The following is a 1,048,037-nucleotide window of genomic DNA, read 5'->3' on the forward strand; positions in this document are numbered from 1 at the left end:
TTGAATATATGTAACCCTGCAACCTTATTGTTTTAAGTGGGGGATACCAGGGTAAATGTAGAGAGGACCCACTTCTTTTCAAGCAATCACCAGGTCATAGTACCTAGTGCCAGGGAGCGTTTTGCCTCATGGTCTGTTCAGGGTCGGTGCCTCCTATAGTCACACTTTCATCAAGGTAATGTGCCCACAACAATCCTACTGTGCCCAATGGAACAGACGTCTGGTAACATCATGTGATTGCTTGAAGAGAGGTAGGTCCTCTCTACATTTACCCTGGTATCCCTCACTTAAAATAATAAGGTTAGTCAGGGCAGTACCAATCTTGATATTCACAGGCTACGTCTGGTTCATATATAATGAGGCTGATAGACACTTCTAAAGGCCATTGTGCATGTCTTGCAGAGCAGTATTACGTCACTGTACTGGTCAACTGACCCGACCCCATAAACTTCCTCCGGCTTTAACCGGGCTGTCTCTCCATGTCTGCCACCCTTCGGGCAGCATGTTGAGAATACAGGTTCATTGTTGGTGGATGCTTAGGATGCGGTAAGTTGTACCCTGCATCACACCACTATCCAGTGGTATTTCCAAAACCATGAGTGCTTTCAGACCTGAAATTTGTATGGGCTTTAGCTAACCCTTACACAGTTTGACCGAAAAGTCACTGCAATATGTAGGGGCTCCCTGAAAATTTATCATGGATTAAGATATTGAACCCTAAATATGTGGATAGAATGGGCAGACATTATAGGGCTATGACCACTTTTTGCATGGTGTGTTGAGTATGAGGGTGACTGCAATGAATTTCCTCATTGGCGGGCACAAGTCGTTGTGCATGAAATAAATCGAACTGTAGGGCAAGATACCTGATTCTTTGAATTTGTCTCTACTGATCCAATGTGGTCATTATCAAGCAAATGTAGTGTGCTTTCCTTACATGAGATTACATTCCTAATCGATTGACACGTATATAGCAATATGGATAGTATGAGAAATGGGATTGTTTCTTGCCTGGGGTGTTGGCCCTGGTCAAGCAACAGCCACAATCTCTGACAGGGTGAACCACAAAAAGTCACTAAATTAACCTGTGCTTAACCCTGGGTAGCTTGGCACAAGAAGCAGTCAGGCTTAACTTAGAGGCAATGTGTAAAGTATTTATGCTGCACACCAACAGTAATAAAGTGAAAACACAACACAAGAAAAATCCCACACCATTTTAGAAAAATAGAGTAGCCTGAAAGATCAAAGCGCCAACTGCAGACATCTAGTCGCGCGAGACAAGGTCAAAGTCGAAAAATATGGCCTACCTTGATGGAGTGCGGGTCATATACAAGAAGTGGATTGGGCCCGGTCGGCGCTTACCTTTTGACTTAGAAGAATGTTCAAGGAAAATGCTCTGAGAACATAAAGTACAGCAAGGGCAAGGCTGCAGGCGGTGTCTGAGGAATGTGCATCGTCGTTGGGGAGCCCCTGGATGAAGTTGCTGTGAAGATTTCTACGCTCGGACTGAGTCACTTTTATGGTAGTAAAAAATTTCCAGTGGAACAAGGCAGGAGGCTGTAGCCGAAGACAGTTCCAGGAGGCAGGAAACCCCTTTGGCAAAGAACAGCTGAACAGGATTTGTTGCTGTGGAGAAGAACGTAGTGGGAGCAGCCTCAAAGTCAGGCAGACCAGTGATGCACTTTGGGCGGATCGACAACCAGGTTGGTCCCGGTCTTCCCTTAGCTCTCACAGCAGTTTTTAACTAAATTTGGGATTTTGGCGGTATGGGTACCTTTAGCACCACACCCAAGGGTCCAGAACTGGCAGAACACAGCTTGCATGTGCAGGACTCACTCAGGCTGGGTCCAGGTGCTTGTTCAACATGGTGGGAGCCTTTTATGTCCCTGTGATTCTGACAGGAGGCCAGCAAACTATCCATTGAGTCATTCTGGTAGTCCTGTGTTCAGGTGAAGATGCAGGGCTCAAACAGCAGGGCTGGCCTCTGACGTTTCATGGTAGGCTCCAGGCAGCAAAGCAGTCCTTTCAGGTGCAGCAAAGCTGTCTTGTGGAGTACACAGCAGGCCACAACAGCATGCAGTCCTCTGAGTGTCCTTTCGCAGGTCCAGAAAGTGAACTGTAGAGTGGGTCTGAGGGCCCTACTGTTATACCTGGTGCCATCTATGATGTTGGAAGCAGTTTCTAGAGGTTTCTCTTTGAAGTGCTTGGGAGTTCTTGACTCCCTTGCCCTGGCTTCAAGCTGGCTGCAACAACAATGTGGAGGTGACAAGCCTTTTGTGTTAAGGCAGAGCACAGCATAATTAATTGCAAGTGGGGCTGTGCCCTGCTACACACTCCATCCTGCTAGCAGATGGCCCACACAGGCACACCTAATCCCTCTATTGTGTGAATGTCTGGGAGGAATTCACAAAGTCTAAATGTCAGTTGCACCCATTCATGTGACCCAGGGAAGGCTGCAGGCACCAAATGGGTATGGGCAGGAAAATGCCAACTTTCTAAAAGTGGCATTTTCAAAGCTGTAAATTAAAATCTGACTTTACCATTAAAGAGGATTATCTTTTCCCCATCAAATGTTAACACTTATTAAATGTAAGAAGGCAATCCAATATTATCCTATGGGACAGGTGGGCCTAAAAGTGGCGAAAAACAAATTTAAGAGTTTCCACTACAGGGACATGTAAAACTTAAAAGTACATGTCCAACCTTTTACAATGCACCCTGCCCTACGGGCTACCTAGAGCCTGCCCTAGGAGTGACATATGCAATAAAAGGGAAGTTTAATGTTTGGGAAGGGGGTTACATTGCCAAGTGGAATTGGAAGTTTAAAACTGGATTCAGGCTGCAAAGGCAGACCTGGGACATGTTTTAAGGGGCTACTTAAGTGAATGGCAGAATATGTGCTGCAGGCCCACTTGTAGTGTTTAATTTAAAGGCCCTGGGTATATATGGTATACCACCCTACAAGGGACTTATAAGTAAATCAAATATGCCAATGAGGTGTAAACTAATTTAACCAAGTTAAGGGGAGTGAGCACAAGCACTTTAGCACTGGTCAGCAGCGATAAAGTGCACAGAGACCTAAGGACAACAAAAACAAATTTCAGCAGAAAAATGGAGTTAAGAAGGGAAAGGTTTGGGGAAAGGCCACCATAAGTCTGACAGGTCTAAGAGATAGCTTAGCCACCCACATGGGAGTTGTTTGGTCCTGAAGAAAGCATCCTGACTCATGGTGGGCTCACCGGATTGAGAATGAATCATGTTGACCCTGTATGGCCCAGAGGGCTATTGTCATCCATCCAGTCAGTCTTGTTTTTTCATTTTTTAGCCTTACCCCTGACAACACCAATAAACTTACTCAGTTGACCTGTAGGTAATTTTATTTCAATCAATAGTCTCTCCCACCCTTATCAAAGATTTCCATTAATGAGCTCCAAAGTAAACTTGAAGCCCCTTCAACTCTTGAACATATGAAGGGTGAAGGAGGAGTAGTCCAATGATGAAGCATGCCATCTTGGTTGGTGGGTGGGCGCTTACGCCCTTTTTTTGGGATACTCCCAGAGCACATCTCGTCATCTAAGTCTCTCTCTATTATTTTGTAACTTCACGGGCGGAGTAGTGACAATCAAGGCTTGTTATTCAGTGTTTTTGGAGTTTTTGTATGACTGGCAAGCTAGGTATTGAAGCTGCAACCTATGGCTACTCTCAATTGATGTCCATGTCTACTATTCTGACTGTACCCACTTTCTGGGGCTTTGCCCACCACCTTAATGCTCTACCTAATACTAATCTTCTCCAATATGGACCCTCCTTTGCCCACTCTCTGACCTCTCTACACACCCCTTGCATCTCTCCTTAGACTTGGTGACTTCCCCCAGTCTTGCAAGGCGTCCACCTCTTGCCCAACTTCTTTGCACTCCCCAACCACTTCGACTCAGCCCTGACTTAACACCAAGCGCACAGAACTCTAGCTTTACCATTGCATTTTCCTCACTCGTGCTTCTCTGTATTTTTCCTTGGCTTTCCAGTAGAATAAAATTTGGTTAGTCCAGCTCCACAACCTCTCCTGGGTGATTTCCAATTCTTTTATCAATTTTTCAATAAAAATACATTTTCTGTTTTACTCCCAAGCATTCCATTTCAGTCTTACCTCTGGTTCTGAAAATACTGTATCATTACGCTTTCTCCATGACCCCTATTTTCTCGATGTGTGAGCCATCTGAATTGTATTCTTTTTTGCTAATAGTATGTATATAATTTTTAGTGAATTGCTATCGGATTCTAATATTACGACAAAGAAATGCGTATGTGTGCAGTAGGAAGACTGTGCTGGGAGTCTTATTGGAGTATACTCTGGCCTTCTATGAAATTAATAAAAGAGTAGGATATGGGAGCAACCACTAGGGAACTTCTAGGTAATCAGGCACGCTTTGTAAGTGAAGGGGGGCATTTGCAGATCTTACCTGGCGTGATACACATCTCCTGGCATTTCTCCTGGGACGGCAACGCTGTTGGTCTCCCCGCCGCCATCACTTCCGCTGGCCGCAGTGGGGGGAGACTACAGCTCCCAGAGTCCTCAGCGGCACTTCCTGGTCCCGCCTACCAGCGCGCCCGGAGGCGCTTAATTCAGAGAGGCTCCCTCCGCGTCGCGGGACGCGCCCGGCGGCGCCGGGCTAAGCCCGGGCAAAGGGCGGGTCGTTGTGTGCCCGTTAGGGGGCCGGAGGAGGTCGGGTTGGGCCACCCCCCTAAGCAGCAAGGATTGTGGTGAGACTACACTAATACTGTACGGATATTGTCAATCAGACTGGATATACATTTGAACTGTGTTATCATTAGTACTCAGGTAATCGCTTGGTTCATATCGACAGACATTGTGCCTTATGCTATTGGGAATCCACGTGAGCTGGACATTAGCGATATATTTCCGGTGCTCCACTGGCCCTGCGCTGGTTTTGTATAATTAGATATACTATCGTTAACCGTTTTTCCTTTATCCACAGTAGTTCTGATTGTCGAAATACGTGATTTGTGATTTGTGCATTGACATGGCTAAAAATAAATCCACTATGGATAACTATTTGGTTAAAAGGGTTAGCATAATTAATAGTGAAAGAAGGAAATCTTTGGGAAAGGAGATCTCTACAGAAAATGTGTTGCTACCCCTAGATGTTAGTACTATTACTTCTACTGTAGTGGACCCTATAATTGAAGTTCCTTTAATGGAGCATTCAGTATATTCTCCTTTGGATCATGTTGTCCAAAGTCAAGCTTCATTGGAGTCCCCCAATGAGCCGGTATCCCTTCCTTCCCCTTCGAAAAGAGCCGTTAGGAAATGTAGGAAGCTCCAAAACAAGCGGGGGAGTGTCCACCATAAGACATTATCGGACCAATCTCAGAGAAGTATTGTGGTCCATAACGAGACCCCAATCAACAATGGAGACGAGAACTCTGCTCTTATGGGGCTCATTACTAAGATGCTCGAGGAAAAATTAGTGCTTACGATCAAGCCCCTTGTGGAGAAAATTGAATTGTTATCAAATGAAGTACTAAGATTGGGTGGCATTTTAGAGAAGATAAAACAGCCCACAAAACTACCTGAGGCACTGATACAACCTGCTCACCCTGTATCGCTGCCTGTAACTGAGGTAGTGAGTTCCCCTAGTTCTACGAGATTATCGCATGTAGCTGGTAGTAATATTCGAACTAATATAGCTCCACCCAGTAGTGAGAGGTTTAGGGCCTTAGTGCAAAAATCACATTCTGTTAATCTTCCACCAGCCTGTGAACCTTATGTCATCGTTCTTTCAAATGTTCCACCCTTAGACCCAGCAACATCTAATCTCCGAGAGGAACCTCACGATTCACTTAAACGGAAATCAGTCGCTTGGCTAAATAAAAATAGTGGTTTTCCGACAAATCTTTCTGACCAAATATTGTCCACTAGACGAGTTCCTTGGATAGGTAACGCAAGGAAAACTTATAAGGGGGATTGTGTCATTATGAACTTTAGACACCCCCAACATGTTGTAACTGTCCTATTAAGAGCAGCATCACTCGTATTGGGGGAGAATGATGTGAGTGTACACCCCTTGGGTTATTTTTATAGTCACTTAGACAGGCCAGCACAAACCTTGAACAGGATAAGACCTATGTGTGCCAATAGCTTATCAATTTTTGCAATTCCGACGGAAAATAGATTTGCAGCACTGAGCTCATTAGATTCAAACGATTGACTCCCAAAGGCTGATAAAAAATTTCTAGTACCTGCATTAGATACCCAGTTGAGGGGGACTCATATGAGTAGTGAAGTTTTTGATCTTAAAATCTTAGTAGCACCGAGTCTAAAAAATGTGCCAGTAGATGAGCTGCCACACACTGTTGGGACTATTTGTGCCCGACAGCGTGAACCAGCTGGAGCGGATATGGTTGTCAAGTCCCAACTAGTACGGTTGGAGGCAATAGGCAATAATACAGATGATCACAAAGTGGAAGTAGTAAATTCCCTATTCATACCTGAGGATGATACTGTCAGAGAAGCCATTCCATTAGGAACATCCCCATTATTTGTAAAAGATATTCCTAATATTAGGTTGATATCCTGGAACATTGCTGGTCTTTCTAGGAATTTAAAGGACGTAGTATGGTGTTCATACACTGAGAATTATGACATTATCCTTCTACAAGAAACTTGGATGATAGAAACCCCCCATAGATTAGGATATAAAACCTTCAGCTCTAAAGCAATACCATCAAATAGAGGAAGGGCATCTGGGGGGTTGGTCATCTGGATTAAAGTTTCCTTGGAAATAGTCGTTACTCAGCTTTCTATTCCCTCTCCTGATTTGTTAGGCCTTAAAATTGTGACAAGAGGGAAAGGAGCTATCTATCTAATAAATATTTACAACAGACCGTACCCATCTAATAAGGAATCAAAGGTGGTAGAAACTTTGGACTCCATTTTAGACGATCTAGGACAAAACGCTCAGGTATTAGTTTGTGGGGATTTCAATTGTAAATATGAACCTATTCAGGGCCTGGAAAGATTGTTCGATGAACAAGATGCTGCTAATGATATTATGCCCTTGGAGCCCGTAAGATCTGTTAAAAGTTCAATAGCCGCCACGCAGATTTTACAGATGACTGTGTCGCATGATTTAAAAGCATGTAATGGCCGGTTTTGTTCGGATAGACCACCAGCTCCTACTTACTTTAAGGGAAATCTTAGGTCACATATAGATTTTGTAATGGCCTCCCGGAACCTATGGGCCTTATTATTCGATTTTAAGATAGACTCCAGAACGGAGAGTGATCATTTTCCTCTTCAATTATGGCTAGACCCTTTACCTTTCATTTGTAGACCAGATGACGAGGGCTTATTAAACTCTCCGGTCGGGAAATTAGAGATCTCTAATAACAGGCGTGCTCTAAAATGGTCATATATTTTGGGTAAAAAAGAAGCGTTGACCAACATTTATAATAAATTCAATGAAACTATTGGAGCATCCCAGTTGCCCTTATTAGGCACACAGGGTGTTCTTGAATTACACTATAAGTTGGTCGACGCTTTAACCCCTCTTTTGAGTAAAATATATAAAAAAGATGGTAACAGGAAAAAGGACCCTCTAGAGTCAGAAAACCCATGGTACAATCTAGAATGTAGAACAGCAAAATCAAGGCTGATTCTGGCAGTAAAATCCGGGATTCAAATTTAAATAAAAAGTGCTAGACTGGCCTATAATAAAACTATGGCTCAAGCCAAAAAAGCATGGGATGCTGATCTATGGGAGGATCTATTGAGTGCAGCTAAGCTACACGATCAGAGTACGTTCTGGAATCTAATCGCCAAGGGAAACAAGAAGGGTAATTCGCCAAAGGATATTTTCCTGGATGAAAGCACTTGGTGTGACCATTTTTCCAAGCTTTATTCTAATAGCAGGGATGAGTTGCCACTTGACGATAATGAAACGAGTTTAGATAAGAGTACTGTCCCGTTATATTTTAGCCTAGAAGAAACTAATCAGGCACTACAAGCTGTTAAAATGGGCAAAGCCCCTGGTCCTGATAAAATCCCCGGTGATTTATTAAAACATGACGTGGAAGTGTGGGGTCCATATATACATTTCTTAAGTAATTCAATTGTGGCCGGAACACCGATCCCTGAATCGTGGAAAGGGGCAGAAATCATAACAATTTTCAAGAAAGGCGATCGCTATGATCCATGCAATTACCGCCCTATTAGTTTAATAGATATTTTACAAAAAATTTTCGCCAGACACATTTTAAATAGGCTTTTAGACTGGATGGAGGAGACAAAGTTACTAACTAAATACCAAGCAGGTTTTAGATCCAAAATCAGCACAGTTGATCAGGTGTTTAGGTTTATGTGCATCTGTTGGAAATATATAAATATTAGGAAGGGCAGCCTTTATGTGGCATTTATGGACTTACGGGCCGCCTTCGACCTTGTTCCTCGTAACTTGTTGTGGTCCACACTAAAGAAGATGGCGGTCCCAGGTGAGCTACTTAATGAACTTATTAAGTTACATACAGGGAATTATGCCCAAATTAGATGGGGGAAGGCTGGCGAAATATCAAGAGCCATTCCCGTAGATCGAGGCGTGCGCCAAGGTTGCGTGCTAGCCCCTACACTTTTCTCGCTGTATGTTAATGATATCCCAAGCTTCCTAAAGAACTGTGCTCATGACTCCCCGAAACTAGACGGAGAAGCAGTCACTTCCTTATTATTTGCTGATGATACTATTCTCATTTCTCAGACTCCGAGAGGTTTACAAAATTTGGTTAACTCCTTCCAAAATTACTGTGTGGAGAAGGGGTTAGAAATAAATCCAACTAAAACCAAATATATGGCCATAAATCCCAAAAAAAACACAAGGAATAATCTGTTCTTAGAGAATCGCAAATTGGAACAGGTAGGAAGTTTTAACTAATAGGGTCTGACGCTGGATAATAATTTGACTTGGAAAGGACAGTTGGATAAAAGTACATTATCCCTTAAACAAAACTCACTGCCTATTTTAAAAGTGCATGGCACCAGCCATTCTAAAGCTATTTCTCCAGCACTTGAGGTATTTAAAGTGAAGGCCCAATCAGCTGCTCTTTATGGTGCTGAGGTATGGGGTTGCTGCAGTACTAATAAATTTGGGAAGGTAGAAAACAATTTTGTACGCAGATTGCTTAAAATACCGTCCAGAACCCCCCTTGTCCCCGTATTTCTTGATATTAATCTCAAAAGAACAGAGTACCTAGCATTATTGAGACCACTGTTGTATTGGGTTAGAGTCTGGTCTACCCCTGAGTTGAGCGATTATAAGTGTGGCTTGACTGAACTAATCCAGATTGATGAGCAGTTGAAAACCCCATGGCTAAAGTATATATGCAAGTGGTTTAAGAGACTAGGGCTTTCTCACTTTTGGGAGGCACCTCAGAACATGACTATGTCCTCCAAAAAAATTCTAAAGGATACTTTCTGGTCCTATGTCAACGGTGAGCTAATGCTTGGATCTACGACTGGCATATTGACTCAGAATTTCCTAAATATAAAAGATACACTCAATTTTGAAGAATTTATGGATGAGATTGGCCCCCCTCTAGCAAAATCATTATACTTGCAATTTAGGTATGGGGTCTTAGCGATCAGTGCTTATACATGCAGTTGGGGCGGGGTAAAAGGTTCGGATCTGTGCACCTTCTGTTCCTTAGGGACAAGGGAAGACGATGTCCATCTACTCTTCTTTTGCCCGGCATATAAGAAACTGAGGCTTCGTTGGATCAAACCCCTTTGCAAACAAGTGGGGGTCAGATCCTATAAAGTAGCAGAGCGTATACTGAAATCTAACACCTCACAATTAGTGGTCTTTGGAATAAGTAGATTCCTATTTAATGTGTATCTTATTAGGAAATGGTCTGGTTATAAATTGTAATGCAAGAAGGGGAACCTATTCATTTCCCTTGCCATATAGCTTAAGACACTTAGTCTTCCTCAGTTTTATTCAGTGTTATTTATTTTTAAAATCTGGCTTTTATTTAATATAATATTCTTATTTATTTTTTTAATATCCGGTATTGCTTAATCATGGAGATAAAACCACTTTTGTCAATTGTATGTAAATGTATATTATGGTCATGCATGCAAAATGTGTTATTTATTGTTGTGTAGGCTTTTATGGCTAATCTGCCGAAATAAAGTATTACTGAACTGAACTGAACTGAAAGTGAACACTGTTGGGAGACAGAGGCATTTGGTTGATCATCTGAAGAAAGATGGTGTAAAGAAGCTAGGAACTGCAATCTTAACACCAGTGAACTTGAATATGTCTTCGTACAGGTAACCCTTTTCAGAGCACTATGCTGGGTCTCTCTTGAGCTTTTCTGAGGGAGTTCCCAGGTTTTCTGAAACAGTAACCTGTATTTCTGTGTGCCACCCTCTCTTACTCAGTATGGACCCTACAGGTTGGGAGGTGGACTCTGAGAAACTAGTGCCCTGCTTAATCAATAGGATTCCATATTATTTAGCTTTGAGGTAAAAGAGTTATTCCCCTTTTTGGATTGTGACATATGACAGTGATGCAGGTGTGGAAGAATGCAAATCATCAATGTACTGTGTGAAAGGAGGTTGAGAGTAGCCACAGAAATGTGTGAAACTTATCATAGAACACAGATAGAGAGACACTGAACATAAAAACAAAGTGAGCTTTTATAAATACTTAGTGGAGACACAAAAAATTATTCACTAAAGTTAAGCTACTCTCTTTAAATGTATTTATCAAATGTAGGTATGCTGGCCACTACCTAAGGCACTATCAATGCACTACAAATTAACTTTATTTTTTAGGAGGACTCTGTAGTTAGTAACCAATTGAGTCTGAATTGTTCTCATGAACTACCAGAATGTGATTCATCATAAGACATAAGCCCACACCAGCCTTAGGGTGAGTTTACACATAAATGATTAAAATAAATATTCAAGTCAAGCAGAGGCTTTGACCTCTGTGTTCCAAAACTTGCCTGTTTAAATGTTTAAATAAATAATACAATGCTTCAGACTCACTCAAAGCGTGGATAGTGCTGTAGTAATAAAGAACATGTCAATATTACATAATGCAAGGATGTCTATTCTGAAGTACTGAGGTCTGTTTCCAAATAAGCTATATGGGGGCACTATAAACTAAAGTACGATATGGATATACTCAAGAATTTGAGTTACAACTGACCTTATTAGTATGGAACGAATATGGCCTACATTGTGGCTGGGCATGGCGGAAAGAAGCATTGCACTTCTCTGGGGGACAGAACAGGTGCAACAACTATTGGATTGGAAGAGGGATATGGACTGGTGCATGCTAGCGGAGAAAGTGGTGTATGAGGGCCAGGGATGCCCCCAAATATTGACTAAAATGTGGGGACGCTGGAATGAATACCAAGGTTCTAACTGGGACTCTTTTGGTCCAGGCACTGGGGAAATATCTATGGGCATGATTACGATCTTGGCAGATGGGATACTTTGTCACAAACGTGATGAATATCCAGTCTGCCATATTACAAGTTCCCTTGTATCCTAAGGAACTTGTAATACTGCACATGGGATATCTGTCACATTTGTGATGTAGTATCCCATTCTCCAAGATTGTAGATTTGAGATTTTATTTTGGGTGGTCGGTCTTTTAAAAACAAAAACCATTACACTAAATGACATTTTAAAATAGTACTACTACATATAAACACATTAAATCATTGGCAGAATTTTACAAAGTTAATCTATAAGGTACTTTTGTGCATCAAATGTAAAATTTCATTTAAAACGAAGGTTGAAGAAGTTCATGTCTTTCTAACATCCTTGTTATTAAATGGCATATAATTCTTTGAGATTTTCTGGTTGTCCGATAGTTTTTTAAAAATCGTTTTCGCTCTCCACGGAGTTTCAACCGATTTCCTTTAAATACACATTTAAAAGTTTCACCCCCCTGCATACTAGGGGGATTGAGGTCCCGCCGAGCCAGGTGATTACGGCTTCTCTACATGATCGTATATTCAAACTATTCAGTAGTGTTTGTAATAGTGACTTCCGTTCCTTTATTAACTTTGGGCATACACAAAAAATGTGTTGAATAGATGCATCTTTGTATCCGCATAGTCTGCAATCACGATTTTCCATTTTATCCTTCCATGCTGGGATTAAGTCTTTTGCTTCCCACATGCCCAGACGCAGCCTCATAAATTGATGTTTTAGGGTAAGTGAGAAATAGGCTGATAAATATGCCTGAGGATTCCTATCCCATATGAACTGATAACCGTCCAGGCATGCCGTCTTTGCAGTAAGGTATTCTCATCCATTGAGCGAGACAAGGATTTTATTGTGATGTTGATTAGTTTGTTGAACGCCTTTTTTCCTATGCAAGATTGTAATCAGGCCCTATGTCTGAAAATTTGAGATTGAATTCAATCATTGTCCATGCAGCGGGTAAGGGAAGAGAGAAGGTTATTATTGATGTATGCTGAGATGGTAATATCGTTTTCGAACATGTCAATGCACAACCAGATATGTCACTCTCCTGTGCTAGTAATGGGAGTGAAACCAGCAATGCTATTTACCAGTGATTCTTAACCTGGGGTCCACAACACAGTTCTCAGGGTCCACATAAATATTAGCAGATTAATAAAGTATATGTACATAAAAAAGCAAAATTGAAAATGTTAATGTGTTCTGTAAACAAAAAGGAATTTGAAATTGAAGGCAAAATATTTAGTTGGCATTCTTAGCTTGTTTCATATGAAGCTCAGCAAGTACAGCAAATGGAATCTTCTACGGATGATTGGTGGTCTTATTTAAAGCATTGTATCCATGCATTAGAAGCAAAAAAGATCAAGTGAAATAATAGAGTGTAGCATATCGCTTCAGGTTTTAAAAATAAAACTACTTTTGATAAGGTCCACCCTTCCAATTAAAATTAATATTTAGATTTTTTTGTTTGTCATTTAATAAACTATTTTAAAATGTTGGCATTTATTTTATGTATGCTTACATCTGTAGTTTTGGCTATTGTTTGAGGTTTAAATCGTAGAAATTGCTTAGGCCGTGGTCCTCAGCTTCCAGTAGTGATTTGTTGAGGTCCCACAGAAGTCAGAAGATTAATAACTGCTGTAAAATTGCATTTCCTGTTTATTTTTTTTTGTTCAATTATATTATCACATTCCCTATGGTGCAAGGACCAAGACTGCTTACCCTTTACAGCAGGGCAAGAATGGGCCACCATTCTCAGTTACCAAGGAGGCTATTAACATGGAAATCTTTGTTTTACTTAACTCGGAAGAAAGGTGAGATACATGCTATTCACATTTGGCACCTAGGTTGGTTGGTGGAGCAGGAATGGGAGGATACTGTGGGGACAATACTGTAAAAGACTGAAAAACAGAAGGAAACCAATACATTATTGAGTAAATGGTGGAATTAGTGAGTAAACAATTCAACAACATAGGCGATATTCAACAACAATCATAATGGTCCATTGTGCTAGTGGGCAACACGTTTCAAAAACAAAAGATAGCAACATTAGAGAGTTTGCCAAGTCCCTACGTTCCACCCTGACCATAATTCTAACCTTAACCAAAACCAAAAGTGACACTAGTGTAAGCTTACTACAGAGCAATGCTCTCCGTTCGACCCCATTACCAAGCATTAATGTTCGCTAAAGTATTTCGCCGAGCAACTAACCAAAACTTCACAGCTTTACAATATAGTCTGGTGGTTTGTCAAGTACAGAAAGGAAAGGAGGAAGAAAGAGTGGCAAACACAAGGAGATGATGGACGGAGCACTGAAACTTTTCAGACACTCACCCGCAGTCACAGATCTGGGTTGAATCCATCATCATTCTTTAGCTCACTTAGCCACCTCAGTTCAGAGTGGGTCAGGGGTGAGATTCAGAAAAAGAAGGTGGAAGAACTACCTAAAAGAAGCTAAGCACCATCAAGGAGAAAAATGATGTTGCTCTTTAATTATTTGTGAATCTGCAGTACCACGTGACTTCATAGTATCATTTTACGCATTTTTTGAAAAGTTATTTTCACTTAATGCTTTTTTAAAGATGGATGGTAATGTTAGGCCTTCAGTTAAAGTGTATGGAATGGGTTACTAGAAGGTGCTTCTGAAAGCAAAAGAACATGTGGCATGGAACAACAGATGAATACATATATTACCTTCCTTATACATATATACCTTCCATGTACTTGTGTATCTTTATATTTATTACTTTGCTTCCAATGCAGCATATCCAATGCACTCCTCTATATCTCTCGCACTATACTCTCTACCTTCCCTCTGACTAATTTCAAACCTCATTCCACAACACTCTCCAATGCACTACCCTATTTCTCCCCCTATACCGCTCTCAATATATCCTCTACCTCAACTCTCTGACTCATTTCAAACCTCATTTGACTACTCTTTCCAATGCACTACCCTATTTCTCACCCTATACCTCTCTCAATATATTCTGTACCTTCACTCTCCCATTCATCCCAAACTTCATACCACTATGATCTCCAAAATAACCTTTCCTAGACTCTTCCCTCCTCTACCCATCCTTGCATCATCCTTGCATCATCTCCCAATCAAGCCTTTCTGAAACCGTCCCTCTGACTTTTTCCCTCTCTACCTTCCCTTTACTCATCCCAAACCACCTACTACCGCTATCAACTCAAACAATATATATATTCTAGACCCTTCCTTCTTCTATCCCTCCACTATTACTTTTACATATAACAGACTAACATGTCTACAGCTCAAATCAACTTCATATTTTCCTACACCAATTCACCACTAATCCGTTTTTGGAGTCCACAGTAGCCTCCTACTCACAGAAAGATGCTACAACACCTCATCAGGGGAGCAAGTGCTATATAAATGCAAACCTTTTCCTCTTTTATCCCTCCACCATCCTTACCAATCCAAAGGACAGACTAACATATAAACCTCTCAAATTAATTTCATAACTCAGTATACTAATTCACCACTAATCCTTTTTGGGTTCCGGAGTAGCGTGCTACTCACCGAAAAAGCGCTTTGATGCCTCATCATGTGTAGTATGCGCTATTTAAATGCAATTACAACAATTGTATTGGGGGTTTTAGGCACATGATCTAATGCCTTTTAGGAGCTGGAGATTGAAGCAGATTTGTGAAAAGCAAGATTCAAACCTAAAACAAGCATTGGCATGGCCAATAGGTATCGCTTTTGGGACCTTATAAGGATTTAGTTATGCAGCACTATATTTTGGTGCAACAACATCAACTGTTGCATGGCTAAACACTTATAAGGTTCCAAAGGCGAGACCTATTGGCTATGCCAATACTTGTTTAAACTCTTCTAAGTGTTTAAAGAAGTAATTGTTCAACGTTTTTATTTCATTTCAGTTGTATACACACCTGTCTTAGTAAAGAAGGAAGTGTGTACAGCTGGGTGTTATAAATGGCACTGTGTGTCGTCTTCCGGTTACTTCATAATGCTGACTTGGGCCCCAGGTGAGGCTGCACCTCTGAAGAGGGAGGTGAGGTGTTACCTGAGAAGAGAGCGCAGATTATACCTGAGGATAATGATGGGGGTATGCCTGCGAGAGGCAAAGAGATGCCCAGGTGGGCAGGACAGTGAGTGCAATAAGAAAGATGAAGGAGACAATGACAGGAGCGAGAGGAAAGTTACCACCTACCGGACCAATACCGTCATTTGACAGTAGGTGCAACATAGATGAGGAACACCCTGCCACCGCCAGGACTATGGACTTAAATAATGATGGAGCAGGTAAAACAAAATGTTGTATACCTCCTCTAAATTGCATGAAATTAATTACGTAATCATTCTAAATTTAATTTGCAATAACCTGTTTGCAGTGAAAATTTACTAATCAACTTTTGCACCTTGATAAACACGAGATACACGTGGGACTAAAATGCTAATTGCATGGCAGAATAATTAATTAATTATGGTACGCAAACTAACCTTAGATTGTGGTGAAATAGAAAATTGCATGATTTATGTTGCTTTGTGATTGTTTGTGTTTTCAAAATTATCAAATGATGAGTATTATCACTTTAATTGTTGCTACAGCTAGGGAAATACTAATTTACATTGGGATTAGTGTGGGTTTAAACATTATAATCTTTATTTCTATATTTTAATTACTGTTATGTCTGTTTTTACTGAAGTTGGCATTCGGGCCTACTAGGCCGCAGTACTCAAGATGGAGTTCTCTGAAGCAGACGCCACCATGTGAGCACAATGATTTCTGCGCATGATCGCATGGCTCTGGAGATCTCCAAATGACCCGAATCTATGACACCGTGTTCCCTGTCAAGGATAGGGACTTGTTTGCCTGCCAATAGACGGCGGTGTGGGAACAGCGAAAAGAACAATACAGAACCTGTGGAGAGATGACTTCTTTTCCTCGAACTGTTACATTCGCTGCTCTCTCCTGGGAGCAAAATGAACCTTATTAAATGTGCGCCTTCCCATGCCAAGTCTTCATGAAGAACCAGTTTTGCCCTGGGAAACTTTTAGAAACTTACAGATAACCCCGAACTGTCCAATCAGAACATTTCTCTAGCCCTAAAATGTTGCATGTTAATATGAAGTAAGAGGGAAAAAGGGTATATAAAGCCCTCATCCGCCATTGGGGGGTGGTCATCGGGTTGATCTTTCGTGGCGTTGGGTCTGCATTGAGCTGGTGGCGATTTTAAATGGTTTGCCTTGGGGTTCTTTGGCTTTTGGGAGAGAAGTTTGCAGTGCATCCTATATTTCGTCTGACGGTTTGATCTTTTGCTGTGGGTCAGACAGCCTATCCTGGGAATTGTACCAGAGAATGCGGATAACTCTCTATTTAATCAGAAAGTCGTTGACACTTGCTAATTGGTAATTAATTAACTGCGTTTTCTAAATTCATGCTTATTTACTAAATGTTTGTTTTCTCTTTAAATAAAACTGAATTTATATTATGAGCTGTAGTGAATAAATGCTAACGCAGAGAAATTGTCATTAGATAAACAAAGTTGAAATAATAAGAAATTAGTTTGTGGTTCTTTAATTAATTACTGAAAATACCAAATGTTTCCTAGGCATTAATTGTGTTTTAGCCGGGTCTAATTTACCATCAACCAGTCCAACTAATTGGTCCATCGACCAAGTGGTGGAGTGCCTTGATGTTAAGGTCAGGATGCTGAAGATGTATATGTATAATATGTATATAATATAAAGCAAATGAAACCTGTATAGGTAATAAGGTACCCACATGTCCAGCGCTTTTCTCCTGTGTACAGATTCGAGTGAGATTTATTGAATGGCGAGCGTGTGTTGGTGTTATGTTATGGGCCCCACCAATGAATGATTGTATGAATGAATGTTGTGATTAAGAATCTGTGACATAGGGAGAATATGTAAAAACTTGTCCTTTTCGCTGGACCAGCCTTTGCTGCTTGCAATGCAACAAATCTACCATGAAGTGCCAGGTTAATTCGGCCACTGCCGAAAACCAACAGAAATTAAAAACGTGTTTAAGATTATTATAAAATAAAAATGACGGAAATGTTTAAAGCGCACAAATACCAAAAGAGGCCTCATGGTGCTAAAGCAGGGCGAGTTTAAGCGAGAAAGAGCAGAATGGCCAGATCCCTGTGAAGAGTACTGTTCAGGAATTAAAGAGTAAAGAGCCGAGTCTTCAATGCCTTCCAAACACTGTTCTGTTCCTGCAGATCACTGATGTTGCGTGGCAGCGATTTTGCAGAGTTTTACTGCGGCCATTGGAAGACCCCCATACCACCCCACCTGGTCTTCCTAAGCGAAGGCACAACTACGTAGGACCGTAGGAGGGTATCTCTGGAACATCTTAGCCAGTCCTCTGTGACCCTTATTTAGCACCGACCTGCTCCCTTAGGGGGTAGGATTGATGCATGTGAAGGCGGTAGAGTGGGGCTGAAACACGACAAAACGTTATAATTTAGGCAAGTGTTACAAAGTAAAAAGTAAGTACATGGGACACAAGTAACCATACATGTGTGGCAGTTTTACTCCATAATGGACAAGTGTTGGCAGTTTTGATTGATAAAACAAAACGAAAACTATTTTCTATTAAAGCTCAGTGCGCCCCTCTGAAGCAAGGCGCCTTGTGCCGCGGCCCAACTTGCACATGGCCAGACACGGCTCTTATGTCACACTTGGCATGGGACCCTTGCCAGCTGTTGCGGGGTGCGTTCCTGCTCAGGCCTGAACCCAAGTGATGCCGAGTGGGACAGAGGGGCACAGACAGGCTCTGAAGATGAAACCCTGCCTCTGTCTCCAAGGGACATCTCTGTCACTGCCCCAGGGCAGCAGCTCTGAAAGGGGAAGTGGGTCACAGCAGAGCTCAGATGTTGACAAGGGCCGAGAACATGACGCTGTTGGGAAACAGGCGAGAAAGAAAAGAGCGGAAGTGAAAGCACAGTGAGGCCAACAAAGGGAGGGGCAGGGCGGGGAGGAGATGGGAGGGGGGCTCTTCTTTCACTCAGCACAACTGTGCCTTGGCTGAGGCTTACGTTGAATGACGCGGCTCCTCTTATTCTCTTTTGTGTCAGATTATTTTATGCCTTATTGATTATTAATAAAGGTTTATTAACTAATCAGAAAAGTTTAAAACTCCAATCACATCAGTTAAACAGAAATCGACATTGGGGGCAAGGCCAAGCAAGATGGTGGATCAGATGTAATTTCTGATCTTTCCAGCGCCCACAAGCCAGAATCCTGCAGAATGCTAAACTACAGCCTACCTAAGACGGCTTCCTGTTGGCGCTTAAGAACCCTACATAACAGAGACAGCAGCGGTCGTGACTCTAGCTGTTGGAACACATGCTGAAAGTGGTTGTGGCCAGCAAGGCCTGTCTCACGGCTGCCTCTGCTCTGGGGGTGCGGGAATTGCCTGGTTGAGGCTGGCGTGAAGGCACCTCGGGCACACAAAGTCTGGTGTTGCTGCTCAGCCCTCACTGAGAGACTGTGTAGGACATATGAAGGCCACGGCGGTTTGTGGTGCCACAAGTGGGACCAGTGAGGGATGGTGCAGAGGTGGAGGGAGTGGCCTGGGACAGACTTCGTGGGCAGAGAGGAGAGCTCCATGCAGCCAAGGACACACCATAATATAGATGGGAGCAGGGTGTCGCACTGAGGAGGTGCACATCTCCCAGAGACAAGTACTGACGGTGTGGAGCAAGGGGGCAGGCCTTGAGGGACAAAAAAACAGCTGTGTGCGGCAGAAGGCCTGTGGACTGGGGTAAGTGCATTGCAGCATGTGAAACAGGTGGAGAGGCACCCGGGCGCGAGACGGGCCCTGAGATTGGAGGGACCACCTCAACTCCCCCCCCTTGTAAAGAGAGTGGACCGGCTTGGAGTGCTTACAGCAAAGGGCAGACAAAAGGCTTAAGGGGGCCCCACTAAGCTGGTGCTGAGAGGGGAAGGGGGACTCTCACATAAGCACTTTGGAGGCCAGGTGTTACCAAACACCCTTAAGCAGGTGCAATGTGGTTGAGGCATACACAGCCGGGGGTGGTTGCCTCGTGGCCATATTGGTTGACCCTGGTCAGGACCCGAGTTGGTGTGCTGAGCGGAGTGTGGACGGCCCCGCAGGGCAAAGCTGTGACTGGAAAACACTGGGAGGGGCTACTGAGACTATCATGGGCAAAGAGAAAGCACTCACGCCTACTTAGTTCTTCGAAAACATTCGACCTGAGGAGACGTGGCAGTTGAGGAATCTGGAGGGGAGTGAAAGAAAAGACGCACTGTGGCTTTTTCAGCGCGCCCCTCGCGCTAAAAAGTAACAAGCCTGACAGGGAGTGGTGCACGTGCGCGTGCTCGTGTTGCTGGTCTGAGTGGTGCACGTGCACTCGTGTTGCTGGTATGAGTGGTGTGCGCTGAAAAGTTTAAAAAAATAAGTCCGGGAGTTGTGTGCGCGTGCGCAAAAAGAAAAAAAAAACACGCGAGTGGTGCACGCGAAAGTGAAAGTGATCATGTGCTGTAAGGGTGCCGCGAGCGCTTAATGAATATAGTGACAATGGGGTAACCCAGTATCCCTCAGAACCTGGGCAATAATATATAATATAAACAATTGGTTCTGTCGGGTGTAGATTATCTCTTTAAACCATTAAACCAGTCATAGGTTTACTCACATGGAAAACAAATTATCAAAAACATCAAAAACAACACACATAGAGAGACCATAGAGGGTATTCAAAAGTTTTATAAATTACGTCATTTATAAATACCCACATTGATTTGCATGGCTGTCAAAACGTAACATAAAATGCGTTGCAATTTGTGACAAGGTGAATATGGTGCTCAGTGCTGTGGTGAAGGTGCGCAATATATACAAAGTGAATTTCGCAGAACTGTCGTTTTTTTAAGAGGCCAGGAAAAACAACGATGTTTGAATAGCTCTGTAAGTTGAATGAATAAGTCTTGACACAGAGTCTTTCAACTGGTCCAGGGGATATGTCGACGTTTCAACCCAGGGAGCATTACTATGCTCGCTCTAGGGCTTCTCTAGCATTTGCGAGGGCTCTGTCTTCAAGGATCTCCTTCTTGAGGTCAGTAATTTCCTGCATGAGTTTTTTAACGTACTCGATCGCAGTTTCGACCCCAAGGACCATCCAGTGTCGGGAACAGTTGTTTGCCACGAAACTAAACCCCTCTCTGAACTTCGGGACGTCTATGAAAATGGCTGGTTCATTACGCACTTGTAACGCACTTGTAACAGCCATGCAAATCAATGTGGGTATTTATAAATGACGTAATTTATAAAACTTTTGAATACCCTCTATGGTCTCTCTATGTGTGTTGTTTTTGATGTTTTTGATAGTTTGTTTTCCATGTGAGTAAACCTATGACTGGTTTAATGGTTTAAAGAGATAATCTACACGCGAGCGCTTAATGAGCCATGACGGAAAGCCAGATGGCGCCTGTGCGTGTCACCACGCGCGTAACCGCAAGCTTTAGGCCATGGTCAGATTTCTAAAGCCCACTTAGTAAGTGTCTCGCCAGACCAGCGCATGCGCTGGCTCAGACGAGAGCTAAAAAGGAACACCTTTGTTTATAAAGTAATCACTGTGGAAGAGAACGTAAAGCTGAGGTAGGTGTATGGAGCAAAGGAACGAGCTTGGATTGTTCAAGAGAGAAAATAAAAAACAGCGGACAGGGATTTGCATGAGGAACAAGATGTAAAGTAGGGTGTATATGTGGACAGTGTAAGGTAGACTCCACTGGTCTCATCTACATACAGTGAATCCTACGTTTACAAGTGCATCCCCCACTCATAGGCCAGACTCAGAGGCCTTGTTGACTAGATTGATGTAATCATTTCCTGTCATATGATCAGCAACCATGAAACCACATTCTTAGACCAGGCTGTCTTCAGATTGGTTGAAAGGAGAGGGCAGGTTAATGAGGACAAAATAATGATTGTGAAAAACTGCTGAATAGGTAGGCAATTAAATGAGGCGGGTAAGAGATAAAAAGGAAGCGAGATTGGAAATAGAGGGTATAGGTAAAGGATGCCCCATCACGTTCTTTGGGGGGACCCATCATTTTGCGTTACGCCACCTATAGAACCCATGTGCTAGAGTGTGATGGTTTTTCACCAGTTATTCTCTGTGTATGGTGGAGGGCTGAAAAGGGGTGGGTGGGGTTTAATCTTATTTCAGGGTGTAAAGAGGTTGTGCTTTTCGTACACGTTGTCTGAGACTGTCGTTTATGTTTGAGAGACTGACACTTTGCTTTAATTAGTGCGTGGGTGCTTGTTAACCATGAGCTTGCATTATAAGGTAACGCATCAGCATTGAGCCGATGTATGCGTGCATCATTTTCAGAAGCAAAGCGACATTGTGAACACGGCTGTGGTCGGCTACCCGTGCTTGATGAATGCCTCCGTTCGACCCTAAATGTCAAAGCTAGACTGCTGAGGCGCCCACCACTTCCTTCTGCTGTTCTGGCAGCTCACAAGAGCCACCTCAATTCCCACCATGGCAGGGGGCTGTGGTTTGCAGAGAACCTCGGGGAAGGTGCTCTTGAAGGTGAATGGAGCTGAGGTGGGACCAAACATATGAACTTCTTGGTCTTAGCTGCAAGAAACTGTCTGCATTGGCTTGTCATTCGCCATAAAGGTCGAGTTCACACAAGGTGACAGTAGGTGTGCAGAAGTGGGTCCAGCAGTGCATGAGGATCTCTTGGGTTGCCAGCTAGTGTATTTCTCAGTAAAAGTAATAATACAGTTGATCAGTGAGTAAGTCCACACTACAAACTCAGTTGTTTCTTAGAACTGAAAATCTACATTCAAATATTTATCAACTCTCAAATACTTGTGTTGTCATCTAAGGAAGCCAAAAGTCTAAGTCATGAGTATCAGTTGCCCACTTTAAAATCTGTGGGGAATAGTGGTATTTAATCTAAAATCAGGTGGCATGACCTGAATCCCAAAACATTTACCGAAAGGTCTGCCCTGCTATATTCCTTGAACCATAACTGCCCAATATGTATCACCAATTGAATGATTGATGTTGATGATATGCATAGATAATAATCAACAAAGTATGGCTGGCGGTTGGCACAGTTTTGTGACCTAACAAGTAACAGAAGGCCCTGTCTGCTTTGGGATGGTGGTACTGAAGAGAAGTGAGTGCCCTGAGTTTGGGAGGTGTTAGAAATTAGGTTACTGGTTGCATGAAGTGTGCGCCTTGGTCAAGCAGTAACCACAATCCTAGTCAGGGTAAGGCAAAAGCAACCCACAAATTAACCTGTGCTAAACCCCCTGGTAGATTGGCACATGGAAGTCAGTTACACAGAAGAAAGATGCTGTTCCTCCAGGAGAGACAGAAAAAGGAAGAAAAGATAAGAAGCAGTCGTCGGGACCGAGAAGCTGATCAACTGGGTCCGGGGAGTCGAATGATCAGAAGTGATTGCCCTCACACACCCGGATGGGTGTCATGCTTCATCATTGGGCTGTTACTTGTTGGCCCGCGAGGGGGCTCTTTATTGGAGATCTTCTGAGTTTAAGCTGCAATGATGAGCAAAGTGAGGATGTAAGTGTAGGGTGGTGTGCAGAGTGATGTAAAATAGTCTAAGGGGGACTGAAGGCTGCTTTAATAATGTGGTCCCCTTGACAGGAGTCAAAACATAAAAGCTTTGACAGGAGCCAATGAACCTAGACAGCTTCAAGATAAGTGACGTAGGGTCAACATGTTTCATCCCTTATGGTCCAAATGGATCTTAGTGCTGTGGCAACAAATGATGGACGGAATGCTGAACAAATCAAACATTCACCCCCAGTCAAGAGATTTGGGTTAAATCCAGACTTCTTTCGCTCACTACACCACCCCAGTTTGGACCCAGCCATATGCAAATCAGTCTTGACCCTGCACCCAGTGGGAACAGTCCAGTCCGAACTGCCAAACCAGGTCCTCCCTGGACTGGAAACTAGCATCCTGCGGCTAGGTTCAAACAGGGTTTTAGTATGTAACGTGTACTGAGCTTGTTTAAATATTTAAAACCCTTGCAAGAGGTTAAGCTAGAGTCATTGGTTACAGAAGGAATGTGTTTAGGTGTTTCTGATATAGTATTATTAGTGTTTATGGAAATAATGGTCTAACATTTGATTTATTTATGGAATTTTTTAAAAATCATGACATTCGTTTTATTAATTCAATAAGCTTCTTTCTGTTAATTGCATTGGTCTGTAATAAGGTTGATGTATGTATGTGCCAGTTCATGCTATGTGTGTGTTTAGTGTTAATAATTTCGTTGCATTTTGTGCTGCGTGAGGTAATCTGAGACATTGAATTACAAGGAATTGTTTTTATCTATGCACTTTCACAAGTTAGCTGGTAGTTTCTAACTAGAGCATCAGGTTTGCCCATAACAACAATTGGCCTGTGATTGACGTTTATAATGAGAAGATGACATTGATTTCGTACTCAGAGCATCGAAAGGAGCTTGCCCCAGACAACGAACGAGGACAAACAGCAAAGCCAAGTTGACTGAAGTCTCCGTAGAGATCATCTTGTGGAAACAAGTTCCAAAGGATTTTCAAGCTCTGTGCATCCACCTGGCCAGAGCCTACTGTAGAACATCTCACCAGCTTGGTTGATCGGGGGTTTGAGGACTCACAGAGAACATTCTAGGACTGAGTGTGGTGGTCAGGTATCCTCCCCTTGCTTTATGGGAAGCCTCCATCTGCCACTTCCAACCCAAGAGGAACACAAAGAAGTTTTGATATTAGGCTAGGCTGTCAGTTTGTGATTCCTTAGCTGTGGCTGATCGCCTGATCCTATTACCATTTGAATTATGTCTCTGGTCATTATGGTTTTCTCAAATATCATTGTTTTAAATTACAGCTAAGCCACAATCCAAATTCCCGTTCCCCAGCCCCAACTGGTGTTATGGTGTATTTAGTGGGTGACAAGAATCTAAGCAAGATGAATTGAGTAAGGGCATATTATACATCGTCCCAATATACATGACATCAAAGCAAAAGTATAATGTGCCCAAAGTCAATAGAGAATACTAAGGAAACAAATGAATTGTGAACCCAATGTAGTGTCATTTAGATTTCATATCAAGGCCGGAGGCTAGAATTGTGCTTAAACCATGTATTACTACTCCGTATACTTCAAAGTAAACACAGCACTAGAAATTGGTCCCTAATGTTAAAAAAGTTGCCTCACAATGGGACCCTAATGTGTTTTGAATAAAATTACCTGCAGGTGAAGTAAGATTTTTATTCATGTTCCCTACGGTAAGGTTAAATGTTGTGCAAATGAGACCCACAACAAGTTGAGTTTGTTCTAAAACATATCTGTACATTTAAACTTAAACCTGTTTGATCCAGGTGTAAGTGGTGCAGGAAGAGGGAGAAAGTGTGCCAATATTTTCCATTTTTACAGAAGAGGTGTAAAAGAAATAAATGCTATATGAAAATAATTCCCATGTAGAAAAAGAGAATTTGGGGCCATATGTAGATAAATTATATTTACCGATTCATAAATACCGAATTTTACCAATTCGGTATTTATGAATCGGTAAATAGTATGTAGGTAAACATTCGGTAATTATTACCGATTCGGCAATTTTCGGTATTTATGAATAGGTATTTACCGAATCGGTAATAATGCATCCCTTCCCATTCATTCCTATGGGCCTGGAGGCCCATAGGAATGAATGGGAAGCCATTTACTATTACCGATTCGGTAAATACCGAATCGGTAATAGGGGAAGCATATTCATGGGTGGCAGGGTGTCACATTGACACCCTGTTGCACCCCTGATTCGTGCATGTGTGCACATGTGGCGCACATACATGCCCTAAGGGCATGTATGTCTGCCACATGGCACTTTTAAATCAAGTAAATATAGCTTTTTGAAAGGTATTCGTTATTTATCATCAACCTGTAGTTGGTGGTAAATACCGAATCCTTAATACTGAAAATTCACTCACTTGAGTGCTCCCTACATATGATTTAAGGATTCGGTAATTTACCGAATCTGTATTTTACCGATTCGGTATTTTACCCATCCCTTACCGATTCGGTAAATTACCGAATCCTTAAATCATGCCTCCTACATCTCAAATGCCTAAATACCGGTCGGTAACGGGATATTTACCGAATTTCGGCCGTTACCGACCGGTATTTAGCTACCTACATATGGCCCTTGAAGAGGTATTTTTCAGAATTACACTGATTTATTAATGCTACTAACATGTGTCCTATGTAATGTGGAGGATTGGAGAAAATTGGAATGTGAGATGTCATCTCTCATGCCCCTTCCAAATAGGACATCGGCTGGTTCTCTTTGGGTACAGCTGTGTAGGATGCGCCTATATTCCCAAGGGCTTTGTGGATGGCAAATTCTATGTCAGTCTGTTGTTTTAAATCCAATGCCGATTGCCTTTTTGAACGTACGCATTAGTCCCTCAACTTCACCGTTGACTTGGGGCCAACAGGGGGATTTTCTTCCGAGTGACAAGTCACCCCAGGTATTCTTTGAAGTCTAGGCTTTTGAACAGAGGGCCATTGTCACTTTTGAGGGTGGAGGGGAACCCAAAACTCGCAAAGATTTGTCGAGGCACTTCAATGTTTGTTAAAAATTCATACATGCTAATATTTCTACAATGGGAAACTTGGAAAACGTTTCTGACACCACCAGCATGTCACGTCCATACCTAAGGGATCCAAAATCAATGCTGATGTCACACCAGAGACCAACGCTGTGGTTGTCAATGTGAACCAGAGGGGAATGGTCAGACCTTGCATGCTTGACACCAGTGGTATTGGGCAACCGTGTCATCTACCTCACCGTCTATAGTGGGAAACCAGACTTTCCGTCGCAGGTGTGCTTTTGTTTTGGTCGAACCTTAGGGTCCTGTGTGGGCGTGTGTAGGAAAGCGCCTCTTTTTGACATGATCACCCTTACTTTTGGCCCACTGGTACTGATGCTTTTGACTAGAAGTGCACTGAGTCCCTGCTAACCAGGCACCAGTGCTCTGTCCCCAAAATGATACTAATGTTGACCTTGGTTAATGGTATTCCTGGTACGCTTGGCATGGATACTATAGAGGGCCCCTTAGGGCTGTAGCATGTATTATGCTGCCCAAAGGGACCCAGGCACAAACTGCATGCAGACTGTCATTGCACTATATGTGAAATGGTGCAAGCAATTCTGAAAACACGACATTTGGCACGCCCTGTGTGAAATGCCCACCTACACTGCATGTACTATATGTAAGTTACCACTACATCAAGCCTTGAGAACCCTAAGGCAGGGTTAATTATATTACAAGTGAGGGCACATCTGCATGAGCAGATGTACCCCTGTGATGCCTAGTTCCGTTACTAGTCATTGCATGTGTTCAGAAAGGCATTTTAAAAACATGTACTGGGCATTGGTCACTACGAGTTACCCAGCTACATGATGGCTTCACTGAACGTAAAGGTGTTCAAACACCTTGTCTTAATAAATCTGTACTGATGCCAGTATCAGATCTATGAACACATGCACCCAGAAGGCACCTTAAAGGTGCCCCCTGTAACCTTACTAGTCACCTAGTGTATTGACTGACTGTTATCTTCCAGCCTGCCTCCACAGATTAGTTTTTGACCCCCTGCTAGGGAGAGCCCATGCTCTCAGAGGTCAGTAACAATGCCTGCTCGGTAGAAGGTGTTCCCACCTCAGCCAACAGGATGGCCAGTGTTTTAGCATATCACAGCCAGAGGCTTTGAAGCCTCTGCCGCCTTTGATATGCGACCCCAGCTTCCACCCAGACCTGGGGAATGCCACCCCCACCTTGGCACCCATTTGGCCCGAGAGCAGGTGGGAAATAAGTTATTCAGGAGGGATGTTTCACTCACAGACTAGTCACACCCTAAGGTGGGCTACCTGAAGTGAGTAGCAAAAGAAGGGTTCCACCATCTTGTTTTTGGTGAAATTAGAGACTTCTGGGTCAGGGTTATGCCCACTCTCCACAGGAAGTGGTCATATAGGGGGTGTAGTCAACCGTGCTAGTGGGCCATTGCATACTACGATATACTCCCCAAAATGCCCTTAAATTGAGTATTTAGGAGTCCCCCGACACCAGACATATTCGACTACCTGGGAACAGAAGAAGGACAAAAAAGAGACAACACCACTAGAACCAAGGACCTGCACAGACACTGGCGCCAAACCCTGTCTTGCTGCCTGCTCCTTCGGCTGTGCATCCTCCTCAACACTTGGAGGACTGTCCAGCACTTTGAGAACCATCTAGAATCTCCCTTGGGTTGGAGAAACCATCCCCCTGCACCTGCAGGCACAACTGCATCTGCTTGGTTCACTGTCCTCTAGGCCATCAAGCCCACCAAGGGAGCAACACTTCAGGAGGAGAGTTTTGTGGCTCTACGAGGTCATCTCATCCCTCTGCCGAGTTTCGAGATGCTAGACCCTCCATGTGCCCCCCTGCACCAATACTTTGAGTAGTTGCACCAGCCACAGATTGTCCTTCATCCAGCCCGGACACCACCACCTCAGTGGCATTCCTGCACGTCAGGGGACTTCAGGACTGACACGATCAATGACCAGAGTAGCCCTGCTGTCTTGTTTTTTCCACCTCTGCAGGTTTACCGACAACCATGGGAACCTCAAACACAAGTGGACAGGCAGCCAAGTACCTCTGCACCCGAGCCCCCCGGCCCAAGTTCACAACTCCTGACTGCATCCCCTTGGCCTAGGGGTCTCCAAGACCTGAGCTCCCCTTTGGTTTTGGCCGGACTTGCCCCCAAGTCTACCACTGCAGGCTTTGTTCTAAGTCCCATTGACTTTACCGGTTTAGCTCTCGAGGCTACCATCCCAACCCGCATTTCTGCACCCGGAAGCACCAGGACAGGTAAAGTGAAACTGCTGGTAGTACTTTGGACATTGCCCCTCTAGCACCTTAATCCTCAAAGGGCACCCATGAACCTCGACTGCAAGTACCATTTTGCTACATGTGTTTTACCTCCCATAGGTTAACATTGTAGAGTTCGAGGTGCATGCCTCAAAACCGTTATTTGAATTATTGTCCTATTGTTTTGCTAAAATCAACATCTCTGAATGAACAAAAGATATTCTAAAGATCTTGGTGTCTAAATTGCTATAAAAATCTACTTTATTTTGCTAAATTGGTCTTGGATTTCTACTTGAGTGTGAAAACAATTGATTGACTCTGTGTGTACAACAAAGGCTTAACACTCCCCTCTGATAAACTTAAGCTGCTCGACCACACTACCACAAATAGAGCTCTTGGAATTATTAAAGTAAGCCCTGTAAATCAAATAAGGGTTGTCTGGACTTTTTGCATGGTATGCCCCAACATTGGCATACTAAATAAAAAGCCAGCTTCCTACAGCGAGGAGCAGTATCACATGTTACAGTGTGCGTGGGATGGCAATTCTATGGCCCCTAAGTTAAGATCCCTTGCTCAATGTTTGTTTTCACTATTACCTCCAGTAAATTATCAGGACCAGTTGATTTTGTGAGATTTAATGATGATATAGTTTTCGTAATCATTTCTCAGGAGAACTGCTCCATTTATTTCATCATTTATCTTAAATGAAGTTTGTCGGAGATTGTTCATAGATTCCTGATTATATATTTCTTCTAAAAATAGGGCCCGTGCATCTTCTCCCACCAAGCATCTTATATGTCCCTCTTCCTTGCATAAACCATGTCGCACCATCTCACAAAAACATTATGTTATTTGTCTCTATGACTCTATGATGACAGGCCTGGGAGGAGCCTCTTCAAGCTCCCCGGGTATTTCATGCTTTCCACGGTGCGAAGGCACACACTGTGTGCCAAAGGCAAGCCCGTCTGCACCCGTCCATGCCTGGACTGGGCCAGGGGCCAGGCACCCTACTTCCCACAACTCTCACAGGTTAGTCTAATCCTTGAGTGACCTATATGCACTTCGGACCTCTTCACGCACCTGTAGTAAACATGGGTGGGTCCTAGATGAGCTACCTTTCCACTATAAAACCTGCTGTTTTAATGCTAGCTCTACTGTGCCCACAAACAAACTGCCCCACCCCCAGCAGACAGAATATAAGCTTTTTAGTTCAAATTGCTGTTCATTTGTCACACCATGCCAAAGTCTTGACTTATCCAAGACCACGCCCCAGGCATTCTATTCCCGAAAGAGACTTGGTTACTTCTCTCCGTAGCTGAACCTGCTTTAACCCCCCCCAGGTTATCATCTAAAGAATTTCAACAGAACTAGTGTAGAGGTGGTGGCATTGTGGTGATTTATAGAGCAAGCTATATATGTAATTTGATCCTTTTCACCATTCCAGACATCGAAAGCGCCCTTTTTAAAATTGCTTTGAACGACAATTTTACCCAGTCAGGGATCTTAATCTATCATCTGCCTGGACCAGCTAAAGTCTTTAGGGTGGTACTCTCAAATCTCACTGCTTCACTTACCATTAGCTCTGCTAATTTTAGTTTTTTGGGAGATCTTACCTCCATCTAGAAGCCAGTCACAATGGTGACATTGTCAATGTTATTGATTATCTCGCTGCATGTCAGTTAATTCAATTAGTTCCTGGAGCCACTCACTCAGCCAGTCACCTTCTAGATCCTGTCTTCTCCAATCTTCGTTCCGCAAGGGTAGTAAACCCTCTCCCCATTTCCTAGATGCTCCCTATATTCATTCCCTTGTCATGCCAAAGGCAGACATCTAGTCTAGACCATGCAGCCCTCAAGAACGGGGAACAACCTTTACAACGCAACTTTTACAACGCACTACACTTACAACGCATTTTTTACAACGCACAATCCATTACAACGCATGACATTACAACGCATGACACTACAACGCATTTTTAAAAACTACCTTTACAACGCATTCCATTACAACGCATACTACCATTACAACGCATACCATTACAACGCATAATATAGTAATTTTTACCCCTATACTATCCAACACTTACCCTACTATTGCACCCCCTGGAGTTAGAATAGTAATTTTTACCCCTATACTATCCAACACTTACCCTACTGTTGCACCCCCTGGAGTTAGAATAGTAATTTTTACCCCTATACTATCCAACACTTTCCCTACTGTTGCACCCCCTGGAGTTAGAATAGTAATTTTTACCCCTATACTATCCAACACTTACCCTACTGTTGCACCCCCTGGAGTTAGAATAGTAATTTTTACCCCTATACTATCCAACACTTACCCTACTGTTGCACCCCCTGGAGTTAGAATAGTAATTTTTACCCCTATACTATCCAACACTTACCCTACTGTTGCACCCCCTGGAGTTAGAATAGTAATTTTTACCCCTATACTATCCAACACTTACCCTACTGTTGCACCCCCTGGAGTTAGAATAGTAATTTTTACCCCTATACTGTCCAACACTTACCCTACTGTTGCACTCCCTGGAGTTAGAATAGTAATTTTTACCCCTATACTGTCCAACACTTACCCTACTGTTGCACCCCCTGGAGTTAGAATAGTAATTTTTACCCCTATACTATCCAACACTTACCCTACTGTTGCACCCCTTGGAGTTAGAATAGTAATTTTTACCCCTATACTATCCAACATTTACCCTACTGTTGCACCCCCTGGAGTTAGAATAGTAATTTTTAACCCTATACTATCCAACACTTACCCTACTGTTGCACCCCCTGGAGTTAGAATAGTAATTTTTACCCCTATACTATCTAATACTTACCTTAAATGCAATTTAATATTATGCGTTGTAATGGTATGCGTTGTAAAGGTAGTATGCGTTGTAATGGAAATGCGTTGTAAAGGTAGTTTTTAAAAATGCGTTGTAGTGTCCTGCGTTGTAATGTCAGGCGTTGTAATGGATTGTGCGTTGTAAAAAATGCGTTGTAAGTGCATGCGTTGTAAAAGTGTGTGTTGTAACGACATACATCCCTCAAGAACGCCAGCCGCAGACACCACCAACTCATTCGAACGGCCAAAAGGACCTCCTTCAAGGAACGCATCGACAACAACGCACACAATAGCAAAGAGCTCTTCAACATCGTGAAGGAACTCGCCAACCCCAGCTCTAGCTCCAACGACAACCCGCCCTCACAAGACCTCTGCAACTCTCTAGCTACCTTCTTCCACCGCAAGATCGCAGACATCCATGACCGCTTCAACACCCAGACCCCCCCACAGCCGCCGACACTGCAGACTCACCGCCCCCCAGTCACACCGGCCACCTGACTTCCTGGAACCACGTCAACGACGAAGACACTATCAAGACCATCAACACCTTCCACTCCAGCTCACCATCAGACCCCTGCCCCCACCACATCTTCAACAAACAGAGCTCCATCATTGCACCCCAACTCCGTAAGATCTACAACAGCTCATTTGAGACTGCCACCTTCCTGAAAAGCTGGAAACATGCAAGAAATCAACGCACTGTAGTCAAGAAACTGTGTCAAGAAACCCAAAGCCGACCCAAAAGACCTCAAGAACTTCGATTCCATCTTCCTGCTTCCGTTCCCAGCGAAAGTCGTCGAGAAGAACGTAAACAGACAACTGACCCAATTCCTCGAAGAGAACAACACACTGGACTCGTCCCAATCTGGATTCCACGGCAACCACAGCACCGAAACCGCCCTCATCACCGCCACGACGACATCAGGGCCCTGCTGGACAATGGCAAAAGCGGTGCCCTCATCCTCCTGGACCTCTCGGCCACCTTCGACACCGTCTGCCACCACACCCTGCCCTCGTCACCAGCAGGCTGGACTACGGCAACGCCCTCTACGCGGGAAGCACGGCCAAACTCCAGAAGAGACTCCAACGCATACAAAAAGCCTCCGCATGCCTCATCCTTGACATCCCCCGCCACATCACAGCCCACCTGAGAGACCTGTACTGGCTTCCCGTCAACAAGAGGATCACCTAGAAGCTCCTCACCCACGCTCACAAAGCACTCCACGACGCCGGACCAGCATACCTCAACAAGCGACTCACCTTCTACACCCCCAACCGCCAGCTCCGCTCCGCTGACCTCGCCCTCGCCACCGCCCCACGCATCCACCGAACAGCCACCGGCGGCAGATCCTTCTCCCACCTCGCTGCCAAGACATGGAACACCCTTCCCATCCATCTACGACAGAACCAGGACCTACTGACTTTCAGACGGCTCCTCAAGACCTGGCTGTTCGATCAGTAGCTGCTCCCTCCCCCCCATCACCTTGAGACCCTCACGGGTGAGTTGCGTGCTCTACAAATGTCTGATTGATTGATTAGACCCAAACCTTAAACGTGCATGGCACAAGATGGACTTTAAAAAGATTTGTGACTACATTCAGATTCGCTGCCCTCAGTTGGACTCCCACTATTGAGCCAGTAAATAAAACTCTAGAATCTAGGCTGACATGAGACTTAGACACTTTCATCCCTGCTCAACCGGTTCAGGGCAGAAAAGTGCATGCTGCTGCTTGGTTTAACTAATCCCTAAGCTCTGCTAGAAAACATTGTAAGGCCTTAGAACGCTCTTGGAGGAAATGTTATGACCCTTCTCAAAAAAGACAATACAGAGCAGCTACCAAGTCCTAACACAAACTGATTCGGAAATCCAAAGCAGACTATTTTGCAAAGGAGTAGCAACAACCCTACAAAAGATATTTTAAGCCTTTTAAATAGTCTTACAAAAGATGTTCTTTGAGCAGATCCCACTGACGCCTCGAATGCTCACTGTGAAAAGTTAGCAGAGTATTTTATTGACAAGACAGATTATATTTATTTGAACTTTACCCTTAAGACTACCACCTTGAGGCCAGATGGCCCTAATAGCAATGCCCCATCCTTGCTAAATATCCTCTCTCTCTTGAGTCGGTCTCAGTTACCTACTCTATGCAGCCAAGTTAAATCAGGCTAATCTGCTGACCCATTTAAGCCAAATGTGTTCCTTACATTTCAGGACTCTCTTCTTCCACCATGTCTAGAATTGATTATTTTTTCTGTTTCATCTGCATCTGTACCTAGCCCATAATGGAAGCATGCCAAGGTGATACCCCTCCCGTAGAAATCCTCTCTGGATACTTCCAAACCTGCCTTTCCTTTCCAAGGTAGCAGAGAGACATGTTAATGCAATCCTAACTAAGTTGCTAAAAGAGAACTAGATTTTGGACACCTCCTAGAATGGCTTTAGGCCAGCACATAGTACGGAATCTCCTTGCGGATACGAGCATTGATTCAACGTGATTTAAGCACTGTGTACGATACAGTATCCCACAAAATCTTGCTGCAGCACCCCTGAGTATATTGACATAAGTGAATCCGCACTGTCCTGATTTGCCTCCTTTCTCTTGTAGCATTCTTTCCAGGTTATTTCCCCTCCCTACTGTTCCCAATTGCATGCTCTGTGCCACAGCGTCCCCTAGGGTTTGTCCTTGAGCCTGATGTTGTTTAATATTTACACTCAACCTTTGGCTCAGGTCGTGAAATCCTTGGAGCTTGAGTTGGTGTCTTATGCAGATGACACTCAGCTCATGCTCTCCTTATCTGACAACCCAATGTCCGACCTGACCTATTTCCAAAGAGGAATGCTGGCTGTTGCAGAGTGGATGGATGCTAGCTGTCTACGATTGAATTTGAGCAAAACCGAAACCCTCCTATTAGGAAAATATGCCAACTTGTGGGGTGACCATTGGTGGCCTGCCTCCCTTGGGCCTCAACCTCGCCCCAAGACCGATGTCAAAAATCTAGGCATTTGGGTGGATCACACCTTAACTTTTGGAACGCAGGCTAAATTGGCGGCAGGCACGTGCTTCGGGCTCTTGCGATGTCCTAAACCCATTTTTGGACTTTCTGACCCTGGCATCTGTAGAAATTATCATTCAAGCAGCATTTCTTTCCCAGATGGATTACAGCAACAGCCTATACCTGGGAGTCAACAAGCCAGTGACTAGAAGACTCCAGTGGGCTCAAAATGCCATGGCTAGGCTGTTCTCTATTCCAAAATTCTGGCCGCCCTTAATCTGACTTCTGTCCCCTGTGTTAAGAGAGCAAAAGCCCCAGTTCTCAAGAATGCGCTCCCTCTATCAGACATACCTAGAACCACTTGTCCTCAGGAAAACTCTAAAAACTTGGCTTTTCTCTTCTTAGGTTTTTCCCTCGGGCATCTTTTCTTTAAGTCACTGCTGCAGTTGTATATGTTATGTACGGACTAGCACTGGGTAACCCCATTGTTGTGCAGCTATGTGCTCTATAAATTTTACAACATAACATAGCATTTCTTTTGATGGATCTGCTTCTTTCTACACATTAGCCCTTTAAACTCTCCTTTTAATTCAGCAAGTAGGCTTTTCTCCTCCTTATTTTGAGAGAACCTTGTATATTTACCGACTTTTCTTACCTGCTTTTTTAGATGCCTACATTCGCTATTAAACTATTGGTTTCTATTTTGCTCCTCAAGCATTTTTCCCTTTTTGTTACCTTAACGAAAGCCTTTAGACATGTTACCACTTGTTCCCTTGCTCGGTGATGCGGAGTTCATGACAAATATTCCATAGGGCAGACAGATCTCGTTGAGCTATGTAATTGTACTTCCCTAGGTCATGGGGAAAGACTTTCCATTTGCCAGACTTCGGCACTTCCAGAGTCTGTTGGAGCATGGGACAGAGACAGTGGATTCTGCAATGTCTTGCAGGGCGACTGCCCCAGGCAGCCAACTTCAGCAATCCAGTGGGCGTACCCATGAGCATCCTAGAGGAGCTATGGAAACGCTTGTTGTTTGCCTCAGATGTCTGGAAGGTTGTCACATCCCGGTCTGTACCCCACTGTCAACTGATATTTCTGAGGCTGAGGGGGCCATTTTTCAATGCATGGGAAAGGGTGTGGTGCAGTGCCTGCAAAGAGTGGTATGAGCAACTTGTGGCCAGTGATGACATGCGAAGGGGGCCATAGAGGTATAGATGAAAGTGGTGGCAACCCCATTTGATGGTGAGTGCTGGCTCCTCGATGTGGGCACAGCGTTTCTCTGTGTCAGTGAGGACACTGCTGGGGAGTGCAACAAGTGGCAAACAATCACTACCAGCACGCTGCATCAGAATGGCTCTGTGGCTAATGGGGCTGGCATCCACCACTAGCTTCAATTACTTGGTGGGGTCGAAATATTCCATTGCAGTGTCCAGGAAGAGGGTGTCCTTGATGGCTTGAAACACCTCCTCTGCAGCCATAACCCGTACCCAGGGGGTCAAGGCTTTTTTTTGGTGTTTCAGCATCACTAGGTTAGAAATTAATCTACAGCAGTAGGTCACAAGCCCTAGAAAACTTCGGACCTCGGCAGGGGATGTTGGTGTGGTCGCCTCCTTGATGTACACACACTTGGCTGGATCGAATTTAATGCCGGTGTTTGAAAAGATGTAGCTAATAAAATGTATTTCCTGACTGAAGAACTGGCACTTGTTTCAGTTGAGGGTGAGTACTGATGTTTCTATCCACTTGAATGCCACTTGCATGCGGCGACAATGGCTGTCAAGGGTGGGAGCATGGATGAGGATGTCATCGCTGATACTGATGACGCCGCCCAGGCAAGTGAGAACCTCTTGAATAACATTTTGGAAGACCTCTGACGAGATCACAAAGTTTAGTCTGTGGTAACAGCGGAGGCCCACGTGTTTGGAAAAGTTGGTGATGTACCAGCCATTCATGTGAGCGATGAGATCGTCAATTGTGGAGATGTGCTGTTCCCTCTTGATAACCCTGTTGTGAAGGTGTATGTCAATAAAGATGCAGATACATTCTGGTTGTTTAGGCTTGTCCACAACTACCATGGGCGACAACCATGTGGTGGTCCAGACATTCTCTATGACTCTGGCATCTTCGAATTTTTTCAGTTCCGCCTCCACAGTGGGGCAAAGGTGGAACAGAATCCTGTGGTGTCTCAGCATGATGGGTCGTCCTGTGGGGTCAATGTGCAAGGATACCTGAGAACCATTTAGAAGTTCTATGCCGTGGAATAAATGTGGTAATTCGGTGACCAGGTGGTCAATATCGCTATGCATATCACCAATGGTGGTGGCAAAGTGGATGAGCTGTAGCCACTCGGCAGTGTCGCAGCTGAGGAGTATTTCAAAGCCAGATGATGCAATAAAGAACCTTGGTGAGCAGGTGTGATCCCCATGGGTGATGGAACAGGCGTATACCCCCTGCCAGGGGGATAGGTGTTGAACTTCCATAGGCGAAGATCTTGGAAAAAGTGGGCTGTAGGCTAGCACATGGTTGGAGTGTTTGAAACTGCACCAGGCTGGTTACATTGATGGAGGCGCATGTTAATGAAGGACGTTACCGGCGTGCAATTGATGACCAATTGGGAGGTGGTCCTCAAGTCCAGTTGAGAAATACTTTACTATGGCCCATATCTCATGGCGTCTGGGTGCACCACACCCTCATAATGTGGACACTCTGCACCCACCATGACAGACTTTTGTAAAGTGGTTAAGTCTCTGGCATGTTAAGCAGGTCTTGCCTCTGTCTCGGCATTCCTGGAGAGGATGTGGCGGGAACCTGGAATATCTACAGGTGTCTTTGGTGTGGCCATCAGGGTGAACAGACTTAGAGGAACCTCGCCACGGGGGTCCTTTCAAAATGGCGGTTGCTGTCTCCATTTTGATTGACCTGGATGCTGGTGCTTGTGTCGTGGGGAGTTAGTGGAACGCCATCTTGATTTGCTCAGCGCGATAATTAAATAGTTTGTGGGAGCAGGCCAGTGTGAGGATTTCGTCCAGCGGCTTGCCTGGGTGGCACAGGATGCGACGCCTCAAAGCAGTTGGCTTGCAACCTCCAATAACTTGTGAATGTACCTGTTTCTGGGGTTCATCTTCAGTGCAGATGCTGGTGAGGACTCTCAGATGGGCCTAGAAGAGGTCGATGGACTCCCCTTCATAGTGGCGAGCTGGTTGGTGGAGCTTGAACTTTTCAAAGTCTGGATTCATTTGGTGCTCAAAATATGCATTGAGGGTTATTCAGTCCTGTCATTGTCAGCGTCCCCTCCAGTGCTAGGAAGATTGCGAGAGTCTAAAGATTTCATCATCAGTATAGTGAAGTAGAAGAGTGTTTTGTTTCTTGTCAGTTTCAATGATGGCTTTGAAGTAGTTTTCCAATCGTGCAACCCAAATGCGCCACTTCAGAGCCACAGTCGCTGTGGCACCAAGTTCACTCAATGGGGGCAGTGGATTGGATTCACCCCCAATAGCCTGGGCGTGCATGAGGCATTGTGGAGGAGCGACAGCAGCCTAGAGCGGGGGTGGGGCAGCCTGTTGATGTGGTGCTGCCGGTACACCATTCAGCGGAGCAGCTTCCATGGTGATGTGCAGTAATGGGTTACTGTGCCTGGCACGTGGCTAACAGAAGGGTGTGGGCTGTAGGCTTCGCAAATAGTATCTGACATGGTAGGATGAGACAGGCACTCAGCAGAGGAGGAAAATTCACAGGCATGCTGTTTCCCAATGCTGGAACTGTGAGCATGAGTGTGATGCTGGAGCAAGGTGTGCTGGGGGTCATGGAGCACAGTTGAGAATGTAGGTGAAAACTGGCAAGAGCCACTTCCAATGCCGGTGCAAGGTGGTTGCCCAGAGATGGAGGCAATCTGCTGCGCAACAAGTGGTGTTGCAGATGGAGCACCGTGGAGGTAGTGAGGCTTCTTGCACAACACGAGGAAGGAGGACGACTTCACCTCATGGCCACTGTAATGTGGGCTGACCAACGTCCCCGCACGGGACCCTCATAAGAGGGCGGCCCCTTTAGTGCCACAGGATGGCCCATTGGACAGCCTAGTGTCTGGAGACCCCTTTGGGGTCCCGGTCATCACTTTCGGCCGAGGTGGGGGAAGGGGAGAGGTATAAGTTCCTTCCCCGCCCACCTGGCGGCCTCTTTGTATCTCACCACTGACGCCGTTTGGTCGTGTCCCAGGAGCTGCGGATCTTTGTTTGCACTATGAGTGCATATACCCCTTCCCCCGATCTCGCCGGGTTCCTCCCTTGAAGGGGGTTGTATCAGGGCTGGGTAGGCCACCCATGGGTGCGGGCCGCATTGGCGGGGGGTGGGGGTTTGGCAGCTCCCGCTTTGCCACGGGCGTCTCCGCTGGGCTGCATCGGCCCTGAGTGGGCTCTGTGAGCGCTGGGAATGGATGAACGTGGGGAACAGCTGTGACTGCGCACCCCGCTTTCATTCACCCGTCCCGGTTGTAGGACTTAGAGAGGCTCCCGCCTGCGAGCCAGTTATGGCCTGTGGAGTCTCAACCCATGTGGTCAGTGGCCTGGGCCCGATTGGGTTGGCCACAGGGGGAGGGAGGTAGCAGGCATTTTTGAGCCACCCTCCCCCGACATGTTTAAGTAGCTGCGGCAGGGAAAGTGGCACATAGCCGTGTCCGCTTAGGGCATCGAGCTTTCCGGCGACACGGGGGGCGGATTTCGGAGGGCTAGTGGCAGGCGCTACACCGAAGGGACCGGGTCATCTCCCATGTCTCTTTGTGTGTGGTGGTGGGGTCCCCTGTCTCGTGGGCGTTGGGGGCCCAGGACCGATTAGGCCAGTCCTCCTAAAGGGGGGAGCAGACAGGCCTGCACGGGCCGCCGAGGTCATGATGTATTTCGTAGATGCCCAGCCTTGCGGAAAGGGACATGGCTAAGTTGCCTGCTCCCTTCCTTCAGGTCAGCTTATGGAGCGGCCAGCCAGGGGAGATCGGGAGGGGCCACTGAGGCCTTGGGTGCAGCCCCTGGTCCATTCGGCGCATCGTACTCGGCTCTGGTTCCCCATTTATGATGCGGGTTGGCAGCTTTGCGGGCGGCATGGGCGAAAGTTGTCCCGGTGAGGCCCGTCACCGACCTGGGTCCGCGGTGCGATCGGGTAGGGATGCCGTTAGGGGTTTCTTGGCTCCGCAGGTCTCAGGATAACTTGCCCCATCTCCGTTCACAGGGCTGGCCTGCTTCCGTATGGCCCTCAGTGTTCGGCATGAACGTCTTCGAGTGTCCACGGTACGGCCATGGTCACTGGTCCTTCTAGGGGACCGGACCGCAGGCCCAGCTCAGCCCTCGGTGGTGCAGGGAGTCTGCAGCTGGGCAAATAAGTTTGGGCTTGAGGCCACGGGGACTTTCGACTGAGTAGCACCGGGGATATCGACCCAAGGGCGGAGAAGGGGCATAGGAGCCCATACGCGGCAGAAGGATGCTGTTCGAGCCTAACATCATGTAAAAAAACAAAAACTTCATTCCTCTACAAAGTAGCTGGTGCCCATGTAAAACGCTCAAAGTTTCACTATGGATAAACCAGAGACTGAGTCTCTAAAGCTATAGCAAAAGCAGTGATGTTTTGTCGTGTTCCTTACAGGTTGGGTCTCTGCACACTCGCGTTCAGTTGGAGTGCAGGGGGCACGGATGCCTCTAATGAGAGGGACTCGGAACTTGCATTGTTAATTACTTCAAATACCACTTTTCTTTGTAGCAGTGCAGCGGGCTGATTCGCGGACAGCACTTTTCACCAGACCGGACACATAAAAGCATCTACAAGACAAATGCAGGTCCACGTCCTTTCACCCCTTAGAGAGTGGACATTCTTTGCATCTCCTGCTCTCACTCATGTGTGAACTCCAGGCTGGCTAAGCGCAGGCCCAGGAGCGCCATTGGGCTTTACTTCCGCCACACACAATAGTAAATGATGTCAATAAACCTGATCCACAGCATTTGAAATTAATTATGCCACACAAGCTTGCCCAATTTAAGTGTTAAGGAGGCAATGATTGCGAGGAAGACACACGTACAGGGCATTGAAGGGTTCAGCATGGACGCAAGTCATCAGCAAGCATCGGTTGGGGTACGTGCTAGGGCTTTAACTCTAATTTAGCTCACCCAGAGAAGGGCAAATAAGCCTATAACCGAGAGGCCAGAGCCTGTTTTCTATGGCAGAGGCTTACGGTGAAAGTGTGGCCATCAGCGAGTTGAGCAGTCGAATATGGCACTCTGGAACAAAGTTTGAGTCTATCCAGCGACTCAAAATTCTGGGTTTCTGTGTGACATATGGCGACGTCATTTGCAGGATTACACTTATAAGGGATGTCTGTGTCCTTGTAAAGGTTATGGGAAAGAAAGCAACACGGAGTCCTGATCCGCAGAAGTTATAGGGGGCCCAAGGGCAGAACTGTTTGGGAACAAGAGAACTGGTCGAGTCCCGGCGACAGCTCGCAACAGTTTTATTCTCGACACAATAAGGAATATTCCGTCGCCCAAAATCTAGATAGCCTTGTGGATAAGGTCCTTGGGGCCAGAGTCTAGCTTATATACTGTAGACTTCACTGTCCCTTCCGCTAGGCTTGCGTCCTGTAGCTGCACACTTTGGAGTGTCGTAGAAGTTCAATGCAACACGTGTTTTATGTTGCGGCGGTTAAGTGTGGAAAACGGTGTAATTAACTTCACCAGGGGTGAGGGAGAGTTGCCAGCCACAGGATTACAATAGAGGAGTATGGAAAAGAGGTTAGGCCAAATTATGAATGTATTTGGCCAGGGCAAGGATGGGGTGCTGCCCAATTTTCGCACGTTCGTCCGATTTGCCCCATGCTGTGAAATAATGGGAATGCTATGAGTTTTAATTTTATCAGAAGCCTGTCTTGATTACGCCCGTCAGGCTGATTAGGGAGTCGGAGGTACGTTAAACTCGTGAGGAACTTTTAGCATCTTCCCCTTCAGTCACAGGGGAACGCCTGTCCATGTGAGGCTCTCTACGCTTTGGGTTACAGTTTACAGCACAAGAATTTTATGCTGTGGCAGCCAAGTGTGGTAATGGTGTTGGGTAACCCCAACATAGAAGGTTACGAGCCACAGCTCCAAAGATGCGGAGTACCAGCCCCGGATTAGTAACTCGAAGGTAGTATGTTTTAATTTAAAAGTAATTCTGTTGTTTTGGAACATGGTATTATGGGGCGAATGCAAGTTAAACTGCTGCGCTTCTGATTTCAAGGCACAGAGGTAGCATTTCAGCGTCCCTCCATGCTGTTAGGCAAGGCTACGGCTCTTTTAAAGTTAGGTGTGCATAAGAAGAGAAAAGGGTCTTGGCTGGACTGTCTTTGCCTTCGGCCACAAGCCCAAGGTTGGGAAGGTACAATTTGACACTTATTGCTGGGCTTAGAGGCTTTGTGGGTGGCACAACATTTAGTGGAATGAAACAATATTTGGGAACGCTCGCAATCTGCATTAGTCAACAATTTATATCAATTGGAGTGTGCGGGAGAGGTGTGCCCCCCTTCAGCCGTTCATCCTCCTGGGGTCGCTAAAATGAGTACCTTCGAGCTGGGTAGCAACAAGGGCCTGTTAATCAGGCCAGGAGATCCTGGCACATATTGTCAGAGGCTGCAAGTGACCACTTATATCAATGTTATTCACATTAAAGGGGGCCGAACTAACACAATTTGAGCACAAAGTATTCATGACTCTTGGACAGGGGCAGAATCGGTGTGGTATATGAACTGTTTGGACTGTGCTGTTTGTTCTCTCAAAAATTTCGATTGCATTTATGAATGAATGAGGCCCCATCCACTGAGGGAAGGCTAGATGCACAGATACGTGTAGAGTAATTTTAAAGGTCATGAAGGTACTACTCCCTTGGCACAGTCTGATCTGTTCAGAATGGTGGAATTTTGATATTCGTACACGATAGCCACAGTTGTTGCTTAATTACCTTATGCAACTACCAAACAGCAACAAAGACAATAGTCCCAGCTGGCCACAGCTCCTAGGTGACAGGATGAGTCACCACATGGGTAGAATAGTAGAAGACTTGTCGGGCCCTTATGGTGGGGTACATGGAGGACCTTTTCATGAAGTTACCTTCAGATCAGTATATATGATGTATATTTGGTTTTGTACAAGGGAGGGGCCCTAACGTTTTCTCCCCATTTAGTTAGTCACGGGGTCCGCACTTGTCAAATTTTTCCTTGTTTAAACCCACAAGGTGAGCAAAGGCAAGTCTGGACGTCCGAAAGTGCGGCTATGGCCCACCAGTGCTAATTTTAGCAGCATGTTCACCTGTGCTAAATATGACTGGTTGGTTTTGTGGTGCGCGGCACTGTCACTTCATTGTCACCACCGGCGCCTCGGACAGTCTGCCACTAGGGGCACGGTCTGGCTTTCAGAGAGGACCACTACAACAGGCACTGGGTAAGTCAAGAGGGGTTGACCATTGCCTTCTGCCCAAGCCAATCTTTAGCCTTGGGGGCTGGATTGCCCCATTTGTCACAATTGAGTTCAAGTTAAATAGAGGCTTGCCAGCTCTGTGATTTCAATCGCCACGTTTGCTGCGCTTCAAGGACAGAGGGAATGTCTCCTGACAAGTTCTGCTTGCATTTTAGGTTTACATTGGGTTTGGTGATTACAGTTTCCTTTCACTTGCGGTCAGAGAAGGAAGATAATCTGGTTGATTATAGCAGTGCATATCTGGGACACGTAGCAGTTAAGCCAGCAAACATGAAGAATGTAGATCGTCATCCGGAAAGGGGATGCAGATGTGTCAGTTCAGGATCAGGTGGAAGCCGGTTGGGGATTTGCTTCGTTTACATCCAAAGGGCTGTTCTAGGACATGTTGATCCTTTTGACATTGAGGGCTGCTTGTGGCAGCCAAAGTCTCTGGCCTTTTGCCTGTGTGAAGTCTTTCAAGGGCGTTACTTCAGACATTTAGGTATGTCCTTGGTTCAGTGTGCAGCTTATTATGTCTTCATGGCTAAGCGTCGAAGCCAGTAGTACTAGCTTACAGGTATAGGTATTTTGTGGATCATCTGGACAATTTTCACTATGCAGTCACTAGCTATGGCTTCTCCCTTAAGCAACTTACAACCATTACGAGGTCAACAGCCCTGGCGTGCTGTGGAAGTAATGTTTTAGGGTGGATTACAATATAGGGACACATATTCAGAAGGGACAGAACCAGGCGGGCTATAATCGTCAGGCCACACGGTGGCATGACAAACTACTTTTATAGGCCACTGCTGAATTACCATGGCACCTTGTAGCAGTCAATTGGGGGATGACTTGTACAACAGACAAGGTGGCCGGCTCGAATCATCTTGTTTCACTTAGAAGGGATGTATTGCTGAAGTCATAGTTGCCCCTGACAATTGTGCTTCGGCTTATAATTGGTTATTTAAACAGAGCTGGGGGTAGGTTAGCTATCTCGCCTTGTCTCTGCAGGGTGGAGGTGTCTTTCGTGATCATTATGACCAGGTAGAGCATTATCGCTTTTTATAGCTGGGCATAAAAGAATGACAGGCAAGAATACAGGGGACTAGAGGGCAAGGTTTGCCTGTCCCAAGCATAGTAAATGCAGGCGTGAGCAACGTTAATGGCCACCAGTTCAACTGTGCATCATTCTCCCTCAAGAGAGCAGGCATTCCTCGAAGCCCTCATCCATCTAAGGCGTATATTTAATTTTATGACTCTTGATCTGATAAAGTATCACTGATAGGGGGCAGAGTAGTCTGACAGCGGTTGTGGCTTCACACACAGATCATAGCAAGGCGCACAGTGGAAGATGCACGATAGACATACAGTCACACAAACCAGAGGGACACCATTCATTTGTTCGACACAATTCAACAACAGAATTGCCTGCGCAAATGCCTGGTCGATGCAGCAGAGCAGGTGCACTCTGTATACAATGGCATGCTACCAGTTGCTCATGTGAGACAAAAACACCCGCCCTATAGCCAGGGAGCCAGGCATTTGCGGAAGTTGCCATCTAACTAGTGGGTTGCGGTGCAATAAGCTGAGGGGAACATGGGGTCAGAGCATAATTTGGCTACAATGATTGAAGAATGATTGTTTTGGCATTCCCACTGCTCAAGAAGGGGCAAGTATTTGTTAATGTTGTTCCCCCTCTTACACGTCAGGTACACGAGGATACCCGTGCTTAATGTCACATTTCCCATGGCAGGATTGTCACCAAGGTGGGGAATGGCCATTGGCATGCCTTGCCAGGACAAGGATAGCCACTCACACTAACTGGAGCCTCTAGGGAGGATAAATGTTGGAAACACAGACTGGGGTGTGCTGGGCTCAAAAACCCTCACCAAAGCTACGGGGGGCATCAGGCTGACAGGTGTCTTTGAGGGACGGGCAAGGGCATTAAAGGGCTGTAGTGCGTGACACAGCATTTGCAGGGATGCAAAAGGATCCCAGCGGATCTACCAAAGAGACTGCAGCGAAACATGTGACACAGAATCTTGTAGTCCTACACCATTACTAGTGTAAGTATCAAGGGTCACAGGTGGATAGCAGGGACCGGGCATCTGGTTCAGCAAGCAGGGAAGACTGCGTAAGTTGTCACTCCACGAAAGGGTGCAGTGTCTAATAACAGGCACCATACACATATTCCCTCAAACCTGTTTTGACACCATTACTATGTTCGCCAGGGACCAATCGAAAAGAACTGTGAAATTGTCTGGTCAATGTGGCTAAGTAATGCACCCTAAAAGAAGAACACGAAGACCACAAGGTGCAAATTAGCAACCAGCTGGGGACAGGGAACTTTAGTGGTCTGAAATCACCCCCCGGCTCCCGTGGCATGGAGGTCGTTTGGGGGAGGTAATGGCGCCTGCGCGCAGGAGGATCATCTGCGCTATGCATAAATTCACTGAGGAGAGGGGATTTGGCTTCATTAGACATGGGTGCTACACACCAAATTCACAGGGTGTTTACGAGGACGATGGGGTACATCTGTCCAGTATAAGCATGGAGCTGTTCTTGCTGGATCGGGGAGAGGCCCTAGAAATAGCAGTATGTAAGTAGGAATGCCGGCCTTGGTGGGGGGCCCTGGCTGCAACGGTCGCCACACCCAGGGCTGTGGCGGAGTTACAGGGCGATCCAGAGGCGAAAAGGTACTCAGGGGTACCATCTTCAGGAGCACAAAGGGTGCTGAGGCCTAGCATCCCCAGGAAGTCTTCGCGGTGAACCCTGAGGTGCGACGGCGCCCCGTCTATCCTACGGGCGGTTAGAAACCTGTACAACCGGGGTCCCTTGAATGCTCCGCCCCTCCTAGGGGGGCGCGTGAGTAAGGGGGTGGACCGACGGTTTACCGGAAGTAAGAGGGGCTATCCCCTCACCACAACCGCTAAGCACCGATTGGCTAAGGCCACGATGCAAGTTGGCCCATCAGGTGGTAGGGGCGAGGGGCGGCTTGCCTTTGGATCGCCTGTAAGATAGCCCACCATGTTGTCATAGCTGGTATGCTAATAAACCTGCAGCAAGTTTTTCCACCAAAAAGTTGTCTTGTCTGCTTATTTATGTTACCTGTATGTTGCTGCATGAGGGCTGGTGAGTGTTGCCGATATTGGCAGTATGGCGCAGCACATAGGCCACAAAGGCAGCAAAAGAAAATACACTGGAGCCAGAAGACTGCTTCGTAACTCTCCGCACACACGCACTGGTCCATGCGGGTATGGCCTCCCCCTTTTATTATCTCCTCTCTGACCTCGTGCCCGAGGGCAGAGAGTGTGTGACGCCACAGGGCCCAGTGGCACACTACAGGGTTAAGTTGGACTGGGTTCCAATAAATCAGTACAGCAGGAGCACATCACTGAGCAGTTCTGAGGGGTGGCAAAAACAAGGTTGATATAATTGAAGAGGCTTAGGCAGTGGTAGATTTCACAGGAGATTGTCATGACTTTCTCTTAGAATCTCAGGTCAAACTTAAAACCTTTTTTTCAAAATGTCTTTACTACCAGTGATGTTGAATGGTCTTTAGGTACTCTTCCCTGTGCCTTGAGGGAATCCCCAGGATTAGTCGTCATGTGACTAAGGGTTAGATTTAGAGTTTAGCTGGCAGGGAACTCCATCATAAACAAATGTAGAATGGCTGCATTCTTTGCAAAGTCACAGCAGAAACGACTGATCATACAATATTAAGATGTACATACTTCTATCTGTTAGAATCGTATGTGTGCATGCCAGTAACTTAACTGAAGTCACCAAAACAGATGATGTTCGTGTCAGTTTTTGTAATGACTTTAACAGAGAGAGGCCACATCAGATACAATTTTATATCGCTAATGCATTGGAAGCCGTTACTGCATTTTAATGAGTTTATGAGGAACCCAGATAAAACTATATTTAATTCAATTGACTCACAGGAAAATTGCATTGAGGTTAAACAGTGAGGACTGCTACTTTGGGAATTCATCAGAACTGCTCATTGTAAAGCAGTCTACTTCCAGGGCACTTTTAAGGACGTGTATTTTGTGCCAGACACCTTATGAAGCTTGGAAATACAAACACACACTCCATGCTCTAGTATCTAGAGACTGTTGTCTTTTTGATTTCAAGATTTTATAATGATTTCAAGATTTTACAATGATTTCAAGATTTTACACTGTTTTTGGCAGACCCCTTTCCGGGAAACCCCAGAGTAGACAGGAGTTACAGGGCCCCCAACTATGGTGGCTGATGTTGTTTGCCACGGGAGTCCTGGGATTTGTCCTACAGTGACTCTGCAAACTGGGCCACGTTCACCCGTTCTGCACCTGAGTGTTAGGGGAGGGAGGGCGAGCAGTCAAAGGCTTCTCAGGGAGTTAGTGAGGAGGACAAAAGCTCAGAACTCAGTAATCAACCAATAAGCACAATATCATGTTGCCAGCACTTATATTTTGAATAAAAGAAAGTACTTTAATCACACAACATAACACAATACTACACAACTAACTGAGTCTTGCAGTGTGTGTAATCCTAAGCATCTAACCTAGGATACAGCTCTGATCAGACTCAGGGGCAGTTACCTCACTCACCCCCAGAGTATATGTGCCCACAAATACTGATCACTTTCGACTTCTTGCGGTCAATCTTAAAACATCTTAGGTCATGTTGCAGACTTCAGTCTAATACTCAGTCTCTTGTCCTCTCATAGTTCTCAAGCCCAACAGTTATCTTCATCTTGGAGTTGCAGCTGGAGCAGTTGTGGAACAGATGTGTGCAGTGGTCCTGTTCCTGCGGCGGCAGCAGCTTCTGAGCTGTCAGTGTCACTGAGGCAGCCTCCCTGGTAATTTCAATACTTTGCAGTCTTCGGCACAGCAGGCCACAGCAGCAGGTCTCGTCTTTGGCGGTTGCAGCATCGCCAGGCGGGGTGCACAGGGTATGCTGGTGCTCCAGGTGTGACCTCCTGGCTCATCTCTTTCATATTGAAAAATGGCAGTTGTGGTCTCTGAGTCAAAAAGGATGCTCATTTCGCACTGACGGAGCATTCAGACTTCAAAATTGTAGCAGCAGCCTTGTCTTTCAGTCATGGCAGATTGTCATTCTAGCTCTATACATGTTTTTTGCAGAAGGCCTGATGCAGTTTACAACCAGCCCATTTAGGGAGACAGGGCAATCTCTTCCACACATGGGTCACTCTTGGTTTTACTCCCTTGCAGTCTCTCATTTCGCTGGCTCTACCCCATGCCATGAACACAGTGGGCTTCTCCATCTGGACAGTCTTTCCTTATTCAGGGAGAGGCAGACGCCTTCACTGTTTCAGAAGGCAGACAAGCTTCTAGGCTCTGGGCAGACCCTCAGCTTCGCCTGCGTAAATTGCTGGCTTAAGGTGATATCTCCACATTTCTGGTAAACTGGCTGTCACACACATACAAACCCTTGTGACACAGAAATCCTTTGTTTACTCTGCTAAGCACTCCCTTCCTTGGTCGTGAAGAATCTGGAACTAGAGCAAAGTGACATGGTCTGTATCCCACTCATGTACACATTTTTCAGACTGGGATGTGGATCCATTCTCTAAGCTTTCACAACCTGTTTGGGATGGTTCTCATTTGAATATTAAGTTATGGCTGTTCCTCAGAAACATCCTTTGTGGTGGGTATTGGTTCTCACAGTAGGTAACAATGATGATGGGCCCAAGAAGGAGTATCGACAACGCAACAAGGGCACTATGACGTGTGAGGCGGTCTGATTACGGTCATCAGCTTTATTGAAAAGTAATCAGCAACAGACAAAAAGGCAGGCCCAGCCTAGAAACATCCACACCATGAACAACAGAATTTGCAGCACCACCCCTCATCTCCCACCCCTTCTATCAACCAAGGGCAGTGCTCAGGAAGAACTCATAAGTAACATTTGTTAAGAAGTTCCTCATTAAATTTCCAAGGGAACCCTGTCTCCAACCCCCTTCACCCCAGTGTCTAGGTCTACAGCCTCCAGCCCAGAATCCAGTCAATACACAATGGCTGTGGCAGCAGCATCAACCCGCCATCTTGGTCAGGCTCAAGAAGAGGCCAGATCGCAGTGCTCAGACTCTCACCACACATTGAGTTCTACTACCACACATGGGCTGCACACCCCCTGCACATACGTACACTAGACACACACACAGATTTTCAGCACAAGGATCTAGGGTTCACATAAAAGCATAAGTTCATATGATAGGGGACAGAAGACTAACCTCTCCCAGACAAAGAGAAAAATATCTGGGCGCAAAACTTGTTCCGCTGTCGCACCGCTTTAAGTGTCTCCCCTGGGCATGGAAAGCAGTCTCCTGCCCACTGTTAGGGTATGCTTTGTGCACTGTTCCAGGTCACTGAACGGGTTCTGGACCTCGCATTACCCAGATATGGCCCAGGCCTCTGAGCACATGCTAGATCATCATGATGCCAGGGGCAAATAAAGTCTGGATACCGATTTCACAAGCAGTTGGAAACTCAGGACATGGGTAGACATCCGTCCCCCATGCAGGGTGTATTCCGATCCCCACTGCTTTGGGTTTTTAACGCTCCTACCCAATTTCACGGTTGACTCAGGGAACACAAGCAGCCCTTGGCACGAGATGAGATAGCAGCGGCCGGCACAGAGCCAGAGGAGGAGCAACTTGAAGTCTGAGGGCAGTGTCAAATCAAGGAGGGGGGAGGCGAGCATGACATATTCGAGAAATTAATGGTGCTAAAGCCCCTGTCTTCTCAAGTAAAGTAAGAGCAAAAGATATACGGCAGAGGAAGGACAACATTCTCTGCCACTCACCTATGGAAAACGTCAAATCAGAAAATTAAATATCCGTGAAAGAAAATGGGCTAGCCCTATCTCACTCCCATTCTTATGAGCTCTGCTTCCGCGCGCACAACAGGTCCCCACGACATTAAAGAAGGACAGGGTATAATTTATCCTGACACCTTATCCTAAAATTGTACGAAATTAGAGGAACCGTTTGTTAAGCTTCGATGCGATACCAGTGTTTTAAATATTCTCTTCTCTAAATTGCAGCAGGGAAGGAGCTGACCTCCAAAGACTCAAAGTTTCCAAACATTGAAGGCAGCTGCTTACACGTTGTTGCCCACACAGGATGTGATTTTACCATGCAGCCTCCAGCCCTCTCAGTGAAGCGGAACATATCCTCTTCACACTACTCCCATCAGTTTGAAAGGGCGCATTTTAAAGATGCATGTGCCAAAAAGCACACATCTCTGAAGATGTCCCTTAATCCCCTATGGCGCACTGTAATGAAGAGCAGAGGGGAGGACCAGGCGCCCAGTCCACGGAAAGAGAAAGCAGCAGGGGAGCTGCTGCCAGCTGTGGGAATCGCAGCTCAGTGGAGCATCCCATGGGGTGAGGGAATAGAAGGGGAGCTGCTGGAACATGGAAATAGGTGAGGAGCCCAAGAGGAGCTTCATTTTGTCCTATTCTTCAATGGAATACTTACATGAAAAAATGAAAACATCCATGCAACATAGTGAGCTGCGATGAATAATCCTTAGAACCAATTCCAGAAGGGGGCTTGCCAAAACATACCAATGGCTAATGGGGCGTTACCCGAAGCCCAGTCTCTTTCTGTACTGTTTATTGCACATTCTATGTGAATTGATGACAATAGTTTTTCCAACCATTTAAATTTGGCTGTAGCTAGACCCAAAAAGATACAGATTATTGTTGATTGATTTGGGAATACAAAGCTATGATCAAAGCAAATTTCAGGTAATTTCTTGACTGCACAATACTTCGCACTAGGCGTAACTGCTGAGACGTACTCTGTTTCACTTGTGCTCTTGCTGAAGAGACCACTACCAGGAATCTTGTTTTTCTAAGATTCGGAATTTAAAATCCTGAGTAGGCACTGGTACATGGGAAATTGACAAAAATCCAGCTAAGAGAACATTTACTTGCAAAGTTGGTGCTGATAGTCTTCAAAAATGTTCTCAACAGCTTTTTTTTTTAAACATCTGTAGTTATCGATTGAGCAAAAAAGAGGACCTTGACCTGGCTTCCTTCTTTATCGAGAGACTGTAGCAGAATGCATTCTGATTGATGCATGCGCAATCCCGATGTTGCAGATGGAGGTGATGACGACATATTTCATAGATGATCTCTAATGCTCTGAGACTAGCAAATTCTTGTACGTTTCCAACAGCAAGCAATATTAGGGAGCCTTGGGTTGAATGTCCATGCAAACCTGTAAACATTTTATATGTACAAAGTCTAGGGTCCAAGGAGCCAAGCTGCCTGATTAGAAGAACTTAACGTGTCTTGGTAAATTCTACCTGAGTTCCTGAGAAGCACCTTAAGTTGTATATTCATTGGTAGCAGCATTTGTAGACGGTCCCAGTACTTACCTCGTCTCCCAGCTGGGGACAATCAGAATAATTCAGTAAGAGCACATTACCATTTTGTTCAGCAGACCAAACAGGAAGTGGAGAAAATGCAGTGTTTCTCTAAGCATAGCGATTTACCTCATACTTTTTGCTTTTGTAAGTGACGCCCTAATGAACACTAATTTGGCAGTCTCTGGTGGTAAAAATATTTCAGGGTTTAACTGAGTGTCCTCAAACCCAGAGTGCTAATGTGGAATGTCTGATCTTTTATAGTCCGAAGACCTTCAACCAGTCTAGGCCCTTTTGGGCCCGGCCTTGCACCTTGAGGCCCCCGCCTCGCCCTCTCTGCAGCCACCTCTCTCCGCCATTCGCACTCTCTTCACCTTTCAGCCCTTCTCGCTTTAGGGGCTCTCTCTCGTTTGCACCTCTTTTGTGTTTTCTGCTCTCTTTTAACATTTTTCTCAACTTTTATGCCTTTCTCTCTTTAGTGTTTCTCCTTTGCGCCTCTCTCCATTTCTGTGCAGTTTCTATTTGTGCCTTTTTCTCTCTCATGAACCTTTCTTTTTTGTTCAATTTCCTCTTTTCACCTTCATTTCTACTTTTGTGGTTGTTTTGCTTTTCCCGCTCTTTTTCACGCTTCAGGGACCCTCAGGCCCCCCCCCACCCCATCTTGTGCTTTCCCCTCCTCCTGCCTCTCCCGCTCCTTAACTGCTTTCAAATGCCACCTTCCGCCTCTGCTACCCGATCCTAGAAGCCCTGCCCACTACTCCATGCTCCACCTCCCCTTCCAGGACCTACTTAATGGCAGCCATGCCCATCTGTCTCTGTCCATGCCTGGCCCGTGCCCAGCAGCATGAACCCTGGATTGATCAGCCCCCACCGCTAAACCACAGCTATCCTCCATTCCCCTGACCCAGGCTGTTGTTCCACCCACTGCGGCCGCATCGCACTCCACACCATGTGGGACTTTTCAAATGCATGAATCCCAAGATAGGGTTGGATCCTCCTTAGCCAAAGGGGGGGGGGGTCCCTAAAGGTGGACCATTGTGGCTAATAGTCCTGTTGTAGGAAGACCTGTAAGTCAGATCTTGAAGCCCTCATACACCTGTTAGGGTGTCATGCTTCATCATTGGGCGCTCCTCGCCACGCTGGTGCTGCAATGCCTGACGGGCCTGTGGGGCTCTTTGTCAGAGATCTTTTTGATCTGAGGATGCTGTAAAGATAAATGCAAGTGAGGGGGCTACCTAACAGTCTAACTACTGAAGGGTGTGAGTGTTGATTAAAATTGGCTCTAGTATCCAAAGAACAAAATTTTATAGGGAGTAGACAACAGGTCTAGCTAAAAACAGTGGTGCTATCATATGGTTATCAAGTACCAGGATAGCTTCTAATGAGGTGTGGTCAACATGTTTCGTGCCCTGTTGGCCCCGAAGTTGGGCGGAACTTCATCAGGACCAGAAGTGAGTGTGGTATGCCCCTGACTGAGGGCTCGGGTCTCCCTCTCATAGCGGATGACCGAATGAAGTTGACCGGCTTGTCTCTTCGGGAATACCGGCCTATTGTTCCAACTAAAAGAAAAGGGAGACATAAGGTGGAAAAATACATATGACAGGTAATTAGAGACCTAAATTCTTGGTCACTCCAATAATGCTTTAGTGACTTAATCCAAGTGTCTAGAGAAGGCAACAATGTGTCTGATCAACCATACAGTGATGTGATCAACGCTCGCCGATCGCGTGCTAGTAGGCTCAGCAAGCATACATTTAAATTCTATTTCTGGGTAATACCACGTAGGGACACCACATGTTGGATGGAGTGTGGATATCGTAATCCACGCATGAGACCAGGTGGAAGAAGACATACACCTATGTGGTAATGATGTCCACATATTTACAGGAGACTGACTTACCACAATGGAGGTTGGGTAATGTTCCTTAGGAAAGGCGGAGGGTCTCGATCATTGTAAGTGGCCCATTCATAGCAAGAGGGGAAATACTTTTAGGATCAATATTTAAACAAAATGTGTCACATATTCAGATCCACTAGTGTTTTGAACGTGTGAGAGACTAGAAAGATTACATGTGGTGGTAACGGTCTGACTACAGAAGAAAAAGCCTGTATGAACAGTCACTCTTGTTCCGAGGTTATCAGGTGGTGTTGAAAGCAGTCTTATGCACTGTGTTACAGTCCACAGCCATGCCGCGATGTAGGCATATCAGAATAATGCTGCAGTTGCGGGGGCAAGTGGAAAGGTAAGTGATGAAACTGCTTGGCAGAAAAACGATAATTTTAATTTTTAATTTTAAAAAACTGCTCATATTATTAGCGTTCGCCGAATGGTATTTAAAGGTGGGGAGAACCACGAGGAGGAACAGTTCCGGTACCAGAGTAAAAAATGGTCTGTTCGTATTAGATCGAGGGCTTGCTTGCTCTATGAGGATTGTCCCAACGGAGGCAAGAGACTTAGTTAATTCTTTGAGGTGACGATCTAAAACTTAGGTAGCACTCGTAGTGTGGAACGCGCCCTAGTTCCTCCCTCCAAAGTGGTCTAATCGTGCTATTTAGAGCGCTTACTTCCTCTATGTAATAGACCCATGAGAGGAACGAGGTTGCTTTATCAGCTCGATGTGTACGGTCTAAAAATGTAGAAGTTTTGTGGCATTAACAGTGTATACAAGGCCCCAAATCCCCAGTCCCCGTGCACTTACTATCAGGCGGTCGGTACACACTAGTCTCACCTAACCTCCTCCGTCTTCCCGGAACATTCCAGCTGTGGACTTTTCAAATGCACCCACTGCCACTTCACCGTCAGCAGCACACCCACACACATCCCCACCCCCTTCATGGAACACATGTACTTTTGTCTACACATGAGCAACTGCTTCACTCTAAAAAGCCACCCACCCTCTCATATCAACCACCCCGACCATGAACCAACTTCAGCAACCTCATTACAGACTTGATCGCTCTCTTCACTATCAACTCCAAGGACTTCATACTACTCGGTAACCTCAAATTCCATCTCAAGGACCCTATGGGCCCCTGCTTTACAACCCTCTTTGAAAGCCTGAACATCATCTGACACACCCAGCTCATCACAGACCTCACTCAGATAGTAGGACATACTCTGGACCCAATCATCACTACCAGCAACAGCGTCTCCTACAACTCCGCCTCACTGCTCATATGGCCTGACCACTCCATTATAAACTCCCAAATCACCAGACCACAAGTCAACCCACCACCATCAACCTACCTAGTCGGAACTGGAACAAAGTAACAGAGGCTGACTGGCTCAACACCCTCAAATCCGACCAACCAAACATCCCCAACAACCTCAACAATGACATCTCCAACTTCAACGAATGGATCAAGAACTATGCAAACTCCATCGTGCCCATCAATGGGAACAAACCAGCTGGTATGCATATGACCTCTGGAAATCTAAAAAAATGCCCGCACTCTGGCGTTAATGCAAACTCCTGAGAGACCCCAAAAGAAGGGCACTAATAAAACGTATAAAGATGAGCTCAAACAGCTGCTAGGAGATCTTCTCGATAGTCAAATAATTCACCAACTGAGGCTGCAATCAAAACCTTCACACAAATGCTGCAACAACTTATCTAACTTCTTCCACAGCAAAATAGGAAAGATTTACAGCAACTTTGAACAATCAGACCCCAATTATCTCATCAGCAACCTGTCCACCATCAACCAAGACAAACACCTGACTGGAATGGAAAACATTCTCCAAAGAAGATACCACAGCAATCCTGAAAATGTTACAATCAGGGGCCCCTACTAACCCATGCCCCCAGCACATCTACAACTTGGGAGGACCAACAATCAGCAACATACTCACCCACATCATCAACACCTCCATCGTATCAGCCACCTTCCCCACAGATTGGAAACATGCAGCAGTAAACGCCCTCATCAAAAAATATCAGCTGACTCCAGCAAACTGAGCAACTTTCGACCCATCTTTCTGCTCCCATACCCAGCCAAAGTGATGGAGAAGGCCATCAATAAACAACTCACCAACCACCTTGAACACCACAGCCTACTGGACCTCACAAAATTAGGTTTCAGGAGCAACCACAGCACAGAGACTACACTCATCGTGGCCAGAGACGACATTTACACAATAATGGACCACGGAGAAACCACAGCCCTAATCCTACTTTATCTTTCCCCTGCCTTCAATACTGTCTCCCACCACATACTGATCAGTAGACTGCATGACATAGGCATCCAAGGGCCACTCTTAGTTGCATAAGCTCCTTCCTCACAGGAAGAACACAGCTAGTCAGGCTACCACCCTACATATCTAAACCTAAGAACCTGATCTGTGGAAAGTTCAGTTCTCAGCCCAACCCTGTTCAACATCTGCATGACACCTCTCGCTAACATCATCAGGCCACAAGCCATCTCCATCATATCCTATGCTGACGACACCCAGCCCATCTTTTCTCTGACCGACAATTTCACCACCACCAGAACCAACTTTTCCGAATGCATGATCAACGTAAAAGATTGGATGAGATCTAACTGCCTGAAATTCTATGTCAGGACCGGAGGCTCCGATTATGCTTCTCAATCTTTACTAGAAGCTCACAGCAGCCAATGAAAACACAGAAATAAACCATGTGACAACCATAGAGTCTCTGCTATATAAGGTCCCTGTCAGCCCATAGAGTCCTCTTTCTTTGCTGCTCCGCAGCCAGTTAAGTGCATTTCAAATTTTCTCTTGATGACTGTATGATCGCAAGTTGCCTTTATTGCTAAGCGTTATTGTTAGCATTGCGCTGTCTTTTACGCGCTACTGCGATCTAGACGTTGTCCTCTGGTGAGAGTGTCACTCTGTTCTGCGCGTCGCGCTGCACGCGCCTACCGGCTTCTCCTCTTGTCACTGTTTTAAATATTTACCTTCGCGCGCGCGTGTGTGTCAGCGGGGTTTCCCTCGCATCGCCGATAATAGTGGAGCGGGAGGTTGAGGAGCGGGGATGCGCATCGGATTGACGCGCAGTCCCCTTTCAGCTTCTACGAGCCTCGGCCAGCGCGCATGCGCGGCGGCCATATTTGTCCACATTTGGACTTCAATGAACGCCGGAGCAGCGTTTTACATGCTTCTGACCCGGGATTATAGCGTTTTGACTCCTAACAGGCTCGTTTTTGCTCCTCTGACGCCCCCGATGTGTATTCATTCTCAGGGGCTGTAAAATTGAGCATAGGCTTTGCCTAGAGTGGGGTTTTGTTGCAAGCCCTCCCTCCCTCCACATTCTAAAACTTTTACAGAGGTCACCTGTGGGTGTCTGATTAGGGCTTGCTTGGGGTTACCACTCCCCCTGACCTCATATTGGAATATCTTATTATTGGTGGTGAATAAAGTCACTCTCTTTCCTCCAGGGTCATTTACTGCACTCGTGCTGAAATCATGTCTGAGTACTATGAGGAGGAATACTATTACTATGATGAGGAACCCTCTGGGTCGATGGAATATGACCTCGTTGAGGCATTGGACGCGGGTGTCCAGCAGTCAGTGAATTCGGCTTTGTTGAGGGCGATTGCGCCCCTAAAACGCCACCTTTGCTCTTATGCACAGCAACAAGGTTGGCTGCCGGCGTCTGGCTCCCGCATTAAATCTGGGGGTAAAGGAAGGGCGAACCCACACGCCGCGGATTTCGCTAAATTGGCCAAGTCAATGGCGGAGCAAGAACGCTCAGCTTCTAGGAAAGCTACGATTACTGAAATTTCCCAGGAGGATGATGGCCACGATACTTCCCCGGATCCTACTTCTGGCGAAGAAGAATCCCCTCGACCAGCCAAGAAGGCACGGAAGGAAAAGCATGCCGGTCCGTCCACGTCACCCAAGGTTCTCACCTTTGAACCGGCGGATATTATCCACCCTAACTCTACATCCTGGTTGCAGTCACAGGAAGTGGCGGACTATGTCCAGTCTCATTTGCGCCAGGCATTTGATACAGATGTGCGAACTCGGCTGAGGTCGGAATGCCCTAGGCCAGACCTGGCAGACAAAGTGGCGGCTACCCCGGAGGTGGACCCGTCAATGTTGACATATTTGAAAAAATATTCTAAAGATCCAGAGAAAGGCCTAGATAGGTCCTGGCGGTCCTGCCAGGATAAACTGCTGGACGTTATTGGTCCCCTGACGAAGATTTTAGAGATGGGTTTTCGGGCCAAAGAGTCGGCCCTCTTGATTAATCCGGACGAGCTGATTGGCTGGGCATAGCGGGCAGTGTGCCAACTAGGCAATGCTAATTGTGCGCTATCGACAGAGCGGCGCCGGTCCATCCTCCTGAAATTAGATCCCAGGTTAGCTGAATTGGCCACATCCGAATCAGGTCCGCTGGCCCAAGGTCTTTTGTTTGGCCAACCTTTTTTAAAGGAACTAACAAAGTTCGTGGCCACCTTCAGTGGGCTGGACAAGGCCCAAGGCTCTTTGAAGCGGGCTTTCCGCCCGGTTTTCGGCAGGGCCGGACGCTTTCGTGGGCGCTCGTTCGGCCAGGGCTACAATCAAGGCGCCCAGCGTGGTCAGCAAAGAGGAGGTTACCAGGACAATTCTGCCAATACCTCCAATTTCTACCCTTCCCGCCGTTCAAGGAACAGATTCCGCAAAGGTGGCAGATTTGGAGGGAACTCCAACAACAAGCATGATGCCGCAAACTCAGGTGAGCCTGGTTCCTTTTTCGGAGGTGCTTTTGGGGGGCAGAGTGGCATCTCGCTAACATCATCAGGCCACAAGCCATCTCCATCATATCCTATGCTGACGACACCCAGCCCAGCTTTTCGCTGACCGACAATTCCACCACCACCAGAACCAACTTTTCCGAATGCATGATCAACGTAAAAGATTGGATGAGATCTAACTGCCTGAAACTCAACTCCAACAAGACGGAAGTACCGATCTTTAGGAACAAGAATTCTCCTTGGGACTCCACCTAGTAGGCATCAGAGCTCGGACCCACACCCACACCGACCAACCATGTCAGAAACCTGCGAATCATTCTGGATAAAAAGCTCAACATGACAGCACAGGTCAACTCAATTAGCTCCTCCTGCTTCCACATTCTCTGCATACTATGCAATGTCTTCAAATGGCTACCCTGTAACACCAGACACACTGCCATGCAAGTCCTTATCACATGCAGATTAGACTACAGCAATACACTATACACCGGGATCGGCAACCATCTCCTCCACCAACTCCAGACCATCTAGAACACCACAGCGAGACAGATCTTAGACCTCCCAAAATCCACCCACATTGCACCACACCTCAGAGAGCTCCACTGGCTTCCAATACGCAAATGATACCAATTTAAACTCCTCATACATGCATACACGGCACTGCACAACATTGGTCCAACATACGTAAACAACCGCCTTCACTTCCATCAACCCACCAGACACCTACACTCAACCTCTCACTCACTTGTACACCCCCGCAAAAGCAGAACAGGAGGTCTAGCATTCTCCTACATCACACTCCAGACCTGGAACGACCTCCCTCAACACATCAGGGTCTCCTCCTCACTTCTAAAATTCTGCAAGGAACTGAAGACCTGGCTCTTCGGCTAACACATCAGGTCTGACACCCAGCACCCTCAGTCATATGCCTACACACCTGCTCCAGCGCCTGGATACTGTCACAGGTGATTAGTTGCGCTGGACAAATCACATAACATAACATAAGGAACGAAAAGTAGTATATTGATAGATAAAGGAATATAGATAGAGCGGAATCAAGGAAACACAAAAACAATATACAATAAATTACAATTGCATTATGACAGAAAAAGTAATCAACCAAGTTAAGTAGGAGAGGGAGAAATATGGGAATGAGGAGGCAAAGAAAAGTGAAGAATTTAAACTTTTTGAGTAAGTTGAAATTAGGTATTTTGGAAGACCAACATATAGTGAGGGACAAGACATGAATCATGAAAGAATCACCTTTTTCTAAAATCAGTTTCAGAAAGAAGAAGAAAAGAAATGGTTGATTATACAAATATTACATGAGTGCAAACGACAGAATTTAGCCTTGGGACATATCTAGGGAGTAAAATCAAGAGTAGAATTAAACAAATGGTTACAAGAACTAGAAAAAAAAAGGAAGCAGTCGGTGAAAAGAAAATAAGTATTACTTTAGGATTAAGATAAAGAAAATGAGAGGCCATCCGGGACACTAGTGCAGGCAGGTAGAGACATTTAGATGGAAAGAGAGGAGAAAAAAGGAAATCTGAGTCATAAGAGTAGAAGTCGGAAACAAGACCAACGGTGGAAATAAAAGAAAATAAAGGACTAGAGAATGACCAAAAAAGCAGAGGACGCAGAACAGAAACTCAAGGAACACTAAACTGAGCATGAAAGTGAAATACTGAGAACGAGAGACCAGTAAGATAAGAAGAAAACCAATTTGGAATAGAACAAGAAATCCCCTAGACCGCAAGAGAACAAAGAAGAATAGAATGATGCACTGCGTAAAAGCCACGATTGTAATAGGGAATATTGAATCCTGAATATCGGAAGGTAAGTGCACAGAGGGAGGCAAGGAATTTCTATTGTTATCGCCAAATCTATGTACCTTGAAGAAATATATCCCTCCATATTTACATACTTGTGGAGTTCAGGTCAGATATGTATGGAAACTTACCTTTCAATATTTTGCCCATCAATATTGTTGTAACGATATTCTGTCCTGTTGAAATTCAGCGCTGGATAGTCCCAGCCTACACCAAAAGCCACAGGTAAGTCTAAAAAGATGAGGCTAATAGGACACATAAAGCAAAGCAGTTTTTGCAGATTATATAAAAAAGAGAGAGGAACCCTTGGTCACCCAAAGGACTGGGGTTCAAACAAGAAATGTATATATAGAGCGATGTCCTCTGGGAAAAACTAGTTGAATATCTACACCTCCATTCACATTCAAAGTCCACGTCACATTCGATCAGGTCCAAAATAATAGACCACACCCAATCTTAAGTCTGTTACGTATTGGCACAAAAACCTGTAGTCAATAACCAGATGGCTGTAATTATTAAAAATATATATGTTTAATCACACATTTATAAAGACATTTTACTTAAAAAGATCACAATAATGCAATTACAATACATTTAAAACCAGTTCATCAAAAAAATACAAAAGTTATTTGCACTAGAGTTAAAAACAGACAATAACATTTGTCATCAGTTGCCACAATCAAAAAGAGAATTAAACCACTCAAATCCTAGTTTTTATAGATCGTAGGTATCTAGGGTCCTCTTATATGCAAACGAATTTGTGGCGACAAAGAGAGCGTCGACGCGTTTCGAAGGAATAGTCATATGACACCTTCTTTTTCAAGACAGTAGTTTTGTTACTCCCGTTCTTTTAAAATTTAAGGGGATAGGTCTGCCCCCAAGTCATCAGGAGCACCTCAAAATGATAAGCCCATGTGGCTTCATTTAATGTCTCTTTGTATGGTATATAGCTCGGGCACCTGGTGTAGAGCGGCAAATAGTCCTTTGCTCAAGAGTCACGGCCTCCGCCTCAGCCCTTCTAATTAGCCTTCCTCTACTTGTTATGGGAAGTGTCCCCCCAGCGTCTTTTCTTTCCACTGTGCCTCCGAGGGACCTGCAATGGTTTTCAATTCCAATCGAGCTTGTCTTAGATAGTATCGAGCTCTATTTATTTATTTTCAAGCCGAGAACCGGCGGCGTTTCAATACGTCCGTCCTGGTGCCTTCTTTTAATGTTTACATTAATAATTACAGCCATCTGCTTATTGACTACAGGTTTTTGTGCCAATACGTAACAGATTTAAGATTGGGTGTGGTCTGTTTTTGCAGATTAGCCACATCAGAAGCCTGATTTGGCTGTAGAAAAGAAGATACTTTGGGAAAACAATGTGCTCCAGAAGCAAGGGGAAGCCTTAATTAAAGAAATATGACAAAAAATAGGAAGATCATTATTCCAAAATGGTTTCTTAATTAAAGGACGAGCAGTGGAGGACTTTAAAGAAAACGGTTTAACAAATGATGAAGAACAGTGTCTCTAACAATACTCTAAAAAATTTCACCATGAGATTAACTTCATCCAAAAAACATTTGGAAAAAATGGCAACAGAGTACCCTCTGCACCAAACTGTAGGTCCGCCCCCTTGATTTACTGGGTGGACCTTAAGTACGTCAGTGACGAAACTACTCCATCTCTGTCGCTGACCTAAAACTCAGCTGGCCCATTGGAGCAAGCGATCAGTAGATTAGTAGGCAAGGGGTCCGGCTGAAAGGGTGTGAGCACACAGCAAGAAGAAAGGGAGGTGGGAATAGCAATAGAGTTGGGACAAGACTCATGAAAGAGTCAACCATAGCAAAAGGAAAAGAAACACAGATAGCCGAGAAGTAGAGATTTAAAAAGTAAACTAAAAAGCAAAATCGTCTTCTGCACTGGAAGGAAAAGAAAGCTAATGATTAAAGGTCTGAAACAACTAACAAGAGTGCTAGGTCAGGTCACGCATATGTGGAGGAAAACAAGACTTTTTGGCAGATTTCAGTTTTGAGGTGTAGATGTTATGAGCTTCTCATATTAGACTGGAAGGTTCTCAGTACTCTGCTTGTGCCAAAGACACTTAGTGGCACAACGAAACATCACAATAGGATAAAATAAGATAGGTGAGAAGTCAGCTATGCCTACGGTTGAGGTAGTTTATGAGTACATTTGAAAGCCTTCACGGGGCAACAGAATCAAGAGAAGAGGATAATACACCAGAAAGGAGATTAGCAGACTGCTCAGGATTGAGGGGAGTAAACTAAGTCATGAATAGAAGATAAATGAAGATGAGGGATATTATACAAGTCTCCTCGGAGTAAAGTAACAGAAGAGTGAAACATAACAGGAAATGCAACAATGATAAAAGATCTGCAGCTAAGAAAGAGGATAGCAGAATAAATATGGAGTAGAGGCAGAAGTGAATAAGAAAGTTAAGAAACTAAGGTTAATAGTTTTTATTTAATTTGATTCAAACCTCTACTGAGGCTGACAAATACAAAATACATAGATGTAAAACTGTTATAATTGTACACTTCAAAACAGCTTTAAACAACACTTTAAAAACTTGAACAAGCTGTGACAGACGAATTTATTAGGGGCTGACTTGCATAACATGAATAAATCTTGAGTAGAAGTAGCATTGTATATAAAACAAATGGGCTTTATAAACCATCGCCGAGCCTCTACCCGGATCGGAATTGGGCAGATTGACAATACATGAGGAAGATCTTGTACTCCTCCCTTACACAAGTAACAGATACCTGAACTACTTTCTAAGATATTCCATCTAGAGGTATAAACTTTTAATGGGAGGATTCCTAGTTGCAGAAGAAGGATATAGCGCCGTACTCTATGCTCTAACTGAAAATGAAGAAAATGCTCGGGGGACTTATAGTCTATGCTCTTCACGTATTGTTTGTGGTATTTTAATTGAGTGCAATGTTCAATGTCTAATTCTAAGCTTATTCTTGGTGTCTGATTTTAGAAAAAGGGCTTCAGTTGCGCAGGTGTCCAAGCCTGCAAAAGTGCTGCAGTGTATTGAGACGCGTCAAGGGCTATATTAAGATTCCTATTAAAATTCTACAGCAACGACTCAACTCTGAATGTCTCCAGTTTGCCTTATAGATCAAGGGTAAGTGTGTAAAAGGTTGCAGGCCCATCTTATTATGTTAGAGATAGCTCTAGCCTATGCACTCACTAAAGAAAACTCAAGGCCGGGACTGACTGGTTAACTTTGAACAGTTTCGGCAAAATGTTCCTTTCTTTCACTTTTACTGGTTGCCAGGTTTTAATCTGTGTGTATTGAAGGGCAAAAGATACAATTGGTGGAATTTTCATACGACAGACCTCAAGCAGGGGTTGGAACAGGGCCGTTTCTACCATTAGGCAAGACTAGGCAGCCGCCTAGGGCGGCAAAAGGGCTAGGGCGGCAGAAGGAACTTGGGACATTTGCCCTTGTGTGCGCAAAATTAGTGGTTTCAGTCGCGCCCAAAGATGTCTGTAACAATCAGGGCCGTCAATCATTCATTGCGCGAATGCACTACTTATGACAGCCCTGTTTCTTGTTTCTGGCTTGCCCCCAGAGAGAATGGACCAGCTCCTCACTTGCTGAAAACCATGCTTCAACCCATGCCCGCCGTACTTGCTTTTCAAAAGGGGCCGCTTCAGGGACTACATCCTCTAGCTGTCAGCACGAGCCCAGGAGGAAGGCGCCAATGACTGGCAAGCATAGTTTAGTGCGCCAGGCTCCGCAGGCACGCAACGCGCTCATGCACTGACACCACATATGCCGCCACATCCACTTTGCCTACATACCAGCAGCCGCTGGTATAAAGTACAGGACTGCATCCAAGGTGACCATGATCAGTTATTGCAGGTGACAGAAAGGGATGCCTTTACTGTAATTTGTTTGATTTGTCCTGCCCACCTAGGTGCGTCTTGGGCTTATTGTGGATTTTTTTCCTTTGGATGATTCATTGTCTTGACTCAACAGAATGTGATTATTATGATACAGTCAAGCCTAAGAGTCTTATTTGACAGAGCAGAAACCTAACCATAAATCAACCGGGCTTCTGCCCCACAGTTTCCCACACCTCATTTAGAGATAGGAAGCAGATGGATGGCAGAGCCTCAGCTGTCTCCGCCATCAGAAGCCTGTGCCCCAGTGGTCTATCTGAAACAAATGTGATGGCCAATGCATTATAAGGCTGACCTCTCTTTAGGGCAGATCTTCCAATGGACATTGTCCTCTCCAAGACACCAATTGAGGCATGGTGGTCTCGTGCACCGAAAATAACCAATGGTCACCACACACAAGGACAATTCCCTGTGTGTCAATCAGGGCCATTGGTTTTTTTGTACTTCAGCAACAAACCCCCAAAAACAACATACAGACTGGCCACCGTGTTATGGTATGGCCAGAATTGCAGTTTTGATTTAAGTGCTTATCATGCATCTGTTGAAGCACTATAACTAAAATGGTTGCCACCAAGGCAGCCAGGATTTTAAAGATGTTGTGGAAGGACACCCACAGGGAAGGACATGGTTAACAACACTATAATAATGGGGGGGGGGGGGCTGGTCGGTCACCCACTGAAACTAAAATTACTATCTGATAACTTGCTGCAAATTACTGTATTTAGTTTCACTCCTTGGGAATGAATGATTTGAGTTAGGATCAAAACTGTTTTCTAAAACTTCACATCTGTGCCTATTCTATAACTAAAAACCCAATTGAGCAGATTATTTCACTTCATATCATGTACTTATGGAAGATTTCTTAGCCAATAGTCCTGGTAGAGGTATAGCTATCTCCTCTGTTTCCTTGAGTAAGTTGCTGCTACACCCAATAGAAAGGATCTGAAATATTGGAAATGTTTTTAGGAGGTGGGAGTAAGCACGCTAAATCTAAGTCTAGCAAGCTCATAAGGACTGCCATTGAGACAATTGTCAGGTCAGTAGTCTTGGCAGACACTTTTCGGTTGTCTATGTGTTTCCATGTGTGGGTTGGTAGTATAGGTCTTACAAGAAAAGAGACAGAGATAATCTATAGCCTTCAAAGTATGTACCCCATGAGCCACGGAAAGTAATGCATCCATCAACTGTACTGGATGTGATGACATGAAGGGCATTATCCACATTCATTTTATTTAAAAATTACTTTACCAGTAGAGGTTATGCCTCACACTTGAGGCTATATGTGAGACCTGAACATCAAACTTATCAGCAATTCTGATTTTGCCTTATTACCCATGACGCATATGGCAGATGACCGAATTCATAAGGAGATTCAGTGATGCCTTCATGGCATGCTTTAAGTTTAAACTGCCTTCTAACACATGGGTTTTAGCACATCAGAAGACACATGCGTGGCAGTCGTTAGCCTCAATGTCAAGGGGAGACTAGCCAAAGGCTTAACATGGGAGCTGTTTGGGAGCAATGGTTCGCAGAAGTGTCTACAAAAGCCTGAACTGAAGCTGGTAAATTACTACAATACTGAATGTGATTGGGGTTTGGGGCTGGTCTTCCAGCAGAGTGAGCTTTAGATTGAGGAACAGTGTGATTCATCCTTGTATCTTTCAGACTCAGACTAAACCACGCAATACTAACTCTCTTCTTCTGGAAGAGAATATATAGCGTATTTCACAATTAGGATCTTCATGGTCCAGTATCATTATCCTGCTCCAAGTTCAGCAAAGTACTCAGTTGCTTCCAAGTAACATCTCACGCTGCAAGGACAATTTTAAATTGTTTTTCTTCAGGGAAGTTTGACTAAGAGCATAGGTTCAAGGAGGATGCCCTAACAAGTCATGCACAGTGAAAAATCTAAGATGCTGTAATGAGGTGGACATTCATTTCTTGAACGGGGACATGCTGGTACATCCACCTTTCGTCACCACTCATGAGATAATTGAAAAGCACAAACTTTACAAGGGGGCGGGGCAGGTAATCATATCAACAGTTACAACTCAGCCAACCAGATTTTTTTAACTCCTGCTTACTGTTCATCCATTCACAAGCAGATGCTTTCAAGTGAATTTTAGATCAGTTATGGGAAAGGAAGTGTCCACAGTGTCTTAAAACAGTCTCCTGATTTCAAGCTCTGCAGTCACCACTGTCTCTAACATTCAAGATACAAAATTTGATCACTCAGAAGCCAGACAAATGTATAGCTGAAAATATAATACGCAGGAGCCTGTAAACATAAACATACATTTACAACTAATCTTTAACTTTCTCGAAATAACACCAAATGATGAAAGACAAAAATATATTAGAGGGTATCATTATTGCCAGTCCTTCTTATGAGTTCTCTCCAAGATGTCTGGGATGTTGCAGCCCTTGCCTTACCCTTGATTCCAGCACCACTGCCCACCCGCTCCAGAAACCAGTGAACTGTTAACTTATCTTCAGTACAGTGATTTCTGATGAGTATTGTATCTTGCTGCAAATTACCCGTCTACAAATATTACCAAGTGATTAACTCTATCCAGAAAACATCTGGAACCAATGGCAACAGAGTACCCTCAGCACCAAACTGAAGGTCCGCCCCCCCCCCCCCCAATTTTCTCAGAGGGGCTTAAGTATGTCAGTGATGTCATCTCTGTCGCTGACCTACTGCTCCCATGGCCCAATAGAGTAAAGGACATCAGAGGTTTGCCCATTTGACCGCCTGTCTGATTTAGAGTGATCAGAAAGGTGGCCCCATCGGCTCCTTTGTGACTCCGCCCCACCTCCAAAGATGACGACACACAGCCTCATATTGGTGCCATCCTTGCACAGAGATGTAAATGTATTCATTGGTCTGTTCCACACACTGACAGATTGGAAATATTGACAGTGAGCAAAATCTAACTTGGGACCTAATTAACTGCATCAAATAGGGAATGAGGGCGGGCAGTGAGGAATCTTCAAATAGATACAATATCCACCAACAAAGAGAGTTACCGAAATTAAATAACTGATTCTTCTGATAGATACTTCTACTGCAGATTCCTCACTTTGGTATTTGATTCCAAAGCAATGCTCTCTCCAAGGAGGTAGGTCTAAGGAGAGAACTTAACACTAAAAACTTTTGATGGACCATGGGGGCAAAAAGACCTTTCTGCAGACTTAAAATTCAATATAGTACTGCGTACTGAAAGTATGCCCAGATGGCTAATGGGCAGATGTTCAAAGCATTATGATGCCTTTGCCCTGGTGTAACAAACCTTAAGGCCCTCAGGAGGAGGTGGGTGTTCATTTTGGCCAAATCTTAACACGGTTGATGCAAAGGACATACCCTTGCAGAAAGGTCTGCATTTTGATCCCACATTTTTTTGCATGGATGAGTTCAATAGCTGATCACCCAAACTGGTACCCCTTATTCCCATCAATGTAGAAGCTAAGGGTCTACCATGGATCCAACAGGTATAGCCTTCTTTCTCCTTTCAGGCATTTGGTAGGGAAAATAAAGCGGTGGAGGGATGGACTGCCCCACAAGAAAGGGTTTAACTAAAAACCACAGGGGCCACCCATAGGCCAATTTGAACAGAAAACAATATCTAAAGAGGGTTTAGTTCAATATAATGTTCACAACACTTACAACATTCGTTAGATACCCTGAGTGTATGCATGAAAAAAGGAAGCCAAACATATACATGAAAAAATATGACCATGTATTGTAATTAAACAGAAACTGAATAATACATTTATCAGATGTAGGAAATATTATGAGAAATTGCTGTGCATTTAAGGAAGATAAATTATTCAAACATGTATTCAGTTAACTAGGTGGACACATGGTGCTGGTGATAAAGGTGGCCTGAAAAAATGATCATATATATGAAAGAGATAGCAGTAGACTATATATATATATATATATATATATATATATTTTCACTGAAGAAACCATAGGTTTCAGGGGCATTATAGTTAGCTGGACTTTTCACTCGTACAAAACCATTGAAATTCCCCCGTTATAGTTAGTTCAGCTAACTATAACTCGCGCCCCCGCAATGCACTGCTGATGACGTCACATATTACATCACTCATGACATGGTCAGTGACATCACTGATGACATCACTGATGACGTCTCAAATGACATCACTGATGATGTCACTGATGACATCATCCAGTGAATGTGTGTTTTTCTGAAAATTACATATGTTTTATATATGTATATCTCAAGGTCAATAGAAGAATAAATGAGCATATAAATGTCTAAATGAATGATTTGTTTTTGAAAAATTGATTGTATAACTGACTGATTAAGTGTATCTTAGTGAATACATGGCTTAGTGAGTAATGTTTAAATATGTAAATATCTGTATCAGTCTCTCACTTTGTGTATAAGTGGCTTCATGGGTTGGTGAGTAGCTACCGGAGTGTCTATATAGGTTATTAGTTGGTTTTTTGAGTATGAGTGTCTGAGTGTCTGTATGGCTTGGTGGGGGGTATTACGTAGTGCATAGGTGCATGAATGAGTGACTCACTGTTTGTATGTGTTGAAGACAGCATGTGTGCAGGACTGTATGGGTGGATGAGTGTGTGCATAGGTATGTTAGTGAGTGAATGACTGTCTCAATAGTGTCTTTATGAGTAACTACATATGTTTTACTCTAGTATATGTGACTATTGGTGTATATAAGTGAGTATATGTGAGAGTGAGAGATTGGAAGAGTTCCTGTATGAATAAGTATGTGTTTCTATAAGTGATTGTTTAAAAGACTAAGTATGTGTAAGTTTCTGTAGAAGTAAGTGTGGTGGTGTGTGTATAACTGTATATGCAAGTAAATGGATGTTTGATTCTTTATGAGCATGAGTGACTATGTGTGTGAGTAACTCTATGGATGAGTGACGATGTGTAACAGGATGTATAGGTGTATGAGTACATATGATGAGTGAGTACATGTATGAGTGACTGTATAGGACTGTTGGTGAATGAATGGATGTATATGTGGATCTTAGAATTACTGAATAGGTTGTTGTAACTGGTATTGGTATGTCCATTGTTTTGAAAATTTTAGTTTCTATTTTTGAATGTGTGTATCAAAGGTTATATTAGGGAGAGAGGAGGTCTGCCACTTTGTCACAAGGATGATGTCATCAGTGATGTCATCAGTGATGTCATTTGAGATGTCATCAGTGATGTCATGAGTGATGTCACTGACCATGTCATGAGTGATGTAATATGTGACGTCATCAGCAGTGCATTGCGGGTGCGCGAGTTATAGTTAGCTGAACTAACTGTAACGGGGGAATTTCAATGGCTTTGTACGAGTGAAAAGTCCAGCTAACTATAACGCCCCTGAAACCTATGGTTTCTTCAGTGAAATTCAAAGGTTTTTTAAATGCTAATTTCAAACTATGCCTACAGAGATAGGACATGTGAAGAAAGAAGAAAAAACGCACAGAAAGAAAAAAATAGAAATGCAGAAAGAAGCAACAGAAGTCCTCAAAGACGAAGAAAAGTGCAGGAAGAAGGATATCATGCAGAAAGAACAAACAGAAGAGCAGAAAAAAGCCTTGTTGCAAAATCATCCTGTACCCTCAACTTTTTCAGACGGATACTGGTGGTAACTGAGTCTGACTAACCAGTCCTAGAGCCAGTGCTATGTGAAAAGACACTCAGAATACAGTGAAAACACCTACATACACTAGGGAACACTATGCGTTGGGGTCCCCCTGTGATTAGCATGACCTCCTCTGTAAGCCCCTAGTATATAATAGGGCAGGGGATTAAAACTGCCTCTTAAAACGAGCCACAGGGCGTGTTTGCACACGTCACCTCAGGCCCCGTCCCCTCCCTTCCCCACTGTGTAAACACGCCCTGTGGCTGTTTTAAGTTGGGAGATTAAGTCCCCTTGAATCCTGAGGGTCCCCAGGGTCCAACTAGACCACTAGGTACCTCCAGTAAGTAACACAGAGCTGCGTTGCAGAGAGATGTAAAAAGGGGCATGGCCTAGACCACCTAACTGCAACGCAGCGGCGCTTACTGGAAGCACCTGGTGGGCTAGTTGGCCCCCAGGGTCCCTCAGGATTGAAGGGGAATTATTTCCCCAACTTAAAACGCGCCGCAGGGCATGTTTGCACACGTTAACTCAGGCCCCGTTCCCTCCCTTAACCACTGTGTAAACACGCCCTGTGGCCGTTTTTAGTTGGGAGATTAAGTTCATTTGAATCCTGAGGGTCCCTAGGGTCCAACTAGCCCACTAGGTACCTCCAGTAAGCACCACAGAGCTGCGTTGCAGAGAGGTGTAAAAAGTGGCACGGCCTGGACCACCGTTCTGCAACGCAGCTCAGTGGCGCTTACTGGAAGCACCTGGTGGGCTAGTTAGACCCCAGGGGCCCTTAGGATTGAACAGGAATTATTTCCCCAACTTAAAACGCGCCATAGGGCGTGTTTGCACACGTCACCTCAGGCCCCGTTTCCTCCCTTCCCCACTGTGTAAACACGCCCTGTGGCCGTTTTAAGTTGAGAGATTAAGTCCCCTTGAATCCTGAGGGTCCCAAGGGGCAAAATAGCCCACTAGGTATGTCCAGTAAGCGCCATTGCAGAGAGGTGTTAAAAGGGGCACGGCCTGCACCACCTCTCTGCAACGCAGAGCAGTGGTGCTTACTGGAAGCACCTGGTGGGCTAGTTGGCCCCCAGGGTCCCTCAGGATTGAAAGGGAATTATTTCCCCAACTTAAAACGCGCCAGAGGGCGTGTTTTCACACCACCTCAGGCCCCGTCTCCTCCCTTCACCACTGTGTAAACGCGCCCTGTGGCCGTTCTAAGTTGAGAGATTAAGTCCCCTTGAATCCTAAGGGTCCCTAGGGTCAAACTAGCCCACTAGGTACGTCCAGTAAGCGTCACAGAGCTGCGTTGCATAGAGGTGTAAAAAGGGGCATGGCCTCAGAACACCTGTCTGCAATGCAGCTCCCTGGCGCATACTGGAGATACCTGTTGGGCTAGTTGGCCCTCAGGGACCCTCAGTATTGAAGGGGAATTAATTCCCCAACTTACAACTGGCCAGGGGGCGCGTTTGCAGAGTGCTGCAAGGAGGGGGCGTGGCCAATGGCGCGATGCCAGTCTTTTCTTTTTTTAATTTTTTTAAGATGGAGGGCTGTGTGGCCCCCCTTCTTTTTCTAATTTATTGGCCCTGGGGACCCCATCCCCGAGGGCCTGCACACTAATTGTTTTTGTTGAAAAAAATCAAATTGTAAGGGGGCCGCATGGCCCCCCTCCCAAGGCCTTAATCGGCCCCGGGGACCCCAACCCCCCGGTTCAAGACCTTTTTTTTTTTTATTCTTTAGGAGGGGCTGTGTTGGCCCCTCCTCAGGCCACTTATGGCCCTGGGGACCCCATCCCCCGGGGCCGGCTTTTGTTTTTTATTATTTTTAAAAAAATATATATTTATAGAAACACCTAGGACATGCTGGACAAACCGTATGTACCTATCACCATGACGATTTGCGTGATATTAATTAAAAGGCGACTATGCATACAATGAATCCACGTGGAATGAATTTACACCGCTAGTGAAGCTCTGACGTGTCTGACGCTCTACCGTGCCTAATCCCGCTGGTGGGTACTCTCCAAGTAGACACCCTTGTCGTTTATTTATACAAACATGGGTAGCTATTGACGGGCATATTTAATACATACGCACACCAAGCCATTCAAAGGGGATTCAACAAAAATTCGACCAAACTATGCAAGAAACCCCCTCGCGGTTAATAAAACACACATCCACCGCCGGATGTGTAATACGTTTTATTTTACTCTCTGGAAAGGAGACTGTTAGACTTGGGGGTCTCTAGTTGGCCCAGGTATGCACTTGTGACAAATAGTGACCCTCTCCTCTAGTCAGGGTAAGGGGTACACTCCTAAAATAACCCCTGCTCACCCCCTTGGTAGCTTGGAACGAGCAGACAGGCTTATCTCAGAGGTAGTGTGTAAAGCATTTGTGAACACATACAGCAACCAAGTGACAACACTACAGATGGACACCACACAGGTTTTATATTAAAAATAAGGATTCTTTATATAGATTTACCACAAGACCATTAAACGACAAAAACACACAATACTGTTACTTTAGATGGTAGGATTTTGCTTAGTTCTCTTAAGTTCTTAATTGCGACACTTTAAGTCAATATACCTTTTAGATGAGACACGCAGGGCAACAAAAGTGTTGCAACGATGTTCATGCGTTGAAGATTTTGGTGCAAAGAAATAAAGACGTGAAGATCTTCCAGATGCGTTACGCTTCTCTGATTCAGCTGCAGCCGCGACACACTGTGCGCGATGCGACGACAGCGGCCTTGGCAGCGACACTCTTCTCAGACGTTGCGAGATGCTTCCGCTCGATGCGATGCTGCAGCGGCGACACCCCTTTACGCGATGTTACGACAACAGCTCCGACGGCGCTTTTCTTGATGCGGTGCAATGCGACAACTACGATGGCTGCGATGGCGACACGCTTCTTCCTCGATGCGAGACTCTTCGCTTGATGCAGTGCAATGCGTCAGCTACGATGGCTGCGATGGCAACACCCTTCTTCGGCGTTGCGAGACACTTCCTGGATGATGCGAGACGCTTCCGCTCGATGCGATGCTGCAGCGGCGACACACTTTACGAGATGCGACGACAACAGCTCCGACGGCGGCACGCTTCTCCTACTTGAGTCGCGCTTCCAGCTCCTTGCGACACGCAGTCTCTCAGAAGGCCCAACAACAGCAGCAGCCACTTCCAAAGAACTCTGGGGAGCTGGGGGGTGAAGTCTGTTGTTCCTGAGACTTCAGCAGGAGGCAAGCTCTTTTCCAAGCCCTTGGAGATCCTTCACAAGTTGAGCAAAAGTACACACAAAGTTCCTTTCTCCTCTCATTGGCAGTAAGGCAACTACTGCAGGCCAATCCCCCAGTTTCAGGGATAGGTTCCTCCTCAGCTTCTTCTGGTCCCTCCCTCAGCAGAGGTTCTTCTTGTTTTCCCAAAGTGATCTAATTTCTTGGGATCAGGGTCCCAATATTTATACCCAGAAATCCTTTGTCCTCTGAAGGCAGAGGGGCCTTTGCCCAGTCCAAACCAGTTCCTGAACACTTTGTTTACCAGACTTCTCCTTTCCTTTCAGAGTGCAGGGCAGAAACATTAGACGCCCCACAGGAGGTGGAGCCAGCATTGTGGAAGGCAAGTACAGCACTGGAGCACTTTGTTGACAGGATTCCTTCTCTTCATTCACTGTGCAGGGCAGAGACATCAGCCGCTCCCCAGGAGGTGGAGCCAGCATTGTGGAAGGCAGTCACAGCCCTATTCAGGTCCCAGGTGCAGCACCTCCCACCCATCTGGATGTAGATCTCTCTATTCACCACTGGGACACCTCACCCGGTCTCCTGGAATTCCCCAGCCCTGTCACTCAAACACCAGACACACAGCCTAGCAGAGGCAGGTTTGAATGGTTAGACAAGAAAATGCCTACTTTCTAAAAGTGGCATTTTGAAATACAGAATGTTAAAACCAACTTTACTAAAAGATGTATTTTATGATCCTGAGTTCAGGCATACTAAATTCGAACTTCTACCATGTTCTCTGAGTCAGTTAGGATTATAAGATGTAATAACCAAACTGCCCATTCTGGCCTATGGAGAACAGTTAGCCTTGCAATAGTGAAAAAGGAAAATGGCTGTAATTCCCTATTAGAACAAGCCACACACACCAGGGCATGTCCTACCTTATCCTTACAATGCACCCTGCCCTTGGGCCTACCATAGGGGTGTCTGATATGAAGAAAAGGGAAGGTTTAGGGACTGGCAAGTGGGTGCACTTGCCCAGTCAGCATGACAGTACCAGACTGCATGCAGGCTCTGCAATGGCAGACCTTAGACACATGTTTACAGGCTGCTTCTGTGGGTGGCACAACCAGTGCTACAAGCCCACCAGCAGCATTTGGATTACAAGCCCTGGGCACTCCTGGTGCACTGTACTAGGGTCTGACAGGTAAACCAAACCAACCAATCATGGAATCACAAATCATACATCAATTTACAATAGGGAGCACTTGCACTGTGGCACTGGACAGCAGTGGCACAGTGCCCTGAGCAGCTAACATCAACAAAAATACATGAGGCACAACGCAAAAATGGAAGGGAGACTCACGCCAATGTGCCAGGTCTAACAGAGACGAACCTCACTTGAGAGTCACAGCGTGCTCCTGGCTAAGCCCAATGCTGTGTTACACCCACCAGTGCCCGCCGAGTGCCACACACCTCTGTGTTGTATTCCACCAGCTAGTGCATATGCTATGATACTCTCTAGCCCATGTGCACTGTAACACCACCCCGTGAATATGTCATGCCTCACTTGCCTTTGCACGGGTTATATTGCCCCATCTAACGTGCCTTCCTCGATGCCGATGTTATAACGCACAGCGCGGTGCTATACATATTACAATCTGGGATTCATATCTTTGTCACAGTGCATATGCAACGTTATACTCCCCAGCACATATTTTATATTACAATTTAAGAGACTAGTTAGGTTACACAACACTGCCCTGTGCATATTACACTCCATGGCGCATATCGCATAGCACGCGCTAGTGCCTGTGCTATCTCGCGCTCTCCAATGAATCTGTCATTGCGCACAATGTATTGCATATTATATTTCACGCCCCGGTATATCTTATATCACACTTTTTGGTGCATAGTTTATACCATATACTATATCTAGTTTTCATTTTCAATCATGCTCTCAGGACTATGTTCTATATAACACTGCGTCCACCTACCCTTTTCACGGGCATTACATTTTGCGATGGGGGGTGGAGGGTCAGGGGGTGTTTCTGCCAAGTGAGCCCGGAGTCACAGTCACAAACATCCTTTTCTTCCTGAATAAACGTGAGAATATTCTGCATACTTGTCCATATTTTAAGTAGTTCGCACAGACACACATTTTAAAAACAATAAAGTTCCCAATACCCACCTCCTCTGAACAGTTAGCTTGCTGCCCCATCCACCTCCTCCCTATCCTCTGTTGTCTGAATCCATGGACTAGCCTCCTCCCTCCTGCCATGCATGGTCTGATGTGCTGCCACTGCCCTCCATTTAGCATGATGTACCAGTCCACTCCTCCTGCCCTCCATTGCCCAATTATATCGCCCATCATTGTCCTCCTGCTTAGCCTCTGTGCTTAGCTTGCTGCCCCTATTCCCCTTCCCCCTGCCCTCCTATACCTTTGTGCATGCCCCTGCTCCATCCTTTTTGCCCACCATGTTCCATGGACCTGCCACTCCTATCTACTATGAGTGTTCTGTTGAGCTGCCACTCCCCTCCCACCTACCTAGCATTGTCAAACGACTGTAACCTGTCCCTGCCACCTCCACCCTGCCTGTCCACATGCCATGCCCCTATCCCCTTCCTCCTGTCCTCCATGGTCCAGTTTACTGCCACACCCTTCTGCCCTCCCTGGTCTGTTGTGCTGCAACTGCTCCTCCTGCCTGCCCCGCGCGGTCTGTTGTGAGGCCCCTTCCCCTGAACTCTTGTCTGTGCCCAGGTCCTGACCCTCCCTTCTATCCTCCATGGTCCTTTGTGCATGCCCCTGCACCCTCCTTCTTGCCCATCATAGCCATTGTGCTGCCACTAACACCCTCCCGCTGGCCATGCATGGTCTTCTGTGCTGCCATGGCCCCTCCCACCTCCCCTGTGTGGTCAGCTAGCTGCCCCTGACCCCCTCCCACCTTCCCTCCATGGTCTGTGTGTATGCCATCATAGTCTCACTGTTGCTCTCCATGGTGTGTCTTGTTTCTAGTGCCCATCCTGCCTGACCTCCATGGTCATCTTGCTGCTTCTGCCCTGCCCCCTTGCCCCCAGCCCTCTGTTTCCATGTGCAGACCACTATTCCCTCCCTCCTGGCTTGTCTGTTCCATTGTAATGCCCCTGATCCATCCCTCCTGCCCTTTATGGTCCGTTATGCTGCAGCTTTCTCTCCTGTCTGTCCATTATGGTCAGCTAGCTACCATTGCCTCTTTCCCCTCTGTTCTCAGTTGTCCATGTGCATGGTCCTGTCCCCTCCCTATTGCTTTCTATGGATTGTTGTGCTGCACTCCCGTCCCGCATGCCCTGTGTGGTGTATTGTGCTGCTGCAAACCCTGATGCCTGCCCTGTAGGGTCAGTTTGGTGCACCTCTCCATGTCCCTCCTGTCCTTTGTTACCCGAGTCCATGTCCCTACCCCAATTCCTCCCGCCTACCATGATCCAATGTACCATACTTGCGAACATTTTGAACTTGGTAAGAGGGAGATTTTGGAAAAAAAACTGGGGTACTGATTTTCCCCTTTGAGTTACATTGAAAAAGAGGAGATTGTAGACAGGAGACAGATCAAATAAAGCCCATTTGAGCTGAAAAACATTGGACGTTTCCTGGCTGAAACGTGTCTGTTGGTATGTATGGTTGTACTACCACTGCCTCTTCCTTCTGCCCACAATGGTCTATTATATTGCCACAGCCTCTCTTGCCAGTCCTGTATTGTTGGTTTGTTGCCCCTGCCCCCCTTTCCACTGCCCTCCATAGTCTGTTGTGCTGCCACTGCCCTTCCTGCCTGCCCAGTGTGGTCAAATTGTTGCCTCTGCACTCTCCTACCTGCCTTCAATTTTCAGGGTCCGTGCCTCTGGCCTCTGCCTCTCAACAGTATCCCAATGAACAACTAGATTGATAACATTCTATATTTATTACAAAAGAGTGGAATGCCTGACGTCATCTTGATGTAATCAAAACTGTAATACCTAGAGCATTTCCTTTAGAAATTACATATATGAGAGGGTGTTATTTTCATCAAAATTATGGTTAGTGCTCTAAAAAACTAAAATGAGGACATATTTTCTGAATTTTCAAATAGCGACAAAAAACTTTTAAAATATTTGTAATCTTTATGTTTTTTTATCCAGTTGACCACTTAATTAAATGTTGCACTTAGGGGAGAGGATGTGGTGTTACTTCCAGAGCTGCAGACTTTGCAACTGAGGAACCAGGTTGGAGTTTCTGCTTCAGCTCAACATTCTGTGATTCTGGTCAAATCACTTAATCTCCCCATGTCTACAACCAAAATGAATTTGATCTTGTGTGATGTAACCAATGCTCATGTAAATCACTCCAATACCTGACAAGTCTGCTCTATATAAAACTGCAAATACACAAATAACAAGTGTTTTGCACACTTCTGTCATTGGGCTACATCTGGGTGATATTTGTGCTGCATTTGGGTTCTTGTGTCTCTGGTGGCCATCTTGGGAGATTTATTTGTTATGAAGTTTCCTAATTTCCTCATTTACTGCAGTCTCCTCAGTAGGAAATACTTTCAGTTTTTTACTTTGGTTCCATCAAGAAGGCATTCAGATGTGTCACACATTTGCCATAAATTCTGAATGTTAGCACTCTAGTTGCTCATTAGATCACTGTAGTAAAGCTACTGCTCACCAGGGAAGTCTGCTGCTGGTATTCAAAGTGCATGTTTCAGTCTGCATGTCAGAATGTTTTTATGAAATAGAAGAGGATTTGAGAAGTCAAAATGTGCCCTAATTTTTCTTTCTTCAGCACTAATCATAATTTCTATGGCAAAATGAACCCCCTCATTTTGTTCCTTTGTAAATTAAATGTTTTAAGTGTTACCACTTTATTCCAATCAAGATGGCTTCAGGTGTGCCATACTTTTGTCATAAGTAAGACTGTTAGCGCTCTAGTTGTTCGTTAGAACACTCTGGGACATTCTGTCATTGGGCTATACTTGGGCTACATCTGGGTGATATTTGTGCTACATTTGGGCTCTTTTGTCTCTGATGGCCATTTTGGGAAACTTATTTGTTATGAAGTCTCCCAATTTCCTCATTTACTGCAGTCTCCTCAGTAGGAAATACTTTCAATATTTTACTTTGATTCCATCAAGAAGGCATTCAGATGTGTCACACATTTGCCATAAATTCAGAATGTTAGCTCTCTAGTTGCTCATTAGATCACTGTAGTAAAGCTACTGCTCACCAGGGAAGTCTGCTGTTGGTATTGAAAGTGCATTTTTCAGTCTGCATGTCAGAATTTTTTAATGAAATAGAAGAGGATTTGAGAAGTCACTCAAAATGTGCCCTAATTTTTCTTTCTGCAGCACTAATCATATTTTCTATGGCAAAATGAACCCCCTCATTTTGTTCCTTTTTAAATTAAATGTTTTAAGAGTTACCACTTTATTCCAATCAAGATGGCTTCAGGTGTGCAATACGTTTGTCATAAGTAAGACTGTTAGCGCTCTAGTTGTTCTTTAGAACACTCTGGGAAGCTGCAGTAGAGCACAAAGGAATCAACTGATAGTCTCTGCCCTTGTTGGATGTACATGTTTTACTGAGAATGTCAGACTTCATTCTCACATGACTGAAAAAGATAATGTAAATTTACAGAAAATATGCTCTCAGTTTAGCTCATAGATCACCTTCCAAACCTCTGTGGGAAAAGCATGAGAAAATAGTTTCTCAAACATGATTCATGATATCACAGCAGAAGACTTTTTCACATGGTAAAATCACCTTAGAACACACCACAATTCCTAAAATGAGTATGGTACAATCAACAAATGAGTTATAACGTAACTAAAGTCTTAAATCCTTCTATTAACTGCAATGCTTTTTAATGAGGTGCTATCATGTATATTGGTCGCAAGATGGCTGCCAACACTTCTTGGATGAAGTACTGACAGCCAATCAGATCTCACGATGAGATGTGTGGTTAGGCTCCGCCCAGATATATCTATCTTTTTAACTCTAATTTTCTCAGGAACTACTGAACGGATTTACACCATTTAAGCAAAAGGCACGAGTCTGAACTAAGGACTACCTCTTTGCCAAATTTGGTGTAATTCCGTTCAGCAGTTCGGGCTGTAGCTGCGCCAACAGGTCCCATGGGAAAATGCATGGGGAAAACGTGTTTTGGGACCCCCCTTTTTTCTTGGCCCCCGCTTGACGAATCACTGTGAAATTTTCAGAATAGGAGCGGACCGGAGCTGGCCAAAAGTTTGGAAAATTTTGCGGATATTCGTCAATCGGCGCCAACGTTATTCCAAATAGAATGTTGCGGATTTCTTATGGAAAATAGGTCCTAACTATAACTACCTACTGGCGACTGCCAGTAGGTAATATATATATATATATATATATTATCTACTGGCGGTCGCCAGTAGATAGTTATAGTTAGGACTGTGTTTCCATAGGAAATCCGCAACATTCTATTTGGAATAACTTTGGCGCCGATTGACGAACCCTCGCGAAATTTTCAAAATAGGTGGGGCGCTCCGCTCCGCTCCTACCCTGAAAGTCTCGGGGGGATTCGTCAAGCGGGGGCTGAGAAAAAAGGGGGGTCCCAAAACGCGTTTTCCCCATGCAATTTTCCATAGGGACCTTTAGTCCAAGGTACAGCCCGAACGGCTGAACAGAATTACTTGAAATTTGGCAGAGAGGTAGTCCTCAGCTCAGGGATGTGCCTTTTGCATATATGGAGTCAATCTGTTCAGTAGTTGCTGAGAAAATTGCAGTTAAATGCACATACATATCTATAGACGCGCACCGTGCGAGCACCCTAACGTGCGCGAGCGTAATTCTGATTGGTGGTTACATGTCAGTCAACGTTCGAATCGGTCGAAATCAGGAAGTGTCGGCCGCCATTTTGTTTGTTTTGAGTGCGAGAGTGAAAAAGGAAGGTGGCGAACGTGAAAAGGGGGCAGGGTAGAGAGTTCCTGACCCCCTAGCCTTTGTCAGCAGGTCCCTGAAGGACCCCGAAGGCAGAAAAAAACATTTTTTATTTTTTTTTTAAATCGCGGGGGTGCGCGCACCGTGCGCGCACGGTGAAAAACCAAAAAAAAAAAAAACGTAGTTTATTGTAATATAAATATATAAAAAATATAATAATACATACATAACTTAGCATTTAAAAAACCTTACAAATTCACTTAAAAAGCCATAGGTTTCACACACGTTATAGTTAGGAATTAGCATTTAAAAAACCTTGCAAATTCACTTAAAAAACCATAGGTTTCACACATGTTATAGTTAGCTGGACATTTCACTCGTAAAAAACCAATGAAATTCCCCCGTTATAGTTAGTTCAGCTAACTATAACTTACGCGACCGCCACTCTATCACAAGGATGATGTCATCAGTGATCTCATGAGTGATGCCACTGACCATGTCATGAGTGATGTAATATGTGACGTCACGAGCAGTGGATTGCGGGCACGCGAGTTATAGTTATCTGAACTAACTATAACGGGGAATTTCATTGGTTTTTTACGAGTGAAATGTCCAGCTAACTATAACATGTGTGAAACCTATGGTTTTTTAAGTGAATTTGCAAGGTTTTTTAAATGCTAATTCCTAACTATAACGTGTGTGAAAACTATGGTTTTTTAAGTGAAGATATATATATATATATATATATATATATATATATATATATATATATATATGCCACAAGGAATCGCCTCAACAATAGCACAACGTGTATGCGCAAGAGACGAACACGGACCCATGGTAAGTGCTAGTGGTTTTTATTCAATCCAAAACCCAATAGCCGCCATGACGCGTTTCGGCCTACCAGAGGCCTTGATCACATGACGCTGTCTCGGGAAGCCTGAGCTTTTAAAGTGCAAGTGCAAAGGTTGATCATGACATCATCACAATGAACATAGAAAACAGAGTAAAACATCATGTAAAATACATCTGTGCAAATTACGCAAACAATTGTAAACATTGTTTCATTCTTCCTCTAATTAACTTTCTATGCCATCTAATGAGTGTAAAATACAGAATCATGTAAAACAGCAAAAAAGTTAAGGGAGGGAAAGAGAACGGGCCATTGAGGTGTTAAGATATAGAAAATATATAAAAAATATATATAAAAAATTCATTAGGTCAAGAATATTAGGACAATATGTGTAGTGTAAGCAGTCCATGAAGAAAACCAACAATTTTTGTGAAAGCCCATGCCAAAGATCCATATAAATAAATAAATAAAACATGGACCCCAAGATTTGTGTACACACGACAAAGGCATGAATAAAGAGGCCTACAGTGGATCACTCCATCAATAATATAAAAGTCGAAATGTGTGGTTTGCCAAGGCATCCTTGATTATCTACTGCCTGCACAAGTAGACATATATAGCTGGATAAATCCGGTTATGACTCTACTCGATCATACCTAATGCCAATTTAGCCAAAAAGAATTTGCAAGGCCATGTACGCGTAATTATGTTCAAAGTGTCAGTGCGATCATAATAATAAAAAAAGAATTATATTCTATGTGACATAGTGGTGGCTTGTGTAAAGGAGGAAGCATAAAAGTAAAACGAAAAAGATATGTAACATATGAAAGACAGATGGATGTTGCTATCATTGTAACCGAAAACTCAGGAGGGATACTTCTTATTCATATTAACAATTGAAGATTACAGAACATGTAAGTAACAAAATGAAATCAGAGCCAGGTATAAAAGTCCTCACTCGAGTTTAACCCATTCGGTACCTTGGAGTCAAGCTCAAGAATGTACCTTGTCTCCAATCTTCTGAGCATAGCTTCCCTATCACCTCCACGTCTAAGTGGAGGTATTGTGTCGATGACAAAGTAGCTAAGGTCCTCTAGGTTACTGTTGTGTTTGTCACCAAAGTGCCTGGCTACTTGGTATGCTGCGTCGTGATTTATAATAGCTCTCATGTGCCGAAGTATACGTTTGTGCGCCTGCAATTTGGTACTCCCAACGTATTGCAGGCCACACGTACACTCCAGCACATAGACTGCAAAATCGGTCCTGCATGTGAGTTTCTTAAGGATTTTGCAGGGAGTGCTGGAGAATGGAGAAATGTAGGTAGTCATACTTTTACCTAGGGAACAAGCCTTGCAAGCGGAGCATTTAATGAATCCCTTGCTGGCTTGCAGCCAATTACCTGTGTTGCTCTTTAGTTCAGGACTGCTCTTGACCAGCATTTTGCTCATAGAGCGAGCCTTCCGGAAAGTTATGGCGGGGTTGTTTGCTACACTATTGCCAATCATGGGGTCAAGGCGAATCAACGACCAATTTTTCTTGATGATTTTGCGCAAGTTGTTGTGCTGGCGACTATTAGTTACAATTAGTCTGGGTGTATCATCTTGAATGGGTACCGAACTGGGAGTGATCTCAGAGATGGAACTAATAGTGTTGAGACCCAAAATCTGATCCCTGACTAGAGCCCTAGTCCGGGACATAGCTTTCTCAATAATCGTTAGAGAATAACCCCTGGCAAGGAACCTGAGCTTGCTATGTTCCTGAGCTACCCTGCAGTGTTCATCGGTACTACAAATCCGTCTTATGCGCAGCATCTCCCCGTAGGGGATGCTGCGTATGAGGTGGTCAGGGTGATGACTGTGTGCGTGCAACACGGTGTTAACCGCAGTGGCTTTGCGGAACAGTTTGGTGTGTAGCTTACCCTCGGAAATGAAGACCTCCACATCTAGAAAGTTAACTCGAGTTTGACTCAACTCGGCTGTGAATTGTAGGTTCAGCTGATTAACATTAATGGCTTGAATGAAGTCGGAGGCTGATGTTTTTGACCCATTCCAGACCACGAAAAGGTCATCTATATAGCGATGCCAGGCAATGATGTTATTAGTCATGACATCGCTATATTCTTTATGGAGGACTTGCTCTTCCCACATGCCCATGTGTAAGCACGCGTAGCTTGGGGAAAAGCAAGCCCCAATTGCCACGCCTCTTAGTTGCTGGAATACAACATTCTGGAATAAAAAAAAGTTGTTGCTGAGGCAGATGTTAATCATGGCCGATATCATTTTACAGTGGTCCATCATGTAAATGGGTTCAGTCTTGAGAAAGTGTTCCACCGCCTTGATGCCATCATGGTGATGGATACTGGTATACAGTGCGGTTACATCCAAAGTGATTAACCAGTATTCATCCTGCCACTCAATATCACTGATCTTCCTCAAAAAATCGTTAGTGTCTTGTATATAAGAAGGTAGTCTCTTCATGTGCTTTTGTAGGAAAAAATCAATGTAAAGTGAGGTCTTTTCCAAAATACTACCCCTGGCCGAAATGATTGGTCTCCCAAGCGGTTTAACTGCGTTCTTGTGTATTTTGGGGATCAGGTAGAAAACCGGCATGATAGGATGATTCACTTTCAAAAATTTCAATTCCTCAATACTGAGGAGACCTGCACTCTTCCAAGCCAATAACATGTTGTAAAAGTCACTCCAAGCTGCTTTCACCACTTTCCACTCGCTTCTCTTGTAGCACATTCTGTCATTCAAGTGTAACAAGGCCTCTTCCACATACAACTGTCTCGGCCATAACACAACGTTTCCTCCTTTGTCCGATTGTCGGACGATGATGTTATCATCATTTTGAATCTTCTTCATCAGTTGCAATGCTGTTGGGTCTGCCGGGCACCTTTGACTGATTTGTGCAAGGATTTCAATTGGCACGTTACCCTCTCATTGAAAATCTCTATATTATCATGGACCATGATGGGGTTGAATGTGGACTTAGGTTTAAATGGTGTTATACCTGGTTTGTTGGTGATAGGCACAAAGTCACTTTGAGATGAATCGTGTGTTCGCCCATCTTCATGTAGCGGATGAAGGTCACAAAGAAGATTAAAATCCCCCACAGTTCCTACTCGAGGACTAGAGGAAATGGTTTCACTTTGCGTGGTACTTATTTTGTTTTTGTTGAGTTCGAAAAACTTACGAAGTTTTAATTTGCGTGTAAACTTGTAAACATCTATGCGAGTTTGCGCATAGTTGAAATTATCAGCTGGACAGAATGAGAGGCCGAGGGCGAGAATCTTCTCTTCATTGGCACTTAGTTGCATGTCTGTGAGGTTGATGACAGCGAGGGGTGGGACAGCCGTAATCATTGCTTGCGAGTCCATCGCTTCTGCCCTCTTTTGTTGTTCTGTGATTTTTGACCGCTGCTGGATCTTGCGGTGTTGCCTGCGTTCCCTTCGTTTGATGTTGTTGCGTCTCCTGCCGCTCTTGTATTCTGTGCGCGTGGTCTTAGTGTGTGGCGTCTGTCCTGCCGCAAGCAATCCACCTCTTGTGCCAGGGTAAGCCTTGTAAACCCCAACTCCTTACTTGTAGAGGTTTGCTCATTTTCTGACTCACTACCCGGAATAGAGCTTAATTCTGAAAGGGAGGATGACGAATGTCCCACGGGATTGCTTGTTGCGGGCATCGTGACAGACTGACGCATTTTCTGTTTAAAGGTGACAAATTTCCTTGCGAATGTAAATATTTGGCCGTTTTGATAGTCAATTTTGTCCCTTTGAAACTTGAAAGCCTTGCGTTTCTTAATAGACTCTTCTTCCTTGGCTAAACGAGTATGCATCTATATATATATATATATTCAAATACCAGTTCGTGATCTCTCTACCTCTTAGTGGCGGCGGGCAGAGGTGAGGTAGCGAGCCTCTCGATATGCACCAAATTTCTCGGATATTATATCCCAAAGAAGCCGAGCCCAGATCCATCAGCGTGATTGCAAATATTTATTTAATTAAATGGCAAACACTTGCCCGACGCGTTTCAGAGCCAAGCTCCTTCGTCACGGGTCATTTTCTGTTCGTTCTTTCAAAATATATATAGAAAGTGTCCACATCACATAACATAAACACAAACATAGGACTACTGCACCACATCAAGGACTTAAGCAATTCTGGCAGCCATATTGGAGTGATGCTTTTCATATTGATTTTTTAAACTAGTGTGCATTAATTTTGTCTACTGCCCACACCTCAATGCTATTATTTAGCTCATAAATACATAAATAATGAGCCAATTGAAAAACATAATTAAAATTGATTTTTTACAAATGATACAATTTTGCCCCAGTGGGCTTGCATTATGCACTGAGTACATGAGTTCATGCTTATTATGAATACCAGTGTTCAATGTTATTACTCCAGACACATGACGCATCATTCACAATTCTGTCCCAGTGGGCTGTTTACAATTCATCTTTAGTGTCTTAAGCTTCTAGATTTCCTCCTCCTATTAAGATGATGGTGTCTCCATCTCCTATAATATAAAATCACATAAGTGTGATCAGTGATCACCTAACATCTATTTAAAATTAATTACAAACTGTTTCAGGGCTACATCGTTCATTATGACAGTACATTTCATATTATACTATGTGAACCGACAGTTCCTCATCTTGGTTGAACCCAAGGGGACACATTGTTTCATACTTAATGATCATCTTTGATTCTAAACGCCTTAGTTCTTTTAATCTGTTTCCACCTCTTTCCGAGATGGGAATCCTATCCAAAGCGCAGTATATTAATAAACTCACATTTTTCTTATGGACATCCTTAAAATGTTGAGCGATTGGATACTGCTTGTCTTCATTAACAATAGCCCTCCTATGTTCCAGAATGCGCTTTATTACTTGGTGGATTGTACTACCAATATAAATCAGAGGACAGGGACAGATCAGGGCGTACACACAGAAGTCCGATTTACTGTCAAGTGTTTATTTATGACAAAGGGTTTTACATTTTTTGATAGTTCAATTTGTTTTATATTCACACTATTCTTGCAAGCTTTGCAAGATTTACAGGTAAAGAATCCCTTTATGGACTAACTCCCTTCAGCAACTTGTATATCACTGCTGTACAACATGTCACCTAGGGCAGTACATTTCCTGTATGTAATGCTAGGGTTGTTACCCACATATTTTTTAAGGGTCTTATCGGTACTTAGGACATTCCAAAACTTTTTGAGACAACGTTTGACTTCCCAAGATTGGTTACTATATGTAGTTATAAATCGTATGGGTGATTCAATGTTGTCATCCTTACTTTTGTCTTTTAATAAATCCTTTCTGCTGACTAACTGGATTTTGTCACATGCTTGATTTATTATCTTCACATGGTACCCTCTCTCCTTAAAGCGAGTTGTCATGATTTTCATTTCTTCCTTGAAATCAACTTCTGTACTGCAATTTCTCCTTACTCTTAATAGTTCTCCGTACGGGATACTATTAACCAAATTTCTTGGATGGCAGATATCTGCGTGTAGCAGACTGTTGCCTGATGTTTTCTTCCGAAACAGTCTGCTCTCCAGTTTGTTACCACTCACTTTAAGCTCTACATCTAGAAATTAAATTTGTTCTTCATGGATGGTACTAGTAAATTTTAAATTCAAATTATCGTCATTAAGAATTTCTATGAATTTCATTGCTTCCATTTCAGAGCCTCGCCAAATACAGAGTACATCATAAATGTATCTTGCCCAGAGGACGACATGTTGGGTAAAGGCACTGATCTTACTTGCCACCTGCTCCTCCCACCAGCCAAGGTAAAGACCCGCATAGCTGAGGGCGAACCAGGTTCCCATCGCCGTTCCCTGAGTTTGAGGAATGCCCGTGTATAAGCTATTGACATCGAATGTTATCAACAACATGCTGTACTCCCATACAACATTCTCAACCAGTCTCAGAAAATGCCCCGTGTCACGTACATATGCTGGTAAAGATTGGACATAAGGTCTTAAGAAAAAGTCAATATACTTTGAGGTTTTCTCATACAGACTTCCTATAGAGGAAACTATGGGTCTTCCAGGTGGCTTTAAGTTAGCCTTATGTAACTTAGGCTATAGATACAATACTGGCAATTTGGGGTATTCACAATATAAAACTTTAAATTCATCCTCGGTTACAGGTAACTCATTTTTCCATTTAACCAAACATATTTTATTCTGTTCATTGCTCTCCTCATAACATTTCCTGGTTGTTGTGGTGTAGTTATTTACATCCCTCAACTGTCTGAGCGCTTCATCAAGATACATTTTCAGCGGCCACACCACAATATTTCCACTCTTATCAGATTTTTTAATTACTATTGATTTATTCTCTTTCAATTCTTTGATGCCTCTTTTTGTTGAGGGGTGAGGCTAAAGCTCTTATTCATCTTACTGTTACTGAGCTTTTTCAATTCCTCTTTTACCCCTGTCTCAAATATGTCTAAGGCATCACAGTGTATCTGAGGTATGAAAATAAATTGAGGTCTAAAACCACTACCACTACTGCGATCTAAAATCAACTGTTCTTCAGCTGCAATGTCTAGGGGATTTATACTCCCATCCTCATCATCCCCCAATTCTCGCATTATTTGTAGAGTTTCCAAATCAGCAATTGTCAGATTAGTATGACCATTAGATGAAGAATGGTGCATATTCCTTTTATACTCATACCATTTCTTCAGCTTTAAATTTCAAGTCAATTCTACCATCTCTGCAATCAAATTTCTTCGTAGGACAAAATGTTAAACCAAGGGCTAATACATTAATCTGATTAGTAGAAAGTATAATGTAAGATAGATTTACCACAGTAAGTTCATCCATTACTTGTTGGCAGATTTTCCTTGTGTTGTCATTCCCACAAACGAGTCCAGCTTCCCTTGTTTTTTTGCGCCTTGACCTCTTCCTCCTCTGGCGCCTCGGCCACGACCTCTGTTCCCCTGGGGTCCTGGACTTCCTTGTCCTTGACGTGCTATGGCCATCAGGTCGAACTCCTTTAAAATTCTGGAATTTACTCCAGTTTGTTGCTCTGGTCCCACCTCTACTTCCGCTGTGGCTGTATCAGTAGTTTCTTCATTGGGAGTTTCCATTACTACATTTGCTTGCTCAGTTAAATTTGCAGTTACTACTGGTTGTGGTTTCGCTAAATTTGTCATACTCTTCTGGCTGTTGTCTCTCAAATGGTCAAATCTTCTACCATACGTAAAGATTTGTCCCAATTCGTAATCTCGTTGGTCTCTGTGGAATTTACGCTGTTTTTTAAGCTTTATTTCTTCTTCTGCTTTTTCCAATCTTAGATTTAACTTTTTCATTTCCACATCAAATTCACTCTCTGTGTACTGATCCTTCAATAGAGACGACAACTTTTCAATTTCAATTGCCAAACGCTGTGTTTCTTTGGTGGCATATTTGATTAGCAGCTTTAGAATCACTGTGGAACATTCTTGGTTATTCACAGCCCACTCCTCTATTAACTCGGGGTCAGGATCGTTAAAGGTCGGTCTTATAAATATTCTTAAGCCCCTTGGAACCATTTCAGCATCCACATACTTCTGGAGGGCTGTTGCCTCCCACCATTTCACCTGCTCCAGTTTTGCTGCTTTCCACAATTTATCCCAAAGAACTTTCTTGTTCTGGGATACATTTTCGATATTCTCCCCTCATCCTTCTCCAACTCCCGCATTGTTAGCTTTCGGGATAAACAGCAGCTCCACGGAAGAAAGGCGCGCTGAGCGCTGGAGATTACTGGCACTGGAAAGTCTGTGAATGCAGGAAAATCTTTAACAGCGATAAATAATGTTATCAGCAAACAGGGAGGCTACACAGGGACAGGCAGCGGAGCTGCTGTTTATTCCAATGAACTTAAAGCCACCTGGAAGACCCATAGTTTCCTCTATAGGGAGTCTGTATGAGAAAACCTCAAAGAATATTGACTTCTTCTTAAGACCTTATGTCCAATCTTTACCAGCATATGTACGTGACACAGGGCATTTTCTGAGACTGGTTGAGAATGTTGTATGGGAGAGCGGCATGTTGTGGATAACATTCAATGTCAATAGGTTATACACGGGCATTCCTCACGGACTGGGCATTGAGGCCAGCCGGTACTTCTTGAAAACACGGGAGTTGTCTTATTTTAAACATACTGAAATGCTTCTGAACATCATGCAGGCGGTTTTAAGCAATAATTTCTTTTTGTTTAATCACGTAATTTACCGCCAAACTCAGGGAACGGCGATGGGAACCGGCTTCGCCCACAGCTATGCGGGTCTTTACCCTGACTGGTGGGAGGAGCAGGTGGCAAGTAAGATCAGTGCCTTTACCCAACATTTCGTCCTCTGGGCAAGATACATTTATGATGTATTCTGTATTTGGCGAGGCTCTGAAATGGAAGCAATGAAATTCATAGAAATTCTTAATGACAATAATTTGAATTTAAAATTTACGAGTACCATCCATGAAGAAAAAATTTAATTTCTAGATGTAGAGCTTAAAGTGAGTGGTAACAAACTGGAGAGCAGACTGTTTCGGAAGAAAACATCAGGCAACAGACTGCTACACTTAGATAGCTGCCACCCAAGAAATTTGGTTAATAGTATCCCGTACGGAGAGCTATTAAGAGTAAGGAGAAATTGCAGTACAGAAGTTGATTTCAAGGAAGGAATGAAAATCATGACAACTCGCTGTAAGGAGAGAGGGTACCCTGTGAAGATAATAAATCAAGCATGTGACAAAATCCAGTTAGTCAGCAGAAAGGATTTATTAAAAGACAAAAGTAAGGATGACAACATTGAATCACCCATACGATTTATAACTACATATAGTAACCAATCTTGGGAAGTCGAACGTTGTCTCAAAAAGTTTTGGAATGTCCTAAGTACCGATAAGACCCTTTAAAAATATGTGGGTGATAACCCTAGCATTACATATAGGAAATGTACTGCCCTAGGTGACATGTTGTGCAGCAGTGATATACAAGTTGCTGAAGGGAGTCAGTCGATAAAGGGATTCTTTACCTGTAAATCTTGCAAAGCTTGTAAGAATAGTGTGAACATAAAACAAATTGAACTATCAAAAAATCAAAAACCCTTTGTCATAAAGAAACACTTGACATGTAAATCAGACTTCTGTGTGTACGCCCTGATCTGTCCCTGTCCGCTGATTTATATTGGTAGTACAATCCACCAAGTAAAAAAGCGCATTCAGGAACATTGGCGGGCTATTGTTAATGAAGACAAGCAGTATTCAATAGCTCGACATTTTAAGGATGTCCATTAGGAAAATGTGAGTTTATTAAAATACTGCGCTTTGGATATGATTCCCATCTTGGAAAGAGGTGGAAACAGATTAAAAGAACTAAGGCGTTTAGAATCAAAGATGATCATTAAGTATGAAACAATGTGTCCCCTTGGGTTGAACAAAGATGAGGAACTGTTGGTTCACCTAGGATAATATGAAATGTACTGTCATAATGAACGATGTAGCCCTGAAACAGTTTGTAATGAATTTTAAACAGATGTTAGGTGATCACTGATCACATTTATGTGTATTTATATTATAGGAGACGGAGACACCATTATCTTAATAGGAGGAGAATAGCTAGAAGCTTAAGACACTAAAGATGAATTGTAAACAGCCCACTGGGGCAGAATTGTTAATGATGCGTCATATGTCTGGAGTAATAACATTGAACACTGGTATTCATAATAAGCATGAACTCATGTACTCAGTGTATAATGCAAACCCACTGGGGCAGGATTGTATCATTTGTAAAAAATCAATTTGAATTATGTTTTTCAAATGGCTCATTATTTAAGGATTTATGAGCTAAATAATTGCATTGAGGTGTGAGCAGTAGTCAAAATTAATGCACACTAGTTTCAAAAATCAATATGAAAAGTATCACTCCAATATGGCTGCCAGAACTGCTTAAGTCCTTGATGTGGTGCAGTAGTCCTATGTTTATGTTATGTGATGTGGACACTTTTTATATATATTTTGAAAGGACAAACAGAAAATGACCCGTGACAAAGGAGCTTGGCTCCGAAATGCGTCAGGCAAGTGTTTGCCATTTAATTAAAGAAATATTTGCAATCACGCTGACGGATCTGGGCTCAGCTACTTTGGGATATAATATCCGAGAAATTTGGTGCATATTATCTACGGGCGGTCACCAGTAGATAGTTATAGTTAGGACCGTGTTTCCATAGGAAATCTGAAAATTCTATTTTGAATAACTTTGGCGCCGGTTGACGAATCTTCGCAAATATTTCAAAACTAATGGGGTGCTCCGCTCAGCTCCTACCCTGAAAGTCTCGGGGGGATTCGTCAAGCGGGGGCCGAGAAAAAAGGGGGGTCCCAAAACGCGTTTTCCCCATGCATTTTCCCATAGGACCTTTAGTCGAAGGTACAGCCCGAACGGCTGAACAGAATTACTTGAAATGTGTCAAAGAGGTAGTCCTCAGGTCAGGGAAGTGCCTTTTGCATATATGGAGTCAATCTGTTCAGTAGTTCCTGAGAAAATTGCAGTTAAAAGCACATAAATATCTATAGCCGCGCACCGTGCGCGCACCCTAACGTGCGCAAGCGTAATTCTGATTGGTGGTTACATGTCAGTCAACGTTTGAATCGGTCGAAATCAGGAAGTGTCGGCAGCCATTTTGTTTGTTTTGAGTGCGAGAGTGAAAAAGGAAGGTGGCGATAACCCTAGCATTACATATAGGAAATGTACTGCCCTAGGTGACATGTTGTGCAGCAGTGATATACAAGTTGCTGAAGGGAGTCAGTCGATAAAGGGATTCTTTACCTGTAAATCTTGCAGAGCTTGTAAGAATAGTGTGAACATAAAACAAATTGAACTATCAAAAAATCAAAAACCCTTTGTCATAAAGAAACACTTGACATGTAAATCAGACTTCTGTGTGTACGCCCTGATCTGTCCCTGTCCGCTGATTTATATTGGTAGTACAATCCACCAAGTAAAAAAGCGCATTCAGGAACATTGGCGGGCTATTGGTAATGAAGACAAGCAGTATTCAATAGCTCGACATTTTAAGGATGTCCATTAGGAAAATGTGAGTTTATTAAAATACTGCGCTTTGGATATGATTCTCATCTTGGAAAGAGGTGGAAACAGATTAAAAGAACTAAGGCGTTTAGAATCAAAGATGATCATTAAGTATGAAACAAAGTGTCCCCTTGGGTTGAACAAAGATGAGGAACTGTTGGTTCACCTAGGATAATATGAAATGTGCTGTCATAATGAACGATGTAGCCCTGAAACAGTTTGTAATGAATTTTAAACAGATGTTAGGTGATCACTGATCACATTTATGTGTTTTTATTTTATAGGAGACGGAGACACCATTATCTTAATAGGAGGAGAATAGCTAGAAGCTTAAGACACTAAAGATGAATTGTAAACAGCCCACTGGGGCAGAATTGTTAATGATGCGTCATATGTCTGGAGTAATAACATTGAACACTGGTATTCATAATAAGCATGAACTCATGTACTCAGTGTATAATGCAAACCCACTGGGGCAGGATTGTATCATTTGTAAAAAATCAATTTGAATTATGTTTTTCAATTTGCTCATTATTTAAGGATTTATGAGCTAAATAATTGCATTGAGGTGTGAGCAGTAGTCAAAATTAATGCACACTAGTTTCAAAAATCAATATGAAAAGTATCACTCCAATATGGCTGCCAGAACTGCTTAAGTCCTTGATGTGGTGCAGTAGTCCTATGTTTATGTTATGTGATGTGGACACTTTTTATATATATTTTGAAAGGACAAACAGAAAATGACCCGTGACAAAGGAGCTTGGCTCCGAAATGCGTCAGGCAAGTGTTTGCCATTTAATTAAAGAAATATTTGCAATCACGCTGACGGATCTGGGCTCAGCTACTTTGGGATATAATATCCGAGAAATTTGGTGCATATTATCTACTGGCGGTCGCCAGAAGATAGTTATAGTTAGGACCATGTTTCCATAGGAAATCTGAAAATTCTATTTTGAATAACTTTGGCGCCGGTTGACGAATCTTCGCAAATTTTTCAAAACTAATGGGGTGCTCCGCTCAGCTCCTACCCTGAAAGTCTCGGGGGGATTCGTCAAGCGGGGGCCGAGAAAAAAGGGGGGTCCCAAAACACGTTTTCCCCATGCATTTTCCCATAGGACCTTTAGTCGAAGGTACAGCCCGAACGGCTGAACAGAATTACTTGAAATTTGGCAAAGAGGTAGTCCTCAGGTCAGGGAAGTGCCTTTTGCATATATGGAGTCAATCTGTTCAGTAGTTCCTGAGAAAATTGCAGTTAAAAGCACATAAATATCTATAGCCGCGCACCGTGCGCGCACCCTAACGTGCGCAAGCGTAATTCTGATTGGTGGTTACATGTCAGTCAACGTTCGAATCGGTCGAAATCAGGAAGTGTCGGCCGCCATTTTGTTTGTTTTGAGTGCGAGAGTGAAAAAGGAAGGTGGCGAACGTGAAAAGGGGGCAGGGTAGAGAGTTCCTGACTCCCTAGCCTTTGTCAGGAGGTCCCTGAAGGACCCCGAAGGCAGAAAAAAACATTTAAATTTTTTTACAAAAAAATTGCGGGGTGCTCGCACGGTGCGCGCACCATGCGCGCACGGTGAAAAACCATTAAAAAAAATAATAATAATTTTTAAGACGTAGTTTATTGTCAAATAAATAAATAAAAAATATCTTAATAAATACATAACTTAGCATTTAAAAAAACGTACAAATTCACTGAAAAAACCATAGGTTTCACACACGTTATAGTTAGGAATTAGCATTTAAAAAACCTAGTTAGGTGGACATTTCACTCGTAAAAAACCAATGAAATTCCCCCGTTATTAGTTAGTTGAGATAACTATAACTCGCGCGACCGCCACTCTATCACAAGGATGATGTCATGAGTGATGCCACTGACCATGTCATGAGTGATGTAGTCATGAGTGATGTAATATGTGACGTCATGAGCAGAGGATTGCGGGCGCGCGAGTTATAGTTATCTCAACTAACTATAACGGGGGAATTTCATTGTTTTTTTACGAGTGAAATGTCCACCTAACTATAACATGTGTGAAACCTATGGTTTTTTAAGTGAATTTGCAAGGTTTTTTAAATGCTAATTCCTAACTATAACGTGTGTGAAACCTATGGTTTTTTCAGTGAATATATATATATATATATATATATATATACACACAAATATACAGTTCAACATGTAGGGCGGTCATAGAGAATCAAGTTCATAGAAATGCTGCTCTACAAAGAAGTTTCAAAAGTGTCTTCTCGCTACTCTAAGGCCATCAACTACGTTTCGATACTAAATGAATAAACAAGCCAGCATTAGGATCGAAAGCAATTTTGCCAAGCACAGATAGTCAAATTTAGTAAAAAATAAAAAAAGTCAAAGCTGGAATCCTACTGCCCTATCACTTATATCAGACAACAACACGGTAATGTTGGTAAAGAATACCTAAAGTTTAAACAGGTGATGAATATCTGAAAATGAATACATGAGAAGAATAAATCACAAACACAAGAGAAATAGTTAGGTTGAACACATGTGAGAAGGTGCTCTCAGAGTGTAAATAGAGAGATAGGTCACACAGAGCATACAGGAAGTACTGAATTGCCAGTGGTAGAAGGAAAAAGGATTAGGGCTCAAGTCGGTGAAGGTCAGCATGTTAGAAGGGAAAGGAGTCAAGATGCTCACAGTAAGGTATAGGGAGCTGAAGATGGTGGATGTTTTTTTGTTTTTACAAGTGTGAGGTGATAGGCCTCAGTGTAGTCACAGAAAGCAGTTTATGGAGCAATAGGCAAGAAATCCTGTCCTAATATGGATTCCGGTCAGTGTGCACCAGGTGCCATACCAAAGTAATAACAAAAAATGAGCAAGAGATCAATAAGGAGCTTCCCCAAGTCAAGGAGGTGTCCAGTGCAGGTTTGAATTAAAAAATGCAATGTGCCAAACGTGCCACCAAAAAACAGTGTCCAGCAGGGTCGGACTGGAAAAGCAGGCAATCAGGCTTGGGCCGATGCCTGAGTGACATGTGAGGGCCAGTTTTTTTAGGGCCTCTGCCAACTGCCCACAGCGCCCTCCTGTCCACCCCCCGGCCCCACCGTCATGCTTTCCTGCCTAGGCCATTGTCGTATGGGGCCAGCAGGAAGGGGTGGGCTAGAGACGCATAGTGCTAAGTTTAGGGGATGGGCTGGCAGGGATGCTTAAGCATGTCGCGGCATTATTGGGCGGCCACTATTGTGCCTTGACACGATAGTGTGGCCGGCCCCTGCCCTCGAAGCAGTGTACTTCCTCTACCCCTCCACCTCCACCAGCTGCTACATTGAGGCCATGGTGAGGGGGGAGTGTGAAGATGCTAAGAGGCCAGGTGATGTTGTGGCCTTTGCACCTTTTCTCCTTGCCCTACTTCTTCTCCTCTCCCCTATGTGCTTGCACAGAAGCGGTGTCCTTTACCTGATCCTGACCCCACTGGGGTTTCACGTTTAGCCCATGGTGAGTTGGGGAAGGGGGTTGTTTGCAGAGGTCTCGCTGAGAGGCCAGGAGTTGTTTTGATCCCGATGGGCCATTATTATTATTATTATTATTATTAAATAAGCGCATGGCTACCCTGAGGCATCCCAGCGGTGACGGCTAAAACAGGTGTGGGAAGTGGCTACCAGTTCATGTTCTGGAAGAGCCAGGTTTTAGGACACTTCCGAAAGATGTAGTGAAAGAGCCACTCTTGTAGTCTGGCAACCTATGATGACCTCCGACCGTCACCATTTTAACTGACTTTAGTGTGTTATTTTACCCTAGCCTTAATGTAGGATGGTCCTCCATATACTTGCTAATCTTCCATCCTGTAATCTTGCTGTCTTTCTTTGACATGGCCTCAGGTCATCCTGCCTTCTGACTTTACCTTGCTTCAAACTTTTCTGTGTGCACAGTGGTGCTTGTAAGTTGTGTGGATGAGAATTATAGGTGCTGACTATTGCCTTTGGCAGGGCCTCATGTCGGACTTTGCCTTGCTGATGGGTGCACAGCAGTGCTTGCAAGTTGTTTGGGTTATACACATTCACGGTCTTGCTGTTTTCCTGAGCGATTGTTTTTGTTTAGTGTACTGTGGAAGGCCTTGTGAGAGCTTCGTCAAGACAGAGGCTGGAAGAAGTGCGAATGGAGGAAGAGACTTGAGCGCTCCTCACTGCCATGAGGATGCTTGCTTGGAACTTGGCCAGTTCTGGTAAAATTCCTCTGGCGGTGGGAGGAGGTCTTTCATGAATCTTCCAGTGTGTTTAAAGCTGAGGGTTGCAGGCTGAGAAACTGGGAGTTTGGATTCCGAGCGAGGGCAGAAGTGTCTATCTCGGACTATGAACCCTGGTGCTGAGCTCTGAACCCCGGCTGTGATTCCCCCGGTCAGAAGTGGGCAGTGTATGCACCAGGTGATGTATTGAGTTTTGTGGTTATTGCCATTGTGATGTGAGCCAGTGGCTGTGATCGTTTGAGGTGTTTTCTTTGTGGTGTGGGAGGTGCACATCCAGAGTGATCCTCTACTGTGTATATATGTACATATATATGTATATGTATATATATATATATATATATATATATCTTTCTGATCTCTTGCAGGACGTCCAGTGTATCTTATCTTATATCAGTTATTGCTTGTTTATGAATCAGTATTATAGTTTGCTCAGTTATTGATTCGTGCCTTTAGATTATAAGTTTGCTACATATATTTGAATCTTATGCATTTGGTATCTGAGATAGCCTTTGTTTAGAGAGTATTATGTAATAAACCCCAAGCCTTATTCTAAAAGTGATAGAGTCTTTGCATTTTGTTAAATAAAACCCCTTTTCAAAAGGTGCTGTTTGTTTTGTGTTGAAGAGTTGCTGTGCCAGGATGGTAAGACATGCTCAAAAGTGTATATTATGCAAAGGTGCAGTGGTATATTTGCCTCCCAGGTGGGAGTGCAGGGATTGGGTGTGGCTTATTGGTGAGAAGCCACATTCAAAACAAAAGGTGAGGTAAGATGTCTTTGAGGGCAGAATGAGGGGGAGGGAGTTCCATACTTTAGCTGTGTTGTAAGAGAAGGAGTTGCCTCCACTACGCATCCTTTGAATTTTTGGGATGATGGCTAGATTTAAGTTTGACCGAAAAGAAAGGAAAATACCTGCCACAAATTGATTAAAGAACAAGGCCCTATACAGGATCCAAGCAATTAATACCCACGGCCAGTAGGCAAACCAGGACAATGAACAACTAAGAAATGATATGAATAGATTTATTGATCTTTTAATTATTTTTTATTATATCATTTTTTATATGTATATACAGTGATTTTTTGCGTGTATTAGTCAACATCAAAAACCAAAGGTGGATATCAAAACATTACAAGATTCATATACATAAAGTTGCTAACAATCCCACACAGCTCCTTCAAAACAACAAGATCATACTAGCACTCACTCAACAGCGACATCATGCATCACATCACATCAGTACACAGAAATAAAAACATATACATGATTAAATAGCAATTCTGCTGTTCAGGCTCAATGAATAAAGGTTCAACAGCCCGTGGGCTAAAAAGCACCAATGAGCACAATTTCAACAGCCAGGTAGGCTTAAAAACGCCAACGCGCGTTTCGGTGTCAAGCCCCCACAGGGGCTACACCTTCATCAGGGCTAAGGAGGGCAGGTGGGGTGGGACAGACACACCTGTAGACAGAGAAAAAATAGAGAAAATACAAATGTATATATGTACATATTCAATTGCCCAGATACTGTTAAGGGTCAAACAGCAAATAAATGATACAAGGTAAAAGTTTCTTCTACAGTATATGGCTATAGTTCATAGTCTGTCAGTGAGGCATGCCAAAAAGATCAATAGAGCCTATATATTATAGATTAATTGTCACAGTAGGTTTGCCATCGGTCAAAAGGGTTAAATATGAGAGTTTGAGGATAACATCTAAAAATTGGAATAAAGTGCAGAAACAAAGGAAGAACCAAAAACATATATATGTGTGTTTTAAATATATACACATATATATGGGTAGACGTGCAACTAATCAGTAAGGGTTGAGAAAGCTTCTCCCAGAATCAAAGCAATTGCGAAGGTACGGAGTGCAAGAAACTAGGTGGACACAGATCGAAGACTAATCAAGGCCTGGACGGCAGGCACAAAAATTTAAGTTTGCCCAGCGGAGGAGTTTCCTAGGATGGTACGCAGTACTAAGGGACTGGTTGATGCGAGGGCCTGTACCCATGAGTGTCTTGTGGGCCGTGCATAGAGCCTTGAAGGTAATCCTCTCCTCTATAGGCAGCCAATGTAGGGTTTTTAGACTGGGCATGGCTGACTGCGTTCTGGACGAACCAGTCAAAAGTCGGGCGGCACAGTTCTGTGCCACCTGATGCTTCCTTAAGGTAGATTTTGGTGCTCCTAGGTACAGTGAGTTGCAATAGTCCAGGCGCGAGAGGATTAGAGCCTGGACCACGACTGTCCTTACCCCCATGGGAAGTAGGGGAAGGACTTTCCGCAGCATTCTGAGGATGCTGTGAAAAGCCCCTGACACTGCCACTGCTTGCTGGTCAAATTTTAATGATTTATCAGGCCACACGTCCAAGCTCTTTATCTTGGACTTCGGGACCGGGGGGAGCTCCAGCCAAGTTGGCAATGACAGTTTGAGCGCTTTATTGGATGTATTACCTAGGTACATGATTTCAGTTTTGTCTCCGTTGAGTCTGAGACACGAATGTTGCATCCAGGTGGCAGCCTTCTCCAGGCAGGATTCCAGGTCCGATGGATCACTAAGCCATCACCATTCTCACCTCGGTCCCCATGGAGCCAGCCTGGCCAGAACTAAAGCCACGCCTTTCATCTGACCCACTCCTCCGCCAGGCCTTCGCACTTAGGTCATAGATGGAGGGGGGCGGAGGGTGTGCAGAAAGGTTGAGAGCCCCCGCTGGAAGGTCAGGTGTTATAGCCATTTTCACTTCGGACTGGCCAGCCTAAATTGTATTATTTAATTCAGTAGCACATTCCCAGTTTTTCACACAGTGACATGCCCCTTGCTGGAGAGATCTGTGTTCTTTCTAGTAATAGTTTTGACTCATCATAAATTAACACATAGGGTAAGTGTGCCTGCTGCAAAGAACAACGTGTAGCTTGCAGATCCCAGATATATTTTATGTAGATAGCTCAGTGAGTTACTTCTTTTGTCATGAACATACTTTTGTTACATGCAGTACATACATTATAATCAGGGCTACTGGAGTTATGTGTCAGGGAAAGACCAAATTATGAGGCATGAAATGCAAATTATGGTGCATAACGTGGTACATTTTGGTATAGTATTGCTTCATTTTTTCCTATTTTTAAACATTGTAAACCTGTCTGGGCAAATGTTGCACCTTATTAGTATCAGCTTAACAACACAATACAGCAATAAAACAACTGAAAGTTAAGCACTCAGCCTTTTTGAAGTGCCTTTCAATGCGCAGGAACACGCTGCCACGTTTTTAGTAACTTTTGAACCAATTGAGTTAGAAATTATTTTGGGGGGAAAATCTGCAGATAATGAAGTGAATGGTGGATTAAATGGCAAATGCGGCAAATCCATAATTATGAGGAAAATGCAGCAGCCACCAGACCGCATAAATCCAGTGACTCTAGATATAACCCTTCCACCGTAGCACAGTGAGCTATGGAACAGCATCAAGAAGTTGCATGCAAAGTACAAAGCATGGATTTAGAAACGTATATATTTTTTTTTATCAGTGTTTATTTTGAGATTACCAAAAAAGTGTTCTTTGCAGGGGCAGCTGTTATTTAACGCCATGGGGGGGGGGGGGTATGGAAAAAAAAGCTCTTACCTGTGTGATGCCACCGCCTCTCTGTCTTCTTTGCCTGCTTCCAGGGCAGGAACAGGAAGCTTCCAGGTTCCCCTAAGCCAATCACAATGCTGCAATGCAGCATTGTGATTGGTCTGAATACTGTGGTTCGATGCTCAGACAGGGACGCACCTCGGTGGAGAACATGCAAAGTACGCATGCCGGTTTGGCTGGCCGTCTCATGACAACTTAAGAGAGTGTGAACCACTCCTCCTCTAGCTCCTCTGTCAGAGCCCGGCTCCACCCCTACCCAGCTAAGCAACAAGGAAAAATAAAATGATTTTAACAATGAGTTATCCTCATTTTATTTTTTCCTTTTTGGCCTGCTCAGTGAGGCGCTGCTGCTCCGCCTTAGCGGAGGAGCCGCCCCTGGTCCTTTGGGTAGTAATAAAGTCTCATTAGTACAGGCAACCCCAACCACTGTGTGATGTTTAAAGTTGGTTGTGTTTCTCAAGACCAAGCACTCTTAACATATGGTGCTAACCTATATAGAAGATATCTGACTTTTGCACCTTGTTACTCTCATTGTTTTATGTAAATTCCAATATATTTATTCACACACTTGAATGATTCATTCTCTGTGTACAATATATGAATGTGATGTAAATCTCTCTGACTCCCTACACGGGTCAAATAGGTCTACAAAATAAATTCAATTTTAAAAATGTATATATATATATATATGCATGTCCCTTACATACAGGGGTTGAACAAATTCAATAACCTGACTCCAAATTATAGTTTCTCTTAAGCATTTGTGAAGTGCTAAACTGTGCACCTTTAGATCCCTCCATTTCACTGGCATCTAGGTGCTCTTCTGAACAGAAAGCAAACAACCTGCGAGCACTGCTGAATGTGTTGCAGCATTGGAAAATCTTACCAGAACAAATTCAGAATATTTCAGTCGGGCCAGCCCGGGTCCCAGGTCCAGCTCAATAACAACTGCCGGATCAACGAACCAGCTGGATCTCCCCTCTTTTCCTGCACTGTACTCAACTCATTTGTACTCATTTTTATCAACCTCAGTACTATGAAAGTCTGAGTGTACTGGTCGGAGAATAAAAATAGGTGACCATAAGGTCAAACAAACATCCCACCAGTGGATGCATTAGCCCACTGCATAACCAGACCATGCTACTCATTTATTTATTTGAAGAGTTTTATATAGCGCTGGCTAGACCCGGAGGTATCACAGCGCTTTACATGAGGACAAGTGAGTTACAAGTTACATGAGGACAAGTGAGATACAAGTTACATCAGTTACAGGGTTACACAGTACAACGACATGTAAAATACATTGTTAAGCTGTCGGAGGGAGGGAGCAGAAGGGAGACACAGCGGAGAGACGTGGAGAACAGTGCAGAATGTCCGGCTGGGTAGGTGACAGCTGAAGGGTGAACCAAGGCCGAACTCCTCTATAGCTGTCTAGGCAGCTCCACCGGGCATCAGCCATATTGCTCGGTCTTGGGTGAAGGTAGGGGTAGAAAAGGGGTGCATCACCAAGTCCAATAAGAAGAGAGAGGTTTTGTTGGCTCCAATGGAATTGGTGAAGGGCGCTGGTCACTCCGGCGGCAACAGGCATCATGGGGATAGTCGCAACCGCATCATGAGACTCTGCTCATGCTGTGATGATGTTATGAGTGGAAAGACTTCTCTGAGCATTAAAGTGTAGTTGGTAGCCGACGCAGGTCAAACCAGTAAAGAGCATAAGCCTGTCTGCACTCACTGCCTGTCACCTGGAGACGGATGTACCTGGCCCACCCTTTGCCTCAGTGACCTGCTGAAGGCTGGCGTCCACACCTGCCTACTTCCCATTGCCTTTACACCTCACCAGCAGGCTGCTTTTCACACACTGCCAGCTCATACTTTGTTGCTGAGCTGACACCTCCACAAGCTTTTCCTCCTTGGAACCCTTACATAGCACTACCTGCCCAGCCCCTGAGTTGCCATCTTCACCAGCTAAGCAGGACTGGAAACAGGGAAGAAAGCTCTCAACCGTTTTGCAAATATGGCCATGTACTGTCTGCTAGGTGCACCTGTCTCTAAACCAGCCATGTCAGCTTCTTCAGTTGTTGTTTTTCCTGGATGGTGACAAGACAATTTTCACTAGCAAGGCCCCCCTTTCTGCTCGAGGACTAGAAAAAAGTAAGGCTGTTTTAAAGAGTTTGGAAGCTATATATTTTAATTGCAGATTTTTAAACTCTTATTTACAAACATTGAGCATGTATTATGGAAAGAACTCCAGATAATCTCTCCTACTTCCAATTTTAAATCACCTTTGCCTCTGAGCGCCTATGCCAGCCATAAAACAGATTTACTGACTCAGACTACAGCAGGGTAGAGATATTTTTTATTGTACCACTATTAAATAATAGATTGTAATTTATTGCTGGTATTGTAAAAAATAAAAGGGCGGAAACAAGAGCAAGCCACCACTGAAAATTAAAGATGTATGATTTATGTGATAATCAGGACCTAGGACACAGTTAATTTGGAGAGGAAAAGCTCATAATCTACAAGGAGTTGACACTGAAAGTATGTTTTCAGTTTTTACAACTACAGTGTTTCCAGTCTTCACCAATGCTACTCACCCTTCAAGATTTAAACGCTTAATGTACCACAAATTTCCCACAAAATAAGCCCACTGATACTAGCCAAGAAATGGTTTGTGAAAGATTGCGGTCCATTAATGTGGGCCACTTCTTTTGGGTTGCCCGGGCCTATTTTGGGCCCCAATCCGACCCTGGAAGTAATTTAAGTTGGATGGAGCCAGAGGGGCGAGCAGTGCTTCCCCAAGTTGAAACAGGAAAAATTCCAATTAAAAAAAGGAAGACAATGCCAATCGAAGAGACACACAGTCGGCACGATCTGGCATCTGTGAGACGATGTGGAGCAAAATATCACCCTCCTGTGTATCACGCGTCCGTGTGTATTACGTCATATACACAAGGACACTGAGGCATAACGATGTAGATAGTAGTCAACAATTGAATGTTACTGTCATTAGGTGGATAAAGGAGCAGTGGGAAGGGGTGAAGAATTCAATTCAAGAAGGAACTACAAGTAGATGCAAAATGGCTTAGTATTCTGCAGGTCAAAAAGGTTCAGAAAACCGGAAGTTCAAGGGGGAGTTTAAATCTGATGTCAAAAGAAATTGGATGTTTATTGAAAAAGGACAGAAAACCAGAAGAGGAGTTGTCTAGTTTGGGGCAAGGTGAATTTTGAAAAGGTGCCAAACAATGTATGTACAGTGTAAAAGTCTGATATGGGGCAGATGTACAATTTAATTAGAAAATGGAGAAAAATACCCATGAAGAGCAGGTAAAGCTTAAAGCCAGAGTTAATAATGAAATCGAGACAAAGATGGGAGAGACAGTGTGATTGGAAACAAAACTGAACATTCATACAGACATTAAGTTATGCCAAGGAGGGGGGCAAAGAGCAATTGCTGTCATATAAAGGCTCACAATACATGGGAGAAAGTTACAAAGAGACTATAGTACTTTTTTCGTCAATGGTGTCTAGCCCAGTGCTTCCTAAACTGTGGGTTCCGACCCATTGGTGAGTCGCCAGCCGATATTTGGTGGATCGTAAAGGCCCGAGCAATAAATAAAAACATGCCTTTACATTTTATATTTATTTTTCACATTTGGTGCTTCAAACACAGAGGTCAACTGACAGGCTATACATCTTCTGACAAATTGCTTCTTATGAGATTGGTGTTTAATTTTCTTTCTCTGATTTCAAAGTGAGATGGGTGTTTGAAGTGAATTATGTGACAATCTTTCTGGAGTAACAGCAAAGTGTGATGTCATTTTTTGAAACACAGAACTAAATGTACATACCTGCAAATGAACTGTATTCATTTAGCAGTGAGGCAAAGCAAAAATGAAGACCATTTTTAGTAATTCTGAAGTGTGCTGGAAAAAGAGATTTTAATAGGAACAAAACAAATCAAGATTCTTGACTTGGTGATGCACAAATGATAAATATTCACAGAAACTCGATTTCTATACATTATCTTTTGTGCGCTATATAGTTTTATCAGTGAAATGTTAGTGGCCTCTTTAATAGAAAATGTGCTTTCTGTAAATAACAGTGTGCTAAAGTACAAAGCTTTGGTTACATCTAAAAATTGCCCCACCTCATATCTATTAAAGTTAGGTGGGTCGCAAAAGATTGCCGTTCTAAAAAGGTGGGGTGAGGTTTTAAAAAGTTTGGGAACCTCTGGTCTAGCCCATTGAGGTCTGAATCCCATCTTGTGATCCAGTGACATTCGCTTTTTTTTAAATAAACTTTAAAGGTTGTCACCTCTTAGGAGAAGATTGATTTGTTCTGTGACTTGCATCTCAGCTGAGATTCGGTGTGGTTATGAGAATATCATGTGGGACGAGGCGCATTTTCAATCTTGCAGCAAATCCAGCTCTTGCATTGGGTACAGCGTCCTCTGATTTATTTTGCGTTTTTTGTCCAATGTAGAGGTGTTTGCAGGGATATCAAATAGAATAGAACACATTGCAGAAGTTGCAGTTTATGTACTGTGCCATAGCATGCGTTATATCTTTATGTCTGAATTCTTTAATGTGTGCAGTTTGGAGACAGACCAAACAATGTTGACACTTGAAGTGTCCTAATATAGACAGTTAGCCCCAACTATTAATGAGAGTGTTCATGGTGGAGTTAATAGTTAGGTCCCAACACAAAGCTTTGACCAGATCATCTTGAAGATTGTTTCCCTCTTTTTTAAGAAAAAAAGGGGGAGGTACAGTGTTCAATCAACTGGTACTTAAAATACACCAAAGTTTCTTAATGATTTAAGTCACCTTATTAGTGCATGGGCTAAGCGTAGCAACACAGGGTACACAGCGGTTTCTAGGTCTGCCATATGGAGTCAATAATTTTTCGGGGGGGGGTTACCATGCCCTTTAAAATGCTTTTGAGACAAGGAATTTGGAATATCCTCTTTGGATCAGTTTGTTAGACAAGTAATCTTATCTTAAGTGTGACTTATAAAGCGCGCTGACACCAAAGGCTTCCTGGCGCTATTAAGACAGAGAGAGTGAGGAAGGAAAAAGGCGAGAGTCGCATAAGTTAGCCGCAAAGAGGGAAGAGGTGAGTTTTTAATAACTTCCTAAAGTTCAAGAGAGAGGGAGTGGATTTGATGAGGAGAGGAAGAGGGTTCCAGAGACTGGGGGCCAAGTAAGAGAAGCGGCGACCACCGAATTTCTTTGTTTTAGTTTTGGGGGTGACAAGTAGGTGGCGATAAGCAGATCGAAGGTTGCGTATTGGGTGATGAGGGATGATTAAGGATTTGAGGAACGCGGGACCGGGGCAATGGAGAGCTTTAAATGTGAGGCAGGCCACCTTAAAGGCTGCTCTTTGGCCTATTGGTAGCCAGTGTAATTTATGAAGTAAAGGTTTGGCCGATTGCCATCTGGGGGTTTTGTGAATGAGTCGGGCCGCTTGATTCTGAACTATCTGAAGGCGATATAACAGAGATTGTGGGAGGCCATAGTAGAGGGAGTTCGAGAAGTCCAACCAGGAAAGCACAAGTGAAATGACGACTTGGGTGAGCGCGGCAGGTGGGAGTAGATGACGGACTTTACGAATCTTCCGAAGCTGATACATGCATGATGAAGTGACCGCACCCACTTGATTTTTAAGGGATAATTCGGAGTCAATAATCACTCGCAGGCTCTTCACTGATTTGACCGGGGTTGGAGGGAGACCAAGCTCCGAGGGCCAGAACTGTGGGCCCCAGTGGATGTGACTGAGTCCAGGGAGGAGAAGCTCAGTTTTTCCGGGATTTAGCTTCAATTGATTCTGGTTCATCCAGGATTGGATATGAATCATCACGGAGTGAAATGTTTTGATGTCGTGAGGGGAGTTAAGGGAGAAGATGATCTGAAGATCATCGGCGTAGTTGTAAACAACTGCGTCCCATTTCTGGAGGGATTGAATCAGGGGCCTGAGGTATAAATTAAACAGGAGCGGTGAGAGGGAGGAGCCCTGAGGGACTCCGCAGACCACGGGCGTTTTAGTTGCAGTGTAAGGGCCTAAGCGGACGGCCTGAGTTCTGCCAGTCAGAAAGGACTCAACCCACTTAAGTGCGGAGCCCTGGATGCCCGCTTGCCTGACACGGTGGAGAAGGATGTCATGGTCCACCGTGTCAAATGCGGCGGACAAATCCAGAAGTACAAGGGCTTGAGAAACTCCTGCGTCTGCGTTCCTCCTAAGTGTCTCCAAGACTGCCAAGATGACAGCCTCAGTAGAGTGGGCAGGCCTGAAGCCGGCTTGGTTAGGCTCAAGATGACCAGAAGATTCAATAAAGTTGGAAAGGCAGCAAGTAACATGAGCCTCCAAAAGTTTTGAGAAATAGGGGAGAAGGGAAATGGGACGATAGTTCGACGGTTGTGCAGGATCAGCACCGGGTTTCTTAAGGAGGGGCACAAGGGTGGCCTCCTTAAAAGAGCTGGGGACAATGCCTCTGTTGAGCGAGCCATTTAGCAGGGGTAAGACACAGTCAGGTAAGCTGAGGCAGATACTCCGCAGTACAGAGGGTGGACAGCTGTCGTTAGGAGAGCCAGATTTCACACGGATGGCGAGTTCCGCCAATGAAAGTGCGTTCAAGGTGGGGAAGGTAGAAAACGTGAGGGAATTGTCAGAGGGAGAGTTCGGTGTGAATGACTGGGGTAGGGGAGGTATAGAGTTTTTAATTTTTTCAATCTTTTCCAAAAAATAGAGATTAAGGGTGTCACAAGCTTCTTGCGTGGGGGTTTGGGCTGGGAGAATTCTGTCGTCAGTAGTGAGTTCGTTCATTACTTTGAACACCTCTTTTGATTTATTTGCTGCGGACGAAATCCTGATAGAAAAGTGTTCTATTTTTGCTGCAATGATGGCCGATTTGTATTCCCTGCGTGCAGTCAAGTAGGACTGCCTGGCTACGTTGGAATAATCGCGTCTCCAGATACGTTCCAGCTGGCGGGTTTTTGTTTTCTGTTGCTTGAGGTCAACGGAGAACCACCTGTGGGAATTGTGATGTCTAGTGGGGGGGAATTTAGTCAGGGGGGCATAGAGGTCACTGGCTGACTTCAGCCAGGAACCAATGTCATGTTCTATTCCTTCGATGTTATCAGGGGAGTTGAAAACTGGCCGAGTGTCAGCCAGGGTTGTGAGAAAGCCCTGAGAGTCGAAAGTACTCCATTTGCGTGAGGAGCCGCCAGCCATCAGGGGAGCAAGAGTCCGGCCAGCAATAGTGATGATGGTGTTTACTAAGTGGTGGTCTGACCAGACACAAGAAGAGATGACTGGCTGGGACAGGGCCAGGTTACAGGTCCAGATCTGATCCAAAATATGGCCCTTAATGTGGGTGGATTGGGTGACCTGTTGGGTGAGGTTCAGGCTAGTAAGAGTCTCGAAAAGCTCTATCAGCTTTCCACTTGCAGTTTCTATGTATGCTTAGAAACTGACTATATGGGAACTTGTCTCTGAGGCCTCTCGGATGATTGCTGGTATATAACAATAGTGAATTACATTTTGTAGGTCTTCATAAAGACTGGTCTCAAATTTATCATCATAAAATTTGATGCTCAAGTTCAAAAAGGGTAAGTTGTCTTTTCTGGATTCAAAAGTGATCTTCAGCAGGGACATCTTACTATGGGACTCCAACTGGTGGCCGGCCCAACTCAGACCCACACCCAGAACCCACGCCAGGAACCTCAGAATAATCAAGAGCAAACTGGAAAGTCCACATAAGTCAACGCGGCCACTGCATCCTGCTTCCAGACCCTGAAGATGCTGAGGAAGATCTGAAAATGGCTCCCAAACAACATTAGAGAAACTGTCACTCACATCCTAATCACCAAAAAGTTGGACTATGGGATCACCCTCTGTCCCAGGATCACCAAGCAACTCACTAGAAGACTCAATAGCTAGACTCATCCTGAACCTCCCATAGTGAACTCATATAACACCACACCTCAGGAACTACACTGGCCCCAATAGACAAACACACTCAATTCAAACTCATCACAAACACATTCAATGCATTACACAGCTCAAACCCCACCTACCAGAACAGTTGCTTCTCCTTCCTCCAAACACCCAGACACCTGCGCTCCACATTTGCACACAACTTGTACACATCCCACACATACACAGAACCAGATCAGCTGGATGGGAGTTCTCTTACATTGCTTCTAAAGCATGGAACGATCTCCTTCTATACATTAGAGCAGCATCCTCTCTTCTTGAATTCCACAAGTAGCTGAAGGCCTGGCTTTTCAATTAACCCACCTAACTTAAGCAGGGTTGAGCACACACTCTTGCTCAGTGCTAGGATAGGCTCATGGGCGATAGTGCACTTTCTAATATACATAACATAACAATAGTCAGGGTAAGATGCTGAATTGATGAAGTAATTAAGAGACCTGTTACTACTCCTACAGATCATAAAGACATCTAAATAGTGTTTCCACATAAAAATGTGTTTATAAAATGGAATGTGGGGTGTATGTATCAAGTTAGTTTCAAAGTCATCTATGTAAAGGATAGCAGAATTTGGGGCAAAACAGGCACCATGGCATCTTTTTTTTCTGTAGGTAAAGATGGAAAAAATAAATTGTCAGGGCCACTTCAAGGAGTTCAATTATAATTGTGGTAGAAACCTTGGTTGGATTAAGTCTGATGCTGATTAATTTCTGAATTATGAGAAGTCCTTCTCTCTGGGGACTGTTTGAGTGTAAGGACGGTATGTACAGTTAGTAAATAGTTGGTGGAGCTATCAAAGTCAAGGTGTTGGATTAGGCAAAGGAAGATCATGCTATGCCTAGCATAGCCTCAGTCTGTGGGACATATTCTTTAATAAATGTGTTTATGTATTTGGCTAATGGTTCTAGAACAAACCCACATCCAGATACAATAGGATGGCCGGCGGCGGGGCAGGGAGGGGGGCGGTATTGATGTTTTTATCAATTTTGGGCAATGAGTAAATACTTGAAGCCTGTATTGTATGATTATTATTACGAAACAAAGAAACCTTATGACTTAACATACTATGGTTGTAATCATGTCTATTGATTCTAAGTATATTTGCTTGGATCTCTTTCAAAGGGTTATGTGTTCGAGGGTAGAGTTCCATATTGGACAGTTGGGTAAAAGTTTAATTGCAGTAATCGCTCTGATTCATTGAGGCAATGCTTCCCCCTTTCTCTTCCAGTTTATTATCTCAGAGTTTTGTTTTCATAGTATTGAACGATATGTGTTCTGATTTTCTCAGATTAAATGGAACTTATTCAAAGGTTTGTTTGAGTTCCAAAGGCTCAGAACATTTCTCAAATGTTAAGACTTCAGTGACATACTGGAGGAAGGATGGTTAAAGGTGAATGGAAGATGAAGGTTAGAGGCATTGGATCTGTAGTCGTCCTGATGGTTTGATGGTTTGCAAAAAAGATCCTAAGTCTTAAAGATTTCTGGGGATGGTGCTTCTTTCCAGATTAGGTGCATCAAAGTTGTTTGTGTCTGATACATAGGAAGGGTTGGTGGGGTGCTGTCAACCTTATTCATTGTGTGCAACCCCATCAGTAATATCTGCAATGGGCCTGTCTTTCGCCCGGGTGGTCGTAGGGGGCAATAGCTCTTACAACTACCCGTAAGTAAACCTATGCTTACCTATATAAGCCTACTTTCATGATATTTCTGTTCTCAATATTTTTGCTATGATATTTTGGCCCCGCAACATTCTGTCGTCATTATTCTGATGGAATACCACTGGGCCTACTGTTGGCAAAGATTGCACTGAAGAGCCCACATGTGCCATTGAGCGTGGTACACTAGGCAGATGCATGAAGCTAGAAGACCAATATGTCTCAGAACCATAAAGGCTGAGACAGTAACTCACACCAGAAGCATCTGGATTATAGTCTGAATGTCCTAGACTCTATACAGTGGTGGGAACATCTTCATGCCAACTGAATCAGAATAACCTCAACAAAGGGAAGCCTTTGAGAAGGTTGAAGATGGGACTAAAGCTTGATAAAAGATCCCAGAGTATATAGTGGCAACAACTTGCCTGACGGTGGTCCAAGCCTTCAAAAGCCAGTCATCGAGGTTCAGGAATACATGGATCTCTGACCTGCAAATATGGTCTGCTACCACTAACATGACCTTCGTAAAGGCCTGAGACACTAATATTAGGCCAAAGAATAGGACAGTGATTTGGAATTAGCCTAACCCATGAAGCAGAGATACTTTCTGTGGGCCTGCAGGATTGGCACATGGCAATACCTTTCGCACAGGGCTAGAGACACCATCTAGTCCTCAGGATCCAGGGTCAACAGAAACGGAGTGAGTGTCATAATTTTGAACTTCTTCATGAAGATCACATTCAAGACTCTCAGATCCAAAATAAGGTTCAGGCCCTTGTCCTTCTTGGGGACCAGTAAGTAGGTGGAACTGCAACCCAGGACCTCTCTGCATTGGTTACAATGTGGATTGCTTCCTTGGCAAGCAGCATCACCCCTTCCTGGGACAAAATAGTACATCATCTGAGGAAAAACTCGAGGAACAAACAGAAGATATAGCCTTGACAAACAATTTGAAGGTTTAATTGCTCTGATGTAATATCCTGCAGTGGGGTAGGTAACACTGGATTCAGCCCCAGTCAGCCCCAAATGGCTGATGGATGGCAGACCAAGGGGCCTGGCAGTAGTGGTGCTAGGCAAGAAGGAGGACTGCTTTGCTGTTAGTGAACTCTTCCCCTCCCACCGCCCTTGTCCTAGGAGCTGAAAAAAGGCTGAAGAGGCTACACAGCTTGTGAGGGTTGACAGTTGGTGCAACAGAATTTCAGATGTCTTCAGTCCAATTACCACCACGGATCTTGGCTTAGAGCTCTCAACAACCCCTGCCCACACACAGGCTGCTCTATTAGAAATATCACTGGGGCCCCACGCAATCCCCCAGATTGAGGGGGCCCTGCAAATGGAAGATAAAGCTGGAATCTGACAATAATATGCCTCATGTGTTATTAAAATGGTTATCGAGGACAATATCTTATTTTCTTTTTAGATGATCCAATGTTTTCTACTGTTGCACTATATTGGCCAAGGTGGGCAACCTTATCTCCTGCACTGCAAAGCATGAGACTGTTAATTGGATAAAAATTTAAAAAGACTTTCCTAGGGTGAGAGGCAAGATGGCGGTCGTCTAAGACCGTAGCAGCGCGCGGCCCAGCAGAGAGACAGAAACGTCTATGCTGCAATAGAGATGAGATGCAGCAATGACCCCAGAGATATGTCATGAGGAAGCACCAACCACCCCTAGGAACTGTGGACATTATCTACACTTAATAGGGACTCTTATTGGGCTGGCGGTACTGAGGCACTTTACTACGGCGGTTGTTAAAGCTTGCGTTTGCGCAGGGAATCGACGCTCGCAGAGGCTGGGATCAAGGCGGAGGAAATGGGTCCAAAGCCAGCAGGAGGTGCCTCCAAGTCAAGGGCGGCGTGACTTGTCCTGAGAGGCCAGTCAGAGGCAGGGGATGCCAGCGAGGAAACAGCAGTACCAGCGGGGATTTCGCCGGCATAGACTCCCAGGCAGGGGCGCCGAGAACAACTTGTTGATCAATGCCCGGAGAAAAGAGGAAGAGGCGGAGCAGCAGTGAAGGCTCGATCGGCCGGCCCCTCAGTGGTTGAGCTGATGAGAGGACCCGTGGGGAAAGCAGCTCCGGTTCACGGCGAGGTGTGTCAGAAAAGTCTGAGCGGGCAGAGCCAGGAGCGCGGCGTGGAGGAAAGGAGGGATGAAGATGAAGGATCCCCCATATCGAATGTAGATTTACAGAAAGCTAAGGCGGTTGAATTAAAAGGTAGGCCAAGAGGCAACCCCCTCTCCAAGTAACTATGACTGTGAATGGGGGGGGGGAACAATGTGTACGCTCCAGACGCCAGTTTTAATGCAATCATCAATGAGGAAAGTCCAGGCAATGTTAATGCGGGTAGTGGAGGGCAGGCTCCCTCTCAGGTCAATGCAATAGCAACCCAGGATTTTCAGATATTAGTCAGCTGCAGCCCATTAAATACAATGTGTATTACTCAGACAGAAGAGCTTCAAGGAGCAGGCTATGCTAACAGTGGTAATATGGAAAAGGACTTTGAGAATGGAAAAGAGACAGATAAGGAGCCTAGTGACTTTTTCTCGGTATCAGATAGGGGTGAGTGGTCGGAGGATTCCTCAGCTACCTCCACAGATCTGACTAATAGCGACCTGGATGAGGCTGATGGTGGTAAAATAAAAACTGTCCTGAAAAACAAAAGAAAACCAGGAGCAAAAGATATTATTTGGGATTACACCCCTATAAACCAACTCACGGACCAATCGTCCAGCGGATAACATGGATCGGACCAGGGTGGACCCACCATCCCGATGCTTGAAGCAATCTTTCAGGCCATATCGCTGCATCGTGATAAGACTGCAGGATGGACGTAAAGCCCAGGCAGCGATGCGAAAGGTGCAGGGAGTGGTTCTTAAATTGACTAAAACTTGTAGTGTATTTGGGGAGAGTCTGACTGACCTTGAATCAAGGGTTGTTTCAACAGAACCAAGCACTAACAATATCTCATGAGGCTCAGTTAGTAGATATACAGTGGAAGTTAGAAGAGCATGAAAACCGCCAGAGGAGGAACAATTTGCGCATGCTCGGGGCAGATATTCGTACGTTTGTTGTGGACTTATTTAGAGATAAGCTACCAGAACTTACGGACTGGAACTGTGCTCAAGAGGTGCAACGCGCCCACCGTGTCCCTTTTGTGCAGAAACAGCCTGTGAGGGCAAGAGCATTACCACAAGCAATTTTTGAAAAAGCCGGGTCAGAAGCAAAGAGAACAAGGAATGGGATTTCCTATTTTGTCCGACCAGATTTCTGCCACTCTACCATCGAAAGGCGGTGGAGGCTGCGGCAACTGATTCTTTCTCTCAGAAATTAAAGCGAAGGAATACCTGGATAGCTTGACGGGCTAGGATACAGATTAATGGTTAATTTAGATTAGATTAGAGAATATTGCTCATGGGTAATCGTAGTTACGGCTTAAGAAATATATTTGGGGTGCATCAGAGGGGGGTGATCTGGAGGGGGTTTTGGGGTTTGGGGTTTTTGGATGGGAAAGTAGCACTTGTTTAAAACTAAAGGGTCACTCAGGGCTTTCGGGGCTGTGCGATGCACCCATTATGCACAGACTAAGGTCTGAGCGCCTCTCTCCTCTCGTGGGGGGTGCTGGGTGAGGGGATGGGAGGGGGAGGATGGAGGGGTGGGTGGAGAGTGGGTGGGGGTGGTTGGGGGTTGGAAAAACTTGGGGGGGGAAACATATCTAGAATTGATGATGTAAATTGTGTATTATTAAAAGTAGGAGAGAGCAAACAGGTCATTTTACTGAAGATGAATGGGAAAAGAAAAAGGGACAGAGGATTACTTAGAGGATCGAAATCTGAACTTAGATGGGGAGGATAAGTATCTGTTCTTTGAATGTAGCAGGGCTGAACGATAGAGCGAAAAGGGCAAGTTTATCAGAATTAGTGAGGACAAATGCTTTTGATGTAGTGTGTCTACAAGAAACCCATATTCCATGGGGGGAAAAAAGAGCTGTTGGGAATTGGAGGATATAACCTACTATCATGTACTTCTCAAACTTCCAACATGCGAGGAGTAGCCATATTAGCAAAGATCTCTTTAGGGATGGCTAATCGAAAGGCAGTGGACACATTGGGGAGGTGGGCTATAGTTGAATTAGGGGCAGGATTTACCCTATGCTTGATCTATGGGTCAAACCAGGATGATCCTCAGATATTTGAAGATCTGGAGTTGGAGCTCGCGACATGGCCCAGCCCATTAATTCTATGTGGCGACTTTAATATCTCACTTGATTCGAGACAAGGACAGTAAATCAAGGGGGATATCATGGTCGGAAACCCAGAGTTTATGGTGCATTATCCTCCCTTAATAAGAGCCTTGGTTTAGTGGATGTCTGGGCACTGAACAATCCAATTAACGCTGGCTATACATATTATTCCTGTCCGCACAGGAAATATGTTCGGATTGATTATTTCTTTGGTACGAGGGATGTACTAAATGTAGCAAGCATTAAGAAACTCCCAAAGGGGATTTCCGATCATAGCTCTCTAATTTTGGAGATTGAAATTGCAAGCTTTATGAGAACCCAGAGGAAATGGACGTTCAACAGGAACTCTAATGATTATATTGAACACATTAGGAATTGGTCACAAGAATCTTTCGATATGAATAGATATAGCACTGTTACCACTGTTAATGGAAAAAGACACAGAACTACCTGGCTGACTATGATGTTCTCTCCAAAGGAGGCGGCCATATTGGACTGACTCCATCACAGTGGAACAGCCCCTAGTTTATGACCATCGATCTCCCTCCCTTCTTACCCAGGTCAGAATTTTGTTGTAAACCTCAACTAATCTAATTTAGCTTTATTCCTCTCTGTCACACTCTACCTCGCTTGCCCCACATCCAACCCCTCATTCGCCTCCCACGGTGCACTCAATACTGTACTAGAACCAACCCCCTAGCTACCACCAAAATTGCTCCTTCTACCTTCCCTCACCCACCTCCGCCCCAAGCCCATCACACCCACATAGCACTGACCCCCCTACGAGCCACATACACACACACCGCCCCATAACATCATATCACCCATCAACAGTGCCTGACCTACTATGGAACTCACAGGCACAAACACCTACACCATCATCTACCCCCCCAACCTCAGAAAATCATCCAAACATTTTAAACACAATTTGATAAAACTTCACTCTGAAACACCCATCTCAGATCCCTACTTTTCAACAAACAACGGGCATATAACCACGGATATCATCTGTCACACTAAACAAAGAGCACAATAGAGGAAAGAACTAGGAAAACCGCTCATGGTCTCATTATCTATATCTCCCCCTCCCAAATCTTCCAAGCGACAGCAACCATTACCATCTATAATAATGGAATAATCCTCATGCAATCCACAGACAGCAGTTTAAACCTCTTGGATAACCCCATTATCAAAGAACAAGTGTCAAAACCCCAAACCTCCACCCAGGCTACTCCCACCACCAGCACACAACATATCACATCGCCAAACCCTTCCGATAACCACGCCCCACTACTATTCCGACCAATATTTACATCCGAGTCCTATGCTACCCCCACCCAGGCTGCCTCCACTACCAGCACACATCACAACACATCGCCAAACCCTTCCACCAACCACACTCCTCTACTACCCCGACCAATATTTGCCTCTGAGACAAATACTACTTCCCCCTCCGCGCCTGAGTCACCTACAAGTCACTCCCCCATTCCTACTACACCAGCATGTATATCCCTCACAGATTCACACACTACTACAGCGATATCACGACCAGTGATTACTACCATGTTCCCTGCCCCACCAGACTCCCCCATAAGACACTTCCCCCTCACTACTGCGGCAGCATACACACCCTCAACAGATACAGCATCCCCCCCATTAACGAACACAACTCCCCTCCTGGTCAACACTACCCTTTTGCAAAACCAACACTCCCACCACCTCATCCCTACTGCACACCGCTACGCCTCACGCGTACACTCCCCATTTTGGAGATGGAACAAAATAGGACGTCCCACTACTACATAGAAGATGTGCCGCCCTCTGATCACCCACTTGACCCTAGCACACCTCCCACATCCATAACACAGCCACCCAAACCCATGACACAGCCTCCACTCCTGCTCTCACCGTACTCTCTCTATTACAATCCTATGAACCCTCTCACCAGAATCACAACATTATATCCCCAGATAACACTCCCAGTATAACGACAATCCTAACTATCCCCCCAACAGGCACAGGCACAATAAGCACAACCCTAGAGGCGTCATTGACAACAACCTCAGACGAGCGCCCCTCATTCAGGATCCTACTTCATCCCTCATCACGCCCCTGTCTTAAAGGCATACTCCTAAATTGTAGATCGGCCTCAAGACACGCAGCCGACATAGCCGACCTCATTCTCACACCAGAACCGGACCTGATAATATTAACCGAACTTGGCTAAAGGAATCCTCTACACCAATCATTGACATACTAGTACCCCCAAACTATGACATCATCAGACTGGACAGAATTGATAAGACGGGGGCGGTATCGCCTGCATACACCGAAACAATATCTCAGTAAACAGATCCATATCCCCTGTACTCCCTTCTTGCGAATACATATGCTTCAACATCACTAGTAATGGCAAACCAGTATGCTCTTTACACAACCTCTATCACCCACCAGGTGACAACCTCACCTTTACCGAACACTTCATGGATATTGTCTCTTCTAATACCGGACATCAAAACACCCAAATATTCCTCGGAGACCTCAATCTCCACTGGAACGACCACAATGACACAGTGGTCAATAGTCTCAAAAACATCCTTGCTGAACTCGACCTCACCCAAATTTGTAACAGCCCTACACACGATAAAGGCTCAATCCTGGATATTGTAATTTCTAAAATCAACTCCATTCAGTTAGATACAATCCATCCCTGTGACTGGTCAGACCATCATATTATCACCTTCTTTATCAATGAAACAGTGAAACTTAACTTGGTTCAACACGCAAGACCTAAAGTATGGAATAGGGATTTGAAAAACATTAACCCTAACATAATCCCATCTTCCAGCTACAACCTACTTCTGCCCCCTGAAGGGATTTCCGAAGTCCATGACCTCACCAATCACTACCTCAATTCCATGAACTCGATACTGAATGAGGTAGCCCCCCTTCAACTAAAGAGAGTCTCCACAAAAGATTCTAAGCCCTGGTACAATGGAATACTCAACGAGGATAGACGATCTCTCAGAACAACTGAACGCATATCATATTACAGAAAGATTAAGCGCACTAAAGCAGACTTCTTCAGCTACCAACTAGACCCGGCAAAAAATCGTCCCCAAAAACTTTTTGCATTAATCAAAACTCAATCTAAGGATGCACCTCATCGTATGCTAGATAAATCATGCCCCCAACCCAATTGTGAAGAATTTACTTCCTTCTTCACCCAAAAGGCTGACAGCATCAAGAGGGACCTTCTCAACGATCTAATCTCACACTCTGTCTCACATATGAACACTTCCCCATCCCTTCCAATTGCACCACACCAAATCTCATCAAAGTTCGACCTAAAAAATGACGCATCCTGGTCATCCTTTGCTACTTACAGCGAAGAATCTATCCGCAAAATGCTTAGTGCCCTGAATCCTGCTAATCACTTCACCGATCCTCTCCCTGCAAACGCTGTTAAAGACCTAACCCCACAACTTCTACCTCTCTGGACCAAGATCATAAATAGCTCAATACGACAAGGCTGCATCCCGGACACCCTCAAAGCTGGGCAGGTATCCCCCATTCTAAAGAAACCTACGGCCGACCCTATGGACTTAAACAACTACCGCCCGATATCCAACATTCCTACCTTGGCCAAATTATTAGAAAAGTGTGTACACCTCCAGCTGATAAGACATATTGATCACTTTGACCTACTTAACAAATACCAATCAGGTTTCCGAGCAGGTCACAGTACTGAATCAGCAATGACACATATAATTGACGATGCTCTACAAATTCTAGATCAGAATGGAGCCTGCCTACTCATCTTGCTAGACCTCTCCTCAGCTTTCGATACGGTCAAACACGAGAACCTGATAGATCTTCTGAAACACAGAATGGGACTATCGGATCAGTGCTAAATTGGTTTACCTCGTTCCTCCAAAACAGATCACAGCAATTCAAGGTCAACCACTCCCTGTCCAAACCCATCCCAGTAACATTAGGAGTCCCGCAAGGGTCCTCACTTTCCCCGACACTGTTCAACCTCTTCATGGAACCACTCACCGAAATTCTCTACGCGTCTAACGTGCAATATAACATGTACGCTGATGACACTCAACTATACCTTAAGATCCATACCCTAGAAGACATCAAATTGCTTAATAGAACTCTCGGAAAAACCCAGACGTGGTTGGCAGAAAACCATCTCAAATTGAATGCCCTAAAAACAGAATTCCTCCTAATCGCTCCACCTGCCCAAGTTCCCATATTGCAAGACTGGATCAAACACCTTACTGCACTCAACAGCCAACCAATCATCATTGACTCAGCGAAATCGCTGGGAATAACACTTGACAGAAACCTCAATATGCAAAAACACATCAGCAGCACAACAAATGGAGCGAATTTTCAGATAAATACATTGAGGAAGCTGAAACCTTTCCTGCCGGAAAAGGACTTCAAGCTGACAGTACAAGCTCTAGTTATCCCAAGAGTGGATTACGGGAGTGTCTCTCTCTATGGCCTGCCGAAAGCTACAACCGCCCGACTAAGAGCTTCTATCAATGCTGCAGCGAGACTCATCACTGGTTCTAAAAGAAGCTCCCACATTTCCCCTGACCTAAAATCCCTGAATTCACTACCTTTTGAAGCCAGAATTCATTTGAAAATAGCATGTATGACTCATAAAGCCATGCATCACAAGGCACCCAGTTATTTGGCACAGACACTGACGCTCTCTGGTGGGGTCAGATCCTCAAGAAGTGCAAAAAACTTGTTACTGAAACCGCAAAGTTTCTACAAGAAGAAAACATATAACCGAACCTTTTCAGGGATGGCGCCCAGAATCTGGAATGCTCTACCCCCAGAAACCAGACTTAATGCCTCTACTGCATCTTTCAGAAGTGAAATCGCTTCTCATGGCTAAATTCACCTGAGCACGGATTAAAGAAATTCTGAGACCAAACGTACCCTCGCTACTGAACTTTTTTAGGCCCATGGACCATCAAGGTATCCTAGATAGCAGATCTGCACCTTGCCTGATATACCGGGAAAGTTTTGCTATGGACCTTATTACTTTGCCTTTACGATTGATATGTATACGTGTTTTGACTTGCATTTAACCCAATGTGTAATTAACTGTACTTTGTAACCTAGACTCTTACCCTGTAAAGCGCTCTGATATCCGCAAGGGTCTTGTTCGCGCTGTATAAAACTTTCAAAATAAATAAATAAAATAAATATCGTGCTGGCAGGGTACTGTGTAGGATTCCTTTAAGGCTGGTCTCTGAGGGGAAACCATCAGCTTCGCAGCAAAGGCTAGGACCTCGCGGAAGATTAAGAATCAACAACTAATGGGAACTAGCGGAGGCTGAAGAGGAACATGTCACCTTAATAGGACAGGGGCAGGAGGGGGTTCAAACCCAGTATCAAATAATAGCTCTGAAAGCGGAAATTAATAGTTGGTTAATGCAAAAATCTGCAGAGGAATACCAATCCCAGCAGAATAGTTCCTATGAAAACGGTGAGCTAGTTGGGAGGAGGTTAGCTCTCCGTACTAGGTAGAAGAAGTCTCTGAATACAATACCCTCTATTAAAATGAATGGATATCCATATACAGATCCAGATGATATTATCAGGGGATTTAAGGATTACTATCAGATATTATATCAAGAGGACAATGATAACAATAAGAATATAGCCGAAGTATGACAGGATATATCTCGCTTAGTGAGTGACTTCGAATTTGGAGAAAGGTTGGATATTTTAACTAAAGAAGATCTAGATAAAGAAATTTCATTAGAGGAAGTCCAGTTAGCACTGCAAGGAATGGCATCAGGGAAAGCTGCTGGTCCTGAAAAGATTCCGGTACAGATTTATAAGATATTAGGAGTAGCTATAACCTCTCTTTTATTGGACCTGTTCAGGGGTGTTCAATATAGTGGGAAACCCCCCCCCCCCAAATCATGGAGAGAGACTGATATTATAATCTTCCCAAAGAAAGGGAAACCAACAGATAAATCCGTCATCTTATCGACCGATCTCTCTGATCAATTCAGATACAAAAATGTATTCCAAGATACTGACCAATCGGTTGGGGAGGGTTATAGGTCGTCTGGTCTCCGCCTGGCAACACGGTTTCATCCCTGGAAAAGAAACAACGGATCATATTCGAAGGGTTATTTCATTATTCAATATCATGACCGGAACCGGGGGCCAGAAGCCATTATCCTCCTCGGCGCCGAGAAGACATTTGGTCGGGTGTCGAGGAAGTTTTTATGGGGGATATTGGAGCTAAATGGGTTTGGACCACCATTTATAAGGGCAGTTAAAGCTATGTATAGTGAAACAAAAGCCTGGCTACAAATGATGGGGAAGGAGTCTAGCAATATTGTAATAACCAGGGGGACTAGACAAGGTTGTCCCTGTTCACCCATTTTATTTGCCATGTATATTAACCCTCTTTTGGTTAAATTTTCACATTCCGAGAAGATTAAGCCAGTAGTAACTATGGGATATGAGACAAAAGTCCTGGCTTATGCCGATGACGTTGCCATATTAACTACGGACCCAACAGAGGCAATTGAGGAAATTATCCAGGCAGCTGAGGGTTTTTGGGATTAATTCAGGTTATGCTTTGAACAAAGGGAAGACCATTGTTATTTGTACAGATATTATTGATTTTAACGATCCTAGACGAGCAGATTCGGCTGTCTACCCAGGGGTCCGAGTTAGCGCAAAAGTGGATAATATTATTAAACTTAATTTTGATCCTTTGGTTAAATCAATAGCCACGGAGTTAAAGAGAGTTAAGGGGCTCTATCTCTCTATAATAGGGAGAGGGAACTATTTGAAAATGACAATGATGCCTAAAATACTTTATTTTCTTCGTTCAATTCCCCTTGTGGTGGACGATCATGTATTTGGATTCTATTTTTTCTAATTTTATTTGGCAGTATGGAAAAGTGAGGAGGGCTTTAAAATATTTAACCCTACCACAAAAAGAGGAGGGCTTACAATTCCCAATATTACATTGTATTAAAGGGTGGCCCTTCTTCATCAGATGATCTCCCTGTTCATTGTAAACAGATATAGAAATACTGAACTGGAGGAGGATCTGAGAGTACCTACAGTATATGAACTCGCTATAGGGAGGGAGGCACAGGGGCTGTTATTGAGACAAACGGAGCAAAGTTATTATAAAAAGTTTGTTTCAAAGTAATATATAGCTCATGGAAGATCTAGAAACAAGTTTCAAAATTTATGACTGTGAGAAGTTGGCCGTGTCTGTGGCTGCAGCATCCATTTTGTGATGCCAGGGATCTGTCAAGTTGGTACCGGGTATACCGGTGCTGCCATGTCTCTCTCTCTAGAAGGGTGGGATCATATTCTCACATCAGGAACTGGTGTGGGGGTATGATTCCAAGGTGGTTGACACCAAACACGACATGTTTCCGTGCAGTCAGTCCAAAGTTAGCATTAACCGTTTTAGATATAATGCACTTAAGAGTATATGGTCAGACTGCACTACTGACAGCCCCACAGAAGAGATTCCGAAGGCTGCAGAGGGGCTCAGCTCATGCCTGGGCACCATCTCACATATAACCAAGCACCCTGCCTTCAGGATTGATAAGGCCTGCCATAGGGGTGACTGATAGGTTTCTATGTGCAGTGATAGGTGAGATATAGTGAACCTATATCTCAGTAAGGGGTGCATGCACCACCTTACCTAGGCTGCAGTAGCAGACCTGTGGTGTCATTTTGGAGGGCTTTCCAGGGGTGGCATAATACATGCTTCAGCCCCTGGTAGGCCTCTGGGGTACCTATGCCCTGGGTACATAGTATACCATATACTGGGGACTTATAAGGTCACCTCAGAATACAGATCTGTGATGTACCTAAGGTACATGAAATTAATTTAGAGAGGAAGCAGCTAGGCTGGGGTCCTGATTAGCAGGGCCCCAGCCAGACTAAAGTCTAAAAGCAGTGTTACAGCAGCAAAAAGTGGGGGTAACCATGTGAAGCAGATCCTACTCTCCTACACAACCCCCCCCCCCCCACAAACGCAGGGACATTAAACTAACCTTGACCAGTTGAGTCTTCATGTTCTAAGTGGAAATATCTGGAGAGTCCATCTGCTTTGGCATGGTTACACCCAGGTCTATGTTCCACTGTATAGTCCATCCCCTGTAGGGAAATGGACCACCTGAGAGGTTTAGGGTTTTCACCCTTCATCTGTTTTAGCCATAAGAGGGGCTTATGGTCTGTCTGAACAATGAAGTGAGTACCAAACAAGTATGGCCTCAACTACTTTAGAGCCCAAACCACAGCAAAAGCCTCCCTCTCAATGGCTGCCCAACGTTTCTCTCTGGGGGTCAACCTTCTGCTTATGAAAGCTACTGGCTGATCCTGACCTTCATCATTCAACTGTGACAGTACAGCCCCTACCCCCAACTCAGATGCATCTGTTTGCACAATGAACTCTTTGGAGTAATCAGGACTTTGCAGAATGGGAGCAGTGCACATGGCCTGCTTCAGGTCATCAAATGCCTTTTGACAGCTAACTGTCCACTGAACCTTTTTGGGCATTTTCTTAGAGGTTAAGTCATTCAGGGGTGTCACTATTGCATACGCGCTTGCAATTATTTCCGCGTGATAACGCTGCCGTGAGGGGAACGGCGTCTTGGGTCTGAAGGCATTTGGATACCACCGTGAGGGGAACGGCTCCTGGGGGTGAAGAAACTACATCCCCCACAACACCTGGCGCAGCGCCGAAAATCGGCATCATTAGAGGGCGCCTGAGGCCCTCTTAAACAGCACAAGGCCCACGCAGCACGGGACGCGCTTGCAATTATTTCTGCCTGATAACGCTGCCGTGAGGGGAACGGCGTCTTGGGTCTGAAGGCATTTGGATACCGTCGTGAGGGGAACGGCTCCTGGGGGTGAAGAAACTACATCCCCCACAACACCCTGCGCAGTGCCGAAAATCGGCATCATCGGAGGGCGCCTGAGGCCCTTTTAAACAGCACAAGGCCCACGCAGCGCGGGACGCACTTGCAATTATTTCCCCTTGATAACGCTGCCGTGAGGGGAACGGCGTCTTGGGTCTGAAGGCATTTGGATACCGCCGTGAGGGGAACGGCTCCCGGGGGTGAAGAAACTACATCCCCCACAACACCCTGCGCAGCGCTGAAAATCGGCATCATCAGAGGGCGCCTGAGGCCCTCTTAAACAGCACAAGGCCCACGCAGCGCGGGACGCGCTTGCAATTATTTCTGCCTAATAACGCTGCCGTGAGGGGAACGGCATCTTGGGTCTGAAGGCATTTGGATACCGCCGTGAGGGGAACGGCTCCTGGGGGTGAAGAAACTACATCCCCCACAATACCCTGCGCAGCGCCGAAAATCGGCATCATCAGAGGGCACCTGAGGCCCTCTTAAACAGCACAAGGCCCACGCAGCGCGGGACGCGCTTGCAATTATTTCCGCCTGATAACGCTGCCGTGAGGGGAACGGAGTCTTGGGTCTGAAGGCATTTGGATACCGCTGTGAGGGGAACGGCTCCCGGGGGTGAAGAAACTACATCCCCCACAACACCCTGCGCACCGCCGAATATCGGCATCATCAGAGGGCGCCTGAGGCCCTCTTAAACAGCACAAGGCCCACGCAGCGCGGGACGCGCTTGCAATTATTTCTGCCTGATAACGCTGCCGTGAGGGGAACAGCGTCTTGGGTCTGAAGGCATTTGGATACCGCCGCGAGGGGAACGGCTCCTGGGGGTGAAGAAACTACATCCCCCCCAACACCCTGCACAGCGCCAAAAATCGGCATCATCAGAGGGCACCTGAGGCCCTCTTAAACAGCACAAGGCCCACGCAGGACGGGACGCGCTTGCAATTATTTCCGCCTGATAACGCTGCCGTGAGGGGAACGGAGTCTTGGGTCTGAAGGCATTTGGATACCACCGTGAGGGGAACGGCTCCCGGGGGTGAAGAAACTACATCCCCCACAACACCCTGCGCACCGCCGAAAATCGGCATCATCAGAGGGCACCTGAGGCCCTCTTAAACAGCACAAGGCCCACGCAGCGCGGGACGCGCTTGCAATTATTTCTACCTGATAACGCTGCCGTGAGGGGAACGGCGTCTTGGGTCTGAAGGCATTTGGATACCGCCGTGAGGGGAACGGCTCCTGGGGGTGAAGAAAATACATCCCCCACAACACCTTGCGCAGCGCCGAAAATCGGCATCATCAGAGGGCGCCTGAGGCCCTCTTAAACAGCACAAGGCCCACGCAGCGCGGGACGCGCGCGGGCATGCCCTGGCCAATGGCGGGCCCGTTCGCGCCCATCGAAGCCCGAAGAAGCCTGGGCTGGGCCAGCCCTCCAACAATCACAGATGGGTAAGCGCAAACATTTGGGTAACTCTGACAAGGGGGGTCTAAAAGCTAAAATACCCAGAAAATCTCCGTCAATAATTTCCTACCTAACTTCTGCTGTGGGTGCCTTGAATAAAGAAATAGCATATGCGGAAAAGGAGCTAGGCTTGGATATAAGCGAAGCCCCTAGGGAAGGGACTGCGACGACAGCACTCTTGGCATCTGTCCCTGTACCCCTGGACCCTGTGGTATTGATTAAAACCCCCAAACCACTGATTGATGCGTTATCTCCTGCTTTGGGTGACTCGGGCGGCACCCCTAGCCCTCAGAGTACTCACAATTTTCCATGTGAAAGGGGTCCCATGGAAGGGCCTACTGGTGTAAAACGCCCTAAAAAAAAAAAAAACTATAAAGCGCTCCAAAGGCCCCAAGATAAGTACATCTAAGGCCTACCCGGGAATTGATGAATCCATCCAACAGTCCTTGCGGTCCCTCATCGAGGATATTTTTAGTACAAGATTTGAATCAATGTTGACCACTATTGCCAAGAACATTATTGACACTATGAATTCCTGTGTGGCTGATCTAAAAAAGAAGTGTGACCATTTAAACATTATTTTGGACTCCCGTCTGAGAGAAAAATTGTGTCCCATGACTAATAACATTGATGTGTTGCCAGTAGTAACTGGGTTAGCTAATAGAGGGAACAACCAATCAAGTGCCCTGTTGCCATCCTTGGGGAGGGGCGGTTCCTTGAACCCAGGGGATAGGATGGATGCCCCTCTTACTGTAAGTAATTTCTAATTTCTAATTTAAAACATTTATAAAGCGCAGCGTGCACCGAACGGTTTCTTGGCGCTAGTGGAGGGTATTGGCAACAGAGGCAAAGTAGGAGCCTGTGGTAGAGCAGGGGGGGGGAGGTTACACAGGGAAGGCCTGTTTAAAAAGAAACGTTTTTAGTTCCTTGCGGAAGGACACATAATGGGTAGCCGCCCGGAGATGGTCAGGGAGGGAGTTCCAGAGAGTGGGGGCCAAGGTAGAGAAGTTGGTCCCTCCCCACTTTTTACGTCTGAAACGTGGGATTTGAAGGAGGGACTTGGAAGAAGAGCGAAGCTCTCTGGTGGGAACGTATTATTTTAATAATGAAGAAATAAAGGCGGGGGCAGTGCCTTGACGGGCCTGGAAAACCGTGCAGGCGGTTTTAAAAAGGGAGCGTTCCTTGACAGGAAGCCAGTGGAGCTCCCTGAGAAGGGGTGTGGAGTGGTGGTAGCGTGGGAGACCAAAGACCAACCGAGCATCCTGGTTTTGGACCATCTGGAGCCTCCTCAGGCTGTATGCTGGTATGCCGTTGTAGAGGGCGTTGGCGTAGTCCAGCCGTGATATTACCAATGCGGCCATGATCATTTTGAGTGCCTGGGGGGAAAAGAAGCGAGAGACAGTGCGGATAATTCGGAGGGTGAGGAAGCAGGAGGAGACTACAGAGCTGATTTGAGAGTGGAGGGTGAGCTCATTGTTCATTTTGACCCCCAATGTTTTGACCGTGATAGAAGGAATAGGGGCGGGACCAAGGGAGGAGGGCCAGAAGAGAGAGTTCCAGGGACTGGAAGAACCCCCGGTGAGAACCAACTCGGTTTTATCCGGGTTCAACTTGAGATGGTTGTGGTTCATCCAGTCCCTGATGAATGTCATGGTGGACTGGAAGCTAGAGACAGAGCAGGGAGAGGAGGATAAGTCAAAGATGAGCTGGAGGTCATCCGCGTAATTGTACACGGTAACCTCCAGCTGCTGAAGAGCGAAAATGAGGGGAGAGATATAGAGATTGAATAGTAAGGGAGACAGAGAGGAGCCCTGGGGAACACCACAAGTGACGGGGAGTGGGGTGGTTGTGAAGTCTCCCAGCCGGACCGCCTGGTTACGGTCCCTCAGGAAGGAGGAAAGCCACACCAGGGCTGATCCCTCAATTCCAGCCGCCTTGACACGGGACAGTAAGATGGTGTGGTCCACCGTGTCAAATGCGGCGGAGAGAACGAGGAGTACCAGCGCCTGGTGTTTGTTATGATCCATACCCTTCCTGAGGTTGTCAAGGACTGATACCACGACTGATTCAGTCGAGTGCCTGGGTCGGAAGCCAGCCTGGCGGGAAGCCAGTCCCCCATTGGCCTCTACGTGGGCGCTGAATACCACGGTGACTTGGCGCTCCAGCACCTTGCCCAGATAGGGCAGCAGGGAAATGGGGCGGTAATTGGCTGAGATGGACGGATCAGCGCCAGGCTTCTTTAAGATGGGCACTATAGTAGCTGATTTGAGCGCAGGGGTCACTACTCCCTGCGCTAGAGAGCTATTAAGGAAAGTGATGGGGGGTTCAGGGCAAGAGGAGTAAATTTGTTGCAGGATTCGCGCCGGACAGATGTCTGCCGGGGAACCAGACTTAACTTTGGGGAGTATCTCCAGAAATACCTCCTCAGTGAGGGGAGGGATGGAGGTAAGATGATTTTGGACAGTAGGAGGAGAGGGATCAACAAAGGCAGACGAGGGGGGGGGGATGTTGGCCTTGATGGTAGCGATCTTGTCGATTAAGTAAGTGTTAATTTGGTTGCATAGAGGCTGGGATGGGGGGATTTGGGGTGAAGCTCTGTCGGAATAGGCCAGGTCATTCACTATACCGAAGATTTCCCTGGGTTTATTCTCAGCTGACATTATTTTTGATGAAAAATAGGAGGTTTTGGCGGCAAGGATTGCAGTCTTGTATTCGGCAAGTGATGTAAGATAGAAGATTTTGAATGAGGGGCAGTAATTTTTTCTCCAGTGCCTCTCTGCCTGTCGAACAGACAGTTTTAGCTCTTTTAGGTGGTCATTGAACCACCTGTTCGACTCCTTGGGTCGCCGGACAGAAATGCGACGCAGGGGAGCCACTGAGTCACAACCTCTAGCCAACCAAGCATTAATAGTGTTGGCTTGAGAGTCGGACGGAAGACCAGAGAGGGTTGGAGTAGAGTTCCGAAGGTGAGAGGTCAGTGTGGGAAAATCAACTCTGTTCCAATTCCGCGCCCAGGTATTTTTGGCATGTAGGACTTTGGATACCGGGTTGAGAGAGATGGAGAAAGAAATAAGGGCATGATCGGACCAAAGACAAGGAGAGACCGTCACCGGGGAAACTGGAAGGTTGAGGGACCAAACCTGGTCAAGTATGTGACCGTGAGAGTGAGTGGGGACAGAGATGTGTGACACAAAATTCAGAGATAGAAGAGACTCCGTGAATTCTTTCGAGGCAGTGCACTCAGAAGGGTCCGAGGGCCAGTAATTGAAATCCCCTAACACCAAGACCGAAGCGTAGTTAACCACCATATTGGCCAGCATGTCTTGAAATGCCGGCAAAAACAGAGGGGAAGACTGGGGAGGGCGGTACATTAGAAGACAAGTAATGGGGGGGGAGAAGACGAGGGAGCGGACTGTAAGGAATTCGGTGGAGGGAATGGGGGGAGAGGGAAGGGTTTGAAAATTCAATTCCGACCGGGCGATTAACGCCACACCACCGCCAACCCTACCCGCCGGGCGGTCGGCGCGTAAGGCAACGTAGGGAGGGGGGAGGGTAGCCAAGAGAATGGGGAGGGAGGAATCACAGAACCAGGTTTCGGTCAAGAGCAGTAAGTCAGGCTTCTCAGAATCGAGCAGGACAAAGAGCTCATGATGGTGCTTGACCGCTGACCTGGTGTTGGGTAAGAGAACAGATAATGATGGAGTAGAAGGAAGGGGGTCAGTCGGGGAAGGGCATTGTGGCGGAGAGGCGGGCAGGGAGGACGGCGATGTAGGAATGGGAGAAGGGACAAGCCCTAGTGAGACAATGTGCCTGCGCACGGATTCTGAGAGTGGCCAGTGACCTTGGAGGGTGGTAAGCTCTTCAGAAGAGTATGAGATAAAATTGGCATGGAGTCGTGCCCCTAGCCCCGTCCGGCCGCGGACGGGCGCAGACGGGCTTGCCTTCGGCGCGCAAACGGCGCGCCCGCTGCGCACGTCCGCTGCGCGTTCTGTAGATGCACATTTGAAATAGGGGGCCTCAAGGGCGGGAAGAGGGTGTGGCCAGGAGGTGGGCGTGGCCAACGGCGAGGGACGCCGGTGCAAGGGGTCACGTGAGCGCTAGATCCGCTCCGTGATGCCCAAAGTGCAAAGTGCTTGATAAGGTGTCTAAATAAGGTTTAAAATCACATAAAATCAAATAAGCTCACAAACAGCGTCTACTCCCGGCTTTTCGCCTCAAGTCAAAAAGAACCTAATGTTGCCCCATGCACTGATTTTACGCAACTTAGAAGGCCGCCTATAGTCACAAGGGGGAATTCTGAGCAGTATAACAATCCCATTCTTAATAACTATAACAGGATTGATCTCCCCCCAGAAGCTACTTCTCTGGTTGCTGTTCTTCTGGGGGTTACCCCTCTTGAGCACCCAGAAAAAGAATCAACAAATGGCTTGTTGCGTAAAACAAAAAGTTGGTGTAACCACTATTGTTCTGGTTCCTCTGAAATCTCAGACCATATTATTATGGCTAGGCGGCTGTCTTGGGTGGGCAATCATCCCCAAAAAATTGCAGGTGACTGTATAATAGTCAATTTTAATAAACGAGATATAGCGGATAGGTTGTTTTGGGATGCTACTGAACTAAAAGTGGACGGTATAAGGGCCGTCCCGTTGGGCTATTTTTATCCGCCAACAAGTACAGGGCATTCCTACAGTAGGTCACAGGCCAACATTAATCCCCATTTGCCGCTGTGTCGGCCTAGACCTGTAAGCAGTGTCTCTAGTCCTGCAAGTTCGGGCGGAGCTGGGGTCCTGTCTCCCGATACTACTGGTGTGCGGTCAGGACCCGAGGAGGTGGGTTTACCATTGTCTAACAGATTTCACCCCTTAAGCCTGCTGGACTCAAATGATTAACTCCCCGTGACAGAGGCTAGCTCTCCTCTACCTAGCCTTAACGACCTGGAGGGTACTGGTATTGGGAGTGAAAATAGTCTATCTGTCATGCCCCGTATTAATCACCTCGAAGTAGTTATTGGCGATGTAAACTTATCTAAATGTAGATTCATTAGCTGGAATATTGCGGGCATAAGAAGTAAAAGAGATAACCCCCAGTGGCTAGAATTTATCAAATCTTTTGATATAATCGCCCTTCAGGAAACCTGGGACAAGGGGGATAATTTTTGGTTGGACGGTTTTAGCTCCTATTTTTTACCAGCCCAAGCAACTCCAGCAGGAAGAGCAAAGGGTGGTCTTATGCTACTCCTATCTCTGAACCTACAGGGATCCATGAACAGGCTAGACATAGACTTGATTAATTGCATGGCAGTAGAAATATGTTTTACTAGCTATCCCACGATACTTCTTGTGAATTTTTATTATTCTGGGGAAATTGATTATAGGAACCAACATTTGAACAATTTGAAATCTTTTTTAGAAAATTATAGGGCTATGCAAACTACTTTGTTTTACGTCGTGCTTATGGGTGATTTTAACATACATCCTTGTCGCTTAAATTGCTGTATTGATGATGGTTTTGGTTATCATTTTGCTTCAACCCCCCATTTTGAACATTCAGAGGAGGGGGAGGGCTTAGAGTCTCTCTTGTCTGAAGTTGACCTCTTTGAACCTGGATTTGTTAACATTCTTGATCGGGGCCCACATTTTAAATCTAAAATTAAAGACACCATTATTGATTATATGATTTTGTCTCCCATGCTATTAGGCAAAGTAGTCTTTTATAATGCCAGGGAATCGCCCTTTAGTGACCATAACCCTGTCATTTTGTAACTAGATAAAAGCTGCGGACTATTAACTTGTGGTAGTAGGCAAACCGCCCCTTGTAATGTAACCACCTGTGATCAAGGGAGAAGGCTTAGATGGCCCAAAGTGATGCCGGACATCTTTTTTAAAGAACTTTGCGAGAAATGCGAGGGGAAGATTTTAATATGTGTGAACCCCTTGAGTACAAAAGACGCTATCTTTAGAGCCTTCGAGGGTATTTGCAATCAAATAGCTAGTGATCTATCAGTCAAGTTCAAACCGAGAGTGGCACATGGTTTAAAGTGGTTTGATATTAAATGCTCACGTGCCCATCGACTTTTAAATCAAGCCCTGAAAATGTTACCACGTGACAGGGTCTTGACTGCCTCTTAGCTTACTACCTACTCAAACCCGAGTCCCACTTGTGTTCCTTGAAGAGGAAGTGGAGAAAGCTATAAAGGAGACTATCAGTGACAAGGCCCCCGGCCCTGACTCTGTTCCGGCGGATCTCTTTAAAAGTGGACCTAAATTCTGGGCAAAGATCTTGGCTAATGTTTTTAATGTCTCTGGCACCTCAGGGTTCTCTGCATCGTGGTCTCGATCAACTATTATCCCGATTTTTCAGAAGGGCCAGAGAGGGGACCCGCGGTGCTACAGACCAATATCCTTGATTGACTCTTCTGTGAAGATTTTAGGAAAAATAATTTTAATGAAAATTTCAGATTGGGCTACCGAGAAGAATATTATTTCTGTTCTACAGTATGGGTTCAGAAAACGTAGAAGTACTACTGACCAGTCCCTTAATTTGTCCTTACTAATTAGTAAATACACTGTGGCAAAGGAAGGCTGTTTAAGGATGGCATTTATGGATCTATCCTCAGCGTTTGACCTGGTTAACAGGTCAAAGCTGTGGAACATCCTGCTGGACAAAGATCTTTATCCGTCCTTAGTGTATTTCCTGGCTGATCTTCATCAAGATCTTACTGCCTCGGTCAGGATTTCACAGGATGGCAAATGCTCAAGCTCATTCAGATCAGCCCGCGGGGTCCGACAAGGGTGTATTCTGGCGCCTGTACTTTTTACCTTGTACATTAATGACCTAGATAGATCCCTTTTGACAGCGTGTAGGAGATTTCTCAATCCTGGTTCTCCTATACGCGAATGACGCTGTCCTTATAGCACGCACGGCGGTGGGTCTCCAGCGGCTTTTAGATGCCTTTGGGGCCCACATGCAGTCACTGGATCTAGCTGTAAATAATAGCAAGTCCCACATTCTGTCAATTGGTCGTAAAACAAGAAAACCCTATTATTTTTATTGTAATGGCCAAGAAGTGACCCCGGTCTCCTCCTTCACCTACCTAGGGGTTGTTTTTGATGAGAAGTTCTCCTGGATACCGCAACAGAAAATTAAAAAGAATTCTATCACTCGATCCGCCCTAGGATTAATGGGGTTTGCTAAGCGTTTGGGGGCTAGACCAATCAAGAGTATATTGAAAATATATAGCGCAAAGTCCGTAGCGATTGCGACCTATGGTTCCTCTATATGGGGCTTTAAAGAACAGCCAGGCATTCAAATAGCCGAAAATAAATTTTTACGTAGTCTCTTATCAGTCCCACAATCTACGCCAGTATTTTCTATACACCAGGAACTTGGGATTGGTTATATCTCAGACATTTTGAGCTTAGCTCCGTTGCTCTGCTGGCTCAAAACGTGGATAAATCCAGAACTGATTTTGAACCATAAGATCTTACGAGACTGTGTTCAGCTAGACAACTCTAATAAGATCAAGTGGCTGTCTTATGTTAAAAGTAGGTTAACCAAATTGGGGCGGCCTGAGCTATTTGAAGCTCCTGAAAAGATACGGAAGGAGGATGTCCTGTGGGTGAAATCTAATTTTAAGAATCTGTTGTCTGCAGAACAGGAGGAACTAGAGCTGCAACCCTCCGTTAGGGCTCATTTTTTAACTAAAACGAATATCTGTATTGAACCCTATTTGGTAACGGTAAATAAACCCTTCCACCGTTGGCTTTTAACCAGGTTTCGCTTTAACTTGGCTCCTTTTTTATTAGGTGATTTCCAGGAGTGGTGTAATCCTGAGTATGCGATTCCCTGTAAGTGTGACAATTTTTCTCCCCAGAATACCCTTCATTTTATGATGTTTTGTCCTTTTTATACTAATATTCGTAATAAGTATATAATTCCATTCCTGAGAGGAAAGGGCTTTTTGCAGGTTAGACCAGCATTACTCTATCTCCAGTCATTGAGTACACCATGGGATATTTTTAATATTGCATGTTTTCTGTTTGCTGCTATGAGGTTCAAGAAAAACAGACATTTGTTATCTGATTATTGTCTAGATTCTTAAATGACATAATGTAAGCTATAGATTTGTGTTGTTAATATCAATGTAAACTTACTTGAAGGACCGCTTCGAGGAGGACAATAATGTGTCAAGATACTAGCAGATCACCCTAAATCTATGAGTCTTCCTTATATGCATATAGCACTTTTAATAACGTTCTTATTGTATGTAGTAACCCATGGTACTCCTCACGATTGTCTTGAATGAAATGCCTGCACTTTATCTTGTACGCACTTTGCACTTTACAAACAATGTTTTACTCTGGGATGTATCATGGGGAGAGAAATTCGAAATTTTGTATCCCAATATGTTTGCCCTTTTGGTTTTGAAATTTTTTCCGGAGGACCAACGTGTCATTTTAATTCATGAGCTTTTTAATCACATTTTGCACTTTATATAAAACTCGTAATTGATGACCAGGAAAATTTTAGCCCCATAAGATGAAATTCAGGAAAAGACATTTGTAGTTTTGCACCCTAATACAGTTTGTATGTTTTTTATCTTTTGAATCTTGTATTTTAAGCCTTTCTAGTGACTTGCTATGAGTTGTCAGTTGATATCTTGTACATTCTATTTTTAATTGTAATGTATGATTGATTGAATTGTTTACTTTTATGACATTAAGTTGTCGAATAAAGCATGTGATTGATTGATTGATCCATACCCCTTGACAAATATTCTGTAGTACCCAGTCAGGCCTAAGAAGGCTCTCACCTGAGTCCGGGTAGTGGGAGCAACCCAGTCCATTATGGTCTGGATTTTGCTCTGCAGTGGTTGAACCTGGCCTCCACCTACAAGGTGGCCCAGGAACACAACCTGACTCTGCCCTATCTGGCACTTAGTAGCCTTGATAGTTAGGCCTGCTTTTTGCTGGGCCTCCAAAACATTCCTTAGGTGGACCAGGTGACCCTCCCAGGTGGAGCTAAAGACATCAATATCATCTAGATATGCTGCACTATGGTCTTCCAGGCCTGTAAGGACTTGATTCACCAACCTTTGGAAAGTGGCAGGTGCATTCTTCAAACCAAAGGGCATTACCACAGCTTGATAGTGCCCACTAGGGGTAGAAAATGCTGTCTTTGGCTTTGCATCATCAACTAGTCTGATCTGCCAGTAGCCAGCTGTCAAGTCAAATGTGTGTAGAAACTTGGCTGAGGCCAAAGTATCTATTAGCTCATCTGCCCTTGGGATGGGATGGGCATCAGTCCTAGTGACTGCACTGAGACCCCTGTAGTCCACACAAAACCTCATCTCTCTCTTGCCATCTTTGGTGTGAGGTTTAGGCACAAGGACTACTGGACTAGCCCAGGGGCTATCTGAGGGTGCAATGACTCCCAAATCCAACATCTTTTGGACTTCTGTCCTTATACTGTCCCTGGGGAGGTGGCCTAGTGGAGAGGTTACTAGGACTGCAATGTGCACTGCTGTAAAGTTGTTTCAAACATTTAATTCAGTTTCCATACAATTCACAAAAATCATATACAGTTTTTTCAATGTGCATTTCTATTATTATACAATATACATAATCAGTCAATATGTATATACTTGTACATAAATGTTGAACAGAAGTTGAGAGTAAAATAACATTTTAAAGCACCCAATGCATTTCGGGACATTCATGGTCCCTTCGTCAGGGGTAAGCTGTTGAAAAAAAAGGAGAGAATTTTCAAAATCTGCATGTGGCGGGATAATTGAGTTATAGTTGAACTTAAGATGAGGTATACGATACCTTTAGAAATTGATTCGAGATTCGCAAGTTTGCGTGTTCATTCTTTAAAGAAACAATATGAAATGAAAATGAAGAGAACTAATCCCTCATATTATTCGTCAGTTAATTCAAAAAGCATTAGAAACCCAACTGCATACCTGGTCTGTGTGTGTGGTTCTATATGTTTCGTTTTGCGGTAGAGATGAGGGTCTGTAGAGCAAATGAGAGCTAAGTGTTAACTGATCTGTGTAGAAAGTAGCGGTAGTCAACGCTAGACTTAGAACATGGCTCACCTTGATTAAAGGAGTTCAGATAGAAACGGAAACATATGACATGAAGGGAACTGGGACCAGAGTTGATTGCGACCGGAGACCATGAGGAATCTAAAAATGAAAGGGTAAAACCTTTTACCTCAGAAATGCTAGGGCCAATAATTCCGAAGAATGCGAATGAATAAGTGGATATGTGCTTACCGAGCCGGAGAATACGAGTAACGGCGTGTGCATCCACGAACGCTCTCGATCGAAGGTTTACTTCCTGGTTGATTTCGACGGAGTTTAAACGTCACGCCGTATTGGGTAAACACTATAAAAGGACTAGGTGCTGCCGGCTGTGAGACTGGACGTGAATAGTCCTGATCTATGTTTATAAAAAATAATAAACACCTTGGATAATTTGCGATCTCGAACCTGAGTGAAATGTTTAAACGTCGGGATGTAAAAGTAGTGCCCTAAGTAAAAAATGGAACAGTTAAACTGGCGTTCTGAGAAATTCTTGTGTCAGTGTGTCCCTCCGAATAAAGATTTACGAGAATTGAAAGATAAAAAAATAATCCTGAAAGTAACGTTACATCCTCGTCAAAGGAGAGTGAAGGTGTGATGCCTAGAATTGTTCTAGGCGATTTTGTTCTAAACATTGGTCCTGGAGTTATACAAATAAATCTGAGATATCTGAAAAAAACATAATGAATATTCATATGAGCTCATGTATACAAAATATCATTTTACAATACAGATCATATTCTGTGATATACTATCCTATTGACATTCTATCTAGGGATAAATGTCGTGTAGTTTATTGGTGAGTTTGGAATGGCAGGTTTGAGATAAGTGTGGGTCAAATGCATTTGAATGGTAGTAGTTTCAAAATGAGTTGGGATCCCGTTGCGGAGTACGTGTATTAACTATTAGTGTTTATTTAAAGAAAACAAGCCATCTCAAATTTGTCATTCAGTCCGTGAGGATTCAGGGTTTTGAGTTTTTTAATCCAAAATGCTTCTCTTTGTAATAGGTATTTTGAGTTGTCACGATCTGTGAGCTTTGGTACTTCTTCGATGATTTGAAATTTAAGTTGGGCAATTTGATGTCGTGATTCCTCCCAGTGTGTCGCTATGCTAGAAGTCTTGCTTTTCGTGCGTATTTTGCTCTTGTGTTCTGTCAGTCGGGTTTTCATTTTTCTCTCGGTTTTACCGACGTATAACAATCCGCATGGACATTTAATGGTATAGATTACATTTTCAGAGTTGCATGTAGTGCTGCTGTGTATCTTGATTTTTTGACCCGTAGATGGATGCAATAAGATATCTCCTGTAATTGCGTTATTACAATGGGTACAGTTCCAGCATTTTTGTGTGCCTTTGCTTAATTCAAGAGTCCTTGGTGGTTTCTTTCTTTTAGATAGCATTTCTTTTAGGTTTTGTGCTCTTGTGTAAGCAAACAGTGGTTTGTCTTTGAATAAGCCTTTGAAGTCGATTTCTAGTTGGAGTAAGTCCCAGTGTTTTTGTATGATCTTTTTGATCCTCCTGGATGGCGTGGAATATTTAGATACAAAAACTGTGCCTGTGCTGGTTTGTTTGGGAGACTTCTTAAGTAGCTCATCACGTGATCGAGTTTTGACTTTGTTGAGTTGCTCTATAATAGATTCTCAGGATACCCTCTGTCTGTGAAATTCTTTATCTGTTGTTGCCATGTCAATTCACACGCCGTATTGGTTGAGGAAATACGTTTTGTTCTCAAAAATTGGGAAACTGGTAAGTTTCGAATCAAGGAAGGAGGATGAAAGCTGCTGTAAAGTAGAGCATTATTTTTGTCAGTCGGTTTTTTGTAGACACTGGTGTGTATTTCACCCTGTTCTATGTCTATCCAGACATCTAAAAATGAGATTGACTTGCGACTGGTGGTATGGGTGAATTGTATTCTAGGATCTATCAAGTTGAGCGTCCGTATGTTGTTGATTAGTGCTGGTTCTGACTGGTTCCAAATGAGGAAGATGTCATCGATGAAGCGTTTAAAGAATATGAGACCTTCTTTCCATGTGGGGTCTTTGAGGATGTAGTCATTTTCGAACTTTGCCATGTACGTATTAGCGTATACTGGTGCTCCTGGAAAGCCCATGGATGTACCGTTCAGCTGTATGTAAAACTGTTCATCCCAACAGAAATAGCTGTTTTGCAGACAGAACTCTAGTAATTGTAGGATAAAGTATTTGGGTATTTGTGTGTTTTCCTGTTGCAATAAAGCCCATTCGACTGCTTCAATTCCATTCGCGTGTGGTATCGACGTGTATAATGCAACCACGTCTATGGTACATAATATCCAATTTTCTGTGTTTAGGTTTTTGATCATTTGGATGTTTCTGAGGAAATCCGTGGTATCTTCTATGTAAGTTTCCCAATTTTGAACAAATGACTGCAGAAAAGTGTCAATATACCGTCCGGGTTTTTCAAATATAGAGTCGCAGCCAGAGACGATAGGTCTAAAAGGAGGATCCATTAGATTTTTATGGATCTTCGGTAGTAGGTAAATTTTTGGTCTGCGTGGGAAGTCAGTCTTGAGATATTTTTTGGTGGATGAATCAATACAGTTAAATTCTTCCGCTTTTTCTAACAAGGAATTAAGATTTTTAGAAATTTCCATTGTAGGATCTTTATCTAGTTTTCCATAAGTTGCCTCATTCGTGATATGTTCGAGGACTTTCCTTTGGTAGTGTTCCGAGTTCATAATTACTAATCCTCCTCCTTTGTCCGCTTTCGATATCGTGATTGTAGGATTTTTGGCTAGTCTAGCTAAGACGCTTTTTTCAGCCCTGCTCAGGTTTTTTGTTTTGTTTGAATATTGAATTTTCTTCATGTCTTGTTGTACAAGTAATTCAAATGTGTCCAGAGTTTTATGTGATACTGGAGCAACAAAAGTGCTTTTAGGTTTAAAGATTAAAGGTGTTGAATCTGTGGTTGAATCGTCAGTTAAATTTTGGGGACAAATGTTGGTGAAAAAGTTCCGTAGTCTTAATATTCTCATGAATTTGAAAAGCGCTACTTCTGTCTCCAGTTCTGTGCTGTTGTAGGTGCTTACAAAAGACATTCCTTTGTTAAGTACGTTTTCTTCAAACGTTGTCAATCGGAGGGATGAGATATTTATTATGAGGTTTTCGTTTGACTTTTCAGTCCCTTTTTGCTTTTTTCTTTGTCCTTTTCCTCTCCTTGTTTGTCGGTACCGCTGATTGTTTTGGTTTGGCTCTTGTCTGGTGGTCTCCCTTGTTCTCTGCCTATGTCCAAAAAAGAAGGGGAGGCAGAAGTGCTAGGTGTTGGGGTTGATAAACTTTCTTCTGGTGGTTTTGTGGTGACTTTCGAGCTGGTACTAGTTTTAAAGGATACTCTCTGAGTGTCAATGTCTGAGTCAGACACTACACTTTCCTCGGAGGATGCTTGGGTAGTTTTTTTGGTAGTGAATCTACGTTGTGCGTATACTTAGGTCCAAGTGTAAGCTTCATTAAGCTTATAATCAATTGTGTCTCTTTTAAATTTTCTCAATTTGGTCTCTTGCAGCTCTTTTCCATATTTATCCAATTTCAAATTTAGACTATCTAAAAATTGTCCCCATGGTTCGGCTTCCATCCTAGTGGAAAATTCAGTTTTAAGTGTGTTTATTTCTTCTTCAAGATCATGAATAGTTTTTGACAGTTCCTCAATTATCAGAAGAATCAGATCCAGTGAACATTTATTTAAAATCGAATACCATTTCTCCATGAATTGCGAGTTGTTTTGAAGCCTAAACAGCATAGGGCGTATTGGTAGTCTTAGTCCGCGTGGGATCCGTTTAACTCGGTGATATTGTATCAATGTAGAGGCATGTAAACGTTGATTAAGTTCTCTTCTGGTGAGATATTCCAATTGACGTAATTGTTGTGTGACTGAACCGCTCTGTGCGTCAAATGATTTTGTCTCCTTTATTAAGTTGTAGATTTCATTTGCATCTTCTGTTGTATAGACTTTGGTCGTGGCTCTGTTTTCAGTAATAATAGCAATGGATTCAAAAGACATTTTTCCAATGGTGCTGTTCACCAAAAAGCGCAAAATTGTGAAACTGTGGGAATGGGTGGTGAGCGCACTCGTGTTGAAGTGTGAAATAAAAAATTTTAACGGTATGCGTGCAACATTGCCATATGCTTGCGTGGCACGTGGAGTAACTGGGGAGGTGGCCTAGTGGAGAGGTTACTAGGACTGCAATGTGCACTGCTGTAAAGTTGTTTCAAACATTTAATTCAGTTTCCATACAATTCACAAAAATCATATACAGTTTTTTGAATGTGCATTTCTATTATTATACAATATACATAATCAGTCAATATGTATATACTTGTACATAAATGTTGAACAGAAGTTGAGAGTAAAATAACATTTTAAAGCACCCAATGCATTTCGGGACATTCATGGTCCCTTCGTCAGGGGTAAGCTGTTGAAAAAAAAGGAGAGAATTTTCAAAATCTGCATGTGGCGGGATAATTGAGTTATAGTTGAACTTAAGATGAGGTATACGATACCTTTAGAAATTGATTCGAGATTCGCAAGTTCGCGTGTTCATTCTCTAAAGAAACAATATGAAATGAAAATGAAGAGAACTAATCCCTCATATTATTCGTCAGTTAATTAAAAAAGCATTAGAAACCCAACTGCGTACCTGGTCTGTGTGTGTGGTTCTATATGTTTCGTTTTGCGGTAGAGATGAGGGTCTGTAGAGCAAATGAGAGCTAAGTGTTAACTGATCTGTGTAGAAAGTAGCGGTAGTCAACGCTAGACTTAGAACATGGCTCACCTTGATTAAAGGAGTTCAGATAGAAACGGAAACATATGACATGAAGGGAACTGGGACTAGAGTTGATTGCGACCGGAGACCGTGAGGAATCTAAAAATGAAAGGGTAAAACCTTTTACCTCAGAAATGCTAGGGCCAATAATTCCGAAGAATGCGAATGAATAAGTGGATATGTGCTTACCGAGCCGGAGAATACGAGTAACGGCGTGTGCATCCACGAACGCTCTCGATCGAAGGTTTACTTCCTGGTTGATTTCGACGGAGTTTAAACGTCACGCCGTATTGGGTAAACACTATAAAAGGACTAGGTTCTGCCAGCTGTGAGACTGGACGTGAATAGTCCTGATCTATGTTTATAAAAAATAATAAACACCTTGGATAATTTGCGATCTCGAACCTGAGTGAAATGTTTAAACGTCGGGATGTAAAAGTAGTGCCCTAAGTAAAAAATGGAACAGTTAAACTGGCGTTCTGAGAAATTCTTGTGTCAGTGTGTCCCTCCGAATAAAGATTTACGAGAATTGAAAGATAAAAAAATAATCCTGAAAGTAACGTTACATCCTCGTCAAAGGAGAGTGAAGGTGTGATGCCTAGAATTGTTCTAGGCGATTTTGTTCTAAACATTGGTCCTGGAGTTATACAAATAAATCTGAGATATCTGAAAAAAACATAATGAATATTCATATGAGCTCATGTATACAAAATATCATTTTACAATACAGATCATATTCTGTGATATACTATCCTATTGACATTCTATCTAGGGATAAATGTCGTGTAGTTTATTGGTGAGTTTGGAATGGCGGGTTTGAGATAAGTGTGGGTCAAATGCATTTGAATGGTAGTAGTTTCAAAATGAGTTGGGATCCCGTTGCGGAGTACGTGTATTAACTATTAGTGTTTATTTAAAGAAAACAAGCCATCTCAAATTTGTCATTCAGTCCGTGAGGATTCAGGGTTTTGAGTTTTTTAATCCAAAATGCTTCTCTTTGTAATAGGTATTTTGAGTTGTCACGATCTGTGAGCTTTGGTACTTCTTCGATGATTTGAAATTTAAGTTGGGCAATTTGATGTCGTGATTCCTCCCAGTGTGTCGCTATGCTAGAAGTCTTGCTTTTCGTGCGTATTTTGCTCTTGTGTTCTGTCAGTCGGGTTTTCATTTTTCTCTCGGTTTTACCGACGTATAACAATCTGCATGGACATTTAATGGTATAGATTACATTTTCAGAGTTGCATGTAGTGCTGCTGTGTATCTTGATTTTTTGACCCGTAGATGGATGCAATAAGATATCTCCTGTAATTGCGTTATTACAATGGGTACAGTTCCAGCATTTTTGTGTGCCTTTGCCTAATTCAAGAGTCCTTGGTGGTTTCTTTCTTTTAGATACCATTTCTTTTAGGTTTTGTGCTCTTGTGTAAGCAAACAGTGGTTTGTCTTTGAATAAGCCTTTGAAGTCGATTTCTAGTTGGAGTAAGTCACAGTGTTTTTGTATGATCTTTTTGATCCTCCTGGATGCCGTGGAATATTTAGATACAAAAACTGTGCGTGTGCTGGTTTGTTTGGGAGACTTCTTAAGTAGCTCATCACGTGATCGAGTTTTGACTTTGTTGAGTTGCTCTATAAGTAGATTCTCAGGATACCCTCTGTCTGTGTAATTCTTTATCTGTTGTTGCCATGTCAATTCGCACGCCGTATTGGTTGAGGAAATGCGTTTTGTTCTCAAAAATTGGGAAACTGGTAAGTTTCGACTCAAGGAAGGAGGATGAAAGCTGCTGTAAAGTAGAGTATTATTTTTGTCAGTCGGTTTTTTGTAGACACTGGTGTGTATTTCACCCTGTTCTATGTCTATCCAGACATCTAAAAATGAGATTGACTTGCGACTGGTGGTATGGGTGAATTGTATTCTAGGATCTATCAAGTTGAGCGTCCGTATGTTGTTGATTAGTGCTGGTTCTGACTGGTTCCAAATGAGGAAGATGTCATCGATGAAGCATTTAAAGAATATGAGACCTTCTTTCCATGTGGGGTCCTTGAGGATGTAGTCATTTTCGAACTTTGCCATGTACGTATTAGCGTATACTGGTGCTCCTGGAAAGCCCATGAATGTACCGTTCAGCTGTATGTAAAACTGTTCATCCCAACAGAAATAGCTGTTTGGCAGACAGAACTCTAGTAATTGTAGGATAAAGTATTTGGGTATTTGTGTGTTTTCCTGTTGCAATAAAGCCCATTCGACTGCTTCAATTCCATTCGCGTGTGGTATCGACGTGTATAATGCAACCACGTCTATGGTACATAATATCCAATTTTCTGTGTTTAGGTTTTTGATCATTTGGATGTTTCTGAGGAAATCCGTGGTATCTTCTATGTAAGTTTCCCAATTTTGAACAAATGACTGCAGAAAAGTGTCAATATACCGTCCGGGTTTTTCAAATATAGAGTCGCAGCCAGAGACGATAGGTCTAAAAGGAGGATCCATTAGATTTTTATGGATCTTCGGTAGTAGGTAAATTTTTGGTCTGCGTGGGAAGTCAGTCTTAAGATATGTTTTGGTGGATGAATCAATCCAGTTAAGTTCTTCCGCTTTTTCTAACAAGGAATTAAGATTTTTAGAAATTTCCATTGTAGGATCTTTATCTAGTTTTCCATAAGTTGCCTCATTCGTGATATGTTCGAGGACTTTCCTTTGGTAGTGTTCCGAGTTCATAATTACTAATCCTCCTCCTTTGTCCGCTTTCGATATCGTGATTGTAGGATTTTTGGCTAGTCTAGCTAAGACGCTTTTTTCAGCCCTGCTCAGGTTTTTTGTTTTGTTTGAATATTGAATTTTCTTCATGTCTTGTTGTACAAGTAATTCAAATGTGTCCAGAGTTTTATGTGATACTGGAGCAACAAAAGTGCTCTTAGGTTTAAAGATTAAAGGTGTTGAATCTGTGGTTGAATCGTCAGTTAAATTTTGGGGACAAATGTTTGTGAAAAAGTTCCGTAGTCTTAATATTCTCATGAATTTGTAAAGCGCTACTTCTGTCTCCAGTTCTGTGCATTCTTCGGAATTATTGGCCCTAGCATTTCTGAGGTAAAAGGTTTTACCCTTTCATTTTTAGATTCCTCACGGTCTCCGGTCGCAATCAACTCTGGTCCCAGTTCCCTTCATGTCATATGTTTCCGTTTCTATCTGAACTCCTTTAATCAAGGTGAGCCATGTTCTAAGTCTAGCGTTGACTACCGCTACTTTCTACACAGATCAGTTAACACTTAGCTCTCATTTGCTCTACAGACCCTCATCTCTACCGCAAAACGAAACATATAGAACCACACACACAGACCAGGTACGCAGTTGGGTTTCTAATGCTTTTTGAATTAACTGACGAATAATATGAGGGATTAGTTCTCTTCATTTTCATTTCATATTGTTTCTTTAGAGAATGAACACGCGAACTTGCGAATCTCGAATCAATTTCTAAAGGTATCGTATACCTCATCTTAAGTTCAACTATAACTCAATTATCCCGCCACATGCAGATTTTGAAAATTCTCTCCTTTTTTTCCAACAGCTTACCCCTGACGAAGGGACCATGAATGTCCCGAAATGCATTGGGTGCTTTAAAATGTTATTTTACTCTCAACCTCTGTTCAACATTTATGTACAAGTATATACATATTGACTGATTATGTATATTGTATAATAATAGAAATGCACATTGAAAAAACTGTATATGATTTTTGTGAATTGTATGGAAACTGAATTAAATGTTTGAAACAACTTTACAGCAGTGCACATTGCAGTCCTAGTAACCTCTCCACTAGGCCACCTCCCCAGTTACTCCATGTGCCACGCAAGCAAATGGCAATGTTGCACGCATACCGTTAAAACTTTTGTTTTACACTTCAACACGAGTGTGCTCACCACCCATTCCCACACTTATACAGTCCCTGACATTATCAGGTTGCCTGTAGATCTTATTCTTCACAGGCAGGCTGTCCCCAGTGTCCACTTCATGAGTGCACCAGTTGGTCTACCTTGGAGTCAGAGAAAAAATATGTCTAAACTGGCTGAGAAGTTTTCTGCAGTCAGTTTGTTGCTGGACAGTGAGGCTGCCTGCCAAGGCTACACCATCTACTGATCCATCATCAGGGTTCTGAGACAGCAGGTCAGGGAGTGGGTCACTCTCTTCCTCCTGCGCTTCATCTGTAGCCATGAGCAAGCCCATGTCTGCCCTGTCAACATATGGTTTTATTCTGTTGACATGAAGTACCCTATGGGTACTCCTAGGGGTTCCAAGGTCTACCAAGTAGGTGACCTCCCCTTTCTGTTCAACAATTGTATGGGGGGCACTCCATTTGTCCTGGAGGGCTGCTGGGGCCACAGGCTCCAACACCCACACTTTCTGCCCTGGCTGGTAAACAGTCAGCACAGCCTTTTGGCCATTCCAGGCCTTTTGTAATTCCTGGCTAGCCTCAAGGTTTTTAGTTGCCTTTTTCATATACTCAGCCATCTTGGATCGGAGACCAAGTACATAGTCCACTATGTCCTGTTTAGGGAGTTTGAGAGGTAACTCCCATCCCTCCTTCACCAGACACAAAGGACCCCTAACAGGATGGCCAAACAAAAGTTCAAAAGGGCTGAAACCAGCCCCCTTTAGTGGAACCTCTCTGTAGGCAAACAAAAGGCTGGGCAAAAGGATGTCTCATCTGCGCCTAAGCTTTTCTGGGAGACCTTTGATCATGCCCTTTAAGGTTTTGTTGAATCTTTCAACTAAACCATTGCATTGTGGGTGATAGGGTGTGGTGAATTTGTAATTCACTCCACGCTCCTTCCACATTGCAGTTTAGTAACTTGACATGAAGTTTGCCCCCCTGTCAGATACTACCTCCTTTGGAAAACCCATTCTTGAGAATACACCCAAGAAGGCTCTTGCCACCACAGGTGCTGTAGTGGTCCTGAGGGGAATGGCTTCTGGGTACCTAGTGGCATGGTCCACCACCACCAGGATAAATCTGTGCCCAGATGCTGTTTGAGGATCCATGGGACCAACAATGTAAATCCCAACCCTCTCAAAGGGGACCCCCACCACAGGTAGTGGTATCAGGGGGGCCTTTGTGGTTCCACCTGGCTTGCCACTGGTCTGGCAGGTCACACAGGAGCGACAAGACTCCTTAGTGTCTTCAGACATATGGGGCCAATGAAAGTGAGGAACAATTCTGTCCCAAGTCTTGTTTTGGCCCAAGTGTCCTGCTAAGGGAATATCATGGGCTAGTGTCAATAGGAAGCCTCTAAACTTCAGAGGTATAAGCAACCTCCTGGAAGCACCATGCTTGGGGTCTCTACACTCTGACTAAAGGAGTCCATCATCCCAATAGAATTTATGGGTGCCACTAGCATTCCCAGCAGCCTCTTTAGCAGCTTGCTTTCAGAGGGGTTCAAGAGAGGGCCAGGTAATGGGATTTATGACTGTCAAGCGGCGGCTGAGGGCCATGGGCTTGAAATACTCTATGCTTTTCCCGGCCAAGCTACGTACTGAACTGGAGGAACGGACTTATTTTTTCGACCGGCCCGAGGCGGTTGAGGCCTGGCTTGATGCCTTGCACCGACGGCGCGGCGGGGAGGAGCGAGCCGAGGATGAGGGTGGTGGATCAGCGGATCAAGTGTGAACAAATGACTGGTGATTTCTAGACAATTTTGTGTTCACCTCCGATTTGGGTTTGATGTATTGTTTTTTTCTTCGTTAGGATTGTATCACCCTTCCTTCATCATTGGGAGGCTGCGGGGTATCTGGTGAGATTCTTCCTCCTCGGGGGGTTTTCTTTCTTTCCGTAGAGTAGGTTTATGTTGGGGCGACAGGCACACTGCGAGTTGGGGTGGCTGAATGGTCTTGTGCAGGGGTGCAGGGTGGGGGGGTATGTAAGGGGAGTTGAGGGGGTGGCGGTAGGGGAGTTGTTTTTGTGTGGCGTTTGTTTTATACCAGGCAACCAATGTGCTGTTTTTTGCTCTCAACGTGGGTGGGGTGACCGTTGTGGTGGACATGGGGGGTAGGGGATTGCGCATTTTAACATGGAATGTCAATGGTTTGGGGGACCGATTGAAGCGAGGAGTGGTGCTACAATATCTGAAACGTCTCTCTCCTGATGTAGTTCTGTTGCAGGAGACGCATTTGGTGGGACACTCATGCCATGCTATGAATAGAAGGGGCTACCGTTTGGTGGCCCACTCTGGTTTTACTACCGGCTCCAGAGGGGTGGGCATTTTGGTTCGATCCTCTCTCCCGCTGGAAATTGATGAGGTGATGCACGACGACCGGGGGCGTTACGTGGTGTTGGTTGGCCGGTGGGAAGGACAGACTTTGTGTTTGGTTTCAGTTTATGTCCCCCCTGGGTTGCAAACCACCACCTTTGCGGACTTGGGAGGGTTGCTGCTTGGGCTCCCGGAGGGCCTCCTGCTGGTAGGTGGCGACTTCAATTCTGTGGTATCGGGTAGAGAGGATCGGCACCCTCCCAGAGACCTCCCCGGGGCGCACTCTTGGCTGGGTGGCTTTATCGACACTATGGGGCTTGTGGACTGTTGGAGATCGATGCATCCGGGGCTCGCCCAATTTACATTTCACTCTGGCGCCCACGGCTCCTTATCTAGATTGGACTATGTGCTGATGCCGGCCGCCCAAGCTCAAATGATCGGGGAGGTCAGACATCTGGCTCGTGGCATCTCTGATCATTCCCCGGTCCTGCTACATTTAGATGTGGTCTTGGGGGCAGGGGGGAGGGTGACACCGATTAATCCCTGGTATTTGCATGACCCCACAACTCGTGCCCTTTTGGTTAAGTCTCTTGACCGTTATTTTGTAGAAAATCAGGGTTCAGTCTCATCGGCCGTAACATTGTGGGAGGCTTTCAAGGTGGTCATCTGTGGGCAGGCCCTATCCTTGATCTCCCTTGCTAAGAGACGTAAAACGGAGGAGGTGGTACGCCTGGAGTCCGACATAACTGACTTGGAAGAGGATCTCGGGCGGGGGAATCACACAAGATAAACTCCATGCCCTTTGCCTTAAACAATCGGATTATAGGGCGTTGGTTACGGATGCGGCCAAGCTCGCTAGTCGGGAACAACAGGGGCGCTTGTATGATGTTGGTGACAAGGCTGGAAAGTTGATTGCATGGCTGGAGAGGAGAGAGCGAGCGAGTCGTGTGGTCCCGGTGATTGTGCGTGCTGATGGTGTGAGTGTTACGGATCCGGGGGAGATTGTGAGCTGTTTTGCGGACCATTTGCGTGACGTCTACTCTCCGGTCTCGGAGAGGCCAGAAGACGACTCTCGTCAACTGCTACGAGATATTGCATTGCCGTGCCTCTCTGTCGATGATAAAGAATTGTTGGATGCGGTGTTGACGAACGATGAGATAGCATCGGCGATTCGCTCGGTCCGTTCAGGAAAGGCCCTCGGCCCTAACGGCCTTCCGATCGAGCTTTACAAGCTTCGTCCAGATAGGCTGGCACCTTATCTCCGCGAGATGTTTATTGCATCCCGAGAGGCCGGCTCCCTTCTGCGTGATCAACGTCTAGCGACTATTGTGGTGATCCATAAGGAGGGCAAGCCGCGTGATTGCTGTGCGTCTTATAGGCCTATCTCACTCCTAAACGCTGAACCTAAGATTCTCGCTAAAGTGCTCGCTAATCGTTTGATTAAAGTCATTGGTGACCTGGTACATCCGGACCAGTCTGGTTTTATTCCGCACCGCAACACCGCGCTGAACCTGCGGCGCCTCCACGGAGTCCTCGCGAGAGTTGATTCGATTCAGGAGCCCGCCATTTTGGCATCCTTGGACGCCACGATGGCGTTCGACACGTTGGAGTGGTCGTATCTCTGGGCGGCGCTGGCTAAGTTTGGTTTTGGACCTGGATTCATCGGATGGGTGAAGTTGTTATACGTGGAACCACTGGCGCAGGTGGTGGTGAATGGTAGAGTTTCTACCCCCTTTTTGCTTGGGAGGGGCACGCGGCAGGGTTGCCCCCTGTCCCCGCTTCTTTTTGCTCTCGCGTTGGAGCCCCTGGCGGCTTGGCTCCGGTGGGAACCCTCCATGACGGGTATTCGGTGGACACCGACGTTTGAAGATCGCGTGTCACTCTACGCAGATGATATTTTGCTCTATCTCACCTCCCCGCGGAACTCGTTGATAGTGTTATTTGATGTATTAAACTCCTTCGGTCGCAATTCAGGGCTTGTCATTAATTGGGTGAAATCCTGTATCTACGTGCTGGTTGGCGACCCCCCATTTCTCCCTCGTGACTGTCCGATTCAGATTTCACATTCTGGATTTAAATACCTAGGTATCCACGTGTCCCTGGATCCGGCGGTCCGTTATGCTCTGAATCTGCTGCCCCCGCTCCAACGGCTGCGGGCCAATGTTGCTCGTTGGCGGAAGCTCCCGCTATCGCCGCTTGGCCGGGCAGCCTTATTCAAAATGATGTCTCTTCCACGCTTTTTGTATGCTTTGCAAAATACGCTGGACGTGGTGCCCGCCCGATATTTCAGTGAGGTAGAGAGCCTACAGAGGCAACTGGTTTGGGATGGGAGACCGCGAATTGCTTTCGCTAAATTGACCCTTCCGTGGTATGACGGTGGCATAGCTCTTCCTGATATTAGAAGGTATTATTGGGCGTCCCAGTTGGTGGCGGTGAACCATGGGACGTATGGCCCGGCGGTGAACCCCGCGTACGAGATGGATAAGCTACTGTTGCCGGGCAGAGATTTCAATAGGGCGCTTTATTCTACGAAGGGAGGCACTAAATTGACAGGTCCTACGAAAAATGCAGTACGTGCCTGGCACTGCGCCACCGCTGCTACGGGATGGACGGGTCGTCTGTCTCGTGCGACTCCACTGTATGCGTCTGATGCGTTGGGTGGTTTATGGTGCACTAAGGGCTTTGAGAAGTGGGATTTGATTGGAATTAGTCGTGTGGGAGATCTCTGGACGAAGGGCGCTTTTAAAACGTTTGAAGCTCTTCAGACGGAATACAAGCTGAGCGATGGGGAGTTCTTTCGCTATGCGCAGATGCGCCATGCGCTGCTTTCCGCTTTCCCTAATCCGGTAGCTATCCCTGAAGCCTCCCCGTTGGAAGATCGTTTACTTGATGATTACCTACCGGATAGTACTATTTCCCTGATCTACAAAAAACTGATCAATACTCGAGCGGAACTCCTCACACATTTGCGAGAGGTCTGGGTCGCCGATGGCCTAGAATTGGATGATGAGGACTGGGTCGCGGCCATAGCCTCACCGAGGGAGGTTGCCATACCGGCCCGCCTTCGATTTGTGCAGTTAAAGATATTACATAGGGTCTATGTCACCGGTCCCCGCTTGCTTCACATGGGTTATACAAGTGATGGTTTATGTCGGCGTGGTTGTGGCCTGCTTGGTACTTTTCTTCACATTCTATGGGAGTGTCCGAAGGTGCAACGTTTCTGGACTGGTGTGCATGCAGTGATGGAGGAGGTTTCGGGTGTGGCTCTGCTCCCTGAGGCTCGGCGATGTGTGTTGAATGTGTGGGAACCGACTGACTGCAATGTGACACAAGAACGCTGGGTGACTTTAGGCAACATGATCGCTAAAAGAGACATTGCACAGCTCTGGGGTTCCGGTAGGCCTCCCACAGTTACGAAGTGGAAAGAGAATATGGATTGGTGCATGTTCCGAGAGAAGACGGTTTACGTGGCCAGAGGCAAACCTAAGAAATGGAGTAAGATGTGGGGTCCCTGGAATTCCTACCGTGGGGATATATGCACCCCCCCCTTGGTGGTCGCACCAGACGTAACGATGTCCCCTTGACTTTGATGTTCCTGATCTTCTTCCCCTTTCGTTTTGCAAGATTGATGACCGATCTTTTCCCTGCCCCCCCCCTGCCCTTCTTAACGCGAGTAACTGTGTAATGGGCTGCATTGTCGCTGTTATCCCCCACTCATGAGAGAGCAAGTCCCTGCTAATGGAGTTCTTCTGCCTGGTCTAAGTTTCCTTTTTTTGTTTTTATTTATAAAACAGTTAATAAGAAACCTTTCTGTAGTGCTGGGTTCAGTTGTGGGCGGCTGCAGCCGTGACGCGTGCGGTTCGCCCCTGCTCTCATGATTGCTCTACTATTGTTTTCCTCCTTTTTTTCTACGTTAGCGGCCGGCCCAGGCGGTTGTAGGTCCATGACTGTGAATATTTGGTGTGTAAATAAAGGTTTTAAAAAAAAAAAAAAAAAAAAAGAGAGGGCCAGGTTCTGCTCCTGGCTCAGATCTGACCTGGAAGGGCCCCCTGTCCCTAAGAACTCAACCTGGTCAGGTTCAAGCTCCTCTGGGACAGTTCCTTCTTCAGGCTCAAGATCATCTCCATATCCAAAACGGGGTACAGAGTTCCTCAAGTACAGGAGAGAAGAGATGAAGTAATCAGTGGAAGGCCAGGGAAATTTCCCTTGGTGGAACTAATGCGCTCACACACCCAGCAAGCTAGGTGTCATGCTTCATCATATGAGCATTGCCCCTCGTCAAGTCGGCGCTGCAATCCTTGACGGGCTCCCGAAACCGGGGCTCTTTGTCGGGGATCTTTTGTTCCTGCCGATATATGCTTGGGTGTGAGGGGCCTAGTGGAATGAATGTAGCAGAATATGGAAGTAAAAAGGGTTGGTCAGTCCAAAAAGTGTTTTATTCAAAAGGTAGACTACCCTATTAAAAATGGTGTAGAGTGGCTAAGTCCTAGAAATTAAGTGTCTAGACGTAAAGCTCTACTCTAGAATGATCGACATGTTTCTTGCCATGTGTGTCAGGAGGATCAGGGCAATTCATCAGGATCAGGGACTGTCTACATAAAAAGTGGTAATGTGTATTCTACATACCACGTCCTAGGCTGCTGGCCTGTGAAGATAAAATAATCATATCAAGGATAAAATCAATAACATCTCTTCAACGAGTACATAATCTTTCAACAATGGTGTTTCCAGAATCACCGTGCACAATGTGAGTGTGACACACTAGTTCAAGGTGCACAATTTTCAAAGGATCAGTGAACGTGAACACAGGTGGGAGGGGGGTGGGTGGTATTAGATCTACTAATACACTAGTGATGTTCTCAAGGACAGCAAGGATTCACTCACCTAGGGCCATATGTAGGTGGCATACACTTTACCGATTCTAAAATACCGAATCATACCGATTCGGTATTTAAGAATCGGTAAAGTGTATGTAGGTAATTATTCGGTAAATGTTACCGAATCGTAGTAAGTCGGTAATTACCGAATCGGTATTTACCGATTCGGTAATGAGGCATACCTTCCCATTGATTGAATCAATGGGAAGGTATGCCTCATTACCGAATCGGTAAATACCGAATCGGTAATGGGGGAGCACATTCAAGGGTGGCAGGGTGTCACATTGACACCCTGTTGCACCCCTGATACGTTCATGTGTGCACATGTGACGCACATACATGCCCTAGGGGCATGTATGTCTGCCACATTGCACACCTCACAGTGCACAAAAATGCATTTTCACACATATTCGTCATATACCACCAACTATTAGTTGGTGGTAAATAACGAATCCCCACACCCACCACACAGTCCCCCTACATCTCATTACTGTATTCGGTATTTACCGAATCGGTAAAATTACCGATTCGGTAATTTTACCAATTCGGTAAATTACCGAATACAGATATGAGCCCCCTACATGTCAACAGCCTAAATACCGGTCGGTAACGGTATAATTACAGAAAATCGGCCGGTATTGGGCTACGTACATGAGGCCCCTAATGCGTTAACTAGATGAGCTAGCAACGGAGCTGGCGGCTATAAAGGACACCGATTGGGTCCTGGAGTAAAGGGGGTATAGAAACAGACAAACAAACAAACACTGACAATCAAGACCAATCGGAAGAGACAGTGATGTCGACAGTGCTTATTACTAATGTTTTTATCTCTAGTAACAATTATGCAATGATTCTGTCTGGCCTTGGAATTATACTGATACAATTCAGGGTGAGTCCGGTAGGAGTTCAGGACCCCTGGTACACCGTTAATCGCGGTAAACGGCTTAGTCTAAGACTGGGGGACATTTATTATTGCCAGGTTGAAGTAGCCCACCAGACTAAAGACAGGACCCAAAGTATGCCGTTAATCGCGGTAAAACGGCTTAATCAATTACGAGGGAGAATAGTCCGCCAAAGTAAGGTCAATGGTGAGTAACAGAATATCAGGTGTGTAGAAGTTGGGCGTACTCACCAGCGTCAACGAACGCTTCTCCTTTAGACCTACCCAAGCCGTCAGAGTCCGGGGTGGTAAGGACCGTCTGCCGCCAAGGCTAGATATACCCAAAGTGAAAGTAAGCCTACTGTCACGTGTCGTCGCGTTGCGTACTGACGTGTCTGGTTACTATGGAGACGGGTCAGGACGCCGGGGCGTAAGGGAGTATGTTTCTTCACGGTGTCGGCAAGTTCGATATCACTGGTTGTTCAGGAACGTGAATGATTGTGTCACCATACAGTATTATGGAGGGAGAGAAGGAACAGGGACTCTCACAGGGTCCGTTAACCCATTCAGTTTAAGATGGCGCACGATGTCCGGCGTTCTTGTGAAGCGAGCTACAATTGTCATAATAAAGTAGGTGTCTCACGAGGAGATCGTATGTAAAACAATCTTAAACAAACCAAGAGGGCGGTTGTAGAGACCTGGTTGTGTGTAGATAGATTAACTATAGTAGTGCCCTGGTATAGGCAATAATATTGTGATAATCAATAAACTACATCTACCACGCAGTGCTGTAGTCATGACTGATGTGTGGTCGTGTAGTGGGTCACAATTGCCTAAATCGCTTGTAGGTAATGCGTAACAATTATTGTAAAATAGGTGTAATAGATTCACTAAAAGTCAGGACCTAAGAGTTAAAAGCCAGGTATCATGTGGACTACTTGCTCGGTAGAGGCTACACCTGGGTGCTAGTGCAATGTCGATGATATTAGGATTACTGGCCTTCGTTCAACATGGATGTGTATTTAGATGTCTCAAGCCATAAAAGGGAGCATCCAATTTATGGAAGGGCACTCCACGGAATATCATCATTCAGTCCAATAGTGTCACATGAGAGTTTATGTACCCATCTCTGTTCTACTCTAAACAGAGAAGTTTTGGAAATCTGAGTGTGAGATTCTAGTATAACCCAATGTAACGAATCAGGGGAATGATGTGCCTCCAGAAAGTGCCTGTAGAGTCTGGTTGTGGTGCGTTGGCAACGTATGTTGCTCCTGTGTTCTATTATGCGGATTTTGACTGGCCGCATAGTCATACCTATGTATTGTAGCCCACAGGGGCACGTGATCAAATAGATACATTGTTTGGTGTTGCAGTTAGTGTGTTACTTAATACTCCATTTGAAATTGGCAAGTAGCGTGACTTCCTTGGTGGTAGTGGTAAATTGACAGACGGTACATGTACCGCAGGGAAAATGACCTTGGACTGGTGGTAAGCCCCAAAGTGTGGTCTGTGAAGGGATAGTCTTTTTCTTAGGTCTAGTGTGAATCAACATGTCTCGCAGGCTACTTGTTCTTGTATATGCAAATCTGGGTCTTGGTATTGTGAGGTCTCCTGTATTGTTTCTATACCCCCTTTACTCCAGGACCCAATCGGTGTCCTTTATAGCCGCCAGCTCCGTTGCTAGCTCATCTGGTTAACGCATTAGGTGAGTGAATCCTTGCTGTCCTTGAGAACATCACTAGTGTATTAGTAGATCTAATACCACCCACCCCCCTCCCACCTGTGTTCACGTTCACTGATCCTTTGAAAATTGTGCACCTTGAACTAGTGTGTCACACTCACATTGTGCACGGTGATTCTGGAAACACCATTGTTGAAAGATTATGTACTCGTTGAAGAGATGTTATTGATTTTATCCTTGATATGATTATTTTATCTTTACACGCCAGCAGCCTAGGACGTGGTATGTAGAATACACATTACCACATTTTATGTAGACAGTCCCTGATCCTGATGAATTGCCCTGATCCTCCTGACACACATGGCAAGAAACATGTCGATCATTCTAGAGTAGAGCTTTACGTCTAGAGACTTAATTTCTAGGACTTAGCCACTCTACACCATTTTTAATAGGGTAGTCTACCTTTTGAATAAAACACTTTTAGGACTGACCAACCCTTTTTACTTCCATATTCTGCTACATTCATTCCACTAGGCCCCTCACACCCAAGCATATATCGGCAGGAACAAAAGATCCCCGACAAAGAGCCCCGGTTTCGGGAGCCCGTCAAGGATTGCAGCGCCGACTTGACGAGGGGCAATGCTCATATGATGAAGCATGACACCTAGCTTGCTGGGTGTGTGAGAGCATTAGTTCCACCAAGGGAAATTTCCCTGGCCTTCCACTGATTACTTCATCTCTTCTCTCCTGTACTTGAGGAACTCTGTACCCCGTTTTGGATATAGACTTCTGGGGCATGTACATTGGACCTCCTTAAATAAAGCCCCTTGTCCCCCTTTTTGGATTATTATTATTCAAAATCATCTCCCTCAGGAGGCTGATCTGTATTCTGAGTCAGGGGGAAAGGCACTGCCTTAACCCTACTGCTCCTCCTCTTGGGAGGCACCTGGTCCATTCTTCCAAAATCCAGGGTCTGTCCAGTGCTAGATATTTTGGCCTGTGATCTAGTCACAGCAAAGACATGTGCAGGGATCCCTAGCATTTCTGCATGTGTCCTGAGCTCCACTTCAGCCCAAGCTGAAGTTTCCAGATAATTGCCAAGCAAGCACTCGACTGGTAGGTCTGCACTTACCACAGCCTTATTAAGGCCAGTTACCCCTCCCCAGGAGAAGTTAACAACTGCCAGAGAATGGTCTGTTCTGACATTGCTAGCATTGGTCACTTGGTACACTTCACCAAGTATAATCTGCCCAGGATCCACAAGATCTTTTGTCACCATTGTGACACTTGCTCCTGTGTCCCTGAATGTCAAAGTCTCTTTTCCATTAATCAAAGGCTGCTGTCTGTATTTGCCCAAGTTACTGGGACTCACAAAGGAGGACATGTCCATGGCTCCATCACAGATCAGGACAGCCTGAATTGGAACCCTGACTAGGCCAGAGTCCATCTCAGAACCCATGGTCAACCCTACTACACCCTTATTCTGAACATTAGCACCATCAATTGTAGCTGTACTAGGGGGAACAGTTGCCTTAGGGGCAATGGTGGCTGGAGTTGAGTCTTTGGACTTGGTGCAATCACTTGTCCAGTGAGTCTTCTGTTTACAGATTTTACACCAGTCTTTCCTTTGGCCTTTTCCCTTGTTAGACTGTGAATCCCCACCCGAAGAAGATTTTTGGGGACCTTGTGAAGACTTCTGGTCTTTACCCTTCTTCCCACCCTTGTCAGAGTTTTTAGGATCTTGCTTCTTCCGGTCACCACCTTGGTTCTGAACCTTCTGCCTCACCCTGGTTCTGACCCATTTGTCCGCCTTCTTTCCCAATTCTTAGGGAGAGGTCAGATCTGAGTCCACCAGGTGCTGGTGCAACAGCTGATTTTGACAATTATTAAGGATCTACTCCCTCATAATCAAATGGTACAATCCTTGAAAGTCATGCACTTTGCTGCCAAGTAACCAACCCTCCAGAGCCTTAGTAGCACAATCTACAAAGTCTACTCAGTCTTGATTCTGTGCCTTTTGGGTATCTCTGAACTTTAACCTATATTGTTCAGTGGTTAGGCCAAACCCTTCAATCAATGCACTTTTCAGACTGGTATAATCATCAGCATCCTCTTCTCTAACAGTGAGGAGCTTATTTCTACCTTTGTCTGCAAAGGAGAGCCATAAGATTGCTGCCCACTGCTCCTGGGGTACCCTTTGAACTTTACAGGCCCTTTCCAGTTCAGTAATCCATTTGTGGATATCATCCCCACTCTGGTAGGGAGGGACAATCTTATTTAGGTTTCTATGGTCATGAGACCTCTCCCCATCTCTAGGGATGTTGCTGCCACCATGGGACTCTAGTCCCATCTTTTTTCTAGCTCTGTAGAGTTCTAGGGATTCCTTGTCTAAGGCCACTTGCTGCTTTCTGGTGTAAAGCTGAGCTTCTTCATACTTCAGCTGTCTCTCTCTCCTCTCCTGGGAGGTTCCCCTCCTATGAGCAGAGATAGAGATCCCTATAGATGAACCAGGATGGTTAGACTCCACTGAGGGAGATCTAGACCTTCTAGGCTCACCACCAACTCTTCCAAAAGGGACAAAGAGGGGACCATTGTGGCCCTCCCTCTCATCTTCCAGGGGAGCTGGATTCCCCAGGTCAAGATCATTGTCATCTTCCTGGTCAGCATTAGAGGTCAAGTCATCGGAAATTTCACCCCAGGCCCTTCCTCATTTGCTGCTCCACCCAGGCTGCCTACCCCTTCAGACCCTATAGGTCTTCTGAGATCATCCAGCCTGAGTACCTCTATGAGATGCTGGGTGGTTGGACTTTTGCCTGTCTTCAGTCTCCTAGTACTGCATAATGCTCTCAATTCCAAGAATGGGAGGTTATCATACTTGGAGATAAGAAGCCCATTGGCTTCTGGCAGGGACCCACTGGTTCCTGGCCTTGAATACATTACTAGTGAGGTGTGGTGAATGCACTACCTACTCTAGAGTGGCCTACTAAACTCTCTTGGGTTGTAGAAAGAGTGTGCTAAGCCCTTAACACACAACTCTAAGTCCAGTAGAACTTACTGTATTCTAAAGCTTGTATTATATGTACCTTGGGTACCTTTAGTGGTTTTCAGTTAGTCAATTCAATTGAGACTATCTGGTGAAACAATAGCAAGCTGGAATCCCACACGCTGCACACCAATGTGAGAAGTTGGCCTGGTATATGCTGTCCACTAGGTATAGTGGGCACCCTGTACCAGTCCAAACAACCCCTTATTGATGATAGGTTAAAGACAACCTTTATTGAAAGCTATCCTAGTGGTAGCTATGGACAGCAGCCTTCAGGCTAAGTCTTGAAGGAATGTAAAGCAGCTTGTTTTACCAGTCTATAATCTCCTGTTTGACCAAATGAAAGGGATACACACCAGGTATATATATAAAATATATGTGTTAGAAATGGGGTCTCTAGTTGGCAATGGCTGGCCACTGTCCAAGTAGGGACCCTTCTTCCTAAGTCAGAGTAAGCGGGCTACACCCTTTGATAACCCCTGCTCAACCCTGTGGTAACGTAGCACGAGCAGCTAGGCTTATCTCAGAGTCAGTGTGTGAAGCATTTATGACCATACACAGTAACACAGTGAGGAACACTACAAAGGGACACCACACAGGTAGTTATAAAAAAAAAAAGTATCTTTATATATAGACTTAACACAAGACCAATAACAGTAAAAAGCCACAATACTAGGAGAATAGGGTTGCTCTTAAAATGCTGCAAAAATAGTTCAAAGTGTGCAAAGAGGAGTTCAGTTCAAGGCAGTGGTCTCTGCGACCCTTTTACTCACAAACTACCTGGATTCTGTAGCAAAGCAACCAAAATGTCGCTAAGGAGTTGTAACGATGATTTTCCTCACGTGTGACCAGCGATGCGTTGAATCCTTGCCGCAAGGGAGGATGATGCGCTGATCTGTGTGCAGGGCAAAGCGACAAACTTCTCCATGCTAAGCCGGCGATACGTTGAATCCTTGCCGTGAAGGGAGGATGATGCGCCGAGCCTGTTGAGTGTGCGATCATGTTGCGATGAAAAGAAATGGCGCCCCGCGAGGGAGCGACGATCCTGATGCGATGCGATGAAAATGGCGAACGCTCGGCGTCCGCGCTGCGATGTCGTGAAGTGATGAACTTGAAGCGATGATCTTTGTATAGCGAGCATTTGGAGGCCCGCAAACATGCGATGCGATAATCTTCGGATCAGCGAGCATTTGGCAGCCCGCAAACATGTGATGCGATGATCTCCGGTAGCGAGCACTCAGCGGCAGCAGCGCGATGATTTTCCTTATGCTCTTCAGCTGCAGCAGCTCGCTAATGGGCGATAGCGATGATTTTCAGCACTCTCTTCTCCACAGTAGAACTGGAGGCCCTGGAACTCACAGGAGCCTCACCTGCAGATAGAAATCCTCGCTGGGAGGTAACAGGAGGCTGGTGGTGGAGTCTGATGTGCCTGAGACTCGAGCAGGAGGCTAGCTCTCTTCTAGCCCTTGGGTGATTGCTGTAGCAAAAATAAAAGTTCCTTCAAAGTCCTTTTCCTCTTCTTCCAAGTCCAGTAGTAACCACTACAGGCCAGTCCAAGAAACAGCACACAAGCACAAGGACAGTTCTCTCCTGCAGATTCCTTCAGTTACACGGAGAGAGGTTCTTCTTGTTGTCCAGGAGCAATACAAATTGTAGGGGTTTCAGCACAGAAATTTATACCCCAAAAGTCTTTGCTCTCAGAAGCTACAAGTCACTGAACCCAGCCACAACCAGTTCTGCCCAGCCCTGGAGCACTTTGTTTACCAGGCTGCATCCTTCCTTTCAGAAAGAGGGGGTCTGCATCAGACGCACAGTGGGACGTGGAGCCAGCATTCACCTTGCCAGGCACAGCCCTATTCAGGTCCAGGAGCTACCCCTCCCCATACTCCAATGCAGATCTCTCTTTTCAACCCAGGTCTGACTCAGCCTGCCCTGTCCCTCCAAAACCAGACAGCCAATACACATAACAGCAGAGCACACTGGAAGGCTTAAGCAAGAAAATACCTACTTTCTAAAAGTGGTATTTTCAAACACAGAATATAAAAATAAACTTCACTAAAAGATGTATTTTAATATTCTGAGCTCAGGCATACTAAATTCGTTTTCCTACCATGTTCTGTGGGTCAGTTAGGACTATAGAATGTAATAGCCAAACCTCCCATTCTGGCCTATGGAGAACGGGTAGCCTTACAGTAGTGAAAAACGAAATTGGGTGCAATTCACTACCAGGACATGATACACACATCACAGCATGTCCTACCTTACACATACAATGCACCCTACCATAGGGGTGGTTTACATGATGCCAAGGGAAGGTTCAGGGGCTGGGAAGTGGGTGCACTTCACAGCCAAGATGGCAGATCTGGACTGCACACAGGCTCTGCAGTGGCAGGTCTGAGACACACTTTACAAGCTGTTTCTGTGGGTGGCGCAAACCAGCGCTGCAGGCCCTCCAGCAGCATTTGGTTTACCAGCCCTGGGCACACACAGGCCACGCTACTAGGGACTAACAGGTAAACCAAATAAGCCAATCATGGATATACCAATTCACATGTCATATTTACACAGGGAGCATTCACGCTGTGGCACTGAATGGCAGTGGCACAGCGCCCAGGGCATCTAATGCCAGCAAAAACAGAGGAGACAAGAGCGAAAAATGGAAGGGAGACCCACGCCAATGGTGCCAGGTCTAACAATATGTATTTATTTCAAAACACACCCTGCTAGTCTCTTTATGAGGCTAGAGGTCAAAACACATAAGTTACACTTCAAATATTACAGTAAAATAGCACAAATACACGTCAGGCCCTAGGGGCGAGCCAAACCATATACTAAAATAGTGGTATAAGAACCACAACTTAACTAGACACAAGGCCTAGAGCCTGTAGAATCGCTGGGACCCGAAAGAACCACCCAAGCTAATGACACAGGTCCGTGTGCAGTGTGAGAACACAGCCGCGAGCTCCCGTTAGCTTATATGGGGAAAGTCGCGGTTAGATTTTTAAAGATTAGGGACACTTAGAGATGAGCTAGGACCAAACCCTTTTGGACTTAGGAAGTTCTAGGGTCAACACCCACGGGAGCACCGGAGTACTCGAGTTACCTCACCCAGGGAAACCGGGTGCATACGTGTCAAATGGTGTCGGGTCGCGTCATCGTTTTCAATGGGAGCTGGAAAAGAAGTGCTGCTGCCGGGAATATGCAAAGTGTCCGAAGAGATCCAAGCCTGGATCGAAGTCGAGAAGAACCTGAAAGCAGAGGGGACAGAGTCTGGGTCACTTGCCAGTGACCAGGGGCACGGTAGACGAATGCCCACCGATGTCGGGTGTTTCAGGTGAAGAAGGTGAAGATTGACTCTTCAGCCACGAGGACCCTGAGGCGTTGAGGACAACCAGGAGCTGGATTCGAGCTGTCCCACAAAGGATGTCGAGTGCTGCAATGTCAGTGCCCAGATTGGACACAACAAGCCTTGGCAACAGCAACCCATGCAGAAAGGAGAAAGATGCTTCGGTGCAGACCAGCAAGGTCTGAGGGACTCACCACTTGGTAGGGAGTCAGGGCACATCTGGAGCAACCAGGGAAGCCCAAGGAAAATCAAAGTTACCTTCACAGGGACCCACCAGTCAATGTACCAGGGATCGCGAAGGGACCTCGAGAGGAATCACAAAATGGTGGCCCACGGGTCACTCGGGGTGACTAAGTCAATAATCATCAGTGAATTCTCTGCTCGAGGTGGGGGCTACAAGTAACCCCAAGCACGACTTCAAGACACGTCGAGAAGTCAATGCACTTGCAAATATGCACAGTGACCAGGAGTTCCGGTTCCACGTTACTCACGAGGGCTGCGGGTCTCAGCTTTGCAGGGGTCTCGGGTCAGCCTCTGAGAAGTCTGGAAATCCTCTTCCTGTGTTGCAAAGTCTTCGGCGTCCGGCGGGAGCTTCAGAGATGCAGACCGGCAATTGCTTCATTGGTGCCTGCCAAACAGGGAAGTCACTCCTTGACCCCAAGGGAGATTTCTTCCATCCTGTAGTCTTGAGTAGAGAGTCGAAGTTCCAGGATTCAGTTACAGAGTTTCATCCAGGGATATCTCAAATTCTGGTTACAGAGGTTCCTTACTTATACCAGAGGAAGGGGTTGGACTAACTCAGGGGACCCACCTATGGGAGGGTTTGAAAAGAGGGGTGGCTACACCCATTTCCTTTGTCCAGTTTCGCACCAGAGCAGGGGCTGGATGCCCCTGAACCGGTTTGAGCTGGACTATGCACAGGGACACCAAATGTGCCCCCAGTGCAGGACTTCAAAGCACTCTCAGAGTGCTCCCACCCAGCCCCAATACACATCACCCTGTCTGGCAGGTGGTTACACCTCCCTGTGACAGGAAACCTATTGTCCAGGCCTACCCTGCCAGAGTATCGGTCAGCAGCAGGAGGCCAGACCCGTGTCTGTGGCTGCAGCATCCATTTTGTGATGCCAGGGCTCTCTTAAGTTGGTACCGGGTATACCGGTGATGCCATGTCTCTCTCTCTAGAAGGGTGGGACCATATTCTCACATCAGGAACTGGTGTGAGGGTATGATTCCAAGGTGTTTGACGCCAAACACAACATGTTTCCGTGCAGTCAGTCCAAAGTTAGCATTAACCGTTTTAGATATAATGCACTTAAGAGTATATGGTCAGGCTGCACTAATAACAACTTTGGAGAAGAGATTCCGAAGGCTGCAGAGGGCTCAGCTCATGCCTGGGCACCCTCTCACATATAATCAAGCACCCTGCCTGCTGGATTGATAAGGCTCGGTTCAAAAATCTTTATTCGATTCATACAATGAATCATAAAAGCACAAAGTTAAAAAACATAATACACAAATAAGGTGATCCATCCATAAAATAAAAATTATAATTCAAAAAAAAAAAAAAAAAAAAAAAATCCATCATACAGCATAAATACAAATCCAATGGCAAAGCACAGTTCTACAGCTAATTTATCCATAGCGTTTCCTAATCTGAAGTGAAACTCTTATAAAATTTAACATGGCACAGCAAGTATCAACAGAAGATAATGACAGCAAATAATCATAGCCTTCTTTATAAGTGCATGGTTGCCGCCCCTTCAGGACAGGTTTAATAAATCTAATCCTAGGATCTTGATATAAGGAGCAAAACAGGACAACATGTATAGTACTTTGGCTAACTCTGTCATTACAGGGACAAGGGGGTAGCTGCTCACACCAACCCCCTTGTTTAGGAAAGGCGAAAAGAAAATGGAGGGTATTTAGCCTAAACCTCGTGAGATAAAACCGCCATTGGACATTAGTTGTAAAAGTTAAATAAAATTGATGCTGTAACTTAGGTACATAGCCAATAGGGCCTCCCAGACACCGTGAGCCTAAAAACTTCCAGTAATTTGACTTAATTTGGGTTTTTATGTTTCCCTGGATGTTTGCAGGATTTTCATAAACATGACCCAAACCTATCTTATTCAACATGTCCCTGACGTATGACAACCAGGGGATCTTGTTTGCATTATCCAGGCTCAAGCAGTCTGAGAGAATTTCTCTCGAGAGCTGCAAATCGTCAGATAACCATATTTTGCCCCATAATAATAGGGGTGACAGACGAATGATGTCAGTCACTTTGGTCATTCCCATTTCATTATGACAGAAGCTATTCGATGAACCCGATGGAATCAGTAATACCCGTTTTAGGAATTTATTTTCCATCACTTGTACCACTGAGGGGTTTTCGGTCCCCCATACTCCTGCCCCGTAGGTAGCCACAGATAAACATTTAGATATATAAAGAGTTTTAAGGTGCGCAACAGGTTTTTGACCCAACTTACCACAGAAGCGAAAAAGACCTTCTATGGAGCGGGTAGCACTCTGGGCTCGAGCCTTCATTAAAGGAGCCCAACTTAGTTTGCTATTGAAAAGATTTCCAAGGTAATTAAAATTCTCCACCCTTTCAATAGTAGAGTGATTCACCACAAATTTTCTAGGTTTTGTTCCTTTAGGACCACAGACCATTGCAAAAGATTTTCCAAAATTTACCTTCAGGTCAAGATCCAGCATGAAGGTGTTAAAGGCATCTAGGCACAACTGCAAACTGTTTCCAGTGAGGGTCATTAAAACAGTATCGTCTGCATATGAGAGTATAGGAATACTCCTACCGTTTACCTTAGGAAAATCACAACAGTGGTCCAACAAGTACTTTTCTAGTCCATTTGTGTATACTAGGAACAAGAAAGGCGCCAAAATGCAACCTTGACGCACCCCCTCAGTTGAGGGAATAGGTTTAGTTGTTTCCCCCCCAGGTCCAAATCTTATAGCCACGGACGTTGCTGCGTGTAGTCTGCGGAGAAGTGTCACCAGGGGTTCTTCGAAGCCCATATCGTCCATCATCTGCCACAGCCTGCTTCTACAAACAGTGTCAAAGGCGCTTGACAAGTCCATGAAGGCAAGGTAAATTGCAGAACTCCTTGCCTTCATGTACTTGCCAATAATTAGCGCCAAATTCAGGCACTGCTCAACTGTCCCCTTCCCACTTCTGAATCCATACTGGGAGTTCACAATTAGACCAACAGAGTCAGCCCATGTTTCTAATCTGGCCAAAATAACCCTCCCCAATAGTTTACATGATGCATCGATCAAGGATATAGGGCGATAGCATCGGGGATCACACCTATCGCCCTTCTTGAAAATCGGCACCACCACTGCCACCTTCCACGATACAGGGATGCGACCAAGAACAACAGCCCTAAAAACATTCAGTAATAAAGGTGCCCAAGCTTCAATATTATGTTTAAAAAAGTCTAAAGGGACGGCATCAGGGCCCGGGGCTTTTAATGATATGCCCTTCCTCAAAGCTACTTCAACCTCTTCCAGTGTAAGTGAAGAGCTAAGAAGCAAAGCTGAAGATGGTACCACCAAATCCCCTACATCATCCAACAAATCCGAAAGTAATAATGCTTTGGGATTAAAGATTTTACCAAAGTGAACTTCCCAAGATTCACCAGTAATCTGCGTCAGTATACTTTCTTTGGTGTCATTTTTAAACAAGGGACGATTTACTACTTCCCAGAAGAGCCTACTATCTTTTAGCTCAGAGGCCTTCTCTAGATCGTCCCAGGCTCGATTTTTCAATTCCTGCTTCCTCTTTGTGATGGCCTCTTTATAAGCCCTTCTGGTCGATCTTATCAGTTCCTTATTTCTTGGTTTTTGTGTAAGGGCAGCTTTTAAGGATTTATGTGAGGCAGAGCATGCGGAGTCAAACCATTTAAAACACCTTAAATTCTTTTTCCCCACTGGTTTTCTAAGGTGCTCAGCCACGTGCCCACATAATTTTTCAAAACTCCCAATGACCTTGTCTGGATCAGACGTCAGAGACAGGCATGATTCGATCTCAGTTTTACAAACATTCAGAATCTCTACCTCAAGGCCTTCAGCATTTATTTTCCCCCACTTCATGGTAACTCCCTGATTTTTATTATATGTTATGGGTTGCTCCCAAACCAAATGTTTTCTACTAGCAGGGGCACTCAAGGATAGCATTAAAGGATTATGATCGCTTACGGCACTTGCGATTACCTCAAGCCTATTAACATAATGAAGAAAGTTACTAGACACAAATACAAAATCAATAGTACTCATTGCACCTCTTGTTCCCTGAAAGGTTGGTATTGGCGATATATTTGGGGCAGCCCAGGGCTCTACCATACATAAGTCATTTAGAATAATGATATTATTTAAAGCGTCCCCCTGGGGCGTGTGTTTAAAATGCATCAAGGGCTGTTCATTTAGATCATTGATACCACAGACATTGCAGCCACCAAATTTGCACAGTATACAATTAAAATCACCAACCCAAATAACTACTAATAAAGCTCGATCACTACGAGCCTTACATATTGCTTCCTCCAAACTCTGGATTGTAGATACATCATTTCTATCAAAGACATTATGGTACCAATTAATTAACAACACGGGCTCTGGGAACAAATTTTCCAACAAGAGCAACTGGTACCAAGGAGTATCCACTATTTTTGAGGTTATCAGGTTCTTTAGTTTGATGGATAGAGCTGTCATTAACCCACCCCTTGCCCTCCCAGCTAGTGATGGGACCGCCAAAACATTAAAAGATTGAAAACCATCAATTTCCCCACCCACTCTGCTCCATGTCTCCTGAAAGCACAGGATATCCTGACCACCCACATGCTCCAGCCAAGCTTCATCCTCCATTCTACCCGCAAGACCTGCAATATTCCATGAGATTAGACACAGCCCAGGTTCCCCTAGGCTATTGTCCACAAACTTTATTGGAGTTTCCAGGTCAGGCCCAGTAATTGGTGGGTTTAGCTCACAGGCTAAGTTGCTAACAGTTTGACTATCCGAACGCATATTAGGTTGAGCATTGTGGTCGAAAGCGTCCACCACCTGGTTATCCTCCTGCCTTATCCCCCCGTTTTCCCCCATGACCAAATCTGTGGTAGATAAAATGCTTTCCTTTTTCTTGTCTAATGGTCAATCTAAACCCTCCATTCCCACCAGTGGGTCAAATCGGTTTCTTAATGGAATATTGTTATTTGGCATCCACCCTAGGTATTCCTCCCCCTGGAATCTCCTTCTTGATTGGTCATAGGGGGTTTGCCCAAAATTTTTGAAACTTGTTGGCCCCATGAAAGATCCATCACCCTGGAACCACAAACCAGGATGATTTTGAGGGGGTCGAGATATAGTATTAATCTGAGTCCATCCAGAGTAATTATTACCCTGCACTCTCGACCCAGGAAAGCGAGGGTTAGGGGGAAGATGATGCAAGTTTGGATAAAAATATTCAAGACCTATACATTGAATATCCCCCATTCTAGCAAACCTTGCTTTGTTACAGATTAAGTCCTTGACCCACCTGTCCCTAAAATTAATTAGGATACAATCCCCCTCTAAATCCTTCTTGCTTGGGCCAACCCAAGGGACCCTTCGTACGTTTAATATTTTTGTACTAGAGGCTGGGGGGAGTGGTCTATTGTTGTTGAGCCAGAATATGACTTTATTTGATAGGTCCTGATTTGATTCATGTTTATTTGGTGCGACCACCGGGACACCTGTCAGGATGGCCATAAAAGGTGCAGATTCGGGGGGTATATTCACACATATTGGTTTACTTGGAGGTGCCATTTCATCCAGAACTAATGGGCCGCTCAGTGGAGTTTGTTTAACTTGAGATGAGGCTACTGGCTTAGATGTAATTGAGCTCGGTGCTGCTGCTATAGCCATAATCGGTATTGACTGAGAGTCCCCATCAGCCACCAGTGCAGGTCTAGTTGGGACTGATCGTACAGGGGTTCGCTGGGAATCAACAGATGCAATAGGCTGGGGCGGATTACTTGGTTTTTGAATAGAGGTTTTATGAGCCCCCTTCTTTATTTCAATACAATTCCCCTGGGCCTGTGGAAATTTGCTGTTAGCCAAAATTTCCAGCGAATGTGTGTTAACTGATATTAAGTGCTCTAATTGGTCCAATTTTAGGTTAACTATTTGTGTTCTCTCAATAAGGGGTAACAAGAGATTTTTTACCAGCTTCTCAATATGTGTTAACAAAGCTTTGTTGTTGTTGTTTTGGCAGCAATGAGTCAGATCACCAGGGTCTCCCATACGTATGACCCTTCCCTTCAAGTGACCTCCCCCTCTTTTACGTTTACTAGTTTTTGTGACTTCTGGAACAGAGGCCGAAGCTTTGGATTGTAGGGAAATGGGGCCTGACAGGGTCAAATTAGGGTGTTGGATCCCATCCTCAATATTGCTCAATACAGAACAATCTTCTATTGGACCGTTCACTACATCGCCCATAGATATTTCTTGATTATCTGAAGTAACGGCTAAGTCTGGGCTGGCTTCCAAGTCGTTTATTATGCTCTTTTCAGGAGTGACCACAGATGCAAACCGACCCAAAGATGAACGCTTCCCCGTAACTAAGTCCAGAGACAAACGCTTTTCAGTAAGAGCAATTTCCTTATCTAATATCCCCGTGGCACGGGTGATAAAATCATCTAAGGTTCCAGTGGCTTTAACACTACTTGACTTTACTGTAACCCGCCTACCCTTTCTTAGTGATGAGGACATCATAAGACTAAAAATAAGGAATAATGTGTACAATTTAAAATATAAATTAGATAAAAGTTTAAAACTTCAATTACACATTATAACTACATTCAACATCTTATCACATTGATAACTAAAACATACTTTGAGTCCTCGAATCCCGAGAGTAAGAGAAAGGGCCCGGCCCGTCCCTGTACGTCCTTGGACGGCCTTAGACGGCCCGCCCTTTGCCCGGGCTTAGCCCCGGGCGCTCCCGCGCGCTCCCGCGCTGCGGATGAGTGGCTGCTTAAGTTTGGAAATTAGGTAGGTGAGGGGGGCGTGTCGTGCAGGGAGAGCAGCCCAGGTGTAGGCAATGGGGCTCGCAGGGACTCCTGGGCAATGGAGTCCCCTGCTGCTCGCAGCCCTGTACAGATGCGCTCACCCCGGTGAAGGCAACCCCGTCCAGGCGCTCTTACGGTGTTCACTGGACGCTGCGGGACCCGCGCAGCGGGTCCGGCGAGTTGTTGGGCCGGGAAAGGCAAGAAAGTCAACTGGTTAGTCCCACGTCGTTCCTGAAAGCAAAGATGAATCCCAGGGATGGGAGCTTGGTGTTCTGCTTTTAATCACAGCTATGCAGGGGGGCGTGTCGTGCAGGGAGAGCAGCCCAGGTGTAGGCAATGGGGCTCGCAGGGACTCCTGGGCAATGGAGTCCCCTGCTGCTCGCAGCCCTGTACAGATGCGCTCACCCCGGTGAAGGCAACCCCGTCCAGGCGCTCTTACGGTGTTCACTGGACGCTGCGGGACCCATGCCATAGGGGTGACTGATAGGTTTCTATGTGCAGTGACAGGTGAGATATAGTGAACCTATATCTCAATAAGGGGTGCATGCACCACCTTACCCAGGCTGCAGTAGCAGACCTGTGGTGTCATTTTGGAGGGCTTTCCAGGGGTGGCATAATACATACTTCAGCCCCTGGTAGGCCTCTGGGGTACCTATGCCCTGGGTACATAGTATACCATATACTAGGGACTTATAAGGGCACCTCAGAATCCAATCTGTGATGTACCTAAGGTACATGGAATCAATTTAGAGAAGAAGCAGCTAGGCTGGGGTCCTGAATAGCAGGGCCCCAGCCAGACTACAGTCGAAAAACAGTGTTACAGCAGCAAAAAGTGGGGGTAACCATGTGAAGCAGATCCTACTCTCCTACAATGACGATTCCTAAAATCTGCAGATATACTCCCTTGTGGCGCTCCTCGCTATTCCCTTGTCAGGTATATGATGTTATGGGGAAAACATGGGAAGAGCTGGGTGTAGGTACGGGGGCACAAGTTTTACAATTCTCACGGCTCCAGTGTGATTTTGGAATTCCAGCAAATCAATATTTTAAATTTGTACATATTAGGAGTATTCTTACTATATGTAGGCCAACGGTTAAATTAGAAAGGATACCATTGCTAGAAGCTATTACTAGGAGATCAAATAGAATTATGGATATCTACAGCTCATTGCTTGAAAAATCACCAGATGATTTGAAAAAAAATGAGACATCCTGGGCATTGAAATTGGACAATCCAGAGGTGGATATTTACATGAGCTTATCCTTGTCTGCCACAATACTTCTATCCATAAACTTAAAAGCACAACTTTATTAAACTATATTTAATTTATATTTTACACCCTCTAAATTATTTTTGTGGGGGAAAAGGCAGGATGATAAATGTTCCAGCAACCCTGATTCATATGTTTTACGACTGTGATAAATTATTTCTATTAAAAAAGGGGTTGCTTGGCTTCTGGGAGAAATTGTTTGGCATCAGATTCGAACTGACCCCTACATTGCTGATTTTAGGATGCGATAGCTCCTTGACCCTCTACACCGCACAGGAATATTGTTTATTTCTGGGGACAGCGATATTTAGAATAATGTTAGCCACCAGGTGGAAAGATGTAGAACCTCCAACTTTTCAGATGTGGCTTGCCAGACTTCTCGGAATATATAAACAAGAGATGGCTCTGTATGCTTGCAGGGGCAGACAGGCTAGAACCCAGGGGAGGAAAATGTGGGCACTCATTTCTGAATGGAACAGAGAAATTAGGGGGTTGAAGTAAGAAGATGTGTCCCAAAGGGGTGTAGCTTAATAACTTGAGGCTGATAAAGTATGAATGAATTGTATAATATATGATTTTACACCCTGGTTTTAATCGTTAGAATTTTATAACATGATCACATAATACCCTAGAATTTGTTCTTAGGTTTGAAAAGCTGCTAAAAGACGATCTTGTATCTTTTATCTGTTATGTACTGTATGAACAGTTTACATCTTGGTTTTATTCGATAGAATTTTATAACTTCATCAATGAACATCTTAGCTGTTGGTCTCAATATCGATAAGGTGCTAAAGGATGACCTGTTTATTCTATCTGTTATGAACCACTCTTATGAACTGTTTAGCTGAAATTTATTCACGTTTAATGTATAACCCGCTAAACGACCTGTATGACTCGATTAATTAATAATTCTTTTTGTGTAAAATGATATTTTCTGGAAATTAAATTAAAAGAAAATTAAAAGACAATTCTAATTTTGTCAATCTACCAGCAATGGCAGTAACATTTTTTGGGGGAAGGTACTTCTTTTAAAGAAACAGACTGTTTAGAGGCAGTTTGATCAAAGAACTGCCAAAAGCAACTGCACGGGTCATCAAATAGATTATGTTTTAAAACAACCTCTAAATTAGGAACTGAAACCCAGCTCTGGGGCCACATGAAAAGCTGACTTCCTGAGAAGGGACAGCAGTCACGTCACATGAAAGAGGCCTCGTGAGAACAGAGTGCAAAGGAAGTTATAATCAAAAGGAAGCTGTGGTTTCTGAATGCGAATAATGTGAATTCATTCCCTGAAGACACTAATCTAGAAAGACAATCTTCGAAAGCAGCCGATGCTTACCTGCACGAAAGTAAACTATTAGAATTTCTTTACAGGGGAGAGTTAGAGGCAGGGCCGGTTCGAGGATTTTTGGGGCCCCGGGCGCAGGGGAATGTGCGAGGCCCCTCTAATTTACATAAGTGACACCTTCAGGGCTTTAGAAACTGCTTTGTGCAGACTCCTCCTGGGCCGCAGCTTCCCTCTCTGGCACCTACATGCACCCCTTTCACAGCTCATATCGGGCTGAAAGTGTGAGAAAAGCTTGGGGGCTGGGAGTTAAAACTGAGCAGACGGTAAAGAGCTGACGATGGATGTCCCCCTGTGTTCCTCAATGGGCAGCCAGACAGGAGGCCTAATTTCAGGATAAAATCTCCTTGTAACTGTCACAAGATGAAGTGTCCCTCTCCCCTAGGCCTCCCCACACCATCCCTGAGAGGCCCAGGGAAGGGGCACCCTCCTGTAAGCCCAATTGCAAACAGACACCTTTCTTCAACGGGATTGGCAGGGGGCACACGAGGTTTGGTGGTGTGTTGCACTGGTGCTGGCCCCATGCTGGTGAGCTGAGTGCAAGGCCCTGGGCAGCTGCCCATACTGCCCATGCCAAGCGCTGGCCCTGGTTAGAGGTTCGAGCGATGGTGGGGTGAACATACTTAGGGCATGTGTAATTCTGAACATCTCTGGTACAGGACACAGCCTGGAGAAATGTTCTATTATTTAAAAGAGCATGTCGCCATCAAGTGGTCAGTACTAGCATCGTTCTGTTTTCACAGAAAGTTGAAGGACTGAGTCACAAACGCATGTGGTGAAACAAGCAGAAACAACGAAGTCATGGAGTGTGTGCTAGACTTTGGCATAGACTGTGTAGTGACCTGCTGGTCACTATTCAAGTTGTTATGTTACTAGCCACTCCCCGAGGGCTGGCTTACACCCCACCCCACACCCATCCAACACAGGCATCACAGGTATGTGTCCCTGATAATAAAAGGGGCCAGGCGCACATGCCCTGGGCCACTACTACCAACTAACTACCTGTGTCTGTGTTGTCACTCCTAATGCATGAGGGCCTAGGGCCCCACACAATTACATTGGCGACGATCGGGTGAGCCCGCAGGTGCAGCCGCCTTGTTGGTGGTTGAGGGGGAGAGTGCAGCTCGTGTCAAGTGCACCCCCTGCTAGCAGGTGTAGGAGGTGCCTGACCGCCCGCAGGGCATGGAAGATGCCCATTGAGAGAAGGAGGGGATCAGGAGCCCACCCCGCACCTGAAGTGCCCACAAGTGCAGGGTGGCACCCAATAGAGAGACCAAGTGGTGAAGTGAGGTACCCTGTGGCATGACCCCTGCCAACGCCCTGCTGAGGCCTTAATTGGGTGCAAGTGGAGCCGGACTGCCAAAAAGCCGGTCCACCCCCGTATACAGTACAGCAAGGTGTAAGGCTCGATCAGCCATTGGGCACAAGGTGAGCTCTAAGTGACGGGAGCAGCGAGTGGAGCAGCAAAGAGAGTCAGACAAGCGGAAGAAAAAGGGGAGCAACTGCCCAACTCCTCTCACCCCTGTGTAGTGGAATACTGCCCATAGTCATGCTCCTGGTCTGGGTGAAGGGACTATCGGCAAGTGGAGGTGGTGTCTGTCTGGGCCTCGGACCGCTGTGTGACCCGAGGCGAGCCACCTGAGTCTCGTTGATGGGTGCCTCAGCTCCCGCTGAGCCCGTGCAGTGAGAATGGCTGCTGCAGAGGGGCCGGAGAAATTAAGAAATAGTGAGAGGTTGGCCGCCGCACAGAAAACTTGAGACGCATAGAGGTAGATGTAGTACCCCTCAAGAAACTGGGGAAACTTGGGTGTGAGACCCCCAGCGAGACCCGAATGAATAAAAGTTACTACATGGAGGAACAGGGTGCCGCCCACAGGAAAAGTAAGGCCCGCGGGTGAAAAGAGCGGTGTCTCTGTCGCACATGGTAGAGTCGTCCCGGCACCTGCACAGGGCTCGGTGAGGCCTTGCTTGAGTGGGTGCGGCTCTGCTGTCAATGAATGCTGCTGGCTGTTGGGGCGTCACTCAGCGAGTAGTGCAACTAGGCCCGCACAGGCCAGAGGCATCCCAAAGGCTGCACCAAATGCCAACAGCAATCAGCACGACTGCCATAATTGCCTGGGAGGTCCGGAGCATTTTGGAAGCGGTTTTCAGTCTGCGTGACAGAAGAGCGGCAGCAACGTGGGCGGTGTAGAGGTGTAGGCCCAGGGTCGCTGTTACCGCAGCACGAGTAAAGGACACCACACAGTTAATACTTTGCTGGGCTACACCATAGAAACCACGTGCGGTCTCGCCCACCTTTATTTATCCCCTCGGGGCGAGCCCGCCCCAGGGGTGTGTGGATGCGTGTGCGATATTGATACATAGTAGTGGAGAGCCCGAGTGGCTCTCTACATCCCTCCTTTGTTTTAGCTGTACAGCCCACACACGATCCATACTTTGGGAAAAAGTCTATACATAGTCTCTTAGTCTCTGGCTAGGCGCCGGATTGGGGCGCAGCCCGTACCTCGGGCATCTGGAGTAAGAATCGAGTGACCTGTCCTGCAAAAGAGTCCCAGACTCACCCGCCCCACTGTCCTGACTCCCAGACCTCTGGCCAGTCTCCTCACCTGACTCGGACGATCATCCACCGGCCACAGGGGAAGCTGTTTGGGTGAGAGACGTTGGATCTCCGGCCAGGGCCCTGCCCTCAGCCAGATCAGGATCTTCAACCTCGCGGCCTGTCTCCGGCACCACCTTGAAGCTGGACACATTTCTCGTGATGGCCTGCTGGCCACGACGTGCCGTGATCATGGTCCCTTGCACCCCCGTCACTGTCCATTTCTCGGGTTCATAGGGTGTTCGGAACTTCCAGCCCGGGTGCCGGTCCTTGATGACCACGCTGTCTCCGACCTTGAGCCCAGTGTCCTGGGCTCGGCGTGCTTCACTCGCCTTTTGGTTGGTCAACTCTCTCCTGGCCTGAATGGCGACATCATCTCGCTCTGCGGGGGTCCAGGCGGGATCCGTCGGGATACTGTCTCTCGGGGCTCTTCTGAACAGGAGATGCGCAGGTGCACATTTGGTGGTGCTATGGGGGGTCTGACGGTATACTCCCAGGAACTGGCTTAGGGCTGCCTCCGGATCATCCCCGGCTTCCACGGCAATCCGCAGTGCCCGGTTGAATGTCCTCATCAGCCGTTCCACCTCCCCGTTAGCTTGTGGCCACAGGGGTGTGATTTTCCGGTGCCGGATGGCTTGACTCGCCAGGTATTCGTGAAACTCCCGCCCCTGAAACGGGGGCCCGTTGTCCGACTTGATCTCCTCGGGCAGTCCCAAGGTTGCGAACACGCGATCCAGGGCCCTCCTGACGTGGGGAAACGCGGTGGACGCAATGACTTCCACTATTGGGAACTTGGAGAAAGAGTCGACCAGAACCATCATATGCCGTCCATCCGGAAAACTTCCAAAGTCTATGCTGAGGTGCGTCCATGGCGACGCGCTCGCTTCCTCAGTGATCACCTGGGCGGGTGCTGGATCCCCTCCAGTGATGGTGCAGGCATGGCACTGTCTGACCATTTCATCGACTTTGGTGTCCATCGCTGGGAACCATACCTTGTCTCGGAGTCCTGCTTTGGTCTTGGCCGTGCCTTGGTGGCCCACGTGCGCAAGGGCTAGAACCTTCTGCTGGAGGCTCTCTGGGACCACTATCAGCTGCCCCCTCAGGATGACGTCTTTGTCCCCCACGCTGAGCTCACTCCGGATATGCCACAGCTGCTGACGAGCATGACTGACCTCCGGCCGCAGGGCCCGAATCCCGTCGAGGAAATGAGTCCATCCTTCACGATCTAGCGCCTTGCGGACTCTGGTCAGAGTGGGGTCCTCCCGTGTGGCTATGCCGATTTCATCCAGGGTCATTGCTTTCGGACAGGCTCCTTGGGACACCATCTTCACGAACGCCTCCGTGTTGCCTGTGTCCTCCTGCACTCCAGCCTCGAGACTTGGCTTCGGATGTCTGGACAGGTAGTCCGCGGGGTTGTGGGCCCCTGGCCGGTACACTACCTTGAACTGGTACCCTTGCAGCTGGACGGCCCACCTTCCGATTCGGGGCGGGGCGAGCCTCGTCGATCCCGTGAACAGGGAGAGTAGAGGCTTGTGATCGGTGACCACGGTGAAGTCCTGTCCGCAGAGATACAGATGGAAGTGCCGGCACGCCCATTTGATTGCCAGTGCCTCTCGCTCGATCTGGGCGTACCTCGTCTCCGTGTCAGTCAGCGCCTTGCTGGCATATGCCACCGGCTTCCATACTTCTGAGCTGTGCTCCTGCAGGAGGACGGCCCCCAGGCCCACCGGGCTGGCGTCCACCACCAGTTCCGTTTTCTGTCGCGGGTGGAAGTATGCCATGATGGTCTTATCGAGGAGCCCTTCCTTGATTTCCTGGAACGCTTTGTGAGCTTCCGGGGTCCACTCCCACGGGCGATCTTGGCGCGTGAGGGCGCGCAGCGGTTCCAACAGCGTGGCCAGTCGGGGAATGAACCGCCCGCAGTACGTCGCCATTCCAAGGAAGCTTCGAACCTCTGTCGGGCTCCGCGGTGTGGGTGCCGCTCGGATGGCTTCCGCTTTCTTCGGATCTACCAGCAGTCCGTCACGCGTGAAGGTGTACCCGAAGAAGTCCACCCGGTCTTGGTAGAACGAGCATTTTGCTTTGTGCAGGGTCAACCCGCACTCCTCCAGCCGTCGAAGCGTGGCCCTCAGGTGAGCATGGTGCTCCTCCAGAGTGGTGGAGTAGACCAGGATGTCGTCACTGAGGTTGATCACCCCTTGCAGTCCCGACAATGACTCTCGAATGGCGTTCTGGAACACTTCCGCCGCAGAGGAGACGCCAAAACTTAGCCTTTTGTATCTGCGGAGACCAACGTGGGTTGAAAAGGTTGTTATGTAACGGCTGCTAGGGTCCAGTTCCAGCTGGTGGTATCCTGCATTGAGATCCAGCTTCGAGAACCACTTGGCCTCGTTGAGCTCAGCCACTATATCGTCCATCGTGGGGGTGATGTGCCTTTCCCTCTTCACCGCGGTGTTGGGCAACCGCATGTCGACACACAGCCAAATGGCTCCGGGCTGTTTGGGCTTGGGCGCCACAACCAGCGGGGACACCCAGGGCGTGGGCCTGACACCTTCTCGATTACGTCCAGTTCCTCGAGTTTCCTCAGCTCCTCTACCACCTGCGGGCGCAGGTTGAACGGTACCCTCCGGTGTCTCAATGCTACTGGCCTCACATTGGAGTCTATGTGCAGTTTGAACCTTTTGCCCTTCAGTTTGCCCAGGCCGGTGAAGAGAGCAGGGAACTCTTGAAGTATGTCCTCTGCGTGGGAGTCATGAACTTGATTTGCAAAGAAGACCAGGCCCAGGTCCTCGGCAGTGTGGCAGCTGAGCAGCGTCCCCTTCTTGCCCTCCGTGACATAGAATTGCGTCTGCGTGGAGTATCCTCCGCTGGCAACAGTGGTGGTAATGACGCCACAGAGCGGAAGTGGATCCGTCCCGCCGTATGTGTATATTCGTGCTTTCGACGACGCCAGCCGGGGCTTTGGAGATTGTCGGTCATACTGGTCCGAGTCCATGACGTTTACGGACGCACCGGTGTCGATGAGGGCCTGGATCTCTGCACGGCCCACGGAGACTGAGCACATGGGCGGCGGCCGCCGCCGGGAGCTTATCCTGCCGACGAACGACACCACGAATACCTCGTCATCTTCGTCCTCATACACCGGGTCGTGCGCCTGGCGGTAGGATCCGTCGGTGAGCGGAGGATCCTCGTGTTCGATCTGGCGCACCTGTTGTTGTCCAGACCTCGGCCTCGCGGACTGCTGCCGGAAGCGTCCACCTCGGCACACCCGGGCGTAGTGGTTCATCCTCCCACAGCGAGAGCACGTCTTGCCTTTTGCTCCGCAGATCGCCGTCGCCGGGTGGTCCTCCCCACAGTATCCACACAGGCCCGACGTTGCGGGTTTGGGCGTCGAGCGAGGCGCGGGAGGCCGCTGTTGTATCGCTTCAACCCTCTCCTCCTTGATGGGCACGCTCTTGAGCCCTGGTCCTGCCGCCACGGGAGTGTGGAGGGCGGCTTCCATTTCTTCTGCCCGGGCATCGGAGAGTTCGTGAGACCGGGCCAGAATGAGGATGTCATCTAGCGAGATTCCTGATTGCCAAAGGATCAGCTTCCGGAGGAGCTTGGAGCGACAACCTAGAATGATTTGATCCCTTATCTCAGCCCTCTGATCGGCGAACGGGCACGTGCTGGCCAGCCGGCGCAGCCGCGCGTAGAACATGTCCACCGACTCTGCGTCCGTTTGACACGCCCTCCTGAACTTGAATTTTTCGAAGTCCGGGTTCAGTTGGGGATCGAAGTGGTTGTTCAGCGCCGCAACTGCGGTGTCGTAGTCGCCATCCTCACCGGTGTTGGGAAGCGTGTCAAATAGCTCGTAGATCTCCGCCCCTCCGTAGTAAATGAGTAACGATCTCTTCACTGCTCCGTCCGTCTCTCGGGTCCCTCGGAAGTAGTGATTCAAACGACCCACCCATGCTTTCCAGCGCGGGGCGGCGGTAGCTGAGTCAGATGCTTCGCTGAAGGGGGTAACGGCGCTACAGCCGTGTGGGTGACCACCGAAGGCGGCGGCGGATTGTTGACCGCCACCGCGGCGGGTCCGCTCCTCTGCGATGTGCCAGCGCCGGTAACCGGCGGTGTGGACATGGTGGAGCGTGGGGCAGCCTGAGGAACGCTTGTGCTGGAGCGCAAGTCCTGATGGGGTGTGAGTATTCCCCTTTCTTGGCCCTCAGGAGCGGTGAAACACAATGAGGTCTTCCCAGGCCTGGATTTGCAACTGCGAATGCTTGTTGGATGGCTGTCCTCCAAGTCCTGGAAATGCAGCAGCCAATGGTTGTTTGCTGGAGCCTGGGCGTCTTCCCCTCGCGCTCACGATCGTCTTCCTCCCCCCGGGAGACTCCACTCAGCAGCGAGCAGCAAGACGAGCAAATTGCAGGCAGGCAGCACGAAGGGCAGCCTGCCAAAGCCCCCTCGCCGAAGGCAGTCCGCCGGGAAGCTCCGGGAAGCGCGTGATGCCTGCCATTTACCCGGCCTCACAGACGATGACACCAGCGGCTCCAGGCGAGCGCGAACCAGCAAGCGGGTGGGCTCCGCCGACGGCAGGCTTCAGACGGACGCGGGCACCGCAGGCAGCGAGAGAGAAGAGGAGGGAGCACGATCAGCACTGGTGGGCTCCGCTCGCTCCCCATGCACCAGCAGCAGCGTCGCACGCACAGGTACGACCGGCCTCGTCGCCAGTGTAGAGGTGTAGGCCCAGGGTCGCAGTTACCGCAGCACGAGTAAAGGACACCACACAGTTAATACTTTGCTGGGCTACACCATAGAGACCACGTGCGGTCTCGCCCACCTTTATTTATCCCCTCGGGGCGAGCCCGCCCCAGGGGTGTGTGGATGCGTGTGCGATATTGATACATAGTAGTGGAGAGCCCGAGTGGCTCTCTACAGGTGGTGCTGCAGTGGCAAGGAGAGAAAGAGTTGGCCACGGTGCTGCGCTTTCATCTCCAGTACTAATGAAAGAGGTGAGGCCCGCAGAGTGGAGAAAGCTGTCGAGACCCACAATCAGTGCCGCACCGCCACCTAGGGTCCAAATGGATTCACCGCGCTTGAAGTCAAGGCACTGAATGAGGGCCTGCTACATGACGGAGGCTGCTGCTTTCGAATGCTCAAATTGAAAGACAGTGACCGTATGCTAGTATGACTTGAAGATGTCAGAGAGAGAAATAAAATGCAACAGTGCAAGTTGATGTGAACTGTGCATAGTTAATGGGGGAGAGAGATCTGGAGTCGACCTTTTTTTTTTTTTATTTTTTTTTTTATTCCTCATATACCAGCAGATGGGAAAGGCAATCCAGATGGGGAAGCCCCCTCCCCTCAACCCCCACTAGATAAAATACGGTTCCGATGTTAAGACCCTGGGGGAGTGAGAGAGGGGTCTAACCCCTCTAGCATTTTACTGTTTGCTCTGTCCACTCCAACGTTTACTCACTGAGAGGCCCATTGACGATGTTAGAGATTGAGCCCCAGCAGTGCCCAGGTAAAATCATCGGAATACTTTCATCATCTGTTCCGCCAGGCCATTAAGGGTGCCCATACCTTTGCTTCACTAGAGGGATCACAGGCAATATCTGACTCACAAGTGAACATAATGTGTTTCAAGCAATCTGAAAATATAGGTGCCTTCTCGTTTTTCCACGCCCTACATATTTCTCGCCTTGCTAACAACATAGTATAGAAAATAAATTTAGAATCAATGGCACATAATTGATAATTGTTAACTAACCCAAACAAGATTGTCTTTGTATTTATGGTAAATTGTATATTTAATACTGCTGCAATGAATTCGCCTAATCTAGCTCAATATTGTGCCAGAAAGGGACACTCCACAAACATATGTATGTCATCAGCGGCGAGAAATCTACAACGAGGGCACCGATGTTCTAGGTTGGTGAATCTTGCAAGTTTCTTGGGCGAGATATATACTCTATACAGGGTAAGCAGATGGTTCCTTTTAAGTGCAGCTGGCTTAACCACAATGTGTAGCATTGTGAAGGAATCCTCCCACAACTCCTTAAGATTATTATGATCTTAATCAACCTGTTCACCCCATATTTTTAGGAGTTCGATCTCCGGAACTTCTTCTTCTGCCATCATAGCCCAATACCAAAATGCCAACTCTCTTTTCCAGGTCCCTTTCCTGTTTACCTGGTCAAAACTTGAAATAGATGTACAGGACACCGGCGTGAGAGTAGCCCACCAACCTGATAGTTGATAATACTTGAACCTGGTGAGAGAGCCCTCCGTCAAAGTATAGAGAGAATCCCAGTCAATAAGCTGTGTATCCTTTAGAAGATCTCCCCAGTGTGTAATACCGGCCAACCTCAAAGGGCGGGCTAGCTGATCCTTTAAACACTCTGGGGTCCCTGGTGAGTCCCAGATCGGGGCCTGGGGAGCATAGTAGGGGATTCCCAGCTTTTTCCTGAAAAAAAAACAATTTTTTAGGGCAGCTATCAGAATCTTTAATCTAACTTTTTTTTAAAACCTGGGATCTCCAAATTTGAACAGAAAATATTCCTGGCCCTGGGGTAGACTGTGTAACAAAGCCTGAAATAGGAAGCCTAAAACAGTAGTATCTGCCTTATCTGCCATTCGTGTGAAGTTTTTTAATTGGAACGAATGACAGTAGATAAGTAAATCTGGAAGGGCAAGGCCTCCAAATTTTAATTTTCTCGTCAATTTTTTCCATGATATTCTCGGCGATTTAGTGTTCCAAATAAATGAACCTATTTTTCCCTGCAATTTAGCTATATCTTTTAGGTCGAAAGTTAACGGGATAGAGTTAAATAAAAAGGTAATTTTCGGTAAAATAGTCATTTTTATGAGGTTCACTCTGCCAAATATGTTAAGCGGGAGACCAGACCAACGTTGAAGAAGATGACAAATTTCCTTATAAATTCTATCAAAGTTTATTTTAGTTGTCTGATTTATATCTTGAACTAGATGGATTCCCAGATATCTCATCTTAAGTTTAACAGCCGGATATTCTTTAGCCGGGTTCCACTGCATAGACTCGGTTTTGTCTCTATTTATTTTATAACCAGAAATTGCTCCAAAGTCTTCTGCCCATGCAAAGAGTCTAGGGATGGCCTCTTCTGGGTTCGATGTAAACATTAAGAGATCGTCCGCATAAAGAGCAAACTTCAGCTCCAAACTCGCGATCTTAAAAGGTTTGAAGGTCGAGTCTGATCTCAACTTAATAACAAAAGGCTCGATATACAAATTAAACAAAAGAGGGGAAAGGGTACATCCCTGTCTGGTACCACGAAATATGTGTACCCAATCGGTAAGAAAACCATTCACTAAAATTTTGGCTTTGGGACTAAAATATAAGGATCGAATCGAGGCTATAAAGTTCGATGGCATACCAAATGCAGCTAATGTTTCCCAGAGATAGGACCAACTGACTTGGTCGAAAGCCTTTGCGGCATCAATGGCCACAATAGTTAAGGGAGACTTTTCATTAGTCGCTACATCTATGGCAGCAATGGCCTGAAATGTAAGTTCGTTTAGCTGCCTACCCGGCATGAAGCCTCTTTGATCACTGTGGACCACTGATTTAATGACCTTGGCCAATCTCGCTGCCAATACGCCCGCAAAAATGTTATAGTCAGTATTCCGTCGTAGAGGCTAGAATACGCTGACATCCATTGGCTAGGGTCGTTTAGTTAACTCACTTTCTTGTTTGATTTCAGCCAACCATTGGTCCTGATGAGGATCTCTCCAAGAAAAGAGATCTGAAACGCGTCAACCTTACTTTTTGAGGCCAATCATTTTTACTCAAAATCAAATAGTGTCTCTCTTTTTTCAACTGTGTATAACATTTTCTGATGGCCCTCTTGATGTATTATGAATCAATATTGTTTGTGTAGATATGATTTGTACGAATGGGTATGAGTGATGTTGTGTTAATGTTTGTTGTAAATAGAAAGTGTCTTTTTTCTGTGTCTTTCTAAAAAAAAGCTAAAATTTGCACACTAAAACAATTGATGTATAGCACTTTAAGATGAGTTTTAGGTTCGTGGTTTATTGTAGTACTATGTGATTTTCATGATCTCAATTTATTTTTGATTAAATCTGACAATAAAAGTCATCAGTGTTAATGTTTCAATCATTACACTATGAATTCAACACGTGTTAAATAATGGACAGCATTGGCAGCTCTTTAGGTTTGTTGTTATTATTAGGCTAGGCCTTGCTGCCGTTACAGCCAAGACCCGAGATTGTTTTTTCATAGTCCGTATTCAGCAGCGAGATTGGCCGATAGGATTCCACGATCAGAGGGTCCTTATTAGGTTTTAGTATTAGAGTCACTGTTGCCTCGGACCATGTTTGTGGCACAGCCTCGCCGGAGAGATGTATTTTATTGAATAAAATTGTAAGGATTGGCACAATTGATTCTAGATTAATTTGATATGCCTCAACTGGGAGGCCGTCCGGACCCGCTGCTTTACCTTTTGCCATGCTCTTTAGTTGGTTGTAAACTTCACCCTCTTTGATTGATGAACTCAAAAAGACCCTATCTGCTTCTGTGAGATGTGGTAAGACTAGTTGGTTAAGCCACCCTTCAGCCTTCTCCGAAGAGAAATCTCCTTGTTCTGCATACATCTTCGACATATATTTATGGACTTCTTTTGATATCTCATGGTTGTTATAGGTCAAGGTCCCTGAGTCTTGTAAAATCAAACTCCCAATTTGGTTCTTAGCTTGATCTGTTCTGGCCTTCCATGCCAAGAAACGACCACACTTCTCACCATAAGAGAAATTACTTAATCTGCTAGCATTCCATCTTTCCTTAATGGCTTTATCGAGGAGAGCCTGATATTCTGCCTTTAAGGAATTTAACTCGTTCAATAATATATCCGCATTAGAATATTGCATTAGGGAGGCAAGTTGAAATTGTTGTTCTTTCAACTTAATTTTTATAAGGGAGTCCGCTTCAGCTTTCCTTTTATCCCTGTTTCTCTTAATCGTGAGTGTGGTTATTAATGCCCTCATAAAGGACTTAAAAGCCTCCCATACAATCTGGGCACCCGCTGAACCACAGTTGAATCTGAAATATTCTTCGAACTGTGTGGATAGTTGCAATTTTACTTCGTCTATTTGTGATAGTGACCTATCAAGAGTCCACCTTCTCAGTTGTACTTCTTTTACGAGATTAACTGTTAATTCTACTGAAGAGTGATCCGAGAGTAGAGCGGGAATGTAAGAGGAGGAGACTACTTGGGGAAGAAGCATTTGATCTATCAGAAAAAAATCAATCCGAGAGTGATGCCTGTATCTATGACTATAAAAAGAATAGTCTCTACCAATAATATTTCTAGTCCTCCAAATATCCAGTAAATTGAAGTCTTTCATTACGTTCTTAAGTTCTAATTTTGTTTTGGGTAAAGAAGCGACAGTGGCTCTAGAGGTCCTATCCAAGTTTTTATCGAAAACCAAGTTGAAGTCACCCCCCAAAATAATAGGGGCATTTAGATTGAAAAGAGATGACTTCAAATTGGCCAGATGTTCCGGACAATCCTGATTAGGGCCATAATAGACGGCACATGACAGGGGAAAACTATCTACTTTTAACAGAGCGGACAGCCATCTGCCTGACGTATCCGTATCATAATTCTCTATTCTAATTTTACTGTTTTCCCGAATTAATATCGCGACCCCGCTTGTGCTTCCACTTTGGCGAGAGCACAGAAGATCCTGAACCCAGTTTTGTTTCTCAAAGGCAATCTTGCATTCTTGAGACTCCAGGTGGGTCTCTTGTAGAAGGCATATATGGGCGCCTGATTTTTTCAAAAATTCACAGACTCTATTAAGTTTCCTCCCATCTCTCAACCCATTCACCTTCCAGCTGATTATTTTAGTTTTATTTAGGGAAATCATCATTCCAGAGAATAGGTTTTTCTATACACCAGACAATATCCATTAAGAAACTTATCCACTTACATACTAAGGAAGTATTGAATGATTTGCTACAACTCATACTGCTGGCTCTATGAGAGAATGTTTTATTTTTTTCCACCCACCCACCCCCCCCCTCCACCCCCTCCACCGCCCACCACCCACCCAGAGGAACCCCCCCCCAGATACCATGGCGATAAAAACCGCCTATTTGAAAGGCCCCGTTCTCCATACGGAGCCCACCACTCACAATTACATATATTTTACTTAGCCAGTGACCCAATAACCTTAATGCCATTATGTAATCCCTTATATCTACACACACATTTTTTTGTAGTTTATATTTTCTTTTTTTTTTTTTCATTTAATTTATGCTTGTTTTTTTTTTCCCACATATTCTGCATGTGTTATAAGTTGGTGTTTTTGTGGCATGTCGCTATTGTCACTGTTAGTGTGATAGCCTCTATTAAACCTCCTTCATGTGAGATATAAAAGTATCAACCTCCTGAACGGAGGAGAGGTTGTGCGTCTTATTTATCCAAACCACTCTCAGGGAAGCGGGGAACTTCATCATCACCTGTGCTCCCAGACTTCTTAAATCGGACATCCGAGAGCCCAAATCCCACTGTCTTTGGGCTGTAGCACTGCCCACATCAGAACGTATTAAATATTTAACGGAGTTGATATGCAATGATGTGTCTTTCAAAGCTCGCCCTAGAATCAACTCCTTAATTGAGAAAGAGAGAAAATTAACCAGGATCTTCCTTGGAGCCTTCCTGTCTGGATGTTGTCTAAATGGATCTCTGTGGGCTCGCTGGATCTCTTTTTCCAGATCGATATCTGGTCTATCTTTTAAAACCCCCTCTCTCAATAGTTTACATATCAGGGACTTTACATCACCATTCTCTATTCCTTCAGGGATCTTCAAAAATTTCAGATTGTTTCTTCTGGCATGAATCTCTAATCTTTCGATGTCACCTTGTAAAGCCCGATTCTGCGTCTGTAGAACAGAAATGGTATCCGAGTGATTTCGAGAGCTTTTTGCTAAATGTCAACTTTATTTTCGAGTACCTCTGTTCTAGTGCAAATGTCGTCCAATTTTGACTCTAGGGCTGTACATTTCTCTGAGATTGCCTTCTGATTCCCTTAGGAGATTTCAAACCTGGGAAGCAATTTCACGAATAGGTCTTCACGGAGGGAGAAAAGAAGATTCTTCAACTGGTTCCCCCCGCGGGATGTTCTCCACTTGGGGATTCCTCTGCGATCTCACTACCGCTATGGCATGTATTGTCCTCGCGAACGTCAGATTCCAATACCCCGTCTGGGTGTCCTCCTGTGTCTGAACTCACTGGTGTATTACACAGACCCATGTCAACTTCTATATCAGGTTCAGATAATAGTGGGGTGAATTTGTTTGCTATGAGAACGGTCTCTGCGTGAAGCATCGAAGGATTCTGTGGCGATTGTAAAGAAATATGATCCTGACTAGATGGTTTAAGGGGCACTGAGCATTTTATGGTGCTGCTGGAGGGTATAGAACTGCGGAAGTCCTCCTTCTCCATTATCTTAAAATAAGATTTCAGTGATGGAGTAGTTTTTACAATACTACGCCCACCTTTTCTATCGTCCCCCGTCTTGTTCTTCTCCCTCCTGTCTTTTTTTCTATGTCTGGGTGTCCTGGGCGCCACAGCGGGTTCTTGTAGAGACAGTTCTTTCTCAGGTAGTGAACGCAATAGGTATCTGTTTCTAGGAGCTAACCTGGGTCCCTTCCTTTGATCTCCACTGTCTTTCTCCGTCACTTTTTCTGCCGAGGAGTTGCTGGCCGGGGCTATTAGAACCCCCTCCCCCCGTTGTTCAATTTCTCAAAATCTGCAACCACAGTACCGGGGATAGGCTCTATAACAGCAGAGTCCATTCCTATACTTTGAAAAATAGATCGCGGATAAATATACTCATCAGATTGGACATTAAACAGGTTCTGATGACAACGTGAAAGAGTCATAGAGAGAGTATTTGTAACAACCTGAGAGTTCTCACCTGTGGCTGTAACGGCTGTGCTGAGGGTCTGAGGCCAAAATCCCCCTCCCTTCCACCGCTTTACCAACCATGTGCGCTGACCAACATTGGAGCGGTCGTAGTATACCGTACCACGGGTGGGAGTAGGATAGATCCTCGCAGACGCTGCTGTTACTCTCTTCCACTCCCCAGCGAAACTTCTGCACACACCTTTTGGCATTGGAAAACCAGGCTATGGCATTGGAAAACCAGGCTATAGGGGTGTGGCTTGAGGAACATGGCGGCAGGCTAACGCCGGCCGTGAGAGGCTCCGTTTTCGTAGGATGTCTACCCGGTTTTTTTTCGGATAGTCGTGCCCCTTGCATGGAGCTCCTCGTCCAGGACGGAATGGTGAGGATTTGATATGCTGTGTACCACTTACCTGTGTACTATGCTCACAGGGGTTTGCTTTCTTTCCTTTTCTCCCCGGCTATTCGCGCTGCTGCGGAGAGCGGAAGAGCGGAACAGAATTCGGTGAGCACTTGGACCCAGGGGGAGAAAAATAGCGGATGACAGTCCACGACTTACTACACCCTCCGTCACTGGTGCGAAGTGAAAGGAGGTGCGGAGAGATCTCGGGAGGATTCCGATGTAGAGGTGGATTCGACCTTCACTGCATTTATGGGGAGTCTACCTTTACACTTTGTACATTGCAGGTCAAGAGAGGCAGCATGGCCTGACATGTGAAGGAAGTGGACGGCAGCACAGGAACAGCTGCTGCGACCCCCTATATCAAGTGAGGGCGCTGGAATGAACGGAACCTTAAGGACAAAGGCTGTCAGGGCCGAGGAGAAGGAATGCAGTGACACCTAGTGGCCATAGGTGGTCATTGCAGCAGTAAGGACACCAGTGAGTACTGCACGTGCAGGAGGTCAGCAAGGACGGCCTAAAAGAGGTCAGCAAGAATGGCCTAAAAGAGGTCAGCGAGGATGGCCTAAAAGAAGTCAGAGAAGATGACCTGCAAGAGGTCAGCAAGGATGACCTGCAAGAGGTCAGAGAGAAGATGACCTGCTAGTGGGCAGAGAGAAGATGACCTGCTAGAGGGCAGCGAGACGACCTGAGAGAGGTCAGAGAAGTGAGGTCCGGCAAAAGGTCAGAGAAGGTGACCTGTGAGGGGTCAGAGAAGAAATACCTGAAATCAAAGAATGAAGACCGAGGATGAGTCGTGAGAGGAAGAAGGTCGCGACCACAGGTTTGGTCACCGAAATAAGAGAATGCATCATCCTAGGGGTAGGACAGGACCAGGGAGACTTGTGTGAAGTACACGTCACATGGAGAGGCCTGGTCAGAGAAGAAGTGCAAGACCTGATGGGACTAGGCCGCATCGTGAGGTGAAAGAACCAGAAAGAGGAAATTGCGTGCATGAGGCCACCGCAGAAGAAATTTCAGAAGAAAAGACGAGAGGAGTGTGTGATTAGATAACTCGCACAATGCAAGATAGAGGACGGCTGAGTGAAAGATCATCAGGAAGGGAGCACAGTACCTTGGTAACATCGGTGGCACCAGGAGAAGCTAGCATTCCAGGAGTCTTCGTAACGCCAAACAAACCTGGTGAGTGCAGACGTGAGCAAGCTGGACTATTTGTGACATCCACCTTTGAAGTCGCATGGGAGACTGCACCGTGAGACTGCTCTGACATCCTGAAGAACAGGATCTGACCACTCCACACCAAACCGTGGCGACCCAGGGGCAAAGGCCTCAGAGACGCCGGTGAGAGCAGGTCTCGCCACGAGAGATGAGTCTACAGCCACTCCTCCGCAGGTCCCAGGAAGATGAAGATCTTGTGCTAGGTGGCAGAAGTAATCCGATCATGAAATAACTACCCTCCAGGTGGAGCGAGGGACTTGGAGGTGGGACTCGTAGCGATTCCCCTAAGAACCTAGAAGGTGGCGTTGGAGTGACATGGCGAGGTACACCCAGTCCAGTGGAAGCCTGGTGAAGAGGGCTTCCGGGACATCCTGTGAGAGAGGAATACCTGCATGAGGGCCACCCTGGTGATAGAGGGATGTTTGTAACTACTCTGCCACTCTGTAGCTAGAAGCACTGCTGCCTTTGTGAAGGTGCAACAACAACCAGGACTGGTTGGTGACATGTGACATCTATCAGATTCACTATCACTCCACCTGCATCATCACAGAGAACTGTACTTAGAGAGACTTTGGTGTCAACTTCCATGCCTTGAGTTCAAGGAGGACGGACCCGCAGGGCAACACTGAACTGTGCTAAGCAGAACTGGTGATCCTAGCTGCAGTCGCACCATTGTTTTGTTTCAGCAAGCAGCTGAACAGACTCAGTGGAAGTTTCTATTATTGTTTTATTCTCTCCCACAGGTTGTAGTTTGTTGTTCCAGTTTGAATAAAGTTTCAGAGGGATGTAGTGACCTGCTGGTCACTATTCTAGTTGTTATGTTACTAGCCACTCCCCGAGGGCTGGCTTACACCCTACCCCACACCCATCCACACAGGCGTCACAGGACATGTGACCCAGATAATAAAAGGGGCCGGCGCACATTCCCTGGGCCAGTTCTACAAACCAACTACCTGTGTCTGTGTGGTCACTGCTAATGCATGGGGGCCTACGGACCCACACAATTAAAGACTGGAACCGGCTGTAGACATGGTCCTCACTTCATAATGGCCTGAGGGCATGACCCCAGTCCCCTGGTTACAACAGTATGCTACATAGTTACATAGACAGGCCTCTTTTTGGCCACCTGCAGGCCTTTGGAAAGCCATAGTGAACTAATCTGATCAGACCACCTGAATTTTCATGGCAACCTGTGCTTGCTGAGCTCGAGGGACTTGAACTTTGGGATATGAAACCAGTGGTAGCGGAACCATGTTGGAAAGTTTTATTAACAGCCCTGCAAAGTGTCCCTCATTTTGCGTCCAACTATGGCCATTGAAGCAAGTACACTGTCACGAAAAAAGCTTAGTAAATAAGTTGGATGTGTCTTGATTACTCTTGGCTTATTTCTGAAAACAGTCAAAGGAGGTGGCACGATGCAGCCAATTGAGGATGATGGTTGTGCTCCCAGGCCTTATTGGTGTAATTATCTTGCCCTGGAAGCCAGCCTGGCCCTAAGTTGTTTAAATTATATGATGGTGAGCTGCAAAGCGCAGCACAACCACTCACAGGATCAATAGCTTCCTAAGGTGCGTGTCCGACTATTTTGAAGGTCACTCTTGAAGAAACTGTGCCAGGGTCATCGAAGATGGGCGAGGCTAGGCTAAGTGCTTAACTCTGCGGACTTTCTGGCTATTGTGGCATTGTTCACTGGTACGGTTATCTGCTGCCAAGTATGGACTGTAGCCCAGACAAATTGCACTTGCTTGTGCCATCATTTACAGGAACATGGCTCAGTGACAATGCTACCCCACATGTCAAGAAGCCACCCTCAGCCTCGAATACAGAATAAACAGAAGCTACTCTAGCAAGGACTGGAGGAGGCTTAGCTGTCACCTTTAAGAAATTCTTGAGTACCATAAACACGGAAGACTTTGTCACAACCGCGTGTAAATCCATGTTAGCAAGGTCCTACCTGGACCCACTCCTTGTTCCTAATCTACAGACCACCTCCAAGCAAAAGGAATTTGATGGTCGCCTTCCTGGGTGCAGCAATAAAAACTCCGCAAAATCACCCTAACTGGTACACCCATATGTATTTTAACATTTGGTTTCATCAAGACCAACCTCTAACCAGTACTGCTTCCAGCACGCTAAGTCTCAAACCTCCCAATGTTGGTCAAATTATATTGAGACATACTCAATCCACCAACACATGCTACATGTCATCTTCTCTCCTCCAGAAAAAACCTTAGTAACTAGTTATTCCCTAGTAATCTAGAATGACCATCATATAGTCATGTTCAAGACCAACCTTCCAGCTAGTAGAACAAACTCAAAACAAGCATTTGCAATGCAATCAGTCTCGCATTTGCATGAGTTAGTTATTGGCGCTGGAAATGACAATGTCTTGTGCGCATGTGTTTTGGTTTGAAGTGGAATTATGTGGGTTACATTGGAATAGTTTGTGGAATTGTGCAACATGGTGAATAGATAAGGGGGAGAGCCGCACAGAATAGATAGAATTGAAAATAGAGAGGGGTAGGTAGTTTGCGCACAAAGTGGTGAAAGAACTCCAGACAAAGGAGGAGAAAGAGTGTGTGAGAAATAGGGGAGAGCAGGCCACAGACGCATAAAGAGGGTGAGCCTGTGTACGCAGAAGACATCCCAAGAAGATGAGGAGACCGTGGGGTTGAGGGCCAAATTTTGAAAAGGCACAGGAAAGAAACTGTGCTTGACAACCTGAAGTGAACCAATATGAGAGAGGCGGGAAGAGTGTGTGAGAGTTGTACGATAGAGAAAGAGAAAGGGATGAGTGGGAGGGGTAATCGGGGGAGGTGAGAGGTGGTACAGGAAAGTAGCATGTGTTAGCAGGCAGTATAGAGAGGAAGTATTGAGAGGAAATGGAGTGTGAGGGAGAGATGAGAGAGGGCAGTGGAATAGTGAGTGGAACGCCATTTGCAAAGGTTGTCTGGTCACCTTTCTGTTGCTTATTGCTATATGTGGGTGTTAAACTGGTACTAATGAGGTGCAACCAATTCCCAGACAGTCTTAAGTGTAAAAATGTCAAAATAATGAATATAACCCAAAAATGTGCCTCATTATGCTGCATAATTTGGCACAATTTACTTAACCCGGGTGTATAATTTCGCCTAACCCTGCTGCATAATTCTAGTGGCCCTGCTATTATTATTATTATAATTAGATGTTGCTAACAGCAACCCCGCCTCATCACATTCTGGTTTTCTTCATGTACTTTTAACCAATACTTTTGCACAATACTTTTCTGTATAATGTACCACTATTTTGAGATGGTCCTGCTCACAAGTTGTACGTTATTATTCCAAAAGAAAGATTTCACCAGATGTGGGCAACTGTGTTTTGTGTAGGGATAATATATAGAAGCATTTGTAAACTATCGTCTGCTTTTCACTTATAAATTTCTGTGTGGGTAGTGTATGAAAAAAATCATTGTCTTTGTTCTTGCCGGCTGTGGGGTGACTTGGCTACCTTAGCTTACTCCCTCATTCCCCTCCTACCTATGTAACCTGTGGGCTCCCGAAGTGATTATGCTCCCATTCCTAGCTCGGGATTTGAGGGAGTGGCGGAGTCACTGTACTGCTTCAGACTGGCATGCTGTCTCCTAGGAGAAGAGTAAGGGAGTCTGGGGCCGGCAATGCTGATGAAAGTGGTGCGATACATCAGCTGTGCTGTCATCTGTCAGATGTGAGGGTCAAACCATTGGAAGCTAAGCGCCTATGAGTAAAAGATGGATCTCTGGCAGATCCAGAGGCCTCAAGCTTGGAAACAGGACCTGGGAAATGCATAGAGGTGCCCCTAATAGCCAGGGACACTAACCAGCTTTTCGGAAAGCAGCGAGGAGCTGCGAGCATGGGAACCAGGCAGAACGAGTACAGTGGGAGACAGAGGGAGGAGGGAAACAGGGACACAAAGAGGAGTGGTGGGGGTGGGCACACGGAGACAAGGAGGCACTGCAGCTGTCGGCCTGTCCGCCGCTGCTCGCTCCCGCGGCAAAACGCCATGGGAGTGAACCTTTTCAGAAGAGGTGGGACACGCACCCACCTTTAGCCATTTGCAGGCTTCCATTAGAAAAAGACACACGCAAAAGCCAACCCAATGCGTGGGGGGGGAGTCAGACCCACACAGAGTAGTTACAAGAAGCCTCGCAGAGCAGCGCATGCGCTAGGCTCGACCTAAACAACCCACAACGCAAAACCATATATAGACACTGGAAGAAACTGAATCCCTATACAATGAATGCCCACATCAAAAAACCTCAACCAACAAGTGACTACTGGATGTAACTACCTTCCACAACACAGTTAAAAACATCCTTGTTATTCAGCTAAATTAATGCATTGTAAGCTTCTCTATAATCATTAATGTGTAACCTCTTAATTAATGGCAATAGAATGCTTTTTGTATACATTGAATAAAAATCGCAAACATCCACGAATGTAATGTAGATTGGCCGGACCTCCCATTACATGGACAGGGACAAGAGTCTAATTTTACTTGAAAGCCTAATGGGAAGTTTAGCAGGTACTTTATTGTGCCTTCCCTAAGGCGAAACAACCGACTGCGTTGCCAGTGACCCATAGGACTGGTGGAATAGCTTTGGAGTGGTAAATGCCCTCCCTGGTTTCCTTCCAGATAGGCTGTCAGTCTAGATTTGCTGGACTCCCTCTTCAGTCTCTCCTCATGCACAAACTTTAACCAGCAGGCCTGCAACTGTTTTTTACTAACAGCATAAGAGCCCCCTGGGGTTCTCAAACAATTGATTATAGCCTATCTTGTGCTGCATGATTCAATATAATTCAACCATGGAATTTTACTACTTTTGTCACAGGAAAGGCAGTCTTTTATGATGTCTTTAGTAAGGGCTCCCTCCGTATTATGCCAGATTGTAAACCAAAAAAGCAGTGTGCGGGCACTAATATAATCCACGACATAAGGGATGCCTAGCTCACTGTGACATACAAAACTAGAGCTAGAAATTAGCCCCCCAAGATCTTCCTACAGAATCTATGCTCCTCAAGTTGTATTTGATGACAATTCTCAATTCCCCAGACTCCAGCCCTGTAGGTAGTAATGGGGAGGCACTGTGATTTGGAGATCTGGAGTAAGGGGACTAAGGCTGTCCTTTTTCTGAGGCGTGATAAGCTGAGTAACAGCCTATTGCTCTGGAAAGTTTGCTCCCACTGTTAGCTATATGTGCTTTCCAAGAACCACTATCGCTGAAGGTCATGCCAAGATAAGAAAAAGTGCTTGTGCAATGTAAACTAGAGTCACTAAATTTTAGAGATGATATATTATATATTTTTGGGCCGCAAGACATAAAGGATTTGGTAAAATTAATTTGGAGGTCTAATGATACCATAAACTTTAAAAGCCACTTACTAAAAGAGAAAGTGCCTTTGTGCGTACGAGCCATTAACGGCGTATAATAGTGCAGGTAAAATGGAACCCTGGAATTTTGGGACATCAGGGGTAATGGTAGTTAAAAAAGATTCAAGGTCGTCAATGTATAAGATTAATAAAAGTGAAGCTAAAACACAACCTTGTCTCACACCTCTCAGAATGACGATTGTTATGTTTGGGAGTAGTTCTTATTCCGCTTTCAAATGTATATGCTGACTGTGGCAAGAGCTCACCCACATTAAGAGCCTATGGATCTGAGGAAAGCAGAGGTATGCCAAGAGATAGAGATACACCAGGATGGAGTGGATTACAGTCATCCTTTGTGGGGGTGTCACTATAGGTTCTCAGCTATAAAATGACAATCCTCACACTTTATAGATCATTTGAACCTGCAGGCGGGGACTGTGCTGGAGTCCTCCAGTGGCAAGAAGTCTGTTGTAGATCTTTGTAAATATAGCATACTTGTCCAGTTAGTGCTGAGTGGATAGTTACAATGGACTCACTGATTTCCATCAAGTCGTTTGTCCTTAGCCCCATCAAAGATGTCGTTAGCACCCGTTTAGCAGAGGCCGCCCCCGAAGGGGGCTCAAGGGCCGGCGCCATAATGGCCGCCAGAGCCTGACAAGGAACGAACTGGTTCTCGCCGGCGGGAAGCGCCGCAGGGCAAAACGCCCTCAGGCCCCCGCCCCCCCCCCCTTCCAAGAACAATGGGAGGAAGGGGGGATATAAGGCGTCGCTCCCCCCTGTAGCAGCCCACTTGCATATCATGGGAGCTGGGGGAGCGGCGCCAACGATTTTCGAATCACCGTCTTGTCTCCGTGAACAGCGAAGATGGGCCCCGGCCAGCAAGAGGGACCAAGGAGCCCAGTCACCGGGAGACGGAGGGCGGCACGGCCGCCAGCCGCCGCTGGGGCCTGTATGATCGGGGCAGAGTGGACCGAGGCTCGAGGCCGGAAGATGCAGGCATGACCCCCAGCTCCCCGGGCAGCAGTCGAAGACGCTTTTACTGCCGAAAGCAGTGGCAGGGTAAGGACTCAAGGAGGGAGGAGTGGCGGCGTTTCAGGCCGATCACCCTGCGAGTTAGCATAATCGTACAGCCCTGACTGTCACAGCGGGTGAATTGTTCAAACCCAGCTGGATTACATAGATGATGTGCGAGATACGTAAAAGTATATATTAGTAGCGACAATGGGACATCGGCGGGTGCCCTACCTCAATTTACCCCGTAGCAACCCCTCCTTAGCGTCTAGGTTTGAGACCCTGCAACACGGTAAATAGTCATTGTCCGGGCCATAGTCATAAGCATGGCGGCCCGGCAGCATACCTGGCCTCTGTTCGGCTGCTTTGCTAGTGACCGGAGGCGTGGGTTGGCATAATTATATGGCCGGGGCGGGAAGCCCAATGGTCCAGGGCCTAGACTGTTACGCTCGGGGATCCAGTGTGTAGCACCGGGGGTTTCGATGTATCGGTTTCATTAATTAAAACTATAAACAATGGTATTGTATTAGAGAGTCACTGCGGGGGCGAGGTTCAGGCAGAAGGCGGCCAGAGCAGTAGACCTTCCAGCGGAGGATACCGTTTCGGGCCTCACATCATGTGAATTAAAAAAAACAGGGGAAAGGGCAATGTTGCACCGTAACTGCTGCTTATGTACAGTGCATCAAAAGGCTGGGGCAAGTTTTCATGAACTATTGATGGTGCATTTAGTCATCTCTTGCCGTAATTGTCGCTCGTAATTTATGCAGCGCCTTTCGTCTTGTTAAGCGAGGAATGCAGTGAGGTAACTGCTGCTTATGTACAGTGCATCAAAAGGCTGGGGCAGGTTTCATGAACTATTGATGGTGCATTTAGTCATCTATTGCCGTAATTGTCGCTCCTAATTAATGCAGCGCCTTTTGTCTTGTTAAGCGGGGAATGCAGTGAGGTAGGATTCTGAGCCCCTCCTATGCAGTGGCGGGGTAAGGGGCTTAAGCAGCGGGGGAGCGGATGCTGTCCGTCGGCTGGACTGCCGACCTTGGTGCGGGAAACCAGAGTTCGACACTCGGGGTCGGGCCCGCATCTTGTGGTCCGGCGCGCATTTAAAGCACGCCAATATCATCGGGCGAGTGAGATCCTTGGTAAATCACTTAACCCCCCCCTCGTGCCTGAATGCGCAACGTAACCGGTGCGCATGTAAAGCGCGCCAAATACCATCGGGCGAGTGAGATCCTTGGTAAATCACTTAACCCCCCCCCTCGTGCCCGAATGCGCTACCTAACCGGCGCGAATGTAAAGCGTGCCAATACCATCGGGTCACGCGATATTAAAGGAAATAAACAAATAAATAGAAAAAGGGAAAAAGTTAGGACAAGTACCTTACTAAAGCTGGCCCCTATTACTCCTTAAAGTGCACCGGCATCATTCCGAGTGCACTGATCGGAAAGGAGTTTTCCCCGAGCGGAAGGCTAAGGGGGCGCCATTAGTGCGGTGCGGAGGGCGCATGAATCGGAGGTACAGATGGAAGCTGTGGCTTTAACTTGTAGGCCCCTGTAAAAAAAAAAAAAAAAAAAAAAGGTATTTGCCATGACTGGGGGCGTGCGTTTTTGGGCACATTGACGCAAGGTTTGGGACTGCTGGCAGCCGGATCCACAGGTTCGAGTCCCGCCCTCTGAACTCCGCGTTCTAGTCTTTCAAGGACAGTAAACTGAGTATTGTTGAAGAGAGTAATAGTAAAAACTGTGGAAAATGGGGTACAGAGCTTCGAAAAGGCAGAAGCACTTGGTACATACACGTTATTGTGACAAAGAATGGACGATAGGACTAAGGCTTTGATACTTTAGGGGTTGTCATGGGCTAATGGGTTAAGGCGTCTGACTCCGGACTAGAAGTTTGAAGGTTCGAACCCCTACAGATCGGTGCTTCTTAGCTGTGGACATTGCAACTTTTTAACCCCCCCGTGCCTGATTGTGTAATGTAAATGCGGGCTATGTAAAGCGCTCCAATACCTTCGGGTCGAGTTCGCGCTATATAAATATGCAAAAAAAAAAAAAATGTGAGAGGCGAGCCGCTTACGGCATTTAACCGTGCTCCAGAATCCGACGAGAGGCAGATTAGGGAGAAATACACTGAAAATGTCTGCGTAAAAGGTACAAAAAAAAAAAAAAAGAGGCGATACGATATAATTTAAGGACGACCAGCTCTGTTAACGACAGACTGGTTCTGTTAACTAACGGTGGACGGGACCGGGAGTGAGCCGGGACCGGAAGTGAGCCACGTTGCTCACCAGGTACATACACCAAAGAGCAACCCGTGTATCATATGGGCGTCTATCAATGTAGGTAACAAACACCATCAATTGATATATATAAAAAAAAAAAAGAAACACCATTCTGGGGGTCGAGTTTGAAAGCTGTCTTGAAAACAAGAATATTATGTGGAAGAAGCTATATATTTAAAGCTGTACAAAAGGGGGTGGTGATGGACGGAGCATCAGAATCAATCAAACACTCACACCCAGTCAACAGATCTGGGTTTGATCCATCACCGTTCTTTAGCCCACTCTGCCACCCCAGTTCAGACATGGCCATATGCAAATCAGTCTGACCCTGTGCCTCATGGGAACAGTCCAGCCCGAACTGCCAAGCCATGCCTTCCCTGGACCGGAAACAAGCTTCCTTGGACCGGTTTCTGGCATTTCAGCCGTCTTCAGCCAGGCTTGCTTGAATCCAGTGGCAAAGTGAGCAAGGGACTCACGTCTGAGCATACCCTGCCAACTCATGGCAAACAAAGCGGTACAAAAGGGGGTGGTGATGGACGGAGCATCAGAACCAATCAACAGATCTGGGTTTGATCCATCACCGTTCTTGCCGTGCAAGCCTGGCTGAAGACGGCTGAAATGCCAGAAACCGGTCCTAGGAAGCTTGTTTCCGGTCCAGGGAAGGCATGGCTTGGCAGTTCGGGCTGGACTGTTCCCATGAGGCACAGGGTCAGACTGATTTGCATATGGCCATGTCTGAACTGGGGTGGCAGAGTGGGCTAAAGAACGGTGATGGATCAAACCCAGATCTGTTGACTGGGTGTGAGTGTTTGATTGGTTCTGACGCTCCGTCCATCACCACCCCCTTTTGTGCTGCTTTGTTCGCCATAAGTTGGCAGGGTATGCTCAGACGTGAGTCCCTTGCTCACTTTGCCACTGGATTCAAGCAAGCCTGGCTGAAGACGGCTGAAATGCCAGAAACCGGTCCTAGGAAGCTTGTTTCCGGTCCAGGGAAGGCATAGCTTGGCAGTTCGGGCTGGACTGTTCCCATGAGGCACAGGGTCAGACTGATTTGCATATGGCCATGTCTGAACTGGGGTGGCAGATTGGGCTAAAGAACGGTGATGGATCAAACCCATATCTGTTGACTGGGTGTGAGTGTTTGATTGGTTCTGACGCTCCGTCCATCACCACCCCCTTTTGTACTGATATATTTAAAGCTGACATGCGCAAAAATGGTGTGTTCCCAGGAACCTCACCCAGGGATATTCAGTCCATGAAAACTCAGAGACCCATTTCCAGACAGAGCCTTTGCATGACCAGTATGTGTAAGGATCCCTTCCCATGGCAGAGGACTATGGGGATTGCTAAGGCCCCCCCCCCTAAGCGAGCTATCGCGACCAGTATAGGCTTAATCAGAGAGGCTGATGTAATAAACATCATCATTTTGTATTTAAAAAAAAAAAAAAGAAAGGGGACCATTCTGGCTGTCGACGCAGAGTTTAGTAGCCTGTGGGGCGAGGGAGGACTCCAAGCGCTTGCCCTCGTGAAAGAATGAACAACTGGTCTATGGAGGCCCTCTAATCGAGCTATCGCGAGCAGGATAGTCTAAAGCAGAGAGGCTGACGCCAATACTAAAATATATATATATATATATATATATATATATATATATATATATATATATATATATATATATATATATATATATTCAAAGCAACACGCGCTCCTGCAGCAGCGTAATCCGGGCCACACCAACAAATGCTTGTTAAAAAACATTTCCTTTATTTAAAAAAATGATAGGCATGACGCGTTTCGAGTCAGCAGACTCTTAATCATATGCCGTGATGTTGTATCGGTGGGTTCGTTGGAGTTTTAAATAACGTGACTTTTAGACATTGAAAAAGGACACCAGTCCATGCTACCACACTGAATTTAAAGAGACAGTTAATTCATGATTTTCAGTTCGTAATATGTACCAAATTTAACAGTGCAATGAGGGTAAGTACAATTTTTCTGTTTAAGGTTATCTAATGAACCCCCAAAATGGTTTCACAGTCACCGTTTCCTTCGTTGCACAATTTCATCCGTTTTTGATATCTTTCTCACAGTACCAAAGACTGCAGTTCCCATAATACTCCATAACTGCCCTTTAATTTCGTTTTCATTGGTTTCAATGTCGATGTTGGCAAGACTTTCCTTGCTTCTCTGTTAACCGAGTGCAAACATTGCTTCAAAGGATAATTCCATAACTCGGTCACAGTATTTCACAGGTTTCAGTCCCGCTACCACCGCCTACCTTCACAGATCATTTTTCACACGATGATCGTTTCAAGCATGGCGTGCGTTCCAGGAAGAATCCTTTCGCATATCCTGGCTGGTAACAAGTTCATTTCCCAAGTTCAGGTGGGCCTTTTCAAATGGCCCTTCCAGCGAAGCTTCGTTCATGTTCTCTATGCCAGCCGGTGGGCACTCCTTCAAAAGAGCTTAAAGCTTCCACATGTTTCCTGACACAATAGAAGCGCCTCCACCTCACGGATCGGGGCCCGGTTAAAGGTGTGTCAGACACCTGTAAATATTCAAAGCAACACGCGCTCCTGCAGCAGCGTAATCCGGGCCACACCAACAAATGCTTGTTAAAAAACATTTCCTTTATTTAAAAAAATGATAGGCATGGCGCGTTTCGAGTCAGCAGACTCTTAATCATATGCCGTGATGTTGTATCGGTGGGTTCGTTGGAGTTTTAAATAACGTGACTTTTAGACATTGAAAAAGGACACCAGTCCATGCTACCACACTGAATTTAAAGAGACAGTTAATTCATGATTTTCAGTTCGTAATATGTACCAAATTTAACAGTGCAATGAGGGTAAGTACAATTTTTCTGTTTAAGGTTATCTAATGAACCCCCAAAATGGTTTCACAGTCACCGTTTCCTTCGTTGCACAATTTCATCCGTTTTTGATATCTTTCTCACAGTACCAAAGACTGCAGTTCCCATAATACTCCATAACTGCCCTTTAATTTCGTTTTCATTGGTTTCAATGTCGATGTTGGCAAGACTTTCCTTGCTTCTCTGTTAACCGAGTGCAAACATTGCTTCAAAGGATAATTCCATAACTCGGTCACAGTATTTCACAGGTTTCAGTCCCGCTACCACCGCCTACCTTCACAGATCATTTTTCACACGATGATCGTTTCAAGCATGGCGTGCGTTCCAGGAAGAATCCTTTCGCATATCCTGGCTGGTAACAAGTTCATTTCCCAAGTTCAGGTGGGCCTTTTCAAATGGCCCTTCCAGCGAAGCTTCGTTCATGTTCTCTATGCCAGCCGGTGGGCACTCCTTCAAAAGAGCTTAAAGCTTCCACATGTTTCCTGACACAATAGAAGCGCCTCCACCTCACGGATCGGGGCCCGGTTAAAGGTGTGTCAGACACCTGTAAATATTCAAAGCAACACGCGCTACTGCAGCAGCGTAATCCGGGCCACACCAACAAATGCTTGTTAAAAAACATTTCCTTTATTTAAAAAAATGATAGGCATGACGCGTTTCGAGTCAGCAGACTCTTAATCATATGCCGTGATGTTGTATCGGTGGGTTCGTAGGAGTTTTAAATAACGTGACTTTTAGACATTGAAAAAGGACACCAGTCCATGCTACCACACTGAATTTAAAGAGACAGTTAATTCATGATTTTCAGTTCGTAATATGTACCAAATTTAACAGTGCAATGAGGGTAAGTACAATTTTTCTGTTTAAGGTTATCTAATGAACCCCCAAAATGGTTTCACAGTCACCGTTTCCTTCGTTGCACAATTTCATCCGTTTTTGATATCTTTCTCACAGTACCAAAGACTGCAGTTCCCATAATACTCCATAACTCCATATCTTAAACACACTGAATTCTGGTTCTGGAACCAGGGTGCATAGTACGCTAAAGGCTGGCAAGGTTTTATTTTTAAAAAAAAGTAAGGAAAATAAATATATGTGTCCTTTTGTAAGAGTTAATGCGCGCAGCGAAAGCGCCTCAATACCTTTGGGTCGGGCCTGCGCTATATAGAAGTGCCAAAAAAAAAACAAAGTAAAAACGTTTCGCAGACTAGAGTAGCATCGCCCACTAGTTATGGGCTTCCCAGCCTCTGGGGCCCGTGACAGACTGAGGTTCCAGGAGTAGAAGTAAGCATGTGTGGGTGCCTGCCAGCGCCGTGCGTCCCAGCCGCCAGGCGCCTGTAAAAAGACCCCTTTTCCGGTAGGCATGGATCAAGCGCCAGACAGGGAGGGCTGGGCTACAGTTTCACAGTGCTTGTGTTCGCATACCTGCTGCAAAGACCGTATAATATGCAGATCACGAGGCAGATTTCAAAGCATAAGATCGGAGCATATGTAGTACCGCCAGCTGTCATTCTGTGAATGTCGCAAATGGAGTCGATTGGCGTTGAATTAGTTCTGGTGCAAAGAGCACCTCAAGCCATTGCGTGACACTGTAGATTCGGAGTTTGGGCTGGTCCAGAACAGGCAATCGGTGAAACCGTACTGCCTACCTGTAAGGTGCAGCAGAGTGTGGTTTTGTCAGAGCTTTTAAAAAAAAAAAAATGATGGATAAAAAAAAGCAGAGCAATAGTCTGGCAGGAGCGCAATAGAGGATGTTGTGTGATGAAGGTATGCTGTATCACGCCTCCACAAGAGGCATTTGACCGTCTCTCAATTTTGATTTCATGTATACCCATGGCGGGAGGAGACAGTACTGTAAGACACCGAAGAAGGACTCAGGTGTGCCAAAGCAGTAAGGGCAAAGATGGAGCAGGGCGCATCATTGCGTTTGTGGGAAGATTACCGTCGGAGCTGACCAGATGTGGGGGGAGCCGCAGGAAGACGTAAGCCTCCCTGGCGGCGTGGCGGAAACAACAAGTGTATTGGTCTGCATGGGAGCACACCGACAGGGCGGTGTGTAGAAGGAGGGCCACTCACTTTGGGATGCCGCACGGCAGGGTGAGTGCGCCTGACAAAATTGGGGTAGCAAACGGAGACGGCGCTCGCAGCCCAGCCCCCGCCAGAAGGTGGGGCACAAAAGAGACTAACAAGGTAGCGAGTTGGGGCCTAACTCCAGGGAAAAGGCTACCCCCCACACGCAAAGGGGCGTGGTAAACAACAAAGAACAATCTATGAGCTGTCAGGGTGATTTACAACCCTAGGAGTTGCAAATGAGCAAAAAGACAAACCAGTGATTTATGGCCAGCCGATGATTTATGGCTGATGATTTATGAGGCTCATGCAGAATGATTTATGACAGCGGAATGAGGACAGATTGTGACAGAATGATTTATGACATACCAATGATGTATGACCCATGATTTATGGCTGATGATTTATGATGCTCATGCAGAATGATTTATGCCCACGAAATTCTGATGGCTTGTGACAGAATGATTTATGACATACCAATGATTTATGACCCATGATTTATGGCTGCTGATTTATGGTGAACAGGCAGAGTGATTTATGGCAACAAAGGAAGGGCCAACAGAATGATTTATGATGGATAATGATTTTTGGCCCATGATCCTATGTAATAAGTAATAAAAACTGCGGCCAACAATTACCACCACATACGACGATTGTTGGCTGTGTTTTTTAGTAATACAGATGCACAAGTATGGTACGGTTCCTGGAATGGGCGCAGTGCGGCCGTTATGGGTTGGTTCGACAAGGGCTGTAGGGCCACCAAGCAAATGTTGCACGATGCCTTAATTACAAGTCCTAGAAACCAGTACCTTTTAGTTAAAGTCAGTCAAAACAACAGACAGGCCCTTAAAAAGCATAAGCTAAGCCTTAAGGACGAAGCCTGGGCCTGCCTTACTAGGCCATGCAAACAAAAGACGCCCATAGTTTTGGAGGAGGCACCCATCTTTCCCCCTAGCCATAAGGTTCAGCCTCGAAGAGGTAATTGTGGTCATCTTTTCTAGCCCAATCAAGAAAGCACCGAGCCAGATGGGGTCCCCATGGACCTATACAAGGACAACATCGAACCACACGATCCCTGCCTCTTGGCAACAGGCCATCGTTGTCCCAATTTTCAAACAAGGCAACGAGCAAGATCCGCGCTGCTACAGGCAGATTTCACTTCTGGATTCTGTGGTCAAAGTAGTCGGCTGGGGCATCTTGCAAGGAACTGAGGTAAGGGTTAAACAGACTGGGGCCCTAAGTACAGTCCAGTACAGCTTTTGGGAGGGCAAGGGAACCCAGTAACAGTGTCTAAATCTTAGCTTAGTGGGGAGGGAAATATACCATAGCTAAGAAAGGGTCCCTTTACCTTGCCTTCAGGCACCTGATCAGAACATTGGATTGCGTGAACCGATCCAAATTATGACTCATCCTTAAAAAAGATGGGTTATGCCACAAGATCTGGTTGACTTTCTCAGAGCACTGCATGATGGGGTCTCTCCTATGGTTAGGTATGGCATGGACGGGGAATGTACCACACTCTTTTCCCTTTCCCTGAGGCATCTGCCGAGAGTGTGTCCTGCCCCCGATTCTGTTTTTGCAATGCATAAATAACTTATACCCATTTCTCATTGCTAACTGTAAAGATTTACTAAAGGTAAACTCCAAGCCTTTGCCCACACGTTACTCTATGCAGATGATGCAGTTCTTCTCTCGCACACACCAAATGGCTTACAGGCCCTGGTTGCAAACTTTGTATCATTTATGGACAACCTGGATCTAGATAGTAACATCACCAAGACCCATTACATGTCACGTGGCTCGCAGGGCGGTAAGGTTAGACCCAAGGCCATCAAGGGCAATCGTATTACTCAGGGTAAACATTTCTCTTACCTAGGAGTAATACTCGATGCCCATAAACAGACTTTTGCTCTGCCCTTTCAATAATTTCCTTCGATTCAGCCACGCCAACGGGTCTCTGTTTGACATATCTGCAAAAGTTGGCGGCACCCATACTCCCGTTGCTGGAAATTTACAGACTGAAGTGCCTACCAGTACTCACATATGGGGCTGGAATATGGGGTTTTCGAGATGGCATTAGTCTGCAGAGAGTAGAGAATCGTTTTTGCAGACGCCTGTTTGGGCCAAGGCAATTCCCAGCTGTTTTTACATGAAGAGCTGGACCTTGCCTATGTGACCGACATGATGGACTTGCCCTACCTCTTCTCTGGTCCTCCATATTGTGCAATCCTGATGCAACTTGTAACTAAGAGGTAATTGGAGATTGTCTGGCATGTGATTTTGGGCTCAGGATTCCAAGGCTCAATTATACCAAGAAAACCGAGGAAGCTTTGGGCAGGCCTGAATTGTTTACTACACCTCGAGCCATTTGAAAGGGGGATTTGGGAACGATCAAAGAACTCTATCTAAGCAGAGCCCTGGCCAATAGAGAGAGCAGCAAGCTGATGAAGCCTAATAGGAAAGAGCTTGTTTGCCTTAAACTGTCGTAGGTGCCGAGCCATGTCTCCAATATGTAAACAACATTTGGTAAGTGTCACTTTTGACAACATTCCACTTGGTAACCATCAGATGCTATTTATTCTTTCCTACTGGCCAATTTGACCCCAAGTCTATTTTATTTTATCCCTGCGTTGAATCTTCACCTTAAAATTTAGAGCGTTTTTTTTGTCTGCAAATCTTATACAAACCCCAGATTAAATTTTCTAGTCCCAATTCTTAAACAACAGAGCTTCTACCTTTGGCCTTCTATTTTCTCTGCATGTTACTTACTGGCATATGGTGTATGACATTCAGTGGGTGCTTTCCTAAACAAGCATTTGCAATGCATTCGGTCCCGCCTTTGGGACTTTATATGTATTTAGCTATGCAGCACATTAGCCTGGGTGCTGAAACATCTACTGTTCTTTACATGGAGGGAAAGTAAGCACCAAACTGCATGACACGCCCGGTATGGGAACACATGGAGAGAAATATTGCCTTTAAGAGGAAAATGGTATAGTCCAAAACTCTGTTTTTAATATAAAAGCAGGGCCTTTGGTGGTCATATCACTGAAAATACAAGATTTGAAAAAAATATTATTGTATACGGGTGCTCGTGAAAGACAATTTTTATGGACTGGAATCTAGAGAATGCTAAAGTGATTCTGGTATTTTACTAACCTCTGCTGGTCGTTTTCTATCAAGAAAGTTAAATAAAGGCAGTTGCCAGAAAAAAAAAAGTCCCTCAGCAGAAAGCAATTCTGGTATTTTACTGACCTATGCTGATCATTTTCTAAAAAAAGTCCCTAAGCGGAAGCATACAAGTCCTAGTACTGATATCCCGAGCCTACAAAGTACATACACATATAAGTATATACTCAAGTACATACAAGAGGTCTTGAAAGCTCGACCTAAAAATGGCAAAAAGATTTATGCTGGTGAAAGTCGATCGATTTTGAGATCTTTCCCAATGCTGATGGTGCACTTTTCCACCGGGCACATTTACTGCTTCAAAGTTTTCCTTTTATTATTGGCTGCCATTCAACAGAGCGGCTACAGCATGGCAACTGATGTTAGATCTTTATGAGGGAAGCAATATGGCGGGACTAGGTTTTTATCTATTATCTTATTTTATCTGAAGTATTTAATAAATTATTGCAAATTTGTATTATGATTTAATAATACAAATCTCTCTCTACAGCATGTACATTAATCACAAGAGTTATCTTGACATTTTTATTGTTGCCTGAAAATTGATAGATAGGCAAGGAACTCTGCAGCAGGTGCTTTTAAACCCATAAGTTATATCAAAACACACACCCCCACCCCCTTTCCCCCGAGCTCAGTGCCTGGTGCGGTGGCACAGGCCACAGTTCCCTAAAGTTGGCCTTGTACTTGAACAAAGGTCAATGGACCATTATTATTGCATCGAATACCAGAGCCCATGCTGCAAGCCAATAAGCTTGGGTACAAGTTGAGCACATGTGTGCCATGATCTGCTCAGTAACTAATGGCAGATTGCACCAACATCTGCAAACAAAGAAACCATAACATCTTCAACCAAAACCAGTACCTTCTTTGTGAATGTTCTACCCTTCGGTAAATTGGGATTATAATTCCTGTACTTGATGAACAAGTTACTTACCTTCAGTAAGCTCTTTTTGGGAGAGACTCAATCTAGCAGCAGATTCCTAAAGTTTTGAATATTCCCCAGCCGTCAGACTAGATCCAAAAACTTTTCCATAGTATACCTCTGTGTGCTGTTCCGCTCTGGAAGTGACGTGCAGGTCTATATAGGCACCACTCCTGTGCTTTTAGTTGCTTTCAAGGCTGTGCACGCCCCTAAATGCGGAGCCCCAAAAGCAAACTGAAAGACCAGTGTGCAGATTCCAAGACTTGGTATGTTATTAATGGGTAGAGTACAATCACAGAAAGGGGAGGATGGGAAGGGCGGTGAGTAATCTGCAGCTAAATAGAACCTCTACCAGAAAAGAGCATAACCGAAGTTAAACAACTTGTTCTTCTGATAGAGACTTTTAGCCGCAGATTCCTCACATTCTGAATAGATACCAAAGCAGTACCCTAAGAGGAGGTGGGGTGTTATTGGACTCAAACCAGAAAGTCATATATGACCAAGTGGGTAAAATGCCCTTCTCAGCAGACTTGGCTGTCCAGAAAATAGTGTTTATTGAACATACAAATTCAGGACCTTGTATCTGGATGGCAGATGTCTAGGATAGGGACTCCACCTGCCAACGCAATGACAGCAGCTTTGGTGCAGGTGGAATGGGCGAGCAGTCCTTCTGAAGGCTGCTTTTTTACCAATGCATAATACTTCTTAATGCATAGCATGATCTGGCGTGAGATGGTATGCTTCTGCACAGCCTTGCTTTTTGTCGCTCGGGCGAGCCACACAAAGAGCTGATTGTCTACCGATGGTCTTTGGTACAATCAATGTGGAAGATGAGCCTTCTTTTGGGGTCCAAGTGATGGAGTCTCTTCTCCTCCCTAGAGGGGTGAGGTGGAGCATAGAACTCCAGCAAGGTGATGGATTGAATGACGTGGAACGGCATCACAACTTTTGGTACATATGATGCCCTGGTACACAGAAACAGCTTATCATGGAAGAAGGTCGTCTATGGTGGAAGAACACACAGAGCCTGAAGCTCACTCACACTGAGTCAGTGGTACCCAAGCTACAACAAATTGTAGACTTGCCCGCATCACGACCATCCTGAATTGTCTTTTTAAGAACAAGGTGAAGGTCTTCCACACTTCCACAACACTGGGGAGGACTTATGCCACAGAGTCTGAAAGGACATGAGTATAGTGGCCCAGCAAATAGGAAATGTTGTTTGACCGCAGGGCCAAACTGACTGAGGAGAATAAACATTTCCTGATAGTCTTTACTCTCTTTGATTCTTTGGGGAAGTTGTAGGGAATTGTTGGGGTTGGTCCGGCTAGTGGAAGCTTGCACCACAAGACTCTCTGGAGAGGGTTCTGTGACAAAAAAGGCAGAGTCAACTGGAACAGGAAGGTGGTGCCTGGCAACTTGCTGGGTAACTGGAGGCTTAGCCTATACCGCTAGAAGGCTATCCATCAAGACCTCACTGAAAGAGAGAAAAGGCTCAGAGGCAGTCTGGCCAGCCTGCAGGCCATCTGTCACGATGCTAATTTTAATCTGTGTAGCAGGTAGGTGGACGGCAAAGACTTTGGCTGCCCCATGCATAACCAATGCAGATACTTCTGTGGCTGGGCCAGGAGGATAGGAAAGGGCTGTCTCTGGGGAAGTATCTACACCATCAGCTTCTTGCAAGTCCTCATACCAATTGTCATCGGCATAAGGCTGAGCGAACTCATCACAGTGGTCATAATCATTCTCAGAGTTAATTCCAAAAAGAGTGTAAAGAATGTTTCCTCCTGTCATGTCCTTGTAAAATAAACAACAGGCACTGTGTACTGATGTAATAACTTTCTTTATTCCTATTTCTTGTATCCCACGAGCCGGGGCTCTATGCATCACTCACCTCTTCCTTTTCCCCTAACTAAAAATGCTCCTCACTTTCCGGTTACTGTCTACCACCTTCTTATTCCTAACCGTGCTCAGGGCTGCAGAGTCCTAGTGCTCTGCCAATTGCAGTACACATACACACATTATATCTCCTCCCCATTTGCAATGTGTTCAGCGAACAATCACTCTTACAATTCTTCAATGAGCCAAGTGGGTCACCGAGTGGTTCACTGTGACCGGGATAATGGGTCTGGTTCCATCAGCTTCCTCAGATCTGAAGAGACATCAAATCTTTCACTGCTACTCAATTTTTGACTTGATTCGTCAGCAACATGTTCTGACTCTTCCACCAAGGCCTTGGCTGCTGGATCCCAGTTCTTGAAATGAGACACATTTCCTGTGATTCTTTTATCTTCGGAAGCAGCTGTGACCATGGTCCTTTTGTGGCTGATTTCTTGCAGGGGGTGGCCATAGTACCGACTATCTGTCTTTGTCTTTTATTCTGCTCGGACTAGCACCTAGTCCCTTTTCTGAATATTAGATGGCCTTGTTTTCTCATGAGCATCCGCATATTCTTTCATCTTGGCTTTCTTGGTCCCGTTTACTTCCACCAATGCTGCGTGATCACACTGCTGGACCTGTGTGTATTGCAGTGTCCATGGTGGGAATTGTTGCATGCAGTGTCCTACCCAAAATCAGAGTGGCTGGACATTTTTCAGTGGTGCTATGAGGCATGATCCGATATGCTCATAGCACTTCATTCAGAGTCACATGAACATCTCGCCTAATTAGTTCTGCCTGTTGTATGGTTTTCTTTAATGTGGCCATAAACCTCTCTACCATCCCATTGGCTTAAGGCCACATGGAAGTGATTTTCCGATGTTTGAAGCTGAGGTGACTGTCAAATTCAGCAAAATCATGTCCATTAACTGGATGGCCATTGTCAGTTTTAACTACTTTGGGAATTTCCCAAGCTGCAAAGGCCTCATCCAGGACTGGTATGATGATTGTTGCTCTTGTTGACGACACTTGTTGTGCAATGGGGAATCCCGATTATTCGTCCATTATGACTTAGATGTATTTGACTTTAAAGGGCCAAAGAAATCAATAGCGACATGTTACCACACATTGTCTGGCAAGTTAGACATCTGCAGTGGGGGAATGGTTCTTTTAGCCCAACCAGTTGACACTTGGGACAATCCTAAAGTGTTGGCTTCAACCATTTGATCAAGAGAGGGAAACCAGATGTGATCCTGCAGCGTCCTTTTGGTGGCCACTATACCCCTGTGTCCTTCATGCGCCAGATTAATGATGCCCTTGCACAACAGTTGCGGTATGACAATCCGTTTATCTCATAGTAGTAATCAATTGTCAGTGGTTGTTAGTTCTTCTTTGACAAGTCGAAGGGAGGCCAGAATGTGTGAGTCTATTCCTTTATCATCATGCGGTTCATTGAGGTGTCTCCATGAGTTTGTTCAATGGTGATGTACTACGTTTTGAAAAGTAGCATCTTTTGCAGTGGCTTCTGTGATTGCTTCCAGTTGAACACCAGGAGGTCTTGCTTGATCAATGACAAAATGAATGTATTCATCAGCCACTGAGTGTCTCAGCCTTTCCTGGCTTGTAGACAATGGTGTATGTGTATTCTTGAAGGTGATCCCCCTAGCGCTCGATCCTAGGTGGCATTTTTGCTCAAGGTTGTCAAATATAGCTGGGAGGGCCTGGTGATCCGTTGTAAGGGTCAAATGCTTCCCATAGATGAAGTGGAAATGCTCACAGGCCCAGACGACTGCCAGGCTTTCTTTTCTGGCTGTGAGTAAGCTCTCTCAGTGTCTGTCACACTGCGGCTTGCATATGTTACAATGTGTCTTTGGTCACCTTCATTATCATATTGGGCTAAAATAGCTCTGAGTCCCACCGGACTGGCATCTACAGTAATTTCCGTCTTCCTGTGAGAATTGAAGTATGCTAGGTTGATAGCGGACCCTACAGCTATTTTAATTCTGTTTAGTGCTTGCTCACAGCATGCAGACCACCAAAATGGTTGACCTTGCTTTGTGAGTTCTTGTAAAGGATAACTAATGGGGGCGTAATCCTTTGTGTATAAGGCATAATAGCCGCCCATTCCCAAAAAATACCTTACATTACTGGCATCTCATGGACAGGGAGTGTCAGTGTGGTGACTTTTTCAGAGTCAGGCCTCATCCTTTCCTTGGAGAAGATGTGACCATAGAATTTTAATGTGGATTTGTGAAACTCACAATTATCTCAATTGAGAGTCAGAGTAGCTTCCAAGAGGGCATGACACACCTGATCCAGAGCTTTGTCGTGTTTCTTGATCATGTCACCGAACACCATGCACACATATTAGTCGCCATCTTGGGAAATCAGGGTGAGAGATGAAGACTCACGAGATGATGAGCATTGAGATATGTATGGGGCATGTGATCATAAGCTGGATCGTGACGAGCTGGTTGAGCGTTCTTGCCTGTCTGGTACAGCCTTTGCATGATGGCGAGACCTGGATTCTTTTGATTATTGCGGCAAGTCCTTTCGAGAAGCTATATGCACTTTTTCAAAGCGATTCTCCTTTCCACAATCTCGACATCTCTGACCCATGGCTGGGCAAGATCCTGCATGTGGATATTTTTGGCCGCAGCGACAACATTCTAGCTGTTGTCCTGGTTTGTTTCCACTCTGTTTTGTGCTGCGAGTATGGACTGTGGATTTGGCAGTTCATCCTTGTTTTGACTGGCGTTGTTCTTTTTGTTGAGACTTGAGTCAGAACGCCTGTTCGTTTTTCTATTTTCCCTGTTTCCATTTTCTTGGCATGTTCTTCTGCCTGACCCTAGTCAGTTCTTCAATGAGTGTTTCTTCAGCACATGATGTTGTAGCGGTTCTGATTGGCACCCTTCTATGATTCGCAGGTGGAGGGCATCCTCAGTATTGAAGTTGTCAAATTCACATTATCGGGCTAGGCGTTTGAGACGCGTAATGAAGTCTCCCATGGATTCTTCCTATTCCTGGAGGCTAGATGGATGGTGTAGCATTCATAACCCAAATTGTGTTTGTGGAGAAACTTCCTGTTTATTGCGTCCTTCACGTCTTGATAGGATATGGAAACAGCTGCATACAGTTCTTTGACGATATGACCAGCGTCTTTACCTATCAAGTTATGCAGGGCAGTGAGCTGCTGATTTGGGTCGGTGACTTGTGACCCCTTCATGAAGCCTTCAAAATCGTCCAGCTATTCATGTCAATGAGGACCCATGATGCTGCTAGACATGAGAGTCAAAGGCTCTGGAGAGCGTAGGTAGGAGACAACAAATATTGCTGGTCTACGTTGTGCGTTTTGTGGTGTATCTGGTGAGGACGACATGTGACACTGTGTATGCCCAATTACGTGCAGCAGGGGTGCTTTCATAGAGTAATTTCCTTTTTAAGGGAGATGAGGAGCGATGATGGTGCTGTAGCGGCGCACAGCAGGCTCTCACTGCAGACGGATGCACGGCAAACACAATGAGGTCATAAAAGTAGTCCGCCATCGTCACCAGGTGTCATTTCCTTGTAAAATAAGCAACGGACGCTGTGCACTGATGTAATAGCTTTCTTCATTCCCATTTCTGGTATCTCTCGAGCCGGAGCTGTCTGCAGCACTCGCCTCTTCCTCTAACTAAGTAATAATGCTCCTTCCCTTCCGGTTCCTGTCTACCGCCTTCCTATTCCTAACCTTGTTCCGGGCTGCAACCAATTGCAGTACACATGCAAACATTGCACCTCCCTTGTGGTAAATCAAGTGCAGAAACCTTGGTTGAATTAGGTTGTGATGTCGGACCAATGTTGGAGAGGGCAATCGGGGCCACCTCTGGATGACGTTTGCGTCAACGTACCCAGGCCTGCAGTGTTTATAGTCGCTGTTGGTACTGGAGTACAAGTTACTTACCTTTGATAATGCCTTATTTGGTAGAGACTATCTAGCCGCAGTTTCCTTACTTCAGAATTATACCCAGGCATCAGATTGGATCGTAAAAATGTTGATGAGCTGTATCCCTGCGCGCCGATAGCTGGCATTGATCGGTTCCTCGTGGCGTCGTCAGTGTTATCCGCTCCAGAAGTGACGCACACTGTGTGTATATAGGTGCCACCCTAGCGCACTGACATCAGTTACTTTTTTGAAACTTTCCATGCCAGGACAGTTGAACCACGAAGAATACTGACCACTGGTGTGGAAAACTAGGGCCCTGAATGGGGAAAGCTTTATCCCAAGAAATCTGTTCACAGAGCGGGGAGGATGGATGGGTAGTTAAGGAATCTCGGGCTAGATAGAGTCACTACCAAATAAGGCGCTACTGGGTAAGGTACTTGTCCATCTGATAGAGACTTCCAGCCGCAGATTCCTTACCTTAGAATAGATACCCAAGCACAGTAGCTGTCCGTGGAGGGAGTTCGGTGGGGCAGAGAGGCGGGGCGGGGGAGGGGCAGGGTGGGGAAATGTAAGCACCGGAATATGGATGAACAGAGGTAAGTACACATTTAAATAAATAAAACGAATTCCTTTGCGCGCGCTGCATCGCAAAATGTGATGCAGCACGAGCAACGAAATTCGTTTTATTTATTTAAATGTGTACTTACCTCTGTTCATCCATATTCCGGTGTTTACATTTCCCCACCCTGCCCCTCCCCCACCCCGGCTCTCTGCCACACCGAACTCCCTCCACGGACCGCTACTGCCCAAGCAATACCTCCCCAGAGGTAGGTCTGCAAAGCAATTTTATACCAAAAAGTCCGGCACAATTAACCGGAAAAGTGCCCATCCAGACGAACCTGACTGTCCATTCATTCAAATTTTGTGAACGTGTGCAAGGAAGCCCACGTTGCTGCCTGACAGATGTCCAGGACCGGGACTCCTCAACCAATGCAGTGGTCGCACCCTTGTCTCTGCTGGAAGGAGCACGCAAACCCTCAGGGGGTTTCTTCTTGGCCAATGCGCAGCAGATTTTATTGAAGACTATGATCCATCAATAGATGGTCTGCTACTGCACAGCCTTTCAATTCTTCACTCCGGCATACCCCACATAGAGTTGATCGTCCACCTGGAATTCATTTGTGCAGTCAAGGTAGAACCACCACGCTCTTTTTGGGTCTAGCCGGTGAAGTCACTTCTCTTCCTTCGAGGGATGTGGCAGAGTGTAAAAAGTAGGCAGAGTGATGGACTGGCCTACAAGAAAGGGAGTGACTACTTTTGGCAGAAAGGAAGCTCTAGTTCTAGTAAGGCTGAGTGGTAGACGGTATTGAAGGCCACTGAGAGGTGCAGTAGGATGAGAAGGCAGGCATCTCCATTCTCTAAGAAACCATGTATGTCATCTGCAATGTTGAGCATGGCAGTTTCTGTGCTGCAGCCTTTCCTGAACCCAGATTGGAAGGGGTCCAGTAGGTTGTATTTGTCTATGTGTCTGTTGAGTTGTTGTAAAACACATTTCTCCATGGTTTCCGCTAGGAATGGGAGGTTAGAGATAGGTGGGAGGTTGTTAGGGATTTTTACGTATAGGTGTGATTTTCCCTAATGAATGGGCTCAGGTACACACCCTGAGGCAAGGGAAGAATTAATGATTTTTGTCCAACACGGGGTGATGATGTGATTTTAGGTTATGAACTAGTTTTTCCGGGAGAGGATCTTTGGTGTGTGAGGTCGGCTTTAATTTCTCAATGATATTGAAGACTTTAAGCTCTGTCAAGGGTTTGAAATTTGTTCAGTTGGCTTCGTTTTTCAGTTGGCAGTTACCAAGGTTGTCCTCTGTTCCAATAGGAGTTGATAGTTTGTTGAAAGACTCTGTGGTTGGGTAGTCATGGGGAGAGGAGTGTCATTAAATGAAATTGGCCCAGGATGAAGGACAGTAACTCGAGAGAAGGATTGATCAATTTTAGCAATTTTGTCTGTGAGAAGCTGGCAATTTCATCACATCGCTCCTTAGAGGCAGTTATTTCGTGTGGGGCAGATGAGATTTGTCTTTTGACAATGTTAAAGAATTCTCAGGGCCTATTCTTTGCCTGATCAAGTTGGATACGGAAGAAGGAGGGTTTTTCTCTGAAAATGTGCTTCTTGTAAGGTAACCTAGCTGTTCTCAGGAGAGTTAGAGGTGAAGAAGTGGGGTTTTGTCTCCAAGTTCTTTCGGCTAGTCTAAGTTGCCTTCTTTTGTTGTTGAGATCTATATCAAACCATGATTTAGATTGGATTGTTCCTTGTTGTTTTGGTTTGAGTGGTGCAACTTGGTCGAGAACTTCAGTTATCGCCGTGTTGAAGTGGGTAGTGAGTTCATTTGCATTTTGAGAGTGCAGGAGCCGTTAAAGTTGTACATTAATTTTTGACTCAAGTTCATTCGCAGGGACTTGTTTGAGGTTTCTAGTTCATAGCTTAGGTTTGTTAATTAAGACCCAGGGGAGTTTGACAATGGTCTTGATGTTGAACAGAATGAGATGGGGGTCAGACCAGTCAATGGGAACAATGTGCTTAAGGGAGACAAGTTAATTGCTTGAGTTGATAACGTTAAGAGTAGCGCCTTTGATGTGTATTGGTTTGTTGCAGAGTTGCTTTAGGTCATTCACCTATAGAGGTGCTTCACTGTGGAGTCTTCTGTATTGTTCCAATGAATGTTGTAATCGCCCAGAAACACATCCTTCGAGTAGGAAAGGGAGAACTGGATGAGTAGGTCCATTAGCACTTCAGCAAAAAGTGGATATCACCAGGCGGGTGGTAGATAGTATGCAGATTGATAGGTGGGGAGCCTTTGTCATTAAGTTCAACGCCAAGGTATTGAAAGGTCGAGTATTCTGCATTCTTTAGAATGGAGAGTTGGATTACTGTTTTGTGGATTATGGCTAGACCTCCCCCTTTTCTTTTAGACCAGTCCTGTCTAATGATGGAGCACCCGGGCGGAGTAAGTAGGTCAAGAATGGCCGTCAAGTGGTCATTGAGCCAAGTTTCTGTAAGGCAAACAATGTCAATTCCCTCACTGAGGATGGCTTCGGCTATCTCAGTAGCGTGTTGAGCTGCCGATCTGCAGTTGATGAACATGCAAGAAAGGGGGCTATGATTATCCTTAGCAAATTTCAGAGTTTGGATGGTGGATTTTTGCGCTGTAGGTCTGGGTGTGTAAGGAATTGTATGGGTTCTATTTAAGCCCACTATTACTAGTATGGAGGAGATGGGGAAGTGGTCGGTCACCTGGATCATCAGGAGGTAGGAATTGTTGAGAGCATTTAGTTCCAGAGCTGAGAGGGGTCAGTATACATGGAAAGGTCAGTGGGTCCGCCTGCAAAGGGGAACTGTAAGTCAAGGGGGGCACTGAGAGTCATTCGGAGAACTTTTAGGTGGAGTATCATAAGTGTAAGACCAGGCCAGGGTGTTTTGGTTTAAGAGATCCTGTCTAAGATGCACTAATACTGTTGTAAGAGAGTTGAGTTTCTGCTCCATTCAGTTTAGAATCTGTGCGAGAGAATGTAGATTCTCCAAGTTTGTGATAAGAGAATCTGGATTTCATTAAAGACACGGAGGCTAGCATTATGCATAAACCTTTTATTACACCATCCCTTGCAACACTTAGAAGTATTACATCACCAAACCAAAACTTCTAGAACATAGAATGTCCAAACAATATATATTCCTCCGCACTGCAGCCATCTTCCTCTTTTACGCTGCTCCTGAAGAGAACATAAAAACACCAAACCGCAGCTGACCTTCTTCAAAATTTCTCTTACTGGGCATCTGAAAAAACAAATAACATTTTAAATCAACTGTACACCCACTGAAACATAACATCCTGATTACTCCCAAAAATCTTCACAACTCCACAACCCACCCAAAACAAAGGGAAGGTGGGAGGGATAATGCTAGCCTCCGCGTCTTTAATGAAATCCAGATTCTCTTATCACAAACTTGGAGAACCTACATTTCATGGCAAGACCGGAGGCTATCATTATGCATGTTTAAAGCTGTGACAAAACCACAGACAACACATGCCCCAAAGGTTTTAGATAAAACTTTGCAAAAACATCCGCACTGGACCAATCAGCTGCACGCAAGATCTCCTCCTAACACCCACCAGACAAGAAAGCCTTACTTGCCATAGCACCTCATACAGAATGTGCGCCAAACTCATCCAGAACCACACCAGCTTCAGACATGCAAAATCTCACCCACCTTACAATTGTAGCAGTAGTTACTGGTCGAAAAGGCTTCACAAAAGAAATTAACAACTGATAATCTCCATCTCTCCTAAACTCATTCATCCTAGCTTCGTAGTCCTTTAAACTCATCCCCACACATAATTTAGGATGGTTTACAAATCTTGGATAGAAAATTGTGCTCAACATGCATTTAGTTATTTTTGTTATACTAAAGAGAACCCCATCTCGAGTAAAACTTCTGTTACGAATATCTAAAGCCCTTACGTCTGAAACTCTTCGAAAAGAAATAAGACACAGAGGACTTGCTAATTTCCCTGACAACTGCTTTAGACTCAAGAACCTATTGGCTGGCCAATTTTCAAACAAAATTAAGATTTTATTAACGTCCACATATCACTATACCTAGGCCTAGGTGGTCTTTTTAACTTAACACCTTTCAATACTCTGCAAACCAAAGGTTCTCTACCAACTGAACAACCTCCAACCAAACTATGACCTGCTGCAACTGCAGACCTATAACAATTAATAGTCCTAAAACTTAAACCTTTAACAAATAATGTTGACAAGAAATTTGCCAATTCTATGGCAGAAGCCTCCACGGGATCCAGACCCCTTTCCAAGCACCAACAACACCACTTCCTCCGTACTCCCAAATACCTTTTCCTGGTGCCTGGAGCCCATGATTCATTGAGCAATTCCTGAGCCTGTTCCGAAAGTTCTCTGAACTCCTCTTCTCTCCTGATATCCTCCAAACAAGAAGGCTCAAGGCCTCTTCCAGAACTAAAGGATGAAATACCTCTCCTTCTCCTAATAGAACGTCCTCTGAGTCTGGAACCAACAAAGGCTCCTCTACTGCCAATTCCAAACGACCTGGAAACCAAGCCTGTCCAGCCCAAAACGGCGTCACCAACACTACCTGACACTTCTGCCTCCTCACCATCAAGAATACTCTCTGTATCATTGCAAACGGGGAAAAAGCATAACGCCGATCCTTCTTCCAGTCCTGCTGAAACGCATCCATTTCCTCTGCCAAATGATCCGGCCTCCAACTGTAATACCGATCCAACTGATAAGTCAGCCTTGACGCAAAATGATCCACTTCCAATGGGCCCCACTCCTTTACTATTTTCCTGAAAATCTGAACATTCAGTTTCCAGTCCCTGTAATCCCTTAAATATCTTGAATTCCAATCCGCCACAACATTGCTCTGGCCTGGAAAATATTCTGCCTGCAAACCAATTTTCTCGTCCAAACAAAAACTCAAAATTTTCTTTGCCAACTGAGACAGATTCCTTGATCTGCTTCCCCCCCAAACGATTTATATATGATACTGCTGAAACATTGTAGTTCTTCAACTTCCTTCCAAAACTCTTTAAAGCATAAAGCCCTGCCATCATCTTTAAACCATTTATGTGCACCGTACTCTCCTCCAAAGACCATCTCCCTCCAGTCTCCTGTTCCTCCAGACAAGCACCCCAGCCAAAGAGGCTTGCATGCATCTCCAAAACAAAGTCTGGGAAAATTCCAAAAATTGCCCGACCATTCCACTCCTCCAGATTCTCCAACCACCAAACCAACTCCTCCAGAGCCTCTTCCGTGATAATGACCTGATCTCCATACCACAAGCCCTTCCTGAGAGCATCCGTCTTTAACCGCTGTAAGGCCCTGTAATGAAGAGGCCCCGGGAATACTGCCTGAATTGAGGAAGAAAATAACCCTTTCACTCTTGCCAAAGCTCTCAAATTCACCATTTCCCTCCTCAAAACACTCTTCACCTCTGATTTTATCTTCTTTGCCTTTTTTTCTGGCAAACTTAAAGTTTTTGACACCGTGTTTACACTGAAACCCAAAAACTCCAAACACTGACTTGGAACCAGGACAGACTTTTCCTTGTTCACCATAAAACCCAAACTTTCCAAAAGCTCCACACACAACAACACCTGATTTCTCAATTCTTCTTGCCTCTGAGACATAATCAAAAAGTCGTCCAGATACATAATCATTCGAACTCCTCTCTCCCTGAGAAACTTCGCCACAGGTCTTAACACCTTCGTGAAACACCAAGGTGCTGAAGCCAGGCCAAACGGAAGAGAAGTAAACTGGAACAACCGACCCAACCATCGGAATTGCAGAAATCTCCGACTTTCCTTGCAATAGGAATCGTGAAATAAGCATCCTTCAGGTCCAACTTCACTAACCAATCTTCTGGCTGTAATATATCCCTTAAAAGATGGATACCCTCCATCTTGAAATGCCTGTAAACCACAAACTGATTCAAACATCTAAAATTTATCACCGGCCTCCATCCTTTCCCTTTCTTTTCCGCTAAAAATATTGTGCTTACAAACCCTTTGCACTCCTCTGAAACCTCCTCTATTGCTCCTTTCCTCAACATTTCCAAAACTTCTACGCCTACGATTTCTTTTAATTCTCCATTGAATACCAGTTGACTTGGTTCCTTCATTTGAAAAGGCAGCTCCACCAGCTCTACCACATAACCCTTTATGGTTCCTAAGACCCAACTGTCTCCTTGTTATCTTTTTCGAATTTTCCTCAAAAAATCTCAACCTTCCCCCTACCTTGTCTGGGGAAAAACCAAAATTCGTCCTCATACTTACCATGTGATCGTTGAGCAAACTGTGCTCGACCCCTTGGCTGCCGCCCTCTTCCCGATGCTCTTCCTCTCAGTGGGTAAAATCCAGTTGCAGACTGGAAGCCCCTGAAGGCGGCTCTACCACTAGATTGATATTGTGCCCTTGAGAATCCACGGCCAGGGAAACGGGACCTTCCCCCGGCCCTGTCAAAAACACCTCTATTAAAGACCCTTTTTTGGCTAGATTGGGCTTTATCTAAGCTTGTGAAGGTAGCAACATATTTCCCTACCCCCTTCACTAAGCCTTCTGCAAAGAGGTGCCCTTTAGGGTCATCTGAAGGTTCCTTCTTTGAAAATTCCGCCAATTTTGGGCTAATTCTCATTAGAATTCCTTTCCTTCTCTCTGATATTAAAGCCGCGTTTGCGTTCTCTAACAAGCAAACAGCCCTTTGTGACCAACCTCTTAGAAGATCTACATCAACTTCGACCTTCTTCATTTTGGCCCCCTTCGCCATATCAAGAATTCTTGCTATTGGACCTAACACGTCTAACAACCTGTCCTCACATTGCTTTAAAGCCTTCTCTATACCTTTCCGTGGGTAACAACCCATCTTAAATAGAAAACTAATCAGGTCAGGGTCCAATTTGGGAGTAAAACAAGACTTCCTGTCAACTACAGGTCGTTAATACTCTGCCTTCATGACTGCCCTGGCTTCCTTCTCCAAGGGCTTCCGTATCCATAGTTTGATAAATCCAGCAACATGTGGCAATGGCCACCAATCAGTGCTCCTTGGATGTCTAATCAGGTCGGGACTAAACATATCCTCGCCCTGAGGATCTTTAACCAAACCCTTCTCCTTTCTTTCCTTATCCACTTTATCTCTGTCCATGTCCCAACCATCATCAAAATAGTCGTCCAGAACGAACTCATCATCATCATCTTCACTTTCCTCATCCAAAATCTCATCTTGAGAATCTTCTAAGTCTTTTGTGCCGCAAGGGACACCTTCTTTTGTGCCGCGTTGGACACCTTCATCTCTTGTGGCGCTTGACACACCATTTCCTTTCTTAAATTTGATACCAACTTCTATATTCTTTACTTTCCTAGCTCTTTTCCCCTTAATTCTATTCTCATTACTCTCCTCTTCGTTTAATGACCAAAATTCTTCTTCTGAATCATCAACTAATCTCCTTTTCCTTTTAAGAACACTTTTAAAAACATCTTTCATTGAACTTTTAATTTCCTCCTGCACCATTTTCCTCAAGTCATACTCACCTGACACAGCACCTTGGCCATTCACAATATTCTCCATTTTCAATAAACTATTTAGCAACAAAACTCTCACCAAAATTCTCAAAGCTCACCGAAGCGGCACCTAAACAACCTCTTTTCATAACTTTTTTCCAACAGACCCGACTTCTCTCAGCCCGAGACAGTTGCAACTGTCAAATTCCTTTGCGTTACAGCCAACAAAGGCTACCCACACTAGTCCTCATTCAAGATGGCCGCCATGCGTCACCACGTACGCAAGCGTGATGACGCACCTCATACCATTACAACTCTGATCTTCCGAAGATCTCAAAGCCTCGAGCACACTCTCTGATGCCTTGAGAGCCGCCGCAAGACGAGTAAGTACACTCGCGACTTTCGAAACATAAACGGATCACCCTACTTTTTTCTACTTCCTTTTTTTTTTTTTTTAAATAAACCTAAAATAAACTTTCTTTTCACTTACCTTAGCACTAATGAAATTGGAGGAGCTTCCCGCTATGATGGTGGGGGGAGACGCAGTGAGGTCTATGTACGAGGGAGAGGGGAACACCGCATTATGGGGATGGTCTTTGCCATTAGGACTAGGATTGTAGATAGTCTGCGTGTGACTCTTCAGGTCTACCTTGTGAAGGGGGGAGTGTCGGAAGAGTAATTACTCAATGATGTTATCGAGATAGGAGCCTCATCGCATGGATTGCAGTGCTCTTCATTTGTATCAGGGTGATTGAACGTCGTGGTGAGAACAGGCAGTGACTGTCTAGAAGGTACTTGCATAAGGAGAGTGTTGGAGGGGGACTCTATGCTGTTGGTTGTGCCTGCTGGGGACTGAGCATTGGTGAGAGTAGGAGAATATGCAGTCAATTCTGAGGGGGGGGGGGGTCCGGGCTCTCTAAGCCAAGGGGGAGGTCAAAGTGTGAGGCCCTGTGTTAGTCCCTCGTCAGCGTGAGCAGTGAAGGGGTCCAGCTAGGATGGAGGGCATCAGTTCTAGGATTCGTGGGCGCAGGATTATGAGAGGGGCCCGAGATCCTATGCACGGTATGCGTATAAGAAGGATTGCCCACTAGGGGGGCACGTGAGAAGTCATTTTGGAGTTCAGGGAGGGCTCTGATAAAGATGGTGGATTAATAAGAGGGAGAAGGTGGGACTGTTCAGGGAGGATGAGTTGTGTAACAGGGGATAGAGGTGATTGGGGTGTGAGGCCCAGTTGTGTAAGTGAGGCCAAGGTCTTAAAATGTCTATCGAAGATGTTGAGGTGAAGGTCAGAGGCTTGTATGAGTATATTACCAGTTCTTTAGATGGATATATCAATTTCCCCATTGAAAGAAGAGGAGGGGGGACATCTTCAGTTTTATTCCATACAGAATTTTGATTGTTTTAGTGACTGGAAGGCAGAGAAGGAAGATGTTTTTCCATTTATTTGGACGTTTGGAATAGAATATAAGGTCAGTTTTCTTCGTGGCATTAGATAAGCTGTGGTAGGTGTCTACTATTAGAGTTACTGGGTGGAGTTTCAGTAATTTATGTCTGAGATTTCATTACAAGACCGGAGGATACCATTATGCATATACTTTTATTTGCTGCCTAAACATGCAGCATTAAAGAACATTAATACATCATAAACAAGTAGAATGTTCATGAACAAGTATAACTATCCAATTCACAGGGCTGTCTTCCTTTTATGTTAGCTGTCCACAACAAGATAAGTATACCTCTCTGTTACTCTCATACTGTGTTTGATTACAATGGCTATTTATATTATTTATATAGTTAGTATAACTATGTAATATGTGTCTGTATTTTGTTCTAACTATAATATTGATTTACATATTAATTGCATTTTAAAGATTTTGAGTTTTTTTTTTAATTTCAATAGAATTTTTAATATTATTTTTGTCACATACAAAAGACATTTAACATAAAAACATAAAACATAGTATCTACACATAACATAAAAACGTGCACACGCATCTCTTGTTGTTACAGGACAGCCCACGCTGGCTGTGTTGGTTATGGTACAGTTGACTGTTTTGCTGCCCCCACCCACTGTCCATGTATGGGTCACAGAAAACACAGAGATGGACAAGGAAAAGGAGAGAAAACCGAAGCAGAGAGAGAGAGGGGGTATCTCATGTAGGGAGAGTTGGGCTGCTACTTCTGACCAAAGAGGGTTGCTATCAGGGTCGTTATGCTAGGCCTTTTCAGGGCGGGTCATAGGGGTCTAGGTATTTGTCCAGAGATGGCCACATTTTTCTGCCGGGCTGTCTCCACGGTGAGTCTCGTAGGGCCACTGTATCCGCTCCTCTGAGGTGCGTCACCCAATTGAGCCATCCCTTGAACGTTGCCTTGGAGGTGTCTTTCCATTTATTAAGTACCATTTTTACGCCTGCTGTTAGTAGGAGATCGAGCAGGTCTCTGTCCTGTTGTGAGACTATATCTGCCCTAACAAAAGCAGTTACCAGGGTGGCTAACTCTTTTTTCAGAGAACAGCCTAGCATGTTGTTAAGAAAGGCGAAGATCTTATCCCAGTAAGATTTGACTTTGGGGCAGTAATATATGAGATGGGCCAGATCCCCCCTTCCCTTATTACAATTCCAGCACTGGTCATTGGTGTTCAATCCCAGGGTCGTCGGGCGCTCTGGTGTCCAGAATATTTTGTGTAGTGCCCAGAAATTTGTTCGGGCTAGTACTGGGGATATCTTACATTGCCTAGGGGAGGACCATAGCCACTGTGTCTCGTTTTCACTAAGTGAGTCTCCAAGTTGGGCTTCCCAGAATTTGCGTGTCTTTTCATTAAGTTTGGTTGAGCTGGGCCGTAGAAGTCTATAGAAGTGTGATACCTGGTGGCCTAATTTATTGAGGTTGGTCATATATTGGATGATTGATGGCTTGATATCGGAAAGTTTCGCTTTGGTCAGTGCTGTTTTGATTTTTAGGAATTTATATAATTCTATGTCTGGTAGTTTATGATTGGTTTTTAGCATACTGAAAGTGGTGGGTTTCCCATCCACTACAAGTTGTATCAGGTGTGAAATTCCTGTCCTTCCCCATGTGTCCATAGAGAGCGGTTTTCCCTTGTATTTTATCTTAATATTTGCCCACAGAGATTCCCATCTTGAGTTTTTTATGCTGTGTTCCATCTTCTGGTCCACCTTCAGTAGGGCGTTTCTGGTGTTTTTGAGTATTGGGTTTGCTACTAGCATGAGTTTATTGGCTGTCAGTAGGGCTAAGGGTTCAATGTTGTTAAGTATGGCTCTCTCCAGTTCCAGCCAAGCAGGTGTGTACTCCTGGTCAGGCAGGATCCAATAACTCCCCTGTTTTGCCAGAAAGGCCGTTTGGAACGTTTTAAAATCCGCCAGGTTTAATCCCCCCATTTTTTTCCCCAATCTTAATTTTTTAAGGCTAATCCTTGCTTTCTTGTCTCGCCAGATGAAGTTATTCAGCATCTTATCTAGTTTGCGATGGAAGTCGTCAGAGAGTATTAGAGGCAGCATGTTTGCCAGGTAGTTGATCATTGGGGTGACCATCATTTTAACTGTCTCAATTCTTCCCCACCAAGTGATGAATTTAGGTGACCAACCCTCCAACAGTGTCTTTATCTTGACCAGCATTAGTTTTTCATTGTGTTCCAGTGTGTTTTTAAGGTCATTTCCAAAATATATACCCAGGTATTTTACGAAACCAGTTTGCCAGGCAAGGCCCGACTCCCCCAGTGTGTCTTTTGTGGTGTGTATATTGAGTGGTTTGCATTCTGATTTGTCTTTGTTCAGTTTATAGCCAGAATGGATCTAGTACTTATCTATAGATTCCATGAGGGCCGTGATAGAGGATTTAGTGCTTTCTGTGACAACGAGAATGCCGTCCGCGTATGCGGCTAGTTTGATTGTGACCTCATTGATGGTGACCCCTTTCATCTCTTCATTTGCCTCGATGTCCTTAATCAGAGGTTCTAGAGCTAATAGGAACAGCGAGGGAGACAGGGGGCACCCTCGCTGTAGGGTGAAGGGCTCCAAGACCGCCCCATTGACTACGATACGGGCCGTGGGCTTTTCGTATAGTGCCATTACTTTACGCGTGAAAGAGTTACCCAGGTTGAAGGTCCGCATGCACTGTTCTAGGAAGTGCCATGATACCCTATCGAAAGCCTTTTCCGCGTCTAGTGTGATGGTCACCGCTGGTTTGTCAGACTTGGCAGCTCTATCGAGGATATGGCACAGGAGTCTGCTGTTATCATGTGACATGCGTGTCTTGAGGAAGCCAACTTGTGTGTTACTTATGAGTCGTGGTAGCACCTTATTAAGCCTTGTTGCCAGCATCTTTGCGTATATCTTGCAGTCAACATTAATCAGCGAAATGGGCCTGTAATTTTGGGGTAGCTGGATGTTTTTACCTTCCTTGGGGATAACTATAATATTGGCTTCGGACATAGTGTGAGAAATCGTCCCCGCCCCCTCACAGTGGTTAAAAACCTTTTTCAAAGTGGGTTGTAAATGAGTTAAGAAAGTCTTATAGAAGGTGGCTGTATATCCGTCTGGCCCGGGTGCCTTGTTAACCTTAAGGGACTTTATTGCCATCTCAATTTCAGCTGAGCTTATCTCCTTTCCTAGTGTGTGAGCTTCATCAGGTGATATCTTTGGGAGGGTTAGTCTGTTTAGGTACTCGGAGCAGCCATTCTCGTCCAGTGTTTGGTCTTTTTTATAGAGTTCTTGATAGAATTCACTAAATGTTCGTAGAATTTCTTTATGTCTTGTGTGTGTGATATTTTGCGAGTCCGTGATTGGTGAGATAGTATGCTGTCTTTGCTTATATTTTAGGTAAGAGGCTAGGAGTTTCCCCACTTTGTTAGCCTCGCATAGGTTTATTGCTTTGAATTTGTTTATCCACATACCCGCTCTTTCGCTCAGGATCCTATTGAATTCGTATTTCTTCTTTGTGAGTTCTGTAAGAGCGTCTGTGTTCTTTGAGTCTGAGATATGGGTTGCCTCTAATCTTTGGATATCCAGCTCTACTTGTCTCAAACATGCCTTTGCGTTCCTGTTCATCTTGCCTTTAATATCCATAATTGTCCCCCTAATTGTGCCTTTTATTGCGTCCCACATGGATTTAGGGTCTGTGTCTGCAGTGTCATTAAAGGTAATGTATTCCTTAATGGCCTCCTCTATTTTGATTTTGTTGTTCTGGTACGATAAGATATCACTATTGAATCTCCATCTTCGTGGATGATCCTCATTGTAACGTCCGCATAGCAGTAGGCTAATGCAGGAGTGGTCTGAGACAGTTCTCATGGCTATGTCTGTGTGTTCTATAAAATGGGTGTGTGTTCCTGTGATCAGTATGTAGTCTATTCTGCTGTATGAATTGTGTGGGTTTGAATAAAAATCTCTTGTGTCCCGGTGTTGTAGTCGCCAAGTGTCTTTAAGGTTAAATCTGGTGCATACTTTTTTTAGTACGTTGTGCGCACCTGGGGGTAGTGAGTGGCACTGTGATTGTCTGTCTATGGTGTAATCTAACGCCATATTGAAGTCACCTGCCATCACTATTAGGTCATTTTGTGGGAGTGCCTTTAGCCTTTTAGAGATGCCCTCCCAGAAACCTGAGTCATCAGCGTTTGGCCCGTATATGTTGAGTACATGGATGCTTTCTTCCCCTCTTTTCAAGTGCGTCAGCAGTATTCTCCCCTCCTCATCATTTTGTTGATCTTCTATATCTATTTTGGAATTCTTTTTTATCAGAGTGATCACACCTCGTTTCTTTCCTACAGCCGGAGAGCAGGCCATCTGTCCAACCCATCTCGCCCTAATCCGCTCTGCATCGTCAAGGGATAGTCTGGTCTCTTGTAGGAGGACGATATCTGCTTTAGTTTTAGCTAGGTAATCAAGTATTTTTTTTCTTTTAACTGGGTGGTTTAGACCTTTTACGTTTAAGGAGACTATCTTTAGATTGGACGTTAGTGTTTTCGTATTGTCTGCGGCCATCATGATATGCTGGGTATTGGTTATTTAGCCAAGTTTATTTCCCCTTTCTGTTCAGTATTGCCCCACCTCTCTTTAGATCGGGTGTGTGCTAGCTGTGTCACCCCCTCAAAGGTCCTTCATCTCTGCTCTCTCCCAAGGCCTGCTGTCGTTCACTCCCATGATTGCAAAAGTGTGGATGAAAAGTTTTAAGAAAGAAAGGATATAGTGGGTAGAAACAGAACATGTGGGCCTGACAAACATTACTAACATGATGCAACAAACCCTAAAAACCCCCCCAAACACCCCCCCGCATCCTTCATATAGAATTCTGGACATGCGACAGCAAAGATCCAGCTCCGCTTCCCCCTGGTACATACTGGTTCTGTATGTTCGGACATCTATATGTTACACTTCCCAGCCTAACATTTTCTGCATATCATGTCTAGGATGCTACATTCCCCTTATGACTATACGGGTGTACACTCATGTTTAAAGCGATCACACGTATATATTTCTTTTGAAAATGTTCTTTAAAAAAGGATATTAGTGATTGTAGTGTTCTAGTATCTATCTTCTTAGTCTCTTCAGCTGCTTTGTTTTGTTAGTGTGCTTTTTTAAAGTCGCAAACCCGAAGACTTCAGATCCTCCGGATGGGGTAATATAAGCACAAAGTTTCAGTTTCATTCTTGAGGTAGTTTGGCCATTCGAGGTAGATAATGTGAGGGTAGGGTCCTGTATGAGGTAGGTCGTGTGTGTTAAAGTAGTCGCCGGGTCAGGTTAAAGAGGTTGACCGCTTAAGTAATTTTGAGAATTCGTATGGACACTCATTCCACTCTAAGGTCTGGTGAGGCTCTCCTCTTGCTTGTGCTTGCTTGAGAGAATTCCATTTCCTGCTGAGTGGGACCTTGTAGGTAACTTGTCAGTTCTTTGGGGTCTTCGAAAACCAGCGTTCTGCCTTTGTCGGTGATTCTGAATTTTGTAGGGCCTATAAATGAGAAGATGATGTTGTCCTGTCCTTAAGTTGTCTCGCTGTGCCAGAAAGCCTTTCCTTATGTTCACTGTGGGTTTGGAGTAGTCTTGAGTAAGGATTATTTTTTGGCCATTCCACTGTATATTCTGGTTTTTCCTGGCCACTGCGAAGATGGCTTCCGTGTGTTGTAGACGGAGAGGCTTGCAAATAATGGGACGAGGGAACCACTTATTTGAGTTTTTGAAGGCTGGTACTCTGTAGGCCTTGTCTGGCTCGAAAGGAAGGTCAAACTTAATGTTGGTAATTTTTGGGATTATGTCTTGTAAAAAAGCGAAGCATGACCCGCATTTCTCCTCCTCTCCTTCGGCGATCCCTAGTATTCTGATGTTCCCCCTTCTGTTGCGGTCGTCTAGTTCCGCTGTTTGTCTTCGGAGTATTGCAGTGGTTTTGGATAGTTCTAACAGAGTCTTGTTTGCCTTTTGTTTACCATCCTCTATATCACTCACCCTCTGCTCTACTTCCGTTAGCCTATTGTTCGCCGCATGGATGCCAGCTCTATCTGTGGCTAGTTCCAGCTGCATAGCATCAGTCGTTTGTTTGGTCGATTTTGCTAGGTCGTGGACGTCCGCCAGTTGTTTCAGTATCATGTCCAGCGTGGTGTTGATGTCATTCCTTTGTTTGATAGGGGAGTCAAGAGGGTCGCTCTTGTTCTTTTTTGGCTGTTGCGTAATTCTCCCTACGGTGCCAGCCATGTCTGATATCCCATTTCTCTCCTGATGGAGGCTGAGCCTTCCTCTTGCTTTCCGTTCAATGGTTACTATCTAGAGCCCACACCTTGATGGGAAATTTGGCATCCCTTGTTGGTCTCCTCGCTTATTATGGGGTTGTTGTGCCTTTTGGCGTTGTGCTTAATGTTTCTGCCCTTTAAGATGTGTATGTATTTACATCCGCCTCAAGACCTCCCTTGTTACTTGATTAGAGCTGCTGAATAGCATGTACTGGTCATTACATTTGTTGATCAATTAACCTGACAAACATTACTAACATGATGCAACAAACCCTAAAAACCCCCCCAAACACCCCCCCGCATCCTTCATATAGAATTCTGGACATGCGACAGCAAAGATCCAGCTCCGCTTCCCCCTGGTACATACTGGTTCTGTATGTTCGGACATCTATATGTTACACTTCCCAGCCTAACATTTTCTGCATATCATGTCTAGGATGCTACATTCCCCTTATGACTATACGGGTGTACACTCATGTTTAAAGCGATCACACGTATATATTTCTTTTGAAAATGTTCTTTAAAAAAGGATATTAGTGATTGTAGTGTTCTAGTATCTATCTTCTTAGTCTCTTCAGCTGCTTTGTTTTGTTAGTGTGCTTTTTTAAAGTCGCAAACCCGAAGACTTCAGATCCTCCGGATGGGGTAATATAAGCACAAAGTTTCAGTTTCATTCTTGAGGTAGTTTGGCCATTCGAGGTAGATAATGTGAGGGTAGGGTCCTGTATGAGGTAGGTCGTGTGTGTTAAAGTAGTCGCCGGGTCAGGTTAAAGAGGTTGACCGCTTAAGTAATTTTGAGAATTCGTATGGACACTCATTCCACTCTAAGGTCTGGTGAGGCTCTCCTCTTGCTTGTGCTTGCTTGAGAGAATTCCATTTCCTGCTGAGTGGGACCTTGTAGGTAACTTGTCAGTTCTTTGGGGTCTTCGAAAACCAGCGTTCTGCCTTTGTCGGTGATTCTGAATTTTGTAGGGCCTATAAATGAGAAGATGATGTTGTCCTGTCCTTAAGTTGTCTCGCTGTGCCAGAAAGCCTTTCCTTATGTTCACTGTGGGTTTGGAGTAGTCTTGAGTAAGGATTATTTTTTGGCCATTCCACTGTATATTCTGGTTTTTCCTGGCCACTGCGAAGATGGCTTCCGTGTGTTGTAGACGGAGAGGCTTGCAAATAATGGGACGAGGGAACCACTTATTTGAGTTTTTGAAGGCTGGTACTCTGTAGGCCTTGTCTGGCTCGAAAGGAAGGTCAAACTTAATGTTGGTAATTTTTGGGATTATGTCTTGTAAAAAAGCGAAGCATGACCCGCATTTCTCCTCCTCTCCTTCGGCGATCCCTAGTATTCTGATGTTCCCCCTTCTGTTGCGGTCGTCTAGTTCCGCTGTTTGTCTTCGGAGTATTGCAGTGGTTTTGGATAGTTCTAACAGAGTCTTGTTTGCCTTTTGTTTACCATCCTCTATATCACTCACCCTCTGCTCTACTTCCGTTAGCCTATTGTTCGCCGCATGGATGCCAGCTCTATCTGTGGCTAGTTCCAGCTGCATAGCATCAGTCGTTTGTTTGGTCGATTTTGCTAGGTCGTGGACGTCCGCCAGTTGTTTCAGTATCATGTCCAGCGTGGTGTTGATGTCATTCCTTTGTTTGATAGGGGAGTCAAGAGGGTCGCTCTTGTTCTTTTTTGGCTGTTGCGTAATTCTCCCTACGGTGCCAGCCATGTCTGATATCCCATTTCTCTCCTGATGGAGGCTGAGCCTTCCTCTTGCTTTCCGTTCAATGGTTACTATCTAGAGCCCACACCTTGATGGGAAATTTGGCATCCCTTGTTGGTCTCCTCGCTTATTATGGGGTTGTTGTGCCTTTTGGCGTTGTGCTTAATGTTTCTGCCCTTTAAGATGTGTATGTATTTACATCCGCCTCAAGACCTCCCTTGTTACTTGATTAGAGCTGCTGAATAGCATGTACTGGTCATTACATTTGTTGATCAATTAACCAGTAGTTGGATGTTAATCTACCTTACTCTATGGTGGGCGCAGAGGTGTCCGCTGCAGCTTGTAAATAATTTGGTTGTATACTCCCTCATTGTGCACCCCCCTGAGTTATGTACATCCTATCGTGTTGTGGACCTTCTTCCCTTCTGGTTTCTCTTGTTTACTGGACTCTTGGGACCACATGGCTTAGTCCCCCCTGCTTTGTTGGTTCCACTCCTGTCCAAATCTTTGTTGTACTTTGCACCTTTGTGCCAGGTATGAGTAACAGCGAGTGAGGTTTTTGGGGTTTGAGACTCTGTCTTCTGCGCAGTCAAAAAAAAAAGTGGTGTATTTCGAGTGTTGTAGCGCTTTGCTAGGGTCTGGCTGTGTCGGCGCTTCTTTTTTTTCAAGTATTCTCCCTCTCTATCGCTGAAAAAAGAGAGTAGTATTCGCTTAGAGTTGCCTACTTTTTTCCCCCGTGTGGGCCTCGAGGTTGGTTCTAATACACTGTACTCGCCGTAACTACATCCGCTGTGTTCCTTCCCGAGCTGTAGTTGCGGCTCGCACTGAAAGCTTTCCTTTGTTTTTGTTTTGCGGTTGTTTTCGAAGCTTTCGCTTCCTCTAGTCTATCGTAGATCTTTCCCCGCGCTTATGAAAGAGATCGCTTTTCAACCGAAACAGCACCCTCCCTCCGTTGATTCTTCCTCTCGGGTTCCTTTTATCCCCACAATATTGGCTATTTCACGACCAAGTTGTTTATCAGGTATTCCGATCTAAGATGGCGGCCCCCCCTCCTGCGGGTTCAGTTTCGTTTTTACAAGTGGCAGAATGCTCTTTCGCAATCGCAATCCAAGATGGCGGCCCCCTTTTGCGGTTTCAGTTTCGCTCCGTAAATGTAATCTCCCCGCCTGAGTCTGCCGCTGACCGATGTTGTGGCGTTCTCCGTAGGAGGCCCCCAGCACTGACCTTACGCTAGCTAGCTGCTGGTCTTCCAGGTGTATGTTTTGGGTACGATCAGCCTCAGTCCCAGCCGCAGTGGCCGAATGATCTTTCGCAATCCAAGGTGAATGGACGGCAATGGGACTAGACACCTGAATCCTACGCTCCGCCAAAGCCTGGTCGCAAGCAACCAAAAGAACACGCTAAAGCCGAACATTGAGGGAAGGAAGCACACCGAAAGCCGTCCGAGATAGCAAGGAAGAAAGTGGCCCGGCACTCGACCCCACTCTCAACAGCCAAAGTGTGAAAAATACGAAGAAGAAGACCGCCCGGAGCAAAAGAGGAAGAATCCAAGATGGTGCCCGCAAGTGCCTGCAGATGAGACCCTCCACTGCTGACGGAACTGAGGCTGATCGTACCCAAAACATACACCGGAGGGCTGGCAGCTAGCTAGCGTAATGTCAGTGCTGGAGGGCCTCCCGCGGAGAACGCCACAACATCGGTCAGCGGCAGTCTCAGGCAGGGAGATTACATTTACGGAGCGAAACTGAAACTGCAAAAGATTTTGAGTTGTTTTAACATTTACTTGTTGTAACACGTGATAGTGTTTTAACTTGACCGCCTGAATTAATAGGTTTGTTGCTTATTTTATATTTTTCTAAGCCTTCCAATATATGGTAGGCTTATTTAGCCTCCTTTTATACTTGTGAAACTAAAGTGAAGGTTTCATTGTCTTCACAAGGTTATTTAATTATGTCCGGTTAACCTACTGGTTGGTTATATTCATTTAGTAATAATTATTATCTATAATTATTGCCCCCGCGGCGAGACGCGATATTCAAAAGCATCACCTTGCTCTCCTTTTTAATTAAAACAACTCACTGTGCGATCGGAATGACTACGCCATGGAGACCGGACTCTCACGCAGAGCCCTTGACTGTGACTTCATTCTACGAAGTCCTTCATTTCTGGCCATGCCCTTCTCCTGCAGCGTATCTATGGTTGCAGATCCAAACAATCTGTAACGGCTTCGCAGGAGAAGAGACTTTCACGGAGACTATCGGTCCCGTTTCTGAGCATTTTAAAGCTGCTTCTGGCTCTTTGGCACAACCTTGTGCCTGCTCACGGTACCGTTTATTTATTTATTTATTTTTTCACCATTTAATAAGGAAAATTAAACAGCTTTTGGGAAAGCTCGTTTTGAAGGTTTGCCCACCCTTGAAGGCATATTTTAAGGGGCTAACAACCCCATTAACCCCATATTTAATTGTATTAAACCATTCTCTAGCCTGATGGAGGTGAATAACTCCCAGAACCAGGGAGAATCAGACAATATCAGAAAATATTTACAGGAGGAACTTAAAGCCTCCCTTAAAGAGGCAGTAGATGCCGCTTTGTCCAAAAGGAAAAGAGGATCCCCCTCTGAGGATAATTATTTTTCTCTATCTGACGAGGATTTACCCTCTACCTCATTGCCTAAAAAAGGGGAAAAGTTGCTCATAAAAGCAACCACCTATCTAAAGTTCTTAAACCAGCTTAAATTACTGGTAGCCGTTGCGCTACAATAGATTCAGGTGCTCGCTGCAGCACAGGAGAGAATGCCCACCTTAACGGGGCACAAAGAAAGGTAGCCCCTGGCGGCACAATAAGAATCAGTGGCCTTAATGGCACAATAGCTGTTGAAAAAACTACGTCATCAGCTGAAATTGATGCAGACGAGCTTATCTATGACCCACAAGATAAATTTGATCTCCTAGATGACCTGGATGACGATATTGATCAGCCCTGTACTTCCCAGGGAATTAAGGACCCCTTTGGGGAAGAGATGTTTAATCCCACAAATATTAAGCACCCACGCAGTGCAGATTGGTGGCCACTAGAACATGTCTTCCACTTTTCAAGTCTATGGGTAAAAAAAAAACCTTGAATAAGGACAGACGTAACCTCCTTAGGGGTGAGTGCCCTAGACCCTCTACAGAGGACAAGGTGTGTGTTACACTTAATTTGGATCCGGAGATTAAAATGTTCCTTTTTAAATATGGTAAAGATCCGAGAAAAGGCATAGAGAAGTGCCTGAAACAGTCTCAGGATAAGCTCCTAGAAATATTAGGGCCCCTAACACGCATCCTGGACATGACTGAAGATGCAAGGGTTAAAAATATCCCTGTGAACACTGATTTACTAAGAGGTTCGGCGCAAAGGGCCTTAAGCATGTTAGGCAACGTCAATGCAAACCTCATAATGGAGAGACGTAAGGCCGTCTTGATAAGAATGAATCCAAAGTTAGCAGATCTCGATTCCAAGGAAGACATCAATCATACCAATGGTCTCCTTTTTGGTGATGCTTTATTAAATCCTTGGGCAGATACGTTTCAACCTTTACTGCCTTCAGCAAAGCGCAATATAACATGCGTAGAGTCTTTGCCTCACGTCCACTTTTTGGAAGGGCTGACAGAGGGAGGCCACCTGCCAGCCGTGGATCCTTCAGGTCCCAATTCTACCAGCAAGAAAATAGAAACCCCCAGTCGTATGGGAGAGGCTTCAGACAAAATTCCAATTTCTACCCTCAAAGGGGCAGGACCCCTAGAAACCGCTGAGGAAGAGCAAGACCCTCCATTCAACCCAATCAAGGTGAGCACCTCTCCTTCTTCTTCACCAGCACTAAAAGTGGGGGGCAGACTAAAACTCTTTACCCAGAACTGGAATATGATAACTCACGACCCCTCGGTTTTAGAAACAGTTACAGGCTTCAAAATAGACTTTTGGAAAACACCCCATCAAGTCAGGGAACCGATAGAATTACATTTAGAGGAAGAGAAGATGTCTCTTATAGACATAGACGTAACCCAAATGTTAAGCAAGGGTGCTCTAGTAATAGTAGACAAACAGGACATCTCGGAAGGTTTCGTAAGAACAATATTTCTGGTAAAGAAAAAAGACAAAGGTTGGCGTCCAGTCAAAAACCTCAGATACCTGAACAGATGTTTAACCTACAGGCATTTCAAGATGGAAGGTATTCACTTGTTGAGGGACATCCAACAAGAAGGAGACTGGCTAGTAAAACTAGACCTCAAAGATGCCTACTTTACGATTCCCATTGACAAGGAAAGCCAAAGATAGCTCCGCTTCAGATGGAGGGGCATACTCTACCAATTCCTTTGCCTCCCTTTTGGGCTGTCCTCAGCCCCTTGGTGTTTCACAAAAGTACTTTGTCCAGTGGTCACTCATCTCAGAGAGAGGGGAGTGAGGTTGATTATTTACCTAGACGACATTCTTATTATGTTGCAAGACAAGCTAGAGATACAGAATCATTTAATCATGACTATAAGCCTCCTAGAAAGCCTGGGTTTCCTTATAAACACAGAGAAGTCAGTTCTGACTCCCACTCAGAAGATAGCATTTTTAGATTTTCAGGTAGACTCAATCCTATCCCACTTGATTTCACCCCACAAGAAAGTGGTAAAGATAAAGAAAGACATGACGTCAGTCATATCAAAGGACATGGTACTAATCAGAGACCTTGCAAGAGTTTTGGGACTCCTTTCATCCTCCATGCAGGCCATATCTCCTGGTCCCCTACACTACAGAGGTTTACAGAGACTAAATACCTTAGGTCTAAGGAAAGGTCTATGGTACAAAGACTCGATTCCCCTTTCTCCAGATGCACAAGCGGATCTATCATGGTGGATAAACAACCTCGGTGCATGGAACGTACCAGACTTTATAATAGAGTCAGATGCAAGCAACACAGGCTGGGGAGCTCGTCTAGGAGAATCAGAGACATGGGAAAGATGGTCTCAAGAGGAAGAGTCTCTTCATATAAATTGTTTAGAAATGATGGCAGCCCTAAACTCCCTTATGAGCTTCAGGGAGCTCATAAGGAACTCAAATACTATTATCCACTTAGACAACTTCACAGCAGTATCATATATAAACAGACTAGGAGGTGTGAGATTCAAGACAGTCTCAAACTTAGCTCAACAAATTTGGTATTTTTGTTGGGAACACAAAATTATCCTAAGAGTGGAGTTTATTCCAGGGACTCAAAATGTAAGAGCAGACTGAAACTCGAGATTTCTGAGGGATTACAATGACTGGAAGGTACACCCAGAAGTCTTCACTCTGATTCAAGACAAATGGGGCCCAATTCGGATAGATCTCTTTGTGAGCAAATTTAACTTTCAGGTTCCAACCTATTTCAGCTGGAAGCTGGACCCCCGGGCTACAGCAATAGATGCTTTTCCTCAAACCTGGGGCAAGAACTTAGGCTATGTAGTTCCCCCTTTCTCCTTAATCCATAGAGTTCTCTGGAAGGTGAGAGTAGAGTTGAGTACTATCATTCTAGTAACTACCTTCTGGAAATCACAGGTGTGGTTCCCCAGAGTGATGGAACTGGCTGTAGATATCCCTCGTCTAGTTCCAGCATCCGTGGGCCTGCTTCAAGACCCAGAGGGAGAAGAACATCCTTTGGTTTTAGAGGGGAAGATGAACCTTCTTCTCTGGAGGATTTCAGGGGACCTAATAGATATTCGGACCTTTTATCAGAAGCTAAGAACTTATTGGGTGAATCCTGGGCTCCAGCACCCCTGAAAAGATATAGAGCTGTATGGAAAAAGTGGTGCAGTTGGTATTTGGAGAGAAGTTTGGATTCCATGGAGGTCCCGGTTCAACAGGTAGCAAACTACTTAGCATCCCTTTTCAACTCTTGTCTCTCTTATAGGACCATTAATTGTTACAGATCGGCTCTTTCATCTGGGCATGCTTTAGTAAACAATTTAGCAATAGGTAGTATTTCTCTTATTAAACGAGTAATGAAAGGGGTTTGACTCAAGAGACCCCCTAAAGCACGTTATGATTCCTTGTGGGATGTTAATCTAATTTTTAAACTTTTTGTTTCTTGGCAAGATAACTCATTCTTATCTCTGTAACAGATTTCATTTAAATTGGCAACTTTACTTTGCCTAGTTTCTTTCAAACAAGTTTCAGATATTACGGTTCTTGAGCTATCTAACAGATTTTATTCTAATGAAGGCATACATTTCGACATTTAGAAGAAAACCAAGACTATGTCTGACTCTGTTTTCTACCCCTTTTTCATTAAGTGTGAAAACTTTTGTGGGGTAAGATGCATGAAAGTGTATGATGACAAAATTGCACAATTTAGGGATAATGGAGTTGATCAACTGCTTTTATCTTATGTTAAACCCCATAAATCAGTCTCTTCAGCAACTTTAGCTAGATGGATAAGTACCATAATGAATGAAGCTGATATAGACCTATCTAGATTTGGGGCCCACTCTTCTAGAGGGGCGATGTCTAGTAAAGTTTTCTGGTCAGGTGGATCTCTGTCAGAGATTCTTAGAACAGCTCATTGGTCTAATGCAAACACCTTTGCCACATTTTACTTAGGACCAATTGAGCATGTTGGCAATATAGCTCTTAGCAGCTTTGAACATGAATAATGGTAGGCTTCATACTTGTAATTAAATGACGATTCTCCAATTATTATGCAGAGAGAATCTTGATTTCATTAAAGACATACAGAGGCTAACAATATCCCACCCTCCTCACCCAAATACGAGGATAGAAGGGATAAAATGTTTTCTTTGAGTTTTGTTAAGCTTGCTTAGTGTGTAAGTTTATAACATGCTTATCACACACTGTTTTTTCGTCCTATTATTTAATCTTTCTCTTATTTCAGATAATTCCACCTAGGATTGGGATATACAACAACTTGGTTTTTCAAAACTTCTTCATTTCCTTGGCACCAGAGATGGATTCATTTCATCCTTGTTTGTTCGCAGTTAAAAATGGAAATCAGCCCTGTGCATTGGATAGTTATACTTGTTCATGAACATTCTACTTGTTTGTGATGTATTAATGTTCTTTAAAGGGCTGCATGTTTGGGCAGCAAATAAAAGTATATGCATAATGTTAGCCTCTGTATGTCTGTAATGAAATCAAGATTCTCTCTGCATAATAATTCTTCTTAGCGTTCTTGGGGATATTCAAGGGATATATTATGCTGCATGAATTAGGGCCATAACTCACAAGAGCAGTGTCGGGGGGGTGTTTTGCTCACGTCAGGCTTTGTAACAAGAATAGAAATGATGTGAGATTATGCCTGGAAGGATTCAGTTAGAGCACCATGCTGGTAAGGGTTGAAGCTGAGTGTAAGATAGTGCTACAAATTGATTTACCAACATTAGGAGAAGACAATAATAGGCAACACAATGAATTTGTCAGTAAGCAGTGGTTCTTCCAAGATGCACATCCTTGTCAGCTAAAGACTGAGGGTTAGTTAGAACCACAGAGATTAAAACCGGGTAGGGGTAGAGGAAATCTACCTTCATTGTATTTATAAAGCCTGCAGTTGATGATCATTTGCCCAAACCACGATGTCTGCCACTTCTGCCACTTATGTTATTTTAGTCCTCTTTCTATGAAGAGTGGTTACCTCATTTGCAGTAGATCTCGCGGGTCCCTCTTCTATTTCAGTTGCTTCTTCTTTCTTTCTTTGGGTCTCAATTTGGCTGACAAACGCCGAGTTGGGGGGGGGGGGGTGAGACAGAAACCAGCACTAATGGTCTGCCGCGCTCCTCCGCTGTTGACCCAGGGCTGGAGTAGAGCAGGAATCTGATTAGAGATAGTCAAGCCCTTTAAACTGGCATTACGCCCATGCCATGTTTGATCTATTGATCTGGGGCCGCGGTGAGGCTTAGGCCGTGCTCACCAGCAGCCTCCATTCATCCTCTCTGCCAGACAGAATCATGCCGTGAGCCCAGCTGTCAGCGGCGCTGTAATCCTCTCAATCCCCGGCATTGGAACCTCCTGTCCTGGGTCAAGGTTCACATCGCACCTCGTTCACTGCTCTGTCAGGATCCCTCCGATCCTCAACCACAAGGGTAATGGGGCTGCTAGCGAGGGACCAGCCGATGTCGAAAGTGACCACCGACTCGCCACTCTTGGTCGCCCAGGTCATCAGTGCAAGGCATCAGGCATCGGAGGGCGTAGAGCCAAACGGCTCCAGAAGTGATCAGGATGGATTGCCCATATCCTCGGTGAGAAAGCAGGTCACAGCCCGCGAGTGAGGCAGTATGGCGATGAGCAAACGTGAGTACCTTCAGTCACACATATGTTGGTTTCGGGGAGTTCATTGATGAGAGGGACCATCCTAGAAAAGCCGATGGCAGGGTATACATGGAATAATCAGCAAATTTTGATCCCGTACCCAGGAGCTTCCCACTGAAGCTCCGTTCCAGTCGCCATCTTGGCTTTGAACAAGTGCCACCAGCCTCATCAGCTTTGGAATCCTAGACCAGTGGGCTGGACCAAGGACTGCTGCAGGGCTCAATCACCATTAGAGCTAACGTCTCGGAACGTTCTCCTTGATGCTAGCCTTCACTCTGTGTCAACCTGTAAATCTTGTGCTTCACAGGTGGACTGTCCCCAGTGTCAATATAGTGCACGCACCAATGGGTGGGTGAGTGAGAACAGGGTGGCAAACTGTCCCGGCAACTGACGACAGTCAACCTGCTCCTCCAGGGTCAGTGTAGGGGAGAGGATCACACCTTCCACTGACCCATCCTGCTCCTTGGCAGACAAGAGGTTGGGGAGAGGCTCACTCTCCTCCTCCATCCCATCATCAGTAGCCAAGAGTATGGTTAACTCAGATCTCTCAAAATGGAGTTTTAGGCAGATCACATGCAGGACCCTCAGGGGGTTCCTAGAAGTCTGCAAGTCCACCAGGTAGGTGACATTACTCTTGTGCTCCTTCCTTTTGTAGTGGACAGACAACTTGTCTTGTAGAGCATGGGGCTCTTTTGGCTCCATCACCCACACTTTTTGACCAGGCTGAAACTCAACCAGAGTTGAGTCATACCAGTGTTTCATGTCCTGCTGGCATGCTGCTAGGTTCACCAAAGTGAGTTTCCTGAAGCTGGTCATCTGGTTTCGGAAGGCCATCATGTAGCTATTTACATCCTGGGGGGGCTCCCTGGGAGCTTCCTCCCAGCCCTCCTTGGCCAAACTGAGAGGTTCTCGGACAGGGTACCCGTACAACAGTTCAAAGGGGCTAAAGCTACCCTCTTTCTACAGTACCTCGCTGTAGGCAAAGAGAAGGCATAAGAGGATGTCCCTCTTCTGCCTCATGGGTGCTGATGACCCCCGATCATGCCTTTCAGGGTACGGTTAGATCTCTCAACCAACTCATTACTTTGAGGGTGGTGAATATGTAGTTCATCCCACACCCCTTCCACATAGCCTTCATATACAGCAACATGAAATTGGTACCCCGGTCAGATACCACCTGCTAGGGGGAAACCCACACGGGTAAAGATCCCCATAAGTGCCTGGGGTACGACGAGCACAGTACTGGATACTGGAAACTGGATGGCATGGTCCACCAAGACCAGACTAAACCTGTTGCCCATGGCTGTCTTGGGGGCCCGACAGGGAATGGTTAGAGGGGAACCGTCACTTCTTCCCACTTTTGCCACTTGCCTGGCAAGTTTGACATGGCCTGAAAAATGCATCAGACTGCCTGTCAAAGGTCTTGCCCTGCCCCAAATGTCCTGCTATAAGCATGTCATCAGCCAGAACCAGTAGGAAGGTTCTGACGCGCAGGGGTACAACCAGCACACAGGCTGCCCCAGGCTCAGAAACTTTAGGCTCACTATACAGGAGATCATATTCCCAGTAAATCAGACGTGACCTGGCCTCTCTGCCAGCTACGTGGTCCTTGGCCTGCTGCCTGAGACCCACGAGAGTAGGGCATGCCTTCTGCTTCACGCAGAACTCTTCCCTGGGTAGGACCTCCTTCTTCATGCCAATGGGTCAGCTCATGCAAGTCTCCCATTTCAGCTACCTCTTCCCCTGTACTTGCCGGGGCGTCCCCCTTAGGCTCAGCTTCCTCCTGGGCCATGGAAATTTCAGCAGTGGGTTTCCCATGCCCCCTGTCCTTCCTCCTCCCGGCAGACACCTGGGCGTCTGTTTCAGGCTCCAGGTCCTCTTGATTATCCTGGGCTGCCAAGGACCGTGTGGTCACACAACCCCACTAAGGCAACCCCAACATCTCCAAGTGTGACCTAAGCTCTACCTCTTTCAAAGCAGAATGCTCCAGGTCGTTACCCAGCAGACAATTCACAGGCATGGATGGGCTCACAGCTACTCGCAAGGGAACCTGAGCTACTTTACAGAAGCGCTCACTGTTGTCTACTGCCACAACCTGATGAAGTACATCATGGACTTCTTGCTTTTCAGACACCAGGTGAGGCCTGACAGTAGTCACACTGGCTCCTGTCTCTCTCATAACATAACATGTGTATTTGTAAAGCGCACATTCAGCCGGAGGTATCTTGGTGCTGTATAACTGATGTTTGTTGTTACCCAACTCAATGGTACTCATTTTATCAACCTCAGATAGATGAAAGGCTAAGTTAACCTGCCGGGATTTGAACCTGTGACCATGAGACCGAACACAGGCCCCTGCAGTGGAGGCATTAATCCACTGAGCCACCAGAGGCTCCACCCTCTGTCCATTTATGGTCACCCATTGCCTTTACTTCTTAGTGTTATCATGCAATAGGTTTCTCTGGACGATTTCACTGTCCCCTAGAGAGACAAGAGTCATCTCAGCTGGGTTTAATAATAATAATAATAATCCACATTTGTAAAGCGCGAACAATCACCCGTAAGGGTCTCTAGGCGCTGAGAGCCGTCGGGAAAATTAAGCAAGCTACTGCCCAGAGTCACATGGTGCTGGGCTAATCTGCCGCCGGCGCCGGGGATTGAACCGTGATCCCCAGAGTCAGTCACCCTGGCCGCGGCACCACACCTTTTCCTGTTCCTTTCACACCCTCCTGGGACCAACTCCTCACCAAGTGGTACACTAGCCATCACTCATGTCTGCCCATCAATGGGGGGGATGTGTCCACTTGGGACACTTGGAGGTTCCTCTCAAGTGACCATCTTGATCACAAGCATAACACTTCCTTCTCTGAAGAGTTCCATTGTTTCTTATAACCTGGGGGACGGGAATCTTTGCCCTGGGAAATAATTTGGGGCCATTTATAGAACTCCTGCTGTTTACCCTTGACTCCCCTCTCTTCTGATGGGGACCCTGACCACCCTTGGCAGAGTCTTCCCCCATACAACCTCTTTTGGACCATGGTGCTGAGGCAGCGGTCAGCCTCCATAGCAAGCTTACTGGGGTCAAACAACTTACTGTCACTCAGGTGCTGGCAAGGCTCTGGAAAACACAGACTAGACAAGTGCTCCCATGCAATCAAATTGTAAAGCCCTTCAAAATCTGTGACCCCGCTGCCCTTCACCCAACCATCCAGTGCTCTGCAAAACGTATCAGTACATTCCAACAATGTCGGAGACTTTAGCTTCTTATTCTCCCTAAGACTGACCCTGTAACTCTCAGGAGTAAGGCCATACATCTTGATCAGGACTTCTTTCATCTCTGGGTTAAGTACTTGCCTCCGGTGACCCTAGTGCCAAAAAGTACTTGGACCCACTGCTGAAAAAATGCTTCCACAGATCTGCCCTCTAGTCTCTCTCTGGGACCTTGTGCATGTGTAAGGCTGCCTCATAACCCCTAAACCACATATGTATGTCTATCTCCTTGCTGTAACCCTGTTCCAAGCTTTTAGGGATGTCCACTACTTGCTCCAACTGGACTGACTTTTTTTTTTTTACATTATTTTTATTAACCATGAAACATATGGGTAACTTCACTGACCTGGGGTAACTTCACTGACCTTGCTGGGAGTGCTGCTCCTGTTTGCCTGTCCGTTTTCTGGCCACTTCGCCACGCCTCGCGGCCCCCGCTTCGCGGGAGCCGCTCGCAGGCAAGAGACCTTGTTGGGGATCCAGCCCTTGGTTTTCACTCGTGCATTGGAGCACCAACGCGCCTTCAGGGACATTACAGCTGACACCAAGGACAGAGGCGGGACTGCGAGGACCAGCGTGCTCAGCGGCGCTGATCGGCCGCAGCTGGTCCTCTTCCCGCCCCCTCCACCTGTTAAAATCACTGCGGAGTGGGAGCTGCTTGGGTAGCTTCACTGACCTTGCTGGGAGTGCTGCTCCTGTTTGCCTGTCCGTTTTCTGGCCACTTCGCCACGCCTCGCGGCCCCCGCTTCGCGGGAGCCGCTCGCAGGCAAGAGACCTTGTTGGGGATCCAGCCCTTGGTTTTCACTCGTGCATTGGAGCACCAACGCGCCTTCAGGGACATTACAGCTGACACCAAGGACAGAGGCGGGACTGCGAGGACCAGCGTGCTCAGCGGCGCTGATCGGCCGCAGCTGGTCCTCTTCCCGCCCCCTCCACCTGTTAAAATCACTGCGGAGTGGGAGCTGCTTGGGTAACTTCACTGACCTTGCTGGGAGTGCTGCTCCTGTTTGCCTGTCCGTTTTCTGGCCACTTCGCCACGCCTCGCGGCCCCCGCTTCGCGGGAGCCGCTCGCAGGCAAGAGACCTTGTTGGGGATCCAGCCCTTGGTTTTCACTCGTGCATTGGAGCACCAACGCGCCTTCAGGGACATTACAGCTGACACCAAGGACAGAGGCGGGACTGCGAGGACCAGCGTGCTCAGCGGCGCTGATCGGCCGCAGCTGGTCCTCTTCCCGCCCCCTCCACCTGTTAAAATCACTGCGGAGTGGGAGCTGCTTGGGTAACTTCACTGACCTTGCTGGGAGTGCTGCTCCTGTTTGCCTGTCCGTTTTCTGGCCACTTCGCCACGCCTCGCGGCCCCCGCTTCGCGGGAGCCGCTCGCAGGCAAGAGACCTTGTTGGGGATCCAGCCCTTGGTTTTCACTCGTGCATTGGAGCACCAACGCGCCTTCAGGGACATTACAGCTGACACCAAGGACAGAGGCGGGACTGCGAGGACCAGCGTGCTCAGCGGCGCTGATCGGCCGCAGCTGGTCCTCTTCCCGCCCCCTCCACCTGTTCTTCTCCCTGATGATCAGTGATAGCAACGCGCACGCGGGACGCGCGCGGGGCTAAGACCGGGGCTAAGACCGGGGCTAAGACCGGGGCTAAGACCGGGGCTAAGACAGGGCCGTTTTAGGCCGTTATAGACCGATTAAGACCGGACCGGGCCATCCCTCTTGGTTATATTTTCTTTTATTTGCGTTGTTTAGTTGCGCTTGTGTTTTAATTTTAAACAACCTATAGTTTAAATAATGTCTGTCCGTGAAACTAGGAGTAAGTCTACCAAATCCGTGAAAAAGGCTACAGGGACCCTGGATGATTTTATCACAAGGACTAGCCTTTCAATTGATAATGAGATTACTAAACTCCAGCATAGAGTATCCTTGGAGCTGGAGTCTGCAAGGAGGCTCTCTACCGAACTAGTATTAGGGAAAAAATCCTCTCTAGGTAGTATTGCCTCCTCAAAAACCCCTGAGCGCACTACTGGCCCCACACCAATTATCACCTTGGTCGAGGTTCACTCTACTGCTGAGGAAACAACTCCCTCTATTAATCAAGACTTTGTTCCCTCGGGCCCCTCTGTCAGTGTTGTATCTGAAAGCTTTCCATCTTCGGACCCACTGATAGGGAATATCGTGGGTAGTAAAAATGGTGAGAAGCAAAAGGTATTGGTGGAAACAGACCCGATTAAAAGCCAGGTGCCTGTTAAGACATCATTAAAACATAAGAGAAAACGGAAACATATATCTGCGTATGCTAGAAAAAAGGCGAAGGTAGCCTTTAGCCAAAATACTATAGGGGGGGCCCCGCAAACACTCAATGTAAGTATTGCTAACAATATGTCTGACCAAGCGCCTCTAATTGTTCAAAGCGTCAATGCTAGTACAGATGAGCAAAACTCGGTCATAATGACTGACCACTCTGTCAATGAGGGCCAGAGAAATTCTTTGAACATGGTAGGACAGGAAGAGGGAAGGGAAGAGTTTTTAAAACTGGTATGGGATACGCTTAAGAAACTACTCAGGCCATTAGAAGTGAGGTTAACTGGCATTGAGAATCAGTTGCTTGAGGTAGAAAAAAGTGTTTTTACACTATCTAGCTTAAGTCTCAATTGCACTGATGTACCCATAGTGTCTATGCAAGCACCAGTTACTGCTCCTGTGATACCTCTGAATAAAAATCCAACTAGCATACAGCAGCAAAAAGAGGAAATAGTTAAAAGAACAAATAAAACATCGATAACAAATACATTAGTTACATCAAATATAATTCCCTCGACCTCGTCATCTGCAAATACCTCTAACAAATCTCTGCTGAAGGGTCATGTTCAAAGCAAAACGCCTCAATTACCAAATGTTGCTACTACCCATTCTGCTATCCCCAACACCCCTGTTCCACAGAAATCCACATTTAATCTACCTGTCAGCAATAAATCCTTGACTGATAGATCTTTTGCCAATGTTCCTAATAAGCCAAACAATCAATCTGGCCATGCTTATAACAACTTTAAAGGAGGGTATATAGATTTACCACCTGAGGCAAGCCCATTTGTAATTGTTCTTACAGGGGTACCTGAATTAGAAAACCAATATGAGGAGAACTTTCAATCTCTAAAAAATAAAGTGATCTATTGGTTAAATTCGAATAAACCCATTCCGAATCATATGAAAAGTAAAATCCTCATCGTTCGTAGGGTGCCGTGGGTAGGACCCATGGCTAAATCAATTATGGGTGACTGCATAGTCATTTCTTTTGAGGAACCCCATAGTGTTGAACAGATTTGCAAATGGAAATCATATGGAGATACACCACCCATTGAAGCCAGGCCTCTATCGTTTTTTTACCCCCCACCTAGGCCCATACAATATGGGTCCAATTGGAACACTGTCAAACAGTGTCACGGCTATGTACCCAACTTGGCTAGACAGGCAGATCGAAATATGTGGTCTGGTATTCCCACCTTTAACAGGTTCAGTTGTCTAGATGCTGTCGATTGACTTGGGACTATGCCAGATTGTATTCCCAAGTTATATGACACCTACTGTACACTAGTTAATAAGTCTTATTACCACCAGAGCAAGGAAAGGTCTCTAGCAGCTGATAAAGTATGTCACGATCTGGATGTGGGTTGCCTAGATGGGGGAACCAATACTATAGTAAGAGATGTGGTCATTGAGACAGAGAATCAAACTGCCGATATACAGTTAGGTAATGTTCATCATCAGCCGGTACTTATGCCGGCTTTTGATGATCAAACCTGTTCCAGTAATAGACTGACCCCACGTTTTCTCATTTTGACTTGGAACATTGCTGGTGTTGGTAAAAATCTTAAGGATCCTGAATGGGCTGATTATGTTGATACTAGTGACCTTTTTTTATTGCAAGAAACATGGGCAATAGATGTTCCTCATAGAGTCGGATACAAAACCTATGGCACTGAGGCAGTTCAGTCTGATAGGGGGAGACCGTCAGGGGGGTTGATCATATGGCTTAAAATCACCTTGGTTATGAGGGTTGAAATTATAGAGACAGGAACACCCGATATTCTGGCCCTAAAAATTGTACCCCCAAATGGAAATGAATGTTACATTGTCAACGTCTATAATAGACCACTTGCCCATTCCAAGGTCTCACCTACTTTGGAAACACTGGATCTCTTTTTGAAAAAGGTAGTTGGAGATACCCCGGTAATTTTGGGAGGCGACCTAAACTGTAATTTCGAACCGGTTTCTGGTATTAATGACGTCTTTGAGGATGAGGACCAGGTGTACAAAATTCCCCAGCTTGAAACCTCAAACTTTGTTAAGTGTTCCACTTTGGCCGTTCAATTGCTTAGGCTAACGGCAGATCATGGTCTAAGAGCATGTAACGGCCGCCTTCCTTCGGACCTGACAAAACAACCAACTTTTGCGAAATCCAATAGTAATCTAGATTTCATACTTGTTTCACTTAACCTTTGGCATTATTTGATTGACTTAAAAGTGGCAAGTAGGGAGGAAAGTGATCACTACCCTTTAGAACTTTACATTGATGTGCAAATGTTTAGTGATATTACTACCAACCTAGCTACTCTATCATCTGAGACCACCAATGGCAAAATGTGTGAGGATGTACACATAAATAATAATAGTCGTGTAGTAAAATGGCCATATATTTTGTCTGATGGCAAGGCCCTAGCATCGGTGTACTCTCTCCTTGGGGAAATGTTTGGACCTATAGCTGGACAATCTTTTCTACCTGTCCACTTTGATCACTTTATCGAACTACACAATGTTTTCTTCAGTGAACTAAAAACTTGCTTGTCAAAAATGCCAAGGAAAAAGCAACAAAATATAAGAGTGGGAAGTCACGGAAAACTATGGTACGATCACTCATGCAGGTTGGCCAAGAGAAACCTCTTGCTTGCTATTAAAAGCAAATCAAAAGAAGGAGTCAAACTTGCAAGGGAGGCATATAAGTGTGCCCAAAAAACATCAAAAAAACTATGGGAAGAGTCGATTTGGTCAGAAATGCTAGTTGCTGCAAAAACTAATGATAATGTTGGGTTTTGGAGGTTGGTGGCAAATGAGGGGCATGCAGGCAGAGCTGTAAAAGACAAGTTTTTGGATGAAATGACATGGGTGACCCATTTCACATCCCTTTACAAACAATATGATGGTGATGACAACAAGATATTATGGTGCCCCCCTCCTATTGAACCCCTTGACTTCACACTGGAGGAAACAATAAGGGCGATTAATGAACTAAAAAATAGCAAAGCACCAGGCCCTGACAAAATACCGGGGGATCTTTATAAACACGACATCGAAGTATGGGCTCCTTATGTAAATCGTTTATTTAATGTTCTGTCTACAAGCTGTTGCTTTCCAGATAGTTGGCGTGCAGCGGAAGTTGTGTTAATCTTTAAAAAGGGGAACAGATCGGTACCTTCAAACTATAGACCAATTAGTCTAATGGACACCCTGCAAAAACTCTATGCCAAACACTTACTGTTTCGGATTAATGATTGGCTGGAGGACTCAAAAATAATCTCTAAATTTCAAGCCGGCTTTAGGAGCAAGACTAGTACCATAGATCAAATATTCAGATTCTGTTGTTTGATCTGGAAGTACGTGCATATTAGGAAAGGTCATTTGTATGTAGCTTTCGTAGATCTGAGAGCCGCATTCGACCTTGTCCCTCGCAACTTGCTCTGGAGGACCTTAAGTGAAGTAGGCTTGCCAGGGTGTCTTTTGGCTCAAATAGTTGAGCTGCATGCTGGAAATTATGCAAACATCAGGTGGGGTCCAAATGGTGAACTGACACGTAACATCCCCATTGAACGTGGGGTTCGCCAAGGGTGTGTCTTGGCCCCTACCTTGTTTTCCTTGTTTGTGAATGATGCTCCCAACTATTTGAATGGTTGTACTAATGATTCCCCGCAGCTTAATGGAGAGAGGGTGCCTGCGTTGCTCTTTGCGGACGACACCATTCTTATATCCCAGACCAAAAAAGGACTCCAGGCACTCTTAAACTCCTTTAGCTGTTATTGCATGACCAAGGGTCTGGAAATAAACGCTGATAAAACGAAATGTATGGCATTAAACCCCAGCAAACCGGACAAAGGGTTTTTGACTTTGAATGGCCAGAAACTAGGAACTGTGGAAAACTTTTCCTATTTGGGCGTTGCACTTGATTCAAAACTAAGTTGGAAGGCCCAAGTTGAGAAAAGTAAGGTATCATATGCCCACAACGTTAAACCTATTATACGTAGACTGAACGCTAGCACAAGCAAGAGTGTAACCCCTGTCTTAGAGCTTTTTAAATTTAAAATTCAATCTGCTGTGTTGTATGGAGCAGAGATATGGGGACCTTGGGCCAGAGACAGCTTCCAGGGCTTGGATAATAAATTCATGAGAGCTATTGTTAGGGTCCCGAATAGTACACCTTTAATACCCCTCCAGCTCGATTTGAATTTTAAAAGAACAGATTACTTTGCCATTATAAGACCATTAATGTTTTGGGTTAGGTTATGGTCTACCCCAGAACTGCTCGAATACAGAAATGGCCTTCAAGAATTGTTGATTCTTGATTCTTTTAACTCTATTCAGTGGCTTGTGCATATTAAAAAATGGTTCATGCTTCTGGGATTGTACTCAATGTGGGAGAATCCTGACAATTTACCGGCCTTTTCTAAATCTATAGTAAAACGAGCCTTTTGGTCCTACATGAGTGACGGGCTCGTACATGAAAGTAGAGTTGGGTCTCTAATTCAAGGTTTTTTATCCTTTAAGGACGAACCCCGTTTCGAATCCTTTTTGGATGAAATTGAGCCACCTATTGCAAAGTCCCTTTACTTGAAGTTTAGATATGGGATCCTTATGCTGAACTATAATACAGAACGCTGGTCACAGAAAAGACTGGGAGGCCTGAATGACAAAAGCGGGTGTTGTCCTATGTGCTTAAACTCCTGTACGGAGAATGAGGTTCACATGTTGTTTGGTTGTAGTGCCTACCTGAAGGCTCGAAAGAAATGGCTAAAACCCATGTGTACTCTCCTAGGAACCAGATCCTGTTCTACAGCATACAGGATTATAAAAAGCAATACAACCCAGTTTATTGTATTTAGCATAAGCAGGTTCCTTTACTCTGTGTATATTATTCGCAGGAAACTTGGTCAGATACTCTGAGTAGGACCTCCGTATATGCTTATAAAAATCTGTTCCTAAAATGAAATGTGTTTTAAATTGAGGAGATGAAAATTTATTCTTGTATTACATTTTTAAACTTATTATTTTAAAGTGTTGCTGCATGTATGCTATTATGATTCTCTGTTTTTTTTTTATATATACATGTCTTTTATGGCCAAATTGGCCGAAATAAAGAAATAAATAAATAAATATGCTTCAATAGAAAACAGAATGATATACATGATAGGTGGTTTAGCGTATACAGATACAGAGCAACGTTCATTTTGCACAGCCCCACTAGCCCAGCGTTTCCCCCCAAGTGGTCGGAGATGCCTCAAATCGTACGATCCCTGGCCAGGGGCCCCCCACATATAGTTAGTCATTGGTCCATATAATTTGCGCAGGCCCCACATATCTTTTCCCATTTACGTGGGCATCCCCTGCTCTGGTATATAGTCTGCTTAGCCCGTTGACACCAGTTCAAGTCATTTTTCCAGGACGCCACAGTTGGCACCTCCCCGGCACCATAATCGGACAATGTTCCTTTTTGCCACCACACCTGCCAGTGCGAGCCAGATTTTGGCCCATTTGGGCCTGACTATATCACCCGTTACCCCCGGATGTGCCATCTCGCATCTACCGGGATCGGGGACCCAGCCACCGTTGACATCACCTGGGCCAGGCTTCCCCAATACCTTTGAATCCACAGTATATGGAAGACTGTTCCAGTCGGACCACATCCCCTGGCACACTCCTCTACTGCTCTGTCCTAGGGGCATATGACCTATGTAGAATTCAGAGTTGAATTAATTGGAATCGTGCCCTCACAGCAATTTCCCTGGGGCTCTGTCAACTGAACTGACTTAACCCTGCCACCATCTATGCTGGACTTGCCTTCAAGTCCACGCATTTGAGCTCACTTCCTGAGCTAAGGTCATCTTTTTCTCCTCAATCCTAATTCTAGCAAGTTCCAACTGAAAATGCCTCTTTTCCTGCCTGTCCTCAAGCTTCTCTAGGGACAGAGTTAGAGGAAACACTGCTGCTTGCCCTGGAAGGTGCCCTCTCCCAGACGGAATCAGATTCATAGCATCTCCTTGCAAGCTGTGCTTCTCCACAACCATACCCACATCATCATTCTCATCCTCCCTCTGGGTGCCCCCAGATGTTCTGGCTGTCAACCAGGCCCTCAGCGCCTTTTGCAGTTCTTCTTTTCTCATAAAACCTCTAATGGAACACTTGAAACCCTTGCAAATACTTTTAAGTTGAGGCACTGTATAGAACTCCAGTTTCTCTTCTTCAAACTCAAAATCTGCAGGCAAAACTGATGGCTCCCCAGACAGACATGATTTGTAGATAAATCTTGTTAGACTTGGGGGTCTCTAGTTGACACAGGTATGCACTTGTGACAAATAGGGACCCTCGCCTCTAGTCAGGGTAAGGGGGTACACTCCTAAAATAACCCCTGCTCACCCCCTTGGTAGCTTGGCACGAGCAGACAGGCTTATCTCAGAGGCAGTGTGTAAAGCATTTGTGCACACATACAGTAACCAAGTGACAACACTACAGATGGACACCACACAGGTTTTATATAAAAAATAAGTATTCTTTATATAGATTTACCACAAGACCATAAACGACAAAAATACACAATACTGTTACTTAGATGATAGAATTTAACTTAGTTCTCTTAAGTTCTTAGATGCGACACTTTAAGTCAATGTACCTTTTAGATGCGACACGCAGGGCAACAAAAGAGTTGCAACGATGTTGATGCAATGAAGTTTTTGGTGCAAAGAAATAAAGACGTGAAGATCTTCCAGATGCGGCACGCTTCTCGGATATTGTGAGAAGGCTCGACTCGATGCTTCAGCTGCAGCGGCGACACACTTTACGCAATGCGACGACAGTGGCCTTGGCAGCGACACTCTTCTCCGACGTTTGCGAGACGCTTCCGCTCAATGCGATGTTGCAGCGGTGACACCCCTTTACGCGTTGCAACGACAGCAGCTCCGACGGCGGCACGCTTCTCTGTGGATGCGAGGTGCTTTTCTTGATGCGGTGCAATGTGACAACTACGATGGCTGCGATGGCGACACGCTTCTTCCTCGATGCGAGACTCTTCTATTGATGCAGTGCAATGCGTCAGCTACGATGGCGACACGCTTCTTCGGCGTTGCAAGACCCTTCTTGGATGATGCGAGACGCTTTCCGCTCGATGCGATGCTGCAGCGGCGAGACAATTTACGAGAAGCAACGACAACAGCTCCGACTGCAGCACGCATTTCCTTCTTGAGTCGCGCTTCCAGCTCCTTGCGACATGCAGTGCCTCAGAAGGCCCAACAACAGCAGCAGGCACTTCCAAAGAACTCTAGGGAGCTGAGGGGTGAAGTCTGTTGTTCCCGAGACTTCAGCAGGAGGCAAGCTCTTTTCCAAGCCCTTGGAGATCCTTCACAAGTTGAACAAAAGTACACACAAAGTTCCTTTCTCCTCTCTTTGGCAGTAGGCAACAACTGCAGGCCAATCCCCCAGTTTCAGGGATAGTTACTCCTCAGCTTCTTCTTGGTTCCTCTCCTCAGCAGGGTGTTCTTCTTGTTTTCCCAAAGTGACCTAAATTCTTGGGATCAGGGTCGCAAAATCCTTTGTCCTCTGAAGGCAGAGGGGCCTTTGCCTTGTTCAAACCAGTTCTGGTCAGTCCTGGAGCACTTTGTTTACCTGACTCCTTCTTTCCTTTAAGAGTGCAGGGCAGAGACATCAGACGCACCACAGGAGGTGGAGCCAGCATTGTGGAGGGAAGGCACAGCCCTATTCAGGTCCCAGGTGCAACTCCTCCAACCCATCTAGATGCAGATCTCTCTATTCACCACTGGGACACCTCACCCTGTCTCCTGGAATTCCCCAGCCCTGTCACTCAAAACTCCAGACAGGGAATACACAGCCTAGCAGAGGCAGGTTTGAATGGTTAGACAAGAAAATGCCTACTTTCTAAAGGTGGCATTTTCAAACACAGAATGTTAAAACCAACTTCACTAAAAGATGTATTTTATCATTCAGGCATACCAAATTTGAATTTCTACCATGTTCCCTGAGTCAGTTAGGATTATAAAATGTAATAATCAAACTGACCATTCTGGCCTATGGAGAAAAGGTAGCCTTGCAATAGTGAAAAACAAAAATGGCTGTAATTCACTATTAGAACATGCTACACACACCAGGGCATGTCCTACCTTATCCTTACAATGCACGCTGCCCTTGGGCCTACCATAGGGGTGTCTGATATGAAGAAAAGGGAAGGTTTAGGTACTGGCAAGTGGATGCACTTGTCCAGTCAGCATGACAGTACCAGACTGCACGCAGGCTCTGCAATGGCAGACCTTAGACACATTTTACAGGCTGCTTCTGTGGGTGGCACAACCAGTGCTGCAAGCCCACCAGCAGTATTTGGATTTACAAGCCCTGGGCACTCCTGGTGCACTGTACTAGGGTCTGACAGGTAAACCAAACCAACCAACCATGGAATCACAAATTATACATCAATTTCCAATAGGGAGCACTTGCACTGTGGCACTGGACAGCAGTGGCATAGTGCCCTGAGCAACTAACACCAGCAAAAACACATGAGGCAACAGCGAAAAATGGAAGGGACTTGCCCTGCTAGGTCGCTCCCCAGCCACTGCGCTGCCCCCCCGAGTGCTGCTCTGGTTCGCCCGCTGCCTGATTCTGATTCCCATTCCCTGATCGTCGGATCGCCGATTCCCGCCGTTTTTTTTTCCCGCTCCCCTTCCCCTCACTGCCTTGGTTCCCGCCCCCCTCCCCCCGTTGCCTGGTTTCCCGACGCTGCTCCCCTGCGGCTCCGCCCCCCGAGCATCCCATTCGCCACCCTGCTCCCGCCTCCCAGCTGCCCCTCCCTCCCTCAGCCCCTCTTATGGAGGCCACGCAGCAGTGAGGAGAGCGTACCTTGCCCTGCTAGGTCGCTCCCCAGCCACTGCGCTGCCCCCCTGAGTGCCGCTCTGGTTCGCCCGCTGCCTGATTCTGATTCCCAGTCCCTGATCGCCGATTCCCGCCGTTTTTTTTTCCCCGCTCCCCTTCCACTCACTGCCTTGGTTCCCGCCCCCTCCCCCCGTTGCCTGGTTTCCTGCCGCTGCTCCCCTGCGGCCCCGCCCCCAAGCATCCCATTCGCCACCCCACTCCCGCCTCCCAGCTGCCTCTCCCTCCCTCAGCCCCTCTTATGGAGGCCGCGCAGCGGTGAGGAGAGCGTACCTTGCCCTGCTAGGTCGCTCCCCAGCCACTGCGCTGCCCCCTTGAGTGCCGCTCTGGTTCGCCCGCTGCCTGATTCTGATTCCCATTCCCTGATCGCCGGATCGCCGATTCCCGCCGTTTTTTCCCCCCCGCTCCCCTTCCCCTCACTGCCTTGGTTCCTGCCCCCCTCCCCCCGTTGCCTGGTTTCCCACCACTGCTCCCATGTGGCCCGCCCCCTGAGCATCCCATTCGCCACCCCGTTCCCGCCTCCCAGCTCACCCTCCCTCCCTCAGCCCCTCTTATGGAGGCCGCGCAGCGTATGCGCGCAGCGGGCGCGCCGCCGGCGCGCCAAAGGTGCGCCAAAGGCAAGCCCGTCTGCGCCCGTCCGCGCATGGACCACGCCCAACGCCAGAACCCCTGGACCCCACGCTCACCACGACGCCAGACTCAGATACGACGCCGACTCCCTCCACACACTCAACACCGGCCGACACAACACCTGCTTCCAGGCTGCCCCGAAACTGACCCACGGACCCTTCTCCTGCCACACCTGCAGCTTCACCTGCGACAGACCCAACAAACCTCCTCGAACTGGACCCAACCACCTCCGCTGCATTCTACTAAACACCCGCTCCGCACGCAAACACGCCGTCGAGCTCTGGGACCTGCTCGACACCTTCGCCCCAGACGTGGCCTTCCTCACCGAGACCTGGTGGAACGACTCCTCGGCACCCGACATCGCCATAGCCATCCCGGACGGCTACAAGATCACCCGCAGGGAACGCGCCAATGGCATCGGAGGAGGAATAGCCATCGTCTACAAGTCCACCCTCAAGGTCACCACCCATGCAGACGACACCCTCAACACCGCCGAACACCTGCACTTCCGGATCCACACCGACCCCAACACCACCCTCAGAGGAACCCTCATCTACAGACCCCCCGGACCACGAGCACAGTTCAGTGACTCCATCGCCGACCTCGCAAGCACCCACGCACTCGCCTTCACGGATTACATCCTCCTCGGGGACCTGAATTTCCACCTCGAAAACAACAATGACGCCAGCTCCGCCACTCTGAACGAAAACCTCGCCAACCTCGGCCTCAGACAACTCGTCACCGCACCCACCCACGCCGCAGGCCACACGCTGGACACCGTCTTCTCCACAAGCACCCACGTCGCCTTCGACCACACTTCCGAACCACACTGGACTGACCACCGCTGCATCCACTTCACCTTCAAAAAACCAACCACGCACCATCGCACCCAACAGCTGCCGCGCCGCTGCTGGAACAAAGTCACCGAAGACCAGCTGACCACCACCCTCGCCCAGAACCCACCTACCAACCCCACCTGCCCTGACGCCGCAGCCTGCAACCTCATACAGTGGATCGACGACTGCGCCAACACCCTCGCCCCACTCAAGAGACCATCCTACAGCCACGCCAGCAGGAGAGCCACCTGGTTCACCGACGAGCTCCTGACCTCCAAACGCGCCTGCCGGAAGCTGGAGAAGAAATGGCTCCACAAACGAACGCCAGAAAACCACGCAGCCCACAAGGACGCCACCCGCAGACATCACCACCTCATCAGACTTGCCAAGAGATCCTCCTTCAAAGACCGCCTGGATAACAACGCACATGACAGCAAAGAGCTCTTCCGCATCGTGAAAGAACTCTCCAACCCCGACGCCAGCGCCAACGACATCCCGCCCTCACAAGAACTGTGCGACTCACTGGCCATCTTCTTCCACCGCAAGATATCCACGACAGCTTCAACTCCACGACCACACCAACGATGCACGACTCCTCCCGCCCCGCAATCACCAACAGAGCCAACCGCCTGACCTCCTGGGCCAACACCAACGACGACGAGACACGCAAGATCATGAACTCCATCCACTCAGGATCTCCGTCAGACCCATGCCCACACCACGAATTCAACAAAGCAGACGCGGCCATCGCACCCCAACTACGGAAGGTCATCAACATCTCCTTCGAAAAAGCGACATTTCCGGAAAGCTGAAGCACGCTGAAATCAACGCCCTCCTCAAAAAGCCCAAGGCGGACCCCACGGACCTCAAGAACTTCCGACCCATCTCCCTGCTCCAGTTCCCGGCAAAGGTCATAGAGAAAATCGTCAACATCCAACTGACTCGCCACCTCGAAGACAACAACATCCTGGACCCGTCCCAATCCGGATTCAGACGTAACCACAGCACCGAGACAGCCCTCATCGCCGCCACAGACGACATCAGACGCCAACTGGACAACGGCGAAACATCAGCCCTCATCCTCCTGGACCTGTCAGCCGCATTCGACACGGTCTGCCACCGCACCCTAAAGACACGCCTCCAAGAAGCCGGAATCCAAGAGAAGGCCCTTGACTGGACCACGTCCTTCCTCTCCGGCAGAACCCAGAGCGTCCGTCTCCCACCTTTCCGGTCAGAAGCCACCAACATCATCTGCGGCGTCCCCCAAGGCTCATCCCTCAATCCCAACGCTGTTCAACATCTAAATGCCCCCCCCTCGCACAAGTGGCCCGCCACCACAACTTCAACATCATCTCCTACGCCGACAACACCCAACTCATCCTCTCCCTCACCAAGGACCCTCACACCGCCAAAACCAACATTCACGAGGGCATGAAGGCCATCGCCGACTGGATGAGGAGCAGCCGTCTGAAACTGAACTAGGACAAGACGGAGGTCCTCATCCTCGGACCCACCCCCTCAGCCTGGGACAACTCCTGGTGGCGGACCGCTCTGGGGACAGCACCGACACCAACCGACCATGCACGCAACCTAGGATTCATCCTCGACTCCTCCCTCTCCATGTCCAAGCAAGTCAACGCCGTCTCCTCCTCCTGCTACAACACCCTACGCATGCTCCGCCTTCTCTTACCTCGCCGCCAAGACCTGGAACACCCTCCCAACCCACCTACGACAGACCCAAGACAAACTCGCCTTCAGAAGACTCCTTAAGACCTGGCTCTTCGAGAAGTAGTGGACATCCCCCCCCACCCCACCCCTCAGCGCCTTGAGACCCTCACAGGTAAGTAGCGCGATTTACAAGTACCCTGATTGATTGATTGGTTGAAGGGAGACCCACGCCAAAGTGCCAGGTCTAACAAATCTCAAGAGTTGCAATGAAGAGAAAAACAATATGTGGTTTCGTAATGGTCAGCGCTCTGGTAGTAGTGTACACTAATCACTGTATGTCAAGCACAAACAAATCCTATTCTCACCGCTGACCACTAATGTTTGAACTGGGGATCTCTAGTTGGAAGTGGCTTGCACCCTGTCCAAGTAGGGAACATTCGTTCTGCTCAGGGTAGGGGAGTTACACACCCCCTTGGTAGCTTGGTACGAGCAGTCAGGCTTATCTCAGAGGCAATGTGTAAAGTATTTGCACACAAACACACAGTAACACAGTGAAAACAGTACAAATGGATTCAAGCAAGCCTGGCTGAAGAACGGTGATGGATTAAACCCAGAACAGTTGACTGGGGGGGGGAGTGCTTGCAATGTTCAACACTCCGTCCATCATTTCCTTTGGTTTTTGCTTTGTTCACCATAAGTTGGCAGGGTATGCTCAGACGTGAGTCCCTTGCTCACTTTGCCACTGGATTCAAGCAAGCCTGGCTGAAGACGGCTGAAATGCCAGAAACTGGTCCTAGGAAGCTTTTTTCCGAACCAGGGAAGACATGGCTTGGCAGTTCGGGTTGGACTGTTCCCATGAGGCACAGGGTCAGACTGATTTGAATATGGCCATGTCTGAACTGGGGTGGCAGAGTGGGCTAAAGAACGGTGATGGATCAAGCCAGATCAGTTGACTGGGGGTGAGTGCTTGCAATGTTCAACACTCCGTCCATCATTTCCTTTGGTTTTTGCTTTGTTCACCATAAGTTGACAGGGTATGCTCAGACGTGAGTTCCTTGCTCACTTTGCCACAGAATTCAAGCAAGCCTGGCTGAAGACGGCTGGAATGCCAGAAACCGGTCCTAGGAAGCTTTTTTCCGGTCCAGGGAAGACATGGCTTGGCAGTTCAGGTTATACTGTTCCCATGAGGCACAGGGTCAGACTGATTTGCATATGGCCATGTCTGAACTGGGGTGGCAGAGTGGGCTAAACAACAGTGATGGATTAAACCCAGATCAGTTGACTGGGGGTGAGTGCTTGCAATGTTCAACACTCCGTCCATCATTTCCTTTGGTTTTTGCTTTGTTCACCATAAGTTGGCAGGGTATGCTCAGACGTGAGTCCCTTGCTCACTTTGCCACTGGATTCAAGCAAGCCAGGCTGAAGACGGCTGAAATGCCAGAAACCGGTCCTAGGGAGCTTTTTTCCAGTCCAGGGAAGACATGGCTTGGCAGTTCGGGTTGGACTGTTCCCATGAGGCACAGGGTCAGACTGATTTGCATATGGCCATGTTTGAACTGGGGTGGCAGAGTGGGCTAAAGAACGGTGATGGATTCAACCCAGATCAGTTGACTGGGGGTGAGTGCTTGCAATGTTCAACACTCCGTCCATCATTTCCTTTGGTTTTTGCTTTGTTCACCATAAGTTGGCAGGGTATGCTCAGACGTGAGTCCCTTGCTCACTTTGCCACTGGATTCAAGCAAGCCTGGCTGAAGACGGCTGAAATGCCAGAACCCGGTCCTAGGAAGCTTTTTTCCGGTCCAGGGAAGACATGGCTTGGCAGTTCGGGTTGGACTGTTCCCATGAGGCACAGGGTCAGACTGATTTGCATATGGCCATGTCTGAACTGGGGTGGCAGAGTGGGCTAAAGAACGGTGATGGATTAAACCCAGATCAGTTGACTGGGGGTGAGTGCTTGCAATGTTCAACACTCCGTCCATCATTTCCTTTGGTTTTTGCTTTGTTCACCATAAGTTGGCAGGGTATGCTCAGACGTGAGTCCCTTGCTCACTTTGCCACTGGATTCAAGCAAGCCTGGCTGAAGACGGCTGAAATGCCAGAAACCGGTCCTAGGAAGCTTTTTTCCGGTCCAGGGAAGACATGGCTTGGCAGTTCGGGTTGGACTGTTCCCATGAGGCACAGGGTCAGACTGATTTGCATATGGCCATGTTTGAACTGGGGTGGCAGAGTGGGCTAAAGAACGGTGATGGATTCAACCCAGATCAGTTGACTGGGGGTGAGTGCTTGCAATGTTCAACACTCCGTCCATCATTTCCTTTGGTTTTTGCTTTGTTCACCATAAGTTGGCAGGGTATGCTCAGACGTGAGTCCCTTGCTCACTTTGCCACTGGATTCAAGCAAGCCTGGCTGAAGATGGCCGATATGCCAGAAACCGGTCCTAGGAAGCTTTTTTCCGGTCCAGGGAAGACATGGCTTGGCAGTTCGGGTTGGACTGTTCCCATGAGGCACAGGGTGAGACTGATTTGCATATGGCCATGTCTGAAATGGGGTGGCAGAGTGGGCTAAAGAACGGTGATGGATTAAACCCAGATCAGTTGACTGGGGGTGAGTGCTTGCAATGTTCAACACTCCGTCCATCATTTCCTTTGGTTTTTGCTTTGTTCACCATAAGTTGGCAGGGTATGCTCAGACGTGAGTCCCTTGCTCACTTTGCCACTGGATTCAAGCAAGCCTGGCTGAAGATGGCCGATATGCCAGAAACCGGTCCTAGGAAGCTTTTTTCCGGTCCAGGGAAGCCTCGGCTTGGCAGTTCGGGTTGGACTGTTCCCATGAGGCACAGGGTCAGACTGATTTGCATATGGCCATGTCTGAACTGGGGTGGCAGAGTGGGCTAAAGAACAGTGATGGATTAAACCCAGATCAGTTGACTGGGGGTGAGTGCTTGCAATGTTCAACACTCCGTCCATCATTTCCTTTGGTTTTTGCAAATGGACACCACACCAGTTTAGAAAAATAAGCAATCTTTAGCTAAGTAAAACAAGAACAAAGCGAAAAAATTCAACATACATAAGCAAAGATATAACTTCTAAAAGGTTTAAGATGGTTCAGTCATAGAAAACTATGAATGTGTAACTTTTATCTCAAAGTACCTGGGAAGCATCAAAAGTAAAGACGAAAACAGACGCAAGGGAGGTGAGGCACCAGAAAACGCAAAGCGATGCAGCTGTTACTTATTCCCGGGGGAGGTGATGCGTCGGTTCCTTAATGCCAGGGGAGGTGATGTGTCCCTTCCTTACTGCCTCGCATGAGAGGTGATACGTCGGTTCCTTACTGTCAGGGGAGGTGATGCATCGGTTTCTTGCTGTCAGGGGAGCTGCTGCGATGATTTCCGGACTAGCAGCCTTGGTTCCTTACTGTTGGGCAATGTCAATGAAGACCTTGGTGCACATGTGCGAAGCAGCGAAAATGTGGATGCGATGTGTTGATGCGGCAGTGGTGAAACAAGGGCTGTGCCGATTTTCTAACCGCACAGCAGGTGATGCGTTGATTTCTTCAGCCGCACAGCAGTGACGGCATTAAAGTCGGATCGGGTGTCTCGAATGTTGGAGACACTGTGCTCAGGACTGCGGCGATCTTCGGACCTCATGGCAGGAGCTGCGTTGATTCTTCCACCGCGCGATGCATTGGTTTTTCAACCACATGGCACAACTGCGGCGGGAAAAACAGGCACTGAAGGTCGATTTGTGGATTTTCTCTTCTTGTAGCAGAAGCCACCTCCAAGGGCCCAGAACTGTAATTGGCACCATTTTGCAGGTCAGCACTCCCAGCAGAGGATTTCAGGGCATGCAGATGAAGTCTTTGATGGCCTTGAGACTTAACAGGAGGCAAGCACACACAAGCCCTTGGAGACCTTAGGCAAGCAGGATGATGAAAACAAAGTCCAGTCCTTCCACAAGCAGTAGACAAGCACAATACAGCAACAAGAAGAGTGGCAGTTCTCCGCCTACAGCATCTCAAGCTCTTCTTCTTGGCAGAATCTCCTCTTAATACAGAAGTGTTCTGACCTTATGGCGTCACAGCTCCAGTACTTATACCACTTTCTGCCTGTGAAGTGGACAACATTGAAAGGAAAGTCTTTGTAGTGCACAAGACCCTGCTTTTCCCTGCCCTGGATCCAGACACTACAGGGGGTGGAGACAGCTTTGTGTGAGGACAAACCCTGCCCAAATCAGGTGTAAGCGACAACTCCTCCCACTACTCTAGCTCAGGAAGATCCATCAGCCTGAGATGGGTCATCAAGATATGCAGGGCAAACCTCAGCTCCCTCTGTGTGACTGTCTAGAGTGAATGCACAAAGCCCAATTGCCAGTCTAAACCAGACGTTGATTCCACAGGCAGGCATAGGCACAGAATGGTAAAGCAAGAAAAAGCCCACTTTCTAGAAGTGGCATTTTCAAACATGCAATTTAAAAGCCAACTTCACTAAAAGATATATTTTTAAATTGTTAGTTCAGGTACTCCAAATCTCTACCTCTTCCCAACTGAAAGTTACACTTGTAAGAGGTTACAATGCAGCTCCAATAAACCTATGGGAGATATAGTCCTTACAATAGTGAAAAACAAAATTGGCAGTATTTCACTATCAGGTCATGTAAAACACACCAGCACATGTCCTACCTTTCACATACACTGCACCCTGCCCTTGGTGCTACCTTGGGCCAACCTTAGAGGATGCCTTACATGTAGAAAAAGGGAAGGTTTAAATACTGCACTTACAGACACTGCAGTGGCCTGAGACATGTGTGCAGGGCTACTCATGTGGGTGGCACAATCAGTGCTGTGGGCCCACTAGTAGAATTTGATTTACAGACTCTGGACTATACTTGGGATGTACCAGTAAATCAAATATGCCAATCATGGATCACTAATCATAATCACAATTTACACAGGAAGCCCTTGCACGTTAGCACTGAAAAGCAGTGATAAAGTGCCAAGAGTTCTAAAACCAGCAAAAACGAAATACAGCACAATCAAAAACAGGTCAGAAGCAAAAAGACAGGGGAAAACACGCCAAAGTTGCCAGGTCTAACATTTGCATACTCAGTTAGTAGTCAAATGGCATGGTGGAGACTTCCTAATGCTTTTCAGTCTCCTTCGATCTTTTCCCAAGCTTTAAAGAACGACTGGGACAATGTAGTCTTTCCTGGGAACTCTTCTTCAATAGGTTGATGACATTCTGCTGGTTTCTCTTACTTTAGACCATTGAAAAACAGACTCAATCTATCTCGCCACTGAATTGGCCAAGTAAGAACACACAGTGTCAAAGAAGAAACTGCCATTTTGCTTTCCCTGTGTGCATTGTCTTGGTCATGAGATCTCCCCAAGAAAGCCATGCTTATCTACTGAACTGATTGAAGCCATCCGTAAGTTACCATATGTGGTAATAGTCTACCATATGCAAGCTTTCTTGCGTATCGCTGAGTTTTGTAGGCAGTGCATTCTTTAGTATGCCGCTGTGGCAAAGCCTCTGCAAAATTACGTAAAAATAAAGGACACCTATGAACCTTTGCAATTGTCTAAAGAAGCTGAACATGCATTTGTACAATAAAACAAGCTCTCAACTCTGCACCCACTTCAGGGTTCACTAATTAGGCAAAACCATTTACACTGCATTATCATCAATAAGATGGATTTGCACTTTGGGTTGCTGGTGCAGATCAGAGGGGGGGTGGGTCAGAAAAAGTGTATAGCATTCCGTTCCCTCACCTTAGAGCCTCTAGCGCGTCTCGGTGTCTCCTCTCAGTAGCTGCAGCTGCCCACCTTGTTAATTACCAACAACAGGGGCAGCCCAACACACCTGAACCAGGGGCAATAATATCTATTCCTAACAAAGGTTCAAGAAGCAATTTGCTTGAAAATACAGGACATAAATATACAAATCAAACATTAAACAAATAATACATTAGTGAAAGGAAAAGAAAAAGAAAAAAGTAAGAATACCCATATGTACAAGAACAATCGCTGTAAATTTATTACAAAATCTAAAACAATTAAGACAATAACGCTCAAAGCAATATGCTGGTGTACAAACAATATAGATCACAAACCAGAAAAGTGGCAAACGAAAAAATACACGTTACACGGAGGGTACAACATATACAAAAATGAATGTGTCCATCATAGATTTAGGCCACAAAGGCGTCGACGGCGTTTCGACCAATGTAGAATTGCACGGTCATCCTCAGGACTAAAAGTTCCATTGAGCGTCACAAACAATTCAATATATGAAATGGGCGGATATAGCTCCAACCAGCCTCAAAGAGTCAAGAATTCGGAAATTCAGCCCGTCTCAAAGAATCCAAATTTATTTAAGTTTAATGGCATCAATCCTTGTAATTAAGGGGATGGTGTCATAGGTTGGTGAACAAAACACCAATGTGCTTGCGCAGATCAATCAACGGGCCGTACCTTGAAGCGGCAGTAAGTTCAAGCGGACTTTTTGAACTTACTGCCGAGTGAATGCCGCTTTTACCAAGGGGGCCGTATTAACATAACGATAAGGTAGGCAAATATGAGTCCACTTTATTGAAAACACAGCGATAGTTATTACTGAGGTGAGTTGGCAACATCATGTCGCTCTCGTTTACAGATTGAACGGACGTACGGAAATTTTAAATACTGTCCAAATCGTAAGCATTGAGGAGATTTGAGACGACCTTAATAAAAACTGAGCGAGGTTGGGATAGTAGATATCAAGGTAAGAATAATATAAATAGTAATGAAACTCGGACAGATTATGATAATGACAACAGAGAAGATTACACAAATCGCTGTTTACAGCAATGCTTATATGAAGGGGAGTAATATTAATCATGTGCATATATAAAAAATATAATAAAATTTATGAATGTATTGACACAATCGCCAAAGTGGATATGATGGGAGAGAGATCTATAATGATATGGATGAACCCCGATATAAGACAAAGTGGGCGACACCATAAAGTAAAAACAATTATTGGCTTAAAATGACAAGGAATAGGGGTATAACCATGACATCTATAGGAATAATGTGTATAGTTATATACGTAGTAGGATGTCATAGCAGATGAAAATATTGAATGGTTAGAGATAATGCAATAGTATACTATAACAAATGTACTAGACTATAGAACCATAAATTTGATGACAATGCTTTTTAAATTTTAAATACAAGTGGTGTTGAATATATACATTTATTTTTAATAGGATTAAACGAAACTGACATTTTAATTGAGAAAACGTCCATTATTTGTCTTGAAAAAGATGGTAATATAAAGCCCATCGAAAGGCGTCGACGCATTTGAGAGCAGAATCAAAGGGACCAGCACAGATTTGGAGATAGAAGTGTGCTAGATATATCACAATCTGTGTTTTCTGATGTGGGGTCTAATTTGATGTGCAATTTATGACAAAGTGTATTGTCTTGTATGTCGTTTTCTCTGTTATGCTGGCCATAACGGCGTATTATTATCATTTGTGTAACAATTTACTTTTCTTCTGATTTTGTGGATTCATTTTTTAAGAGCCCAATTGAGGGATTTCAATGTGATATGTTTTTAATGTAACATCATGTTTGCTTTTTAAGTAATAAATGCAGAAAGATTGTAATGTGCAAACGTATAATTAAATATTGTGGTATATGATCGTTTATGTGTTGGTTCAGTCAAGGGACTGTTATTTTATACTTGTGAAGAGTTCTCCATTCCCTTGAGCTTTTCAAGGGGTCGCTCTCAGTTTTATATAATTAGAAATGATTAAGGCAAGTTTGTTGCAAGATATGCTGTAACCACTGTGTATCAGGTTGAGAGTTGCCTATTATCCATAGTAAGATCTGCTGAGGTCACTGAGCTTATTCTTATCCAACCATGCAGCGATACTGAGAAAAATATTGTAACCGTATTCAGAGTCAAACTGCGCGTTTGGAGTCTCACATGACTTTGGGCTTCTCTGGGGCAGAGAGGTTTTCTAACTTCTGCTGGGAATCTGATTAAAAATGGTTTGTAAATATAGAATTTGCTAAACGCTTTGCTTTTACATCTACGAATTGCAGTTGTTAATTATGCTGCCCACCAGAGTACTCAAAATGAAGTTTCTCATCGGAATGTCGTTGCTGAATCTGCAGCTAAAAAGGCTGCTACATCCCGAACTATTAAACCTCCTATGTATGTTGTACACTAGGCCTGGGCGGTGAACTTAACTCCGTTCGCGGAGTTTGCAGAGTTTTCTGCACTCCGCAGAGCTCTCGGAGTGCAAAAACTCTGCTTCGCGATGTGCGGTGGAGTTTTTTCCCCGCTCGCGGTAAGTTCTGAGCGCGAGCTACCGCTCGGGTAGAATTTCTACCCGAGCAGCAGGAATACCAGCACAAACTGCAGTTCGCACTGCACTCCGCCACTCGTGAAACTTCGCAGAGTTTTTTGTAACTTCGTGGAGTTCTGCGTAGCAAAACTCCGCAAACTACGCCCAGGCCTATAATGTACACACCAATCTGTTCCGATTTCTTTCTGTAAAGGATTTCTCTTTGTAACCGTAGCAAGCCTCCGATATCAAAATCAATACTGGACAACGCAGACTTGTGCAAGGGGCCCAGATTCCCAACCTCGCACGGTTGCATCAGCGAGCTGCCCATGTTGGAAGGCATGGTATGATTTGTGGTGCAGCAACCCACTGATGTGCACTGTTCTCTTGCTCACAATGATCACGCCTGCACTATCTGCCAGTCACATAATATTAGTATGGGAATCAAGACCACACAGGTGGGTGGCAGCATATCCGTGTTCAAGAGCAGATGCCATAACAGCAGCTAAGCACTTACACACTGACTTTATCCCACGTCTCTCCATCCCCATTTGTCTCTCAAGCAGCCAGGAGACACAGTTCTTTTCAGCAGTAGTAAAGGAGATTTGCAAAGCTTCAGGGATTAAACAACACTTTTATTGTGTCTATCATCCCGAGTCAGCAGGGAAGGAAATAACAGCATGCTTAAGAACAAGACCGTACAAATATGTTCCCAAACTGAACTGAATTGGCCAGACACCTTGCCTTTAGCTTTGTGGTCAATCTGGACCATTCAAACCCAAATAATTAGTTTGAGCCCCTATGAAATAGTCATGGGACCTCTACTATGTTGCATTCTATCCAGGTTGGCTCGCCTGCTAAGTTAGACTTGCAGCTAAATGATAATGCGGTCCTCCAGGACTGCATAAAACATATTTGCTGCCTTTATAGCTTCCGGTCTCAGGTTCAAGTGTCCTTATTTTACAGTCCAAAGTCTCTTCAGCCTGGTGATTGAGTGTACGTGAAGGGCACCATAGGAAATCTGCCCTCCAGTCCCGGTGAGGGGGACTGCACCTTGTGCAGCCATGAAGTGTTGCGGATTGCCAACATGGGTACCCTCCTCTCAGTGCAAGTGTGCTGCATTTGCCCCCCAGTGCTCACTTCCGTACCTGCACAGAACCCTATACCAGGGCCACATGCTTTAACTGCTCCTTCTTTTCCCTCTTCTTCGGCAACTGGAGCGAATGCCCGAGTCCATCCGTCCTGAGGCGAGTCGGCCCACCTGTACTGAACGCCTGAAGCTGTGCTGTGATGTGCCCATTGCCGCCTACTGTTTCCACTGCCATCCAAGGTCATCGGCTGTCATCCAGATGCTGGATCTCCCTATAGGTTCTTGCAGGATATCCCATAGCTGTGCATTGGGGCTTTGTTAGAAAGTCAAACCACATTGCACCTGTCCTTGAGAGAGAGACCCACTGTTCTCTTTACCAGAACAACTCCTACTTGCCGCAGCTAGAGAAATGCTGCCAGATGATACATCTTTTGTATTGCTGGATTTGCACTCAATTGTCTGCTGAAGTCTTGGGGAGTGTCTTTGATTAGGGTGCCTCTCAGCAAAATGAAACCTGTCTTGATATGTTCCACCCTGTCTGCAAGAGTGTACAGAAACCTCCCCTGAATCTACTTACAATATAGATGGTTTCTTTTTATTCAGTTCCATAAGTCTTTACTTGCCTGACACCATACTTATTGCTTACTCAGAACATGGACATTGTTGTGAATAGAGTGAGCGCAATACAATGGTGGAGACAATATCTGACTACGCTATCCTTTACAAACACCGCTTCCCTACCGGCATGTTGTTTCATAAATGTCATTATTGAAAGGAATATGTCCATTTTGTTTGTGGCAAGAAAGTTATGCTGGATATGTGATTTCTGTCATCAAAGATGCTACAGAACACCTTTTCCAGCAACAACAGAGACGCCTCAATGTGTCTGAAATTAACCGGTTTTTCTCCATTTTGTTTCCTAACTATGTGCAGGACACACCATCCGAGAAAATATACACAATGCCAAAATACTACAAGAAATAGTCAATGCCACTGCCACCTCTTTTGTGCCGATAACTAATCAGGTAGACGCTCATAATAGAATGGTCCAAGACTATTTCAATAACCAAAGGAGATGTACCATACTAGAGTCAAACTGTTGTACCCAAATCCCTAACACTTCTCTCAGCATCCACAAACTGATAGATCACATCAAGAGTAGTGTTAAGGAATTACACAAAATGAATGTAGCTTAGAAATCAACGGGAGTGCAATCAGCTCTAGGATATATGGATTATTTGTGAAAAAGGGAAAGAAGATTTTTGAAACACTAAGAACAGTAAATCTTGTGTTTACTGTCTACATTTTGATTAAACTGAGCCTACACATCATCCAAACTGTGCTGCTAAAATACAGGTGTTGCCTCGGCTTTTCTGCTTGATATCTCTGATGATGCTGTCAATTATGAATAAAAAGAGAAATGTAAAAATGTAGAATTTCATACTGAAATTACGAGACTGAGCGCTATCGAGCTGTTGCGAGTTTTCACCTCCCTGAGGAAAAGGGGAGATTAATAACGTATCACTATATGGAAAATGTTACTTACCTTCTAAACCTCTGTTCTTGGCATGTATTGCTGTAGATTCACATGCTCTGCATACTCCTGGCATCTAGTGTTTGGGCATATACAACCTGTTTTTCTTCGAAGTAGTCTTTCGAGCGACAAGGTATAGTGACTCCTCCTATGACTGGTAATACGCATTGGCATCAGCTCAATTGTTAGATTGTTTTCCCGCATGGAGCACAAGAAGGGAATGAACATGACCATGCAACAAAAAAAGTAGGAAAGTTGGAAAGTAAAAGAAAAAAGGCATCTGCAACAAAAGGAGTGTGAGCGCATGTGAATCTACAACATTACATGCCATGAACAGATGCTTACTGGGTAAGTAACATTTTCCGTTTGTGGCATGTGTAGCTGTAGATACACATGCTCTGCATAGAATGTAAAGCAGTTCTCCACTAAGCAGTGGATAGCCAGAGGACATTGCATAAGATTGAAAAACTGTGCCTGGCCCACCTGAACTTGTTGGTGTGCTAGGACATCCACACAATAGTGTTTGGTGAATATGTGTGGTTGAAATGAGTAACCTCACTTGAAATTCTAGAATAATCCAACGTAGACAAGAATAAAATGATCTTGAAGGTTTATTGTAGTCAAATGATTCACACCACTGGAGTGCGTCCTTCCTCTCCGAAGTATGAACGGTAACTGTCCCACAGAATCGTTCATAGTTCAGGGAGGAGGTGAACGCACGAGAATGCATGTTCAAGAAATGCTAGTTTGAACGATAACCACATAGCATGCGTGTGTAACATTACACACGCGCATGTAATTAACAGAATGTAGAGAAAACACGAGCTCACTAAGAGAACGTGAGGTAGAGAATTCGTTATGCCGCACATGACGGTAAACATAGTAAACAAGCTGTCACAAAACAGTATACAGTATATTACATCACCCTCCTCCTTTCACAAACAAAAGATAAAAGATATTAAGAGAAATAAAAATCCTTGTATCTTGAGGGAAATGTACAATTGCGAGTAGGTCTAATGTAAATAGGGTCAGGAGTCATGGGAGCAACAATATTTTGAGGTTCATTATATGACAAAGAGCTTGATACAGACTCAGTAAGATCTTGCACAGTGAAGTCATTTCTGAATGACACAAAGGAATCATCTGTGGTGAAATCATTTGAAAAGTATGAAAAATGTAAATCATCTTGAAAAACATTCTTTTTCTTAGACAAAATTTCGCTGGCTTGATCTGGAGTTAATTTGACCAACATTCTATTACTCCACCAACCCTTATGACCAAGAAACAATGAACCTTTAGACACTTTAAGAATTTGTGCAGAAATTGAAAGTTTTGAAAAACCTTTCTTGACTTTCTTTGGAGATTTAATCAACACCCAGTCCCCAATATTAAAATCATGAGTATAATTACAAGCTCTAGTATCAAAATTCTTCTTTTGTATAGTTTGTTGGAGTGTCACATTTTTAAGCATTTTTTGTTTATCTTTACAAACCAAACATAAAACACCATTCTTTCTCAGCATTTTAATCCGCGATGGACAAAGTGTTCCATTTAGATCTCTCTTCTTGAGAAGTCTAAAGGGTGAAACCCCAGTTGAGGAATGAGGAGTAGTGAGATAAGACCAGATTTTCTTTTTCTCTTTAAATGTCAACAGGTACATTAATAGCTAAGGCTGATTGAATACCTTCTTTTATAAATCTATTCATCCTCTCTACTAAGCCATTGGCCGAAGGAGAGTATAAAGCAACTTTTAAATGTTTAATGGCATGAGCAGACAAAAAATTCTCCATTAAATTTGACGTAAAATGGGAACCATTATCCGTAACCAACTACCTTGCGAATCCTTCTGAGAGAAAGACTCTAGAAAGAAAGTCAATCCCAGATGACGTGCTGGGAGAACAACAAAATTCAAATTCAACCTACTTTGAATATTAATCTACTAACACTATTATATACTTTTTGTCTGTCGAAAGTACTTCAAATGGTCCTGCAAAATCCAGAGCTAATTTTGTCCAAGCCTCTTCTGGAATTGGAACATTATGCAAAGGCGTTTTTATGGTTTTCCAGTGTTTATCAGATACAAGACATGTATCACACAAATTTACCCACTTTGTGACATCTGAATCTAAACCAGGCCACCAAAAATTTTCTTTCAACCTCCTAGAAGTAGCATTTAAAATTTTTTAAAGCGCAACAATGTTGGAGGGACTGCAAGATCACCACGCATGACCTAACCTTCAACTAGGGAAAGCTCTTGATTAACCTGTGCAAAAGATTTCAGAGGAGAAGGTAAAGAACGTTCCTTGGGCCAACCTGACACAATCATATTTTTAACCACCAAAAGAATGGGATCTTCTTCAGAGGCTTTAATCCAATCATCTTGAGTAATATGAGGTAAATCAGTAATAGAATCCTCAACCGAGGCTACCATGCATTCCACATCATCAAACCTGGAAGATGAAGAGTTATCCTTCAATGATAACCTGGAAAGACAATCAGCTCTTGCATTACGACCACCAGGTATGTACTTAATCGTAAAGTTGTATTCATGTAACCGTGACAGTAAACAAACAAGTCTTGAAGAAGCTTTACCTGTCCCATTTCCATTTAGTAGGTGTATTGAAGGCTTATGATCAGAAAACAATTCAAATTCTGACCCCCAATTAAAAGTTTTTAACTTTTCTACAGCCCATGTGCAAGCAAGTGCTTCTCGCTCAATTGTGCTGTAGTTGGTTTCTGGAATAGAGAGAGACCAAGACGAAAAAGCCACCGTAATCTCCCTACCGTTGACCCATTGGCAGAGAACAGCTCCTAAACCATTTTGACTCGCATCAACAGATAAAATACATTTGTGTCCAGGTGAAAATGGAGAGAGAGCAGGAGCTTGAAGAATGAGTTTTTTAATTAACTCAAACGCTTGTTGAGCTTCACTTCCCCATGAAAAAGTAGTGTTCTTTTTCTAGAGGATGCGTAAAGGTTGTACCACCTGGGCATAATTAGAAATGAATTTGGAGTAGTATTCTGTCATGCCCAAAAAAGATCTTAAAAGGTCTTTGTTTTTTGGTACAACAACTTCATCAATGGCTTGAGTGAGAGAAAATTTGGGCCTGATTCCTGAAGCAGATATGGAATGCCCTAAGTAATCAAGGGACTCAACCATTAACCTTCATTTATCAGTGCCTAAAGTAACCCCAAATTCTTTCAACTTGTTGGGAACTTTCCTGAGAGTAGATATGTGCTCATGCTTATTTATAGAAAAAATTAAAACGTCATCCTGATAAGCTTGAACTGACTCAATACCCTCTAACATATGGTCCATACACTCGCCGCTGAAGCTAAGCCAAAAGACAATCTGAGAAACTTATAAGCCCCAAAAGGTGTAACAAAAGTGGTTAGATCAGTGGACAAACTGGATAGTGGTATCTGATGATATGCTGACCTTAAATCCAGAATAGTAAAGCAGGTCGCACCAGCAATGTTAGACAACAAATCCTGAATCTTTGGTAATGGGTGACAATCTACTATAATGTTTTTATTAAGTGTGCGCAAATCAGCACATAGACAAATTGAATTGTCCTTTTTTCTTACTATTACAATTGGACTGACCCATTCCGAAGATTCTGTAGAATTTATAATGCCTTCATTGACTAGTTTATCTAGTAAGACCTTGAGGTCATTTCTAACACTTAACGGAACAGGTCTAGCCTTATGTGAAATTGGTATAGCATTGTCTTTTAACTTGATAACATGTTCAACCTATTTGATTTTGCCTATATTCGGGGTAAAAACTACAGGGAATTCTTTGAACATGGTTTCAGCAATGTTTGTAACATCTGGTAAATAGTTACCATGAACAGAAGAAATAGAGATTTCAGTGTTAATTTGAATAGGATTTTCCGAGCCAGGAACTAACTTCAAGCCCATCTTTGCTGCCATCCAACAATATTCTTTCCTTTAGGAGCTACATAAACCTTTGTAAAAATTTTGCGATCTAAACATGTTATAAATTCAGTGAAATATCCAAGCATTTCCATTATATGACCACCATATGCTTTTGGAATAATGTCTAAAGTTTATAATGATTTTTTAAAACCCCAATACACATCCAAGAGAGTGTCTGAAATAATGGTGACCGGTGCTCAAGAGTCAGCCATCATGTCAACTTTGACATCTCCAATAATGACTTCACACAATGGTTCCTTAACCTTCTGTCCAGAAAGAGACAAATCTTGAGAATCAATAGAAAGCATAAGTCTCTCAAGGTTATCATCAAGTGACTGATTAGATTCAACAGTGACATTTTTAGAACCCTCATCAGTATCAAGACTACTGACTCTAACCAGCTTTCTGCTTCTGCAAACAGTATAAAAATGACCAATTTTTCCACATTTTGTTCATTTCTTACCCATTGCCAGACAAATCGGGCTATCACCTAAATGTGATTTCGAGCCGCACCTAAAGCAAAATGAATTATTTCCGTTTTGTTTCTGTGGAAAAGATTTCACAAATTTAGACCTGTAAGAAATGTTGTTAATATGCGGATCATGTTGAATCATATTAACGGATGAAACATTATCATTACTTAAACATTTTGATGTAATAATAGATCTTTCAATTCCTTTGGCAATATCAATGACCTCAGATAGGGAAGGATCTCTGCAACTAAGCAACCGTTCCTGAATCTTCTTGTGAAAGCAGCTGTAGATAAATTGATCTCTTATATAAGTATCTAGTTCAGCCCCAAAGTTACAGTTTGCAGCTAAATTCCTTAGAACTGTGAAATAATCCTCGATGGACTCATCTGAATTTTGTTTTCTTTTCATAAAGTTAAATCTCTCGAGCATTACACTTGGTTGTTCTAAAAAAATTTGTTCAACCTGTTAACTGCATCAGTGTAAACATTCCATCCATCCCCTTCACCTGGTGGTGGAATTGTCACTGGTAAATTATCAAAGGTTTGACGGCCAGCGCTGCCCAAAAAACTGTAAGGAATCGCAAGTTTACGTTTGGGTGAGTAATCTTCAGCATCTATAGCCACCAGATAATTCTCAAAGGATTTAAACCAAAGTTTCCATGCCTCTTTTGGTTTGCCTTGTCTTGGAAGGAACTGGTCCAACTGACATATTTGTTGAGAAGCCATTATAAATGTATATAAAATTATAAAGATAAAAGTGCTGGTTCAACTTAATGATATAATTATCTGATCATCTAAATTTAGTGCTGAAGAGATGCAAAGAAAAGGTTGCACGCGTGTGAAGCGTGTAAAAACTTACTTGCGATCTTTTAAAAGTCAGTCCCAAGTGAGCTTCATCAATTTCCTTCCGTTAAATGAGTAACAACACACGCGCTAAAAGCCAATCACAATGCGCGTATGAGAGGAACAAAGTTGAATTTTGTTTTAAGGAAATTAACACACACGTGTGAAACCAATCATGGTGCGTGTTTTAAAATAGATGGAGGTTGTTTGCTGCTAGAACCAATTAATCGCCTCTTCCGGAACAACATGCAATCACAACAAGACTTCGCTCAGCGTGATTGAGACGCGTCACTGGAAAGAGGGCTAATCCAGAAACTCGTCTCTTGAGTGCGGAAGCAAATTTACGAGAGGGTTTCCTTAGCGTGAGAAATTAAGCGAAATACCTGTCGAGAGGAAACTTGATGGAAGCTAGGATAAATCCAGTGACAAAGTGACGATAGGAGGCACAATTCTTTGTGGTGTTGAATAATTAGAGGTAAGTAACTCATCGCCAAATGAAATGAGTAACCTCACTTGAAATTGTAAAATACTCCAACGTAGACAAGAATAAAATGATCTTGAAGGTTTATTGTAGTCAAATGAATCACACCACTGGAGTGCGTCCTTCCTCTCCGAAGTATGAACGGTAACTGTCCCACAGAATCGTTCATAGTTCAGGAAGGAGGTGAACGCACGAGAATGCATGTTCGAGAAATGCTTATTTGAACGATAACCACATTGCATGCGCGTGTAACATTACACACGCGCATATAATTAACAGAATGTCGTTAAAACACGAGCTCACTATGCCGCACATGACGGTAAACATAGTAAACAAGCTGTCACAAAACAGTATATAGTATATTACAGTGGCGTGGACGAGGTAGCTGCCTTACAGATTTCAGCAATTGGAATATTACCTAGAAAGGCAATAGAGACTGCTTTTGTAATGGTAGAATGTGGAATGGGTGAAGCAGGGAGCTTCTGGCTTTGGTATAGAAGGTTTGAATGCACCGGACTAGCCAGCGAGCTATCCCTGCTTTAGAAATTGCAGTGCCTTTGTGTGGTTTAGTGTAGACCACAAAAACTTGTTGAGTTTTATGAAAACATTTGGTCCTATCAATATAGTTCATAAGAGCCCTCTTTATGTCTAGTGTGTTGAGGGCTCCATTCGGTGCTGAATCTTGATGTGTAAAGAACACAGGGAGTCCAAAAGACGGGTTAAGGTGGAAAGGGGAGGCCACCTTAGGCAGAAACTTTAAGTTAATTCTAAGGACTACCCTGTCCGCGTGTACCTTCAAGCATGACAGCTTGAATCTCGCTCACCCGTCTGAGGGAAGTCATTGTGACTAAAAACGCAACATTCCAAGACAAAAACTGGAGAGGGCAAGTGTAGTGGGGCTAAAAAGAGGGGCCCATGAGCCTAATGAGGACTTAGCTAAAGTTCCAGGAGGGGGCTGTGGGTAATCGAGGTTGATAACCCTCTTGAATCCTTCCATATTGACCAAAACTCTGAATAATAAAGAGTGTTCTTGGTTCTGTAGGTATGCTGATATCGCAGCCAATTGGAAGCGTAAGCTACTCATGATGGCTGTAATGAAGTAGGTAGCAGACAATGTCATGCACTGCTGGCTTGAGGGGGTCTATTTGTTTGGAGAGGCAATAGTGGACAAACCTCTTCCACTTTGGTGAGTAGTGGGACATTAGTCCTCTTTGAGGAAGGACATGCACTTAACTGGTAAATTAGGATGCCCAAACCCTAGGGCCTCAGCAGCCAGATCGCCAGGTTGAGCTGCCTGGGATTGGGATACCTGACTGTGCCCTAGTGTTGAGTGTGAAGGTCCAGCCTGTTGGGGATCTTCTTGTGAGGGACTGCAGGTAACTCGAGGAGGGTTGTGAACCATTGGTGCCTGGCCCATGAGGGTGTCACTAGGACAAGGGTGAGGGAGGCCTGTTGAAGCTTTGAACCACGTATGGAAAGAGTGGGAGTGGTGGAAAAGCATAGGCAAATATCCCTGACCAGTTCATCCTTAATGTATTGCCCATGGACTGTGGGTGTGGAACGCCAAATGCCGAGAGCTTGGGAGTGTGTGACCCCCTGTTTTTGCAGGTAATACAAAGCAGTCAATATATCTGCTTGGACCAGGACTGTTTTGTGGTATATATGGCAGAAGAAAGCCTTGACAGCCAATTGGACTGCAAGTATCTGTAGCTAGTTGATGTGGAAGATCTGTTAAGGGGGTGTCCACAGACCCTCAACAGTCATGTCCTGCAGATGCCTCCCCAGCCGGTGAGGGAGGCGTCCGTGGTGATGGTCACCTGGTGGACTGGGTCTAGGAAAAGCTTGCCCTGCAACAGATTGTTACAGTCCCACCACTGCAGACCGCAATGGGTGCTGGCCCAAATCAATACTAGATCCTCCCACAGACCCTCCGCTAGAGAACACTGTGCTGCCAGGCAATCCTTGAGTGGACGCATGTGTAATCAGGCGTGGGGAATGATGGCGATGCAGGAGGCCACAATGCCAAGGAGGTGCATTACGGTTCTTACTGATAGCTGACAATTTGGTTGGAAAAGTGGCAGAGGGAGCAAAAAGGCTTTAACCCATTCAGGGCTGGAATAAGCTTTCCCGGCGATGGAGTTCAAAATTACTCCTAGGAAGTGATGCATTTTTGGGGCTGAAGGTGGGACTTGCCCATGTTGATGGTGAAACCTAGATCAAACATCCTAGCATTGACTGGCTCTTTTTGTATTTGCTTAAAGGTCTACTAAAGCCTTTACATTATTGCACATTGTTAGACCTGACACCATTGGCGTGGGTCTCCCCTGCATTTTTTTGCCTTTGCCTCCTGTGTTTTTTTCTGTGTTGGACTTCGTTTTGATGGTCTAGATGCTCTGGGCACTTTGCCACTACTGTTCAGTGCCAAAGTGCAAGTGCTCCCTTTGTATATTGTTATTATGTATTAGTGATTCCATGATTGGCATATTTGATTTACTTGTCAGACCCTAGTATAGTGCACTGTGTGTGCCCAGGGCCTGTCCATCAAATGCTGCTAGTGGGCTGCAGCACTGAGTATGCCACCCACAGAAGCAACCTGTAGCAACCTGGGACAGCCATGTCGACTTGGTTAGTGCACACACTTGCCAGTTTCCAAACCGTCCCTTTTATACATATTAGTCACCCCTAAGTTAGGCCCAAGGTGCCCCAGTGGACAGGGTGCATTTTATGTGAAAGGTAGGACATGCCCTGATGTATGTGACATGTCCTGATAATGAAATACTGCCAATTTCGTTTTTCACTATTGCAAGGCTACCTGTTCCCATAGGACAGAATGGGGAGTTTGTTTATAACATCTTATAAACATAACTGGCCCTCAGAACAAGATAGGTAAATAAAGTTTAGTATGCCTGAACTCAGAACGTTAAAGTGCATATTTTAGTGAGGGTGATTTTTAGGTTGAGCCTAGCGTTGCAGCAAATGCGGGGCTCGCTTTGCGAGGCATGCAGTTTTTAGTATTGAGTGGAAGCTTCGTGGAAGCTCCGCCCACTTTTTCTTTGGGTTAGGTCCTAAATGCTGCCTTCCGATTGGTTTTATGCTTGGTAGTCCCTGCTTATGACCAGCATGTCGTCATTTGTGTCCTTCCATGGCTACTGGCCCCTTTACTTTGAGCACTATTTCCCCCCCCCCCCTTCCCCCCCGCAGTCCGTTCATTCGCCCCTCGATGGTGAAGGTGTAACCCATGCACTTCTAACTCGAGCTATACTATCAAGCCCCGTTCTACTGCGATCACTGCGCGCCCGTCCCTCTGTCTCTCTTACCAGCCTTCAGCTCGCTTACGGTCGCCATAGCAGCACAGTTACAGTTACAACATCACATGATCTTTTGTTCAAAATGATGCCGCTGTGGGCAGGTCTTGTGCAGATAAAACTTTCCTCGTGTGTACACTAATCTTTCAGGCGCATGCGCATTCGGTATCCTTACTTTCCGCTTTCTGCTGTTTACAACTGGTCATCGGTCAGGACGAATGTGATGTTAGGGGATAGCAAATTTTGCCTCGGCGATATAGCTGTCACTTACTTTTGCGGCCGGCAGCGGGTGTTTGTGAGTGAAGCAGGAGGAGGCAGCGAAGTCAGGAGCTGTGGAAACCATACCAGCGGTAACCGAACCAGAGCCATTAGTCGGCACTATGTCCTTCTTGTTGAAAGTGGACCAGGAGCAAAAGATGATGGTAGGAGCTAGAACCAGGTGGGTGATACCCATAAGTCTGCTTTAGTAGACATCTGAAGCAGTGGTCGAAGTGGGCGGGATCGGCAGGGCACGGCGTGCCCCTACTTCTTTAATTCTATAGATTCCGTTCCCCTACTTTTTTATTTTGAACATGCGTCCCTGGACGTAAGAAATATCCTAGGCCTGCAGAGAGGGCTAGGCATTAGTGGCTGTTTGGGGACAGGCGGGGAGCAGAGAAGGAAAAGGTCTCAGTCTCTTGCTTCCTGCCCAGACAAGACAGGCAGCTTTCCCCCCCCCCCCCCCCCATCTTTCTTACTCTTATTCTCTCTCTGTCTGTCTAACTCCTCCTCACTTACCGAAAACCTTGACTCAAGAAATGGTTCTCACCCTCTCTTTCTTCCTGTCGTTCATTTGTTCCCCTGTGAAATGGATGCAAAAAAGAAAACCCCTTTTGCTGGAAATGCCGTTTTTACATTTTTCTATTCCAAAGTGCAGCCATGGAAATAAAAGGTTCAAAATATGAAAAATCAATAACTAAATAAAGCAAGACGGAGTGTTCTTAAAGTGGCCAGATCGGTTTTATTCAAACCCCCAAAACATTAGAGTCACTTTACTGAGTTTGCCAGTGAAGCGCTGTTTTCCTCCGGTGTGGATGTGCACCAAACCTGGAGGTACTGCAATACCTGGTTGATGGGTGGATTGGAAAACAAAATGTGTACGGCGGCTTTGTGTTCACGAGTGTGGTCTTTTTAAACCATACTGCTTACGTTTTGTAAGCATATAAGCAGTGGACATTGAAATGGGTCCTTTCTGGGCCCTGTAGTTTTCAGGCAGAAGCACTCACTGATTTCTGAATAGTGAGTGTAAAAGCGTTAAGTTCACCATGCTGTTCCTGCTTTCATTTCACATGCTTTATTTAATCTTTCATTCCCTAGGAGTGTTTGCTTTTTCCAGGATGTTGTTACTTTTTAGGTCTCGCCTACCCAGCGCGCATTCGCTGCATAGGAAAAATACCTTTAGCAATCGATTCCGTTTTTCAGGCAAAAACGTGCACGCATTGCTTTGAATGCAACGCGTGTACGTTTGGCGATTCCCTTGCGGGAGCGAGCTTTGAAACCATGTGTTTGTAATTAACATATGGTTCCTGCTCGATCCCGCATGGGAAACGGGCACAGGCCCCCTCCTCTCTGCCCTCCCCCTGCTGCCTCCTCCTCTCCTCGTAGATTAAGGTAACCAGTGTTCGGCACGCGCTCTGTTTTCCCTCATTGTACCTTTGTGATCCCAATTTAGCCCATCTGTCCATGTTTCTCAATAATTTGCAGCCTCGATTCCTTTTAGTGTCAATCTCTGTTTCTACTGGGGGTTAGCGTGTGATAGCATTACTTGGTTAGGTGTCTTGTTTGTTCATTTCGATTTTGAGCTTTGTTTTATCACATGGATTGTCACTTGTCTTCACTAGAAACTGCTTCGTCTGCCATACATAGCTCAGTTTGGAGCATTATTTGAGCCTGTCTAAGAATATAACGAGTTTACTTAATGAGCTCGCTTGTAAGCCAGACAAGGATGTTGGTCTCCTCACGGTCTCCTGTAGGGTCACGGAGATGTTTGCATGAAGTAAGCACCATGGTAATATACTCAAGTACTTTCCACAAACAACGTGAACCCGCCCGGGGGGGGCTGTCGGCAGTGTATCGAGACACAGAAACTGCCGATTGGAGCAGTCGATTCAATGTAAGGTCCCTTCGGGTCGAGTCTACTCACCAGCCCCGAAGCTGTCACTTCCGGCTGCCAGCAGCCCGGGCTCCCGGCAACGGGTTAGTTTTCCCCCGGGAACATAGACTTTGACACCAAAAATTCCTTAAACACCAACAAACGTGGCGCAAACACCCGGCATCTCTGCACGCATGTGTCTGGGGCAAACAGCCAATGAGGATCTGACAAGCACTCCCCTCAGCCAATCCCAGGCTGTCCTAACCAATGTAGGGTAATGGGGCATGGCCGAGATTTTAAAGTACCAATGGACAACTGACAAGGAGCCAATCACGGGCCAAGACTTTCTCCAACTAAGCTGCGGCTTTTAGACTATAATGCAAACGGATATGTTGTTCCACCTCGCGGATTGGCTGTAAGCCCTTGACCCCCTCCCCCGGAACTACACAAGTTTATATTATCCACAGTTAGGGGAAAGAGGGTTTGTGGAAGCATGGGTGCGAAACACAAGGTTTAATATCAGAAGGGGTCATAGAGCAGCGTTCAGAGCAGTATAAGGGGCTCACATAGGGTGTTTATAGTAGTGTCTGCTAAGGAGCACGTGTGCACAGAGCACCAAGTAGAATTACTGAGGTCGTGTGCGTGCACGGGCCTGTGTCAGCAGCAGACTGACGATCTGGGGTGCATTCTCTCTGCCCTACCAGTCACTCTTGGGCCGTTTAACAGACACTCGCTCCCCATGGTCTGTGGCTGAATACATCCTAGGGTCATGTAACTCTGAGGGTGACAGTCACTAGTCTTCCACTCACTCCCCAGGGTCAGAGACTGTCTACAGTCTAGGGGGTACTGTCAGTCTGAGGGGGACAGTCATTGTGGTTATCCACTTACTCACTTTTCGGGTCAGTCACAGTATACAGCCTAGGGTCCTGTCAGTCTGAGAGTGACAATAACTATGGTTTGCCTGTCACTCACTCCCCAGAGTCAGAGACTGTCTACAGCATAGGGTCCTGTCAGGCTGAGGGTGACAGTCACTGTGGTCTCCCACTCACTTTCTCACTCTCCGTGGTCAGTCACTGTATACAGTCTAGGGTCCTGCTAGTCTGAGGGTGACAGCCACTGTGGTCTTCCACTCACTCTCCAGAGTCAGTCACTGTATACAGTCTAGGGTCCTGTCAGTCTGAGGGTGACAGTCACTGTGGTCTCCCACTCACTTTCCGTTGTCAGTCACTGTATACAGTCTAGGGTCCTGTCAGACTGAGGGTGACAGTGACTGGGATCTGCCAGTTACTCCCTCCTCAGGATCATTGTCTGTTTACAGGCTAGAATTAGACAGGCTAAGGGCGACAACCACTCTGGTCCGTCAGTCATTCACTTTCCAGGGATATTAACACTGTGTGCATGCACAGGAATTGGTCAGGAGGCTGTTGACAGATTCAACTCAACCACTCTGAGACAGAAGCTTCTGACATACTGAGCTGAGCATTCACTCTAGTCAGACTATCAGCGACAGTGCATTCAGACATAGGGATCTGGGAGTCTGAGGTCATTCGCTCACGTCTGCCAGCCTTTCACCTGAGATCTGTCAGTCTTAGGGTGACAGTCCCTCTGGCCTCTCACTTACTTACAGATTCAGTAATTGTCAAAAGCTATAAAGACCTCATAGTCTTAAGGTGGACATTTACTCTTATTTTACTGCTGCCTACTCTCTCTACGATCACTAACACTTGGTATATTTAATTTAGCGTTTAAAGGGATCTTCAGCCACGGTTGTACAATTTTCCAACAATGCAATTCTAGGTGCAAACCGCTGTGAGTTGTGCACAGCTTTCTGACAGTGTAGGGACTTCTAGAGGATCAGTCTTGTGCCTTCCATGATTTGGGGTGTAGTTGGGTGAGGGATGGCAGCAAGACATTTGTCCCAGTTTCTTCAGATTGGGCTGGCTCACTTCCAGACACATATTCCATTATCCGGGGGGCTGCTGTCCTTCAACAAATGTGCTCTTCAGATCCAGACTCTGAGGCAGGTTCGGCCCAAGGTAAGTAAGAGTTGCACGTGCTATGTTAGTGATGTTCCACAGCTGTCACCATGGCATGTCTCTGCGCAGCGTGGCTTAAAGCCCTGTTCTCGGCGCTCTTCCCAGGTGTGTGGCGCTATATTATTAAAGGTTCGCAGTGTGTGGGCATGCCAGTGGGGGATAATATACTGCATTGCTAAACACTTATAAGGTCCCAAAGGCAAGACATATTGGCTATGCCAATGCTTGTTCCTTTAGGGAGCATATTGCTCTTGCCAGTGCTTAATTTGAATTGAGTCGCATCCAGTTGTTTATAGCAGGTCAAATTGGACTGTAGTTGAAGGCAATGTGAATTTCTCTCAGTGAGGCGGTATGGTGTTCAGTGAGGGAGTGGATGCGGCACTGGGGGCAGAGCTGCCGAATTTTGAACTGGGGAACCAGGTTCAGCGTTCATGAGCAGTCCCCCAGGCCACTCTCCTGAGGGAGCACATTCCCCTGCTAGACCTTAGAAGGCCCTGCAAATCCAGAAAAGCCCTGGTGTCTTAACACCAGCAGGTGGACCCTAGCAGTGGCAAGTGTGGGTTCACCTTGAAGGCTTGCCCACCACAATCCATACTTAAGTTCACCTCCAGTCTTGCAGGCAGGCCTACGAAGTAGCAGACCCTGGTCACAGGACCCCTGTGAAGAGCTGGCTCTAGGGGGGTGCGACCGGTGTGACCGCAACGGGTGCTGACTTTGAGTGGGGGCATTGTATATTATGGTTTTAAAAGCACTTGCTGCCTCCTTCCTGGCCTACAGCAATTTTCGGCAATAATAAAAATGTCATGATAAGTACGGTGAATAAACGTCTTCCTAGAGCGAAATCGGAGTTTTGTCTAGTGGAAGTTTTGACTCATGGAAAGAAAGTGCAGAGGGTTAATGTGCCTGCTGCTAAGAACATGTACCATGCCCATCACAAAGCGCACATATTGTAAATAGGTCAGTGGGTTACTGCTTTTGTCAGTAAGATCCTTTTGCTACTTGCAGTTTATCAGTTAACATCCTAACAAAGAACAGTGAGCTATTAACTTTGATCTTAGAGCTGCATACAAACTGCAAGGTATAAACTAGAGCTTTATGTTGTTTTCCCTAAGCCTTTGATTATCCTAATGTTGCAAAAAGTGTTCATTTGGATAGAAATCAATAATTAATATTAAAGTGAACCCCCAATCATGGTATTAAGTTTAAAATGGTGAGTTTGTGTTTCTCCAGATCAATCACTATTAAACTATACTGCCTACTAATATGGTTGTCATGTGACTCCTACACCTTGTTGTCCTTTGTCTTATGTAACATTTCCCATACAGTGATTTACACACGTAAAATGGTTTGTCTCTGTGTATATTGCTGAGGACAGAAAATCCATGGCTCGGAAACAAATGGCTTGTGCTTCCACCTTTAAGCATATTTGGGACATTCTGTGATTAGAAACGTATCTCACTTTGTGAATTTATTTTAATGCCAATAACTCATATTAATCGTTAAATAATCATGTGTATCTATTGGTTGAATTCCATAACATAATAAGCTGTAACTGGTCAGTGAAATGCCAAACAAATACTAAAGATTGGGATGTTTTGCCAATCCTGGCCACACCTCTAACTCCGCCCACTGATCCAATCCTCAGGTTATTCCCGCCCTCGGATTCCCCGCCCTCAGTTCCCCTACTGTTTTTTCCCCCACTTCGACCACTGACGGAGGCCGAATGAAGCATTGAGGGGCATAGAACCCGACGGGTGATGTAACCCGCGGGGCACTAAGTTAATGAGGTTTGAATGGGTTGCACCTGTTCTTTATAGCTATTCTTAACAAGGGACTTGTTAGGTCTCGTGGTGGTAGCCGGTAGCCGAATACAGTGATTAGGTATAGAGGTGTAATGGTAACTCGTTGCGAGACCGGGAACCCTAAAGAATGGGTGGAATGAGAAATCCTGTTGCAAATAGCAGTCTAGGGGGACGAACCAAACACCAGACATCTTGGTGGAATGTGATTTATACACGTATGTAGTGAAGCGAGGAATTGATGTGTTTTTAAAAAAATTTTTTGCTTCGAATGCAAAATTTCCTCGAGGGGCATTTGGCTGGAACTGACCTGTAAGTTTCGGATTCGTGTTGACTTTATCCAAGTTGAACTCTGTCCTGATGGGATGTCCACAAATACGGGGTTTCCTGTACCACACTCCGCATCCCAGACTCTAATTGAAATAGTTTTTGTTGGGAATAATCGGTTTCTCCTCAGCGCCTGCGATTTTAGGGAACGTTATGTATTAGTATGACACCTCTAAATCAGGCGCGCAACACCCATTGGACTCACAGGGCTTCAGCCCCCCCCGTCGTGTGTGGCAGCCCGGGATGAGACACCTTCCCGGGCAAAAAAGCAGCCGCACCCGAGCACTTCACAGGTCTTTAAACGACCATTTGCATGTTAATGAGGCCTCGCTGTTGTTTCACCCCTTCTAAGAGCCCCTGCAGCTCCACTCTGCCAATTGCTTAAAGTTCAGCCCCCCCCCCCCCGAAATTTTTGCTCAGCCCCCCCCGAAATTTGGCTCTAGTTGCGCCTCTGCTCTAAATAATCCTGCAACGTGTTCCGGCGGGCATTGTAACGCCAAACTTGCACTTCAGCACACACATCAAGTTGCAGGCGAAAATGCCAACGCCGGCCTAGTGTGAAACACTGTTTTTAACAGACTATTTATTTCTGACCTATGCCATATTTCCAACGTTTAGATGCTTGATCTACTTTACATTTACCACTTTTCTGCTGTGGTTCCTGTTAAACTCCTTAAAGTGGTGCTGGAAAACATTTACAGGCATGCATTGTGAATGCGATGACATCAGACATGGCAACATAATGACGAGACGATTGCGCCAGGGTCGCTCAGCCGGCGCTTCTTCGGCAGCTGCTCGTCGTGTTTCATGCAGACCGGTGGCCTTGTGTGTTTGAGTGAGTTTTCAGCTGGCGCCTTAAAATTGCACCTACACGAATCTTTGCCAACTTGAGAAGGACGCAGAAATAGCTTTGAGCGCTACAAGCTCGTGTATTATCGTATTTGGACTATGAGAAGACGACCAGGGACATCAACAAGCATGCAGTGGCACACAAGTTCAGATCTAGCTTATTTTATGGTCTCAAATAACAGTTAAGAATTGGTGGCGTACCGTTAAACTGCGATTCCTTAGCAGTGGTGTTTTTGTTTAAACGAGTAGGTTGAATACCTACGTAACCTGTCAAAATAGATTTGTTTAGCGAAAAATAGTTTATTACTCCGCGTCTTGTGCTATCACTTGGTTGTTAACAGTATTTTTTGTTGAAGAACCATCCCATGTTTTGATTACAGCAATACCCGTGGCAAACATAACAAGCATTGGCATAGCCAATAGGTCTCGCTTTTGGGACCTTATAACTGTTTAGCCATACAACAGTTGATAATGTTCCACCAAGGATATTGTGCTGCATAACCAGTGCTTTAAATGGGCCGGTACTCACCGGTACTGAGTACCGGCACTTCTGAATTTTCTGGCCCTCAGTACCGGCACTTCTCATTCGCCAGGGAGAGTACCGGTACCCTAGTAGATGGCACTGCAGGCTCCGGTTATTTATCTCCTCTAGCACAGGGCAGATGCCGCTCTGCTTCTCAGGAGCTTGTAAGAGCGCCAAGCCTCATGCTGAGTCCCTGCTGGAGATTCCAGCAGCGCCCATGTGAATGGCCTGAGCCTGCAGGGGGCAGAGGGCTTACCGTGCGTCACGCTGTGACTAACAGTGCAGGGTCTAGACAGACCCTTCACTGTCGATCATCTGCCGGAGGGCTATTCTGCTGAAAGTGCTTTAGCCTCACCCCGCCCCTCTCCATCAGGTGTGTAAATGGGTTGGGACAGGCAGTCAGTCAGGATATTGATTGCACTGGCCATTCTAAAGCAGTGACAGCCCAATAAAATCCTCTGCCTTCGCCAAAGCCGGTTTTCTTTTCATCTTTTTGTTCAGGACAGGAGCTGCTTCTCTTTGTGGACGGAAGGAGTAGGGATGAATGTAAAGACGTGAGGTGGTTGAGTTTTGAAATCATTAATCGTCTCAGAAATTGTATTTGAACACACATTTCTGTAAAGTGAAATCTGGTGCATTTCTTAACTTTAATTTTCCAGACGGCAAATTTAGGGGATGAGTGCAGCATGGAGGGGTGAACAGGAGACAAGTACGGAAAAACCAGGGAGAAAATGTAAGACTTGTGGAGAGTAAGCAAAAGAGGAGCAGAACTAGTGAGAAGTTTATAGGCTAGGTGAAGATTAGAGGCAAGTGGAGATAAAAGGGAGCGAATCAGGACACTCAGTAGATTTTAGAGGGAATGTGGAGAGATAGAGCGTGTGCGGGTACGCTTGAGAGCATATAGTATTGTGCCACATAATAGCATGGCATTAAGAAGCAGCAAATATTACAGAACGATAAACTGTTAACATATCATCCTTTTTGGGTTTCATTTTGTGTAATGAGTTAACCTGTTTTGGTTACGTAAATACATTTCTCATGTGTTTTTCATAGTTGCTGCAACTGATATAGAAGTCATTATGTATCGTCATATTTTGCCCTAAGCCCCGCCCCTAGCCCCGCCCACTCACCACGCCTCTAGCTCATATTAATGAGTACCTGCACTTATTTTTTCCCATTTAAAGCACTGTGCATAACTAAATACTTATAAGGTCCCAAATGCGAGACCTATTGGCTATGCCAATGCTTGTGATTTTAATTGCAGAGCGCCGTCCTCGATTTGAAGCATAGCCAGCCTATGCTCCCGATGTAGAAGGCATGACTGAGATGCCGTTGTGCAAGACGCAGCGCAGGAGAGAGCATCCTGTCGTTATGGCGTGTGTGTGTGTGAACTGGAAGGACTGATCAGGCAGGCTGTTGAAGTGCCTCCTTCATGGCACTAGTCACTACTTTGCCTGCTTCCAGACTCCTGGATGCCAGAGCTTTGCTTGCCCCAGCACTTTCGGTCGATGGTCTGTGCTCCCTGTTCTGTTTCGGACTAGTGCTGCAGGGGAGTCCTCTTAGTTTCGCTGTGCAGAGGGTAGCACAGGACACAGTCGAGCAAGGCCGAGGCGCTCTCACTTTAATAATGGCGGTTGATTGTATTCAACTTGTTTCAGTTGATCACTCAGCCCGACGGCTGTGCATGCTTCAGTTCTCCATGCCCCCTGGTCCCTCTCCAAACCTTCCCGGCGCGCTCACTTCCTCACAGTCTGTCTGCTGTGCTGAAGTTCCTTGTTCCCCTCCCCTCTACCGAGCGCGTTATTTACTTTTCCAACTTTATGGAAGGGATGACCGGGCTGCAGGTGGTTTCCTAGTCCTTCAAGGAGCGCTCTTCCATCTCACTACAGCTTCACAGCGAGCATACATCTTCCAGACATACCTGCCTACAGTGCGACCCGCTGCACACTCATGACTTCCAGCACCCGCCAATATCAATCAGCATTAACACAAAACGGCGCTAAAGAGGTTTACAACGCAAACCGTTCGCTTGTTTATTGAATAAAGGGCAGTGGGGTGCCTCACTTGGTGATTAATCTGCAGCCTTCCCCTCTTGTATTTCCTCTGCTATGGGTTTATGTAACTTGAAATTGCGTCACCCAATATGTTCTCCTTAATCACCATTTGTAATGGTTGTCACCTTATGTGAACTGCATAGCGCTCCTACGCGCATAATAAAAACTTCAAAGAAATCAAAACTAAGGGAGTATACAACATTTCAAAGGGACTCTCATGCTATGGGTACGTGGACAGTCGCGGTCCTTGATTTATACAGGGATTAGGCCGAATAGGCCATGAAACAGATGTCACTGAGCGCTGACGGATATATACAAGAGGGGATTCTCTCTCGGTGAGCAGAGGAAAAAGCTTTACTTGACTGCGCTGGGCCTAGTGTGCCTAAGTGCACACATGGGGGCATGGGCATTAGAGCTCTTTGTGGAACAGCCCCAGTAGCTAGTTTGGCAACGTTTGACGTGCTACTAACCTCTCCGCAGCCTTGCCTACCTAACGAGAAACTTTTATTGGTTTATGCAACTAGGCGACACCGGAGCTGTCAAGTAGCGGATACATGCAGTTTTCTCCAGCGGGAGGTACCGAAAACAAGAATGGTTACTCAGTGACATTTAAAAAAAAAAGCGCGTGTGCCTCTTGCAAGTAGGGGGGGGGGGGGGGGTGGGTGGGGGATTAAGTACAGCCGAGAGCAGGCAGCGTTTCCCTTGCAGGAGCGAGCTGCGCCAGGAGAGATAATTGATAACACATGGCAGAAAAAGCTCGCTCCCGCAAGGGAATCGCCAGACGTGCACGCGTTGCCATTGCGTTTTTGCCCGCAAAGCTGTGCCGATGACTAAAGAACAAGTTACTTACCTTCGGTAACGATGTATCTGTAAGAAACATTAGTTAGTTAGATTCCTCACCTTAAGAATATCCCCAGGCGTCAGGCTGGATCCGGAAAGATTTTTGTAGCAATACCCCTTGCGCGTCGCTGGGCGTCGTCTGCGGCTCCGCGTCCGTCGTCGGCATCGTGCGCCGGAATGACGTCGGAGTACTTAGACGCCGCCCTCGCGCGCGGACGTCCGTTCTTATACATAGCTTTCCGCGCCAGGGACGCTGAGCCATGCAAGAGACTGACACTGGTGCCAAAAAATCTAGGGCCCTGAAAGGGAGAACCTTAACCCTAGATGTCGGTTCGCAGAACGGGGAGGCTGGGTGGGTCGGTGAGGAATCTAACTAACTAATGTTTCTTACAGATACATCGTTACTGAAGGTAAGTAACTTGTTCATCTGAAAGAAACACGTTAGTTAGATTCCTCACCTTAGAATAGATACCCCAAGCAATACCAACCCCGGAGGTGGGCCTGCGAACCAAGATCACACCAGAAAGTCCTGGAGAACAGAACTGCCAAAGTGGCCATCTCTCCGGACTTGGCTGTCCAGGCAATAGTGCTTGGCGAACGTGTGCAGTGAAGCCCACGTCGCCGCCTGACAGATGGCCTGCAAGGGGACTCCCCGTCACAGGGCAGTTGTCGCCGCTGTGGCCCGGGTGGAATGGGCTCGCAGCCCAACAGGAGGGACCTTTTTCGCTAAAGAATACCAGAGTTTAATACACAACACGACCCATCGCGAGATGGTCCGCTTGTGCACAGCTTTACCCTTCTTCGCACCTACATATCCAACAAAAAGTTGGTCGTCCACCCGGAACTGGTTTGTGCGGGCCAAATAAAATGACAGGGCACGTTTTGGGTCCAGACGGTGGAGCCTCTCCATCTTTTGAAGGATGCGGAGGCGGAAAGAAGGTGGGCAGCGTGACAGATTGCCCGATGTGAAAGGGAGTCACGACTTTAGGAAGGAAATAAGGACGGGTCCGGAGGACAACCTTATCCGGATGAACCGAAAGGAAGGGAGGCTTAGCTGACAGAGCCTGGAGCTCACTCACCCGCCTAGCGGAGGTGATAGCCACCAGGAAGGCAGTTTTCAGAGTCAGAAGACGAAGTGGACAGTTGTGAAGGGGCTCAAAGGGAGCGCACATCAGAAAAGTAAGAACAAGGTTCAAGTCCCACTGAGGCATTACGAATGGAACAGGAGGGAACATATGAGTAATGCACTTGAGAAAACGGGAGACAACAGGGCACTTGAAAAGAGAAGGCTGATCAAGAAGCCTTAAGAAAGCAGAGATTGCAGCAAGATAACCTTTCAAGGTGCCCAGAGCAGAGCCCTGCTGGGCCAAAGAAAGAAGGAAGAGGAGAACCTCAGAACATGGTGCGAGAGAGCATGAAAGAAGGAAGGAAAGAACAACTAGTGAGAAAGGAAGGAAAGAAACAAAAGGAAACTAAATGGTAAGAACTAGAACAATGAAAAGGGGGAAAGAGAAAGAATGACAGAGAATGGAAAGGAGAAAGAATCAAGGAAAGAAGAAAGGAAATGAAGAGAAAACAAAAGAATGGTGATGAAAAGAATGAAGGAACAAAAAGAGAAATAAGAAAATTGGATTGAGGGGAGGACAGAAGGAAAGCAGAAAAATACACGAAATGATGTAAAGCAGAAAATGAATATGGCAAAAAGGATTGAAAGACCTAAGAAAGGAGGGGAAAAAAAGAATGAATGAATGAAAGAGGTAAGGGTGAAAAAAATAAAAGAAGTGTAAGAATAAGAAAAGTGTTGCATAGATGACAAACTTTGCATCTTCTCAAACATTGTCACTTTTGTAAAACACTGGTGGAAGACAAAAATCCTCCCCCAAAAAAGTGTACAGAAGAATTCATCTTTAGAAACACTTTTGTGAGATCCTGTTCTCCTTAAAAGTAATTTTTTACTGGAGGGGCAATATTCCCCTCATACCCACCGTTTGCAGGGTATTCCCCAGTATTTTTTTCTAAGCTGCTTTTCACGAAATATACCGTTTTGAGAACACCTTCCCACAAAGTTTGCAGATAAAAACCTTTACAACTTCGCATAGCAAATGCAGATGGTGAAAATGTCATTAATTTTAACATAAAACCCTTACTACTTCACTAGAATTCAATGTTAAGGATTTTACACACAAATGGAATCACACCATAAGTCTCTTAATATACATGTCAGAGACAGTGGTGGGTAATGGTTGTTTGGCCCACGCTTATAGGGAGGGTTTCAGTGTACCCTTGCCCAATAATGTTTTTTTCGATCTCCCCCCTGATTGCACACCTTATGTAGCAGTTTTAGTAAATGTGCCCCCGCTGAAGAACAATACTAATGAGAACTTTGACGAGTTGAGAAACAAAGTGACACACTGGTTGACTCTTCCCTTATGAAACAGATGTGAGGTGTTGCTGCATTGGAAGAAGTAGAGTGACTGCCTTCCTTTGCATTGGCGTAACAAAACGTGATGCCCCACCCCCCCCCCTGCAAAGTACATACAAGGGGCTCCCATGCTCCAGACCCCGTCCTGAGCTCTCAGGCCATAGACCGGCCAGTGCCAGAGGGGGTCCCCGGAGCTCGGGCCGCCCTGCACCGTGGGGGCTGCGAGGGCGTTTGTTACGCCACTGCTCCTCTGGCCGTCACGAAAGTGACAACTTAAGGTATTCGGGGTGTCTTTCCCCCCTGTAGGGGATGTCAATCTTGAACAGCTAAACTTTTTGCCCTGGAACACAGTGGGCATGAGGAGAAAATTAAGGACCCGAATGAGATAGTTTATATTAAACCATATGTTATCCTGGCCCTTCAAAAAACCTGGACAGACAAGACAATACATTTTTTGGATGAGTTTGCACATTTTTTCTGCCCAGCTACTCCCTCAACCTCGGGCAGGTAAGGGGGGGGTGGGGGGGGGGGTACTTTAATATCTTTATCTTTAAACTGCTCAATAGCAGAGTTGAAATCTAACTCCCCTAATTTAGGTGTAGTTTTGGTCACCTTTCTTGATAAAACGACCTTCCTTATATTTGATGTTTGTAATTCTAAGGGTCAGTCATTGAGCTTGGATATTGTTACTTCTATGGGACTGGTTATTGAGAACTGGACGTCATGCTCTTTGGATCCACGTTTTAGTTCTATACTGCCTACTTTGATAGTTGTAATGGGTGACTTTAACCTTCACCCATGCAAGAAGGCTTGTCAGTTCTCATGAGAAGATTTTCTAGAGGAGGTTTTTTAGGGTACCTATATTGAGCATTCGCCACAAGGTGAAAGGATACATCTTGTAACGCATTCTTTGAATATGATGGTATCCAGCACCGTGGATGCCCCACATATGTGGGACGGTGGCATGAGACTTTTACATCTCAATTTCTTTCCCTTTGCTATTTTATTTAGTTGAGTAAAGGGTTTTGGAGTCAGGTTGGAGTGATCATAACCCTGTTGGCCTGTCCCTAAGATGTTTTATTTAAAAAAAAAATAAGGCCACCTTTGGCATCTGCTTCTCTCCATCTCGCCCCGGAGGATCAAGGGAGACGGATGAAATGGACCAAAGTAAACTCCGATTAATTCCGTGAATATTTGTGTCATCACAGCAGCAATCAGTTGGAATGCTGCTTACGTCCGGCCTCTGAGCGTAAGGATGTTTTAGGGCTTTTAATGCACTTTGTATAGATTTTAAGGCTGCCTTTCACTGTTTTAAGTAGAGGCCAGAGTGAAAATAGGGCGGATGTTGGTTTGATCAGGCATGTTGCAAAGTCCACCGGGACTTAAAGAAGGCCTTTAACCATACCCCAAGGGATGTCGTTGAGGTAAGCTCCATACACAGCCTGTATAAGCTGGCCATAAATAAAGGAAAGAGTCCCTAAAGGATGAGGCATATTTTTGGTGGTCCCACAATCTTCCTCCATCTTTGCTGTACATGAGGAACTTGGCCTTAATAAATTTCAGATAATATTGCACTTCGGCCCCTATTAAGGTGGAATTCTGTGTGGTATATAACTGGGCCATCCCTGAACTGAATGATTATGAGGGACTGTCTTTACCTTGACAATGCGAAGGCAATACCATAACTTGGTTATATTAAACTGATATTGACCTGGTATGGGTGGTCCTGATTTATTTTCAACCCCTGATAAGATTATTAAAGCAGATTAAGCGTTAGCTAAACGTAGCTTCTTTATTCATACCAAGGCCTCCAGGGGAAACTATACATTATTGAAACCTGCTGCTCGTTCCCCCTGTATAGTAAAAACAGTACCGTCTATGGAAGGTTATTTACTTTGGGTGACTAATGTTTACCATCAGCAGCTGCTAACTAGATTTAGGTTAAATCTTTTTGGACACTCTATTAGTTTCCCTAAAGGCTGGTCTGCTCCTGGTACCCTTGGTCCTTGTACTGATGATAACCAGTCAGTACAAACACTGGAGCATTTTCTCTTTCTTCCCCCTCATTTTTTACAACCGAGGAAGCAGTTTTTTAGTACCACTTAAAAAAGTCATACCCGACATGTTAGATCTCATGATGCTCGGGGATAAAGACACCTGTGTGTGTATTGCCAATTTTTTAAGCTGCGTGATCAAGTTGCGGGAGGCGTGGGGTTAACATGGGTCACCCAGGTGATTACGGTGGATTGGGTGTTAATCTGACATATGGGGGAGTCGTATGAAGGATTGTGAATATTTTAGAATTATCTGAGTTTTTGTATTTGTAATATTCAGGGTTTAGTCTATGTGCAATAATTTAGAATGATGGTTTGGGGTGCAGGTTGATACATGCCGTATTTTAACTGTTGTTTAAAATGATATATGTTTTTACGTGGTTTATCTATTTTATGTATCATGTGTACCTTTTAAGGTTGGATTTCTAACCGAATTAAGATTAATACTATTACATATTTAATACGATGGGAGTCATACTGATGGAGTATAATGTAAACCACTGGTGAAAACTGCAATCATACCTTTCAACTCACCCTCATTCGTATGGTATCACTCTTGGACTCATCTTCACCCTACACACAAGCACAATGCCTCCCATAGATTCTAATAGAATAAAAGCTCTGAAAAAAATACTCTCCCTCTCAAAAATCGCCAGTTGGATCACCCTCGGATATCAATGAGCCACACCCTCCGTGAAGTCTCAAAAGATCAAGCGATGCAGCTATTTTTGATAATTTATAATGATTTCACAGTGGTATACATATGGGTTGTAAGAGTTTTTAAAAAGTAAATATGTTTCCTCCATACCTATTAACATTTCAAGTATGGCCGTTAGCTTCCCATTTAGGCAGGCAAAATCCACATACATGCTGCTGTTCAAATTTAAAGGATAGTCGTCTAAACATGGTTCTGCCAATTTTCTCCATTTCACAAAAGTCACAACCTTCTTCTTTGAATATTTGGTTAAAAATATGGATAAAGTTCATGTGTGCCAGCTAACTCGGATACCTCATCTTTTCACACGTCTGCCCCGGATGTTTCAACCCTACAACAAATCTTGGCAAATGCAAAAATCACAGTGCTCCAATGGTGTGTAAAAGCTATGGGGTATATTCACAAGCCCCTGTCGCCACCACAACGTCACTTTCAGTGACGTTGTGATGGCGATACAGGCCTCGCCTTATTCACAAGGCAGTTTTAAGCCACGTAACGTGGCTTAACACTGCCTTGTGAATAAGGCACCCTTTCACGCTGTATTTAGTGTGAAAGAGGCGTACAGTGGGTGTTGCGGTGGGCGTTCCACCGCAACATCCATTGATTTTGATGCTGCCCCCTATTCACAAGGGCAGCGTAAATAGGAGGCAGCGCCAAAATTAAAACCAGGAAAATCCTGGTCTTAACCAGGCAAAATGAGGAGAAATGCTTTATTTCTCCTCGTTTTTGCTTTTTCCATGTGTGGGGCCTTGTGCAGCACACATGGAGAAAGAAAATTGCCTTGGTTTGTGTATCTACAGGAAAGTGTCCCTTCCTGTACATAAACAAACCTTTTTTTTAAATGCCATTCTGTCTCTTTCATGTGTGCTGCATAAAGCAGCACGCATGAAAGTGAGAGAATTCCATTTAGGATTGTTTATGTGCAGGAAGGGACACCTTCCTACACATAAACAATCCTCCTCTGCACACAGACACCCTTGTGCCTGCGTTGGCGCTAAGTTGTTAAACTTAGCGCCATCGCAGGGGAAAACGCAAGGCTGCACCATATCCTCTCTCCAACACTTCCTTGTGAATATCCCCCTATGATTCTTTAACGTTGCGCTGCACATTCCTCCACATAGATTAAGCAACCCTGTCTTTTTCATTGTGCACTCTGCCGATGTGCAGTTTGCAGCTCAGTTAATGGTCTCAGATCTTTTCTCTTTCAACCCTCTTGGTGGAAGATCTGAGTGGGATGTGTCAGTGACACATATCTTGCCCTCATTCAAAGGAAAATAGTTTGTTGCAGGCGCTGATTAGAGAGGAGGTAGTCGCCACAGAAAAGGACCCGAGGACGCTATCTAATTCTAAACTTCAAACTGTTGCTCGAGGAGAGATTCCCCTTCCCAGACTGCAGTGTTGTTTTAAATTATGTAAATTCAGTTTATCATCTTACTGTTCCCATTGCGCACTTCAAGGGTCTCCTCATCTCAATGTTGTTTGATTGATATGTTATTGTGACTTATAAAGAGCACGTTCACCGAAAGGTCTCTTGGCGCTGTAAGCACTGTTGAGTGGATGTACTTCTGGATGTTATAAATCGTAAGCCTGTCTGAATGGCCAGGTCTTGAGGCATTTTAAAAGGAACTGTAGTGGTTAATCTGACGGACTTTCAAAAGAAGAGCATTCCACATGGTGGGTGCCAACCATGGCCGGACTGGCCAGCCCAGCAAGTGTTCACTCCCCGGGGAGGATGCAGCCCCAGGTGACTGGTGTTGACACTCAGAGGCTGGTTTCGGCATCCAGAAGTGGTGGTGCAAGAGTTGCTCTGGTTCTAGCGCATATTAGCATGTCTCAAATTGGTGGTGAATGCATAATTTTGCCAGGGCTGTTTTAAGTTCCGAGTACGGCCCTGGTGCCAACACCGAAAACCTGCCTAAGTACTGACTTACACTTCCGAAATGTTGGTACAGCCAGTTGGTTTGCATGGTTGGGTCTTAAGTTGTGTGAAGGCACATGTTTGTTGATCATGTCACCTACTGACCTAGGAGCCAAACCATTAGTGCTTTCAAACGCCATGCAGAAAATCTTGAATTATACTCTGTGTTTCACAGGAATCAGTGTAGCTTCATTTGCAGGGGAGCAGCATGGGTGTATCTTGACAGGCAGAAAACCATTCTGGCTGCCTGATTCTGGATGACTTGTAGTTGATGTAAAATGGTGTTAGGTAGGTAGCATAGACCGAGTTAGCATATTCCAGGCAAGAGGAAATCACTGCTATTACTATCAGTTTACGTGCATCAAAGGTTAAAAGATGGCATATCTTCTTCGTCATTTTTAGTAAAAACATACATTTTGACATAGAGGTCCCTACTTGAGTCTGCATAGAGAGATTTCCATCAATCACAACACCCAGGATCTTAGATGTGGATGAGAGGGAGGGAAGAGGGCCCAGTTCCATAGGCCAATACTGTTGATTCCAAAAACTTTATTGTTCAAAGAATGACCTCTATCTTGTCTGTGTTTAATTTAAGGTGATTTGAATCCATCCATCTAGCAATATACTTTATGGTATCCTGGAAATGTGCATATGCAGTGCTGGTACCATCCAGTTGGAACAATAATTGGGAGTCATCCGCATAATTGTAAATACTGCAGCCCCTATCTGCTAAATCCGCAATGAGTGGTCCAATAGATAGATTGAACAAATGGGGGAGAGCGGTGATCCCTGGGCGATGCCACATTCTAATGTGTTTACCTGAGAGGTGAAAGGCAGTAACTGACAGACTGAATATGATCCGTAAGGAAGGAATAAATCCAACATAAGGCACTTTCATGAAACCATGCTTCCTTCACATGGTCAGTCAGAATCTTATGATCCACCTTGTTGAAGGCCGCAGACAGGCCTAACAATACCAGGGCAGCATCCTTCCCCAGATTGTCACTGGGCTTACTGCCAGCTCCTAAGAATAAAAAATTAAGCAGACGATTTGTAAACCTGGGTCTGGTGTTGGCCAAGAGTCGGGTGGTTATTGACTGGATGCAACCCAGTTCCCCGAAGCATTCAGACTGGGTAAGAGATATGAATGAGTGGGCAACGGCACAGCTGCTCCGGATGCGCTTTGTCAGGAACGATGAAAAAGCAGAGGACAATAGATTAGCTTGGGCATCTATGATTTCCGATTTCTGCTCTCAAGATGGCGATGATACTCAGGGGGGTGACGCCACTGGGAACACAGAAAAAAAAATCCTTCCCCCAGATTGTCTTTTATTTCTCAATTCATCCAGCAGAGATCTTATTACAGATTCTGGGGCATATTTACCAAAATAACGCAGGCATGCGGCATATTCACAAGAATATGGTGTACCCCAGTGTTTCCCCTGGCACAAGTGCAAAAAAAGCTGCCTAGCACCAGCTCAGGCACCCTTCCTCCATTTTCCGAGGGTTCCTGTGCTGCAAGGAAGATTGTTTATGTGCAGGAAGGGACACCTTCCAGCACATAAATAATTATTAATAGCAATTTGCTCTTTCTATGTGTGCTGCAGAATGCAGCACATATGGAAAGAGCAAAAAAAGAGAAGACATTAATAATTTCTCCTCGTATCAACATTCTAACGCCTGGTATTCCATGGTGTTAGTTTTTGGTGCTGCCTCATCGTTGTAAACCTGGGTCAGTGTCAAAAAGCAATGGGTTTTGCAGTAGAACGCCCACAGCAACACCCATTGTACGCCCCTTTTCCGCAGAGGACAGCTGCGGAAAGGGGCATATTTACTAAATATGCTAAATGGCTTTGCGCCACCTTGTAAATATGGAAAATGGCCCTACGCCACTGGAGCGTCAAAAAACGTGACGCTCCAGTGGCGATAGGGGCTTGTAAATATGCCCCTCTGTATTTACAGGTTACAGTTGCAACCCATTTTGTAATAGTATTATTTCCTTATGCTTGTAATAGTAGTATTTCCTTATGTTTACATAGGCTAACACTATGGGGGCAAATGTTTCATGCCATTAGCAGCAGTTTAACACCCAAATACAGCGATTAGCAACAGAAAGGAGACCAGTGAGTCATCCTTTGCAAAGTGTCTTCCGCTGCGCAGCAAGACAGGTCACCACAATTTCATTGATCCTGCCTGTCTGTTTCCTAGCCACTCTACCTACTCTTCTGCTTAATCTACACTCTCCAACAGCCTCAAGAATGAAAGTATTAGCTACTCCATTTTGTTGCCTACATGTGCAATGTAAACAGGCTGGGAAAACCTCTAATGCTACTGGAGCGCTAGAAGAGGACAGGTGCATGAGGTGGCTGAGGTATGATTGAGATGGTGCGTGAAGAGGCAAGTATTTATTTGACAAAAAGAGTGGTGGTATTAGGCATGGCACGCCAGTACTGGGAGCCAAAAAGACAGTGAGAATGGAATCTAGAGTCTGCGCATGTCGGTTTTGGGTTGAGGATTGCAGATTCCTGGAGGGTGTGTATCAGATCAAGATGTCAGTGCAGTGGCTTGTCGAGCTACCATGAATCACTTTTAACACAATTGCCAACTGCTTCGGCCACCCCTGTTTTCAGCTCGAAGCCACCCAGCTTTATGACAAAAGGATCTGGTGGGTGTGCATCCCACTAAGACAAATATGGACCTGCTGTGAAATTGATCACCTTGTCTAGTATGAAAAAGAACATCAAGAGATGCCACAAGCAAGCTATAGCAACTATTTAACTATGTACCGGAGAACCAAGTGGTATCTAGGAGTATTGAATGCATGGGTATACTGTTTGAATGTTCATAATATGGTATCATGCTTCTGCAGTGTAGTAGTGACAAATTCTTCCATGTGCATCAAAGCGATGAAAAGTGCCTCTCCAGTTCTAGCCAATGAGGCAAGGTTCAGGATGGGAGTGGACAGAGGTTAGAGAGGTGATGCGAGCAGAGGAGGAGAAAACGCAGAGTTCTTCCATCTTGGAAGAATTCAGCATTGCTGACCAAAGAGCCCCTCAGCGTTGAATTACAGGGAGTACGTTGGAGATGCATGATTGCAGGTGGAGTGTGAAGTTGGTGACCAAGAAGATCTGCATGTCATTGGCAAAGAAATTATAGGAGAATCAAATGAGGATATATCACCAAGTGTGTTGTTATATACAAGGAAACTTGGAGAGGGACTAGAATTGATCCTTGGATAAACCAACAAGAAGAGGTGTTGACAGGATCTATTAGAGTCCCACTGTATTGGGAATGGTGGTCAGGTAGGTCAGAAGTTGTTTTTGAAGAGTCAATGTGTTGATACCAATGGTTTGGAGAAGGAGGGCAATATGCTATGAGCTGGAGAATTGAAATCTGAAGATAGGTTAAGAAGAATGAGGTTAAAACACAGGTAAAATTGATGGGCTGAGGAAATTAGGTTGGTCATGTGCCCTTTCTGTTGAATAAAGGGAATGGAAGCCAGATTAGCAAAGATTGAGAAGGTTGCTTGATGAGAAATACATAGTGAGTCTGTTGAAGGGTAGGCACTCTAACATCTCAGCAGAGCTCTCCTAGGTCCATGTGTTAGTAGGTTATCCAATCCAGGTTTTTACTTTGCATTGTTGGATTGGTGGCTGATTTTATAATTGGCTTAACATGGCTACAAGTCCCGGAATTCAAAGAAAAACATATGTATTGCATGGACATGGTAAACTTGAGATCGCTGTCTTATAGAGGAAAGGAAGGAGTGTTACTGAATGATGGTTGGAAAGGGAGGAAGGCTCACCATTGGGTTTCTTTAGTAGAGTCAATCTGCAGGAATGGTTAGAAATGAACTCAGGCATATAAGCACCTTAGAGGAAACAGCTAAGGTTTTAATAATTTTAGTGATGAAATTGTAGGATGTTGCATAAAATAGATTAGTTATTCTGAGAATGGGGATGAGTTACCCGGGTTAACTAAGAGGAAAGTGGCCACACAAAAGTGTGGCAGAGTTTTAAAGTAAGGTTGGTGGGGTGAAGTATTGAAGTGGAGTCACAGCCAGCAGAGCGGAAAGGATGACCCAAATTATGGTGATCTTACAAGAAAAGTATACAGCATTGTCAATGGCTGAGAGTATGTACAGCAAAGTCAATGGCTGAGAGTGTGTTGTGGGTTATTGAAGGCCATTGTGTGGAGATTAAGGCACTAATCATATGTGAGAAATGTTAAAGGGGTAGGTAATATGTTGAGATAATATTTTGAAAGGGTGTAACTTTGACTTTGTCAAAGGTTAGCAAGAGTATGTCCAAGGCAACCCTGTAGCCACTGAGGTTTGCTGGGGTCTAATGCTAATGCCACTTCATAGAAGTGACCCCTTATTGGTTACCTGCCTTTTTGTGTGCAAATGTCAGTTGTGATCTGGGGTTGTTGACCAGGGGTAGTTAGCAATAATGTAGTATTTTAAGTGATAGTAGAGAGAGTGATGGACCAAGGTTAGAATGGATAGTTACCACATGGTGTATAATTTCATGGTCAGAGTTGGAGGAGTTGATGGTTGGCAGAAAGAAAGGCGGTTTGTCAGATATAAGGATTAGGACCCATAGTTTGCCCTTTTTGTGTAGATGTGGATTTTGTGTTCAGTAGTGAGTGGTCTAACAGTAACTGGTAAAAGTGGATTTTTTCCTATTGGATAGTAAGATTAAGGTTAGAATGTCCAATTAAAATCAGGAGTGGAGGGTTCAGATAGGTCAATGACTATGTCAAGTTCCTGAAAGGTGATAGCACATGGTGGGCCTTAGAGAGCTCAGACATATATTTGAAGGGTCTAATGATGGAGGTGCAGTACCATTCAAAGATTTCTACGCTCGGACTGAGTCGCTTTTATGGTAGTCAAAAATTTCCAGTGGGAGGGGAGGAGCCTAGCGCGCAACCAAGATGGCCGCGTAGGTGCGAGGCTCCCGAGGACCTCCGCAACCTCCTACGTTTATCCTGTCTTCATCTTGAATCGGTTGAGGGGACTGTGTCGGTGAACCTGAGCCGAGGTGGTACCCGTTTTCCGTTTTTGAATCGGACCCCGGGGGCCGGGGTGAGCATCGACTGAAGTTTGCGGCCTTCTTCTCTCCTGACCCCGGACTCGAGTTTGGGGGTGACCCAGTGGCAAAGTGAATAACAACGGCGGGCCGGGCCTGGCGAGTCGCGTACCCCACACTTTCACTTTCGCTTTTGAGTCCCCTTGCCGTCATCGCTAGTGGGATTACGGCGCTTCTTTGTGTGGTGGTGGCCTCGCTGGGGGACCCTGCCTGCCTGCCTGCGGTGACCCGCTCCGCCTTCCTGAGGTGACCCCCGGGGCTCACGGCCTTGATTGCTTGCTCTACACTGCGTGACTGGCGGGGGTGCGAGATACGCGACGATGGCCACGAAGCAGGATGGAGATCGGCTGAAGGCCAAATCGACCCGGCGTGGCACCGCGCCTCAAGTCAACATTATGGATCGCTACACCCTCCCGAAGGGGTCTCCCGGCGGATCGCACAAGTCTTCCGAGTGTCCCCCGGATGCCCCGGATTTGCCTACGGATCTGACTTTGCAGGACGTCATGGGCGCCATTGCTGAGATGAAGACCTCAGTAGGCCAACAATTCGACACCTTGGCGCACAAACTCGATGCGGTCCTCATTGATGTCAACCTTGTTAGAGCAGATCTATCTAAGACAAATGACCGGGTTGACTCCTTGGCCCATACCGCGTCGGGCCTCACGACTGAGGTAGCGGCCCTTCAGACGGAGGTGCGCCGGCTCCGGCAGGCAAGTGCGCTCACGGATCGGCGCCGGGAGGACTCCGAGAGCAGGGCCCGGAGGAATAACATTCGCATTATCGGAGTGCCCGAGGGACGGGAGGACTCGGCGGCGGATCTCTTTGTGGAGGACCTGATTTCTACCCATCTCCAGCCTCGAGGACTGAGTAAATTCTTCGCGGTGGAGAGGGCCCATAGAGTTCCTGGCGGCAGACCGAAGGTCGGATCTCCTCCGCGGCCTCTTATTGCCCGTATCTTCAACTTTCGGGATAGGGATGCGATTTTGCAAGCTTCCAGACTGCAAGGGCCGCTTAAGCTGGAGAACATGGAGGTGAACTTTTATCCTGATTTCACGCAGGCGGTCCAGAAGCAGAGACTGAGTTTCATGGGCGTCAAGCGGCGGCTTCGAGGCATGAACTTAAAATACGCCATGCTTTTCCCGGCCAGGCTGCGTGTGGAGGCTGATGGTCGCACTCACTTTTTTGACCGTCCCGAGGTGGCCGGGGACTGGTTGGACACTTTGTCTGGGGGACATGATCGGGATGGGATGGGGGCGGCGGGAGGAGAGTGCCCACCGGACCGGGTATGAGGTATTGACACTGGGGCTCATTCCTGATGATGTCACCTTTCGGCCAGGCTTAGGGTCTCTTGACTGTTGTGTCTTGTTTCCCCTCCGTTGGAGGTGGTGCTGTGTCTCGAGGGGGTTCTCTTTCCTCCTCTAGGGGGTCTTTGTAGTTTAGTTTACACAGGGGCGACAGGCACACTGCAAGTTGGGGGGGCTATTTGGGCTCATGCAGGGGTGCAGGGAGAGGGGAGTTTTGTTTGGGATGTTGGGTTGGGGTTGGGTATTGTTTATTTGTACCACAAGGCAGAAGTATTGTTGTGCTATCGCTAAAGTGCTCTCTGGGGGGAGATTGATCGGTTTTGGCTATGATGGGGGGTAGGGGACTGAGCCTTTTGTCCTGGAATGTCAATGGACTGGGGGACAGGATAAAACGGGGAGTGGTCCTGCAGTTCTTAAAACGAATTTCACCCGATATAGTATTTCTGCAGGAAACACACCTCATTGGAAACTCCTTTCGTGCCATGAACAGACGGGGCTATCGCCTTGCAGCCCACTCGGGCTTCACATCTGGTTCGAGGGGTGTGGGCATTATGGTTAAAACCTCGCTCCCGTTGGAGGTTGATGAGGTGCTCCATGATGATAGGGGACGATATACGGCGCTGGTGGGTAGATTGGAGGGTAAAGTGATTGTTTTGGTTTCTGTTTATGTCCCGCCAGGGTTGCAGACAACTACTTTTGCTGATTTGGGGCGCCTTCTTCTTGGCCTGCCGGAGGGGATTCTAGTGGTTGGGGGGGATTTTAACCCTGTAATTTCCGGAACTGAGGATCGTCACCCTCCCAGGGATCTCCCCCGTGCCCAAGCTTGGTTATCTGGCTTCTTGGATACCCTGGGGCTGGTGGATTGTTGGCGGCTGAAACACCCTACGCTGATACAATACACCTTTCATTCCGGGGCTCATGGTAGTCTTTCGAGGCTTGATTATGTTCTGATGCCAGCAGCACAGGCAGGGAGGGTCGGGGAGGTATGACATCTGGCTCGGGGTATTTCAGATCACTCCCCGCTCCTGTTGTACTTCGACATTGTCCCGAGGGGGGAGGGGAGGGTGGTCCCGATTAATTCCTGGTACCTGCGTGACCCCACAATTCGCGCTGATTTGGTTAAATCTCTTGAGCGATATTTTGAAGACAATGTGGGGTCTGTGTCGTCTGCGGTTTCTTTGTGGGAGGCGTTTAAGACGGTACTCCGGGGGGAGGCCCTGTCCCTCATTTCCCATTCCCGGAGGCGCGAGCGGGAGGAGGTGACCCGTATCGAATCTGAGATAACTGAGTTGGAGGGTGGTCTGGAGTGTGGGGTAACGGATGATAAACTGCATGCTCTCCGACTCAAACAGGCGGACTACAGGGCCCTAGTCATGGAGGCAGCCAGGGGCCTGAGTAGAGAGCAACAGGGGCGACTGTATGATGTGGGTGATAAGGCTGGTAAATTGATTGCGTGGCTGGATAAAAAGGAGAGAGCGAGTCGAGTGGTCCCGTCGATTGAGAGACTGGATGGTGTGTGTGTCACTGAGCCGGAGGAAATTGTTGAATGTTTCGCTGAGTATTTCCGTGGGGTGTATTCCCCGGTATCTTCCCGCTCGGAAGAGGATTCCCATGACCTGCTTAAAGACACTGCGCTGCCTTCCCTTTCGGAGGAGGATAAATTGTCGTTGGACGCGGCCCCGACATCTGAGGAGATTGCCCTCGCCATACGTTCGGTCGCCTCTGGCAAGGCCATGGGTCCTAATGGCCTTCCCATTGAATTGTACAAATTACGACCGGATACACTGGCTCCGCATCTCCGCGCTATGTCCCTCGCGGCCCGGTCGGCGGGTTCCCTCCCGCTGGACCAGCGTCTTGCCACTATTGTGGTTATTCATAAGGAGGGGAGGCCGCGGGATCGGGTCACGTCTTACAGGCCCATTTCGCTGTTGAATGCGGAGCCGAAAATTCTCGCCAAGGTGCTGGCTAATCGGCTGGTTGGTGTGGTGTGCGATCTGATCCACCAGGACCAGTCCGGCTTTATCCCTCATCGCAACACCGCGCTTAACTTGCGGCGTCTACACGGGGTGCTCGCGAGGGTCCCGTTCATACGAGAACCAGCCATTTTGGCGTCCTTGGTCGCCACTATGGCGTTCGACACGCTTGAGTGGCCATATATTTGGGCGACGCTGGCTAAGTTTGGGTTTGGCCCGGGATTCATTGGCTGGGTGAAACTGTTGTATTCCGGACCGCTGGCGCAGGTGGCGGTGAATGGTAGAGTATCGGCGCCGTTTGAGCTGGGTAGGGGCACGCGGCAGGGCTGCCCGCTGTCGCCGCTCCTTTTTGCGCTTGCCTTGGAGCCCCTGGCGGAGTGGCTGCGGTGGCACCCTTCGATTCGTGGTCTCCGATGGACCCCCGAGTATGAGGATCGCGTATCCCTTTACGCGGACGATATTCTTTTGTACCTTGCTTCCCCGCGCAAATCACTGATTGTGTTAGTGGATGTGTTGCATTCATTCGGCCGCAACTCCGGCTTAGTTATCAACTGGGCTAAATCCTGTGTGTATGTCCTCTCGGGGGAGGCTCCTATCCTTCCGCGGGGTTGTCCTATCCAGGTTGCTCCGCAGGGATTTAAGTATCTGGGTATCTTTATTACCCTGGATGCTGCGGCCCGATATAAACAGAACTTACTCCCCCCCCCCTCCAGCGCCTGAAGGAGGATGTGGCGCGTTGGAGGCGCTTGCCGCTCTCGCCGCTCGGCCGTGCGGCACTGTTTAAGATGATGTTGTTGCCACGTTTCTTATACGCTTTACAAAACACGATGGACGTTGTCCCGGCGCGCTACTTTCGGGAGGTTGAGGGTCTGCAGCGCCACCTGTTGTGGGATGGGAGGCCGCGTATCGCCCTCGCGAAGCTGACGCTCCCGTGGTATGACGGGGGGGGTCGCCCTCCCAGACATCAAACGGTATTACTGGGCCTCCCAGCTGGCTGCGATAAACCACGGCCTTTATGGGCCCGCCCTTAACCCGGCTTTTGAAATGGACAAACTGTTACTGCCGGGTGGTGACTATAATCGTGCGCTTTACTCTACATCGCTCGACGCACGTTTGACGGGCCCTACGCGGGTCGCGGTACGGGTGTGGCACGCGGCAAACTTGGCTATGGGGTGGAAGGATCGGTTGACCCGGGCGACGCCACTGTATGCATCTGAGCGACTGGGCTGCTTGTGGACCTCGAAAGGCTTTGAGAAGTGGGACATGATAGGCATCAGCAGGGTGGGCGATCTCTGGACGAGGGGGGGATTCAAAACGTTCGATGTGCTGCAGAAGGAATTCCAGTTGCAGGACAGGGAGTACTTCCGATATGTACAGGTTCGTCACGCGCTGTGTTCTGTATTCCCGGATGTTGCCTCCATACCGGAGTGCTCCCCTCTGGAAGATAGAGTGCTAGATGGGCATGTACCGGATGGCATTATCTCATTGATTTATAAGAAGCTCATCAACGATCGCTCCGGACTGCTGACTGGCCTTCGTGAGGCATGGGTCGCCGATGGATTGGAGCTGGATGACGAGGACTGGGTGTCTGCGGTGGCCTCCCCGAAAGAGGTGGCCATACCGGCCCGCCTTCGCTTCGTCCAGCTCAAAATACTCCACAGGGTCTATGTTTCGGGGCCGGGTCTGATGCGTATGGGATATGCCGTGGATGGACTGTGTAAGCGTGGGTGTGGTTTGTTAGGGACCTTTATCCATATTTTGTGGGAATGTCCGGAGGTGGCGCGATTCTGGCGTGGTGTACATGCGGTGTTGCAAGCGGTCACGCATGTGGCGCTGTTTCCCGAGGCTAGGAGATGTCTGCTAAATGTGTGGGAGCAGACTGATTCTACGGTGCCGCAGACGTGGTGGGTGACTCTGGGATATATGGTGGCCAAGCGTGACATAGCACAATTGTGGGGCTCCCAGAGGTCACCAACGGTTTCGGTGTGGAAGGACAACATGGATTGGTGTATGTTTCGGGAGAAGGTAGTGTATGTGGCGAGAGGTAAGCCTGGGAAATGGGTGAAGGTGTGGGGCCCCTGGAACTCCTATCGTGGCGGGATTTGTACCCCGCCGCTGACGCCTGACTTGGCAGTGGCCTAGTCTCCCTAGTCTGCTTGTCACCTTGGTTCTGGGCATTGTGTCTACTTTGTTTCTGTCCCGGCCTGTCCCCCCCCCCCCTATTCCTGTGGATCGGTAGGGTCCTCCCCAGGGGAGCTCATAATGCTGCTTTGACTTTTGCTGCCTTGTGGATTTGTTTGTGGTTTCTTATAAAAAATGGAACCGCCATTTGGGGGATCCGGCCGGTGTGGCCGCCAACGCTTCCCTCGACTTCTGGGACCTTTATCACTTGCCGCTTGTGTTTAATGACTGTATTTTATGCTCTCACTGTTTGCTAGCAGCCGGCCTGAAGGTTGTAGGCCCATCTTTGTATATCTTTGCATTCTGTAATAAAGGTTTCAAAAAAAAAAAAAAAAAAAAAAAATTCCAGTGGAACGAGGCAGGAGGCTGTAGCTGAAGACAGTTCCAGGAGGCCGGAAACCCCTTTGGCAAAGAACAGCTGAACAGGATTTGTTGCTGTGGAGAAGAACGTAGCGGGAGCAGCCTCAAAGTCAGGCACACCAGTGATGCACTTTGGGCGGATCAACAACCAGGTTGGTCCCAGTCTTCCCTTAGCTCTCACGGCAGTTTTTAACTAAATTTGGGATTTTGGCAGTATGGGTACCTTTAACACCACAGCCAAGGGTCCAGAACTGGAAGAACATAGCTTGTGTGTTCAGGACTCACTCAGGCTATGCCCAAGTGCTGGTTCATCATGGTGGGAGCCTTTTATGTCCCTGTGGTTCTGACAGGAGGCCAGCAAACTAGCCATTGAGTCACTCTGGTAGTCCTGTGTCCAGGTGAAGATGCAGGGCTGGCCTCTGACGTTTCATGGTAGGCTCCAGGCAGCAAAGCAGTCCTTTCAGGTGCAGCAAAGCTGTCTTGTGGAGTACACAGCAGGCCACAACAGCAGGTAGTCCTCTGAGTGTCCTTCCGCAGGTCCAGAAAGTGAACTGTAGAGTGGGTCTGAGGGCCCTATTTTTATACCTGGTGCCATCTATGATGTTGGAAGAAGTTTCTAGAGGTTTCTCTCTGAAGTGCTTGGGATTTCTTGACTCCCTTGTCCTAGCTCCAAGCTGGCTGCAACGACAATGTGGAGGTGACAAGCCTTTTGTGTTAAGGCAGAGCACAGCATAATTAATTGCAAGTGGGGCTGTGCCCTGCTCCACACTCCATCCTGCTAGCAGATGGCTCATACAGGCACACCTAATCCCTCTATTGTGTGAATGTCTGGGAGGAATTCACAAAGTCTAAATGTCAGTTGCACCCATTCATGTGACCCAGGGAAGGCTGCAGGCACCAAATGGGTATGGGCAGGAAAATTCACACTTTCTAAAAGTTGCATTTTCAAAGCTGTAAATTAAAATCTGACTTTACCATTAAAGAGGATTATCTTTTCCCCGTCAAATGTTAACACTTATTAAATGTAAGAAGGCAATCCAATATTATCCTATGGGACAGATGGGCCTAAAAGTGGTGAAAAACATATGTAAGAGTTTCCACTACTTGGACATGTCAAACTTAAAAGTACATGTCCAACCTTTTACAATGAACCCTGCCCTATGGGCTACCTAGAGCCTGCCCTAAGAGTGACATATACAATAAATGGGGAGTTTAATGTTTGGGAAGGGGGTTACATCAGTGTTTGGGAAGGGGGTTACATTGCCATGTGGAATTGGAAGTTTAAAACTGGATTCAGGCTGCAAAGGGATACCTGGGACATGTTTTAAGGGGCTACTTAAGTGAGTGGCAGAATATGTGCTGCAGGCCCACTTGTAGTGTTTAATTTAAAGGCCCTGGGTATATATGGTATACCACTCTACAAGGGACTTATAAGTAAATCAAATATGCCAATGAGGTGTAAACTAATTTAACCAAGTTTAGGGGAGTGAGCACCAGCACTTTAGCACTGGTCAGCAGCGATAAAGTGCACAGAGACCTAAGGCCAACAAAAACAAATATCAGCAGAAAAATGTAGTTAAGAAGGGAAAGGTTTGGGGAAAGACCACCATAAGGCTGACAGGTCTAAGAGATAGCTTAGCCACCCACATGGGAGTTGTTCGGTCCTGAAGAAAGCATCCTGACTCATGGTGAGCTCACAGGATTGAGGATGACTCATGTTGACCCTGTATGGCCCAGAGGGCTATTGTCATCCATCCAGTTAGTCTTATTTTTTCATTTCTTAGCCTTACCCCTGACAACACCAATAAACTTACTCAGTTGACCTGTAGGTAATTTTATTTCAATCAATAGTCTCTCCCACCCTTATCAAAGATTTCCATTAAAGAGCTCCAAAATACACTTGAAGCCCCTTCATCTCTCGAACATTTGAAGGGTGATGGAGGAGTAGTCTAATGATGAAGCATGCCATCTTGGTTGGTGGGTGGGTGCTTACGCCCTTTTTGTGGGATACTCCCAGAGCACATCTCGTCATCTAAGTCTCTCTCTATTACTTTGTAACTTCACGGGTGGAGTAGTGACAATCAAGGCAGTTACAGCTTGTTATTCAGTGTTCTTGGAGTTTCTGTATGACTGGCAAGCTAGGTATTGAAGCTGCAACCTGTGGCTACTCTCAATTGATGTCCATGTCTACTATTCTGACTGTACCCACTTTCTGGTGCTTTGCCCACCACCTTAATGCTCTACCTAATACTAATCTTATCCAATATGGACCCTCTTTTTCCCACTCTCTGACCTCTCTACACACCCCTTGCATCCCTCCTTAGACTGGTGACCTCCCCCAGTCTTGCAAGGCGTCCACCTCTTGCCCAACTTCTTTGCACTCCCCAACCACTTCGACTCAGCCCTGACTTCATACCAAGCACACAGAACTCTAGCTTTACCATTGCATTTTCCTCACTCGTGCTTCTCTGTATTTTTCCTTGGCTTTCCAGTAGAATAAAATTTGGTTAGTCCAGCTCCACAACCTCTCCTGGGAGATGTCCAATACTTTTATCAATTTTTCAATTAAAATACATTTTCTTTTTTACTCCCAAGCATTCAAATTCAGTCTTACCTCTGGTTCTGAAAATACTGTATCATTACGCTTTCTCCGTGACCCCTGTTTTCTCAATGTGTGAGCCATCTGGATTGTATTCTTTTTTGCTAATAGTATGTATATAATTTTTAGTGAATTGCTATCGGATTCTAATATTAAGACAAAGAAATGCGTATGTGTGCAGTAGGAAGACTGTGCTGGGAGTCTTATTGGAGTATACTCTGGCCTTCTATGGAATTAATAAAAGAGTAGGATATGGGAGTAACGACTAGGGAACTTCTAGGTAATCAGGAAAGCTTTGTAAGTGAACACTTGGTGGACATGATGGTGGTGGTGGATGTGGTGGTGGTGGTGGACATGGTGGTGGATGTGGTGAATGTGGTGGTGGACGTTGTGGTGGTGGACATGGTGGTGGACGATGTGGTGGTGGGCGTGGTGGTAGACAGTGTGGTGGTGGATGTGGTGTTGGACATGGTGGTGGACATGGTGGTGGTGGAAATGGTGGTGGACGTGGTGGTGGACATGGTGGTGGATGTGGTGGAGGATGTGGTGGTGATGGACATGGTGGTGGTGAATGTGGTGGTGGTGGACGTGTTGGTGGACTTGGTAGTGGTGGACATGGTGGTGGTGGACGTGATAGTGGTGGATGTGGTGGTGGACGTGGTGGTGGTGGACATGGTGGTGGACGTGGTGGTGGTGGTGGACGTGGATGTGGTGGTGGACGTGGATATGGTGGTGGACGTGGTGATGGACATGGTGGTGGTGGACATGGTGGTGGTGGATGTGGTGGTGGTGGATGTGGACATGGTGGTGGATATGGTGGATGTGGTGCTGGTGGACCTGGTGATGGTGGATGTTGTGGTGGTGGACGTGGTGGTGTTGGTGGACATGGTGGTGATGGTGGACATGGTGGTGGTGGGCGTGGTGGTGGTGGACATGGTGGTGGTGGACGTGGTGGACATGGTGGTGGTGGTGGATGTGGTGGTGGACGTGTTGGTGGTGGATGTGTGGTGGTGGATGTGGTGGACATGGTGGTGGTGGTGGACATGGTGGAGGACATGGTGGTGGTGGTGGACGTGGTGGTGGTGGACGTGGTGGTGGTGGATGTGGTGGTGGTGGACGTGGTGGTGGACATGGTGGTGGACATGGTGGTGGATGTGGTGGTGGTGGATGTGGTGGTGGATGTGGTGGTGGTGGATGTGGTGGTGGTGGTTGACGTGGTGGTGGTGGAGATGGTGGTGGACGTGGTGGTGGGGGACATGGTGGTGGTGGACATGGTGGTGGACATGGTGGTGGTGGTGGACATGATGGTGGTGGTAGACGTGGTGGTGGTGGTTGTGGACGTGGTTGTGATGGGCGTGGCGGTGGTGGACATGGTGGTGGTGGGGGTGGTGGACGTAGTGGTGGTGGTGGCATGGTGGTGGTGGATGTGGTGGTGGTGGATGTGGTGGTGGTGGACGTGGTGGTGGTGGTGGACGTGGGGGTGGATGTGGTGGTGGACGTGGTGGTAGTGGAAGTGGTGGTGGTGGTGGACGTGGTGGTAGACGTGGTAGTGGTGGTGGACGTGGTGGTGGTGGACGTTGTGACATAGTGAGAAAAGGTAAAAGCAAAACAGAGTGAATGATAGATAAAAAGAAAGCAAGATTTAGCACGAGGGAAGAAGTGATGAGAAAACTGTTACAGTAAAAGCAAAACACAAAGTAAATGATAGCCGTGCCGGGTGAATAACTAATGCTGCTATTTTGAAGCACATGCGTGCTTGTCACAGTAAAAGCAAAACACAGAGTAAATGATAGCCGTGTAGGAGTGAATAACTAATGCTGCTATTTTAAAGCACACGCGTGCTTGTCACAGTGAAAGTAAAACACACTGCTTGGAAGCACATACTCGTGCTTGTGTGCATGAGTATGTGCTTCCAAAAAGAGCAGAGCGACGGCTAAAGGTCCTCCTAAGCAGGCCATGCGCCCTGCGTAGGCACTGCAACATTTAAAGTGATAATACTCATCATTTGATAATTTTGAAAACACAAACAATCACAAAGCAACATAAATCATGCAATTTTCTATTTCACCACAATCTAAGGTTAGTTTGCGTACCATAATTAATTAATTATTCTGCCATGCAATTAGCATTTTAGTCCCACGTGTATCTCGTGTTTATCAAGGTGCAAAAGTTGATTAGTAAATTTTCACTGCAAACAGGTTATTGCAAATTAAATTTAGAATGATTACGTAATTAATTTCATGCAATTTGGAGGAGGTATACAAAATTTTGTTTTACCTGCTCCATCATTATTTAAGTCCATAGTCCTGACGGTGGCAGGGTGTTCCTCATCTATGTTGCACCTACTGTCAAATGACGGTATTGGTCCGGTAGGTGGTAACTTTCCTCTTGCTCCTGTCATTGTCGCCTTCATCTCTCTTATTGCACTCACTGTCCTGCCCACCTGGGCATCTCTGCCTCTCGCAGGCATATCCCCATCATTATCCTCAGGTATAATCTGCGCTCTCTTCTCAGGTAACACCTCACCTCCCTCTTCAGAGGTGCAGCCTCACCTGGGGCCCAAGTCAGCATTATGAAGTAACCGAAAGACGACACACAGTGCCATTTACAACACCCAGCTGTACACACTTCCTTCTTTACTAAGACAGGTGTGTATACAACTGAAATGAAATAAAAACGTTGAACAATTACTTCTTTAAACACTTAGAAGAGTTTAAACAAGTATTGGCATAGCCAATAGGTCTCGCCTTTGGCACCTTATAAGTGTTTAGCCATGCAACAGTTGATATTGTTGCACCAAAATATAGTGCTGCATAACTAAATCCTTATAAGGTCCCAAAAGCGATACCTATTGGCCATGCCAATGCTTGTTTTAGGTTTGAATCTTGCTTTTCACAAATCTGCTTCAATCTCCAGCTCCTAAAAGGCATTAGATCATGTGCCTAAAACCCCCAATACAATTGTATTGTATTGTAATTGCATTTAAATAGCGCATACTACACATGATGAGGCATCAAAGCGCTTTTTCGGTGAGTAGCACGCTACTCCGGAACCCAAAAAGGATTAGTGGTGAATTAGTATACTGAGTTATGAAATTAATTTGAGAGGTTATATATGTTAGTCTGTCCTTTGGATTGGGAAGGATGGCGGAGGGATAAAAGAGGAAAAGGTTTGCATTTATATAGCACTTGCTCCCCTGATGAGGTGTTGTAGCATCTTTCTGTGAGTGGCAGGCTACTGTGGACTCCAAAAACGGATTAGTGGTGAATTGGTGTAGGAAAATATGAAATTGATTTGAGCTGTAGACATGTTAGTCTGTTATATGAATTGTAAAAGTAATAGTGGAGGGATAGAAGAAGGAAGGGTCTAGAATATATATATTGTTTGAGTTGATAGCGGTAGTAGGTGGTTTGGGATGAGTAAAGGGAAGGTAGAGAGGGAAAAAGTCTGAGGGACGGTTTCAGAAAGGCTTGATTGGGAGATGATGCAAGGATGATGCAAGGATGGGTAGAGGAGGGAAGAGTCTAGGAAAGGTTATTTTGGAGATCATAGTGGTATGGGGTTTGGGATGAATGGGAGAGTGAAGGTACAGAATATATTGAGAGCGGTATAGGGGGAGAAATAGGGTAGTGCATTGGAGAGTGTAGTGGAATGAGGTTTGAAATTAGTCAGAGGGAAGGTAGAGCATATAGTGCGAGAGATATAGGGGAGTGCATTGGATATGCTGAATTGGAAGCAAAGTAATAAATATAAAGATACACAAGTACATGGAAGGTATATATGTATAAGGAAGGTAATATATGTATTCATCTGTTGGCCATGCCACATGTTCTTTTGCTTTCAGAAGCACCTTCTAGTAACCCATTCCATACACTTTAACTGAAGGCCTAACATTACCATCCATCTTTATCAAAAAGCATTAAGTGAAAATAACTTTTCAACAAATGCGTAAAATGATACTATGGAGTTACGTGGTACTGCAGATTCACAAATAATTAAAGAGCAACATAATTTTTCTCCTTGATGGTGCTTAGCTTCTTTTAGGTAGTTCTTCCACCTTCTTTTTCTGAATCTCACCCCTGACCCACTCTGAACTGAGGTGGCTAAGTGAGCTAAGTGAGCTAAAGAATGATGATGGATTCAACCCAGATCTGTGACTGGGGGTGAGTGTCTGAAAAGTTTCAGTGCTCCGTCCATCATCTCCTTGTGTTTGCCACTCTTTCTTCCTCCTTTCCTTTCTGTACTTGACAAACCACCAGACTATATTGTAAAGCTGTGAAGTTTTGGTTAGTTGCTCGGCGAAATACTTTAGCGAACATTAATGCTTGGTAATGGGGTCGAACGGAGAGCATTGCTCTGTAGTAAGCTTACACTAGTGTCACTTTTGGTTTTGGTTAACGTTAGAATTATGGTCAGGGTGGAACGTAGGGACTTGGCAAACTCTCTAATGTTGCTATCTTTTGGTTTTGAAACGTGTTGCCCACTAGCACAATGGACCATTATGATTGTTGTTGAATATCGCCTATGTTGTTGAATTGTTTACTCACTAATTCCACCATTTACTCAATAATGTATTGGTTTCCTTCTGTTTTTCAGTCTTTTACAGTATTGTCCCCACAATATCCTCCCATTCCTGCTCTAGCAACCAACCTAGGTGCCAAATGTGAATAGCATGTATCTCACCTTTCTTCTGAGTTAAGTAAAACAAAGATTTCCATGTTAATAGCCTCCTTGGTAACTGGGAATGGTGGCCCACTCTTGCCCTGCTGTAAAGGGTAAGCAGTCTAGGTCCTTGCACCATAGGGAATGTGATAATATAATTGAACAAAAATAAATAAACAGGAAATGCCATATTACAGCAGTTATTTTTTTTTGAAATATTTTTATTGGGTTTATCAACAAAACAGAAAAACAAACACCACTCGTATAGTGCAAGGCATGGCATACAGGGGTTACAAGGTACCGGAGCAATGACAGTACCGGTGTCACAGAGAGAAATAAACAGCCCAATGACAACACACCATCGCTCCCTTCCCCGCCCATCTCCAGCAGTGGAGCCATTAATCCTGGTCACTGAGATCCGAGTCCGCTGCATCCGGTGGGGGCTCACAGATATTTCCCCGGTATACATTCCATCCACCCCAGACCTGGGACCACTTCTTGGGGCACCCTCTATGGACATACACAGTTTTTTCGGTCACCATTACAAGGTCCATATCTCGGATCCACTGCGTCAGGGTAGGCCCCAGCCCCGATCCCCATTTCTGGGCTATGTTACGCTTTGCGAGCATGAGTCCCAAAGTCACCCAAAGCTGGGTCACCTTCTTGTGGTCCGTCTGTTCCCAGACATTAAGGAGGCACAGCCGAGGTTCCGGCAGCGTGGGAATTTTTGTTACCTGGGAGAGAATACGCAACACCCCTTTCCAATACGTCGCCACGACAGGGCACTCCCAGAGGGTATGCAAGAAGGTCCCCTCGTGGCCACAGTTCCTGAGACACAGCGGGGACTCCACCCGGTGGAGTCTGAATAGGAGGGTGCGGGTGTAGTATGTGCGGTGCAAAATTTTGAGTTGGACCAGTCTGAGCTTGGAAGATATGCCCACCTCCCTGGGGGATGAGAGCGCGGAATTCCAGTCCGTCTCATCAAATTCTCCAAGTTCTGCCTCCCACTTCCCCTTGAGGGCGGAAAAAGGGTCGGGGCGGTTATTTAGTATCTTCCGGTACGTTAGGGACGTCGCCCTCTGGAGCAGATGCTCCATGAGGAGCCGGTCCTCTAAGGGCGATGACTCAGGGAGCCGAGTCCCACGTGGTATCGCCGCCTGAAGAGCGTGTTGAACTTGTAAATATCGGAAGTGCTCGGTGTCCGCCAGGTCGTAGTCCGCTTGCAGTTGGGCAAAAGTGATCACCTCTCCCTTGCGCCAGAGGTCTCCCACCCTGGAGATACCAATAAGATCCCACTGGTGGAACCCCTTGGTAGTGCGAAGTACCCCGAGCTGCCTGGTGTCCCAAAGCGGCGTTGCCTGGGTAATCTTTCCAGCCCATCCCATCGCCCGTTGCGCCGCGTGCCATATCCGGAGGGTATGGGCTGCGGGCCCCGCCGGAACGCGACCCCTTTTTGGGTTGTAAAGGGCTCCCATAACCCCTCCGGGGCCAAGTAGTTGACGGTCCATACGGTATGCGGGGTCATCCCCCGGCACATGGAGCCACTGGTTAATAACCATGAGGTGCGACGCCCAGTAATAGGTCTTCATGTCGGGGAGGGCTATACCTCCATCATACCAGCCACTGGTAAGCTTATGGAGGGCAATGCGAGGCGACTTGTCCTCCCAGAGGAGACGAGTGATCTCAGCGTTGATCGCCGTGAAGTAGGAGGGTGCAATCGGGAAGGGGGTATTTTGCAGCGCATAGAGGAATCTCGGGAGGGCGAGCATCTTAAAGAGCGAAGCCCGCCCAAGCAATGTCAGCGGCAATGTGCGCCAGTGTTTAACGTCGGTGCGAAGCCGTTGGAGGGGCCTCATTAGATTTTCCGCGACAAATTTGTCCCGGTCGGCCGTGACGTATATGCCAAGATATTTGAACCCGTCGTTAGCTAGTAGAATGTTACAGCCTGACGGAAGCCGCGGTGGGGAGCCTCGGAGCATATATAAGATGGATTTCTCCCAGTTTATATCGTATCCAGACCTACTACCATATGATTCACATATGTTGAGGAGACAGGCGATAGAGCGCGCCGGCGAGGCGAGATAGAGGAGCACATCGTCCGCATAGAGGGATATGCGATCCTCCCATTCCAACGTCCACCTAAGGCCACGGATCATCGGATCCTGTCGCACCCACGCCGCCAATGGCTCGAGAGCCATAGCAAATAGGAGCGGGGAGAGGGGGCAACCCTGCCTAGTCCCTCGACCCAGCGGAAAGGCGTCAGAGACGCGGCCATTGACCACCACCTGTGCAAGTGGCTTAGTGTAAAGCAGCTGGATCCACGCGCAAATCCTGGGGCCGAGCCCCATATGGCGGAGGACGGCAAAGAGGAAAGGCCACTCCACTCTGTCAAACGCCATCCGCGCATCCAACGACAGTATGGCCGCATCTTCCTCGATCGAGGAGCGGCCGGCAATGATGCCATGGAGACGCCGCAGATTCAAAGCGGTGTTCCGGTGGGGCATAAATCCGGACTGGTCCGGGTGTATTAGGGTCGAAAGGTAGGGCTGCAGCCGCGTTGCTATCACCTTGGCCAGGATCTTCGCCTCGGCATTGAGCAGCGAGATCGGGCGATAAGAGGAGCACTCGTGGGACGGCTTGTTGGGTTTAGGGATCACCACTATTGTAGCCATCCTCTGATCACGGGGGAGCATCCCCGTCGATAGACCGTCCTCATACATGGCTAATAGGTGAGGGACCACAAGAGCGGAATTTTGCTTGTAGTATTCGATTGGGATTCCGTTGGGCCCCATTGCCTTACCACTGCGGAGGGCCAAAATCGCCAGCGTGATCTCCTCCGCCGTCAGATCAGCCTCCAGGGCCTCAGCCCCCGAAGCGGCCAGCCGAGGCATTGCGATGTCCCTGAGGAAGAGCTCATTGTCCGCCACGGTGGCCGAGGCCTCCGGGGTATAGATGTGTTATTACAGCAGTTATTAATCTTCTGACTTCTGTGGGACCTCAACGAATCACTACTGGAAGCTAAGGACCACGGCCTAAACAATTTCTACGATTTAAACCTCAAACAATAGCCAAAACTACAGATGTAAGCATACATAAAATAAATGCCAACATTTTAAAATAGTTTATTAAATGACAAACAAAAAAAATCTAAATATTAATTTTAATTGGAAGGGTGGACCTTATCAAAAGTAGTTTTATTTTTAAAACCTGAAGCGATATGCTACACTCTATTATTTCACTTGATCTTTTTTGCTTCTAATGCATGGATACAGTGCTTTAAATAAGACCACCAATCATCCGTAGAAGATTCCATTTGCTGTGCTTGCTGATCTTCATATGAAACAAGCTAAGAATGCCAACTAAATATTTTGCCTTCAATTTCAAATTCCTTTTTGTTTACAGAACACATTAACATTTTCAATTTTGCTTTTTTATGTACATATGCTTTATTAATCTGCTAATATTTATGTGGACCCTGAGAACTGTGTTGTGGACCCCAGGTTAAGAATCACTGGTAAATAGCATTGCTGGTTTCACTCCCATTACTAGCCACAGGAGAGTGACATATCTGGTTTTGCATTGACATGTTTGAAAACGATATTACCATCTCAGCATACATCAATAATAACCTTCTCTCTTCCCTTACCCGCTGCATGGACAGTGATTGAATTCAATCTCAAGTTTTCAGACATAGGGCCTGATTACAATCTTGCATAGGAAAAAAGGCGTTCAACAAACTAATCAACATCACAATAAAATCCTTGTCTCACTCAACGGATGAGAATACCTTACTGCAAAGACGGCATGCCTGGACGGTTATCAGTTCATATGGGAAAAGGAAGCCTCAGGAATATTTATCAGCCTATTTCTCACTTACCCTAAAACATCAATTTATGAGGCTGCGTCTGGGCATGTGGGAAACAAAAGACTTAATCCCAGCATGGAAGGATAAAAGGGAAAATCGTGATTGCAGACTATGCGGATACAAAGATGAATCTATTCAACACATTTTTTGTGCATGCCCAAAGTTATTAAAGGAACGGAAGTCACTATTACAAACACTACTGAATAGTTTGAATATACGATCATGTAGAGAAGCCGTAATCACCTGGCTCGGTGGGACCTCAATCCCCCTAGTATGCAGCGGGGTGAAACTTGTAAATGTGTATTTAAAGGAAATCGGTTGAAACTCCGTGGAGAGCGAAAACGATTTTTAAAAAACTATCGGACAACCAGAAAATCTCGAAGAAATATATGCCGTTTAATAACAAGGATGTTAGAAAGACATGAACTTCTTCAACCTTCGTTTTAAATGAAATTTTAAATTTGACGCTCAAAAGTACCTTATAGATTAACTTTGTAAAATTCCGCCAATGATTTTATGTGCTTATATGTAGTAGTACTATTTTAAAATGTTATTTGGTGTAATGGTTTTTGTTTTTAAAAGACCGACCACCCAAAATAAAATCTCAAATCTACAATCTTGGAGGATGGGATTCTACATCACAAATGTGACAGATATCCCATGTGCAGTATTACAAGTTCCTTAGGATATAAGGGAACTTGTAATATGGCAGACTGGATATTCATCACGTTTGTGACAAAGTATCCCATCTGCCAAGATCGTAATCAGGCCCATAGATCTTTCCCCAGGGCCTGTACCAAAAGAGTCCCAGATAGAATTTGGGGGCATCCCTGGCTCTCATACACCACTTTCTCCGCTAGCATGCACCAGTCCATATCCCTCTTCCAATCCAATAGTTGTTGCACCTGTTATGTCCCCCAGAGAAGTGCAATGCTTCTTTCGGCCGTGCCCAGCCCCAATGTAGCCCATATTCGTTCCATACTAATAAGGTCAGTTGTAACTCAAATTCTTGAGTATATCCATATCATACTTTAGTTTATAGTGCTCCCATATAGCTTATTTTGAAAACAGACCTCAGTACTTCAGAAAAGACATCCTTGCATTATGTAACATTGACATGTTCTTTATTACTACAACACTATCCATGCTTTGAGTGAGTGTGAAGCATTCTATTATTTATTTAAACATTTAAACAGGCAAGGTTTGGAACACAAAGGTCAAAGCCTCTGCTTGACTTGAATATTTATTTTAATAATTTATGTGTAAGCTCACCCTAAGGCTAGTGTGGGCTTATGTCTTATGATGAATCACATTCTGGTAGTTCATGAGAACAATTCAGCCTCAATTGGTTACTAACTACAGAGTCCTCCTAAAAAATAAAGTTAATTTGTAGTGCATTGATAGTGCCTTAGGTAGTGTCCAGCATACCTATATTTGATAAATAAATTCAATGAAAGTAGCTTAACTTTAGTGAATAATGTTTTGTGTCTCCACTAAGTATTTATAAAAGCTCATTTTGTTTTAATGTTCAGTGCCTCTCTATATGTGTTCTATGATAAGTTTTTTTTATTTATTTTTATTTTTTATTTTTATTGATCCTTTGTAAAATTAAACAAACGTACAGTTGCATGAGTTGAACCAATACATTCGCATCAAAACATTCTTTGTGCATGACATCAGCAAGGCATTAATTCCAGACCTTTACATACCGGGGTGTGGACAAATTAAAGCAATGTCATATCATCTGGCAAGCACTCTGCTTCCCCCAGAGCAAAAAAAAAAAAAAGACACTCATATACTGCGGACAATAGGAAATCAGGCAGGTACGGTACATCTGCTACATAACATGTAGGCTAGGGCCCACAAATTACCCTAACCCAAACAATAATTAGCCCAAGATACCATCATCACCCACAAAAGCTCCGCCTGCGGCGCTAGGTGTTACATCTCCATTTCGTGCTCGTAACCAATCAAGGAAGGGTGACCATATGTCCCTGGGTCTGGACGCTGAGGGCATCAATTCCCAAAAGGTCGCCAACTGTGTCTGACCATAGGTTACATCCCGGATCCAGGATTGCAGCCTGGGAGCACTCCCACGACCCCACATGATCGCAACCTGCCTTTTAGCAAACAGAAGTAAGAGTGCATGTAATTTGCGCTTCGGTACTGGCGTGGGAGCCACGTATCCCAGGATTCCCACCAATGGGGAGGGACTAATCCTTATGTCCAAAATCTGGTCAATAGCCGTGAAGACCTGTGACCAGAAACCCTCTATAACCGGGCATTCCCACGTCATGTGTAAAAAGGAAGCTGCCTGTGCCCCACACCGCCAGCAGTGATCATCAGATCTGAGGCCCATTCTGTGTAAGCTTAGAGGCGTCCTGTAATATCGATGTAGAAATTTAAAGTGTATCAAGCGCAGCCTGTAGTTTGGCGACAGTTCCGCCATTTGGGCACAACAATATTTCCACTGTTCGTCAGTCAAAGGGGGGATCAGTTCTGCATCCCATCTGAACCGGGCACCCACAGCCGTGATCGGGGCATCAGTCTGCATACAGGAGTATAGTCGAGTTATAAGCCTCCGGGGTGACGGAGTGGCCAATATATTCTCCAGAGCCCGCAAGACTGGAGGTTGGGCCGGAAAATCAGCATGGAGAGCCCGACAGGCCAACCGGAGTTTATGGTATAGAAATGTGACCCCAAATGGTACCTCAGTGCCATCTCCCCCATCAGGGGGCGCTCTGAACTGCCCATCTGGATATAGATCAGCAAAGGTGCGGATCTCCAGGGTCCGTGCCGCCTTGCCCCTGATTTCATCTTTTATGCTGGGTATAAGAGGATTGTGCGCAAGCGCAGCAGAAGTTGCATATAGCAGAGGCAGTCCTGCCCTCTTCCGTAATCCTTCCCAAGCCCAGCGCAATGTCTCAACGGTATTGACCTCCTCAAGGGATCGCCTGTAAGGTTGGAAAACTGCCACTGTCAATGGTAAGGGCTTGGCAATCGCCTGCTCAATGGCAACATGCGGTTGAAAGGGTTTCGGGTGAACCCAGTAATGGAAATATTGCGCCTGCGCGCAAAGAGCATATAGCTGTACATCAGGTGCACCCAAACCACCCTGTTTGGTGGGCAATGTCAGCTGCTCCCAGGACAACCTAGCCGGTCCCCCCGCCCAGGCCAATGAAATCAACAAGGACCGCATGGCTTTAAAAAAGGCCTGCGTAAGCACCAGCGGTAGGTTAACAAACAAATATAGAAATTTGGGTAAGACAATCATTTTGGCCAGTGCAATTCTACCCGCCAGGGACAACGGAAGTCTGCGCCACAACGCCATTTTGTCCTCTAGCCAGTCCACAGCCGTACCATAATTCAAAGTCCATAAAGCCTGTATGTCTCTGCTGATCCTAACCCCTAAATATTTAACGTCCGCCCCATCCCACTTAATTGGGAACTCAGAAGCAACCTGCGTTGTGTTGTTGTCCGTAAGTGGGAATAACATCGATTTGCCCCAGTTGATAGAGATGCTCGAAAGGCCACCGAATCTGATAAACTCTCGGATCACCAGATCTAGGTTTTGCGATGGGTTAGTGATATATAAAGTCACATCGTCTGCATATAGCGATATTAGCAAGCTACGGGCCGCAAACCCTATCCCTTTATCTGTGTGGTGCTGACGTATACTAGCAGCGAGGGGCTCCATAGCTATTGCGAATAGCAGTGGAGAAAGCGGACAACCTTGTCTAGTGCCGCGCTTACTATTAAATGGGGTCGAGATGAGATTATTGACGCACACTCTAGCCGAAGGGCCATTATAAAGCAATTTTATCCAACGTATCAACATGGGCCCGATGCCCATCCGTTCAAGGATCTTGAAAAGGAATGGCCATTCCAAGGAATCGAAGGCCTTGGTAGCATCAAGGAACACGGCTATCGCCCGAGTGTCAGGGTGAAGGTGGTGTATTACAGAGAACAGCGTACGGAGGTTGTGGGAAGTGGATCTACCCGGTATAAAACCAGATTGATCTGGTAGCGCAATCATGGGAAGTAGGGGCTGCAATTTATTAGCTATTAATTTGGCCAGGATTTTGGCATCTACATTAATAAGGGAGAGGGGTCTGTACGAATCCAACTCGTACTCAGATTTGCCTGGCTTCAACAGTGTGATAATAATTACCTCGAGCATCGATGCCGGCAGTACCCCAGACTCAAACGCCTCAGCATAAACTGCCAGCAACCGAGGCGCCAGCTCTTCAGCGTATGCCTTATAGAAGGCCGTAGTTAAACCATCAGGCCCAGGTGCCTTATTTGATGGCATGGACGAGATTACCTGCCGGACATCTTCTATCGCGATGGGCAAATGCATATATTCTCTGTGCCTATCGTTGAACCAGACTAGCGCTATAGAGTCTAAGAAGTCACCCAGATCTACCGGACATTCCCTTTGTGTGGATGAATATAGGTCAGCATAAAAGGACGAGAAGACATCGAGGATAGCGGGGGAACCCCGGACTATGGTGCCATTGGGAGTATGTAGCTCGGATATGAATGTCTTGTTACGCGGCGCTTTCAGCAATCCCGCTAAAGTGCACCCAGGTCTGTCCCCTTCCCCATACCTCCGCGCCACTGCATATTTCCCTAGGAATTTAATCTCTCTGTGTGCTTCCTCCTCATATTCCAACAGTTTCGCCTTCAGATCAGCGCACAACTCGGGCCCTTCCTCCCGGTAATACGATCTTCCAAATCCTTGATTGTTATTTCAATGTTCTCCAAGGTAGTTCTAATTGCCTTAAGGACGCCAATCTGTCTGGACATGCACTTGCCTCTGATCACCACCTTAAAGGCGTCCCAGAGGGAAGCCTCCGAAGCAACTGAGCCTTCATTTAGTTCGAAATATTCCACAATATCAGCGCAAATTTCTTCTTTGAAAGCGTCGTCGAGCAACGCGTGTGGCGGCAGATGCAATGTAAAAGCCCCGCGCTTTGTATGTGGTAGAGACAGAGTCAAATGACATGGAGCATGATCCGAAAGGGTACGGGCCAAATACCTCACCTCTACAACCCAGTCAACCATGTCTTTAGATAACAACCAATAATCCAATCTGGACTAAGCACCACGGGATTCAGAGAAACATGTGCCCTCCCTGACCAGCGGATTGTGCAAGCGCCAGATGTCGACTATCCCCTCCTCCTCAAGCATAGTGTTCAGCATTGTGCTTGCCCCTGGGTGATGAGCCCTAGTACTCCCCTGCCTATCCAGTGTGTCCTGTAAAACAGCATTGAAATCTCCCCCCCCAGAGTGTAGTAGCGCAGCCAGTAGATTTCACCTTGGCCCATATCTCTTGGAAGAACCCCGGGGAGACCACATTCGGGCCATAGAGCGCTACGAGCGACAGCGGTGTGCCCCCTAGGTAGCCCAGCAGCAAGACATATCTACCATCAGGGTCATTATACACTTCACATTCTCTCCAGTCAACTCCCCTCCAAATTAATACCGCCACTCCTCTAGAGTAGTTGGAGTATACAGAGGAGTAAGTGGGACCCCACCGCTGAGACCGGAGCCTCGCCGAGGATTGAGTGCAAAGGTGTGTCTCCTGTAGCATACAAAGATCAACCTTATGCCTGGTTAAATACGCATGCACCATACGTGTTTTTCTGCCATCATTGAGGCCTCGTATGTTCCAGGTTAAACAATTTATCACAGTAGCATGCATCGTGCAGAAAGTCCACCCCCGGAAATGCACTTCCCCATAACAACTCGCCTTTCAATATCAGTAAAGTTAGCTCTCCTCATGCAACATAACTCTTCAACTTGCAACCAAACATAACCGCACCCGCTCCCACCCATCCCTCCCACCTCAACCCCCCAACCAGGTTGAAGCGACCCCCATATTCCAATCATACAGGAAATCTCCCATGGGTATGTGCTAAGCCGGCAAACTTCCCCGAATCAAATAGGGGTGGCCAGGAAACTGCCCAAGGCAATTATAAAAAGGAAAAGACAATAATTTGCAACCTAATAGAGCAGCAAACCCGTGCAAGGAACTCCCTGCGATCTAGCGGAATACAGAACCAGGTGGCGGAGAACCGGAACCCACAAAACCAACGCAGGCACAGAGTATTTTCAGAACATGGAACATTCCCAGTGTGGCACCGAAGCAATAAAGGAAGAAAGAGAAAAAAAAAGAAAAATATAGAAATAATAAAACAAAAGGAACAGCAAGCGTTATATAGTCATTGTAGCAAGCAGTAAGTCCATGACACACCCACTCCTTGCATCATTCAATTTAAGAGCCAGTAAAACAGTGATATCAAAGCTCAGATTGTGTCGTATATTAGTCATTGTCAGTTAGCTGATCACCAGACACCTCAGCAACCCTGGGGCTCCCCTTCCCCGCCTTGCCACCTATGTGTTTCGCAAACTTTAATGCTGATTTCGCATCTGTGAAAAAATGTGATGTTCCGTCATAGGAGACCTTTAATTTCGCAGGATACAACAAGGAGTATTGAACATGGGACTGTAGGAGTATACGCTTCACCGACATAAACTCTCTCCTTGCCGCCTGAACTGCAGGGGTGTAGTCCGGATAGAAGGCTAGCTGATTGCCCTGGTGCGTAATCTTACCCATCAGGCGGGCCTGCCGCAACACCACCTCTCTGTCTTGATAATTCAATAGCCTAGCCATATAGGGCGTGGCGTAGCCCCCACAGGAGGCCGAGGCCCCAGGGCACGATGGGCCCTCTCTACCGCGAAAAGCGGGGAGAGGTGCGCAGCGAATAGATCACGCAATAAGTCAGCCACATAGACCTCCATCTTGCTGATAGACGTCATCTCCGGCACTCCCGTGATTCGTACGTTGTTGTGGCGCGATCTGGCCTCCAAATCCTCGTTCTTGACCCTGATCCCCTGTAGGTTCTTATCCATCTGCGACACCTGGTCCTTAGATTCAACTTGGAAGTCGTGCAAATCAGAATGCCTATTCTCTAAGACATCCAGGCGTTTATCATGAGCACCGACCTGAGATTTAACAGCGTCCATCTGGGCAGTCAGGTTGTCCAGCTTAGTGTCGATATTGCGGAGACTTGAACGCACCTCCAACATAATCACGCGCAGATCTTCTTCAGGGGCCTCTGGGGGCCTCTCTGTCTGCCCACCAACAGCCCCGTCTCCATCAGGTTCAGCATGCCTGCCCGTGTGTCGCTGCTTGAAGGATATTTTCCGCTGCTTATTGTCGGTTTTGCCCATGGTGAGGTCCTGAGGCCGGGCAACAATCCTCTGTACACCCAAGCAGTCCGCAGCTAGGCCAAGCCGCTGGCGCAGCAGGATTGGTGTCAGAATATCGCAGCAGACGTCGTGGGCAGCACCAGTGCAGGGGCCCCGCCACACCCCCCCAGTTCACGAGGGTCCACAAACTGCAAAAGCGTCGCAGTAATCAGTGGGGGAGGGGTAGAATGTTCAACCTTCCCAAGGCGCCCCACCTAGTGTAATGTCTCTAGCCCGCCTTCCGCCGCACAAATCGCCACTTCTGTACCTGCAGGGCACCTCCGGCGCGCAGTGAAGCCTCAGCACTCGGCCAACCGTGGCAACAGCGCCCTCAGCACCCCCACAGTTGATGTAAGGCGGCCCCCACTTTACTATGCCAGTCCAGGCGCTGCCTCGGGTGTGGGCACGCGTTACTCACTGTGACTGGATCGTCCCACTCGTTAACTCCAGCAGGGTGCAATGAAATATTGCAGGGGCGCCGTCCTCGGACCACGTGTGCAGATCGGCACTTAGGCCCAACGTGAAGCCTTGGACTCCAGCACCTCGTCTATCCGCCCCAGGGCTCCAGAGCATCCGTCCGCTACCGCGCTGCCGAGCGCACGCCTCCGTTGCCTAACGCGCCGCCAGGCATCCACCAGGAGATCAAAGCTTCGCAAGCACCGGGTGTTCCGCTCTCGGCCGCTTCAACGTTTTATGTATTGCCCCGGTAAAAGAGCGGATAAATGCAGAATCACATCCCGGCCGGCGGAGCGAGCTCAGAAAGCCGCCATTCCGCAGCTCGGCAAACCACACCCCCGTGTTCTATGATAAGTTTCACACATTTCTGTGGCTACTCTCAACCTCCTTTCACACAGTACATTGATGCTTTGCTTTCTTCCACACCTGCATCACTGGCATCTGTCACAATCCAAAAAGGGGAATAACTCTTTTACCTCAAAGCTAACTAATATGGAATCCTATTGATTCAGCAGGGCACTAGTTTCTCAGGGTCCACCTCCCAACCTGTAGGGTCCAAATTGAGTAAGAGAGGGTGGCACACAGATATATAGGTTACTGTTTCAGAAAACCTGGGAACTCCCTCAGAAAAGCTCAAGAGAGACCCAGCATAGTGCTCTGAAAAGGGTTACCTGTACGAAGACAAATTCAAGTTCACTGGTGTTAAGATTGTTTGTAATTGTAGAGAATTAGGTTAGACTATGTCTGAGACCTTGTCTTACAGTGAAGATTATATTGATAAACTCCTACAACAACAAGGAGTTAGTACACTCTTGGGGAACACAACAACTAGCGTAGACTTAACCCTGAATGAGAAGGTATCGAAGTTGGAACGTCTAGAGAAGAAACTCATTAGAGCACGCTTACACGGACACACTTTAGCCAAGTATCTTCACTCCAACGTAATACCTGTAGGGTTACAAGTACGAAACGAACCTGCCATTTTCCTTGACAACCCTAAATTCAAGGAGAATTTCAGCTTTGTTTCAAACAATTGTTCCAGACATTGGATGGTCCTAGGGGTTGAGACCGCTGTAGAGGAAGTGGGCCGGTTGACTAAGGAGATCCTTGATTTGAAAAAGGAAATAATCGAGGATAGATCACTACTTAATGCCAAGGAAGCCCTAGATAGGTTAGAAAAGACCATACAGGAATTTGACGTCTACACACAGGCAACAAAGCTTGACAAGGTAGCGAAGGACATCAAGTTTTATGATAAGAAAGTAACCTACCCCTACCTCCAGGAAGGCTACTACGTAAGGGAACAACAGGGTACCTTTGCTAGCAGAGGGAGAAGCGGTTTCAGAAGGTATACCACATTCTCGGGTTCATCACTAGGGAGTAGCTCAGATAGTGATTTAGAACATCCGGGCCCTAGTGCAGCACCCTCTACTTCGGGATCCAACTACCCCAATCAGCAACCTTTTTTAGCAGAGGAACCATGGTGGGGTCAACGAGGACGTGGCCGCCCCTGGGGGAGACCCAGGGGGTCCAGAGGACAAATGTGGAATCAAGGGAGAGGCCAATCCAAGAAACAGACACACTTTCAGGAGTCACACGGGGAAATCCAAACACGCCGCCAGCACTACAGATGGCGATTCATCAGTCAGACAACCCCATAGTTAATCTATCAGACCATGCACTTACTCCTAAAGAACATGAAATTCTCTCTAAAGGTCTCTCCTTTGTCCCTACATGTATGCCCAATGACTTCAACTTAAAACTAGAACTACATCACTTCTTCAGGAAAATCCGCCTCAAACAGTTCTTCCTCAAGACTCCATACAAACCTGTCTTCTCAGGCAGTGGACTGCGACCACCATCCAGGTTTAATCCCCCAACACACACTGTACCACATAAAATATTGGCTTATGAGCAAGTGGTGATGAGGGATGTGATTACTGCCCTTTCCAAAAGACAATATGTTAAGTATAACATAACCAAAGAGGAACGTGATGCCCTAGAATCTTTGAGGACAAATGGCAACATTGTAATCAAGATAAATACACAATGGATGGAGGGTCTAAGGGAGTTTAAAGACCAACACGGGCCAATCCCCAAAAATCAGAACTAGAACAACAAAAGAGCCCGTGGGTCTAAGGAGATCTACCTAGCGATAAAACCTAGAAAACAGTTTGCATACCCCAGTAGAGGATCCTATCTACAAGAACCAAGTCCCATCACCCACCGAGGTGGCATGCTTCATCATCTGGGACCTCCCGTTAGCCACACCTGGTGTGGTTAAAGAGCTGCTACTCCTTTAATTACTTAAAAAAGGAGGAGCTCAGGGATGTTTTTGACTATCCAACAGGGGGGGAAAACACTACCCAAATGAAAGAAAGCTGCCTATGGTGTGGTGAAATAAAGTGCAGTGTGTGAAAATTGTGAGTTAAAATTGATTATCACGGGACAACTGTTTTATTAAATATCCAGTGATATCAACAGTAAAAAGACGCAGAAATAATAGAGTAAGACGTGTACACCAAACAATAAGGAACACGTACTCTGAGTGTAGGTCTACATGTTTCAGCCAACTGGCGTCTCTGAGAGATGACCGTGGCTTTCTTCAGGACCAAAGTAATACACTACTGCAAAGTGATAAAATGTGCAAAGGGATGAAGAGGGGGAACGATACAACCAACAGTGGTACCTGCTTGTCATTGATCTACGGCACCATCTGGGGGTATTCGGGTCACCTGTTAGAAAACAGAATGATCACTGTTCAAAATTCACCTAAGGTAAACACACAAATTATTGCAAACTGGATCAACAAGACATAATGGTAGATCTACAACACACGTTAAATAAATGAACGTTTGTCAAGAAAGGATCAAGAGATGCCTCCTTACCCGTCAAGAGATCGGGGAACGTCCCACACTCCTGGTCACAACTCAGGGCGTGAGGCAACGCTCTAAAAACAACAAGAAGAACAGATACAACACAATGTAATCTGCTCACTGATGTAAACACTAGCTGCGGTTAGCTTTAAGACTCAAACATTGTAATACAGGGTGTCTTGACTATATTTCAGAACAACTGAGAACCCCTCACAGGGAATTTTACACTGAGGCCATTTTAAGAAACTAAATTGGTACAGCTGGTCACGCAAAAGGGGTTCATATGTGCATTCACGCCCGTCTGGAGTTGACTACGGGGCTGTTAATAAAATGCCACAGAAGCAAAACGTATCTAGAGTCTGCCTTTATCGACTCTCACTGCTAAGATCCAAAGAAAATGGTTGGAAGGACCTCAGCTCTTCTCGAGTAAAGCTCAAGGGTAAAGCAGAGCTGCTGACATCATAGAGCCGAGCTAGTACAGTCAAGCGGCTGCAGGCTTAACGTTCACTTAAAAAACGCAGTAGATATCATAAACTAAACAGCCCGTGTAATAAAGAGGCTACGCTAATGCAAAATGCAGGGAACTTCGCCTACCTGTCCGTCGCTACCCCGGGCCTCCTTCCTGGATGTGCCGAGTGGTAGCCGGAACTCTGTAGATGCCGCCCTTAAGGTTACGCAGAAACGCATTCGCCAATGACAGCCTTGCCCCCAGCACGTGATCTGGGAGTGGACATGTTAGGAGGGGCATGAAGACGGAAATCGATAAATGAACCAATCGCTAGGTCCGGCCGTCTACCCATGTGATGAGGGTTGATCCACATGGGGGGAGCGGGGGTATGCGTCTATTGACGGATGTCAGGGCATGTTGGGTAATGTAGTCGCCTTGGCGCCCCGGCCCGCTACAAGTGTATCGTTGAAACTACTGAATACACGCACAGTGTAAAGGTACGCGTCACTGCTAAGATAGTCTTGCAAAAACGTTCAAATTGTTACCACGACGCACCAAATAATTAAAAAATAATAATTTCCGACTCAAAGTGCCCACAAAAAATAGCTTAGTTAAAAATTGAGTGGAACCCGACTCATCTATGCAGCGACCAACCGAGTGTGTGTAATTCATAAGGGAGGGTTGTTATGGCCGCAGCAATTATACTGAATACTATTCATAACTATTACTCGCCCATCCAGCGTGGCAGCAGTATACACAAGGATGGACATGCCGAAGTACATTCTGTCAAGATGTTAAAATCACTAATCTATGACAAAAGCGCCAGCAACACCATTATAGTATGAAGCCACGCCGCACAACAGATAAAGCCAAGAAAATTGAATTTTAAGAATAGGTTCATGTCGCCATGACGATCCTTATGATGGTGACAACAGACCATAGGAACCTAGCGGACCTGGGAACAGTATATATGAGGGTGGACATGCAAACCAAAGAACTCAGGGTCTGTCATGGTGACGAGAGTACTCATGCAAAGGGCAAATCACCCTTCATTATCGTCACAGTGAGGACCACGGGATCGCTTCGTTGAGCCCTGATTGATCACTCTGCAATTTAAAGACCCAGCGCTGTTCAATTCTGAACAGGAATTTAGAAACATCTGAGACATGGGAGGGGATCAAGGGTTGTTCCAAAACCGTTCCAAAACCGTCCACCTAATGTCATCAGAACTGTGTTTCAGGTCCAGAAAATGTTTTGTTAGACGTGTCGCCTGTCTATGGCATCTTATGGTGCTTCTATGCTCCATGATCCGTCAATTTTAACTCACAATTTTCACACACTGCACTTTATTTCACCACACCATAGGCAGCTTTCTTTCATTTGGGTAGTGTTTTCCCCCCCTGTTGGATAGTCAAAAACATCCCTGAGCTCCTCCTTTTTTAAGTAATTAAAGGAGTAGCAGCTCTTTAACCACACCAGGTGTGGCTAACGGGAGGTCCCAGATGATGAAGCATGCCACCTCGGTGGGTGATGGGACTTGGTTCTTGTAGATAGGATCCTCTACTGGGGTATGCAAACTGTTTTCTAGGTTTTATCGCTAGGTAGATCTCCTTAGACCCACGGGCTCTTTTGTTGTTCTAACATTGTAATCAAACCCGCTGATAAGGGGGGTGCCATTGTCCTGCAGAACACAGAGGATTATAAGAGGGAGATCCAGTCGCAATTAATTGTGGAAGGCAACTACTCTAGACTCAAAAAAGACCCTACGCAGGACATAGGTAAATTGATAAGTAAAGTTACCAAAGAAGCATTGGAGGGGGTTTTTTTGAGTAAACTGGAATATGATTATTTAAACAATAAACATCCCAGAATACCCACTATCTACACCCTCCCCAAAATACATAAGCGCATGAAAGACCCTCCGGGTAGACCAATCGTCTCCGGTTGTGGCTCTATTCTAGAGCCTCTATGTAAATATATCGATGTTTTCTTGAAACCCCTAGCTGAGAACACTACCACATATTTAAGGGATTCGATGCAAACCATTAAATTAGTGGATGATTACACCTTCGACCCCAATGCCCAAATACTTGCGACCATGGACATATCTGCCCTATACACCAACATTCCCCAACTCCAGGCTTTGAGTTGTATGGAACAGGCCCTTGACACAAGACCGGCACCACACCTAGTTCCCACAGAATTCATTATCAAACTCCTTGAGATCGCAATGACCAGGAACTATTTTAATTTTCAGGGACAGTTCTTCAACCAAACCAAGGGCGTAGCAATGGGGGCAAGCTTTGCACCGAATCTGGCCATTATCTATATGAGTTTTTATGAACAGTTGTATGTCCTTAGCGAACTTAACCCATATAGGGCACAGATAGAACTCTGGCGACGTTATATTGATGACGTGCTCATCATTTGGCGTGGTGATGTGGAAGACCTTGAAAAATTCCATCATTGGCTCAATTCTTGCTCGACCGACATACAATTCACTATGGAATATAGTAGAGAAAAGATCAATTTCCTGGACATCCTAATAATATCTGAGCAGGGCAAACTCTACACGAATCTTTACAGGAAAAGCAGTGAAAGGAACACTCTACTTCGCTACACGAGCCACCATCCTCGTAACCTTAGAGACAACTTACCCTTTGGGCAGTTTCTGAGGCTACGTAGGAATTGTTCAAAAAAGGAAGACTATTTTGATGAGTCTGCCGGACTTCTAGCACGTCTAGTAGAGCGCGGCTACCCCATCAGGCTCCTCAAAAAAGCCCGCAAAAGGGCATGGCATAACCATAGGGAATTTCTGTTGACCCCTAAGTCTAAGGAGACCCCCAAGGAAGATCGCTTAGTGTGTGTCACAACATTCTGTACAAAGAGCAATGAGATCAAAAAGATAGTTAACAAACACTGGCACCTAGTGTCCGACGAATTGGGTAACATACCTATCCCCTTACATGCATTCAAGAAAGGGAAAAACATACGAGATCACTTGGTTAAATCTCTACTACCTATGCCACCCAATATTGGTCAGACCACCTTATGGGGTGTTCCGTCAGTCACGGGACACCATAAGTGTGGATCCTGCAAAGCCTGCCCTTTGACCAAAGAAATTAACACATTCACACACCACGAAAAGGTACACACGCTGAAGGGTTTCAGTAACTGCAACTCGTCAGACGTCATATACGCAATTGTTTGGCCATGTGACTTTATGTATGTGGGTCAGACGACCCAAAAAGTTAAGTGTCGCATCCTCCAGCACTGCAGCCGTATACGCTGCAAAACAGTGGGAGCACCCTTGGTTGACCATTTTACGAAATTTGATCATGCGGCTGACAGCTTAAAATGGTGGGTTCTAGAAAAGATCCAGCCAAACCCCAGGGGAGGTGACCTCAGTATTACACTTAACAGAAGGGAATGCAGATGGATAGATTCCTTGGACACTATCCACAGAGGATGGAACGAGTTGGAGGAGATAAATAGACAGATTTCCATCATGAGTACCGGTTAGCATATTGGTGGTAACCATCTCTCATAATTGGCATATTGCTCATGGTTATAACTGATCAATACTGTAAATGTGGCCCGTTCCCTCGGTAGAGTGCCACGGATTACAGCTGGTCAATACTGTAATATTTTGGCCTCTACATTGACAGCCTATGGATGTCCAATTGTATGCAATTGTATGTATGGTTAATTGTATATACGTTGGAACTGTTGTTCTATTACTTGTTGTCTTTAGTCTTTGGTGTTAATCATTCATTGTTTTTTAAGAAATGATGTTCCCTCATGAACTGTACATTCATTTTAATGGACTCTTGATTGTCATAATTTAACATGTTTGTCATAATTCAGCACTGTATGACAGAACTAAGAATTGTTGCTTTTATCGAACCATGAGTTCTGCCCTTAATTTTAAGTCACTATTTACTCTTGGTACTGTAGACCATAGTCTAAACATACGGCGCTTTCTGGACCTCGGATAGACACCACAGGCCTTGTTGGAACTACAAGCTTAACGCTTCGGTGAGTCTTTCCACTCTGACTCTTACCGACGCACCGTCACTACGTGTACGGTTACCCGGTGCTTTTTATCCAGAGCGCATGCGCCCGCATTTCCTCCGGTTGAGACGCCGGTTGAGACGCCACGAGAAGCACACTCTGTACTAGAGACAGGTAAGAACGCTGGCAGGCCTTCTTGGTATTTTAGCACACAACGCTGGCCAATTGGTACTTATATCACTCACTTTGTCCCCTAGAATGGCCAGCTCCCTGGAAATGAGAAACTTAAGTTGAAGTCCTTTTCCCGGTGATAACACTGCAGAACGGATTGAATCCGCGTCGCAGGTACTGTTTTTAAACCCCTCTTTCAAGTCCTCACATTCACATCAGAGCGAGCAGGTTGCCGCTTGGCCCTTACACTGTTCAATTATCTAATTTCAGTTCCGGTGTTTGTGAAACATAATCCGACCAGACCACACACATGGTCAGTGTACTATTGCCACTAGCGATCCATGGTTGAACGACCCCTGGATTCCAGCTAGGTAAGCATTCACCCGCCTTGGCAGTTGTTAATCGCATCTGCGATACAACATCCTGATCACCTGTTTTGCCCCCTGTTCTAGATCCTTAAGCCAGCTGAGGAACTCGTCAGGTTGCCCACCTCCCTTGTTGTCCTGAAGAAGACCCGCATGGTCAAGGCATCAAATTATCTTTGAACCCTAAGACGGGTCGAAACGTCGACACCCCCTCATAATTGAGCCTGGTACACATCCCCCCGCCCAACGTGCAAAAATATGAATTTAATTCTGTACATAAAATTGTGATTGTATTCATTGATACGTGACCAGGACACTTTGTACGGTGAATTGTAAACCGTGTATTTTGTTACTTACCTTATTCTTCATTGCTCTCTGGAATTTCTTTTCCCACACATTCACTTCTTAGCACCCTTATCTTATGCACGTTCCCTCTGGAGCAACCATGCGCCGAACTTTATATAATAAATTTTTTTTATAAATAAATAAATATTGTTTAATCAAATAGTGGATGTTGTATCGCTTCATGGTGAAGTGTCAAAATTGAGTTTTTTGAGCTTTGCGAAATGTTATTTAGCTCTAAACTAAACAAAGAATTAACTGGATGACATATTGCTGATTCGCTAAGTATTGAGTCAGGACCATTGTTTGTTGTATCAATTCGATTCCCAGGTCTCTGATTTTCTTGGGAAAACCCCATTTTTTGTAATGGCTACCCACAGCTCTAAGCTCACACCCCTCAATCGCACCAAAAGCAAGACCCTGCATCCATTTACCACCTGCTCCAAAGACTGGAGATAAGTGCTGATATATCAACCGGAACCCAAGGTTCAGAATCCCTGGGATTGTTGCATTTAAATCAGGGGAACTTTCAATGAGAGCTACATAACACGAATCAGTATCACATCTGGAGTGTTAACGCCAAAGAAAGTGGTCACATGGATACCACCGTGGGCCATTACAAGGAGCTTGGGCTTTATGGAATTGATAATTCTATATCTCTAGACACCAGGCCTGGTTCACTGAGTGTAATTGCACACCGGGTGAATCTGCTGCAGGTACAGAGAAGGGTCTGTGGGCAGGTGCACAGGCCTACTGTCCAATTTTTGCAGCACCATGGGGGAGCAGGTAATGCACCCCACCACACAACTTACACCTACACTGCTCAGAACCACCCTGAGCTCCTGTATCCACCAGCCCTAAAGCAGACATCTTTTGTCTTCTCTAACCAGGCAGAAAATGCCAATGGATTTCTCCCAGAATTGGGAATAAAGCACACAGAACTGGAACCGGTATTCCTAGGTTGGTGTGGCTAATCCCCATTCTATGTCAGGACCGGAGGCTCAGATTATGCCTTCTTCCTTCACTTTATTTTCAGAGCAGCATATTTTCAAACACTTATAACAACTACATTTCCCATGAACAATAGGGAAAGTAAAAGTCTCAAACAGGAGTCTTTCCTCTCTGTCCGCACTCCAGTTAGCCAGCAAATTCCCTCCATGCTGTTGCCTCTTCCTCTTCGCTGCTCAGCAGCAGATAAGTCGATTTTCTTTTGCATCTCCTGATCTGGGGGTGTTATTTGGCTAATTTGGTGGCGTTTGGCTAGCGCTTGTGTAATATTCTGTTTTCTACAGATTCCCTTTAGTCACGGGACATTTTAAATGTGCCTTACAGGACTGTTTCCCTACGAGGTGCGGTCCTACCGCTGCCAGGGGGCACAGTGCAATAGTCAGTCATTGGCAGAGTCCTGACGAGTGCTGCCCGGTGAGAGCTCAGCTTTGCCTCCTGCCACCCGGTTTACGCCCTGTGGGGTCTGTGTCTTCCCTATTTACCTGTGAACGCCCTATTGAGGGTCTGTATTGGTTTTTCAGAACACCCTATGGGGTCGCAATTGCACCGTGACTTGTGGTGCCTGTGGGACGCTGTCCCACGTGGCTGCCCTGTGACCAGAGGGCTGGTGTGTCCCTAGGGCTCTGCCCATTAATTGTGTGCCATTGGCCACCCCTGATTTGTCTGGGCTCCCTTCCAGTTTGAAAATAGAGTGCTTATAGTGCCTTTAAATTAGTGCTTTCAGCACCAAGCTGCCTGTGCTACTAATACTTAACTATAATGTACCTGTGCTTACCCAAGTCATGCAGTCGGAGCAAGCTCAGTACCAGGAGGAGGATCCCTTAGCGTAACGCCCCTGGGATGATGACAGGCTGTGGAAGACTATCTATAGGGCGGTCAACCAGGCCACGGAGCCTTTGGAGCAACGCCCATCAGCGCAGATAGCGAAGGAATGCGCCAAGTGGGCTACAACCGCGCCAACTACCCCCTAAGCCCCATCCTACGCCTCAACCTACTGGTTCCTCCCCCTAAGAAACCATGTCCTCAAGGGGTGGATGTAGATGCCTTTGCCCGCCTGAAGCAGGCGTTTTTGGCACAGGTGCCCCCGCAGCCTGACCCGACACCCCCCACGGACTGCACCCAAACGCCTCTGCGTACCGCTTCTCCGGAACCCTTTGATAATAGTGACTCCCCCGAGGACACGGATGAGGAAGCGGGCTCCTCTAGTTCTTGGCTCCCGACACCCACTCCTGCCCCAGTGGGGGCTTCCGATATGTGGGATCTGGATGACATTGTCCACCCCAGATCTTCGGATTGGGTTCCCGGTATGTGGCGAGCCGTCTGCGCAAGCCTATGGACAAGGACGCTCGCAGCCGCCTACGGGCAGAGTGCCCCCGCCCTAGTTTGGAGGGAAAGATTGCATTAACACCTGAGATTGACCCCAACATGGCAACCTTCCTAGCAAAATTCGTACGGGACCGTAAGAAGGGTATTGATCGCTCCTGGCGTATGTGCCAGGATAAACTGCTAGATGCAGTGGGGCCTGTCACCAAAATTCTAGACATGGCCGAAGTGGCCAAGGTGTCAGGTGCCCTTATCTACCCGGAGGTTTTCTCCAGCTGGGCGCAGCACGCAATTGTGTTTATTGGTAATGTGAATTGCGCGCTCTTCACGGAGAGGAGGCGGTGCCTTTGAATTAAGGTGGACCCTAAGTTAGGTGACCTGGCTTCCTTGGAGGCAGGTGCTGTGGCCCAGGGGGGCTTATTTGGCGACCCGTTTGTTAAGGAGTTGGGAACGTTTGTGGTGACTTTCACCTCTCTGGACAGGGCCCAGTCAAACATCAGGAAGGTCTTTACCCCCGGGTTTTCCAAGGGGCCGGTCGTGGTAGGGGCCGCACGACCGGCCGCTTCTCCGACAGGGGCAAGGCTCCGGACAAGGGCAATATCAAGACAATGCCAGCGTCAACAGTTTCTACCCCACCAGAGGTCAGAAGTTCCGTGGCCGTGGAGGCCAAAGAGGCCAGCAACAGGGTGCTGGAAGAGGCGAGTGTAATACCCTCGGCGAGCTTGCAAGAGGGGGGGCGCTTGGCGCAGTTTCTACCGGCTTGGGTTTCCCTCACGAGCAACGCTTGGGTGCTGCAGACGGTCCAGGGCTTCCGGTTGAAGTTTCATCGCCGTCCTCGTCAGCTAACCCATCTCCTTCTCGCAGCTCGATACCGAGCTTGCGCGCAAAGAGGTCTCCGTGCTCCTCCAAAAAGAGGCAATTTGCCGCACATCAGAGCATAACGGTGGGTTCTTCAGCAATCTTTTCTTAGTCAACAAGGTCGACGGCGGCCGGCGCCCGGTTATCAACTTGAAAAGTTTCAACGAGTGGGTAGTTTACCGCCACTTCAAAATGGAGGGGATCCATCTCCTACGCGATGTGCCGAGACCACTCGACTGGATGGTCCGATCGACCTGAAGGATGCGTACCTGACGGTCCCCATCTTTCCCCCTCATCGGCGTTTTCTGCAATTCAGGTGGGGAGGTCAGGTTTTCGAATTCACCACACTCCCTTTCGGGCTATCCTCCGCTCCGTGGTACTTCACAAAGGTTCTCAGACCGGCAGTGGAGTTCCTGCAAGCGCAGGGGGTTTGAATGATCGTCTACCTGGACGACATGCTCTTCCTGGATCAGTGCCCCAGTTGAGGACTGCGATCGACCTCCTCCAGGGACTGGGATTTGTCATAAACGAGAAGAGGCCCCTGTTGGTTCTGGTCCAGTGTGCAACCTTTTTAGACTTCAATGTGGACTCCGTGTCTTCTACTCTGAGTCTGCCTGCCAGGAAGATGGCGAAGATCAGACAAGAATTGCGCCAGACCTTGACGAAGACACTAATTTCCTTGCGCCAACTTGCGCGTATCGTAGGTCTTTAGTCCTCGATACAGGCCATTTTTCCCAGGCATTTGCACTACCGGGCCATGCAGTGCCTAAAGGCGCATCACCTCAGGAAGGGTTTGACGTACTCCCAGTTGATACCTCTGACGGACGATGTGAGGTACGAGATGGAATGGTGGCTCACCCACATAGAGGCTTGGAATGGTCGGACCATATTCAGTCGAGCACCCGATATTGTCATCGAATTCAACGCCAGACGCTCCAGTTGGGGAGCAAGGTGCGGAGAGTTCTCCACGGGTGGAGCCTGGTCCACTCACGATCAGTCATTGCACATCAACTGCCTGAAACTGCTGGCAGGGTCGTTTGCGGTGCAATGCTGGACAGGGTACAATCATGCGTCCTTCTCAGGATCGACAACATCTCTGTGGTCCGGTACATCAACCACCTAGGTGGCACCAGATCCAGGATGTTGGTGAACCTAGCCAAGGATTTTTGGCACTTCTGCCTATACAACCAGATCTCCGGGGCGGGAGAACGAGGTGGCCGACTGGCACTCTCGCCATCTCCTGGATGCCAGCGTGTGGAAGCTGGACCCTCAGGTCTTCTCTGAGTTGTCAGAGAAATGGGGCCCGTCTCGGTAGATCTTTTTGAGTCATGGCTAGATAATCAGTTACTGAGGTACTTCGGTTGGTGGACAGATCCTCAGGTGGAGGCGACGGATGCGTTCCTCAAGGACTGGCAGCGGGAGCCCTTCTATGCCTTTCCCCCGTTTTCCATGATCACGCGAGTGTCCGCGTTGCTTTGCTGCCAGCAGGCAGGGGTGGTGTTGATCACACCCTGGTGGAGGTCTCAAATCTGGTTTCCAGTTCTTCTGGAACTTTCTTGGGATTTTCCAATCAGACTCCCCCACTTTCCTCACATTCTCCTCAATCCCGATCTGGTTCCCCATTGGCTGGTAGCAGACGGAACGTTTTGGATGATGGCTTGGCGGATCTCCGGCATCGCTGGTCGCTCCCAGGCCCTTCGGGAAAGGCTGAGGACTTGCTCACTAAGGCATGGGCGGACAGCACGACTAAGATACCGGTCAGCCTGGCACAGATGGTGTCGTCGGTGTGTGCGACGGAGTGTCGATCCCGTGGGGGCAGATGTAGTCCACATCCTTAACTTTCTGGCGAGTCTGGTGGAGGAGGGTCTGGCCTATAGGTCAATCAATTCCTTCCGATCCGTGATTTCGGCTGGTCATATTACGGTACAGGGCTTTCCAGGGGCGAACATCTGTTGGTTTGCCGACTTCTCAGAGGGATTCGCCTCTCCCTCCCGCCGGGGCCTCGGTATACCGTCCTGTGTGATGTGAACTGGGTGCTGAATCTTTTTCTTTCTTGGCAACCGAAAAGATTTCTGTCCTGTAAAGAGATAACGGCCTAATTGGCCATGCTGTTATGCCTGGTCTCGTGCAGACGCGTCTCTGACGCGAGGGCCTTGGACATCTCAGCCAGAGTGTTTTCCACAGATGGGGTATCGTTCACGGTAAGTAGAAGGACCAAGACTAATACTAGGGTCATTTCGTACCCAGCGTTTCCAGATTCCCCTAAACTGTGTGTAGTGCAGTGCCTCCGTGCTTACGAAGAACTAACTGAGGAAACTCGCCCTCTGGCTGAGAAGCAGCTGGTCATTGCGCTACGTAAACCGTACAGAGCAGTCTCGTCCACGACCATCGCAAGATGGGTGCGTTGGGTTATGCAGGAGACGGGGATTGATACTAAGAGGTTTGGCGCTCATTCTGCAAGAGGAGCAATGGCATCTGAGGCTTTTTCCTAGGTGCGCGTTTGGAAGATCTGATGTGCGCAGCCGATTGGTCAACTGCTTCCACGTTTAAAAGGTTTTATTTCATACCAGTTCTGGAGGTGGCAAGGCTAGGAGTCTACAAGCTTTGAACTGGCATAATCTGAGCCTCAGGTCCTGACTTTGAATGAGAATTTGCCTAGCTGTAGTGCTGGTAAGTTCCAATTCTATTAAGGACACAGAGGCGAGGATTATCCCGCCCAATGACCTCTGCAGATGTGGACCCTCCCCGTTCTAATGTAAGTAAGGCATTCATGGGTCTTTTGTACTGTGGTAATGAGTTGTGAACGTTACTCATGTGTTATTGTTGCTTGTGCTATACTGCAATTGGTTCCAGCTTAGTCCCCGACACTACCTGTTTTGCAGGAAATGATGGTTCCAAACAAGAAGCGTGAAATCTGACAGGAATGGTTTGCGCGAAGGAAAAAGAAACAGTAGGGAGGGACTATGCTGACTGACTGGAGTGCAGACAGAGAGGAAGGACTTCTATTTGAGACTTTTACTCTCCCTATTGTTCACGGGAAAGTAATTGTTATAAGTGTTTGAAAATATGCTGCTGTGAAAATAAAGCGAAGGAGGAAGGCATAATCCTCGCCTCCGTATCCTTAATAGAATTGGAACTTACCAGCACTACAGCTAGGCAAATTCTCATTCTGGTGACAAAACTCATACTTGCCAGACAGTGGTGTGGGATATCAGCTGGGATAGAGGATTCGAAATCCAGAAAACATTTAATGAAGGGCTTAGTGTGTCTAGCTCTCAATTAGCTTTACAATATATAGGAATCTGTAAAGATCAGAACTTCCTTCTGTTTGCACTATTCAATAGAAAAAAATGTGCATTCATATTGGGGCAATTGAAGGACTTACTCCCTCTCATGCCAATCAATCTTAGGTTATCGGCCTCCTTCACAATGATAAAACTGTAAAATGCACTAGTGTGATTTTGGCATACGAGTCATCTTTCAAGTAAAACTCAGAGGATGAAAAGAAGGTCCACTGACAGGCAGCTAATCCTGTACTTAAATTCACTTTAACAGGCCGAGGCGACAGTGCATCACACACTTGACCACAGCATTTGGTTTGTAGGGAGGGAGACTGGCATGGTGAAGGATGAGATAGTAGGAGGTGATGTAACCGTAAAATTAAATTAAGAGGACGCTTGAAACTAAGGCCCGTAGTTATAGGAAGACTCCATGAAATGGATCCACATTACTAGGTGCATTTGCAAGGAGGTGTCCGCAGCAGAAGATTAATTACAGAATAACCAAAGCATGACATCATACCGTTTTAATCTCATTCCCAATTGAAAGGGGTTTAATTTCCAGTATACAACAGGCTAAAGATTAAGTCTGTTACACAGATAGACCGTAACAATGATATCCTTCATACATGTTTTAGCAACATCAATTGGCAAAATAGTGGCGGGTGGCTGTGAGAGAACAAGGGGGCTGGAAGGGACAAGTGAGCACTAGAGATGGATAATAATTAAAAGATGAGGGGGGTTAAAGGAGTAAGGGAGTTGGAGCTGGTAGATTCAAATAGTAGGGGAGAAAATAGTACACTGCAGTGCATGGAATTGACATCAGCAGAGTAAAGGATACAGCTCAGCCTATCAAAACAAGGAGAGACTGAAATGCTCCTTGGGCAGGACAAATACAAGAATAGGGAGGAACACCACTGAATCTGGAGCAGTCAACTCTGATATTCAAGAAAGCTATTGAATTGTGAAAAGAGGACATCACAAATTCCACTTCAAGTCTATACTGAATACAACAAGTCTATCTGCCAAAAGACAACTGGAGCGGTCTATGGGACATACCCAAGATTGGTTAGCAGATTACAGAGGGAGATATTAGGAATACCATTCACTTGGACTTCATTCACACCTATCATTTATGTTCCAAGAGAAAATTATTTTTGTGGCGTGCGCTATAAATGATAAGTAGAACATAATGCAGTGAATATAAACACAAAGCAAGTAACAGAAACAACTGTTACAGCATTACACCGAACATGTTTGCATGTTCTCCCTAAAGAAGGACAGACTACGTTTAATAAAGATGCTTTCAGATTTATTGAGAAATTCACAGTTTCTAATGGCACTACAATTCTGTAGTTACAAAGGACATATTGGTGCTCCACAACGCTTGTATGCCGCACACTGAAGGTAGAAAAAGGTTTCTTTTTCCTCACCCTAGTTTAGTTTAGAACCCCACTTAAAAAACGTGCGGCTCCAATGAAAATTCTAATTGTGCAAACTGAGTTTGAAAAAACAAACAAAAAAAATACTAAGTACAACAAAAATAGTTTAGTAAACTAACAGAAAAGCAGCATTAAATAAGTCACATTCCATTCAAAACAGAGGAAAAGTAATTATGATAAAAATAGTACCACTAAAAAGTGCTTTATATAATTACACAAAAAACTTGAAACATTGTCTCAATTACACATCGCACAACAAAATAACTTTAGTTAACACATCAAAAAGTGTGCCTCTGCAAAGGTTGTCTCTGCAGCTTTCTTACAGAAATCATTCACACATTTTTGTCCATTACAAACACACAGTTGCGACCAGATAAATGTAAAGGGGAGCATCTGAAAGTACACTCTGAAGCATAATAAAAGAACTGGACCTTTGTACCTTGGGAAGTCTATGGAGTGTAATGAATGACAGACGTGTGGGAAGTTTGTGGGAGGCCCGGGAGTGGGAGGCCGGGGAGTGGAAGGCTGGGGAGCAGGGGGGGGGGGGGGGTGTCCGAGAGCACAGGACCAAAACAATGCCAAAAGGTCAAATGTGGTAGGGATTCTTCTTTTAAATTAGGTCTGTGATATTTCATGCTAAATTGTATTAAAATACAAAACATAATCGCATTCTCATCCCCATTTTAAAATGCTTTACATTTTGTAGTTAATTGATTTACTGTTAATAAACAATATTATGGAAGGTGGCATGGAACTTCAGTCTGCAAATCAACTCTCAAAGTTGACACAGATTGGGTGAAAACAGCAAATATATGTGCTTTTTTTCTATTCTTATGTTCACGCCATCTTGCACCTATTAAAATAATAGCAAAGCCTAATGCTTTGGAGGTCATAATGATAACAAAAATGACGGAGGTGTGCGAAGATTATATAAGAGTTTGACTGTACGCCCTCAGACTTTACTGAAATCCTGCATCTAGTAAGAGACTGCTTTAAAAACCAATTGCATTTTTTCGCTTAAGTCTTTCATGCACTGGTCCGAAGATGATGCAAAGAACTTGTCTCATCCCTCCAGATATTAAGTCCTCTCCCATCACATATCTAAAATATTGGTGTTTCAAAAGTGGCTTTGACAGTACGGTTTTATATCATCAGTCACAAGCCCTCCTTGGAACCACGAAGCAATAGAAGACAAAAAACAGGTTAAAAGGGTCACAAATACACTCGGACGACGAGAGCCAGGAAAAACTGAGGAATATTACAATTTATAAAAACAGAAGGAACCAATATTAAAATGTATAAAAGTTATAATGGTGTACATAGCAAGTCCAATACAGGCAACGTTGAGATGTCTGATAAAAGGGATGGTTGAGGCGAATTAATCAACGCCAAAGTGTTCATGGGAGTTAGGATGTTTGGGGGCAAATGGCAACACATCACAGAAACTGTAATACAATTAGCCCTTTGAACACCTCTAAAGGCAAAGCCATAATGCACAGCCACGTGGCTGCACAGAGCATGTGCTCAGGTCCTGGAACTGTAAGCAGCACATGCAGAAAGCACAAGGGTAGCCCAGGGACTGAACAGGATAAACAAACAAAATGCACATTACTTTGTAAAGGCACTAACATGATCGAAGCGCTGGAGGAATGTGAACCCTGAATCTAGTAGGAATGAGATACTTGAATCTAAGAATAAGACCCACGAATCTGGTAGGAATGAGGTATGATACTGCTTATCCAAAGCAGCACGCTACAGTGTTAGTAGTTACACCTGAATGAGATCCACTACAGGCGAAAAGCTGACTGGAAATTAAGTATATTCATCTGAATGTAAGAGAAGTGTGTTATCCTAAATGAGGACTATACGTAATGAGCAGAATAGACAGAAGCTTGTTACCATAAGTTAGAGTCACAAATATTTGATTAGCATACTTTATTTTCAAGACAAAAAACTACGCCTCAGTCTGCGAATAACGCCACACTTGTCACACTGCATTGGAAACAGAGACATTCTTGAGCCTTTGAAAAGCACACCAAATATCAGGCTATGTAGAAGACTCTACCTACAGTTAAATACAACATGCCGTGAAACTGAAAGTAACTATTTTTCTAAACAACTGCGTTTTAAACTGCATTTCTGCACTGAAGTGGGAAGAATAAAAGCTTTGCAGGGACCTTTGGCTACAGCTAGCAGAAAGATGAGCTGCAAAATCAAATAAATGAGGCTACTGAGACAAAAGAAACGAAAAAAAGGTGGAGGCAGCTCATAGCTTGTGCTCTCTATAACCTCCACTACAATACATGAGAAAACAGGACATTCTGAGCAGAGCTCCAGTTACACCAATGTGGTGGCAAGAACTTTAGAAGTTGGTCAAAGGTTTTAAAGGCACGAGAGAGAATATTTGAGATTCTTAAGAATTTGCTGGCACACTGATAATGAAGTAGAGTTTGGAAAAGAAATAGGTGTGTGGGTTCCCGCAAAAGGATAGCTTGGGCGAAAGGGCCTGCACGTTTTAAATGAGATACAAAGTCTTCCAGGATACATCTGCTTGTCAAGGATAGGATTGATCAATCTCATGGTATTGCAAAGTCTAGGAGAAAAGCACTGTCCTTGTCAAAAGTGGTAGAAAAAGGTTTCAACTGTACAAAAGGTAAAAGTCCTATTCCAATAAAAACATGACTGTTTAAAAAGAATTTTTTTTTTTAAAGAAATCAAATTTTGAAATTTTTAATGGTAGTAACTGAATCAAAGGTGGTACCCTACATTTCACTTGACATTGAATTTTTGTTAAGTCACAACGACTAGGCAACCGATGTTCGACACATCAAATTTATCACTACAACAGACAGTTGAAGCGTGAGGTCAGTAAATATGATCCTCAAGGTACATTTTCAATTGGTACTGGAATTCAGGATGTGCAGTTTGACAAAATAGCTCAAATACAATTCATTCTGGTATGTCTGGGTAAACTGTCCTTTACTTTCACATTACCAGATCCCCAAAATGAATGCAAAATTATATATTAAAAAAATCTCAAATGGCTGTTAAGTTCTGTGAACAGATGGAGATTAGTTAACAAAATCAGTTGGCCACAAATGAACACTCCAACAAGTTATGATGTTAGTAAAACAATATGAACAGACATAGGCACACACGACTGCTGACTAAGAACCTGTAGTGGTCCACGATAATTCACTGGTTCTAACATTAAGAAAAAACAATGAGAAAGCAAAGGTAATTATTGGTAATCCTGGCTCTTCATCAGAAGTATAGTTATTAAATTCATAAACCTATAATAACTATGATGGAACATAATAATAAACCGGAGAGGAGTAATGCACTCCTGGCAACCATGACCTACACGAGAAATATGCTACACAATGGACATGACATCCTGGGCATGTTTAAATGACAAACTATCTGGAAAATTCTCCAATGGTAATCTGCAGTAGAAATGGATCCGACTCGGTGTCTAACGTATAGCAAGAAAAAGGAACTAAGTGATACAACACAGAAAGCACAGATGAAATTGTTGTTTAAAAAAAAAATTTTGGTCCCTGGCTCCAAAGATTAACCATGTGAATGTGGCTAAAAATGATCAACTGCACCTTCAAGTGCCAAACATTTTGCCTGTACAAAGGTCTGGGATACAAAGAAAGGCCACATATTCCTCCCATTAAGATCGACCCATAACATGCCTGTTTGGTGAACAAACATTCTGAAAGAAAAGCATCTGGTTCCACAACTACAAATTGGTAGCAACCACGTTACTATAGGATGTAACGCAATCATTATGAACTCCTTGTGTTCAATATGTGCACAGCATTACATTTATCACTGTTGATTGCCAGCGACAGTGATGTAGCGGTAACATTTACCTTCATCAAGAAGAAAATGAAAAAGGTCTTTCAGGTCATAAAATAAAGACTGATGAATCAGGTGGAATACGCAATGTCTTTAGTATTAACAACAGAAATAGTACATGTGCCTTTAGTACACTACACAGTACTGTTACAGATATCAAAGGAATTGAAAGGACACCATGAAGAGAAACAGATGATATCGAATTTTAAAGCACGATTTATTTTCCTAGTTTTTCTGTATTTTTAAGGGCTTGAGTCCATGTCTTATTCCATTATTCCAAGTGTCTAATAGTTGGATGGGTACCTTTGTCAGCAAAATCTCTTCTCTCTCAAGCAGCTTCCTCTGTTACTTTTGTTTGCTTTTTGCACCAGTGGCCTTGAGGCAAACTAACATCTTTTTTAATATTTGCCATTACTTTTCATCTTTTGGGCTATTTTCAGCCATTAGCATGTCTCCAGTTATAGTCTACAGAGCACTTCAATTTTTTTTATTCGGATTCTGGACTAAGATCTTTTTGAAATATCAAAAATGTGTTGTACATTATTTTTTAATTGAAATGACCAGGTGCAGTGCACTGTAGGCGAAACCAAATTGTTCAATTCATCATTTGGCCTGAGATCATTGAAACACTGATGGCAGGCAATGAACCAATAAGAAAAAGATCTCCTTTTTCATTTATGATGGACCTACTGTCCAATGTCAAATACAAACACCTAGCTAGCATTTTGGTGCGGAAAGACATATCTCCTGCCACCTTCCTTCTGTCGACACTGCAATAGCAAATGCTGGCTTTTGGCATTGTTCACGGGTCCGAGTAGTGAGGGGTGGATGAAATGGTGATGCTTTTAATTTCACAACTATAATTATTTCACAGCCTTATTACCAGAAAACAAACCTGTTGTAGAGATATTAAACCCCATCTAGTGACACATTATGTGAAAATTACTACCTAAAGGATGGAACCAGACGGTCCCAGAGCTTAATCCAAGAAGCCAAATCAGAAATGTCAGCCCTTCAACATGCTTGCACGATTCTATGGCAGGACCAGAGGCTTCAGATTAAGCTTTTCTTTCTCCATTTTATTAGCTCCAGCTGCCTTACAAAGCACTACAATCCATGTGAAAAACTACATTTCCCATGAACATAGGGAAAATGAAAACAGAAAAAGTTCCACAGAGACAGCCAATCCTGCGCGAGGACGTCCCATAACTTCCCCCGCGGACGCTCTATCTTCCTCTTTCTTCGCTGCTCCAGCAGCATCAAGATGAGTGGCTTTATATTTACCTGTCATAGTTGAGCTAATTGTGTGTGATTTTTCCCCGTTTTTGCCTACTCGGCGCATTGTGGGGTTTATTTTAATGACGTTTCCTGTGCTTGGGCGTTAACGCTGTTTTCTCTTCACAAGATCGGCCGCAGGAATGTAGTTTGCTCCTTCGCGGCCGTTGAGATTGTTCGCAGGCTCTCGGCGCGGCCTCCCGCCGCTAGGGGACCGCGCGCCCTCTCGCACTGCGCACTATTCAGTGCGTTTTACCCCCCCCGCGCGACAGCGAGTCGTCTAGTTCCGCTTTGAAGTCTAGCGCAGTTCAGACGATCTCGGATCAGCCGCGGGGGAAGATCTGTTGGTCTGTTTTGCACCCGTTTGGGCTAATTACTTAACTGGAGAGCCCTGCCTGGAGCCTGAAAACTCGCATCGCGAGTAAGACGGTGGATTGTAGAAAGGGAACGGCCCAGGCAGATCTATACATTTGTTCAATACCCTCAGTATTACGAGGGAGAAATTGGTCCCAAGCTTGCACATTTATTAAGTGCACGTTCTGTGTTTGCTATTCAGGGTTTTTTCCATATTAATATCCCCTTTGTACTGTCTTTGAGCCTGACTGCTCACATTATGGCGAATGAAAATGATTACTAGGAGGAGGAGGAGGTCATGTACCTGCCTGTGGATAACCACTTTTGTCAGGTCATGGACTCCTCCATCCTCAAGGCGATGTCCCAAGTGGTTGTGCCTTTGGAGAAGAAAATTGACCTTTTACAGGCACAGTGTGCAAAACCCCTTGACCAGAGGGAAGATCCGTCGGGGAAAGCTCCCCTACCTCCAGGCCAACCCTCCAATAGCATGGTGGAACCCAAACGTAAGCATCCAGACGATGCAGGGGTGGACACAGACGCTTTTGCTCGCCTCAAGAGAGCGTTTATAGAAGCCAAGAACCTCGACCCACCCAGCACCCCAGAAGGGGTTCTGGGGGAACCCTCTGGTGTTCCTGATGATGTGGCTACAGTGGACCCAGATGAGTCCCCCCCAGACCTCTGATGGGGATGGAGAATCGGAGAGGCCATGGTTCCCATCCAAACCGGCACAGTCAGCATCTCACGACCTAAGTACAGACATGCTTAACCCAGATGATCTATTACACCTGCGCTCCTCGCAGTGGGTTCCCGCCCCTAAGGTGGCAGCCTACATGGCAGCCAGACTGCGCAAACCCCTAGACCAGGAGGTAAGGAGTTGTCTGCGCACAGAGTACCCGAGACCTATCCTGGAGGGTAAAGTGGCAGTTACACCCAAAGTGGATCCTAAGATGTCCACATTTTTGGCAAAATTCTTACGCGATCCCAAGAAGGGCATCGATCGCTCCTGGAGAGCGTGCCAAGATAAGCTCTTGGACAAGGCAGGGCCCTTGGCAAAATTTTTTAGATATGGCCAAAGACGCCAAGGCTTCGGGCACTCTGATTTCCCCAGACACCCTCTCCAGTTGGGCGCAAAGGGCAATCATTTTCTTGGGGAACGCCAATGTGGCTATCTCGACAGAGCGTCGCAGATCCCTACTTATAAAAATAGATCCAAAGTTAGGGGAGTTGGCCACATCTGATGCGGGTCCAATTGCAGAAGGCAATCTCTTTGGAGACCCCCTCATGAAGGAATTAGGTAAATTTGTTAATACCTTTAATTCTCTGGACAAAGCCCAAACGTTGATTAAATGGATCTTCACCCCGCGTGCTTTTGGCGCAGCTGGTCGTGGCAGGGGGCGCTCGCCGGCCACCCTTACAACAGAGCCTCCTTCAAGCAGGGCGAGTCCCATAGAGGGCAGTACCAGGACCCGGAGAAATTCAGGAACTTCTACCCGACCAGGAATTTTCCCCGTCGCAGGGGTGGCAGAGGACGCGGAGATGGTTCCTACAACAACCAATGCGGTAATACTCCCGAGTCTGGGGGAGGTGAAGTTGGGAGGCAGACTACAGTATTTTCTTCACAACGGGTTTTGCAAACTATCCGAGGGTTTCACATAGAGTATGCCTACCTACTCAGTCCCCTCGCCCCAATCCCATAACTTTCACTCGGGAGCAGGGGGAACTTAATCGACAGAGAGGTCTCAGAGTTGTTGCGGAAAAGGGCAATTACCACCTCCACTCTACACCCCGAGGTTTCCTCAGCAACATCTTCTTGGTGGAGAAACAGGACGGGGGCTACCGCCCTGTAATAAATCTCCGAGAGTTCAACGGGTGGCTCATTTACCGCCATTTCAAAATGGAGGGTATTCACCTCCAGAGGGATCTGCTGCAAGCACAAGACTGGATGGTCCCCCTGGACCTCAAGGACGCTTACCATACGATCCCAGTTTTTCCCCCTCACATACGCCTCCTGCAGTTCCAATGGGGTTCTCAGATTTTCGAGTTCGCCTCCCTTCCTTTCGGGCTGTCTTCCGCTCCATGGTGTTTCACCAAGGTGATGAAACCTGTCGTGAAGCGCCTGAGGCCGGAGGGCGTCCGGTTGATAATTTATCTGGACGACATTCTCATCATGAGTCAATGCCCCCAGCGTCTGCTGACACAGCTGCAGAAGACAGTGTCCCTACTGGAGTCTCTCGGATTTGCCATCAACGAGACCAAGTCAGACCTGAACCCTTCCCAAAAGGTGCAGTTTCTGGGCTTCAAGATAGACTCGGTAGCGGCTACCTTGTCTCTGCCCTCTCGGAAGTTATCCAAGATCAGACACGAGCTGAAGCGTACGTTGGCCCAAGTCCACGATTTCCCTCCACCACTTACCCGAGTGGTGGGCCTTCTATCGTCTTCGATTCAAGCTATATTCCCAGGACCCCTGCACTACAGGGACCTTCAGCGCCTCAAAACCTATCACTTACGCAAAGGCCTCACCTACTCTCAGGTCGTACCCTTCACAGAGGAGGCCACGACAGAACTCTAATGGTGGGTCAAACAAATGGAGGCCTGGAACGGCCGAGCAATTTTTGGTGCACAACCAGATCTGGTAATAGAGTCGGACGCCAGTCGTTCTGATTGGGGTGCATGTTGCGGCGAAGTGTCTACCGGAGGAAGATCGTCCTCTTCCGAGCAGGCCCTTCACATCAATTGTCTGGAGTTGATGGCGTGCTCGTTTGCAGTAAAGTGCTGGACAAAGGGCAGGATCCAGAGTTGTGTTCTGCTCAAGATGGATAATGTGGCAGCGGTGCGCTACATCAACCATCTGGGAGGTACTCGGTCCAAGGCATTGTCAAATCTGGCCCGCGAACTTTGGGAGTATTGCCTATCCAACCAGATATCCCTGTCAGCGAAGCATCTACCGGGCTCGTCCAACCAAGTGGCTGACTGGTGCTCTCGTCACTGGAAGGACACCAGCCTATGGCAACTGCATCCCAGTGTTTTCAGGGAAATCCAATCTCGGTGGGGTCCCTTCTTGGTGGACCTCTTTGCCTCCCGCCTGGATGCCCAGCTGAAACGTTACTTCAGTTGTCGCCCGGATCCCGAGGCGACGGCGATGGATGCTTTCCTACAGAATTGGAGCAAGGAGCAGGGTTATGCTTTTCCCCCCTTCGCAATGATCATGAGGTTATCAACGCAGGTGAGGCGACAGCAGGCGGACCTAGTGGTGGTCACTCCAATATGGAGGTCGCAAGCCTGGTTTCCGGTTCTGATGGAACTTTCCTGGGATTTTCCAATCCCTCTACCCTCGGTCAAGATCTTCGCCGGGATCCTCAGGGAAATCCCCACCATCTTCTAGTCACAGGCGGCCTGCACTTGATGGCCTGGCGGGTTACAGGCAACGCTGGAAAGTCCCAGGCCTTTCGGAGGACACTGCCATGTTGCTGTCTATGTCATGAACCGAGAGCACCAGTAAGAGGTACCGGTCCGCATGGTCAAGGTGGGGGAGTTGGTGTCTGCGACAACAGGTGGATCCGATGGGGGCGGACATTGTCTACATCCTTAATTTTTTTGCCTCACTGGCAACGGAGGGACTGGCCTATAGGTCAATCAACACTTATCGCTCAACAATTTCGGCGGGCCATGTTCCATTGGATAATCGCCCGGTTGGCGAACATCCTTTGGTGTGTAAGTTTCTGAGAGGTATCAGGTTATCAGTGCCTCCAGAACCACGTTACTCGGTGTTATGGGATGTGAACAAGGTTCTTAACCTGTTTTGATCCTGGCCATCCAACAAGTATTTGTCAAGGAAACAAATAGCGGCTAAACTCGCGATGTTGCTATGTTTGATTTCATGTCGCAGGGTTTTGGATGTGAGGGCCCTAGATCTCACGGGCCAGGTCTTCACCCCGGAAGGCGTTACTTTTCACATTTCTAGACAAACTAAGTGTAATTCACAATCTGTGTCCTATCCTGCTTTTCCGGACATTCCAAAATTGTGTGTGGTCAGAGCGCTCAAAGCCTACGAAGTGGCAACAGTAGATGTACGTCCACAGGGCGTTCAACAATTGTGTATTGCTCTTACTAAATCACACAGGGCGGTTTCGGCCCCCACGATTGCCAGATGGGTCTGCTGGGTGATGCAGGAAGCAGGTATAGATACTTCCCGATTTGGAGCTCATTCGGTGAGGGGTGCAATGGCATCCAAGGCGTTTTCCCTGGGAGCGCGGATTCCACCTTCAAAAGATTTTACTTTAAACCAGTAGTGTCCCTGGGATCTTTGGTGGTGGATAAGCTTTAAACTAGCCTAATCTGAAGCCTCCGGTCCTGCCATAGAATGCAAAATTTCCTAGCTAACGTGCAGGAAAGTTTCAATTCTATTAAGGACGTGGAGGCGAGGATTAACCCACCCGGGGTTTTTCAGCCGCACCCGCCCAGAACTTCGGCATACGTATGATGAGTAACTGTTTACGGTACTACTTCTTGCCAATAGAATGTTGGTCATGCCATTGTTGTTTACTTGCCTTTTGGACATGTCATGTTGATCAGGATTGTTGCATAGGGTTCTAGTCTCTCGGACTTACCTACATATTTTTTCTTGCCCTAGGATCGGATACTGGCAAGCAAGAGTAACCACAGACTGCCTGGATGGGGTCGCACGAAGAAAGAGGAAGATAGAGCGTCTGCAGGGGAAGTTGTGGGACGTCCTCGCGCAGGTTGGCTGCCTCTGTGGAACTTTTTCTGTTTTCATTTTCCCTATGTTCATGGGAAATGTAGTTTTTCACGTGGATGGTAGTGCTTTGTAAGGCTGCTGGAGCTAATAAAATGGAGAGAGAAAAGCCTAATCTTCGCCTCCGCGTCCTTAATAGAATTGAAATTTTCCTGCACGTTGGCTATGAAATTTTGCATTCTCCCCTAGTGCACTACTCACAGTCTGTCTCATATCCAACTTCCTGAGCAATTACTAATCTCCAAAACAGCACGGCCCCAAACTGTACATGTTAAATGTGGGTCATTCGCAAGAAGACTTTTGCCTGTGGGTACAAATGTCAACAAAGATGTGTAGCCTGCCTTCATTCTAGATTTCAAAGAAGCAGACAAACGGGATCAAAGTATCTCGAATAGGATAAGTGTAGAAAACAGTCACATGGAGAGGGAGAGGGAGAATATATATGTATCGTAAACTGATGTACTGATGCACAATGGTCTTGGAGGGCCACACACATGAATGGGATTGAAAACTAAGGGTTGGGCAGTGCACAGAGAAGTTAGAGAGAGAACCCACAGATTTGATTTTCAACAAAACTGTCTGTACTAAAGAGCTTCATTTCATAGGTTGTTGTCTTATATGGCAACTTTAATTTGGCAACTAATGTGATGCAAAGATGATGAATAAGCACCATCTCAAATTGAAACTTTTCAGCAAACAGCTTGTTTTGCTCCCGAGGACGAATCTGGAGGTCCTAGACTTTCAGATTAAGGAAAATTATTTTTATGAGAGCAGTACTTTTTCCCATTATTTTCTGCACAAGGCCTTCAGATGTAAATGAAAGTTAAGAACTTAATGGAAAACTGAAAATTTCACAATCAAACTCTTAATGGATTGGACCTCTACCAAGAACTGAAATGGCAAGTGTTAACAGGCTTAAGCCTTTGTAGGGTGGGGCACAGGAACACTGAATATATCAAGGAAAAGGAGGAAGAAAAAGGCAAAGTTCATTCTTTTGGTTTCATTTTTAATTTCTGACTTCGCAAATGAGGAGTCTGGTCACTGCTATGGGGCATGGAAACTGGTCTAACTTCAACACTAGGTTATATATAGGAGTGTAACTGGATATTTTGCCATTTTTGCAAGTGATCTGTTTTGGTAGTATGGGTATGTTCTAGCAATCCAGAGGTCTCTCAGTTTTACCGGAGTGAAGGTGTGGCAAGGCAACTACCATGGTACAGACACACATGTGGTGTCACTGCCACTCCGTAGTACCAAGAATTTAAAATAGAAGTTTAGGGCTAAAAAACGTCCTGGAGTATTTTCTGTATAACAATCGCCCAAATATAAAGGAGGGTTGTCTGCTGTCACAAAATGTTCCAAACCAGGAGAACGTGCTTGAACCAGTCATCTGAGAAGAAAAGGGGCAAACAGCGAAGGACTAAGCTTCGAGGAAATAGAGGTAGGCTCAGCAGCTGTAAGACATAGAAAACAAAGCCACACAAGACTTCTTTATCCATGCCACGAGTAGATGTAAATGTTGGAAAATGAGAGACAACAGTCCTCGTTTGAAGAAAAAAAACATGCACTTAGAACTCTTACACAACCACAAATCTAATCAAATAGTAGGAAGGCTATGGCAATCGAGAAGGTGATACAAACAGAAGCTGCAGGTGGGAGATGCACGTGTACCTCTGACCACTTTTTTCTTTGGCACATGCTACAGAGTCTGATCTTGGAATGAAAGGGGCTGGAACAAGAGTAATAACTCTTAATGAAAAACAGGTCCTAATGGTCCTTAAATATTTAACATGGTGTCAGCAAAACTATCAATATGATTTATTCCTGGTGAACTGGAGGTGGTATCTGGTGTGTAGTAAAATAAATGACCACTGTTTTCTCACAAAACAGCCAGTAAAATGAGACTAAATGTTTTATGAACTCCATCATACTTTTCTCAAATATAAAAACAAAATTCTGCTACAAAGATTGGATGAATACACAAGGACGCTTCCATATCCACCCTTATAAATAAAAGAGACTGAAAAAACAGCATTTAGTGAAAAAGTCTATGTTAAATATTGTCAGGAAGTGGACCCACAGAGGTCCACCTTCCCCACTGTCCATGGTGTCCTGCTGCTCACAGCACTGTAGTGTTTCATTAAATTAACGCTCTGAAAGTTACAAAACTCAAATGGCAACAATGTCCTCACACTTACTGCCACCTTCCAGTAGCATTATAAATATAGACAAAAAAGGCACAAATATGGGAAGGTGCAAGAAATAGGAACAACGCTAAGGGGAGAGGGTTAGTCTTGAGTCCCTGTTCCACCCAATAAACTGGGTTTCAAATTACTTTCCCCCAGTAATTAAACTGCGAAAAACATCTTTTTCTTGAAATAAATCAAGTCTCCTTCCCATTCCCTTGTGTCCATATAGGAAATGAGCCACTTTCATAACTTCAAGATTGACACCATCCCATGGATTTAAAATAAGCAGGAAGCCTTTGTCATCTTCACGTGGTACCGCTCCTTGTCTTCTTGTTCCTGCATCATAACGAGAACCATACGGACTCCTCTCCGCAAGAAACCGTGCCATTGCATTATTATTAAATGCGACCAGATACCGTCGTGACCCCAAATGTTCCCACGGTAATGTCTTTGTTGCTTTTGATGATGTCGTGCAGGCTGGGCATGGAGCCCGATTTAGTCTGAATGAGGGACTTTAGGAGCTTCCCCTGGTCTTGGAGCTTCGACCGCCTTCGCTTTAGTGCCCGCTTCTCAGACTTGGTCTTCTGTGGCTGCCCGTTGCACAGGTTCGTGCAGGCTGCAATGCCACAGAAGTACGACTCGTCCGACTGCGAAGAGGTCTCGGAGCTGCCCTCGGAAGGAGGCCCTTTGTGCGAGGAGTGAAAAACTTCCCCCATGTTGGAGAAGTCTCTCTGATTTGTAAACGGCTTTTTTGTTTTCAAGTCCCCATTAGCCACTGGTTGCGGAGCGTCAGTTGGTTTTATGGTCTCGATATTGTTTTCCCCTTTATACTTGCAGCGTTTTTTCTGTAGGGGAGACAAGAAAGCATTTAAAGTTGCATGACAGTTTTCTACATTTGACAGGCATTTATTTTTTTAAAGCAGCGATCTTTGTGGTCTTTTACTTATTGCACAATACACAATGCTTTACTATATTTATGTCATGGCAATAAATAACATCACCACGCAAAGAAAAATGCAACCACACACAATAAATGATCTTACTAAGATACTTTAAAAAAGTACAATTAGAATAATGTGACATCTCATGATCTGTCCAACTGCACCGAAAATGTATTTAAGTTGAAAACGATGGGTAAATAGCGCTTTTCGATTATAAAAACAGACTTGTTCCTGCCTAAGAATCGACATAAAAGTCCCGTTAAGTAAAAACAGAAAAAGTACTTGTCTCCAAGCCGAGTAATACTCTATAATCAAATTTATTAAGATGAATCCAATTGCAGGGAAGAAGTACTGAGATGCCTAAATATTCACCATATTCAATGTTACATTTTTTCTTACTGGGCTGCTATTTGGTGTTATTTAAATGTCAAATTATTTTGATGTCAGAATCCATATAGGAGATACATCTATTCTAGAATGCCCCTAGGAGTTGTGCGGTGCAAGTTGGGTGCCTTATTTGTGTACATAAATGGAGTGGCCTCCATATTTTGCATAATTTGGACATATGATACCAAACCGTTGATAAAAACAGATTTGGGACTAGGAGGCAGCCCTGCCAAACTCAGTTCTCAATGTATCATTTATTAGATATTATATCAGTGCTGAATGGACTTCAATTAAAATATCAAACTTAGCGCCACCTAGTTTCTAGGACTACAAGTAAGATTTTCTTTGCTAGCTGGAAAATGAAAAGAAGCATAATTTCCCAATTTGGAAACGAACCACGTGAAGTGACTAATCAATGCCGTGTAATTACAATAGCTTTGTCTCTGGGCTCAAATATCCTGCTCAACAACTTGAAACTCTACAAAAACACAATTAGTGGCACATTATGTATGGGCTGAGGAGGGGCTGATGTTTAGGTGCCTCTGCTCGAAAGATGCACATATGTGCTCAAATTGAAAATATTTAAATTGATGTGTTTTGCAGTGATGCAGATCATCGATGTCCAGCCCACCTTCAAAAGGATTGATAGGATAGAAGTTCACCAAAGACAGATTATTTCAAATATTGTCACAGCAACTTCTACACGGAAAAGAAAGTCACAATGTCCAGTTCTTCCCCTTTAAGACCAAGCAAAAAGCTGGGAGCAGAATGTGTCCCTGAGCTCCTTAAAAGAAATGGCATGAGTCATAAAGCTCCCTTTCAGGACCCGTTTGCTCTCTAATTAGAAACCACCAAACACCAGTAGTGCCATCGAATCCGGCTTTCAACTACCCTAATTTGTCAGTGTCTTCCTGCCCACCTAAAATAATTCCCATTGACTATGTTGAGGCTGCTCTGCAGTCCTTGGTCAAAATAAGCCAAATTGTACACCCTACCTTCAAACATGACTTGTGCCAGCTTCACCAGTCTAGAAAACGCGAATGCTATTGACCACAAACACTACCTCACAACAAAACACCAAGATATTGTAAGAATCCTCCAAACAGTGTTGAAAGTATAATAAAAGATTCTTTATTCAGGTTATGGAAGACACCTCAGCCTGCTAGTATCAGCTTCAGGGAATCTCCTTCAATCACAGTTACACAAATTAAAGATATACATTCCATCTTGAAGCTTGGTAATGACAATTCCAGAACTCTGAATCATGAGAGATCCAAATGAAGCTACAATGGCTGACATAGTACATTAAAGCGATACACATACACAAAGTACAGAATATCACACATCTCCCTCTCAATGACTAAACACAAACAGTGAAAAATGTCATTATCAGAGACAACCTAAAATTGTACAAAGTCATCCAGAAAGTTTAGCTTGAACCGTGTTCTCTCACTTCTCCTAAGTAGCACATCTTTTCCACCACTCATTTTGTTACCTTCTGAACCCATATCAGAGAACATATCAACAGGAACATTAGACAGTTTAGCAACCCTATTGAGGTTCCAAACCCTATGATCCTCTGTTCTTATGGCATTCTTGAACACCTTGATGACACGCATGGGGCGTAAAAACTTAGAACCTCCAGAAACAGATGTCTTACGAGGGTTGCGAATCTTAACAAAATCTCCAACCCTCACTATTGTTTTCTTAACTGCATTTCTCTTGTCAAAGATTCCTTTATTCATATACATATTCTTTACCTCTTTCTCAATACGTTCTTTATCCTCATCCATGCACAAAGAATGAGTAGAACTCTAGGGTACCCAAGAAGGACATAACAAGGTGTAGGGTTTCCGCTTACGGAACAATTCGAAGGGTGTCCTACCTGTCGAAGAATGAGGAGTTAATCTGTAATTTTTTACCTTATTATGGATTTCTACTTCCCAAGGAATATGACTGGATAAGGCTCTCTGAATAGTCTCTTTGAACACTCTGTTGAATCTTTCAACGATACCATTAGTTTCTGGATGGTAGAGTGCCGACCTTTTGTTTACAATTCCTCTACTATTCAAGAAACCAACCATATCCTTGGATGTGAACAGGACTCCATTATCCGAAAGTAAAGTTGAAGGCAAACCTTCCCTTTCGAATATCTTTTCAAGAAACTGTATGACATCCTTAGTTTCTATAGAATTAGTTATCTTTATCTCAGGCCACCTAGAATAGACATCAAGAAGGACTATAACAAACTTATCCACACTTGTGTGTTTGACAGGGCCCAAAATATCAATAACTACCTCCTCCCATACATCTTTAGGAAGAGTTCTCACAGCCATGGGTTGTACACGTGGTTTCAAAATCTTATCACTTTTGTTGCAGTCAAAACAATCTCTAACCACTCTCTCCACAAAAGTGTCCATGCCAGGCCACCAATAGGTTTGCCTGAGAATCTCTTTTGTTTTAGAAATACCAGGGTGACTCATGAGCAAAATCTACAAGTTGAGATCTCAAAGACGTTGGTGGAATGAGTCTCGTGCCTCTCATCAAAATTCCATTTTGACATGCTAATTCATCTTTGACGCAAAAAAAAAACACTAAGAGTTTCGTGAACCTTAGCATTTTTGTCCCAATTTCCGGCAATACCCTTACATACAGATTGAAGTGTCCCATCATTTGCCAGCTCATTTTCCCACACTTCTTTCTTGATGATACTCTCATTAACCAGACAAACAGCAAAGTTCTCTAGATCATCACTGTCCTCCTCCAACCCCTCATCTTTGGTATTTTCAGTGTTTACCAAGCGTGAACAACAATCCGCTAAATTGTTCTTTGCACCTGGGACATACTCAACAGTAAAGTTAAACTCTTGTAGTGATACAACCCATTTTCTAATTCTAGAGGAGATGTTGTCTAGACCCTTTTTTGAGAAGATTTCTTTCAAAGGTTTGTGGTCCGTCTTTACAGTGAAATGGGTACCCCAAAGGAATTTACGCAATTTCCTTATAGACCAGAATATACCCAGAGCCTCTTTCTCAACCACAGAATAATTGTGCTCAGCTCCCCTTAGACCTCTGGACAAAAACAATATGGTTTTCTCTATGCCTCCATGATTCTGTAACATAACTGCACCCAAACCAGCAGAGCTGGCATCAGTCATGATTACAGTCTCGTGACAAGGCTCAAAGCTTCTCAAACAAGACGCTTTGGACAAAAATTGTTTAATCAACACAAATTCATTCTCACACTCATTGTTCCACGTGAAGATTGCTCCTTTCTTTAAAAGTAGTCTCATATTTTGTGTCTTGAGTGCAAAGTTAGGGATGAATTTTGCGTAGTATTCAGTCATACCTAAGAACTTCACCACTTGCTCTTTATCACTGGGACTGGCTAAGTGACGTATAGTGTCTACTAGTTCTTTCTTGGGCTCTATTCCTGAACCAGAAATTTTGTGACCAAGATAGTCTATTTCAGTGAGATTGAATTTACACTTTTTTGCTTTAAGAGTGAGTCCATTAGACTCAAGTATCTTTAAAACTTGTCTCACTCTGTCATGTTCTTTCTTGTTGCACCCATACACAAGCATGTCATCTTGGTATATTTTTATGCCTTTGACCTTACCAAAAATGTGTTCCATCATCCTCTGGAAAACAGCAGCAGCAGATATTAGCCCAAAAGGCATCCTAAGGAATTTGAACGTCCCAAAGGGTGTAATAAATGCCATTAAATCTTGTGAGCCTGAGTGTAATTTCACCTGATGGTACGCTGAAGCCAGATCCAATGATGAAAAGAATTTGGCTCCCACTAATAAGGACAACATTTCCGAGATATTAGGTAAAGGATAATGGTCAACCACAACACACCTATTAAGTTCCCTCAAGTCTATGCAAAGCCTTGCTTCTCCATTGCTTTTAAGTGCTATGACAACCAGAGATAACCATTCTGTAGCTTCGACTTCTGTGATAATACCTGCATTGAGTAGCTTTTCTAACTCTAGCTTCATGTTGTCTTTTACTTTGATAGGAACACCTCTGACTTTACTGATGACAGGTACAGCATTTATTTTAAAAATGATTTTGTGAGAATACCCTTTTAAACAACCTAAGCTTTCGTTAATAACTAGAGGAAATTCTTTTTCAAAGGAAATATTAGAACTACACAACTTGACCTGATCCGTAGGAAGTTGTGAATCATTATTGTTAAAGGGTTTTAATAAGACTGAAGGGGTCTCATTAGGATCCAAGATAATTTTAAGATCTTTCTGATGAATCCAACTAACTAATGAATCCCCCCTTTCAGAAATATAAACTTTCCCACAGGTACTGCGATCCTTGAACGCAATGACACCATTAAAATACCCAGAAAGTTTAATAGGTTCTCCCCCATAACCTTTAGCTTTGATATCTGGTTCTTTTAAAGCTACACATCCTTTTAAATGTTTATCAAAAATTTCCGTAGGAATGAGGGTAATCTTTGCCCCAGAGTCAAATAACATCCGTACAGGAGTATTATTAATGTATACAGTTTCAAACGGGCCGCTCTTTTCACCATCGGAAGTTCTGAGTATAATCTCTTCCACATCACACTCTTCAGAGTAACCAATTTCTTGTACCCGTTTTTTGTTTATGCTAGAGCGACAACACTTAGTTAGATGGCCCTTTTTTTTTTACATTTCATGGACGTTGCTTTCCATCCAATGCACCCTTTAAAATTAGCAACATGACCATGTTCCCCACATCTATAACAAGTAACTTGAAACCTTTCTGTGTGAAGAGCATTTCTGTTGGAAGTAGTCTTGTTTGACAATGATTTGTTGGAGTCATTTTTGTTTTGGTGAGTGTTGGTAACAGTTAGGTTTGTTCTTTGAATCATAGACTATCAACTTTATCTTCCTTATGTCCCTCTCCGTTTTCTTTCTTAAGTTCTGCAACACACGCCTTGGTGTGTTCGCACGATTTGGCTATGGTAATTACTTCAGACAAAGAAGGGTTATCTTTATCCCAACAAGACTCCTTTGCTTGGTCTAAAGAACAACCTAGCATAAACTGGTCTCTGAGCCTTTCCTCATAATTGGCTCCAAAATTACACGTGGAAGCTAGTTTTCTTAGCGTAGTAATATATTCTTCTACACTCTCACCAGGCCTTTGTTTACGATTGCCAAAGTGATGTCTTTCTAAAACAGTTGAGACTTTAGGTAGAAAATGTAAATCTAATTGTTTTAGACAAACTTCATAGTCATTTAAATTATTAGCTTCTGATGTTGATAATTCTGGTAAATGTTGAAAGATTTCTTGTCCCTCAGGTCCTAAACAATGAAGAAGGAGTGACATTTTCCTTTCTGCACTAAGTGACACCCCACACACACGGGAATAGTGTATAAAAACATTCTTCCATTGTTTCCAAGGAATGTTGGGTTCACCTGGACTCATTAGAAAGAATGGAGGAGGAGGTACGTTTTGCATTTTGTTAAAATTCTATCCTACAGAAATTACTTATAAAAGTTTAACGCCGTGAAGATTCGTAGAATTACAGTCAAAAGTCACACACCTGTAAAGAAAATGGGATTACAAGATGCAGAAAACGGCAATATAATATAATGAGCGATAAATAAAAAAAATGCCACCAGGAACAAACAGAAAGGACAAAGTGTGCCTGTCAGTAATTAGCAATGGAATTATTCCCACGCTGAACAGAATTAGTATTGTTTCTGCAGAATAGATGCAATGCCTTCTTTAAAAACTTAAAATTTCAACCCTATTGTTATAACAATAAGTCCCTCCAATGACTAAGTTCTTTGAAGAACGTTAGGATAATAGAGAGAATGTAGACATGAAAATTCCCAGATTCCTTGAAGCAAAGAAGATTGACAGTCTAGTGTTCCAAACTCTGTGAGAGACAGGAAACGAATCCACTTCCTGTTTGTAAGAAGTTGGCAGTCTAGTGTTTATAACAGACGAAGACTTCCTGCTTGACCGAATGACGTTGGAAAGCTCGAGGTGGAATGAGAAGCCTTCAAAAGAAAACACCGTCGCGTTACGAAGACCTCCTGCTTGGCTGAATGACGTAGGAAGACTCGAGAGACCTTCAAAGGTAAACAACGTCGCGCTAATGTGTTGTTGGATTTGATCGTGGCAGCATTTCAAACAATGCAAATGCTAGCAAAGTATGAAACATAGGCAGTTCCAAACCACTCTCCTAGACTCGTAAAAAAAAAAAAAAAACATACACTGGTGCCGCTTTGCTCCACGGAAAACTCCTTTCAAATAAAATGCGAACAGCACACAAATGCTTTTTTTTTTTAAACTTGGTGAGACAGATCTCCCAGACTCGTAAGAAGCCAGACACTCGTGCCGCTTTGCTCCACACAAGTTCCCTTTAAAAACTAAATGCGAGTAGCCCACAAATGTTTTCTTTACTCGTAAGAAGCCAGACACTCGTGCCACTTTGCTCCAGACAAGTTTCTGTTAAAACGAAATGCGAGCAGCACACAAATGTTTTCATTACTTGGAAAGATCGTGTTCTCGTTTCTCAGCGAGTTTAAACGAAGTACAAACAGACAACACAGCTTGTGTTAGCCTGAAAACACGGGTGCCACAGAAATAAGTTACTCTACAGTAGCAATCCAGTAGGGAGTAGATTAATCTTAAAGAGCTGAAAACACAGACACGTCGCTTTTAAATCCAACACTGCTAAAGTTAACCAAGTATGTGTTCAGTGGTGCTGTAATCAACCTATTAGACGTTGAAGCTTTCCAATCGTGAAACTTCCACACAATAAAACGGCATACTTGAAGAAATGTCAGAGAATAAATACGATACCCAAAACTTTTACGAAGTTATCGACATCTTCTCTGGATGAGGCAAAAAAAAAATGACTCCTGGTGAAAATCTTCTAGAGTTGAGGTGTATGAAAGTAAAATCCAAGTCCAAGGTGGGTTCTTTCATATCGTCGCCATTGTAAGAATCCTCCAAACAGTGTTGAAAGTATAATAAAAGATTCTTTATTCAGATTATGGAAGACACCTCAGCCTGCTAGTATCAGCTTCAGGGAATCTCCTTCAATCACAGTTACACAAATTAAAGATATACATTCCATCTTGAAGCTTGGTAATGACAATTCCAGAACTCTGAATCATGAGAGATCCAAATGAAGCTACAATGGCTGACATAGTACATTAAAGCGATACACATACACAAAGTACAGAATATCACAGATATCATGTTGAGTTTCACTGCCCATTCAACCTAACCGGACAGTCTAAGTAAGAGCTTTCCTAAAATCCAAAAGCTGCTCTGTAGGAGAGGAGCTGGACTCTCTGATGGACAATCTATCTCAGACACAAAGTAGAGAGATGTGAGCAGAAGAATTGCCTTTAAGGTGTAGGCGTTCACAACAGTTAAAAGGAAAAAAAAAAAAAGAATTAAAAGCCAAAAACTAAGTTTATAACAAAGGGAAATTAAACACTGCCTTACTAGCTCTGGCACTGAAGGCAAGTCAAGAGAGCCAATGGCTTATAAAGTGGTGGGCGGATGCAAATGTGAATCAATATTCAAGAGACCAATGGATGAACACCACTGACAAAAGCCCCTCTATTAATGAATATTACTATGATTTTTTGGGGGGCGGGAGGAAAATATTTTGCGAAATAACTAATGTAGTCTCAAATGCCAGACCAAAAAATGGCCCCATTAAACCACTCTTCAAAACTGCCTTATAAAAAATGTACGTCACACAAAATAAATTATATGTTTGTGATAACATTTACACCCCATTCAAATGCACATTGACTTCTGCCACCCCAAAACAAAATCGAGACAAAAAAATGTTTTCAGTCTACTAGTATTTGACCATTACTGTTCACTTGGTCAACGTAAGCCTCATGTCGTTGACATTCTTGTGGTAGCGAAAGCAGCCATTAGTGAAGAACTTTTACTTCGACCCATCAGATATACATTGATCCAACCCCCAAACAGAAGGAAAATGCTACTTACCAGTATGCATCTGTTCTTGGCATGTAGAGCTGCAGATCCACACAGTTAGCATAGATCGCCATCTGGTGTTGGGCCCGGATGTTTGCACTTGTTTTTGTCCTGGAAAAGTCTTTGGAAGTCACGGGACAGGTGACTCCTTCTTTGGACTATAGTGCTCATGGGCATCGGCTCCATCCTCAGATTGTTTTTCGCCAGCAGGGAAATTATGGAGTTTTGTAAGAGACAGAAAGATGCCCGTGTATGCTGTATCTAAATAAGATAGTACTGTAACAGATAAAGGTAGCTGGGGAGGCGGGTGGGCGTGTGTGGATCTTCAGCTCTACATGCCAAGAACAGAAGCATACTGGTAAGTAGCATTTTCCGTTCGAGGCATATGAGCTGCAGATCACACACTTAGCATAGATTGTATAGCAGTACCCATCCTTAGCGACGACTACCAGTACCTGTTGCAGTAGTTTGAAATAGTGTTTTGAGTACAGCCTGGCCCACACTAGCTTGCTGTTTTGTTTGCACATCCACAGAATAGTGTTTTGTAAATGTGTGAGGTGTAGACCATGTAGCTGCTTTGCAGATGTCATCTAAGGGAATGTTCCCAAAAAATGCCATTGAAGCCCCTATCTTTCGTGTTGACTGGGCTTTAGGAGGAACAGATAAAGTACGTTTTACTTTGTGATAGCAAATTTGTATGCATTCAACAATCCATCTAACTATCCCAGACTTCAATATGGGGTTGCCTTTGTGTGGTGGTGAAAATGACACAAAAAGTTGTTTGGTCTTACAAAAAGGTTGTGTTCTTTCAATGTAATAGAGCTCTTTCCGCAACTGTCTGTGGCTGCGAGAAGAACACTGGCAACTCTACAGACTGATTGAGGTGGAAAGGAGAAATTACTTTAGGGAGGAATTTTGGATTGGTTCTGAGAACAACCTTATTGTGATGGATTTGTAGGAAAGGTTCCTGAATAGTTAGCGCTTGCAGTTCACTAACTCTTTTAAGAGAAGTGATAGCTACTAGGAAAGCAACTTTCCATGTTAGAAATTGGAGCTCACATTTATGCAGAGATTCAAAGGGAGGACCCATTAGTCTTGTGAGAACGATGTTTAAATTCCACACAAGCGAGGGTGGTACCCTAGGGGGAATTATCCTTTTGAGGTCTTCCATAAAGGCTTTGATGGCAGGCACTCTGAAAAGTGATAGGTCTTGTCTATTTTGTAAATAGGCTGATATGGCAGCGAGGTGTAGCCTAAATTGCACCTTTGGGGATGTATTAGGTAACCTATGATGTGTTGGATAGATACGTCTAGGGGATTGATGTTGGTATGACAGTATATTACAAATCTCTTCCACTTGGCTGCATAGCAGGCTCTAGTGGTGGGGTGTCTAGCTTCCTTAATGACGTTCAGGGGTTAGATTAAGGTAACCAAATTCTAAGACCTCAGGAGCCAGATCGCAAGGTTGAGCTGAGCTGGGTCCGGGTGTCTGATCTCTCCACGGTTCTGGGTTAGGAGGCGTGGGGAGAGGTGTAGTCTTTGGTGCGGAACTATAGACCGTTCTAGTAATGTGGTGTACCACGGTTGTCTGGCCCAAGTTGGAGCAACTAGGATGAGAGTCAGTGCATGTTGCTGTAGTTTGCGCACCACCATTGGAATGAGTGGGAGAGTTGGAAAGGCGTACGCAAATCTGCCTGACCAATTCATCCATATCGCATTGCCTTTGGACAATGGGTGTGGATACCTGGCGGCGAAGCTTGGGCATTTGGCGTTTTTGTGCGTGGCGAAGAGGTCTATCTCTGGTTGCCCCCACATTGGAAAGAATGGCTGAAGAACTTGTGGATGAAGTTCCCACTCGTGAATCTGTTGCGTTTGATGGCTTAACAGATCGGCTATGGTGTTTTGGACTCCTGGGACATGTTCAGCTAGGAGAAAGATGTTCTGGGGTATAGCCCATCTCCATATGCTCTGTGCCAGTTGAGAGAGCTGCAGAGAGTGTGTCCCGCCTTGTTTCTGTATGTAGTACATTGCTGTCACGTTGTCTGCGCGGACTAAGACAGCTTTGCCTGATATTTGTTTTTGGAAAGCCTTTAAGGCTAGGAAAATGGCTAGTAGCTCCAGGTGGTTCATGCGGAGTAACTTTTGTTGAGGAGTCCACCTGCCTTGCATGGTGTGATGTAATAGGTGCGCTCCCCAGCCCGAGAGTGATGCGTCCGCTCTCATGACTATCTGTGGAACTGGCTCTAGGAACGGTCGCCCTTTGGAAAGGTTCTTGGTGTTCCACCATTGCAGAGATCGATGAGTGCGACCGTCTACCAACACCATATCTGTTAGCTGACCTTGAGCCTGGTTCCATTGGCGTGCTAAGCACTCCTGGAGAGGACACATGTGGAGTCTTGCATGAGGTACTATGAGTATGCAAGAGGCCATCATCCCTATTAGCTGCATGAACACTCGTGCTGGGAGAGAGTGTTGAGGCTGAAATTTGTTTATCAGAGCTTGCATGCTTGCTATCCTGGTGGGGTTGGATAGGCTAATGCATTTGAGGTGTCTATTGTGGCACCGAGGTATTGTTATATGTGGGATGGTTGTAGATGAGACTTTGGGTAGTTTACTGTGAACCCCAAGTTGTGGAGTAGTTGGATAGTGGTGTGAGTGTGATGTACACACTGATTGTATGAGTTGGCTTTTATGAGGCAGTCGTCCAAATATGGGAAGACTTGAATGTGCTGTCTTCTTAAGTGGGCTGCCACTACCGCTACGCTCTTGGTGAATACCCGTGGTACTGTTGTGACTCCGAAAGGGAGAACTTTGAATTGATAGTGTTGGCCGTCCACTACAAACCTTAGATATTTCCTGAGAGCTGTGTGAATAGGAATATGGAAATAGGCGTCCTTGAGATCTAGAGTAGCAAGGAAATCACCTTATGAAAGAAGAGGAAGGACCTGTTGGATTGTAACCATGTGAAAGTGGTGCGATTGTATGTACAGGTTTAGAGGTCTGAGGTCTAGAATAGGCCTGAGAGATCTGTCCTTCTTTGGTATGAGAAAATACAGGGAGTAAACTCCTGTTTTTTGTTGTTGCAGGGGAACTGGTTCTATTGCACCCTTTTGTAGGAGGGAGATCACCTCTTGCTTTAGCAGAGCTAAGTGTTGTGAGGACATTGGGAGTTGTTTGGGTGGTATGTGTGGGGGTAGAAGTAAGTTCCAGACAGTAACCTGATTGAACTATTTGTCGCACCCACCTGTCTGTAGTGATGTTGGTCCAGACAGGCAGGAACTGTTGTACTCTTTCCCCGACTGGAGTGGAATGGTCTGGGGGAAGTGGAGGGAAGTCATTGGGTAGGTGTGGAGGCAGAGCGGGTGTTGTTGGTCTTGCCTCTGCCTTTGTTATTTTTGCCTCTGTAGCCTCCTCTCTGGTAAATGTAGACTGGGCGGAAGCCTTGTAAGAGGTGCAGGGGTTGTCTGAGGAGTAGCCTCTGGGGGTGCCCTTGTAAGGTGAGCGACGAAAGGAATGTCTGGGGGCTTGCAACTGCAAGGCTCCCATTGATTTAGCTGTGTCCGTATCATTTTTCAAGGGTTGAATCTACATTTGGGCCAAATAGGTGCTCCTGATCAAATGGCTGGTTGAGGATGGAGCTTTGAACTTCAGGTTTAAAACCCGAGATGCGTAGCCTGGCATGCCTACGCAAAAGCACACTTGTGTTTACTGCTCTGGAGGCAGTGTTTGCCACGTCGAGAGCGCAACGGATGGAGGTGTTGGTGATAAGCTTACCCTCCTGTATGAGTTTATTGGCCCTGTTTTTGTATTTATCTGGGAGGTGCTGCATTATGGACTCTAGTTCATCATAATGTGCCCTATCATACCTGGCTAACAGCGCCTGAGTGTTGGCGATGTGCCATATGTTAGCCGCTTGTGAGGCTGTTCTTTTGCCAGAGGCGATCAAGAGTTTAGACTCCTTGTCGGGTGGTGGAGCGTCACCTGATGTCTGAGAATTGGCCCTTTTCCTAGCATTGGAAACTACCAGGGAGTCTAAGGGTACTGGGCCTTTAATGTAAGCTGGGTCATCAGGGGCAGCTTTATATTTTTTCTCGATCCTGGGGTTAATAACTCGAGCCCTAACAGGTTCTTTAAAGACTTCAGGTGCATGCTTAATAACTTCTTTAAGCATAGGTAGTATTGAGGTGGATCTTTGAGTGGTGTCAAATGTATCCATTAGGAAATCCTGCTCTATGGGGTCTGTATGCAGGGCAACCCCGTGGTATTGGACAGCTCTGTGGACGAGCTGATTAAAGCCCAAGGTGTCCTCTGGAGGGGAAGGCCTGGAGGGGTAGATGTCATCCTGTGGAACATTAGGGACATCTGGCGTGTTAGAATCATCCCAGGGGTCTGGGGAAGAAGGTGGACTAGGATCCCCTGTGGCACATCGTCAGGACCCTCCCCCATGTCATCCAAGGTGTCATCATCATCTACTGGTGTAGGAGATGGTGTAGGGGAACGGTGTGGTGGGGGGAGGTGGAGGAGGAGGTGGAGAAGGGAGTCTTAGAGGAGATGTAGCAATGTCCCTCTTTTTAGGTGGTGGAGCCAGTGCAGGCGCCTCTAGTAGTCTTTTCCTAGAACTAAGGGTCAATTGACCAGTTTTAGGATCCCTTATGAGAGTCTTTTGAGCAGGGTCTGGTGTGAACAGCTCTTCTGCTGGAGGTTGGTCTTTCGGTGCCGAATGGTTTGGTTTCGTAGGCTTCTTCGGCACCGACTCTGTAGCGGTTCTGTGTTGTTTTGGTTTGGAACCGTGCATCTTTACAGTCTCTGTGGCCTGTGCAACTTCTTGTTTTTTCAGTTCCGAGGCTTTCCTTGGCTCCGAATAAGAGCCCTTCAGGAGTGTTTTTTTGTTCGGCTCCAAATGTTTTATTTGGTGTTGACGAGTCGATGCTTGTGGGTTTTGGTGCCATTTGCGTGGATGTGGAAGCAGCTGTCAGCACGGAGGAGCAGGAGGAGGAGGGCGGTTTCTTTTTCGGTGCCGGTGATTGTGTTTTGGTACCGACGGCAGGCTGACTTAAGCCCGAGCTGCCTGAAGGCTTAGTAGGCCTCTTTGCCGGGCCCAAGGGCAGGGCATGGGAAGCAGTCTCTCGGTGTGCCCCTGGGCCCGAAGGTGAAGGTGTGACCGAAGCCTTTTCCGAGGGTGCAGGGAGGGGGTCGGGTCAACGTTCTTACTTACGACCCGCTGCGCCGGAGTGATCTCTTCGACGTCAAAGTCATCTGCTTCTGAGGCGCTGACAAGGCCTTCGACCCGCTCTCTCTCCGGCACGTCGACGCCCTCTTGGAAGATGTCGATGGGGATTGATGTCGACGAGCGAGCCATGGTTCTTCGTGCGCGTTGGTCCTGAATTGTCTTCTTCGAGCGGAAAGAGGCACAAGCTGGACAGTCTCTGGCCTCATGCTCTGGTGAAAGGCAGAGGTTGCACACCTCATGCAGATCGGTGTGGGGAAACTTCGACCCACATTGAGGACACTTCTTGAATGACATCCTTTCCATGAGCCAGAAGCCAAGGCCTAGGTAGGCCCAAAGGCCTTCGTCGACGATCGGAATCGAGGACTTCGATTTGGAGAGATGTGCGACGATTAGGATTCACGATCGAGACAATACCGTCGAAAGGGTGAAGGATTGTGCGTCGAAAGTGGTATCGGTAACAGTTCCGAACTGGAGCGCGACAAACACATCCGAGCCCGATGGCGGAAATAAACAAGCTGAGGATGGAGCTGATGCCCATGCGCACTATAGTCCAAAGGAGGAGTCACCTGTCCCGTGACTTCCAAAGACTTTTCCAGGACAAAAACAAGTGCAAACATTCAGGCCCAACACCAGATGGCGATCTATGCGAAGTGTGTGATCTGCAGCTCATATGCCTCGAACAATAAGTTCCTTTTTCCGGACAAGTTACAGTCTACAAGCTCAGCAGTAACTTCTGTCCTCTATGTAAAAATGAGATCATTAGATATTAAGAAGCCTTTGTTACCATCCATCAATGGCACACAGATGAGCTTCACGCAACGTGGTTATGAATAACAGAAATGTGACTGAAGCAAAACATACCTTTTTTTCTGGAGAAAATTTTAGGGGTTCCACAATATAGAAGTCGTTTGGTTCCACTACAAAAAGAAAAGGGTAAAGACAATCAGAGAAGTTAAAAATGCAGAAAATCCACCACCAGCCACACAATCCAATGCTTGAGGCTTTATAAGATTACCATTTCCATTACAAACAAAAAATACAGAGTGTGTCTTAACTGTAAAGAAAGTATTTTCCGAAAGGGCATCAACAAGTATTTTCCGAAAGAGCATCAACACATAGTTATGTGCTGCATGAAGCAGCCCTGGATTTGAACCTACTTTGCTTAAAACTTAAGATTCTGAATGTTTTTGGTACTTTATAACTGTGGCACTGCTGGCTTACTAAATAGAAACTTAGCAGCACATTTTAATCTATTTGTATTGTAATAATGGAAGTTGAAGGGCAGTGGCTGAAGGAAATCGTTTGCTTTCAGACAAGGGTAAGGTGTTCAAAATATTAACCCAACAACAGAAGCATCTTTAATTGGAGGACAAAGGCCCTTACTACCTAAACGTTGCCCAAATGGGAGATCTGCAGTACGTTGCAAGGAGTACTAACTGAAATTAATCTGAAATGCATATGGCTGCCACAATTTTACAAAACCCTCCATATATGAGACGACCCAGCATGGATCTCTCCCAGAAAAAGTTAAAACATAAAATACAAAATAATAATAAAAAAATAGGCTGAAAGTAATTTTGGGACCTTAAGAGTTGTTAAAATATTCGTTTGGGATACCACTTTAAAAATGAATCTATATTGTTTTTTCACTTGTAAACCAATCCGTCCACAATAAATAAAGGCACAAAGCACATTAATGAGATTATATCTTAACCATGCGAAAGAAGTTGAAACCCGATTGCATTATACACATGCAGATGCAATCTCTCCACAGCACTTCAACGTTAATGCAAGCAGGCCATTTTGCTTCAGCGCATGCTTTTTAAAAAGTGATCAAGCCAACAACAAACAGCGGATGACTGTGGGACAAGAAGTCAAAGTTTTGGCCAGGAAAATTAAATTTGGCTACCTGGCCTTACTGCTCCGAATATTTCAGCCTCTGCGCACATGAGGCATCCAAGCTAGACATTTCTTTGCATTACTTTTCAGCACCTTGCATTCTAATGGACAAATTACTTACCTTCTATAACGCCTTATCTGGTAGAGACATGATCCTGCCACAGACTGGATCTGGAAGAATTTTCTTTGATACCTCTGAGCGTCATCAACATTGTCTGCGCCGTTGTGATGTAGGCACCACCTTGCCATGCTGACATCGGTTACTTTTCACGACTTTCCACACCAGAAGTGAGGAGCCATGAAGTGCACTGACACTGGTGTGTTTCTGAACAACTAGGGCCCTGAAAGAAGTCAGCCCTGACCCTAGCAACCTGTCCGCAGTGCGGGGAGGATGGCTAGGTCTGTAAGAAATCTGCCGCTAGATAATGTCTCTGCCAGCTAAGGCATTACCGAAGGGAAGTTAACTTGTCCATCTGATAGAGACATCTAGCTGTAGACGCCTTACCTTTGAATTGATACCCAAGCAATTCTATCCCCAGAGGAGGGACTGCAGGCCACGTTTAGACCTGAAGTTCTGCAGGACAAAGCGGCCATAAAAGCAGTCCCTTGGTAAACGTGTGCAGGGATGCGCACGTTGCTGCCTGACAAACGTCAAGGACCGGAACTCTACATTGCAAAGCCATGGTAGCAATCTTAGCTCTGGTGAAATGAGTCCTTAAACCTTCAGGAGGCTGCTTTTTGGTCAGAGCGTAGAAACTTTTGATGCAGAGGATGATCCATCGTGAGATAGTCCTCTTCTGCACCGCACAACCTTTCTTTGATCCAACGTACTCCACTAAGAGTTGGTCGTCCACCCGGAACTCTTTAGTGCAGTAAAGGTAGAACAGCAACGCTCTTTTTTGGTCCAGAAGTTTCAGTTGCTCTTCTTCAGAGGGGTGAGGAGAAGCAAAGAAAGTGGGTAAGGTGACAGACTGCCCCACACAGAATGGTGTTACTACTTTCCGTAAAAAAGAGGACCTAGTGTGAAGCACTAACTTTTCAGGGAAAATGGTCAGGTAAGGAGGCTTGGATGACAGAGCCTGCAATTTGCTTACCCACCTGGAAGATGTGATCACCACTAAAAAGGCTGTTTTGATAGTAAGCAGCCATAGGGGGGCAATTGTGCAGAGTATTGAATGCAGGGCACATTAGAACGGTGAGAACCAAATTTAGGTCCCACTGAGGCATAATGAAAGCGAAGGTTGGAACATATGTACAAGGCCTTTGAGGAATCCATTTACAATGGGCGGAGCAGAGCCCACCTGGGCAAGGGTCAAACAAAAAAGCAAAACTTGAGAAAGGGAAGCAGAAAGAGGAACAATTTACCTTTCAGTAAAATATTTTACAAATTAGTTACCCGGCAGGTATACACTGTCTTGGTGGAAGGTTGAATGCTATCAACTGCCGCTGCTCAATCGCCACGCAAGAAGGCGTAGAGTTGAAAGGTTCGGGTGGAGGACTCCCCCATGCTGCTACGACAGAAGATCCTTCCGAAAGGGCAGGATGATCGGAGGATCGATGCTTATTTGGAGAAGGTCGTGTTACCAGCCTCTCAGTGTTCAGTCCAGAGCCACAAGAATGACTTGGGCAGAGATCCTGAACTTCTTGAACACTCTGGACAGGAGTGGTATGGGTGAAAAGGCATATAGGAGGCCTGAGCTCCACTCAAAATGAAGAGTCTGAGTGAGAGCCGCCTTGGAAACTCCAGCATGCAAAACTGCTAATATTGCGCGTTATTGACGGAGGCAAACTAATCAATCCAAAGCTCTCTTCTCTGTTTAAAGAGACCATGCGTCACCTCCGGATGGAGAAGCCAGTCGTGATCCGGATGGCATCGATGGCTGAGTTCATCCGCCATGGCATTCAGAAAACCTGCTAGGTGTTGAACCACCAAGGGTGTGCCCTGCTGTTCCAGTCATGACCAGACACGCAGAGTCTCTTGACAAAGTCCGCAACCCCAATTCACCCTGTTTGTTGCAGTATGACATGTCTGTGGTACTGTCCGTGAACACTTGAACCAGCTTTTCCTTGATTGAAGGAAGAAAGGCTTTCAATGACAAGCGACTCGCTTGGAACTTCATTAAGCTGATGTGGAGTCCGGATTCTGCTGGAGACCAGAGTCCTCTGATTTCCACCTCTACCAGGCGATCACCCCGTCCCAGGAGTGATGCATCTATTGCTACTGTGTGGTCTGGTTATGGAAGGGAGAGGGGTCTGCCTCTGACCCAATTGAGGTTTGTCACTGGAACTTCAGGTCCCCCTGCAGAGCCAGATTTGCCATCTGGCATGTGTCACTAGCAGGATGAAGGAAGCCATGAGGCGCAGCAGCCTCAGAGACATTCTCACCGAAATCCAAGATAGAGGCTGAAACATCGGTATCATAGCCTGAATATCCTGGACCCGTCGCTCAAGAGGATAGGCCCGAAACAGCACTGTGTCCAGAACAGCTCAGAAGAAAGGAAGCATCTGAGAGGAAGTCAGGTGTGACTTTGGCACGTTGATAGTGAACCCCAGTGAGGCGTAGGAGGTTCGCCTTAGTCTGGAGGTGGGAGACTATAGCCTGGAGCGAGCACACCTTCAACAGCTTGTTGTCGAGATGAAAACTGGCAACACTGATCTGCGCAGATGAGCTGCGACCACCGCCATCACCTTGGTGAACACCCAAGGGGCGCTGGTAAGGCCAAAGAGGAGCATGGTGAACTGAAAGTGCTTGCGGCCTAACGTAAACCTCAGGTATAGCCAATGAGCAGGCAGGATGGGAATGTAAAAATAGGCATCCTGCAAGTCCAATGCTACCATCCAGTCTCCTGCATCCAGGGCAGACGAGGCCAGAGTGAGCATCTTGATCTTTTCCTTTTCCAGGAAGTAGTTGAGGGCTCACAGATCTAGAATAGGATGAAGGCCCTTGCCCTTTTTCATGATCAGAGAGTAGAAGGAATTACAACCATAGCCTTCTATAGCTCCCTTGGCCGACTTCTTCCTTAAGAAAGGTCAGGTGATCTTCCGTGAGCGGGTCTTAAGTTGGAGGCATGGAGGGAGGGGTAGACTCAAAGGGCAGGGACTAGCCCCTTTGGAATAATTGGAAAACCCACCTGTCCGAAGTGATGTTCTGCCAGTGGTGACAGTGATGGCTGATCCTACCACCAACTGGTCACCCACGATCTGGAAAGGCCAGACTAGGAAGGTTTGAAGGCTTGAAGGCTGAGACTGCAGGGAAGGGGGTCTGATCTGACTTCTGGCCGCCCAACTCACAGGGTCGGAACGAGACGTGACAACACCCACACAGAGGTTGCTGAACGTGTGCTATCTTGTGGCTGGGGAACGGCTTGCACGGCTAAAAGACCCTTCCGCAATAAGAAAGGGGCGAAAGGAAGACTGGGGACCTGTGGCCAATGAGAGACCCAATGACTTGGCTGTAGCCTGCGAGTCCTTAAAGCACTCCAGGGTCATGTCTGTCCTGTCTCCAAAGAGACGGATGCCATCAAAGCGCATGTCCATGAGACAGGCCTGGACATCCCCTGAAAAGCCTTAAGTCCGCAACCAGGCATGGCGAACAGCCACCGTCGATTAGATCGTTCTGCCCAGTGAGTTGGCTGTTTCAAGATCACAGCGAATGGCAAACTTTGCTGCATCTCTGCTGTCTGATCCGGTTTGGGAGAAGATGGCCTGAGCTTTCTCCAGGACCTGTGGGCAGTACTTCCACAATCGTTTCCTAAAGAGAGTGGGAGTAACGGCCCAGAAGGCATGCAGGGTTCACCGACTGTAATGCAAGGCTGGTGAAAAAAAAATTATGTTCTTACCCCAACTGTCCAGTCTCTTGGATTCCCTGTCCGGGGGTGCGGAACGGAAATCGCTGTGGGAGTTAGAGGCATGGACAACCAAGCTCCTGGGGGTAGGGTGGTTTTTGAAGAAACTGAGTTGCCCCGTACAGGGAGATGGCAGTAGGCGATTTACCAATTCATAGGAGTCCCTGTGCTGGGACCAGGTTCCCAGTAGGACATCAGTTAAGTCCTCGTCGAAGGGCAGCAAGGGTTCTGAGGAGGAGGTACCTGGCTGCAGGCCTTCTGTTGAGATATTAGTCTTGACTGCCACGGAAGGGAGCTGAAGGTCCAGGACCTCCGCTGCCCTTTGCACCACCATATCATATCCTCCGTAGCAATGGTAGGGAGAGAAAGCAGGCCAAAATCGGGAGAGGCAACCAGTCAACTGGCCTCACCCATTTCCTCGACCTAGTCCAGGTCTTGATAAGGCTAGTCCTGTAAAGGTTCCAGGGACTCTCCCAATCTTCATCCATTCCTAGCCCTTCAGAATAAGGCTGAGGATCTGACGTAAAGGTTCTGCAAGCAGCTTTACAAATTGCCCCCTCAAAGCTTTCGCAGCCATGACCCGGCAGTTGGAGAACTACTTCGAGTTTTGGTCGCTCTCCAGGCACCAGAGACAAACCAGGTGTGGGTCCATCACAGACATTGTGCAGTGATAGGCGCAACCCGACTTCAAACCATAAGTCTTCTTGGACTTGTTAGGAAACACCAACACACCCAAAAGAGGGGTCTACAAAAGTTTTAAAAAGCCTGTCAAAACGTGACAGAGGGTAGCTCTCTTTACATATCTGCACGGAAAGAAAAAAACTGACATCAGCGCGCCGAGGTGCTGCCTACATGGATGATGCGGATGTCATAAAGGCCCAGACTACGTCACACGGAGCTTTTAGTGTTGCCATAGATTTCAGATGAGAAAGGCAGACATGAAAGTTGTGCACCTTAGATGGGGGACCAGCAAGAACCTCTCAGGATGCTAACCGCTGACCTAGCATCAAGATCACAAGTTCAGAAGCAGGAAGGCAAAACTTATGAATCAGCCCTTGACATGTCTCATCGATTCAACAGCTTTAACTTGAGGTTCAGAACCATTTTTTTGTGTGGCATCTGCCAACACGTGAAACCGCCACCATAGTTGGCTAAGATGGCCATTCATTAAGTCACCTGAGGAGATACTCTATGTAATTCACTAGATTTGGTCTTCATTAATATATTCTTGTTCACAGTGAACAAGCATATATTAAAGAGGACAATACAAGTGGATTTCATAGAGAATCTCCTCAGGTGACATATGGAATGAAGACTGCAGTTTTACGGACACTAGGAGAGTTCAGCTCAAACGGTATTGAAGTGAGCTTAGCATTTAAAATAGGCGACATTGAAAAAGAATATTTTAAGACTTCAAAAGAAGACAAAAATGAAAGTAGAAAAAGATGTCAAAATATACTCCTACAGACAGCCAGATACTGAAGAAAAAAGGTGAAGTTGCTCACAATCAGTAGTACAGAGCGATTCACCCACCATGTCAGTTTGGTTTATATATACTGAGCCAGAGCATGTGGACAGGGGTTGGCTGTAAGGAAACAGCTGCAGGACTAAAAATGACATACTTGCTTTTACATTTCAGCATCTTCGATATTATTCAAACCCAAAAAACTGTCTTGCAGTTGCTCTTATAATTTTGTATCAAGAATGGCGGTAATGGTATGCATGCAGGAGTGGCCCAAAAGGCTGCACTACATTTCTCAAAATGATGTTTTGGGAATTCCACAGAAGAAAAGAAAACAAGTTACTTACCTGTAACTTTGGCTCTCAAGTATTGGAAACTTTGATAGATTCCCATGCTTGTATCATTCCCCGTCGTCGGAATGGGAATTGAAACCATTACCAAAACAGAAACTAGGCCTAGGCCCATTTTTGTTTTGCAACCTATCCACCTCTTTTTGTAAAAGAGACCAAATTACAGGTAAGTAACTTGTTTTTTTACTCCAGTATTGGAACTTTCATAGATTCCTATGATTGTATCAGAGTAGCTAGCAGTTATCAGCACATTTTTTGAATCCTGACCATTATAAAATCCAGAACAAAGCAATAGCACATGCATCATAATGACAATTTCAATGGTCAATCAACATTCTTAGAAACCACAGAAAATATAGAGGCATGAGGTACAAAAATGCGCAAGAGCTGAAAAAACAGTAACATGGAAGGAGGGATGAAAGGGAAAGCTTACCGCTACTGAAAGAGGCTCCTCAGGACTGCCTGGCCCACTGCTGAGTCTCTCTTCGTTGCAGAATCCAGGCATTAATGCTTTGTAAATGTACGAGTACTGCTCCAGGTCGCTGCCAAGCAGATCTCCCGGATAGGCACTGCGGCAAAGAGGGCTGCCGAAGAAGAAATCGCCCTAGTGGAGTGAGCATGGACCCGCCCTTTCAGGGGCTTACCCGCTGCTCTGTGACAATACTGGATAGCACTGGTAATCCAATGAGCAATCCCCAGGCTTGGAAAGAGGAAACCCCTTGCAGGGACCACTAAAAGACACAAATAGCTGAGGAGACTTCCTGAAGTCTTTAGTACGCTGGAGATAGAATTTCAAGCACCTCTGAGTGTCCAGTGAGTGGAATGCCTTTTCTGCCCGAGTAGTAGGATGAGGGAAAAATGTTTGGAGCATGACCGGCTCATTCAAATGAAAGTCTGAAGGCACTTTCGGTATGAACTTTGGGTTGGTGTGCAGAATCACTGTACCCTTTTTAAACTGGAGAAAAGGTTCCTGAATGGTGAGAGCCTGAAATTCACCCACTCGTCTAGCCGAAGTCAAGGCCAGTAGAAGAGCTACCTTCCAGGAGAGAAAAATTTCAAATCCACCCGGTAAATAGGTTCGAAGGGATCCTTCATAAGCTGGGTAAGAACCAAGTTAAGGTGCCAAAGAAGAGGCAGAGGCTTGACAGGCGGGAAGACTCTGAAAAGTCCCTTGAGAAACTGTTTAATTATCCTATTTTAAAAAAATCTTTTTATTGAGTTTCAAAATAAATCAATGAAAACAGCACACATTTTCGCCTCGCAGGGCGCATAAATCAAGAGAAAATAAAACAATCCCAGGTGATAGATGCAGGCACAATGCGTGTGCTTTACAGTACACATCTAATCCTCCATCTACAGTCAAATCATTGTCTTGCGACCAGGTTTTACAAGCACAGTAAAAAGAGCAACTTACAATGGGTATTTTAGGATAAGGCAGCATCAGCAGTGGTATAAGCCAGCAAATATTGCCTAAGCGGCTCCCAAATATCCTTAGGCCTAGATGTAGCAGATAGCTCCTCTGTGTAGATTGCAAGAGTTTCCCTACAGTATATTAAATCTTTAATCCTGTCTGCTATCCGAGGGCTTGGGTGACCATCCCAAGTCACAGCAACTCGCCTTTTGGCTAACAAGAGAGCAACACGTACAAATCTGCCCAACACCCCTTTTAACTGTGGTACGTAGCAAAGCAAGTATGCCGTCGGCGTGCACTGTATCTCAGCGCCTGTCATCTTATGTATATGACAGAGTATCTCTTTCCAATATGTGTACACCGCTACGCAGTCCCACGCAAGATGACAAAAGTCTGCATCGCTGTTTAATTATCCTTGCCGACCAGAGAGAAGGACCTGAGGATGTGCGTCTGAAGCGAGAGATGGAGGCAAGATGCACCTTGATGGAAGAGTGAGCTAGCCCCGATTTTGCTAATGAAAGAATATAAGGAAGAACTTCATGGGGCTCAGAAGAAAAAGGACGGACACTCTTTCTGGCACCAAATGCAGAAACGCTTCCACTTCAGCTTGCAAGTCTTGTTAGTACTTGGGGCTCGTGCCTGAGAGAGCACCTTCCTACATTCTGTGGAAAGGGTCAAGCCAAGAAATTCTCGCTGCTCAGGAGCCATGCCGACAACTGCAGAGATTGCGGATCCGGATGCCAGATGTGGCCCTGGGACATGGTCAGTAGCGAAAGAATCGGCTGCTGCGGAAGTGGAAGGTCCAGGGAGAGGAGATGCAGCCCTGTGATCCAAAACTGTCGGACCACGCAGGAGCTATCAAAATCACCTTGCACGGTTCCGCTTTGAGCTTCCTGAGAAGCCTGGGGATCAGAGGAATGGGGGAAATGCGTAAACAAATGCGCCTGACCAGGCCATCGAAAGCGCATTCCCCAATGATCCCCGATGGTGAAGCCTGCTTGTGTAATATCAGCATTTCTTGTACTCTGGCATTGCAAAGAGGTCTATGGAAGGTCTGCCCAATAGACGAAAAACCTCTTCCGGCATGGACTGGTCCAGTTCCCATTTGTGGCTGAGCGATTTCAATCTGCTCAGCGTGTCTGCTGTCTTTTTGAGAACGCCTGGAAGGTGCTCTGCTTTGAGCGATATCCCCCGCTGGATCGCCCATTTCCAAATTGTCTGAGACTCTTGTGACAACAGACAAGATCTAGTGCCGCCTTTCTTGTTTATATGATGCATAGCTGTTGTTTTGTCTGTTCGTATTAGAACTGCAGACTGCTGTATTTGCGGAAGAAAAGCCTGTAAGGCTAAGTGAATCGATCTGAGCTCCAGCAGATTGATATGTAGAAGACTATGTTGGGGCAGCCAACGGCCGCTTACATGAAGGTCTTGCAAGGCAGCTCCCAAGCCCTCTAGAGAGGAGTCTGTAGTAATTATCTGAGGAGCAGGAGTGATCCTGAAGGAGAGACCCTGAGAAATATTTTCCTCGTTCGTCCACCATGATATGACGTTTCTCATGGGCACGGTAACGAAGACTTGTCTTTGAAAGATACGTCGACTTGGCACCAATGCAAGTCCAACTCCTCCTGGAGAGGACGCATCAGCAACCTGCAGTGAGGAATCAGAGGAATGCAGGAGGAAATGGCCCCTAGGAGAGACTTGTAGAGGCAAACTGAAAGTGACAGTCTTTTTCACAGCAGACGGGCCATAGCCATCCGTTATTCCTGCCTCTCCCGGGTGGGAAAAGCTTTGTCGATGGACGTGTACAGAATGGCTCCCAGAAATCTGGCTGTTCTGGACGGACAGAGGGTCAACTTTTTCAAGTTGAGTCAGCCCGAGATTTTCGAAAAGGCGTGTGCATGCCACGACTGATTGTTCTGCTGCCTGTTTTGTAGAAGCTTTCTGCAACCAGTTGTCCAGGTAAGGGAAGACCTGATGGTGGTGTTTTCGTAGAAAAGCTGCCACCGTAGCGAACACCTTTGTAAAGATCCGTGGAGCAGACCGGAGACCAAAAGGTAGGACCTTGAACTGAAAGTGGCTCTTGGCTACTGTGAAGCGAAGGAACCTCCTGTGGGCAGGATGAATGGGTACATAAAAGTAAGCGTCCTCTAGATCCAATGTGGCCATGTAATCTCCTGAATTGAGAAGACGAAGAATGTCCTGTAGAGAAACCATGCGAAATGATTGTTTAATGAGATAGGTGTTGAGATCCCTCAGATCTAGAATAGGCCGCCACTTTTCTATAGTCTTCCAGACGAGGAAGATCCGGGAATAGAAACCTTCTCCCCGCTGAGAGAGGGGGACCGGTTCTATCACTCCTTCGAGGAGCATTTGATGGACTTGACGTAGATGTTTTGATGCAGTGGCGCGAGGGGGCTTGGAAGGTGGTGTTTGGACAAATTTCAAAGTATGGCCGCATAGAATGATCTTCAGCACCCAACGGTCCAATGTTATTTGCTGCCAGTTGTGGAGGTAATTTGAAATTCTGCCTCCCAATGATGTCAAAGGAGGAACAGGGACAGTAGTCAGAGCCAGCAAGCCGCTATTGACGCTTAGAGGCGTCCCTCCCCTGGCGTCCTTGTCTTCCTCTGTTGTTCGATCGAGAGAAAGAGGATTGATTTTGCCGCTGGTTGTAGTTCGGCTGGTAGGATTGTGACTGCGAACCATACGAGGAATACCGCTGCTGTTGGTATCCTCCTCTGTATGTGGTGTTACCTCTCCCTCTGGCTCCTCGGAAGGGAACCTTGCGGTACTGCAGAGTACCTAAGGATTTTGTGGTTTCAGTGTCCTTTTTAATACCCTGGAGCGCATCATCCACATGCTTCTCAAAGAGTGCTTCCCCATCAAAGGGAAGATCCAAGATCTTGTTTTGGACCTCAGGACTGACCCACGTAGCCCGCAACCAGCCTTGCCGACGAAGGACAGCAGCACCAGCCAGGGAGCAGAAAGCAGTCGTTGCAATGTCCATTGCACAGTCAATGACTTCCGCAGATGTTATCTCGCACTCTTGAAGAATCTTTTTAGCTTCCTTCTTCCCATCTTCCGGCAACTGGACCAGATAGGGGAAAGGTCGCACCACATTTGGCGTTCGTAGCAACCAAGTATAGCTAAGGCGTTCGCAGCCCTGATCAACCGCTGAACATGGAGGAAAATCTCTTGCCCGCATTATCAAGGCGTCTGCCCTCTTTATCCGGAGGAGTCGTGATGGGAGCAGAAGGATTCCTGGACTTCCTTTGGACAGCTTGAGAGATGACCGAGTCCAGTTTAGGCTGGCTGACCAAACAGGCCAGGCTATCATCTGGAGCCTTATATTTCTTCGCCAGGCGAGGTAGTACCGGAATAACCGTGGCTGCATTTTGCATCACTTTTAATCCTTCATCCCAGACGTGACCAACAATAGGTATTGATCGGACCGACTTCTTGTAAGGCTCCTTAAAGTCATAAAGGAAACACTCCGACTGCACCGTTGACATGGGCAGTTGGAATCTCTCAGACGCTCGCTCCATCAAATTATGGAAACCCTCTATGTACGCAGGAGGGGAATCAACAGGTGCTGGCGAAGGAGAAGCCGGATCAGGAATGACATAGTCATCCCATTCCGTGTCTGGATCTGGTGTGTCAACCTTGCCCTGGTCCTAATCATGAACAAGAGGCATGATCGATGGTGCATCCTGGGCCACCGGTATTGGCTGAGGCTGTGGCAATGGAGGGGTAGCAAGCCAAGGAGGAACAGAAGGAAGTGGCTCCGCACCTGAAGCCGGAGGCAGTGTTGCAAATCTCTTCCTATAGTCCAGAGCATAGACTGCACGTCCGCTAGTAGGGAGGAAGGCATAGAAACCATCTCCTGTTGGTAGTCCTCCTGATAGTCTGAGGAAGGATCATAGTGCTGTTCCTCCACGTATTCCATGTCAGAATATGTGTCCGGACACGTGACATGTAACTGAGAAGGGCTGTCCGCATAGCCAAACGGAAACAAAACCAAAGGGGATGATGGACGGAGTGTTGAACATTGCAAGCACTCACCCCCAGTCAACTGATCTGGGTTTAATCCATCATCATCATCCATCATTCTCCTCAGAACCCTCTTCTTCAAGGAGGAGAGCTGGAGGTAGAGGAGTCACCCTCCTGGGGGAAGTAATCGCAGGTGTAATCTGTGAAGAAAGTCCCATAGTCAACGACGACTACATCGACGAAATCTTCAAAGATGCAGTCTTCTCCTCCTACTTTGGCTCAGTCGACGGGCTCGTCGACTGTGATTTCATAGTCTCCGACACTGGCGCATCAGGGTTCCTCGTCAACGACTTCGACGCTGGTGGTGACTATGTCGTCTTCAATGGTGTCGACGAGGATTTTCGATGAGGATGACGACTATGACGACGACTGCTTGCTCGTCTTCGACGGCTGTGGTGACGACTGTCTCGACAACGACTGCGTCAACGTCCATTTCTTCTTCGATTCTCATGTCGACTGCCCCGTCGACGACCTAGTCGATAATGGAATTTTTTTTTATTTCGGTCAAGAAGTGCCAGATTTTACCTCAGAAGAGAGTAAGGAGGGCTTTTTGAAAGTCTTTGGAGCCGCAGGAGGAGAAGATGGAGGAACAGAGCTGGATTTACTCTCAGACATCACTCCGTTCGATAGTCCTTCCCTCTCCTTTACACCTCGGTGAGGAGATTCACCAGGACTACCCCTTTCAGACCTATGAGAGGTCTTTTTTAAGGCCTTACCAGGACGTTCTTCAGAAGGCGAAGGAGACACTCTACCCCTTTTTAAAGACCTTCTGGAAGATGAAGCAGAAGATCCCTCCTCACTGTCACTGGATACAGGCTCCTTACTTGACTTGAGTTTCTGGAGCCAGGTTAGCAGATGCCCTTCACGGTCTTGCAGAGTCTTCGGGGAAAAAGTGCTGCATTTTTTACAGTCTGCTGCCTTATGGTCTGGGTACAGACAGTAAATACAATCTGTGTTTGTTCTCTACATATAACCTCTTCTTAGCACAGGTTTTAAAGAGGGCTTTCTTCTCCTTATCAGACATCTTGACACGGAGTCCAAGCATGTTTTGAAGAAAAACAGATGAAAAAACTCTAGGATTCAGGTAAACAGGAAAAAACTGAGCAGATCTCAGTGGAGACTCCCTTGCACAACGTGCAGTAGAAAATCTGAGGTCCTGAGCTTCTCTTAGGAGGGCTCTAAGGGGTGAGGCTAATCTGATTGGTTGTTCACTTTATTTGGTCTCTTTTACAAAAAGAGGTGGATAGGTTGCATAACAAGAAAGGGCCTAGGCCTAGTTTCTGTTTTGGTAATAGTTTCTATTGCTATTTTATGTATACCGGGGACTCCTATTCCGACGACGGGGAATGATACAAGCATGGGAATCTATGAAAGTTCCAATACTGGAGTAAAAGTCACTTATGATGGACTGATCCAACGACTTCTACTAATCAATATACCTCTCTCTATTCAGTAGCCACGCTATGAGGCTCATGAGCATTGTTGTGGAGTACTAACTGTCCTTTCGGCCTTGTCAGCAGGTGTGAATGCGATTCAAGCATAATCTGTTCCCAAACTGACAGATGCCAAACCAGAACTGCTTGGTCCACACTTTTTTTGTACATCAAGTCTTACACTACTTTTATAGTATCTCTGTGAGTGGCTGAAACGAGAATCTGGCGTTCGCTACCAAAGGCCTTGCTGCTATGGGATCAGAGAGTGCTAAAGTCGGCCTCTTAAAAGCTGGACGTTTGTCTTGGCCTTGGTCCTTGGAATCCCTAACCTCCTACAACTCAAAACTCTGTAGAAAAATAAGCGACTCGCATGCCCTAGCTCTCACTCCTATCAACTGTTTCTGCAACACAGGGCTATGGAGATACAAGTACAAGTGAAAGGCAGCAAGACGGCTTGCCTGTGTGTTATGGGGAATGTTTAAATGTATCAATTAGTGATAGGCAACATCAAGACCCATCTACCCCTCCTTGGCAGAGTTCTGTCAACACATTAAAACTAGGACAGAGCATACATTTTAATTTGTCAAGAGAGACCGAAGCAATAGGCAAAATACTCATTTGCCACTGACTGCAGAGCCATCGCTTCATCAGCTCCTTACTTGTCACTGCCAGCACTTGCAATACTCACTTGACAAAGACCTTTACCTCACATTGTAACAGCAATCCTTCGCTTGGCTGATGGACAACAGGGCAAATCTTGTCTGGTAAAGACAGCAGAGCTATCCCTCACCGGACACAAACACTGGAGCAAGCCTTAATATTTACAGACAGCAGAGCTATGCGCCGGGCTCCGTTGATCTATTCCTATATAGGTGGGTGCCTGACTGAATAATTGTGGACTGGCCTACGTGCCTAACTACGTCTGTCCATCCATCTACTCATCTCAGTATTCCATAGGCCATAGGTGAGCCCTGCATGACAGCAGTGTTTAGTTCACCATGGATAGATCAGACAACATAATACGTTTTTGATAAACTATGCAATCACACTGTAGACCTGCATGTAGTGTTTCAATGTCGATTTAATGTTGAAACTTAGGGGCACAACTGAATAAAGTGAGCGTGACGAACAGATTAAGAATGTTTTTAAGCTCTAACGGACGAATCATGGTGAATTGTTCTATGAAACGTTTTTTTGTGGAAACCTTTGCTCTTGACATTGACTTTTTACTCGGAAATTGCAAATCGTGTTTGATGTATGACAATTTTTTGCTTTCTTTTCCTTTTTGATTATGATTTTGATAATGGAAATTAATGTTACTTACCTTCGGTAACGATGTATCTGTAAGAAACATTAGTTAGTTAGATTCCTCACCTTAGAATATCCCCAGGCGTCAGGCTGGATCCGGAAAGATTTTTGTAGCAATACCCCTTGCGCGTCGCTAGGCGTCGTCTGCGGCTCAGCGTCCGTCGTTGGCGTCATGCACCGGAATGACGTCGGAGTACTTAGACACCGCCCTCGCGCGCTGACGTCAGTTCTTGTACATAGCTTTCTGCGCCAGGGACGCAGAGCCATGCAAGAGTCCGACACTGGTGCCAAAATATCTAGGGCCCTGAAAAGGATAGCCTTAACCCTAGATGTCTGTTCGCAGAACAGGGAGGATGGGTGGGTGGGTCGGTGAGGAATCTAACGAACTAATGTTTCTTACAGATACATCGTTACCGAAGGTAAGTAACTTGTTCATCTGAAAGAAACACGTTAGTTAGATTCCTCACCTTAGAATAGATACCCCAGCAATACCAACCCCGGTGGTGGGTCTGCGAACGAAGATCACACCAAAAAGTCCTGGAGGACAGAACGGCCAAAGTAGCCATCTCTCCGGACTTGGCTGTCCAGGCAATAGTGCTTGGCAAACGTGTGCAGTGAAGCCCACGTCGCCGCCTGACAGATGTCCTGCAAGGGGACTCCTCGTCCCAGGGCAGTAGTAGCTGCTGTGGCCCGGGTGGAATGGGCCCTCTGCCCAACAGGAGGGTCCTTTTTTGCCAAGGAGTAACAAAGTTTAATACACAACACGACCCACCGTGAGATGGTCCGTTTGTGTACCGCTTTCCCCTTCTTAGCTCCCACATATCCAACAAAAAGTTGTTCGTCCACCCGGAACGGTCTGGTGCAGTCCAAATAAAAGGACAGCGCCCGTTTTGGGTCCAGATGGTGGAGCCTCTCTTCCTCTTTTGAAGGATGCGGAAAGAAGGTGGGCAACGTGACAGATTGCCCGATGTGAAAGGGGGTCACCACTTTTGGTAGAAAAGAAGGACGAGTCCGGAGGACAACCTTGTCCGGATGAACAGAAAGAAAGGGAGGCTTAGATGACAGAGCCTGGAGCTCACTCACCCGTCTAGCCGAGGTGATAGCTACCAGGAAAGCATTTTTCAGGGTCAGACGACGAATGGGACAATTGTGAAGAGGCTCAAAAGAAGCGCACATCAGAAAGGTTCAGAACAAGATTCAAGTCCCACTGAGGCATTACGAAGGGGACAGGAGGGAACATGTGAGTAATGCCTTTGAGAAAACGTGAAACAACAGGGGACCTGAAAAGAGAAGGCTGATCAGGAAGCCGTAAGAAGGCAGAGATTGCAGCAAGATAACCTTTCAAGGTGCCCAAAGCAGAGCCCTGCTGGGCCAAAGAAAGAAGAAAGAGGAGAACCTCAGAAAGAGGGGCGGAAAGGGGATCCACAGCCTTTGCTGTGCACCATGCCACAAATTTGTTCCACCGGCAGGCGTATACCGTCTTTGTGGAGGGACGCCTGGCTGCCAGAATGACATCACAGACTCCAGGAGGCAAGTCAAATGGCATCAACTGCCGCCGCTCAATCTCCACGCATGGAGGTGGAGGCTGGACAGGTTCGGGTGGAGGACCGTCCCCTGCTGCTGTGACAGAAGGTCCTCCTGAAGAGGCAGTCGTATCGGGGGATCGATTGACATACTGAGTAGCTCGGGATACCAGAACCTTCGTGCCCAATCCGGCGCCACTAAGATGACTTGGGCCCGGTCGTGCCTGATCTTCTTCAGCACTCTGGGCAGAAGTGGTATAGGCGAAAAGGCGTACAACAGACCGCAACTCCACTCCTGACGAAAAGCGTCTCTGAGCGAGTGCTGCCTTGGAAATTCCAACGCGCAGAACTGCTGACATTGCGCGTTCTCTTCGGTGGCGAATAGATCTAAACAAGGCTCTCCCCACTGCAGAAAGAGACCTTGCGCCACGTCCGAGTTCAGACGCCATTCGTGATCCATCATGCACCGGCGGCTGAGTTCGTCTGCTCTGGCGTTCAGAGAGCCCGCCAGATGTTGAACCACCAGGGTGATACCCTGCTGTGCCAGCCATGTCCAGAGGCGCAGAGCCTCCTGACAAAGGGTCCACGACCCCACCCCGCTCTGTTTGTTGCAATACCACATGGCGGTGGTGTTGTCCGTGAACACCTGCACAACACTTCCCCGGACAGAGGGAAGGAAGGCTTTCAGTGCAAGCCGGATCGCTCTCGGGTCCAAAAGGTTGATATGGAGTTGAGCCTCCGCCGGAGACCAGAGTTCTCTGATCTCCGCCTCTCCCACATGGCCCCCCCATCCCAGGAGGGACGCGTCCGTCACTACTACGTGCTCCGATTGGGGTAGGGAGAGGCATCTGCCGCTGACCCAATCGCGGTCCATGAGCCACCACTGCAACTGTTTCGCAGTGCCCTCTGAGATCAAGACATGGTCGGACAGGTTGCCGCAATGCTGGGCTCACTGAAACTTCAGGTCCCACTGCAGAGCCCGCATTCACCACCTGGCGTAATGCACCAACAGGATGCAGGAGGTCATCAGCCCCAGAAGCCGCAGCACCAACCTGACCGAAACCCAGGACAGAGGCCAAAAGATGGGAATCAGAGCCTGAATATCCCGGACCTGCTGTTCCGGAGGATAAGCCCGGAACTGCGCCGAATCTAGAACCGCTGCGATGAAGAGGAACTTCTGGGAGGGTCTCAGGTGTGACTTCGGCACATTGATGGAGAACCCCAGCAAATGCAGGAGGTCGGCCGTAGTCTGGAGGTGGGAGACTACCTGCTGGGGCGAGCCCGCCTTCAACAGCCAGTCGTCGAGATAGGGGAAGACTGGAACCCCCGATCTGCGCAGATGAGCTGCGACCACCGCCATCACTCTCATGAACACCCGAGGGGCACTGGTGAGGCTGAAGGGGAGCACGGTAAACTGAAAGTGCTCCTGACCCACCGTGAACCGCAGGTAACGCCGGTGGTCCGGCAGTACGGGGATGTGAAAATAGGCGTCCTGCAAGTCCAATGCTACCATCCAGTCTCCAGGGTCGAGGGCAGCCAGAACCTGAGCTAAAGTTAGCATCTTCAACCGTTCCTTCCGGAGGAAGGTGTTGACACTCCTGAGGTCCAAGATTGGGAGTAGGTCCCCTTTGCCCTTCTTGGGAACCAGAAAGTAGTGGGAATAGCAACCACGGCCTACTTCTGGACCAGGAACGCGCTCGACGGCCTCTTTGGCCAAGAGGGCTGTAACTTCCTCCCGCAGAAGATTCAAGTGATCCTCCGATAAACGGTGGCACTGTGGTGGCATGGCTGGAGGGGTCGTCTCGAAGGGGAGGGAGTAGCCCCTTCGGACGATTTGCAGCACCCACCTGTCCGAAGTGATGGAGCGCCAGTGGAGCAGGTGATGGCGAACTCTGCCGCCTACTGGCGTGGAATGGGCCTGAAAGCTCGGACTAGGAGGGCTTTGAGGCGGATGCTGCCGGGGTGAATGTGGACTGACCGGCACGTTGTCCTCTAGTACCGCCACGGCGGAACCCACGTCCGCGACCGCGTGCAGGTTGGTTCTGCGGCCGGTGGCTAGGCGGACGTGAGGAGGCGCCCCTTCCTTGGCCACGAAAGGCGGAAGTTTGCGCCCGTGGGGCCGAGAGACCCAAGGACGTGGCCGTAGCTCGGGAGTCCTTAAAACGAGCCAGCGCACTATCCGCCTTCTCACCAAAAAGGGGAGTGCCATCAAAGGGCATATCCATGAGGGTACTCTGGACATCCCCCGAAAAAGACGTGGACCGCAGCCAGGCGTGGCGCCGGAGCGCCACCGTGGTGGAAATCGCCCTACCCAGCGAGTCCGTGGTGTCTAGTCCACACCGTATGGCATGTCGCGCTGCATCTCGCCCGTCAGCAAGTGCCTGGGAGAGATGTGTCCGGGCCTCCTCCGGACACAGGGGCAGCACGTCCTCCACCGCATCCCACAGAGAGTGGGAGAAACGGTCCAAGAGGCAAGCGGTGTTCAAAGACCGCAGGCCCAAACTCAGGGAAGAGAACTGTTTCTTTCCGAACTGTTCCAGCCTCTTGGATTCCCGATCCGGAGGGGCGGACGGGAAGGAGGATTGGGAAGTGGAGGCCTGGATAACCAGGTTCTCGGGGGTAGGGTGTTGGGACAGGAAACTGGGGTCGCCCGGAGCAGAGCGGTGGCGCCGGGCCACGTTCCGATCCACAGGAGGAACTGTGGAGGGCTTGGACCAAGTGCCCTGCAGAATGTCGATGAGGGCCTCATTGAACTGCAGCAGAGGCTCTGTGGAGCTTGCTGATGGTTGAAGCACCTCTGTGAGGATATTAGTCCTCACGGCCACAGCAGGCAACTCGAGCCCCAGGGCTTCGGCCGCCTTGCTCAGCACCACTGAGAAAGCTGCACCTTCCTCCGAGGCCACAGTCGGAGGAGAGATGAAACCAGCGTCCGGTGAGGTGTCCAGACCACTGGCATCCCCCAGTTAGTCTGCCCAGTCCTGTGAAAGTTGGCCCTGGATGGCCATATTGTCCTCAGACCCCTCCCAGTCACCCCCGTCATCCGATTCCTGATAAACAGGATCGGAGCCGGGCGGTAGATGAAATGCTCATCCATCGGCGTCGGGTGCGGCACCGCGCCGGCGCCGGACAGGGGCTAAACTGGGGAACGGTGTCGTCCGGAGACGGCGCCGGAGGTGGAACCGGCGTCAGCGCCAGCAGAGGAGGCGTCGTGAAGTCGACCGGCGCCGACAGAGATCCAGGCCTGGATCCCTCGGGGACCTGCGGCGTCGGGACCGAAGTCGTCGACGGCGCCGGGGCCGGAGCCACCGGCACGCGAGGTCGCCCAGTCGAGCCCGCGGGTCCCGAAGGCGCGCCGGTAGGCGTCGACGGCGGAGCCAGGCCCCTCATGGCCGAGAGGAAGGCACTGACCTCCGCCGGAGTTGCGTCAGTCCCAGGGACCGGCGTGTATGGGGACGGACGCGGCTCCTGCGGCTCCGACGGAGCCGCGGGGCTGGGACCACCCTGACCCTCGGCCGAGTCGCGCGACCGGTGAGGGGAGTCCGAAGAGCGATGTCGCCTCTTGGACTTCTTAGATCGCTTCGACTTACCCGAAGACTTTGAGCCCGACGAGCGATGATGGTGACTGCGGCTCCGCGACCGGTCCTTGGACCTCCTCCTGGACCGGGACCGTGAGCGGCGCGGAGCCGAGTGCCGAAGCTCGAGAAGCTTACGGGACCGCTCCCGCCTAGCCTTCGAGGTCAAGGCCTGACAATCGGAGCACGACTCCGCGTCGTGGTCGGCCCCCAGGCAGTAAAGGCACCGGCGATGGTGGTCCGTCACCGACATCAGTCGATGACAGGAGTCACAGGCTTTAAACCCAGGCATCCTACCAGCACCAGAGTCGAGTCGGCAGAAGACCAAAAAGAGTCAAAAAAGTTAAGTCAAAAATTGACTAAGGGATAAGCTCTTCCCGGATCGGCGCTGTCTGGCGCGGAAAAAAGAAGAACCGACGTCAGCGCGCGAGGGTGGCATCTAAGTACTCCGACGACGTCATTCCGGCGCACGACGCCAACGACGGACGCGGAGCCGCAGACGCCTAGCGACGCGCAAGGGGTATTGCTACAAAAATCTTTCCGGATCCAGCCTGACGCCTGGGGATATTCTAAGGTGAGGAATCTAACTAACGTGTTTCTTTCAGATCGTACGTTTACTTGAACTTTTTATTCCGATTTTGTCAACTAAATGATCTGATAACCAATGTATGTACATGCATGTAAAAGCTTATTTAAGCTTTGTCCACAGTGTGCATTGATTTCTAGACATCTGAAGTGCATTCTTGCTCGAAATACACTGGGGCATATGCAATGTTTTCATTGAGTCAACAATAATGGAGGATTTGTGTAATGATGTGAAATGACGCCAGAAAAAAAAAATATTAATAAATTTGGATAAGGTATTGCAAAGTAAGAGTATTGCATAAAACAGTGTTTTATCAATGTGGTGCCAGTGTAACAATGATCTATTGCCGCATTTATTTTGCCAATTTATAGCGTACCTTGAACACTGGTGTAAAGTTGGTAGGACGCTACAACTCGTCAAAATATTTTTCATAACAAATTTGAAAAAAGATAACTAAACTATAGCTGTGCTTTAGAAAGTGGATGACAATATTCCTATGTTACCTAGAAAGAATATTGTGGTTCCTTTTTCTAAAAGTGGAATGTGCACTAGTCATAGAGCATAACTTTGTGTATGACTTTGCTATAACAAATCTAGATGTGTTGAACAATTCACTTTGCAAGGCTAGTCTTTTAAATGGGAAACAAATAATTTTAGTTTGTTTTTTACTTTTTTATTAATGGAGCTAATTTAGTCAGGGTACCAAATGCCACAGCAAGTCAACGAACTACGGACAACGGACATACAAAGGTGAGGTGAGATGAGATGACCTTTAGAAAATAAAATGCACAAGTATTTGTTCTAAGGTCTACATAAAGGGTTCCTCCGCTGTCAAAGTTTGCTGTTCGCTTACCCTTCAGAGAAGTGATAGTCACATAGAATCACCTGGAGCAGAACTGTAGAGGACAGAAATGAAGGGGCTCAAATGAAGGTCTCATTAGCACAGTAAGGGACGTATTAAGGTCCCATTAAGGGAGCAGTGGTGAACTAGGAGGGATTATTCTTTTAAGATCTACTAAAGAGGCTTAGACCACAGGAATATTAAAACAGACTGGTGGCCTCTAGGTTTTAGACTATAGCCGCTAAGTTCAACCTTTCTGATGAGCAGGCAGACCCTGTAAATACGAATGAAATAATTTGTACTATGACTGCTAATAGTTTAATGTTAAAATTGCTACAGTATTTTACAAATCTCCCCGAATTAGCAGCACATAAACGTGTCTTCACCCCAATGAGGAGTCTAGAAGAAGTTTGCGTTCTAATTGGGAAGCAAAAGCATACATCGGGCCTGGGGTTTTCCTGCACATGTGAAAACCAACAAACTACTGAAATATCGGACACCATGAGGAGTCTTGAGTGGTATGCCTTGTAAGGATGCCAAAACGTTATCTTATTCAGAATTCTGCCACAACAACAAAGACTCACACACAATTAGTGCAATACAGAGTTTGAAGTTGGTCTGCGAGGAAGGATCTTATGGGCATTACTCATAGTGGCTTTGATATAACCAACCCAAAAGGATGAGGCTAGGTTACTGTCATACATACAATTTGTATTATGTAAAATCCACTGAGCTTCCACAGCCTGAAAACGAGACTATTAAAACCATAGGCATCACATGAACAATGATAAGTATGATGCATTTGTTCTGAAAGGCACAATCCAATAGGGATACAAATGCTTATTTTTTAACCCATTTCAACTAAGTTAGCATAAGGAATACAATACTAGGGAAATTCAATGCAAAACCCTAAAGTGGCTACATATTACAGCCATTTCCCTGTCCAATTCACCTATGGAAGAAGGGATAAATGTATCATGACTGATCTGGAAGTATGAAGTTATCTTGAGTTGAGTAGATACTACATGTGTGTCAAAAGAAGAATGAGTGTTACTCCAGTAGCTCCCAGGAGTAATTTGGTCTTACAAGTCTTGCTTACTTTGCTTTCCTGTTTTCAGTAAACCAGGCATTTCCCTATTAGAGATAAGTAGTTCCTTATGTGGCCTGGCGGCTGCATATTTCCAACAGATCTTCATAACTTATGGCAATAATTTAAGTGAATGCAGGATACCACAAGTAGTGGTATATGATGTACCTTATTTGAACATCACCCACAAAACCAAGACAGAAAGGAAAACGTTATTTCACTTTAAAACTCAGGTTGCCGCTGCAGCTTGCAGTGCTGTATATGTACATGCCATGCACACTCCTGCCATACACAGTTGGGCATTTTGTGCATCACATAAGGAGTGAGTGGGAACAGGGAAGAGGTTTGAGCAAATATCTATGACAATCTGATCCATAGTGCATTCTGTAGACACTGCAGGAGTGAATACCGCAAGATGAGGTTTCGGCCTTCTGGAGTGTGGCAAACAGGTCTACTGCTGAGATCCCACAATTTTGGAAGTACTTGTTGTGCATGTGGAAGGTGTTCTTCCACTCATGGGTTTTTTGATTCATTCTGCTTAAAGGACCTACATCGTCACGGTCTAATCTTAGTAAGTGCTCTGCCCACAAATCTGTCCAATGGCAACTTTCTAGAGCCAGGTTTGACAGCTCGTGAGAGGGCCTCCTCCCTCGTACTGTACACTGTGGTCCTGTTGGCTGTGAAAATTAAGATGCATATGCTAAAAATAAAAAAAAGCTTGAAGGAATTGTTGAACTGACATTAGTTCTAACAAACCAATGGGTAGCTGGTGCTCCTGAGCAGACAACTGTCCTTGAAACGTCACATCCATTGAGTGTGCTCCTCAAAAGATGAGAGGCATCCACATTTATCGCCACTGGATCTAGCAACAATTTCCCTAGCAATACATTTTTCTTGTTCCACGACACCCTTGACTCTAACTGGGAAATCACTACATCTTCAAAATTGCCAGTAGCTTGGACTATTGTCGAGCTAGACTTTGTCAAGGCTGCATGTTTAGCCTTGCATGGGGTACTAATAGTGTGCAATTTTTTACTGTTTCCTATTCGTTCTCACACTCAAAGGACAAGGCATTTGGTAAAGGGAAAGCAGCCCTTGAAATGCCATCACTGTGTCACTGCTGAGATTAGTTTTCACTGACCGAATTGAGTGTTGCTCCCAGAAACCACTGGTATTAACGTGGGCACAGATGTGACTTTTTGGCACTTATTTTGAAACCCAGTTTGTGAAGGAGCTGAATAACTTGTGGGTGGGTTTGAACTGGTACCCTTCAGATTGAACAAGATGATACTAGAGTGTATGGGAGGTACCTGGATACTCCGCTCCCTCTGGTCCTCTGTTCCTGCTGTACATCAGATGGTTATACGCTACTGATGTTAGACTTGAACCCTTGACACCCTTGGTTACCACTCCAGAAGGGTCCTCGGTAGAGTCTTAAAGATGCATTCCTCAACAGTGTGCCTACATTTGGGTTCATCAGCACCGTACTGTCTTTTTTTTTTTTAGCACTTTCTGAGCAGGCCTTATTGTGGTCCCCTCAGTAAAAAGAGGTTACCGAACCTGTGCTGTACTGACAACGATAACTTGCTATTGCAAAAGTGCAAAAACCTAAACTGCGTATTCTTTACATCACCCAAACAATTCATTCCAATATGACGTGTTTCTGGGTCCTTGACTCGAGGGAGATTGGAGTGGTCAGTGTCTGTTGTGCGAAATCTGATGTGTAATGTTCTCTAGCTATGGGCTGTCAAAATTTTACATTTTCAATTACAACAATGGTGGAGCACTCAAAGCACATCCACGTCTGATAGCAGAAAACACTGCACTAGATTATTTGTCCTGGAGCATTGTGGGCTCCAAAGGAGGTTCTACAAGTACCCTTAAAAACGAAATGAGTTCGTCAAAGAAAAGCCCAACAATAGATGGCAGGAGTGTGCACAGCATGTGATCTACAGCTACACACACTGCAAATCTAATAATTTCTGTGTTTTTTTCTGGTGATATACCAGGGTGGTTCAACCATGCCTAGGTGACCCGGTGAGACGCAGTCGAAAAGTCTGCAGATGAATTGCCTCAATGAAAACATTGTGTGTATCTGCCACCACATGAGAGAAATTGTTTCTACCTCGGATGGAAGCAGGGTATAATCATGAAGTTGAGGTTTAGATAAGAGAAAGCAGGAATGTATAGAAGGAATCACATTTTGAACTAGCGGCTGGTGGTTGCAGCAGCCGCTTTATAGGCTTCTTTCTCTTAAAGATCAGGGTTCAAATGCACACAACTTTGGTGTGGAAGTGCGTTAGACACACAAAGTATGTAGACTGCCACACACTCTCATCGAGAATTATTAGTATAATAAATAAGTGTTGGCTCTATACTTGTCTTTATTTCACCTCTGAGACATCAGTGAGCTAATGACAGTTTTACATTAAGGGGCTTATTTTTATGTTGCGGAAACGGTAACGACCAGCCTCCAGTCGGCGGTCTTGACCGCCTAATCACGATGCGACCACACATGGTGCGGTCACATACTCGCCTTCCTCTATGGGAGCTCGTGTTATGGCCGTAAAGCGGCCAAAACACAAGCTCCCATAGAGGAAGGGGAGTCTGTGTTCAACCCTGCACCCCATGGCAGGCACCTCAAGGTGCCTGCTGCAAGGTGCAGAAATCAACATGGGGGCACCTATGGCACCCTCTCGGCCACCAACCAGAGACCGAATACAGAAGGGGGCCCTGCTAGGGGCCTCGAAACACACTTTCCAACAGGGTTTCCGTGTTGGAAAGGCCAGCATGGAAACCCTGCCAGAAACCATGCATCGTAATCCAGAAGACTGAAACGCCTTGCATTTGGATTACAGGGTGGTCACCAACTGGCAGACGGGCTCCTGGAACCAGTCAGAAGCCAGCCGGAATGACCCACCGGTTTCAATTCCGACCGGCTGGTCGGAATTTTAACAGACTAGGAGTGTCGGAAAGCCACCACCCTGAGGTCGGAGGCTTTCTGGCACTCATCCTAATCGGCCCTTAAGTGTACATTAATGGTTTCCTGGCAATTAATCATACCCAGATCTTCATTTTCTTGTCTTCACATGCACAATTACTATTATGTGTGATAAGTGACCAAATGCAGCACTAGCAGGCTCCACATGCCAAATGTTTAAGAAGGTTTGTAAAAGGCACTAAAAAATGGAAAACACAGCTGCATACCCACAGAGGTAGAAAGTGTGAGGTTTGCTGTCGGACAGTAGCTGGGAGGCTCTCCTAAAGTACTTTTAAGAAACAAATTGCTCCAAAAATCTACAGTCGGATAGCAGACAAAAAAGAAAGCATATGCCTCGATTCATGGTTCTGTGTTGTTGAAGCTCAGATGATGTGCATTACCCAATCCTATGCCCTCAAATCACCTTAAAAGGATTAACTGGTTCAGTTACTTTCACAAAATTTAAAATTACACATACTCTTGATTTTCACCATTTATACTATCAGCACTAAAAAACTAAATCATTCTGGAGAACCAATGTGGAGCAGGGAACAAGTCAGGTAAAAATAAGAAAAAATAAAGTAAACAGCAGCACATAACTGATTTAAGATAAAGAGCACCAATCGAGACTTAAGTAAATCCTGAAACTGTGAGAAAAGATGATTCCATGAGTATGGACTGATGGTGGTAAAAGAGCAGATCATGCAACTCAGTACCTGGTGTTCGTAATAAAGTAGATCCAACTAGTCAGCTGGAATGATGAGGGAGACAGGACTCAAATAAGAAATTATACAATGGAAGAAAAAAAAACTAAACAGCATACAGGCAGCAACCTTGAACAACATAAATGCACATCCAAAACAAAGGCGTCTTTAGGTAAAGTGCCATTGTGAAGGTGAAAAAACTGGACATATCAGAGTGGCCTTCCTGGTCAACAACCTGAACTGATCTGAGTTGAACAGGATAAAAGTTACTTACCTGTAACTCTAGCTCTCCATTGTTGATATAGTTAATAACCTTGTAAAGACTGAATATCTCTGCTTGTGTGTGGCACCCCGGAACAGGCTCTATCCAAGTAATGTACCTATGTAATGCAACATGGAAAAGTCACTTTATGTACAGCCACTTCTAAACCATGATCATTTTCAGTGAAGTTTCACTGAATTACTCTGCCTATGGCCATTATATAAAAAGAACCTTCATGTTTATGAAATGCCCCTAAATGGGGAAGAAAAAGTCCGAAAACGGTGCTGCGTGCGTCCTTTGAACTTTTCACATCGTACATTACAAGAGTCTACAATGGACTTAGACTTTAGACTGATATTAGTTCAATTTGCATGCTGGTCTTTGAGGTTTTGGCCATGGTGAGGTAATCCGATTATTAAAGTATGTGGCTTTTAGGGTGCTTAAGGCTATAGTAATAACATCAAATTTGATTCCTGTAGTAATAACTGTGAGACAAAGAGCTTACTTGTACTAAACATGTTTGCACCACATTTATTTTCCCTAGCAAGATTTAAGGTAAAAGTGAAACTAAAAATGTTGCCTTTAGATGGGCACAGTTTTTTAAATAAATGGCGCGAGTTCTTTCTCTCCGTTACAAGGGTGTTCCAAGGTCTTGTACAAAGGCAGAGATATTCAGAGATTATGAATATTATTGAAAATCCCATCGTCTCATGAACAGCACTCCTATATCGCACAGTAATTACCAGAGAAGCATGTGCACACAGACGTACCACTATTTTAATTTGGAAAATGGCTTGCCAAGTACCTTACATACGTCAGGCAGTTTCACACTACAGTACTTAAACCACTGGTCAGAAGCACATTTGGCTGGCGAGGACATCTGGGGCTCTTCATAAAGAAGATAATACTCTCCAGATCTTTCATGAACACTGAATGACTGCTCCCTTCCAGTTTAGCAATGCTACAGGGATGGTGCAGACTACACAGATGCAAAAAGCAGCGTTCAAAGCAAACATGCACGTTTTTACCCTTCAAAAAAAAATACAACTGCACCATCTTAATGACAATATTGAAATGTGTGGCGACTCAGTTCTCAAAAATTGAAGTAATTAAACAAATCAACCAAGACGGAAACTTCAACTCAGGTCAGTAGTTTCGCTTTCCAAAATCATGACGTTCAAGGAGACTCAACAAAATGTCATTCATCTGTGAAAAAAATAATTTATAAACGGGTACCAGGGACTGATTACACAGTTCCAGATTCTGTGATGCAATACAACAAGAGTAATGTTTAACAATTTTTAACAAACATTTAAATAAAAAGGTGAGGGTGAATGGCCTCACTGTAAACCTGTAGGTTTAATGTTTTAGATCTCCTCTATACCATACCATGGATTTTATCAGTAAAAGAAAAATGTTGGCTTGTTGTGGTATTGATCTCCAGAATTTACTTTTCTAACAAAATATTCTCCAAGAGAACCTCCGCATTCTCGGAAATGGTATAGATTTTGTGTGTCCCGACAACAAAATCAGAATGTTTGGAAACCACTCACAGTATGCAGCATCTGCTCAATTTAAAGAAAAAAAGTCTGCTCTACGCTGGCTGCCTTGCGGGCCCTGTGATCTGTCCTGAGAGATTTCTGCATTCGTGCTGCTTTCCGCAGATGCTTCCGCCTGCACCCTGGCTTCCTCCGTGTTACTGCTCTCCTTCCTGACTGTCTGCTCTGCTGGCATCAACCCCTGTTTTTGGGCTGCGGCACAAACTACAGATAAAGGAAAAAGAGAGAGCAGCCAGCCTCTTAGCTCACAAATATACCTCAACATTAAAATTATGAACATTGCAGTAGCACGTTCAGAGACCTGTTCTCATTACCCTAGTATGATACTTTCCCTCCCCCCCCCCAAAAAAAAGACTTATTGTGCACGTTCGGACATCTCGAAAGACTGGGCTCAGAAGATACTGTGTGCATCTCTTTATGGCATGCAAAAACTAACTGCACAATAACTCTGCTTGATATAAGCATGGGGTGGGGCGAGGTTAGCTTGTGTGCCATACAAAGAACTGACGTCCAATAAGGCTGCATGGCAGGTTTGATTATTGTGAGTAACAACAAAGGCCTATGTAAAGTCATGAAAGAAACAAATAATTCAGCATTAAAAACTTGTACAAAATTCACTGGACTTTTGGTTGCAGCAGCTTGAGAGGACATTTTGCATCAGGTAGCTACAGCAAATACATCTGATCCTGTATGATTGATAACAGAAATAATACGTAAGCCTTGGTCAAGAGTGCAATTTGCCTCTCAATAGATTTAATCTTTCAGTGTCCAAAGCTGGTTGAAATAATTTCCCTTGGAAGAGATGAGAAAGTATTGGTTAAATAGGAGACAATTAAGTTTAATTTAGTTGTTTAAACGTTTTTACATGTTTCCTAGCATTTTAAAGTGATATGTGATGTCCGGGTTTTATTTTGTTTAGTTTGAAAAGAAACAATACATTCCTCAGTAAATAGCTTGTGCTGTACAAAGAACACCGAAACTCATTAAAGTTGTAACTTAATTGCATATTCTTCAAACCACCAAAGATGGCACACCATGAAAAGAGAAAATCCATTTCAGAGACCCAGAATTACAAAGTGAAAATTAACACTGCTTTTTTAGCTTCTGACCAACTTTGCGTTTTTCATCGTTAATATAACATACACAGCTTAGGTTTAACCCCTTCAGTGCCCGCCCCTTTCCGGCCGTTGTATTAGCGGGCAGGGTTTATGACGAGCTGGTCTCGTCATGGGCACAGCGCAACCGCGGCCCATGACGAGACCAGCTCGTCACGGGCATTGAAGAGGTTAAGGCAACGGCGAGAGACATTGAGTAGAATGCCAGTTCCCCCAGGGTTCACTAGAAAACAAAACATACCTTCTTTACTTGGTAACTGGAAGGATTTGGACCGAACGAGAGGCAATGAAGTTCTCCTTTGCAGGTTCATATCATCATAAGAAGAAAAACACCTTAGATTTTGAAAGAGAAAAATACCAGTTGTTACACATTACTTAAAACAATCTTACATTTAGATTAATGCAGTTCAGATTTTCATTTGCGTTCTATTTTTTCACCTAGGAACAGCGAAACATCATCTACTCCGCCAGTAGGTGCACACAAGTGATGCACTCCTGGACTGGCAGATCCACCCAGAGGGCCTGAAGAAAGACATCTCAGACCACTAGAGCTACTTCTAATATGCTAATGATGGCTTTCCTGTCTGAGCTCCCAGCTCAACAAGCATTTGCAATGCAATAGGTCTCGCATTTACGCTAGTTTGAGCTATTGGCATTGTAAATGACAATGCCTTTTGTAAAGTTTTGGTTTTTAAAACATACATAAAATACATTGTCATTTATAATGGCAATAGCTTAACGACACCTATTGCATTGCAAATGCTTGTTGATTCTTGCCGCCAGCAACACTGTTGTCTGTTCAACGGTTTGCAACTGCATTCACAAACCATTCATTCATTTGATTGTTACTCTTAATTAGGAGAGCCCCTTTCATGCTCCCTCCTATCTGTAATTCGAAATGAGTCACAAAACCAGTTTTGTAAATCTGACTCGCAATAGGATGTTTATAAATCGCAAAATGCTCTTTTGCAGTCTCAGTTGTGTTTATAGGTCAGTTCCTTAATTTCTCATAATCAGTCCTATGCCAAGATTAATATTGTAAACACATGTTTTACACACCCGGAAGTAGCAGGTCTTTGCTCGTAGGTGATCAGAGTGGCACCACTGTGGGCTTCATATAAAACAACAAACCGAACATGGATAATAAAAGGTGCTGCTCACCAGCTAAGACTCATCAAAACAATCGAACGTCTCCCACTCCAAGATGGCAACTGTTCGTACAGGAAAATGTTATCACCAACCTGTCTAGAACCCGTCACAGGGCATCTCCACTGAAACGGTCCTTCGTGCAACTGCAAGACTCACTAGAGGCACAAGGAACTTCCCAGGTCGACCTCAATGCTGGGGAACCGGGTTCGAGTCTCAGCCGGGACGCTTAACATCCTGTGGGGTGCGGCCGCTAAAGTTAAGTTAAAGAATGCCGTGTTTGAAAGTGAAAGCAGGCAGAAACCCATTAAAGAAAAGTTAAAGCATGCTATGTTTGAAAGTGAAAGCGGACAGAAACCCATTAAAGAAAAGTTAAAGCATGCCGTGTTTGAAAGTGAAAGCGGGCAGAAACCCTTTAAAGAAAAGAGGGCTTACAAACTAAAACAAGCGGTCGCCATCACGCTTTCACTTTAATGAAAAAAAAGGACCTACACCGAGTAATGAAGGAGACAGTGTCATCGCCGCAAGCAAACGATCCAGTCCGGACAGGCCGTCGCAGAAGGAGACAGGGCAGTAACAAAAAAGCCTCACTTTCAATCGGAGGCCAGCGTTTAACATAAACTATGACGCTAGCCAATAAGAAAGATGGGCGGGGCTTAAACTGAACTTCCAGAAAATCCCAACTACAAGAAGCCTTGCAGAGGGAGTGCGCATGTGCGCTGCAACGCTAGGGAGACCTGAAAAGGAGACCAACATCTGAGAAATAGCTATTATGACATTTCAGTAACCGCCCCCACGTTGGGAGTGTATTCAGCACCCGGTTAAGACTAAGACTGCAACATGGAGGGGCAAGCATGGGGGGTGAGGACACACAAAACAAAGTGTGCCGTCCAATCAGAAGAATATTTGGTTAAAGCCCAGCCATCACACTCCTGGAGGCAAAAACTGCACCTTTAAACTTCATTTCTGGATTGTACACTAGGTCACACGGCAGCATTTATGAAGCAACTAAAAAGGTAGGTAGGTCTTTGCTGAGGTTTGGTTTAAGGAGTACGTCGTAGAATGGCTTAATTGTTTACACATGCCTTGTTCCCTAGCCTGGGCACCTGGAAGTCATGTTGGAAAGAGACTCATCGCAGACTGACCAGAACCACTAACTACGCAATGCCCAGCCTCTGGCATCAAGTATCCACAAGAACAAGTTTCTTGCTTACAATTTTAGTTCTCCATCATGGGGATCTTCATTGAAAACCTAAACATCTAATTGTCCGATTTTTCTGCAGGACCCCGGAACACTTTAAAAAGAGATTAAAACGTCACGTAAATGCCCTCAACTGCGTCAATCTTTTATGAGCCCAACCAAAGGCTGTAATAATTGAAGTTCGTTTGTGTTTTATTTTAACAAGAAACCAAACATAAATAAAACGTTATTTATAATATGTTCACTAATTTTGCGCTAAGAATAGTTTACTCGTTTTAATGAGTGATAAAAAGCAATTTTTAAAGAGTTAAGTTTCTCTGCTTCACAAAAGAATAAAAAACACTTTACATTTAATATTAACTAAATTACACAAACAAGTACTATCAGAGCTACGAGTGATGGCTTCATTAAAGGTGAAGCCTCTTGATTGAAGTAGATCTTACAAGTTGCCATAAGAGGGCAGTGCGTGACTTGTTTTGACTTCCCAGGTTCTCTCACTTTTACTTCCACAGCAAATGAATACAGGCCGCGGAGTACGAGTGGTATTTACCCCTCCCGGGCTGCTTAAATATGGGTCGGTGTTAGGGAAAACCGGGCCGATTTTATGAGGTGAAAAACCTGCCCGATAAAGCGTGTAAACCATCGGGTCCGCACCCGAGCCCCTATTACGGGGGCGGAGGGGGGGGGGGGGGGGGGGGGGGTGTGCACGGATTGACCCATCCGCAGTGCATAGGCGGACAGGTTAGCGGACACCCACAGCACCCCATTGTGCCCCACTGTCCTCACTCTTGCCACTGCCCGGAGCAGGTGGTAAATGGAAGTGTTAAACCTCATGGAAGCGGGAATTCCGTGCAGCCAGTGCTTTAAGTGGGGAAAAAAACTGGGGGTGCTCTAAAAGGGGCGTGGTTAATGTCTTGAAGGGGCGTGGCCTATCCGAGTAGGGGCGTGGTCTAAATCAAAATAACTAGCACTGTGTGCTTAAGAAAATCATGAAGTCGCATCCAGCAAAGGATAATAAAATAGGCAAAAAGGTATATTTATTAAGTATAACCCATAAAAATACCAAACACTTTAAAAAACATGTAAAGAATATTTATATTACTTAGAAATCTATTGCAGGATTCCCCAAAACCCTCGAAGATATTCAGTGTGTTTGTTTTGCTGGGGTTTCTCACAACAATTTTCTTCAGCAGACCTTCTACCTTTTGCAAGCCAACTCTTTACATACAGCTTTGGGTCAAATGTTTCAAATGGAGGACCATTGAGTTTTATCCATGGGCATGAAGATTTTTCCATTTTCTTTCACACACGGCCAGATGACATAAATTGAGGATTTCTTAACTGTGACCTTTATCTGTCACATGGCTGTAGTCCATAATTATATACTTTAACTCCTGTCAATATTTTAGTAGGAGGACACACACAATTTTCTTTTGTTAAATTCAATTCATGCTAGATGTGACATTAATTTTTGTAAAATTACAGTTTATGAATCTTATACTTTTTCAGCTCAGTCCAAATGGACTTCAGTACCACCGCCATCGAATCGGGGAATGGGACCGCTGGCCTTCAAGGTGGAGGCCCCACGATAGGCATTACAATGCGACTGCCACTACGGTGTTCGCGGTGCCTATCTTTTACATTGCAGCAGGTGCTGCTGGCTGCATCATCCGCCGCAAAGTAAAAAAAAAGGAACATGTTAAATATATCGGTGCCTGCCACATGGTTCAGTGATATGTTGTGGGGCATCATAGATGCCCCCCAGGACCCATGTCTGAGGGCCAGGGGTAAAGGGGCCTGCTACGGGCCCCCAATGTCCCTTTCGCCAGCATTTCCATGGCAGGTGAACCACCATTGATAAGCTGGCGGCTAAGGGACATCGTAATTCCTGCTGCAGTGCATGGTAGGCACCACCAGCATTGTAGGAACCACGAGCCCCTCCACCACACCGGCGGGCTCAAGAAGCCCGTCGGGTGCGTGGTGGTTGGTCTGTCCGACCGCCAGGTAACCACCCGCCATTGTAATATGGCGGGCTGTGACGCAGTCACCAATGGCGGTGGGACCGCCACCGACGGGGTGACGTGGTGGTCCCACAGCCATTATAATCACCCCCTAAGTTTGGTGTGCATGCAAATCCTACATTGCCAACCCCTGGCAAGTTGCACTGCTAGTGCTGGAAAAGGCCAATGGAGGTACCAATGGGTGAGGTGGACTGGCCTCAAGGGTCTTGTGACCTCAGTGACAGATTCACTGTCGATCTAGGATGTGCTTCTTCATATGCCTGCCCGTAAGACTGGAATTGAACTGCAGTATGGATTGTGGTGGACAGGTCCACCTGCAGGTGCTAAGACACCTGGGCTTCTAAGGTCTATCGGGCCTTCTAAGGTGTAGCATCGGAATAAGCTCTGTCAGGAGTGTGGTATGGTGAACTGGTCATGAAGGTCTGAACATGGTTCTCCAGTTCCAGATTCAGCAGCTCTGGCCAGAGTGCCACATTCTCTCCCACACTGAACACCCTACTGCCCCACTGAGAGAAACTCGCACTGCCTTCAGCACAACTCAATTGTGCTGCGACTAAATTCAAATTATGCACTAAGCAACAGTAAAATGCTGCCTGAAAAAAAAGGAATAACACCCTGGAAAAAGCAAACACTCACAGGGAATGCATGAATAAGCAAAGCATGCGAACTGTAATCAGAAAAAAACATGGTTACATTAACGGTTTTAAACTCATTATTCAGAAATCAGTAAGTGATTTTGCCTGAAAAGTTCAAGACATGGCTACTGGACCAGGAAGGGACCCCTTTCAATGTCCATTGCTTATATCCTTTCAAAATGTATGCAGTTTGGTTTAAAAAAGACCACATCCCCAAACACAGAGCCGCATTTTATAAGCTAAAATAATTAAAAAGTTGGAAACGATCATATTAAACGTTTCCACTCTTTCCATCAACCAGGTATTGCAGTCCCTTTAGGAATGGCGCACTTACCCACCCTGGGAAAACAATGTTGTTCAAAGAAAGAAGATAAAAAGAAACTAGCGCTTTCACTGGCAAACTCTGTAAAGTGACGCTAATGTGTGTGGGTGTAAATAACAGTCTGGCCTGTCTGCTGTCCACTCTGTATTGCTTTATTTAGGTATTTAACTATTTTTTCTCTCCATTCCGAGGTTTTTCTTTTCAATCGAAAACGGTCAGAAAATGAGGACATTTACAGCCAAAGTGTTCAGCCTTTTTTGGATCAATTTCACAGGGGAACAAATAAAGAAAAGGAGAAGCAAGAGAGAGTACCTTAAGAGCTGCCCCTTGAAATCCGCACGTAAGCAGGAGCGAGACAGAGACAGAAAGAGGTGGAGGAATAAAGAGAGGAGGGCAGCCGCCAGAGGCAGATCAGCAGTAGTGGACACGGTCCTTGCCATGAAGGAAAAGAGACAGCGTTTATTTTTTCTCCGTTCTCTGCCCTTCCCAGAACGGCTGAGCCTTCCTGCAGCATAACAAAAGGCAGAGGGCGGGTGGCCTCTGACTCCAGGCAGGTCAAGTGCAGGGCCATTAGGTAGCGCTTTCACGTGCTAATGGCCCTGTGATAACAGAAGGGAGAGGGGAAATTCCTGTGTCCCCTCGTCCCCCTCACCCTTGTCCCCCGTGTCCCCCCCACTCCAAAATTTGGGGGGATATATCCCCGCGTCCCCCACACTTCCTACGCCCATGAGTGCAGCAACAGTGGGCAGAGTCTGAGCACCGGCAGTTTTTTTTTGGGCCCTCAAAACGGGTCCGAAAAAAAAAAAAATAAAGAACGGACTACCTTTAGTAGCCACGAAAATAGAGCCCGATAGAGACCCGTTTCGAGGGCCCCCAAAAAAAACTGCCGGTGCTCAGACCCGGACAGACCCGGCCCACTTAAAGCCCTGCGTGCAGCCATCCACCCAATAAAACCGATATGCGGTAATCAATTCCGTGAGGTTTAGCCCAGAATCGTAGTGCACTGGTGGGTTCATACCGCCCAATACCAGTAATTATAGGCGCGGTGTTTGACGCCGGCCAGCACTTTGCAACACGTAATCGAGATCTATAGTACTACTGATTTGCAATGAAAAGAAGCAAGAACTGGTAAAGACAAGAGGTGTGGCATAGAATGGGCTTATGCAGGGCAATAGGTATGCAAGAGGGTGCATTTGTCTAGGTCTGTGTTTGCAGGTAATACAGAAACGGAGCGTCTTCATTGCATCCAGTGTACCGACTCTGGATAGGTTGGATTTTGAAAGAAAGTTAGATGAGAAAATAATCGATCAACATGAAAATAAGACTTCTTTTGGCAAGAAGAACGGTCGGCAAGTCCCCCTAACCACCCTTGTTTAAGGAAAAATTGTGCTGGGTTTCACACAAATATACTGCTTAAACCAAACATTCTTTAACTGTTAACAAAATGGGCAGTGGAATGCAGCTTTCCAAGATAGGGGTCACAGAGATGCTAACTACAAGAGCTCAAAAGAAGCGACCATAAATCTGGAGAGAACAACTTTTAGCAATTGGGGAGATTGTTTTCCAAATGGGCGTGCAATGGAACAATCTTAATATCTTTGAGCAAACCCTACACCGCTGGTATGGTTAAAAAGACACCTTTGAAATACTCTTTTTGTAACTTGTAGCATCTTTTAGGAGTAGTACTGGATGCCAGATTGTGCTAGCTGCAGCAGATATGCCTGAACTGCTTCCTTCGGACACCTAGTGGATTCAATAAATTTCATATGCCGCAGAGGCAGCATCGTTCCACTTTAAACCCTCGAACGCCACTGTCAAAGAGGCTTTGTGAGAAAGTGACCTCTTTCTTGCATGGTAGGCCCCCACTTTTTGCTGAATTGCTGATGTTCTTTGACTGAGTGTGCCCTGGGCTCCTGCTAATCAGGTACCCAGGGCCTATGTTCCTTCCCTATACTGCATTGAAGCCTAACCCCAATTGGCATCTCTGGCCACATGTCAGCCCCTGGTAAATGGTACCACAGGTAACCAGGGCACTGAGACCAGAGAAGGCCTCTAAGGGCCGCAGCACTTATTGTGCCACTCTCAGAGGCCCTGTACCCTGACACTCTCACACTGCCTTTGCAGACTGAGTGCCTTGTTGCGGAACAAAGTGAAGAGTTGACATGGCACACATCCCTGTGTGACATGCTCACAAACCACTGCCCTGGCATACATCAGTCACCCTTCTAGCTGGGTGCCCTATGCCAGTGGTGAGGGTACAGGAGCATGAGCCCTGTACCCCTACAGTGCCCAAGTCCATTCCTGGGCACTGTAAGTGCAGTGCTGCCATTAAGAGTATATGGTGCTGGGAGTTTGTCATTACGAACCCCACAGCACCATAATGGCTACACTGAAGACTGGGAAGTTTGGTATCAAACTTCTCAGCACATTAAACCCACACTGATGCCAGTGTGGGATTTAATGTAAAATGCACCACAGAGGGCATCTTAGAGATGCCCCCTGAAACTCGACCAACTCCTAGTGACCTGACTGAGTGGCTGCATAGGCTGCCACCACCAGACATGTTTCTGGACCACTGCGTAGAGCGAGCTTGCTGCTCTCGGGGGCCTGAAACAATGCACATCCTGGGATGAGGTACCAAGCCTCCTCCCCCAGGATGGGCAGGGTTCACGAAGGAGAAGCTTAAAAGGCATGCCGCCTTTGTGAGCCTCTCCAGAGCAATTGCTGCTTTCAGCAACTGGTCTCCACTGGTTCCCCCCCCCTCCACTTGGGCGGGAGAACCGGCGGGAAAAACAAGTGAGGAAAGGAGGTGTGCCCACCTCTGCCAACTCCACCCCTCAGGTGGGGGAGGCAAAGTGAAGCACAATCTCGAGCCCCCGCCATCTTGAGGATGGGGGGGACCCAGCCAACCATACTCCTGCCCCCCCTCCCACAGGAGAGTGGCAGAATAGGGGGTGTACCCACCCCAGGGAAGGGACCCATTGGTCCTTACCCTTTACCTACCTGTAACGCCCCTAAATTTAGTATTTAGGGGGGATCCTGAACCGTGCTTCCTCAGATTAAGAAACCACAAGATAAGAAGGACCGAAGAGCCGTGCACAGCTAGCAAGAGGACGACGCCCACTGACTTGGCCCCAGCCCTACAGGCTCGTCTCCCCTCGAACCTGCTCCTGCGAAATCCCAGCGTGTCCTGCAGCCAGCAACCTCACAAACCCCGGAGGACCTACTTACTTTCACTTCAAGGACTCTATCTCCCGAGAACACCGGACGTGTTTAAACTGCAGCTTCTGGTGCCAGCCAGATACCGCAAATCTAGCACACTCTGCTCCCACCGACCCTGGCCCGAACAAACCAACACCACGAGGCGGTCCACCCAGCGATCCTGACCAGAGATCCGGAGACCTCAAGCCTCCAGTCGACGCCTGCAGCCTCAAACCAGAAGAACCCCCTACCGCGACCACAGCAGGTAAGAAAATCCGACACAAAAAGGCACCCCTGCACCAGACGCCCCACGGCCTTGTGTGCCCAAACCAGAGGTGCCTAATCAACTCACGACATCCCAACTTACCCCTCGAAGTGGTGGTTGCACCCAAAACGTCTTCGTCCCCGAGCCTGCAGCATTTCTTCAAACCGGATGATCTCCATAGAAAACCACAGGGCACCCGATATCGAAACAGCACTCTGCACCCGGCTGCCCCAGTGCTGCTGAGGGTGCACTTTTGGTGCCTACTTGTTTCCCCCTTTGCCTTGACCTAAACCCTAGGAGCTTTGCTCCCACAGCCGTGTGGCCTGCTAGCCAGCAGCCACCAACCGGAGACCGCCTATCCTCCATAGGATAACATTGGGCCTCAACACTCTGCACCCGGCCGCCCTAGTGCCGCTGAGGGTGCAACAACAGTGCATCACTGACCCTGGGGGACCCCCGAATCTAACCCCAGACCCTTAACTCCCAGTCGTTTACTTACCTGCAAACCGATAACCTGTTTTTCTTCCATCGAATAACATTGACAATTTTCTTTCGAAAAAACAACTGTAGCTTTGAAAACTTGATATATTCTTTAAAAATCGTAACAATAACCTAAATGCATTTTTTCAACTGTTTTCAGGAAATGTCCCAGTGCTGAATCTAGGCATCCAGCACTGAGTTAGAAAAAGTATCGTAAAAGTTACTTACTTGCAATTATTGAAAAAGCCCATTCATTCGAATGTACTATACCTTCTAAGTGTTGCAATCTGCTTCCTTAATTGTAAACCAAAACCAGTATAATTTCCACTGCAATTTTGAACTGTGTTTACACAAGTAATTTATTACTGCAAAGTATTTTTATGCTTACCTGTACCAGGCTTGCTTGGTTCTAGAAATAAAACAACAGTATATTTTGTTATACAAAAACAATTGGCCTAGAGTTCAGTTCTTGAGTATTTGAATTCATGTGCTGACTGAGTGTGTACATCAAATGCTTAACACTGTCCTCTGATACTACCTTACAGCTGGACCAAGCTACCACTTTAGAGCGTAAGGTTCTATCTAACTTTAACCTAGATAGAACCTTACGCTCTAAAGTACTTGTGTAAACACAGTTCAAAATTGCAGTGGAAATTATAACCCTTGGACTCTATACACACTGTACCTCACTTTGGTGCATATATATATATATATATATATATATATATATATATATATATATATATATATATATATATATAGTCAGTTTCTTACAGCCATCGCTTTTGTTAGAATCTCCATGCACCTCAGATTCAACCTCAGATGGCTGAATGACAACACTTCAGAGGCAAGGCTGCCATGTTCAAAGACCATAGTCTGGGGTGTTAGCTGCACAACTACCTCCTGTGAGGTCTTTCTGACACGTGCTAAAAGCTTTAGATACAACCAATGGCAGAGTCCCTCCGAAGAGAATAGGACAACCTTTGCTCTGCACCTCCTGAGCATGCTGGCTGTTTGGAATCCGCTGGATCAATGGAAAGTAACAGACACAAGACAGAGTACTGAACAACGGCATCATTGACCCTGAATATTGGTTCATGGGAAAACTCGATGGATAATTATTTTTTAGTTACTTGCAAGCAATTTGATTTGCGGAAAGATCAAGCTTGAAAAATGTTAAGCAGAACATCACTGTTTAGGGCCAATCTATGATTTTGCTGAAACTTCTGCTCTGGATCTTATGTATCTTGTTTGTTCAAATAATATACAATGATTGTGTTGTCTGTATGAATCCAAACTGAATTATCTGAACCGCGATTGAAAGGTTTTTAGCACCAGATCTGACCTAAGCTCCAGCACATTGATGTGGTATGATTTCTCCTTCGACAACCATGTGCCAAGGATCCGATCAGAGTGAATGGGGATCACTCAACCCACCACACAAGAATCTATTACTATTCTTTGAGATGGAGGGCGTGATTGAAGAGAACAGCTACAAGCAAATGCTTCCGGGAGCACAAAGGACTGAATCACTCCTACCAAGCCATCTGCAGTTTGTCTTCCTGGTCCTCTTCAAACGAGAATACTTATCCTCCACGCATTTTTGAATAGGACTCATAAGTAGCCCCATGTTTGGGCCTTTGAGGATGAGGACGCCATGAAGCATAGCAGAGAAAATTCTGGCATGTACTGCAATGAGGATTAGACTGAAGAATCCCTATTACTATGCACATTGATAAGGTTTGTGCAGTTACTTGAGACCGAAAGGCAGTACTTCGTATTGAACTAAGCAAGGCCTAGAATGAAGCATAAAAACTTGCAAAGTTTTTACACAACAGGGGGCACTGTCTAATCCCATCTGGAAATGGGGAAAGATCCGATTGAGGGCCAGCATTCGGATCTTTTCTGAATCATTAGTCCACTTCCTCGAGATCACAAATGTGTCTGGACTCCTGCTTCTAAGCTTTTCGCACCAAAAAGAAACAAGTGTAAATCACTTTTCCTTTTGAGACAAAGTAATAGCCCCATAGCAATTTGCAGAATATTTAGCACACATCTGTCATTTAACGTTTTTCACGCTGAAAATAAACCATGCTACCTCTCCACCAGAGTAGTTGGCATAAGAGGTAGAAGGGTGGAGTCCATGCTTGTTGATGTGGTTTCCCTGCAGCTGCAGAAAAATCCTCACCTGCTCGGCATGCTGGGTTGTCTCATACCACTATATATTTTTAAATGGCAAAACCGATGCTCTTGCTTCCCAAAGGGAGAATGTACCTTTGCTCCCTTGATTTCAATCAGTATTTCTGAAAATCTCTTTTCCTTTTGGGACCATCAGTGTTTTTGTACTTCTACTTCAGTTTTAATTTTGTAAAGTTCATCATACATTTGTATTCGTACCAAAAAGCAGTGATCAACTGAAGAGCAATTTCTTTGATTGATGTTGTTCATTCGGTTTGATACCAGTTAAACAAGTTACTTACCTTCAGTAATGCTCTTTCTGGTAGAGACCATCCAGAAGCAAATTCCTCGACTTCCGAATATTCCCATGGCTTCATACTAGATTCAGAATCTTTTCAGTAGTACCTCTGCATGCAGGAAGATGGCGCTTTGCGGGGCCACACTGACGCTGTTCCGCTCTGGAAATGATGTTCCAGGCTTATATAGGATCCACTCCAGTACCTTTAGGTTAGTTGCTTTCGAGACTGTCTGCGCCTCCAGACACAGAGCTTCAAAGCAAATTGGTAGACAGTGTACAGACTTACTATTTTATTAATGGATGGTACCCAACACTGAATGGGGAGAATGCAAGGGGCGGTGACGAATCTGCAGCTAGATGATGTCTACCAGAAAGAGCGTTACCAAAGGTTAGTAACTTATTCTTCTGATAGAGACTTGTAGTCACAGATTCCTAAACTTTTGAATAGATACTAAAGCAAAACCAATTCATCAGTGGGTCTGTGAATGGACTCGAATCAGAAAGTCCTGCAGGACCAAGCAGGCACAATGCCCGTCCCAACGTACCAGACTCTCCAAGCAATAATGTTTCATGAACATGTGAAAGACCGCCCACGTAACCACCTGACTAATGTATAGGACAGGGACTCCCATGCCAATACAATGGTAGCAGCTTTGGCCTTTGTAGAAGGAGCACACTGTCCTTCCGGAGGCTGCTTTTTGGCCAATGCGTTGCAGATCTTGATGCAGAGCACAGTCCAACAGGGGATGGTTCTCTTTTATACTGCCTTGATCTTTTGCTCTAGAGAACCCCGCAAAGTGCTGGGTGGTCTTTGGTGTGATCTATGTAAAGGCTCAGCACTCCCTTGGGGTCAAAGCAACAAATTCTCTCCTCCTCCTTAGAGGGGTGAGGTGGAGCACAGAATGCCGGCAGAGCGAAAGTTTGACTGATGTGGAATGACATCTCAACTTTTGGCAGGAAGGATGTCTGTCTGCAGAACCAGTTTGTCTGGTAAGAAAGGAGAGGATGGTGGACAGAGCCTGAAGCTCACTCACACACCATGCTGAGGTGATGGCAATGAGAAACATAATCTTTACAGTAAGGAGCCATAGGGGATAGCTGGGAAGCGGCTTGAATGAAGTGGACACCAGGTAAGTCCAGACCAGACTAAGGTCCCATTGAGGCATGACAAAAGGAGAAGGGGGAAACAGGTGTTGCAGTCCTTTAAAAAACTGCATCCCAACCGGTGTTTTAAACAAAGAGGGCTGATCAGGCAATCGTAATAAGGCCGAAAGATAACCATTAACTGTACCCAAAGCCTTGCCAGGCGAGAGAGAGAACAAAATTCCACACAGTTTGGCCTGGAGGGGCTCAATCTGGTGAGCACCGCACAAAGCCACAAACTTGTCCCAACGACAGGCATGTGCAGTTTTTGTCAAGGGACGCCTGGCTGCAAGACGTCACCTCACCTCTGGAGATGATCAAAGGTGTTCAGCTGTCGGCGCTCAATCTCCAAGCATGAAGCTGGAGATTGTGACAGCTCGGGTGTAGAACCCTGCCTTGTTGCAGCAACAGGTCCTATTGGAGGGGCAGCCTGATCATAGGACACCTGCTCAAGCCCAGGAATTCTGATTACGAAACTCTCTGTGCCCAATTTGGAGCCACAAGGATTACGGGCCAGGACCGTCCTGATATACTTGAGGAACTCAGGGCAGATATTGGCAGAAAGGCATACAGGAGTCCTAGTGGGAGACTCCTTGGAAACCTCAATGCTCACAAGAGCGGACACTGCATATTGTCAGCGGTGGCGAACAGATCGAGCTAAGGTTCTCTTAATGCGTGGAAGCAACCTTGCCCCTCCTCTGGATGGAGCTGCCATTCGTAATCCACTAGGCGCCGATGGCTGAGCTAGCCCGTCCTGCCATTCAATGATCCTGCCGGGTGGTTTACCACCAGGAAGATACTTTGGTGGTTCAGCCATTTCAAGAGGCACAACAGAAGGAAGGAAGACTTTCAGCGCCAAGTGGATGGCCCTCAGATCCAGAAGCTTCAAGTGGAGCTGGGACTCCGCCGGAGACCAGAAGGGTCTAATCTTTACCTCTCCCAGATGGAAGCCCAACCCAGACGTGATGCATTGGTCACCACTGTCAGCTCGAAGTGGGGACGGGAGAGGGGCCTGCCACTGACCCAATCGAGGTCCAGTTCGCTTCACTGCAGGTCTTTCAGTCTCCTCCTAAATCCGAACATGGTCGGTGAGGTCACCTTGATGCTGGGCCGACCGAGACTTCAGATCCCACTACAGAGCCCATGTATGCCACCTGGCATGCTCAACCAGCAGGATGCAGGAGGCCATCAGTCCCAGCAGCCTCAGCATCAACCTCACTAAAATTCAGGACAGGATGAAAAGTTTGGAATAATAGCCTGAATATCCTAGACACTCTTTCCTGGGGGAAAGGCACGAAACCAAACTGTGTCCAGAATAAAGGGGAGTGTCAGAGGGAGCCAGGTGTGACTTCGGCACATTGATAGTGAACCCCAGTGAGTGCAACAGGTCTGCCATAGACTGGAGCAGAGAGACAACTGCCTGGGGAAAGCTGGCCTTCAACAGCCAATCGCCGAGGTAAGGGAAGACTGGAACCCCTGACATTTAGAGATGGGTTGCAACAAAGGCCATCACCTTGATGAATACACAAGTGCCACTGGTAAGGCCAAAATGAAGCACAGCAAAGTGACAATGCTCGTGGTTCACAATGAAGCACAGGTTACACCTGTGGCCAGGTAGGACTGGTATGTGGAAAAAAGGCATACTGCAAGTCCAGTGCTATCATCCAGCAGCCGTGGTTCGTGCTGGTAAGAGCAGTGGTGCCGGGGAATCGACAGACGACTACGATGGAAAATTAAATAATTAATTTTCCCTCGTCCTCTGTCGAAATCTCCATGACCATGGGTCACAACCAAATCCCAAACTGGGGGGATATATTTGCCCAAAAGTCATTGTGTTCACTGACCGCAGTGCAAGGCTAGCAGCTGAGAACATTCTCTTGCAAAGGTATCCATCCTGTTGGATTCCCTATCCGATGGAGTGGTAAGGAACAAGCCAGTGTTATGTTTAGAGGTGGAGGCATGGACAAGTAGGCTCTCAAGAGTGGTATGCTGGGTGAGGAAAGTTTTATCTCCAGGAGTGGGGAAATGGCAGTGGCAATTGTACTCTGCATAGGCGCCCCTGTGGAGGGCTTGGCCCATGCCTTGAGCCGGACATATGTGAGGGCTTCATTAAAAGGCATGAAAGGTTCTGTGGGGACAGCTCCTGGCTGAAGCTCCTCTGTCAAAACGCTTGTCTGGACTACCACAGGGGACAGCGTAAGGCCCAGCACTTCAGCCGCCCTCCTCAGCACCATGTAAAAGGAAGCCCCTTCCTGCGTAACCACCTAGGAGGAGAGAGGAGAGACTAAGTCAGTGTCTGTGGAGGTATCCAAACCACTGGCATCCGCAAGTCCCTCATACCAGTTGTCTTGGGTTCTTCAAAGAGGTTGTGGTAGCCATAATGATCTTCTGATCCCCCCCAATTGTACTCCCCAGAGGGCCAATCAAAAAAAGAGCGCTCTGCCTGACTTGGAAGGTCAAGTTCCAGCCGGCGACACCTTCGGGCGATGCAGATCCGACTCAATATTGGGAGTCAGGTATGACGGTGAGGTCGGCATCATTGTGGGGCGTCAGCAGTGCAGGGAACGACGTCACAGGAACGGGCACTGGGGAAGGTCACGGTATTGCAAATGAATCCAGAACTGGATCCAAGGTGCCCGAGTGGCACAGAAGGAGGAACTGCCAGCTGGAATTCAGTGGGGGGCACCTGCCGAATCTGTGGGGCCCAGAGCTAGAAGTCTCTATCAGATATTTTGGTTTAGTTCTAGGGGACAAGCTCTAAGTAGAATCTGAGAAGAAAGCAAGTCAGTATTTAGACTTCGATATTGAGGATATTAATAATGTTGATAGAGAGGCTGAACTCAATGGAGGCTTTCTTAACGATTGGGTCTATGACATCAAGATCTTCAGCATCACTGCTACAGACGCTGAAGAATGCCTTGACACAGGTCGCTTTTAGGAGAATTGCAAAGCTAGGAGTCTTCACAGCATATTTAAGAGCTCCTCTTTTGGAGTCCCTTATGGGTTCACACTACACTAACATAGCTGCAAAGGTTTCAGATTGCTTGAGTGGGACAGGTTCATAATTTCAGTGTAATAATGAATGACACTTTCTTGCAAGCAAAATCAAGCAATGAAGACATAAATACCAGAAATTACATCCATTTGAGCAACGAGAAACTCTAAGAAGATTTTAAAACTTCCGCAAAACACCAGAAATAGAAGGCCACTGTAGAGTCTGACAGTACCAAACAGGATGTGAGAGGCCATACTGCCTGCAAATGAGCCTCATGTTCCATAACACCCCTTCACCCCACTCCCCCACAAAAACTGGATAGATTTCCCATGTGTGGACTTAAGCAGAACCAGCTGCCTCAACCTCCCTCTGCATGAACTGATAAAACTTTGCTGAGTCGCCCCTGCACGAACCAACACAAACAGTATGTCCCCCCCACCCTCCCACCACACTGTACCGGAACTCTACATGCGCCACCTCACTGCTGTAGTTGTTGACCTCTTTGATTTCAAACATGCAACACCTGCAAAAGTGAGATATTTCCAGGCCTGTGTGGCCAAAGGCATGCTGGGAGCTGTGGTCTAGTTTTCCCTAAGCAGGACGGGTGTTGAAGTTTAGACGTTGCTGGCTTCATGCCGTGTTCTGTTATCATGGCAATCCTGAGCCGCTACCTTGCAGGGAGGTGCATTCAAGCTCACATTCCTATATGGAACTAAGACGGAGAAATGATAATGCCCCATGTGAGTTACCCCGGGAGCCAGACACCCCAAGTGGACAACAGCAGCCATGTTCCTAGACGCTCAGCCTTAATCTCCAACACAACTACCGATTTACACCAGTCAGTCAGTGCTGGTGCCATGCCAGGGTCGGGTGAATAGGTTACATTCTAGCCTACGCCAGAGTGAGCTCAGCTGAGCCAGCCCCAAGCAGCGCAGACTACACGTTGCCACTAGCGTGCTCAGTCACACAGTGGTAAGAACCTCAAATCATTAGATACTGGCATGTAGCTTTGATGATTTAGTCACTCAGGACCGGTAGGTCAGGTGCCGTATCCCAGGAACATTGCGTCTATAAAGTTGTTTGCTTTGTAGGAACCAGAAGGGTTCCCTAAAGAATTGGTTATACTAGCTTGCTCTACAGATTGAGGTATTAAATGATTTGCCAATTTGTGACTCTTACCTTTACTTTTTCCCTAATCAGGTAGTTTTACAGCCTGGCACTGTGTTTACAGTCAAGGTTCCTTTCCAATTTAGTGTTTGAAAAAAAATAATGTGAATGTGGGCCTGTGTAATGTAACTGGTGCACATGTATAATGCTTCAATACCTTTGGGTTGAGTTTGCGCTACATAAAATTGTAAAAAATTCTGCCCTGATACCTCTGCACTAGGCGGAGTGCTGATAAGAGTGAAGGCTAGCCTGGGTCTCTAAACTCACAGGTCTGTTAGGCTGTTACACCACAGGACGATTAAAGTGCTGGCTATGATGGCACGTAAGACACGTGCTGGCTGGACCCAGAGACGAAGGCTCTGTGTTATTGTAACCAGAAACATAGCAAACCACTTAGCCGGGCCCAGGCTGGCTTCATAGAAACCGGTCACCTTTCCATGACCTGGGCACAGATCATTCTTCAAAATGCAAGTGGTCTCTTAGGAGCCTAATAGGAAATGAATTACTAACAATACAATTTAATAATAGTAAACCAGTTGAATATTTGCGGACTTGCAAACCATGCTTTTACAATATTAGCCAGCTGAGCAGCCCAGCCTGCCGCAACACCAGCCCAAGGCACTGAGCAAAGCTAGTACTTGCTGGCTCAAGCTGCTAAAACTATAATGTTCTTAATATACAACTCAAAAGGAACATGTCAGTGTCATGAAAATCATACACTCACACTTATGTGAGAGGAGCGTCCAACTAGTCTTGCAGCACCATAATTAACTTAGGCAGTCAGATCATCTTGTTTCATCAACATCAGATCCTGCTTCTGCATCGGTGACTCTCCTTTTCCAAAGCAGCCATTAGCGCATGAGGAGGAGGGAAGGCACCAAACTGGCAGCAGTGCAGTCACACGGCAGAGGTGCGGTAAACTAAACTTAACTGCCGCTCGCCGCCTCACTCAGACATTGACTTAGTGTGACTTTCTGCCAATAAATAAAATGGGCACACCCTGTGCTGTGCAGTCACATGACTGTAATTGATCCAATGATTGATAAATGCAGCCACACTAGCGTAGCTTGCTGAACCGGCACCAGGCCAGCTCAAGTGACCCACTGCCATTCACATTTCTTGAGCAAACTTAACTGTACACAGGCAGCACTGCTGCACAGTATGTGCAGTCAGTGCAGTCTACTGCCAGAGCAGCACAGGTCCAGCCGGTAACCTACAGTTAAACAATCTACAATTCAATTGTTAATTCTTTCCTAAAAGATATGTAAAAGATACTAATGAAACTGGTGTGAATTCATCCAAAAACAAATTTATGTGATCTAAATAGAAAGGGTACAAAGAATTAGAGCAGCACAAAAATGACCGAGGTTTACAAAATAATTCTGCACTGTTAACACCTCAGTCATTAATGCAACCATCTATTCCAAACATAAATAGAACAATGAATCTGAACAAAACAGAAAACGCTTTCTAAAGAAAACAAACCAAAAAGGAAACAGATGCAGTTGTCGACGTTTCGTTCTTGTAGGTGTTCGCATCCGTTAGGCCATCTACAGGACGATCAAATGAACTATTGTATGACCCTTATGAACATTTCATGGGGAATGTCTAATCATGACTGAATCTGTTATGCAAGTAAAATCTTCCTGGTTAATTGCACCAAGAAAAAAAGCTATTGAAGAGCTCTTTCAAACAAAGAGCAGGGCTCTACTCCTATGACTGGCCGCTGTCCCTGCAGTCAGTGTCCAATTATAAGGCTCTGATGTAAAGTCCCCTTTAAAAGTTTCCTTGGTATTTGTGCTTGCAAAAGTCAAATTCAAAATAGAGCGCGACTCCTCTGACAGTCCGCTGTAAATACAGCTGGCGTCTATAGGCAAAAATTAGCGCGACTGCTAATACTTTTGCCTGTGAACGGCAGACACAAGAGAGTGCGCTACTCCTCTGACACGCCGCTGTCAATACAGTCAGCGTCTGTATTTAAGGCACCAAGCAAAGCGGACATCAACCAGGGACCTGGGGCGCCCAGGGAAAATCATGTAGGCGGTCCCGATCCGACTGAGGTGTGCTGGGACGGAGCAGGCCTGGGCGTGACTCGTGCTCAGGCCAGAGCCCCGCCGCTCGAGTTACCGTTTTGCCCGGTGGGTGGAGCGGTGCATAGCCGGCAACGCAGCAGAGCCTTGGGAGTACGCAGAGTTCCCCGGCGAGACTCGCAGCCACCAACAAGTAAAGAGAAGGGGGTGAGAGACTACCAACGGTGGGCCCCCTTGATCGGCCGTGAGTCTGCCCCGGGCGTGCCGTAGGGCCTGCGACGTGCCGGAGGCCACTGGGCGTTTGTTGGGCAGCGGATTGCGGGCTGGGCCCCCTCGCCTCCCTGATGCACGCTGCGACTGCAGAACACCGAGATGCGCAAACACTGGCCTGCAGCGGCAGATTTCGCAGTCCCTGTGGCCCGGGGTTGGAGTGTGGCCCACATGGAGAGCGGGGGGGGGGGGGGGGGGGGGTTTGCGCGAGGACCGGCCGCTGGGGCTGCAATGGAGCCTGGCACCTAGAAACTGCTATCAGCACTATCCTGGAGGGCAGTGCGCCACACCGAGATCAGGTACGGACACCCCAGGTTAAGAGGGGGGGGGGGGAGGGGGAGAGATCTGATGGAGGCGGCTAACAGTGTGCGCATCCCCGCAATCCTACATTCCGCACTCATATACTCTACAAACACAAACAAGCAGGACACGCTGCATGGGCAACGGCTGGGGGGCACATACGGAACCAGAGCACTGGCCCCAATACTCCAGAGTAACCTAACCGCGACGAAGAAATTGTGCACAGTGCACGCGGTGGGTGCTGAAGGTGGTGGCTGGGGCCTCATCGGCCTACTGGATGCTTTTGCGTTGGCCCTTCCCTCCTCGTGGACAGCGGTGCCTCCTGGACACTAACCATCCTGTGTGCACGGTACTGCACCAAGCGGACGGCTGCCCCATGGTGGCCACTACACACGAACCAGACACAGAAACAGTGTGTGCCCCGTAGCAGCCTGGAGAGTCATGTAGTGCTACCTCGAGGCACGTGTGACCAGTGGAGTCTGCACCCTTCCCACCCACCCCCGATGGGAAAACCATACTGGGTACGTACAATGGGGAAAAACACAAAGCACTCTACATTGACACTTGAGAACAAACTGCAAACCCGTCAGCTGGAAACTGACCGTGACACAGAAAACCCAACAGGCGACGCCAGAAGAAGCAGGTGGTGACAATGATGACCTGCGCAGCCTACTACTAGAAATGAAATCCAGCCTCAAAAATATAGATTCCAAACTAGACGTCCTTACTACCGAACTGGACCAGGTCAAAAAACAGGTGGATACGCACGAACTGCGGTTAGATCAACGTGAAAACTGACATGTGGAGGCACATGAATTCCAAGCTGAAACGAAGGAAGAGGAGTTGGTCTAATGGCTAGGGCGGTCGACCTCAAATCTGGGGAACTGGGTTCGAGTCTCAGCAATGACACTGAACATCCTGTGATTCTGGGCAAATCACTTTATCTCCCCGTGCCTAACACAAAATATGAATGTGTCCTTGTGTAACGAAACTGGTGCTATGTAAAGCGCTCTGATACCAGATACCTTCGGGTCAAGTTCGCGCTAAATAAAACTCATTGTAAAAAAAAAATAAAAAAATAAAAACGTTATTCTTTAAAACGTTTGGGGGAGAGGATGTAGCCTTACGGCTAGAGCGGTCGATGTCGAAGCTTGGGAACCAGGTTCGAGTCTCGGCAACGACGCTCAACATCCTGTGATTCTGGGAAAATCACTTAATCTCCCCATGCCTAACAAAAATGTGAATGTGTTCTCGTGTAACGAAACTGGTGCTATGTAAAGCGCTCTGATATCAGATATCTTCGGGTCTAGTCTGCGTTACATAAAACTAAATCTCCCCCCCCCCCACCCCAAAAAAGGAACACCTCCTCAATATGGAGAAGGTGCCAACGGTCATCAGGGAAAAGAACGACGATGTGGAGGCCTGCTCCCGTAGGAACGACGTATGTATTATAGGTATCCCTGAGACCACAGCCACAGGTAAGATGGAACTGTATGTGGAAGAATTGCTAAAAGACATTTTTGGCTCAGAGTTGTCTCAAATGTTCATAGTAGAGCGTGCTCATCACTTGCTGGGACCTAGACCAATTCTGGCAAAAATGTTGAACTACAGAGATAGAGACGCTATACTCAGATGTGGCAGGGAACGCAGCTAGATCTCCTATAAAGGAAACAATATATGCTTCTATCCAGATTTCACTCCTGGGGTCCAGGCGGCACACCACAAATTTATCCAGGCTAAGCGGGTGCTACATCAGGCTGGTATAACGTATGCTCGACTGTATCCCACCAAGTCAAAGGTCACACATGACAATAAAACACACTTTTCACAGATCCAAAATCAGCCTTGACATATGCCAAACACATTGGGGGAACGAGGAAGCTAACATCGGGATCCAACAGAAAGCAAACTACAGACCATGGCTTAAGTGACCATGACTAACTCTCGGCACTGAAAGTAACCTCGCACTAGATGTGTAACCAGGTGCACCAGGTTAATTTCCATAACACTGCAATGGCCATGTCCTATCTCCGTAGGATTGGGGCACTTTCACACTTTGCACTGTATATGTATGTATAGCATCGGTTCATCACAGCACTCGGCCATCCAGTTTCCCAACTGGGCTGTATGCCGGTGCCTCCACGCCCCCGTGGAGAACTCCAACATGTTCAACTACTCTGACTTGATGTTTAAGTCTACTTACAATTGTTCTGTTAAGTTAGTTTTTGGGTGGGTCTCTCTGTCTCAACCTATTTGGGGGGGTTGGAGTGAGTGGGGTGGGTTTATGGGGAAGGGAGTTTGTAGTTTCAAAGGTAAAAGGCAGCCACAGACAGATAATTTGCATCACACCAATGGCGACCAACAAGAAAGCGGTACACAACAAGGTAGGCCTCTGCAGGCTCTGGGGGACAAAGGAATTGGGAGAATGAGACACAGCACTGCCATCACAATACGTATAAGCACACACCTACAGCATGACCACATATAATTGTCTCACATGGAATATACGTGGGCTCAAAGATAACCGGAAGGTCAGACTAGTACAAGCATACCTGGCTAGACACAAAATAGATATAGGTTTTCTTCAGGAAACGCATCTTCCGAACACGGTGTGCACTAGGCTCCAACACAGATACTGGGGTAACGTGTACTCAGCAGCATACTCCAACTATGCTAGGGGCACTGCGATCCTCATCTGTAGGGGCATACACTGGACTCTGATTAAAACACTGTCTGACCCAGATGGCAGATACACAGCGACGGAGGGCGTGCTCAGTGCGGAGCGGGTGGTGCTGGTTGCAGTGTATGGCCCCAATTTGGACGCACCTGAATTTAACGAGCTTTGAGGTAAGGTGGTACAGACAGGTTGTGCAAGCATACAATGGGTGGGAGACTAATGTAATCCTAGACGACTCTCTCGATCGAAGGAGCGCGTCTCGCAGACTACACCCCAATGCTAGCACTGCACTGAGCACAATTATACGCAAGGGTGGATTAGTAGACATATGGCGACAATGGCATTCAGACACAACAGACTGTACCTGTGTTACAGCACAACACTCAGCCTGGTCACGCATTGACTTCTGGCTTCTATCTAGAGATGCATCTTCATGGACCAGAGACATTAAACACCTCCCTAGAACCCTTTCAGATCACGCACCCAGCCTGTTTCGCTTACTAAACACAACCACACCTGGCCGGGCTTTTCAATAGAAACTCCCGCCCAGAGCACTTATGAATGCTGCGTTTAAAGAGTAAATAAGAAGCGATATCCTTGAGTACTTCTCACAGAATGAGGGCTCAGTATCGTCCCAGTCCTCTCTCTGGGAAGCCTTCAAGGTGGTCATTCGCGGTAGATGCGTAGCTAGGCAAGCTGGAGTACTTAAAGCACTCTGGCAAATGCTGCAAAGCCTAGAAACACAAATCAGTGCTCTTGAAATCGAATACTTTCAATCTAGCAACCCTGAGCTCTTTCCCCAAATCAGAAGTAAATTAGACGAGTATGCAGAGGAGACGCAGAGAGAGGTCCACTATTTGGGTAAACATACACAGGCTAGGAGATACGGTGAGGGCGACAGGCCTGGGAAAACACTAGCATCACTACTCAAACCCCCCGCACCATAGTCTATATTACAGAACTGAAGGATGAGATGCAGCAGGCCATCAGAAGCCCACAGGAGATAATTAACCATCTCACAAAGTTTTACTGCGATCTTTTTACATCACAACACACTAGCCTGACCGAACACGTCAAATCATTCTTCGAGTCAATCGAGCTGCTGTGGTTGGGCAGAGCGCACAGAACGTATTTGGATGAACCCTACACTGAGAAAGACATAAGACAGGTTATTAATAGTCTACCGACATGACAGGTTCCCTGGGGTGGACAGGCTTCCAGCCTCATTTTATAAATGCTACGCATCGATCCTTGCACCCCACGTCATGGCTGTGAATCAGTAATCTGTTGAAAATGGCAGACTACCCACTACACTTCGGGAAGCAAGCATACTGCTATCACTTAAGCCAGACAAAGACCCAAAATCTTGCGACTTATAACGTCCGCTTTCTCTAATAAACACGGATAATAAAATATACGCGAAGCTACAGGCCAACAGAGTCCAGCCGTTATTGCCGTTCATAGCCAGACCGGACCAGTTTGGCTTCATTCCAGAGAGGTCGACTGCACATAACCTGCGTACATTCTTCAAGATCCTAGACTAAATAGACCCTCAATATCCTGCGGTGGCGGCACTACTAGACGCCACTAAGGCATTCGACTCCTTGGAGTGGCCATTTCTGCTTGTGGTGTTGGCTAGACAGATTCAGCCCGCTATTCATACAAAAAAATAAATTGCTATATACTGACCCCACCGCTGTGTGTAAACAGTCAAATATCTAATGCATTCGACATTACCCATGGAACCTAACAGGGTTTCCCCCTAGCCCTCTTACTCTTTGCAATTGCGATGGAACCACTTGCGGCGCGGCTGAGGCAGCATCACGCAGCAAGGGATTTGGTGTTCTTTACCCAAGGGATAATAATATCACAGTACACAGGCGATATCACCTTGTACATTAGCGACCCCCAGGTAAACTTGCTCCTGACACTGGAAGAAATCTACACTGTTTCGGCTGACAGATAGCGCCACCCCCTTTGAACTTGACCATCCGCTCCACTGGGCAGAAGGCCCTGTCAAATACTTGGGAATCTGGTTGAGTAAGGATACCCAAGAATTCTGGAACATGAACTTGGGTCGCGCCATAACTTGGCTCGAGGGCAAGATTCGACTTTGGTCCACACTGCCTATGTCTTTAGCGGGATGAATAGCAATCTGTAAAATGGTGGTCCTCCACAAGTTCCTATATATTTTTGTAAACGTCCCTCTCATACTTCAGTACTATGCGCTCGTTGATGATTTCTCTAGTGTGGACCGGAGGACAGGCCAGAATTGCCAGGGAAACGCTCACGCTTCCACAAGATCAGGGAGGACTGGGCGCACCGGATTTCCCTCTCTACGATTACTGCGCACAAGCGCAATTCCTATATTATTGGATACATCCAATCCCTTTCCAGCCCCATGTGGCGGTTGAACTAGACATCGCTGGACCTACACCTCTAGACAGAGCACTGTACCGGCCTCACAAATGCCCTCGTCATACCATCGACATCACAAACGCTGAGATAGGCCTGGAACGGTCTGCATGAGAGAGCCCACATGGAAATACTATATGCCCCCTCCATACCCTTGGCTAAAAAACCACAAATGCCTCCACTAAACGATAACGGCACAATCGACCGAGCACGCTAGCTAGGTATCACCAGCTACAGTTTATAAGACCGCCGGCGCCCACTGACAGACCCTCCCCCAATTGCACATGCATGCAAATGCATAGCTGAGCACACACGCCACAATACAGAGAACAGTGCAACACCAAAATAAATCCACTAATCACAGAAGAGCAATGACGCTTCTGCTGTGCACAGCTCGAGCAACTATCCCCAAATTATAAACTCAGATCAATTCACTTCAAATTTTTAAACCAATACTACAGAACACCTGCACAGCTGTTTTTTATGGGCGCTAGACCAACTGCAGAATATTGGAGATGCCACAAAGACAAAGCAACCTTCTTACACTTAGCTTGGGACTGCCCACAGATAGCTGAATTCTGGAGAGGGGTCTTCCAAACAACCGGTGAAACACTCATGACACACATAGAGCTCAGGGCTATAGTGAGGCTTCTGAGGTAAGTCAAGGATGCCCCAGTGGAGATCCGTAGGCTACTGGCTACGCTGCTGCTAGCTAAGCGCAGAATCGCTATGAGATAGGGTAGGTCGAAACCTCCCCTGCTTAAAGATTGGATGCTTGATGTTACATTCTGTCAGCAACATCTCACAGCCTTCTGGGAAATGATGCCTGTTGCATCCAGACCGAAAGACATATGGGGTCCTTTCCTCATGTGATTGCGGGCGAATGAGCATAACACTCTAAACCCTCACACATCACCCACTACTGCATAATAGATCCCACAGGTTGCACAAATGCCATTCATGCAATAGTACATAAAATGCCTAATACGAATGCAACTTAACATTGTTGATGTATATGTTACATTGAATACAGAATGCTATAAACCTGGTGTTTAATTCTCCCACAATACATGGGTACCACAAGTTATAACAATGACAACAATCAATATTATCAATATGTACTTATGTCAATTGTGTGATTAACGAAATGCCAATAAAAGAAAAAAAAGTCCCTGTGTTTCGGCATATGATGGAAAATATCTCAAGTATTAAAGAGGAATATAATTTAACACAAAGCACAGCTCCTTTGATGCAACACTCTCTTTCAAACAACCACACAGAATGATATCAGGTAGGGAGTTTTAAAATATGTCCTAATAAACAGTGTCTTCGAATCAGCACTTTTAAGAGACGAGGCATGACTAATTGTGAAAAACTGGACAGTTGAAAGGGGCCTGAATGAAATCTATGAGGTCAACAACATATGAATCATTTAGTCAGCATCTCCTACTTCAAAATGCGATCTTTACAACTTGTGTGGCATTTTAAGTCTATGATGATGACAGTTTATGACCCTGTTTTTAACACATCACACATTCAAAACTGACTGACACTGATGAGTTCCAAATGTTATTTCATGCAAAAATACATCAAAATGAGGAACTGTAAAATAAAATTGTAAAACAATAAGTTTGTGATGATGTTGACAGTATAATCTTTGGCAGACATCTCTTAATAGTCTGCGGTTAAAAAACTACAAATCCCATGAATCCCAATACAGAGGGCCGCTTCGTGGTGAAATCAACCAGTGCTGATTTAACCCAATGATTGTGGATCACGTATTGAGGAAGCGGGTACTCCGTTAGTGAGGCCGCAGCGAGGAGACGCCTCCGGTGAACACATTACGAGTGAGCAATGATACTGATGCTGAGGATCATGAGAGGATAGCGAATGACACATCCACATGCCGACTGAAGTGAACACAGTTGTCGGATCCCCAGACAGGGTACATTAAGCACGACTGAAGCCCCTTGAATGTGCGGGCATATAAATGCTGAGGGCACAGTAAGGAAAGAAAAGAATACATCTACATGCCGACCGGAGTAAATACGGTGAGTTGTTCCCTACGAAGGGCACAATAAAAGCGACATGGAGCATGCGGTACTATTTCTTGTTGGCAACCTCAAATGGAAGTTGTACAAGTAAATACTTGTGATTGAGAAACTGATCTCTCCTTTTCTGTTTTTTAGCTTCCAACAAAGTTATTTTATAAGCAATCTTCATGTTAATGAGTGTTTTCCTGTATTAAGGTACATTCTAAACATGTGCAGTGAAAGGGTGAAATGTAAAGGGTTAGTTTCCACACTCTTAATGTTTCTTTCAACAAAGACTGTGTAAAAATCATTTTATGCCGATATGTCCAACATTGAACATTGTAATTACTATACCTACCTTATTCGAAATTGGATGGTCCAGAGGAAGAGGATATTGAATTATGCCTTCAAAAGAGATCAGAATGCGTAGGCATGGCGGTGGAGTGCTTGGGTGCGATTCAGAAAAAGGAATTAACCCTTAAATAATGACTTACATGACACCTAATAGCACCCGCGTAAGGGGAAATTTACATGCTTTATGTTGTGGTAGTGTATGGAATAAAGTTGGGTTTGATTGTTGAAACCACTCTATTCTTTCTTTTCATATTATTGTTCAGACATTTCCTTTTTATAGTGGTTGATTAAGCATGGGTTAGGCTTAGGATTGATAACACAATTTCTTGTGATTTCACCAAATGGTATAACTAATTTGTGTTGTGGAAGCATTTCATGATACCTGTGATCTTGAGAAGCTATAAATGAATGTGTATTAAAACAGAAATGATAAAATAGGTCTGCATATCTACGACTGAATAACCGTGTGATAATTGATGGTGAATGAGGATCTTGCTTTTTTCAGTATAGTTAAGTACCTCTACCCTCATACTCCTGAACTGGGTAAAGCTCTATTTTTTGTAGGTAAGTTTTGGAAAGCTGTCATTTTCTTGTGCTAACTATTTGGTGCCTACAGCCATTATCTTAGGTCTGCAGAACTGCAGCGGATCCCTACAAGACTGCATGGATGTTTGAGGCCTGTCTTATACCTCAGAGGACTGCACTGCTGATACTAGAGGACTGTCTTGCTGCTTGTGGACTACCAGAGTAACTCCAAGGGCTAGTTCGCTGGCCTCCTAAGTGAGCTACAAGGACATAAGCTTGGGAGACCTTGAACACTACCGGAGTCCTAATGCCCATGTGGTGCACTCCAGTCCAGGACCCTTGGAAGTGGTGTTAGTCATGCTGCTCCTTCCACCTCTAAAACCTGGGACTTAGAAAAATGGTCACAAAAAAGTGCCAGAACGACAGACCGAAGACTGAGACCTACCTGCCAGTCGATCCACCCAAGGAGCATTGCCGGGTGGAGTGACTTTGCCGTTGCTCCGCTCTTCTTAACATCAGCAAATCCTGTTCAGCAGGACATCTCGATGGTATCCAGCCTCGTGGAGCCCTCTTCAGCTACAGTTTGCAAATTCATTTCGCTGCAGGATTTAGATATCCCAAAAGTAAAACTTTTCACCAGCTCAAAGGCAATAGGCTCCCCCATCATCGACGACAACCTCCTCAGCCTGAGAATCCAGCTTTTCCCACTCTGAGCTTTCTCCCACGATGGTTGACGGCTTCACTGAAACTTCGTCCAGCGCCGCACTGCAACCACAACACTCCCTGCTCGGCTCCAGTCTGCTGCCTTGCCCCTCTGAGCTTCTCTTCAGAATTTCATCTAAGGCCGAAGGTAAGAGGAAACCGGGCCCAATCAGCCTAATGTAGCTGAAACTCGCTCCAACGCAGTCAACCTTTATTTTGACTTTGCCTCAATTTCGTGGGTCCAGATACACGCAGTTGGCACTTTGATCTTTTAGATTTCATTTAAAATGTGTGAAATTCATAATTCCAGTTCTACTGATCGGATTCAATTAATTTTAGTGTCATTATATTTATTAAAATGTATACTATATTTCTAACATAGTTTAGGAATTTCTTGTGTTTTCACTTTATTACTGTTTGTGCGCAGCATAAATACCTAACATAGTACCTCTAAGTTAAGCCTAACTAAGTTTGTGCCAAACCACCAGACAATTAAGCACAGCTTAATTTACTGACTTTAGGGGTTCTCCCTGGATCGGGTTTTGGTTGTTGCTTAAGAAGGGTTTCACCTCCATCAGCCAATAAAATAACCCAAATTACTTACACACAGACATCATTTTTTATATTTATACACACACATAATTTATTACCTACTGGCTATCACCAGTAGGTAGTTCAATCAATCAATCATAGCATTTGTAAAGCGCAATACTTACCCGTAAGGGTCTCAAGGCACTAAGGGGTGGGGAAGCTGCTACTGTTCGAAAAGACAGGTCTTGAGGAGTTTTCTGAAGGTCAGTAGGTCTTGGGTCTGCCGTAGGTGGATGGGGAGGGTGTTCCATGTCTTGGCGGCGAGGTGGAAGAATGATCTGCCGCCGGCAGTCACTCTTCGGATGCGAGGGACAGTGGCGAGGGCGAGGTCGGGGCAGCAGAGCTGGCGGGGGGGGTGTAGAAGCTGAGTCGGCTGTTGAGGTACGCTGGTCCGGTGTTATGGAGTGCCTTGTTTGCCTGGGTGAGGAGCTTGAAGGTTATCCTCTTGTTGACGGGTAGACAGTGCAGGTCTCTCAGGTGGGGTGTGATGTGGCTGCGGCGAGGGATGTAGAGGATCAGGCGTGCGGAGGCTTTCTGGATGCTTTGGAGCCGTTTCAGGAGTTTGGCCGAGGCTCCTGCGTAGAGGGCGTTTCTGTAGTCTAGTCTGCTGCTGACGAGGGCCTGGGTGACCGTTCTTCTTGTTTCGGTGGGGACCCACTTGTAGATCCTGCGGAGCGGGTTGAAGCAGGAGGAAGAGACTGCATTGACCTGCTTCGTCATGGAGAGGGTGGAGTCGAGGATGACCCCTAGGTTGCGTGCGTGGTCGGTGGGTGTTGGAGCTGTTCCTAGTGCGGTCGGCCACCAGGAGTTATCCCAGGCCGAGGGGGTGGATCCGAGGATGATAGTTAGAGTTAGGACCTAGTTTCCATAGGAAAAGCAGTTTATGTTTTGCTAATAACTTTGGCGCCATTTGACCACTCTTCATGAAACTTTTAAAACGAGCTTGCCACTCACTTCAGCTGCTGTCTGGAAAGTGTCAGGGTGATTCGTCAAGCAGGCGATGAGAAAAAGGTCCCAAAACGTGCTTCCCCATGCAATTTCTCATAGGGATTTACGACACGATTACAGTCCAAACCGCTGAACGAAATTATGCTAAATTTGTCAGAAAGCTAGACCTTTGTACAGAATGAGTGTTTTTTGCGTGATTTGGTGTAAATCTGTTAGGTACTTTTGGAGTTATAAAAGAAAAAAGATTTAGGTATATCTAGAGACGCAAATCCACAGTGCACAGGGGGCCTAGTAGGAGCACAATTTCACACTACTTAACACACGACAATTTTAACAACCATTCTGTAATATAAACAAAATCAGACCCAAAATTCTAATTAAATACCTTTTTGGGCTTGGGTAGTTATGACTCTTTGGAATTGAAGCGGTGAAATCTTCACTGAGTTGAGAGGCATTTCTGCAACGCTGCATACAGACCATCAATCCCAAAATAACACACAGCACCAAAGCCACAACAAGATAGCTCTGTCGATCTGAAACCTGAAAAAGATTTACTGTCAATTTTTTATGTGGCAAATATCTTTGTAATACAAAGTAACAATGAAGCATGACCAAATCTGAAATTTGCAACAAACTAGTTTTCCTCGGCTTCAGTAAAACCATTTACATTCACTAGTGTACAGAATGCAAACTTGGGGACACATGTGTTTATGATTTCAATAAGGATTCTAGTTATGGGTAGTATGCTGTGGATCAAGTTAAAACACATGATGGCACCAGTGGTTCTCATCTCAGTCTCTTTCCAATCCTCAATACATCTGAAACTAATAATACAGAAAGCCACTTCTTAAACTATTTAAAAATCAATGTGGTGCACTGTTGATGCCATGCAAGCATACCATTACCTGCTCTGGCCTACTCACAAACTCTGCCTTAACCTCAATTGTCTCCTACATTTGGCTAGTTGGACAAAGTAATTGAGCGTGAATAACAGCCTTAAGAGTACCAAAGCCATCATAAAGGGAATGTCTTCATTCTTACATGGCTGGCTTTCTACTACTCCTTCAGTAAACCCTATTGATGAGGCTCATTAAGGCTGAAATCCACCTAGAATGCTTGTCTTGTGAAGGGAGGATGATACCCATCTATTTCGACCAGATTGATAACCATTCTGCCTAGAGACTGTCTCCATCAAAAACAGAGCAAAACACAAGGTGTAGGTCTGGCATGTTGTCTCACTAGAAAACGTCTACTATAGCGAGAGAACATTAATTCAAAGCTGATACACGGTTGTCACACAACCATCCAACATTGAAGAATCGGCAGTGTTGCATTTTTAAGGATGATGAGCTGACTGAAAAGAGCTCCCAGTCAAAATTGGAGATCCGTGCCTATTAACTAATAAACTTAGTACAACTGTTAAATGCTGTGAAGCTGAAAAAGTCTCAACTGAAGACTGGTATTTATCAATGTGCATGCAATGGGCCATGTGTCTCAGGCTCCACTAGAACTGAAATGCTTTCATCTGAAAACTGAACAGAAGTAAGGAGTTTTTCCAGTGAGTTAAACAATCCTTTCCAGAAGCAGGATGGCCATTCTCTTTTCAGTACTAAAGATCAGTCCAATAAAAGTAATTTATGTACAGGATATATAGCTTAAACTAAGCTGCAAAGCAAATGAAGGCGGATGGTATTAACAGAGGAGCCCAAAAATGGAGAGATGTGCATCCATGGTTGTGAAGCAAACATGTAACCTGCACCTTTGTGAACTAACTCACCTGAAGGGCATGATTCTTTACAAACTTAAAGAATAGTGATCAGCTCCATGGACATTATGTGGATATATCCATCCCACACATCCTCAGAGTGCTGTCAACTTTAATGTTAGTCAGCTGACATGGACCCAAGAAAGAGTTCGCATCTGACCAACTCGAAAGGCTAAAATCATGTTGAAATTAAACTGAATATAGGACAGATTCAGCCTATGGGCTTTTATTGTAACGATCGCAAAAACAACTTGCTGTGTTTCATCTCTGGATCAGTCACTGTGCCTTCTAAAACAAGCTCTGGGGATGCTCCCTATTGAGCTTAGTTAAATGAAGGGTTTGAAAGAGTAACATGCTTTACTCCTTTAAATAAAATAACAGTTCCTCACACATCAGAGATATGGCAGTGATGTTGCGAGTTGAGCTGGGTGCGTTTCCCAAAAAGAAATCAAATAGACTACATCTACAGCAGACAGGTGTGGGTGTTAACTTGCTGTGGAACAGCTTTTGAAGGCTTTTTAAAACAAACTGAAAATGCAGAAGTAGTTTCACTGACAGCTTGTTTTAGAACACATACGGGTGCCATGACAGATTCAACCACTCCTGCAGTTAACAAATCTTGCAGTGTGCACCATAGTAGGATGCTAGAGGATATCAGTGGTCTGTGAGGGGTGAATAGGTCCACTTCCTAGCCCGAGCCTCTGAGCATCCACTATCATTATTCATTTTTATTAAACCTTCTTTGTTGGAGATAAGCTAATGTTCCAAGCAGCAGAGTGGTTTTATGAAGATTAGGCAAGGAGGTCTACATTTTCCAAAATAAACTAGAGTTGAGACTAGCAACTTTCGCTGAAAACACATCTGTTCAGAAATTCAGCAAGAGTTTCTTAGTAACCTACAGAGCTCCAAGGTGAAAGATTGAATATTTCTAAACATCTGCATAAACAAGCTATGCTTTTTTAACCAAAGGGTCCTGGAAAGAATCGGTTCAATGCAAACTTTGTTAAAGAACTGTAAAGCTGCATTTATCTGAGCAAGCAGCAATTGTTTGCCAGCAGTTTATTTGCGATTAAGACATTTGAAGGACTTATGCACAAAATTACAGTAATGAGAAATACTGCAAAGAGACGCACCATTAGTTATAATAAACATCAAATATATTCTGTCTCTCATCATGAAGAAGTTACTTTAAATTTTACTTCTTTGTCATGCAAATCATCATTAAGTTCATGAACAATGAAATCTCCCACCTCTGTGCAGGATGCCAGCATATTTTGCACAGAGAAGATTCAAGGAAGGTATATAAAATTTGTAATTGTCATACATTTTACATTACGCTACCGTCCTGAGAGGCCAAAACAATTGAAAAACCTTCCCTGTTATGTTTTAAAAAGGGAAATAGTGGATATACAGCACAAGTAAAAGGTAAAGAACATCAGTGGTCACTTCAAGTCCGCCACCGTGACTTTGCACCAGGATTCAGTTGTAGTTAGAAGGCAGTATATTCTGAGACATTGACTTTTACCATCTTCGTTTGCTTCCAGAAAAGCACACTTGTTTATGAATTCAATTCAGGGATCCAAAATGTGAAATATTCATTCAGATGAAAAAAGGTATTTACTTGCAACTGTAGTTTCCGGTATTGGTAACTTTCATAGCTTCAACATTTTGAATATTTCCTCTATTGTCAAGCTAGGAGTCTCACGTTAAATCCAAAAAGCAGTACTGTACCAAAAAAACCTTGCCAGGGCTTAAAGATATTCATTTTTATTAGCATATTCACATAATTTGAAAAGAACCAAACTTCAAAATCAAATTTCAGTATCTTGATCACCACTCCCCTCAAGGCTACCATGTTTCAGGTTTTCTAGCGCAAGTGTGAAGAACTATTAACTTTGTTCGATAGGTGAGCCTCATTAGCGGAGGAGGTTGGGACACAAGTGAATTTGTGAAAGATACCAATACTGGAGAACTACAGTCACACAAGTAATTTCTCCGGTACTGGATTTTTCATAGATTCACATGCTTGACACGGAATAGCAAGCGGTACCATTCAGTACCAACAATTCATTTGTTTTTTCTAAGCTCTTTATTCCTGTCAATATAAAATTTTAGGTCTCTTCTAACGTTGGGACGGTGAAGTGCTCTTTCCGCTATAGGACTTGGATTTTGAAAGAATGTCTTTAGAATCACAGGCTCATTTAAGTGACATTCAGCTGGTACCTTTGGAATGAGTTGTGGCTCCGTTCCTAATATGAGAATCATTTTGAAACTGCATATATGGTTCCTTAGTGGTAAGTGTTTGTATTTTCACTCACTCTTCTTGAAAATGTTAATACCAAAAACAATGCCATTTTCCAGGAGAAGCATTTCTTCAACAGTGATATCACTGTATTTAACTGCCAAGATGTTGGTGGAAGCATCAAAGGAGGATAAGCCGTCTTAAGAATTTTCACAATTCTGCTTGACCAAAGGGATCCTTTATTGGAAGAACTCCTAAAATGTGAAACAGCTGATAAAGGTGCAACAGCTAATCTGGTCGAGAAGATATTTGTTTCCTGTGTTCACAAGGGCAGATCAGCTTTCATTCTTGGAGAGATGTCTATAAGTTTATCAAATGAACCCTGGGTTTCAAACAATTGTTTGTTCCGATCCTCTTGCACATGCCCCATTCAGACGGGAAAATAGGATGAGAGTAATGCAGCATAATATCCGGCAAACTGAAACTGACAGTCGTTTTAACACCCTGATGGCGAGGTTGATCATTTATATACGGAGTTTGTTTTTCATAGCATCTAAGATGGCTCCCACAAATGTGATTGGATGGAAAGAAGATTTGGCCCTGTTGAGGGTAAGGCTCACATTTTCAAAAAGCTGCATAAAAACTTTGATCAACTTTCTGATTGCTTGGTAATGAGAGGCTTTCCCTAGCCAGTCGATGAGTTTGGAAAACATTTGGGGACCTTTCCTTCTAACATATCCGGCCACTGGAATCAGACATTTTGTAAAAATAAAAGGGCAGAATTGAAGTTCACAGTAAGGACTTTAAACTGTTATGGCAGAGGTTGTATATATGGAAATATGCATTTTGGAGATGCAATGAGGTCACATAGTCTCTGTGATTAAGAAGCTGGAGAATGTCTTGAAGTGTGGGCATGTGGAATTACTGTTTTTTCAGGTATTTTGTTTAATTTCCGATGATCTTAAATTTGTCTAGGTCTCCATTCCCTAGATTTTCACTGGGCTTAGAATACTTTCTCTATAGCTCCCTTCTTTAACAAGGGCAGAATCATCATTTACATCAGACACATGTGGAGATCAGATCACTTTGGATGTAGAGTTTGAGGCCAAACCTTTACGACCGGCTCTCCTAGATGGCCAAGTCTTCTCGAGGAGTCCTTAGTTTGGGCTTCTGGCTTTCTTCATGGAATTTGCTTCATATATGCAGCTGTATTGCTGCAGAATATCCTGCTGCCGAGTATACCGCTGCTAGTAGAACTGTTGAGGATGATTTACAGATGACCTGTGCACACGTTAAAGTATCAACAGTATGAGTTACTGCATGTAATGAACAAACAATTAAAACAGCGGTCAAATGACGTTTTCTTTCTTTGTGGATTTAATCGGTGAACAGATGCCTAGCCAACACGTGTTTCGTCAGGGTGTGAACCCACGACTTCTTCAGGGCTAATGGACAAATACTCTAAGTGCTTTGCGTCTGGTACTTACCTTACCCTACTTGTTGCCCTTCCTGGGATTGACTCACCCTTGTGCAGCCGGGACGGAATTTCAACCGGCAGGGAGATTTTCAATTTCTGACCTTTTGTCCATTAGCCCTGAAGAAGTCGTGGGTTCACACCCTGATGAAACACGTGTTGGCTGGGCATCTGTTCACCGATTAAATCCACAAAGAAAGAAAACGTCATTTGACCGCTGTTTTAATTGTTTGTTCATTACATGCAGTAACTCATACTGTTGATACTTTAACGTGTGCACAGGTCATCTGTATAACTTTCTACTAGACTCCGGTCTTCTTAGGGGGTTTAGGGTTATCCCCCCACCTGTGGCACCGTGCTAAGTTGCTTTGCTGGATACGGACGTCCACACGTGGAGGCGCCATCGCATACCGCATCACTTTAAACCCCTTGCGAGATTTTGCTGTTGAGGATGCTGATAGGGTTGATATCTTTAAGGCCGATATCCCTTTCTAAATGAAAACTGACCTTGACCTCTGACTCCACGAAAGGATGGCTTCAGCCTTTGCTAGAGAACACCAAATGATCTCACTGTATCAATCTTAACTGACTACTTTGTTTATCTAATAGAGCTACTCCATCAAAGGGCATGTCCAAGACCTTACTTTAGACCACTGGCCTGGATGATGACAACATCAACCAGACCTGCCTTCAGAGAACAGTAGCGACTGCAACCCGCCTGAACCTGTTGACGAAATGTCCATTGTGCAGTCTAATAGTTTAGAGGAAGCCCTTTTCTCCTCAAGGATATTTTTGGCTTATTTTCTTCTGTCTTCTGGCAAAAGGTTGAGATTGTCCGACCACATTTACCTGTTGTAACGACAAAGGATTGCTAAGAAATTGGCTGCCCACACTCTACTTGCTGCCATGGCGGACATCCTTTGCCCAAGATTGTCAAACCGCCTTGTTCCCTGCCAGGTGAAATAGAACCGGGAGTAGCAGGGTTTGAAGATAGTCCAAGACAGCCTATGTCACTACAGAGTTTGTCTGGGGATGTCCAATTAGATAGGCAGGTGACTCGCAAAGCACTTTTTATTAACAATCAGGATGGCTTTCACTGATTTACAAGCGGGCTCTGTATAAAAAACAATCCACTTGCCTGACTGGAATTGGTATATCACCTCTTTTAGATGTTTGTTCCACTAGACCATGGAAAACTCCAACATTATTTAGTGAAAAGTTTACTAGCCATAGAGCAACTGGTGGAGAAATGGGTGCTAGGTAATCATCCCATTCAGAGCGCAGGTCTTCCGATACATCATTTTGTACATGTTCATACTCACGGTCCTTGTCAGAATAGACATCACTCTCTTTATGCAACACAAGTCTTGTTTGAGGAGTATGAGGTGGATGGTATGCTGTGTAAGAGGGGTAGATGGATGTGTCTGCAATACTGGTGGCAGTAGCGGGAAAAATGGCTGCTTTAGTGACCTTGTTTTGGGAGGCTCCTGAAACCTTTGTAATAGTCAAGCTCTAGTGACTTGGATCGTTTCCTCTTGACATTGCATCTTATGCTCATATGGGTGCTTTTCATCCAAGTATACGATTAGTCTTACTTTGCAACTTAACAGCCATCTGGTGGACATAGAAATGTATCTTCACCTTCCACATACTCTTCCTCATCATCATCTCGATATATACCAGTAAGATGGATTAGGCTATAAGGAGGACTAAATGGCCACATGTCATTCTCAGCGTTCAACATCTTCCAGCTGACATGGGGTGGAAGCAACACCTTACTTGGCGACGGGTGATCAGGCAGCAATGGTACTGAATTTTTTTTTCTGTGATTAAGGTAAGCCTTTGTCAAAGACACTGGTGCAGTCAACGAAAGCCAAGTCAATGGTAGAGCAGATGGGTTTATCAATGGTGTCTCGGTCTACGCTGATGTAATTGTTGCAGTGGTCAACAATAATGACAGTTAGTGTGGATGTTGTCAATGCAGTTCTTACTGTTGATGACAGAGGTAACTTGAATTACATCAATGGTAGCGTTAACGGTTTTCTGTCATCTAGGATAGAATCTTTTATGACAATGCTCTAGTGTATACTAAAGATACCTTTTTTAGCAGCATCTGCGGTTTATATCTTTAACAGTGAGCTGTGGAAGTCTCAGTTTTCTACCTCATTGGTGCAAGATCTCTGAAAATGGACTTTCATTTCTTGATGTAGTTTCAGATCTACGTTTTAATGAATGGCCTTCAGAGAGCCCGCTTTTCTGGGCTTTTTTGGCCTTATCTGAGGTACCTTCGTTCTCTTTCTCGGAGGCAGGATTTTCCTTGGCTTTGATCTTTTGAAGCCAGTTAAGCAATCTATTCGTTTTGTCCTTCAAAGTCTTTGTGGAAAAGGTTTGGCAGATCTTACAGTTCTTTGCCTTAAGAGAAGGGTGAAGGTAGTAAATACATTCCTTGTGGGGATCTTCAGAATGCAGCCTCAGCGTCTCACAAGTACCAAAAGGCCTGAAGAGACCTTTGTTTTATGTATCCAAAGAACAAGTTACTTACCTTCAGTAACTCCTTATTTGGTAGACAAATGATCTAGCCGATTTTTGTTCAAGCAATACCCCTGCACGCTGGTAGATGGTGTTGGTCAGCTCTGCGTGGCCTACATAGATGCCACCTCAGCACGATAATGTCAGTTACTTTTTCACAACTTTACAGCCCAGAAGCGCGGAGACATGGAGAGTACTGACATTGGTGTGTTTGAAAACCAGGGCCCTGAAAAGGATCATTACCAACCCTAGAAGCCTGTCTGCAGTGCAGGGATAATGGGTGGGTCAGTAAGGAATCTTCGGCCAGATCATGTCTCTACCAGATAAGGAGTTACCAAAGGTAAGTGACTTGTTCATCTGATAGAGACATCTAACCTACGAAATCACAAATAACAGAAAAATAAATACAGAAGAGAAAAGCAAAAATCCATAATCAAAGGACCTAACAAAAGAAATAAAACAAATACGATTTAAAAGATTTTGTAAAGACATTTGTCCCACTTACTGTTCTGAATGCAGGATCTAAACCTTAATGCCTTTTATTTGTATTATATTTGACCTATATTCCTCTGATATAACTAGATCTTGGATATTATAATCTGCTATCATGATTGAATGTAGTTTAATGTCTGTGCCTTGAAGATGGAGCCCTGACATTAATGTGCATTATAAACAAACAAATTAAAAATCTACCTTCAAGAGAGGAATTGAAGGTCTGACTGTAGCATGGGTTCAAAAAGGTGAGCTCATCAGCCCTATAAACTTCCCAAAATCGTTCAAACTTCTCACACATGCATTCAAGTCACTACACAACACGGGACAGGCATACCACAATCACCGGCTTCACTTTCACCAACCCACCAGACAACTTCACTCAGCATCACTCTCACACACACAACCCTCATCCACAAAAGCAGAACAGGAAGTCGATCATTCCCCTACCAAGCCACCAAATCCTGGAACGACCTCCCCCCAACAATTCAGGGCATCCTCCTCACTTCTTGAATTCCGCAAGAAGCTGAAGACATGGCTATTCAATTAGCCTTCTTGAGGTACCATCAAAACTGCCTGTATTCCGGCCCAGCCTCGCTAAATTAGGAACAGTGGAGATGAGGAGACCACCGCCTTAGGAGAGCTAAAACCGGTGTGCCGCTGAACGGCTTTTAACAAAGATTTGTTTTTTTCTGGATTGAAAATGTCCTCGATTGCAAAGCTATTTTATTTATCACAGTTCCTTGATACTGGAACTTCTTCAATGGGGTTGATGTCGATTTGTTAAGAAATAGCTGTAGCCATAAACTAATTTATTTTTCTTTAGTGCCGAACCTCCAGGTGAGGGTATGTTTGAGCTATTAGTATGGGGAACTACAGATAGTGTAGCTCTTTAGTGTTCAATTAGTCTTCTGGACGCAAGTGCGTAAAATCTGGTGCTGGGCTAGCATTCAGATTGTTTGTAACTCCAAAACGAGGCAGTACTCTTTCACACAATTTGCTCTTGCTTCTCTGGGCCTTCAGCATTGCCTTGATTTGTTTCTAAGGTTGAGCTGTTTTGAGCTGTTTAACAGTCTTTTTAATGTTGTTGATGGAACTAACAACTTGTTTGCTAGAAGAAACTCCAATAGCTCCTTCATGTCTTGAAGAAAAATGTCTAAATTACTTTCATCATGATACTCTTCTGGCACCACTCTTTGACTTCTGGTAGCAATTACCATTGAGATATACCAGTAAGGACTGCATGTGCAGTGGTGCATAAAGTACTATGACGAAAGAGGAACGATTGAACCCACAAGTGACTGGCTATCCAGATCACTCTGAAGGTGAAAACACTTCAGACAAATGAAGTGTGTCTCGTTTTAAGCATGCACATGTTTGATCCTCTTTACTGTGTGGCTGGGCAGCTGCCTAAGTTAATCTGGAGCTCTAAAGTTTGGAGGACATCAGAGGTCAACCGAACGTTCTAACCAAACATGTTGAAGAGAGCTTAATTTATGTAGTCATCATGAAATAGATCTGGATAAATATCTGCATTTTCTAAGACACTATGCTCACCACAATACATGCAGATGCGGAGAATAGGAGGATTTCAGGCAAAACGGAATTTCTATACATAGGTAGGGATGATGGTCTACTATATTGCTGAGATCTCTGCTTTTTTGGTGGACAACGTGAAACTATGTAACTTGGGGTTCTAGAGGCAAATTGCAATCTCCTTATGGTTAATGGGGCTAGATATAAAGCAGTGCTAACATCCTTAATTTTCCTTTTTGTCATTTTTGTTTGAAATAATGAGGAAATGAATGGGTCTGAACTGTTCTTTCAAATGTCTTTTTCACCAAGTCACATCAGAAGTAGATCCACTTTCTTTTTTTTTCTTTAATTTGTGAACTCTTTCCATAGTATTGTTTTAAAAAAAATCTTGTGGCAAATTTCTAGTTCCTGTGAGAAAAAGCTGGAGTAGTAGTTTGCAGACTCTTTGCAGGAACAACCATGTGCTGACAGATCAGTCACATCATTCACAGCAATAATCTTTCAGTTCATAAAATCTTGTTGCTTATTTCTGTGTTGATATTACATCAATGGATCCAACGTTTTCCACACGCATCTATAGTACCTCAATTGCTCCTCAAGGACGAAGCATCAGTGGAAGAGAAGGGAGGGATTTTTCATGTGACCAACGCTACTAATAAACAGTTGTTTTTGGGACGTGGACAGCTGTGTTGAGGTTTAGATAAACAGTATGTCTGCAGGTATCTAAGAGAGGTATTCTACCAATGGAATCAAACACCAATCATGTGTTTGAAGCTGAAGGATCCCAAAGACTAACTCTGAGCTCATGAAAAAGTTTCAAAGATACTGACCTTAGCAACAGCTCCATGCAGTACCTCTTTAAAATGTTGCCATATTATTCACTGGAGATACAGCTGATGGGAATAGTCCAAATATGAAAGGGAGAACATGCCCTATTTAGAATCAACTGGCACTTTAGGTCTCCTCAGAGATGTGCAACTCTTCTAAGGACCAGATGAGTCTCCCGAGCAGCTGAGAGTACATCTCATAAGCAAAATGCTGATTCTTCCCCGACACGAGATCTAACAATTCATCTTGGCTTGGATAATGGGCTGCTGGCTCAGTGGCGAATCAACCTTTTGTAAAGAGGCGAGACAACAGAAATAAAAATAGTAGTTAGAATTGAGCCTTGTTATTGTTCTGGCTCTGTAATCGTTTGGTGACAGTCGCCTAAACACATTGACAAAGAAGTCTTAAACGTGGGGGCTATCCACAGCCAGGGATTCTTTGAAAGGTCCATGTTGCTGTTGAAATACTTGCTTTCAAATAAGAATGGGGTTAAAAAGAAAAAAGGCCAGGATGTGTCAGACGGGGATGAGCAAGTTACGAGATACACAGGGATGGCTCTACTGGCCCTTCTGTATACCATGTGCGCATAAGAAATCACATTTTTTACTCAGGGAAATTATCTCTGTCTTACATACTTTAATGAAATAGAGGGCCTACCATGATGCGGTCTGAAAGACAAATAATATCACAGGTCTGTTTATATATTTGTTTTCTTCCCTTTCCCGGGAAGGCACATTTGTCAAAAGGGGCTTTCATCCCATCAAAAAGCAACAGAGGAAAGATAGATGAGGGAATTAACATGTAAATGTAACCCTACTACTCAGAAATCTTTTCAAAGGGTAGCACATATCAAAAGATACCCAAATAAAGCGAAAAAGGCTCCTTGGAAATTGCATTAAAGGAAAAAAGGGCTTAGCCAAATGTTCTGGGGTCCTTGTTCCACTTAGAAGAAAAATAACTGAGGCCAATTGATACTTCAGCGTCTAGTAGGTTAAATTAAAAGAATTAGGCAAACTGGTAATCCAAACACAAAACTTTGTGAATTCTGAACAGGATTGTCTTAAAGAAATGTACCATGGGAATGGCTGGACTGGCAAATCCTATTGGCAAAACACCCAGTTTCAAATACAGGAGAAGGAAAAGTGAAATGATGTGTTTCCTCTTATTGTGAAGGTGTTGGCTTATAAAAAAGTTACATTACCAGTTAGGAGAAACATGCAAATTAAGGGATTAATGTCATTGTCATTTTACAACAATAATATGATAAACCAAGTATGGTATAATCAGTTAATGTTCTTATATGACAAAAAGAAACTAAGTACAATTTACCTCTCGCTTCAACTCTGTAACAGTTTCTGACAAATTGAAAACCAAGTGTGTCATGTTGGTGAGCTGGGATTGCAACAGCTGGATAGATTCAGTTTGTCGCTGGTCCTTAATGGAAAAAAAATACAATTTCAGCTCCTCCTTCATAGGACTTAACCGAGGACAATAGGTTTCAAAAAGAAATTCATATTTAGCATGATTCACATTTCTGAACAAGTAAGTAAATTAGCATTTCACTTAATGTTCGGCAATAATGACATTTACTTTTGCATGTTACCAAGGATCTGCATGCTTCTATTAATGATCGGTATACGGAACAACAAACACATTGTGCCAAATGGCCAAAAGATGGGACAGGATAGCTGTGAATCTCAGCCATGTCAGGTCTTACTATCCTTTCTCATAAAATACCATAGTTGTTCATAATATTTAGAAGACAGAAAATGACAGATGGTCAGAAGGCAATACATTTAATGCACAGTCTTTGGTTCTATTATCATGATGCTAAAATACAGTTCTGTCCTTCACTCTAAGTTTGGGAAGATACATGCACCTCCCTCCCTGCTATATGTCCCCACATTACATTATGTATTTCTTTGTTTCTGTAGCAGTTGGGTGGATTCCGCTGTCCTTATTAAGTTATATTGCAATAGGAACCAAAAACCAGTTTAGGAGGTACTTACATGTATGTAAAAGTCGTATTTTATTTCAAAAGGATATCACAATATATCTTTTATTTCAACTGTACTGACTCTTTGCCATTAAATAATACAGAATGTTGCCAATATACGTATCACAACCTCAGTCTATCGCTTCATCAGGGCAAAATAACAGTACAACTCATGAGTTATTATAACTTACAATTTTTTAACCATTTTACAACTTTTCTATTTGATTTAAGCCAACACCTTTGCATCAATAACGCACTTGGATGGTTCTTGTCCAGCATAATTGAACACTTAGAGGAGGGTTCAAGTTATACTTTGTTATTAACAAAATGTTATAATTGTTGCATGTTTCAAAAAATAGTTTAGAACTGTATTCTATTAAGTGGTGTCCCTTATTAAAAAAATCATTATATTAGTGTTCTTTGGAGCAAATACTCTACAGTGAACTAGGGTAAGTAAGATAGTAAAAGAATGTGTTCTATTCTTGTCATAGCATAAGAACCACAGAGGAAAATATGAGAAGAATGCGATAAACACACGTCGCACTTTATCACGTCACCTGCAGGTTGAGGTGGGGTGATGCGAGTGGCTCTCACCAGAATTTCTTCCCCACAATCCATTGCAAACCTCAAACCTTGACAAAAAAAAACAAATTTCCTCACATTTCTGTGATGGCAAGTTCAGGAATCTGTGGAGAGACACAAACTTCCTTCCAACCACTATTCCACCTAGTCTTCCAATCTGTGTGGGTTGGCCAAGTGCCCATGGCTGCAAATGGCCCAAAACGAAACCTGGATACATCAAATTTTTCCACTCAACCTTTTTCCCCCCCAAAGTGGGTAGCTGTGGATTGTGTGCCCTGGCTCTGCCTACACATATGGATATCTATCAACCTTGCACATTTTTGAAAACTAGACAACTGGGGGAATCCAAGGCAGAAGGACTTGTGTGGCAAGTGTTTCTTTAACCAGAAGCCCTTGCAAATGCCAAACATTGCTAAAACACTTTCCTCACTTTTATGTGACTGAAAGTTCTGGAATCTGCGGGGAGCCACACATTTCTTTCCATCCTGAGTTGCTACATGTCCTCGGTTAAGAATGGTACCCCCACTTGTGTGGGTGTCCCAAAAGACCACAACACAAAAGGCCCTACAGTGCTACATTGATAGATAAGCAATTGGAGTAGCTGGGGTATTTGGGGCCGGCTGTAGCACCATCCATGAAAACCTAAGAACCACAGACCTGTTTGAAAACTTGACAACCAGGAGATTCCAGGGTGGTGTCTTACATGGTAGGAAGTTTGTGGATTCCTGAAGTTTCAGAAATAAGGAAAATGCATGATTTCTGGCAAGGTTTGAGGTTTGCACGGTATTGTCAATCAATCAATCATACCATTTGTAAAGCGCACTACATACCTGTGAGGGTCTCAAGGTGCTGGGGGTGGGGGGGGGGGGGGTAAGGAGGGGGTAGTGCTGCTACTGCTCGAAGAGCCAGGTCTTGAGGAGTCTTCTGAAGGTCAGCAGGTCTCGGGTCTGCCGTAGGTGGATGGGGAGGGTGTTCCAGGTCTTGGCGGCGAGGTGGGAGAAGGATCTGCCGCCGGAGGTCGCTCTTCGGATGCGAGGGACTGTGGCGAGGGAGAGGTCGGCGGAGTGAAGCTGGCGGGTGGGGGAGTAGAAGCTGAGTCGTCTGTTGAGGTACGCAGGTCCGGTGTTGTGGAGTGCCTTGTGTGCGTGGGAGAGGAGCTTGAAGCTTATCTCTTGTTGACGGGGAGCCAGTGCAGGTCTCTCAGGTGGGGTGTGATGTGGCTGCGGCGAGGGATGTCGAGGATCAGGCGTGCGGAGGCGTTCTGGATGCGTTGAAGCCGTTTCAGGAGTTTGGCCGAGGCTCCAGCGTAGAGGGCGTTTCCGTAGTCCAGCCTGCTGCTGACGAGGGCCTGGGTGACCGTTCTTCTCGTTTCGGTGGGGATCAACTTGTAGATCTTGCGGAGCATGCGGAGGGTGTTGAAGCAGGAGGAGGAGACGGCGTTGACCTGCTTGGTCATGGAGAGGGTGGAGTCGAGGATGACCCCTAGGTTGCGTGCGTGGTCGGTGGGTGTTGGGAGCTGTTCCTAGTGCGGTCGGCCACCAGGAGTCGTCCCAGGCTGAGGGGGTGGATACAAGGAGGAGTACCTCCGTCTTGTCCGAGTTCCGCTTCAGTTGGCTGTTCCTCATCCATTCGGTGACGGCCTTCATTCCTTTGTGGAGGTTGGTTTTGGCAGTGTGGGGTTTTGGCTGGGTGTCATCAGTGTAAGAGATGATGTTGAAGTCGGGCGACGTGGGCGAGCAGTGCCATGTAGATGTTAAACAGCGTTGGGGTACGCCGCAGATCTTCGTGGCTTCGGAGTGGAAGGGGGGGGGGGGGAAGGTAGGTGGACGCCCTGTGTTCTGCCGGAGAGGAAGGAGGTGGTCCAGTCCACGGTTTTCTCTTGGATCCCGGTGTTGTGGAGGCGTGTGTGTGTGTGTGGTGTGTGGAGCATACTGTGTCGAAGGCGGCTGACAGGTCCAGGAGGATGAGGGCTGCGGTCTCTCCGTTGTCTAGCAGGGTCCTGATGTAATCGGTGGCGGCAATGAGGGCAGTTTCGGTGCTGTGGTTGCTGCGAAACTCAGACTGGGACGGGTCCAAGATGCTGTTCTCCTCGAGGTAGCAGTCAGTTGTCTGTTGACGGACTTCGATGACCTTCGCCGGGAGCAGGGAGATGGGCCGGAAGTTCTTGAGGTCCGCTGTGGGTTTCTTGAGTAAGGCGTTGATCTCGGCGTGCTTCCAGCTTTCCAGTAAGGTTGCTGTCTCGAAGGAAATGTTGATGGCTTTCCGGAGATGGGAGGTCGTTGGTGTTGCAGCTGGGGTTCGCGAGTTCCTTCACGATGTTGAAGAGCTCTTTGCTGTTGTGTGCGTTGTTGTCTAGGCGGTCTTTGAAGGAGGCCCTTTTGGTGGATCTGATGAGGTGATGGTGTCTGCGGGTGGCGTTCTTTTGGGCTGCGTAGCAGTCTGGTGTTCGTTCACGGTGCCAGTTCTTCTCTAGCTTTCGGCAGGTTTGCTTGGAGGCCTGGAGGTCTTCAGTGAACCAGCTGGTTTTCTTGCTGCTGTGGCTGTTGGAGGGTTTCTTGAGCAGGACGAGGGTGTTGGTGCAGTCGTCGATCCACTGTCTGAGGTGGCGGGCGGCGGTGTCTGGGTCGGTGGGGTCGGCGGGTGGGCTCCAGGCGAGGGTGGTGGTTAGCTGGTCTTCGGTGACTTTGCTCCAGCAGCGGCGAGGTATCTGTTGGGTGCGGTGGTGGCTTTCCGGAAGGTGAAGTGGATGCAGCGATGGTCGGTCCAGTGGAGTTCGGTGGTGTGGCTGAAGGTGAAGTGGGAGCTTGCGGAGAAGATGGGGTCAAGCGTGTGGTCGTTCAGGTTCCCGAGGAGGATGTAATCCGTGGAGGCGAGGGCGTGTGTGCTGACGAAGTCGGCAATGGAGTCGCTGAACTGTGGTCGGGGTCCGGGGGTGGTCTGTAGACGAGGGTTCCTCTGAGGGTGGTGTTGGGATCGGTGTGGATTTGGCAGTGCAGGTGTTCGGCAGTGCTGAGGGTGTCGTCAATGTTGGTCGAGACTCTGAGCGTGTTCCTGTGGACGATGGCGATCCCTCCTCCTACTCCGTTGGTGCGGTCCCTGCTGGTGATCTTGTAGCCGTCCGGGATGGGTATGGCGATATCGGGTGCAAAGGAGGGGTTCAGCCAGGTCTCCGTCAGGTCGAGAAGATCCCAGAGTTCAACGGCGTGTTTGCAGGTGGAGCGGGTGTTGAGGAGAATGCATCTGAGGGGTTGCGTTCTTTCCTGGTGGGTGGATTTGCGGATCGGATGCTGTTGAAGCTGCAGTTCCGGCAGAAGGGGGGGTCCTTATGTGCGCTTCGGGGCAGCCAGGCAGCAGGTGCGTGATCGTCCGGCGTTGAGTGCGTGGAGGGTGCTGGAGTCGTAGCGGAGACAGGCGATGTGGCGTTTGAGGGGACCAGGGGTTCTGGTGCTGGGCGCGGTCCAGGCACGGACGGGCGCAGACGGGCTTGCCTTAGGCACCGCTGCGCGCGGCCAGCATATATGGGGAGGTGGGAGGGCGGAGCAGCTGGGAGGCGGGAGCAGGGCAGCGTATGGGTGAGCGGGCGGGCCGCAGGGACGCAGCGGCGGGGAAAATGGGTGAGGAGCGGTGGGGGAAACAGAGGGCAACGGTGCACAAAATCATAGGGGGGGGAAAGAAAGTAAAGGGAGGCTAACATCAGGGCACACAAATGAAATACAGGGCGCAGAAACAGAAGGAAGGACACAGGTGGCAATACACATGACAGTACAGACCAAGTGCAGCGAGCGAGCCTCGAACTCGTGACCGGCAGTAGTAGTGAGCTGGGGGGGGGGGGCGCTCACACCAGGAGGAGCTGTTGCGGAGGTGAGGGGATTGTGGGTAAGAAAACCTCATGGGATCCATGCAAGAAACACCACCCTGGATTCCCCTAGTTGTCTATTTTTCAAAAAATATCTGTTTGTAGGTTTCCATGGGTGGTGGTCGAGCATGGACCCAATTCTTGCAGCTACAAGCTATTGCTGATCTCTACACAAGGCTAAAAGGCCTTTTGTGTCAAGGTCTTTTGGCCCACCCACACAAGTGAGGTACCATTTTTTTCAAAAGACTTGGGGAGAATGCTGTAGGAATTTTGTGGCTCCCCGCAGATTACAGAAGTTATTTCTCTCAGAAATGTAAGGTAAATGTGGGTTTTTAGTCAAAGTTTGAGGTCTGCAGGACACCGTGGGTAAGAAAATGGTGTGGGAACCATGCAAAGCACACCACCCTGGACTCTCCGGATGTCTAGTTTTCAGAACTGTCTGGGTCTGGTAGGTTTTTCCAGGTGGCAACCTACCAAGTCCAAAAAGGGCAGCCATTCACCATTTTGGCAGTCAGTCACACTCTTCTGGCCCATATGTAAAAACAACACCCAAAAGAATAAAATGTCCTCTCGCTTGCCATTGGGATGGGATGTGTTACACTACCAGGGAGCAGAAAGACTGTTGAGGCTTTAGAAGTGACGACGGACCACCACATTATTTTATTTAAAATTATATATTCCTGTCATGTAGTGTGCTTTCTTTTTAGACAAATCTCCTATCAGCCCCCCCAGGGGGAATAAAGACACTACTGACTTCACTAGGCAGAGGTATGGCTCGATGCTGGGGAAGGCCACTGCATCCTTTGGTTTGTTTTGGCGCCATTTTGAAATCCCTGGTGTCTAGTGGGCTTTCTGTCCTCCCCTGGAAAGATATGCCCAGAGCACTGAACAAGTCTATCAGCTCCTTTCACTTTAACTTTCCTGTAATTACGTCAGCTCGAAAAGCTCTTCGGGAGCAGCCTGATAAAAAACAAGCATTTGCAATGCAGTAGGTCTCGCATTATTAAAGTTTGAGCTATTGCCATTACTAAATAATGCAACACTAATAGCTCAAACTTTAATAATGCGAGACCTATTGCATTGCAAATGCTTGTTAGAACTTGTGCCCTAGGAAAATTGATATGGGCTCCCATGAGGAGATGACCTTCAACATAGTGCAGAGATACACAATCGTGCAGTACTGGACTTTAACTTGATTGCAGAAAAAAACATAAACTTAAGAGACTGGCACTAGGTCATGGCATGATATTGTGAGCTGAAATTGAAGGCTAAAATGGGTGATCTATTCTACTGTATTTTTCACATGGAATGTTGCTAGTGTGGCTGCATAAATCACAGTACCTTACCCCTGGATGAACATTCCCGATTTTCATTGCCGTAATTTCGCCCAACAACCACATCAAGAGTCTTGCATTGGCAGAAAAATCAGACGAAATGGCAAAAAGGCTGAGCGATAGACACCTGAAGCTCTAGATTGGAGTCGGCGTCTGTGTGCATGCTAATGTGCATTTTGACACTGGCGGAGAGCGGCTCTATTTTTAGCGCTCCCAGCTGCAGCAACATCAGTGCCTTTGCCTATTTAATTATGGAGGAGATGTGCTCGGCCGACACCGATTCTTTCAGAGAACTTTTCGTGCAGACCAGGCCAAACAGGCTTCACATGTCTGCTGCGCTTTTGATAGGCCGTCACAATAATGGCGGCCTTTACCAAGCGTACAAACCATGTAAGGAAATTCTAGGGTGCATTCCCCACCCCCACTCCAGCAGTGGTCTCAAAAAACATTTGGCTATGGGGATAATCTAAATTAACAAATCCAACTCAGGACTTGCGTCTTTTCGTTTCAGTTCATGTCGCACGACGCTTGGAATGAGAACTAATGAAGCTACGAAAACAAAAGATTTAAGTCACTGCACTGGAATAACTTCACTGCTGCTCCTCTGCTCTTCTGTTTATTCTCGGGCAAATGCAACTATGAAGATAATCGCAGCATCTTCGGAAGCAGCATTAAGTCAGCGCCATTGAAGGTTCAAGAGGGAAACCAGTAATAAACAAGCGGCACTGAAAGCGATCGCGAAAGCAGTTGCTATTTTTTTTTTTAAAAGACACGCCCGCTAGTGTTGCGCGCGCGCGCCACAGTGAGCCATATGTTTTCGATTATCGCGCCCGTGTCTGGGCACGTTAATTCAAACCACATGGGCTTTGGTGCGCGTAACAGACACCAATAGGCGATGGGCGGAGCAATGCGCACGCCTTTGGCCTATTGCATGCTTTGTTTAAAAAAAAAACAAGCACTCAAAGCCCAATAGCGGAATCCAAAAGGAAAAGCACATGCACGAGCGTGTGCGATTCCAGGGTCAGTTTTCAAACCCCGGACAAAAGGGCTCTCGCCTGCGCGAGCAGTGCTGCTCTCTGCAACGCAGGGCGAGAGCCCTAAAAAGGAATCCCTCTAACTAGCCAGTGTTGGCCAATGGCCAAAATATCTAATTATAGGGTTAAAAAAAGCTATTTACATTAATTGTTCCAGTACTACCAGTAAGAAACCCCTACTAATTAAATGTGTGAAAAATGAACATCCAATACTATATATTCCTTAGCATTTGACTGAAATCAATTGGCAAATATCTATGACTAAGTCAAACAGAATTCATCATCTGTAGTGGATTCAAATCCATAGTGATACATATTTGTGCTCATAAATATTTGAATATTTGTGATTTTTGAAACCTAGACTGAACACCAATGCTATATGGTATTGTTTTCTTTTTTTTTTTTTTTTAAATCAGAAAGTTTGGGGACTTTTTTTTTTTTTTAATGGAAGGAATAGTTCATTACCTGTAACTCCAGTTCCCTTGTAGTGGTATTTCCGTGATAGTCACAATCATGAGAATAGTCCCGCCCATGTGCGTGGACACCCCAGCACTTCATTAGATACATCTTCTTAAGTTGTCATCTTCTGCCTTTCTTCAGGAAGGCCTGCATAGACACTTGAGCGATAAAGAGACAATAATGCAGCCTAACTAACTAGGCTACACTGGCCATTACTTCGTCTTGAAGTGAAAAAAGATAGGCAGTTGACTTTTAAATTTAGTAATTTTACTGAATTTCAACACACAGAAAACTCCTTCACAAAACTCCTTTTTTCATGATAGAGATGAAAGGGTTGGACAGAGAAGCCCCCATAGGCTGCCATTATGTGTCTGCAAAAGGATACTGTGCCTTTAAGAGTCTCCAGAGACCCCCGGTATCCCATGATGCACAGCCAGAGGCAGTTACCTTCAGTTCTTTTTGAAGGCGTAGAGTAGCAATGCCTGCTGAGTCCTGGGTACGTCTGTTTCCGCCACGGGGTGGCGGGCGGGTGGCTTATGACTAGGCCTGGGCGGTAAATTCCGTTCCGCTCGCGGAATTTGGGTAATTTCGCGTTCCGCGGAGAACGCGGAATTTCCCAAAATTCCGGGGCTTCGTGGAATTTTTTGCTATTCACGCTTTAAAAATGCGTGTTCGTGAGATATTTCTCCCCGAGCACGCAAACAGCGTTCGCGAACAGGAATAAGGAATCACGAACGGTCGGAACAAGCAATTTCGCGTGTTTGTGGAACTCTGTGTGCTCGCAGAAATTTTTTATCGTTTTGCGGAGCTTTGCGTAGCGCGACTACGCAAATTCCGCCCACCCCTACTTATGACTATCACAGAAATACCCCTACAAGAGAACTGGAGTTACAGGTAAGAAACTATTCCTACTCCTATAGGGGATTTCCGTGTATAGTCAATCATGTGAATAGACTAGCAAGCCCAATCCCAAAAAACAACTCCCCAGCGGTGGAAGAAAGAGAATAACCACACTATTTTGCAAATAGATTCCGAAGTGAAGCCTGCCCAACCTGAGCATCTGCCCTAGCATCAGTGTCTAGGCAGTAGTGCTTAGTAAATGTATGGACTGACTTTCAAGTGGCAGCCTTACAGATCTCCGAAATAGGTACGTTACGAATTAAAGCCGCTGTAGCTGCTTTACCTCTGGTAGAGTGAGCCCTAGGCCTACTAACAAGAGTCTTGTTGGCTTTCTGGTAACACAGCTGAATACAGGAACCAATCCACCTAGAAATGGATTGTTTGGAGGTAGCTAGACCAGTCTGGACCAAGCCATAGTTTACAAATAACTGGTCTGATCTACAAATATCCTTAGTCTTGTCCAAATAGAACTTCAAGACCCCCCTGACATCAAGGGAATGAAGCGACCTCTCAGCAGGAGAAGAGGGATTCTGAAAAAATGTAGCCATTGTAATAGTTTGGTTCACATGAAACTCTGAAACTACTTTAGGGAGGAACTTAGACTGAGTCCTCATAACTACCTTAGAGGAATGAAAAACTGTATATGGCTCTTTACAACAGAGTGCCTGAAGTTCCCTAACCCTGCGGACAGAAGTTATGACCACAAGGTAAGCAGTCTTCAAAGACAGATGCTGAAGTGAAGCCTTATGAATGGGCTCAAACAGTTCCCTCATCAGTCGAGAAAGAACCACATTGAGCTCCCAAGGAGGCGAAGGAAGCCTAATGGGAGGAAACACATTTTACAATCCTTCAAGAAAATCTCTGATGACTGGGATTTAAAAAAAAAAAAAAGTTTGTGAAGGACATTTCCTATAAGCAGTTAAAGCTGCCAGGTGAACTTTATTCGAATGAAACTGAAGGCCAGATTGAGCTAAGTGTAGCAAGTAAGGAAGGATGACATCTTCCTTGCAGGAGGTAGGATCCACATTCTTAGATGCACACCAGATGCAAAATCTCTTGCATTTATATGCATAGGAAGTGTGTGTAGATGTCCGTTTGGCCTCTTTCAATATCTCCATGCAGTCCCGAGGGAGATTCAAATGTCAGGAGCCATGCCGCCAAATTAAAACGACAAGAAGTTGGGGTGCACCATCTGTCCACCGAACTTTGTTAGAAGGTCCGGCCAGCAGGGAAGACGGAGATGTGGCAGGAGAGACCGGTGGAGTAGGTCTGTAAACCACCACAGACGGGCCACTCTGGAGCAATGAGAATCATCTTGGCCCGTGATTGTGAGAGCTTGATCAGTACTGTCGGGATCAGGAGAATTGGAGGAAAAGCTTAGAGAAAGCCGCCTGACCAGTTGATCCACAGGGCATTCCCCAGAGTCCCTGGTTGGTAAAACGTGGAGGCAAAGGCGCGGCATTTGCGGTTTTCCACGGTAGCGAACAGATTGACCTCTGGAGTACCCCATCTTCCGAAGATGTCTCGCACCACTTTGTCGTTTAAGATCCATTCGTGATTTTCTTGAATGAGTCTGCTGAGAGCGTCTGCCTGAGCATTTTGCACACCTGGAAGGAGAGTTGCTGTGATGGTCAGGTTCCTGGCCAATAGCCATTTCCAGATGCTCAAGATCTCGAGCCCCCCTGCTTGTTGAGGTAGAACATTGTTGCCGTATTGTCCATCTGGACAAGCTGGGAACTGGTGTGAAATGAGGGCTGGAAGGCATTCAGCGCCAACTGAACTGCTCGTAGTCCCAAGAAGTTGATGTGGTACGTGGCCTCTTTCCAGGACCTCGTGCCCGTGTCTGAAGGTGGCCGGAATGTGCATCCCAGCCGTGGAGGGACGCATCTGTCACTATGTGTTGCGTCGGTATCTCCTTGTGGAAGGGAATCCCCCGGAGGAGATTGCGTGGAGAACACCACCATCGGATGGACTGGAGAGCCTGCTATCCAATCCCCCCATTTCTGGTCCCACTGATCCTCCAGGCATTCTTGCAGGGGTCTCATATGGAGGCGTGCATTTGGAGTGAGGAAGATACAGGAGGCCATGGAGCCCAGGAGAAGAAGTAACCGTCCTCACCGTCGGGGAGGGCATGGTCATGAGAGCCTGAGCCTTCTGAAGCATCGATAAGCGTCTCTCCTCCGAAGGATATACGGTTGCTGTGCGTGTATCTATGGTGGCTCCCAGGTACTGTAGACATTGGACAGGAGTCGAGACAGACTTCTTGAGGTTGATGTGAAGGCCCAAACAAAGAAGGAGATTGGAAGTCCGATTGAAATGCAGTTGCGCTTCCTGAGACGTAGGCTACCTTGATCAGCCAGTCGTCTAGATATGTGTAGACTAGCACCTTGTTCTTCCTTAGATGTGCAGCAACTACGGCCATGCATTTGGAAAATGTCCGGGGCGCTGACTTCAGGCCGAAGGGCAGCAAGGACTATTGACAATGGTTATTACCCACTGTGAAACGCAGGAACTTGCGATGTTTCCTCGCTATGGGCATGTAAAAATATGAGTCTTGCAGATCTATTTCGCATAGCCAGCCTCCCTGATGAAGTTGAGGGTAGATTTGATGCAAGGACAACACCTGAAACTTTTCTCTGCGAACCCATTTGTTCGCCTGTCGCAAGTCGAGGATGAGTCCGAACTCGTTCTTATCTTTCTTGCGGACTAGAAAGAACCGAGAATACAGTCCTGTTCCTCTCTGTGCAAGAGGACCGGTTCTATCGCCCTTTTCTGTAAGAGGAGGTTGGCCTCTCTCTGTAACTCGCATAGCATGTAGCATGAGCGAGTTGGAGGAATCGACGGAGGAGGGCTTGTGAAACGTAGCGAGTATCCACTGCAAACAATATGCAGCACCCAATTGTCCCGAGTTATTTTCTGCCACTCTGCCAGGTAATTTCGAATGCTTCCTCCCCACTGGAGTGGGTAACGGAAGAGGGAGAAGTAACCCTTCAGGGCTAGGAACCAGCAGGGGCCTTGTTCCCTTGTGCAGACTGCTGGTTGGACCGTCCTCGCGACTGGCGTTTCTGAAACGGCTGAAAAGACTGCTGAAACTGCTGTTGTTGATTGGACTGACAGCCTTGAGATCGTTGGAACCTCTGGGAGGAATAACAGTTGGAAGGAGCGGAAGGTTTTTCGCTGTTCTTTAGGTTTCTCTAGACCTACAGCCTTCAAAGTCTCCAATTCTGTCTTCACGCGGGCCATCTCGTATTCTGCATGGGAGTCAAAGAGAGTTGTGCCAGAGAATGGCAGATTAGAGATGCGCTGTTGCGCCTCCGGCTTCAGTGAGGTAAGACGAAGCCAGGAATGCCTCCGGAGAGTAACTCCGCGGCAATACCCGTGGGCTGACAGGTGTGAAGTATCCGCTGCTGCACTGATGATTTGAGTCAAAACAATCAGTCCCTCGTTCAATATCTCCTGAAAATCTTCCCGCTTGTCCCTGGGCAGGAGGTCCACAAATTGTTGAAGAGACTCCCACAGGGATCGGTCATACTGGCCCAGCAAGGCAGTAGAGCTGGCCACCTTCATGGATGTAGCGGCGGTGTTTCAAACTTTTCTCCCCACCGAATCAAGTTTACGGCTTTCTTTATCAGGTGGTACTGTTGAAGTCAGAGCCGTAGCATGCAGTTTCCTTGCCGCCACCACTATGACAGAGTCTGGGGTGTGGTCCAGTTGGAGGAAGGCAGGATCCGAATCAGGTGGGCGGTATTTCTTCTGTAGCCTAGAAGGCGCAGATTTTATAGAAGATGGTGTCAAGAACAGTTCCATAGCAGGTTCCACTAAACCAGGTACCAACGGAAGCAAGGGACAAGATGTTTTTCTCTGCTGGAGGGTTTCAAATATAACTTCAGTTGACGGCATAGGAGTAGACAAGGGAACGTTAAGCTTTGGCGCCCCTCTGACCAGGACCTCCTGAAAGGTGGTGATATCAACGGGAGGCACTCTTTGAGGCAGAGAGTCCGTTAGAGTAGGCGAGTACCTCTCCATACTTGTGGAAGACGTGTCCCTGGTATGCCAGGAGCAAGATCTCTTGTAGCGATGACGATGAGATCACGTGGAAGACTGGCAGTGTCTACGGGAAAGATGTTTCGGCCGAGACCGTGACCTTCGTCTTCGAGGCTCTGCAGGACGCGTGGGCTGAGGAGCTGTGGGTCCAGGCAGAGGAGGAGGCGGAGAATGAACCGGCGGAGGAGGAGGCGGCGTTGTTGGCAGGGCCACCGGTGAACTAGTAGCAGGAGGCGTCCTTGATGGTGAATAGGTACGGGAGTACTCCGAATCTGCAGAAGAGACCATCCTCCTCAGTTTTTGAACTGGCTGCGAAGAAGGCGCCCTGGACTCAACATCAGACTTCCCCCTCGACGTCGATCTACTGCTAGATGGTGAATGTAGACGTTGTTTGGATCGTGAACTCCCTGTCGATGTCGACAGGCTCACTACGGAGCAAGTTCCGGAACGGTACCTCGACGAACATCGGTGGGGACTCCTCGACGTCGACCTTCTCATAGACGTCGACCTTCTCGTAGGCGTCGGCCTTCTCGTAGGCGTCGGCCTTCTCGTAGGCGTCGGCAGCGGTGACGCATCGACAGCGACGCCTTTGTGACTCCGAACGACGAAGATGATGATGATGATGATGCGTCAATGGCGATCTGCGTTGATGAGTCAACGTTGAACAAGGGTACATCCGCGACGGCGATCCCGTCCGAGATCTCGCCATCCTTCTCCACTTGGAGCGTCGACATCGTTTCGACCCATAGCCCTGAATCGACAGAGAGCATATCGTCGTCATACCTGCTCTCGACGTAGTCGTCTTCGACCGGGACCGGTGTCATTTTTCCACTGCGGAGCTCCCCAGAGGTCGAAGCATGGGTTTTGGTAGAGGACTTACTCTCTCCTTGCCCGGAGGCTGTAGATGCTGCTTTCGGTCTTCGCTGCTCCAACCCTTGGAGTCGAATCTTCTCCCGGTCACGCAGGGTGCACCTAGAAAAGGTCTTGCAAATAGAGCAGGTGTCAGGCCGTGAGAGACAGGTAGACACAGAATACAGACTCTGTGTGCATCAGACTTGGCCTTCTTCCTACCAAAGTCAGGACACTTGTCAAACAGAAAAGGCATTTTGACAAGAAAACTGTAGAAATTCTGCCAATAAAGGACAGCAGAAAGTAGATAATAAATGAAGTTGCAAAAATTCAAATACTGAAGCAAATTTTGAATGAAATACCAAAAAAGGTAGAGCTCAATGCTCCAGGATCCTGCTAGAAGGAGCCGGAAAAAAGAACTGAAAGTAACTGCTACTGGCTGTGCATCATGTGATACCGGGGGTCTCTGGAGACTCTTAAAGGCACGGTATCCATTTGGAGACACATAATGGCAGCCTATGGGGGCTTCTCTGTCCAACCCTTTTATCTCTATCATGAATAAAGGAGTTTTGTGAAGGGGATTTTTCTATGTGTTGAAACTCAGTAAAATTACTAAATTTAAAAGTTAACTGCCTATCTTTTTTCACTTCAAGATTAAGTAAAGGCCAGTGTAGCCGAGTTAGTTAGGCTGCATTATTGTCTCTTTATCTCTTAAGTGTCTATGCAAGCCTTCCTGAAGAAAGGCAGAAGATGACAACTTAAGTAGATATATCTAATGAAGTGCTCCGGGGTCCAAGCACATGGGCAGGACTATTCTCACGATTATGACAATAAACGGAAATTCCCTACAAGAGAAAGTAAAATCTTTAACTATGACCAAACAGTGATTATTAAAGAGTAGACTTTAGTTATTTAGTCACAGAGTGACGACTACAAAGTAAATTGTGAGAAGGTGAACATACATCTGATTGTAAAAGTGACCGGTTTCACCATTTTCAGGAAAACTGGAAGGAAATAAAACTAGATTTCTATAATCGCTCTTTGTATTTAATTTGTAAATCCAAAATTCACCATTTATATTCTCTTACTCAATCTCAGACGTAAACGAACGCAGTTAATAATCTAGACTTTAAATAAGAATACTTTCTCGATGGACAAGCCTATCAGACTCTTGTTCATTTTATCTCAAATTTTTAACAGGATAGACTGGTTTAGTGATTGGTTCAAATGTTGGCACATGGTTATAATCTTTATGGCGAACTATAAATTGGAAAGGATTCCTTACATTTTAATATGTTAAGTGTTAATATTGAGCATCATTATGCGAGTCAGAAGGGTTTGGATAATATGTTTAGATTGCTTGTATGCGGATACCTCTTAAAGTGCAACATATTATATTTAAGAATTACACTGAAATAGTGAATACTGATGAATAAGAAAAATGTACTTTATTTGGGCTATCACCTGAAAAGGAAATTAAAAGTGATCATTCAGATTGAAGATGTTTTTTTTTAAAGGGATAACAAAACTATGAATTTGTCTTGAGCTCTAATGTTATTATGGCCTGATTGTTGTAAGTCATGAAACAAGCACGTGCAAAAGTCAGTAACGGAATGGCATAGAGGTAGTACATTTAAATTCAAAGTACAACAAGAATACAAGAATATACGGTGACGCACGTTTGAAAAAAAAACCAATACCACTGTACCTTCTAAAACTGTTTTTAGGTTGTAGTTTTGGCACCATGGGAGGCATTACCAGTGCCTACTGCAGAACAAAGTAGTGCAGGAATTAATCACATTTAATAAAAAAATTAGAGGAAGGACCATAATTGTAATTTTCTTCTCCATTCTCCTTGTTACATTGGAGAGGAGAACAGGGTGTTTAGGAATTTAATTAAGATGTCAATGAGAAAGAGGTAGGTGCATACTTGACAAGGTCTGTTAGCCCCCTAGAGACTCTCCTATTATAACTGACTGGATTGTTGATCTCTTATCTCATGATTTGCTATTACTGTCTTGACCCGCCGCATACCTGTGCACTCTACAATGGTTGCACCCGCCAGGGCCCGCGAACAGCATAGGCGTACATCAACACGCAGGCTGGGATACGGATGACAACCCCGCGTCATGGAGGGATAAACAACGCTCCCATACAGATGCACACCCTACCCCCACATCAGTCTCCACACTGATATAGTTCTAGCCACTGTTGGGCTAGATATGGCTTGGACCAGCCCCACCTAGGCGTTCGCCCTCAATGTTAGCAAAGTTTGAGTTTCTGACTTAAGATTTAGTTTCTTGCACTTGGCCCGTACCCCCTACACGCGCTACATATCCGTAGTTCAGTGGCTCACCCCAACTTACTTCGACCGAAACACTAATCTGACATGACACAGGTGGTCACGTGGAACATATGCGGCATGCATACGCCTACACGTCGCTACTCTATCTTTTCATACCTGCAGCGCCGTAGAGCAAGAAAAGCGATGCTCCAAGAAACAAACAGGACCAAGGTTGAACTGGAACACCTACATAAGAGATGGAGAGGCCAAGTGTTTGGCACTACATATTCAGCGCATGCGCAAGGTACACTGATTTGGGTCAGGGCGGGAATCCCGTTTGTTAGCGAGGATAATGTCAATGATGCAGCAGGAAGGTACACATTTGTGAAGGGGTGCCTGAACGGCCAAGAGCTACTCAGGCTCCCTTTACGCACCCAACTCAGATCAGGCCTCCTATCTCGCCCACATATCTGAAGTAATAGCCCAATGGAGTGGGATACCCTGGCTCCTAAAGGGGGGGGGGGGGGGGGGGAGTTTAACTCGGTACTGGATATAGACTTAGATATGTCGTTCCCAGTCCTTAATAGAGCCCTCTCGGCATCCAGCGCCCATGCCCTTTCTGGTTGGCTGACACACTGGGCTCTACACGATGTGTGGTGACTTCTAAACCCCACCGCCCGCTAATACTCATTACTCAGCAGTGCAGGGTCTACATGTGTGCTTAGATCGGCTGGTAGCCTCGCCAGCACTACTTCCATTGGTCCAGAGCGCGGAGTACCTAGGGCGGACCCATTCCGATCACAATCCCTTATTGCTACAGCTGCGCTGGGAACCACATCATCCCCCCGTCCCCACGTGGCGCCTGCCACCTCAGGCTCTGGAAGACCCTGCATTTCGGTCGTCACTGGGGTCATCGATTTTTGCATACTTCGAGCTAAATGAGGGCACAGCCAGCGACGCGCTTGTCGAATGGGAAGCGTTTAAGGTGTCAATTAGAGGCCATTGCTTAGGGGCAACATGGAATATATGCAAACACTTATCTGACTCCCTTACACGAATTGAGACCCAACTGTTGCGCTATGAACGCGATGGGGCGGGTTGTGACTTGCGACGTCTAGAGGTACTGCGGTCTGAACACGCAGACTACATGGATCAGCTCCAGTGCCACAATTACACAGCGCACACAGTCCACACCCACACTGCAAAGGACAGGGCAGGCAGACTACTCGCCTGGTTGATCTGACAGGAGCACGCGCATGCCCCTATAGGGTCGCTCCACTCACATACAGGTCAGTTGTTAGTCATGCAGCGCGACATACATGCGGTCCTGATGCACCATTATGCACACCTCTACCAATCTCGATATAGAGATACCAAGGGGATCTGGCAAGGTTCCTAGTTCGCCTACAGCTTCCCACAGTGACACAGGAGCTCTGTGAAATGTTCAACAAGCAGATATCGCTGGAGGAGATTGGTCCGGCTATTCAGTCCCTAGCGTCAGGGAAAACCCCGGGAACGAACTGGCTGCCATCCGAATATTATAAGGCATACCGGGTTTCACTGGTGCAACGCCTCGGTACAGTGTTTACCACGGCCCTAGATACGGAACAACTCCCTCCCTCTATGCGCGAGGCGCATCTGGTTTCATTGTTGAAGCCAGGCAGAGATCCGGAGGAGCTGGGCTCCCATCAGCCCCTGGCTCTGCTTAATACTGAATATAAAATCCTCGCAAAAGTACTGGCGGACAGGCTGGCACAGGTAGTCCCAGGACTAGTCCATGCAGACCAAAACAGCTTTGTGCCGGTGCGTAGCACTTCACTCAACCTGTGCCGGTTCTTTTGGGTGGCCACTTATGCAGCGGAGGAGTGGCCCAAAACAGGCTGCCTTGTGTTGGACCTGGAGTAGGCCTTCGACTCCCTGGAGTGGCCTTATCTGTTTGCAGTATTTGCGAAATTCGACCTTGGCCCAGAGTTCATTCAACTAGTGCGCCTTCTGGCCCCACTGTGAGAGTCGAGATATGCCCCTACATCTTGGATTCCCTTCTTGTACAGAGGGGCATGCGCCAGGGGTGCCCCCTATCCCCGCTCTTATTCGGGCTTGCAATGGAACCGCTGGTAGAAGCGCTGCGCACCCAGCTAGAGGATGGGGCGCCCCTGGGGGATGCTACTCATCAGGTGTCGCTATATGAGGACGACCTTCTCATTTACATCAGGGATATAGATCGCGTTCCTGCCCAGCTGCTTGGAGACTTTGCTGCACTTTACGGATTGAAAGTAAATAAGGGTAAATCTTGCCCCTACCCATTCAAAGATGGGCTTTGCGATCCGGGCCTCACCATGGGTGGCACCCTGGTGCGATGGACACCAGATACGTTTCGTTATCTGAGAATCCAAGTTTACCCCGTCGCAAGATCTTTATGATGGGAACCTCGGTAGACTGGTGACATCCATCAAGTCGCAGATGCGATTCTGGGGCACGTTGCCATTGGCTGTGACGGACAGGATAGCGCTCACCAAAATGGTGATCCTGCCTCGGCTCCTCTACAAATTTACGAACCTGCCTATGTTGTCCCAGCTTCCTTTTTCGCTACTTTTGAGAGACAACTCCGAGATTTCATCTGAGGCAATGCTAGACACAGGAAGACAATGAAAAAGCTGTATCTGCCTACGAACCAAGGTGGCTGGCAGCACCCTGTTTCGAGCATTACTACCTAGCCTCTCCGCTACAGTGGATAGCACGGTGGCTTTCAGATCGTCACTGTGCAGACACTGCAACTACACAGCCGCCTTACCCCCCTGGAACACATAGTGCGGTTGTTTCACCCGGGGGCATGTCCACGGCCGCCAGAACCTCTGAGACTTGCGGTAGCCAATAGCTGCTTTCGTAGGAGCGTGCTTCTGATGCGCAGCGTAATTCCTTACGCGCCGGCGATACCCCTAGAAGTCACTCCCAATGAGTAGTCAGTACTAACGGCACTTCCGCTCAGAGAGTGGCATAACCGGCATCCACACCCTCGGGGACTTGTACCACGAAGGGGCACTCACACCCTATACAACCCTCGTGGATGAGGAGGGGCTACCCCCTGGGCAATTCCTCACCCACCGAGCGCTATTGGCCTCGCTCAAGGCAAAATGAGGGGATGTCATGACGGAGCCCCGAACGCATCTCACCATGCAATACTTACACGTCATGGGGCGGGGCTATACGTTTGGTTATATACGTTGGGCAGCTCCCTTTTTTTCCCCCTTTATTTTAATCAGTGAATCGATTATTGGCCCTTAACTGCAAATGAACAACAGTGTTTCTGCCGGCTCTGTGGGACAGTGCACGCACGTGTGTGCGTCAATGGACATTTGAGAAAAAGAACCCTAGGCAATTAACTAGTCATATGTAGACCTATACTAAACACATTGATATAAAAAGACTCCGTATACTCTACATTTACGTTAAAAACGTCATTTTATTAATACAAACTCATGATAAAAAATTATTGATATCAGACATAGTGTCTGAAAATTATAAGACAAATAGGACATACTATACTCATCAACATAACAGACAAATATATTATACAAACTAGTATAAAACAATTCAGTAGAGGCGTTTCAAACGTTAGTACAAAAACCCAACATGAATGTAAAAGTTGGTTTCATGTTGAAACGTTGTGGCTGAATGGTGGAAAAATTCTTACTTTCTACACACGTTTCGGCGTGCTAAGCACCTTCTTCAGGACAGCCACAGACATTCCTAAATTATTTTATGAATGGGACCAAAACAGATGTTTGGAGCCAATTAAGATATAAGAATTACCTATTGTTTGAGAGCAGATGAGAAACTCGGCAATGGTTGAATGAGGACTTCTTTGCAATACAATATTCTAAAAAAAAAAAAAAAAAGTGTGTGTGTATGTGTATGTGTATGTGTATGTGTATATATATATATATATATAGTTTGAATACTTACCGGCTGGTGGAGTGTGTCTCTGATGCAAGGGCGACTGGGAAAGGATCGTCTGACCTGCACTACTCGGGCCAATGATGGCGCAGCTGGTGCCTTAAACATGGAACAAGCTTTTAGCTCTGGGGCCCACTGGAGGGCCAGTATCGGTCCAAGAATGGTTTAAAAATGCACACATCCATTTGAGGATTATAATGATGCAAGGACTAAAACTACAAGTTCCGGCGTGCAAGGGCATCTTGTGGGTGAATATATATATATATATATATATATATATATATATATATATATATATATAAATAACAGAAATGGTATATCGGTCGTGTTCGTAGATTACGAAGCTTACTGTATTTGAATTTTCAAATGGTCATATATATAACTGTAATTTTCAAAACCGGACGATCACCTCAAGGTGTAGCAAAGAATAATCATTGAAGTTACGGCTTCAGACCAAGCAGCCGTAATGAAGATGGTCCCGTAAATGGACATTTGCCTGCATCTATGCCTCAGAGTACGCTCAATCTGGGGACAATGATGTAGCTATCATGCCCCCTTACCCTCTTTTCCTATCTGCCTTTTCACCCTTAGCTAGTTCATTAGAGCGAGCCGCACATGTACCTGTCAGCCACGTTATTGTTTACTTTGTGCACTACCCTGGGCGTGATCCGTAAATATGCCGCATAACTATGCTATGCACTGTACGCCAATTGTAATGCCCAACATTGTCTGAATTTATAAGATTAATAAAAACCCAATAAAACAGATTCACAAAAAAAAAGAGGTCTGTTAGCCCCCTGACACTTTGTACGAAAATAAATTGCTTACCTGAAACTGTAGTTCTCCAGTATTGGAATCTTTCATAGATTCACATGTGACTCACCTTCCTCTGAGGCAGCTCACCTTTTCTCTTTTTTTCTGGGTAAATCTCTACACTAGTGCTTTGAAAACCTGAGGGAATGGAGCTTCTCACAGGGGTGTTCTAGAGGGCAGGGCAGGGCAACATGATTGGTTGAAACCTATTTTGGTCTCTTGTTAAAAAAAGACTATGATCAGTTACAAGATGAAATGGCCCAGGGCCTTTCTGGTCTATGTTTAACACTGCATAGCTATTTTAATGTACTGGGGGACTCCCATCACGACAACGGGAATTGATTCAAGCATGGGAATCTATGAAAGATTCCAATACTGGAGAACCACAGTTACGGGTAAGTAACTTATTTTCTTACTCCAGTATTGGAACTCTCATAGATTCACATGCTTGAATCAGATTATAAAGCGGTTATGAAGCACATTTTAAAATAGAAATGCAAAGCATATAGCTGCAGATATATATATATATATATATATATATATATATATATATATATACAGACCTATATACTGTGATGAACACACAGTATATAGGTCTGTATGTATATATCTTTCTGCAGCTATATGCTTTGAAGTTCGATTTCAAAAAAGGTGCTTCATAACTGCTATTTAATCTCATTCAAGCATGGGAATCTATGAGAGTTCCAATACTGGAGTAAGAAAATAAGTTACCTACCTGCAACTGTGGTTCTCCAGTGTATGTGTGCGTGTGTATATAATATATATATACACACACACAAACATTTATTTCTATAAACAAGAATACGATGTAAAGAGCAAAAACAAAATGCAGAATCAGTAAAGGATGGTGGGGAGAAGGAGAAAAGCTAATCATTACTGGAAAAGATGTTGCAGCACTGCCTGACCAACTTCAGTAATGTTTGGTATAGGTCTGTGTATTGTTCCAGGTAGCTGACAGGCAGATGTCCTGAAGCGACACACCAGCAAACAGTGCCGTAGAAGCAGATATAGCTCTTGTAGAGTGGGCATGCACTGACATCTGCAACGGGTTGTCTGCAGCTTGATGACAGTAGTGAATCACACTGGATATCCACCCAGCAATGCTTTTCTTAGACAGAGACTAACCTTTCCATGGTGTGCCGTAAGCCACAAACAGTTGATTAGACTCGCGCGACCTTTGGTTTTACCTAAATAGAATTTTAAGCACCTCTTAATGTCTACAGAATGAAGTGCTCTTTCAGCTAGTGCTGTTGGAGCTGTAAGGAAAATGAGACTTACCCAGTATGCATCTGTTCTTGGCATATAGATCTGTAGATTAATATGCTTTAGCATAGATCGCCATCTGGTGTTGGGTCCGGATGTTTGCACTTTGTTTTTGTTCGAAGAGGTCTTTTAGTCACTAGGCAAGTGACTCCTCCTTTCGGTGATAGTGCGCATGGGCATCGGCTTCATCCCCAGATTGTTTTGTTGCAAGGGTGATGATGGAGTTAGTAAGAGTAGAAAGAGATGTCCATGTATATTGTATCGAAGTAAGATAATACAGCAACAGACAAAGGTACCCAGGGAGGGGGGTGAGCGCATATGAATCTACAGCTCTAGATGCCAAGAACAGATGCATACTGGGTAAGTAGCATTTTCCGTTCAAGGCATACGAGCTGTAGATCATATGCTTTAGCATAGACTATACAGCAGTTCCCTCCCAAGCGGTCGCTGACCTGTGTCTGTGGCAGTGGTTTGAAATAGTGTTCTTAAAACGGCCTGACCCAAACTAGTTTGTTGTTTTGCTAACACATCTACACAATAGTGCTTTGTGAATGTGTGTGGTGTAGACCATGTTGCTGCTTTGCAGATGTCATCTAAGGTTATATTCCCCAAGAATGCCATGGAAGCCCCTAGTTTGGGTGTAGAGTGCGCTTCGCTTTAATATAACCTGTTTGGATGCATTTAACGATCCACCGTGCAATACCTGCTTTTGATATGGGATTGCCTTTATGCGGTGGTGAAAAAGCAACAAAGAGTGGTTTTGTCTTTCAAAAAGATTTAGTTTTCTTAATGTAATATAGTATTGCTCTTTTTACATCTAATGTGTGGAGAGCTCGTTCTGCCACGGAGTCTGGTTGAGGATAAAATATGGGTAGCTCAACAGACTGGTTGAGATGAAATGCAGAAACTACTTTGGGTAGAAATTTAGGATTAGTCCAAAGAACCACTTTATTTTGATGAATTTGTAAAAACGGTTCTTGTATAGTTAGTGCCTGGAGCTCACCACCTCTTCTGAGATGTGATGGCTGTAAGAAAGGCTACTTTCCAAGTGAGAAATTGTAGCTCACATTTGTGCAGAGGTTCAAATGGTGGGCCCATGAGTCTTGTAAGGACTATATTAAGATTCCACATTGGAGAAGGTGGAAGTCTAGGAGGGATGATTCTTTTAAGTCCTTCCATGAATGCCTTGATAGCGGGCACGTGAAACAAAGACAAGTGTTGTCTGTTTTGTAGGTAAGCGGCTATTGCAGCAAGATGTAACCATATAGATGTATAGGCTAAATTACAACACTGTAGGTGTAGTAGGTAGCAAATGATGTTTTGGATTGAAACATCTAGTGGATTGATTTGATTGTTTGTGCAGTAAATTACAAATCGCTTCCACCTTGCAGCGTAGCATGCTCTAGTGGTAGGTCGTCTGGCCTCTTTAATGATGTTCAAGCAGTCTGGCAGGAGATTAAGGTAGCCAAACTATGATTTCAGGTGCCAGATCGCAAGGTTGAGTTGACAGGGATCTGGATGTCTTATCTCTCCATGGTTCTGAGTGAGAAGCTGGGGGGGGAAGAGATGCAGTTTTTGGTGAGGAACTACTGATAGTTCCAATAGGGTTGTGAGTGAACCAGGGTTGTCGAGCCCATGTGGAAGCAACTAGTATAATTGAAAGGGACTGTTGCTTCAGCTTCCGAACCACTAATGGAATTAGCGGGAGAGGTGGAAAAGCATAAGCAAATCTGCCTGACCAATTCATTCATAGCGCATTGCCTTTGAATGATGGGTGAGAATACCTGGATGCGAAGTTTGGGCATTTTGCGTTGAGGTGTGTTGCGGACAGATCTATTTCTGGATAGCCCCACATTTGAAAAAATGGGATTAGAACTTGAGGATGTAGTTCCCATTCGTGGTCTGTTTTTGACGACGGAGCATATCTGCGATTTGGTTGTTTACTCCTGGGAGGTGCTCCGCAAGGAGATATATCTTTTGAGGTATGGCCCATTTCCATATGCTTTGAGTTAGGTGTGAAAGTTGTAGAGTGTGTGTCCCTCCCTGTTTAGGTCTCGCCTGACCCAGCGCATGTGCTGGTTTGGCGAGACATTTTATGAGGGCTCCAAAAAGTGCTACCAGGCCAGCCTAGAGCTACAGTGCATGTGCGCGAGCGTCGCGCTTTACCGCTATTACTTTCACTTTTGCGGCCCCACGGACGCTTTGATGTTCTCCGTGAGGCAGAAGTCAGTACGAATAATACCCTTTTTATTAATTTATTTTCAATTTAAAACGAAATACATTAGTTTAAAGACGAGTCTTCTATTAAAAAAAATCTCACATTTTGAGTGTATAATAGCTCCATATCATACAATTATTTGTCCAGTCATTTGAATACTAGCAATACCTTGTTTTATATATAGTGCTGCATACTGCACTTTTCCTATTTGAATGCACTGCGAAGAATAGGTGTTAATTTACTCAATTCCATGGCAGTCGGTTTACCGACTTAGTAAGGATTAAAGACTGAATTGACTTTGTTGGGATTCAAACTTTAGAACAAGTGAACATATTTTCCATTGCTCCACCTCAGCTTGTAATTCACTGCCTCTTTGCGTTCAGGTTATTAATTTAGTCTCTTCTTTTTTAGAAAATTATTGAAACCTTGGCCTTTTCTGTCAAATTTCAATTCCTAGCACACCCATTTTAACATCGCAATTTTTGTCTACATCATTTGGTTAAAATACTTTTCAGAATCACATCTGCATAAAGTCCTTTAACAAATGTCATAGAGTGTAGTTTTCCATATCTTCATATATTTCTGTTTATATGAGCCCTCTTGCGTCGCCAACATGTTTCATCAAATAGGCCTTTAGTCCTATGACTTCCACAGGGCTAAAGGAGGCTTTAGCGTGCATGCGCATCTCCATATCAACTCGCATCTGTATTATTCCGGTCTGTACTTCAATGCATTTGTAATCGATGCAAGCTCACATGGGGACTGGCGGAGGTACCTTTTGAGAAATATCGTTCTCCGTTGCTTTTAGTGCCTAACTAGAGGTCAGGGACACACCGGTTGTGATATTACCACATCATTCCGAGAGTCCTACCTCAGAATGAGGGATACTATGTATGTTTCTAGTTCTGAGCTGCAAAACTCAGAATGTGGGTCATTTACCAAGCATTCCAAGTTTTACATGGCAAAAAATATGTGGGGGGAAAGGTGGTAATGTCCTTCAGCTTGAAATCTGAATCCAGGGCAAACTCCGGTGTGTGCCAACATCTGGATCACTGCCTCCACTTGAAAGAGCGCAGAAGAGGTGTTTTGGTACTCATAGTTTCCGGCTAACAAAACAATACGGGAGCCAAAAATTCAGAGCATTGTGACGCATTTTATCATATGCTTAGGAACTCAGGAAGGGTTTTGAAGGTGGGTTGGTTGGTGGAAGAACAGGTTTGTGCCCTGGGGGAAATGCTTCCTACTGCCTGGAACAGAATTCATAACATTACGCTTTCTTGTGCAGCATACCCTGAGGAAGATTGAATAATATGCAGACCATTGGTGTGCAGTGGGGATAATCAGATTGATAAATATATCCTGAGCCCGTCCCCTGGAAGTGCAGTGTGTGCTGAAACATTCAAAGGATGTTCTACCAATCGGCTGATGGAACGAGGCCACTCAAGGCACGTTGCACTAGTTCAGGATACCTCAGAAGCTTTCAATATGACACTTCTGTGAAATTTATGTTTTCCTTGGAGTTAGTTGTACGTTACCCTCTGCACCCCTAATATTTTCCAACATTGTGTATTAGCCTATCACACTCTATTTCTGCCCAAGCTTCGCACAGTTCTCCCAGTTGAGGATTCTGTCTGCGTGTATGTGCTATATGTGTTCAGGAAGGGCAGCAAGTTAACATAATGAAAACATCTGAACCCAGAAATGGCGGGAAGTCTTCTCTGTGCACCCCCCTGTCGAGCAGATGAGGAATGATCTGCCAGCCCATGGATCTGGAAACCTAGTTAGAAAACTGACGTCAGCATCCCAGCTCACATCAGTTCTCGCTATACACATCCCTCTACATACATGTGTACACACACATGCAGTAGTCACTGTCCTAACTCTGACAATAATAACAAGCATTGGCATAGCCAATAGGTCTCGCCTTTGGGACCTTATAAGTGTTTAGCCATGCAACAGTTGCATAACTAAACACTTATAAGGTCCCAAAAGCGAGACCTATTGGCTATGCCAATGCTTGTTTTGTATGTAGTACATTGCTGTCATATTTTCTGTACAGACTAACACAGCTTTGCCTACTAGATGCAGTTGAAAAGCTTTCAATGCCAGAAAAATCGCTAGCAGCCCTAGGTAGTTTATGTGAAGTTGTTTCTGTTGTAGGGTCCATGTGCCCAGAACAGTGTGTTTTTGAAGATGTGCTCCCCAACCATTGCGTGATACGTCCGCTGTTAACACTATCTGTGGAACCAGGTAGAGGAATGGCCGCCCTTTGGAAAGGTTTTGTGTATTCCACCACTGCAGAGAGCGATGTGTGTGGCAGTCTACCAACACCACATCTGTTAGCTGACCTTGAGACTGGTTCCACTCACGTGCCAAGCATTCCTGTAGGGGACGCATTTAAAGTCTGGCTTAAGAGACGATTAGAATGTAAGAAGCCATCATGCCGATTAATTACATGAACACTCGGGCTGGTAGGGAGTGTCGGGACGAAATTGTGATATTAGATTTTGCATGTTGTGTATTCTGACTGGGTTGGGGTATGCTAGAGCTTTGCAAGTGTCTATTGTAGCTCCTAGATACGCTTGCGTGTTGGACGACTGAAGGTGAAACTTGGTGATGTTTACTGTGAATCCCAAGTCGTGAAGCAGCTGTACTGTTTTGTAAGTGTGGAGTATGCAGCTGTGTTGTGATTTGGTTTTAATTAGCCAGTCGTCCAGGTAAAGGAAGACGTGAATGTGCGGTCTTCTTAAATGAGTTGAGACCACTGCAAGGCACTTGGTGAATACTCTGGGTGCCGTAGTTACCCCGAAGGGAAGAACTTTGAATTGATAATGGTGTCCGTCCACCACAAACCTGCGATATTTTCTGTGAACTGGGTTGATGGGAATATATAAGTAGGCGTCCTTTAGATCCAGAGTGGATAGAAAGTCGCCTTGTTGAAGCAATGGGAGCAGTTGTTGGAGTGTGACCATGTGGAAGCGGTCTGATTAAATGTAAAGATTAAACTGTCTGAGGTCCAGTATATGCCTTACAGAGCCGTCCTGTTTTGGAATAAAAAAGTACAGGGAGTACACTCCTGTTCATGCTGATGGAACGGGACTGGTTCCATGGCATGTGTTAGACCTGGCATCATTGGCGCTGGTCTCCCTTCCTATTTTCGCTTCCTTTCTTTTATGTTGGCTGGATTTAGATGCCCTGGGCGCTGTGCCACTGCTAATCGGTGCCACAGCGCTAATGCTCCCTGTGTAAAGATGACTGTATGAATTGGGATAACCATAATTGGCTCGTTTGGTATACCGGTCAGTCCTTAGTATAAGTGCACTGTGTGTGCCCAGGGCTGGTAGACCAAATACTGCTGATGGTCCTGCATGGCTGATTAGCGCTACCCACCGAAGCAGCTTTTAAAGTATGTCAGTGTAGCATGTTATAATAGCGAGTTACCCTCCATTTCGCTGTTTACTATTGTGAGGCTATTCATTCTCATAGGCCAGAATGGGCAGGCTGAGTATTACATTCCATAATCCTACCTGCCCCCAGGAACCGGATAGGAAATTTGAATTTGATATGTTTAAGCTCAGGACATTGAGATACATCTTTTAGTAAGGATCATTTGTATATCCCATGTTCGAAAATGCCTCTTCTAGAAACGAGGTATTTTATTGCCTAAGCTTTCCTGTAGGCTTTTCTAGTATGTGTATTGGCCATCTAGTTTTGGAGCAGCAGGGCCAGCCGGGTTAGACCTGGCTGGAGAGAGAGATCGGCATTCAGAGCATGGGGAGGGGTGACTCTGATCTAAGCAGGGCCGTGCCTGGCAAGGTGAATGATGGCTCCACCTCCCACTGGGCGTCTGACAGCAGACCCCCTGATTCTCAAAGGGCAGGATGTCACCTCGCAAACCAAGTGCTCCCCGACCCCACCGAACTGGTTCTGGCTGGATTCAGTGATTTGTGACTTTAGAGAACAAACACTTCTTAGGTATATAACGCTGTGCTGAAACCTTTTTCAAGTGTGTTCCTTCTGGATGTGAAGACGTAACTCTGTCCGAGTGAACAGAGGAAAGGACTTTGAAACTTTCACCAAGCTTGCTGAAGAAACTACCCGAGGGCCTGAATTGAGAGCGCCTCCTGCTGAAGTCTCAGGGACATTAGACTTCACCCCGTCAGCCGTCTGAATTCCTGGGCGAGGGATTCTACTTGCAGGTGAGGCCTCCGTCGAGTAATCCGGAGCCTCTAGTTCTACTGTGAGGAACGCGGACGGGTAACCATTGTTAACTCTGTGTGGGCTGCCGCAGCTAAGAGAGAGCTGCCACCGCTGAGAGCCCGGCTTAATCTGAACCTTCTGAACCTTCGCTGAATCTGTGTGGGCCCCCGCAGTTAAGAGAGCTGTAGCCGCTGAGTGCCAGCCGTTGTGCCAGCCTGGTCGAGATCATCCATTGTCCAGTGGGCCGCCACAGTTAAGAGAGAGCTGTAGCCGCTGAGTGCCCGCACTTGTGTCAGCTGTGCATCATCGTGATTTGTCCTGTGGGCCGCCGCAGCTAAGAGAGCTGCTGCCGCTGAGTGCCTGCACCTTTGCCAACTTTGCATCATTGTGATTTGTCCTGTGGGCCGCCACAACTAAGAGAGCTGCTGCTGCTGAGTGCCCGCACCTTTGCATCATCGTGAGTCGTCCTGTGGGCTGCCACAGCTAGGAGAGAGCTGCTGCCGCCGCTGTGAGCCCACCACGGAGCTGCACGACGAGAGTCATCGCCACCACCAGCCCGGGCAGCCGTAGCCGCGTGCTGCTGCCACTGAGAGCCCCCCTGTCCCAGAGTGCCCGAATCATTGTGAGTGCCCGTTGCAGACCACTGCAGTCAAGAGTTGTGGTCGCTGGCAGTCCGCCTGTCACCATCTCCGTTTCTTCGAGGAGCTGCATGCTGTGTCCCCGTCCAGCGGCAGGTATCTGGTGCGCAACGGGTCGCATAGACCCAGGCCTTGAACTCAGTCAGTGCCACGTTCTGGTGAATACGTTATTGCATTTTCAAGTCCTTACATGCATTGTGGCTTGTTAAAACGCTTTGAGAGTCTTGTGTTAAACCTTAGATAAAGATACTATTTTTCTATACCTACTTGAGTTGTGTCCTTTTGTGGTGTCCTTACTGCCTTATTGTGCGTGATCATAAATGCTTTACACACTGCCTCTGAGATAGTCCTAACTCGTGCTACGTTACCACAGGGTTGAGCAGGGGTTATCAAAGGGGGTAGCCCACTTGCCCTGACTTTGGAAGAAGGGTCCCTATTTGGACATTGGCGCCAGCCATTGCCAACTAGAAACCCCATTTCTAATACTGGCGGTCAGCGGTGAGGATCAGGACTTGCATTTATGATCCACGTACAATAACTGGTAGACGCCACTAGCGAGTGCAGACCAAAGCGCAGCCAAGCACGTTTTTTTTCCCCTCTTCAAATTTTTTTGGGGGTTGGTTGTTCTAGTATTGAATTGTTGATCGCAGCCATGAGTACTGCTAATATGGGAAGGCCAACATCCAATGCTTCGGAGGATCTCACCTTTGAGGAGGAAAGATTAGATACCTATACTGCCAGACAGCTGCAGTCATTTTGTAAGCAATTCGCAGTGTCCGTGATAGGTCTCTCTAGGAAGGAGAAGTACCAGAAGGCGCTGAAGGCCTTGTGGGAAGCGAGAGAGTCCGCTGGGGATGAGAAAGAGAATGCTAGAGGGCAGCAGGATGATGCAGTGGGGGGGGGATAGAACACCCTCCAATCTAGGTGCTAGTGTATCCCAAACGAGTCTGACCCCAGAAGAGCTGGAGGACAGGGAGAAAGATAGGAGGCATAGTTTGGAGATGGCTCCTGTGGTTTGAGAATTAGCTCTTTGACGGGCATTAGTTACAACAAGAGAGTCTAGAGGCAACTGGCCTTTTATATATACCGGATCTGTAGAAGCGAGTTTGTATTTTTTGTCCACTCGAGGTGTTAGTATTCTGGCTCTAACTGGGTGTTTGAACACTTCAAAAGAGTGTGCCTTCTTGTGAGAAGAGCAGGTTGAAAGAATCTTACTTAGATTCTTTATAAAGCCCTCACTCACCAACCTAGTTGGTAACATGCTTCATCAATCGGCCCCACCAGGAGAGGCCGATTGCCTCCCTGGTGTGCTGCGACGCCAGGTTTACTGCAGAGCTGTTTTTTTGTGAAAAAGTGAGAGTGGTAGATTAAAAGGGTCAGGATTGTGTCCAAAAATGATTTATTGGTTGGCCACTTCGACACACTAAAAACAATGTGTGGGATAAACAACTGGCTAGATTGTTCAGTTAAATCCCGTGGTGTAGGGTCGACATGTTTCTGCCTGAATGGTGTAATTTACCAGGCATTCATCAGGACCAAAGGGAGAAGAAACCTCTGCTGTATGGGCGCGCTAAGGCCCACCCTAACCAAAGGACGTGAATGTGTGAAAGAGGTAAAAAAGGCAATCCTATATTTCAGGGGTTTCTTTCTTGGGAGAAACCAGATTGCAACTGTATCAAGAAAGAAAACAGACAAACACAAACACACATAAAGGAACACAATGTTAGTCGTCATATTGTGCATCTGAAAACAGATGCTCATGCTCTCTTGCTCTTCTGATTGCACTTACGACGTGGCTCAGTAGGCCAAGGTCTACTATGGTGAGTAGTATCGAGCACTTAAAATTATGATTATTTGTATTGCCAGCTTTAGGAATAGCGCTATTGTACCTGCACGCCAGCTAGGGCGTTATGTGGTATTGTTAAAAGCAACGCTTTCGGACTAGAACAGGATTAAACAGAGTAACCCTGTTGGTATCCATCTTACTGTGCAATGAAGACACACTTCTACAACACACAGACATTTTTTGCATAAGCATGGGGATATCTCACATGTGGTGTGAAGGCTTCTTACACCATGGGTCTCAGAAGGGGGGTGGTGGCAAGTTGGCGCACCCTGGAAAAACAACAAGCATTGGCATAGCCAATAGGTCTCGCTTTTGGGACCTTATAAGTGTTTAGCCATGCAAAAGTTGCATAACTAAATACTTATAAGGTCCCAAACATGAGACCTATAGGCTATGCCAATGCTTGTTTCCGTTTATTACTGCTCTGTAGTAATGGCGGCACCCGTGCTTTAGCGTAAACATCTTAAGCTAAAGTTGGGTGCCGAGATTGCTTCAAAAGTAAAGAATTGTCTATTTATTTACTTTTGAAGCAATCTCAGCACCCGACTTTAGCCTAAGATGTTTAGGCTAAAGCACGGGTGCCACCATTACTACATAGAAGTAATGAACAGGAAAACAAAACCTGGCTCACGGAGATCATCAAAGCTGCCGTGAAAGTGATCGCGATCAAACATCAAATCGCCCGTGAAAGTGAGGCGCGCGCGCCCGCACACATGCACTTTTTTGAGCCCTCACAATAAGTCTCGCTGGGTCAGGCGAGACCTAAAAAGAGGGGGGGGGGGAGTGATACAGGAGAGTTAGTATGGAACCCCTGTGACACCCAAGTTACTTCTCTGCGATCGATGCCGATAGGTCACTCACGCCTTTGTAGCCAGGTACCCGCTTGGGATCTGCATGCAGCCTCAATGAACCGGACCCCGTCGATAATTTGCTCAGGGTACGGGTCGGTTTTATAAAGGAGATTCTAGGTTCGGAGGACGCCAAACCGGCGAGGTCGTGGGCATGTCTGCTTGCGTCCCTACAATTGCAAGTTCAGCGGCCAATCAGAACGACGGGCGGTATTTCCGTTCAGGCGTGGGGCAGAAACAACTAGACCGTAACGATGTTGGTCGAAGTTTGCGGCTGCACAACTTTATTGATCCTCAGTGGCGGCTGGTGACATTTGAAAGTGGTGGGCGTAACATTGTCGTACTGCACTGCGGCGAGCGAGCGTAGCGAGCGAGCTCTAACAACCTATGGGGGGTTTGGGGGGCTTACACCCCCCAAGAAAATTTTGAAAAAAGCGTGGACAAACGGTGCATTTTTAAGCAAATTTGAGGAAGCATGAAGGTTAATAAAGCAATTAGTGCTGGGGCTAATAAACAGATCGGTCACTGCACCTCCCCTCCCCTCACTTCACACAGCTTTGCTCTTGTACCTTCACCCAGCTCCACAGAGACCCATGCGCACTATATGTGTACACACACCTTTCTACTGGGGATTGCGAAGTAGACAGACAAATGCACAACTAACAAGCAGACACATCTCAGTCTTGAAACTGTAAAGCAGAGACACCCAAACGGATCTTATAATAGGAATTATAATGCAGACAAATAGTCAGACACTAAGCCCCCTCCCCCTTCCATCTCAAATGTTCAAGCTTGTACCTCTGAAACACCACACTGCTTTCTAAAAGCCGGGAAGTAGTTAGGGGTATGAGGCATTAAAATGTTTAAATAAATACAACCATTACTTTTCCATTAACATATTGCACGTTTTATAAAATGGTGCACTGTTAAACAGTCAATAAAGGTATAACCCCTTAAGTCTGCCTATTTCCTGCCCATTCTCTGCTACAGGGTTATACCAAATCACTCCACAAACACTGGCAAATATTAAACATTATGCGATGCGATTGTATCAGGATCACACCTTGCATCAATGGGGACTGAGATGGTGTTGATGTACAAAGAGGAGAAAAGGGAAAGCAAAGCACTGTGTCCCTTACTCCCATATGCTACGTGAGCCTCCGTGCTTCTGCTGTGACACAAGCACTGCAATTTTGGAGCAGCTGCAATGCCCACAGATGACTGCTTCTATCTTTTCTCTGTATACTCCCCCGTCCCTTCGATCAGAGGCATGGGCTCAGGGGTTTATATCCTTTTACCTCATGCACTTTTGGAGGACAGATTATGCTGTCGTGTTTTTGGGACATCGCTCAAGGAGCCTTATTAGCATGGTTCGTGCGCACAGGTCTCTGTGGTGGGGAAGAGACGTCCACGTGACACAAAGCACAACACTCCTACCAGGAGGAGAGGTCTCTGCGCCGCTGCCCCATGAACACATTCAGGGCTGGATGGAGACGCCAGGTGCTCCTGCCAGAGGAAGGCGAGAGTGCTAACCGGTGCTGCATGTCTCACACATTAATAACTGATAGAAGCAAGGCGTGTCATGTAACTCTAGTCTGCACCGGAATTCATGCTTTACATGCATGCAGACCTTTCACCTAGTGGCACAGATACAAGCATGCTATGGTGGTGTTTTCACATATGGATTTTCGTAAATATCCCATAAAACACTGGATTTTAAAATAAAAACTAATGTGAGGCCTACTTACAAATGAGGGGCATTTCAACATGACACTGAAATCGTTTACACTCAGGGGGAAAGTCTGACACAACGGGTAGGTTTACAACAAAGGACTAACACTGGGTTCTTAAACAGTTGTGGTACAGTGCTGCTAATGCCGTTGAAATAGCACAACTGATGATACCAATTCGCTCAATGACGGAAGAACAGCGTGTGTGAGTACAGGGAACAAAACTGGGAGCAGAAACAGCAACGACGCCTTCAACTTGGTTAAAGGGATTTTTGTCTGAACCTGGTCCAACAGTCACGCTCCAGGGAGCATGCAAGAAGAAATAAAGTGCTATATGGCTATGCTACCAGGTTCAGCAACCTGCTGCCAGTAAAGCAACCCAATAAAAGTCCTGCTAACTAACCCTGCACCTCACCACAGCAAGAGCCCGGCCACCAGAAGCAGTGACCACTGTGCGAGATGCTCTCCGAGCCAGCACCCCAGAGAGAGGCATGAAAGCCCTGATACAGAGACTAACAGTCCGTTGTGTGGCCCACGACCAAAGCTATCAATCAACAAGTGACAAGATACCGGGTAAAGCACCCCAACAATTCGCCTGCTCCTATGTCAACAGCAAAAGGCCTTAAAGCCATTGTGACCACTGCTACTGGGATTAGCCACAGAGGAGCAAACCCTGCTATCAAACCATCAGCAAGGGATAGCTGTAAAAAGGAACCAAGCGCTCAGAGCCAGGATTAGAAGCACAGGAGTCTGGATTAAATTACGAGCAAACTATAGGGAATCCTGTTACCGTGACCAGCAGCTCCCAGGACGCAGGAAGCTCTGCTACCGGAACCGACTGCCTATATAAACAAACACCAGGTTACAGTGGCAAACTGTGCTCTATTTACACTAAACGTGTTAAATCAATCTCACATATGTTGCTGGCAGCTGTCTTTAGAACCGACATGCACAGCACCCCATGCAGCCTGCGCACGAACCCACGCAGCTACTGTTTCACGATCCCAACCCGTAAAGTGCAGTAAAAGACACAGAAGCGCGAACACAGTCACACTCACACATGTCTCTCCTGTTAAGATTGTGCCCTGGGTGACCCCCGCAAGATGCAGACAGCCCTCAGCAGCTAGTGCACGAATCCACCGAGCTATTTTTCAAAGCTGTACCTTGTCCTGTACACAGAGAGACGATGGTATCGGGCACACCGACCCCCGGCTCTCTTCCACAGGTTCAAACTCCTGCCCTGCAGGATGCGGACACAGTTCTCCACAGTTGGCACATGAGCCCACTCTGCTGTCTGTCATACAAGCACAGCACTCAGACCTATAATAACTGCAGGTTACACATGGGTCCCTCCAGCAGGCACACTAACCGGCCCTGCTACTTACCAGGCTCGCCCACCCCCAACTAAAGACACGGATCTCTGCACTCTCTGCAGACCTATCTTAAACCGGGTCGAACACGTACCCTGCACTGCACGTGCGTGCACGCACACACACCTCTTCAGCTGGAGCAAGAACCCCCTGAGCTGCTTGTCGTCCACATTGCCCAGCACTGCAGTTTGCCCCTCCGGTAGAGTTTTCCGCTGCCCGGGTCCCGTTCCGGACATAGTCCATGGGGGGCACGGGAGGGCTCCTCTCTGCAGACCCACAGGGGGCCCCCAGCCCCAGGCAGACCCCGTGTACAGACTCAGCATGGCAGGCCCTGTCAGCACCTCGCACTGCTGATTAGCAAGAGAGCTGTACTATCGGAGGAGGGTGAGGGGGGGTTGGGGGCCAGGAACGTTTAAAAATAAATTATAAGAAAAGAAACTTACCGGTCTGCTGGACTGCTCCTCCTGGGCCGGGGTCCCGCGCGCGCTCTTCAAAAAACAGGAACAGCCGCGACATCACTGCCAACGAGGAGGTCGCCGGGGGTGGGGGAGGTGGTGGGGGGGGGGTCCCGTTGGCGCCTCTTCTAATGATTGAACAGCACTGGTTGGCAACCCCTCTAAGCCAATACTGACGCTGCTCCAGCAGCGCCAGCATTGGCTTAGAGCAGGGTGACTCACCGCCCGCCTGCCCATTAGGAGACCGAGGTTTGAGCCTTTGCTCAACCCTCGCTCTCCTAAGGGGCATGCGCCAGCCACAGAAGACAGTAGTGCGCATGACTGGGCACGGAGCGAAAATTCGCCTCCTTCACCCAGCATGCGCACTGCTGCCTGCTGTGCACTCTGCGCCACCCCTGGTCTGCTGCATGTCAGTCACTCAGCAGCATGACGTCGGACCGCCCTCCCACTTCAGAATCTGAAGGGGGTGGGCAGTCAGAGTTCATGCTGACTGTGACTGACATTGATTGCGACGCCGAGGGAGCTGCCGGTGCGTGCGGCTTGTGGGGCAACGCCCCAGCGCCCTTAATTGACGCACCGCCACTGTTGATCCTGCGTGTTGGATGACAAAGGGCAGTTCTCAACATTACGGTGGCCGTCAAGGAGAAGGGACGGTCTATAATGTGAAATACATGCCGTCTGCCTCGACACGGAATCAGTAATTGCCGCCCAAGTACATAATGGAGGGGAAAACGGGCATAATAAGGACTCCGTAGACCAATGGTCTCAAATGGTGGGGGATTCAGTAGTCATTGTCATGGTGCCTGCAAATATGTAAAAATTCTTATCTCTGGTTAAAGAGAGTACGAGGTAAGTAGTATTCTACGGGCCCCTCTCTGTTTGCAGACCCTGCAATCTCACAGGCAATTACACACACTAGTGAGTGGGAGAAGCTGTAAGAGCAGAAACGGAACAGGATTCGTACAATCCTATATGGGACCATACTAATGGAATATCTCTGCACAAATAGAGCACCAAGAGGCCTCTTGGTGAAGAAAGCACCACAGATTTTTCTGGACTATCCCATTTTCCGGAACGAATGGGCCATGATCGCGTGGCACTGTACCCGCGACTGGCTAGTGCTGATCATAAAAACAGAACTTAGGCTGTCTGAAGCCCTTGTGACTAAAATACAGCAGACAGAAACACACTTCAAGACAACGCTAACAGGTTTCAAGAAGAAACTAGATGAGATTAATAAAGATCTAGCAGAATACAAGGACGGTCTGACACAATCGAAAGTGAGCAAATTCCAAAAAGACTTGAAAAAGTTATCCTTCAATAAGGTATACCCCTATGCTGATCCTACCTATGTACCCCGGGTAAAAAACAACAAACTCAGATACTTCAGATGATAACTCCTCCATGAGTAGTGGGTCGAGCGGTGGGAGCTATAGACAGAAACAAAGGGGAGGATTTAGGGGCACACAAAGACAGAACTACTCACAACCAATGCGGCCACCATGTCCATCCCTACCGGGGGGGTGGGATGCATCCCATGCACTTCCAACAACACCAATTTCCCATGATGGGCTGGAATCCGGCATATATGCATGCGCCACGATTCCCTCAAAATACATATCAGCCTCCTTTTTGAGAGAGGGGCGGGAGAGGAAGGGGCAAGAGAAGAGGTCACAACCAAGTACGGTGGGAGCAGGAGGACACTGTGGGGAACAACACACGCAGCAAGGCCCAACAAGCGAGCACAAGCACCCAGGCACTTTAATTACAAATCTTTCCGACATAACTTTGTCCCCTGTTGAAACACGTCCTGGAAAAAGGTCTGGGTTTTGTGCCTACTGCCTGTTTAGACAAATTCAGACTGCATTGTGAACTGGCTGAGTTCTTTAAAAAACTCAAACTGAAGGCCTATTTTGAGGGTAAGGAACTCAACGAACCATACGAAAACACAGGAGATACGGGATTAAGGTTAAAATCATTCTTCACCCCTCCCCCATACTCTGTACCTGCTGAAATTACAGCTTTTGAGCAGGCAGTCACACTTGAAATTGAATCCTTTCAAGAGCCAAACCCCCCTTCAAAAACCTCAGTGCCCAGGAATTCCAGGCTCTCCAAAGGCTTCAAGCCAGTACTACAATCACTATCAAACCAGCGGACAGAGGTGGGAGCATAGTCATTCAGAACACAGAGGACTATGATAATGTATGTCAGGACCTCCTGGATGACAGAAGAACTACACCCCCCTACCCTCTGACCCTACACCTGAACTGAAAGACCAGATTGTTAATCTGGTGAGAGAGGCGGAAAAAAATAACCATATAACCAAACATGAAGCAGAGTTCCTGACGGCGGGTGACAACGTGATACCCGATTGCTACACGCTGCCAAAAACGCACAAAAACCAAACACCTCCCCCCTGGACGGCCGATCGTGTCAGGCATAGGGTCTCTCCTGGAGCCTTTGTCACGTTTTTGTGACTATTTCCTGAAACCCATAATCCAACAGACCTCAACCTACCTGAAGGACACTAAGAGCCTACTCCAACTTTTACAAGAAATGACCATCACTGATGATTCCACCGTACTCGTTACTCTGGACATAGAGAGCCTGTATACTAGCATCACCCAGGACGATACCATCATGGTCCTGGGCGAGGCCCTAGACGGGATAAACTGGGAATACCAGACACCAAAAGGGTTCATCCTGGAGTGTGCCACCTTGGCGCTCAAGCACAACTTCTTTGAATATAAAGGCACCCCTAGTGTGGCAGGGCTGTATGTCCATGATTTTGAATGGAAATTCATTTTGTCCAGCGACAACCCGTTCACCTCCTCCATAGGGTTTTGGAAAAGATACAGAGACGTCATTCTTCTCATCTGGAAAGGACCGGAAAACACTCTCCACGACTTTTTCGATTGGATCAACACTTTGGCTAGGAATATGAAGTTCATCTACACCTGTGATAAACAGGAAGTAGTCTTCCTGGATGTGGTGATCACCATATCCAATGGCAACTTCACCACCAAAGACCCACTATAAACCCACGGCAAAAAACAACTTGCTTGAGTTTTCAAGTTTCCACCCCAGACCGCTGAGGGAACACTTACCGTATGGGCAGTACCTAAGGGTCAGAAGGAACTGTAGCAACCTGGAAGACTTTTGTAAACAGTCAACGGACGTAAGCACTAAACTAAAAGATCGGAGTTACCCTGACAAAGTCTTGAACAAAAGCTACAAACGAGCAAGGAATCAACCTAGGGAGGCCTTACTAGAAGACCTACCTAGGGAGCCCAAAGTGACTCCTCTGACATGTGTCACCACCTACAGCAGTCCATCTAACATGGTGAAGAAAGTCATCCAGAAACACTGGAGGATTATCAACAGCAGTTACAGGTCATGGGAGAAACCACTGTTCTCTTTTAAAAGGGGACGGAGCTTAAGGGACACCCTGGTACATACACACCCCAGAGTAAAACCCATCACAGAGACTCCTTCAATAACAGCAGCATAGGGGCTACCGAAAATAGTGGGTCACTTTTCATGCACAACTTGTAGCGTATGCCACTTGACCTCAAACACCAAGGTCCTCAACCTTGAACCAGGAAAAACCTGACCGCAGCGTTCCCTAACCAACTGCAATTCTAGCAATGTTGTATACCCGATTACTTGTCCCTGTGGGTTGAGGTATGTGGGAATTACCACACGAAAGGTGAAACAAAGGTTGTGTGAACACAGAAGTAACATCAGCTGTGGGAAGGCCACAACAAAAATGAGAGAACACTTCCTACGTCATAACCATACACCTAATGACCTGCACTGGACTATTATAGAACAGGTTAGTTCAGGTAGAAATACACAACAGACACTGTTCGAAAAAGAACAAAGGTGGGTGTATCGTTTGGGTACACATATACAGGGACTCAATGATAACATCCCCTGGGGTGCCCCAAGAAATACCGCAGAATTTGGGGGAAGTGGTTGGGGGAAGAGGTCTAATCACGAGGGGTTTGATTGTTTCCACTGTACCTTTGCTTTATTAATGTCTGTACACTGAGTAGTGGGATTCTGTGACTGTACTTCTCGATTATTGAAATATGGTGCGAGTTGGCTGGTGTATTCCTTCTGTAAACTGAATAAAAATTTGTTTATCAAAAAACATCCCCTGGGGCACAGTGCTGATACGATAGTCCTCCCACTATATGTTAATGTATCCCACAGCAAAACACTCCTGGGTGGCTCTGACCAGATCAGCCACTTGTCCCCCTTTATTTAGATTACTACTTGCCTCGTACTCTCTTTAACCAGAGATAAGAATTTTTACATATTTGCAGGCACCATGACAATGACTAATGAATCACCCACCATTTGAGACCACTGGTCTACGGAGTCATTATGCCCGTTTTCTGTATTGACAGCCTCTCTCTCACTCTTACTTCCCCTCCATTATGTACTTACACAACAATTACTGATTCCGTGTCGAGGCAGACGGCATGTCTTCCACATTATAGACCGTCCCTTCTCCTTGATGGCCACCATAATGTTGAGAACTGCCCTTTGTCATCCAACATGCAGAATCAATAAAGTTGTGCAGCCGCAAACTTAGACCAACATGGTTACGGTCTAGAGGTTTTTGTCCCACGCCGGACCGAAAATACCGCCCGACGTTCTGATTGGCTGCTGAACTTGCAATCGTAGGGACGCAAGCAGACACGCCCACGGCGTCCTCCGATCCTGGAATCTCCTTAATAAAACCGACCTGTACCCTGAACAAATTATCGACGGAGTCCGGTTCATTAAGGCTACATGCAGGTACCAAGCAGGTGCCTGGCTACAAATGCGTGAGTGAACAATCGGCATCGATCGCAGATAAGTAACTTGGGTGTCACAGGGGTCCCATACTAACTCCCTTGTATTCCCCCCCCCCCCCTTTTTGTTTTTTCAGGGTGCGCCAACTTGCCACCCACCCCCCTCCCGAGACCCATGGTGTAAGAAACCTTGCCACCACATGTGAGATATCCCCATGTTTATGCAAACATTTCTGTGTGTGTTGTCGAAGTGTGTCTTCATTGCACAGTAAGATGGATACCAACAGGGTTACTCTGTTTAATCCTGTTCTAGTCCAAAAGCGTTGCTTTCAACAATACCACATAAAGCCCTAGCTGGCGTGCAGGTACAATAGTGATATTCCTAAAGCTGGCAATACAAATAATCATAATTTTAAGTGCACGATACTACTCACCATAGTACACCTTGGCCTACTGAGCCACGTCGTAAGTGCACTCAGAAGAGCACGAGAGCATGAGCATCTGTTTTCAGACACACAATATGACGACTAACGTTGTGTTCCTTTATGTGTGTTTGTCTCTTTTCTTTCTTGATACAGGTGCAATTTGGTTTCTCCCAAGAAAGAAACACCTGAAATATAGGATTGCATTATTTTTTTTACCTTTTCCGCACATTCACGTCCTCTGGCTACGGTGGGCCTTAGCACGCCCATACCACCGAGGTTTCTTCTCTCTTTGGTCCTGATGAATGCCTGGTAAATTACACCATTCAGGCAGAAACAGGTCGACCCTACACCACGGGATTTAACCGAACAATCTATCCAGTTGTTTATCCCACACATTGTTTTTAGTGTGCCGAATTGGCCAACTAATAAGTCATTTTTGGACACAATCCTGACACTTTTAATCCACCACTCTCACTTTTTCACAAAAAACCCAGCTCCGCAGTAATCCTGGCGTTGCAGCACACTGGGGAGGCACTTGGCCTCTCCTGGTGGGGCCCGATGATGAAGCATGTCACCAACTAGGTTGGTGAGTGAGGGCTTTATAAAGAATATAAGTAAGATTCTTTCAACCTGCTCTTCTCACAAGAAGGCACACTCTTTTGTTTTTTAAACTACCTTAGCTGGGGGACCAAGAGTGCTCCTTTATAATCTTTTTCCCTCTCTCTCCTGTTGATAACTAGTCTTTGAACACTTCGTCAGTATGTTTTAGTAAGCCTTTGAGCATTGGTAAGGTGTTAGTAGCCCTTTGTGAATGTGTGAATGTTTCCACAAGGAAATCGTCTTCTAGAGGTTCTGAGTGTAGTTCCAGCCCGTGATATTGAGCAGCCCTGTTAATAAGCTGCGCAAAACCGATGTTATCAGGTTGGGAGGGTCTGGAGGGATACAGGTCGGAATCGTTATCCTAGTTGTCCCAGGGATGAGTGTCCTGTGGTAAATAATGTGGCACGCAATGGTCCTCATCCCCGTCCCCATTGTCCTCGTCCTGTGTGTCAGGTGATGATGGAGGTGGTGGTGATGAATTTGATGGTGTAATTATCAAATTTGGGTTAGGAGGAGGAGAGGGAGGTATGTAAGGGGGAGAAGAGTTAGTACCCATGTCCTTTTTCAGAGGTATAGGATGATACTCTGAGATTTAGCTTCCGTTTTTTTAGGAAGAATGACCTGCAGGTGTCCAGTTTTAGGGTTGATGCGGAGTCTTTTGTTTGGGAGCCAAAGATGGCTGTTTGGGTAGAGGATCTTTGGATGGAGTTGATTTAGGTTGAGGATCTTTGGGCGCAGAGAGCTTTTTCACAAGTTTCGGCTCCAGCCCTTTAGGCGTGGAGTGTTTGGGATCAGTGTCTTTTGGTGTGGATTTCAGCTCAGAGGCTCCTGGTGTGGATTTTGGCTCCGAGGCTTTAGGTGTTTGTTTCAGCTCCAAAGCTTTAGGCTTGGAGGCTCTCGGTTCCGGGTCTTTGTGTTTGGTGGGTTTCGGCTCAGAGGACTTTGGCGTCAAAGGTGTTTTCGGTGTCGGTGTTGTGGAGACTGGCAAAGCCTTGTGTTTGTGTTTTGGTGCAGAAGGTGTTGGTTCGGCACTGAATGAGGCTGGCTCGAGCCCGAAGGCTTGTGCTTTGTGCTTGTCTCTGCACAGGCTCTAGACAGAATTTCTCTGCAGTCCGAGGAGATGTTTAGGAGGGCAAACTCACTGTGCTCAGGAGCCAAGTCAAAAAGTGAAGGAACTTAGGATCAGGATGCAACACCTGCACCTGAGACATTGTAAGAAGAAATGTTTTCGGCTTCAATTGGATGTGAGATTTCTCCGAGAGAAGAAGGAGCTCCGTAAACTAATGCTGGCGTGGACAGGTCAGGGCTCTGAGGATCATCCTGCATGGTTCGGCCTTCATCTTCATGTGGACCTTTAGGAGGAGAGGAATGGGAAGAAAGGCGTAAGCAAAGATGCCAGACCATGCCATCAAAAATGCATTTCCCCATGATCCCTGATGATGATACCCCGCGAAGAACTGGCATTTCGTGTTCTAGGGGGTTGCAAGGAGGTGGAAGTTCAACTTGCCCCACTGAAGAAAGATGTTGAGTTTTTGATCCAATTACCATTTGTGGCAGGATGATTTCAGCTCGCTGAGAGTGTCTGCTATTGTGTTCAGCTTTCTGAGGACATGGTTCTGCCTGCAGGTGCACACTGTGGTGGATCGACCACTCCCAGATACTTTGTGCTTCTTAAGAAAGGAAACAGGACCTTGGGCTGCCCTGTTTGTTGATGTAGTGAGTTGTGGTCATATTGTCCGTTCAGATGAAAACCGCAGAATTCCTTATCCTCTGAACAAAAGCCTGCAAGGCTAGATGCACTGCCTTGAGCTCTAGCAGACTGATGAGAGTGCAGCTGGGGCTTCTGCCAGCGGCCGCTGACCTGCAGGTCTTGAAGGAACATTCCCCATCCTTCTAGAGACTTGTTGTGATGACCGGTGGGGAATCTACACTAAGGTAAGACAGACCGACTGACAAATGTGTCGGTTTCCTCCACCATGCTAGGACATAGATCATGGCTGCAGTGATGTTGACAAGCGCCGAAGGACCCTGCGTCTGTAGCCACTGATTGTCTAACTCCTCCTGGAGCGGACGCATGCTTAGATGGCAGAACAGAACTAGGGAATTGCATGATGACGAACTGAAAGACTTTTGTTCGTATGAATTCGGCTAAGGACTACAGTTTCAATTGCCTCTCTGCTATTGGATATGCTTTACTGAGTGTGGTATTGAGGGTCGCTTCCAGGAATGTGATTTTCTTGATGAGTCTAACACTGATTTCCTTAGGTTCAGTGTGAGGCCGAGCTCACTGAACCAGCTAGTGCAAGCAGCAGTTGATGTCTGCGCTGCACGACTGGATGGTGCCACAGGAATACCTGGTGTTTTTGTTTCCTCAAAAAAGCGGTTACCGGTGCTAAGCACTTTTTGATCATTTGGGGGGCAGACTTCTGGCCAAAATGAAGGACCTTGAACTGGTAATGGCTTCGTACGAACTTGCTGTGAGATGGAGGAATGGGAAAATATTCATCCTGAAGGTCGATGGTTGTCATATAGTGCCTGTGATTCAGGAGCATTAGGACGTCTTGCAACGTCTGGAAGGATTGTTTTTGAGATAGGTGTCGAGATTTCTGAGGTCTAGAATTGGTAGCCATTCTTTGAGTTTTTTTGCAAACAAAAAAGATCAGAAATAGAAACTTTTCACCCATTGTGATGCAGGAATTTTCTTTTATCGCCCCTTTCTTGAGCATTGAGATGACCTCAAACTTGAGATGATGTGGATGCTTCGGAATGGAGGGTTGAGGTGGGGTTAATGTTGGGGTTTTGATACATTTTTGTGTATGGCCAAATTGAACAAGATTTAGGACCCATTGGTCTGTACTTATGTCTTGCCAGTGATGAAAATAGCTGGACATTTTTCCTCCTAGGTTGGGTGATGAAAAGAAGAATAGCTGGAGCCTGTATACGGTTATTGGCAAAGGCCAGTGTCCTTTGCTTGGCATCCTGCTCTACACCTCTTTGTGCAGATCTATTGTAGGTTGCTTGTGGTGGTTGGTACTGAGTATTGGGTACGAAACTGCTGGTAATCTGCTACTTAAAAAAAAATAACAAAACTCAGGAAAGGAAATTAGATATGAAGATGCCTCACAGAATACAACATTTAAAACCACCACTTTAAGGTAGTAGACTGCTCCTGAGTTCCAAAGTGCTCTTATGTCTGATTTTAGACAAGTATGGTATTCATAGAGTTGAACCTTCAGATGGCAATGAGCAGATTGCAATAATGGAGACATGTCTTAATAAAGCTGCAGTGACAGCCTCTTCCATCACTGAATTAAGTCTTTGATGCCAGGGATGGTGTGTTTTACCTTTGCTATGATAAAGTATGTAAGCGGCTTACCATCTAGCAGCAGATTGATTGGAACTGGCCAAAGCAGTATGAATGGGTCCATATTGGCAACTGCTGTTTGATGTTCTTATCTTCTGTTTAACCTCTTCAGTGCCCCGCCCTTTCCACGCCCTGTGCCGGGCGTTTCATTAGCGGACGGGGTTCATGACGAGATAGTCTCGTCATGGGCACAGCGCAACCGCGCTCCATGACGAGACTATCTCGTCATGGGCACTGAAGGGGTTAATCTAGATGGATGCACAAAATTCTTTTCGTTGCAAGTGTCCCCAGGACAATCACTTTACTTGGGGCAGCAGGTTTTATTTTTTCATTTGTAAAGGTCTGGTGACAAGAATCATTAGCGGTACTGAGTGACATTGCTTTTATCAGTAAAGGTCTCTCCTGTACTTGCAGCATAACTAATTTACACAACTTCCAGTGTACCAGCAGGCTCCTTCTGCGTAGCTGTGAGTTTCATCACGCCTTTGATGCCTTTCTTCGTGGCAGTATAATAATCCTGAGGTGTATGTATAATGAAACATGTCCAGTCAAACTGGTCTACAAATGAAAATATCTTCCTAAAATACTGTAAACATTGCCTCCCATTCTGAGTATTATTCAATGCTGTTGCCAGCATTTGAGGTGTTATTGGAGTATCAGGGTAGTTCCAGCGCTGGTGCCATCTGACAAGCTTGCCAGTCCTCCAAGGTATCTCCTCACACCTGGTCTGTGACCTACAGCAAGTGAGGCCTTTCATCTAGCAGTTATGAGGTAGATTCCAATTCATAATTACCTCCAACTCCACACTGTGTAGTACCCTTTGTCTCAGCCAGGTCCCACTCTACCTGCCTTGGATCATGGGATAATGCCAGCCCCTGTTACTCCGTCACCACTGCTGTGACTTATTTGAGCCTTCTATTATCTCTGTCTGGCGGTTCCTTCAGAATAATTTGAGACGAGCTGCAAGCAGGTCTCAGGATTTTGGCAAATACCCCTGACCAGAGACTTCAGAGATTGAGATTAGGTATGAATACTTACAAACTTCTCTTCAAAGACGTATAACTCTATCAAGGACCAATAGCTAATTGTGAATCAATGTTTTTCAAGTATGCTAGCCTACCAAGAATAGTATGCAAGGAAGGTGTTGTTCCTTGGGATCCTGGAATCGTTTTTAGATACTTGTGAAATCCTAAAGAACTTTAACTTGCAAATGATGGATAGAGTGCACCTGGTAACCATTTAAGTAGAGAAAAGATTTCTGGCTCTCACTTGTGTGGGGGTATTTAAAAAAGAACCTATGCATTTTAATAGGAATTTACAATAAAGGAAGGCATGTAAAATAATGTAAGGACTGGTGTTTATGTATACAAACTGAGGTTACAGTTTGACCTTGCTTCTGAGTGGATATTGTTACAGGTGGTTTCCAATAAAAGAAATGGTTTGAATGAGCATGAAAGTTACAAGGCACTCCCAATGATTCGGTGACATATGCATATCTACTCTGATCTGGAATCTACTGCAAAATAAACAGCAAGTAAAGTTACCTGATCCTCTGCTAGTCTGGCTGTGTTCTGAAGTTTGATTATGGTCTTGTTAAAGGCCTTCTGCATTTCATCCATCTGCCTCCGATACCTTAAAGAAAAGAGGGCACATAAAGATTTAGCTAGCTTGAATGGAAGAAAGGAAAATGCTACTTACCAGTATACATCTGTTCTTGGCATGTAGAGCTGCAGATCCACACACTGAACATAGATCGCCATCTGGTGTTGGGCCCTGACGTTTGCACTTGTTTTTGTCTTGGAAAAGTCTTTGGAAGTCACGAGATCGGTGACTCCTCCTTTGGATCACAGTGCGCATGGGCATCGGCTCCATCCCCAGATTGTTTTTCGCCTGCAGGGAATTGATGGAGTTTTGTAAGAAACAGAAAAGATGCCCATGTATGCTGTATCTAAATAAGATAGCACTGGAACAGATAGAGGTAGCCGGGGAGGCAGGTGGGCGTGTGTGGATCTGCAGCTCTACATGCCAAGAACAGTTGCATACTGGTAAGTAGCATTTTCCGTTCGAGGCATATGAGCTGCAGATCACACACTGAGCATAGATTGTATAGCAGTACCTGCCCCTAGCGGCGAACACCAGAATCTGTTGCAGTAGTTTGAAATAGTGTTTTGAGTACAGCTTGGCCCACACTAGCTTCATGTTTTGTTTGCACATCTGCACAATAGTGCTTTGTGAATATGTGCGGTGTAGACCATGTAGCTGCTTTGCAGATGTCATCTAAGGGAATGTTCCCTAAATATGCCACTGAAGCCCCTATCTTTCAGGTTGAGTGGGCTTTAGGAGGAACAGATAATGTACGTTTTGCTTTGTGATTGCAATTCAGTATGTATTTGACAATCCACCTTGCTCTACCCAGATTTTTGATATGGGGTTGCCTTTATGTGGTGGTGAGAAGCACACGAAAAGATTTTTTGTCTTGCGAAAAGGTTTTGTCCTTTCAATGTAATAAAGCAGTGCTTTTTTAACATCTAGAGTGCGAAGAGCTCTTTCTGTTTGTGGTTGCGAGAAGAATACTGGCAACTCTACAGACTGAATGAGGTGGAAGGGAGAAATAACCTTAGGGAGACATTTTGGATTGGTTCTGAGAACCACTGTTATGATGGAATTGTAAAAAAGGTTCTTGAATAGTTAGTGCCTGTAGCTCACCGGGAAGGGAAGTAATAGCCACTAGGAAAGCAACTTTCCATGTTAAAAATTGTATCTCACATTTGTGTAGAGGCTCAAAGGGAGGGCCCGTTAGTCTTGTGAGAACTATGTTTAAATTCCACAAAGGTGAGGGTGGCACCCTGGGAGGAATTATTTTTTTGAGGCCTTCCATAAACGCTTTGATGGCAGGTACCCAGAAGAGCTACAAGTGTTGTCTATTTTGTAGGTAGGCTGCTATGGCAGCAAGATGTAACCTAATAGATGTGTACGCTAAGTTACACCTTTGGAGATGCAGTAGATAACCTATGATGTGTTGAATAGACACATCTAAAGGATTGATGGTGTTGTTGTGACAATATATCACGAATCGTTTCCACTTGGCTGCATAGCAGGATCTAGTGGTGGGGCGTCTAGCTTCTCTGATAACATTCATACAGTCAGGGGGAAGGTTTAGGTAGCCAAACTCTAAGACCTCAGGAGCCAGATCACTAGGTTGAGCTGTGCTGGGTCCGGGTGTTTGATCTCTCCACGGTTCTAGGGTAAGAGGCGTGGGGAGAGGTGTCGTTTTTGGTGCGGAACTACGGATAGTTCCAGTAATGTGGTGTACCACGGTTGTCTGGCCCATGTTGTAGCAACTAGGATGAGAGTCAATGAGGGTTGCTGCAGTTTGCGCACCACCCATGGAATGAGTGGGAGAGGCGGAAAAGCGTACGCAAATCTGCCTGACCAATTCATCCATATCGCATTACCTTTGGACAATGGGTGTGGATATCTGGCGGCGAAGCTTGGGCATTTGGCGTTTTCGTGTGTGGCAAAGAGATCTATCTCTGGTTGGCCCCACATCTGGAAAAATGGTTGAAGAACTCGAGAATGAAGTTCCCACTCGTGAATCTGTTGCGCCTGACGACTTAATAGATCAGCTATTTTGTTCTGGAATCCCAGAACATGTTGGGCTATGAGAAAAATGTTCTGAGGAATAGCCCATATCCATATGCTTTGCGCCAGTTGAGAGAGCTGTAGGGAGTGTGTCCCGCCTTGTTTCTGTATGTAGTATATGGCTGTCATGTTGTCGGTGCGGACTAGGACAGCCTTGCCTGATATTTGTTTCTGGAATGTCTTTAGGGCTAGGAATATGGCTAGTAACTCCAGGTGATTGATGTGGATTAACTTTTTGTTGAGGTGTCCACCTGCCCTGCATGGTGTGATGCAATAGATGAGCTCCTCAGCCGGAGAGCGATGCGTCCGCTGTTAGCACAATCTGTGGAACGGGCTCGATGAACGGTTGCCCTTTGGAAAGGTTTTTGGTGTTCCACCACTGCAGAGCGCGATGTGTGCGACCATCCACCAACACCAGATCGGTCAGCTGACCTTGAGCCTGGTTCCACTGACGTGCCAAACATTCCTGCAGGGGACGCATCTGGAGTATTGCATGAGGTACTATAAATATGCAAGAGGCCATCATCCCTATCAACTGCATGAACACTCGAGCTGTAAGAGTGTTGCGGCTAACATTTTGTTATGAGGCTTTGTATGCTTGCTATCCTGGCTGGGCTGGGCTATGCAAATGCTTTTGAGGTGTTGATTGTGGCATGAGGTACTGTGGTATGTGGGACGATTGTAGGTGAGACTTTGCGTGGTTTACTGTAAACCCTAAGTCGTGGAGTAGTTGGATTGTGGCGTGAGTGTGATGTACATACTGATTGTATGACTTGGCTTTTATGAGCTAGTCGTCCAAGTATGGGAAGACGTGGACGTGCTGTCTTCTTAGGTGAGCCGCAACAACCGCCAGACACTTGGTGAATACTCTGGGTGCTGAGGTGACTCCAAATGGGAGTTCATTAAATTGGTTGTGCTGACCGTCCACTACAAACCTGAGATATTTCCTGTGAGAGGTGTGAATGGGAATATGAAAATAGGCGTCCTTGAGATCTAGAGTGACAAGGAAATCACCTTGTGAGAGAAGAGGAAGGACCTGTTGAAGCGTGACCATGTGAAAATGGTCTGATTGTATGTACAGGTTTAGGGGTCTGAGGTCGAAGATAGGTCTCAGAGAGCCGTCCTTCTTTGGGATGAGGAAGTATAGGGAGTAAACTCCTGTGTTTTGTTGAAGCAGGGGGACTGGTTCTATTGCATGTTTTTGTAGGAGGGAGATTTCCTACTGCTTTAGCAGCCATAAATGTTCTGGTGACATTGGGCGCTGTCTGGGTGGTATGTTTGGGGGATAGAGTTGAGTTCTAGACAATATACTGATTGAACGATTTGTCTCACCCACCTGTCTGTGGTGATGTTGTTCCAGACAGGTAGGAAATGTAGCAATCTTCCCCCGAGTGGAGTGGAATGGTCCGGGGGAACGGAGGGAAGTCATTGGGTAGGGGTGGAGGCAGAGAGAGTATTGTTGGTCTTGCCTCTACCTTTGTTAATATTGCCTCTGTAGCCTCCTCTTTGATAACCTCTGGGGAATGTTGTCTGGGTGGGAGCCTTATATAACGTGGAGGGGTTGTCAGAGGAGCAGCCTCTGGAGGTGCCCTCTTAAGAGGAGCGATGAAAGGAACGTCTGGGAGCTTACGATTGCAAGGCTCCAATTGATTTAGCCGTGTCGGTGTCTTTTTTCATCTTTTCTAGAGATGAATCCACGGCAGGCCCAAATAGATGTTCCTGATCAAATGGCTGGTTAAGGATGGAAGTTTGTACTTCAGGTTTAAAACCTGAAATGCGTAGCCATGCAGGTCTACGCAGAAGGACACTTGTGTTGATGGCTCGGGAGGAGGTGTCTGCCACATCTAGAGCGCAACGAATGGTGGTGTTTGTAATGCGCTTACCCTCTTGTATGAGGTCGTTGGCTCTGGTTTTGTATTTGTTAGGAAGGTGCTGCAATAGGGTCTCTAGCACGTCGTAGTATGCTCATCGTATCAGGCTAACAAAGCTTGAGTGCTGGCAATGCGCCATATATTAGCTGTTTGTGACGCTGTGCGTTTACCAGAGGCGTCCAAGAGTTTTGACTCCTTGTCCGGAGGTGGAGCGTCCCTGACGTTTGGGAGTTAGCCCTCTTCCTGGCATTGGAGACCACTAAGGAATCCAACAGTATTTGGCCCTTAATGTATACGGGGTCTGCTGGGGCAGATTTGTATTTTTTCTCTATGCTTGGGTTAATAACCCTAGCCCGAACAGGATCTTTGAACACCTCAGGTGCATGTTTCATTACCTCTTTTAACATAGGGAGAACGGAGGTGGTATTTTGTGAAATATCAAGTGTCCTTTAAGAAATCCTCTTCCACAGGGTCTGTATGTAAAGCAACTCTGTGGTATTGTGCAGCTCTGTGAACGAGCTGGGTGAAACCTATGGTATCATCTGGAGGGGAAGGTCTAGAGGGGTAGATGTCTTGTGGTACATTAGGGACATCTGGTGTATTGTAATCATCCCAGGGGTCTGGGGTATAAGGGAGACTAGAATCAACTAGTGGTTCATCATCTGCACCCCCCCCCCTTGTCATCAGAGGTGTCATAATCGTCCACTGGTGGAGGAGATGATGTAGGAGAGTGGTGTGGAGGAGGAGGTGGAGAAGAGAGTCTGAGAGGAGATGCTGCAATATCTCTCTTTTTAGGTGGAGATGGAGCTGGTAGAGGCGTGTCCATTGGTCTCTTCTTGGAACTGAGAGTCAGTTGACCTGTTTTTGGGACTTTTAGAAGAGTTTTTTGGGTGGGATCCGGTTTAAAAAGCTCTTCTTGTGGAGGCTGGTATTTTGGCGCCGACTTTTTCGGTTCAGAGGGCTTGCGTGGCACCGAATCTGGGGTGGATTTGTGCTCTCTTGGCTTTGAAGCGTGAGATTTTTTTGTCTCTGTAGGAGCCTGTGGAACCGGTTGTTTTTTCGGTTCCGGTTGTTTTTTCGGTTCCAATGGTTTTTTTCGGTTCCGAAGGTTGAGAATGTGAACTTTTCGGTAGTGTCGGCTAGGTGGCGCAAGTGAGGAATGGCTGCCTTTCGGTGAAGCTCCCGCAGTCCGATGTTCTAATCCGATAAATAATCCTTCTTGAAAGCCGATCGCTGAACGCAAACCGCAGAGAAACGACAGCTGAAGCGTCGATGCTTCACCCAGGCGACTTCTAGGAGTGGCGGAGCCGTGGAGAGCCTGCAAGCGGTGGAGATTGCTATAGCCGGCAGAGAGATCTATCCGGTCGGAGGCCGGACCCGGGGGAAGCCAGGCTACGAGAGACCGCGGCGCTCACGTGGCGCACGGGCCTTGGCCACTTGGGGAATACAGCAGGGCTGGAGTCATACGCCCTTGGCCTGAGCGGCTCAGTCGGATGGCGAGTAGGCCATCGAGGAGTGTGGCGCGGAGCGGACCAACTGCAAGGTACGTGAGGCACTTGAAGTGAGGTCGGAGTCCCACACTGCCCGACGGGTAGGACGCTACGAGGCATGAGCAGGATTTGACTTGTGGTGAGATAAGAGACGAGGCGCTAGCTGGCAAGGAACATTTTTTGAAGCCCAGACTAGAGTCACTGGCGGTGCAGGCGACAGCAGGGGGTCACGTCAGCAGCGAGGCCAGGAACGGACATCGAGTGAGCCCGGGGCGGGGAGCTGCAAACGAAGTGCGAGGAGAACGGCGCTTCGAAGCTAGAGCAGCCGTGCAGAAATACTGTTGGGCTCTGCAGTAGCGGAGCGAGAGAGCGGCGGTCACCTTGTGCAGTTGTGAGGCGACAGACATTGAAGTTAGTACTGGCGGTGGCCCCCTGAGGTGTGGCGAGTGGACATTCTGGAGCTGGCACGGCCTGGGAGGGCACGACTCGCTCCGGGCGCTCCTGAAGCCTAGGCCTTGGTGCCTGACATGATGATGCAGCCCGGAATTGACCTGGCGTGATAAGATAGAGACAGGGCCACATTTCAGTCAATTGATTTGTAAGGCGGTAGCGACTGTTTCTGCACATAGGGCCCACCTGCCACTGAGTCTCCACTGACTGCTGCTCCCGTCTGGCGCCCGTTCCCCTGCTAACAGCCGTAAAAGTTTATTGACAGGACTGCGGAGGGTGCCCTTGGCTGTGGATACGGTGCGGGGCCTGCGGTGTGTGTGTCTCTTCCGAGAGGGCCCTACAATACTGAGCAGAGGGGCCATTCTTGAGAGGTCTGCACGCGACAGGCGGTGGGCTGCAGCGCTTTGCAGAGAGATAACCCTGATGGAGAGGACAGACTAATATGTGCGCAATCAGTGAGGTGGGGACACTAGAGAGCAGATAGGGCCCTATCCCGGCAGACAGTGTAACGGTTCCTACTGCTACCAATACAGAACAGTGGGATTGCCACGGAGGACAACGAAGGGGGCCAAGGCGCATTCTCCTGCCATTGCTTCACTGCACTGTCTGAGGAGCATCCAGCACAACCGGGTATGTAACAGGGCTGTGGCGTGGCCGGCGCTGTGCTGCAAATTCAGAGAGGCTCACTGGAAGCGGAAAGAATTGGAAAGCCGGATGCTAGACAGCCTCGGCTTCAATTTGAAGTGAAAAAACCTTCCAAAACGCTCCCGGAGGGCGACATTGGAACCACGGCAATTGGTGCCCGGGAGTCGCCGGTAGAGTCTGATGCCGATATGAAAACCATCCTCTTGGAAGTACGCCAGGGCATAGCAACAATTGCGGGCAAAATGGACGATATGAATACGCAAATGGAGAGCATTGCGCGTAAACTAGACGGTCATGAGGACCGGCTCAAGGAGGCAGAGAAGCACATCTCAGACTCGGAGGACGCCGCCGCGCATGTGCTGGACACTATGGCTCAGATGGATAAGCTGCTGAAGGTCATCGCTGCCAAGGCTGAGGACATGGAGGCGAGGAGTCGCTGTAACAACCTTAGACTCCTAGGAATACCTGAAAGCACCAACACAGGTACGTTGGAGCTGTATGTAGAAAAACTTGTATTGGCGGCGATTGGGGCGGAATCCTTTTCTTCTCAATTTGTGGTGGAGAGAGTGCACCGATAGCTAGGTCCTAGACCTCCGGTGGGAGGTACGCCGCATCCTATCATAGCACGCCTCCTTAATTATAAGATCGTGATGTGGCTCTTCGAATAGCGCGGGAGAAGAAACAACTCCACTATGAAGGGGTAAACCTCACTATCTACCCGGACTTTACTGCTGCAGTACAGGTGGATAGACGAAAATTCCTCCCTGTGAAACAGAAGCTGAGACAGGCGAAAATTGATTATGCCTTACTCTACCCGGCCCGCCTCCGCATTACTTACCAAGGAAAACAAACATTTTGCACAAGGCCGCAACAAGCTGAAGAATTTCTGAAACAACTGAGACGGCGCAACAAAACATCACACTCTGCTGAGAACTCCCGTTCGCCCATCACATCGGATATTGACTGACCAAGACGACTCGAGGCAAACAGATGGTAACATTACACCAGATTAAGGGATTTGCCTTTTATCCTCAAATTGGATGTGACACTCTTGCCCTTCTAATTCATAGGTTCAAGAAACATTATGGGTTCGGCATTAAAGAACACACAGATTACATCGGACACCCTTGCTCCCTCTACGGGGTGCGGCACGATACCTCGCGCCCCTGGGGAATTAGGGGCCACTAGTGAGCCACCTGGCGATAGACCCCACCTGGGAGAACCCTCTGGGTTTTGTTTTTCTTTGTTTGCCCATATTAAGGGGGGCTTACCAGCTCCGCAGGTGCGGGGCAACTGGAGTTGGGAGGGAACTTCTTTACTGGCATGATTGGAATGCTTCAGTGGGAGGCGGGGGAAGGGTAGTTGGAATTTACCAGATTCTATTGTGATGTTTCTAGACGAACAGCCAAGTAAATGTACAATTGTGAATAGTGGGACATACGTTGATTTACAAATAGTTCCTTTTAATGCTGATGGAAAATGTGGGCAACATGACAGCTACTAATTATGTGGGGGTTTTGTCCTGGAATGTGAGGGGGATGGGAGACCCTCGAAAAAGAAGACAAATACTCTCTTATTTAGATCGCCATAACATCAGTGTAGCGTTTCTGCAGGAAACTCACTTTACACCACAGCGATATATCCCATTTGAAGGGAAGTGGGCAGCTTACCGGCTGTTCTCCTCATACTCCTCCTATGCCAGAGGCGTAGCCATTCTTATTAAGAAGCATGTGCCCTTTTTGCCACAAGGAGAGTTGGTAGATTCACAGGGAAGGTATGCAATTGTCTGGGGCAGGATGGGGACTGACACTGCAACGTTGATAAGCTGTTACGGCCCGAATGTAGATACATCTGATTTCTTCACAGTTATGTGGGGGAAAATAATGGCATTGGGCATCACGCATATCATCTGGGGCGGGGATTTTAACGTAGCCTTAAACCCTAGCATGGACAGTTCTATGGCACTGTCCCATCATTATAACCGCTCGCAGGCAACGATGCGAGCTATCATAGAAGAGGGAGGGCTAATAGATACCTGGCGGCACATGCACCCGCGATCCACAGAAGGTACGCACTTTGCGTCGAGCGCGGCATCATGGGCCCGGATTAATTACTGTCTAACATCGAAAGGTCTGGGACCGTCTATTGGAGCAGTGAATCACTTGCCCCGCACGTATTTTGACCACTCGCCGGTGCACGTTCTGCTTGACTTGCTGGGCGATTGAATGCCGAGATGTATATGGCGACTTCAGCCCACAGCCTTATTGGACGCGGTGTTTCATGCTGAACTAGAGGAGGAGATTCGATGCTTCTTCCAGAGGAATAAGGGCTCAGTCAGGTCGACGGAAATTATATGGGAAGCATTTAAAGTTACGGTCAGGGGAATATGTATTTCTAAAAGTTTTGGAGTGCTACGCGATATTCGTGGCCGACTTCAGAGGCTGGAAAAAGAATTAAAGGCATTAGAGGCACGAATGGCTGGGGGAGACAGGGAACAGGCAGCAATTGAATTTAGGGACAAACTATCTGACTATATGGATACTGGCAGGCCCGGAGATATGGGGAGAGAGAGCACCCTGGAAGGGCGCTGGCGCAAGTCATACAGAAACCCACATTTTCTACCTATATTCTTGAAATTATGGATACGACTGGGGACATACGTCAGAGTGCGACGGATATACAGGCTGCCTTTGTGGACCATTACACCACATTGTACACCACACAACGGGGGGACCCTTTAGAGTGCGAGACATTTTTGGGCGAGGTTGTACTGGGATGGCTGGAGGATCATTATCGTGAGTTTTTGTGTGTCCCGTTCGGGCTGGATGAGGTGCGCGAAGCCATAATGCAGCAGAAGTCTGGCAAAGCGCCGGGCCTTGATGGCCTTCCTGCTGAATTTTATAAAACTTACATAGATATCATGGCCCCAATACTGAAAGAGCTTTACAAGGAGTCCTTGGAGTGTGGCTCGCTCCCCCCTTCTATGAGAGAAGCCTTGATTACGTCTATTCTAAAGTCAGGCAAGGAGCCCCAACACTGTACCTCCTACAGACCATTATCGCTCCTAAACTGCGACACCAAAATCTTGGCGAAGCTCGTAGCGAATCGGGTTCTCCTCCTGATTGACAAACTGGTACTGCCAGACCAGGCAGGTTTTATCCCTGGGAGGGCGACTTCACATAATCTTCGTACGCTATTTTTGATAGTTCAGAATGTGTCGCCTGATCTCCCCTTGGCTGCGATATTCTTAGATGCTACAAAAGCGTTTGACTCAGTTGAATGGGACTATCTTTTTGCTATACTGTTCCGAATGAGCTTTCCTTCGGGTTTCGTGTCCTGGGTGCAGCTGCTATATCACCAGCCTAATGCTAGGGTACTTATCAATGGTCGGGCTTCGCCTGCTGTCCCCATTACAAGAGGGACTAGACAGGGATGCCCGTTGTCCCCCCTATTATTTGCCCTTGCGATTGAACCCCTGGCGAGCAGGCTGCGACAGCATCATAATGACAGGGCGCTCCGCTGTCCACTGCGGCAAATACTGATTTTGCTCTATGCTGATGATCTGACGTCGTATGTACGAGATCCCCAGCATAATCTGAACCCTATATTACGAGAATTCATAGTTTTTGGGAAGCTCTCTGGAGTTCATATTAACTGGGAAAAATCGCAACACTTTCCCCTGACATCGGCAGTGGTTAAATTTCCCCTGGACTACCTGCTTGCATGGTGCGATACAGATTTGAAATACGGGGATTCGGGTTTCCAGGGATTGAGAAGAAATGATCCGCCTTAATTATGGCACCGTCATAAACCGCCTCACCTCTAATATTACGCGGTGGATCGCCCTGCCTCTGTCAATGGCGGGTAGAGCCTCACTGATTAAAATGGTGATACTGCCACAGTTTCTATACCTTTTTCTGAACCTTCCATATCACCCGGGACGGTTCTTCTTTAAAATATTGCGCTCAGACCTTATGCGCCTATTTTGGGGCGGTAAACGGGCACGAGTCCGATGGACGGTGCTTGTGAGACCTGCAGCGCAGAGGGGTTTTGATATCCTGGACTTTGAACTATACCACGCATGTGGCCAAGCTCATTACGCATACTATTGGGTACACCCACCGGCATGCATGCCGCAGGTAGCGGCGGAGCATTGGCTAGTGGACCCGATCCCTTTGGATGGAATGATATATGCACAGTCTCGCCCTCGAAGCACTGAGCCCTCCACAATCACAGGCACAGTGGACGCATGGCAGCATATCAGGAGGGTTCTGGGTGTCTCAACTCTTTACTCCTCGGCTCTACCCCTGACGTACCATCCACAACTTTCATTGCTGCAGGAAGAAGGTTTTAGAAAATTGTGCACTCGAGTGCGCAGACAAACTTGGGGTGATTTGTTTTGCAATGGGAGCTTTTGCACGTCAGCTAAATTTTTTGGCGATATACAACCTACACCCTTGGAATTGTTTTTATACGTGAGATTGCGGCAGGGGGTGCGAGCCATATTCCCGAGCTTTCCGCGAGAACCGGCGGCTCTCAAGCCGCTGCACCAGATGCTACAGGGCGCGAGCCCTGGACACCTGGTATCCAATATGTACCGAACGATCAGGGCAGAGTGTGAGAGCCCTCATGGTGATGCACGGACGCACTGGGCGGCTGACCTGGGCAGCGATATTACGAATGAGCAATGGCAATACTGCTGTCTACAAACTGCGGAAATCTCAGCTAGTGCCAGGCTGCGTATAATCCATTACAAATATCTGCAGCGTATGTACTATACCCCGGCTGGGCTGTATCGCTTTGGCCTGCGAGACGCAGACCGCTGTGATAGGTGCGGTGGAGTGGGAGCTGGGTTCCTGCATTTGGCCTGGGAATGCCCGAGGGTGATGGAATATTGGGGACAGGTTTTTGAGGCTCTCTCTGAAATGATAGACCTACTGATGGAGTGCGACCCCTTAGTTGCGCTTCTTGGTTACACGAAGCAAATTCCCAAAGCGCGCCATCGATTTGGCACACACTCATTATTACTAGCAAAGCGTAGAGTTGCATGCAGATGGGGTAGAGGGCGGGCCCCTAAATTTAAGGAGTGGCTGGAGGACATGGTGTACTGTCAGGACCAACTCGCAGTATATGCGGATACGCTGCCCCGTACCTCGAGGCCAAAGATATCTGGGGTCCTCTTAAGCATTACCTACTGGCTCACACTGTACGCTCCTCTCCGGGGAGTCCGGCAGCAGCAGGGAGCGATGGTAGAATTCCCCCCATGTAACGTTGCCCCGAGGGTTAGAGGAGGGATAGTGATTTATACTTTTGCTGCAGTGGGAAGGATCTAACTGTGGTAGTGGGATGGCCTACATTATATGACTTACACTATGCACTTGCTGGTAACAGACCTACACATCTGGAACCTCAAAACGATCATGGACTACAATGTGACCTGTACTGTACCTGGTACGTGAATAGCTGAAATGGATACATTGACCCCCCAGGACGTGATCATCCATACCATTGGACACTTAAGAAACAAAGCCCACATTCTTCATGACTTACAGTATATTTGTCCATATCATTTTGTACGCGCTGTTCTGCTTACTTATTGAATGGGATGTTCTTAATTGAAAAACATAAATAAAGTTTACAAAAAAAAAAGAACTTTTCGGTAGTGTCTTTTTATTCGGTTCCGGCGACTTTCTCGGAGTCAAGGGGTCGGTGCCTGTTGGATTCGGTGCAGAGTGCGTTGATGTGGAGGCAGTGGTCGGGACGGAGGCAGGTTTCTTTTTGGGTGCCGGGGTTTGGGTTACGGCACCGATGCCAGGCTGACTCGATCCCGAGTGGCCTGAAGGCTTAGTTGTCGACTTCTTTGTTGGGCCCGAAGGCGGGGCGTGAGAAGAATTGTCTCAGTGTGCATCTGGGCCCGAAGGTGAAGGTGTTACCGAAGCCCTTTTGGGTGCGGGGAGGGGGTCGGAGTCGACGTCACTACTTACGACTCGCTGCCCAGGAGTGATGTCTTCGACATCAGAGTCATCGGCTTCGGAGGCACTGACGGGGCCTTCTTCGACCCGCTCCTGTTCTGGTACATAGACGCCCTCCTGGAAGATGTCGTCGGGAATGGATGTCGTTGAGCGAGCCATTGTTCTTTGAGCTCGACGATCCCGAATGGTTTTCTTGGAGCGGAAAGAGGCGCAAGTTGGACAGTCTCTGGCCTCGTGCACCGGTGAAAGGTAGAGGTTACACACCTCATAAAGATCTGTGTGTGGGAATTTCGATCCACATTGAGGACACTTCTTAAAAGGAGTCCTTGCCATGAGCCAGATGTAATGGCCTAGGTAGGCCCGAAGGCTTTCATCGACAACCGGAATAGAGGACTTCGAACTTGAAGAGATGCGTGACAACTAGGGATCCGCGATCGAAACAATACCGGAGAAAGGGTGAAGGATTGCGCGTCGAAAGTTGGATCGGTAACGGCACCGAACTGGAGCGCGATAAACACATCCTAGCCCGATGGCGGAAAAAAACAATCTGGGGATGGAGCCGATGCCCATGCGCACTGTGATCCAAAGGAGTCACCTGTCTCGTGACTTCCAAAGACTTTTCCAAGAAAAAAACAAGTGCAAACATCCGGGCCCAACACCAGATGGCGATCTATGCTCAGTGTGTGATCTGCAGCTCATATGCCTCGAACATAATGCTTCTCAGATCGAGGAAGCTATAGTAAGCATAACATATTTTGCAACTTGATTTAATACTGTTAAAGAAAGCTTAGGAGTGACGGAGCTTAAAAGGCATAACATTTTATTCCTGGCGATTGTCATACTCACCCCAATGTTACTATAGTCAAAACTGGCCCATGAGATTACAACTGAACATCACATCAAACAGTCCAAGTGGGCTCATCATTTTGCACAACTATGCTCTGAGAATGAATTACCGCTAGCTACTGTCCCCTATTGCATTGCCTATCCAGTAGAGGGCAGGTACCTTTCACATCCCTTGCACATTGATTTTTTCCTCCGTGACCGAAACCCAGGCTGCCATAAAAAGCTTGAAAATCAGGGCGGGCCTCTGGGCCTGATAAATTACCGGAGACTCAATCCGACCGGAACCAACAATTTGGGAACCTAACAACCAAATGTTGTCCAACTTTATTGTTGCAAGTGCCCAAGTTCCATCTACCTGGTATGGGGCCGAAATAAGGAAAATGCTACTTACCAGTATGCATTTGTTCTTGGCATGTAGAGCTGCAGAGTTGTACACTTTTGCATAGATCGCCATCTAGTGTTGGGCTCGGATGCTTGCACCTTGTTGCTGTCTTTGAAGAAGCCTTTTGTAGTCACAAGAGAGGGGACTCCTCCCTTGGACGACAGTGTGTATGGGCATCGACTCCCATCTTCAGATTGTTTTCCTCCATAAAGGGAAATGATGGAGTTAGTAAGAAATAGAAGAGATGTCCATGTAAGTGTATCTAATTAAGATAATACTGGAACAGATACAGGTCCCGGGGAGGCGGGTGGGCGTGTTCAACTCTGCAGCTGTACATGCCAAGAACAGATGCATACCGGTAAGTAGCATTTTCCGTTCGAGGCATATGAGCTGCAAATTGTACACTTTTGCACAGACTGTATAGCAGTGTCTCCCCTAGCGGTGGTCACCTGTATCTGCTGCAGTGGTTTGAAAAAGTGTCTTAAGAACAGCCTGGCCTACAGAAGCCTGTTGCTTTGCCTGCACATGAAAACAATAGTGCTTGGTGAAGGTGTGTGGTGTAGACCATATTGCTGCTTTATAGATGTCATCTAAGGGAATGTTCCCTAAGAATGCCATGGAGACCCCTAGTTTGCGTGTTGAATGACCTCTAGGGGGAATTGTTAATGTGCGTTTAGCCTTTTGGTAGCATATTTGAATGCATTTGACTATCCACCTAGCAGTCTCAGCTTTGGAGATGGGGTTTCCTTTATGAGGTGGTGAGAAAGCTACAAACAGCTGTTTTGTCTTTCTAAAGGTTTTAGTCCTGTCAATATAATAAAGAAGGGCTCTTTTGACGTCAACTGTGTAGAGCTCTTTCTGCTACTGAATCTGGGTTTTGAAAAAACACTGGTAACTCTACTGTTTGGTTAAGATGAAAAGCAGAGATTACTTTGGGAATGAATTCTGGGTTTGTTCTAAGAACCACCTTGTTACGATGTATTTGTAAGAATGGTTCTTGTGTGGTTAAAGCCTAGATCTCACTTACTCTCCTCAGAGAGGTGATTGCCACTAGGAAAGCTACTTCCCATGTAAGGAACTGCAATTCACATTTGTGCAAAGGTTCAAATGGTGGACCCATGAGCCTAGTAAGGACAATGTTTAAGTTCCATGCCGGAGACGGTGGTACTCTGGAAGGAATTACTCTTTTAAGGCCTTCCATAAAAGCTTTAATTGCAGGTACTCTAAACAGGGACAAGTGTTGTCTGTTCTGTAAGTAAGCGGTAAGAGCTGCTAGATGTAATCTTATGGATGAATATGGTAGATTACATGTTTGTAAATGAAGCAAGTAGCAAATGATGTCCTGGATTGAAACATCCAGTGGGTCAATTTTATTGTTATTGCAGTAAATACCGAATCTTTTCCATTTAGCTGCGTAACAGGCTCTAGTAGTAGGGCATCTAGCTTATTTAATAATAATATACTCTGGTGGAAGGTTAAGGTATCCGAACTCTAGGACTTCAGGAGCCAGATTGCGAGATTCAGTTGACCTGGATCTGCGTTAGTAGTTTCGGGGCGAGACGCAGTTTTTGGTGTGGAACTACAGAGTTCTAGAAGAGTGGTGAACCACGGTTGCCGTGCCCATGTGGGAGCAACGAGGATCATTTTGAGAGAATGTTGCCTGAGCTTGCGTATTACTAGCGGAATGAGTGGGAGTGGCGAAAAAGCGTACCCAAATCTGCCTGACCAGTTCATCCATATGGCATTGCCCTTGGATGACGGGTGTGGAAACCTGGCGGCGAAGGTTGGGCATTTTGCGTTTTCGGGTGTGGCGAACAGATCTATGTCTGGGTGGCCCCACATTTGGAAAAATGGTTGAAGAAACTGTGGATGAAGTTCCCATTAGTGAATTTGTTGTGTCTGACGACTGAGCAGATCTTCAATCTGATTGTGTACTCCTGGAAGATGTTCTGCTAGGAGATATACGTTTTGCGGGATGGCCCATCGCCATATGTGTTGCGCTAGTTGAGAAAGCTGCAACAAGTGTATTCCTCCTTGTTTTTGCATGTAATACATTGCTGTCATGTTGTCCGTCCGGTCCAGGACAGTTTTGTTGAGGAGATGTGGTTGGAATGATTTTAGCGCCAGGAATATTGCTACTAATTCTAGGTGATTGATGTGGAGCACTTTTTGTTGAGTGGTCCATCTACCTTGGACTGTGCGGTTTAGGAGGTGGGCTCCCCAGCCGGTGAGGGATGCGTCTGATGTTAGTACTATCTGTGGAACAGGCTCTAGGAACGGCAGCCCTTTGGATAAGTTTTGTGTGTTCCACCACTGCAGAGAACGATGTGTGCGGCTGTCCACCAACACTAGATCTGTAAGTTGACCTTGAGCCAGGTTCCACTGACGTGCTAAGCACTCTTGTAAAGGGCGCATCTGGAGTCTTGCGTGAGGGACAATGAAAATGCAAGAGGCCATCATTCCTGCTAGCTGCATAAACACTCGAGCTGGAAGTGAGTGTTGAGGTTGAAACCTTTGGATGAGGGTTTGTATACTGGCTATTCTGGCTGGATCGGGTTATGCCAGAGCTTTGAAAGGGTTTATTGTGGCCACTAGATACTGATGAAGGTAGGAGGGCTGCAGGTGGGATTTGGTGTAGTTTATTGTGAACCCCAAATTGTGTAGTAGCTGAATTGTTTGGTAGGTGTGCTGTACACACTGCTTCTGTGACTTGGCTTTTATTAGCCAGTCGTCCAGGAACACATGAATGTGTTGTCTTCGCAAGTGCGCGGCTACTACCGCTAGACACTTTGTGAAGACCCTGGGTGCTGTTACCCCAAATGGCAGGACCTTGAACTGATAGTGTTGGCCGTCCACTGTGAATCTTAGATATTTTCTGTGAGAAGGGTGTATGGGAATATGGAAGTAGGCGTCCTTGAGATCTAATGTGGCAAGGAAGTCGCCTTGTTGATGCAGTGGAAGGACTTGCTGAAGAGTGATCATGTGGAAATGATCTGACTGAATGTAGAAATTTAGGGGTCTGAAGTCCAATATTGGTCCGAGGGAGGCGTCCTTTTTGGGGATTAGAAAGTACAGTGAATACACCCCTGTTCCTGGATTCTCTAGGGGAACTGGTTCTATTGCGTGTTTTTGAAGCATGGAGAGAACCTCTTGTTTAGGAAGCGTTAGATATTCCGTGGACATGGAACGCTGTTTGGGTGGTATGTTGGGGGGAGTAGCAGTAAATTCCAGGCAGTAACCATACTGGATAATTTGTTTTACCCACCTGTCTGTGGTGATGGAGTTCCACACAGGTAGGAACTGTGATAGTCTTCCCCCAACTGGAGTGGAATGGTCTGGGGGAAGTGGAGGGAAGTCACTGTTTTGTGGTGGGGGAGTGCGAGGGTTAGACCCACGTCCTCCCTCTGTTATTTCCTCTGTAATTTCTTCTAGAATAACCTATGTTAGGGGAGGTGTGTGTGGGATTCTTGTAATTGGAAGAGGCGGTGTCAGTGCCAATGGATTTTGAGGCGCCCCTATAAAAGGAGCGACGAAAGGAACCTCTAGTAGCTGTTGTCTGAAGAACCCCCATGGATTTGGCTGTTTTTGGGTCCTTTTTCATCTTCTCTAAATATGTGTCCACAGTAGGTCCAAACAAGTGTTCCTGATCTATGGGTTGATTGAGGATGTTAGACTGCACTTCCTGCTTAAAACCAGAGATGTGTAACCATGCATGTCTACACAGTAACACACTCGTGTTTATTGTGCGGGACGCTGTATCTGCTGCATCAAGTGCACATTTTATTGAGGTACTAGTAATTAACTTTCCCTCTTGTATAAGGTTGTTTGCCTTGGTTTTATACGCGTCTGGCAGGTGTTGAATGAGTTTTTCGAACTCATCATAGTGGGCCCTGTCGTACCTTGCTAGTAAAGCTTGTGAATTGGCAATATGCCAAAAATGTGCTGCTTGAGATGCAACCTTTTTACCTGATGCATCGAGTAACTTAGACTCTTTGTCTGGTGGAGGGGCCTCCCCAGTGGTTTGGGAATTTGCCAGTTTGCGGGCCTTTGCTACAACCAAAGAATCCAGAGGGAGCTGGCCTTTAATGTAAGCTGGGTCACTTGGACCTGGATTACACTTTTTCTCTATTCTAGGGTTAATAACCTTAGCCCTAACTGGGTCTTTGAAAATGTCAGGGGCATGTTTGATCATGCCTTTCAACATAGGGGGAGTGTCTGTTGACTTTTGAGGCTGAGCAAATGTCTCCAGTAAAAAGTCCTCCTCTTGGGGGTCTGAATGTAGCTGGACCCCATGGTATTCTGCAGCTCTATTTATTATTTGCGCATATCCTATACTATCATCTGGGGGGGATGGTCTGGAGGGGTATGAATCTGGCTGGGGCACATCTGGGACATTGTAATCGTCCCAAGGGTCCTTAGGTGTGATACTGTGGATATCATCATCAGTATCTGTATTATGTGGTGAGTGTGTGTCGTCGTCATCACCTCCCATGTCATCATCGACCCCTTGTGGTGAAAAAGCAGGCACTGGAGAGCGTGCTGGAGAAGGTACAGTGTTTAAAGGATGTGGAAGTGGAAATAAAGGCCTCATAGGTGAGGTAGAAGAGTCTTTCTTCTTGGAGGGTACATCAGGTGTCCCTGAGGTGTCCAACTTCCTTTTCTAGGGTGGAATAGAAATGACCTGTCCAGTAATGGGGTCAATTTGAAGTGTTTTTTGTTTAGGATCTGGTGGATCTGGATGAAAAAGTTCTGTGGATCCACTGTCTTATTTCGGTGCCGAAGACTTCGGCTCAGAGTTGAGTTTTGGCTTGTCCTCTTTAGCTTTAGGAGGTGTTTTTGTCTCCTTTTGCCGTGGTGGAGTTTTCGACCCAAACGGCTTAGCCTGTATTTTGGGTTCTGAAGGTTTGTGCTTCGGCGTCGACGAGTCGACCTTGGGTTTCGGTGCCGAAGATTCTCTTGTGGGCGGGACTTTAGGCTTATGCTTCGGTGCCGACGATGGTTTGTGGGTATCATGTTGGGGCTGGCTCGATCCCGAGCTGCCTGAAGGCTATGGATGCTTCGGAGCCGGGCCTGGAAGCGGGGCTTCTGAAGACTTATCTCGGTGTCGACCCAAACCCGAAGGTGAGGGTGTGACCCCAGCCTTTTGTTTTTTTGGGGCAGGGGCGTCGACGTCCAAACTCACACTACTTTGACCTGGAGTAATCATCCAGTCGTCTGATTCCGATTCGTCTGCTTTGGAGATGTTGGCAGATGTTGGCATGTTCGTCTCCTGTGTCTGGATCATCGGAGCCTGCCTCGAAGATGTTCTACGGTGCCGGAACGGTTGACGTGGACATTAAGTGTCGTCGGCCCCAGCGATCACGTATAGTCTTTTTCGACCTGAAAGAGTCACAGGCCTGACAGTGTTGACTTTCGTGTTTTGGCGCGAGACAAAAGTTGCAGACCTCGTGGAGATGTGTGTGTGGGAATTTAGCCCCACACTTGCATTTTTTTAATGGAGTCCTTTCCATATGCTAGTTGATGGCGCCGATCGGCCCAACGGCCCACGTCAACAACCGGATTCGAGAATGTCTTCGAAACCGGATGCACGTGGAGAGGGATTCGCGATTGAGACAATACCGTCGATCATGGGAGTTTTTTGCACGTCGAAGGGGAATCGAACGACGATGACGTCGGAGTGCAGCAAATTACATCCGAACCCGATGGCGGCCAAAAAACAATCTGAAGATGGAATCAATGCCCATGCGCATTATCGTCCAATGGAGGAGTCACCTATTTCGTGACTACAAAAGACTTCTTCCAAGACAACAACAAGGTGCAAGCAACCGAGCCCAACACTAGGTGGCGATCTATGCAAAAGTGTACAATCTGCAGCTCATATGCCTCGAACACTCCTTTACTGTTTAAATTTATCATCAGGAGTTTGTGTATGTTGTCAATGCGATGTACATTTTAAATGTCACCTTCACTCGTCACATCACGCTTTTTTCACTTCCTTGTCAGCATGTGAACTATATATTCCAAGAAAGCTTTGATATAATATTTATAAATAAATACTTACTATGTCATTGCCCATCTGTGTCCCTCCGTACATTTAGAATCGGTCTATGAGGGTGGGAGGGCATACAAAAAGAGTTTGGAGACTGTGGCTGGCGGGGAGGTGGTGAACTGGCTTGACCTCTGGGTGCCTGTCCTACATGGTCGGTGGTAACCGCGTCCTTGACCATGAAGATTGTGAGGATTGCTGGCCGGAGTGGCTGGACGTGGTTGGAAGCCACTCTTGTGGCCACGGAAGGCTGACATAGTTTGGAGTTGGGCCATGGAAAGGCTCAAGGACCTGGCTATCCTTAAAGCGCTCAAAGGCAGAGTCTGTCTTCTCTCTGAACAACCGAGAGCCATCAAATGTCATGTCCATGAGCGAGGCTTGGACATTCTCCGAAACAACAGTGGCTCTCAGCCAGGCGTGGCACCTGAGGGCTAGTGACGATGAAATCGTTCTGCCAAGCGATTCAGTTGTATCCAGTCCACATTTGAAGGTGAACTTGGCTGTGTCCCTCCTGTCAGCAACTGCTTGAGAGAGTATGGCTCAGGCCTCCTCCGAGACCACAGGCAGCACTCATGCAGCTGAATCCCAGATGGTATGGGAGTCTTGGCCCAAGAGAAATGCTGTGTTCACAGACCACAGTGCCAGGCTGGCAGAAGAGAACATCATCTTCCCAAAAGTATCCAGCCTTTTGGATTTCCTGTCCGGTGGAGTAGTTGGGAATGCGCCAGGGTTACATTCGGAGGTGGAGGCCTGAGCAACCAAGCTCTCGATGGTGTGCTGGGTGAGGAAACTGGGGTCCCCTGGTGCAGAGAAATGGCATTGGGAAATTGTCCTATGCACAGGAGAAGGACACCAGTAAGGGCTTAACTAAATGGGAGTAAGTGCTCGAAAGGGGCAATTTTCGGCTGAAGCACCTGTCAAGACGTTAGTCTTGACTGCCACAGAGAGGAGAGTAAGGTGTAGGACCTCAGCCACCCTTTACACCACCACTGTGAAAGAGGCATCCCCCTCTGTAGCCACAGTAGGGGGAGAGACCAGGCCAGTGTCTGGGGAGGTGTCCTGACCAATGGCATCTGCCATATCCTCATACTAGTTGTCCTCAGGCTCCTCCCATTTGTATCCCAATTCAGTCCTATGGTAGGAGTGAGCAGTCAGTGTCCAGTCAGCACCGGCCAACGCCCATCCAGTTCAGTGTCTGAGTTGGGGATGGCGCCACCGTGGAGAGTTGACGGCGCCGAGGGTGTCGGCACTGATGCTGGTGCCAGGGATCCAAGTGGCCTGACTGGCACCAGGGACGAACCTGCAGGGATAAGACCAGTAGGGGCCCTCCCTAGCCTGCGGGGCCTGACGGCACTCCAGAGGGATGGGCCACTCAGATATGAGGTGCATTGCATCATAAAATTCACGTAACTGAGCGGGGGTCACTCCGGCTCCCAGAAAATCTGGGAGGCACTGAGATGGCCCAGGCACAGACTCCACCACAGAGCTAGGCCTCGAGTGCTGACGCTCCCTCATCTCGTCTGATGAACTCGGCGGACATGGCACAGTCTAAGATCTCTTTGACTACATGATCTTCTCGCGTCTGTGGAACTTACCTGTCTTCCCCAAATGATGACACCTACTGGTGCACAGGGGTACTGCTCACTTAACATTTCCGGATCCAGTCGGACACCAGGGGATTATTTTAAAAATAAGGAATTTGTGGCTAGAGGTCTAGATAAGGTATCAGGTAGTGTCCAAATTCTGTGTCCATCACAATAGTGTAATATACAGATACTCTATCAACTATCCGAAAATGGCTCTTTTAAATCTTTTCAGCATAATCAGGAATGAGTTTAATATTTCACAAAAGGAGTTCTTCCAGTACTTACAAATTCAAGACTGGTTAAATATAAAAACACAAAGAGCCTCACTCTAGAGTGCTCTTCTCAGATATGCGCAAGTCTTACAAAAAGGACTATTGAGGACTGCTGGATATCATAAAATTTTGATTAACGAAATATAAAACCACATACTCCGATTAGAAGAAAAATGTTCTGGATGTGTGGGGGAAATATCACTCAGGAAACGTTGACTCCATCATTAAGAAATAGTATTTTAGTATTTTAGTAAGGTGAGTTGCTAAAGTACACGATCCAACACTGCAAGAATTTGTTTGATTTCTATATAATCCATCATGCGTCAAGTCTGTGTCCATGTGTTTGCTGGATGCCTGATGGCAAGACTTTTTTTGTGCAGACGTGGTTCACTGGATCATAGCAACTAGGAGTCAATGGATTACTCCCAGTAAGATGATTATTATGATCGAACTCAATAAAACTACTAGACACCTGTTGACATTCTTCCCCATTTTGACTGAATGCTTACAAATATTCAGATTGTGAAAAAGCCAGAGTGAACAGAGCATAGAGTTGGGCAGTTGGAATTATTGGACATTTGTAATTATGAGCAAAAATTGGGCTTTGACAAATATAGAAGCATGTGTTAATGCCTAGTCTGCCTGTTTGGCAACAGGCATCTCTTTGATAAGACCCAGGGATGGTACTTAGATAAAGATCGGATTCTTGCTCTGGATAATAGGAGAGAACCTCCGATTTTCCTCCATTGCTTCCCAAGTACAACTGTATTTAATATTCTGCCAAATTGGAAAAAAAGTGACAACAGCATAATGCATTGCTTCTGAACTCAAATGGGTCACTTCTCAATCACTCTGATTTCTCTAACATTCCAACTTCAGAATGCCTTGGCGCATGTACAGCACTGACAGCAAAGACATTCTACTTTTTCGGATTGTAATGAAAATATCCATGATTGAGTAATAAGAATATAAGTACTATAAGCTTCTATTTCCCTGTGACTTTGATATTCAAGAGCAGCAGAATATGTCCATGCAGGTGTGGGGTCCGGGATCTGCACGTGTCCAAATATTTTACTGTTTAATATCAAAGGAAATTTAAACAATGGACAACTAGGATCAGCTGTAAGGAATATGCTACTTACCAGTATGCATCTGTTCTTGGCATGTAGAGCTGCAGAGCCACACACTTAGGATAAGATCGCCATCTGGTGTTGGGCTCGGATGCTTGCAGGTTGTTGTTGTCTTCGGAAGAAGTCTTTGGTCACGAGATAGGTGACTCCTCCCTTGGACGATAGTGCGCATGGGCATCCACTCCATCCTCAGATTTTTTTTCGCCATGATGGGAAACGATGGAGTTTGTAAGAATAAAGAAAGGATGTCCATGTGTAATGTCTAAGTAAGACAATGCTGGAACAGATACAGGTCCCGGGGAGGTGGGTGGGCGTGTGTGGCTCTGCAGCTCTACATGCCAAGAACAGATGCATACTGGTAAGAAGCCTATTACGTTCGAGTCATAAGAGCTGCAGATCACACACTTAGGATAGATTATACAGCAGTATCTCCCCTAGCGGTGGTCACCTGTATCAGTTACAGCAGTTTGGAATAAAGTTTTAAGGACAGTCTGACCAATAGAAGCTTGTTGTTTTGCTTGCACATCAACACAGCAATGTTTAGAGAAGGTGTGTGTTGTAGACCATGTGGCTGCCTTACAAATATCTTCTAAGGGAATGTTTCCTAAGAATGCCATGGAAGCCCCTATTTTGCGTGTGGAGTGCGCTCTAGGGGGAACTGTCAGAGTGCGTTTAGCTTTTTGGTAACATATTTGGATGCATTTAACTATCCACCTGGCTATCCCGGATTTGGAAATGGGGTTGCCTTTATGTGGTGGAGAGAAAGCAACAAACAATTGTTTGGTTTTGCGGAAAGATTTGGTTCTGTCAATGTAATAAAGCAGGGCTCTTTTAAAGTCTAAGGTATGAAGAGCTCGTTCAGCTACCCAGTCCAGATTTGGGAAGAACACTGGTAGCTCGACTGATTGGTTAAGATGGACGGAGAAATGACTTTTGGCAGGAATTTAGGATTTGTTCTAAGAACCACTTTGTTACGGTGTAGTTGTAGGAATGGTTCTTGTATGGTTAAAGCCTGGATTTCACTTACCCTTCGAAGGGATGTGATAGCAATAAGGAAAGCTACTTTCCATGTAAGGAATTGTAGTTCGCATTTATGAAGCGGTTCAAATGGGGGACCCATGAGCCTAGTGAGAACAATATTTAGATTCCACACTGGAGAGGGTGGTAATCTGGGAGGAATAATCCTTTTAAGACCTTCCATGAAGGCTTTGATTACAGGCACTCTAAATAGTGACAAGTGTTGTCAATTTTGTAAGTAAGCAGCTAATGCTGCCAAGTGGAGACGTATGGATGAGTACGCTAAATTACATCTTTGCAAGTGTAGTAAGTAGCAAATGATGTTTTGGATGGATGCATCTAGTGGGCGTATATCGTTGTTAGAACAGTAAATGGCAAATCTTTTCTATTTTGCAGCGTAACAGGCTCTAGTGGTAGGTCGCCTGGCCTCTTTTATAATATTCATGCAGTCTGGAGGTAGGTTGAGATAACCGAACTCTAGGACTTCAGGAGCCAGATCGCTAGGTTCAGTTGCTGTGGATCTGGGGGTCTGATTTCTCCATGGTTCTGGGTTAATAAGGACGGGGAGAGGTGCCGTTTTTGGTGTGGAACTAGAGAGTTCCAGCAGTGTTGTGAACCAGGGTTGGCGTGCCCATGTGGGAGCTACTAGTATCAATTTGAGAGACTGTTGCCTGAGCTTGCGTACCACGAATGGAATGAGTGGGAGAGGCGGAAAAGCGTACGCAAATCTGCCTGACCAGTTAATCCATATCGCATTGCCCTTCGATTGTGGGTGGTGAAACCTGGCGGCGAAGGTTGGGCATTTTGCGTTTTCATGTGTGGCGAACAGGTCTATGTCCGGTTGGCCCCATTTTTTGAAGAATGGGAGTAGGACTTGTGGGTGAAATTCCCATTCGTGGATCTGTTGGGTCTGTCAACTCAACAAGTCGGCAATCTGATTGTGAACTCCTGGAAGGTGTTCTGCTAGCTAATATATGTTCTGGGGAATGGCCCATCTCCAAATGTTCTGTGCGAGCTGGGACAGCTGGAGAGAATGTGTGCCTCCTTGTTTCTGTATGTAATACATGGCTGTCATGTTGTCCGTCCTGATAAGGACAGTCTTGTTTTGTAGATGTAATTGGAATGATTTTACAGGGATACTGCCAGTAGTTCCAGGTAATTGATATGGAGCATCTTTTGTTGAGTGATCCATTTGCCCGAGTGGTGTGTCCTAGGAGATGGGCTCCCCATCCTGTGAGAGATGCGTCGGTTGTCAGCACTATCTGTGGAAGAGGCTCTAAGAACTGCCGCACTTTGGACAGGTTTATGGTGTTCCACCATTTTAGGGAGCGATGTGAGCGGCTGTCCACCAACACCAGATCCGTAAGTTGTTCGTGAGCCTGGTTCCGCTGACGTGCTAGACATTCTTGCAAGGGACGCATTTGAAGTCTTGCATAAGGCACAATGAAGATGCATGACGCCATCATGCCTATGAGTTGCATGAATACTCTCGCTGGAAGAGAGTGTTGGGGTTGAAATTTGGAAATGAGAGCTTGCATATTGGTGATCCTGGCTGGGCTGGGATAAGCAAGGGCCTTGGAGGTATTTATGATGGCTCCCAGATATTGGTGTATGTGGGAGGGTTGTAGTTGAGATTTGGGATAGTTGATCGTGAATCCCAAGTTGTGTAAGATTTGAATAGTTTTGTGAGTGTGTAGGACGCATTTGTTGAATGAATTGGCTTTTATGAGCCAATCGTCCAGATATGGGAAGACATGAATTTGTTGTCTCCTGAGATGCGCTGCTACTACTGCTAGGCATTTGGTGAATACTCTGGGCGCAGTTGTCACTCCGAATGGAAGGACTGTAAACTGATAGTGCCGTCCGTCTACCAGGAATCTTAGATACTTCCTGTGCGCAGGATGCATGGGAATGTGAAAATAGGCGTCCTTGAGATCTAGTGTGGCAAGGAAATTGTCTTGTTGTAATAGTGGGAGCACTTGTTGAAGAGTGATCATATGAAAATGATCTGAGTTTATGTACCGATTTAGGAGTCTGAGGTCGAGTATTGGTCGTAACGTCTCGTCCTTCTTGGGGATTAGGAAGTACAGCGAGTAAACCCCTGTACCTTGATGTTGTAAAGGAACTGGTTCTATTGTGTGTTTTTGAAGCAATGAGAGAACCTCTTGTTTGAGGAGCGTAAGATGGTCTGGTGACATGGAACGCTGTTTGGGTGGTATGTGTGGGGGGGTAGTGGTGAGTTCCAGGCAGTAACCATACTGGATAATTTGTCTTACCCACTTGTCTGTTGTGATGGAATTCCAGAAAGGTAGGAACTGTTTGAGTCTTCCCCCGACTGGAGTGGAATGGTCTGGGGAGAGTGGAGGAAAGTCACTGTTTTGTGGCGGGGAGGTACGAGTGTTGGTATTGCCTCGACCTCGTCCCTTGGTGTTGTTTCCTCTAAAATATCCTCTATTGGGGGATGTTTGTGTAGAAGTTTTGAATGTGGAGGAGGTGTCTGCTCCCATAGTTTTGGAGGCTCCTCTGTAGAAGGAGCGTCGAAAGGAGCCACGTGGTTGTGGGGACTGTAACGCTCCCATGAACTTAGCAGTATCAGTGTCTTTTTTCATCTTTTCAAGTGCCGTGTCCACTGCTGGTCCAAACAGTTGCTCTTGGTTAAATGGTTGGCCAAGTATGGTACTTTGTACTTCTGGCTTAAAGCCTGAAATATGTAGCCAAGCATGGCGTCTAAGGAGTATACTTGTATTTATTGCCCGAGAGGCAGTATCTGCTGCGTCAAGTGCACATTTAATTGAGGCATTTGATATAAGTTTTCCCTCTTTTACAAGGTCATTTTCCTGGGACTTGTATTGGTCTGGTAGGTGTTGTATCAGCTCTTCCAACTGATCATAGTGAGCCTTATCATAGTGTGCTAATAGGGCTTGTGTGTTGGCAATACGCCAATGGTTAGCTGCTTGTGATGCTACTCTTTTGCCCGAGGCTTCTAATAGTTTGGATTCCTTGTCGGGGGTGGTGTATCTCCTGAGGTTTGGGAGTTAGCACGTTTCCTTGCGTTGGAAACGACCAAAGAATCCAGAGGGAGCTGTCCTTTGATGTAAGAAGGATCTTCTGGGGCGGGTCTATATTTTTTCTCAATTCTAGGGTTAAGTACCTTTGCCCGTACGGGGTCTTTAAATACTTCTGTGGTGTATTTTATGACCCCTTTAATCATTGGTAAAATTTGAACGGATTTCTGAGACTGTTCAAAAGTGTCTAAGAGGAAGTCTTCCTCGGGTGCATCTGAGTGCATGGTGACACCATGGTAAAGTGCTGCTCTGTGTACTAGTTGTCCAAACCCCAGGTGGTCATCAGGAGGTGAGGGTTTGGAGGGATATGTAGTAGGGTCAGGCATATCTGGTAGAGGGTATGCCCAGTCATCCAATGGTACGATGTTTGGGTCTGTGAAGGGATCATTAGGATCATTAAGATCATCCAGATTCCCGCCTCCCCCTAGGTCATCATCATCATCATCCTGAGGTGGTGGTGTATGTGAAGGTGATGGTAGAGGTAATGGTATTGTAGGCAGGGGGGGTGGGGTAGGAGGTCGTACAGGTGTGGAAGGAGGAATAGGTGACGTTGCTGAGTCCTTCTTCTTTATAGGAACTGGGGAAGGTGTTGTGTCGAGTTTCCTTTTCTTACATACACAGCAGTGACATGTCCAGTTTTTGGATTAATATAGATCCTTTTCTGTGTGGGATCTGGGTGGAAAAGTTCTTGGTCTTCAGGAGCAGACTTTGGTGCCGATTTTTTCGGTTCCGATTGAGGTTTTGGGTGATCGGTAGAGTCTTTGGCTTTAGGAGGTGTAGTATAGTCCTTAGCCGGTTGTTTCGGTGCCGATGAGGGTTTCGGTGCCGGTGAGGGTTTCAGTGCCGATGAAGGTTTCAGTGCCGAAATGGAGTCTTTAAGCTTGGGAGCTTTCGGTGCCGGTTTGTCTATGGGCCTCGATGTTTTCGGTGCCAAAGGCGCCGGAGCCGGTTTTGGTGCCGAGAGGGCTTGTGTCTTCGGTGCCGAAGGTGGCGGGGGTACAATGATATGTGGTTTGCTCGGGCTCGAGCCACCGGAAGGCTTGTGTTTCTTCGGAGCCGAGCCCGGAGGCGGGGCTTCTGAAGGTTGTTTTCGGTCTCGACTGGGGCCAGCTGGCGAAGTCTTGACCAATGCCTTTTTTGGAGGGGTTGGGGTAGGGGCATTGGTACTCACGCGTTGCCGCAGAGTAATGGGGTCGTCTGAGTCGTCTGCTTCTGATATAATTTTAAGTTCCTCGGAATCTTCTTCCGGGATATCGGGACCCTCATCAAAGATGTCTTCTGGTTCCGGGGCCGGTCTGTGTGCCATGATATGGCGTCGAGCTCTTCGATCCCGAATGGTCTTTTTGGATCGAAATGCGGCGCAGGCTGGACAGCTGGACTCGTCGTGTTCCGGTGACAGGCACAGGTTACAGACCTTGTGATGGTCACTGTGTGGGAATTTTGCTCCACATTGGGGGCATTTTTTAAACGGCGTCCTTTCCATGAGCCGTAGGCCGCACGGCGCAGATAGGTCCAATCGCCCGCGTCGACGTCCGGAACCGGCCCGATGAATTCGATGTCGAGTGAAGGTGTCTCGATGTAGTTGGCAAAACATTTTTTGCTTCGAAAGCTTGTGTTCGAATTTTTCTACCGGAGTGGAAAAGTTACATCCGAACCCAGTGGCGGAAAAAAACTATCTGAGGATGGAGTGGATGCCCATGCGCACTATCGTCCAAGGGAGGAGTCACCTATCTCGTGACCAAAGACTTCTTCCGAAGACAAGAACAACCTGCAAGCATCCGAGCCCAACACCAGATGCCGAACGTATCGTAAGTGTGTGATCTGCATCTCATATGCCTCGAACATAAACTTCCCTAGGTACATGCAATGCGCTTTTATGAGGAAGTCACATCAGCTCATATGTCTTTGCCAGGTCCAGCAAGCTAAAGCGCAATGCTGACCATCAGGATTTTAGTTGATCTTAGTTGATCCACTGAAAATAAATAAACCAAAGGTGGAGGGTGTCTCCCAAACAAAGCAGTCACTATGCCCTGCTCCTTAGTGCTAACCAGGCACACTACATGTTGAAACCTCACCAACATGCTAGTCCTGTGGCATGCTTAATCATCGAGTCCTTACCTGGGAGGGAGCACTTTTATATTCTCTATGTTCTAAGGAGGATCTTAGGAAACAGAACGTTAAAAATATCTCCAGGGAGCCCTAACCCAATTCTTTAATAAGAGGGGCCTGTGATAAACTTAAAAACATAACCTGACACAAAGAGGCTGAGCCTGTGTCTCTGTTCTAGGTCGATATGTTTTCATCAGGACTTCTAAGACCCTTGTACTCCTAACGTTTACTGAACAGTGGTTATGCATCTGCACACATTCCATGCAAGATCAAGAGATAATTAAGCCAACCCTTCTATACAGGGCGAGTTGCGATTATCCACTTTAAGAATTGTGGCAACAGAGATTATCCAGACCTCATGAGAGCAAAAGCAGGGGCTTGCTGAGATCAAAGGTCACCCATGCACCTAAGGTCAACAGGGACTTCCCAACCTAGCTCCGTGGACCACATCTCCCGAATGTGGTAAATAAACAACTTAGCTAGTGACTGCTGTTCTGAACTCTGCTACTTCCTTTGGGCTATATGTTTTAATTGACTGACTTGAATAATTAGCAATTGTATTAAAAATGTATTGCCTTTTTCATCTGATGCAGTATAAGAATAGTGGTCCCAGTATACAAGATAATTCAATATAAAACAATTAAACAAACAAAGTACCAAGAAAACTTTTTAGGAAGGTTCAAATGCCTATTTAATCACATTGAACACAAATTAATAGTTATGACTGAGCTCCATAGTACAGACAATATTGAAATATCATAGCAGTGCCCAGGAAGGAGGAATGGGGGTAGGGAGGTGGGTGATGAAGTGTAGGGTTTGGAGGGAAGTGAATACAAAAAAATTTGGATGCATTGAGAACAAAATCAAATTTGAAGGCAAAATTAATTCACTGCCTTATTTACATTCCGATCAAATCATAAATCCAATATCGACAATTTTTAGAAAAAGCCATATATATGAAGAAAATCACAGTACATCCTGAACTGGTGATAATATTGGCAAAGATGTTGTGTCGACGTTTCGACCCCTTAAGGCATGTAGGTACTCATTGCGACCTTACGGGATGGGGTCTTCATCAGGACTGGAGTGCGTGTGGAAGGGGGGTGAGTGTGGGCACCCAAACTGTCAGAAGACAGGACTCTGAGATGTCAAAGGATCATCAAAGGTAGAGGGTAGTAGACTCCTCGAGGGTAACGACAGAAGCGGGAAAAGGGTGAGGTTCCACTGATTCGCAGAAGAGCTTTGCTGTCGAATTACATCAGGAGGCTCCTATTGATCAGCACTCCCGGAGAGAAATCCATTGTGAGTAAGGCAAATGGGGATAAGTCACCACTGATTCACCATCAGGGAGTAATCTGGACAGGCTCCTCCAGAACCCCGCTGCAGATGGGACAGATAAGATCTTCATCCACATCGCCCTGAAACCGGGTCACATCATACCCCATTGCTCATTACCAGTGCCGAAGCCCTGTGTTGTCGCTTGCTAACCCATTAGAAGACATCCAGTGGGCTCTTTCAGCAAGGATCAATGAATCTGCATTATCCACGGAGATCCTTCTGCAGGGAACACACCACCAGCACCAGACACAAAGTAACCAGTGTGCGTGTCTCCAAAGTTAGAGAGCTCCTCGGTCACACCAAGCAGGAATTGTCCTTCGCCGCGGTCTCTTCTCCACTGAATCCTGCGTTCCCCCCGTATGAATCCTGACAGCCTTTCAAGCTAAAAGGCGAAGATGCACTTTCCCCGGTGTCCTGTTAAGTGGTGTGTTCACTCTCCACATATGCCTTCCTCGGCCTGTGTGTAAGAATCTACTCCTTCATCTTGAAAAGCCGAGGCCCGTGTCTTCCCGCTAAGGTCGCCCCGTATCGAGCATTCCCCGCCCCCCGCTCGATACGGGGCGACCTTAGCGGGAAGACACGGGCCTCGGCTTTTCAAGATGAAGGAGTAGATTCTTACACACAGGCCGAGGAAGGCATATGTGGAGAGTGAACACACCACTTAACAGGACACCGGGGAAAGTGCATCTTCGCCTTTTAGCTTGAAAGGCTGTCAGGATTCATACGGGGGGAACGCAGGATTCAGTGGAGAAGAGACCGCGGCGAAGGACAATTCCTGCTTGGTGTGACCGAGGAGCTCTCTAACTTTGGAGACACGCACACTGGTTACTTTGTGTCTGGTGCTGGTGGTGTGTTCCCTGCAGAAGGATCTCCGTGGATAATGCAGATTCATTGATCCTTGCTGAAAGAGCCCACTGGATGTCTTCTAATGGGTTAGCAAGCGACAACACAGGGCTTCGGCACTGGTAATGAGCAATGGGGTATGATGTGACCCGGTTTCAGGGCGATGTGGATGAAGATCTTATCTGTCCCATCTGCAGCGGGGTTCTGGAGGAGCCTGTCCAGATTACTCCCTGATGGTGAATCAGTGGTGACTTATCCCCATTTGCCTTACTCACAATGGATTTCTCTCCGGGAGTGCTGATCAATAGGAGCCTCCTGATGTAATTCGACAGCAAAGCTCTTCTGCGAATCAGTGGAACCTCACCCTTTTCCCGCTTCTGTCGTTACCCTCGAGGAGTCTACTACCCTCTACCTTTGATGATCCTTTGACATCTCAGAGTCCTGTCTTCTGACAGTTTGGGTGCCCACACTCACCCCCCTTCCACACGCACTCCAGTCCTGATGAAGACCCCATCCCGTAAGGTCGCAATGAGTACCTACATGCCTTAAGGGGTCGAAACGTCGACACAACATCTTTGCCAATATTATCACCAGTTCAGGATGTACTGTGATTTTCTTCATATATATGGCTTTTTCTAAAAATTGTCGATATTGGATTTATGATTTGATCGGAATGTAAATAAGGCAGTGAATTAATTTTGCCTTCAAATTTGATTTTGTTCTCAATGCATCCAAATTTTTTTGTATTCACTTCCCTCCAAACCCTACACTTCATCACCCACCTCCCTACCCCCATTCCTCCTTCCTGGGCACTGCTATGATATTTCAATATTGTCTGTACTATGGAGCTCAGTCATAACTATTAATTTGTGTTCAATGTGATTAAATAGGCATTTGAACCTTCCTAAAAAGTTTTCTTGGTACTTTGTTTGTTTAATTGTTTTATATTGAATTATCTTGTATACTGGGACCACTATTCTTATACTGCTCTATACCCAGGTCCCAGTGACTATATGGGTTTACCCTTTATTTTGACTTTTTCATCTGATGAGCTTATTTATATGAATCAATAGTTGTTTTTTTTGTAAACAAACTTTATTCAGTTACAGCTCTTCAATCAGGTACCATACCAAGGATGAAACAGTGCCCACTTGTGGTTGAATTAATTAGCGTCATTTACGTTAACAATTCTACATTCCTATAAACATCGTCTCGTCTAACTTCTCCGCTTCGTAAAGTGTTCCTGTATTCATCTATCTTAACAACAGTCCCAGGAGAATTGTGATCTATAGCTCTATCTTGGGAATCAGTTTATGAATCAATAGTTATGAATACTGCTCTGGACATGTTGTACAGGTTTGCCTTACCTTTGACTCAGTTCTTCCAGGTATCGACTGCTGAGAGACATATTTACTTCCAAGGCTTTGATGCGGTTATTAAGTCGCATGAAAACTGATTCTTTCTGGTTGGAACCATACACCAGATTGCCATTGGCATACCCTAACTCAGTGGAGTTCTGTAGCTCAGCATAAAAATCTGTAGCAGTTCTCTGCAAACCACCCAAAGCAGAGGCACTAAGAAGGGCATCATCAGTGGGTTGCTCATCCTCTTTAAAGCCCAGGGTTGGACTGGGTTCTGACCCTTCAGTTACTGTTGGCTTAAGTATCTCAGATACACTTTCTTTTATTTCCACTATGTCCTTGTCTACTACAGTGGTGGGGAGCTCAGATGAATGGACTGTTTGCGTAGATTTTATAGGCAATGTAGTGTCTGTAAGCTTATTAGTTTCTGTAACTATTACCTTGCCCACAGTAAATGTCTCTGAACTCAAAGTTGGTGTCTCTACAGAAAGAGGAGTCTCAGTCTTTCCCTTTTTATGTGGTACCTCCAATGTTGATTCTGGAGTTTGCTCCTCTGTCTGCTCAGCTTTGGACTTGGTGACATCAGTTGAGGTTGTGGCAGATGCAGATTTTTTTTCTTCAGAAGTGAGCTCAAGCAAGTCTGACTGAGAAACCATTTGAGGGTAACTAGGTTCCAATTCAATTGCCTCTAGGGATTTCATAACGGAAGATTCAATGGGCAAGGTATCAGGAGGACTAACAGTATTTAAATTGGGTGATTTTTCAATCACTTTGCTGACCAAATCCTCAAGTGTTGGTGAGTCGACAACATTAGCAGGGATCTCCTCCGTTGGAACTGCTAATGGTTGATGAGTGGCTAGGTAGACATTTTCCTGGTTCCTCTCAACCATTTTGCTATTTTGGCGGTGAAGGACCATAGCAACAGAACACCATTTGAAGAGAAACTCTGAAAAGCTGGAGAGGCAGCAGATGGTCATCAATTCACTGCAGTAAACTTGTGTTTCAGACTCGAACCATGCCAGCTTGTCCTCCTCCTGATCATCATTGCCCAACAAAGTCACAGTAGATTGACGTGGCTCCTCCTCTTCTTCTTGGACCAGTTGAACAATGAGGTTTTCTTCAGCTTTCTCTGGCTCAGGTTGTTCTTTATCTGGGAGGACAACCTCGCTGGATGGCAACCTGCAATTAAAGGAAAGTGTTAAAAAGGAAACACAGTACAGTTGCAAAAATTGAGGTTAGTGATCAAAGAACTTATTCACAAAAGTTGTGTTCCCTTGCTGACTGCAGTTAAGCTCCAATGGATATCTGGTTTGAGTTAGTACTGACTTCAGGGACAATTATTTACCATTAAACTTACCTGTAACATTACATCAACAGGAGCAAAACAGAAAAAAATGTATTGAGTGCATTTGGGAGCATGGATTTACAGAGTACAACAAAATCCCTTTCTGAGTTTCAAATGAAACACATCGTATTTAATATGTTATAAAACATTTTTAGAAAAAACAGGTTTATTAAAAACAAATCTCAAGCAGGATCCTTTATTACAGCTACTGCAGGCTCTGCCCTATTAAGTCGGAATAGTCTCTGTGGACAGTTTATGGTTTGATGACTAACTTTTCTCCTCTGGTACTGGATAAAATATAAACACTCAATTTCTCTGTATCTGCGCTTCCATTATAAGATGTTTGCATTCATCACACAAAAGCAGCAATTCACAAACTGTTTTGAAAATCACCACCAGCTTAGAACGATAGCTATAATATTTTAGTTCACTGCAAGTATGGCATAAACCAACATGCAGCCCAGTCGAGAAGAATATACTATTTAGCACCACTGAGAAGGAGGAAGGACGAGAAGGAGGAAGGCGGAGGAGAAGGGAGAAGGAGGAAGGAGAAGACAAATAAGAAGAAGGTGGTGGTGTGTGTGCGTGTGTACATACACACATCCACGCAAAACTAGGAATACTTTTTCACTACACTTTACCATAAAAAGGAACTGAGTCAGAGAGGCACCTGGCATTACAAGGAAGGCATTCTGGGCAGGGGTGCCTCCCAGGCTCTTCTTAAAAGGTAAAGGCTTATTTTTTCTGTCTCCTTTTATTGTAAGCCTAACACTACATTTTTACATTCATGTTTTCACTACAATACAGTGGCTTTTTGATTTCGGTATATAAATCATGCACCGCAGTCCAGTGAACAGAATCTTAAGATTTATTTGAACATTCATGAAAATTGAGGTCTTTTTAGCATCTCAGATCTATATATGAATTAAGGGACAAAGATATTCATTGGTGCCGTTTACATGGAAGTGATTTTCATATAAAGGTGTTCTGTGGTCCGTGCACACACTCGGGAAGTAATCAAGCATTTACGATTGTCAATGAAGATCCAAAAATGCAGACTCCTTTTTCAGGCTCTATATATTTATCACTTTCTTCTAATTTAGCATTTCAAATGCAGTACCCCATTTCTCAGCCTATACTTCTCTCAATATAGCCTCTGGCCCAACCTTCTGACTCATCTCAAACTTCTTTCTACTACTCTTTCCAATGCACTACCCTATCTCTCACCCTATACATCCATCAATATATCCTCTACATCCACTCTCTCATTTATCCCAAACCCCATACCACTACTATGATCCCCAAAATAACCCTTTCTAGACTCTCTCCTACTCTACCCCTCCTTGCATCATCGGACACCTCTTTTTTACTATACCGATCCCCCAAAACAAACCTTTATAAACTCTCCCCTCTGACTCTTCCCCTCAAAAAACACCTTTTTTACTCATCCAAAAACCTCCTCCTATTGCTATGACCTCAAAAAAAAAAAATCTCACTCTTCTGTCCCTCCACTATCCTTTTCAATCAAAATAACAGACTAACATGTTTACTTCTCAATTTCCATATTCCACTATACTAATTCACCACTAATCCTTTATGGGTTCCAGAGTAGCGTGCTACTCGCCAATTAAGTGTTTCAACATCCCATCATGGTTACCAGCGCTATATAAATGCAAACCTTTTTCCCTTTTTTACCCCTCCCCAACCCTTCTCAATCCAAATAACTGACTAACATATCCACCACTCAAATTACTTTCATGTTTTGCCATACTAATTCAACAGTAATCCTTACAGGTTCCAGAGTGGCATACTACTCGGCAATAAAGCGCTTCAAAACCCCTTCAAGGGGTAGCAAGCGCTATATAAATACAAACCTCTTTCCCTCTTCTATCCCGCAACCTACCCTTCTCTATCCAAGTAACTGAATAACATATCCACCACTCAAATTACTTCATACTCCACTATACTAATCAACACTAATCCTTTATGGATACTGGAGTAGCATCCTACTTGCCAGAAAAGCACTTCAACACCCATCAGGGGTAACAGGTGCTACATGAATGCAAACCTTTCTTCCCTTTTATCCCTCCGCTACCCGTCTCACTCCAAATAACTAATATCCACCTTCTCAAATTACTTTCATATTTCACCATACTAATTCAGCACTAATCCTTTATGGGTTTCCGGAGTAGCGTGCTTCAACACCCCATCAGGGGTAACACGCGCTATATAAATACAAACCTTTTTTTTTTTTTCTCTTCTATCCTTCTGCTATCCTTCTGCTATCTTTCCGAATCCAAATGACTAACCTATCCACCACTTAAAATGTACTTGCATGTTTCACTATACTAATTCAACACTAATCCTATATGGGTCCCGGAGTAGCGTGCTACTCGCCGAAAAAGCGCTTTTGACGCCTCGTCAGGGGTAGTATGCGCTATATAAATGCAATACAATACAAAAGAAGAAATCAGCTTTTATTACATGATTTATTGTGTTAAACACCACTCAACTTGCAGAACAGTGATCACTGTGGTTTTTGCCAACATATCTACTTGTTGACAGAATAGTATGGGGTAAGGAGTCAGGCCATAAATGTTTTTGTTTGATGCAGGTCTTGTGCAATTTCTCAACTCACCTTGATGAAGGAACCAACGTTGGCTCCAGCATTTTGGTGGAGTCACTTTGGGTAGGCTGGGAGTCTGCCTCTGTGATATTATCAAAACTGCTTACATTATTTCCTGAAAAAATTAAGTGATTATTGACAGTGTACAAAAAGAGATCAGCAATATACATCATAAACATAAAAATGTAATCGATAAACAATCAAATATAGCGAAAAGAAAATGGAACAATACTAAAGGACTAAATAGACTACTCTGCAAGTTCTCACAACCCAGTACTGATGCTAAGTTTCAACCTGCCAGCAAGCATTACCATGTTTCAATCCCCCTTGCTTCAGACAGATTATAAAATAAACCTCTACTTTGTGATGGATCAGTCAGTAGCAAAATGTAGGGCAACCTTTTCAAACAAGATGCTATTTGCCAAAACAAATACAGCTGTCACTGAGAAGACATCTGAACCACTGTTAATCAGTTGTAGATTGCACGCAAATAAGGAGGCACATTGGCACAATTTAAATGTAATGAAAGAAAAAATTTGATAATATTTGGGTTATAAAAGAAACTAATGGCCCTTCAAAACATGGTCCTTCTAGCTACTTACATGAGGACTAGCTGAAGATGCATCACATGCCAGGGCTGCTAGGCATTTACAAGTCTGTAGACTATCCTATTGACAATCTGTGGGCATTCTACTCTTAGTGGTAGAACTGCAGATGCCTTCTCAAAGCTGTTAAAAACCCTGCACTTCGTATCCATGCACACAAGGTGGGACAGAATGCGCATGAAAGATTCAAAGGGAAGGTCAGACAAGTCACCAAAATAAACACACTGTTGTCTTCGTGGCCCAGAAGTGTTTCATCTCATGAGACAAGTCACTCTAGCTATGGTGAGTAGTGTGTGGCTTTTAATCTACTATCATTGCTGGGATCAGGTGATGTATGACCAAAGCAAACTTCGGTAAACACAATGGTCCAAAATGACCATGGAATGCAGCTTCATAAGCCATTGGCATCCATACCACCTCTGCCCCAGTCAGTGGCTTCAGAACGTCTGGCTGAGGCTCAGTAGCTCCTCATTGGAGCCACAAAGCCTACCTTTACCACCGAAGAGGGTCATAGCTACCGCTCCAACCACATAATGGAATTGAGGTGGGGCTGGCTCAGCCCCATTTAGGACCTTCACAATCTTAATCAATTCCTTTGTATACCCACGTTCCAGATGCCAATAATGGCATAAAATGTGGCACAAGTTCAACATGACTGGGGGTACATCAAGGTAGACCAACACTACTTCAGTTGCTGCAGTTTGACCATGTGCAATCTGCATTACCAATGCAAAATGCTTCACACGGTCTGGACTCTGCTCCAAGCAGGTTGATAAAATTGATGCCCCCCTTTGTGGCCTTATCGCTACTGTGGAATGTCCAGTACTATCATTTCATGACGGACTCCCTGGGGAGGACTTCTCCAAGAATGCTGTCTGCGCAGCCACTGACTTCAAGGACTCAAACCTCTCGGCTAGAATTTACGGTCAACGTCGACTTTCTGAAATCCTCACTAAAACAATTAGAGAGGATTCCGTTGACAGGTAGTCACATTCAGGACCACCGCTCACAGACAGAGTATCAATCATAAAGGATCTCCTACTAGTCAAATCACTCCTTTCTACTGGAGGGGAGACAAGTAACTGTCTCGGCAGTGGGGCCCTTAAAGGGTCTATCCTCAAAGATTCCCAACCCAGTCTTATTCTCAAGTCAAAGTAGCCTATCCTTCTTTAAGGGTTGTGAATGTCATAATACTGCAAACTGGACATTCATCCATGAAACAGCACAGGCGGACAAGGGGAATTGCCTACTGACATAGTTAAGCATTTGTTAGGCATTTTTTCAACAGGCAAGTCATAAGTCTCGAAAACAAAAACTCAGACACTTTTAAAGTTCTGGGTGAATCCAAATGTTGCAACAACTTATTAGGGGCCATTCGGAACCAGGTAACTACTCTAACCGTTCAAAGATTGTAAAATTCATTGGTTCATAATAAAACAACTCCTACGTTTTTACTTGACAGAAAGGTCCGAAAGGTAGTCAGTGTTCACTGATCCAAGGTACAAATAACATCCCAACATCTCTTAAGAACAGCACCTCCATTAAAATAGATCAACCTTAGGGGGCGTGGCCGGAGTCAAGATGGCGGACGCACTCTAAGAGTGCTCCGGACCCCTCCGTCATCCGCCTCGCATCCCGTCATCTGCGGCAACAATCCACACTTCTTACCTGCACATCGGCAAACGCCGGAGTGAGAGCGCTGCATCAGCGCGTCGGATTCCAGATTCCGGGCTCCCGGCGTCCCTCCTGGGTTCTGGTTTGCCGAGGCCCTTAGGCCGCAACATGGCGGCCTCCATTGCAGCCTGCTGGTGACTGCGGCGCCCTTCTCCAGGAGGCCCCGGCCGAAGCTGCAACGCCTGTTGAGCAGGGACTCCACACAACACGTTGCTGAGCCTGGGCGTGCGGCCCTAGACGTCTACCGGCCTGCCTGGTTCCTCTTCTCTCCTGTGCCCCGCGCCCGCAAAATGGCGGCCTATGGTGTTCGCAGCCGGTGAGCCTGACGGGCCTGCCATCCGCCCTGGGATTGTGACCAGGCTCGAGGGGGACTAGCTGAAGTGTAGACGGCGGAGCGCCGGCACTTTGGGGTGGTGTGCGGCATCCCTGGAAGCCACACCAACACGTCGATTTAGGCAGCTGAGGCCAGCCCGGAGCACTGGTAAGAAGTACCATCTGGTGAGTGGGGATGGGTTCGGGGATCGGCTGCTACATCAGGCAGCAGTGCGGGATGCAGTCAGTCAGGCTTCTGGCACCCCCCTCCTCCCCTTTCTGTACCAGTCCCGTCATGTGCAGGGACCCGTCTGGATGGCTACAAAGGAGACATTCCTGGTGTCTGGTGCCCGGCCATCCCAGGTGCGGTAAGCTCGCTCCACCCACGCATCATGACCTGGCCTGTGACAACGGGCGGTGATGTGCTAAGAATCTACATCCCAGGGCGAAGAGCGGCGTACCCGGCGGCTAAATCGCCCGACTCGAGCAGCTGAGGCCGGCCCGGAGCCCAGGGCGGTGGGGTCACGGGACCGGGGATCTGCTGCAGTGTCGGGTAGCGGTGCGGGAGGTAAATGCAAATGCTTCCCACCCCTCCCCACCTGCTTAGTTGCTTCCACAGCAGTGGTCTCCCGAGGTCCATCTGGACAGCTGCTGCCACGGCATCCCCTGTGCCTAGGGCCCGGCCGGTCCAGGAGCTGCAGGCTTGCCGTGTGGGGTGCGGAGCGGGGGGGGGGGGGGGCACTTTTCAGGCAGCAGGTGCCCCCCCCCCCCCGAGTGAATCCCACCAACCGCCTTCCACCCCTGTCCAAACCTGTCATCACCCTCGACGCTGAGTGAACATGGGGCCGGAAAGTGTCAGACTACAGTGCTCGGGCCTACCAGCATCAACTAGGCTCAGAGAGACCTGATCCCCAAGTCCCTGGCCTGGTTCCCGTGGAGGCGGGGCTCCCATTCTCCCACCTTCAGCCACCATTTCGGGCGGCGGCGCGGGGTTCGGCCGGTGGCCCCCTCCCCCCCCTGTTCCTGAGGCCCTTCTTTTGGGCACTTCTCTCAGGCCACGGCAGTGAGTCATAGCGTTTCAGCAGCGGCGGCACATGGTGAGGGACGTTAACTGCCCGGACGAGGGGGAGGGGGAAATCGGCTGCATTGATCGGGCAGCGGAGGATCCCGGGAGCGGGCTCCCCCTCCTCCCCAAGTCTTGAAGGTGTCGACCACACGCAATACTGGCCTCTCAACCTGTGCCCTCAGGAAGGTCTCACCGTGCATCTGCCCGGCTTAGGTGACCATCGCTTCTCCTACAGTGGCCTCCTACTCGGCCTCGTGGCCCTTGCTCCTGGGGGGGGGGGAGGTTACCGCACAATCTCAACTGGGGCGTGTGACTGGACCTGGTCTCCTCCATCTGGCTCCTGGAGCTCGTACTCGAGCGCGATCTGACTCCGGCCATGGCGAGAGACCAGGCCTCCAAGTCTGCGACCGTCCCCACACAAACAAAGATGGACCGGTTCACCACTTACAAAGATGAACCCCCTGGGCAGACAGACACCCCCCCACCCTTCCGGGCAAAGACTTAGCAACAATCCTACAAGCTATCAGCGCCTCGCAGGCTGCGGTGGAGGGGAAGATCGGAGAGGTCAATGTGGACGTATCTCTCCTTCGGCAAGACCTCCGTAATGGCACGGTCGCATAACAGAGGCTGAATCCCGCATCTCAAAGGCAGAGGACGATATCCATCAATTGAAAGAGCAGGTGGCCAATCTACGATCACACACCGAGGAACTCTATCGGTGAGCGGAGGATGCGGAGAACTGAGCACGCCGCAACAACCTCCGCCTGGTGGGGTTCCCCGAAGGGGTCGGGAAGAGCCAAGTATCCGCCCTTGTAGCGACCTGGTTCACATCTTGGATGCCCAAGGACACCCTCTCTGCATGGTTCATGGTGGAGAGAGCACATCGGTCCCTCGCACCAAAACCGCCACTCGGGGGCCCCACCTCGCCCACTCATACTAAAAATCCTTAACTTAAAGGATTGGGACGCCATCCTACGCGAGACGCGCTCTCAGGGATTTCAAATTCCAGAAGCACACCATCATGATATTCCCTGATTATACGGAGGAAGTGCAAGACTAACACCGCTCCTACACGGACGTTAACAAGAAACTGCAATCCTTGGGTCTGCAATATCAGCTCCAGTTCCCCGCACACCTCAGTTTCATTTTCCAGGGCATGACGCAGTTCTTTGACTCGCCCCAGGCGGCCTGGACCTGGTTGATGGAGGAACGGCCCCTCTGACAGCAGCGAAACCTTTTCCCCCATGCCATCGGGCTCTCAGTCCACGAGGCCTCGGTCACCAGGGTGCCAGCACCGAAGGCACACGCAACCCCGCAGGAGGCACCGGTCCCAGGCGATGCCACTAAGATAATCGAGCCATGCTAGCCATAGACTCCGAGACTCTTCAAGCCCATCGGGGTCTCCTCCCCGACTCAGGCACCACTCATCCGGCGGTCCACCTATGACTCCTCCGTCTCCGGCTCAGCGGGGCTCACCGAGGGCAAACTCGGACCTCTCCCGCAGCCCAACTCTGAGGATCCAGAGGGCTCTGCCTGTAACGTGGTCTCCCTGAGAACACGCTCCAACCTCCATGGGGGCTCGGAGCCATGACAGACTCTTTTGCTCTATTTCACTGTCTTTCTGCCGAGACATTGCCTGTCCTTCTACATGGAGGGGTCCTCCACACAACACAACCCGAGCATTCTAGATTGGTTCTTGTTCCACTAGGGGGGCCGACAGATACTTCTGTTCTCGAAGTATAGGGTGGGGGGAGGAGGAGGGAATGGGGTTGGTTTTTCCCAAGGTGGTTGTTTCTTATGGTTTTGTTGTACCAGCGATCACAAGACATTCTGTTCCACTCCCTTATGGGATATACACGGCCCTTCGCATGCACCTTTCCACGCAGGCGCGGGATCCCGCACGTATCCACGACTCTCTGTAGGGCTGCGCACTGCTACTCTGATCTCCAGCCGCCATGACTGACACGCCCATTCCAGGGGCGTCCCTTCACATTCTGTCCTGGAACGTTAACGGCCTGCTGGACCAACCTAAACTTATAGCTGTCCTACGCTATGCCCAACGCCTCGGTTTAGAAGTACTCCTGCTTCAAGAGACGCACTTGATGGGGAATCACTGCCCCTTCCTGGCACGCTATGGGTATGACAGAGTGTGGCACTCTGGCTTTGCCCAGGACTCCCGTGGGGTGGCTATCCTGTTGAAGTGCACCCTTCCCTTAGTGCTTACACAGGTCATTCATGACTCCCAGGGAAGGTCAGTGGCCCTCTGTGGCTCACTGAGTGGTAATCTCCTTAATCTCGTATCTATGTACTCGCCCCCCTAGATGCTCACGACGACCCTGAAACATTCCACGGCTTTGCTGACCAACATGCCCCTAGGTTCCACTATTATCGGGGGCGACTTCAACGCGGTCTCCTCACCAGACCTTGACCTTGACACGACATGCCCCCCCATCCACCACTAGACTTATGAAGGCGAAACAATTAACAAATTACCACACGCAGGCACACATAGATGCGATCTTCGTCCCTTCGACTGACTGCACCTTGATTCAAGACGTCCGTATCCTCCCCAGGGGTATCTCTGATCATTCTCCGGTGCTGCTTAGCACTGCCCCCTCACCCCCCTCCGGCACGTCCGACGTGGAGAATGAGTGCCTGGTTTCTTCAGGATAAAGAATTTAAAAAGGTGGTGGGGAGGGAGCTTAAGCAGAATTTCCTGACCAATGATGGGTCCCTGTGGGAGGAGAGTAATGCCTCCATCCGGGGTTTTGCCAAGTGCCAGCTCAAGTGCCAGCGACAGGCGCAGCTGCAGCAGATCACCTCGCGGGAGGCGCAGGGATTACATCTCGAACAATCCCTGCTTGCTGCTGATGACACTCACAGAGAGCGACAACTCACTCATCTTCGGGCAGAGATTCGGCAGGTTTCCTTGGATGCCACCAAGCTTCTCTGGAGATCCTCAGTAGCTCGAGTATATGGCTGGGGCGACAAGAATGGCTCGATTCTCCACAGACTAGCCACTTATCCCAGGGCGAAACGCATTATCCCTGAAAAAATAGACCTAGACGGGTCGGTACACCGATCCCCGGTGGGGATGGCTCGCACCTTTGCCTCCTACTATAGCCAGCTCTATGCTGACAAGACCCCGGCACTATCGCTCTGTACTTTGCTAGATACTGGAGGCGTTCGCTTTCTTCAGCTGGACACGGCCGCCCAGGCGGATTTGGATTGCCCTATCTCCCGTGAGGAGATTAGCGACGCTATAACCCTTACCTCGTCAGACAAGATCCCGGGTCCTGACAGCCTCCCGCAGGAATATTATGCTCTATATCGCGAGACCCTCGTCCCGCGCCTTGCTGACCTGTTCGACGAGGCTTTGGAGAAGGGCTCCTTCCCACCCGAGACAGACATGGCCACCATCGTGGTCCTCCCAAAATCTCAACCGCCCTATTCACATTGTGCGGACTACCATCCCATTTCCCTTATCAATACAGAGGTCAAACTCTACGCCACGATTCTCGCCCAGCGGCTGAAGCTCTACCTTTCCATTCTGGTTTACCCTGACCAGTGCAGATTCATGCCCCTGCGCGGTACTCGGCACTGTCTCCAGAGGCTGCATCTGGCCCTGGCCCACTGTCACTTGCTTACCCCTTATTTGGCGATCCTCCTCGTAGACTTCGAGAAGGCCTTCGACTCGGTGGACTGGAGGTATCTAGACGATGTCCTAGCCGAGATGGGTTTCGGTCTCCAATTTCGGGATATGGTGTGCGTCCTGAATGCCCAGCCCCGGGCGAGAGTCTTAGTCAATGGAGTCTTGTCAGAGCCCTTCCCTATTCAAAGGGGAACGAGACAGGGATGCCCCCTTTCGCTCCTGCTCTTCGCCCTGGGAATGGAGCCCCTGGCGTCCCTAATACGGTCCGAGGGACGCGTTCGAGGATGGGAATGGCCCAATGCGGAGGTGGACACGGTCACTCTCTATGCGGACGATGTCCTAATCTTCCTGGCTGACTCAGCCCAGTGCGGCCCTCAGTGCCTCCAGATTCTGCAATCCTTCGGGCAGGCCTCCGGCTGAATCCCGACAAGTTGGTCCTTGTCCCTCTACACTCATCTAGAGACTGTTACTACTGGCAATCCACCATACCACTCCGGCGTCAGTATTTCAAATATTTAGGGATATGGGTGGAGCTTCTCCCTGAGCTGGGATGGTCCCTCAATGTGACCCTGCTGGTGAAGAAAGCCAAGGCAGACCTCCAGAAGTGGCAGACATTACCTCCGAATCCCCTGGGGAGAGTCACCCTGTTTAAAATGATGATTTTCCCAGGTTCCTCTATGTCCTCCAAAACACCCCCTTTTGCTTTACGGGGGCCTGGTTTCGAGAATTGGACAGTCTGGCCCTGAACACATGCCGGATTCCTCCATTCGATGGGGGCATGGGGATGACACACATCTGTATTATTTGGCTACGCGCTTACTATACATACACGACTGGCTTAATGGGGGCTGGTCTGATTCGGCCTACAGGCTTGAACTGAGTGAGCTAGGTTTGTCCAAAATCCAGTCTCGGATGTACGGGGAGTCCATTCCATCAATCTTATCAGAGGTAACGCGCTCCGCGCTGTTGGCCTGGCGGACAGCACTGCGCCACACTCAATGGACACAGAAGCTGACGCAGTGCAACGCCTCTCTGGCATGGCACTTGGCTCCGAGAGGTTAGTGGGTTGCAGGGCTTTAGATCATGGGACCTCATAGGAATTTCGCAATTGGGGAATGTGTGGGCGAACTCTATATTCCCTGCACCCTACACAATTCTACAAATATTTGCAGCAGCGTCATTCCCTCCACGTACACATTTCAGACGACACAAGGATCTCTAAATACAGCCCTCCCGAAGCGCAGACCATGCTGGGGAATATGGGGAAAGGGGGTATTTCCCGCATCTACCGGACGCTGGTTACCAAAACCCCAACCTCGCTGGATCGGCTTAGAAGCCAATGGGAGGAGTGGGTGGGTACTCTAGATGAGGAGGATTGGCGCGATGCTCTCATGGCACCCAAGACGGTGACCGCATCAGCCAAACTCCGTCTGGTCCAACTATACTATCTGCACGCAGCCTACCTGACCCCAATACGCCTCCTTCGGGCGGGCTTTAACCAGAGCGCTTTCTGCATGAGGTGTGGCCATGACCCGGCTGATGTTTTCCACATGGTATGAGCTTGCCCCTATTTGGCACGGTTCTGGGGTGACATTGAAGAGGAGCTCACAGAAATATTGGGGTGGGAAGTCCCTCATGACCCACGTCACTCTCTCCTTGGGATTATGGATGGGCTGGATAGGTCTAGAAATGGAAAAAAAAAAATCAATACGGCAATGATAGTGGCTAAGCGAGACATAGCTGCATCCTGGAAGTGTCCTGATCCGCCTCGCTCTGGGAAGTGGCGGAGGGGGGTGGATTGGTGCGCTACGCAAGAGAAATCCATGTACGAAGCGCAAGGGTGTCCCAAAATGTATCGCAGGGTATGGGATAAATGGTTGGGGGCCATGGGATAGTCAAGCGATGGATATAATTTGCATATTTACTTGTACCTTAAGGGGTCGAAAATCATGGAGGGTTCATGTCTTTGGCCATGTGTGGCCATCTTCACTGTTTAATGCTGATTTGCTGATGCTGTTTAATGTCAAAATAATAAAATTGCTTATAAAAAAAAAATAGACCAACATTCTCAATTTTACTAGTAAATTGGAGGGATTTAATGCAAATGTATTACATATTTGTGATTTCCATCAGGATAATGTTTAAACCTCGACTCATAAAGTACAGTCAAGAATATTGTGTAGTGGTAATATTGTCAGATCAAACAATTTTTTTAAAAAACAAGGCAGCTCAACCTTGATGCATTAGTATTGAAGTAGGTCCCCAAGCATCCTCTATGTAGTACTGGGGAAAGGACCACACACAGGGGAAATGAAACCTGGGGAAGTAGGAGCGAATTGGAGATAGGGTTATAATGTGGCACGACAGTGAGAATAAATTAGGGGAGAAAGTTCTGGTTGAACAGAAAAGGATACATGTAACGGTAAAGTGGCAGTCAGACACCTAAATAGAGCCTGTATTAAGTGTCTGGAAAGCCACCTTGGCGTTTCAGTGGCATAATTTTCACCTGCCTTTGATATATTTGTGATAGATTTCATTTTTGTTAACAGACATTATTAAGAATGTATGTCTCATTTAAGTAAACTAAAACTCAAGCAAAATCAAGAAAATGTACCTTGTAAGTCCATGTGTTCCTCTGTATTTGCACCCAGCATGTTAGCAGCAAGATTATTGACCATATTCAGAATGGCATCTAGTGACAGAAGTGGAAGGATTGTAAGAACAAGATTTTTCAGTTTATGTGGGTATCAAATAAAAAAATTCTCTATCAAAGGTTTTCATTTGAAAGTCTCAAGTGCAGCCTTGGAAAGTGCATGCAAATTAACAAAGAAAACAGCTGTAATCAATAGTTTCAAAAATAAATTTCAGGGTCAAGTCTAGCCTCAATGGATTTGGGAAGGACATCCCCAAAACATACTAGTTAACTCATCCCCTTCTCATTGCCAAACAGCCTCAGATTTGAATACATTCTAAAAGTTCTGGCCCTCAATAGGTGATGCAGGGATGTTTAGCATATCAAACACAAGGAGATGATGGACGGAACGCTGAAACTTTTCAGATACTCACCCCCAGTCACAGATCTGGGTTTAATCCATCATTCTTTAGCTCACTCCGCCACCCCAGTTCAGACATGGCCATATGCAAATCAGTCTGACCCTGTGCCTCATGGGAACAGTCCAGCCCGAACTGCCAAGCCATGTCTTCCCTGGACCGGACACAAGCATCCTGGGACCGGTTTCTAGCTAATCAGCCGTCATCAGCCAGGCTAGCTTGAATCCAGTGGCAAAGTGAGCAAGGGACCCACGTCTGGGCATACCCTGCCAACTTAGGGCAAACAAAGCAAACACAAGGAGATGATGGACGGAACGCTGAAACTTTTCAGACACACCCCCAGTCACATATCTGGGATATTTAACATAGCCTTTCTGATCACAGTTGAACAAACCCGGATACTATTCGATAACAATTCTTCATGAACATTTAAATGCACAACTTGACTATATATTAAAATCTTTAAATGCTAAATACTGCCAGAAATAAAAGTATAAATATTTCTACTAAGAGGATTTAAAACTATTTCCAACACAGTGATGGTAGAGAAATCATTAGTGTCAAAAGACTATCACTGAGTTGATGTTGGTTCTTTTTAGGATATGTATATTGAATTAGAACTAAGAAAAGGGTATCAAAAACATTATCCAATGAGAATGAGAAGCTTCTCACTGCTTCACTCCCCCACCTCCAAAACGGTGAATGGGCACGTACATTGATGAACGTGGCGATGTAACTAGATAGACGCAATAAACGCTTGGATGAGTGGGGGGGAAGGATGAATGACGGTTCGGGCATGTGTGGATGAATGAATGCATACATAGGTTTCGGTATGAGATGGATGCATAGATATTGGATGGAGGAATAGAGGAATGCTTTAGTGGAAAACTGTGTAGATGGAATGACTGAAGTGGTTTTATTGGTGCATAAATGAAAGCATGGTTATGGCTGGACAAACACTTGTACATGTGGGTGGTGGTGGTTGGATGAATGTATGTCAAGGGATGAATAGATGGATGCCTGGGTGGAGATGGTCAAACGGATGAATGCATGTGGATGCATGCCTGCCAGCACATTGAAGGTAGGGGTTTGGATCAATGCCATCCCCTTCGCGACAAACTTCCCTTCACAGAACAGATCATGGACATTATCTCGGCTAATGCGGATTTCCAGGGCACTCAGATCTTCCTGGGAGATTTCAACCTCCACTGGAATGAAGTAAATGTGGTGGTCAATAGCCTTAAATCCTTCCTAATTGACCTCAATCCAAATCTGTGACAGCCCTACTCATATCAAAGGAGGTACCTTAGATCATGTCATTGTTAAGCCCAACTCCATCCTACTGGATTCAATCCTCCCATGTGATTGGACAGACCACTATTGCATCACCTTCCTCATCCTGGAATCGGTAAGAGCTAGTAGAGCCCAGCCCAAGAACCCAAAACAGTTGAAAAGAGGTCTTCGGAACATCAACTCGCAAGACCTGCCTGCTCTCTGCGATAACATCCTGCCCTTCCCCCCCGAAGATGTTGGATGTCCACTAACTTATGGCCCACTATAACCACTCAATACTTAATGTACTTGACTCAGTTACACCACTACAGCTTAAAAGAATGTCCTCTAAACTCTCCAAACCATGGTTCAATGAAAGTCTTAATTCCGAAAGAAGAAATTTAAGACTTGCAGAAAGGCTGTGGCGATCCTATTCCTCCCTTGAACATCTCTGCCACCTGAGATCCCTGAGAAGCATATACAACAAACGCATCAGATGCTCGAAGGCCATCTTTTTCAGAGCTCAACTAAACCAAGCAAAAAACTGTTTGACCACATCAAGTCCCAAGCTAACATTCATCCTAACCTCTTGTCACTGGGTCAAGGGACATTGCCGAACTGTGAAATATTCGCTGATTTCTTCACTGATAAGACTATTAAGATTGAAACTGTATTATGCTCTACCCGGGATCACCTGTCGATCAGTCCACTGAGCACCCTCCGTCTCCCAGATCTGGATATCAATGACCCGGCGCAGCCCTACCTCCCCAAAAACAATGCATTCTGAAGTCTGTCCCAAACCTTTGATGAATGCACTATATGCAAAATGCTGTCGACTTTGAAACCTTCCAATCACTACAACGACCCTCTGCCATCAAAACTTTTTCCGGAAGTGAGCTCCTCCTTGCTAACACTTTGGACTACAATCGTCAAAGCATCACTTCGGCAAGGTGTTATTCCGGATGGCCTAAAATCGGGTCAAGTTACCCCAATTCTAAAGAAATCAACTGCTGATACCACGGACCTTCATAACTTTCGCCCAATCTTGAACATCCCCACCTTGGCAAAGCTCCTGGAGAAAGGTGTGCCCGCCCAACTCTGTAACCACATTGACTATTTCCAACTCCTGGACAAATGCCAATCTGGTTTCCGCCCGGGCCATAGTGCCGAGTCTGCGGTAACGCACATTGTCGATGATGCGCTAAGAATGTTGGACCATAATTAGTCGTGCCTATTGATCCTTCTTGACCTTTTGTCAGCATTCGATACTGTCAAACACGTTAAAGTAATTGACCTCCTGGAACACAGGATGGGGCTGTCTGGCCCCGTTCTAAACTGGTTTTCTTCGTTCCTTCAGAACAGATACCAAACTTGAAGGTGGACCAATCCTTGTCCCACCCTGCACCGGTCAGCCTGGGGGTTCCCCAAGGTTCAGCACTTTCTCCCACGCTCTTTAACTTGTTCATGGAGCCTCTGACAGAAATTCTGAAATCATCCGGCATTCCCTATTACATGTATGCAGACGATACCCAACTATACCTGAAGACCGCCTCCCCGAGGACATTCAGTCCTTCAACTCAGTCCTGCTGGAAACACAAAGCTGGCCGACACGTTAACCACCTGAAGCTAAATGCTCTAAAACAGAATTCCTCCTAATCTCACCCCACAAACAATCTCCGGTCATAGAACAATGGTTGAATCAGCTTACTGCTCTCAACTGTAGACCTCGTGGATTCATCATCCTCTCTGGGTATAATATTAGATAAAAGTCTAAACATGCAGAAGCACATCAGTTCCCTCAACAAAGGAGTGAACTTCCAACTCAGCACCCTAAGGAAACTCAAACCCTTTCTCCCTGATCATGACCTAAAGGTTGCAGTACAATCATTAGTGATCTCAGAGCTGGACTATGGTAGTGCAACGCTTTGCGTCTTGCCCAGAGTGAAAACAGTTTCTCTTAGGGTTACCCTCAATTCTGCTGCTAAGCTCATAACTGGCACTAAAAAATATAACCATATTTCACCAGACTTGAGGACCCTGAATTGACTTCCATACGAAGCTCGAATACAGTTAAAAAATGCATGCATGGCACACAAAGCCATCCACTTCAATATCCTGCTATACCTCACTCAGAAACTGGAGCTCTCATGTTGCTCGAGAGCCTCCAGAAGCGCCAGCACCCTACTACAAAAATTCAAGAAAAAAAAAAAAGACCTACAATCGAGCCTTCTCAGGTATGGCTCCGAGGATCTGGAACTCTCTTCCTCCCGAAGTCAGGGTGAACCCTTCCACTGTCCTCTTCAAAAAAAGAAGTCAAAGGGCTCCTGATGAAGAAATGTCTGCCTCAGTCTGGCTTCTCAATTTGATTTTGGGACCATAGCCGTTGACTTTTAGGCCACATGCCTGCTTACGAGAATGTCGAAAATTTTTAGACTGAATTTTTCGCTGTGTTGATTCTGTTTTGTTTGATTGTACCATTCATGTAAAGCGCTCTGATGCCCTCGGTGGTCATGTTTGTGCTATATATCGTGCTATATAAAACTTTCTAAATAAAACTAAATGCACAATGTTGTGTGCACTGGTGAAAGAATGTATCTAACCTGCAATAATCAGCTAAATTCTGTGATCAGCAACTTAGATTCACATCTCTGCTGCAATTGCATCAACCATACTGGCTGCATGACCAGGACTATAACTGGATATTGCAGGATGCAAATAGTTCTCTACAACAGGTATCTTGCATGAGCCAAAACAGCTTTAGAACAACACCTCACCGTATTGTTAAATTGCTTTTTAGGTAGAGTTTGCAGAGCAAACTGCAGAAGCACAAGACAGTCACAGAGTTCACCCCTCAAGACTCAATTCCCTTTGTACCAACATCACTACCTCCTTATTTGCCATTATCTACCAGGTTTCATAAACAAAGACCTGACAATACAAAATCTTTAACAATGGTAAGATCATGATGAAAAGTAAAAAAAAAGACTCCACCTTGTTTTGCTTCAAATCAATCTCCCACACCCTGAAAACTAAAGTACAGTTCTCCCATTACTTGCAACAATACATCCTCAGGAACACCAGACCTGGCCAAAATCTCGATCCTATCTCAGGATAGCCCTCAGCGACTTAACACAAAGCCTCTCAACTCAAGGTAAAAGTATCCCCAATGTGTCTCCCACATTTAGGGCCTCCACCATTATCACAGAACCAACTTGAACTTTGGACTGGGGAGCAACACCAGCTCCCAATTTGACACAGAGTGCTAAATCGGTGAGCCAAGATGCTTCCACAAAACGCAATGCATTCACCTTTCAGCATTGCATCCTCCCTACTTGATGTAACACCAGGCTTGCAGACAGCCAACCTGCTCCTAAAGATACATCAACAAACCCCATCTCTAAATGCCCACTCACACTCCATAGCAGAACCTAATCAAAATACAACAATTAGGTCTACCTCAAGTTCATCAATCATCATCTCACAAAAAATGGTAAAAAAAAACACCAGTCTGCTCCACAACAAACCCACTACCACAATGTAATTAAAACCCTGGGATGTATGCCTCTAACAATTTCTTTCAATTATCCTCTCTTTTAAAAAGGGAAAGGAGGAAGAAATGTTTCTCAGCAGCATGGCTACAGCTGTATTTTTTTTAACCGAATGTTTAATTAATATTGTGTTTAACTAGGCATTTTATTGTTTAGCTTTGTTGTAAAGCTTTCGCTCCAGTTTGAAAAGTGTTCCGGGATCCCACAGATGGGTGGGACAATTCAGTGTTTAGGACTATTAACGAAGACCCTTAGACAGAGGGTTGCCATTTCAAAATAAACTATGGGTGAGAAGCAGACACTAAACACAAAGTGCTGTCAAAACAGAATTACTCCTTTCTCATCAAACAAGAAATACAGTCTCAATGACGACAGGATTAACAAACTTCATAGGATTAGCTTCAACACCAACATTGTCCACTGATCCAAAATCTGAGTATTCACACTTCAGGAAATTCTCAACCTGAAGCCTCAGACACAGTAAGCTTTTCATTGCCAAAGGTAACCTTAAGAGGGCAGTCAAATCCCTGGCACAGCACGGCTAACACTTGTTCTGCACGTCTGACTGCTGGCAAGTATAGATTTCTCCACATTATCCTCTTACATGTTTGTTTCAAATCGTTACAAGAGTCTTTCAAAAGGTTATCTTCAGAAGCATGATGCACCCTTAAAACAACTTGCCTGATATTTAAGGCCATCCAACTGAAGCTTTCCAGCATTCCATGCAAAAAACTGAAAATGTCAAAAGGGTCGCCAACATTTAAGAGATAAGGTAACCTCAGGTTAAAAGTTCCCCAGTTCAACAAAAACTGAAAGAAACCCAGATCATTTGTAACTCATGAAGCAAATGCCTTACCAACACAAATAAGGCAGGTGCCATCCGTGCCCCTTTCTGAATACTTACATAGACTTGTCAATTGTTTGCGATTGTGATTGCTGTTTATAATCTTTACTTTTTGTCCTGCTCTGATGCCCGTTTTCCCTGAGGCTCGATAAAAAAGTTACTTACCTTCAATAATGCCGTATCTAGTAGAGACTATCTAACAGTGGATCCAGAAAATCTTGAGCAGATCTGTGCACGGGTAGGTGGTGTTGATCAGCTATGCATCAGCAAAAGTGCTGTGCATGGTACATAGGGGTCACCTCAGCACGCCAAGATCAATTTCTTTGCATGACATTTCCGTGCCAGAAGCACAGAGCCGCATCAGAAGGCTGATAGACCAGTGTGCGGTTACTAAGGACCTACAGGGACCTTTCCATGCAGAAAAAAAGCTGTTTTCAGAAGCATGGAGGTTGGGAGGGTCGGAAAGTAATCTGCGACTTGATAGACTCTCTACCAGTTTAGGAGTTACCGAAGGTAAGCAACTTGTTCACCTGAGACTTCTGGCTGCAGCGTCCTTACCTTAGAATGGGTACCAAAGCAATACCTCCCTAAGGGTGGAACTGAAAACAGGTTCAGACCAAAAAGGCAAAGTGCCAGTCGCTGCATACCTGACTGTCAAGACAGCAGTATTTTGGTAAACATGTGCAAAGAAGCCCACGCTGCAACCTGACCAGTGTCCAGGGTGGGGACTCCCCAATCTAAACAGTCGTCCCAGCCTTGGCTTTGGTGTAAGGAGCCTGCAAGCCCTTAGGAGGTTGCTTCTTGGCCACAGCACAGCAGATCTTCACAAAGAGCACAATCCATCAGGAGATGGTCCGTTTCTGCACAGCTTTCCCTTTCTTTGTTCCAGCAAATCCTACGAAGAGTTATTTATTCAAATGGTGCAATCGATGTAGAACAGTAGCCTTTTTAGGTCTAGGTAATTAAGTCTCTCTTCCGCCATAGGAGCATGGGGCGGAGCGAAGAAGGTAGCAGCGTGATGCTTTGGCCGACATGGAAAGGAGCCCAACGTTTGGTAGGAAATCGGTGCGGTGCACAGAAATAGTTTGTTTGTAAAGAAGTTGGTGTATGGAGGGTGTACAGAGAGTACCTGTAGCTCGCTAACCCTCCTGACCGATGTAATGGTCACCAAGAAGACTGATTTGGTCGTCAAGAGACTTAGAGGGCCAGCTACGATAGGAAAAAAGTACAACAGGTGACTTGAACAGGGAGTGCTAAAACAGCAACCGTAAGAACGCAGATATGGCCAAAACATACACTTTAACTGTGCCCAGAGCACAGCCTTGCCGAGCTAACAATAAAACAAACAATACCTCAGACAAAGATGCAAAGACAGGATCAACATGCTTGTCAGTGTACCAAGCCACAAACTTGTCCCGACACAGGCATATACAGTGTTTGTATATGGACGCCTGGCTGCCAGTGCGACTTCACAGACTTCTAAAGGGAGATAAAAAATTGTCAAATGCTACCACTCAGTCTACACACATGAAGGCAGTGTGTGCTCACGATCTGGTGTAGAACCCTGCCCTGTTTCTGAGACAGGGGATCTTTGCAAAGGGGCACCCTGATCGGAGGGCAAATGCTCAGCAGTTCAGAATATCATAATCTATGTGCCTAATCTGGAGCCACAAGACTGACTTGGGCCCGGTCGTTCCTGATCTGTTTGAGAACTCTGGGCAGGAGTGGTATCAGCGGAAATTCCTGAGCTCCACTCAAGATAAGGCAAATGCTACTTACCAGTATGCATCTGTTCTCGGCATGTAGAGCTGCAGAGTCGCACACTATGCATACGTCGCCATCTGGGGGTGAGCCCGGATGATTACACTTTGTTGTTGTCCTGGAAGAAGTCTTTGTAGTCACGAGATAGGGGACTCCTCCTATGGACAATAGTGTGCATGGGCATCGACTCCATCTTCACATTGTTTTTCGCGATGAAGGGAAATGATGGAGTTATGTGTTAACAGAAAGAGATATCCATGTATGGTGTATCTAAGTAAGATAATACTGGAACAGATAAAGGTAGCTGGGGAGGTGGGTGGGCGTGTGTGACTCTGCAGCTCTACATGCCAAGAACAGATGCATACTGGTAAGTAGCATTTTCCGTTCGAGGCATAGGAGCTGCAGATCACACACTATGCATAGATTGCAAAGTAGTTCTCTCCCTTAGCGGCGACCACCAGTATCTGTTGCAGTTATCTGAAATAGTGTTTTGAGTACAGCCTGGCCCACACTAGCTTGTTGCTTTGCTTGCACATCTACATAATAATGTTTTGTGAATGTGTGCGGTGTAGACCATTTAGCTGCTTTGCAAATATTATCTAGTGGAATGTTTCTTAAAAATGCCATGGATGCCCCTATTTTGCGGGTGTAATGAGCCCTAGGGGGAATGCATAAAGTACATTTTGCTTTGTGGTAGCAAATTTGTAAGCATTTTACAATCCGCCTTGCAATACCTGTTTTTGAAATGGGACTGCCTTTGTGTGGTGGAGAGAAAGACACAAAAAGCTGTTTTGTTTTACGGAAGGACTTTGTCCTGTCAATATAGTAAAGAAGAGCTCTTTTAAGGTCTAGTGTATGAAGAGCTCTTTCAGCCACTGTTGTAGGTTGGGAGAAGAATACTGGCAACTCAACAGATTGACTGAGGTGGAAAGGTGAAATGACCTTTGGCAGGAATTTTTGATTAGTTCTTAGAACCACTCTATTTTGATGTATTTGTAAGAATGGTTCTTCAATTGTTAGTGCCTGAAGCTCACTTACTCTTCTGAGTGAAGTGATAGCCACTAAAAAAGCGACTTTCTATGTAAGAAATTGTAGCTCACATTTGTGTAGGGGTTCGAACGGAGGACCCATCAGTCTAGTGAGAACAATGTTTAAATTCCACACTGGTGAGGGTGGTACCCTGGAAGGAATTATTCTTTTGAGGCCTTCCATGAAGGCTTTGATGGCTGGAACTCTGAAAAGCGACAGATGTCTGTTTTGAAGGTACGCGGCTATAGCAGCTAGATGTAACCTGATGGATGTATATGCTAATTGACATCTGTGAAGACGCAGTAAATAGCATATAATCCGCTGGATGCAAACATCTAGTTGGTTGATATTGTTATTGTTGCAGTAGATAACAAATCTTTTCCATTTGGCTGCATAGTAGGCTCTAGTAGTGGGACGTCTAGCTTGTTTGAGGACGTCCATGCAATCAGGCGGGAGGTTTAGGTAGCCAAATTCTAGGACCTCAGGAGCCAAATGGATAAATTCCGCTGCATGGGGTCCAGATGCATGATCTCTCCATGGTTCTGTGTTAAGAGGTGTGGAGAGAGGTGTAGTTTTTGATGTGGTATCACTGAGTTGTAGTACTGTGGTGTACCACGGCTGTCTTGCCCAAGTTGGTGCGATTTAGATGAGCGTCAGTGAGTGCTGCTGCATCTTGCGTGCCACTAATGGAATGGGTGGGAGAGGCGGAAAAGCATACGCAAAGATGCCTGACCAATCATCCATATCGCATTGCCTTTGGACAATGGGTGTGGGTACCTGGCGGCGAAGCTTGGGTATTTTGAGTTCAGGTGTGTGGCGAACAGGTGTATGTCTGGATGTCCCCACCTTTAAAAGAAGGGTTGAAGAACTTGTGGATGCAGTTCCCACTTGTGGATTTGTTGTCTCTGACGACTTAACAGATCCACAACTTGATTGTGAACTTCTGGTAGATGTTCTGCTAGGAGGAAAATGTTTTGAGGAATGGCCCATCTCCATATGCTCTGCGCTAGCTGTGAGAGCTGTAAAGAGTGCATCGCCCCTGTTTTTGTAGATAGTACATGGCTGTCATGTTGTCCGTACAGACTAAGACAGCCTTGCCTGAGACATGACTTTGGAAAGATTTTAGGGCTAGGAATATGGCTAGTAACTCCAGATGGTTGATGTGGAGTAGCTTTTGTTGAGGTGTCCACCTGCCTTGTACTGTATGGTCTGATAAATGGGCTCCCCAGCCGGTGAGTGATGCATCAAGGAACGGTCGACCTTTGGAAAGGTTTTTGGTGTTCCACCACTGCAGAGAGTGATGTGTTCGACCGTCTACCACAACCAGGTCTGTTAGCTGACCCTGGGCCTGGTTCCATTGGCGTGCTAAGCATTCCTGTAAGGGGCGATTCTGGAGTCTTGCACGTGGTAGTACGAAGATGCAAGAGGCCATCATTCCCATGAGTTGCATGAACACTCGAGCTGGTAATGAGTGTTGTGGTTGGAATCTTTGTACAAGAGCTTGCATGCTGTTTATCCTGTTTGGATTGGGGGTTGCAAGTGCTTTGGAGGTGTCTACTGTGGCACCTGGGTACTGTTGACAACGGGACGGCTGGAGATGTGACTATGTCTTGTTTATGGTGAACCCGAGTTTGTGTAAGAGCTGAATATTTTGATAAGTGTGCTGTATACGCTGGTGGTATGACTTGGCTTTTATTAGCCAGTCGTCCAGATAGGGGAAAACATTAATGTTTTGCCTCCTTAAATGCGCCGCTACTGCCGAGAGGCATTTTGTAAAAACTTGGGGGGGCTGTGGTGACTCCGAATGGGAGGACTATGAATTGGTAATGCTGACCGTCCACCGCGAACCGAAGATACTTCCTGTGAGCTTGGTGAATGGGAAAGTAGGCATCCTTGAGATCTAAAGTGGTAAGAAAATCGCTTTGTGTCAACAAAGGAAGGAATTGTTGCACAGTGACCATATGGAAATGGTCTGATTGAATGTAAAGGTTTAGTGGTCTGAGGTCTAATATGGGCCTGAGAGAACCGTCCTTCTTTGGTATGAGGGAATAGAGTGAGTAAACCCCTGTATTTTGGTGATGCAGTGGAACTGGTTATATTGCATGCTTTTGTAGGAGCGCATTGACTTCCTGTTTCAGTAGTGTTAGATGTTCTTGTGACATGGGACGCTGTCTGGGTGGTATGTGTGGAGGAGTTGAAGTGAGCTCCAGACAATAACCTGAATTAATTATTTGTTTTACCCACCTGTCTGTTGTGATGATGTTGCAGACAGGTAGGAACTGTGATAATCTCCCCCCGACCGGAGTGGAATGGTCTGGGGGGGAGGGAAGGGAAGTCACTGTTTGGAAGTGGAGGCAGTATGAGTGTTGGTGCCTCTACCTCTGGTATTATTGCCTCTTTAGCCTCCTCTGTAATATCACCTGCCGGGTGAGGACTGGGAGGGTGTTTTGAAAGAAGAGGAGGCGTTGTCAGTGTGGAAATTTAAGGCCGTGTCTCTGTAAGAGGAGCGACGAAAGGACCCTCTAGCAGTTGGGTTTGCAAGGCTCCCACTGACTTTGCGATATCAGTGTCTTTCTTTATATTTTCTAAAGATGTATCGACACTGGGTCCAAACAAATGCTGTTGATCAAAAGGCTGATTTAAAATAGTGTTTTGCACCTCTGGTTTAAATCCGGAGATATGCAGCCATGCATGCCTACGCAAGAGCAGACTACTATTCATTGCCCTAGAGACTGTGTCTGCAACATCCAGAGCACAGCGAATGGAGGGGGTTTGTGATAATTTTACCGTTTTGAATTAGATCGTTAGCTCTGGTTTTATACTTATCAGGGAGATGTTCCATTAGGGTCTCCAGCTCATCATAATGAGCCCTATCATACCTTGACAGTAATGCCTGTGTATTGGCAATCCTCCAAACATTAGCCGCTTGGGATGCCATCCGCTTCCCGGAGGCATCTAATAATTTAGACTCTATCGGGGGGGGGGCAATTTCCTCTTCTTAGGCTGCAGTATTATTTGACCTGTTTTGGGGTTTTGTAGAAGAGTCTTTTGCAATGGGTCCGGCTTAAAAAGCTCTTCATCAGCAGTGTCCTTTTTGGGAATGGACTTTTTCGGGTCCGAGCGTTTGTTTGGTGTAGCTTTGAGAGGTGTTTTTAGCTCCTTTTGCTCCGTATCTTTCTTTGGTTGGGGACCGGAATCTTTTTTCGGTTTGGAAGGTTTAGGTTCCGAAGATTTCTTCGGTACCCGTTGTTTAGGTTTCGGATGTTTTTTCGGTCCCGGTTGCTTCAGGTCCGAAATGTTTCTCGGTTCTGGCTGCTTCGGTTCCGAGAGTTTCTTCGGTAGGGGTTGTTCCGAAGATTTTTTCGGTTCCGGGTGGCTAGGTTCGGAAACTTTCTTCGGTGGGAGTTGTTTCGGAACTGTAACGTAGTCGAAATGGTGGGAAGGTTGACTCGAGCCCGAGTCACCTGAAGGTTTTATTTTCATCTTCTTTGCCGGGCCAGAATGCGGGGCGAGAGAAGTGGTAGAATAGCGTCCACCTAAGCCCGAGGGTGAAGCGGTTACCATAGCCTTCTCCGACATGGAGGTTCGAGAGGGGTCAGTAGGGTCGACGTCTGTACTTACGACCCATTGACCTGCCGGAATACTGTCGTCATCGTCTGCTTCGTCATCGTACTGCTGATCATCTTCGGAATCGGGGTCTTCGGCTTGAGAGTCGATGACCAACTGTCTCTCGGTGTCTTCTGACTCCTGTTGATCCGGAGTCTCTGGGACGATGTTGTCGACTGGAGGTGCTAAAGCTTGAGCCATGGCCCTTCGAGCCTGTCGATCTTCGATGGTGGTCTTAGACTTGAAGGAGATGCAGGCCTGGCAGTGTCGACTTTCGTGTTGAGGCGACAAACAGAGGTTGCAGTCTTGGTGCAGATCAGTGTGGGGGAATTTGTGTCCACACTGAGGGCACTTCTTGAAAGATGTCCTTTCCATCGGCTAAGGGCCAGATGGAGCAGGTGGGCCCGACGGCCCATGTGGACAACCGGAATCGAAATATAGGTTTTAAATGATGCGCGTCGAAGAGGGATCACGATTGAAAACAATACAGACGATAGGGTTATGGATTGCGCATCGAAAGGTCGATCAGTAACGAACCCAACCGGGAGCACAACAAACACATCCGAGCCCGATGGTGGAAAAAATAATCTGAAGATGGAGTCGATGCCCATGCGCACTATAGTCCATAGGAGGAGTCACCTATCTCGTGACTACAAAGACTTCTTTCAGGAGAACAACAAAGTGTAATCATACGGGCCCACCACCAGATGGCGACCTATGCATAGTGTGTGATCTGCAGCTCATATGCCTCGAACAATGAATTTCAGAGTGAGAACCACCTTGGAAACTCCAACATGCAGAAGTTCTGACATTGCACATTCTCAGCAGTGGCGAATAGATCTACCCAAGGTTTTCTCAAGTCGCAGAAGAGACCTTACACCACCTCCGATGGAGACACCAAATCTGAACCGCAAGCCATTGCAGCTGAATTTGCCCACTCTGGCATTCAGAGAGCCTGCAGGTTTTGTGCGGCCAGAAATACGTCCCGACGTTCTAGACATGTCCAGAGAAGAAGCGCCTCTTAACACAGGGTCCACGACCCCACCCCGACCTGCATGTTGCAATACCACATGGCCGTGGTGTTGTCCATGAACACCTGAAGCAGCCCCCCATTGATGGAAGGAAGGAAAGCTTTCAATGCCAGGTGAATGGCTCTCAACTCCAATAGGTTTATGTGGAGTTGAGACTCCGCCGGAGACCAGAGTCATCTGATCACCACCTCTCCCACATGGGCGCCCCAACTCAGAGGGGACACATCTGTCACTACTGTGAGACCTGGGTGGGGAAAGGTGAGCGGTCTGTCACTGACCCAATTGTGGTTTGTCAGACAACACTGTAGGTCTTTCGCAGGGATGATATCTAGACCAGGTCGAAGAGATTCCCATGATGTTATGCCCACAGGGACTTAAGGTCCCACTGCAGAGCCCACATATGCTAGTGGGCATGTTTTACCAGCAGGATGCAGGAGGTGGTGAGGTCCAGCAGCCTCAAAGTCAATTTCACAGAAATCCAGGATAGAGGCTGACACATCGGAATCATAGCCTGAATTTGCCAATACGGAGGACAGGCTCAGAAGTGACCAGAATGGCTCTGATGAAAGTGAGAGTCTGAGAGGGTGTCAGGTGTGACCTCAGCACGTCTATATTGAACCCCAGCAATGCAGGAGGTCCGCCGTAGTCTCGAGGTGGATGACTATTGCCTGGGGCGAGCGTGTCTTCAACAGCCAGTTGTAGAGGTAGGGGAGATTGAAACCCCTGAACTCCGCAGATAGACTGTAACCACGCCATAACCTTTGTGGACACCATGAGACACACTGGTAAGACCAAAGGGGAGCACAGCGAGCATAGTATGCTTGTATGCTCATTTAAGCACCTAGACGCCTCCAGATATATGCTGTGCAATACAAATTCTTCATTTAATTTCAGTTCAAAGTGCTCATACCCAATGTGAATCGCAGGCAACTCCTGTGGGCAGTATATGGAAGTATGTGCCATGCAAGACCATCCTGTCTCAAGGGCCCAGGGCAGACTGGAATTGAGCCAACGTGAGCATTTTGAATTTGTCTTTTTTCAGGAAGTACTTCAGAGGGCGCATGTCCAGAATAGGACGGAGGCCTCTGTCCTTCAGCACAGCAAAGTAGCGGGAATAGAAACCATGACCTTCTTCTGATGTTGGCACCCTCTCAATAGCTCCTTTGGCTAGAAGAGCCTGCACATCCTGACACAACAGCGAGAGGTGGTTCTCCACCAACCGATGGTGACATGGGCGGCTGGGATTCCATGAATAGAAGTGCATAACTCCGCTGAATAATTTGAGTGACCCATTTGTCCGAGGTTATGGACTATCATTGGGGCAGGGAGTGCTTGATCCTGCAGCTGACCTGGTGTCTGTAATGGTGAGAGGATATGCTGAAGGGGTTTGGAGGCTGTGGCTGTTGTGTGGTGGTGAACTGGGCGGATTTCTGGCCTTGGGTCCCAGGAGGCTTATGGGAACTGCATCTGCGGCCATGAAAGAACTGAAGAACCTGTTAGCAATGGTGGCTGGGTGGAATGCACACGGTTGGTAGCCCCTACTGCAGCCAAGGAGCGGGCTAAAGGTAGAATGGGGCTGGCTTGGGGGTATGGAGAATCCCAAAAACCTGGTTGTGGCCCTGCTGTACTTCAACCACTCGAGCGCTAAATGTGCCTTATGACCAAATAGGCAAGTGACATCGAAAGACATCTCCATAAGGAATGCCTGGGCATCCACTGAAAATCCATGTTGACCTCAGCTAGGCGTGGTGATAGAAGGCCACCGACGAAGCAATCAATCTACCTAGCGAATATGTTGTGTCTAGTATGCAGCATATTGTGGATTTGCAGTGTCCCTGACTTCGGCAATTGCCTGGGACAGGATAGCTTGGGCTTCCTCCGAGACCATAGGCAGCACCTGCGCAACCACATCCCAAACTGTGTGGGAATACCAGCTCAAGAGGCACGCTGTCCTCACTCACCGCACTGCACAGCTGGTCGAAGGGAAAATGGATTCCCTATCTGGTGGAATAGTAAGGAAAGTGCCTGGGTTAACCTTGGACATGGAGGCCTGGACGACCAGACTCTCTGGAGTGGGATGCTGGAGGAGGAAAGCTTGATCCCCGGGAGTCGAGCAATGGCAGTTGGCAATCATCCTGTGGCACAGGAGCTCTCCAAGTAGTACATCAGTGACAGCTTCATTAAAAGGGGGGGGGGGGGGGGGTAGGTTCTGTGGGGGCTACTCCAGCTTGAAGCACCTCTGTCATGATGTTAGTCACTACTATGGCAAATGAAGATCGTTCCTCCGTGACCACATTAGGAGGTAAAACTACACGAGTGTCCAGAGAAGTGTCTAAACCACTGGCATCCACCAGTTCCTCATGCCAGTTATACTCAGCGAAGGGCTCTTCCATGGGGAGTGGATAACCAAAAGGATACTCAGATCTGCCGTAATCTTATTTCCCAGGCTTGTCAATAAATAGAGGCACAGTCTACGACCCATAGGGTCTTGGTCCAGTCGGCAGCGAAGTCGACGTCGCACTCTACCGGTCCAGCTCCGTATCTGAGTCTGGCATGATGATGGGGTCGGCACCACAGAGAGGTATAACAGTGCCAGTAATGGCGCCACTGGAACGGACTTGGGGAAGGTCGTAAGCTCACCACTGGAACCGATCCAGATTCAGGAACAGTTCCAAAGGCCCAACTGGAGCAGAGGGTGAACCCGCCAGTGGCAATCCAGTTGGGGCATCTGCCGTACCTATGGGGCTTGAAGGCGCTTCAGATGGGTTAGCCCACCCACATATGAGGTAATTTGCCTCAAAACGTTCTTTGAGCTGGGTGGGGGTCACTCCAGCAATGTGTGGTAACGGGCCTAGATTTGTGGCTTCATTCCCACGCCTCATCTGATGACTTGGGCTGGCTTGCTGAAGTTGAAAAACACTTCGACTTTTTGGATCTCTTTTTCTTGTGCAACTTAAAAGACCAGGATTTGGAACGCGACAATGACTAGTGGGAACAACTATGAGAGCGGCCCGGGACATACCTCGCAACCGGGACCTGGAGTGGTGCGGAGTCGTCGAGTTTCGGGTGACCAGGAGCTTTAAGGCACGCTCCTGAACTGCCTTAGGGTTTATCTCCTGGGCAGGCCTTGAGCCATGGCTGGCTAGTTTGCTACAAGCACAAGCAAACTAGGTGGGGGTCTGTCACAGACATCTGCCTTTGACAGGAATCACAAGGTTTTAACCCCACAGATCATTTAGGGGACATCTCTAACGGACACTGGGAGCTTAGCTCAAAAAGAATTTCGACAAAAAGAAAGAAAAAGAAAAGAACTGATGTCAGCGCACTGGGGTGGCACCTGTATAGGCACTGCGCACACCACTTCCGGTACAGTCAACAATGCGGAGTCGATCGATGCCACTTACCACTATGCAGAGGTACTGCTTAAGATTTTCCAGATCCAGTCTGATGCATGGGGAATACTCTAAGGAAAGGAATCTGCAGATAAAAGTCTCTATCAGATAGAACCTTTTACTGTCTTTCATGCTAACAGAGTTGTGTTACTCACATCCCACCTTATAACAAGCAGTGGCATAGCCAATAGGTCTCGCTTTTGGGACCTTATAAGTATTTAGTTATGCAGCACAATATCCTTGGGGCAACAACATCAACTGTTGCATGGCTAAACCCTTATAAGGTAGAAAAAGGCGAGACCTATTGGCTATGCCAATGCTTGTTATTAATGTGAAGGACAGAATCGTATACTAATGACAGCTTATGGTGGATGGACACTGCAAGAAAAGTAGAATGGTCATCAGAAATAGTGAAGGAGAATATTTTGAAGGATCAGTGTTTTTACAAGAACTCGATACCAAGCGAGGAACTAAGATAGAGAAGTTGAAGGAAGGTGAATGGGTGAAAGTCGGGAAGGTTGATAAGTTGCCTAAAGGGGAAAGTAAGTACGCAGAATCCTTGAGAGTGAAGAAGTGTTCACAACATTCTGTGAGGTTGAGTGATAATAGTGTGTGGCATATAAGTCTGATGGTAAAATGCAATTAGACCAATGGTGAGGAAATGGCGAAAGGAAAAAAAATGGATTGTATGAGATTGAATGGTTGTAGAAGGATGTGGTGGTGGAACATGAAAATGATTTGGAAGGATTGCAGGCAGAAAGGAGAGCCTCTGAAGAGACGGATGAGGATCGGGGGAGGAAGGTATTAGGATGGAGCGCACTAGCTGATTAGGAAGGATCATTCACATTCTGAAAAAATAGATTAATTCTTTTATTGAAGTAGAATGGTATTCATTATTGATCCGTGCATAGTTTAGCATCATTGAATAAAACTATTATTGTGATATCATGCATAAGTATACCTAAAGGAACTGGTTTATAGTAAGATTTTATGCCTTTATTTAGGAAGGTATTAATCTACATTTTAAGTAACATTTAATACAGCTCAAGTGTTTTATCAATGTTTTTATTGGGCTGATTGTTATTTTTGTTTAGGTGTATAAAGAGGAAGGATGTGTGGTGTTGCTGCCTGCGTGCAACAGAATGTGTGAGGTTATGATGTAGAATGGAATGGGGGATGTGAGAAGGTTCTGTGGAGGGCAGTTGGAAAAGAAGGTGTGTGCTAGGAAGGTGCGCTTCCCTGCTGCTGCAGAGCTGAGAATAAAGGAATTATTTACTCTTTCTGGAGAGTATCTAAACTACAGAAAAATTCTAGCACTTACGGCAGAACGGATAAAAACTCAAGTTCACCAGTATCCAAAATCACTAAATGCCGCATGGAGTTAGAAAGTACCTGGAGGGGTTTCCAAGAAACTAAATCTTAGACAGCAGGCTGACGGCACAACAGGATCTACATTTGAGCCATGGATGCCTGCATAGCTCAGTATAGACCTAGTCCACTGCATTTTACATTTCTCAGGCTCATATCCACTAATATGCAATGCTCCTTCCTGACCCTATGCCATTTCAATTTGCCTCAACTCCCAGAGTTTCTTGAGAGCGAAACTGAAGATTTTGCAGCAAACACAAAATGCTCGGCGCAACATAGGAACGAAAAGAGGCTTAAGGGATAAGCGCTGCCAGTGTGCGCTTTACCTTGCTTACTGTAAAAACGTCTGCATCTGTTCCGCCTGTGCCAACACTTCAAATAAATCTGAACTACGTTTCCATAAGCATTACCAAAGCTGTTAATTATTTTTCTGCTATTAAACGGTATTCAAGTTGATTTGCCTAGAAACATACTTAACTGGTATTGTGTACGAGAATAATCAAGATTCTCAAACTTTCCAAACCATCCATTTTAGTGATACTCCCATTACGTTTTTAAAAAGATTTTAAAAAAGCATAAAAGGTTGTTTTTCCTTCTTTAAAAAAAAAAAGGTGACTGCGGGAGTCAATTTGAAAATAATAAGCCATGATCAACAGGATCTCCTACTAAATTAATTCCAACAGCCAAAATTTCCCCGAAATGGATGGAAACGTGGAGAAAGAGCTAAGAATTCTGAAACTTTGTAAGTGAAAGACAGCACAGTTAACCACTGGTTGCAGGAATGTGTATTGAATCTGCACGTCACAAGTACTTGTAGTTACATGTGCTTTGGGGGACGGCCCACTTTGGAGCTGGGAAACCAAGGTTCGAGTCTCAGGGCCGACTTCACATCCTGTGATTCTGGGCATATCACTTAATCTCCCCGTGCCTACCAAAAAAATGAATGTGTCCTTGTGTAACGTAATTGGTGCCCATGTACAGCGGTCCAATACCTTCGGGTCGAGTTCGCGCTAGATAAATCTGCACACAAAAAAAAAAATTGAAACCTGACTTTATTGGGGGTGGGAGGTTAGGTGCGTGTGTTTATTTTTCTTGTTTAAGCTACAGCCTTCCGAATAAGGGTACGTGTGAGTTCATATTTACTTTTAGGCACGAAACTACAAATCCCTTAGTTCAATGTGGTCCTTGTCTACCTTATCACGCATACATGGGGACACGCGACAGCTCATTTTGGCTGCGATGATTCAGGCGTTCATCTTTCCTTTTCTGCTAAGTTATGTAATAATATCAACGAAACACCGCCAACAGATATTTCTGTGCACTACACAAGTTTAGTATTTTAACTCTCCGGAGTACTTGGGATGCAGCAGGGAAATGCTGTAGACATATGTATCCTTAATAAGATATCTAAGATGGTACAAGATGTAAAATATTGTTGCGATGCAAAAATTAAAAAACCAATAAAGTATGTTTTAAAAAAATAAATAAACTCTCCGGAGTGGTGTACAAGGCAGTACGGAAAAAATAACAGCCCGTTTACATAGAGCATACCTTGCAGCGCCGTCCTCTTGTAAAGCCCTGCAGGGAGCACAGTGATATAAAGCACTGCTGGGGGCGTTGTCTAACACGCCAGGGGATAAAACGGATAATGTTTGGGAATGAACATCCTGCACTTTAATGAGAAGACATGGTAGATGAGAATGCGAAGGGGTGGATGGGTGACGGGAATGAGCGTGAACATGGGTGGGTGAAAGGGTAAGGACGTCGGTGAGGATGAATGGATGAATGCGTGGGAATGAACACATGAGTAGATTGATAGATGAACACGCGGGCGATGGGTGGACCAGGCAATGGTATGTTGATTTGTGAATTAAGAATTAAAACTAAAGTCCGTGTGAGAAGAGAGGGGAGGTCTCCCCATATTTTCTACAACGTCCAGGGCAGCCGGGGGACGCCAACTAGAATGGCTGTACTTGCATAAGCAGCAGCAAGGAAGAAAACTATTGTACTAAACCAATGCAAGGAATTTAAGTTTGGATTTTTGTAAAGCCCTGCGGAGAGCACAGTGATATAAAGCACTGCTGGGGAGAGGCACGCCTCCGCAGATCAGGGTGTCATTTAAAACAAGACGCGCGAAAAGGAAATAAAAAGACGCGTGGCTGTGAGACACGCTCTGTGGTGGGGGAGGAGCGAGGCGCTTGGGAGAGCAAGCGAGAGGAAAGCCAGATGGCGCCTGATCGGGCGCTGAAAGCTGGCGGCTGCGCGCGTAACCGCAAGCGCTAGGCCACAAGCAAAAGCTGTGGTAGCATTTTCAGAAGCCCAGTTACTAAAAGTCTCACCAGAGCAGCGCATGCGCTGGCTCAGGCGAGACCTAAAAAGTAGCATCTGACTTTCACATAAATCAAGCTATCGAGCTATCTACATTCTTTCCTAATTCTTCCACACCTTCAGCAAGGTCATTACATTCTCTTGACCTTAGAAGAGTATAAAAGTTTTAGTTCGATAAGACAAAGGACATGGGAAAGAAAACTTTTTTATCAATTACAGTCACATTAAACAAGTGTTAGCTACTCGAAAACAAATAATTGTTAGATGGATAGTAGCTTGCACTTCACTATGTAACCAACTTTCAAATAAACTGTTATCAGGGAAACCTAAAGCTCATTCCATAAGGGGGAAAGCTGCTACTGCTGCATGGTTTAGAAATCATCCTATTGCAGACGTCTGTAAAGCTGCAACATAGAAATCTATTCACATATTCACTAAAAACTATTATTTAGACACCAATACTGAATCTAGGGTGGGGCAGAAGACTCATATAAATCTCTTTAAATTATTTTACATGAATAGAATTGCCAGCAGCTATTATTAATACATTTGGTAGGTTTTTAGGTAGAGCCTAGTGCAGCGCGCATGAGCTGCACTATGGGAGGCTTTTTGTGAGGGCTCAAAACTTCAGAGACTTCTCCGTGTGGGTCTGGCAACTCCCAGACATTCTATTGGTCTTCGCGTGTGACTTTCAATAATGAAAGCACGCAATTGGCCAAAGATGGGTGCATGTCCCGCCTTTTCTCTAAACGTTCCCTCCAACGGCGTTTGGGTCTCGGGAGTGAGCCGCGGCACGCAGTCTGGCAGCTGCCTTTCTCCCTTGTTGTTGTGCATCATGTTACTAATTAAATACAGCGCAGTCGCTTTCAGTTTCGCGGCCGGGCTTGCTTTTTTTTTTTTTTATTGTTTCCTGCCCGTCGCAATTCTGTATTTATTATTCTACATACATTTAATTTATCGTTCTGAGATTTGTTCCTGAGCCTGTTTGGAATTAGATCGCATGATGCTGCGGTAAGTGCTGTGTTGTCCAGCGGCCGCCATGGGCTCTGACCCGGTTCGGTAGTAATCGGAGCTGCCAGGTCGGTGCCTCCATATTGGCCACACAGTTGTCACTTCTCGCTGTTAGATCGAGCCCACAAGCCAACCGCTTGGACATTTCTCCACAAGTAAGATGCCTTAATGATTATCCAGGCACTCCACTATTTCTGGTCCAAGGGAGTTGTCACTTTCACCATGCAAACTCGCTAACCTCCACTTTTATTTTAAATCTCCTTTCCGACTGCTTTGTCCTTGTGCCCTCCACAAACACCAGAGCGCTGCTAAAGGTGAAGAGTTTATTTGTGTTTAGGTTTTCATCACTCGAACTCTCACAAACGCCCCACCCCAGAACGCCGTTCTTTTTTGGAGGTCTTCTAGTGATGCCCAATACCTTAGCAGATGGCAGCTACTATTACTCCCCCTTGCTTTCAGTTCAGCCAAGCCCTGGTAAGGAGGTAGGTGCTGCTCTTTACCCCTCCCCCCCTTTATGTAGCATGCCTGGCTGAGTTAATACCTAGGCTGTTTCCTGCCTGCAGCCTGCGGACTATATTTTTCAGCCAGGCCTCTCTTCGGCAAAAATGTCCCCCGTTAAGCCAGACACATCTGCCCAGCCTCGCCTTCATGTTAATTAGACACTGGAATGGGGGACTGACCCAGCAGGTCTCTTACATAAAGTGCCCGGTCTGCTAATCCTCCCTCTGCATTCCGTGTGCAGAGCATCACCCCCTTAAGGGCTGATATCTCCCGGTGCAAAATTAACGTTGCCTCCGACACAGTAGTTGCAATAAGGGAATGATCGGCATTGAAAAGATAAAGTGTTTAAACAATGGTTTATGGCACATGGACACTTTTGGGTGCAAAATGCATCCTCGTGTCTGAAATGGACACATACACACATTTTAGCGCCGTATGCTGGGTTCATCTTTGTCTCTTTATTTCCTGTAACGTGTGGGCAGGCATACTTGCATCACCATTCTATCTCTTACTATTACAAGGGCACTACATGTCCCACCCGCCCTTCTATAGTAGAATACCTGACCCTTGCAGCTTCTTCACTCTCTTGTGGCCTGTACAAGCCCATCCTGGCTTGATTGGCGGCTCTCACTCCCCCGTTCACTAATGGCATGTGAAGTATCAGTAGATGTTGTAGCACCCCTAATAATGTGCTGCATGGCCAAAAACTTACAAGGTCCCAAAGGCGAGACCTATTGGCTATGCCAATGCTTGTTTAATATGCACATTCCTGAAAAAATAGACATTTTAGGCTTCCATTCAACAGATTTATTCAGACGTTTTCATGGACAAAGGCATTCTTTAATGTTACCATAAAAATATAGTATGCAATAGTGTTCCAGGTTCCACGAAATTTATGCAGGATCATTCAAGCGTTTATGATCATCAACAAAGATCCTCTGAGGCAGAATCTCAGTTTCAATCGTATATATTTTAGAACCAGAAACGTGTTCAAACTCTGTGATACAGTCAAACACTTTTGAGAGATTATGGGTGGTAAATATAAAACAATAGATGAATGCACGTTCATGATTTAGGAGCGTGTCTCCCTTTTTGCACTCAAAAGTAAATGTTCAATTCTTTTATTCAAATAAACAAGTTGAACGTTGGATTATCACAAGTTTCTTCTTTTATTTGACTTTGCTATTAGATATTTCAGTCATACATTTCCTTTTGTGAATTCCGTATGTAAGCTTGAATTACAAATTTATTCCAGTTGCCTGGTTGCCCAATGCATTTCAGGCTATAGGAGCCCTTCATCAGGGGCAAGCTGTAAAAAAGGAAACAAGGAATCAGCCTATTGCTTGATGTGGAGTGTATCAATTTTACCCGACCGGTGACTGTTACGTGACTATCGTGCTATATCGAACTGTGATGACTGTGCTCCATAGTGATCACCTGTATCTTTCGCAATGTGAAAAAAATAATAAACATGAATCCAAGAGTGAAAATTTACCGCGTTAACACCGTGTATAAAACAGGAGCCAATATGATGTGAAAGTTTTAAAGTGGGTTTGCTAAAAGAACCATCTGTGTGGTGTAAACGTCTGAATCTTGAATGTGTTCATTGACATTTTGTTCATAAAAAGTTGAATCCATAATAACCAATGCTCCTCCTTTATCCGCTTGCTGTATGGTATTTTCTGATTTTGATGCTATTTGTCGAAGTGTTTGTTGTTCCTTTTGAGTTATATTGTTATTTTTTCTTCTGGTATGGTAAGATATTTTTCTCAATTCTTTACACACAATGGTTTCAAAGGCGTCTAATACTTTATGGCTGGTTGGAGCCATGTGTGAACTCTTATTGCGAACTCCATTTAGTGTATTGTTGCAAGGTTTGTAGGAAGCATCCATGACGTTTTGAAAAAAATGTTTCCGTCTAAGTAAACGCATGAATTTAAAAAAACTAATTTCTGTGTCTAACTGGTTGGAATGATATGTGGGAATATGTGATGTTCCTTTTTGTAGGGTTTTGATTTGAAAATCCGTGCGATGGTGGCTTGAAATGTTTATCACAAGGTTTTCTGACTGAGGGTACTCTTTGCAACGGATTTTGTTAGTATTGCTTTTCCTCCTGGCTCTTCTTGTGGCTTTGGTCCTGACCCTAAAATGTTTTGTCTATTGTTGCTTATGGAAGTAGAAGTAGAAGGACCTTCTATAGCTGGTTCTTGTAAGTCACCCGTGCTTGGAAGTGTACTTTTAGTGTGTGAGTCATTAGGTGCTCTGGACTGTCTATTGCTGGTTAGGGAATCATCTGAGGATGTGGCGTCTGTATCCGATGAACGACCAGTCTGTTTGCGTTGTTGTCTTTTATTGGCATATACCTCAGCCCAGGTGTATACTTCTCCTAATTTGTAATCAACTGTATCACGTTTGAATTTTCTGATTTTTCTTTCGTTGATTTCCTTGGTGTATTCCTCTGTTTATTGAGATCTGCTAGTGTCGCATTCCAATCTTCATCTGTTAGTTTTGTAGAAATTTCTTGTTGTAGTTCAGTAATTTCTTTGTTTAGGTCTTCAAGTAATTTGGACAGGTCCTCAACAATAAGTAAGATGAGGTCCAATGAGCACTTATTTAAAATAGCTTCCCATCTTTCAGTGAATCTTGGATTATTTTTACATAGTGTTGATTTTAAGGCGAGTCTTAAGCCTCTCGGAATACGCTGTACTTTATGGTACCTGATCAGGGTACTGGCGTGGAGTCTTTGATTAATGGCTCTTTTTGAAGTGTAGAGTAATTGTTTAATGTTGGATTGAATTACCCAATGATTCCCTAACCAGCAATAGACCGTCCAGAGCACCTACTGACTCACACACCAAAAGTACCCTCCCAAGCACGGGTGACTTACAATTTTTTAGGGTCAGGCCCAAAGCCACAAGAAGAGCCAGGAGGAAAAGCAATACTAACAAAATCCGTTGCAAAGAGTACCCGCAGTCAGAAAACCTTGTGATAAACATTTCAAGCCACCATCTCACGGATTTTCAAATCAAAACCCTACAAAAAGGAACATTGTTTGTTCCCACATATCGTTCCAACCACTTAGACACAGAAATTAGTTCTTTTTAATTCATGCATTTATTTAGACAAACCTTTTTTTCAAAAAGTCATGGATGCTTCCTACTAACCTCACGACAATACACTAATGGGAGTTCGCAATAAGAGCTCATACATGGCTCCAACCAGCCATAAAGTATTAGACGCCTTTGAAACCATTGTGTGTAAAGAATTGAGAAAAATATCTTACCATACCAGAAGAAAAAATAATATAACTCAAAAGGAATAACAAACACTTCGACAAATAGCAGCAAAATCAGAAATTACCATACGGCAAGCGGATAAAGGAGGAGCATTGGTTATTATGGATTCAACTATTTATGACCAAAATGTCAATGAACACATTCAAGATTCAGACGTTTACACCACACAGATGGTTCTTCTAGCAAACCCACTTTAAAACGGTCACATCATATTGGCTCCTGTTTTATACACGGTGTTAACACGGTAAATTTTCACTCTTGGATTCATGTTTATTATTTTTTTCACATCGTGAAAGATACACGTGATAACTATGGAGCACAGTCATCACAGTTCGATATAGCACGGTAGTCACGTAACAGTCACCGGTCGGGTAAAATTTATACACTCCACATCAAGCAATAGGCTGATTCCTTGTTTCCTTTTTTACAGTTTGGCCCCTGATGAAGGGCTCCTATAGACCGAAATGCATTGGGCAACCAGGCAACTGGAATAAATTTGTAATTCAAGCTTACATACGGAATTCACAAAAGCAAATATATGACTGAAATATCTTTACAAAGTCAAATAAAAAGAAGAAACTTGTGATGATCCAACGTTCAACTTGTTTATTTGAATAAAAGAATTGAACATTTACTTTTGAGTGCAAAAAGGGAGACACGCTCCTGAATCATTTACGTGCATTTATCTATTTTCATATCCCTACTCAGGGGGATTTACCCAACTGCACCTACGACTCGTTTAACTTACGGATCACAGTGATCACTTTGGAGTGCGTCCACTCAGTTTTTTCTTGTAAATATAAAACAATGTCATCAGCATGTCATTTTATTGAGTGAACTCCAGATCCTAACAAGTGAACCCTGTATTTCAAAGGTCAGTCTATTCGCAGCAGCAACTGGCACAGTTCTCATACTGGTATTGATCAAACTGGCTGTTTTGTTGCTGATGATCAGCTGTGCCTTAGCTCATTCATGGAGATTTGCGAGCAATGCATGAAGTGGGCCAAAACACACACTGAAGTCAAAATGAGCCATAAATATTCCCACAAAAACAGCCATCATAGCTCAAGAGCAGGTTGCCACTAACTTGATTGCCTTTACTAAGTGATGGGTTTTTGATGCAAATGATCCCAGAATGAAACTCCCCTGTTCTGTCCTATTAAATCCTCATTAAAACTGCTATCGATTTGACAAGTACTTTTATTAATAACTTCTAATTTCCTTTCAAGATCATTAAAGAGTACAATAGACACAAATGGGGTATTATTTAGTTTGAAAAAACAAGACACCAGTATACCCTTTTTAAATGAAGCAGACACCTGGCCACTAGCTTGTATGCGCATATGTATGTATGGAAGTAGGTGATTCCTATTAACACAGTGGAGGGTCAAAGAAAAGCAACAGGTCAACAATTTACAGGGTAGGAGGCTTGTTTGTGGATGGTTAATGCATGGTGATGTACTGTTCTTGAGATGTGTTTTCAACTCTCTCCTCGATTACAGCAGAGATGGGGTAGTCCTGATAGATCTGGGGATGCTGTTCCAGATATTGGGTGCACAGATGGAAAAGGCCTGCTGCCTTGTTTTTTTACGCTTCTTCTGAAGTCTAATGGTGCACTGGCCGCATATTTGCCGTGAGCTACCAGATATGGCAAACTTGACTGTGAGTACTTATTGTGATGGCTTTATAAATGATGCAGCTGGTTTTGAAGATGGGGAGGGTCGGCAAGGAGGCCAAATGGAGTTCAATCAATGCAGGGGTGATATAGTCTTATTTTTATCAGCCGTGCTGTGGAATGCAGAATTCCCTTAAAGCTTGCCAGTGAAAAGTTTGAGGATATGAAGAAGGACATTACCACCATTTAAATGCAAATGTATGGGGGCTTGAACTCATGTCCCAAGTCATTTTCTGGAAGAAACGGTTTCACTTCCTTTAGAAGAGAGAGCTGGTTTTAAGCTGTAGTTTTTTTTTTGCGGGGGGCAATGTGCTCCTTGAGGGTGAGGCTGGAGTCCAGGATCAAACCAAGTGATTTGCCAATTGGTGAAAGTCGGGGTTTAAAACTGTCATGGTTGATGTCAGCAAGACAGGTCGGTACCGTTTCTTTGTTTGATGTTCTTGGCAAATATTGAGAATTCTTTCTTGGTTGGATTGAGCAGGTAGACTCAGCCTGCACATCATCCAGACCTTGATGTTAAGCACCTGAGGCGTTGGCTGTGTGTCATTGGCATATTGATGAATTTTGATGCGGTTACCTGTAAGCACAGCACTAAGTCGCTCCATGTATGTATTTGGTATTTTTATATGGCTAATCTAGCCAAAGACAGTGGAACACCATACATAGTTAAAGTCGAGCATAAAATCAATGCGTAAGAGGAGAGGAGGATGGATTGTGGATGGTTAATTCACTGTGATGTAGTGTTTTTAAAGAGGGGAGTCTAACTCTTTTTCAAAATGGAGCAGCGTTGGGGCGGTCGCAATGGATGTAGGGATGCTATTCCAGATCCTGGGTGCACAAATGGAAAAGGCCAGTTGTATTGTTTTTCTTTTTTACAGTCTGCATTTAATGGTATCCTGACCACGGGTGTGCTAAGGACCACCAGAGTTGGTGACCTTGTCTGCAAGATAAGCAGGGGTGCTGGTTATGAAAGCTTTGTAAATGATGCATCTGGTTTTCAAGATGGTGTGGGCTGCCAATTGGGGCCAATCGATTTCCATTAGGATGGGGGTGATGAGATCATAAGGTTGAGAATGAAGATGACAAGGGTCATCAGGTAGAGGTCGAAGGGGACAAGTATGGAACTCTGGGAAACTTTGTAGGTGAGGGAGATCTTTTTGGACATGGAGGTGCCAATGTGAACAAACTCGTGTTAGATTGAAAGGTAAGAAACCAGTGAAGGACTTTGCCAGTGAATTCAAGACTCTAGTGCGCGCAGGAGGAAGGGATGGTCGACTGTGTTGAAGGCAGTTGAGAGGTTCAGCAATGTCAGGTGGCAGAGGTCATCTTTATCTGTGCCCCGGGGGTATCATCTATAATCTGTAAGGTAGCAGTTGCTGTCCTGCAGTGTGATCTGAAGCTATACTGGTAACAATGTAAGGGGTGGTTAGCATTGATGTGATTGTTAAGTTGAACATACACTGCTTTTTCAATGATCTTGCTGATGAATGGTAGGTGAGCGACTGTCCAGTAGTTTGATAAGACATCAGAGTCTAGTGTAGGTTTCTTTAGGAGCGGGAGGATCTGGCATGTTTTTACAGCATTGATAATGGTGAACCGAGGTGAGAGGTTTGATGAAGCACGAGGGTACGACATCATCTTCATAAGAAGTGGCTCTCAGGGAGTTGAGTATGTTGGAAAGATCCGTGAGAAATAGGGCTTTGAAAGATGACCACTGAGGGTTTCTACGGGAAGAGGCATGCATAAGATGAAGCAGGCTTTTTGTTGACCATGTGCTTTCGGGTCTTCTGTATTTGTTCACTGTAGAGGTTGACAGCATTGCACTTTTCTGTGGAATGAGAAATAATTGAGTCTGGCAGGGAAATGATGCAGGGCTTTATGGTCTTGAAACGGGTTCTGGTTTTGTTGGTGGCGTCAGTGATGGTGTTGGTATAGTAATTTGCTTTGCCTGACGTGATGAGCGGTCTACGTGTTGTGTGGTGGGATTTCAGCATCATGAGGTGCTCAAGAGTTCTGTTTCTTTTCCGTTTTCTTTCTTATCTGCGAATGGATAATTTTTTGTCCATAAAGTCTTTAGAGTACCAGGGAGCTGAAAACTTTGACTTGCATTTGTGTGCTTTAATTGGGGAGTGGATGTTTCCATAGTTTTCTAGAAAAGAGTTTATGATTTTTTGTTTTAGAAGTGGTGTTGGACATGGAGTTGATAGGATCAGAGATGAGTTCAGGTTGACCCTAGTTAGTTGACTGGACATAGAATAGGGAGATAGGGATGACAAAGAGGTCAGTCTAGGTATATCGGCGATTTACACTGGATTGTTGGTGATGTTACAGCGACAATGTCGGGGATTTGGCCTTAAGTGTGTGTGTTTGTTGTGTGATTAGCTGTACCGTGATGAGTGTGTTGATTAGGTTGAGGATAGTGGCTGTGCTTTTTGCTTTTTTTAAGCTCGTGTTGTCTGGCTGGTTGAAGCCACCCAAAAGGGTGGTGTGGGCATGTAAGATAGATGAAGTGGCGAAGAGATCAGAGAATTCGTCATTAAAGTCTTTGTTCTGCCTGGGAGAACTGTAGATCAGATGGATGATAGTGGTCTGAGTTGCTGAGTGGGAAATAGCATGTCAGCAGCTCCACAGAATAGAATATTACTTGCTTGCTTAGGGTGCAGGAACAGGAGTACTTTGAGATGATAGGTAGGATGGAATTAAAATGTGGTGACAATCAGGGGGCTAGTTTTGCTCTTAGATTTCTAATCACAAATAACCTCATCTCCTGGTGTTTTACTGGTTGGAAAAGACTAAATAGCAGCCTTAATGTTCAAAAGTGCAATCTCTGATGTTAATAGCCTATTGCAGTGGTTCAAATAATTTAGCAAGCACCACATTAGATTAATTTTTTTATCTAAAGAATAGTCTCAGAGTAGGTTATAGAAAACCCCAAAGTAGAGCGAAAAATATCTAGGATGCAAGGTTTCAAATATAATCAAGGTTTTTGTGGTAGTAGACATATTTGGATTTGTTGCCTCTCAAAGTAGACTTAAAAGGTATTAATATCAAATATGGGGGACATTTTGGATGGAAGACTCCAAGTGTGTAAGAGAATAATGATTCCAGGGGAGTAAGAAGAGGTCTATTTTCCAGGAGAATGGATCTTGAAGTCCTACACAGAACATTTAGAATGGTGAGACTGATGTCTTGGGCAGTCCTTAAAATGCAGTCAAAGAGTGGTACATGATCCCTGTCTTGGATCGCCTTGACTTAACCATCATTGGGTTGGAACGCACAGATAATACCTGTAGCAGTGAGACAGCTGCTGGTGTCAATAGAGTAGGTGATGCAGCAGGTGGCAACTAGAAATGCTGACACTAGGCGGAAATGGTCATAAAGATGGCTGGTGCCTTACAGAGGGAGTATTAGGGATCTCCACCATTGGCGTTAGTTCCCTGGTTAGAGAGTAGGCATTCAATATTTCAAATTAAAGGTAGCTAGAATCCTTCTAGACCTGAGCGAACAAACAGTCCATAGATGGGAATAATGATGTGGACCTTGCGGACTGTTTCAATAACTAGTGGTGTCTCAATTTTGTAAAATCCCTAAAAGCAGAACACCTGCATGTTTTTCTACATCAATGGTGTATCAGTTCAAGAACAGGTATGATGTAGTATGTTCAACTCTACCTGCTTTCAGAGATCCCAACATCAACTGGGAGCAGCCACGTTTTCTTGGTGACGTTTTTTTCTGGATCTCCCCTGAGAAATCCTCAGAGATGGTAGAAGGAGCCTCTTTTTCTCACTATTCAGTACTTACAACTATCAATGAAAGTAAAGAGCAGAAGTAAGATGGTTCTATTTCACTATTGAAAAACGTCAGTAAAACCCCAGGTTCATCTCTTCTTTGGGTTGGTTTTAAAATGATCTCCAGAAAAGAGGAGCTATTTACTCTTACTAACAAACTGAAGAGACTGTTGATATGGGAAAACAGGAGGCAGGGTGAGTCATACATTTAGTTTAATGTCATTTGAAAAGGAAGGATTGATGAAGCGCTTAGAAAGAAGGATTGATGAAGCGCTTAGAAAGAAGGATTGATGAAGCTCTTAGGAAGAAGCATTGGTGAAAGCTACTGTTACTTCTCTGGGCATAAATTTGTGTGTTCTAGTGGCTGTTGTGGATGATAAGCCACAGAACCCCATGCAGCAAGTATGCCAGATAGTTACATAGGGTTACGGTTGGTCCTTAAATTGGCTTCAGTGCAGGATGGAGGTAAATTACAACTGGGCACCTGATAGGGGGAGCCTCCTTTTGCACATTCTTAAGTTACTCACCAGGTATCTAAGCTCTTTCCCAACGAATGACAGGTTGATTATTTTCTCCTGAGTGAGGTAAAACATCTTCTGTTAGGCCTCTTATTGCACAGTAGACCATATAATATAATTCCAAAACTGAGCAGCGGTGTCAATGGGCCCCAGTTTCAAATTAGGCAGATTACGGTGGACCGATTAATAACATTTGGACAAGTTATAATACCACCTGTTCATCCTAAAAATGCGAAACATGCAAAAATTCAAAAAGGTAAGCATCTCTGCATATTATTGCTTACAACCCGATTCAGTTATGTCCACACAAACTGACTGCTTATGGAGGAAAGAACTCAGTTATGTTTTTTGACAATGCAGTTAAGCAATCTGGTTTCATTGCCCACTTTCATTGTCACAGGATGGATATATCTTTCTCTTGTTAACAGTTGCAGCAATCAAAAAATATTGTATCAGGAAATGAGTGGCCACAAATATTGTCAATCCTCTTTTTGGCTACGTGACGCAACACTGGACTATCAAAGTAGTCTGAAACGATCATTCAGGTCAGTCTCAGACCACACCTTAACCACAGAGAAGGAAGTTCTACCCTATTTTTATGAGCCAAAATGAAGTATCAGGAGGGGCGTGGCCAGCAACATCGCTGACTAGCATCTCTAAAAGTCGGCTCAGTCGGCCCGCACACTAATCCGACCAACATCCTGATTTCTTTCACTAATCTGACACACTGAGCAATCGCACAGCCCCGAATATTGATTATGGCATGAATTAAGCCGAACCTGGGTAGTGCTGCACCCCAGGAGAGACTACATGCATGAATAGCACATAATGGATTTCCCGAGAAGGCCAACATGATTGCCGGGGACTGAGGGCCCACGCTACAGGAGAGAGAGCCCAACCCTGCAATTGGATGAAAAGGAGCAGACACTGAACTCACCGAGCCGGCGAGTAAGTGGAGGCCAGAGGGCACGAGTGGTGCTGAGGGAGAGCAAGCCCGGAGTCCTGGAAGGGTGCCTTGGATGGTGGGGAATGTGCTGGGTCTCTGGTGGACCTCCAAGAGCAGCGGGGCAGCACCTGCGGCTTGTGACTGGAACCTCTCTCCCAAATGCCAGAGACACCTATCGCCAAGTGAGGCAATCTGTGGAGCGACCGCAGAGACCGGGCACCGCTGCTGAGACTGGTGGTATGAGGTAGAGACAGCGGTGGCAAATCGATGACAGAGGGCCTGTTACCGGAGAGGGCGGTTGCCGGGACTGCTCACCTCTCACCCAGGGCGCTCAAGCGTCAGAAGAACAACAAGACCTGGGGAAGCTTGCCCTCTGAGGGGTGCTGCTAGGTGATCACTGTGGGCCCGGGGCGGGGGGCGGACCAGCTAAGGAGGAAACAGAAGATCGTGGTGCCCCCCCCCCCCCCCCCCCGGCCTGGGAGGCACTGGCACCCCGGGTCGGGCGCTCTGAGGGACCATCCTAAACTGAGTGAACACCCGGATAGCAGGTGAGGGGGCGACAACGGGGGCAGGGGGGCTTGAAGATAGCGGAGAGACAGAGTCTGATCCCGAGACTGGCCACACGCACAGGGAAAACAGGCTGGAGAGGACTGGGTGACTGCGCGAGCAGGGTCCGCAACTGCGTGACTCATAAGGGCCCCTCCCTACCCTTCCAGAACATCACAGGCCCGGAAATAATACCCTGGCTAGCCCCTCCCCCTCGTAAACAACACAAAGAGCGGTTGCATGGAGGCCCGGTAATATGGCAAATGCAGACCTATAGCCCTCGCTGAACCAGTCGCTGTCCACCAGAACTCCTCACTCCCGGAGAGAAAACATTTAGTATAGAGAGGACACACCCAATACATCAGCATCTTCATGAAGGGACTTACCCTGCCACGGGCCCACTGAAAGGAGGGTGACGTGGTTTAGCGGGGGAGAGGATCGCGACTAGCAGACAGACTGGATCTCATGGTATCCCACCCCACAAACATGGCCAAAGACAAAGGACCCCAAGCCAAAACGCCAGGGTAAAATGGATAAATTCACGAAAACAGACACCCCACTGGCAGATCAAGGGCCAGAAAAAGCGATGCTCCTGCAGGCCATACATGCCTCCAGGGAAGCCTTGGAGGGAAAGATAGATGAAGTCCGTGCACAAGTTACATTACTACGCCAAGACTTACGCCAAGTATCAAAGAGAGTGACACAAGAAAAAAAAATAGGATTTCCGAGGTGGAAGATGTGACTCTCACTGCAGAAAGTCGTCTACGAACTGCGTGTAACAATAAAAGAGGTGGCATGGAGAGTGGATGATGCCAAGAATCATGAAAGGAGAAATAATTTACGATTTGTTGGCTACCCAGAGGGGGAAGAGGGCTCGGATACGGGGGAATTTCTGAAAAAATGGATGCAGGATTCCTTCCCGGCAGCCCACTTTTCATCCTGCTTTGTGATAGAACTAGCGCATAGGGCCCTCAGCGCCAAGCCACAGGTGAGAGCCCCACCCCACCCCCTCATTGCCTGGTTCCTTAACTACCAGGACGGAGACTTAGTTTTGAGAGAGGCAAGAAGGTTGGAGGAACTGCGACACGCTCATGCAAAATAATGATATTCCCTGACTACTCTAGGGAGGTGCAACAACAAAGGCTCACATTTGACTCTGTGAAAACTAAGCTTAGAGCAATGAACATTTAATACATGCTCTTATTTCCAGTCAGTCGTCTGTTAGAACAAAATCCTCTTCTTCCAAACCCCAGAGGAGACATGGACATGGGTAGAGGAACGGCCACAGCCGCAAGCGGACAGGAAAAGCAGAAACGAATCCACCAAAGACTGACAGTAGAACTGGAGACCTAAATCATGGCAGATTGAGAAAAGACACGGGAATACTAACTAAAACTATGGAAATCCACGCCATAACCTGGGAGGTCCACCCTCCGTTCAGGGATATCCGCAGACATTGAAAAAAATGCCCTCACTGCCACACGGAGGACAGCACAGACCCACGACGAAGGGGTACGGATGTGTCCAACAGTGCCCATTCAACAGACTCAGATCCTGACCACCCACTCCTAACAACCATCATGGATGGACACAGAACAGCCCCTGAGAATGGGACTATCACAGACCGTGCTGAAGGGAAACCTACAATTTCCAAATGAGTGGAGGGATGACACTTGAGAGAGACACTTATTCCATATTCTCCATGAAAGTTAATGGAGTGGGTAGCAAGAATAAACGTGGCCTAGCCACCTCCCACAAACGAAGGTCGAAGCCTGACATAATGCTCCTCCAGTAGACGCACCCGAGTGGCACTCGCTGTGGTTTCCTGGGAAGGGGGGGCATATAATACCTTACTTAGCACATGCGGGAATCAAGTCAGGCTCCTGGGGTGTGGCAATTTTAGTCAGGAAATCACATCCTTTCAGAGTAAGCCACACATAGATAGACCTAGATGGGACCTATGTGGTGGTCAAAAGAAGGTGGGATAGATAAGACATGACCTTGATCAGTGTCGATACCCCACTCGTCTACAGGCATAAACACTAGACAAACTAACGGAAATACTGCTGGAAGTCAGGTCATGAATGCCCAGGATAGGAGGGGACTTCAACAATGTGGTAGACCCTACACTTGACCGTTCCACCCCAAGTATGGTCTCAGACCAAGACACACCGCTGAAACGCTTCATCATTACTATGGGGCTATCAGACTCGTGGCGACGACACTGCCTGCAATCCCAAGCATACGCATACTCATACTACTGAGGAGCACACAAATTATTCTCGCGGCTGGACTACATCCTCGCACCTGCAGGAGAGGTGGAATAGATAGAAAAGGTAGAATATTTGGCCAGAGGTCTCACAGATCACTCCCCGCTATGGCTCACCCTGGGTAAGAAATCACACAAATCAAGGCTGTGATGGAAACTTAACGCATGGAAACTCCGGGACGAAAAAGTGGCACACAAAATCAGGGTAGAGACAGAGATATACTTCAAAGAAAACACAGGCTCAGTCTTGTCAGCGGTCATACTCTGGGAGCCCTTTAAAACAGTCCTTCGAGACAGAGCACAAAACATAATAGCATATAAGAAAAGATGAGAAACTAGGGAGATAGAAGATAAGGAGGCTTGCCTCCTTCAGTTGGAGAGCCAGATTGGGGTACCGGCTGACACCTCTCAGGTGCGTGCCGTCGCAATCCTCCGTAAAGAATATCAGGTGCTGGCACAACCAGAGCTAGAGCCGAGATCCAAGCCACACACAGAAGACTTTACGATGCCGGATCTAAAACGGGGAGACTGGTAGCATGGTTGAGCAGGAGGGAAGCAGAGGCACGATGAGTAACATCCATAAAATCAGACAAAGGCGATGCATGGGCCACCCCCAGAGAAATAGCAAATTAGTCAGTTACTATACAGCCTTTTACATGGCACGCCCGTTGGAAGCTCACCAAATAGAACACTATCTAGTAGAAATTTCTATCCAGACATTAAACGCAGACGCGATACAGTTGCTAGAGGAAGACATTACACTTGAAGAGATAAAGACAGCCATAAGCAAACTAAAGGCCAGGTCCTAATGGCATACCAGCAGTTTTTCAAATGGAACAAGGATATACAAGACTCTGAGAACAATGACAGTAAGGGAACACAATGTGCGGAACTAACACATACAGTACCACCTAATTGACAAATGTTAGATGCTCAACTTCCTGTGGTTCACTGTCATCAAAACCACAATCAATAAAAGAGTATAGTTAGGAAGGAACATCAAAAAATAGAGTACATGAAATCTTTCCTTCAGGTTTCAGTAACCTTTTATTTTTTTCTTATTTCAAATTTTCTGATTCAACGAGTTGCTTCAATCGACAATACAAAATGAATTTGTAGATCACAGTTGCATTTTCTATAGATCAACAGCCTTTCTGCCTGCGCGTTTCGTCCTTCCCTTAGGCCTTCATACGGGCTTGTATTTTAGAGAGAAGAATGCTCTTCTTTTTCTAAACATCGAATACTTTGTGTTATAAATTTGCGGCGCGCACCCAGATATCTTGAATTCCATCAATTCTTATTTCTCCAATACTCCTCTTTTCACTATGTTCAAAAGATAATCACTTGAAAATAATAAATTATTATTTTTCGGAAATCCTTCAGTCCTCCTCCTATCACTAAATTCAAAATCTTTCACTCTTATTTCACAGCGATCCTCTCTCCTGCCGCGGGCCCGATAAATCCCAAGCGGGATTGTCGATTGAAGCAACTCGTTGAAGAAACAGCAAATTTGAAATAAGAAATAAATAAAAGGAACAAGGATATAATAAGTCCTCACCTACTCAATTTATTCTTAGAGGCAAAGGCAATGGGTGAGCTCCCTCACGAACGTCATGATCGTAGTCATATATAAGCCGGGCAGGCCACAGACTGCATGCAGCTCCTATCACCCAATCTCCCTTCTAAACATTGAAACAAAAATTCTGGCCACAGTTCTGGCAAATAAGACTGGTACAGGTTATTGCCGCTATTGTTATACATTGTGACCAGTTTGGCTTCATGCCCAAAAGGTCAACTCAATTAAATTTCCATCACCTGAGCAACTGGTTAGAAGCCACACGACAAAGATACACCCCATTTGATAATATGAAAAAGCATTCAATGCTGTCCATTGGCTTTTCCTGAAGCAGGTACTAAGGTATGGATTTGGTCCCAAATATCGGCCCTGGATAGACCTGCTCTATAACGATCTAGTTGCCCGGGTGAGAGTGAATGGCAAAATATTGTATAAGTTCCGATTCTGAGAAGCAAGAGGCAGGGGTGCCCACTTTGCCTGTTACTGTTTGCCCTGGTGCTAGAACCTCAGGGGTGCATTATACGCACACACCCCAGAATCACTGACTTAACTAAGAGCGAAGGGACATCTGAGGATGAATGGATATCCCTATACACGGACATCTTATTTTATGTAATGAACCTGCGGCCAACCCTCTCCTGTCTATTTGATGTATTGGCGAAAGATAGGGCAGAGGCGGGATACAAGATAAACGGGGACAAATCAAGTGCATTCCCAGCCACCCACACTATTGACCAATCTGATATTCCCGGGAGACCGAGAATAGCTACAGACGGCTTTAAATACTTAGGAATATATATCACCAACAATAGGGATCTGAGACTTGATCGTTACATTTGAAGGGTCATAGCGGAGTTCCATGAAGATGTGGAAAGATGGAAATCACCGACGCTCCTGGGTAAAGCAGAATTATACACAATGATAACGCTACCAAACCGCTTATACATGCTCTAGAATCCATACCACACACTGCCAGAAGATTTTCACCAAGACAGAAGGGATAGTCTGCACTTTCCTTTAGAACAGCAATTCATACATCGCAAAGGAATCAATTTAATGGAGGAATTTCCCTTGCCAACATCAAAGCCTACTACTGGGCAGCACATTTAATCGTTATCAACGACTGGATCACATACCAAGCAATCACCCCACATACACATTAGAACGTACCCAATTTAACCCTTATTCCCAAACACATTACTTATATGGGGGAAAGAAATGAGGACTCTGCTCCAGGTGACACAGGTGACCATTGCCGAATGGAGAGGATCGGAGAAAGTTATGAAATGGGACAACCAAGTTATACGGGAAACCCCATTGTGGGTGGGAACATGATTGAAAGAATGTGCTAAATTGCAAGGCTTTAAGAACCGGGATTTGTTATGGATCTCAAAACTGGGGGACATAATGGAGGGGGGGACCCTTATCTCACTTGCCTTCCTGCAGAGACACTACGAATTAACAGCTAAGCAATACTACAAATATCTACAGGTAACACACACTTGGAAGGCGCAGAGTCAGAGGGTATGCCTGAGTAGGTACCCCTCAAAGGTAGACTGCTCATGGGGGAAATTAGGGAAAAGGCAATCTAATGGACATACAAGACACTGAACAACAATAAACCAGACACCTTAGTGAGGTTGAGGGCAAGGTGGGAAGTGGAACTGGGGACCCTAGACTACCTGAGTTGGGAGGCGGCATTGCAGCACACTAGAGTAGTGGCTATTAAATTGCGCCTCCACCCAATACAATTCAAAATCGTGCATAGAGTATACTACGATAGGGCTTGCTTACATTGCTTCAGCAGGGTGGCACCACCTGAATGCCTCTGATGCAAAACAGAGAGGGGGACCTACCTACACACACTATGAGCCCAGACATTTACGCGTATAGGGTCACCCTGATCCCAATACTTAGCAAAATCCTAAAAGTGGTGATACCAATGGATCCCAACGCCACAGCCGGAAGGAGTGAGATTGGGCGGTAACTAGCCGGGGTAGCAGGATTTAATGAAGGTTTTTTCAGCAAGGGGAGGAGTTTTGCCTGTTTCCACTCAGGTGGAACCGTGGCGGTCAGGAGGGACAGGTTGACAATTTTATTGACTTCTGGGTTAACTACATCCGCTACTGCAGCCAATAATCTTGCTCGGCAGGGGTCTGTAGGAGAGCCCGATTTGAGTGATTTAAGTATTGCCAAGGTATCTGACAGAGGGATGGGAGTGAATGAAGTCAAATAAGGGCGAACTGGAACAGAGACTGCAGCTTTCTAATAAGAATGGGTCGCCTGCAGTTGATTGGCAGTCAAGAAGCTGTCCTGTATGGCTTGAATTTTATCAATAAAAAAACCCAAAGCTGCTCACATCAATCATTAGAGACAGGTGAAGCCATCTGTTCTGCGCAAGGATTCAGGAAGCTTTGAACGATTGCAAATATTTCTTTATAATTATTTTTCGATTGGACAATGAGCTCTGTGAAAAAGTGGCCTTTGGACAATTTCACCATGGAGTAATAGCTATTCTGAGCCTTCCTGAGAGCTATTTTGGCTAGAGGACAGTATGCCCGTCTCCAGCAGCGCTCTAGCCTTTTACATGATATTTTTTGTTCTTTCAGTTCCTTTGAAAACCAGGGTTGGGACGGGGATTGTCTCGCTCTTTTATGACCTAGTGGAGCAGAGAAATCCTCCACTGCACTGTAGTAGCTACCTTGCCAACTCCATTTATGTAAATGAAGAGATACAATGCTCATCACCGCCTTCATGTGCCATAATTTATGTTATAAATGTATGTCAAATTAAAATGTTGAATATGAGAAAATACAATTTTTTTTTTTTTTTAATTGAAGAGTCAAGATGATTGGAATAATGGTATGGTAACTGTCATAAGATCACTAAATGTAATTATTGCATGTTGTCACTGGACATCCGTATCCCTGCTTACCAAAGATTAGAAAACTTCAGATAAATGAGGATCAGTTCACATAATAAATGCAAAACCTAAGTAAGGAACCATGAATCCTTCAAAATCACATAGTATGCTTACTAATTTTACTATGACTATTAATCTTGCGTCATTTGTCATTTTTGATTACTGTGTCTCCCAGTACTTTGAAGCGACCAGGTGTCTGAACACTTGCACTGCACAGAGCCATGCCTCTCAAAAAAGCAAGCCATTATCTAGATGTGAAAGTCTTTACATCACACAATTACTTTTCTAACAGTAAAGCCATGCTACACACATTCATTCTGGTATACATCATAAAGTTAGTGGAGAAAAAATTGAATTGTGGTAAGGAGAACATGGATTAGCTTGACAAAGGGCAAAATCAGGGGAGAGGAAATAATACTCACTTGGCCAATTGTATGTTAGCTTAATTTTACATCTGGTTTTAAATGAAGGGCATAAGCAGCAGGGAAATATCACATACATACTTTTTGCAGATCCCAGAAAGTTCTTTGAAGCTTTATCTTCTCTTGTATTGTAATCCAAAGGGTAATCTAATCAAAATTAGAAAGGAAAGCATATAGTAGAATAATATGCAAGTGATTCAAATGCTAAACATAGCTTCCTAGTGTGGCAGTCTTGCATTGAGACCTAATTCATAAGAAGCATGTAACTGAAATCTCAAATTTTAACATTAAGTTTGAAGAACACCACCAATAGAACAAGTGATGGGTTGTTCACTATACTGAGCCACACAAACATTTAGGGCCAAATTTACAAAGATTCAACTTTTCTTTAGCAACTGTCTCTTGCTCTAGACATGTGTCATGCACTTCTAGAGGTAAGAGACACTTACTCACAGATAAAATTGTCTACAAATCAGGCTATTAACCTTCATACACCCATGCACACTTCACATTAAATATTAATTTTCCCAATTCAAGTCACTTCTATCCTGCATTATTACAGGGTCAAAGCTGCAGCTATTTTACAGGAAGTATACAGAGCAGCATAGAACTAGACAGCAGTTATTGCTTTACTGGTAATCCAATATAATCACTACATGGAATATTTGTTGATGTTCTCAGCTAACGCTGCAGTCACAGAGACAAGTGAGGGGACAATCACATGGCAATTTATTGATGAAATTGATAGCGACAAAAGCTCTAGTCAGTGACTTTTTTTCTAAAGATATGAAGTTAATAATGTTAATACACAGCTCTGTGCTAATGTCTCTATATAAGAGACAATTCCATGTGAGATGTTTGCCACTAGCAAAATCTACTTCAAAAGGCAATTTCAGAAAGTGACATGTGTACTAAGAGTATGGCTTGCAGGCCCCTCCCTGTTGCGTATACGGACAAATGTCACTTTCTGAAATTGCTATTTCTCCTATATTCACCGGGGGCCCGCAAGCTATACTCTTAGTACTTTTAAATTTCACATGCAGATTAGGGGCCGACTAGGCACTCCGTTTCATTTTAGGCTGCCTATAAAAGACCCTTGTGCCCAGTCTGCCTGGTAGGCTTAGGTTCTTGGGCTGTCCACATGACAGTTCTTCGAGACAGCTGGGCCATATGATGTCTTTCTGAAGATCAGGTAATTTCCTCATGAGTAGCACAGTTCATCTTCTCGCAAACAGGAATGTCTATCTTCTTTGCTAGTTCCATCCACTGTGTCTGCAGAGACCAGTTTTAGCAGACTCTTGAATCACTAGTAAGGAGTAGTTTCTTTTCTGTAACTCCAGTTCTGTAGTAGGGGTATCTCTGTTATAGTCATAATCTAGTGAATAGTCCCGCCCATGTGCGCGGACCCCGGAGCAATAAAAAATAATCTCTAAAAGGTGACAAATCATGCAGACCTGCATACACCTTTAAGAGAGAATTTAATTTAAAGACAGATAATGCAGCCTATACCCACAGGCTACACTGTCCAGTACTTCAACTAGAATTCCACCAAAATCCACAAACAGCACTGCCTGTCCAGTTTTTCTCCCCATAGGAAAAAACCCTGCTCTACCAGCAAAAGCCTCTGGAATGATAGAGAGGAAGGAGTGGACAGACAAGCCCCATAGGCTGCCATTATGTGGCTTGGAACAGGATACTGTGCCTTTAAGAAAACTTTCCAGTTTTCCAGAACTTTCCCCAGTATCCCAGAATGCCCAGCAGGTCCCATTTACTTTCAGTTCTTTTTGAAGGCGTAGCACGCCAGACCTGTAGTATTCTACATATGAATAAGTATCTCTCCACCGGGGAGGAGGGCGGGCGCTTATGACTATAACAGAGATACCCCTACTACAGAACTGGAGTTACAGAAAAGAAACTACTCCTTCTGTAGTAGGGGATCTCTGTGTATAGTCATAATCTAGTGAATAGAATGGCAAGCCCATCCCCACACAACAAAAGCGGTGGAGAACACATAAGACACAACCACTACTGTGCGAACAAATTTCGCAGCGAAGCCTGCCCAACCTGAGCATCTGCCCTGGCATCCGAGTCCAGACAGTAATGCGCAGCAAAGGTATGGACCGACTTCCAAGTGGCCGCCTTACAGATTTCCGCAATCGGAACATTACGCAGCAAAGCCGTCGTGGCAGCTTTGCCCCTGGTGGAATGAGCCTTAGGTTTACCCCCTAAGGTCTTATTAGCCTTTTGATAACACAACTGTATGCAGGACACAATCCACCGAGAGATGGACTGCTTAGAGGTCGCAAGACCAGTCCTGACTGAGCCATAATTAACAAACAATTGGTCAGACCTACGAATATCCTTGGTCTTATCCAGATAAAATTTCAACACCCTTCGGACATCCAGGGAATGGAGAGCCCTTTCCGCTGGTGAAGAGGGATTCTGAAAGAACGTAGGTAAAGTTATGGTCTGATTGACATGAAAGTCAGATATAACCTTAGGAAGGAACTTAGGGTGAGTACGCATCACAACCTTAGCAGCATGAAACACAGTATAAGGTTCTTGACAACATAATGCCTGAAGTTCACTCACCCTGCGGGCCGATGTAATGGCCACTAGGAACGCCGCCTTCCAGGATAGGTGCTGTAATGAAGCCTTGTGAATAGGTTCAAAAGGCTCTCTCATCAGTCTGGACAGCACCACATTCAAGTCCCAAGAAGGCGAGGGAAGTCTGACAGGAGGGAACACCTTCTTCAAGCCTTCCAAAAAATCCTTGACCACAGGAATCTGAAAGAAGGACGTCTGTGAAGGGCACTTCCTGTAAGCAGTCAAAGCAGCCAGATGAACCTTAATGGAATGGAAATTAAGGCCAGACTGCGCCAGATGCAAAAGGTATGGAAGGATGACATCTTCCTTATATGTTGTCGGATCAAAGTTCTTGGACTTACACCAGATACAGAACCTCTTCCACTTGTAAGCATAGGATGTCCTAGTGGAAGGTCGCTTAGACTCCTTCAGAATGTCCATACAATCGTCTGGTAGATTCAGATGACCGTATTGCACTATTTCAGGAGCCATGCCGCCAAACTCAAAGACGAGAGGTTGGGGTGCACCATCCGCCCCCCGAACTTCGTGAGAAGGTCCGGCCTGCACGGCAACCGCATGTGAGGAAGGAGAGACCGGTGAAGAAGGTCCGTGAACCACCACTGCCTGGGCCACTCCGGGGCGATCAGGATCATCCGCGCCCTGGACTGGGACAGCTTGATGAGCACCGCCGGAATCAGGGGAATGGGTGGAAAAGCGTACAGAAAGCTGTTCGACCAATCGATCCATAGCGCATTCCCCAGCGTCCCCCGCTGGTAGTACCTGGATGCGAAGTCTCGGCATTTGCTGTTTTCGGCGGTGGCGAACAGATCTACGTCTGGAGTCCCCCACCTTGCGAAGACTTCTCCTAGTACTTCGTCGTTTATGACCCATTCGTGGTTTTCCTGAATCAGCCTGCTCAAGGCGTCCGCCTGAGCATTCTGCACCCCTGGCAGATGCGTGGCCGTGATCGTCAATCCTCGGGCCAGCAGCCAGCGCCAGATCGCCTGCGCCTCCTGCGACAGAGTGCGCGATCTCGACCCCCCCTGCTTGTTGAGGTAATACATCGTGGTTGTATTGTCCGTCTGTATCAGCAGCGAGTTGGTCTGGAAGGACGGAAGGAAAGCCTTCAGTGCCAGGAAGACAGCTCTGAGTTCCAGGAAATTGATGTGGTACGTCGATTCCAAAGGAGACCACTTCCCCTGAATCTGCAGGTCCCCGGAATGCGCACCCCAGCCCTGGAGAGAAGCATCCGTCACCACATTCGTCGTGGGAATGTCCTTGTGGAAGGGAACCCCCTTGAGGAGGTTTTCCGCCGAACACCACCACTTCAGAGACTGACGAGCATGTAGAGACAGTCGGATCTTGTCGTCCCAAGAGCCTGTCTTCTGATCCCACTGATCCTCCAAGCACTCCTGCAGTGGTCGCATCTGTAGACGTGCGTGCGGAGTGAGGAAGATACAGGAGGCCATCGATCCCAGTAGAGACGACACCTTCCTCACAGTCGTCGATGGAGCAGTCCTGAGGTCCTGAGCCTTCCGAAGGAGTGATAACCGTCTCTCCTCCGAAGGAGACACGCTTGCTGACCGCGTATCTATGGAGGCCCCCAGGTACTGTATGCACTGTACCGGAGATGGGACCGATTTGGACATGTTGACGTGTAACCCCAGCTTGTTCAAGAGCTCGCACGTCCAACGGAAGTGTTCTTGCGCTTCCTCGAAGGATGACGCCTTGATCAGCCAATCGTCCAGATACGGGTAGACAAACACCTTGTTCCTCCGCAGGTGTGCCGCCACCACCGCCATGCACTTCGAAAAAGTCCTGGGAGCAGACTTTAGCCCGAATGGCAGTACTGTGTATTGATAGTGATTGGCGCCGACTTGGAATCGCAGGAACTTCCTGTGCTTCTGTGCTATGGGCACATGGAAGTACGCATCCTGTAGATCTATGGCACAGAGCCAGTCTCCCCGTTGCAGCTGAGGGTAAATCTGGTGCAACGATAGCATGCGAAACTTTTCTCTGCGAATCCACTTGTTTGCTTGTCGCAAATCCAGAATGGGCCTGAACTCGTTCTTGTCCTTCTTGCGAACGAGGAAGAACCGAGAGTACAGAACTTTTCCCCTTTGAGACAAAGGTACTTCTTCTACCGCCTTTTTTCTCAACAAGATGTCTGCCTCCGCCTGGAGCTCCCTCAGCTGGAAGCGAGAGCTGACCGGCGGAATCGCTGGAGGCGGGCTGATGAACCGAAGACTGTATCCATTGCAAACAATATTCAGCACCCACTTGTCCTGAGTAATTTTTCTCCACTCTGCCGGAAAAAATCGAATGCTTCCCCCCACTGGAGTGGGTAACGGTTGAGGGGGAAGTAACAGCTCAGGGCCGAGACCCGGCCGGGCCCTTGTTTGTGGTAGTAGCCTGCTGGCCACCTCTACCCCTCTGGCGCTTCTGGAAGGGCTTGCGGAACTGCTGCTGTTGTGGCTGCTGCTGTCCCGAGCCCTGCCCACGCCCTCGGCCCGACGACCCGAACCTCCTCTGGAACGGCCGTTTCTTTTTCTCGGCCTTCTCTAACCCGACGGCCGTCAGGGTTTCCGCTTCAGCCTTCATGCGGGCCATTTCATCGTCCGCATGCTTCCCGAACAGGGTTTCCCCCGAGAAGGGCAGGTTGGCCACTCTCTGCTGCGCCTCCGGCTTGAGGGACGTCAGGCGCAACCAGGAATGCCGCCGCTGGTGGACGCCATGACAGTAGGCGTGGGCGGCCAATAGCGATATATCCGCTGCTGCGCTGATCGTTTGGTTAGAAACCAGCATGCCTTCGCGCACCGTCTCCAAGAAGTCCTCCTTCTTGTCTCGTGGCAGGAGGTCCGCATATTGCTGCAGGGATTCCCACAGGGCCCAGTCGTAACGGCCCAACAACGCCCCTGCACTCGCCGCCTTCATCGTGGTGGCAGCGGTACCACACACCTTCCTGCCCGCAGAGTCCAGCCAGCGGCTTTCCTTGTCCGGTGGCACCGTGGAGGCCGGGGCGGTCGCATGTTGTTTTCTCGCCGCCGTCACGATAACCGAATCCGGTTTCGGGTCCCCTCTCAAGAATGACGGATCCGACTCCGGGGCCCTATATTTCTTCATGAGCCTGGACGGAGCGGCCTTCGCTGTTGCGGGAGTGAGGAACAGTTCCAAAGCTGGTTCCACCAGTCCAGGCACGAGAGGCAGGAGGGGGCGAGACAAGTGTCTTTTATGAAGCGTCTCAAATATCACGGACGTCGTGGGTGTTGGAACCGTCACCGTGATATTCAGCTTCGCAGCCCCTCGCAACAGCACCTCCTGGAACGAGACCAAGTCGTCCACCGGCGACACCCTAGTCCCCGGGGAGTCCGACAGCGTCGGGGAAAGGTCCCTGTCCGAGGAGCGCGACCTGGACCTATACCTTCTGCGGCGTCGTCTAGAGTCTGACGAGGATCGCCCTCGGCTCCGCGATCGTCGCCTCCTGTGAGAGCGGGAGCGCGACCTCTTCGGCTTAGGCCTGTCCGCCGGTCTCCGCGGGTCCCTTGCGGCGGAGTCGGGTACCGTGGAAGGGAAACCGACCTCGGGGGGACCGGCGGCGGCACCGCAGGAGTGCTTGGCAGCAACAGAGGCCGGGGTGGCGGAGACAGAGTCCGCGGCCGCGGAGGAGGCGGTGGAGGAAGTGGAGACGGTGGTGGAGGAGGTGGCGGTGGTGGTGGCGGTGGAGGAGGCGGTGGCAGAGGTGGGAGAGGAGGAGGCGACGGAGACCTCCGAGGCGGGGTATACACCACTGAGTACACCGATCCCGGCGACTCTCTTCCTCGACGTCGACGTGTGCCTCGACGTCGACCTGTGCCTCGACGGCGATCTTCTCGGCGTCGATCTCCTCCTCGGCGTCGACTTATGTCTCGACGGTGACCTTCGCCTCGACGGCGACCTTCGCCTCGACGGCGACCTCCGCCTCGACGGCGACCTCCGCCTCGACGGCGACCTCCGCCTCGACGGCGACCTCCGCCTCGACGGCGATCTTCGCTTTCTCGACGTCGATCTCCTCTTCATCGACGGCGAGCTGCGATCCCTCGACGCCGAACGCCGAGTCTTCTCTCAACGTCGACCGCTGGACGCAGTCGAAGACGGCGTCGTCGCCGACGACGCCGATGTAGTCGACGGCGGCCTATTCAGGTCCCTCGACGGCGATCGTCGACGCCGTTTCGCCCCAGAGCCCTGGGGAGACGCCGAACAGACGGTGGTCATCCTCCTCGACGTCGCCGTCGACGCCCTCGACGTCGACGGGGAGCGGGAGCGCTTACTGGTCTTCCTGCCCCTGGGGAGCCCCCCAGAGGCCTCAGCATGGGCCAAATCAGCCCCTCCAGACCCACCTGGTGCCTTCAGTCTTCGCTCCTCCAGAGCTTGAAGCCTGCTCTTCATCCTGTCCCTCAGGGTTCTTGCTGAAAACGAGTGGCAGATGGTACAGCTTTCAGGCACGTGGGACTGGGGAAGGCAAGCTATGCACACCTCGTGTGGGTCAGTTTTAGCCTTCTTTCGACCACATTCCGGGCACTTGTCGAACAAGCCAGGCATGTTGACAGTACCAGCTACTAAACACAAGAAAAAGTGACAAATTGCCAAAATCTCAATGAAAAACCTTGAAAAAGGTAGAGCTCAATGCTCCAGGGTCCTGCTAGCAGGAGCCGGAAAAAAGAACTGAAAGTAAATGGGACCTGCTGGGCATTCTGGGATACTGGGGAAAGTTCTGGAAAACTGGAAAGTTTTCTTAAAGGCACAGTATCCTGTTCCAAGCCACATAATGGCAGCCTATGGGGCTTGTCTGTCCACTCCTTCCTCTCTATCATTCCAGAGGCTTTTGCTGGTAGAGGCAGGGTTTTTTCCTATGGGGAGAAAAACTGGACAGGCAGTGCTGTTTGTGGATTTTGGTGGAATTCTAGTTGAAGTACTGGACAGTGTAGCCTGTGGGTATAGGCTGCATTATCTGTCTTTAAATTAAATTCGCTCTTAAAGGTGTATGCAGGTCTGCATGATTTGTCACCTTTTAGAGATTATTTTTTATTGCTCCGGGGTCCGCGCACATGGGCGGGACTATTCACTAGATTATGACTATACACAGAGATCCCCTACTACAGAATAGGCTGCATCCAATTATCTGAGGTAACTGGCACAACAGAGTAAACCTGGTGCGGGACGGTGGGGAGGAGAGGGTTTGTCCAATTGGCTGGGAGAGGGGTGCCAACAGTCATGTTTTGCTCAGGCAAGGGAAAGAAACAAGGTACATCTTACCTGTAACCATTTAACTGCGGTTCTCAAGCACTGGTAGGATTCCTAAATTCACGGGCTATAATCATTCTCAATCCTCAAGTGGGAAGTATATAATTTTATAATAGCACTGTATGACTAACATACAGGCTAGGCTGTAAATGCTACTTTAGGAGCACAACCACTTCCTTTGAAAAGGCCAAGATTTTGAACAAGAGATAATAGTGCACCATTCCTCAGATATTGAAGTGTTATAAGTTGTGAATGATTAGTGAGCATCTGACTAGGAAGACGGGTGGGCTACCCGAGAATCTATGTACACTTAAATATAATCAGAGGAAAGTAAATGGTTTCTCCAGCATTTTATCTTTGATTCCCATGCTAGAATCAGAATAGCAAGAAATATGGTACATTTCTGAATTTCTCACGCTTTTGAAACATGACAAGCACTGCCTGTCTCACTGCTTGTTCTCTCTCTGCCTCAGCATGCAGCAAATAGTGCTGAATGAATGTGTGATCATTCTCCCAGACAGCCGCTCTCCAGATCTCTACAAATGGTACCCACCCATAGAGGGCTGGTGATGTAGTCACTGTCCTAGGTGAATGCATTATGAAAGTGCCTGGATGAGGCAATCTGCCTTCAGATTTCAGAAGGTGACAGAGGCTGCAATCCTTAAAGAGGGCATCCAAACACAACCATAAGCTTGTCCTGTCAAAATAAAATTTGAGGCACCTGCCGACATCCAGAGAATGTAATACTCTGCCTGCTACATCGGTGGAATTCACAGAGAACGAGTCCTGGAGGTGAATATCTACAGACACCTTTGGAATAAAATTTGGGTTGATTGACAGCGTAATCCTACCCTTCAGGAACTGCAGGAAGAGACTGCTATTGGTGAAGGCTTGTATCTTGCTAAAACTCCTTTCGGAGTTCAGCGTTAGGAGAAGTGCCAATTTCCAGGAAACAGTTAATATAAGAACTGCGTCTCGGTCCAAAGAGACATTTTCAACAGCTGAACTAAAACTGGAAGGGGCTCACTTTTTCCAAGACATTAATGTACAAGCCTGAAATCTCTAGTGACAATCAGCCTTCTGGAGACATACTGTGTCATCTGAAACACCAATATTAGATAGATTCATCCATAATCATTACAAATGGGCTTGCAGATGGAAGTAAATGCCTACCAATATGGCCTACTTTGGGACCGCCAAGGCAACGCTTGTTTCATTCGGGGTATAAGGATTATCCCGCTTTTTAAGATGCCAAATACCTACAGCCACTTTTTGTCCAGTTCCTACTGAAAAGGCTGCATTCTGAGATACAGAATGGGATGACTGTAATAAAATATTACATCATTCACAGGAGTAACTGGAAGAAGTTCACTAAAATAGAAGACTTTTTTTCTCAACAAAAAAGAGGGAAGAAAATGGTTGTGCTAGAACGTGCTGTTGTAGGGTGTGCTCCTCTGATAGAAAATGACTCCTTCGTCTAATGCCAGAATGGCTACAGGACCTGAAAGCGGTATAAGCAATGAACTGTCCTCAGTCACGTAAGTCCTTGCTTGTGAGACAGCTATAGTCAGGCTTCCATGGACGCCATGGTGAAGTAAATGGATATAACTGTTATGAGCCTATTGTCAAAGCAGGAGAATACCTGGCGAGGTGGTTTGCACAGAAAGACTGCCAGAGGCGCCATTCATTTAAGAAAATTTCTCAGGAGCACTTCAGGGCAAATGCCAATACTTAGAACTGATAATGGCAGTCAGCCACCCTAAAACGTAGCAAATTGCGAAGTTTGGGAGTAGTTGTGAATATGTAAATATGCATCTTGCTAGTATATGAATGACAAATTCATCTTCTGAGAGAAGAAGGAGACATCCGCAAGTTGATCATGCAAAAGGAATAGTCCTTCAGATATTTGTTCAAATGCAGCACATGCAGAAATGGATGAAAATTGCCTTTTTATTTTTTTTAGAAGGGTTAATCTGAAGTAAAGACCCTGGTATCACTGGTATTTGAGAAATGGCTCAGGAGTCCTCTTCTGCACAATGGAGAGGATCTCCATCTGAAGTAGGTGGTGTTTGTGTGTCTTGCCTTATGGGACTGGAAGTAGTCATGCCTGCAACAAGTCAGTGTTGTCTTCTATGCTATCCTGAGAATTGCACGGACCTCCTTTACATTGTGGCAGTTGCTTGATAAGAGTTTGTAATAATTAAATAGATAGACAGATATGGCCAGGGGGTCAACCCAGCGCAGCTGGCGATCCCCCGCTGCGCACAAAATTTACCTACCAACATTTGTATTATTTTAAAATTAAGGTGCTGTTAAGCGACTGAGAAGATATGTGGGTTGAGTAAACAGATGTGAAAAGGGGATGATTACTTAATTACTAAAAACTCATACACCTTTAAAACTACAAAATTGTATGTCCGCGGTGGGAGACTGGATGGCAAAAAATTGCCTAAAACTCAACTCCAATAAAACGGAGGTTATTCTGTTTGGCAATAACCCCAATTTATGGTCCCCACGCTGCTGGCCGTCAGATCTTGGTATTCTCCCTACCTCGGTAAGGAAAGTGAAAAACCTGGGAGTATGGCTGGATGATAAACTGAGTGGTAGGGATCAAGTGAATAAAGTGGTTTCCACTACTTCCTATATACTTAAATCGTGCAAAAGAATTATGCCACTACTCCCTAAAGTTGCACAGCAAACGGTGATCACTGCCCTCATTATGCCAAGATTAGATTACTGCAACAGTCTTTATTTGAGGATACATGAAGGTTCCCTAAATAAATTGCAGATCTTGCAGAAGGCGGCTGCAAGGTTGCTCACAGGCTCGGTTCCATTTCTACCCAAATTAAGACCCTTCACTGGTTGCCAGTGAGACAACGTATTCAATTTAAGGCTCTGACATTGGTTTTCAGAGCCCTTCATGGAATGGGACCTCAATTTCTAACACAACTCCTCCATTGGTATTCTCCTACTAGAACCCTACGATCTTGGGACGCCAAATTGGCTACAGTCCCTAGGGTAAAGAAGGCCAATTGGGGTGGCAGAGGTTTTGTGGTTAATGCGGCCAAAGCCTGGAACGCGCTCCCTCTAGCTTTGAGAAGCATGCCGGATCTCCTTCCTTTCCGAAAGTCATTAAAAACATTTCTGTTTAAACATTAATCTTCTCCCCTCATCTCTCTCCTTCTTGCCCTCCTGTTGGCCTCCTCTAAGCGCCAGGACACCTTTTTGGTAACAGTTGCGCTCTATAAGTATCTTTAACATAACATAACTTCCCCTCACATTTTGATCCTGCTGGTTTCCCACCTATGTTAACATATCAATGCTCATTTCCTTCAGCCTGGTCCTCAGCAAAGGCTTTAAATTCAGCAGCTCATATTCCACCAAAATGCCCTCACTTTTGTCTTGAATATAAAATGTTAGCACTCCAGTTGTTCATTAGATCCCTGTGGTGAACCTGCAGTTAATCACTGGGGAATTAACTGTCAAACTACTACTGGAAGTACATGTTACACTCAGCATACCTGACTGTTTCTGACACTGAAGAGGAGAATTTATAGAAAACATGTCCTCATTTTACTTTTCTAGAGCACCAACCATAATTTCTGTGACAAAATGAATCGTCTCATTTTGTTCACTTACTACAGTATTGTCTGGAGGCAATGCTTTCAGTTTTACAACTTTGATTTCCTCAAGATGGTGTCCAAGTGTCACTCTGTCATAAATATAGCACGATGGAGCTCTAGTTGTTCATTAGAACACTATTAAATCTGTTTTATTGGTTTTGTTGTACAATAAAAACATAAAACATGCGAACTACATTCCCGCGACATTTCAAATCATTCCATTACCACATTTCCATATGACAATATTGTTAATGACATGGTGTTTGCGCTGACAATCTGCAGCGCCCGGTCACTGCGAGCTGTGACAAAGTTGTGCTGCTAGTACCTCCAAGATTCATCAGGACTCCACACATTGCCCTTAAGGTTCTGTAATCAATTGTTTCCCCTCTCTCCCCTCTCAGCATCATCGGTGTTTGATTGCGCAAGGAGCTACACTTTTAAGGGGTCCCAAATGTCTCTTGGGCGGGACAAGGGTGGTAACAGTTCAGCGTATGTATGCAGTGGTCCTTGACAAAATATCAGGCCTTTTAACCAATCTTTAAATTTGGGTGCTCTCCCTTGCCCCCATCTACACGCCACTGTGCGTTTGGCCAGTAAAAGCGCCGGTGATATGAACCGTCTGAATCAGGCATCAAGATCCTTAGTGTAACCCAGCAGCGCAATGAGTGGGGAGTCAGGTATGTGAATTCCAGTCATCTGGTCGAGCGCCTCTAGTACCTCTTCCCCGTATCGTCGGACCGGGGCACAGTCCCAGACTAAGTGGAAAAAGCCAGCACCCTCTCTACCGCATCCGTCACAACAGTCAGTATCTCTTAAGTGGAAGCGCTCAAGTTTTACAGGCGTGTAGTATAGCCGGTGCAAATATTTGTAGAGGATCAGTCGCAGTCTGCTGCTAGCCGACACTTTGCCCATTTGCTGACAGCAATAAGTCCATTGTTCGTCAGTTAAAGGGAGATGCAGTCCTCCCAGTGCATTCCCGCAGCGGGGTTTTGCGTGGACTGTCTATTTGGGTGGTCGGGTATAACATGGAGACATGTGTGGGAGTATCTTTTTGAAGGAGGTTTTGCAAGGGACCCATGGTGGAAGGATTCATGTGGAAAGTCTGGGATAGTGGATTTGACGCCCTGACGCAGCCTGACATACAGAAAAAGTTCAAGAGCTGTGGGTGGGTTGCTTCCGAAGAACTCCTCTCGGGTGCCGAATTTCCCGTCTTTATACAGGTTACCCCAGATTAAGACGAGAGTTTTCGGAGCATTTGGTGGCAGCCTCCCTCCTGAGTGACGGGGAGGTCATGTCTGCCCTGAAGAGGCAGCAAGGGGGAATATAATAAGTCAAGTTTGAGGCGGCCAGCCAATTCTCTCCAGGCATGAGTTGTGCACTCGACTGTGGTCGGAGTAGTGTGCTTATGAATGATAGGCGAGCTAAGATAGGCTGAGTATGGGGTTGGGCCATACAGCTGTGTTCCACCACTAGGTCCTTCCAGAATGCTGCATAGTGGGCTTGTGCGCAATGGAAATATAATTCCATGTCAGGGATCTCAAATCCTCCTGCAGCAAATGGACGAGTGAGGGTGTCCCATTTTAGTCGCTGTTTCCCTCCCCAGGTGAGGCGGATAAGCTGAGATTTCAGAGTTTTGAAGAAGTGTCTGATGGGGGCATAAGGGATGTTAATAAATAAGTATAGGAGCTTGGGGAGGATTACCATTTTTATCAACAATGTCCTGCCTGCCAGGGAGATTGGCATGGCAATCCATCTGGTGATCTTGTCGGTCAGGAGTTCTAGTGTTCTCCCATAGATGGCTTTCATGAATTCCTCCCTATCCCTAGTTACTACAATGCCTAAGCATGTGACTGTGTCTACACACCAGATGAGGCGGTAATCTGGATCAACTTTCAGAGTTGCCGCGGTGAGAGGGAATATTTGGGATTTACTCCAGTTTATCTGGATGCTGGAGAGGCTCCCAAAAAGTACCAGTAGTATCGGGTTTAGGCTGTCTGCCGGATTGCGGAGGTAGAGGGTGAGGTCATCCGCATATAGTGAAATTAACAGTTGGCGCTCGGGATAAATGAGGGCGTGTTCTCTGTGGTGTTGGTGTAATTTAGATGCTAGTGGCTCTATTGCAAGAGCAAAGAGGGGCAGCGACAACGAACATCCTTGCCTCGCGCTCTTTGCAATGCGGAAAGCTGGTAAGCGGATGCCATTTATCAGTATACTGGCCTGTAAATTGGTGTATAGTAGTTCGATTCAGGACAGGAAGGGTATAGGAAAACCCATCCGTTGTAATACAAAGGCTAAGTAATCCCATTCAAGGGAATCAAAGGCTTTGGTCGCCTCAAGGAAGACGGCCACCGCATTTGTCTCTGGGTCAATGTCTTGCAAGACTGCAAATAAGGTGCGGAGGTTGTGTGATGTAGCCCTGCGGGGAATGAAGCCTGACTGGTCCGGCAGCACCAGGGCAGTCATGAGGGGGCTTATGCTGTTCGCGGTGATCTTGGCCAGGATTTTCACATCAATGTTGATGAGGGAGAGCGGCCTGTATGAGTCGCACTGGTCTGCACATTTCCCAGGCTTTTGAAGGGAGATGATTAGCATTTCACGCATCGTCTGGGGAGGGTCCCTGTATCTCTAACTTCCTCGTAGACCTGCCGGAGGATTGAAATGAGGGCAGAGCAAGTTTTATAAAATTCGTCCGTGAGGTCATCCGGGCCGGGGGCTCGACCCGACTGTAAATGCATGACAGCAGCTCTTATTACAGTCTTCGTAGTCGGCCAAAAGATATTTCCGTTGGGAATCTCCTAGCCACCCGATTGCAGTGCCCTCAAAGAAAGGGGTAAAGTCTACCGACTGCGTCCTGTGAGACTTGTATAATGTGCTGTAAAATTTCTGAAATACTGCAATATTGTCTGGGGTACCCAGTGGGCGTGGCCCTCGTCGTCAAGTATTTCAAGTATCGTATTCGAAAATCTAGGTGGTCGGATAGTTGCTGTGAGTGCTTTATCGGGTCTTTCGCCCTCGCCATCTTGCTGGGCCTGATGGTATTTGCGCCTGAATTTACACTCTTTCCGGGGGTCTCGATATTCAGTTATGGTCTCTTATTTTCGCCTGCACGCTTGAGGAGGGTGTCTCGTGCATTTGGGTATCTAAGCACTTAAGTTCTTTTTCCAAGTTGTGAAGAGTAGACCGGATTTCTTTTACTATCCCCCCGCTCTTGGCAATGCAAACCCCACGGATGGGGACCTTGAATCCCTCCCATACCGTGGCGTACTGCGGCACTGATTTTATTCTGCGGGGAAAGAAGTCCTCTATCTCCTGTTCTAATTCGGATTTGAAATCGGGATCCAACAATGCGTTTGTAGGTAGGCGCCAGGATTTGTATGGTGAGTCTATATTGGGGGGATGAGAGTCAGCAGGACAGGCGAGTGGTCTGAGTAGGTGCGCAGCAGGCGTGTGACACAAGTTATCTGGGATATCAGACCTCTGGTTAAAAGCCACCCATCAATGCGTGACCAGGAGGAGTGCACAGTGGAGTAACAAGTGCCTTCCCTGCTGTTGGGGTGGAGATGTCACCAGGCGTCAATCATCCCGTGGTCTGTAACGATGTCGTTGAGGTGGCGTTGGGCAATAGAATAGTGGTGCGGTTGAGGGTGAGAGCGATCCATTGTTGGATCCAGTGTAAGGTTAAAGTCGCCTCCCCAGACCACTTGTGTTGAACCAATATCTAGGATCGTTCCCCACAGAATATGAAAGAATTCTGAGTCATCTGTGTTGGGGCCATAACAGCTGATGAATGTGATGGATTGGGAAGCTAGTCGTCCCCAAAGGATGCAGTATCGTCCTGTTGGGTCAGAGTAGGAGCCTATGGCGGTGGATGGGAGAGTACCTTTAACCAGTAAGGTGGTACCTCTTGCGTATGAGGAGAAAGAGGAAAAGCTGCGGTGAGCTGTCCATCGGGCCGCGAACGAAGGTACGTCTATTGGAATGAGGTGTGTTTCTTGCAGCATGGCACATTGTATGTTGTGTCTGTCTAGGTACGCCAAAATGTGCCTGCGCTTCGGGGGTTATCCAGGCCACGCACATTCCATGTCAGGAGATTGTAACTAGGAAGGCGGGGCCGAGTCGTGCCGGCTGTTTAGTTGGTTCAGGACATTGAGTGTCATGGCTATGTCAAGTAGTGAGTTTATGTCAATGTGGTTTGTCTTTACGGCGTTGTAGAGCGGTGTTCCTCGAGTGAAATCCCCCTCCCACAGCAGCAGCCCAATCCTGCTGTGGGGTTTGGCCCTCCCACCCTTCCCTGCCATCAACAATAACATTAGTAACGTCCAAATACCAAATCAGTTTAGGGGTGTCCTATTGGGTGTAGGCTAGAGGGCGACACAGAGCCGCCTCGATGGCACTAGGGTGCTCAGGGACAAATAGAATGTCTCATATAGCGGAGTGTTCCATTTCGTTGGTGTGGAGAGGTGTAGCATGACCGCTGGGTTCGGTACCGCAGGACGAAGCATTGTTTGTTGCTGCGCGGATTCAGTGTATAATGCACAGGGCCCGCGCCCTCCGTCACCCAGCGATGTCCAAGGTCTATTGTTAAACTTGCCTTGGTTGATCAGACATTCTATGTCTGAGAGATCCGCAGCAGCGGTATGTGAGGTGTTTGGTGACGTTTGGCCGGAGGATGCCTAAGGCAGGGACTTTAAAAAGTGATTGACATGTTGAGGAGTGGTAAAGAAAATGCTGCTGATTATGGTAGGTGACTTTTAAACGCGCTGGAAAAAGCATGGCATACGCTATGTTCGCTTGCTGAAGCTTCTTGGCAATTTTCTGCGAGCTTCCTGGACAGCCATCGTGAAGTCTGGGTATATTGATATTGCTGTGCCCTCGAAAGATAGTGTCTGCTTCTCCCTTGTCAGTCGTAGGGCGATGTTGCGGTCTCGACAGTTAAGTATCCGCGCTATAATAGGTCTTGGGGAGGCTCCAGGCAGAGGTCTGGTGGCTAATGACCTGTGTGCTCACTCTAATATCAGCATCGCGGAAAACGCTTCTTTCCCAAACAGGGTGGGGAGGAGGCGCTCAACATATTCCTCCATTTTGCCGGTGTTTGTGGACTCCGGCAAGTTGTTCCTGTGTGATCTAGATTCTAAGTCCTCATTCTTGGCGGCAATGACCTTCAGGACTTTCTCCATATTCAGGAGTTTCTCTTCGCTGACGATGGAAGTGTCCTCTAGGTCCAAGATGCGCTGCTCAGCTTCTTTTATACGCTCCTCGTGCTGGTCATTTTTGTACGTAACATTGTCGAGGCGCGTGCACATGGAGGCCATCTTGGCCTCTATGTAGATTAGGCTGGATTTCATGGTGAGGAGGAGGTTCTTCAGATCATCTGTTGATATGGGCGCTTCTGGGGTGGGGCTGTTTGTCGTGCTTTCCTCAGTCTCGCCTTGTGTTCTGGATGATTTGCGAGCTTCAAACGGTATTTTCGTTTGCTTCTCGTCTGTTTTCCCCATGATGTTTCCTGTGCGTCAGGTATGTTCCCTTGGCATGGCGAGGCGAGTAGGAAAGAGTGAATGGGAAGGGTGTAGGAGTGTGGCTTCACCTACGCAAGACTGTGGCGGGGGTAATTACGCAGTCTATGTAGGGTTAGCGCCCCAGTGCGTTGGGTGGTATTTTAGGAATGTAGGTGTATTCCTTTGCCACAATGCTGATAGGTGAGGTATATTGCTCTGCGTCCCCAGGTGCGTGGTCGGCGTAGTTGTAAGCAGGCTGTGGGTAATAATTTGCGGTTCCAGAGGCGGCGACCAGGAGGGAGGTCCCAGCTTGCCTAGTCTTGGCAAATGTGGCAGTTGGTGCGTCAGTGACTGGGATTGTCTATGACAGCGCCGTGGTGAGCGCGGTGGCTCAGGCACAGCGGGTCACAAGAGTGATCTCTAAAAGAGTGGCAACGGCGAAGCAGCATTCCACAACCCCCAGGGCCCCACAATCCCCCCGGGTATAGAAGCACCTCAGGCAAACTGCGGGGCGGGATGGCTGGCTGCTTGGCACTGGTGATGTTGATTGCCCAGTTGATATTGCAGGTGCTATTTTTGCCCTCACTGGCCAGGCCCCGCGGGCCCCAGGCGCCCACACAGCAAGTCCAGCAGGAGCGATGGTCAGCAGGGTCCCACAGGACGTTTTGGTATGCACTCGGCCCCACAGTTGGTAAGCCCCAGGTCCACGCAGGAGGTTGAAGCGGGGGGGGCAGACGGCACCCCTCGCAGTATGCAGCGGTCGCGCTGGTCCCTCCGAGCAGCGGCGACAGGCCCAGAGCGGCACACCTTCAGCCGATGTCCGGCGATTCAGGCACAGGATTTGGAGGTGGGAGGTTAGCACGGCCGTCCCCCACCCGCGACTGGCTTCTTCGAGTTGGCTTCCACTCACCGGGTGTGTTCCGCTCCATCGCCAGCGTCTCTCAGGTGGCCGGCAGCTGAGGGCGATGGCAGACCATGTCAGCAGCAAGGGGCGCACACTCCACCGGGCAGCAAGGGCGTGAGGGCAGCGTCCGTATATGTCAGCAGTCGGGTGCCGCAGGAGCCGGCGGGCCATGCCACCCAGCTGGGGCAGGGGTGTGTCACAACGCACCGCCCCGGGTCCTCCGCTTCGCATCAGCGCTGTCCCCATCCGCCGGCTACAGTGGCATCGGCTCCCTCCGGATCAACGCGGGCAGCTAGCTGGTTTGAGCGGCTGCCATCTTGGGGTCGTGGTGACACTGGGTTCGGATGAGGAGCACTCTGCAGCGAAGCTGGTTCCAGAGACACCACTGGCAGCAAAGTATGGCGGCTTCCAATCCACTTTCCAGAGCTTTATGGGTCGATTGCTCGGCTTATGAGAAGCATTATGATGAAAGGCGTCCCCGAGCAGCAAGAGCCTCACGTAAGGGCGGCCATCTTGCTTGTGCGCCCTCTAGCACCCCCCGTTCATTAGAACACTATGTTGAATCTGCAGTACAACATTGGAGAATCAACTAGCTGCTGCTGTTGTTGGTCGTAGATATTTTATATATATATTAGACTTTGTTCTCACATGGCTAAGTAAGATAGTGTGAACTTATAGAAAATGTGCTCTCATTCTAGGTTCTGGAGCACCTTCCATAACCTCTATGAGGACATCAAAACTGTTCTCTCAAACATGCTTCATAAACTAGGTAGAAAAGTAATATGGTAGTAACCCGTCACTATGTAAACTATAAAACAAACTAACACACTTATTGGATGAGGTCATCAATGATGTATTTTGAGATGTCATCAGTGACGTTATGAATAATGTCATAGAACATCTCATGAGTGATGTAATATGTGAGATCATAAGCAGTGCATGGAGGGGGCACAACTTATAGCCAGCTCCGCTAACTACAACTGGGGAATTTGTGTTTGTTTTAGTTCAAAACATTAATGTTGTCACAGACATTCACCTAGTCACCTAACTAGAACGATAAGTTTTCTTTTTTTTTTTTCCAGTGAATTTTGACTTTTTTTTTTTTTTTAACAAAGTAATATTTTATTTACATGCGTAAAGCTAACTCCCGGCACGCACGGGCTTCGGCCGTGCATTGCGGGTGGTTGGCCGCCAGGACCTGTGCCAAACCCCTTACAGGCACCCAACCCCATGCTGCGCTGGGCTTAACTTTAAAATCTTACGTTTTAACTTATATTTCAACTTAACTAGAAAGTCACTTTAACCTTTGTTTTTTTAATGACAGTTTTTTTTAATGTAAAGACACACTTTTTTAAGGTGCTGCATAATATCATCACTTTAAACTTTGTTTTTCCACCAGCCGACTAACCCACCCCCTGCATGGCTCTTTGCTCACACCGTAGGGTTAGCTGCAGGGCCTGTGGCCAAACCCTACTTCCGAAGTCCCATGGGTGCCATCCCCTTTTTCCCAATGCCCAACGCCCAACGCCCCCCCCCTCCCCACCCCCTCAATGTTGTGCATGGCTCTTGACCAGGCCCAACATCCAACCTCTCCCCCATCCCTGCAGGAGACGGGCCCCACTCCATGCATAAGCCTAGAGGCGTCGCCTGTGACAGCATAATAGTACTGTTGTGACGTAGCAGTGTGCAGCCAGATTCAGAACACAGTATTAATGGTACTGGCTTTCAGGACCATACATAACAAAGGGATTTCTATGCATAATCCTTGCCTCTGAGTCTCTAACAGAAGCTTCAGTTTCTTCACAAAAGCCAAGAATTTATATGTATGTAAAAAAAAATTTTTCTGGCAAAACCTATTTATTGTTCAAGACCATCAGTAAATATACGTGACAGAAAATGTTACATTTTCAGACACGCACAAGCGTTTCCCTTAAACCTCATTTTCTAGATTCTCCACAGGGCAAGTCAGCAATTCTAGAAATAGTGAAAAGTTTCCATGAGGAGAAATCTGCTCCCAAAGATCTCCTGAAAATACGGCAGTGTTTAGGAGTCCTTCCCAATCAAATTTACTAATTACTCCACATTGTTTAAAATTAAAGCTGGTGTGTGTTTAAAGTGTGAAATGCTATTGGGTATCTTTGTTAATAAAGGTTCTTACATAGCCACCACAACCCTAAATTCCAACAACCAAAGTATAGTGGAATGGCAGCTTCCTGTCAAACATCAGATTATAAAAATAACTTTAAAATCTGGTTTGACAAGTATGGTTGCCCAAAAGGTGAGGCTTAGGTGCTGAAGACCTTAACACAAACAATTTTCAAGCATGAACCAGAAAAAGTTACTTTAATTCACTTACCATAATCTTCATCATAAGGATCCGGACGTTCATGTTGGTAATGCAAATCAACACTTTCTTCATATTCTTCCACCATGCTCGTTCCAAACACCCTGCCGATTACAACATACATGCTTAAACTGGGGTGCAAGAGCATATACCTGATTGCACAAGGGCTTTAGTATGAAGCTGCATTTAACTTTAAGCATGACAAATGTTTTAGGTTATGTAGTAAAGCAAACACAATATGCAATACCTTTAATAATGTCTAACTTGTCCACTTTCAATAGATTTGTAAAGGCTATTTAGCAAACATCCAGCACTGAAATCAAAACATACATTACTTGTATTAAAATGAATTTCCCAAACTTTCTATATGTGTCTCTGTGTAAGACTTTGAAATTGTTTCAATAGAAAGAAAACAAAATCTCTAATGATTTTCTTTTTTTTAAAAAGGAACCATGTCAATCTACCAATCTAAAGGTGTAAATTTCCCTTTCTATAGAAACTCTGTTTCATGCATACATCTTTAGCTTGTTCTGAAAGTGCATATATGCACACAGAATAGGTCCTTGGTTAAGGTTTAGTTCAGTTGGGAGAGAAGCAGCTGAACAGCATCATTCTAGTGACTGTTTCTGCAAAACAAAACCAAAATATATAAAATTTGGCAGTTAAGCTTCCAACGCAACCAGAGAATTACAAGTGTTTTGGAATGGTATACCACCCCTCCTGTCCCAGGCGATTTGTAGGTCCTATAACTACGCATTCACTGATTTATGATTACTACTACACAGTGATGGGGAGAAGGGCAGGTTCCATGTGATTTCTAAGGTGTCAATGCTGAAGATCTATAGTTATAGATAGACATTAGTTATTCATCTCCAGCAAAGGACCTTACATAGATTCACATGCCCATGTTGGTACTAACAAAATAGTGCAGGGGACCAAGAGTTGTAGCACAAAATAAGGCAAACCGTTTCAAAAGAGCAATTTGTTCCAATGTCACACTGCTCTGTACATCAATGCAGTAATGTGCTTTTCCCATAAAGTCGTCTCACGGTAGATCTCTTTTTCAAGCCACTGGTAGAATGAGCTCTGACCTCATGAACCCAGGGTCTGACCAAAGAAGCACAAGGTGTTGCGTTGCAGTAGAAAATCCCCTTTCCCTAAATCTTGCTTCGAAAAGACTTTGCCCTGGTTTGCTTGGCCAAAAGCTACATAGAGATTGGTCTGCTTAATGGAAGTCAGTAAAATGTTAAACATCCTTAAATGTGTGATGCCTTTCAGCCACAGTGCTTGAATGCGAAATGAAGGTAGGCAGAAATACTTGTTGATTAAGATGAAATGAAGAGGAAATGAAAAGTTAAGGTTGCTAAATAACCTGAGTGGGTTGCACGTAGTCTACTGATGTTTTAAATGTTATCTGAGCATAGATCCACTGATATTATAACACTGACTAGCGATAACTAAAAGTCTGATGATAGGGAATTATCAATACTGTAAATTTATGAAATATCAGTTCAGGAAGGTTCCTTTGGGGGGGAAAAAACGCATACATCATGGGTATGGTGAGTTCACACAAGAAAGACGCTTTCCACGCCAAATGCTGAATGCAGGAAGGTAAAGTTTTTTTAAAAACTGAAGATTCAGGAAGCAAAGATCCAGAGTATTACCTTTACCTTGCACTTCACATACAGTGAAAAACACTACCAGTGAAACCAAAGAGGAGTTGATCTTTTTAATCTCTCCATCTCACTAGCTGGAGTTTGGATCACATTATGAGGCGATCAGACTACAAGTACTATATGAGTGACTAACCACACTGCTGTTTAAACATGGACTACTGAGGATTTGAAGCCTCAAGGAGGATACATGGATTAATCTTTACTGCAGCTGTTGTCAATGACTTGATAATTCAAAATAGATTTCTTTTACAGTATCATCCTTTGCATAGAGGGCGTATACTACTACTCTTAATGTGTAAATGGTACGTTATAAAAATCATTGTTGTTTCAGGTCAGTATCTAATAATTTAAACTTTGCATCATTTACTGTAAACGCCAGTCAGCTTACTGGTAATTTGTTGCTCAAGTGACTGCTCTCTCACTAACCAATTATCCCGGAAGGATAAACATCAGTTGATTACCACTGCCGATTAATTAGGTCTCCACATTTAATTGAAAGTAACCGTACCACACACTGAGGCTCTTGTTGTTTGGGTGTAGGTCTAATAGCTGAATCTTTATGAAAAGGGATACTGTGTCTTGTCTACCTTCAATTGAATAGAGGTACCGGACAAGAGATTCCCAGAAAAAGGGCAAGCCTTTCGAGAACCTTACACATCCTGCAAAGTACATGCATTGTTGAAACATAGTCCACTGTATAAAGGATTTTTTAACAAAAGGCATCTTTTTGATACGGGGGCATACCACATCTAATGGAAGGCACTTATGGACAAAATAGGCAACTTTCTTTAAACATTTATCTAGACGAGACATGCAGCATCTGCTAAAGCACCAAGCCCCTAAAAAAACTACAGCGATCATACTCAAGATAGTGTATAAACCGTGGCACCGGCAACACTGACTAGACAGCAGAAGCACGAGCAGACAATGAAGAGTATATTGGGAAAAAACATGCCCATCAGCAATAAAGTAACATATTGCAGTTTCCATTTTTCCTGGTCTGTTTAACAAGGAACTGGAGGGCAGCACGCACAAATGGAATAAGGGAAGGGGCTAGAACAAATGCAAAAGTGAGTGGGAATATCTCCACATTTAGAAAAAGGTGCTCTCAATTCCTTGCAGAGCAAAATAAATGACCAACACTGAAGATGTAGTGAAGGAACCGAAGGGCTGCACTGGAATTTTCTTTTTCCGCTCTGACGCAAATCTTAAAGATGGCATAAGCTACATGCACCTATGCCCTAAGCATGACATTGGAATTTCTAGTAATCTTCTGTCAGTGGCAAGAATGCAGGAGTGATGAAGATATTTAACAGTGAGGCAGACTAACAAGCATAGGCTCCCAATAGTAACTGATGGCACCCTTTCATTCTAGACTTCTTGAACAATATTTCAGGTGACGTTACAGGAGCTGGTCAAATAAAGAGAGAAATGCCTTTAACTAGCAAATGTTAAGAAACTTACTGCTTTGAGGTAGCACAGACATTACTTTAGGCTGATGTGTGACTCAGTCATCTAAAAAGAGAAAGATTATCCCAGAAGGTATGATTAATGCTGTGGCTTGGCACTGAAAATAATTAACCAGGCCTTGACAACAATGAACCCATTGTACCTCCAGTAAAGGTTAATACTGAATAGGCATCCTGCCAAATGTGAAGAGCAGCCAAGAGAAAAGACGGAAATATTTGCATACATTGGTGCACAAATGGCATGACAGGCTAGCTCTTTTAATGACGATGGAGACATTATGTAACAATTAAAACTGACCAACGTAAATGGAAAGCCCTGTGGCAGAACTCCTTATAGCATCAGCAAAAACAGCAGTCAAAATGTTACTAATCATTCTGCTACACATGAAAGACTTCCTACTTTCCAAATTGCTGAGGGAGAGTTACCAGTCCTGCTACTAAGTGGATAGTTGCCAATCCTGCTACTAAGTGGATAGTTGCCAATCCTGCTACTAAGTGGATAGTTACCAGTCCTGCTACTAAGTGGATAGTTGCCAATCCTGCTACTAAGTTGATAGTTACCAGTCCTGCTACTGAATGCAAAACACTCGAGAGCAAATAACAGTAGGAAAAGATGCGATATTCTGAAGGACACGGTGACTGAACCGAGATCCTATAGTCTGAGTAACCTGAACCAACCTTTACAACTAACAAATAAGATGTTTATAGTCTTTAACTCTCCACGTCTCCGTAAATTGAATGTTTTAACAGGACAAGAAATAGATAAAATTAACTTGGTCTTAAACTATGGTAAAATAAATAAGCACTGTGCTGTTCACATGCTTAAGCCCACCCAAGCTAGGTGGCATGACCTCGTGGAGGGTGTGGATTGGGGGCGGGTGGGGGGGGGGGCAAGGGATACACACCAAATAGGACAGCTAATTCTGGTTACTTATCTCAATTCCCAAAAACTCTCTCCGCACTTGTTTAATCAACCCGTTAAGGATTACATGCAATCGGAGTACATCCAAAATTGTTCATCGTGCCTTACTCCCACCATTAACCCACTAAAATATTGTTAGTTATTTGACATTGATTTTTTTTATTAAATGGCTTTAAATATTACCTTATGAGGCTTAGTGGACAAAAATGCTCTGACCCAAAATGCGATACCAGCTCCACCTAAAGAATGCACATCATAATTATTAAAACATCAACACAGAAATCAGAGTGCTACAGCAGGCTTAGTTTTTGCAAAACAGCATTTCATTTGAGAACTACATTTTCTGCAGGGGAAATTAAATGTGTCCTCACCTGAAAAGGTCACGACTGACACATTTTTAAACTTTTTTTAATAGCAATGAATTTGAGAAAGCAATCAGCAGTGCAAGAGAGAATGCCGGGCCCAGTGCAAAAGATATTCACAAAGAGAAGGTTTGCTAACCTTTAGGTACTTGATGAACATCTGAAGCAAGGAAGAGGAAGAGAAAAAAACAGAGGTCAGTTCAAAGACAAAGTACATGCCACAAGCAAGTCCAGTTTTTACTCTCTACATAAATATCTACAGCAGAGCAAGCCCAAGCTTAGCAAATAGCAAGCAGTAAGTATAAAGATGTTGTTTTGCACTCAAATGATAGAATTGTTAGTAGAGAAGAAAAATGCTTCCATTAAATAGGCTATACACAATTAATATCACTTTCTATATTATTAATTATTTGTACTTGTAAGCTACTGAATGTTTTACAGTGCTGTAGAGCGCAAGTCTCAAAACACCCTCTTGTAACTGAAGGCAGTTAAATCTGAAAGATACTCGTTTGCACCACAGATAAAGTTGGTGTTGGTCAAAGCAACAAAAAAAATGCAGTCAGAGAGCCCCCAAATATAGGACAGATTCAAAGTCAAAAGGGACAGCGGCAATAGTAATATCTTTTTCAAAGAGCTCTGGATATATTTCAATTAAATTTGGTGAGATGGACGATCACAATAATGAAGTCCTATAACTAATTAGGGATGCATACAGCAACCCTAGCTAAGAAGAAGTAAAGCACTAAACAGGGGTCATGAGCAAATATCCGAAATCAGTTAAAAGGTTCATCTACTTTGTGGGGAAGAGTGGTCCTTAAAGAAAATTGCATTCAGTTTTTTCCAACCTGTTGATGTCGATGCACTTCTGAATTCGGTGGGGAAGCGATTTCATATCCTTCGTGTGAAGGAGGAGACAGCATGCTTTCTGGATTTTTCTTTCTTGCACTTTGCCTCTAATCAGAAATTTACCTGGTATTGCACTGTCTGCCTGCGGTGGTTATTTATTAATTCAACACATTTCCGGTTAATAACACTACAGTGTCTCGAAATAAGTCCTAATATAATATTCTTACAGGGACAAAGATCACGTTTTAAGCCTTTAAAGAACGGATGCACATTTATCATAGTATAAAGGGAGTCACTGATATTTTTACACAAAAATCGTTAACTAATATCAGGATTTAACATATTTTATATGTAATTGTACATTTGTATTAAGAATTTGTAACATTAGTTAAATCAAATCTTGCCCCATCTATGGTGAAAGAATCGACTTTTTTAATGTAAAATGCAATGTCCTGAATTTCCTATGACACTTAAAAGCAGCATCACCAAACCTTTATTCCTACAACCTAGCATTAAGTAAGAATTTGCCTCTAGAAAAATAGTGATACTGGAACTAACGTAAAGTCTGATTACAATTTCTACAAAGGCCCTATGCCACAGCAGAATAGCAAAAATGACGTTGGAGTTCTTTTATTACTTTAGGCATTACTAGCAGTGGCGCAACACTCACAACAACAATTTATTTGAAAAACGATTTGCTAAAGGCATAACAGGATGCCAAAGTACATGCACTGAAAAATAGATTACAGTGTAAAAATGCAACAAAAAAGTAACAGTGTTTAAATGAAATAAGATAGCATTTTCGCTTTGAAATGGAAGAATAACACTCCAGGTTTCTAAGACTTGTCAGCAAGCCCTACTTGTCTCTTGGCGTGCAGTTATACACTCACAGTTCTCAGAGTTTCCCACATTGGTTCACATGAGAACAGGGTTTGATAATATGGGTGACTTAGGAATTTGAATCTTTCAAGAACCAGGGCCAGTACAAGGAATGCTAGCAAATTAAGCAACATTTTATTTTGCCACATCATTGGGAAGCGGGCCATGTTAAATGATTCTAGGAGCAATCTGGCGCCACCCTGTCTAGTAATGCCTTAATGTAACACCTGCCCGTGAAGAATGTGTTGCTTATTTGAACCTAACCTTCATTATGAGACAATTAGCAGTTTCTCGGACTTCGGGAAATAACTTTTCTTCTCTTGTGATGACTGGTATAACCGAGCCTCTATTTACCATTCACACGTGAATTTCTTGTTAACCTGCCTTTCCACAAGTCAATAGTTCTAAGAGTTTTATAAGAAGGTATGGACAGTCAAATGTGTTTTAGACAGCATAGTTTAGAGTCAAAATTCTTCAATATTCTACCTTTAAAACTGTTGGGAGTTAGCTGTTGTGAATTGTTCACTTAGAAAAAGGCACATCTATAGTTAAAGGGCGTGTTTAAGGCTTGAATAAACTTTTGTACAGGACCTCTTCATCCAAAAACAATTAGTCCAGCAGCAGTCCTACAAAGCTTGGATCTAGTGACCTGTTTTGTGCAGACTTCTCTCTGGTGCTGTATTTGTAAAAAATATAAATGTCGCTATTTTTTTATGTACTTATGTGCAAAAAGTGTAATTATGAGCAAAATTCCGATTTGATGATACTTTCCATAGCGCACACATTCCACAGGTCAATATTTTCTAAATATGCTATATAGATGAAACAGTTGCAAGTATGTAGAGCCTAAAATCGCTTTAAAACTCATTCAATTGCTTCCTGCTTTTGTCATCTTTTGCTCTGTCACCTTGTGCTTGGGTGCTTTGCCCTTTTTAGGTCTCGCCTACGCAGCGCACATGCGCTGCATAGGCAAAAAGACCTTTTGAAATCGGTCCGGCTTTGAAGGCAAAAACGTGCACGCGTTGCATTGCCTTGAATGGCAACGCATGCATGTTTGGCGATTTCCTTGCTGGAGCGAGCGCCACCATATGGTAGCAATTATGGCGCTCGCTCTCACAAGGGAAATGCTGCCTGCTCTCGGACGCACTCCCCCCCCCCCCCCCCCTTCTACTTGCACGAGGCGCGCGCGTTTCTTTTTTGCAAAAGCCACAAAGGATTTGGTAAAATACTGAATTTACCAGATATACCCTTCGCAGAGCTCCTTAAAGCAGAAGGCCACAAGTACCCTAACCACCGGGAACACTGCAGAGAGCCAAACTGTAAGTGACAGCTCTCCATTCACCCCGTTTCATGCACGAGTAGGTAATCCAGTTCAGACTCATTGTTGCTCTGTTGGACATGCAGTCCTGATTTTCGAAAGGCAGGACTACAAATCCCAGAAGGCACAGAAACAACCCTGGATTGGACGCGTTGCCTACGCACGGAACTGGGAAATTTGAGAGCTCTGGCTGAGGGAAGGAACTTTGAGGGGTGATCTTTTTGGCTGAGCCAGGAATAAAGAACGTTAAGGCTTTTCATTTCAGAAAGAGCGGAGCACAGCCACAAAATCCTTGTTTAGGTAAACACCTTGCTTTCAAATACACATGTTCTCTGAAGGAGTCAGACGGAAATGTGCTAATCCACTCTGCGTGCTTTAAAGGAACGGTGTCCAACCTAGGTCCGCGAGGGCTGGGTCCCTGCTAGACTTTGAGTAACTGCTAAGAGTAAGTCCCATGTATATTCCCCATGAGAGTAGCCATAAAGTTAAACCACCCCCACTTTAAACCAAAGCTTTGATGGCACCATGCAAGTGAGCCCGGCCCTCCTTTGAAGAGGTCCCACGTCTCTTCCATCCATCCATCCATCCATCCATCAGCCATTCTAACCACCCATCCGTTCACACATCCATCATCTATATATGGATCACTCCACCCCATAATCTATCATTTGATGTACCCGCTCATTAATATAGCGTTTCATCCATCAACTGATTAGAGATGTGGCTTCAGGGGCGGTGTATAGGATGGAACACCCCCCTAATAATTACATAGTCTGTTATTCCTGACAGTGTCAGTCGATGGCCGTCTGCAGCAACAGGGACATTAAGCCACTGTTGCTACAGACTGGGGAGCTGACATTTACAGAGAAACGAGCCATAAAGGAATTAAGTGTCCGGCTTGTCTCTGAAAGCCCATGCACGAGCACAGACACGAACATATTTGAAATGTAAGTCATGCAACAAACACCATGTAAAAAAAAGTTTTTATAACATGCAGATGCGTTTCACCTTCAGATTATCCCACTGCACTGATAGGCATTTATTAAAAGTAATAGTTTGAAAATATACATTTAAAAATATTGATGCCTCCCCCTGCCCTGACGACAGCGGCACTACTGAAAATCAGAGGCAATTCAGTTCAGCTGTCATGTGTACCTCATATTTACACAGTGCAGTTCCTAAACGTACGCATTTAAAGGTACTCTCGTTTGTGATAATGAAGAAGAAGGGGGCCCGGTGAAGTATAATACTTGCCTTCGATCACACAGTTTGTTTAGCAGAGAAGCCAGGACTGACCACAGACTTTCTAGTTTCAGGTTATGCATTTCAGCTACCCAATGGGTATCTCTTGCGTCCATTTAACAACAAAGATCACTGCTTTGTTGTTAGTTATTGGTAAAAGAGGTTAGATTGTGGGTGCAGGCAGTACATGAAACTTCATCTCTTTTGGGCTTGAGGTTCCAAGGGGACCTTGAGATGAGCATCTGGCTTGAGATTTCAATAGTGCGCCCACCCTAAGGCTGGGCATGAGATTACAGAGTGGCCTATGAAGATACGTGTGATGTGGGGACAGAGTTGCGGTCATTGATCTGATTAGGCCCCTGCCCTTCCTTCTGTCGACATCAGTGTGCCAACTGCAGAGCTTTAAGAGCACCGGGTCCTTCCGGGTCCCAGATGCAGCAGGATTTAGAAACTCTGAAATGGGTCCCTATCGGTCCTACATTCATGTCCTTTACAATTAACAAGCATTGGCATAGCCAATAGGTCTCGCCTTTGGGACCTTAGAAGTATTTAGTTATGCAGCACAATATCCTTGGTGCAAAAACATCAACTGTTGCATGCGTAAACACTTATAAGGTCCCAAAGGCGAGACCTATTGGCTATGCCAATGCTTGTTTATTCTCTCACTTCTATGTTCTGTCACCTCTGTGCTTTGCGCTTTACCTCTTTGCCCCTACTTGTCCCTCGGCCTCCTGCCCTTCTCCGGTTTTCCACTCCTGAATCCCACCGCTTCTTACCCGCTCGCCTGTGCATTTTCCTGCCTCTTCAAGCCACCTTTTGTAGCACCACCCATGCGCCCCTCTCACCTCCCAAGACCTACCTAATGGCGGCTGCAGTGTGACCCCATTGAGCAGGTGCCAAGGCTCCCCACAAACCTTGACTGTTTCTACAACCAGTCAAGGACCTTTCGGACCCAGCTTTCCACTGCTCCTGCCCGCTAAATCCTCTTCTCTATCTTCACTCCTATTCCTTTGTTTTTGCTTTCGCTCTCGCATTTTTAGCACCTCTGTGCCGGTTTACACTGACATCTTCCCTCTTTCGCTCATAATCATTGCCCTTTTCTCTCTCTCATAATCATTGCCCTCTTCTCTCTCTCGCTTCCGTGTTTTGTCATCTTTTTGCTTCTGTCACCTGGTGCTTGGCTGCTTTGCCCTTTTTCGCTCACCCACCCAATGCCCTTTCTGGCCCTCTCAATCGCTTTCTGCTTTTGTCACCTTTGCTGTCACCTCGTGCTTGACTGCTTTGCCCTTTTTCGCTCTCATTTTCGTGTTCTATTTTGTCACCTCTTTACCCCTTCTCGCCCCTTGGCCCCCCATCAATGTTCACTGGTGTCCCCCTTGCCCATCCCCCCCGCTCCTTACCTGCTCTTGTGTGCATCTTTTACCCTCTTTTTCCCGCCTTCAGTAGACCCGCCCACCGCACTCTTTCCCACCTCCCAGGATCTACCTAATGACAGGCACAGCACATCGGAGCAGCAGGCGCACCAAAGGCTAGCCTGTCTGCAACCATCTACATCTGGACAGCGCCCAGAGCCACTACCCCTGGTCCTTCCACCCCCTGCAGCTACCCCAATGCAATGCTCCGCACCCCAGACGCCACTACGAATGCAGCCAACGCGTCGACTGTCGCTCCACGGTAGAACCATTCATTTGCACCTACTGTCACTTTTTCTGCTACAGCTCGCATACCAGCCCACTGCCTGGGGCCACCTTGACCACACCACAGACAGCACCAAAACAAGTACACCATCTCGATTGTGCCCTTCTCAACACAAGCACACCATGCAAACACACCACTGAGATTTAAGACCTCATTACCACCCTTGCACCGGACGTCCTCTTACTCACAGAGACCTGGCTCAACCCTACATCTTCCCCTGACATCGCCACTGTGATACCCGAAGGATACAATATCACCCAGCGGGACCGCATTAACAAGCCATGTGGAGGGATCGCCATCGTACACAAGGAATCCATCCAATGCACCACCACAATGAACGTGTTTTTCTTAAGGTCTGGCCAATTAATGTGGCTGCATATTAGACATATTTGGGAGGGACAATTCATATTAGACATATTTGGGAGGGACAATTCAGAGATTCATCCTGCTAGAGTGCCGTCTTCCCTACCTTCTGGAGCCTACGCGCCCATCTAACCCTTGCTCATCCCTGTTCTGGGATTAATTTTGGTGCCCCACCTTCCCTTTCACTCAGTCCTGAGGAAGACCCCTCGTAAGGAATTTAGAAGCCTACAGTATATTTGGGGTCGAAACATCGACATCTTAGATAGCCAGCTTAATCAACAGCGACTCTGCACTGTGATATGATTTCAAAGCATGGCTAAGCACAATGTTGATTTTACTTTGATATATGTGGCTTGAGGTAGAGCCTTTGGTGGTTTCATGTCTAGAATTAGGAGATCTGCACTTGACCTTTTTGTATATCCTCTTACCCTTACTTTAATCATCACATCCTCTTTATTTTAAAACCTCCCCTCCCTTTCTTTTCCTTTCCGGGCACATATTCATATTAATGTGTTGATATAATCCTATGTTCAGTGTGATTAAATAACATTGAACTTTTGAAATTCACCAATGTGGTTGTGTTATGTGTTTATGTCTTTATGGTTAAAAACTCTTCACTGGGACCAATCCCATATTACACCACAACCTAGGCAGAGAGCCAAGATCAGTCACAAACTCGCCACCCTGTTAAACACCTCGATGGCCACAGCCACCTACCCCGAACACTGGAAGCATGCAGAGGTCAACACCCTACTAAGAAACTATCAGCTGACCACTGAGAACTCAATTACTACAGCAGGCCTTGAAAAATTCACTTGCAATTGCGAGTGAGATTTTATCAGGTGGAACTATTTTTTTAGAATTTACTGGTCCCTGCTGGCAAGTTAACTTAAGCTGAAAGGAACAGGTATTCTTTTCTTTCATAAAGTTAATGAGCAATAAAGAGGCCTTTAAATCTTTTTTTCCTCTTGACACATTTGCAGTCTGTTCGAGGATAGAGGTCAAATGTCAGTTTGTTTTTACTAATTGTTGCTTATCTGTTCCTGGAAAATGGTATTTCATTTTCTTTCTCGTTATAGGAAGTGATTTTTGTCAAGTGAGTTATCTGACGAATAATTGTGGAAGAAAGGCTGCAAAATGTCAGGGCTTTTTTCCAACAACATTTAAACAGCATGTAAATCAATAGTACAAGTATATATCAGGAATTATGAAATAAATATTTTTTTTGTAATTCAGAAGTGTGATGCAAACCAAGATTTACGTAGGAGCATAACAAATCAGCATACTTTACATGGTGATGTGCAAATGACAAATATTTGCAGAAACTCGATTTCCACTATATAGATTTAAAACAACATGTCAGTGGGAAATTCTGTGGACATTTGAATGCAAAATCTGCCGATTGCAAATGACAGTGTGCTGCTACTTTATGCTTAGTTATGTATTTAATAAAAGTGACAGTTTTTAAACAAGATTTCAGAAACATTCCTGCCCCCGCGCTGATGACAATGCGGCTAATGAACTGAGGCAAGTCAGCGGTCATGTGTATCCTATATGTGGCTAGATTTGTATTATATATGGAGCAAAAGTTAACTATTAAATCAAACAAAACTTTTCTGTACAGCATACATGCAGAACTCGCATATTTGAAGGGTCTCATGTGTGATCAAGAAGAAAATGGCTTCAGTGAATTAAAATACTTGTACAGGATCACGTAATTTTAAAGCAGTTTATGGGTCAACAGCATTATAATTAGGTTGAGTAGATTTTTTAAGTCACTAGACTTGCAGGTCTAGTAAAATGTTTAGGGGTTTTCGAGGTGGTGGACACTATGTCCGACGAATGCAATGGATTTATATTTACTTTTGCCAAATAAATTGATGCCTGCACTTATTACGGACTCCTGTTGGTGCCTATCAGCGTGAGCACATCGAAGAGGTCTCTGACAGCGTCTTTCCCACCTTTGCCTGCTAGTGGCGGTGCTGGACTAGTTTTGTGCGATATATATATCTATTATCTACTGGCGGTCGCCAGTAGATAGTTATAGTTAGGACCGTGTTTCCATAGGAAATCTCAAAATTCTATTTTGAATAACTTTGGCGCCGGTTGAGGAATCTTCGCGAAATTTTCAAAACTAATGGGGCGCTCCGCTCAGCTCCTACCCTGAAAGTCTCGGGGGGATTCGTCAAGCGGGGGCCGAGGAAAAAGGGGGGTCCCAAAACGCGTTTTCCCCATGCATTTTCCCATAGGACCTTTAGTCGAAGGTACAGCCCGAACGGCTGAACAGAATTACTTGAAATTTGGCAGAGAGGTAGTCCTCAGGTCAGGGATGTGCCTTTTGCATATATGCAGTCAATCTGTTCAGTAGTTCCTGAGAAAATTGCAGTTAAAAGCACATACATATCTATAGCCGCGCACCGTGCGCGCACCCTAACGTGCGCGAGCGTAATTCTGATTGGTTGTTACATGTCAGTCAACGTTCGAATCGGTCGAAATCAGGAGTGTCGGCCGCCATTTTGTTTGTTTTCAGTGCGAGAGTGGAAAAGGAAGGTGGCGAACGTGAAAAGGGGGCAGGGTAGAGGGTTCCTGACCCCCTAGACTTTGTCAGGGGGTCCCTGAAGGACCCCGAAGGCAGAAAAAAAACATTAAAAATTTTTTTTTTTTTAAATCGCGGGGGTGCACGGTGAAAAACCATTAAAAAAAATAAATAAATCATACGTAGTTTATTGAAAAATATATATATATAAAAAAATACATAACTTAGCATTTCAAAAAACGTACAAATTCACTGAAAAAACCATAGGTTTCACACACGTTATAGTTGGGAATTAGCATTTAAAAAACCTTGCAAATTCACTTAAAACACCATAGGTTTCACACATGTTATAGTTAGGTGGATATTTCACTTGTAAAAAACCAATTAAATTCCCCCGTTATAGTTAGTTCAGATAACTATAACTCCCGCGACCGCCACTCTATCACAAGGATGATGTCATCAGTGATGTCAAGAGTGATGCCACTGACCATGTCATGAGTGATGTAATATGTGACGTCAGGAGCAGAGGATTGCGGGCGCGCAAGTTATAGTTATCTGAACTAACTATAACGGGGGAATTTAATTGGTTTTTTACGAGTGAAATATCCACCTAACTATAACATGTGTGAAGCCTATGGTTTTTTAAGATATGGTTTTTTAAGTGAATATATATATATATATATATATATATATATATATATATATATATATATATATATATATATATGCAGCCTCTCATAACCAGAGCTGAATAATGCTGTAAGGACTCTCCTGTATATCATAAATAAACTATGCAATATAAACAATATATCACAAAAAAAGGGAAGAAACAGCAACAAAGCATGTTTGAAAACTGTTTTAATGCTTAGCATTCAGCCCAAAACCTCAGATAGGACTGAAAGCATTGACAGCTCACAGGCTGCATTGTAGAAAACCACAGCCTAGAAAGGCTAGAAAGCTAATTCTTAGCAACATAGAAAAACTGGCACCGTGCATTTAAGGCAGGCATGACCCCTAGCTTCCCATCATGCCTCAGGGGTGACAGTTAGGTCAGTTGTTCTTTGCGGTTACACAAAGCCATAACACAAAGAGTTGACAATTCCCTTAAAAATAAGGATCATTTGCCCGGGGAGGCGGGAGGGTTGCTTATGACTTTGATGAGGATACCCCTGGAAGAGAACTAGGATTACAGGTAAGTAACTAATCCTTCTCTTCCAGGGGATCCTCATCAATAGTCATAAGCACTAGAATAGCATAGCGAGCCTCACCTCATCTGCTGCGGGAAAAGGAAAAATAATAATCATTAACAATCAAGCTCAGACAACCAAACTTGATAATTCAGACATTTCTGTTATCTGAACATATTTCTCAAGGAGGCATGGCCTACTTGAGTATCTGCCCTGGAGTCAGATTCAAGACAATAATGCCTTGTGAACGTATGCACAGATCTCCAGGTGGCTGCCTTGCAAATTTCTGCCATTGGAACATCATGCAAGAAAGCTACTGTAGCTGCTTTTCCCCTAGTGGAGTGTGCTTTAGGTGACAACAATAGGGGCTTATTCGCCAGCTGATAGGCCAATTTTATACAAGACACTATCCATCTGGAAATGGATCTCTTGGTAGCTGGAAAAACCTGACCTTATGGAACCATAATTTAAAAATAATTGGTCTGATTTTCTGATAACCTTAGTTCCCTCTAGGTAGAATTTAAGCACTCTTAAGATCTAAGGAATGGAGTGACCTCTCCGCAGGAGTTGCAGGATTGGGAAAAAAGGACGGTAAGGAAATTGTCTGATTAATATGAAAATCAGATACAACTTTCGGCAAAAAAGCAGGTTGAGTCCTTAATACACTCTGTTGTGGTGAAAGATAGTATATGGCTCTTTGGAAGAAAGTGCTTGGATCTCGCTTACTCTTCGCGCTGATGTAATCTTGACTAAGAAAGCGGTCTTCCAGTCAAATGCTGCAGCGTGGCTTTATGGATGGGCTCAAAAGGAGGACCCATACTTAAAGAGGACCAGATTCAACTCCCAAGGAGGAGAAGGAGGCCGAACAGGGAGATACACTTTCTTCAACCCCTGTAGGAAATCCTTTACCACCTGCAGTTGAAAGAAGGAAGGCTGGCTTGGAGACCTTCTATAGGTCGTAATAGCCGCTAAATGTTCTCTGATCGATGAATACTTCAAACCGATTTAGCCAAGTACAAGAGGTAAGGAAGAATAATCTCCTCCTGACCTGTGTTTGGATTGAAGTTATTACGAGTGCACCACAGGTAGAACCGCTTCCACTCAAAGGAATACGAAGCTCTTGTGGAAGGTCTCTTTGCTTCCTTTAGTATGTGCATACAGTCCTGCGGCAAGTTCAAATGTCCATATTGCAGGACCTCAGGTGCCATGCTGCCAAGTTCAGTGAGGGAAGGTTGGGATGTAGGATCTTCCCGTCCATCTTGGTCAGCAGATCTGACCTGCAAGGCAGCCTCTTGTGGGGGTGCACCGACAGCTGTAACAGGTCCGGGTACCACCATTGTCTATGCCAGTCTGGGGCTATCAGGATCATTGACATGTTGGACCAGATGAGCTTGGACACCACCTTCGGAATCAGAGGCAAGGGAGGAAAGGCGTATGCAAATATTCCGGACCAGTCCATCACAAGAGCATTCCCCTTCGTCCCTGGACGGTGGAACCTGGAGGCGAAGGCGTGGCATTTTTTGTTTAGATCGTCTGCGAACAGATCTATGGAAGGCTGACCCCACTGACGGAAAATTTCTGCCACTACCTCGTCGTTTAGCACCCAGTCTGGCTGATCTTCGAAGTGCCGACTGAGTGCGTCCGCTCACACATTTCGCTCCCCTGGAAGGTGCACCGCTGTGACGGAGAGGCCTCGGGCTAGAAGCCAATGCCATATCTTTTGAGCTTCCAGGGAGAGAGGGCGAGAACGCGTACCACCGTGTTTGTTGAGGTAATACATGGTGGACGTGTTGTCTGTTTGGACGAGGACTGAGTTGGTCATGATCGAAGGCCGAAAAGCTTTCAGAGCCAGATGGACCGCCCGCAGCTCTAACATGTTTATGTGGTAGGATTGCTCCTTGACGGACCACCGACCTTGCATTTGTAGGCAATCCATGTGCGCCCCCCATCCCTGAAGCGATACATCCGTTACCAAGGACTGGGTGGGAACAGGTTGATGAAAGGGGACTCCCAGCAGGAGGCTCCGTGGACGAGTCCACCACAGAACAGACGTCCTTGCTGCTTGTGAAAGCACAATCCGGTCTTCCCAGAAACTGGTAGTCTGGTCCCAACTTGTCCTCCAGATCCTGCTTTAGAGGTCTCATTCTCAGCCTGGCGTTGGGAATGAGGAATATGCAAGATGCCATTGATCCCAATAGGGACGCTACTTGACAGATCGTCGGGCGATTAGTCTGGAGAAGAACTTCGCACTTCTGCCGAATTGATAAAAGTCTCTGTTCCGAAGGAAACGCTTTTCCTAGGTTTGTATCTAGGACGGAGCCCAGGTAATGGATCACCTGTGTCGGCTGGCAAACGGACTTTTCCATATTCACATGCAGGCCTAGCCTGTGGAGCAGTCAGGCACACTTGGAAGTCACTCTTTACCTGCTGAGGAGATGGCCCTTTCAAGAGCCAATCGTCCAAGTATGGATATACGAACAGCCCTCATCTGTGTAGAGCTGCCGCTACCACCGCCATGCACTTGGTAAAGACTCGTGGGGCAGATTTTAGCCCGAAGGGCAACACTCTGAATTGGTAGTGACTGTTGCCGACCATGAATCGCAGGAATTTGCGATGACGAGGAGTTACAGGAATGTGGAAGTACGCATCCTGGAGATCCACCGAGCACATCCAGTCCCCTGCTTGCAGATGTGGACATATTTGATGAAGCGCCAGCATGCGAAATCTTTCTTTTAAGATGAGCCTGTTCAGAGACCGCAGGTCCAGGATTGGTCTGAACTTGTGCTCCTGATCTCTTTTTGGCACAAGGAAGTACCTGGAGTACACTCCCTTTCTTCGCTGCGAGATGGGAACTTCTCTATGGCCTTCTTTTGTAGAAGCGCCACCACTTCCTGACGTAGTAATTTTAGCTGGTGAGGACGAGATTTTTTCGGAGGAATGTCCTTTGGAGACACACGGAAACGTAGTGCGTATCCATTGCGCAGTATACTGCGCACCCACCGGTCCTTCGTTATGTTGCACCACTCTCTCAGATGTTGCGAAACACTTCCTCCCACTGGAGTGGGCAACGGCGTCAGAGGAAGCTCTAGCTCACTGTTTTCCTGTTGGCCGAGTAGTTGAGGAGTATTGTTGTTGGCTACCCCCTCTACCTCTGGTAGACTTTCAACCCTGAAATTGCGATCACCCTTGGTTCTTGCCTTGGGACCACTGAGGGGTTTGAACCCTCTGTTGGTATCCCTTGCGTTGGCTGGGCCTGTACCTTCTTCGGCACTCCTTTTTCTTTTCTAGCCCCACCGCCTTCAAAGTGTCCAACTCTACTTTCATCCGAGCCATTTCTTCATCCGTGTGGGAGCCAAACAATGAAGAACCCGAAAAAGGCAGATTAAGGATCCTCTGCTGAGCATCCGGTTTAAGGGCTGTAAGCCTCAGCCACGCAGACCTTCTCGCACAAATTCAATGCGCATACGAATGCGCCGCTAGTGTGGCACCATCCGCTGCAGTGCTAATCATCTGATTAGCTACCAAGGAACCCTCCGTAATGATCTCTTCAAAGTCCCTCTGATCTTCCTTTGGCAACTTTTCCTTGAACCGATCCAAAGAGTCCCATAAGGATCGGTCGTATCGACCTAATAAGGCTGCTGCACTAGAGACTTTGAGAGAAGAGGCTGCCGAGCCACAAACTTTTTGCCCCCAAGAATCCTGGGACTTAATCTTCTTGTCCTGAGGGACCAACGCATGAGCAGAAACTGCGTGCGTCTTACATGCCGCTGCAACTATCACGGAATCCACAGGTGGGTCAGTTTTCAAGAACACCGGGTCTGTATCAGCCGGCTTGTACTTCTTCTGGATTCTGGCCGGTGCAGCTTTAATCGTTGAAGGGGTCAGAAAAATGTCCATTACTGGTTCCATAAGGCCAGGAACCAGAGGCAGCAACGGACGCGAAGCAGATCTTTGGTGCAGCGTCTCGAAGATCACTGTAGTTGCGACCTGGGGAGTGGACATTGCAATGTTCAGCTTCTGAGCCCCTCTCTGCAGCACATCCTGATAGGTGTTAATATCATCTATCGGAGACACTCGCGACTGAGGGCTGTCCGATAGAGTAGGCGAATAGTCCCTCTTAAAGGAGTGGGTGGAGGAAGATGACCATGAGGGAGACCTCCTTCTGTGGTGATATGACGTAGGAGGCCTGCGTTACTTAGATCTACCTGCACGGTGGTGGCGTACCGGCGAAGGTGATCTATCCACCTCCTGCACTAATCTCTGCAGAGGGGACCTGTGGACAGGGCTTGTGTACTCCTCCTGCCTTCTCGCTGCTCCCGCCGGAGTCTTACTCCAGTGATGTACTGGTAAAAGCCATCTTGGAGACAGATGTATAGAAGGAGAGGGCCTGTGATGCGACAGGGATCTCTGTCGCCACCTTCTCTGATGTTCTGGAGACGCAGATGGAGAATGAGGGCGTCTCGAGGAGTGAGAAGAAGAATGTCTTGACGCTGATTTCGTCACCAAGACTACCGAACCTTCATCAGATCTATGTGATGGTGGTCTCGACGTTGAGCGTATATCCCGCTGCGATGGAGGCCTCCTCGACGTCGATCGAGATCTTCTAGTCGTCGAGGCTCGACCAGGTTCAGGGAGCGGTCTCGGCGTTGACTGAGGCTTCTTCGGCGTCGAATGTGTCGACGGCGAATGGCGCCTTGACGGCGGGAGAATACTTCCTCGTCTCGACGTCTAACTATGTGGCCTCGACAGCGACGAAGGGCTTTCTCTCCTCGACGCCGATGGGTTGACGACGGTGGAGGGCTGCTAGCACTCGACACCTAACGACGTTGGAATGACGTCGGCGGAGGGCTTCTGGTCTTCGACGTCGAACGTCGTCGGGATGACGTTGGAGGTCTCGTTCGCTACGCCGATCGCCGCCTGGTCTGTGACGGCGGAGAATTCTCTCTCCTCGACGTCGAACGTCGTCTATGTGACGGCGACGGAGGGTTATCAGCTCTCGACGTCAAACGTCTAACCGACGTCGACGGAGGTCTGCTGGCTTTCGGCGCCGATCGTCGCCGGGTTGACGACGGCGGAGGGCTTTGGCTCTATGAAGCCAATCGACGTCTTGAAGCAGGCGGTGAACTGGAACTCCGACGCCGATCGTCGCCGGGTTGACGACGGCAGAGGCTGACGGACTCTCGACGTCGATGACGTACCTTCATGTCTGCGTTCTCTCGATGGCGAGCCCGCCATCTGCGGTCTTTTCTTCACTGCATGCCCCTCCGGTGGCTGCTTTCTCAGCGCCGAGCCCGACGCGGAGGGTCTAGAAGAGGATCTGGGCCTCTTGGAGCCTTTTCTTACCGGAGACCTGCCTCTGGAAACCTTCTCTGCCAATCCATAGAGACAAATCTTCTCTCTGTCCTTTAAAGTTCTTTTAGAGAGAGACTGGCAATGAGGACAAGTCTTTGGGACATGATCCTTAGGCAGGCAAAGAATACAGAGCGAGTGAGAGTCTGATCTGGCCTTATTTTTTCCACAAGAAAGGCAGGGATTAAAAAGGGATGGCATTTTGAGTGGTAAAAAAATGCCAAAAATAATCAGAAAAAGCAAACACCTTACTTGACTGGATGAAAGACGAAGTAAGTTAAAATTTTTCTGAAAAAGGTAGAAAATTTCTGAATAAAACCAGAAAAGAGTGGAGCTGTGTAACCACGGTCCTGACTGAAGGAGCCAGAAAGAACAACTGACCTAACTGTCACCCCTGAGGCATGATGGGAAGCTAGGGGTCATGCCTGCCTTAAAGGCACGGTGCCAGTTTTTCTATGTTGCCAAGAGTTAGCTTTCTAGCCTTTCTAGGCTGTGGTTTTCTACAATGCAGCCTGTGAGCTGTCAATGCTTTCAGTCCTATCTGAGGTTTTGGGCTAAATGCTAAGCATTAAAACAGTTTTCAAACATGCTTTGTTGCTGTTTCTTCCCTGTTTTTTGTGATATATTGTTTATATTGCATAGTTTATTTATGATATACAGGAGAGTCCTTACAGCATTATTCAGCTCTGGTTATGAAAGGATATATGCTATATAGTAGCGGAAACTCTGGAAATAATCAGTAATATGAAAGCCTCCAAGGCTGGTGGCCCGGAAGGGCTCCCATTTGTGATATTTAAGAAATATCCTAAGAAATTGCGATTAAAGTTAAGTTCAATGGATAAAGCCAACAGGCATCCTCCCAGATTCCTCAAAAGGAGCCATACTGAAGCCCATTCACAAAAAAAAGATAACTGGATCAGCCTGATAACTATCGTTTGATTTCCCTCCTTGATATGCCTTCTAAACTTTATGCTCAAACCTTGTTAATGCACCTAACTGCTTGAGCTTTTGACTCTGGACTGATCCGTGTGGAGCAAGGAAGCTTCAGGCCAAAGCATTCTATGATGGACCACTGTTTCATGCTGTGGTTATTCACGAGGAAGTCAATGAAGTCTGTAGGTGGCCCTTGCTGCTGCTTCATTAACTTCCGAGCAGCTTTTGATAGGGTTGACAGAGGCATGGTCTGGCGAAATATATCTGGAGCACTGTTAAGCCTATTGATGAAAATGAATAGTGACAACTGGGTCCAAGTAGATCTAGACGAACAGGGAAGCCTGTCGAGGAAAATCCGGTTGAGACTGGCTTACAGTAGGTTTGAGTTTTAGCACCCCTGCTGTTTCGTCTGTTCATTGCGGACCTCCCCCAGAGGTTATTCCGTACACACAGTTACTCTTCTAAGATGGGGGGCAGGCATACCAGCTGCCTCATGTACGTGGACGACCTGGTGGTGATGATTCTAAAGTCTATGGATCACCAAAGTAAATTAAATGCCCTGAACTCTTATTGTCTTGAAAACAAATTGACTATAAAATGTTGATAAATCTAAAGCCTTGTTTTTCGCCAGTAAGAGAAAAAAATGTGCATGGTTCTTAGGTAATGTGCGGTTGGAACAGATTAGAGAGTATAAGTATCTGGGAATGATCTTTTGTTATGATCTGAGGTGGGATAAACGTGTGGCTTCCCGTAAACTTGTACTATCAACCGAAGTGACCGGTCTGAAGAAGCTCAACCGCAAATTTGGTAGCTATACCTTTGATCCAATAAGTAAAGTGATACACAGCAATTTAATACCCCAGGATCTTTTGGGTGCATAGGTGCTGGCAGTGGATAGGCAGGCTGAGAAGGTAATTTGTTGAAACTGCTCCTTGATTTCCTAAAAAATGCTATGATACAAAGCCGTAAGAAGGGAGTTGAGAACAGCAGCCTGGGGTGCACTAGCGGATGTCAGAGCTTTAAGTTTTTATTTCTTGATTAGAAATGGGGTCCCTGGCGATAAAACTGTTGGTCCTAATTTTCCCCTAGATATTGGCAACCTCCCCACTAGGAGGAACCCTGTGATAGAAATATTGAAGCACCTGGAAGCTCCTTACTTGTGAACTGAGGGAGGTAGAGTAGCTCAAGTTATTTAGACAATGCGCAACAAAACCAGTTGGAGAGAGGACCTTCAGTAACTCAAAGCAAAGAGTTCAGTTATTCCCTTTTTAAGTCTCGACCTACGCAGCGCGCATACGCTGCATAGGACAAAGACCTTTTGGAATGGATTCGCTTTTCGCCCGAAAAATGTGCACGTGTTGCATTGCTTTCAATGGCAACATGTGCATGTTTGGCCATTCTCTTGCGGAAGCGAGCTTTGACACCATACGTTTGTAATTAACTTGCAAACATATGGTGCCCCTGCTCGCTCCCGCAAGGGAAACGCTCTGCAAGACTTTTTTTTCTAAACTTTGTTTTTTTTTCTAACTTTGAAACTGAGCGCGGCACCGCTTCACGGACACAGCGCTCCGTTTATTGATATATTTCTTAACTTTAGCACTAAGCGCAGCACCCACTTCAATGACACAGCGCTCAGTATTGAAGTTAAGAAATATATCAAGAAACCGAGCGCGGTGTCCATGAAGCGGCGCCGCACTCAGTTTTAAACTTAAGCATTTGCAATGCAATCAGACCGATTACATTGCAAATGCTTGTTTTATTAGCCGCTCTGCTTGTCCTAATTGACTACTGAGGCTGAAACAATTTTATCAGATTTTGCTTTGTCTCATTAGTATAATTTCTTTTTGCTTAAAATAATGGAGGGGCCGCAGTGCCAGGGGGAACGAGCCCTCACGGTTGGCAGAGGCCATTATAAAATGGTTTGCTAAGAGTGTAGGCGAAGGGAAATGCTCTACCCTCTCTTCCACGGTGCCCTCTTTCTTTCCATTCTTTCGGTGTTTTTACAGCAGAGTCGAAGACAGAAAGAGTTCAACTCTGACAGAATTTAATCTGTCTATCCGGCGCGCAGGTGAGCTGTACATACACATCGATCCGAGCCGGAGGGCATAGCGGCAGAATGGAGAGCCCAATAAAAGTATATTAAAATATAAGCCTTTCCTCTTCGTCTGCAGGTAGGAGGAAAACAAGAGCCTTTCGGTTTCTGCAGTGCTAGCTCGGGCTGACCTTAAAACATTGGGTTTTCGCAGCCGGTTATCCGGGAGCACTGGAGGGAGTGGGGAGGAAGGGGGCGACTTCTTCTGGAGGTGCCATTGATACCCACGAGAAACATTCCCAAGGCTCCCTGGGGCTAGCCGGGGGGACGTCACTGGCTGGAAAGTCCAACCGAATGCCTCCTGCTTGGAAACATCGGTTAGAAGGAATGCGTCACCACGCATCTACTTGACAGTCTTCATTAACTCAGAACTGCAACGTCATTTCAAACCTTTCTGTGCAACTCACCCGGATTTTCACTGGTTGCTCCTATAGGCACGAATCTCTCCGTTCACATATCGCACATCTACCACGTCACTGACATAAGGCAACAGCCGCCTCCGACTGCGAGAGGAGGGAAGACAGATACGTTTTGTCCATGGAAGTACGTGTAGAATAGACAGGTTTATGTGAGTTGTGCTCTTCGTGTTATGTTTTGATATAGGTAGGTCATGTTATGTTCTGTCATGTTATGTATGGTATGTTAGTTATGTATGGTATGTTAAGTATGTTATGGTATAGTATGGTATGTTATGTTACACAATATCCAACTCGTACATTGCTCGTGGCGTGTGTCTTTTGTTACTAATATTCCACCCAACCACCCCCTCACACAATACTGCTTTAAAAAAAAAAAATGTATTTACTTTTTTGTAGTTTTAAATAGCGCAAACGCGACCGAAGGTATCAGAGTGCTTTACATGACCATCAGTTGCATTACAGACGGACAGATTAAATTTTCAGGCAGGGGAGATTAAGTGATGTGCACAGAATTACAGAATGCTGGTGCAGACACAGATTTGAACCTGGTTACCCAGCTTTGAGATCTGTTGCCATGGCAGTTACACCACATCTGACCTCTGCTCCCTCCTTTCCTGTTCCTCCTCTTTCCTCCTCCTCCTCAGGCCGTCCCTCCTTCTAGCCCCTCCTCGCTCAGTCTTTATCCCCTCACTTGATCCCTTCCTCCCCTCCGATTCATCCATTTTCCCTCCTCCGGTCCAGCCCCTGCTCACAATACCGCATGCCTCTCATCCTGGCCAGAGGAGCCCTGATTCTGCATATCCTGCTCCATGGATGGTCTGCGCTGGCTGGTTATGGCTCCCTCATTCTGATTTTGAATGAGCCATCTCCCTTCTCCGGAGGACCTGCTCGCACTGGTCTGGCTCTGGTGGCCGTTTTCTGGAGCTCTTCTCCTTGACCTAGTCGCCCAGTTCTGGACCCACTGAACCGGCCTCTATACACACTGCACTGGACTTCTCTTTCCATGAGCAGGTTTAGGACCCAGGTCTCGCTCCTGTAGAGCTACTCTCTCTTAGCCAGGTCTCATTCCTCTAAAGCTGCTCCTCCTAGTCTCCGTCCCCCTACAGTGGCTTCCTGCCCAATGGCCTAATTGCCTATAAATTCACAGAGCTGGCCTCCTGCTGGGTTTGTATTATCCACAATCACTGTGATAACGGTGCAAATACTAATTTGATGACTACATGTACCAGAGTGCACCGGGGGCATGTTACTTCCAAAACCTGTGAGCGTAACTGGCTGCTTCAGAGGGAGCTGGACTCAGCCATAATTCTGCCTTGGCTCTGCTTTGTGACACAAATAACGCAAATTCTGGGAGTTGGTGCTAAGTTTAACCTTGTGTTCATCCACAGCGGCATGAAGGGGAAAAAATTGGTTGCTGTCCAGTTGTCCATCTATACAGTCAACGCATGATGTAGCTGGGAAAGACACTTAACAGATGTATCTCCCTTCCCTTCCAGCAGCGAATAAACATTATTTCTCTTGGGTGTGTTTAAAGGGGCAAAGCAGGAATGATCCATTTTAATTATACAACATTTGCTGTTGCATCAACACATGCACATCACGCTGCACAATTTTCTTTTGGCTGTTTATCAATGTGGGACATGCTTGCCACATTGCTGCTTCTGTACACCTTGCACTCAAGGCAGGGGAAGGCAACTGTAGTCTATGCAGGGAAGTTTCCCATTCCAACATCAGCTAAAGTAGCTTAAAAACATTGGCCAAGCCAATATCCCTGTCTAAATACTTATAAGGACCTAAAGGCGAGATCTATTGGCTATGCCAATGCTTGTTAGTTTTGCATGAGAGCATGGATTTCTTTCGTTACATATATACAATTGTAGACAAGCCTCAACAGAATGAAATTCTGGGGGTGATGGTAGGAATTGACCCGGGTTGGCGAATATCGGGCTTAAACACCAATGCAGATGAGTGCCATGGACAATGCCCCTGCAAGAGTGGTAGGAAATATTCATTGAGCAATCTATTGATGGAATGTACACTCTTCCTTGGAGATAGAAAGATGATTCTCTGGCTTATATTAAAAAAGTACGGGATTCAGTCGAAAGAAATGGGTTTAAAATGGTTATGTGACTTTAGAAACCAGGATGTAACCATCGGCACCGGCCAATACCTACGAAAAATTGTAACCACCAGTCAAGGCTTTTTTCCTCAGTGTTTTAAGAACAAAGGTTGGCAGGCACTTACGTTGGTAGCGTGGCATCTTAAATTGGCAAGCAAATCTTGTTCCACTAAGAGGATGCCTCGATAGGTTGGGAGATGTGAAAGTTGACTCCGATATCAAGGATTATTAACAGAATACTTCATGATTGAGATAAGCAACTATGCACAGTGCACTTTATACGCTTATGTGGGGGAAAATGAGTTGCAAGCTGCTGGTTATTTGTTATCCTTATTTTTAATTTTGGGAAAAAAAATATTTTTAACTTATGTGGGACTGTGCTGAAGACCTTACGGAGTCCTGTTCGCATTCAGAGGATGTTCAGGCAAGGCCAAGTGGGAGATGGAACATTTGACCCATTAATAATGTTGACTAAGAGAGCCCCACATGCCGCACTTTGTTGTCCCTGAACAAAACGAGTTGCATGTTAATGGTTAATTTGGCACCTTTTTTCTTTCCGATGTGATTTTAACATATGTGGGATTTTGGAATGCTGACCATTTACTGTGTTTTAGTGTTGGAAATTTTAAGTGTTTATATTGTTATTAGCCAAAGTCATGTGTTGGTTACATGTGTTGCGCACTACTAATTTTATGACATTCGTGATGGTTTACTAATGAATCGTGTAATGTGCAATATTTCTGCAAGAATGTATTTCTCGAAAATAAAGTATTATCGATTGATAGAAATTAACATGTAAATAATGTTTGTTCGTAAATGAGGTTAGAAAAGTAACAGTAAAAGATATTAAAAGCAACACAAAGATGAGATAAGGTAACAGGTTCAAAGAGATTGGAGTGTATCCTTGACATAAGCCTCCCAACGGGCCTCTGCCCAACGTCTGAAATCTCACTTGTGACTCAAACATTCAGAGCATCTCAAACTATGTAGAGAAAATACTGCAAATCTGACCTGACTGAGAACAACACATGCAGATTGTGAGCTGCAGGCATAAATATGCCCGAAAGGTCAGAAAGGCCCTGTACAGGTGACAAGAGGTGTTTCACTGAAGTGTCCTGCAATTTAGGCAAAATGTCTGAATTAGGATCTCTCGTTAATGGAGAGTCACTGAAGGATCTTCAGGGCAAACCTGAAATGCTGTTATACATTACTACATCCCCTGACAATAAATCACCTTCCACGACTTTACAAGACCTCAATTTTCAGGGTGAAACAGCCGATAACTCCTTTCTGAATTTAATTTTTAATTCAATAAACCTAACCTATTTTTTAAAACTTACCATTGACGTTGTAATGGCATGTGATGTACAGGAGGCTATGTAGTGTGTAGCCTGCTGTGCCCTGGGCAGAGCAAGTTGAGTATTAACGAGTGATGTGATTCTGGGCTCAGAGTTTTTTGACTTAGCGCTGTATATATGATACCCCAGTACAATCACATTGTGTTTCTTGGATATTTTCTTTCACTGTTCAAACAAAATATCCACTTACATGCTAAATTTCAGAGCACATTTTGTATTCCACATATTTTTATGTGAAAACGTTAGATGCCTATAAGAGGAAGCATTGCCAATAGAATAGAAGTTACATTTCATGTGAGAATTTTGGTACTGTCCCATTAAACAGTTTTCAGCTCCACTGTCAAACAATGTACAGGAGAAGTAGTTCCTTTTTAACAGTGAGCAAATATCCCTAAGGACCAGCCATCCTATATTTGGCGTAATTTCCACTTTAAAACCTTTTTTCATAATCTTTTTTCTTTACTTGAAAATCTTTGTGTTTATTTTCTCTCTAACTACCGAAAGCATCCCCTCACCTACTGTATTAAAGTAGGATCTGCTTCTTATGGTTACACCCACTTTTTGCTAAATGTCTTTTTGACTAGTCTGTTTGGGATCCTGCTAATCAGGACCCCTGCCTATCTGCTTTCTCCCTAAACAGTTACATGTACTTGGGTACACTCCAGATTGGATACTGGGGTACCCTTGTCGGTTCCTAGTATATGGTACCCAGGGCAGGCACCCCAGAGGCCTCCCATGGGCTGCAGCATGCATTATGCCACCCATAAGAGGCCATGCAAAATGGAACTACAGATCTGCCATTGCAGCCTGTGTAAGCTGGTGCATGCACCACTTACTTTAGATATAGTTTTCTTATACCTAAGGGTCACTGCACTTAAAACCTATAAGTCATCCCTCTAGCAGACCTTTATAATCCTGAGGGCAGGGTGCTTGGTTCTAAGTGAAAGAGTGCCACTACATGAGCAGAACACCCCTGCAGCCTACGGAGTCCATTCTCCCAGGTTGTCAGTGAGGCAGCCATTTACGACATATACAGTGGCATTAAGCGACTGCGTGATGACCAACTCTAAAACGGCTGACCACAACACTATCCGGTTTGGTATCAAACATCTTGGAATTATACCCTCACACCGGTAAACAGTGTGGGAGGTATGATTCCACCCCTCATAAGCGACTTTGTGTGGTCCCTGGTCTTCCCAGTACCAGCATTCTCGACCTGGACAGCACAAAATGGTTGCTGCCACCCTGAGACACATTTCTGCCCTCCTGCTGCTGAGCCAAACTCGAGCAGGGGAAGGCAGGACAACCTCCCAGACAGGGCAGGGTGGGTGCGCTTGCCAGCGCCTGAAAGTCTGCATGAGGGGCACATTTGGTGTCCCTGTGCATAGTCCAGCTCAAACCAGTCCTGGGAGCCGTTGGCTGTGGTGTGAAACTGGAGATAGGAGTAACCTCCCCACTGTCTAAACCCTCCCCTGGGAGGGTCCCCTGAATCTGCCAACCCTCTCCGGTGGGTACCTAAGGGCTTACCTGGCTGTAGGACCCTAGAATCGACGTCGACAAGATTCTGATCAAGAAACCACTGAACTTCAACCGTCTGGACTCTCTGGACTTCGCTGGACTTTGCGTGGGCCCGACTTAGACTCTCTCTCAGCATCGTCTGTGCCCGTGCACCATACAGGCTCAGTGCAGGACCTGAGGAGCATCGAGGACAACCAAAGATATCTCCCTTGGGTGAAGGAGTCACTCCCCTGCATTCACAGGCATCGTAACCCAACTGACCGGTCTGCTGATCCTGAGCTCCTGCGGTCAGAATCCCTCGTGGGGGCTGCAATACCGAAACCCCTGTGCACTGCGTACTTTTGCAAGTGCATATCCTTGTTGGCGGATTCCCGAACAAGTAAAATTGGGCTACGAATAGCCCCAACCTCTGGCACCATTTCCTACCAAGAACTTTGCACTGAGTGCTCTGCAAGTTGAGGTTTGTTGAAATCGCTTGAGGTCCTCTTGTGACTCCTGTGCCTGGTGGGCATTTGTCTACCGATCCCCTTGTCACTCCTGAGTGACCCAGACTCTGTCCCCTCTGCTTTCAGGTTTCCTTCAACAAGGATCCACCTTTGGATTCCATCCAAAACTTTTCTTCCTTCCAGCAGTGGCATTTCTTTGAAGTCGCCCATTGAGATTGACACCACTTCAGCCCTATGCATAGCCCTGGGTTAGGTAACTCTGGTACTTTGTTATCCACAGGTGGAGTGGCTCTCAAACCTATGATCCAAAGGATTTCTTCGTAATCCACTGGGAAGGGTCCTTAAACTCTAAAACTTCAATCGCGACTTTCCCACAGAATTGTACGGAGCCAGCTACAGTGCTGGCTTTTTTGATAGGTGTCCAGTTGTGAAAAAAGACTTGAAACACAGCTTTGTATTGTCTGCCTTTCAGAGCCTCTCACCACTTAGGATTGTGACATATTTCATGTTATGCCAAATACAAGGTTGCAAGAAAGAGGGAATTTGCTCGAGGGAGAAGTTGAACTGAAGCTGACGAGTGATTAAAGATCCCTTCTGGGAGCCCAGGGCAGATGCCTGCATCTCAGCGGATGGTCGAACTCTAACATCTATGGGGTGGGAGGGATTTTCATGGGATCGGATAGCAGCCAGGGGACACCAGACAGTATCCTGTGTGGCTATGGGCAGATCCTACTGTCCCAGAGCAATTATTACTATTACACTAACTGGATGACCACGTTACTCATTTCTGGGGTTTGACTTTCCTTGGGTAGCGACATCATACAAGCAATGTTTACTCTAGGTAAAGTTGGAAGGAGAAGCTCATTTGCAACTGTGGATAGGCTAATAAATTCATCTACTTTTAGTTCTTCGCAACTATGCAATAAAGGACAGAACAGAGTCTAACAACAAGAAACGCATTTAAACTTACACATCTGTGAATGATAAAATACAGGAGGAACAGACTCCACTTGTCCTCGTACTAACATAGAACTCACTGTATTTTAGAAGTAAAAACAAACGTGATATGGCATCAACTGCATGAATTTTCCCCTACATAGCTATGGGCTAGAAGGGAGAAAGAAATGAATACATTATATTCCTACAAAAAGAATCAAAATCCTATTTTGACAGACATTTTGAGTTTGTGTCTTGCGATAAATTAAACCAAAATGTCCTTCCTCATTTTTGTAACTCTTACAGGCACAATAACATTGAACATTTCCATTTCACAGAAAGCTGAGTGTAAGAGGTGGAACGCATCTGAAGGGGTTAACTACTAACGAAGAGCAAATGTCAAATCTTCATTTTTATTATGAATCACAAGTGTTCAAACTGCTGCCCTCGAGCACACAGTGCCATGTGATCAGGGATTAATGTTAATTTAGTGGCCAAAGTCAAGCAGTGAAACAACTGCAACAACTGAAATAGCCCAACGACAGCGACATTTATAATAATGATAGTAATATATGTTTAACACATACATTACTAAATACCATAGGACTGCAGCTTTAAATCACGCACCCGTAACACTTAGTATAAGTTTTAATGTATACTGATTGCAAAGAAAAAAAACACAAATTGATTCTAGATGATACGTTCCAAGAAGAGGTACAGGGTAACCAGACTTATTAACTTAAAATAACATGTAGAGGACAGAGTTGTGATTACCTTAACGTATTTGGCATACATCTGTTCGTCCAAAGGGAAACTCTGGACAGTCCTCTCATCTCTGGCATGAAAAGTTCCTAACTTAACCCACTTGTTTGTTGGGTACCTAAGAATAAAATGTATTTTAGCAACATTAAAAGTGATTATGTCAGTTAGGAAAGTATGATCATAGCCATTGAGTAACATTTATACAGAGTCATGATGTACCAAGGAAGAAAGTATCATACCGGTCACTGATGGAGACCAGAAAGTCCTTTGGAGTGGAGGAGAAGAGTTCATAATTAGCAATATCCAACTGCTTCACTTGAATCGGTTCACAGAGTTCAATGACAAACCTAAAACAAAAACCAAATGGAATGGTCAGCTTTAAATGGGACAGTAAACTTTCAAAACACAGGCAAGCTTAAAAACAACTGTATCAAATCTTTTGCAGGTTAGGATTCTCTGATCACATATAACCTGAAAAGTACTTTACAAATTTCTGCTCAATGAGAATAAACAACTTCCTGTTCCTATCAAACCGGTTTTAAACAATTTTCTGGTTTGAGGACAGAATCAGATTGAACTTTAATAGTAGTACAACAAAGTAGGCTTTAAATAAGAAGGACGGACAAAGTCAATAAGTCTTGCTGTCGGGGTCGATTGGCTTTGCCAATGCGTTTTTGGCTAACCTGTACAGCAGTGGCAAACGCTGTTCAGCATGGCCAAAATAAAAAACAAATAAGGTGCTGATGCAGCTGCGTCATTTTACAGGCGAGCATGTTTGCAGAGGTGTGAATGCATGATTACACATGAAATGTATACAAAATTACGTGGGTGCCATTTTTTAAAATTTACCGATCTGAGATGGATCGGTAAATTAATAAGGGAAAAAAAAGTGTAAGGTTTGTTTTTTTTTAAACGCAGATGGCCGGGCGCAATTTGCTGCTTACTGGCCCAACCGAAAGATTTTTTTTAAATAGACTGTAGGCGTGGGAAGCAATGGGGGAGCTGGGCTGGGTAAGGAGGGGGGCAGGGAGGCAACAGAAAGTTGGTGAGTAGAGGGTAAAAGCAGCACACAAGGGCAACAAAGGGTGCAGAAGGGGGCGAAGCATACTAGAAAGAGGGCTGGAAAACACATGTAGTCTCAAGGTGTTAAAAGAAAATACTGTTCCCTAAAAGTAAGCAGTGGAAGATATAGGCCAGTCTATCAGAGAGATGTTAAGGAGGGCAGTTCAAGAGGAAGGACAAAGTGAAGATGAACAGGAATAGCAATCTAATAAGAAGCAAGCAAATGAGAATGAAAATAGAGACAACCAATGGTAAGCCATGGGTGGGCTACAGGCCCCCTCTAAGTTGTTGGTAAGCCCGTAAGAAGTCCTTTGCAACCAAGCACTTGACCTAATAATACAATATAAAACATGAAAGTACACACTTTAGATCATGGAGAATTAAAGAAGAGATCCGTCCTTAAATTTAGGTTATTTAATTTAGTTACAGATTTTTAGCCTTCTAGTGGTGCCGACGGTCACTGCACGACTATGCACCCCACTCTGCTAGCTTCACGTGCCCTCTAAATGTGATGTTGGAGCCACCTAGGTGGCTATCATTGGATTCTTTCATTTTTTTTTCATTTTCACCCGTTCTAAAAGAAAATAAGAGACTGATCCTTGGAGCAACTGTAACGATTCTAGGTCAGGAGGAGAGGCTCAGATTAAGCATTTAATTGCTTCTCAGCAGCCACATAAGTACTGTTCCTCATAGAAAGTACTACTTATATGCACATTTTCACATAAGACCTAGCGGTTCTTTGTCAGTTTGGCATTTCACGAGTGAACCCTTTTTTCCTACCTCTAGGGTTGCAGGACCACAATAGTGCGTTTTCACTGCCAGTTTACTCTCTACTGGGGGCCCACTTCGTTGCCTCTGTGCAGAGTCAGGGACCGACCGGCAGACGAGCACAAAAGTAGCAAGGTGCACATCTAGCGGGCAAAGTGAAGCTGGCAGAGTGTGTTGTGCGTAGAGTCGTGCAATGTATTGTCCGTTGTCTGTATCACTAGAGGGCGCAGTGAGACTTGTGTTATGGGTTCTAAGCCCGCAAGACTACTAAATAAATACACAGACACTAGTATGTGGTACTAGAAACTGGCCACAAGCTCAATCCATTTTATTAACACGCCCTCGTCATTCGTGACGCCTGTGGTGGGTGGGTGGGTGGGTGGGTGTGGGTGGGTGTGGGGTGGGGTGGGATTAGAAACCAGCCCTCGGGGGAGTGGATGGTATGAAACAATAGAAAGTGTCCAGCAGCACACTACATTCCCACCAAATTTCATTAAAAACATAAATAAGTCCAACCTGTGGGGGAAGAAACAACACACAAGATACTAGAGAAGGCCAAGGAGGACAGAGACTGGTAACCTCATTTCCCCACACATTTTCAAGACGGGAGCAGAGTAAAGTAACTTTCCTTGAAAATGGTAACAGCGTTCTTTCTATAGAGAGGTGTTGCTCCCTTCTGATTCAGGTCAACCCAAAATTGGGCGGTTTGTTTGCATCGAAGCAGGTTTGGTGGAGCAGGGCAGTCTCTTAGGGACCCCCTCATAAAATATCAGAGCAAATTTGTCACCATCTTATTATCATTGACCAAGGTCCAGCAATAAATGAGGTTGATCTTTGGACAGAAAGTTTTCAGTGGGGCCGGCAGAAGGACTCAACCGGACGCCTTTAACCTTCAGCCTCCCAGACTGCGTACTATCAGGAGCCATCAAAACGAGATGGTTGTAGGCTTCTTCCTTAACCGAGGAGTTGGCAGAGATTCTGGAGGCAAAGGTGCCTTCAGTGGGGCAAACAACGGCCCCACAGATTCACAGGTAAGGAAGATCCTGTCTTTCAGACCAAACGTTGGTGGTGGGGGTGGGGGGGGGGGCGTATAAGAAGGTTGGCTCTATTTCTACGTGAGTGGCAAATGGGGACACGGGATGTCTGCGTGCTGTAGACAGTAATAGGTTAGGTAATCTAAACCTACAGAACTCCAAACCAGAGGAAAATACCAAATTCCCGTCTTTATCTCAGTCAGACATGTTCATTATAGATAGGCTATCTGGTTTTAGGTTTAAACCTATAATAACTGATAAAACCCCACCGAATGGAAAATAGCCATCACTGGTGTAAACATATAAACACTGAAAAAACACCTTTGCAACCACAAACTAAGTGCCATTCAAAGAAAGGAAAAGATGAGTGAAAAATACATTTTTATTTCTTCTTGAAGGGGCCAATACAATGTAAATTTGTTATACAAGGTAGCATCAAGAAAGACTGGGCTAACATTATTCTGCTTGAGGTTTGTTGTTTAGGGATGTCACTAAAACATTGTCTCTGCTTTTATATGTTTTGTGGTCTTTGGTTTAAAGATGCAGTGTTTAGAAGCATCTTTTAGGTCTTATTTAGTTATTTTATCAACTGTAGAGAATCAGGAAATATCAAAATCATATTTGATATTTTGTCTACATTTGATTTCACTGATAGGAAAGATTCTTATGAAACCAGCCATTTTACCTAACGTGTACCATCACATTTACCCAAGGACAGCGAATGGGTGAAATCCTTTGATACATCAGCCCACTTTTCTAGTGAGTCAGTATTGATTGCAAGTGAATTTCCCAACACCCCAAGCTTTAAACATTCAATGCAAGATGTAGTGACAGGTATATGTGAAAAGAATGTCACCAAGCATCTGAGATTGTGGTGAAAACATGACACCAGACGTTTGGTAAAAATGGAACGCAGTGTCGCTTGGAATGCTACTTAAAAAAGTTCCTACCAAGTTCAATAAAGATTGGAGTGATATTGTTTGTATTTGCAGTAATCAGCTACGTATGTGAACAAGTTCTATGATGGTCTGTCAAAATCGATACCTGAGCTGAAGTGCTTCCCTGTAAGAGTTCCTTGTCACTTGCTAGATGGTATGCTGAAAGCATCTTTACAATCTTCAGAGTTAATGAAGAATGTTATTGACTTTGTAGTCCATTCTGGTGCAGTAAAATGTATTTGGATCTCATATACCCTGTGCACATGCAGAAAGCAAGCAATAATTAAAATTAAATTAAAATTCCATAAACACCGGAAAAACACTGTTTCTGTTGTTTTTAATGGCGCAAAAATGTGTAACCACTGACAACCACTGTTTTTTTAAGGTATTGAAAAAACTGAAAAAACCCCACCAGAATTGACCAAAAATAGAAACTGAAAACAGGAAAGCCTAATTATAGACTAGGAAGTACAGGTCCTTGAGGACAAACAAGCAATACAGATAACTGTCCTACACCCAAAAGAGTTCCTAAGCAAACTATTTCCAGTGGAGAAAAAGGACAAGGTGCATCGCTCAGTAATTACTTTAAAAAAATTCAACAAATGGGTGGTCTATTGCCCCTTCAAAATGAAAGGAATGCAACTCAGAGATGAACAAGTTACTTACCTTCGGTGACGCATTATCTGGTAGAAATAATATCTAGCTGCAGATTCCTTAGCTTTGAATTTAGCAGGCAGCAGACTGGATCTGGAAACTTTTGCATGAGCAGTACCCCTGCACGCATGTTGGGTGGCTCCGTTCAGCTCCATGTGGCGTCATAGGCGCCAGATGTGACATCGCAGTCACCTATAGAGATGCCACCCAGGCGACTGGAAGTCTGTTATTTAACATTTTTTCAATGGCAGAAGAGCAGAGCCATGAAGTGAGCTAACTAGTGTGTGTCAAAACTAGGGCCCTGTAAAGGGAGCAACCCTAACCCTATAAATGAGTCCGCAGAGCGGGGAGACATGGGTGGGTCTGCAAGTAATCTGCAGCTAGATATTGTCCATCAGATAATACCTTACCGAAGGTAAGTAATTTGTTCATCTGATGGAGACTTCTAGCTGCAGATTCTTTACCTTTGAATAGATGCTCAACCATACATCTTGGCGGTGGGCTGTGGACAAATTACTAGACTAGAAAGTCCTGAAGGACTGAACGGGCAAAATGCCCGTCTCTGTGGACCGACTGTCTAGGCAGTAGTGTTTAGCAAACATGTGCAGCGAAGCCTAGGTTGCAGCCTGGCAGATGTCCAGGACTGGCACTCCATGAGCCAACACCGTGGTCAGAGTCTTCCCCCAGTGGAATGGGCCTGAAAAGACCTCAAGAGGCTGCTTCTTAGCCAGGATGTAGCAGACCTTAATACAGATAATAACCCAGCGCAAAATGGTTCGTTTCTGCACAGACCAACCTTTTAGAGCTCCCACATAACCCATGAAGATTTGGTTGTCCACTCTTGTGCAGTCAAGGTAGAATGACAATGCTCTTTTGGGGTCCAGACGATAGGGATGCTCCTCTTCCTTAGTGGGATGCGGAGGACCAAAAATGTGGACAGTGTGACCGACAGACCCAGATGGAATGGGGTCAACACTTTAGGAAGGTATGAGGGATGCGTGGATGATAAAGCCTACAGCTCACTCACCTTGCTGGCAGATGAAATAACCACTGGGAATGCTGTTTTGATGGTAAGCAACCGGAAGGGACAATTATGCAGTGGCTCAAAAGGTACACACATAAGGAAAGTGAGAACTAGGCAGAGATTCCACTGGGGCATAATGAAGGGCGTAGGGGGAAACCTAAGTACAAGCCTTCTCAGTCACCTATTCACAATAGGGTACTTGAATAATGAGGGTTGGTCAGGCAGCTACAGGAAAGCAGACAGAGCAGAAAGACAACACTTATGAGTGCCCAGAGCAGAGCCCTGCTGGGCAAGGGTAAGACTACAGAGAGGAATTGCAGAAAGAGGGTCACTAGACCTTTCTGTACAATATTTAACAGATTTTTGCAAACGGCAGGCGCATACCGGCTTGGTGGAGGAATGCCTGGCTACCAAGATGACCTTACAGACTTCAGGAGGAAGGTCAAAAGCCATCAACTGTCGCCACTCAATCTCCACACATGTAGGCAGAGACTTGAAAGGTTCGGGTGGAGGACCTGCAACAGAAGATCCTCCCGAAGGGGCCGACTGATCGGAGAATCGATGCTCATTCGAAGAAGCTCGGGATACCAGACTCTCCGTGCCCAGTCCAGAGCTACAAGAATGACTTGGGCCCGGTCAGTCTTGATCTTCTTGAGAACTCTGGGCAGAAGTGGTATGGGCGGAAAGGTGTACAGGAGGCCTGAGCTCCACACGCGACGAATAGAAACTCCAACGAGCAATACTGCTGACATTGTGCTTTCTCTTGAGAGGCGAACAGATCTAACCAAGGTTCTCCCCACTATTGAAAGAGATCTTGCACCACCTTTGACTGGAGATATCATTTGTGATCCGCAAGGCATCGACGGCTGAGTTAGTCTGCCCTGGCGGTCAGAGAACCTGCCAGGTGGTGAACCACCAGGGTCATGCCCTGCTGTTCCTGCCATGTCCAGAGGCGAAGGGCCTCTTGACAAAGGGTCCACGACCCCACACCGCCCTGCTTGTTGCAACAACCACATGGCGGTTGTGTTGTCTGAACACTTGCACCAACTTCCCCTTGAAAGAGAGAAGAAATGCTTTCAATGCTAGTCTGATAGCCTGAAGCTCCAACAAGTTGATGTTTAGCCCTGACTCTGACCGAGACCAGTGTCCTCCGAGCTCCACCTCTCCCAGATGGCCGCCCCAATCCCAGGAGAGACACATCTGCCACTACTGTGAGATCTGGTTGGAAAAGGGAGAGGGGTCTGCCTCTGACCCAATCGCGGTTCGTTGGCCACCACTGCAGGTTTTTTGCAGTTCCCTCCGAGACCTGGACCATGTCAGAGAGTTTCCCTTGATGATGCACCCACTGGAACGTCAGATCCCACTAGAACGTCAGATCCCACTGCAGAGCCCGCATACACCATCTGGCATGCTGTACCAACAGGATGCAGGAGGCCATGAGTCCCAGCAGCCTCGGAGTAATTTTCACCAAAAACAGGCTAAAAAAAAAAAAAAAAAAAAAAGACTTACTTGTACACTGTGGTTCTCCAGTATTGATATATTTTATAGATGCACATGCATTAATATTCCCCGTCATCATGGTGGGAGTCCCACGGTAACAGTAAAATAGCAGTATTAAAGCTTAACATTGAAAAGCCCATCAGAATTCACTAGCTTTAGCATCCTATTACCATTGTTATATAACATCCACACTCTAGCCAATCAGAGCGTAGACCATAGAATCTCCTTCCCCTGCAGGGCCACCAAATACTCAGATTTCAAGCGTGCCCCAGGTAATGCAGAGGTATGGAAGGTGAACCTGAAAAGGGGAGCAGTGAGGGTTGCATGTGAATTTACAAAGGATATCAATACTGGAGAACCACAGTGTACAGGTAAGTAATTTGTTTTTTCTCCAGTATTTTATCTTTTATAGATTCACATGCTTGAATCAGAAAAGCAAGCAGGACCAGAATAAGGTCAGAGGTGGCGGGAAGGTGAGCCATCACACCATGCGACCCAAAAACGAATCACTTATGGTAATTAAAAAGAGCATTTAACATGATGCATATGAATGCTAAAAACAACAGTATATTTAATAGTGAACAGAATTAAGACATCATACCTTATGCAAATAAACGTCGCAAAGTAGCTCCAGTGAACAGGGCAAAGGAAGCTGCAACCTTACGTGTTGAGTACGCTGTGGCTTTGGCAACCAGAGGGCGGCCAGCCCTCTCATGACTAAAGAGAATAAACGATGAGACCCAGCGAGCGATAGACGCCCACGTCAAAGCCTGACCCTTCCTAGGGGCAGAAAAGGCAACAAGTAACGGAGTAGATTTTCTGAAAGGTTGAGTCCTTCGCAAGTAGAATTTTAGACATCTTTTAATATCCAGAGAATGGAGTACCCTCACAGTTGGAGAAGAAGGAGCTGCAAAGAAGGAGGGCAAAACCACTGGCTCATTTAGATGAAATGCAGAAGGCACCTTGGGAATGAAAGATGGGTTTGTCCGAAGAATTACTTTGGAAAGAATTACAGTCAAGGCTCCGTTGTCGTGAAGGCTTGAATCTCACTAATGCGTCTTGCTGACGTGATAGCTAACAGGAAAGCCACCTTCCAAGAGAGATACTTGAAGTCGCACCTGTAAATAGGTTAAAACGGTGATTTCATAAGTTGCGACAGGACAGTATTGAACTGCCTCAGCACTAGAGGAGGTCTTACTGGAGGATAAACCCTGAAAAGTCCTCTCATAAACTCCTTTATCAGTTTATTAGACCAAAGGGACAAAGAACCAGAACGTAGTCTATACCTGGAAATTGCCACTAAGTGCACTTTGATGGATGCATGTGTCAGACAAGCCTTGGCAAGAGTTCAGGCAAAACTTCCTCTGGTGGCGAAGAAAGGGGATCAAAAGAATTCGCGATATACTATATACAGAATCTTTTCCAATTGGCAGAGTAACATTTGATCATAAAAGGAGCACGAGCATTCTGTAGTATTGTCTGACATTCCTCAGAAATCTCTAATTGTCCGAACTCTGTGTGATGAGGAGCCAAGCTGACAAGCTGAGCGTGTGAACCTGAGGATGAAGTACTTGACCCTGGCTCATAGAAAGGAGATTTTCTTTCGGTTGAAAGGAAATTTGAGAAAACCTTGATAGGCGAAACAGCTCTGTGAACCAGTATTGTCGTGCCCACGCCAGGGCTATTAGAGTAACACAGCAAGGTTACCGTTTGATCTTTTGCAGAACTTTTAGAATGAGAGGGAACGGAGGGAATGCGTAGGCAGATGCTCCCTTCAAAGAGAAGTGGAAGGCATTTCCCAGAGAGTCTGGTTGAGGGAACCTGCGGGTGCTGAATCTGCTTTTTTTGTTGAGTGGTGTAGCGAACAAATCTAGGGTTGGAAACCCCCAGCAGTGGAAAAACCCTTTGCAACCGCTCGTTGTTTCAATATCGATATCTCATTGACTATCAACCATTCCCATATTTGGTGAGCCAGGATTGAGAGAGTCTGAGACCATGTCCCATCTTGCTTCAGAAGATAGAACATGGTTGTGGTGTTGTCCGTACAAATCAGGATCGATGACGACCTGATTCTTGACAGAAATGCTTGAAGACCCAGAAAGACTGCTTTGAGTTCCAAGAGATTTATGTGACCCTGAGCTTCCTGAACTGACCATCTTCTGTGGACCTGCAATCCTTGCAAGTGAGCTCCCCATCAGTCCATGGAAGCATCCAATGTCATGACCAACCTTGGTTTCTTCATGAGTAAAAAGAGGCCTTGGGAAAGATGGTCTCTGACCGTCCATCAGGACATTACTGAGGCCATCCTCGGAGTGATTGATATGATGTCCTTGAATGAGCCTTTAGATTGCCTCCATTGATAATCAAGCTCCTCCTGGAGAGGCCCCATCCTTAAGGGGCAATTTGAAATCAGAGGGATACAGGATGACATCATCCCTAGCATCGACTTGTATGACCTTACTGAAACGTACTTTTTTGCAGACAGATACTTTACTGTCCTTTGCAGTCGTAAGATTTTTTCTTTTGTGGGAAAAGTTTTAAAGAGTGTAGTGTCCAGAATTGCTCCTAGAAACACTATTGTCAGTCCCCTTCTCCCCTATCTTACCCATCCCTCCGTGCTTGCAACTCCATTGCCATGAACCCCTTCCATCACGGCACCGTCAGTCGCCATCCGCCCTATCTTCCCCCAACATCACTAGCTCCTCCCCTATCCTACCCATCCTTCCGAGTGTGCAGCCCCATCTTCCAGAATTTCTTCCCTCAGGGCACATTCAGTCGCCACCCGCCCCACTTTCCCCAGACCTTCCTTGCTCTCACCAGCTCCATGGTCCTTGAAACCTACCCTCCCAATCCCAGCCTCACACCTCACTGGAAGGCCGTCTGAGCGAGATAGCACTCTGCTTACAACAACTTAAGACAGAGGTTCTCAGTCTACTACATATCACGGAGGCTGTGTCGTCTAACTCCAGACTAAGCTGCTACACCAAGAAAAATCACCATTTTCGCTCGCTCCCAGATTGCGTGTGTACCAGGTCCCCCTCCACCCACTAAACTCGGCGGTCACCACCTCACGTCACCCACACACCTCATAGGTGGTCCACCATTCCTCTCCCTTACGACCCTGCTCGCCCCTCCAGATGTAGAGCTTCCCTGTCTGATACTGATACTCATTCTCTCCTACATTCCTATGCTCCAGCACATCCCCCCCCACCATAGCAAACATTCAACAAATTGAATCCATCCCCAATGACTCCTTCAGGGAACCTAGGTCAAACACCAGAACCTTAAAGGTGAACAACCTCAAGAGAGTCGCCACCACTCCGCAGGCACTAACTAACACCAACATAAGTCTCAAATGCGTGCTTCTAAATTGTAGATCGACGGCTAAGCATGCTGCGGATATTGCCGACCTCACCCTGGCGCAGGATCTTGACCTTGTAATGCTAACGGAAACCTGGCTAAATGACTCTGCTGCCCCCATTCTGGACCTTTTAATACCTCCCAATTATTGTATCATTAGGTCGGACAGATCCAGTGGTCAAGGTGGAGGCATAGCATGTTTACATCGTAGCAATCTTACAGTGAAAGTACTACAAACTGACCCCTGCCGTCCTGTGAATACCTATACATTGAAGTGTCAGGTGCCAATCACTCCTGCAAACTGCACACGTTTTACCACCCACCCTCACCCCCGCGACAACCTTCCCTTCTCAGAACTGATTATGGACATTATCTCGGCCAATGCAGACTTCCATGGCACTCAGATCTTCCTGGGAGATTTCAACCTCCACTGGAACTATGTAAATTTCGTTGTGGTCAATAGCCTTAAAGAACAAGTTACTTACCTTCGGTAACGATATATCTGTAAGAAACATTAGTTAGTTAGATTCCTCACCTTAGAATATCCCCAGGTGTCAGGCTGGATCCGGAAATATTTTTCATCAGCAATACCCTTGCGCGTCGCAAGGGGTCGTCTGCGGCTCCGCGTCCGTCGTCGGCGTCGTGATCGCCGGGATGACGTCGGAGTACTTAGACGCCGCCCTCGCGCGCTGACGTCAGCTCTTGTACATAGCTTTCCGTGGCAGGAACGCAGAGCCATGCAAGAGACCGACACTGGTGCCAAAAATTCTAGGGCCCTGAAAGGGATGACCTCAACCCTAGATATTGGTTCGCAGAACGGGGAGGATGGGTGGGGCGGTGAGGAATCTAACTAATGTTTCTTACAGATACATCGTTACCGAAGGGAAGTAACTTGTTCATCTGAAAGAAACACGTTAGTTAGCTCACCTTAGAATAGATACCCCAGCAATACCAACCCAGTGGAGGGTCTCCGAACCAAGATCACACCAGAAAGTCCTGGAGAACAGAACGGCCAAAGAAGCCGTCTCTCCGGACTTGGCTGTCCAGGCAATAGTGTTAAGCAAACGTGTGCAGCGAGGCCCACGTTGCTGCCTGACAAATGTCCTGCAAGGGGACTCCCCAGCCCAGGGCAGTGGTCGCCGCTGTGGCTAGAGTGAAATGGGCCCTTAGCCCTACAGGAGGTTCCTTTTTAGCCAAGGAATAACAGGCCTTGATACACAAAATGACCCACCGAGAGATGGTTCGCTTGTGTACCGCCCGCCCCTTCTTAGCGCCCACAGGAGTGCACATCAGATAGGGCAATGCTAGATTCAAAACCCACTGAGGCATTACGAAAGGGACAGGAGGGAACATATGGGTAATGCCCTTAAAGAATCGAGAAACAACAGGGGATTTAAAAGGAGAAGGCTGATCAGGAAGCCGCAAGAAAGCAGAAATAGCTGAAAGGTATCCCTTGAGGGTGCCCAGAGCAGAGCCCTGCTGGGCCAGGGAAAGAAGAAAGAGGAGAACCACAGAAAGAGGGGCGGAGAGGGGATCCACAGCCTTTGCTGTGCACCATGCCACAAATTTGTTCCACCTGCAGGCGTATACCGATTTTGTGGAGGGACGCCTGGTTGCCAGAATAACATTACAGACTTCAGGAGGCAAGTCAAATGGCATCAACTGCTGCAGCTCAATCTCCACTCATGGAGGTGGAGGCTGGACAGGTTCGGGTGGAGGACCGTCCACTGCTGCTGCAACAGAAGGTCCTCCTGAAGAGGCGGTCGGATCGGGGGATCGATCGATAGACTGAGTAGCTCGGGATACCAATATCTTCGTGCCCAATCCGGAGCCACAAGGATGACTTGGGCCCAGTCGCGCCTGATCTTCTTCAGCACTCTGGGCAGAAGTGGTATAGGCGGAAAGGCGTACAACAGACTGCAACTCCACTCGCGACGAAAAGCGTCTCCGAGCGAGTGCCGCCTTGGAAAATCCAACTCACAGAACTGCTGACATTGCACGTTCTCTTCGGTGGCGAATAGATCTAACCAAGGCTCCCCCCACTGCAGAAAGAGGCCTTGCGCCACGTCCGAGTTCAGACGCCATTCGTGATCCATCATGCACCGGCGGCTGAGTTGGTCTGCTCTGGCGTTCTGGCCAGATGTTGAACCACCAGCGTGATGCCCTGGTGTTCCAGCCATGTCCAGAGGCGCAGAGCCTCCTGACACAGGGTCCACAACTCCACCCCGCCCTGTTTATTGCAATACCACATGGCGGTGGTGTTGTCCGTGAACACCTGCACTACACTTCCCCGGACAGAGGGAAGTCGGATCGCCCGCAGCTCCAGAAGGTTGATATGGAGCCGGGACTCCGCCGGAGACCAGAGGCCTCTGATCTCTGCCTCTCCCATGAGGACCCCCCATCCCAGGAGGGACGCATCCGCCACTACGACATGCTCCGGTTGGGGTAGGGAGAGTGATCTGCCACTGACCCAATCGCGGTCCGTGAGCCACCACTGCAACCGTCTGGCAGTGATGCACCAACAGGATGCAGGAGGCCATCAGACCCAGGAGCCGCAGCACCAACCTGACCGAAACCCGGCATAGAGGTCGAAAGATTGGAATGAGAGCCTGAATATCCTAGAACCGCTCCGATGAAGAGGAGCTTCTGGGAGGGACTCAGATGCGCCTTCGGCACATTCATGGAGGTCGGCCCTAGTCTGGAGGTGGGAGACGACAGCCTGGGGCGAGCCCGCCATCAACAACCAGTCGTCGAGATAGGGGAAGACTGGAACCCCTTATCTGCGCAGGTGAGCTGCGACCACCGCCATCACTTTCATGAACACCCGAGGGGCACTGGTGAGGCCTAAGGGGAGCACGGTAAACTGAAAGTGCTCGTGGCCTACCATGACCCGCAGGTAACGCCGGTGAGCCGGCAGGACGGGGATGTGGAAATAAGCATCCTGCAAGTCCAACGCTACGATCCAGTCTCCAGGGTCTAGGGCAGCCAGAACCTGAGCTAAGGTGAGCATCTTGAACTTCTCCTTCCGGAGGAAGGCGTCGACGCTCCTGAGGTCCAGGATAGGGCATAGGCCCCCTTTGCCCTTCTTGGGAACCAGAAAGTAGTGGGAGTAACAACCCCGAACTACTTCTGGGCCAGGAACGCGCTCGATGGCCCCCTTGGCCAAGAGGGCCGTAACTTCCTCCTGCAGAAGTTGCAAGTGATCCTCCGACATGCGGTGGTACTGCGGTGGCATGGCTGGAGTGGTCGCCTCGAAGGGAGAGAGTAGCCCCTTCGGACGATTTGCAGCACCCACCTGTCCGATGCGATGGTACGCCAGTGGAGCAGGTGATGGCGAACTCTGCGTCCCACTGGTGTGGAATGGGCCTGAAAGCACGGACTAGGAGGACTTTGAGGCGGATGCTGCTGGGGCAGATGTGGATGACCGGCTCGTTGTCCCCATGCTCCGCCTCGGCGGAATCCACGTCCGTGACCACGTTGAGGCTGGTTCTGCGGCTAGACTGACGTGAGGGGGCGCCCCTCCCTTGACAATGAAAGGGACGAAAAGCGGAAGTTTGCGGGCCCGGGCCGAGTGGCCCAAGGACTTAGCCGTAGCCCTGGAGTCCTTAAAGCGCTCCAGCGCACTGTTAGCTTTGTCACCAAAAAGGCGACTGCCATCGAAGGGCATGTCCATGAGGGTGCTCTGGACATCCCCGGAGAAACTCGTGGACCTCAGCCAGGCGTGGCGACGAATCGCCACCGTGGTCGCCATTGCCCTACCTAGCGAGTCCGTTGTGTCCAGTCCACATCAGATTCCATGCCGTGCCGCATCCCGCCCCTCGGCAAGAGCCTGGGCAAGCCATGTCTGGGCCTCCTCCGGACACTGGGGCAGCACGTCCTCCACCGTATCCCACAGGGAGTGGGAGTAACGGTCCAAAAGGCACGCGGTGTTGATAGACCGCAACCCCAAACTAAGGGAGGAGAACAGTTTCTTTCCAAACTGTTCCAACCTTTTGGATTCCCGATCCGGGGGAGCAGACGGGAAGGAGGTCTGGGAGGTAGAGGCCTAGATAACCAGGCTCTCGGGCGTGAAAACTGGGGTCGCCCGGTACAGGGCGGTGGCGCTGGACCACGTTCCAGTCCACAGGAGGAACTGTGGAGGGCTTGGACCAGGTGCCCCTCAGAACGTCAGTCAGTGCTTCATTGAACTGCAGCAGAGGCTCCAAGGAGCTTGCTGGCGGTTGAACCACTTCAGTGAGGAGATTAGTCCTCACGGCCACAGCAGGCAGCTCCAGCTCGAGGGCTTCGGCTGCCTTGCGCAGCACCACAGAAAACGTAGCCCCTTCCTCCAAAGCCACGGACGGAGGAGAGATGAAGCCAGTGTCAGGGGAGGTATCAAGACCACTGGCATCCCCCAGATTGTCTGTCCAGTCCTGAGATAACTGGCACTGCAATGCCAGAGGGTCCTCAGACCCCTCCCAGTTGTCGCCGTCATCCGATTCCTGGTATGCAGGTGGAATGATCAGAGCCGGGCATTAGATGAACCTGTCGCCCATCGGCGTCGGATACGACGCCGGGCGGGGCCGCTCCGACGCTGGGCCCGGACTGGAACTAAACCGGGGAACGGCGTCGTCCGAAGACGGCGCCATAAGGTCGACCGGGATCCAGGCCTGGATCCCGCGGGGACCTACGGCATCGGGACCGGAGTCGACGACGGTGCTGGAGCCAGGCTCCTCATGGCCACGAGGAAGTCTCTGATCTCCGCCGGAGACCCGGGGACCGGAGGGTATGGGGGACTCCTGCGGCTTCAATGGAGCCACACGGGTGGTGCCACCCGAACCCTCAGCCGAGTCGCGCGACCGGCGAGGGGAGCCAGAAGAGCGATGACGCCTCTTCGACTTTTTGCTGTGCTTTGACTTACCAGAATGTGAAGACTTCGACCCCGACGAGCAGTGATGACTGCGGCTCCGCAACCGGTCCCTCGGCCTCCTCCTCGACCGGGACCTTGAGCGGCGCAGAGCCGACTGCCGGATCTCAAGCAGCTTGCAGGACCGCTCCCGCCTAGCCTTCGAGGTCAAGGCCCGGCAGTCGAGGCACGACTCGGCATCGTGGTCGGCCCCAAGGCAAGAGAGGCACCGGCGGTGGTGATCCGTGACCGACATCAGTCAGTGACAGGTGTCAAAAGGTTTGAAGCCTGGCATCCCTACCGGCACTAGAGTCGAGGTCGACTGGAAACGGAACCAAAAGTGTTCAAAAAGTTTAGTCAAAAAGTTACTGAAAGGGTATGCTCTTCCCGGGTCGGCGCGGAAAAAAGAAGAAATGACGTCAGCGCGCGAGGGCGGCGTCTAAGTAATCCGACAACATCATCCCGGCGATCACGACGACGGACGCGGAGCCGCAGACGACGCCTAGCGACACGGAAGGGTATTGCTGACGAAAAATCTTTCCGGATCCAGCCTGACGCCTGGGGATATTCTAAGGTGAGGAATCTAACTAACGTGTTTCTTTCAGATTCCTTCCTTCTTGACCTCAACCTAACCCAAATATGTGACAGCCCCACTCACATCAAAGGAGCTACCGTAGATCTTATTATTGGTAAGCCCAACTCCATCCTCCTGGACTCAATCCTCCCATATGATTGGACAGACCATTACCCATTACTGCATTTCCTTCTCTGCATTCTTGATTCGGTAAGAACATGTAAAGCCCAGCCTAAGAACCCAAAACAGCTGAAAAGATGCCTACGGAACATCAACCCGCAAGATCTGACTGCTCTCTGAGATAACATCCCCCCCCCCACCCCCCCCAAGCATTTCTGATGTTCACGACCTTACAGCCCACTATAACCACGCAATGCACTATAACCACGCAATGCTGATCGTACTAGACTCGGTTGCACCACTACAGCTTAAAAGAATGTCCTCTAAACGCTCCAAACCTTGGTTTACAGATAGTCTTAATTCCAATAGAAGAAACTTAAGGCTTGCTGAAAGGCAATGGCGGTCCTATCGCTCCCTTGAGCATCTCTACCACCTGAGATCCTTGAGAAGCATTTATAATAAACACATTAGATGCTTGAAGGCCACCTTTTTTCAGAACTCAACTAGACCAAGCAAAAAAACGTCCCAAAAAACTGTTCGAACTAATCAAATCCCAAGCCAATAGTCATCCGAACCCCGCATCTCTGGGTCAAGGGACACTGCCTAATTGTGAATAATTTGCTGACTTCTTAACTGCTAAGTCTAGTAAGATCGAAACTGCCTAGGAGCACCTGTCAATCAGGCCACGGACCCCCTTCTGTTCACTGGGCATGGCTATCTCTGACCCTGTGCATCCCGACCCCTAACAATGCATCCTGGAGTCTGTTCCAAACCATGGATGAGTGCACTGTACGCAAAACACTGTCGACCCTGAAACCTTCCAATCATTACATAGACCCTCTGCCATCAAACTTCTTCCCGGAAGTGAGATCCTCCTTACTAACATTGTGGACTAAGATCGTCAATGCATCACTTCAGCAAGGGGATATTCCGGACTGCTTAAAATCGAGGCAAGTTAACCCTCTCTTAAAAGAAACCAACAGCTGATCCCACGGACCTACATAACCTTCGCCCAAAATCCCCACCCTGGCAAAGCTCCTGGGAGAAATGTGTGCTGGCCCAACTCTGCAACCACATCGGCCATTTCCCACTCCTGGACCAATGCCAATCTGGTTTCCGCCCGGGCCATAGCACAGAGTCTAACGCATATTGTCGATGACGCGCTAAGAATGCTGGACCACAATGAGTCGTGCCTACTGATCCTTCTCGACCTCTCGTCAGCATTTGATACAGTCAAACACGATAACCTAATTGACCACCTGGAACACAGGATGGGGTTGTCGTTCCTCCTGAATAGATCTCAAACCTTCAAGGTGAACCAATCCTTGTCCCATCCTGCACCGGTTACGCTGGAGGTTCCACAAGGTTCAGCACTCTCTCCCACACTCTAACTTCTTCATGGAGCCTCTAACAGAAATTCTGAAATCATCCAGCATTCACTATCATATGTATGCTGATGACACCCAACTTTATTTGAAGATCGCCTCCCCCGAGGACATTCAGTCCCTCAATTCAGTCCTGCTGGAAACACAAAGCTCCTGAAGCTAAATGCTCTAAAAACTGAATTCCTCCTTATCTCACCCCACAAGCAATGCCCGGTCATGGAACAATGGCTGAATCAGCTTACTGATCATAATAGTAGACCTCACCTTGTGGACTCAGCATCCTCGCTTGGTATTATATTAGACAATAGTCCGAACATGCAAAAGCACATCAGCTCCCTCACCAAAGGAGCGAATTTTCAACTGAGCATCTTAAGACCCAAGACATAAAGGTTGCAGTGCAAGCATTAGTGAACGCAAAGCTGGACTATGGCAGTGCAACGCTGTGTGGTTTGCCCAGAGGGAAAACGGCTCCTCTCAGGGTGGCCCTCAATTCTGCTGCTAGGCTCATAACGGGAACTAAAAAATACAACCACATCTCTCTGGATCTGCTGGCCCTGAAGTGGCTCCCGTATGAAGCTTGGATACAGTTGAAAATTGCATGCATGGCACACAAAGCCATCCACTTCAAGCCCCGCTGTACCTCGCCCAGAAACTGGTGCTCTCATGTGGTACAAGAGCCTCCAGAAGTGCCAGCACCCTTTTACTCAAACCACAAAAATTCAACCAAAAAAAAAAAAGACTTGCAATCGAACCATCTCAGGCATGGCGCCGAGGATCTGGAACTCTCTCCCCCCCCCCCCCCCGAAGTCAGGGTGATCCCTTCCACTGTCCGCTTCAAAATGGAAATTAAAGGACTCGTGATGAAGAAATATCTGCCGCAGTCCGCCTTCCCCACTTGACCTGGGGTCCATAGCTGCTGTTTGTAGCCCAGAGGCCTTGCTGGTGTAATTGCTGGACATTTTTTTTTAAATGTTGTACTTTTTGCTTTGTTACCTATACCCTCCTGGCTGCATAATCTGCAAAGTGCTCGGATACCCTCGTGATCATGTTCGCGCTATATAAATCTTTATAAATAAATAAGCCCTTCGTGGAGGTGTATTTGGAGGCTGTTGAACAAATTCCAGGGAGTGACAGTGGCAAAATACGTCCAACACCCACTCGTCAGAAGATACAAGCTTCCATTGATTGAAGAATTTGGAGCAAACAAGGCCGAATTCAAGTGGGACTACGGTAGCAGGGGCCTGTGGATCCTCATTGACTCTTGCTAGAGTCGTGAGCCTGACCTCCTGATAGTTGGCGTTGACGTGCTGCTGGTCTAGAATAGGCAGGTGTTGAGGTTTGCCGAAAGGGCTGAGAAGAGTACTGCGCACGAAAGCCCTGTTGATGATAGGGCTGGAAACGCTGTTGAAGCTGGGGGCAAGAGAGGTATTGACCTCTGCCCCAGAAAGAAGCAATTGTTGTAGGTTTGCCAAAGATTTAGTGGTCGCTGTATCCTTTATTATTGATAGCAATGCTTCATCTACATGTTTCCCAAAGAATAATTCACCTTCAATGGCATGTCCAAAGTTTTTGCCTGAACTTACGGTTGGAAAGCGTACAAACGTTGAGAAGCAGGACGTCCCCTATCCGAAAAAGAATAGTCCCCCTACAGAAAAGTGGATGAATCATTCATTATCTCTTCCTCCTCCGAGCCCTGGAACTTAACTCAGAGTTGCGAAGGACTGTAAGCAGGACCGAAAGGCCCATCATCTTCAGACTCCTGAAAATCTAGAAGGCGGGCAGGAGGTAGAGGAGAAACCTTTGAATAATCCTGCATAAGGGAAGGTGCTGATTTCAAAAGCAGACCATTCTTCACCCTCATCAACGGGGTCATCGACGGGACAACAGACTGCGGCGGTAGACTACTCGTCGACGATGAACAAACTTCCTGAACCATTAACAGTGAAACTCTCGCTGACGGAGATGGCATAACCGGGGCCAACAACGGTGATACCACCACTGCTGTCTTCGACGCAGCCTCCGTTGTCATCTTGACCGTCGTCGTAGTAGGTGTCGCTGATGAGACCGTCAACGGAGTGCCCACTAGAGCAGATCCTGAGGTCGTAGACCGTGATTTCTTCGTTTACGGGCCCATCGACAAACGTTTTCTGTCACCTGAAGAATCCCTGGAAGGAGAGAGAGGCATCGACGGAGGGGCAGAACCCGACCTCTGGCCTGACGATTAGGTGGTACCGGGCTGGTCTTTAACTCCTTTCTCCTCAACCCTCTCCTTACTTTGAGCCCTGGACTTTTCAGAGTCTTTAAGAAATGAAGAAGATCCTTCTTTTCTCTTCTTGGATGAGGTATGAGGCTTCTCCTCAGAGTCCGAGTCCTTTGCTGCTTTTTTCCTTTGTAGTCCGAGAATCAGCCTACCCTCCCGGTCTTCGAGGGTTTTTGAAGAAAATGTACGGCAGTACTTGCATTCTCTGTGCTTGTGCTCTGGGTAAAGACAGTAGAGACACTCTTTATGTGGGTTCTCAGAATAAAGTCTGGATTTTCCACAAGTCTTACAGGGCCTAAACAACTCTTTTTTAGACTCTGACATTATGAAGAAAAAATAGGTACTCACACTCCTGACTAGTACCTTAGAGGAAATATGAAATGCAGTGACAAACAGCTAGCTGGAGTTCAAAAGGGCAACAGTAAAAACACTGACTGAACAGAGCTCAGAGAGACTCCCTAGCACAAGATGTGTGGTAAGAAATCTGAGGGTCTGGTGGCCCTGCAGGGGAAGGAGATTCTATGGTCTACGTTCTGATTGGCTAGAGTTTGGATGTTTTATAACAATGGTTATAGGATGCTAAAGCTAGTGAATTCTTATGGGCTTTTCAATGTTAAGCTTTAATACTGCTATTTTACTGTTACCGTGGAACTCCCACCATGACAACAGGGAAGATTCAAGCATGTGAATCTATAAAAGATACAATACTGGAGAACATCTGTATCATAACCTGAATATCCTGGACTCGCTGCTCAGGAGGATAGATCTAAAACTGATACCTCGTGGTGGTGGGGGGCGGGGCAGACTGGAAGCCCTAACTTGAGCAGATTAGCTGCAACCACTACATCACCTTGGTGATCACCCGAGGGGCGCTGGTAAGGCTAAAGTGAACTGGAAGGGCTTGTGGCATACCTTGAACTGCAGGTAACACCTGTGGGCCAGCAGGATGGGAATGTGAAAAGACGCATCCTGCAAGTCCAACACTACTAGCTAGTCTCCTTGGTCTAGGGCAGACAAGACTTAAAAGGAATTTCTCCTTTTTGAGGAAGAGACTGACAGCCCGTAGGTCTAGAATAGGACGAAGAACTTTGTTCTCTTTGGGTATCAGATAGTAGCGAGAATAGCAGCCAAAGCCTACTTCTGAAACTGGAACCCTCTGTTTAGCCCCCTTCGCCAGAAGAGCTGTGGCTTCCTCTTTGAGCAAAACAAAATAATCCTCCGACACACATTCTTGAGATGGAGGTAAAGGTGGAGGAAAAGATAGAAAACGGAGGAAGTAACCATCCCAAATGATCTGTAAGACCCATTTTTCCAATGTTAATGACTGTCAGTGGAGGAGATGATGTTGAATTCTCTCTCCTACTGGACATCCATGGTCTTGCAGAACCAAATTAGGACGGATTAGAGCCGGCAGGAGGGGGGGGACAGACTACTTGTGGCTACCAATCCCACGAGGTCAGAATGCATGGCGTCCACGTCCTCGCACTACTTGGGCAGTCTGTGCAGATCGGTAGCTGGGGTAAGGCTGATGCAGTTGAAAAACCCTTCCAGTGCCTTTAATGGGGCGAAAGGCAGTCTAATGACAAGTTGTCTCTAAGAGGCCCATGGGCCTGGCCGTAGCCCGTGAGTCCTTGAAGCGCTCCAGCACCAAGTCTGCTTTCTCTCCGAAGAGAAGAGTCCCATCGAAGGGCATGTTCACAAGGTTGGCCTGGACATCACCTGTGAAGCCAGATGTTCTCAGCCAGGTGTGGCGTCGCAAGGTCACTGTCAACGAAACCGCTCTACCCAGCTTGTCAGATGTATCCAAAGCACATGGTGAACTTTGCTGCAGCTCTCCCATTTTTCATTGCCTGTGAAAGCACAGCCCAGGCCTCCTCTGGGACCTGTAGCAGCACTTGTGCAACAGTTTTCCAAAGGGTGGGCGAGAAATGGCCCAATAGACATGCGGTGTTCACAGACTGCAATGCCAGGCTGGCGGAAGAAAAGATCTTGTTCCCAAGAGAGTTCAGCCTCTTGGATTCTCTGTCCGGGGTGGACAGAAATGAATGCGCCATTTGGAAGTCGAGGCTTGGACCACCAGGCTCTCAGGAGTAGGATGTTGACTGAGGAAACTTGGATCATCAGGTGCAGGGCAATGGCGGTGTGCTAAAGTCCTCTTCAAAGGAGCCCCTGAGTGTCCAGAGGACCTCAAGAGTGACGAAGAGGACTTGGAGCTCCTGTAGCGGACCCGTGACCTCCTCTTCCTCGATCAGGACCAGGACCTCAGAGGGGTCGGGATCAATGGCGTCGACTGGCGGGTTTCAAGCAGCTTTAGGACTGCTCCCTTCAGTGCCATGGCCCAGCAGTCCCAGCACGACTGAGTCGTGGTCGCGCTCGAGACACAAAGTGCGGGTCGGTAACAGACATGGCGTGGTGACAGACACCACACAGTTTAAAACGTACCTTCCTAGAGGTCAACCCTCGACACACAATGAAACAAATCTTCTACAAAACATCGAAAAAAGTCTGTCAAAAAGAGACAGAGAAGTAGCGCTTCTCCGGATCAGTGCTAACTGGTGAAGATTGAAAAGAACTGATGTTAACACGCCTGGGTGGCACCTATACAGGTGACCATGACGTCACATCTGCCGCCACGCAGGGCCGATCAGAGCCACCCAACCAACAGGGCACAGGGGTACTGCTCTCATGCAAAAGCTTCCCTCTACAGTCTGACGTCTGGGAAATACAAAGGTAAGGAACATGCAGCTAGAAGTCTCTATCAGATATTTTAATACCAAACGATTGGATGGTAATATTTGACCTGAAGGATGCATACCTTACAATTCAGAACTTCACCCTTCACAGGAGGTTACTTCAATTTGTATGGTCAATGTTGGTGTGCAAATTTATCGCCCTAACTTTTTGTCTCTCTTCCGCCCCATGGTGCTTCACCAAGAAGCTAAGACCGGCCATAGAGTAGCAAAGGTCCAGGGGCATCAGACTCATTATCTATCTGAAGACATATTGATTGTAGGAAACCCACCTCTTCATATAGTGCATGACAATGGGGTACACTGTGCAGAGGGGTCGAAGAGACCTGTGTTGGTCTACAGAGGAAAAAGTAGATGAAACGCTCTATTTTTTGGTATTGTGGGCGAGCAGTTAGGCTTATCAGAGGGTAGTGCTAAGCATTTGTTGTACACACCAAGGCAATAAATGATACACTCAAAGAATTAAGTAGAGACTGAATTAGAAAAATAGTACTTTGTTATAGAACTATTTAGACCAAGAACTTCGGGTACAAGGTAAACACTTTTTGCAATACAAGAAAATCACTTTAAATGGAATATCTACAGTTGTGCGCAATTACACACAATAGATTTCCTATGGAAGGAAAAAGGCAATCACAAAATCCATGCAATATAGTTACTTTGGGGTTTCATCTGAAGGTTTGGGGCCAAGGTCCAAAGTTCCAAGGTCCAAAGTTCCAAGGCCAAGTTCTAAGGAGCTTCCCAGATTTCACCGGGAGCAAGGAACAAAGGGACTTTGTAGCTGGTGCGCTACGAAGGAAGTGACCATCTGTAAAAGCAAAGCAAACGGGTCTTGCAGGCAAGTTCGAAGACTCAAGAGAGAGTAGATGTTACAAGGGCTGTAGAGCCTTGGGAGCACAGCTGATTTGAAGATACACAGGCCGGGCAAGCTGGGTGCAGTGGAGATGTGCAGTCGGGCAAAGGCAGGCAAAGATGAACCTTGTGGTCAGTGGCTGTCACCTTGGAGCGATGATCCTGGAGCTGTTGGGCCACTGCTGAGGTTGGTCTCCGGAGTTCTGATGTCCATCATCGGATGCTGGCTCACTGTAAATTTGGATTCTGCTTGGCTCGTTTGTGTATGTTTTTGCAGCAGGGGGTTTGGTACCCCGGGTATTTGTGAACACCTTCACACAGGACATGCATTGTTCTCGACCTCTGAGCGTGGGGTCAGAACTCTGCCTGATGGTGACAGACTGGCTTAGGCCAGTCGGTGACCACTCTAAGGGTTGGTAGGTCTCAGGGGACCCCTCCTAGGGGTCCTTTGGGTGCAATTATTAATAAATCTGACACTAGAATCAGTGCAAGTTAATTAAGACGAGATGTTTGGTACCAAACATCCCATAAAACAGTGAACCCATCATGGATCTGGTGAACTCGTAATGACGAGTGTCCAGCCCATGTACTACTTATGGCTTCCCTGTTCACTCACAATATCCAAGAATCAACATGGATATTGCAGGGCATATCTTCCCATGTAGATATGTCCTCACAGGAGATCTAGTGCACCCTGCCTTATGACTATAAGACCTGCTATAGGGGTGTCTTACCTATATCCCATGCAGTGTATGTACGCTTGGCACACAGGGATGTGTGCCATGTCTACTCCGATTTTGTCTGCATCAAGGCACGCAGTCTGCAATGGCAGTGTGCATGGCCCTCGTGAGGGGATCCTAGGGTGGCACAATTAGTGCTGCTATCCTTGGGGTCCCGCCTTCAGTGTCAATGCCCTAGGCACAAAAGGTACCGTTTAGGGAAAGAGCTTCTGGCACAGGTGACCTGGTTGGCAGGGACCATGTGCACTTCCAGTCGAAATTACATCATTTTCCAGGCAAAAAGTGGGGGCTAACCATGTCCAAAAGAGGCACTTTCCCACTCGGATGAAGAACCAGGATCCAGTATGCCTGCGGGAACAGCTGGAACTGGCAGTGTCATTACTTCAGGTTCTAGAATTTGTCATCAAGACAGGAAGCCGGAGTTCAAACCTTCTCAAAGTATAACATTAATAGGGTTTGCAATAGACCGGACACAGCAAACATTGAGACTTACACAGAAAAAAATGGCTCTCAACAGGAGCCAGAGCTAAAGAGGACATTGGCGAGGGAACAGATTTTGTTGAGACTCTTAGTGGGAGTCCTGGAGTCATCCATCCAGGTAATAATTCTGGGTCCTCTTCATTATCAAGCCCAACAAAGGCTCAAAGCATCATACATCAGATAGGGGCTGATCTATAATGCAGTGGTACCTCTGATTGAACCACATGGTTGACTAGAAAAGCAAAGTCATTTTTGGTTCAACTCCAGATTTGGTCATTCAAGATGGGGAGCCAGATGTGCTGGCATTACTACAGGAGGACCGTGGTTAGAGCAAGAAACAAAAGGAAACTTTTACTTACCCTGTGAGCAGCGGTTTGTGGCATGAGCTGCTGTAGATTCACATGTTGTGCATACTTCTGCCATCTAGCTTGAGCCTGTGCAACTTGTTTGTCTCCTAAATAATTATTTTTGAGTCTCTAGCAGGGATCGAAAAATCCAGTCACCTGCTCGCATTTGCAAGCCAGATTTAATAGGATGAGCTATTTGTAGGTCCTACTCGCCCTTTCTGGATAGTAGGAAGACAAACTGACTTTTGACCTCTGTCTCTGAAAACAGAGCAAAAAAATGACAAGAAAGCAAGATTTAAAGGCACCTTTATTAATCACAAAGTGAATGAGGAATAAAAATGCCTTTAAATCTTGTAAACATTTAACATCTGCTCAGCTTTAGGAGACGGAGGTCAAGTGCATTACAGTTAGGTTGAGTAGATTTTTTATATTACTAGACCTGCAGGTCTAGTAACAATTTTTTGTTTTTGCGAGCCCTGACAAGACCAGGTGTCTCCACATATCACTGGTAATGCACATGGGCATCGGCTCCATTGTTAGATTGTTTTTTCTTGCACAGATGATGTGACTGGAGTTGGAGCATATAGATGCAGTAAATGATGGCCATGCAAAGTAGAAAGTATCAATATAAGAAGAAAGAGTATTTGTAACAATCACAGGTGTCCAAGAAGGAGGGTGGGCAAATATGAATGTACAGCACCACATGCCACCAGCAAATGCTTACAGGGTAAGTAACATTTTCCGTTCATGGTTTGTGTAGCTCTAGATACTCATGCTGTGCATAGTCTGCAAAGTGGTGGCTCAGCCTGAGGATGTTGCAGAAGACTGGAATAGTGTACGCAGAACAGCCTGGCCAACTCTAGCTTGCTGCCTGGCCAAGACATCGACACAGTAGTACGTAGTAAAGGTGTGAGGAGTGAATCAGGTAGCTGCTTTACAGATGTCAGCTAGTGGTATGTTACCTAAGAAAGCCATGGAAGCCTCTTTCTTCTGAGTAAAATGGGGTCCAGGAGGGGGAGGCAGAGACCTTTTAGCTCTAGTTTAACAAGTCTGAATGCACTTGAAAAGCCAACGTGCAATCCCGGCCTTAGAAATGGCCCACATCTTATGTGGCTTAGAGTAGGACACGAACCGCTGTTGTTTCTTATGAAATGATTTTGTTCTGTCAATGTAGTACATCAATGTACTTTTGACATCCTGAGTAATCCTATGTAAAGTGCATCCCACTACAAACTCTGGATGTGGAAACAAGTCTGGCAACTCAATTGTCTGATTACGGTGGAAGCCATCATAAGGAGGAATTTAGGATTGCTTATGAGAACCACCCTATCGTAATAAACCTGGAAGAAAGGTTCTTTCAATGTGAGAACATGTATCTATCTGATTCATCTAAGGGAAGTGACGGCTAAGAGGAAAGCTTTCTTACACTGCAGAAATTGTAATGGGCAAGAGTGAAGTGGCTCGAAAGGAGGGTCCATGAGCCCACCAAGAACAATGTTAAGGTTCCACACAGGAGCAGGAGGTGTCCAGGGTGGAATACCTCGTTTAAGGCCTTCCAATAAAGCCTTAATGAATGGCACTATGAAGAGCAAAGCATGTTGACTATGCTGTAGGTAAGCAGCCCCAGAAGTAACCAAATGGAAGTGTAGGCGAGGCCTAACTTCTGGAGACGAAGGAGGTAACAGACAATGTTTTGTACCAATACTACCATTGGATTGATATGTTTGGGAAGGCAACAGTGTACAAAATATTTGTATTTGGCTGCATAACAGGCCCTATAATAGGCTGGCGTGGTACTCTAAGAACAGACATACACTCCTCCGTAAGGTTGAGGTAACAACATTCTAAGACCTCAGGAGCCAAATTGCAATGTTGAGCTGCTGAGGATAGGGGTGCTGGAGAGTGCAGTGATTTTGTGAAAGAAGGTCTGGCCTGTTGGGGAGCTTTTCATGGGGAACAAGAGAGCTCTAGCAGGGTGGCGATCCATGGCTGGCATGACAGGGCTGGAGCCACTAAGATGAGAGTAAGGAATGTCTGCCTCAATCTGCAGTCTACAAACTGTAGGTGCCAGAGAGGCTGAAAAGCCTAGGCAAATATTCCTGGCTAATTCTTCCATAGTGCACTGCCCATGGGCTGTGGGTGTGATAACCTGACGGAGAAATTTGGGCATTTTGCATTTTTGCTGGTGGCGAACAAATCTATTCGAGGATGCCCCCACAGCTGGAAGTACAGGAATATGACCTTGGGGTGGAGTTCCCACTCGTGGACCAGTTGTGCCCTGCTGAGCAGGTCGGCGAGTTTGTTGCCAACCCCAAGAATGTGTTGGAGAACCAGATGCACTCTGATGTATCGTACAAAGCCAAATGCTCTGGGCTGCTGCTGCCAGCTGGGTGGAACGTGTACCCCTTTGTTTCTGTAGGTAGAACATGGCAGTTGTGTTGTCTGTGCATGGGTGAGCTGAATATCCAGCAGGTCCACTGACTGATGTGAAGGGACTTTTGGGCAGAGAGCCACGTTCCATGAACAGAGAGATGATTGAGATGCGCACCACAGCCAGTGAGTAAGGTGACCCTGGTGATGATGACCTGGGGTACCGGGTAGATGAAGGACTGCCCTTGCATTAGGTTCTGTGTGTTCCACCACTGCACAGAGCAACATGTGTGGCTCCCCTCCAACACGATCTTCTACATAACCCTTAACCCTCTGCATGACATCGCTGTGACGCTAGGTACTCATGCAACAGGCACCTGTGCAACCTGGATTGGAGGAACTATGGTTATGCAAGATGCCATTATTCCTAGCAAGCGCATCACTATTCTGACGGTTACCTGGTGATCCGGCTGAAAAAGAGGCAGTAGGTTTTGGAATGCTTGTACCCTTACAGGGCTGGGGTAAGCCTTTCAAACTTGTGTGTCCAATATGACACTGAGAAAGGGCTGTACTTGAAGGGGCTGGAAGTGAGACTTGGTCAAGTTGATGGTAAAACCTAGACAAGGTGCAAGGTGTGGATGGTGGTCTGCGTATGCACTAATCATTGTTGGCACATGACTACCTTGATCAGCCAGTCATCCAGATAAGGAAACACGTGGATGTCGCTCCTCCGGAGAGGATTACATTTTGTAGTGACTCTGGGAGCTGTGGTAACCATGAAAGGGAGTACTTTGAACTATAAATGTTGTCCACTTACCATGACCCTTAGGTATCTTCGATGCGCTGGGTGAATGCGTAAGTAGGTGCCCTTCTGATCGAGGGCTATCATGAAGTGGCCTTGTTGCAGCAGAGGAATGACATCTTGTAGAGCCACCATGTGGAGGTGCTCAGACAAGATTATGCTGTTGAGAGGTCCGAAGTCAAGGTCGGGTGTGAGAGCCATCTTGTTTGGAGATAAGGAAGTACAGGGAGTACACTCCCTTGCCGCGGAGGTGCGGCAGAACGGTCTCTATTGCTCCTTTGGTAATTAGGGCTTGTATCTCCTCTTACAGGATGCGCAGATGGTCTGGGGTGTTTGAGTTGGCGGGGTGGGGGAGGATGTTTGTGGTAGTAGAATGAGTTTGAGACAGTATCCCTCCTATATTATTTCCAGAAACTAAAAGGTCAGAGGTGATATCTGCCAAATGGGACAGACACCCCACAACCTTCCCCTGAAAGGAATTGTGTGATCAATGGAGAAGGGCTAGATGGTCACTGTTTATCCCCATGAAGGTGTCTGCTGCGTGGGCTTAGAGAAAGTGGAAGGGGTCTCTGGGGCTGTGGGCTTTGCCATGCCACTGTATTCGGTCCAGGGAGGACCAGGCTTGGCAGTTTGGGCTGGACTGTTCCCGTGAGGGCACAGTGTCAAGACTGATTTGCATATGGCCAGGTCTAAACTGGGGTGGCATGGTGAGCAAAAGAATGATCGATTTAATCTAGATCTCTTAACTGGGGGGTGAATGTTTTGCTTTGTTCTGCATTCCGTCCATCAATAGTGTGTCTTTTACTGTATTGAGAGCAGCAAAAGCAGCCACAAATTGTGGGAGTCTGCAAGGCACCCATTGCTATGGCAATCTCGGTATCCTTTTTATTTTTCTCTAGAAACGGATCGACCTAAGGGCCGAACAGATGTTGACCATCAAAAGGGACATACAGGATGTTTTGCTGGGCCACTGGATTGAAGCCAGACATTTGCAGCCATGTGTGGAGGCGTAATGAGATACTTGTATTTACCCCCGGGGCAGCAGTATCAGCAGCACCCAAAGCGCAGTGGATGTTGGTGTTGGGGATGATTTTGCCCTCTGCCACCATCTCCTTTCCTTTTTTGCAATATTAACCTGGGATATGCTGGACAACATCCACCATCTGATCCCAGTGGAAGAGTAAGCCTATAGAGTTGGTAATACACCACGGAGTAGCAGTGTGGGCTCTTACACTTTTGCCCCCGGCATCGTATTTTTACTCACAGGCCAGAGGAGGTGCGTAGCCATCCCCTAGGTATTAGCTTGCTTCTGAGCCATATCTACCATCAAGAAGTCGGAGGGGGTGGTGGCTCGGGGGGACACTGGCCTCATAGGTATGGCGGGTCAGTGGGTGGCGCCTTAAACTTTTAATCAACTACTGGGGTGACAACACTAGCTTTAACTGGCTCCTTGATAAAACCCTTTAAGCATGGGCAGATACTGGAGTGAGTTTTGGGCGGCAGACAAGGTCTCCATGAGGAAGTCATCCTCATGTTCTACCTGCATCTTCACTTTATGAAAGGCAGCTGCCCTCTGTAGGACATTGTGGTATGAGGTAACATCATCTGTTGCAAGGGCTTCATAGGTCCTTGATCCACAAGAGACTCTGCATCATAATCATCCCAGGGATCTGGGCCTTCTGGATGATACAAAGGGTCATCAGGGTTATAAGGTGCCCATATGCCCTCCCACCCTCCTCCCTCCCCCACACCCCAGAGTATTACGAGCTGTGTGGTAAATTTTGGGGAGAACCCACAGGCAAGATGCAGGGGAAACAGAAGGGGAGAGGGGGTGGAGGATAGGGATGACCAGGAGGCAGTGGAGCGGTGGCTCCATCGTGTCTCTTAGCATTCTTGGATACGGGTGCTATAGGAGGATTGAGGGACTCTTCAAAGGTCAACTTCCTTTTATGAGGAGCCGGATCCTTAGTCACCTGTGGAGGCTTCGCCAGAATGTGGATCTGTTATTGCTTGGCATCCAGGTGTTCTTGGAACCGCTAGATTGGTAGCTTGGAATCCTCCGAAGCAGCCAAGGATGTGGCTGTAAATGGCCTGGATGGAGCCAAAGATGTACACTGACCAAACAATGCCAAAGTTGATCTTGGCTTCAAGTGTTTAGAGTTTGCCTGCTTCGGAGCGGTCTGCCTCGGCTCCGAATGTTTCGGATTGGTGTCTCACAGCTCCAAATGTCTCGGTGCAGAGTGTTTTGTCTCCGAGGATTTCTGGTCCACCCGTTTCGAGTCAGACGGTTGACAAGCCTGCATCTTCGAACCAGACGCTGAAGCAGTGGTCGACATTGACACTTTGAGGAAGATCTCGGGACTGGATGGTGTTCAGGTGCTGAGTCCAGCTCAGATTGACTGCCTCAACCATGGCCAGGAGGAAGTAGCATACCGGAAGCCTCCAGAGTGGCACTGGAGCTGGAAGATAGTGCCTCCTTCAGATGAGTAGATGGAGTTATGGTACTCACAGCCACCATCAGTGGGCGTTGGGCCAGCAGAGGTTCATATTCCTCAGTGTCCACCTATGAGCTGAAGCTTTGCAGTGAGAAAGCAGCCTCACCTTTGGCAGCTGGGGTGTCCAGGTGCTCGGCATCAGACACCTCTCCCTCCCCAAAGGGGTTCAGAGTGTCATCCTCTTCTCTTCTGTGAATTATAGACATTGAGGAGTTGCAGCATACTCTTCGATTCCCAAGGGCCATTTTTGCTTCTAAAGGTCAGACACAACAAACCAGAGTCTTCATGGTGGGACAAACGCAGATTACAGACTTTGTGTAGATTTTCCCTCTGATACTCGGCATGGAAAGTGGGACAGAATCGAAACGGAGTCCTTTACATCACGTGGACATTCTCCACCACTGTGACGGTCTTCCAGAAGGTCATCAACCGGATCAGAACAGAAAGCGACCATGAAAACCGATACAGCGCAATTGTTTGTCTTCCACACATGGCGGGGAAAGGATCCGACGGCCAGGCGAGAACAGCATGCATCGTCAAACTGATGCTCACATAAACCTGTTTGATCCAGTCAGCGGAAAAAAAACAATCTAACAATGGAGTCAATGCCCATGCGCTTTACCACTGATATGTGGAGTCACCTGGTCTCAAAAAGAATTGTTACAAAGAAAAACAAGTTGTACACGTGCAAGCCGAACACTAGATGGTGGAAGTATACACAGCTTGTGTATCTACAGCTACACATGCCACAAAACTCCACATTTACTGTACAGAGCTCCTGGCAGGTTCCTTTGCCAGGAAATGCTTAAAGAGAGACAAGGTATTCAGGGGTTTTCTGCTAAATATGGACAATGAATCAGCAGTCAGGTACATACATTTCCTGGGGAATACCAAGTTGAGAGCCCTTGTAGAGTTGGCCAAGGACTTTTGGCAGGTCCTTCTAGACAAGAGGATATTTTTCACTGTGGAATACCTACCTGGAAGACTCGATGTGATAGCAGATTAGACCTTCCGGTATCGGAGGGATTTCAGAGCATTAAAGCTGGAACCAGCTCTGCTACAGAGAATCATGGACAAGTGGGGACTGTGTTAGATAGATTTGTTTGCCTCAAGATTGGATTACCAGCTTGTCTGCTTCTTCAGCTCGAGACCTAAACAGATAGCAATGGCAACCAATGCATTCCTTCAGGATTGGAGTCAGAGCCTCTGGTATGAGTTTCCCTCAATCTTGATAATCGGGAGTCTCTCGGTGAAGGTCAGGAGTGAGAAGACAAAGCTGGTAGTGGTGACACTGGTGAGGAGATCTAAGATTAGTGTTCAATTCTTCTGGAACTTTCTCCGGATTCTCCAATCCTACTTCTCCAAACTTGGAAAATTCTGAGAGATAATCATGGAAACTTACAATCACTGATTAGGGAGGGAGCGCTCCACTTAATGGTGTACAACGTTACCGGAGATGCTCCAATGTCCTAGCCTTTTGGAACAAGCTTCACACCTCATCAAGAAAGCATGGTCGCATTCTACAGTCAAGCGATACAGTTCAGCTTGATGTAGATGGTCATATTGGTGTTTTCTGAAGGAAACTGGATCCTGTGGGGAAAGATGTAATCCACATTTTGAACTTTCTGTTGGAACTGGCTGGTAGAGGACAAGTTCACAGCACAATTAATGATTACAGGTCTGCCATTTCGGTTGGACAATTTTCCCCCTTCACGGTGTGCTGATGGGTGAATACCCGTAAGTATGCAGACTTAGAGTTGTGCAATTATTATTACCCCCGCAACTAAGGTATTCATGTTTGTGAGACATGAATTTGACTTTTCACCTCCTGGAAATCGCAGCAGGACAAGGAAGGAATTATCAGGTAAGCTGGTAATGTTATTATGCTTATATCTTTTAAGTGAGTGTCAGATTCGAGAGCACTGCATGTGTCGGCTAGGGTGTTACCTCCAGAAGGAGATTCATTTACAGTGTCTTGCAACACAAAGTCCCAAACTAGGTGGGTCAATACCCAGCATTCCTCAAAACCCTTAGTTGTGTGTGGTGAGGTGCATTAGGGTGTACAAGGATGTGACGGAAGACTTAAGACTCCAGGGTACAAAACAGCATCTGAATGATTAAAAAACCACATAAACTAGCTGCTTCACCCACTGTTACGAGATGGGTCTGTTTGGGTCATGCAGGAGGCTTAAAGAACATCCAACGCTAGGAAATTGGTCCTCGGGTTCAACTTTTAAAAAGGAAAATATTTTAAACCTGTGGTGAGGTGGCATCATTGGTGGTTGATAAGCTTTACACTTGCATAATGTGAACCTCTGGTCTTGGCATAGAATGTACACTTTTCTAGCTAAAATGAAGGAAAGTTTCAATTCTAATAAGGACACAGAGGTGAGGACAATCCCAACCTAGGTGCTACAGAGACTTCAGTTACCCACCCAGGGCTACTGAACCAGTTTCATTGTTGAGTACAAGTATTCTTTATTGACTCGGTTATAATGAAACTTTTGATGATCTGTGCTCAAAGTGATAGGATTCATTGACGTTGGAGATATCATGGTTGGATACTTGTGCTATTCCTCTGTTTACAGGGTCAGAACAGAGACAACACTATCAGTAGAAGGAAATCTATTCAACAGCTATTGCGCACAAAGAAACCGGAACTGCTCTTCCTCACAGGCTCTTTTACAATGAGATCTTGGATTGTGATTGGTGGACTTTTGATTCTATTTCTGGACAAATGGGCTATGTAGTCCCAATGTTAATGTGATTGGAATATAGTTTTGATGGACTGCTAAGCAAATAAATGGAACAATATTTATCAAAATCCTCGCAAGAGTGTCCTTAACAGAATTTAAACTTTCCTTCACGTTAGCTACATTCAATGACACATGACAAATACTGAAAGCATGTTATTTTTTAACTATTCAATCCCAGCTTTGTACTGCACTTATACAATGGAGTATAACTGTCCAAGACTATAACGCAGTGCTGGTGAAAACAGCATTATCAAGCTCCCACTACAACATCATACATACACATACAGTTTTTTGTTTCACATCAGTTTTCAATTTACATACCTACGTTGAGTAGAAATGTAACAGCCAATATATGATCAAGTTAAAACACTATTTCCAACTTTAAAACAAGCATTTGCAATGCAATAGGTCTCGCATTTGCGAGAGTTTGAGCTGTTGGCATTGTAAATGGCAATGCCTTTTATTTACGTGTTGGTTTTTAAAACATAAATAAAAGGCATGGCCATTTACAATGCTAATAGCTTAAACACTCGCAAATGCGAGATGTATTGCATTGAAATGCTTGTTTTAAGACTTGTGCCCTGGCGCCAGAACAAGTCTAAACTAGAGAAACCTGCTCACACACCAATGGATGAGCACTGCTAAAGAACCGTTATGTACGAGTATTTTGCATGAATTTTTATACTGGCGAGCTGCCTCAAACAGCAAAGAAACAAAAAACAATCCCAGTAAAGGATGCTGGTTCAGAAAAGTAGTAATTTCACCGAGTCCCTAGGTCAGGTAAGAAAGTTCAAGATCATTCCGGATAAGTTTCAGTATTCAAACTAGTGGTTTTAAGAAAAGTAGGATGGTGTGCTACACTGTCACTTTTATTTTTGAGAAAAAAAATTACTGCCAAAAATGGAGGATGCCCTTGATGCAAAAAGTTTGCTGAAGCGTGAGCTAAAGTGCACGCCGCCAGTAGTTCATATTTCGCCCGAGGGCTGAAATGGTTGACACGGCATTATACCCTCCAGGAAATTCATAAAATCAGTCCACTCCTTTTGTGTCACGAAGGGGCAATTGGAGGGCGCGAGGAGGAGGATGGAGATTTACGGGGCCTCGGCAGCCCGAGGACAGCTGTTAGGATGGAGACAAGCTGCTCTCTGAAACGCGCCTGAGACTCTTTGAGCAAATGGCGCAGGTGTGTGTGGAGACGAGAAGGGAATCAAACGTGTTTAAATAGTTATTGGGGGGACAGAAAGATCTTTTAGCAGCTTCTAAAAGAGGGAGAAAAAAATGGCACAGGAGTGAATAATGGCGTTACCAGAGTGGAGACGAGAAGGGAATCAAACGCGTTTAAATAGTTATTGCGGGGATAGAAAGATCTCTTAGCAGCTGCTAAAAGAACAAGCTAAAACACAGCGCACCTACGGACAGCAAGCCACATGCACCGCAGCTGGCCACAGATGGAGCTGCTGAGCGTCAAAGAAAATAGTGCTCACCGAGTATACAATGCCGAACGCCGCAATTAAAACATCCAGGCCCGGTGGGAGAGGCTAAAATTGGACAGGACGGTAACAAGGAGGGACTAAGAAGCATCCTTTTCAATCGTGAGCCAGCGTTTAGCAAGGAGGATGACGCCCGCGAATGGAAAAGATGGGCAGGGGTTCAAATCTGCCTCTGAAAGCTTTGGAATCCGTATTGGTTCCAAGAAGCCATTGCATGGCGAGAGAAGCGCATGCGCGCTGCTAACGCCAGGTGAGAACTAAAAAGTATTAAAAATATACAGGGTTTTCAGATCGAATCACAAAGTGTGTTATTGCATTAGAAAGTCAGAATATCTATTCCTTCAAACCGGATAGGAATGTACATGGTACTCCAGCCAATGTTCAACAGTGCAAATCAGTGCACGCAATAAATGCCAAACACTAATTTTTAAAATCCTACATAATTTAAAAGTTCTTGAAATTCACTATCCTATTTCCTTACGTAAATAACTCCCTAGAATCACATTACTACAAACCACCACATCGTGGTTTGGGAGACAGCATCCTAGCTTCCTCAGGGTTTTACTGTTGCAGATATTATAAACCAGACCACACTAATTTGGTCTGTTTGATATCCGAATGGACTGTGGTTGTGGCAGTCCCCCCAGCTAAAGCTGAAAAGTGTCGCCCCACTGCTCAAAAGGAAAAAAAACTTTGCATGTTCCCCACCAGGCTGCATTACACAGCCTGGTGAGGAACATGCACAGGTTCCCTTTCCCTGTCTCAGCGCTGAGTCACGGCGCTCAGAACAATCACTGGGCTGTAATTTGGCTCAGAGTAGCCTGTGTGCCCTGGTGTTTCCTGCTGCCTGCCGGGACTTCAAACAAGAAGGAGGAAGATGAAGACTGAGGAGAGGCAGTGGCCGGCCGTTCTAGACAAGAACTTTTTTCCTTTTTTTTTTTTCATTCCCTCCCCAGTCCTGTAGCAGTCGCTACTGGTTTGTGGTAAGCATTTGCTATGTATATGATAACCAAAATATGAAAGGGTGGAAGGCTGTGGTTAACAAAGTTACCGAATCGAATAGCCAGCCAAATAGGTTCTTTTTTAATTGACTCCAAAAGTGATGCCACATTATTTTGACCATTTGGTTAATACAGGTCATACCTTCCAAGGTGGCACCAATTAAAACCAAATGTAAGTTGTTTAAGAAATGTTTTAAAGAAATACAAACCACCCCCCTTGCTGGACGCACAAGTTACTTACTTGTTTAACGATATATCTGTAAGAGACATTAGTTAGTGATAGATTCCTTACCTTAGAATATCCCCAGGCATCAGACTGGATCTGGAAAGTTTTCGTCAGCAGTACCCCTGCGCGTCGGTAGGCGTCGTCGTGTGGCTCCGCGTACGTTGCTGGCGTCGTAGTCGCTGAGATGGCGTCGGAGCTACATAGACGCGCGCGGACGTCAGTTCTGTACACAACTTTTCAGCACCAGGAACGCAGAGCCATGCCAGAGACTGACTACTGGTGCAATAGAACTAGGGCCCTGAAAGGGATGACCTGAACGCAGAACGGGGAGGATGGGCGGGCGGTAAGGAATCTATCACTAACTAACGTCTCTTACAGATATATCGTTACACAAGTAAGTAACTTGTGCATCTGAAAAAGACACGTTAGTGATAGATTCCTTACCTTAGAATACATACCCAAGCAATACCAACCCCGGTAGAGGGTCTGCAAAGTGAGATTATACCATAAAGTCACGGAAGACCGACCGACTAAAGAAGCCGTCTCTCCAAACCGTCTCTTCGGACTGGACTGTCAAGGCAATCGTGTTTAGTGAAAGTATGCCGCGAGGCCCAAGTGGCCGCCTGACAGATGTCTTGCAGGGGAACACTGTACACCAATGCTGTAGTAGCTGCTCTCGCCCTGGTAGAATGGTGGCGCAGTCCTACCAGAGGTTCCTTTTTAGCCAGAGAGTAACCGGCTTTAATGCACAGGACAACCCAACAGGAGATAGTCCGCTTGTGCACAGCCCGGCCTTTCTTGGCGCCCACGTAGCCAAGAAAGAGCTGGTCATCCACCCAGAACTGTTGTGTGCAGTTGAGATAGAATAAAAGCGCAGTTTTGGGTCCAGACAGTGGACAGTGGAGCCTCTCCTCTTCTCTTGAAGGGTGCGGAGGTGGAAAGAAAGTGGGCACAGTGACAGTTTGCCCAAGATGACTACTTTTGGTAGAAAGGAGGGACACGGTCGAAGCACAACCTTGTCCGGATGAATCGCCAGGAAAGGAGGTTTACAGGAAAGAGCCTGGAGCTCACTCACCTGTCGAGCGGAGGTGATTGCCACCAGGAAGACAGTTTTCAAAGTCAATAACCGCAAAGGACGGTTATGAAGAGGCTCAAAGCGTGCACACATCAAGTATGTGAGAACAAGGTTCAAGTCCCATTGAGGCATCACAAAAGGAATTGGAGGGAAAAGGTGAGTAATACCTTTGAAACGAGAGGGCTGATTAGGCAGCCTAAGAAAGGCTGAAAGAGCAGAAAGATAGCCCTTGACAGTGCCCAGAGTAGAGTCCTGCTCGGCCAAAGTGAGAAGGAACAGAAGGGTCTCCGAAAGAGGGGCAGAAAGAGGATCTACAGCTTTCGCTGTGCACCATGCCACAAATGTTTTCCACCGACAGGCGTATACAGTTTTAGTGGAGGGACGCCTGGCTGCCAGAATCACATTACAGACTTCAGGAGGCAAGTCTAATGGAATCAGCTGTCGCCGCTCAATCTCCACGCAAGGAGGTGGAGGCTGGACAGGTTCAGGTGGAGGACCGTCCCCTGTTGCTGCGACAGGAGATCCTCCCGAAGAGGCAGTCAGATCGGGGATCCACGCTCATACTGAGTAGCTCAGGATACCAAACTCTTTGAGTCCAGTCCGGTGCCACAAGAATGACTTAGGCCCGGTCGCGTCTGATCTTCTTTGGCACTCTGGGTAGAAGTGGTATAGCCGGAAAGGCGTACAACAGACCGCAACTCCACTCGCAACGAAAAGCATCTCCGAGCGAGTGCTGCCTTGGAAACAACAACGCGCAGCACTTCTGACATTTCGCGTTCTCTTCGGTGATGAATAGATCTAACCAAGGTTCTCTCCCCACTGCTGAAAGAGACCATATGTCACCTCAGAGAGAAGACACCATTCGTGATCCAACATGCACCTGCGACTGAGTTTGTCCTCCCTGGCGTTCAAAGAACCTGCCAAGTGTTGAACCGCCAAGGAAATGCCTTGACATTCCAGCCAGGTCAAGAGACGCAGAGCCTCCTGACATAGGGTCCACGACCCCATCCCGCCTTGCTTGTTGCAGTACCACATGGCAGTGGTGTTGTCTGTGAACACCTGCACTACTCTCCCCTTGAAAGAGGGAAGGAACGCTTTCAGTGCAAGTAGAATCACCCTGAGCTCCAAAAGGTGGATATGGAGCTTGGACTCCGCCGGAGACCAGAGGCCTCTGATCTCCGCCACTCCCATGTGGCCACCCCATCCCAGGAGGGATGCGTCCGTCACCACTGTGTTCTCCGGTTGGGGAAGGGAGAGGGATCTGCAACTGACCCAACGCCAGTCCGTGAGCCACCACTGCAAGTCCTGTGCAGTGCCCTCCGAGATCTAGACGTAGTCGGACAGGTTTCCTCCATGCGCCAACTGGAACTTCAGGTTCCACTGCAGAGCCTGCATATGCCACCTGGCATGATTGATGAGCAGGATGCAGGAGGCCATGAGGCCCAGCAGCCTCAGGGTCTTCCTGACCGAAATCCAGGACCAGGGCCGAAAGATCAGAATCATAGCCCGAATGTCCCGGACTTGCTGCTCGGGATGATAAACCCGAAAGTGCGCCCTATCCAGAATCGCTCCGATGAAGAGGAGCTTCTGAGAGGGGATCAGGTACGACTTCGGCACGCTAATTGAAAACCCCAGCAAATGCAGAAGGTCGGCCATAGTCTGGAGGTGGGAGACGACTGCCTGGGGCGAGCCCGCCTTCAACAGCCAGTCGTCGAGATAGGGGAAGACTGAAAACCCCGAGCGGCGCAGAAGAGCTACGACCACCGCCATCACTTTCGTGAACACCCGAGCGGCGCTGGTAAAGCCGAAAGGGAGCATGGTGAACTGAAAGTGCTCGTGGCCTACCGTGAACCGTAGGTAAAGTCAGTGGGCCGGCAGGATGGGGATATGAAAATAAGCATTCTGCAAATCCAACACTACCAGCCAGTCTTGCGGGTCTAGGGCAGACAAGACCTGAGCAAGCGTTTGCATCTTGAACTTCTCCTTCCGGAAGAAGTGATTGACGTTCCGGAGGTATAAATAGGATGCAGGCCCTTGTCCTTCTTTGGAACCAAGAAGTAGTGGGAATAACAACCACGACCTACTTCTGGCGTCGGAACGCGCTCGATGGCCCCCTTGGCCAAGAGGGCCGCAACTGCCTGCTGGAAAAGTGACAACTGATCCCCCGACCTGCAGTGGCACTGAGGTGGCATTGCTGGAGGGGTAGACTCGAAGGGGAGGGAGTAGCCCCTTCGGACTATCTGGAGAATCCACCTGTCCAAATTGATGGTGCAACAGTGGGGAAGGCGATGGCGAATCCTGCCGCCAACTGGCATCCGGTGGGCCTGAAACACCGGACTAGGAAGGTTTTGAGGACGTGGTGGCAGGGGTGGTGGTGGACTGACCCGCCCGTTGGCCCCGGGACCCACTACGGCGGGCACCACGACCGCGGCTGCGCTGAGGTTACGGTAGCTGGCCGTTCTGAAAGGAACACGCTTGGGCGCCTCGACCCTGACCTCGAAAGGAGCGAAAAGCAGACCCCGAGGGAGTGCGCGTGGTGGCGAGACCCAAGGACTGGGCGGTAGCCCGAGAGTCCTTAAAGCGTTCCAGGGTGCTATCAGCCTCGACACCAAAAAGGCGTGTGCCATCAAAGGGCATGTCCAACAGAGTGTTCTGGACATCCCCGGAAAAGCCAGTAGTTCGGAGCAAAGCGTAACGGCGGAGCGCCACCGTTGTGGAAAGAGCCCTGCCGAGGGAGTCCGCCGTGTCAAGTCCACAACGGATAGTGAATTTGGCAGCATCTCTCCCCTCGGTAATGGCCTGGGAGAGCACCGCCCGAGCTTCCACAGGGCACTGAGGCAGCACTTGTGCCACGGTGTCCCACACGGAATGTGAGTAGCGGCCAAACAGGCATGCAGCACTTCAGTAAGCAGAATGGTCCTGATAGGCACAGAAGGGAGCTCGAGGTTCAGAGCCTCAGCTGCCCTTCGCAACACCACAGAAAAAGCCCCAACCTCCTCCGTAGCCATGGAAGAAGGGGACAGGGTACCAGGGTGTGGAGAGGAATCCAGATCGCCTGGACCTTCCATCTCACCCTCCCAGTCCAGTTCATCCTCGCATTGAGCTGCAAGAGTGCAGACTTCTCCCAGTACTCCCCTTCGTCCGCTGGCTGTGGAAGAGGCCGGTAAGGACGAGGTGCCCGGAGAAATGGAAAAATCTCCCCACTCGGAATTGGAATTGGGGGGCAGTAGACCAATCCAGGATCGACACCGTCCGGCGCCGAGGCCAGAGCTGGGCCCGGTGCCGAGGCCGGAGCCGGCGGCGCCTCAGGGGATCGTGCCGGCGTAGCCAGGGCCAAAGGCGGCGGCATGGGGGCAGAACCACCCAAAGGGCCCACGGGGCGCAAAGGCGCTCGAGAGAGACTCGATGGGGCAAACAGACGGCCCATGGCTGACAGGAAGACCTGTATTTGGTCCGGAGTTGCGTGCGGGCCCGGGAAGGGCGGGTAGGCCGCAGGCAACTACGGAGGCTCCATTGGAGCCGCAGGGGAGTGACCGCCCGCCCCCTCCAACGCGTCCCGCAACCGGTGAGGGTTAGACGAAGAGCGACGTCGCTTCTTCGACTTCTTATGGCGCCGTGACTTACCTGCCCCCGAATCCGACGAGCGATGGTGTCGGCTTCGCGACCGGTTCCTCGACCTCCCACAGGAGCGGGACTTTGAGCGGCGCGGAACAGATTGTCGGACCTCCAACAACTTTCGGGAACACTCCCGCAAAGCTTTCGGCGCCATGGCCCAACATTCGGGGCACACCTCTGGGTCATGGGCGTACCCCAAGTAGAAGAGACACACGTCGTGCGGGTCCGCCACTGACATGTTCCGACGGCAGGCCCTACAGGACTTAAACCTGGGTATCCCTACTGCACCAGTAGTCGAGTATTCCACAAAACAAGAGAAACACGTTCTCAGAAACAAAGTTAAAATATTAACTAGGGGTACCGCTCTCTCTCGGATCTGCGCTTGCTGGCACGGAAAAAGAAATAACTGACGTCAGAGCGCATCTAAGTAGCTCCGACGACGTCATCTTGGCGACTAAGACACCAGCGATGTACGCGAAGCCGCACGACGCCGCCTACCGACGCGCAGGGGTACTGCTGACGAAAAGATTCCGGATCCAATCTGACGCCTGGGGATATTCTAAGGTAAGGAATCTATCACTAACGTGTCTCTTTCAGATCAAGTTCATCACAAAATTCCAGAATGAAAAAAAGATTTGGCACACTATCTTCAAAACTCCTCTGACTATTCGAAAGTCAATGCTAAGGGGCGACGGATGCCTAGGATATGTCTGCACTAGCAAACACATCCTCCCAAGAGCTAGATCCCTCATTGTGGATGTTGTTGTGGCACACCTTAATCCAGTGGTTCCCAAAGTGTGCGCCGCGGCACCCTGGTGCGCCGTGATGAGAAGCCAGGGGCGCCGCGCTGCCGCGCAGGATGTGGGTCATGGAAATTGCAACCGCAGCGCAACATGCGGGGGGGTTTAGAAATGCCACCTTCAGAATGGTTTTGGCCAAGAGCGAGCTGCCGCCAAACGCGTACGTGCGTACGTATGCACGCATCATACGTGCTTTAAAATGCGCAGTGTAAGCATTACTGCCATAGCAAGCTTGGAGCGTTCGAGGATCGTTGTTGCTGATCCCCGTGTTGTGCCGTGCCTCATGGGACCCTCTTCACCAGGAAATCGGTAAGTAAGCAAGGGCTTGTAGTGCCGCGCCCCCGATGCGCACTTTCTTGTAAATGTGAGATTTGTGCTCTCTTGTTTCTCTGAACGCCTTTTTCTTTCCTCACCACGTGTTCTCTCATTTGTTCTTCTTTTGCTTTCCACCACATCTCAGCTCCCTTATTCTCAAATGATCCGTTCCTTTTTTCCTTCTATTCTCCATGCGCTCTCTGGTCTCTCCCTTGTTCCTCTTCTTCTCGTTGAACTTATTTGACCCGTAGCTATCTAATTTAGCAACCCCCCGTGACCTAAGCTGTTGTTTACTTCTCTCTTCCCTCGCTCTCTGATCTTTCACTTCTCCCTCTCTGACCTGGAGAACTAAGCACCGTAGGAAAGACACGTCCCTCATACTTTTCCCCTATCGAGGCTTCTGCTTGCCCATCTCTGCAGGGTGCTGGGTGTAATCCTAGAAACGGAAGCTTTGGAAGTGTTTTAGACTTTTGTCTCAGGCGTGCATCCCTCTTTGAGAGCAGTGGCCCCAAGAAGGGCGAGTTTGACATTCCCTGGTGAAACTAGTGACTGGTAAACTGATTGCGGCCGATCCAGGGGCCACCATGTCCCGGGGTGCCTCCGTGCAGGAATACTTGGGGAGAGGATGTGGTCCGTAGGCTAGACTGCCGACTTTGGTGCTTAAAACCAGGGTTCGAGCCTCGGGTCGCGTCCACATCCTGTGATTCTGGGCAAATCACTTAATCTCCCCTTGCCTGAATGTGTAATGTAAATACGGCGCTATGTAAAGCGCTCCAATACGTTCTGGTCGAGTTAGCGCTATATAAATATGCAAAAAAATAAAATAAATACTTCGATGAACATGCTCTCCGTTCATGACTCCAGTCCATCTGCGACTCAAAGATGTTCTGCTGCGCTCCCATTGTTGCTTTATGACAGGTGCCACGCACAGTGCCCGAAAGCTCCTTATTAAGGATGTTATTTTGTTTATTAGTCTGGATTTCTGTGTTAAAATCTGTATGATTTACAAAGAAAAAAGGCTTATAAGCGTAGCAAGTGTTGGAGATGGTTGTGTTATCTGCTGTCTCAATTTTCTCTTGTGTGACTATCTTTCTGGGTCATGGAGAAGAATCATAGACTTCTCGCTCTAGTATTGCACAAACAGCAAAAATAGCGCAATAGATTGGCCCTGCTTTTGCACTGATGCAAGCGTTCTGTACTTGGCCCCTGATGCCCTGTTTCGGTGCTGACTGCTGTGTGGTAAGCACGTGGTTTTACCAAATGACGTTCCTTTGCAGTCTATCTATCCCACACATCTCTTCACTCAATTTCGGTGGGGTAGGCATGGGCCCTCTCGACCAGTAGTAAGGCCCACCAGGATGTTGCAGATGGCTCAAGCCCCCTCCAGGAGTGAGAGGGAGGGTTGGAATGGAACCGTAAATACGGTGGGGGTATTCAGACTGTCCTCACCCGTCGTGTCGTGATACTGATTACGACAGACCAAACCCATTGTTCCATTTTCTCAGAGTGGGTCTCAGTACCAAAAGCTACTGAAAGCAGCAGCTGGCATAAATAAGGGTTTGGGACCAGGCACACAGTTTGCATCACTGCAGCATGTGTGTGCTCTCTGTTGCATCTGCTGCCTTGTGGTTAAAAAAAGTTGCATGGAAACATATTTTGCTATTAATCTTGTATTGTTTCTCACTTAACACGTTTTTATTAAACAACTGTTATCTTTTTATTTTGTTACAAATATGATTATAATACCTTCATTGCATCCCAATTAACTTAAGGGAGACAACAGGAAGTACTCCAGAGGTCGGGCTTACAAGACCCCGCCCACCGGTAAAAAAATGGTGGGGAGCCACGGCCAACCGCCAATTAGGTCAAGGGAGCCACGGGTCAAAAAAGTTTGGGAACCACTGCCTTAATCTTTCCAAACAGAAATATAGATGTGCCCAGGAACCCCAAGTATTTTTGGACAGTAATCCCTTGAAGAGTTAGAGACTGTTTGCCTCGTCTGGCATGTATGGAGTACTTCGGAATGGCAATTTGGACATAAGTGCTAAGGACACTAAGCCTTTCAAGAACTGAAGATCCTACTAGACATAGCTCCTCCTATACATGGCTGTAGCATTGGAAGACTAAATCAGATAATATTAGCACTTGGTAGCACGCAAGTAGAAAAGAACCTTACCAAGCAAGCAATGTCAGCTCCCAAAGACCTTACATGGGATGACACCGTCCAAAATCTAGAAAAGACCTTATGGGTCGTAACATTTCAACTGTTGGTGCATGATGCACAATATTATCAAGGGCCCCTATGAAGAAACCTAACTTGCAAGATCTTGTGTTGCAGAAGAGAAGAATGACCAACTCCTGCAGCAGATTAGGATTATACTATCTGCAAATAAACTCCACCAGAGATTACAGCTTTCACTGGCCTGAATCAGAGCTTGCTGGGAAATTTTGTATCCCTGTGGTAAAGGAGCCATAAACAAAATGCATCATGTTTTTTAAACCATAGCTTTATTTTAAGATACACTTATTAAATAAGTTCATGAATAAGGTAGAGCAGGGCTGTTCACACACCTCCCTCCATCTTGTCATGTACACACAAGTCACAGAATCATGAAGCTTCAAGCTTCGTTCCAGGACTATGTTGAAGCTTCCAATTAACTAGATTAGGTTGCAATGATTGAAGTTACGACCAGACTTTGGCACAGGAACCTAATATTTAGGGCTTTGAATCTTTAACTACACTTATAATGGTGCTATTCAAAATAAGTAGTCCACTACAGATTTTAATACAGGACACACAGATGAAAGGCAAGTTCCTGTTTTCGCTTCAAGTATAATTCAAAAGTCTAAAACACATTTAGTTGATGTATTTTTTTAACTAACTGTTTTGGCGCTAACAAAAAAAGGAAGCTGGATCCTGCAAGTTAAATGGGAAACCCCCTGAACAATGCTGAAGAACAACCATAAGCAACTTCATGTTCCCAAGTTGGCTCATCACTGACAACTTCTAAGAAGACAATGACATCATGGGATATGCTTACAAGAACAAAATGGTGCTTCCAAAGCTCAAATTAACATCAACAGACTAATGCGACCACTTTGCTACCCGAAGAACCATAGAGGAAGAGAAAGTCGAATGGAAAAGGAAACCCTGAAACTAAATCTAGGATATTAACTGTAGGTCATTAAAAACAAGCATTGAAAATGCAATAGGTCTCGCCTTTGATTAAGTTAAAGCCATTTGCTTTGCCTATGGTATTGTATAGCAAAGCAAATGGCTTTAACTTAATCAAAGGCGAGACCTATTGCATTTTCAATGCTTGTTTATTTTGAAATCTGGGACCCTTCCAGTGACCACACTTAGATTTGCTCAGAAGGAGTAGTTTCTTTTCTGTAACTCCAGTTCTGTAGTAGGGGTATCTCTGTTATAGTCATAATCTAGTGAATAGTCCCGCCCATGTGCGCGGACCCCGGAGCAATAAAAAATAATCTCTAAAAGGTGACAAATCATGCAGACCTGCATACACCTTTAAGAGAGAATTTAATTTAAAGACAGATAATGCAGCCTATACCCACAGGCTACACTGTCCAGTACTTCAACTAGAATTCCACCAATATCCACAAACAGCACTGCCTGTCCAGTTTTTCTCCACATAGGAAAAAACCCTGCCTCTACCAGCAAAAGCCTCTGGAATGAAAGAGAGGAAGGAGTGGACAGACAAGCCCCATAGGCTGCCATTATGTGGCTTGGAACATGATACTGTGCCTTTAAGAAAACTTTCCAGTTTTCCAGAACTTTCCCCGGTATCCCAGAATGCCCAGCAGGTCCCATTTACTTTCAGTTCTTTTTGAAGGCGTAGCACGCCAGACCTGTAGTATTCTACATATGAATAAGTATCTCTCCACCGGGGAGGAGGGCGGGCGCTTATGACTATAACAGAGATACCCCTACTACAGAACTGGAGTTACAGAAAAGAAACTACTCCTTCTGTAGTAGGGGATCTCTGTGTATAGTCATAATCTAGTGAATAGAATGGCAAGCCCATCCCCACACAACAAAAGCGGTGGAGAACACATAAGACACTACCACTACTGTGCGAACAAATTTCGCAGCGAAGCCTGCCCAACCTGAGCATCTGCCCTGGCATCCGTGTCCAGACAGTAATGCGCAGCAAAGGTATGGACCGACTTCCAAGTGGCCGTCTTACAGATTTCCGCAATCGGAACATTACGCAGCAAAGCCGTCGTGGCAGCTTTGCCCCTGGTGGAATGAGCCTTAGGTTTACCCCCTAAGGTCTTATTAGCCTTTTGATAACACAACTGTATGCAGGACACAATCCATCGCGAGATGGACTGCTTAGAGGTCGCAAGACCAGTCCTGACTGAGCCATAATTAACAAACAATTGGTCAGACCTACGAATATCCTTGGTCTTATCCAGATAAAATTTCAACACCCTTCGGACATCCAGGGAATGGAGAGCCCTTTCCGCTGGTGAAGAGGGATTCTGAAAGAACGTAGGTAAAGTTATGGTCTGATTGACATGAAAGTCAGAGATAACCTTAGGAAGGAACTTAGGGTGAGTACGCATCACAACCTTAGCAGCATGAAACACAGTATAAGGTTCTTGACAACATAATGCCTGAAGTTCACTCACCCTGCGGGCCGATGTAATGGCCACTAGGAACGCCGCCTTCCAGGATAGGTGCTGCAATGAAGCCTTGTGAATAGGTTCAAAAGGCTCTCTCATCAGTCTGGACAGCACCACATTCAAGTCCCAAGAAGGCGAGGGAAGTCTGACAGGAGGGAACACCTTCTTCAAGCCTTCCAAAAAATCCTTGACCACAGGAATCTGAAAGAAGGACGTCTGTGAAGGGCACTTCCTGTAAGCAGTCAAAGCAGCCAGATGAACCTTAATGGAATGGAAATTAAGGCCAGACTGCGCCAGATGCAAAAGGTATGGAAGGATGACATCTTCCTTACATGTTGTCGGATCAAAGTTCTTGGACTTACACCAGATACAGAACCTCTTCCACTTGTAAGCATAGGATGTCCTAGTGGAAGGTCGCTTAGACTCCTTCAGAATGTCCATACAATCGTCTGGTAGATTCAGATGACCATATTGCACTATTTCAGGAGCCATGCCGCCAAACTCAAAGACGAGAGGTTGGGGTGCACCATCCGCCCCCCGAACTTCGTGAGAAGGTCCGGCCTGCACGGCAACCGCATGTGAGGAAGGAGAGACCGGTGAAGAAGGTCCGTGAACCACCACTGCCTGGGCCACTCCGGGGCGATCAGGATCATCCGCGCCCTGGACTGGGACAGCTTGATGAGCACCGCCGGAATCAGGGGAATGGGTGGAAAAGCGTACAGAAAGCTGTTCGACCAATCGATCCATAGCGCATTCCCCAGAGTCCCCCGCTGGTAGTACCTGGATGCGAAGTCTCGGCATTTGCTGTTTTCGGCGGTGGCGAACAGATCTACGTCTGGAGTCCCCCACCTTGCGAAGACTTCTCCTAGTACTTCGTCGTTTATGACCCATTCGTGGTTTTCCTGAATCAGCCTGCTCAAGGCGTCCGCCTGAGCATTCTGCACCCCTGGCAGATGCGTGGCCGTAATCGTCAGTCCTCGGGCCAGCAGCCAGCGCCAGATCGCCTGCGCCTCCTGCGACAGAGTGCGCGATCTCGACCCCCCCTGCTTGTTGAGGTAATACATCGTGGTTGTATTGTCCGTCTGTATCAGCAGCGAGTTGGTCTAGAAGGACGGAAGGAAAGCCTTCAGTGCCAGGAAGACAGCTCTGAGTTCCAGGAAATTGATGTGGTACGTCGATTCCAAAGGAGACCACTTCCCTTGAATCTGCAGGTCCCCGGAATGCGCACCCCAGCCCTGGAGAGAAGCATCCGTCACCACATTCGTCGTGGGAATGTCCTTGTGGAAGGGAACCCCCTGGAGGAGGTTTTCCGCCGAACACCACCACTTCAGAGACTGCCGAGCATGTAGAGACAGTCGGATCTTGTCGTCCCAAGAGCCTGTCTTCTGATCCCACTGATCCTCCAAGCACTCCTGCAGTGGTCGCATCTGTAGACGTGCGTGCGGAGTGAGGAAGATACAGGAGGCCATCGATCCCAGTAGAGACGACACCTTCCTCACAGTCGTCGATGGAGCAGTCCTGAGGTCCTGAGCCTTCCGAAGGAGTGATAACCGTCTCTCCTCCGAAGGAGACACGCTTGCTGACCGCGTATCTATGGAAGCCCCCAGGTACTGTATGCACTGTACCGGAGATGGGACCGATTTGGACATGTTGACGTGTAACCCCAGCTTGTTCAAGAGCTCGCACGTCCATCGGAAGTGTTCTTGCGCTTCCTCGAAGGATGACGCCTTGATCAGCCAATCGTCCAGATACGGGTAGACAAACACCTTGTTCCTCCGCAGGTGTGCCGCCACCACCGCCATGCACTTCGAAAAAGTCCTGGGAGCAGACTTTAGCCCGAATGGCAGTACTGTGTATTGATAGTGATTGGCGCCGACTTGGAATCGCAGGAACTTCCTGTGCTTCCGTGCTATGGGCACATGGAAGTACGCATCCTGTAGATCTATGGCACAGAGCCAGACTCCCCGTTGCAGCTGAGGGTAAATCTGGTGCAACGATAGCATGCGAAACTTCTCTCTGGGAATCCACTTGTTTGCTTGTCGCAAATCCAGAATGGGCCTGAACTCGTTCTTGTCCTTCTTGCGAACGAGGAAGAACCGAGAGTACAGACCTCTTCCCCTTTGAGACAAAGGTACTTCTTCTACCGCCTTTTTTCTCAACAAGATGTCTGCCTCCGCCGGGAGCTCCCTCAGCTGGAAGCGAGAGCTGACCGGCGGAATCGCTGGAGGCGGGCTGATGAACCGAAGACTGTATCCATTGCAAACAATATTCAGCACCCACTTGTCCTGAGTAATTTTTCTCCACTCTGCCGGAAAAAATCGAATGCTTCCCCCCACTGGAGTGGGTAACGGTTGAGGGGGAAGTAACAGCTCAGGGCCGAGACCCGGCCAGGCCCTTGTTTGTGGTAGTAGCCTGCTGGCCACCTCTACCCCTCTGGCGCTTCTGGAAGGGCTTGCGGAACTGCTGCTGTTGTGGCTGCTGCTGTCCCGAGCCCTGCCCACGCCCTCGGCCCGACGACCCGAACCTCCTCTGGAACGGTCGTTTCTTTTTCTCGGCCTTCTCTAACCCGACGGCCGTCAGGGTTTCCGCTTCAGCCTTCATGCGGGCCATTTCATCGTCCGCATGCTTCCCGAACAGGGTTTCCCCCGAGAAGGGCAGGTTGGCCACTCTCTGTTGCGCCTCCGGCTTGAGGGACGTCAGGCGCAACCAGGAATGGCGCCGCTGGTGGACGCCATGACAGTAGGCGTGGGCGGCCAATAGCGATATATCCGCCGCTGCGCTGATCGTTTGGTTAGAAACCAGCATGCCTTCGCGCACCGTCTCCAAGAAGTCCTCCTTCTTGTCTCGTGGCAGGAGGTCCGCATATTGCTGCAGGGATTCCCACAGGGCCCAGTCGTAACGGCCCAACAACGCCCCTGCACTCGCCGCCTTCATCGTGGTGGCGGCGGTACCACACACCTTCCTGCCCGCAGAGTCCAGCCAGCGGCTTTCCTTGTCCGGTGGCACCGTGGAGGCCGGGGCGGTCGCATGTTGTTTTCTCGCCGCCGTCACGATAACCGAATCCGGCTTCGGGTCCCCTCTCAAGAATGACGGATCCGACTCCGGGGCCCTATATTTCTTCATGAGCCTGGACGGAGCGGCCTTCGCTGTTGCGGGAGTGAGGAACAGTTCCAAGGCTGGTTCCACCAGTCCAGGCACGAGAGGCAGGAGGGGGCGAGACAAGTGTCTTTTATGAAGCGTCTCAAATATCACGGACGTCGTGGGTGTTGGAACCGTCACCGTGATATTCAGCTTCGCAGCCCCTCGCAACAGCACCTCCTGGAACGAGACCAAGTCGTCCACCGGCGACACCCTAGTCCCCGGGGAGTCCGACAGCGTCGGGGAAAGGTCCCTGTCCGAGGAGCGCGACCTGGACCTATACCTTCTGCGGCGTCGTCTAGAGTCTGACGAGGATCGCCCTCGGCTCCGCGATCGTCGCCTCCTGTGAGAGCGGGAGCGCGACCTCTTCGGCTTAGGCCTGTCCGCCGGTCTCGCTGGTCCAGGCGACCATGGGCGTCGTGGCTTCGGGGTCCCCTGCGGCGGAGTCGGGTACCGTGGAAGGGAAACCGACCTCGGGGGGACCGGCGGCGGTCCCGCAGGAGTGCTTGGCAGCAACAGAGGCTGGGGTGGCGGAGACAGAGTCCGCGGCCGCGGAGGAGGCGGTGGAGGAGGTGGAGACGGTGGTGGAGGAGGTGGCGGTGGTGGAGGAGGCGGTGGCAGAGGTGGGAGAGGAGGAGGCGACGGAGACCTCCGAGGCGGGGTATACACCGCTGAGTACACCGATCCCGGCGACTCTCTTCCTCGACGTCGACCTGTGCCTCGACGTCGACCTGTGCCTCGACGGCGATCTTCTCGGCGTCGATCTCTTCCTCGGCGTCGACTTTTGTCTCGACGGCGACCTTCGCCTCGACGGCGACCTCCGCCTCGACGGCGACCTCCGCCTCGACGGCGACCTCCGCCTCGACGGCGACCTCCGCCTCGACGGCGACCTCCGCCTCGACGGCGACCTCCGCCTCGACGGCGACCTCCGCCTCGACGGCGACCTCCGCCTCGACGGCGACCTCCGCCTCGACGGCGACCTCCGCCTCGACGGCGACCTCCGCCTCGACGGCGACCTTCGCCTCGACGGCGACCTTCGCCTCGACTGCGATCTCCGCCTCGACTGCGACCTTCGCCTCGACGGCGATCTCCGCCTCGACGGCGATCTTCGCCTCGACGGCGATCTCCTTCTCTTCATCGACGGCGAGCTGCGATCCCTCGACGCCGAACGCCGACGCCGGGTCTTCTCTCGACGTCGACCGCTGGACGCAGCCGAAGACGGTGTCGTCGCCGACGACGCCGATGTAGTCGACGGCGGCCTATTCAGGTCCCTCGACGGCGATCGTCGACGCCGCTTCTCCCCAGAGCCCTGGGGGGACGGCGAACAGACGGTGGTCATCCTCCTCGACGTCGCCGTCGACACCCTCGACGTCGACGGGGAGCGGGAGCGCTTACTGGTCTTCCTGCCCCTGGGGAGCCCCCCAGAGGCCTCAGTATGGGCCAAATCAGCCCCTCCAGACCCACCTGGTGCCTTCAGTCTTCGCTCCTCCAGAGCTTGAAGCCTGCTCTTCATCCTGTCCCTCAGGGTCCTGGCTGAAAACGAGTGGCAGATGGTACAGCTTTCAGGCACGTGGGACTGGGGAAGGCAAGCTATGCACACCTCGTGTGGGTCAGTTTTAGCCTTCTTTCGACCACATTCCGGGCACTTGTCGAACAAGCCAGGCATGTTGACAGTACCAGCTACTAAACACAAGAAAAAGTGACAAAAATTGCCAAAATCTCAATGAAAACCTTGAAAAAGGGAGAGCTCAATGCTCCAGGGTCCTGCTAGCAGGAGCCGGAAAAAAGAACTGAAAGTAAATGGGACCTGCTGGGCATTCTGGGATACTGGGGAAAGTTCTGGAAAACTGGAAAGTTTTCTTAAAGGCACAGTATCCTGTTCCAAGCCACATAATGGCAGCCTATGGGGCTTGTCTGTCCACTCCTTCCTCTCTATCATTCCAGAGGCTTTTGCTGGTAGAGGCAGGGTTTTTTCCTATGTGGAGAAAAACTGGACAGGCAGTGCTGTTTGTGGATATTGGTGGAATTCTAGTTGAAGTACTGGACAGTGTAGCCTGTGGGTATAGGCTGCATTATCTGTCTTTAAATTAAATTCTCTTAAAGGTGTATGCAGGTCTGCATGATTTGTCACCTTTTAGAGATTATTTTTTATTGCTCCGGGGTCCGCGCACATGGGCGGGACTATTCACTAGATTATGACTATACACAGAGATCCCCTACTACAGAACCGATAATCCTCGGAGCCCAAAATTATGGTCACTTGCCTCTGCCCAGCCTGGCTCAGCTCCACCCTGCTTAGGTCTTAAGGCTTGGGGGGCTGACTTCTCTCCCACTGGCCCCTTAGATTGTTTCTGTGGCTCCAAGCGCCACGAAACCGGAAACAATTAGACCAATCACACAAAGTCAATCACAATTAAAAAAAAAAAAAAAAAAAAAAAAAAAAAGGGAACGAGAGCCAGGACTCCTATGGTCGGCCTCCCCACACAGTCAATAAGCAGCCATCCCTCGCGGCTGCCAGCACTCCAGTTATCGCTGTGAAATAAAAACGCCAGGCTCACCTTTTCAATTGAACTCGCCGCCGCTGAGCACCTTCCTTTCCATTTCCCTCGCGCTCAGCCATCAGTCCCATGCCGCCTTCTGCCCTCCGCACACCCGCAAAACCAGCCAAGGGGGATGCAGCCGAAAGAATACCAATTTGATGCACAAAGAAAGCCGGCTCCCAATATTAAACGCTTCTAGCGTGTGCTGCCGCTGCACTGATTCCCTCGGCCGCGGCATCCTTATGCCGTACGTGGATCTGACGGTTGGGTGGAGGAGCTCTCGTCACTAGCGATTGCTCGCGATCATCCCGCCTCGAGATTACAAGATTTCTTGCATCCTAGCCGCATACTACCACCACAAAAAAGTAATTAGGGTTTTCATTGCTCTACCCAGACGTCTCTGCAGCAGACTTATTTTAGCAATCCTACATTTAATTTCTATTCAGAATCTACGATCAGTGGCCTTCCGGAAATATGCTTTTAGAGGGATCGAGGCGGTTTTGATGGCGAAGAGGTAGTCTCCCGTTTATAATTTATGAATGGCTGTTAGATTCTGTTTAATGTATTAAAACGTTCATCTGTGGCTTCGAAGCATTTTAACTTGACCGGGTCATTTAAAAATGGAGCATCTATGTTAAAATTAATTCTGGAAGTGGCAGCCGAAGTCAGAATTGAGCTCTGTCGATTGATGAGAAGTGAATACCAAGGCAGCAGGATAAAAAGATGACAAGAAAGTATACGATCGCGATGAAAAACTGGTCATTTCAAACAGCTCTGCAGAACAAGTTACTAACCTTCGGTAACGATGTATCTGTAAGAAACATTAGTTAGTTAGATTCCTCACCTTAGAATATCCCCAGGCGTCAGACTGGATCCGGAAGATTTTTCGTCAGCAATACCCCTTGCGCGTCGCTAGGCGTCGTCTGCGGCTCCGCGTCCGTCGTCGGCGTCGTGCGCCGGGATGACGTCGTCGGAGTACTTAGACGCCGCCCTCGCGCGCTGACGTCAGTTCTTGTACATAGCCTTCCGCGCCAGGAACGCAGAGCCATGCAAAGACCGACACTGGTGCCAAAAATAAAATCTAGGGGCCTGAAAGGACAACCTTAACCCTAGATGTGAGTTCGCAGAACGGGGAGGATGGGAGGGTCGGTGAGGAATCTAACTAACTAATGTTTCTTACAGATACATCGTTACCGAAGGTTAGTAACTTGTTCATCTGAAAGAAACACGTTAGTTAGATTCCTCACCTTAGAATAGATACCCAAGCAATACCATCCCCGGTGGTGGGTCTGCGAACCAAGATCACACCAGAAAGTCCTGGAGGACAGAACGGCCAAAGAAGCCATCCCTCCGGACTTGGCTGTCAAGGCAATAATGCCTGGCAAACGTGTGTAGAGAAGCCCACGTCGCCGCCTGACAGATGTCCTGCAAAGGGACTCCCCGTCCCAAGGCAGTAGTAGCCGCCGTGGCCCGAGTAGAATGGGCGCGCAGCCCAACAGGAGGGTCCTTTTTAGCCAAGGAATAGCAGATTTTTATACACAAAACGACCCACCGAGAGATGGTTCGTTTGTGCACAGCTTTCCCCTTCTTAGCGCCCACGTACCCAACAAAAAGCTGGTCGTCCACCCGGAACTGTTTTGTGCGGTCCAGATAAAAGGAGAGCGCACGTTTTGGGTCCAGACGGTGGAGCCTCTCTTCCTCTTTGGAAGGATGCGGAGGCGGAAAGAAGGTGGGCAAGGTGACAGACTGCCCAAGGTGAAAAGGAGTCACCACTTTAGGAAGAAAGGAGGGACGAGGCCGAAGGACAACCTTGTCCGGATGAACAGATAGGAAAGGAGGCTTTGAAGATAAAGCCTGGAGCTCACTCACCCGTCTAGCCGAGGTGATGGCTACCAGAAAAGCAGTCTTTAGAGTTAGAAGACGAAGAGGGCAATTGTGAAGAGGCTCGAAGGGAGCGCACATCAGGAAGGTCAATACCAGATTCAAGTCCCACTGAGGCATTACAAAAGGGACAGGAGGGAACGTGTGTGTAATGCCTTTGAGAAAGCGTGTAACCACAGGGGACTTGAAAAGAGAAGGCTGATCAGGAAGCCGCAAGAAGGCGGAGATGGCAGCAAGATAACCCTTCAGGGTGCCCAGGGCAGAGCCCTGCCGGGCCAGAGAAAGAAGGAAGAGGAGAACCTCAGAAAGAGGGGCGGAAAGGGGATCCACAGCCTTTGCTGTGCACCATGCCACAAATTTGTTCCACCGGCAGGCGTATACCGACTTTGTGGAGGGACGCCTGGCCGCCAGAATGATATCACAGACTTCAGGAGGCAAGTCAAATGGCATCAACTGCCGCCGCTCAATCTCCACGCATGGAGGTGGAGGCTGGACAGGTTCGGGTGGAGGACCGTCCCCTGCTGCTGCGACAGAAGATCCTCCCGAAGGGGCAGACGTATCGGGGGATCGGTCAACAGACTGAGTAGCTCGGGATACCAGTATCTTCGTGCCCAATCCGGAGCCACCAAGATGACTTGGGCCCGGTCGCGCCTGATCTTCTTCAGCACTCTGGGCAGAAGTGGTATAGGCGGAAAGGCGTACAACAGACCGCAACTCCACTCGTGACGAAAAGCGTCGCCGAGCGAGTGCCGCCTTGGAAATTCCAACGCGCAGAACTGCTGACATTGCGCGTTCTCTTCGGTGGCGAATAGATCTAACCAAGGCTCTCCCCACTGCTGAAAGAGGCCTTGCACCACTTCGGAGTTCAGACGCCATTCGTGATCCATCATGCACCGGCGGCTGAGTTCGTCTGCTCTGGCGTTCAGAGAGCCCGCCAGATGTTGAACCACCAGGGTGACGCCCTGGTGTTCCAGCCATGTCCAGAGGCGCAGAGCCTCCTGACAAAGGGTCCACGACCCCACCCCGCCCTGTTTGTTGCAGTACCACATGGCGGTGGTGTTGTCCGTGAACACCTGCACGACACTTCCCCTGACAGAGGGAAGGAAGGCTTTCAGTGCAAGCCGGATCGCTCTCAACTCCAACAGGTTGATGTGGAGACGAGACTCCGCCGGAGACCAGAGGCCTCTGATCTCCGCCTCTCCCATATGGCCACCCCAACCCAAGAGGGACGCATCCGTCACTACGACATGCTCCGGTTGGGGAAGGGAGAGGCTCTTGCCCTTGACCCACTCGCGGTCCGTGAGCCACCACTGCAGCTGCTGTGCAGTGCCCTCCGAGATCAAGACATGGTCGGACAGGTTGCCGTGATGCTGGGCCCACTGAAACTTCAGGTCCCACTGCAGAGCCCGCATGCGCCGCCTGGCGTGATGCACTAGTAGGATGCAGGAGGCCATCAGCCCCAGAAGCCGCAACACTAGCCTGACCGAAACCCGGGATAGAGGCCGAAAGATGGGAATCAGGGCCTGTATATCCCGGACCCGCTGTTCCGGTGGATGGACCCGGAACTGCGCCGAATCGAGAACCGCTCCGATGAAGAGGAGCTTCTGAGAGGGACTCAAGTGTGACTTCGGCACGTTGATGGAAAACCCCAGCAAATGCAGGAGATCCGCCGTAGTCTGGAGGTGGGAGACGACTGCCGGGGGCGAGCCCGCCTTCAACAACCAGTCGTCGAGATAGGGGAAGACTGGGACCCCTGATCTGCGCAGATGAGCTGCGACCACCGCCATCACTTTCGTGAACACCCGAGGGGCACTGGTGAGGCCGAAGGGGAGCACGGTAAACTGAAAGTGCTCTTGGCCCACCGTGAACCGCAGGTAACGCCGGTGGGCCGGCAGGACGGGGATATGGAAATATGGGTCCTGCAAGTCCAACGCTACCATCCAGTCTCCAGGGTCTAGGGCAGCTAAAACCTGAGCCAACGTTAGCATCTTGAACCTTTCCTTTCGGAGGAAGGCATTGACGTTCCGGAGGTCCAAGATAGGGCGCAGGCCCCCCTTGCCCTTCTTGGGAACCAGAAAGTAGTGGGAATAACAACCACGACCTACTTCTGGACTCGGAACGCGCTCGACGGCCCCCTTGGCCAGGAGAGCCGAAACTTCCTCGCGGAGAAGATCCAAATGATCCCCCGAGATACGGTGGTGTTGTGGTGGCATGGCTGGAGGGGTCGTCTCGAAGGGGAGGGAGTAGCCCCTTCGGACGATTTGCAGCACCCACCTGTCCGATGTGATGGACCGCCAGTGGAGCAGGTGATGGCGAACTCTGCCGCCCACTGGCGTGGTATGGGCCTGAAAGCTCGGACTAGGAAGGCTTTGAGGCGGATGCTGCCGGGGTGGATGTGGGCTGACCACGTCGGCCTCCATTTCCGCCACGGCGGAAGCCACGTCCGCGACCGCGCGCAGGTTGGTTCTGCGGCTGGTGGCTCTGCGGACGTGAGGAGGCGCCCCTTCCTTGGCCACGAAAGGGGCGAAAAGCGGAGGTGTGCGCCCGCGGAGCCGAGAGGCCCAAGGACTTGGCCGTAGCCCGGGAGTCCTTAAAGCGGTTCAGCGCACTGTCCGCCTTCTCACCAAACAGGCGAGTGCCATCAAAGGGCATGTCCATGAGGGTGTTCTGGACATCCCCGGAAAAGGACGTGGACCGCATCCAGGCGTGGCGGCGGAGCGCCACCGTGGTGGAAATCGCCCGACCTAGCGAGTCCGTGGTGTCAAGCCCACATCTTATGGCGTGCCGTGCTGCATCCCTCCCATCGGCCAGAGCCTGGGAAAGACGCGTCCGGACCTCCTCCGGACACAGGGGCAGCACGTCCTCCACCGTATCCCACAGAGAATGGGAATAACGGTCCAAGAGACAGGCGGTATTTAAAGACCGCAGGCCCAAACTAAGGGACGAGAACAGTTTCTTGCCAAACTGCTCGAGTCTCTTGGAATCCCGGTCCGGCGGAGCGGTCGGGAAGGAGGATTGGGAAGTAGAGGCCTGGATAACCAGACTCTCGGGGGTGGGGTGTTGGGACAGGAAGCTGGGGTCGCCCGGAGCAGGGCGGTGGCGCCTGGCAACGTTCCTATCCACAGGAGGAACTGTGGAGGGCTTGGACCAGGTGCCCTGCAGAACGTCAGTGAGGGCCTCGTTAAACGGCAGCAGAGGCTCAGTGGAGCTTGCTGAGGTTTGAAGCACCTCAGTGAGGATGTTGGTCCTCACAGCCACGGCAGGCAACTCGAGCCCAAGGGCCTCAGCCGCCTTGCGCAGCACCACAGAAAATGCTGCACCCTCCTCCGAAGCCACGGTCGGAGGAGAAGTGAATCCAGCGTCTGGCGAGGTGTCCAGCCCGCTGGCCTCCCCCAGCTCATCTGCCCAGTCCTGAGAAAGCTGTGACTGAACAGCCAGAGGGTCCTCGAACCCCTCCCAGTCGCCCCCTTCTTCCGATTCCTGATAAACAGGAGGAATGATCGGAACCGGACTGTAGAGATGGTAGGTCTCTAGCGGCGTCGGATGCGGCGTCGGCGGACGCCGTGCCGGCGTCGGGTCCGGATGAGGGCTAAACTGGGGCGTCGGCGTCACAGGCGTCGGCGTCGGCGGCGCCGGTGACGGCGTCGGTGGTTCAGGCGTCGGCGCCGGTGGAGGAGTGACAAGGTCAACCGGCGTCGACTGGGGCCCAGGCATGGGCCCCGCGGGGACCTGCGGCGTCGAGACCGGAGTCGTCGACGGCGCCGGGGCCGGAGCCGCCGGCACGCGAGGTCGCCCAGTCGAGCCCGCGGGGCCCGAAGGCGCGCCAGCGGGCGTCGACGGCGGGGCCAGGCTCCTCATGGCCGAGAGGAAGGCACTGATCTCCGCCGGCGCCGCGTCAGCCCCAGGGACCGGAAGGTATGGGGGCGGACGCGGCACCTGCGGCTCCGCCGGAGCCGCGGGGGTGGAACCACTTGGACCCTCGGCCGAGTCGCGCGACCGGCGAGGGGAGTCCGAAGAGCGATGTCGCCTCTTGGACTTCTTTGAGTGTTTGGACTTACCCGACGACTTGGAGCCAGACGATCGATGGTGGCGTCGGCTAGGGCTCCGCGAGCGATCCTTGGACCTCCTCCTGGACCGGGATCGCGCACGACGCGGAGCCGAGTGGCGAAGCTCGAGAAGCTTGCGGGACCGCTCCCGCCTAGCCTTCGAAGTCAGGGCCTGACAGTCGTTGCACGACTCCGCGTCGTGGTCGAGGCCTAAGCAATAGAGGCACCGGCGGTGGTGATCGGTCACCGACATCAGTCGATGACAGTCTTCACAAGCCTTGAACCCAGGCATCCTACCGGCACCAGATGTCGACAGACAGGGATCAAAAATGATCAAAAAGATTTAGTCAAAAAAGACTAAAAGGGGTAGCTCTCCCGGATCTGCGCTTACTGGCGCGGAAAAAAGAAGAACTGACGTCAGCGCGCGAGGGCGGCGTCTAAGTACTCCGACGACGTCATCCCGGCGCACGACGCCGACGACGGACGCGGAGCCGCAGACGACGCCTAGCGACGCGCAAGGGGTATTGCTGACGAAAAATCTTCCGGATCCAGTCTGACGCCTGGGGATATTCTAAGGTGAGGAATCTAACTAACGTGTTTCTTTCAGATACCTATTTATTCTGATTGCATATGTGAGGAAAAAGTCTGACAGATAAAGATGCCATGGATTTTTGTGAACTCAGGAAGCGAGTGGTTTGACGCAATAGGGAATAGACCGTGAGCTCGAAATAATTTATAGGAAGAGCTGCGCGCCTTTTCTGGTGGAACAGACATTTAATGTCTTTGAAGCTGTAGAAAAAAGCTTTCTTGTCCTTATGGGGCCATGTGTTTTGAAACACATGGCCCCATAAAGATAAGAAAGCTTTCACGGCAGAAGGAAGGCAGACGAGCCTGTCCAAATGGGACGGCTCAGAAAGCCGAGCAAATACGTCATCAACAGATCCGTTCCAATGGCTGGCCACCGTTTACCATAAACGGTGACGCCAGCCAATGGAAAAGAGGGGCGGGGCTTAAAGCCCTTTACCGAAAAGACCTCAATACGTTAAATCTCGCCAGCAAGACAGCGCATGTGCGCAGCCTACGCTAGCCGTGACCTAAACAATCTACAAGTGTGCAACTAATAATTTATAACTTCTCGATGAGAAACTGTATTGTGACCAATTTTACTCCTTGCGATACCACACAAACAAAGCATTACTCAAGCATGTGAAGCGATGAAAAATACCTATACAGAAGAAACACTGTTAGGGTTAAATAACTTTCTATTAGAGGTCGGGTTTGGAAATGGAGAAGCACCTTACCAAATTTTAGTGCTGCATGGATTTAGCATGTAGAGATCCATGTTCTCTATCAGGATAGCGGCTGTGCTCTGGGAAAAACAACAAAACAATGCTTAGGATACGAAAATTATGTGTATGAAATACAGTACAACAGGAGATTTTAATTTAGCTCTTGCATAGTAAAACAAAGTCTTTGCGCATGTCAAGGAATTGTTTAGAAAGTGATGCAAATACAGAAGCAACAGAACTAACGCACATAATTTGTCACCAAATTATGAGAAAACATTTTGTGACCTTGGTATCTCAACGTAGCACTCAAACCCTTTCTCAAGACAAAAGAAACTTTAAAGATATTTTGCATTTAGTTTGATGGAATACCATGTTTTGATGGAAAGAGGGAATTTGGAAGGAGACATCTCTCATTTCACATCCTTTTTAAAAACAATTTCATAGTGGTGACTGGGTAATAATTCAGTCTTGTAAGAATATACATAATTCGACATGAAAATGAGCTAACCTTTAGGGAAATGAAAGGGGGGGCGGGGCTGGGAATTAATTAGCGCGTTCGCAATAAAAAATAATATATAAATCTAATTTATATGATTCACATTTTGATGTATTGGGGTTACAGTTAATAATGTACAGTAATTCAAGTGAAATTAAGTAGCGATATCCTCCAATTGACTCGCTACAAAGTTTTACTTGAGTAGGAGCTATACTTCCAGTTGTCCAACACAAACTGCTACACAGTAGCCAGGATTATCGCAGAGTAAATAACCTTTAACGGACTGCCTAGAAGGTGGGTTGGTCTGACAACGTTGTGAGCGCTTGTTTTAATTATCACAGTCCCTAACCCACATACAGTTTAAAACCTTATAACACAGTAATTCATCAATTCAAAATAGGGTCTGATAATTTGCCCTACTAGATGCACAGAAAAGAAGCAGCAAGGGCTGTCCATGATAATTGAACTCCATTATTGTCAAAACCGGAACTTATCAAGCAGCCTAGGACACCTCCAGAAACACTTCACTCAGGAATACATTTATTATTCCAGGGTAATAGGAATAATATGCTTAATTGGTTTACTTAAATAGGATTCCTTAGCAATATGATTTAAAAACAGCAGTAATGTAATAGGTTACCATAAGGTAATCATACATTTGCAACAACTCCTTTTAAATGCACTTAGAGAAAGCTTTTCACACAAAAAAAAAAAAAAGATTTTATTTGTTGATAGACGCACACTTTCAAATTCGTTTTTTAATCTTAAATAGCAATAATTGCAATTCATGAATGCAGATGGCACAATGACGGATTGTTTGAACTAGTGCAGACTGCTTAACTCCCGTTTCTGAACGTAGTACATAGGGGTCACTGTCTTTACTAGGACGGTTTTCTCTCATATAATCATGTAAAATACTTTGAGCACTAATTGTACTGCTGTCTGCACCAGGTAATTGATGTGACAATCCCTGTGTTCCAGCACCCTGGTATCTTGAACAGTCATGTGGCTGAGAGGTGCTCCCCACCCAGAGTAAGACAATGTGATAATGGGCACCTGCAGTTGAGGGTCCAAAATAGCCTGCCCAGTGACAAGTGAGTTCAACTATAACATTCAAGGATGATCTAAGCCCGGAGCTCGACCAACACTAGATCTTGCCATTAACCTGCCCCTAGGGACCATTGCTGCAATAGACACTGCTGCAGGAGGCGTATGTGCAATCTTGAGTTCGGCATTACAGCTATAAATGAAGATCACCACTAGTTGTTCATTGCTTTTCTCACTGTTACAGGACATGGTGTCTGAAAACTGCGAAAAATAAGTAGTAGCCTATGAACTGCCATCCCCCTATCTTGGTTTTGGTAGGCCCTGCCAGAGATTAATATAGCTTTCGTAAACGACTCTTCTAGTTTCACATACTACAAGGAACCTCCTGAGGCACAGCCGGGAGTAGGTAGCAGATAGCGCTTTGCTCGCTTTTTTAAAAACTTGTGGAATTGTTTTTAATACTTGTGGAATTGTTTTAATACACACTCACCCTCTCATTGTTCCTGCTCCCTGGTGTGCAGGCACTCCCCTCACTCAGCAGAACCAGGGCTGGGTAGAGAAATCGCCGTTAACCCCTCCCGCCTTCCCTCACGCTCTAACAGGGACACTCCCACTCGGAGGCCACGCCCCCTGTACCTTGTTCCCAGACTATATCCATGTGTAGCTTTCGGAAGCGCAGCGGACGAGCGCAGCGGGCGCGACGATTGCGCGCCTAAGGCAAGCCCGTCTGCGCCCGTCCGCGCCAAGACCGCGACAGGTGCAGGAAGTTCTGCACAAACCCCCTTGTGCATCAGGTACCTCCCTAGCGACCTTCATCGACTACGGGGTATCAACTACTGCTCCTGCAAACTTGACGTGTCAAATATCTCCGGCTCGTTCTGCTGCAAGCATTGTCGCTGGTCTTCCTTTAAAAACCCTGCCCACTTTCCCACTCCCCTATCCCTCCCCAAGGATTCCATGCCGCCCTTTAAAGGTGGTCCGATAAATGCCCGGTCTATGTGTAAGCATAGCCAAGATATACATGACCTCATCCTTGACTCTGATCTCGACTGTCTTATGATCACAGAAACATGGCTAACGGAAGACAGCAACCCGGATATAGCCATTGCCCTCCCTCAGGGTTTTTCTTTCTTTAGACAAGACAGACTGAAAGGGAGAGGCGGTGGAGTTGCCATGATTCTGAAAAATACCTTCACTTGTCACACGTTTAATCTAGACCCCTTAACAGACGCGGAAAGCCTCGGCTTCTCAATTAAACTCAGTCAATCCTTCTCCTTCTCAGGTGGTCGGATTTACCGCCCACCCGGTAATGCTTCCAAGTTCCTAGACTCACTGAGCGACTCTCTGGGACACTTCTTACTCCGCTACCCACATTTTACCCTTCTTGGGGATTTTAATTTACACCTTGAGTCCATATCTGACTCACAAACCAATAGCTTTCTACAGACCCTCGAAATTTTCAACCTTCAACAAAGTGTCACATTGCCCACTCATTTACTTGGACATACTCTCGATGGTGTCTGCACTAATTTCCCCTCCCTTATTACCCTACCCCCTCTCCCTCAAATATGGACAGATCATAGCCTGATCCCATTCCATATTATAAATGTACGCCCACTCTCCTTTAGTAAAACAAAACCTCATTGTGACAATCCCGTCAACTGGAAAAAAGTCCAAGAAAACCTTACTATTAACCCTATTCTTCAATCTCAGTCCCCTACTTTATCTGGTAACATCGAACTTGATGCAAACCTTTTCCATAACTGGATCTCACTAGAAATTAAAATTCGTAACCCTACCAATCATCTCTGTAGATCTCATAAAAATACCAAAACCAACGCCCCTTGGTTCACCTCTGACCTAGCTACCGCTCACCTACTGTGTAGGAAAGCTGAGCGAAAATGGCGCAGAACATATGACAATGACGACCGTCTTTCTTACATCCATCTAAGGAACATTTACATCTCCAACATTAAATCCGCTAAAAAAATCTTCTACGTCAACGCCATTAAGGAAGCTAGTCAGAAACAAAAAACATTCTCAATGGTAAAATCATTTACCCAGCCTAAAGCACTTCAACCCGAAATCCCCCCATCCCAAGACTTCTGTGACAAAATATCAGACTACTTTGACGAAAAGAACGCCTCCATCCAAAGTAATTTCCCCCCTTCACAAACGTCTCAAGGGGTTCCTATTTTCGATCAACTAGAATCCCTAGCTGGTAGCCTTAAGAAGTTCACCCCTGTCACCTTGGCTCAAACTAGAGAAGTTATTCTAGCGTGCAAGTCTGGCTCTCCCTCCGACCCCTGTCCTCCCAAAATCCTCCACCAACTCATAGATGTGGTGAACCCAATCATCAACGACATAGTTAATTTGTCGCTTCGTTCCGGATCGGTCCCTCGCCTATGGAAAAAGGGTATAGTCAAACCTCTCATGAAGAAGGCGAACAAATCCCCGTCGGACCTGACCAATCTCCGCCCGATCACACTCCTCCCGGCTCTGGGAAAAATAACCGAACAGATGGTTTACAGAGAACTCAAACGTTATCGGGAAGCTCATAATATACTCAACCCACAACAATCTGGTTTCCGTCCCAAACACTCGACCGAAACAGCTCTGATTGAATTGTCAGACACAATAAAGAGGCTGCAAGACCAGAGGAAGAAAGCTATTCTCATTCTTCTCGACCTCACTGCGGCGTTCGATACCATATCCCACCCCATCTTGATCAGCAGATTGACAGACATAGGGATTTCGGACATAACCCTATCCTGGATAAAATCATTCCTTACCGACAGGTCCCAAACTGTCGCTCTTGGCCTTTTCCACTCCAATGAGAAGAAGGTCTCCTCTGGAGTAACTCAGGGGTCCATTCTGAGTCCCCTTCTTTTTAATATTTACCTCATCCCACTCCTATCCCGGATTGAATCATTCGGCATACCGGTAACATCGTATGCCGATGATACGCAGCTCATCGTACCTCTAGAGGATAACTCAACCAAAGCCGAGTTCAACCTCAAAAACTGTTTGACAGCGGTCTTCCACTGGATGGACACTAACCATCTCAGATGCAACTCGAACAAAACAGAGATACTCCCTATCGGAAAGAACACCTCCTTCTGCCCAGGCCTCTGGTGGCCGGATGACTCAGTTGCCCCTCCCCAGACCGTAACAACAGCTAGGAACCTTGGTGTCCTATTCGACTCCGATTTATCATTCGACCAGCACGCCAGGAATGTTGCAGGCAGATGCTTTGGAATAATAAAATCGCTAAGAAAGTTCTTTGACTTTCTTCCACTTGACGCCAGGAAAACAGTAACAGTAGCCCTCATAATCTCACGCCTAGATTACTGTAACGGCCTCTTGGCGGGGACAAAAATGTCCACACTGTCCAAACTTCAAAGTGTTCTCCACACGGCTGCCCGACTGGTCCTAAAACTGCCCCGAAAATCATCTATCTCCGCAGCTTTAAGATCCCTGCATTGGCTCCCCCTCCACAAAAGACTACTTTTTAAAATACTGATTATCGCCTTTCGGGCATTTAACAATACTGGTCCAAAATATCTCACCAGACGCTTCCCCCACTACAATCCGAGCCGATCGCTCCGATCTGCCCAGGACAACCTCATGCTCCCCGCTAGGTACAACCTGAAGACGAAAGGTGGAAAAACTTTAAGCTTCCTGGCCATTAAAGCCTGGAACAACATGCCCAAAAATCTTAGACAACAAACTCTTGAAAAACCTTTCAGAAAACTTCAAAAGACCTGGATTTTTAACCTTCCCGACGATTTCACCAAAGCTGCCATCTAACCTCTTACCACTACCACGACTGGGCCTTCAGGAATTCCAGCGCCATGATGCTCCCTCCGGAGCGAACGCTGCGCTTTAGAAATACCCCCTCAAATATCAAATATCAAATACTGTGCATATTCCGCCATCTAGGGTTGGAGTCGGAAAGTGCTTTTGATTTGATTTTGATATGATTTTCTCTCTGTTGGGAGGTGGTGAAACCTGATCCCCCTGGTCAGGCACAAACCCCCTTAGGCTGTGTGCAAGCTCTAAGATTATTGTTTTCTGTTATCGCCCTGTGATTGTGTCTGTTTGTTAAATAAGTATAATACTGATGGTTTATAGAGCTGAGTGCAGGGACACTTGTTGACTTTAAAAGGAGATATATATATATATACACACACACACACACACACACACACACCCACACCCACACCCACACCCACACACACACACACACACACACACACACACACACACACACACACACACACACACACCCCATCCTTTTTTTTACGCTATACCGGTTTGTTTAAAAAAAAGAGAGAGAAGTTGCTGTATATAGCGGAGTATGAAAGGCCAACAAGTAACTTAAGTGTTATGCTTTTGTACAATTTTGTTATTTAATTCTTTGAGCTATGTAGGTAGCTCGTGTGACCTTTTCCAAAAAGGTCACTTGCTGTTATAATAGGACAGATGTAGCATTTTTGCTATGGTTTAGTTCTTATATAATACGTATGTAATATTGAATGAGGAGATTTATACCTTTTGCTATTTGTTAGCCCTTACAAGTACCTCTGTACTATGTTTATTTAGGGACTGTGTCTTGAGTCTCTCTTTTTTTTTTTTTTATAATCATTTTATCCATTATTAATTTTCACTCCTTCACAGGGGAGGAGGGAGGGTCGTATGTGAATCTAGAAGAATCTAGGCCAAAAAACTATTCTTACAGGTAAGTAACTAGTTTCGTTTTGCAGCATAGACGTCTTGTAGATTCACATACTGTGCATAGAATGTGTAGCGGTATTTAGCGATTGTGGAGGAGGGAGTAAAGTGTAGTTAATCTCCACAGGATGATAAACGAAAATGGTGTAGTGTACCACTTCTTTTTGAGAGAATCTGTGTTCTTTTATTGTGTGTACCTTTTAGGTATCCATATGGTTGTCCTTTCAGGAAAGTATACACATATGTACACCGTTCTGCATATCTGCATTTTGAGAGTGCTAAATATTTATGGACGTGACCAGGAAAACAAAACCTTGAATGTTTATTCAAGTAGTTATATTTTATAGGCCCATTTATTTTTTTGTAGGCTAACGTCTGATTAGCTGCTTTTATTTTGTGAGTGCTATTTTACTATGGTCTTTACCCAGCACTAGCTCTTATTTGTATATTGCCAGAATTTCAATTTTTTTTTATGCAATGGGCAGGTTTTAATGCCTTTTTGTGGATATGGCTTAAGGGTTTTTTGAGGTGCCTGGTTGCTTTATGTGTGTATGTATTCCTTGTTTGATGCTCGTTTTTGGAAGCGACACAAAACGCTATGAGTAAGCTGCTGATGTGTTGAAGTGAGCATTACCTTCCCTTGTTCATGGTATTGCAGAACGTGGACGGTATCATATAATTATGTGTTCTGTCCATGTCCTTATGAGCAAATTGAGAGGAAAGAAGGCTTTACCTTGTTATATGCAGAGTGTGTTTGTATAGTAAGGCACTGCCGACTGATTTTGGGGCATTTTAGTTTGTACATATAAACATACCTATAACTATACCAAATATAAATATATTTTATTTATTTATAGGCATACACATGCATGTTTATTTTTCCTTATGGAGAGTAGTCAACCATCTTGTATACCAAAAATGTTTACATGTACATGTCTCGGCATGTACATATGTATGTGTGCTGTGGGTATGCTTACATATGTGTATGCCTGCCTTGGGGTCACCTTCGAGATATTCCCTCTGTGTGTTTGGAGGTTTATTAGTGATAGGAGGATTGACCTGTGTTGAGGATGAAGGGTGTGCTCCTTCTGTATGCATGGGACATCATTGGCCCCTGGCCTTTGAATTTGTATTACGGTCCTTAAGGTTTACTGAGCACAGTGGGCCTTTGGCCAATTATTTGCTAATGGGCTCCAATCTTTATTAGGCTAATGCATGCTGTTAGTGGTATTGAGCTTCCTTGTGATGAAGTGCAAGGGAGAGATACAGTAACATTTGAGTGTGCTGTGTGCAGACTCTGTGCCCTGTATATAACTTAGTAAGGAAGAATTAAAAAGCTGCACCTTGTATTGTTTTTAATCTGCCTTAATGCAGGGTAATAGCTGTTGTAACAGAAAAATCAACCATGTAAGGGGCTGTGTTCTTTTTGCATTGCCAGGAATACATTTCGTCGAGGAGGCGTCCCTATCTGGTGGACCGGATGCGAGGTATGGGCCTTCTCCTGGTCCCAGTTAACCAGCTTTGCTATTTAGTATGTAAATGCATGTTTTAAGGTGCTGATTATTTTTTTATTTTACTGTGTACAGGTGTTTTATGTGGTGAATGGGTGTTAACCCCCCACTTTATTTGGCGAATTTAATGGTCGCGGTTAACCCCAGTTGCCGCCATATAGGATACCTTAGGAAGTTGCGGTCAACTCGTAAGAAGAGTTGTCGTCCCCCCTTAAGGTGTCCAGAAAGGTCGCGGTCAACCTCAGTTGCCGGCCTTGTGTGCTAGATTTGGAAGTTACAGTCAACTCCCTCGAAGAGTTGCCGGCTCCCTTATGGTGTCAAGATCAGTCTCCGCTGTAGGAGCTGATTCTCAACTTTTGGGTTCGCCACGCCCATGTGTGTGAGATCAGTCTTTTCAGTGAAATTGTCTCACAAAATATTTTGTTTATTTATTTTTGTAATATTATTGGTTGGTTGTGCCATGCTCAACTATATGGTGGCGAGAAGTCCCTTGTGACTGAAGTTGACTTGCCTTTATTTTTGGGCAAACACAATGTTGTGTTGCAAGTAAATGCTGTGTTGGTGAAAAAGTTGCTGTGTAGCGTCTGAAGATATGAACTTGTATCTTGGGGTTTGTAAGTCCTTGTGTGTGAGAGAGACTTAATTCCTTATTAGCAGTATCCCAAGTGTGAGTTAAATTGCATATATTGTTTTATGTGCAGCCCCCTTTTGTTTTTGAAAAGGAAGGGTGCAAATAATTGTACCCGGTGCTCACAGGGTTGTGAAGCAGATTATTGGTGAATGGGGGATGAATTTGGTATGTGTTCCAGTGTTGTGTGACTTTCTTCCTAAAGAGACAATCTATATGCTCTTTAGGATTAAACGGTGATTGGCTCCTGCATTTACAACAGGGGTAATGCGATGTGTGTCACTGGTAAAGGACGTGTACATATATATGTACAAAATATATGTATCTATATACACCTATATATACCTACTTAATGATGTTTTACCCCTTAAATACATGTATACATATATGTACATATCTACATATATGCATACACCTACCTATATATAATATACATATATACGAAGTTCAGCATGTATAACTATTCCATGATCTTTTGTTTATATTTGGGGTATATCCCAATATTTGACCTGTAATAGCCACAAATTTGCTTTGTCGGATGTAGAATAGATATCACCCCATATGTAGTAATACCCTGCCTACTGAGGGGTAAATTTCAAAGGGATATGCACATGGTCCTATGTACTTGTGTACAGATAAGCCTAGCCCATGTCTTTATGGGTGTGTGATAATCCGCATTCGTCTTTGGACATAGTGTATCTTGGTATGAGAGGATTCATTTACCAAGGTAACCCTACCATTGCAACCTTATAGTTTGTAGTGGCTCAGTACGTAACACTGCACTTGTGCGCGTATTGGTACTTGTACTCTGATGTTCTATTATGCTATTGCATGTTGCAAATGGTATGCAGCAAAAGATAGTTTTCAGCATCATTTGTTTTCAAATATGCTGTGGCTCGTTGAACCAGTCACCTGTGTGCATGTATTAGTTTTATGAAAAAAACGGTTTATTTATTGCGTATGCAAAATGAATTTCAGGCGATTATGCTACACAGTGACTGTGCTAACTGCTGCACATGTTGGTGCGTTTTCTATGCACATACACTATTGCTGTTTAAAAGCTATATGTCAGTGCGTGATTTTTTTGGGGGGAGGGGCTCTAGTCATTTTAAAATTGTTGCAATTGATATCCATGTTATTGTGCTTTTAGGCACATGGGTTGTGGATGCTATGTGTTATATAGCATAGCCTTTAGAACTGCCCATGAAACAACTTATGTGCTTAGATAAGATCAGCTTATTTTCTTTTAATGGATTCTGCAGAGCAAAGTTCTGTTCTCTTCTAAGTTGCTGGAACCGTAAACCTGCCTTCCTGCATCTGCTTAGAGGGCAGCTAAGGAATGAGCTTGTTGGAGATGAGCACCAGATTTATAGGATCTTTGTGTCTGATCTGTAAGCCATTTTATGATCCTTACAGTCTCTTTTGTCCATCCTGGAATGGAGCGGGCGAGTGGGATGGGGTTTATGACCTTACTGTCCACTTTGCAGAAACTTTGTAAATGTGAGCAGCATTTGGTGCCACGTTATAAGTGTTGTTCCCAGCTATTTAATGCCTGGGAAGGCAAGGGGGGCTTTGTTTTGCAGCCAGCCATAACGTTATCCCATGGCTTAGTGAATATATTTTATGTTGCAATGCTAAACATTTGTAAAGTGGAACCTCCCATAGGTGTTCATATTGTTTAAAAGATCCCTAGAATCTCCTCTTAAGCCCCCCAAAAAACCTTTTAACCTTGTAAACACAACGCGCTATCTGAGTCCCTAGCTATGTTTGCAACCAAGAGGAAGACGGGAATATTTCGTTTTCCAGAAATCCTGTGGTATATGGAAGAGGCACCTTATGCGCATTGTCAACATAATAAAACCTATGAAAAGTACGTTTAAATACTTTAAACACGTTATTCAAAATGAGACAGACTTGTTGTAAGCGCAGCCTGCAAACATAACAATAAAAACTATGAAAAGTATGTTTAAATACTTTAAACACTGTATTAAAAGTGTGTAAACAGCACAGTGACACACTTGCTGTTAGCGCAGCATGGGAGATGTGCTTCTATTTTCCAACTTGGTAAAAATAAACAATGGCTGTGCTGTGCTATTTAAAGTTTTTCGGTAGTACGTGGAGCAATTCACCCGTGTGCCAGTGCTCTTGCTCCTATATTAAATAATAAGGGGCTCCTTCTTACCTTGTTTAAGGATGAAGCATCAGCTCCCTGCAGAAACTTCCCCCCCCAAATACCTGGAGACTGTGTTCTGCCAGCGAACAACGAAAAGTTTCTTACCTGTCGGTGTAGTTTTGCAGCTTGAAGATCTTTCTGGATTCACTATGCTGTGCATTATTCCGCGATCTTGTGGTTGGGTCCGGATTCGTAGTCTTTTCTTTGTTTTTTTTTTTTTTTTTGTAGCCTAGGTGGGCGTCGACGTCCACCATTTGGTGCACCTCCCGTGACGTCGTCGTGCTTCCTGCGGAAGTCCCACCTTTGGGGCGCCATCTTCGGGTTCTTTTTTCCCTTTTTTTTTTTTTTTAACCCTAGGCGATTGACTAATCCTTTTGTCCATATTTCTGTACGTTTCCACTTCTTTGATCCTATCCATTTCACCCCCTCTTCCTCCAGCCTCATCTTCCTGGCGGAGGTGGGTGGGTTCGCTAGTGAATCCAGAAAGATCTTCAAGCTGCAAAACTACACCGACAGGTAAGAAACTTTTCGTTTTGCAGCGTGAATCTTTCTGGATTCACTATGCTGTGCATAGATTTTGTAGCGGTTTTCCTATTTTTGTGGTGGCTGGGTGGAAGATGATCGCTGGTCGTTGAAAATGTGTTGTAGCACCTTCTGTCCGACCTGTGCTTCCTTATTCATTTGAATGTCCACGCAGTAGTGCTTTGTGAACGTGTGCACAGATGCCCAAGTTGCTGCGAGACAAATGTCTTGGATGGGCGTGTTTGCCAGGAAGGCAACTGTGGCCCCCTTCTTCCTTGTGGAGTGAGCTTGGGGCCCCTCCGTTAGCTCCTGTCCAGCCTGTTTGTGACAGAATTGAATAGTGAGGGCAATCCACCTAGCGATGGTGCCCTTGGTCACTGGTCTACCCATGAAGCTAGTAGCAAAGGACACAAACAGCTGCTTCGACTTCCTGAGTTCCTTGGTTCTTTCAATGTAGTGCATCACCGCTCTTCTGGCATCGAGGGTGTGCAGGGCCTTTTCTGCGTTTGTAGTCGGGTTTTGGAAGAAACTCGGTATCTGGATACTCTGATTCATGTGGAACGCCGACACTACCTTGGGCATGAAGTGTGGGTCCGTCCTCAGGACTACCCTGTCTTTGTGAATTTGAATGTAGGGCTCCTGTAGCGTTAGTGCTTGAAGCTCGCTCACCCTGCGTAGTGAGGTTATGGCCACTAGAAAGGCAGTTTTCATCGTCAACATTTGTAGAGTGGCCTTGTGAATGGGTTCAAACGGCGCCTTCATGAGCTCCGTCAGAACCACGTTTAAATTCCATGCCGGCGGCGGCAACCTTTTCGGGGGTGCCATTCTTTTGGCTCCCTCCATGAATCTCTTCACCACCTGCGAGGTGAAGAAGCTTCCACCCTTCTCACCTCTGGTGTAGGCAACGATCGCTGCTAGGTGTACCCTTAGGGAGCTCGAGCAGAGGTTACTCTTTAGAAGGTGTGTGAGGTACCTCAGCACAGTTGAGTCTCTTGTCATTCTGTTTTGCAGGCCCCTTTTCCTGCACCACACCGTGAATCTCTTCCACTTTGCGCTGTAGCACTTTCTTGTAGTAGGTTTCCTTGCCTCCCGTAGCACTCGCATAGTGCTCTGAGGTAACCTTAGGTGTGCGAACTCTAGGTCTTCAGGAGCCATGCTGCTAGGTTGAGTGTCTCTGGCTCTGGATGCAGGACCTCCCCGTTTTGCATTGAGAGCAGGTCTTTTCTCCTCTCGAACCTGTACGGATTGCCTTGCGCCATTTCTTGAATCTGTGAGAACCATGTCTGCCTCGCCCACTGTGGAGCCACCAGGATCAGAGTCATGTTGCTGGTTCTGCACTTGTCGAGCACTCTGTGCAACAGGGGTATCGGTGGAAAGGCGTGGGCAAATGTCCTCCACCAGCTTATCCATAGGGCATTTCCCTTGGATTGCTGATCTGGTTGCCTGGACGCGAAGCTTTGGCATTTTGCATTGTGGCGTGTTGCAAAAAGGTCTATTGTGGGAGTCCCCCATCTCTGGAAGATTTTCTCCGTTTCCTGGCCATTGAGCTCCCACTCGTGTGATGCTGAGGTCTGTCTGCTCAGCCAGTCTGCCTCCACATTGTCCTTCCCTGGTAGGTGAATTGCCAGTAGATCTATCTTGAGAGGTATGGCCCATCTCCAAATCTCCTGAGCTAGGGATGAGAGGGGAAACGACTGTGTCCCCCCTTGTTTGTTGATGTAGAACATCGCCGTGGTGTTGTCTGTCTGTACCAACACCCTCTGGCCGAACAGGTGTCTCTGGAATGCCTTCAGGGCTAACAGTATCGTTTTCAACTCGAGGTAGTTGATGTGGCGGACCGCGTCTGCTGGAGCCCATAGACCCCTCACTCTGAGGTTGTCCATGTGCGCTCCCCATCCCTTCTGCGATGCGTCCGTGGTAATGGTCATTGTTGGGCTTGGTGGTGTCAGGCTTCTCCCCGTTGTTATGTTGTCTCTGTTCCACCAAGTTATCTCCTCCTGCACTGCGTGCGTAACAACCACTAGATCCTCCCAACTTCCGTTTGCTTGTGACCATTGCTGTTGCAGCCATTCCTGGAATGGTCTCATGTGCAGGCGTACATTCGGCACCAGCTGGATACAGGACGCCATCATTCCCATCATCTTGCTCACCGCCCTCACTGTCAGAGCTCGCCCCTTCTGGTAGAGCTGCGTCTCCTTCAGTAGAGCATCTGTCCTCCTGTCGCTGGGCACTACTGTACTGTTGAGGGAGTTGATCTTTGCCCCCAGGAAAATCTTTACCTGTTCCGGTTCCAGCGATGATTTTCCCCAGTGGATGGAAAATCCCAGATTTGTGAGGGTGTCTGTTACGCGTTTTGCGTGGCTCTCGCACTTCTCGCGTGAGTTTGCCTTGACCAGCCAGTCGTCCAAGTAGGGGTATACGTGTATTCCCTGCTTTCGTAGGTGTGCCGCTACCGCCGACAGGCATTTTGTAAAGACCCTTGGCGCTGATTTTAATCCGAAGGCCAGGGTTGTGAACTGGTAGTGTTCCTGTTTGATGTTGAATCTTAGAAGGCCCTTGTGCCTTCTGTTTATTGGGATGTGAAGGTAGGCATCCTTGAGGTCCACGGTGACCATGAAGTCCCCTTCTCTTATCTGTGGCAGTACCTCCTGCAGTGAAGTCATTTTGAACCTTTGCGTTCTGATGAACTTGTTTAGGTAACGGAGGTCCAGTATGGGTCTGAGGTCTCCGTCTACCTTCGGAACCACGAAGTAGTTTGAGTAGACCCCTTTGTTGCGTTCCCTGAACGGCACTGTCTCTATGGCTCCCTTTTGTAGGAGTTTCCGCGTTTCTTCTCTGAGTATTGCCAGTTCTTGGGCCGATCTCTGTCTTCCCTTCGGCTTCCTGTTTGGAGGTCTTTTCTCCAAGTCTACGCAGTATCCGTACTGCACGATGTTCCGTATCCACTTGTCTGTGGTTATACGCCGCCACTCCTGAAGGTAGAACCTCAGCCTTCCGCCTACTGGTGACGTATGCTCGTAGGCCCTTGAATCTTCTCTTCCCCCTGATGACACTTTTTCGCGCCTCACCCTTGGGGACCTTACGAGGGTAGGCGTCTTCTTGCGTGCTGAGTCACTTCGAGGAGGGCTGATCGCCCCCTCTCCTCCTTTGGCCACGTCCGTTCCCTCTCCCGCGAAAGGACTGGCCCCGAGGTTGATATTGCCAGCTTTGCTTCTGCTGACTTTGTCCGTGACCTTCGCCCTGCTGACCTTGTTGGAACGCCTGGTGCGACGTCCCCTGTTGGCTTCCACCCCTACCGTAGGGTCTCCTCGAGGGATTTCCTCGTCTCATTCCCCTCAGCTGTAGGGTCCCCATGGACCTCGCTGTCTCGTTTTCCTTCTTGAGCTGGGTGAGCTTTTCGTCCACCGTTGCTCCGAACAGTGTCTCTCCGTTGAAGGGGGTACCAAGGATGTTGTTCTGCACTTCCGGTTTGAATCCCGAGATTCTTAGCCATGCATGCCTCCTCTCTGTGACCCCTATGGCCATGAGTCTTGCTGAAGTCTCTGCCCCATCCAACGCCGTCTTTATACAGGAGTTGGCGATGTTCTTGCCTTCATCCACCAGGTGAGAGGCTCTCTGGCGGTATTCTTCGGGGAGGTGCTTTACTAGCTCCCCCATCTCATCCCAGTGTTGGTATTGGTGTCTATTGAGGAGTGCATTCGAATTCGCCATGCGCCAGTGCATTGCGGCGTTCCTCTCGACCTTTCTGCCTGTGAGGTCGATCCTCCTGCTCTCTTTATCCGGAGGTGGGCCCGAAGTTGCTGGAACGTTGGCCCTTCTCCTGGCCGTGGAGGCTATGATGGAGTCTGCGGTGACGCTACCCTTGATGTAAGGTGGGTCCAGGGAGGAGAGCTTATATTTCTTCTCTGTCCTGGGCGTGATCGACCGGCAGGTGGCAGGCTCCTTGAAGGCTTCTCTCCCCTGGTTCATCACGCTTTGTAGCATGGGGAGGAACTGACTCCTAGTCTGGATGGGGAGCAGTGTTTCGACGAGAAAATCGGCTTTCGGCCTCTCTTCGTCGAGTTTGACGCCGAAGGCCATTGCTGCGCTCTTCACCACCATATTGTACACCCCGATGTCGTCGGGTGGCGAAGGCCTCGAGGGGTACGTGTCCACGGCCTCCTCCGGGTTTTCGGTGTCGAGATCGTGCCATTCGACGTCGTTGCTGGTAGATGCCGCCGATTCGTAGAACGACTGTTGGTCTTCTTCCTCGGCTTCTTCCTCATAATAGGGCTCCTCTTCTTCCTCGAGATCCCTTGTCAGCCCTTCGGCGTCGAACTCTTCTTCGACCTCGACGACGCCCGCCGATGAAACCGTTGGAATCTTGAATTCCTTCATCCTGGCGTCGAACTCCTTCTTCCTTTGAAGGATGTTCTCCATTTCGGCCTCGAGCCGCCTCTTCTTTTTCTCCATTTCGGAGATGCTTTCGGCGTCGACCGCGGGTCTTTTCGATGAAACTTGCGTCGACGTCGAACGTTCTTTCTGCGTCGATCGGCCAGTTTCCTGGGATGATTTCGACGACCCTTGCCTTTCGGCGTCTTTCTGCACCAGGGAGTCCTTTTGTAAGGATCCGCTGGGCCTTTTGTCTGAAGTTCCCCCTTTGGACGCTGAAGTTTTCGGCGCCGGGGCTCCCTTCGTGGACCTTGACTCAGTTTTCCTCGAGTCACCCTCGTGTTTTCGAGGTGTTTTTTGATTTGCGCTCGACGATTCTCTTACCTCGTCTTCTTTTTTCTTGTCGGTCTCTACGACCGTGAAGTTTTCGGCTGTCTCGGCGACGTTGTCCTCGTCGTCCGTGTCGAGGCCCAGCTCGTAGAGTGTCGGTGGTTTCCCTTTGCCATCCATGTTGGCGTTGGCTCTTCTCTGCCTCTCTCTCACCCTGAGTGTCTTCGGCGCGAAGGCTGAGCAGGCGTTGCAGTCGATACTCTGGTGGTCCACCGGTAGGCAGAGGTTGCAGACCGGATGCTGGTCTTTCTGCGCGAACTTGTGGTGGCAGTTTGGGCAGAACTTGAATGGCGTCTTGTCCATTTCGCTCAGGGTCTCTGAGCGTGCATTCTCCAAGGCTGTCGAAGAAAAGGTTCGCTGGTCCTCTTTCTTCGCGCTCCTGATGAAATCTGTTCTATTCCTGATGTCTTCTCTCGATTCTATCGATGAAACTCGCTTTTCTTCCTTCTTCCTCCGAGTGAATTTCTGGAGCTTCCCGATGACGATCCAGACCCAACGGCGGAAAAAAGAATCTGAAGATGGCGCCCCAAAGGTGGGACTTCCGCAGGAAGCACGACGACGTCACGGGAGGTGCACCAAATGGTGGACGTCGACGCCCACCTGGGCTACAAAAAAAAAAAAAAAAAAAAAAAAAAAGAAAAGACTACGAATCCGGACCCAACCACAAGATCGCGGAATAATGCACAGCATAGTGAATCCAGAAAGATTCACGCTGCAAAACGTACTTTCCCTGGTGCATGAGGAAGAAAGTGAGCAGCGGTAAACAAACTGCTTTGCTCAAAGATTTCCCACTCATGCAACCTTCCTTTGTACCACCTCTCTCGTCGGAGTTTCTGGTGGCCTTTCTCTGTTGCCTGCATCTGCTGCTGTAGTTTCTCAGACGACTTCAGTGCAGCTACGATCTCCATGGCGGAAAAAATTATCTGAGAGCTGGCACACACGCTAAGTGGGATGTAGCCTGAGCAGAGAAAAAAAAGCACTTTCCGACTCCAACCACTAGATGGCGGAATATGTACAGTATGTGAATCTAGAAGACGTCTATGCTGCAAAACTGTTGGACTTGCAGTTGGACAAGATGCGTTTTTTTGCATTGACTGTGAATCCTAATTTGTGTACTACTGAATCTATTGTGTTGGTGAGTGCTAGGCACTGCTGTCTGCTGTTGGTCTTGATCAGTCAATCATCCAGGTATGGGAAGACATGAATGACACTGAAGCACAGATGCGCTGCCACCACCGTCAGACCTCTGGCAAACACCTTTGGGGTTGTTGTGATCCTGAAGGCTAATACTTTCAATTAGTAGTGTTCTCCACTTTCCGCAAAATGCAGATAGTGGTGATGTTCCAGATGTATGTGGATTTGGAAAGAAGCATTCTTGAGGGCAAGGGTCGACATGTGGTTTGATGTGCTGAGGAGATATGATATCCTGCAAGGCTGTCTTCTTGAAGTGCTCCCTCAGAATGTATTGCTTCAGTAACCTGAGGTCGAGAATAGGTTGCAGTGTACTGTCTTTTATGTGGACTAAACACCTTGACCCTGTGGTGTCTGGTACCAGCTCGATGGCATCTTTGGTTAAAAAATATTGTACTTCCTCTTATAACATTTGCTGGTGATCCCTATCTGATTGTGTGCTGTCAAGTGGTATCTTCAGTTGTATGGTATGGAATGTATAGATGATGGACAAGACCTGCCTGTCTGAGGTCATTTCCTCACACTGTGGAAGGAACACACTTATTCACTCCAACAAGTGTGTGAACAGGGGGATCAATGGCAAGTTGCTGCTTGGAGGTTGAGGCACCCTTTCCAGAATCACCTTGACCCTCTCTGCTGCCGTTGCCTCAGGTTAGCTGCTGCTGGAATAGTTAGCACTGTGGTGTGGTAGCAATCCTGGTATACCTCCTTTTGGCTGCTGCTTTTGAAAAAAACTATTTTGGGAGACTAGGTTTGTAGGGTGCCCATCGCTTTGGCAGGGTCTGTGTCCTTTATGACTTCAAGGATACTGTCTACCTGACGTTGAAGATATGTTCCCCATCGAATGGTTTGTTGATGAGGAGCTATTGAACCTCAGTGTGAGGATTGTGATGAATTAGATGGTATGGTTGTGCGACCTTACAAAATCGCTCAACCCTGGGTAGCCATGGCTTCGAGCAGCAGGGCTAAAAAAAAGGAACTAGTGTAAAGCATTTAGAAGCATCAAACAGAATAAAAAAAAGTCCCACAACCCGAAAGAAATCCAACACCAATTAATAAAAATAAGATTATATTTTTATGAATTTTTAAACACAGAGATGCGTAAAATACACGGGAGAGTTCCAGAGATTTAGCTTTTAAAGAAAACGAATCTCAGCTTTTTAGTCCAAAGTGCAAACAAGAATTGGCAACCATAAAGTTTAAAAACATTTCAAAAGCTTCTCTCCCTCCCCTCGATCCCTACTTAATGGCGGCCACTGCGTGACAAGGCGAGCAAGACCTCTGACCTCCTAGTAAGGTTAATTGATCTCCCCTCACGCAGCTCCATCGCTAAGGCACTGCCACCTGCATCAAAGTTTGAAAAAGTTGGGCGACAAATTGAGACAAAAAGAAGGTCGGGAGGCCAATAAGAAATATCTGGACAGGTACCTGGTGACCAAATCAGTCTAAAGTTCAGAAAGCGGACACTAGCCAATTGGTTACCAGGATCCCTCCCACCCTGTGATGACTTCTGGCTATGTGTGGCATTTCGCAATCCCAGAGTGCCCTATTCTGCCCACTCTCAAGATGTCTGAACCCTTCCTAGGATGTTAGGAGCTTGGTAGCCCACCCTAGAGGTATGGCTACCTGTGCGCTACATGCCCATGGGAAAACAGATTTGTCCACTGGTTTCCCCTCTCTGTTTCTGCTGCCAACCTATCTACCTGAACGAAGGAATAGCCATACACAAGTACGATTGCCATTTGCCCACCAAAGGCAGCTTACCCCTTTGAAGCTCGCCTTTTGGGCCAACACACTGTGTGGCTTTCTACAAGGGGGAGGTACCACCTCCCTCTGTAACAGGCTTCTATTGTTCCGAGCCTGGAGTCGTGCACAGTGCTCCCCAGGAGGCCAGAAGGCAGTCTGGTGGCTAGCAACTGTGCGAGGCCACTGGGCAAAAAGGGCAACAGAGTGGCAACGACCTAAAAGTTGCTGTTCCTTAAAAGTGACATTAAATTCGACTTCGGCATCAAGCTGGGCTTAATGCCACAATTAGTTTGATATCTTGAAGTAACCATTTTAGTTGTCCAATCCTGACGTTATCCAGACCTCTTGGTCTTTAAGAGCGTTTCCACAAGGAAGCCATCCTCCTCTTTTTCCACAAGAATTGACCTTGTGATTGTCATCTGCCCTTTGCATCACCTCATGACATGTTCTGGTGTGGTCCGGGTAAACATAGTTTGCCACAAATCCTTTTCCCCGCAGGCTATTACAACGCGATTGTTACAACGACCGCGTTGTAACAACGCATACCATTACCCTGCAAGTCATAACAGCGACTTGCAGAGGGATCAGAAGGTGTTGGATTTAAAAAACAACACCTTCCCTACTGTTGCACAGACTGGAGTTGGAATAGTAAATTATACTATTCCAACATCCAGTGTCCCCACTAGAGCAATTCATTGTTATGACTTACGGGGTAATGGTATGCGTCGTTACATCGCGGTCGTTGCAACAACCGCATTTTAATAGCCTGCGGGGGATAGGCGTGCATTGTAAGGAGGTACATTCATTGTCCGAGGGTAAGGGGTTTATTATATATGGCTCAGGGCCACTATCCTCCTGTGGGTCCACAGTGGAATCTTACCACAGGTCTACACATTCATTGGGTGGTGCAGATAAAAATAGAGATCCTGAGAGTTATGTCCCTCCTGATCAGAATTGGCTTGGAAAGAGTGGATGAACACTAGAGATGACAGTGGCCTGTGTGGGGACTGATGTGGTGGCGATATAAGGTGCTGGACTGGGGTTGGTGGAGGTTGTGGAGGAATCTGAGATAGAGGGTTGGTAGCCTTGTCTGGGCTCATCTGTGGGACAGGATAAAAGTCCAAGTCCTCTGAAGTCAACTTCCTCTTCTTCTAGGGTAATGCCGTCCGTCTCTGGGATTCCTGTGGGGGCAGGAAAGCAAGACTCTTCCAGAGGAGCGGTGGATGCAGATTTTGCACTGCCTGATATGGGCCACTCTAGAAGCTCAATGGTCAGTGCATGATCACTAGACGCCAAACTCAGCATCCAAGTCTTCCGCAGCCTTGGCTCCAAAGTCAATTTTGGTTCAAAAGGGATTGGTCCTGGTCTCAGGGTTGAGCCCATGCGGGCTGGTGCCAAGGCTTGGGAGCTTATTTACAGATTTAGCTGGAGCCAAGGGGGCTCGTGATGCCAAGCAGTGTCAGTACCAGAACTTGAAGGTCGGTGCCTCGTGCCAGTCTTGGGGGCTTGATGCCAGACTTCCTCAGGGTCCAGTGCTCTATCTTGGAGACGTTTTTTCCAGTGTCGATCCCCAGAGGAAAGACCCTCTGATGTGGGTCAAGAAATGGAGTCCCTGGGTGTGGACTTTGGCCAAGCCATTAGGGTCTCCGGCGGAGGAACAGGTTGCCCTCGACATCTGAGCCCTCGAAATAGAGGATCTCGGGGCTATGCTGTACTTGAGCCGTTGGTATGCTAGATGGACCATTGTCCTCGTCATAGGCTCCCCTCAGTGCCAAGAAAAGCAGGCATGTTCTTGGGTGTCGACAATGCATCTTACATTGTGCCACATGACGTTCTCTTGGGACTGGATGGTGATCCTATTTTTAACCCCTTGCAGGCTAAGCAGGTGGATTCCTTGTGGTCTCAAAGGAGGCATAGCTTGCACACACTACGCTAGTCACACCATGAAAATGTGGTAATACATCTTAGGCAGCATTGAAATTGCATATTCTCTAAACCCTTTCATCCTAACAGTCATTGTCATATGACCCGAGCCCTGATACCACTCCAGTGGTAGAATGTGAAGCAGTGAAATCAACAATTATATCTTCTGATGATAGTGCAGGGTCCTTGGAAGTCGAAAAGGTGTGGAGAAGTGGCTGACAGTCTCATATTTTGAGCTGAAAAGTACAAATGAACAAAAAAAGAAAAAGAAAGAAATTGTTGGCCCAGTCTTTGTCGTGGTACATTGTGGGCTATGGCTGGATTCACAAGATCTTGAGGCCGAAAACTATTGCTAAGAAAAACTATTTGCAAACGTCTGCATCCAACATTAGATTGCAGGAGTATGCAGAGCATGCGGTCTAGGCAGCACATGCAACAAATAAAATGTAATGTAGTAATAGAAATCCTGTATACTTTATCCATGATGACATTCACTTCCCAAGTCAACAATCAAATACAGGAGTAAACCATAAAATGCACCTATTTTACTAAAGCAATTGATAAACTTGGCTGCGGGCCCATAGAACAAAGCAAGGTTAATGGTGAAAAGCACTTGTAAACAGGAGGGTTTTTTATGCCAATATATTTCAGCATCCAACTTAGCTGGCCCACTATGCACAGGACTCTTGAATAAGTGTTTTAAATTAACATTAATGCATTAGCCATCCAAACAAAGATGCTCGGGCCTAGCATACATTTTCAAATATTGCACACAATGGTGAGAAGGTCAAGCAACTACTTTTCTATACATATGTACTCCCTTCAAAGCACACCAAATAACATAGTAAGCAAGAATATGGGGGGTGTCCAGAAAAAAGGTACAAAAAGAGAGCCTGATCAAGAAAAATGAGAATTACTGCCTAACACAACAGTTTCATATGGAGAACCTCAAATAGTCAATACAAGAGTTTGATAAAAAAAAAAAAACTATTTAAAATATTCAAAACACAGTATCTAAAGAAGTGTTATGCTTGTGTAGGTGTCCACACAGACTTCTTTGGTGCTTCACTTCTAGAGGCTTCCTTTTTGCTTATAATTTGGAAGTTGGCGAGCAAACAAGTTTCTGATATATGACTAAATAAGATTCTTAGTGTCTCCTAATAAAAACCATTCCATGCACTTAAAGAAAAATGGGCTACCACGAGCAAAATGTAGAAATAAGCAAGATTGAGAACAAACTCGGATGAAGTGTATAACAAGAGGTTTCCTTGTGACATTCCCCTGACAAAACAATACCTTTGCCTCGGGATTTGCCGCTAGCATTTTTGCACCACACTCCACGGATGCATAATTATTCAAATTTTTCTGGACTTTCTTGGAAGTAATTTGTGCTCCATTAATAGAAGGATGCATTGACAGGCCTGCAAAAAAAAATAAAAAAGCATCAGTTATTAAAAAAAATATTGGTTTTATTTTCCAGAGACAAAGTATCAAATGCCAAATACATTCTAATAACCTTTACACACTTCTGACAGAGTTCATAGCATTGTAATTCAAAAGCGACTTAGCAAAAAGGCCATCCCCTCGGGTAGGGCTCGTCTCAAGCATTGCGTTTTTGGCGCTCAAGAACGGACAAATTACATTACGTACTTACGGTAACAAAGCTCTGCAAAACTGACATCAAGAGATGCGCATCATCCCTCTCTCTCAAAGAATGATGTCCAGAGCCCCAACTTTTGCGATTTTCAAATTTAACCTGCCCATGGTTTAGGAGTTTTACGCGGTATAAATATTTTTTTTAAAACACCTTCATAGATGTCAGAAAAGTCATACAGCAACCTACTGAGATGCATCAATAAACATAATCTCTGTGCTGGAATTCCAGGCAATGCATTCCTTATGATGTATTTACTTTGAATAGATGGTGGACCAACTGACGCCCACAGACGAGAGCAAAAACATAAGCATAACTTTTCACTTCAAAAGAATTTTGTGAAAAGGTAAACCTCCTAGGGAATTTGCCATCAATAGATTCAAAACATGATTGTGGATGACACTGATCAACACTTGAGGTCCTAGCCAAAGTAAAGGCTTGACAAAAGCACACAAATGCCAAACTGCCACAACATCTGAAAAAATACACATGATCTACCGCAAAGGGATTCCAGAGCTCTAAAATGAATTAATGCTACAGCCAGAGACCGCTTTTATGAAGGCAGTTTAAAACAAAAGGTTTAAAAATAAATACGATCTTCCAACGGGGCATTCACTAGGACTCCTATGCCTGTGTTATGGTTTACTCAGAAAAAGGGATCGAACAGGTGATAAAACTGCAAGAATGCCATCGTGGAAGTCTGGAATAAAATGTAATTCTTTCACAACTATAACATAACCTTTAATTGTCCCTGTGATTTTGCTTCAAAAAGTGAATAGAAACGTTCTTTAAACATTTTTGTCTTAGTCCCCAGTAGAGAGAGACTGTTTTCTTCGGCTAACTGATTATATATTTTCAAAAGTATTTTAACTATTTCATTTTGGGTAGAGCATTCCCAACACCAGAAGGGTAACAGAGGAATTTACTAGGAGGTGCTCATAATGAGTCGTCACATGACGGTTATAGAAGCACAGATGAATACTTACACGAGCAGGTTACATCACAGTTCAATCTAAGTGTACTTACACAGCAGAGTTTGTATGGAGCCAGGCAGGGGTGTCAGATGGTGAAAAGGGCACTGAGAAGAGCTGGATTTGAGTTCTATGAAGTTTACGATTAGGCCTGGGCGAAGCACTACGCTACGCTCGCGTAGTTTGCGAAGTTCGCGCTACTTCGCACTACGCGAACTGCACGTAGCACAGTGCGAACACGCGTAGCGTAGTGTTGCGTAGTGCTGCGGTCATTTTTTGCTTGCTCGCGGTCCTCAACGTCAAGTTGGCGACCGCGAGCAAGCAAAATGACATCCTGGCGAGACTTTTTCCTTGTTCGCGATCGCGAGCATGGAAAATAAACCTCCCGGCGAGATTCCCAACGCGAGAAGGTCAGGTTTCTCATTGCGAGGGGTCGCGTATGCTCGCGACCGCTCGCGATGAGAAACTACCAGTTCGCGTTGAGAAAGCTGCAGCTCGAGGAAAAATCTACTCGAGCAGCAGAAAACTACAGCTCGCACTGTGCAAGATGCCATTTTCAATGATTGCACAGTGCCGGTTGCTTGTCCGCACTGTGCAATCATTGAAAACAACATCTTGCACAGTGCGAACATGTTACTTCGCAGTTCGCGAAGTGCTACGCGTAGCTCGCGTAGTGCGAACTTCACTTTGCGTAGCTTCGCGAAGTGCTACTTCGCGAACTACGCCCACCCTTAGTTACGATTGTGAGGTTAATATTAGGCGCAGGGTGTTCCAGAACAATGGACCAAAGGTGGGTAAAGCTTGATTTTTGTTTTTTCTTTACATTTTTGGGCTACAGCAAAGGTCAGTAGGTTGTTGCTGTGAGTGATATCGGGGCAGACTCTAGTCCTATCACCAACTTCCTAATTCATCATGTACATAATATTCCATTTGAAAAGTGACAACTTGTGATATTCTCATTATTATAACTTATTTGAACATAGCTTGTATAGTAAAATGTTAAACAGTTTGTCATAAACCCATCCGTAACCAAAAAGTTTAAATTCACGTTCATGAGGGAGCTGCCATCTACCACTCTTTCGCATCATTAGAATGGAAGAAGGATTTTTATAGATATTAGACAAAGCGTAACTTAGGACTGTGTATAGGACTCGCCAACTCCTTATTGTGTGCTGGCATAAACAGGATTCACATTGGTTTGGTCCATTAGTTAATACAGTCAGTAAAACCAAACCAGTATTACAGGACCTTATCCAACCATCCTGTACACGCAATTCATAAGATCGAATATGACCAAGGAAAAAGAGGCAACGAAAAGATGTTGCATAGTATCTCGTTTAGAGGCTCATTTGATATTTACAATTAACGGATGAGTCAAAGGAGTCACAAAACATGTTGAAGCTCCGTAGGAGTCATTTCGACACGTTGGTTTCACGTAAAGTACTATTTCTTTTAAAAACTAGCAATTTGCAAGATGCAAACGCTCTCAGTCATTTTGAGATGCGTTTAAGATGAAGACATCCTAAATGATGAAATGAAATAACATTGATTAATGATGCCATGTACACTTGGAATAACGTTATTCATCGAGCGTGTCGGAAAAAGGCAATGAGAATAGACTCCCGAGTTTCTTGGTGATGAAACATTCAAGGGACTGATTAACAAGCGGAAACACGGGCCGCTGTCTTCCAACACTGTCCACACAATAATGTGAGCATCTTCTTTTAACTTCACGGGCTTCATTCCCGCGCAGTAGACGTCGGCACCTGTCCTGGCTCCCCTCGAGACCCGACTAACGCGGATCTTTCAAATTGCTGCGGACACCCCCTCATACCGGGGTGTCTCCGTCATTCTTCACCAGGGATTCGGAAAATCCTCACCGCTCCCGCAAGTCTCCATCGGCCCCCCGTGGCCATAGGACCTTCACATCAACCCGCATTCACGCTGCCACCGACCGTTCGGGACTCCGATCTTTCCCGCGGTTCCCACCCTCCATCCTGGCCCCGTGTGGCCCCGACTTCTCAGCCCATCTACACCGGACGTGCCTCGCACTTCCTTGTAACACTGATTACCCCTCTGGTTCCCAGGAGCGCTGCTTCGAGTACCTGGCCCCGTGTGGCGCCGGCACCATTTTCTGACCAATTCTACTTGCTCGCACTTTCTCGTCCTGATGATGATGTCACATTTATGCGATCTAAACGCAGTCGACCTTTACCACCAAAACTCCTTCAAGTCCCTTGTTCACCTGACTCTCGCTCATCTAAATAACAGTAGCCCAAGCTACCTGAGGACCTTAGTGGCCTCCATTTAGACCATTGTTCCTTTCCATTACTCTCCTAGGATGTGGGCATGAGCAGTGGACTTTACATAAAGAAATCCTGCAGGGCTGAGCGGACAAAATTCCTCCCTGCAGTCTCGAAAATCAATGCAGTAGTGTCTGGTGCAGGTATGGACACAGGGTCATGTAGGTGCCTGGCAAATGTCCAAAACTGGAACACCCTGAACTAGGGCTGTATTTTCACCGTGGTGGAATGAACCCTAAGGCCCTGGGAGGAGGGGGTGGGGGGTGTAATTAGTCACATGAGACTTTAAGTTAGTGCAGAAAGGTGCATGGAGCATTTACCGTAAAATAACCCTACATCTTCTACACATGATCTTTGTGTGTCTGTGCTTTATTACGGAGGGAATATTGATCTCCACATAAGGGGATGAGTGACAAACCCGCCCTTTCTCTAGATCGACTATTTCCTCAGACTCAAACACCAATGATCTCTTCTACTGTTAACCTTTTGTCTCTCTTGACATTTATCCGGGGCATTCAGAAATGTATGATGTACTTCACATCAATTACCCTTGTGTCGTTGAGGCGTTACCCTAAATTTTCATTTATCCAATGTGCACTCTTTGTCCAACACTTGCTGGGTGAGTTTATTTAGTTTATTTAAAAAGTTTTGTATAGCGCGAACAAGACCCCGAAGGGTATCAAAGCGCTTCACATTAATGGGAAGGGGAAACAAAGTAGGGGAACGTTGAGGTAAGGCAGGCTTACAAGTTAAGCTAGTACAATTGTACATAAATGTGAGCAATAAAGAAAAAACTTAATACAAAATTATAAGGCACAATATTACATAGTAGGAAAGGCAATGAATCAAAGACATTAATAATTGATTAAAAAAGGACACTTCTAGAACAGATGAGCCATGGACAAATTAAGGCAGGACCTTGTTCATTAGGATTGTTTTTACTTCCTTTTTGAACGCCACCGTGTAGGGGATTCTACGAATTTCCGATGGGAGAGAGTTCCAGATCTTGGGTGCTACGCCCGAGAACGCTCTGAGCCTCGTTTTCTTTTTACAAAAAGTCTGCGGTTTGAGTAGCTATGAGGTAGCACTTCTGGAAGGTCTGCCACCCCCTAAAAATTCAAGTTTTTGTGCTAGATATCCGGGTGATTTGTGGTGAAGGGCTTTGTGTGTCAGAACGGCAATCTTTAATTGTATTCTCGCTTCGTAGGGTAGCCACTTTAGAGATCTTAAGACTGGGGAGATGTGTTAATTTCTTTTAGTGTCGGTAATCAGTCTAGCCGCAGCATTCAGGGAGGACCTAAGCGGGGCGAAAGAATATTTGGGGAGGCCACTGAGCGTTGCACTTCCATAGTCAAGCCTAGGTAGGACAAGTGCTTGTACCACCTGCTTGAAGTCTTCTTGAGGGAGGAATGGTTTTAGGTTCCCAAGAGTCCTTATTTGGTGATTTGCACCCTTACACATCGTACTAATATTTTTCTTCATGTTTAGGTGTGAGTCCAGGGTGATTCCAAGAGATTTTGCTGAGTCGATGATAACCGGGGAGCAGTTGAAGGTGGTGAGGTGTTTCATCCAGTTGTCAATCTTGAGGGTGTGCTTAGGGGGTGAGATGAGAAGGAATTCAGTTTTAGAGGTGTTCAGCAGAAGATAGTTTTCAGTTAGCCGGTTTTGGATAATCGTCAAGGATGAGTTGAGTGAGAAGAGGTCTTCAGATGAATTGATTTTCAGGTAGAGTTGCATGTCGTCTGCATACATATGGAAGAGCATGTTCAAGGAAGATAGAAGATTCGCTAGTGGTTCCAGGAAAAGATTAAAGAGTATAGGAGAAAGGGCCGAACCTTGCGGGACCCCCATGGGAACTGCAGACGGATGGGATAAGGTATGGTTCGACTTAACTCTTTAGGATCTATTTTGAAGGAAGGAAGAGATCCATTGCAGTACGAGGCTGGATAGGCCCATCCTATGTTCCAGAATAGCTAGAAGTTTCTCGTGATTAACAGTGTATTTGTATTTGTATTTGTAGGGGAATTTATATAGCGCATGTATACCGACAGGTCTCTTAGCGCTTGACAGAAGGAGATTGCAAAATTAGCCCGGTAAAGACAGTCCTGGTCGCAGAGATCTTAGAAAATGTCTCTGAAAAGCAGCGTTTTTAGTATCTTTCGAAAAGGGAGTAAGCCTGGCTCTTTCCGAATGGCATCTGGCAGTTGATTCCAAAGGCGTGGCAGGATCACAGAGAAAGCTCGCCCGCCCTTGGAGGCCAAGTTGCTTCGGGGACAGACCAGTTGGAAAGCATCTGTAGAGCGGAGTAGGCGTCCCGGAACATACTTAGCCAGGCGATCCCTAATGTAGCTGGGAGCGTGACCATAGAGGGACTTATGGGCGATACATAGGGCCTTAAATTTAGCGCGTTGTCTAACGGGCAGCCAGTGTAGCTTTAGAAGCAGAGGTGTTGCATGAGACCTTCTGGGAAGGCCAAAAATTAGCCTAGCGGCATCATTCTGTGCCACCTGGAGCCGGTTAGTGAGTTTCAGAGGGAGACCTAGGTACAGCGCATTTCCATAGTCAAGGCGAGACAGAATAGTAGCCGAGACTATGGATTTCATAGAGGAGGTAGACAGAATGGGGACTAGTTTCCTCAGTTGCCTCATAATACCAGAGCAGATGCCTACCACAGAGGAGACTTGATGACTTAATGAAAGTTCTGCATCAATCTTAATGCCCAGACTCTTCACAGCTGGGGAAGGGCATGGAGGGGTCCCAAGTTCTTTGGGCCAGAACAGGCCACCCCAAGAGTTGTTGATAGTTGGGATGACGAGGACCTCCGTTTTATCGGGGTTGATTTTTAAAGAATTCGCTGTCATCCAACCAGCTGTGAATCTTAAGATGTTTTGAACCGTCTCTTGGGCTTGAGCTGAATTGTCAATCCTCAGAATGAGCTGGGTGTCATCAGCATAATTAAAGACACGACAGTCAAGATTGGATAAGGCGGCCACCAAGGGTTGCAGATAGATATTAAAGAGCAGAGGGGACAGCGCAGAGCCCTGGGGTACACCGCATGGAATGACACCTTTCTTAGAACAACGGTCGCCAAGCTGCACCCTTTGCGAGCGCCCAGAGAGAAGGGATTTTAGCCAATCAAGGGCCGAGCCCCTGAGTCCCAGGTCCAACAGACGGGTCAGCAAGATGGAATGGCTGACCGTATCAAATGCTGCGGAGAGGTCCAAGAGCACAAGTGCGCTTGGCTCTCTCTATCAGCATTCAATCTAAGATCGTCGAGGACGGACAGCATGACTAACTCCGTACTATGGTATGCTCTAAATCCTGCCTGACGTGGATGTAGAAGCTTAAATGTGTCCAAAAAACCTGAAAGGTGTTTTAGGACATGTTGCTCCATAACTTTAGCCAGAAAGGGGAGTTGTGAGATAGGCCTGTAGTTTTTCAATTCAGCCTTATTAGCTCCTGGCTTTTTCAGTAGAGGAATAACTCGAGCCTCCTTCAGGTTACTTGGCACCTGACCCGAGGCCAGGTAATTGTTAAGGAGCGAGAGAATCTGACATTCCAAGATTGGGCGAGCCAACTGGAAAATCCTAGGAGGACAGGGATCAGCCGGTGAGCCGGATTTGATCTTATTTATCAGGAAGGCCAGGGTTTCTGAGTCCAGCGGCGGGAATTGAGCAAGCCATTGGACTGGTGACGTTTGAGGCGACACTAGCCCTTGATTAACGGCAATCACCGGAGATCTATTGATCTCAAGCAAAATATCCACCACTTTCTGCAGAAAGAAGGACTGCAAGGTGTCAACATCGAAAGGTATTTGAGTCGAAGGCACATCGACCTTACTGCTAAGCTCTTTTAGAATCTTAAAAGTTTCCTTTTGCTTATTAGGTGCCTCAATAATCCGAGCCTCATAATATTCTGCTTTCCTTGAGGTGATAGCTTTCTTATACAGGGCCAGAGCAGCTTTATAAAGGATCAGGTCAGAAGCCTTATAAGCTCTTCTCCACTGTCTTTCAGCTTTACGTAGGCTCTGTCTATGTATCCGTAGTGCCTCGTTGAACCAGGGGGCCCCTTTATTTTTGGGCTTGACTCTTTCCCTGCGTACTGGTGCTAGATGGTCAATAGCCAGGAGGAGAGTGTCACTAAGAGATTGGCTGGTTAAGTCAATGTTGGTATGGTCCTCCTCAGACCTAAGCGGAGGAAGTTTTTGAAGGAAATCAGTGAGATTATCCGACTCGATCTTATGCCAACTTCGCACTCTCCTCCACTCTGGAGGTAAAAGTGTGGGAGGACCGTCCAGGGGAACCCAGCAGGAGATGAGGAAGTGATCCGACCAGACACATGGGAGACACTTTAAAAGTCTGACTTGCTGGCAGGTTGACCAGACCAGGTCAAGGGTGTGTCCCTTGAGGTGAGTAGGGCCATTAACCAACTGATGGAATCCCAAGTTAGACATAGTCGTGTCCAGCTGACTGGCCTGAGATTCACGGGGATTGCTGTCCCAATGGAAGTTGAAATCGCCCACAACCATGAGTTTTTGATAGCGTGTACTAAGATCTGATATAGTTTCGCTAAAGTGGTCACAGAAGCCTGGTGAGGCGTCCGGGGGGCGATAAACTGTCAGCAATACAAAGCAGGAGGAGTCAAACGTAAACTTGACTCCTAAGATCTCAGAATTATCCAAGCTTTCTGATAGTATTGTGGTGGCCTTTAGATTAGATTTAAAGAAAATCGCCACCCCCCCACCTCTTCTATTATCCTGCCTATTGTGCCAGCAGGCATCAAAATTACCTGGCAGGGAAGAGATGAGGTCGGGGAGTGTCAAATGCAGAGTTGTGCAAGAGAGGCAAAACGTACTCATGCACGAGTAAACGTCTACACGCATCGACACTTCCCAGGGCTTAATGCCAGTGATGCAGCCGTCAGGTTCTGTGTTACAACATATATGCGCATTAACAACAAGATCATGCCTCGGTCATTTCAATGAAACCCCTGTGTCCTCCATTATTGAGGCATCTCTCTAGCATCCCTTCACTCTGTTCACAGAGACTACATATTGCTTGCTGTGTTTGGGTCTAACCCCTGTCGGAGGCACTAGGCCACAGATTTAATAGCAATGCAACAGCTTGTTGTGCTTATGTTCAAACCCTGTGGATAGCCCGGCAATTCATTGGCAATGGACCAGCAACTGAACAGCAAAGCAGAGGTATTAAATATACTTATTTTGAAAACTGTTTTGTTGCAAAGTTCTTATGATCTATTTCACGATTTTTTTTTTTTTATCACCACCATGTCCATTATGACTTGATAGTAGTGAACTTGCATGCCTTGTTCTGTGGGTTTTCTCATCAAGTACGTTGGAAGTTGCATGTGTATTTTGGGAAGTTACTTGCACTTCCTGCGCTGACTTTTTCTCCAAGCTTTAATAAGATTTTCTCTAGATTTGACTTTTCACTAAAAAGCTTTTTCTACCAGCTTGTGCCTGTATGTAAACATCATAAAAAAACAGTTTAGCATACTAGCTGTGGATACGGTTAGGCTCTTCAGGGTTTGCTCTAAAGTATCACTATCGGATACCAGTGACTACATAATATAAGGCATTATCTGTTTTCTTTTCCTTTTCTCTCTCCAATATAGAACATCACACCATCTACTTCGCTTTTACCCTCACTTTCTGAGCCAAAGATTAAGCAGTCCAAATGGAAAAAAATGATTTCCCATTATGCGAAAGCCCAAGGTACAAATGTATCAGGTGTGCGTAAAACTTCAATTCTGATGTGCTGTTTGAGTGCTGAAAGAGAAGATTTATGAAAACCTACCTGACTTAGGTGATTAAGACGAGAATAAAAACCTAAAAAAATGCAAGTATTTATAAAGAGGTTGGAGCAGATTTCAGAGCTGGGTACAGCAGTATGCATTTGTTCTACTCCATTATTGTTTTTGTCGGCTCTTGAAAATGAGGTTAAGTTAGGTATCTGGTCTGAAGCATGAACTACATTAAATAAGTACTCAGTACAGTAGAAAAATGAAAAACCTTGATTTTTGTATTCTTAAAATATTTGCTTGTTAAAGTTTAAAAATCCAGGAAGCAATTTCGCAACTATGTTTTATGATACAAAATCGAGTTAAGAGAAAATTAATGTTCATTTTCATTGGATGACTCCTTTAAAAAGGTCAAAATACTGAAGTCGAAGTCAAGGTCCTGTTCAGGAGTATGGAGTACCCTGGCAGTAAACCGACAGGGGCATTATAATCTGCTCCATTAGGGTTCTGGATGTGCCTTGGATACGCTGTATTGAGCATCCATTCCTATAATGAAACCATCGGTTTGTTTCCACTGTCAAGTAGTCGGTTTCCGAGGTGTCCCTTAAAGGGGTAAGGCAAGCAGAGGTGGAATGAGAGGCAACCTGCCAGGGTTCTTATGTTGACCATGGCTTCCGCTGGAAGCCATGGTCAACATAAGAACCCCACCACAGCTATGTTGTTAAGGGCAGGCTAACTGAACAGTATGCCAAGAGCTCTAATTACTCTAGAATCGGCTTCCTGCCCATCTATGAACATAGATCAGCAGCCAAAAGTGAATAAGGCAAAGGATGTAGGCACAACAAAGATCAGACCCTTTTTGGGTAGCTGCCGCGCCTTATAAATTTACTAAATAAATAAATAAATACCCAAATAGCTCTCGAAAGGGCAATGCTTCAGAGAACATTCCTAAAGAACTGGAATTCCATGGATGCCTGAGGGAAAGAATTACAGATGCATCTAGGAGCAGAGCTCCATGAAGAGCTCTGCTCCTCGCAACGTGCGCTACAAATCTGAAGTGTGGTGGATTCCCGGGAACTGGATTTCAGTGGGACAGTTTTATTGTGTTTCTAACAATTTCTTGGTACTTCCACTGAAACACTGCCGTGTTGTCCGCTTGACAACATGGAATGAATCAAGCATGTGGGTTAAGTTGGTTGCACTTTCAAGAGACGGTGAGTGGTACAAAATGCTAAAAAAAATATACACGCTTCAAACAGCTACAAAATAATAATGAGAAAATAATCATGCAGAGCTCCAATACAAACTGGTCAGTGGAAAACACAAATAATGATAATTTATGTACAGTGAAAATGCCAGTCCACGAGAATACGGTCTGTGGAAGTCGACTTCTACACATAAGGCCAACACTACAATTAAGGAGGAGCTACAATGAAACGGACGAAAAGAGGGTGCTTAGTGAAAGGAGAAGTAGAAAGGTTGACATGCTGAACGATCGCTTATAAAATAAAGATTTAGTATCATATCATTCGTGATCCTTTGCTCCGCTACTGTGGATTCACTTCTACTGCAAGAAGCACATTTTCGGTGGACAAAGCCCTGCTGAGCACCTTACGTGTGGTCGCCACCTGCTCCATCCACCACAGAGCTTCAGCCCCGTTATGAAATATTTACCGGCACGTTGTAACAGGCCGCTGCACAGTGCGACGCTTTGTCTACTCTCGCTTCACTCTGCTGCAACAGACTCATATATATTTAATAACGAGCTGGAGGGTAATGTGAATAATGGAGCAACTTCCGTCACTTTCACTCAGCGCCCAAGCCAGGGAAGCCTGAAATAGTGCGCTCTATGCAATCTGGTGTCTCACAATACAACTGTACCCAAGAACGCACAGCTACGGAAGCAGACTCTTCGGAAAACAAGATTAAAAAGGCAATGCATTGGCAAAAGCAAAAAAAAGAAAAGAAAAAAGAAAAAAAACGTTTATGCGATATTGCTAAACTGCGACTGCTTCAGCCGACAACGTAGGTTTCCAAACTCATACAGGGCGCCGTTTTACAGTGGTGAAGATATAACTCAAGTACTCAGGGCTTTAAGTGGGATGAAAAAAACTGGGGCCTCTCAAAGGGGCGTGGCCAGCATAATCAAGGGTGTGCCTTACAAACATGTAAACTAAAACTCTGTGCATAGCATAGTGTGCTGAGCGACTTGTATTTTGCTGTTTATGTCATTGCATCCAAATATGATACAACAAGTAACATCATACCTACAACAAGTCAGGACTATTGGCTTTGTAAATGGTTGTTAGCTGTAAGCAGCAACTATGGCTTGTTTATTGTATTTAATATTGGAAAAGTTTCCATGTAAAGCCCTGGTGACACCACGAAAATGTTGCTGCTCCTGCGTTTCAAAACGAGAAGGAAAATCCAGAGAGAAAATGACTCTCTTTAAAGGATTTCCCTTCCCCTACAACACTCACCTAGCATGACGTCATGCCGTAACTTCTCCACTAGTGAGAAGTGAGCAGTGTGAGCTGTCACTGCAGTCCAAAAAAAACACGGACTGCCTGTACCAGGGCACAAAACAGAGCCCGATAGAGACCGGTTTCGAGGCCCCCTTTAAAAAACTGCCGGTGCTCAGCACCGGCGAGACCCGGCCGACTTAAAGCCCTGCAAGTACTGCTACATTTGTACGAAATTAGCTGCAATTCATTTACTGGTCAAGAGTTTTACGTGTCTTTGCTACTTTACCCCATATTTGTTTTAGAACAATGTGCCCAAGCTCTGCACTCTAGCCGTAATACAATTATACAAATGCGTTTAAAAAGGCTGTATTCCTGCACAAACTACGTGTTCGTCTTCCATTTCAACACAAAAAGGCCCTCGGTTAAGCACGACAATGTGATAGACTTGCCCTTCACCTCTTTATGCACCAGGCATTTTATTACAGGACTGACTGGGGTAAAACAAACACAGCAATTCGGAATCGGGTCCTTCGAGAGTCACACGCATTTCAAAGCATGTGTGAAAAAGTAAAATGCACCCCTTGCTGGACGCAACCCTAAAGGCCTACCAGCAGTGCCGCTTTCCCTCAGCCGAGGACTTCAGCGGACAATGGAGGGTCAAAAACAGAATGTTGGATACGTCAGTGATCTTGAATGAGAAACTAAATATGTAAACTCCATATGTTTATTATGGCTACAAAAGGGTTCAGTGGGCACTGCCTAAACCAGGTTGCAGAATCGCTGTACATCCTTACCGCCTATAGGCACCAGGAACACCACACAAGCCTGACCTGTTACATAGCCATGTCTTGTAACAACGGGAGCGCATTTCAATGAAAAAAAAATATGCGAGCACAAGATGCCTCTGCAAAACGGAAACTAGCGACCTGAATATCCATATGAATCAATGGTTTGTAAGAATGTCCACCATGTAGTAGCACTGGTAAGAGCAGCACAGTACTTAAATAATAAACAATAAGTTTTATTTAGGATTTTCTATTACCTCAGCAACAAAATAGCAAAACAAACACATTTCATAATACGAAAAAACAACACGCATGTACAGTTAGTTAAGAGCATTTTGGTGCGGTAATGTAAACCGGTGTTACTCTTAATAAAAGCATAATAAAATGCGTGGGCATATTCAGAAACACAGAGGACCATCCCCACTTCAAGAAACTCGTGTAGCCTCCTGTGCATAATATGGTGCACAGGATTCAGAACGAAGTCAAACTCAAACACTGCCAGGTAGGCACAATAATTATCCCATGTATCTTTGTGGCGTTGTGCGGTTTGGAAAAGACCTCGGAAACAATCCACCTGCCCACTGTACAGAGCCAAATCTGTTACCCATGAAGTGATGCTAGGTGGCTGCGTACACCTCATTACAAGGGCGATGAAAAGTTTTTCTTTTTTAGAAAGTAGCATGAGAATAATCATCTTAGGTTCTCATGCCAACCAAACCACGGAAACCATCTCTATGTCTCTTATGACCATAGTTCAAAATACACCCAGCCTAAGCCATGTACAGAGCATGTGTTTGTGGAAGAAATCTCCCTCAGGAGCAATACATCTTGCAGAACAAGAAGGGGTTCACATGGTTTAAAGTTTTTCAAGATGGACGGGGAAATATAACTGATAGTGACAGCCTCTATACACCCATTTTTAAACTGATGTAGATCGAAACAGATCATTAATGCTCATATATTTTAGTCCATTTGGATTTAGTAAATACATATTGTGTTTCCATTTTCTTCCATGGCCTATCGGGCAAGCTTTCCTCACACTCCTGTATAGTATTTGAAATATTACTCAATAAAGAAGCCTCCTCTCGGTCTGTAAGCAGACAGTGAAGCTGCGTATACGTAAGGGGCTCCTCAAGTATTTTTTCTTATCTTATTTGCAGATGTTTTTATAGGGCAAACCAGAGCCAGGATGTGTAGCAAAGTTCATTACACAAAACACAGTGACTAACAGTTACATGCATTTCCATACAATATGTAGGTGAACATTTGTATATGGTGCAAGAGAACACAAACGGCGGGATGTAGTAACTATCTGCAAACAATATCGTGTACACATGTTCAGTGGCAACTTGAGATAAAATGTAAGTGATAGTATGGTACATGGTACAATACTAGCAACATACTTAATGGCAGATATAGTGTGACAGCCAAAGCTAAACATTACTGTTTATCAATTGCTAGAACTGCCTCTAATTTTCAGTATAAGCAGTGTTTTGATGTATAGTTGACATTAGAAATCTCTGGTGTGTTCCACTAAGAAAACTACTCATAGTAAGCAAATGTCATTTTCACGGAGGCAATTCTTTCTAAGGGGGGGGTTTTTAAGCTAGCCTATCGGTCATTCCCGCGTTTTCTCTGCTGAAACCAGTCTTCAGAAGTATCCCCAGGGGCCTATTCATTACAAAATAAATATTGACCAGCAACCATGTGCTCGCACAGAACAAGCTGGAGCTTTATGCACAGCTTTTGAGAAAGGTCGTTTGCACAGGTTTCGTATTTTTGATTTATAAGAAGAAACCAACAGCTCCTAGCACGCCTGGGTATTTATGGGTAGCTCTGTGAGGGATTCCAGGAAAGCATCAACACATATCTGTTCTTGGGAGATGGAAATGTGCACTACAGGACAGAGGCTTGATTCAAAAGAAGAGTGGTGGGCAGGTGTAAAAGAGGGCCATTATGTTAGTTGATTCTGTGAATGTGTATGTATAACACTCCTGTTCTTAGTCTTCAAAGTAGTCTCGGAGCACCATCTAATCTGAAAGGCGTGGAAAACTAATTGAATCAGTCAAGTTCAGCACTGAAGTGGGCCTATGACTGAGGGATAGCCTGTTGATGAAAGTTTGACAATGCAACCCACCTAGATTTGTACACATCTACCTACCCAGCGGGCAATTACGACCTACTATGTGGAAGGTGTGCTTCTAGAACGGTGGAAATACGCCTCCTGTCAAACTTCTAAACCACACTACCTTATAAGTAGGTCTAAAGTCAACTTGCAGAGCATTTACTCAAAGGCTCATGTCAGCTAGGGGAAATCGGATGTTTATGTTAAGTAGAAAAAAAAGAAAACAATTGACACTTACTGAGGCACACAGCGAGTTGGAGGCACTATGGAACTAGAACGTGTTCATCTGCATTCTCTGTTTAATTAACATGATCAATAAACCCATAAGCAAACCTTCAAGGCACTTACTCTTCTCTTTCTCCACTTCCAAAACTTGTTTTTTCCATTCATCAAACGTTGGAATGTCACCAGGATCCTTTGCGTTTCCTGCTGCAGTTGGTTCAAGGTCCCCGGACTTTTTGGAGTCGGATGTCTGCTACAACAGCAAGGGTTGTACATTTAAGAAGACCAGAACACAATGTGTAAATCATACCAATCCAAGGGCACAGAAAAATAGCATAACAGAAAACTGCACCCACTAAAGAGCCAGAGCACTGGGCAGAGCACATTAGACTATGCCGAGAGACCTGCCAATCCCAATATGACCATGCTCATTTCACGCTGGGTAGACAAGAGATGCCTTTAGAAAGCATGGCATCTCAATGGCCAATGCAGACAGCAGGGCTTGAATCTTAAATGTTAAACACTCAACAGTGCTTGAGAGCTAAAGGAGTTCACTTTAACACTTCAATCGATCTGTATGTGGAAGAGCTGCAAAGAGACACCATGCACAGCTTGCATCTCAAATAAAATACCAAACAAGCCGTCATGATGCTAGACCATTTATGTCCATTAGGCACCAGACCTGCTCCTCCTCCCAAATTTTCGCTTTAAAAAACACTAATACAAGAGTACAAATTGAGACAAATGCAGCCTGAAAACAAACCAAAGTCTCTGCAGACTAACGTTCTTTCAGCCAAATTCAAGACTAAACCTTTAGCCAAGCAGGAGGCAGGGTGACTTAATCTCGACTGCTTTAACAAGCAAGTCTCAGAAAAGATTGATAATAAAAACTATGGTGGTCAAATTTACTACAGTCTGCTTTCAACTTGTCTCGGCTAAAGTTATTAAAAAATAGATAAGGGTTTCCAATGGCTGCATCGTCAGCCATAAATGCGAACGCATCTATGCGGTGGAAATACAATCACTGGTATGTGTGTTAATTAGCCCTTTTCTATGTTGCTGGGAAGGGTTGAAGCCAGTGAATGTACACTCAACCTACGTTAATCATCAAAGCATTATCAATCACGTCGGTTGTTGGCACTTTTTTCAGTAAAGGACTAAAGTTGCATGATAATATAAGGCAAACTGCGGCGGGCTTGGCTTGCGGAGCCAAGATGGTGGACGCCCTCTAATGGAGGTCTGCGGCCAACCCCTTTATCGGATTAAATTACCCCTGTCAAAGCGGCAATCTGCCCTTCTACCCTATCTGATACCGCTCCTCAGGCGCTGAGGAGGAGTCATCGGGGCCGTGGGCTGCTGTGGTCAGATGCTTAGAACGCAGTCTCGCCCTTCCCACCTAGTGCATCACTGAGGTCTAGCACTATGGGAGCCCGCTTCCTGTCTTGGAGGGTTGACCAAAGCAAGAGAACCTGCTCCCCTGGCAAATGAGACACTGGCACTGCCCCCCTGGCGGCAGTGATGCAGCAGGGGACTGGCTCCTTCCCTCCCCTGCCTTGTAGGGCCCTGAAGAATTGTGGGCTGGGGGCCTATCACTGCCCCCGCCGCACAGTGTGCGGGCCAGGAGTGGTGGTGGATTGGACCGCGGTGTTGGCTGCCCTGAGTGCAGTGGAGCTACTGCATATGATGCTTGAATACTTCACAGCGTAGTTCATGATCTGGACCTTTCAGACACTGGACACAACAACACAGTGACTATTACAGCGCACTCATCAGATCGGAGTCCAGCTGACCAGTAGCCTCTACTGACGCCTGTTTGGTATACTCTGTGTCTCACCCTCCCAGTTACCCTTGCTTCGAACTTTGACTGCTTGGCGGTTACCAGCCTGTCACCGATGGCCTGGCTGGAGCGCATTAGCCTGCCTGAACTGGAGCCCTTCTCTCAGGAGACTACTCGCTGTCCTGCAGCTCCTAGACTCCCACCTGTGGCGGTCGGTGATCTTCCTGCAGTTTGTTCCAATCATTGGGCTGCTGGTGCTGTGTAGAACTTCTTCAACTTTCGACTCTCACAAGCGGGTCCGTTACTACATGCAAAATCGGTTTTCATGCTGGCTCTGCTAGAGCTCCCTCAGCCACCATGAGGCGTCTTCGGCCCGGAGCTCATCTTACACCCTCGCACCCTTCAGTTCCGCCCTCACTTAACCAAGGAGAGGTGGTCACTTCGGGCTGCTCTAGCATATCCGCTACTGGCGTTGAAAACTAGACACTGTCTTGGCAGCCACAGAAAAATCCTGAGTATCACTGGAGAACAAAATTGGTACAGGGGTGACAGATCTCACTCTCCAACGGGATGACCACCGCAAATTAACTGACAGAGTCAATACTGTGGAACAGTAGCTTGCTACAGACCTAGCTGCGACAAATACATGATCCGATTTACTTGTCTGAAGAAAAGGATGAAGGATGCCAAGGGTCGCTCTCGCAGAAACAACCTCCGAATAGTGGCCCTCCATGAACGCGGAGGGTCAGGATGCTGTGACCTTTCTACACGAATGGTTCTGCAATTTTGTTCCCTCCATCATCCTCTCGCCCATCTCTACTGAACGGGTACACCAAGTGCCGACAAGGAGACCCATCCCTGGCACCCCGCCGAGACCATTGGTGGCCCATCTGCTGCACTACAACAACCACAATGTCCTCCTGAGAGAGGTTTGCAAGCTTGACAATCTGACAGGGGACAATCCACAAGTAATTTTCCCAAACTATAGGTTAACAGTGAAATGTGTACAGAGCACTTTCCTTGCTGTCAAACACAGACTTCGAGAATCTAACATTAAATACTCTTCTATTCCTGGCATGGCTCAGGGTCGTGGCGGATGGTCCATCGCTCTTTTTCACGGATCATAAGGAGACCTGGGACCGGGCTGAGTGGTGCTGGGCCGCGGATGCCGCACCGTCATAGTTCTTGTCAGAAAAGACACAGACCTCTAAGTGGGCGCAGTTGACGTCATCAGACACACTGGCTGCAGCAGGTGTCGCAGTCATCACATTAACCTAATCTGGAGCAAGTTATACAGAAGATGTGACAAGCACCTCCGCATTTTAAGACCCTGCTACGTCTTTGGACCCCGACTGTGATGGCTCTAAAATTTCTAGGACTAAGTATCCTTTGACATCCTGTTTTCCCCCACTGGGCTCTATCACGCCACTTAATGTGACTCCACAAAAGGCAGATGATAGCCTCTAAATTCATGCAAGGGATTGGTCCCATTTATGTTGATTTTTTCTTTTCGTATGCGCTTGCACATATGCACATCTTGCGTATGCAGGGACATCAATGGGTTATACCGCTAAGTGATGGAACTCATTCAGTTTCACTCTATGCAGACAAAATGCTCCTCTACCTTAGGGACATCCACAACGTCCAGTCAGACATAGCACTGAAACGTAATACATTTGCACGTGTATCAGGACCCAAAGTTAACTGGACTAAATCTTGCCTCTTCCCATTGCCCGCTACCGCAACCGATTCTGCCCTCAAAATGGTGTCCTCTTACCCTGGCAGCCTGTCATGTTCCTTTACTTGGGTACAAGAATAAATCATACACCTGCAGACCTCCTAAATGGCATTCTTACATGTGCAGCGACCTCACTGTGTGTGCAGATAGCTTTTAGGCAGACTCTACCGCTTTCAGTGGCAGGCCGCATAGCTCTCACGAAAACGGTAATTTTACTACTCTTACTGTATTTCTTTGTGAATAGCCTCCTTTACATTGCTAAGCCCTTCTTAGGAATAACAGACTGGAGATTTTATTTGGCATGCTACGCGAGGCAGGGTCACGCTCACTAAGCTCTACCTTCCGCCTAATCGGCGAGGTTTAGGCATCCTACATTTTGAGCACTACTATCTGGCTTCTCAGCTGCAGTGGGTGGCCAGATGGTCATCAGGATCACCCTCCCCCATAAGAGTTACCATTCCTGCTACACCTTTTTCATCCCTTTTCTAACATAGTATTGTCCTGCTTCCGAACTGTTAAAGGTCACATGTCGCTGCTTCTGGAGAAGTTGTTTCGTTTGTTGGTGATCCCATATGCTCCAGAAATCTTGTTGCTTGGTAAACTCTGAGGCTGGTCGGTCACTTCCATGGCGGAGGTGGGCCCTTGGCATTCAGCGGGACTCTATATTCTAGCAGACCTTTACCAGGATGGCGTTCTCCTCTCACTGGAGGAACTTCTTGCTGATGCTGGACTTTATCAGAGTCAATTTCTGCAATACCACTAACTTATCCGGACAATTGCTGTGCACTGGTGTGGAATTCAGCAGGAACACACGATGCACGATGCACCTAATGATAGAATATTTACATATGATGGAGACAAGCCATCATCTAATAAAATGGTTTGCTATCTTTATGCATACACATGCTGCAGTGCCTATCACATCAAAACGCCACCATTGGGTCCATGAGTAGGGCCGCCCCTGTTCGGACAAAGAGTGGTAGAACATCCTGGCAAACCCTGCCTTGGTGTCTCGAAACGCTCGTTTCAAGTTAATTTAATACTACACATTCCACAGAGCCTATCTCACTCCAGACAAAATCAACTGCTACTTTCACCGCAAAGATGCTTTTTGCCCCCACTTCCTCTTGCCAGACACTGATTTTCTGCACATGTTGTGGACGTGCACGGCACTCTCCCAGTACTGGCTGGGTATTCAAACACATTTAGCGCGCTCTATAGGAAGCCCCTCGCTACACATATGGGAGTTGTGCCTGCTGGGTATGACCCGTCATACCAAAAAGAATAGAGTAACGGGCCGGTTCTTAGACCTGGCTCTTTTACTAGCTAAGAATGTGATCGCTCGTAGATGGAAATCATCCACCCCTTCTACACTCTACCTGGGCGCAGTCCAAGGATACATGGGCTCAGACTGAGAGCACCAACTTACATTAGGAGGATATTAGGGGTTTGTGTAAAAAAACCTCTCTCTACCAACTGGGACACTGCTGAGTGAGCTACAGTCTTCCTTGAAGAGATAGTCTCTCCACTAAATATCCCAACGATTCTTGTTTTTTTTCCAGCTGGTGCACTAATTTCTGAGTGTGGGGGGCACAAAGCCTACAATGCAACTGCACACTGGAACAACAGCAATACATTTGCCATTATTACATTTCAAAGTTTGGCCTGTGATAATCTACTAATATTAGACATTTGGTTTTGAAAGCTGTTGATTTTTGGATATCATTGAAATGCTCTTTGAATCGATTCTAGATAGAGCCACCTTTAATTGCATAGTAAATGAGTATTGTAGCTCGAGGACAAAACTACCTTTAAACTCATTTTGTTATCCATATAAATCACTACATACATCTTAATGCACAAACTGTTCAGCAGGCACAGTGAAAAACCTTTCCTAAAACTGTTAAGCAGAAAAGAAACATGTATTAACAGAACTGAAAGTGAGCAAAGCGTTCCTGAAGAGAAGGCAGAGCTACCCCACAGTTGTAGGATCCCATATTACCTTTATGTTCTAATGACGATTGAATGGTTTAACTCATTAGCTCACATTGATTCTGGGTTTGTAGTATAGTAGTGTATATGAATATGTGAAGAGTGTAAACATTTTTTGTTGTTGCTTTTTTGACAGTTGAGAGGAGCCGAATAATGAAAAATGAAGTCTCGAGTGGGTTGTGATCCCCCGCCCCATAGTCTAGCCCTGCTTGGTCACCCCCACATCATAGGTGCCTTTGAACACTCAGGGCACCTTTAAAGCTGTTTCAATTAACATGCCCTGAAAGCAGGGCGCTCTTGCACTTATACATACCTCTTTTTTTACGCGCTCTGATGCATTGGATGCCAACTTCTGCTTGTTGGACCCAGTTTCGGCCACAGGAATGTTGATGTCGAGGTCAGATTTTGTGATCTTAACTTTGCCATGTGAGGAGATGTTCTCTATCGGCTGATCCAAACTACGAAAAAAGCCAAGACATTTAGTTCAAGGATATCGTTTCGAAGAAAAGGTTACCACAGAGCAAGAGTAGTTTAGAGAACCTTTGCATGGATTTCACATACAATCATGTTCCTTGGTATATGTATACACGTTTGCATGCAGGCACCAACACCCATGCAGTCAGAGAGAGATTGAGAAGCTAGCAGAGCATGAGAGGCCAAGACTGCAGGAGCCAATGTTACTTTTTAAATGTATTGCTGTAAAATAGGCAGAATGAGATTAATTTGTTGTCTGGAAGCCTACTTCCAACTCACCTCTCTGTCTGACTGACAAATGAAGATGGCCCACTCTGAGGGTCAGTCTCAAGTGCCTCCCCAGTGTCACAGTCATGATCCGACTGCTCAGCTTCATTGGAGTTGAGTAAAGGGAGATCTGCACTGGAACTTTCTATTGCACTGAAGGGAATAAAACGAACATGCATATTAGAAGAGGGAAAAAAACGATGGTAAAAAACAAGTGAGCCAAATATTTCCAGAGGTCGTCATTTGAATGGTCGTCAGCCATGGCATTGGGTTATTCTAAACACCAAAAATAGGTAACCATGTTAAAGACTTCAGAAGGAGCCTCAGGTTTATATTTAACTAACTTTGGGTGTCCAAAATGAACATTAATTCATGCACTCAAACGCTGATCCCATTATTGAGCATCATGAAACGTAAAGAAGGTGGTATTCTAGAGTATCCTTCAAGAAACTATTCACCTGTAACACTAGATTACACATTGATATACTTCCAGTATAGAGCAACATCTATCTCTCTTAAATAACAGGTGGGAACTGGAGAAATCAGCTAATACGGCACATTAATGTTGCAGTCTTCTGTTTCCCCCTTACGTGCGAGCAACCACCACAAAAAAAAAGTCATTTGTGAACTTCCCTCAGGAGAGGAAAAAAACGAAGTAAAAGGGTGAGTGGAATGCATGGGCATTAAAATACATGCAGGATCGACCACCATTTGACAGCCCATCCAGGGATGAAAGTTGAGGTGTTGTTAGTTCTAACTTGTACACTGTTCGGTCACAAGATTCACATGTTTTATCCAGATGCAGAGACAGGAAGTGGGAATACTTGCTCAACACCACACCACAAGACCGGACATTGCTTAACAGACAATGGAAGATGTCAATCACCTAAAACTGGCATTATAACGTTTTTACCTGGAACGTTAGGGTAAGGCTAGTGCTGTTAAGGATACAAGGAGGCCCGACGGGATGTAGGCAGTGGATGAGTTGTATGGCCCGCGATACTAATAAAGATCTTGTTTGTTTAAGGATACAAGGAGATGATGGACGGAGCGCTGAAACATTTCAGACACTCACCCCCAGTCACAGATCTGGGTTGAATCCATCATTGTTCTTTAGCTCACTTCACCCCCCCAGTTCAGACAGCTATATGCAAATCAGTCTTGACCCTGTGCCTAACGGGAAAAGTCCAGCCTGAACTGCCAAACCATGTCTTCCCTGGACCAGAAACATGCATTCTGGGACCGGTTTCGGGCTAACAGCCCTCATCAACCAGGCTAGCTTGAATCCAGTGGCAAAGTGAGAAAGGGACCCACGTCTGGGCATACCCTGCCAAACCCCGAAACTGGTCCTAGGATGCTTGTTTCCGGTCCAGGGAGGACCTGGCCTGGCAGTTCGGGCTGGACTGTTCCTATTAGGCACAGGGTCAAGACTGATTTGCATATGGCTGGGTTCAAACTGGAATGGCGAGCAAAAAAACGATGGATTTAGCCCCAGCTCTCTGTACTGGGGTGAATGCATGACCTTGTTCTGCATTCTGTACATCAATTGTTCTTTTTGCATTAAGGATACAAGGACCTTGACAGCACATACACATGGTACGTATTCAAGAAACATTTCACACAAGTAGACTTAACTAAGTTGCACAAGCGGTGGCGATGCATTGTAGCCGGAAACATGTATTCCAACTACGCTAGGGAGGGTCCTGATATGGACTGCACCAGGGGTTCCCTTAACAGTCCAACACACTACGATTGACTCTGTGGGTCGCTATGAGTCACCACAGGGATCACTGGATGGGCCATAGATAGCACTGGTAACTATATGACAGCAACACCAACCAAGCAGCCTTCTTTGATAGAATGACACCCACAATTTTCACAAACATGCTTGCACCAAGTCTCTAGTGTGGAGACTTCAATAGCACACCAGACAGATATGGACAGGTCCACTAATACCGTGACCCCCACCCCACCTACACCCCCCACCCCCTTTCCCGGTCCCAGTTTCCCAATTCTAGGCACCTTAAACGCTGGGCTACCCACATAGAACTCGGACATATGGCACCATGGGGAACAACCTTTACAACGCAACTTTTACAACGCACTACCATTACAACGAAACGGTTACAACGCAAATGCATTGACAACGCATGCCATTACAACGCAAGTCTTTACATCGACTTGCACTAGATGGCGTGCTAACATTACAAATAGTGTAGTTTACTATCCAAACACCTTCCCTACTGTTACGTGGACTGGAGTTAGAATAGTAAATTACACTTTTTTAATGTTAGCACGCCATCTAGTGCAAGTCGATGTAAAGACTTGCGTTGTAAAGACTTGCGTTGTCACTGCATTTGCGTTGTAAAAATTTCGTTGTAACAGCATGCGTTGTAAAAGCATGCGTTGTAACATCATACATCCGGCACCATGCTCATCCGGCTGATAAGGAATATTCACATTACTCAGGGCTTCATAGTCAGTCATTCAGTCAATTAACTTTATCCGATCTTAGGTAATAGGATCATAAAAGTACAGTACATCAAAAATGCATAGTCAGTGATAAATTACATTTCCAATAATTTAACTACAAATAAATGCAAACAAAAACCTACACTAGGGAGGCGTGGCCTGACTGCGAGGCAAGATGGACGCGTAGTGCCTCGGCTCCGCCGACAACCTCCTCCCAATACACCATCCTGCAAGCTATCCTGACATCTGGCACCGGAAATAGACTCTCCGAGGCTGGCGATCCCTGCCGCTGCTTGGCGGAGTCTCGGCGCTGCCTCCGTCCCTGAGATACAAAGCCCGCCGCTTTGGGCCCTGAGGCACTCCCGCATCCGGGGACTGAGGTGGGCCCGGACATCGGCGCTGCGTGGCTGTGCGTGCGGCCGCGACTCACCGGAAGCGGCCGGAGCAACTCTTGGATCTCCTCTCGGGGGTGCGGGGCGCGCCTCGCATCGCTCCTTGGCGCCGCTCCCCCCCCCCCCCGCGATACCCACGGGGACAGTTCGCAGGACCCGAGCCTTGCTGAGGGGACGTCGCCCGCTACATCGAGGGGGTGCATTCTCCACTCACCACGCGTCTCGACAGCTGAGGACTGCTGGGGACCGCCGGAGTAAAGTGACGATCCCTGCACAGAGGTACAGCGTTGGTGTGCGCCTGTGGGGGGATTGCGGACTGGGGCGCTCCCTCCTGTGCTCCCTGCTACCTATTGCGGGGTGCCTGTGTGCCCCGCACGAGATCTTTCGGAGGCGCGCCTTCGGACTCGGCGCCGAGAGTGGCCCACTTCTGGAACTTTGGCAACACGGCTCCCTGGGGCTCTGGCGACCTGACGCGCTGCGACTCCCTGCTGGCCCTGCAATACACGCAACGAGCACACAGAGACTGTGGGGTGGGCGAGCCCTCTGCCACCTGGCACTACCCTTCACGAACTCCTGCAAGTGTAGACGGCCACAACGTGGGCCTCTCCTGGTCGGGAGTGTGCGGCAGAGACACTTTACGGACGCCCTTTTTAGCCGCCATTCCCACGTGGGCAGAGTGGAGTGACCCCTGTGAAGAGACCTTGGCGCTCGCTCGCCTCCAGCGGCACCCTGGTTACTGACTGCCTATCCACCTCCGCGGGGCTAGCTGGGGGCATCGAGATGTCTGGGGTTAAGGGGGCCAGGGCATCTCAGCAACACTAATTAGACCGCTACGCCTGCACAAAGACAGACCTACCCGACAAGAGGGCACAGGGAGACATGCCCAAGAGTGGCGCAGACCAGACGCCTTCTGAGCCCACCATGAAGGACCTCATGACAGCCATAACGGGCATTCGCACGTCCATAGACACTCTCTCCACAGAGATGACGCTCATCAGGGCCGACCTCGCCAATTATCGAGAGAAAGTGCAGCAGCTTGAAACCACCACCACAAGCCTCATGGGCGATACCTCTCGGCTTCAAACCGACGTTGCGGAGCTGCAGGCCTTCCGTAAATTCGCAGAGGACAAGCTCGATGATTATGAGGAAGGATGAGGCGTAACAACGTCCGCATCCTGGGGGTGCCGGAAAAAATGGAAGGCCCAGCCGTTGACCTATTCATCGAGAACTTAATCACGACTAAACTGCAACCTAAGGGACTCTCCAAGCTCTTTGTCGTGGAGAGGGCGCACAGGGTACCGGGGGGCCGCCCGAGGCCAGGGGCGCCACCCCGCCCCATACTGGCCCGTCTGCTAAACTACCGCGACAGGGATACCATCCTCCAGACTGCCAGAGTGGCCCCCCCGCTCCGCCTGGATAATGCTACTATTACCTTTTTCCCTGACTTTACCCGCGGGGTGCAGATGCGTCGCCGCACGTTCCAAGATGTCAAAAAACACCTCCGGGCCGTCGACCTCGAATATGCCATGCTCTTTCCGGCGAGACTGCGGGTCGAGGCGGAGGGAGAAACACACTTTTTCGACCATCCTGAGGCCGCCTCGGACTGGCTGGACAGCCGGGGGGACCGGGGGGGGGGGGGAGCAGCCCCTCGGGCAGCTGAATGGCGGGCAGCAGGGGCGTTGAAACAATGCTGTGATCTTGGTGTCGCTATTTCCCGGTGTGTGTGGCGTTGACCGGGGAGACTCCCCTGTGGCGCCTACTGCGGGAACATGTGCTTACTTGGGACGTTACAAGACATTGCTCAGTCTGGCCCTCCTGAACACTGGTTCCGATGTGATTACAATTGGGAGTGAGGATCGGGGAACGGTTGCAGCCTCCCCCCCCCCACGTTCTTTCTTTAGCTGGTTCTTTTCCTTTTTCTCACTTTGTTTAATGGGCGACAGGCACTCTGCATTTTTTATTCACATGGGCAGTTTGAGGCCCAGAGTGCAGGGAAGCGGGGAGGGGGGAAGTTGGGAGGGAATGTATTTTTTCTTGGTTAGTATTTATGTTTATGTGTTCGACGGCATGGTCTCTAACTGTACACCGCAAACATATGCACCACCGACACACAAATGGGTACGCAACGGAACAAGGAGGTCAAAATCTTAAGTTGGAACGTTAACGGGCTGGGAGACCAGATCAAGCGCAGTGTAGTAATCCAACACATCAAACGACTCTCCCCTGACATAGTTTTACTCCAAGAAACGCATCTGCTGGGTAACAAATGTGGGGCACTGAACAGGTGGGGATATTCGATGGCAGCACATGCGGGCTTCACGTCTGGCTCGAGAGGTGTGTGCCTCATGGTTAGAAAATCCTTCCCATTGTCGATTGTCTCCACATTCACTGATGACCTTGGGCGATACGTGGGTGTAAAAGGCACGTGGGAGGGCCATACCATATCCTTTCTCTCTGTTTATGCACCCCCCGGGTTGCAATCGACGACTTTTACCGACCTTAGTGCTTTACTCCTCACACTGCCAGTGGGTCACCTTGTCCTGGGCGGGGACTTTAACTCTGTCGTCTCCGGCGAGTTGGACAGGCACCTGCCGCGCCTCTTGCCCGCAGCGGCACACTCGCTCTCTAGCTTTCTGGACGCACTGGGTCTAATAGATGTATGGCGAGCTTACCACCCGGATAAAATACAACACACCTTTTATTCTCATGCTCATCGCAGCCTCTCCCGCTTAGACTATATTCTTGCCCCCGCATCCCAGATTGCCAATGTTCACGAGATCAGACATATGCCCAGGGGTATCTCTGATCACTCCCCCCTCTGGACTCATAGTCCTGGACCACGTGCAAGTCGGACGCATAGCCCCCCTCAATCCATGGCACTTCAAAAACCCCAAGATACGACGGGATCTGATCAAATCCATCGATGACTATTTCACAGAAAACGAGCATACGGTTGACTCCCCCCAAACACTCTGGGAAGCGTTCAAAACTGTGGTCCGAGGGCAGGCCCTTTCCCTAATTGCGGGTGCAAAGAAAGACAGACTGAAAGACATCTCCGATGTCGAGCATAGGGTACACCGCCTGGAGCAGACTGTCAACTCAAACCCCACACCCGATGCACTACACGAACTAAGACTCTGCCAAGACGAATATAGAGCCCTAGTCACAGAGCGCGCCAAAATAATGGGACAAGAAAAGCTGGGCCGTATCTACGACTGGGGTGACAAGGAGGGGAAACTGCTAGCTTGGCTAGACAAGAGAGAGCGTGCTAGTCGTCTGGTGCCTGAACTCCAAGGGACCAACGGAAACCCTGTGACAGACCCCCAAGCCATAGCTTCCCAATTTGCAGCCCATTACCAAAAGGTGTATACTTCGGTGGCCCCTTACACACTTGAGGATTCTATCGACCTACTCAGAGACATCTCCCTCCCTACCCTGCCGGACACGAGTCGCCAATGTCTAGATAGCTCCCTCTCTACGGACGAAATCGCGCTGGCAATTCGGACGCTTCGACCTGGCAAAGCTCTTGGCCCCAATGGTATCCCTATTGAGCTTTACAAGCTCCGCCCTGACAAACTGGGACATTATCTCCAATCCATGTATAACTCCAGTCTTGAGACGGGCATACTGCCGTTAGACCAACGCCTGGCCACCATCGTCACCATATACAAAGAAGGGAAACCCAAAACTGATTGCTCCTCCTATAGGCCCATCTCCCTACTGAACGCCGAGCCTAAAATCCTAGCTAAAGTACTCTCTAATAGACTGATCAAGGTCATAGGGGACCTGGTCCATCCAGATCAATCCGGATTCATGCCTCGGCGCAATACTGCACTTAACCTCCGCAGGGTGCACGGGGTACTGGGCAGGGAACCAACCATACGTGAGGACGCCATTATCGCGTCCTTAGACGCTACTATGGCTTTTGACACCATCGAATGGAACTACCTGTTTGCAGTGCTAGCAAAACTTGGATTTGGCCCGGTCTTTATCAGCTGGGTGAAACTCCTCTACGCCCACCCCATGGCACAGGTGGTCGTCAATAACAGAAAATCCGCCCCCTTTGTGCTGGGTCGTGGCACCAGACAGGGCTGCCCCCTCTCCCCTCTCCTATGCGCTCTGGCCCTCGAACCCCTAGCAGCGTGGATACGCAACGACGTGGTCATTCGCGGACTGCAATGGGCGCCGGGATGGGAGGACCGTATTTCTCTCTACGCAGACGATCTCCTCCTGCATCTCGCCTCCCCTAAGAGGTCCCTTATTGTACTGCTTGACATTCTAAACATCTTCGGGCGATATTCTGGGTTCCGGATCAATTGGCAGAAGTCTCTCATATACGTTCTAAGTGGGGACTCCCCTCAGTTGACTCGAAACTGCCGGATACCAGTGGCCACAGACGGTTTCACGTACCTGGGCATATTTAACTCCCTGGATCCGACACTCCGATATTCCCGCAATTTGGGCCCACCCTTGCAACGTCTTAAAAACGACATTATACACTGGAAAACACTCCCTATCTCCTTATTGGGTAAGGCAGCATTATTCAAAATGATGTCCCTACCACGCTTTCTATATGCACTTCAGAACGCCGCGGATCCTGTGCCCAATTCATACTTTGGGGAGATAGAGGGCCTACAGAGGGACCTACTCTGGGGTGGACGGCCTCGTATAGCCTTAACAAAGCTCACGCTTGGGTGGTACGACAGTGGAATTGGGCTGCCTGACATTAAAAAATACAATTGGGCGGCTCATCTCGCTGCCATTAACCATGGCACTTATGGCCCCCCTGATGCCCCTGGCTTCCGTATGGACCGCTGGCTACTCCCCGGCGGGACATACAACCGAGCACTATACTCCGTACCTGGTAAGATCCCGCTGACGGGGCCCACCAACCACACGGTTAAGATATGGCACGCTGCGACAAAATCACTGGGCTGGGCAAACAAACTAACGCTAGCTACCCCGCTCTGGGACTCACAAAAGTTAGGATACCTGGGCGCCTCAAAAGGTTTTGATAAGTGGGACCTCATCGGTATTTCCACTATCGGAGATCTTTGGACGGCGGAGGGAGTGAAGTCGTTTAGCACGCTCCAGACGCAACACTCAATGGCTGACTCAGAGTTGTTCAGATACCTTCAGGTCCGCCACGCTCTTCAGGCCGCATTGCCAAGGGGCGCCTCCCTACCAGCCAACTCCCCGCTGGAGGACAGACTCCTTGATGGCTACCTCCCGGAGCGTGCCATATCCCTGACGTATAGGAAGATAATAAATAACATGCATGACCCCCTGACCCTACTGCGGGAAAAATGGACAGAGGACGGAATTGAACTAGATGACGAAGGGTGGCAGACGGCGATTTCCTCCCCCAAAACAGTAGCAATCTCGGCCCGGCTCCGCCTGGTGCAACTAAAAATCCTACACAGAACATATTTAACGGGGCCCCAATTGGTACACATGGGGAGGCACACGGATGGGTCTTGTAGACGTGGGTGCTCCCAACCAGGCATTTTCATACACATCCTCTGGCACTGCAGGTTCATTCAGGAGTACTGGCACAAGATCCATGCCATCATGAGTGAAACCCTTGAACTTGACATCCGTCCGGAAGCCCCTAGATGCCTCCTAAATATCTGGGAGCCCATGGACCTCAATGCCTATGCCATACACTGGGTGACACTTGCCTGCATGATTGCTAAGAGGAACATTGCCCAGCACTGGGGGGCATCACAGGCACCTGCAGTGAAAGACTGGAAAAAGGACCTTGATTGGTGCATGCAACGAGAAAAATCTGTCTACGTTGCAAGGGGCTGCCCCCGCAAATGGTCCAAAATTTGGACTCCCTGGAACTTATACCGAGGCGAAATTTTACGACGCAGATGTCTCCCCGTCCCCGTAACTCCAACTGTACAAATATGTTATGCATTGCTGAATCCTTGTGCTTGCAACTACCTATGCGGTGTTCTTACAAAACTATGCCTTGTAGTCGATGTTTCTTTAATAAAAAGAGTTATAAAAAAAAAAAAAAAAAAACCTACACTAAAAACAGAAACTAAAAACCCTCTATTAGTAAGTACTATATCCATCCAAATAATAATATAAAGTACAAAATGCCAAGGCAGGATTAAAAATAGTATTTCAAGAGAATCAATCCTCTAGTTTTTAAGAGCATACACAAGTAGGATGCAAGGGAAAGCATACATAAGAGTCCGGGAACATTTGGAGGAAAGAAAGAGCTGGTCGACATTGCACAAAATTATAATTCCGCAGTAGAGGAAGAATAAACTATTTATGTTCAGACATAAAAAATTTGCAAAAAAAAGATACGTTGAAGATTAGATTGGGGGAGGTACCATTGCATGGACAAACTGACAATTCATTAGGTGAGTAAACTCTAGCAGGAAAACCCAACATGCACAGGATAAGAATGAATCTAAATCGCACCAATACAGATCGATCTCGGAAGTATGTAACAAAAACCAGATATGAGTTTACTTCATCAGGAATAGAAGGAAGCCCCAAATATATTGATACCATAGTTTTGCTACAGTTTTGTGCATATATTTCGTTTCCCCTATGCATACAGGAACGGGTTTTAATTTCAGCTTTGGAGATTGAATGGCAGTTGAGAGGATCATTATAAAGGGATTTAAGACCCAGTACTAACAATGTTTCTTTTACATATTGAATCCATGGTACCTTATGAGCCTTATCAAGAGTTAAACAACACCTAAGGTTGTTTTGGGTTAATCCCACCGCCAATATGAATGCCAAAGTAAAACCGGGGCAAGGGATATTAAATCGGAGATATATAGAACGTCCAGCTCTTGATGCAGATTACAATTTGAACAGCTTTTAGGAAGAGATAATAATTTCTTATAAAATCCATCTTCTATTCATTATAATACATCAGCCTTCGTCATTCCCCAGATCCCTTCCTCATATGTGGCTGATGTAATAGCATTCCCAGAGAAAATCTTTTTAATTTATTTCAGTGACTTTGTACCTAATTTTTTCACAATGGAAAATATGGCCATGATACTCTTTTCAAACTCATTACATCTATTCATTATATTTGACCATGTGCCCGAGCTATTAAATAAAACACCCAAATATAAAAAAAGTCTTTGCAATTTTAACTCTACGGATAGAGATATAAAAAGAAGGTAGTCTTCTTGGTCGTTACCCCATGATTAAAATATTGGTTTTTGCTTCGTTAACCTGGAGATCCAATGAAGCCATAAAGGACTCATAATTATCAATAAGCTTTTGTAATGCTAGACTAGTCCTAGCTATCAAAACGGCATAATCTGCGTATAGCAACATGGGGATACGTTTATTTGCCATGGAGACATCAGTTGCGGAGTGAACCACTGCTGATTCCACGCCATTGGTATAAAGAGAAAACAACAAAGGGAGCCAGAACACAACCCTGTCTGACTCTAAGAACAGGGAATGATCTAGTGCATTCCCCCTGGCTACCGTATCTAACGCACGCAGAAGACTGGGAGTATAATTGACGTATAAAAGATCTAACTTTGTCCACACCGATTTCTTTCATGATACTCCATAGCTTGCTATGTGAGACACGATCGAACGCTGCAGAGGTCCATAAATGTCATATAAATAATTCCTTCTTTAGCTTGGGTGTACATGGCTACAATTAAGTTCAGGTTTAAACACTGATCCCTTTTTTAAAACCATATTGTGCCGGTATTAAAGGAAAATGCTAATAATCCAGTAAGCATCTGTTCTTGGCATGTAGAGCTCTAGATTCACATGCTATGCATACTCCTGCCATCTAGTGTTTGCAATTTGTTTTTCTTTGAATAAGTGTTTCCAGTCACCAGGTAGGCGACTCCTCCTTTCGGTGATAGTGTGCATGGCCATCGACTCCATTGTTAAATTGTTTTCCACAGAGGGTGAGAACGGAGTTAGTAAACGTAGAATAGAGATGACCATGCGTATGTATAGAAGATAAGAAAGAACTGCAACAGGTATAGGTATCCGGGGAGGCGGGTGGGCGCATGTGAATCTACAGCTCTACATGCCAAGAACAGATGCTTACTGGGTAACAAACATTTTCCGTTCGAGGCATGTGAGCTGTAGATCACATGTTTTGAACAGACTATACAGCAGTATTCTCCCAAAGCGGTGGCTAACCTGTAGCTGCTGCAGTGGTTTGGAAAAGTGTTTTAAGTACTGCCTGGCCTACATTAGCTTGCTGCCTCGCTAACACATCTACACAATAGTGTTTGGTGAATGTGTGCGGTGTAGACCATGTTGCTGCCTTACATATGTCAGCTAAGGGAATATTCTCTAAGAAAGCCATAGTAGCTCCTATTTTGTGGGTGGAATGCCCTCTAGGCGGCATTATCAATGTTATTTTGGCTTTCACATAACATGTTTAGATACATTTCACAATCTATCTTGCAATACCCGATTTAGAAATGGGACTGCCTTTGTGTGGTGGCGAAAAAGCAACAAAAGGATGTTTTGCCTAAGGAAAATCTTTTGTCCTTTCTATATAATATAGTAAAGCTCTTTTAACATCTAGAGTGTGTAGAGCTTGTTCTGCTACAGAATTAGGTTGAGGAAAGAACACAGGTAACTCAAAAGATTGATTGATGTGAAAAGCAGAAAACACTTTAGGTAGAAATTTGGGGTTGGTTCGAAGAACCACTTTGTCTTTGTGAAGTTGAAAGAAAGGCTCTTGGACAGTTAGTGCCTGGAGTTCCCCAACTCTTCTTAGGGAAGGGATTGCAATAAGGAAATCAACCTTCCATGGGAGGAATTGCAGTTGATACCTGTGCATTGGTTCAAAAGGTGGACCCATTAGCCTTGTAAGGACAATGATCAAGTTCCCTACTGGTGCAGGTGGAACTCTTGGTGGTATTACTCTCTTTAGTCCTTCCATAAAGGCTTTAGTCACTGGTACTCTGAATAGAGATAAGTGTTGTGTATTTTGTAAGTATACAGCAACTGCTGCTAAATGCAATCAAATGTATGTATAAACCAGATTGCTGCAAGTGTAAAAGATAACATATGATGTTTTGTACTGAAGCATCAAGGGGATTGATATTATTGTTACTGAATATAACAAAACGTTTCCACTTTGCTGCATAACACGCTCTAGTAGTAGGTCTCCTAGCCTCCTTTAGGATATTCATACAGTCTGGTGGTAATTGTAAATAACCAAACTCTATGACTTCAGGAGCCAAATAGCCAGGTTGAGTTCCTTGGAATTTGGATGCCTGATTTCTCCCTGGCTCTGAGTAAGGAGACTGGAGTTGAGATGCAGCTTTTGGTGTGGAACTACTGAGAGATCTAACAGGGTGGTGAGCCAAGGTTGACGTGCCCATGTGGGAGCTATGAGAATGAGTTTGACGGATGACTGCCTGAGTTTCTGAACTACCAGCAGAATGAGTGGGAAAGGCGGAAAAGTGAAGGCAACTATCCCTGACCTGTTCATCCATAGGGCATTGCCTTTGGAGAGCGGGTGTGGGAACCTGGAGGCGAAGCGTGGGCATTTTGCGTTTTGATCTGTGGCGAACAGGTCTATCTGAGGAATCCCCCATTCGTGGAAGCAGGGAAGAAGAATTTGTGGATGAAGTTCCCACTTGTGGATTTGCTATCCCGGTCTGCTGACAAGGTCTGCAATTTTATTGTTTACTCCTGGAAGGTGTTCTGCTAGGAGACACATTTTGTGATGTATGGCCTATTTCCAATTGGCTTGTGCTAGGCATGATAGTTGGAGTATGTAACACCCCCCCCCATGTTTTTGTATGTAATACATCGCTGTCATATTGTCTGTGCGGACTAGGACAGTGTTGCCTATTAGGTGAGTTTGAAAGGCTTTGAGCACTAGAAACACTGCTAGTAGCTTTAAGTGATTGATATGAAGGCTCCTGCACTTTCGAGTCCATAATCCTTGGATTGTGTGACTTTGTAGGTGAGCTCCCCAACCAGTGAGCGATGAGTCTGCTGTTAGGACTGTCTGTGGAGCAGGGTTCAGCAAGGGACGCCCTTTGGATACATTTTGTGGGTTCCACCACTGCAGAGAGCGATGGGAGCGGCCGTCTACCAACTCTAGATCGGTTAATCGACCCTGCGACTGGTTGCACTGACTTGCTAAGCATTCTTGAAGGGAACGCATGAGAAGTCTTGCATGGTGAACAATTGTAATGCAAGATGCCATCATGCCTAGCAGTTGCATGAAGACTCTGGCTGGCAATGATTCGTTGGGCTGAAATTGAGTGAGAAGGGACTGAATACTGTTAATCATGGCTGTACTGGGAGAGGCTATCGTGACTCCTTGATACATTTGCGTGTTGGAAGGCTGTAGATGAGACTTCGACGCACTCACTGTGAACCCTAGTTGGTGAAGTAAGTGAATAGTGGTTTGAGTGTGTTGGAGACACATTTGATACGTTTTGGCTTTGACGAGCCAGTCGTCCAGGTATGGGAAGAGATGAATTTGTGGTCTTCTCGGATGTGCTGCAACTACTGCCTGACATTTGGTAAATACCCTGGGAGCAGTGGTGACTCCAAACAGAAGCACTTTTAATTGGTAATGGTGATCCGCTATCAAGAATCTGAGGTATTTGCAATGAGCGGGATGAATTGGAATGTGAAAATATGCGTTAAGTTTAGAGTAGACATAAAATCGCCCTGCTGTAGAAGCGGAAGCACTTGTTGAAGTGTTACCATGTGAAAATGCTCGGACAGTATGTAGAGGTTTAGCTCAATGAGATCTAGAATAGGTCTCAGGGAACTGTCCTTTTTGGGGATGAGAAAGTGCAAGGAGTACACGCCTGTCCCTTGATATTGTAACGGCACAGATGTAAATGTTCTGGTGACATTTTGTGAGGACGCGGTGGTATGTTTGGAGCATTGTTGGTAAGCTCCAGGCAATAACCATGTCTGTGGTGATAGATTGCCAAATGGGGAGGAATCGTAGAAGACGTCCCCCGGCAGGTGTCAGATGATCGGGGGAAAGCGTAAGCAAGTCACTGCTTATTGGGGGAATTATGCAGTGCGGAACCCTTGCCTCGACCCTTGTTGTGGTTACCTCTAGATCCTCCTCTAAAGAAACCTCTTGTAGAGGAGGATTGATTGTTGCCTTTGTAAGAGGTGGCAGTATTGTTTGAGGACATGGTTTTGGACTCTCCACGGTAGAAGGAGCGACAATAAGAGCCCTGATTAGAGGGAGACTGCACAACTCCCATAGACATGGCTACCTCTGTGTCTTTTTTCATTTTTTCTAAACGTTTATCTACTTCGAACCCGGAGAGATATACCTTGTCAGAAGGAGTATTTAAAATAGACTGCTGCACTTTTGGTTTAAACCAGAAATCCTCAACAACGTAGGTCTTCTTAGTAATACACTAGTGCTAATCTCGCTAGCTGCGGTGCCTGCAGCATCTAAAGCGCATCTTATTGAGGAATTGGAAATTAGTCTCCCTTACTGAACTAAATCTTGGGCTTTTGCCTTGTGTTCATCTGGGAGGTGTTGTAGCAACTGCTCCATTTCGTCCCAGTATGCCCTATCATATCTAGCTATCAGTGCCTGAGTGTTGTCACTGCGCCAATGATTTGCTGCTTGGGAGGCTACTCGTTTAGCAGAGGTGTCTAAAAGTTTTGACACTTTTGTCTGGAGGGGGGAGCATCACCTGTAGTCTGTGAATTGGCCCACTTACGGGCATTAGAGACTACCTAAGAGTCTAGTGGTAGTGGACCTTTAATAAAGACTGGATCTGAAAGGATCAGCCTTATATTTTTTACCAATCCTGGGCAAAAGCATTGGGAGAGCGTGATTTAGCCTTGTGTGGTTCTCAGGGTTTCAAATAGGAAATCTTCCTCCAAAGATTCCTTGTGTAACTGTACTTCATGATATTCTGCAGCTCTAGCAAGTAGTTCTATATGTCCTACATTGTCGTCAAGAGGGGCCGGCTTTGTAGGGTAAAGAGATGGGTCGTTATCTGTAGGTGAATCTGTGTCATAATCCTTCCCGGGATCTATCAGCACAATATAGCTCCCCCCCTTCATCATCATCATCATCATCATCATGTGGTGGTGGTGGTGGAGAGTTAGTTGGTGTACTTAGTAAATGACCCAAAGGTGAAGAGGCTGATGTAGGAGAATGTGACAGGTGGAGAAGTGTTAGTACCCACAGTTCTCTATTTGAAAGGAATGAAGAAAGGTTCTTCTTCTAACTCAGGTGTGCTTTGTTGAGGTGACTTAGTAAGCACATGTCCTGCATTAGGATTTATGTAGAGTTCCTTTTCTTTTGGGTCCGATTTGGGTATTGGGGCATCGAAAATCAGATTCTGCCGCTTCGGAGGCATAGTTTCAGATTTCGGCGCTGAGGATTTTGGTGCCAGGGTGGAATCACTTTCCAGTGCTGAAAGTTTGGGTCCCGAAGGGGGCTTTGATTTCGGCTCTGAAGTGATTTTCGGCTTTGAACCTGAAGGTTTTGGCTTGGTGCCAGTCTTTGGCCGACTCGATCCTGAGCTGGAAGGCTCCGAAACGTGTTTCGGTGCCGAGCCGGTGAGCGGGGCTTTGGAAACATCTTGTCGGTGCAGACAGTGCCCCAAAGGCGGGGTGGGACCGAAGCCTTTTGTTTTGGTTGAGTTGAATTTAGGGTTAAGGGGCGTTCAGTACTCGCGGTACGTTGACCTTGCAGCAAGTCTTCTTCTGACTCGGAGTCCGATTCTGGGATGGAAGCAAATTCCTCTTGATCTTTCTCGGCCCCTTGTGAGTCGAATTCTTGCTCTGATTCTTCACCGAAGATGTCCGGCGTGTATTCAATGTTTTGACTCTGCATCTCAAGACGTTGAGCCCGGCGATCACGGAGCATTTTTTTTACATCGGAACATGTTGCAGTCTTCTACTTTGTGCTTCGGAGACAAGCACAAGTTGCACACTTCAGGCAAGTCGGTGAGCGGATACTTGGCGTGTCACCGAGGTCAGAATTTTAATGGAGTCTGTTCCATCGACCGCAAATTCGACCGACACGATTAGGCCAGACGGCCTTCCCGAAAATCCTCGATCGAAATGGAGGTTTTCCTCTACGGATATGATACGCGGAGAAGTGGCGGGAAAAAAACAGTCTAACAATGGAGTCGATGCCCATGCGCACTATCACCGAAAGCAGGAGTCACCTACCTTGTGACTGGAAAGACTTCTTCGAAGAAAAACAACTTGCAAACATCTGGACAAAACACTAGATGGCAGGAGTACAGGCTGTAAGACTGAATATGTAAAATCAAATACCTGTGTGTTTGAAACTATACTTATCAAAGCATATAATGTACCGCAAGTATACATAACTTGAACTGATAAAATATGTGTTAAAAAAAATATGTGATCAAGACCGGGGAAACTCGGTCAAAACGCGTCATGTTACTGAAATCCACAATAAAGCACTGGATAACTTAATATGCTTGGTGGTCCGTACCCGATTTCCTGCTCAAAGAGATTTGCTGTCAGGATTGTGGTTTAGAGATATATATATATATATATATATATATATATATATATATTCACTGAAAAAACCATAGGTTTCACACACGTTATAGTTAGGAAATAGCATTTAAAAAACCTTGCAAATTCACTGAAAAAACCATAGGTTTCACACATGTTATAGTTAGCTGGACATTTTACTGATAAAAAACCAATGAAATTCCCCCGTTATAGTTAGTGCAGGCAACTATAACTCACGCGACCGCAATCCTCTGCTGATGACATATGTGTCTTTATGAAAAAAAAATATTTGTAATATATGTATAGCTAAAATTTAATGGAAGAAGACATGGGCAAATAATTGTCTAAATACAGTATTAGCATCAGCAGAGGATTGTGGTCGCGTGAGTTATAGTTGCCTGCACTAACTATAACGGGGGAATTTCATTGGTTTTTTATCAGTAAAATGTCCAGCTAACTATAACATGTGTGAAACCTATGGTTTTTTCAGTGAATTTGCAAGGTTTTTTAAATGCTATTTCCTAACTATAACGTGTGTGAAACCTATGGTTTTTTCAGTGAATTTGTACGGTTTTTTAAATGCTAAGTTACTTTACGCCATTCGTGGCGTGCGCGCCCACTTAATGCAGTTCGTTCCGTGCGTGCACGGTGCGCTTCGCGCACCGTGCGCGCACAGTGAGCACGCGGTGCGCTTCGCGCACCGCGCGCCCACTTTACGCAGTTAGTGCCGTGCACGCACGGTGGGCACGCGGTGCGCTACGCGCACCGCGTGCCCACATTACGCTGGATGGGCAATGTACGCACGATGCGCTTCGCGCACCGTGCGCACATGGAGGACATATTACGCGCATCGTTGCGAAAGGCAATCTTTTGAATTTTTGTATTACTTGAATATGCCATGCACAAAAGATGCCCTACGGGCACCATTTGCACACGGGGTGTGGAGAATGTGGATATTTTTTTTTTTATTTATAATTTTTACCGTACGCGTACGGTAAGCGTAATCGGCGATTTTTCAAAAAAAATTAAAATTGATTTTTTGGCCTTGGGGGTTCATTGGGGATACCTTCATCAAGGCTATGTGGTTAGGAGCTGTCTAAACAGCCCCTTTAAATGTTTTTTCCCTTTGTTATTCCTCCACCCCTCAGACTGCGAGAGAGAAATGGCGGCCGCCGCTTCCTGGTTTCGACCGATTCGAATGTTTACTAAGATCTAACAGCCAATCAGAATCGCGCTCGCGCACGTCACCATACGCGTACGGTAAGCGCACGGTAAGCGCACCGTAAGCTGGCTCAGATATATATATTGATTTAAATGCTATTTTCTGAGGAACTACTGAACAGATTTACACCAGACCTACAAAAGGCACTTCCTTGACCTGAGGACTACCTCTCTGCCAAATTTCAAGTAACTCTGTTCAGCCGTTCGGGCTGTAGCTGTGTCTAAAGGTCCTATGGAAAAATGCATGGGAAAAACGCGTTTTGGGACCCCCCTTTTTTCTCAGCACCCGCTTGACGAATCCTCCCGAGACTTTCAGGGTAGGAGCGGAGTGTAGCGCCCCACCTATTTTGAAAATTTCGCGAGGATTCGTCGACCGGCGCCAAAGTTATTCCAAATAGAATGTTGCGGATTTCCTATGGAAACAGGGTCCTAACTATAACTACCTACTGGCGACCGCCAGTAGGTAATATATATATATCTACACACACACACACATATATACATATACACATATATATATATATATATATATACATATATATCCGCCCAACTTCAATGGCCGACGTGCTGGCTAGCTGGGGACTACACTCAGGAGATAGGGAACAGCCTCTTGGACCCACTCCCTGATGACGTTCTAGATTGGCTGTCAGAACCAAATTTGACAACCCCAACGATTAAGGGCAATGTACTAATAACAGTGGCCAGATCTAGTTGGAAGAAGAGGCCTTTGTCCTCAAATTGAGCTGGTGCCCTTCACATCCACCCTCCGACTGGGGGTGATACCGGGCCGCCATACCCTCCTGCGTAGATTTGACACTCGCCAATTGCTGGAGACTGGTCTACTCACCAGGGGGGGGGGGGGGGGGATCAATTCTTAGGTGGTTTGCTGCGACAGTTCAATGACCTGGTTGACACAAATGGGCTAAACACCAGGAACATCCTGCTTTATGAGGCCCTTGCACGCACAAAGCATACCGTCTAGTATAGAGCAAATGATATCCCAACTGTTGTACTTGGCCCTTTTTGTAGGGTTATCCCCAAACCTTTTGCTTCTTCCTCCTATTTTTTCCTGACCTGTTGGTGGTTTTAGAACTCTAGCACTGATTAGCAGTGGTAAACTGCCCAAAGTGCATATGCTCTCTGTGTAAATTGTTATTATGATTGGTTCTCCCCGATTGACATATTTTGATTTACTGGTCAGTCCCTAGTAAAGTGCACTGGGTGTGCCGGCGCTGGTAAATCAAATACTACTAGTGGGCCTGCAGCACTGATTGTGGAACCCACATGAGTAGCCCTGAAAAGATGTCTCAGGCCTGATAACTGCCATGTTGACTTGGCAAGTGCACCCACTTGCCAGGCCCTAACCTTCCCTTTTTTTACATATAGGACACCCCTACGGTAGGCGCAAGGTACCCCCCCCCCCCCCCCGGCAGGGTGCAGTGTATGTGAAAGGTAGGACATGTTTTCATGTGTGTAACATGTCCTGGTGGTGAAATACTGCCATTTTCGTTTTTCACTATTGAAAGGCTATCTTGCCCCATAGGACAGGATGGGGAAAATGTGTGACATTTTCCAAGCATATCTTCCCATAGGGATGAAATAGAAAAATAAAGTTTAGGCTCTCTGAACTCAGAATTTAATAACAGATTTTTACTAAAGATGGTTTTTAAATTGTGTGTTTGAAAATGCCAAAAGTGGGCATTTTCTTGTTTAACCATTCTGTGTGCCTCTGCCTGTTTGTGTATTGATTGTCGCGTTTTGGAGTGACAGGGGCTGGGGAGGTGCATTCTCTCAGACAGCCGGGGGGTGGCGGGGGGGAGTGGGGGGGGGGGGGGGTTTGATGTGTGTTCTGCCTTTCCTGAATGAGTCATGATTGGGCTGAAAAGACCTGGGCTGCATTCTGAGTAGGGGGGGGTGGGGGGGGGGGGGGGGGGGGGGGGGAGTACTCACTAGCACCTGAATAGGCCCAGTCTGCAATTTGAATAGTGGGAGGAGCTTTCACTTGCACCTGAATAGGGCCTATCTGCCTTACACAATGCTGTCTCCACCTACTGCTGGGAAGCTGCACAAGAGAGGACAGAACTGGTGTTGACTGGGCACAGAGACCCTTGCACAAAGAGAACAAAGATATTTTTTGGTTATAAGTATTAGACCTAAACCCCCTGAACTTTAGACTACTTCTGGAATCATGGGGAACCTTTGCTGAGGAGAAGAGCTAGAGAAACTGAGGAGAAGTACTGCCCTTGCGGTGTGTCTGGGGTTGGCCTGCAGTTGCTGTTTCTGTCAAAGAAAGGAGAAAGACTTTGCTGTGTGCTGTGTCCCCTGCTTGATGAAAGTCTCCAAGGGCTTGAGAAGAGCTTGCCTCCTGTTTTCAAGTCTCAGAAACACAAAGACTTCACCCCCAGCTTCCCTGAACTTCCTTGCTGGGAGTTCTGACCTGCCATGAGTGCCTGCGACTGTGTGGGGCCTCTGGAGGTTGATTCTGCTGCCGGGAACTGGAAAGCAACGCAACAAACAAGGAAGTAGACGCATCGCTCTTCTGGCGACAGTTTACCAACGCAACGCCGTGGTGCGAAAAGAATCTCCCTGCACCGCCGCACCACTGCTGAAACGGACGCAGCGCCTGTCGTCGCTGCAAGAATTGACACATCGAGGGATCGCAGCTAAAAAAGTCGACAAAGACTGGCTCGCCACCGCCGCATCGTTGGCCGACCCACCCCGGATTTCCACACATCATCCCTGTGCTGCAAGTTTTCCCCGACACATAACCCGTGGATCGGAGTCGTCTCAGAACTGACACATCTCTTACCCCTACAGACCAGACCCGACCCATCGCTTTCCCGTGCACAGCGGAACTGTTGCATCACATCCACAAAAGATCTCAGGAACGACTCATCTTTGTTTTTCGACGCTTCTCATCGCTGCGGCTGTTTGGCTTGGTGAATTTTGTCGCAACAACATGTACTTTGCAAGAAATCGTGCATACATAGTTTTCTATGGACTCAGTTGCTAAAACCTTTTGACAGTAATTTTTCTTAATACTTGTATGTTGGCTTTTTGTCATTTTGGTCTTGTTAAATTTAGATAAAGATACTTTATTTTCTAAACCGGAGTGGTGTCCATTTGTGGTGTTGTCACTGTGTTACTGTGAGTGTTGGTACAAATACTTGAAACATTGCCTTTCGGATAAGCCTGTCTGCTTCTGCCAAGCTACCAAGGGGGTGCGCAGGGGTTATATAGAGTGTGTATCCCCCTTACCCTGACTAGAAGCAAGGGTCCCTATTTGGACCAAGGTACCTACCTCTGCCAACCACAGACTCCCATTTTCAACACTGACCATTTCTCAAACGCTACAAACACTTCTTACGCACAGGCGGGCCAGACATGCATTGACTTTTCTTTACCTTGCAACACAGCATGCACCAGATCTGCCACTCCCAGCGCAAAGGGCACGCTGGGCATTGGTAAGAAACACAGATCCTTAGTGGACACGGTGCCTCAAGACAGTTAAAACTATACCCCGCAACACCCACTTTAAGTATTTACAGGATTCCTCAATGGATAGCCCGCATGTTCCCGGAATCCATATGCACATGTCCACAGTGTCACGAAATTAATGCAGACTTCATTCATATGATATGGCACTGTCCGATAATCTCAGAATAATGGGAGAGGGTAATGACCGAAATATCTGATATAGTGGGAAGGCAGTTTCTCAGAGTGGCACCACAAGGTATATTAGGGCTTATCACACGCTCCAAGCATACTCGTAATATGCATACATTTATTGACCTTGCCCTAGCGCTGGCCAACCAGCAAATATCCCTAGGCTGGAAGTCTGCAATGCGAAGGAAGTGGCTAATCGATCCAAAGTGAGGTGCATACAAGGAAGTCAAGACCAAAGCCAAATATTCTCATAATAACAAGAATTGAATACATTGGAGGCTAAAACAGAAGAGAAGCCACCCTGAGCACGCTTTTTTCCATTCCTTGGGTCTAATCGACCCTTTGTCCACTATACCCGCCACCAAGATGTGTGTTATATCACCGCTGGCACCCACTGGCGATCACACAGGGCACTATCCCTTTAGTGTCCTCACCACTGGTTGGATCGGTGGTTTAACTTTGGGAACACAGATTACTCCTTATCACTTAATACAGGGCATTGTTGTTTTATCTCTCCCCTCCCCCTTCTACCTTCTTCGTTCTACATCAATTGTCTACTCCCAGTTTGGTTACGTAATACGGATTTTGTAAAGTATTACCCCAGAACTGTCTTCGACATTAATGTGGAATAACCTGTACAACTGCACCCATTTATCATGTCTCTCATGCTAAATATTATGGTTGTATAATTTGCAGTAAATGTTCAAGAAGAAATGTCGATACAGAAATACTGTGGGAAAAGGGTTTATTTTCATAACAAGACAGGTCAATTGCACTAAAGTACAATTTACATTTTAGACAAGTTACTTTACCAACTGCACAGAAAAGACCAAACAGACCGAATAAATTGCTCAAATGGTTTCAAAGACAGCGAGCTATTCAGGTATCAGCAGAAACAAGGGCACGAGCGCACATGAAGTACACGATATTGTGAATGTAGAAGACTTTGGGTGTGTCCCACAGCAACAGTCATGTTTTATTTAAAGCCCTGTCTATTGCGTGTATCCAATACGGTCACGTGCATAATTATCTGCAAGTCCTTGCTCAGCCTGAACATGCTTGCTATTTCAGCCTCCGGGTTCCGGGCAGAAGTCAGAAAAATCCTGTGGTCGTTTTGTTATTTCCTCATCTGCGTGCAGCTAAAACAGAGTCCGGTTTCAGTAATCGGTTGAGCTTCAACGAGCACACGAGTTGCCAGAATTTTGCATGCAAAGCCTGTGATACTGTTTTTTACATTTTTATATATTTTTTCAGGAGAGAAAACACAAGTCATTCTCAGATGTGCGAGTTCAAGGCTATCCTCATATGAGTGAAGCTCCTGTCCCACAGGCGAGACCATACACAGTGGTTCAGGGAAATCAAAATAGACACGGGTAATGCAGAGTGCACAGCTTCACTGATAAATCCAATGGAGACTCTTAACAAAGGTGTAGTTTACAAATTAACGGATGAGGAGAGTCACTTATTTTCCTTCGACAGGCGCTGTACCTTGAGTTTATGGAGACAGCTCGGTAGGCCATGATTTCAGCAACCATCCCGTAGCATAGCGGAGCACTCGTTACACAAAGCGGGTTGTCAGATCATAGACTAATGGAAGAGGTAATAACCCAAGCCATGAAGGTAACCTATTTCTACCAAGTCGAGAGTCGGGTAGAGCCATTCTAAGGTATCTGGGCAGCGACTCTGCAGCGCGAGACCTCAAGCCTGCCGCCCAGGAGCACCACAGGAGGCAGCTGTGGTACATTACCGTTCTCGTGGCAAGCGCGAGGAGTGACAATTAGAGAGACCCAGGGAAAAGCACGCGCCTGCTGAGGGCACTGGAGGCGGAAGCAGACGCTGCGCCTGCAGAACACTCCCAGAGTGGACAACGTCTTGGGTATGAAAGGGAAATTACTGCACAGTGCTTTGTCTCGCATGGCTGAAATATAAAACAGTAATCGGAATAATCCGAGAATGTACCCCTTCCTTGAAATATCGCTACCGAGTGACGTATTCTGGTGGGAGGGGCAGTCTCAAATCAAGAACAATATCTTGGGAATAAAAGGAAAGCTCAGCGAGGGCTATCTTCACCAACGGAGCGGATGGCGTGAGTTCTGTACTGCAGGCACCTTCCGCACTCTGGTGGGCAGTTTGAACAAGCATTTACAATGCAATGGTCTCGGCAATATTATAGGTAGAGTTATTGGTATTGCTCATTATTTTTTTAAATCATTTTTGTATCCCTAAATAAATGGCATTGTCATTTCTATTGGCATTAGTTTTTTTTTGCATATGTGATACCTATTGCATTAGCAGAGAGAGAGTGAGGTATTGAAATAGAGAGTGAGGTAGAGAGAGTGAGGTAGTGAGAGAGAGTGAGGTAGTGAAAGAGTGAGTTAGTGAGTGGTATTTTCTGTGAGAGATGTTGTGAGATAGAGAAAGATTGAGGTAGTGAAAGAGCGAGGTAGTGAGGGATGTTGTGAGGTAGTGAAAGAGTGAGCGTAAGTGACTTAGTGTATTTGAGAGAGAGAGTGAGGGAGTGAGATAGAGAGGGTGAATTAGTGAGTTAGAAAGAGTGAATTTGCGAGGTAGTGAGAGAGTGATGTAGTGACGTTTTGAGAGAGTGTGTTGTGATATAGTGAGGTAGTGAGAGTGAGATAGAAATAGATAGTGATGTAGTGATAGAGAGTGAAATAGAGAGAGAGTGCATATAATGTATTTTAACCTGCGTGATTGTTGGGAAATCTGACGTACATACCCCTTCCCCCCCCCCCCCAATCTTCATGAAGAAGCTACCCCCTGTGCATTATGCGAGGCTGACTGCAAATAATCGAGTACTGTATTTCACAAGAAGCATTGACCAATAACCACTGACAAGAAGAGCTTGTGCCCCAAAAACTTGCCCAGGGCTGTCTGCCTTGCAGAATTAGCAGAATACCTGGGTTATTTTGGATATTGATTGGTATAAGATTTTCTTATATAGTTTGTATTTTCTGAATATTCATAGGGTTTCAGAGACTTTTTATCAGTAGGCGATTTGGGCATGCGGTATTGATGTATTTTCTGTTTTTGTCATAGTACTAGAGTGCATGGCAGCTTCTGTTAATAGATTATTGTTCCTGAATATTGATAGAGTGCCTGTGAATTTTAATTAATGGGTTACTGTTTCTGAATATTGATTGTGTACGAGGCCTTGTATTGATAGGTCTGTTTCTGGATGGGGTGTTTGGGACATTGTACGAAAAGATTATGGCTTTGTTCCTTACAGGTCTGTTCCTTCATGGAATCCTTAGATCAGGGGACACCAGATTGGGCGAGACCACCCGTGGTATTCACTGGGAGTGAATCAATGTAAAAGGCCTGCACATGGCCTAGTCATTTCTATATTGTTACTGTTGTGGCATCTTGAATGCTTAGAACCAACCACTCGCGTACAAAGGTTTTCTCCTTAAGCCACTCACTGGTATAAAACTGGGAGTGGGGGATCCGAGAAGTGGCATGTTCAGCCCCTCTTCTGGGCACTATATCTGATGCCGTTTCAGATTGAAGTACTGGATCTTACCCAGGAAGAGTGGCATAACTAAGGCCCCCCGCAGTGCGGGAGGCCCCCTCAGCACAGTAGCCTGGCCTGAGAGCCCCTGAGTGAGGGGGGTGGGGCTTCAAGTTTGGGGACACCACTCCCCATGAATACTTCTGTAGCCTGGCCCGTGCAAGACCAGGAGAGACAGGCCCTCTGCAAGAAGGAAGCGGTGGGAGGTGGGGAAGGGCGGTCTGTGTGTGTGGCCTGTTAGCCACCGAGCCACAAGTTGTGAGGCTCCCAAGAGGCAGAACTTCAGATGGTCGTTAAAACATAAAAGGAAGATAGACTCGTGAACATGTGTGACGCAGGTCTCGGAAGTGAACGAGAGACTGCTGAACTGTGGGGATAAAACCACCCTAACCAGGCTCGGGGTGTTTTGTTTTAGGAAAGGAACAATGTCGGCGGATATGGTCGCTCCTGGTGACACGAGGGAGCACCTGAGACACACAGCAAAGGGCGCGTGCAGCTCTCTGCACACAGGCCACACACAGCAGCCTCTCAACACTGTTCTTCTGCATAAACTGCCAGTGTCGTATTCAACCCTAGCTTTTAACCAACTTATCAATCAGTCAGGGGCTTGTAAAGTGCTACTACTCACCCATGAGGGTCTTAACCCCTTCAGTGCCACGCCCTTTCCCCCTCCTGTGCCGGGCGTTGCACTAGTGGGTGGGGTTCATGACGAGATAGTCTCGTCATGGGCACAGCGCAACCGTGCTCCATGACGAGACTATCTCGTCATGGGCACTGAAGAGGTTAAAGCACTGGGGGAGGGGGGGGTAATCTTTGCTTTAAAGACTCGTGGGGGGTATGTAGGATGTATGACACTCTCGGACTCAAAACAAACAGAGCTGAAACAGGCGGTGCTAGGAATTTTTTTTACGGAAGGCGCTGGTGGTGGTGCCAAATTTGGTTTTGCCCGTGGCGCTATTTACACAAAGCCCCCCATGTGTTGGAATGCTTGTTGGGGTGGTTGTACGCAAGGCGGATTCTAGTATGCCAATGGTTGCGAATTAAGAGCTGGCAGCTGTTGTATTAAAGCAACCTTCCACACAGCACTTCGCAGCGCTGGCGTAACTCAAAATACCCCCCTCCCCCACCGCAAGATGTGATGGGGGGGCTGAGACTCCCACGTCACAAATATTCAGATGTCTGGGGCTGAAAGGGGCCCTTAGAGATTGGGGGTGGCTGCGTTTGGCCCCTGACACGCCGTGGATCGCTGTGCACACATGAGTGACTCCACCTCCCTCGAATCCACACAAAGGCGGCCGGGCCCGCTAGATAACAGGAGCGTGTCCGGGAGGGCCTGCGCCCTTCCACGCAGGGCTGAGAGCCGAACCCCGGGGGTCAACACTGTGGAGCCACGAGGATATCAGCGAGATTCCGGGGAGGGGGGCGGGGCAAGGGGCATACAAGAGCACACAAGCTTCTCTAAATAAAAAAAACACATACTACTCAGGCAGTTTCAAACCCAGCAATCGCGCACACAGTAACCAAACAGGAAGAAGCAGCCACCACGGAGGCAGACACACAAACTACTGCAGAAACAGCCACACAAAAAGACACAGCACATGCATAGATACATTCCTGATATCACCCGCATGACTTGGCTCGAGATGACAGGGACGCTCCCTTGGCTCGCAGCTGACACCGCGCCAGCGACCGATGCCACCACGAGGCAGCAGTGCATAACTGGGGAGCGAACTGGTTCCGGGACAAGAGGCTAGAGAAGTCTGAAGAGAGCGCACTGAAAAGGAGATGACAGAGCGAGAAGGGAGCGAAAGAAAGGGAAGAGAAAACGAGAGAGGGGAAACGCACGTGGGCAACTGAGTTTTATGGCTCTGGCGGCCATGTTAATGTGACACCCAAACAAGGCAGAGCAAAAGGCAAGCACACCACTGCCTTTCTCCGAGGCAAAGCAGAAATGCCTCGGAGAAACGCAGTGGCGTTTTCGGATTCAGGGGCGTGTTTCTTTTTCTCTCCTCTTGCCATTGGCTGGAGGAGAGAAAAACGCGCCGAAAAAAGGGCGTGGCTAAAAAGTGGCAAGAACAGCACGGAACACGCCCCCGAATCTGAAAAAGACGGAGCCTATTTGGAGGTACGGCTCTCCTCCAATGGCTGGCCTCGTTTAGGAAGCCAGCCAATGGAGGAGAAGCAAAAAGAGAGGCGGGCTAAATAGCCACTCTAAGAAACATAAGATCTCCGGACTTCCGGTTCAGCCTTCGGCAGACCGGACGGTCCTCGACCTAAAAAGGGTGTTACTCTGATTTCGGATATTGACTCGGCTGGAGGTCCACCGGGAAAGTGCGACAGCCTAGTTGGTCATGGTTAATATGATTTCAGAGACTTCAGAGACTTCAGATTTTTCAGGGGTTGGAATGGTCATACTTAAGAGTAGGATGAGTAGCACGATTGGTAGCAATATAAGTGTCTATACACAACACATTCTGATCACTCCAACTAATTTACCTTCATTTAAAAGGCCTAAACACTCACATTAAGAAAACAAGATGTATGGCAGCATGTACAGCAATAAAACGCAATGACTAAGTGTACTTAGGTAGACCCTACCTGTGGAAAAGACTCTGGTTTACTCCCACTTGTACGCAAGCTCTTCTGCTCGATTCCGGCAGAATGGCTAAGGACAGTTGTCCAGGCATTGATCATGAGCCAGCTGGACTATGGCAATGCCCTATACTTGAGAACGGCGGGCTATTTATTTACTTGTCTGGTAGTCCAACCAGAATCAAGCAGCCAGACTCATTTGTAACAGTACCCGAAACAGCTCAGCTTCTTCTTGTTTACATTTACTACACTAGCTATCAGTCGATAATGACAGCCAAGTTCAAGTTGTTATGCCATGTCCACTAAGCATTACATGACATTGGACCAACCATTCTACATAGTCAAGTGGATTTCTACAAGCCAACATGAGCCTTGCACTTGGCTTGTATGGGGTTGGTCACTGCTAAAAGCATTAAAAAATACAGAATGTAAGATAGCTCTTTTAACCAACAGACAGTCGCCCACTGGAATTCTTTACCAGCAGACTTTCGCTAAACTTCAGACCGAACCAAGTTTCTAAAGAAACTGAAAGCCTGGCTATTCCCGCAAAAATACAGTGGAAAATTGGCCACTATGTGGCAGGAGTTCGAGAGTTGAGATATCCCAGAGTGCTGCACTCTATAAATAAATTAAATAAACAATACATATACTGCCAGGTTACTAGGCTCAGGAGGCAAGCAAATTTTATCCTCCAATGGAGAAAACAGGGATGTCTCCGCTCATCTTCACCTTGGTGCAGAATCGCCAGCTAACATGATTAGGAGGCAGCTGGGTATACTGGGGGTACCCTTTGGTCAGGAGGAACATAAAGTAAGTGTCTTTGAAGATATTTTACTTACCCTGATAAATCCAGAGTATTCCATCCCAGAGGCAGAGAAGGAGCTGGAAAGATTTGAAGGAGGTGCAGGATTTAAGATTAAGATACAGAAATCGGAATTCCTGGGTATTGCAATCTCAGAAGTGATGAGATATCACCTAAGGAAAGAGCCCTTTTCGCTGGACAGTTAAGAACCTACGATAATTGGGAGTGCAGCCCACCAACAATCTGTTGGACTAGTATGCAGCCAATTGGCCCGCATTGTGTTCAAGAACGTTCTACTCAGGTTATTATACCCCTTCCAACACTCATTTCCATTGAGGATCCAAAACATATGCAGATATGAAAGAGTACAGTGGAGAGAGAGAGAGTGCAGTGGAGAGATAGAGAGAGCTGGTGGAGGGGGGAGAGAAAGAGATTGGGTTTTTTTTCTCCACAGGAAGCATTGGATCCCGGGGTTGGGGGGCTGGGGGAGAGGAATGGGGGACCTGGAGCCAATGAAGGCTGGGAAGGGGGAATTGTGTGCCCCTTCCCCTTTTCTAAACCATTCAGCCCCAGGGAATTGGATCTCCAGATCCAATTAAGGCTCTGGTGGGGGGAGAGGGGTGGCGACAACCTCATCACTCGTTTTCAATGACAGCCCTAGGTGTTGGGGGATCTTAGGGCCTTTCCAGAGGTTTGGGGAGGGGAGCAATGCACCCACCTCCTCACATGTAATCTTTTAGGCGTCACCCCCGCCGACACTGTTTTTTTCGTTTTATTAACAGAGTTATGGGCCCCCTTTTCCACACTTAAAAAAACCAAACACATTTTGTCAGATTAGCGGAACCTCAAAATACTCCTTTTGTCAGGACACGGTTTGGGGTCCCAAGTCCTAAAATGGCTGCAGCAACATCACTGTCAATCAATCAGATCTCATCTTGACATGTCAAATCCGCGGATTCTCCACGGTGTGAAACATACAAAGTTTTTCAGCCTTAATTGCTCAAAAACTACTGAATGGATTTACACCAAATCGCAAAAAGCAACCTTTCTGGACCAAGATGTATCTTTCAGCCAAATTTTGTATAAATCCGGTTTAGCTATTACTGGAGTACAGTTTTTTGAATTTCCTATGGAAAAATGAATGGGGAAAACGTGTTTTGGGACTCCCTTTTTTCTAGGCCTCCACTTGAAGGCTCGCCTTGAAAACTTCCCAGGAAGAGACTGAGGTGGATGAGACTTTTTTGTGGTAACGTCCGTGAAGATTCGTCAAATGGCGCCAAATTATTATGGGAAAAAAAATGCTTTTTCTGTGGAAAAGCACACCTAACTATTGAGATAGATAGTTCTTTATTGTGTGATTAATTAAAATCACTACAATAGCGCTAAACAAGGAGTCTCCAGGAATCAGTATATAAAACAAATCTGTAAGTCCATAAATACATATTTGTTAGAGAAACTACTTATAGCAAGTCCGATTGTAGTTAAAAAGCAATGCACCACTTTTTAGCATAAATTATGAAGCCCTCCTTTCCTAAAATCGATAAAGTGCTGTATGCCTTCAGATTGGCCTTAGGAGATGGCTTAAAATCATTACAATAGCGCAAAGAAAGAATTCACCAGTAATCGGTATATAAACACATCTGTTTGTACATCCATAAATATCCATGAATCCATATATGTCATGAAACTACTTATAAATAGTCCCACTGTAGTTCAAAAGCACTGCAAAACATCTTACCATGAATTACGGAGCACCTTCTGTGGTAAAATCAATAAAGTGCAGTATGCCTGAAAATTGGTCTAATCTTAGGGGTGTGGTTTATAATGAACCCAAGGTGCAATTTTTGGCTTCTAATTTGGGTGTAGAAACAAGTCCATATATGTAGGCCCAGTAAAGTGCTGAATGCCTAGCAGCAAGTCCGCATAAACCACAACCTTTTTTCAAGATTATTCAAACCTGCCTTGTATAGCGATATTTGCAGCGATATTATCTGTCCTCCAGCGGAGTCTGTAAAAGCGATAAGTGCCTATAACAAATTTCACAAAGCGAGTACATAACGGTGGGAATTCACCTTTTAAAAGCATGATTGTAAGGCGTCATTGTAAGGCGTCATGGCAAGTCAGGATATTTCATGCTCAAAATATTGGACGCAACCAGAATTTTCTTTGTGGCATTAGCATTTCACAGGTGCAAAGAATGTGAGACAAGGGTTCACCTCCCATTGCACAAAGTCTCCATAGCTGTTATTGTCTATGTCCCTCTTGCTGGCCATACCAAAAACTTTTAAGGGGAGTAATCTGAATCTTAATTTTATCAGCTACTTTTTCATTTCCTTCCCAAGTGGTTGAGAAAGATAGGTTGGAGGAACACTTGGTTCATAAAGCATCGCTGCCCATCTGCCATGCGCCTTTTCATTCAGTACCAGAGCATCCCACTCCATAAATATTAATCTTCCTTGTATTAGAAGCCGCTTGGACGGTAAGGCCGCTGGGAGGTTACTTGGCCAAATTTCTCATGTCTCCAAATCAGTCAATGACCTATTCAAATAAATATACCATCCTGTATGTGGAGAATTTATTACTCTTCATATTGACCTAAGTGACAATATTATATGTTCTGATACATACACTATATTGGGAGATTTTAATTTTCACTTGGAAGAGCAGGACAACTCCGATACTGCCCAACTCACAGCTGATTTTTCCAACTTAGGGTTGCACCAACTAGTCAAGGGCATTACGCATCAAGCTGGACATTCCCTTGATGGTCTATTCACGAATGACCCTGGTATATCTGTATTAGATATCATCCCAATTACTTGGTCTGACCACAGGGCCATCATCTTTCAAATAGACATACGACCTGTTGCCCCTTTAGTCTCCAGGCCGGGAACCAGAATGGGCACTCGTGCCTGGAAAACTGCAGATATGCCTCAGATGCTACACTCCCTGGCTTCCTCCCGTCCTCAGGGTGGAAATACTCCGGCATTTTCGGCTTCGGCTTTTCAGGACTGGATCCGAAGCGCCGCTGACCTAGTGGCCCCAGAGAAAATTACGAAGCCCAACAGAGTATCCCCCTCGGCCCCCTGGTACAATGAAGATCTTCGACTACATCGCCAACACTGCAGAAATCTAGAAAGGCGCTGGAGGAAGGTCTACTGCCCCATAGCCAGACAAACTTATAAAGATGCCCTTCAGATTTACAAAAAGGCAATCTTGGCCCGAAAAACCGAATTTTTCTCGGCACAAATTAAGACCGCTGCTAACTCGGCCAGAGAACTCTTCTCTGTTGTCACCAGCTTGTCTACCCCCCCTGTCGGGCCTGAAGTGGAGCCCTCACAGGCTTTCTGTAACGAATTAGCAGCCTTCTTTATCACAAAGGTTGCAGATATATATGCTTCCTTTGAAGATAACTCTAGAACTGAATGTAGAGGTGGTAGCGGGAAAGAAGCATTGTCTTACTACAACCATGACCATTTTCCATGCTTTCTACCCGCCTCACATGAGGATGTGATTAAAATCGTCTCTACCATCAAATCGGGCTCCCCACTGGATCCTTGTCCCCCATCCGTGATGTCAAAACTCACAGAAGTGATTTCCCGCCCTCTCATGGAGATCTGCAATACTGCTTTTTCGACAGGCCAATTTCCAAGTAAATGGAAGAACGCTGTCATAAAACCCCTCCTGAAAAAACCTTCCTTAGATCCCACAGCTGTTGTAAGCTACAGACCGATCGCGTGCCTGCCCTTTCCTGCCAAAGTATGCGAATACCTGATGAATAGACAGCTCTCAGAGTTCGTCGAGACTCACCAGCTTCTCGACGATACGCAGTTTGGGTTTAGGAAAGGGCATGGAACAGAGACTGCCTTGATAAAGGCCTCTGACGAGATCAGGTTGATCATGGACCAGGGAGGGGCGGCTGTTCTTATCCTTCTGGATCTGTCAGCAGCTTTCGACACGGTCGACCATGCCATCTTGGTCGACCGTGTCACTGCTTTGGGGATTAACGGTTGTGCCAGGGATCTTATCTCATCGTTCCTGGCAAACCGTACCCAGACAGTAAAGTTGGGAGATTTCTATTCCCCTATCTCTGCACTCCCTTGTGGAGTCCCACAAGGCTCCTCGCTAAGTCCCATGCTTTTTAATATCTATGTAGCGGACTTGGCGAGGATAATAAAGGCCTATGGGATACAGCTTACATCGTATGCAGACGATACCCAGCTGGTGCTGGGCATCCATAAGGATGGTCTCACGGTAGCAGCCAACTTTCAGAAAGCTATGCTTGAGGTTAGTAGCTGGATGGCTTTGAACTGCCTTCGCCTCAATTCGGATAAGACCGAGATCATGACCTTTGGAAGACTCTCCCCTGAATGGTCCTTTGGTTGGTGGCCAGAAAAGCTTGGCCCTCCACCTGTCCCAGTAGAAAAAACCAGAAACCTGGGAGTGATCTTTGATAATAAGTTGGTTTTCGACCTCCACACCAACAAGGTTGTGTCGTCGTCTTTTTTCATCTTGAAAAAAATCAAGAAGCTGCTGCCTTATCTCCCGTCGTCAGCTGGGAAGACCCTGGTCTCTACCCTAGTCTTCTCCAGGATAGATTATGGGAATGCACTTCTCCTTCACACCCAGAAGCGTGTCACAACGAAGCTGCAATCTATTCAGAATGCGGCTGCTAGGATTCTTCTCAACATCCCTCGTCGCAAATCTACCACTCCTGGTATCCGTCAGCTTCATTGGCTGAGAGTGGAGAGCCGCGTCAAGTTTAAGGCCCTCTGTATTGCTTATAAGGCTGTACATGGCATTGGACCTAGGTTCCTGGTTGAAGCTTTCCAGCTGTACACTCCTAGGAGGCAATTAAGATCGGCCAATAACAGTCTCCTCCCGGTGCCACGCACAAGATCGGTCACCTGGGGAGACAGGCGCTTTCTTGTGGCCACTCCAAAACTTTGGAACCTCTTGCCACTAGCCATCAAAACTGCCCCGAATCTGATGAGCTTCCGCAGGCTCTTGAAAACATGGCTGTTTAATCAGTAAGAGGATGACTTGATGATAGATTCCAGTTGCTCTACAGCGCCGAGACACCTTCGGGTATTTGTCGCGCTATAAAAGTTGCGTAAATAAATAAATAAATTCATATTATATATTTCAATGTGTCGTTCTTTCCTTGCTTGGCTATTAGGAGATAGGCTAATAATTTATTATTCAGTATCAGATGTTGCGAAGTGAAGTAAAATTCTAGACTAATTTGGGCACGAGTTGTACAATCCGGTAGGGAAAATATTATTCTATAACAAATGGCCAGTACCCTATCTAGCCAGTTTACCACCTAACTATAACTATAACAACCGAGTGGCGACCACCACTGCGAATATGCGCTTCACGGGGGGTGCGTAACCAACGCGGTTGAACCAAACCGCAATCAAATGAACACCGAACTCCCTGATGGAAGTAAAAGTTCGCACTCCAACAGGTTGCTTCCAAACTTGATTTATTTGTAATTCATGTTCCCTTAGGACAGCTTCAACCAAATTAACCAACGTGTTTCGGTATCCACATATACCTTGTTCACGGTCGTTTGGTTTCATGATTCTTAGCATTTTTTTAAAAAACAATTGAAAGGAAACACAATGACATCACTTCCTGTTTACTCCCAGGATTGCCCCATTGGTTTATGGGTGATTGAGTTCTATAATTATTTAAGACTTTTGTATTCACAACAAAAAAAAAATATATTTGACCAAAGCTTTCATACTTTACCATTCTGTACAATTGTTTGCTTTAGTGCATTTTTCATGTATTTACTCAATTGCTAAGAGTTCATATCGTAATGCATTTGTTTGTATTTCTTAATTTTGCCGGTGGTTTCAAAGATATTCGGCAATGTTTTTATTGTTGCATTAGTTTCTTATACTTTTTTTCTTTTTTTCTCTCTCTTTCTTAGCCCTCCAGTGGGTATTTTTAGGTATTTTTCGCACTCCGTGCTTTCTACAATTAAATCTTGTTTGTTCTTTCCATGTATTTACAAGAAACACTGTTGCTTCATGTTTATGTCTATTCTGTTTTGAGAGCTTATGGTGCTGTTATAAATGTATGTAAAGTTCTTCTGACTGATTCAAGCCAAATGGAGTCATGGTTCTTAAGTTCAAAATATGTCGAGACTCTTTTTATCGTAAGATCTTCTCCCGGTTTCCGCCTCGTGCGTTAGCCGGGACAGATTCAATACCATAGAATTTTAAAGATTTCCAGTTGGCATTGTGATGCGTCTCCATGTGTTTGGCCACTGCATTGTTTCTGTCTTTGTTCTTTGTGGCTCGTACATGTTTTAATATCTGTTTCTTTAGATCACAAATGGTACTGCCCACATATTTTAACGTGCATGGGCATTCTATGACATACACCGTGTATTGGCTCTTACACGTTATTAGATCCTTTATTTGCCAAGTTTTTTTATTTGCCATTGTGACTTCCGTTACTTGGTTAGCGATCTCACAAACTTTGCAATTGTGACACTTAAAGAAACCTTTTGTGTTTAGCCATGTCTCTTGATTTCCTTGCTTTAAACTGGCTATGCACCAATCGGTCTTTCAGATTTCTAGCTCTTCGATACGTTATTATTGGGTGAGGTCCCATTTTTTCCCCAATAGTTCCATCTAGCTGTAAGATTTTCCAATTTTTCTTCAGAATGTTAGCTATTTCTTTGGATTCTTGGCTGAAATCCGTAATAAATCTTATGGGATCTTCAGTGGTTCGCTCTTTTTTGCCGGATGGTATCAGGCATTCCTCTCTGGTTTTTTCATTTGCTCTATTCCAACATTTATTTACTGTTTTTTTGGAGTATTTTCTATCCACAAATCTTTTGATTGTTTTTGCACTGTGTTTTTTCCATTCCTCTTCCTCACTGCATATTCTCCGCAAGCGAAGGAATTCTCCATAAGGTATGCTGGATATCAGGGATGGCTGATAAAAACTGGTGGCTTCCAAGGTGGTGTTGGTCGCCGTGTTTTTTCGATGTAGTGGGGTTTCCAGACAGTTCTTTTTCACGTAGATTTCTACGTCCAGGACAACTACTCGTTCTCTACTGAACTCATGTGTGAATTTTAAGTTAGATGTACTAATATTTAAGATTCCAAAATACTCCTCAAACTCTTCCTCATTTCCATTCCATATAATGAGGAGGACGTCTATGAAACGTGTCCAGTTTACTATCCGTTTTGTGTATTTGTCATTTTTGATATTCCAGGCTATTTCTTTGTCCACCACCCCATTACCAAACAACGTAACTGGGGCTGAAAGAAAATCCCATAGCCGCTCAGTTTTGTTGGCGATATAGGTCCTCCCCAAAAACAAATAAATTATTTGTTAAGCAAAACTCTATCATATCCATCAGCATTCCATTATGTTCCTTATAATGGATATTTCTTTCCTGTAAGAAGTGTTGACAAGCATTCAAACCAAGATAACAAGATTTAAAGGCCTTTTTATTGCTCACCAAGCAAATGAGCAATAAAAATGCCTTTAAATCTTGTTATCTTGTCACTTTTGCTCCGCTTTCAGAGACGGAGGTCAAGTAGGTCACTGTTAGGGCGAGGAGATTTTTCAAGGTACTAGTCCTGCAGGACTAGTACCATTTTTCAGATTTTTCGAGCCCTGCATTTGTGATCTAAAGAAACGGATATTAGAACATGTACGAGCCACAAAGAACAAAGACAGAAACAATGCAGTGGCCAAACACATGGAGACGCATCACAATGCCAACTGGAAATCTTTAAAATTCTATGATATTGAATCTGTCCCGGCTAACGCACAAGGCGGAAACCGGGAGAAGATCTTACGACAAAAAGAGTCTCGACATATTTTGAACTTCAGAACCATGACTCCATTTGGCTTGAATCAGTCAGAAGAACTTTACATACATTTATAACAGCACCATAAGCTCTCAAAAACAGAATAGACATAAACATGAAGCAACAGTGTTTCTTGTAAATACATGGAAAGAACAAACAAGATTTAATTGTAGAAAGCACGGATTGCGAAAAATACCTAAAAATGCCCACTGGAGGGCTAAGATAGAGAGATAGAAAAAGAAAAAAAGTATAAGAAACTAATGCAACAATAAAAACATTGCCGAATATCTTTGAAACCACCGGCAAAATTAAGAAATACAAACAAATGCATTACGATATGAACTTTTAGCAATTGAGTAAATACATGAAAAATGCAGGAAAGCAAACAATTGTACAGAATGATAAAGTATGAAAGCTTTGGTCAAATATATATTTTTTTGTTGTGAATACAAAAGTCTTAAATAATTATAGAACTCAATCACCCATAAACCAATGGGGCAATCCTGGGAGTAAACAGAAGTGATGTCATTGTGTTTCCTTTCAATTGTTTTTTTAAAAAATGCTAAGAATCATGAAACCAAACGACCGTGAACAAGGTATATGTGGATACCGAAACGCGTTGGTTAATTTGGTTGAAGCTGTCCTAAGGGAACATGAATTACAAATAAATCAAGTTTGGAAGCAAGCTGTTGGGAGTGCGACCTTTTACTTTACTTCCATCAGGGAGTTCGGAGTTATATATATATATATATATTATCTACTGGCAGTCGCCAGTAGATAGTTATAGTTAGGACCCTGTTTCCATAGGAAATCCGCAACATTCTATTTGGAATAACTTTGGCGCCGGTCGACGAATCCTCGCGAAATTCTCAAAACTAATGGGGTGCTACGCTCCGCTCCTACCCTGAAAGTCTCGGGGGGATTCGTCAAGCGGGGGCTGAGAAAAAAGGGGGGTCCCAAAACGCGTTTTCCCCATGCATTTTTCCATAGGACCTTTAGACACAGCTACAGCCCGAACGGCTGAACAGAGTTACTTGAAATTTGGCAGAGAGGTAGTCTACAGGTCAAGGAAGTGCCTTTTGTAGGTCTGGTTTAAATCTGTTCAGTAGTTTTTGAGAAAATAGCATTTAAATCAATATATATATCTGTGGCAGCTTACCGTGCGCTTACGGTAAGCTTACCGTACACGTACGCTGCCGTGCGCGATTCTGATTGGCTGTTAGATCTTAGTAAACATTCGAATCGGTCGAAACCAGGAAATGGCGGCTGCCATTTTCTCTCTCGCACTCTGAGGGGGGGAGGAAAAACAAAGTTGGATATCAGGAAAAGGGGCAGACTAGACAGCTCCTAACCACCTAGCCTTGGTTAGGGTGTCCCAAAAGAACCCCCAAGGGTAAAAATGATTTTTTTTTTCAAAAAAACGCCGATTGCGCGGTCAAAAATAATTAAATAAAAAAAAAATATATCCTCAAGTCCCCCCCCCCCCCCCCCCGTGTGCAAAAGGTGCCCGCAGGGCACCTTTTTAATATGGCATATCTATTAATTGAACATTTAATAGATAACCTTTCACAACGAAGCGCATAATATGTCCTCCGTGTGCGGACGGTGCGCGAAGCGCATCGTGCGTACATGGCCCATCTAGCGTAACGTGGGCACGCGGTGCGCGTAGCGCACCGCTTGCCCACCGTGCGTGCACGGCACTAACTGCGTAAAGTGAGCGCGCGGTGCGCAAAGCGCACCGCGCGCACGGAACGAACTGCGTGAAGTGGGCGCGCACGCCACGAACGGCGTAAAGTAACTTAGCATTTAAAAAAACGTACAAATTCACTTAAAAAACCATAGGTTTCACACACGTTATAGTTAGGAATTAGCATTTAAAAAACCTTGCAAATTCACTGAAAAAACCATAGGTTTCACACACGTTATAGTTAGCGGACATTTCACTCATAAAAAACCAATGAAATTCCCCCGTTATAGTTAATGCAGGCAACTATAACTCACGCGACCGCAATCCTCTGCTGATGCTTATACTGTATTTAGACACTTATTTGCCCATGTCTTCTTCCATTAAATTTTAGCTATACATATATTGCAAATATTTTTTTTTCATAAAGACACATATGTCATCAGTGATGTAATATCTGACGTCATCAGCAGAGGATTGCGGTCGCATGAGTTATAGTTGCCTGCACTAACTATAACGGGGGAATTTCATTGGTTTTTTATGAGTGAAATGTCCGCTAACTATAACATGTGTGAAACCTATGGTTTTTTCAGTGAATTTGCAAGGTTTTTTAAATGCTAATTCCTAACTATAACATTTGTGAAACCTATGGTTTTTTCAGTGAATATATATATATATATATATATATAAATATACACACACACACACAGCTGAGGGTGTGTGGCTTTAACATATATTTGCATAAACACATTTGCTATTTTACATGATTCATGTTTGTTTTCCATAGGTTAAACATATTTGCTAAAACTCAATTATAATGTGTCAAATTACAGATTTCAATACACTTCTTGATTTGTAATGGCGTAAGTGATGGGATCCTATCATACGTAGGTACTACCATTCACAGTTAAATACAAGTGACTTAAAATTGCTATTATGACTGTATATCTTTACGTGTGTGTGAATGGATGTGTAATCAAGCCTCTTCAAGTAAATGTAATCAATGGTAAAAGTAGGGTTACCCACTGATGTGTGCTGTGGTAGGAGGAGGCATAATAGGAGTGAAGGATGAAGATGGTGGACTAAAAGCCATTGGTATGTAGGTTTTATTCTTATTTTTTGGGAAAACATTAAGTTGAAAGCTTTTAAGAAAGGTCTTATTTGCTATGAACACTTGGAATGGCATTCTAGCATAACCTACTGGCAGTCACTAGTAAATTTAAGAGCATTCAAACTTATTTCTATCAAAACTAATTTGAGTGGCATTGTACATGTATGCCAATAGTCGCAGTTGTTTATATCACAGCCTTCTGCTGTGATAGAAAAAACAAAATGCCAATGGAGCAGCACAATACAAAGATATTTGATGAAAGGTGTGTGTGTGTGTGTGTGTATATTATATATATATATATATATATATATATATATATATATATATATATATATATATATATATATATATATTCCCTCACCTCTGTGTGAAAAGTCTTGAATCACGGCGAAAGTCACGGCACCACAGCAAGGTAAGTAATTAAAAAAATTAATTTATTAACACACCATTGAGCAAAAGTGAGCAAAAATAAGACTGCCTACGCGTTTCGGCTACCACTAGCCTTCGACTTGAGCATAGAGTCCCACGCATCTAGACTGTATTTAAGAAAAGTGCTATGTGCTTAACCCTTTGTTTGTGTTTACTGCTTTTTTGTGACTAGACAGCTAGCCTCAGTTGACAAACATGGTTCAATTTAGTCACCATTTTTACTATAACTGTGAAGTACATTCTATTTTCAAAAAGAGAAAGTGCTGGTGCTGGATGAACTATTTGTTCTCAAGTTTGTACAATATAAAACGACATACGATCATTTCATTATGTTCTTTTGTCCATTCCCTAAATGCATTTTTAAAATTCATTTGTCGATCGCATTTTCATATTTCAACCCATTTCGCAGTGTCGCTGTGAGGTAGATTATATCACCCAAGTGTTCAGAATTTTATCTGATTCAGTTCATTTATACAACACATGACAATTTTTGAATTTCAGCATTCTGCTCATTTTCATGATTGTAAAGATTAGTCAATTAATCGAGGTAAATGTAAAGTACAATTTTTAAAAACCAAGATCAATTTAAAACACAGCTTTGATGACCCTTTTCATGGATGTCAGATTCTCTACGGATCATGAATCAATTATGTGGGGAAAGAGGAAATGCCACAACCTCTGCTCAAAATGTATCCTCCCTCTCATACTGATCCTTGGAGGGGTGAGGTCGGGTTATGTATATTATATTGTACAGTTATATCATTGGTTGAATAGGAGTTGTTTTCAAACATTGTGCAAAATTCTATATACAGAGTTCATGAACAAAAAAGTGTGAGGATGTATGTATATACATAAAATTCAAGAAAACAATATAATACAGCTCTGAGGTGGACTTCAGTTCATTTGTCAGTTCATTTTTCGCTAGTTACAAATGTACAAATAGTTCTGCATCTTGGTTATGTCCATAGGGATATTCTGTACCAATTGCCAAGATCAAGCGAGATTCCATTCTGCGCAGCTTCAGAGTTCTATCCCCGCCCCTTTCTGTAGGTGTCACAATTTTAATCCCGGAGTATTTTGGTTGTTTACAATCACTCAGATGGTGTTCGTGAAAATGTTTTGCCATGGGATAGCTGAAATCCTTGTTCTTTATTGCACGTAGGTGTTGTAGGATTCGTAGCTTTAATTTGTTGATTGTGCTTCCTATATAGTGTTTTTGACAGGGACAGATTAATCTGTAGACCACATATTTTGATTCACAAGTAATGTGGTCCATGATTTTTTCAATTTTTCCATTCTGAAGTTGGTAGTTTGTGATGTTGGAGCCATGCTCGCATGCTAGGCATTTTGCACATTTCCAGAAACCTGGTGTGTGAAGCCATGAGGTTGTTCTTACTTCTCGTGTCTCTAAATGGCTTTGTGTCAGAATATCTCCAAGGGAGGCTGTTTTCCGATAGCTGATGCTCGGATGTGGCATCAAGGTGTGAGAAAGTGGCTCTGTATATACTGTTTCCAAATAGGTACAGTGTGTACAGAGTCCACAGTCCCCAGAGGTTTGGCAGAGGTTAAAGTTAGATATAACCTTACTCTCTAAAGTGGTAGCTTGGTCGAGCAGTAATGCAATATCAGAGAACAGTGTAAAGCATTTGTTGAACACACAGTCAGCAAATGGTCTCACACACTCAAGAACTGAACTCTAGGCCAATGGTTTATATAAAAAATATATGGTTGTTTTATTTTAGAACCAACAATAGGTATCAAAATATACTTTCTCAGAATGAGATGCTTTTGTTAAGTACTTTGCAATAGGCAATTGACTTTTGCAGATAATAGTTACAGTTTGTTGCAATAGGCAACACATTTTCAAACACAATAATACATTGAGATCAATGGGAAATTTAAGTTATGTGCAATTGATAAGTTTCAGGATTACTTTTCTAGCTCCAGGACTGGATCCTAGATTTAGTCCTGGGACAGTTCTTGGAAACAAGTGAGTAAATTCGTTTTACTTACTGTCGTGATTTTTAAGCAATATTTTGCCATTTTAAAAGTTGACACTTGGAAACTTTTCTAATCAAATTACCAATGTTATCCTATGGAAGAAAATTCACTTAGCAGGTAAGTGGGGTTATGGTTACTTTTTCTAGGTCAGTGTTGGATCCTAGATCCAGCACTAGTGTACCACCTGTAAGCAGTTGAGAAACTGTGTTTAAGTTACACAGGAGATTTTTAAGGAATATTTATAAGTTTGCAAAATCGACACTTCGAAGAAATTTCATAGAAAAACAGTCAATGGTTTCCTATGGGAGAAAAATCAAGTTCCGGGTAAAGTATGTTCTTGTTACTTTTGTAATCCAGTGCTGGGCTCCTAGGCTCAGTACTGGGGCATCTATCTAAAACAGGTAAGTAATTACGTTTTCACAGTTGGTACAATTTTTAAAGAATATTTGTAGTTTGCAAAAAATGGACAGAAGAAATTTCACAGAAAAATAGTCAACGGTTTCCTATGGGAGAAAATTGAGTTAGTGGTAAGTACGGTCGTAAGTACTTTTCAGGGTCAGTGCTGGGCACCAAGACCCAGCACTGGGATCTCTCCTAATAGCAGGTGAGTATTTCCGTTTTCGTTACACGGTTGATTTTAGGTGAATATTTTAAAGTTTAGAAACTCCACACTTGGAAGAAATTTCAAGAAAAACCAGTCAATGTTACCCTATGGAAGAAAAAGGAGTTATCGGCTTTTGGGTAAGTACTCGACTGGCAGAGTTAAGGTTTTGGGCATAGAGTCAGGGGTCTCCCAGGGTCAGGTAAGTACAGTTGGTACACCCTCAGCGGCACTGTGGCGGCCAGGTGCAGAGTGAGTTAGGCCCAATGTTATCCTATGGGAGGCAGGGGGCCCTTGGTTGGTGGCTGCTGACTAGCAGGCCACGTGGCTGTGGGAGCTGGGCTCCTGGTCACTTGCTCAGGGCAAATGGGGAAGTAGGTAGGAGTAGAAGTTACACTGCCAGGGCCACTAGGGCGGCTGGGTGCAGGGTGCTTTTGAGCCTTCGGGCTCTCAATGGATTGCTATGGAAAATCTCAAGGACGAACAAAGGCTGCAAGATTCTTCAGGTGCCACCACCACTTCGAGAGGTAAGTTGGGAAGTTGGAGGACAGGTAGGTACCCAGGAGTCGGGCACAGGGCGCCGGGTGCAGGGGTACCTTTTGGTGTCGGGAAATCTTACCCTCGGTTGATCGCGGTTGGGGGGGTCCCTGGTTCTAAAGCTGCAGGCGTCGTCAGGAGCGTCGAGGTGGGTCCTTGGTGCCTGATTCGGGGTCACAGTCGCCGGGGGGACGTCCTCGGGGTCTTTGTCCACTCCGGCACAGGCCAGGCTTGGCGGGTGCAGAGTGTGCAGGGTTCGCGGTTCCGGGCTGATGCCAGGGGTTAGATACTTGCTTTGAGCAGAGCCACTGCTCGTGGGAGTCCCAGGTGCTCAGAGTCACAAGGTAGCCAGGTCCTCCGGGGTTTGTGAGGTTGCTGGCCAGAGGAGGTGCCGGGATTTAGCAGGAGCAGGTCCAAGGGTCGACAGGGCGGTAGGTCTGGGGCCAAAGCAGTTGGTGTCTTCATCTTCTTAGCAGCTGCACGGCAGGTCATCTTCTTGTTTTTCTTTGCTAGTTTAGAATCTGGAATCTAAGGAAGGAAGGTTCAGGGTGCCCCTAAATACTACATTTAGGGGTGTTATAGGTAGGTAAAGGGCAGGGACCACTGGGTCCCTGTCCTGGGGTGGGTACACCCCCTATCCTGCCACTCTCCTGTGGGAGGGGGGCAGTGGCCTAGTCCTGATTGGGTAGGGCTCCCCATCTTCAAGATGGCGAGAGCCCGGAGATGTGCTTCACCTCGCCTCCCCCACCTGAGGGGTGGGTTGGCAGGGCTGGCACACCCCCTGTCCTTAATTGGGGTTTCCGGCCAGTCTTCCCGCCAGAGTGGGGGTCAGAACCGGTGGAGGCCAGTTGCTGAGTACAGCAAGTGGCCTGGAGAAGCTCACAAAGGCGGCATGCCTTTGAAGCTTCGCCCTGCCCATCCTGGGGGAGGAGACCTAGCACCTCGCCCAGGATGTGCATTGTTGCAGGCCCAGGAGAGCGGGGAGGGCTCCACACCCAGGGGTCCAGCAACATGTCTGCTGTGTGGCAGTCTAGGCAGCCTCTCAGACAAGACGTGGATTGTAGGTTAGGTTTCAGGGGGCATCTCTAAGATGCCCTCTGTAGTGCTTTGTACATTAAATCCCACACTGGCATCAGTGCGGGTTTAATGTGCTGAGAAGTTTGATACCAAACTTCTCAGTCTTCAGTGTTGCCATTATGGTGCTGTGGAGCTCGTGTTTGACGAGCTCCCAGCACCATATACTCTTAAATGGCAGCACTGCACTTACAGTGCCCAGGAATGGATCTGGGTACTGTAGGGGCACAGGGCTCATGCTCCTGTGCCCACACCACTGGCATAGGGCACCCAGCTAGAGGGGGGTGGCTGATGTATGCCAGGGCAGTGTAGGTTGTGGACATGGCACACAGGGATGTGTGCCATGTCGACTCTTTGTTTTCTCTTGCACCCAGACATTCAGCCTGCAAGAGCAGTGTGTGTGTGTTAGGGTACAGGACCTCTAAGGGTGGCGCAATAAGTGCTGCAGCCCTTCGAGGCCTTCGCTGGTCACAAGTCCCTGGGTACCTAGGTTACCATTTACCAGGGGCGGACATGTGGCCAGGGTTTGACAATTTGGGTTTTAGGGAAGGAACATAGGCCCTGGACACCTGATTGGCAGGAGTCCAGGGCACACTCAGTGAAAGTACATTCAGCAATTCGGCAAAAAGTGGGGGCATACCATGCAAGAAAGATGGCACTTTCTAACACAAGGTTTCTCACAATGTTTCGTCTAATATCAGGATTTCCCAGTTCCTGTCAATGATATGCCTTAATTCTCCACTTTGGTTGTTAAAATCCATGATTAATCGTGTTGTTGTTTCTGCTGGACATCCTTCCTCTCACAGTTTCCTTTTTGACGGTGTTAGGAGATCAGTTGTTACTTTCGATTTGACTCTGGTTTTGGCAATATTGATGACTTCCAACGGATAGCCTCTCTTCATGAAGCGACAGCTCATTTAGTCGATTTCATATTCCAAGTCAGAATTCTCAGAACAATTCCTTTTGGCCCTCAGCATTTCACCGTAGGGTATGCTCCATTTTAAATTCAGCGGGTTCCCACTGTTTGCATGCAATATGCTATTGCATGATGTGGGCTTACGGTGCATTTTGATGCATACCCTCTCTCCTCTGATAAAAACTTCCACGTCCAGGAAAATGATGTTGGTTTCACGGATTGTTGACGTGAAGTTTAAGTTGTAATCATTCTCATTGAGAGAGTCAATGAAATTCTGTAGGTCAACGCAATCCCCTTCCCATACAACAAAGAGGTAGTCAATGAATCGACACAAAGTTTTTATTTTTGAATGATTTTGTCTTTTCAGAGTCAGTCTCCCACACTGCCATTAACAGGTTAGCGTATGTTGGGGCAAAAGATGTCCCCATCGCTGTACCTTGTTTTAGCAGATACAGGTCACCTTGGAAGAGAAAAATGTTGTGATGTAAACAATATGTCACCATTTCGATTAACATGGCAGAGTGTTCCAAGTGGCTTATTGATCTTGTCTGCAGGAATTCTTGGACAGCTTTTACTCCATCAATATGGCGTATCGATGTATAGAGTGCTGAAACATCTATAGTTGCCAATAGTAGACCTGCCTTCCATTCAATCTTCTGGAATTTATTTAAAAAATCCATGGTGCACTGGGGTACACATTGATTAAACGAGAACTGGCGAGAAGTTGGGGGGGCACAGACCCACCGTTCGTCACCCTATGGGCTAGGGAAATGGACAGATGTATGCTTGCAGAAACGGAGGTTTTGAAGATGAGGGGGTGCCCCAAAAAATGGGATAAGAAGTGGTCGCAATGAAATAAGTATAGAGGAGAGCCATGTGTGTTGCCTACAGTTGAAATGGAGTTGAATAGACGTGTTGAACAAGAAAGTCTTACTTAATTGTACTGTTCATCTATGACTGCCCAACTGCAATGTTGTGTATCCTGAACATGTTGTTCACCCTTGTATATGTGGCTGTAATTAAAAACCAATAAACAAATTAAAAAATATATATATACATATATATATATATTCACTTAAAAAACCATAGGTTTCACACATGTTATAGTTAGCTGGACATTTCACTCGTGAAAAACCATTGAAATTCCCCCGTTATAGTTAGTGCAGGCAACTATAACTCACGCGACCGCAATCCTCTGCTGATGATGTCAGATATTACATCACTGTATTTAGACACTTATTTACCCATGTCTTCATCCATTAATTTTTAGCTATACATATATTACAAATATTTTTTTTTCAGAAAAACACGTCATCAGTGATGTAATATCTGACGTCATCCGCAGAGGATTGCGGTCGCGTGAGTTATAGTTGCCTGCACTAACTAGAATGGGGGAATTTCAATGGTTTTTCACGAGTGAAATGTCCAGCAAACTCAAACATGTATGAAACCTATGGTTTTTTAAGTGAATTTGTACGGTTTTTTAAATGCTAAGTTATGTATTTTTTTTTTTAAGGTTTTTCACCGTGCGCGTACCGTACGCGCACGGTGCACTTCGCGCACCGCGCGCCCACGTTACGCAGTTCGCAGAATTTTTCCGTTTCTACCATACGCGCACGCTACGCGTACTCCGTGATTTTTCGCAAACAAATTAAAGGAAATTTTGGCCCTTGGGGGTCCTTCTGGGACCCCCTGACAAAGGGTAGGTGGTCAGGAACTGTCCACCCTGCCCCCTTTTCACGTTCTCTACCTTTGTTTTTCACCCCCTCAGACTGCGAGAGACAAAATGGCGGCAGACACTTCCTGGTTTCGACCGATTCGAATGTTTACTAAGCTCTAACAACCAATCAGAATCGCGCTCGCGCACGGCAGCGTGCGCGTACGGTAAGTTTTACCGTACGCGCACGGTGCGCGCTTATAGATATATATATGCTTTTAAATGCTATTTTCTCAGGAAATACTGAACAGATTTACACCAGACCTGCAAAAGGCACATCCCTGACCTGAGGACTACCTCTCTGCCAAATTTCAAGTAATTCTGTTCAGCCGTTCGGGCTGCAGCTTGGACTAAAGGTCCTATGGAAAAATGCATGGGGAAAACGCGTTTTGGGACCCCCCTTTTTTTCTCAGCCCCCGCTTGACGAATCCTCCCCCCCCCCCCCCCCCGAGACTTTCAGGGAAGGAGCGGAGCGCCCCACCTATTTTGAAAATTTTGCGAGGATTCGTCAATCGGCGCCAAAGTTATTCCAAATAGAATGTTGCGGATTTCCTATGGAAACACGATCCTAACTATAACTATCTACTGGCGACATGTATATGTGTATATATATATATATACACATATACATATATATATATATAAAACCCCTCAAAGGATCACAAGATTTGTGCTAAACCCGACTCTCAGGTGTAGTAGATGTGGTTATTTTGAAGCCAACAATGAACATATGTTCCTTACTTGCCCTGAGATCAATAGGTACTGGGAGTCAGTGAGTGACAATCGCAAAAATGTTGAGGGTCTACATTATTTAGAGCTCTTCTCTGATTTTGATGGGGGTGGTATTGGTGGCACAGCGGGCTTGTTGTTCTATCTTATTTTTCTAACTAGAAGGGAGATCTCAAGATGTTGGATAGATCTATTGCCCCCATCACCTGTGGCATGGTTAAAAGTAGTGTGCTGGACAGTGCAGATCGATGTGGCATATACCCTGCCAAGAGGACAGGAATATGGCCTGACTTCTCCCGGTGGAGGGGCATGAAGGCTTCAGAAATGTGAAAGGTTCTATGATTACACCTACGCACGGGCATAGATGTGGGCTGGGGGTCGGATATTGAGTGTATGGTAGCCTGAGTTTGCCGAACCATGGTGATATGGGTACAGAAACAAATCTATTACTCTGGGATATGTATGCTATTCTATTCGTTTTGATGTCTAAATTAAAATAAAATACACTATTTAAAAAAAAAAAGAAAAAAGAAAAATCCATGGTGTCCCTTAGATATGAAGGTAGGGAGGTCACATAACTAATCAAGAAAACGTCCATGAATCTGGATTCTAGTAACAAGCCGATGGAGCTGACTATCGGCCGACCAGGTGGATTGTGGATCGCCTTATGTACTTTTGGTAGAAAGTAGATTGTCACTTTTATGGGATGATCTGTTTTCAAATATAGGTATTCTTCAAGATCGATTAGGCCATTTTCTTTCCACCCTAGTAGCATTTGGTGATATTCTTTGGTCCAGATCTCTGTCGGATCATCTACTAGCTTCTCATAATGATCTTCATTTCCAAGTTGCCGTGTCGCTTCTTCCATGTACTCTCACATATTCTGGACCACAATGTTACCGCCTATGTCAGAGGCCTTGATGATAATCGTTGGATCATCTCGTAGTTCAAGTGCTTTATACTCCTGTTAAGTTCAAATTCTTCTTTTTTATCTTTTTTGACTTATTCACTGTTGGATTTGTCGAGATTTTATTGATTTCTTCCACCATGATCTCATGGAATAAGTCAATTTTGTTCCCAGGTGGAAGTTGCGGGCTAAATGTTGATTGTCTTTCGAGTCCACTGTTGCCTTCTCTGTTGGTGGCTATCCCTATGCTGTGACATAATTCCTTGTCAGATTAAAGGGAATGTTGGAAATTTCCAATCACAGATTTTTCTCCTTCTTCCAGTGATGTCAAAGTTCTTAATGCCAATAGATCTTTTCGTGCACGAGGCGATATTTCATGATTATCATTCATTGGACAGTTAGATTTAGATGTTTTTTCCGCAAAGCATTTCTTAAGTTTTGGTTTTGCGGCAACATTTGTAGAGGTCAATCCGCATATTCGGTATATTGATGTATTTGTTGGGACAATAGGACAGTCCCTTTTTTAATAGTTGAAGCGGAGTTTCGCTTAGATTTTTATTTGAGATGTGGATTACTATGTTATTCTTGGAGAGGTTCTTTCTTGATTTTACTTCTGCTTTCCTCTTTGGTTTTGTTCCTTCTTCTACTACTTCTGATGGTATTTTGGTTTGTCCTCTTCCCCACGATGTGCCTCTCACTCTTCCTCTCTGTCGCGTTGTCATCTGGGCCATTTCCCCGTAAAAATCCAGGGGTGTCGCACTGGCTTCTTCATCAGCAGAACTGAGATCCGAACTGTCCACTGTTTCTGGGGTTTCACTTCCTGCACATTTGTCCATGACAACTCTGTTTCTTAACACATTATACTTTCTAGCGAATGTGTATATGCGCCCACTGGCGTAGTCAATCCTAGCTCTGTTAAATTTGTTGGCTTTCCTTCTTTCCACATTTTCAAACATTTCCTTATTTTCTACTGTTGTAGGATATTTGGCTAATTCTTCCTCCAGATCCTTGATCATTTCGGTTAGTTTTTCCAATTTCCTTTCCGCATGTACTATTAGTGTCCTCATGAGTTTAAACGAGCACTAATTTGTATCTAGCTGCCACTGCTTGATTAAATCAGAATCCATATCATTGAGTGTGGGCATGATTAAAATTCGGAGCCCTCTCGGCACCCTCTTCAATTCAATATATTTCTCTAATGTTGTTTTTCCCCCACCACCTGTTTACTTCAAGAATGCGATTTTGTTGAAGTTCTCTCAGAACACCAGTTATTGTTCTCTTGTTTCTCTCTCCAGTTGTCACCCTGACATTTGTACTTGTGGAGGGTGTTGCATCATCATTTAACAACTCACTCGCTATTTGAAAGCGATTCCTGCATTTATCTGCCATGTTTGTTTTAGATGTAAAAAATCTCTTGCTTTTGCTCTTATTTGCTATGGTGCGGTTCCTTTTTATTTCTTTAGGAAATCTGCAGTCTACTTCAGATTCGGCAGGATTCCTTCCTTTACTGCTCTTGCTATCTCATTACAAGAATAGCAGATTCGAGAAAATGCTTGCCGGGGTCTCTGTTTTCATTGGTTACCTTGTTTCCATTACTCAATTCTGTTTTGAATTTTTCTCCGGAGCCCCGAATGCACAAAGTAGAACGAGGAGTCAATTTTGGGAGCTTTCAAAGTATGCAAACGTGCCCTCTGTTCGTCCCTCCCCTCGGCAAGTATCAACAGTGGTTATCATGGGTGCGGGTTACGGTGCTTCCCTGCTTCTCTCACGCCGCCTCAGCCGCGCTCTGAGCCGCAGATTACACCACCTCCCTCCACTCCCTTACTCACCAATGGAACTTTGCCGTCCGACGCGCCGTTCTCACAGGATTCCGTAGACGCGTTGACTGTTGTGCCGCAAGCAGAGGCGTTGGCTCGTTTTCTCAGCTTGTAAGTTGTCGGCTACAATTGCTCCAAGCCGCTTCACCTCACTCTCGAGTGCCCATGATGTGCGAAGCAGCCACCGCACCATACATTTCAAGGATTCCCTCGCCTCCATGTGAAAAGTTTTTGAATCACGGCGAAAGTCACGGCACCACAGCAAGGTAAGTACATTTAAAAATTAATTTATTAACACACCATTGTGCAAAAGTGAGCAAAAATAGGACGGCCTGCGCGTTTTGGCTACCACTAGCCTTCGACTGGACTATAGAGTTCCACGCATCTAGACTGTATTTAAGAAAAGTGCTATGTGCTTAACCCTTTGTTTGTGTTTACTGCTTTTTAGTGACTAGACTGCTAGCCTCAGTTGCCAGACACGGTTCAATTTAGTCACCATTTTTACTTGAGTGGCATTATACATGTATGCCAATAATTGCAGTTGCTTATATCACAGCCTTTTGCTGTGATAGAAAAAAACAAACTGTCAATGGAGCAGCACAATACATAAAGATATTTGGTGAAAGGTGTGTGTGTGTATATATAGATTTATATTTTAGCGCTCAAACTTGCATATTTTTGGCCACAAGAAAGAAAAGCACTCACGGGGGCGAGTCCAGGTCTTTTATTCACGGACTCACAGCAACCAGGCGCGTTTCGGCAGTCGCCTTTTCCGATGGTAATTCGGCACGCTAGAAACGGCCTTCATTTATTTTATTTCCGAGAACATTGACATAGACATAGAGAATGGACATACTGTTGTAAAAACATGGCGCCATCTTTGAACTTGCAAATTCATTAGTTCATTCGGATTAGCATATATATGCCAAATTGTCTTTTTATAAGTGCACAAACCCATGATGTCAATTTATAACGTTCGCTCGCAGTTCTGCCCACAAATGGGCTTGCCATACCTACAAATATTACATTCATGCTCTTTGTGCAAAAACCTTTATATCGCATCCGATACCGGCACCTTTTTGAGTGAAAAATGTATTGTGATTAAAACCTCTTGCCTCAAATTCACTTAAGTTCATAACAGTGCAATGCATTACATATAATAATGCGATTGCACCCAAAATTTGTTCCGTCAACATTCCTGCCCTGTATGGGCACTTATCCATTTTTAGACCTAATATTCGAAATGAACTATAAAACACTCAAATTAAACCTACTCTATGTCATAAAATAGAACATTGTTTTTCATATAATCAACTCCCAAATGCAGATTCAAACTTAAGGAATATTCAGCCTATAGAAAAAGTCAAACATAACTTTGCTAAAGGCACCATCATTTCAGAGATAGGCTACGTATCACATCAAATTTAGTTGCCTAAATGCACCACAAGTTCCTCATTGGTATTCAGGCCTTCAGGGGCTTTTGTTTGAAGGTCAATTATATATCAAGACTCCAGTCTCCTTAAACTCATTACCCTGTCTCCTACTCTTGGATGCAATGGAACATGGTCCAAGGCAAAGAAAGTCAGGAGATCCCTGTTGCTATTATGCTTGATCTTAAAATGGCGGGCCACAGGATATGACATGTCACAATTCTTAATTGCCCTAGTATGTTCCAAGATTCTCATTTTGGTTTGGTGTATAGTACTTCCAATATAATTGAGTCCACAAGTGCAATTAAGACAGTACACGGTGTAAGGTATACTACATGTCAATTTTTTTTTATGTTAATCGGTTTCTTTAACCCTGGTACCTGATATGATAGGACTCTTTACTGCCTGCGCACGCTTTCCATCTCCCGGAGGGGTAAAATCCCCGAAACTTGTTTCCCAACAAGTTGGGTACCTCACTACTCATGTTGCTACTTGTAAGGGAATCTCTCAACGATCTAGTTTTCCTAAAAGTCAACAATGGATGAGTAGGAATATCCATTCCTATGGCTGGGTCCAATTTTAAAAGATTCCCGTTCTTGGGTAAAATGGTTCTCAATTATCCTGCCTCTTCTGAAAATGTGGTAATCATATGGAATTTGCATTCATCCGTCTCCTTAACAGTCTTCTCTTCCAACAGTTTCTTTCTGGGAACAGAGTTTACTTTATTTAATGCTCTTTTTAGTACTTGCTCACCATATCATCGCGCCCTGAATCTTTCCATACATTCATCTGCATTTGCCTGGAAGGCAGAATTGCGAGTGAACGTTATAAATTGAGATCATGGGTTTGTGCACTTATAAAAAGACAATTTGGCACATATATGTTAATCCGAATGAACTAATGAATTTGCAAGTTCAAACATGGCGCCGTGTTTTTACAACAGTATGTCTCTTCTCTATGTCTATGTTTGTCGGAAATGAAATAAATTAAGGCCGTTTCTGGCACGCCGATTTACTTTCGAAAAAGGTGACTGCCGAAATGCGTCTGGTTGCTGTGAGTCAGTGAATAAAAGACCTGGACTCGCCCCCGTGAGTGCTTTTCTTTCTTGTGGCTAAAAAAATGCAAGTTTATGAGCGCTAATGTTAGCAGGAGCACCACCGGCGAAAGGCGCCCGTTCATGAGTGCACACATTTTTTTTTTTTTTAACAGACCTGTAGTTCAAGTCATTACTAGAGGTCTCTCTCAAGTAAGATGGAAATTCTTCCATATTCTTTCACAAAGCTATAATTCCTCAGGTCAAAACTAGAAGTCCCTCTTGAGTCAGATTCAAAAGCATTAAAATCCTTTTATGAAAAGGATGTTACAAGAGGTCCCTCTAAAGTCATATACAATTGCTCGAAATGTTAATCACAAAGCTACGGTGTGGCCTAAAATTAGAAATCTACATATACACTCCTGTTACTCTAATGACATGTGCTCATTTTCTATATGTTAAATAAATATACCGAAAGCTAGTTTATAGAGAGGACTCAACAATGCAACTTTTATTTAAAGTCTTGATTATTATGGAAATAGTTGATGACACCATACAGTACATCTGGACTAGCAGTTATTGGGAAAAACAAATGAGTCACTCAGTGAAAGCATCCAGTGGCTGAATGCTTTGTGCTGTTGTGACAGGGAGCCTAATCTGAGGAACAATTGACTAAATCAACACTCGTTTAGCAATGTTCTAAAGTCCCTAAACATGTATGTACCATTATGATATTTTTTGGAAAACATGAGGCTGGCAAAACTGATCAAGCGGTCTTTAGGTCAGACCTTAAAAAATGTGTCTGCTGGCCATAATGCTCAGTAATTTTTGTACACGTATAGTCATCAGTAAAATAGGTGGATTATTCATCACTGCATTTGAGTCCAATGCAAAATGGACTTAAATAAGATTCTCTTATGGATTATGGGGTGGGGACGTGCAGTGACCTAAAATGGCAGGAAACATGAACATACTTTCTCCTTCAGTGTGCTTCCAGTCAAAAGTCTCAAATCGATGTAAACTTGTGTAAGACCATGTTCAAGTCACCACTTTTAGTGGATGCAATGCTTTCATCTTTGGGCCAATTTAGAGTTGTTCCTAAACTGCAGACCTTCAGTTAAGAACTCAAATAATTTCTCATCTCTCTTAAGTCACCCATGTCTGTTACTCTGTACTCCCTTTCTCTCCCTCCACCAATCCATCCTTCCACATGAGCTCGAGTCAGTGTGTAAAGATATAAATGTTTGTGCTGTAAAGTTATATAAACCCCCACCCACCCAACCATTTGAGCTTATGTAAACAGTCATCCACGCTTCTGTCAATCGCATGCCACAGGGAGTAATTCGTAACCAAAGTAAAGCATGTGTTCAGACTGTGCTTTATAAAAATTCTCAATAAATATAACAGTCGCAATTGGCAGACATATTCAGCTGTGCATCCATATACTATGGACCAGATAGTTCATTTTCAAGATGTACTAGAACATGGATGATTGGCATCTAGCTTCTCCCTCTTGCATTAAAGAAAACTTCCAACCACCCCACATATACTCCCCGCGACCAAACACAATGCCAGGTGGTTGTCAAGGACTAAGATGTTCACTTATGAAAATTTCTTTTAGACTAGGATACCAAAGATACTGGGGTTTGCTACATCTTTGCTTCCTGCGACACTCGGCAATATACACTGTGGAGCAGGGGGGCTCAGTGACAACCGTAAGGAAAAGGAGCACGGATGAGTTTGGCAACAGTTAGCAAGTATTTAACAGTTCTGTCATTCAATGCAGGCGTTCAACAAACCCACACCCAACACTGGAAATCAGTTAAGCAAATGCCTCACACTCTTTCCGACATATGACAGCAGCTCGCGCAAACATAACCCAATCCTTGTGTGTGCTGAGCGTGGAATGCATAAGGATGTATGCACCTTGCTTTCATTAGAAGGCACCTTGATAATTAAATGCATCACATGGTGCAGGTGCACCACATGTAGCAAGTCAAGTCATATTTGGACTAAGGAAAACAAAAGTATGGTATGTATGGCTTCCACTGGAATATAGGATTCAAAATTTGAAATTCACAGATGTAACTTCAAGGGAAGTACTCCTTTCCATGGCCTTCCGGTCTCACCCAGGTCTCAAGCGCCCGAGATCAGTGGCCTATCTTATACCCCACCTCTTGTGGGCTTCTGCAGACCTGAGTTAAAGGCTATGGAGAGCTGAAACCATCAACCACCAGATATGGGTCGCGACTGTCGGAGGAAGAATGTAGAGTTCAGCCTGTGCTAAGAAAATTAAGTTACAGACACTGTCAGCATGGAACCAGACTGCCGGTCACTGAGAATGATAGCATGGAATTCTGGTGAGAAGTGAGAAGGAAGGTTCAATTAGGTGGTGGGTGAGGGTGGCACGAAACCAAGTTTTAGGTTTTTAATCATGCATTTGAGTGGTAGGGGGAATGTGCAAGAAGACCTGGTAAATTCTTTTATATATCTGGGCAGTGGCAGAAGGATGCTGGTGAGTGTGGTTGAGGGAATGGCTAGACCATTTTCCTTTCTACTTAGGCAGGGCGGAAGCTGCTAAAAGAGGTGGGGTAAGGAGAATGGGTACCAGGCATTGATCTTGAAGGAGGTGAGAGAAGTGTGGAAGGGGGGCCGTTGGGAGCCGAGATGAAGCTGGCAGGAATGAGAAGTAGGAAGGGGTAGGTAAGGAAGGGTAATTGGTTAGTAGCTTTGTGAGGACTTCGTTTGTTCTGCACAGCTGCTCCATGGGGATGCAGGAGTGGTTTGGAGGATATCACAACATACCAATAATATGAGGTTGAAACAGAAAAAGGAGGGAGGGAAGTTTCATAAATGTTATATTGTCTAAATTACACAAAACATCAGAAAAATGACACAAAATCGTATGTAAATGATGAGAAAAGCATTTGTGGGTATCCTCAGTGAAATTTGAATGGGAGGGTATAACTTGCGTTCAAAGGTCACTTGTGGTACTGGCACAGAGACTGATTCAGGAACAACATGTCTCGCACTACACATTACCTGCTTGTGCCCGTCTTCCACAAGTCATTTTCGACTTAAAACAGTCCTGTTCAGCAAAAAGAGTCTGTGAAATGTCATGCTGGTGTAATCTGTATAAATGTTCATCATTTGATTAAAGCGAAACTGAGGGATTACACAAGCGTTACAGAACATTTTGCACAAGCCTATTTAGAAAGTACAACTGTTTGATGCTACTTGGAATCCAGTGGTGGAAAACACCCTCTTCATTGATTGTTTACTATCTAGAACGAACAGACACAGACACACACACACACCCTCCACACACACACACACACACACACACACACACACACACACACACACACACACACACACACACACACACACACACACACACACACACACACACACACACACACACACACACACACCCCGTCTCGTTACCCCCCCCCCCCACACACACACACACACTGGCATTTTTTATGCTTTGAGTGTGGGCACCAACTCCCCGAAAATTTGCAAAAGTTATTAAAATCTGTAACCAAGACGCAATAGCTGTGCAGTTTACTGTAATATTCTGCTCCTGGAAAGGTATCCCAGGGGTCCTGTATGTAAGGGAAATAAAGTGAAAACCACTACAACACTGTAATAAGAGGGGAATTGAGCAAGTCGTTTACACATCATTTCACACAGTTATGGGCCAATCAGTGTATACAAGCCAAAATATTAATTTGAAATGTAACTTTCCAGTGCACACACTAAATAAGTGTTTGATAACGTTTTCTTAGTGACATTCGCATCAAGAGCACAGACACCATTGTCCATTACATAACCCAATTTCTGAAAAGAAAAAAAAAGTTATTTACTTGCATCTGATTTCTCAAGCATATTTAGATCTTCTTGAATTCATTACAATGTCACTCCAGATGTAAACCATTCTGATAAAATTTGAACAGATACAATTTTTATTTTTGAAAATGATCACAAAGAAAACAAACATTTTCTGCATTTAAAAAAAAAGTATTTTACACTATATCGTTTGTTTGAAAAATACCCCTGAATTCCCCTTCACCTAGAAAAAAAGTAGGAAATACTGTGTTCACAACCCCCCTTTAAGCAATTAAGAAGGTCCCACAGACTCAGAAGGTCATCAGCATCTTCTAAGGCAGCCATTCCGACGAGAAAGTCCAAGTAAGATTTTAATCAACCGAATGTACAGCTGCACACAGGTACCTCATTACAGAAACGTGACACTAGAGCAAAAACTTGTGTTCTGCTGCTTATGTAATAGGAACCACATGCTTTGTGCACCAGGCGACATTACATGAAGGTCTTTACACCCGGTTAAAAAGGAGGGTTTTTTGAAACTACAGCTCAATATACATTTGAACAATTTATGCTTAGAAATTACATTACCACCATCACAGACAAAGACATCATAGTCTAGGAACAACTTACAGATAGCAAAGCAGGCTCAGCACTGTTTTTATACTGTTAAAAAATGGAACACTCAAACAAAGCAATATCTTTTACAGTTGAAACGTGTTGAAATTGTTTTTCTTGCTTGCACAAAAACAAAAATGTATTTGCTCCATGGCTAAAAAGCTGAAAAATAATTTACTGTTTTTTTATTTTCTTGCAGTACAAAATGTCTCTAATAAATCTATAGGTCTAACAAAGATAGGAAGATTAGATACAAATATGATACCATCGTTGGAGAGGTAGGAATGCAAGTAAACGTCTTCATGGTCTTGGGACCTTTGATATTCAAAAATGACAGAAAAGACAAACAATTTAATCCCACATGATGTAAACCAGGAAAATAAAGGACGCACTTAGTTCCCTGACCCTCAAGTCCGCATTACTCTGGCGGATAGAGCCGGAGCTCTTTGATGTCCCCCAGGAAGGTGAAGAGGGAGCGCATCTGCTCACTGGTGACAGTGGCAGACATGTTGGTGACCAGGATAACGGCGGTGGGATGGAGTCCAGTGTTACTCATCATCATCATCGCAGCACCGGTGGTGGCAGCTGAAGAAACGGGAGAAGCGCTGGGACTGCATACCCATAAGGGCTATTCCTGCGGCGTAGACTACAAGGGCCTGGGCAACACGCATGCGCATAAATGGCACACACATTGGGGGTGGAGGGGAGGAGCTCCAAGAGAACATCCAAATATGTCATCAATGTAATGGCGGGCAAGCCTAGAGTGCTCATTTTGAGCAACTGCCATCTTGGAAACTCACCCATTGAGAAACAATTTGAAATGTATTGTTGGGAATGTTACACTGCATGTTTTTAAAGACAGCGGTTTGAGGATCTGTTGTAATTTGAAGACGAGTGTGGAATATGAATGGGAGATTTTGGCAGATTTTTTACCCTCGTGTTCTATTCAAACAAGTCTCACATTACCAGTGTTGTGTGTAACATGGCTATATGGCGCAGCGGTTAGAGCTGCCTCCTGGTGAGCTGGGGATCCGTGTTAGTCTGCTGTTGGCTCAACATCGTGTGATAATGGGACAATTGTTTAATTTTCCCAAGCCCATCGCTAGGAGTGCTATATAAAAACACGTTTTTAATACATAAGAATGTATTGCCTAGGTGTGCTATATAAATAAAAGCGTTTAATACGTGAGAATTTAACGCAGGATCTTGACAAGTTTTGTGGGAGGGGTGAGGCACCAGGAGATAAAGGACGGCAATCAAATGATGTGAAGGAAGTTTCATTGCACAATAAACAGAACAGTTTACGAGCAAAGAGGCAGGCCAACTATAAATAACCTGAACAGTAAGAACACGTGTAAGAGGGGCAGTCCTCATGTGAGAAATTGCAAAAAGAGGGTCTACTAAGTGTATTTACCAATGAAAAGCCAGCATTTCTAAAGAACAGCAACAGGATGCAATGAAAAAGATGGGCATTCTTTCAAGCCCATATCCTAGATAAAGCAGGTTTCGAAGAGACTGCTGCTTAGGCAAGACTTAAAAATACGGGCAGTGTTCATTAAGCACTGTTGTGTGTTAATATCTGATTGACTGTATTTGAGGTCCTTGATCAGAAACATCAGCCCAGCACACCTTTCACAGCATTTATTAATGTCAAATGAGATTTCCTTTGGCAGAAGACGGACAAGGGTTTGTAGAGAAGCAAAAGCACAGAGGGGCATTTAACACAAATCCAATGGGCACACATATGGGCAGATCATTCATTGCCAACTTCTCCCTCTTCCCTCACTAGAATAACAAGTAAAATATTAAAATATAAAAAGCCATTCCACTGAGTTCATCTCAAGTTCACATACTATAAAAGACTTCCACTGAACATCAAACATATAAAGTATAAAAGGTTAAGCAGAAAACGTACTCTGATGGTGAAAACGGAGGGGTTTCTGAGGTAGATAAACTGGAAAGGATTTCTTCACTGCTTTTAGTCGCACTCAGAGACGTCAGTTCCAAGTCTGCTAAAGCCTCCGTCTCAGCCGCAGGGATATTTGTGAAATCGGGACTTGTACCCTGTTTATAGTGGACAAAGTTATGGAGAGTAAATCAAAGGAATGGTTCTGATGCAAAGCACAAGTTACTTATCTTCGGTAACGATATATCTGTAAGAAACATTAGTTAGTTATAGATTTCTTACCTTTAGAATTACCCCCAGGCGTCAGACTGGATCCGGAAGGATTTTCGTCAGCAGTACCTCTGCACATCGGAAGGTGGCGTCGGTCGGCTCCGCGTCAGTCGGCTCCGCGTCAGTCGGCGTGGTCACCGGCATTACGTCGCAGCAGCTACTTCGACGCCGCCCTTGCGCGCCTGACGTCAGTTCTGTACTCGACTTTCCGCCGCATCAGAAACGCAGAGCCATGCAAGACACTGACCATTGCTGCACAAAACTAGGGCCCTGAAAGGATGTACTTAACCCTAGAAATCAGTTCGCAGAACGGGGAGGATGGGTGGGGGAGTAAGGAATGTATAACTAACTAATGTTTCTTACAGATATATCGTTACCGAAGGTAAGTAACTTTCGAATCTGAAAGAAACATGTTAATAATAGATTACTTACCCTAGAATAGATACCCCAGCAATACCAACCCCGGTGGTGGGTCTGCAAACGAAGATCACACCAGAAAATCCTGGAGAACAGAACGACCAAAGAAGCCGTCTCTCCGGACTTGGCTGTCCAGGCAATAGTGTTTGGTAAAAGTGTGCAGTGATGCCCACGTGGCCGCCTGACAGATGTCATTCAGAAGCACTCCCCTTCCAAAGGCAGTAGTGGCAGCCATCGCCCCGGTGGAGTGAGCGCGTAACCCGACTGGAGGCTCCTTTTTAGCTAGAGAGTAACAAGCCTAAATACACAACATGACCCATCGAGAAATGGTGCGTTTGTGTACAGCCCGACTCTTCTTTGCTCCCATGTAACCAACAAAAAGCTGATCATCCACTCGGAACTGTTTTGTGCGATCCAGATAGAAGGAGAACGCATATTTTGGGTCCAGACAGTGGAGCCGCTCTTCTTCCTTTGAAGGATGCGGTGGCGGAAAGAAGGTGGGCAAAGTAACGGTCTGCCTGATGTGAAAGGCAGTGACCACCTTAGGAAGGATGGATGGACGGGTCCGGAGAACCACCTTGTCCGGATGAACAGAGAGGAGAGGAGGCTTTGAAGAAAGGGTCTGGAGCTCACTCACTCTCCTAGCAGAAGTTATGGCTACGAGGAAAGAAGTTTTAAGTGTCAGAAGGCATGGAGGACAATTATGCACTGGCTCAAAGGGAGCATACATGAGATAGGTTAACACAAGGTTCAAGTTCCACTGAGGCATAAAGAAGGGGATTGGAGGAAAAAGATGCATTAAGCCTTTTGGGAAACAGTTAAATACCGGGAACTTGAAAAGAGAAGGCTGATCTGGCAACCGAAGGAAGGCAGAGATCGCTGAAAGATAGCCCTTGATAGTGCCCAGAGCAGCGCCCTGCTGGGCAAAAGAGAGAAGAAACAAGCATACTTAAGAAAGAGGGGAAGAAAGGGGATCCACAGCCTGTGCTGTGTACCATGCCACAAATTTGTTCCCCCTACAGAAGTATACCATCTTAGTGGAGGGACGCCTGGCTACCAAGATTACATCACAGACTTCAGGAGGCAGGTCGAAAGACGTCAACTGCCGCTGCTCAATCTACACGTAAGGAGGTGGAGACTGGACAGGTTCGGGTGGAGAACGTCCCCTGCTGCTGCGACAGAAGATCCTCCTGAAGAGGCAGTCTGATTGGAGGACCGATGGTCATGTTGAGCAGCTTGGGATACCAGACTCTTCATGCCCAATACGGAGCCACAAGAATGACTAGGGCCCAGTCGCGCCTGATCTTCTTCAGCACTCTGGGGAGAAGTGGTAAAGGCAGAAAGGCGTACAACAGACCGCAACTCCACTCGCAACGAAAAGAGTCGCGGAGCGAGTGCCGCCTTGGTAATTCCAACGTGCAGAATTGCTGACATTGCGCGTTCTCTTCGGTGGCAAACAGATCTAACCAAGGCTCTCCCCACTGTTCAAAGAGACCTTGCACCACCTATGAGTGAAGACGCCATTCATGATCCATCATGCACCTGAGGCAGAGTTCGTCCACCCTGGCGTTCAGTGAACCTGCCAGGTGTTGAGCCACCAAGGAAATGCCCTGATGTTCTAGCCATTTCCAGAGGCAAAGCGCCTCCTGACATAGGGTCCACGACCCCATCCTCCCGGTTTGTTGCAGTACCACATGGTGTTGGTGTTGTCTGTGAACACCTGCACTACTCTTCCCTGTAGAGAGGGAAGGAATGCCTTCAGTGCAAGATGAATTGCCTGGAGCTCCAGAAGGTTGATGAGAAGCCCGGACACCGACAGAGACCAGATGCCTCTGATCTCCCCCTCTCCCATGTGGCCGCCCCTCCCCAGAAGGGATGCGTCCGTCACCACAATTTGGTCTGGTTGGGGAAGGGAGAGGGATCTGCCATTGACCCAATCCTGGTTGGTAAGCCACCACTGCAGTTGTCGAGCAGTGCCCTCCGAGATCTGGACGCAATCGGACAGATTCCCCTGATGCTGCGCCCACTGGAACTTCAGGTCCCACTGCAGAGCCCACATATGTCACCGGGCATGATCGGCCAGCAGGATGCAGGAGGCCATGAGGCCCAGTAGGGTCAGTCTGAAAGAAACCCGGAATAGAGGTAGAAAGATCTGAATCATAGCCTGAATATCCCAGACTCGTCGTTCAGAAGGATAGACCCGAAACCACGTTGTGTCCAGAACCGCTCCGATGAAGAGGAGCTTCCGAGAGGGAATCCTGTGCGACTTCAGCACATTGATGGAGAACCTCAGCAAATGCAGGAGGTCGGCCGTAGTCTGGAGGTGGGAGACTGCGAGCACGCCTTCAACAGCCACTCGTCGAGATAGGGGATGACTGACAACCCTGATCTGCGCAGATGAGCTGTGACCACCGCCATCACTTTCGTGAACACCTGAGGGCACTGGTAAGGCCAAAGGGGAGCACGTTGAACTGAAAATGCTCGTGGCCTACCATGAACCATAGGTAAGTCTGGTGGGCTGGCAGGACGGGGATGTGAAAATAAGCATCCTGCAAGTCCAACGCTACCATCCAGTCTTGCGGGTCAAGGGCAGACAAGACCTGAGCAAGCGTCAACATCTTGAACTTCTCCTTCCGGAGGAAGAGATGGACGTCCCTGAGGTCCAAGATAGGATGCAGGCCCTTGCCCTTCTTGGGAACCAGAAAGTAGTGGGAATAACAACCACAACCTACTTCTGGGGCAGGAACGCGCTCGAAGTCTCCCTTGGCCAAGAGAGCCGTAACTTCCTGCTAGAGAAGGGCCAGTTAATCCTCCGACATGCGGTGGTATCGTGGTGGCATGGCTGGAGGGGTAGTCACAAAGGGGAGGGAGTAGCCCCTTCGGACTATTTGCAAAACCCACTTGTCCCATGTGATGGTGCGCTAGTGGGGGAGGTGATGGCGAATCCTGCATCTCACTGGCGTTTGATGGGCCCAACAGGTTGGACTAGGAGGGTTAGGAGGCTGCTGCAGAGGGGGGGGGTGGTGGACTGGCCCGCCCGCTGGCCCCAGGAACCTCGCTGGTTGTTTCCATGTCCCCAGCCGCACGAAGGTTGGGTAACTTGTGTGGGAATCGAAAAGAATTGCTGTTCGCATGAGCTGAAGCCATCTTGTTTGTAGCATCCATTTTGTTAGCCTTGTGACTCTTCCGTCTTCACTGTTGCTTGCTTTTCTATTGTGCTGGAGTCATCAGCTTTAGTTAACTCCTATTTTAAGCTCAAGCAATGTATATGTGCTGAGAAAAGAAAGGCCTGTAGCTGCTAGAATGCACCTGACTAAAGAAATAACTGTCAACTGTGTCTTGCAACTGTAAGCAGTTATGTTCCCCCTCCCACTTTGCTAACTAAGTGATTTCCCATCTGCCCGTGTTTGTCGGTAACTATTCCTGTGTAGGCCTTTACCTTCTATTTGTAACTACATGCTTACTTCGCAACATACTCTGTATATAAGGCCTGTGTTCTGTGACTTCAATGTACTACCTCAGACACCACTTGAGAGTGCTGTGTGGACGTAGTCCCATTCATGAGTGATTAATAAACATATTTGAATTCCAGCTTCAGTGCCAATCTCTATTTTGTTGGTCTAAGGACCCGTGGACAGAGAAGGGTGACCCCTGCACCGCTGTGCTCATTGAAAAGCACATTTCCACAGTTGGGGCCGACACGTGGGTCCCCATCAGAGACGCGGTCATCCAAAGGAGTGGTCTTGATGGAATAGTGGAATATTGCTGAGGAGACGTCCTGCATGAGGAGACCCTTGTCTATGCAGCCAAAGTGTTTTTTCTGTTTTTCTTGATTTGACCCTCCAGGTGTTGGCCGGTCCCGACTGAGGAATCGTTTGGCTTTTTTTTGACCAAGAGATTGGCAGTTGGAAGTTGGAGACCCTTGTTTGGTAAGGTCGCTGAAGCGGCACTCTAGATTTGCTTGGCCAACAGTCTGGTTTTGTTTGCTTTGATTTAACCTTTGCAAAAGTTAGGCAGGTAATGTGGAGATTTTTCTCTACTTTGGTATATCTTGGAAACTTAATTTTGACAAAAATTTGGTAGCATGCCTGTTCCTAGCAAACTCCGTAGGTTGTGTTGCTGTCTTGGTGGTACCAAAATGGATTTAGAAAGAAGTCAGCCGGCTCCCCCAGAGGGGACACCGAATAGGCATATGCACATTAAATACCGTATTTCTTCCATAATGTATAGTACACTGTGGAACAAATATACGAAAAAGGATTCTTATCTACGATGGCCAGTGAATGGGTCATTTGTTTTTTAAAATATTCATTATGTAGAGCAGTGTTTGTTTAAGCATAAGAGTCGACAAGATATGTTTGATTATGTACGAATGTGGGAGAAAATTGCAAGACAGAATGAGGAAAGAAGAAGCTATAGGAGAAAAAGAACAGCGTAAAACGATATATCAAAAAGCATTGGAATTAAAAAATAAAGCGATGAAGGCAATAAAAGAAAAAGAGGAAAGGGAGCGTCGTTTAGAGGTAACTGGCCAGTACCCTATTAGGCACCCCATTTATCCCATACTTAATAAACCTCAGGATGACTCAATTTTGTTAGATCGACCTCTGCCCACGTATAAATTTCCCTCTGCCCCCGAGGATGATCTTTCTGAAGAAGAACATCTTTCTTCAGATGATAAAGACTTAGATAAGCAAGATGGGCGGCAGACACGCTCTACTTTGACTGTTGATGAAAAAGCCACTATCAGCTCCACTGCTCGCAAAGCAGCTCATGGGACTAAGTCTGACCCAGACCTTGCAGCAATGGTTCAGCAGTGGAAGGATTTAGAGCAGCTATATTTTACAGAGAAGTTTACCTGAGAGGTAATACTTTGTTTTAGAAAGGTTTCTACAAACTTAGAGCCCACTGATATCAATTCTGATTATAAACAATTAAATGATGGAACTTTCCTTTTTTCAAATATACCTGATTTAATTAGGCGAGTAGTTAAATTAAGACATGATACACTACGTTTAAAAGTGGAGCAAACATCAGCTGGTAAAATTAAAACTGCACAAACAGTTCAGACCCCAGTGCAGAAAGAAGAAGTTTTGGGGACAGACAATGACCCTAGTGATACTGTGGTTACTGTAAAACCGATGTGTGAAGCTGCGCCTCTGTATGTTCCTCCAAAGGGTACGGGAACAAGTGCTGATAAAGATTCAGATGATGCAAAGGGATATTTTGTCTATAATTGGGTTTATACTCCCTGGCGTAGAGCAGATGTTATGGCTCTTAAAGCTGCTTTGCCTGATCCACGGAAAAATCCAGCCGCTTTTTATGAAGAAGTGAAAGGAGCTATTAGCTCCTGTACTATGACTCTGCCAGATATTGAAATTTTTTGGACTTATTTTGCCCCCTGATATGTGGAGAACAATTCGAAAAATAGATGATTATGTAGCCTATGGTGATACTTTGGTGCATTTAGAAGAAATAGATGCGGCTAGAGAGCCTGCGCAGAGACCACAATAGGAGATATTAGATCTTCCCAAAGCTATTGTAACTAAGTTGAAAACTCCTATACCCCCTAAGAAAATAGATTGGACTACATTAGCGTCTTGTAAATAGAAAGCGGATGAGTCAGTTTCTGATTTCTTTACACGATTTGAAGAGACATTCCATGACTTTAGTGGACAGTCATTGACAGATGACACGGGTAAGCATCTGTTCGTTGACAAATTTGTCGCCAACATGTTGCCAGAAATAGCTAGTTGCCTAAAGGCCAGCGAGAGTTCATGAACTAAGTCTTCCAGAGTCTCCCTTTTGACTATGGCCCAGTATTATGAGCGTCAGGAATTAGAAGCAAAAGGCAAAGAGGATAAGAAGGTAAAGGAGTTAAAAACAAAAGTAATGTTGGCTCAAGTGTATGGTCCACCATTCAGAGGTGGTGGTAGAGACGGACGTGCAGTATATACCCCTGGTGTACTCCCTTTCTCTCGATCAACTTTGTCTTCTGATCAGTGTGCTTATTGTAAAGAAATTGGACATTAGCGTTCCGAGTGCCCCCTTTTGCGAGGTCAGCAGTATCAACGGGGTCGAGGAAGCATGAGAAGACGCCCAGGGAACTCAGAAAAAAGGGGAGGAATTGGAACTCATCCCAGGTTTGGGGCACTTTAACATGGGCCAAATTATTCCAATACTTTTGATAGACTAAATCAATATCAAATGTCAGATTATTCAGCTGATGGTTTTAGGGATTCAGTTTATGCATAGGAATGCCTAGGATCGGGTAAGGAACCGGTTGAGGTCCAGTAGATCAGAAAGGTCCTTGTGTTGATGCAAATGTTTTGAGCTCTACTGATCGGTTTCTGGTTGATACAGAAGCTACTCGTAGTGCTCTGTCTAAAATATTGGTTCCTAGGGCTCCCCTGTCTGGCGCAATGATAACATCGATAGGACTCGATGGGACACCTACATCTAGCCCACTGGCACAGCCACTTGCATTTAGTCTTGATAAATTCACGGCAGCATGTCCGTTTTTGCTTTCCCCTACACGCCGGATAACATTGTGGGTATCGACATGCTCAAACATTTTCGAGCTACAATACGTTGTTCCCCAGAAGGTGTGTGTGTGTGTTATCATAAACAATAACTATCCAATGGTTTAGAGGTCTTGTTTCATTAAAGAAGATATTGCTCTGGCATCTTTACCTAGTACTTTATGGGCTACATCAGATACCGATGTGGGACAAATGGTTATCCCACCAGTGCACATTCAAGTGAAGGAAGGTGCTTCATTGCCTCGATGGCCCCAATATAAAATATCTCAGGAAGGCGAAGAAGCATTAACGCACATTGTTCAGGATTTGATTAAGGTAGGGGTTGTGGAAGAAGTCCCTTATAACATTTGTAATAGCCCTATCCTTCCTATTTTGAAAAGCAACACCAACACTAAAATGTACAGATTCATTATTGATTTACAAGAGGTTAATAAAATTGTGGTGCCCCAATACCTAGTAGTCTGACATCACAACACTCCTTACTATGGTTCCTCCTACTGCCACTACATTTAGTGTCATTGATTTAAAGAATGCATTTTTTTCAATTCCTATTCACCCTGATAGCCGTTATTTGTTCGGCTTCACTTTGAATAATAGATCATACAGATTCTGTAGAGCTCCACAAGGGTATACAGAGAGTCGTAGCATTTATAGTCAGGCATTGAAAAGGCAGCTTGATTCTTTTCCTGTACCAAAAGGGGTGGCTCTTATTCAATTTGTCGATGACATCTTGTTGGCTGCCGATACCCCTGAACAGTGTAAAGAAGGAACACTGTCACTATTATCATGCCTTGCCTCTCATCATCACAAAGTCTCTCGGAAGAAATTGCAATTTTGCAGACAGCAGGTTACCTATTTAGGTCACCTCCTGTCTAAGGAGGGACGTGCACTCACACCAGATCATATTCAGACCATTTTAGACACCTGTGCCCCTTACTCAGAAGGACATCCTTGCATTGATTGGCCTTACTTATTTCTGTAGGCAGTGGATCCCTAGCTTTTCATACATTATTAAACCCTTGTTGGCCCTTTTGACTAAAGACACTCTGATGCCTCAGTTAAATAGAGTGTTACCCTGATGAGGAAGGAGATCCACAATCTAAAGGAACTGTATGGGAAATGGAGGAGTATCGCAGAGGAAATTCCTCCACACACTATGTTTTCCCTAACACTTAAACTATAAAGGGATAATGGACCTCCTGTTATAGCGGTTACTAGAGCTCGAGCAGACCTTTGTGTGAGCAGTATTGGCAATAGCCCTGTGGGAAAAAGTGACTGTACCTTAGTGTTGAACATTACTGGAATGAATAGCAGTTTTTTGTCCTCACATAACACCTATTTCATTTGCGGAAATAAAGGTTATTACCACCTACCTATTGGGTGGTCTGGAAGCTGCTTTGTGTCCTTTTTGCTTCCACCTGTGTTTTTGGCACCTGCATCCTACCATCAAGACTATAAACTGTATAATAACATTTCTAAGAGTCGATTCAAGAGGACAATCAATTATGATGAGGTGGCTCAAATTGATACTGCACTACAGTAGTATATTGACTTTAATTTGGGACTGCTATTCTTTGTTGGTGCGGCCTTAAACAACTGAAAAATAAGGCGCTTAACATGTGTTGTAGAGGCTGTAACCAATCAGACAGCAATGGCGCTTGGAAATACCACAGAAGAACTACAAATTGCGAGAATTGTGGTGCTCCAAAACAGGATGGTGCTCGATGTGATCCTAGCTGACCGTGGTGGAGCATGCCGCATCATTGGGAGCAGCTGTTGTGTGTACATCCCTGACCACACCCCTTCAGTTTTTGAAACAATTTCAAAAATGCACAAAAAATGTACAAAAAATCCACTGAAATCCATCAGGATTCAGGGACATGGACTTTGACTGGATGGTTATGGATGGCTATGGACTATGTTTACTGTATGGGGCTGGATAATATTGTCAGCCCTATGTATATTTTTTGCGATTCTTTTCACCTGTTACCTATGTGTCCAATGTGGCCCGATGCTCAGTTCCCTTTGTATTTCTACCTGTACCTCATGTATACCAGCTAAACAAAATGTCAAGAATGTAAATGTCCGCCTAGCAATGGACAAGGAAATTAATGAACTCATGAGAATAGGTGTACAGGATATCTTCCATGCCCCTTCTAATTCGTAGAGATGTCTTCAGCCAATGCTAAAAGGGTAGTCTGTGGGAATCGAAAATAATTGCTGTGGGTGCCACTGTTGTTGATGAGGGATGAGTGAACAGGGGGATAAAAACCCCACCCGGCGCCAGTCCGGATCCGTGTCTACGTCAGGATGGAGGCCGGGGTCGACGCCAGCCGCGGAGCAGACTGGCGTCGAATGTGGAATGGGTGCCGTCGGAAGCGGCACCGGTGGAGGTGTAATGAGGTCAACCGGTGCTGATCCGGATCCAGGCCTGGATCCAAGGGGGGCCTGCAGTGCCAGGGCCGAACCCGCCCGGCAGTGAAGACCTAGGCCCCCCCCCCCCAACCAAGTCAGCTGGGCCCGATGGCGTGCCGGCGGGGTCGGTCTGCCCAAAGATTGCATGCATCACCTTGTAGATCATACGAAGCTGGGAGGGGGTTGCTCCGGGTCCCGGAAAGGGAGGGAAGCCCGGAGTCAACCCTTCGGGCTCCGTGCACGGAGCCGCAGGAGTGGCACCACCCGCGTGCCTTGTTGAATCGGCCAACTGTCGGCGTTCAAGCAGCTTTCGGGACCGCTCCTACAAAGCCTTCAGCACCATAGACCGACAGTCGTGATCGTGCTCCAAGCAAAAAAGGGGACATGCGGTGCGGGTCCGTCACCAACATCAGTCGGTTACAGGAACCGCAGGCCCTGAAACAGAGCCTCCCTCGTGCACCTGCTCAGAGTCGGAGACTCGAAACAAGAAGTCGACTAAAGTCGAGAAAAACTAAGTCAAAAAATGACTGCGGTACTGCTCTTCCTGGATCTGTGCTGGCTCGCGCGGAAAAAGAAAGAACGGCTGTCAGCCCGCGAGGGCAGCGTCTAAGTAGCTGCTGCAACGTCATCCTGGCGACCACGACGCAGACGGACGCGGAGCCGACCGACGCCACCTTCCGACGTGCAGAGGTACTGCTGACGAAAAAACTTTCCAGATCCAGTCTGACGCCTGGGGTAATTCTAATTTTATAACTAACGTATTTCTTTCAGATGCATACTGTAACAAGCATGTTTCACTAGTAATTCAATTAAACAATAACCACAGCCTCAATAAATTCTGTCTGTAAAAGCAGACTGCTTCTAAATGATACAGTGGAAACAATTTCCGAACATTTGTGCTTCTAAAAGGATAACTACTCTTAGTTCAAAGCTTCTTCTAGAGACTATTTTGAAATCACAGCTTTCAACTTCTAGGACAAAGCAGCCTCTCTGATCACGGCAGTTTCCTCACGTGCATTGTACTCCAATTCAAGATGCTCTTAGGTTTCAAACATTGTTACTGAAGTCGCAAATGCCAAAAATAGACAATCAAGATCATGTCTTGTTAGAAAATGGGTTACTGGTTGACTGGAGCGTGTTCCCTAGTCAAGCTGCAACCACGATCCTAAGCAGGGCAAGGAACAAGCAAACCCAAAATTAACCTGTGCTCACCCCCTGGTAGCCTGGCACAAAGCAGTCAGGTTTAACTTGGAGGCAATGTGTAAAGGATTTATGCAACAATTCAAACAGTAAAACTGTGAAAACACCACACAAAAAGATTCCCACACCAGGTTTGAAAAATAGAGCTGAATATACTATTACAAAGAAAACAAGACCAAAATGACAAACATTCAATCAGAAGACCCGGAGTTATGACTTTCTAAATAATAAACTGTAAAATAGCGCCTGAATGCAGAAATGCCGTGGCTTTCTGGCGGAGCTGGACGGGGTCAAAGTAAAAAATTCAGGGTGACTGCGATGAAGCGCAGGTCGGATACAGTCCCAGATTAGTGCAGCTGAAGTTTTACCTTCTCAAGTTTTGAGCTTTTTATGCCCCTGAGGCTCAGATCAGGAGCCCAGCATAATTTCCCTTTGTGTCACTCTGGGGTCTTGGGCTCAAGATGTGATTGCAGGTCCAGTTCTTCTCCAGGCAAAAGGTCAGCACAGAAGGGGAGTAGTTTCTTTAGAGCAGCAGTCTAGCAGAGTGGCAGTCCTTGTAGCAGCACAGCAGTCCTCCTTCCTGGCAGAGTATCCACAGGTCCAGAAATGTTGCAAAGAGTTGGTGTCTACAGTCCTTTTATACACTATTGTGCTGTTGAAGTGTGGAGAAGCTTCTAGAGGCATGCCTTTGAACTACACAGATGCCCTGCCTTTCCTGCCCTGGCTCCACCATATGGGGCATGCAGCCCTTTTTGTAGACAGGACCCAGCCAATACTGGTGTAATGAGGCTGTGCCAATCTCCTCCCTCCCATCCTGCCATTGGTGGCCCATCCAGGCACACCTACGCTCCCATTATGTATGACTGTCTAGGAGGAATACACAAAGCCCAACTGTTACCCACACCGGGTCTTGTGACAGGCTGCAGGCTACAAATGGCTAAGGCAAGAAAATGGCAACTTTCCAAAAGTGGCCTTTTACGTATTGTAATTTAAAATTCAACTTCACCATAAGTTAGGATTTTAAATTAGGATTCCATAGAAACCAAACATGAACTGGTTAGGGCTTCCCAATTGGAAATTATACTTGTACAATGTAATAAGGCAACTCCAATATTATCCTATGCGAGAGATGGGCCTTGCAGTAGTAAAAAAATGAATGTAACAGTTTTCCCAGCTAGGACATGTAAAACTTAAAGTATATGTCCTACTTTTAAATACTTTGCACCCTGCCTTCTGGGCTGTCCATGCCTACCCTAGGGGTTATTTATATGCATTAAAACGAATGTTTGGGCCTGGCAAAAGAGTTATTTTGCCTGGTCAAAATAGCAGTTCAAGGTGCACACGCAAGCTCTGCCAAGGCAGGTCTAAAACATGTTGAAAGTGCTACTTAAGTAGGTAGCACAACTGGCGCTGCACGCCCACAGGCCTTGGGCACATGTAGTGACTTACAAGTAAATTAAATATGCTAATTGGGTATAAGCCAATGTCACCACGTTTTAGGGAAAGAGCACAAGCACTTTAGCAGTAATAAAGGGTGGAGTGTCCTAAAACCAGCAAAAACTAAGCTGGCAAAAACAGGAGGTCTAAAGGCAAAAAGTAAGGAAGAAACCACACCAAATATGCCATGATGAAACACATCTCACATATGTTTCAAACCTGATGGGACTGAAAAGTCCTCTACATGATAACAGCACTGCACCCCTTCCCTGAGTGCCCAACTGTACTGATGTCTGGATCCCTAATGCTGATTTTTGTTGGCATAGGCAAACATGGATCATGCATGTGTGCCATGACATAGGCCTGCCGCACCGAATGCGGTCTTGGTGGACCCAAAGGAGCACCCAAAGCACTACCCTCATAGTGGTGGAATGCTCTTCACCAGGAGCTAAGCAACACAAGTGCGGTGACGGCACCATACCGTGTAGTGATCAGTAGACGTGAAGAGGTCATTTTTAACCTGTGTCAATTAACTGAGGCCTACAGGCTCATTCACTTTTAATGTTCCACTGCTGTGGGCTTAACTGGCCCTTGGCCTACATCAGATTGTTATGAAGTGCTGCACAGCGAAGCAGTGGTGTATCTGCACTGGGTGTATGTGTGCCTGGGGAGGTTGCAATGAATGATCACATAGTACTGAACAGTACTTAAATGATGTATGCATGTGCTGGATATGCATGTGCCTATGAGTGGTACAGTATCGGAAGGATGTAGCATTGTGCAGTGCGTGCAGGGTAAATGCATTTGCTGGGTGTAAATGTACCTGCCACTGGGACAATACATGAAGGACACATACACGCGTGTATGTTTGATGCATATGCTGGATGTAGGTGTGCTTCGGAATGGTACAATACATTAAGGGTACATTAAGGATACAGTACTGGGCAGTGTGTGCATGTTAAATGCATATCCTGGATGTGTGCCTGTGAGAGGTACAATACATGGATGATACAGTGCTGTGTACTTGCTGTATGCATGCACTGCGTGTGCCTGTGTATGGTACAATAGACGGAGGGCCCAGTGTTAAATTTTGGAAGACGTAGGCCTGCATAATGAAACATGAAAAGAAGGTAGAGCGATCCCCCCATAGCCATTTGTGTATTGCTGTGTTCCTGTGAGCTGAGTGGGACACACACTGGGGAAGAGAGAGCAAGGTCTTCCCAGTACACTTCAAAGGGTGCTTTTTGATTTAATGAGAGGTCACGAGGAAGAGGCCTAGGCACATCTCAGGAAAGAGGCAGGATTAATAATATAATCATAAAGAATAGGGCTGGGGGCCCTAGGCTAACCTTTTGATGCACATATCACTGTGGCGGACTCCAAGGTGTGAACTCTAGCAATTCCCATTTTATGCATTGTGGTACTGTCAGCGTCAGAGACTCTCCTGCTGTGACAACTTTTTTTCAAGAGGAAGAGGGATAAGGAGATTAGACATTTCAAAAGAACCAATACCCCTCACATAAAACTTCAAAGATTCAGACCCTAAATCACATTTGGTATAGACAGATGGGCTGTGTGAGGGAGGGAAGCTCTGCAAGACTTCTGCCTGTGACCAGGACTGCAGGCAAAGGCCTGCTAGTCTACCTGCTCTGTGCGGGACATCATCCAGGGAATCTAGGACCATCTGCACCGGAGCCTAGAGCACCACTGCATGCACGTTTACCAAGACAAGTGTGCCCTTTGAGGAGCCCTGAGAGGAACGCGCTGAAGGGAACAAGGCCCAGTGGGGAGCCCTGATAAGTGGACTACCAGTGCGAGAAAACAGCTGCTGCACCGATTGATTTGTCACCCCAGTGCAGGCCAGAGTCCGCGACCCCTGTCTGCCAAGAGAGGGTCACTGTGAACTTAGCCAAGTGTCTTTCTGCACCAATTGGACCAAAGCCCCAGCGTGGTTGTGGATTGGCAACCCCATATGCCAAGAGGGGCTGCTAGTTAAAGACTGCCTGTGGAAAGTGGTCATAGCACTGCGAGGTAGCGTAGTGCAACCCAGTCAGCCAGGAGGGTCTGCAAGAGAAAGACTGCCCTGTGGAAAGGGGCCATAGCCCTGTGCGGTAGTAAAGTTGGGAGCCCATCTGCCAAGAGGGGCCACCGTGGAGTGTGTCACCGTGCTGATCAGGCTGAAGTCCGTGGACTGAGTTGAGGTGACACAGTATGCCAGGGGGGTCAGTGGGAGCACCAAGGACTGCGATTTGCTCTACTCTGCTGGAAAAGTGAGTATGCCGGGGGTGCACCGTCACCCAGGAAAGAGAAACAGGACTGGACCGTCGTAGCCACCCCTATCAGGAGCCAGTCAAACACCTCGCAAAAGAATCTGCAGGAAGCCCCCATCGCTTCAGGAGTGCAACCGTGAGTGAGATCCAGCACCCGCCATATTCTGCCGTCTGGTTCACCAGCAGCCAACTTACCTGAACTTGGTTGCAGCCGCTGAGAGCACCCTCTGCGAGCTCCCGCTCATGGGGCACACTTAGGAACTCCGAATGCTTCCCCCCTGCCAGATTAATAAAACAGATTTCAGGCCTGTCGGCCCCGGGGGAACTTGCTGTAAAGTACCTCACCAGCGCTAGAACACTGTTGACTTTAATTGAGAGTCAATGTAGACTCTTGAGACTCCGAATGCTAGTAGGGCATACCCTGGATATTACAAAGAGTGAACGTTGAATAACAGTTAACACAAGGAGAGAGGAGGACAGGGAATCACCATGGAAACACTAGAGCCCCGATCTCAAGAGGTATTGTATAATTGTTTGTGTATGTCGTATTTTTCTTTACGTTGGATAGCTGTAGAAAATAAAATACTTCCCTTATTGCATAAAGGTGAGCATTTGGTTGGACAATGATTTATTGCTGCTGCTGCACACATTTTGAGTTGTGAACCCATGTTCACTAATCTGTATACACACCTCCTCCTACAAGGGAGCTTTGGACTGCTCAGACCACCCATACCCTGGGAGTCAAGTGCAGAAGGGGTACTTGGCCCAGTTACTCAGCAACCATAGTAGGCCGACCCCAGGCATTAGGAGTAAAAAGCCTCAACCCCCCATGGTTGTGCCCAGTAGTTCCTGTGTGCCACGTGGCACTCCGAAAGGGGTTCTGACAAACCACAAATAACGGTTTGTTACAAAGTGCCCAAGTTGCTATGCTCTTTGTAATGTAGTTAGCCCACTCCCCCTCCCCTCCAACCAACCGTGTGGTGATGGCAGGGGGCCAGAGTGATGGAAGAAAACGGGCGAGGGAGAATCACTAACCTCAAATGGTGGTTGACGACGCCCCCAAACAAGTACAAAAAACAATGACTATTCCGGACCAAATCACTAGATGGCGGAATAATGCACAGCATGTGAATCCAGAAAAGGATTCACGCTGCAAAACAATCGCTCCACAGTTTAGAGGTAACTGTAAATCTCTCACACATCTACCCAAACCCAATAGAAAACATCACAGAGTGCCATCATTTCGTGCCACCCAGTTTCATTGACCATCGGCAGCCCCGTATGGCACTCGAAGCCTGTCCCAAGTATTTCACTTGTTGTCAATTGAGACCCGCTTTCCCTGCGTCTCCAAACATATATTTAGGTCGAAGCTTATGCTTAAGACATCTTGAGGACATTCAGAAAGCTGACTTAAGAATACATCCCTCCTGTTGCTTACCATTGGCTATGTAGTTTGTAATTCACATTTTCTGGCTTTTTATTTGCTGACTTTATTTGCTTTCGGCTGTCCAGCTTCAGTTCGTCCATCCCCCTGCCCAAACCTTGCTTACAGAATTCTTCCGCAAGCTTGCATTCTGTAAACAGGCCTTTAAATCTTGTTCTTATCTTGTCACATTTGCTGTGCTTTCAAAGACAGAGGTCAAATGACAGGCTCACTCTTCCAAGGAGTTTGGTGTCTATTTTTTTTTCTCCGACTCCAAAGTGAGAGGATTTATGTAACCATGTAGGAGGAAAGGATGCAAGGAGTTTTTTTTCTAGCGACATTCACAAAAAAATTAACTGAGCTGATGTTCCAGTATATATCAGAATTAAACCATTTGTAATTCTGAAGTGTGGTGGAAAGAAATATTTGAATACGATCAAAACACATCAATACACTAGGTGATGACATTTTCACACATTGTCTGCAGTAAAACAAAATTTTAGTACAAATGTAAATGTCATTTCAATAGAAAATGTGTGGTCTGTAATGGCAGTGTGCTATCACACCATGCATGCGCCACACTGTTACTCCCCTCAATGCCATGCCACTTCATTCTACACCACTACACGCCACTTGACTCCATTTCATTCCAATCTAAGCCACTTACTCCACAACAACATGCCACACCACTTACCCCACTCTACTCCACTCCACCCCACTTCGCTACAATCTACCGTACTCCACCCAATATGCCCCACTACATTCCACTCTTCCCCTATCTATCCCACTTCGCCCTAATCTGCCCCACTCTAATTCACCCAATCTGCCCCACTCTAATTCACCCAATCTGCCCCACCCCAAGCTACCCCACTTCACTCTGCCCCAATCTATCACACTTCATTCTACTCTACCAATCTACCCAATCTACCCCACTCCACACTACCACATGCCTCTAAAAAATACCCCACTCCAGTCCAATCTAACCAATCCACTCCACACTACCCCACCCCAAACTACCCTATTCCAATCTACCCCTTCCAATCTACCCAACTCTAAGCCACGCCTCTGTACCCCAATCTACCCCACTAAAATCTACCCTTCACTCTATCCCACCCCAATCTAACCCACTCCACCCCAATTCAATCTACCCCGCTCCCCCACTCAAACCTACTCCAATCTATCCCATTTGACTTCACTCCAATCTACCCCATTCTACTTTACTCCAATCTACCCACTCCATCCAATCTACACCCACACCACTCTAATCTAGCCCACTCCAAAAACACACCAATCTACAGCCACTCCTTTCTATTCTACTAAAAATTCACCCAATCTACCCTATGCCACTCAAACCTACCCCAATCCACTCTTTCCCAATCTACCGCACTCTACCCCAATTTACTCCACTTCATCCCAATCGACCCCAATTTATCCAACTTCACCCCAATCTACCTCAATATATCCCACTCCAACCCAATATATCCCACTCCAACCCAATATATCCATCTCCTCCACCCCACACTACCTCCTATCTACCCCACTCCAATCTACCCCAATATATCCCACTCCAATCTACCCCAATATACCCCACTCCAATCTACCCCAATCCAGAATTAAAAAAGGAAACGTTTCTGGTAGGCATAGGAAATATGAGGGAACAAAGCAGCACTGTCCCTGAAAAGCAACCAAGAGCACCAGCATTCAAAGCATGAGGGGTGGCATTTGACTACTCATTAAATTTCAACTATTAAGAAAGAAGAAAGACCTTAAATCATGTTCAGTTCCCTCAGCTCTTTCGGGAGGGCACAAGTGGTTTATGAATTTAATGATGGTATCCATGATGGAGGACTGGTATTATGAATTTAATGATGGTATCCATGATGGAGGACTGGTATTGTAGAACAGTGTGATTATCTTCTTCATTGTGGGATTATGAAGAGGTGAGGAATGGAAGGAATAGATTATCCATCAGGATAGTATGAACAACGGCAAATTAGGTTTGCAGAGGAACATTGTACTATTTATGGGTCTGCGTTTAAGAAAAGCTTAGGAACAATAGGACTGCTACATGTCTTACTTCATCCAGGTCTCGATAACTTTCAGGTGTTAATGAGAAAGTAGAGTCAGTCCCATGAACCACACCATGTTGGGAACGAATCCCTTGTGCACGGTCAGATGCAGAATCCATATGATTCAAGTGTTAAACAATAATATCCTGAAAAAAGGTTTAGGAAAGAAAAATTAAGCCTAAGCCACCCTGAAAATAATTACTCAAGTGCCTGTCTTTTTGACTTTAGCTTTACAAGTTATGGAACTTACCTGTTAGGATAATCTTCAAGTCCAATAAAGCACCATCTAAAGAAAGCCAGCAGTTTTAACACTGAATCCATATACATATCATCCTTGGTACACCACCAACATTTACATGATGTACCTGGTATGGACATAGATTAGTTGTAGAGTCCTTACCTTAGAATTTCCCCCCCGGCGTCTGTCTGGATCCCGAGATTTTTCATCTGCAGTACCCGTGCTCATCGGTAGTTGGCGTCGGTCAGCTCCACTGCGTCGTTGGTGCCAATATGACGTTGCGGGACCAAATAAGACGCCGCTCATGCGCGCAGACGTCAGTTCTTAACACGAATTTCGACGCCAGAAGGGCAGAGCCATGAAAGACACTGAACACTGGCGTCCAAGGTAGAGCCCTGTAGAGGAGTCTCTATCCCTAGAAATCAGTTTGCAGAGCGGGGAGGATGGGTGAGGCGGTAAGGAATCTACAACTAATATATGTCTCTACCAGATACATTGTTACCGAAGGTAGGTAACTTGTTTATCTGATAGAGACTATTTGTAGACTCCTTACCTTAGAATGGATACCCCAGCAATACCATCCCCAGAGGAGGGTCTGCAAACCAAGATCACACCAGGAAGTCCTGGAGGACCATATGGGCAAAGTAGCCGTCCCTTCAGACGTGGCTGTCCAGGCAGTAGTATCTGATAAACCTATGCAGGGATGCCCATGTCGCTGCCCAACAGATAGCACGCAGAGTCCCACTCCTTGATAACGCAATGGTTGCCGGTGTAGCTCTAGTGGAGTGAGCACGCAACCCCACAGGAGGTTCCTTTTTCGCCAATGCATAGCATATTTTAATGCAAAGGACAACCCATCGAGAGATGGTCCATTTTTGCACAGCCTGACCTTTCTTGGCACCCACATAACCAATGAAGAGTTGATCATCCACCCGAAAGTCTTTTGCACGATCAAGATAAAAAGACAACACTTCTTTTGGGTCCAGATGGTGGAGTATCTCCTCCTCCTCCTTGGAGGGATGCAGGGGCGGGTAAAATGTGGGCAGAGTGATGGATTGTCCCACATGAAACGGCGTGACCACTTTAGGCAGGAACAAAGCTTTTGTTCGCAGCACCACTTTATCCAGATGGATAGACAGATAAGGTGGCTTGGAAGATAGAGCCTGTCGCTCGCTAACTCTACGAGCAGAGGTGATGGCAATAGGGAAAGCAGATTAGAGAGTCAGCGGCCTGAGATGACAATTATGAAGAGGCTCGAAAGGAGTACACATAAGAAAGGTTAAACCCAAATTTAAATCCCATTGGGGCATTATGAAAGGAGGAGGAAACAAATGAGTAAGGCCCTAAAGAATCTACTAGCAATGGGAGATTTGAATAAAGAAGGCTGGTCTGACAGTCGTAGAAAGGCAGAGATAACTGCAAGATAACCTTTTTGAGTGCACAAAGCAGAGCCCTGCTGGGCCAAAGAAAGTATGTACAAGAGAACCTCTGACAGAGGGGCAGAAAGGGAGGGGGGTCAACAGCCTTTGTTGTGCACCATGCCACAAATTTGTTCCATCTATAAGCATATACCGTTTTAGTGGAGGAACACCTGGCTGTCAAGATGACATCACAGACTTCGGGTGGAAGGTCAAAAGCTGTCAACTGCCGCCGCTCAATCTCCAAGCAAGGAGTTAAAGACTGGACAGGTTTAGGTGAAGAACTGTCCCCTGCTGCCGCAACAGAAGATGCTCCCGAAGGGGCAGTCTGATCAGAGGATCGATGGCCATGCTCGGTATACCAGACTATTTGTGCCCAATCCAGAGCCACAAGAATGACTTGAGCCCGGTCGTGCTTGATCTTCTTGAGCGCTCTGGGCAGAAATGGTATAGGCGGAAATGCAAACAGGACGCCAAAGCTTCACTCGCGACGAAAAGCGTTGCAGAGCGGCACCTTGGAATCTCCAATGCGCAATACTGCCAACACTGTGTTCTCTTCGGAGGCGAATCGATCTAACCAAGGCTCTCCCCACTGCTGAAAGAGACCTTGCGCCACCTCAGGATGGAGGCGCCATTCATGATTGACCAAGCAAGCTGATTTTGTCCGCCCTGAGAACCTGCCAGGTATTGAACCACCAGGGTTATGTCCTGATGTTCCAGCCATGTCCAGAGGCGGAGAGCCACCTGATAAAGGACGCCACCCGATAAAGGACCCCACCCTGCCCTGTTTGTTGCAATACAGCATGGCGGTGATGTTGTCTGTGAACACCTGCACTACTTTCCCTTCGAGAGAGGGAAGGAATGCTTTCAGAGCCAGCCTGATCGCCTGGCACTCCAAAAGGTTGATATGGAGACCAGACTCCACCAGAGACCAGGTGCCTCTGATCTCCGCCTCTCCCAGGTGGCAGCCCCATCCCAGAAGTGCTCATCTGTCACCACCGTTTGATCTGGTTGGGGAAGGGAGAGGGATCTGTCTCTTACCCAATCTTGGTTCGCTAGTTCGCTAGCCACCACTGAAGTTGTTGCGCAGTTCCCTACAAGATCTGGATGTAGTCAGAAAGATTCCCCTGATGCTGCGCCCACTAGGACTTAAGGTCTCACTGCAGAGCTTGCATATGCCATCTGGCATGATTCACCAGCAGGAGGCCATGAGGCCCAGCCGCATCAGTCATTCTCACGGAAATCCAGAATAGAGGCTGAAACATTGGTATCGTAGCCCGAATATTCCAGACTCGCTGCTCTGGAGGACAGGCCGGAAAATGAGTGTCCAGAACCGACCTGATGAAAGGGAGGGTCTGAGAGTGAGTTAAGTGTGACTTTGGCATTTTGATAGTGAACCCCAGCGAGTGCAGGAAGTACGCTATAGTCTGGAGGTGGGAAACGACAGCCTGGGGTGAGCCCGCCTTCAACAGCCAGTTGTTTAAATGGGGGAAGACTGGTACCACTGATCTTCGCAGATGAGCTGTGACTACTGCCATCACCTATGTGAACACCCAAGGGGCACTGGTAAGGCCAAAAGGGAGCACGGTATACCGAAAGTGCTCGGGCCCACAGTTAACTGTAAGTAATGTCTATGGGCAGGCAGGACTTGGATATGTAAATAAGCATCAAGCAAGTTCAACGCTACCATCCAGTCTCCTCAGTCAAGGGCAGGAAGGACCTGGGCCAAAGTGGGCATTTTTAACTTCTCCTTCCAGAGGAAGTAGCTTAGTGTCCGGAGATCTAGAATAGGACACAAGTATCTGGTCCTTCTTGGGCACCAGAAAGTAGCAGGAATAACAACCACGCCCTACTTCTGCCACTGGGACGCTCTCTATGGCCCCCTTGGCCAAGAGAGCTGTAACCTCACAGAGAAGCGCCAAATGATTCTCTGACATTCGGTCATAGGAGGGTGGCATGGCAGGAGGGGTAGTCTCGAAGTGGAGGGAGGAGCCTCTTCAGACGATTTGCAGAACCCACCTGTGCGACGTAATCGATTGCCAGCGGAGGAGGTGATGGCGAATCCTGCCTCTGACTGGCCGTTGATGGGCCTGAAACGTCAGACTAGGAAGGTTTGGAGGCAGTGGCAGGGGGGCAAAGGGTGGACTGGCCCACCTGCTGGCTCCCTGATCCATGACAACGCAGGGTCCCACATTTGCGGCCACACAGAGGCTGGACAGCTAACAGGACTCAGTGGCTTGGCAGGACGTGGTTGGGCGCCCCTTCTATAGCCATGAAAAGAAGGCTGGGGTGGACAGGAGCTAGACGTTAGACCCAAAGTTCTGGCTGTAGCTCAAGAATCCTTGAAGGGCTGAGTCTGTCTCGTCATCGAAAAGGCGAGTGTCATCGAAGGGCATGTCCAGCAGAGAAGATTGGACATCCCCCGAGAAGCCAGAGGTCCTCAGCAGGCGTAGTATCTGAGAGCTACCGATGTCCTCACCCAGGTCCATCTGCCAGTCTGGTTCTTCAGGCTGGTCGGTTGGAGGGTCCAACTGCCCCTTCCATTCCTCTGCACCACCTTCTAGCCCAACATTAACGCCAGGGATAAACACAGGGACAAAAGTCCCTTCCGGCGTAGGAATCAACGTAGATCCGGCTCCGTGTCCACTTCGGGGACGAGGAAGGGGGTCGGTGCCGACGGGGGGGCAAGGTTGACGCCAGGAGCATCTTAGTCAAGCTCGACATCAGGGAAGGTCAAGTGAGATCGCCCGGCATCGATCCAGATCCAATGAGCCCATGGGGGCCCTCTGGAGTCGGGCCGAAGTCGTTGGCGTCAAAGGCCTAGGGCCCCCAAACTACTCAGTGGAGCCCAAAGGCACACCAAAGGAGTCAGGCTGCCCAAAACTGAGGTACAGGGCCTCATAGAACTTTTGTATTTGGACAGGAGATGCTTCTGCTCCTGGAAAAGCAGGGAGGCGCCGAGTCATCTCAGAATGAGGCTCTGGGGATTGAGATTTCGAGCGACGACGCTCTGATTCCTGCGCCAGCCAACAGACGGAGAGCAGTCGAAGAACGCCTGTGTTTCTTCGACTTCTTCTGGTGTTTGTCTGAATTACCCAACATCCCGACGACTTGGAGAGCAACGAGGAGTGTGGGCTCCGCAACAGTCCGAGACCTTCCCCTCAAATGAGAATGGGAGACGTGGAGCCAAGCACCAGGCCTCCAACAGCTTTCGGGACTGCTCCGGCAAAGCCTTCAGGTTCATGGCCTGGCACTCGGTGCACGACTTCAGGTCGAGGTGGCGCTACAGACACAAGAGGCACACAAGGTGCGGATTTGTCATGGACATAGTCCGAGGACAGGAGCCGCAGGGCTTGAAGACGGTCCAAATTTGGGACATCCTCGACGCACCAGGAGTACAAGACTCAAGAAAAAAGTAGACAAAAACTCGAAAAAGTCTAGCCAAAAAATGGCTACGGGGTAGCTCTCTCTGGATCTGCGATTAGGCTGGCATGGAAAAAGAAAGAACTGACGTCAGCGCACATAGGCGGAGTCTATATAGGTCCCGCAATGTCATCCCGGCACCCACTACGGATGCGGAGCCGACCGACGCCACCTACGAACATGCAGGGGCACTGCTGATGAAAAATCTCAGGATCAAGACTGACGCCTTTGAAATTGTAAGGTAAGGAATCTACAACCAATAGCCTCTTTCAGGTCATGTTGTTTTAAATGTTTTGGAAATTGAGGCGCTGTGTGCCTGTCTAGCGTGGGACACGGATTCTGGTATCTGTAAGTGGTATGCCCAAACCAGAATATGGGATAGTGGTGGGAAGTAATAATCACCAAAACTATTCATTTGATGAGCCAGCCACTTTGGGCAAATTAAAGAGGAGATTATAAGACACAACATCACCTGGAATGATATTTTGCCTGTGTATTTCCTTAGAAAGGATTGTGTTTCTTAAACGAATACACTCTGAAGAAGTTAATATCTTTGAACGAATAACGTTGACTAATGTACTTTTTCAAATGAAAACAGAGAGAAAATAGATGTGATTTGGAAGTGAAATAAAAAGAGACAAGAACTTCAGATATTTCGATTGGACTCAATTTTCAATGCACCGCTATACTTAAATATTCTCCGACATTGAGGGCTGTTTTCGTTTTATCTCACCATTCCATGTACTGCATAAAAGCTCAAGCTTTGGCAAACAAAGGATTTTAAGGTGCTGGGGGAAGGGTCAAGTGCTGCTGTCACTAAGTTGGTGTCTGACGCAGAAGCATGCAGCTGAAAAGACACTTCTCTTGGAGGAACATCAATCTCACCCCTGGGCTACCAAAAGGAAACCAGACTGAATCCTATTAAAATTAAAATATGACTTGGCAAGTATTTCTCTTTACATTCTGACACTTCCTTATTCTTTCTAAATTCTGTTAAGTTTCCTGTGTCCAAAGTATTTAAAAAATAAACCATGCCACTTCTACGATGCCATCTACAGAGACTTAAAACACTGAATTGACTGTACAGTTTTAAGATATCAGAAGATACAGATTAGCTTTTCCTGTGACAATATGAAATATGTTAGATTTTTTTAAACCATTCTTTACAAATACTCGCAAAGCCAACAGCTCAGTATTAGCATTATAAGGGTGCGACCTACTGATTTTGCCAATGCTTGTTGAATGATCAATTCAATTAGCGCAGACTCCCATTAGAACTTCACAGATGCATAAACAAAAGGTATACTTCCCATCCATACCATAAACCTAACATCTGCTACAGAACCACCGAGTAACCTTAACGAGTGAGTAGGAGGCATTTAGCGTTATCAATCAGAGCTCAAATATCAACAGTACAGAGCGAGCACACTGAAAAACAGAAATGCTATTTTAGCTACAATGAAACCCCCTTTTTTCCTCAAGAGACACGTACTATCCGGGGAAAGGAGTGTTAAAACGAATGAAAAACCACAGAGCAGAAGTTATTTACCGCAGGCAAATACATTTAAATTGCCTAAATGTCCTCAGTTGTACTGCTGTTCAAGGTATTCTACGGACCCTTAGCATTCCATGTAAAACGGAACATCACTTTCTAAATAGAAGAATATATTTCTAAATATGAATACAAGAATGTTTGCACACCCATAAATTACCCAGTGGTTAATAAAAGAAACTTTCAGGAAAACAAATAGTATTTTTCTCTTCAGGTTCAGTTTTTATTGGTTCACAAAAGAAATATTTTCCCCCAATCCATGAGTTTATGGAACGGATCCACAAATGCCTGGAAGGTAAATAACGTGGCAAACTATTCAGTATTTCATTTGTCATTAATCGGTGTGTTTAATTACTGTTTATAAATGTATTATTGCAACATTCATACAGACTTTTACAGGGATTTTGCAAAATGTGCATCAAGTCCAACGACATCCCATATGTAATAGCGATAGAACGTTTCTATAAATCATACGCCCTTTGAATGATGAACCAATATAAGTAATAAAAATAGTGAGCTTCAATCTTAATTTAAAATCCGTCACAGAAATTGTGCTTGTATATTTTGCTAGTACTAAACACACACTTCGAAACGTAATTGCTTTTAGGAGCTGTGCACTTAGTTTGGATATATAATGAAAAGTAACAGTTACAGTGAGATTTAGTAGGCAGGAACACCTGAACAGATGGGATGTAAACAGAAGGATACTTTGCTACACAAGAAACACACTGACACGCGGCTCTAACATGTGGAACTATGAATGCTGTTCGTAGTTACAATGGGTACAACCAGCCAACATTTGCAGGCTTAACAGAAATCAAAGAGGTCAAACAGGCATAATGTACTAAAAATACATAGTGGAGGCATATTCGATAGCAAGCATATAACGGGAATATGGAGGAGAGAATGTGTGAACCATCAGGTTACAATAGTTGGGAGTATTTATTCTGGTCTATATGATAATCCATTTTATTGTAACAAAATCTGAGATACAGTGCAACCTTGTCTTCTGGGCCCTAATCTGCAGCATACGAATCTCATCTGTTATTATTAATTACCAGCTTTGAGCATTTGTAACTAAAAATGCGGCCCTAACTTTAGACTCTTTAGCATAAAGAACAAAACCAAGCATCCATGGAAAGAATAACTGTCTTGCTAACACATTCTCACTTTTTAAAATCTAACGTCATATATCTCGACTCTTAATTTATTAACTTCACACTTATAACTAGCGTCCGCCGATCAGAACAGGCTCATAATAAAAGTAAACCTGGGCAGCTACAAGCTAGGAACACACACCTGGACTCGACTGATTAACAATTGTGCAGATATGTCTTAAAATATGCACGCAGCATGGTGTGCCCTTTGACTTCAAACTTGATCAAGGCTATCTCATAATACTCATAAGAACTAGCAGCCTGATTAATGTCATATAGGTCAGACTAGTAGTCCTTGGCGAATCGGGGTGCATCAAAAGCACCAAAGACAAAGAAAATTTTGAGGACAGATGGTAAATCTTTATATAATGTGTCCATACCTATCAACAAAGCATGTCCCCAGTATTTTACTAGTTTGTCAGATTTGTTTGGAAGGTAGAAATCAAATAGCACATGCATGCATAACAAGTTGTTTGAACAAAAAAAAGTTTCAGATTCATCCAAGGCAGGCTCCTTTGGGAGCAGCTCACCTGATCATCCTTTGTGAAATCTACTACTAGATCATCGTCTGCTGTTTGACTTGGTGTTTTCAAGCCCAGCTCATCCGACGGCTCAAGTTGTAGCGGTTCCTCTACTTCTTCCTGAAATAGAAATATACCAAGACATAAACATGGTAACCGTGTGCCATAGAAGTTGGTTCAGGCAGCTGAGAAGAAGGCAGAGATTTAATTACTTTCTATACAATGACTTTGCTGCCCAGCCTACCAATGAGCTAACCTGTTGCCTACTACTGGACAGAAAGTAGACAAATACAATTACACAAGTTCAAAATATTTCTAATTTGAGAAGCAAGCAGACTTCTGGATACGCACAACCACCATCCCAGAGTTGAGTAGTAAGCTTGCAGGGATTATCCCTTTTCCACCATGAAATAAGGCTCAATTATCACTCTTTTCCCAGGTTAGCAGGAGGTACAGAAAGTGCCCGACACCGTTACTTATATGAAGCTGCTGGTTTACCCCTATAACCATGAGCATCAGTTTTCCTTCATACTGTGGAGGAGCACAGTTTAAAATTTCTTATCTGCACCTATACCCCTTTCTAAGTGAAATATGAGGAATGGAAAAACATCATATACATGCTTTTTGTCTGCTACAATTTTTTGTTAACTGTCATTACAATTCATGTGTAGGAGCACAATGTCTCCATTTATAATGCCCCTTAAATACTTACTTAATAGTCGGTAGATTTATAATCATTAATACCACTTTCTAGGGGAGGTGGAGGAGCTTTGCGGAAGAGTGAAAATTGTCCCAGCTTCACAGGCTGCTGGTACTTTAAGGCATGAAGGACCTCTGGCAAAATGAGCCACATATGCTTGACACTACATCCAAGAAGGATCAACTGCTTAGTGAGAGATAAATGAGGGGCAACTCTAACCTGCAGTGCTCTTATAGGATTGAAAGCGAAGGAGAAGGCGCATCCAAGGAAAGCTAACAGGCATTGGCCCAGGATTTAAACCAAGATACACTAGCACCATCTCGAAGAGTCAGAGGGCTGGCACAACTTTGATAATCAGGTAAGCAGTACAGAGAGGATCCAGACGAACAAGCACTGCCACGAGGATCTACGAGATACGAGCAGGAATTTACATGTTCTGAATTGGTGTACAAATTCTCAGGACTAGGACTGGTGCAGTGTTGTCTAATAAATGGAGGTTTGAAACATCCCTGCACAGTGTGGCAGGCACCTCACAGTGCAGGAAGGTTTGAAACATACATGCACCGTGTGGATTACTGTTGGAACCTGACTGAGGGGACTTGACTCTTTACTTCCTTTGGCTAATCATCACTTGCCTCCCCCTCAGAGTAGATGAGGATAAATAGGTCCTGAAGAAATGCCTAGATCCCTATGGACTGATTAAGGCATGAAACATGTTGACCCCTTGCACAACTCACTAAAACCTTAGAACTGAGAAGGATTTAATCCTTCCTCCTCAGTCCACGACTCCTTAGTCTGTGTTTATTCATGGCCCAGGTACTCCTTGAATAAAATGTGTCTGGAGAATCCAGGAGCCATTTTTAAACCACAGGCATACGATCCCTTTTCTACTCACTACACTGAGGCACCCTCTAATTACATCATTTTGCTTCACGACGGCAAACAGAGAAGATCCCCAGCAAAGAGCCCCCCTGCAGGGCCCGTTGGGCATTGCAGAGCCGGCCCAAAGAGGAGCTGCCCTATGATGAAGCACGACACCCCTCGGGTGAGTGAGGGCCCTTGCTCTTTATTGGAGCTATCCCCGGACACACAATATTGTCCTATTTAGCACCTGTCAGCAACTGACATTCTTGACGTGACTTGCCACACTTCTCATCCTGTTCCGCCCCCCTACCCCTCCCCCCGGAACAGCTTACCCTCTTCTCTTTACCATGAGGTGCCTGCCACACGGTGCAGGAATGTTGAGTGCCCCCAAGGGCCGACTGCAGAGGGCCAGGGGGAAAAGGGGCTCTGCTAAGGGCCCAAAATGTCACTTTGACAGCCTTTCCATGTCGATAAGGCCGACATGGAATGGCTGTAGGAAACTGACATATTCCCAACGGCGGAACCGCCATTATTAAGGGATTATGCAGTCATTCCGACGCACCAACTGAAGAGCCATGGACGGTCCCTCCGCAAGATGCCTCAGCCCGCTGCATCGTAATACAGTGGGAGGACCGCAGGGTCAGATGTCAGTGGGTCCGAGACGGACGTGCCATTATTCCACTACCCCAATCTGGGAATTGGCAGTTCCTGTCCGTATAACCAAGAGAGCAACAGAGAGGGTGGCATAATTCCGATACTGAGAATGCCAAAGTAGCGCCAATAGATAAGGACTGCTCCCAGGCTCCTCAAAGTAATACCAAATGCAGACCATTCCTTATATCTTTATGGAAAAAAGGTACTGACTGTTTTCTTGTTCTTGTGAAAACTAGTGTAGGTTTCTTAAATGAAAAACCTCGAATTTGCAGATCCTTCTGCCAGAAAGAAAACGGCTACTAAAGAGACTGTTTAGAAAGATAAAAAGCTTTGATCTAAAGGTCCGTTCATTCATAAAGTCTTTACAAAACAATGCTGCCATCACACTTCGATGCTAGTCCTGACTACAGATTAAACCAGGAGAAATCCATCAAAATGCGGATAACGCAATTTTAGAATGAGAAACCTAGTCATGTCTTTTGAGGTTCCAAAATATGCTTAAAGAATTTCATTTAAATGATAATACTCACTTAACATGAGGTGAAAGAAACTGCATGAATAAATACAAGGAATTGATAAGTCAAATGACTGAATTTGCAGTTTACATCCAATTATCATCTGAAAGATTTAACCCCTTGCATGCCCGCCCCTTTCCCCGCCCAGTGCCGCTCCTTGCATTAGCGGGCGGAGTTCATGACGAGCTGGACTCGTCATGGGCACAGCGCCACCGCAGCCCATGACGAGTCCAGCTCGTCATGGGCACTGAAGGGGTTAAGTTCCTCTTTTCACAATGAAACCTTCAGGTCCAGAAGGGGTTGGGAGAGATGATTAAACTAATCTCTTTTGCAGAGACAAATAGCAATGGTCTTTCTGAAGACCAAGAAACTGGTTCCTGAACACAAAAAATGCAGATCTGAACACCATAAATGGGAAGGCCACACTGGACTGATAAGTAACGTGGCTAGGTGGTGGAACTTCTGAACTTTAGTAGTGACAGAAGAGGTCCTCGTGAGCAACAGAAATGAGACACGCAGAAAATGTCTTTTCAAACAGCTAATTATGAATGTCCCTAGGGAGCTTTGGTCAAACTAAGAACATCTAGGGAGAGGAGTTGGCCTAACGGCTAGGCGGTCGACCTCAAATCTGGGGAACCGGGTTAGAGTCTCGGCAATGACTCTGAACATCCTGTGATTCTGGGCAAATCACTTAATCTCCCCGTACCTAACAAAAATGAATGTGTCCTCATGTAAAGCAACTGGTGCTATGTATAGTGCTCTGATGTCAGATATATAAAACTCTGTAAAATAACAAAAATAAAAATATCTAGTATTGTCCTATCTGTAACTGATCCGTATGAAGGTCCTATTAATGTATTGATAGGTTAGAACTGTAAGACTGGAAAACATGTGTTGCTGTGTACAGGTCCATTACAGATGAAGTATCTGGTATGTGCCGTTGGCCAATAAGGATGCCAAGCATGCAAAAGGAACAGATGAGCATTGTTCAGCAAAACAGAATGAGTGGGCTACCCCATATGGGAAGCCAGCATAAGCACATACAGAGGAAGCTGTCAAGATGCATACAGTTTCTTTTTTGATATACACACATTTCCGTCTGCTGCTACCTTTACACTCCAAAACAGGATTCTGCATTTGTTTTGTAAAAATCACTAAGCATCTAGAATTAAGAGCACAAGATTCAAGGAGCAAATGGGTTGGGACATCACAAACATGGAGAAATCTCTAAAGGTTTCCCAGATGACTTTTCAGAATTTCATCCTACCCTATTCTACTGATTGTCTAGTGATTGGAAAAACCTTAAAGAAATTAACTTAAACGTAACTACCAAGCTTCCCTTTCTTCGTATCTAGTGTATAAACTGCCTTCTACATGACAGTTTTCTTTGGAACATATCTGGTTTCTCTTCTTCCCATTCCCCACCTACCCTTTTTCTCTGGGCATGCACAATTCATTTAACTGAAACACCTGGGGAAGCAAAATATGACTTCCAAGACAGCAGTTTAGATGCAGGTGACTGCATACAGCTAATTGCAGACTAATAGGTTTGCAATTACTATTCATCCTAAAGGTTGTGCAAGAAGGTCCAAACCCTAAAAAATGTGGAGAGGAAAGCAAACGCTACCAAAGATGAGGTATGAGTGCAAAGTGCTGCCTCAAAGATGGCAAACCCAAGAGGCAGGTCTGTTTGTTGAGTGACCAACGTATACATTACTTTATTTATTCATTCATTCATTCATTGACCTTGACTGAGTCCCTCTATTAATAAATTATCTTTACATCTGAGGAGTAACCCGCTCGCTTAAAAATTTGCTAAATAAGAGGACAGGGTAGGAAAACCACCTTGCAGTTAGCAATCAATCAACAGCATTCTGGAGAACAAACACGTCATCACAAATGTTTAGGGTTCAAGTATGAACTTTAAAGTTCTTCAGACAAATTACTGTATTATTTTTGGATCGTAAATTGAATTTCCAGCCACCTCCTCTGAATCTCTAAAATTAGTAAAGGAACAGCTTAGCCAAAATGGCTGGTGAATGATTTCAGCAATCATATACCTATATAAAGGAATCTTGGGTACTGCAGGAGATATAGGACAACCTGACTGAAATCAACAGGAAAAAACAGTGTCCCTCAGACAATTAGACATCAATATAGTGAAATGCTGCTAACGCTATCCACTTAAATTTGTAGTACCCCTACTTACAGGACTACATGATGGCAATCAACCTCCCCTAGAATCAGAGGGACACGCACAATGAAGGCTGTGTACACCAGAATTCCTGGGAAATCTAAGAGTGTAACTTCCCTAGAGAAGCATTATCCAGCACACCAGTGATACAGGGCATGGGTAAAATCTCCAGACAGCAGTGGGAGAGTAAACTGAATGGGTGTGGGGTACTGATGAAAAGCAAATACTTGTCTTCAAGGCAAATGTCCCATTTGCTGCTGCAGAGAAATAGCTATCGTAGGTAATATGCCAGATCCCGAAGGCTTAGAGAATTCCATTTAACTCTGAACAGAAATACCCGTAAAACTAGGTTTTTGAGCCAAAATACTTAAAACATTGTAGAGTAAAATGAATTGAATTCATTTGCACAAAAGAAAAACAAGCACTGACATAGCCAATAGGTCTCACCTCTGGGACCTTATAAGTGTTTAGCCATGCAACACTTGATGTTGTTGCACCAAGGATATTGTGCTGGATAACTAAACACTTATAAGGTCCCAAAGGCGTGACCTATTGGCTATGCCAATGCTTGTTTTTATGTCACCAAAGTGTTATAAACATTCCTAGTGATAACTAAATTCTAACTTTAGGTACATTAACCAAGTGAGCTTTCACCTTCTTAACTCAAAGTGAAGATGTGATACTGAAATATGAGCTCTCCGGGATTGGGGAGGACGAGCAGCGGGGGTTATTAATCCCATATAGATAGGCGTACAAGAATCACCATAGCAAAAAGTGAACTCCCTAATAAGAAATACCGCTCTTAGCCAGTTCCATACACAACTGCAGAAAACAAATGTATGTTTCATACAGCACTTCCAGCCGCTGCATTGCATTTCCCCAGAATAAACAGCACATCCATACCAAACATTATTTCATAGGAAGTGTGCACTACCACTCCATAAAAACAAATAGCAAAGAAATTGATAATAATTTGCACGCAGTCGTACTAAAACCTGTCGACACATTAACCCCCAACAAGGGAGGAGTAGCACTGTACTGTGACCCCTTTACAGGCAATGAAGATAGCCCATTTTAGGATGGCACTGAACAATAAAGCGCCTTGATTTTCCCACTAACTTCGGAGACCCTTAAGTATTAGTACATGCACAAAGACATGTTTAGAACATGCACCTTTGAGGCTTTCTGGATGATAACCATTGGCCCGCGGTTGGTGCCCCTGCACCAACCACTTACAGTCACCAGGAAGAAGATATACTGCTGCCTTTCATATGGCACAGATTTCCTAGAAACAGACAAATCTCGCCTCTTGCTCCTCGCTGTAACGGAGAATCAAACTTAAGGGACTCATCCTTTTCCCTAACTTTGTGGCCTCTCTCCTTGTCAAACACAGCAGTGCTGTGGACTTTAACTTCGGAGTACGGCTGCCATGTTATAATCTGGCAGAAGCCTTAGAAATCCAGCAGATTTGAATTAAAAGTAGTGATGTTCCGCCTGACTATAACATGGCGCACCCACAAGTCAGTCAAGACTACACAGTCCAGCAATCTTAATTTCTGCGTTAGACTCTAAAATGTCAAAAATTACCGTATTTAACCCTCTGCGGCTTAAAAGATCCTCGACTACAATACAAGTTGACTCCGTAAGAAGAATCAGGCAATTAATGCACTCGAGTGAACTCCACACAGTTTTGAATCATCGTAAAGTAGCTTAGAGAATGAACGCACCTGCTGCAGAGCAGTGCTTTGTCTTCAGTTTGTGGTCTGTATAAAATAGCTGAGCTCGCCGATTTCATGCATTTGTCACACGGTCCAGCCCTGGTGGAATAGCTCGGAAAATTATGCAGTAACTGAAAACCGCAGCACTCAATTTACAAAGCATACATTTGAAACCCTGCAAATTGAACTTGCTTCTTTTGCATTTTGCGTGTTCACCCATGACTTCTGTAAGTGAGCGCAAGCTAAAAGTAAGAAAGAGAAGGATATAAACAGAAGTGTACTCGAATGATTGAAAATGTTTCCGCGAGTGGTGTGTGCGTGTAAGCGTGCATGCGCAGTCGGCTCTTTTTCCAAGCACATACTCGTGCTTGTGGCGCAAGGTGTATGACGCCACAAGCACGAGTACGTGCTAGGAAAAAGAGCTGAACGACGGGTAAAGGTCCTCCTACGCAGCGCATGTGCGCTGCGTAGGCGAGACCTAAAAATAAGCTGTGGTGATTGACCCCTATTCTTCAAATTACCTGCATAGAGGGCACCGGGTAATAGACTTTGATAATATTTTATTTACCAACTCTATTTGAATCTCCAAGACTCACCTCATCCTGTGTGAATCAGACTCCAGAAACAAAGACTTTTTAGGTCTCGCATAAACTATGCATGCTCGGTCTCTTTGAGTCATTTTGTTCCCAACAGTGGGTTTAGAAGCCACCAATTGCTTACCATGCTAGGCTTCATTAGCATTCATTTGCTGTCTTCTTACTGGTCAGCTGCTTAAGGTTCCTTCCTCTGTGTTTCTGTCCCTCTTTCCTGGAGCATGGACGCCTTACTTGTGTCATACCACTGCTCTTTTATAGGCACTATCTTTTTCTTTGTGATTAAACACACTACAAAAATGCATGTGTTTCAGCTATCTCCCTCCTGTACTTCTACCCCGTGTTCTTACCGCCCACTGACTCTCTGCTGTTCATCTGCTTGCACCCAGCCCCTCCCTCCTACCCTCCCTTGTCCATGTTCCCTCCTGACCTGCCCTTCATGATGCCTTCCGGTCCCCTTACTCTAACCCCCCCCCCCACACCTTTCACACCCACTCCCCTCCCTCCTGCACCTCCTTACCACTATGCAATTTAAAAAAGAAGCACTGTGATACAGTCGATACTGGATGCTTCATACTCCTTTTTTTCTTTCAAAAGCCTCAGTTGTCTGTGTTGTGCCCACACGCTTGCCCTCCCTTTGTGTTGCCTGCCGACCAGCCCTCCCACAATAAAAAAAAATCCTTAACACTGCTAATGCAGGATTATTTTTTGAGCCATGCTGCACTGCAGCATTGTTGCTGTACAATATGATAGAAATATCGGCAAGACCCATTAGCTTTGCAAATGTTTGTTCATTTAAGAGCAAGTTTGGGATCTAGCACTTGTAGAATCCATCCACAATATTGAAATAATTGAAAAACTGAAAGAAAACGTGTGAATATTTAAACTTATTTTGTCTTTTGCTCCCGGAAAAGACTTTGTGCTATAATCATTCTGAGCGATCTTTATAAATGGGTTGATGATGTGGAGCTCTTGTGCTAAATGGTCCAGCTCCTTTTCACAGACTTCCATGACAATTGAGGATGGAAGCTCTGCACATGAGAAAAGGCGTGCATTGCACCACAGTGAAGGGAGTTGGCATATTCCTGCATCTCGCTCTGCTCAGAAATAGGGCAAGGTATATGGTGGCCAAAATATTCTGGATTCTGAGCACTAGATAAACAAGCAATGGCAAACCCAACAGGTCTGAGTTTACAGTATAATGCATGTAGCGATAGCACCGAGCTAGACACGCAGGTGGGAGTCAGCAGGAGCTGATGGATGGCTATACTTGTAAATTAGTCCTTCATGCAGTTCTATGCAAGCATTTAATTGGAGGCAGAAGGATATACACAAACAACAATGGCATTAGCCAACAGATGAATACTCGTATTGTCTTAGCCAAGGTGTGACTGACAAAGTCTCAAGCAATTGGCTAAAAGAGATGGTCGAAGAAAGACAATGGTTGAAAGAGGCGGACCCTAACTCCATTATTTATATTGCCATCTAGAAACCCTATTAACAGCTGCACTGTCAGACCTAAAAACCTTCCACTCGACTTGGAAGAGGTGGTTCTGTTGTTGTTGTCCCAGGCTCGCAGCGGGAGGAAAAGGAGTCTGCTAGTACTTGGTCATTACAACACAATAAGACAGGGCAGAGTCACGAATGATTCGGTGAAAGGTGAGTCAATATGTCAACTCGGCACAGTAATTGAGAAGTTACATCCTGCCTTAGTGAATGCCTTGATCAGTCTATGGGAATGCTAAGCAATGTAATGTCCATTCTCGCAAAGAGTACAAACAAAATGCTTGATGGCTAGTGCTGGCAAGATCTTAGGTGATTGTAGGAAAATCCTATTAGGATGTTTTGTTAACTCTTAAAGGTTCAGCATATATTCTGAAAAAACAATATTTGTAGATTAAAATCATGCCAACCAGAACTATGATCCCTTTCCTGTTTCCCGTTAACAAGAATGGTAATTCTATTTCTGAAGTTACAGAGAAATTAGGTTTATACAGGATTAACAGTGATGCTTGCACTTTGTGACAGTTTTTCGTTTGCACAGTCAGGGAAAGACATCAAAGGATGCAGAGTTTTTGAAGACTAAAATAACCCATCATGGGTAAATGAGCTTGAGCGCAACTACGGCTTGGGGCATTTACTGAGATGAGGCGAATTAAATGTATACAAGAAGACCACTGGAAGGGAAGTGATGCGTGACTATGGTGTCCTGTTCACACAGTGTGACTGGTTCCAGAAAAAGAATAATCGTGGCCCTGCTGCCTGAGAGGACATGTGACTGGAAGAAGCAATGGACGGCTCAAATGCCTGAAGCAGCAGCAGCAGGATCAGTGCATACGGCAGACCGGAGCTGAAACCCAAGCAGCGAGATCTGCATTCTATCCATTCCAGGGACACAAATAGTTGGCCAACCAAAGGAGTAGCAAAATAAACGAGACCTCGTTTGACAATGACCTTGACAATTAGAAAATGGGGCATCACCACACGAAGGAACGGTCATGTTTTACAATCGAGTAAACGGTAACGTTACACAGGACTAGGAACACAGATACTGGACTGTTTTCTTTCAAAGCCAAACACGCGCAAAGGGGTTTATAAGCATACACATCTATAGCTGGAAAACAGAAATAAAATTATTTAAAAACCTTTCAACAGTCCTTTCTTTACTGTAAAAGACAACCTCTTCTTCGCAAGGTTCTTGAAGATGGAGTACGGGTGGGCGGATTTTGCGTAGTCGCGCTAAGCAAAGCTCCGTGAAACGGTAAAAAATCTCCGCGAGCACGCAAAAATTCCACAAACAAGCGGAATTGTGTGTTTGTGATACTTTTTTCCTGTTTGCGAATGACGTTTGCGTGCCCCGGGGGAAATCTCTCGCAAACACGCATTTTGAGAACGCGAACAAGTAAAAAATTCCACCAAGCCGCGGAACGCAGAATTTTGGGCAATTCTGCGTTCTCCGCGCAATGCGAAATTACCCTAATTCCGCGAGCGGAACGGAATTTACCGCCCAGGCCTAATGAAGAGTTTAAAAAACAGTTAAAACGTGCGTAGAACGTTCTGGCAGAGATTATAGAAAATGAATGTCATCCAGTCATTTAAAGTCTCCTTCAAGGATCTGTTAAAGGTACAGGCTCAAAATCGTACACATTTCCTTTATTACTGTTTCCTTGTACAATCTTTTCAAGCTGCGCACGGGGAGCTACGCTTAAGATATGCAATCTCGTTATCAGGCGCAAGGCCCCTCAAGTCCAGACCTCTCAAATCTAGCAATAGTAGAGTGGGTAATTGTAAAGATGAAATGTACTCGGAGTTGCTGAGTAAGAAGACTTTATCATCATAACCAACACAGTAACGCTCAGGTCACAGAGCTCGAGGAACACGTCTGCTCACTTCAGTCATCAGCTGTCCATCTCAACATTCTAGAATGGCCAGCTGATGACAAGAAGAGAGGCAAAGGGGGACGGTGCCCCTGAGTGGACAAAAGTACAACGAACACAACACATCTTCCCCTTTTGAAAAATAACAGTGGGGTAAACGCGGGAAGGAGGGAAACTGGGTGAAAGAGGGAGCAAAGGGGGTACATTTCCGTTTTACAATAGGTACATGTTATTCACATACATAGTCAGAAAGCTTGATGGGTGGGCTGACACGTCGCCCCACTCTGTTTTTGCTCAGACAGTGTGCCACAACGGTGTCAGGACTTGTTTTTGCACACGTTGCAGGCATTCACCTTCGACCTCTTCATCCGAATCACTGTCATATCTTCTCCCAGGATTGGGAGTGTTGGTATCAGGAGAACTGTGAAAATCATGCACCGAGACATCATGTCCAGTATGCGAGACCCCTGCCCTAGGTTGCTTACACAAGGACAGTGCTGAAAAATGGCACACTCTACCATCACTCAGGGCAGACTTAGAGAAGATTTTGCACATGGAGAGAGGTTGTGAGAACCTGTCCTCCCCTTTGATCGTGTGACCACTCCTTTTAACCCTTACCATCTCTCCAACATTTAAATGTACTGCTTTACTAATGTGTTTCCTGTCAAAAACCTTCTTGCAATTTAACTGTGCTTCCGCTAGCCTACACTTCACCTGGTCGGCCGACAAGTCAACTCTTCTTGCAGCTATCAACCACCCCACATTGTCCTAGGACATCGGAGTTCTGCCCCTCATGAGCTCAAAGGGACTGTGACCCGTACACCTGCAAGGTGTAATGCGATAGGCCCACAGAGTCTTAAGAATTTCCTGTTTTCAAACCAGGTTGGTATTTTTGGGCAATTGGATAATGCCATTGAGTACTCTATTGAAGCGCTCAACGGCACCGTTACCAGCAGGATAATAAATGGAAGTCATCTTATGTCTTATCTAGTTCTTTTGAGATCAGATTAAAAAACCTCGGACGTGAATTTGGATCCGTTGTCGCCAACTATGCATTTGGGTAAGCCTTCTCCCACGAAGATATCATCAAGGAATTTTACAACACTAAGCATCAGCTGTCTTAAATCCAATTTCTGGCCATTTTGAAAAATGTTCAATAAGTACAATGGTATACACCTGTTCGTCTTGATCAGTAATTGGCCCCATGATGTCTATACCAAGTCTCTCCCATGGCATAGTTGGACATGAGATGGGATGTAATGGGGGACTGAATGTAACCTGGGTTTTATCTGAATTACTACACATAGTACAATCTCTTACTATTCTTTCTTTTCCGATATTTACCCCAGGCCACCCATACCAATCCTATACTCTATATTTGGTCTTGAAAATGCCCAAATGACCCTCGTCAGATATTTCGAATTTCTTTTCCAAGTGTAGATGGAGGGACAACCTTCCCGCTCCTCAACAATTTATTCTCCTCTCACAACTCATGTTTAACCTCCCAGTAAGGGCACATTTCATCAGGAATTACCTTTCCAGGCCAACCTTTGGCCAGCATTCCCAGAACCTGATATAATACAGCATTTTTGGATAGCTCTAACTTCCATTCATTTATAAAAATGCAGTGTAACTCCTCATGTATGTTTACAATGCATAACTCCTCGTCCTCCTCACTGTTTACAGGAGCAGGAGAATGGACAGGCATGCGACTCAAGAAATCGGCAACCACATTTTTGACACCTGGCACATACTGGACCTCATAGTTGAAATCAAACATACGTACTGACATCCGTACAGGTCTGGGAGAAGCAGAATAGAGTCCTTTTGTTGTAAAAACTTTTGTTAATGGTTTGTGGTCGCTGCGTAAGATGACCTTATTACTGCAAACAAACTGGCGAAAATGTTCAAGACCCCAAACACATGCTAAAGCCTCTCGCTCTATTACGGAGTATTTTTCCTCTGTGGAGATAAGAAGAGCATGAAGCAGAAGCAATGGTGCATTCCATCCCATGATCATCTTTCTGCATGAGGACTGCACCCAGACCTTCACCTCTGGCATCTGTAGTGATGATGTTTTCCAACGTGGGATCAAAACCTTGCCAAGGAAGCACAGAACTCATTTCTTTTTTTAAAGAACAAAATGACTTTTGACATGCTTCTGACCAAACGTATTCTTAAGTTTTAGTAACTGTCTTAAATCATACGTTTTGCTCGAAAAGTTCTTGATGAACTTCGAATAGAATTCAACAAGGCCTAAAAACGCTGGTAGATCCTCCTTGTTACCTGGTACAGGAGCAATACATATGGCGTCTTAGGCCTAATACCATCACCAGTGATTTTGTGTCCAAGATAGGCTACTTTTGTGCATGCAAATTTGCATTTACTATGCTCAGCAGTTAAACTCTTAGCATCAAGGATACGGAGTCAATTTTGTCATGCTCCTCTCTGCTTTTACCCATGACAAGAATGTCCTCTTGGAAAATAAGTATGTCTTTTACACCTTTGAAGATTTCATGTATAAGCCTTTGGAACACAGGGACTGCCGAGGCAAGGTCGAAAGGCACCCTCTTAAACCTATAGCAACAAAATGGCGTTATAATAACAGTCAGCACAACCACTGCAACCCCACGATAGCTCAGGAGCAGTGACCACACCCCCCTGCACACGCAGACATAGACCGCCAGCTTAAACAATCGAACAGAGCCCTCGCCCCCCCTCCCCCTGCCAGCACACACCCCCGCCAACCCCTAATAATCACCCCAGTTAAATACCAAAGTTAGTAGTCAGGGATACAAGCCGGCAGTTATGGTATCGGTACCAGTCAGTAGGGAGCACAGCCCTATCACCGGGAATTTATATTACGACCCACAGTAATGGCACAGACAGGTATAGCTCCTAAACCAGGGGCACATCTTCACAGATAAACTACGGAAAGCATATAATCAACGCACACTGAATCAATGTGCATGTAACATCGAGAATGTAATAAAGATAAGTGGCAATTATGTATAAAGACAAATGCCAATACAAAAATGATAGCTGAAATTATACAAGCATGTGTATACATGTAATTCGAATAAGAATTTGTCAAACTGTATCTAAATTGTTGAAACCCAATAAACAAATTCAAACATAAATGTGGTAAGGTTTTTACTGTCAGAGTGCAGGGGAGTCTTGTAGTAGGCTGACTTAAGGTCTATGGTTGAGAACCATTTCACCCCCTTGGTATGAGCTAGCAATTTGTTGATTCTTGGTAGTGGAAATTGATCAACAATGATGTTGTCATTTAAGTCATGTAAGCCAACACATAGCCTCAAATTTCCATTGGCCCTCTAGGCAATGATCAAGGGAGCCACCCCTTTAGAGGCTTCTACTTGTTTAATGACACCATCAACCAGTAGTTTCTCAAGTTGTACCTGGACGTCTTCTTTAATAGCAAAGGGGATATTCCTGGCCTTGTGGACGATCAGAATGGCACCTGCTTTAACATGTATTTTGTGCTTAAATCCACATAACTTTCCGATCTTCCCTGAAAACACTTTGGGAAATGTGCATAATAAACCCCTGCTAAACTCCTCTTCGTTCTGGACGAGTAGGACTGGATCAGAACTGTTGGGGTCTAGTATAACACCCAGACTACCCTGGTCCATCCACCCCAACACGGAGGGTCTGACCAAGGATATATATATATATAGTTTACCTACAGACTCTCTTCCTTTGAAGGTGAATTAAGTTTCCTATAACCACAAACCTCAATGGGATCACCTGTAAATGTTTTTAAGGTAATGTAGGATTTCTCCAATTGTTTTCCCAGGGAAGGTACAAACGTTTTCTCCCACATACTTTTGTTTACAATAGTATATGGACACTGAATCTGCCACTATACTTATAGTTACACCACCAATTGACATATCACACACCGGTTTCCTTAACCCATTAGCCTGGGTATCTTTGATTTGCATTACGCAATCGTCATCTATATTTAGAACACACATATTCACTTTGTCTTTCTCTGATGTATTGTTATCAGATTCACCATCAAACCCAACCAATTTGACAGAACGGGTGGATCTTTTTTTGCAAACTTTTTGGAAGAAACCAATCACACCACCAAACGTACATTTTAATTTTGTAGCCGGACATTTGTCATTTGCTAAGTGATTGGTATTACCACATCTATAACATCTTTTGCTCCCGAGATGCACCCCACTAGTAACTGGTTTACTCCTACTAGTTTTCTTACTCTGCTTAGACACCATACTAGCTTCATTCACCCTGGAAGAATAAGTTACTTACCCTCGGTAACGATGCATCTGTAAGAGACATATGTAGTTATAGATTCCTTACCTTTAGAATTACCTCCAGGCGTCAGAATGGATCCAGAGATTTTTTCTTTAGCAGTACCCCTGTGCATCGGTAGGTGGTTGTCGACTCCGCATCCATCGTTGGCGTGGTGGTCGCCGGAATGACATCGTGGTGTCTACTTAGACTGCGCCCCTGCAGTCGGACTTCAGTTCTGACACGACTTTCCACGGCAGAAGCACAGAGCCATGCAAGACACTGACCACTGGTGCACAAAACTAGGGCCCTGGAAGGGAGTCCCTGCCCCTGGAAGTCAGTGCACAGAACGGGGAGGATGGGACGGTAAGGAATGAATATGCTACTTACCAGTATGCATCTGTTCTTGGCATGTAGGGCTGCTGACATTCATATCTGTGCATAGATCGCCGCCTAGTGTTAGGTCCGGATGTTTGCACGTTGTTGTCCTGGAAGAGTCTTCGAAGTATCACGAGATAGGTGACTCCTCCCCTGGACCACAGTGCGCATGGGCATCTTCTCCATCCTTAGATTGTTTTTCGCCATTGTGGCAATGATGGAGTAGATACAGTAAGTGATGACCATGCTATACAGTCATTCTGAGAGCTGCAGCTGCTACAGGCGCCGGGGAGGAGGGGTGGCGATATGAATGTCAGCAGCCCTACATGCCAAGAACAGATGCATACTGGTAAGCAGCATATTCAGTTCGAGGCATGTGGGCTGCTGAATTCATATCTGTGCATAGAATACATAGCAGTACCTCCTATTAGCGGCGGCTACCAGTGCCAGCTGCAGCAGTCTGAAAAAGAGTTTTGAGAACAGCCTGTCCTACAGCTGCCTGCTGTTTTGAGTGTACATCTACGCAGTAGTGTTTGGTAAATGTATGTATAGTGGACCATGTGGCTGCTCTACATATTTCCTGTAAAGGAATGTTTCCCAGGAAAGCCATGGACGCCCCTAACTTTCGTGTTGAGTGGGCTCGTGGGGGAAATCGTTAATGTGCGTTTAGCTTTTTGATAGCAAATTTGAATACATTTAACGATCCATCTGGCTATACCTGCTTTGGAAATGGGGTTGCCCTTGTGTTGTGGAGAAAAGGCAACGAAAAGTTGTTTTGTCTTCCTAAAGTCCTTAGTTCTGTCTATATAGTACATGAGGGCCCTCTTTACATCTAGTGTATGGAGCATTCTCTCAGCGACATTTTGTGGATTTTGAAAGAAAACAGGCAGTTCAATAGTTTGATTCATGTGGAACTGCGATATTACTTTAGGCATGAATTTGGGGTTGGTACGTAGTACGACCCTGTTTGCGTGAACCTGTATGAATGGCTCTTGAATGGTTAGTGCCTGGAGTTCACTAACTCTTCTTAACGAAGTGATTGCTACTAGGAAAGCTACTTTCCAGGTGAGGAATTGAATCTCACATGAGTGGAGAGGTTCGAAGGGTGGACCCATCAGTCTGGTGAGGACCAAGTTGAGGTTCCACACCGGTGCTGGTGGGTGTCTTGGGGGAATTACTTGTTTAAGTCCTTCCAAGAAGGATTTGATGGCAGGCACTCTGAATAAAGAGAGGTGCTGCCTGTTTTGGAGATAAGCGTTACAACAAACAAATGATGGACGGAATGCTGACAATGCAGACATTCTCCCCCAGTCAAGAGATCTGGGTTAAATCCATCGTTCTTTTGCCCACTACGCCGCCCCAGTTTAGACATGGCCATATGCAAATCAGTCTTGACCCTGTGCCTCATGGGAACAGTCCAGCCCGAACTGCCAAGCCATGTCTTCCCTGGACCGGAATCAAGCATCCTAGGACCGGTTTCTGGCTATCAGCTGTCATCAGCCAGGATAGCTTGACTCCAGTGGCGTAGTGAGCACGGGTCCCACGTCTGGGAATACCCATCCCACTTAGGGCGAAAAGCGTTGCAACAAACAAATGATGGACGGAATGCTGACAATGCAGACATTCTCCCCCAGTCAAGAGATCTGGGTTAAATCCATCGTTCTTTTGCCCACTACGCCACCCCAGTTTAGACATGGCCATATGCAAATCAGTCTTGACCCTGTGCCTCATGGGAACAGTCCAGCCCGAACTGCCAAGCCATGTCTTCTCTGGACCGGAATCAAGCATCCTAGGACCGGTTTCTGGCTATCAGACGTCATCAGCCAGGATAGCTTGACTCCAGTGGCGTAGTGAGCACGGGTCCCACGGCTGGGAATACCCATCCCACTTAGGGCGAAAAGCGTTACAACAAACAAATGATGGACGGAATGCTGACAATGCAGACATTCTCCCCCAGTCAAGAGATCTGGGTTAAATCCATCGTTCTTTTGCCCACTACGCCACCCCAGTTTAGACATGGCCATATGCAAATCAGTCTTGACCCTGTGCCTCATGGGAACAGTCCAGCCCGAACTTCCGGTCCAGGGAAGGCATAGCTTGGCAGTTCGGGCTGGACTGTTCCCATGAGGCACAGGGTCAGACTGATTTGCATATGGCCATGTCTGAACTGGGGTGGCAGAGTGGGCTAAAGAACGGTGATGGGTCAAACCCAGATCTGTTGACTGGGTGTGAGTGTTTGATTGGTTCTGATGCTCCGTCCATCACCACCCCCTTTTGTACCGCTTTGTTCGCCATAAGTTGGCAGGGTATGCTCAGACGCGAGTCCCTTGCTCACTTTGCCACTGGATTCAAGCAAGCCTGGCTGAAGACGGCTGAAATGCCAGAAACCGGTCCTAGGAAGCTTGTTTCCGGTCCAGGGAAGGCATAGCTTGGCAGTTCGGGCTGGACTGTTCCCATGAGGCACAGGGTCAGACTGTTTTGCATATGGCCATGTCTGAACTGGGGTGGCAGAGTGGGCTAAAGAACGGTGATGGGTCAAACCCAGATCTGTTGACTGGGTGTGAGTGTTTGATTGGTTCTGATGCTCCGTCCATCACCACCCCCTTTTGTACCGCTTTGTTTTGGAGATAGGCTGCTATTGCGGTTAAATGGATACGTATTGAGGTGTATGCCAGATTGCATCGGTATAGGTGTAAGAGGTAACAGATTTTGTTTTGAATGGATGCGTCTAGCGGGTTAATGTTATTGTTGTTGCAGTAAATGACAAACCTCTTCCATTTAGCTGCATAGCAAGCTCTGGTAGTGGGTCTCCTGGCCTCCTTGATGATCTCCATACAGTCAGGTGGCAGGTTTAGGTAGCCAAACTCTAAGACTTCAGGAGCCAGATTGCCAGATTCAGCTGTTGCGGATCTGGGTGCTGAATTTCGCCATGGCTCTGCGTTAAGAGTGCAGGTTTTATCCGCAGCCTTTGATGCGGCACCACGGAAAGTTCCAGAAAGCTGGTGTACCATGGCTGGCACGCCCACGTTGGAGCAACTAGGATGAGTGTCAGTGAGTGCTGTCGCAGTTTGCGTGCCACCAGCGGTATTAATGGCGCTGGGGGAAAAGCGTACGCAAATCTGCCGGACCAGTTCATCCATATCGCATTGCCCTGCGACTGTGGATGTGGGAACCTGGCAGCAAAGCTTTGGCATTTTGCGTTTTCGTTTGTGGCGAATAGGTCTATCTCTGGATGACCCCACTGTTGGAAGTACGGTTGGAGAACGGACGGATGTAGCTCCCACTCGCGCATCTGGTGGCTGTGTCTGCTGAGCAGATCCGCCATCTGGTTGTCCTTGCCGGGGAGGTGTTCCTCCATGAGGAATATGTTCCTCTGAATGGCCCACTTCCACATGCTCTGAGCCAGATAAGACAACTGTGGAGAGTGTGTTCCTCCCTGCTTCTGTATGTAGTACATGGCAGTCATGTTGTCCGTCCGGATCAACACGACTTTGTTGCACAAGTGTACTTTGAATGCCTTCATGGCGAGGAAGATTGCCATCAGTTCCAGAACGTTGATGTGCATCTTCTTTTGTTGTGTCGTCCATAGTCCCTGCACTGTGTAACTGAGTACATGAGCTCCCCATCCCTGGAGAGAGGCGTCCGCTGTCAGTATTATTTGTGGAACAGGCTCTTGGAATGGTCGGCCCTTGCAAAGGTGTTGTGGATTCCACCAATGCAGAGAGTTGTATGCCCGACCGCTTACCAACACTAGGTCTTTTAATTGCCCGTGAGCCTGATTCCATTGACGTACCAAGCACTCCTGAAGCGGGCGCATATGTAGTCTCGCGTGCGGGACTATGAAAATGCAGGAGGCCATCATGCCTATCAACTGCATGAACACTCGCGCAGGAAGGGAGTGTTGAGGTTTGAACTTTGAGATCAGCAGTTGCATGCTGTTGATCCTCACTAAATTTGGCTGAGCTGTGGCTGCCAGAGTGTTTATGGTCGCGCCCAGGTACTGTCGTACGTGTGCGGGTTGGAGGTGTGATTTTGGGTAATTTAGTGAGAATCCCAGACTGTGAAGAAGGTGGATGGTGAGGGACATGTGGCTGGCGCATTGCTGGGCTGACTTTGCTTGAACAAGCCAGTCGTCCAGGTAAGGGTAGACGTGAATGTGTTGTCTCCGTAGATGTGCAGCCACTGTAGCTAGGCACTTGGTGAAAACCCTGGGTGCTGTTGTCACGCCGAAGGGGAGGACTTTGAATTGATAGTGCTGTCCCTGAATAGTGAACCTGAGATATTTCCTGTGTGATGGGTTTATGGGTATGTGGAAGTACGCATCTTTGAGGTCTAGTGTGGCTAGGAAGTCTCCCTGGCTGAGCAGCGGGAAAACCTGCTGTAGGGTGAGCATATGGAAATGCTCTGACAGAATGTAGTGGTTGAGGGGTCTCAGGTCTAGTATAGGTCTGAGCGGCCCGTCCTTTTTTGGGATTAGGAAGTACAGAGAGTACACCCCTGTCCCCTGCTGGTTGACGGGCATGACCTCTATTGCACCCTTTTCCAGCATACTTAGCACTTCCTGCTGCAATAATGCCAAGTGCTCTACGGACATAGGACGGTGCTTTGGCGGTATGTTGGGTGGAGTGGAGGTTAATTCGAGACAGTAACCGTGCTGGATAATGTCCCTGACCCACCTGTCTGTGGTGATGGTTTTCCACGTGGACAGGAACCGCTGGAGTCTCCCCCCCCGACAGGTGTTATGTGGTCGGGGGGAAGGGAGAGGGCGTCACCGTTTGTATTTGGGGGAGGACCTGGTGTTGCCGTAACCACGTCCTCTGCCCTTGGTGCTGGAGCCACAATATCCACCTCTGTTGGTTTTATTGTAGGTACTCTGTGTGCCCCCTTTAGTGTATTGCTACTGTGACCCCTGGCCTCTAGCTGCTCCCCTATTCCCGGGGCGACGAAAGGAGCCACTACGAAATTGCTGCGTTTGCAGAGCCCCCATTGACTTCGCAGTGTCAGTGTCTCTTTATTTTTTCTAAGGTGGTGTCAACTTCTGGGCCGAATAAGTAGTCTGGGTTGACTGGCTGATTCAGGATGTTGTTTTGAATCTCTGGTTTGAATCCGGAGATTCTTAACCAAGCGTGTCGGCGTAACATGACGCTGGTGTTAATTGCCCTTGCTGCTGTGTCGGCAGCATCCAGTGCGCACTTAATGGATGCGTTGGTAAGAAGTTGTCCCTCTCTGATGAGGAGCTCCCCTGCCTCTTTGTATTCATCTGGCAGATGCTGGAGTAGTGATTCTAGCGTGTCGTAGTGTGAACGATCATAGCGGGCCAGGAGGGCCTGTGTATTGGCAATGCGCCAGATGTTTGCTGCTTGAGCTGCAATTCTCTTGCCTGAGGTCTCCAGCACCTTGGACTCCTTGTCTGGGGGAGGAGCATCACCTGTTTGCGAGTGGGCTCGTTTGCGAGCGTTAGCAACCACCATGGAGTCCAGAGGTAACTGACCTCTAATGTACATAGGGTCTCCGGGCGCAGGTTTGTATTTCTTTTCAATCCTGGGGTTTAGCACCCGTGCCCTGGTTGTTTCTTTGAAAATGTCCTTTGCAGGTTTGAGAACACCTTTCAACATGGGCAAAGTTTTGACAGTTCTCTCGGAGGAGGCGAAAGTGTCCACTAAGAAGTCTTCCTCAACCGTGTCAGAGTGGAGTTGTACTCCATGATTGGCGGCAGCACGTTCTATGAGGGCATTGAAGGCAGCAGTGTCCTCTGTGGGAGATGTTGAGAGATAAGGACGGTGCACAATATAGCACAAGTTAAGTAGTTTCGGTCTTGTGACACAATCTTTATTTTCTTTTTACAATACGGCACAGCCAACGCGTTTCGTTCCCACGGAACTTCGTCAGGGCTGAAAAGAATATATATACACATAAAAACCTTTACAGTAGGTAGAACATACAAACATTAAAACTATTAAATATGTATATTTAAACATATATATGAACACATATATAAAACTCTAGACAATGCATAACATCAGGATGGTTAAAACACATACAACCTAACAAACATAAATATCTTCACATATCAGAAAAACATAATTTACAGCAAAAGAAGAATTTTGATAAAAGACTAAATACACAACAAACACATATCACAACACATTTTTTAGACAGAACCAATATTTTTACCTGAAAAATTAACAAAAGGGCACAAACATGTATAGCCTCAAAGAACGTATAAAAATACATTAAAAGACATATACAAAAAATATATAAACAAAAATTTCCTCAAGGATATGAAAACCAAAGAAGTTGCAGGTAGGTGTATATAAAGTGAGAATCTCAACAATGTACCATAAGGACCTATCTACATACATATAGAACACCTGCAAAGAATTGGACCTCCAACATCCCATCTTATTAGTATAACACAAATAAAACAATCATTTGGTTAGGAAAGGGAGGCTATATCACCTTCTAAATACAAAAACGGTATCATCGTTATAGCAAATTGCAGCAACGTAAGAAGGCCTCAAGTTTCCTAACATAAGGTCATCAATACTCGGTAAAAGTCTCACCTTTTATTGCATCCGTTTAAGAAAAATCCTATATATCCATTTCATTCTAGCTTCCTGATATTGAAAGCAAAAATTGCGTTGATCTAAAATTAAGCAAAAGTGGGAAAGCAACAAGTCAAAACACACACGTCAACTTGAGCTTTAAGTTCGAGCAAGAGTGCATAAACAAACGACATCACACGAGGTCAGAGTCTCAATCCCATCTTCCCTAGTATATGTTTAAACTAATACGATTACATTGGATGTACATTGTGACATCTACAAGTACCCTATGCTAAGTCTTTTTGCTCTATGATGGTTGCTCCAAAATGTATAAGACGCATATTATAAACACCTTGTTTTTCGGACTTTTTATGGTTAGGGGCAGAAATATGTCCCTATTCCGTGTTTATTGACACTAGGAATGGACAATGTGCAATTACCGATTTTTTATTGGCTTGTTCTTTTTTGAGACGATTGAAATCAATACCTAGATGGGATTGAGACTCTGACCTCGTGTGATGTCGTTTGTTTATGCACTCTTGCTCGAACTTAAAGCTCAAGTTGACGTGTGTGTTTTGACTTGTTGCTTTCCCACTTTTGCTTAATTTTAGATCAACGCAATTTTTGCTTTCAATATCAGGAAGCTAGAATTAAATGGATATATAGGATTTTTCTTAAACGGATGCAATAAAAGGTGAGACTTTAACCGAGTATTGATGACCTTATGTTAGGAAACTTGAGGCCTTCTTACGTTGCTGCAATTTGCTATAACGATGATACCGTTTTTGTATTTAGAAGGTGATATAGCCTCCCTTTCCTAACCAAATGATTGTTTTATTTGTGTTATACTAATAAGATGGGATGTTGGAGGTCCAATTCTTTGCAGGTGTTCTATATGTATGTAGATAGGTCCTTATGGTACATTGTTGAGATTCTCACTTTATATACACCTACCTGCAACTTCTTTGGTTTTCATATCCTTGAGGAAATTTTTGTTTATATATTTTTTGTATATGTCTTTTAATGTATTTTTATATGTTCTTTGAGGCTATACATGTTTGTGCCCTTTTGTTAATTTTTCAGGTAAAAATATTGGTTCTGTCTAAAAAATGTGTTGTGATATGTGTTTGTTGTGTATTTAGTCTTATCAAAATTCTTCTTTTGCTGTAAATTATGTTTTTCTGATATGTGAAGATATTTATGTTTGTTAGGTTGTATGTGTTTTAACCATCCTGATGTTATGCATTGTCTAGAGTTTTATATATGTGTTCATATATATGTTTAAATATACATATTTAATAGCTTTAATGTTTGTATGTCCTACCTACTGTAAAGGTTTTTATGTGTATATATATTCTTTTCAGCCCTGACGAAGTTCCGTGGGAACGAAACGCGTTGGCTGTGCCGTATTGTAAAAAGAAAATAAAGATTGTGTCACAAGACCGAAACTACTTAACTTGTGCTATATTGTGCACCGTCCTTATCTCTCAACATTTTGTATCTGCGATTGCAGTGGAGCATAAGTGTAGCACGCTCCGGACGTCGTTTGCACAAATCAAGACTTCACCAAGTAACTCAGAAACGGGGTGTGCTTAGCCATGGTCAGCTACACTGTCTTTTTCCATTAATCCTCTGTGGGAGATGTTTAGGCGCCGTAAAGCTGCGTATCCTGGGTATCTGTTGCGGTACCCTGGTCTGTAGGGTCATCCCATGCTTGATCTGGGTCCTGCTGCTCTTCAGGATCGATATCCCTAGGGTAGGTGGTATCATCACCCATGTAGCCCTCCATTGCGTCGGTGTCGGAGGCCGTAGGAGAAAAGGACTGGGGATCCTGATAGGAGGAGTGCAAGCGTTCATACAGAACCGGTTCCGACTCTGCTGGCAATTTGTGCTTCAGAGGTATTCTGTAGGAGTCCAAGGCCTTCTCTGGCGTGATCTTCCGTTTGCGGAGCATCAGTCTGCCAGTGTCGGCGTCGATGAATTGTGGCTGTGAAGGCTCAGAAGGTGAGTGTCCAGTAGATGGGGACTTTGTCTGGCGGACACGTGTTGGGATCTCGAACATCTTCGGCGCCGTGGAATGCGGCAAACCAAAAGTGATGTTGGTTGGTGCAGAGGGTGCTTTTGGAGCCTTGTTCGTGTCGGGGCCCGACGTGGATCGGAGGGCTGCCCGTTCCCTGATGCGTTGCAACGACGCCGCGACTTGTCGCACCGAGAACGCCGAAGGTTCTTTGGTGCCGGTCGGTACCGTGGAGGTAGGTGTCGACTGCTTTGGAGCCACAGGGTCTTCGATCCGAAGAGAGGTATCAGCGGTCGTCGGAGTCGATGACTTGGCGTGTGCTGCCGTTTTCGAAGTGGACTCGGATGGAGCGGCCATTTTGACTTTGGTGGTCGGGGCAGACTGCTTCGGTGCCAGGGGCCGAGGCGCTTTTGTGGGACCGAGGGCCTTCCTTTTCGGGTCGGTACCGATATCCGCTGCAGCGAGTTCGGCACCGAAATCCCTCTTAGTGCGTTCGGAGCCGACGGTCTGTGTTGGCGTCGAAGGAGTGGAGGTCTTCGAGGGCTTCGAGCCGATCACGGCCAGTTTCACTTTTGGTTTCAGTGGAACGGGTGCGACGATTGGTTTCGGTTTCGTTGAAGGGAATCCAGTCGTCTTTGGTAATAATGGCTCGTGCTGGATGTTCGAGGCCGGGCCCGAAGAACTTTGGGATTGATCTCGGGTAAGGCCCGGAGGCGATCCCTTGACCTGAGCCGTAGAATGACGCACTTTGACGGCCTCCGTATCGACGGGTAGGCCTGGCTCTTCGCTAGAGCTATCTTCTTCGGCCCCAAAGGCCTCATCGTAGTCTCCTACCTCGTCGACGGCTTCTTCCCTGTGAAAAAGCACTTCATCGGCGTCTTCCGAAGCGGGGCTGGAGTTTACTTCTTCCACGCTCTCAACATCCTCGTCCTCAGTGCTGAAGATGTTGGCCGGGGCAGGCGCCGATTGCTGCGCTTCTAATCTCGCTGCCCGTCGATTCCGGAGAGTCTTCTTCGATCGGAATCGGGCACAGGCCATACATTTCGATTCGTCGTGATCCGGTGAGAGACATTTGTTGCATACCGGGTGGACGTCGATGTGTGAGTATTTGGCGTGGCATACAGGACACCGTTTGAATGGGGTCCTCGATTCCATCGTCGATGTAAGGTCGATGTTCGGACCAAACGGATCCGAAAGGCTGGAAGAAGTTTCTAAACTAATTAAGAAAGCAGTCGATACCGAACGGGAATAGTACCGACGAAAACTAAAGGCCTTTTGGCCTTAAACTAAATTTTCCTAACTTGAGCTAAGATGAGCACATCCGAACCCAATGGCGGAAAAAAACAATCTAAGGATGGAGAAGATGCCCATGCGCACTGTGGTCCAGGGGAGGAGTCACCGATCTCGTGATACTTCGAAGACTCTTCCAGGACAACAACGTGCAAACATCCGGACCCAACACTAGGCGGCGATCTATGCACAGATATGAATTCAGCAGCCCACATGCCTCGAACTCTATAACTACATAGGTCTCTTACAGATACATCATTACCGAAGGTGAGTAACATGTTCATCTGAAAGAGACTGTAGTTCTAGATTCCTTACCTTTAGAATAGATACCCCAGCAACGCCAACCTTGGAGGTGGATCTGCAAACCAAGTTCACAACAAAATGACCTGGAGAACAGTACGGCCAAAGTAGCAGTCTCTCCAGACTTGGCTGTTCAGGCAATAATGTTTGGTTAACGTGTGCACAGATTCCCACGTGGCCGCCTGACAGATGTCAAGGAGTGGGACTCCACACCCCAAAGCAGTAGTAGCTGCTGTTGCCCTGGTGGAGTGGGCACGCAGTCCCACTGGGGCTTCCTTCTTTGCCAATGAGTAGCAGATTTTGATTCATAGGACAACCCATTGAGAGATGGTGCGTTTTTGCACAGCCTGACCTTTTTTGCCCCCCACATGTCCAACAAAGAGTTGATGTTTCACACAGAAATCTTTTGTGCGGTCGAGATAGAAAGACAGCACACATTTTGGATCCAGGCGGTGGAGTCTCTCCTGCTTGGAAGGGTGCGGAGGTGGGAAAAAGATGGCCAAAGTGATGGTCTGTCCTATATAGAAAGAGGTAACCACTTTGGGAAGAAAAGAGGGCCTTGTGCAAAGTACTACTTTGTGCAGATGAACATCAAGAAAAGGAGGTATGGAAGACAGAGCCTGAAGCTCACTCACTCTGCAAGCAGAGGTGATGGCGACAACGAAAGCGGTCTTCAGAGTAAGAAGTCTGATAGGACAGTTATGTAGTGGCTCAAAGGGAGCACGCATACGGAATGTCAAGACAAGATTCAAGTCCCAATGGGGCATTATAAAAGGAGAAGGAGAAAAGAGAGGAGTAATGCGCTTTAGAAATCTTTTTACAATAGGGGACTTGAAAAGAGTAGGCTGATCAGGAAGGCGGAGAAAGGCAGATATGTCCGAAACGTAGCCTTTAAGTGTGCCCAGGGCAGAGATCTGCTGGGCCAAAGAAAGTATATATAAGAGAACCTCCGAAAGAGGGGCAGAAAGGGGATCCACAGCCTTTGCTGTGCACCATGCCACAAACTTATTCCATCTACAGGCGTATAGCATGTTAGTGGAGGGACGCCTGGCTACCAAGAGGACAATACAGACTTTAGGTGAAAGGTCAAAAGCTGTCAACTGTCGCTGCTCAATCTCCACGCAAGGAGGTGGAGGCTGGACAGGTTCTGGTGGGGGACCTTCCCCTGCTGCTGCGACAGAAGATCCTCCCGAAGAGGCAGTCTGATAGGAGTACCGATGGCCATGCTCACAAGCTCTGGGTACCAGACTCTTCGTGCCCATTCCAGAGCCACAAGAATGATTTGGGCCTGGTCGCGCTCGATCTTCTTCAGCACTCTGGGCAGAAGTGGTATAGGCAGAAAGGCGTACAACAGACCGCAACTCCACTTGCAACGAAAAGCGTCGCCGAGCGAGTGCCGTCTTGGAAATTCCAACGTGCAGAATTGCTGATATTGCGCGTTGTCTTCGGTGGTGAACAGATCTAACCAAGGCTCTCCCCACTGTTCAAAGAGACCTTGCACCACCTACAAGCTGAGATACCATTCATGATCCATCATGCACCTGTGGCTGAGTTCGTCCGCCCTGGTGTTCAGTGAACTTGCCAGGTGTTGGTGTTGTCCGTGAACACCTGCACTACTCTTCCCTGTAGAGAGGGAAAGAATGCCTTAAGTGCAAGATGAATCGCCCGGAGCTCCAGCAGGTTGATGTGAAGCCCGGACTCAGACGGGGACCAGATGCCTCTGATCTCCCCCTCTCCCATGTGGCCGCCCCACCCCAGAAGGGATGCGTCCGTCACCACAATTTGGTCTGGTTGGGGAAGGGAGAGGGATCTGCCATTGACCCAATCCTGGTTCGTAAGCCACCACTGCAGTTGTCGAGCAGTGCCCTCAGAGATCTGGACGCAATCGGACAGATTCCCCTGATGCTGCGCCCACTGGAACTTCAGGTCCCACTGCAGAGCCCAAACCCGGGATAGAGGCAGAAAGATCTGAATCTTAGCCTGAATATCCCGGGACTCGTTGTTCGGAGGGATAGCTCCGAAACCGCGTCGTGTCCAGAACCGCTCCGTGACGAAAAGTGTTGCCGGGCGAGTGCCGCCTTGGAAATTCCAACGCGCAGAATTGCGGACATTGAGCGTTCTGTTCCATGGCAAACAGATCTAACTAAGGCTCTCCCACTGCTGAGAGACTTCGCACAACCTGCGAGTGAAGACGCCATTTGTGATCCACCAGTTTGTCCGCCCTGATGTTCAGGGAACCTGCCAGGTGTTGAACCACCAGGATCATGGCCTGACGTTCCAACCATGTCCAAGACGAAGAGCATCTTGACATAGAATCCATGACCCCACCCCACCTTATTTGTTGCAGTACCACATGGGGGTGGTGTTGTCTGTGAACACTTGCACCACTTTGCCTTTGTGAGAGGGAAGGAATGCCTTCAGTGCCAGATGAATCGCCCTAAGCTCCACTAGATTGATATGGAGCCCGGACTCCGCTGGATACCAGAAGCCTCTAATCTCTGCCTCTCCCAGATGGCCGCCCTATCCCAGGAGTGACGCATCTGTCACCACTGTGAGGTCTGGCTGGGGAACGGAGAGGGATCTGCCTCTGACCCAAGTTTGATTCATTAGCCACCACTGCAGTTGTCACACAGTCCCCTCCGAGATCTGGAACTTCAGGTCCCAATGCAGAGCCTGCATATGCCATGTGGCATGATCCAGCAGCAGGATGCAGGAGGCCATGAGGCCCAGCAGCCTCAGGGTCATTCTCACCGAAATCCGGGATGGCGGCTGAAACCTCGGTGTCATAGCCCGAATATCCCGGACTCGCTGCTCGGGAGGATAAGCCCAAACTGCCCTGTGTCCAGAATCACCCCGATGAAAGGGAGCATTTGAGAGGGGGGGGGGGGGGGGGGGGGGGGAGAATCAGGTGTGACTTCAGGTCCGCCGTAGTCTGGAGGTGGGAGACAACAGCCTGGGGCAGACCCGCCTTCAACAGCCAGGTGTTGAGATAGGGGAAGAATGGAACCCCTAATCTGCGCAGATGACATGCGACAACCGCCATCACTTCCGTGAACACCCGAGGGGTGCTGGTAAGTCCAAAGGGGAGCACGGTGAACTGGAAATGCTTGTGGCCTAAAGGGACCTGCAGGTAACACCTGTGGGCCGGCAGGAAGGGGGTATGGAAATGCACATCCCACAAGTCCAACGCTACCATCCAGTCTCCAGGGTCGAGGGCAGATAGGACCTGAGCCATCTTGAACTTCTTCTTCCGGAGGAAGCGGTTGAGGGCCCTGAGGTCTAAGATAGGACGCAGGCCTTTGTCCTTCCTGGGTACAAGAAAGTAGTGGAAGTAGCAACTAAAACCTACTTCTGGCACAGGGACCTTTTAGATAGCTCCCTTGGCCCAGAGAGTTGCGACTTCCTGGCGGAGAAGGGCAACGTGATCCTCCAACATGCGACGAAAGGGGGGTGGTATGAAGGGCGGGGTAGTCTCGATGGGGAGGGAGTAGCCCCTTTGGACTATCTGCAAAACCCACATGTCCAACGTGATGTTCTGCCAGTGGGGGAGGTGATGGCGAATCCTGCCGCCCACTCGCTGCTGGTGGCCCTGAAAAGTCAGACTAGGAGTGTTTGGAGGCTGCGGCAGGGGGTTTATGGGTGGACAGGCCCGCCCGCTGGCCCTCAGACCCACATTGTTGGGTCCCACGTCCACGGCCACCACAGGCTGGGCAGCCTGCATGAACCGGTGGCAAGACTGGGTCGAACATGGTGGGGTACCCTTACGTAGCCATGAAAGGGGCGAAAAGCAGAATACGTGGAACGAGAATTTGCTGCAAGGCCCAAGAATCTGCCCTTAGAGGACGAGGCTTGGACTACCAAGCTCTCGGAGGGGGGGTTGGGAGAGGTCAAGTGGGTCTCCCAGGGCAGGGCGGTGGCGTCTGGCAATCATCCTGTCCACAGGAGCCCCTGTGCTGGGATTGGACCAAGTGCCTATAAGGACATCCGTGAGGACTTCATTAAAAGGCAGGAGGGGCTCAGAAGAAGCCGCCACTGGTGGAAGCACCTCTGTCAGGAGGTTAGTCCTGACTGCCAACGTAGGAAGCTCGAGGCCAAAGGCCTCAGCCGCTCTACGCAACACCACTGCATAAAATGCTCCCTCCTCCGTAGCCACAGTAGGGGGAGAAAGCATGCCAAGGTCTGGGGAGGTATCCAGACCACTGGCTTCACCCAGTTCCTCCTGCCAGTCCGGCTCATCAAGTTGGTCAGCTAATGGGTTAACAGACCCCTCCCAGTCCTCCTCACGCTCCTCTGGTTGCCATTCAGGCCTAGAAAAAACCCACCAGGAACGAACAGTGGTACAAAAGTACCCTTTGGCGCCGGTACCGGAATCGGGCAAAACCGGTCCGGCTCTGCGTCCAAGTCAGGGGTGAGGCTGGGGACGGCGCCGGTCGGGAGCCGGGGGCGTCGCTGCCGGGATCGGAGCCGCGGAAGGTACAGTGAGGTCGACCAGCGTCTATCCAGATCTGGATCCACGGGAGCCCGCCAGAGCCGCTGGCTTTGAACGCCTGGGGCCCCTCATCCAAGGCCCGGGCCCCTCACCAAGTCTGCGGGACATCTTTGGCAGAGTCGGGCTGTCCAAAGATGCTGAGAAGCGCTCCATAAAAAGCTCAAAGCTGGGCAGGGAAAGCTTCGGCTCTGGGAAAAGGAGGGAAGCGCAGAGCCGCCCCAGGAACAGGCTCCGAAGACTGAGCAGGAGAGCGACGACACTCCGGGTCCTGCGTCGCGTCGGCCGACGGATAGGGAGAAGGTGAAGAGTGACGCTGCTTCGTCGCCTTCTTCTTGTGCTTTGACTTATCTGATGATCTAGAAGACTCTGATGATGAATGGTGATGGTGGCTCCGCAACCGGTCCCGAGACCTTCCTCTCGACCGGGACTGCAAGCGACACGGAGCGACTGCCAGGCCTCCAAGAGCTTTCGGGACTGCTCCCGCAAAGACTTCGGATTCATGGGCCGGCAGTCGGAGCTCTACTTCGGGTCGTGATCGCACTCCAGGCACCAAAGGCACACGAGGTGGGGGTACGTAACAGACATCAGGAGATTACAGGGCTTGCAAGGTTTAAACCCAGTCTGACGATGGGACATTCCTCGTACACCAGGAGTCAATAGACTTAAAAAAAGAAGTCTACAAAAGTCAAGAAAAAGGCTAGTCAAAAAGTAACTAGGGGGTAGCTCTCTCCAGATCTGCAGTAGGCTGGCGCGGAAAAACAGAACTGACGTCAGAGAGCAGGGGCGGCGTCTAAGTGGACACCGCAACGTCATTCCTTGGAGATTATTATTCTGGCAACATAGAGAAGCTCTAGCACATCGTAGAGCGTAGCGCGCTCACCAGGAGCATTACAGCATGGTTTTAGAGTTCCCGTTTTGCCTTTTGAGTTAAAATTTATTTTCACCATTGTACCCTGTTTTTATCTGCTATTTAACCGCAACATACCTGCACACTAAAAACTTGAGAACACCGCGTTTGGAGCGGGCCCCTTCCCCCATCTAAATCACATTGCACTGCCAGAACGGCGCAATTCTTGGGTGAGGGCTGAGGATCGGAGCGGTCTAGTCGTCACAAGGACGCTAGACCGGTACTTAAGCCGGTCATGCTGACGCGCGGCGGGTTCGCCAGAGCATCGCCGGAGTCACGCCAGAGTCCAGCCTGTCTGCGCCCGTCCGCGCATGGACGGGCCCGGAGGCTCGGTCATCTGGCCACAGGCGTACTTACTCCTCAGAGGAGCTGCGCAGTCTGGACAAAGGTGAGCGGTGCCCGGACTGCGTAACCCTGATGACTATTAATAATTATGCTATTTCTCGCCCTCATAAGGTTACCCCCTCAGGCCGGCGCTCTATACTGAAGATCGTTAGCTTAAATACTAGATCACTCCACCGTCATCATGTGGAAGTCTATAGCCTGCTTCAGGACAATGACATCGATGTCCTGACCCTCTCGGAGACCTGGTTGGGTGATAATTCGATGCCTGACATCATTGCCGCTCTCCCAGGGGGCTATGATGCCATATGGCATAACCGCCCGGGAGGTGCGTGAGGGGGAGGGGTAGCGATCCTTTTTAAAAAGAGCCTGTCAGTTGAAAGACTTATCTGAGTCAGTAGACCTAGCTGACCTGCTTGGGGTAAAGATAACCATGAACAACTCCTGTTGGGTGGTTTTGTCAGTCTATCGCCCACCAAACTCAACCCCACTCTTTTATGACTTCTTTGGGCCTATTATGTCGGACTTATGTACCCGATACGCGTAAATTTTGGTCACAGGAGATTTTAATCTGCATTGGGATAACCCCCACTGGGACTTGGCCACTCGCCAATTGGACACCATGATGGCTGCCCTGAGTTTTAAACAACTTGTGGAAGTTCCCACACATACTAAAGGTCATGTTCTTGACCTCGTATGGACTACAGACACAAATGTCACTCTTAAAGAGGTTGTACCATGCATATGGTCAGATCACCATCTAGTGTCCTGCGAGATACGCATCGATGGCCATATACACAATCTATCGTTGGAAACCAGGAGAACCCGTAAATGGGCAGAGGTTGACTTAATAACTCTAACCAAGGCGCTACCGTCAATGAACCAGCCTTCGGATCTGGAATGTAGTCTGGACCGAGATTACGCGGATCTAACGCGGAGCTTGGCTCAGGCTATCGACCAGATAGCGCCAGTAAGATCACAGTTGATAAAGGGACCTGGTAAGGGGGCTCCCTGGTTTACGCCATCATTAAGGGAGCATAAAAGAAAGCTCAGAGCCTTGGAAAGAGGTTGGAGGAAATCTAAGCAGGATACAGCTAGGAATCTCTATAAAGCCTCCCTTCATTTATATAAAAAGTTCATTGCCCTAGCTAAAGCAGAACATTATGAGTCCCGCTTAAGTAAGGCAGTCAACGTCCAGAAAGAGACGTTTAAAATTTTGTCAGAGTTGAGTAAAAAACCTGAAAACTCCAAGTCCCTTATAAATTGTAATTCTTTTCAGGGGTACTTTTTAGAAAAAGTGAAGACCATTATTATGGAAATAAAGAGTGGGATGGTAAAGGAGACTGCCATAACTTCGGCCCCCTATAACTCAGCTGACTGCACTATCACAGTGTTTCCAGAGCTGGATGCGTTGAGTCTGGAGAAACTGATGGGTAAAATTAAATCTGGCTCTCCAGCAGATCCGTGCCCACCCAGTGTCTTTCGTGTAGCTCGTCCCTTATTGGAGGAATGCATTATCTCCCTCCTTAACAGATCCTTGAAGATAGGGTACCTACCGTTGGAATTCAAGGAGGCACGTGTAAGGCCTCTATTGAAGAAACCTGGTGCGGATCCTGCAGTGTTAAAGAACTACAGGCCTATTTCCCAGCTGCCTTTCCTCTCAAAAATACTGGAACAGCATGTATTAAAGTCCCTGTCTCTGTATCTGGAGTCTCACCATCTACTCCATGAGCGACAGGCAGGGTTCCGAGCTCATCACAGCACAGAGTTGGTGATGCTCTCGGTGATGGATGAATTAAGAGGCATGGCTGACTGTAAGAAAGCGAGCGCCCTGATTTTGTTAGATCTATCAGCGGCGTTCGATACGGTCAGTCATGCCTTACTCTTGGATAGACTGAATGATTTTGGGATCATAGGCCTGGCCTTTAAATGGTTGCAATCTTTCCTTCTGGGAAGGACACAAAGGATACAACTGGGGGATGAAACATCGGAGGTGGGGACCTTGGAATGTGGGGTGCCACAGGGATCTGCCCTGCCCCCACTCCTATTCAATCTCTACCTACAACCTCTGATTGCATCACTGGCCAGTAGGGGCTGTAGAGTCTTTAATTATGCGGACGACACGCAGCTGTTGCTGAGTGTCGACAATACAAGGACCGCACAACTCAATGCCCAGAACATCTTGAGGTACACTGTACAATAGATGACCGAAAATCTGTTGAAGATCAATCCAGATAAGACTGAGGTATTGGTGATTCCATCCACCGCCTCACCTTGGAGTGACCTCTATTGGCCAGCAGAGTTAGGCCTTGCTCCAAAACTAAGTCTGAATGTAAAGAGCTTGGGGATCAAACTGGATTGTGATCTCTCAATGTCCAGTCAAATCTCTTCCGTGGTGGGAAGCTGTACAAATATCATTCGACAGCTGCGGAAGTTAGCCCCTGTCCTCTCTCAATCGATGATGCGCTCAATTGTAGCAGCAACTGTTATCTCAAGGATAGATTACGGAAACGCTCTCTATCTCGGCCTACCTAAAACTCTGACTAACAGGCTACAGGTCGTGATGAATGACGCTGCACGACTTATTTTCAGACTCCCAAGGAGAACTAAGGCCTCCCCCCTGCTACATAGCCTGCATTGGCTCCCCATTAAAGAGCGAGTGGAATTTAAGACCTTATGCACGGCTCATAAGGCAATTTACGGTCAGGCACCAGCCTACATTACAGATCGTTTGGAGGTGTACAGCCCAGTGAGAACACTTCGATCCTCAGATTCTCAGCTATTGGTCTGTCCCTGTTACAAATTAGTAACTAAGGGAGGAAGAGCCTTCTCTGTGTTAGTTCCTCAGCTATGGAACACGCTGCCTGAGGTGCTGCGCAGGGAAGGGAACCTCCTGCGGTTTAGAAAGATGCTAAAAACACTGTTTAGAAGAATCCTGAGTGTAAGCTAGACCAGGGAGTGTCTTTCATTCTGTGTTTTGCCAAGATTATTGTTGTTACCATCGATTTCCGAGCGCCTAGAGACCTGCCGGTGATTGGGCGCGATATAAATACAATATAACAATAACAATTCCAGCTACCACAACGACAATGACAGACGCAGAGTCAACCAACGCCACCTACTGACGTGTAGGGGTACAGCTAAAGAAAAAATCTCTGGATACAGCCTGCCGGCTGCGGGTGATTCTAAAGGTAAAGGATCTATAACTACAGTCTCTTTCAGATACTGTGCCTTCCTCTTTCTTTTCTCTGTTTTCGGATAGGACTGCCTTGGCACACCTCCCAGTGAGTTCTGCCCTTCTAGCTACATCCATAATGGGACATTCCCCTTTAGCCCATAGATTTCTTGAATGTTGCGGTTTGAAGCCTGCATTATAATTTGATCTCTGATGAATTAGTCATGCAAGTCCCCAAAACGACAAGTAATGGCTAAGTTTTTCAAAGCAGAGACATAGTAATCTATGGTTTCCTCCTTTCCCTGTCTTCTGTGGAAAAATGTATATCCATCCACAGCCACACAAACAGTGGATTTATAGTAAGCGTTAAGATCATCAATGGCATTAATGAATATATCACCTTCACCAACTGCTCTAGTTTTCTTAATAATTCCTTTATCCACCTTAATACCCCTGCACCCAAACCATGCAATATTATATTGAACTTCTTCTCCACCTTGAAATCCTCATCACCATCAAATGTTGAGATGCAGTTCATGAAGTACTCCCTCCATTCGTCCCATTTAACTACAGGTTCTCCGATTGTGGGGAGAAAAGTTTGTGGTGGAGACAAGTTCTAGAAGTATCCAGTTGCCATGCTCAATTTTTATATATGGTGTAGGTATACTCTGAGGAAAAGTCACTATGCACGGGGAAAGGCCCAGAATCTGTATGTATTGTAGCATTTAAATGTGTAATTAAATCTCAGCACCTTAAATGGCTTCAAAATGCAATAATATGGAAGTTAATAAACTACAATTGTGGCAAGGAGTTAAACAAAGCAATCAAACAGATTAATAAACATACTCACATTTTAAAAGAACTATAGGATCTGTTCTACTGTGCCCAATAGCAGAAGTGAGCACAAATGAATCATACCTTGTTACGTAGTTTATTATTTATGAGAACACAGATCGTCAACTTCCTCAAAGTATGCTTGCAGGGGGTAATGCACAAGCTTGCATTTGTTGTTAATTTAATTCTAATTAAATTCATATTTTTCTAAGATGGCAGCACGTTGCGTTGGCTTAATTGCGTATGCTCGTTGACCCAGAAGACTGCAATGCTGATTATTATGCTGAAGACAACTCAACCAAGATGGCTCCAGAGGACGCTTGCGTGCGTAACCACAGTTTATAGGTTACAGATATGAGTCTTCAGCACCATGCCAATACGCACTTGCAATGTGCGTGTGATCAGCGGACTGTTGTGTAAAGGCAGAGCAGCAGTTGAACTGTCAAAGTTTTGGTGCTATGTATTTGCTCTCCTCAAGAATCTCAACTTTCTGCCTTTGATCTGCCAACAATTACATAGTCAATCGCATACCCAGTGGCAATTCTGAGTGATTCTTTCGTAAACGTGCAGTCGTTCAGTAGTAGCGAATTCATTCGAGTAATATTAACTTTGTGCATATAAAAAATTTCAAATTTGCTGGCTGATCTGATGATTCGCTTACATGTTACACGTCGATCTCTAAATTCCAACTGAATTAGTCTTTAGTTTAGCATTAAATAGATAATCTTGCAAATCGCTTAAAACTTGAATGCTCCTCACCGGTGGAAGTATGATATAGCGATTCTAGGTTTTGAGTTCTTTGTGTTAGTTGCAAAAATTGTAAAGATGAAATGTCCTCAAAGTCGCTGAGTAAGAAGACTTTATTATCCTAACCAACACAAGAACGCTCAGGTCAACAGCGCTCGAGGGACACGTCCGCTCGCTTCAGTCATCAGCTGACAATCTCAACATTCTAGAATGGACAGCTGAAGACAAGAAGAGAGGCAAAGGGGTACAGTGCCCCCGAGTGGACAAAAGTACAATCAACACAACAGTAAAGAATCTCATTATTTGCAAAATGAACAAATCTGGAACAGGAGAAAAATCTTTCTTCAAAAAGAAGAAATGTTCTTTCAGCCATATATGAAGAGGTGAAAAATACCCTATCAGAATGAATCTTACCTGAGAGAAGCTCCTGGTTTTGAATACGGGTAATATAACCAAAATGATACCTCACTCATTTTGAGCATGTTGCAGCCCAATGATAATATCTGCCTGCAGACTGCTCTTCCATTTAAAAAGAGAGGCTTACCAGGAACATCTGGCTGACACAGGATCTGTCACACGGTTATATCACTAGATGCTGTACAGACTAAGTAACTCTCAACTGATGGCGTCTTACCCCCTAACACCACCTTGTTACCATTACCTACAACTATCCCAAAAAGATACTGAACACTGTCTTGACCAGCCAGATGTCTGAGTAAGGCTACAAGAGGACACCCTGAAGATGAAGATGGGATCTCACTATGAACCTTAATGAAAACTCGGGGAGCAGATTTCAGGCCGAATTGTAGGAATAATTAACCTTGTATGTTTTTACTTTAAATGTCGCTGGTGCTGCTGTTTGGGAAACACAGTCACAGAGGAGTCACGGCGCTCAGTATCAGAGGAATAGGTGTTATTTTTCTGCGACATTACTACACTCCCGTCGTTGGAAAATAGGTCATAACTTCAGAAAATACATCAAGGAAAAGAAGTCAAGGCAATTAAAAAGGCACTCACTGGGATGTATTTTTTTGCTTCTTAAAATTAAAAGTCTATCTGCATGGACCTCTTTTAGATTACTAGTCCAGAACTAACTGCCCACTCATCATGCTGCCCTGGCAGACTAAGTTTGACTCATAAAAGTCGTCTTGAACCATGAATTTGTTTCATAGCAGCGTCAGAGAATGGCGTCGTAGAGCACAGAGTACACGGTAATCTTCCAACATGTGGCATGTATTGTTAGCAGAATGCTGGCAAATGACCAGCGTTTTTAGTCACAAGTTTGAAACGAGGTCATTGCTTCCAGCATGATGTGTCAAACTGCAACCCAACAATTGCTTTTCACAGCAGAGGCATGATAAATGTGCTCTATAAATATGGGGATAATGTGTGGTGCTGCTTCGTTTATGAAGGCATAAAGAACAGATTGCACGCAGCGTGGTTTGTATCACTCTGCACAACTACATTAAGGATAGTCCACAGTTGTGGTAAAGTCGTTATCAGGGCATAGCAGCGATATTTTAGCAAGTGCCCAACCCATTGATTCAGGGACAGAGAAGAAATAATCGTATAAAAATAATGTTTAGTAATTCCTATTGGTGCCCTCTACCTTAAGCATTAACTTCAAGACCTGCTGTATCATCTACAAGTCTGGTGCCACCAGCACACAACTCTAAATGGCAGACATGGTAAAGTTCACCAGCGGTCAATGTCAGACACACCAGCTTTGAAATGACAAACTTTAAACTATATAGGTAAAGGCCAGGCATGCTACTGCTACCCACCTAATGCCGAAATTTCATGCCGACTTGCATCACTCCATAAAGAACACCTTGTCTGCAAGTAACAACATTCACTGCATCCTCAGTATGGACGCAAAGAGAAGCAGTATTGATGGGTGTCGAGCCCATCGTCCTTAGGGGTTTAAGCAAGCTGTGATCAGTATCTTACAATACTATATCGCATTTTTGTTAAAGCGCTGCTTTGCTTTACAAACCGATTTGTGCTTCATAAGTGCTAAACGCATAAGTACTGTGAAGGAAGGTGTTGTGTTCATTTGCAGGTCAACAAACCTACCCCAACCAGTTACTGTACCTTTTTCTGGATGGTCTCATCTTCTTTTATCGAAGCACCATCCTCAGAGAAGTCACTTTCTTTACCAAAAGCATGCCAACCGGGAGACCTGTGGAGCAAAACACAAAGCAATGAAAAAGCCTGCAATATAGAATGCAACTCGAACATTAAATATAAACCAACTACTGACATAAGTTTGGTGTTAAATCATTTAGAGTTTTGTTCGTGCACAATAAAGGTGTCAAATATATACAAATAACAATACTGTATACAAGCTGTGAACACTGCACAGAAGGAATAAGATTCTAGATAGTAGCCTCCAAGATATACTTTACATTTCTACTGAGATCAACAGTTTTCAAGCATGACGGGTTTACAGACAGGCAGAGCTGGGGACTAAGAATCTACGCTGCTGCAGATATGAGAATGTCATTAGTTTATTTTTGTGTTTTTCAATACATACAAGTATTTTCTTGCAAACGTTTTTTTGGCATCAGTTTTGCTACACATAAAAATAAGTCATTCCACACAGACGCTGCTCCCAGTACCCCCATCTGTACCACTTACTTGGTATTTATTGTTTGTGCTAAACTGGCAAATTAAGCAAACTTTTGTGGCAAAAAAAGCACCGGTGAGGGTGACATTCTGAAGGACAAACAATGTTGCTGGTACAGTGCGATCCCATTTGTGTTACTATTACTAATCGTTGATGCTTCTATTAACAACAAAATGCCCCTTCATTCGTGGTAGTGCTATTAAACAGCAGTTCCATTCCTAATGACAAAATTGTCCCTAGTGCGGAGGTAAAGTTTTAAAAATGAAGGCCAAGGGGGATGTAACTTGTCAAGTTCCTGTTCAGGCGCCGAACCTTGACGCTCCGTCTCGTAATGAAACATAGGTGCCAAATCTGACACTTGGGGGAAGAGAACAGAGCCCACTCAAGCAGGAACCGAAGGCGGAGGTATCAGAGTTGTGATGGATATACAAATACTGTGAACGAGAAACCAGTGGGTCATAAGGCAGCCTGAGTGTTTGCTCTCACTCAGTCATAAGATAGTTCTGAGTTGCTGATGTTTAGCACATGGAGCACCTAATCATATCAGTGTAAAGAGAAACTCCTTGCATTAACCCTGGGCTCGCTGGGGAGCAATGTACAGGTGTGGCTAGATGTGCAGGAGACTAAAGATTGTGTGCAAACCCGAGTTACTGCCTCTCAATACAGGCAAACCCATGTTCTGCTTTGCACCTGTCCGATCTTCCCATGTGGATAACTGAGACTCGGGTCAGCTTTGGACTTGTACAAAGAAGCTTGCAGGAAAAATACCTTCCTTCAGCAACATGGCGAGATCAGGACCCGACCACTGATGCTTCTAAGAGCAATAAAGTGAAGCATAAGTGACGGGGTAAGAAAGTTTTGCTTCCGTTTCTGAAGTACAGGAAGATTAACTGAAGGGTAGGCTACAAATTTCTCCTCCGATGACCAAAGAATATGTACTAAAGATTACACTTCGGGGCACATGCATCAAGCATTTAACCGGTCACAAACTGGCCGATTCCCAGAATCGGCCCATTTGCGACCGGTAAAATGCTATTTCCGATGCATCAAGCCCAAAGGCATTCGCAATTAAGGAAAATCACAATTTTTTTGCGATTTCCTTAATTGCGAATGCAGTTTTCCCTAAATGTGATGCATCATGCATGTGCAATTTGGTAGTCACAAATTGCGAATGACTTCCCATTCATTCCTATGAGCCTCTAGGAATGAATGGAAAGGCAATCCTTAATAGCGAGTCGCAATTTGCAAGTCGCTATTAAGGAATTTGTAGGCATCACAATTTTTTTCTCGATTCCTAAACGCAAAAGGAATTGAGATTCCTAAATAGTGATTCCCTACAAATCGTTATTTAGGAATCGCAATTCCATTCTTTGATGGATGTGGCCCTTAATGTCTCTAAATAAAGTCTTAGCATTTGCTTAAAGAGACACTCAAGCCCTGGATAGTAAAGTGACTGCACTCAATGATAGCAGAAATAATATAGTGGAGGTTAATGCAAAATGTGTAGTTCAACACTGTGCACTCGCATCAATAACACAGTTAGAGTCCAAGGTTGAACCTCAGGAAAATGGTGCTAGAGTGAGATATTATGTAGGACTTCATCAATTGAGATATCAGGCAAGATGCTGTAGCAGCTAGCACTGAACTAGCTGGATCTTTAAGACTCTCCATTAGAGCCACTAAGAGAGTGCAAATGGGAGCGGGCACGTTATTGTAGTAATCAGAGATACAAAAGAAATCAAGATGATCTCTTGTTGTGGCTCTAAAACGAAAGTTGTACTTTGAGACCAAGAAAGTTTTCAGTTTGCAGATCTCTCAAAACCAGAAACAGAAACTCCAGAGGTTACAGAAACAGCTACTGAATGTGGAGGTCAAACTGTCCATCACAAGTAGAAATGTGGGTTTCGCATAAGGGAAAACATAACCCTCTAACTAACAGGCAGTGGCCAGGCCTTAACAGATGAGTTTCAGAAAGAGACACCAAAGGACAAGAGTATAAACAGTTTGAGTTATAGTCCTAGGGTTGGTGGCACACGTGAGAGTGACACAGGAGACTGGCTGAGAAGTTCTTGGTTGAGATATTTTCTTTTTATTTGCAGAAGACCCCTTCTTTCTATTGTACCTTTATATTTCATTACACCTCTACTGCTCTTATTTATCCCTCAATCAGGGAGATCAGGCAGGTTTACCACAAGTGCTGAATTTAAATGCTGAATAAGAAAGATTAGACAATATGAAGTTTTTCTATTGCTATCGTCAATATCTTGTCTAAAATATGGAATTTGTTGCAATCCACCTTTGTGTGTTCAATAAGCATAAGTGAAATGAAAAAAGTCCGCCAGGTTACTTTCTTAATGAGCACACACCTTATTTTAGGCACACTGGGAATATTCAATCATAGTTCAAGTGGATCTAGGCACAATCAATCAGGAGGCAGGGAACAGCTATGGGCAGAAGAACAAAGTTGTCTAGTCTCAAAATAAGGACCAAACACGTCAATATCAAGTAGCAGCAAACTTTCTATAAACCGGATGAGTTTGACAATTATAGTTGTAGGGTTGTTTTTCATACAAGACATTAGGACTACCTTGGAACTCTCCAGGAATTAATACCTATAGCTGAGAGTTACAGACCATCTGCAAAACTCTTACAATGGACCACACACCAATGTCATCAAGATGGAGTTATTTTTAGGGCAGAAGCACAAGTCTACATCTGTTTTGAAAATATACTGCCCCATGGGACAAGGTTATAAAACAGAATCCCTGAAATCCGTAGTTAGCCACATTGGTAAAATCAGCAAAAATCGTTCATGGTATCTATTTTTTGTTTAGAATATAGACATGCCCAATAAAACCAGGTGATTTGTATATATGTATGTATGTATGAATGTGTATTTATTTAGTGTGACCCTAGTTAGGAGGCAATAGAGTGCCGATCAAAAGGGTATGAGCCCATGGGTGCAATTTAAGGAGTTAGAGAGATACGCAATAGGTGGGTTACCATTCCGTGCGTCACTAATGTACCTTCAAGAGTAGAAGGTGGTCTTCAACTTTTTCTTTTAACTGCGAAAGGATTGTAGAAGTTTTGATGTCAGCAGGGATGCTGCCCCTTTATTCTGGGAGGTTTGTATTAGTTTTTTTAACTTTCTTGCACATATTTGCTACTTAACCGTCAGTCTCTTGTCTTCTGGTCTGGCGTGGTCTGCCTGTGGTGGATAGTTTCCTTGCCAGGTAGGTCAGGTTGTTGTTTGTAATAGCTCTTTAGGTAATGCAGCTCGTTTTGAAAATGATGCAGACCTGAGGGGTAGCACTGAAGTTACTTCAATGCATGGGCGTTGTGTTAAAAATGTTTTAGTGCCTTGAGGGGATGTGTTACTGTGTAGCATGGTACCAGAGTGGTCTCGGGCATACTTTGGAGCAAAAGGTTTCCTTTATTCACGTGAGGGGGGACCAGGGCTTGCAGTACTGCTCCGGGAGTCTGTTTGCAAAAGGAAGGATTTCACCTTTTTTTTGACGAGGGGAAGCTGGTATCAAGCTAGTTTCCCTAGCAGCGTTTTCTTTAAAGTAGAGTTCTGTGCTGAGGATTAAAGTGATTGCTCACAGGCTCAGAAGGAGGTGAAGATGTCTCGGTTCACGTCACAGAGCAAAGGTTGGTCAGTGGTTGTTTGGAGCTGCTGGTGAACGGGGGGGGGGGGGGGGGGGGGGGGGGGGTGTTGCATTTGTTGAGCTCACGTTTCAGTGAGCACCTTACAACCAATTCTGTATCAGCTCTGGGGAGGTTCTGAGACAATGAATATAGTTGGTAGAGGAGACTTTTAGAATTGGGTCTGCATACGCATGGAGCCGGGGGTTGTTGGTGACTAGAAATGACAGCGGTCTATTAGAGACTGAAGATGATGATGTTGTAAGGGATGGATCCTTAAAATACTCCGCAGCTCTTCTACAGATCCCAGGTGTACTAACAGCGGGTGAGGCAGCTGTACTTACTTCATAATTATAGATTGTGGATTTGTCACATAATCCACTTTTCTGCGCCATGCATTGCAGATTTCCTTAAAAATGGTTAAAAGCTGAAATGGATCAAAATCTGCTGTTAATACTGCACATGGAATGAAAATCTTCTCCCACTTATCAAAGTTAACTGAGCACCTTTTCACCTTTGAATTGCGTTTTAAAATACTTACTGACGGCTTCACCCATGCACTACCAACATTTCTAATTGTTGCATTTTAGTGGACAGGAGGTAGAGAGTGATTCAGTATATAGCAGAAAACCAAACCTGTACATATTTAAGCATATATCAAAGAGAACTAAAATATATATTTCTTTGGCATGCAAATGTTTTGTTTTACAGTGGTTAACAATTCAAGATTATAGCACAGTGCAGAGTTCTCAAAGCAACACTTATTTCAAGAGTGCACTCCCAATTCAGACACAATGTACATCCCTTTTTATAAACGTAAGTTCAGATAAGCAAAGTGCCTCCCAATGGAAGTACTGATGTAATGAAAAGTAAAGTTCCGCCTAATGGGACATTATGATCGTGAATTCAGCGTTTACAATTTTATTCTAGGGAGACGTTCCTTGGACTGCTTTGCATACAGTAGCTCAAGAAGAACACCCCCCCCCCCCCAACTTGCTTTCCCTGAGACAAGTTTTAAGGCATTGCTGTGAAGTAAAATTTGTATAACCTCTATTACCATAAGTGATTGCTGAGTGCAACACTGCTTTTGATTCACACAAAATGTTTAACTATGAAAGGTTGAGAGGAAACCGAGTAAAATGGAGTGTATGTGCGTTTAGGCAGGAAACCAAGAATAGATGTGTGTGAAACCTATTTTGAATACTATTTGCCGAGTGTGTAGTTTTCTTTCTTAGGAACGTCTGATTTTCTTACACCATGTCATACAATATGGCTGCTTCTTACCAGAGCTTTAACCCCTTGTGTGCCCATGACGAGCTGGACTCGTCATGGGCCGCGGTTGCGCTGTGCCCATGACGAGTCCAGCTCGTCATGAACCCCGCCCGCTAATGTAACGGCCGGCACAGGGCGGGGAAAGGGCGTGGCACACAAGGGGTTAAAGACCTTGCTCCCTAATCTTTGGAAAGAAACAAATGAATATTGTATGAACCCGCTGAACAGTACCTACCACAAATGTGAAAGCCCCTGCGGTCGCCAGAATAGAACACTTTCAGATCAGGCATTGAATGTCACACCCGCAAGCAAAGTGGCAGCAGGAGCAGACTCAAGTTGAACGGTTTGTGAAACCAGGTGTGGAAGCCAAGCAACTGCTGTCCGACTGCAATACTCTCCGAAATGATTGGACTCCACACCGAAGCATAACTTTCAAGAACAATGGGAAGCTATGTCAGACGTGGGATTAAATCGGAAGAGGTGCGAGACATTGTGCTGCTTATAATATCCGGAAGTACACAGTTGTTGGAATGGGAATGTCCCATGCATGGTGAATGGGTATACCCCTGACACGAATACCTGAATGGCTCTGAAACTGGCATGCTGGAATGTTATTTGACCCCGTCATCACACTATTCTAGCTTTTATGCTAAGGCCTACATTGGTCCCTAGTAATAGAAGTCAAGAATATGTTCTGTGATGTGGAGCGTTGCCCAAAGTGAGCCCTCATGACAAGCATAGGTTTACTGGCCACACCTTGGGTAAGTCACACGAAGGCAGTAGTGGCAGTGTGCAGAGTTTGTGTGTGAATTTTTGGTATAGCTGGAATGTTGTGTGTACGTGTGACCGCTCTTGTGTAAGTTCCACTTTATTTCTGAACCCTAGATCTTGCGCTGGCAATCCGTGAGCAAGTCTTGTCTGTGCATGTGTAATTGGTGTGTGACATATTTGAAGTAGAAGGTCTTTGTGTACTAACACCAGTGGGATCCCTTTTGGATGGCCCTGGTTTTAGCATGGCACAAAATAGCGGATGGAATAAGCTTCTCCAGACAATGCTGCATGCCTTCCTGTAGCTAGAGATTCAGACACTAAAGTAAGGGAGGGTGGAGACAGGGTGGTCTTTAGAAATCCAAAGCTTTTCCAGCAGGGGCGGATTAGTTCTTCCTGAGCACTGCGATTAGGTAGACGGTAGAGCTGAGGTTGGGACTGCAGTTTCTGTCGTAAAGGGTGAGGAACTGTTGTAGCCCGGGCCTGATATTTAAATCAATGCCTGATTAGTGATTCAGGAAAGCTGATAACAACTAAGTGATGAGATCTCACACTACATTGTAAACTTGTTTTGGGTAATCCTGTTTCGTGCCAGCACCACTGCTACCTGCTGTGAAAGACATCACCTTGCACAAAGTCTGTCTAAGGAAAGTTATCGGATGAACAGCCAAAAAAATGCATTTAAAATAGAACCAACCCAAGTTGGTTCTGAGGCCAGGGACAGTAGATCCACATCTCCTATCTGGAAAATTAGCATAAAAATATGTCCCAACCCATCCCATTTTATTCCAGTTCCCAATTCCTCTTGACAGAGGAAAGGATTACTCCACAGAGTACTCAAAGAACTGCTTTTTCAAGTTTAGAATGCTTTATTGAGATGAAATACGAAGTAGAACATCAGTATACATTGTACAAGCAGAGGTCAAAAAGTAACATTACTAGAAAAATGAATAACAAAATTGGGACTATAATAGGAAATATGCAATTAAAACGAATTTCAACCTTCTGAATCTATATTTAGACAAGTGCGATTTAGTATTTGAGAAGAAGGGGAGAGGGAAAGAAAGAAGAAAGAAAAGAAAGGAGCGGGAGGAAGGAGAGATGAGGGGGAATTATAAGTGGCAGCAAGATAAAAATGTAGAGATAACGATAAGAAAAAAAATGAAAGAACTGCTTTTTGACCAGTGCTGGTCTGCATAACAACCAGTCTGCCAGGGGGCAGGGAAAATCATATAAAGCCTAGCACTTGCTGGACAAGCTAAGGGTCTGCCTAAGGCACAAAGGTCTGTCTAAGGGCACAAAGAACGGCCTTCCTCATCAAAAAGGGAAGGAGAGTGCCTAGCACTGCAGGAGGGACTGTTCAGGAGGAGAAGCATAGCATGTTCCCAGAAATAGCTGACTACCAATAGGAAGAGAAACAGTTACTGACCTTAAATGCGACAGGTGACGCACCCTCCCAGTGCATTTCCCACCTTGAGCTGTGTAAGAAATTTCGCAACAAATCATCGTCGTACGACACAGCATTTTTGCCAACGACCCCCAAAGGCCAGGTTCTGCCACTGCAATTAAAGTTCATCCAATAACAGGCACTGCATCAACCTGGAGGTTACAACTGCTGAAGGTGAACATTTGCATCAGTCCCGCAGGTCGCATCTGCCAAAGATGAACACCATCCTGCAATGGCCCCAAGGTTGCAAAGATCAATGAGCCGCCCTAAGTGTGCCGTTTAGTACCAGTGATCCAAGAAGGAGAAAGACTGCCATAGACGGTCCACTATCACCAATGCTGAAGTCCGAGGGTAAGAAGTTCCTCACTGCACTAGCCTGGCCCATGGATTCACATTGCCTTTCAAGTAGAAAACACAGGGCTGGGCTTGCATGAACTGAGAAACTGTGCTTAATACAAGAAAAAGGAAATTTGTTGAACACTGTTTTGCTGTATGATTAAAAAATTGACTTTTAGCTAAATGATAAGAACTGGGCTAGGCACTATACTATTGTGTCTGCTGTTTGGCTGTTGAATTCTGAGCTCTTGCCTCCACACTTCTTCCCTGAGAAGCCTTTGACTTCTCACCCTTGCACTTCTGAGTCAATGCAGAAGATATGCATTTGGCCCAGTTTTCAGAGCCACGCTAGGTTGGACCCCAGGACACCACTGGCATACGAATAAAAACCACCATGGTTCTGTCTCCCCCCCCAAGAAGTGTCTGATAACAGTATGAATTCCTTATGAAACAACGTTCACTTGTTGTCTGCTAGGCACAGCAAAAAAGCCTACTACATCAGTTGGAAGACTAACCTGACGGTTTTGAATTCTTGAAGATTCGGCAACTGGTCAGAGTATTTGGTACTATGGGACAAGAGTAGCCTCCCACTAGACTGGAGATATCTCAGTTTGCTTGACTGAGGGATGATGGGGTACAATAGGTCTAATATGTGATCCATGAAAAGACACCTAACCACTTATCATGGAGGAATACAGATTGCTATGCACTCGGTATGTGACACAGGGGGAAGAACTCAGGTTTTCTACCTTTAGGTCTACATCCCATTGTCATGTAGTAGAAAAAAATATATTCCTGGGGGAGGACAGGCATGGCTGCAAGAGAGCGTGCTGGAGTTTGACAGTTTTGCCTTTGACCTCATGGTTAGTTGGACTGCAGAGTTGGTTTCTTAGTAATGATAAAGTTAATATACAGAACTCTAGGTGGGTAACAGCGAATAAGAGCAATGTTTTTTACCGAGGGTTTCCGATACACACTAAATAGACAATGAGTGCAACGCCCAAGCTGCTTTTGTCTCTCAGAACACCGAAGCTAAAACATGCCCCTTTATTCACTTTTTACATATCTATATTGCTATGTTATGTATGATCACACCAAATCATATGTCCCGTTTGATTATCTATACAATGTCATAATAGTAATGGGAAAGCCATATATAACATGCATCCTGCCACCCACCACACTACCCTCTGTATTTAAAAATTAAAAAATATACCTAGCCTCCTGCAACCTTATTTTACACTGATCATTATCACCCTCAAACATAAAGAAAGCATTAGCAAAGCCAAGAGGTCTGGTGCTGGCCATCCACCTTTTGACTTTTGTTCTCTTATGGCTGTTGCAAAATGTTACTGTTGAGTAAGCGGCCAGGCCATAATAAATCTAAAAAACATTAAGTTATAAGGTAAAAAATATGTTTTTGGTCCCAAAAAGCACACATTACCATAGTAGTTCCTGGCAGAAACAGGAACTACTCTGTGTGTGGATGTGCTTTTTTTGAAAAGGAAGTATTATTTTAAGTCACAGTGAAGTCGAACAACAGCTGAAGCGAGCTGTGGGTGTAAGAAAAATGTAAATGGCACAATAATAGACTTCTGGAGAAGGTCTGGATGAAAATCCCCATAAGTAACTTCGTTATACACAATTTAAGTAAAATCAAAAGGTCAAACTAACACCCGACCTGAAAAGCAAATCGATCTGGTGTTGGCTGCTCCTCTTTTTTGGGTCAGTGCTAATGCTTTTTTGTAATGTTTTTGTAAATCTTTACTATCAATAAAGAAGATTGAAAAGAGAGGACAGGCGAGAGTCTCACAAAGGCAGACGAGATGCGCACAAAGGCAGACGAGAGGTGCACAATGACAGAAAAAGATGAGTTAGACAAGACTGGCAGATAGAATTGCATAAATAGATAAATAGGCAAAAGTGGCAAAGAAATATAGATAGAAGTTGCAAAGATAGAGTTACTTGCAAAGATAGGCAGACAGGCTTCCAAACAAGTTGCATAGATAGATACAAGTTGCATGGATAGATAGAAGCAACATAGATAAGACCGAAGTTGCATAGATAGATAAATGGCACAATACAGATGTAATTAGTAATATCCATATATCTATATGAGAACGCCATACAAGAGCACTGAAAGCAAACCTGGAAAGACATACAAGCAGGAGATACAGACTAATTGATTTACAACAATAATTATAGAGCTCAATAAAAATACTTGCATGAGTGAAATTATAAATGCATTTCACTGAGTGCATTCTAAAAATAGAATTACTTTATAAAGAATGGACACAATCTGGTATACGCTGGAAAATCAGCAATCAGATTATCAAAACAAGCATTGGCAAAGCAAATAGGTTCGCTTATGCAAGCTCTACTGGCTTTGCCAGTGTTCTTTTTTTTCCATGCTGCACAAGCTGCTGCGCAACATAGCTTAAAGTAAACAGAAAAAGCGCTATGAAGCAGTAAACGCTGTCTGCATTGTTCTTTTTTTCTTTACTTTAAGTCTGTGCAACAAGTAAAAAAAAAAAGACAGCCTATAGATATCATATAGGCGAAACCTGTTGACTATGGCAGTGCTTGATAGGTCATGCTTCATAGCGCTTTCAGCCGATTTTTAACCGTTTCCAGTTTTTTGCATATAATTGAACGGATTTGCTATAGTATGTGGGTATTTCTGCGGGACGAAACAGTTTGGTTACGCAAATCATGCTTTGAACTCCTCTTTCTCTATGCCCTTAGTAGCAGCTTCACCACATCTGCTCCTCATCAAATACTTTTTGACTATAGTACCTTGCCAAGAGCAGGGTGGGCCTTGCTTCATGTAGCTGTTGTCGTCTTTACCAGGACACTTGGTGGTGGTTTCGTTGTTGTAAAAGGGAGCTTTGTGTGTCTTGGCACTCTAATAGAGTGTCGTTTTTGTGTCGTTTTTAAGAGGATGTCATTGTGAGTTGTGACAACCCAGATAAGCACGGATGCATACCAGATTCAGACGGTGGCGGCAATGCACAGAGAGGACGGGAGGTGGCTGGCATTCACCATGTCAGATGATAGTCACTTCTTAAGACAAAAGCGTTGTTCACTTGGCTTGCATTTTGTGAATATTTATGATTAGGGGATGCTTATTGGAGGCCGTATCTATTTTTGCCCCTCGCAGAGTGATGTTTTGAGCAGCAGAGACCAAGGGCTGCTTGCCCTGCGCGATACAGAGCTCAGCCACGGCTTAGTCAGACAAAAGACTGCAAACGTGACAGTCTGAGGGGCGGGGGATGCAGCAGAGAGAAACAAACTATGCACACATTCTGTGGCCATATTATCTCTCTAATACATGGGTACTTAAAACATTCCCTCAATGACCTAAATGCAGTCTGGGGTATCATCCGGGGCCGTACAGATGACTGTGGGGGTAGGGTAATTCAGGGGCAGGGTAAATTGGGCAGTACATGGCAAGGTGGGTTGTTTGGTGGACAAATTCTGCAACTTGGAAGTACTTGGCGCACTCAGAGTACATCTTTAAATAAACTGTTCAAAAGATTGAGAGAATGCTGCATTTAAAAATAAACATTTAGATATATTTGAGAAGTAACCATTCCAAAGGATGCTCAACTAATTCATAGAAAATGTGCATCTTGTGGTATAAATCACACACATTGATGTAAGAATGATAAATGAAAGTGCATTCAACCCAACACTTCCTTAAAATGTCTTTTATTATGATAAGAGTAGCATTCAGATTAGGGACTTAATGTATTCGGATTATAAGGTATCACTGGCAATGTTGGAAAAACAAATTAAATTGATATTCAAAGACAAAGATGGAAAGTGGCTAATGTACAACTAGTTCCTCATATTACACACAAATGCATTAAGCGAAGACATACAGTGCTAATCTCTCAATCTTGATGCTGCTCAAGGAGTGTTACTCTGATTTGAAGGCACATTAGTGAAGGTAGAACAGCATGTACAAAGGCACACAGAATGCAGGAAACGTATTTTCCATAACAGAGTTTATGTGCTAATTTTACACCTGATGTCTGCAATTAATTTCCTGTACTCTCAAACTTTTCCAGAAAGTGAAGGTCTCAAGAGGTAATCTAAATGTCCATCGGTCAATTTGTTTCTTAGTTTATTTTTAGAACACCCATTGTGGAAAAGGAACACTCACATACATATGTGGAGCCAAACATACATAGTATTTTATGTACCAAGTTAAAAAGAAGACTGACTCTTTCAGAGGGCACACTTTGCCAGAAATCTTCTGGTTCCTTCCCCAAGAAATGATTCAAGCACAGAGCTGTATTGCATGTCAATTTGTTCCATCTCAGCTTGTGCCCTTTACAAACCAAGAGGTTCAACAGCTTCAAGATTCCTTGCACTAACTCTCAGGGCCGGACTGGCCTTAGCAGGCATCGGGCGTTTCCCCAGAGGCTGGAAGGATGGGTGGAGGTTTTCATGAAATTAAACATGCGGTTCAATGCATCCTCTCCTCTTGAGTGACCATGCAATGGCAAAAAGCAGAGGAGCTCTTCCTTTGGAATGATTGCTTGTTCCAAATACCTCACACAAACCATTAAATCGTGCCACATAACCTACATCTGTTGACTCATCAACATCAATGGTAAAGAAAGGGGACACTTAGACTGCATTAATGACCTGTTCCAGATCATGGTCACCCATTGGCTCAATTCTACGTGCGGATGTGGAATAAGACAGTTGTAATGCCCCGATTTCCTTCACAATTTTAGATTTATTGGAATAGTTGGAAAATAAAATGTCCGCTGCCGAAAGAAAACATTTCTTAACCAGCTCTGCCTCTGAAAACCTTTTAAATATTTTGCAAGGAAGTAGAATATTTGGAAAGATGCCTCAGTTACAGCCTCAGATTCTTTCATCGGACACAAAGAGGTTTTTCTGGGATAATAGGGCTTGCTTCAGTGATACCACTTTCGAAGAACGCAGTTTTGAGTACATTAGGAAGTTTTCTGTAAAGTCTGAATGCCGGGTTTTGTAGTGCCGCTACAGCTTATTTCTTTTGGGACAAGTAGCTTTTTCTTTGGGACATTCCACAAGAAGATATTTTTCGTCCCTTGAAACCTGGAAAACCCTGTGTTCACTCTGTATGGATATGGGTCTTTCGCAAGACTTTGTCACCGGACTGTATGCCATTTCTGTTGGGTTCCTCTTGAACACTGGCAGGAAAACAGAATTTGTGTTCACAACTGGTGGCAAGACCCCCGTCTGGCAACCGCTGGCACGGCCCCCGTCTGGCAACCGCTGGCACGAAACGACCTAGTCTCACGACTGATGGCACGACCCCCCGTCTCACGACTGATGGCACAACCCCCCCCCCCCCCCGTCTCACGACGGATGGCACAACCCCCCCGGTCTCAAGACTGATGGCACAACCCCCCCCGTCTCACAACTGGTGGCACGACGCCCTCGTCTCACAACTGGTAGCACGACGCCCCGTCTCACAACTGATGGCACGATGCCCCGTCTCACAACTGATGGCACGATGCCCCGTCTCACAACTGATGGCACGATGCCCAGTCTCACAACTGATGGCACGATGCCCAGTCTCACAACTGATGGCACGATGCCCAGTCTCACAACTGATAGCACGATGCCCCGTCTCACAACTGATGGAACGACCCCCTGTATCACGACTGATGGCACGACCACCGTATCACGACTGATGGCACGACCCCCGTATCACGACTGATGGCACAAACCTGTCTCAGTTACAGAGGCCTACACACAACCAATGAGGTGACACTTGTGTGCTGCTATTTGGGAGAACATGTTTGAAAATGAAATGTGATGTTAAAAATATTGAAATATCATGGAGTGTTTAATTCTCACTATATGTTTTCACAGTGCCTTATTTGCATACATTTAGATGCATTCATTCATTTCAGCTAATAACTAGATATTATTGATTCACAAATGGTACATCTTGGTATCACATTTCTCATGTACAGCCATCCCTACCCGAGATGGTTAGTGGAAAGAAGAAAGAACATAAGACGAACACTTCTTAATAAAATGATTTCACATTTGTACAGTGCAGTCACTCTCTCAAATTCCTTTTCTCATCCCTCAGATGGGTGAAATAGTGGCTCAGCAAAATAGCCCACCTCATGCAATAGTGAACTAAAGTCTAGAGGCCCAGGAAGGTCACAGATGACCTACGACTGTGAATTAACACACATTAATGATATATGAGCTCTCCCCCATCTTCTCACACATTGTAAGACACTTTAGGTAGGCTGAAACAGACAACTTGCACTGGCTCCTCACTGAGCATAGACTACACTTTTCTCCATTGTACAATGTTCCACTACTAAGACACAAAGATAGTTTTATGCTACTTATTTTGGCTCAAGCCGATGGACTCCGCGCCACAAAGGTCTTTTGAGGGGTGAGACAAGATACTCCTGTTAAAGCGTGATTCCACATGGATCACTACTATCCTCTAAACGGGATGGAGTAACGCAACTTTCAAAATTATTGATGACATACAAAGGAGCAGCTATCTGCCCTTTATTTAAATAGGATACGGTAATTCCCAGTTCTATTTTACACCAGGGGATGACATAGGCCTGAAGAAAGTCCTAGCACCAATTTCTTTGGGCATACAAGGACTGAACCAGGTTGGCCCTAGGGTCTTAGGACCATAATTCTCCATACGACCCTATTGTCTTATTTTAATATTCCTGTTGGACCCAAGAATAAAGGGATACTGGGGTCCAACAGCGAAGTTTTAATCTTGAGCCCCCTGGCTGGCCTGTTATATTATCTAAGTGCTCCCTGAAATATTGGTTGAACCCACCGCGACTTATAGGGGTCGCGGTGTCCCGATGATAACGCATGACACCACTAGGGAGTGTGAGGGAAAATAAATAAAAGCAAGGTTTTTTCCTATTCCACTTCACTAGTGGTAGCTTCACACAGGGATATCCCAGTATTTTCTCTTTTCCCCTCTTTCTTACAATGAATACCTTGGTAAGAATAATAGTGGAGTACTGTAAAGTGTATAAGACTTATTTTGGTAACGTTTTCATTAAGATCCTGTTTCGAAAGGCAAATAGGTCGCAACTTATTACATGTGGGGTTGGCACTTTTCCCACCGAAAAATACCAGCCAATTGTTTTAAGATTTTGCACAGGCCTGGGTACGATTTTTAAATAGGAAAGTGTCTATATACACTTTTAACATGGCTTTGCTACAATTGTTTATCAGGCATTGATCATGAAAGTAGCTTTAGAACACATTTTTAAGAACTTTCTTCCTATGTTTGCTGTTTTAAAGTATAATGATAACAGGATAAAAACACTAGCTTGGGGAGATTTTCTTCATTGTTGTACCAGGACAATAAAATGCTAGTCATGCCAGGAAAAATCAACCACGTTGCAATCCTCACCAGAACATTTCAGGAGGTTTGCAGGTGTATTGAAAGTGTTTATAAATCACTGCAGTGCACAAAAAGAGCTTAATGGTAAAATTCATCATCGACATGACCGATCCTGCTACTGGTGAGAAAATGTCACTCACTTTGTTAGACAAAATCACAATGTAAATAAGGGAAAGAAAAATGCACATGGAATGTTTTAAGAAGTACTTAATTTAAACAACTCTTTTTTTATGGTCTTGGTTTCTTACGTCAGTTCTGCATACTGTAGGATTAGGAACAGCCCCATAGTGCCAAGCTTTCAGATTGCTTATGTGTGAAATTTCCATGGTTTCAGTGGAAGCATGAGTGACATTTCACTGCTGAATGTTAGACACTGTGCATGCCACCATCTTGAAAATAAACCCAAGCAATGAACTCCATGTAAATGGATAAATCCGTTCCTTAATAACACTGGACACGGTAAAGATGTATACTTAATGGAAAACCACAAAAGGTGCCCATCCGCCCAGCAACATGGCTTAAGGCATAAATATATGCTGCTCAGTTGTGGAGACCTCAGATAGCCTAAAGAATATAAGGAAAGGTGTAGCCCAAGTGTGCATGCAAATAGCTGTCCCACCTGCAGGAGTGTTGGGCTTTATTGGATCTAGGTAGGTGGATAAAACAGCACTGTTAAACTCATCTGCATATGTACATATCAAGGACCACATGTGCTCATGGTTCAGAATGGGGCATTCAAGTATGTGGACAATCTAAAATGCATGGTTGAGCGGGTACTGTGTTAATATTGTAAAAAGTTCAAAAAACAAATGAGAGGTAGGACTATTTTGCACGGGCCGTCCTTGTCCCTATGTAGTAATCGCAAAATCAACAGAGACGATCTACTTAAGAGTGATCACTTAATGAAGATGGTGTCAAAACATCACAGGGGTTTTTAAAAGAACCCTCACACACCAACCTGGTTGGGGTCATGCTTCATCGGGTTCCCAGTTAGGTAGCCGAATGCTACCCAACTGTGCTGTGACACCCGATTACAGTGGAGCAGGTTTTGGTTTGTTTATGTGTGATGAAGTGGTGTAAGTGGGGAATATTAAAAATACCTATGGGAAGCTCACTATATAATACTTTATTCCCAGTGGCCCATGGTATGCTTAAAAAAATATATAGTGGATAATCTGAAAGAGCAATAAATTTGCGTCAGGATTATCCCTAGGTCAGGTCGACATGTTTCAGCTCAGTAGAATGATTGTTGGAGCTTTCTTCAGGACCTACTAAATAAGTGAATGAAGTGCAACGTGTGGAAGTGAGTGGCAAAAATAAACCACGTGTGTAGCGCAAATGTACACACTCGCTAAGGTGCGTTTACCATGCGAAAATCAACTGACCTTCAAGTTTCAGTGAAAGTTAAAATAAGAATCGTTATTCACGAGATTTCCATGTCAGCCATATCCAGGGCGGGAAGAGCTCCTATTAGGTACTTTTTGTCTCAGAGCTCCTCCTCTGCTAAACCTGCTTCGGCGTCCACTGGATAGTTCTTCACTATCCAGTGGACGCCAAAGCAGGTTTAGCAGCGGAAGAGCTCTGAGACAAAAAGTGGATCGTCTTTGTTGATTTTGCCAATATTGTAAAAAGCACACCTAAATGTTTTAGAAAAGATAGCCCATAGTTAAGCACCTGGTTAAGGAAACTGCTTTGCTGAACAAGAAATCCTGCATTCCTTCCCCATGCTGTCAAGATACTCGCCAATCAGTCACTGTTCCTAACTTGCAGTACAGCAAAGTCCTCGTTAACACTAGGGCTCTACTGCAGGCACAGCGAGATTAGGAAACAAACTGGCTTAAACTGGTATTGAAACACATACCACCAATGCAGTGCATGACAAAACACAAAGTAACTGAAAAATTTTAATTAACAAAACAGCCATATATCAAGTAGCAAAAAATGTTTCATGAGATCCTGTTGCTTTCTGTCACAGATCGATAATTCTGCATGCAATAACAGAATATTAGTCTGCCTAATAAAATGCAAGCAATTTTGAAGCTTTTTGCAAGTAAATTACTTTTTATGATCACGTGTTCAAATATCAAAACATCAGTACTTTAATGGTGCGTGCTACACCGGAACCACAATGGAGGATGAGCCCTGTTCCGAAAACAAGCTTAACTTCCTTTAGAAAAAAAACCCAACAAAAAAACAAAACTACGTTGGGTGGCTACAAAACGTACAGGTTCAAAACAGGCCAATTAAATACATTTATTCACTTACTAATTTCACAAATATTGGAATATTTTATTAATCATGTCAGATATCATGCAACCGGCGCCATTAAACCCCATTCTCTGCCTCCTTGGAGCTCCCACCCACGCTTCAGCAAACTCACCCTACCCCTCCCCTCACTGTTCTCCTGGCAAGCTGGCGGATTTAAAAAAAAAAAAAAACCTCTGGCTGCAGATCATCGGTGGGGGATACTGAAGCAATCAGGGGCACCTCGAGCAGACTGGAGGAAGAGATCTGCAGGTTAGAATTGGCGCAGGCCGCCGACCACAGCCAGGCTGCGCTGGCAGACATTAGAGCAAAGATAGACTATTGTGAAGAAGCTGAAAGGGAGGTTCATCTGTAGGGAAAGAGGCACAGGAGCAACAATATGGTGAGGGAGACCGGCCTGGTAGGACCATGGCAGGACTGCTGCACAACCCACACGCCTCTGGTTATGTGGTAGAATTGGAGAATGGTAATGGGCAACTGGTCACCTCCCCGACTGCGATACCAGAGGTATATACTGCGGGCTCTGCCGCGGGTCAACAAGGCTTAGTACAATACTTTGACACTATTGAGCTGGGATCGGGCACAGGGAGTTTCTAGATGCCCCAGTGATGCCTGAGGAGATTGCTCAGGTAATCGCTGGTTTACTGGCCAGAAAGGCGCTGGGCTCCGACAGCCTCTCGCCTGCCTTTTAGAAGAATATGCGTATCTGCTAATCCCGCACCTCCTTGAAATGTATCAGGATTCACTGACAAGGGGATTATTACCTCCATCATTACATGAAGCTATGATTGCCACAATACTCAAGTCGGATAAGTCACCTAAGCTGTGTGACTCCTACCACCCCCTATCTTTAATATATATTATGCCAAAATCTACGCCAAGCTTCTGGCGAACCGTATACTGCCCCTTCTGCCCTAATTATACGGCCGGATCAGTTGGGGGGTTTGTGCTGGGGCATAGGGACCTCACATAATCTACACACTATCGTTGCTGTCAAGCCACATATAAATCCCTTGCTACCGGCTATAGCGGCCCTTCTCGATGAAGACGTTTGATACTCTAGAATGGCAGTTTCTTTTTGCTCTAATGGCAAGGCTGAGGTTTAGCACCAGCTACATACGAAAAGTCCAACTCCTTTATGCCCAACCCACAGCCCGGATAAGGTTGAACTGACAGGTGGTAATGCCTCTGACGGAGCGTTTTTTTAAACAGATATGGTCTAATTTAATAGAGCTTACCTGGGCTGGGCGACAACCCAGAGTGAGGTACGAATTGCTGACACTGCCGACAGTGCCCCCGGCATCTGGCAGTTTGAGGGCACCAGATTTGCAGTTGTACGCCCTGTGCACACAGGCGAGTTTCCTGCACCACTGGCTGTACCTGGCTCCTTTTCAGCCGCATGTGGCAGTCAAGCATGACTAGGCGTCTTCGTGGCCGTTGACCACGGCGGTGTTCCAGCAATACAGTGCACCCTGAGATGAAATAGATCCAGTAGAGTGCGTGGGATGGGCGTAGGACGCTCCTCGATGCGGGCTGGGCTCACAGTTTTGCATACCCAGTCAGCCCCACTGGCAAACAACCTGCTATTTCCCCCTTGGCAGGACAGGGGGTCGGGCAAAAGAGCTGCCGAATTGGGAAATAAAGCGCTGGCAGACCTGTTCCTGGACGGTGGGTCCATCGCTTCAAGACTGACCTCTGTGCGAGGACCCAAATGCACTAGACATGCTGCTCTATTTCCAATTAAGATTGACCTGTCATGCGATGTATGATACTAGTACATGTACAGCGCGGCATCCCCCCGAAAACTCGTCATTAGACTCTACACACTTACAATGCAGGCATCTAAGCTGGATGCCTCAGGAGCACGGGAGGCGTGCGATCAAGAACTGGGATATTTAAATCACAGTTGATAGGTGGGAATACTGCTGTGGGCAGACAGAGCGCTTATCTTCGAACTATAGGCTCCGGTTGATTCATATTAAGTGCATCCATAGAATGTACCGCACACCTCTACAACTGCACAAAATGGAGCTCAGAGAGACATCGAGGTGCAGCAGCTTCTGTGTGGAAGAGGCCATATTTCTCCACGTGGCTTGGGAATGCTGCGGATTGGTACGCTGTTGGAAGGAGGTATGAACCACAATTAGCTGCATCATTGGAGGCTATCTCACGACGGACCCTGTGATGTATCTCCTGGGCTATGCTAGTGGCAATGTTGCTGGTACTAGCAAAGCACCGGGTTGCGATGCATTGGGGCCGAAGGCCAAAACTTACTCAAGCTGCATGGTTGTTAGATACTGCCCGCTGTCTAGAACAACTTAGGGCATATTGGGAGCTTATGCCGGTGCGAACCGGACCTCTAGACATCTGGGAACCACTCACCACATACCTCAAACAGAGATGAGAAGGTGGCGGACAGATCAGGGTAGATGAAAAAGACACTGCCGGGAGGCGGGTGGAGGGAGGGCCGGGATAAGGACGGACTGCTGCTGCTTGGCAGACATGCCAGGATGCTGTTGGAAGGTTCATTATACATGACTTGCTTGTTATGATAGGATACGGACATGTCGAGATGCAGTCCACTTTGGACGCTCCTTGTTTGTTGTACAATAAAGGTTTAAAATGAAAAATATTACTTTACAGTATGTGCTGTAGGTTCGTATAGGTTCCTTACCTGGAATGTGAGGGGGCTAGGACCATATAAAAAAAAAAGAGATACAGGGTGCATTCCTTCCTCTAGAGACGCAAAATGGATAATGCATGTTTACAAGAGATTCGCTTTTCTGGCAAGGAGTTGGCCAAATTGGGCAAAGAGTGGAGAGGCCAGGAGTACAGTTTTAATTATTACACCGTCTCCCGGGGGATAGTCATCTGGATTGCTCAAGGGATTCCCTTCACCCGGATGTATATGAAAGCGGATGTGGACAGGCGTTATATCATGATTCATGGTAGACTTGCTAGGGAGGAGATCATACTATTGAATACCTATGGGCCCAATAAAGACGATGAGGCTTTCTACTTGAAGGGACAGGACATTATCTCTCCAGCACTCGATACAGCGGTACTGTGGGCTAGGGATTTTAATTGCTTGGCAGAAGCGGAACTTTATGGGCATCTGCCGCATCAGTATGCTAAGCCTAAAATGACAGTGGCGCTCGGGAAGGCTGTAGGACATCTGGGTCTTTGTGATATTCAGAGAGCCCACCACCCAGCATCCCGGGATTCTACATGTTATTCTCCAACGCACGGTACTTATAGCAGACTAGACCGTACCCTTATGACGGTCTCGTTTGGACCAAACGTTCTAGAGGTATTGCATCTCTCTCCTTACCTAGCGGACCATGCTCCCGTTTATTCCGAATTTGCTTGGGGGAAGGATTGGACTTAACGGACTCTGGGGTCTTGGTGGCTGTCCCCTGAGGTTTAGCAGGATCCCAAGGGTAGGGAAATTTGAACTTAACTGGCAACTGAATAGGAAGGTGGTGCTCAGGGGACATTGTATCAGCTTATCCTGTGGGGTGCAGCATACATTGCAGGCTGACCTCCTCCACAAGGAGGATGATCTAGCATGGTCCCAGCCCTTAACATCGGATGATGGGGATGGGCGCCAGGAGAAGTTCTGACTCCTGTAATCGGTTTCAGATGTTCAGGATCGGCTAAAGAAATGTACACTTAAGTGGTATAGTCAACTTCTAAATAGGGAAGGGGACAGATCAGGGTGCCTCCTCGCCTGGATTCTACGGAGGGAGACTCCTCACCCGGCTACCTTGCACCTCCGTTCTCCTCAGAGCTGTGAGGTTTATACTCAGACGTATATATTGGACCCCTTTAGAACATATTAGAATCAGGTGTATCAGGACCCTGACCCGTCTTCGGGAGAGCCCATTGAGACCTTTCTAGCATTACTGTCATTGCCGCACCTGGGATTTTAGGATGTTTAGGAGCTGAAGGCTGACCTCACACGGGAAGAGGTTTGGGCTGCCCTGGGGCAACACCAGGGTAATGGGGGGGGGGGCGTGATACAAAGCACCGGGATGCGATAGATTCGCTGCTGAGTTTAATCAGACCGTTACTTCTGTCTTCAGCATCTTTTGGAAGTCTATCTAGAGGCCGGGGAGAGTGGACCACTTCCACCCTCTATGAGGGAGGGTTGCATTACAATGCTGCCGAAGCCAGGAGGAGGCCTGTCATATCTCTCTGCATATAGAAGGCTCACTGTGATTAAAACTGATACCAAGATACTTTGTAAGGTGCTTGCCCTCAGACTGCACCAGGTCATCACTCGCCTAATACAGGAGGACCAATGCAGATCCATCCCTTGCCACAGTACCTCAATGAACCTGTGGCTTTTGATGCACGTGTTACATGAGGTTAAGGATTGGGACAAGGAAATGGCATTAGTTTCCACTGCCATAGTTAAAGCGTTTGATACTGTTGAATGGCATTATTTGTTACAGGTTTTGGAAGCTATGGGGCTCGGACCCAGCTTTTGCTTCAGGGTATGCTTTCTGCACAGAAAACCCACTGACCCGGTGCAGGTGGGAAGGCTTTGCTCAGATATGTAGGAGGTGGGTAGAGGCATGCACCAGGGTTGCCGGCTGTCCCTACTCCTTTTCGTGACAGGGTTGGAACCCTTGCAGTTCAGATCTGGCAGACAATGTCTGAGTAGGACATTAGGGTGGGGCACAACGCACTTGGTGTCTCTCTACACACATGAAATCCTTTTATTTTTGCCTCTCATCTCCTCTGCGGTTCTTACCTCTATTGTTGTCATACTTTAACAGGGATATCCTCCCTTCATCTTAACTGGGGGAAGTCCCTGGTTTTGCTACTGGGGTCTCAAGTTGTCTGCAACAGGTGGGAGTTACCGCAAGTGTCCCTTCAGTTAAAGTTGGACTCCAATATTTAGGAATGGTTTTCGCTCATTCTCCACCAGGGGTGGCAGCAGTACAACATAGAGAAGGTTATTGAGGACCTACGCTCGTCGGTGCAGTTTTGGACTTCCCTCCCACTGTTGCTCATGGGTCACGTGGTTGTTGCAAAGATGTTGTTTCTACCTTGTTGTCTCTACGTTATCCAACATTCCTTTGATGATCTACCTGGGCTGTTTTCCATAGGTTACACTCTCTCCTCACGTCATTGATTTGAGCTGGAAGTCAGCACAAAGTGGCTAGGGTTCATATGTCGCTACACTGGAGGAGGGTGGTCTTGCAGTTCCGGATCTCATCAATATTATTTGGCTGCTCAAATACAACACGCAGTGCATTGGTTGGTTGAGGAGGGCACTTGGGAAAAGTCACTGTTGAGAGATACGGGGGAAAGAGATCCTCAAAACTGTAAGGGTGCAGGGACACTGACTATGTGCCATATTTAATCAGTCACAATGCATCGTTCTGGGATCGCACAATTAAAAGTGTTCTGGGCAGGGCTCCATTCACCCTGAACTTGTTTTTTTGGGGGACTCCAGGCCATTCATAGACTTCGAGGCTGCGCAAAAAAGCTGCAATATAGGACCAGGCCACTTTTTGCAGCATGCGGGTATTGCAGCTAATTCGCAGGACATTTGGCCATCATCTCCTGTGGCCCCGGTTACTTCCCCTCAGGTTTAGAAGCTTCTCGTAGCTCCCACCCCCTTGATTTCCCACCTTTATAAGGCTGTGACAGCGGACTTTAGGCAGAATCCGTTTCAGGCGTGTGGGGTTTGGGAGGGGGATTCTGGAGTCCCATTTGTGGATGATAGTTGGCGTCGGATGTGTGCCCTTATGAAGACAGTGCCGAGTAAGGCAAGTTTTAAGCTTCTGCATTTCCATTTCCTTCATCACACTTATTTCACACAGATCTTGATGCATAGAATAGATCCTAGCAAGATTTGTGCCACAGGCGCCACAAACCAGCAGCTTTCTTTCTGCATTTAGCATGGGAATGTCCTGAGGTGCATAATTACTGGCGGGGAACGCATTGTCCTGTGTGGGGTCCCTGGTGGTAATTTCGGCGGATAGGGACCCTGCTGTTTGCTGGCCGACATCCCAAGGGCCAAAAAAACGCTCTACAAGTTCTTGCACCTACTGTTAGTATTGGCCAAGAGACGGGTGGCGACTGCACAACTTGGCCTATCCATGCAGAGTGTGGAACGGTGGGCGGCCGATGTGGCCGAGTGGGCAGTGAATGAGGTTTGTCGGTGTAGATGCTCAAGAGGATATTGAGGTGTAGGTGGCTTTATGGATAGGTTCATGAATCCGGGGAGGGAGGGTGGGGGGGGGGGGAGGGGGGGGGGGGGAGGGGACGACTTCATCCTGCTCTTGTTAGGATGCTGAAGGATCAGCGATCTCGGAGGAAGGGGTAGCTTGGGAACGTTTCCCATTTATGGGGGGTTGGTCTGCCATCGGGTGGAAAGAAAGAAATAAGTGGGGGACATTTTTATATTTTGTATCCTAGGATCGTGCTTGAAATATGCTTTTTTCACTCCACAAAAAAGCAAACGAAGAACTAGAATAAAGAAGTGTGACCACATAAAGTGGCCTGCCAGCTTTATAGAGGACGGTGTGCCCAAATGTGCTCCATATTCCATATGAACAATCAGTAGCTCTATTAGCATTATAAGCTTAAACACTGCCCATTAGAGCCCGACGTACTTTTTTATAATTAAAAGTTGCAAACCAGTAGCGCAAAAAGAATTAAAGTACTGCTGAAGTGTAGACGTTTTTATGGCATTGAGCCAACCATTCTCCTCGCTGAGAAGATTATAAATAAATACAAGGCTAGAAAATGGCACAGCCCCAACCTTTCAAGTTTTGTAGGTGTGCACACCAAAGCATGTACGCACCTACAAAATGACCTAAGAGTTTTGTCTTTTTTGTTGTTGGCTGATACGATTTGGATCTATTAGCAAAAATGTTTTTAAAAAGTAACATAATGGGAAAGGGAGGTGGGGCAACACGGAGGGTGCTGAATTATGGAGGCAGGGGAAGCAACAGAAGGGCAGGGATGAAGTAACACAGGGGGATGGGTGAGTTGAAGCAACCAAGAAGTGCAGGTAGGCAGAGGTAACACAGAGGGCATGGGTGGGGAAAGCAAACGAAGACAGAGGAAGGTAAAGCTAGTATTAAGGGGTGCTACTTCTTTTTAGGACCAAAACTCAGCAATTCTCTTCCTGTAGCTCTCAGGAACTGTAACTTATTGGTTAACTTCCGTAACAACCTAAAAACCATGCTCTTCAACTGCCTGACTGAGCCCTTTGTCATCTGGTTATGTTGCTGTGTGTCTTGCTTGACTTAGCATCCTTGCCTACTCTCTGCCTCTAGCGCCGCCGGGAGACCCTTTTGGGTAGCTGCGTGCTCTATAGGCTTCTTAAATAAATAAATAGAGCCAACCAAATAGACAAGAGAGCAGGCACATGGAGCTGAGGAAGAGTAAGTAAGTCATTTTTATTTGCATAGTTGATTAAAACCATTGCAATACAAAACATCAAGACTTAAAAAATAAAATCTATGGGAATTGTTAAAAACAGTATTTCATAATTCGCAATTTTGCCTGTTTGTTTTTTTTGTTTTTTTTCTAAAATCGTAAAATTGTATACTTTAGGGCGACCTTTAGTGGAAATAAATACAGATGTGTGTTAAAATACTATCTTATAGGCAATTAGGAATCATGTCCTGCCATTTTCTTTTCCACCACCTTCATAAACTTCACAAGACTACAGTTCAGCTGTGGATTATGGGGTGCAAAGCAGGCAAGAACTGCTGGTCTTTGTTAGCGTATCCCTCGCTGATTAAAATGGCATTTTAGCAGAGGCTTTCGTTCTTCCAAAAGTGCGTCACAGGAGCATAACAAATGCAGCATATCCTCTGGCGCTGAGCCACATAAACGACAGGAGGAGCCCGCCTTATCCTTTAACCAGTGCGGAAAATGCCTTGTACAGGGTAACAGGCCCAACCTGTACTTTAAAAACGTCATTTTAGCAGTTTTAGCATAACCCAATTCAAGGTAGCTCTGTGGTGCTGGTGTGGAATACGAGTTCAGGGTCATCCAGCCGTGACTTTTTCGTGAGGGATGCCTGGTCTTCAACCCACGAAAGACGTTTGATTGTTTTCCTAACCAGTTTAAGCGTTAAAGGAGTTGTGGGAGTATCCCAAAGCTGATTTAAGCCAGTAGTCGCCAAGCTGCTTTTGAGGTACTTTGGCAGCTGATGAGGCTGAGTGTTGCTCTAACTCCTTCCATAGAAAATCATTTAGAGTTCCTGGTTTGGATTTTCGCACTTTGTCCCAGGTGGTTATGTACGCCCCCTGTCGTGCCAGGAGCGGTTTCTTGGTGCCAAACTCTAGCCTAATTTGAGCCGGTGAGGTATGTTTGGGCAGGCTAAAAATAATCCTGTATGCAGCTTCGACTGTATTATCAAGAGTCTTTGCATCTCTGCCTCTCTGTACTTCACTCCCGTAAGTGATTGTTGGCAGGAGTTTAGCTCGATTTTCACTCCTAGATATTTATGCTGAGGAAGAAGCAAATGGGCAAAAAAGAAATGCTGGGCAATAAGCACACAAGGGCTACGCAGAGGAGGGAGAAGCACAATGGCAGAGAAAAGGCAACATGAATGAGCATGGCAGAGTGGCACAAGTAAATGAGGGCAGTAGCTGTTTAAACAAAAATAAAACAGTAGCATGTGAAAAGGCAGAAGTCAAAGAACACAAGTAATGCATTCATGCTCCAGGGGAGGGACAAATACAAGAAAGGAAAGCCCACACTTGCAAGCAAAGGAGTGACAATGAAGTGAACAATGGTAAGCAACGTGTGGGCTCTAAGCCCACTGTAAGCCAATAATTTGTCTTGCAATGGACATTGCATGCGCTGCCTAATAAGGGAGACCTAAAAACCAAAAGAAAAGCCACCGGGTAAAAGTGGCTAACCCAAAGCCCCTTCCCCTCTCTTTCTCCGTACTTTTTTAAAGAACTGATAACTTGAGGTCATTCAGACACCTAAAGAGGTCTTCAGCCAAACCAGAAAAAAAGGTGAGAAGCAGTTTAAGTCTCACATTTGAAAAGGTGAATGCCAAGAAGTGACTTTTATATTTATACACATTTTCCTTACTCTATAATTCACAAGAAACTAAAAACTGAAAAATCTACACCAGAAATTCGTCCCATCAAAAAAAGAGAAAAAACTACAATTATCTCCAGGTTACTCAAACCTCTTATACTTGGCACCATTAGGCAGAGAAGAACATAGAAACGTGGGGTGGTGAGGGTTTTAGCATCAACAGCAGAATTTAGTAAAGCAATCTGGAAGCTGGGAAATGTTTTTATAAAAATACCCAGTGGGCCCTCTACTTCATGAGGAAGAAAACATTGTATAGCTGCAAGCAAGACTCACAATTATGATAAGTTAAGAAAGCTACTTTAAAAAATGTTATTAGTATGCCAGTGTTTCCTTACAGACTAGTCTCATCAACGGAGAAACGACATTCTTGCCCCAATGAAAAACGCCACTAGAATATATAAAGGAGTTTGTACAAAAGAGATAATCAGACACTCCATGATGAGGCAAGAGCACGCAGAGCCCTATATGGGTATAAAGTGTAAAAAAACAAAATGGATTAAATTAATTGGCAACACCAGAAGTGGCAAATCAAATAACACTTCACGTGGAATTACTTGCATGCCATATGATTAACGTTACCAATTTAAGGAACCAGAACGATAGGCGCAAGTCCTTTGGGAGTGCAGGAAGCAGTCCTGTAGCCATGAACATCAATGCACGAGGAGGAAAGCAGTACAAGTCACCAGTTTTACAGCAAGGCATGAGACTTAGTGGTCAATAAGTACTCACACATTGGACGCTAAATATTATTGGGCTTATTGGTGACTTAAATGAGGTGACAACAACCCTCCAACATTCCAGTGCAGTAAAGGAAGGCTAGAAGCCGTGCTTTATGCATGGGTTGTGTTCCCTACACCAAGATATTTCTATTCATCTCTTAAGCAGTAGTAAAGTCATGCCAACATTTTGTCCACTGGATCTTGAGAGCTTAGCTACATAACCCCATAATCGGGTCCACCGTCAATTTGCCACCCACCATAATGGTGAGTATGCTAAACACAAGTTGCCAAAATACTATGATTGGGGAGGGGACTCTGGCGTGCCAGGTGGAAAAAATAGTCAGCATCTTGATACGCACAACAAAGGAGCAGTCTTTCCCAGGATGGATGAAATCCCTTCAAAGGAGCTAGCCAATAATATACCATGCGTACAAAGTTGAGATGAAAAGGTTGTGTCTAACATGTTGTCTAAAAAACTGCCATTCCTTAAAGGTAGTCCAGCATCTAGATCACTTGCACTGGCATCAAGTTACGGGAAGTTGGTAAACAGGGAGTATTCTAGCAAAGCAGAAAGAGAATAGACATGTTCCTCACTGCATTCTTGAGCATATATTACAGCAGCAACAGCAAAGGAGGAGTACCATCCAAAACGAATCAAGTAGTATTGATTTGATTTACACCTTCTTGGAACAGGTCGCCCAAGATAAGCATGCATTATACAGACAGCAACTCGTTGAGTCTACTTTCAATGGTAAACTGCTTTGCAGGATTATCACTCGGAGATAGCGTGGCAACCAAGACCTTGCAAACAGAGAAGCGGCACCCTGCATAGACCAGGAATGGTACGTGCTATTCTCACTGTACACTGAAGCTATGCAGTGAGCTTGCTTTTCCAAGAGCATCGCCTGCAATTATGGAGATGCCATTACATTTTTCACCTGCACACACAAGCATCGCAAAGCACTGGAGAGCGAGTAAGCTTCAGCAGACCAGGAATATATGGCTCAAGGTGAGCCAGAACTTTGACATTTCAATTATCATGAGAGCACAGTGACCTCCTGGCCAAGGGACATACACAAAGTATACCCCCACCAACAGTGGGTGCCAACTACTGCCTTCTGAATGCCAAATATTTTCAGTTCCCATAAAGGTCTTACTCCCACCCAACAGAGGGAGTTAGAAAATGGGAGGGAGGGTAAAGGGTGAGAGTAAGTGTTTCAGATGAGTGGTATGGAACAAAGTGACTTTGTGCACAGTGGTTTCTAATGGAGGTCACAGTCTTTATTTATTCTGTATCAGGGTGACTTTGTCCAGAAGGTTGATGGAGTAAACCTGAATGCTGCCGGTTGCTTGGACCAAAGCTCAGGTATTCCCACAAATTATGTTGAGAAAAGTGAGACTATACATCCAATGTCTGCTAGACAATATCTTCCCCTGCTACAGCTGGGCCTGGCAGCCTTCAAGATAATCCACGTCTTAACCAAAATAAGTAGTACTATTTGGATTGGAATTGTGTTTCAAATGCAAAAGAACTTGCCATTTAGTTGGTCCAAGTTTCTCCCTAATGCCTACAAAGGAAGAAAGGATATTTGGCGTAGCCCTAACACCTGCCAACTTTTGAAGTGGAGAACGAGGTTTGATACTCAGCTTGCTAAACATAATGTGATTCTGGGCAATGCATTTAATCTGCCCATGTCTAAAAGAAAACAAGCATTTGCAATGCAATAGATCTTGCCTTTACGCGAGTTTAAGCTAGTGGCATTGTATTTGGTTTTTAAAACAAATGAAAGTCATGTTCATTTACAATGCTATAGCTTAAACTCTTGCAAATGCGAGACATATTGCATTGCAAATGCTTGTTAAATTACTAAGGCAGCTCCTAGAAGAGACCTTTTTTTCCTCCCAGTTTTGTGTTAAATCAGTTACTGATTTGCAGTTTACAATTGGTGTCAGCCTGTGGTGCGGGATACGAATGTGAGCATCGGGGTCAGAAATATACACAATACTGGATGGAACATGAGGCACTCAAATATAAATACAATTCCAGAGGTTTGCATCGATATGTCTACTGTTTAAGTGTTTATGCCATATCACTGGGAGTAATGTGCGCTTCCTCCACAGCTCTCGCAACAAGCAGCGTCCCGCCAATGGTGCAAGCAAAGCGGCGCTGTTGCAGGAGAAACTCATTGAAGAAACTAGTGCTCACAGACTAAAAAAGATATATCGTGAAACAACCGAAGTAAAAGGTCCAGTCGTTATGGGAGGTAACAAATGCAGACAAGGCGGAACCATGGAGGGACTAACAATCCTAATAACGACTCGGAAGCCAGCGTTTACATAGGGCAATGACGCAAGCCAATAAAAAATATGGACGGAGAGTGGACGGGGCTTCAAAGCCATACTCCAATACTGCATGCGCTGCCTAGGCTCAACCTAAAACAAGCATTAAAAATGCAATAGGTCTCGCCTTTAAGTTAAAGCCATTTGCTTTGCTAATGGTATTGTATAGCAAAGCAAATGGCTTTAACTTAATGAAAGGCGAGACCTATTGCATGGGGCTTGGCCGATGTAATCAAAGGCGTGGCTTAAAACACTTAAGCCAAAAACCTGTGCTTAGCATAGTGTGCCGCCTGACTGGTATTTGCTGCTTCTGTCCATTCATCCAGATATATAACACAAGTAACATTGCACCTAAAACAAGCCAGCACTATTGGCTTTCTCGATGGCTGTGAATTGCATTAGGTACATAAGCAACAACTATGAGTTCACAGTATATTATATTGAAAATGCTTCCGTTCTTGTTGTCCTTGGACAAACATGCTTTTGCTCAGAGCTTTAAGAGGGTGTTTTGCTTCCTCCCGATCTCTCAAGCGCAAGCATTTTATTTATTGTCAAACAGGTTTGAGCCTGACGTCCGCTCAACATCCTGTGATTCCAAACATGAGTATGTCCTTGAGCACATACACACTAATGTTTTAACTTGTGAAGATTGTACCCAAACTTTGGCTGCAAAATTGAGGCTGTTCATCCGTGTGATGCGTATGCTGTCTTTTCCGGAGACATTGCTTTCTGTAACAATATTATGCTTTGTCTAGTCTTTTTAGTCCAGCCCGAACACTTAACTCACACAGCCCTAGAACCTACCACATCTTTCCTGAAATCTTTAGTAAAATGATGGCGTGGGGTTGTTGAGAAGGATATGTGACAACAAAGGTGAGGGAGGTTCTAGGGCTGTGAGTGAGAAACTTGCTTAGATACAGCAAATCCAAATGCAGACGTGAGGTATGAAGTACTGGAGAAAAGACACGTTATCAACATCTCCCTTGCTGATGCAGTTCAACAGCTGGGCTGACAAGTTACACTAAATTACACGTTATCGACTGTCTCCATACATGTGGGCAAACAGAGCAGTAACTCCTCACATGGCTTCCCAGTGATGAGGCAGTAGAGCTTCAACCCAGAGGGTGCCTGAACGCCCGAGGCGGGTTTCAGGCAGCAGATAAGTTAATGAGTCAAAAGAACATCCTTGCGCCGACCAGTAAGACATCCGATCTCGGGTGGGTAATAAAGAGGCTCCACACTGTGTTACTGGCCAAGGGCAGTGAAGTGTTCAAGGAAGCGCCGTGACTAAATGCAAACCATGGTGGTGTGGGAATGGAGCATCTGTGAGGGGATCCTTGCTTTGTTTGTGGGTAGCTCTGTACGACACTAACTTCTTCTGCTTCTGTGGGTGCTGGGGGAGGGTGAACACACCACACAATTACCCTGAAGAGGTGAAGCGGCAGCTGTTACACAAACAAACTTGTTGCATCCACCGTGCTACTTCAACTGATGCTCATGAAAAGCGCTATAATACCTGTGGGTCGAGTTCCCGCTATATGCTTCATGTGAGTGTAAAGTGCTACCTGCTTCATGCGAGTGTAAATTGCTGCCTGCATCATCAGAGCAGAGTGCTGCCTGGTTTGTGTCAGTTAGTGTATAGTCCTGTTTGCCTTGTATCGCCATGGAGCACTGCCTGCTTCATGCGAGTGTAAAGTGCTGCCTGCTTCACATGGGAGTATAGTACTGCCTGCTATATGTGAGTGTAAGGTGCTGCCTTCATCACCCAAGCACAGTGCTGGCTCGTTTGTGTCGATTAGTGTATAGTTCGGTTTGCCTCATGTCACCCTGGGGCACTACGTGATCCATGTGACTGTAAAGTGCTGCCTGTTTCATGCGATTGCACAGTGCTGCCTGCTTGATGTCAGTAAAAAGCTATGCCTCTGTGCTTTGCATATGCGTTTTCAGTGAGTAGTGCCTATGTGCTTGCAGGCTGTCAGCCCAGAGTGCTGCCTCTGTTAACACAGCCTCCTTAGCTGCTTCATTTGAAGTTTGCTATAGTCCTTCATTTGACAGCTTCATCTTGTTCTTAAAAAGGTCCAACCCATTTTAAACTACAATTCCCAGAATGCTGTTTTATGTAACGGGCAAACAAAAAAAAATCCCAATGGTTGCTTCAGGTCACGGGTCACCGCTTGGTAGACGTGAGTTACCGACACATTTCATCAACTGAACGTAGCAATCTGCGTCATATTTCCCACCCCCTTCCAACCACCGTTTATGCACAGCTCTGATGTTGCCCAGCTACGTGCGCAAGTAGCACAACCCGTGCAGGTATTTTTCTTTGCATTCTGCGATGCTTAGTCCTGAGAATGTCATCATAACACCGGAACTACACATCTCAAGATGCAAAGTACAAGCAGGCCTGGGCGAGCTACCCAAGTATGGAAAGAGGAAATCAAGCGCTCCGTGTGACAAACTACAGGTTTCAGAGCCATGCCACAGAAGCTCATTGGTATGTAAAGTGGCTTTCTGTTGTTATGCAAAGTGGCTTTCTGTTGTTAATCCCGCAGATGCTCACTGCAGGGTGCCGACAAAAGCATGAAAGGCAGCAACCTGAATAATTGGAACTGTACAGCGCGATACTGATGGTCTCCAGGTACTAGACGGACAGTATGGCCACTGACTAGTTGCGACTGGTCAGAATATTGCCTCATTGACAGGTGGACAGAATCAAATGCTGGACAAGGGAACTAATAAAGAAACTTGACTAACAAAATTATCGCCATAAGCCCCACGGGTTACGACTTATAGTAACAAGATAGCGTAGATTACAATGTATGCATTTATTTGGGGGTGCGACACCCCAAACACCACCCCTCCCCAACTCTATGCCACTGAATCCCACCGCTTTCACTGTGCACCAAATGCGTGGAGTAAACAACTCCTGACAGCTTCTGGAGCACAGAGACTGTACTCAGGTGGCTGTGTACCATCTGCTCTCTTACGCTGTGAATAGGGCTTCCGTTTAGATCTTGGCCTCAGAGCTGGACCCCAGTCCTGTGTTGGCATAAAAGCATCACATTTCAGCGAGCATCAGCCTCTAAATTTAATGAGAAGCACTGAATTCTTTATCCAAAACTTCAGGCGTTTCCTTTAACTTTGGTAGTGTTGTGGGAATGTACGATAAACTAAAGCTTTGACCAAAAAAGCAGAGCGGTCAGCATTTCAGCGCTAGAGTGGAACATCACTATACACAACTTGTGTTTAGAATCATGTTGAACACTTACATCTGCTGCTCTGAAAGGTTTCAGCTCACATGCAACCGGGAATAATTTTCCGAATATCACTTTAAAACAAGTTCCGATTTGGGAGAGGATTATGTGCTGGCGAGTTCACACAACAAAACAAATGGCAATAATAAAGCAAAAAGACACCGCACCTCAAGCGTATAGTAACAAGATAGCGTGTAGGAGAAATGAAAGGTGTGTCAGCCATTGTTGAACACAAACGCACGGATAGCAAAAAAGAAGTGCTTCGCGGCTAATTGAGAGACACTGTCTCCCGCTGCAAGTAAAAGATCAAATCCAGGTGGGCGGGGCCAAAGGGGCACAGGATGGCAATCCTCAGTGTAATGATTGCCTCCGGTGCAATTATTACACTGTGTTTTGCATCATCCATGTCGCAAAACGACCCGCGCCATCGTATCGATTCAAAGAAGTCTCGTATGACGAGAGCAGCGCATGCGCTGCTTGCGTCACGAGACCTAAAAATGTGCAACATCTGTTTCACTCTATTGTACTTCTGTTCTAGAAAAACTGCAAAAAATCTAACGTTCTTTTTGAGCAAGTAGCTACACTTCCTCTCAACTGAGAAGAACATTTTCATACTGTAGAACTCTCTAAAGAGTCATGCCATTGCCTGTTCCAATATCCATTCAAGGCCTGGACCTACCCTGGAAGAAGAGGGAACAGTACTGTTTACTATAATCTAGAAATGCTAAGATAGATGTATGGCTCACTGAAGCCTTCGTGAAGGTCTTGAGTGAGTGAACCATAAAGCCTTGCAGCACAACTGTTCTGAACTGTCCCAAGAACATTTTGGAACAATGTCGAAGAAATGCAGATAGGATTCAAGGAAAGCGACTGTGTTCAGCCTGTATCAACCTCAAACCATCCTTAAATTTGTGGGAGACATTTCCTGCAGGTAATTTAGAGACCAGTGGGTGCCCTCAGTCTCAAAAAAACAAGTTACAACAAAAAATCTCAACCGCAATTGTACAGTTTCAATACACATGATTTTTGGTAGCCAATGGGCCAATGCTTACCCACTACCAGAACTGGAGGTGTCCTTGACCTCTGGACCAGTTTGATGCCTAAATGGTCCACCTTGCACTGTGTCTTGCACATCTGACATACACTATTAGATTGCTGGTAGCCACATGTCAACTAGACAAGCAGATTTTTGACAGCTGTTTTATTTACAGCCTACAAACATTACCTATTGTATGAGTGGGACAATTGCTCATTTTGAATGGTATGATTTTGGGAAGTTCATTTTACAGACAGTTTCACTGCCACCTCGGACCAAACCCTGACTTGTCCAGCACTGCATTCAAGTCTGAAGAGAAAGACAAAAATACAACCATTTTGATAAATTGTGGAAATTTCTAGGACAGCTGTGCCACACACACACTGATCATAGTAAGTAAGCCAGCGGCACACCAAAGAGTTGACAAACGCTGCATATGACATACACATCTTTCCCCAATAAGCACTTAACTTGGGCGGGGCATAACTTAACCCTAAGGTGCGAGGGCTTTATTTTTTTGGCATGTTTTCTTATTTCTCTGTAGACCAATACCTTTTTTAATGCGGTGGCTAGTACTGTACCTTTTGTTTGAGTGTGATCACTTCGGACTCTTGCTACTTTTGGAGAATCAATCATTCTGAATGAGTTGCGCGGTTATCCAACTGGAGTGCAACAGTACAGGTGGCCCAGGGACATCAACACACCATTACGCACCATGGACACTGCCCAGTAAACACCATTGCCCAACACCCTAGAGTACATCCTCACTCTTGGGGTGGTTTGTGCATACCCGAAGGGGTTTGAAGGTTGTGTCGCTATGCGGCATTTTGAAAACTGGAAAGCATTTTATGTCCTATGTGTGCTCTGTGGTTCCTTAGGGGGTATTGGAGTACAGTGCCCCAGAACCCTTCCCTACAAGACCAGGTGAATGTGCACACAGTGCCCAAGAGCAGAGTCTTGTCGGCCCAGTCAAGAAATCTGTTTGACTGCATAGTCACAAGTTCAAATCCCTGTGGGTCTGCTCAAGCGTTCATCCTTCTGAACCTCAAAGTGAGCAACTGTGAGCTGAGCAACAGTAAACATCTGCTACTGACCAAAAAGAAACCCCAGGGGGCACTTTACAAATACATATGTAATGTTATATCAGATCTTTAGACTATAGGACCAGATGTGTCCAATGGGGTACCTTTGGCGTCATGGTGCCAATGGTGGACTTTGGGGGCAGGGGTGGCATTCTGTGATTAGTATTGATTATGGCTTAGTATATAATGTCTTGAAGGTAAACATTGGGAGCTCAGTGCCCCTTATGGACGTCATTTTGGGGTCGCCAAGGGTAACAGATGTTGTCTCCCCCTTGCTACCCTCGGCACTGTTCTTGCGACTTACAAACTCGAGTATGTAAGGGGACGGGAGAAACAGAAGAAACAACTAGGCAACCTCCTAGGGTAGAAGGTATTGGGAGGCAGTCGATTTAATTAGATGGCCCATCAAAATGCCTTCTTAGCATGCTGGATGAAGAACATAATACAGAACAGCTACACGATTGCTAGCCTAATACAGATAATGCCAGCACTAAAAACACACCTGCTACAAACCCACACAATACTGATCACTCTTCTACAAAACGAAGTCCCACTATCACCAAAGGCCACTCTCTAAACTGTCTACTAATAAATGCTCGATCCCTCTCTGGAAACAAGCATCACATCTACGACCTTCTCACAGATGCAAAACCAGACATACTATTGATAACTGAATCATGGTTGGGAGAGGATATGGCTCCAAGTCCTGCATGAAGCCATTCCTCTAGGCTATCAAACAATCACCCAAAATCGTATAGCCAAAAACGGAGTTGGTCTAGCTGTTTTATTCAGGCAAACAAAACATATCACTAAAATTGACAACATCTCCATAAATAATTGTGAGGCTCTTCTAACAAGATGCAATCCTACACCGTGTTCCTCCTGTAACTTCCTCCTCCTTTACAGACCTCCACCTAGCAAGGCGACATTCCCAGACGCACTTCTAGACACAGTTCCAAACCTGATAACAATACACTTCAACCTATGCGTTCTGGGTGACCTCAACATTTGGTTTGACAAACCCAATATGACCCATCCAAAAACAAAATCACTGGCCTAGAGGCACTGAACCTGCATCAGATTGTCCACAAACCGACACACACCGCTAGACATATCCTAGATGTCATCTTTGCTAATCCTGAACTAGTTACCTTTCAAACTATAATTCAAGTCACATGGTCAGACCACCACTTGCTTGCTTTCCAACATAAAACAACACTAAGTGACTCACCTAAAACTACCTTACATCCATCCACCTATCGGCCTTGGAACAAACTCAATTTGGTACACTTAGAAACACAACTAACATCAAGTACAAATCTGGAAACAATAATTTCTGTTCAAAATCTAGGAGTGGCTACAGGAACCTTTTGACATCCTGATACCACTCAAAACCACACAACAGAACAAAAGAAAAAAAGCGCCTTGGAGAAACATTGAAATAAAAGACATAAAACAACAAAATTAGAAAGCTGCAACATACCTGGTTCAAAACAAACACCAAACAAGACAAACTTCACCTACAGAAAATTAACAGATTATACAAGTCGGATATCAAAAAAGCTAAGAAAAGGTACCACTCAGACAGAATTCAAAACGCTAAATGTGCAAATAAAGAATTCTATAAAATACTCAATGAATTTTGCAAACCAAATTGCCTAGAAGGAACTCATCCTGTTACTCAAGATTTCACAGACAAACTGGCAAATCATTACACGGACAAAGCAAACACGTTGGACTCATACTTAAAACAGAAACAAAGCACCAGCACTAACCCTTGTACAAAACAATCCAAGAAGACTCTTACTAAACCTCTCCGTTCCTTCCAACACATCTAACACGATGGATTTATGGACCTGGTTAAAGCAAGCAGGTCTGCCGGAAAGCCTTCTGACCCCTGTCCACCACAAACTTTCAAGACAATTCTTTTAATAACCTCTGTTGCCACTCCAGTAAGAAGAATTATCAACGATTCCTTCACTACCGGAATATTTCCAGAAGAACTCAAACAAATCACACATACGCCCTTTACTGAAGAAAACAAACTTGGACCCGCTGAACCCTGACAACTACAGACCCATTACAAATGGACCTTTCCTGGGCAAACTGATAGAAAGAGCAGCATTCGCCCATAAGTCACAATTCATTGAAGAGAATGACATACTTTCAGACTTCCAAACAGGATTGCGTCTGGAAAGAGGCACTTAATCTGCCCTCCTTGCCATCTGGGATGACCTGAAGAATACAGCTGACCGCAACAGGGTTGCTGCGCTACTCCTCTTGGACCTCTCAGCTGACTAATGTCATCCATATCCCACCTTTCTCATCCAAACCGTACTCCACACAAGCAGGGGTCCCTCAAGGTTCTATCAACTCACCCATGCTTTTCAACATCTACATGAAGTCATTACCAGTACTGATCAATACATTTCACCTCACGTGATATAACTATGCAGATGACACGCAAATACTCCTTCAACTGGAATGCCCCAAAGACATTGGAAAAACTCCAATTTTCAGCTGTCTCAGAGCCGTGGATCAGTGGATGACTTGGAGCCATCTCAAATCTAATGCTTCAAAAAATGAAATACTCACGTGTGGCGATTGGAAACATTACAACCAACTTGCTGCATGGCCTAATGAACTGGGTTCACCACCTAAAGTATGGAAGGAAGTAAGAAACCTCGGAATGACAATGGACTCCAAGCTGTCGATGAATGCCCAAGTGGACAAACTAGCAAGATCAAGCTTTGTCACTATAAAAACGCTGCGACTAATTTTCCCTCATTTGGGATTTCCACACAAGGTCCAAGCTACCATCTCCCTTGTTCTGTCCAAACTCGATTACGCCAATAGCCTCTACCACAGATCATCTTTAGCGCCAATGAAAAGACTACAACGGATTCAGAACTCGGCTGCCAGACTACTCTTGCATATCAAACCACGAGACCACATCTCCCCTGCCTTGAAAGCCCTGCATTGGTTACAGGCTGCCAGAAATCTACATTCAAGCTGCTTTGTGTCACCCACAAAGCAATACATGCAATGGGACCGCTCTTCTTCAGGAATAAAATCACCAAACACATTCAACAAAGGAACCTCCGCTCTAAAGGAGCATCTCGCCTCAAAATCCCAAGATACAAGATTAAAGAAAAAAACCATGGGTGGCACATCCTTCTCCCTTCAAGCAGCCAAACTAAGGAACTCCTTACCCCCCAACATAAGGTCCACCGACAACCACCTTATCTTCGGAAAACTACTCAAGAATTGGCTCTTCCCCACATAAGCACCATATGCAAAGAGAAATTTACAGCATATCCCTCTGTATATAAGCATTTATTTTCACTATAGATATGTACCTATCTTTGTGTATTGCTTTGTATAAACATGTAAAATAAGTATATTGTTGAGAGAGAAAAAAATTATATTAAATAAAATAAAAATCATCTTTGGTCTACATGTACATACTTCCATTGTGCATCTATGTACCTTCCACGTACTTGGATCTGTGTGTCTGTTACTTTTCTCCTGAAAATGCATATCCAATGCACTACCCTATTTCTCATCCTGTGCCTCTGTCAATATCTTTAATCTACATATACTTACCTCCTTTATGTACCTATATACTTTCAATGTATTTATGGATCTATATATTTATCACGTTCTTCTAATTTAGCATTTCCAATGCACTACCCTATTTTTCAGCCTATACTTCTCTCAATATATCTTCTAGCCCAACCTTCGGACTCATCTCAAACTTCTTTCTACTACTCTTTCCAATGCACTACCCTATCTACATCAATCAATATATCCTCTACATCCACTCTCTCATTTATCCCATACCACTACTATGATCCCCAAAATAACCCTTTCTAGACCCTCTCCTACTCTACCCCTCCTTACACCATCGGAGACCTCTTTTACTATACGGATCTCCTAAACCAAACCTTTCTAAACTCTTCCCTCTGACTCCTCCCATCCAAAACTCCTTTTTACTCATCCAAAAACCTCCTCCTACAACCTAACGATTTTTTTTTAAACATTCCCTCTTTTATCCGTTCACTATCCTTTTCTATCAAAATTAACAGACTAACATGTTCACTTCTCAAATTACATATTCAACTATACTAATTCACCACTAATCCTTTATGGGTTCCAGAGTAGCGGGCTACTCGTCAATAAAGCGTCTCAACACCCCATCAGGGTTACAAGCGCTATATAAATGCAAACCTTTTCCCTTTTCTACCCCTTCCCAATCCTTCTCAATCCATATAACTGACTAACATATCCATCACTAAAATGACTTTCATGTTTCACCATACTAATTCAACACTAATCCTTATGGGTTCCAGAGTAGATTGCTACTTGCGCTTCAAAACACCATCAAGGGTAGCAAGCGCTATATAAACACAAACCTCTTTCCCTCTTCTATCCCGCCACCTACCCTTTCTCTACCCAAATAACTGAATAACATATCCACTACTCAAATTACTTCATATTTTACTATACTAATTTTCGACACTAATCCTTTATGGGTTCCGGAGTGGCATGCTACTCGCCACAAAAGCGCTTCAACACACATCAGGGGTAACAAGTGCTATATGAATGCAAACCTTTCTTCCCTTTTATCCCTCCGCTATCCTTCTCACTCCAAATAACTGACTAATATCCACCACTCAAATTGCTTTCATATTTCACCATACTAATTCACCACTAATCCTTTATGGGCTTCCTGAATAGCGTGCTTCAACACCCCATCAGGGGTAACGAGCGCTATATAAATACAAACCTTTTTCCTCCTTTATCCTTCTGCTATCATTCCAAATCCAAATACCTGACTAACCCATCCACCACTTAAAATGTACTTGCATGTTTCACTACACTAATTCAACACTAATCCTCTATGGGTCCCGGAGTAGCGCGCTACTCGCCGAAAAAGCGCTTTGACACCTCGTCAGGGGTAATAAGGGCTATACAAATGCAATTACAATACAATCTTATTACAGCATCAGCGCGGTCTGTAAAATTATTTTGAGGACAGACAAATAATTATCACTCTTAGCAAAAGTGGCAAATGGCTAAATCTTAATGCGCAGGAACTGCTCGGTGTCATTTTTGCGTCAAAGCTTACCAGACAGAGCATCTGTCTGATTGCAAAGACATAATGAGGTCATGCTCTAACCTGAACTAGGAATGCATGCTGCTTACAGTTGGCTTTCAGTTTTGTCAATCAAGGTTGTTTGCAGGGCATGGATCTTTTAGTCCCTCCAGCATGCCCTTTGTCCCTCCCATAGAGCAAAGCCTTTTGACCACTCCTCCGATTGGTTTCTTCAGTTTCTCCATGAGTGCTTGCTTTTGGGGGACTCTATTTTTCTTCAAGCACTCCATGAGAGTGCAGGTTTTATAAATCTGTCTTCTGCGTATGCTTTTCTAGGCGCCCCCCCCGACTCCACCCCAGAGTGGTTCTGCCCAACATCCTCTCCCACAACTCTCACCTACGTTTTTTATGTTTTTTTTTTTTAAATATAGCACGAACTCCGCAGTAGGGCATTTGAGCGCTTTAAGCGAGCACCAGTTACGTTACTCAAGGTCACATTAATTAATTAAGCAAAGGCAGATTACGTGATGTGCTCAAGATCATAGTACATTGAGCAGATGCCGGGGCTCAAACAAGGCTCCCCAGTTCCAAAGTCGGCAGCCCAGACAATAACACCATGTCCTTTGCTTAGGCAGGTCATGCCATGCTTTGTACGTAACATATTGTCATAAATAAATAGGATTTGCCAGTCTCTCCTGGGCAGTCGGAGACAAACAGCTGATCGAGTTTGTTGGTTTCGTTTTGTCACTGCTCCTTTCTCAGTGAACCCTGGACAAACCAGCTCCCATGAATAATCTCAGCCTTTAACGTCGAACTTCTCACCTGCGGGGAGCGCCCCGGAGAACAAGTAGACTGTTCATGTAAAGCAAGATGATAAAATCTACAGGTGCAAGGTAAAGGGTAAGCCAAGCAGCAGCTAGTCTCTACAACGCTTGCTTAGAGTGAGCTAATTGTTTGTAAAGTGGGCCAGGGCTCATTCTGTTACAACCTGCTGACACACTTGCTCTGGAGAGGTGAATTTCCAAGTGTGGCTTGCTTCAATCAGATGAGAGGATAAGGGAATGATAAAGTGGTCGTGAGAAGAATTCGTTTGGAGCATCCGAAGAATGCTAGGTCACCCTATGTTTTCGACTGCACTCTGCCTCTCGGGTTTTCATTATCTTTCAATTACTTCTTCATCCTTTTCAATTCATGCGCTCTGAGTGCCTGGTGCAAGAGAAATGCTCTAAATAAAGAAATAAATGTGTGCTTGCACAAAAAAAGAAGGTGTGGTCAATGGAATATAAACATTATATTAATTAACTTTTTTGTGCATTCCATGCAGGACAGGCGAAGTTATGGCAGTACATCCATCTGAATGTTTTTTAAATGAAAATTTTGAAGAAGTACACAGTAAAAACAATTTTCATCTTCTCACAATTACCCCCATGAGATTGCTCAGTTCATCTCTCCCTGCTCATTTACGCAAGTTTGAGCTATTGGCATTGTAAATGACAATGCCTTTTATTTAGGTTTTAAAAAACAAAACATAAATAAAAGGCATTGTCATTTACAATGCCAATAGCTCAAACTTGCGTAAATGCGAGACCTATTGCATTGCAGATGCTTGTTTTAAAATACTTTCAGCCATGATGCACAGCAGACTAGGTGCTGTACAACATGGCTAAAAAAAAACACTGACCAAGCCAATAGATTTTGCGTAGGTGAGACCTACTGGCTAAGCCATTGTTTGCTTGAAGTCTGTGCTATTTACATAGGAGTAACTCTCTTCCGATATATTGTGTCATAATGATACAGTTGCTTCAAATCGATCATGTGATGCTGGTGAATGTGTACAAAATCCTAACTTAAGAGACCGTGATGATGATTTGCTGAAGGCTTTTATAGCTAATGGGAGAGGAGAAGCTCAGACCAGGGGCTCTCATTAGCACAGAAGTCTCAAGTTTCACACATCATAAACTGGTCATAGAATCAGCGGTCACAATGAAACTTTTTATGCACTGTGGTGGCCAGATGTCCCGGCTAACCAGGATTTACTATTGTTGCAGCAAAAGCTCTTTCCCATCCACTGGGCCCACAATCTGGACAAATTCAAATTATATATCTTTCCCCACCCACAAGGCTTTGGCCCTACGATGGGCCTTGCTCATCGCATTGAGAGGTGAGGAACTAGGTTGGCTTCTGTTGGTTACCCAATGAGGACCACTTAATTGGTAACCAACTCACAAATTGGAAATCAAATTTAAATATATAACTGGAATTCCAAACCTTCTTAAGAAGCTCAGTTGAGCCAAAATTTTACAAACCAACAGTTCAGCTGTAGCAGTGCAAAATAATAACAAAAGAATTTGGTGTTCTGAGAATAATCTATGGCTACCACCATTATGCAGTAAAATCTGAAATACATTATGTAGAGTCTTAGTAGAAAGAACATTTCAGGTTATGAAGACTCAGACAAGGGTAAAATTTAAGTCGCTGTACTGAATCATTTAGAATTCAAGCAAATGATCAGCATTTGGGCAATAAGTCATGAGTCTTGATAAGCAATTACAAATTGTAGTTATAACCCACACATATAGCAAAGCTAAATCAAAGGAAATCTTACAAGGAAATCTGTTAACTAGAATGTAGCCACAATCTCTGTGAAGTTCAGTAAGCAAATATGATTCGGATCAGCTATCCGGCATAGGCCTATAGTTCGATCAGAGTATGGATTAGGGAAAAGGGGCTAAGGAAAGGAAAGATGGCATTTGCAGACTCATCATCAACAAAATGAGGACTGCCAAGGAAAAGATGTCTCCGTCCAAGAGTCTCAGAGCACATCTCCGAGAGCTAGCATCTGTAAGTCTCCAACAGCATGTGAGGAATAATGTATAAGTGTTGCCATCTGCCCCATCCTGATGGTCCTTTTAATAATATATTACTTGCTGCATCTGAAAGTGACATCAGCTATCACGCCACAAAGATCTGTCACCCATGTGACTATCATCCGCTCACAAGGTGCAAAAAAAAAAAAAAAAAAAAAAGATGCTTTGGAAAATGTTCCCATACCATCCGTGGGCATCAAAAGTCTGTTCCGGGCAAACAAGTCAATCCACAAAGAATATTTCAAATGTTACTTTCCATATGCTAGTGTTAAGAGTTTAGGGCCCTACACGGGAAAACAAATCAAAGTCTCAAAAAAGTATCCTTTAGGCACGAGGAATGTTAAGGAAAGGAACAAGAACAGTTACATGAACGGTAAAGTTCTTTCACATTAGTCCGTGAAGTAGAATGAAATCCTAAAGGGAAAATCATTCAATGCATAAAGTAATGCAATACTTATTATTAAACATGTGTGCAATTAGGTCCAAGCATTATACATTCAACTAATTATTAATCTCCATTAAGCAAGATCGAGAAGTTGTCATATGTTATTGCATAGAAATATTCGATCCTAACTATTGTCTATTACAAGTTACAATGTACCTATATGTAAAATTCTATAAAACATAATTGTCATTTGAATAAATGTAGATTCTTATAGGCGTAAAGCAGCTACATAGTAAGTTACGTTCATGTAAGTTGCACTATAACACTTTTGCACCAACTTTTCGATCTCTATGGTGAATCACAATGGAAGCTTTAAAAGATGGATTTTACATTTGGTACACACACTGCATTAGTGAATCGAGACTCATGTGAGCATGTATATATATATATATATATATATATATATATATATATATATATATATATATATCTTATCAAGTTTAGTTTACATCATTTTGCATATTAGTGCATTATTTTTAAGAATTCATTTCAACATTGTTAATCCATCAGTAAAGATGTTAAACATGTCAAACACACAATATATGAATTCCTTCTATTTCCTGAGCTCAAAGAACTCTTTTACGGTGCCGGTATATTTCTTCACTCAGTATTACTGAAATACACTTAACGTGTGCAAGATGCACATTTGTTTTCATGTGTGGTTTTGTTGTCATAAAACTAGTTGACAGCTTTTGAGCTAAATCACTACTAGTTATCTTATAAGTGCCCAAAGTCCAGAGAAACTCTGGCAGGATGCACTTGTTCCGGCTTCGGGTGTAGTGATGTCGCTAGCAGTGGGCTCAGACATGCATGATCAATGTTTGGCTGGGGTTCCTCCAAAACAAGCCAAGAAACAAGTACAAGTTCGTATAGGGGCTGGGGGCGAGGACCAGGGGCAAAGCTTTCATTGGGGCAGCAGCTACAGTGCCACCAGGGTGAGAGGCCCGAGTGGTCCACTCAACCCGGATTACTGCTGTATTTCACACTTCGAGCAGTGAGTGACTACCGGGCCCATTTGCTTCGCTGCACTAGGGCCCATGGCACACAGGCTTCGCCACTGCCTAAGACTCGTGGCGTAGGAATCAGACTAAAGCCTTTCAAACTCACGCACTCTCGCACTTGATGGGCTTTATTTGCCGATAAGGGCTGGGGGGTGCTGCCGGGTAATAAGCGACTAGACTGAGGCCTAATCTCCACTCCCGGGTGCTGCGGATTTGAGTAAGGTTTGCCTCCGAGACCTGATCTCTGGCCCTTCCGTGCAGCCCAGTTCCAGCACCGTGTAGCGGCCCCCTCTTCTCGCAGGTAAGGATCCAGCAGGCAGTGGCCTAGACTGCCTGGCCCCCGCCTCCATGACTCGGGCCTGTCTGCTGTACCTGTTCCTCTGCTACATAAAACAGGGTTTAATTCACAGAAGACATCAGTACTTGCAGTGAGATATTCTTTTATCATATGTACAATACGATTATCATCATTTGTGAGGCGTGGTGTGCATGCTGAACACAGCTATTTTATTTGATCACTTTAATTAGTGCACTGCAGAATGCCGCAATCACTTTTAAAAGTGTACACGCCACATGTTAAATTCACATAACTGTGTGAATAGCACCGCTCAGCACGACTGACTGATCATTTTAATTAGTGTACTCTGCACTGCTGTGCACCGATCTCCATTTCATGCCACTTTGATCATGATTTGTAAAGTAACAAGCTACATACCGTGACCATTATCACTGTGCGCCCTCATGGCACTTACTCTGTACTGCACTGGACACTGCTTGGCGAGGGAATTTCTGATGCACATGAATGCATGATGACACTACCAGGGCCGACTTTTAATATGGGGGAGTTAGGCCCAAGCCCAGGCACCAATCTTCAGAGGGGTGAAAAAAAACTGTCTGCATAAAGGTCCTGCAAACAGCAACGCTCCTATACCTTGGCTCCAGTGATTTTGTTTTAAGTGCTTCTAATCATATTTAAACGTGCTGCAGTCACTGTTTTTAAGCACCTTATGGGCTCCCTACTTTGCCCTCCCATCTACCTCGCACCACCTGCCGCCATACATCAATACCCTCTCCCCTTCCGAACCACCAACTTGGAACTAGACAAGTGGAGCAAAGTTAAGGGTGATTCAGGTGAGCTGGAAGAGTTGCAGAGAATGTGTGTTCAGAGGCAAGTAGCTGCCTAGATATAGTCAGCAAAGAATCACCTGTGAAAAGGGGCTGCTGCCTCACTTTATTTACAGATGCGAGAACTAGGGGTGGGCGGAATTTGCGTAGTCGCGCTACGCAAAGCTCCGTGAAACTTAAAAAAATCTCCGCGAGCACGCAAAAGTTCTGGGAACACGCGGATTTGTTCCGCCCGTTCGCGATGCTATTTTCCTGTTCGCGAACGCTGTTTGCATGCTCGGGGAGAAATATCTTGCGAACACACATTTTGAAAGCACAAAGAAGCATAAAATTCCGCGAAGCTGCAGAATTTATGGTAATTTCACGTTCTCCGCAGAACGCGAAATTACACACATTCCGCAAGCGGAACGGAAGTTACCGCCCATGCCTAGCGAGAGCGGCACATTTCATTACACCCAGGGCTGCAATAACCACACACGTTCAGTGCACGCAGACATGGATGATAATAAGGCAAGGTTTGTCTTGTGAGGCTCCTAATGCCGCAGGGTTGTCACTTCAAAGCTTCCCAACTCCATACTTGACTAAGAGGGCATCTCACAGGTGCATCATGATGGGGTTGTGGAGCCGTCCTGGGTACATTCCATCCTATGCACCCTTGCCCTCTGTAGTATGCTGCTCAGCCAGGATGTGTTTATATTAGAATGTTGAAGGTTAGAATGTTGGTATGATTTAGTCAGTTGCTGAATGGGCTGAGCGGATACAGACCGCTCCTTTTGGGGCTCATCTATTATACAACTTGATACCTAATAAACCTACATGAAAACTACCAAGGCTGGACTACTTAACGTAATATTACACCCTCTCAATCCAAAATGTTCTTTACAATTTTGTCCCTCAATGCTAAGCAGGCTGTCGTATCACATGACCTCTGCACATGTGGCATCGCTCTACCATCTAGCCCGCCGGAGGCAACTGTCTGCCTCACAGCCAGCTCACAAGAGGCTAACTTGCTGAGCTTGGAGAGAGGAGAAGAGAGGTGAATACACAGCTAGCTATACCAATGCACTTCAAATCTTCACCTGGCCCCTACTCTTCCATGCAGGGATTAACAGACAGAGCTCAACCAATGCACCTCACTTCTGACCTGCACTGCACTCTGCAGTGAGCACCATATGAAGATTTGCATTGTGTATGTTCCCGCTGACTGCAATGAACACAGGATAGAGGGTAAAACACTGCAGAAGTAGAAAGAATTAAAGTCAGTTTGGTCTATAGAAAGGAAAGGTAGCTCTGGGGCCAACTAAAATGTTATTCATTCAAATCAAGTTTACAGTATTAATCCCACAGATAATAAAAACAGCATTTCATGATTATTTGATCAGACCATGCAGAGTAGACCTGAAAATAATCCTTATGTGTTGACAGATAGGATTCAGATACTAGGTCCATATGTTTGTACTCATTTTACAAAGCAAGTCATTCTCTCTCTGGTTACTAGATAAGGCCCTTTGTAATGTGCTTTTACAAGACACTCGGTTTAACTTAACAAAGGTCTCCAAGACAAGCAAATTATGTATTTTTAAACCTTGCTTAATTATATGAATTTCATCTCCATATCCTAATATAAGTATCAAGTAAATTAAGGATTGGACGGTTGTTAAATCTGCCCGATCACAACCACATAGGTAATTCAGAGTAGCCCCGTTATAGAGGGATATGAAAAGATTTTACATGCAACTCAAGGCTGATGACACGAGGGGTGGTTGTGCGAAGATGTAAAAGCTTTGTACACTCTGCATGTAAATTGTGTCAAGATGAAGTATGGCATGGTCGTTTAAAACGGTGAAGCATAAAGTAGAAAAGGAATCCATTTCATTCTTATTACTTTTAACGATGAGTTAATTGCTCTTCCTTCAAATAGTTTGCAAAATCTCATTAGCGATTTGGTGGCTGCAGTAGATTTAACCTTTCAAGTCAACAAATGGTTTGCCCATGATGGCCCAAGGGAGATCGTGACTCCGAGATATACATACACGTTATTCAATGTTACCCGCTGTGTGAGTGGCATAGTCTATCTTGGTATCAGAAATGTGCTTGATTTGCCAGTAGTACCCCATATAAGTCAATGGGGTGATCTCTGAGGAGTCTTCAAGGCAAGATATCGGAGATAACTGAAAGCAGGCTTTCGTGGTGTTCTGCTGGATTACCTGTAAGCAGTTTAGAATTGCATTCCATGAATTAAACAATGGGCAGTCTTCAAAACTTAATTCAATCTTAGTCTAGACTTCTCTGGGAGAAGCCTTCTACACAGGCTTCAATGACGACAAATGAGATCTTCAAGCCAGAATTCTGCATTTTTCAAAACAAGCACACTGAGCACTTGCAAGCAGTACTCCCATTGACTGAATTCAGTGCAAGTGCATTGACTCATATAAGTCCAAGTTTAATGATCAGTTTATTTTGTTGTGGTTTGTCCTGCACAAGTACTAATAGATAGCACCCTACACTGCCTCATAATTTGTTCCTAACTGTAGCACATATTTATCTTTGCCAGCATTAGAGAAAAGAATGTCAGCTAGACAAAAGTGGTTAAAGGTGAATGCTTACTTTGTAAGATCACTTCCTATAATTTCAGCGCCCTTGACATCACTTTCTTCGGTGTCAGAGGTCATGTGAGGTCACTGCTGCTATAATTCGGCTCAGAGGTCACAATGTCACTTTCTGTGAAGGCAGCAAGTATGCTAATTAGCAGTAACGCATTAGAAGTTTTAAAATGTGAGCGCAGTATCAGCTGCAACAAGTCATTTCAGAGACAATCACAGGCATAACAGTAGCCTGCTCACAATAAGCATGGCCATCTGTTCTCCTCCTACAGTAAGCAACTAACAACCCGAGTGAAACAACACTATCTCCTGAGTGGAGTTAGTGAAATTAAGGTAAAATTACCAACTGCTGCTCTATCGAGTCTCAGGATCTACACCGGATGTTAGGAGTTTGGAAAATTCATACTTTTGATGGAGCAGTAAAGACACTCTATAGTGAACTGAAATTTTTGGTTTTTAAACTAACTGCATGGCGATGTCACACATTTACGTTTCCTATCGCAGTAAGGCATTTTGCATGCTACTGGGCTTGGTTTGCTCTTCTGACAGTATTAGAGGTGCAAGTTGTTTCGTGCTTAAGCACGCAAGGTGTGCATTTCCACCCATAACTCTCCCTAATGCTACCTCCATTTCTTTCATGTTCTGCGCCGCTCAAGGATTCAACTGTTTACCTGTATTCATTTGGCAAAATACTTTAAAAATCCTACTGCACGCCTTCCTGTCCCCTCATAGTATTTATTAATGGATTCAGAGTAAATAGCCCATTGGCTCTAATGCACCTGCTGCAGTTCTTTATACAACTTTAAATGTTCTTAGGCTAGCATGACCTGTTCTGCTGTTGAACGTCCCATGATCTAAAAAATGAGTACTACAATGTTGTATACAAACACACGTTATTACGGCAGTGCAGTAATGTAAAATATAACAAGGGGTTAATGCAGAGAGCATATCACTTTGAGTGATGACTTTATTAGACCATTAGGACCTACAGGAGAAGGTTGGGGCTTTGTCTAGTTATAAGTCACTTTGCACTGGCTGACAATAGAACGTTGGTTCATCCATTTTTGTCGTACTTGGCTCATCATTACGGTTTGAGATCTGGTGGAGAATGTGTTTTTGTTGGCGTCTCCGTGCACACGTTTCAGCCCAACTATAGACCTCACCCATTTTTTAGTCTATCGTGTCTCATTTGAACTTGCGGATATCTCTCCCTCTCGTTAATTTCTTTTGTATATTGCTCGAGGGGATTGTAAACAAAATCGGATGTATTGAATTTGATGAAAACATCAAACTTATTCTATGCACCATAGATGTGAGCTCCCTATACACCTCCATTCCTCTTGATTTGGGTCTTCAAGCAGTGAAATCATTTTTGATTAATGCCCGATGGAAGAGGATTTAAAAATGTTCTTACTTGAACTTCTGCACTTCACTTTATACCACAGTTACTTTGTGTGGAATAATGAATACTATGTACAATTGTCTGGAAATTCTCGGGAAATTGCATTGCTCCATGTTACACTAACCTCTTCACGCACAGTTTTAAATTGGACAATATTTTTTCCAAGCAGAAACGGCTAGGAACTTAATCATGTATTGGAGACACATCAATGATATATTCCTTTTATGGAAAGACAATCAATCACATTTGGAATCTGCTATCAATGTTTTGAATACCATTGATGAACGTATCGGTTTTAATAACCGCATCAGTACTGACAAAATCACTTTCTTGATGCGGAGATCACAGTACAAAATCGAGGATTAGTCACTAATGTTTTGTTAAACCTATTGATAGGAATAATTTACTGCACTATAATAGTTTCCACCAAATGGCTTTAAAAAGACACCTGCCTTACTCTCAACTGTTAAGAGTAAAACGTATCTCATCGAGTGTCATTTACAAGACTAGCAAAGAAAATATTGTCACAAGGTTCAAACAAAGAGGATATCCCAATAACGTAATCCAAACAGCCATTAAAAGTGCTGAATCTAAAGACAGAATGCAACTCCTTGAAGTGGGAAAACCAAAAGAGAAGAGTAAAAGAACTGCATTTGTATCTAAATACTCCAGCAAAACACACAAGATGATGGACGGAATGTTGCATATTGGCAAAACATTCACCCCCAGTCACAGATCTGGGTTTAATCCATCGTTATTTTGCTCACCACGCCACCCCAGTTCAGACATGGCCATATGCAAATCAGTCTTGACCCTGTGCCTCATGGGAACAGTCCATCCCGAACTGCCAAGCCATGACTTACCTGGACCGGAATCAAGCATCCTAGGACCGGTTTCGGGGTATCACCCCTCTTCAGCAGGATAGCTAGACTCCAGTGGCGTAGTGAGCACTGGACCCACATCTGGGCATACCCTTCCCACATAGGGTGAACAGCAAAACACACAAGATGATGGACGGAATGTTGCACATAGGCAAAACATTCACCCCCAGTCACAGATCTGGGTTTAATCCATCGTTATTTTGCTCATCATCTTGTGTGTTTTGCTGTTCGCCCTATGTGGGAAGGGTATGCCCAGACGTGGGTCCCGTGCTCACTACGCCACTGGAGTCAAGCTATCCTGGCTGAAGAGGGGTGAAACCCCGAAACCGGTCCTAGGATGCTTGATTCCGGTCCAGGGAAGACATGGCACAGGGTCAAGACTGATTTGCATATGGCCATGCCTGAACTGGGGTGGTGTGGTGAGCAAAATAACGATGGATTAAACCCAGATCTGTGACTGGGGGTGAATGTTTTGCCAATGTGCAACATTCCGTCCATCATCTTGTGTGTTTTGCTATCTAAATACGCCACCAGAAGCCAAAATGTTAGAAAAATTATTTTAAAGCATTGTCGGATGCTACAAACAGAAGTCGAGTTCAAAGGCATTTTCAATCATCAGTCACTTTTTGCTTACCAAAGAGCAAAAAACTTGAAACAATTACTGTTCAAATCAGACGATCTAACAGTAGGTCAAACATACAAAGGAACTATACCATGCCTGAATTGTGGAATCTGCAATATCATCATAAAGGGCACCACCATCATGCACCCAGTCCAAGAGACTCCCATCAAATTACAAACAGCTACCTGTGATTCAAAAAACGTGGTCCATTTGTTAAAGTGCCCATGTGGATTGCCATACGTGGGTAAAACTGAACGAAAAATTAAAAAGACCCCGACTGAACATAAAAGTAATATCCGTACCAAGAATACCAAGTCTACCATCACCGTGCACTTTTGTACCCACAATCACCAACTGAGTCAATTAAGGTTCCTTATATTAGAGGCAGTTCCCATAAAGGAGGGCAGAAATACCTTCTTTCAAAGAGAAATCTATTGAATGAAACGATTTAGCTCCGTTAGCTCGAAGGGACTTAATTTACAACTAGATTACAGTTGTTATTTATAACTTGCATTAGACAATGCTCGCACTCTGTTGGAAATTCCCTTCATGAAATGCTCTTTTTAGGTTCTAGATTAATCAACTAAAACCAGAACAATACCAACTCCCAATTCACGTGCATTATTAAAAAATATGATGGCCCAGCATACATTGTGCGACCTCTGGAGAGGGAGAGAGCAGGAACTTCAAACAGTACATCTTTCCACAACAAAGAAATATGGTAGTAGGTCTCGAAGAGATTACTTTTCAGTAGATTGGAGCCTTAGAGAAGATATCTCGGACATTGAATATAAGGTTGCCCACCTATCAGCCCACTCAGCGGTTTTCCTAACACTCAAAAATAGTATTAGGTGTGAAGAGAATAGATGGACTCTGGACCGGGTCATATTGGCAGATAGTGAAGCCATGAAGAACCTTAAAGAGGATAGAGAGTTTATGGAGGTCAATATTGGCTCAGCATCAAATGGAATAGTCTGGGACAGCCTAAAGGCTTTTATAAGAAGTAGGATCACCAGTGTAACATGTTATAGAAATAAGGTATACAGAAGAGAAATCTCACGGCTTGAGGAAGAAATGAAAATAGATTTGGAAATAAAAAGATCAGACTCGGGAAGAGAATAAAGTAGAACTAGAAAAACAGCAGTTACTCATGAGGAGTCAACTATCTGAGATCCTCGAAATAAGGATAAGAAAGAGGTGGGAGGCTAGCAAGCTGGCACACTGAGTATGGAGAGGAAGCGGGTAAACTTCTTGCTTGGAAAGTTAAGACCGAACGAAACACAAATAAGATCAAAGAGATCAAGGAAGATTAGACTGGAGATACACTGAATAGTGAGATGAGATTAAAGAGGCTTTTAAGGATTTTTTTTGTGTCCTATATATGGAAGAGAAAGATGATATAGTAGACACCGAGGTAGAGGGCTGGCTTGCTGAATCTAACAGTTTCTTACTTCTTTAAGTAGCAGTAATATTCAAAGAGTAGCTAAGTCTATAAAAAAAAAAGGGAAGGAAAATGTGGTGTCTCACAGATTCTGTAAAGATGCAACCACAACATTAATACAAGTTCTAAAACAGCACTCTGCAATCCTGTTTACTTCCTTTCAAAACCTGTTTTTCCTTAATTAGTCTCAAATCTGCTCAACAGTTTTTTAATGCAGTACATACCTCTAGCTGATTAAAGAATCCTTGCTCTGCAGCTTGTTTTGCTGAAGTTTTCCAGGAGATTATGCTAATTCTATTTAGCTTTATACTCCCTATATTCCTAATTATTCTTTTATTCTAAATGCAATCTGCATTTGCGCTAAGAATTTTATTTTCTTTAACACTAAGTTTCTTTTTGGTATTAAAAATTGAGCTCCTCTTCAGATCTTTCGGTCTGGCCACAGTGTAATGCAAATTAACCGCCTAATGATTACTTTGGAGATAAATGCTTCTTGAGACGAAATTGTGGAGGTATTTTTTATATTCCTATCCTGAGGAATATCTCAGTATATGTACACTCAGTAGAGTAGTGTAGTGTACACTGTCTGTCTCTGGCAGCCATGCACTAAACCAATCCAGAGTGACGGCTCACCCCAAATGCTGCCTGCCAAGAGCTCCCGCCAAAACTACATTCCCAAAGTGATATAGTCATTACAGCAGGTCTGGGGACAATCCTGTACCCCCCCCCCCCCATCCCCCATATTATGTCTTTGATAATTTGTGATCACTTTTGGTCGGCTGTGATATTCTGTGACATTACCCCCACCCCGACTTTTCCCCTTCCTCTGGTCAGAAGTCAGTGTAATTAAGGCTGCCTGCAGTGCAGTGTGAACATCTCCATCCATTCACACACCTGCCCATACGGACACTAACTTACGCGGGGCCCAGAGCGTCGTTCACAGCCCTGGGCCATGCCATGTACCTCTCGTGCACGGTGCACCGTATCATCACTCAGCTGGTCTTCGGGAGCATGTCATTGGGACGGTCCCTGCCTGGACGTCAGCAGTGCCCCGGAGGGCTGCAGATCTCGCGAAACAGGGGTCTCACTGGGCGTGATTGGAGGGTAGGTCTGAGCGCCGGTGCCGCTCTGACAGGTCCTCGCTGCTCTGTCAGCCACAGGTGGCACAGGCAAGTGCCTCGAGGCACGCGGACTGGCACTGTACCAAGTCTGCGACTACTCCTCCCAGTGTGTAAAGAGGAGCGCTCTCAGGGAAACAGTTCTGCGACGTTTAGGGCAAACTAGGCCTTCTCAGGGTTAAATGTACTTATTTTAACAGTACGCAACCTGCCCGGACCCCGACTAGCCCTCAGCAGAAGGACAGGCCTTCACTTTGCCCACGTTGTTTTCATTATATCTTGTTACTGCCTCCCAGGTGTCTCGGCGTCGCCACTGGTCACTGAATGGGCCAGAGGGTGACAGTGAGCTTGAACAGGTTGCGCTGGGCACCACCCCTCAGTGAGCGAGGAGAACCAAAGGAGGCCACGCCAGTACAGCTCACCCTCCTCGAGGGCCACTAGTCAGTGGGTGGGTGGGCATGAACGCAGACCCCAGTCCTGAGGCTGAGCAGAACCCAGGCGTCTGCAGGCATCAGCTGCCCTTGTGTAGCGTAAGTGGTGATCATGTAAAGCGCTATAAATCACAGGACGTTGAGCGCACGCCGAGACTCGAACCTGCAGCGTTCCCGCCACCAAGGTCTGTAGCACTGGCCATTACGCCACATCCTCTCTTCCAAGAGGTGGAATGAACACCCAGATCATTAAACAGTGCCCCCTTTGAATGCCGCCCTACACATCCTTCCCCCCCCCTTGCAATATGGCCAGTGTGTTCATTACGCAAAAGCAGCGCACTGACCCTTGGGTGCAGCGTGCTGCATTCATTCAAGAAATGAGCCGATCTGGAGACAGATATAAACCGATGCAGCTGTGCCAGATTTCAGTGCTCAGGGGCGGGGGGGACTGAGGGTACATCTCAGCACTGACTCGTTTGACTTATGGCTTACCCCATCCGTTTCTCATTTCAGATTGAATTCTAGCGATATTTCGTAGTGGGTGGGTGGTGGATTCATGGGGGCACGGGGGTCTCAGGAGAGAATGAGGTGCAGTATACTATGTGGGGGCGCATCGATCACTCGCAATCCTGAACTGCACTGCTCTCTGCATAGACTCCCGCCTGCGGGTGGACATGTTGCCTGCCCCTCCCCCCCCCCCCCGTCTTGTACTACCAGGTGCGGTGTTGTCGGGCTGCAGGCACGCTTGTTTCCGGCACGGGCACTGAACACCGATGCAGTACCTCTCTGGTGTGGTCTCGGGACGCTGACCAGTTACTACCGTTGTGTGCTTCGAGCAAGGTGTGGATGTGCGATCGCGATCGCCTACCTGTTTTAGGGGGGCCTGTTTGACGTGTGTGCGTGTGTATGTCTAACTGGGCTTGTGGCTAGGTGGTCTGTTCTGTGTGCGTAGATAATAGATTTCCTTGGCCGGTGGGTGCCAGAGGTCTGTAAGTGTAGGCGTCTGTGTGTGGAGATGTTTATTTGTGAGAGGGATGTATACATGATATAGCAGTCGCGCGCGGGGGTGGGGTTTTTAAAATAAAATCCTACCTGTCCTGAGCAGGTCCGGGTCCGCGCCGCCTCGGGTCCGTTCTGGCGCCTACACTCACTGGAACAGCCCATCACTGCTGGCAAGACCCCTCTCAGCCAATCCTGGTGCTGGAGCAGCACAAGGATTGGCTTAGAGCAGGCTTACGCTCCGCCCGCCTACCCATTAGGAGACCGAGGTTTGAGCCTTGGCTCAACCCTCGCTCTCCTAATGGGCATGCGCCAGCCTTTGGAAACACTAGTGCGCATGACTGGGCACAGTGCAAAAATCGCCCTCCGTCCCCACTGATGCGCACTTGTGTGCTGCTGCCTGTTGCCCCAGACAATGCCTGTCAGTCAACATGATGCAAGACCGCCCACCCCCTTCAGACTCTGAAGGGGGTGGCCGGTCCAACGTCATACTGACTGACAGTTCTCCCTCAGCATCTCTGAACTTAAGTACACTGAGAGTTTACTTAAGTTCAGAGATGCCAAGGAAGCTGCGGGCGCAGGGGCAACGCCCCAACGCCCCCTATGGACGCACCGCCACTGTTTAAAACCGGGTAAAGATCCGGCATTTTGTGAGTCGTATAGACCAATATCTCTTTTAAACTCCGAATATAAGCTGTTGACAAAAATTTTATCTAGCAGACTTGCAAAAATTGCGGATGACAATACACGGAGATCAGAGATGTTTTGTGAAAGGGAGATACCTCCATGAGCTCACTTATGAACTTATTGGGGCTATTGATTTCGCGACAGCTTTTAATACACCTCTAGCCATAACAACATTGGATGCCTCTAAAGCATTTGACAAGGTGAGATGGTCCTATCTTTTCTCAGTATTAAAGAGATATAATTTGGGAGATAATTTTTGTCAAGCTATAAAACGAATATACAAAACCAATAGCGAGAGTTCTTGTGAACGGAAAGCTATCCTCGCCTTTCAAAATTCTTAGAGGTACAACACAGGGCTGCCCCCTCTCCCCTATTCTGTTTAATTTTTACATGGAGCCCTTGGCCTTTAGAATTAGACACTCAACCGACATTCCATCTTTCCGTCAGGGCAATTGGGTTAAAAAAGTTGCATTATATGCAGACGACCTCATGATATAGTCCTCCAATTTGGACATTGCACTACCAATAATTTTAAGTATAGCGAAAGAATTTGGAGAAGTGTCGGGGTACGCAGTGAATGTACTCAAGACTGAAGCAATGATATGGAACCAAATAAGCAGAAACCCATTAATTAAAAAAGAGATGCAATATCTTGGCTTAAGAATAGTCCAAGATATCAATGTAATTGCTGAAACAAACTGAAGAAGGGTGTTTAAAGAGATCGTCAAACTAATGAAGAATTCGGTACTCCTCCCATTAACGATTCTAGGGAGAGTTAGCTTGGTCAAGATGAGCATCCTGCCAAAGATTACCTTTATATTTAACTCGTTACCATGACACTTCGATAAAGCTACTATACGCAGCATACAGCAAGCAATAAATTCATTTATTTGGGCTAATAAAGGGATTAGGATCTCTTGGAAGAAACTACGAAGAAGACAAGAGAAGGGAGGTCTATCTTTACCAGACATACAATATTTTGCGTGGGCTATCCAACAAAAAAATTCTAGAATGCTTATAAAGATTCCTGATGGATCCATAATAGGTTTAATGTATTCAGCCATGCTAAAAGAATGTAAAATAAATCCAGACTGCTTCCATTTCAAATCTGCAGAGCCCAAATAAAAATTAAAAAAAGTGAAATTGAAGGTGCTGCATTCAATGGCAATAATGTGGAACCACATCAGACGCCTTTCAAAATTAGATTATTACTCCCACTTTGCCCCGATGTGGGATTCTCCAGGAACTCCAGAGTGTCTCAACGACAAGTTGGCGTGCCCAATCAGAGACACCGACATAAAAGTCTGGGGGGGATTTAACCAGAGAAGGAAACTTATTACCCTGGCACGATTTAAACGGACTGATGAAAGGTAACCTCTCAAAGTTTAAATATCTGCAACTAAAAAGTTGGGCACAAAGCAGGGAATTGACTTTGGGTATTGAAGATCAATTGATAACTAAACTACCAGGGAACAAAGAAGTAGCACTCTGGTACTGGCATCTTCAAGACATCATGGATGGGGAATTCACTTTGGCGGAAGAGCTGTAGGGAAATGACTTGCCTCGGGAGCAGTTGCAGAATATTTGGCAAGTATCTATGCACACACTTTACATCACAGTTAAACCTGCTTTTTTAAGAGGAAACCACCTTTTTCACTCCATAGAGCATATATAACACCTGAAAAACTATCTAAGATGGGGAAAGGAAGCCGAACCTGCTGTGCTAAATGTGGCTTGGAAAAGGTGACAGACATCCATATGTTCTTCCAATGCCCCACAATCAGCGAGTTCTGGGAAAAAGTACAAACAACGACAGGTATTTTGGGTCAAAAAATAAAGGCAAGTCTTTCTTTGGTTATCTTTGGGGTGGTTGACGAACTTGTAGGTAACAGATTATTTGTTTTATGCAATATTACTGGCTAGAAAGGAAGTTTGTCGCAAATGGGTGAGCAGCATACCTCCACAACACTCAGAATGGTTGGAATCATTCATATACATGTCCAAGATGGAGCTTGCAGGTAAAAAAAAAAAGAAATCTGAGAAAAAAGCTTTCTGGAACCCCGTATTAGCATGGTTGGAGAGCCCAGGAGGGTTGTGAAAAAAGAAAAATCCTTGAGGGTAAATTTTGGATACAAATATATAATTATGTCCAATGATTACACCTGCTAACACTCCTGGACTGCTACAGGGCCCCTATGTACTTCGCAAATCTAAGCAGTATCGGTGTTATACCGTGTGAGAGAGACAGCCGCAGAAAGGTTGGTGCCTATTGTAGTATGCCCGGTAGCGGTCGGGATCTCTTCCATTAACAAGGGTAGAAAAAATGGGCATCTTTCTATTTTTCTGAGGTGAATGAGGACAACAACAAAAAAGTTCATTGAAATTAATGTTATTTTCTAACATCCTCCAAAAAATGTCATTATTTGTCTAGTTCAGACACTTCTATAAGGCTTTTTAGGTCTCGCCTGACCCAGACCATGCGCTGGTCTGGCGAGACTTATTGAGGGCTCCAAAAAGTGCTACCAGGCCAACCTAGAGCTACAGTGCATGTGCGCGGGCGCCGCGCTTGACCACGATTACTTTCACTTACGCGGCCGCGGTTTGCTCGCTTTCCCCATATACTAATGCTTTGAAAATCATTTTTGTATAGCTCATTTATTTTTGGTGTTGTTTACACTGTTTTGAAATGACTGCACAGAGATTTATCTCGTATAACATTGTGGCCTTTGAGTTCTTACACCAGTCTAATATGGAATCTTTACTTTTCCCGCGCTCGGGGTGTAGTGCTCCAGCCTCTTTCTATGCGCACATACTGGGTCCTTTAACCACAGCAGTGGACAACTCGGCATTTCACATGGTGTTTAATCTTTTTGATGGAAGCACCCATACCTAAAATTGGTCAGGAGGTATGTTCGCACGGCTTTTTCTGATTCAATACCAAGTTATCTTCTACTGATCGCTGGCTATTTTTGTGCATGATCTAGTGTGACACACCGCAATTACTGCACCGACACGAGTGTTAAATGAAAGTTATCATTTGTTTTTTTTTGGCTAGATTGACCTTCGAGACACAGGACTTTGGCATTTATATTGCTCACAATCCCCAGTTAATTCACTGATTCTGCACTATGATTTATATACACTTCGCATGTTTGTGCACCAGATCGTGATCACCTTTATTTCATTTTCTTATCGACATGTATTGCATCAAACATCTACACTGCACAGGAAGCTAATACGGGTGGTAGATTCGAACTACTCAGATGGTTTTCCCAACTTTCATGCAGTTTTTTACACATTATGATTATTTTCTGACAAAGACTGGAATTGCTTGACTGGTGGTATTCAGAGTATTTGATTAAATAGAGGTTCATTGTATTCTAGGGATTAAAGCCTGATGAAGGGCAAGTCCCGAAATGCATCAGGTTGTGTAACTAATAACGTTGAAAAGTGATTGAATGAAGAATACAAGTCAAATAGTGTGAAGGATTAACACTATATAATTGATGAATCCATATCAATAAATGAAGCTTGGATTAATTCACCCTTGACTATATGGTTTTGATATACACCCACCCGCTCTGTATAAGGTGGGGACGTTTCTCTCATCTAGGAAAGACGCATTTTTGATTAATTTATTTTGGACATTAAAAAAAGACAGTTTTTATTTGGGGCATGTTAAAGACGCAGAGCTTGTTGCAAGGTAGCCACTTTAGAGGGTGAGCATTTCAATGTTACTTGTTGTATTATATATCTGGATGCAATGACAGAAGCAGCAAAATAACAGACAGCACACTATGCAAAGCACACATTTTTAGCGTCCCTATTTTTAGGCCACGCCCTTAATTACATTCCCTTTGAGGACCCTACTCCCCTCTCACCCCCACCCCCCCCTTTTTCATCCCACTTAAAGCCCTGGATACGGGTAAGGTGCAAAGGGAAGTTGCAGGGTAGGCTTGAATGGCATTAACAAACCCGCCTGCCCTGCTTGCTGCCGTGAAGGGCTTGTGGGTGATATGTATGTTCTTAAGGGACTTTATGTGGCGGGTGGAGGGGGGTGGAATAATATGTTGAACAGACCACTTCCTCAATGCATGGGAATGCATGTTGTTCTTATGGGCGGTGTCACAGGTGGGTGGTTGCCAATTAAAAACAAGCCTATGCAACCAGCCTTTTGGCTTTTTTAATGCTGGATTGTTATGGTTTTTGCAAAACTTTATTGTTGGGGAAGCTCCTGGGCACTCGCCAAACTAAAAAACAAATGTGACAAAGTAAAAATATTTTTTGTCTCAAAAAGCACACGTTGGCATAGTAGCCCCTGGTACCTAAGGGACTATTTTGCCCTCTGTAGTGCATTTTACAGCATCAGTGTGGGTTTAATGTGCTGAGAAGTTTGATATCAAACTTGTCAGTCTTCAGTGTAGCCATTATGGTGCTGTGGAGTTCGTAATGACAACCTCCCAGCATCATATACTCTTATACTCTTAATGGCATCACTGCACTTGCAGTGCCCAGGAATGGCCCTGGGTACTGTAGGGGCACAGGGCTCATGCACCTGTGCCCACACCACTGGCATAGGGCACCCAGCTAGAGGGGTGGCTGATGTATGCCAGGGCAGTGGGCTTGTGGGCATGTCACACAGGGATGTGTGCCATGTTGACTCTTTGTTTAGTTCTGAACCAGGACACTCAGCCGGCAAAGGCAGTGTGTGTGTGTCAGGGTACAAGGCCCCTAAGGGTGGCACAATACGTGCTGCAGCCCTTAGGGGTCTTCTCTGGCCACAATGCCCTGGGTACCCTTTACCAGGGGCTGACATGTGGCCAGAGATGCCAATTGGGTTTAGGTTTTAGTATAGTTTTTAGTGAAGGAACACAGGCCCTCGGTACCTGATTGGCAGGGACCCAGGGCACACCAAGGAAAAGTGCATCAGGTATCAGGCAAAAAGTCGGGGGGTGGTTACTGCAACAGAAACCCACTTCCTTACACAGTTACCTTGCTAAATGTCCAGGCAGAGGGTCAAATGCATGAAAGCTCAAATGGTGTAACTGAATCTCAGAAGGCATGAGGTCACCATGATATCATGGCACTTGTGGTCTACTATGGCCCTTGCATACATCTCTAGAAAGCATGGGAAGGCTTAAGTATATTCATGTGTAAAGAGTGTAACAAAAGAGATCTGAAAGCACTATCATGCCATGTAAATGGCAGAAACACACTACATAAATGCTAATCCCATAAATACATTTGAAGCAAGTGTAAACACAGGCATTTTAAGTACTCCAAAGACAGTAGATGGGTCTTCGCTGCACACTGCTCTTTATACAGATCACCTACACAAAGAATGGACAGATGCCATACATAAGACAGTAAATAAAGGTGTCAGTTTCTGGGGTAACTAGTGTTTATGGATCACATCATCCACAGTTTTCCACACCTCGGCTGACAGTGTTCGGGGTTTGTCTGGTAATGGGTTGGACCAAACCGGAGGGTGCTCAAAAAAAGGATTAGGTCTCACAAAGCTCAGCCTCAAGCCGCAAATGCATGTTCATATTTAATTGAGACGGCAGAACTGAAAAGCACTTGTCTCCCTTTATATAGGATGAACTTCTTGCTCCTACTGCCAGAGGTTTAATTACTTAGGTTTAGACTCTCCTATTCCAGACCTGGAATTCCTCCCACACAGCCAACTAATGTTTCTCCTTTGCCGCCACAGGGTTTTATTAGAAGAGGCTGGTCTTTCAACCAGTCAACCTGTGCACTGTACTTTCTGGTCACTTCTGCATTCTGCGTAGACATTACATAAGTATAATTACATGATTAGAACGTTGGTTATACAATGTTTCTTTGAATTGTGGGATCAGTTTTACCAGAAGCTTGGAGGGTGTATACAGTTGTTCCCAGGGCTCAGAATAAATGCTCTTCGACCCATACAATGTTGTATGCTTACTGGAAAAAGAACTACAGAGTAAATATGTAGAAAAGGCAATGTAGGTTGTGCCATTATTATTTACAGTTTCAGTGGCAAAGGCCATAACAATTCAGAAATAAATAAAAATCACACAAAATAATTACACTTTAAGATAATCAAGTTATATACATACCTGAACAGTTGCAACATACAAATATTGCATCCGATGTGAAGGTTAAACTGCCTGTGCACAAGAGGCGACATTATATTTCAGACGCACAACTGGTGAGGCATCTTAACGCCTGAGATCTTGGAATGCTAATACAGGTCACAAGAACCAAACCAGCCCCAAACGTGAGATAATGATGATGATTTCCCCTCAACCTACAACCAAATTCAATACTTTTCTTCAGCATAAAGCTTAGGTTAAAAAACCTTTACTTACTACAGTTACATATTCTGCATTTCTTGAAAGGCCCTTGGCATTAGTGGGGCTCAAATGCCGTGTAGCATACAAAAACACTTTAGAACAAAAAAAAAAAAAGCTTAAAAACAGGTTTTCATAATTTACATTATTCCTAAAGCATAAGATAGAAAGTGTAGGGGGTGCCGTTGATTATTGAACCCTAAGCAAAAATGGTGCTTCTTAAAACATGGGCAATTCAGACCCAAGGGCCAAATTCTAGTTCTGAGACAAGAATAATATGAGGCACTTGAAGCCCAAATGTTTGCTTTGAAATCTGTTTTTCAAGATGAGCAAATTTAACTGCACCATCAAAAATAAATAGTTCTAAGCCTTGAAGAACCATTGAGATTAGGTTGTGTATTACAGCTCTAAGGTTCGGAATAAATGAAAAAATCAATTAACAACTTATTAAAACACAGAAGACCAACCGGAGCACTAAATGCTTTGATTTTTAATCAGCACCACTGCTCAACTCCAGAGAAATAATTTGAAGAAGTCATGGCTCAATGATAGCTGTTAGGGATCACTATTTGATGCAATTTCAGCACCAACCCCCATCCACTGTACTGTCAAACACACATTGACAAGGAAAGCAATGCACCAGGTTTTCTTTTTGACTCACTGGGGCTAGGGCCAACATGATCACATCACCAGCACAAAATACAATACGATCTTAGCATACTCATTTTTTAAAGAGATTAAGCAATAGTAGACAAGATATGTCACATCCTGAGAGGTCATCTACAACTCCTGCAACAGATCTGATGATCTGAATATGGTCGGGATAATTGGTACACATCAAACTAAAGCCTACATGATCAAAGATGGAGAAATATGAAGGGAAAAAACAGCACAATCTATCAAACTTAGGGAGATGGGCCAGCCCATCTGGTTTAAAAAACCTTTGCATACCCTTGCTTAATTGTTTCGGTCATCAACTGCATTTAGGTTTACAATAAATGTGTTTCTTCGCCCTAACCAAAAACCTCAAATAATTTTAAAGTGCAAAGATCTGCATAAAACCATATTTATTAAGAGCCCTGCTAACAAGTTCCCTTGACGTAAGGGATTCATAAACAAACCAATCACAGCACTTTATCCCAGAGTATTGAGATAGGAAGGTTTGAGTGACTGCTTACATTCAAAATAAACAGTTGAAATGGCCACTGCTTTTCAATGAACCATAAAGGATGATTATCCTCAAAAAAGGAAATCAATTAACATTAGCATATTGCAGTGATTTTATTTTAACCATTGGAGCCTTTGAATACATAGTGTTTTAGACATTGAGGAAATTCCTCTCTCATCTGGCAGAACTCACATGGCACGTTCACTTGGAAACTCAAATTTTAAATGAAGTGAATAAGGATCACTAAATTTAGTTGGTTTAATATTAAAATTATTGCAGTATCCAAAAATATCAAGTGATACCACAATAAGGTCAATAGAATTAACACAATTTCTACAAGAGAAACACTTTGCAGCAGGAGGTTCTTCCAGCAAAGACCATTCAAATTCACTAACTTTTGTGCTGCCAAACTTTCTGCAATTTTTGGACCAATTTGGAAGCTTTCCCTGTTGTGAAAACTAAAATCTTGCAGAGGTCTGGTTGAACATAAAAAGTTCTTACTATCATGTGAGCTTTGATATCGGAGGTATTTAACATTCTTAAATCAGACTTCAGGGTAGCCGGGGCTCCTACTAATGCAATGGGGAACTATATGTAAACTGACAAAAATATGAGATACCTAAAACCACTAGAGCCATTAAACTCCAAGACAATGAAAGTCCACTAACAATCAGGTCTAACCCATATGAAAAAAAATACGGTCATCAATGCTCCTGAAGCACAAGCACAACTATCATTTCTGGTATGAGAATTATGAAGCCGATGAGTTCCCTGTCATCAAGTAGCTATTATGATAAATTACTTTAAACAAATTCGAAAATATTATGGACGTGCATTTGATGGGATTGTCCAAACACACCTCAGACATGCATGTCTAATATTAAGAGGCAAGGATAATAGCCAGCCCATAACACCCAAGAACAATTAATTGGAACCAAAACTGTAATTGTTTGTGGTGGTTAGGGTGACCGCATCCCTCCAGGTCATTACGCCACTGTTTACAACCCAGGACTTTTGTGCGCTAACCTACTGCATTATGGGTGCTGTACTATTGTTTTGCTTCCATTGAATGTATTAGACTACCATACCTGAAATCAATGATTTGTAGGAGACCAGATCTGACCTGGATACAATGTCAATAATGGCCCGGAATGGGGTGGTGACTTCAGGCAAAGGGGATTTAAACGTTAAAAGTAATTTTCAACTTGGCAACATTTTTGTCAGATTCTCAGTTTTCTGGGCTGAACTGGTTTTAGCCCCTCGTCTGCACCACCCACCCCACCTCCACCCATTCAGTCAGTGCCACAGATATTAAAACAACCAGGAGACATACAAAGGCATTGCCCACTCATTGGGGCATTCTCTCAGGGACCGTGGCTTCCCTGATAAAGCCATAGTAAAAGGACTTAACCATAAAGTGTTTGCGAAAACCTGGAGAACCCATAAGTTTTACCCCACAGGAAAAAAGGACCCAAACTACTCCAGGTTATTTGCAATTATATGGTCTTAATGTAACACTTTTGCAAGTAGAGCCTTACGCTTTTTTGAATCTAGATCTCTGATGGGAAAGTAACCTTTATCACTGGTGTCATACAATATAAACATTCAAAACTCAACAGATCATAGATTAAGCTTCGAATAATAAACCATCCCACACTTAGGACAGATGCATTGACTGTCAAAAACCTAGAGAGACAGCACAGTACCCCAGATGTAGGATTATCAAGTACATTCCCAACATAACTCAATGGTTCAGAAGCTTTGCTAATGGTCACCCCCAATATTTGTGCCTCTAATTTTTGGTAGAAGAAATTTTAGTGTCAAGAACACATCCCATGGAATAATTTGTCAGAACATCTGCTGCAGCTTGAACCTCCCCAACTCCGGATTTGAAAGGCTTTAGACAAATCATTGCCAACTCTCAGCAATTAACCTGTTTTACATTTAGGTCTCTGGACATTCTGTCAACCACAGTAGAAAGATGTCTCACAATGATTTAAGGCCCATGATAAACTTCAAAATCTGACAAAAAGCTGACTTGAAACACCTACTTTTAATACTGGGATGGCAACAGGAAGGCTAAGTAAGTCTGGAGGTATTTCAACTTACCTAGTTGCGTTGCTTTTATGTACTTGGGAAGAAATGAAAAGCACTAACAATGCTGAAAACATAAAAGAGTTAAGTCTCTATCAGCCCTAAAGGTAATCCTTGGAGGGAGAGCATATGGCAGTAATTACAGCTGGGTGTCTGTTGAGATAGGTTTCTGCGAACTTTGCATATCCATACTTATGCAAGATATGACCATTTTTCTTTACTAAACCCATTTACACTCTCTCTGTTTACTTCCTGATGGTTACACAACCTTCAAAACTGTTTATCAATTTTCTATTGGATTTAGGTCGTTCATGTGACTAGGACGCTTTTTGTTCAATAACCAAATCCAGGATAGCTGTGGTGAGCAGAAGGGTAGAAGTGTGTCCCAGTTTCAAATATCTTGCAGAAAATAGAAGGTCTTTCTCAGGGGCTTTTTGTACTGTGCTCCATACACATTCCCCAGAATGTGAAACATACCAATAGTGTTATGCTTTTTCAGGGATGCTCCCTTCCAGTTTCCCACTCTGGAAAAAGTTTTACTTTCGCGTTTGTCAGGATTAACGGACATTTTTTTTACATTTTAAAAAAAAGGGTGTGGGTTGCAGAGGAGCTTGGAATACCTAAGAACATGTTTTGGTAGCTGGATATGCACAAACTCTCAGGGTATTCCAGCCCGAAAATGACAACTTCCCACCTACTTCCAGCCCCTTGGCCAAGCAATACACAAACAAAAACAAATTTTACTAGTGCAAAACTAACTTTACTTTTGTGAGTGTAAATCAAACTTACAAGCATTAAAGGCTTTTAAAAGCGGATCCATTACATTTAGACCTTCACAAAGCTAGCAAAAATAGTTTAGTTGTAGAACGTACATGTCCTGGCATGGACACTGAGCTTTATATATGCTCACATTATGACATTGTGAGGTGAAGTTATTTTCCACCTAACTACAGAATGGGATCAAGCGCAAAGGGTAAAGAGCCTGTGAATGATCTTAATCCTTTGCTGGCCATTTATGTACTCGACCGCAACTTTGTTATGGGTTTATTTGCAGTAATATTTTGTAAAACTGGTTAAATCCTACATTATAAATACACTAGAGCAATTCACAAGATGGAAATCGAGGACCCACGGCCTAAGCAATTTCTATGATTTGAACCTCAAAACAATACACAAAAAACACAAAAACAAGCATACTGTAAACAAATGAAATAAGAAAAAAGTTTCGCATTTTCAATATTACTCCTTTAATTGTATATACTTTGATGATTTTAATTTATTAATTTTTAAATTTAATTTTGTTAAAGAAGTCACGCCTCCCCCTCGAGTAGGCCTTGTGGGCCTCCCAGCACGCCTTGGACCTCAGGTTAAGAGCCCCTGAACTTGGTGGTTGTGAATAGAGGCATTACATCGAAAACAAACGGCCATTTCTTCAGGATGGTGGGGCCAGTAATTGTATGTGGCGCGTCAATGACTGAGGTCTACAAATGAGATGTGTACATCAAGCAAGCTAATTTCATTATATTTTCATTGCAAAAAGTATATCAACAACGTCAAAATATCGATCATGGTACAGGATTTTACAACCTGTTGGAATCGATTTAGACCATGAGGGTCCAAAAGGACTAAATGCATGTTAGATTTCAGAAAAACCATTAACCATTTAATGAGTTTGCTTCCGATTCACTGCTCATAAATGTAATCAAAGCGGAGAATCTGAAACTGTGGCATGGATACAGCGCTCTTTGACCTATATTAACACCCTTAATTTAGACAATAGATTGTACACATACTGTATGCGCTGACCAACTCATGCTACCAAGTCCCAATTTTGATCTGCAGACATAGAATGTATGCAAATATGAACTTGTCATACTGGGTTAATCACGCCTTGCTCTGGCAAATGAAATCATAAACGAGGGTTCTAAAAGCCAACAGATCTCGTCTTAAGAGACCTTTTGCCTCTGTCTTTTGTTCATGCTATACAGCGTAACGATGCTGCACAGCATTAACAAAATAAAAAGATGCATGCGTTTTTTTTTAGCAATTCATATAGGATCAGTCATTCAAAAAAAAAAATAGCATAAAAGTGCTTTTTATGTGCATAATAAATGTTTACAAATAATTGAAAAAATAGAACTGGGGGGGTTGGAGGAAAGGAGGCACGGGAAGCAACGAGGAATGGGTGGGGGAGGAAAAAGTGGCATCCGGGGGAGAGTAAGGGAGAAGTACAGAAGCACAAGAGAGCACAACTGAGCATGGTGGAAGGGAGGCACAGAGGCGAGAGAGAGCAACACGTAGAGCACAGGCAGGAAGCACAGAAAAGAAATAACAACATTGAGCATGGGGGAGGGGGGATAAGAACACGAGGGAGACAACTATAACACACATGAACTCCAGAGTGCTTCAGCAAAAAGAAACAAGCATTTGCAATGCAATAGGTCTCGCATTTATGCGAGTTTGAGCTATTGACATTGCAAATGACAATGCCTTTTATTTTTGTTTTCGTTTTTTAAACATAAATAAAAGGCATTGTCATTTATAATGCCAATAGCTTAAACTCTCGTAAATGGGAGACATATTGCATTGCAAATGCTTGTTCTTTTGAGGCACTGGTATATTAAATAATCTGCCCCAAAACACAGAAAATTGAGCCGAACCCAGGACATGAACCTGGCTCCCCAGTTCCAAAGCCAACAGCTCTGGCCCTTAAGCCACATCTCCTCTCACTCGTTTTTGAAAAATGCTATAAGAAGGAATTTATTTGTGAATGAAAGGCTCAAGAAAAATATGCTTACATTTAATAAATAGCACAGGATCAGTCAAGAACAAGAAACGATTATTAAATTAAGTTGAAAATAAGCATCCTTGAATGCACCCCTTTAACTGTAGTGCACGTGCACAGTCTAGCATATTCCCACAGCAAACATTCGAAAGAGTCAAACTTGTATTTTTTCAATTAAGGCAAATTTTATACTGAGTAAATGGAGCTTCCAGATAGCTGGTTTAATAAATACCTTTATGTCCCAACCAAAACACAAGCATAACAGTGGCACTGCAGCCCCAGGAAATATGTTGCACGTGATTGATTCAACGGAAGAGGTGGATAGCGCATGGGAAAACGCACTAAATAAATCGTGTGTGCGAAGGACAGGATGGACTAAGGAAGTCCATATTTAAAAAAAAAAAAAAAAAAAACGGAAAAAAGGCAAACGAACGACAGTAATATTTTCAAGTCTGCAATATCCAAGCAAGCGGACTTCTGCATAGGGTCAAGTGTGCGGAGTTAGACAAGCTGGCGCACAACGGGTTTTGCACAAATTGCAAGCACTCACATGGGTGTGTTGTGGGATTACTCCTGTGTTAAGCGTTCTAACACTAGCTTCTAAAAAGCACCCTCTTGCATCCATCGACGATGCACAGGACAGGTGAGTCCTGGAAGGGCCTTTCTGCGAGTGAGGCCACAATACATCTTAAGACCCCAGCAGACATCGAAAAAGGTAACATCCTAGAGTGCCTCCTGTTGGCGATTGTGAGAGACGCAGGACTGGGGAAGACAGCTGTTTTATCTCCACACGGGATGGCCCCTTTACAGACTCACCCAGCTCTCATGCATTCTGTAATGGAGAAAAAGACAACGCACACAGTCACACACCAGTTATTAATGTCGGTACAGTGGCACTAGAAACAAGCACAAGCTAATTAAAACAAGCAGCAGGCGGCAGTGAAAGCGATTTTGCGATCGCTATTGTTGGTACTGGGGAGCCAGGGACGAATCTCGGCGTCAGCTCAAAAGCCTGCGATTGTGGGCGAATCCCTTAATCTCCCAATGCCTAGAAATAACAAGCACGCGAAAAGAAAAAGTGAAAGTGATCGCGATCACGCGAAAAGAAACAAGCCCGGCGGAGCGTGGCACGCGCGCGCTTGGGGGCGGGGGAGCGAACCCTTTGAAGTGCTCCCAAAAAGCGGAGTGCATGGCGGCACCAAGCGCGTGATTGTGTGCGTGCTAGCAATGCAATCCGCTTTTTGGGAGCACTTTGAAATGCCCTTTTACAATAGTCTCGCTTGGCGATCGCTTACGCAATAGCAAGGCGAGACCTAAAAATGGGCTTGTGGTATTTTCAAAGTTACCCTTATTCAGTGTGGGTCTGCGTACTACATTGCATGAAGCTGCTGAACCCAGACAGGCTAAGGTGTACAGCGCCCACAACTGGAAGCAGTCAGTCCCCAAAGAGGGGCAAACGGTGACGTACAGGTTGCAAAAGGATGTATGGTGGTTTTGATGTGTCCATCACTCATGTCTTTGTCTCCAAAGAGTCAGGACAATCTGCAAGAAGCTTGCAAAACAAAGATGCAGAAAAATGTGACGTCTTCTGCAGACTGGTGTGGTGATTCCAAGAAGGCCTCCAGCTGACAGCCCGATTACTTGAAATTGTTTTTCAAAACCCTTAACCTTTGATAAACAGAACTTTTTCATTACAGCACCATACAAATGTAATGGATACACGATAACGCAGCGCCCAAAAGATGTCTTGTACTCCACATTACCCTCCACTTCTTTCGAGTGCTGTATCAAAGATGTTGTTTCTCCTGAAGTTACCCACATGTTCCTCATCCCACATAGGAAATGAAGAGTGTTCAGTGCTCCGCTTTTAGCCGAGACTGAACCTAAATGAAAGGTTCCGTGGGGAAACGCATCAAATGGTTGCATATTCAGACTTAAGGGTATTGCCATACAGAAAAAATAAGGAAAAACACAAGTCCGGAACAAAAAATATTAACAAAATACAAAATCAATCAAAAATAAAGTGCCCAATATAGCGTAAACAATCAACATTTATATTCAAATTCAGATGTTGTAAATTCTAAAATTACTTCCAAATAGTGCAAATGACACAGTACTCCATGATTATTGCAACAAACACATATCCGTCAAACAGATGCAAACAATGAAACTAGACCTGCAATAATTTAAAGAAGCTAATCTTCTGTTATTTAGGTATGTATGTATCTTTACACAAGCATTTCTAGAAAAACAGTGTCGACGTTTCGACTCAACAATGCTCGTGTCTAAAGATATCAACAGGCAAAACCGTCCCGTCCGTGAGCATTAGAGTGCACTTACATGGATGGTTTTGCTGCCACCCACATTGTTCAACTCTGCACGGTTCATTGAAACTATTAAGTACCTAGAGTCCTAGACTCATATTCTTCTGGCCGCACTTGACCCTTTAGCACTTTCGAAAGAATTATGACGAGACTTATGATTTAGTCAGACGGTCATTGTGTCCTGATGAAAACCTTAGATAGTTGGGGGGTGGGTGAAATACTAGGTGAGAGGAGAGGTACTGCGAACAGAGCAGTAAACAGGTAAAAGAGTAGTAAACTATTTGGGGAATGTGGAAGATCCAGAAGGAATATTTGGGAAAGTGATCAGAACACTGGGGAGGGGTGTCAGGGGCATACCTATTAATAACGCAGAAGGTGTAGGGCCATCAGGGTCTCCCACTGCAACCCAATAATGGAAAATGTTTACTATCAATTTCGAGGTAGGTGAGGTGTGTTTGCAGTAGGGTCCATGACACATTTCTTTACCAATGGCAGGGGGGATAGTGAGAAACGTATACAGGAGAAATAAAAATGAACTAGTGAGAGACAGTGTGGGGGAGGGGGCGATGTATTGAGGTTGACAGAGTACTGGGGGAGGGTTAAAGCTCAGATGTGGAAGAGGTAGATGTAGGATATGTTAGGGAAAGCATTGTACTAAAGTAAGATCTCGACTTTACTCACCCTTTGACCACAAAGAAAGGGTCTTCCAAAGACATGTTGTTCCTACTTCCAGGAATCCAGCAGCTGAAGTCAACACCAAGCTAACCGGAAGTCCAAATGCACCCTTCCCATGTGAATAGGGCGAAAGCAATAACAAGCCCGGCGGTCGGCGGAGCGTGGCGCGCGCGCGCTTGGGGCCGTGTGCGTCTGCGCTTCTCAGAAGCGCGTCCACAGACCCCGATCGCTGCGCGTGCCCCGGTCTGTCTCCCTTGAGAGGAATCACGGTAACAATAGTTCTCGTTGGCGGCAGCGCTTCGCGCTGCAACGCCAGCGAGACCTAAAAAGTAGCTTCCCCAAAGTGAAGAATGGAAAGGAGGAAAGAAACAAGTATCGAGTTTACTCTTCTTCGGAGGGACAAACACAAACTGGATAAGCCAAGCCTTTGAATAAGAAGCAAGCAAACATGAGTAACAATAAAAGCCAACCAATGATAAGCAGTGGGCGGGCTTTAGGCCCACTGTAAGAGCGTGTTCAGTCGACCGTAGTTCATGAATCTAGTATAGGAGGCAAGAAGGTTTTCAGGGTTGGACCAACACACAGGTGATCCAAAACAGCAGGAAAGACTTCAGCAAGTCATCCTCAAGTAACCATGAGGAACGAGATCACCTTTGGGCGGCAATGCCTTGATAACTTAATCTCAATACCACGATGAGGAAATGGAGGTAAGGAGACAAACTTCTGTTCCTTCCTGTACAATACAATACATCCACTTGCTTCCACTCCAACGACTCCAGTTCTTAAAGTTCCACCTCGACATTTAGGGACCTTAGTGAAGCTCAGTAATTCACCACATTTCCAGTGGGTCAAACGTATATTACCTACATATATTTAGAACCTCTAGTAACAATTGGAAGAATCAATATTCCCTTGATGTGTTCAATACTTCATTCATTCAGGGGATTTGATCAGTTCGCAGACTTTGAACACCCAAACCAAAACAGAAGTTAGTTATGGCCACAAAAGAGCAAATAGAAATTACAATAAGGACAATGTATTATGTCATAATTAAAAATATAATGACATTAAATGTAACACACGTAGGTAAGATTAAATTGTGCACCCTAAACTGTAACAAGCAAAAGCACACGTTATAGGAAGGAAGAGGTAAATCTCATTACAACGGGATACTACAAAACCCAAAGAAATGATTAAATTACAAGGAAATAAATCCATCCATTGGGTGCAATTCCACACGGCCAGTTCATTACAAATTACCCACTTATCACGAACTGGAAACTGATTGTATATGTTTGCAACGCCTGCATTATGTGCATGCCACTACGGATCACTCCTATAAACTGGTTTTAAAGTAATAATAGTTCTATTTTTGCGGGCTTTCTGTGAGCATATAAGAGCACTTGCAATTAGTGGCGACAGTACGTGAAAAATAATTTTCTACAAACGTACATAAGTCTCAGATGTCAAAACTAGCATAGAAAAGTTTTTTTAAACTGCTGCAAAACAATATATGTGTTAGTTTTTTTTTTTCCTTAAAGTAGTTTTTGAATCACGTGCTGTTTCAGTAAACACTACTAACAGGCATAGAACAACATTTATATTGTAATCGCCGCATTGGGAGGAAGAAAAAAAAACACTGCCATGCGAAACATGATCAAGATTTATCAGGCGCCACTGAAACAAAAACTAATCCCGAGATCAAACTAGGAGAATGAGAGGATGTGAACAGCTTTTATTTTTCTGGCTTAATTCCCAGGTCTTTTGCAAACATGAAGGTGGCCACCCTGCGGAAAAAGTGCCTGCAGCCACCGTGTGACGTGATGCCATCTGACAAGCACGCTGTCAGCAGTAAAGGTTTCACAGAGAAGTTGGATCTTGGTGAGCAGAAAAACTAGCAGATTTTGAGGTGTATATCTAATGAGCATGATTTTGAATCACTGACGCATTCTGTACGCTTTGTGTCACATAATATGGCTCAAAAGGTGTATAGCTGAAATATCGAAGATGCACAGGGCAAACAGATTTATTGTTCACCTAGTCGAGACCAAGTGGTTGCGAATGCACATCGGCAACGATAGACCATTAATGGTGAAGGCTAACCCTCCTTAGTTTCTGCATTCCACACATTAACTTTTCCATGGTCATGCATTTCAGATTGCTATAATGTAAAGAAATATGAGATGGCATAAAAATTATAGACAATAATATTCTTACCGCAAAATGTCACAAAAAGGAGAGTCTTTTGGTGGCAGTGACAATGCCCTTCATTATTATCTATCAGCTACTTTTGATACTGTGGGCCACTCTATCCCCAAGGTGTAGTTTTCAGGAAATCAGCATTTGCAGCACAGCCCTTACATTGATAAAACTCTGTGAACCAAACCTTCTCTGCATCTACAGTGTTTGCCAAGGGTCATCCCTTTAATTCTCCTTTTTTTTGTTTTACATTGAGTCAGGCTAGTCTGCTCTCACAATCCCCACAGTTACATAAATGACAGGATGGCATTCTGAATACAATTTCCACTATTAACGAGGGAGGTTCTGGGGCAGATGTGTCGTCATTAGCTTAAACTAATCCACAGTAAAACGGAGGAGTTCTTGGCACTTACGTCTCTACTGCCTAAGGAAATGAATGATTGATCCTACTGCAATAACCAATCGAAACATACCTGCCTTGTGCTGTTTCTGTCTTGTTTATGGGAAAACTTTGTACCTGAAAATGTAAAAATGCCTATTACATGGTCTCACTGGCGAACTAAATAAAGCAGCCACTAATAGTTCAACCTTGCAAAAGCTCTCCCATTTATATTCATTCCACTGAATGGTCTACAAAGACACTTGTGACCATTTTCCTAACTTTATTCATAGCACCAGTATCAACCATTACGAGCACTTAAGATCTTCCCGGCACTGTCTTGTTTAGGTCCCCAGTTTCACCAAACAGAAATTGGTGGGGAGGCACTTCTCGGTTCAGGATCAGACATTATACAGTTATTTTCTTATACATCTTCGTTCAATGACTAAGCTCTTGAAGTTTTGAGAACTCTGAAAATATGGTTGCTCTTCACTAAAGTCAACTATACTACTAGGACTTGATAGACATTTTCCGCCTAACGCCATGAAACGTAAACTGTTGTATGAATGCCTTATGAAAGACGACTAACCAAACAGTTTATGGCAGAACATTAAAGCTCTGAAGTGCCGCTATGTGCCTTACAGTCACAGTGCTGATCTTGTTTTGGAAGCAGCCAAAAGGCTCCAACTAGAAGGGTAGAAAATCAAGAGACTTTATCTGAGCCAAAATAAGGCCACATATTTCCACAGAGAGGAGCAGGAGACTATCTGAACCGGATCAGAAGCCTGTTATGGAGTTTTGGGTCGCTCCTGCAATTCCATACAATGTGTAACCAGCAACAGGACAGGATAAACATGTGAGTGCCCTGTAAGAGCACAAAACACCTCAGTATTCTTTTATTTGCTTTCCTTGCTCTTTGCATCTCCTTCAGGTAAGTGTACGAGCGAGTTCAGCAATAGCTGCTGTGGAGAAGGGAGATATGAGAGAGCGTGAGGCACCTGTAAGCAATGGGTCTAGTTCTCAGCAGGTCAAACTCTGCCCTATTATACTTCTGAGGTCATTAAAAGTGAGTACAATTACATTGGGGTAATGACTTCCAAAGCTACAAAAACGGCAAAACGGGTAGCTGTTCAGGTGTATAGCACCCTGCTGCGCAACATGGTCAAGAACATTCAGAAGCTGCAAGAGCCATCTGCCTAGTGCTACCGTATGGCACAACAGCAATACAAAATTACCCTATACATCGACGGTTGCAAAAATCTTGGATCCAGTTAGACAGAGCATTTCTGATCTCATGCCTGGTTACGTTTTCCTATTTCACGTGTTTGTCTGCACCTATGCCTATTTATTATACACTAACAAACCAAAACAGATTAAACAGGAGGGTCTTAGGGAAATTTAGAGACCACACTGGATTTATTCCCCAATCATTACTACACCAAACAGTACGAAATACAAGGGTCTAAGACAAAAACTAAGAAAATATGTGCTAAAAAAGCTACAATCAGATGGATTTAGTTTATTCAGATAGTCACAAAATGCACACCTAGACGCACTACAAGGCATTTCCCTTATTAGGACCAAATCCCTCACTCACCACGAAGGTGACATGCTTCATCATGGGGATTCTCCTCTCAAGGAAAACCTGGTTCCTTAGAGGGCTACAACCCTCTCAACTAGAGAGAGGAGCACAGGGATGTTTTGAATATCTAATAGGATATCCTAAATCCTCATGTGAAGAACAAAGGTGTAAGTGAAGGCGCAGCGCAAATCATATGTAAGTGCAACAGTGTGGATTAAAACTGAATAAGGGTTGTACAATCAGACATTTATTCGTATACACCCTTTGTCAGGATTAAAAACAGAGCACCAGCGGTATGGATTAAAAACCGCTCTGGTGACAATGAAAAAAAGAATGGTCGACATGTTTCAGCCATAATACCCAAAACTTAGGTCAGGCTTTCCTCAGGACCTCAACCAAGTGCTACTGTGAACAACGTGAGAAACAGTGCAACAAAAAAAGGATATCAGATATAACTTAATCTATGTATCCAATCACTCTTCGGTCTGTCATTTGGATAGAAGAGGAAAATACCCGCACATGCTAGGTATTCAGTCCCACCTCTGCCTGGCAGCCGCTCAGGAAGGTCTGTGCCGCCGGCTCTACACAACACGGAGTACCGACGGACAGAGCGGTGCCCCCTTCCTGAGCGGCTGCCAGGCAGAGGTGGGACTGAATACCTAGCATGTGCGGGTATTTTCCTCTTCTATCCAAATGACAGACCGAAGAGTGATTGGATACATAGATTAAGTTATATCTGATATCCTTTTTTTGTTGCACTGTTTCTCACGTTGTTCACAGTAGCACTTGGTTGAGGTACTGATGAAAGCCTGACCTAAGTTTTGGGTATTATGGCTGAAACATGTCGACCATTCTTTTTTTCATTGTCACCAGAGCGGTTTTTAATCCATACCGCTGGTGCTCTGTTTTTAATCCTGACAAAGGGTGTATACGAATAAATGTCTGATTGTACAACCCTTATTCAGTTTTAATCCACACTGTTGCACTTACATATGATTTGCGCTGCGCCTTCACTTACACCTTTGTTCTTCACATGAGGATTTAGGATATCCTATTAGATATTCAAAGCATCCCTGTGCTCCTCTCTCTAGTTGAGAGGGTTGTAGCCCTCTAAGGAACCAGGTTTTCCTTGAGAGGAGAATCCCCATGATGAAGCATGTCACCTTCGTGGTGAGTGAGGGATTTGGTCCTAATAAGGTAAATGCCTTGTAGTGCGTCTAGGTGTGCATTTTGTGACTATCTGAATAAACTAAATCCATCTGATTGTAGCTTTTTTAGCACATATTTTCTTAGTTTTTGTCTTAGACCCTTGGATTTCGTACTGTTTGGTGTATTTATTATACACCTCTGGAGTGAAATTTTTATACGTTTTTATTTGATTTTAATTTGTATAATTGTTGAATTATAACTATTATTATGTAATGGCGCTGAATAAGATTCCAATTATTTAAAATAAAGGTAGCGAAGTGTACTGGTCAGCAAGCTGCGACGAGAGGAGAATGGTTCTTGCAAGGTGGTAAAACGATTCATCGAGTGGTAACAATCAGAGAAAATGAGAAAAGTAATAAAAACTGCAGCCTATGATATTCCAGAAGGAGCTCCTTACTACCCCTTTTGCCACTCACGTAGCATCTCCCCCTGCCCCCAAAATTAACTGTGCCTATGGCTACTTACACTGACTTGGAGGAAGGGGGCGGGTGGGGGGGGGGTCCGGGGTACCCCTGCTCCTTGGTGCTCAGGATTCTTCAGGGACAGAGGCATCAGATACAAGCTTGATCCTAGTGTAGCCTAGACAGGGCTTTCAGCATTCAAGACCTCACCCTAGTTTGCCCATCTTGCTGCTCCGATGACCCCAATGAATTTTGAAATCCTTGCTACAAGCAGCCCTTACAAAGTCCTTCCAACTTATATCTTCAGAGTATTATTCAGAATGGCTTCTCATACTAAATACAGACCGTACATCCGCTAATTTCTTATGTTTCAGCCCTCTCTCTTTACAATTGTTTGAGATTCATTTTAGCAGCCAACAAGTCTTTCCCCTAATTCTAACATATAGACTCGTAAGTCGTGAGAGAGTTCAGCAGCAAGATAGTCCTTCAAACTAGTTATTTCTGTGCATAGAATATCTGTCTGTGCACACAATAGTATGCTGTTAACTTGACAGTGACTGGGGGTAGGCATAAGTAGGGGACGGCGTACAGTAGGAGAGCGCTCAAGAAGAACCTCAGGAGTTATATACAATCTGCAGAGGGAGGTTGCAGCACAATGCGCTTGGAATGCTCATGCCACGATCTAGGTTAAAACTGCACTTCGCTTTTATATATTATTTTCTGCATGAACAGATCAGTTGGAAAGCTCGTGTTAATTTGCTCTTCTCATCAAGACAGGGTCCCATCCATCATGTTCACTTATGTAAATTGTAAACGTCACTCAACACCGACGTTATCCCACTGTGTAAAAAATACTTTGCCTCTTGTGTGGAAAAAGGGGTAAAAGCTTTTGAGATTCCGCAGCTCCCAAACTCCTCTATTCAAAGAACGTGCAAATGTCCTCTAACGTAACCACATGCTGTCTTGATAGCTTGGCAAATTCCTGGCATAATCCTGCAAGAAATAATGCGTTGTAGAAAGGCAAAATGCGAACCAGTCAAAGGATAAATAAAGTAACAAACAGATTATTCATACATCTTTTACTATTTTCAATCAGCCTCAATGGAAGAAACAGGGATTTTTTTAATCACCATTCTGCTATTCCGAACGACAAAATCAACCAAAAGGCCTGTGCTGAGTGCCTAAAGCAGGTCCTGGGGCTGCAACCAGGTTTAGATCCGCCTTTGCAGCAATTACAAAACTTCTTCTGATCATTAAACTTCTTGATTCCCTGTAGCTGCAAAGAGTGAATGCCTCCACGATTATAGAATTGTAGGGAAGCATTGGAAAGGTTAATATAATTCAAACAGTAACTAACATCCAGTCATATTATGTTACAGGAACCTCATAAACTGCCTTTGTCTGTTTGCCAAAATAAATGCTATGTGTCATCCAAAGCCGCTGACTTTTGGTTTTACAATACGGTGCCTTCTTCGTGCATATATTATGCTACGATTTACTGATACCCATTTGGCAAGTTCTTATGAGCATCAAACACGTGTCATTGTGCATTTACTGACGATGGGTTAGTTTGGAGGCAATTGTATTATTCCAAAGGACAGAATACTTTATCCGGGATGATTCAAGTACAAATAATGTTCTGCCTCTGCAGACATACGAGTGTACTACTTCATTCTTAACAACTTTGTCTACGTGAAAAAAATGTAATGGGTGTTGGGGTGGACTAGAAACTTCTCTGTAACTTCCGTATCGATAATTCATTCATTGCACATAAAAAGGTTAAAGAAAGAAAGCTTTAAATTCAGAAAGGAAAAATTATTTGCTGCTGCAGCCATCCATTTGAACCATGACAGGGTGTCAGGCTAATAGGCCTCGACATAGACTTATAAAGCAGGGAAGAGCAAGTCAATCTAAAAGTAGTTTTTAAAGTTAATTTTGCAGGTCTCTCTGTTGGATTAGTCGGTCAAAAACAACTTACAAGAATCACAGTCCCTTTTCAAGAGAATCTGAAACTAATGGCAAGCTGTCACTCAAAAGGCCACATCAATCCAGTCTTTTTGTTTCCCATCCACATAAACAGTAGGCCACTATGTCTGGCAATCAATGGGAACAAGTTGGCTACTCTTAACCCACTGCAGCTCGATATTTGCAAACGTTTAATTAAGATTTATCATGTTCTGAATACACACTTGTAGAAAGTCTGCCTTTTATGCTTGGATTTTTCGCCTTTTGCTAGAAACTATATTTTTGCTGGCTTTATTACTATGTGCACTTTACCCCTGCTAACTAATAGGAAAGGGCCTGTGCTCACTCTTTTAAACATGGTCAAACTGGCATAACACTAACTTGCATATTTAACTTACCTGCAAGTCTCTAGCATATTGTACAAGGTGTGCCCAGGGTCCGTAGGTTAAATGTCACTACTGAACTGCAGCACCTACTCTGCATAAAACTACGGGGCGGTGCAAACACGGCTTCATGCCTACTATTGTAGACTGACTGCAGCAGTTTAAAAACTGCAATTCGACCCGCCAAAATAAACCATTGTGACAAGTCAGAGCTGTCATCTGAAATAATATTGACCTCTACTGACTAGATTGTAGGAAAAGCAACGTCATTTTAAGAGAGGAGTTAGGCAAAAGTGATCCCAAGTGACAGCACATAGTGCAGCACAGCACATAGTGCACTCATCCTCTCTTGCACAACCCCATTGCATGCTATGTAATTGTGTCTCGACAGCATAAAAAACAGGATTAGTCAATGACGCCGAAACGTTCACCTTACTGACTAAAGTGTAGTCAATATAATTGGATTCACTAATTTCACCAACATTTTTCATATAGATAAATGTCTAAAATGTCATAAGCATGGTTAATAAACCACATACAATAAAAAGCCCTGTCATCTTATCTGACAGATCTGCATAAACCCTTTCATACTACTGAAGCTGAGTGGTTATAAATTATAGATCTCTGGGTTTAGTGGCGGACCCCGTACCTTAGCATACAGAGGTGGATGTTCCACATCCCAGCTGATGCCGCACTCAGGGCCTTCGATCTATGTGTATTTCCAAACCCCTTTCCTCAGTTATATGAAAAGATAAGTATAGTCAAAAACAGCAGCTGCATTCCTTTATTATGTCTAGGTGCTAGTATCTGGCCAGAGAGAATAACAAGTGGTAATGTTCTTTGACCTTGCCTAGGCTGTTCAGGCTAAATCCCTGGAAGATAATAAAATACAAAAACATTTGCTGATTTCATGTGAAAATACAATGTAGATAAAAAAAATTGTTGCTGGGAGATATCGTTTTTTCTGAAGACGGTGGTTGTGAAATCCTAGAATCCACCGAAACGCGTCAATGCTTTACAATTTGACACACTAGATCTTTGGAACATTTGTTATAACTAGAGAATTAAACCTGAAAACATTCCGGCTCAGATGATTTGTTACAGACTGGTGTCCTTTCGATGACATGATGAATAGTCTAATGTATTCTCCTGCTATGTTTTCTGTTTGATGATGGTTTATTAATGATGTTATTTTTCATTTTCTAATCATCTAAATTATGTATGTATTGAATGATTTTTATGCTCTTGTTAAACGTTGATTATGTTTGTACTAATAATGATTTTTTATACATTGCGATTTTAATGAATACACATTACATTTTCTAGAGTTAACTGGCCGGTACAGAGTGTGTGTATATATATATATATATATATATATATATATATACACACACACACACATTTTTATTTGTGTTTTGGTGATATTGGTTGATCCTTGGCTTGCATGTATGATAGTTGAATTGTTAAGCTCCTCAAAGGGGGTTCTACTTTTTGACTCTTGAAAATATAATGTGGCACAAAGGAAAGCATGTTATTTAATAACAAGCGCAAAACTAAAATGGTCTACAACGTGCATTAATTAAGCTAACATAGGGAAAACGACAATGGGACATATGAGAAACACACAACACTATACAAGCACAATTCTTCATATCAGAGGGATAAAACATGACATACATTAAACGGCCAAATGGCTCAGCCTTTTATACAGAACTGCTTTTCTCAAAAAGAAAGAGAAAGTACAGAAGAAAAACAGATGAAAATTGTTAAAGGACTGATTGCTCAAGCCACCTTTCGATTAATTCATCAAATCAACATAAAAAATAGCTACGGGGAGACTGTTACTCGCTGAGAAAGACCAGCGTATTTGTCTTTCTTGAAATTTTGTATCCATGTCTTGACTGATTTCTCAGATTATCGACTTCAGCAAGGGGTCAATTATTAATCACCAATTTATATAGAGTTCACTCATATGTTCTAATAAAGCTGCTATCTAACTAGAATTGTTTGGAGGGTATTGAATCCAATCGCATATAGTTAGGCATAAATTGGGGTAACTGACTACATTTTATATGAGCTATTGAATAAACATGATATACATCCTGTGTGAAATAATCTGCGTGGTTCGCATCTTCAACATTCCATTATGGATTGTATAAATAAATACAAAGTTTTAATGCATGACTGTATTGAATCTGCTTTTTTCCTTGGATTTATCATATTTGCTTTATTTATTCCTTATTAGAGAAATAAACCCCCTGATGAAGGGCCAGTTAAGGTCTGCTTTGGGGATTGATTAATGCTCATCATGAGAGAAATATTGCATAAGTGTATCACAAATGAATTCTTGACCAAATGAATAACAGTGACATTTCATGAAAGATTTTCATGGCGTTTTTGTGGAATTTTTTGGCATTACACATGTCAGATGAAACGATACTTTACTTTCAGAGGAAAAATTTGAACAAAAAATATATGATTTATAAGACATATATACACACACTAGGAACCATTTCGAGAGTGGTACACAGGGAGAAACATAGCGGACTTATTACGCATCACATCTATATTTGTCACTGCCAAATCAAACTACATTTAAGAGGACCCATAGGAAGACAAAAACGAATTAGGGATTCAACTACCAACCAGGCACGACTGTCCTATAGAAGGTGTGGGGGACCTTGCCATGAGAGTTGCGTGACTATCACCTACACACAACTGACAGACATGTACTGTGTCACTGGGACCTGCCCAATTACATTGGGAGGAGCAGGCCTTGGCGAGAAGGCCCCATGTAACTTCAATCTACCCAGAACTCACAGACATGTTGCCAGTCACTGTGACCTCTCAAAAGGGTCAAACATATCTCTGTAAAGTGGTTTCAGACAACATGTTAAACGAAGGAACGAAAAAGTTAATTAATTTGAGGAGTATACGACTACATATCGTCACCAACTCTTCCATGTACTGCAGATCCCACAAGACTGCAAACCATGTAATAACTTCTCACTCCACACCATCAAATACACCTATTCCTCCAACTACATTAGACCCCAAAACCTCAAGCATTTTTACATCAGCCACGTACTGTCGATTGCACAAAAACCTCCAAATACCCATATTCTGCAAAAGAACAGCTACATCTCGTGCTCAAACATTACATTGACACGTCAAACTCCTCAAAGACGTACTTTCAATGTCATCTTAAGTCCACTCTACAAACAACTAGAGCCCAAGTGAAGCATAACGGATATAGTAATCTAAAGGTTGACTTCCTCTACGTTTGAAACCCCCCCCCCCTTACTAAAATGTGAAAATATTCCATATGCTCCAGGTGCCAATGAATAAAATGATTTGCTTATAATCAAACAACGAGGGAGCCAGTGTTGGGAAACAGGCGAGACCAGTCAACACTTTAGCACCTAGACCACTTCCCATCCTAAGCAGTGGCTTTCTGGCCAATAGAAAAAGCAAGAGATTGTCAAATAGGCAAGTACACTAGAAAGGCTGCTATACCTTGGACAGGGACATCGACAGTGCAACCCAGTGCCATTGGAACACCCAAATAATCCAGGGGGCGGTTCACACTATGGAAAATAACGAGTATACCCAGTACCCACATTTCATCCAGCGTGTTTTATGACATCCTTTCTACATCAGATTTCTTAACCAAAAGCATATTTAATTCTACCGTTTTAGGTATTGCAAGTACACAGGTTCAAAAATATCGGCAATAAAAGAGTGATGTTGGATAAAAAAGGAAAAAGGAATCAGGGCTTGCTGAGTCACACATGATATGGGAACACCTATTTGTTTACAGTACAGTCTCAAGATCACTTGAGGTATCACACTCGAAAGCATCACAGCATGGGGTAGTCGTTAAACCCGACCATCTCACACCACAGAATCTCATACTTAAGGTCTCATATCACAGAGCTTCACGACACAGTTGAATACTCACACCCCAGACTCCCACTATGGGAAAGGTTCTCGTGCTCCAGTGCCCCACCATGCTGGAGGTGCCCTAACCTTTGAGTTTCACTACTGCCGTGGGTCGCACACTCCACTGCCTCACTCACACAAGTTAGTGCTCACAAGCGAAGGTCTCACTATTGCTGGGGCCGCATGCTTCACAGACTCACTACCATGACGGTTGCTCCCACCATCTCTCTACTCACGCTTCACTGTCCCACTTTGTATGTTAGAGTGGACACCTACCGTTCCACTGGAGCTTCAGGGTTCGTAGCATCAATACACAAGGTATACACATAACCTACAGTCTCACTACACAGGGAGAGGGCTCACTCTCTAAACCAAAGAGGGAAGAGTCATCTTCAGAATCTTACTCCACCAAGTGGGAAATGTAGGATTTTACACAACAGTGGTACATACTCAATATCAACACACATAGGGGCTTCTCACGTAGGAGTCTCATTACACAGGAAGAGGGTCAAGGCATACATACGGGCCTTACCAGATCAGCAGGCAGAGCAGCAGCACGGCGCAGCGCAGGTTCCTCATCTTCCCTGGGGCCGGTGCGGCCGCTGCATCCTGAGACCTGGCTGAGGGGTTGGCACCCTGTCCTGGGGACAAGCGGGTGCTGCAGTACAAGGGGGGCAAGCAGAGGGGGCGGGTTCGCACCGCTGTTTCCAGTCACAGACCAGGCCGGCGACACAGTGAAAGGCGCGAGGAGCGCCGGCGCAAGCCAACCTCCGGCCATAGAACCGCCTACCACTGCAAGAACCAACCATCGGCACGCGACCTGCACCGCCTCCTACTCGGGGAGCGAGCCAACCTCCAACTCGACGGCGGTATGGCCCCGCCCCTTTGGTCAGCAGGCGCTGAGTTGGAAGCATGCGCGTCATCCGCGTGTGTTTTAGTATCGCCAGCTGTCTTAAAACATTGGTTTGATTATTCATAAACATGGAAAAAGGACTCACGGGAAGTGAGTGAGGCGCAAAGGAAGTAGGTCGCTGTACTCGCTGCACAGCATACGAAGCCAAGTAGCCATCTGCAATTGGTAGAGTGTCCTTATTTCCCAAAAGGAACGGAGCCGAAGACTTTAGCGAAATAAACGCAGTTCTTAATTGGGGTCGGTGGTTGCAGGCGTTTTGGTGACCGGAACGTGTTTTTCCATCATTAGATTGTGATCCAGAACAATTGAGAGAAAGGGAGAAAGAGGGTGAAAAAGAACATTCAAGAATGATTTAAAGGAGCAGGAAGAGTAGACTGGTAGATGAAAGAGGTATAAGATGCAAACAAGACTGGGCAGCCTAGGTATTCAGTAACATTTGACAGGCCGGCAACAGGCTTCTGAGAAAAGGTACAGGTACATATTATTTACCAAATTAAGGACTGTAGTGGAAATAATTTACACCTGGGGGCGTTTTATACATACAGCGCATTTTCTCTGTTTCCGCCACAGCTCACCTTACAAAAGGTGGATGTTGTAAATCTTCAACCAGGCGCAAACAGGTACAGATGTGAGGATGTGGTCCGTCGGCTTAAACTGCCGACTTTGATGCAGGAAACCAGGGTTCGAGCCTCGAGGTGGCATCCACATCCAGTGATTCTGGGCAAATCACTTAATCTCCCCGTGCCTGAATGTGTAATGTAAATACGGTGCTCATGTAAAGCGCTCCAATACCTTCGGGTCGAGTTCACGCTATATAAATATGCAAAAACAAAAAACAGTGCGCCGTACTGCAAAGAATGCACTGCCTCCAGGGCAGCTGCACACTCGGGCTGCCCTTAGGGCAGGGCATTCAAGTGAAATACGGGGCTGCTGCTTCAAAGCTGCGCTGTGTTTCATAGGGTAGACTGCATGTCACCAGCACTTTGAAGAGGAGAGAGAGATCCTCTTGCATGCGGGTTCAGTGAGTGACTGCACCCGCCTAAAGGGGAATGTCTGGGGGGTCCATGGGACCCCCTTTATCCCTTCAAGAGGGCTGCCCTTAGGTTACGCATTAAAAGTGCACTTTCTAAGGCCATGTTTGCCTCTGCGCCTGCGTCCCATATATGACGCAGAGGCAACGGGATTCTCTCATTTGCATGGGGCCATGCCCCTATACAAGTGAGGGAACGCCCTCTTGTGATAACGCTGGCACTACATGTGTGCGAGCAATATCAATATTACAGAAGGGGACGCACAAGCGTCTGTAGCCCCTTCTGTAATACCATTGTGCCCCGGGGACGCACAAAACAGGCACATATGCTGGTTGCGTCACTGGGGCACAATGAATAATACATACCCTGGTATTCATACACTACCTTTTAGAAACATGTTTAACATATAGTTTTTGTTTAAAAATAAAGCAGACTAGAAACCCACTACCGTCAAGCAGTTAATAGCCAAAAATCATAGCAATACGTTGCCTTCCATTTCTGTACCAATTTGACATGGTATGTCAGTACTATTTGTACTGTCCAAATGTTGCTGCTAATAACTCGAAATGATAAGCAAGGTGATCATTGCAGTGTCCATGACAAAGGAGTTCCATTTTTTTTTTTTTATAAACAAATTTTATTGTGTCAAATTTCAAACATAGTGCAGAGCTCCTTAACCCAGAATACATCTGCCATAGCATACAATGCAGAATAATGACATTGACATTTAGTTTATATATTTCCTGAATTGTTAGTGATGGAGCGGGTAGATTGGGAAGAAACTTTCTTCTATTAAAGATTTTCTGTTAAACTTAGGTGGTACCTTTATAGGTAGAATCTTATTTCCATTAACCTGTGTGATTTTTATAGTATTAATTTCAAGACTAGGATGTTTATGTCATAAAAAGAAGAAAATACAGAAAAAGTTAAAAAGAGAAAATTTGAAAAGAAGACAGAATAAGAGACAAGAGAGGGAATTTGAAGACGTAGAATTAGAAGAAATGAAAGAAAGTATGTATAAAACAGCAAGAAGAGAAGAAATTGGGGAAACAGATGTAAACTAATCAAAAGAATTCATTTCACTTTCTTGACAAACTGATACAAAATTTTAATGGTGTAGTGATAAAATCACAAATTGATACAAAATTTTAATGGTGTGGTGATAAAATCACCAAAGGGGGGATTGATGGAGCGGGTAGTACAACATTTTCTATACCTCCCGCATTCTGCATGAAAATACTAATTGAATAATCTATTAATTATAATATCATTAAATGAGTTTGCATGTTTATTAAACCAACATTACTAATAACCAAATTACACGTGGGATTTGCATATTGCATGGCTAAATAACCTTTATGATTAAAATCCGCACGCATACTAACAGTAGTATATGTAGTAAATAGAATACTGCATAATAAATGTTGCTTTTGTAATGTCCTGTAATGTTGCCCGAGAAGAGGACCAAAAGGGTGAATATAATTGCTTTGAATGTGGCTATACGCTAGATAAATACAAGCACATAGAGGGAGTAGTAAGGTGTTAACATTAGATTTATTATTTCTATGCATTAATTACTCTTTAGTGTTTGTTTCACTTAAGATGGCCTTTGGGCTTAAATCCAAAATGGCCGCTGATACTGCACGACGAATTGGCCACTGTCCCACGAGGTATGGAGTGAAGTGCACAGAAGCGACAAAATCTTCCAGACCCCGTCGTGAACTGTGATCACCATGTACCAAAGCAAGGACACGGTTGGAAAACGGCTAAGACTGAAAACAATTGATTTTACAGTAAAACCGTAATGAACTGACTTTTCACTGACTTGATGACCTCACCCCTCGAACTGTACTAAAATCCCAAACCCTAGCATCGGACGATCTCAACCAGCCAATCATGACTGCGCTAAATTATAAAATATATCATATTCGTTTCGATTTTATTATAAAAGTGCATGGTAGAATAGAGAGGGTTACTCAACTTTACTCAACTCGACCGCTACTTGTGACGCTACTTTGGCGACTGACTGCGTTTTCCTGAATCCAAGAGGATCCGGATGCTGCCCGATTATTCGATGACTGCGAATTTTCCTTAGATCTACGGGCAATGATAGATGCTTGCACGACTCTGGTCCTTTCCCGATCTTTGGGACTGTAACATGCTGAGCAAAGAACTCTGAACTTTGGTTAGTTTTCGGACAACTGACTGCAGTTTTGAGCCAATGAATTAGAGGACTCCGAATAGCCAGATTAGGTAAATATGATGTTCTGCGATTTACTTGAAATTTGATAAAAAACTTTCCAACTGCAAACTTAACTCTTCAAGAAATTTTAGATAAACAGATATTGATTAACAAGAAATGAGTTTGTGGTTTATTAAGGAAAGTAAGATCTAAATCTTGAATGTGTTTTAGCTGGTTCTAAATCACCATCAACCAATCCAACTAAATGGTCCATTTACCATGTGGGAGGAGTGCCTTGATGTTTAGAATTGAGATCTGTAGGCGGAGGGGGTGTTGATGTACATTTTGTAAAATAACTTTTCCTTCCCTATAGGTTATAAGGTGTTCCCCTCTCATGTCGAGCACTTGAACCGCTCATCCCTCCTTCTGCGTGCAGACCGGTGAATGGATAGTGTGAGTGTTGGTGTTATGGGCCCCACCAATGACTGCATGTGTGAATGAGTTAGTGTGACGTCGGGTCTGTGACGCAGGGAGGATACCGGTACGGGTTTGCTTTCCCCGTTACCAGGGTTTTTGCGCTCCATCAGTTTTTCTGGTAGCAAGATGATGGTTTTTGTTGTTTTGGTTTGGTGATTATTGCATGTAAATTGCTTATTGATTATTGATTAGTATTGGTTTATTCATTAACACTCTATGTTGAGTCGCGTCAAGTTCTATGTTGTTTGACGGCTTCTGGGATGTAGGAAGTCGGAAGTTTGTAACGGTTCCGTAGTAGAGCAGAGGTAAGCGCTGCTCTCGGGAAAGACGGAATTGTTGTTGCCCTGTAGGTACACGGGGAAAACGTGTGACAATTGGAGTTGCACGACGCATTGTCTGGGTTCGATTTGGTGGCATCGTCGTGTGTTGCCGTTAGAGACATTTTCTGTATGAGAAGAAGTGTATGGTAGCGAAGGTCACCTGTGAAATTTTGGTCTTAGGTACCAGGAGTCCAAAAGGAGCTCTGATTACGCTTATCACTGGAAAGGTAATAGGTGTTCCCTAAACTTGCTAGAAGGATAAAGTAGAGGGAAGTGCTACTTTATTAACAAGTGTAATAATTCTGTAGTAGGACAGACTGTTCGTTGTTCTCGGGAAAGACAGAATTCTGTGTGAATATACTACATTTTCCGTATGAAAGTGCGTGAATGAAAAGGCATTCAGGTTAATTGTGAAACTCTGGTTTTATTTCTCAGGAGCATTACGTCTCCAACTAAGTGTCTTAATTCTGGAGAAACGGTTAGCTGATGCTTGCTAGAAGGGTGAAGTAGAGGGATGTGCTACTTTATCAACGGAAGTAACGATTCCGTAGTAGGGCAGAGGTAAGCGCTGCTCTCGGGAAAGACGGAATTCTTGTGAAAAAGGTCATTAACTATACTTTGGTTAGCGAAACAGACAATGGTGGTGTTTTTATGTCGTTACTAACAGATTTGTAAGTCAAAAGAACGTAAGAAAAGGTTTACCGATAAATTTTGTAAAGGAGGGGTCAGCAGGAGCTGCAGTAGCGAGAAAAGCTGACGTCAGAGAGACTGTGCTGGGATTGGCTAGTCAGTATGAAACGTAGACGCCCCTGATTGTTGTGTTAGTGTACGCTGCGCTAGGAGTGGAGAATTACAGGGTGACCTAGACGCTGCTGATTGGTGCGTAAGTGTGAGTCGCGCTGGGATTGGAGAATTACAGAAGTGACATAGACGCTCTGGATTGGTGCGTTAGTGTGAGTCGCACTGTGATTGGTTGGTTAAAACAACAGAATAGTCGTAGGGAAAAACTAGCGATACACGGAAGACAAAATGATGCATTACGATCCACCAGAAAAAGAGAAAAAGTTCTGGTTTGGAAAAATCAAGAGTTTATTTAAAAAGGACAAACCGATTGTCCACAGAAATCGCCCGCATCTTTATGGTTGCAAAATACAGATATCACACATGCATTTGGTTGGACAATTGGGCGAAGTATACGAAAGATGATGGAGTTTGAGCTCTTCCAGAGCATGGTTCATTTAATTTAGCGGTTTACAGAAATTTGAGAGAGAGAATGAAGAATCAAAAATTAGCTAGCATTCGCGCCAAGAATTTTCAATTCTATTAAGGACACGGAGGCGAGGATTATGCTTCTCTTTCTATTTATTGCTACCCACAGCAGCCAATGAAAGCTTTTGTTACATGAAAAAACAACACTTTTCTCATGATGCATATGTCACAGCACTTCCTGCAGGGCCCCATAAGAGCCAGCCATACCGGAACTAGTCCTCTTTCTTTGCTCCGAACAGAAGTCCAATAAGTATTAAAGTTCAAAAGTATTAAAGTTCAACAACAACAGCTTCCAACGTGGAAGAACACCAGACCAGCTGGGAAACACGCCACTCCGTACAGCGGATCAATCCATCTTCTTGTCAGATCCTGAAAGAATAGAAATGAACAACCCGTAACTTCTGTCAAAACAGAGTATATACAACACGGGTGGGCAAAAATTACATTACAGTAATTTAACCGGGTGGGATAATCCTCGCCTCCGTGTCCTTAATAGAATTGAAAATTCTTGGCGCGAATGCTAGCTAATTTTTGATTCTATTACAGGACCGGAGGCTTCGTATTATGCTAGTTTAACGCTGATTAAAAACAACAGAGGATATATCACCCACCGGTTTATAATAAAATTGTTTAAACGTGGATTCAGACGACCAGTCTGCAGAACGCATGATATCTTGCACCGTAGAACCCAGCATGAAAGTCTTGGAGGCCATGGCGCCTCGAACAGAATGTGCACCAAACACTTGGGTATCTACCCCTGCCTCTTGCATAACACCTTTCAGCCATCTGGCTATGGTAGCCGCAGTAACAGGTTTATACGGTTTTTGCAGAGCAATTAACAGTTGTACCACACCATCAGGCCTGAGAGACCTGGTACATTCCTCGTAAGCCTTGAGACATTGAACCACACAAAGTTTAGCATTATCAGGAAAAGCATGATAATCCACACTACGTGACAAGGTTTTTGTTCTAGACGTAATATTAAACGAAACGCCCTCTGGAGTAAATACTCTACCTGTAATATCGAGCGCTTTGACATCCGAGGAGCGTCTGCAAGCCACTAGGCAAAGTAACATGGCCAGTTTGGCCGACAACTGCTTCCTGGACAACCTATTGTTGTCCGGCCAACTATTGAAGAGGGACAGAACCAGCGAGACATCCCACAAAGAGGAATACTTTGGTTTGGGAGGATTGGCTACTCTAATGCCCTTTAGGAGTTTACATATGAGAGGATGCATCCCGACAGGCTTGCCCTCGATCTGAGAGTGGCCTGCCGAGATGGCGGAGCGGAAGTTATTAACCGAGCGGTAGGCTAAACCCTGCGACGCCTTCTCGGAAAGAAAATTTACAACATAGGGTAATCCTGCCCCCACGGGATCCACATGTTGTCCCACGCACCAACGAACCCAGCCTCCCCAGGCTGAAGAATATCGTTTCTTGGTAGAGGGGGCCCATGCCTGATTGATAAAGCTTGCAGCCTGGTCCGAAAATCCTGGCATTTGCCAACGCTGCCTGAAAGTCTCCAGGCCATCAGGGTCAAGTGCCCCGATAGCACCATCGGGTGTGTCTCCCCCTGAGGGCCCTGGAGCATGGTCGAGGACCAAGGGATCCGCCTGGGGAAGTCGCAACTCGCCTCCATCAGCAACGGGAACCAAGGCTGCGACTTCCACAGGGGAGTCACCAGTATCACCTCCGCTCTCTGACGCATCACTTGAGTGAACACTCGGGGAATGAGGATGAACGGTGGAAACGCGTAGTTCAACTGCTGAGTCCACTCCTGTGCCAAGGCATCTGTCGCCAGCGCCAGAGGGTCCGGCCTCCAGCTGAAAAACTGCGTCATTTGACGGCTCAGCCTGGAAGCAAATAGGTTGATCTCGCAGTGTCCCCAAATCACCTGTAACCAGTGAACCACTCGCGGGCAAAGTTGCCAGTCGCTGTAGTCCCTGAGGTGGCGAGAGTTCCAATCCGCCACCACGTTGGACTGACCCGGAATGCACTCCGCTACCACCGATATCTGGTTGGTTAGGCAGTAATGCCAAAAGGCTTTTGCTATCTCCACCAGCATCGAAGACCTCGTGCCCCCCAATTTGTTGATGTATCGGACTGCCGACACGTTGTCCATCCGAAGAAGGATGCAACATGAGATCTGCCGAGGGGCCAACGTCCGGATCGCAAAGGATCCTGCGAGGAGCTCCAGACAATTTATGTGAAGATTTAACTCGTCCAGGGACCACCGTCCCCCTGTGGAAATATTTCCGCAGCGTGCTCCCCAACCCCAACGGCTGGCGTCGGACTCTATGACCACCTCTGGCAACGAGCCGAAGATTGCTCTGCCGTTCCACGCCTCGACGTGGGCCAACCACCATTGCATCTCCTCCCTCACCTCCTGGGTGAGGGGGACTACGTCTGTGTAAGAAAGGCCCTTCTGTAAGTGCTGGATCTTTAGGCGTTGAAGGGCCCTGTAGTGCAGGGGGCCCGGGAATATCGCTTGAATGGATGACGCAAGGAGGCCCACTATGCGGGCAATCCCCCTGAGCGAGACCATTTGCTTGGATAGGAACGAGCGTAGCTCCTTCTTGATATCTCGTAGCTTGGAGCTCGGGAGACAGAGCTGGGCCGTCTGAGAATTTATGACGAACCCCAGAAAGTCTATCGTCTGCGTGGGAGAGAGGACTGATTTTGGTTCGTTGATCACGAACCCCAGGTTCTGCAAAATATGAATGGTCATGCGCAGATGCCGAGCCACTAGCTCTGGAGATTGCGCCATAATGAGCATGTCGTCCAAATAGACAATCATGCGAACCCCTTGTTCTCTGAGGTAGGCCACGACCGGCTTCAGCACCTTGGTGAAGCACCACGGTGCTGAGGAAAGTCCAAAAGGAAGGACCAAATACTCGTACCACCGGTTCCGCCATTGAAACTGAAGAAACCTGCGGTGGGGACGATATATGGGAACGGACAGATAAGCGTCCTTCAGGTCCAGACGGACCAACCAGTCCCCTTGTTTCAGTAAATCCGCCAACAGATGGATGCCCTCCATCTTGAAATGTTTGTAAGTCAGAAAGTGGTTGAAATCCTTCAAATTGAGTACCAACCTGTAACCGCCTCCTTTCTTCTGTACCAGAAAAATATTGCTGCAGAAACCGCGAGGGCCCTCTTTGCAAGGAGCTATCGCGTGTTTCTGCAGCAATGCGTCTATTTCTGAATCTATAAAATCGCACTCGAGTTGGGAAAAAGTAAGCTGCCTGGGGCGCTGTACCTGACGGGGCGTCTGAAAAAACTCTAGTTGGAATCCTTGAACAGTCTGTAGTACCCAAGCGTCTTGTGATATCTGAGCCCAATTGTGAAAGAAATACCGAGTACGCCCCCCCAAGGGAAGAGGAAGTAAATCTGGAGCGCTCACCTGAGGAATCGGCGGCTTGGAATCCTCCACGGTAGGAGCCTTTGTTGAAGCGCCGCTTGTTGAAGCGCTGTCTGGTGGGGTAGAAAGTGCCACCACGGGTGGAGTCCCAGTCACCCCTGCCGCGTCCGAAATCTCCTCGCTGGGGACCTTGAGAGTGCTGACGGCCAAACGAGCATCCCCGCCCTCGTCCGGCCCTATTGAAAACACCGGCGTGAAACACGCGCTTGATTCCTGCTTGAGCCTTGTCCAGGGTAGTGAACGTGCCCACATACTTCGCAACATCCTTAACAAACCGGTCCCCAAAGAGGTTCCCGTCCGCCAACGGCCCAGGTTCCGACGCGGCCAGCTCAGTAAGGTTGGCGTCCATCCGCATTAATATCGATTTCCTGCGTTCTGTAGATATCGCGCAGTTGGCATTCCCTAACAAGCAGATAGCTCGTTGGGTCCAGCCTGCTAGCACGTGGGGGTCGATCGCACTCCCTGATTCCTGCGCCTCCAGGGCCATTTCCAAAATTTTTGCCAGGGGGCCGACCACGTCTAGGAGCTTGTCTTGGCAACCCCGCCAAGCGCGATCAATCCCTTTCTTGGGATCCTTGGCGAACATTTTTAGAAACGTTAGCATGCTGGGGTCAATGTCCGGAGTCTCCGCCACTTTGTCCGAGAGGTCCGGTCTTGGGCATTCTGATTTTAGCCTACTGCACACCTCCTTGTCAAATCCCTTTCGCAAGTTCTCGTGCAGGTACGCAGCCACCTCCGGAGCCGGTAACCAGTCCGATGATCGGGGATGCACAATATCTGCGGGATTGAAAGTAAAGGGTGTAGGAACCTCTGGAGGTTCCGCATGCTTAGTCTTCCTGGACTTCTTTTTAGGAGGGGAATCATCCGGGGTGTCCGAGGAAGTGGACGTAGACTCTGTGTCAGTGTCCTGAACCTTCTCACGCTCTCGATTCGGGCGCGGAAGCGCCTCGTAGGACTCTGAGTGCGGCCAAGGCTGACCCCGGGAGTCCCCTGACGTCCCCTCAGTTTGTTTAGGGAAGCCATGCTTCTTTGCAAACCTCTCCAGTTGCTTAGTGATGGGCTTTAAAGCCGTCGCCAGAGCTTGTTGTACAGTTCCAGGAACTGCTTTTTCTAGGGCCTTGCTGACCGACTCCTGGACAGAAGCATCCAGGGCCTCAACAATATTGTCCTCAATGGCAGGTCCTCCTACCTCCTCTTCATACAGGGTATCGTCCTCCTCATAGTGCACCCACGTATCCATAGTGGAACCACACTTGTAACGGTAATTACTCATAAGGTAATATCAAGGAGGAAATCCAAGGGGGGAGCCAACCCACAGCACAGCAGCACCGGTACCTAGCTCCTCAGCTACAGCTGTAGAACAATTATTCCAGCCCACAGGGCGTAGTGGAGCCAAGAGCAAATATCAAATACAAGGAGGTGTGCTCCCTCCAGGCCCAGGTCGTTATTACAGCCAGCCAGGCGTCAGCAGTGCTCTTCGAGTAAAACTACAGCTAAAATGTCTAAAAAACGAAACTAATCGGGTCGTTTCGATGTGCGTAGCCCAAATCCTACTAAACCTACCAGATTGGGCTACGCACGTGGAAACACAAACAAAACTATAACTATCCGGCTCCTGGCGTCAGCGGCGTACAAGGGAAGCCCAGCGCCCATAAATCAATGTTGAACCCACCTGGTGCTGACAACGGTAAAGTGCAACGCGCTAACAGGGACATGCGAAGCGGCCGAGCGCCGCGTGTAAGGCAGTTAAAATTGAAAGTATGCGCTTTCGCGCCTCGGCCCGCTCACCGGCAAACTATGCCGCCGATCAAACCGCGCTCCACCGCGGTGTCCACAAAGCGCCGCAGCGCGATTTAGACCCCCGGCAAACCAAAGGTTGCACACAAATCAGGGCGCGCGCGCCGGAACATAGACAGTATCATAGCATAAGCACTTAGTATAAACAATAGCTATCGCTAGCAAAAACCACATGTACATTAAAACAATCCAAATCGTAGCTCTCAACTTAACTGTCTGCGTGAGCAGCAAAGAAAGAGGACTAGTTCCGGTATGGCTGGCTCTTATGGGGCCCTGCAGGAAGTGATGTGACATATGCATCATGAGAAAAGTGTTGTTTTTTCATGTAACAAAAGTTTTCATTGGCTGCTGTGGGTAGCAATAAATAGAAAGAGAAGCATAATACGAAGCCTCCGGTCCTGTAATAGAATTTAGAACCGAAACCTAGACCAACACAGTTTGAAGCATTGACGGAATGGGAAGATGAGATGCATGACAGAGAAAGACAGAGGAGTGGCGGAAGGTATAGGTACATGTTTGGTAGGTCACATGGACAAGAGAATCATGATGACAGAATGAGGAGATGGCGAAATGCAAATATGACTGATGGCTTGTTTCCTGTGAGACATGTTGAAGAAGTTAGCGGTAGGAAATGTATGGAAAAGCGACATAATATAGAATCAGGAGGGTATGGAGTGAATGAATCGGAGGATGATGTTCTTGACGACATGTTTTATAAAAATCCTCTCCGTATCAACCAGATTCCGACATGTTGACACCAAGTGCCCCAACGAGAGAGACTTTGCGAAACATTAAGACTGAACCAGTACCCCAAGTGTTAGGGAGAAATAATTCTTTCAGAGAAATAGAGAGAAAACAGGATAGTAAGGTAAGTAGTGAAAATTCAGCAAAATTAGCAAAAACCACTTTAGAGGTAACCGAAAAGATTAGGGAATTGACTAAAAACGTAGAAGCCGTGACTGTTCCTGTAACCATAGGTCCAGTAATGCCTATTTTTGATAAACAAAAAGATAATGAACATTGTTTAACGGTCCCTTATAATAGTAATAAACAGACAGAGAGGCCAAGGATAAATTCAGAAGAGAACCCATGGAGACAAACAGTAAGTACATCAGAACAGAGTGCGCCTAAAAATTTGATAGCAAATTCAGGTTTAGTTGAAAGACTGATAATGACTACAGATTCCATATCAGAAACCCCAAGAGACTCAGAACGAGGTAATGAGGAAAGACCAGTAGGTCCTACTTCAGAAGAATTAAGTGAATCGTTAAGGAGCTTACAGAGAAAAGACAGAGAATCTCAATCTATAGATGTGGCCAACCTAAGGATGGTTTTGGAAGAATTAATAGTAGGGACTATCCCCACAAAAAAATTAAAAACCTATCAGGATGAAGAATTACTCCTTTTGTGCAAAAGTATAACTTGGAGAGCGAAGAATCTACACGAGAGACTAGAGGAAGTAGCAAATTAAATGGGTATAGACATTGAAAAGGTAAAAGCTTTGCAAAAACCATATCGAGTAGATTTTACTGAGAAAGATATTGAAAATTTGAACACCACAGGACGAATAATTCAGATTAAAGACATAATCATTTTGTTGAGAAAATGGGGAGATGTGGATAAATGGAGAAGTAGGTGGTTTAGAAAACGAGATGATGCCTCAGAGAAAACGTTTGCAGCTTTCCCCGTACGAGAAAAAGAAGAGATAGTGACAGAATGCCCTATGAGAGAAATTCCAGGGGGAGAATATGTACATGTTCCTTGGACTAGGCAAGATATTTTGTCATTTACAAATGATTTCCCTCGTCTACGCGAAAAGCCCGTCTAGTGGTATAGACAAGTGTGCAGATTTGTAAAATTATCAAAAGTTTTGTGGATTGATTTGAATAGCCTATTTGACATAATAGTACCAGCAGATTTATGGACAGAGTGCACAATTGTAATAGACTGGCCTACAAAAGAATACCCTAGAGATCCAAAGACAGGTGCCCCTGATCCGGAGGTAATGAAAAAATATGAACAAGTGATCACCTTTTTGAAAAACAAAGTACCTCCCAAAGAGACTGATTGGGTGAAAATTGACCGAACTCATCAAGAAACTAAGGAGTCAGTGCATGCGTATTACGAAAGGTTAATCCTTGCCTTTAAGCAGTTTAGTGGTGACGAAAATTTGAGTGAAAAGGATGTAAGTCATTTTGTATACAGATTTGTATATGGTCTACGTCCTGAAATTAGTGAAATGATTAAGCAGCATACAGTGGATTGGCAAAATAAGAAAATAGATGAAGTACTAAGACATGCAAAGTGTTTTAGTGATGAAATTGAGGCCAAACAGCGTAAATTAAAAGAAAAGGCTATGTGGGCACAAGTAAAAGTGGCAGAAAGACAGGAAGCACAATTGATTGAACAAGCGAATAATGCAGGACCAAAACCTATATTTAATGCTGGGAAAGGAAAGAGACAATTCAATACTGAAGAAGCCAAAAAGAAATGGCCATGTCATAATTGCGGAAGAATAGGGCACTGGAAATCCGAGTGTAAATTTCCCCCGAATACTAATGGTGATAATGCATCATTGAATCCGCAGGTGCAGAAAGAGGTGAGTGGTCAACCGCAGCGACAGCAGCAGGTTGTTACCCAACAGATTCAGGTGCCAAAACCGCCTATTCCACAGAGCGTAAATTCACAGAAATACAGTAATGAGACAGGATTCTACAACGAAGAACAGGTAACTAAGCTGCCGCGCGCCAGCGCTGTTTCGCAGTATTGGCTACAACGTGATGAGAGTGAGTCAGAAGAAGGTTATTGATGGTGCCGAAGGGAGGAAGAAGAGTGCATACTTGGCGCAACTCTAGAAGTAGACCAGACAGGCCCTTTTGTGGACGGAAAGGTAAACGATGAAAATATTACTTTCCTGGTAGACACTGGTGCTACTCGATCAACTGTTAGGTCAGCTGATGTTAAGAATCTTACTCTCTCGGATGAAACAATCCAAGTGGTTGGAGTATCCAACAGACAGATCAAAACGTATCTCACAGAACCAGTAAAGGTCATTATAGGGAAGTTTTCTGAAATGCACCGCTTTGTCGTATGTGACTCAAGTCCTGTAAATTTATTAGGAAGAGACCTATTGTGCAAAATGAATTGCACTATATTTTGTACCCCTGATGGTATAGCATTTGATACCCCTGATGAAGACGTACTGTATAAAATGACTATGGCTAATATGGAAACTGAGATTACTGAAGCCTATGCTGTATTTAACCCTGATGAATTACCAAAAGAATTGAAACAGACAGTGAAAGCAGAAGTCTGGGATTTTACAGGAGGAGATGTAGGATTGACGAGAAATGTGGATCCCATCAAAGTAACAGTGAAGGAAGGAATAAGCTACCCAAATGTTCCTCAATATAAATTGACACCTGAGATAATTGAAGGAGTTACCCCTATAATTGAGAAAATGATTAAACAAGGAATTTTGAGAGAAATAATGAGTAGTCCATGTAATTCACCAATTATGGGACTGAAAAAGCCTAATGGAAAGTTCACGATAGTGCAGGATTTAAGAAAGATAAACAAAATTGTTGTGTCGTGCTGTCCTATTGTACCAAATCCATCTGTGATTTTGTATCAGATTCTTCATGATGCAGAATGGTACACAGTAATTGACTTATGTCACGCTTTCTTTTCCATCCCGTTGCACCATGATAGCCAGCAAATGTTTGCGTTCCGTTTTGGCGAACGTATTTTGGCTTGGTGCCGAATCCCACAGGGGTATACAGAAAGCCCCTCGATATTTAATCAGATATTGAAAAAGTCTTTGGAAGATTTAGAAATGCCCGAGAATTCAGTGCTAGTCCAGTATATCGAAGACCTGCTTGTGGCGTCGAAAACTCGAGAAGCCTGTGTAATGGACACCATAGCATTGCTAAATCATTTGGCAGATGGAGGACTTAAGGTATCCCCATCAAAATTGCAATTTTGTCAGAAAGAAGTACAATATTTTGGTCACAAAATTGAAAAAGGACTGAGGAAGATAACAACAGACAGAATCAGGATAATAAAAGGAATGAGAGCCCCAATGACGCAAAGAGAAGTGAGAATGTTTCTTGGAATGGTTGGATATTGTCGTCAGTGGATAAGTAACTTTTCCCTGATCGCAAAACCTTTGGTACGCCTGACGAGAAGTGATGTGAGAGATCCCATTGACTTAAGTAGGGAAGAACTAGCAGCATTTAAGAAATTGAGAGACAGTTTGTGTGAAGCGCCAGCATTAGGAATGCCTGATTATGAGAAAGAATTTGAGCTGTACTGCAGTGAGAGGAAAGGATGTGCACTCTCTGTATTAATACAGAAACATGGAAAATTGAGAAGACCAATTGCATATTTTTCAGCTATACTAGACCCTGTAGCTGTAGCATTGCCAGGTTGTTTGAAAGCAGTAGCTGCTACTTGTAAGACTCTGGAACAGAGCGAGGGAATTGTGATGGGATATCCTGTGCGAGTGTTTGTACCTCATGATGTGGCAATCCTTTTAACAAGGAGTCGCACTCAGTTCATGACACATAGTCGGCTGACTAAGTATGAGAAGGTCATATTAGGTGCAACAAATGTGAGCCTTGTGAGAAGCCTGAATGTGAATCCTTCAACGCTATTGCCTGATGCTGAGAATGTTGAAGCCAGGGACGAAGTGGATCATGATTGTTTGGATGTATTGGATTTCTGTACCAAACCACGTCCTGATATAAAAGATGTACCTTTGTCTGAAAGTGACTTTGTGATGTTTGTAAATGGGTCATGCTTGAGAACAGAGGAAGGAAATCTGAGTGCAGCATATGCAGTATGCACAGTTGCAGCGGTAATGGAAGCATCTTATCTGAAGTGAGTAAAATCAGCCCAGGTTGCTGAACTTGTAGCCTTGACTAGAGCATGCAAGATCTAAAAGAATGTGAGAGTGACTGATAACTGATAGTCAGTATGGTTTTGGTGTTGTGCATGACTTCGACCAGATATGGCTGCAGAGAGGATTTCTGACTTCAAGTGGAACTCCTATAAAGAATGCTGAAGTGGTTGGGAAGTTGCTTGAGGCGATACAGCTGCCTAAGCAATTGGCCGTTGTGAAGTGTGCTGCTCATGTGCAAACCGCCAATTATATCGCGGTTGGAAACAGATATGCCAACGATATGGCCCAATATTGTGCTCGAAACCAGAACTCGATTAACAGGGCTAAAGAAAGAGAGATTAATTCTTACCCCCTAATGTTTACTAACATTATGAGTACATGGGAAGAAGTGAGGCAACTGCAGGAAGAAGCAGGAGATGAGGAGATGAGACAGTGGGTAAAAGCAGGATGTGCACCAAGGGAAACCGATCATGTGTGGGTTTATCGAGATGAAAGACCAGTCATGCCTGATTGATGGTGTCTGCCATGGCACGGATGTATCATGGACCGGGACACATAGGGAGGGACGCGATGATTCGGTCCTTCAAGCAAACATGGTACAATGCAAAATTTAGACTTGTAGCTGAGAGCCTTTGTCAAAGATGCCTTATATGTCAGCAGTTCAATCCTGGAAGGAAAACAGTGATAAATCTAGGTATGATAGGTCGAGAAGGAGGGCCTTTCACCAGAATGCAGCTTGATTTCATTGAGATGCCACCCTGTAATAGGTTGAGGTATGTTCTAGTAATGGTCTGCTTGTTTTTTAGATGGGTAGAAGCATATCCCACAAGAAGAAGTGATGGAATTACAGTAGCAAAACTGCTTTTGAGGGAATTCATCCCTAGATTCGGGTTACCAGTTACAATTGAATCAGATAGAGGAAAGCATTTCCATAATGAGATCATGAAGTTGATTTGTGAAGCATTGAATGTACAACAGAAACTACATAGTGCCTATCGCCCAGAGGCTTCTGGTGTGGTGGAACAAATGAATGGCACCATTAAAAACCGATTGGGAAAAATGTGTTTAGCCACAGGTTTGAAATGGCCTAATGTCTTGCCTCTAGTATTTATGACTATTAGATCTATTCCAGATATGAACACAGGTTAGAGCCCTCATGAAATTATCATGGGAAGAGCAATGCACCATGTATTCATACCAGTCAACAAGCTGTTGCCTATATCTGATGACTTGGTGTTGGATTACTGTAAGGGGCTGGCTGACGCAGTTCATTCTGTGTTTCATCAGGTTGGAGCGGATGCCACCACCCTTGAAAAGAAGCAAGCTCATGATCTGAGCCCAGGAGACTGGGTGAGAATTAAAGAACACAGAAGAAGGAACTGTCTGGTCCCACATTGGGGAAAACCACGACAAGTGATTTTGACTACAACAACAGCTGTGAAGTATGCTGGGATCAAGAACTGGATCCATGCTAGTCACACATTGAGAATCCCAAATCCAGTGGACAACAAAGAACGAGAATATTATGAAGAATCAGAAAGTAGTTCTGACTCGGATGCTGAAGTAAGAACAAGAGAAAATCCTGAAAGGGGGGAGACAGAGCCAAACTTGACATTTGTCCCGGAGAATATTCCCTTGAGAAGGAGATTGCAGATTTCTGATACCAGCTCAGACTCAGAGACTGAACAGATACCGGTATGCTCCGGAAAAGAGAAAAGCAGTGAAGAGACAATCAAAGAAGTTATTGATAAGGAAATTCCTGATGAAAAGCTGAGAGAAATTCCACTTGAAATAACAAAAGTAGATGAACAGGTGCCAGATACAGAAAGCGAGGGAAAGATTCTTGCGGAAGACCCCCGAGGAGTTGTAGGGAATTCCAACATCCAGTTAGAGGAAGGGACAGTTAGTCAGCAGTAAGATATTGTGCAAGAAACACGAGGAGGGACAGAAGTAGGGAAAATAAAAGAAGTGGTGGAAAGAAGAACAGCTGAAAGCAAAAAGCAAGTTGAAACAGAATCAGAGGAAAGTGACGAGGAAGTACCAGCAGGTCGAGTCCTGAGAAAAAGGGCATGGAGAGCTGAAAAGAATGATAAAGGAAATAAATCGAAAAGACCAGCAAGAGATGAAATCTGGCCTAACAAGATAAAGAGATTAAGATATCGACTGACACGAGTGAATTCACCAAGAGCAGAGCAGAGCAGGTCAATGAAGTATCAAGTCAAGAAAAATCGAAAAATGAGAAAATAACTACAGCAGATGAAAACAAAAGAACAAGAAAGCCCAACCAGAAGTATAAGTCGCCAGAATGGTCATATGTGGCCCTGCCTGAAATAAAGGAAGAGGCGGATAGCCAAGAAAATCCAGAGGTGACTGTACCTGAAGTGGTTGAAGAAGACGAAGAATCGGAAATCCTGAGAGTTATCTTGTCCGATATTGGAGAAGAGACGGATGTTCAGGAAGTTCTGTATCAAGATTATGAGAGAAAAGACGATCAAATGCCAAACTGAACAAGACGAAAGTGCTGCTAATGGAAAGAAAATAGAATACAGGAAAAGACATAACTGATAGAACCAAGTAGGTGCTTAGAGCCTTGGGTTAGACAAAACTAGTTGTGAAGTAGAAGAGGCTAAGTCAAAAGACACTAATCATTTTGCGAAATGGCAAACACAGAAAGTAGAAAAGCTAAATGTTTATTTCTAAAACGATGGTTTAAAATGTGTTGTTGTTGTACAGGATTACTAATGCTTCTATGGAGTGTGTTAGCATTACTGATTTCATTTAAAGTTACAATAGGAGGACATAGTGAGAATAAAACTAATATAGAGAAGATTCAGAAAGTATATCCGACTAGAATAGATAGAAATTATCTACATAAAGACAGGTCTATAAATGATTTTTCTAACAATGTGTTTTCAAAACTTCTGTACGAATATGTAAAGACAATGGATGTGAGGGATTGCTACGTTTGTATACATGCATCTGTATCGGAGGGAGTGACCTACCATCACCTCCCAGTAACATATGGAATAACATGTAGTGTAATAGCTAGCCTGTTTTACCAAATAGGGAAGTTAGAATATTATTTTTCAGATGTAGATAACATATTTTCACAAGTCCCTGCGATTAACAAATTGAATAAAGTAAAGCCTGCAAAGGTGTTAGGTGAATTTTTCTTAGAAACTAAGGAACTAACATTAGAATACATATTTAGGAATAATTTAACTTGTAGTTTAAAGAAAGAAGAAAATACGTTTTTGGATATGGTTGATGAAAGGAGATTGAAAATGCAAAAGAAGGCATCTGATAAAAGGGAGGAAAAGACAGTCTGGGATGTTGAAATGGAAAAACACCTGAAGGGAGATGCTAGTCCAACTATGGCTTTAGATTGGCCTCAGAAAGGGAAGTTGTGTATTAGAAGGAATCAAACTGCATATGATAATTAATTTGTAGGTAACAGTGAATGCCATGATACATACCGAATCATGGGTGGATGGGGATTTAAAGGAGGAAATGATCCAGCTTTTCCTGGGTTATATTTTATCTGTGGGAACAAGGCATATTATCGGTTGCCAGACCATTGGTATGGCACATGTTATGTCGTTCTGGTTTTCTCAAAGATATTCCACATGGGAAGAGGAGAAGATGGTGTACATAAGTTAGGTAGTCATCTAGCATGTAGAAAGAGAGAATCTTGGTCAAAAATTGTAGGATACATTTTTGGAGCATTGTTACGAGCAGTGGGAATATCTCTGAATGCAAACAAAATTAGAAAACTATCAACAGTAGTGGATCGCTTGTCGACAAGCACCGCTGGAGGATTTTTATTGGTAAATACTGAAATGGTTGCCATGCGTGCTATGGTAATGCAAAATCGACTTGCCCTTGATATATTATTGGCAAAGGAGGGTGGAGTCTGTGTAATGCTGAAAGTTCAACATTGTTGTACTTACATTCCTGACGAAAGTAAAGATGTGAAAATCTACATCAAAAATATAACTGAATTGCATGAGGAAATTACACCACTGGAGGTTGAAAGTGTTTGGGAGAAGATTGGGAAGAAACTTTCTTCTATTAAAGATTTTCTGTTAAACTTAGGTGGTACCTTTATAGAGAGAATCTTATTTCCCTTAACCTGTGTGATTTTTATAGTATTAATTTTAAGACTAGGATGTTTATGTCATAAAAAGAAGAAAATACAGAAAAAGTTAAAAAGAGAAAATTTGAAAAGAAGACAGAATAAGAGACAAGAGAGGGAATTTGAAGAAGTAGAATTAGAAGAAATGAAAGAAAGTATGTATAAAACAGCAAGAAGAGAAGAAATTGGGGAAACATGTAAACTAATCAAAAGAATTCATTTCAAATTCTTGACAAATTGATACAAAATTTTAATGGTGTGGTGATAAAATCACAAATTGATACAAAATTTTAATGGTGTGGTGATAAAATCACCAAAGGGGGGATTGATGGAGCGGGTCGTACAAAATTTTGTATACCTCCCGCATTCTGCATGAAAATACTAATTGAATAATCTATTAATTATAATATCATTAAATGAGTTTGCATGTTTATTAAACCAACATTACTAATAACCAAATCCGTACGCATACTAACAGTAGTATATGTAGTAAATAGAATACTGCATGATATATGTTGCTTTTGTAATGTCCTGTAATGTAGCCCGAGAAGAGGACCAAAAGGGTGAATATAATTGCTTTGAATGTGGCTATACGCTAGATAAATACAAGCACATAGAGGGATTAGTAAGGGGTTAACATTAGGTTTATTATTTCTAAGCATTAATTTCTTTTTTGTGTTTGTTTCGCATAACTTGGCGTGTGGGCCTAAATCCAAAATGGCCGCTGACGCTACACGACGAATTGACCACTGTCCCACGAGGTATGGAGTGAAGTGCGCAGAAGCGACAAAGTCTACCAGAGCCCGTCGTGAACTGTGATCACCATGTACCAAAGCAAGGACACGGTTGGAAAACGGCCAAGACTGAAAACAATTGATTTTACAGTAAAACCGGAATGAACTGACTTTTCACTGACTTGAAGACCTTACCCCGCGAACTGTACTAAAATCCCAAACCCTGGCATCGGACAATCTCAACCAGCCAATCATGACTGTGCTAAATTATAAAATGTATCATATTCGTTTCTATTTTATTATAAAAGTGCATAGTAGAATAGAGAGGGTTACTCAACTTTACTCAACTCGACCGCTCCCGACATCGATTTCATCGACGACGCTATTTGTGACGCTACTTAGGTGACTGACTGCGTTTTCCTGAATCCTAGATGATCTGGATGCTGCCCGATTATTCGATGACTGCAAATTTTCCTTAGATCTACGGGCAATGATAGATGCTTGCACGACTCTGGTCCTTTCCCGATCTTTGGGACTGTAACATGCTGAGCAAAGAACTTTGAACTTTGGTAAGTTTTCGGACAACTGACTGCAGTTTTGAGCCAATGAATTAGAGGACTCCGAATAGCCAGATTAGGTAAATATGATGTTCTGCGATTTACTTGAAATTTGATAAAAACTTTCCAAATGCAAACTTAACTCTTCAAGAAATTTTAGATAAACAGATATTGATTAACAAGAAATGAGTTTGTGGTTTATTAAGGAAAGTAAGATCTAAATCTTGAATGTGTTTTAGCTGGTTCTAAATCACCATCAACCAATCCAACTAAATGGTCCATTTACCATGTGGGAGGAGTGCCTTGATGTTTAGGATTGAGATCTGTAGGCGGAGGGGGTGTTGATGTACATTTTGTAAAATAACTTTTCCTTCCCTATAGGTTATAAGGTGTTCCCCTCACATGTCGAGCGCTTGAACCGCTCATCCCTCCTTCTGCGTGCAGACCGGTGAATGGATAGTATGAGTGTTGGTGTTATGGGCCCCACCAATGACTGCATGTATGAATGAGATAGTGTGACGTCGGGTCTGTGGCATTGGGAGGATACCGGTACGGGTTTGCTTTCCCCGTTACCAGGGTTTTTGCGCTCAATCATTAGCATAAAAAACAATATAACATAAACGTAATAACCCCCCTGTTGCACTAATCTACACCCACGTCTTGTTTGCCACCACCTCACCCACTCCAAGGAATGAATTTCATCCCAATGTAGTTGGTCCCTCACTCCTGATTATCCCAATACCGAAACATCTGCAGGAGGCACTGGACGCAGTTAGAGTCCCCGATAGTCCGCCCATCTCTTCCAGATTTTGGGATGTTTTTGCGGACATCCCCTGGCCTTAAATATTGGAATCACCAATCCCATACAAAAGTCAAGACCATTCTTCCATGCCAACAGAGAAGGTGGGACCGATGCTTTCCATAACCTTGCAATGTCCCTTTTAGCCAATGTCAGCCCCAACAACAACAAATGTCTTTTATACATCTTACCCCCAACAACCTCCATGATGTGTCGGATTACCAGTCTTGGTGAAGAGGGGAGCTCCCACACCAACACTTCTGCAAGACAAACCAGAACCCCTCACCAGAATCTCGTGAGTACTGCGCAATGCCAAATCGTGTGTATGAGGGATCCTTCCTCCCGACCACATCGTAGGCATATCGGGGATGACACTAAAGCTGCCCTCCACAGCCTTAGTCTGGTGTAGAACACCCAGTGCAAGTATTTAAATTGGATGAGTCACTGCCGTGTCGCTATCGCTACTTCCCTAGGGGAGACCAGTGCCTCCATCCAATCAACCCCATCCAGTGGGCCTGGATCACTCTCCCTCGCTTCTCTAAGTTTGTCTAATGTAGTAGAGCTATTTGTCACCAGGGACTGATAGATTTTTGGAAGTTTTATGATCTTGTAGATCTCCCATAAATACCTTGGCTTCAAAAGGGCTAAATTCGGGAACAGCCTCTAACCCTGCGATGCTAGGAGATATGGCGTGCCGAAATTGGAGGTATTTATTAAATTGAGTTTTTGGCATCTAATACTCTTGCTGGAGGTCTAGGAAGGATTTCAGGATGGAACCTCGCATCACCTCCCCAATGAAGAGATTCCTATATTGTCCCACCCACGAAACCCAGGTAGAGCGGCCAGTTGTGGCAGACGCCCATTGTGCCACAGTGGGGTTTCCCCAGTCAGCTTGTCCCACCAGTCCATCTTACGGAGGGACTGTTTCCACACCTGGAATACCACCCTCGTGGCTGGTGGTAGAGTGTTGCGCAGGGGTGCCGAGTACAAAATGGCATGAAGGGTGGAGTCCCCTATGCATCTTCGCTCCACTACATACGCGGGGCCTGTCCTATCTCCATACAACTATTAGTTCAGTATCAGCAGGTGTGATGCCATATAGTACGATTGGACATCCAACGTAGCCAGCCCCCCACAGTCCGTCGACTGGAAGCAGGTCAACAGCACAACTCTAACACGCCCCCCTGCCCACAGAAATTGGCCCAGTGCTGCATTGACTTGGCAAAACCACTTGGGGAGGACTGGGTATGGATGATTCTGCAGATGGTAGAGTAGGCGCGGCAGCGATACCATTTTAAAAATGGGCGATTTGCCATAAATGGAGAGGGGCATGTGCGACCAAACTTTTACCTCCTCGCATACCCGCGCCCATATCAGAACAATATTTCTGTCCCATGACACGTTTGGCAAGTCCGACAAGAAGACACCCAGGTATTTCACACCCTCCGTAGTTACTTGCACTGGCGATGCCCAAGGCCCCAATCCTGCCAGATGCCCAAGTACTCACAGGGTAGATTTACAGAGATTCATGAAAAGACCTGAAGACTCCCCAAAAATGTGCATAATACAGTGCAGCCTCAGTCCCGTCTTGTTGATGTCCTTTAAAAAGAATAAGACATCAGCATATAATGCAATGCGGTCCGAGAGTCCATGTGCCCACTCAAAGCCCGTCACCTGTGCATCTATCTGCACCCACGCCGCCAGGGGCTCCATTGCCAAGGCAAAGAGGTGTGGTGACAAGGGGCATCCCTGGCGGGTGCCCCTTCCAATTGAAAATGTAAAGGAAGTGGATGCCGCAATGCGCACCAAAACTGGAAGGTCTGTATACAACAATTTTAGATAGGACAAAAAGTGCGGGCCCATATTAAGGCGATCTAGGAGTGCAAACAGGTATACCCAACTACGGGAGTCAAATGCCCTATCCATGTCTGCCAGTAGAATCGCAACCCCACAGGGACCCCCTCATGAAACCCGAATGGAACACTTGAATATAACCATACCTAAGGCGACACAACGCTTTTGTTCCCATTAAGTGCGTTTCCTGAAGCATCAGGATGCACGATAGCTTTTGACCTGATGGAGTATAGCCCCTCTTTTCACTTTGTCTAGCGCTCCTCTGACATTTCAACTCACTATCCGGAGATCGACTGCCAGAGTTCGCATCCTATCAATTGGACCTGCCATCAATGGAGTCCGGGACTTAGGTATGTGAGACAAGTATCATCCGGTGTGTGAGTAGTGGCTTTGTGTAGCAGTGACGCTGTGCAAACATGAAACATATGGACCCCAACTTCCCCCCATACCTCACAACCGCTGAGGTACCTGTCGCAGCGGAGGTGGCTTGCAGACCCCAAAGGAAGTTTCCCGCCCACCCTTCCCAATGGATCCTCAATAACCAGCCCATAGTCAACAGGCATTTCCCTCGACAAATGAAGTCTGACAAATGTACTAGCTCGTGCTACCTTGGTCTAAACATGTGGCACCAACAGCCCCCTTTCCCAGGGGAGTCCCAGGGCGATTATGAGGCCGAAGCCCCCTGTTGGGGCATTGATGTAGATCTGTTAGGGTCGTTACAGGATTGAGATCGACGTCTGGGCCTTGATCTTCTATTCCCTTTAACTTTGGGCTTGGGTGGTTTATGGACAACATCGCTGGATGATAAATCTGATTCCATCTTGGGCTGCGCACGGGGCCGAACCTTCACTGTCTCGTCTGTCCAGTTGAAGACCTCCTCGGGCGACTCGAAGAAGAGTGTACGTGATTGGTACACCACCCTCAGTCTGGCGGGGTACAGTAAGGCGTATGGAAGTTTTAGATCGCGTAGACAGGCTTAGGCTGCCAGGAATGACTGTCGCTTCTGCTGGACTAACCGCGTATAATCTGGAAACACGTTGATGCGACCACTGTCGTAGGTCAGGGGCACGTTAGCTCTGGCCTGTTTCAGGATCGTGTCTCTGTCATGATAATTTAAGATCTTGACAATGACTGGCCTCGGTCTGGCTCCCGGAGGCGACTTCTGCATCAAGGCTCTGTGCACCCTTTCAACAACAAAACAGCGGAACAACGACTCCGGGGGAAGCCAGCTCGTGTGTCACTGAGTCTGGAACTGTTCTATGTCCCCTCCTTCACATCCTTCAGGGTATCCTACAAAGCGCAGGTTGTTTCTCCTGGCCCTGCCCTCCGCATCTTCCACCCTTGATGCCAGGCCTCTGGTGACTGTCTTCAACGAAGCAACTTGTTTCTGTACGGTAGGAGTCTTCCACTTCAGAAACCCTGGTCTTAGTCTCCGTGATAGGCTCCACTGCGTTTTGTAGATCTTGCTTGATAAGCACATCTGCCCCATCTTCGCATCCAAGGCGTCTCTAGACAGTGTGATGGGGCCGCCATGAGAGCTGCATTGTCTAGCATGCCCCCGGTTGCGCCCCCCTGCTCGGTGGCCAAGGCCCCTGCTCCGGTGTAGCGATCCAATGTGCTTTGTTTAGCGGACCCTCCCGCCGTTTTGTCCTTCGTCATGTTGCCCTTCTCCAGCAAGATGGCCGCTCCACGACCCCTGATTCGAGCTCACTGGACGGCCCACGCTTATATATCGTGTGGCGTGTGGAGCTTCGCCTCCTGCCTGTTCCGCAATCAAAATTCGTCCCCGCATGAGACATCCAGGACGTCAGGGCTCGAGCAGAGACCTCCTGCCAACAAGCCGCACCCAGGGCAGTTTCTAGGTGTTTTGCCGCCCTAGGCGAGAATTGAAAAATGCCACCCCCTCCCTATTACTACCATCACTCTCTCCCTGTCATCCAGGCTAGAAGAATTAATGCATTAGATATAAAAGAACTTGTATTAGGAGCTAGTAGCATGAAGACTGGATAGCTGCATGTTGTACACTCCTTACTGACAGCGAAAGTGTTCACAACTTCATATCATTACCATTAACAACGAAAAACAACAGGGAGTTTAACCAGAAAGTAGAGTTTTCTCACCACTAGTTAGGAGGTCATCTCCATGCTGGGGGTCCACGGAATTGTGATTTTTGTTCTGAAAATAGACATCACTTTTACAAATATTTCACAAAAAACGCATTTTTCCTAAAATGCTCTTGGCCAGTATCTCAAATGAAATTTACACACAAGGGCTTACTCCAGATAATAAAAAAAGTCACAAAAGATACCAGCAGGAGACTGGTTTGAGAACAAATGCATCTCAACCACAGTTATAACGTTCTTGCGAGGACTTTTCTCCTTGAACCAGTGCCCTCTGGTTGAAAAGTAAGCAAAATTACACAATAGCAAAATGACAAAAATTAATTTATAAAATTCATGCAATGCCAATATTCTCATTTCTTGCAATTTTGCAGCCGTAATGAAACTTTCACTCAGGCCTACTTATATCGTAGAATGGCAAATTGTCTCTCAAACAACAGCAGGGTCGTTTTTTTTCCAAATTACAGATTACGCTTAATCTCCCCATTATGCTTCTACAATGAAGAGTCACAGTTTTTTTATAATACTTTTTCATCTGACTCGGTCATAGCTGCTCTCATTATTATTTACTCCTGATCAGTCAAACTGTTGGGGACAGGAAGTACTTTGAAGGTATTTCTTCAAAGAGAGTGTGAAGCTTGCCAAAGGATCAGACATATTCTAATTGTCTCTTTCTGTGTCACAAAGGTTTACAACCAACATCTTTATTGCTGCAGTTAATTCTATGTTTTCTACAAGGCGCATCATATGTGCTGTAGGCAAAACTCCAAAAATCAAACAATGGTGGTTTTGTAATGCTAGTGATTTCACTCAATCACTGCCACAAAAAATATGATCCACTCGATGCCCATAGTACAGTTTATGTAATAAAATTCTTTAATTCTTTTCGATTATTTAACAAATTAAAATGATCATGTCAGTGAAGAGCAAAAGTATAAGTTATTGTTTACGTGATAAAAATACATTGTGCAATTAACCTCTTCAGTGCCCCGCCCTTTCCACGCCCTGTGCCGGGCGTTTCATTAGCGGGCGGGGTTCATGACGAGATAGTCTCGTCATGGGCACAGCGCAACCGCGCTCCATGACGAGACTATCTCGTCATGGGCACTGAAGGGGTTAAAAGAAAGCTAGATGAACAATCAAAAATGACTTTGAACATGAGGGAGGAGGCTAATCAACAATGATTCTAGAAAAAAATCACCTCCAGTCTTCATTCCGTAATATAGCGACTGGATTTTTTTCTGTGGTATTGGGTTTTTGATTGACACACCTTTAGCAGTAAGAAACCTATTTTTCCAAAGTGTGCGCTATATTAATGGTCCTACTAATGTTCATTTGGTCATAGCTTTATTAATTTTAGCTGACAAAAACATGTTATGTGTCACATATCTTTGTTAGACTTAACCAGGCTCACTCTAGCAGAGAATAAAAGAAAATTCCAAAAAGCCACATCAGCAGTTGCAAAAAATATTCCAGTACCCTTTAGTCATGATAGTGGTCGTCAACTGCCATAACTGAAGCCAGCTTGGCCTTTGTAATTTACCTTACACAGTTACTCTAGCAATGTAGATTTTTTTTTTACTGTTGTTGCATAGCTAATATAATTACATTGTTTGTGTTGTCATACAGTTACATAGAGTATAATGAGTTGGAGTATAGTGGCATAGTGTGTATCAATATTCAGTTAATTATAATGTACATAGACAGTATAGTTACACAGCAAAGATCCATAGTTACCGTAGCTACATCCAGTTGCTCACACAGTTCCGTAGGTGATGATATACAATTATGTGACATATAGCTAATTAGGATTGGTATACAGTTTCATATGTATTGTATTTCAGGTATTTTCTTAGCTGTGTATGTGCACTAGTTCTTTGGTACTGTCCTATAGGTACAAAGCTAATCGATTAAAATGTTATAGTCATCAAGTTACCATTGACCATAGAGTAATTGGGCCAGTTTAGGTTCTTTCTATATTTATTATAGTTACAAATATCATAGCCACTGAGTTATGTATGTTGTATAGTTACCATCTTAATTATATATCTATACCTGCTGCTATGTATTTTGCCATGTGTTTACTCGCGGGTTTCTAACACGCTTTGTGTAGTTTTGCAGTTATTTCAGGAGGCTGAAAGTCAGTCACAGTAAATAGTTTTATTGAAAGATAACGTTTTATAGAGTACATCTTACTTGTAATAAAAGCTATGCATTTGCCCATTGGTTGAGACATTAGAGAGGAGGAAAACAATGAAAACGTGTAAAATTACGCCAATGAAAATATTAGCTCTGCCACTTACAGGACGGCAAAAACAAGCCGAGCGGCTCAGGAAAATGTCCGCGCAAGCACTTGGAGCGCAGCTAGCACCTTTCACATCCACACTTCCAGATGGGCCATCTCACGCACGAAGGCTTGGAAGGACACGGAGAAACAAGCGCCGGCCTTTGACCAGGCACGATTGTTGGCACGCGCAGCGCAGCCATGCTGGTGCCGCACAGATCACGGTGCGCACAGCCCCCGCCCGTGGCGCTGAACATGACGTCACGTGACGTTGAATTGTAGAAGGTGCTACAAAATGTTTGCCCCTTTTGCCGCCCTAGACCTTTTGCCGCCCGAAGCAGTCGCCTAATCTTGCCTAATGGTAGAAACGGCCCTGGCCGCACCGAGTACTAACCCGGCCGCTTCCGCAGACAGTCGTGTTGTTAAATGGTAGCGGCAGTTTCAGTCGATAACCCTTCAAGTATTGCCCGGCGGTAATCGCCTCTCATACCATTCGATAATTTACCAATGAAAGAGGCAGGCGCCGGAGACTGGAAGGCAGGAAACAAAGTTTTTATTCCGTCGGAGCAGAACACATCAGATCAGACAGCAAGGTATCGTCACGAGGTGCTCTAACTGCATCTCTGAGGCCTGGCCTCTTATACACAGGTTTATGACTTTATTGCAGAGTTATCATACATGGCACATTCTTGAGATTGTTTTGGAACATAAAAGAACATCCTCGGAATCCCCACTTCGAGCTCGTTCCCACACATATCTACAGTGGAAGTCCCCACCCCATCCACAGTAGGAGATGGCTATCACACAGCTGGACATTCCGCCAATTCCCGGGGGTGTGTGCAACCGGCCGGGTCTCAGGGGGTAGGGGCTTTGATCCACTGTAATCCCTTTGATGTGGGGTGTTTCCCTTACAGTAGGGGCAATAAACTGCATCCGCAGGGCTAGGTGATGGCCTGGGATCGGTTCGGACAATGGGGCGCAGAGGAAGGGGGTTATCAAAGAGAGGCATGACCATGTATGGGATGTCGGTCAGGCGTGGGATGTGGTTCCATGGCAGGGTCGCGCAGAAGGAGAGGGTTTATGGCCCGCGTATGAGAGAGCGGGGGTGGCCGGCGCGCGGGGGATGCTCGCAGCGCCAGGGGAACGCGCTGGCGATCGAGAATGAGCGGGGAGAGAGTGGGGTGCCTAAAATGGCGGCCATGCGTTCGCTGTGCATGGCGCTGGGGAGAGGCAAGATGGCGCAGATAATGTTCAGTTACAAGCTAAATTTCCACAGTCCTCCCTTTTAACATATCTCGCCAGCTTGCCTGGCCGACGTTTACCTTCGTTAACCTTCAGCTATAATATCGCTAATGTTTTTCGTACATTCCTTAAAGATACAGAGTTTTTAGGGCAGGCAGGAGTAATCTGACACATTTGTACATAGTTACATACAGGTGGTAAAGTAGGCGAGGAGGTAGTACATACAAAGTTACATCAGCTGCGCCGCATGTCAGGCCCAGGGGTAGGAAGAGGTGAGCTTGTTTGAGCACAAATAGGATACTGTAAAGCAAAAAAAATGTTTCTGGCAAAGCAAGGGATATTCCGTACATTACATAAGGCCCAGACTTCGTGTGGATCAAAGAGATAGTCAGTATAGTCGGGTGCATGGCTGGTGTTGTATGAATGTCATTATACAAAGTTAGATTTTCTAAACTTCTCAGTGTGCAGTCGGAAGTGACTGATGCAACATCATGAAAACTTGATAGGAAGATAGTTAATATAAAAAGGTGGTTGGGAGAGGATTTTCGACTTAACATGGGTTCTTCTTTCCAGTGTCCTTTTATAAAGAGCCATCACTGGTAAGCTCCTATTGTTGTTCTTCTTTCGTTGGCACTGTTGAGCACCGGCGGTGGAGCTAAGGTCCAGCTCAAATCCAATTTCTCACGTGGCAGGGTGTGACCATTTGCTGTTCTCCGATCACAGTCCTGTTCCTTAACACAGTTCATCATAGGTACTTTGAGACAGGGTACCTGCTTTTTGTTCTTCTGTAGTTAAGTCAAATTCATAATCCATATAAAAGGGGGAGAGGGAGAGAGAAGGGTGTGACGTGCTTCGGGATGCCGAGGGAAGAGGGGGTGGAGTGGGATCGGATCAAAATGCGGACCAAGGAGAGCAGAATCTTCCAGCACTGGGCCCATCAATCGGGCCCGATGGGTTGGGACTTCAGGCACGCTGGTCAGTGAGCAGGGGGCCTTGATATAGCCCTTCGTTCTATCACTTATCATCCTGATATTGGTGCCTCGTCTCACGCCCTTTTTGCTTCGATGCTTCCCCCTTGGTCGATGCCATAGATGTTCCATGGTCCGCAGCCAGGCTGTGCGTCACGTCCGACCCCTCTCTTCCGATGGCCGCAGGTTATCTTTGAATGGGTACAAGAAACAAAAATCTTAGAGAGTTGGCAGGGAAGACATTTACATACTTCATCCTCTCTCCCAACCACCGAGTAGTTGCGGAAATGCTTTTATCGGTTGCTGTATGATTGGTGTCTATTGACTCTGATGTTTGTGTGCGTGTTACCAATCTATTAATCATTGCTGTGGTGCAGGTTTCTGTGGGTGTCCCTGTCCATCGTCTGGCCTTCTAGGTGTCGAATTCTGCGCCCTATAATCGTTGCAGGAAGCCTGACATCTGTCAACCTTCTGGTCTAGTAAAAATTCGAACCGGCTTCTCCGGTAGAGACTCGTTCATCCTAACACAAGTTTTGTTAATACACATTTTCCTCCGAGGACTGCTAAGTTTAAGAAAAGAAAGTGCGAGGTGCTACTGTCACGGGTTCACGAGTATCCATTTCGGGGAGGAACATAAGCTAAGCATTATTTTTGCTGGAGACAATAGGTAACCCTTTATCAGTTTAGGCGATGTATTATTAGAGAATAAGGTCATCAGCTGTTTCGTTCGAAATACTCTGAGGCGGCTAGTATAGGGCTGGGGTTATTTTGGGAGAACGGGGTGCTTTAGACATTCTATTTCGGGGTAATTGGGCGGGGGCAATTCTGGGCAGTGGAGGTGGTGTTGTTGAAGCTCTAAAGACAAAAACCACTGACATATAGTCCCCGTGATGAGGGCCAGATTGGGAGACATCAGTTGTCTTACCTGTCCTTTCTTTTTCAGCCAATTAAGCTCAACATTTGCAGAAAGGAGAGGTAGTAACGTGGTGAAGTACGGTCGTTTTGTTTCTGTCAATTTGTTCGAACACCACCGTGTTTTTAGGCCAATTATACACTTACCGAAGAGGTATGTGTCATTAATTTATTTCAAAAAGAAAGAGGGCAAGAAAGCCTTTAGAGAGGGGGGGGAGAGAGAGAGAGAGAGAGAGAGAGAGAGAGAGAGAGAGGGAGAGAGTGAGAGAGAGAGAGAGAGAGAGAGAGAGAGGGAGAGAGTGAGAGAGAGACGTGTGCATCAAGTAGGCTATTTGGCATATGTACGACACAAAATGAGAGAGAGAGAGACATGGGTACGATAATAGGCCACTTGGTGCGCACACAACATGGAGTAGCATGGGTCGGTTCTATGTAAGAAAACACCAGCGGGAAAAAGACATAAATTCGGTGATCACGTACACACAAATACCGGATAGGGTGTGACAGTACATGCATCAAGCGCAGAAACTTAAGACGGAGACTCAGGGCTACGCTGAGTATGGGGACCTCTCCTTTCCTGTCCTCTTTCCTAAGCATGCTGCGTATTTTCAGTATTTTTGTAGTTTATCTTGGGGGGGTGTTGGACCTTTTACTCTCCTCCCTTTTGATCGATGGACGAGCACTTCAATCATACGGTGACGCTCTCTTCAAGTGACCCAAGCATGAAATGCATACACAGTCATACCGTATAATCATAGCACACACGCACAGTCATATCATACAGTTTTTCATGTTCCCAATGGTGGTCTGCACTTTACGCACTACCCCACAACGTTTGTCTATGTTTTTCCTGATATCGAACGCGGTGCGGTCCATGTCCACTCCATTCTTTAGTCGGAACTTCGTCGTGACCTATAGAGGGGAGAAAAGAGGGGAGGGGATGTGCAGTATTCAAAGTACCTTAGCGCGCGTAGACACGAAAAAGTTCTACTTACCACGTACCAGGCTAGCCGCAGGAGTGGGTAATACCACAGACCTATTATTCTTTTTGTCCGAGGCAAAGATGCTCTATTTCATTCGTCTCCTAAATTCGGGTTCCCTGGTCGCGCATGCCTTTCTCAATCGGTCGTGTATTATGGTGCAAGATATCATACCTTGCGTTCGGCCTACACCTTAAGCTATAGTTGACCATCGATTTGACAACTCTTGGAAAAGGACAGGTGTGATGGGTACAAATTCCGTTAATCAAAAAGATTCAGGCAAATGGGGTCTGCATTATCTGTATTCTTTTGCTTGGGAGTAACAATCATTTATTCAAAAGAAAAATCTTTATCAACCTATATGATTTGTCATGACACTGATTCAGTAATCCTTTCAAGAAGCCCTTTATTTAAAACAATGTCAGTATACAAATACGGGCCTACAACCGTTCAGGCCGGCCACGGCGTGAGAGGCGTCGAATATCATGAGCAATACTATCTTAGCTAAAAATAAAAATGGGTAGGTCAGCAATCAGTAAGGTTGTACGTATGCTCGGTCAGTACCCTTCCCGTCCCTCTGCTCATCATGTGTGGGAACATCACATTCATATCCTTTTAACACAAATGCCACGTGACTGGAACGCCACAAGGAGTTGTAGGCCTCTCCTACATCGGCGCCATTTTGGGGCGAGGTCGGGCCAGTGTACAGTCTAAGTTTTTCCATGAATTAGCTGTTGGACCAGAATTCCTTTCGGTAGTTCGAGAACTTTCGTTAGCGTCAGCTTGCGTCAGCATGGCGTCACCGCGATCTTGTAGCAATGCCATGGTCCGTTCTTGGGGCGGGGCAGCAGGCGGGTTCTTCCGCCGACGTCTTGAATCAGTCTTTCTCACTGCACCAAGCGGAGGCGAGGTGGCTGCCGCCCGGGGCAAAGAACAATGGCGGCGGTTTGTCCTTACCGGAAGTCCGCGGGAGTCGAGTGCCAATGACTCCCACAGACTCTGCAAAGCTGAGGGGGCGTTTCATCAAGGGTGGGGCCCACGCCCAAGCAGACAAGCTTTCGAGTCCAGAATCGCCTCACGGAGGGCTAGGCCTGGATCCGAAGAACCGACCGCCGGAGTCCAAAGGCAGCAGCAGTAGCAGCTCTTCGGTACAGCCACCGGAGAGGGGCCAGCAGCAGCAACGACAGCAGTTCGGATGGTATCGCCACCGGGGTGATTCCAGTAGCAGCAACAACAGCAGTTTGGATGGTATCGCCACCGGGGTGATTCCAGTAGTAGCAACAACAGCAGTTTGGATGGTATCGCCACCGGGGTGGGTCCCCGATTACTTGGCTGCGGGGGCCCACTCCTCACGTCGGGTGCTAGTGGCAATTCTGGTGAACCCGTGCTTGGGTGGTTGTCCGGCGGTCGAGTGCAGGGGCGCTAACTCAGCCGGACGGCGAATGAATGGTTGGGGTGCCCTCATCTGCTGGCGAGCCTCCACCTGGGGAGGCGGGGGAAGCCCGTCCGCGTCGCTTCCCCCCGCCAGGGCACCCTTCGTTATTGAAGGAAGAAGAAGAAAATGGGAAGATCCGCACGACGTGGCAGGCTCCGCCTTGGCGCTGCCAGAGCTTCGGCGCTTTGTGCAGCCTCCGACCTATTCGCACAGTCGTCCGCCACTGATGTCAATGGATTTTTGCATGGCTTTTATAGCCCAAAACCGACTAAAAGGACCGCCCAAAACAGGCCAATGTTGCAACTTCGAGGAAGGAGAGGCGAGGACGGTGTCACGTGGATGTAAATGCTTTGGGATGCAGGTCGCAGCAGACTGTCATGTAAATAGTTGTTTAAAACGTGTTTTAACCTGTTCATCTTGTCGGAATGTTGTTATACCTATAAGTTATTAAAATGTTTAACCATACCACTTTGTTGGAGTGTTGTACATATTTGCAATTTAGTTAGTGTAATCGGAAAATGGCATTGTCCAATGGCGCGTGATCCTAGTCAAGTTCGGTGACGTTGATGGTGGGTATCAACGGACTTCCGGTTGGGTCTATTGGGTGGGGTGGGTGGTAGGGCAGACATGTTTAGGTAGCGAGAGCGATGGAGTCAGGCTACCTCGTGGCCGTCTCGACCGTGAGCTTGGCTCCTTCCCTTAGTTCCATATATCCCACAAAGGGCTATTTCCTAGCATTACTTTAGTTTTGTAGGGTCAAAAAGGATTCTGCCAGTGGCCACTGACTCTCGGGGTCCCCCTTTGTATATTTTATGCCATAGCTTGCTATAAACTACGGCGATTAGTTTGTATTTTAGTGAACATGTCCTTATTAGGGGTGCCCTCCAGAGGAGCCGGATGGTCCACCTCTAATAAGCGGTCCGGGCAGAACCAACTACCAATCAGTGGGGAGAAGATAGGCATGACGGGTTTCAATGGGGACAAAAGTCAGCACTACCTATCTTTTCACTGCTTGCAAAGACTAGACAGAATATCTCTATTCCTCGTTATTTGTAAGCAGAAAATACCTCCAAAGAACCAATATCGAACAACTAGTGTTCGGACAATCAATCAATCAATCAATGGGGAGATAAAGATAGGCACGACGGGTTACAACGGGGACAAAAGTCTGCGTTACCTACCCTTCACTATTTGCAAAGACTAGACAGAATATTTCTATTCTACGTTATTTGCAAACAGAGAATATCTCAAAGAGCACTATTCTTCAAAACAATCAATGTTCGGACAATCAATCAGTGGGGAGATAAAGATAGGCACGACGGGTTTCAACGGGGACAAAAGTCTGCATTACCTACCCTTCACTATCTGCAAAGGGAGAGAGAGAGAGAGAGTATTTCTACTCCTCCCCGTTTGTAGACAGCGAATATCTCAAAGAGAACAATCAATGAGCAATACTAGTATTTCAAAACTTCAAACAATCAATCAATTATTTCGCAATTTGTCGTGTATCACGACCTTACCCGGACCGCGTGGACAGTTTCTCGTCTTCCGCCTCCAGCGCCCGATCGTCCTCTACTCTCCGTATTTGCCGCGGCACTCCTGATGGTTCCCAGTCAGGACCGTAGATCACTCGAGAGAGGTCTGCTCGGAACCAGTGAAGTTCGGATGATCGGCTGCCAGACGAGGGTCTATTGGGCAGGAGCTCTCCCGATCGTTGCAGTCGTTCACTCTGTCGTCAGGACCTCTCCCACTGGATCCACGTGTCTCTGCTGGGTCCCACGCTTGGGACGCCAATTGTTAAATGGTAGCGGCAGTTTCAGTCGATAACCCTTCAAGTATTGCCCGGCGGTAATCGCCTCTCATACCATTCGATAATTTACCAATGAAAGAGGCAGGCGCCGGAGACTGGAAGGCAGGAAACAAAGTTTTTATTCCGTCGGAGCAGAACACATCAGATCAGACAGCAATTTATCGTCACGAGGTGCTCTAACTGCATCTCTGAGGCCTGGCCTCTTATACACAGGTTTATGACTTTATTGCAGAGTTATCATACATGGCACATTCTTGAGATTGTTTTGGAACATAAAAGAACATCCTCGGAATCCCCACTTCGAGCTCGTTCCCACACATATCTACAGTGGAAGTCCCCACCCCATCCACAGTAGGAGATGGCTATCACACAGCTGGACATTCCGCCAATTCCCGGGGGTGTGTGCAACCGGCCGGGTCTCAGGGGGTAGGGGCTTTGATCCACTGTAATCCCTTTGATGTGGGGTGTTTCCCTTACAGTAGGGGCAATAAACTGCATCCGCAGGGCTAGGTGATGGCCTGGGATCGGTTCGGACAATGGGGCGCAGAGGAAGGGGGTTATCAAAGAGAGGCATGACCATGTATGGGATGTCAGTCAGGCGTGGGATGTGGTTCCATGGCAGGGTCGCGCAGAAGGAGAGGGTTTATGGCCCGCGTATGAGAGAGCGGGGGTGGCCGGCGCGCGGGGGATGCTCGCAGCGCCAGGGGAACGCGCTGGCGATCGAGAATGAGCGGGGAGAGAGTGGGGTGCCTAAAATGGCGGCCGTGCGTTCGCTGTGCGTGGCGCTGGGGAGAGGCAAGATGGCGCAGATAATGTTCAGTTACAAGCTAAATTTCCACAGTGTCTCCTCCCCCTCTAACGACCACCTGTTTGCTACTTCCACTCGTCAAGGGTAGGACAGTGCTAGGCCCGCACCAAAGTCTTGCGCCGGAAATGTATACTAGGCCCGGCTCTTCCCTAGGCAACTGTCAATGGCGAGTACTAGGCTAAGCTAGCTGGTCCCATTCTGCCAGACCACGGTTCTTGACCCCCCCAGGAGGGTATTCCAACACATGGTGAAGGTTCCGTACAAGCACCGGATCCCGCAGCCTCCAGCGGCCCAATGTCCAGCTCCACTTCGTGTCAGGGCCTGCAGCCCCCCTCTCGCAGCATCCAAGACAATGCCACACAGGGCACCCCTGCACCGAGTAGGTTAATATCTTTGCGGGGCTCAACTGCAATGCCACTAGGCCTCCCGCTGCATACCTGCATGCCGTAGCAGCCCAGGGGAGTAGATGCCTGCATCGGCCTGCGCAGCCCCAGCCGGGGACACTTCGCAGGCTTTGGAAGTTCACCGCCCGCCAGCCCGGGATCTGTCTATTCCGTGTCCGGCTCCGATCCACAGCATGTCTGGCGCCCTTCCCCCCCCCTCCCCCCCCCCCCCCCCACCCGCGGCTCGATCCAGTCGCCAGGATGAAACGCTGGGAGTGGGGGGGGGGGGGTAGAACGAGGATTGCTCACCAGGCTGCCAATGAGGTCCACTTTGCCACTCGCGCACTCCCTCCGCTGCCGCCACAGCCAGGAGACGACCAACAGGAGCCCGCACAATCCCCAAGCAGCCCTTTGTTAATCCATGGAGCAGCTGTGGCCGAGCAGAAGGATGCGCTGATTGCTGCATGTAGAGGAGCACAATACAAGCGGCATCAGAAGTGTTTTGTGGTGCACAAGCTTCCCTGTGGAGAGGTGAGAGCGTACTGCCATGGGGAGCCAGCACGGTCGGGACTCACCACCACAGGAGGCGGCCTCTTTCCTTGATGGCCCTGTACCTACTGGCCATAGCTGCATACTAAGGCCAGTACCTACGAATTAAAAGCTGCTTTCAAAGAATCATGGCTGCTTCTCAAAACAAGTATTGGCATAGCCAATAGGTCTCGCCTTTGGGACCTTAGGTGTTTAGCCAGAACTTTTGGCTATGTTGTAGAGCATTGTGGCTGCAGTGCATTATGTTGAAAAGTTCTAATAAAAAGTGTTATTTTTGTTACCTTTATACAAACGAAGAAGACATTATATACAACTGAAAACCCTGATTAAAAAAAGGTTTTAACATCAAAAATGTCTTCTACTTTTTTTGTACTTGCACTGCTGGCAAGTTCTTCCTGCCTGTTCTCATGCTTGTTTTTTATACATTTTTTTGTTATCGGGACATAAATAACGGGGGAGTGGATGTTGGAAAACAGTCATTTAATTAGAACACGAGCAGCGGACGGACACTAGGGGAGAATCAACAGATGCCAGATTCCAAGGACAGACTGACGTGATGCTTAGGTGGTGCGCTGATGGAAAATGGTGGTGGTGAACGATGTTTGGTGCTCAGGTGGTGACACTATATGGTGTCGATTGGAGGTACATTGTGGATTGTGGAGTTGAAATATATTGTTAGGTGTGTAATTATGCGGTGTGCATTGGAAATGTGTGGAGTTGAATTGTGTGGCCGGGAACTGTGGTGTTGAGTGAAATTATGCTTAGTGAAATTGTGTCATGGTGTGGAGTGCATTTTGCATTAAGTGCAGTGTAATTATGTAGCATATAATTATGTGGCACTGAGTGGTATTGTGTGGAGTGTATGTTGCATTCAGTAGAGTGTAATCATGTGGCGTGTAATTATGTGGCACTAAGTGGTACTTGGAGTGTATGTTGCATTGAGTGCAGTGTAATTATGTAGCATATAAGTATGTGGCACTGTGTGGTATTATGTGGAGTGTATTTATGTTGCATTGAGCAGAGTGTAAGTATGAGCCGTGTAATTATATGGCACTGAGGGGTATTATGTGGAGTGTATTTATGTTGCATTGAGTAGAGTGTATTTATGTGGCGTGTAATTATGGGGGTTTTACTAAGCACCAATCACCACCTGTATATGGGTGCCGATTTAGATAGCGCACAAACGGTCTCTTGGCGCTTACCATATTGATGTCACTATCAACCATGTTACTAGTGGCAATTTTACCAAACACATGAAAATATAAGCATTTGCAATGCAATAGTCTCGCATTTACGCAAGTTTGAGCTATTGACATTGCAAATAACAATGCCTTTTATTTTTGTTTTCGTTTTAAAAACATAAATAAAAGGCATTGTCATTTACAATGCCAATAGCTTAAACTCGCGTAAATGCGAGATCTATTGCATTGCAAATGCTTGTTTTAACTTGAATTGGTGAACTCTATTTCATTTTGTTCTGGTTTTCAAAAGACGAAGATATAATTAATTAAAAAACAGAGAGAGAGAGTGTGCGTGCGTGTGTGTGTTTTTCACTCTAATAGTTATGCTTACAATAAACTGATACATTGAAAATGAGTATTATTGATTTTGGCATCATGCATTATTTAGGCACAACTAGAATTTCGATTTGTACTGAATGCTAGAATTTAAAAGCCCTTACTACAGCCTCGCTGTCAGCGCATGCGCGCTGGCTCAGGTGAGACCTAAATAGGCTAAAAGCATAAAATAAGCTTGCTCTTGCTGATTAAGGTTGTCTAAGACTGCATACTGCGGCCAAGCTTGTATATCAAGGCTGCATATTAAGATTCTTTCAGCTGCTGGCTAACCGTTTTAAGAAACTTTTAGGACAGCAGCTTAATAGAATAAGGAAGAGAAGAGCAACTTTGCTTTGATCGAAATACAGTACAAATTGTGTCTTGGGCCCACGGTGGAGAGGGCGAAAGACTGGCCTCGGAGAGGCAGTAATGGTGTAGCGGCCGGGTCTCTGCACCTTGCACTAGGCCTGGGAGGTGCCTAACACTCTGGGCGGGCGAGCACGGCGTTCTGGACTTGGCCCGCGTCTATGAGTGGTCAGAGGCGCCAGAGAGGGCATTGTTTGCCCCCCCAGCTGTTAATTCTGCATTCCTTCACCATAAGGAGCTGCAGTGGAGGTGGATATATCCGACTCCGGTGGCAGGAGGGCATGACATCGGGGCGACCAGAGTAAACAAGAAACCCATACACAATGACAGTTGTGTCTGAGGCCTGCAACAAACCTACTTGCCTTCTGGTGGCTTGCTGGGGTGGGACTCGGTCCCCCAGCACTGCACAGTGCGGGAGGCACAGCACGGAAGGTGGGGCCAGCCCGCGCCTGCCAAGGCCTCTGTTCGTCCCGCAGCACAGCAAAGCCCGGGTCAAGGGCAGGCCCATCTGCGTCTGGCAGGGACCAGAAGTGGCTAGGCCGGGCCACCCCCCCTGGTCATGCCACCAGATCACTTTTTTGGTGCGAGGCGCCTTATTCGGATGACTAGAGGCACCAAAATAGGTAAGGGGAAATTAGGAGGGGGTCTGAATACATTGCAAACACTTTCAACACCCTCCTCTTTTGAGGATGCTTCAGAGGGCCATGATGGCAATTAACAAAGAGATTAATCATACAGAGAGAAGGTTATCCCTTACTGCTGTCACGGTCGGTGCTTCTAATAGCTGTAGTGTCTCACCTGGCCCTGTAACATCTCCATCATTTGATCAAGGGCAAATTTCCATAGACACAGTGGTACAAGGCCAAATGCTATTTCATTGCCACTGAGAGAAAGCTGGCCTGGCAGTTCATCCCAATGTAAGCAGGCAAAACGCCAGAAGAAAATTCCAAAGTCTAAGGCTAGTTAAAAAGTGGCCCGAAACTCTTTACTCCCAAAGTCCCCTGATGTTGCACTAGTCCAATAGAAGATGAAACACCTCCATTACACCCATCATGCCCGGATCAAGCCAGTAGAAAGGAAGGAAAAAAATCAGAAAGATGATTGGATGTTAGAAGGGGAGACTTCGGCTAAAATTATATCGCTTCTACGGGTTGAATTATTACAGATATTTGCAAAGCGGGATGTTTTAAATAATGCCATCAAATACTTTAAGAGGATGGTGGGTAACAGGGAACAAGCCTGTGCTCATTGTGACAACATAGATAAAGATGGAACTTGTACCGAAGCTGCATTAGGCAGGCTTGAGAAGCGACCCTACGGGACCTTACAACTCAGTCCCATAGCGGATATCATACATCTAATTCCAAGGGTGCGTAAGATAGGCGATAACTGTGCTAATTCTCTCCCAAATGTACATACTCAAAGGGTAGCTATAGTACCCAATAACAAATCTAGAAGGGAAGAACTCCCTCCCATTCCATCAAAGGATCTAGGAAGCTATAAGAACCAAGAGGGCGGCAAAGCCTTAGTAGAAGTACAGCCAGTGATCGGACTCTCCCCAGCTTCATGTCCATATGTGACTATCCCCGCAGGTGTTCCTGATCTAAGGAGGGGTCAAAAGGAGTCTTGTGAGAAATTATTTAATAAGACACTGAACTGGTTTGGCCGCTATAGAAATTTTCTGCCGAAGTTCGTTAATAACATCTTGATGCTAAGGCGGGTGGAGTGGATCGGGCGTTGGAGGCCAGACATACAAGGAGATTGCATCATTGTTCATTTCAATTCTCCCAATTTGGCTAAAAATTTGTTACACGAGAACCTGAGTACTCCGGTGGAATTCAGCAAACAAATGTATTGCCGCTGGGTTATTTTTTTATAGACGAAGAGATCATCTGAGCATGGTCTCCATGAGGGTGCCAAACACAATTAGAGAGGATACACAGACAGATGTTACAGTGACAGCTGAGGGCTCGGTAAACGTTTCCTGTTGTCCTGGTTTACCAATATACAACCATTTTGATGCCCTACCGGATGTAGTTTAACTGCCCAGAGAAGAGAATGGCCTACGTCATCTGGATCACAGTGATGATAGGAATCTGTTTGTTAAAGATAATATGGGGGGGGGGACTTGTGAGGAAGCACTGTCAAATACTATAAAAAGTAATTTGTCCATACTAAGCTGGAACATTGCAGGATTAAGCACACTTTTAGCAGATAAATGAGGGGTGGATCAATGCAAAACATTTGGGATAGTGTGCTTTCAAGAAACCTGGGATGTAGGGGGAACCTATTTATGGATGGGTTTATTGCTGTTTAGGTGAAAGCACATTCCTCCCATTTTGGCAGAGCAAAAGAGGGCCTGTCAACAATTATAAGCCTAAGTTTAGATTGCAACACAGAACTAATAACATTTGATTCTAGAACTCTCCTGGGAGTATTATTATCGTGTGCTCATGATATTAAGGTGTTGATATTTAATATTTATAATTCACCTTCTTCCAAGACAGCCTAAAGGTTTTTGTGAAAAAACATTGTCAGAGTGGTCCTTTTCACCAATAACTGGAGATTTTATAATATATATATATATTTTTTTTAGAATTCATTTTATTGATGACAATTCAAAGCACTTCAGGCACAGTTTCAAGCATTACTTACAATATCAATCCTACTCATTATCATGCATGGAGGACAATCCCCCATTCAGGTTCCTTCACATTCCACATGGTAAACGTACTTCACAACGAATTCGTTATAACGAATCCTTCTACCCCGCATTCAATTATAACGCATCCGACAATATTACGCATACTTTTCTCCGCATACTTTTACCCCGCATATACTTTCACCCCGCAAACTATGACAACGATAATAGAAGATAAGCAAATAAAATGTCACAAATAACTAGAGTTATTTAAAAAACGGAAAGCAAGGAGACTTACTTACTTACTGTCACAACGCACATACTAAACAGAAGTAGAGTAATAAAAAAATGAGCTGACCTGCACTTCCAATGTTGTTCTGGATTCAAGAAAACTTTAGCAGGAGACTTTCAGGCAGACCCGACAATGTTTACACGGCGAACTTGCACAGGAGTCCTAGTAAAGTTATTTTGGATGACCCTCACCATGCAGTCACATACTTCCGTTGAAAATGTGGATATGCCGCGCAACAGAAAAATAAACCTTGGACAAGAGTCAAGGTAAATTCAAATTACATGTCCCTCACCTTTCGGAATTTTATTGAAGACCCTCACTTCCATTGACACACTGGACGGCGCGATGCTCCAACGTTGAACAGGAGTGGCTGAAGAATATTACCCATGATGAAGCGCATTTGAAGGTATACGTAGGCTATTGAAGGGGTAAATTAGTCTCTTTTTAGGTCTCGCCTGACCCAGCGCATGCGCTGGTCTGGCGAGACTTTTTGTGAGGGCTCAAAAAAATGCTACCATGGCCAGCCTAGAGCTACAATGCATTTGCGCGGGCGCTCGCTTAGGAGCAGAGACTGGCAAACCTCGTCATGCTCATTAACGCCCGCGATCACTTTCACTTTCACCCGCGATCACTTTTGCGGCGCCCCTTTGATGTTCTCGTTCAAAGAACATCAAACATCAAAGAACATGTTGTTGTGTTAATGCTTTGCTGCGCCCGTTTGACTTACAATGTGCTGTCTCTTTCCACAAACCCGATGTTTGTGTTCCTTTATTTTGAGATGTTTTTAGTATTACTGTTTTGTGACTTAAAGAACATTAAGGAAATGTTACTGTGAAACTGGACAACGTTCACAGTGTTTATTTCTGATCGCTGCGGCTGCTTCATGTCCGTTGCACCATTCAGGGAGTCCTTTAGTTGGTGCTTTCATGAGGACATGATGAGGAAGCCGGAAACTTTTGGCACATTCTCTTTAAAAGCACAGCGAGTCCTTTCGTTGGCACTTTCATGGGAACATGATGAGGAAGCTGAAAACCTTTGGAACATTCTCTTTAAAAGCACAGCATGTTGGCGACTGGTTAATCGATTAGACCTAAGTAGCGCTTTAGATCTCAAAGCGCTATGGTGATTGCAGCAGTTACAATTCATGAAATACGGGGTGCAACTCACAAGGAGAGGGCAGGTTTGAGTGCACATTGGCTGCAATCGAACTCTTAAGATGATGGGCTGTGTGTAACCACACACACAACCACAACCACACGCACAACCACACAACCACACAACCACACAACCACACACACACACAACCACAACCACACACAACCCCCCCCACACACACACAACCACACCCACAACCACACACACAACAACCACACAAGCACACACACAACCACACACGGACAACCACACACACAACCACACACACAACCCCTATACACAACCACACACACAACCACAACCACACACACAACCACATGCACAACCACACAACCACACACACAACCACACACACACAACCACACACACACACAACCACACACACACAACCACACACACAACCACACACACAACAACACACACAACCACACACACAACCACACACACACAGAAACCACACACACACACATAACCACAAACACACAACCACACACACAACCACACATACAACCACACACACCACACACACACACACAACCACACATACAACCACACACAACCACACACACACAACCACACCCACACACACACAACCACAAACACACAACCACACACACAACCACACACACAACCACACACACACACAACCACACACACACACCACACACACAACCACACACAACCACAAACAACCACACCCAACCACACAACCACACACACACACAACCACACACAACCACAACCACACACAACCACCCCCCCACACACACACACAACCATACCCACAACCACACACACAACAACCACACAACCACACACACAACCACACACAGACAACCACACACACAACCACACACACAACCCCTATACACAACCACACACACAACCACAACCACACACACAACCACATGCACAACCACACAACCACACACACAACCACACACACACACAACCACACACACACACAACCACACACACACAACCACACAACCACACACACAACCACACACACAACCACACACACAACCACACACAACCACACACACAAACACACACAACAACACACACAACCACACACACAACCACACACACACACAGACAACCACACACACACATAGCCACACACACACAACCACACACAAACACACAACCACACACACAACCACACATACAACCACACACACCACACGCACACACACACAACCACACACACACAACCACACATACAACCACACACAACCACACACACACAATCACACCCACACACACAACCACACACACACAACCACACACACAACCACACACACAACCACACACACACACATACAACCACACACAACCACCCACACACAAACACACCCACACACACACACAACCACACGCACACAACCACACACACACACACACACAACCACACACACACACCACACACACAACCACACACACAACCACACCCAACCACACATCCACACACACACCCACAACTGCACCCGCACCCACAACCACACCCACAACTGCACCCACACCCACAACCACACCCACACACACAACCACACACACAACCACACACACACAACCACACACACACACAACCACACACACACACAACCACACAAAGCATTGGCATAGCCAATAGGTCTCACCTTTGGGACCTTATAAGTGTTTAGCCACGCAACAGTTGATGCGGTTGCACCAAGGATATTGTGCTGCATAACTAAATACTTAGAAGGTCCCAAAAGCGAGATCTATTGGCTATGCCACACATACAACCACAACCACACACACAACCACACACACAACCACACACACACACAACCACACACAACCACAACCACACACACAACCACAGACACACACACACAACCACACACACACCACACACAACCACACATACAACCACAACTACACACACAGCCACACATACAACCACACACACACACAGACAACCACACACATACACAACCACACACAAACACACAACCACACACAACCACACATACAACCACACACACAATCCCACACACACACACAACAACACACACACAACCACACATACAACCACACACACAACCACACTCACACACACACGACCACACACACACACAGACAACCACACACATACACAACCACACACAAAAACACAACCACACACACAACCACACATACAACCACACACACAATCCCACACACGCACACAACCACGCACACACAACCACACATACAACCACACACACAACCACACTCACACACACACAACCACACACAACCACACACAACCACACAACCACGCACACAACCACAACCACACACACAACCACACACACAACCACCCGACCACACCCAACCACACATCCACACACACACCCACAACTGCACCCGCACCCACAACCACATGCACAACCACACAACCATACACACACACAATCACACACACACACAACCACAACCACACACAACCCCCCCTCACACACACACAACCACACCCACAACCACACACACAACAACCACACAACCACACACATAACCACACACAGACAACCACACACACAACCACACACACAACCCCTATACACAACCACACACATAACCACACACACAACCACATGCACAACCACACAACCACACACACAACCACACACACAACCACACACAACCACACACACACAACCACACACAACCACACAACCACACACACAACCACACACACAGCCACACACACAACCACACACAACCACACACACAAACACACACAACACACACAACCACACACACACAGACAACCACACACACACACATAACCACACACACACAACCACACACAACCACACAAACACACATACAACCACACACACACAACCACACACACACAACCACACATACAACCACACACAACCACACACACACAACCACAGCCACACACACACACACACACAACCACACACACACAACCACACACAGAACCACACACACAACCACACACACACACAACCACTCACACACACCACACACACAACCACACACACAACCACAAACAACCACACCCAACCACACATCCACACACACACCCACAACTACACCCGCACCCACAACCGCACCCACACCCACACACACAACCACACACACACAACCACACACACACACAACCACACACACACAACTACACACAACCACACCAAGCATTGGCATAGCCAATAGGTCTCGCCTTTGGGACCTTATAAGTATTTAGCCACGCAACAGTTGATGTGGTTGCACCAAGGATATTGTGCTGCATAACTAAATACTTAGAAGGTCCCAAAAGCGAGATCTATTGGCTATGCCACACACACAACCACACACACACACACAACCACAACCACACACACAACCACACACACACACACACACACAACCACACACACACAACCACACACAAACACACAACCACACACACAACCACACATACAACCACACACACAATCACACACACACACACACAACCACACATACAACCACACACACAACCACACACATACACACACAACCACACTCACACACACACACACAACCACACACACAACCACACACACAACCACACACAACCACAACCACACACACACCACACAAACAACCACACACACAACCATCCCAACCACACCCAACCACACATCCACACACACACCCACAACTGCACCCACACCCACAACCACACCCACAACCACACCCACACACACAACCACAACCACACACACAACCACACACACACACAACCACACACACACACAACCACACAACCACATACACACAACCACACACACACACACACACACAAACACAAACACACAACCACACCAAGCATTGGCATAGCCAATAGGTCTCGCCTTTGGGACCTTATAAGTGTTTAGCCATGCAACAGTTGATGTGGTTGCACCAAGGATATTGTGCTGCATAACTAAATACTTAGAAGGTCCCACAAGCGAGATCTATTGGCTATGCCAATGCCTGTTTATCTTTATTACTCCTGTCGAAAGCAGCAAACCATTTTTAGTTTTCGCCTGACCCAGCGCATGCGCTGGTCTGGCGAGACTTTTTGTGAGGGCTTAAAAAAATGCTACCATGGCTGGCCTAGAGCTACAGTGCATGTGCGCGGGCGCGCGCCGCGCTTGATCGCGATCGCGATCACTTTCACTTTCGCGGCCGCTTTGATGTTCTCCGTGAGCCAATGCTTGTTGTATTTTGTAATTATTCTTACATTTTGAATAATCCTCATGGTTTTGACTTTAGATTTTTCCTGCAAAGATTTTAGTTGTTCATGGGCTATCGTCCTCTGGACTCACATGGTCCTATTCTGCGCATCAGCACTTTACATTGAATTGTGAAAGCGTCAACAGGGGCAAGGCAAGGTGAAAGGATGCAAACACAGTGAATCTGTTTGATGGATTTATGCAGATTAAGCTTACCTTCTAAATGGTAACTGTACAGGTTGCAGAAGAACCATCTGTCCCAACATTACATTCAGGGACCTCAATATCAGGGCCAGAATCTCAGTAATGACAGGGATAAAGGACAGTTTAAAAGAGGCTATCAGTATCATTGCCTCCAGCGACCTACAAGTGAATGCAGCAGTATTTGATGAAGGAGACCCCCACCCACCAAACAACATCCAGCACTGCCAAAGCAAAACTACAACTGCACCACGCTGCATTCAAATATGGAATAATAACTATTTTTTTGTAAAATTCAGGGTTGGTATCAGGGTGTGGATAGAAACTGTAGAAAGGCATGTCGAGCACATAGAACGCAGTTCTAACAGGATAGGAACACTGGACTGCCTGGTCATAATCTAGGCCAATGATAAAGTTGCTTTTAAATTAGACCCCAGTAGAACTCTGAGGCATGTGGACCGTGCAGCCAATGAGATGGAAATGTAGGCTTAGAAGGTTCAAATTATGTGCATTCGGCTGAAAAAGCAAATAGGGTAAATAAATAAAACGAAATTCGTTTTATTTATTTATATGTGTACTTTTCCTGAAAACCTCCGTAATCCGTAGTTTACTACCCCCCACCCTGCCCCTGCCCCTCACCACAACCACACACAACCACAACCACACACAACCACCCACACACAACCACACACACACAACCACACACACAACCACACACACACACAACCACACACACACACACAACCACACACACACAGCCACACAACCACACACACACAACCACACCCACACACACAACCACACAACCACACACACAACCACACACACACAACCACACAAACAACCACACACACAACCACACCCACAACCACACCCACAACCACACACAACCACCCACACACAACCACACACACACACAACCACACACAACCACACACACAACCACATGCACAACCACACACATAACCACACACACACAACCAAACACACACAACCACACACACTCACACACCCAACCACACACACAACCACAACCACACACACACAACCACACAAACAACCACACACACACAACCACACAACCACACCCACAACCACACACACACAACCACACACAACCACCCACACACAACCACACACACAACCACAACCACACACACAACCACACACACACAACCACACACACAACCACACACACACACACACAACCACAACCACAAACACACACACAACCACACACAACCACACACACAACCACACACACACACACAACCACACACACAACCACACACCCATAACAACACACAACCACACACACACATAACCACACACAGACAACCACACACACACAACCACACACACACACAACCACACACACCCACAACCGCTCCCACAACTGCACCCACACCCACAAGCACACACACCACACACACACACAACCACACACACACAACCCCACACCCACACACAACCACACACAACCACACACACACACAACCAAACACACACACAACCACACACACACACAACCACACGCAACCACACACACAACCACACCAAGCATTGGCATATCCAATAGGTCTCGCCTTTGGGACCTTATAAGTGTTTAGCCACGCAACAGTTAACGTGGTTGCACGAAGGATATTGTGCTGCATAACTAAATACTTAGAAGGTCCCAAAAGCAAAACCTATTGGCTATGCCAATGCTTGTTTATTTTTACTTTACAGAGCGAGTGCAACGGGGACGGATGCAGAAGAGATCTGCTTGAAGGTAAGTTTGAATTTCTTTTGATGTATTGATTTTGATAGTAAGAGAGTGAAAGAGTAACGTTTAAAATAATTGAAATAATGTTTATTTGTTATTGAAAATAACTTTATTGAGCATTTTAAAGAAGAGTTCATTAGACTTGTGCTTGAGTATTATTTAAATTATTTAAATTACTTACCCACCCAAAACCCCTGTTTTTCCTGACATCCCGTGCCAGTAGTTAAGTGTCTCATTTGAAGAAAAAATAATAATAATAAAGACTGAATTTTCATGGCAATAGACAGCGTTGTGAAAACATGCGTGGAAAATGTACATTTCACTGTTTAAATGCATTTTTCGTTATGTTGGTTTCGTTATTATATAATGCGGAGTTATGGCATTTGCGTTGTTAAAATTGCGGGTAATGGTATGCGGAGAGATGGGATGCGGGTTAACGTCATACATTCAGTTCACATAGCCCTTTAGTATCACTTTTAATCGCTGTCAGAATCAGAAAGTTGTGTTACTTGAGGGGGCTCACAGATGTTCCCTCTAAACGTGTTCCATTTACCCCATACATGTAAGCATTTATTGGGGCAGCCACGTGACTCATATACAGATTTCTCTCTCAGCATGCACCAGTCCAAGTCTTTCTTACATGTGGCCAATGATGGAGAATTGGAAGAGGTCCACAATTGCGCCATATTCCGCTTAGCCACTATCATTCCAAGCATCACCCAGGTCTTCTCTGCCCCAATCAAGTCGGTGAGGTCCCACACATTTAAGAGACAAACTTTTATCCTGGGTTCTACTCGTTTCCCCAACACTGTTGTCATACACAGGGTCACCTCTTCCCAGTGTATACTCCCAGATGGTGAGAATAAAAGTGCCTTCCTGATCGCAACCCCTATTATACCCGAGGTCTTCTCTGAAGCCCATCTTGACCAGGGTAGCACTCGACAAGTACACCCTGTGTGAGATTTTGAGCTGCACTAGCCTCAAGTGGGACGAGATTGCTATTTCTTTGGGAGATGCGAGGGCATCTTGTCAGTCGTCATCCTCCAATTCCACCACATAATTTTCCCACTGACTCCGCAGTTGCAGGAGGGGGTCCGGCCTGTTATTGATTAATTTGCGATATGTCAGTGAGATTGCCCTTTTGGGCATGTATTCATCAAGGATTCTATCTTCGAGTGGGGAGGCCTCTAGGAGCGACTGGCCGTTTGGAATGGCCGATTGTAGAGCATGTTTAATCTGGCAGTAACAGTGTTTCTGTTTCCACCATCTCGTACTATTTTCGTAACTGTGCAATCAGGACCGCTATAAACCACCCACCTTGGTAATCCCGATCAAGTCCCACCCCGTGAAGCCCCTATTGTTTCCCAGTGTTCCTAGTTTCTCAGTGTCCCACAGGGGTGTGGCTTGTGTTATTTTCCCTGCCCATCCCATACTATTATTCAGCGTGTGCCATATTTGTACTGTGTGCCTGGACGGGCCCATAAGGAATTTTGGGGGTTTGTTAGCATATGGTGCCCTGGAGTAGTTCTCCTTTGAGAGAAGCCACCTGTCCATTCTATATCCCGGATCTTCAACAGGTCTATATATGCATTGATTGATCAGAGCCAGCTGTGTTGCCCAGTAGTATCTGTGTATGTCAGGTAGTCCTATGCCTCCATCATACCATCACCACGTGAGTTTCTGGGTTGCTATCCGTGGCAGTTTCCCTACCCACAACAATTCTCGCTGTGCACTTTCGACATTCCTAAAATAATCTGTGTGGACTGGGGTCGGTGAGTTTTGAAAAATGTATATGGCGTGCCCCAGGAGTGACAGTGGGAGGGACCTCCACTGTTAAACATCATTCCTGAGCCTCAGCAGGGAGGTAAGGAGGTTACGTTCATAGTGTAGGGCAGGGTCTTTGGTGACATATATAACCAGGTATTTGAACCCTCCTATCACTTCCAGTATTGCCTAACCCTTAGGAAGTTTGGGGAGTTTACCCCTCAAGGCATATTTGACCGATTTGGACCAATTTATGTGGTATCCGGAGTATTTGCCGAAGTTTGCGAAAATGTGGAGAGCTCTGTTTAAGGAGGCGCTCGGTGAAGGCAGATATAGCAATATGTCGTCCTCATACAAGGAGATACAGTCCTCCCAATCAGCGGCCCAACGCAGTCCCCTCAAGACCGGATCTTTCCTTATCCAATGCGCCAGGGGCTCCAACATCAGTGCAATAATTAGTGGGGAGAGGGGGCAGCCCTGTCTGGTTCCCCTCTCAAGGGCAAACACTCTCGATTGTCTGTTATTTACCACCACTTGGGCCAGTGGCTCACTATAGAGGAGTCTTACCCAGCTGATAAAGTTGGGGCCGAGGCCCAGTTTCTTAAGGACTGCAAACAAGTAGGGCCACTCAATGGTATCAAATGCCATGGTGGCGTACAGTGACACCACCCCAGCATCTTCCCTTAATGTATCTATCCTGCCCATTACTCCGTGCAATTGTCGCAAGTTAAGGGAGGTGTTTCATGATGGCATAAAGCCAGACTGTTCTGGTGCACTAATTTGGTAATCACTTCGAGGAGGCGAGTGGCCAATAGTTTGCCCAATATCTTAAACTCCGCTTTAAGCAGCGATATTGGTCTGTAGGAGGTGCACTAGTTTTTAGGCTTGCCACTTTTGTGAATAACCACAATTGTGGCCAGTCTCTGGTCGGTTGGAAGCGTCCCCCATTCGTGACTCTCCTTGAACATATCGGTGAGACTTGGAGCGATTTGGCTATTTGCCAGCTTATACAGTTCTATGGGCAACTCATTGGGGCCCATCGCTTTCCCGGACTGCAGGTCAGAGATCGCCCTTTCTGCTTCTAGATAGGAGAGCTCTTTCTCAAGCAGGGAGGAATCTTCCTCCGATAAAGATGGAAGTGTCATGTCAGACAACAGGGACTCCGCCTCTTCTGAAATAGAGGTGGTGTTAGATTTGTACACATTCTGGAAGTGGTCAGCAAACCCATCCGCGACATCTTGTGGGTCCGTTACGCCCGACCCTGACGAGGATTTCAACTCAGCTACTAATCTGCTGGCTTGTTCTGTGCGGTCGAGCCATGCCAGTAGTTTCCTGCTTTGTGCCTGACTTCGTATATCTTGCTCTGCATGGCTATGTGCTGTGCCCGAGCCGCATCCGTAGCTAAGTCTTTATATTCTTTCATCTTTACGTCCAGCATATGTTGGACAGCTGACTCTTCGGGTCCCCATGCCCTCTCCTCAAGGTGCAAAATGTCCCCTTCCAATTTGGCTAGTTGTGTAGATTTCTCTTTTCGAGTTCCTGCTATCTGGGAGACTGCATGCCCCCTAATCACTGTTTTGAAGGCTTCCCATAGGGACTGTGCCGATGTAACTGAGCCTTAAAGTAAAGCCCTATTTCTTTTGTCACTTTTTTCTTTACTGTTTGATTTTTCAAAAACCAGGGATTTATTGGTGCTATTCTGCCCACCTGTCGCTCTCTAGCGCTCTGGCTTTTTGCGGCTCCACACGTGGGAGGTGATCCGGCGTATGCCCTACTTGGACAGGACACCACAACTTTGGTGTCTGAAGCCCCCAAAAAGACCGAATGGAGTGAGTTATATCCTTTCGATAGGTTACCACAGTGCTTAATTTGTGCCGGTGCTTTCCGGTGCTAAGCACCGGCACTTAATTTTCAGGGCCGGGTCTACGCCATTGTCACGCGTACTCCCTGTCCCTCCCACGTAGTTTCTCTCAGAAACTCAGTTCTCGAAATCTGAAGCCGTCAAATGCCTTCGCTTCTCGTGAGGAACTTAATTAACAACACCTGTATTGCATTGTGGCCCTGATGCACGACGTGTAAGGTGCAGGGCCTGTCTGAGAACAAAATTCAGTCCTGGCAATTTTATTGGATTGGCCTGAGGGAACGGGAGGGCGGGGGGGTGTGGAGCGAGGGTGGAAGTCCGAAGCACTGCTGCTTATGAGGCTCGTCGTAAATTACAGGTCACTCTGTGTTTTTGGAATGCGGTCCTGGGGGGGCCCCTCGGGCTCCGACAGGTTCGGTCTAAGGAAGGAAAGGAAGCGGCAGCAGGCTCCGTTCTCTCATTCATGCCATGCCGTCCAGTGGTGCACAGAGGCAGGCGAGCTCGAGCGGCTCCCCCACCCCCTGAATCACATTCTACTCTCCAAGCCTCTCCAGTCACAGCGGAGCATGTGCCGGTGTGTGTGTGTGTAGGGGGGAGGAGGGAGAGATGGAGGGAGAGGGGCTGGCTGTGAGGGAATAATAGGGGACGGGGAGACGGGTGTCCGGGGGTTTGAGGGGAGAGAGAGCGAATGAACCCCAGCGATGGAGATGGCAAAGAGGGTGGAGAGGGAAAGCAGCGGGTAGAAGGGAAAAAGATGGGCAGGTATGAGCGGTTGAAGGTGGTAGACGAAGTAAAAGAGACATAGCTCCAATCAAGGCTGTGGCCTGCACACACTGTTTCTGCAGGCTTGTGGTGATTGCAGCCGGCTTCTATCAGGCTGACTGTGGTGCACTGCTGCTACAATGTATTCTGATGCCCGCCCCGTGGCGCCGCTGAGGCAGGATGTAATTCAAAGTCTGCCCGTGGTGCCGCTGGGGGGGTGGGGGGGGGGGGGGGGAACATCACCTCCGGTCCTGTTGCCAGAGCGGGAAGTTTGCAAAGAAGGCAGCTAGCAGGCTAAAAGATGCGTTTGGGGGCGGGGCGAGAAGGAGGAATGATAGGAAGAACTGGGGGCATATTCACGAAGCACACAGCCAAAAGAAATCACATATAATGTCGGGCAGGAAGCGGCAACTGGCAGAGCAGAGGAACACATGCTGATGCCATAAATCTGGGACAGGAGGCCTGGAGGCACCCACCTCCACGAGTCTTATGGTAGGGCCATTAACTTAACTCTGGGTACTGGTTGTTAGAGAGACTCAGGCGCGCCCCGCTGGCCTCGCAGCGCTGTCTGCTGCTCACACTGGCTTGTCTGCGCTATGTCTTTTACTATGGCCTCGGTAAATTGAATTATGGCTGTACCAAGCCTGGAAAAGTGGTAATCACGGGTGACTACTATTGGGGGGTCCGTCGGGGTTCACACCCTGGGACAGGGGAGAAAGGGTTTCTAGAAGTTTGAAGTGTCAATCCCTGCAAGATGTTGTTAACAATTACCCTCCACGTTGTTTGTCCCGTGATTTGCCCAATCGAAATACTGAGCTAGGATTATAGGCGCCAAAAGCGAGAGCGGGCGGATAGTTGTGAAGTTTGGCAGCTTGTTGTATCGCCTTCTACAGTGCCACTGCCTGCATCAGATTAATGCAGTGCAGCTTGACTGGGTCTAGAGCGGGGAGCCGGAGAGTTTGGTGCCCATGCATGCTGACTCTCATGATTCCTGCTGCACGAGTCTGGAAGGACAGCGGGTGCAGCGAGAGTATGGTGCCAGTGCAGCTTCATGACTCTGGTGATTGTAATACAAGCTTCCACAGTACTGCGTGTTGGTAGCCTGTGCGCTTGTATACACTATATAAATACATCTAAGCAGAGGCTGAAAGGCTAGGTGGAAGTGAGCAGCCTCTGTGAGGTGAATTCAAAAGTGACGTCAGGAGGAGGCCGCACATAATAATAATGATCCTTTTAACGTAATGCTAATAACGGATTCCTAGAGTTTCTTGTTGCGCAAATGGGTGCAATATCTGATGTTTATATGTTCCCTCGCCGTCATTGCTTTATTTTGCTAACGAGAAACTGCCACTCATAGTCTTTCAAATGTCACTCATAATTGCTCTGAAATTATTGAAAAGTCATATATAGCAATCTTAAACCTTGGCAGCTATGCACGGAGGGCTTTGGCAGGCGATAGACTGTGGGGCTCTGGCAAGCGGTGTGGAGGCAGAAGGTAAAAGGCAGCAGCCATCGCCAGTTCTAGCCATAGTCGGACGAAACTACAGGCTTCAGCCAAACTTCGATATATGCCAGAAACACACTGAAGCGTCACCCACTAGGAACGCTTTCAGCCAGGAGCTCTCTTTGCCCGACTGACCAGCGAGGCCCAGATTTCTTTCCCACTTCAGAAGAACTGTAAATATCGTTTAATATGTCATGAGAAGTGTCTCATTAGTGACCTTAAAAATTGAGCACGATGCCCTTGACCTATTGAATCCTCTTGCATTCTGGTCCTATGCTCAGCTAGTGAAGGGAACCTGAAAGTGAGAGGATGAGGCCTTGCTGCCAGTTAGGGCTTAATGACCATTGGGAGAACTTCTGAATGCCAGTGTTGCAAACTACGGAGGCTGTCTGTTCTTGATTCCACCTCATCATGGCTTTTTCTTCACTCTGCACCATTTTACTCTCTTGTGTGTTCTTCTTCAAGCCGGCTTTCTCCCTGTGTCTCGGTTTCCCTACCCTTCTCTTCCGCCAGTCAATCTTTTTCACCTTTCTCTCTCCTGCCCTGACTCAAAGTTAGTCTGATGTTAAACAATAAGTCCAGGTCTTCAAAAACGAGGGCTTGTTACCACCACCTGCAACAACTGGCACAAATTAAGCAGTGCAGTAAGGGCAGCACCCAGCGCTTAATTTCAGCTGGTGTTTTCCGGTGCTCGGTACCGGTACTTAATTCTCAACACCTGTATTCCGGTACCTATGAAAGTCTGGCACCTGGCGGCGCTGTCTTATTTTGAGTTAAGCACAGCAACAGATGTTTAATAATTCAATATGCATTATATATGAATACTATCTACTTGTCACACCATTTTTATAGCTTTAAGTGACTTAAAATAGTCTGAATTGTCACACTTCTAGGTGAGTGATGTGCACTAGTTGTGTTCGTACTGCTATTAGCAGTACTGCTAGGAAGGGAAAATGCGTGGTGCAAGCTGCAATGGCCTCCCGAAAAGGGTCCTGGCACTTATGTTTTTACAAATTAAGCACTGGTTTACTGTGGCTGGAAGTTAACAACGCACCCCGGCTGGATGCCTATATGTGACATTTCAATGGTTTATTGCCTGGATCATGGATGTTTATGTGTGACATTTCCACGGTTTTTGGCCTAGCCCTGTCCTGGATGCTTATGTGTGACATTTCCATGCTTTCTGGCCTGAGGGCTTAAGTGTAACATTTCCACAGTTTATGGCTAGGTGCTTGCTTATGTGTGACATTTCCATGGTTTATGGCATGGGTACTTATGTGTAAACTTTCCATGCGTTCTAGCCTGAGGACATGTTTGACTTTTTCCCGGTTTATGGCTTGCGTGCCAGTTGAGGGTGCGGGTGGAGCCAATAGAGGAAGTGGGTGGAGCTAGTGAAGGAAGTGGGTGGAGCCGGGACAAGGGTGTGTGGCCTCCGACAAACATTGGAGCACCTGGACTTCATATTTTACAAATTAAGCACTGGGTTACCACTAGGACTGACGGGACTTCGTGCTCGCATCCAAGAAGAGTGATAGGTGGGAGCCTCATTGCCCACCACCACCACGTGTAGATAGTATTATAATACAAGGTCCTGATGAAATGCAATGGATCAGTATTGACCAACACGCATGAAACATGTCGACCACACCACATGAGATGAGCTGAGCTCCACTGGACCACAGAGCCCGAGAGCAGCCACTCTTTCTCTTTTTTAAGACGGTGGATTATCAGCCTAATAAAGAGTTTATGTGGACTATCCAACCTTTTTTAAATGCCACCCACTTGCACCACATCTACACTGCCCTTTAGGGCCCTCACACCCACACACCATACAGCAGGAACAAAAGATCTCCACTAAAGAGCCCCTTCGCGAGTGCCCGTTGGGTATTGCAGCACCGACCCCGACGAGGAGCGATTCCATATGATGAAGCATGACACCTAGCTTGCTGGGTGTGTGAGGACTCTAGTTCTGACAAGGAAGGCTCCCCTCTTATCTCTCCTTATCTCGTTGTCCGTTTCTGGAGAACAGCATACCTTTTTTGTTGATTCCACCTGTCGCTCTCCCATCTCCCCACCTGGGCCCATAGAGGGGAGTGTTCGGATATACCCCTGGCCATGTGTCGCACTTCTCTGATGCGGCCCACCTGGTCCGCAGGTGCTATTGTCTAGTCTGGATAAGCAGTGATGAGCCCTGGAGTAGTAAGTGAATTGGGTATCGGTAGGGTGGAGGGTACGCCACACATCAACCAGCCCCATGGCATCTAAAAAGTCATGAAGTTGTGTGCGTGAGGGTGGGACCTCCTTTGGAGGATATCGATCCATCTGCCCCGATATTAGTGAGTTGTAATCCTCTCCCATTAGTAGTATCCCGAGTGGTTTTGTATCTACCCAGTTTATCCGTCCAGGTGGTTCAATCAACATTGGGAAACACAGCCTGATCATTGTGCCTACTCCTCTGGATCCAGCAGTGAATGCTGAATGTGCCACTAGCTTGTAACCCCATCTGGTCAAGGCCCCGCATGCATTACCAATCAAATGCATCTCCTGCAGAAGGACCACATCTGGTAAGTGCCTCTTGAGATATTAGAGCACTATTTCCCTTTTTATCTTGTCCCCAAGACCATTTATGTTCCAGGACAGTAGCTTAATGCTACCCCTTGCCATTATTACCTACGCCCTTGGGTGTGTCAGGAGACCCAACATTCCGTGGGTTTGCATCTGCATGCATGGTGGAAACCGGAAGATAGTTTATCCACTTTTGTGATAAACATGTCCTGAGGGAATCGTCTGATATCCAGTTTTGCATAACGTAATGTCATCTAAACTACAACTAAGAACTAACTTTAACCCCAAACCCCCCTCCCTGCTTCCCTGCGATCTGGGCTGAAAACTGTCCCTATCCCAAACTATGCAGAGTACCTGTTGCCCCATTTAAAAACTGTAACTAGGCAAGAGGGGGGGAATCCTTAAAATACTCACCTCCACATTACATGGAAATTGGAAGGTAAAAGAAACGCAAAGTCTCATCATATAGTTATAATCGCTACAGATCTGAAAACCACAAAGCCATTAGTCCCCTCGGATGGAGCCGACAAAGTTCGTAGTCTGCTTGCTCTGTCCACAACAGGTCATGGTTGTGGTCCGCCCCCCGCCACCCCTTGATTAGTTCCTTCGCCATAGAGTTCAGCAATCTCTTGTCCGTCCTTTCTTACAGTCGCCATTTATATATCTTTGTCTATGTTATCTTCTTTGGGGACTGCTCTTTCCTCGTTCCAGTTCCGTTTGACCCAACCGGCCTCCACCCATCAAGCCATTATTGAGCAAGTTCCGGAGTGTCAAAAAAACAGATTTTACCTTCTGCCTCCATTCGCAATCTTGCCAGGAACAACATTGAATATCGGAGGCCCTTGCCTCTGATTTTATGTTTGACATTCTATGAAGGTGTGGGGTTGCTTTTGTACGTTAATGGTGAAATCAGGGAAAAATGTCACTAGGTTTTACGGGCGGTTTGCAAGACCACATCCCGGTCTCGAAAGTTGAACAGTCAAGCCAATATCGGCCTTGGGGGGGCCCCGGCCTTGGCCTGCCCCCCAAGACACGATGCGCCCTTTCAACAGACAAGAAATTGGAGAGATGTTTGGGTTGTAGGGGATTGGTTATTAGGTCTTCTACAAAAAGGTCAGACGTGGCCCCTCTGCCCGCTCCGGCACCCCCAGTATTCAAATGTTGTTTCTGCATGACAGTCCTTCGTAATCGTCCAGCTTGAGTTCCATCGCCTTTCCTGCTGCTTGTAATTCTTTGATTTGCTGTTTCATCACCTTAGAATCATTGCCGAGGTCAAATGTTGTAACCTCCATTGTTTTGATCTTGTTCGCATTTTCTGAAGGTCAGCCCTAAGCAGTGTCACTTTGGTCGTTATGGAGTCCATCCTGCCCTCTAGGGACGCCCGTACACTGGTGATGGCGTCCATGATATCTTTGAGGGAGGGGTTGTCAGATCCCTCCCCAGGTAAAATCCTCGGCTCGATCTTTTTTGCTCCCTCTGCTTCTGCCGTTTTAGAGGAGGCATATTTGTTCATCTTGGTCTGATGCGTGGATTTGGCCCCCCTATTCCCAGACATGGCTTGATCGAACTACCAGTGTGGGCAGAGGGATCGCAAGCGAAACCCCACCGAAAGGTTGTTCCACTACCCAAGAGGGTACCTCCCACCGCCTAGCCGCCGTGCACTGCCGTGTGCACCACGTGGCCTGTCGGGGTTCGCCCCTAAGGAACGATTAAGGATCGTCGGACCGTTAAGGTAGCCTCACTTCTTGCGCAGCTCTTGTGCCAGGGCCTCTGCATGTTACTCACTTTCTGGGCGCCAACAGCAATGCCATGCTGTCATCAGACCAGATATCCACTGCACCAGGCTTGCAAGCTCCTCAAACTGGTTCTCAATGTCTCAGTCTCTAATACAACGCACTCTGTAAGGAGCACTCCCCCGGATGCAACCCAGCCGGTCACTGGGCTGGCTCATCCAATGGCGGCCCCACCATTGGGCGCTGCCTGACAGTCCAGTAGCCCCCTTGATGTCAAATGGAGCAGGGGGGCCCCACAAATTACTGGAGATGCTTGAGAATATTCATGCAGGGTCCGTCCCCCCCTACTCTCCCTCGAGTTCTTGGCGCAAGCGACGGTGCTTAGGTGGTGGGAGCAGCCGCAACTGTGAATTCTGTGGCAGCGTATAGGGCACTACGATGCCTGAAATGAAAACAGGGGAGAACCCTTGCCCCCACCCGCTCCACTCACAGCCGAGTATAGGCAGGGTAGCTCCGGCTGAGACAAGGCCTCGCACTCCCACCGCGCTACGTCACTTGCACGCGGAGGAGAGGGGGGCCGATGCCGCCGGCTCCACCGCCGCTGTCGCAGCTCTTCCCTACCCCCCCTCAACTTGTTCTTCCTGCTCGACGCGGCTCCTGTGCAGCCGGGGGTAGTGCTGCGCACTCGGGCTGCGGCCACCGCTGCTTCCGATCTCTCGCGCGGTTATGGCAGGCACACGACTCCACGGTTTGTTGTCGGGCCTCCATGGCCTGTTGGGCGTCGGCTGCACTGTGCCACTGGGGACCGCCGCTGAGGTGCAAGGGAACTTCCACGGCTCCGTCGCACGCTAGACTGCTTCCTTCTTCCACTTATTCGGATTTGTGATCGGATATTAGCTCGGTGAGAGCGAGAAGGTGCGGAGCTCTCTTACCGTGCGTCCATCTTCGCTGCCGCTTAGCCACGCCCCCCCAACTGGAGATTTTAATTTACATCCCTGTGAGACCTGTGTTGAGGAAAAGGATCAGGAACACCTAGAGGGGACAGACGGTTTAATTTTAAGCATTCAGGCCACCAGGGTGACAATAGTTAAACTTTTGGACTCAGAATTAAACCTTATTAATCTTTTATCTAAAGAAGAGTTTGACTCACCCACGGGCATCCTGACTTTTAAGGGAAGAAATAATAACAGTACTATTGATTATATTGTGGTGTCTGCGTGCCTGTTTCAGTTTTTGGTAGATTTTAAAATAGTATGGAGTATTTTTAGTGATCATAACCCGATAACAGCAAATTTTGTGTGGAGGGAGCCTGTAGCCAAGAGACCTAACATTTATTAAGACCCGCTAACACTTAAAACTCCAGGGAGGCGTTTTAGCTGGGGAAAAGTCATCCCAGAGGACTTTTTAAGGAATTTGGTTTAGAAGTGCAGTCGTTTATTTGAAGTATGTTTGAATATTGACAAGCATGATCAGTCCATTTTAGACTATTTTTTATTATTTGCGATGAGATCCAGCAAGCCTTGACTAGACATAACATCAAGACTATGAGACCAGGACCCAAATAGTTTGATAAGTATTGTTCAAAGGCCTATAAAAATCTAAAGTTAGCCCTCAAGACAAAACCTAGGCAGATATGTGCTGTTAAAGTGGCCAGAAGGGCGTATGCATTAGCTCACAGGAACAGACTACACGCCCTGGAGGGGAAGCCTGGGATAAGCTTAAGGAGGCCAGATATACAAGGAATAGTGCCGACTTCTGGAGAGTAGTTAACCAGCCAATTTTTAATGAGAGCACAGTACCAGACTTAAGTGTTACTATACCTGCACAAAAATGGGAAGAGCATTTTGGTCTAATATATGCTGGAGACAGTGGTCATATTAATATTGTATGTCTAGTTAAAGGAAGCATTGTCCATTTTGAAATGGAGAGGTGTGGGAAAGCATAATGGAATTATCAGTGGGGAAGGCGCCGGACACAGATGGGGTTCCAGGTGACCTTTATACATCTTGTATAGATTTGTGGCCCCCATTGATCACCCAAAACCTTAATGTAGCAGCTAGTGGTTAGATTCCCTTTTCCTGGAAGCAATCGGTCATAGTACCCATTTTCAAAAAAGGGAATCGAGCTGATCCAGCGTGCTACTGTCCGATTTCTTTGATAGATGCGGAAGTAAAAGTCCTGGATAGGGTATTGTTGAAGCATGTAACAGACTGGACCAAGAATAGCAATATCCTGTCAGAAATCCAATATGGGTTCAGGTCAGGACGAGGCATGATAAAACAGAATTTTAATTTATATCTTTTAGTTAATAAATATACGATGGCTAAAAAAGAGAGCATACATTTAGCCTTTATGGACTCAGCACAGCCTTTGACACTGTGGTGAGATCTAAGTTGTGGGCTGTGCTGAGGGACATAGGGGTGGATGATGCCCTATTGGTGTATTTTTCACAATTCGCACATGGGAATGGGGTTCGGCATGGTTGTATTTGAGCTCCTTTCCTTTTTATCTTATATATAAATGAATTAGACCAGTTTTTAAGGGAACATTGTAAAGATGTTCCGAGGATAGGAGATAGAATGGTTTCTGCTTTGCTGAACTCGGGTTTCCGTTCTTATCTTCCGTACAGCAAATGGCCTGCAACTTTTATTGTATAATTTTTACGATTTTATGAAAAAATGGGTCTAAAAATTACCTATTCTAAAACGTATTCCATGACCATAGGACCCAGAGGTACCAAGAATAAAAACTATGGTATAAAGGACAATAGTATAGGTAAGGTGGACAAGTTCAACTATTGAGGCATACTGCTGGATGATAAATTGTCCTGGGAGCCATTACTGAAATTGCATACACAATCTTTTAATAGGGTTGCCCTTAGCACTGATGCTTTTTCCAGGCGTTTAGGCTACAATCATATAAAGTCTATATTATATCGCCATAGTGCTAAGTGTGTTCAAACTGTAACCTTTAGAGCGGAGATTTGGGGTTACAAATCTCCTACTTCTTTACAAACGGCAGAAAATAAACATCTAAGGAAATTGTTACGAATCCTGCAGAATGTCCCTGCAGAAATAGTTCTTGAGGAGTTAGGGGTAGGTTTTATAGCTGACTATATTCGACTGCGCCCCATACTTTTATGGTGTTCAATATGGACCAAAAAGGAATTTGATTAATATTGAGAGTTTGTATGAATATAGACTATAGCTTGGGTATATCCTGGCTGAGTTACATAAAAACTACCCTGACAAGTTTGGGCTTATCACATCTTTTTAATTCACCAGAGCAAATTTCCAAATCAGACATTGTGGGAGTTAAGAAATCATTTGAGGAGTTTACCCAAGAAGCTAGAAACCTAGATTCACAGCGTAAACTTTGCTCTACACATTATACCATAGTGAAATCTATAGATAAAATTTAATTTTATTTAACGTTGGATATGCCGGTTACCCACAGAAGACTTTTAACATATGTTCGTTTGAATATGTTTCCTCAATTAGTAGCAGGTTGGCATAAGCCACAAGATCATCCAATTTGCACGTGATGCGTACTCTGCACTGGACACTTTACATATTGATTTAATTTGCCCCAAAAGGGCCAATTTATGACACAAGTATATCTGCCCATTACTTGTACTTTTGAATTTTAACCAAGTAAGACCAGCTCTCTTATACCTGCAATTGTTAGACTATTTTACTGTTTGTTGGTAAATTTATCGAGATTTTTATTAGCTGTGTATTATGCTTATGTTTGAGACTGAACCTGTATAGAATTTATTTTTTGGAATGATAATAATTGATATTTTTATTGTACTTTCATGATTACTGATGTGAATCGAATAAAGTAAATATTGATTGATTGACTCATTCGGTTTTGAATAAGCCATAGGAATGGTTGACTTGATCAACCTACTCAAAGTAATTTTGGATGCTTTCCTACTTCTCCAGAGTAGGCCAACATATATAAACAAATGATCTGACCATCTGAATTTACTGGACCCGTTAAGATAAATTGACAACGCTCTTTTTAAATCCACCATTCTCAATAATTGATCCTCAGCTGCAATGCAGCTTTGTGATTGGCTCAGGGCAGTCTGGTTGCTTCCTGTTCGTCCGACGCTGTGGAGAGATGATGTGGGAAAGGCTCGGCGAGGAGTTAAGTGTCTTTTTCTTTTTTTACATCCCCTCGCCCCGCCCTCTATCCCGCCACCCCAGATAAGTGCTGGCTGCCACTGAGGTAGACCGATCGCAGTCTCTTTGCTTGCGTGAATTTCAAAACAATAATGGTTTACAAAAGCATGTGTCATTCTCCACGTCGCAGCCTTACAAATGTCATCAATTGGTATCCCTGTAAAAAAGCTGCTGCCATTGCCATTACTCTTGTGAAAGCTGTCTTCACTTTTGTTGCTAATGGCCTTTTCATTACACCATGAGCTGTAGTAATACATGCCACAATCCATCTTGCAAAGGTCTCCTTGGACACTGCAATTTGTATACTTCTTTAACCAAAAGCTACACAGAGATGATCCGTTTTACGTATCTCCTTTATTGCATGTAAATAAACCTTCAGGCATCTCTTACTCTCTAAAGAATGCAATGTCCTTTCAGCGACCGTTCCTGGATTTGCAAAACATTTTGTTAATGTAAGTCTTTGCCTTAAATGATTTGTGGTTGGCACCTTTGGAATACATTTTGGATTTGTCATCATCATCTTATACTTTAAAACAATTAGATATGGCTCTTTACAACATAAAGTCTGCAGTTCACTAATCGTCCTTGCTGATGTGATTGGCAATACAAAAAACTGTTTTTTGTAAAATGTTTCAGTGTTGCTTTATGGATCGGTTCAAACTGAGCCTTCATCAAAGCTGACAAGACAGTATTTAGCTCCCATTCTGGTGCTATCCTTTGAGTTGGTGGAAACTTTCTGAATAATCCTTTTAAAAATTCCTTTATCACTTTTTGTGAATATATGTGACCTGGTTCGGTGATCTGAGAAATCGTAATATTGCAGCTACGTGCACCTTTGCTGCCATACAGGACAAACCTGACTCTGTTAGTTGTAGTAGATGTGGCTCCATAGTCATTGGACCCAATCCTTTTCTATGTGCCCAGAGTACAAAACACCTCCATTTCAGATTGTATGTTTTGATCGTCAACGGAGCTCATACCTTTCTTTGAACTTCTCTACATTCCTCTGTAATGCTCAATAAGTCCTGTTGAGCCATGCTGTCAGTTCAGGTTACTGTGGGCTGTGTTCAAGTATTTGTCCCTTGTTCTTCGGAAGTAGTTGAACATCCAGCTTAAATTTGACTGGCTTTTCTACGCACAACTCCCACAGATCTGCATACCAATGTTGACACTGCCGTACAAGTGCATCTCTCTCGCCTCATCTTGCATATTACGATGGCAATTAATGGTATCAGAGGGAGTGCATAAATGAAGTTCCCTGTCCAGTCTATTAAAATGGCATTGCCTTGTGTTTCTTGGCAAAACCATCTGCTCACAAACTTCTTGAATTTGAAGTTTAGATCAGTTGCAAACATGTCTCAGTCTGGTGAAATATCTATTGCTATTGTCTGGAGTCTATCTGCCACTCGTGTGTATCTACATAACACCTACTAAACTGATCTGCTGCCTCGTTGTCCTATGTGCTGCCCCATTAATAAAACATTGTTGGTGATCGCCCATCTCCAAATCCTCTGCACTACCTTTGAAAGTAGCATTGGGCTTGTTCCTCCTTGTTCCTGAATACACTACATTGTTGTCATTTTGTCTGTCCTGATGATGACATGACAGTCCCTGACTGAAGGCAGAAAGGCTTTCAACACCTAGCACGACTGCTCTCAGCTCCAATACGTTTATGTGTAACTGTTGCTCCTCCTTTGTCCACACACCATGTACATGTGCGTTGCGAACACGTGCTCCCCATCCTACCATAGAAATGGCTGTAGATAGGTAAACTTGCACTTTTTCTGGCTGCAGCACTTGACCTCTGAAAACATTCTTGCGCCCCAACCACCAATAAAAAACCTTCCTCGTTGATAGCAAGGCCCAACTTCAAAAGCACTTCCTTTGTAAAACTGGTCATATTCTTAACCTTCTGCAGTGTGCTTGCTTTTATAAGCTAGTTGTCCAGGTACGGCTACACAATACTTCCCTATCTCCTTATATATGCTGCAATCTGAGCCATGCACTTTAAGACTCGAAGTGCCTATCTTAGAACGAAACGTAGGGCTTTGAATTGGTAGTACAGATGGTCTAACATAAAATAGAGATATGTTCTGTGATTTTTGTGAATGGTTATATTGAAATCTGAAACATCCAATTCTATTGATCTCGGAAGATCTCCTTTCCTTATAAATAGAAGACTCTCCTGTAACGTGCTTAGACAAAAACTCTCTTTCTTTATGAACATGTTCAACTCTCTTAGATCTAATACTGAATATCACTCTCCAGAGTTTTTCAAATTGAGAAAGAATCTTGAGCAGAAGCCTTTGTATTCCTCCAATAGGGGCGCAATCTAAAAGGCTTCCTTTCTCATTAACTTTATTATCTCATTCTTCAACTCCCTCAAATAATTGTGCCTCTCCATTGTTGGTAGAACTAATGGTAGAACTAATGGTGGCTCCTCCAGTAATACCAAAACATGACCTTGTCTCACTATGTGAAACACTCAACTGTCTTGTTATTTGCTGCCAACTTTTCAAATAAAACTGCATGCTTCCTCCCAATGGCAGCTGAACCATAGATCCTCATGGCAGTCACTTTTCCAATCTGACTAAACATGCTTGCTGAGGTATCAATTGACACATCTATCAATGAGGAGGATGCTTGCTGCTAGCCATCTCTTAAAATTGCTTTTGTCTTCACTCTATCTTCTTATGGCAAATTCTCTGAGAATGGTGGCATATAGCTCCACAGCTGTCTATCATATCTTGCCACAATCGCTGATGAATTAGCAATTTTAACTGCATCAGGTGCCAACACATTTACTCTCTTTCCCATATTGTCACATTTTCTTCCTTCTTTATCTGTTGGTGCTGTACGAAGGGATGAAGGATTCCTTCACCTCCGTTGTGCCACTGCTGATATCACTGAATCAGTATGCACTTGGTTCAAAATACAACCTGCTGCATCATCTGTTGCTTTGTATTTTTTTCTCAGTTCTTGCTAAATTCACTGAGGCAGTAGTGGGATTCTGTATTATTGCTAGACCCGTGTCCCACAGATGATCTAGAACAGGTATTGAGAGTGTGCGTCTGTGAGCTTTTCCTTGACATCAAAAAGAAAACGAGACTTCTCTGAAACAGTTTTTGGAAATCTAAAGTCCCCTGACCCGTTTTTCAATTAGAGAATTAAATCTTCCAATATCATTTGGTGGTGCACTCTTACATCCTGGCTCGGGAATAGCATCCTTTTGCACTATAAATGGGTTCCATTCTAAACCCTCTGTAGGAAAACCTGGTGGATTCCCTGCATCAATATTATCACCATCATGGTTATTGTCACTAATATTCTCTCTATAAGGTGATCTTGCATCTCCGTCCTCATCACCTTATCCTTCAATATATATAACTTTATCAGGATCCACACTCTCTGATAATTCTACTTCTTCAATGTCTTTCAATAATCCTCTTGTTAACAAGGGCGTCACTATTGTCTGTTTCTTTATCATCGATGATACCTCTGTCGTCAATGATAACTGTTTTCGATGGTACTTCTCTCATCGACTGTACTTCTCTTCTCAATGATAACTCTCGATGACAGTACTTCTCTTGTAGACAGTTCTACTCCCCATGATGGTATTTCCTTAATTAATGTCAACAGAGCTGTCATGTACTTCTCTTTCATGCCTGGTGTTTTTATCCGGTTCTCCTCTGTGAACATCTTTGCCTTTGACGATACATTTGATGGTGATGGCAGTACTCTTGTGGGTGATAAATCCTTCGCCAATGGATAACCTTTTGGCAATTATTGAATTTTCTTCGTCGCTGACTATTTTAGTCTCATTGACGTTCTATTTTTGAACTTTGTCAGCAATTTAATATCAGTCTTTGAGGTTACCCTTGTTTTATTATTTTTGATGGAACATCTTCTCTCTTGCAGGACTTCAGTTTTCATTTTGTGCATTCTGTACATATCATGCCCCTGGTGTTCTTTCATATCCGAGTGCATTTGATCAGCGGTCTGAATATTAACAACAGAGTCAGAGGGACCTTTAGTCTGCTTTTTATAGATGAAGGCTCACCTTTTTTCAATTCTTTCTCCATAATGGCAAACGCCAAGCGTCTCTCACGGCCTTCAAAGTCTTAGTTGAGAACTTTTTGCAAATCTCACAATCTGCTGGCTTGCACTCAGAATGTAAGCAATGCAAGCATTTGGTATATGGATCTTCCACATAAATCATTTTTATTTAGCTGCTAGATTTAAATATTGATTTCTTAGAACCTGCATCAGCCATGATGAAAATATTGAAATTCTCTTGTTATCTTCTGTTCAAGAGCTGTAAAAAAAGAGTTCCTCACACTAAATGTGTGGTAGAAAGTGTGAAAATTGGAAGTTTCGGTCAAAGGAACATCTGGATGTGGTGGGTTCTGATTGGCTGGATCATATATTATAATGAAGTGGATATGAAGGAAAATGTTTAATTGATGATCAGTGTTAATAAGTGTATATATGTGTGTACTGCTACTTCTACAGGTACCGGGGCTCCCAGTCTGATGACAGAGAAGGATTTAAGCATGTGAATCTATGAAAGATCCACTGCTGGAGAACAAAAGTTTTCGGAATGAGGAGCCAAGCTCTACATAGCCACTACAGAATTATCACCATTATCTCTGTTCCCTCCTTCTGTATCATGCAAAGGATACTTGCGATGAAAGGAAATTGAGGAGACGCATGCAACAACCTCCTGGGCCACATTATCACCATTACATGTACCCTCAGGCTTCAACCTCTTCGGAAACTGTGAGCAAAACCTGGGAAGGAATGTATTGTTCTTTGAGGAAAAGAGGTCCTGGAGCAGGGTCCCGAACCTCCTGCAGATCTTTTGAAAGAATGTTGAATATATAAACTGGTTCTGAGAGGAAAGAAATAACCTGTTCAGTTAATACCCATGCATATTGTCCACCCCTGGGATGTGTACTGCTGACACAGACAGTAAGTGAGCTTCGGCCAGACAGAGTGCCACTGACTTCAGGACACGTGCTACCCTGGTGTTTGATGTATGCCACCATGACAGTAATGTCTGATCTCATCAGGAAGTTTTTCTGGTGCATATGTTTGTGAAAATGTTGCAATTCTCTCAACAAAGCAGTGAGCTCTCTGCAGTTGGAGGACTTACAGCTTTTCATCATATGTATACCATCTGTCCTGAAAGCAACGAGAGCCCAGGGTTGCTCCTCATCCCAACTTGCAGGCATCTGTTATGAAAATTACTGGAGATTCCAGATGCAACAGAACCCCTGTGAAATGTTCAGCGGCTCCAACTGCCACTGGAGATTTTCTATTTTCTCCTGAGTGACTGGCAGTAGGGGTCCAAAGAACTGGAAAACGAGAGGAAATCCTCTGAAGATGTAGTGGATATAAATTAAGTTTTACCAGTTTGACCATAAATATACAATATATGCTCTGTACCCCCATCCATCCCTTGCTAAGACTTTCTGGAGGGATAACAGAATGCACATCAGGGACTGAAGGTGGCTTATTCTTGCTATTGGAAGTAAGACTTTGCATAAGTCCGTCCTCAACCTGGACCCCATAGAGGTCATGTCCTTTGATGGACTCAGTTGATATTTTGTAATAGTTGGGATGACAGTTCAGAGTAGACTTTGTCAGTTCCAGAAAATGAATTGTTGTAACCTCTGAAGGGGCATGAATCACACTGTATTCCAGATATGGTTATAGTGGACTAGAGGGAGATGAGCCACAATCAGAGCCACTACTTACATGAATACTCTTGGAGCAGACCGAAAGGCCAAATGGCAGTACCGTAATCAGCCACTGCTGATCTTGAATGCAGAAGTTCAGGAATTTCTGATGGCAGTTTACAATGGGAAGATGCAAATTGGCACTCATCTGGTCTATACTGACTAGGTCATGATTCAAGGAGATCAGAGGAATTAATCTCTCAAGTCTCCATTTTGAACGGAAAGTCTTACACCCTCTTGTTCACCTTCATCAGGTCTATCACCATGCAATAACCTCCTGTCAACTTGGAGCCAAGATGGCGGTCGCACCTTGAGAGTGCTCCTGGACCCCTCCGCTATCCGCTCGAGATTCGCCTGTCCTGGCAGCCATCCAGTCCTTAAACTTGTCGCCAACCCATTGCTGCAACCCCTGGCGGCGGCTCCGGTCATGGGGAGCCCAGTGATCTAGCGTTTTTCGAACTTAGCGAGCCTGCCGAGTGCCCTAACCTAAATTGGCGGCTTCCGAGCCCTGATTCAAGACTCCCGAGCTCCTCGGAGCGAGCTTCCCGAGCTCGCACCTGTGTGTCCGTGCCGGCAGAGGCGACCCCTGAAGACAAAGTGACCAACACATAGTCAATGAGCTGTGGAGTTCCCTGGGTGTGCCGGGGACCGGCCCCCGCCTGACGCCCACCTGCATTCTCCTCTCCCGACCGGCAGAGGCCCCACGTTGGCAGCCTGTTGCCGACCATTCCTGCCTGCCTAGTGCTGGGGCCAGCCTATCTGACGGGAGTCTTGGGCCGCTGGCTGCGGCTGTCGGAGACATCCGAGACTGATCTGCTGGCTCCCCTGCGGCGTTGCCGCGGTGCCGGCCCCCATTTCGATCGGCGGGAGACAGAGATTGGCAGCGGCTGGGGCTCGACTGACGCCCTGTGATCTACTCGTCTGCCGGCGAGGCGATCTGGGGTCCGGTGCTCGGCGGACCCGAAGCTTTGGTGAGTGACCGGCAACGGGGGGGGGGGGCTGGGACTGTGTTGCGAGAGGCCCCCCTGCACGCTCGGACTGACTGCTGGGTAAGTGGATTGGCCCTGGGCGGTGCGACGCGAGGTCCGGCCCCGCTGCTTCTCCTCACCTGCCGCGATCTGCCGATGCTGGTCCAGCCCTACCGGGCCCCTGGATCTGCTTCCACGCTACTGAACTGGGACCGTGACAGTACTTCTGGCAGGAGGAAGCCCTATGAGGAGTAGACCCGGACGCAACCACCGAGCAGCGTGAGGTTCTCGGAGAGGGCCTCCTCCACCGCCCCCTGCCCCCAACTTGCTTTTGTGACTCCTGGGTTGTCCTTGGACCCTCTAGTGCGGAGACCCCTCTTGCTGCACTTGAAATCGGGCCTCTGCTGCGCTACCTTTGGTGTGCAGTAGCGCCCGGCGGGAGTGGATCCAGCTGCATGCAACGAGGTGAGGGCCTCCTCCACCGCCCCCCTTCCCCCCCGAATCACTCCTGTGGCTCCTGATGCGGACCGTGGGTCCTTCAACACAGAGGTCCCGGTTGTGGACTTCAAGACCGGGCCTCCATTACGTTGCCTCTGGTATGGGGTAAAGTCCAGGGGAGGTGGAACCGGCTGCATGCAGCGAGCCGTGTGAGGTCCTGGGAGGGAGTCTCCTCCACTGCCCCCTACCTCTGACTTGCTCCTGTGGCGCCTTGCATGGTCCGTGGGCCCCCTGGTACAGAGGCCCCTGCTGCTGACCCTGGGGCCAAGCCTCTGTGCCGATGCTTCCGGTGTGGGGTCTCACCTGGGGAGGTGGAACCGGCCGCATGTACCGGGCGGCGTGAGGTCTTGAAAGAGCCTCCTCCACTGCCCCCCTGTTGATGTCCTCCTCCCGTGCCTTCCGACGCTGACCATGGGCCCCCTGCTACAGAGGCCTTCGTAAGAGACACGTTTGGGCCCCCTGCCCTGTTGGGCGGTGGCCATGGGTCAAGACAAGCCAACCAAAACCCCGGCCACCCAGACTAAAATGGACCGTTTTACCACCAGGGACTCCGGGGCGACTGGGGGAAGCGTGGATAAGGATGCCCCACCTGCTGCGGACCTATCTACCATCCTTCAGGCTATCCATGCCTCGCTGTCCTCCGTGGAGGGCAAGATTGCCGAAGTCTGGGTTGATCCTCATCCCGCAGGACCTTTGAAACGCCACGGCCCGTATTAAAGAAGCTGAATCCCGCATTTCCACCGTGGAAGATGATGTTCAGTTAAGGGACAAGTCGCTCGTCTCCAGTCTCACAGCCAGGAGCTGCATCGGCGGGCAGAAGATGCACAAAACAGGTCCCGCCGCAACAACCTTCGTCTGGTGGGATTTCCGGAGGGGGCGGAACAGAGCCGTATGGCAGACTTTGTGGAGAGGTGGCTGCGCTCATGGATCCCCGAGGGCTCCCTCTCCTCGTGGTTCGTGATCGTGCGGGCACACTGCTCTCTTGCTCCTAAGCCGCCCCTGGGGGCACCCCCTAGACCTGTCATAATGCGAATCCTCAATTTTGAAGACCGTGACTCTGTCTTGGCCGAGGTCCGCAAGCAGCAGCACCTCAACGTTGACAATCAAATGATCATGATCTTCCCTGACTACACTTGCGAGGTCCAGGGTCAGCGCCGCTCGTTTGGGGAAGTCAAGCAGAAGCTGCACGCTCTCAACATACAGTACAGGCTCCTTTTCCCGGCGCGCTTGCGAGTTGTGTTCTCCAACAAGACCCTATTCTTTGATACCCCTGAGGAGGCATGGACATGGACCACGGAGGAACGCCCCCTGCAGGCCAGCGGCCGAATTCCATCACCGTGGGTGCGGCTGGAGACGCCCGCAAGGAGTTCCCTACCCCCCGGCCTCAACGCAACTGCTCACGTAGGCTCCGCGGTCAGAGGCGGGCCTGCTCGGCTTCACCGCTGGGCCCCTCACGACAGCCGACGCCGGGGCCGCTCCCTGGGGACCCCCTGGTCCTGCGGTGATCTGGCTCCTCTGGCTGCTTGGACCCTGGGGGTGCCTTGCCTCAGCCATCGTTGCTGGACCTGCCGGATACAGATCTCTCACGTAGCTCGACGCTTCTCACTGGCCGCGCATGAGCTCGTCTCTGCCTGCCGGGCCTGGCTCCACGGCCGGAGGCGGTGCATCAGCTCAAAACTGCTTCATTTCCCGACGGACTTGATTATGCGCATTCTGCTATGAGGAGGGGTCCTCCACGCTTCCCTATTCCCAAGCTTTCTAGTTTGTTTTTTTCTTAGTTCTCCACTGTTAGGGCGACAGATGCTTTCGTTACTGAAGTATAGGGTGGGGGTTGGGTTGGGGATGGGGGACCGTTGTCCCGAGTTCTATTGTTTGTTTTTTGTTCTTTTTTGCACCAGCACTTCTGCTTAGCTGCGAAACGAGCATGCAGTGATCGACATTGTAATTCCATGCCTGTTACTCCGCACACTTGTACTACCGCGCCCATTGCCCAAGCCGGGTGTTCGACCCTTTACCCAGTCTCCCCATATCTGACGGTCATTCCGGGATGACATCCCTTCATATTATGTCCTGGAATGTTAACGGCCTCTTAGCTAAGATCAATCGCACTGCGGTCCTGCGATATGCCCAGCGACACACTGTGGACATATTGATGCTTCAGGAGACCCACCTGGTAGGCAACCACTGTCCCTTTCTGGCGCGCTATGGCTATGGTGGGATCTGGCACTCTGGTTTTACTCAAGGATCTCGGGGGTGGCTGTCCTGATACGCCACGCTCTTCCATTTGTGGCGCGTAAAGTAGTACACGACCCTGGGGGCTGCTTTGTCATCTTGGAAGGGAACATTGGGGACGGGTCCCTAAACCTGATCGCTGTTTACTCCCCCCCCTCTCTGCTGTCCTCCACACTTCAGCGCCTCGCTCCACTATTGGCTGCCCAACCCCCGGGGACGACTGTTGTTGGGGGGGACTTCAATGCAGTTATGGACCCGGGCCTTGACACTGCTGTGGCCCCTTCCGCATCCCGGTTTACACAGTCTGCCCTCCTTTCGAATTGGGCTGCGACTCTGGGCCTCGGAGATGCCTGGAGGCTCTGGAACCTGACCACTCGTATGTACACTCCTACATCAGCCTCCCACCACACGCAGGCCTGACGACCATCTCTTCCTGCCGGCCTTGGACTGTCGGTGAATCCAGGCCATCACCATCCTTCCCAGGGCATGATCAGATCACTCCCCAGTATCTATGCAGATGGGCAACCTACCAGCATCTTCGTGCCCGATCTGGCGGCTAAACGCCTTGTTTCTCCAGGACAAAGACTTCCAGAAACAGATAGGGGACGAACTCCGTCAATACTTCTCCACTAATCAGGGCTCGGTCTCATCTCCTGGTACTCAAAGGGAGGCCAGTAAGGTCACCATTTGCGGCTTTGCCAAAGGCCAACTCAAACTCCAACGTACGAAGCAGGACTTCCGTCACACACTTCTGGAGGCCCAGGCAGCCCTGCTTGAAGCCCAACCACCAGGGGGGAAAATAGAGGCCCAGGATCGATGGTGTTTTTGAGGGACGAGATCAAACAGGCTTCGCTGGAGGCCGCTAAGCTGCTATGGAGGTCCTCCATGGCACGAGTGTATGGATGGGGAGATAAAAATGGGAAGCTCTTGCATCGTTTGGCCACCTACCCTATGGCCAATCGTATTATCCCTGAGGTGACTGACTCACACAGGGAGCTCCAACGGACCCTAGTGGCGGTGGCCCAGTGCTTGCCTCATACTACGCTACTCTCTACTCTGTCCAGCCTCCAGACCTCACACTCCCAGAACTCCTGCAGCATGAACGGTTCCCCCTTATGAGGCTCAGTGACTCTGAGGCAGAGGAACTGGATCTTCCGATCACCTCGGAAGAAATTAATGACACTATCTCCCTCATGGCCGCGTGTAAGACACCGGGACCAGACGGACTCCGACAGGAGTTTTATGCATTCTATCGAGATACGCTGGTTCCCCACCTCCTAGAGGTGTACCATGAAGCGTCTGACTGTGGCTCCTTCCGTCCCGAGACGGACCTTTCGCCCCTCCTTTTCGCGTTAGCGATGGAGCCCTTTGCATCTTTTATTCGCACTGACCCGCTTCTCATGGGATGAAAATGGACAGGTCTGGCAGAGGACAAGATTGCCCTTTACACTGACGACGTTCTGATATTTTTGTCACATCCAGCTCGATCGGGGACTCGGTGTCTATGAGCCCTGCACTTCTTTGAACTAGTTTCCGGCCTCCGATTGAATTCGGCCAAATCGGTCCTGGTCTCCATCCATCTATCGAGAGAGTGCTTTGATTGGCAGTCGTCGATTCCTCTTCGGCGGCAGTCATAAAAGTATTTGGGGATCTGGGTGGCCTTCCTTCCCGAACTCGCCTGGTCTCTCAACGTCACTCCTTTGGTGAAATGGGTTCGTGCTGACCTCCTTAAATGGCAAGCGCTGCCACTAAACCCTATGAGCAGAATAGCCCTTTTTAAAATGATGGTTCTGCCACGATTTCTTTATATACCTCAAAACACACCCCTCTCCTTCTCACGGTCATGGTTCCGGGAGATGGGCGGTTTGGCCACCAAATTCTTATGGGGAGGTCGGAGCCCGAGGCTGGCCCTCACCTATTGCAGGATACCGCCCTTTGACGGTGGTCTGGGAATGACGAACCTATATTTATATTATATGGCGACTCGGCTCCTTACCGTACATGACTGGTTTAATGGCAGCTGGTCAGACCCGGCATACCGCCTGGAGCTACATAACTTGGGTTTCTCCAACATTCAGAGGATGCTATACTGGACCGCTATATCCCACACTCTGCCTGAGGTCACACGTGGGGTGCATCTGGCCTGGCGGGCTTCCCTGCGCCACACCCACTGGTCTGGCAAATTAACCCGATATACCCCACTGTGCTGCGGAACGTGGCTTAGGGACGTTGCCGCTCTCTCTGGCTTCAGAGCCTGGGATCTCATTGGTATATCACAGCTTGGAGATGTGTGGGGTGGGAGCCACATACGCGATTTCCCGGATCTACAAGCTCGGTTCTCCTTCCATGCCATTGTATGCGGCCCGAGGCTGTCCCAAAACGTTTTGAAGGGTATGGGGCAAATGTGTTGGGGTGGTAGAAGATTGAACATTCCAGATGATCACTTATGGACTTGGTTGAAGACATTGTTGCTTGCTGCTCATCTGTTGAACTTTAAATGCTGGGGTATTAATTTCTTGTCAATGTTTTGCACTGATCAATGTGCTAAGAGCTGGTATTGTTTTTTTATGCTGTTTTTTTATAAAATCAATAAAACTTGATTATCAAAAAAAAAACTGCTGTCAACTTCAGAACTAGGAAAGTGACTTACTAGATTCGCATTCCCCTTTCTGATTTTGGTCCTGGAACAATTGCTCCCTCCTTCGCGAGGTCTTGAAGACCTTCAGCCTTGCTTTCCTCTTCATGGGACATTTAGGGCAAATCATAGGAATGGTTACAGAGTTCGGAGGATTGGACCAGTGCTCTGTCGTGTCCCTTTCGGACAATATCCAGGACCTACAAGTCTGAAGTTAATCTTTCCCAATGAAGTTCTTTGCTGCTGATTTTATATCCTGGACAATGTCCAGAAAAAAGATTTCTCCTGGAACTTGTAAACTTGCTCTGTAGACGTTTGCATTCTGGATTGCTGCCTGAATGAAGACTTCTGTTTATCTGATCCAAAGGAGTTGGAAGACTGGTTCGTAAAGGAAGGAAAATTCTTTTGTTTATTAAATTTAGAATATAATTTATCTCCCAGTCGGTGGCGGTGTGTCCATTAGGACGCTGGGGCGTTGACCCACAAGGCCGCGCCCGCAGCTCCCTCGGAGGCTGTCAGAACTGACAATGCATGTCATTCAGCATGATGCCAGACCTCCCACCCCCTTCAGAGTCTGAAGGGGGTGGGCGGTCCGGCGTCATGCTGACTGACATGCATTGTCAGCCGAGGGGGTGGCGCGGAGCGCACAGCAGGCAGCAGCACAAATGCGCGTGCTGGGTTTAGGTCGGAGAATTTTTTCGACCAGCCCAGTCATGCGCACTAGTGTTTACACTGGCTGGTGGCTGCGCATTAGAAGAGCGAGGGTTGATTAACACCGCAACCCTCGGTCTCCTAATGGGCGGGCAGCGAGTATCCCTTCTAAGCCAATCCTGGTGCTGCTGGAGCAGCGTCAGTATTGACTGAGAGGGGTTGCCACTCCAGTGACGCGGCTGTTCCCGTTGAGAAGACGTTGTCGAAGGCGCCAACGGCGACCCTTGGACAGGAGCAGAGGTGGCAAGGACCCGGTCAGGTAAGTTGAGTTTTTATTATTTTTTTTATTGTGATTTTAATCTCCCCCATCCTCCGCGCAAGCCCCCCCCCCCATCTGCACTTAAGTGTCTCAGTGAGCGGTTCTGGGGCTGTGAGCTCACTGGGCGGAAGAGTGTTGGCTGATGTGACTGACATGAGGCCGCCTAAAAATAGTCTGCCTCGTAAACCTCTGTAGTGTAACTACACATGTATGGCGTGTCTTGCTGGCCATTGTTTACTCCTGCGTACCACCTGAGCTCAGTGAAAATGGGGGCAGCCCTCCCCCACCCCCCCCCAGCAAAGGGTGAATATCCAAATGATTAGGTGTACTCGACTAGTTTTTGTGTTTGTATAACTGTACACGGAAAGATTTCTATCTAAAAAGGTTGCAGGGAATTATTCTTGTGAGTTTAGGGCAGTTATTCGGGATATGCTGTCAAGGTCACTTCAGTTCGTCAGATGTCAGCGACCAAAATATTAAACACCGGCTAAAAAGTAGAAAGTAGAGCAGCATTTAAAACAGATCAAGGTGTGAAGGGTTTATCATCCTAAATCTCATGCGGTGCCACCTAATTGGCTGCAGGCAGCAGTGATTTGTTTAGTGGATTGTGTAAAGTATACTAGAACCCCAGAGAGGACATCATGAAGTGGTCATTCCGAAGATAACACTTCCTCCTGCGCGGTGTGTGTGTTCTGGCACTTGTAGTGGGTACACATTACTTGGGTTTCTTTGGTGTGTAGTGTGGCCGACAGAAGGCATTTCTGCATGTCGAGTCTAATGAAATGTGCCAAGAAGTCTTCATAACCGCTCCGACATCTGCCACTTGTAGCAATTAAATATCAGAACATATACTTTTCGCAATAGCGATTTGCCCAAGGTCACACAGTTGAAGCGGCTCCAGGCCTTCTGGGGCAAAGCTGGTGGCAGCGTCGCAGGCCACCTTTCCTAGCATGGCTGTCCTGTATGGCATCATTCCATTGTTAAAAAAAATTATAAATCTGCATGTTACTGGATTGTTAAAAAACAAGCAAAGGACGATAAATCCACATCAGATTGGGGATGTGAGTTCAGGCAACGGATGCTGTTCAAGGAGATGGAATCAAATGGTCCCAGCTGTGTTCATGTCCAAAGCCGCGTGAACTCTCCACTTAGGAAGTGTTGATGCTCACACGATGAAGCGCTGCGAAGCCATCCCGTGGGAGCACTGTAGAAAACACCATCACTTGAACAGAGCCTGTGTCTTTTCCGGCGTGCGCTGTTGTGCTTGCGCTTTGGCCCACCTTCGAGTGGGGTGTAAGGTTTGATGCAAGTGTTTTATAGCGGCTGCAGTGCACTCTTTCGTCACACGTCCAACGCTTTAACCGCACCCCCTCCCCCCGCTGCCGGGTGCGCCTAGAAGCCCTGGGGGCGCCTCGCCCTCTCCCCTGATACTGTTGAATAGTGAGTGTTGGAGCAACGTATGAAGAGGCTGTGGGAAAGTCAGATGACGTTACAAGTCTCAGGGTAGGAGGTTCCCTTCTGTGATGTGACAGATTTCAGGAGGCCGCTCTCATTACTTGAATCGCATTAGGTTTCTTTACATTGGTGCGTTTGCATTTACCCGTGGGCTCTGCTGTTGTGCGGTTGCTGGAGGTCTTTGGCTCATTTTACGGGTTGCGGTGAATGCTGTGTACTTTTAGAGGCGGCATTAGACACAAAGGGGTTCAGCACTATTTAACAGATTGTAACATCCAATATCAGTATTCAGGAGGCAGTGAGCACACAAGAATATGTCCAAATCCAGATGTTCACAATGAGACTTCTTCAGGGCTATCAAGAAAACATACAAGTACAATTTTAAAAAGTGTTCTCCTACATACACTAAAGCACACTCACTACATTTAAAAGAAAACACACATATATACATTTATTATTGAAATATATCATCCTTATTGCAATAAAGAATATTATTTAGATATTCCTTGCAACTATAGATAGGCCTATTTACATTTATTATCACAACGGGGACAATTACATTACTAGTCGATAAGATGCTTTTAGAGGCGGTTAGGTCTACAGGCTCCCAGTAGCGTGGTTGTAGGGTTCATGCATTGGCATGTAAATGCACAAGACTCACTTCACAGGTGTTATCATTTTTGGCATGTTTGGCTGGATGTTCGGGTAAGTCCCTCACCGTGTCTCCATGCTTCTGCCTCGTAGTGACTTTCCTGACGCCCGCGGGGTACGTCTGGAAGCGAGTGCACAGCAGACGTGCAAATATGGTGCTGGATCTGCAGGGCTGCCATTCGTGCGCCTCAGAAAGACACTTCTACTCTCTTAGGTTTCTTTTTCCCTTTTCTCCACTGCTCACTGACAGCTGTAGGGTCCAGGACGCAGCCAGTTGGCTGCAGTTGTTTTCAAACAGTGCGCGCAGTTCCAAGAGAGTAGATTTTGACAAGCTTTTCATTATTATAAGTGGTGTGTAAGGCACTTCATTTTTTAGCAGTGTCACAAGCCGAATGTCTGTTTTGGTTTTTGTTCATTTCGATGACATAGCTGTGTCTCTGGACTGTATGTACTTGTTAACCTTCTGCAGTGCATCGGTATGTTGGCGGTATGCTCAGCTGCCCTCACAGTTGTATCACATACATATAATCACAGTATGAAAATGTGTGTTTTCATTTTGACAGAGGGTGGACTTACATTGTTGTGTTCACATTATTGCCAGCGCTTGTCATAGCTTCTCGGCGTTTGTACACATGCAAACACAACACAGCCAGTTTCCAGTTCACAGTTTTATTTTGATAAGTCACACACAGTGTACAGCTCCGCGTTCTTCTGCCAAGCTGGGGCTCCTTAAGGCATCACCTTCCTCACAAGCATTCAAATGACTTTACAAATTTGAACATTTAGGTGCCCTATGTCTGTACACATTCACTACTACATTTGTGAAACACAAACCTATGTGCCTTCATTAAAATAACTTTTTAATGTTACTTTTTATGGCACATACTGGCAGTCCTATTGGAGCGTTGTGTCTGTGTGGTTTTGCGCCACAGCAAATAACAGGCATTGTCCACCTTAATGGGAAACATTTGTTCGGCTTCAAATAAATGAAAGTCTGATTTGGCCCTTTCAACATTCAGACCTGTCACTGTGAAATGTAGAAGGCACTCTGCAGAATTTATTTTCAACAAATGAACTGTTGAACAGCAGCAGGGACCCATTTTTGATTTATATGCATTTATGGCCTGCACGGGGTACACTGGATGAGTGGTGTGCCCTTCTGAGTGCAGTGTGAGCAGTCTACTTTTGTGAGTGTAGGGAGAGCAAAACAGAGTGCATCTTTGAGTGCAGTGCAGCGAAGGGTGAGTGATTTCTGTGGGAGTGCAGGTTGAGCAGTGTGCCTGTGTGAGTGATGTGGATGGGTGAATGCAGGCTTAGTGATGTGTCAGGGAAGGGTGAGTAATGCATCTATGAGTGCAGGGTGAGTAGTGTGCCCATGTGAATGCAGAGTGATGTATCTGTGCAAGTGCAAAGAGACTTGTCTGGCTACTCCCAGAGATGTGTTCGCCAAGCCACCTCTTTCTCAAATTTTCTTAAGAATGCACCATTTGCCCACTCTTTTTATAAAATTTTCTCAGGGGGAGAACCCCCCAAACCCCACGGTAGGTGGTTCGAGCTCGCGCGCAATGCTCACTCGCATCAGTGGAGTATTTACGCCCTACCAATTTCAAATGTCACCAGCAGCCACTGCTCCCAGTTCGTGACCAAAAAGATGTAAACCTTCAACTGACATTCTGAGAGCTGTAGACCTTTCAGCAGCATCTTTATTCCATTATTTTAAGTACAGCTTTGTCGAGCTGCAATAGAAGCTCTCCTGCTAAAGAAGACACCATCACCACATTGAAGTAGACATGCAATAAATACCCACTTGTCATTCCATTCCAGATAGCAGTGCAGAACATAGTGGATCACTTTCAACTGCTTTAAATAAAGCTTTAAAGCCCAAAATTAAAGATTCTGAGGCATATACCACATATAACTGAATGTAGGGCTAAGTGGGATCCTGAAAATACTTTCTTAAACGCAAGCCTATTTTCTTTTTTGCGGGATCCTTCAGGATGTTTTCCTCTGCCAGTGAAGATCTACTAACTGGAATTTTGACTATAGATTCAACATGTAACATATCAGTTAACTTGTCATTTGATATCCTCTAAGGGGTAGAGGTGGGACATGAATTGTGGAAGGTTAATTTTGTCAGGATCTTTCCGTTCCTGCATGACTATATTCGACATATGCTGATGAATTGGACCATTTGCATTAGGAGTATTCTGAAATTGTCTTAGCAATATCTCTTCAGAAGTTCTAGGATTTCCGGCAACAGTAAATCCCATAGTCTCCCTCATGTAAGTCAGCAGTTCTGGAATCATGAGACTAAAAATATACTCCCTTCTTTGATCACGTGACAACAGCGTCTTCACTGGCATCTGAGCTGAATACATCATAATATATCTCAACTCTTTTCCACCTACATCAGACGTCTTCTTTTTACTGGGTGACACATTCTCAAGGATAATTCTCCTTACCCTTTCTTCCTTAGCATCCCCTCGGCCATACCTAGAGGAACTTGAGGAAGATGGTAAAACATACATCCTCCTCTCAGTGTGTTTCCCAAATTTTTGCTAAAAGATGGTGTACATCTTCAGTACTGGCCCACTTAACATCATGAACAAAATTAATATTAGTCCCAATTTAAGTCCCTCTTCAATACTACCATGCAAGAAAGTGGATAATTATTTGGGTGGGTTGACCACCCACTTCAGGGAATAATCACAACCCTTGCCATGCTACACAGAAAGCTGCAGTCCTCAAAGACTAACACTAACCAATGGTAACTGCTACCAATTTAAGAGACCTATAAACTAGTGGTAAAGCACTCTGGTCACACCTCTTCCACACTAGATCCATGCCCCCCCCTGAGCTTAAAGAATTAGACATGGCCGCCCAAACACCTCCAGTGATGTCTTCCTTCATTACATCAGTGTCATGAAGGTTCTATGGAATATAGAACTTAGAATGTATTCTGTTGAGTGTCTCATCTGGCAGTTGCTGACCGGCTTCTGATGGATGAGGTGTTTATAATAAACCTCTACTGAGAATCTACTACGTGTATTCATATTTCTATGAGGATTTTTTACCTACCTTGATTACTTATGGCTACGAACCCCAAACATTCACAAGACACACCAGTCTTATGGATGGACTGCAGCACTATATTAGAAACGTATCCTTTGAGATATGCATGGAAACACATATTGAATAGCCCACAGCATTATGAAGTGATACTGATAGCCAGGGCCACTGGAATGATATGATTCTGCACCTGTGGCAGTTTCCATTCAATTATGGATTTGCCTCTTTTTTGCCACATAATCCATTTTCTGCTGAATAATCTGCACACTTTAACAACAAAAAATTTATCTAGCTCAAACAGATCAAAACTTACTGAAATAGTGGCAACCTGTGTTGGCGTGTAGCGGAAGGACCTATGCAAATGTTGACAGATCCCCTTTCTGTTGCTCATGCGGTGAAACCTTTGCCATTCATAGTTAACGTGAAAAAATGACAAATTATGAAGTCATCATCATCATCATCAAGAAATCTTTATTCGATTATTACATCATGAAAGATACACTACAACAAAGTAAGAAGAAAAATAAAAAAGAATACAAATTAAAATGGAGAAGACACAGAGTCTAAAGTCCTTGTAGATATTAAATATCTCTAACTGGGTCCAGCCCAAGAGAACACTACTAAAACAGAAATAAACCAACATAACGGTCTTTCCATAACATGATAAAAATGATGAAAACTAAAAACAACAACAACATGAAGTAATACTTCCACTAAATATGCTGCATTAAGTCGCATAATTTGCCTTTTGTTGCCGCATGATTTGGTCAACCCTGCCGCATTATTTTGGTCCTCCCCTGCCCTATAATTCCAGTGGCACTCCTAATAGCAAATGTGCCCTAAATATATGCTCATAACAAAAGGCGGGTTGGCAGCTCTGATATGCAGAACTATCCATTTAAAAGTAGTCATCCATCCACATGGCCCAGATACTTTCTATTGTGTAGATTCTGCAGATATTATTTGCACAATTTTCTTCAGATAAAAACGGGCGACATTTGTGCATCGAAAAAATAAGCAATATTCTGATTTCTAAAGATGGCTAAGGAGGGAGGGGGGATGAAAGGTAGCATTACTGCGTTACCCCCCATCCTCACCTCTGGAAGAAAGAATTGGGGTAATACTAGATAAAAAAAATAATAGTAATAATAAACCCAGCGTAGGCATTTTTTTGTTACTGTCACTCTGTGTATGAAAGCCCAGGTCTCCAGCTCCGTCTCTGCTCTTTCCCTGTGATTACTCCACTCTGTTTGTGCCAGGTCCCTCAGGATTTTCTTGCCCTCACCCGCCCCAGCCATGGGAGTGCCCCAGCCCTGACCAGTTCATATCAGCAGGGTCACGGTAGGTCACTGTGGATGAGGTCACTGTGCCATGATGTCAGCTTGCTTACTAGGACTTTGACTCCAGGCTAGGGAGGAAACCACAGCTGGCAGATGACGTGTCATGTATGTAAAATACAAAAGGGCTGGGCGAGAGTCTGAGTGAGAACAGAAAGTAATTCCCCTGCTAGGGTGAGGAAAACTGTATTGTTACTCACTGATGCCAGGTGGGAGGGAAAAGGAGTCTGTGTTTGTTCAGCGTCTTTGAGAGAAGTCGGTTTTGGTTGACAAAGGCACAAAGGCACAATTGAAAAGATGTATCAGTTGACGCCATGTCACCAGGGACATTGTGTCCCATCCTGGGATTTTACTTAACATCCAGGTGCATTCTGGAAGTTGTGGTTGTTTCACTCCAAATGAACCAAAGTGAAAAGGAAATCCTGTGGTTTGAACCTTGTGTCTCTGGTGAAAAGGAGCTAGCTTTCCAGTTAACCTATGTTATGGTGAACAGGCACTGTTAAAACAGGGTCCTAAGACTCAGTGTTTTTGGGAACGCAATGCTCCAGCACTATGTTTACTTTTACCAGTTTAGTTCTTTAATCGAATTTGTTAAGTTGAAGTGCACATATGGAGGAGGTATACATGTTACTACATTTTTAAGTTGAAGCCTACCAGACAGCACAGCTATCTGGTTTGGTAAAGACATCTTGGGGGCATTCACAAAGCTGACCTAGGAATGCATTCGTCCCCTTGCTTACCATTGGCTTTGTGGTTTGTTCCTCGCATTTTCTGTCTTTCTGTTTGCTGGCTTTATTTTCTTTAGGCTGTCTAGCTCACCTTGTATAATGTATTCTTCCATAAACTCGTTTTCTGTAAACAGGCCTTTAAATCTTGTTCTTATTTTGTCACTTTTGCTGTGCATTCAAAGACAGAAGTCCAATTTCAAGCTCTTTTCTAAGGGAGCATGGTGTTTACTTTTCTTTCTTTGACTTCAAAGTGAGAGGATTTATGTGACAATCCTCCTGAATATCCATGTAAGAGTAGAGGGTGTAGGATGTATTTTTTTTTCTAGCACACAAAAGAATGAACTGTGCGGATGTTTTGGAATATATCAGAATTAGTACAAATGAATCACATTTTGTTTGTAATTCTGAAGTGTGGTGGAAACAAATATTTGAATACGATCAAAACAAATCAATATACTAGGTGATTTGCACACATTATCGTTTGTGTGCAGTAAAACCGTATTTCGGTGCGAATGTAATGGTCATTTCAATTAAAAATGTGTTGTCTGTAATGGCAGTGCGCTACCATACCATGCATGCTCCACACTATCCACTCTACTCCACTCTTTACCCTTCTAGTCTGTGCTCTGGCACTCCATGCTATGACACTCCACTCCACTCTACGACATCCCACTTCACTCTAAGACACTCTACGACACACCACGCCACTCGACTACTAGCCACCCCAATTTACACCACTCACTCCACGACACAGCATGCCACTCTACTCTATGCCCCTCCACTCTAGTTACCGCACTCCACTCTATCTCATTCCACTCCAATGAACCCCGAACTATCCCACGCCACTACACTTTGCTACAATTTACTCCACTCCAATCTACCCCACTCCACCAAATCTACCCCGCTTCACTCCCATCTGCCCCACTCCACTCCAATCTACACCTCCCCAATGTATTGATCCTATGCCACCCCACTCTAATCTACCCCACCCCACACCTTACTACTCCACTTCAATCTACCCCACTCTAACCTAATCTACCTCACTCCACTCCAATCTACTCGAGTCCACTTCACTACGATTCCATTTACCCAACTACACTCCAATCTACCCCACTCCACTCTACCCCAATATACCCCACTCCACAATAATCTACCCCACTAAACTCAAATCTACCCTACTCGGTTCCAGTCTAACCCAGTCAATCCCACTCCAACCTACCCCAATCCACTCCACACCAATGTACCCAATTCACCCCACTGCACTCCAGTCTGCCCGACTCAACTCCAATCTACCCCTCTCCACTCCAATCTACCGAGGCCAATTTACCCTTCCCACCCCCTACTGCAATCTGTCCAAATCCTCTCCACTCTAATCTTGCCCACTCCATTCCAGTCTACCCCACAATTTACCCCTCTCAAATTTACCACAATCCACCTCACTCCAATCTACCCCACTCCAATCTACCACAATATACCCCAATCCAATCTACCACACTCCAATCCACCCAGTCTACCCAACTCCACTCAATCTACTCCACTCTACCACACTTTACTCCACTCTACCCAAATCTACCGCACTCTACTTCACTCCAATCTACCTCACTCCTCTCCAATCTAACCCACTCCACCCCAATCCAGCCCACTCCAATCTACCTTACCCGAGTCTACCTCTCCCCAATCTACCCCCAATTTACCCCACTGTACCCCATTCTACCCCACTCCACTCCACTCCACTGCAATCTACCCCACCCCACTGTACCCCAATCTAATCCAACCCACTCCACTCCAATCTACCCTACTCCAAAATACCCCATTCAATCATCCCTCTTCAGTCTAATCCACTCAAATCTACCCCACTCCATTCAAATCGACCCTACCCTACTCTACCCAGTCCACTCCACCTTAATCTTCCCCACTCAACTTCACTCCATTCTGCTCCACTCCAATCTAACACACTACACTCAAATCTACCCACTCCTCTGCAATCTAACCCACTCCACCCATTCTACACAATTCTACCCCACTCTACCCCACTCCATTCCACTCCACTTCAATCTACCCGCCCTACTCTACCCCACTCCAATCTAACCCACTCCACCCAATCGACCCCATTCCATCCTAATCTACCCCACTCAACTTCGCTCCAATCTACCACACACCACTCTTACCCAATTTAGCTCACTCCACTGCAATCTATCCAACTCCACTCTACCCCAATCTAACCTACTCCACTCTACCACAATGTACCTCATTCCAATCTACCACACTCCATTCCACTCTACCCAATCTACCCCACTCCACTTCACTCCAATAATCCACAAGCCACCCAAATCTACCCCAATCCAGTCCAATCTAACCCAATCCACCCCACTCCAATCTCTACTACCCCATTCCACCCCAAAATTCCCTACTCCAATATACCCCATCCAATCCCTTGTACCTCTGCCTTGGTGGACACAGGCTTCCATAACCTGTTGGCAATTTAGCTGGCTTTTAAGAATACCTTGCCCCTGCTGGTGGTTGTTTTTTTAAATTGGTTTGTGAGTAGAGAACCGACGGAACATTTAGCTTCCTTAAAGTGCCTCTTGGAAGACTATGGGGAAAAACAGACCTCACCGTTTTTTGTTCTTACCTTAGGCAATTTTTAGTATCCATTTATGTCAATGAAGCTGTGCTCTAGACGATGGCCCTCATCTAACACCTTTCTCTGTTGGAGGATATTCAGGAGAGCAGTAATTTGTTCTGCATTGAGCAGATGGAGAAGGGTGAAGCTATTCCATCATTCACAGGTAGGGGCTCTCATTCTATTATTGATTTTGTTATATCATAAGCCCCTTTGGCCTCTTAAGTTAAGTGTATGAGGGCCGAATGGAATAATTTCACCAACCACAATCCTATCATTTTGGACTTGGCCTGGGGATTAGACTCAGTAGAAAATCAAGGAGCAGGTCCCTCAAATCTTGATATTATTCCCAGGGACTAGGCACAGAGATTAAAATGGAACAGAGTAATTCCTGCAGATTTTCTAGAGAATCTCTATTCTGCGAATGCCATGGATATTGCCTTGTGCATGGAAAAAGAGGTCTTGATGGCCTTCAATAGGTTATGTGGACAGATTTCAGCTAATCTCAAGACCCGGGCAAGAAATGGCAAACAAGGGGGGGAGAACAGGTTCCATGGTATTTCCTCCAAAGCACATAGAAACCTCTTGGCTGCCCTGAAACAAACTCCAAAGGACGAGACCAAAATACGGCCATGCAGGAAAGCATATAAGCTAGCTATAGCAACATGCAAACAAGAAATTAAGGATCAAGCCTGGCATGAGGTGCTACAGCCTAGTGTCCTCCACAATAGTGATAAATTCTGGGGAAATAGGCAAGAGACCTTTCTTCCCAGGTATGGGGAACAACAGGTTGCACTGTACATCACCCCAGATAGATGGGTCTCACATCTCCAGATGACGTATGGTAGTGTGAGGACGGACGTCTGTGATACCGCATCAAAACCTGGCAAAGACTATCTTCCCCTGACCTTTAGTGATGGGGAGGTATGTGAGGCCATTTTTGCCTTGTGTGAGGGGGGAGATCAGGGCTAAAGGGGGTCCCCGCTGATCTTTACAAGGCTGGACCCCGAAACCTGTGTCACAATTTAGGTGCGGGTCTTTAATGCAGCCTGTAAAAAGTGTCTTCCTCTTTTCTGGTACAAATTGGTTATAGTGCCTATGCATTGCAAGCATTTGCAATGCAATAGGTCTCGCATTTTGGAGAGTTAGAGCTATTGGCATTGTAAATGACAATGTATTTACCTATGTGTTTTGGTTTAGAGTATAGTGGATGTATGAACAGAGACGCAGCTGCAGCAGTGTATTGAAGACCAACAATGGGGAATTACCACTGGGAACAGAGACACAGCTGCAGCACTGTCCAGAGGACTTAGAATCCTACTGTCTACCATATACGTATTTTATATATTATTACTATGTATTTTTATATGACGTGCTCATATCTTAGTAGATATGGCACATTTATGCTCTCTCCATCACGCAACACAGTGCAGCAAGTTGACTTGCTGTGCAGCGTGACTTTTCAGTAAATCTGCCCCCAAGTTATTGGAGTCGAACCTGCTCTTCAGGGAATGTCACAGATCACATGTCCAACATGCCAACCCTCCCAGCTCAGTCGGAAGACTACTGGTTTCAAGACTAGTCTGTCGCCGCCAGATTACTGCATGCAAAAACCAGATTCCTTGACGGGCTTCTGCTGACACGGACTAGTCTTGTGTGACTCAGAGTATGCACTGCCAGTAACCTGCTCCTGCAGGCCAGTGCACAACATGTTTGTCACAATGTAGATAGCGCTTTCTCCATGCTCCTGGCAGCGGAGAAAAAAACTTATATTTACATTGTTGAAATCTTACCTAGCGGCAGCACACTTTGCATGTCCCATACATGACAATAGACCCGATTAAGGCCCTGCCCTCAATAGAAGCCAATAGGAGAAATTCATTCTGCCGATTCTTTTTTTGAAATCTCCCACTTTCCTCTTTTATAATGTTGGCATATATGCATGTGTCGTACTATACCTAACAGTTTCTCTAGTTTGTTGACTGTGATGTTTTTCCGTATCTTTTTAAAAAGCATCCTTTTTCCCTTACCTTGTTTACTGAATCTGAAGTTTATTTTCACTATGCCCCTTTCGGGGTCAACGAAGCCCGCTGCACAAATGTATTATTTGTATTACCTTGATATAAACCCACGCCTGTGTCTGGGCGCACAAGACAGATTTACAACGTGTGACTTTCCAGCAGAGACTACACTGAAACACAAACGTTAATTGTGACATTTATGGACGGGGAAATTCACTTCTACGCAGCTCTATCAGACTCCATTGGTAAGAAAGGCGTAGTTTGTTTCTGTAGGATTCGTCACATAGCCTACACGCTCTCAAGTGGAGGTTTGAAAAAGAGAAAGCGAGGTGATACTCCGCGTTCAGTGATTAACAGTCATTGTTATCTCATCGCAAGTGTATTATCCTAGCTTGAGGGATTGGATTAAAGGTGCACTGCAAAGTAAATCCACTGTTTGTTAATCTTTTGTGATGTTGAATAGTTGGTGCTATGGTACTACATCTGCTGTCAAGATGGATGACTGGTAAGTTAGGACAATAGATCCAGCAGGAAAACCTACTGTTACCATGCGCTGTTCACTTGGTTTTTATCCAAAAATCCTTTGCTTAAAAGGAATAACCAAGGCTAAGCAAATCTATTTTCTGTCATTATATTCAATGTGTACAGTAATACATCAATACATATAAAATAATAACAATCAAAAATGCAAAAACTGGGTTACTGTGCTCAAAGATGCATAACATTAATCATTCTTAATGATGTACATAACTCAATTGACATAATTATTTAATACAAAAACGTAGTTATTCAACTCTTCATCCGTATTTAGTGTGCAGCCCGATGCATTTCGGGACATAAAGAGTCCCCTCCTCAGGGGCAAACCTAAAACAAATATTCTCAGATTACTCATAATGTAAATAATTAATCGGTGGAACATATTCATGCAACAGCTTATAGTTTAATTGACTTGAGCTCAAGGAAAAAGAGTGTGTTCGGCACTCAATGTATGAACAAGTGGAAAGAGAGAAGTAGGTCAGAGAGTCACCACAGCTGTGATTTCGTTAAATACACGAAAAAAGGATGAAGTCTTGTGTGCGGGAACTAGACAAAGTAGATACCTGTGATAAAAGTCAAATGAAAGTGCTTCAAATGGAGAATCGAACACCAAACAGTGAATACGCTTGCGGGAGAAAAGAACTCACCATAGCACAAAATACGAGTAATGTCAGGAAGTAATGGAGGAGTGAAACAGTAATGCTGTAAATAAACATGATTATGGCGCGTAGTTGGATTTACTAGGAAACACAAGCTCGTGGTAATGGCCAGAAATACCTAAGAAAAAAAGTAGGACATGCAGTAAGCTTACTCGGTGTAGGACGCGTCTGGAAACCACTAAAAGCGATAATGAAAAAAAGGACTGGGATCTTACCGGAGGAAAGCTTAGTGCAACCGAAGAAATCCTAATACAGCTCCAGCACTGTGAAAATGTGTTGTGTGTCGAGGAGTCAGACGCGGAGGGTTTAAAAACCGGAAGGGCACGGAGAACACCCATGTCACGTGATAGAAATAAACACAAAAGATGCACTGTCAGTTGTTCAACGAGGGATGAAGAAACTACACGAATGTATATTAACTGAAACTGGAGTTGAATATAAAGTAAATACTAAATGCAACAACTGCATTTATTGTAATAATGTAATCATCGGCAATGTCCTCACCCATCCATTAACTGGTAAAAAGATCAGTCTAAAACACACAAGTGATTGCAACTCTAAAAATGTAATATACTGTATGAAATGCCCATGCAGCAAGGCCTATATTGGCAAAACTGAAAGAAAAATTAAGATTAGAATAACAGAGCATAAGAGTAAAATCAGAAACCACAGCTCCACGTCTTCTTTAGCAACACATTGGGACGAATCCAGACATGTTATCTCCCAATTGAGGTTTCAAATCGTAGAATCCTTGACAGTATACCCGGGGTTAGACACCACTAAAAAACTTCTCCAAAGAGAGATATATTGGATCAAACATCTTAACACAATGATGCCCTTTGGGCTAAATGATCGGCTTGATATGAGTTGTTTTATATGAAATAGCCACTGTGACAAGTTACCACAATTATCCTGAGGATTGTTGCAACAGTGTTTATTTCTAATGTCCTTATTGTGACATATACTAGTTGCTTGGTTGACTTGTATTTTTTTGTGTTAGCACACCATTATCATGGATTCTGGTCATTGATATCACACCAATATTTCCAGCATCTATAGTGATGGCTCTTTGTATTTATTCACTTTTTCAGTCACCCTGAGTTTTCACTTTTACTTGTATGTTTCAGCCCCATTTACCTTATGCTACCGCATTTTGGTGCTTTCCTGTACTTCTAATGTCCCTATGCGTTACCATTTGTTATAGCATGGTCTCATTACATGTCGCTTAGCAATAGATTTCTCCGACTTTTTTCACACATTGTTTTACAAGCGCCTAATCATTAATATACATTTGTGTAGTTTCTTCATCCCCCGTTGAACTACTGACAGTGCATCTTTTGTGTTTATTTCTGTCACGTGACACGGGTGTTCTCCATGCCCTTTCGGTTTTTAAACCCTCCACGTCTGACTCCTCGACACACGACACATTTTCACAGTGCTGGAGCTGTATTAGGATTTCTTCGGTTGCACTAAGCTTTCCTCCGGTAAGATTCCGGTACTTATTTTTTGTTATTGCTTTTAGTGGTTTCCAGACGCGTCCTACACTGAGTAAGCTTACTGCATGTCCTACTTTTTTTCTTAGGAATTTCTGGCTATTACCACGAGCTTGTGTTTCCTAGTAAATCCAACTATGCGCCATATTAATTTTAACTTAAGGTGAGCCATATTGAATGCCGAACATTTGTGAATATGTTCCACCGGTGAATTATTTACATTATGAGTAATCTGAGAATATTTGTTTTAGGTTTTCCCCTGAGGAAGGGACTCTTTATGTCCCGAAATGCATCGGGCTGCACACTAAATACGGATGAAGAGTTGAATAACTACGTTTTTGTATTATATAATTCTGTCAATTGAGTTATGTACATCATTAAGAATGATTAATGTTATGCATCATTGAGCACAGTAACCCAGTTTTTGCATTTTTTATTATTTTATATGTATTGATGTATTACTGTACACATTGAATATAATGACAGAAAATACATTTGCTTAGTCTTGGTTATTCCTTTTAAGCAAAGGGTTTTTGGATAGAAACCAAGTGAACAGTGCATGGTACCAGTAGGTTTTCCTGCTGAATCTATTGTCCTATCTTATCCTAGCTTGAACCATTTAGCTTCGATCTGGTTGGAAGTATTTTGGCTGCCACTCTCCCACCAACGCCCCAGCCTTGGAATACAGTGTCAGGAAACCGAGGGAGAGAGTCTTCAGTGAATGCTGGCCAGCTGGCCCTTACCCTCATGGCAGCCTACTTCACACACAGGCCACCCACAGAAAGGCATATGAGCCACCTCCAAACATGGCACTGATATTTCACTAGCATTTCAGAGCCTATGCTTTTTCTTCGCTTCTCTCCATCAAAGATGGCATATCTGTCTCTCACGCGCCGGTGCAAAGAGAGAAGGCGAAGAGAAAGTTGGCAATGTAATTAAAACAAAGGATGCTTGCAATCTATAAGCACAGCTTTTCCGAAGCTTCCTGCAAATGAAATTCTAATTAGTATGCTGCTATTTTTCTTTTAGACAGATGAGGGATGCCCCCTATTGTCTCTAGCCGGCATGCTGGTAGAAAGAATAAACAAGAAATGGCGCGAGACCACTCGATGTAAAAAAGGAGTGCGCCAAACACACGATATGTAAAGCCATGAGTAAGGCGGTGTGTGACCGGGGCAGTCGCCACCAACGTCAAAACACACCCAGGCAGGATAAGGAGCAGCCTTTCACCAAAGAAAAGAAAGCTATTTTCATTGGCATAGGAAGGACAAATGTCAAGTGGTGGGCTTGGTCTATGGCCACAGAATAGACATATCATGCCTCACAGAGCAGCACATGCACGCTGCTAGGCTCAACCCCAAAAAAAGGGTCAAGGGATGACCCTCAGTGTTACCGTCCATCTCCTTTTTAGATTCAGATATGAAAATCATGGGGAGGGTTGTGCTGGCCAGAATGACAGCCGGGCAGTGGCTAGGGCTTCAGGCCATCCCCCAGATTGCCGCCCATGGCAGGTAGCGGCGGGGAGGGGGGGCTCTGGGGAAAAATGAGGTCGAGCAGCTGGGGTGGATTGGCAGGGTTTAAGTTACGACACCACTCTCTAGTCCACTGCATCAGAAAGGGTGTGAAACTGCGGCGTAAGCATAGAGCAAACCTAGAAGGTCAAGTCTCAGTTGATGAAGGCCCACCAGCACTAAAATGGTAGCTAAACGCATAAGTAAATGTATCCCTTCCTCCTCTTTACACCACTCCATACTTAACTGCTGCTACAAGACCACAGCAGTAAAACCACCCGCTAGACATCAAGCACAACGCCAAAACAACTCCCACATAGGTCACACTCTACACCCACTCGGTACACCAACAGAGCAGAAAAAACACTTTTACACCCTCAACAATGCTATTATGAGTGGGGGAAGAAAGCTGGACGCCTTTTGGCCTTGCAGGCTCACCAACAGGAAGTATCCTGTGCTATACTGGCTATCCTCCACACAGACAGAACACCCTGAACGCACCCACTGGACATTTTGGAGGCCTTCTGCTCTTACTATGCAGCCCTCTACACCTCGGAAACCGTTAGTCCTACTACTGTCATCGAACACTTTTAGACATAACATGTTCTACCTAATCTTTCCCCGACGCAACGGTCACAACTCGATCTCCCCATGACTGAGGACAAGGTCAGGGAAGTTATAAGGGGGAAGCCATACAGCAAGGTATTACAACATGCAGGCATAGGGCCCACTTTTCTAGCATGGGTGTGGAAGCTCTATACTCCGTCGACAGCAAGGGTGACGTGTAATGGTCACATATCTCCACCCTTCACTGTCCATAGGGGCACATGACAAGGGTGCCCCCTCTTCCCATTGCTGTTTATCATAGCTTTAGAACCCTTGGCAATTGCTATCCGTAATTCCTGTAACTTTCATGACATAATGACGCAGGGTGGGATACACGAAGTATCATTGTATGCGGAAGACATCCTGGTTACCCTTGCAAACCTGACGTCATCGCTTGATGCCATGACTTCACTGATATCAAGATTCGCAGGCCTCTCTAGCTACAAGATGAACTGGGACAAATGCAAAGTTTTCGTGGACACCCGGTTCATTGAAGACTAACATGGTTGAAAACAATCTTTGGCCCATTACACCCCCGCATCAAAGCAGACTTTCAGCGGTGGACTCAGCTTAACCTATCCTTATGGGATAAGATCCAGTTACTCAAAATGGATGTTTTACCCAGACTCAACTACCACTTTCTGATGATCCCTCTCCAGATTGCCACTAAAATAATGCAGGGCATTTAAAAAAACCTTAAAACCTTTCATTGGGTGGACTCAAGCCCCGACGGAGGTTTGCTAAACTGCACACCTCAGTCGCTAGTGGTGGGATGGGTAGCATCGCAGACTACACTTTGGCCTTGCAACTCACACCCCTTGTGGTATGTACTCATACCTCTCTAGACAGTCCATGGTGAATCCACATGGAGGTGGAGCTGGCTGACCGCCTTGCAGTCCCCAGGATATTATACACTGGCGACCCGAACCGCTTTCTCTCCTCTCACCCAGTCCTGGTCACTATGATCTATGCCTGGAAAAGAGGCCACGTGCTTCTGAAAGTCCACCCTACACTTCACTCTCAAGCACCTCTGTGGTGCAACGTCTCACTGTGAATAGTTGGCAAAAAACCCTGCGGAATGCATTCAAATCAAAGGCTTATGCTCCCTTTCATTTGCCTCAGGCAAATATCCTTGAATGTAATGGAATGAGAACTAAACATATTGTGGTACAAATGAATGTATCATCTGATCAATGTGATAATCAGTATGCTACCCTAAGTGTAATTACAAGTGAGATGCAGGGCAGCTGGAGGAAAAGTGGAGCTTCCAAACAGGTGTCTCAAAAGGAGGGTTACTAAGACACATATGGACAACAAGGTTTACTATATTTTCATTGGCTGTGTTTCCATCTACCATGATGTAAACATCATCACAAACTAAAATGTTTTGATCTTTTCTGGTTGAGGAAGCCAATTTGCCTTTATCCCCGCCAAATGAGGAAACAGATAGCAGTTTGTGTGGCAGCTCATTTCTAATTTAAAAAAAAGTAATGTTGAAACTTTAGGTAGACTACAATTATGGCTAAATTGATTATGGGCCTCAGAAAGGGTGATCACGTTTTGTAGCTTCGTTATCCCATCACTGGTTGAAAGTGGAAGCCTGGAACACCTTAAAGTGGCTGTGCTTAGTTCACAACTGCATGTGTAAACTGCTCTCCCCAGTATCTTTAACACAAATGGACTTTCTCAAACACCAAGATTCGTGCTCTCATCTTTCACAGACGTATCTTGCCTGCCACCCGTCTGTGATCCAAACTCTCGGCACAACCACATAAAAGATTAAATCCTCTCATCAAAAATAGATTGTCTTCTGGAAATACTATTCTCTTAACTCTTGGCAAACACTTAACTTTCATTCACCCCTCACACGAAAGATTGTGTTCAGTACTAGAGGTGTTCTAACATATAGCTGGACTATATTAAATATTTTAATGTATCTAGCTATCTATTATCCCAAGACATTGAGAGAAACGATCCATTATTAGGAGGCATGGTAACAGTGACTTGAAGTGTAGCCACAATTGGCTGGATTAATACTGTGAGGAAAGCTCACACACTTTGAAGTGTTTAAGTTAAGTAGGTAGGTGGTACCATAATGTGCAACGAGTTCTTCTGGCCAGGGGAAGCTATCAATGGTGAAATAGTCGTTAAAGACACACTTCTAAAAATTTAAGGGCAGAGGGAAAATATCCTTGGAAGGGCTCGAATTTCATGATTAAGAGCCAGATCTCATAGAAGGTATCAAGGAGCTACCTAAAGAAGTGAGGGTTGTCAGAATAGAAACTGAATTCTATGTTTGAAAGACATCCAAGGAAGTCAGACAAAGGAATTGGAGAAAAGGTGGACCAGTCTGAAGCAGAATAAGAACTAGAAAGTTGAATTAGAGGCGTGGAGGTAAGCTATGTTCGGAGTTTTTTTTTTAGGTGTTTTCTAAGGGGTTGGAAAATATCTTTCCTCTGAAATGTGATTTAGGCAAAGAGATGGAGTTATGTGGGATATTACATCAGCTATTCTATTATTTAAATATGCTTTCTGATTGTCTAAAGGCAACGTTGACTTGGTTGTGACTCTCGCTGACAATCAAAACTAACCAGTCCTGCACAACTCATATGCAACTATACCAAAGTGGCACCAAGAAGTGCCGAAATACGGCTGTTTGTTCAACAGTAGCCCAAATAGATTAACTAAAAAAACGGAGCAGTTTCCAAGGAAGGAATGGGAGCAGTGTGGAGGGAGGACAGCCAGAGTAAAGAGCATGACAATAGGCAGTGTGAAGGAAATGATTGGGCGAAATTGGCAGACGGGGTCTTAGAAGGGGTCAGGCAGTGGCACAGATAGGAGGCAGGGCAGGAGCATTGCGCATCTATGTGTAGAGAGATGGGAAGGGTGGGGACAGGGAGAAAGTTGGAATCTGTGTACTGGGAAAGGAAATGCCGGGTGTAGTGGATAATTTGTAATTGTATTTATATAGCATGTAGCACTTAGTACCCTAGACGAGGCGTTGAAGCGCTTTTCATATCTGAGAGCATGCTTTTGTGCCAACTAAGTCACACTAAAAGTTAATCTTATGAGTTGCAGTTTTCAGCTACATAATGGACAAAGAAAGGGGACATGAGAGGCCAGTGACACTACTCTACGATATGAAGAAATGCATACAGGGAGCTCCAGTCTTGAATCCCATAACAGCACCTTAGTCAGATCAGATGCCCTAGCCAGGATCACTAAATAATCATTTCTATGACGGTGCTCGCCCTTTATAATCCTTCACAAAGTTTAAACATCAACAGGGGTGGCATTGATAATTACGCACACACATCGTCTCTGGTCTTATCCTCACACTCTATTCTTGTGATTGCAACTTTCATACCCACGCACTAGAAGCGCTTCGAGGCAGACACCAGTAACATACAGCTTTTTGCAACTCACCATAATAAATAGCAGGCTGGCTGCAGGCAGGTTCAGGCCTTGAGTCACAGCGGGACGCGGCAATTTGAGTTTGCCACCCCGGTCCGGCTCCAGTGATAGTCGCGCTGGCGGCCGCTCACGAGAGGCGAGCGTGTGACGCGTCACTGCTGCCGTGCTGCACTACGTTTCAGCGCGAGGGCTGGCCAAACATTATGCCCAGGGCCATCATTGGTAGCGCTTTCGCGCGCTACAAGATTGGTGGCCCTGGGACGGGAACCACAAACTGGGTACGCCGCTGCTTAACAAGCAGGTGAGAGCACTTGCTGTTCACACGTGGCCGCGTGGCACTGGCGGCCCGTGGCGGCGGCCTTTATCATTTATTTGGGGACACAGACACTACTGTGGACTGAGTGTCCAAATAAATGATAAGGGCCGCCACCACTGGCCACCAGTGCAGCGCGGCCGCCGCCCACGAAATAGTGCCGCCTGGGGCAGACCGCCCCCCCTAGCTACGCCACTGCAGCCGGGCTAGATAATAACAATGTAATTTATGACCTCCAATATGGTTTTAAGTAGGGGAGAGGGACATTAGATGAGTGCATTAACCTCCAGTTGATTGTTGGCAAATACACCATAGCCAAAGGGGGGAGTCTTTATATGGCCTCTATGGACCTCACCTCAATCTTTGACTGAGTAAATAGATCTAAGCTCTGCCTTTACTTATCAAGCTGGGAGTAGAGGTTGATTTAGTGGCTTATTTACATTGTCTTCACTCCAATCTCTTGGCTTCAGTAAGGTATAATGTAGATGGCAGTTTGTCTTCCTCCCTGGAAATCCAAAGGGGTGTTAGACAGGGGTGTATTCTTGCCCCTCTGTTATTCACCCTTCATGTAAATCAATTGGGTGCCTCACTCATGGTCGTCTGGAGGGACTCACCCAGGGTAGGAAAAATGTGAAGACGACGCGGTCCTAATAGCAAGGACCCCAGTGGGTCTTCAACATCTATTGGATGCCTTTTATTGGTTTCATGGATTCTCTGGACCTTTCGACAACTTTTTCTAAGTGGCATACCATGGTGATTGTTCAAAGGAAGATAGGCAGGAATACATTCTATGGTGACAGGGTTGAACTGACCAGAGTTCCTACCTTCCCTTAACTGGGTGTACTCTTTGATGACTGGGGATATTGGATCCCTCAGAAGATTTGGAAAAAGAATACCTTAGTGAGAGCAGTGGCTGCAACTACACATTTTTCTAAGAGATTAGGAGCAAAGCAGGTGCAGGCTCTGGTTTAGCCAGAAAAATGCATTCCCAATGCAAGCTTGAGCCTGAGTCTCTTTCTGAAGTCAGCCAGTGAGGGAAGCTGGAGGGGGAGGTCGTTCCAGGTCTTTGCAGCGTTGTAGGTGAAGGAGTAACTACCACTGCGGCTGCTTTGGATGTGGGAGGGATGTGCGAGGCGAGTGAAGAGAAGCGCAGATGTCTAGCCGGATGGTGGAAGTTCAGTCGTGGTTGAGGTAGGCAGGTCCTAGATTGTGGAGGGCTTTGCGGGGTTGCATGAGGATCTTGATCTGGCACCTCTTCTGGATGGGGGTGCAGTGGAGGTCTCTCAAGTGGGGCGGCGATATGCGTTTGTGTGGGTAGGTCCAGGATGAGTCTGGCTGCCACGTTCTGTATGGTCTGGAGTCTTCTGAGGAGCTGGGTGGAGATGCTGGCATAGAGGGTGTTGCTGTGGTTGAGGCGGCTGGTGACAAGGGCCTGCATGATGGTCATCCTGGTATTGGTTGGGATCCATCTGAATATTCTGCGGTGCATGCAAAGTGTGTGGAAGCAGGAGGAGACAAGTGCGTTGACTTGTCGCTTCATGGTCGGTTGGCTGTCGAGAATGATGCAGAGGTTGCGAGCATGGTCAGTCAGTGTGGGTGTGGGTCTGAGTTCAGCAGGCCACTAGCTTTGATCCCATGTGGAGGTGTTCTTCCCGAAGATCAGTACTTCAGTTTTGTCAAAGTTGAGTTGGAGTCAGTTGTGTCTCATCCATTTGGCTACGTTAGTCATGGCGTTGCAGAAGTTGGTTTTGGTGTAGGAGGGGTCCTCAGTGAGTGAGAGGATCAGTTGAGTGTCATCTGCATAGGAGATTATGTTGAGTCCATGGGATCTGATGACATCTGTGAGGGAGGTCATGTACAAGTGGAAAGGGTGGGGCTGATGGATGATCCTTGCGGTACTCCGTATATGATGTCTTTGGGTGTGGAGGTGAAGGGAGGCAGTCTGATGTTCTGTGTGTGTCCTATAAGGAAGGAGGCAATCCATTTGAGGGCACCTTGCTGTATGCCTATGTTGCAGAGTCTCTTTAATGAGGGTGTTTCGGGAGACTGTGTTGCTTGCCGCAGAGAGGTCAAGGAGGATCAGGGCCACCGTTTCTCTGCTGTCGAGAAGTGTTCTGATGTTGTCTGTGGCGGCAGTCAGCAAAGTCTCAGTGCTGTGGCTGGCACGGAATCCTGATTGAGAGGTGTCCAGTAGGTGGTTCAGTTTCCAGCAGTTTGGAGAGCTGCTGGTTGATGGCTTTCTCGAGTACTTTGGCCGGGTAGGGGAGCAGGGAGATTTGCCGATAGTTTTTGAGATTGATCAGATCAGCTGAGGATTCTTTTTAGGAGGGGTTTGACGTCTGCATGTTTCCATTCGTTTTGGAAGGTTGCTGTAGAAATGGAGGATGCTGGTGAGTTGTGTGCTGATAGGGTTCATTGCAAGGTTGAAGAGGTGGGGGGGGCAGGGGTCGGTGAGTGATCCATAAGTGGATGAAAGACATGATAGTTGAGGTGGTCAAGGTGGTGAGCAGTGACCAAGTGGTAATGGTTTGGCTGGTGTGCGCTGGTTGCTCGAGGTCATCGGGATTGATGGTGGTGGGTTGGATATTGAAGTTGTGTAAGAGGGTGTCACAGAGTTCTTGGGAGGGGGGAATGGTGTTTTCTAAGGTTGTCTGGTTGACAAATTCTTTGACTATTTTTTTTTTTTTTTTTTTTTTTTGAAACCGTTTATTGCAATCTCAAATATATACAGGTATGGGCCTACAACCTTCCGGCCGGCCGCTAAAGTGACGATAACAAATGAGAAACATACAATGAGGCACTTAGCTTTGCATAGACACTAAGGCAGGAGGTATCAACAACGCAGGCCATATGGCTCAGAGCCCGCAATACGGTTTCATTTTCTACAACACAACAACATAAGTAAACACACACCCGCAAGGCAACCCACGATCAAGAGTGACAGCACGTGCTCCTCAAATGGGGGACCCCAAACCATCCACTGAAAACCCCCAAGAGGGGAAGGGAAACAAGTCCAGGACTGGGGGAACACTATGCTTGGAGCTAGGGAAGGGAGAAAACTAAGGGGATGGAGCTGGTGAGGCGGGAGGCAACAACGGCGGCTCGCAGATATCCCCGCGGAAGGCGTTCCAGGGGCCCCATATCTTCACCCATGCACCAGGCTTACCCCGCGCCACATACACCACCTTTTCTCGGAACATGCACCAATCCATGTGTTCTTTCCAGGCCGATACCGCCGGGGACCTCTGGGATCCCCACAGCTGTGCAACGTCCCGCTTAGCCACCATATAGCCCAGAGTCACCCATCGCGTCTGCGGAACTGAGTAATCGGTCGGTTCCCACACATTCAGCAGACATCTCCTCGCTTCAGGCAACAGCGCGACATGCGTAACCGCTCGCAGGACCTCATGCACACCACGCCAGAATCGCTCCACCCTCGGGCATTCCCACAAAATGTGTAGAAAGGTCGCAGAGGCACCACATCCACGCTTACACAGTCCGTCCTCGGCATAGCCCATACGCAGAAGCCTTGGCCCCGTCATGTACACCCGGTGGAGTATCTTAAGCTGGACGAAACGAAGGCGAGCCGGGATGGCCACCTCCTTCGGAGAGGCCACCGCGGAAATCCAGTCCTCGTCGTCCAACTCCAGCCCATCGGCAACCCAGGCCTCGCGGAGGCCAGTCAGTAAGCCCGAGCGATCATTTATCAATTTCTTGTAAATGAGGGAGATCGTGCTGTCCGGAACATGGCCATCTAGCACTCGATCCTCCAGGGGGGAGGACTCCGGGATGGAGGCCACGTCTGGGAAGACGGAGCCCAGTGCGTGACGGACCTGCAGGTACCGAAAGTATTCACTGCCCCGCAGCTGAAACTCTGCCTGCAACGTCTCAAATGTTTTAAATCCTCCCCTCGTCCAGAGATCCCCCACTGTACTGATGCCTATAGTGTCCCACTGCGCAAAGCCCTTTGAGGTCCACAGAGAGCCCAACCTCTCGGACGCATACAGCGGTGACGCCCGGGTCAAACGGTCCTTCCAGCCCATAGCTGCACTAGCCGCGTGCCATACTCGCACCATAACACGCGTGGGTCCCGTCAAGCGGGAATCGGGCACACTAGCGTAGAGCGCTCGATTGTAGTCGCCACCGGGCAGGAGCACCTTGTCCATTTCAAATGCCGGGTTTAGGGCGGGCCCATAGAGGCCATGATTAATTGCAGCTAACTGGGAGGCCCAGTAATACCGTTTAATATCCGGGAGGGCAATCCCTCCGTCGTACCACGGGAGCGTCAACTTTGCCAGGGCTATACGCGGCCTCCCGTCCCAGAACAGGCGGCGCTGTAGACCCTCCACTTCACGGAAGTAGCGCGCTGGGACCAGGTCCATGGTGTTCTGGAGAGCGTACAGGAAGCGCGGCAGTGACATCATCTTGAACAAAGCCGCCCGGCCGAGCGGCGAAAGTGGCAAGCGCCTCCAGCGCGCTACATCCTCCTTCAAACGCTGGAGGGGGGGAAGCAAATTTCGCTCGTAGCGGGCCACTGGGTCAAGCGTAATGTAGACACCCAAGTATCGAAATCCCTCCGAGGCAATCTGGATCGGACAGCCCCGCGGGAGGACAGGAGCCTCCCCAGAAAGCACATAGACACAGGATTTGGCCCAGTTGATGACAAGGCCTGAATTACGGCCAAATGAGTGCAGAACATCGACCAGGACAATCAGTGATTTACGCGGGGAGGCTAAATACAAAAGGATGTCGTCTGCGTAGAGAGACACGCGGTCCTCATACTCGGGGGTCCAACGGAGACCTCGGATAGAAGGGTGCCACCGCAGCCACTCCGCCAGAGGTTCCAAGGCCAGTGCGAACAGGAGCGGCGACAGGGGGCAACCCTGTCGCGTGCCCCGTCCCAGCACGAATGGGGCCGAGACTCGACCATTCACCACCACCTGCGCAAGTGGGTCCGAGTACAACAATTTGACCCAGCTGACGAAACCCGGCCCGAAGCCGAACTTCGCCAGCATCGCCCAGATGTACGGCCACTCGAGTGTGTCGAACGCCATGGTGGCGTCCAAAGACGCCAAGATGGCCGGCTCCCGCACGAACGGAACACGCGCTAGCACGCCGTGCAGGCGTCGTAGATTAAGAGCCGTATTGCGATGGGGAATAAAGCCGGACTGGTCTTGGTGGACCAGGTCGCCCACCACGCCGACCAGCCGGTTGGCGAGCACCTTGGCGAGGATTTTAGGCTCCGCATTCAAGAGCGAGATAGGCCGATAGGATGTGACTCGGTCTCGAGGCCTCCCCTCCTTGTGGATAACCACGATGGTAGCCAGACGCTGGTCCGGCGGGAGGGAGCCCCGCGAGTGGGCCGCAAGAAACATCGCGCGGAGGTGGGGTGCCAGTACATCCGGTCGCAGCTTGTATAACTCGATAGGAATGCCGTTCGGGCCCATGGCCTTGCCAGAAGCGACCGAGCGGATGGCGAGGGCGATTTCGTCCGAGGTGGGGGCGGCATCCAACAACTCCCTGTCCTCCACAGAAAGGGAGGGGAGCGCGATGTCACGCAGCAGGGCATGGGAATCCTCCTCCGAGCAGGTAGAAACCGGGGAATATACCTCGCGGAAATAATCCGCGAAGCAAGAAACAATGCCTTCCGGCTCAGTGACACGCACGCCATCCGCCCTCTCAATCAGCGGGACTACACGACTCGCTCTCTCCTTCTTATCCAACCACGCAATCAACTTGCCCGCCTTATCACCCACATCATACAATCGCCCCTGTTGCTCTCTGCTGAGGCCCCTGGCCGCCTCCGTGACGAGGGCCCTATAGGCCGCCTGCTTGAGGTGGAGAACGTGTAGCGCAGCGTCAGTCATCCCACTCCCCAAATCACCCTCCAATTCAGTAATTTCAGCCTCCACCCGGGTCACCTCCTCCTGTGCGCGCCTCCGGGCATGGGAAATAAAGGAGAGGGCCTCCCCTCTCAGCACTGTCTTGAAAGCCTCCCAAAGGGAGATAGCCGACAGGACTGACCCCACATTCTCCTCAAAATACCGTTGCAAGGATTTAATCAAGTCAGCGCGAATAGTGGGGTCGCGCAGGTACCAAGCGTTGATCGGGGCTACCCTGCCCTCCCCCCTCGGGAAGACACCAAAGTGCAACAGGAGCGGGGAGTGATCTGAAATGCCCCTCGCCAAATGGCGCACCTCCCCCACCCTCCCGGCATAGGCCGCAGGGACAAGGATATGATCAAGCCGCGAAAGGCTACCATGGGCACCCGAATGGAAGGTGTACTGCAGCTGAGTGGGATGCTTTAAACGCCAGCAGTCCACCAATCCCAGTGTATCCAAAAGGCCCGACAGCCACGCCTGTGCCCGGGGGAGGTCCCTAGGGGGATAACGATCCATAGTCCCAGAAACCACTGCGTTGAAATCCCCCCCAACCACCAGAAGCCCCCCCGGAAGGTCAAGAAGGAGGCGCCCCAGGTCCGCAAAGGTGGTGGACTGCAACCCCGGTGGGACGTACACTGAGACAAAGACGACCACTTTGCCCTCCATTCTCCCCACCAAAACAGTGTAGCGTCCCCTCTCATCATGGCGCACCTCGTCTATTTCTAGCGGGAGCGAGGTCTTGACCATAATGCCCACCCCCCGTGAGCCTGACGTAAAGCCCGAGTGGGCCACCAAACGATAACCACGTCGATTCATGGCACAAAAGGAGTTACCAATAAGGTGTGTCTCCTGCAGAAAGACCACATCAGGCGAAATCCGTTTCAGATACTGCAGGACCACACCCCGCTTAATCCTATCCCCCAGCCCGTTGACGTTCCAGGACAACAAAGTCAGGTCCCTACCCCCCATCACATACAGAAGCCATCATTTGTCCCCCCGAGAGCAACTCAAGAACACCAGTACAATAAAGGGTTTGCCTTGCGGTAGAAACGAACCACACCCCACCCCAACCCACCCATCCCAACAAAACTCCCCCCACCCTGCACCCCTGCATGAGCCCAGACAGCCCCCCCAAAGTGCAGTGTGCCTGTCGCCCCATAGAAGAAAACTAACTAGTCCCCCAGAGGAGGAGGGAGATCCCCCAAGAGACCCCGCACGACCCCCTCAGGAGGGGAACTTACCCTAACAGTCAATGGTGACAATAACACAGTCCGGAGCAAGGCCTACCATTAGTCTCTTAGTCCTGATCCGGCGGGCCCTCCCCACCAACCGCTCCCCCCCCGCCCCCCCGGCCCCGATCTCCGGGCAAAGTGTCCAGCCAGTCCCCGGCCGCCTCGGGACGATCAAAAAAGTGTGTGTGGCCATCCACCTCCACCCTCAGCTTAGCTGGAAAAAGCATAGAATATTTGAGATTCAGGTCTCGTAGGCGACGTTTGACACCCAGAAAGCTCAATCGCTGCTTTTGGACCGCCGGGGTAAAGTCAGGATAGAAATTAATATCCATGTTGTCCAGTCTGACCGGCCCTTGGAGCCTAGAAGTCTGCAGGATAGCGTCTCTGTCCCTAAAATTGAAGATCCGGGCGATGAGAGGCCTCGGAGGGGCGCCGATCTTAGGTCTACCCCCGGGGACCCTATGGGCCCGTTCCACAGCAAAGAATTTGCTCAGCCCCCGAGGCTGTAGGTGGGTGAGGACCAGGTCCTCCACGAACAGATCCGCTGCCTCCGCCTCTCGTCCCTCCGGCACCCCGATAATGCGGACGTTGTTTCTCCGGGCCCGACCCTCGGAATCCTCCAGTCGACGATTCATCAGGGCGCTCGCCTGGCCAAGCCTGCGCACCTCCTGTTGAAGGGCCGCCACGTCAGTGGTGAGGCCCGAGGTAGAGTGGGCCAAAGAATCGACCCGGTCATTTGTTTTCGACAGATCGGCTCTCACGAGGCCCACGTCCACGAGGACCGAGTCGATCTTCTGCGCCAGAGTGTCAAAGCGCTGGTCCACCGAGGCCTTCATCTCGGCGATGGCGCCCATGACGTCCCGGAGGGTCAGGTCCGTGGGCAGAGCGGGAGCATCAGTCGGGCCCGTGGGGGACTTACGCAGCACCTCTGGAGATCCCTTCTGGAGGGTGTAGCGGTCCATGTTATTGGATTGTTGGGCCGTGCCACGACGGGTCGACTTCACCTTGGCCCGGTCGCCATCTTGTTTTGTGGCCATGGTCGCAATCCCCAAATCGAGCCAATCTCCTCAGAAAGGGGGCAGACAATCCCGTTCAAGGGCTCCGGGGGGGGCAACCGCCGATCCTCAGGACAGATCGCTGCCGGCGGGTCGGCAGGGCAGCCCAACGAGGCCACAGCACCGCACACCGCCCCGCAACCCAACCTCGCCTGGCAGCAAGGAGGGCGCAAGAAGCGAAAGTGAAAGTGCGGGGCACGCGAGCCACCCAGCCTTACCCGCCGCTGTTGTTCACTTTGTGTCCGGATCGCCCCACTACTCCAGGACGGGGGGCCGGTGTGGAGAAGGCCGCAAACCTCTATCGATGCTCCCGCCGGTGTCCGAGGTCCGATTTAAAAACGGAAAACGGGCGTCACCTCTGCTCGGGCTCACAAATACAGTCCCCTCATCTGGGACAGGATTCTGTCAGGATTTATGTAGGAGGTCGCGGAGGTCCTCGGGAGCCTCGCACCTACGCGGCCATCTTGGTTGCGCGCTAGGCTCCTCCCTTCTTTGACTATTTTGAAGAGTTCCCTTGTGTAGTTGGATGCGGAGTCGATGCGGATGATGATGGCTGCTTTCTTGGCTTCTTTGATGTGCAGATGATAGTTGTTGAGGGCTGTTTTGTGAGCTGTTCTGTCAGTGAGTTCTTGGTGGGGCGCCAACATTTCTCCAGTTGGTGGCAGTTGCGCTTGGTGGTCCTGAGTTCTGGGGTGTACCAGCTACCATGTTTGGACATCTTTTTGGATTTAGTGGGTTTCATTGGGGCAACTCTGTCGACTTTGTATGGCTTTTAATTATTGAATAAAGAATATATGATGATGAATATATTTAACCTGGTGTAATTCTCAGGAGCATGGTCCTCAGTAATTAATAGGATCTATTGGCACCTTAATGTTCAAGCACTTTAATGAACAAAACATGTTTGGGTTCACCCGCATGTATTTGCACTTGCGTCATTTAGAGTGAATGAACCTTCCTTGATTCTGTTTTTAATTAATGCTGCTATTAATTAGTTGTCAATTGAGTAACTTCTGCACCAAGCCCTATTCTGCTATTCTGCATTGAACATAGATTATTGAACTACCTGTATTCTCTTGTATCAAGCACAGATTGACTGTAATATATGCTTGCAACTAGAAGCACATCTGTATGGGTTGTGAATCATGACAAGGACGGCCATTGGCAAAGAATGTGATTTTAATTGAGTTCTTTTATGGCTCGGTATATCTATTATTTAAATGTATATGTGTATGCTTTATGGTTTATTTTTAAACCAAATAAAGAACTTTGAAATGAAATGAACTGAAGGTAGCACTTTGCGTCAAGGGAGAGTCCCAAGAGTTTGGCATGGGCGATCACACCCAGGGTTTTTAACAGAGCCTCACCTGCTAACAATGGTAGACATGGCTTTGCACCACAAAATTATTCCTCTTTGAGGCAAATTCAAAGCAGGAAAACATTGTTTTTCTCAAACATTTCAAACTGTTCGAGTTAACTGTACTGCACAAAACAGCACACATTCAAAGTAGAAAACATTTTCAAGTATGTATGACATAGTATTTTGTACTAAAGGGTATCCTTTCAGTACAAAACCCAAGCCAGACATCATGCACTCACCTTTGCCCTATGGTGCAAAGGTGTGAGTGTGCTCCTAGGAGGTAAAAATGTGTGCCAGGCCTTGGGGATAGAGTAGCAATGTCTTAGATTAGTAAATATGGCGCTGTCTTGCTCTTTCATGCAACACAATGCAACAGCTTTTGTTGTTGGCATCGGTTGCATTAGTTATTAGTAAATCTGCTCCTTTTCCTCTCTCCCACCATGGTGTGCCCTTTGCATCACAGAGGTGCAAGGTGCCCATTAGTGTCCCTGTCTGCTCTCCATGGCAGGTAACAACACCTTGGCACAGATTTATTAAATTATAGAGCAATGCAGCCAAGCAACCAAAGTTTCGGTGCTGTGTTGCACTAGCGGGAGAGAGCAGTGCAGAACCATATTTACGAAGAACGGCCTTATGCTGCACTCTTTTCTTGTGCTGGCGCACAAACTGGCTGCCTAGAGCCATCCACATACTGTTGCACTTTGGTGCAAAGGTCTGTGTGTAATGGCTACCGTAGGTTTTGTGCTTGAATGTTACCATTGCAGTACAAAATACTATGCTTAGACCAAACTTTTTACATTCCACACATTGGTGCAGCACACATGCAACAAACAAATAAAAAAAATCTTTTTTAAGCGACTTTTGTGACACAAAGCCAGATCTGTCAATTTTGGCAGATCTGGCTTCGACTCAGGAATCATAGCTGCTAGTTTTGGAACGCCCAAGTACCTTCCAGAGAAGGCCCTTTTGAAGCTATGTAGCACAAAGCACTCTTTCCGCTACAAAAAGAGCAACTTTCCAACGCAGACAAAACTTTGCATGGGAAAGTAAATTCCCTATCACGACTTTGCACTTCATATCACTCTGAATGAATTAGCAGCAGCACAAAGTCTTGATAACAATCTTCATAAAGCTGCCTCCTTGTGCTACGGCCGCCTCAAGCAAGTCAGGCAAAAGGAATGGTGATGCATTTTAGTTCTGAACGGCAAACATTTCCTTTGAAACATTAATCATTCGGTGTGCTGCTTAAGCAAACGAAGGGCTTGCACTTCAACTGTAAAATGAAAGCAAACATCCTGATCATATGAGCCGCCATATTCACGCTGCCACTGCCCTGAAGGCTCTGGAAGACTCTGTGGGAGCCTCTCAGAAGGTTTGTCTCTTGAAGGATGTTCCCTGCCACTTGCCATGGCCGATTGGGTGGGAGGGACGGTGCTGACTGCATGTGCATGACCTGGGCAGGGCATTCACATCCCAGCGATGAATCCTCCCAGGCGCTGGCAGCACCTTTCAAGTGCATCCTGCAGGTGAGCGAGCATGCACGGTGATCACTACTTCGTGGCAATGGTGGTGCTGAGAGTGAGGCCTCAAACTCTAATCTTAGACTCCTCTCTCTCAATAAATCATGCCACTCTTCAATACATAGTCCAGAACTGACCTCGAGTGGGCATGTTCCCTATATTTATTCCCTTGGCTGTGCACGGCTTTAGCAATGCAAGCAGAACGCAGTGACAAATTATGTAGATGCCTTCTAGCACACTACAGGGGCATTCACAGGTATTTTTAAGGCCCGTCCTGGGGAACTCCCTGTCCTCCATATTAGGATCGGGTGGAATTTCAATTACGCTGGAGTAATCAGAGTAAGTTTTGTAATTGTGCATTACCCTTTGACACGGAATTAGCTACAACAGCACGATTACTCCTACTTGCGTATTTAAGAGTGATTTGGGGGTAAATCGTACTGCAAGAGCACATATAGTGAGCACTAGCGGGTGCTCACCTTCACTATACATGTTCTGTTGAATTTTGCACTATTTCTTAATGCAAAATGCATTGTAGAGTCCATTTTGAATGCAAGGGTGCATTTTACGCTAAGGAAATAGCGCTAAATGCTGGGAGTTCATTAGGGGAAAATCCTACCCCAAGAGCACATTTAGCAAGCACGAACAGCTGCCCGCTATTTGTGTTCTGTTGCATTTAGCACTATTTCTTAGCGCAAAATGCATCCTTGCATCGGTTTTGGATGCAAATTACACCCATATTCCATAAGTCATGGCGATGTTTCTCTGAAGTACATACCGCCGATGCAATGCCCACCTCAGGCCCCAAAGAATACTCCCTCCAATTTCCCATTAGGAAGGGAGTCTTCATTCCAGTAAACCCTTGCATAGCCTTCCACTGCCTCAGTGAACACTGATGCTACTTCCCAGAACACTAGGTCTGCAGGAGAGGCCCAGGACTTCTTCAGTAGAACAGAGGAGGGACGCAAAAGAATGGGCTTTAGGTATCCACTATAACCCATTGCACAGTGTCAGACAGCACAGTTAGGGTGGAGATGGTAGAAAAAATGTGGAGGCTCCCAAGTTTGGCACCATCAGAGAGGACACTGGGTAAAGGTGAAGGTCAGGAGTAAGATCAGTGACTAGAGTTGCAGTTCCCATTCTCAGGTAAAACAGTGCATGCGTGAGAGTGGGGTGGGGAAAGTTTTTTTTTAAAAAGAGTACCTGGTCTGTGAAAAGTCACAGCCAGCATAATTATGCGGGAAAATACCATAGCTGCAGAATCACAGAATTTCAGTGGTCCTGGTCTAAGTGAGGGTCCCTACATAGGAAATGTGGCAAATACAGAGGGCCTGATTACGATCTTGGCGGACGGGTTAGTCCGTCACAATGGTGACCGATGTCCCAGCCACCAAAATATAAATTCCGTCGGATATAACGAGATTTATATTTCTGCGGACGGGATATCCGTCAGCGTTGTGATGGAATAACCCGCCCTCCAAGATCGTAATCAGGCCCAGGATATATTCACATTACAGAATCTTCAAGGAGAAATCTAACACTCATTCACAATATTTCAAGAGTAATCTGCAGTCCTCCAAAACCTTTCTTGGAATCATCCAAGAATAATCCACGTATGATGTCGTTATAAAAATCATTGTGGAGTAATCCACACTCTTTCTGAAGTTGCATTGAAATCATCCTAGAATAATATTCTCACTCATCCTCAAGTTGTCCTGGAATCATCCTGGAATAGTTCACACTCAGTTGAAGTTGTAAGCTACTTTTCCTTGAGTAGGAAAAATCCTCACACATTTTCAATTGATGTATTCAGGGCACCATTCCTGAGTAGTTTCCATGATGACTCTAGAGTCATCTCAGTTGAATATGTTGTCATATACACATACTTCAGGATGGTTTGGGATGACTACACCTGATAATTACAGAATAGCCCAACTGGAGTCATAGGTTGGAATGATCTTCTTTTTTTACTTCGGATAGACTTTAGTGGCTATGGTTGGCAGAGGCAAGGGAGCAGGTGGGATTCAAGCATTAGTGGGAAAACTGAACTTTGAGCCTGATTTAGAGTTTGGTAGATGGAATATTCTGTCAAAATGTGCCAGTTATCTTATCTGCTGTATCATAGATAAAATAGGCCATAATGCACTTATAATATAACGGACAGCAGTATCCTGTTCGCCAAACCCTAAATCAGGCCCTTTGTAAAGATTTTACAGCAGAGCATGTTTGTGAGGCATTTTGCACTATTGACAGCTAGAGTGCAAATAAAGCACTACCATTTTAGGTTGAAAGCCAAAGTTTGAGAGCACAACTCTGGAGACATTTTTACAACATTTGAATAAGGTCTTGTTATGGAGAAAGCCGAAAGTCGCGACCCTCCAGCAGTGAAGGTTTCTGGATAATACTAAGCAATGTTTCGCACAGTTAAATATGAAGGTTTGGGTGGATAATCAAATGTCTCTCAAAATTGTCACGTTTTGGAAATTTTTACGCAGTAGCCTTCCGGATTTATTTAAAAAAATAATTTTGCATACAAAGATGTACAGACAATTGATATATTCATACAATAAAATGTATATAAAAAATATAATACAATTCTAGACAATACCGATTAAAAGATATCATTTTCTAATTCCTTTCAAATGTTTAGAAGGTAAAGAGATTCATATAACCAAATGGTTTTGTAAAGTGGCAATGCAGAATAAATTGGAAAATTCATTTGAAATGCTCAGCTAATCACCTACAAATCCATGATCTCTACAAATAAGAAAACATGCATTTTAAGGTAAGCAGAATGTTCTGGGAACTACCTTATTTCCAGTTATCCTTAATGATTTTCATAGATTTTTATTTTGTTTTCTTTATTTACGTATACGCCCACTTACTTCTGATGGCCAATAGGGAGTAAGTACATCTACCGTGTGTCATCATGTAGACCACCATAACATTCCACTCCTATCCGCAGTGCACTTAGAATGAGGCAGGCAAGGCAGAATATGCCAATGATTGTGGATAATATCAGAGTAAGCTGGGACACGAGAGTGCTCTGAATTCCATGGATCAGTATCTCAGGAGCTGGGCCCATATGTCTCTGAAATATTCTTTCCTCTGAGAAAAAGAGTGTGTGATTTTCTCCATTCCAATTAATTCCAAGATTGTATACAATTAGCCTTTATGCGTGGGGTTTGTCTTTACTCCATAGTGTTGTGATTAAATACTTGGCTGCACACAGGGTCAGATTCATCTGTTTTCCCTTTAGTGGGGAGGACACATCTTTGGATTTGAAAGAACTGAAAAGGTGTAAGCCAGAGAGCTCAAATATTTTTTTCTACTGCTTCACCCTACTTTCAGAGTTTTGGACATTTCTACAATAAGTGTGCCAGGATACTAACTTGTCCACATTCCCTCCAGCAGCAGTTAGCTACTTCAGAGACCCATTTGTGTAGACTGGCTGGAGTATGACACAGGTAGGTGAAGAAGTGTAATCTTGATACCATCTGACAATAATGTAGGAGTGCATCATATTATGATTAGTCAGCACTTAAATATACTCGGTCACGACTAATGTACTAAATGGAGGAAAGTATCATATGCTAAAGGGCGTTTTGTTTAAAATACATGTATTTAGAATGTGATTAATATAGTTATGTGACAAGTTTGGTATTAACGCGACAGGAGAAAATAACATAAAATGTCATATTTTGAGATACTTAACTGGGATGTGTGTAACTAATGTTCAATATTTATATGCATATTTTGAATTAATCAACTGTGGATGTATTTAAACTGAAATGTTTATAAATCACTTCATATATTTGTACTCTAAGCAGTTGCATTTATTTCGGTGTAGGAGGGTGCACATATTCTGTAACCCTTTGCACATGCTAACTTAGTAAACTAGGCGTTGAGAAGTAATTAATTGATTTAAAATGTAATTCATGTTTAGCCTTCATTAGGGAATGTATGTTGCTGAGCTGCATCTATTGCAGGTGGATAAGCTTCATTATTTAGAATAAAGGAGTCTTGTGTTAGTAGAAAGCAAAGTACGAGAAGGAGGAGTCATCCGAAGGAATCGCAGTAACAAGCAAGGAGAGGAATTCTCATGGGAAAGGAATGGCAAAGGATGAGAACAGAAAATGTGTTATCTGGTTTGGAAAGGTACTGAAGGTTTCCAATTGTGCTGGATCTATAGACATTTCCCAAGGAAGAGCCACATGAGGGTGTTACATCAACTGCAGATGATATTAGGTGTTGTGTTTAGTTAGAGAGAGAGTCTGTCTTGGGTTTCCCTAGGGAGCAGACCTATGCTACTGCTTGCGTGGCTTTAAGCTTCTTGACCCATTACCAGAGTTTTTTTCTATTGAAGACTTTGATGGCTGACACCTTTCTTCTTTTCTAACTTGTTATGTCCTTGTTCAATTTTTTTAGTTTAGAGTTGCCCTTCTAGGTAGGGTAGGGAAAGTTAGGTTACCCATGCTTGATAAGGAGAATTATCTGATGCAATCTAACCTTTATTTCTTCTTTCTGATTACCTGCGTTGTTATCTTAGAGTTTGTCATTTGCTTTGTACTTAATAGGGTTCATCTCTTAAGGAGATTTGGACTTACTCTGATCTTTTTGTATTTTCATACGATTATGTTGAGGTTAATCTATATTGATTTGTTTCTGAATCTATATTTAAACTTACTAAAATCTGATCAGAATGGCAAGTGGATTAATGTGTGGCAACATTGGTTAAATTGTACTGGAACAGTGGTGGCTCCTCCGCTATGGCTATGTTTCGCAGAATCATCTTGCATTAGACATATTGCTCGCAAAAGAGGGCAGAGTTTGCTGGATGTTGAAGGTTTGACAGTGTTGTACTTATGTCCCAGATAAGAGTAAGGATTTGCAGAAGTTCATAAATAATATTACACATTTGCATAATGGAGTGAATGGATTGGCAAAGGAAAGTGTTTAGAACAAACTTGAGACATGTTCATTAGGAAGGTGGTTTGCAGATTTGGGGAGTGGTATAGTGGGTTCTGTTTTGAGACCACTGTTGATCATTGGTCTTTGTGCAATATTTTTGATTGTAGGGGTGAAGGTGTACCAGAATACAGGAAGCAGAATGGGATTTCAAGAAAGGGAAAGGATTGAAGACTTGAGAGAAAACAAGATGATTATTATAATGAAATGAAATTGGTTGGAGAAGTTCAAGAGAACAGCAATTGCCATGACAAGCGTTTAACTTGGTTAATCTGATAAGATCAGGAGATAAGATTGGCAATTTATGATGGCTTGATTTGCCTCAGAGGGGGGGTTGAGGAATTGTAATCCTGATCCCATGTAGTGATAATGTAGGAGTGCATCATACTCGCGCATAGTCAGCCTTCAAATATATTCTGTTGAAACTAATGTACTAAAAAAGGGGTGGAACAGTTTATACTAAGGGGTGTTTTTAAAAAAAAAGTATTTAGAATGTACCATTGCGTGACAATTTATGTATTACCATGACAAGGGAAGAATAATCAAAATGTCGTATTTTGAAGCACTAAATTAGCATATATACAACATGTTTAATGTTTATACATATAATTTGAATTAATCAAGTGCAGATGCATTTACCCCGAGCCATTTATAACTCACTGCATTTATATGTGATTTAATCAGTTGCATTTATTTTTGCTGTATAAAAGTTCACCTATCCTGTAACCCTGTGCCCTTGTTAACTTAGCAAACTAGGCCTCAAGAAGAAATTTGTTCAGTTGCTGCTCACATTCTTAATTAGTATTTACGTTTAACCTTCAAGCATGGACCATACGTTGCTGTGCTGTTTCTATTGCAGGTGTGGATAAGCCTCTTTATTTAGAATAAATAACTTTTGTTAATAGATAGCAAAGCATGAGAAAGAAGAATCCGCCAAGGGAATCGTAGTAGCATGCGAGGAGTGGAGTTCACATGGGAAAGGAATGGCCAAGGACGAGAAGAGATAAGGTGCTAACCCCTCCCAAGAGGGGCAAGTCCCTTGAGCTTCCCGCCCCGCATGCAACCTATGCACCCCAAACTTCCTTTATTCCACAAATCACTTCATTTGGTGCAAAAGGGTGCAACTTTTATTTACATATTGTCATATATAAACATGTCATAAACACTTCAATCAGTCATGTAATTCTTGTATCCTTGCTTCAATCTTGACAGCACAACCCTTATTTGACAGTGCCCTGAGCGAATGCCCTCTGTCAGTGGGTCTAGCCTTTTTGCGGCCTCTATGCTACACCTTGCTGCCAAGTGTTGAGGGTGGCCCTCATGCTGGCCCGGGCTGCAAGTGCTATGTCTGCCCTCTGCTGCCCCATGCTGACCTGTCAACTGCCGTAATGCATCCCAAGGACACAGGTTTGAGCGGCTCCTCTTTGGCTATTCAGCTCTGACTGCTGTCCCTCTGTAGTGTCTCCGCCACGCTGCCTGCAGTTTCTCGACCTCAGGCAGCTTTCCCCTTTCCCGTAACCGTCTCTTTCACTTAAAACCTAGTGACTCCAATGTACCTCCTATGTTGAGGAGGAACAGTCCCATGCCCACCTCTGACAAATGCACCCCATCTTTGTTGTGGTAACCCTGCCCTTTAAAGTTAATGAGGCCATGCCTCACAAAGTCCCAACTGTTTACTTATATTTTGAACATGATACAATTCAACTTCTTCCTAGATGTTTCTACCGCTGCGTTGTCTAGTGCCCCACTCCAATGGACATGCGGTATCATTTCTGACCAGATCTGCTAGTCTTAGAAGTCTGGCCACTGCTGTCAGTCCTGCTCTCATGCTACTCATTAAATCCCTGCGACTCAGGTTGGCCAAGTCATTACCCCCTAGGTGTATCACCACAGCGTCCAGTTTCTCCTCATGCCTCATGGCCTCCTGTATGGTGGTCTTTAGTTGCTCCCTCCTCATGCCCTGCACGCACATCCAGTGTACATTTGTATCACGGAACCACATTCATTTATTGTTTCTCTGCGTTGTTGGCCACCGATCAGACCTGGTAACACAAGAGTGCCCCAAGATCCATACCCTGCACGCTGGCTGCTGGGAACCTGCAGTAGGGAAACTTTATATTAGGTTGTGGTGTATGTATCCCTTAAAGGCATTCAATGCCCACTGGCCAATTTGCTTTATGTGGCCCGACTCCAAGCCACAAGCCGCAGACGTGGCTGCTCCTATGCAAAAGGAGTGCGGCATGAAGTCTTTTGCTGGGAGCCCTGCCCCCCTGACTGCCAATTTGAGGACTGCATTAAATTGGAGTCGGCTGAGGTATGAGCCATCCTCGTGGCAAAATAACGGACCTTCCTTTCGTGCTGAGTGCCTCAGGTACTCACGCATGCAGCAGACTAGGCAGCAATCGCTGTTTTCCATGCAAAGCAGGCGTATGAGCTTGCCGGTGCCTGCCTGGTCTGTTTTTGACCTGCACAGGAGTATTGTCATGGCACAGTCCTCCATCACTAAACATCCTGCCATGAACCTGGCCGGGGACACTATTCCACTAACTCTGTAAGCCCCAAAGAAGGCGAGTGAAAAGGCTGCCCGAAATAGCAGCAGCTCATGTCTTAGTCTACAGATACTGCCCAGACTTCCCAGTATCTGTTGTAAGGTGCTAAAGACTATCGTCCATCTCCCATCCTGCCTTCTGGGCTGCAGGCGCGCACTACCCTTCATAGCCGCCCTGCAGTAGAAGATGTTTGCCGGGTCCTTTAAGCCCGCCAGGTTTGCAAAGTATGTAACTGCGCTGATGTGGTTCTGTGCCCATGATCTACTCTTTTTTCCGGAAAAGGCCCACTGTATGAATGCTTCCACATTGCTGCTTGTCACCTGCCCAATTTCTTGGGACCCTGTTATTGTTTTAAAATTCTCCCAGCACTTATGATACTTGGATGCGGTCTTGGGAGCTAGCGTGCAGTCTACCAGCATGCTCAGGTCAGGTGTATCAGGTTCCACAGCTCGTTTGGAATTGCCGTCCCCTTACGATCTGCATCTCTGCCACTGAAAGCGAGATAGTGCATCAGCCACTGTATTCTCAATGCCTGGAATGTGCCACGCCCTGACAGCGATGTTGGACCTCAGCTGGCAACCCGTAAGGTGCCTGAGCAGGCAGACCACTATTGGGCAGTGCACCGATCCCCGGTTTAATGCCTGAACTACTGCATGGTTGTCTACCCAGAGTGTGATTTACCTGTTGGCAAGGTGCTTTTCCCACAAGGAAAAAGCCACAATGATCGGGAAGAGCTCTAGCACAGCCAGGTTCCTGGTGATCCCTGTCATCCATGGCTCCCTCCAGATCAATGCGCCAAGACGCCTTTGGGTATATGCTGCGCTTTATAAATTTAATTTCAATTCAATTCAATTCAATTCAATGCCCCATTAAAGTCGGCCGGGAAGGTTGCCCACTGCCGCAGGTTGCCTTTGACCCCTTGCGTCAGCCTGACCCTTGTTAGCCTGACCCTTTTGCCAGCCAGGCCAGCGGCCTGGTGAATGGCCTGCCGGCAGGGATCACCCTGGTTGTGAAATTGAGCTTGTCCCCAAGCTGTTGTATTTCTCCTAAGGTAACCTTTTTTCCGCCCCAGCATCCTCTCTATTGTGTGTCTGAGCTCCTCCACTTTCGTTGCTGGTAATCTGCGCATGCCCAATACTGTATCCAATTCTATGCCTAAGAAGGAAAGCTGTGTGGTGGGCTCCTCTGTCTTCTTGTGTGCCAATGGTAAACCTATCTCCCTGGCCAGTATTGTGAACTGATTAAGTAGCTCTGCACAATGTATGGTCCTTGGTTCCCCTATAAACAGAAAATCATCCAGGTAATAAACCCGACCCCCGGCTGTGTGGCGAGCCCCTACGACCTATTCCAGGAAGCTGCTAAAGGCCTCAAAATACGCGCATGAGATGGCGCAACCCATTGGTAAACACCTGTCGTAACAGTACCCATCACCCAGCTTGAAACCTAGTAGGTGGTAGCTCTCCGGGTGCACTGGAAGCAGCCGGAAAGCTGATTCGATGTCTGCCTTGGCTAGCAAGAACCCTTTTCCACTTGCCCTGATGTGGTCTATGGCATCGTCAATGGTGGCATAAGATACTGCACAACTGTCCTGCTCGAGCCCGTCATTCACCGACTCCCCTTCTGGGAATGATAGACAGATGGATTAATCTAAATTGGCCGGGATCCTTCTTAGGCACCAACCCTAAGGGTGATACCAATACATTTCCTACCGGCCACTCTCCCTTGGTGGACCTCCTTGTCAACCTTCTTCTTAGCTACTAATGGGTTGTCCTTGACTGACTTTAAATTCTGGCTGGTTTGTGGATTAATTGGGCCTTGGTAATGGATGCTAAAGCCCTTCAGAAACCCCTCCCCTAGTAACCATTTATCTCCTGGCTTGGGGTAGTCGTTTAGTAATCTTAACAAGGTCAAAGTTTTGATGGATGTGGGTAGGTGCCTGGTAAATTCTCCTCCTGTTACTGAAAACCGCGCACCTGCTTCCTTACTTTTTAGTACCCGCAATCTTTGCCTCCCCTTGCGGTTTTCTGCACTTGATGGCTGGGTGTGCCCCCCCCCCCCCACAGTTGCTGTAGGCGTGCTTGAACTTGCACGACTGTCCCCACTTGCATCTATCTTTGTCATACTTCCAACATGCTGTGTTGCAGCCTTTTCCCGCTCTTCCGCCTGCAAATGTCTTCTGTTTACCATATTAGGGAATCCCTTCCTGCCTCCCTTTTTGCCCGCCTCCCCGAAAAGACGGGTCCTTGCTCCCTTCTCCTTCTCTGGTTGCTACCATATGTTTAGTGTATCCCTCTACATCCTGATGATCCCAGTTAATGCATGGCCATGTTTGCATTCTTTAAACTGAAATCTTCATTGTATCGTAGCCAGACATCACCTTGGTATTTTTATTGCCCCTCGTGCACCTTCTGTTTATGTAGGAACTGTGCTGCTGTGCTCCAGGGGAACACTTCCACAAATACATTTGCTAATGTTCTAAATGCCCGGAGCCAGTTCTCAATATTGTGCTCCACCCATTGCCTCTTTTTTCCCCTTCTCTCCTCCTCTTTTTTATCCTGTGCTGCAAGGTCCAAGCCTGCCTAGCGCACCTCCAGTAGTGAAAACATATCAATGTATTCTTTGCGCCAGATCCTTTCCTTATAATTTATTGGGATAAGGCTGGCTAAACTGGTTTGCCTGGCAATGGCCGTCTAGTCCCCTGGTGAGGGTCTTAAATATTCGCTGACCGGTTTCCCTTCCTCTCCAGCTGCTATGGCAGCACTCCTCCCTGCTGTAATAGGCTCCCCACTCGTTCCTGCCTCTGTCACACCAGCCGCCCTCTCTGCCTCCCCTGTTGGTTTGGGCAGCCTGGTTTACCCCTCAGTAACTACCTCCTGCGCAGCTGGTTGTGACACCCCGGTGACGATACTCCCGGCCCGCTTCCTTGGCTTACCCATGTGTTTGCGCAAGGCTGAGCCAGGCAGTGATGTTGTGCTCCCTGCATTTGGCCATGGCCACCATGGTGACCAGTTGAAAGGGGGCCCGTGTCCCCATGCCCCAGCCCAACTGGCTTGCCACTGCACAAGCCTGGAAGCCCCAGGACCCCTTGCCCTGTGCTAAACCCTTGCGCTCCCGTGCTTGGCACACCCACTTTTTGGCCATGGATAGCTAACCCGCCCTTGTTGGGCCCAGCGCTCCCGCCATTACTGATGCCTGTCGCCCCTGTACTGGTCCCCACGCTCCCACTCATACACAGACCATTGCCCCCAAGCACGCTATGCGCTGTTTGCTCACCAGTAGCTCCTGCTTGTCCTTCGATTTGCCGGACTGCGGGTTTCGATGCCGCCGCCGTGCTGGCTACAGGTGCCCCCTCTGCAAAGCAGTCCACTTCCTCCTCGCTGTCTGATGCTCTGAGGATGCTGTATCCGTTACTGGAGGCCTTGCCACCTTGGACTGCCCCTGCTGGCCCTTAGAAGGTCGCGCTCTGGTGGCCGCCTTTCTGGCTGCAGGCCTACCTTTGTGCGGTTGTAATCCAGGGGTTAGCTCCAGCTGTAATGCCTCCAACATGTACTTGTTGACCCACTCTTTGCCTCGACTCGCAACCAGGGTTCTTGCTCTCCCCAGCTGCTCCTGTAAATCGTCATCCAGTTCTGGTTCCTCGAACTGCTCCTCACTGTTTCTCCCTTGTTTCGCCGGCAGTGGTCTCCCGCCGTCATCTCTGTACCTGGCGGGCAAAGGACGTTTCCTTCCGGCACCTTCTGCTTGGGTTGCGGTAATTTTGCCCCTTGGCATCTTTTCTCTTAAGTGCCGCTCCTCTGTGATTAGCTCCCCACCAGCCACCTTTCTTCAACTCCTGCTGCTTCCAAGCTGGTCTTTGTAGCCCCAGCTCCTTGATGCACTGCTCCTTCTATGAGCTGCTATGCTTGGGGCGTTATCTCTTTAGTGAATGTCACCACCGCCAGCTGCTGTCCCAACTGCTACCTTCTTAGCCCAGCTCCCTGAAGTGCGGCCCCTCCTCGGCGCTAAAATAGACCTGGGGCGCTTGCCATGACCGGGCTGGACTGTTCCCATGAGGCGCTTTGTTCGCCCTAAGTTGGCAGGGTATGCCCAGACGTGGGTCCCTCGCTCACTTTGCCACTGGATTCAAGATAGCCTGGCTGATGAGGGTTATGAACCCGAAACCGGTCCCAGGATGCTTGTTTCCGGTCCAGGGAGGACCTGGCTTGGCAGTTCGGGCTGGACTGTTCCCATGAGGCACAGGGTCAGAATGATTTGCATATGGCCATGTCTGAACTGGGGTGGTGGAGTGAGCTAAAGAATGATGATGGATTAAACCCAAATCTGTTGACTGGAGGTGAGTGTTTGATTTGCTCAAGTGCTCCCTCCATCATCCCCTTTGGTATCCCTTTATGACCTTATTGTAGTGGGGGGCACACCATTGCCCCTTTAAGTCCATAGTTCACTGGCCTTTTCTGAAAAGTTGTGCCGGTCGAGGGGGCGTGATTACATCAGCTGAGCCGGGGCCGCGCACCAGACAACACGGCTTCTTCCCGCTGGCTGATGCAATGACTGCGGCACCGACGTCGTCTTCACCACGGTACGGTAGGTGGTCCCTTCGCTGCATTTGAACACGGGCAGCATGCTCCCTCGCCATGCCACTGCCTGCTCGACACTCTGCCTTTGTTAGGGGGCTCATCCGCTGGTGTGCCGTGTGGCAGAGCACAGTCCAGCCTCCTTAGTGTGCAGGCCTTGTGATCCACCCGAGCCGCTACCCGTTCTGCCGTGCACCACTGTCCCGAACCAGCAGCACGCTCCCTTTGCTTCTGCTCTGCTACTGCTCTCGGCCTCAGGTGAGGGCGGGCAGTGTGTCCACTTTCCGGTAGTAATGCACTCGTCCCACAGCACCTTCCAAGACCGGGTAGCGCGCTCCCTTCGCCTCCGTCCTGCTTCCGCCCTCATCTTCTGGCGATAGCATCAGTGCTTAATTTGTAAAATATGAAGTGCAGGTGCTCAAATGTTTTTGGGAGGCCACGCCTACTTTTTCGGCTCCACCCATTTCCTCCACTGGCTCCACCCACTCTATTAGCTCCACCCACATCCTCAACTGACACTGCTAAAAGTTAGATGTTATACCCAATAGATCTGAATTTCAGCAAGGGAGCCTTCCTCATAGTAAGGTTTTGAGAGGAGGTTCCCCTGCCCTGTGAACATTTTGAAAAAGAATAAACCAAAAGTGCATTTAAAGCACAATTTTGAAATAAATTAGCTAAAATCGCTAATGCATTGAAAAGGGACAATTCCAGTGCTTTATGAGCCGATTTTTGGAAAGGACTGTACCATTTTAACAGATTTTTAACTATTGCTCTGTCATCTATCGTGGTATCTGACCTTACGGCTCAGAGTTCACCCCTCTTTACCTCTGTTTCTGCTGCCTACCCTTTCCTCGTCAAAGTTATTCTTCACCTCACCTCCCTCTTGCTACCATGCTTCTGCGGCAGGTAGTAATAATGAAGTGAAGAAAGAAGAGGCATAAATAAACTTCATTAAGCTCCAGGTATTTCCTTAAGTAGACACATACTGCAGCATCTCTGCCGGCCTCCGCCATAAATTAAAGCAAACAATTCTTAGGAAAAATAAATCTGCACTAGCCACTAAAAAAAGCCAGTGGCACAAAGAGTCAACGGGGCTGCCTGTTTTAATCAAATGCTGCAGCTCAGGTGATGCGCAATATAGATTGCTTTGAAGTTCGAATTAAATTAATGGAGGACACTGCGAGGCTGACCTACTCCTGTCAGTTGTTTTTGCACATAAAATGTAATATATATTAAGGAACAGCACAATTAAATTACAAATTTACAAGCACAAAACATGACACGCCGTTTGCTTAAAGAGCTTTTAAGACTATGGGCTCATTCATTGGGTGTGTGTC

At 45.9% G+C, this 1,048,037-nt stretch overlaps 1 protein-coding gene across 5 annotated transcripts; it reads right to left on the minus strand.

Moving 5' to 3' along the window:
* Positions 1 to 346,149: 346,149 nt before the first annotated feature.
* SUCO (SUN domain containing ossification factor) lies at positions 346,150 to 926,438 on the minus strand. 5 transcript variants are annotated; one of them, XR_014960616.1, is made up of 25 exons: positions 926,177 to 926,438; positions 842,278 to 842,365; positions 804,273 to 804,383; positions 777,921 to 778,069; positions 719,586 to 719,726; positions 719,146 to 719,290; positions 713,452 to 713,578; positions 698,337 to 698,461; positions 676,321 to 676,388; positions 617,326 to 617,433; positions 617,099 to 617,204; positions 591,225 to 591,245; positions 590,907 to 590,962; positions 586,669 to 586,760; positions 566,506 to 566,571; positions 526,338 to 526,415; positions 516,427 to 516,529; positions 512,450 to 513,622; positions 479,923 to 480,010; positions 433,820 to 433,924; positions 422,010 to 422,164; positions 391,969 to 392,060; positions 390,607 to 390,816; positions 362,602 to 362,657; positions 347,971 to 348,051 (listed from the first exon to the last, which is right to left on the minus strand). XR_014960616.1 is itself a non-coding variant. In XM_085601645.1 (24 exons), exons 1-24 carry the CDS (start codon positions 926,221 to 926,223, stop codon positions 347,605 to 347,607), a joined length of 3,747 nt encoding a protein of 1,248 aa, XP_085457771.1. In that variant the 5' UTR covers positions 926,224 to 926,438; the 3' UTR covers positions 346,150 to 347,604. The 5 variants fall into 5 exon arrangements, 4 of the variants coding, with proteins under 4 accessions (XP_085457771.1, XP_085457772.1, XP_085457773.1 ...); XM_085601645.1 differs by lacking the exon at positions 390,607 to 390,816 and having other exon boundaries at positions 346,150 to 348,051; XM_085601646.1 differs by lacking the exon at positions 390,607 to 390,816 and having other exon boundaries at positions 346,150 to 348,051; positions 713,452 to 713,575; positions 926,177 to 926,413.
* Positions 926,439 to 1,048,037: the final 121,599 nt, after the last annotated feature.

The sequence above is a fragment of the Triturus cristatus genome, chromosome 4_2, assembly GCF_964204655.1.
Source record: "Triturus cristatus chromosome 4_2, aTriCri1.1, whole genome shotgun sequence".
Classification (NCBI taxonomy): Eukaryota; Metazoa; Chordata; class Amphibia; order Caudata; family Salamandridae; genus Triturus; species Triturus cristatus.

What these genes read in the sequence shown, in the direction of transcription:
- SUCO (XM_085601645.1), bottom strand. Translation starts at nt 926,223, where the DNA reads ATGAGGAACCTGCGCTGCGCCGTGCTGCTGCTCTGCCTGCTGATCTG. An exon ending in CTTTCTGGGATCTGCAAAAA is followed by an intron (nt 526,416 to 566,505) that starts GTATGTATGTGA and finishes TTCTGTCACTAG; the next exon opens with ATGCCATTCTGAATATGGTC. An exon ending in GGAACACATGGACTTACAAG is followed by an intron (nt 516,530 to 526,337) that starts GTACATTTTCTT and finishes TAATTTTTTCAG; the next exon opens with GAAATAATGTAAGCAGTTTT.